Source organism: Geotrypetes seraphini, chromosome 10, assembly GCF_902459505.1.
Source record: "Geotrypetes seraphini chromosome 10, aGeoSer1.1, whole genome shotgun sequence".
NCBI lineage: Eukaryota > Metazoa > Chordata > Amphibia > Gymnophiona > Dermophiidae > Geotrypetes > Geotrypetes seraphini.
In genome coordinates, this window is record NC_047093.1 from 102832587 (window position 1) to 103869247 (window position 1036661).

Sequence of the window (1036661 nt, forward strand, 5' to 3'; positions counted from 1 at the left end):
CTTGTCCACCCTTACCTGGATGACAAGTTTCAAGTTTATTAGGTTTTTTATATACCACCTATCAAGGTTATCTAAACAGTTTTTACAATCAGGTACTCAAGCATTTTCCCTATCTGTCCTGGTGAGCTCACAGTCTATCAGAGTGCCTCTTGGGAGGAAGCAGACAAAATAGTTCAGAATGTCTTAGACACACTTCAAGGTCTGGGATGGATTGCTTTTTTTTTAATGTTTTATTTTTTAATATTATGCAAAAGCACATAAATAGTAAAGAACAGCCAGACAATACAAGAACATATCAGAAGTTCAAGAAAATAGTAATTTCTTCCCTCTAAAAACCAAAAATTCTCCCAAACACAATCCCAGAAAACATTTTGGGTTCTCTCAGAAAAGAAATAACATTTCCTGAAAGAAAAAAGGTCCGCATCTGGCCTCATGGATGCCGCAAGGGTGAGGTCTCTCTCCACTGTAAGTAAATGTCCCAAACCTTATGAAAAAGACGTAAATGTCCATATTTTAAGGCTGTAAGTTTCAGCATCAAGCAAATAAAGTCTATTTTCTCAGCAGTTGAAGTAAGGTAGGTGCACAATGTTTCTTCTAATGTACTGCTATTAACATCCTACCAGCAGTAAAGAAGTGACATGCCAATGTATACTCCTATCTTTAGTAATATGTGGAGGTTTCATATGATTTAAACAGTATTTAGGATACATTTCTCCAGTTATTAAAGTAAAGGACAAGTCCACAAGTGTTGTATCACCGGAAATGTCCACCAGATATAGAAATCGCCCACTGCATTACAATCCCTCAAACAAAGGGAGCTAGTTCTATAAATTCTATGCAAGCGTAGTGGCATATAATACTATCTATACAGCATTTTGTGACCGTTCTCATTCATACTACTAGCTATAGAAGTTTTCAACAGGGCTTTAAAATTGCATTTCCATATTTCAAGAGGCAAGATCTTACCCATATCCTATTCCCATTTGGTTGAGTAGTATGTGATTGGATTAATCCACACCCGCAAAGCTCGATACAATAAAGATATCAATCTTTCCTGGCCCGTTTATATTGTAAGGGGCAAATTCTATAAACAGCATCCCGATTGTAGGCAGCAATAGGCATCCTATAGCTGTCTAACCAGCCAATTGGGATGCAAGGTTTTGTTTTTTTTAAATATCTCGAGGCAGGTTGCCTACATTGTAGGCATTTTCATGAGCCTAGGGAGGTGCGTGGGGCTGCCTGAGTTCGCCCAAGGCTAGGCATGGGCGTGGTTTTGTCCAGAAGTGGCCTTAGGTGCCTGAAATGTACATTTCAAATAGACATGGCCGCTGAACTGATCGCAGCAAGGGAATCTCCCTGCCACAATAAGTTTAGTGGCTATGGCAGGGAACCCGTCCCCCCCCCCTACATAGACTACATAGACCAGCAGGAAGAATGCTAGTCCCTCTTGCCAGAACCCCCAAATGTCCACATCAGGAGTACACAGTCCCCCCACCCAAGACATCTCCTGCCAGAACCCTCCAAAAAAAATCATCTGCAGGAGGGATGCCCAGTCCCTTCTGCTGGAACCACCCCACAGGGCATGCCCCCTGACCCAAGCCCACCCGAACTCCACAGTACTTTTTTAAGTTGGCCGACCAGAGGGATTATTCCTCCGGCTGGCAGGTCTGCCTCCACTAAATGGTGGGCCTGCCAATCCCGGTGGGGGTGGCCTAAGGAAGCTGAGCAATTGGAATCTTAGGCCACTCCCAGCGCATCCCAGAATGTACTGAGAGAGAGGCCTAAGATTCCAGTTGGCCCAGGTGCCTAAGGCCCCTCCTATGGGTAGTCTTTGCATGTGCGGATTTCTTCCCTGCCCGACACTATTTGAGGAGGATTTTCAAAACCCAAAGTGTATATCCTTTATTTTGCATTAAGTATTGAATCTAATAACTTCCCTTTCCCTTTAATCTTCTACTCTTAGCTAATTAAAAATTTTAAATTTAAAAATCCTTATCTACTTGGTTCTCTGCTGAATTAGGGACACTTTGCAAGTGCAGGAAAAATGATAACTGTTACCAGGCTAACCTTTTAGCAAGTTCAGCTTTAAAGTCAGACCAGACATCTAGTAACCCTATAGCAGCTCACTAACCTATTTGAAATCCTCCTCCCATCCCGCACCTATCCAGAGTCGTCCTCCGCCCCAGCCCCCCACCCCACACACATACACCTATCCGGAGTCCTTACTCCCCCCTCATCCAAGTTTATTAAAAATTTGTTATACCATCTTATCAAACAATTCAAAGTGGTTGTACAATAAAATCAAGGGGGAAACAAATAATAACAAAGTAACAACGTCATCAATGAAAACAACAGATAAATAAAACATAAGGACATACTGAAATGAATGGAAAAAGGGAGAACTACAATATAATAAAGAAAAGAAAGGAACACAGGAAAATACAAAAGGTAGGTTGGCATGTAGCAGCCCAACTAAAGTGGGCTGAAAATGAGTTTATAAAATCCTTAAAAAGACAGTCAAACTTGGAATGCATCCTTAAAAAGGAACGTTTTAAGAAAGGATTTGAATTTCTCCATAGATGTTGTCTCTCTTAAGAAGTTAGGCATTGACTTCCCAAGGGAAGGAGCAACAACTGAAAAAATGGAATTTCTCCTCATGGGATCTGGTGCTTGTTCACCCAGCACTGCTGAAAGTTTTGGCCACTGGCAGCGTGAGTGAAGCAAACATGCTACCTTCAGCGACCTTGAAGCTTTCTCTCTGCTACTGCTTCCTGTACTCACATAGGTGGGAAGTAGTAGTAGAGAGAAAGCTTCTGGATCGCCTAAGGCAGCGGTGACAAACATTAAGGGGCTGAAATCCAAGGCTAAGTCACGGGCCAGACCCCGCCCATCTCTCCCCAGACCCCGCCCCCATAATAGTACTAATTGTAACACCATTTTTTCCATTCATTTTTCATATATACACACACACATAATGGTTAATGGTCATTTTTCATATACACAATACATAATGGTTAACCACAAAATTAAACTACATAAAGCACCCTGTATGCTTCTCAACATTCATTCCTACCAGAACACATAACCCCTATGCAAATACGGGACTGAAAACTAAAAGCACTACTGTATAGAAACAAAACCCTAAGATTCAAGACTGCAAAGTAGCTGTAAAGTTACTTTGTTTTAAGGGGCCTCCATGGAAAAGCAGAAGTTGGAATACTGGGAGGTTGTGCAGGAAGTGGCTCACCAACTGACCCGAAAGGCTCACCAGCGCCGCCGACATAAGCTTGCCAGAGCAAATTCACAAAGTCAGGTGTAAGGGTATAGAGGACCAAGAACCTCCTTCAAGAGGAGGGTTAGAGCGCTTTCTTTTCACTTTGGGGTCATCAGAACCTTTATTAGGTACAGATGCCACATTACTGGACACCAGGAGGATAAAATTGTCCCCCAACCATCCTAATAGTCATTTGGCAGCACTGGTCAGAGGCTGAACCAGAGAGTTTTGCCTCCCCAGCATGCGCTGCATAACATGTGGCATAAGGGCGCTTTTCAGGCATAAACCGGCATAAACTTTGCATGAATTCATGTACAACCTCCAGAGAAATAGAAACAAATGCATTTCTTCCTGAACAGTGCAAAATATAAACAGCAGATGAAAATTCTCAAAATTGACACAATTCAATCACTAAATTGATAATAAAATCATTCCCCTACCTTTGTTGTCTTCCTCCCTCCATGCTGTGACTAGGTGCCTCCCTCCAGCTGGTGTCTTACCTTCTGGCCAGCTTCCACTTGGCCGTTTTATGCGGCCTGCAGTGCAATGCACGTTTTCATTGCTGCAGTGTACACAAAGCTGTGAGTGGGAGCTCCTCATATGCCCCGCGCCTTATCCGGAAGCCTTCCCTCTGATGTTGCAATGTCAGAGGGAAGGCTTCTGGTTCAGGCGCGGGGCACATGTAGGAGCTGCCGCCTGCAGTTTTGTGTACACTGCGGCAGTGAGGAGGAAGGAGCTGGCCAGAAGATAAAATCGGAGTGGCAATGAAAATGCCGCATCACACCACGGGCCACATAAAACAGCCAGGCGGGCCAGATTCAGCCCATAGGCCTTGAGTTTGACACCTGTGGCCTAAGGCAGCATGTGTGCTTCATTCATGCTGCCGATAGCCAAAGAGTTACAGCAGCACTGGGTGAGCAAGCACTAGATCCCACACGGGAGAGATAGCATGGGGAGGGTAAGAGAGGTGCTGGATCATGGGGATAGGGAGGAAGGGGAAGGAAAAATGCCAGAATTCCAGGGGAAGAAAGCGAAGGAAAGGGGCAGTTAGCGAAGGGGAAGGGGAGAGATATCAGACCACAGGAGGGGGAAGGGGGAAGAAAAGAAAGATGCCAGACTTGGGGAAGGAAGGTGGAGAGAGAGATTCCAAACTAAGGGAGGGGGAGGGGAAAGGAAAGACAGAGAGATGCCAGACCACAAAGGGGGAAGCGGAAAAGGGAGGAAGGGAGAGAGATGCCAGACTTTGGTAAGGAGAGGATAAAGTTCCCAAAGAGGGAGGATATGGTGCACAGGAATGGGAAGGGTGGAGAATGAAAGAGATAGATGAAATGAGGTTTATGGATAGATGAAAGAAGATAAAGATCCCAGAGAGGGAGGAGATGGCATATATGTTTGGTGGGGAAGGGCAGAGGGAGGGAGGAGAAAGTGCACATGAATAGATGGGAAGGGAAGATATCGCAATGACTGGAAGGTGAACTCTTATTGCAAAGGTAGCTTCTCAGCCTTCCTTTTTTGAGTTTCATATCTCTGAGCGGAGTATACATGTATTGATCACTCTCAGAAGACAGAACTTTTCACTGAAGTCAGTCTGTTTATATACATTGTGCCATTTTTTGACTTCCTTCTCATAAATTTTGATCCCTGGTTTTCTAAGGAAAAAATAGATGTAGGGCAGAAAATGAAGGAAAGAAAAGCAGCAAATGGATAAGGCGGCACTGGAAATAGAGTTAAGAGCACAGACAGAAGGAAGTGCAACCAGAGACTGAGAAACATGAGTATAAAAATAAAATAATCAGACAACAAAGGTAGGAAAACTGATTTTATTTTCAATGTAGAGATTGAAGTGTCAGTTTTCAGAATTTATATCTGCTGTCTGTATTTTGCACTGTTCAGGAAGAAATGTATTTCTTTCAATTTCTCTGGTGTTGTAGTCATGCAGAGTCTGGCATCTTAGGCTTTCATTTGTTTATATTAGGACTTTTAGTTTGTGGTCTTGTATTTGCATAGGGTTTATCTGTGTTCTGCACGTGTAACCAAGGCCAGGTGTTCTGGTAGGAATGAATGTTGTGAAGCGTTATTGTTCTTCATGGCCCCAAGTAGAAATATATTTGTTGGCAGTTTATCTGGGCACTGAGTTCAAGGCCATGTCTGGAGAGCCTCTGCGCATTTGTAGATATGATGACACCACATGCATGAGAATGATGTCATTGCATTGATGTGCACACATGCTGGAGCTCGGGGGAGACACGAGATCCATGTGGGGGCAGGGCCTCGGATGGGATTGGGGGAGGAACAGGGCAGGCTGGGAGCAGAATGGGGCGGGGCCACATGTCCTCTTTTTTTAAAAGAGGAAATCTGGTAACCCTATGTTGAACCAATGTCTAGCTAGGAGGTGCCATTTCCTGGGGGTACATTCATTTCCTGTGACAAATCCTTGGTGGGAGCATATGTGCTTATAGTACTGCAAATCTCTAAGAGCTAAGTAATCCTGAATTGTATATATATATATATATTTAAAATATTTATATTCCGCATATCCTACAATTCTATGCGAATTACAAATTATTCAGGTACTCAAGCAGTTTTCCCTAACTGTCCCGGTGGGCTCCCACTCTATCTAATGTACCTGGGGCAAAGGGGATTAAGTGACTTGCCCAGGGTCACAAGGAGCAGTGTAGGATTTAAACCTACAACCTCAGGGTGCCAAGATGTAGCTATAACCACTGCACCACACTCCCATGTAGTATATACACTCCCTGTATAGTAAAAATAATAATAATTTTAAAACCCTCTTTTCATGTCCATTCTTGCTCAGTTTGGTTATTATCTGCTTGGTTCTCTGCTGAATTAGGGGTTTGCTACTGATATCGCGACCTTAGAATTACAGGGTTCTAAGTGAAAATTTTCAGTATTTTTAACTCCGATGACTTCCAGGTTCTATCTGACATGTAGATGTTACAACACTCATGAGGATTTATTGCAACTTAACCATTCCTTCATTTCATAAGAAATTACATGGTAAATCCGCACATGTCATTGAACACCAAATTGCCCTACAAATCTCCACTTCAAATTCCTGAGAATGACTTTCGGTACAGTTAGAACCATGTAATTCTAAGGTCGCGATATGTAGACAACCCAATAATCAAGAATACTACACAGCTTATTCCCATAGCAACCAATCAGGATGACTTTTATTCAGTGCAATCATTGTGGTATAATTCCAAGGCACACCATCTGGAGATTTAAGGCTTGCCCCATCTGTCTTCAGCTTTCTAGTATTAAGGAGGAGCTCTGAAAGCTTAAGCAGGAATTGGAGACAAAGCTGTTTCCATCACTCCACAGAATCATACCAACTTACTACCACTGCCTCAAAGAGTAATGTAATCAAGGAATAAATGGATCATAGTAGGGTCATGTAGATTGCGACGTGACACAGAAACATTCACCCTCACAGTTGCACCTACAGAATTATTTTGCTCTATTAAAGCATTGCAGTGCTCTAGAAAGAACTGAGATGGAACTGGAACCAGTGAAGGTAACTCATGAAGAAAAGCACCTAGAAAGGAAAAGTAAGAAAGCTCAATCCATAAAATTATTGCTTTTCAGGGATTCCATCATCAGAGACAAGCCTAAAATAGTGAAGTGTCTCCTAGCATCCATGGCTACAAGGAATAACAAATACTGTCTATAATTAGAGCAGAATCTAAGAATTCTAAAGCTGATGTTATCCATTTGGGAACAAATGACTTAGTCAGCAATACCCCACTTGTGGTGCAAAAAGCCTTTGGGGAGCTGGGGTAGGAATAAAAACCTTTTATAAAGATGGTAGTTTTCTCAGAAGTACTGTCAACATATGGAAAAGGAGAGGAAAAAGTACTAAATATTTAGCTCTTCAATAGGTGGCTCAGAGCCTAGTGTCATCAAGAAGGCTTTAGGTACATAGGAGGATGGTGAAATATATAGAAAAACAAGATACTATATTTCTTATGGGATGAATGTTACCATGAGAGGTAAAAGGATCCTTGCTGAGAAATTCAGGCAATGTTTCTAGGCATTTAAACTAGAAGGTGGGGGCAGCATATGAATGCAAGACAGGGTGGACACCCCCAGAAAAGGACAAGTTGTGATGGTAGTAAAGATAGCAATGTACACAACAATATTAGAAATACATTTCTTAGCAAGGCAACAGGAAGTGAGATTAAGCAAAAAAAAAAAAAAAACAACTAGATAGAAAATGAAATTGCCTCAAAAAAGTAGCTAGAAAGCAATGACCACAAACGCTCACAGTTTAACAAAAATCATGATCCGTAAGTCCTAATGTTAGAGGCAGACTTGGATATCATAGAGATCATAGAGACATGGTTCAATAATTCCCATGGATGGGACGCAAACATACTGAGCTATAATCTTTTTAGGAAGGACAGAGATGGTTGAAAGGGTAGAGGAGCAGCTCTCTGGCCAAGCGACTGAAATGCAGGGGGACTTGGGGAAAGGAAAAAGCAATATGGATAGCTTTGAAAAGACAAGATGGAACTTCTATCTAAGTGAGTGTTGCCTACAAACCTCATACTCAAGTGCAGCAAATAGATAAAGGTCTTGTTGCAGATATCCAAAAGCTGGGGAAGAAAGGTGAGGTACTGTTGCTGGGTGATTTCAACTTCCCAGATGCTGATTGGAAAGTTCTGTCTGTGAAATCAGAATGATGTAGAGAGATAGTGGATGCCCTTCAAAGAGCTCTGCTCAGACAAATGGTGACAGAACTGATGAAGGGAAAAGTGATACTGGATCTGGTGCTCACAAATGGGGAAAGTGTCTCTAATGTCTGAGAGGGTGCCCACCTGAGCAGTAGCGCTCATCAAATGGTTTGGTTTGATATAACAACTAAAGTGGAGGGTGGCCACACAAAAATCAAAGTCCTGGATTTTAAATGTGTGAATTTTAGTAAAATGAAGGAGTATCTGAAGAAAGAGCTAATAGGATGGGAGTACATAAGGGAAGTGGAACAACAGTGGTCCAAGCTGAAAGCAATAAAAATGGCTACTGGTGGATTCACTTAATGTGGGGAGCCCAGCTGAACATGTTTTAGCTGAGCTCCTGTACTCTGGACTCTAACGGCGGTTCATTTATTTATATATGGGCAAATACCTACTAAGATTTGAATCAACAATGAGTTCAAAACACCTTATGAAAGAGAAAGATTGTGATAAAAATCACTCATAGGCTGGCAACATGGCTGATTCTACTGGCCTCCAATCTTCTGTGCAAGAAGTAACAGCGGCAGTTGTTCAGGCTTTGGAGCCTCAATTCATGCCAGGCGCCAACAGTTTTCATTAATCTGCAGGCTCTGATGGTTTTCATTAATCTGCAGAGACCTAAAAGAACAGAGATGGATCTATACCTTGAATATGGTAGAACTGAGGGGATTAAATATGGAGGTGGAGTGGCTTTCACTGATCTGGCACGATGGTTCGATATTTTGATACTTGTATAAATAATACTTCTTTTCCTTCTGGAGTCACAGATGCTTTAATAACCTTGATTCCGAAACCAGGGAAGGCCCCTCAATGTGTAGAATCTTATTGCCCAATTTTCTTGTTGAATGTGGATCTTAAGATATTTGCGAGAGTATTGGTGGATAGATTAGCTTCTTATTTGCCTATGCTTATTGGGGAGGAACAAGTAGGTTTTGTACGTTGTCGACAATCTGTGCTCCATATACGAAAAGTTTTGGCTGCTTTGGTGACAGGTCAGGTGAAAGCTATATCAGGACTACTGACTAGTTTAGATGCAGATAAGGCCTTTGATCGAGTGGAGTGGTCCTTTTTTTTTTCCGTCATTGTTTCACATGGGTATTACTGGTTGGTTCTTAGATTGTTTAAAGACCTTGTATGCGGATCCGCAAGCATCTATTTTGATTAATGGGACTTAATCTTCTCCATTTATTGTATCACGAGGAACCTGCCAGGGATGCCCCCTTTCTTTGTTATTGTTCCTTTTATCCTTGGAACCTTTATTGCGAACTTTAAAAAGTGATGTACATATCACTGGTCTTTCGGTTATGGGCAATGAATTGAAAGTATTGGTGTTTGCAGATGATTTGATGCTTATTTTAACAAATCCAGAGCATGCTCCTCCTTTCATCGTGTTTCAAGTGGTTACATAGGAAGGTACTATTTATTCTTTTGAACAGTCACGGCATAAATATTCTGTATTGCACACTGATGTTTTTTCATATCTTCAATTCTGTAATCTGTTGGAGTCATGTAGAAAGCAAGTCTCTGCCGAGCTCTATAATTATGGAGAGGATGCGGTATATAAACTTAAGGTTTAGTTTATCAGCACAAACACATATGCCTCTCCGTTTCCATAAGATGGGAATTTTGGACTTTCAACTGGGTATTAATTTGGAGATTTTAGCTAGACTTTGGACTGATGACTTACAAAGCCCGATTTCTGACCTCCAATTACAATGCTTTTTGAAGAAAGCTCTACAGTTGACTCCTAACATCATCTTGTGGGAACTCCAACATAAAATTTTGTTTCATTTATATATATCACCTACTAGAGCATATCGTATGACAATTACTAATTCTCATTATTGCCTGAAAAGTTAACAGTTTTATGCCTCGTTAGGCCACCAATTTTGGTCCCATCCTAGAGCATTTTGGCAACACTTCAGACATTGTATTTTGACTATGTGGTGTCGGCGTTGGACATCTAATCCACAAGCTCTCTTTGTGACCTATATTCTTTCGTTTCTAAAACGCAAAAGAATGTCAGCTTTTTTGGATCGCACCGTTCTTCAGGAATTGAAAACAATATTGTCTACATGGATTGTGGAAGATTCTCCATCCTATACTCATTGGCGATCCCTTATGATTGGGCAAGCTGCCTTGGAGCGCCGTGACTTTGCAGACATTGATTCCCCTCGGGAAAAATGGTTTTGTTCCATATGGTAGCCTTTTTGGCTAACCTTGACACCCTACGCCCACATCAGACTATTGAATGGTTAACCTTTAGCTTTTATAGATTTTGAGACTGGTGCGCCAGAGATACTTCTGTTGATTTGGGGAGGGTTGGGGGGATGATATAGAACTGTCTATTACTACAATGTTTATGCTCTGTTTTTGTGGTTTGTATGATTCTATTGAAACTGAATAAAAATATTTAAACATAAATCCAGAGCACTCTTTGCCACATTTACTTGATTCATTAAATGAATATAGATTTTATTCTGGCTTTATGTTGAATTTTCAGATGTCTGTAGCTCTTCCGTTTTATCCAAATTTACCTGCTAATTGGTCTGGTTCTCTTCCCCTTACCTGGGCATTTGAAAAAGTTGTTTATTTAGGGATTATAATTCCACAAGATATTAGTTGCATAATCTTAATGTGCAGCCCTTATTGGAAAACACTAAGGGCTCCTTTTACAAAGGTGTGCTAGCGTTTTTAGCGCATGCACCCTATTAGTGCGCCAGATTAGCTGAAAAACTACTGCTTGCTCAAGGAGGTGGTAGCGGCTAGCGTGGGTGGCATTTTAGCGTGCGCTATTCCACGCATTAAGGCCCTAACGCACCTTCATAAAAGGAGCCCTAAATCATGTTTATTGATTTGACGTCATTTTACTATTTATTTAATGGGGCGTATTGCTTTATATAACATGATGATACTTCCTCAATGGTTATATGTTTACCAAATGTTTACCTTGTCTTTTTCTCGGAAGATAGAATGTCAATTAAATAATTTGATACCTGGCTTTATTTGGATGGGAGGTTGTCCTCACCTCTCTCTTTGTAAGGTGACTTTACCAATTGATCGGTGTGGTTTGGGATTGTTGTCTTTACATTGTTTAATGGAGACATATCATATGAGACATATTCATGATTGGTTCCTTTCTACATCATATTTTTCTTGGACACCAGTGGAGTTGCAGTTTTGGAAGCCCTGTCATTTTAGTTATCTTTATCAAACACCTAAAGTGGCGGCTGCTGTTCTGGGGAATCCTTATTATTTTTTCCTTGTTCCTCTGAGATTCACCTGGCGACGGGTTTGTGTTCAGTTAAAATTGGATTATCGCATTACACCTTTATTACCTATTTGTGGTAATAAATCTTTTTTATTGGACATTTATTGGATTTCAGATAGCTAGAAGGAGTAAAATTTCTTATCTTTATCAGATTCTCACTGACTCAGGTACTCTCCTGAGTCTTCTCAATTGCATACTACTTCTGGTTGGCTAAATTTAGATGTTTTTTCATATTTAAAACTCAAGCATCTATTATAGGTCTATCTCAGCATTAATGCTTACTGTTTATGAGCTTTTGTTGGAAGTATTTTGGCTGGATGCTCAATTGATAGTACCCTTAAGATACTTCCGACATACTCTTTTGAAATTTTCCCCTTCTTTAGACTATGAACAAGTAGTGCTTGGAGTGTGGAGTTGAAGATTACATTACAGGGAATACATATTGTTACAAACCCGTAGCCAGCTTTGTCCCTGTAATGGAGACAAGCAGAGCATGATCCCTGGTCAGGAGAGCTGACCAGATTAAAAGTAAGGATATTGAAATGGCTGACTACCCCTCAGATAGTGAGGGAGAGCAGGAAGGGTTTAAGCCTAAGGTTATTCAGCACAGCGTGCTATATCAGAATACACCATAAAGCCTGTTAGGACTTTTATGGAGAGGTGGAGAACTAGTCCTGCAAGGTATTCACATTTCCAGCCTAGGGGAAACCAGAGTTATTTCCCTAGGGATTTCTAGCCCAACCCCCCTGCTACTAGGAGAGAGGGGTGGGGCTATGACACACGTAAAAGCAGAGCCCTGAATCAGAGAGAGTGAGGCAGGGACAGAGGCACAGAATACAACAGAGACAGAGTTGAAGCAGGAGAAGCAAGGCAAAGGCATGAGAAGCCAAGCAAGCTGGAAGGTGAGGGGAGGAGTCTCTCTCCTCAGCCCCACAGCAGTGAGGACGTGGATATGGTAGAGGACTTTCCCAGCCTGAGCTCAGCTACTGAGAACCTGGAAAGAGCTGAGGCAATGGACACAACAGAATTGTTTCTGGATTCCAACTGTAACCCAGAAAGAATGGAGGTTAGTCCATAAGCTAAAGGGAAGAAAAGGAGCTGTCTCACTAAGCTGCGTTTGTGTGCTGGCTCTCTGTAACCATAGACCAAACCTCTCCATTTTACTCTGGGACTGTTGTTTGCTAAAGAAGCTGTATCTCTGATCATGTGAAGCCACGGTGATAAAGCCTCTGTAAATTAACAGCTTATCTAAAACCCTGCTGTGCTCCGTTGGCTGAAAAGCTCAGCTGGTGCTGATAAACTCTATTGTAAGGCAGAGCTCTGAATTGAGTCTGAGCTGGAAACTATCCCCTGTTCATTTTTCAATGCCTAAATAAATAAAAAGCTTTTATTTAAAAAAAAAAAAAAATATCGGACTCATCGATTCAGTGAGTCCCGAGTCTCCTCCGGGTCTCCTAAAGCAGCAGCAGCAGTGAACAGGCTGCTTTTGGCCTGCCCCCTGGGACCTTCCCTCTGCCACATTACTGATGACATCACTGATGACGCAGCAGCGGGAAGACCTGGCAGGCAGTTTGCGAGCAGCCTGTTTAATGCTGCTTTAGGAGGCCCAAAAGTTGAAGTCTCTTGGGGGGGGGGGGGGGGGTCGATTGAGAAGTGCTGTACAGGGGGATGAGAGGAAGAGATGGAAACTACTGCGCAGGGAGATGGGAGGGAGAAATAGAATTCCCTTTTCCCACGCAGAATCTCACCACGCCTGCTGTGTCAGCATTGAATCTCACTGTGTTGTAGTATCGGCAGCAATTCCGGCACACTGCTTGCTACTGACCCGGAAGTTTCTCTGTTGCAGAGGGGAGACTTCCCAGGTTAGCGGCAGGTAGCATGTGAGTCACTGCCAATACGTGACTTGAAGAAGCAAACCTTGGAGTACAGGGGAGGAGAGGAAAGAAAGTTGGTGGCACAGGGGGAGGGGAAGGTGAGAGAAAGGAAAGATGGTAGCACAGGTGGAGGAGAGGGAGACATGCATGGTGATGTAAGAGGATAAAATTGCACATAATGGGGAGGGAGAGATGGGGGATAGAGAGATTTGACACGGCACAAGGAAGGGAGAGAGAGAGAGAGAGAGGTGTTGGACATGGGGGTAGATGAGAGGGAGAAAGAGATACACAGGAGGTGGAAGGGTAGAAGGAACTGTAACTATCATTTTATTAGTATGATTGGGAATAGCAAGATAGGATTTAGAGAGAATTAAAATGGAGAACAGAAAGATGTTTTTCTCTGTAACATGATAGACCTTGGCTCATAATTGGATTTGGCAGGCCAGCAAGGTGTTTGCTATCTGGCTATTGCTAATTGGTAGTTGAATCACTACTGCATAAGTAATGGTAACAAGTTCCCACTTAATACAATCACAAATGAAATGAACTTGTGTGACTTGGCTGAAGTGACCCAGACATGTTCAGGTATGAACATCTATTTTGGGATGACAATGGGTAGGATGGAAAGGACCAATCACAGGTGAAGGTGGAAAAAGGGTGACCAATACTAACTGATGATGATTTGTTAGAAGTGTGTACCCAAATAATCCACTCTCTGTGGACTTGAGCATTTGGATAGAACCCAGAAGTCATGTCTGCAGGAAAGTTTGTGACTTTCCACCCATCACATGGCCTAAATTTATGTATAAAAGTTGTTGAAGGAAGGATGGGAGTTCAGTTGAGGAGGCTGAATTCAGAGTGATATTCCCTTATCTGCTGAATTCTAACTTGTTACAGAGAAAGAATTGGGTAAAATATGGGTTTTCTTTAATTGATATAGAATTTAGTTGTAGTTAAATTTAGGAATTGATCTACTTAGGAATTAGATAGACATAGAATTAAGAGGTAGGATTTAGAGAGGAGACTTACTGTAATAGATATTGTGATTTGTTTATAAACCCTCCAGTGATGCAGATTCTTGATGTGTGAATAATTGTTTTTTGTAATTATCAAAGACATATTTTTCTAATAAACCAACTTAATTATTTAATCTTATTTCTGGTCTGAGCTGTTAATGTTTGAGTAAGTTTCTGGTGCTTCTACTTCACAAAAATTGACCTCTGTTTAAACATAGCAAAAGAGATAAAGTGCACATATTTATTCTGAGATGTAGATTGCCTAGATAGGAGATCCTAAATATCCCAACATTTTGGGACTGTAGGGATATTTCCGTATTAACACCTGAGGTTAGGCCTCCATGATGTCATCAAGCCTGAACCATTGTTTCAAGAATCTCTCTGCAAGCAACTTTCCAGCATGAATTTTGCAAGAAGTAAGAAGAATGATGCATTATGGGGATGTACCCGAATGTTGCTATTCAAGGGCATTCATCTGTGCTTTAATAATGGGACAGTGTGAATCTTGAAGAAATTATTCTGTTCTTATCTGTCTAACAGCCCTGGGTCTTCCAGCATATATGATACTTTATACAGAAAGGCTATTCATCAAGTTCTGTTTCTGGATTGGTCCGAGGAAGTCATCTGATGAGATTCAAGAAAAGAAAGGTGCTAATTAATTAATAATTAGTTAGTCTGTGATAAGGTCCGGGGAAGCTCAGATCTGCTCACAGATGTTCTAATTGTAAACTTTTTCTTTCAATAATTAGACCTGTAAGTTACCTTGTGTGATTCTCTGCCTAAGAGATAGAAATTCGGACATTTAAAAACTGTTCTGAACTTAGCACAGATAAACGGAACTTATTGCTGATGATTTATAGCCTCATCAAGGATCTTCAACACGTGTAACTTTTACAACGGTATTCCTGACGTCTTCCAGCTGACAAGAAAATTTTCTCTTCCACCTAATTGTGCCGGAGAGGCTAATTAAGGGTGAGCATACGGAAATTACTTTTATTAGCTTGGGAATTAGATAGGAATCATTGATAAAGGTAAAGGGTTGAAAAGTTACCTGGGTGATAATATAATCATTTGCTAATCAGGGATTATTATTATAAGGAATAGTGTGTGTGTTTAACAAGAAGTTTTACTTAGTTGTCTAACCATTAGATTGTGATAATCATGTACTGAGTTTCATTTGTGTAATTAGATATTTTGAACAATATTTAGATTCTGCAACTGGCTTGTGAATTATATTTTTCTATTTTCATAATAAAGATATTTCTCATTAGCCTGGGTTTGTGTCGTATAATTAGACCATGATATTTGAACTTGAATAAAAGGTTATGGTTTTCTCTAGACCACTTAACAGAAACGTAACGTGTTTATAATACTGCTAAGTGAACCATAAATCCTTCTACAGATTTTGGGGGCTCGTTTGCCGGGATATCTAGGTTTCTAATTTACGACTGTAGCTATGTCTGTGGACACTGAATCTCAGATTTCGTGGCATGCTCTTGAAAAAGATGTTTTTCAGAAATTAGCTGTGCAAGTTTTAAAACAGACAGATTCTGATGTGTATTTTTCTGACCTGGTACGTTTATTACATGCAGATATAGAGGACTCTAATCAGGCGTACTGTTCAGTATTGCAGCGTCTCCTACATGCTCGTACTAAACCTACAGGAGAAAATTATTCAGAGCTCATCTGTGCGTTGTTTTCTTTTAAAACTTCTATCTCTTCTGGTTTATCTCAACAACGTCAGCTTCAGAGTGATTTATATGAGCAATTAGAGGATTGTAAAAATTCTTTGCAAGCAGAACGGACTCGTAATGATTCCCTTGAACTGTTAGTTTCTAATTGTGAAGATCAACATTCCGACTTTGATCAGGTGATGTCTGAGTTACGACATCAATGTTCTGAGTTGAATGCTGAACTTGAAAGTCAGAAAAAAAGTACAGTGGATATTTCTTGTGTTAAGTGTACATCTTTAGTGACGCAACTTAATACTGTCCGGGCTCAGAAGGCAGATTTACAGCTTTCTTTAGCTACTTGTCATAAAGATCATGATAAGAGTGCCGAGCTTGTTTCCAAGTTGCAGAATGAACTTGCAGACGTAACTTCTGCTTATGTTTGTCTGGGTGAAAAGTTAGACGCTACCGAACGTCTGTCTAATGATAAGGCAGCCCGTGCTGACAGGCAATTATGTGCCTTACAAGCGGACTTTGTTGAGTCTCAGAACCGACTCACCGATAGCGAGTTACAGGTCACAAAGCTAACTGACTCGTTATGTCAGGCAGATGCCGATAATTTGGCTCTGCGCCAGAATGTTCAAGATATATCCTGCCAGAGAACTGCGTTAGTTTCTGATGTGAAAGTTTTACAAGACAAAGTTGCTGCTATTTGTAGTGAGAGGGATATTAAAACTGTCTCTCCCCCTGTGTCACCTCTTCATTCTCCTAAACCGGCTCCTAGGACCGTCTTTCGTTCTTTTTACAGCTCTAGGGAGGAAGGTGGGTACAGGAATTCGCAGGAGTGTTCTGATTCTACTGCAGATGACTTGTTGCCTAGTAACAAACCCTGCCCTGAGAAATTAGTGCAGCAACCACGCCCATTGCAGCAACCACGCCCTGTAAGGTCTATCTCAAATTCCTGTGACGTCACTGAACCTTCTGACTCTAAACCACGCCCGGTAAGGTCAGTTTACAGTGAGCCTAAACAACCACCAGATGGCACCAAAGCACCAGACATTTCACAACATACTCCACAAAGGTCACAGCACAATAATGAAACAGGGAAAGAAACTCAAAAGAAAGGAGGTAGTTATACTATACCACCCTATCACGTACAGATAATGAAGATGTTTAAACAAATGATAGAACCTTTTAGAGAGGGAACTAAGCTAACTATTGAAGCACATTTGGCCTCAATACATGAGTTCTTTGAGACTTATGCAGTGACAGAGGACAGTGATAAGCTTCGTTTACTCCGTTGGTCCTTTGCTTCTGAGTGTTCTGAGACGTTGCGATCCATCATCACTGGTACTTCGGATGTGTTAGAGGTGGAACAACAACTCAAAAGACGTTATGGTACATACGCTGATTCCATTGAATCTCGCAAAGCTGCATTCCATTTGCGTTGTGGACTCCAAGAAAATCCCCGTGAATTTGCTTTCCGTCTGAAACGACATTTCTTTCCAGACAGGACTCCTTCTGAGGACGAACTGGAGTATGGAGAATTCCGATCTCTCTTTGCAAAAGCCTTGCCTGAATATATGAGTGTGGTTGTGGCTGGTATGAAAAAGGCCTCTTACTCATCGATCTTAGCCGTAGCCGAGGATTTCTATGATCATAAAGTCAGGGTTCCTGCAGGCCAATCTGAGAAACCGGTGCCCAAAGCACGATCTAAGGAACCTAAGTTGAGTGTATGCGCAGTTCAGACTTCACTTGCTTTGGAACCTAGTAGCTCTTTAGTTTCCACTCCAGGACCTGTTTCATATCGTCCAGCAGACCAGACTTCCTCTTCTGATGCACCACCCAATAGGGATGGACCCAAGACACAGAAGAAGAGACGGCCCAATAAGCAACAGAAGCAGAGTGACCTCAGTGTGATAATGGAACAATTGGCTCAGGTGGTGGATCGTATTTCTGCCCTGGAATTGACTTCTAAACAATTGGCAGCATCTGTCCCCGCGAGAAAGGAACAGACCTCAAGGAGAATGGATAACAATATCAGTTACAGGCCTTCCGGAACTCGAGTGGTCAAGTCTGTAGTAACTGATACCCAGGCTTCCATAGTAGACGACCTGGATGACACACCCGAATTGTTAGAGGATGATACCGCATGACTAGTCCGAGAACCAATTTCTCCACCCACTATTGTATCTTCTGTCCAAACAACATCTCCTGATGCTACACAAGACATAGATCTGGTACAATCCAGTGAATTATCTGAGAACACCGAGTGGCTTCCTTCGTGGGATTCCATTAAGTCACACAAGTATTTCTTGGGTAGGTTAACGCCTATGGGTCAACGGTACACTATACCTTTGCTTCTCCAACAGGTTTTGTCTTGTCCCGGTTTACTTGATACGGCTTCAGAAGTGACTTTGATCACTCAGGGACTATTCCAACGTTTGCAGACTACCCTGGGTACCCAGAATCCACTGTCGATTATTCCCAGTGATTTGTCTTTGGTTGCATATGGACATCAGAACATTGAGACAGTTGGTCAAACTTGGCTGACCTTGCAGTTAGGCAAAATGAATGTTAAACACCCAGTGATTATTACCACTAGTCCAGGAGAGGAGTTTTTGATTGGAAACGATCTTTTGAAGAGATTGCGGCCTATTTTGGATTACGTCCAAGAAGTGGTCTGGGCTCAGGTGACTCGTCCCCTTCCTTTTGGAAAGGTACCAACTACACGCCTTCCCCAGGTTACCAGTACTGTGGAACGAAACGATACTTCAATTCGAATAAATTTCCTGCGTTCAGCGGATCCACACATTTTGGAGCTACGGTATGCCAATGTTCCAGAAGGGGGTCCCACAGACCGCGAGATTGTCAGCGTTCCCAAGGAACAAATATCTGACATTGTTCTCCAGGCTGACCATTTGGAGATTGTTCTGAAGTCTACGTTCCCCGTGCCAGATCCACCTCAAGAGACTGTCCAAGACCCGACCTCATCTGTTTCCAGTTCTTTGACCTCTCATCCTCGTCTACTGGCTGTACTTCACCAGGATGATACTGACTTGTCTGTTGATGTTCACCTGCACGGTTCTGTCCCAGTTCAAGCTCAACTGCTACTCCAGAGTGACATCTCCATGATTAGTGAATCTTTTTACTGTCAACTTCAGCGAACCATATCAGTTCCGTTTGTACGGCGCCACTCTACTCACCTACCTATACCAGGTCAGGGGGTCAAGCCTCTTGTTGGGGTTTGTAGCCTTTCGCTGACCCTGGGTTCTAAGACTTTCACTCATCACTTTTCTGTGGTGAAAGGCCTACACACATCCTTGTGTTTAGGATCAGAATGTCTTATTCGTCTAGGAGTCTACGTTGATTTGGTGAACGGTGTGCTTTGGAGCAGATTGCAAGGTACCCCGGTAGAAGCTGTGGACCTGATGGATGGTCTGAAGGCTGGACAACTTCTTCCTCAAGTTTGTGAAGTGGTTTGTGCTGAAGACGTCAAGATTCCTGGCCTTGTGCAGGATTTTGCTCTACCTCTTCGTTTGACCCATGGTCAACGCATGCTCGATGATATTGGCTTTTTCAACCCAAATTCCTCTTTTCTCGAGCATGGTCTTTCTCTAGGTGCTTTACCATGTCTTGAAGTACCTACCTCTTCTTTCCATGTATTGATTGTCAATGCTCAACCTACGGAAGTCTTTCTCTCCGCTGGAGAACATTTGGGTTTTCTAGTGGGTGAATCTTTTCCTGATGTTGAGGTAACATTGCCTATCATTGGCAGCTTGTCTTCCATTGTTGACCCCTGCCAAGGGGGGGATATACTGGACCATATTTTTACCTCACCTAAAGGACTCATTTCACTGGACTTCCTTTGGCCATATGATGCAACGACTTCCCATGTAACAGTGGATAATGATTTTTTGATTTTATCCAGGAAGTTAGCTCTGTCTGACCAATCCAAAGCGGTGAATGCCATTGAATCTTCATCTTTGCAAGAACAGATTGAAGACCAAGTGGAAATCTCTTCCAACCAACCTTTTTCTAAGTTTGATGCTATGGTAAAGGAACAAGTGGACCTAGCTGATGCGTGCTCTTCTGATGAAGAAAAGGCTCAGTTCACACAGTTGTTGTACAAGTATCGAGACCTTTTTGCAGTGGATTCTTATGACACTGGTCTGACCGATCTACATGTGACCAAGATTCCTACGGATCTCCACAGTAAGCCCGTCTTCGTACGTCAGTATAAGATTCCTTTGGCCTCGTATGAGTCCGTGCAAGAGATACTTGATACCCTGGAAACTAGGGGTATCATTAGGCTTTGCAACAGTACATACAACTCACCCTTGTGGCCAATCCTGAAGAAGAATAACAGTTGGAGAATTGCCTTGGACTACCGACAGCTAAACAAGCGGGTACCCTTGTCTAGGTGGCCTATGGCCCATCTTGACCAGAGCTTGACTACCATCAAAGGAGCTAAGTATTTTACCAGTTTGGATTTAGCTTCTGGATTTTGGACAGTTCCTGTACATCCACCGGATCAATACAAACTAGCATTTACCTTTGGGAAGAAACAGTACACGTGGAATAGAACACCTTTTGGTTTTCTGAACTCTCCAGCTGAGTTCAACATATTTCTCCATAAAGCCCTTCCAGATGCGGAAGCTCGAGGAACTCTAGTCTATGTGGATGACATCCTGATCAAGAGTCCCACCTTTCAGAAACACCTGGAAGAGGTAGAACATGTGTTCCAACAATTGCAAAATGCAGGAGCTAAATTGACCCTTGCCAAAGGTCAATGGTGCCGAACATCTCTGAATTATTTAGGGTATGACATTTCCTCTGAAGGTCTTCGACCACAGAAGAAAAGGATACAGGCCCTACAACAATTGAGGAAACCTACCAATTTGCCGGAACTTCGTTCATTTTTAGGAATATGCAATTATTCTCGACAGTTCATAGATCAGTATGCAGAGATCTCTAGACCCTTGGTTGCCTTACTAAAGAAGGATGTACCTTGGACGTGGGGTCCTGAACAGGACGATGCTATGCAAGAGATGAAAGAGCAGCTTAGTCGCTTTCCTTGCTTGGCCTACCCTGAGAGTGGTCGTGAATTCTTCATCGACCTAGGATTCTCCAAACACTCTATGAGTGCTGTCCTGTACCAGAAATACGACTCTGACAAGCGTGTGGTGGCCTATGCAAGCAAAGGCTTCACCGATGTAGAGAAGAAGTATTCTGAATGTGAGAAAGCTCTACTGTCAACTGTTTGGGCTCTTCAACATTTTCGGAGTTATATCCAAGGAGAAAAACTCATTGTAGAGACTTGTCATCAACCCATTAGTTTCTTGGGTAGTGACAAGATCAAGACTGGTCGTGTCTCCAATAGCCGAATAGTCTCATGGACTTTGGCTCTCCAAGGATGGCCTTTACAGGTAAAGTATGCACTGAAACATCGTAACACAGTAGCCCAAGGGATAGCAGAATTGCATGATTGTACAGAACAAGATTCTCTTACAGGTATACCGGAACCTGATGTTCCACCAGAAGAGGAGGAACCCCATCGTCATCATCTTTATGATGAACAGCTATGTGCCAATATACCTCAAGTCTACGTAGATGGCTGTGCCTTCCACCAGACCTCGACCCATAATTTGGTCGCAGGAGTAGGTGTAGTGTGGAATGTTGACACACCTATGGAAACTTTGAAGTATAAATTGGGTGCTAAAACCAACCAATACGCAGAGATTGTAGCAGCCTTGGTCGCTGTACAGTCTGCGGTACAGAAGGGGATCCCAGAACTGATTATCTGTACAGATTCTGATTATGTGCGTCAAAACTTTGTGTCTCACTTACCCGTGTGGAAAAAGAAGGACATGTTAAATTCCAAAGGAAAGCCTGTCCATCATGGCGACTTGATTCTAGCCTTAGATCAATTGGTACGAGACAATGACATGACCATCTACTGGAAGAAAGTGAAAGGTCATGCTAAAGTTAATAGTTCTGACAAGATCGGAAATGACCTTGCGGATCAACTGGCCAAAGAAGGTGCTTTGTCAGGTGAACTATGGCAATGCCCTGAAGAGTTGTTCTCGATGGTACAAGCTATTACTCGACGCCAAGCGAAACAGGTAGCTGAAACACCTGTGGTGCAGTGGGGTAATGATATCCCTTCCTTTGATCTTGTAACCGCTCAGAAGACCGATCTTATCCTGGGAAAGTTCTATAACTTCATACAGAATCCACAGGATCATCCATTGTCTGAAGACGACCAGAAGGATGAAGAACTGAGGATACTCTACACCTCCAGAGAGAAATTTTCGATTCACCAGGACCTGCTCACTCGGACGAGTAAGCATGGTATTGTGCAGTGGGTTGTACCCCGTGCATATCGAGGAATCATGTTGCAACATGCCCATGATGAACCTTGTGCTGGACATAGAGGTGAAGAAGTTACCTATGAGACACTGAAGCAAGTGGCCTACTGGCCTCATATGCGGCAAGATGTGCAATTATATACGAGAGGTTGCTTGACTTGTTGTCAATTTCAACCCTCTACACCACTTCACCGAGCACCCTTGAGAAAGAAGGGTTTGGTTATGCCCTGGTCCGACATCCAGATTGATTGGATTGGTCCAGTGGTCCGTTCCTCCCGAGGTAATAAGTATATGTTGACTGTCACTTGTTTGTTTACAAAGTGGATTGAGTGCTTGCCTGCACCCAATTGTACGGCAGAGACTACCGCTACCTTGTTACTGAATCATGTGTTCAGTAGGTGGGGTTTGCCCATGAGAGTGGACTCAGACCAAGGATCACATTTCACTGCGGATGTGATGCGACACATGTGGAAGATGCTCGGAGTGAAAAGTAAATTGCACATAGCTTACCACCCTCAATCATCGGGACAAGTGGAAAGAGCGAATCGTACCATCATCACGATCCTGAAGAAGTACGTGTCTACCTCTGGTAAGAATTGGGACATGAAGTTACCTTTGGTACTGATGGCTATTCGTGCCACGCCTCACCGTTCTACGGGGGTGACGCCTTTTGAAATGATGACAGGTAGAGAAATGACATTACCAATTCATTTGTTGTATAGAACTAATGATGTAAATCTTTCTAGCGCTACTACTGCTCATGAATATGTCACCCATTTACGTAACCATTTACAGGGTGCATTTTCTTTTGCCCAGAAAAATCTGGAAATTGCTGCTAAAGGTAGAAAAGCCTATTATGATCATAGGACTACCACAAAGGAATACCAAATTGGCGACAAGGTATTCTATTACAATTTTGGCAAAACCAAGGCCAAAGAAAGTAAATTTTTGCCAAGTTGGCATGGTCCATTCCCTATAGTGGAAAAAGCTTCACCTGTGGCTTATCAAATTCGCATCAAATCAAATTCTCCAGGTGCAGATGTCCTTAAATGGGTCCACATTAATCAACTGAGACCATGTCATCCCAGTAAATTTGCCCAGGATGAAACCATTGTTGTGATGAATGACATTAACCTAGCAACAGCCTAGGCTGTTCTCTCTCTTTTCTGTTTTTCAGATGGCGAAACGAGTTCTGCCGATGCTGTTCCTGGCTGTCCTGCTGATTGGCGTTGGTACCAAAGTAATCGATCCTAGTCCGCAGTCCCGTGTTGTCCTTCAAGATTCTCCTGGTTTCTTGTTCTTCCCGTTCCAGATCCTGCTCCAGCATATCTTCTTTCGATGTTTCTCTTTTCCATTTGGACTCTACTCCTACTGAAACTGAATTGGAAATCCTGGATGTTTTCCGTGGACATCCCATCAATTTTACCCTTGAAGTTGAACAATATTTGATGACAAAACCTTCCCACACCATTGAACTGAAAGTTGATAATGATAAGCTTCATATTGAGGACTTTCATATTGGCTCCTCCAATGTACATGAAGTTGTTGATACCCACAGTATTGATCTTTTTATCACTGTTGTTATTCCAATTTTTGCCATCCTGTGGGTTCTCTTATTTGGGTTCTCTGTTTTTGCACTCTATGAGACCATCCGGATTAGACATCTTATTCAACAGAAACCATCATACTGACTTAAGAATGCATGATTTCATTGCGGCTATGAAAGAGTAATTTTGCTAGCCGTATTTTTGATTATGATCTTCCTGTCTTAACTTTTGCTTTGGCATACCTTTTGTGCCTTGCTAAGTAGTTATGATTTTTGATTTTATCATATATTGCCATTATTCAGTGATTTTATTATCATTTATTTGGCTGGGTTCACATATTTTGCCCTTGCCTTTATGATTATTATCCATTGATTATTGATATCTTTGATTTATTGCTGATTTATATGGTATTGCTTATGTTTATGCATTTTTATATCACCTTGGGTCTTGTCGATCCTTTCCTACTTAGTTAGGTTGAAGGTGAAATAGACTCCATTGAAGTTATTTCTCCTCCAAAAGGGGGGACTGTAGGGATATTTCCGTATTAACACCTGAGGTTAGGCCTCCATGATGTCATCAAGCCTGAACCATTGTTTCAAGAATCTCTCTGCAAGCAACTTTCCAGCATGAATTTTGCAAGAAGTAAGAAGAATGATGCATTATGGGGATGTACCCGAATGTTGCTATTCAAGGGCATTCATCTGTGCTTTAATAATGGGACAGTGTGAATCTTGAAGAAATTATTCTGTTCTTATCTGTCTAACAGCCCTGGGTCTTCCAGCATATATGATACTTTATACAGAAAGGCTATTCATCAAGTTCTGTTTCTGGATTGGTCCGAGGAAGTCATCTGATGAGATTCAAGAAAAGAAAGGTGCTAATTAATTAATAATTAGTTAGTCTGTGATAAGGTCCGGGGAAGCTCAGATCTGCTCACAGATGTTCTAATTGTAAACTTTTTCTTTCAATAATTAGACCTGTAAGTTACCTTGTGTGATTCTCTGCCTAAGAGATAGAAATTCGGACATTTAAAAACTGTTCTGAACTTAGCACAGATAAACGGAACTTATTGCTGATGATTTATAGCCTCATCAAGGATCTTCAACACGTGTAACTTTTACAACGGTATTCCTGACGTCTTCCAGCTGACAAGAAAATTTTCTCTTCCACCTAATTGTGCCGGAGAGGCTAATTAAGGGTGAGCATACGGAAATTACTTTTATTAGCTTGGGAATTAGATAGGAATCATTGATAAAGGTAAAGGGTTGAAAAGTTACCTGGGTGATAATATAATCATTTGCTAATCAGGGATTATTATTATAAGGAATAGTGTGTGTGTTTAACAAGAAGTTTTACTTAGTTGTCTAACCATTAGATTGTGATAATCATGTACTGAGTTTCATTTGTGTAATTAGATATTTTGAACAATATTTAGATTCTGCAACTGGCTTGTGAATTATATTTTTCTATTTTCATAATAAAGATATTTCTCATTAGCCTGGGTTTGTGTCGTATAATTAGACCATGATATTTGAACTTGAATAAAAGGTTATGGTTTTCTCTAGACCACTTAACAGAAACGTAACGTGTTTATAATACTGCTAAGTGAACCATAAATCCTTCTACAGGACTGTAACACAATGAAATCAGGTCATCAAGTGTACTGCAGGGTTCTATTTTAGGTCCAACATTGTTCAATATTTTCCTTGCACAATTCACTCATTCTCCAGTCTCTGAGCTTTACCTTCTACATTTACGCAGACAATATTCAGCTTATTTTTCCCCTAAATACATTTCCTCTTGCATCCTATTCATCCATTTCTGCAAGGCTGGACACTATTGCAGACTGTCTTACTCAAGGTCGACTCTCAAAAGACAGCAGTGTTGCTTTTTTCTGCAAAGAATTTACCAGAACACACTTTATATTTCGCTATGAAAGGAGTCCCCTTACCAAAACCAAAATCTTAGGTGTAATGATAGATCAGTGGTCTCAAACTCACGGCCCAGGGGCCACATGCAGCCCGCCAGATACTATTTTGAGGCTCTTGGTATGTTTATCATAATCACAAAAGTAAAAAAAACAGTTTCTTGATCATATGTTTCTTTAGCTATAAATGACAGTATTATTATTAAGACTTCTTTTAGAAAGGTGTGCTAAGCTTTTTAGCACGCGCTAAATATTAGCACATGGTAAATGCTAACGCGTGCATGTTATCCTATGGATGCATTAGCGGTTAGTGCATGCGTTGATTTAGTGTGCACTAAATCCATGCTAAAACGCTTAGCGCGCCTTTGTAAAAGAAGGCCTTAGCCAAAAGGAAAGATTTATAAACTATAAAATGCAAAATTGTCATTTCTTTAATAAGACATTAACTATTTTTTTCTGAGGCCCTCCAAGTACCTACAAATCTATAATTTGGCCCTGCATAGGGTTTGAATTTGAGACCACTGCGATAGATAACACCCTAACCTTTCATTCACATATTTCTAAGTTGGTATCTTCATCTTTCTACACTCTCCGCCAAATTCGATCCATTCGCTCATTTCTTCAACAAAGTTCACTCCATATTCTTATACACTCCCTTGTCCTGAGCAAACTTGACTATTGTAATTCCATTTTCATTGGATTCCCAAAATATGTTACATTGATTACAATTGGTCCAGAACACTGCAGTAAGATTACTTTACCACTGTTGATTGCATCACACCACTTCTAAAATCAGAACACATCCTCCTGGTGTCATACTGCATTCCTTTTAAATATAATATTCTTTCTCATCGGATTCTATTGAGTGGTCTTCTTCCCTCCTTTTTATATAGTCTCCTGGCTCCATACTTGTTCCTAGAGTAATAGTCATCGGGGACTACATGCTGAGGGGCACCGAGGGACCAATTTGCAGACCAGACATGCAATCGAGGGAGGTCTGCTGTCTACCTGGAGCCAGAATCCGAGATGTGACCGCCTGTCTTGATAGACTGCTCAAGCCCCAAGATCACTTCCCCATGCTGCTCATCCAAGACAGAACGAATGACACTGCCAGGAACACACCGGAGGACACAACTAGAGACTTCAGAGCTCTGGGGGAGAGGCTAAGGCGGACAGGAGCGCAGGTGGTCTTCTCTTCGATCCTTCCAGTTAGAGGTAAGGGAAGGGCCAGGGACGAGCATATCCTGAGGACAAACAAGTGGCTACATGGATAGTGCCGGGAAATGAACTTTGGATTTCTAAATCATGGAGAGACGCTGCAGGGACTTCAGGGACAAGAGGGACTTCACCTGACCAGTAGAGGTAAGAACGTCATTGGACACCGACTAGCCCACCTGCTTCGCAGGGCTTTAAACTAGGTAAGTTGGGGGAGGGTACCCACTCGCATACCAGAGCAGTAAGTAATAATCCTGATGAGATGATTCGAAACTCCGCTTCTAGGTCCGAGGTAAGTACCCTCACTGCAAACGATTCTCTAGGAGTCACATTGACTCAGATAGGAAATTCTCTACATGGACTTATCAAACACAAGGTGTGGAGGGCTATGTATGTTAATGCACACAGTTTAGACAATAAAATTCTAGAATTGGAGACCGAAATAATAAATGCCGACCTGGACGTAGTAGCAATATCCGAAATCTGGTTCACAGACTCTCATGGGTGGGACATGGCTATACCGGGCTACAACTTACTTCGTCAAGACAGAGAGGGTAAGTTAGGGGGAGGGGTAGCACTATACATTAAAGAGGACATCAAAACAACCAGGATCACAGATGTCAAGTACACTGGGGAATCCCTCTGGGTGAATCTGGCCAGAGACAGAGAAAAATGCCTGTATCTTGGTGTGGTATATAGGCCTCCAAAACAACTGGGAGACAAAGACACGGAACTAATTGAAGACATTGAGAATATCACGCTACGGGGGGACGCTTTTATGCTAGGGGACTTCAACATGCCTGATGCGGATTGGAACATACTTTCAGCAACAACTAACAGCAGCAGGAGGCTTTTAACATCCATGAAGGGAGCTCGACTTAAACAAATGATATTGGAGCCCACTAGGGCCCAGGTGATCCTGGACCTGGTACTCACCAACGGGGAAAGCGTCTCGGAGGTCTCGGTAGGAGATACACTAGCCTCCAGTGACCACAACATGGTACGGTTCAACCTCAGGAAAGGTTTCCCTAGATCAGACACAAAAACAAAGGTACTCCACTTCCGAGGCACTGACTTCGAATGCATGGGAGATTTTGTCCATCGGGCACTGCAGAACCAAGCTGAGACGGATGATGTTGAAGCTATGTGGTCAACCCTGAAATCTACCATACATAAAGCAACAAACCTCTACATTAGATCAGTAAACAAACGTCAGAGAAACAATAAACCCCAATGGTTCACCGCTGAGATTTCGTGCCTCGTTAAAGAAAAGAAAAAGGCGTTTATTTCCTACAAATGTACGGAGGAAGTGGAAACCAAACTAAAATATACAGCCAGGGCTGCAGCGGTCAAAACGGCAGTCAGGGAGGCCAAACTTCAAATGGAAGAAACTTTAGCGAAGAACCTCAAGAAGGGAGACAAATCCTTCTTCAGGTACATTAGAGACAGGAAAAGAAACACAGACGGGATAGTACGCCTAAAAAAACCAGATGGGAAGTACGTGGAATCAGATTCTGAAAAAGCCGAACTTCTGAATGAGTACTTCTGCTCGGTCTTCACCAGCGAGGCACCAGGGCACGGTCCACACTTACAGACAAAGCAAAGAGCAGAAGACCCGTTTTGGAATTTCGAGTTCACACCTGGAGACATCTACTGCGAACTGACAACACTCAAGGTGAATAAAGCCATGGGTCCGGACAATCTACACCTCAGAGTACTCAGGGAGTTGTGTGATGTCTTGGCGGAACCGCTATCCATACTCTTCAATCTCTCCCTCAGTACGGGGAGAGTACCCATGGACTGGAAAACGACTAACGTCGTTCCACTGCACAAAAAAGGTTGCAGAGCGGAGGCTGCAAATTACAGACCGGTGAGTCTAACATCAATAGTGTGTAAACTCATGGAAACACTAATCAAACGTAAAATAATCACGATACTGAATGAGGAGAATCTACGGGATCCCAGTCAACATGGATTTACAAAAGGTAGGTCTTGCCAATCCAATCTCATCAGCTTCTTTGACTGGGTAACAAGAAAGCTGGACTTGGGAGAATCCCTTGACGTAGTGTACCTAGACTTCAGTAAAGCTTTCGATAGCGTCCCTCACCGTAGGCTGTTGAGCAAGATGAAATCGATGGGGTTGGGAGAAATGCTAACTGCATGAGTCAAGGATTGGCTAAGTGGTAGACTTCAGAGGGTGGTGGTTAACGGTACCCTCTCTAAAACTTCAGAAGTGACAAGTGGAGTACCGCAGGGCTCAGTCTTGGGCCCGCTCCTTTTCAACTTATTCATAGGGGACCTGACTCAGGGGCTTCAAGGTAAAATAACACTATTCGCCGACGACGCCAAACTATGTAACATAGTGAGCGGCTCCGATTTACACGATAGTATGACACAGGACCTTTTTTTGTTGGAACGTTGGTCATCTACCTGGCAGCTGGGCTTCAACGCCAAGAAATGCAAGGTTATGCACCTCGGCAGTAGAAATCCGTGCAGAACTTACACCTTAAATGGTGAGACCTTAGCTAGGACTATAACAGAACGAGATTTGGGAGTGATCATCAGTGCAGATATGAAAGCTGCCAATCAAGTGGAGAAGGCTTCATCTAAGGCAAGACAAATGTTAGGTTTTATCCGCAGAAGTTTTGTCAGCCGGAAGCCTGAGGTCATCATGCCATTATACAGAACCATGGTGAGACCACATCTGGAATACTGTGTGCAATTCTGGAGGCCACATTACCGTAAAGATGTGCTAAGAGCAGAGTCGGTTCAGTGGATGGCCACCAGGATGGTCTCGGGGCTCAAGGATCTCTCATACGAAGAGAGGCTGAACAAATTGCGGCTCTACTCTCTCGAGGAACGTAGGGAGAGGGGAGACATGATTGAGACATTTAAATACATCACCGGATGTATCGAGGTGGAAGAAGATATTTTCCTTCTCCATGGACCCTCAGCCACAAGAGGGCATCCGCTTAAACTCAGGGGCGGGAAATTTCATGGTGACACCAGAAAGTATTTCTTCACCAAAAGGGTGGTTGATCATTGGAACAAGCTTCCGATACAGGTAATCGAGGCCAACAGCGTGCCAGATTTTAAGGGTAAATGGGATGCCCATGTGGGATCCCTAAGAGGGTGGAGTTAAGGATGGGTCATTAGGAGCGGGATCTCCAGGAGAGCAGACTTAGGGGGGTGGGTCTGTGGAGTGGGCAGACTTGATGGGCTATGGCCCTTATCTGCTGTCATTTTTCTATGTTCTATGTTTCTAGTGGGTTTACAATTTCAGTTTTTGTGCTGGGACAAAGGAAGGTTGAATGACTTGCCTAAGGTCACCAGGAGCTGCAGTGGGAATAAAATCCAATTCCCCTTGTTCTCAGTCCACTGCACAACAAAACACAGGCATGTTGAATTAACAACTAACTGAGAATTCTAAAGCCCAAGTATACCTATTGCTACATAATGTAGAGTAAGACAGGAAGATTAAAAATTAACTGCTTGCTGCACCCAAATAGCAAATGTCAAAGCTCTCTACAGGAACAGTCAAAACATCTAGGAATAGGTGCCAAGCATTTCAAGTAGCAGCAGTGCCTCATATCTAATGCATAATGTAAACTGTCTCAGCTTAACAGAATTCTAGGACATCATAGCTACATGCTAATTTGCAAGGATGGGTTTAAAATGGCTAACAATCCCATTTTTTTTCTTTTTCTGTTCTTCAGTGCTCACTCTGCTATCCATGAGATGCTGCACCAGAATTGCCCCTCATGGGGTTTGGAGCAAAAGATCTATCCCCCTCCTTTATTTTTTTACCATGTACTTGTACATGTACTTGCCAGAGAGCATATAGCTGGCCATCACTTGTTAGCCATCACTAAACGACGTCTCCCTGCACACTCTTGGCAGCAGCATGTTTTCTCCTCCCCCTACACTCCCCGACTGAGTGCACCTACACCTTACTGGCCCTAATGGATTGAAATTCAGAAGCCTTACACCAACACTGGATCATCAGAGTAAAGGTCAGCCCCAAGCAAGATGCTTTTAAATTAAAATTAAACCCCTTTCTGTATCACATAACACTGAGTTTGTTACCCATGAAAATTTGACAGTGGGTGTGAGGCATTGCTGCTTTCAAGCTGAAGGGCAAAAGTGCAAGTTCCAGTCATTAGTAAAATGACCTCACATAATTGTGATAAATGTACTGAGTGAAGCCTAAGTCTTTGCAAGGGTATTCTTCCATTTCAACCATTTTGATGCTCTTCCCAAATGTATATGGAATTCAAGGTGGCATCCTCTCGACCCCCAACAGTCTCAGACCTCACAGCGGGACAAGAGCTACATGCTGAGATAGATACGGATGCGCTGTATGATGTCCTTGCGACACAGTGGGCAGGTTCTCAGCATGTCACTGCAAGTAGGACAGCAGCACACATGTCCACAGCTTAGAAAGATCATGTCTGCCTGCAGGGAAGGAAAGAGAGAAATGGAATTAGTTCATATTAGGATGGGTCAAGTGAATACAGTGGTGCCTCACACAACGAACTTAATCCGTTCCAGGAGCAAGTTTGTTATGTGAAACGTTCGTTGTGTGAAACGCGTTTTCCCAAAAGAATACATTTAAAACACAATAATTCGTTCTGCAGCCCTGTTTTCCCATAAGAATACATTTAAAACACAATAATTCGTTCTGCAGCCCTACATTTCCCTCCCTCCACCTCACCTTGTATGCGGAGTCTGCCGGCCCTCTCCCTCACCCAGCCGCACGCTTCCAGAAAGCTGTGCACGCGCAGCTGCTGGAGTTGGTCAATGTTCTACTCTCCTGCAACTTCCGGTTTCCGGTTGCGTCAGAGGAGAAGATTGAGCAACAGAGCATGCGCGCGTGCGCTGCTCCCTGAAAGCGTGCGGCTGGCCGAGAAAGAGGGCCGGAGAACTCGGCATCCAGGGTAAGGTGGAGGGAGATGATGGAACAGTATTTCATGGTACAGTATTACTATTTGTTAAAAAGGAAATAATCTTTTGATGTTTTCTGGATTTTTTTTCGTTAGCTTAAACATGGCTTAACTTGCTGTAAATGGGTCAGGTCTCGTAAGATAGGACCAGAGAATCGGGTCTGGGTAAAACCAGGATTTGCAGGATCTCCAGGATCCTCATGGACTTGTATTGAGATCCTGGTAATATTGCAGGATTTCACGAATTTTCCAGGACCCTGGTCCACCTTAACAGCAGACCTCCTCTTTTTTTGATTGCCACAGCTGCTGCTCTGCATTTACTGGAGTCCCCTACACGCCGTCTTCTCCTTCTCTGCATGGGTGCTGCTGTTCCCGGCTTCGGCGAGAGTAGTTCCGCCCCCCCCCCCGGGCCCCTCGGGCGACTTCGTTGTGTGAAACGAAGTTCGTTGTGGGGAGCACGACAAAAAGTTCGTTGTGCGCAGCGTTCGCTGTGCGAGGCGTCCGTTATGCGAGGCACCACTGTATATTAATTCAAGTAGCAACTGCAATGATTAGATATTAACTTTAAAGATCCAGTGTTTAAAGCTCAGAGCAAAATAATGTATACTTACTCAAATAAATGTTTTCTACTCGTCTCCTCTCAGAAAGAGAATGTCCTCTTCCCTCTCAGTCCTCAATTTCCCTCTTTATACTGTATCTACCTACAGCATGCCACCTCTTTCCCTTACCTCTCCAGTATTTCACTAATTCTATTCTCTTCCCCTTTTTTATTCATCCCCTACTTCATGCCTTTTTTTATTCATCCCCTACTTCCATCCTGTATACTCTTTTTCTACCCCTTCTATCCAGCATCTTCTCTCTCTGTCCTCTCTACTTCCATTCATTGTCTGTCCCCTCTTTCTCTCCTCCCCACATCCTTCCTGCTCCCCTCTCTCCCATCCCCATTTCCATACAGCATCTGTTCTCCCTCTCTACCCTCCCCCACTAACATCCAACTTCTACCCCCTTCTCTCTCTCCATCCATTCCATGTCTATCAGTATTTGCCTCCTCTCTCCCTTCACACCACTTCCATCAGCATCTGCTTCCTCTCTCCCTCTAACTCAATTCCATCCAGTATCTCTCTCCCTCTCCCTGCACCCCAATTCCATCTGCATCTGCCCCTTCTCTCTCCCTCCACCCCACTTCCCTTCTCCTCTACCATCTTTCCATATCAGTATCCTTTTCCCTTCTCTCTCCCTCTACCCCAGTGCCATCCAGTATCCTTCCTCCACCTCTCCACTGCTGCTATATGCTTCTTGAAATAGTAGCAGTGACTATAAACTTAAATGCAGCCATTGCAGGATCTTCTCGCACCTCCCTGCGGCTGCGACTCTGCTCTAGAACAAAGAAGTGATGTTGGAGGAGGTGGACCAACAGCTGTGAGGAGGTGAAGGTGGTTGAATTTAAAGTTTACTGCTGCCGCTGGTTCAGAAAAGCAGCAGCGGCAGAGTAGAGCAGGAGGTCCCGGACCTGGTGTGCCAGCTGTGCACCCCCTTAGAGCATGCCTTGTAAACCCCGCCCCCCCACTCTTGGTACACAGGCAATCCTAGCCTCCTGAATCCTAAGCACATCTGACTGGGCGCGCCCTAAACTTTTGGGTCCAAGCCACATGCCTAGTTTGCTTATACCGTGATCCAGAATCCAGTCTGGCTGCATTAGAAGCCTTTAATACATAGAGTGACTGACTAGACACTCATTCTGCATCAGGACTACCTTACCATTCACACCAACTAAATCAGTTCCTTATACCTTGTTTAACTGTATAAATAATTTGCCTTGAGTTTAGCTTCTCATCTGTTTATCCCAACGCACTCTGTAACATCCATCTTGTCCCCATCTGATATCTGCATTTGGCCCCTCTGCTATAGGATTAGTTGTATTATAGAAAAGCATTAGTGTCATATCTATGTTACTTGAATGTTCTGATTTATGTTTATTTGATACTGCATAAGGAAAAATTAGGTTCTTACCTTGTTGATCTTCTTTCTTGTAAACCTTCAATCTATTCCTGAATACTCAGATAGTCGATCCTATCTTGTGAGACTTCTTATAAGGAAGATTCATTTGCATAGTTTTGCTCCTCTTCTCTTACCTCTAGACTGTCCTCCAACTTCCTGTGTTTGTCAAAGCAGACAGCCATTTCTGAAGATAACAGAAAAGAGAGGAGTACGGGGAGACTCCCTGAGAAACAAATCTAATCTGCTCATATTAATAAACTACATAACAATCAAACAAGTTTTGTAAACATAATAAATGATAAAACACTGAAAACGAGACTCAACCTGCACTGTGTGAGAGATCCCCCTGGAACAAAGTGCACTATATTTGCAGATGATAATCTTAGAAAGCTAGTCAAAGAATTGGAAGTCCAACTTACTGGTACTTATTGAGGCAGATGGTCAGCAAGTCAATAGCTCCCAGGGTGGGCTTCAGGAATAGAGTGAAGGTTTACAAGAAAGATTACCAAAGTAGGAAACTAATCTTTCCTTCTTGTACAACCCCTTTCTATTCCTGAACATTCGGGACATAATAGAGCAATACCCCAAATTCAGGGTGGGATTGATGAGCCTGCTGCCAGGATCAAAGATCCAAATGCGGAATCCTTCTTGGCTGCCACATCTATCCTATAAAACTTTGTTAAAGTATGCAATAAACACCAAGTGGCAACTCTATAAATCTCTTCTGGGGAAACCGCCAGAGATTATTTCCACGAGGAAGAAATGCCTCATGTGGAGTGAGCCTTTACCAAAGCAGGAGGCCATTTTCTAGCTCTAATATAGACAAATGAAATCACCATCTAGATCCATCTAGAATGGTGGCTTTTTAAGCTGGGCTGCCCCAACCAGCATAAACATGTGATCTGACAAATTTAATCCATTCATGACCTCTAAGTACCTCAGCAAAAGCCTGTGCACATCCAGCAATTTCAACACCTTGTCATATTTGCTCGAGCCCAAGGGTGTAAAGGCTGGCAATCACACCTCTTGGTTGATAGGGAGTAGTAAAGACGCAGGGGGATTGCGAAGATCTGCAGCATGACATAATCAAGCTCGAGGAATGGGCATCGACATAGCAGATGAGGTTCAACGTGGATAAGTGTAAAGTGATGCATGTCGGTAACAAAAATCTCATGCACGAATACAGGGTGTCCAGGCCGGTACTTGGAGAGACCTCCCAGGAAAGGGACTTGGGAGTTCTGATCGACAAGTCGATGAAGCCGTCCACACAATGTGCGGCGGCAGCAAAAAGGGCAAACAGAATGCTAGGAATGATAAAGAAGGGGATCATGAACAGATCAGAGAAGGTTATCATGCCGCTGTAACGGGCCATGGTACGCCCTCACCAGCACTGGTCGCCGTACATGAAGAAGGACACGGTACTACTCGAAAGGGTCCAGAGAATAGCGACTAAGATGGTTAAGGGGCTGGAGGAGCTGCCGTACAGCGAAATATTAGAGAAACTGGGCCTCTTCTCTCTCTCGAACAGAGGAGATTGAGGGGATATGATCGAAACATTCAAGATACTGAAGGGGATAGACTTAGTAGATAAGGACAGGTTGTTCACCCTCTCCAAGGTAGGGAGAACAAGAGGGCACTCTCTAAAGTTGAAAGGGGATAGATTCCGTACAAACGTAAGGAAGTTCTTCTTCACCCAGAGAGTTGTAGAGAGCTGGAACGCTATAGTTATAGGGGAAAACACCCTCCAAGGATTCAAGACAAAGTTAGACAAGTTTCTGCTGAACAAGAACATGCGCTGGTAGGGCTAGTCTCAGTTAGGGTGCTGATCTTAGACCAGAGGGCCGCCGCGTGAGCGGACTGCTGGGCATGATGGACCACTGGTCTGACTCAGCAGTGGCAATACTTATGTTCTTATGTAAGAGAGGGGACAGTGCACAGGATCACACTTGATTCTGTAATTTGAAGAAAGGGATCTCTGCAGGATAAAGACAGAAGTTTGGACACTGCGGGCCAATGTATTGACCACCAAAAATACCGTCTAGAAGGTAAGATCCATTAGAGAAGCTTGGTCTAATGGCTCATAGGGCAGACCTGCAAGTGACCTGAGAATCAGATTAAAACTCCAAGTTGGAAACGGCTGACTCAGTGGATGCCAAAGCCATAACGCTGCAAGAGAGCCCCCATGAAGCTTAGGACCGAAGCAGGAAAGCCCAGAGATCTGAACTTTCAAAGATCTGATCGCAAGGCCCTTTTCCTCTTGGAGGAAGGTGAGTACTACCGGGATTGACCCCAGAACTTAGCATACACTACAACGGTTGACTTCTTGCTGCACAAGATGGTAGCAATTACTGCAGCCGAGTAACCTCTATACTCTAAAGCTGCATGCTGAAGAGTCAAGCCGTAAGATCAAAGTGGTCTGGATCCTGAAGAACTATTAGGCGTGACAGAGAAGTTTAAGACCCTGATCTATCTGGAGATGAACCAGGTCCGTATATCACAGGCACCTTGGCCAATTGGGTACCACAAGAATCACCTGCCCTTGGTGTGCCTTGATCCTTTGCAGAAGATTCCCTATCATGTGCCATGGAGGAAAGACATAGAGGAGGCTGACATGTGACCATGACTAAACCAAGGCATCATATCCTTCACTTCCTGGTTTACAATGGCAGCTGAAGAACCAAACTGCCTTCCTGTTGGATGCTGATGCTATCAGGTCAAACATCAGATGTCCCTATCTCTTTACTCCTGTGAAAGCTCTCTGAAACAGTGACCATTTCCCGGGATCCAGAGTTTGGCAGCTGAGATAATCCACTTGCACGTTGTCTGCTCCTGCTACATGCACTGCTGAAAGTACTAGAAGATTATTTTCTGCACAACAAAAGAGCATTTGAGCCTCCCATCGTAGAGGTGCACTTCTGGTGCCCCCCTGGTGATTGACATAGGCATTGTCTTAGAAGATTCAAACCTCCTTGTTCTGGAGTGCATACTTGAAGTGCAGAAGAGTCAGCTGGATTGTTCGAAGTTCCAAGCGATTGATCAACCACTTTCTCTTGGAAGGAGACCAATGTCCCTAGACCAGATGGTCCGTGCAAAGTGCTCCCCAGCCATAAAGGCTGGTGTCCGTCATCAAGGTCACACAGGTGGAGATCCAAAGGGGAACTTCTCTGGAGAAAGACAATTAGACTGCGATGAGCCTCCGTTGTCCAAGGTAGCTGTTGATGTAATGGATCCCTTTGCGGACTCCAAGCGCTTCCTAAAGCTGTCACAAGTGGGCTCTTGCCCAGGGCACAATGTCTATGGTTGTGATCATCAACACCAGTACCTGCAAATACTGCCAGGCTGTTGGGGTATGAGTGTTCAGAAAGGCATGTATCAATTGGAGAAGCTTCTCCTTGCATGACTGCAGAAGAAGCAACCTGTTCACTCCTGTGGTGAACCGGACTCCCAGGAATTCCAGGTTTTGTGTCAGAATGAGGTGACTCTTAAGAACATAATTGTCATACTGGGACAGACCGAAGGTCCATAAAGCGGCAGCAATTTTAGTGCCAAAAACAGCCTGGGGAAGAAAAATAAAAACTCAAAAACCAGTGATTTTGGGATTTTTCAGGTGGGAAACCTAGCCCCCAAACCTCCCAAAATGTGATTTAGGAGTTTAGGAAACCACCCCCCCCCCCCACTGAATCAATTTTGCAGGTTGTCAGCCTGTTACTCACTGTGCCATGCTGTGTGCTGAGAACTGCAAAATGGAAACTGCAAAAGCTTACAGGGAGAGAAGCCTGGAACCTGGACTGCCTTTATCTTTTGACTGCCTCTCAGGCCCAATGCATCAGCCAGAGACCTCCACTCTTCTTCCACTCTTCTTCCAAAGGGTGGAGGGATGTACTCAGCCCCAATCCTGGATAGACCTCCATGACGCCACACAGCCTGCACTCAAACCCGCTAGCAGACAAATCTGGGGTGAGCAAATGCTCGCAGTCCCTGAGCCCCAAACTGTGAATACAGGCTGTTCAAGTGGGTGCACTGCAAAGCAGCCAGCCCCCAGACTTTGTCTCTTAAAATCTGCGATCTCCCACAGCCAGAGCCACAGCCAGAGCAGCATGAAAAGTATGTTTAGTAGTAGAAAAATACATAAGATAAAAGAAAATAAACACAAGCAGAAAAGACTAGTTCCTACTGTCTCGCTTATATGAAGATAATTGGAAGTTGGAGGGCAGTCTAGAGGTAAGAAAGGTATAAATTAAGCTTTCTACAAGATGGGATTGACTACTCGAGTGTTCAGGAATAGAGTGAGGTTGTATAAGAAGTAGGTATTATATCTCTCTAATTTGAATTTCAGTGCTGTTAATAAGTATATTTTTGAAACTGTTTCATGGTAGTCCTATTACTAATGTTATGCTGTTAGAAAAATTGTTAAGTTTTATGTTAAATTATACTTGATGTGCACTTCCTTGGGTGATGTCACTCAACAGTAATGTCACTTCATCCCACGTGTTCTTGGAAAACCAAAAATTTATACACATAATAATCCTTACAAGTTGATAAAGAAGTCTTAAGTGTCAACTAGTTTGGAAGATGAGAAAAAAATTATTAAATCATCTATAAAAAAAAAATTACCTCTTGTTCCATACACACAACACACTCTGACTTCCTTCCATCCATGTGTTCTAAGGGTGCCGTAGGAACCACTTGGCTGGGCTGGTCTTCATAGGAGACACTTTGCTCTTGTGTACCAGAAATGAGCATATCAATGGCCTTTGGTAATTCTGCAATGTTTAGAAAATGTTTAGAAAATCCTTCACAATTCATGTCTAAGGCAGTTGTATTATATGGCAATGACAAATCACAAAGTTACAGGACCTATAATTGGCTATATTCTTTACAATATCTTGTTTCCATTTTCTAGCCTCATTCTTAAACTTGTTTTCTTTTTGAATCCTATATTGCTTATAGCTAATGTTTGCAATATTAGCTGAATATATTCACAGTGATGATAGAAAGAGGGATTGCACATTAATCGCAATTATCACTGCAATTAACATGTTAATTATTAATCATGATTAAAAAATATAATTGTAAATAATTCAATGCTGCCCCCTTCTGCCTCCCTCTTGTTTCTCCCCTTGCTGTGAATGGTCCGACATCTCTCTCTCTCTCTCTGTTCAGGTCACCCTCAACCTGCACCCAGTGTACCTTTTCAAATGGAGGCCTTTGGCCATCTGACTTGGCCAGCCCCTTCTGATGTAAATTCCTGTTTTTAGAAGGGAAGGTCAGATTAGAGGGAGAGACCCAGTGCAGGCTGCCTTTGAGTATAGCACCACAGGGTACCATAGGGCTGAAGGCTTGCCTGCAAGTTTAATTTATTTGTTATACAGTGTTCCCCACAAATTCACAGTTCGCAAATCACGGACACACTAATTCGAGGTATTCTCCAACCGCCTCTTCCTGTACTAAATTCAGGCTACACCAATCAGGAGCTGTGTGTCAAAGCAGCTCCTGATTGGTGTAGCCTGACTTTAGTAACAGGAAGAGGTGGTCGGAGCATACCGTGAGTGATTTTGCACCCGCCGGTGCACAAGCTGCTCTTTCCTGCCTCGAGCGATTTTGCACCAACTGGCGCCCCAGCTGCCCTCGCCTGCCTTGGTGCCCCAGCTGCCATTTCCTGCCTCTCCTGCCTTTTAACCGTATTCGCAGTTTTTCAAAATTTGCGGGGGTTCCTGGAACAGAACCCCCACGAATTTCGGGGAAGTACTGCACCGCAAATATAAAACCAGGGTTAAAATCTTAAGTGGTTTACAATATCATAAAAATCAAAGTAAAATAAAAAAGAGGTAGGGAAACATACTAACACTTCACAAAAGACACTCTACAAACATCCACAAGAACATAAAGAAAAAACCCCAAGAGGGTTAATTACAATGCAATCTGGGATAAGGAAATAGAGGAAAGGGTAAAACATTAGGTAAAGGTTTTTATTTTTTAGTCTATTCTGTCAGACTGTGAACAGAATGCCTGAGAGAAATAGAATGCTTTTAATTGAGCTTTACTTTAAATCATTTTTATTAAATAAATAAAATAATACAGTGTACAATATATGAATACAATCATGTATAACAAATAAATATAAATACAAAAGTAAACAATTCATAGAGTAATGAAGTAAAGCACAGTTACTTACCGTAACAGGTGTTATCCAGGGACAGCAAGCAGGCAGATATTCTCACTGATGGGTGACGTCACCGACAGAGCCCCGGTATGGACACTTGAAAAGTGAATCGCAACTTTAAGTTTATAAAGTTTGCGATTAGCCTGCACTGTGCATGCGCGAGTGCCTTTCCGCCTGATGTAGGTGCATGGTCCCTCAGTTAAGATAAGCCAGCTAAGAAGCCAACCAGGGGAGGTGGATGGGTTGTGAGAATATCTGCCTGCTGTTCCTGGATAACACCTGTTACGGTAAGTAACTGTGCTTTATCCCAGGACAATCAGGCAGCATATTCTCACTGATGGGTGACCACCAAGCTAACTAGAAATGGATGGAGGGAGAGTTGGCCTATAAGAAAACAAATTTTACAAAACTGACTGGCCGAAGTGCCCATCCCATCTGGAAAAAATTTCCAGACAGTAATGTGAAGTGAAGGCATGAACTGAAGACAGGTGGCAGCTTTGCAGAAGCTGTCATAGCACGGACTTTGTGAGCAGTGACACGGCTCTCCAGAAGCTGTCCGGTCTGAGTATAGCAGAATGAGATACAGGCAGCCAACCAGTTGGATATTGTCCGTTTGGTGACAGGACAACCCAGCTTGTTAGGATCAAATGAGATAAAGAGTTGGGGAGATGTTCTATGAGGCTTTGTCCGATTGATATAGAGAAAATAGTTGAAGTAAATAAATGCCTTCTGGAATGTACTGTATAAACATTGATGGTACAGTGGAAGGCATGTTGCGAGAGAAAAACTGGTTGATCCTGTTTTTAAATGAAAACAGTGCAAAGATCTGATATAGCAAGAATCAAATTTACAGGCTCTACACCCCTCTTAGATCCCATCCAGGTGTAATGAGATTATGCAAAGATCGTATGTCTTTTAAGAAAATGTTAAAAGCACACCCCCTCTTTTATTAAGGTGTGCTAGCCATTTTAACGTGTGCTAAACGCTAACACATCCATTATAGTCTTTGGACACATTAGCATTTAGCACGCGCTAATATTTAGCGTGCACTAAAACGGCTAGCACACCTTAGTAAAAGGACCCCACAATTATTTGTGGACTTCTTTCTCTAACTCTGTGGTTATTATTTGTTTTAGATTTAAAGAATTCTGTATTGAGGAAATTTGTGGGGAAGACTTATTTGTTTACTGCATTTTATAATGTTTGTACTTGAAATTGTGGATGTAAATGTTTTGTACATCGAATAGATTTAAGTGATTCATACATTTTTTAAATAAATAAAGTATCCAAGCAGCAGGGGAAAAAACCCACCTTACAGGCTCTACACCTCATGGTGGAATCCTGAAGCAGTTGCAGCCTGAGCAATGCATGCTGAAATAGATTTGGCAGAATCCAACTTTACAGACTTTGTTTTTGAGGGTTGATTCCACTAATAATGAATGGAAGATGTGGATTATCAAATCCCAGAATAGAGAAAATTCTGTAAAACGAATTCATCTTCCCTGGAGCAGCCTTGACAGTTAAAGGCATCTCTCAATTTCTGATGATGTGTTTAAACAGTTCATGCAATGGCAATTTGAAAAGATTTTTGGAGGTCCACAAAAATTCAATATATTTTGGAATTCAGCATTAAATGAGGCATCAGTCTCCACTGAAAGAGATTAATCTTTGCACAATTGGTTAATATAAGTAGCAAAGGAGAATTCTTCAGGAAAAGATCTTCTTTTGGGGATATCTGCACCAACAGTCTCAGGTTCAGAGAGGGAAAACTCACTCTGAGTCAGACTTCGAATCTGAGAAAACTTCTGGGAAAAAATGTTTAGAAGAAGTCTTACGATGTATTCGGTACTGGTCCTATGAAGAAGCAGAAGTGGATCAATGAAGCTACTGATGCCTCTTCAAAAAGAGGAGGTCGAGCAAAAGAGGAACTACGATGTCCTGGTCTGGAACACTTCACAAAAGAAGAGGACTCACAGCTCAAAGTAGCAGCTCTAAGTCTCGAAGTGGAGCATTGTTGAGAAGTAGAGCTTCAAAGTAAAGAGTATGCCTGGAGGAAGATTGGTGCTGAGACATAGAACCATGACGTCTCACAGAAGATCCCTGAGCAGTATTTTGATGCTCCATTGGATCAGTTATATTTGTACCTTTTTTCCCCCCCTCCAATTCTTTATTCATTTTTTCATCTTACATTAAGTGTACAATATTACATCAATTAAATCATACATATCACTTGAAATTCTTCCAATTATCATCTTAAATACATAAAATAACCCCCTCCCCCACCCTCCCTTTCCACAAATATTGTAATCAAAAATAACATACATGTGTTATATTTATAAATATTGATTAAACCTATAATATAGCTATATATCACCCCTTCCCATTATTATAATTATACTTTCAGTGTAAAAAGGTGTCTAATCATTACAATAAGTTATCAATGGCCCCAAAATCTTTTTGAAATTATTATAAATCCCTTTTTGTATAGCAATTGTTCTTTCCATTTTGTAAATATGGCACAATGAATTCCACCAGAAGGTGTAATTAAGTCTGGTGTAATTTTTCCAATTTCTGGTGATATGTTGAATGGCAACTCCTGTCATTATTAATAAAAGTTTATTGTTACTTGATGAAATTTGACTTTTTGTTCTCATAGACGTCCCAAATAGAATTGTATCGTATGATAGAGCTACATGGTTTTCTAATAAACAGTTAATTTGAGACCAAATTGATTTCCAAAAGGCCATGATACAGGGACAAAAATATAACAAATGATCTAGAGTCCCTGCTTCCAGATTACAATGCCAGCATCTATTAGACTTAGAGCTATCCAACTTTTGTAATCTAACTGGGGTCCAAAATGCTCTATGTAACAAAAAGAACCAAGTTTGTCTCATAGATGCAGACACTGTACAACTCATTCTCCAAGACCAAATTCGTGGCCATTGAGATGCAGAAATTTGATGCTTAATCTCAATGCTCCAAATGTCTCTGGTTTTTTTATTCATAAATCCAGATATCAATTTATACCACTGTGCAGCCTGGTGTTCCAAGAAATCCGCCTGAAAGCATAAGAATTCCAGACTATATTGATTGTTAAGATTTTTCCATTCAGGGAACCCCTCCTGAATAGCCTGCTTCAGCTGCAACCATTTAAAGCTTTGTGTTTTGTTTAGACCATATTTATGTTGCAATTGTGAAAAATCAAGCAGTTTACCATTTAAAATAACATCACCTAGAGTCCGTATACCTGCAATAATCCAATGCTTCCATATGATTTTAAAACCGCCAACTTGAATCTTGGAGTTTAGCCATAAAGATTGAGTTGTTGATTTGTGTATTGGATTTGGAGTTAAATTGCTAACATAATGCAATGTTTTCCATGTGTCCATCAATATTCTGTTCTCTTTATATTTCCTAGGCATCTTAACACTGAGAACATGAGATAAGTTTATAGGAAACATGAGTTGCCATTCCAAATACAACCAATCTGGGATATTTTCCATGAGCTCTGGGAGAACCCAATACATACCCTGGCGTAAAATATAGGCTTGATGATACTTATAAAAGTTTGGAAAATTTACCCCACCCTCTGCAATTGGCTTTTGTAAAGATACTAAGGCAATTCTAGGCATTTTACCCAGCCAAACACATTTTGTAAGAATACCATTTAACTTTTTATAAAAGGACCCCTGAAAAAAAACTGGTATCATACTCAATTGATAACAAACCATAGGTAATATCATTTTAATAGTTTGGACTCTCCCCCACCAAGAAAGATGTAAAGGATTCCATTGCTCACACATTTCTGTTACTTTTTTTAATAAAAATTTTTCATTCTCCTTCATTGTGTCTTCTAGTGTGTTTTTTATTCTAATACCTAAATACTTTAAACCATCTTCCTTCCATACAAATGAGAATAAATCAAATAAGCCTTTACTACAATGCACATTAAGTGGAAGAATTTCTGACTTACTCCAATTTATCTTATATCCTGAAAATTTTCCAAATTTTTCTATCAACTCAAACAAGCATGAAATGGTAGTTTCTGGATTCCTCAAATAAAGCAGAATATCATCTGCATATGCAGAGATTTTAAATTCCCAATCTGTACGAGGAATACCCTGTATCCCCTTTGCTTGTTGAATGGCTAATAACAAAGGTTCTAAAACAATATCAAAAAGCAAAGGAGACAAGGGACAGCCTTGTCTAACCCCCCTCTGTAAATTAAAACGCTCTGAAAATTTTTTATTAATGTACTATACAACGTCTGAATCATTTGTATAAATCCTGAACCTGTACCAAACCAATCTAATGCCTGATACATGAATGTCCATTCAACTCGATCAAAGGCTTTCTCCGCATCTACAGAGACAGAGAAAGGCGGATCATTCATGGTTTTTATTAAATTTAACATATGAAAAGCCAATCTAGTATTGTTGGAAGAATGTCTTTTAGCAACAAATCCTGTTTAGTGCGTATTAATAATAAAGGGGAGAGCCTTAGCCAATCGTAAAGCCAATATCTTAGCTAAAAGTTTTCCATCAATATTGATTAACGAGATAGGCCTGTAGTTTGAAACCAAAGTGGGATCTTTGTTTGGCTTTGGCAAAACAATTGTTAATGATTCTGCCATAGTATCTGTAATACAACCTTTATTCAGTTGAAACTGATATAAATTTAATAAATAAGGTAATAGGGTACTTTGAAATGATTTATAAAACTCTACTGTGTAACCATCACCACCTGGAGCGGATCCAACTCTAAGAGACTTAAATGCCCTTTCTAATTCTTTTAGTGATATAGGCTCCTCTAAACTTCTTTTTATATGTTCCGGAACCTTCGGTCCAATAACTAGATTCAAAAATTCTAAACCATCCTTTTCCCTATCCCCATAAGGCTCAGAAGAATATAGGTCTTTATAAAAATTTAGAAATTGATTCAAAATATTTTCAATTTTAGTATGTGTCTTTCCATTTTCATCTTTTATTGCAATAATTTCTGTTCTTCTTTTCTTTGCTTTAAGATAATTTGCCAATAATCTTCCCGCCTTATTTGAGTTTCCATAATACTGAGTTTGTTGGGAAAACAAATCTTTCCTTACGAATGTAGAAGATATCTCATTATATTTACCTTTTGCATTTAATAAAGCCTGTAAGGTATTTTGCTCCCATTTGTCAACTAATTTATTTTCCAAATGTTTAATTTCTTTTTCCAAATTATAAAATTGTTTTTTAAGTTGTTTTCTAATATGAAATAATATTACCTCTTATGGTAGCCTTAAAAGCATCCCTTAACGTTTCTATGTTAATATCTTCTGAAGTATTAAGTTGAAAGAATTCAATCATTTTTAAATTAAATTCTTCAAGGAAATTTGAATCCGCAATCAAAGTATTATCAAATCTCCATGCAGACTTACAATAATCTTGGCTATCCACCTGAAATTCAATCCATACTCTACCAAGATCAGATAAAATGATAGGATCTATGGTGGCTTTTGTCACTCGTTGAACTATTTGATTTGAGACAAAAATATAATCTATTCTAGAAAAAGAATTATGGACCTGTGAACAAAAGGAAAATTCCCGATCATTAAAATGAAGTATACGCCATATATCTATTAAAATACAAGATTGTGTCAAATTATCTAACCCTAGTGACTTCATAATTTTACTTTGTTTTTTTATCTATTAATGGATCCATTAGCATTGAAATCTCCAGCCACTATTAAATTAGAAGTAGCCAGTGGGAGTAATAATTGTTGTAGATTCTTAAAAATTTCATTTGATTCATATTTGGGGCATATACATTGAACAATTCCAGGGTAGTATTTCCCATGCTCATTTTTACATATACCCACCTACCCAGAGGATCCGAATCAATCATCTGAAAATTAGCTGTACATTTTTTATTTATTAATATGGCAACCCCAGCTTTCTCGCCAACTGCAGGGGCAAAAAATTTTTTGGCAAACCTAACCCCCTTCCAGTTTTCTTGATTCTATCATTGACAGGTGCGTCTCCTGAATAAAATACAAATCCGCATTTTGCTGTTTTAGGAAAGCTAACATTTTCTTCCTTTTTATTTGATGGTTAAAGCCATTGACATTCAATTAAAATATCTTAATCTCCATCTATTTCCAATTGTATAATCCAACAATGATATTGAAATTTATTTAATTTGATATGATTAGACACCATTACACAGATAATAACCAATAAAAAGTTAAATTGATCTTCTTCAATCCCATCCTTCCCTATCATCCCATCCCTGTTTTTGAAAAAAAACCCGCTCCCTCTTTCCTCCCCCACCCCTCACATAAATTGATTGCCTTGGAACACACATAGGATTAGTAATCACAATACCCCCCCAGGCAACATTCTATCACATCTTTCCTCTTACAATATATAAAAATAATAGATTTATTCATTAAACCATTATGAATCAAGTAATCTCACAATAATACCCCCTGCAATAATATAGTCTTAATTATTTATAATAAAGAAGTTTTTCATAAAAATCATTTTAAAAATTTTCTAATTAAACCAAGTTTACCAAATCATGTTATTACCATAAATATTTTACTATCTTTTGCAAAAAAATAAGAAAAAGATATAAATATGATCCTTGTTATCAAGACAACAATCAAAGTCAACCATTAAATTACCATCAAACTATTTCATTTTTACATGCCTATCAGCTTAATTTTGACCTTAAAATGAATAACTTTACCAGTTAGCAAAATCTTATTCAATATAACACAAATCAGAATTTATAAAACCTTTGAATTTAAAGATAAGAATCATCTTTCCTCTTAAATCAATCAAAAACCCAAAATAAAGCATATGAACTTTTTTAATTTTTCCCCCCTTTTTTCTTTCTTTTTAATTTTTCTATCTTTTTCTTTCCTTATTTTTTCCCTCTTTTCTCCCCTTTTCTCTTTTCTTTCTTTTCATTTTTTCTTTCCTTTTTTTTCTTTCCCTTCTCTTTCTTTTTTTTCTTCCTTTTCCTTCCCTTCTTTTCTTTTTCCCTTTTCTTTCCTTCTTTTCTCTTTAATCCCTCTAATATCCTATAAGTGGAAATTTAGTTAATCATCTCTACAGAATATCTTCATATATCAGAATTAACTACTATTAAGAATTCATATTTTCTAACTTTCATGTATATCATTTTAAGTTTTATCATGACCATCCCAAAATGTCAAAATATTGACTCCTTTTTCCCTTTTTACTATTCCACTGACTTTTTCAAAACACATTAGTCCATCTTTTCATTTAAATAAATATTCATAAAACAACAAATATTGTTCAATTAAAATTACTAAATTCAATTTCATCATATAAATTCATCCTTTGCTTTTATCATTAAGCATGTCTGATGCATTTAACATAAACTATTATAACTAAAGTTAATATATCAGAACATAAATATCTTTTCATTATGAAGCAAACTCGAGATATTGCTGAATAGGACTCATTCTTATTATTTTTCTTTTTTTCTTCCTCTTTTCTTCCCTTTTCTTTCTTCTCTTCTTTTTCTCTCACCTTTAGACTGTTAAATATGCCATAATTCATCCAATCTCTTTTTCTGTCTTATTATAGATGTTACTCTTCTCTTTCTTCAAAGTTCCTCTTCAAGTTAATTTGTCCAAAATCCTTAAAAATATTGTAGAGTCAAGATTTTTAACTTAGAGCCTAACCATGTAAACCGTGTCGAGCTCCATCTGCGGAGATGATGCGGTATATAAACCCAAGATTTAGATTAGATTAGATTAGAGCCATTTAAATAGACATTGGTTCATTATTTGACAAGAAATCTTTTAGTTTATCTGGATCTTCAAAAAATAAGGATTTATTCCCACTGGTCACTCTCATTTTTGCAGAATAGTATAAACCATAAGTAAGTCTCTTCTCCCTCAGTTGAGGTCTTAACATGAGGAATTGTTTTCTTGCATTTGCCGTGTTCTTTGCAAAATCAGGCACGAATAATAACTTGGAGTCTTTATAATTCAAGTTTTTATCCGCTTTGGCCAAGTTTAATATCTCCATTGCCTGTTGATAGCGTAAGAGTTTGAAAATTAAGGGCCTTGGTCTTACTTGATTTGCTGACTGTTTATATGGAATCCTATGTGCGTGTTCTATTTCTAGGGGCTGTTTCAAATTTAACTGTAGCAGTTCAGGAAGCAGGTTTTCCAAAAATTGAGTAACATTCCCCCTTTCCAAACCTTCAGCTAAGCCAATAATTTTCACATTCTTCCTCTTTCCTCTGTTCTCATAATCATCAAGCTTTCTCTGCATTTCTATTAAAGAAATGCAGAGAAAGCTTGATGATTATGAGAACAGAGGAAAGAGGAAGAATGTGAAAATTATTGGCTTAGCTGAAGGTTTGGAAAGGGGAAATGTTACTCAATTTTTGGAAAACCTGCTTCCTGAACTGCTACAGTTCAGGAACCAATTTCTATTAAAGAAATGCAGAGAAAGCTTGATGATTATGAGAACAGAGGAAAGAGGAAGAATGTGAAAATTATTGGCTTAGCTGAAGGTTTGGAAAGGGGAAATGTTACTCAATTTTTGGAAAACCTGCTTCCTGAACTGCTACAGTTCAGGAACCAATTTCTATTAAAGAAATGCAGAGAAAGCTTGATGATTATGAGAACAGAGGAAAGAGGAAGAATGTGAAAATTATTGGCTTAGCTGAAGGTTTGGAAAGGGGAAATGTTACTCAATTTTTGGAAAACCTGCTTCCTGAACTGCTACAGTTAAATTTGAAACAGCCCCTAGAAATAGAACACGCACATAGGATTCCATATAAACAGTCAGCAAATCAAGTAAGACCAAGGCCCTTAATTTTCAAACTTTAATAGCTTGACTGTCAGCTTTACATTGGGTTGCGTTCAGTTCCATTTGATCTATTTTATTCTCAAGTAGAGCCATTCTTTGGTTTGCGACTTCCAACTGTTTATTAATATTCAAGACTTCTTCCTTAACTTCAGTAATTTTAGTTGCGTTGTTTTGAAGCATTTTTTGTATATTACACAACTCTTTCATTACTTCATTTTTATCTAGGGCTTCTGTTACTTCCTCAGGAAGCGGTGTCACCTGATCATGCTTGACGCATTTCGCCATCCCTGCAACCGCAAAAGCCGCATCAATTTTCGCTTGCCGCGTACACGCCATGTTCCTGAGTCAACTTTTACTGTTTCGGGAAGAAAAGAAAGTCTGCAGGTACTTTCAATATTTCAAACCGTTGCCCGAGTTAGAGGAGCATCGTGATCAGCCCTCCATCTTGTGCGCACGCCAAGCCACCAGTTATATTGATACCTTGATGCCTCGCAGCAGTATGAGCAGGTTGGGCTGGTACCAAGGGTGTAGGGTGTAGGAGTATGGGAGACACATGCAATGCAAGCTAAAAGCAGTGACAATCTCCCTGTGGAAGAATTCATCAAACTTCTCTCAAAAAGAGTGCACCGGTAGTAATTGCTCAACAGCCGGTACCATTGGTGCAGCAGGATTTTTTGGCATGGGTGACCTGGCATGTTTCTCCCTTTATGGGAGAAACAACCTGTAGCTCAGCAGAACAATGACGATGTCTTTTGGCCTGCATCAAGAGACTCGATTATGTTGAGGCCCATGACGCCTGCTGAGCAGAATGCACCAGTACTAGCAGTGCAGCAGGTTGTCTCGGAGAGGATGCACACCTTTGGAGGAGAGACAACCTGCTGATCCTTAGATTGATGGCGTCGATGCATGGTCTGCATCAAGAGACTCGATGCTGTAGAGACCTGTGACGCTTGTTGGGAAGTGGACAGTTCAGAATCTGGCTTCCCCAAAGCTGGGAGGTTTTCTGATGCTGATATAGGAGTTTTCAAAGGTGACAGCTCCAAAGTTTTTCTGATGTCCATAGTGAACAGCTTCTCCCATTGAATACGACGGGCTTTAATGGAATGCTTTTGCAAGGTGGAACACTTAACACAGGATTCAATTTAGTGATCAGGGCCCAAATATTGAAGACACCAATTATGTGGGTTGGTTAAGGAAATAGGCCTATGGCACCTGCAGCACTTTTTAAACCCCATCATAGATTTCGACATGGGAAAAATCTCATGAGACTGAAAATGGTGAACGAAGTCCCGCTGGGGAAAGAACCTCCAGGCTGAATCCTGAGGTTAAGCAAAAGAAATATTTATTTTTTTTATTATTGGGTTTTGTTTTTAAACTATAAAAGTAAAACTAGAAAGTATAAACTAGGAAAAAAGAAACGCGAAGCGGGAAGGTAACGCCGGCTGAACAGAGTTCAGTCAAAAATAGACTTCTTCACTCCACGGAAAACAATGAACTGAGATACCACGAACGGGCGTCGGGCAGGAAGGCATGTGCAGTGCGGGCAGTCGCAAAGTTTCTTAAAACTTAAAATGACAGTACACTTTTCATACTGTCTGTGCCGGGCTCTGTGGATGACGTCACGTATATATGAGAATATGCTGCCTTATTGTCCTAGGATAAAACCATTACTGCTGTTTTTTGAGAATTGACCTTTAATTTGTTGATTGTTAGCCAGTCTGCAATTTTATCAAGTTTCTCTGAGATGAGTAAATAGATGGATAATAAGTGAGAGTCTAATGGTAAGATTAGCTGGATGAGAGAGAAGGAACTCCTGATTTTTTTCCCTAGATATCAGCTGAGGGCAGAGCTGTGGGAAAAGGACTGATACCTGTAACTGCTTGGCTGAGGTAAAGTGTGAGACAATCTCAAAGAATAAAAAGTGTTTTGTTTATATGAACTGGTGTTTGGTCCCAACCTTTTCTGAGTGTACAGGCTAGCCTGCCACATGAGGCTAGCATATTACAGATGGGCACAATCATTCCTAATAAAACAGGAGAGAATAGAAAAGTGTCAAAGGAGGGGTAGGGAAGTAGACAGAGGAAGAGGGCATTGCAATAGGAAAAACAACGGTAGTTTAGAACAAACAAACTTAAATTTAATCTGAGTTAATTTTGTATGCAATGTTGAAAAGCTAAGTTTTTAAAATAGCTTTGAAATTCTTGAAAGATAATTTACCTCAGCTACGGCGTATGGCAAAGGCGTGTGCGCCTTAGTGCGCGCCTTTGTGAAGCGACCTGGTGAAGCGACAGATCTGTAGTTCCCACAAGATCATAAATTCGGCCTAGACCTCCTGATTTCTTGGAAGCAACCTGTCACTCACGGCTGGATTAGTGCTTACAGATCTAACCTCGGCAGATCTAACAAGGCAGGTACATGTCTTTGTGAAGAAACTAAGCGGAGAGACGGAAAGACTGATACCAAAACCACCTGATAAGTATAACAACTTGTTATAGCTCTAAAAAAAAAAATGTAAAAGTTTAAAAGCTTAAAAATTTAAATGTTTAAAAATTTAAAGTCTGTTAAATGTTTGTTGAATTTAAAAGTTTAAAGTTAATGTTAGTTGAATTTAAAAGTCTGACTAATACGAACTATGACCATTAGATGACAGATTTATATCAGATTAGAAACTCAATATATTAGAATTGATTAACTCCTCAAACCCACACCGTACAAAATATATTAAGTACAATGATCACCACACTTAGCACCACCATGAGAACCACATCACCAAATTTTCCACAAGCAATCCTACTGATAATCCTGCTCCTAACTGACTGGAAAGCAACTTCAAACAATATATATCCAATACCAATCATAGCAAATTCCAAGGGAATTACCCAACCAATCTGGCACCTCACAATAGACTCAAACCATCAGCCTTACACATACCAACCCACCCCAAAATCAACAAGTAGAAAAACCAACAAACCCATACAAGATCAAAAACCAACCCCACCAAAGATCACTCATATACCTGAAAACAACTCACAACATACCAATAGAATACACCACTCTCAAGTGTGCATATGTGAACATCAGAGCCATTGGCCCTAAAACAGAACGCATAAAAAACTGGATAGAAGAGGATAACCTAGACTGCCTTTTCCTCACAGAAACATGGCTTACCTCTGACTCAGACCCCAGAATAACTGGTGTGCCCAAAGACCACAAAATAATGTTAGTCTGCAGAGAAAATAAAAGAGGAGGAGGAATTGCCATTATAGCCAGAAACACCATAAACCTAAAAATACAAGACAAAACAACCAACCAATACATGGATTTACTAGCCTGTCAACTTTCAAGCACATCACTTAAAGGAGCACTAACATGCATTCTATGCTACATAACCCCAAGTAACTGGAACACAGCTAAACCAATATTTGAAGAATTTATTTATCGAAACTCTCTAACGACAACCTACAACCTATTTCTAGGAGACCTTAACCTTCACCTCGAAAACCAATCCTGCAAAAATGTAGAAACCTTATTAGCATATTTCGAGGCCTTAACATATAAAATCTTAGATCCTCAAACCAACTAGACATCGCAGCCTACATGTCCCAACAGCCCACACAAACATCCAAACGGAAATTGGAACCGTTCCCTTTGGTCTGATCATTACACATACTCCTTCAAAATCAATTGGACTAGTAACAAAAGCATTCCAATTACTCAACAAAAAACTTACAACTCACACAAACATATAGATCCCACCACATTCTGGACAAAAACAGATACCATAATTCAATTCTACACACCCAATGACTTCATCTCACAACCCTAGACGAACTAGCTACAGAAAAACCCAAAACCAAAATCCTCAGAAAATCAGACAAGTGGTTCGACAATGAACTAAACCAACTCAAAAGACAATGCAGACAACTAGAAAGAAAATGGAGAAAAAGCAGCCAAGAGTCCACAAAAACAGCATGGATAGTAACAAACCGAAAATATAAACAAAAACTGAAAGAAAAAAGAAAGACATACTACTCAAAACAAATAGAAGAAGGACCCCAAAACACAAAAAAGCTATTCCAGCTACTAAAAGTTCTCACAGACACCCCACCCTACATAGCCAACAGTAACTCCACCCCTCCTTCAGCCACCCTCTTAGCCATATACTTCAAAAACAAGATTGCAAACATCAGAGCCTCGTTCAACAGAACCCCCACACACATAAAGACCTCATTTCCCCCCCAGAAAAAGAACCAATCGCAGCAGATAGAACTTGGTCCCATTTCTCACCCATACAATGGTCAGACTTCAACAATCTATATAATAAATACAGCCACACAACCTGCGACCTGGAGCAATCCATCTGGTGTGCCGCAAGAGTCACCACTATCCCCATTGCTTTTCAATGTCTACATGTCCTCACTAGGTGTGCAATTAACCCAGCTGGAGATAAAATTATTCAGTTACGCAGACGACTTTACGATTATCATCCCATTTGCTAACTCTATCTCGGAATCAGAAGCTATAAATTTGATGGAGCAATGGATGACTGACTTCAAGCTCAAACTTAATTCAGAAAAAACAAAATTTTTTGTTGCTTCGCCACACCCGCTTGACACCAAAACACCACTATGCATCAATAAACTTAGTTTCCCTATTCAGTCTGCCATGAAGAGACAGGGTGTAACTCTGGATCAATGCCTAACCATGAAAGACCAGGTAGACTCCTTAATCAGAAAGGGTTTTTTCACTCTATGGAAACTTAAATCCATTAAATCATATTTTGATATGCCAGCATTCAGAATCCTGGTACAATCCCTCGTACAAAGTCAACTTGATTACTGTAACATCGCCTATTTAGCAATTTCCCATAAGAATATGCGACGTTTACAATTAATGCAAAATGCAGCAGTCAGACTAATCTTCAGACTAAAGAAATTTGATCACGTGACACCTTACTACCGGCAGTTGCACTGGCTACCAATGGAAGCATGCGTAAAGTTTAAGTTCGCTTGCCTCTGCTTTAAAGTACTATACGGACTAGCCCCTAAATACATAACTGACCTTTTCTCCTTCTCAGACAACAGACACAAGAGAAGCTCACACTCGAACTTCTTTTCCCTCCCCAGTTAGAGGATGTAAACTGAAAAAACACCATGAACACCTTCTCTCACATCAGGCAGCATTATGGGGTAAAGATCTAGAACAATTGCTTTCACCCACTACTTATGAGGAATTCAGGAAGCGCCTAAAAACATATCTGTTCCTGAAATATCTAGACAGCTGACCCATACTTCTCTTTCTCCTCAATACGGTTCTCTTGACCTGTTAACCACTTTCTTTCACCTCTTTTAAGTTCAATCAACTTGTAACGTCTTTTAATCTTTTGTAAACCGCACAGAACCTCCCTCAGCTTCTATCTAGACAAACATGGCATAACCTCATACAGCTATGCAGATGACATCACTATTCTCCTCCCCTTCGACCACCCAGAACCCACCATGACAAGCACAATACAGTAGCAACATGGATTACAGAACACAAATTAAAACTTAACTCTGACAAAACGAACTTCATCCTCCTAGAAAACAATAAAACTCCTACCTTAACAAATCTAGTAATAAACTCGATCTCATACCTATTCAACCCACACTAAAACTTCTGGGAGTACTAATTAACAGAGGCTGTACCTTGCAACCACAAATCAACAAAGTAATAAAAGCATCATTCGTGACCATGAGACATCTAAGACAAATCCGAAAATTATTTGACAAGAAACAATTCCTACTTTTGGTAAAATCTCTTATCCTTGGACTAATAGACTACTGCAACATACTATACCTCCCATGCACAGCGACCATGATAAAACAATTACAAACAATACAAAATACAGCCCTAAGACTCATCTACTCATTGAAAAAATATGACCACATCACAGAGGCATGCCATGACTCACACTGGCTCCCAATACAATATAGAGTACACTTCAAATTCTACTGCCTACTATTCAAAGCTATTAACGGAGAAAGCCCAACCTACTGGAATAACTGACTAACTCAATCCTCCTCATCCAGGCACAGGAGAACCCACTCTCTTTTCATACACCCACTATCCAAAAATGTCAAACGAAAAAAACTATATGACAACCTAATAGCCACCAAAGCAGCTAAACTGGACAGACAAATCACCATTCTATTGTCATCGACCACAGGCTACAAAACCTTCAAGAAAGATACTAAAACCCTACTCTTCAAAAAATACATAAAACCTATCTAACAAGACCAGTTCCTACCCAAACCCCACCTACCCACTCTATACCCTTAATAACATATTCTAATATGCTTCTAACTACCCAACCAATGCTAAAATACCTTTATTTACCCAACACTTACCACCTTAAGATCTCGACAACTCTTTGGTAATTCTTATGTAACTCTTATGACATCTCTTATGCTATTACTGTAAACTTTTATGTAATTTCTGAAAACTTTTATGTAATCCGCCTTGAACCGCAAGGTATTGGCGGAATAGAAATCACTAATGTAATGTAATATATTCAGAATCAGTTTATGATTGTTGAGCTAGTTTGTGTTTGAATATAGACTGCATTGTAAAGTACTGATGTTGGGATTGTATGGGCTGTTAGGGAATAGCAATAGTATGTTGTCTGTATAAAAGCTACCTAATAACCAGAAAAGGCACATATATGTGTAACCTAATAGGAAAACAAAACCCTATAGATAAGGTTATATACATGAAGCCTGTTTGAGATACTTATGTAAGAGCAATAGGTGGCTAGTGAATATGTATACCTAAGACTAGTTTAGTTTAGAGTAGATCAGAAAGACACCTTCCAACTCAATTGTAGAAGGAAAAAACTGAGGAGATGGAGGAGGTAGAACTGAGAGGAAAAGGTAGATTATGCCTTCTACAAACTTGTGAGTAAAGGAGAATAACCCACTGGTTCAAGACTCATATGCCTTTTGCAATAGAAATGCAGTTGGAGTGAGAGAGGGAACTGAGGAGGCTGGAGTCTGAAAAAGGAAGGGATTTCAGCCCTTATGATGGGGAAATTCTACACAAAACACTACAAATAAAACTTTGCAGAATTTTAAAATACTGTGTGAAGAATTTTCAAAATTTTGCATAAAACTCCACAATGAGGAACTTGGTGGGAAATTTACATATGAGAAATCACTTGCAGAGCTGCAGGTACTATCTATCAGTTTCCTGAACAGGCTGAAAATTAGCCAATAATTTATAATTTGGAGGGTAATTTATCTAGCCGGCCTGTTTGTGCTGTTGAAGCACTCAATCTCCTCAGCAAGAAGGAAAATAAGATATTCTATGAAGGTAAAACCTAGCATTCAGCTGAATAATGGAGAAAAAAATATATAATACCTTCTTTTGTCTGAGTCCCAGTCATTATTTCCTGAACTCGGCTGAGGATGTCATGCTGCAGTCCAGTTTCATTGACTCCTATCTGTAATATGATGTAATTTTTGTTTATTTATTATGACTTTATACAGGACAAACGCACACCCAACACATATTACAGCTGGGCTAAAATGTTAAACATTAGAGAATATAACTCATTATCATAAAACAGTACATGCATCAATATAAAATTCCTACTTAAATCATACCCGCCTGATTCTCATTGGGGGAGCTGGAACAAACTGCATAAGACAAAGTTGCTCAAGCTAGTCCTGCAGTACCCCTTAGCAAGTCTGGTATATATTGACATCAGATTGCACATACCAGAGACTCAGGATATGTAAATTTGCCTATTGCATATTCATTGTAGATATCCTAAAAATCCAACTGGCTTGAGAAATAGAGGCATAATCACAATCATTTTTGAAAGCACCTGAAGACACATTTGTTCGCAAATTAATCAACTCTCTCTAGTTTGTATTATTTGTTAAATTTTGTAAACTGCAAACTTACCGGTTATGCGGTATAGAAATGACTTCTGTTCTGTTCATCTAGCAGGGTCAACGCTATTCTTGTGCAGAGGTTTGGATGATATCAATCTAAAACTCAGACCCATGTTGGTGGTTTCAAAAAAGTTTTGGTTTTGAAATTGTTAACTATATACACTTGCTTTTAGGAGACTCCCGTGACTCAGCTGTGGCAAAACATGAATTTAGGGAAAGGAAGAGATAGTGGATTCTGCTAATGGGGAGACTGGATGGGCCATTTGGCCTTTATTTGGCCTATATTTCTATGTCGGGAAGCAATGTCACCTGAACTATGCTTTTTTGGTGTTTGAATCATTTTTAAGATAAGTGCAAAAATTATTTATTTAATATGGACTAAAAGAATTAAATAAATAAAGTTTGATTTTAAGAAGAGTATAACGTGATCCTAAAAGGATTGAAGATAAGTTTATTTGAAACTTTATGCTTCTGAAAGTCATTGAGACTCATATAGACTCATGCAAACTGCTGTGAACTTCATGGAGGTATTGGTGGTATACAAATTAAAATTGTATTGTATTCTTTAAAGTTTGCAGGTATAATATGTAAGGTTTTTGGATTTTGGGATACCTGTTGTTTGATTTATTTTTTGTGCTGACTATATCTTTTGGCAATAAACAAATGTTTAGACATAAAATAAAAGTTAATCAAATGCACTAATATTGTATTTCCCCATATACAGGCCGCAGCTTATACATGGGTTTTACAAACCTATGTATGGGGCGCACCTAGATAAATGGGGTGGCCAATATAAAAATTTTTAATCTCCCCCCACCCCAGGTACCTTTTTTGTAAGCCCCCTCACTGGCGCGCGGCTTGGGTCTTCAGTGGTGCAGGGCAGCCACGATCTCTTCGGCATCCGACCTGCCCCCACACCGCTTGCTGAGTGGCTGAGATCAGTTCTTGTGAGTCCTGCGAGAGCTGATGTCAGCCATTCAGCGGGCAGTGTGGGGGCTGGCCAGATGCTGAAGAGATCGTGGCTGCCCTGCACTGAGGGGGCTTACGAAAAAGGTACCGAGGATGGGGGGAAGAATGGAAAAGGCAGGGGAGGTACCGGAAGATAAGCCGTGGCTAATACCATGAGGCAGCTTATCTTCTGATTTTAAAACATAGGCTGCCCTTTTCTGCAGTCTATACATGGGTGCGGCCTATGCAGAGGGGCAGCCTATATGCGGGGAAATACAATGTTAAAAGCCATATAACATGAGCAATTATTTTATCATTAAAAAACAATTAATCAAATGCAATAAAGATGGAGGAATTAAATTAATAGAAATATGTAACAAGTGAATTTTGAGTAACTCACCAATAAATCCTTTTACAGGGGTGAAGACAAAATAAGAGCTATGGGTGAAGACTAAGCCTCAGGAAATCAATATAGCACCCCATACCCTCCTCAAATACCGGCAGGAGGGATCCCCAGCCATCCTGCCAAAGGCGCACCCCCATACACCTGTGAATATTGGCAGAAGGTATCCCAAAGCCCTTAAAGTTGGCTGGACAGATGAGTCGTCTCGCCATAGAAAGGGCCTTAGGCACATGGGCCAACCAAATCTTACCTAATCTCTCCTAATACGATCATTGCGGTGGGGGGGAGGGGGGGCGGTTCCCAGGATTCTGTAACCGGCATTGATTTTCACAGACAACTGTTACAGAATCCTGCTTTTAGGCGAAGGACTGGCCCCTCCTTCTCCTAAAAGATTTTTTGGTTGGGAATGTGGTTTAAGGTTAGACAGAGTGGTGGTCTGGGTAATTAAACTGCTGAATGTAGAAGTAGGCCATTCTCAAAAAAACAAACAAACTCATTTTGGACATTTTTTTGAGAATGGACATTTCCCTGCTGCTACTTTCAGCGTTTAGGGACTTAGGCCAAAAGGGGACTTAGATGTTTTTTTTTATTATGCCCCCTATAACTATACTGGAACAAAAATAGCTAAGCTCAAATGGAAATGGAAAAACTGATTGTGCTTTAAAGGAAGCAACTAGGCTAGTAGAGTAATAATACAATTTCAGTTGCTATGCATTACATTATAATATAACTAGTCTTATAGCCCGTTACATTAACGGGTGCTAGAATATATGTGTGTCTGTCTTTATTTCTTTCTTTCTCTCTCTCTCTCTCTCCTTAGCTGCTTTCTGTATTTCTGTCTGTCTTTCTTTTTCCTTGGCTGTCCACCACCACCCCTTGGCTGCTTCCCCTGTCCATTCTCCCTTCCTTTTACCTCCCCTGTGTCCACCACCACCCCTTCACTGCTCTCCTTATCCAGCAGCAGCCCTTCTCCCTTTGTTTTTCCTACCCCCTGTCCAGCAGCACCTCTTTCCTTCTCCCCCTGTCCAGCAGTAGGCCTCCCTTCCTTTTTTTCCCCCTCCCTGTCCATCAGCACCTTTTTCCTGCTCCCTCTCGGGTGCTAGAATATGTCTTTCTTTCTTTGTTTCTGTGTCTCGCCCTGCCCCTGTCTCTTTCTTCCATTTTACATATTATGCAGTCCAAAATAAGGTAAGAGCACCTCTTGGCCACCTCTGCCCATCTTAATTATTTATTTAATTTAACTACCAAAATATTTAAACTGCTTAAAATCTGTCTCCCCCCCAAAGCAAACTCCCCTGCCCCCCAAACAAAGCAAGTTCGCTCCCTGACCCCCTATCCCTCTCCCTCCCTTCCCTGTGCAGCAGCAGCATTCCCTCCCCCTCCACTTCCCTGTGCAGTATGCGGGGCCGGTTCTGAACGTCGGGTGCCATGGGCGGTGCTCGGGGCTTTCCTCTTTGTTGGCTTGCTGGTACTCGGAGTGGCATGCAGGGCTACTGGCGTAGCGGGGGATCCGCTGTTTTTGCAGCGTCAGATCCGGTGCTTCGGTCAGCCGTCTAAGCCCTGTGTGCATCATCAGCCTGGAGGAGCCAATCGGGGTGGTGCTCCCGTGCGCGATTCCAAGGTCGGCTGCATGGGAGTTTAGAGGTATGTGTGAGCAGCGGGCATAGGGCTTCAGGTGGAGAAGGTCTGGTCTCTGATCCAGCAGAAGTCGGGTCACTGATGCTGGCCTCCTTTCACTGTGTCCCCGCCATCTATGCGTGCCGTGCGTTAGGCCGCCAGTCCAGCCTCCTTTTTCTTCAGTTTGTATCTTCCTCTTCCGCTTCTCCAACCCCCTGCCAGTCCAGCGCGTCTCTCCCCGTCTCCTCCCTGTGCGCGCACGGTCGCTCTCAGGCCTCCGCACCCCACCATCCTAATATGAAACTCATACCTGAGGCCGGCCACTGTCAGCCTAGCTATCGCTACCATTCAGCATTTTTAGTTGGCATTACTTATGTCAGCGAAGGCCTATGGGAAATTAAATGTCAGGTTTTGTTAGTGGCCCCACCAATGTATGGTGGTAGGGGTTAAGTGAAAGGCGCCCTGACAAACGCCTGGTCCCAGGTTCAATTCCCTCACTGAAGACTCACCAGAAAGTAGAATCCAAGAGGCAAAGCCAGAGGTGATTGCATACAGAATATATTATAGAAATAGTCTTACGGAAAAGCAATATTCTGAAGCATTACAATAATTAAGCATTACAATTAAGCAGAGAGCAAAGCAGTTTCCCTGCCTTACAGAGTTCAGAGGAAAAGAGAGACATAGAGTCAGAAGTTCTAGGAAGAGCCAGAGAGAGAGAAAGAGAGCCAAGACCCCTCTCCTCCAGAGATAAAAAGATAGATTGATAGAGCAGAGAGGAGGCTTTTATACCTTGGAATCTTCTTCTGAATATAGAAACTATTGTATGTCCCAGTATCTTTCTGTTTAGAATTTGTAAACTGTTTGAAACAATGGTTAATTTAATTGATAAAGGAGGGTGTGATACTTGCAAGCATGGAAGATGGGATTAGTCTCTGGCTTCTTTGTCCCATTCATGCAGCCTATCTGCTTGATCTGTGCACCTGGACCCATTGTCCTAAGCACCCTCTTAATTAGACATTAACACCTTTTAGCTAGTCATGATTCAATCAGGGCTACTTAAAACATATCAGGGATACTTAAAACAGTTTCCCTGCCCTCAGGGTCTATCTGCATTCCCATGCCAGAGTCAGATTGATATAATTTCCCATAGGCCTTCGCTGACATAAGTAATGCCAACTAAAAATGCTGGTCATATTTTTTTTTTCATTTCAAAAGTGTTTTATTTATTTAATATGAAATAAAAACACAGCATAAGTACTTGAGATCAAGATGTCATAACAAGAGTGTCATGAAATACAGAAACAATAATTAACTTGAGAGTCTCACGTAGAGAACATGAGCAAGGTGAGCTGCATAAAATTATACATGAGAGGAAGGTGGCAATCAAAATACTTGAGGCAATTATATATATAGGTTGATTAGAAACTAATCAATACCAAAGGTCAATTTAGATTACAATAGGTGAGTAGGGCATACCAGGTATGGTGATAAGAGCTGAGTGTGTTACATCTCTCTACAATGACTTTCTCATATTTTGCAGAAACACATAACATGGTCCACCAAGTGTTGTAGTCTATGTTTGATAGGTTTTTCCAATTATAAAGTATGTTTTGAATGGCAAGAACAGTCATGATATGAAAAAGCTTGTTTTCATGATAATTCAAGGGTAGTTTATCAGCATGGCAACCCAAGCAATAAGAGAGTGGTCTAGTTTTATAGTGACGGAGAAAACGTTGCATATGGTGTTCCAAACTCTATTATAGTAGTTTTAAAAGAGAGGACACTGGAGTAGTGTTCCGGTATGAGTGTTTTATGACCAACATAATGAGGAGGAAGATGAGTTAATCTTATTTGATATTACTGGCGTCCAGGTAGCTCTATGTAGCAAAAAATACAGTGATTGAAGCATGAAGGCTGATTTAATTGTCTTGAAAAGATGTGTCCAAACATTTGCCCAGGACATAGACTCAGTAGTAACCTGAAGAGTGCCAAACCATTTTAAGCCATTAATATTCACATCAGTTAATTTTTTTGATTGTACAGTGGTGCCTCACACAACGAACTTAATTCGTTCCAGGAGCAAGTTTGTTATGCGAAAAGTTCGTTATGTGAAACGCGTTTTCCCATAACAATACATGTTAAAAAAAATAATTCGTTCTGCAGCATAAAATATGCTAAGATGACATAAAAAAAGATAAATTTGTCAAAATGGTGAAAATGGTGGTCTTGCTGAGGCCAAACTCTTTGACGAGGTCACACTGTTTTACCCCACATTCACTCCTTCTAATTATTTCCCGTTTCATTTCAACAGAAATCACCTTCCTGCTTTTTTTAGAAGCCATGATATATAAAAAATATTGAGTTTATCTTAAAAGGACGACTGTATACAGTGAGAGAGGGCAGTTAAGCGCAGTGACTAACGACTGCCTGCAGTGCCTGCGCGGAAGGATGCAATACATCGGCAGCTCGGGCGACTTCGTTGTGTGAAACGAAGTTCGTTGTGTGAAACGAAGTTCGTTGTGTGAAACGAAGTTCGTTGTGTGAAGTTCGTTGTGTGAAACGAAGTTCGTTGTGTGAATCAAGATATGAAGTTCGTTGTGTGCAGCGTTCGTTGTGCGAGGCGTTCGTTATGCGAGGCACCACTGTATAAGTTTATAGCAGGAAGACGCAATACCTTTGGACATAAGAATTTATCCATGAAAACTGCCATATCAGGAGAGTTGTGTAATGAAGTTACATCTGGATACGCTTTACGTAGGCAATGTGTGAGTTGTAACCAACAAAACTGTTGATTAATAGGAAGATTATGCATGTTGGTGAGTTCCGCTAAACTCATCCATTTTTGGTAAAGGATTACGTTTTGTAGAGTCCAATTGCCATAATGCTGCCATACCGTAGTATTTTGAATATTGATCAAGAAATTTCCCCATATAGGAGCCTTGAGTTGACCAAGAGTTCTCCATTAAGTTATCTACATATGTGAGACCTGATTTGGATGAGTTCAGCATGAGATTTGATTTGAGGGATGGAGGTATTTCCATGCCAGCAATAGACTGTAAAACGTTTTTGCCATATTTCGCTTGTTCCAATAAAAGTCAACAAGGAGGGTATGATAGATCTTGATTGGACATCCAAAGAGTGGATTGACGTAGAATGAAGGAGATATGATAGTGGAAAAAAACAAGGAAAATTGACACCTCCAATGGATTTGTCTGCTTTGAGTTTATAAAGACCAATACATGGTTGTTTCTTATTCCAAAGGAATTTTAGTGAGAATGGAGTCTAGAGTAGAGTAGAATGATTTCTGGAGCAGAAAAGGGAGCATGTTAAGAATGTAATTAACTTTCAGTGAAATCATCATTTGTATAGACTCCAGTCGACCCCACTAAGGTACATTAGATAGATTGTGAGCCCCCCCCCCCGGGACAGACAGGGAAATATGCTTGTGTACCTGACTAAATTCATGTAAACCGTTCTGAGCTCCCCTGGGAGAACAGTATAGAAAATTGAATAAATAAATAAATAAGTGAGATTAAGTAGAGATCATCTGTTAGTGAGGTCCTTAACCATTTTCAAGATATAATCAGTATTGTAGGATATGGATTGTTCTATGGTAGGACCAAAGAGTACACCCAGATATTTGAGTTTATCTGTCCAATGGAAGCCAAAATCAGCTACATCTTGTTTAACTTCTGGGCAATTGATAAGACATTATTTCAGTCTTGTTGTTATTCAACTTGTAGCCTGAGTAAAGAGAATAATTACAAATGGTTTGAAGTAGTGATGGGATAGAGTTCGAAGTGATGAACAAGAGGATGTCATCTGTATAAGCCAATAGTTTCATTTCAATGTTGCCAAATTTGAAACCAGTGATTGATTAATGATTACATAATAGCTAATAGCAGAGGTTCAAAGGCAAGGTCAAATAATAAAGGGGAGAGAAAGCATCCCTGTCTTGTCCCTCTGGTAAGATGGAAGGTGATGTTGATTAATGTTGATTCTGGTAGAGGGACTAGAATACATGTCCAATTAAAAAAGTCATTTTTATGAAACCATGGGGAAAACCAAACCAAGCCAGGATATGGTGGCCATCTTTGAACATACACTTTGCTATTTTGATTTGGTGAAATGCAAATAAGAAGATTGAAAAATGCTTTTCCCCTGAAATAGCCCTCTTTTTTGTTGCAAAACAGGTGGTCTGTCTTGGACGACAGAGCTTTCAAGATAAGTGGTTGTTGTTGTTTTTTTTGAGACAGTGTTGGCATACTGTGTTTTAGAGGTCTGCACGGGAACGGGGATCGCGGGGATCCCGCGGGTCCCGCGGGGATCCCGCGGGTTCCCCCCCTGGCCCACGGGACTCCCACGGGGACGCCCCCTGGCCCACGGGACTCCCACGGGGATGCCCCCCTGACCCACGGGACTCCCACGGGGACGCCCCCTTGCCCACGGGACTCCCACGGGGATGAAAACAACCTACCTAAATTCTGGCGATGCAAGCATGCAGCTTACAAGTCTGGCGTCGCGTCGGGAAATAGCCATGTTGAGCAGTGAGCTCAGCACGTACACAGATGAAAGCCTTGCTTGCTGATTGGTCCGGCGGCCCCGCCCCACCGTGCCGCCGGACCAATCAGCAAGCCAAGGCTTTCATCTGTGTACGTGCTGAGCTCACTGCTCAGCATGGCTATTTCCCGACGCGGGCATTAGGCTGTTTTTTGTCATTTCGGGTGGGGGATGAGGCAGCAGCAGCCTGAAAAAGAAATCATCCTGGCCGGGTTCGGTGTCATGCTCCGGAGCTTCTACAGCCTTCCTATCTCCCTCTCCCTTCTACCTGCGGCTCTCTTCGGCAACTCAGCAGCAACGATCGACACAAGCTTCTGGCGTCGGGGCCTACCCTCTGCGAGTCCCACTTGTTTCAACTTCCTTTTTCCACAAAGGTGGGACTCGTAGAGGGAAGGCCTCGATGTCGGCAGCTTGTCTTGATCACCGCTGCTGACGAGTTGCTTAAGAGAGCCGCGGAGCAGGGGGGTGTTGCCAGGTGCAGGTAGAAGGGAGAGGGCCAGATGCAGGACTCGTGGGTGAGGGAGGAGAAGAGAGAGGGGAGAGAAACAAAAGGAAATATTTCATACTGGGCTGGGCCGGAGTGGAGAGAGGGTGGAAAGATTCTGGCTACAGGGTGCAGTAACAAAGGAAAAGGGGGGAAAGCTGAAAATGGAGATAGTGACACAAAGAAGAGAAAGGGTAAGCAGGACCTACTGAATAAGGATAGAGATACAGAGGGAACATGAAGAGGAGGTGAAATAGAGACATAGAAGTAATGCTGAAAAAGTGTGTGGGGGGAGATAAAGACATTGAAAGGGCAAATGGTGAACATGGCGTAAAGATAAGGACAGAGACAAATGAAGATTCTGAAAAAATAGTGAAATAGGGATATAGGTGAGATGGACACAAAGAAGGGTGATGCTGGAAAATAGGTGGAATGGTAATTCTGACAGACACAGAAGGGAAATGCTGGATCAAGGAGAGATGGGGCTCAGGCTGGATGGAATGAGGAGAAATGCCTTGTTGGCCCGGAACTTCCTCTCCTACGTCAGAATTGACGTCAGGGAGCGGAATGCTGGTCAGCGCGACGCTTCTGCAGGGAAAGCTTGGGACAGCGGTGGCTTGGGGACTATTCCCCGATGGCGGTGGCAGCAAACCGAGTGGCTTGGGGGAGGGCACGGAGAAAGAAAGAAAGGGGGCAGACAGAGAGAAAGAAAGAAGGGGGAACAGGGAGACAGAAAGAAAAAGTTGGGGGAGAGAATGAGGTCTGGAGGAGAGGAAACATACAGGAGGCTGAAAGAAAGGAAGAAAGATTGGATGCACAGTCAGAAGAAGAAAGTGCAACCAGAGACTCATGAAATCACCAAACAGCAAAGATAGGAAAAATGATTTTATTTTCAATTTAGTGATCAAAATGTGTCTGTTTTGAGAATTTATATCTGCTGTCTATATTTTGCACTATGGCTCCCTTTTACTAAACCGCAATATTGTTTTTTAGCGCAGGGAGCCTATGAGCATTGAGAGCAGCGCGAGGCATTCAGCGTAACTCCCTGTGCTAAAACCTACTATTGTGGTTTAGTAAAAAGGGAGGGGGTGTATTTGTCTATTTTTGTATTTTGTTACCGAGGTGACATTGCATAGAGTCATCTGCCTTGGGAAATGTATATGGCAGATATCTTTGTTTTGTGTTCAAAAGAAAAGGAAATGCATTTCTGGTTTTATTTCTACAGTGTTGAAGTACTTGTTGGCCCTTGCTGTGACTGGTGGGGATCCCCAAGCACCGCCAGCAGAGGACCTCCTCTAGAGATGGTCAGAACTCCCCTCCACCAAGCGCAGCAGTCGCTGGCAGCATCCATGAGCCACTGAGGTGCCAGCATCTGTGACTCAGGGACGCTACTGCTGCCTGCCAAGCTTGGCAAAAGGGACCCCAGGCCAACTGCAAAGGAAGTCCTCAGCTGACAGTTTGTGGGTTCTCATCAGCTGAGTATTTATATTTTATATTTACATTAGAGGTTCTGGTAGAAACCCATTTACAAAGTATGTATTCTTCCCAATTAATATTTCCAAATTAATAGTCTCTTTGCTTATTTGTAAATGGGTCTCTACCAGAGCCTTTAATTCAGTAGCATAATTAAATAAAATAACTATTTCTGAAGTTTATAGGGAAGGATGGTGACGGAGGGGATTCCTCGCGGGGACGGGTGGGGACGGAGGGGATTCCTCGCGGGGACGGGTGGGGACGGAGGGGATTCCTCGCGGGGACGGGTGGGGACGGAGGGGATTCCTCGCGGGGACGGGTGGGGACGGAGGGATTCCTCACGGGGACGGGTGGGGATGGGTGGGATTTTGGCGGGGACGGGTGGGGACGGGTGGGATTTCTGTCCCCGCGCAACTCTCTACTGTGTTTTTGATAACCACTTTTTCTTTTTTCTCTTTTTGCATATTTACCTCCTATAATTGGCTCTATCACTAGTTACAAGATTCTTGTTATTGATTTTCCATGTTTTAGATCATCCACAGTATAACAGAGAATTGAAAGCACAAGTTTGAAAGCAGTGAAAGTATGATGTCTTAGTGGAGTTTTTTTCAATACCTGTGATGTGATAGTGCCTTGTTTTGCACTCTTTTAATGTCTTTGAGCCAACAGATTGAGGTCTGTTTTTCTCCACTTATCTTTGTGCATATAATTGTAAGTGTTCCATGTGGATGTATGTGAAAATCATAGTGTAGATTTCAAACAACGCGTATTAGTTTTTGGGTTTTTTTTTAAACCAAACTAAGCCAGGATATGGAACAGAAAAGGCCATTCAACCCGGACAAAGGCCTTTTCTGCATCTAGGCCTATGGCAGCGTTTTTGTTTTGATGTTTGAAGATGGTTGATGATATTTGAGAATAGACAGATGTTATTGTTCTAGAATCTCTCATTAATGCAGCCTGACTGTTCTGGAGCTACTAGTTCCTTTATGATGGATTGAAGACGGGTTACTAAAAGTTTAGCGTATATTTTTGCATCTATGTTTATGAGGGACAGAGGTCTGTAGTTCTGGATAAGTTGTGGATCTTTACCTGGTTTAGGTAAAACAATAATTGTGGCCTTGGTGAAAGAGCCAGAGGGTTGACCAGTATCAATGATGTAATTGAGAAACTGTAAGAAATGAGGCAGAATGGCAGGGTAGAAAGATTTGTAAAACTCTATCATAAGGCCATCAGGTCCAGGGGCTTTTTTCAGTGCCATAGTATTTAAGGCTGTTAAGAGTTCCTCCTGCGCTATAAGGTTTTCCAGAGACATATTATATAAAGTAGATAAGATGGAATGGGGAATATCGTCAATGAATGATGATACAGAATCATGCAGGTCAGAAGTGCATAGCTTTTGGTAGAAAGACTGAAATTCACTAGCTATCTCCTCAGGTACCACAATGAGTTTATCATTTTTGTGTACGAGTGTTGGAAATATATTACTACTTCTCCTTTTTCATGAGAGAGGAAACAAGCAAGTAGCCACACTTGTTTTCTGAAAAGTAAGAAACGGATTGTACAAATAGTGTATTAGCAGCATTAGAGCTCAGGATGTTGTTGTATCATAGTTGCAGCTTCTGCAAGTTCTCTAAAGATTGTAGATCAGGGTTCCAGAATGTTGATGAGTCAAGCTGGATGTGTCTGAGCTGAGCTCTTGTCCCTGGGCCTCATCCATCCTTTTAACTCTCAAATTGATCTTCCATAGGCTGTTTGTTATATTATACAGAATTTAATCAAAATCTATGATGAGTTCAAAGTGATCACCATGAGAGAAAGATCATAAAAAGACTCAGGTACAAGCTGTTAATATGGCTGATTCTGACAGTTCAACAGTCAGTTCTGTGCAGGAGATTATAACTGCAGTGGTGCAGGCTTTGGAGTCTCGTTTTATAGTGGCAATAAAAGGGAGCCTAGATTCACTCAGCTATCTGACCAGATTTCTGGGGTAGAGTCCCTATTGTCAGATCTTTCTCATCACGCTGAGGAGTTGGAGGTCCATGTGGCAGAGGTTGAAGATACAACACAGGTGACTGTAAAATCCATTGGCATTACAGGAAATGTTTTTAGTTGGTTCCAGAGATTTCTAGGCAAACGATCATATCGGGTATTCAAGGATAACAATTTATCTTACAGCTGGAACAACATTTGTGGGGTACCTCAGGGTTCCCCCCCATATTTCCGACTTTGTTCAAAATTTATCTCATTTCACTGGGCAATCTGCTGCAAAGCCTAAAGCTCAACTTTTATATTTACGCAGATGACATCACCATTGTGATCCCATTAACTTGTTTGTCGTTAGATTTTATTAATCTTTTAGCTAACATTCTAAATCAAATTGAGTTCTGGATGATTGTTTTTAAATTAAAACTAAATACTGAAAAAACCAAATTTTTTCTAGCAACTCCCAATGAAAGGATAAAAGAAGATTCGATTCAAGTGAGTGGACGAGAATATAAAATTGAACAATCCATAAAAATACTAGGTGTAACTCTTGACAAACAACTGACCCTGGAAAAACACATAGATCTATTGTTTATGAAATATATTTCAGTCTTATGGAAGCTTCGCACTATTAAGAAATTTTTTGATGAACCTTCTTTCCGTCTACTGGTACAAACATCCATTTTGAGTATTTTGGATTATTGTAATATTATATATTTAGGGGCTTATAAAAAAATACTCAAAAAATTAAGACTAATCCAGAACACCGCGGTTCACCTTATCTTTGGTCTAAAAAAATGGGAGCACATCACCCCTTACTATCAAAAACTTCACTGATTGCCAGTGGAGTCTAGAGTTCTGTTCAAGTTTTCCTGCATTAGTTACAAAGCAGTTTTTGGGATGCTACCTGATTACCTTGCCTCTCAGTTTTCTATGAATTGTTCTAATAAGAGTACTCATAGAATAAACCTATTTAATAACCCTTCTTTTAAATTATGTCAATACAAGAAGTTCTTTGACAAAATTTTATCATTTCAGGCCGCCAAACTGAATACATGGCTTGGAAAATTAATACTTGAGGCCACTTCTTACTTTGATTTTAGAAAATCACTAAAAACACACTTGTTTGACATGTTTTCTTCTTAGTCATGTTACTGCCTAATCTATCATGAATTCTTAACAGTTTTTTACATCTTAATTGTGCTATTGTCTTAACTTTATTGATCTTATCAGATGTATCCTTTTATCGACTGTTTTATTTTGTATTTAGCTATTGACTGTTCATTCTGTATTTTAGATATTGACTGTATATATTTTTTGTTGTGAACCGCTTCGAACTTCTGGTATAGCGGTATACAAGAAATAAATTATTTTAAATAGGCAAATGGTAAAAAGGAAAATAAAGATGTAAGTCTGATTGCTCTTAAACTTTTCTTTCTTTCTGACCTAACTAAAAGCTAGCCTACTCATGATTAATCAAGAATTTCTTTTAGTAGTTATAAATTTAGATAACTGCTGTGGATCATAGAAGACATACCTGTCCTCCTTATAAACTAATACACATTTACAGGGAAATCGTAGAACAGAAGTTGCCCCCATCTGGATGACCTGTGGTCTCAAAATAAGAACCTGTTTTCGTCTTTTCTGGGTACGAGATACATCTGGAAACATTCTGATAGTATTAGTTAAAAATGGAACATTTTTATATTTAAAAAAACAACTTTAACATCCATTCTCTATCAGAATCAATAGCAAACTGTACCAACAATGTTGCGGAAGCGTGAACCTCAGTCTCCGACTTCTCAAGGAAACTAGTTAAGTCCAGACTATCAGCAAATAAATTCTGCTGGTTTGGACTTTGAGACTTACATCTTTATTTTCCTTTTTACCATTTGCCTATTTAAAAATTTTTTTTCAGCTTATCACCAGCTCTGCCTTCATTTAAATGGTGGACTAACTATACTTTGTAATATCTTGTTTAAATTCCTATATTTTGATCCTATGTTTACTGGTGATTACATTGTATTTTTCTTTCATTGTAAAATTGTCAAATGTTAAAACTAATACAAATTTAAATTACAAAAAAAAAGAAATGAAATAAATTATTATTATTAAAATCAATGGCAACTCTGTGGGAGCAGCTTCACTTGCAGGGAGCTAAAATTGAAGATTTAGAAAACCGCACCTGCAGAGATAATGTTCGCTTTGTAGGTCTCCCTGAGACTATTTTAGATTCTCATCTATTGACAAAACTGGAAAAAATGGTTACATGAGAAACTCCCACTACCATCTGGAATTGGGCCCTTTCACCTGGAAAGAGCATACTGGGTGGGCCACAATTTTGATTTATAACAACATCCTCAAGTGGTAATAGCAAAAATTCACAATTATGTCCACAAAATGGCCCTATTTCAACAGTGCTGACAAAATCGGGACTCACCTTTGAAGGAGTTAAGATTCGCTTGTTCCAAGACTACTCTGCTTCTGTAGCAGAAAAGCGTTGTCAATATTCACAAAATTGCGCTGACCTGGTAAAGCGTAAGCAACGTTTTACACTGGCTTACCCGGCAACTCTGAACATCTTCAATAATGCTGCCTGGCGTGTATTTGATTCTCCTGCAGCAGCTTGGAAGTACTTGAACTCTCTGCCCTCATCTTAATAAACATCAAGTTCCTGAGTACAACCAGAAGTGCTTAGTACTGTACTTTCACTGAAGTGGATTATTTTTATTAACCATTATAATTATTTATATTTTTATATTTCTTTGTTTCTTTTATGTATTCTGTTTTTTTATGAAACTTATTTTTCGTTGAGATTATTTGAATAAAGAAATGACTGGTGCTGTAAGTGGTTGCATTAATAAACTGGGTGGAGGCTTTAATGCGGAGATTTGGGAAATATCTTAAATGAAGGCTAATGGGAAACAGAGTGAGCATGAGAAAAAGGTGCAGAAGCAGAGAATATCATGGGACCTGGTAGAACTCCAGTGCAAGGCAGCAAGTGGACAACAGACTGGACCTATTACATGCGTTATTAACGTAATTACCAGCAAAATTAACATAAAGGTGAAAGTGAAGAGAAGGGTGAGGATACAGGGAGTGCATGCCTCTGCATGCCTTGAGAACAGAGACTGCTATTCCAATTCTCCTTTACAGGGAAAGGTTGTGGAGAGTGCTGGCACTCTGAAAGCGGGGGAACAAGATAATCTGGTGAGAAAGAATATGTACCATGATTGTGGAGCAAGATCCCACGGAGTGGGGTTTTTTTTGCTTTATTTGTTTTATTATAAGAAGTTATATTTGTCTATTTATTTATTTGTCCAATTATTTATTTAGTTCCATTGTTGATCAATTATTAATTATTAATTAATCTATTTATCTATTGCATACTTAACTGTAAAGTATTTATATATTTATTAATATATTTATTTATTTACTTTTTGTTTATTTATATAGTTATTTATAGATTTACTGATCTACTAATGTGCGTATATATGTTTATAGAAGCCTTTTGGAGATATTAAATGGTTTATATGTACTTAAAATGGAGCTGGGGCTTTATTATATTATTTTTCAAGGTTTGGGCTCTGTTTATGGTCCTTGAGAAATCTATGTTGTCCGGTTGGGACCTGGCAACAGGATACATTTTGATGACTAGAACTCCCTGACTTCCCTTGAATTTAGTAAGGAGATCAGAGAAGCTGTGGGGGGTCATGGAGATGGAGGGTAGGGAGGGAGGAAGATTTTGAAATTGGGAAGGTTGGGAGGGCGTCCAGGACTGCATACTTTTGGATTTGGCTGTTTATATGGTTTATATGCATGATTTTTTGATGTTATATTTATCCCTTTTTATTTCTTGGCTTTTACTTTGCCATACCCCTTTATTTTTTGCTTACATGACTTCGAGATATATTTACATCTGGGGGAGAGCTGGGCCTCCAGATGTTTTTGCTTTATTTCATTGCAAATTATACACTTCTTCGTCTGAGATGGTTAAATCGTCTTCCTCATTGAGAGTAGCATCTTGGAATGTGTCAGGGGTAAATTCAATTATTAAACGTGCTAAATTATTCTCTTATTATCTGGCATTAGGAGACAGACATAGCCTGTTTACAAGAAACAAAGTAGTCTGATATAGAACATATGAAGCTTAAAATTGGTTGGATAGGAGAAGTCTATTGTTCTTCAACTGACAGTAAAAAGGGAGGAGTAGCTATTTTAATTAATAAATGTTTACAATGCCATACCAAGCTGTTAACCAAGGATTCTTATGGTTGCTTTGTTTTGTTACAGGTGAGTCTGAATTCCCTCTCTTTTAATCTTTTAGTGGTTTATGCTCCCACGGTTTATGAACATGCCTTATGAACATGCCTTTCTTTGGCTCAAACTACTTTAAAGCTTAAAGCCTATCCTCTTATTTTGGCAGGAGATTTGAATTAAGTATTAGATCCTTCCCCGGGGCAGCAAACCTCTATTCCTCATAAGGAAATTCCTTATCTATGTTCCACATTAGATTTAGTTGATCCTTGGAGATTATTACACCCTATTGAATGAGATTACACACACCTTTCTCCTTCTCACTCCACTTGGTCCCGAACTGATTATATTCTTTTATCTCAATTCTTGTTTCATAAGAACATAAGAACATAAGCAGTGCCTCTGCCGGGTCAGATCATAGGTCCATCCTGCCCAGCAGTCCGCTCCCGCGGCGGCCTAAACAGGTCACGACCTGTTCGAATCATCAGAAGAGGCTCCCTTGCCACCTTGGTTTCCCATTTAAGTCCTGTCTTCCTATCGAAGTCCTAGCCCTCCGGTCTTGCACATGCACGACCTGGTTGGTTTATACTCATTACCTGGTTAACTTTCTATACTTGTCTGAATACTCTCTTCTACTATTGGTCCAATGGCCATATCTGGTCACGTTCTGATATTTATAGACTTGGAAATGGGTGCTCATAGAGGTGATAATTGGTGTTTTCCAGCTTACCTATATGATGACCCTCATTTCCAACAATTTCTAGTGGAGCGATGGACAGATTATGCCCATTTTAATTCAAAACATGAAGCTGATTCGATCCTTTTTTGGGAAACTTCCAATGCTGTGCTATGGGGGGATATTATAGCCTATGTCACGGAGTGTAATCATTGCATTGCTTCCAAAATTCTTTCTCTTGGCTCATAAAAAGGGTATGTTGGCAGCAAAAGTGGCTTTAAATACTCTTCTTCATGAACGGACCAAACGCAACACCCTTTATCGTAAATTTTGGGTTTTCCATTTTGGTAATCGACCTGGAGTGGGCCTCGTTTAACTTCTTCTATTAGACTTCCAGATGGGACTTATACTAATAACCCTAATCAAATTTCTCAAACTTTTTGTGAATATTTCTCCTGTCTATTGTGACAGTTCCGACCCTCCAATCAGCACTGACACACAGGAGAAGCAGGGATCTGTGAGACCATGCCACCAAGTAAAGCAGACCTTTAGCGAAAGGCACTCCAAAATTTCAAAAGCTGTCTATCCTCTAGCTCAGCCTAGGCAGTCCCCTTTTAGTAAGCAGGAAGAAAATCTCCTCACTAACCACCAGGGGAGCCAGAGAGAGAGAAAGCCTACTGCCACCTCAGCTAGGTTTGGGTGTGGTCCTAACAGACAAAAAGCTAGCTTACAGAAACTAGCTAGGGCAGTTGACGAACAGTGCTTGAGAAGAGCTCTCCAGTCAAAGCTGCATGCCCAGGAAGGAGACCCCATGGAATAGGTGAATGCTGGGGATTCTCAGACTTCAGACCTGGAACCAGAAGGGGAAAGCATGGACTGTACAGAGCCTGAGCCAGTTCCTGAGCCAATGGAGGCTATGGAAGTTAATTGCTGTAAAGTGGACAAGTAGCCATTTTGTGGCATGTTTTTTTTTTCTTTTTGCTTAAAGGGGGGGGAAAAACCTCAACACAGTTTTTGTTTTCTGGTGGAGCTTACCAGAGCCTTGACTGGAACTTTGGAGAGAAAAGGATTTGAGGGTTGTTAGCAGTATTGCTGGGGGTTTATTTTCCACTAGCAAAGAACTACTGTTGGGAGAGGTTTTGTTTTCTGCTGTTTGTGTGCATGATTACCAACACTGCTGGGATAAGAATTGCTTTGGAGGAAGTAGGCTGGGGTGAAGTATGCTGTATCATCCAGGTGGGATATTTTGAGGGACTTCTCTTCCCCTAACATTGCTAGGAGAAGGGATGAGCAAAGCTACTCGGCAGCCTATGTCCCACATTGGTTCTAAGGAGCCGGCACACACCTGCCTATAGTGATAGAGGGCAGGTACTGGAAGCAGGAATTGCTTTGTTTCACCAAGATTGTTTTTTTTGTATTGGATGTCCGCAAGAACCTGGTGAATAGAACTGTATCCAATTTATAATAGTCCAGGAAACTTGCAGGGCTGTGGCTCCTGGCCAGCCTCAAAACCCTGAGGGGAAGTTTGGACTGTATGTGGGTTGTTGGTTTTTTTTTGTTTTGAGAATTGTTTGTTTGCCCTGGATGGGATTTGCTGGGCCTAACTGGGAACAAATCCGCCCAGTGAGAACTGAACTCTTAAAAGGCTAGCTTAAGCCTGACTAATGGACTTACAAGAAAGTTGGCTGTTTGTTTTGAGAATATTATTCTTTTGACTAGACATAATACATAAGAACGTAAGAAGTGCCGCTGCTGGGTCAAACCAGTGGTCCACCATGCCCAGCAGTCTGCTCACGCAGCGGCCCTCTGGACAAAGACCAGCGCCCTAACTGGTCCCACAAGGTTCTATTCTTTCTTCCTTATTATTTAATATCTTTATTGCTCCTCTCCTTACTTTAGCTCAGTCTATCGGTTTCACGATTTTCACATATGCAGATGACATTCAACTACTTCACCCTGTTGATCCTTCAAACATATCCGAAATACAAGAAATTAACACTAAACTGGATAAAATCAGTGATTGGCTTCACGCAAACACTCTCCCTCAACATCAATAAATCCAGTGGTTTACTTTTTCCAACCAAGAACAATGAAATAATAAAAGAAAAGATCCTCATTAAATCTTACCCTGTAAAAATGGAAACAAAAATAAAACTACTTGGCATAATCATAGATAAAGATTTAACTTTTCATGATCAGATTAGTTCTGTGGTAAAAATCTGCTTTAATAAACTTCGGCTTATTCGCTCTTTAACTTCTATCCTCAAAACCAAAGCTATTACAACCCTTGTTCATTCATTAGTTATCTCTCATCTTGATTACTGCAACTCTCTTTATAACGGAATCCCCCCAAAAGAATTACGATGTCTACAGCTCATCCAAAACAGCAATAAAACTCATACATAAGTTACCCCTTCTGAAAGAAGCCCACTGGCTACCTATCACACACCGTATTACCTATAAAACACTTATGCTAGTCTTTAAAATCAAACTCTCACGTCTTCCACCATTCCTGGACAAACTCCTCATCCCTTTCTGTCCGTCTCGGACTCTTAGATCAGCAGATCAAAATCTATTATCTGTTCCCTCTATTAAAGAATTTTATTTCACCAGGAAAATCAACTTCTCCGTAGTCGCCCCAACTTTATGGAATGCTTTGCCATCCCAACTCCACCATGAAAATCTCCTTGATAAATTCAAGACTAAACTAAAAACATTCTTATTTCTAGATGCTTTTCACAGCTCCTAAATTTCCCATCATTAAGTCCACCAACCGCTTTTAAGAAGCAACACAATTCCTAATGTTTTATCCCTTTACCTTCTCTTTTCAAACAAAATTTTTTTTATTTTTATTTTTTCTCTCCACTCCTAACAATGTAACTCTACCCCCCCTTTTTCTCCTTCAACCCCCACTTTCATGTTTGTATTTGTAAAAGTCTTTAATGTGCACTTTTCCCCCTTTTATAAATATTATTTTAATTCCTTATTTTAACATAGCATTGTAAACCGGCTAGATACTTGTTGATGGTTGGTATATTAAAAATAATAAAACTTGAAACTAGCCCTACCATCGTACATTCTGGTTCAGCAGGAACTTGTCTAACTTTGTCTTGAATCCCTGGAGGGTGTTTTCCCCTATGGCAGACTCCGGCAGAGCGTTCCAATTTTCAACCACTCTTTGGGTGAAGAAGAACTTCCTTAAGTTTCTATGGAATCTATCCCCTTTCAACTTTAAAGAGTGCCCTCTCATTCTCCCTACATTGGAGAGGGTGAACAAACTGTCCTTATTTACTAAGTCTATTCCCTTCAGTTCCTTGAATGTTTCGATCATGTCCCCTCTCAATCTCGTCTGTTCGAGAGAGAAGAGGCCCAGTTTCTCTAATATTTCGCTGTACGTCACCTCCCCCAACCCCTTAACCATCTTAGTCGCGCTTCTCTGGACCCTTTTGAGTAGTACCGTGTCCTTCTTCATGTACGGCGACCAGTGCTGTACGCAGTACTCCAGGTGAGGGGGTACCATGGCCCGATACAGCGGCATGATAACCTTCTCCGATCTGTTTGTGATCCCCTTCATTATCATTCCTAGCATTCTGTTCGCCCTTTTCGCTGCCACCGCCACACATTGCACGGATAGCTTCATCGACTTATCGATCAGAACTCCCAAGTCCTTTTCCTGGGAGGTCTCTCTAAGTACCGCCTCAGACATCCTGTATTCGCGCATGAGATATTTACCGATATGCATCACTTTACACTTATCCACGTTGAACCTCATCTGCCATGTCGATGCCCATTCCTTGAGCCTGATTATGTCATGTTGCAGATCTTCACAATCCCCCTGCATCTTCACTACTCAGAATAACTTTGTATCGTCCACAAATTTAATCACCTCGCTCGTCGTACCTATGTCTAGATCATTTATAAAGATGTTGAAGGGCACGGGTCCAAGCACCAAGCCCTGCGGCACCCCACTGGTGACGCTCTTCCAGTCCAAGTATTGTCCATTTACCCCCACTCTGTTTCCTATGCTCCAGCCAGTTTTTAATCCACGTGAGTATTTCACCCTCGATTCCATGGCTCTCAATTTTTCGAAGTAGTCGTTCGTGCGTAACCTTGTCGAACGCCTTCTGAAAATCCAGATATACAATGTCGACCGGGTCACCCTTGTCTATCTGCCTGTTTACTCCCTCAAAAAAGTGCAACAAGTTTGTCAAACAAGATCTGTCTTTGCTGAAACCGTGCTGGCTGGTCCTCATCAGGCCATGTCCGTCAAGGTGATCAATGATGCGGTCCTTTATCAGCGCCTCTACCATCTTTCCCAGTACCGAGGTCAGACTCACCGGTCTGTAGTTTCCTGGGTCTCCCCTCAAACCTTTTTTGAAGATCGGCGTAACATTTGCCACCTTCCAGTCCTCCGGAATCTTTCCCGATTAAACCACACATTTCTTTTGGAAAATATAGAGTGGTTTGAGTGTGGTTTTAATATTGTATGACTTTACTTTGCCTGAAGAGTCATTCACCTGTTAGAGTGACACGTAGTGAACAGTCTTATCACCCTGCCCGCAACCTCGCGACCCAGCGATAGACGGGAGGGTGACACTATATACTGCTGACTCCTCCTCGCAATCTTCTTTAGTGAAATCATATTTGGAAGACTCTGTAACTTCTCAAATGAGAGATTCCTTGAATGCCCCATTACGAGCAGTGGCAGTTCAGCAGGTTATTAAATCATTATCAACTTGCAAAACACCTGGACCTGATGGATTTGCAGCTGAATATTATAAACTATTGCTTTACTATCTTCCAGGACCATTGGTGCAATATTTTAACTCCTGTGTGGGAGAGGGTTCCTTTCCCCTTGGTGTTGCGCTTGCTTTAATTACTTTAATCCCGAAATCTGGGAAAGGCCCACATGTTGTAGATTCCTATCGTCCTATCTGTCTACTTAATGTAGACCTCAAAATCTTTGCTAGAGTTTTTTGGCAGATAGGCTGGCTACTCATTTACCTATGCTTATTGGTCCAGAGCAAGTTGGTTTTGTTTGTGGTTGTCAATCAGTTTTTTTGTTTTTTTTACATTCCTCTAGATTAGAATCTACTGTCCTAAGAAATCCTTATTACTTTTTGCTGGCCCCTTTAAGAACCACTTGGCATCAAATTTGCGGTAAGTTGTCAATTAATTTTCAAATCACTCCCTTGTTACCCATAAGTGTTAATGGATCCTTTAAGCCTGGTATGTTAGCAGCTGGTTTCAAAGCAGAGAAGAGGGGGACCATTACTTACCTATATCAAATTCTTAGAGATGATGGTACTCTGCCAACTTACTCTCAGCTGCGTTCTAATTATGGGTGGTTTCATTTAGACATTTTTTTCATATCTACAATTAAATTATGATGTATCCTCACTGAACTCCAATTTTTTATGTTCAAAAATTTATGAGACTCTATCAGAGGTATTTTGGTTAGAGACTCAGTTAATAGTACCTTTAAAATATTTTAGACATTTGTTGTTGGAATTTTCTCCTCTCATAGATAATGCTACAGTGGCCTATGTTTGGAATGTTGAATTACAAATAAATTTGCAAGGAACTCATATCAAGTGGTGTTTGCAATTATTGCATAAATTATTACCTGACATTTTTTATTTTGAGATGGGGGTATACATTTCTTTGTCGCTTATAAATGGCACCTTGGAGAGCTTATAGAGCAACTATCATATCTATGGATTCATGTCTGAAATGTAATCACCCCAAAGCGACATTATCCCATCTGTTTTGGGAATGCCCCTTGATTCATACTTTTGGGTCAGAGGTTTTTTCTAAAGAAAGTAATATGTGGCAGGTAAAATGGCATTGTAATAGTTATATTTGGGATTTTTGATATTCAACACCCAATACCTAAAGGCTATAAAAGTTTTTTGAAAACCTTATGGGGCTCATAATTGAAAGAGAAAAATGTCCAAAAACTAGCCTAAGTTGGCACTTGGATGAACATTTCCTAAAAACATCTAAGTGCCGATAATAAAAACAGGCTTGGATGTATTTCTAAATGACCTAGGCCTTCATAGTGCCGCTGAATGACCAAAGCTAAACAGGGCATTTCGGGAGGAGTGTCGAGGGTGGGAGTTGGGCAGGATGTGGGCCGGCTTAGACTTAGTAATACAGCATGTATAACCGAAAGTTATACAGCCCAGGATTGACGGAACTTGGATGTTGTGACTTAGACTATGTAAAACATGGTCTAAGTCACAAAAACCCACCTAAAGTCAACAGATAAGCACTGCAAACACATAAAACTGACCCCACACACTACCCCAGTGATCACCGACCCCCCCCCCCCTAAAAATATTAATCACATCTTTAAAATTCAGCCTCCAGACCATCTGGCCACCTGGCATAGGAAAGCCTAGTCATCCAGCACAGAGGCAGCTTAAGCCGTCTTGGAGGTGGGTTAGGGACCCATAGAGAGGAGGACCCATGCCCATAAGCCCCTATAATCACTGCATTGATACTTAAACATGTGCACTCCCCTATACACCCCCAAAACCCTTTTGTACTGGCATAAGTGGCTCCTGCAGCCAAAAGGGCTATTGGGGTGGTAGATAAGTGGGTCTAGGGGATTCTGGAGGTGGTTTGGGGGGCTCACCATGACCTATAAGGGAGCTGTAGTGAGGAGAAGACATGGCACCCTTTTTGTGAAGTTCACAGCAGTGCCCTGTAAGGAACCCCACTATTTAGGTGGCATGTCTGGGTGTTCAGTCCATCACTTTGCAGACCCCTCCCACGCCCAACAGGGCTTGTTCTAGGCGTTTTTGCTTGGACAAAATGTTGGACGGAAATGTGGTATAAAGATGGACGATTTAGCGGCTTGGACGATCAGATCGGCAGGACGTATAATTAGACGATTTTCGAAACAAAAAAAAATTTTTGGACGTATTTTTCGAAAATGTGTCCTAGGCTGTTTTTTACTTTGGACGACTTGCGACTTAGACGCAAACGGACTTAGACGTACCTTTCAATTATGCCCCTCCACGGGTTTGAAAGCTATTCTCTATTTATGGATAAGATTTTCAGGTCTGACTTATAGTCAATGGAGAGCTCGTATGATACATCTTATTTTTTATTTATTTATTTTTAAAATTTCTATACCGTTTTTATCCAAAATGGTTCACAAAGGGTTACATACATAAAATGTTAAAAGTCTATACAAAATAATAAAAAATAAAATTGACATATTCAGTGTAGCATTAATTCAATGTGATATAAATCAATTGCTCAGAAAAACGCATTAACAAATAGTTGAGTCTTCAACATTTTCCTAAAAGAATTCCTCTCTCCACGTTTTCGAATCTGGCCAACAAGGCCAGTCCATAGCTTAACTCCTGCACATGTAAAAGTCATAGTGTTTGTGTCTGTATGTTTAAGGTTGGACTCCATCCTTTTTATATCTTTTTGAAGGTGCGGTCTCCAGAATTGTACACAATATTCTAAATGTTCACAATATTCTAAAGTCTTATACAGGAACACATATTTATAAATGATTTGGAAATTGGAACGATAAGTAAGGTGAATAAATTTGCAGATGACCCAAAACTGTTCAAAGTTGATAAAACGCATGCGGACTGTGAAAAATTGCAGGCAGACAGTAGGAAATAGGAAGACTTGGCATCCAAATGGCAGATGAAATTTAATGTGGACAAATATAAAGTGATGCATATTGTGAAGAATAATACAAATCATAGTTACCAGATGCTAGAGTCCAGCTTAGGAGTCAGCACCCAAGAAAAAGATCTAAGTGTCATCATAGACAATAAGCTGAAATCTTCTGCCCAATGTGTGGCGATGGCCAAAACATAAAACAATATACAGTACTAGGAATTATTAGAAAAGGTATGGTAAATAAGGCTCCATGGTTGACTTTACAATAAATATGTTTGGATGCCATTTACTTTTTGAGTTGCTCATTGACTCTTTGGTCTTTTGTCTCCTCCACTGTGGTGCTGCTTGCACTCCAAAAACCAAGCCATATTTCTCCATGTAGACCAGGGGTGTCAAAGTCCCTCCTTGAGGGCTGCAATCCAGTCAGGTTTTCAAGATTTCCCCAATGAATATGCATGAGATCTATTTGCATGCACTGCTTTCATTGTATGCTAATAGATCTCATGCATATTCATTGAGGAAATGCTGAAAACCTGACTGGATTGCGGTTCTCGAGGAGGGACTTTGACATCCCTGTTATAGACTGTTTCCAGAAACCAAAGACAGCACAAGTCATTATAGTATCATCAACAATCATTCACTTGCAAAAGATTTTTTTTTTTCTTGTGTCAGTGTTTGGAGGAGGGATTGAAGAAAGGACCTGCAGCATTGCCTACCTTTTGAAGGTCATTTGGAGTCATTCCTTTCAATACATCCAAGGAAATCCGATGGTGAGCAAAGACTGGAAGGTACTTTACAGCTGAGAGTTTTATTAATATAGTCACTAACTCTTTCTCCAATCCACTTTCCTACAAACCACAAGAACATTTCTGTTACACTAAGGCCCACGAGTTCATAAATGTGTAATACTATGACATCTAGACAGTGACATCTAGACAGTGACATACAAATACATTACTCACTTTCATAATGTTTTTCAGGCACTAATAAGACACAGAACAGTTTTCATTATGCATGATGGCATCATAGCCAGTCAAGCTGAAATTATATTAATTAAATTTAATCAGCTAAGATTCCTTATTTAATGAACATATAATCAAGTTACTTACATATAACAACTATTCTCCACAGATAGCAGGATAGAAGTCCTTATATATGGGTGATGCTATTCAATGGAACCACTGTGGGAAAGCTACCTCTAGATTTTCAACTCTGAAGAATTTTGAGCTTGACTGCACATATGCAATACTTCTTGTGCTACATCAGTGCAGTCAGTTCTTTATTGAGTTTAGCACCACCTCTCACTAAAACCAAATACCCCAAACAAATAACCATACTAATTTCTTACTCTCTTTGAAAATGACCAAAATTCTTTTTTTTTTTTTTTTTTGGTAAGTTCTAGTTGTAATACATCCTTGATAATTCTTTTGTAATCCGCCTTGAAGTGCAAGGTAATGGCGGAATAGAAATTCCTAATGTAATGTAATGTAGCATAACGCCAAGCACTATTCCTTCTAAGCTAAGTTGGAGTCTGCTAGTTGGAGGTACTGCTTCATGGTCACATTTTCAACAGTGATCTCTGCAGAACTCTAGGGACCCTGCCTGTTCCCAGCAACTGAAAACACAATATTGAAGCACTACCTCCTACTGGCAGCAATGCAGTTGGAGGACTCCAGCTCAACTTAGAGGGAACAGTGATACCAAGATAAAGAATGACTGTCTATTGGTTTCAGCACCGAAACTGGCCTGACATTCAAGTTAAGACATAGCAAAGTTAACCTAGTACAGTTAAAAAGTATACTGCCACTTTAAATCTTACTACCATTCATACCACACACATGCTGGTGCCTTCTCGTCTGATGTTGGTTCATGGGACCTGCAGTTAAGTAAAAGAGCTAAGAAGCCAATTAGGGGAGGTAGGTGGGTTATGAGAATATGCAGTATACCTGCTGTCTTTGGAGAGCACCTGCTACAGGTAAGTAACTGCTTTATCCAAAGACAAGCAGGTATATTATTCAAGTTTTCAACTTTTATTAAAGCTTGATATACCGCGTAACATTCCTAAGCGGTTTACATCGTATAATACTAAAAGTGAATAAAAATAGGGAGGTAAAACATACACAATTAAAATACTAAACAGCTTGTAAAAAAACTTCACAGGATACAAAAGGGAAATGGGTAGCTGGTTTTAAGAAAGGTTTGGACAATTTCCTGGAGGAAAAGTCCATAGTCTGTTATTGAGAAAGACATGGGGGAAGCCACTGCTTGGCCTGGATCAGTAGCATGGAATATGGATTGACCACTGTAAGAATGGGCTACTGGGCTTGATGGACCATTGGTCTGACCCAGTAAGGCTATTCTTTTTTATTAAATTTTTCATAAAATACAAACAACGCACAATACAACTCAACATACAAATCATGATGCTCTGATATCCCCCCATTCACTACCTAATACAGAAAAATCCTGACTATCAAAGGAACATCACCCTATCATTGAACCCCTAGAACCAAAACACATTCCCCTACCCCAATAGCACATCAAGAACAACGTCCCCTTCCCTCTCCCTCCTACCATTTCAAAAAAGGGGGAACGTGTGTTCTTCAATGCACCCCCAGAGAACTCCACCTCCCCTCCCTCTCCACCCTCCACAAACAACCCCCTCATCCCATAAAGATTTAGATCAAAGGAAAGCAAAGATTTTCTTACAAATCCACTCCTGGTGTGCATAATAACCAAAATGTTTAGCAGCAAGGCATCGTGCTTAATCTGAACAGCCAGTATATGCAATTCTATTTATCGCAAGACCTCAAACACCTGAAGCACTACTTGTATGTTTTTTCATGCTCTTACTGGGGTTGGATATTCATCATCAGTCTTTGCCCGTCTGCGGTGAGAGGAGAGCTTGTTAACACTCAAACAAAGGTTGAGGTGCTATTATGAAGAATAGGAGCCCCTGAGGAAAACAATGAAACGGCTGGGTAGCCATCGGGCTTAAAAAGATAAGTGCTCTTCTTAAATACATTAGCTCACCACATAGATGTAACAAAAATTATTGTGCCTGCTTTGAATAAGAACAATATTCACGCAAAGACCGATGATGAATATCCAACCCCAGTAAGAGCACGAAAAAACACAAGTAGTGCTTCAGGTGTTTGAGGTCTTGAGATAAATAGGATTGAATATTCAGGCTGTTCAGATTAAGCATGATTTATAATAGTTGAACAATCTGTTTTTCCCTTTCATGGTTTAGCAAAAAGGCATTCCATTTGCACCAACTTGAACAGCTGAAGAATCCAGTCCTATCCTGTCGGTGCTAAGCTGCATTTCCATTTCCAAGCAATTAGACATTTAGCAGCCGCCAGACCCATACGAACCAGCTTGGATCTGACATTGTGCAACCCCAAAAGACAGCTCTGAGGTAAATATTGAACTGGATCTTGTATCCAAAATGTCAAGGTGGTAGTGACATGTAACCAGAACAATTTGATATCAGAACATTCCCAGCAGATATGTAAATATGTACCTTTTCCCTTATTACACCTCCAGCAGACAGCACTAGTCTGGGGATACATAAAATGCAAGTGTGCCAGGGTAAGATAACAGCGTGTTAATACTTTGTAAGCATTTTCTTTGCACCAAAACACTATATGATGCCTTTTGAACCTCAAGACATATTTGTGCCCACTCCTCCCTTTAAAAAGTAAGACCCAAATCCTCCTCCCATTTCTGCAAATATGGATAATGAAGGACCTCCTTCCCCCTAAAATAATGATATAAAATTGAAATTGACCTGGGCACCCTCCCCAAAAGAAACCACATATTTTCTAAATGTTCAACATTATGTGGTGACTTCCTCGCCCATCCCATTGAAAACAGAAAATGGTGAAGTTGCATAAAGGCAAAGAAATCACACCAAATACCCTCCACCCTCCCAATAAGCTCATCAAAACTGGGAATCCTCCCACCCAAAATCACATCCCTAAACGTATTCAAACCCAGAGCAGCCCATCTGGAAAACGAACCCCTGACCATACCCACCGCAAAATGAGGTTCCCCCCTAATGGGCGCCAGAGAGGATATATACAGTGGTGCCTCACACAACGAACTTAATTGGTTCCAGGAGCAAGTTTGTTATGTGAAACGTTCGTTATGTGAAACGCGTTTTCCCATAGGAATACATGTAAAAAAAAATAATTCGTTCTGCAGCATAAAATATGCTAAGATGACATAAAAAAAGATAAATTTTTGGTTATTATTTTTATTTAGATACATCTAAAAACATAATTGTTTTTTAAAACAACACACATTTTTTAAATTTAAAGACAGACTAAGTAGAGTCTAATTTTACAGTGAGATAGGGCAGAGTCTCAGCGGCAAAAACTGGGACTTAACTGTTCATTTTTTTTTTTTTCTACCGTGTTTCCCCGATGATAAGGCAGGGCCATCAAATAAGACAGCCCCCCTTTTTAGAAAAAAATGTAAAATAAGGCACCCCCCCCGCAAATAAGCCACCCACCGATACCTGCGCTTACCCGAATCGGGTGGTACGGTGGGTGACTCCGTGTGGTCCTTGGCACCCCCGACACGATCGGGGCAAGAGGGAGCTCAAGCCCTCTTGCCCCCCGACTCCCCGACACGATCGGGGCAAGAGGGAGCCCAAGCCCTCTTGCCCCCCCGACTCCCCGACACGATCGGGGCAAGAGGGAGCCCAAGCCCTCTTGCCCCCCCCGACTCCCCGACACGATCGGGGCAAGAGGGAGCCCAAGCCCTCTTGCCCCCCGACTCCCCGACACGATCGGGGCAAGAGGGAGCCCAAGCCCTCTTGCCCCCCCGACTCCCCGACACGATCGGGGCAAGAGGGAGCCCAAGCCCTCTTGCCCCGCCGATTCCCCAACTCCCCGACAATATCGGGCCAGGAGGGAGCCCAAGTCCTCCTGGCCACGGCGACCCCCTAACCCCACCCTGCACTACATTACGGGCAGGAGGGATCCCAGGCCCTCCTGCCCTCGACGCAAACCCCCCCTCCCCCCAATGACCGCCCCCCCCAAGAACCTCCGACCGCCCCCCCAGCCGACCCGCGACCCCCCTGGCCGACCCCCACGACACCCCCAACCCCCTTCCCCGTACCTTTCTGTAGTTGGCCGGACAGACAGGAGCCAAACCCGCCTGTCCGGCAGGCAGCCAACGACGGAATGAGGCCGGATTGGCCCATCCGTCCCAAAGCTCCGCCTACTGGTGAGGCCTAAGGCGCCTGGGCCAATCAGAATAGGCCCGGGAGCCTTAGGTCCCTCCTGGGGGCAGGGCCTGAGGCACATGGTCGGGTTGGGCCCATGTGCCTCAGGCCCCGCCCCCAGGAGGGACCTAAGGCTCCCGGGCCTATTCTGATTGGCCCAGGCGCCTTAGGCCCCACCAGTAGGCGGAGCTTTGGGACGGATGGGCCAATCCGGCCTCATTCCGTCGTTGGCTGCCTGCCGGACAGGCGGGTTTGGCTCCCGTCTGTCCGGCCAACTACAGAAAGGTACGGGGAAGGGGGTTGGGGGTGTCGTGGGGGTCGGCCAGGGGGGTCGCGGGTCGGCTGGGGGGCGGTCGGAGGTTCTTGGGGGGGGGCGGTCGTTGGGGGGAGGGGGGGTTTGCGTCGAGGGCAGGAGGGCCTGGGATCCCTCCTGCCCGTAATGTAGTGCAGGGTGGGGTTAGGGGGTCGCCGTGGCCAGGAGGACTTGGGCTCCCTCCTGGCCCGATCGTGTCGGGGAGTCGGGGGGGCAAGAGGGCTTGAGCTCCCTCTTGCCCCGATCGTGTCGGGGAGTCGGGGGGGCAAGAGGGCTTGGGCTCCCTCTTGCCCCGATCGTGTCGGGGAGTCGGGGGGGCAAGAGGGCTTGGGCTCCCTCTTGCCCCGATCGTGTCGGGGAGGCAAGAGGGCTTGGGCTCCCTCTTGCCCCGATCGTGTCGGGGAGTCGGGGGGGCAAGAGGGCTTGAGCTCCCTCTTGCCCCGATCGTGTCGGGGAGTCGGGGGGGCAAGAGGGCTTGGGCTCCCTCTTGCCCCGATCGTGTCGGGGAGTCGGGGGGGCAAGAGGGCTTGGGCTCCCTCTTGCCCCGATCGTGTCGGGGAGTCGGGGGGGGGGCAAGAGGGAGCCAGGCGGAGAGAGGGCAGTTAAGCGCAGTGCCTGCGCGGAAGGATGCAGCTCGGGCGACTTCGTTGTGTGAAACGAAGTTCGTTGTACGAATCAAGACATAAAGTTCGTTGTGCGCAGCGTTCGCTGTGCGAGGCGTCCGTTATGCGAGGCACCACTGTACTAAACTAAACTAAACTAAACCTTAGGTTTGTATACCGCATCATCTCTACATTTGCAAAGCTCGACACGGTTAACAGGAGTTAGGGTAGGAGAATGGAAGGATGAAGAGGAAATTTAGAGGACTAGAAAATCAGAGAGGGAGGAAGAGTTACATTTTTGAGAATAACCAGGTTTTCAGATGTTTACAGAAGAGTTGGAGGGAGCTCAGATTCCTAAGAGGGGAGGTGAGGTTGTTCCAGAGCTCAGTGATTCTAAAAGGGAGGGAGGAACCTAGTTTTCCTACAAGGGAGACGCCTTTTAGAGAGGGAAAGGAGAGTTTCAGTTTTTGGGTGGATCTGGTGGAATTGGGGTTAGAGGAATTCCAAGAAAGAGGAATAAAGGGGGGGGGGGGAGGATGCCGTGTAGGATCTTGAAAGTAAGGCAGGCACATTTGAAGTGGACTCTGGAGATTATCGGAAGCCAGTGGAGCTTGGACAAAAGCGGTGAGACGTGGTCGAATTTGCTTTTTGCGAACATAAGCTTAGCAGCGGCATTCTGAATCCACTGGAGTCTTTGAAGGTTTTTCTTTGTTAGGCTTAGGTAGATAGAGTTGCAATAGTCCAGTTTGGAAAGGATGGTGGATTGGACAAGGACGGCAAAGTGTTTTTGATGGAAACAGGTTCTCACTTTCCTCAGCATGAAGGCTGAAGAAACATTGTTTTATTAGGGAGTTGAGGTGATCATTGAAGGAAAGTGTAGAGTCAATGATGACTCCCAGAATTTTACTTGAGTATTCAAGATGCAGAGTGGGGCCAGAGGACAGAGGGATGGCGGAAGAAACATTGTTTTATTAGGGAGTTGAGGTGATCATTGAAGGAAAGTGTAGAGTCAATGATGACTCCCAGAATTTTACTTGAGTATTCAAGATGCAGAGTGGGGCCAGAGGACAGAGGGATGGCGGTGGGCAGTTGGTCCAATTTTGGGCCGAGCCAGAGAAGTTTTGTTTTGGATTCGTTCAGTTTCATCTGCACAGTGTGGGCCCAGGATTGAAGGTTCGATATACATGAGGATATGTTCGCAGAGAGGTTGGTGAGGTTCCAGTCGGTCTCAAGGAGGACAAAGATGTCATCTACGTAAGTGTAAAGTGTTTCAAGGGGGGAGAGATGGAGGAGTTTAAGGGAGGACATATAAATGTTGAAAAGGATAGGGGAGAGAGGTGAGCCTTGTGGGACTCCACAGATCGGGTTCCAGGGGGAGGAAGAAGTGCCCTTCATGTTGACTGTGTAGGAGCGGGAGCTTAAGAACTTCGAGAACCAGTCAAAGACTGTGGAATTAATGCCTATCTCGGTGAGTTGGTAAAGTAGGATATCATGAAGGACGACATCAAAAGCTGCAGAGAGTCGAATTGAAGAAGGACGGCGAACTTGTTGCGAGAATGGAGATGTTGAACTTTTGAGATTAAGGAGGTCAGAAGGGATTCGGTGCTGAAGTTGGGATGGAAGCCGTATTGGTAGGGTAGCAGAATGGTGAATTTTTCAAGGTAGGAAGATAGTTGAGTGGATATGATGAATTCTAGCATCTTGGTAAGGAGAGGAATGTTTGCTATTGGGCGGTAGCTGGAAGGTGTAGAGGGGTCTAGATCAGGTTTTTTCAGTAGTGGGGCTAAGGAGATATGGCCCATTTCTGGGGAGAATAGACCCGAATGGAGGGCAGAGTTTATGAGAATGGTAAGAGAAGAGATGGCCTTAGAGGGAGTGTTCTTGTAAAGGTAGGCGGGGAATGGATCCAAGGTACAATTGCAGGATTTCAATTTGAGGCAGAGATTATGGACCAGGGATTCAGAAACAAGTTTGAAGGAAGACCAGGATCTGTCAGCTGGAATAGGGTAGGAGTCTGTAAGGATAGGGTTGGGGTCGATTGGAATCGGAGATTTGTAGGAGATTGCAGGAGGGAAGGAGCGCCTCAAGGTGGAGACCTTGTCGCTGAAGAACTTTGCCAGAGAATCGGCTGAGGGGGAGGAGGGGAGGATGGAGGCATTTTTGGAGGTTAAATAACGCCAGATGTTAAATAATGTGCTAGTCTGGTTGTTGGATTTGGAGATTTTGTCACCGTAGAAGTTTTTCCTTGCTTTTTTTAGAACTGTATTGTAGAATTTAATATTGACCCTCCAGGAGTGACTGTCTGTAGGGGATTTAGATTTTTTCCATTTTCGTTCCAGAGCTCGGCATTTCTGTTTCAGTTCTCTGTGGTATGGGAGGTACCAAGGGGCCTTGTGGGAATAGGAGATGGTTTTAGTGGAGAGAGGGGCGAGGGAAAGGAAGGTGGACTCGGAGAGGGCGACCCAGTTTTGCCAGTTTGTTTCTGGTTCTGCAGGTTTAGGGATGGGGAGAATTTGTCAAGAAAATTGGTCCAGTATAGATTGCTCGAGATTTTTTTGCAGAAGGTGATAGAATTTGAGGTGCGGGATGGGGGCCCAAAATGTGACATGAAGATTGGGAGACAGAAAGCCCCTAGGAAGTGATCGGACCAGGGAACGATTTCCCAGCGAATGTCAGTGGTTGAGGTTTTGTGAGTAGTGAGATCCAGAAAACTGATGAGGTCTAGTGTGTGGCCTTTTTCGTGGGTAGGGGAGAGAGTGGGAGGGGGGAAGACTAAAGAGGAGAGGAAGCTATTAAATTCGGATGCGTCCTTGCTGGTGACATTGTCAAGGTGGAGATTGATATTACCGATGATCAGTAATCTTTGAAATTTGAGGAAGGCGTTTGTTATGGTTTCAAAGACGAGTTCTGAGGAATTGTTCCCAGGGGTAGGTGGGCGGTATAGGAGCACCCAGTGGATGAGGGTGGTACTCATCGTTAACTGAGGCTAGCATGTATTCTAATGAGGAGAGGCTGCCCTTTTCAAGGAGCTGGACATCGAAGAATGATTTGAAAAGGAGAGCCAGGCCGCCTCCTTTTCGGTTAGTTCTGGGAGAGAAGAGGCCTTGGTAGCCGTGGGAGCAAAGTTCAATTTGAGTAAATTGGTCATCTTTTGTGACCCAAGATTCTGTGATGAATAGGAATCCGGGGTCTGAATCCTCAAGTAGGTCCTTCAAGATTTGAATCTTATTACAAGCGGATCTGGCATTGCAATAAAGTGTCGGGACTGGGGTGAGAGAATCAGAGGCAGGGTCGGAGATAGTGGAAGCGGGGACAGGTTTTAGGGAGGCGTGGTTGACTTTACGAGGGTTTTTATAGGATGGGTGGTGTTTGGGGCGTATCAGCGTGGGGATTCTGAGGCCAGGGTAGGTACTGCGGGCATTTGCAGGGTCAAGGAGGTTGGGGGAAGGGGTGTCAGGCAGGGGGAGAGTTTGAGAGAAGAGCAGAGTAGGAGAAGAAGGAGCCAAGAAGGTGTTTTCATGATGAGAGTTGGGGGACCTATGGGCTAGACAGGCCTGTTTGGGGCGTGAGAGGTTAAGGATAGAGGAGCGGCTAGATAATGAAGTACTAGGTATTAGCACAGACTAGGTATTAGCACAGACTAGGTATTAGAAGAAAACTAGTAAAGCGTTTCTAAATTTGGAAAAATTCTGAAATTGATCTAGTGGAAGGGGAGTGAAGATAATCCGGCTATTGATTCAGTGCTCAAATTAGCATAGACTGTTAGATACAATAGGCATTTAACAGATTATTTAAGAATCAACAACAGTTATCAAATATTAAGAAAAACAGCAAGCATTTAACAGATTATAAGAGTCAACAAGTATTTAACACAATTTTTGTTTGCTTTTGCCTTTTATATATATATATATATATTTTATTTTTTTTTTGAGAGCTAGTAATTATACTTTACAGTTGAATGAATTCACGATAATACTTAACAATTAGAAAAGTTTTCCCTGCTGGCTCGGGGGATGGCTGTGTGCTTCAGGAATCGCTGATTTTTCAATGGCAGAGGTCTCCTGTTGGTTCGGGGAGAGGCGGAGCAGTGTTCCCACGCTCTTCTCCTCTCTGGATGCCTCTGTGTTCCCAGCAGCCCGCAGGTATCGGTGTGGGGGCTAAGAAATGGCTGTGTGCCTCAGGAATCGCTGATTTTTCAAAGGCAGAGGTTTCCTGTTGGATCGGGGAGAGGTGGAGCAGTGCTCCCACGCTCTTCTCCTCTCTGGATGCCTCTGTGTTCCCAGCAGCCCGCAGGTATCGGTGTGGGGCTGCTGGGAACACACCCACTCTTTTCTCCGGCCCTTGCAGCAGAGACCCACCAAATGTCACAAATGGTTATATATCTCCTGTAAGTCAACAGAGATTATAGACGATGTCCAAAGCCAATACTGGAGTTTGCAGGAAGGAAAAAAACTCTGTTCCAACCTGACCCCCAACTTAAAATCCGCAACGGACCAATCCAACAAAAATCGCAGCTGCACTGCCAAATAGTACCAGTGCAAATTGGGAACTGCTCTACCACCATCCTCCCTAGCTGACCACAGTACCCTTTGAGATAAACGAGGATTTCTACCCTGCCAAATAAATGTACAAAATTATTTATGCAAAGATTGCAGCACCCTATATGGCACCTCCAATTGCAGAGTTTGAAACAAAAACAACAAACACGGCAGCAGATTCATTTTAATTACAGCTATGTGCCCCTAACAGGAAAGCCACAACTCATCCCATTTCTGCAAATCAGCCTTCACCGAAGAGATAATACCTGCATAATTAAGCTCATAAAGGCGAGATACATCACTAGGTAATTGAATACCCAAATACCTGATAGAACCCACAGCTCTCTTAAAAGGAAAAGAATCAAGCAGCCTCTGCTCCTCAGTGTCAGTCAAGGTGACCCCCCAAAATTCTGATTTGTCCATAAATCTGGCCAGTCGACCAAAAGAGTGGAACAGCTCCAGTAAAACCGGGAAAGTAAGAACCGGATCCGGCACATATAACAGAATATCATCGGCAAAAAGAGCTACTTTATGCTCCTCACCTCCTATGTGTAGACCTCTAAACTCCCTCCGCTCCCAAATCCAACTGGCAAGTGGTTCAATATATATTGCAAATAAAAGTGGGGAAAGGGGACACCCCTGACTTATACCCTGCCCAATAGAAAAAAAATCCATATAATGTCTATTAAGTTTAATAAACGCCTGTGGGGAATTATAAAAATATGAATCCAGGTGGGCTTAAATACTCTTCTTCATAAACAGTCCAAACGTAGCACCCTTTATCATAAATTTCATTTCTTTCATTTTGGCAATTGCCCCAGGCGCTATCTTGCTCGGTTCAGTCTGTCGCAGTATGGCAACTTTTATGTTCTTATGTTATATTATGATGAGGAGGGTTCATAAAGCTTGGAGCTATGAAAAGTTTTTGAGCCTCAAATGGCACTGCTGAGGGTGGCGGGGAAACTTTCACAGTCTGAATCCAGCAAAAGATTCAGACTGTGAAATAAATAATTGGCTTTAGAGAATGACACGGTGACTGTTATCCGTGGCTAGCCCGCAGGAATGGGGAGGAAAAAACCCTAGTTACCATGGGTACGGGGACAAGACCATTCACCGCCCCATGGAGAGGTGAATGGCCTTGTCCCCGCAGTAAAGTATCTGCCGCGTTGCTTCCCTTTCCAACCCTACCCGGTCAGCAGCCCTCCTCATGATTGTGACACTTGCTCCCTCCCAATTGGCAGCGGCTCTGATTTGCAACTGAAGAAGCGATCCGCTTTCTTGTTTCTTGCCATAGCCATGAGGTTGAATTGGGGCTACCCCCAGGTCCGCTTGAAATGCCTCCAGAGACAAGGCCCACTCACCCGGATCCAGTGTTTGTCTGCTGAGGAAGACTGCTTGAACACTGTCTGCTTCCTCCACATGTGCTGCTGTCAGCGCTATAAGATGACGCTCTGCCCATAGAAACAGCAGGTAGGCTTCCTGTGCCAGAGGAGTGCTCTTGACGTAGGCAATTGACGTAGGCTACTGCTATCACTTTGTCAGAGAAGACCGATAGCTTGGCCCTCCAGGGTCTTCTGCAAACTCATCTGGACTAGTCGAATGGCTCGGCGCTCCAACCAGTTGATGGACCGCTTCCACTAAGAGGTCCAACATCCCTGAACAGGACAATGATTGCACTGTGCTCCCCAGCTCCAAAGGTTGGCAGTTGGCATCTGTCGTCATCATCATGATCCAGGAGGAAATGATTAGCGGTATGCCCCTGTGGAGCCAATTTGGTAGAAGCCACCAGTCCATCCTCAGGCTTCCAGAGTCCAAGGCAGACGTGCTTGCAAGGCATCCCTGTGCTGAGCCCAGAAAAAGAATAATCATTGCTGAAGAGGACACTTGTGCACCCTCGCCCAAGGTACGACATCCAGCATTGCTGCCATGGATCCCAGAATCTGAAGATAATCCCATACTGAAGGAGAGGGCCACTGAAGAAGGGCATAAATCTGGGTATACAGCTTCTGTCTACGTGTCTCTGGGAGATAGATGCAGCCTGTCTCAGCAAAGAAAAGAACATCCAGATATTCCAACGATTAAGTGGGCATCAGATGACTCTTCCTGAAGTTGACAATCCAGCCCAAACCCTCCAGCATCCGGAGCATGCGTTCCACCGTGCGGCGTCCCTCTTCCAATGAGGGCACTCTGTTCAGCCAGTTGTCCAGGGTGCTGTTGCCAGCCCAAAATGCAGGGCGAAGAACTGGTAATGTTCCAGAACATGAAACCGCAAAAACTTGCAGTGGGCTGGAAAAATGGGAATGTGCAAGTACTCTTCCGTGAGATCCAGAGAGGCTAGAAACTCTCCTGGGGGTCACTGCTGCAATGACCAAAGCACAGTCTCCACTCAAAATTGGGGAATCTTGAGATCCAATATCGGCTTCCAAACTTCTAAGCCTTTCTTTGGCACGATAAAGTAAAGTATCTGCCCGAGCCCAAGAGCTCGGGAAGCAGCAGCTCTATAACTTGAATATCCAGCAAGCGCTGAACACTGTTTTGGACCCAGAGAGCTATGACTGGGCCACCCGTTGGAGAGCTCATGAACTAATCTGTCAGAGGTCGAGTAAACACCAGCTTGAAACCTGACCGAATGATGTTCAAGATTCACTGGTTGGATGTAATGCGCAACCAGGCAGGAAGAAATGTGGCGAGCCGGTACCCTATGCGCCATGACACATCTGTCTGCCTGGCATCATTGAGCTTTTCTGGCCACTGGCACAGAAAGGGAAGATGAAGGATCGGTATGTCAGGAGCCTGGGAATATCTCTGCAACGTGGCATTTGCATATGGTCTGGAATGCCAGGAGTCATTAAAATTAGAATGACCAGAACCCCTGATGGATCTAGGTTGACTACCAGGCAGAGTCTTAGGCAACGGTCCATCACCGAATCCATGAAGTTATCCAGACCTTACATCATAATAATAAGATCCTCTTTAATAAATAACTCCACCAAACATTAATATAAAAGTGAAATATTGTGCTCAATTAAACAAATATCCAGCCGCTGGCAGGGATGTTCAGCTATACATCATAGCACACCCTGCCTGCCTGTCATCCAGACTAGAGAATGACATGGTGGCTGTTCCCACCAAAACAGGGGAGAAAAAAGAAGTGGTCACTGCGGGTACGGGGAAAAGTCCATTCACCGCCCTGTGGTGCGGTGAATGGCCTTGTCTCCACAGGGAAGGGAGGGAACGCACGTGGTCGCCGATTGCGCTCCCTCCCTCCATACTGATAGCTATCGCCGCCTGATTGCCACCGCCGCCCAAACATCTCCCTCCCTCCATCCCTTCTGATCACTGCTGCCCGATCGCCACAGCCGCCCGATCACCGCCACTGTCTGAGCATCTCCCTCCCTCCTGATCGCTGCCACCCGATCGCCGGAAGTTGCATCAGAGATGACCTTTCCTGCAGCCACATGCGATTTCAACGCTCCAGCTGTTGGTAGGAAGCACTTTTAGAGAAATTGCCTGCCGTGAAGGTAAGGATCAGGGAGGGAGAAAGGGAGGAAAGGTGGGGTGGAGAAGAACAGACTCTGAAGGGACCTGGGGAAGGTGGGGTAGAGAGGCATAGATGCTGAAGGGAACTGGGGAAGGTGGGTTAGAGAGGAACAAACGCTGAAGGGAATTGGAGAAGGTGAGTGGAGAGGAACAGATGCTAAAGGGAACTGGGGAAGGTGGGGTGGGGAGGAACAGATGCTGAAGGGAACTGGGGAAGAGAGAGATTTCAGACTATGGGTGGAGTGGAGGGAAGAAGGGTAGCAGACCAATTGGGGTGGGGGTGGAGGGAGAGATGGAAGGGAGAGGCACAGTAACAGAGCATATGGAAGAGACAGAGATGGCAGTGGATGGAAGGAAATTAATGAGAAGACGAGGAAAGCAGAAACCAGACAACAAAGGTAGAAAAAATATTATATTATTTTATTTTTTTTGCTTTAGAATAAAGTAGTATATTAGTTGTGTTGATAAAAATTTATAAACAAAGCCCTGCCAGCTGAACATCTCTTTCTCTAGTTCAGCAGCCAGAACTTTGATTTATAAGGAAGGAATAAGCTAAATATTGTAGGACTGAGGCTTGTATGGACGCTGCGGAAATAGTAGTCACAGGGACGAGGCGGGGATGGGGCGGGGACAGTGGTTGCGGGGATGGGGACGGGGTGAGGACGGGGCAGTGACAGGGACAGTGGTCGTGTGGACGGGGCCATGACGAGGACAAATTTTTTCCCCTTGTCATTCTCTAATCCAGACCATGCCAAACAATAACTGCCCCTTAAAAGGCAGTCTGGCCAGAGTAGCCTTATAGGTGGAATCACTAGCCCACTGGTGAACCCATAACATCCGGCGAGCAGAGATGGAGTACTCTGACACCTTAGCCAGAACTCTCATGAGATCATACAAATATCCGCAACATAATCTGTCCTGGCCATCAGAAGCTGAGAAGGGGGGTCCACTGCCTCACTCTCCAGGGTGTGCAGTAGAAACAGGTGCGTGCCATGAACAACATCACCAATGCAGCTTTAATACCCAAAGTAGCAGCCTCAAAAAGCTTCCAGAGGATCACATCCATCTGGTGATCCTGCATATCCTTCAACAATACACCATCCTCACTGGGCAGAGAGGTGCACTTAGCCATCTGCGCAACCAAGGTATCTACTTGGGGCTGCGTCAACAGCTGCTGACACTCCTGTGCCATAGGATACAAGCAGGACATAGCTCTAGCAATCTTTAGAGAACCTTCTGGAGACTCAAACTGCTCCAAAACCAGAACACTCATGTCAGGGTGCCAGGGAAAGGTAGATGACTGCGAGTGCACACCACAGAGGAAAGAAGAAGAGGTGGATGGAGCTGGTTGAAGAACTAAGTTCAATTCCTGCAACGACTCCAAAATGAGATCTGGCAGCACCGCAAACCTAAATAAGCACAAAACAGTAGAATCATCCATAGAATCTATGGTCCCTGAAGGATCTGCTGACCCAGCGCAGAACCCAGCGTGGTCTCCTACTGCGGGTGCAAACAATGAATCAGTAAGTGAGACATCAGCATCTGGGTCCCCCAGATCAGGATCAGAAAGCTTAAGAGCCACACCAGATGGAGGTGAGGAGTGCCCAAAGGCACCATGCCACTAAGAGATGCCACAGAGGGGCATTGAGACCTTTCAGAGGGAGAACACTTGGTCTGAATCTCCGACCACAAAAATTTCATGAATTTGAAGAAAGTGTCCGGCTCCTTGGTCATAAAGTTACCCTTAGATGACTTACATTTGCGTTCCTTGGGCTGCAGAGGATCCGCAGCCAGGCAGATGAGCGTAGAAGCAGTACCAAGCCCCCAAAACAGCAATGGCCGCCCCGCCAGGCTAGCTGACCTTTTGGGCACTTGTTGCAGTGGGGGAGAAATTAATTTGGGCACCACTGTTCCTCCCTCATGGCCACATCACACGGTGCAAGGATGCTCTAAAAACAGTAACTTTGTACAATTCTGGCATAAATACACATGAGGAGAGCCCAAGGATTCCATCCCAGCAGTATTCTAGGTCAAAAATGAAGTTTTGAGAGTGCAGGGAGCTGAAGAAAAAAAGATCACTAAAAATCCTTGATGGCTGCCAGCACTAAATTTGCACCATGTGTATTTATGCCAGAATTGTACAAAGTTACCGCTTTTAGAGCATCCTTGCACCGTGTGGCATGGCCATGAGGGAGGAGCAGTGGTGCGCAAATTAATTTCTCCCCCACTGCAACAAGCGCCCAAAAGGGATGGAAAATCTTTCATATGCTGAGAGATTGGAGAAACTGGGACTCTTTTCCCTGGAGAAGAGGAGACTTAGAGGGAATATGATAGAGACTTACAAGATCTTGAAGAGCATAGAAAGAGTAGAGAGGACAGATTCTTCAAACTTTCGAAAAAAAAAAAAAAAAAAGAACAAGAGGACATTCGGAGAAGTTGAAAGGGGACAGATTCAAAACAAATGCTAGGAAGTTCTTCTTTACCCAACGTGTGGTAGACACTTGGAATGCGCGTCCAGAGGACGTAATAGGGCATAATATGGACGTAATAGGGATTCAAGAAAGGATTGGACAATTTCCTGCTGGAAAAGGGGATAGAAGGGTATAGATAGAAGATTACTGTGCATGTCCTGGACCTGTTGGGCTGCCGCGTGAGCGGACTGCTGGGCACGATGGACCTCGGGTCTGACCCAGCGGAGGCAGTGCTTATGTTCTTATGTGCTTTATTTTACCTTTCCCTAACTTTAAAACCTGTGATTTTTGACGAGGAGGAACAGAGTGGAACACTCAAATATCCAAAACCTCACTTTTTAAACATCCCCCAATGTGTCACACAGGTTGCCAGCTTGTTTTTAAAAGGATCAAACATTAGTACTGCAAGCCTGCTTCCGGTTCTCTCACAATAGCTGGATGATTCAAATCACTGTCCACAATGCTGTGAATGCTTCACCAATTTGAGCTTCGGGCTGCCAGTCAGACTCCTTTGTCTGACTACACCTCCACCCCTGTGGACCACTGGATGGGCAGAAGCGTGACGACACAGCAGGTCCCCTGCGAGACACTCCTGAGCCTCCTAAGGGTGCCCAACTGTCTATGCTTGACCCCTGCTTAACAGGAGGTGAGACCATTTTAGGGATGGCCCTGAACTCCGGAGAAAACCATGCAGCCTGGCTAAGAAGTACCCAGTGGGATCGGCCTGTCAGCTACAGAATATTCAAGCAGGCAAAACTTCAAAATTGCTCCAAACACTGAACTACCCGAAAAGGGGACGGAATTACATCGAATTAAAAATAAGAAAATGGAGAGAGCAGAACATACAACTGCATCCAGGCGTGCAAAAGGAAAAAAATTGTAGTGAAGTAGACCAGAGGTAGAGTGAAAAATCCAGAGTGAATTCCTTCTGCAACCATGCGGCTAAAGGGAAATAACCCTAATGTGAGAATGTCTCACCTATTGCACTAGAAATTTACATTTAATTCATAAGAACTGCCATACTATGTTAAGCCAAAGGTCCATGAGAGTCACATAGTAGTGTGTCATGTATGCAAGCATCATCTAACAGATGTGTACTTATTGAAAAGAAGTTTGGAACGACTGCTATATAGAATCAAAACAAAACTTAAATGACTCCATGGTATCTGATGTGTTATGATGGGCAGATTGGCGCTTAGACAGCAACTCCAGTAGCTGGGAAGTAAAGCCAGTGCCGGACAAACTTCTGTGCCCAGAAATGGCATAGACAGATCATGATTAAGTATGCGTGTATTATTCTGTCTTGTTGATCAGACTGGATAGACTTTGCAAGCCTTTATTTGCCGTTGTTTATTATGTTACTATGAAAGAACTTACTGGCTCACCTTAAGCCTGGCACTATCTGGAGTACCTTAACATCCAGCCAGAAAGGATGGGGAAATGCAGTGACAAAGAGAAGCATATGCATGGAAATATGATCATATAACTCCTTTACTAAAACAGTTACATTATTTACCGGTCCATTCGTGAATACAATTCAAGATATTAACTTTGACGTATAAAACTTTACATATAAAACCTTACATAAACCTTCCTGATTATCTGGCATCGTTAATTATTCCATATTCCCCATCAAGAGTTCTTCGATCTTTACAGGACAACAGATTAGTAATCCCACATCCCTCAAAAAAAAATGGGAGAGAACTAGAAATTCAGCTTTCTTTGCAATAGCTCCAGCCTTATGGAACTCTTTACCATCTAGTTTGCAACTGGAATCATCATATTCTCGTTTTCAAACTCTTTCGAAAACTTCTCTCTTTGAACATGCTTTCTATTAACTTTATAACTAGTAGAGAACACGTCTTTGCTTTTATTTGATATATTTTATTGTAAACCGCCTTGAATTGTGCAGTAACTAAGGCAGTATATCAAGTTTAATAAACAATAGCTCTATTATTGCTGCTGCTTCTGAAAAAGGAATGGGATCTCATAAAAGAAGGAATTCTATGTTATTTCTGGTATACAAATTTCTAAAGGCCTTTCTCCTAGGATATTATGCCAGGAAGCATATAGGGTATCCCTGTACTTGTGCTATAGTAGTCACAGTTTCTTACCTGTAGTTTAAGAGAGAGGGGCTTCTGGTTTAATAATCGCTGATACTGTATTAACCAGTAATTCTCCTGTTTTGCTTCATTTTTTGCATCCATCTCCAGCTACAATAAAAAAGCAGGACAATTTTTCATTGTTAAAAGATGTATGCCAATATGTTTGTAATCTGATAATAGTAAGGATGGGGGCTTGTACACTTTTTTGCTGTTATTCACTTTCGTTTGTATATTTGTTGATCCCTTTCTTTGTGTTGTCATTGGGCATATGCTTAGCATTTTCACAAGAACACAAACATTCAGCACTGCTGTTTCGCTACTTAGACACAAATAACAAATTGTGAATAGTCTAGGTAGATTGTGAGCCTGCTGTGACAGATAGGGAAAAATGCTTGAGTATCAGAATGTGAAAACTGCTTAGACAATCTCCATTGATCAGTAGTATATAAATAACAAAAAAAACTTGGAAATTTGGAATAGTCTAAAGAAGGCTAAAACGTCCAAGTGTATTTTTTTTTTTTTTTTTGGTAAATCTTTATTCATTTTAAAGCCAAAAATAAGTGCAACATATTATACAATCATTTACACTTTAACAGCACTTATTATTATTCTATGGCAAATACATATATCATCCCCCCCTTCTATTTATCCCAAAATTTGCACTCAAAATTAACAAAATAAAAAAATCTTCCCACCCACCCTGGATGTGTATTATCAAAAGGGGAAAATCAACAATCACTCCTTACAGAATTTTGTCAATGGCTCCCAAATAGACATAAACGTCCTATAATGTCCCTGTTGTATGGCTACCATACGTTCCATTTTAAAAGTGTGACATAGAGATTCCCACCAAAAAGTATAATTTAATCGATCACAGTTTTTCCAGTTCCTCAAAATATGTTGTATGGCAACCTCTGTCATTATAAGGAGAAGTTTGTTATTCCGAGCAGATATTTGGCTTTTAGCCCGAATTAACGTACCAAATAAGATGGTATCGTATGTCAATGCCACTGGATTTTCTAATATTTTGTTCACTTGATACCAGATGGATCTCCAAAATTTAAGAATCAAGGGACAATAGTACAATAGATGATCCAATGTCCCAACTTCGAGACGACAGTGCCAGCATCTATTAGATTTGGAACAATCTAATTTCTGTAATCGAACAGGGGTCCACAATGCTCTATGTAACAAGAAAAACCATGTTTGTCTCATAGATGCAGACGCCGTACATCTCATCCTTCAAATCCAAATTCGTGGCCCTTGAGACGCAGTAATCTGATGCTTTATCTCAATTCTCCAAATGCCACGAAGACCAGTCTTTGGTTTCTTATTCAAAAATTCAGATATTAATTTGTACCATTGAGCGGCCTGATGTCCCAGGAAGTCTGTCTAGAAGCATAGAACCGGCAAGCTATACTGATTTTTAAGATTTTGCCAATCAGGGAACCCCTTCTGAATGGCTTGCTTCAACTGCAACCATCTATAACTTTGAGACTTAGCAATACCAAATGTGTGTTGCAGTCGTGAAAAGTCAAGCATCTTTTCATCTGATACTACATCATCCAGAGTATGTATGCCTGCTTTCATCCAATGCTTCCAGATGACCTTAAACCCGCCAATTTGAATCAGGTGTATTTCAATACTCAATGTGACTTTTTTTTCCAACAGTTTCCTCCTATTAGACACCAAATACTGGCCCTCACCCTCTGGAGCAAACTGACGTAAAGTATCCCTCAATCAATCGCGACTTCTCTAAAGAAGCCCAATAATGACAGAGCTGACAATAAGCAAACCGGATGCCCCACCGAGACACCACCCAATTCTGCAGGATTTCAAAACTCAAAAGCTCCCCGTCCTACTGGATCAAGTGCTTCAGCCTCTCCAGCACCCAATCCCTATACACTTTATTTTCCAGACCCGGCCTAAAAGATACGTTCCCACAAAGGGGCAATAGATCGGTCACCCTGGAGTCTCCCAAGAGTCGAATCAACCTCTGCCAGACCTCCTGGAAAGGCTGTAATAACACACTATCCCGCAACCACCTAGGCGTGTGCGCATAAACCAAATGCAACAACGCAAGGAGTTGATGCAGGGCATAATACGCTCATTCCAAATGAACCAGTGTATATCGACTAGAGGAGAGGACCCAGTCCCCTAAATGGCGGAGGAGACAAGCATTGTTATACAGCTGAATATCCGATAACCCCAATCCCCCTGTGCTTCACCAATGTGGCCAATTTAATTTTTGGCTTCTTGCCCGCCCAGCAAAATCTCGAGAACCAACCCTCTAAAATTCTTATATCCCGGACCTGCAACTTCAAGAGTAAAGTCTGCAAGACATAAAACCATTTAGGCAGCACCATCATAAGAATCAAGCAAATAAGTCCCATCAAAGGGAGCGGCAATATTTTCCACCCATCTAAAACCTTCTCCGTCCACTGATGTAGGAGTGGAATATTGTTGGTATAAACAATTGCGTATCCATTCTCAACTGGATACCTAAATACTTGCACTCTCCGGCCGCCCATTTAAGTGGAAACCCTGGCCCCCAAAGCTGCTTCAACATCCCAGAAGAAGGAAGAGCCTCCGATTTATCCCTGTTAATTCGCAAAACCGCATAAGTATCATATTCTTGAAAAAGCTCCAATAGGTCCCCCAGGGATGCCCGAGTATCCAACAAATGGATCAACAAATCGTCCACAAATGCGGCCAAGTTAAATTCCTCGGGACCCACATGTATCCCCCAGATGGATTGCATATTTTGGATATCCCTTATCAGGGGATCCAACGTCAGCACAAAGAGTAATGGGAACAGTGGACACCCCTGCCGAGTTCCCCCCTGAATATGAAAACTGTCAGAAGTGCAATTGTTCACAAAAATCCTGGCGGACAAGGATCTTATGGCATACAAGGATCTTATGGCTGACAAAAAATCCCCCAAACCCATAAGCACACAGTGTCACAATGTCGCAAACAAGAAGTCCCACCGGACCCTATCAAAAGCTTTGTCTGCATCAAAACTAATTGAAATGGAAGGAACCCATCCCCTCTGTCTCTGCTCCAAGGACAAGATTTTCCGCAAATTTTTGACTGTGGTTCTACCCCATACAAACCCAACTTGGGCCAAGTCATGCGAGTCGCCAAAATCTTGGCCAATAACTTCACCTCAGTATTTAATAAGGAGATGGGGTGATATGAGGACGGCGACAATGGGTCGCACTCAGGCTTTGGGGAAAACCAAAATACAGGCCTCATTCAGTCCCTGAGGCAGAGACTCTGCATTGATCATCACACTATACAATCTCGTCAGTGGCTCAACTATTTCCTCCCCTATAAGTTTATATAACTCGATACAGAATCCATCCATCCCTGGAGGTTTTAGAGAAGGGCTCTGTTGTATAGCCCACAAGACCTCCTCTTTTGTTATCGGCACATTGAGGTAGGATGTCTCCTCTGGAGTCAACTGAGGCTTAGGTCATCCACAGGGAGTCCCGAATCAACCGGAGCTGTATACAGTCAGGCATAAAATTACTTTAAAAAGGCACAAATATCCCTATCCAAATGTATCCTTTTCTCCTGGGCAAATCGTAACTGCTGGATTCATTTCTGCCCCTCTTTATGCCTAACAAGTAGGGCTAGCAATTTACTCCCCTTATTTCCATGTCGATAGAAGTGATACTTAAAATACATTAAAAATTTACTCACCCGTTGGTGCAATTTTTCATTGAGTGCCACTTGAAGCTCCAACAATGCCGCATAGTGAGCAGGGCACCGAGTCACGCCATATCACCTGCGGGCCAACTGCAACTCCTGCTCAAGTCTAAGAATATCCCTATTATGCATCTTCCTAACATGACTGCTATGCCATGAAGGTATTTAAACGTTTCTATCATATCTCCCCTCTCCTATCTGTCCCTATACGCCTTATGATGAAGACCATGCACCATTTTAGTAGCCTTCCTCTGGACCGACTCCATCCTTTTATATCTTTTTGAAGGTGCGGTCTCCAGAATTGTACACAATATTCTAAATGAGGTCACACCAGAATCTTATACAAGGACATCAATACTTCCTTTTTCCTACTGGCATACCTCTTCCTATACATCTTAGCATCCTTCTAGCTTCCGCCATCACCTTTTCAATCTGTTTGGTCACCTTAAGATCATCACATATAATCACACCCAAGTCCCACTTTTCTGTCATGCACATAAGTTCTTCACTCCCTAAACGGTACCATTCCTTTGGGTTTTTGCAGCCCAAATGCATGATCTTGCATTTCTTAGCATTAAATTTCAGCTGCCAAATTTCAGACCTTTCTTTAAGCTTCACTAGGTCTTTCTTCATGTTATTCACACCATCCAGGGTGTCTACTCTATTGCAGATTTTGGTATCATCTGCAGAGGCAAATCTTAGCTGACAGCCCTTCAGCAATATCATTTATAAAAATGTTAAAAAGAACAGTCCCAAGAACAGAACCTTGAGGCACACCACTGGTAACATTCCTTTCCTCAGAGTGATCTCCATTGATCTCTACCCTCTGTCTTCCAATTAACCAGTTCCTGACCCAGCCCGTCACTTTTGGGCCCATCCTTAGGGCACTCAGTTTATTTTTAGACGTCTGTGTGGAATACTGTCATAAGCTATTTTTTCTTCCATTTGTATCATTGCTTTCCTGATAATTTTGCCTTTCTTCCTCTATCTGCAATCTTTTATGGTTTATGAAAGCTAACCTCTTATTCCTTACTTTCTTAGCTGCTACTTTTGAGAACCAAAAGCGGCCTTCTTTTCCTCTTACTTTTATTTACTTGCCTCACAAAAAAGGTTTGTTGCCCTTACAATAACTCCTATTGGTTTTGCCCATTGCATTTCTACTCCGTCCAGACATGCCCATCCAGACAACAATTCCTTGACGTAATTCCCCATCCAAACAAAGTTAGTTTTTCTAAAGTCTAGAACCTTTACTTTTGAATGAGCCCTTTCTATACCCATCTTTTTTTTTTAATTTCTTTATTCTTTTTAAAGCCATGAGAAAATTCAAAATATAACACAATCATATAACACTATAAAAGTACTTAAATACATTTACAATTATAATTTATGACATATAGATATATCGCCCCCAAAATTGAAAAATTGAAAAATACATTCCAACCCGCCCTCCCACCCACCCCTGACGTGTATGACCAAAGGGCTTAATCACCAATCACTCTTTGCAAAATTTTGTCAATGGCTCCCAAATCTTCAAAAACTGTTTATAATGTCCCTGATGTATAGCCATATTTCGCTCCATCTTAAAAACATGACACAGAGACTCCCACCAAAAGGTATAGTTCAGTCTATCCCAGTTTTTCCAATTCCTTAAAATAAGCTATATGGCAACCCCTGTCATAATAAATAGTTTATTATTATGAGATGATATTTGGCTTTTAGCTCTCATCATAGTGCCAAATAGCACAGTGTCATATGTAAGTGCCAGTGGATTTTCCATTACTTTGTTTACCTGATCCCAAATGGATCTCCAAAATTGATGTATAAAGGGACAATAAAATAATAAATGATATATTGTCCCAGGTTCAAGATGACAGTGCCAACACCTATTAGACTTGGAACTATCTATTTTCTGCAACCGAACTGGGATCCAAACTGAACAAAAAAAACAAGTTTGTCTCATAGATGCAGACACCGTACATCTCATCCTCCAAGTACAGATTTGTGAACACTGAGGCACAGTAATCTGATGCTTTATCTCAATGCTCCAAATGTCACGAAGACCAATTTTTGGTTTCTTATTCAAAAATCCAGATATTAATTTATACTGCTGAGCGGCCTGGTGAACCAGGAAATCCGCCTAGAAGCACAGGAACAGCAACCTATACTGATTTTTAAGATTTTTCCAGTCAGGGAACCCCTCCTGAATGGCTTGCTTCAATTGCAACCACCTATAACTTTGAGATTTAGCAACACCAAATTTTTGTTGCAGTCGTGAAAACTCAAGCAGCTTTCTGTCCGATATTACATCATCTAAAGTACGTATGCCCATCTTCATCCAGTGTTTCCAGATGACCTTAAACCCGCCAATCTGAATCTTGGAGTTCAACCAAAGGGACTGAGAAGTGGATTTATGAATTGGAATTTCTGTTAAATTAGTAATAAATTTTAAAGTCTTACAAGTGTCCATTCAAATTCTATTGTTTTATAGAACCTAGGCATCTTGATACTCAAAACGTGACACAATCTCAGTGGAGACAGGAGTTGCCATTCCAACCTTAACCAATCTGGAAGATTTTTCATGAGCTCAGGGAGGATTCAATACATACCCTGATGCATTATATAGGCTTAATGGTACCTTATAAAAATTTGGAAAATTTACCCCACCCTCCACCATCCTTTTGTAAGGATACTAAAGCAATTCTTACTGTTTTCTGCAGCCAAATAAATTTTGTAAAAATGCTATTTAATTTTTTATAAAAGGACTCCTGAAAAAACACTGGTAACATACCCATTTGGTAACAAACCACAGGCAAAATCATCATTTTTACCGTCTGAACTCTCCCCCACCAAGACAAATATAATGGGTTCCATTGTTCACACATTTCTGTAACCTTTAACAATAAGGATTTTCATTTACTTTCATCGTTTCTTCCAACATTTTGTAAATCCAAATTCCTAAGTATTTTATACTATCTTCCTTCCATAGAAAAGGGAAAGAGTCTAACAAACCTTTTTGACAATGTACATTAAGCGGAAGAATCTCTGATTTACTCCAATTTATTTTATATCCTGAAAATTTTCCAAATCTTTCAATCAAAATCTAGTAAATGTGGAATGGTTGTTTCAGGATTCCTCAAATGAAGCAATATGTCATCTGCATAAGCAGAGACCTTGTATTCCCGACCTGCATAAGGAATACCCTGGATCTCCTCTGCCTGTTGAATAACTAATAACAAGGGTTCCAGAACAATATCAAACAGCAAAGGAGATAACTGACATCCTTGTCTAACTCCCCTCTCCAGACAGAAATGCTCTGAAAAAAGTATTATTTATATATAATCTGGCAGTAGGGGAATATACAAGGTTTGAATCATTTGTATAAATCCTGAACCAATACCAAACCAATCCATTGCTTGATACATAAAGGTCCATTCCACCCGATCAAAGGCCTTCTCTGCATCCAAAGATACAGAAAAGGCCAGATCATCCATGGCTTTTGTTAAATTTAACATGTGAAAAGCCAGCCTGGTGTTATTTGAAGAATGTCTTTGAGCAACGAACCCTGTTTGGTGTATAGCAATAATATAAGGGACAGCCTTGGCCAAGCGCAAAGCCAAAAACTTAGCCAAAAGTTTACCATCTACATTTATCAAAGAAATAGGCCTGTAATTAGAAACCAACGTAGGATCTTTATTTGGCTTCGGTAAAACAATAGTTAGAGATTCTGCCATAGTACCTGTAACGCAACCTTTAGTCAATTGAACCTGATATAAATTTAATAGGGTATTTTGAAATGATTTGTAAAACTCTACAGTGAAACCATCACCACCTGGAACGGATCCAACTCTAAGGGACTTCAACGCTGTTTGTAATTCTTTCAATGATATAGGTTCCTCAAGACTTCCTTTTATATGCTCAGGAATTTTTGGTCCCTTAATTAATTTAAAAAATTCTAAACTTTCTAGTTCTTTGTTTGAATAAAGCTCGGAAGAATACAACTCTTTATAATATTTCAAAAATTGTTTTAAGATAATTCCAATGTGAGATTGAGTCTGCCCATTCTCATCTGTGATAGCCACAATTTTTACTTTCCTTTTTTTAGCTTTAAGGTAGTTAGCTAATACTCTTCCCGCTTTATTCGAGTTTCCATAATACAAAGCCTCCTGAGAGAACAGCTCTTTCCTAGCCATTTGAGAGGAAAGCTCATTGTATTTATATTTATCTTTTAAGAGGGCCTGCAGAGTAGTTGGGCCCCATTTCAGGGCCAATTGTGCCTCTATGTCTTTAATATTTTGTTCCAAATTAGAAAATTCTTTATTAATTTGTTTCCTAATGTGTGCTGTATATGAAATTAGTTGTCCTCTCATAGTAGCTTTAAAAGCATCCCATAAGGTTTCTAAAGAGACTTCATCTGAGGCATTTAGATGAAATATTCAGTAATTTTTGATTGAAATTCCTCAATAAAGTTGTAATCTGTAAGCAATGCATTATTGAATCTCCAGACAGTTCTACTATAATCTTGTTTATCCATTTTTAATTCAATCCAAATTCCACCATGATCTGACAAAATGATTGGATCTATGGTGGCCTTTGTAACCTGCTGCAATAAATGATCTGATACAAATATGTAGTTTATTCTAGAAAATGATTTATGTACCTGGGAGCAGAAAGAAAATTCCCAGTCATTAAAATGAAGAATTCGCCAAATATCCTTTAAACCACAAGATTGTACCAAATTATCTAGCCCTATTTTACTAGGGGCTCCTTTTACGAAGCTGTGTTAGCGGTTTAACACGCATAATAGCGCGCGCTAAACTGCTGGCCGTGCTAGACGCTAACGCCAGCATTGAGCTGGTGTTAGTTCTAGCCACATAGCATGGGTTTAGCGCGCTAAAAAGCTGCATGCGCTAAAACTGCTAACGCGGCTTCATAAAAGGAGCCCTAGGTTTTTTATCCAATATCGGATCTATAACTGCATTGAAGTCCCCCGCCACTATTTAATTAGAAGCAGCTAGTGGTAGAATCAACTACTGAAGAGTTTTAAAAAATATATTTTGATTTGAATTAGGTGCACAGACATTAACATGTTTCAGAGTATCTTTCCCCAGGCTCATGTCCACCAGTACCCATCTCCTTGTGGGATCCGCAGACATCAGTTTGAATGTAGCCAAACATTTTCCACTAACTAAAATGGCCACCCAGCTTTTTTTCCCACAGCAGGAGCATATAAATAATGTTTAACCCATCCACCTTTTAGCTTTTTTGCTTCCGTGGCATTTAAATGGATTTCTTGTATATAGTATATATTCGCATTTTGTTTTTTAAGAAGTTAAGTGTTTTTTTCCTCTTTATCAGATGATTGAGACCATTGACATTTAGAGAAAATATTTTCAGATTCATTATGCTGTATTAAAAAAGAAATGGTACCACAAGACATATCCCTTAGTTACATTTATACATAACACTCTTTGATCAATACACGTCCTCACCCCCCACCATAAAATCACCCTGCCCCCTCCTCCTACCCTCCCCCCAAACATTTGATATACAGATAAGTAACCCAAACCCCCCCAGGCATCTTAATTAATTGCCCTTTAAAAATTTCATTAAAAATCCACCCTATAATCTAATAACAATACAATAAAAACTTAAATATTACATATAATAAATAAATAATTTATTTATGGAATTAGCAAAATGCAGATAAATGATTAGAATTAAATTATTACTATGATAATTTACATTAATAACAGAAATTTATAGAGTTACCTAAGTAATTATACCCTCATAAATCCCTCATCCAACCACTAGTCATGTAGTCATGTAATATTAATTAAAAGAACCTAACGGATCAAAAACGAATTATTATTTTCCTGACATCTACAGATATAAATATAGTATAGAGTAAAGTGAACAATATATTAGATTTTTCACCTCTTACTTATTAATTCATAAAACAACTCCACTACATTTACTTGTATAAGAATTTAACACATATCCTACATTATACTAATTAGACTGAAATCCTAAAATAATCTTAAATTAATTCCTTAAGAGAATATGCTTTAAAACCAATCAATTTCTATCTTTATTATCAAACTAGCTTTAGTAAACATAAAATCCATGCTACCCGTTCCACTTCTGCTTTCTCTTTCAGGATTTTCTGTTTCTCTTTAATCTTTTAACCGGTAGAATTCCTCTCACTCTCGTTGTTTGGATCAATGATATTGTAGGACAGCATACGCTTAATCTTCGGAATAATCACATGTTCAATTGCATTTTCACGGCTGTTTGTTATTTTTATGGTTTCATCCAGTGTGTCAAAAGAAGTCTGCATTGAAGCCAGTTCTACAAGCGATTCCTCAGCTTTCGAATAGTTCATCTTTAGTTCTGCCAATTGTTTTCCCCCATCAGATCAAACCAGTCAACTTATAACTGTCTCCTCCTTCATAGTAGTGTTTGTTTATCCGGGGCTCCGTGATCCGGTTGTCAGTAACACGAGTCACATATAATATAGAATTCTACATGCCGCAGTGTCAGGGTACAGCGTTCATGAAAGGTTTCTCCAGGCACCTACATGATCACTTGACACCACAGCGACATAACAAGTTAGATTTTTCCTTTTTTTCCCTTCCTTTCCCTTCCTCTTTCTTCCTCTCTTTCTTTCCAGATGCGAGTCCTTTTTTAATCCCGGCTGCTAAGAACATAAGAATTGCCGCTGCTGGGTCAGACCAGTGGTCCATCGCGCCCAGCAGTCCGCTCATGCGGAGGCCCCCAGGTCGAAGACCTGTGCCCTAATCGAGACCAGCCATACCTGCGTTCATTCCGGTTCAGCAGGAACTTGTTCAACCTTGTCTTGAATCCCTGGAGCGTGTTTTCCTTTATAACAGACTCCGGGAGAGCATTCCAGTTCTCCACCACTCTCTGGGTGAAGAAGAACTTCCTTTCGTTGATACGGAATCTATCCCCTTTTAACTTCAGAGAGTGCCCTCTTGTTCTCTCTACCTTGGAGAGGGTGAACAACCTGTCTTTATCCACAAAGTCTATTTCCTTCATTATCTTGAATGTTTCGATCATATCTCCTCTCAGAATCCTCTTTTCAAGGGAGAACAGGCCCAGCTTCTCTAATCTCTCACTGTACAGCAACTCCTCCAATCCCTTAACCATTTTAGTCACTCTTCTCTGGACCCTTTCGAGTAGTACCATGTCCTTCTTCATGTATGGCGACTAATGCTGGACACAGTATTCCAGGTGAGGGCGTACCATAGCCCGGTACAGTGGCATGATAACCCTCTCCGATCTGTTCGTGATCCCCTTCTTAATCATTCCTAGCATTCTGTTCGCCCTTTTCGCTGCCGCTGCGCATTGTGCAGTTGGCTTCATTGACTTGTCGACCAGTACTCCCAGGTCTCTTTCCTGGGGGGTCTCTCCTAGTACTGCCCCGGACATCTTGTATTCGTGTGTGGGATTTTTGATACCAACATGCATTACCTTACACTTATCCACGTTGAACCTCATTTGCCATGTCGCTGCCCATTTCTCGAGCGTGGTTATGTCACGTTGTAGATCTTCACAATCCCCCTGCATCTTCACTACTCTGTATAACTTCGTGTCGTCTGCAAATTTAATCACCTCGCTCGTCGTACCCATTTCCAGATCATTTATGAATATGTTGAAGAGCACAGGTCCAAGTACTGAGCCCTGCGGCACCCCACTGGTGATGTGTTTCCAGTCTGAGTATTGTCCACTTACCCCCACTATCTGTTTCCTATCTGCTAGCCAATTTTTAATCCATGTGAGTATTTCACTCTCTATTCCATGGCTCTCAATTTTTCGAAGTAGTCGTTCGTGCGGAACCTTGTCGAACGCCTTCTGAAAATCCAGATATACAATGTCGACCGGGTCACCCTTGTCTATCTGCTTGTTTACCCCTGTTAGAATATAAAAGTCAACTTGTTGTGAGAGCAGACACCCTACCCCGCCCGGGAGTTGATGAGAGGCTCTAAACCAAGCCGTTTGTGTAGAATAACCGCTGATACAGAGACTCTCCCTCTGGGGATGTGAAAACTCCCCTCAGATGTAGAAACATTAGTTGAATTAAAGTAGGCATTCTCTTCCGAATTCAGGAAGGAACTTTGCAGAGATCAGTATGACTATGTAGAATGGCAGACTGTCTGCACACCGTTGGTGTGATTCCTTTGTGATCCCAGTTGCTAGTGGAAAATAGTAATCAGCTAGATGGGGGAGTAGTCACTCTCCCCTTTCTGGCAGTTAATGAAAGGCTCTGAACAAAGCCATTTGTGGATTAGACCATTGATACTAATTGAAATAAAGCAGGTATTCACATCTTAGCTCAGGAAGGGAGCTTTGCAGAGAGCAATCTGACTATGCAGAGAGGCAATTTGTCTTCACGCCACCCGGGAATTGATGAAAGGGACAGAATAGTGATTTGGAATGGTTGATCATTTCCAATCGATTGTTGCAGCTGAAATCTTCTTCTCCTTTCAACTCCTATCTTTCTTATTGTCACTCGTTGATCTACATTGTCTGAACTCGATTAGCAGTGGCTGACACTTTTCCCTATCCAGCTTCTAAACGTCTGTTCTAATTAGAGGATGCTCTATTGGAAGGAAGGAAGCACACTTCTAAACTGCCATTTGCTGAGAATAAGTCAGAGATTGATTTTTGTCCAATCACAAGGCTTCCTGAGATAATTATGTTGTCCTCGGGGAATTCTATCCGTTGCAGTTGGAAGTTTAAAGTAACTGTTATTATCATTATTTAATTCAAATAAAATTCATGTCCACTAAATCCAATCTGACCATGCCTATATAGACATCTAAATAAAACATAAAATCCGATTCTGTGTATGAGACAAATCCTCTTATTCTATTCCACAACTCATAGGATAGCTAATTCCATTCATCGATATTTCTTGCTGTTCTAAAACTTCTTTCAGCTTTTCCGGCTCCTCAAATTGAAAACTTTTAACTTTGTATGTAACTCGCATGAACCCATGGTAATAAAGGCCATATCTTGCTCCCAGCTCCTTTAATTTTGTTCTCATTGCTAAAAATTGTCTGCATTGTTTGCAGTTTCCCTTGCAAAGTCCTGAACAAAAAGGATCTTTGAATCTTTATAAATTAAATTTCTATTTTCCTTTGCAATTTTTAAAATTTCCAAAACATGTTGGAAACGCAGCACACGGAAAATCAATGGTCTAGGACCTAACTGCCCATTAGACCTTTTGCCTGGCATTCTGTGTGCCCTTTCAATCTCAAGTGGCATTTTAAATTTAATGGGGAGTATCTTTGGTATGTTTTCCTCCAGAAAGGCTACCACATCTTTCCCTTCAATCCCCTCAGCCAAACCTAATATTCTTAAATTATTTCTCCTTGACCTATCCTCCATATTCACCATCCTTTTTTCTAGGTCTTGGATAGACTTATGATCTTTATTACATTGTACCTGTTTCATTTCAAGTTTTTCCAATTCTTGTATCTAACTGTCCCACTTTGCTGTTTACCACTTCCATCTTCTGTGATAAGTTTGCCAATTCCTCTTTCATTTCAGCCAGCTGATCAGTATTTGCTGTAACCATTGCCTTAATGCTTTATAAGAAAGTATAATAATGTGTTTTATAAAGTTTATAAGCATTGCTGGCCTATCCGGTGAGGTGTTCCTAGTGGTGATGGTGATGGCAGCGTGTCAATGTGTTGAGAGGAAGAGGTGGTCTGGGAAATTCTGCTGAGCAAACTCCGGGCCCATTTCCACCCCCCAGTTAGTCCACTCCACTCAACTGGTTCACACACTGAGTGGGTCTTTGGGTGTTGTGCCTGGGTAGTTGTTTTGGGATCTCTTACAGTGGTTTGTCAGTATCTCCTTGTGGTCCAAGGAAGGAAACTTTGTTAACCTTAGCATTGACATTCAGAATATGTTTGTAACAGCGCTGCTTGTGTGGCATTAGGCTACGTAGTGATCAAAAGAAAAAAACAGACCTTTGAACATTTTTGCACTATATAGTGGGTGTATGAGGAGATTCGCATTTCCTGCACAGCTAAGTCCGTGTGAAGTTACCTTGTGCTGTATTTGACATCTAGCAAGGTCTCTGTTTGGAAGGAAAGATCTAAGCTTAAAAATGAAGTGGCCAGAAGTTATGGTAAAAGCAGATAGCTTAGCTGGTTTTAAGAAAGGTCTGGACAAATTCCTGGAGGAAAAGTCCATAGTTTGTTATTAAGACATGGGGGAAGCGTCTGCTTGCCCTGGATCGGTAGCATGGAATGTTGCTACTCTTTGGGTTTTGACCAGGTATTAGTGACCTGGATTGGCTACCATGAGAATGAGCTACTGGGCATGATGGACCATTGGTCTGACCCAGTTAGGCTATTTTTATGTTATGTTCTCATCTGTAGGGGCCTTTGTTTTCACTTCTTATTTTAATGTATTTTTTTCTGGGAACTTATCAGTATATTTTTATAATGGGAACCAAAATAGAAGAGAATTAATGTGTTTGGAATAGGGGGTAACTAATTTCTTCAGCTAAATAATTCAATCTACCTCAACCAGACATAGGAGAACTCGCGCATCATTCACACACCCTCCAACCAAAAACGTCAAAAGAAAAAAACTGTTAGACAACCTCCTAGCCATTCGAGCTGCAACACTCGACCCCCAACTCTACAACCTATTGACCTCGACCATAGACTGCAAAACCTTCATAAAAGAAATAGAAACCCTTCTATTCAAAAAACACATAAAACTGAACTAACACAATCAGAACTGTCCCAAGCATCACCAGCAACTGCTCCATATGTACTTCTAATATCATGACAATTCAGACATAATTTATGCTATGTTATGTTATGTTTGGAATAATGGTTACATATATGAGGTTCAATAAAAGAAAATTTTCACTGCCTGTTTCTATTCTGACCATTTATTCCGTTTCATGGTTATTACAAAAAATATTTTTTTACATGGGGGTATGTCAAAAAATGATGGGCCCTGGGTGCCACATACCCTAGGTACGCCACATCAAATGCATCAAAAATGCCTCTAGCCAGAAACGTCCTTGTAATAAACACATTTTTACACAACTGTTAGAATTCTTTAGTTTTTCTTGTGAGAGGAATTTCTCAAAGACTGGAAGTTGTTTAATTAAAGACTTTAAATGGAAATATAGAATTGGTAATCCAATATTCTATCTGTTAACATAAAATGATTGAAAAATACATTTACCAAAGGCGTCTACTGTTCTGGCTTCCTTTCCTGTAAGAGCAGAAGCATAAGACCTTGAAATGCGTGAATATTTTAAAGCAGATTCCACAACTAGATTAGGATGTTGAAGCTGTGTTCTCTCAGACCCTGGATACTTTTGTATTCTATATATTGTGTCAATTTTTTTTAGGAGCTACCTGGATTGATAAAGGGGTCCTTATAGTTCTTAAATAGGGAATTTCTCATGACTTTATATACAGTTATTTGGAGGTGATTCATAGTCAAGAAGCTCAAAAAGCTCAGAGGAAGGTTCCTCCTATCTCCATTTTAATGGGTAGAGCTTGACTCATTTGTCTGATAAAGTCAGTGAAAGATATGCTTTCTGGCAAAGACTTATGCCTTTTGAGGCAGAAAAAGATCTGAAGATATGCCATAGAATTCTTCTGCTGACAAGAATGGCAGATCCTCAACAAAATGGTTGGAGATACCTGAGTCAGGCTCCTCAAAATACTTTCTCCTAGATGAAACAGGGAATGTGTGTCGAGAGGAGTGTCAATTGGGCATCAAAGAACATTGAAGCAGGGGTTGTGCGAACCCCAATGCTAGACATTTGAGTAGGGATGTGTGATCTACACCTCGATTGATGCCTTGACATATCCTTGGCCTGAGCTGAGGAAGTCATGAAAGCTTTTAAAAACTATGAAGACTGCATCTGCAGTAGCCCTGAAAGATTTTGTTTAAGCATAGCTCGGATCTCCTCCTGAAGAGTCGGCATCTGCACTGGAAGAGACAACAGTGTGGAAGCGGTCAGTAATACTGGTTGTCTGGGTGTGGGAGACTTCGATGTTGAGGCACACTTTGGAAGAGACATGATTTGCAGTGATGGACAGTGGTGAACTGACACTTACCATGAGTGGAGGAAGTGAATGTCTGGGAGGACACTGTGCCAAATCTAAAAGGAAAGGAATATTTATACTTCTTAGCTCCGCCAACCCGCACTGCGTCACCAGCAGAGTCAGCGACCGGACTCCCCCTTAAGAGGAGGGAACCGCGGCGCGAAGGCCGCACAAACCGCGTGGTGGCAGTTGGAGCAAGCAGCGGCAGCAGCTAAGAGGTAGCTGGGAGGAGGAAGGAGGAAGAAGAGGGAGGAGATCGGAGAGGTCAGCGAGGGCGGGCAGCGGCAAGAGTAAGCTCCGCCCACCCGCACCGTGTCACCAGCAGAGTCAGCGACCGGACTCCCCCTTAAGAGGAGAGAGCCAATGGTGCGCAGCCGTTCAGCGCGCGGCGAAGGCAAGCGACAAAGGCGCTCGCCTTAGTGAGAGCGCCTTTGTGAAGGGGCCTTGGGAAGGAGCCAGGAGCCTAGGCCACCCAGCAGCTATATCTAAAACATAAACCGTAGGTAATTTTCTTCTCTTACTCATTCTCTTTCCTCTCTCTTCTTTTTTCAACTAGCTACACACCGGGCACACTCCCACACATCACACACACCGAGACACTAAAGAAAGGAGAAAAAGAAATGAAGGCAGCAGGCACCCAGCGGAGCTTCCCAGTATACTGCACGGAGTGCCATATGTACGACTACCTCCCCTCCGGAAGGCAGGCATACATATGTGCTCGGTGTCAGAAGCTGGAAAGCCTGAAGGAGGTCGGGAGACTGCAGGTCAAGGTCCAGGAGCTTAAGGGACTCCGCGCTTCAGAGGAACCATGCTGGGCAACTGAGGACTCCACCAGAGAGAGCCACATTGTGGAGCAGGTTAGGAAGCTCGAGAGATTCATCGAGGAGGCCTGCAGGAATGTGGAGGCACAGGACCACCAGCAATACAGACAGGAACCAACCGATGAAAGGCAGAATCCACCAGATGTCAGGGGACAGAAACCAACAGATGGAGGGAGGAATCCACCAGACAACTGAGGGAAAAGGACCTTGTGGAAGAACCAAGCAGGCAGAAAAAGCTGCGACCCACCAGAACCCTGAGGGAGAAGTAGTGGACCACACCAAAGATACAGACCTGAGACCGGAAAGGAAGCTGAAGAAGGCGAAATCTGCAGTCGTAGTGGGAGATTCCATCCTGAGAGAAGTGGACAGTCACATAGCAGGAGGGAGAGAGGACCGGCTGGTGACATGTCTCCCCGGGGCAAGAACGAAGGACATCACCGACAGAATCGAGAAGATCCTGGAAAGAGCTGAGACGGAGGAGACAGCAGTAATAATCCACGTTGGAACAAACAATGTCAGCAGAAGAAATTATAACATGACTACACTGACTGAGCAGCTCCAGATCCTGGAAAGGAAATTGAAGCTGAGGACACGGAGGATAGCTTTCTCAGAGATCCTGCCAGTACCGAGGGCGGATGTGAGGAGGCAGACCGAGTTCCAAGCAATAAACGCATGGCTGAGGAGATGGTGCGAAGAGGAAAGTTTCCACTTTGTTAGGAACTGGTCAACTTTTTGGGGAAAGAACAAACTCTACAAGAGGGACGGACTGCACCTGAGCACGACAGGAACAAGAATGCTGGCAAATAACGTCAAGAGCGCAATAGACAAGGCTTTAAACACAGGAGAGGGGGAAAGCCGATAGTCGATCTGGAGACGACACTTCGGGCAGAAGTATCCAATGAAGATACTGAACGGGAAAAATGCAAAGTAGGCCTTAAAGACAAGCGGGAAAAATGCAGAGAAGGACTCAAAGACGAACTACAGGGGTCTAAGGAACAAGTGAAAATAGAGAGAAAAAAGAAGGAAAAACAGCAGGAACTAGAGGGACATGCAGGAATGTGGGAACCGGCTGAGGACGAAGAAAACGCACCACGGGAAGGAGATGCACAAAAAGAAACCCAGGGGCTGGCAGACCAGGGGAAGGACGACAAGAGAATCAAACCAGGGAAAGTAAAAAAACAAGACTTAAATTGCTTGTACACCTATGCAAAGAGTCTAAGGACCAAAATGGGAGAGCTAGAAGTCATGGCCAACAAAGAGGACCTAGACATAATTGGAATCACAGAAACATGGTAGTCTGAGGACAACAAATGGGACGTAGTACTGCCAGGGTATAAACTCTATAGGAGAGACAGGACGTACAAGAAGGGTAGAGGAATAGCGCTATACATAAAAGACTCCATTCAGTCGACCAGGATGGATACGGCGACAAGGGCGGAAGGGTTGGAATCACTATGGGTTAAGTTACCAGAAAGAAAGGGAGCTGACACAAAATTAGGACTATACTATCGCCCACCTGGACAGCCAGAAGCAAGTGACAATGACCTAGAAGCAGAATTGAGGCAGGAATGCAAAAGCGGAAGTGTGATGGTGATGGGGGATTTCAACCACCCTGGGATAGATAGGAGTATTGGGCACTCCGATAGCACGAGGGAAACCAAGTTCCTAGAGGCTGTGAGGGATTGCTTCATAGAGCAGCTGGTCAAGGAACCAACTCGAGGAGATGCCACTCTCGACCTAATCCTCAATGGACTAGGGGGACCCGCAAAGGAGGTGGTAGTAGTAGGGCCACTGGGAAACAGCGATCACAACATAATCCAGTACAAATTAGAAGCAGGAACATCAAAAGTGAAGAGAACTACAGCGACAGTGCTCAACTTTAGAAAATGAAAATACGATGCTATGAGGAAAATGGTGGAAAAGAAACTCAGAAACAGCTCACGGAAGATGGAGACCTTAGAGAAAGCCTGGTCCCTACTCAAGGACATGGTGCAACAAGCACAAAACCTGTACGTCCCCAGATTTAGGAAAGGGTGCAAACAGAGTCACACAAAAAACCCAGTGTGGATGACAAAGGAAGTGAAGAAGGCAATAGGCGACAAGAAAACATCGTTCAGAAAATGGAAAAAGGAAAAAACTGAGGAAAACCAGAAGGAACACAAAAAACACCAGAAAGAATGTCACTGAGTGGTTAGGAAAGCAAAAAGAGAATACGAAGAGAAGTTGGCTGTGGAAGCGAGAAACTTCAAATCGTTCTTCAGGTACGTGAATGGGACGCAACCGGCGAGGGAGGAAGTGGGACCATTGGATGATGGAAACAGAAAGGGAGTGGTAAAGGAGGAAAGAGAGGTAGCGGACAGGTTAAACAAGTTCTTCTCGTCGGTCTTCACGAGCGAAGGCACATCCAATGTACCAGAACCCGAGGAGATCATAAGTGGGGATCAAGATGAAAAGCTGAAGCGAATAGAGGTAAGCCATGAGGACGTCTGACAGATAGATAGATTGAGAAGCGACAAATCACCAGGCCCGGACCGAATCCACCCAAGGGTACTAAAAGAACTGAGAAAAGAAATAGCGGAAACACTCCAGCAAATATGTAACCTATCCTTGAAAACTGGGGAGATCCCGGAGGACTGAAAAATAGCAAATGTCACGCTATCTTTAAGAAGGGATCGAGAGGTGACCCGGGAAACTACAGGCCCGTGAGCTTGACTTCGGTTCCAGGTAAGATGATGGAAGCACTGATTAAGGACAGCATCTACGAGCACATAGAAAAAAATGGGCAGCTGAGGGCGAGCCAGCATGGCTTCTGCAAGGGAAGGTCATGCCTCACGAACTTACTACACTTCTTTGAGGGAATAAACAGCCAGATGGACAAAGGGGAACCCATAGACATAATTTACCTCGACTTCCAGAAAGCCTTCGACAAGGTACCCCACGAACGGCTGCTTAAGAAGCTGTGGAACCACAGGGTGGAGGGGGATGTTCACCAATGGATTAAACACTGGTTGGCGGGCAGAAAACAGAGGGTTGGAGTGAAGGGCAAATACTCAGACTGGCAATGGATTATGAGCGGAGTTCCGCAGGGGTCGGTGTTGGGACCGCTCCTGTTCAATATATTTATAAACGATCTGGAGACAGGGATGAAATGTGAGGTTATCAAATTTGCAGATGACACCAAACTCTGCAGCAGGGTTAGAACCACGGAAGATTGTGAAGACCTGCAAAGGGACCTAACGAAACTGGAAGAGTGGGCAAAAAAGTGGCAGATGCGTTTTAATGTGGACAAATGCAAGGTCATGCATGTTGGGAAAAAGAACCCGATGTTCAGCTATACAGTGGGGGGATCATTGCTAGGGGTAAGTAACCTTGAAAGAGACCTGGGTGTGCTGGTGGATACAATAATGAAAGTATTGGTGCAATGTGCGACAGCCTTAAAGAAAGCGAACAGAATGCTGGGTATCATCAAGAAGGGCATCGTGACCAGGACAAAGGAAGTCATCATGCCACTATATCGTGCAATGGTGCGCCCGCATCTGAAGTACTGTGTCCAGTATTGGTCGCCGTACCTCAAGAAGGACATGGCAATACTTGAGGGGGTCCAGAGAAGAGCGACAAAAATGATAAGAGGTATGGAAAACTTTTCATATGCCGACAGGCTAGAAAAGCTGGGGCTGTTCTCCCTGGAAAAGCGGAGACTTAGAGGAGACATGATAGAAACTTTTAAGATCCTCAAAGGCATAGATAAGGTAGACAGGGACAGATTCTTCAGGCTGTGGGAAACAACAAGTATTAGGGGGCACTCGAAGAAACTGAGAGGGGACAGGTTTAGAACCAATGCCAGGAAGTTCTTCACCCAGAGAGTGATGGACATATGGAACACGCTCCCGGAGGTTGTGATTGGGCAGAACACACTGCAGGGATTCAAAGGTTTGGATAAATTCCTGAAGGATGCGGGGATTGAGGGGTACAGATAGAAGTAGTGATAAGTCATAAGGTGAGTCAGGGACTACTTGACAGGTCATGGACCTGATGGGCTGCCGCGGGTGCGGACTGCTGGGTGCGATGGACCTCTGGTCTGACCCAGCAGAGGCAACTTCTTATGTTCTTATGTCTCCTGATGCATGAGGCATGGACGAAGACGTTTTCGAGTCTTGTCTCTATGAAGTGTCAGTGCACGTGGTGTCGATACTGATGCCAGTGCCAATTCAGGATTTGTGTCGGACCCCAAACCTCCCACCATGCTGAATGTTGATGCCGAACTGAAAGTTGAATGATCTCTTTTACAAAGAGTTCACAACGGATGTTCCAGTATACAACCTGATTAGACAAGATAGAGAGGGTAAGTTAGGTGGTGGGGTAGCACTTTACATCAAAGAGAACATTAAGACAACCAGGATCACAGATGTCAAGTATACTGGGGAATCCATCTGGGTAAACTTGGCCAGAGGTGGAGAAAAATGCCTGTACCTTGATGTGGTACACCGACCTCCGAGACAATTAATTGTCATCCTAGAGGTACATGCTGATATATAAGGCCAGGTTTTACTTGGTCTAATTTACCAGCGTCTACTTCAGATGCTTAGTGACATATAAGTCTACCTTACCTATTCTCCACACTTAACCATGCCTACTTTTCAAGTAGGTATAATTAGGCGATTATCAATGTACCAGCATATTTTTTTTCAAATAATAAACAACAAAACCATTGAAATAAAATTAATTATTTGTATAGTGAAAAGTGCTCAGTGCCCGTTGCCTCCTGCAAACAAGACGCCTAGTTACTTCAAATATAGAGATAATGCTACTATATTTCAAATATTTATCTTTTACTAAGGGGTCATTTTACAAAGGCGCAGAATTAATTGAAGACATTGAGAATATCACCTTACGGGGGGAGGCTGTTCTATTAGGAGACTTCAACATGCCTGATGTGGACTGGAACACACTATCAGCGACAACTTGTGATAGCAGGAGGATATTAACGTCCATGAAGGGAGTAAGGCTCAAACAAATGGTACTAGAGCCCACTAGGGCCCAGGCCATCCTGGACCTGGTACTTACGAATGGGGAAAGCGTCTCGGACGTCTCGGTGGGAGAGACGCTAGCCACCAGTGACCATAACATGGTATGGTTTAACCTTAAGAAAGGCTTCCCTAGATCACAAACAAAAACAAGGGTACTCAATTTCAGGGGCACTGACTTCGCACGCATGGGAGATTTCGTCTACCAGACGTGCAGGTTCAAGAAGTAACTGATAATGTGGAAGCTATGTGGACAACCTTGAAATCGATCCTTCATGAGGCAACTATCCGCTACATAAAATCGGTAACCAAACAACAAAGAAAAAGGAAACCCCAATGGTTTCATACCTCGTCAAGGAGAAGAAAAGAGCATTTCTATCATACAAACGCATGGGGGGAAAAGAAGCAAACGTTGAATACAGGACAAAGTGTGCAGCGGTCAAAACAGCAGTCAGGGAGGCCAAACTTCTTATGGAAGAAACTCTAGCGAAGAACTCAGAAGAAACTCAAGAAAGGGGACAAATCCTTCTTCAGATACATTAGCGACAGGAAAAAGAACACAAACGGGATAGTATGCCTTAGAACGCCAGATGGGAATTATGTGGAAACTGACTCCGATAAAGCCAAACTACTGAATGATTACTTCTGTTCAGTCTTTACCTGCGAGGCACCAGGGCACGGGCCTCGGCTGGATGCAAAGCAAAGCATGGATGACCCATTTCAGAAGTTTGAGTTCACACCAGCTGATGTTTACAAAGAACTGTCAAGACTCAAGGTGAACAAAGCCATGGGACCGGACAATCTGCACCCAAGAGTGCTCAGAGAGCTATGCGATGTTTTGGCGGAACCGTTAGCCATGCTCTTCAATCTCTCCCTAAGTACGGGGAGAGTCCCCCTGGACTGGAAAACTGCCAATGTTGTTCCTCTGCACAAAAAGGGTTGCAGAACGGAGGCTGCGAATTACAGACCAATAAGTCTCACATCAATAGTGTGTAAACTCATGGAAACTCTACTTAAAGGGAAATTAGACACGATATTGGATGAGGGGAACCTGAGGGATCCCTGTCAACATGGATTCACTAGGGGCAGGTCATGCCAATCCAATCTTATCAGCTTCTTTGACTGGATGACAGGAAAGCTAGACTCGGGAGAGTCTCTGGACATAGTGTACTTGGATTTCAGTAAAGCGTTTGACAGTGTCCCACACCGTAGACTATTAAACAAGATGAAATCGATGGGGTTAGGTGAGAAACTAACGGCATGGGTCAATGATTGGCTGAGTGGAAGACTTCAGAGGGTGGTGGTCAATGGCACCCTCTCTAAGACATCGGAGGTGACTAGCGGAGTGCCGCAGGGCTCAGTCCTGGGACCATCCCTTTTTAACATATTCATAAGGGACTTGACCCGAGGGCTTCAGGGAAAAGTAGCGCTGTTTGCCGACGCCGCCAAACTGTGCAATATAGTAGGTGAAAGCGATCTCACGGATGGTATGGCGCAGGATCTGATCAAGTTGGAAAACTGGTCCGCGACATGGCAGCTGGGCTTCAATGCAAAGAAGTGTAAGGTGATGCATCTCGGCAGTAGAAATCCATGCAGAACATACACCTTGAATGGAGAAACACTAGCTACGACCTCAGAAGAACGGGACTTGGGAGTAATCATCAGTGCAGACATGAAGGCTGCCAAACAAGTAGAGAAGGCCTCATCCAAGGCAAGGCGGATGATGGGATGCATTAATAGAAGCTTCGTCAGTCGTAAACCTGAAGTCATAATGCCACTGTACAGAACCATGGTGAGACCTCATCTGGAGTACTGTGTGCAATTATGGAGGCCACATTACCATAAAGATGTACTTCGAGCTGAGTCGGTCCAGCGAATGGCCACTAGGATGGTCTCCGGACTCAAGGGTCTCTCATAGGAGGAAAGACTGGGCAAGTTGCAGCTCTACTCTCTAGAGGAGCGCAGGGAGAGGGGGTGACATGATTGAGACATTTAAGTACGTCACAGGTCGTGTCGAGGTGGAAAACGACATATTCTTTCCTAAGGGACCTTCAGTCACAAGGGGGCACCCGCTCAAACTCAGAGGAGGGAGATTTGGTGGTGACACCAGGAAGTATTTCTTTACAGAAAGGGTGGTGGATCACTGGAACAAACTACTGGTGCAGGTGATCAAGGCCACTAGCGTGCTCGACTTTAAGAATAAATGAGACATCCACGTGGGATCTCTACGTGGGTCGAGTAGCACTCTGACTTAATGGGGTGGGACAGTGGAGTGGGCAGACTTGATGGGCTATAGCCCTTTTCTGCCGTCATCTTTCTATGTTTCTATTCAGGACATAGATGCTGAACACACCAATTGTGGGGGTCAGAGTCTGAAATGGCCTAGTTACATTGAGTACATTTCTTGAAGCCACTTAGCCCCCCCCCCCCCCCCTTTTAACATAGAGGGAAAAATGGCCAACCTGAGCTTTTTGGCTCCACAGAAAATTAGCAATGATGGTCCGTTGAGCCAACATGTGCAGTATGGGCACTGCCTAAAGATTTAGAAACATGATGGCAGATAAAGGCCAAATGGCCCATCTAGTCTGCCCATCCCATTTAAAGTGCCCATTTAAAGTGACAGTGCAATTGGCAGTGTCTGTACTGGGTTCCATAGATGATGATACCCATATGTGAGAATATAATGTCTGCTTGTCCTTGGAAAATGCCACTTAAAGAATATAGTAAATTATGTATGCTCTTACTGCATTTAGGCACCTGCAGTTATAACAGATCTATGGCTGGTGTAACTACAGGTGCAAAAAAAGACACTGTTGCCAAGTTAACACTAGTTTTCTATAATGGAATCTAGAAGCCCAGAAGCTGTTATAGAATATGCTCTCACCATGCAGTACTGGGACGCCTAATTAGAGGTTTCACTTATAGAACTGCCTGCATGATGAGTGGAACTTCTTCACCCTGACTCCACCAGAGAACAGAAGATCTGAGTTGAGTATAGAAACCAAGGTCTTCCATATTGCAGTTCCTTGAGACAGTTTTACCCTACCATTTTACTTAGAATGTAGGCAGCATATTCAGCCTGCTGCCAAGTACAGGCAGTAATTCAAATTTCAAATATTTATGATCACCTGTTCTCACCATACTTTACTGTAAGTTAACTCAGGTTCAGGAGTTAGTAAGGAGAAATGGGTTTATAACTTAGGTTTATAACTTTCATCCTCTCAACATACAGCCTAATGTTGTGGGTACCACCAATATGATTAACATACCAACAGTTCTTGTAATTCCTTTTCCCTTTGTTGCTTTTCTTTGAGCAGGTGCTGCAAGAGGTAGCCAAGAGCTCTCCGTTGCTCTATGATCACTTCCTACAATACAGCCACAATAGAAGATTAACCTATGTTCTAAGATGCATACTGAAATTATGATTATTATTTATTGCCTGTGCCAATTAAAGATGTGGTTCATTCTGTCTAAATTATGCAATATTAATTATAAATCAGCAAAAGTGGTACAGCTAGAAATGTACCCCCCTCTCCCCGATTCTCTAACCTGCACCGAAGTGGGCAGCCACCTTAAAATTGGCTGCCGATCACATGTCAATCACGCAATGGTGCCTGTTAGAGAATTGTGCCAGGGCCTGCCATCAGCTGATCATGGCAGGGGAATCCCTGATCAGCTGAGCCAGCAGGACTCTCTGAAATATCAAAATGAAAGAACTTAGCTTTATCAGGTTCTCTCAGCTACTACTTTATAAAAAAGGAGAGAGTTCAAAACGTCACTGCCCTCTTACAGAGAAAGTGTGAAAATCGGTTATCGATGGATTTTTCCTTTGGGTTGTCTTTCATTAATGTCAAGACTTACCAAGTTAAAACTAATTTGGAAGCCTGAAATTGCTTAAGGAAAATGAGATTATGAAAAGATCTAGAACCTGTTTGTACACTACAACTGACTTCTTGTTCACCTGTTCCACACTGGCATCAGATCCCTGAGAAGAGCAAATGTCTAAAGCATTAATCATCATCACATACAGGAGACCTGGGAGCACAGAGTTGAGTGGTTAATCTGGATTATCACTGCAACTGTTATTAGTTTGTACAGCTGATTTACTGTATGATACTAGCCAGCAGTCTTTTAGGAAAGTTTTGCTAGCATTGAGAGAGTAGACCATTTTATTACCTGTTGATCTGCATGCTCCATTGTTGTGTTTATGTTAGCTTCCCTTATTGAATATCACTACCTTTTTTGTCATATCACAATGAGGGAAAATGTTCTCCTGTGCTCCAAGGTTTGTAATTGATTATCAGTAACATGTTTATCAGTAGGCATTCAGAGCTGTACCAAATAGCATAGTTTACTGTTCGGCTGAATACGAATAATGAAAAACATTCAGCCAAATACAACTAATAGGCATTCATCTTTAATAAAAGAATCAACCTGAAATCAGAGATCAAGTGTATTATTTCAGCAGGCGTTAGCAAAATTTAATATCTGAAGGCAAAATCTATAACAAATAACAAATAAAATATCCATGTAAAAGTAAATGTCATTTGGATTTAGGAAGCTATTCAAAATTTGGTAAGTTTCCTTTAAAAAAAAAAAGCTTCAAATTCTTATGGATACCAAGTCCAGGGAAATAGACTGTTACTCACAGAAATGCTAATTGACTACAAAAATTAATAAATTGCAGTGATTGTTGATTCAAATTCAATAAATATGTTGAAAAGTGCTCAGAGCTGCAACCTGGTGATTAGTAAACACTATACCACAGTTGCCATTGGGACCACCATAGCCACTTTATAGTCCCGACCATCACAGGGCAATTGGTGATGATACTACTACGAAATAAATCAATAACTCAAAAGCTCAAACTTATCTGTGTGAAACCAGACGGTCAGCTGAGGTCATTGGGCTGGCAGCAACTGTGGGTCAAACAAGTCCTTTTTTCAGAAAAAAAAGGTCCCAGAATAAGTGAAGAGCCTTTCACCTATTACTGTAGAAATGAGTGGCCTAGTGGTTAGAGCCGCTGCCTCAGCACCCTGAGGTTGCAAGTTCAATCCCAGCTTGGTACTTGTGATTGGGCAAGTCACTTAATCCCTCCATTTCCCCAGGTACCACAGCTAGATTGTGAGCCTACAGGGTCAGATAGGGAAAATACTTAAGAGTGCCTGAAACTATTCAATATATTGTGACCACTTTGGGAGAATCTCTTCATGAGAAGGCAGTAAATAAAAATAGCTACCACTGTGGGCACTCGCATGATTTGTTCTCTTTCTAAAGTCCTTGACACACCATACTTACATATATTAATCCATTCTCTTGTAAATTCCTATCTTGACTATTGTAATGCCCTCTATAAGTGTTTAACACAAAAAGAAATCAGATGTTTACTTACAAGATTCTTTTTCTAACATTCAAAACCTGATCTAGTAACTTACCAGAATTTATTAATATGTTTCTTATTCCCTCAGGTCTCTCCGCTTGGTCACTCAGAACCTTCTTGTTATTCCATCCCTGAGGCATATCAACACTATGCGTTCCAATATCTTTTCGGTTACCGCTCCCTCACTCTGGAATTCTTTACTAAGTTATTTAAGAGAAGAATCTACCTTAATCCATTTTAAGTCCAAACTAAAAATCTTCCTGTTTAATGACGCATTTGGAACATGAATGTTCTTTCTCAGGACAATTGGAAGCTCCAATACTTTTCTTCCCTTCCTCTTAGTTTTCCCTTTTATGTTCTTTTCCTCTTAAGATTGTAGTTCTCCCCTTCATTCCTTATGTTTATGTATGTCCAATATGTACTGCTCTACAATAAACTCCCTGTGCTGTCTATATCCATCAATTTTTAACTATAATGTATGTATTTTATTGTAATGTACACCACCTAGAAGCCTGATTAAGTGGTATAACAAATTTTAAATAAACTTGGGAAACTGGGAAACTTGAGTAGTGAGACTGCATGGGGCAGGAGGCACAGGAGGATTGCTTTTATACTGGCTCACCAATGGACCAGCAGGGCTTAAGGTAGGCCCGGGAAGAGGCCTGCAATGGGTCTGAGAGGGGAAAGACTTGAATATAAACTGAGACCCCCATTTTTGGGCCATTTGTTTTGGCTCAAAAATCTAGATTTATATTTGAGTATTTACAGTAAGTGTGTTCATGCTGTTGTCGTCACAGAATTGGATCTGGATCTTCAGTCTTTGGTAAGCAGGGTTATACATAAGGTGACCATACGTCCCGTTTTCAACGGGACCGTCCCATTATTGGACCGACCGTCCCATTGTCCTGACCCACCGCTTTGGGATGCCGAAATGTCCCGTTTTCAGGAACAGCGTCCCAAAGCTATGCATGGGGACAACGGACCTGCGATCGCTTCCCTTCCCTGCCGCGCTAAAGCCTACCTCCCTCCCTCCAGCGCCGATTCAACACTCCTCCCCGGTCCGCCACAGCCACTGCTTCTTGATGCCCAGAAGCCTTCTTCCCGAAGTCAATTCGGAGAGGAAGTTCCGGGTGACCCAGTGGGGGAGGGGGATTTGAATCGGCATGACAGGGAGGGAGGCAGGCTTTAGCGCGGCAGGGTGGGAGGGAGGTAGGCAGGCATGCTGGTAGGCTTAGGGGGAGGGGGTGGGACAAAGGTTGAAAGGCAGTGAGGGGGACATAGGAAGGAGGCACTGAGGACACTTAGAACATGGGAAGGAGGCACTAGGGTCACTAAGGACATAGGAAAGGGGCACTAAGGACATAGGAAGGAGGCACTAGGTGCACTAAGGACACATGAGGGGGAACTATGGACATGGGAAGGGGCACTAAGGACATAGGAAGGAAGCACTGAGGACACTTAGGACATGGGAAGGAGGCACTAGGGGCACTAAGGACATAGGAAGGAGGCACTGGGGGCACTAAGGACAAGGAAAGGGGCACTAAGGACATAGGAAGGAGGCACTAGGTGCACTAAGGACACAGGAGGGGCACTATGGACATGGGAAGGGGCACTAAGGACATAGGAAGGAGGCACTGAGGGCACTAAGGACATAGGAAGGAGGCATTGGGGGCACTAAGGACATAGAAAGGAGGCACTGGAGGCACTAAGGACATAGGAAGGAAGGAGGGAGGGAATAGAAAGAGACAATTGTTGGGCCTGAGTGCAGAAAGAAAGAAATGAAAGAAAGGATGCACAGTCAGAAGGAAACGTAACCAGAGACTCATGAAATCACCAGACAGCAAAGGTAGGAAAAATGATTTTATTTTCAATTTAATGATCAAAATGTGTCAGTTTTGAGAATTTATATCTGCTGTCTATATTTTGCACTATATTTGTCTATTTTTCTATAGTTACTGAGGTGACATTGCATATTTTAAAGTCATCTGCCTTGACATCTTTGAAAACCCCCTAAATATAAATGATAATTAACATTTTCTTTGCGTATAGTGTGCTTTGTGTTTTTTTTAAATTTTATGGTTACCATTATGAATTAATAAGATATGTGTACATGAAAAATGAATGGAAGAAATTGGGGGTGGGGCTATGGCAGGATTGGGGGCGGGAATGACAATTAATAGATGTCCCATTTTGTTGAAAAAATAAATGGTCACGTTAGTTATACAATGAATTTGTTGATTTCAGTTTCAATGTCTGAAGGGGTTGAATTTGTGCCATCATAGCACACTTGAGGACTGGAGCAGTCACTTGCAGCCTAGAATCCAAAATTCCTAGAAGAAACTTTTGTGTGTGTATGTGTGTGTGGGGGGGGGGGGAACTGGGAGGTTGAGCAACTTTGTCTTCAGTCAAATCCTGCTTGTCCTATTTATCTGACACATATGGTAATCTGGAAGAATATTCAACAGCAAGTTAATGAAAAGGCTAAAAAAAATTAAATTTGGCCTTTGCTCATTTCAGGTTATCAGTTACTGTCTTTAATTAAGTCATCTTCAAAGAGACATGAAAAGCGATCATTCACAGATTTCATTGTATCTAACAGCATTTTCTTTATTCCATCATCAAACAAGTACAAAAAGTATAGATGACGACTTGCTTTTTTTAAATCATGAAGCCCATTTAATAAGGTGACCCCTGATGTAGGCCTTAAAGCTATCCCATATTATCTCCATAGAAGTATCTTGAGAATTATTCAACATAAAATATTCTGAAATTATTTTATGTAGTTCTGCCATCACTTCCTCATTGTTTAGGAGGCTGCAAAATTGGAGAGGCGCCTGATCAGACCAATTCAGTGTCTATCTTTGCCTCCTATAGTTCTGACAAAATCTGTTTATCCAGGAATATATAATCTATTCTTGAATATTGTTTATTGTATATTAAAAGCTTCTACACTGCTACTAATACATGAGCTTATGAGCTTCTACAAAGGTGTTTCTATGCATGGTGTTACTATACATGAGGTATAATTTATGAGCTTCTATAATGATTTATAAGAACATAAGAATAGCCTTACTGGGTCAGACCAATGGTCCATCAAGCCCAGTAGCCCGTTCTCACGGTGGCCAATCCAAGTCACTAGTACCTGGCCAAAACCCAAGAACATAAGCAATGCCTCCGCTGGGTCAGACCTCAGGTCCATCGTGCCCAGCAGTCCGCTCACGCGGCGACCCAACAGGTCCAGGACCTGTGCAGTAATCCTCTATCTATACCCCTCTATCCCCTTTTCCATCAGGAAATTGTCCAATCCTTTCTTGAACCCCAGTACCGTACTCTGCCCTATTACGCTCTCTAGAAGCGCATTCCAGGTGTCCACCACACGTTGGGTAAAGAAGAACTTCCTAGCATTTGTTTTGAATCTGTCCCCTTTCAAATTTTCCGAATGCCCTCTTGTTCTTTTATTTTTTGAAAGTTTGAAGAATCCTTCTCTACTCTCTTTATGCCCTTCATGATCTTGTAAGTCTCTATCATATCCCCTCTAAGTCTCCTCTTCTCCAGGGAAAAGAGTCCCAGTTTCTCCAATCTCTCAGCGTATGAAAGGTTTTCCATCCCTTTTATTAGACTTGTCGCTCTCCTCTGAACCCTCTCAAGTAACACCATATCATTCTTAAGGTACAGCAACCAATACTGGACGCAGTACTCCAGATGTGGACGCACCATCGCCCGATACAACGGCAGGATAACTTCTTTCACTCTGGTAGTAATACCCTTCTTGATTATACCTAGCATTCTATTCGCTCTCTTAGCGGCCACTGCGCACTGTGCCGTCAGCTTCATTGTCATGTCCACCATTACCCCCAAGTCCCTTTCTTGGGTACTCTCATTTAATAACATCCCTCCCATCGTGTAGTTGTACCTCGGGTTTCTGCTTCCCACATGTAATACTTTACATTTCTCAACGTTGAACTTCATCTGCCATCTCGTCACCCATTCCCCTAGTTTGTTCAAGTCCCTTTGCAACTCTTTGCAGTCCTCTTTAGTCCGAGCTCCACTAAATAGTTTGGTGTCGTCTGCAAATTTTATTATCTCACACTTCGTCCCTGTTTCTAGATCATTTATGAATATATTAAATAGCAGTGGCCCGAGCACCGAGCCCTGCAGGACACCACTCGTGACCCTCCTCCAGTCCAAGTAGTGGCCCTTTACTCCTACCCTCTGTTTCCTGCCCGCCAACCAGTTACTGATCCACCTATGTAAGTCTCCTTCCACCCCATGGTTCTTCAGTTTCCGAAGTAGGCGTTCATGGGGTACCTTGTCAAAGGCTTTTTGGAAATCTAGATATATGATGTCTATGGAGTCTCCTCTGTCCATCCGTTTGTTAATTCCTTCAAAGAAGTGCAATAAGTTTGTTAGGCACGATCTTCCCTTGCAAAAACCATGTTAGCTGGTTATCAGAAGTTCGTTTCTTTCAAGATGTTCATCGACATTTTCTTTTATCAGTGCTTCCACGATTTTCCCTGGGTCACCTCTTGATCCCTTTTTAAAGATGGGCGTAACGTTGGCTATCTTCCACTCCTCCGGGATCACGCCTATTTTCAGGGATAGATTGTAAATTTGCTGCAGTAGTTCCACTATTTCCTCCTTTAGTTCCTTCAGAACCCTTGGATGGATTCCATCTGGACCCAGGGATTTGTCAGTTTTTAATTTTTCTATCTGCCTGCCTACGTCTTCAAGGCTCACTTCCATGGATGTTAATTTTTCTGCTTGATCTCCCTTGAAGATCTGCTCAGGTTCCAGTATGTTGGTTGGGTCTTCATTTGTAAATACAGATTAAAAGAACATGTTAAGTCTTTCTGCCACTACTTTCTCCTCCTTCATCACTCCCTTCCAGTCTCCTTCATCCAGCAGTCCCACCTCCTCCCTAGCCGGTTGCTTCCCTTTAACATATCTAAAGAACAGTTTGAAATTTCGTGCTTCCCTGGCTAGCCTCTCTTCATACTCTCTTTTAGCTTTTTGAACTACACGGTGACATTCTTTTTGATACTTCCTGTGCTCTTTCCAGTTTCCCTCAGTTTTGTCCTTTTTCCATTTCCTGAAAGAATTTTTCTTATTGCCTATCGCTTCTTTCACTATTTTAGTTATCCACGCCGGGTCTTTTGTTCGACTCTTTTTGCACCCCTTTCTGAATCTGGGGATATACAGATTTTACACCTTGCTCACCGTGTCCCTGAAAAAAGACCAGTAATGTTCTACCGTTTGCCATTTTCTGGAAGTGTTCCTAAGTTTCTTCCTTACCATTTCCCTCATTGCTTCGTAGTTTCCTTTCCTGAAGTTAAAAGTTGTCCCTATAGTTCTCTTTCCTTTCAGTATTCCAACTTCCACCTTGAACTTGATCATGTTATGATCACTATTTCCCAACAGTCCCACTACTTCCACTTCCTTTGCAGGTCCTCTTAACCCATTTAGGATTAGATCCAGAGTGGCATTTCCTTTCGTTGGTTCTCTAACAAGCTGCTCCATGAAGCAATCTTGTGTAGTCTCCAGGAATTCTGTCTCCCTAGTGCATCTTGAGCTTGGACTGGTTCATTTCATATTTCAAAGACTGTTCTTATACTGCAAAGATCGATACTCTCCCCTCTTCTAGTTAACATTTTTCTACATAGTAACATAGTAGATGATGGCAGATAAAGACCCGTATGGTCCATCTAGTCTGCCCAACCTGATTCAATCTAAAAATTTGTTAGGTTGTTGTTTTTTTTTCTTCTTAGCTATTTCTGGACATGAATCCAAAGCTCTGCCCATTACTGTTCTTAGGTTCCAACTACTGAAGTCTGTCAAAGCTCACTCCAGTCTATTTACACCCTCCCAGCCACTGAAGCCCTCCCCAGCCCATCTGTGTCTGTATATGGCCATATACAGACACAGAGCATGCAAGTCTGCCCAGTACTGGCCTTAGTTCTTCAATATTTACTATTATTTTCTAATTCTAGATCCTCTGAGTTCATCCCACGCTTTTTTGAGCTTCGTCACCGTTTTAATCTCCACCACCTTTCTCGGGAGCATACTCCAGGCATCCACCACCCTCTCCGTAAAGAAGAATTTCCTTACAATGCTCTTGAGTCTACCACCCCTCAACCTCAAATTATGTCCTCTGGTTTTACCATTTTCTTTTCTCTGGAAAAAATTATGTTCTACGTTAATACCTTTCAAGTATTTGAATGTCTGAATCATATCTCCCCCGTCCCTCCTTTCCTCTAAAATATACATATTCAGGGCTTCAAATCTCTCCTCGTACGCCTTTTGTCACAAACCTCCTTCATTTTCGTCACCCTCCTCTGGACTGCTTCAAACCTATTTGTGTCCTTCGCCAGATACGGTCTCCAAAACTGAACACAATACTCCAAGTGGGGCCTCACCAATGACCTGTACAGGGGCTTCAACACCTTCGTTCTTCTACTGGTTACGCCTCTCTTTATACATCCCAGCATCCTTCTGGTAGCGGCCACCGCCTTGTCACACTATTTTTTTGCCTTTAGATCTTCGGACACCATGAGGTCCCTCTCCCCCTCTGTGCATATCAGCCTCTCCCCTCCCAGCATATATGGTTCCTTCTGATTGTTAATCTTCAAATGCATTACTCTGCATTACTTTGCATTGAATTTTAGTTGCCAGTTATTAGACCATTCCTCTAACTTTTGTATATCCTTTTTCATGTTTTCCACTCCTTCCTCGGTGTCTACTCTGTTACAAATCTTGGTATCATCAGCAAAAAGGCAAACCTTTCCTTCTAACCCTTCAGCAATGTCACTCACAAACATATTGAACAGGATCGTCCCCAGCACTGAACCCTGAGGGATTCTACTACTCACTTTTCCTTCCTCCAAGCGACTTCCATTAACCACCACCCTTTGTCTGTCAACCAGTTTCTAATCCAGTTCTCCACTTTGGTTCCTAACTTCAGCCCTTCAAGTTTATTCAAGAGCCTCACTAATTACATTCTAGCCCCACTAATTACATCAGTATTAGTGCTAAGTCCCTCTGTCTTCCTCTGTATTAAGTCCTTCCCCTCTTCATTGGAGTTCCTTTCTACATCAATTCCTGTAAACCATGTCGAGCTCTACTTTTGTGGAGATGATGTGGTATACAAACTTAAGGTTTAGTTTAGTTTAGTTTAGTATTCACGTATGCGGATGACTCACCCGATTAACCTTGAAAGTTCAAATGACACTCGTTTAATTAATCAAAAGCTAGAGAAAATCAGCAAATCAGCTAGAGAAAATGGCTTAATGCTAACATGTTATCACTCAACATTAACAAATCAAAAATCATGGTTTTCCATATTAAAGAAGGTCTTATTTTCTCCTCCCCTATCGAACTTAGATCTATACTGATTCAATCTGTTCAGACAATCAAGTTATTAGGGGGTTATCCTCAACGGGAAATTAACTTTTCACGATCAGATAAGCTCCATGGTTCGAAAATGTTTCTTCCAGCTTTGAATGATCCGTTCCATTGCCAAACTGCTCGATCCTCCCACATTAAACATACTCGTCCATTCTCTAGTCATCTTGTGTCTGGACTACAATAATGCCTTCTACAAAGGAATCACACAAAAAAGGAATCAAGCGTTTACAAACTCAGCTATAAAAGTTATCACTCCTCTTCTGTATAATGCACACTGACTACTCATCGAGCACTGAATTACATATAAAATAATGCTGTTGACATATAAAACCATAGTTGCAGGTCAGCCAGAATTTATCAACAAACTCCTGATTCTTCATTCTACTCAGCGTTCGCTCCAATCCTCTAATCAAAATTTGCTCTCCTTTCCATCACTATGGCATATTAATACCATGAGAACTAATATATTCTCCATTACTGCTCCCTCACTTTGGAATTCGGCCCCAAGTCACATAAGAGAGGCTATGTCTCTAGATATCTTTAAATCTAATCTAAAAACATTTCTTTTTAAAGACGCTTTTGAAACTTGACTATTCTTTTAAGAACGTGCTAAGACATCATTAGGCATGGCTTTTATGTTGCCCCTCCTTGTTCCCCTTTCCTTTTGTTTGTTCCTTAATTGTTCTTTACTATCCAAATATTGTAGTTCTTTCCTCTTTTCCTCTCGTTCCAATTAGTCTATGTCTTTATAGTCTGTCTAGAAACACAGAAACATAGACGGCAGATAAGGGCCACGGCCCATCCAGTCTGCCCACACCGATGACCCTCCCCTACCTTTCTCTGTGAAGAGATCCCATGTGACGATCCCATTTTGTCTTAAAATCAGGCACGCTGCTGGCCTCAATTACCTGTAGTGGAAGACTATTCCAGCGATCAACCACCCATTCGGTGAAGAAGTATTTCCTGGTGCCACCATGCAATTTCCCGCCCCTGATTTTCCACGGATGCCCTCTTGTTGCCGTGGGACCTTTGAAAAAGAAGATATCCTCTTCCACCTCGATACGGCCCATGAGATATTTGTATGTGTCGATCATGTCTCCCCTCTCTCTGCGTTCCTCGAGTGAGTATAGCTGCAATTTATCCAGACGTTCCTCATATGGGAGATCCCTGAGTCCTGAGACCATCCGGGTGGCTATTCGCTGGACCGACTCAAGTCTCAGCATATCTTTGCAGTAATGTGGCCTCCAGAATTGTACACAGTATTCCAGATGGGGTCTCACCATGGATCTATACAATGGCATTATGACTTCGGGCTTACGGCTGACGAAACTCCTACGTATACAACCTATGATTTGTCTAGCCTTAGATGAAGCTTTCTCCACTTGATTGGTAGTCTTCATATCTTCACTGATGATCACCCCTAAGACTCATTCTGCTACAGTCCTCGCTAGGATCTCACCATTAAGGGTGTAAGTCTTGCATGGATTATGTCTGCCAAGGTGCATGACTTTGCATTTTTTGGCATTGAAGCTTAGTTCCCAGGTCCTTGACCAATGCTCCAGTAGGAGGTCATGCATCATACTGTCGGGCAGAGTTTTGGTCAGGCACTGTGTTCTTGTCTGTCGTGCTCTTGCCTACTATATTGCAAAGTTTGGCGTCATCGGTGAATAACGTTATTTTACCTCGAAGCCCCTCAGCCAAGTCCCTTATGAAGATGTTGAACAGGATCGGGCCCAAGACCGAACCCTGCGGCACTCCACTGATCACCTCCGCCGTTTCGGAGAGGGGTGCCGTTCACCACCACCCTCTGAAGTCTACCCCCAAGCCAGTCCCCAAGCCATGCAGTCAATGTGTCACCCAATCCTATAGAACTCATCTTGCTCAACAACCTGCGGTGTGTTACGCTATCGAATGTTTTGCTGAAGTCCAAGTATACGATGTCCAGGGACTCCCCAACATCCAGCTTCCTCGTCACTCAGTCAAAGAAGCTGATCAGGTTGGATTGGCAGGACCTCCCCTTTGTAAATCCATGTTGACGGGGATCTCGTAGATTCTCCTCATTCAGGATCGTATCCATTTGGCGTTTGATTAGAGTTTCCATTAGTTTGCTCACTATTGATGTCAGACTCACCGGTCTGTAGTTCGCAGCCTCCGTCCTGCATCCTTTTTTTTGGAGTGGAATGACATTAGCCGTTTTCCAGTCCAACGGGACTCTACCTGTACTAAGGGAGAGATTGAAAAGCGTGGATAGCGATTCTGCCAAGACGTCACTTAACTCCCTGAGTACCCTGGGGTGTAAGTTGACTGGTCCCATCGCTTTGTTGACCTTGAGTTTAGACAGCTCACAGTAGACATTGCTGGGTGTAAACTCGAAATTATGAAACGGGTGTACCAAGCTATCCCTTGTCTGCAGCTGAGGGCTGGATCCTGGCGCCTCGCAGGTGAAGACTGAGCAGAAATATTCATTTAAAAGTTTAGCTTTTTTGGAGTCTTTACGACTGTGGAGTCAGTTTTTGCCCGTTTTTAAAAATTCATTAATTGCTGTAAGCTTGCTATTTTAATTATGTAAAACCGCTTTGAATTTGGATAAGGCAGGATATCAAATTTTAATAAACCTTGAAACCTTTCTTGATAATTCCTAACATTCTATTTGCTTTCTTAGTTGCTGCTGCACATTGAGCTGAGGGTTTCAACGTATCCTCAACATTGACACTAGATCCTTTTCCTGGGCAGTGACTCCTAACATAGAATCCACGTAGCTAAAGTTCAGGTTCCTCTTTCACACATTTGATGGAACATAAGAACATAAGCAGTGCCTCTGCTGGGTCAGACCAGAGGTCCATCATGCCCAGCAGTCCGCTCACGCAGCAGCCCATCAGGTCCAGGACCTGTATAGTGATCCTCTATCTATACCCTTCTATCACCTTTTCCTTCAGGAAGTTATCTAATCCCTTCTTGAACCCCAATACCATACTCTGTCCTATTATACCCTCCAGAAGCGCATTCCAGATGTCCACCACCATTTGGGTGAAGAAAAACTTTTTAGCATTGGCTCTGAATCTGTCCCCTCTCAATTTTTCCAAATGCCCTCTCGTTCTTGTAGTTTTCGAGAGTTTGAATTATTCTCGCCTGGCTGAGTTCTTGCTCACTATGCCTACTTCTGACATAGTCCCCTGGAGGCCTACCTTTTCTTCTCTCTCTTTCTCTCCTCCTTCTAATTGTCATGATTGTATAGGCTTAAACATATCCTATTTGCATTATGTCTACCTCTAATGCCTTAGCCACGCTCAATTATGTATCCTGGAATGTAAACGGTTTGCGACACCCAATCAAACGGAAAAAAATTTTCACTCATCTTAAAAAATTTAAACCTTCAATTGTTTTTTTTACAAGAGATCCATATTTCCAATACTTCCCACTTTTTGAACCCCAAAGATGGACTAAACTACATTGCTGAATCTCCAGCAACTGGCAGAAAACATGGTGTTGTAATCTTATCTCATAAAAATGTCTCTCTCCAACTCCTAGAATCTAAACATGATTTAGAGGGTAGATGGTTAATAGTTAAAGCACAAATTTATTCCCAAGAAGTACTTCTTGTTAACGTATACGCTCCAAACATTGACTCTCCTGAGTTCTTTACACAACTTTTTCAGTCTGTTTCAGACTTTGACCCTCTTCCTATTATTATTGCTGGTGACTTTAACCTACCTCTGGATATATGGTTAGATAGACACTCTCCTTCCTCTATCACCCCAACTAAAGTTGCCTCTGCTCTACATTCCCTTATTAAACATTATAATCTTACCGAACCATGGAGACTACAACACCCAGACGACAGGGCTATACATACTTCTCCGCGCCTCATTGTAGTTATTCGAGAATTGATTACTTTCTTATCTCTTCCTCACTGATCCCATGTCTAACTGCCTCTAAGATTAATACTATAGTTGTCTCAGATCATGCCCCGATATCTATCACACTGCAATGGTCCTCCATTAATACGGCCAAATCTCCTATTTGGAAGTTGTCTAATTCCCTGCTAATGGATGATGCTATTAAACAAAGATTAACTAAATTTATAGAGGAATTCTTTTTATTCAACATGACTGAATCAATGGATGCACTAACTATATGGGAGGCTTTTAAAGTCTCTCTTAGAGGTGAGTTAATTTCTATTCAAGCATATGAAACAAAACAACAAAAGCAGGAACTTCTTAACATTGAATCTCAAATTATAATTCAAGAACGACTCTTCTTTGCTTCTAATGATAAAACTCTTCTATCCGAAATATACAAATTGAAATATGCATACAATAAGTTAGTTAGCCTTGCTGCACAGCAAGATATCTTTTTTACTTCTACCAAATATTACGTAGAAATGAATAAAAGCAGTAAAATGCTGGCTAATTACCTTAAGAGAAAAAGAGTTAAAGTACAGATCCCGACAATAAAAACCTCTACTGGACAACTTCTTTCTTCTCATTTTTCTATTTCGGCGGCTTTTCATTCTTTCTACTCTCAACTCTATTCCTCAGATACCCCTGATCAATCGGATATTATTAATCAATTTTTTACTTCTTTGAACTCTACTAAACTTACCGTATCGGATTGTGAATCTCTACAAAGATCATTTGACATTTCTGAAATAGTGCTATCTATAAAACATCTCTCTTCTGGGAAATCACCTGGCCTAGATGGGCTTACGGTAGAGTTCTACAAAACCTTCCAACAAAAACTATCCCCTATACTCACGTCTCTATTTAATTCTCTTAATCCCCAGAGGATCTCTAACAGTCACTTTTTAGATGCTGTTATCACAGTTATCCCTAAACCCAACAAAGACCCCCAGCAAATCCCCAATTATAGACCTATATCGCTTTTAAATGTTGACTACAAAATCTTTGCTACAATCCTCTCTTCTAGGCTGCAACATCATATTAGTAAAATTATTTCCCCACATCAGTTTGGTTTTATGCCAGGCAGACTCATTACTGATAATTCTTGCCTGTTTTTTCATTTAAATTCCATCGCTAACTCTTCTCATGAACCTTGTATAGCTCTTTCTTTAGATGCTGAAAAAGCATTTGATAGAGTAGAGTGGTCTCACTTATTTCAAACAATGCAATGGTTTGGTTTTCCTCCTAAATTCTTAGAATATGTTAAAATCCTTTATTCTAATCCTAGAGCCTCTGTTATTACAAATAACATACTGTCGCCTTTTTTTACCCTACAGCGAGGTACTTGTCAAGGATGTCCCCTCTCTCCATATCTTTTCAATTTGGCCCTCGAACCCCTTCTTTTAGCCATTAACTCTCATAAAGATATCTCCGGTATCCTGCTTAATAAAACAGAATATAAACTTTCAGCATATGCTGATGATGTCTTATTATATCTCACCCAACCAGACAAATCCCTACCTGCTCTCTTTAATCTAATTCAGGTCTTCTCTTCATTTTCTGGTTACAAAATCAATAAGCAGAAGACGGAAGTACTACCTCTTAACAAGTATTCACGTCCTGAATTGATCCAATCATTTGACCTTCTTTGGTCTCCGTCACATATAAAATATTTGGGAATTAACTCTATACATCCCTTCCTGCTACTATTAAACATAATAGTGATAATCTCATAGTTATTCTTAAATCATTAATACAATCTTGGCATCCCCTTCACCTTTCCTGGTGGGGTAGGATAGAGACAATCAAGATGGTAGTAGCACCTAAAGTTAACTTCGTACTCAGCATGATCCCCCACATATTCTCGCCTCACTTTTACAAACTGATTGATAAACACATAAATACCTTTATATGGAATAACAAACCGCCTAAAATAGCTCTTAAAAAACTTAAAGCTCCAAAGACCAAAGCAGGGGTTTTTCTTCCAGATTTTCTAACTTATCATAAGGCATTTATAGTACAACAGACCACCTCGAATGCTTGCGTCCCCCTATGGCTCCAACTTGAACTTGCTCTCTACCCGGCATATCTGACATTGGCCCCGCTATTAACTTCTGATGCTTTACTTTCATCTGTAAACCCCATCATATCCCAATCTGTTACCTGTCTCCTTGAATTCGATGAGCTGTTAGAAATACCCGTCAGAACTTCAGCATATATCTCCATTTGGTATAACTCGTCTTTTCTAATAAATAAAAAAACAATAATTTGGCCTCAATGGTCCAGACTTGGGATTCAATACTTGATAGACATCTGTACCCCCTCTCTACAACTTTTGACCTTCTCGGAGCTGCAAGCCAAATTCGCCCTTCCGGCCTCATCGTTCTATCAATGGCTTCAACTCACCTCCATAATAAAAAAATCTAAAGTCTTACAGCTGAAAATCTTAAGAACCCCTAGTATACTTACGCTGTTTCCCAAACTCCTAGTAATAGGCCATGTGGCTTCACATCTCTATAAAATACTTCTGAACTCCCGAACTGACGTTCATATCCCCGTACAAAACTCTTGGGAATTAGATTTAAATTGCCATCTACAAGATAAACAATGGGAAGTTTTTTGGTCTAAAACTATCCGAACTATTCCATCTGCCAACTCTATGCAATCCATGTTCTTTCTACATCACAAAGCCACTTGGATGCCTCAAAAACTACACGTCTCAGGTCTTCTGCCTACTAACAAATGCTGGAACTGTAAATTGCATCCAGGTACTTTACTGCATATGCTTGTGGAATGCCCCTGCTTACAAAACTTCTGGACGGATGTCTGGTCAATTATTCAAAAAAATTTTAATTTTACTTTCAATTTTTCTCCTATAGTGGTCATATTGAAATCTGAGACTCCTTTGCTCGACTTAACTGCACCACATTATGCCTTATTTAACACGCTTCTCATTGTCGCTCTACGACTCATATTATCTAACTGGAAATCGTTTGATTCCTTAAACATGCACTTTTGGTACCAATCTGTCCTACTGCAACACAAGCGTGAAATGCTGATCTCTGCTGCTATTCCCCTGAACGCTAAAGTCCATATTAAATGGGCTAAGTTCACCGAATACCTGAATTCTCTCTAATGCCTTACCGCTCATAAGTTAATGCCTAACGTCTTTTATATCTTATATCTCTCTTTCCAACTTCTTCTTCTCTCTCTTTTTCTGGCCTCTGGGGGACTCTCTCTTCTCTTTCTCACCCCTTGTTGCTTTCTTACTTACCTTTCGCCCTCCGTCATCACCTTTCTTTTTCTTTCTTTTCCCTCTTCTCTCCTGACTTTTTTTCTTCTTTTTTTTTTTCTTTCCTTGAATATCTTCCCGCTACTTATCACAACATCATAGAATATTTTTACCTCTGATTATATGTATCTAACGATTTTCTGTTGTGCTTGAATAATTGTTTTTACTCATTTATTGTTCCACGATTATGGTATTGATATTGATGGTTTGTTTCTCTCCTTTTTTTGTATTTTGATAAAATTTTCAATAAATTTTCAAGAGAAAAAAAAAAATGAAGAATCTGTCCCTCTCCACTTTCTCTATGCCCTTCATGATCTTGTAGGTCTCTATCATGTCCCCTCTAAGTCTCCACTTCTCTAGGGAAAAGAGCCCCAGTTTCATCAATCTTTCAGCATATGAAAGGTTTTCCATACCTTTTATCAATCTTGTCGCTCTTTTCTGAACCCTCTCGAGTGTCACCATATCCTTCTTAAGGTACGGCGATCAATATTGGACGCAGTACTACAGATGCAGGCGCACCATTGCCCAATACAACTGTAGGATAACTTCTTTCGTTCTGGTTGTAATACCTTTCTTGATAATGCCTAGCATTCTATTCACTTTCTTAAAGGCCGCTGCGCGCTGTGCCAACGGCTTCATTGTCTTGTCCACTATTACCCCAAGTCCTTTTCTTGGGTGCTTTCACCCATTACCAGCCCTCCCATCATAAAGCTGTACTTCGGGTTTCTGTTTCCTACATACAAGACTTTACATTTTTCTACATTAAACTTGAAAAATATAGGTCCTCTATTTTTTATATTTGGACCAAAATTATGGAATGTGTTGTCAATTGAATTGCTGGAAATACAGATTGTTGGACATTTCAAAAAGAGTTAAAGATATTCCTTTTTTGACGGGTATACAGAGTGGACTGAGTGGTGAAAGTGTCAATTTGAACGGGAAAATATTTGTTTCTTGTGTTTGTATTCATCATTGCTGATTGTTATATTATTGTGAGTGCAGTTTGTACTCCACTTAGAATATAGAGATAATACAGAAAGCAAAGTTACTCACCTGTAGCAGATGTTCTCTGAGGACAGCAGGCATATATTCTCATATCTGGGTGTCATCATCCAAGGAACCCAGCAAGGGTAGTCAAAAATCTTTGAGACTACCCATACGGCGGCTCGTGCTGGTGCTTTCTTGCCTGAAGTGAGCTCACGAGACCTGCAGTTCAATAAGATAGCTAAGAAGCTAAGTAGGGAAGGTGGGAGGGTTGTGAGAATATATGCCACAGGTGAATAACTTTGCTTTCTCCGAGGACAAGCAGGCATGATATTTTCAGATCTGGGATTCCCAAGCTGCCAGGATCATGTCTCTAAGAAGAGGGTTATTGTTAACTACCATGAGCCTTACAAAACAAAGGGTTGGAGGGAAGTTGGCATTTAAGAAAAGAATACATTTTACTGAACTGCTTGTCTGGAATGGTTCACCAAACATTAATGGGAACTGAAGGTATGGACTGCGAACCAAGTGGCTGCCTTACAGATGTCCTTGATGGGTGTGGAACGAAGATGGGCTACTAAAGTCACCCTAGCTCATACTTTATGAGCAGTGACATGGCCTTAAAGCGTCATTCGAGCCCGGGCTTGCAAAGGAGATACTGTCTGCTAGCCATGTGGAAACAGTTCTCTTGGTGATAGGAGTTCCAAGTCTGTTAGGGTTGAATGAAACAAAGAATTGAGTGGTAGTTCTGTGAGGCTTGGTGAGCTCTTAGTAGCCCAGTGCTCATTTACAGTCCAGTGTGTGAAGAGCTACCTCACTAAGGTTAAAATGTGGTCTTGGTAGAACTATGGACTGGATGAGATTAAATTCAGAGATGGCTTTCAGAAGGAACTTCGGATGTGTGTGAAGAACCATTCTGTCATTGTAGAATATTGTATAGGGTGTATCAGTTACAAGCTCTTGAAGTTTACTGACTCAGTGTGCAGACATAAGATGTTTGAGTGAACAAGCTGAGATAGTTTTAAAAGGATACAAAAACGTCAGGATAAGAATGTTCTCAGTAATGGCTCCAAAGTAGTGGAACTCCCTTCCAAAGGAAATGAAACTGAAAAAAGACACTGGAAATTCAAGAAAGGGATAAAGACCTCCCTTTTCATACTTTAATAATGCAATAGATAGGGGGAATAGCATCACAGAGGAAATAGCTGGCTACTCTCCACTAGGAACACAGGGTAAACACAATACTGTATATATACTCAGAAAGATAAGATATGATAAAGTACAGAAAGCTAGATTTACCAGGATGTGTGTATATGCACATTACTAGAATTATGCGTGAGATACGTAGGATGAATGTATTATAGTATAAATGCATAAGAAGAGTGTCACAAACCCGAGCCCAATGCCAGCCTTGTGCCAGTTAAACCCCGGAGAAAACATCCCCTGAAACTAGTCCGGGCTAATCACTGTGTCCCTGATAGCAAGGAACAGGACCAGGAAGCACAGGCTGTGTTCAGACCTGCTACAGAACATAGCCTGGTGAAAACTGGCAGGGCCCCTTTAAATCCTCCATTTTGTAAGAGGCTGGCTAAACAGGGAAGAAGGCAGCCTCAGCTGAAGGAAATCCAGCCCCTGAATAGGACTGGGTGTGGTACAGCAGCTTTGCAACATTTGGAGAGCTGGCTGTCCAGGAGGAGGGAAGACACAGGAGAAGCTCTCAGGTGGAAGGAGCTTCCAATTCCTCCAGAGCCAAAGGATATTGAAATATTGGACACAGAGCCAGTAGGAACAATCCTGGTAAACCCGGAGTATGAAGCAATGGATTGCAGTGCTTTACCAGAGGTGGGATTGATTGAGGAAATGGATGTTAATTAGTGTTGAATTGCTTTTTGAGTTAATTTTTGAATGTTTCCATTTCTGCTGGGCAAAAAGGATTTTCCTTGAGCATGCTAGCTAAAGGGATGGATGCTAGCAAAGTGTATGCTTTGATGGGAAGTTTTTTTTTCTTTTTGCCAAGATGGCTGCTGTGAAAGGAACTTCAGCAATTGCTTTCATAAGGTGTGAATATCCTGAGAGTTGGGGAGGATTTGCCCAGCACCTTAGTGAAGGGTTGGTGGGTTAGTTTGCTCTTGGTAACAAGGAGCCGATTGGACAAATCCGCCAGCCTTCTGCCACTGCTTTCGAAAGGGCAGCGCTGCACATTGCAGTGTAATATTGTTTGTTTGTCAATTTACAAGGAAGACTTTGTGAGAGTCAAGGACTGCCAGAGACCCTGTTATACTTGGGACATTGGTAAAAGAACTTTGGGAAAGTTATCCAGACCAGGCTGGTTAACACAATATTATTTTGTTTTCATTATTATGACCAAGACCTTTTGAGTTCATTTTCATTTCATGCATTTTTGCTTGGACCTGTTCAGATGAACTATAAATTTGATTTAAGAACATAAGAAGTTGCCCCCGCTGAGTCAGACCAGAGGTCCATCTTCCTCAGCGGTCCGCTCCCGCGGCAGCCCATCAGGCCCAATGCCTGAACAGTGGTCCCTGACTAATTTTGTAACTTACCTCTAATCCCATCCCTCTACTCTTATCTGTACCCCTCAATCCCTTTGTCTTCCAAGTACCTATCCAAAGCTTCTTTGAACCCCTGTAGCGTGCTCCTGTTTATCACATCCTCTGGTAGCGCGTTCCATGTATCCATGTGTGAAAAAGAACTTCCTGGCGTTTGTTCTAAACCTCTCCCCTTTCAATTTCTCTGAGTGCCCCCTTGTACTTATTGATCTCCTTAATTTGAAAAATCTGTCCCTGTCTATTTTTTCTATGCCCTTCATGATCTTGAAGGTTTCTATCATGTCTCCGCTTTTCCAGGGAGAAAAGCCCTAGCTTTTTCAGTCTGTCAGTATATGAGAGGTCCTCCATGCCCTTTATTAGCTTAGTTGCTCTTCTCTGGACCCTCTCAAGTATCTCCATGTCCTTCTTGAGGTACAGCGACCAGAACTGAACACAGTACTCCAGGTGCGGGCGCACCATAGCACGATACAGTGGCAGGATGACTTCCTTTGTCCTGGTCGTGATACCCTTCTTAATGATACCCAACATTCTGTTTGCTTTCCTTGAGGACGTGGCACACTGTGCCGACGCCTTTAATGTTGTGTCTACCATCACTCCCAGGTCTCTTTCAAGGTCGCTCACCCCTAGCGCTGATCCCCCATTTTGTAAGTGAACATCGGGTTTTTTTTCCCTATATGCATGACCTTGCATTTCCCTATGTTGAAACTCATTTGCCATTTTTTGGCCCATTTTTCCAGTGTTGTCAGATCTTTTTGGAGATCTTCGCAGTCCTCCATGTTATTGACCTTGCAATATAGTTTGGTGTCATCCGCAAATTTAATAACCTCACATTTTGTTCCTGCCTCCAGGTCGTTAATGAATATATTGAATAGGAGCGGTCCCAGCACCGCCCCTGTGGAACTCCGCTCGTGACCCATTGCCAGTCTGAGTAATGTCCCTATACATATGTAATTTTATACATATGTAATTTATACATATGTAATTTTACCCTTCTTTCCTTATGTATCCGTTAGTCTGTATAATTTTAATTTAATTTAATTTAATTTTATTTTATTTTTAACATTGTATTAAAGTTTAACTAACCTTGTATTTGTATTATTTTTCTTGTTTTTGTAAATCGCTTAGTAAATTTAAATAAGCGATTCAACAAATTTTGAATAAACTTGAAACTTGAAACTTTACTCCAACCCTTTGTTTCCTGTCTGCCAGCCAGTTTTTGATCCATCGGTGGACCTCCCCTTGCACCCCATGGTTCCATAGCTTCTTTAGTAGTCTTTCGTGTGGCACCTTGTCGAAGGCTTTTTGGAAGTCAAGGTAAATGATATCTATGGATTCCCCTTTATCCACCTGGCTGGTTACCCCCTCAAAGAAGTATAATAAGTTTGTGAGGCATGACCTGCCCTTGCAGAAGCCATGCTGGCTCGACTTTAGCTGCCCATAGTTGTCGATGTGTTCCCAGATGCTGTCGTTAATCAGTGCTTCCATCATCTTTCCCGGGACCGAGGTCAAGCTCACCGGCCTGTAGTTTCCTGGGTCTCCCCTTGAGCCTTTCTTGAAGATGGGCGTGACATTTGCTATTTTCCAGTCTTCCGAAATCTCTCCAGTTTTTAGGGATAGGTTGCATATTTGTCGAAGTGGCTCAGCTATTTTGTTCCTTAGTTCCTTGAGTACCCTTGGGTGAATGCCATCCGGACCTGGTGATTTGTCGCTCTTTAGCCTGTCTATCTGCCTGAGGTCATCCATCTTGCTCACCTTTAGCTGGACCAGATTTTCATCCTGCTCTCCTTTTACGATCTCCTCGGGCTCCGGAATGTTGGTTGTGTCCTCCCTCGTGAAAACTGACGTGAAGAACTTATTTAGCCTGTCAGCTATCTCCTTTTCCTCTTTTACCACTCCCTTTCTGTCCCCATCATCCAAGGATCCCACTTCCTCCCTTGCTGGTTGCTTCCCCTTAACGTACCTGAAGAATGATTCGAAGTTTGTTGCTTCCCCTGCCAGTTTCTCTTCATATTCTTTTTTTGCTTTCCTAACCACTCGATGACACTCCTTTTGGTGTTTTCTGTGTTCCTTTTGGTTCTCCTCTGTTTTGTCCTTTTTCCATTTTTTGAATGATGCTTTCTTGTCACATCGCCTTTTTCACTACATTTGTTATCCACACTGGGTTTTTTGTTCTATTTTTTTTGCACCCTTTCCTGTACTTGGGGATGCACAGGTTCTGTGCTTCGTGCACTGTGCCCTTGAGTATGGTCCAGGCATTTTCTACGGACTCCATCTTCCTTGCGCTGTCGTTGAGTTTCTTTCCCACCATTTTCCTCATGGCATCATAATTCCCTTTTTTGAAGTTAAGTGCAGTCGTTGTAGTTCTTTTCACCTTTGATGATCCAATTTTTAGCCTGTACTGGATCGTGTTGTGATCGCTGTTTCCTAGTGGGGCTAGTACCGCCACCTCCTTAGCGGGTCCTCCTAGTCCGTTGAGGATTAGGTCAAGAGTGGCATCACCCCGTGTTGGTTCCGTGACCAGCTGTTCCATGAAACAATCCCTCGTGACCTCCAGGAATTTGGTCTCCCTCATGCAGTTTGAGTGCCCAATACTCCAGTTTATTCCCGGATAGTTGAAGTCTCCCATCACCACCACACTTCCGCTTTTGCATACCTGCCTCAGTTCAGCCTCCAGATCCTGGTCGATTTCTTCCGTTTGTCCAGGTGGGCGATAATACAGACCCAATTTTATGTCTGCTCCAGTTCCTCCTGGTAGCTTAACCCATAGTGATTCCAAGTCATCCACCCTTACTGTTGTTTCCATCCTGGTTGAAGGTATGGAATCTTTTATATATAGCGCTATTCCTCCACCCTTTTTGTGTGACCTATCTCTCCTGGAGAGTTTGAATCCTAGTAAAGCCACATCCTATTCATTGTCATCAGTCCACCACGTTTCTGTGACTCCAATTATGTCTAGGCCCTTTTTGCTGGCTAGGATTTCCAGCTCTCCTAGCATTAGTGTATAGGCAAAGTAAGTCCCGTTTGTTCGCCTTTTTTGCTGTTTTTCCTCATGATTTGGCGCTCCTAGCCCCCTCGTGAGTTGCCAGACCCCAAGCCTCATCTCGGTCATCCTCCTCCTGTGGTGTGTCTGTTTCGTCCTCAGCCTGTTCCCCTGTTTTTGGTTGTCCCTCTGGATTCCGTTGTTCTCTATTACTGCTGCTTGCCAGTTTTGTTCGTGCACTAGACCCTTGCAATTCTCCCTTAGGTCCTTTTTCAAAAAGTTCCCACTCAGACCTGAGCCCTCTTTTACAGTGTCATGGCTCAATATCTTTTTCCCGGGTCCCCTGCATTGCATCCTTAGGTTCTTTTTCCAAAAGTTCCCTCTCAGTCCCAATCCCTTTTTTACAATGTCCTTGCTCTATGTCCATGGCCCTGGGCCCCTGTGTTGTATCCTTAGGTCCTTTTCCCAAAAGTTCCCACTCGGTCCCCAGCCCTCTTTTACAATGTCCCTGCTCAGTATCCTTACTTGATACTTTTGTCCGATGTGTCAGATCGACTGTCGGCTTTCCCCTCTTCCTCAGTTTAAAGCCAAATCAATGACGCTCTAGACGTTGCGTGCCAGCATCCTTGTCCCAGTTGTGCTCAGGTGCAGTCCGTCTCTCCTGTAAAGCTTATTCTTTCCCAGGAAAGTTGTCCAGTTTCGTGCAAAAAGGAAACCCTCCTCTTCGCACCATCTCGCTGTGTTCCCGCTAAGCTGCGCTGGGGTGCGCTGGCGCACAAAATATTACCTCGCAGCGCACAAGTTTCTCGTCACAGCGCACACAGTGTAGAGCACAGTTCTTCAACCGCCGGTCCGCAAACAAAATCTTGCCGGTCCGCGAAGGATTCGGTCCCCGCCGCAACGAAAGGCCGGCGTCAGCTGACTTGCAACTTCCTGTTGCAGTCGCTGTGCCGGGACTCCTGCCTTCGCCGGGACTCCTGCCTTCCACCGCGTTTGCCTCCTGCCTTGTCTCCGCACCTCCAGACCAGCAGCGGCAGCTGTGTATGCTTTTAACTTCGGCACAGAGCTGCCCCTAATCAATAGTTTAGCGCGGTTTCATAAGGCAGCCTCGGGGCCTTTGCTAGGCCGGCCCACATCGCATCATCGAAGCGGGCCGGCTATCAAAGGCCCCGAGGCTGCCTCATGAAACCGCGCTAAACTATTGATTAGGGGCAGCTCTGTGCCGAAGTTAAAAGCATACAGAGCTGCCGCTGCTGGTCTGAACTCTTGGGCCGCTGAAGGAGGGCAAAAAGCAGCTGTCCTGGAGGTTTCCCTTCCTCTCGCCTTTACAGGTTCCTTTTTTCCACCTTTTTTTTTTTCCTTCAAACGGCAACGGGCCCCAGCATCGATATCAATCAAGTAAGTTCCACTGTCAATCAAGCGGTTCTGCTCGGCCAAAGCTTCCCCTGTGACATGAGCCACCCTCAGGGGAAAGAAAGTGACCCACAAAGGTGAGGGGAAGGGGGGCAGATGATGGAAGTTGGGGGGGGGAGAGAGAGAGAGAGAGAGAGAGAAGGGGCAGATGATGGAATGGAGGAGATGAGAGAGAGAGAGAAGGGGACAGATGATGGAAGTGAGAAGAAGGGAGAGAGAGCAGAAGGCAGATGGATGTCAGTTGAGAAGGGAGAGCAGATGCTGAATGGAAGTGGGGAAAGAACACATACTGGATGGAAGGAGGAGATAAATAAAGGGGGAAGAAAATAGTAAGATAATGGAGGGGTGAGGGAAAGGGGTGACAAGCTGTGTGTAGACACAGTGAAAAGAGGGAAACGGGACTAAATAGTAAGAAAGAATTTAATTTAGATGGAGGCAGAAAATAGAGAAGGAAGACCAGAGAAGAAAAGGGAAGAGAGAGCAGAGAATGATCAGATCTGAGTGGAGGAAATGAGAAGAGAGATATGCTAAAAACCACAGGGGGGAGGGAAGGATAGAGATGCCAGACCATGAGGGGAACAGAAGGAAGATGATGGATGCTAGACCAAATTGGGGGGTGGGGGGGGGGCAGGAGGAGAGATGGCAGGGAAAGACAGACAGTGAATGGAAGGGGCAGATGCTGGACTGAAGAGACAGAGAAGGTTATCATGCTGCTGTACCGGGCCATGGTACGCCCTCACCTGGAGTACTGCGTCCAGCACTGGTACTTTAAGAAGGACACGGTACTACTCGAAAGGATCCAGAGAAGAGCAACTAAAATGGTTAAGGGGCTGGAGGAGTTGCCGTACAGCGAAAGATTAGAGAAACTGGGCCTCTTCTCCCTTGAGCAGAGGAGATTGAGAGGGGACATGATAGAAACATTCAAGGTACTGAAGGGAATAGACTTAGTAGCTAAGGCAGGGAGAACGAGAGGGCACTCTCTAAAGTTGAAAGGGGATAGATTCCATACAAACGTAAGGAAGTTCTGTGGTAGAAAGCAACATATTTATTTGGCTCATAACTTGCTGGCGCCCGATATTTTTAGCTCACAGTGAAAAAAGTTTGCTCACAACACCCGCCCGCTTAGAGGGAACACTGCTCCTGAGCCAACCGTTTATTGCTTGTAGTTCGCTCTGCCTCCTTGCGTCCGCTCTAGGTACTGGCAGGATCTCTGAGAAGGCTATCTTCCTTGCCCTCAGTTTCAGTTTCCTCCCCAGGATCCTGAACTGATCGGTTAGTGCAGTCCTGTTGTAGTCCCTCCTGCTGACGTCGTTGGTTCCAACATGGATTACTACAGCTGTCTCCTCCGTCTCGGCCCCTTCCAGGATCCTCTCGATTCTGTCGGTGACGTCCTTCGTTCTTGCCCCCGGGAGACATGTCACTAGACGGTCCTCTCTCCCTCCAGCTATGTGACTGTCCACTCCTCTCAGGATTGAGTCTCCCACCACGATAGCAGATCTCCCCTTCCTCAACTGTCTCTCTGGTCTCAGGTCTGTATCGGTGGTGCAGTCCTCTAGTCCCTCCTCCGGGTTCTGTCAGGTCTCCTCCTCATCTGCCTGTCCAGATTCTCCGCAAGGTCCTACTCCCATGGCGTCTGGTGGATTTTGTCATCCGTCTGTTAGTTCCCTCCTGATGTGCTTGTGGTCCTGTGCCTCCACCATCCTGCAGGCCTCCTCGATGAACTTATCGAGTTCCCTAACTTGTTCTGTGATGTGGTCCTCTCTGGCGGTGTCTTCCGTTGCCCAGCACTGCTCCTCTATGGTGCAGAGTCCCTCCAGTTCCTGTACTCGAACCTGCAGTCTCCCGACCTCCTTCTTCAGGCTATCCAGTTCCTGGCATCGACTGCATATGTACGCCCGGCTCCCGGAGGGGAGGTAGTCATACATATGACATTCAATGCAGTATACTGGGTAGTTCTGCTGGGCTCCAACTGCCTCCATTTCTTCTATCCTGTTCCTATGTCCCACGGTGCGTATGGGTGGTGCCTGGCGCGCAGCTAGCTGAAAGAGTAGAGAGAGAAAAAAGTGAGAAGAAAAGTATCTTAGTTAGATTTTTGCTGCTGGGCTGCCTGGGCACCTTCTCAAGGCTCCTTCGCAAAGGCGCTCTCACTAAGGCGAGCGCCTTTGCCGCGCGCTGAACGGCTGCGCGCCGTTGGCTCCTCCCCTTATAAGGGGGAGCTCCGGGTCTGCTGCCGGTGATGTCAGGGGGTGGGCAGAGCTAACTCTCGCCTCAGCCCCTCACCCTCTGGCTCTCTCCTGCTCCTTCCCTTCTGCCTCCACGTGTCTCCTCTGTCCTGCCTTCTGCTTCTCTCCTCAGCCCTCTCCTCCTCTGCCTGCCCCGATCTCAAGCTGAAAGCAAGTTGATCTGCGATCCTTAGCCCCTCCCCTTTTAAGGGGGAGCTCCGGGTCTGCTGCCGGTGATGTCAGGGGATGGGTGGAGCTAACTCTCGCCTCAGCCCCTCACCCTCTAGCTCTCTCCTGCTCCTTCCCTTCTGCCTCCACGTGTCTCCTCTATCCTGCCTTCTTCTCTCCTCAGCCCTCTCCTCCTCTGCCTGCCCTGATCTCAGAACAAGCTGAAAGCAAGCTGATCTGCGATCCTTAGCCCCTCCCCTTTTAAGGGGGAGCTCCGGGTCTGCTGCCGGTGATGTCAGGGGGTGGGCGGAGCTAACTCTCGCCTCAGCCCCTCACCCTCTGGCTCTCTCCTACTCATTCCCTTCTGCCTCCACGTGTCTCCTCTGTCCTGCCTTCTGCTTCTCTCCTCAGCCCTCTCCTCCTCTGCCTGCCCCGATCTCAGAACAAGCTGAAAGCAAGCTGATCTGCGATCCTTAGCCCCTCCCCTTTTAAGGGGGAGCTCCGGGTCTGCTGCCGGTGATGTCAGGGGGTGGGCGGAGCTAACTCTCGCCTCAGCCCCTCACCCTCTGGCTCTCTCCTGCTCCTTCCCTTCTGCCTCCACGTGTCTCCTCTGTCCTGCCTTCTGCTTCTCTCCTCAGCCCTCTCCTCCTCTGCCTGCCCCGATCTCAGAACAAGCTGAAAGCAAGCTGATCTGTGATCCTTAGCCCCTCCCCTTTTAAGGGGGAGCTCCGGGTCTGCTGCCGGTGATGTCAGGGGGTGGGCGGAGCTAACTCTCACCTCAGCCCCTCACCCTCTGGCTCTCTCCTGCTCCTTCCCTTCTGCCTCCACGTGTCTCCTCTGTCCTGCCTTCTGCTTCTCTCCTCAGCCCTCTCCTCCTCTGCCTGCCCCGATCTCAGAACAAGCTGAAAGCAAGCTGATCTGCGATCCTTAGCCCCTCCCCTTTTAAGGGGGAGCTCCGGGTCTGCTGCCGGTGATGTCAGGGGATGGGTGGAGCTAACTCTCGCCTCAGCCCCTCACCCTCTAGCTCTCTCCTGCTCCTTCCCTTCTGCCTCCACGTGTCTCCTCTATCCTGCCTTCTTCTCTCCTCAGCCCTCTCCTCCTCTGCCTGCCCTGATCTCAGAACAAGCTGAAAGCAAGCTGATCTGCGATCCTTAGCCCCTCCCCTTTTAAGGGGGAGCTCCGGGTCTGCTGCCGGTGATGTCAGGGGGTGGGCGGAGCTAACTCTCGCCTCAGCCCCTCACCCTCTGGCTCTCTCCTACTCATTCCCTTCTGCCTCCACGTGTCTCCTCTGTCCTGCCTTCTGCTTCTCTCCTCCTCTGCCTGCCCCGATCTCAGAACAAGCTGAAAGCAAGCTGATCTGCGATCCTTAGCCCCTCCCCTTTTAAGGGGGAGCTCCGGGTCTGCTGCCGGTGATGTCAGGGGGTGGGCGGAGCTAACTCTCGCCTCAGCCCCTCACCCTCTGGCTCTCTCCTGCTCCTTCCCTTCTGCCTCCACGTGTCTCCTCTGTCCTGCCTTCTGCTTCTCTCCTCAGCCCTCTCCTCCTCTGCCTGCCCCGATCTCAGAACAAGCTGAAAGCAAGCTGATCTGTGATCCTTAGCCCCTCCCCTTTTAAGGGGGAGCTCCGGGTCTGCTGCCGGTGATGTCAGGGGGTGGGCGGAGCTAACTCTCGCCTCAGCCCCTCACCCTCTGGCTCTCTCCTGCTCCTTCCCTTCTGCCTCCACGTGTCTCCTCTGTCCTGCCTTCTGCTTCTCTCCTCAGCCCTCTCCTCCTCTGCCTGCCCCGATCTCAGAACAAGCTGAAAGCAAGCTGATCTGCGATCCTTAGCCCCTCCCCTTTTAAGGGGGAGCTCCGGGTCTGCTGCCGGTGATGTCAGGGGGTGGGCGGAGCTAACTCTTGCCTCAGCCCCTTACCCTCTGGCTCTCTCCTGCTCCTTCCCTTCTGCCTCCACGTGTCTCCTCTGTCCTGCCTTCTGCTTCTCTCCTCAGCCTGCCCCGTTCTCAGAACAAGCTGTGTGAAGCCATTCTGTTTTATTCACATAGGATAAGTTTATACACAACAGGGTCTTCCTCCCTCTTGGGGAAGCACGCTGGGAGAATATTTTAAGCGTGGGCCGGTTACCGCAAGCCTCGAGGGCCGGCCACGCTACAAGAGTTATATATTACATTACATTAGGGATTTCTATTCCGCCATTACCTCGCGGTTCAAGGCGAATTACAAAAGAATTATAGAAGTTGGATTACAAAAAGATGTCTGGTCATTTTCAGGGAAAATAAAGAGTATAGTAGGTTGTTTCTGGGGGGGAGTTAGTGAAGGGAAGGAATAGGACTTGTGGTGTTATGTGAATATAGTATACTCAAGTGCATATATACGGTGAATATACGAGGTCTGTTCAAAAAGTTCCAGGACAGTTTGAATTACGCACTAATGGGAAGTTCTTTTGCTAGAAACCTCTCAAGTAAGCTCCTTTTTTCCGTTTGTTATGTGTTTTTGTCTCTATGCTACAGCAGCTTTTGTGAAAGTGTGTTTTCGTGATCGACTATTTTTCATCACGTGCGACCTCAATGAGCAACGCTATAGCATGAAGTTCTATTTTAAATTGGTTAAGACCACTACAGAAACCAACCCTCATTTCTTGATAAACTTTTCATACCACAATGTTCCCCTCGCACTCTAAGGTCAACTGACCAAAAACTTCTCTTCATTCCCTCCCTAAAAGACTTCTATTACACCCGAAAAACAAATTTCGCAGTAACCGCCCCTACATTATGGAACTCTCTGCCACAACAACTCTGCGACGAACAACAATTAGTCAAATTCAAGACTAGTCTAAAGACTTTCTTATTTCAGGACGCATTCGACTGTACTTAGATCTCCTTTTCTTTTATTATTTCCTCTTTCCTTCAAGGAACTATTTGCCTCAACAAAGCGCCCCTACCCTTTACGTTTTATCCCCACCCCACTTTCTCCTTTCTTCTCAATTATGTAACTTTTCCCCCTCCTTCCCTCTTACCCTCACCTTCAAGTTTGTCTAGTCTTTGTCATCTATGTTCACTCTATTTAATTTTTTTAAACGCCTATTATTATTTTCATCTGCCATTTTACATTTTATTGTTAACCGGCCAGACATTTGTTTGATGGTCGGTATATTAAAAACTAATAAAAAAAAAAATGAAATGTTGAAAGTGGCTTATGGAAAACATGTCATGAGTCATGAAAGGAAGGCGTTTTGAATGGTATTCACACTTCAAAAGTGGTTGTGAATCAGTAAAACACAATTCACAAACTGGATGACCAGCAATGTCAACTGTTGATGATCATGTTGATCAAGTGAGGGTTCTTGTATGCTACTCAGCAATTAACTGTTAGAGAATTGGCAGAGGAATGAAACATCTCCAATGGTTCATGCCACAACATTCTAACAGAGAAGTTGGGGATGCCTCACGTTGCGGCAAAATTTGTTCCTCAGTTGATGACCAATGACTCCCCAATCATTAGTAGCAGTATAGAAGCTTTCAATAAACAATCTCATCAATATGGAGAGAATGGCATTGAGGTCCCAGGCAAAAGCAGGAGGCTTGGTATGAGCCTGTAAAACCAAAGGATGTACAGATAAGTTTCTTGTCTAATAGTGAATGAAAGACGTTAATAGCACTGAGATAAACACGTACTGAAGGATGGTCACGTGATGATGTGAGCTGAACGGCTGCTTGTTCGTTCGGCTCCGGAGCCCTGCGCCTCGCATCGCTGCAATTTAAGCACCGGAACTAACAATTTACACCCCCTTTGCCGGCGGAATTAGCGCCCTTTCTATGGACAGGTTTTTGGCGCATTCACCAGCCCCGATGTCATCCAAATCTACAAAAAAAGACCGGGAGAAGGTGCGGACCGGAGAGGACAAGATGGCGGCCGCGCCTCGTGCGGAGGCTCCGGCGGCCACCTTTTCGCCCGAAATGTTGTCGGAGCTACAGCGGGTGATTCTGCAGGCGCTGGGGCCGCACATGGAAACTATTTCCTCTCAATTAACTAAGATGGAATCTCTCCTCGAAGACCACGCCAAGCACGTCACGGAATTGGAGACGCGGGTTTCGGCGGTGGAGGACGGGGCCCTAGCGCTGGACTCGACTGTGACCACGTTGACGACTCAGCTCCATGTCTGCCAAGATAAACTTGAGGATTTAGAGAACAGGTCTCATCGTGGCAACTTGAGATTTATAGGATTACCCGAGACTATTGCTGATTCTGTACTCCTCTTGGTGGTGGAATCCTGGTTAGCCTGTGAACTACCAATGCCTTCCTCCTTAGGCCCTGCCAGGTTTGAGCGGGTACATCGTGTGGGCCCTCGGGCTGGAACTGACCAGAGACCCAGAGTGGTCATTGGCAAACTACATAATTACAGACATAAAGTGGAGCTGCTGCGTGCATTCAGAGCTAAAAAAGAATCTCTGACCTACGACTCCTCTCCTGTGCGTGTAGCCCAGGACTATTCTGCTGCACTCACTGAAAGGCGTAAAGTTTTTCATCCTCTCTGTTCTAAACTGGTAGAACAAAAAAGGAGGTTTATGTTTCTTTATCCTGCAGTCCTGAAAATTCATCAAAATGGAAAGTGGCATGTGTTTGACTCTGCTGTCTTGGCGGGAGAGTTTATAAACCGTTCTGAATCTAATTCAGGGGAAGCTTGATCATATATCATTGAGTTTATTGTTCAGCTGGTAATGGGGGTTTACCATACTGTAATACAAGTTCATTGTTGTTTGTTCAATTATTTTGAAATCCTTAGCGGGGGCAGGGCTCTGACAGCCTCTGAGATGTGACCAGCTTTTCCAGGGCCTGGAGGGTTTTGGGAAAGTGATGGACCTAGAAGGGGGGGGACTGGGGGAGGAGAAGATGGGGTTGGAAGGAGGGCGGGGGGTGGGTTGGGTGGGCTGCGAGGGGAGGGGGGGATTGGTTTAGGGGGGTTGGGACGAGTGTCATACTTCTGTATAATCCTGTCCAGTGCAGTTTCTGTGCTTTTTCTGAGTCAAACTACATCTCCTACATTACTGGTTTGTTTGCTGTTTAGTTTTCCCCGGTATGGCTGGGAGTCGGGGGAAACCTGTACGTGTTATTGGGCAACGTACTTTTCTTTGACCTACTCATGACTCCATCCACCTTTCGTATTTTATCTTGGAATGTCTGTGGGATCACCTCCCCTGTGAAGCGTAGTAAGATTCTGCAACGCCTTCAACATCATAAAGCTGATCTAGCATGTCTTCAGGAGACCAGACTTTCGGACACTGAACATGCTAAGCTATTGAGAGTTGGGTGGGCCAGGTTTTCTATACTTCCTCCTCTCATAAGAAAGCTAGAGTGGTGCTGCTGGTAAGAAAGGGATTTCCGGGGAAAATTGAACAACTCTACAAGGATGTCTTGGGGAGGACCTTGCTTTGCAGGGTAACTATGTCCGGGACTACCTTTAACTTGCTAATGCTCTATGCTCCCAACCAATATGACCACTCCTTTTTTGCCAACTTGGCGAGGATAGGAGTGCGTGATCCTACTAATCCTTTGATATTATTGGGGATTTTAACCAGGTTCTGGACCCAACAATGGATAGAACAGGCCCGGGACCTTCCCAATCCGGTGGCCCTACCAAGGGAATCCCATACTTGTGTGATACTTTAGATCTTATTGATTCCTGGCGTGTACTGCACCCTACGGAACGGGACTATACGCACCAGTCTCGAGCGCATCACACGTTTTCCCGTATAGACTACATTTTGACATCGACGGCATATTTACCTAGGCTCGGAGCTTCCGAGGTGGGTCCCCTCTCTGTGTCTGATCACTGTCCTATCTGGATCGACGTTTTACATGGCACAGATTCCTTGCCTGGAGGATCTTGGAGATTTCCATCCTATTTATTTAACAACTTGAATTTTCAGCAATATCTTACTCAGAAATGGGATGATTATTTGACCTTTAATTCTCAACATCAGGACAGACCATTGTTGTTCTGGGAGGCGGCGAAGTCAGTTCTTATGGGGGATATTATATCTTACGTTAGTGCACATAGACACCGTATTTCCAGGGGAGTCTTACACTTAGAGCGTGAATACCAACTTTTTAAACGTGCTCATATTGCACACCCTTCCTCGCAGACACAGGAAGCCATGACGTCAGCACAGGCTGCTCTGAACACTTTATTACACGAACGTACCCAGCATTACTTTCACTATTGTAGGTTTAAATTTTACAGATTTGGGAATAGGGCGGGGCGTCTGTTGGCCAATTTGACTAAACCATATCGTTCTAACCGTCATATTTCCCGAATATTACTTAGTTCGGGGAAGGAATTAACCAAGACCCCTGACATTGTGGAGGGCTTTTTACAGCATTATAAAGCCTTCTATGCTGCTAGGGATGGTCGGGGAGGACCTGAGGTGGAGGATTATTTGATGGATGCAGGGGTTCCTAGATTGTCCTCCCCGGATAGATTATTTTTGAATCATCCCATTCAGGGTAAAGAGCTACAGGCAGCGGTAAAGCAGCTTAAGGGAGGCACGTCGCCTGGTCCCGATGGGTTTTCCCGAGTTTTATAAACTTCTTTTTTCCGCCCTTTGCGGTCCTCTGGAGGCATACTATAATGCAGCCCTGGAGGGTGGATCCTTTCCCTTAGGGGCAAACCAGGCATATATTACCTTAATTCCTAAACCGGGTAAATTAGACACGGACGTGGAATCCTATCGCCCTATCTCATTAATTAATGTGGACATCAAAATATTAGATAAAATATTGGCTAATCGACTTTCAACCCTGTTGCCGAAATTGATAGTACCTGAACAAGTGGGTTTTGTACGAAACCGTCATTCAGTCCTTAATGTTCGTAGATTACTTACTGCATTACAGCGTATGAGAGATTCTGGTGCTCCTGGGATACTGGTGGGTTTAGATGCAGCTAAGGCTTTTGACCAGGTCAACTGGAAGTACTTGTTTAGTGTGCTGACTTACATGGGCTTTACTGGGTGGTTCTTTAACATGCTTCAATTACTTTATAAGGATCCCACCGCTTGCATTTTGGTCAATGGTACTCGATCTCCTGTGTTTCAGATTGAGCGTGGAACACATCAGGGCAGCCCGCTTTCCCCCCTGCTTTTCTTATTGTATCTGGACCCCTTATTGCGTACAATACTCTGTGATGATATCTTACAGGGCATGCCAGAGGGGGATTCTCAACTACGGGTGTTGGCTTATGCAGATGATCTTTTATTAACATTAGGATCCCCTGTAGCCTCTCTTTCTAGGGCGTTGGAACTGTTAGATGAATTTAGTATGTACTCAGGTATGCAGTTGAATAGATCAAAATCAATGGTATTGCCCCTATCTCTGGAGGTGCAGATGAAGTGGAGGGGTGCATTTCCATTGGTTTGGGCGACGGGCCATCTTACCTATTTGGGTATTGTTATTTCCTCGGATCCGTCTCAACTGTATTCTCTTAACATAGACCCTCTGGTACTTACAACGATTCAGAAATTAGAGAATTGGAGGGTCTATCCACTTTCTTTATTGGGTAAAATAGCATTGTATAACATGGTGCTTGTACCGCAGTGGTTTTATATATTTCAAATGATACCTGTTTTACTTTCTGCTCGCCACGACAAATTGCTGGGGAAATGTTTACAAAGGTTTTTGTGGAATGGGAGGAGGGCTCGGTTATCCCTGTCTCATTTGGCACGCCCTTGGGACCGGGGAGGTTTTGGCCTCCGTAATCTTCGGTTACTGTCTCAGGCGTGTCAGATGAGACATTTGAATGACTGGTTTAGGGGCACTGGACATTTCTCAGCCACCAATCATGAATTGTTACTCTGTGACCCTTACCACTTTAGTTATTTGCTCCATGCTCTTCACTTGCCAAGAAAGACCTCCTCAGCACGGGATCTCTTCTTATTGCCTTTGCGACGCCTCTGGAAATTGCTATGTCATCAACTTCGGATCCAGCCTCAGGTGACTCCTTATTTACCTTTGAGGGGCAACGGGGCATTCTCAGCGGGACTGGACCAGGTGTCCACTGGGGTGTGGAATTCGCGATCTAATCAATATATCTTTCAACTGGTCCACACATCCGGTTCCTTAAAACGTTTGAGGAACTACAACGTGATAATGGATGGAAGCCCACTGACTGGCTTTCTTACCTTCAATTATCTTCTTACGTGACCACATTGCCGAGAGTATCCCTCACTGATCGCTGCATGGAGTCCCTCTCCGAAGCGTTGAGCTTATCGGCTCAGGCACACATCCCCTTGAGATTTCATCATCGTCGCCTTCAGGAACAATTGGGGGAACCGGACTACGATTCAATTGCTTTACGATGGTCTCAGGATCTCCCTTGTGCGGTGACTGCAACTATGATTCGCAGGGGGACTTTTCGGACAGCCCGTGTGACTCATAATGTTATCTTGTTTGAACTTAATTACAAATTTTTACACAGGCTCTACAGATCAACTGCATATCAGTTTCGAGCTAAAATGTGTGCGACTGACCAATGTCTCAAATGTCCTCATTCGCCATCTACCTTGGGACATTAGTTCTGGACTTGTACTCGGATCACTGCATTTTGGCATCAGCTTAATATACATATTCAAACTATGTGGAATTACAACTTTGTCATGGACCCGGTGATGCTGTTTGCGTTGGATCATGTTCCCTTGTCTGCTCCGAAGGGATTTCGCAGCTTTCTGTCAAGAGCGGTGTTACTGGGGAAGAAAGCAATCTTGCTGTGCTGGATTTCCACTGATTCCCCGACACTTTCACGTTGGAGAACATTGATGATTCACCAAGCATCCATGGAGAGGCTCTGTTTTCCTTCCTTGGACTCTGCGCAGGGACGGTTATTTAATCTTTGCTGGATGCCTTTTTGGGAAACTTTAACGCCAAGGGCACGTAGCCATTTATTGAATGTTTGAGTGTCTTTGCTGTGATAGCACTGGATTGGAATTTGTGTTTTTTTTTAAGGCATAGCTAGGGGATTGGGAGTGGGGAGGGATGGGGGGAGGGAGGGGTAGACCTGATGCGGGGTGAAGTTGGGAAGTGTATTGGTGCAAGCTTTCTTGTGTTGTACATCTTGCATTTTGAAGTTTTACTTATTACAAAAATTTAATAAAATATATTTTGAAAAAAAAAACACGTACTGAAGTAGTCTTGAGACCAGAGTTGGAAAACTGAATGAAATAATCTAGAACTGATGGTAGAAGACAAGTGATTGGATCTAGCAAGTGGAGATCACACCAGATAGTGAAGTGAGTCCATTTGAAATGATAGTATTACTGTGTGGAAGGTTTTTGGGGACCTCTATAATGGCTTATACTGGTGCAGATAGGATAAAAGTGTCTACTTGGTGGGAGACAAATACCATGCTGTGAATGTTAACAAGTGTAGATTAGGATGGAGGAGAGAGAGCCCTCGTACTGTGTGAGCAATGCTCGAAACATTTGAAATAGGATGCATTCCTGAGCACTGAGCTATAGGAGGAAAAATAGAAACATGATGGCAAATAAAGTCCAAATGACCCATCCAGTCTGTCCATCCATAGCATCTCCCATCTCTTCCTCTCCCTAAGAGAGGAAATCATGGTTGAAGTGGACACCGAGGCACGATGAGAATCATGGCGGCTTGCACTTGTTGAAGTTTGTGGAGAGTCTTCCCAACTAGAAGTATTGGAGGGAATGTATAGAGGAACTGCTGTCGCCAGTCTAGGAGAAAGATGACCAACTCCAGATGATTGGAAGTGTAGTCTGGAGCAGAAGAGTGGAAGTTTGTGGTTGTGGGGGTTAAGCAAAAAAAGTCTAAATCTGGGTCCCCCAACCCCAAAAGATCTGCAACAAGCGGGGTGTGTTGAGAGACCACTCATAAGGTTGAAGGAGCCTGCTTAGCTCATCTGCTAAAATGTTTTGTTTCCTTGCCAGATAAACTTCTTTGAGCAGGATGTTGTGAGTAATTGCCCAGTTCCATACTTGTATCACCTCTTGGCAGAATGGGCAAGATCCCGTGCCTCTTCGTTTGTTCAAGCAGAACATGGCAACATGATTGTCAGTGTGGATGAGAACTACTCAATTCTGTAGGTGATCCTGGAAGGTTCGGAGGGTGTTGCAAATTGTTCAGAGCTCTAGGCGATTAATATGGAGAGTTTTCTCATAAGGAGTCCAGATGCCTTGGGTGTGCAGGCTGTCAAGTTGGGCTCCCCAGTCTAACAGCTTTTAGTGGAGAGGAGGCTAGAAGAGAAGGTCTCTGGAGAGATTGGATGAAAACATCCACCAATGGAGGGATATGCGAAGTTCTGAGGTCACTTCTTATTGGTTGAGAAAGAGACCCAGTGGCTATAGACCACTTATTGGTTGAGAAAGAGACCCAGTGGCTATAGACCACTAGGAGGAGAGAGTTCATTGAGGCACTCTGAAGTGTAGATGTGCAAATGGAATGATGTTAACAGTTAATGCCATGTGACCCAGAAGACGTAACATCTGTCTTACAGTAATGCTTAAAAGGAAGGATATGATTAATTTATTTATAGGTGGATAAGATTGTCAACAAAAATATTTAAAAAAATGAGATTACCACTGAAAAATAGCTGGAAAGCAATGACCACAAATGCTCACAGTCTAAGCAACAAAGTTCATGATCTGCAAGCTCTGATGTTAGAGGCAGACCTGGATATTGTTGCTATCACAGAGACATGGTTCAGTGAATCCCATGGATGGGATGCAAACATACCGGGATATAGTCTTTTTAAGAAGGACAGAAATGGTCTATAAGGTAGAGGAGTAGCTTTCTATGTAAAGATCGATATCCAAGTGACTGAAATGCAAGGGACCTGGGAAGAGGAAGAAGCGATATAGAGTGCTCTGAAAAGAGAAGTTGGAACTTCTATCTACGTGAGTGTAGTCTAAAGAACTCCGATTCAATCACAGCAAATTGATTAAGATCTGATTGCTGATATCCAAAAGTTTGGAAAGAAAGAGGAGGCACTGCTGTTGGGGGATTTCAACCTGCCAGATGCGGACTGGAAAGTTCTGTCTGCAAAATCAGAAAGAAGTAGGGAGATTGTGGATGCCTTTCCAGAGGCTCTACTCAGTCAAATGGTGACGAATTCCACAAGGGAAAAAGTGATAGTGTATCTGTATGTGAAGATCTTAAGGTGGCCAAACAGGTTGAAAAGGTGACGGTGAAAGCTAGAAGGATGCTAGGTTGCATAAGGAGAGATATGACCAAGAATCTAGGGAATAAACTTGATTTCAGTAATTTTCTGACATGCATGTATGATGAGGAGAGGGAAATCAATTTACAAAGCTCAGCAGATAGTTGTTGTAAAAATCTTTTATATAAACAGCCACGTACAGAATGAAACACAAATAATGATGTATGTTGTAATGGATGATCTGGAGAGAAGAGAGTAAATTGATCCATCAGATAACCAGGTGCCTGGCCATACTCTGGGCTCAACTAGAAGCCAATAGAGCTCTCTAAAGTATGGTGTAATGTGATCCAATTTCTTTAGGCTGAAAATCAGATGAGCTACCACATTCTGGATTATACACAATCTATGTAAGTTATTGCAAGGACCTTGCAAATGGACAGAGTTGCAATAATCCAGAGTGCCAACAACCTAAATGAAATTGGGCAAAAATAGGAATTCCATGAAATTTCCACAAAATGAAAAAGCATTTTTTGGTTTTGTAAAATGTTTATCACTGTAAAACATTCAAGTGCTAAGCCTGTCCTAAGCCCACCCAAAACATGCCTCTAACACACCCCCTTAAGATTTAGATACATTGGAGACAAAACTAACAAAAAGTCAGTTTCGAAACTGCCCACTTGGACGTTTGACTAGTAAGACATCCAAGTGTCGGTTTATGCTGTCTTTTGGATGTCTATCATTTTAAAAAGTGAGCCCCATAATATTCAAATTGTGGAAGGCTGTTATATAGGAATCTTCAATCTATTAGGGGATATAGCTGTTTTCATTTTGGTTCAACATAGTGGACTATGGTCAGTCTGAGGACAGATTCAGTCGATGACAGATTTAGTTACACACTGATACATGCAAGACCCCAACTGCATAGTAGTAAAGATGGAAAATGGTTACAGGACTTATGAGAAAACTATTCCTAAGGGTATACTTCTCCATGATGAACAATATTTAACTTAAAGAGAAGCACTTTTTTGATAAAACAGCTCTATATGAGTCTTATTCAACCATGCACATCTTAAAAATATTTGTAGTACCAGCAAAGATTATGAGGTACAATTTGAAGAATTTGTGGGGCCAAGCTACACTGGTGTACATTGAAGTATCTGAAAGAAGCAAATTTTAAAAAAGACAAATTTGCTATGAGAGAGCAAGAGTTATAATAATGAGATGGTAGAGAGGGCAGATTCTATCCCAATCATTAGAGCCCTACATACCTGTAGTATCTCTGTGTCCAGTTCTTGCCTCCTTAACTCCAGCTGTGTCAACTGCAATAACTCAGTTTCTATTAATTTAATCTAAACAAAAGATGAAACAGGGAGTTTTTACTTACATTTTCAATTATTTTTCATTATTCTGCTAAGTCTTGACTATAAGCATTTAATATCCAGCAGCTTCATCAAACCATCTCTGACAGGTCTGGGAAACATAAGGGCCCTTTTTATGCTTATAGAAAAAGCCTGCTGCAAAATGGGGCCCTTCAATATTTCATACCTTTGCTTTGGGGTCTACCTATTTTCTTACACCTAGGGCTCCTTTTACTAAGCTGTGATAGCGGTTTTAGCATGTACTTAGCACGCGCTGAATTGCCGCACATGCTACACCTTAATGCCAGCATTAAGCTGGCATTAGTTCTAGCTGTGTAGCGCGGGTTTAGCATGCACTAAAATCCTGCATGCGCTAGAAACGCTATCGCAGCTTAGTAAAAGGAGCCCTAGTCTTTAAATTAAAAAAAATATCCTTATTGGATAATTCTAACACTGCTTACACCAAGCAATGAAACAATCAAGCATTAACTTTAGAAACTGGTCATGAAAATAATATAATGAATCTATATAGCAGTTTGCTCTTTTAAAATGGCATATTCCATGCCAAAGAGTTTAATTTCCTGCAACTTCCAAAACACAAACTATTCTCCTCAGTCTCATGCAAAGTACCGTGCAGATCATTTGCACAGTCTTCAAACTTTAGTCCTTAAAAGCAAGTTACATAGGAATTTTGATTTCTTTTCTTACAAATGTTTCAGGAAATTAATGGAATGGGGTAGGAAATGTGCTATTTCAAAACTGTTCAAGGAAAGTGAATTTTCATGTCCAGTTTTCAGCAGTGGTGTACCTAATGTATGTGACACCGAACCCCTCTCATATAAAAAAAATTTTTTTTAGTATACTGATAACTCTTTTCAGTCTCAGTTCACATTTTTATCTGAGCTAATTAGTGATAATTTTAAACTTTTGGCTGTAATTAATTTAAAGAAAAAAACCCATTTCATTAACCTTGAAGACAAGGAGAGTGACAAAAGAGAATATATTATAACTGAAAAGAAAGTCTATCTCCAGTGTCTCCCAGACTGAAAGTGACTTGCCCAGAGTCACAAGGAGCAGGAGCTGGCAGAGTTTGTGTGGGAAGTGAAGCCTGCAGAGTCTCTATCTGTGAAGGCAAGAAAGACCTTCCTCCCAAACAGCAAAATTGCTTACCTCTAACAGATGTTCTCCACAGCCACACTTGCTGGTGAAGTCCTCTGACTGAGCCTACATGCCAGTGCTCTCCCTAGATTCAGTAGAATTTTTTTTCAACTGAGCAAGTGCAGGATGCTTTGCCTCTGGGAGCCCACCCCTTAGCTGTCCGTTATGTCACTAGCTTAGAAAACTATCTGGTAAGAGGGGATGGCTAGTGGGCAAGTGTGGCTGTATTCCCCTGCTGTCTACAGAGAATACCTGTTGCAGGTAAGCAACTTTGCTTTCTCCAGAGACAAGCAGGGGAAATGCAGCCACACTTGCTGACGAGTCCCTAGCTGAACACTGAGATGGGTGGAGGTATAAAACTTATAGTGGAAATACATTTCGGAGGACAGACTGTCCAAATTGTGTATCTTGCGCTGAACTTTAATCCAAACAATAGTGCTTAGTGAAGGTATGTACAGAGGACCAAGTTGCTACTCTTGAATTGAGACTGATCTCAAATTCACAACTGAGGAACCTGTAGCTCGTTCTTGATGTGCTCCAATCTGTCCTGGAGGAGATAAATGAGCTCTAGCATAGCAAAAAGAGATGCAATTAGCAATCCATCAAGATATACCCCCTCTTCTATTAAACTGCGCTAGCAGTTTTTAGCACAGAGAGCCACGCTGAATGGCCTGCGCTGCTCATGATGCTCAACAGGAACTCTATGAGCATTGGGAGCAGCGCAGGCCATTCAGTGTGGCTCCCCGCACTAGAAACTGCTAGCACAGTTTAATAGAAGAGGCCCATAGTTTTATGTTTTACGTTTATTAAAATTTGATGCAAACGCTTATAATAATATTTCAAAGCGAGTTACAAATCTACTAAAATCGGGATTACAGATAACATTTAGTTGTAATTACAAGGAGAAATTATGTTCTTACCTGCTAATGTACTTTGTTTTAGCCTCTCCAGACCAGCATAGGCATCTTACAAGCGGGTTATATCTCATCATGACCATGACCAGCTGAATAGCCAAGCAGAACTAAGAAATGTAAACAGAAATAAACAAGACTACGAACAGGAGTAACAACTAATACACCTGAATGCTGTTGGAAAATGCAAAGGAGAGATTCCAGCAAGAAAATGTCCCCACAGCTCGCAAGCTGAGTCACAGCAGCTGTTCTTCAATTCTCCCCGGCCCTAGAAAAATACTAGTACCGGCAGAAAAAACAAAATCTGCACGTGCAACACCCACAAAAACAACACGACAATAGATAGGGTGGGGTCCTATGCCAGTCTGGACTGGCTAAAAGAAAGTAAATTAGCAGGTAAGAACTTAATTTCTCCTTCTTTAGCAACTCTCCAGACCAGCATAGGCATTTTAAAAGCGGGACATACCATAGCAGTCCCCATCAAGGGTGGGACCCCTGAGGGGCCGACACCAGAACACGCTCACCGAACACTGTGTCCCAACGCGCCTGAACATCCACACGATAGTGTCTGACAAAGGAATGCAAGGAAGACCAAACAGCAGCCTTACAAATATCTACTGGAGGCATTTGTGAAGACTCAGCCCAAGAAGCCACTTGACCCCTAGTAGAATGAGCCTTGAGAAATACCGGAGCAGGCTTCTTCTGAAGAAGGTATACAGAAGCAATAGTCTCCTTGATCCAGTGAACAATGGTAGCCTTGTAAGCACCATCCTTCTTATGAGGGCCTGCTAAAAGGACAAAGAGACGATCTGACTTTCTGAACTCCTGGGTCCTTTGGAATAAAAGAGTGAAGAACCCGAGAAACGTCCAACTTGCGCAAGTGATTCTGCTCTGCAGATCCGTCCGAAGAACCCAACACCGGGAGGACCACTGACTGATTGACATGAAAAGGAGAAACTACCTTAGGCATAAAGGAAGGAACAGTACACAAAATAACCTGCTCCCTAGAAAACTCCAGGAACGGAAACCTACAAGAGAAAGTCTTCAACTCAGAAACATGTCTAGCAGAAGTAATTGCTACCAAAAAGACCTCTTTAAGAGTAAGGTCCTTCAATGTGCAGGCCCCCAAAGGCTTGAAGGGTGGGTGTACCAGCACAGAAAAGACCAGATTATGATCCCAGGAAGGAACAGATGGTCTAACGGGAGGCTTGAGCAACTTGGCCACCCGCAAGAAGCAAACGACATCAGGAATGGCAGTCAGACGCTGACCCCGTAACAACCCCCGAAAGGTTGACAAGGCCGCAAGCTGAACCCGAAGAGAAGACCAAGCCAGGCCCCTGTCCAGGCCATCCTGCAAGAACTGTAAGATGTTAGGCAGGGAAGCATAAAAAGAGACCACTCCACGCACAGCACACCACTCCTCAAATGTAGAAACATAGAAACATAGAAAAATGACGGCAGATAAGGGCCATATAGCCCATCAAGTCTGCCCACACAAGCCTGCACATAAGCTCGAGAAGTGGAAAGTTTCCAGGACCCCAACAGGGTTGAGATGACTCTATCTGAATACCCCTTCTTACCTAGGCGTTCCCTTTCAGAAGGTTGGGCGAGAGAGGCAGAGGCAGAGGATCCGCTACCTGATGCCTCATTAGGTCCGCATACCACAGACATCTGGGCCAATCCAGGGCCACAAGAATCACTAGGCCCGGAGGACGCACAATGTGAAGAAGAACTCTGCCCACTAATGGTCACAGAGGGAACATGTACACCAGACCCTCCGTTGGCCATGGTTGGACCAGAGCATCCAAACCCTCAGCCTGACAGTCTCTGCGATGACTGAAGAAGAGGGGTGTTTTGACATTGACACTTGTGGCCATCAGGTCCATGAGGGGCTGATCCCAAGCTTGCACTATCAACTGAAAAGCCATGTGACTTAGACACCACTCTCTGGGATCTATGTGATGACTTAAAAAGTATGCTTGAACATTCTCCACTCCAGCTATGTGGGAGGCCAAGATGTCCCAAAGATGAGACTCTGCCCAGACCATAAGCAGAGCTGACTCTTGTGCCACCAGATTCCTCCATGGACCAGGTGCCCTGAGCTGAGTGACCGATACATTGAGCTCCCCAACCGAGGAGACTGGCATCTGTGAGCATCACCGTCCACTGTGGCTGATGCAGACTCATCCCTTGGACTAGATGAGAGGTCTGGAGCCACCAACAAAGATTGCAGCGAGCCAAGCCCTTCAGAGGAACAGGAAGATCCAGACTGAGCCTCTAGGGTGACCACCTCTGAAGAAAAGCATACTGAAGCAGACATATGTGGGCCTGAGCCCTCCTCACCACGTCGAGGGAAGCCACCATCAATCCCAAGACTTGGAGAAAATCCTTCACCCGAGGACACCGGGACGCCATAAGCAGATGAATTTGAGATTGCAATTTGCTTACCCGAGCTTTTAGGAGAAAGACCTTGCCAAGGGTGTTGAAGAGAACTCCAAGGTGCTCCAGGCGTTGAGATGGGGGTTAACCGACTTTTGGAAAGGTTGACAACCCAGCCCAGCGACTGCAGAAACTCCACCACCCGAGCTGTGACCCAAGTGCTCTTCTGCAATGACTTTGCTCGAATCAACCAGTCGTCCAGGTAGGGATGAACTAGAATGCCCTCTTTGCACAATGCCACCATGACTATTAGCCTAACCTTGGTAAATGTTCGCAGAGCTGTGGCCCGCCTGAAAGGAAGTACACAGAACTGAAAGTGCTGACGCAAGATCGCAAAGCAAAGGAAATGCTGATGGGAGGCCCTGATTGGAACATGCAAGTAAGCTTCCATCAAATTGAGAGAGGTCAGAAACTCCCTCTTTTGAACCACCAGAATCACTGACCTCAGTGTCTCCATGCGAAAAGAAGGAACTCTGAGAGCCCTGTTAACCCCCTTCAAATTTAAGATGGGTCTATAAGTCCCCTCTTTTTTTGGGCACCACAAGGTAAATTGAGTACCTGTCGGAGAAACACTCCTGAGGAGGGACTGGATCTAACAATTTTTGAAGGGTCTGGCGAAAAGCCTGCTTCTTCCACGATGCCTGACAAGGCGAAGCTAGAAAAAGATCTGGTAGGGAGTGAGCAAACTCCAGGGCATAACCGTCCCAAATCACCTCCAAGACCCACTGATCGGACGTGATTTCTGCCCAATTTTGGATAAAAATCGCACAGCCGGGCACTCACCAGAATCAGAGGGGGCGCCGGCAAGGAGTCATTGGGCAGGACGGGGTGCAGGGGAAGCAGTGGAGGGATTCCCAGCTCCTCAATGGACCCCTTGAGAGGACTGCATGCACTGAAAGAAACGAGAAGGGAGCAGCCCCGTGCCCAGGGCAATATCTGCGGAACTCCCGAAAATGTCCCCAAGCAGTGCCACCCCTAACAGGTGGGCAAGCACATTCTTCAGGCAGGTGGGGCACTTTAGAGTCTGTCAGTCTTAACTAACTTATCCAAATCCTCTCCAAACAAAAAAGACCCCTAAAGGGAAATTTAGTGAGTTTAGTCTTGGACGCTGCATCCACTGACCAAGCACGAAGCCACAAGGTTCGATGAGCGGTCACCGCAAAAGCCATAGGCTTGGCAGATGTCCGCACCAAGTCATAGAGGGCGTCTGAGAGGAAAGAGGCTGCCATTTCAATTTTTGTCACCTCCTGATCCACCAAGGACCAGTCATCAGACTCATGGTCAAGGAGACGTTTGGCCCACCAAAAAACGGCCCAAGATATGAGCCCCCCACAAATAGCCACCTGAACTCCCAAGGCAGAGACATTAAAATTCTGCTTAAGAATGGTCTCCAACTTACGCTTCTCAGAGTCCCGTAAAGCAGAATGGGCACAGTATGCCACTTAGCAATAGCTGAGACCACCACGTCCACCTCTGGTGTCTTCAAGGTAGCCCTATCCCCCTCTGGGATGGGATACAAACGAGTCATGGAGTGCATAAACCGAAATGGCGCCTCTGGCGTATTCCACTGTGCCCAGATAACATCCCGAATATTCTGATGCATAGGAAAAGAGCGGGACGCAGAGCATATTCCTTTAAGAAGAGGATCCTTCACACATGGGGTCTCAGGTGGTGCATCCTCAAAGCGCAACACCGAGGAGACCTGCTGAATCAGAATTGGGATCTTATTTCTCTGAAAAAGGCACACAACGGATGTCTCCTCGATGGAAAACCCAGTACCAGTGGCCATCCTCTCAAGAGGATCCTGGAGGTCTTCCCAGGTCCTCACTGAAGTTAACACACTCCTCAGACCACAAGTCTTTGTACCAAGCAACCTGCAGGCACTTGGACGAGGGAGGAGGAGGAGGGGGTGGTAAAGAAGTAGAAGGGGGCAGAGCCACAGGGGGTGCAGAGGAAACTACCCGAGAACCCCGGGGCAAATGCAGAACCCCAGGCTGCCTGAAAATAAGCTCTGCATAAAGTAAAAAATTAATCTGGGGAAAACCCCCTGGCAGCCCCATGAGACAGCTATTTTCCTTTTATGTATTCTTTCTATAAAATTGTAGTTCTTCCCTCTTTTCCCATTTTTCCAAGTCATAAGTATGTTTGCTTAGTTCGTGTATGTCTAATAATTAGTTCATGTATGTCTAATTAATTTTAAAATGTTCATCTCCCAGCTATTTTTAAATACTTTGTGCAATGCTTTGTATTTTTGGATAAGCGTTTAATCAAAACTTAAATAAACTATGAAACTATAAAGACTCCCTTCCACAGCAGGGGACCCAGCTAAAACCTGCCCCTGTTTTTACAAGATAGGGGGAAGGTCACCTGAGGCTGCAGAGCAACTGGATGGTCTTCCCGCCCAAAATGGCAAAGTTGCAGCTGAAAATAACTCCTCCAGGGCCTGTAGTGTCTGGGAAGCCTGAACTGTCCCAGCCATTAAAGCAGGCAAGCCAGCATCAGCTGTGAGAGAAACAGCTGTGAGGGAATCCCCAGCCGCTTTGGCGGTAAGGGAATTCTTTTTACCTTCACTGTCAGCGGCTGAGGAAATCCCTCCGTGGGCGGCTGGGGAAGACTGGGCCTACCCGCTGTCAGCTGTCAACTTGCGAAGCACTTTTGGCGGGAAGCCCTGGCCGCCGGCACCCGCTGCCAACGAGGCTCCTCCACCGCACTGACCCATGCAGAGCTTACACAGGCCAGCCGCGACTGCCTCGCGTCTGGAGCAAAATGAGCACTTCTTCCCCTGTGAAGTGCTCATTGCTCCATATGCGACCTAACTAAAGAAAAGTGCCAGTTAGTTGAAAAATACAGTAAAATACATTAAATTTAAAGGGAAAGGAACCCTTCAGACCGGCACTCCCTCAGGATTTTTTTTTTTTACACAGAACAGACCCCACTAGCTCTTAAAGCAGTATGCCTTGCTTAAATTAGGGGCAAGGCTTACTGCTGAGGTACCTCTAAAAAATGTTGGGGAGGTGGAGGAAAGGGGGAGAGGGACCCAGCACGAGGCCTGCTGGTTTTGATGCCCCCGAGGTAGGACGGAACCCCCACATAGCGCCCACCCAAGCTCAGACCGGCACAAAAACAGGGACTAGGAGTCCTGAACAAAATCCAACAGCCCTACAGAAGGGAGATGGGTACAACTCACTCACACCTGCTGGAGACTGAGAGAAGACTGAGGTAATTAGGGGGAGTAACTTATTAAGTACCGTTCCAAAGTTTTGTCTCAGTCTCCACCTGCTGGTCATGATGAGATATAACCTGCTTGTAAGATGCCTATGCTGGTCTGGAGAGTTGCTAAAGAATGATATTTAAGCACAGACTTACAGACTACATGAGGAAAGGGGTTGGACTGCAAATATTTTATAGGAAAGTAACAATAAAGGCTCATATATTAGGATAAGGGTAGAAGAAAAATCTGTATGCTAAAAGCATAGTCTGCTGGGATGCTATTGGCGAATATGAAGTCTAATTATCAAATTCGTCTCTAATAGGGCAAGAAAGATGTTAAAAATAAGTGGTGAAAGGATGGATCCTTGAGGAATTCCATAGTTACAAGGGATAATGTTTGATGTTGAATTATTAAAGTTAACAGAGCGTTCGGAATAATAAGAGTGAAACCACTGAAGAACTTGATCACTAATGCCAATGTTTGCTAATCTAGAGAGCAGAAGCGAATGATCTACCCTATCAAATGCTGCAGAGAGGTCCAATGAAATTAGGATGACTGAGTTGTGGTGGTCAAGATGGTATAAGATTGTTGTTGTAAGACCAATGAGAGAGTGTTCGGTGGAATGGTGAGCTCTAAAGCCAGTTTGATTCGGATGAAGAACATGTGTTTTATTGATTGAAAACAATTTTTTCTGTTACCTTTGCGAGAAATGGGAGATTGGCAATCAGTCTGAAATTTGAAACCTGATCAGTAGGTCCTGAGAAGTCTTATTATGGGTCTCAATATTGACTTCTTCCAGGCTCTTGGAATGGAGCTTGCTGTTAGACTGAAATCATTGTATAGGTAATTGGAACCAGCATTGTAAACAGTTGTTTTATCTTGAATGGGCAAAGGAGTGGACAGGTCCAAAGAAGACTGGTGAACTCACTTTATTTCTTCAATAAAACATTCAATGACTCGACATGTACATGTTTCGGCCCAAAAGGGCCAGATCAGGAGTCTCACAAGTCTTGTTTTGAAATGAAAGAGTTCACATAAAGATAATCCATGCAATCTTGCACTAATAGTTGAAAGCGCTGTCAACAAGTAATCGCCACCATTCACTAATGGATCCATTATTGAAGAAATAAAGTGAGTTCACCAGTCTTCTTTGGACCCGTCCACTCCTTTGCCTTTGGTTTTGTGATTGTGGATTTGACTCTCCTGTGTTATATTATCTTCAATGGGGGCATAAGATCAGAGGCCGAGCCACTTGATTTCATGGTTTGAAGCAATAGGAAGGGATATTAAATTTTGAACATTTCGAAACATATTTCATTGGTGGGTCATCTTCTGTCAGGAGTGGTGAACATGGTTTTATTTTAATGCAATTCCTTATTTTTTCTATCTTGTTGCTAAAGTAATCTGAAAAGCTTTGTGCTGTAATTTTAGATGATTCTCTGAAACTCTACTTTTGGCTATTATTAGTTAGTGATTGTAAAATAGAAAAGACAACAGAGGAGTTTCTGGCCTTTGAGATCTGAGAAGAATAATATTGTTTCTTTGCAATGGCGGATTGATGCTGCAATCGCTCCGAGGTTGAGAACTGCTTGAGCTGCATTCTTTCATTTTTTTTTTCATTATGCCTCATTCTAAATGTAAGGGCAGTGTAAGGGCGAATCCGCCACCCTCACAAACTTCATCCCCTGCTTAGCAGCCCATGGATCAATATGCGGTAAAATTGAGCAAACCGCCGGAGGATATTCCTGCTAGCGGTCAGGAGGAAGTAGACTCCATTGCTTTGGGATTGGACACGTTGTTGTCCCAACCAATGGTTCTTCCTCCTCCATGCCTGGCTGTGGAGCGGGAAGAGACGGAGCTTATGGGACTATTGGAAGGCGATCAGCTCATCAGTTCAGATGGCTAAGTCTCACCTGCAGAGCCGATTACTCAATCTAAGGGCTCTACTCAGTATCCAGCTGGTGGACATAACACAGTTACTTATCGTAACAGTTGTTATCCAGGGACAGCAGGCAGCTATTCTCACATATGGGTGATGTCATCAACGGAGCCCGGATGCAGAAGCATCGCAAGCAGACTTGCTTGTAGAAACTTAGAAGTTTTGAGTCAGCCGCACCACGCATGCGTGACTTCCCGCCCAGCGCAGGGCGAGTCTCCTCAGTTCAGATAGATAGCAGAGAAAGCCAACCAGGGGAGGTGGGTGAGTTGTGAGAATAGCTGCCTGCTGTCCCTGGATAACAACTGTTACAGTAAGTAACTTTGCTTTATCCCAGGACAAGCAGGCAGCCTATTCTCACATATGGGTGACCTCCAAACTAACCAGAATGGGATGGTGGAAGCGTTGGCAACTTAGGGAAATAAATTTTGTAAAACTCTCTGGCCAAAATGGCCATCCCGTCTGGAGAAAACATCCAGACACTAGTGAGAAGTGAAAGTATGAACCGAGGACCAAGTAGCAGCTTTCCAAATTTCCTCAATAGGTGTAGATCTGAGGAAAGCTACAGAAGCTTCCATGGCTCTGACTTTATGGTCTGTGACTAGACTCTAGCTGTAATCCAGCCTGGGCATAGCAGAAAGAGATACAAGCAGCCATCCAGTTGGAGATGGTACGCTTGGAGATTGGATGGCCCAACTTGTTCGGATTGAAGAAGAAAAAAAGTTGAGGAGCAGTTCTGTGTAGTTTGGTGCGTTCCAAATAGAAGGTGTGGCCACCAGCATAACCCCGAACAGGGCTTTGTTGCAATTCTGATGGCTACACTAAACAACACCTAAGCGTGTGACCCGGCCTGGAGTCACCCTGCAGGATCGGATTTTCAAAAATGGGAAACACCACAAATAAAGTTCCAACACAGGGACAGTTTATATAAATAGATCTCTTTACTTAATCCTTCCAATCAGGTAAGTAATACTTTCATCAATTCAGAATTCCAGACAGAAGTCCAGTAAAGAAAAGAAAAAACCACAACACTGTCAAAAATGGCAGAGTAATTGAAGCAGGGCTAATTAACTCCAACTTTCCTTTTTTTACTGCTTCTTAAGTCTCTCCTATTGTTGAGACCTGGGCGCAGTAGAGAGCTCACTCTGACTGCTACCAAGTAGTCCTTTTCTTTACTCCAAAACAGATACAGTCCAGCTTTCAAGTTTTACTTAGATTCCAGTCCATAACAGAAAATAAGAAAGCCTCTGGCAATTACTAATTAAGGTTGCCAGGAAGAGGAGAAAGTAGTAGGTTTTGCAAAAATACAGTCTTTCAAACAGACTTTCACATTCCCTCCCAGGTGGAAGCAAAACCTCTCCCCCAAACTCTCTCTAAGCTTTCACACCAAAAATCAGCATCCAAAAACAAAAGAACAGCACACAAACAGTTTCTAAAACCCACTCACTGTTTGTGGCTCAGAGTCCAGTTCACCTGCATTGGTTCAGGTAGGTTAACATCCCCGCCAGCACAAGACTCTTGGAAGTCCATAAGTTCCTCAGATTGAGTCAAACCCTCTGGTTGTTCAACCTCATCCAGCTCCATAGGTTGGGGCTCTCTGTCCCTGTTTGGCTCGTCAGGGTCCCTAGGGAGGCAAAGCCTAAACTTTCTCCCTAACCGGCTTCCTTCCCTGTTGTCAGGGGCAGGCTTATATACTCTGGGGAAACGCCCTGTTGTATCAGCCCTGGCAGTATTCCAAGGGCCTCTTGGGCTCCCCCGGTGGTCCATGAAATTACTTAATTCAGATCCAACCTGTCCTTTACCAATTCCTACCCGGGATTTCTGTTTCACCTCTTTTCCCTTAATCTTGACTGGGACCTGCGCTGGAAGAATTCCTGGCTGGTCACAAAGGCCAAAGCACATTTACAGTACGAAGAGCTGATTCTCCAGGGTGAGAATGAGGCTTTGGAAAAAACACTGGAAAAACAATGGATTGGTTGAGATGAAATTCTGAAACTACTTTAGGTAGGAATTTAGGATGAGTATGGAGGACCATCTTGTCATGATGAAACACAGTGAAATGTGGATCAGCAACTAAAGCTTGCAGCTCACTGATTCTTCGAGCAGATATGAGGGCAATGAGAAACACCACTTTCCAAGTGAGATACCTCAGATGAGCCGTAGACATTGGTTCAAATGGAGATTTCATTAACTGGAGGCAGTTTGAGAGGAGGTTTGACATTGAAAAGTCCTTTCATGAATCTGGAAACCACCGGATGAACAAAAAGGGGTTTCCCTTCAATAGGCTGATGGAAAGCAGCAATTGCACTGAGATGGACTCGGATCGATGTAGACTTGAGGCCAGAGGTGGATAAGTGCAAAAGATAATCTAGCACAGAAGATAAGGAGGAATGTTGAGGCTCCTTATCGCGAGAGATGCACCACATAGAAAATCTAGTCATTTTTGTTGGTAGCATTGTCTAGTGGTAGGCTTCCTAGAAGCCTCTAAAATGTCTCTTACAGGTTGAGAAAACTGAAGAGGAGTTATGTTGAGAGGTACCAAGCTGTCAGGTGTAGAGACTGCAGGTTGGGATGAAGCAGAGATCCTTGACTCTGTGTAAGTAGAGACGGAAAAATGGTAGAAGATATGGCTCCCTGCTGCTGAGTTGAAGTAGAAGGGAGTACCAAGGTTGTCTCGGCCACCGAGGAGCAATCAGAATCATGGTGGCACGAGCATTTTTCAACCTGACAAGAGTCTTAAGAATGAGAGGGAATGGAGGGAATGCATACAGGAAGAGATTCATCCATTCCAGTAGGAAAGCGTCTGCCTTGAGGCGATGAGGAGAATATATCCTGGAGCAGAACTTAGGCAGTTTGTGGTTATGCGGAGCTGCAAAGAGATCTATCTGAGGTGTTCCCCACTGTGAAAAAATGTGATGAAGAGGCGAGGAATGGAGTATCCATTCGTGAGGTTGCAGAAGACGACTCAAGTTGTCTGCTAAGCAATTTTTTGCCCCCTTGGATGTAAACAGCTTTGAGGAAGGTGTTGTGGCTGATTGCCCAGTCCCAAACCATCAGAGCTTCTTGATAAAGGGAGGAAGATTCCGTCCTTCCCTGTTTGTTGACATAGTACATGGCGACTTGGTTGTCCGTCCGAATGAGGACTACCTGATTGTGAAGATGTTGAAAAGCTTTGAGAGCGTTGAAGATCGCTCTGAGTTTCCAACAGATTGATGTGACACTGACGATCCGTACTGGTGCAGTGGCCTTGAGTACGGAGACCATCGAGATGAGCGCCCCAAGTGTAGGTCGAGGAATCTGTTGTGAGGACCTTCTGATGGGGGGGGGGGTGTTTGAAACAGTAAGCCTCTGGAGAGATTGGAAAAGAGCATCCACCAGCGGAGAGACTGTCTCAAGGAAGGAGTGACTGCAATGTGTCGAGAAAGTGGGTCACAAGCCTGCGTCCACTGAGATGCCAGGGTCCACTGAGGAATTCTGAGGTGAAGTCTGGCAAAAGGAGTCACGTGTACTGTGGAGGCCATGTGACCTAGTAGTACCATCATGTGTCTTGCTGAGATAGAAGAGCGGGAAGACACTGCATGACAGAGTTGAAGGAGAGCTTCCAGACGTTGTTGCGGAAGGAATGCTCTGAGTTGGATAGTGTCCAAAACAGCTCCGATGAATTGTAGATTCTGAGAGGGCTGAAGTTGGGATTTGGGAAAGTTGATTTCGAAACCCAAACTTTGTAGGAACCACGTAGTCCATTGGGTCGCTACAATAACCTCCTGAGATGTGGAATCCTTGATGAGCCAGTCGTCTAGGTAGGGAAACACCTGAAGACCATGGTTCCTTAGAGCTGCTGCTAGCACTACCAGGCACTTGGTGAACACTCTGGGAAATGAAGCTAGGCCAAAGGGTAGCACTCTGTATTGGTAATGCAGATTCCCCACCTGAAATCTGAGATATTGACGGGAGGCCGGATGAATGGGAATATGAGTATAAGCCTTCTTGAGATCCAGAGAGCATAACCAGTCGTTCTGATCTAGAAGGGGATAAAGGGACGCCAGGGACAGCATGCAAAATTTCTCTGACTAGAAATTTGTTGAGAGCCCTGAGATCCAGAATGGGTCGCAGATCGCCCATCTTCTTCGGAACAAGGAAGTAACGGGAGTAAAAAACCCTGTTCTGCTGTTCTAAAGGAATTTGTTCGATGGCATGGAGACAAAACAGAGCTTGAGCTTCCTGAAGAAGAAGGGCGGTCTGGGATGGACTGGAATGATACTCTCTTGGAGGAAACTCTGGTGGAACCTGAGTGAAATAAAGAGAGTATCCTTCCCTGATGATTGACAGCACCCAGAGGTCGGAAGTAATTATCTCCCACCGGTGATAAAAATGATGAACACAACTTCCAATGGGGGGGAAGAGAAGACAGAGACAGACCGGTGAAAGGTTGAGATTTCTGTTGCTTCTGATTCTGCTGTTTTTTGAGAGGCGGACAAGTGTAAGCAGCCGCTCTCTGAGCAAAACGCCTCTGGAAAATTGGAGAAGGGCGTGTAGGCTTGGCAGGAGCTGGCTTAGGCTTTGGTCTAATAATAGAAGCAAAGGATTTTTCATGTTCAGACAATGTCTTGGTGGCTGCCTCGATAGATTCATCGAAGAGGTCATTGCCTGCACAAGGAATATTAGCCAAGTGGTCCTGAAGATTAAGGTCCATGTCAATGGTGCGAAGCCAGGCTAGGCGGCGCATTGCTACAGAACAAGAAGTCGCCCTGGCGGACAACTCGAAGGCATCATAAGAAGATTGGAGTAGATGTAATCTGAGTTGTGACAGAGTAGCTATGACGTCTTGAAATTCAAAGTGCTTTTGAGTATCTAAATAGCTGAGAAATTTATGAAGATCAATGAGGAACTTGAAATAAGTGACAAAATTAAAATTGTGATTGAGGACTTTGAAGGACATCATGGCATTTTGGTAGAGGTGACGTCCAAATTTGTCCATGGTTTTCCCTTCCCTTTCAGGAGGAACGGTAGCATAAACCTTGGAAGGATGGGATCTTTTCAAGGAGGACTCCACAAGCAGGGACTGGTGAGACAACTGCGAATTCTCAAATCCTTTGCAATGTAGAGTTTTATACTTGGAGTCCAACTTGCCTGGGACAGCAGGAATTGCTTAAGGAGTCTCCAGGCATCATGTAAAAGTCTGAGACAAAAGCTCGTGAAGAGGGATGCTTAAGTGACTCTGCAGGAGGTTGAGGAAGATGCATGACTTCGAGATACTCCTTAGAGTATTTAGAACCAGCATCCAATTGAAGGTCTAGGTCAGCAGCCATCTGATGAAGAAAAGAAGAGAAAGAGAGCTGATTCGCTAATGCCTTGCCTTGAAAAGATGAAGCTTCGGCAGGAAAATAGGCATCAAAAGAATAAGGAGACTTGGACGAAGTAATAGAGGCCGCTGAGTCCTCGAGGTCTGGAGGTGGGGACCTCGATCGAGGAGTCGGTGGTCTAGTCGAGCTGGAAGGTATAGAGCGAGGCTTAGTTGAAGAAGGACGCTCTTTGGAAGAAGAGCTATGCCTGGAGGTATGCCTCGAGGAAGGTCTCAATCGCCGGTGAGAGTGGTGCTTGGAAGCAGATCTCGAAGATCGAGGAGACTTCACCCCGGAGATGTAAGCAGACGTTGCTACCAAGGAATGGATAGGGCTAGAAACTGTGGATCGAAGTTCAGGAGGCTTGGTGGAGGAATCTCGAAGCACTCCCAAAGACTCTGCTCCTTGTATGGTGTGAGGATTCCTGTCGAGGCACTTGCAAAGAATCTGCTTCTTGCTTCGAGTGCATAGATGCCAGACCAGACACTCGCAGAGACTCTGCTCCCTGCTTAGATTGTGTAGCTTCAGTCGGAGGCATAGAAAGAGGCTCAGCCTCACAGGAGTCTGCAGAATGCCCAGGCTGGATTAGAGTAGCTAGCTTTGGTCCCATATTAGTTAGGAACTGAATAAATTGCTTCTCTAACATGGTCTGGAAAGAAGCTGGCAAGGATGGATCTGCGTCTGAAACCGGACCACCTGATTTGGCTGGAGGTTCCAAAGTGGCAGTGGAAATGTGCTTCGACTTGGAAGTCTTAGCAAACTTGATTACCACCGCTGGAAATTTCTGCTGAGCTATCTGACCTGAGGATGCAGGGGAAGATACAGCAGGTGTACTCGAGGAAAGAGCCGCTGCAAACGAGGAAGGTCTGATGAGGCTCTAAGTCAGAGTCGTGGAGGCAGGAGGACCCTTGGTCGAAGGTGGAACCGAGGCCACTTTCGAAGTCGAGGATGTGGTTGAAGAATCCATCCCGAAAAGCTTCTCCACTAAAATCCGACGACGTTTAAGGGCTCGAGGTTGAAGAGAAGCACAGCACTTGCACGACTTTGGTTGATGGTCCGGCCCAAGGCACTTGAGGCACCAACAGTGTGAGTCCGTGAGGGAAATCGCACGCTGGCACTGGCTAAACTTCTTAAATTCCGTTGCTGGCCGGGACATAGAAGGAAATATAGCTGCCGCAAAGTCGAAGCCCAAGGGCTGCAGCCGAGCAGCCTGCCCCGCCAGTTGAACAGAAGAAATTAAATATATTTTTTTTTAAACTAGAAAGAAATAAAAAAAACACAGCGATTCATGAAGAAAATAAACACAAATCGCGGTGAGAGAAGGCACGAAGTAACAAAGTTAAACGCAGAGAGTCAAAGACGGACTTCTCAGCTCTGCGGAAAACTGAGAACTGAGGAGACTCGCCCTGCGCTGGGCGGGAAGGCACATATGCGGTGTGGCTGACCTGAAACTTCTAAGTTTCTACAAGCAAGTCTGCTTGCGAGGCTTCCGCATCCGGGTTCTGTCGATGACGTCACCCATATGTGAGAATAGGCTGCCTGCTTGTCCTGGGATAAATGGAGGTAACTCTCGACTCTATCTGGAAAGCGATTCAAGTTTTGAATGACACAATTGCCAAATCTACCGAAGAAACTTCATTTCTTGTGAGTAAAGTTGAGAATTTATCACAAACTTTGGACTCTAATAATCAGGAAAATCAGAAATGTTTTCTACAATTAGATAATGATATTGGTGTTTTGAGGGGGTCAACTTCAGCTCTCATGAAGGATAATTTTGCTTTAAACCAGAAAATTGAACGTATAGAAAATTTCAATTGTAGGCTGAACTTAAGAATACTAAATTTTCCAAAAATTACAGTGTTGACTCCGGTAGACTTATTCAAAAAAATACTTAGTAGAAATATTGGAATTTCCTTCAGCAAATATTCCACCATTAAATAAATTTTTCCATTTACCAAATTCTCCTAAAAAAAGAATACCAGATCAATCTAATGAAAATGAGAATCAACTTCAGACACTAATAAACCGTGATATAATTCAAGATCTGTCTGCAATTTTTGAAGAATCAATTACAGAAGTTCTGGAAAGATCTATACTTTTTGTATCATTTGTATTTGAGAATGACTTGAATCTGGTTTTAAAATTATTTTTTCGTAAATCGCAATCTTTTTTTCACGGTCAGAAAATCTGGATATATCCAGATGTGACAAAGAACATGCAAAGTAGAAGGAAATTATTTCTCCTCATGAGGGAGGAAATTAAATCCCTTGGTGCTACGTTTTTGCTGGTATACCCCTGCAAGTGTGTTGTGAAGTATCTTGAGTTAAAATATGTCTTTTTTTTTTAACCTTAACAATTGAGAGCCTTCATTGATATGAAAAAGATCATGCGAGGACAAGAAGCATCAAAGGAATGATTTGATATTGGCTCAATTGTTCTCTTTTATTAGCTTTACATTAAGAAGTTATTGCCTTTTATCTCTTAAAAATTTCTGATTGTACAACCGACCAACCAAAATTGGGGTCTAAGGATGGTTATATGTTTCTAATTTCCTTCTTTTTGTAAAAAAGCAGGGAAGAATTTATTTCTCCTTTATTATTGTTTCTACCACGTTAATGTATCAAGAGTGAATCTTGTAAATTTATGTTTATAATGATAAATAAATTTTTTAAAAAATTGTTTATTTGCTTGATTAATTTTTTGTTTGTAGTAGTTACCGTGTGCCTTAAATTTGTTTAAATTTTCAAGGGATTTTTGTTTTTGCCATTTGCGTTCAAGAGATTACAATTGCTTTTTAATTAAACCTAATTCAGGAATAAACCATGGATTTTTTAATTTTTGGGGAGAGATTTCCTTTGTTTGAATCGGAGCTAGTTTATTCAGTAGTAACGAGATAGCTGTATTCTAAAGTAAAAGTTGATCATCCATTGAACAGTTGAGAATGCCTTCTACCTTTAGTGTTAGATTGGCTGCGACGGACGAAGGCTCTAACTTTGCATAGTCTCTAAATGTAATGTTTATCGGGAGATAGATTTCTGGAACTGAAATTGAATGATAGAGACAAGTAATTAGCAGATGATCAGTCCATGGAACTGCTATTGTATTTTGAAACGCAAAACAGGCCGATTGGGTATCTGGAACAATAATCTGATCTAATGAGTGGCCACCAGTGTGGGTTGGAACCTTTATTAGGGGAGCTAGATTTAAATAAGCAAGAAAACTGAGAATTTCTGAAGTATTGACGTTATTTTTATCTTCAAAATGGATATTAAAATCCCCCAAAATTGCTACATTCGAATTAGAAGAAGCAAAATCCAAAATGATTGATTGAAGAGTAGAAACTTTATCTCCACTAATTGGAGGTGGAGTATAGAGTAGGAGAATATCTGTCTGGGAGTGCTATTGATTTTGCACAAGAAATTCTATTGGGACATGTGGAGGTAAAAATTTGAAGCCCATAATCAATGATTCCTTATAGATTACTGCCACACATGTTTTCCTGTGCGATGATTGAAACTAAATAAGTAGTTTGTAGGGCAAGCATAGGATAAGTAGGCTTCGTCCCCTTTTTTTAACCATGTCTCCGTTATGCAGAGAATGTCAAGATTATTTTTGGAGATGGTATCTTTAATAAAATGATACTTATTTTTTATTGATCTTGAGTTGATTAATCCGTTTAGATACTGCATTTCCTTGAGTAGCTGAATTGAAGGAGTCAAAAAGTTGATTAGTAGTATGGAGAGGTGCAGTTTTATCTAGGTAAAACAAAAGTGCCCTCCTGAAAGTGTGTGAAGACTTTGTTCTGCTGAAGAAAGATGTGGAGGAGGAAAAAACGGAAATGCTATAGACTGATTGATATGGAAGTCTGTTGCTATTTTTGGAAGAAACTTTGAATGAGTGTGCAGAAGGAAAAAATTGGAGGTATGGCATATAGATGACCAATGCTTGCCTCCGGAGGCCACAGTTGCTCAAGAGCATCAATTCTTCCACTTCTGAGCTGGATCTGTGACTGAAAAAGCGTGGAACCATCTTGTTTGGTGCCGTGGCCATGAGGGCAAGGCAAGGCAAGGCAAGGCAAGGCGGGGCTACCCCCCCCCCCCCTGTGCCTCACAATCGCCCAAAATGCCTACTGCACTAGGGACTACTCGCCCGGAACTTTAGACTCACAACTGAGGAAGTCTGCTGGAACACTGGCCACCACGGCCTCATGTGCCACCGTCAGCACCAGGAGAAGACTATCTGCCCAAAGGAAAAGAAATCAAGCCACCTGAGCCAAGAGAAAATTCCTGGGTCCTCTCTGATGATTAACAGAGACCACTGCCATCAATGATCGACCATTTCTGTGGTGACGGAGTCCAACAGTCCTGAAAAGGATGACGACTGTAGTGAGCCTTCCCAGCCATGAAGGCTGGCATCCATGGTTACTACAATCTAGGAGGCAAGGCTGTTCATAAAAAAGGGTGTGTGGTGATTTTAATCCGGAAAGGGGTGCAGATGGAGACCCATCGGGTGGTAAGGGACCTCGATGGCTGCTAAGTAATAGCTTCTGTTTCTATCAACGGTCAGCCTTTGCTACTATGTAATGTGTATGTGCTCAATATTCCTGGAATCAGATTTTTTTCGGCAAGTCTGTCATCAACTTTTGTCTTTTGGAGAGGTGCCCATGATGGTGGATGGAGACTTCAATGAGGAACTGGACCCCTGGTTGGACCGCTCCTCGGGGGTGGGCAGAGAGACATCAAAGCTTATTACGTGTCCTGCTTTAATCACTACTACTTTATACCTCATAGATGTGTGGCATGTGTTACATCCCTTGGAGCGCAATTTTCCCACCTCTCCCAGGCCCATGACACTCTTTCGCACATCGACCTTCTTTTAATCTCTCATTCATTGCTTCCAGTGATCAGAGGGGTGAAAATGGGACCTATTGAGATCTCGGACCATGCTTTGGTGCAGCTATCTTGGAGTTGGGGAGATTCCCTTGCTATTTATATCGAGACGCTCGCTTCTAGGAATATTTGCTTCAAAAATGGAAGGACTATTAATATTATAATAGAAAATGTTGTGATGATTCTATTCTCTTTTAGGAGGTGGCAAAAGCGGTCTTGAGGGGAGATATCTTGTCTTATGTGGTTCACCAAAAGCGTGCGCGGCGTCATGGCATCTTGCAGTTGGAATGTAGGGTGAAGAGTTTACAGCAACAATTTGGAGCTTCTGGGTTGTTGCATCTTAAGGGGCAATTGCTGGTGGCACAACAGGAGTTAAATGAGCTTTTACATCAAGGGGCTCTTAAAGCCTCGGCTTATAAATACCAATTATACTGGTTTGCCAATAAAAGTAGCTGCCTTCTAGCACGGTTGGCCACTCCTTGGTCAAAATGGATGGGTATCACCATGTTGAAGGATTCTCGGGGGGTATTACATCATAAGCCTAAGGACATTAGTGCAATCATGGGTCAGTTTGGGGGGCTCTGTATGCTGATTTGGATTCTGAGGGTCTGGATGGTGCGGTTTATTTGGATAGTTTGGATTTGACGAGATTGACTGCGCAGGAAAGTAGTTCCTTAGATATGCCCATCGCAGAGGAAGAAGTTGAATGGGGTATTTGGGGTAGTCCTTTGGGGAAGGTGCCTGGCCCCGATGGACTGTGTGGGGAGTTTTACAAATTGTTGGTGGAGAAGATAGCCCCTTTGCTTGCAGAGATCTTTAATTGGGGATGGCAAAGGTTTTTTGCTGAGACATCTTAATATAGCGCAGATAATGGCATTACCCAAGCCTGGTAAAGACCAGATGTTACCAGAGTCTTATCAGCTGATATCTTTGCTTAATTTTGAGGCTAACATCCTGGCCAAAGTTTTGGCTAACCAGTTGGCGAGGGTCCTGCCCTCCTTGATATCAGAGCAGCAGATGGGTTCTGTGAGGGCCCGCCCAGTTTCCAAAAATATTCATAGAATCTTGTTGGCCTTGGAGAAAGCAAGAAAGTTTGATGCTGAAAAGGCTTTTGATCAGGTACAGTGGAGATACTTGTTTGCTGTGCTAAAGGCTTATGGGGTGGGGCCCTTCTTCTATAGTGTGGTTCAGACGTTGTATAGTGACCCATAAGCTCGGATTTTTGTCAATGGGATGCTTTCGGTGCCCTTTCGTATATATAGGGGGACACTTATCTCCGTTGTTGTTTGTTCTTTCACTGGACCCTTTGATTAGGGAAATCCAGGTGAATGCGGAGATTAGTGGGTTGCATTTGGGGGCCAGTCATTTTAAGATAGCTGCATTTGCGGATGATTTATTGGGTTTTTTTTCCAACCCGAGTTGGTCACTGCCGATTTTATTGAAAAGTTTGAGGGAGTATGGTGACATTTTGGGGTTTGCAATGAATTTTTGGAAGTTTGAAGCCTTGGCCTCAGAGCCTTCCTTGTGTGGGCGGAAGGTTCCTTTTGTTATCTGGGTATTCAGCTCACTATGGACGTGCTGAGATTATATTGTCTCAATATTGATAAATTGTTGTCTGAGCTGCGTTAATTGGAGCGATGAAAGGATTTGCCCTTATTTTTGCTGTGATGTGTCCATCTTTTCCGTATGGTTTTGTTCCCCAAGTGGCTATATGTCCTCCAGACACTTCCTGTATACTTATTGAAGAAAGATGTCCAGGTTCTTAACTCCTTGCTGTCTGGGTTCTTTGGGGGGGAGGGGGCGGAAGCCTAAGCTTTGATGGGCTATTCTGGGGGGGTTATAGGGCCCGGGGGGGATTGGGGGGTGCTAGATCTCCGGCTTTACAATCAAGCATGTATTTTGCGCAATATTCACAATTGGGTATTGGACATAGATCAATTTACAGATGTGACCATTGAAAAAGACTATTTTTATCCTTATCATTTATTATACCTATTGCACGCCTGTCTTAAAGATGTCTCTCAGCCTGCCCGGGGTAGTATGTTGTTACGCCCACTTTGGGCAGTGTGGAAACAGGTTCTTGGTTATTGAGGGCCAGGATCCACATCTTAGTGTGTTCATGCCATTGGTGGGTAATGCTACCTTTCCACTGGGGCTCATGCCTTCTATATTCAATCGCTGGCAGAGGCAGGGTATTTTTCAATTACAAGAGGGGGTACTTTGTTCTTCTATAAGGAATTACTTGAAAAGGGGATTCTGGTTTGGGGGGCACACTATGCTTATCAACAGCTTAGGTATTATGTGGGGTCCCTCCCGGTGGGTTCTCTCTCCTAGGACTTAGGAGTTTGTTTTGAGGTATTTCTGGAGTCCTCATTAGAGATTGGAATATCGGTTTCCTATTTTCATAAGGGATTACTTCAATTGCAGCTTCCTAGAAATTTCTTGGGGGTACTTCAACAGTGGCAGAGAGATTTTTCTTGGAAATTGACCCTGCCTGTGCTGATGACGGCTCTTAAGGCCGTACTGGGGGTAGTGGGAAGTGCAGAACAGCAAGAATGTCACTATCATACCATGTTGATAGCCTAAGTCCCCCAGAGCCAGGCTTATCATATGGGGTGTATAGACACTTAGCTTTGTATAAAATGTCACAGAGAAGTGAATTCCTATGTACATGGTCTGTGGACATGTTCAACAATTCAAGGTTTTTGGCAGGAGGTGGCTGTCTTTCTGGGTAACATTTTGGACACAGTAGTTCCTGTTTCGGCACCTGGTATGTTATTCTGCCATTTTCCTTCATCTTTTCTGTATCCCGCTCAGGAACGATTGTTTTTGAGCAAATGTTATATAGTAGGGAAAATATGTATTATGAACCATTGGTTATCTGATCAACTTCCTTCTATATGGTATTGGCGGAATAGATTGCATATCCTGCTGCGGTGGGAGGCGAGAGCTGTCGCAGGTTTCCAGAAGCAACGTAAAGCCTTTCTGCAAGTGTGGACTTCTTATTTGAATGTTCTGACTCTGATAAGCCACAGTAAATTTTGAATATTCTGTGATCTGTTGCTGCTGTTTATGCTGTTTTGCATTTTGGATTGTTTGTCTGGGTTGCCTATTGTATCTTTATGGGTTGGAAAGTGGGAAGGGGGGGGTTGTAGGGGAGGGGTTATTAGGGCGAGGCTGATATGGCTTTTGTTATTGATTTGTTGTTCTGGTTGGTAGTTGTATTTTTTGGTATTCAATAAATAGATTTTCAAATAAATAAAACACTATTAGATGCAGTCTTTGTGGAAACAATCCTCCCAAATATAGTTGACCCTGCCCACCCATATGCTTCTGGTGTCCTGCTTATCTGTAACTGGAAAGGCAGCCCACAGGACCCCCCTAGTGCCCTGGGGAAGGTTTAAACACAAACATACTTCTGCCCTTCCCCATTTTTTGCCTTCCCAGCACAGCTGTCACACACACACATTTACTTTCAAACTTGTAACTCAGGATCAAAACTTAAACCCCAAATCTAGCAAATTCTAGACTCTTTTATGTTACTCTTTCATACACTCTTCTTGCATAAAGAAGCCTGGCTAAGGAGTGCAGACCCCCTCACCATCTGTATCACTGGAGCTGAAATCATATGCATTTGTTTCCATGCACTCAACGCCCTAACTCTGCTTCAAAGAAACTCTTAGGACTGGCTTCTAATTCCCTTCCAGAGAAGTATACTCCTTCCTCTTGTAAAGCAAAGTTACTTACCTGTAATGGAAGTTCTCTGTGGACAGCAGGATAATTCAGCCACACTTTGGTGACGTCATCTAACGTTCCCAATTCAGAATTGCTCTCCCAGAGTTCAGGTGAGGCTTTTGGGAGTCTCATATGAGCATGTGCAGGTAGCCCTGTGCTGGCCTTCTCTAATCCAGTGATTCCCCTAGCTTGAGTTTGCAGTGTCACTTGTAGGGGAGGAGGGAGGGTCTGTTCCGTTACAGGTAAGTAACTTCGCTTTCTCCATGGACAAGTAGTCTAAGTCAGCCACACTTTGATGACTCTCAAGCTGCAGGGTACAGAGGGTGAACAAGATGGGGTCCCTACGGGGATGGTTCCCTCTACAGCCCGCTACCTTGCTGCAGTAGGGTGAGACTGCAGATTGTGTTGATGTGAGAAAGAGATGTTTTGTAACCATTAGGAACTTTATTTGGTCTTTAGAACTTGACTAACAACCTTTTTTTAAATTTACCAACATGGTAAGGCAAACATCTTTTTTTTTAATTTAATTTTTTAATTTTATTTATGCAGATTTACAATTTTAATATCAAAAGATATCAAAGAAAAAAGGATTCTTACATTTAGATTTGCATTAATTATACATTTATCTCAAAAATTCCTTTTCAAGCACACCATAGTGGGGAGCCGTACATTATCAATTTAACATAAATTACAAAGAAAACTAAGAATGGGTACTGATTCAAATGAATCTTAACCCTTCCATAATGTTGGGATTTTGACAACCTCCAAATATCTCAGTCATGAAACATTAAACCATCAAAACCTCATTTCTGTTCTCTCGCCATTAAAAATTGTTGTAACTGGATGGGATCCCAAAAAGCATACTCAATGTCTTGTGCTTTGACAAGACATTTACAGGGAAATTTTAAATAAAATGATGCCTCAAGAGCCAAAACTCTTGTTCTTAATTTTAGAAATTCTTTCCTTCTTAGTTGTATGGCTCTTGAGACAACAGGAAAAATCCTAACCAAATCTCCACAAAACTTTGTCAGCCTATTTTTAAAATAAAGTTTCATTATTAACATCTTGTCAGTCTCACTCATGCATGTTATTACCATAGTGGATCTAGTCTGAATCACATCTTGACTATCTTCCAAGAATTCAGTTAAATTAATTTCATTTGTGACCAGATGATCCACATCCTGGTCTTTTGTGGAATATAATAATAATTACAAATTGGAAAAGTCTCTGCATTGGATAGTCCCAGTATTTCTTTAAAGAATTTCCTTAATAAAATTTCAGGAGATAATAAATGTGTCACTGGGAAATTAACCAAGAGGAGATTTCTCACTGTATTCCTATTTTCCAACATTTCAATTTTAGAATGTAATACTGTAGAATCTTTAACAGCAGATACTGAGACGGCTTGCAATGTATTGCTTTGATTTTCTACCACGCTTAATCTTTTATCCAAGCAACTTAAATTAGAATCCACATTCATAAACTTTTGAGACACAGACTGTGAATAATCTAATGTTTGTTTCATTGATTCTCTGAGAAACCCTTCAACTCTAGATATACCTAACCACAAATCCTTAAGGGTAATATCTTCTTTTTCCACTGGTAGTGGTTGATCCTCTACAACGCCTGTAAATTCAGGCGGTTTAGGTATATCAGTAAAAACCAATTTACTTACTTGTGTAGAAGAAACCACATATTCAGTGGAAATAGCGGGAATAATCTTCCCGCTATCACCAAATACTGGATGAAGGGGGGGGGAGGTCCTTTCAAGGGGACTCATCGAAGCACCTGATATGGGAGAGTTCATATCAAGTAAAGATTGTAGTGGATTTTTTTCCGCAGAGAAAGTCAAATGCCTATCCATTGGACCAGAAACAGCTGGTGTTGAGTTCTTAGGCTTAATTTTCCTTTTCCCCATAGTATAATGAATTAAAATTTATACAACCTGAGATTTTCGCTCCTCGTTGCTCCAAGGGGCTCCCAAGGGGCAGGACCTGCCCCTTAGGGCACGCCCCTTCGGCCACGCCCTGCGGCTGCAACCGCAGCAGCGGTCCGAGTTTTAAAGCGAGGAAAATTAAGGAATACGGACCCGATGACGTCAGGGGTCCATCTTCAGCAGTGCCTGCTCGATTTTACCAGCAATTCCAACCGCTGCTACAGGAGACACAGGGCAGCAGAAAAGTATCCTCCGACGTCCTCACTGCTAATAGACAGCTCCCAGTTGTAACCGCGGCAGCAGTCCGAGTTTTAAAGCGAGGAAAATTAAGGAAGACAGACCCGATGACGTCAGGGGTCCGTCTTCAGCAGTGCCTGCCTGATTTTACCAGCAATTCCAACCGCTGCTACAGGAGACACAGGGCAGCAGAAAAGTCTCCTCCGACATCCTCACTGTTAATAGACAGCTTCCCGGCATATATCTTTATAAGAGATCTAGTTGTAGTCAGAGATCACAATGAGTATATCACCAACATGGTGTTTGTGTAACAAGTTGGTTTTTTTTAAACTGTGCAAAACTGTGCCAACATGGCAGAATGTAAACTGTCTGACAATCTTGGCTATCTGATTCAGACTAATAGTCATGTTTAGCTAGTCCTGGTACTGGCATTTGTTTTCAGGGTCTAGCCATTCTCTGTGTGGGGCTTGGCCGCCGTTCATAGTAAGTTGAGGCCAAAGTCATTGGAGGTCTACAGTGGGCGATCCAGGCAATAATGTCTGGTGAAGATGTGTGAGGTGGATCAGGAAGCTGCTCTACAAATGTCCTGAAGTGGCGTGTTGCTGAGGTTTGCCAATGTTGCAGCCATAGCTCTTGGTTGGTGTGCTGTGGCTTTTCCTTCAAGGGACAATCCCTCTTGCTCATAGCAGGAAGCAATGCAGTTTGAGATCCAGTTGGATATGGTGTGTTTCCCTACTGGTGTTCTTGGATTACTGGGGTCAAAAGAGATGAATAGTTCTACTGCTTTTTGCCAGGGCTGCGTTCGTTGAATGTATAGATGAAGGGCATGGGCGCAGCCCAAGGTATGAAGGAGTTGTTCCATGCTGTTGGCATGTGGTCCCAGAAAGAAGCAGGGGAGCACTATTAATTGGTTTATGTGGAAAGGCAAGACTACCTTTGGTAGAAACTTTGGTTGAGTTTTCAGTACTGGGTGGTCATGGAGGACCTGTGTGTATGGTGGGTACGTAATCAGGGCCTGTAGCTTGCTGATGCGTCTTGTTGATGTGATGGCGATGAAAAAAACTGTTTTCCAGGTGAGGAATTTGTTTGGCGTGTCCTCCAAGGGCTCAAAGGGGTGCGTTGTTAATCTGCGGAAGATGATGCCAAGATCCCATGCAGGTGGTGAGCAGCATACCGGGGGGTGTAGGTTTGCTAGTCCTTTCATGAACTTGTACACTAGCGGATGTGTAGCTAGGTCCTGTCCTTGATGCGGTTATGGAAGGCTGATATGGCACTCAAATGGAACCTTATGGAGGATGTTCTGAGGCCTGCCGCCAATAAGTTGAGTAAGTATTGGAGTACTGCTGGGACTTGGCAGGTGAGTGGGTCTTCTCCCTCTGAGACACACCAGATGTGGAATCTTTTCCACTTGAGCCCATATGGTTTTCTGGTTGATGGGCATCTGGCTGCTAGCAGTACTTCAGAACATCACTTTGCATGGGGACACAGTATTGTTAGGGGACTTCAATGTGCCTGATGCAGATTGGAACAAACTTTCCGCCACTACCAGCGGCAGCAGAAGGCTATTAACCTCCATAAAGGGAGCACGCCTCAAACAAATGGTATTGGAGCCCACTAGGGATCAGGCAATACTGGACCTGGTACTCACAAACGGAGAAAGTGTCACAGAGGTTTCGGTAGGCGATACGTTGGCCTCCAGTGACCACAACACGGAATGGTTCAACCTCAGGAAAGGTTTCACTAGATCAAACACATCAACAAAGGTCCTCAACTTTAAGGGCACTAACTTCAAAAGCATGGGAGATTTTGTCTATCGGGTGCTACAAAATCAAGTCGCAACAGATAATGTAGAGGCAATGTAGTCGACTCTGAAATCTACCCTACATGAAGGAACCAACTGCTATATAAAAACAGTAAGTAAACGGCGGAGAAATAATAAACCTCAGTGGTTCTCTGCGGAGATCTTGGACCTTGTAAAAAAGAAGAAAAGAGCATTTATCTCCTGCAAACAATCAGGAAAATGAGAGACTAAGGAAGAATATCTGGCCAAGTCTAAAGCTGTCAAAACAGCAGTCAGAGAGGCCAAACTCTGAATGGAAGAGAATCTGGCAAAGAACATTAAGAAGGGGGATAAATCCTTTTTCAGGTATATTAGTGACAGAAAAAGAAACACAGATGGGATAGTACGCCTTAGGAAACCAGACAGAAATTATGTAGAATTGGATCCCGATAAAGCCAAACTACTAAATGAATACTTCTGCTCAGTCTTTAACTGCGAGGCGCAGGGGTCCAGTCCACAGCTGCAGACAAGGGAAAGCTCGGAAGACCCGTTTCGAAATTTCGAGTTTACGCCCAGCAGCGTCTACTATGAACTATCTAGACTCAAAGTGAACAAAGCAATGGGACCAGACATTCTACACCCCAGGGTGCTTAGGGAGTTGAGTGATGTCCTGACGGAACCGTTATCCGCGCTCTTCAATCTCTTCCTAAGTACAGGAAGAGTCCCGTTGGACTGGAAAACAGCTAACGTCATTCCACTCCACAAAAAGGGATGCAGGACGAAGGCTGCGAATTATAGAACGGTGAGTCTCACCTCGATAGTGAGTAAACTTATGGAAACACTAATCAAACACAAGTTAGATACGATCCTGAACGAGGAGAATCTGCGAGAACCCTATCAACATGGATTTACAAAGGGAAGGTCCTGCCAATTCAATCTAATCAGCTTCTTTGATTGGGTAACAAGAAAGCTGGATATGGGGGAGTCCCTGGACGTCGTGTACTTGGACTTCAGTAAAGCTTTGATAGCGTACCACACCGCAGGTTATTGAGCAAAATGAGTTCGATGGGATTAGGTGAAACATTAACTGCATGGGTTAAAGACTGGCTTTGAAGTAGACCACTTAGAGGGTGGTGGTGAACGGTACCCTCTCCGAAACGTCGGAGGTGATCAGTGGAGTGCCACAGAGCTCAGTCTTGGGCCCGAACCTATTTAACATCTTCATAAGCAACCTGGCTCAGGGGCTTCGAGGTAAAATTACATTATTCACCGATGATGCCAAGCTATGCAACAGTATGACACAGGACCTACTCTTACTGGAACATTGGTTCACGACTTGGCAACTAAGTTTCAATGCCAAAAAGTGTAAGGTCATGCACCTTGGCAGCAGAAATCCATGCAAATCTTACACCCTAAATGGTGAGACCTTAGCAAGGACTACAGCAGAACAAGACTTGGGGGTAATCATTAGTGAAGACATGAAGACGGCCAATCAAGTGGAGAAAGCTTCATCCAAGGCTAGACAAATGATGGGTTGTATCCGTAGAAGTTTTGTCAGCCGGAAGCTGGAAGTCATAATGCCATTGTACAGATCCATGGTGAGACCTCATCTGGAATATTGTGTACAGTTCTGGAGGCCACATTACCAAAAAGATGTGCTGAGAGTTGAGTCAGTTCAGCGAATGGCAACCAGGATGGTCTCGGGACTCAAGAATCTCCTGTATGAGGAACGGCTGGGTAAGTTGCAGCTATACTCACTCGAGGAGCGCAGAGAGAGGGGAGACATGATTGAGATGTTCAAATATGTCACGGGCCGCATCGAGGTGGAAGAAGATATCTTTTTTCTTAAAGGACCCACGGCAACAAGAGGGCATCCGTTGAAAATCAGGGGTGGGAAAATCAGGGGTGGCGACACCAGGAAGTATTTCTTCACAGAAAGAGTGGTTGATCATTGGAATGATCTTCCACTGTAGGTAATCGAGGCCAGCAGCATGCCAGATTTTAAGAAAAAATGGGATAAGAATGTGGGATCTCTTCATGGAAGAAATTAGGGGGGTGGGTCATTAGAGTGGGCAGACTTGGTGGGCCGTGGCCCTTTTCTGCCGTCATTTTCTATGTTTCTATCTGTCGACATGTGGAAAGGATCCAGAATTAGCCTTTCAACATCCACGCTGTCAGTGCTAGGGTTTTCAATCTGAGGTGTAGCATTTGTCCCCAATCCTTGGTTATGAGGTCCAGTCGCAGCAGTAGCCTGATTGGCAGCTGTGTTTACAGTCATTGTAGGAAGGGAAACCTGGTGTGGCTGCATTTTGCTGGTCTTTTGGAGCAGAATTATAAGAACATAAGCATCGCCTCTGCCGAGTCAGACCATAGGTACATCATGCCCAGCAGTCCCCGCGGTGCCCCCCCCCCAGGTCCATGACTTGTAAGTGATCTTTTACCTAAAACACTTTATTCCCTAATCGTATAATATCCTGTATAGTAACCCTCTAATTATACCCTTCAATCCCCTTTTCCTTCAGGAAATCATCCAATCCCATTGTGAATCCCAAAATCGTACTCTGCTCTACCACCTCCTCTGGAAACGCATTCCAAGTGTCCACCACCCTCTGAGTGAAGAAGAACTTCCTAGCATTTGTTCTAAATCTGTCTCTTTTCAATTTTTTTGAGTGCCCTCTTGTTTTTGTTGCCCCCGCCAGTCTGAAGAATCTGTCCCTCTCTACACCTTTCATGATCTTTTAAGTTTCTATCATGTACCCTCTAAGTCTCCGCTTTTCCAGAGAAAAGAGCCCCAGCTTCCCTAGCCTTTCAGCATATGAAAGGTTTTCCAAGCCCTTTATCATCCTTGTTGCTCTTCTCTGGACCCTCTCGAGTATCGCCATATCCTTCTTAAGGTACGGCGACCAGTACTGAACGCAGTACTCCAGATGCGGGCGCACCATCGCCCGATATAGTGGCAGGATAACTTCCTTCGTTCTGGTAGTGATACCTTTTTTGATAATGCCCAACATTCTGTTCGCCTTTTTTGAGGCCGCTGCGCATTGTGCCACCGGCTTCATTGTTTTATCCACCAAAACCCCCAAATCCTTTTTTAGTTTGCCTTCCCCCAGTACCATCCCCCCATCGTGTTTTCCTTTCCCTATGTGCAAGACTTTACATTTCTCTACATTGAAGCTCATCTGCAATTTATTTGCCCACTCACTCAGTTTGTTCAGGTCCCTTTGTAGTTCTTTACATTCCTCAACAGTTCTAACCCTACTGGAAAGTTTTGTGTCGTCCGCGAATTTTATAACTTCGCACTTCGTCCCTGATTCCAGGTCATTAATGAATATATTGAACAGCAGTGGTCCCAGCACTGACCCCTGCGGGACGCCACTCATGACCCCTTTCCAGTCAGAGTAGTGTCGCTTTACTCCTACCCTCTGTTTTCTGTCTGCCAGCCAATTTCTGATCCATCTGTGCACGTCCCCTTCCACCCCATGGTTCCACAGTTTCCTTAGTAGGCGCTCATGGGGTACCTTGTCGAAGGCTTTTTGGAAGTCCAGATATACGATGTCTATGGGGTCACCTTTGTCCAATTGTTCACTTATCCCCTCAAAGAAGTGCAGTAGGTTCGTTTGGCATGATCTTCCTTTACAGAAACCATGCTGGCTTGTTCTCATCAGATTATTCTTTTCTATATGCTCATTGATACTGTCCTTGATCAATGATTCAGCATCTTCCCCGGAACTGAGGTTAAGCTCACCGGTCTTTAGTTCCCCGGGTCGCCTCTCGATCCTTTTTTGAAGATAGGTGTAACATTCGCTATCCTCCAGTCCTCCGGGATTACCCCTGTTTTCAAGGATAGGTTGCAAATCTGCTGCAGTAACTCCGCTGTTTCGTCTCTGAGCTCTTTCAGTATTCTCGGGTGGATTCCGTCTGGGCCCGGAGATTTGTCAGTTTTTAATCTATCAATCTGTTTGAATATGTCTTCGAGGCTTATCTCCATGCATGATAATTATTCTTCTTGATCCCCCTTGAAGATTTTTTCCAGTTCCGGCACGTTGGATGTGTCCTCTTTTGTGAAGACCAACGAGAAGAACGTGTTTAATCTGTCTGCCACCTCTTCTTCCTCCTTCACCACTCCCTTCCTGTCTCCCTCATCCAGGGTTCCCACTTCCTCCCTCGCCGGTTGTTTTCCTTTCACATATCGAAAGAATGGTTTAAAATTCTGTTCCTTCCTGGCAAGTCTCTCTTCATACTCTTTTTTTTTGCTTTTCTGACTACGCGGTGATATTCTTTTTGATGTTTCCTGAGCTCTTTCCAATTTTCCTCGGTTTTATCCTTTTTCCACTTCCGGAATGATTTTTTCTTGTCTCCTATCACTTCATTGGTTATCCATGCTGGGTCTTTTGCTTGATTCTTTTTGCACCCTTTTCTAAATCTGGGTATATACAGGTTTTGTGCTTCATTTACTGTGTCTTTGAATAAGGACCAGGCTTGCTCCACCGTCTGTGCTTTCCTGGAGCTGTTCCTGAGTTTCCTCTTCACCATTTGTCTCATGGCATCATAGTTCCCTTTCTTGAAGTTAAACGTTGTTGCAATGGTTCTCTTCCCCTTTGGCATTCCTATTTTCACTTTGAACTGGATCATGTTATGATCACTGTTTCCTAATGGTCCCACTACTTCCACTTCCTTGGCAGTCCTTTCAGCCCATTGAGGATTAAATCCAGAATAGCTCTCCCTCTCGTTGCTTCCTTGACAAGCTGTTCCAAGAAGCAGTCCCGTACAGCCTCCAGGAACTCCGTTTCCTGTGTACATTTTGAAACTCCATGGCTCCAGTCTATCCTGGGATAGTTGAAATCTCCCATAACTATGGTGTTTGCGTTTTTACATTCCCACCTCAACTCGGCTCTCAGTTCTTCATCCTTTGCTTCAGTTTGCCCAGGTGGGCGGTAGTACAGTCCCATCTTTATTTCGGCTCCCTTTCTTCCTGGTATTTTAACCCATAGTGATTCCAGTTGGTCATTTGTCGCTGCTGCGTCCACTCTGATCGAGTGAATGGTGTCCTTTATGTAAAGTGCTACTCCTCCTCCTTTCTGATGTGTCCTGTCACGTCGGTAGAGCTTGTACCCTGGCAGTACTATGTCCTATTTGTTTTCCTCGTTCCACCATGTTTCTGTGATCGCTATGATGTCTAGGTTCTCATCTTTGATCATGACTTCTAGTTCCCCCATTTTGTTCTTTAGGTTTCTTGCATTAGTGTACATGCAGTTCAAGTCTTGGTAATTTTTTCTCCTTGTTATTTTCCCTTGCGGTTCATTTTTCTTTCTGTCCCCTTCCTGTCCTGCAGACTCCTGATTATTGCCTCTCTTGTCATCCCCTTGTGGTACGTTCTTATTTTCCTCCTTTTGTTCCTACCCTTCGGGGGCACTTCTTGTTGTCCTCTGTGGCAAAGAGGTCCATTGTTGGGAGGCCCCACTTGTGAAAAAGGTCCTGTGCTACCTCCGGGTGGAGGGATCATTTATGGGGGTCCAGCTTTCTGCTGAGACTGTCTGTCAGGGTGTTGTTGAGGCCGGGGAGGTAGTTGGCATGGATGAGCATGTTGATCAACAAGGCAAAGGACTAGATTTTGTGGGCCTCCCTGCTTGTTGATATAGAACATTACTACCTGGTTGTCTGTTTGGATCAATAAGGTCTTGTTGGAGATCCAGGGGGCAAAGGCTCGTAGGGCATTCCCGATTGCCCTGAATTCCAGCAGGTTGATGTGCTGTTTGGTCTCGGATGGTGACCAGCGGTCTTTGGTCCTTAGATGTAGGAAGTAGGCTCCCCATCCCTGTTTTGAGACATCCGTGGTGAGTGTAAGTTGGTATTGGGGCTGCTGGAAGGGCTTGCCCTTATACAGATTCTGCTAGTATGTCCACCACTTGAGTTTGCTGCAGATTTTTTGGCCTATTGTGATCCTGTGAGGCAGAGGTTGCGTGTGTTGATTCCAATTCTTCCTGTGGTACCACTGGAGGGATCGCATGTGGAGCTTGGCATGCGGGACAACTTGTATGGAGACCACTTGATGGCCCAAGAAGCGTAGCCGCATCCTTGCTATCACTATATGGAGAAGGAGAAGGAGAGTAGCGAGGAGAAGTAGGAAGGAGAAAGGGAGACTAAGAAGGTAAAAGGGCACTAACCCAACCTTCGGGGATCCGTTTAAGCAAGGCAGAGAGGAGCAGGAAGCTAGGGGCAGGGCGAGAGTAAGCTCCGCCCACCCCCACTGCGTCAGCAGAAGCATCGGCCGGACTCCCCCTTAAAAGGGGAGGAGCCAATGGCGTGCAGCCATTCGGCACGCGGTGAAGGCGAGCGGCAAAGGCGCTCGCCTTAGTGAGAGCGCTTTTGCGAAGGGTCTTGAGAAGGGCCGAGCAAGGACAGACAAGGACTCCAGAACACCAGAGAACAGCAGGAAGGCAAGGAAGAAGCGAGCACACACATAAGGAGAGCACACACACAAGAAAACACACAATAAGATACACACAAGACAGGGAAGGATAAAGAAGCGGCAGGCTCCAGGGACAAGAAAAAGGCCCAAGAAAGGACAACCGACCTACAAGCAGAAAGCGGCAGAAGAAGTAGGCAAGAAAGAGCCAAGCACAGGAGAGAGCACATGCACGGATGCAAAAGACAGAGGAGAGAGCACCTAGTGGACTGAAAAGAAAGAGAAATGGAAGCAGCAGGAACCCTGAGGAGCTTCCCAGTGTACTGCACGGAGTGTCATATGTACATAGAAACATAGAAACATAGAAATAGACGGCAGATAAGGGCCCACGGCCCATCTAGTCTGCCCACCTTAATGTCCCTCCCCTACCTTTGCCCTGTGAATAGATCCCATGTGCCGATCCCATTTGGCCTTAAAATCAGGCACGCTGCTGGCCTCAATCACCTGTAGTGGAAGACTATTCCAGCGATCAACCACTCTTTCAGTGAAAAAGAATTTCCTGGTGTCACCTCGTAGTTTCCCGACCCTTATTTTCAACGGATGCCCTCTTGTTGTCGTGGGACCCTTGAAAAAGAAGATATCTTCCTCCGCCTCGATGCGGCCCGTAAGATACTTGAACGTCTCGATCATGTCCCCCCTCTCTCTGCGCTCCTCGAGCGAGTATAGCTGTAATTTGTCAAGCCGTTTTTCGTATGGTAGATCCTTGAGTCCCGAGACCATCCGGGTGGCCATTCTTTGCACCGACTCCAGTCTCAGCACATCCTTGCGATAATGCGGCCTCCAGAATTGCACACAGTATTCCAGGTGGGGCCTCACCATGGATCTATACAATGGCATAATGACTTCCGCCTTACGACTGACGAAACCCCTTCGTATGCAGCCCATGATTTGTCTTGCCTTGGACGAAGCCTGCTCCACTTGATTGGCAGACTTCATGTCCTCACTGACGATTACCCCCAAGTCTCGTTCTGCTACCGTTTTTGCTAGGATCTCGCCATTAAGGGTATAAGACTTGCATGGATTCTGGCTGCCCAGGTGCATAACTTTGCATTTTTTGGCATTGAAGTTGAGTTGCCATGTCCTAGACCATCACTCCAGTAGGAGTAGGTCGTGCATCATGTTGTCGGGCACTGAATCTTCGTCTGTTGTGCATTTGCCCACTACATTACTCAGTTTGGCGTCATCGGCGAATAATGTTATTTTACCTCGAAGCCCTTCTGCCAAGTCTCTTATAAAGATGTTGAATAGGATTGGGCCCAAGACTGAGCCCTGTGGTACTCCACTAATCACCTCCGTCATTTCGGAGGGGGTGCCGTTCACCACCACCCTTTGGAGCCTACCTCCAAGCCAGCTCCCAACCCATTTCGTCAATGTGTTACCTAATCCTATAGAACTCATCTTGCTCAGTAACCTGCGGTGTGGTACGCTATCGAATGCTTTGCTAAAGTCCAGGTACACGATGTCCAGGGACTCCCCAATATCCAGCTTCCCCCGTTACCCAGTCAAAGAAGCTGATCAGGTTGGATTGGCAGGATCTCCCCTTAGTAAATCCATGTTGTCGGGGATCCCGTAGATTCTCCTCATCCAGGATCTTATCTAATTGGTGTTTGATTAGAGTTTCCATTAGTTTGCTCACTATCGATGTTAGACTCACTGGTCTGTTGTTTGCTGTCTCCATCTTTGAGCCTTTCTTGTGGAGTGGAATGACGTTAGCCGTCCTCCAGTCCAACGGGACGCTGCCTGTACTAAGGGAGAGGTTGAAGAGCGCAGACAGTGGCTCCGCCAAGACATCACTCAGCTCCCTAAGCACCCTGGGGTGCAGGTTGTCCGGCCCCATTGCTTTGTTAACCTTGAGCTTTGACAGCTCACCGTAGACACTGCTGGGCGTAAACTCAAAGTTACTAAACGGGTCAACTGAGCCAACCCTTGTCTGTAGCTGAGGGCCGAGCCCTGGCGCTTCTCGGGTGAAGACTGAGCAGAAGTATTCATTTAATAGTTGGGCTTTTTCTGAATCCTTTTCCACATAGTCTCCGTCTGGTTTCCTAAGACGTACAATCCCGCCTGAGTTTTTTCTTCTATCACTGATATACCTGAAGAAGGATTTATCTCCCTTCTGGATGTTCTTTGCTAGAGACTCCTCCATGAGGAATTTAGCCTCCCTGACTGCTGTTTTGACGGCTTTTGATTTGGCCAGGTAGTCTGCTCTAGAGTCCTGCTTCCCTGATTGTTTGTAAGAGATGAATGCTTTTTTCTTCTCCTTGATCAGGTCTGAGATCTCCACAGTAAACCACTGTGGCTTATTGTTCCTTCGCCGTTTACTTACTGATTTTACATAGCGGTTTGTTGCTTCTTGTATGGTTGCTTTCAAAGACGACCACATATCTTCCACGTTATCGGTTTCTTCTTGGCTTTGTAGCGCCTGGTGAACAAAGTCTCCCATTTCTTTGAAATTTGTGTCCTTGAATTTGAGGACTTTGGTTAGTGTAGTAGATTTAGTGAAACCTTTCCTGATATTGAACCATACCATGTTGTGGTCACTGGAGGCCAACGTGTCGCCCACCGAGACCTCTGTGACACTTTCTCCATTGGTAAGTATCAGGTCCAGTATTGCCTGATCCCTTGTCGGTTCCAACACCAGTTGCCTGAGGCTTGCTCCTTTCATAGAGTTTAATAGCCTCCTGCTGCTGCCAGAAGCAGAGGTAAGTGTAACCCAATCCACATCAGGCATGTTGAAGTCACCTAGCAATACTGTGTCCCCACGCAAGGTGGTATTTTCTATATCTTCGATTATTTCCATATCCAGGTCATCCTGTTGTCTTGGGGGTCTGTAAATTACGCCAAGATACAAGCATTTGTCCTTCCCTCTGGCCAAATTAACCCAAAGGGATTCCCCAGTATACTGGACATCTGAGATTCTCGTGACCTTAATGTCATCTTTAGTATATAATGCTACACCCCCTCCCTTCCTACCCTCTCTGTCCCGGCGAAGCAAGTTGTAACCCGGTATGACCATGTCCCACCCGTGGGAGTCTGTGAGCCAGGTTTCGGATATCACCACCACATCCAGGTCGGCATTCCTTATTTCTGTTTCCAATTCCAGGATCTTGTTTCCTAAACTGTGTGCGTTGACGTACATAGCCCTCCATGTTATATTTTTGTTATGTCTCAGTGGGGATATTCCTGTTTGAGCTATTTGAACACCTTTAGCATTGTTTGTGTTATTTGTGCTTTCCTGAGGCTCAGAACCACAATGTGTACTCCCCATATACCCAGAACTACAGTGTGTACTCCCCCTAGACCCGGAATTACAATGTGACCCATAAATATGATGTGACCCTACTCCCGACTCAAAAGTGTGTGCACTCACCCCTGACCCAGAATTTCGGTGTCTACTTTCCTCAGCCTCATAAATGTATTGGCATTTTAGTTCGCCTGGTATGTTGTTTGTGCCTGTACCCTCCCCCGACTTACCTAGTTTAAAGCCCTGTGGAGTAGGCAGGCTAGGCGGTGTCCAAGGACATTCTTCCCTCTTCTGGTTAGGTGTAGCCCGTCGTGTCCCTGTAGTCCTTGCAATACTTCTCCATGGTGCAGAAACCCGAAGTTCATCTCCTTGCACCATCCTCGCAGCCAGTCGTTCGCCCTTTGTATTTGATCCTCTCTGGCTCTGCCCTTGCCCCTCACTGGGAGAATCGAGGAGAAGACTACCTGCGCATCCATCCTCCTCAGCTTCTCCCCCAGGGCCCTGAAGTCTTCAGGTATGCTGTCCGGGCTGCTCCTTGCGGTGTCGTTGGTTCCGACGTGGATTAGAACCATGGGGAAGTGGTCTCGGGGCTTGATGAGTCTGTCAATGCAAGCAGTGACATCCCGGATCCTGGCCCCTGGCAAACAGCAGACCTCTCTTGATTGTAGGTCTGGTCTGCAGATTGGTCCCTCGGTGCCCCTCAGCAGCGAATCTCCGATGACCACCACTCTGCGCTTCTTAGGGGTGGGCTGTACTGTTGATTCCAGAGTTGGAACCGTCTGCTGAACAACTACTTGTAGCTCTTTCTCCGGACCTTCCTGTAGCAGCTGATATCTGTTCCTCAGGGCGATATGAGGTGTCGATGTTGAGCTGTCCTGTATGGGGGAAAAAGAGACAGAGTTAGGTCCTCTGCATTTTCTTGTGGAGGAAGTCACCAACTGCCAGGAGTCAGCGTCTCCAACCACTTCCTGCATTCCGGTAGTTTGTCTCAAGGTGGCCGTTTTGGATGCTATGGGTGTTCCCAGGGTGGTCTTGTCAGGTTCCTGTTCAGCGATCTGAGACAGCTCCTGGATGACTCCATCGATGAAGGTCTCGTCGTCTCGGATGCTCCTTAAGCGCTGAACCAAGGCTTTTGTCCGGTTGAACCATTACTTCTGTCTGCGTTGAGACTGTAGATATCTTTGAGGGGATGGCCTCGGTCTGTACAGAGACCTCTGCCCTCCGTCCTGGTTCTCCTTCCATCTGTACTCGGACCATAGCCATCCCCTGGGTGCTCTCGGTGACTGAACTGCCTGTTTTGATTGAAGTCTTGCTGCTTCTAGTCCTACCTGCCATTACAAAGGTTTATTGTTATTATTTCTTAATTTTAATTTTTTTTTTTTAATTTTATTTTATTTTTAAGGATGTTTGTTAGGGTGGGGGCTGTTAGGTGTTGGTCATTAAGTGTTGAGGGAGGGATAGAGGTAGTTAGTTAGTTCTTGGTCTGAGGGATGGAGTAGTTAATTAGTTAGTTAGTAGTAGTAGTTAGTTAGTTAACAGTTAGTTAATTGTCAGTTAAGGACGTCTGTTTGTTAGTGTGCCTGTTTAGTGAGAAAGATTTAGTAGCTTGTCGGGAAGGCAGGCATACATATGCAGTCGGTGTCAGGAACTAGAAAGCCTGAAGAAGGAAGTCAGTCAACTACAGTGCAGGGTTCAGGAGTTGGAGGGACTTCACATCTTGGAAGAACCGTTCAAGACAGCTGAAGACCTCACAAGAGACAGCCACATCGAGGAGCAAGTAAGGGAGCTCGAGAGATTCATCGAGGAGGCCTACAGGAAGGTGAAAGAACAGGATCATCAGCAGCAGCGCTGGAGCGAGGAAGCTACGCCCACACGAGATGGAGGACAGGGACCAACAGACGGAAGACAGGAACCAACAGACACCAAGGATGAAGGACCTCATGGAAGAATCGAGCAAGCAGAGGGGACGAAGACTCGCCGGTACCCTGAAAGAGAAGTACTGAACCACACCGAGGATACAGACTTGAGACCAGGGAGGAACCTGAAGAAGGGGAAATCTGCAGTCATAGTGGGAGACTCAATCCTGAGAGAAGTGGACAATCACTTAGCAGGAGGTAGAGAAGATCGGCTAGTGACTTGTCTCCCAGGAGCAAGAACGAAGGACATCACCGACAGAATCGAGAGGATCCTGGAAGGAGCAGAAACAGAAGAGACAGCAGTGATAATCCACATTGGAACAAACGATGTCAACAGGAGAGATTACAGCAGGACTACGCTAACTGAACAGTTCAAGATCCTAGGAAGGAAACTGAAGCTGAGGACACAGAAGATAGCATTCTCAGAGATTCTGCCAGTACCAAGGGCAGACAGATCTACAAGCAATAAATGTATGGTTGAGGAGATGGTACGAAGAAGAGGGATTCCACTTTGTGAGGAACTGGACAACTTTTTTGGGGAAGAACAAGCTCTTCAGGAGGGACGGACTACACCTGAGCACGGCAGGAACGAGACTACTAGCAAACAACGTCAAGAAAGAAATAGAACAGGCTTTAAACTAAGAAGGGGAAAACCGACAGTCGACCTGACGTTGGCGTTTCGGAATAGAGTATCCAAAGAAGATACTGAGCGGGAAAAATACTGGGAACACGCAAAAGACTAACAAGAGTCCAAGGAACAAGAGAAACTGACGAACAATAAGAAGGGCAAACAGAAAGAGCTAGAGGAACAGGAGAAATTGAGAAATCAGGTTGCGGACGAAAAAGATGTGCCAAAAAGAGAAACATAGAAACATAGTGGCAGAAAAGGGCTATAGCCCACCAAGTCTGCCCATTCCAAAGTATTCGCTCCCGAATTTACTCCCTTAAAGAGAGGAAGCAAGGAACAGAAATCAGGGACTGGCAGCTCAAAAAGGGGATGGCATGAGGAGTAAATCATAAGGAAAACCAGCAGGGAAAAGAAAAGACCAGGGCTTAAATTGTTTGTATGCAAATGCGAGGAGCCTAAAGACCAAAATGGGAGAACTAGAAGTCACAGCCAAAAAAGAGGACCTAGACATCATTGTAATCATGGAAACATGGTGGAATGAGGATAACAAATGGGACATAGTACTGCCAGGGTACAAACTCTATAGAAGAGACAGGACTCACAAGAAGGGTGGAGGAATAGCACTATACATAAAAGACTCCATTCACTCGACCAGAATGGATATGGAAACAAAGGCAGAAGGATTGGAATCATTATGGGTTAAATTACCAGGAAGGAATGGTTTTGACATAAAATTGGGACTGTACTATCGTCCGCCTGGACAAACGGAAGCAAACAACAAAGAACTGGAAGCAGAATTGAGGCGGGAATGCAAAAACGGAAATGTGATGGTAATGGTGGATTTTAACTATCCCGGAATAGACTGGAGTATTGGAAACTCGAACTGTGCGAGGAAAACAGAATTCCTAGAGGCTGTGAGGAACTGCTTTATGTATCAGCTCTTCAAGAAATCAATGAGAGGAAATGCCACTCTCGACCTAATCCTCAATGGGCTGGGGGACCTGCAAAGGAAGTGGAAGTAGTAGGACCACTAGGAAACAGCGATCACAACATGATCCAGTACAAATTAGAAGTAGGAACATTAAGAGGGAAGAGAACCATAGTGACAACGCTCAACTTCAAGAAAGGGAACTATGATGCTATGAGAGTAATGGTGAGAAAAAAAAACTCAGAAACAGCTCAAGGAAAATAGAAACCGTGGAGCAAGCCTGGTCCCTATTCAAGGGCATGGTGCAAGAACCACAACTTATATACATCCCCAGATTTAGAAAAGGGTGCAAAAAAAACCGAACAAAAGGCCCAGTATGGATAACAAATTAAGTGAAGAAAGCGATAGGAGACAAGAAAAAATCATTCCGGAAATGGAAAAAGGACCAAACCGGGGAAAACTGGAAGGAACACAGGAAATGCCAAAAAGAATGTCATCGAGTAGTTGGGAGAGCGAAAAGGGAATACGAAGAAAGACTAGCTGGGGAGGCAAAAAATTTCAAATTGTTCTTCAAATATGTTAAAGGGAAGCAACCGGCGAGGGAGGAAGTAGGACCGTTGGATGATGGAGACAGAAAGGGTGTGATAAAGGATGAAAAAGAGGTAGCTGATAGGTTAAACAAGTTCTTCTCGTCAGTCTTCACAAGTGAGGACACATCCAGTGTACCAGAACCCGAAGAGATCTTCAGTTGAGACCAGGAAGAAAAACTGTCGACAATAGAGGTGAGCCATGAGGATGTCCTCCAACAGATAGATAGATTGAAAAGCAACAAATCACCAGGCCCGGACGGAATCCAAGCAAGGGTACTAAAAGAACTAAGAAATGAAATAGCGGAAATACTCCAATGAGTTTGCAACCTATCCTTAAAAACTGGCGAGGTCCCTGAGGACTGGAAGATAGCAAATGTTACACCTATCTTTAAAAAAGGATCGAGAGGTGACCCAGGAAACTACAGGCCGGTAAGTTTGACATCGGTTCCGGGCAAGATGGTAGAAGTACTGATAAAGGACAGCATCTGTGAGCACATTGAAAGAAATGGACTAATGAAAGAGAGCCAACATGGCTTCTGCAAAGGAAGATCGTGCCTAACAAACTTACTGCACTTCTTTGAGGGGGTAAACAGCCAGATGGACAAAGGGGAACCCATAGACATCATGTATCTCGACTTCCAAAAGGCCTTTGACAAGGTACCCCATGAGCGGCTACTTAGGAAGCTGTGGAACCACGGGGTGGAAGGGGACGTACACAGATGGGTTAAACACTGGTTGGCAGGCAGGAAGCAAAGGGTTGGAGTGAAGGGACACTACTCGGACTGGAGGAGGGTCACGAGCGGAGTTCCGCAGGGGTCGGTACTCGGACCGCTGCTGTTCAATGTATTTATTAATGACCTAGAAATGGGGATGAAATGTGAAGTTATAAAATTTGCAGATGACACTAAACTCTGTAGCAGGGTTAGAACTGTTGAAGAATGTGAGGACCTACAAAGGGACCTGAAAAAACTGGAGGAGTGGGTGAATAAAATGGCAGATGAGTTTCAATGCAGGGAAATGCAAGGTCATGCATATAGGGAAAAAGAACCTGATGTTCAGCTACCAAATGGGGGGATTAGTACTAGAGGGAAATAACCTTGAAAAAGACTTGGGTGTGCTGGTGGACACAACAATGATTGCCTTTTGCTGTAGCTATGCCTTTAAGGGGACGGATCCTGGCACGCTGACATCATCCTGGGATGAGATTGAGGCAGCCGTTGTCTTCGGGCTGCAGGCAGCATGGCGCCGAGCTGAATCGGCACAGTTCAGTGTAGGCGCACTGGAGATGGCCAGCGGAGGGGATGCAAGACCCTCGGCCATTGCTGCTACTGTATGAGCCCCCATAGCTGGTCCAGTCCTCTGAACGGCCATCGGGGAGATTCTCATGAGGCTGGTTAACTTTAAGAGCAGTCTGCTCTGTATTTTTCTGGGCGTCCTGAGGCAGCAGGTAAGCGGGGGTTGCCACGGCTGTGGCTTGGAGTCCCAGGTAGGTCCTTACCGGTGCCGATGGTGTCTTGCTGGCTGCGATTTTTGGTCCCCCTGTTGGAGGGTCTTTCTTGCATTAGTCTTCCCCTGGTTCCTGCAGCATTTGCAAGTGGTTTCTGCAGGCCCTCAGGGACATCTTTAAGCACTGGGAGCAGGCGACCATGAGGTGAGCCTCCACGAGGCAACAGACACACACCTGGTGGAGGTCATCTTTCTCTTGCAGTCTGGGCACTTCTTAAAGCCCAGTTTTGCTACAGTTTTCTCGGTTTTTTCAGTCATTCTTCTTTTTTCTTCTTTTCTTGGGTTTTTTAACTTGGAGAGTAGTGATCCATAGAGTAGTACTCATCTATGGCCTAAAGAAATGGGAACATATCACCCCTTTCTACCACCAACTCCACTGGCTGCCTTTCGAATCCAGAGTACTCTTCAAATTTGCATGCTTCTGCTACAAATTGGTAAACGGCCTCTCGCCAAGATACATCAATCCCCTCTTTAACCTTTGCTGCTCCAACAAGAAATCCCGTAGAATTCAACTGTTCGCCTACCCCTCGCTTAAGCTCTGTCATCTTAAAAGATTCCTAGACAAAACCTTCGCTTTCCAAGCAGCCAAGATGAACCCATGGATCGCCCAAATGATTCTCGAGGCTCCCACTTACCTCGACTTCAGAAAAACACTCAAAACTTACCTATTCAACAAACAAGCCCCCTAACGCCCCCTCTCCGGAATTACCTGACCACACGCCCGCCCCTTTCCCCCTTCATTGATCGCTGTCTTCCAGCTCACTTACCCTCCTCCTTCTTCATCAGCCAAGTTCGGCTAAAGTTGTTGTAAATCCAATAAATCATGGTAAATCGGCCCGTTCGGCCCTCCCCCCCCCTTTATTGACCGCTTTCCTCCTTCTCTACTTCCCACTCCCTCTTCTTCAGCCATGTTCGGCAGAAGGTGTTCTAAATCCAATACATTGTTTGTATACCCAATACATTGCCTGTAAACCCAAAACATTGTTTGTAAATCGGCATGTCAATGCGGATCCTAATGTAATTATTGTGAACCGCCTAGAACTCGATGGGCATGGCGGTATATAAGAATAAAATTATTATTATTATTATTGATCCGTCCATTAGGAAGGGCGGATGAACTAAACTGGATTAGAGAAGGCCAGCACAGGTATTTATAGGGCTACCTGCACATGCTCAAATGAGGCTCCCAAAGCTTCACCTGAGCTCTGGGAGAGCAATTCCAAATTGGGAACGTTAAATGACATCACTAAACTGTGGCTGACTTAGACTGCTGGTCCATGGAGAAAGGTTTAAACTGCAAAGCCCAATACCTTTCTTTCATGAAGTTTTCTGCCTGTCCTTTCCTACCAGGAACCCTGGACAAAACTGCCTGGTGTGAAACCTGGTTTCTTATGGCCAGTGGAAGCTGCAGAGCCTCCAACCCCTCCTGATGACAGAACCCACTTCCCCCAACGATAACCGGCAGGAAGGTGCTCAACCCTTCCTGCCGACAGAACCCGCTCCCCCCAACGATAACTGGCAGGAAGGTGCTCAACCCTTCCTGCCGACAGAACCTGCCCCCCCGACGATCATGGCAGGAGAGTACCCAACCCTTCCTGCCAGCCCCCCCCAACGGCCCCCCTAAGATCGACGGCAGGAGGGTGCCCAACCCCTCCTGCTGGACCCCCCCCAACGAACCCCCCCACCCCAGAACCCCCCCTTGGCCTTACCAGCAAGTTGGACTGGACAGCTCCTCGTACGTCCGGCCAGCAGGCCCGCCTCCATCCAAATGAGGCGGGCCCGCCCCTCCCCTGTCCAACCCACAGGATCCTAGGGCCTGATTGGTGCAGGCGCCTAAGGCCCCTCCCGCTTCATGGCAGGAGTGAGCATCCCTCCTGCCTTTTTTGGGGGGGAGAGTAGGGGGGAGGGCCTTCATGGCAGGAGGGTGTGGACATCCTGCAGCGATGGTGGGGGATTTTTTTCTTTTTTTATGGGATAGATATTTTGCGTGTGTAATACACACAAAATAACAGTGCCATTGAAAAAAAAACAAAACAGGTAGACCTGTCGGTAACAGTTACTGACAGGTCTACAGCAATAGAGTTTTAGGATTGGTAAAACCCAATGCTAAATAGCTAAGCAATGTAAGTGAATCAATCGCTTGGCTATTTTGCATGGAGTTTAACTAATTTGCATGGCTGGATCGGAAAATGGACGATCGAGGGGAAAAACACATGATGGGCCATTTTATGAAACAGGTCGGTTAGCAGCGATCGTCGCTAAACCAAACAGGTTTAACGACGATCACTGACTTTAGTGAATCTAGCCACAGGTAAGTACCTGGATAAAATTAAAACTTAATCTCAGCACCCACTGTAACTTCTAAAATCAGCTTCTAAAGTTGAATACCAGTGGGAGCCAGATGAGTTCTGGTGGCTGCCTATGATCCATATATTCAATGCCTGTGCATGGATTAGGCGCTGTGTTAAATATCTGGATCAAATTCAGCTGGATCAAATTCAGCATGTCTGAAAACACTGATCACTGCCAGATGAATTTCAGGGAGCATATTTCTATTTTGCAATTAGCAGTGCACCATCAAACAAAATTTCCAAATAATGGTACAAGGGGTCACATAGCAGAACTGATAAAAATCAGTCAATATCATTCATCTCTGAATGTTGTTCCAGTTTAGGGTCTGGTGGTTTGTCTGTGTGTTTTTATTAACCTTTTTCATAGCCACAATACAATTTCACAAACACATTTAAGTCCTTGGATGAGGATGAGTTTACTATGAGTTTTAAGTATCCAACACTTATTTGTTGTTTGACCTCTTCAATCCTGTCTATAGCTCACCTGATTCCTAATTTGCCTGTGCATAAGGTCTTTCTTCAGCTGAAGTGCTTCAAAAGCAGCTTTCTGGATCACAGACTAAAATAGTAGAAGAATTTAATTCAGTAAACCTGCTACTTAAACAAACCATAGATGTTAAAAAAGGAGAGCCCTAGATAAAGTGCAATCAAGAAACCATAGATACAGTATAAACTCTACTGAACTGTGTGAACACTGGATGTACAATCTGCATAACCTTCCACAAAGTGGAACTAATTTTGGTTTAGCATACAAAGAAAAGAATAGTAGACCACTGGCCCTATCAAGATTTATCACTGTCTACTTCCATTAGTTTTCCATCCAGAACTTCTGCTATTCACTATAAGATGAAAGGGAAGATTAGGTTATTACCTCAATCTTCTTTCCACTATAAAAGAACATGAGTCTTGACCAGTGGGTTATTCACCTCTACCCACGGGTCCCTCTACAAAAAAACAACTTTTCAGCTCCACCTCTGTGTCAGTGGGCAGTCCCCATCTCCTCAGTTTGAACCAAAGCAGTTGATGACCCCTAAAATAGGAGAAATAACAAAGAGGGCACAGGGAGCTCCCCACCCAAGTTAAGTCTTTTCTACTCTGCAACAAAGACAAGTAAGTAAACCCCAAGAAACTTAATATATAAGCAAGGTGGACCCAAACAAGATACCTACCTTAATGCAACTATCACTCACATTTATACAGCTATTATAGGCTTTCCCACGGACTTTGCCATAGCAAGTTATTGCATCACTTATTGAGCTTGCTGGCAGTCAAAAAAAACAATAAAATACATACTCTCTTGGCTGCTCCAAGGCAAGCATTTGGAGACTCACATACGTGTCTGAGACAGAAAGCAGGCTAAATTGATATCTGACAGGGCGGGTGTCAAGACTCATGTTCCTTTATACTGGAAAGAAGGTTATAGAGGAAGAATCTAATCGTCCCTTCCAGTGCAAAAGGAATATGAGTCTTGACCAGTAGAACATACTAAAGCTGCACCCTGAGTTTAGGGCAGGGCAGATGAACCTGCTGCTAGCACTGAGGACACAAAAGTAGCATCCATTTGTACCTTCACATCCACTCTGTAAAACCTTGTGAAAGAATGGAGAGTGGACCATATAGCTGCCCTACAAATCTCCTCAGGCAGAACTGCCCAGGATTCTACCCTAAAGAAGCCACACTTCTGGTGGAATGTGCGTTCAAGGAGATTGGTGGCCGTTTACCACAGCCAGGGTAGACAGATGAAATAGCTATGTGGATCCATCTGGAAATCAAAGCCTTAGATGCTGGCTTCGCCGATCTGCCAGGACTGGTGATCCCAAAAAGATTACCTGAAAGACAAAAATCATTCATTACCTCGAGAAAATAGAGAAGAACTTTCCTTATGTTCAGTAACTCCAAAACTTTGTCCTTTTTCTTTACACCTGTAACCTGAAATGGAGGCAGTCTGACTTCCTGACTGACATGGAACACTGACACCACCTTTGACTAGAAGGAAGGCACCATGTGTAGAGACACAACTGCCTCCATAAATCTGAGGAACGGCTCTTTACATGACAGAGCCTAAAGTTCTGAAAACTTTTTTGTCGAGGCAATAGCTTCCAGGGAAACCATCTGGATGGTCAGATCCTTCAGTGATACCTCTTACAAGTGCTCATACGGGGCTCTACTGAGAGCACATGATTTCATGTTGGAAATGGTTATTGCAAGGGAGGATGCAAATGCAACGCTCTTCAGAAACCTGGACACATCTGAATAGGAAGCCAAAGACCCTTTCTCTACTCAAGCCATAAGGCACGAGAGGCTTGCCATCTGTACCTTGAAGGGGCCAACGGTCAGGCTCTTTTTTTAAACTGTCCTGAAGAAATGAAAGGACTGCAGAAATCAAAGCCCTAAAAGGTTCCACCTTCTGTTCTGCATTGGCTGTGACCATAGCTGGCTTCTTAGATCATAGGAGGGTACCTATAACTCCCACCAACTATCCTTTCTTCTATAGGACTGTGAGCAATTGGACCCTGCAAAAGCATACCATGTGCGACACAGTCAATCTGGTGCATGAGAATTATTACCCCTTGGTGGGTTTTTATTCTTCGAACAAGCTAGCCTATCATTGGTTACATGGGAACACATACAAAAGCTTCTTCATTGACCATGGTTCTACCACAGCATCTATACTGGCACTTCCTGCCTCTACTTTGCGACTGAAGTAGCAAGGAACCTTCTTGTTGAACAGTAACATAATTAGATCGAATATTGGCCTTCCCCAGTGCTTTACAATTTTTTGAAAGCACTCTGGGGCAAAGACCCTCCCCATGATCCAGAGCCTGGTGACTGGCATAAAATACACATTGTTGTCTTTGTCAAACCCCCCTAACATAATGATGGTCTGCTTGTGCATTGACCACTCCCACTACATGTGCCATCAAAATGGCTTATAGGTGGGAGAGCTGACCAGGTCAGTGCCCTGGAACAGGCAGGCAATGACTATCTCTCGAATAGCCAGTATGAGACAGGGAAAGTTCTGCAGGAAAGCTTCCACTCTTGTATAGAGTCTTGAAATCCTGGCAGGAGACTTTTACCTGAAAGGCTTGCTGTTTCTTTAAGAAAGGAGCAGGGAAATCTGACTCCTGGCAGACGTAGCAATTCTCTAGAGAACTGATTCACTTCCTTCCCCCCTTCCAGGCAGAGGGGGGTGTGGTTTTGAACTCCCTAAATTGAAGCCGGTGAGGGAGTCAAGGAAGGAGAACCAACCAGACGGTGAGAGGCAGGAAGACTGGGAGATGCAGGAAGTTGATTCTGCCCCAGTACTGGAACAGCTGAGTAACATGGAAGCTATGGATTTGCAAGCAGCAGGGAATGAGCCAGAACCTAGTGTGGAACTGATGGAAATCAACTGCTGTAAAAGTGAGTGTGCTGTGTTGTGCTATTAACTCTCCAAGTAGGACATTACTTTGAACTGTGTTTTTGTTTTTGTGCATTTTTGCCTGGAAGAAAGTGGCTTGTGCAGGCAAGAGCAAACCTGCTTATGAACTGTAACATTTCTGAGCTAGTGGTTTTTCTTTCCTTTTAAAACTAGCTTAGAGAAAACGTTTGGCTTTTTCTATTTTTGTTTTGCTGATGTCTTGGCATTGAGGTACATTTGAACAGAGGCAGATAATTAGCAGCAGTGCAGTGCAGCAGCTGTGCCTAGAAGCCGTTCTGAATGCTGGAACAGCTTGTGCCTCGGAACTGTTCTTTGTATGACTACAAGTTGCTGGACTGTAAGATTGAGAAGTTGATGTTTGTACCTTTTGCTTCACTTATAATCAGAGAGAGTTATTTAAGAACTCTTTGGGCAAAGAACTGCCTGAATACAAAGAACCTGCTCAGCCTGTATAAAAGGGCTAAAATTAAGCATTGTCATTAGACACTTTAAGAACCTGCCTGAAAGTATTGCTATTCTGTACCTCTCTGTATCCAGTGTCGGTACCTTGCACAGTGCTGGCAAAGAAATTAAGATTTTTGGAAGTTTACCTAATTGCAACACCTGAAGTGGCTGTTGGCCAGTTGCTGGAGGAAAAGCTGTATTTTTGGTTACTGCTGAAATTTTGTGCTTGTGTTATTTTTGAAACAGTGGAATTGTTCTGTGTGAAACAGGGTGTTTTGAACCTAAACACAAAGTCTGGCCAGTGGCCAAGAATAATAGTTCTTTTTAAGAACTTGAACCTTTGACGGAAGTTTCCTTCTTTTTGCTGGAAAGGAAAATCCTTACCCAAAATACTGGGGTTTAACCATAGCATAGCCATTCCCAGGCCTGAAGGGTACCCAAAGCTAAAGGGGTCACACCGGGGCAGTATTTTGTCGCAGCCCAGAGGGGTCGGCTGCGCTCATCAGAGACTCTGAGTTGTGACAATGTGCATGACAGAAGAGTGGGACGGGTGTGATTGTATGTGATGATCTTAAGGTGGCCAAACAGGTTGAAAAGGTGACATCGAAAGTTAGAAGGATGCTAGGTTGCATTGGGAGAGGTATGGCTAGTAGGACAAAGGAGGTATTGATGCTCCTGTATAAGACTTTGGTGAGACCTCATTTAGAATATTGTGTACAATCCTGGAGGCCGCACCTTCAAAAAGATATAAAAAGGATGAAGTCAGTCCAGAGGAAGGCTACTAAAATGGTATGTGGTCTTCATTAAAAGACGTATGGGGACAGACTTAAAGATCTCAATCTGTATACTTTGGAGGAAAGTTGGAAGAGGGGAGATATGATAAGAGACGATTAAATACCTACACAATGTAAATGTGCATGAGTCGAGTCTTTAATTTGAAAGGAAACTCTGCAATGAGAGGGCATAGGATGAAGTTAAGAGGTGATAGGCTCCGGAGTAATCTAAGGAAATACTTTAACAGAAAGGGTGGAAGATGCATGGAACAGTCCCCCAGAAGAGGTGGTGGAGACAAGAGACTGTCTGAATCCAAAAGGGCCTGGGTTAGGCACATGGGTTCTCTTAGAGAAAGAGATAATGGTTACTGTGGGTGGGCAGACTAGATGGGCTATTGGCCTTTATCTGCCATCATGTTTCTATGTTTCTACTATATTAAAAATAAAATCATTTTCCCTACTTTTGTTGTCTGGTGACTTTATTTTTCTGTGCTTTAACTATGTTTCCAGGGTCTTCTTGTCCATTGATTGTTTTTCTCTCCATCTTCACTTTCTGCCTTCCAACCATCTTTGGCATTAACTTAACATTCAATTTTTCCATTTTTCTGCTTTCTTCATACTGAGCCAACTTTAGGGACAACACCTGGGCCCATCCAGGTCCCTTCCCCATCCTCCCAGCCGGTGAAGAGAAGCAGCAGCTGATGTGGTCAGAAGGTCCTTTCCCATAAGAAGAAAAGCCCGACCACAGATGCTGGCACAGTTCCCTGTGCGCTGCAGCACTAACACCTCTCCCGTTGCCTTCTGGTAGTGCAGGAGCACGTAAGTTCTTGACCTTAGGCCTCAGTAAAGAAACATGTTCCTTTGGGCTTAGGCCTCAGTTGAGCAATGTTCCTGCGCATGTTCCTGGGGCTTTAGGCCTCAGTTGAGAAATGTTCCTGCGCATATTCCTGGGGCTTTAGGTCTCAGGTGAGAAATGCTCCTGTGCATGTTCCTGAGGCTTTAGGCCTTAGGTGAGAAATGTTCCTGCGCATGCCCCTGTGGCTTAAGGCATCAAATGAGACGTGTTCCTTTGGCTTGGGCCTCAGTAAAGGAAGATTTCTGTGGCTCAGTTGAGAATTATTCCTGTGGCCTAGGCCTCAGAGGTAAGTTCTTCTGGTGGCCTAGACCTCAGAGGTGACATCTTCCAGTGGCTTAGGCCTTGGAGGTGAGATCTTCCAGTGGCTTAGGCCTTGGAGGTGAGATCTTCCTGTGGCTTAGATCGCAGATGAATGAGTTTCATGTGGCTCAGGCCTCAGTGAAAAAAATTTCCAGGGGTTTAGACCTTAGATGGGAAATGCTCCTGTGACTTGGTCCTCAGTTCAGCAATTTTCCTGTGGCTCAGGCCTCAGTGGAAGGAGGATTCCTGGGGGCTCAGGCCTCAGTGGAAGGAGGATTCCCAGGGGCTCAGGCCTCAGTGGAAGGAAGATTCCTGGGTCTCCAGCCTCAGGGCAAGAAGGTTTCCTGGGGCTTAGGCCTCAGGGCAAGACATATTCCTGGGGCTCAGATGAGAGAGGCTCCTATGACATGGACCTCAGTTGAGATATTCTCCTGGGGCTCAGGCTTCGATTGAAGAATATTTCAGTGGCTTAGGCCACAGTGGAAGGCCAATTCCTGTGGCTCAGGCCGCAGTGGAAGGCCGATTCCTGTGGCTCAGGCCGCAGTGGAAGGCCGATTCCTGTAGCTCAGGCCGCAGTGGAAGGCCGATTCCTGTAGCTCAGGCCGCAGTGGAAGGCCGATTCCTGTGGCTCAGGCCGCAGTGGAAGGCCAATTCCTGTGGCTAGGTCACAATGGAAGGCCGATTTCTGTGGCTCAGGCCACAGTGGAAGGCAGATTCCTGTGGCTCAGGCCACAGTGGAAGGCAGATTCCAGTGGCTCAGGCCGCAGTGGAAGGCATATTCCTGGGACTCAGGCCTCGGTGGAGAAAGATTCCTGAGGAGTAGGCCTCAGTTGAGCTGCAGGATATGAGCCTTACGGTGTCTACCTTGGGGAGTGGGGGCTTATCACCTGGGCTCCCAGGTCCCTTTTCCTCTCTCCCCCTGAAGGACTTGGATACTTCAGTTCCATAAGCTCACTTGGGCTATGGGCATGGAGTTATAGAGGTAGCTATTCTCTTCAGGGAGGCACCAGTATGGGGAGTATTTTTACCCCTTTCCCGCGTAGGGAAGCGGAAGCTGCTTCAGCTATAGTAGCAGACGCCCACGGGCTTGCAGCCAGGTCAGGCAGCAGCGAGCAGTAGGAGGCCCTTCCCTCCTGCCACGGATCAGAGGTCATTGCAGTTGCAGCCGACGTCACCGCTGGTGTCAGTATTTCTACTCTCGGACGCCACTTCCGGAAGTACTGCCTTTGCTAACCGGCTGACCCTAGTTGCTGCCACACGGGCAATGGGTTGGCCTTGGTTGGGGAGCCATTTCACTTGCAGCCTGGTGTACCATGTTTGGTCCCAGCTGGATGGCACTTAAGCTATGGCTAGGCTGATGGCGGGCTAGTTGATAGCTCTCGCTACTGCTCTGAGTTATTCTTTCCACTCCTTCTGGGTTCTTTCATGTGGAGGAATGGACTGGCGATTGAATAAGCTACCTCAGTGTCTGAGACTGTTACTGTTTCTCCTAGGGACCCTGGGACAGGCACTTGTCACTTCATGGCCCGGATACAGAGTAGTGTCTGGTTACAAGGGGATGCCTTGCCTCTCCTCTGGCATTATTCTTGACTGGGATCAACAGTTTGGCCTCCTATGTCCTAGGGACTTGAGAGGGCTTCAGTCAGATGGGGAATCTTCAATTGTCATGAGTCCAGGCTGGCTGCCTTAGAACCTTCTGAGGGAAGTAGGTCTGGTTTATGACGAGGCTCATGGGGTTTGTCATCAGCCAAGGACAATTGCTAGACATGTTGGTTGCATTCCACAGCAGGTTATTTGAAGCCAGGTGATCGCATTAGAAGGCTGCTTTACACTCATACTATTCGTGGAGGGACACTGTAGCTGGGGTTTTCTGCAGCATGGTGCTCTCAGGCAAGAATTGCTCCTGCTCACATGGGCTAGAGGGGTTACCCTCTGTATGTTCATAGGATACGTACTCTCTTGGTGTTGCATCTCCTTAGACATGTGCTGCAGGGCAAGTTTTCAGTTCACTTATTTCCCTCCCTACGTTTGGACTGCTTTTGTACCTCTGACTAGTCTCTGGATTCATCTGCTGTTGATGAGAAGGAAGATAAAATTATGTCCTTACCTGATAATTTTCTTTCCTTTAGTCACAGCAGATGAATCCAGAGCCCCACCCTGGTGTGGGGTTTGTTGCTCTCAGGAACAATTTAGGCTTGCCTTTAGACTGAAGTTGCAGTCTTGATTTTGATGTATCAATGATTCGTGTAGCGCATGCGACGGAAGAAGTTCCATAGGTGTCCTATGTCTCATATGTTTCGTGTGATTGATGTGGTTTATGTGATTTACTTTTATATTATTTATTTCAACTGCTTTGAGAAGACCTATACTGATCGGCCAGGAGGATGTGCATCCAAGATATACCCGAGATCAATTCAGTGCTCTCTGTCTCTCCCTGCTGGTTGATGGATGTAATCCCACTAGTCTCTGGATTCATCTGCTGTGACTAAAGAAAAGAAAATTATCAGGTAAGGACATAATTTTACCTTCTTTATTAAGTTTTCATATAACAAAGCAAGAAGAGAAAACAGAAGAAAATATCCAAGGATATACAAAACATATCATGTATGCAAAAGGCTCTATAAATTGGAACCAAGTTGTTTAGTACAAAAATCAGAGTTCAACAGCAAATAGTCTTTAAAAGCAGCCCATTTCTTCAAAGAAGACAAGAAGAGTTAACTGGGCAGTGTCTCTTAGTAGAGTAACATTCGTATCTATAAGTAAGACATAAATTCTACCAATGGACATGAGACATCAGCATAGATGTGATACTGGAAACCATGTTAGGAGATCAGCACTCCAAGTGAGCAGGTGTAAATTGAGAAAAGGAGTGGTCCCAGGACAGAGCCTTGAAGTACACCAATTGATAGTGGGATGACTGTGGAGGAGGAACCACCATTGCATACACTGAAGGTGCAATGGGAGATATAGGAAGAAAACCAGGAGAGAGAACCCTGGAATCCCAGTGAGGACAGTGTATCAAGTAGAGATCGACAGTACCAAAGGTGGCAGATAGATCGAGAAGGGTGAGGATAGAAGCTTTTGAATCTGGCCAAGAACAGGTCATTGGAAACTTTAGTAAGGGCAGTTTCTGTGGATGCCTGACTGAAGCAGATCAAGCCTGACTGAAACAGGGAAAGCCTGACTGAAGCAGATCAAGAATAGCTTTTGAGGCTGCTAAAGTAAAAGTTAAATGGGCTCATCAGACTTTTTTCTCTCCTGCAGTTGGTATTAAAAATGGAGTAATCATTTTAGTTAAAAATCGACCTGATATCACAATACTATCTACAACTAATGATGATCATGATAGGTGGGTACAAATTACTTTGAATATAAATAACTCCACTATGTCTCTAACTAACATCTACGCTCCCACAACTGACTCCACCGAGTTCTTTGAAGAAATTGCTAATCAATTAACTGCATCATATTGTGGCTGGTGATTACAATATAGTCATGAACCCACTCATTGATAGAATATCAAAAGCATCTTATAGAACACCTAAGGCCAAATCTATTCTTATGGACCTGTCACACATAAACCTGATTGATATTTGGAGAGACCTTCACCCAACCAACAAAGATTTCACTTTTTATTCACCACCTCATTGTTCATACTCGCGCATAGATATGTTTCTCATCAGCCATTCTATTTGCCACTTCATAAAAGATGCCACCATTGAAGAAATCTCAATCTCGGATCATGCTGCTATAACTCTTACTTTAGAAAATTTTACCCAAGTGTCTGCTCCTATACAATGGAGATTTAATTCTAGCTTTTTACATGAAGCTGAATTTAAAGATCAAGTTATTACAGCTATTAAAGAGTTTTTTCAGTTCAATAATCCAAAAGATACTAGCTGGATTATTACATGGAATGCATTCAAAGCATATATTAGAGGCATAATAATTTCACTTAACTCCAAATTTAGGAAATCACAAGCTTCAGAAATTCATGCTCTAGAATGCGACATTAAAAAAAAGGAACATGATCACCAACTGGATATTAACAACATTAACATTCTTCTTGACCTTCAAAAACTTCGCTTCCAATACAATTCTATTCTACGGGAAAATGCGGCTAGCTCAGTTTTCATCACTGAGGCTAATTATTATTCTGACAATAATAAATCAGGTCATCTTCTAGCAACATACTTGCAAAAAAAAAAGTGAAAAGAAACTGATTAATAAACTAGTGTTGGAAAATGGTGATAATATATCCACAACACCCGAGATTCTTCAGGAATTTAAAAGATAGTATGAAAAACTTTTTTCGTTTGAACTACTTAATAAAAAAATCTCTCCCACTTTCTTAGATGGAATTGACTTACCATCTTTACCTACTTCAGCCCAAGAGCATCTATCTTCGCCAATCACACAAAGTGAGATAGTTGACGCAATTGATGATATGGCCAAGAACAAATCTCCAGGACCTGATGGGTTTACTACTGAATTTTACTCATCTTATAAACATACTGATGTTTTAGCCCATTACATTCGTTACAATAACGGGTGCTAGAATAGCCCCACCTATACCCTGACCCTGACCCCACCCATGCCCCGCCTCTATCATGCCCGGACCCTGCCTCCCACTGATCCCAGTCCCACCACCTCCCTTTCACCATTTCCTTTGTACCCTTTTGGCCCTCCTGACAGGGTCTTTACTTACCCGAGGCGGCAGCAGCAGTCCTGATGTACCAATCTTTCCTCCCTCAGTGCCCCAAAGCAGCAGTGGTCCTACCATTTCCATCTCTCCCTTTCCCCCTTTCACACCCTCTGCCATCTCTCTCTGCCCCTGTTTCATCTCTTTTACCATCTTTCCCTTTCCTGTCCCCCTCTGTCCTTCCTCAAGACCATCTCTCTCTCCTGCCCCCTCCACACTCCCTGAAGTCTATCTCTCCATATCCTCTACCATCTCTCCTGATCCCCCTAGTAGCCCCTCTGTCCTTCTCATCCATCTGTCTCTGTCTCTCTCTCCTCATCTCCTGCCTCTGCGGAGCTCTCGCAGCTCCTCCTCGTCCTCCTCCAGCCAGGCTTCAGCCATCTTCCGCCGCGGTCTGCAGCCGCCGACGCCGACATCCGCCTCTGGGGATTCTCGCGCATGCGCACTCCTTCCTTAGGTGCCCTACAGTGCACGGAAAACGGGAGCACGCAGGTGGGAGTGCGCATGCGCGCTTAGGGCTTTATTATATTAGATACTTGCCCCATATATGCAACAATTTTTTACATATTTGATATCACAAGGTACTTTTACAGAAGCAACCATTAGTTATCCCTAAACCAGGAAAGGATCCCCAGTTTCTAACCAATTACAGACCGCTTTCCATGATTAATGTGGATGCTAAAATCTACGCCAAGATAATCAAGAGGAAATTTGTAAAATACGGTAGCTAGGGACATAACACCATCAGTGATAAGTGAGATGTGTGAACAGAAATGATTGTCCAAAGGTGTCAACATGAAGAAACTATTAAGAAATGGTGTAAAAGAATTGGACATGAATCAACAAGAGAAAATATGAAGAATTATGAAATAGAGTGTGGATATGGATAATTGCTAAAATTATTAGATTGTGAAAGAGAGACCAATGCAATGACAATATACAGTAGTGTAAAAATACTAAAGGTGTGAGAAGCTGTGAATATAAGCCAAGTGTAGAGTGACATAACTGCACTTCTTGTATCATGGCCACGGTTGCTGCTGCCAACCCCGGATAGCATTTTTGGCCCAGCTCATTCATGTGTGCGTAGCCCCCGGTCGCCACTGCCGCCCCGCCGGTACTCTCCAGACGCAGGCCCACACCTTCTGGACTCACCCCGACTCCTGTGCTGAACCCAGGGCCTCCGCGTCAGCTGCCAGCAGCCTGCCAGTCTTGGTCATACGTCGAGAGCCCAGTCCGCCATTGTATCCATGCCGCTGTCCAAACTCCGCCTCTTTTGATCACACTTCCTGTTTCCAGTACAGCTGGATGTGGCATGGGCAAGGCGGTGGTGTCCGATGGAGATAAGGGTTTGGGGGTGGGCTATGCTCGGGGGTGGTGTCCGCTGGAGGTAAGGGTTTAGGGGTGAACTGCACTCGTTGGTGGTATCTGTTGGAGGTAAGGGTTTGGGGGTAGGCCGTGCTCACTTATCGAGTCAACACTCGTTTTGCAAATTAAAGTTTGCTCGAGTGTTTTGCTCATCTTGCAAAACACTCGCAAACCAATGTTTGACTGTATTTTTGCCTGTCTTCCTCTTTATCTTTTGTAGTTTATGAAATCTAACCTCTTATTCCTTACCTTCTCAGCTACTACTTTTGAGAACCAAAGTGTACTTTTTTCCTCTTACTTTTACATACTTGCCTCACAAAGAGGTTTGTCGCCCTTACAATTTATTTATTTATTTATTTATTCAATTTTCTATACCGTTCTCCCAGGGAAGCTCAGAATGGTTTACATGCATTTATTCAGGTACTCAAGCATTTTTCCCTGTCTGTCCCGGTGGGCTCACAATCTATCTAATGTACCTGGGGCAATGGGGGGATTAAGTGACTTGCCCATTGTCACAAGGAGCAGCGTGGGTTTGAACCCACAACCTCAGGGTGCTGAGGCTGTAGCTTTAACCACTGTGCCACACTCTCCCCCAAACTCTTTCAATTTTGTCCACTGCATTTCTGGATGTTCCCATCCAGACGTTCCCATCCAGATAACAATTCCTTGACATAATCCCCAATCTGAACAAAGTCTAGAACTTTTACTTTTGAAAGAGCCCTCTCTATACCCATGCAGTGATCACTGGATGCCAGATGATCACCCAATGTAAATCAGAAACACTTTCCCTGTTTGTAAGCACTAAGTCCAGTATGACCACATCCCGTGTGGGTTCCATTACCAACTGATGGAACAGTTCTCCTTGTAGAGAATCCAGGATCTCCCTACTTCTAGAAATAGAGTTACCAGGCCAGATCTAGGTCTCAGTAGATGTAGGCAAGCTTGTTGGGATGAGCGGGCATTCCATAGGGCACAAGGGCAAGAAGGAGGGGTGGATAGGAATATAAATAAGGTTGGTGATATTGCAATTGGCCCACAAGAGTAAGGTGGCCTGTAAAAGTAGGGTGGGAGTTGGTTGGGAGGACCGGGAATGTGGTTGATGTTTCCAGCAGAGAGCAAGAGAAGGAGGAAGAAGGAGGAACCCAAGCATAGTACCGGGTAAAGCTTTGGATTCTTGCCCAGAAATAGCTAAGAAGAAAAAAAAAAAAAAAAAAAAAAAAATTTTAAATTGAATCAGGTTGGGCAGACTGGATGGACCATTCGGGTCTTTATCTGCCGTCATCTACTATGTTACTATATGGGTGAGGGTAGGGGAGATATGGGGGGACCTTCTACTGCGACATGGGTGAGATGCATGCAGGGAGAGTAGGGATGAGAGGGAGAAAAGGTATGTTTATGTGTATGTTTGGTTATAATCTGCCTTGTTTAAAGGCGGAATATAAATAATAAATGATAAAGTGTTGGATCTTTACAGCGAAGAAAAGGGTAATTGATAAGAGGAGGGGGAAGGCAATGGTTTTAAAGAGTGGTGTTAAGGGGTTCACTGACTTGGGGAGAGAGGAGAGATTGGGGAAGGTTAATATCAGCAGGAAGGGGAAAGAGAGAGGGGAATCAGGAAGAAACTTGGTAGTGGGCTAGTCTAGAGATCAGGGAGGTCACGCGCAAAGGTAGTGTCAGTGGCATAAAGAGGCAGTGAGGTTGAGATGTGGGGTGAAAAATTTTCTGCTTGCGCCTTTGTCATGTAATCCATGGAGGAGGGGAACCAGTTCAAATAGGCAAGGGGTTTCTCACTGGGCCAGTGGATGCCTCACTGAAGAGAAAACTGTTAAATCCTTGTCATGTGATCTGTGGAGAAGAGGAACCAGTTCAGGTAGGCAAAGGGCTTCTCACTGGGCCAGCAGAGGTGACTCACGGAAGAGAAAACTTTTAAATCAGGTCATATTAGATAAGGGCCCCCACCACACAAATCGATTATTTGTAAAATCAAAGTGTTATGATGCAGAGAGAGGCTTTTGAAATAAAATCAGGACCACCAAGATGGCCGTTGTGGTTGCGTTTTGGCGTCAAAAAACAACCCAGGAAAAATGAGGGTTTTGGAGGTGGGGGACCCTACAGGAAGCAGTCCAAGTGTACAAAAGATCCCAGAATAGGATATGGAGAGTGTTAATAAAGAGAGATTGAGGATCTCAGAAATCCACTTGGAAATGGGTAAATAAACCTTAGACCAAGACTTACTGGTTCCAAGTTTCCATTGTTGATCCTCTAAACCTCCCCCTCCTAATTCTAGAACTCTTATGCTGCATTCCATATTTCTTTATTCATCTTTCTTAAATCTTCAATGGCTTTATCAAGGGTTCACTGGTGGCACTGCTTGTCTTTAAACATGTGTCACTCATCATTTAGGGCTGGGTGTTTCCATGGCTGCGCCCAGCCCTAAATGAGGATTGACACATGTTTATTTTATCCATTTCCATACCTTATTGTGGGATCTTTTGTACACTTGGACTGTTTCTGTTTGATCCCACATATTGGTTAGAATCAGTTGTACCCAACAGGAAGCCCCAGAGACCTACAAAACATCCATTTTTGAACGACTCTGAAGTCTCCCATAGACAGTAATAGACTACTCACAGAACTACCTGGTGTCATACCTGCATCAGCTCACACTGCAGCTTGACAAACAAGAAAATTTCTGCCTCAGACAAGCATATAAAATCATACCGAAGCTTGTCTCTAAGGGCTGCCCTTTAGACAGGCTCTGAGAGCCTGAAACCCTCGACCCCACTAGCTGCTCAAGCATTTTCAGAGAGGGGATGCAGCCAGCATCCGCTACAGTTCTCTGGACCAACACAGGGCCATCCAGCCTGTGCTCAAGTGCCTGATAAATCAGGGGCGAGCAAGCTAAGCTCCCAAGGGAACATACTCTGAGCTATCCTAAGTGTTAATGCAGCCTGGCTAGGTAGGTGCCCTGTGAAAGGGTTGCCCTTCCAGCTACAGCCCTCTGAACTAGAGAATGTATCTTCTCCCAAGCAGAGCTGTCCCAGAAATCCTGGGAATCTCTGGGGCACCATGAAGCCTCGACCTTCAAATTGAAAACCCCAAAATAATTAACTCAATTGCAGAGCAGAAGAAAAGACACATTCTCAATTCACCTGCAGAAGAAAAAGCAGAGGAGATGGGGACTGCCCACTGACATAAGGAGGTGAGCTGAAAAGCTGTAGATGATTCCTTCTGCAAAAACTTGCAGGTAAAGGAGAATAACCCATTGTTCAAGACTTATGTTCCTTTTGCACTAGAAATAATTGAAACCTCAGACACAGTCTTATTTTTTCAGTAACTACCCCCCTACTTTGGAATTCTATCCCAATCCATATTAGAGAAGAACCTCTATTAGACTGCTATAAATCAAAGTTGAAGTCCTTCTTATTCAAAGATTTATGAACCCCTATTTCTAGAGTTTCTTTCAGACAGGACCCCTTCCTACTGTACTAGCCTTAATCATGTTACTTTTCTAATTACCGATGGAGTTCTCCCCTCTACCCTTTTGTTTTCTTTTTATACATCTGTCTAAGTCAACACTTATGTATAGCCCCTGATTTTATATTTATTTATTCTGCTTATAAACATGATAAGATAGGTATGAGAAAATGAATGCTGACATACTAGGACATTCTAAGATATTTAAATTAATTTGGGTCCATTACCGTCTTTTGTACAATTGTTATAGTTATTTTATCCTTCTGTTTGTTGGTATAATTCAGGCACATCCAGGGGGGGGGGGAGGGAGGGGAGGGATAAATCTTTAGTGTGATTCCTTGCTGTAATTGTGGGGTGGGGGCTTATATTGTTGCATTGATACTGATTGAATTTAAGTGCTTATTTGTTATTGTTACTGATATGAAAATTGTGTTGCACTTTTTATTAGTAATGAAAATCAATAAAGATTTATAAAAAACAAAAAAAAGAAAACTGATAAGCAGAATAACAAATTTTAAATAAACTTGGAAACTTGACAATGAAAGTGCAGGGCTAAAATCTAAGGCTGTTTTATGGATCTTACTCCCTTCCCCTCAGAAAATGACTGAAACCTGGAGAAGGGTCATCATTATGGGGAGTACAAATCAGGATAATTGACTTAGGCCCTGTGCTTTCTGGGGCCCATGCTATCACAGTAGCTCTGCTTATGATGTCAGACTTTAGTCAGGAGCACTGGTGAGCCAGACTGGAAGATTAGGTTCTTACCTCAGTACTCTTCTTTCTGTTTGAAGATTCTGTACTGAAGATGTTATCCTCTATAGTCACAAACTTTGCAGAAGGGTGTCACTCATATTGTTCAACTCTTCCCTTTCACCAGTGGAGAGTAGCTACCTCTTCAGATAGTACCAAAGCAATAGAACTCTACTTAAACAAAATAAAAAAGAGAAAAAGGGCACAGGGAACTTCTTCGAGGCAAACTACATTTCTGATCTGCTCTGTAAAATATGACAAAAGAACAATGATTAACATAAATTAACACAAACTCGAACATAGGGATATCCAGGAACCAATCTGCTATGTGCAATAAGAACTATCGCATAAGACCCCAAAGGATAAATGGGAGAGCTGTAATATCTTTGTTTGTTTGTTTTTTGGGGGGGTTAAACATCCAAATGACAAGAAAATAAGACCCGAGACAGACACCAACAATGTCCAAAGCAGAAAACAGGTGAATCAGAAGTTTGATAGGGTGGATCATACAGAACTCTATGGGCTCCTTTTATCAAGCCGCGCTAGCGGTTTAACGCGCGTTAAACCGCCGGCCGTGCTAGCCGCTAATGCCTGCCTTGAGCAGGTGGTAGTTTTTTGACCAGCGTGGGGGTTAGTGCGTGATTAAAAGTCATGTGCGCTAACCCCGCTAGCGTGGCTTTATAAAAGGAGTCCTATGTCTTCTTAAAGAAAGATTACTGAGGTAAGAACCTAATCTTCCATTCTGTTGCAAAGACATAGGATTCTATACTTGTTAATTTATTCAATTTAGCTATGTTATAAACTGCTGTTTTTCATCTTATTTATTCACTTGGTAAGAGTTTTATAGCTTACATAATACGGTTATAGAGATTCATGGGTTATAGAGATTCATGGGTTATCTCCATTTTAATTATTGGGTCTTAGAATTAAAAATGTAATAACATTAAATAATTAATAAAATACTATTATAGTGTACCTTATTAATATATCAATTAATTAAAGTAATGAGTTACATATTGATAGTATTTTATTATGCAATAATCCTTTCAAATAGGGTATTTAGAGGGGAAAATGCATGAGTGGAAAGATATGATGTTTGGTTTATATATGATGGGGGAAAAATTAATGAAATATATTTTAAAGCAGTAATTATTCTATGCTTCTTGCTGCTCCTACCTTCCTTTGTTTATGTTTATAAATAGTACAATCAGATGTTTATTGCTTTTAGTAGATTTATGAATTTAGCTTGGAGATTGCATTTAATATAATGTCATTTTAGTTAAGACAGGATATTATTCCATGAAATTTTCACTTTTTTGTTAAAAGGGATATATAATTCGCTGATTGTCCAGCCTTCTTTCAATGTGAACCGCCTAGAAGTCGTTTGATTATGGCGGTATAGAAAAATAAAGTTATTTTTATTATTATTATAATGATTTGTGTTGTATACTGTTAATTTGAATTTCTAATGCTCAACATGGTTAGAATAATGTGATATCCAGATTATAGGAGTCACAGTTTAATTAATGTTACATTACATTACATTAGAGATTTCTATTCTGCCATTACCTTGCGGTTCAAGGCGGATTACAAAAGTTATAAATCATTGGTGATTTCTAGAGAAGTTAAGGAGTAAAACAGGTAGTATCTGTAAGGCAGGAGAACGTGGGAGGAAGGAAGGTATTTGTGATGTTAAAACTGTTTCAGGGATTTCTTGAAGAGATTTGGTTATCTAGTTTTGCTGCTTGAGTGGCTAGGAGGCCATCGTACAGTTTTTTCCGTTTGACTTCTTTGATTGGAGGGTGTGTGAATGGGGTGTGTGTTTTTCTGTGTCTGGTTGAGGTAGTTTGGTTGAGGCGGTTGTTCAGGTAGATTGGCCCGTCTCCGTTTAAAGATTTAAATAGCATGCAGTAGAATTTAAATACTGTAGTATTAATTCTTGAATTGGTAGCCAGTGTGAGTTGATGTATGCTTCTGTAATATGGTCGTGTTTCCTCAGTGAGTAGATGAGTCTCAGAACTGTATTTTGGATTGTTTGTAGTTGTTTAGTAATTGTTGCAGGGCAGGGGAGGTAGAGGATTTAGCAGTAATCCAGTTGACCTAGGATTAGGGATTGAACTATGAGCTGGAATTGTGTTTCCAGTTCAAAAGTTTTATTGTAATTTTGGGGATATAAACAACAGTCAGAAATTACAAATACAGTGAAAGTACAAATCACTACATATTCAAACAGCGTGATCAACACAAACATGTACATTCCACTATGCCATTAGCCCCCAAACCAAACCTGTACAAACAAGGCCTTAAGAAAAGGCTAAAGGCTATATGGAGTATAGAAAGAGGAGGAGGAAAGAAAGGGGAAGGGATAGAAAGAAGATAAAAAAGAAACAAGGTCTACAGGAGAGAAGTGCATCATCATGCAGCAGGAGTGGTTTACTAGCCAGATTGTATAAAATGATCCAAGAATTTCCAAGGTGAAGGAGGATGGGAGGTATGTATAGAAAGTTTGGAAATACAATGTTTTTCATAGGCATAAGATTCATATTTGTGATACAGGCATAGCGAGTTCTACCAAAAGGTGTAATCCAGTAGAGAAGCTGACTTCCAATTATTTGGTATGTGCATAAGAGCTGGTACAATCATAGCATCAATCAATTTTGAGGGCCAGTTAGAATTGGCAAAACAAGGGTGTTGGGATCTGATAATAATCATGTCAAAAGTGAGTTCCGAGGTACAGGAGGTGACAGCTTTTATAGTGGACCAAATGCGGGACCAGGAGTAGACATGCTTGCAGTGAAACAACATATGATCATGTGCCATCAACTTCAAGGCAATGCCAACACTTAGGATCTGGTTTGAGTCTAGCTTTTCATACCACATGATATAGAACATAGACTGGGAAACTCTCGATGACATCAAGGGTCTATTCGTCACTGACCATAGCAGTTCCCAATCAATGTCTTGTATAGGGATGGATAACATGATCTCCCAATGCTTCATAGAGTGAGGGGAAAAGGTGTAATGATGATCTCGTAGAATATGATAGAAGGTTGAAATAGCTTTACCACCAATAAGAACAAACTTGCACCAGCAATGAATGGTGAGAAAATGGAGAGAAACTTGGGATATAGCAGATATCAGAATAGTCCATTCAGAGTGGCACTGGAGCAAGGTGGGGTAAAAAGTAGAAAATGTGGGGAAGGGTATGATCGAGTCAGAAGTTCTCAATTGATCCACTGACCAGAGATCAGCATTTTGCCACTTTTTCCAAGAGAAAGGTTTTCCATTGTGTTGTAGTTTGGAGTTATACCATAGTGACATATCAGGTCTATTATAAACAGAAATATCAGCAGCAGCATCCAAATGTCATAGAGCTAGCTGTGTTGCATTCAATAAAGTGTATACTCTTAATCGTTTAGGTATAGTCATGGTGCATAGGACGGTCAAAGGATATGGAGAACATATGAATTGTTCCATTTCCAGCCATGTGGGAGGATTATGAGAGAGAGATCTTTGAAACCAATGAGCACCATATTTAGCTAGAGAGGCAATATGATAGAGGTGAAAATCGGGAAGGTTCATGCCTCCCTGGGATTTAGAAGCCCTCAATTTGGCAAGAGCAATACGAGGTTTTTTTATCTTTCCAAATGAATTTGGATAGTGAGGTGTTTATCCATTGATTTAGTGAATTTTTGCAATGGGAGGGGAGCATAGATAGTATATATGTAATTTGAAGGGCTAAGGCAATTCTACCCCACCAGGATAAGAAAAGAGGGGACCAATGTGAAGTTGCTTGAGTGATCAGTTTTTTGAAGCAAGTTTGAGTTGTCTAGCAGTGGATGCGATACCTTGAACCATGGGATTTTGATGAATAGAGGCAAGTAAAGGTTCTAAAGCTAAATTAAATAGCAAAGGTGAAAGAGGGCAGCCTTGTCGGGTTCTTCTATGTAGAGAGATTTTATTGGAGAGAGAGTTGTTAATTAGGATATGTGAGGAGGGCTGCCAGTACAACGTTTTAATCCAGTCGATAAAATATGGTCCACAATTAAACCATTGAAGGACTCTTAACAAGAAGGGCCATTCAACTCGATCAAATACCTTTTCTACGTCTATGGCCAAATCCACCACTGGATCCTGAAGCAATTTGACATGAACATTAATATGATGAAAAAGACATAGTTTGTCTCCAATGTATCGGTTTTTGATGAAACCAACTTGGCCTTTATGTATAAGAGAGGAGATTACTTTATTGAGTCTTAGGGTCAGAATTTTGACCAAAATCTTATAATCCAAATTTAGGAGGGAGATAGGCCTGTCATTTTTAACTTGGGTGGGGTCTCTGTCTGGTTTGGGAAAAATTATTATGGTGGCATCAGCAAAATTAAATTGTTTATCAGGAGACTGATGTATGAAATTGTTGTAATTGAGCATATAAGGAGCTAAAAGGTCATGAAATTTTTTAAAGAATTCGTTAGTGAACCCATCAGGTCCAGGTGCTTTGTTGTTGGCCAAGGAGGAAATGGTCAGCGATATTTCTGAAGCAGAGATAGGGGTATCCAACTTGGTTTTGGTGGAATCATCCAATAAAGGATGCTCTATTTTGGCAAGGAAAGAAACAACGGCTGAGTCTGACTTAGAGAATTCTGATTGATAGAGGTTTGAGTAAAAGTGTTCAAACTGTGCGGCAATCATGTCCTTCTTGGTGACAATATGTCCAGAGGAGTTTTGGATGGACGACATATGAAGTTTTTTTGATTTAGTCTTAAGATATTTGGCTAGAGGTTTCCCCATGACATTATCCCCTATATAATAACCAGAAGCATGCAGAAACATGTCTGGCTTTATATGAGAGAATAGAATTATATTCGTATTTAAGTTTTAGAATTTGTTGATAGATTGAAGGATTGTTCATATGGACAGACATGTGTTGTAATTCTAACAGTTTAATAGATTGTTTAAGGTCTTTTTCTTTTTGAAGTTGGAGTTTCTTTTTCCATGCTGATAGTTTAATTAAGTCACCTCTGAGGGAGGCCTTATATGCTTCCCAAATGATAGCAGGGCAAATATCAGGATCTGATGAGTTGATATTAAAAAATTCAGTCGTGAAGAGTTGAAGTTTTTCAGAGATCTCTACATCTAGCAGAAGATGATTATTAAGTCTCCATGAGGGAGTGTTAGAAGATAGAGGGGAAATAGCAAGATGAAGAGAGATAGCCGCATGATCGGTGAGAGTAATTGGGTGTATGAGGACATTGGACAATGAATGAGTTAATGAAGGAGAGATGAGAAAATAGTCTATTCTGGAGTATGTATTATGCGGGGGGGGGGGGGGGGGGAAAGGAGTGTGAGTATTCCCTGCCCTTTGGGTTTAGTATCTGCCATGGATCAATGAGAGAGTAGTTATTTTTGAGATTAAGGAGTTCTTGAGAGGATTTAGATTTGGATGTTTTGCACGTGGACGATATATCTAAAAAAAGATCTTGAGGTTGGTTGAAATCGCCTCCAATAATAAGTGAACATGAGCCATTGGGCAGCCCTGCTGTAGACCCTTATAAAGGTATGAAGAGTAGACCAAGAAGGTGCTCTACAGATTTCATCAGGTGGAACAGCCTGGGACTCCGCCCAAGATGCAGCAATATTTTTAGTTGAATGTGCTGTAATAGTTTCAAGTTTTTATTAGTGTTTGATGAATTGCTTATTTAATTTCCTAAGCGATGTATAATTTATAAGAGAAGGGTAGTGAATATATTAAAATAATTTCAGACTAACATGAATCGTGGGGGGTAGGGGGAAAAGTTACAATTCCTTGTTAGAGTTGAAAAACAATGGGGAAGTAAACGAGAGGAAGGGTAAAAAATTCAAAAATGTTAAAAAGAATAAAAAAAGAAAAGCAAGCTTATGCTTTCAGGTCAGTGAGAGATATGCTGAAAGCATCTTTAAAAAGATAGGTTTTTAGAGATAGGTGGCAGTTTTCCGCAAGCAATATATAAGTATAAAGAAGAAATAGCCATGCAAATCTTTCTGGCAATTGAAGCCTTGATTGGCTGGTCAGCACAAAAAGATGGTCAGAGAGATGGGAATCATTGGTCCTCTCCAGGTAGTGAAGAAGGATTCTTCGCACATCTAGCCTCTGCAAAATCCTGTCCTGTTTAGCAGAACCTGTAGGGTAAAAAGTGGGAAAAAGAATCTCTTGATTGACGTGAAAAGCTGAGACCACCTTCAGTAGGAAGGAATGGTTCACAGAGAAGCACCAGACTACATAAACCTGAGGAGGGTTGCAACCACTACCTTCGATTAATCTTTGTGAGTTAGGACTGTGCACTAAAGAGCCATGCCATAAGACCAAAGCATCCTGGATTCTCTGTGGGAACTGGGCCCTGATCGAGGAGTCCTGGATGAACCAACCTGAGCTTGTTGCCATACTAGATCCACATACCAAGGCCGGAGAGGCCAGTCCAAGGCCACCAGTATTACCAGACCCTGGTGGCTTGTGACTCTGCAGATGATCCGGCCTACCATGGCACACATGTGCTTCCCAGTTTGGTTCTTCAACTGTAAAATCAATCTGCTTTCGCTTTTTTAGCTGAGGCCATGAGATCCATTTCTGGTCTTCCCCAGCATCTCACAATAAGGTTGAATGCTCTCTGGGACAGGACTACTCCCCTGGATCCAGAGTCTGCTTGCTCAAGAAGTCAGCTTGGACATCCTCTACTCCTGCCATATGGGCTGCTGAAAGCACCTGTAGGTGAGCTTCCGCCCACTTGAATAACATTTGCATCTCCAGGCGCAATTATGTGCTTCTGGTGCCTCCTTGTCTGTTCACATAAGCTACTGCGGTGGCACTGTTGGAGAATGTCCCGACTGCTTTTCTTGTCAGGAAAATCGCCAATGATCTCAGCACCAAATGAATAGCTCTCAATTCTAGATAATTTATGGATCACTTGCTCTCCAATGAGGTCCACTTGCCCTAAAGAGGGCAACCACAGCAATGGGCCCCCCAAGTCACTCATGCTGGTGTCAGCTGTGAGTGTCACCCATGAGGTGATTCTGAGGGGCATGCCCTTCAATAAGTCATCCCCCTGGAGCCACTAATGTAAGGTGTGTCATGACTCCCATGACCAGGGGAGCAGCATCTGTAGAGAATTCCTTTTTGGTGACCACCTGGAGAGAATACCTGGAGTGGACACATATGTGCTCTTGCCCAGGGAACAACTTTCAGGGTGGCTGCCATGGAGCCCAGAACCTGAAAGTAATGCCAGACTGTGGGACTCAGTAATGCCAAAATCTCTGATCTGCTTCCTGAGCTTCTGTTTGTGATGCTCAGGCAGAAAGACACGGCCTTTTGCTGTGTCAAAACAGATTCTCAGATATTCCAAGCACCGAGTCATCTGCAGTTGACTCTTTCTGAAGTTCACTATACAACCAAGTCCCTGGAGAAGATCCACCACTTGCTGTACTGCATGCTCGCCTTCCTGTCTTCAGGAGGCTCCGATTAGCCAATCATCCAGGAATGGGAGAACTTGTATGCGTATCATTCGAAGGTGATTCGCTACTACCACCATCACCTTGGTAAAGGGCCATGACCAATCTGGAAAGGCAGCACCACAAACTGGAAGTGCCTCTGGAGAACATGGAATAAGATATTTCCTGTGATCTGGAAAAATGGGAATGTGAAGATAAGCCTCTGTTAAATCCAAGGAGGCAAAGAATTCCCCCAGGCCACCACCACAATGACTGACTGGACTATCTCCATGTGGAAGTGTGGAAATCTCAAGTGCTTTGTTTATGGACTTTAGGTCCAGAAATAGATCTCCAATCTTCTGTGCCTTTCTTTGCACTATGAAGTATATGTCCAAGAGTCATTGTACCGCCACTCGTACCCTGGCTTCCTTTTCTGTTCATCTGACTGTAGAGTTGATAAACAAATCTGGAGGAGGGCAAGAAAACTTGATCTTATGCCCCTACCAAATAATGCCCAGAACCCAGTGGTCTGATGAGAACTGTTCCCATTCTCTCCATAAATCCAACAGTCTCACGCTAATGCATCATTGCTACTTTTTGATGGATGAGCCACTATCTCTGTCTGGACCCTTGGAAGAATCTCTAGGAAGAGGAACAGAATGAGAAATGGCAGGATCCTTGAGAGGAACAAAAATTGTTTCTGCCATCCCCTGTGGAACGTCGAACTCTGGTAGAGATTTAGGATGGCAATCCGCCAAATTGGCCATAAAGTTGTCCAAGCCTTTGCCAGAAAACACCTGCCCCTTAAAGGGTAATCTCCTTAGAGTAGCCTGCCCACTGCCTAATTCAGAGTATCTGGTGGACAGAAACAGCTTAAGCTGATACCTTTATCATAACTCTGATGTCATAAAGAGCATCAACCACATAATCCACTCCTTCAATAATCAAATGGGGACATCCTCCAGCTCCAAAGGATTACATCACAACTTGGTTTGATAGGCTCATGTCACAAAGTAGGCAGCTGCCACCGCTGTTTTGATAACCAAAGCTAGCACTTCAACCTGTCTTTTAAGGAACATGTCCCCTTACAATCCTGCATGTCTTCAGCATCACCCCTCCCTCGCTAAGAAGGGAGGTATGCTTAATTACTTGAGCTACTATGTAAACACCTGTTGGAATTCTGGGGCCATAGGATAAAGCCTGGACATAGCTTTTGCTACCTTTAGAGAACCCTCCGGGAACTCCCATTGGTCAGTGACTAACGAGGTGATGGATGTGCAGGAAATAAGGTAGTGTGTGTGTTTGTGCCACTTATAACAGAACACTGGGAGGTGGAGAGCTATCGAGGGCCCAAGTTCAACTCGCAGACATGACATGTGAAACAGTTGCAGTCTTGAAAAAATGGCATACTGAGGGTTCGTCACCCTGATCAATAGCAGCCACAGCCTCCTGATCGGCCCCAGACAGGGACCCCAAATCCTCCAAGTAGATAATAAAGGCATGGATAGGAACTTCTAGTCCTCCCAGCCCTGCCTCGAATGGTCACTCATGCTTGGAGCTGACTTGTTCTGAGGCGTGGAAGCCTGCTTAAGATGGAACTCTCCCTGTATTGGAAATGGCACATTTGAAGGCAGCACTGCACTCCCCAGGCCTGTCAAATAGGCTTTCTACAAGAGGCTGACAAAATCTGAAAACCCCTGGACAGGTGGCCCAAAGGACCCTTGCAGGACCCTCTCCTGGGGTACTTAGACCTGCGCTGCCTCCGGGTGCTTACATTTTGCACCTTTGTTGCATGTGACATCTGAATGGGATCTCTTTTCTGACAGTCGGGCTTTTGGAGGGTCTCCTACCCTGGAGGACCCTAAGGAGGCTGAGCCTAAAGCTCCCGCCACTTCCTCCCCGCAGCACATGGAGCATGGCTGCTTGGCTGCCGACAAGGCTGCACAAAGAATGCATGAGGCAAATTGATCTGGGGAATCCATTACAAATGATCTCTGGGCAAAATGAGGGGTTTTGAGGCAGAAGAAAGCATTTGAAAAAGAAGTTGATAAAAATCCAAGATGGCTACTGCCAGTAAATTTGTGCCAAAAAGGGCCCATGACAGCTTTCCAAAATGTCAAAAAAGGTATTTTGGAGGTGGGGGAAGCGAACTCTGACCCCAGAAACCCTTGGATTTAAATTTTCAGAACCCCCTAATTTTGTCTTTCAGCATGCAGCAGCCTGCCTGCAGGAAAAGGCTTTCTGCTGGGAACAAATCTACCACTGGAAATGGGAGATAATTCGCAGCCAGCTCCCTGATATATAGAAGGCTGTTACACAGAGGCCCCACAGTCTGCACTCAAGCCTCTGATAAATCAACAGGCAAGCAAGCTCTCAGAGGAATGGACCACAGAGTAAGCTGGCTCCACAGGTACTCCAAGAGATTAGCCTGCAAGTAGCAGCCCACCTTCATCGTCTGCGTTCTTTCCCTGGCGAAGTAAGTCTAAGAAGGGGACCTCAGAGCACTGAAGCCACACAAGAAAAACGAACCAATGATTTAAAATACCCAAAAATAATAAAAAGAAAGCAGGGCAAATCAGAAAATACCTTCTCAGTTCACTTGCAGATGGAAAAACTAAAGAGGGAGCCACTCTCCATTTGTGAAGGTGAGGAGTTGAAAGATTATAGTGACACCCTCCTGCAAAGTTGCAACTATAGGAGGTTAACAGCTTCAGTACAGAATCCTGTCTTTACAACAGAAAATTCCCTAACAAACCCTGTTGTACTTATCTTCCAGCTGCTCCAAGGACCAGCAATGGGTTTTGGTCCCAAACCTGCACATTACTGCAGCTGAATCATTGATTGGCCCTCAGTACTCTTATTCAATGACTATCGTGTTTTTGTTACAATGTATTAGTCTAGGATTTCCAAAACAAGGATTGGTCTGTCCAACCATTTAGACCAGTGTTCTTCAACCTTTTTACACCTATGGACCGGTGGAAATAAAATAATTATTTCGTGGACCGGCAAACTAATAAGACTGAAATTTTTAAAAACCCCATTGCCGCCCCATCCCCGCGACCTCGGTCCCATTAACCATCTGATCCCATCCGCACAAGCCTCAAATAGTTATGATTTTATATTGAACATATTTTATTAAAGTATAAAAAGAAACAATATTCTGTACAATTGTCATTTTATAAATATAAATAATACAGGGCAAGGATCAACAAAACCCCCATCTCCCCTCCCCTTCATATATATCCCCTCTACTATCAAGAAAACTGAATAAGCCAAATTATTACAGAATGCTACACAAATATCATGCTAACAGAATACCACAGTCACACATGGCAGGAATGGTGTTAGGGGAGTGGAACTTGGGCAACTGCCTCCTGGTCAGAGAGAGCCCTAAGCCAGCTGGAAGCTAAAGACGCACTGTCTGGGCTTTGCACTCCCCAGTTATGTCTAATATCAGCTCTAGCAGGATACATATTTTAAATCTGATATATTCTAATCACAAGTTAGAAATAAAATTATTTTTTTCTACCTTTTGTCGTCTCTGGTTTCTGCTTTCATCTTCTTTTTACTCTCTTCCATCCAGCGTCTGCCCTCTGTCTCTTCAATCCAGCATCTGCCTCTTCCATCCACTGTCTGCCCTCTACCCATCCCCCTTCCATATGGTATCTGCGTTCTTTCTATGCCCCTCTCTCCTACACCAGATCTAGCATCTTTGTCCCTCTTTCCTTATTTTTCATCTGATCCCCCTTCCCAGCATCAATCTCTTTCTACTTTGTCATTCCTCCTTTCCCTCATCTGATCTCTCCATTCCATCCTGACTCCTTCCCCTCCTCTAATCTCCCTGCCAGCTGTTTCCTTCCAATGTTCCTCCTCCCCTGTCCAGCAGTACCTTCTCCCTTTCTTCCTCCCCTTATCCAACAGTAATTCTCATCCCTTCCCCTTCTCCCCTGTCAACAGTAGCCCCTTCCCCTCCCTTGTCCAGGAGTACCCCTTCTCCCTTTCCTCCTCCTCTTATCCAACAGAAACTCTCGTCCCTTCCCTTTCCCTTCTCCCCTGTCAGCAGTAGCCCTTTCCCCTCCCTTGTCCAGGAGCACCCCTACTCCCTTCCCTCCTTCCCTCTCCAGCAAATGTTTCCTCTATGTAGGCTAGTGGCAGCTCTGTGTGCTTTTAACTTCGGCACACAGCTGCCCCTAAGCAGTATTTTAGCCGCGGTTTCATGAGGCAGCCTCGGGGCCTTTGGTAGGCCGGCCCGCTTTGATGATGCGATGTGGGCCGGCCTATCAAAGGCCCCGAGGCTGCTTCATGAAACCGCGGCTAAAATACTGCTTAGGGGCAGCTGTGTGCCGAAGTTAAAAGCACACAAAGCTGCCCCTGCTTGTCTGGGGGTGCGGAGACATATGCGGCAGGAGTAGGAGGTGGAAGGCAGGAGTGTCGGCATAGTGACGGCAAAAGGAAGTTGTACCTCAGCTGATGCCGGCACTTTTTGCTGTGGCTGGGGACCCAAATCCTTCGCGGACCGGCAACATTTTTTTGCGGACCGACACCGGTCCGCAGACCGGCGGTTGAAGAACTGTGATTTAGACAACCTTAGATAAGCTCATGTTGTTGTGAGTGTGCACAGCTGATTCCAGTAATTAGTGTCTGCCCTAAGAGATGTTTCACAGCTGCAGTTAAGAAGCTATCACCACAGTCTCATATTAGTCACAGCCTACCTCTTAACACAGCTCACATAGAACACAGGCTCTCTATTGAAAGGCCAGTGTGCTCCTACCTCCTGCAAAATATGGCTAATGGCCTTGTTCTGATCCAGTTGTTGCCAGTCCAAGATTTGCTGAAACTTATGATCCATCTCCGTTATGCTGTCAAACAAAAAAAGACCCAGGAATGGATATATTCCCTTATCAGTGCAATAGCAGCTAATACCAAATTAAAACTTTGGAAGTAGCCCAATGCAACAAAAATGCTGCCTCTTTTAGAGATGGGTATAATAGTGATATGTGATTTAAAAAATGTAAGCTATTAAATTACATAAAGTGATCTTTTCTAGGTAAGATCAGACCTAAACACATCCAGTTTTCTATATGGTTGGTGAAAAAATTGTAAAATATACAACCACTGGTATTAAGGCAATTCAACATGCAATTGATACTCAAAGGATTTGTTTGTCTCACCTTGGAAGTAGACTGGATAACCCTTACCATTTGAAATTTTCTTCCTTATGAATGGCTAAATTTTATCTGAGCAAATTATAGCCTGCAGGAAATGTAGCCAAACAAGATGTGGTGCTGGGGATGTTCCTAGGGTCTGTTAAACTTTTTTATTTTGAATTTTATTTCAATTTCTATTCTGTTCCATCAATTCAAGCTCAAAATGGATCAAAATTAACTTGATTCAAGCATGACAAATGTATTGTACACATATACCAAAGATAAAACATCATGAAATAATCGCATAAAAGAATGTCAGTATTCAAAAAAATGCAAATACTGATCTCCAGGGACTATATTTACTAAAAGGCTCTAATGCATTACTGGGCACTAACATGCATTTATCACATGCCCTATTTTATGCAAAGTGACATTTTTACTAATAATGTGTGTTGATGGAATTAGCATGCACAAGTATGGCTGAGAAATATCAAAGAAGAGACAAGTTAATTTAATCATGTATTTTTAATGAGAATAACTAATGAGCAGACTGGATGGAATATTCAGGTCTTTACCTGCTGTCATTTCACTTACTATGGTGGCACACTGTAGTAACACTGGCTCCCTGTCCGTCTCTGCATACAGTTCAAATGGAAGATTAAGTTCTTACCATTGCTAATCATTCTGTTAACCCACGACAGTCCAAGATAGGTGTTTAATCCAAATCTGTGAACTGGGTCTTGCAGAAGTGACAATCACAACTTTCAGCACCTCCTAAATTACCAGGAGTATAGTGCCACCTTCAATTTTGTTACAAAGCAATTGATCACAACTGAAATAAAACACAAAGAAGAATGTATAGGGGAACTTCCCTGCCAACATGATACAGTTCTGTTCTGCTCTGCAAGTTATAAGAGAACAATTAGTAACATGAAAACATTTAAGAAACATAGCAGCAATAATAACCAACCTGCTGTGTGCAACAAGCACGAACATCAAATGAGCCAGAGACTGAGTAATGCACTTACATATACAGGAGAATCCCATATTTGGCCATCCTGCTAGCAGGATAAAGATTCAGGCCTGGAAGAAGAAATATCAGAGGCAGAAAGGAAAGCAGGTGATACAGAACATAAATAGGGCAGGCCATATGGAATCCATTGTGGATTAACAGAAAGAAGATTAACAAAGATAAGAACCTAATCTTTCATTCTGTTATATCCACTCTGGATTCCGTACAATAGGTGACTTACCAGAGCAGTGGCAACGTTTAGGGTGGGACAGAAGAGGCCCCAAAAACAGAGAATGCTTGAGTCACCACATCCACTGTATAAACCTCATAAAGGTATGGAGAGAAGACCAAGTAGCTGCCCTACAAATTTCAACTGGAGGAACCACTCGAGACTCAGCCCGCGAGGCTGTGATACTCCTGTTTGACTGTGCCTTGAGAGAAACTGGCAACTGCTTTCCATAGGTGAGGTATGTTGATGAAATGGCCATGTGAATCCATCTGGCAATAGAGGCCTTAGACGCTAAAAAGATAAAAATCATTGGTCCTTTCTAAGCACTGAAGTAAGACTTTGCACATCTAGTATCTGTCATATCTTATCCTTCTTATCTGGCCCTGTGGGTTGAAAATCAGGAAGATGAACTTCCTGGTTGACATGGCAATCTGAAACAACCTACGGCAGGAATGAAGAAACAGTATGGAGAGTTACTCCCGTCTCAATGATCCGGAGAAAAGGGTCTTTACAAGAGAGAGTTTATAGTTCCGAAATGCATCTGGCTGAGATAATCGCCACTAGGAACACTGCCTTTACTGTAAAGTCCCAAATAGATGCATCCTTGAATGGCTCAAAAGGGGCTTTAGTAAGGCCCTTCAGCACAATATTGAGGTTCCACGTGGGAAAAGGCCTCAAATGAAGGCAGGGGTGGCCTCAAATGAAGCGTGCCTCTGATAAATCAAGTCACATTTGGATAAGCTGTAAATGAAACTGAACTACTGAGCATCCGAAAGCAAGAAAGGTCTGCCACTTGTACCCTGAGGGAAGCCACTGCTAGGTCTTTCTCTAGACTGGTTTTAAGGAATGCTAGAACCACCTGAATGGGAGTACGCAATGGCTCCACCTGGCTCCTGGCACACCACTGTTGGAAAGCCTTCCAAGCCTTGGCATAGGCCACCATAGTAGAGGGTTTCTTCACCCACAAGAGAGTGGTAATTACTACCTCTGAGTAACTTCTTTGAATCAGGGTCTTGTATTCAAGAGCCATGCTATAACACCAAACCACTGGGGGTTCTCTATAGGAACAGGTCCCTGATTGAGAAGACCGCAATGAAGAGGAAGCCTGAGACCCCTGTCCCACTGAAGTTGAATTAAATCCAGATACCATGGATTGTGACACCTGGATGAGTCACAATCCTGTGGATGACTCAATCCACCATGGGCCAAAATGGGAAGAAGTAAAGACAGGTCATGCCTCACTAACTTATTATACTTCTTTGAGGGGGTAAACAGCCAGGTGGATAAAGGGGAACCTATAGACCAGTGTTTTTCAACCTTTTTTGGGCAAAGGCACACTTGTTTCATGAAAAAAATCACGAGGCACACCACCCTTACAAAATGTTAAAAAATTTAACTCTGTGCCTATATTGACTATATATAAAGTAATTCACTTGAGTGCCACCGCCGCCATCGGGAACAGGCCGTCGCCAAGTTCTCCCTGCTTCTCTTCCCCGCGGGGCCGACCAACTCTCGCCACCCGTCGTCAATTCTAACGTCGGAGAGGACGTTCTAGGCCAGCCAGGCAGCGATTGGCTGGCCCAGAACGTCCTCTCCGACGTCAGAATTGATGCGAGTGGCGAGAGTTGGCCGGCCCCACAGGGAAAAGCAGGGAGAACTTGGCGCCGGCCTGTTCCCGATGGCGGCGGTGGCACTCAAGTGGCTAAAGAGCCGCAGTTTGCCGGCCTAGGGACAACACTGGAGGGTGGCCAGCTGTGCACCCCCTTGGGACGTAAACCCGGGGTGGGGCAGACCGCCCCCCCCACCCTGGTATGCCACTATCTGTACCTCACTCTCTCCCTATGACCAAAAATTCTTTCTTCTATTCCCCGTGTACACAACCATCTCTTTCCCTCCCTTCCTCTCTCCAAAGTCCATGCCTTCTGTGTCCAAAAACGCATTCCCTCCCCCACCTCAGCATCTCTTTCCCTCCCTTCCTCTCTCCCAAGTCCATTTCTTCTGTGTCCAAAAACCCATTCCCTCCCCCACCTCAGCATCTCTTTCCCTCCCTTCCTCTGTCCCAAGTCCATTTCTTCTGTGTCCAAAAACCCATTCCCTCCCCCACCTCAGCATCTCTTTCCCTCCCTTCCTCTGTCCCAAGTCCATTTCTTCTGTGTCCAAAAACCCATTCCCTCCCCCACCTCAGCATCTCTTTCCCTCCCTTCCTCTGTCCCAAGTCCATTTCTTCTGTGTCCAAAAACGCATTCCCTCCCCCACCTCAGCATCTCTTTCCCTCCCTTCCTCTCTCCCAAGTCCATTTCTTCTGTGTCCAAAAACCCATTCCCTCCCCCACCTCAGCATCTCTTTCCCTCCCTTCCTCTCTCCCAAGTTCATGCCTTGTGTCCAAAACGCACTCCCTCCCCCCTTTTGTGTTCCGTGTTTGCCTCCCAGCCTATCTTTGCAACTTTCTCAGCAAAACGAAGCTCAAGCCGCGAGGCTTGTCTTCTGCTTCCTGCCTGCCCTGCCGCGCACAAATAGCCAAACGGAAGTATTCTCCGACGTCAGCGCTGACGTCGGAGGGCAGGCTTTGCTTAAGCCCTCCCTCCGACGTCAGCGCTGACATCGGGGAACGCTTGCGATCGGCTATATGTTAGCTGCAGGGCAGGCAGGAACAGAAGACGAGCCTCGCGGCTGGAGATGTATTGAACTCCGCGGGTCCCCCGTCCAGCTCTCTCCTGTCCACTTGGGGCGGACCGCCCCTCTCCCTAGACTGGTGGTACTGCCCTGATGACGGCCCTGACCGTACGGCAAACCAGGCAACATCTCGCGGCACACTAGTGTGCCGCGGAACAGCGGTTGAAAAACACTGCTATAGACATCATTTACCTTGATTTCCAAAAAGCCTTCGACAAGGTACCACATGAAAGACTGCTAAGGAAGCTATGGAACCACGGGGTGCAAGGGGAGGTCCACCGATGGATCAAAAACTGGCTGGCGGACAGGAAACAGAGGGTTGGAATAAAGGGCCATTACTCAGACTGGCAATGGGTCACGAGCGGAGTTCCGCAGGGGTCAGTGCTGGGACCACTCCTGTTCAATATATTTATTAACGACCTGGAAGCAGGAACAAAATGTGAGGTTATTAAATTTGCGGATGACACCAAATTATACAGCAGGGTTGAAAGCAAGGAGGACTGCAAAAATCTCCAAAAAGATCTGACAGCGCTGGAAGAGTGGGCCAAAAAGTGGCAAACGAGCTTCAACATAGGGAAATGCAAGGTCATGCATGTAGGGAAGAAGAACCCGATGTTCACTTACAAAATGGGGGGATCACCGCTAGGAGTGAGTAACCTTGAAAGAGACCTGGGAGTGATGGTAGACACATCATTGAAGACGTCGGCGCAGTGCGCCACAGCCTCAAGGAAGGCAAACAGAATGTTGGGCATCATTAAGAAGGGTATCACGACCAGGACGAAGGAAGTCATCCTGCCACTGTATCGTGCAATGGTGCTCCCGCACCTGGAGTACTGTGTCCAGTACTGGTCACCGTACCTCAAGAAGGACATGGCGGTACTTGAGAGAGTCCAGAGAAGAGCAACTAAGCTAATAAAGGGTATGGAAGACCTCTCATATAATGACAGACTGAAGACGCTGGGGCTTTTCTCCCTGGAAAAGCGGAGACTTAGAGGAGACATGATAGAAACCTTCAAGATCATGAAGGGCATAGAAAGAGTAGACAGGGACAGATTTTTCAAATTACGGGGAACCACAAGTACAAGGGGGCACTCAGAGAAATTGAAGGGGGAAAGGTTTAGAACAAACGCCAGGAAGTTCTTTTTCACTCAGAGGGTGGTGGATACATGGAACGCGCTACCGGAGGATGTGATAAGCAGGAGCACGCTACAGGGCTTCAAAGAGGGACTGGACAGGTACCTGGAGGACAAAGGGATTGAGGGGTACAGATAGGAGTAGAGGTAGGTATTAGGGATAGGATTAGAGGCAGTTACAAAATTAGTCAGAGACACTGTGCAGGCAATTAGGCCTGAGCGGAACGCTGGGCAGGATGAACCTCTGGTCTGCCCCAGCGGAGGCAACTTCTTATGTTCTTATGAGATCCCGACTCTGCCAGGGCTGAATTAATGCATCCAGCCCTAAGCTTCCTGGATCTGTACTCCAACCTAAGAATCCTGGCATCATTGGGGCTTCTTGGAGGAAGGATTGACATGAGATCCAGAGGTCTGCTGGTGTCTGGGATTGCTATAACATTGTCTGTACCCTTAGAAAAATTTCTGCGTGGAGGAGCTCATGTTACTTTGGTGTGACCAATGAGAGGGCTGAAAATTACTTCAACTCCATCCAGGGGGGGGGGGGGCAGTGAGACCTGTTGTGTGGCAGTGATTCAAGGCAACAGCCATGAGGTCATCAAGACACTTGCCAAAGGGCAGCCTGCTGAAGGTTGCTTTAGAAACAGAATAACTGGCCCAATGCCAGATCCAGAGCATCCTGGAAGCAGAAACCGCATATGCTGACTTTGTCCAGGACCCTAATAAAGTCATACAAGGCATCTGCCACATAATCCACCCCTTCCAACACCAGTTGGGTACAGGTGTCCTCCTCTGCCGATGCCACTCATCACAATCTTGTGTGACAGGCCCATGCAGCAAACGATGCTGCCGCCGCTGTCTTGATACCCCAAAAAAACCGCCTCAACTTGCTTCTGTAAAATCTTGCTCACCCTGCAATCCTGTGAATCCTTTAGCATCACTCCTTTGCTAGGGAGGGCAGTGCGCTTCGTAACCTCAGTCACAGCAGAGTCCATCTTCAGCTGGTCAAGGAGCTGCTGAAATTCTGGTGCCATGGGGTAAAGCTTAGACTAAGCTTTAGCCACCCTTAAAGAACTTTCAGGTGTCTCCCACTGCTATTTGACCAGAGCAGTAATGGCGGTGGAAAAAAGGAGTCTGAGCACTGAAGCGGCTCATGACTGTACACTGAGAAGTGGAAGGCTGAACTTCCAATTTCAGTTCTTTAATTGCATCTGTAATAAAATGGTGGACTAATACCGACTTAAACAGCCAACATACTGCCAGGGCCATCGCCCGAATCAGGCCCCACTGAGGTATCCTTTGTGATGGATTCAAAAATGGAATCAGAGTCATCCAGGATGGAAGCAGTGCTTTGAGATAAGAGGCATGGAATCCAAGTGTCAATTCAGGCAATCTGGGTCTGAAGGGACACTGGTACAGGGAGCGCTGATAGAGAAGACACTTGCTTGGAACTCTGCAACATACCTCCTATCTGTGAAGAGCGATCTGGGTCTGCAAAATAGGCTCTCCACATCACTTGGACAAATTCCGGCGAGAACCCATACACAGGGGTAATACTCGACCCCTGATGAATCCCCGAAGAGGCCTTTGTGGTATCATAGGTTCCATGTGATTACACTTAGCGCTATAGCCATACTCAGATGTCATGTGGGAATTTCTTCCCATTTCTTGGTCCCATATCAATTCCCCAGCTCTAGAAGACTTGGAGGAAGTAAAGCCTGAAGCTCCTGCTCCCTTCTTGAGCGTGCTGCGGCATATGGTACATGGACGCTCATCCGCTGGTAATTCAGCACAAATGTCACAAGAATGCATAAGATTACATTGTGAGGAGTCCATCCCTATCAATTTTTCTCAAAATCAAGGGGTTTTGAAACAGAAAAAAAGACTTAGGAAAAAAGATAGTATAAAATCCAAGATGGCCATTGCCAGAAAAATTGTGCCAAAAACGGCCTGTGGAGATGGACAATAGCCAAAGAAGAATTCTTTTAATTCCTCACGGCTAACATCTTAAGGGGACCATATAATCTGATGCAAGTGGGAAAACCAGAAGTAATTGAAATTGACACGTTTCTAACTACCCTCTGTTTTACAATACCAGATACTGAGGAAACACATGAAAAGAGACACCAATTAGATATAGTCACTTTTTCACACAAAGACATCCCAAAACCAAAGATCCAATATTGTAAAGGTAAGTTGGGGGAGGGTACGGGCACAAACAACCCACCCGACGAGCTAAGCTGCCAATACTTTTTTGAGACTGAGCTAAGTAAACACTATAATTCTGGGTCACATTACAATTCTGGGACTAGGGGGAGTACACATAGCAATTCTGGGTCTAGAGGGAGTACACACTGTAATTCTGGGTCCAGCGAGAGTGCACACATTGCAAACTGCACTAAAGGAGCTCAAGTAGCCCAAACGGGAATCCCCCCACAGGGTACACACATTACCGAGTCTGGGATAGGAGCACACTGTAGTTATGGGGAGTCCGGGACAGGTACACGCTGTAGCTCTGGGTCTAGGGAGTGTAAGAGACTTGCGAATAATGCTAATGGTGTCCTAGTTGCTAAAGAGGGAATGTCCCCACTGAGATGCAACAAACACACAACATGGAGGGCTATGTACGTCAACGCTCACAGTCTGGGAAACAAGATCCTAGAATTGGAAACAGAAATGAGGAATGCCGACCTGGATGTGATGGCGATATCGGAGACCTGGCTCACAGACTCCCACGGGTGGGACATGGTCATACCAGGTTACAACTTGCTTCGCCGGGACAGGGAGGGCCAAATGGGAGGTGGTGTAGCATAATATACTAAAGATGACATTAAGGTCACCAGAATCACAGATGTACAGTACACTGGGGAATCCCTTTGGGTAAATTTGGCCAGAGGGAAGGACAAATGCCTGTATCTTGGCGTAGTATACAGACTCCCAAGACATCAAGATGACCTAGATATGGAATTAATCGGAGATATAGAGAATATCACCTTGCGGGGGGGACACAGTATTGGTAGGTGACTTCAACATGCCTGATGTGGATTGGGTCACACTTTCCTCTGCTTCCGGCAGCAGCAGGAAGCTATTAAACTTCTTGAATGGAGCAAGACTCAGGCAACTGGTATTGGAACCAACAAGGGATCAAGCAATACTGGACCTGATACTTACCAATGGAGAAAGTGTCACAGAGGTCTCGGTGGGTGACACACTGGCCTCCAGTGACCACAATATGATATGGTTCAATCTCAGGAAAGGTTTTACGAAATCTGCCACGCTGACCAAGGTCCTCAAATTCAAGGACACAAACTTCCAAGACATGGGAGACTTCGTTCACCAGGCGCTACAAAGCCAAGCAGAAACCGACAGCGTGGAAGAAATGTGGTCAACTTTGAAAGCCACCATACAGGAAGCAACAAACCGCTATGTTAAATTAGTAAGCAAATGGAGTAGGAACAACAAGCCACAGTGGTTCTCTACGGAGATCTTGGACCTCATCAAAGAGAAGAAAAAAGCATTCATCTCTTACAAACACTCAGGGAAACAGGACTCTATAATATCTGGCCAAGTCAAAAGCCGTCAAAGCAGCAGTTAGGGAGGCCAAATTCCGCATGGAGGAGTCTCTAGCAAAGAACATCCAGAAAGGTGATAAATCTTTCTTCAGGTATATCAGTGACAGAAATAAGAACTCGGGCGGGATAGTACGTCTCAGAAAACCAGACAGAGACTATGTAGAGATGGACTTGGAAAAAGCCCAACTGTTAAATGAATACTTCTGCTTAGTCTTCACCCGCGAGGCGCCGGGAATCAGCCCTCAGCTATAGACAAGGGTTGAATCAGTTGACCCGTTTAGTAATTTCAAGTTTACACCCAGTAGCGTCTACTGTGAGCTGTCAAAAATCAAGGTTAACAAGGCAATGGGGCCTGACAACCTACACCCCAGGGTGCTCAGGGAGTTGTGTGATGTCTTGGCGGAACCGCTATCCACGCTCTTCAATCTCTCCCTTAGTACAGGTAACGTCCCGATGGACTGGAAGACGGCTAACGTCATTCCACTCCACAAGAAAGGCTCCAGGATGGAGATGGCAAACTACAGACCAGTGAGTCTAACATCAATAGTGAGCAAACTAATGGAAACTCTAATCAAACGCCAATTGGATAGGATCATGAACAAGGAGAATCTACAGGATCCCTGCCAACATGGATTTACTAAGGGGAGATCCTGCCAATCCAACCTGATCAGCTTCTTTGACTGGGTGACGAGGAAGCTGGATGTTAGGGAGTCCCTGGACATCGTTTACCTGGACTTCAGCAAAGCATTTGATAGCGTACCACACCGCAGGTTGCTGAGCAAGATGAGTTCTTTATGATTGGGCGACACATTGACCAAATGGATTGGGAACTGGCTTGGAGGTAGGCTTCAGAGGGTAGTGGTGAACGGCATCCCCTCCGAAATGTCGGAGGTGATAAGTGGAGTGCCACAGGGCTCTGTCCTGGGTCCGATCCTGTTCAACATCTATATAAGAGACTTGGCAGAAGGGCTCCGAGGTAAAATAACATTATTCGCCGATGATGCCAAACTAAGCAATGTAGTGGGCAAAAGCACAACAGACAAATTCAATGGCAGACGACATGATGCATGACCTACTTCTACTGGAGCGCTGGTCCAGGTCCTGGCAACTCAGTTTCAATGCCAAAAAATGCAAAGTCATGCACCTGGGAAGCCAATATCCATGCAGGACTTACACCCTAAATGGCGAGATCCTGACAAGAACTGAAGCAGAAAGAGACTTAGGGGTGATTGTCAGTGAAAACATGAAGACTGTAAATCAAATGGAGCAAGCTTCATCCAAAGCAAGGCAAATCATAGGTTGCATACGCAGGAGTTTCGTCAGCCGAAAACCTGAAGTCATTATGCCATTGTATAGATCCATGGTGAGACCACACCTGAAGTACTGTGTGCAATTCTGGAGGCCGCATTACCGTAAGGATATGCTAAGACTGGAATCAGTCCAGAGAATGGCCACCCGGATGGTCTCGGGACTCAAGGATCTCCCATACGAGGAGCGGTTAGGGAAGTTACAGCTCTACTCACTCGAAGAACGTAGAGAGAGGGGAGATATGATCGAGACATTCAAGTATCTCATGGGTCGCATCGAGGTAGAAGAAGATATCTTCTTTTTCAAGGGTCCCGCGGCAACAAGGGGGCATCCGTGGAAAATCAGGGGTGGGAAACTGCACGGTGACACTAGGAAGTTCTTCTTCACTGAAAGGGTGGTTGATCGCTGGATCAGTCTTCCACTTCAGGTCATTGAGGCCAGCAGCTTCCAAGATTTTAAGGCCAAATGGGATAGACATGTGGGATCTATTCGCAGAGATAGATAGGGAGGGTCATTGGGGTGGGCAGACTGGATGGGCCGTGGCCCTTATCTGCTGTCTATTTCTATGTTTCTATGAGCATGGGAGAAATGCATATGGTCAGATCATTATATTTGCAATTTTGATTTACGCTGGCATAAGAAACAATCTTTTGCAAAACACATAAGCAAAAACACAAAGAAGAAAACAGTTACCAGCAGAGGTATTATAAATCCAACTGAATTCTGTGCACATTATGAATTATATCCCAAAATTGAGGAAGAACAGGACTTCCCTACTAAATGGGGAAAGTTCAGCAAGGAAGTGTTAAACCAAATAGCACCAATTCAAACATACGAAAAGAAAGAGAGGGTATCAAAAGAGTGGTTCGATTCCGAACTACTAGTTTTTAAAGAGGAATTGAGAAAACTAGAAAGAACATGGCTTTAAAACAGATAAAGAGGAAGATAAAAGAAACTGGAAACAAAAAATGAAAAAAATACAAAGCTCTGATAAAAGAAAAGCGTTCTAAATACTAAGCACAGAAAATAGGAACATCTAAAATAAATAGCAGAGAACTGTTTAAACTGGTGAATAGGCTAACAGACCCAACACTGGTCCTGAAAAAGAATGAGCGCATACCATCGGTTGATACCCTTGCCAGCTACTTCAACAAAAAAATTCTAGACTTAAGAGCAACAATACCTACACCCACACTGATTTCGAATTCCAATTCAGACCACATGAAAGGGTGCCCAGAGTGGACATGCTCTGGGATCATTTTGAGCTCCCTAATTGGCATCAATTCCTCACTTTTTTTTAACAAATACACCAAATCAAACTGCTTGCTAGACGAATGCCCATCTAAGATCATGAAAGTTGCAGTACCTGAGTTTAAAAGGGATTTATTTAATTGGATAACAACCAATCTCATCAGAGGGACATATCATGAGGAAATGGGACACATCCTGATCACACCCATCCCTAAAGACCAGAAAAACTCAAACACTGAAGTCCAATTATAGGCCAATAGTGAGTATCCCCTTTATTCACCAAACTACTGGAAGGATTGGTCAGTTTGGAACTAGTGAATTACCTAGACCAGGGGTGTCAAAGTCCCTCCTCGAGGGCCGTAATCCAGTCGGGTTTTCAGGATTTCCCCAATAAATATGCATTGAAAGCAGTGCATGCACATAGATCTCATGCATATTCATTGGGGAAATCCTGAAAACCCGACTGGATTCCGGCCCTCGAGGACCGACTTTGACACCTGTGACCTAGACAAATTTAACGTTCTTAGTGAACACCAATCAGGATTCAGAAAAGGATTCAGCACAGAGACAGTTTTAGCTTCAATCCTCAACCACCTTTACGGTCTTTTTAGTAAAGGTACCAGTGCTCTGATCTTACAACTAGATTTTAGCAGTGCTTTTGATCTAGTTGATCATGAAATAATGCTGCATTGCCTAGACGCAATGGGGCTCTTGGGAAGAGTTTGGAACTGGTTTCAGGGTTTTTTTAACCAAAAGATCATATTGAGCGGTCTGCGATGGGAATTACTCCAGTTCTTGGAAAAATCCTTCGGGGGTACCTCAAGGTTCCCCACTATCACCCACCTTTATTTAATATCTACATTTCATCTTTAGGACATCTATTACAGAAGTTAAACCTAAATACTACATATATGTTGATGATATCTCTATTTTAATTCCTTTGAATAACGTGACCAATGAAATTTTAGAACACATTTCCCATATCATGACTGAAATTGAACAGTAGACTATCAATTTTAAATTGAAATTAAAATTAAACACAGAAAAGACAAAAATTTTCTTGGCAAGCCCAAAGGATAAAATTACCAGAACATCATTACAACTAAATGGTTATGATTACCAAATATCAAAAACCATAAAAATATTATGAGTCACATTAGATACCCACTTGACCATGATCGAACACATGAACTTGGTGGCAAAAAAAAAGTGCGTTTTTGCACTATGGAAATTAAAGACCATTAAAAAATATTTCAACCCTCTATCTTTTAGACTACTGGTTCAGTCATTGATTCTATCCACATTGGACTACTACAACATTATTTATGAGGGTATACCTAAAAAAACTGTAAGAAAATTAAGAATAGTGCAGAACACGGCCATCCGCTTAATATTCGGACTAAAGAAAAGCGAGCATATTAGTCCCTACTACAAACTGCTACACTGGTTGCCAATGGAGGTACAAATAATATTCAAGTTCTCTTGCTTTTGCTTTAAACTGGTGTGGGGAATGGCCCCTACCTATCTCTTACCATATTTCGAGATACACATCCCCACTAGGACAACCAGAAATGCCAGTCTTTTTGCCTATCCAAGGATCACTGATTGTAAATACAGGTCCTTTTTGGACAGAACTTTTAAGTTTCAAGCTAGTAAACAGCAGACCTGGCTAGGCAATTACATCAACAGAGCCAGGTTGACCTACGGCGCTTTTCAGAAAGAAATTAAGACAACACTGTTCAATAGATTTATCTCCTAATCAGATACCATTTTAAAACTATTAACACCATGCTGATAACTTTGAGAAATATGTGTAATTCGCTGACTGTTCAGTGACATCTTCGCTACTTGTATTCTGTAATTCGCTGATTGTCCAGCTCTCTTCACTGTAAACCGCCTAGAAGTCATAAGATTATGGCGGTATAGAAAAAATAAAGTTATTATTATTATTATTATTATTAAAAATAAAAAACTCAAAAATAGGGGTTTTAGAAGTGGAGACCTGAACTCTACCCTCAGAAATCCTCAGACTTCCGTCCCCCCCCTCCAATTTTCCCATGGGAAATAATGGCACTGTACTCACAGCTCTGTGCAGTGCCTGCCTGTCAGGTTTTTTTTTCTCTCTCTGAAGCTGAAGTGAGCATAAGAACATAAGAATAGCCTTACAGGGTCAGACCAATGGTCAATCAAGTCCAGTAGCCTGTTCTCATGGTGGCCAATCCAAGTCACTAGTACCTGGCTAAAACCCAAAGAGTAGCAATTTTCTATGCTACCGATCTAGGGCAAGCAGTGGTCTTCATCATGTCTTTCTCAGTACCAGACTAAGGACTTTTCCTCCAGGTTTGTCCAAATCTTTCTTAAAAACCAGCTACACTATCCACTCTTACCACAACCTCTAGCAATACGCTCCAGAGCTTAACTATTTTCTGAGTGAAAAAATATTTCCTCCTATTGGTTTTCTGCCTCAGAAACATCACCAACCAGTCCAGTCTTATAAATCTTCGGTCTGCCAGTTGGACCAACCCTGACCGAGACCTCCACCCCCATAGAACTTCAAAGTGCAATGGAGCAGGAAATATTCAGCTGGCACCCTGATACCCCGAGGATATCCTCAGTCTGTGCCTAAGCCTTTGAAGGTGTCAGAAGACAAGCTTGCTCCCAGGGGAATGGACCCCGAGCTCAGAAGTGGTACACAGCAGGCTGGCCCCATAGGTTCACCCAAAGGTTTGCCCTGTGAAGCTGTAGTCCGGCTCTGCAAGATCTATTTCCTTTCCCAGGCAAAAGATTCCCTATATTAGGGGTCTCAGGGCATTGAAGCCACCGAAAAAGTCGAACATTAATCAAAAAGCGAGGAAAAATAAGCAAAATAAAGCAGAGCAGATCAGAAACACCTCTGCATGGGTCGCTTGTAGAAGGAAAAAACTGAAGGGGGCACTATATGCCTGGAAATGTGGGAGGTGCTAAAACCTATGATTGTCACTTCTGCAAGACCCAGTTTGCGGGTTTGGATTGAACACCTATCGTATGGAATCTGGAGTGGATGTAACAGAATTCCTCTTATTGACTTACAAGTGTATTCACTCTGCTGCCCCTCTCTTATCTCTCTTAATACTCCACCCTGGGAACTCTGTTGATGGGGTAAGCCTCTCGTCTGTACCCTTCTCCTTTACTGCCAGCTCCTGACTCCGCCCCTTCTACTTTGCTGTGCCATATGCCTGAAACAAATTGCCTGACTTATTATTAGAGAATGACACAGGGAAAAATTTTTCCCCGTCCTCATTTTCCTGTCCCATCAAGTTCTTTTCCTGTCCCTGCCCTATTCTTGGAATCTCTGTCCTCATCTGCACAAGCCTCAAAAACTTTAAAAATCAGTGGAGGGGCATAATCGAAAGGGACGTCTAAGTCCGTTTGCATCTAAGTCGCAGATCGTCCAAACTGAAAAACAGCCTGGGACACATTTTCGAAAAATACTTTTTGTTTCGAAAATCGTCTAATTATACATCCTGCCAATCTGATCGTCCAAGCCGCATTTATACCACATTTCTGTCCAACTTTTCGTCCAAGTCAAAAATGCCTAGAATAAGCCCTGTTGGACGTGGGAGGGGTCTGCAAAGTGATGGACTGAACACCCAGACATGCTACCTAAATAGTGGGGTACCTTACAGGACACTGCTGTGAACTTCACAAAAAAGGTGCCATGTCTTCTCCTCACTACAGCTCCCTTATAGGTCATGGTGAGCCCCCCAAACCACCTCCAGAATCACCTAGACCTACTTATCTACCACCTCAATAGCCCTTATGGGCTGCAAGAGCCACTTATATGCCAGTACAAAATAGTTTTGGGGGTGTATAGGGGAGTGCACATGTTTAAGTATCAATGCAGTGATTACAGGGGCTTATGTACATGGGTCCTCCTCTCCATGGGTCCCTAACCCACTTCCAAGACGGCTTAAGCTGTCTCTGTGCTGGATGACTAGGCTTTCCTTTCTCAGAGAGGTTCTAGCGAGTCCTATTAAAGACTTGTTCAACAAATCTCTGGAGATGGGAGTGATTCCTGGGGATTGGAGGAGAGCGGATGTGGTCCCTATTCATAAAAGTGGTCACAGGGATGAAACAGGAAAACTACAGGCCAGTGAGCCTCACTTCAGTTGTTGGAAAAATAATGGAAGTGTTGCTGAAAGAAAGGATAGTGTACTTCCTTGAATCTAATGGGTTACAGGATCCAAGGCAACATGGCTTTACAAAAGGTAAATCGTGCCAAATGAGCCTGATTGAATTTTTTGATTGGGTGACCAGAGCTGGATCGAGGACATATGCTAGATGTAATTTACTTAGATTTCAGCAAAGCCTTTAATACAGTTCCTCATAGGAGGCTGTTGAACAAACTTGAAGGGCTAAAGTTAGAACCCAAAATGGTGAACTGGGTTAGAAACTGGCTGTCGGACAGACGCCAGAGGGTGGTGGTTAATGGAAGTCGCTCGGAGGAAGGAAAGGTGAGTAGTGGAATCCCTCGGGGTTCAGTGATGGGGCCAATCCTGTTCAATATGTTTGTGAGTGATATTGCTGAAGGGTTAGAAGGAAAAGTGTGCCTTTTTGCAGATGATACCAAGATTTGTAACAGAGTAGACACCGAAGAGGGAGTGGAAAATATGAAAAAGGATTTGCAAAAGTTAGAGGAATGGTCTAATGCCTAGCAACTAAAATTCAATGCAAAGAAATGCAGAGTAATGCATTTGGTGATTAATAATCGGAAGGAACCGTATATGCTGGGAGGAGAGAAGCTGATATGCCACGGATGGAGAGAGGGACCTTGGGGTGATAGTATCCGAAGATCTACAGGTGAAAAAACAGTGTGATAAGGCAATGGCTGTTGCCAGAAGGATGCTGGGCTGTATAAAAAGAGGCGTAGCCAGTAGAAGGTGTTGATGCCACTTGGAGTATTGTGTTCAGTTTTGGAGACCGTATCTGGTGAAGGATGTAAGAAGACTTGAAGCGGTCCAGAGGAGGGCGACGAAAATGATGGGAGGCTTGCGCAAGAAGACGTATGAGGAGAGACTGGAAGCCCTGAATATGTATACACTAGAGGAAAGGAGAGACAGGGGAGATATGATTCAGACGTTCAAATACTTGAAGGGTATTAACGTAGAACAAAATCTTTTCCAGAGAAAGGAAAATGGTAAAACCAGAGGACATAATTTGAGGTTGAAGGGTGGTAGATTCAAAGGCAATGTTAGGAAATTCTACTTTACGGAGAGAGTGGTGGATGCCTGGAATGCGCTCCCGAGAGAGATGGTGGACAGTAAAACTGTGACTGAGTTCAAAGAAGCGTGGGATGAACACAGAGGATCTAGAATCAGAAAATAATATTAAAAATTGAACTAAGGCCAGTACTGTGCAGACTTGACGGTCTGTGTCTGTATATGGTCGTTTGGTGGAGGATGGGCTGGGGTGGGCTTCAATGGCTAGGAGGGTGTAGATGGGCTGGAGTAGGTTTTAAGGGAGATTTCAGCAGTAGGAACCCAAGCACAGTACCGGGTAGAGCTTTGGATTCTTGCCCAGAAATAGCTAAGAAAAAAAAATTAAAAAAATGTAAATTGAATCAGGTTGGGCAGACTGGATGGACCATTTGGGTCGTTATCTGCCGTCATCTTCTATGTTACTATGTTTCCTATACAAACTACTAGGGAGAAAACAAATGTTATTCTGTGATGAATTAGCTTTATTAACAATTAAATCACAGCTCTATTTCAAGTCAAACGACTGTTTGAAAATGAAGTGTTCTAACCAAATGTTCAATAATTCAGTGTTCATACCTGCCGGGGGGAAAGTTGGGACCTTCTATAACTTCCTATTCTTCTCCTGCCACAATAGATCAATTGGCAGGAGCGAAAAAAGTTGGTAGCCCCAGTGGTATTGAAATACTGTGCAAACTAGTGCAAGTTTGTGCAAATAGTGCAATAAAGTGCTGAAATGCGTGCTAGTTCAATGCCTGGCCCCCTGACTCGAGTTTCGTACTCTTCATCAGGAGAGGACTCTGTTAAAAACAAAACTTTAATTAAAATCCTTATTTAAAACCATTATATTAACTAGTACCTGAATCATTGTTGATCTAACCTGATATTCATACATTCATGTGATAACCAATCAATTTTACCCGCCCCACTCCCGCAGAAACACCCCGTTTAGCTTTGGTCGTTCAGCGGCACTATGAAGGCCTAGGTCGTTTAGAAATACGACCAAAACCCATTTTTATTATTGGCACTTTGACGTTTTTGGAAAATGTTCATCTAAGTGCCGACTTAGGCCGGTTTTTGGACGTTTTTTTCTTTCGATTATGAGCTCCTTAGTGTTCAAGGCTTGTGCGCTTAAGGCAGAGCTTACAGAAATGGGGCATGGGTGGGGAAAAATTTGTCCCTGTGCCATTCTCTACTTGGTATCTCAGGCTCTGTGTCTTCCAGTATTCAAATCTATGCTAAAAGCCCACTCTTTTGAAGCTAGGTTTAAGTCCTAACCCCAACCCACTTGCAAAGCACCCATATCTGTCTGTCATTACTTTTATAGTCCCCTACTTTGTCTACCTTGTCATTCCCTTTGTGTGTATAGATTCCCCCTTTTCATCCTGTTTGTTTGTCACAATTAGATTGTAAGCTCTTTTGAGCAGGAACTGTCTCTTCCGTGTTTAATGTACAGAACTGAGTGCATTTGGTAGTGCTACAGAAATAATAAATAGTAGCAGTAGTACTATTTATATATCTATATACTACATATAAATATACTGTATAAGAATGGCAGTGTTTGCCTGCAAAATCTTTTTTGGTTTTGAAAATGAGCTGCTACTTCTAAAGTGTTTACAGTCTATTAGAAATATGGTACCTGGAGCGAGCCTGATTGACCATTTCCTGTTGGCGAGATTCATAGGCCATCTGAATGAGATTATTCTTGTAACTCTCCTCCAGCATTTGCTGCATAGCAGCTGGAAAGCAGAAAAAATTAAACATCAAATACAAATAACCATTTCTAAACCCTGAAAGCTATTTAGGGGTGATTTTATCATTCTTTTGCATGTAATGTCTTTCTACATATGTAGAAGTGCTTTCATAAAACTACACCAAGGGTTGTATACTTAAAAGCACACTTTGACTTTTCTTAATAAAGTCCATTTAAAAAATAAAGAACATCGTCACACCACAGTGTTTTTTTTTGTTTCATATGACCCACATGTGACATATTCAGTCAGAAGTAGCATGTTAGCATAGTTTATGCATGTTTATGAAATACCAGCTCCTGAGCAGGCATAAATACCCATGGCTTCATTCTAGGTACAATATCTGCCACTTTGCCCCCAAATCTATGTATTTATAAATAGGCAAAAAATAGGCACTTACTTGGCTTTTATACATTGTGACCAGTCAGGCTCTGTGCCTGCCTTGGTCCCTGTGATTTCACTAGTGTCCACCGGGGGAGCCAGAGAGAAGCCCAGGTGAGAACAGGCTCAGTCAGAGCAGGGCATGGCTCCTCCCATGAAAAGCCAGTAGTTTGCACTTGGCAGGAGAGGTGAGAAGGAAGATACGGGTCTCTTCCCAAGTAGGGTATTTCTGGCAAGCTATGGTAATGCCTTAGACCTGGATGTGGAAGAAGCTGGGTCCACACCACTATTTGCAGCACAGGCCAGAGTGTGTTGTGAAGTTACAAGGAGAGTTGGCTCCTGAAGGTTTGTGTACAGCACCAGAGCAGAGAACTGTGAGGTTTTTTTGTTTGCTATTCTGGCTGAGGTTGTTTATTTTTTCAGACAATTTCACTGACTTCCTGAACTTTGGGGTTGTTTGTCTATTTTGTACTCTGCACATTTAGTTAAGAAGCTGAGAGTGCCTCTTAATGGGGAGAATGGGCCTTCTCTATTCCTGAGCTTGATTGCACAGTTATCAGTTTTTATTCTTGTGGTTAATATAATTTCTGGTAAGTTAGCTTGACCTGAAGATGTGTTAATTTCCTTTTCATGACCTAAGCCTTTTTCTCGGAAAGTCCAATGTTGCCATTGTCATTGCCATTGTGTACCAGCTTCTAGTGCAAAGATGAACTTCTCACAGAAAAAGCTTATACTGGCAGAGAGAGAAATATGATTTTCTAATAGTTTGTTTCAATTTGAGGGTTTACAGGGATCTATCTTCACCTCCAGTTTCATGGAGGTCTTAGGATCTTCACCTGTGCACCTGCACAGGTCTTTTCTCCTTCTTTTTTCTTTAATTCTTCCTCAGTCTTGCTGAAAGAGATTGAATCTGGGTAGCCCAAAGGAAGTTAATGTCTCCATTTTGCTCCGAGCTGCATGCAAAAAAGCTGCATGCACCTCTTTTCCCAGAGCGGGAGAGAAACGCTGCATATTCAGTTTGTTGACTTTATTCCACTGACATGCCTTGTGCTGTGAGGACAAGCGGGAGTTATCGGCAGGAGCAAGGCACTGTTAGTGTCCTGTGCAAGCAGGGGTAGCAGACTGAGGCGAATATAGCTGGTTCCTGCGGAGTGAGAGTGTCCTGCATAGCACTTAACCACACACACACACACACACATACAAAAAAACCCAAAACCCATTCAACTTAAAATCCAACCCAGTTAATGTGGCTGGGACCACCACATTGCATTGTACTGTATTGACTTGCATGTTCTGCCTCCTGGGGCAGATTGGACTTGATTGACCGATCTTAGCAATGGGCTGTTGATTTGTTTTGCCAGACAAGTACTTTTGGTTTGGGGGGCTTGGGGCGCTGCGGGGAGGGGGAGGGGTAGTGTCTGGGGGAGATCGCATGTTACGAAGTTTCTGTGGCAGGGGGATTCATACTGGTGCTTGGATGTTCATTCAGGGATGGGAAAGGCGGGTGGGGGAGGGCAGGGGTGTGAATGGATGGAGGGATGGGATGGATGAGAAGTGGACTCTTCTGGTGGTATGCTAGGGGGATACTGTGAGGGCATTTAGCCAAGCTGGGGAGCCTAGGGGGGGCTCTGTGCCAGCAAATTTACTTCCAAAGCTGCTCAACGCGATGTGTGTATTGCTTGGGGTATGGCTAACTTACATGTGATTACTCTTAATATTGATGGCCTCCAATCTCCAATAAAGCGAAGTAAGGTCCTGACTACTCTTAAAAAAGCCAGTACTGACATAGCTTATATCCAAGAAACCCATTTATCACAGGTTGAACATGGGAAATTGAAAAGGCAATGGGTGGGAGAGGTCTATTCATCATCCTTTGGGGGGAAAACATAAAGGGGTATCCATTCTAGTTCATAAATGGCTACCTTTTCAGATACATAAACAGATACAAGATACAGAGGGCTGGTTTATTATTGCTCTGGGGGAACTTGGGGGGGAAAAAAACATCTATGCCCCTAATGTGTATTGTCATAAATTTTTCTCTGCAGTTCTGTCGCATCTCTCTGGGTACCCTGACTACAAGATAGTATTGGGAGGAGATTTTATATCAGATCCCTCTGTGGACTGCAAACCTCTCAGGAAAAGGGCAAGAGATCATGATAACAGGGAGGTTAATTTTCTCACTCACCAACTAGCATGATTAGATGTCTGGAGGATGCTACACCCGGACAAGAGAGAATCTACTTTTTTATCCCACGCCAGTAGGAACCCGTAGGAGTAGGCCATTCGTTTGCAGCTTCTTTGACAACCAATAGCATACCTTTCTGATGTCGTCATCCATTAAATATTTATTGCTGATGCCTACATAATGTTCTAATGCTCTCGACCCACGCAGCCATTTTTGAACAGAATGTTTAAGCTGACACTAAGGTAATTCTGGTATCTGGTTTGTTAGCATTTTCTAGTTTTGACCGGTTGAGGTTTATTTTATCCTTACTACAACTTGCCACATCTGATAACGGTCATACTGAGTTTTTCTGTGAGTAGAGTCAATTGAACACTCAGGGACGAGTAGTTCTTTATTGAATGTCTAGGTTCATGTGCACTGTCAGTATTAACATACCATTTTTTGTTTTGTTTTCCAAAAGTTTATTGAAGAAATGCAAAAATATACACACCAATGAACAATGCAACCAACAGCCCATACAATCACATCTCCCCACCCTGCCAAAAGTCATACTGGGATTCTTCAGTACGAGATAAAACAGTCCAAATGAAGACAATTTCCCATCCGCTCCCCCTCCCATCCCCCAACCCCCCACCCCATGTGTGTGCAGAAAGCTAACTAGAAACCACAAAAGTAGCTGGTTGAGACCACTAGGAAACCGACGACCACTTAATATAAGGATCCCAAACCTTCAAAAACCGAGAGAGGCGATTATGCAGGAGCGCAGTCAATTTAGACATACGAAAAAAGTATTAACATACCATTATTAATGGTAGCTGCATTTTGTAACATAAAGTTTACTTAGAGGGTTGTGCATTCAATATTACATAACATAACATAAACATAACATAAAAGCTCACTTGTATACCTCAAATACTGTTAAGTTCTATGCAGTTCAAAGAGATTAACAATAAAAATGAATTAACAATTTTTTAAGCTCCAGCAAGATGGAACGACCAATATCTAACTTCCAAAAGATTCTGTAAAGAGATGCGTCTTTAGAGCACGCCGAAACTGTTGATACGAATTTGAAAATGTAAATATGCGAGTCAGATCCCTAATCCATGAAGCTGCATAAAAGGACCATAAACACTCCTGGAATTTCTTATATTTACATCCCTTTGCAGAAGGAAACAAGAATAATGAATGAGATTTCCTAGAATGTTTGGAGTTTGTAATAATCAAAGATTCCAACAGATACTCTGGGAATAGACCTGTTAATGCCTTAAAACAAAAACAGCCAAACAAAAATTTAATCTGTGCTTCAACCAGAAGCCAATGCAGTTGATGATAGAAATAAGTGACATGATCATACTTCTTCAAATCAAAAATTAAACTAACCGTTGCTTTCTATATTATGCATAATCTTTAAAGATTTTTTTGAGTTCCAGCAAGATGAACGATGTTACAATAATCAAGCTAAGGATTAAGGACCAATGATTGAACTAATATTAGAGTTGTATACAGTAGTGTTCTTGTCCGCAGACCATTGCCGGTCCACAGAAAATTCCTGCTGGTCTGCGCAGGGCCGACAAGATTGGTGCACAAAATTCCTGCCGATCTCTGCAGGGCCGGCAAGAGCATCCAACAGCAGCTTCTTACCCTTCCCTCTGCTCCCCTCCCAGCAGCAGCGATTCACTTAGGCATCCTTGAGGCTTTTGCTGCTTTGTGGCCTGCCTCTGATGATGCAACTTCCTCTTTCCTCAGAAGCGATGCAACCCCTCAAAGGACCCAAGGCTGCCTATGTGAATCGCTGCTGCAGGCAAGTACTGAGAGCTGCTGGAAAGGGAACGGAGGGAAGAGGAGGAAGCCATTGTTGGATGCTGGGAAGCTGCTGGATAAAAGGAGGGCTGCTACTAGACCTGGAGGGAGGGAGAAGGAGAGATGCTGCTAGGAGGGGAGGAGGGGAAGGGAAGAGAGTTACTGTTAGATAGGGGGAGGAGGGAAGGGGTACTGCTGGACAAGGGAGGAGGAAAAAAAGGAAGGAAACAGCTGGCAGAGAGATTAGAGGAGGGGAAGGGGTCAGGGAGGAATGGAGAGATCAGATGAGGGAAAGGGGAGAGACAGGAATGAGAAAGTAGAGAGAGATTGATGTTGGTAAGGGGGTCAGCAGAGAAATAAGAAGAGAGGGACAAAAATCTAATCTAATCTTCCATTTGTGAGTTGCACATGCCTAGACAGGCTCAAGGCGACAGATCAAAGAGGAAGGGGAAAGTAGGGGAAGGGGGCATGGAGAAGCAAGAGGAGGGACCTAAAAGTAGGGGATGCTATACAGAAATTAAGGCAGTTAATTGTCAAAGAAGTGAGTCTTCAGGTTTTTTTTTTTAAAATGTGGTGTAGTTTCTCTCTTTCCTGATAGCTTCTGGTAGGTCATTCCAGGTTTTTACACCCAAATAAGTTAGCATAGAGTGGAAAATTTGCTTGTAGTGGAGGTATTTTGTGGATGGCAGGTTTAGTTGGATTCTGTTAAGGAGTCTTTTTGATGTTGACCAAACAGTAGAGAATATTTGGATGAGAGGGGCTGCTGAGCTTCTGTACTGAAAATTATTCGGGATGATATTAGGAGCCCAGTATTGGCAAAATTCAAAAAAGCTCATTCCCCTGACGAAACTAAGTATAACAAAACAGGGGCCCTGTCGGGAGGTTGCTGAAGGGCGTCCATTGGATAATATTACTTGATTTTGAATAGACCTGGACCCTTTGACAACCTCAGTACCCTGCTTACTTGCCATATGGAAGAGATTCCTGCAGCAGATAAGTTTTATATTTTATTTCTTTGTTTTGAGTTTTTGCTAAGAAGATATTTGTAGCTATGGGAAGTTATATGCTACTTATCAATATTAGATTTTTACTCAAGTAAAGAATAAATTTGATGTGGAGTTTTTCTAGACCAAGTATGTGCTGCATCTTCAAACTTTTATTTTAAGTTGCTTTGTCCGGAGGATCTGTTTTCGATTAGATCCAACTGAGGTCTTTTCTCCACTTTTCAAAATAACTGCTTGGTATTTCTTCTTATAGGGATGTTTTCCTGAATGCATTGTAATACTGTAAGTTATACCTGCCATTCAATGCAGATTATACCCTCTATACCTTTTTTAGGACTGTATTAGAGAATGACACGGTGACAAAATTCATCACCGTTCCCGTCCCCGCGGATAACCACGGGAAATAATCCCATGTCATTTTCTAGTGTCTATTTCAACCTAAGTCCTTCTACACCAGCATTCTTCAAAGCAAAGCAAAGCAGTGGATGTGGCCATTCATACTCTGATTCTTCCCTCTCTCCTTAAAGAATGACATGAAGATGGTTTCCCGCGGTTATCCACGGGGACGGGAACGGTGATGAATTTTGTCACCGTGTCATTCTCTAGACTGTATCTACCATTCTCTCTATGGATAAGAGAGAAGACATTGTTTATCCATGTTAGCTGTCTAATGATATCAGCAACAGTGTTACAGTTTCACCATGCAATAAATGAGATTACAAAAATGTTTTGTATCAGTGGCACAACCACAGGTGGGCCCAGGTGGGTCATGGCCAGTGTTCCCGCTAAGCTGCGCTGGCGTGTGCTGGCGCACAAAATATTACATCGCAGCGCACAAGTTTCTCGTCACAGCGCACACACGCGTCGCAAAGGTAAGGGGAGGCTGGGGGAGGAATCGGACGTCGGGGTGGGGGTGCGAGGGTTCACGGAAGTTTCGCCCCCCACATTTCGCCCCCAGCAATTCGCCTCTCACATTTCGCCCCCCACATTTCGCCCCCAGGTATGTTTCGCCCCCGGAAGTTTCGCCCCCACACATTTCGCTCAGGCCAAGCGGTGGCGCGGCACCGCAAAAGGGGACAGAAGCGGTGCGAGTCCGGCGCTTGTCGTTCTCCTCGGGCGACGCCATACCTGCGCGTCCTCCTCGGAGCCTTGTTTTTTTCATCCGCTGCTAAGCACCGCCACCTGAAATGTGGCGTACCAAGGGGGGGGCGGTCCGACGGTGGGAAGCAGAGAGAGCATAGGGCAGTCGCGGCGGTGGCTTTGGAGCCTGTTTCCCCCAATGGTGGCAGCAGTGGCTTTGTGGAGGGTACGGCGAAAAAAAGAAAGAAAGGGGGCAGGCAGGGAGACAGAAGGGAAACAGAAAAAAAGAAAGGGGGCATCAAGAGAGAAAAAAGAAAGAAAGGGCAGGGAGAGAGGAAGAAAAAGTTAGGGGAGGGAATGAAGTCTGGAGGAGAGGAAGCATACAGGCTGAAAGAAGGGAAGAAAGATTGGATGCACAGTCAGAAGATGAAAGTGCAACCAGAGACTCATGAAATCACCAGACAAGGTAGGAAAAATGATTTTATTTTAAATTTAGTGATCAAAATGTGTCTGAATTTATATCTGCTGTCTATATTTTGCACTATGGCCCCCTTTTACTAAACCGCAATAGTGTTTTTTAGCTCAGGGAGCCTATGAGCATCGAGAGCAGCGCTGGGCATTTAGCGCAGTTCCCTGCGCTAAAAACTGCTATTGTGGTTTAATAAAAAGGAAGAGGGGTATATTTGTCTATTTTTGTATGGTTGTTACTGAGGTGACAATGCATAGAGTCATCTGCCTTGACCTCTTTGAAAAAAAACCCAGAATAGGAATAATAATTAACATTTTCTCAGCGTATAGTGTGCTTTGTGTTTTTTAATTTTATTATTGGTAGATCATTTTGACTTGGTCATTTTAAAGTAGCTCGCAAGCCCAAAAAGTTTGGGCACCCCTGAGCTAGAGCGTTGAAGCTGTGTATTTCTATTTTATCCCCCCTTTTACAAAACTGTGGAGCGTTTTTTAGCGCCAGCCTTGGTGGTAGCAGCTCTGATGCTCAGAATTCTATGAGCATCAGGGCTGTTACCACTGTGGCTAAAATCCACACTACAGTTTTGTAAAAGAGTGAGGGGTTAGTTTGTGATGACATATTCCATACTAGGTGAAGGTGTTTTCTGTGTTCTGTGTGTTCGAAAGACATGGTTTTCTGTTAGGATTGACGGTGTAGGATTGATCTGTGCTGGTCTGGCTTGTTTAGTTTTACAATGGGTGTATTGATATACTGCTCACTGCAATATGTAAGATGCTGCCTTTTCCTAGGTACTCATGTGTGACGTGTGGTTTGTTACTAAAAATCATGTTTTTCTTACAGATGGGGGGGGTGCCAAAAAATGATGGGCCCCGGGTGTTACATATGCTAGGTACGCCACTGTATGTAAAGCAAAAACTTTAAGTAAATTGTTATTCTTCTAAGTTTTGAGTATTTAACCCTCCCACAATCTCACGGGCACTCGTCCTCCGCGCCTGCTCACAAATTTGTGGAGTATGTAACTTGTCGCTCATGCATATTTTTTTCTGCACACACCTCATCAATCCTTAGAGGGAACATTGGTCATGGCCCATTCAAGATTCTGGAATTCTTGCTGTGGCTGACAGAGATTCCCAAGCCATGCCAGATGAAAAATATTGCCCCTCAGATAGACAGCACTCTTTTAAATGGCAGCTGTGACACTGTCCTCAAGTTGACGTGGACATCAGCTCCTTTGCACACGATCAGGTTTCATGTTTATACTTAGGTGACAACTAGGAGAGGGTGCCGTGACTGAGCTTGGAAGAATGTTGGCTTTTTCAAGGGGGAAAAGATCTTCAGATGGCAAGGTTTGGGGGATTCACCCAAGTTCAGATATTTATTGGGTATGCAGAGAGGTGGAGAGCAGAAAGTCGGGATGGGGGTGAAAGTAGGGATAATTTCATGCCCACTGATTTTGCACTTAGGCCCACCCGAAATTAGCCATATGGCTACACCACTGGTTTACATAATATAAAGGATGATGAGCAGGCAACTTGTAGCGTCTATTTTTGACAATATTTCTGGATAGAACACTATACTGGTACAATTTTTAGAACCCCTAAGACTTACCTGCAACTTCACGCTTCCGCAGGTTTTCTGTCTCTTCCTGTGTTATTGCAATGAGCTGTTCCATCTTTATTCTAAGAGACACACAAATTTATTTATACTCCAGTAATCAAACTCCATTTATGGCAGTGGTCTTCCATGCGTATGCGGCCCCCAAAGTTCTCTATTGTGGCCCTCAAACATTTGGCTGAAATGCTCTTCAAATCCTGTAAATGTGTTGATTTCAATTTTGCCTACCTGATATAGTAACTGCAAACAATCTCTTTAAGTGTGTTACTCAGGTATCTCATTTATGGAATTCGCTACTGCTGACAATCCAAAATAAACTGCGCTTTTAAAATATAAGCATGCAGTATTCAATCCTGGCAGAATTTTGCACAACTTTGCAATAAAAAACTTGTGCAGAATTCCCCAGGCACGCAGAAATACCTGTGTTCTATGCAGAATTATTCCCTCTCTGGGTCAGAATTGTGAAATCAATGCCGGCAACATCTTCGAGAACCTGCATTGGCTCTGCAGGCTTCCTTCTACCACATTCCCGCCCTTGATGAACCAAGGTAGAGGGAAGCCTGTAGAGCTGGCAGGTTGCCTCAAGAATTGGCATTGCTGAAGTACTGCTGGATTGTGGACAATGGGGAGAGAGTCAGAAGTTCTGGCTAGGGAGGACAGGGGTAAGAGAGGTGCTGGTTGGGGGGTGGACAGGCTCTATGTTTTCTCTATTATAATTTAAATGAAAATACTAGATTGTACTGAAATTCTACAATGTGAACCAAAACTAAAACCCAGATCTATGATCAACATAACTTCTACAAAACTGGTCAAACATCAATCGTTTTTCCTATACAGAAACCTAAATGTATGCTGACTAGTACAGTGGTACCTTGGATTACGAGCATAATCTGTTCCAGGAGCATGCTCGTAATCCAAAATGCTCGTTTATCAAAGCGAGTTTCCCCAAAGGAAATAATGGAAACTCGCTTTGATACGTTTCCACCCCCGAGGCCAGGGCGCTGCTCACCCCCCCCCCCCCCGCTCGCAAAGTCCCTCCCCCGCGTGATCCGGCACCCCCCGTGAGAACAGGCACCCCCCGCCCAACCAACTTTAACTCACCCCCCCCCTGTCTGGCACCGGCACGAGAACCGCTCCCCTCGCTCGCAAAGGCCCCCCCCCCCCCGCTCAAATCGACACCCCCCCCACGAGAACAGGAATTCCCCGCCCTACCCACTTTAACCCTTTGACACCGGCACGCAGCCCACAAGTGCCGGTGCCGCTTGAAGATCTTCTTCTTCCCAGTCTCTGCCGGCTTTGAGCATGCATCTGCGCATGCTCAAGCCCTTCTAATTCTCCCTCTCGCCGAGATGCTCAAAGCCGGCAGAGACTGGGAAGAAGAAGATCTTCAAGCGACACCGGCACTTGTGGGCTGCGTGCCGGTGCCAAAGGGGGGTGAGTTAAAGTTGGTCGGGCGGGGGGTTCCTATTCTCGCAGGGGGGGTGCCAATTCGAGCGGGAAGGGGCCCTTTGCGAGCGGGGGGGAGCGATGCCGGTTATCGGGGGGTGCTCGCAAATCGAGTCAACACTCGGTTTGTGAGACACGTTTTGCAAGAATGTTTTGCTCGTCTTGCAAAACACTCGCAAACCGGGTTACTCGCAAACCGAGGTTTGACTGTATTTCAAAATATTTTTAATCTTGGGGACAGTAAATGGTTTCCATGGGACCAGTTCTTTGACAGCTTGAACATTTTGTACCATTTGAATGGTTCTTGGTCTCCTGCTACCAGTCTTTTAACCAGTTGAACCTGCCTGTCTAAGAGGTTTCAAAAAGTTGTCCAAAGTGCATTTCTTCCAATATTTGGTTGGAAATTACCCAAAATTGTTGATATTTGACCTATTTTGTAAAATGCTGACCATAACAGGTATCTGGGTTGTTGTTTTTTTAGTTCACAATGTAGCCTGGTCTTCAGTTGTATAAATGCCATCTCCAACCCCAAAGATGCAGAGAGAAGTTTTTCATTGTTAAATTTGATATCTTCTGCTAGAACAGGGGTGTCAAACTCAATCACATGAGGGGCTGAAATCTAAAACATAGGCTAAGTCATGGGCCAAATTTTTGATTAAAATATTTAGGGGTCCTTTTATTAAGGTACACTAACTGATTTAGTGCACGCTAAAGATTAGCACACATTAAATGTGCACCTTAATAAAAGGACCCCTTGGCCTTAGTAGAAGTATAGGCTTACAACCTTTCTAACCCCACGCCGGCTCTGTGAGTTAAACAAAATAAATAAAAAAGACTTTCATCTCTCTTTTAGGTCCTAGTTCACGCTTGCTGTCTAACACCCGCTCTGGTAGGATACACATTTTAAATCTGACATATTGTAATCACAAAAAAGAAAATAAAATTATTTTTTTTACCTGTTGTGGTCCCAGGCTCTGGTTGACTTCTGATAACTTGTTTGCCAGGGTTTCCTGCCCATTTGTTGTTTCCTTCTTTCTCCGTGCTAACCATCCATCTCTGTCCTCCCTTTCCGTTTCCCTTCCCTCCCCCGGATGTCTGGCATCTTTCCCTTTTTTTGTCTCCATCCCCGCAGCTGCAGCGATGGACCCCACCATCCCCAGATCCACCATCTCTCCTTTTCTCAACTACCATTTGCTCCAGCATATCTCCCTCCTTCCCCACCATCCCAGGGTCCACCATCTACCCTCCTAACAAGTATCTCTATCCCTCCTCCACACAATCCTTTATGTCCAACTTCTCTCCCTTTCTGTTCCTTCCCTCCCTCCATCCATTGTCCCCATCTCTCTCCCTCTCCTCTGTTTTTAGACCCATTATTTCTTCCCCTCCCCACCTCAGTCCTGCATATGTATGTCTCTTTGGACCTCCCTTCCATGTATTTTTACACCAGGAACCTTCTCCCAAAACCTGCATGTTTTCCCCCTTCTTTCTAGCATCCTCCAGCTTCCCTTTCTCACTTTCAAAGCAGCCTGCAGAGGATCGCCGGTCAGCTGTAGTGATCCTAGCGGGCTGTCATCGGCTTCTGCAGCACATTTCCTCTGCCATGGTCCTGTCCCTCCTCTGACGTACATGACCGTGGCAGAGGGAACGTGCGGCGGAGGCTATGGCAGCCTGCTAGGATCGCTATAGCCAACTGGGGATCCTCTGCAGGCTGCTTTGAAGGTGAGACTGGGAAGCTGGAAGAGAAATGGTGGACAATGAGATGAAGGGAGGGAAGGAACAGGGTATTTTCTCGCAGGCCAAATTTAATTACCCTGTGGGACAAATTTGGCCCACAAGCCTGAGTTTGAAACCCCTGTGCTAGAAGAAAGTCACTGAGGGGAAGATTCTCTAATTTTTGTGGTAAAATCAGACAGGATGAAGTCACAGCTGCTACTGTAATGATTTCAAAAAGATGAATCATTCTTAAAAAACAGTGCACATGCTGATTGCTTGTGAGAGCGATCAATATACAGATCCCCCCGGCAGCAGGAGGGATGCTCACGCTCACCTTCTGCACCTCTGATGACCCCCCCCCCCCACGTTCCTCCAATGACCCCCCAACCCTCTACCTTATTCACAAGAGCCGGACAGAGGGATGCCTACTCCCTCTGGCCAGCAGGTCTGCCTCTTCAAAATGACAGGCCTTCCATTCCCCAGCACATCCTGGGATACACCAGGGAGGGGCCTAAGGCTCTGATTGGCCCATAGGTCCTTAACCAACCTGAGCCAATCAGAGCCTTAGGCCCTTCCATTTTGAACATAAGCAATGCCTCCGCTGGGTCAGACCTGAGGTCCATCGTGCCCAGCAGCCCGCTCATGCGGCGGCCCAACAGGTCCAGGACCTGTGCAGTAATCCTCTATCTATACCCCTCTATCCCCTTTTTCAGCAGGAAATTGTCCAATCCTTTCTAGAACCCCAGTACCGTACTCTGCCCTATTACGCCCTCTGGAAGCGCATTCCAGGTGTCCACCACACGTTGGGTAAAGAAGAACCTCCTAGCATTTGTTTTGAATCTGTCCCCTTTCAAATTTTCCAAATGCCCTCTTGTTCTATTATTTTTTGAAAGTTTGAAGAATCTGTCCCTCTGCACTCTCTCTATGCCCTTCATGATCTTGTAAGTCTCTATCATATCCCCTCTAAGTCTCCTCTTCTCCAGGGAAAAGAGTCCCAGTTTCTCCAATCTCTCAGCGTATGAAAGGTTTTCCATACCTTTTATCAGACATGTCGCTCTCCTCTGAACCCTCTCAAGTAACGCCATATCCTTCTTAAGGTACGGCAACCAATATTGGACGCAGTACTCCAGATGCGGACGCACCATCGCCCAATACAACGGCAGGATAACTTCTTTCGTTCTGGTAGTAATATCCTTCTTGATTATACCTAGCGTTCTATTCGCTCTCTTAGCGGCTGCTGCGCATTGTGCCGTTGGCTTCATTGTCATGTCCACCATTACCCCCAAGTCCCTTTCTTGGGTACTCTCCTTCAATAACATCCCTCCTATCGTACAGCTGTACCTCGTGTTTCTGCTTCCCACATGTAGTACTTTACATTTCTCAACCTTGAACTTCATCTGCCATCTCGTCGCCCATTCCCCTAGCTTGCTGGCTGCTGGGTGGAGGGTACAGTGCAGGGCCTCCTTCCCACTTCCGGGAAGGGGGGTGCATGTGTTGGAGGGGTTGCTTGACAGCAGTGGTGGAAGGGAGTAGGCATCTCTCCCACTGCCAGGAAGTTTCAGGGGGGGTTGCTTGGTGGCAGAAGGGAGTAGGCACATAAGATATGCCTATAATACACAAGCTCAAGCATGCTTATGTTCACCCCACCCCAAAATAAATAACTATATAATTTATGCGAATCATATATATATATATATATATATATATATATATATAATTTTTTTTTTTTTTATGAGCCACAGTAAAAACACAAGCCACAGATGCACTTTTTACAGTACCAGCACAAACCTCGACACTCCCAGACCAGTTGTTGATTTTTGGTTGCCAAAAGCCAACGCTGCGCTTGGAGAATCATTCAGTGATAATGAAGAATCACCTGGAGTTCTCATTTAAATATTGATGAGCCCATTTGCATGGCAGAATTAGAGACTGCTTGGAAGCTCGGAAAAGATCGGTAAGCCATTTTAATAATCTGCCACTAAAATACATACAAGCTAAACCAGCTTGAGCAGGTTTAGCGTCTGTGTTAAAGGCAAAGTTAAGTTTTGAGAATCTTCCCCTAAGTGAGAAAAATTTAAAGGCTCTTTGTTTTTTATAGTACAATGTAATGAAAATACTGAATTGTACTGAAATTCTTGATACTAATTAGCAAAAATATTGTTTAAATGTTGTCAAACTTGCAGAATTTTGATTTCTTTCCACAGAATTCTGATTTTTGTTGCACAGAATTCTGCCAGGATACTAATGTTTAATATACAGTCTGAACAAGCAGGTCAAGGCGGTTTACAAAACTAGTAGTATGTGTAAGCTTGAAATCTTTTAGTGGCACTCAGATTTCTCATATTCACACGCAAACCTTTACATGAAAAATATTGGAGACCATTGAATTATGGTATTACACTGTACTCACAGAGCTGGAACTAGGAACATAAAGCTTTGAGAAAAGTTCTCCTATGGAAGGGCAAGCAATGAAATATTTTTAAATAACTAAAAAAAACCCACATACAATGAAGGGGCAGGCAGTATCCAGAGTAACTCATGTGGTGTTGCATAAAATCAATAAGTTATAAAGTATGCACAGGTCTGGATTTCTAATAGCCATGGCTAAGAAACATCAAATCTCCAAAGCTGTTACTCTCATTACAGCTTCTGCCTCTGTCAAACTGAATGATTAATCCAAGGAGAGGGACTGCTTTCATATGAAAAATGTATGTACATTGAATCTCTCATGAAAAAAGAAGAATTAAGAGAGGAGGTGGCCAGACTAAAAGCATATGTGGCAACCAGAAATCCATCCAGGAAATGCATCTTGCAACATTGGGGATCTCCAGCAAAGGAGAAAGAGATATTGTGTAGAAAATGGACAATTGGACAGAGATAATCAGATCCTACAAAATCAACTCCCTAACTCCATCTTCTGTTGAACTGAAGAACCATTTTGCAGACCTGGAGGTAGAAGAGCTGAAAATATCTCAAGAACAAGAGGAAATAAATCTGAAAAATCCAACAGCTGCTGGATCAGTGACCAATAAGAAGTGAAAGGTAGTGATGTTTGGTGATTCTCTTCTGAGGGGTACAGAGGCATCCATCTGCTCATGGGACCTGATGTCTAGAGAGGTGTGCTATCTGTCTGGTGCCAAGATTCAAAATGTAGAAGAAAGTTTGCTGAGACTCATTAAACCTACTGACCACTATCCTATGCTGCTTATCAATATTGGCACAAATGATACTGCAAGGTATCTCACTAAACATATCAAACATGACTTCATAGCTCTGGGACAGACGGTGAAGCAGTTAGGTGCATATGTAGTGTTCTCATCAATCATTTCTGTTGAGGATAAAGGCCAAAAGAGGGAAACTCGCATCTTGGAGATGAATGTATTGCTACATGGATGGTGACAATGTGAACACTTTAGTTTACTAGATCATGGAATGATTTTCCAAGAGGTGTCCATCTATCAAAGAAGGGATAATGTGTCTTCAGTAATAGACTGGCTAATGAACTATTGGGGGACTAATGAGGGCTTTAAACTAAATTCACTAGCTATGGGTGAACAAATAATAATAATAATAACTTTATTTTTGTATACCGCATTACCATGGAAGTTCTATGCGGTTAACAGATGAAGAGACTGTACATTACAGCGAAGTTACACTTTTTTTTTTTTTTTTGGCATAGCTACATTTACATTTTCGGCGACGCTACATTTGCGGTGAAGTTATTTTTCAGGTCGGTTACTATTGCAGAGAAGTTACATTTGTTGTAAGTTGCATATATATAGCGGAGTTCATACAGTAGTGTTACATACGGCGGTGATATATACTGCGGAGTTCGATAAAGCCGAGCAGAGGCATTAAATAAGGGAGGTAACGAAGAAGGGGTGATTAGTTGGATAGGGTGATCCATTTTGTTAAGCCATTTGGTGGCTGACAGGATTGGAGGAGTCGAGAGTCTGAGGTAAGTCAAGGTCTGAGGAGGAGGTAAGGAAGAGGGGGGGGAGAGGTTAGAGGAATTTATCAAAAAGGTAGGTTTTGATTGCCTTCCTAAACATTTGGTAGGGGGGGGGAATTGGAGAAGTCATTAATAATCCTCAGGAATGTTAGACATCAAATAACTTTATAGAAATAAGGGAAAATTTGTACTATCTGGAGAACTTTGTATATCAATGTCTGTAGTATGGGAAACACATTTCTAGATCTAGAGATTCCAATAGTAGAAGCTGACATAGATTTAGTGACAGTTAGGGAGACATGATTCATGGAGAACCATGACTGGAATATAGTTATACCTGGCTATAATCTATTCAGGAAGGACAGAGTAGGGGAAAAAAATGGAAGAGTGGTACTTTATGTTAAGAAAAAATATTAAAGTACAGAACAGCATGACATAAGGTAAGGAAGAAGCATTGTGTGTTAACCTGGAAAGAGGGAATGGAAAGGAAGAATTAGGTTCTTACCTCGATAATGCTCTTTCCTGTAGAACAGCATATGATTCCTCATGGATGGACTCAAGAGTTGGATTATAGAAGGCATCAATCATTTTTCTCAGCTCATTCTCTTTGTCTCCCTGGGCAGTGCCCTCTCTCTTCAGTTCGTACCAAAGCAAGCAATAACCCCTAAAAGAGAAAATGATAACAAGGAGGGGTACAGGGGACTCCCCGATAACGTTAACTTTGCTCTGCTCTGCAATAGGAACAAAAAACAATAAACAGACATTGAAACTGAAAAAAAAGGTGAAACCAATTCACCACCTACAGCACTAACATTTCTATAGCTCTGTAAAAGCAGAGTACAGTGAGCAGTGGAACTCTAACCCACTGTCTTACAATAATTTTTTTTTTCTTCTATTTTGATTTGTCACCTCAAGATAGCGAAGAAGCACCCTTTGCACATCCAGCAACCTCAAAATCTTGTCCTGTTTATTTTTGCCTATGTGCTGAAATGCAGGTAATCTCACTTCCTGATTAACATGGAATGCTGAAACCTCCTTTGGCAAAAACTAACTAAACTAAACCTTAAGTTTATATACCGCATCATCTCCACGGAAGTAGAGCTAGGCAAGGTTTACAAGAACTTAAAAATGAGAAAGGGTAGGAAAAGGTTTACATAAGAAAAGCATGGTGTGCAAAGACACTCCTGCTTCTGTGAATCTGAGAAAAGGCCTCCTAGCCCTCCTAACCCAAGTGATTGCGACCAAAAACACTGTCTTCATTCAGATCCATGATAGACAATTCCAATAAAGGTTCATACAGAGCCTTAGTGAGGGCCCGTAATGTGATATTAAGATTCCATGTTAGGAATGGCACCCTCACCGGAGGGCGGAGCCTCAGTGCTCCCTTCAGGAACCTGGAAACATCTAGATGAGAAGCTAGAAATGCTCAATCTATTCTGGCCCGAAAGCTACTTGAAATTTAAGAGATCCCAAGCCCTTCTTTAATCCTTCCTGAAAGAACAAAAGGACCTCAGGAATGGAAGCTTGGGAAGGATCCAGCTGCTTATCCTTGCAAAAATGCTAAAAAATTTTTCCATGCTTTAGAATAGGCCAGTACTGTTGATGGTTTTCTAAAACTCAGGAGTCAATATCACCATCTACAAATATCCTTCCGGCTCTACGGTTGTGTGCTCCACAGCCACCCCATAAGACAAAGCATCCCAGATTGTCTAATACTATGGGCCCATTAGACGGGATTCCGTAATGCAGCAGTAGTCTGAGGCAGCTCTCCCACTGCAAGTGGATCAGATCTGCGTACCATGTGTGACACGGTCAATCTGGGCTATGATGACTGTCAATCCCTGATGGATTGTTTTTCTGCAAATGACTCGGCCTATCATTGGCCATGGTGGGAACACATACAGCACTTCTCTTGCCGGTCAAGGTTGTACGAGAGCGTTCATTCTGATTCCCGACTCAAATCTTAGACTGAAAAATTGAGAGGCTTTCTTGTTGTCTGCCGACACTGTAAGATCGAATGTCAAGCATTCCCAGCATCTCACAATGCATTTGAACATTCTTTGGGACAATGTCCATTCCTCTGGATCCAGTGTCCAACTGCTAAGGTAGTCAGCTTGGACATTGTCCACTCCAACTACATGCATCATTGTTATCACCTGTAGGAGGACTTCCGCCTACCAAAATGATTGGGCTTCCAGCTTCAGAGAAGAACAATTGGCTCCCTATTGCCATATGCCACCAATGTGGAATTGTCCCAGAATACTCTGAAAGCCTTGCCTTTTAACCATGTCTGGGAAAAAGAGGAGAGCTAACAAAATGGCTCTCAATTCCAGTCTGTTGATGGACCGTTTTCTGCAATGGCAGACATCGGCCTTGTAATAACCATCCCAGCAGTAGAAACTGGCATCTGTCGTTAGCATCACCCACATCTCTGTGCCCCTGTCATCCAGGCCAACTCCTTCTGGAGTGAATACAACTGAGGAGACAATATGCCAGCAGTGAGCTCTGCAGGGAGTGCAGGTGCACTCTTGCCCATGGAATCACCTCTATGGTCGCCATCATGGACCCCAGAACCCTCAGGTAATGCCAAGCCATAGGAGCTGGCTTCATAAGAACATAAGACCACTGCTGGGTCAGACCAGTGGTCCATCCTGCCCAGCAGTCTGCTCATGCGGCGGCCCCCAGGTCAAAGACCAGTGCTCTAAATGAGTCCAGCCTCACCTGCAAACATCCCAGTTTAGCAGGAACTTGTCCAGCTTAGTCTTGAAACCCTGGAGGGTGTTTTCCCCTACAACAGACTCCGGAAGAGCGTTCCAGCTCTCCACCACTCTCTAGGTGAAGAAGAACTTCCTTACGTTTGTATGGAATCTATCCCCTTTCAACTTTAGAGAGTGCCCTCTCGTTCTCCCTACCTTGGAGAGTGTGAACAGTCTGTCTTTATCTACTAAGTCTATTCCCTTCATATTTTGAATGTTTTGATCATGTCTCCTCTCAGTCTCCTCTTTTCAAGGGAGAAGAGGCCCAGTTTCTCCAATCTCTCACTGTACGGCAACTCCTCCAGCCCCTTAACCATTTTAGTCACTCTTCTCTGGACCCTTTCAAGTAGTACCGTGTCCTTCTTCATGTATGGTGACCAGTGCTGGATGCAGTATTCCAGGTGAGGGCGCACCATGGCCCAGTACAGCGGCATGATAACCTTCTCTGATCTATCCGTTATCCCCTTCTTTATCATTCCTAGCATTCTGTTCGCCTTTTTTGCCGCCACAGCACATTGTGCAGACGGCTTCATCAACTTGTCAATCAGAACTCCAAAGTCTCTTTCCTGGGAGGTCTCTCCAAGTACCGCCCCGGACATCCTGTTTTTGTGCATGAGATGTCAGTTTGCATGACTTGAAGAACCACTTGACCCTCTACTGTGTTGAACAGGATTCCCACATACTCCAGACACTGAGTTGGTTCTAGATGGCTCTTTCTGAAACGGATAATCCATCCAAGATTCTGTAAGAACTGGACTACCTAAGCAACTGCCTGGTGGCAGTTCAACAAGGACAGTGCTCTGATTAGTCAATCGTCTAAGTAAGGATGAACCTGGATTCCTGCCTTGCACAGATGGGCTGCTGCCACCACCATTACTTTGGTGAAGGTGCACGGCACATTGGCCAATCCAAAAGGCAGTGCCAAGAACTGAAAGTTTTTCTCTAGCACATAAAACCTGAGAAATTTTCTGTGATCTGGAAATATGTTTTCAACGCTGCATTGACTGCCTTGAGATCTAGGATTGGCCTCTAATCATCTGAGTGTTTCTTGGGCATGAAAAAGTATATAGGGTATTTCCCTGAGCTCTATGGCTCCAATCTGCAACAACTATTGCACTGTCACTCTGACTTTGGCAGCCTTCTCCGGTCTTCCTATCAGAGAGTGCAAGAAGAGGTCCCAGAGTGGGTGATAAAATTTGACCATGTAGCCTGTTCGAATTACGTCCAGTATCCACTGGCCTGAAAACATCTGCACCCAAATCTTCCAGAACTCTGAAAGTCTCCCTCCTATGCAGGGGAGCTCGGAGGCTGACCTGGCGCCATTGGGACTTTTTAAAATTGGCTGCTGAGCATGAACTAGATGTCTGAGTTCTCTTGGAGCTATCAAACCTTTAACTAGATCCTTGATAGAAAATGCAAGCAACCACTTCGGTTTTAGAAAGAGCAAAAGATATAAGCTAAGTACTTTGATTTCTTGAGTATTTATGGAGTTTAAAATCAATTAAGAGTTATTTCTGACACACAAGCACTTTTTAGCTCTTGAGAAGCATTGAATCTTTGAAGTAGTAAATTATGAAGTATCAAATTAATTGAAAAGCTTTGAATCAACTGAAAATCAATTGAAACTTGTTTACAGCACTGAAGCACTTTTTTGAAGCACCTTAAAGCACCAGTATACTTTAATAAGTTAAAGCACTTTTTTGCTATCGGTTCTGAGTGTTGAGATGAATTGTTCTTTTTAACAGTTTTTTAGAGAACCCCTAACCAGTCATGAGATATTTTTGAGCTACAAAGGTTTTAAAAAATTTGATGATGTGTTTAAGATTAATATTAGATTAAATAATAAGATATTAATGAAGAATAAATTAAGGGATTGTTAATATATCAATGGATTCTTAATAAAATAATGTAATGAATTTATATGGTAAATATGGTAGGGAGGACGGGCTCAAGCTGGCAATGTCATCAGGAGTAAAGAGATAAGACTCTTTCTTCTTTTGGAAGAAATTCCAATGTGGGACAATCACTCCGCATTCTGAGGCTTGTTCCCATCAGTTTAATTTAATTTGGGTGAAATTATGGTTTAAAAAAGACAGTTCAGCCTCTTTATAGTTAACTATTTAATTAACCATTTAGTTTTCTAATTTATTGAGGTTTCTGTGGACCCATAATGCTGAGGTTTCTCCGGAGTGTCACACCTGTGCCCTCAAAGAGCATAAAGGGCAGTCAGGTAGCGACATATTGCTCCAATCTGGCATGGTACCTTTAGAATTAGGGTGCCTTTTAAATTGGTTACCACTAGGCAGTTGCCAATCTTAGTTTATCTCCAAGGTTCCTTTAAAGGACACCATGTAGTCAGAATGGCCTTGGTGAAAAATCATAAGCTTTATTTGGCCACTGGCCTTAAAATCATAGTCCATCAGGTTTCAATGTGAGCATGAAAATATAACCAAAATAAAAGGTTCCTCAAAACAAACTTTAACTCAATTACCAGCTCTGGGCTTTAGTAGGCAAATTATATACAGTCCTCTTCACCAGAGTCTTAAGGTTAGGCTTTTATTATGCAGAAAAAAGAATACAATCCTTTAGCTTAAATGTTTCACTGTTGTACACCAGCTGAAATAAGCGGCTCCCTATTTCTGAGCTGCAAGATATAGAAGTTTATGGCAGTGATTAATGAGCCATGACTACTGGGCTGCTGGTACAGGTAGCCATGAGAAAGAGACAGAATCATTTATACTTCTGGGAAGCAGGTTCCTTAGCAAGGCACACACAGCTTTAAATCATTCAGAGAAAAAACATAGCAGTATTACACTCAGAAGTCCTCAATACATTTCTGAGAAGCAGGCAGGCTAAATGCAATTAACAGGTTGCTATAGTAACCACTATCAGCTGGGGTTTTCACACGGAGATCTGTTAACAGTGAATCCGAGAAACAAACAGGCTGAGTTTCCTGCTCAGCGTTTGGTTTAATTTAGTCACCGTTTTGGTACAGTGAAGGATACTGTCCCTTTGCTTAGAAACATAGAAACATCGAAAGTGACGGCAGAAAAGGGCCAAGGCCCATCGAGTCTGCCCACTCCATTGACCCACCCCCCTAGTTAATTGCTCTCTGATGTCCTTTTCCCTCGAAGAGATCCGACATGAGCATCCTAAATGATCTTAAAAACTTGCATGCTGCTGGCCTCAACCACCTGTACTGGGAGCCTATTCCAGCTGTCCACCACTCTTTCAGTGAAGAAGTACTTCCTGATGTCGCCATGAAACTTCCCGCCCTTTATTTTCAGCGAGTGTCCTCTTGTGGCCGAGGGTCCCCTAAGAAGGAAAACATTATCTTCTACCTTGATGCGACCAGTGACATACTTAAACGTCTCAATCATGTCCCCTCTCTCCCTACGTTCTTCGAGAGAGTATAGCCGCAATTCGTTCAGCCTTTCTTCGTATGATAGATATTTGAGCCCCGAGACCATCTTGGTGGCCATTCGCTGTACCGACTCGATTCTCAGCACATCTTTGCGGTAATGTGGCCTCCAGAATTGTACGCAGTACTCCAGATGAGGCCTCACCATGGTTCTGTACAAAGGCATTAGGACGTCGGGCTTCCGACTAACAAAACTTCTCCGGATACAACCCAGCATTTGCCTAGCCTTAGATGAAGCCTTCTCCACTTGTTTGGCCGTTTTCATGTCATCGCTGATGATCACCCCCAAATCCCATTCTGTGGCAGTCCTTGCTAAGGTTTCTCCATTCAATGTGTATGTTCTGCACGGATTATTGTTGCCAAGGTGCATGACCTTGCATTTGTTAGCGTTGAAGCTAAGCTGCCAGGTCGAGGATCACTATTCCAACAAAAGCAGGTCTTGCGTCATGCTGTCGGACAGATTGTCGTTACTCACAATATTACATAGTTTGGCATCATCAGCGAATAATGTTATTTTACCTTGAAGTCCTTGAGTCATGTCTCTTACAAATATGTTGAACAGGATCGGGCCCAAGACTGAGCCCTGCGGCACCCCACTGGCTACCTCCGATGTTTTAGAGATGGTACCATTAACAACCACCCTCTGAAGTCTACCACTCAGCCAATCGTGAACCCATGCTGTAAGTGTTTCACCTAATCCCATCGATTTCATTTTGCTCAATAGCCTGCGGTGGGGGACGCTATCAAAAGCTTTGCTGAAGTCCAAGTACACGACGTCTAGGGACTCTCCCAAATCCAGTTTCCTTGTTACCCAGTCAAAGAAACTGATGAGATTGGATTGACAGGACCTACCCTTGGTGAATCCATGTTGGTGGGTATTGCGTAGTTCCTCCTCGTCTAGTATCATGTCCAACTTGCGTTTGATGAGTGTCTCCATGAGTTTACTCACTACCGATGTGAGACTTACCGGTCTGTAATTCGCAGCCTCTGTCCTGCAACCTTTTTTATGCAGAGGAACGACGTTAGCTATTTTCCAGTCCATAGAGGAAAAATGCAGAAAACTTTACAGTCCAAAATTAACCTCTCTGGTAACCCACACAGTCTGTTTACCAGAGGAAAAAAAAAAACAGCCATGGAAAACATCCAAAAGAGTCACGCTTGTTTCAAGCCACTTCTATTTGTTCTGGCCAAATCTCAGCTGTAGCATTGCTGTCTTCCCATATCATATCCTCACTCAGCTCTGAGGAACATACTCCTGAAGGAAGGCTTCCTTCACCTTGCTCATTAGAGAATGACACGGTAACAAAATTCATCACCGTCCCGTCCCCACGGATAACCGCGGGAAATAATCCCATGTCATTTTCTAGTGTCTATTTCCATCTCAATCCTTCTACACCAGCACTCTTCAAAGCAAAGCTTGAGGGTCAGTGATTGTGGCAATTCATACTCTGATTCTTCCCTCTCTCCTTAAAGAATGACATGAAGATGGTTTGCCGCGGTTATTCGCGGGGACGGGAATGGTGATGAATTTTGTCACCGTGTCATTCTCTATTGCTCATCTCTCATTTGCCAGTCAGGCCTGCCTGCCTGGTCTGGGGTAAACTTCCTGTCTCTCCTCCTGTCCTGTCCTCCTCTGCTCTCTGCTGAGCCTAGCTTTAAGCTGAGGAAAAAAAAACACACACCCCTTGGCTTCAGTGGGGGGAAGGACTTTCCTTCCTCAGCCTGGGACATTTCTCTGAGGGAAAACTGTCTGTCTGTTTTCTGCCTTACAGGAACTAGATAATAGTAGGGCAGAGATTTCCTGCTTTGCTTTGGCATTGCCTTAGGTAAGGCAAAGCTTTCCTGTTCTGTCTCAGTCTCATCTTCACTATATAGGGTAGTCAACTAAATTTCTGTCATGGCCTCTGACTTGGTCTGCCCTTCTACACCGGGGTTTATATGTTTTCCTATATTTTCCTGTGATAAACCTCAGGGTTCCTGTAGGTTTATCACAGGAGACAAGCAGGGGGATATGCAGCCCCATTTGATTGGTGAAGTCTCTGACTGAGCCAATGATGTCGGTACTCCCTCCCATAGCTATGAAAAGCTTTTGAGCTTACTGAGCATGTGCAGGATTGCCTACTCCTCAAGTCCCCTCCCCTCCAACTATCAGTTTTTTTCTGACCCACTCCTTAACAGTCGTGGTTCTCTCTCCTTCTAAAAAAATAAATAAGAAAATTTAAGACTTTTTAGTCAGAAAGCATTTGCATTAGGGCAGTCTGTGTAAATAAATAAATAAATAAAACAAGCTTTTCCTTGTTCTGTGACAGCCAGTTGGGAAACCACGTTCTCAGACGGCGGTTGCTAGGACCACAAAGACTCTTCAGGATGTCTGTACACCGGCAAAGAAAAAATACCGGCAAATCAGCTGACTTCTTCAGTTCCCTTCCCTCAGGGCCCCGCTTCAGTTCCGGTGGGGGAGGGTAGCATAAACCCACCAGAGCTGATGAATCATAAAGGTTCAGCCATAGTGGCGTTTACTAAGAAAGGGAAGAAGGGACTCCTGGCAGTAAAGAGGCATGTCACTCCTTCTCCACCGTCAGCAATGGCTCTGACACATCCTACTGACAAGGCTTCAGTGAACAGCATCACAGCGGCTTGTTCATTAAAGGGGATTCACGCAGGCCCAGCTGCAGACTCGCGGCCCTCCCCCCTGCTTTCCCTCATAGCTTTACCTGCAGCATTTGGATCAAGGCAGGTGACGCTGACTTCCAAATCCAAACGGGGCACTTCTTCACTGGGCATGGCACAGTCACAGGTACCTCCTAAACAGCCCTCTCTCCTTTAGTACTTAAGAACATAAGAAATGCCTCTGCTGGGTCAGACCCGAGGTCCATCGTGCCCAGCAGTCCGCTCACGCGGCGGCCCAACAGGTCCAGGACCTGTGCAGTAATCTTCTATCTATACCCCTCTATCCCCATTTCCAGTAGGAATTTGTCCAATCCTTTCTTGAACCCCAGTACCGTACTCTGCCTTATAACGTCCTCTGGAAGCGCATTCCAGTTGTCCACCACACGTTGGGTAAAGAAGAACTTCCTAGTACAAACTGTTCCTTCTCCTGATACTCAGCCACAGGAACATTTCAAAATTTTGGTACAGTCTCTAATTCTGTCTGTCCTCGACTACTGTAATATTGTCTATTTTGCATGATTTAAGAAAAATTTACAATGTATTTGATTAGTTCAAAATATGGCAATGCGCTTAATTTTTGGTCTGAAGAAATATGATCACATTAGCCCGTTTTATCGCCAATTACATTGGTTGCCTTTTGATGCATGTGTTTAAGTTTGGTTGTCTTTGCTTTAAATCTCTTTTTGGTTTGGCTCCAGGATATCTAGCCTCTCAATTTAATTTTTATATCGCATCAAAAAACATATATCGCATCGTAATAATCTAATGTTTATGTATCCTTCAGTTAAGGATTGTCGTTACAAGAAATTTTTGAATAGAACATTTACCTTTCAACTAGGCAAACTGAACTTTTGGTTAAGCCCGCTTATTTGTCAGATTCTTATAACGTTTTTAGAAAATTTTTTAAAATACACTTGTTTGATAAGTTTGTTTAAATAATTATGTAAGCTTCTTCTTGTCATTCATTTTTAGCAACCTGATGTATCTTTCACTGATTGTACAGTTCTTTGTTGTTAACCGCCTGGAACTTTGTGGTTGGGCGGTATACAAGAATAAATGTATTATTATTATTATTATTTTTCATCCGAGGCCTAAGCCCCAGGAACATTTCCCATTCGAGGCCTAAACCCCAGGAAAATCCCATTCGAGGCCCTAAGCTGCAAGAATTTTCCTCTTCTGAGGCCCTAAGCAGCAGGAATCTTCCTCCTCTGAGGCCCTATGCCCCAGGAATCTTCCTCCTCCGAGGCCCTGTGCCCCAGGAATCTTCCTCCTCTGAGGCCCTGTGCCCCAGGAATCTTCCTCCTCTGAGGCCCTGTGCCCCAGGAATCTTCCTCCTCTGAGACCCTAAGAAAAAAAAAAACAAGAGAGAGCAGAGCCCTGGAATCCCAGCGAGGATAGCGTATCAAGGAGCAGGTGATGATCAATAGTATCAAAGGTGGTAGATAGATTGAGAAGGTTGAGGATAGAGTAGAGGTCTTTGGATCTGGCTAGGAACAGGTTGTTAGAAACTTTATTAAGGGCAGTTTCTGTGGAATGCAGCAGGTGAAAACCTGACTGAAGCAGATAAAGAATAGCTTGGGATGAGAGGAAGTCCAGGCAACAGTAGTGAACAGAACGTTCAAGTAACTTGAATAAGAAGGGGTGGAAAGAGATTGGGCAATAGTTGGAGGGGCATATGAGATCTAATGAGTGTGTTTTGAGGAGGGAGTGTGACAACAGCATGTTTGAAGTCATCAGGAACAGTTGCAATGGAGAGTGATAGGTTGAGGATGTGACATATGGGAGGGATGACAAGGGCATGATTAATTCTTCGAGCACCTCTAGACACACAAGTACACTGGGCCCCCTAGACCTGCCCCGGCTCCATTTATTTACCTGTTTTCTTATTTACTTCTTTATTTCCACTTGTATTTCTTTTTTCTTTTATTTTAAAATTCAAAACAAGCAACAAAGATTACCATACCAGTGCCAGTGTACAGTTTCAGTTCTATGCAAGCCCCAAACATCTCTGAACAAATCCCACCTCTTTCCCACCTACTTGCCCAGGACTTTAACTCTGATCCCTTTCCATATGTATATAAAAGTGTTTAAATGCATTGTAAATCAGTAATACTATCTGAAACATAGGTCTATATTAATAACCAAGTTTGCAACTCCTCTTAACTGCCTCCCTCTGTCGTCCAACTGTAACCTATATGTATGTATAAACAACTAAATCTGTAATTGCTCTAGTATGTTCCACTCCAAGTATGTTAACTTATAACAAAACATCAAGGCAAGCGGTCCACCAAAGAATTCATCGTGGAACAAAAGAAGATCAGCAGACAATAAGGAGATTCAAATCTAGTTTATTCAAGGTGCTCCCAAAAACCATGCCTGATGCATTTCGCCAAACAAGGCTGGTCAAAGTTAACAGAAAACTATGTCTTTTATACACACAGAACACAGAACCACCATCACCCAGTATGGAATAAGTAATTACAAACCCCTCCACCCTTTTTTTACAAAAGCACGGAAGAGGTTTTTAGCGCTGGCTGGCGGGCTAAATGTTGTGTGCTGCTCTGATGCTCATAGGAATTCTATGACCGTCAGAGCAGTGCAGAGCATGCTGGCTGGTTTAACAAACTGAAGGAACAGTACAGTTTAGAGGGTGAAGAACTTGTGTGCACAACAGCTTTGCTGTGGTCGATGAACCAAAGGTATAGGGGTTTTTGGTATGCTTTGCTCTTCTCCAATATTCAGCTAACATTGGACTAGGACTCGAGCACGAGTTGATGGCAGGATATACCGATGCTCCTTCTAGGGACAGATAGTCCGCATTGCTCTGGGCCTTCCCAGTGCAATGTTCCACCTTGAAGCAATAGGTTTGTAGCATCAGATACCAGTGCATAAGGTGGGCATTCAAATTCTTCATTTGTTGTGTCTGTGGTCCATTTGGCCGACAGACACTCCTTCTCGATTGTAGAGCATTGTTGTTTCATTCATGTCAGGTTTCGGTTTAGGTACAGTACGGGATATGCCAGATGTTCCCTTGGCTTTGGTTTAGCACTGCTCCTAGCCCTGTCCCAGTTTGCAGGAAAAACTCCTGCTTTAAGTCAACATTTTTAAGAATGGGTTTCTAGCATAGGGCAGTTTAAAGTTCCCTAAAGGCTCGTTCTGTGTCCACATTCTAACCCAGTTTATTTGGATAGGCTTTTTGTAACAAATCTGAGTCAAGTTGCTTTCTCTGCAAAGTTAAGTATGAATTTTCAATAGTAATCATCCCTAAGAAATGTTTCAGTTGTTTCTTGGTGGGTGTAGGTTCACTTGAATGGCCTCTACCTTGGAGGGCACGAGTTTAACCCATCTATTTCCTAAGTGAAAATACAGGTACTGTACTACTTTCTGACTGAATGAGTATGTTTTGGGGTTAGCTGTGAGGTTTGCCCTGCGAAGGGCAATACAGGTGGCTGTGAGATGTTGCACATGTTGCTATCAATTCTTCATATGAGGAAAGACTAAAAAGGTTAGGGCTTGGAAAAGAGAAGGCTGAGGGGAGATATGATTGATGTCTACAAAATCTTGAGTAGAGTAGAACGGGTACAAGTGGATCGATTTTTCACTTCATCAAAAATTATAAAAACTAGGGTACACTTGATTAAATTACAGGGAAATATTTTAAAACCAATAGGAGGAATAGTTAAGTTCTGGAATGCGTTGCCAGAGGTTGTGGTAAAAGTGAATAGGGAGCTAGTTTTAAGAAAGGTATGGACAACTTTCTGGAGGAAAAGTCCATAGTCTGTTATTAAGACATGGGGGAAGTCTCTGCTTACCCTAGATTGGTAGAATGGAATGTTGCTACTCTGGGTTTTGGGCTAAGTACTAGTGACCTGGATTGGCCACCATGAGAACGGGCTACTTGGCTTAATGGACCATTGGGCTGACCCAGTACGGCTATTATGTTCTTATGACACTGTCAAGGTATGTCTTGGCATAGGCGGAATGAGGTCATTGGATAATATTCATAACTCACTAGAAAGTAGTGGGTGCTCCATGTAACCCAAAGGGTAGGGCCCTGAATTGATATAACCCTCAATGAGTTATGAATGCAGGGCTCATCCAAAGGGATTTGCCAGTACACTTAGGTGAGATCTAGAGCCGATAAGTACTAAGCTTCCCCTAGATCTTTGATCATTTTGTCTACCCAGGTTATCGGGTAGCATCAAACCAGGATATGGCATTGACAGCTCAGAAATCAACATAGAATCGTGTGGACCCATTGAATTTTGGCACCAAGACTATTTGGCTGGCCTATTCCCCGTTGGACTCTTCGATGAATCCTAGTTTGAGCATATCCTCTACTTCTTGTTCGACCTCATATTTTTGCCTCCAGCAGTCTATAGAATTTTGTTCTATTTGGCTAGAAGTAGATTCAATATCATGTACCTCGAACCGGGACCATCCTGGTGTAGGCAATAAAACATTCTTAAAGTGTTGAAGCAACAGTTGTAGTTGATTCTTCTGCATACCGTTAGGGTCTCTCTAATCTTCACCTGTGGTTTTTCTTGTAAGGTTTTTATCTCAGGTCCTAGGTTTACCTTGTCCTCTGCCCCCAGGGTACTGATTATTCCTTAATGGTCTACCTAGGGTTTCAGCAGATTGATGTGATAGACTTGATTTTATCCTCTCCCCAGATCTATTTTATATGTGACAGCCCAGGGCAGCTGCCCTGTTTGCCTTCCCCTAATGCCGGTGGGCCCACCTGATGTTTTTGTGCCAGAAGCAAGTGCCTAATGGGCCTACACTTTAATCTGGCCCTGCTGTTATCTGGATTCTGGCATGCTATGTAATGGGTGGGCCTGGGGTCACTGTCCTAGAATCCAAATTCAGAAATGCATGAATTGAGAGTGTTCTTGAATTAGAGTGTATCTTTTCCTATTGAAATTATGGAGTTCTTGTTACTCATTTTATATATAGTAAACCACTTTGACATACTCCATGTATAAGGTAGTATATTAAACCTTAATAAACAATATAAGATAATACCTTTTTATGAGACTAATTTCTAGCAGTGGTAAAGCTACATGGTGGGAGGTCTCAAGGATCTGTCCCACTACCACCACTTTGGGCTCAGGCCCTCTTCAAAATTGTGACACCAGAGTCATGGCTGAGAGGGATGCCCAAGCTGTCAGTCAAACAGATTCTCTGCTGCAACCATGCCCATACTGCTGAAGCAGCAAGGAAGCTGGCAGGGTGCTCCAGCTGCTGGTGCTGGCACTTTTGTGCATGCTCAGTTTATGCACTGAACTGTACATGGATGGAAGTGCTGGCATCAGAAGCTACAGACCCTGCCAGCTTCTTCACTGTTTCAACAGCTCCGGCAGAGAACCTCTTCCATTATTGAGGCTTCAGCATCACCACCAGCAAAGGTATTAATCAGGGAGGTGGGGGTGAGGAGAATTGACAGGAAATATTTTGCCCTCTCCCAAATTAAGTTCTGGCTATAGCACTGGTTTCTAGGAGTTAACACTCCCTTCCTCAGATCCAGTGCTGTTCATATTTGTTTCTGCATATTTGTTATGAGAATAATTGCACTTACACTGACACCTAATCCCTTTAAATGATGGGTTATTGATTGTCAGGGGAACATTAGCAGGATTTCTATCAATTCTAAGGTGCTTAACATAATCTGTTTTCTTTCAAGTTCTTGTGAACTTAGTACTTACCTTTCATCTTCTAATGACTTTAAGACTTCAGAGTTCTTTTTCTGCCTATAAGATAAAATGAAACAGTTGAATGTTGAGCTGGATACAAGATGCTCAGTATGAGACAACTCATTAAATTCAGGATTAAAAAAAATATGGTCAAAAACTATGTACTGAGTTTGGTAAATAAAATTAATTATATCCTAAGTTTAAACATGCATCTCAGAGGTCTGTGTTAGAATAGTACAAAATGTGATCACTTTTGTTGTAATAGAAAACCTCATTATCCCCTTCCCACTGTGATGATGCACCCAAGTAAAAAACAACCTAAATATAATGGTCCTAGACAAGCACTCCAACCCCCACTCAGACCTGCTAGCCTGCCAACTCTCTAGTGACTCACTCAAAGGCACTATAACCTGCATCTTCTGCTACTTAGCTCCAGAAAAATGGAACGCCACAAAACACGAACTTGAAGATTTCATCTTCCGGAATTCACTAACCTCAACACATAATCTGCTCCTCGGAGACATAAACCTCCACCTAGAAGACCACACCTCCAAACAAGTCGATGGCATACTCTCATACCTCAATGCACTTTCCTACCAAATTCTTTACCCATAACCCACGCACGAAAAAGGCCACCAACTTGATATTGCCACTTACATGTCCCAACATCCCCACACACCAGACATTCATATCTCCAATGGGGCCTGGCACCCCTACCTTTGGTCAGACCACTACAAATTCACCTTTAGCATCAACTGGGCACAAAGCACAAACAAACACGAACCCCACAAAACTTCCTTCAAAACCCGACAAAAAATCGATCCTTCCACATTCCGGGCCATAGTAGACCCCTCAATCGCCTCCATAGACCCAAATGTATTCATTCGCCAGTGGCGCTCCTTGAGCAAAACAACCCTGAACGAGCTAGCCCCAGTAAAGATAAAACACAAACTCTGCAGATCTTCTGACAAATGGTTCGACACCGAACTTCTACAACTAAAAAGACACTGCAGACATCTCAAAAGAGACTGGAAAAAAAAGAACCAAGAACACTCTAAAGTAGCATGGAGAAACCTAATAAAACAATACAAGGTCAAACTTAAGGAAAAACGAAGAGCTTATTACTCCAAACTAATCGGCACAGAAACCATAGACACAAAGAAACTCTTCCAACTAGTAAAAAATCTCACCGACACTAAGCCATTCCTAGCCACTCAAGGAATTTTCCCTCCAACAGCCACCCAACTAGCAGACTACTTCAAAAACAAGATCACCACAATCAGAACCTCCTTCAACAACTCACCAACCCACCTCAACAAGATTATAATAAACCCTACAATAGATGACGCCACTGCAGCTGACAGGTACTGGACCAACTTCCCAGTGGTACAATGGTTGGATATGAACCGACTCTACAAAAAAATATAGTCAAGCGTCATGCGACCTAAACAATTGCCCCTCATATCTGCTAACAAATGCCTCCCCCAAATTTAGAGCTACCCTCATGCAATGGATTCAAATTACACTCAAGGAAGGTCAATTCCCACAAGACCAAGGAGAAATCATAATCACCCCAATACTGAAAGACCACAAAGGCCCAATAGATACCCCTTCCAACTACAGACCCATCGCCTCAATTCCATTATATGTTAAATAGAAGGTCTGGTTACACAATACCTCTCCAATTACCTTGAAGACCACAACCTACTCCACCCCACACAATCAGGGTTCAGATCCAACCACAGTACAGACACTGCTAGTTTCCCTACTAGATATAGCCCAGCAACACCTCAGCAAAGGAAGAAGGATGCTGATAATTCAACTCGACCTCTCTGCCGCATTTGACCTGGTTGACCACACCATACTTCTTCAGATATTAGAAGCAATAGAGATCTCAAGCGGGGTATACAATTGGTTCCAAGGATTCCTCAAAACAAGAACATACAGAGTAAAAACAAAAGATTTTATATCGGACCCCTGGCCCAACCCCTGCGGAGTACCTCAAGGGTCACCATTGTCACCCATGCTCTTCAACCTTTTCATATCCTCCCTTGGTACCATTCTAGACAACCTAGAAGTAACTTCATTCAGCTACGCAGATGACATAACCATACTCCTCCCCTTTGACTCACAAGACCCCATTACAACAGACAACCTGGAAAAAACACTAGAAGCAGTGGAAAAACGGATGATAGACCACTAACTGAAGCTCAACCCAGACAAAACAAAATTTCTATTGCTTGAAAAGGACAAAACCCCTTCTATAACTGAACTAGAAATAAATGCCACTAAATATCCCATACAGCCCGTTCTCAAACTCCTAGGAGTAACAATAGATAGATGCTGCACCCTTCAGGTTTAAATCAACAAAACCACACAAAAAGCATTTTTTACCATGCGCAACCTACACAAAATAAGAAAATTCTTCGACAAAGAACAATATAGACTCATTAGTCCTAAGTCTAATGGACTACTGCAATATCCTCTACCTACCTTGCCCCACCTACTTAATAAAACAATTACAGACCGTACAGAACATAGCCCTCAGACTGATCTATTCTCTTGGAAAATTTGATCACATCACCAACGCCTACCTAGAATCACACTGGCTACCTATACAAGCCCGCATTCAATTCAAACTATACTGCCTATTATTCAAAGCATTAAACGGAATGGCACCCACCTACCTAAACAACCGCCTAAACTGGAACCTCTCATCCAGACAAAGGAGAACCCAGTCTCCATTCTCCTACCCCCCTCTCAAAGGAACTAAGCACAAAAAGATGTATGACCACCTACTAGCAACACAGGCAGCAAAATTGGACCCCTCTATCTCCAACCTGCTGACAGCAAGGAACTGACCTCAAAACTTTCCGAAAAGAAATCAAAACCCTACTATTCAAAAAATTAATCCAGATATCCTAACCCCCTTTTCCATTCCCCCTTGCTATTCTCCCCTCTCCCTCTCCCTACCTGTAATATCCCCCTAAGACTCAACAATGTAACCAGCATCCACTCTGCAACTTTCTCGTAAATTTCCAGCTCCTTCTGATGTTCTCCTCATTTTTCCACTTATCATGTAACCTCTCCTCAAAATTGAATTATGTAACCAGCTCCATTAATTGTAATCTTCCTGGAAATGTCCAGTTATCTTTTGATGTAATCCGCTTAGAACTGCAAGGTACAGGCGGAATAGAAGTCAGTAATGTAATGTAATCATCATCCTGCCTTATTTACATATGGCCAAAATTACTTATCTGGTTCAACTCTACTGTAAAACACTTCTTAAAGTCACCATCAGTGTCCGGAAAAAGATACCCCAATGTTTTTCAAAATAACCCAAAAACATTCTTCTGCAGCTGAGTACTCTATTTTTCATTAGAATGGAGATCCAATGTATTAAGCTTGCAAAACAGTTGAGCTCTTAATTAATGAATGCTCAGAATTCATTAAGCCAACAGCTCAGTGGCATGAAAGAAATCATGAATATGTCAAGGTTGAAAGCAGCAGTTAGATCTGCGCACTGATAGCCTGGATTTGGCGCTAAGACCCTGAAGTTGTGGTTACCAGCCACAAAATGATCGTCGGCCTGGCCTGTTTGTGTTCAGTGGTTTTTGCCATTAATCATTCTCGGCTATTTTTTGTTCCCACCTGCTAACTTTAAACTTGTGCGAAAGTTTTTTGCCTGTTTGTCTGAGGCTTTTCTTTCGCTTAAGTAATAAGCTAGCTTTCTTGGCTTGTGTGGTGCTTTTGTTTTAGAGTGATATTTTGAATCTTTGTACTATACTTCCCTCCATTCCTCCCTGTTTTTTAAGGTTGAAGGAGGACATTTTGAACAAAAATTATGAATTATCTAAGAAAAAAATCCATTATATTAAAGTACTTTCAAAAGTCATACTAAGGGCTCCTTTTACAAAGGTGTGCTAGCAGTTTTAGCGCGCGCTACATTGCTGCGCGTGCTATACGCTAACGCCTCCATAGAACTGGTGTTAGTATTTTCCGTGTAGCGTGGGGTTAACGCACGCGGCATTGTAACGTGAGGTAAAAATGCTAGCACTCCTTAGTAAAAGGAGCCCTAAATGTTTAAAAAGTTTTAAAGAATTCTGAAACTATGTAAGGGGTCCTGTTTATTCCAGACACTGTACTGTATTTACTGCCTCCAAAGCAACTAAAACCTATTTAGAGAATCATAAAGGAACTAGAAGATGAGCTTCTTTGATTCATTAAGTGGCTGCTTGCGCAGCATTGAAGGCTATGCAAAGCCAGCTCCAGCAGTGTAGTGAAAGAAATAACAAGATCAAGTATACAAGCCTTGCTGGCCAACAAGTTGTGTACATATTGTCACAGGGAAGACCCTGAGTGAAGGGTAGTAGGAAAATACCTGTGCTAAGCATAATGCTAAGCATAAAGGAAAATGAAGCCCCCAAATTAAAATGCCAACAGCTCAACCCAGAACCAGAAACAATAAGGGAAATTCTAATAGTGAGCATCCTAATACACATTTGATTTCATCTAGGATTGGGCTAAGGAATGTGGAGCAAGAGGCAGAAGGAACCATTAGAGCTGTGGGAACAATTATCAGGTGACTTACAACATTCATGGGGGGCCCAGTTTGAGACAACACAGGGAACATTCTAGTCAATTTAGCAGGAAACAGGGCACACCTGTAGCTCATTATCCTGAGGCTTATAAGAGCCAGCAGCAGTGCTCACAGGGGAGGCAGCCACTGAACCAACCCAAGCTGGAAAGGAAACCCTGTAATGAAGCAAGTCCAGTTCCCAGGATCAGAACAGTTTACCTCAGCAAAATACACAGGTCAGATCCACTCTTAATGATTTTTAAATGTTAGAAGTTTTGCTTGGTGAAACTTCTGCGAATAGTGAATGTTTAGACTCAGAAGAAGCCATGCATTTTTATGAGGGGGATTTTGAGAATGACCTGTGTGACATGGAAACAGATATGGTTTAAACTGAGGTTATGCTGAGAGGTTTCTTTTGTGGACAAATAAGCAAACTTAGAAGCTAGAACTGTTTGCTAGGGGGCTACTGAAGTAAAGGGGCTAGCTGTCCCAGTAAACTCAAATTGAAAGTTTACATTAGAGTCTGAATGCCTTAATGTAAAAGTTTTGCAAACAATGGTAAAGTAGACTGTGTTTTCTACGTTGTGGCAGTGGTACTGCACAGCACTGGCAGTGATCTTTTGGATATACAGTATATATTTTTTTCTTTTGCTGGATTGTAGGTCCTATTGAGGAGGGACCACAATCAACGGTTGCTGTGGGAGGAGGTCCCTTTCTGCCCTGGGCTCCACTGTCATAAGAGCTCAGAAGCAAATCCAGCCTGACACTGCCAGTAAGAATTTTGACTTGGACAATGTTTGGAATGATTTAAGAAGAAAATGCGCATCACTCTGGCACGGGTAGTCAAGCGGCAGTTGATTGCAGAGCGTGCAAGGCCAGCTTTTCAACCCTTCTCGAGGGGGCGGGACACGCTGGTGAGGAGCTTCGGGGGCTGCTGCTGTTAGCCCCGGCAGAGACGAAGCGGCCGAGCTGAGCGGGCGGCAGAGCCCTCGTGTGTCCCCCCCCCCCCTGGTGCCAGTGCCGCTCTCCCTCTCAACGGGCTGGGCCGGACCGTGGCTTCTTCGCTCCAGAGCTCGGCAGTGGGACGGTGAGCGGGCGCAGGGCGATCGGGGCCATGCTGCCAGCAGGACAGCCCCAGCCCTCTCCCTCCTCCCCTTGCGGAGCGCGCATGCGCACTCTCGCCTTGGCACATCCTGACAGATCAGATTGCAGGAGTAGGTGAGAGGGAGCATTAGACGTGGATTGCCAGCCGCCAGATCTCCTAACTTTGTTTCTTTAGCCCCGGTTGTTTCCTTTGATTAAATGTGAGCATTAGGGTTCGTCGGCCGCCAGCGCTAAGCCGCAGCGTGAGAGCGGCTACCGGCAGCTGTGTAATTTTTTTTTTTTTTTTTAGTTAAAAGCCGCCGCCGCAGCTCCTCTCTCATACCTGGTGCAGTTCGAGAGAGGAGGCGTGGCGGCGGCTTGAGCATAAGTGCGATTGTTGTCCCCCTACCTTCTGTATGGTAATAATATTATCTCCTGTACTACATTGGGTTTTCATTTTAGCTGTTCAATCAGTACCATGCACAGTGAGAGCCGGGGGTGAGGAAGGCCGCCGCAACCTCAACCTCGCGGCTACCCTCAGCTGTGTAACTTTTTTTTTAATTTGAAAGCCGCCGCCGCATAACCATGCACAGTGAGAGCCGGGGGCGCGCATGCGCACTCTCATGTCCGCGATGGATCAGGGAACACGACTTTTGAGTGCGCATACGCGGCCTAGCATTTTATTATATTAGATGTTTGATAATTTAAATGTTTTTATATTTTCTTTTTGCAGCAGTATATGTTTTAGTTCTACGGTTGTTATCATTGTGTTGTTTGGCACTTTATACATTGTACTTTGGGGTTGGCATCAGTTTTTATTATGCTATGCTTCTTTACATCAAGTTATTGTTGGATCTTGCGATAACCAAACTTGCTAGTTTTTTCTTGGAATATTACGATTGGCCTGTATATACATCAGCTGGTCATGTAATGTGGCATGTCATGTGCCTTTGTATGCTTTATATTTGGATCCTCTAGAGGGCTTTCTTCTTCTTCATTTTTAGCAGCGGGACGCTTTTTGAAAAGTTGTAACCAACCTTTTTAAATGATTTCTACTTTTATTTGGCAGTTTGGCCATCATTTAGTATTTTGCCATCTTTGTTCCTCCTCTCTTAAATTTTAATCAGTCCAATTTTTTAGTCAGAGTTTCGGCGCTCTTCAGGACTTTTTTAAGTTATGGAGACTGCATAAACATATGGCGGCTTGTTGGCTGGTGTTATTTCACTAATGCTTTTACATATAAATTCTCTATATCCATAACAAATTCAACATTAGTGTATAATTCAATTGTTAGTTTTGATACTTTTTATTTGAGCTATTAGATAGCCAAGTTTGCTTGTAAATGTTTAAATATGTCTGTTGTTGTTGGTGGAACTTTTTTTTGCAGTTTGGTTCCGCAGTAGCCCCAATTATTTATTTATTTATTTATATAACGCTGTGCTTTTAGTTTCTTCTTGGTGTTTAAACTCTTTATTTTCTTCTCTTTATCGTTAGTTGACTTTCTTTTTTGTTCGAAGACTGGTAAGACCTATCAGAGTGGGAATATATTCTAGATATTCACATTGGTGGCTCTCAAGGTATGTTTTGTATTATTATTATTTTCTCAGGCTATTCTGATTGTTTTGATAAACCTATATCAATATCCTCTATGCTAGTCCATAATAGTCTTTCGGTGCTAATCATTTATGTATTATATCTTTAGGTAGTTGATGAGGTTTTTCAGTCTTTTCTATGGCAAATGAGGCTTTAATGCCTGATGCAGTTTTTAGTAATACACTTCCCCCTCCCCATTTGCGATTTCAGCAATCGCGATTTCACATATTCGCGATTTTTTGGGGAGGGGGAAAAAAGAAAAAAACCCCCACAGTTTAGCCTTCCCCCCAGCGTCCCGGCCTTACCTGGTGGTTTAGCGGGCTTTTGGGGCAGGAGCGATCTTACTACACTCCTGCCCCATGTAGATCGCCAATAGGAAATGGCTGTGGGGAGTTCCCGTCGTAGGCTCGAGAGACTACGGGAACTCACGGCAGCTATTTCCTATTGGTGATCTGCACGGGGCAGGAGTGTAGGAAGATCGCTCCTGCCCCGAAAGCCCGCTAGACCACCAGGTAAGGCCGGGATGCCGAGGGGAAGGCAGGAGGGAGGCGGGGGTGGGTCAGAGCCGGACCAGAAGAAATTTTCGGTATTTCACCATTCGCAGTCCGGCTCTGCCCCTATCCCCCGCGAATCCGGAGGGAGAAGTGTAGTCTTTATGTTGGCTCACATTCCTCTTTTAATGTGTTTTTGATGTTTGCTATTTATAAATTAAACTCTATGGGTTTCCATTTGGGTTTTCTTAATTTTAATATTGATTTTATTGAATGTTTTTATGGTTATAGTAGTTGTTGATTACATATTTTATTACATTACATTTGATGATAAATTTCACTACATTATATTTGTTGATAAATTTAATTATCAACATAGCTGCATTGTTCAATATTTAATCATTAACCTATGTATTGATGACATATATGTATTTTTAAGTTTTTTACCTCATGTAAATGAATCGTTCTTCATTTTTATTTTATTCATAATTTTTTATGTATGTATTTCATATGATGCTTTCTATGTTTTTTATATGTCCGTATACTTATTTATAGACTCCTGAGGAAGGCCTGTTGGCTGAAACATGTGCATGTCGAGTCATTGAGTCGTTGGATGTATTTTTATGTCATTGGATGAAAAAATATTCCTATATTATCAGATGCATTGGAGGACACTTTCATTAGTGCACATCATTCTGATCTGGACAATTCCACTCAACCTTTGTTACTGGCTAAGAAAATCATTTTAGGAGTCTGGACCTCAGCACTTCCCTTATCTTACTGGGCATAGTGTAACCATTTACATGTTCTCATGCTTTTGGAAAGAGGTCGGGTGCATGGTACCTTTAGATAGAAAAAGTTTTTCCTTCAAGTATGGAGTCCTTATATATATTCTTTACCTCATAAGGCTTGTAGTCTTATCCTCAATTCTCTGTAAGTCCGGAGGTAATATCTGCAACATGATGCTATGAGACCCTGAGGATGTAAATGTTACACAATACTAGCTTTTCTGGATGTCACCCCTTCTTTCTTTCTTCTTTCCTTCCCCCCCTTTTTAAAAAAAATTATTTGCTGATGTATGAATAGGACTAGAGACTGTAGATCGAAGCTCCAGAGGCTTCGTGGAGAAACCTCAATGCACTCTCAAAGACTCTGCTCCTTGTATAGAGTGTGAGGATTCTCGTCGAGGCACTCGCAAAGAATCTGCTCCTTGCTTTACGTGCTTGGATGCCAGACTAGACACTCGCAGAGACTCTGCTCCCTGCAAAGAGTGTATAAGTTCAGACTGGGGCAAAGGAAGCAGCTAGACCTCGCGGGAGTTTGCTGAATGCCCAGGCTGGATAAGAGGAAGCAATTTGGGTCCCATGTTAATAAGGAACTGAATAAACTGCTTCTCTAACATGGTCTGGAAAGAAGCCGGCAAGGATGGATCCACGTCTGAAACTGGACCACCTGCTTTGGCTGGAGGTTCCTTCGAGGTAGTGTGAGCGTGCTTCGACCTGGGAGTCTTAGACACTTTAATCACCACCGGCGGAACCGACTGCTGAGCTATCTGACCTGAGGAAACAGGGGATGATACAGCAGATGTCGTCAAAGCAAGAGCTGCTGCAAACGACAAAGGTCTGATGAGGCTCGAGGTGGAAGCAGTAGGCGCAGAAGGAGCCTCAGTGGGAGTCGAGGCCGAAGATGCCTTCGAAGTCGAGGGATCCGTAGGAGACTCCATCTCGAAGAGCTTGTCCACCAAAATGCAACGACGCTTAAATGCATGAGGCTGAAGTGTTTGGCAAGGCAGGCACGACCTAGGATGATGTTTCGGCCCAAGGCACTTGAGGCAGCATCCTTGAGGGTCCGTAAGAGAGATCGCAAGCTGACATTTGCTACACCTCTTGAAGTCCGTGGCAGGCCGGGACATAGAAGGAAAAATAGCTACTGCAAAATCGAAGCCCTCGGGCTGCGGCCGAGCGGCCTGTCCCGGAAAATGAACGGAAGAAAAAAACTTTTATTTCTTTTTTTAAATAAAATAAAAGAAATAAACTAAAAACAGCGATTCATGAGGAAAAAAACACAAACCGCGGTTCAGAGAAGGCACAAAGGAACGAAGTTAAACGCAGAGAGTCAAAGACGGACTTCTCGGCTCTGCAGAAAACTGAGAACTGAGGAGATGCGCCCTGCGCTGGGCGGGAAGGCACTCGCGCATGCGCGGTGCGGGCGATTCAAAACTTTGAGTTTCTTCAAGCAAGTCTGCTTGTGAGGTGTCCGGATCCGGGCTCCGTCGATGACGTCACCCATATGAGAGAATACCTGCTTGCTTGTCCTGGGATAAAAATTTAATTGTATTTTTAGCTTTATATTATGGATGATACATAATATGTTTCAGTTTACTTTGTATTGTTGCTTTATCATCAATAAATACTGTTATACCTTAGAGAATGACGTGGGGGGAAAATTTGTCTTTATCCCCGCAAGCTCAGTCCCCATCCCCACCCCAACCCTGCAATCTCAGTCTACGTCCCTGCTCCAACACCCCAAACCATTTGATTCATCCACACAAACCTCAAACAGTTATGATTTTAGATTGAACTTATTTTATTAAGGTATAACAATATTCTGTACTATTGTCATTTTATAAACACAAATAATTCAGAGCAAGGATTAACAAAACCCTTGTCTTTCCTCCCCTTCACAATATCTCCTCCACTATAGAGAAAACTGAACAAGCCAAATTACTACAGAATCCTACATAGAAAAATCAAGCTAACAGAATATTTCAGTCACACCTGGCATGAATAGTGTTAGGGAGTGCAACTAGGGCAACTGCCCTCTGATCAGAGGGATACCTAAACCAGCTGGAAGCTACAGAAGAATGGCTTGGGCTTTGTGGTCCCCAGTTATGTCTAACACCAGCACTAGCTGGATACATATTTCAAATCTGATATATTCTAATCACAAAATAGAAAATAAAATTATTATTTTTTCTATCTTTTGTTGTCTCGTCATTTTATTCTTCAAATCATGTTGGTTACTAAACACTCTAAAACCTCTTAACTTACATCCAAAAATAGATGAGCCAACCCATATTGCAAACCACACTTTAGATATGATTTTTGCTCCACTATCTCACCACCTTACTCTTTCTGACCTGACTGTTATTCCCGTCCCCTGGTCAGATCACTATTTCATATCTCTCTCCCTCGGTCTAATCAAGCTAAGTTTACCACAATCAACATCCAAAACTAAAACTATTTCTGTTCGAGATTATTCCAAATTAGATAATATAAACATAACTTCCTTTCTTGATCTATCTATTCTTACACCCTCCTCCAATTCCATTGAAAACCATCTATCTGCTTGGAATCTATCCCTGACATCTCTTTTAGACAACAAAACACCAATAACAACTAAAGCCATATCAGTCCGCAAATTATCAAACCCTTGGTTCACGGCAGAACTTTGCCTGATTAAACAACAATTGCGCTCATTAGAACGAAAATGGAGACATAATAAAACCCAATCTAATCTTCAAACATATAGGGATAATGTCACATTATACAAAATAAAAATTAATCAGGCAAAAAAAACATACTATTCCAATAAAATTGATAAAGCTAAAAATTCCTCTACTTTATACAATATTTTAAAAACAATAGATCCAAAAAATAAAATAAATAACACTACCCATAAATCCACATTAAAAGCACAAGACTTAGCCGATGCTTTCATTCAAAAGATTAACAACATTCGTAACTCTTTTACCTCAAACACAACAAATAACCCAATAAACATTAGCCAAACAAAACTCATACCAATAGCAAGATGCTCAAATTTCAAAATTCCTTCAATTAAAGATATAGAATCCCTTTTTCAACAAGTTAACTTAAAATTCCGGCTCTGAAATCATTCCACCTTTTTACTTAAAAAAACACTTTTCTCACTTTGGACCTTTTATTCTCTCACTTATTCAGAAGAGTCTACTTACAGCTACTGTTCCATCCCTTTGGAAAACTGCAATCATTACTCCTATTCTTAAAAACCATAAAATTAGTATAAACGAACTCACAAATTACCGCCCGATAGCTAACTTACATTTTTGGCAAAATTAACAGAAAAACTGATATTTAACCAACTCTCCGACTTTATAGAAAATACTAACGCACTACACCCTAACCAAACAGGCTTTCGAAAATTTCACAATACGGAATATTCTTTAATAGGATTAACATCGAACATACAATATTTCTTAGACCATCACAAATCTGTTATTCTTTTTTCATTAGATATCTCAGCTGCTTTTGACACTATAGACCATGACTTACTTCTACAAAGGTTAGAATCAATAGGCATAACAGAGAAAGTTCTATCTTGGTTCTCCTCATATCTCGCTAATCACACTTCTTCTGTTAGGTTTAATAACGAAATGTCCACAACTTACTCCTCTACTTTCGGAATCCCTCAAGGATTAATATATTTCTCTCTCCACTGTTAAGCATCTGCCAGTCCATAGGCTTCACTCCTTTCTCTTATGCCGATGATATTCAACTCATTCACCCCTTGGACCCAAAAAATAATAACGACATTACATCCATCAATCACAAACTGGAAATAATACAAAACTGGCTTAATACAAACAAATTGGCACTAAATATAAATAAGACTAAATCAATGTTATTTACCTGGAGAAAAGATATAACCCTGATAAATTCATTCATCCTCAACAATACCCCACTTAACCTAGTCTCCTCTGTTAAAATCCTTGGAGTAGTAATCGATGATAAACTGCTTTACCACGAACATATTTCTCTCACTGTTAAAAATTGCTTTTTTAAACTACGTCTGATCCGGTCAATCGCCAAATTTCTGAGTTCTAATTCTATCAAGGTACTAATTCATTCTTTAATCATAGCAAAACTCGATTACTGCAATGCACTTCTCCTTAACATTACACAGAAAGAAAAAAGGAGACTTCAGCTGATACAAAACACTGCCATTAAACTAATATATAATGCTAGGAAATACGACCATGTCTCACCATTGTTAATAGACGCTTACTGGCTTCCAATTGGTCATAGAATCACCTTTAAAATAATACTGCTTATCTTTAAAACTCTAGCCTTCAATGAACCTCAATTTATTTCTAGATTATTAATACCTCACAGTACTCAACGCTCACTCCGCTCATCTGGTCAAAATCTCCTTACAGTCCTCTCTCTAAAAATTATTGGAACAAGAAGATCTGACATATTCTTTGTGATGGGACCTCAATGGTGGAACGCCCTGCCACAATATATTAGAAACGAAAAAGACGTCACAAAATTCAAAAAACTTTTAAAATCTTATCTATTTAAAGATGCTTTTAATATTTAAATTTTTAGTGAGATTTTAAATCATGCTGTGGTTTAACTACCCCTTACCCTCTTATTTTTTCCATTTTTTCTACCTTAAATTGAAAATTGTAACTTTTATTCTTTCCCTCCCGACTCATGTTTGTGTTCTATGAAAGTATATTGTTAAATGTTTGTTTCTTTTTATTATACTCTATTTTGATTTTGTACATCGCTTAGTAATTCTAATAAGCGATTCATCAAATTTATTAATAAACTTAGAAACTTGGTCTCAGGCGCTGGTCTCTGTTTTCTTTTGTCTTCTCTAAATTCACTTGCCAGGATCTCCTGACCATTTGACATTTCTTCTTTCTCAATGCTTATTGTCCACCTTCTATCTCTGTGTATGTATTGTTCCTCAAGCACAGCATCTCCCTTCTCTATGTCTCCCATACATCCTTTTCTAATATTTCCCCCGTAGCCATCTCCCTGCCTTCATCATCTCACCATTCTATGAACCCCTCCCCCTGTGTATAGTATCACTCCTCTATATCCCTAGCACAGGAGTGACCAATGTCGGTCCTCGAGGGCTGCAATCCAGTCGGGTTTTCAGGATTTCCCCAATGAATATGTATGAGATCTATTAGCATACAATGAAAGCAGTGCATGCAAATAGATCTCATGCATATTCATTGGGGAAATCCTGAAAACCCGACTGGATTGCGGCCCTCGAGGACCGACATTGGACACCCCTGCCCTAGCATCTTCCTTCTGCGTTCTTATTCTCTTCCATGTCCAGCCATCTTCTCTCTGTGTCTATATACACTCCCATGTCTGGCATTATCCCTCTGTGTCCATATACCACCCAATGCAGCATTCCCCTTTTTGTCCCCATTCCTAGGCTCCCATTGATGCCCACCAGCTCCCCTCTTTTTGTGTATCTCCCTGTGTCCAACTTCACTCCTCTCTTACACCAATGTGTCTCTCATACTCTCTCTTTCCTCCCTCTGCTATGTTCAATATTTCACTCACTCTTCCTTCATCCCCTTGGTTCAGCTTTTCTCTTTCCCTTCCCTCTCCTCCTCCTTGCAGGTCCTGCACCTCTCTCCTTTCCCTTTAGCCCCCTTCCCATAGGTCCAACACCTCTATCCCCTCCCTTCAGCGCTCAGGTGTGGGTCTGCCACCTCTCCCTTCCAGATCCAGGTCCAGCATCTCTTTCCCTTCTCCCCATTCCCCAGACTAGATCTAGTACCTGCCTCCCTTCCCTTCAGCTTCAGCCAGTCCAGCAGCCCAAGCAATCTCCTTCGCGGGTGCAGAAGCAGCCCCTCCCCCATGATCATGGGTACAGCTGCCCGCCTCACTCACTTCCGATCGCCAGTCAAATGGTAGGTTTCACAGGAAGTTACATTGGAAGGAGGCACAAGACAGATTGCTCATACCACCAGTTACAAAATCTATGCGATACTTGGGGGTATATCTGAGTGTGAACCCCAAAGTTAAATATAAACATAATGTTCTCAATTATATATTACATTACATTAGGGATTTCTATTCCGCCATTACCTTGTAGTTCAAGGCGGATTACAAAAGAATTATCCAAGATGCATTACAACAAGAACTTTAAAAAAAAAAAAAATGGTCATTTTCAAAAAGAGTGAGAAATGAGTAAGGTTATTTGTTTGGTGTAGTTGGCTTTAGTGAGAGGTGGAGTTTGAGACTTGCGGTATTATTTCTTTTTTCAGAGTTTTCTTGAAGAGTATGGTCTTTATTTCTTTTCTTGTAGTCGGGGGATGCCGTCAGTAGATAGGCGATTTGGTTGTCTAGTTTGGCTGCTTGAATGGCCAGGAGGCCATCATATAGTTTTTTCCGTTTGACCTCCTTAATTGAGGGGTATGAGAATGGGGTGTGAGTTTTCCTATGTCTGGTTGTGGTGTTTTGGATGAGGCGGTTATTCAGGTAGTTTGGACTGTCTCCGTATAAAGTCTTAAATAGTAGGCAGTAGAATTTAAATTGTATTCTTGCTGGGATCGGAAGCCAGTGCGATTGGAGATATGCTTCTGTAATGTGATCATGTTTCTTTAATGAGTAGATGAGTATAACTACCGCCCCATAGAAAATATCCCCCTCCTAACCAAACTGCTTGAGTCCATAGTCGCTACCCAGCTATCTTCTTATCTAGAGAGATTCTCCATTCTCTCCCCCTATCAACATGGCTTTAGACCCAGCTTCAGCACCGAGTCCCTCCTTGTCTCCCTAATATCAAAGGTGCAAAAACTACATTCTCGAAACAAATTCGCTGTTCTGTTACAATTCGACCTCTCTGCTGCTTTTGATGTCGTCCAACACGACATACTACTTTATCAACTTTCCGAGATAGGAATTGATTCCACCGTTCTTAATTGATTTTCAAACTTCCTTCGCTCTCGCTCCTACACTGTCAACTCTAATGGCACCATGTCCACTCCTTGGTCTCCTTCTTGTGGTGTCCCTCAGGGATCCTATCCTTTCCTTTTTAATATCTATATGTCCTCATTGAAGCTCTTCCAGCTTTCCCCTCTTGAAACAATCTACACATACGCCGACGATATCCTTGTCCTTCTTGAAACAGACCAGAACCTCACCAACCTCCACGATAACATAACATCCTGCATAATGAGACTCCACTCCTGGTCCCTCTCGGTACAGATGAAACTAAATGAATCAAAAACAAAATTACTCTGGCTCGGCCCAAAGTTAGAACACCTGCCCACCCTCTTCGCACTGCCCTCAGGCACTGCCTTACACCTTGAGTTCTCAAGCAAGGTCCTTGGCATCATTATCGATTCCTCTCTCTCTCTCTCAACGACCACCTCAACTCCTTGACAAAATCATGCTTTTTCAGCCTCCACATGCTAAGGAAAGCAAGACCCTTCTTCCGCCAAAAACATTTTGCCGTCCTTGTCCAATCCATCATCCTCTCCAAACTTGACTATTGTAATGCCATTTACCTATGCTTAACAAAAAAAAGCCTCCAAAAACTCCAGCTTATTCAGAACACGGCAGCCAAGCTGATTTTTGCACAACGTAAATCTGACCACGTCTCCCCACTCCTGGCCAATCTTCATTGGCTCCCAGTGATTTCCAGAGTCCAATTCAAATGCTTTTGCCTGGCTTTTAAGATTATTCATGGCATCCTTCCTTCCCTAATCCCACTTTCTTTCAACTCCTCGTGCCCTGACTCCACCAGGACCGCCCATAAATTAAAACTATCCTTCCCCTCCCTACATGGTATTCTCCACGCAGGTAAACTGGGAAAATCACTTCTTTTCAAAATCACAGGTCTCTGGAATGACCTTACTATCCCGCTGCGGAACCTGAGTTCCCTCCATTTATTCTGCGAGCAACTAAAAACCTGGCTCTTCTCTAACATGTAATTTCTTTTCCCTTACTTTTCCACTCGATTTATAAACTTATGTAAACCTTTTCCTACCCTTTCTCATTTTTAAGTTTTTGTAAACCGTGCCGAGCTCTACTTCTGTGGTGATGATGCAGTATATAAACTTAAGGTTTAGTTTAGTTTAGTAGAGATGAGTCTTAGTGCTGTGTTTTGGATAGTTTGTTGTTGTTTTGTTATGGTTGTAGGGCATGGGAGGTAGAGGATATTACAGTAGTCAAGTAGGCCTAGTATTAAGGACTGAACTATGAGCTGGAATTGAGTTTTCTCGAAGAATTTCCGAACTTGTCTTAAGTTTCTCATGACTAAGAATGACTTTTGTATTGTTTTATTGATTTGCGGTTGCATGGTGCAGCATCTGTCGATAGTTATTCCTAGCAGTTTTAGGGTGGTTTATATGGGGTAGTTGATTGCGTTGAATTCAATGTTGGTTATAGTTGGTATTTTGTTGTTTTCTAGGAGGATAAATTTCGTTTTATCTGGGTTCAATTTCAGTTTGTGATCTTTCATCCAGTTTGCTATTGATTTTAGTGTTTGGTATATTGTGTTCGTCATGGAGAGTTCAGGTTGATCGAAGGGTATGAGAATGGTAATGTCATCGGCATAGCTATAGGAGGTTATGCCTTGTTTGTCCAGGTGAGAGCTGAGGGAGGCTGTCTAGAGATTGAAGAGAGTCGGGGATAGAGGGGATCCTTGGGGAACTCCGCAGGGGTTTGACCAAGGTTCAGATTTTTGTTTGTCTGATTTTACTCTATAGGTTCTTGATTTAAGGAATCCTTCAAACCATGTGTATATTTATCTGTGATACCTATTGTATCCAGGATTTGTAGTAGAATGTTATGGTCCACCAAGTCGAATGCAGCGGTAAGGTCTAGTTGTATGAGCATCATTTTTTTTCCTGTGCTGAGATGTTGTCTGGCTGTGTCCAAGAGAGATCCTAGTAGTGTTTCCGTGCTGAAGTTGTTTCTGAAGCCCTCTGTGCCAAATGGAAAGATTTGCCACTAAGCTTGTGGGGCAGGATAACCTTAACAAAAATGGAATTACTGCCTAAGATACTACACCCCTTACAGACCATTCCCCTCTGGATAACTAATAAAGACGAACAAGCCTTTTGTTCTGTCCTCACATCGTTCATTTGGCATAATAGGGTGCCCAAACTTGCTTAAGATAAAATGATGAGAGGTTTGCGCCTCCTGGACCTTTGTCTCTATAGCATAGCTGCCCTGATGAGCTTTGTACATGAGGAAGTCACGGGCTACTATAAATTTTCTCCTCAGGATTGGATGACTGCTTGGTGTGCCCCCCATTCCTTCCTGACATTACTGCACACACCGTCATCTGTTGCTTTGGGAGTACAGTTTAAAATACGTTGTCTAACCCCTATTCGATTGGCTTGAAAATGGTGTCGCAAAATGGTGTCGCAAAATGCATCAGGCTTCTATGCTATTACAATTGGTGGGTAATATGGAGTTTCCCTAAGGAATGAAAGACTCGTGGTTTCAATTGGGGAATCAACGGGGTTGTGGAAGTTTCAGGCAGCTGCTAGCATGGGGGGAAGGAGCTTTCCCTTCTTTTTACAAGTCCAGTCAAAGTGGGCACTTCCTTTGAACCATTTTTGGGAATATCTGCATTATTTTCTCTCCTTTCAATGGTGCTGGGGGGATTCTTGGCTCTTGGGCACTCTCGATGGGCTGTTTTTAAAGGCCCCTCACATGATGAATACCTTGTCCACTTGGTATAGACTACTAAAAACCACTAATAGCATGCAAACCAAAGATAAGGTACTAACCCCTATGGCATCAAGATTTGGGAATAGAATATATACGGCCACAGTTTTTGGATCTTTTTACTAATATTTATACCTTGGTCAGCTCATTGGACCTTAGAAAAATGCAATTTAAAATATTACATCGGGCCTATATCTCTAGAGACAGAGGGGAAACTATGAGATTATGGCAGGGCACCTCATGTACCAAATGTGAGAAATCTGCAGGCACACTTGTTCATGTTTCTGGAATGCCCAACTATGGAACTGTGGCTTCTGGTTCTCCTTCTCCTTGATCATATAGTGAAATGTCCCATCCCATGGGACTATGGGTTTCTGTTCTTGGGAGACCAGAGAGAACATATACGAGCAGGATTTTCATTACCATACAGAGCTTTTATATATCTAGCACTCTTATTAGTTAAAAAAACTGCTCTCACAATACTGGGCCTATGAGGGTGTAGCACTGTTTTCCCAATAGCACCTTAAAATGCATTAAACTGCTAAATTTGAAATTCAGACTTTTCACACCAATACTAGATTGGAGAAGTTGACATTTGTGTCCTTGTGGAAAAAAAAATACAGGCTTTTCATGACAGTCTCTTCGGAAATACCCTTCTTTCCGGATCAGTGTGTGTATGGTAGATATACCTAGGGTGGGATGATTGATGAGTTTATGTACATTGTTATTTGGATGGAAGTGAGAGTGTGTGATTGATGGATTGCCTGAACATTTGTGGGACATATTTATATGTTAAAATATTAATACAGCTTTATGGGAAGGTTTTTGTTCCTTCTTTCACATCTTTCATTTGCTCTCTATCCCCCTTTCCTGTCTACCCTCAAACTTTTTATTTTATTGGATGGTAATTTACCTTTATCTTTATTGAATTCAGTGTACATTGTGTGTGTGTGGGGATCTTCTTCTGACTATCTGCAGTGACTTAGAAATGGATCCTTGGTCAATTTGGATTCTGGATTTAATATGATAGTGTTATGTTTTTTGATATGACTTCTTAATATGCACAGAGTTGTTGTTTTGTGACTTTGTATGACACAACTGTTATCTCACTATCTTTGTAACTGCATTTCTAATAAATACAAAAAACAATCAAACAGTATATTTAAAGAATGATAGGAAAGCCAGGCCAACTGAAATGTATAAAGAGAAGATGAACTGTCAACTGCTAACCAGACCATCTGAAGGGCACAGACAAATGGAAGAGTATTGGGGGAAATGTACACCCATGATGGTCATCATAACTGGGCACAAACTGACAAGCAGGCATAGAGGAACATAATGGTTTAAACAGAGTAATCAGATGAATTTTAAAAAGACACACTATTTCACACCTGTGGTTTTCTTCCAGCAATTTCTCAATTCGACTGGAAACTTCATGCTCAGTTTGCTTCAGTTGAGCGTGCAGCCGTAGGCGCTCATTCTCCAGATGCTGCTGGTGCTCAGTTAGGCCCTTCTCCAGCCTTACCTGCTCCTGTCACAGAAAGAAAACTCCATGTTCTAAAAGGAGATAGCAAAGTCACCAACTCTTGGAGTCTATATGCACTACACAGAAAGACTGGGATTAAGGAGGACAGTGAACGTTAACATGTAAACCATTTCCACCATGATATCTGTTACGAAGGGCGGTATATCACGTACTGTATATGTCAAAAAATAAAATAATAAATAAGGCATTTATCAGTTTGCTGACACATTGATGGCTTATCTACTGTTGAAACTGGTTCTTGCTAACACAAGGCATGCACGTGTACAACATGTGATTTTTTTTCTATTAGATATTAATTATATAACTCTTAGCTAGGGTGGGATAAAAATACCAAACTATGTGCCCCAAATGACAAAGATTGCATATATGCATCCCAGCTAAGAAGGCTTACTTCCTTCTGCTCCATCAACATCAATGCACTGAAACAATTATGCCATTCTCATATGGGAGAATCCTTGCTTTTCTATACACCTAGGATATATTTCTTACTACTTAGTCAATCCTGCTTTTTGCGGAAAAAAAGCCAAGTGCTTCCACTCTTATGTTAAAGGATTTATAACCAGCTTTAGCCCTCTTTAGAGACTCAAAAGTGGGATTACAGAAAGATACTGATAATAATAATCAGGACTGTACAATATAAAATATAATATTAGAAAATTATCATATAACAAATATTTTGAAAACATGATTTCAGTAACCTACGAAAATGAAAATAACTTGAACATCAATGAATCTCCTGGGGTGGATAATTCCAAAATTTCAGAGATTGATACACAAAATAATTTGTTTTTAAAAAAAAAAAAAATCTCTTAAATTTAACATTTTTAACAGACAGGAAACCGGGGGGCGTGGCCGTGCAGAGCACAGAGAAGACGTGTTCTCCCTGAGCTCCGAAGTTCTCCCTCCAAATCGGCCCCTTTGAACTATATTCTTTGAGCGGATACTCCCAAGCGCTAGACCGTGGCTGCCCTAGGGTCTATGGACAAATTTGTGCTTAAAGGCAGCACTGAGATGGCGGTGAAAAGCGGCAGGAAGGAGCGGGAACGGCTGAAATTGGGCCCTGGGCCTGAGGGCAAGATGGCGGGCCAGCCGGAGGTACATGATCTCGCGGGAGAGGATATGATTTCACGGCTCACTGATGCTGTGGTCTCAGCTCTGGGCTCCTGGCTTCATAAAGTTCAGGATTCGCTGGAGACTCTATCTGCCTCTGTGGCTGATTTTAACACATGAGTGGCAGAGGTGGAACAACGAGTGAGCACCGCGGAGGACGCGCTTACCCAGGTGCAGGAGGAGCTTCGCCAACTTAAGAGCACGGTGGTGAGTACCACCGAAAAATTGGACGACCTGGAGAACCATTCCAGACGTAATAATTTGCGTCTGGTGGGAATTCCTGAGTCTATTTCGGATGCGGATCTCCTGCCTGCCCTGGAGAAATGGCTGGCCGAGGACTTGCTGGTCTCCTCTGCTTTTGGCCCGCTTCGCATCGAGAGAGACCATAGATTGGGCAGGAAGCAGGAGGGGATGTCTAAACCCCGTGTGGTGATCGTGCGTATATTGAATTTTGCTATCAAAGATCTGCTTCTTAAAAACTTCCGCCAACGGAGAGAAGGTCTCATCATATCCTGCTTTTTCAAGACTATTCGGCACCAGTGGCTGCTCTTCGATGAGGCTTTTCACCAATCTGCAATGCCCTCACTGAGAAGAAGATCCGCTTCACCCTGCAGTTCCCTGCCAGGCTTTGGGTCATCCATAATGGCCAACCGGTGGTTTTTGAGACCTGTGCGGTGGCCCGTGCCCAGCTGACCACGTGGTTCCCTGACCTGCTGCCTGGTGCTTGAGGGGCCACTTTTGCTTCCTTGGGCAGTGTGGATATCTGAATCGGAGGACCTGGGGAGAGAGGGTGACTCCTTTCTGGGGACTCATGATTGTGACCTAGACTCTGTTTGCTTGTTTCTGTATTTCTCTTTGAGGGTTTGCTGTGACATTTTTGTTTTTTCATCTGTTGTAGTGGCTTGAGCTTTTATTAGCTTCTTTCTTGTTTTATCTCTGGACCTCTGTTTATATTGGATATGTATGTTATAGACTGACTTGGACCCTGTTGGGGAGTTGGACTATTTTCTGCTGTACAGTATTTTTGATTTTTACCATTGTCTCTTTTTCTTTCTTTCTTGGAAGCTTGTGTTCTGTTTCCGGGGGTTAAGAGGGGGGGCTTCTGGCCTTTTGGAGTCCCTCCTGGTGTGGTGGTTTCTGGTATGTTGGGGGGGTTGGGTGGTGGGAGGGGGGAGGATCCTGACCTGTGTGTGTGTTGATGAATGCTGTGGGGAAATTATGTGGAGGCTGGGCTGCTGGGGGGAGGGCTGGGACTCTCGGCAGCTGTTTTGTGCTCTTTTTCTCTTTTGGTATCTCTGGTTCTTTTTTCTTTTCTATGCCGGTTAAGAAGGGTTTAAGGTGTGTGACTTGGAATGTCTCTGGTATCAATTCTCCTATAAAGAGGACTAAGATATTGCAGTGTCTTGCCCGGCATCAGGTTGATATAGTGGGGCTGCAGGAGATCAAGCTCACTAAACGGGAACATGGTAAACTGCGTCAATCTTGGGTGGGGCAGTGTTATTCAGCTTCGTCTCCCAAGGCCCGGGCAGGGGTAGCACTGTTGATCCGTAAATCGGTGTCTTTTACTGAATCTGGGATCATCTCGGATCCGGAGGGTCACTATGTCATTGTTCAAGGTTCTCTATGTCAGCGTCCTGTCATTTTGATGTCAGTGTACGCCCCTTACAGTGCTCAACGGTCCTTTTATAAAAAGCTTTTGGGGGTATTGATGTCTGTGTCACAAATCTCTGAGGCTCAGAAAATTATTTGGGGGGATTTTAACTCTATACTTGATCCGATTTTGGACTCCTCTAGGGACTCCTCAAACCTCCGGTAGGTCCGATAATGGGCTTGTCGCTTGGTTGGAGGCATTGGATCTAGTTGATGTGTGGCGGACCCTCCACCCAGGGGAGCGGGATTTCACTCATACCTCTAAAGTGCATGACTCTTCCTCTAGAATCGACTATATTTTTCTTTCGCGCTCCTCTTTTTATGCGGTTCATATGGCTGAGATTGGAGTACTGGCTATCTCTGACCATACCCTGGTATGGATGGACATTAGCTTTTCGGCTGGTGCCCCGGGGGGAGGGAGGCGCTGGCGATTCCCGGTGGCGCTCTATTTGGATCCTGACTTTAAGCACTATTTGGAGCAGCAGTGGCGGGACTATGTGGAGTTCAATGGGGACCATGCTGATAACGGAACTTGTTCTGGGAGGCTGCCAAGGCGGTGCTCCGTGGGGCTGTGATAGCTTACTGTGCGCGACGTAGGGAAATGATGGCGGAAAAAATTTTGGTTCTCGAACGTCGGGTGCAGGAATGCAGACTTTTGGCCCTTCAGGCCCTTCAGGGAGAAAAAAAATTTTTCAGATATATTAGTGAAAGGAGGAAGATAAAAAATGGAATTGCTAGGCTAAAAGATGCTGGGAACAAATATGTGGAGAGTGATGAGGAGAAAGCAAATATGCTAAACAAATACTTCTGTTCTGTGTTCACAGAAGAAAATCCTGGAGAAGGACCGAGATTGTCTGGCAAAGTTACACGAGAAAATGGAGTAGATTCTGCGCCGTTCACAGAGGAGGGTGTTTATGAGCAACTTGAAAAACTGAAGGTGGACAAAGCGATGGGACCAGACGGGATCCATCCCAGGATACTAAGGGAGCTCAGAGAGGTGCTGGCGAGTCCTATTAAAGACTTGTTCAACAAATCTCTGGAGACGGGAGTGATTCCTGGGGATTGGAGGAGAGCGGATGTGGTCCCTATTCATAAAAGTGGTCACAGGGATGAAGCAGGAAACTACAGGCCGGTGAGCCTCACTTCAGTTGTTGGAAAAATAATGGAAGTGTTGCTGAAAGAAAGGATAGTGTACTTCCTTGAATCTAATGGGTTACAGGATCCGAGGCAACATGGCTTTACAAAAGGTAAATCGTGCCAAACGAACCTGATTGAATTTTTTGATTGGGTGACCAGAGAGCTGGATCGAGGACATATGCTAGATGTAATTTACTTGGATTTCAGCAAAGCCTTTGATACAGTTCCTCATAGGAGGCTGTTGAACAAACTTGAAGGGCTGAAGTTAGGACCCAAAGTGGTGAACTGGGTCAGAAACTGGCTGTCGGACAAACGCCAGAGTGTGGTGGTTAATGGAAGTCGCTCGAAGGAAGGAAAGGTGACTAGTGGAGTCCCTCAGGGTTCGGTGCTGGGGCCAATCCTGTTCAATATGTATGTGAATGACATTGCTGAAGGGTTAGAAGGAGAAGTGTGCCTTTTTGCAGATGATACCAAGATTTGTAACAGAGTAGACACCGAAGAGGGAGTGGAAAATATGAAAAAGGATCTGCAAAAGTTAGAGGAATGGTCTAATGCCTGGCAACTAAAATTCAATGCAAAGAAATGCAGAGTAATGCATTTGGGGATTAATAATAGGAAGGAACCGTATATGCTGGGAGGAGAGAAGCTGATATGCACGGACGGGGAGAGGGACCTTGTGGTGATAGTGTCCGAAGATCTAAAGGCGAAAAAACAGTGTGACAAGGCAGTGGCTGCTGCCAGAAGGATGCTGGGCTGTATAAAGAGAGGCGTAGTCAGTAGAAGGAAGAAGGTGTTGATGCCCCTGTACAGGTCATTGGTGAGGCCCCACTTGGAGTATTGTGTTCAGTTTTGGAGACCGTATCTGGCGAAAGACGTAAGAAGACTTGAAGCGGTCCAGAGGAGGGCGACGAAAATGATAGGAAGCTTGCGCCAGAAGACGTATGAGGAGAGACTGGAAGCCCTGAATATGTATACCCTAGAGGAAAGGAGAGACAGGGGAGATATGATTCAAACAAATACTTGAAGGGTATTAACGTAGAGCAAAATCTTTTCCAGAGAAAGGAAAATGGTAAAACCAGAGGACATAATTTGAGGTTGAGGGGTGGTAGATTCAGGGGCAATGTTAGGAAATTCTACTTTACGGAGAGGGTAGTGGATGCCTGGAATGCGCTCCCGAGAGAGGTGGTGGAGAGTAAAACTGTGACTGAGTTCAAAGAAGCGTGGGATGAACACAGAAGATTTAGAATCAGAAAATAATATTAAATATTGAACTAGGCCAGTTACTGGGCAGACTTGCACGGTCTGTGTCTGTGTATGGCCGTTTGATGGAGGATGGGCAGGGGAGGGCTTCAATGGCTGGGAGGGTGTAGATGGGCTGGAGTAAGTCTTAACAGAGATTTTGGCAGTTGGAACCCAAGCACAGTACCGGGTAAAGCTTTGGATTCTTGCCCAGAAATAGCTAAGAAGAAAAATTAAAAAAAAAATATATAAAAATTGAATCAGGTTGGGCAGACTGGATGGACCATTCGGGTCTTTATCTGCCATCATCTACTATGTCACACTACCTCATAAACATGCTTTTCAGAAGGCACAGTCAGCACTCCATGCTCTTCTTCATGAGAGCCCACAAATCCCTTTTCTATTATAAGTATCGGTTGCATCGTTTCGGCAACCGGCTGGGTAGACTGCTGGCTCAGTTGACTAAGGCACGGCGGGGTACCTCTTTGATTACCTCTCTCAAAGATGTTGGGGGAGGCTTGTGACGGCTTAATCTCAGGTGGAACAGCTTTTTTTACCTTCTATAGTTCTCTTTATACCGCGGAAGTGGTGGGTCGGGAGTCCCAGATCCGGGCATTTTTGGAATCTCTACCCTTACCTAAACTCCCGGCGGCGGATACTGAGACCTTGGCTTCCCCTATTACTCAAGAGGAGGTGTTGGCTGTTATCAAGCACCTACCTCTTTGTGAATCTCCGGGTCCGGACGGCTTTGGTGGGGAGTTCTATCGTCTTCTTCAGGGTTTTGTGGCGGATCCGTTACGTAGATATTTCGAGCGGGCGGCGGAAGTGGGGCTTTTTCCTCCTGGCGCAAATCGGGCGTTGATTACTGTGTTGCCTAAACCGGGTAAGGACCCCCTGCTAGTGGAATCTTATAGACCTATTTCGCTTATTAATGTTGATCTTAAAATCTTAGCTTGGGTTCTAGCTAACCGTCTGGCCCCGTTTGTTCCCTCTTTGGTGGGTGTGGACCAGGTAGGTTTTGTTAAGGGTCGTTTGGCGGGTCACAATGTTCAGAAGCTATTACTTGCTCTGTCTCATTGTGCTTCCAGGCAGCAGCCAGTGTTGGCTATTAGTTTCGACTCCAAAAAAGCCTTTGATAGAGTGGAGTGGGCTTTTCTGTTCCCGTTGTTGAGGTGTTATGGGCTGGATGGGTTCTTCATGAGAGCTCTTGGTGCCCTGTATTCACACCCTGTTGCGGTCGTGTTGGTAAATGGGGTTGCTTCTCCGGACTTCGTGCTCCAGCGGGGAACATGTCAGGCATGTCCCTTGTCCCCTTTGCTTTATATTTTATTTTTGGAACCCTTGTTGATTTGCCGTCGTCACCATCCGCAGATTACTGGAGTGGAGATGGGGGATTCCTCCCTGCGCTGTATGGCATTTGCTGATGATATTATGGTGATGTTAACTGACCCGGTCTCAGGCCTCCCTAGATTGCTGAAGCTGTTTCAGCGGTTCGGGGAGCTCTCGGGTCTTAAACTTAATGTGTCCAAATCGGAGGCGCTCCCTCTTCATCTCAGTGTCTCTCATGTGTGGGCAGATTTCCCGCTTAAGGAGGCATCCCAACAGGTGAAATATCTGGGTGTCCTGATACCTTCCTCCCTGGCACGCCTCTATGAGCTTAACGTGAGGCCCCTGCTCCAGAGCTCGGTTGAGCATCTTAGGTTGTGGGGTGCTCTGCCAGTTTCCCTTGCGGGATGTATCTTTATGTATAACATGATGATTGTTCCTCGGTGTCTATATTTGTTTCAAACTCTTCCACTGTGGTTGCGACGTGGGGACCTGGCTATGTTGCATAGTGCTTTGAGGACTTTCTTGTGGCGTGGACGACGGCCCCGGTTACCTCTTCGCATTTTAATGTTGCCGGAGGCACAGGGGGGCTTTGGTCTTTTAGATCTCCGTGCTTATAACTTAGCCTGTGGTACCAGACTGATTCGGGACTGGTGTATGGAGAGCTCCTCTTTCTTAATGTTTCCAGTGGACAGGGACTTTTTACTCCCTATTTCTGGTTTGTTTTTGTTACATGCTCCAGCTGTCCAGTTGGACCCTGTACAGCGGGGTCATGTAGTCTGGTCTTACATGAGACTTATTTGGAAATTACTTTGTAAGCACCTGGGCATCAATTATTGTATATCTCCTCTACTGCCTCTGGTGGGAAACTTGCATTTCAGACCGGGTAGTGACAGCAAAGTGTTTCGGCTATGGCATGCACATGGGGTCCGCAGGGTAGGGGATGTTCTCTCCGATGGGGGCGCCCTCCTTTCTTCTGCCGCATTGGGGTCGTTATATGGATTGGATAGTGTGGATGCTTTGGGTTACTTGCAGCTCCGCCACTATGTTCGCAGTCTTGATGGGGACCATTTGGGTGTTTCTGTGGCGCGGGACCTTGGGAGGTGTTTGGCTTTGGGGGAGGACGCAGCTCCACGTTATTATGTTGATGTCCTGGGCCCCCTTCTTGCAACCTGAACGGGCTGATTGGCTGGCAGGGGCATGGAGTGCTGACTTGTGGTACATAATCCCGTCTACATTGATCTCTCACTGCTTTGTTCATTTGCGTTTCATATCTTGTAACATGTTACATAGGGAACAAGAATATAAATTTCTTCATAGGGCTTTTATCTCCCCTCACAGAGCGTGCCGGGCTGGTTTTGCTGCCCATGCGTGTTGCCCCAAATGTCCTGTGAATCCTGCTTCCCTGGGTCATATGTTTTGGGCATGCCCCTTAGTACGTGCCTTCTGGCAGCGGGTATGGGTCTTTTTGACCTCCTTGTTTCCCATGCTATCTGGCTGTACCCCATCTCTTGCTCTTTTTTATGAGGAGGCTGGGCTTCACAGCTGCTCTGTTGGACAACGGCAGCTGATCTTTAAGGCTCTTCTCTTGGCTAAGAAAGCCATTTTGACATTTTTTTGCGTTTGATGCCTCTGATTGGGGGGTGCATAAATGTGTCTGGGTTCTCCTTTGCCTGGTTGTGGTAGTTCGGATAAGGCGGTTGTTCATATAAGCTGGGCTGTCTCCATTCATGGCTTTAAATAGTAGACAGTAAAATCTGAATAGTATTCTTGCTTGTATTGGAAGCCAGAGTGAGTCGAGTTATGCGGCAGTGATATGGTCATATTTTTTCAGTGAATAGATTAGTCTCAGGGCTGTGTTTTATACTGTTTGTAGTTGTTTTATCATGACTGCGGGGCAGGGGTGATAGAGGATGTTGCAGTAGTCTAGAAGTCCTAGGACTAGGGATTGGACCATGAACTGGAATTGTTTTCTGTCAAAAAATTTTTGGATTTGCCTTAGGTTTCGCATGACCGCAAATGATATCTGTATTTTTTGGTGATTTGTGGTTGCATGGTAAAGCCTCTGTTTATCATCACTCCCAGAAGTCTTAGGGTGGGTTGAATGGGGTATGTGATTGAGTTTATTACTAAGTTTGTTATGGTTGGGGTTTTTTTTTTTTTTAGAAGTATAAATTTTGTTTTATCTGGGTTCAATTTTAGTTTGTGTTCTTTCATCCATGTAGCCACTGTTTCTAATGTTCTATGTAGTGTGTCTGTCATGGAGGGTGTTGGTTGATCAAAAGGAAGGAGGATGGTGATGTCGTCTGCATAGCTATAAGAAGTTAAGACTAATTTGTCTAGGCAGGTGCCGAGGGATGCAATGTAGAGATTGAAGAGTGTTGGGGATAAAGGCGACCCTTGGGGTACGCAGCAGGGATTGGACCATGGTTCTGATTTTTCTTTGTTTGTCTTTACTCTGTAAATCCTGGATTGTAGGAATCCTTGAAACCATGTGTGCACCTTTCCTGTGATTCCTATTGTTTCTAGTATTTGTAGTAGAATGTAATGGTCTTTCAGGTCAAATGCTGTGGTGAGATCTAGTTGTATAACCAGCATTTTTTTGCCTGTAATGAGGTGTTTATCTGAGAGAAACCTGGCTGGAAATATTATGATTACATAGTCAAATGCGTAAACAGCGCACCAAAAAAGATTAATATTCAGGCATATCCAAAAAGCTTGAATGCGAGTATTAGTATCACAACTACATTTTAAACATACAGGGGGGGTCTCTGTCCTGATTTATAAACTTGCATTTGGGAGAAATAGGCTCTATTTATTACTTGGAATAAACATTCACTGTCAGAGGGTTGTGTTTGTGAGGAGCTAGCTAAAATAAAGGTAGACAAAGGGATGGAGCCAGATGGTGTACATTCTAGGGTGCTGAAGAATCTTAGGGAAATTCTGGTAGCTCCGCTGACTGACTTTTTCAATGAGTCTCTAGAGTTGGGAGTGGTACCGGAGGACTGGAGAAGGGCGGATGAGGAATTACAGGCCAGTAAGTCTGACTTCTGTAGTAAGCAAATTAATGGGAACACTTTTTTTATTGCACCTTTCAACTTGGATCACTGTTTTCCACTTCCCTTATGTCTTCCCATCCAATCAGCTTTTTCTTCGGGTACTCTCCCATGCTACTAAAGTCCGCATGTTTGAAATCTAGGAGTTTTGAGTTTTGTGTGGCCATCCTCCTCTTTGGCTGTTATATCTAACCAAACTGTATGATGATCACTATTTCCCAGGTGGGCCCCTCTCGGACTTTAGAGACACTTTCACCATTTGTGAGCACCAGATTCAGTATCACTTTTTCCCTCATGGGTTCCATCACCATTTGTCTGAGCAGAGCCCCTTGAAAGGCATCTACGATCTCTCTACTTCTTTCTGATTCTGCAGATGGAACTTTCCAGTCTGCTTCTGGCAGGTTGAAATCACCCAGCAACAGCAACTCCTCTTTCTTTCCCAACTTTTGTGTATCTGTAATCAGATCTTTGTCAATTTGCTGTGATTGAGTCGGAGGTCTGTAGACAATATCCAAGGGGATAGAAGTTCCATCTTGCTTCTTCCTTTCCTCAGGCCACCTGCATTTCAATTGTTTGGATATCTGTATTTACATAGAGAGCTACTCCTTCACATGTTCAACCATATCTGTCCTTCCTAAAAAGATTATAACCCGGTAGTTGAAAAGCTGTGATTGACATCTTCTGTAGTATGCTTGCAAGCACAAATGGTTAACCCTATGGTTTAACATACCATCCCTATTGCACTGGAAACGAATACATTATATTTTCCTTAGTTTTGTTAATTTTTCCTGAGATAAATATTTCTAGGTTTCTGTACAAGTTTATTCCTTTGTGCATTATAGGGAGATAATGTACTTACTCTGGTAAGATATTTTCCAGTAGATAGGTGAGACATTCTTGACCATATGGTTATTTCCCACTACTCGCATGGTCTGCAAAAGAAATCCATCGTAGGTTTTTCACTCTAGTGTACTTCACAGGCTAGTTTAGCACCCTCTAGCAGTCAGTACCCAAGCATAGAGAGACATGCTCATCTGTAATGACAGGTTAAACTATTGTTCTGCTCAAACAACTAAACAGTACCGTTAACCTGCAATAGAGGTGTCAAAAGAGTTCAGAACTACTCCCACAACAGATTAAACATATGTACAAAGAAGGAACTGTCCGCTCTCAGGAATTCGAAGCAAAGGGTTTCTCATGACAATGCCTGCCATTGTCGCAACCCCCAGGCTCCTGATCACCACAGCGAGCCAGGTTCACCGCAACTGTTACTGCTCCCAGCACGTTCCCTCCAACTAGGGAATCCTTCAGGCCACCTAGGCATCGGCCTAGGGTGAAAACCAACAGGTAAAATGTCCACAGTGAACGCAGGCAAGGAAACCACATACAATCAAAAAGGTTCAAAAATAAAAGACATACTTTTATTTCTGACCCTAGGTCAGACGGTTCTGGTATTATCAGTAGGTTGTAATATTTTCCAGTACATTTGTTCAGAAACCAAAGTATGTAAAACAGGGCCAAACTGGCCACAATGGCTTCACAAGCACTAGAATGAATGTTATACCAAAACTCAAAAAGTAAAGAAAACACAAAACCGGAATTATGGCTGGACTTCAGTCTTTATTACTCAGTTCTCTTCACCAGCCTTAATAGGTAAAGGTAAGTTCATCAATGCTCTCTTTCCTGGGAAAGAGCAGTAAAGAAAAATACACACAGTTCCTGTAGCTTGGAGAATAAACTTTTTATAAGCTCAAAAGGTAAACTGCTAAAGCTAGGGAACTCCGACACTGGCTGACTGCAGTAAAGGAACTTATACAGATGGAGCTCTTCCATGGCTGACGTTCCCTGCAGTAGCTTATTAGTAGCTAATGAGTCTCCAGCTATGCAGAGAGGAGCGTAAGGAAAAGGATCCATAGTTAAATGTTCAAGCAGTCTAAAGCAAGAGCAATATAACAGAATACTTCAGAGGTTAGCACTGAAAGTCAGACAATTCTGCTGTACACAAAAATAAACTCAGTCTCAGGACTTCACAAAAAAAAGAACAGGTAAGAAAAAGTATCAAAACACTTCCCAACTTTCAGCTTGTGTCCATGACTTTCAACCTCTCACTAGGCACACTGGGCATACTAATATCCATAGGTTCCCAGCCCTCCAACTGCTTCTCAATGGTGGGATCAGACTCCTCAGAAAGGTCCACCATCTCACACTCTTCTCCCAGCTCATTAGCATTCAGCTGGGGAGAGAAGTCATACTGCCTCTCAGGATCACGTTCTCAGCTTCTCTGCTCCTCCCCCTCTCTGGGTCTCAGCTGCCTCGTTTTAACAGGCTCCAAGCTGCCCCTCCCTGCTCTGAAGAGGGGGAAGGCAGAAAGCTCCCTCTGCAGCTGTGTCTGCTTATGTGACAGCTTTCTTCTAATACTCTGGCTTTCTGGGAGCTGTAGTTTCCTGGCTCCTGAGTTCTTTTGTGAGCTAATAGCAGGCTTGGTAGCATAACCTGCCGCTGGCCTGGACTCTCCCTGGTATTCACTGTCTGGCTCCTTAATGTCAGTGCAAGGGAAGTCAGCACTTTCATACTTGGCAGAGCCAACCTGGTCAGCTCTCCTGCATAGGGCTTATTGCTCTTCCTAGTTAAACCTTAGACAAAGCTAGGAGGAGAGCTAGATTTGTCACACCATCCAGAAACTCTACGGACCCAAGAGAGAGCGACCAGAAAAAAAAAAAAACGCGCCAAAAACAACATTTCTGAAACTTTAAAAATTATAAAAAATAATAAATTTCAGGTGGTGGAACATAGAGGAAACACTAGGAAACCTTCAAAACCCCTCAAAATTAACTTTTAAGAGATCGATTTTGGAGCTTGTATGCTCCACTTTACTCACAGTTACTGGACATTGACAGCCTGCTTCTGCTCTCAGCCTTTTCAATAGTCGGTTTAGAATTCATTGGCACACATCTTTCAAGCTGATCTTTGGGATCTTTGGGCTGCTAGTCAAACACCCCAGTATGACTATGCCTCCACCCCTGCAGACCACCGGATGTGCATCTGGATGGGTGGAGGCATGAAAATGCAGCCACCGCACTGCAGAACACCTCTGAGTCCCCTAAGCGTGCTACACAGTCTGCGCTCGACCCCCCTGCTTAACAGGGAATGAGACTAGGTCAGCAACGGCTCTGAACTCCAAGGAAGACTAAGCAGACTGGCTAACAGGTAGCCAGAAGGGATCGGCCTGTCAGCTACAGACCAAAGTCTGTGAATTCTCGAGCAGGCAGAACTTCAAATCTATTTCAAATGTGAAAATATCCGTAAAAGGGATGAACATATGCTGAATTAAAATAACAAAATGGGGAGATCAGAATTTACACAGCTGCAGCTGCAGCCATGAATGCAGAAGAAAAGACTGCTAGAGGGCACTAAACTAGCCTGTGAAGTACACTAGCGGCAGAATGAAAAACTGTGATGGATGTCTTCTGCAGACTATGCGAGTAGTGGGAAATAACCCTATGGTCTAGAATGTCTCACCTTTTGCACTGGAAATGAAATTGCAATAAAAAAAATAAAAAGTTAAAAAAATGCAGGCTGCATTTAACTCAGGAAGAGTGGATTTGTATGGTTGTTTTGCAAGAGAAAGGGTATTCCAGTCAGGAGATTGCTGCAAAGGTTAGATGTAATCAAAAAGTACAGCCTTAAGAATCACATAAAGTATATGGAGCTGGTAGCATGAAGGAAAGGCATCGACGTGGGGAGCCTAAGAAGTCAACAAAAAGAGAGGAATGTGCATTGCTCAGGATATCCTTGAGGAACAGGAAGCTCACTTCTCCTCCACTGCTCAGAAAATAAAAAGAGAAATGCTCAGTTGATGATTTCTCTTCAACTGTAAGGAGAAGATACTTGGAATCTAGACAGAAGGGTTGCAGAGCTAGGACAAAGTCACTGATGTGGCATGGGCAAAGAAATATTCCAGTTTAAGCAAGAAGGAATGAGAAAGTATTATTTAGTGATGAAAGCATTTTCCATATCTCTGGAACTCATGCAAAAATATTTGTGAGAAGGTTTCCAAGAAAAGAATAAAAACTAGAGTGCCTGAATCTCTCAGTTAAGTATCCAACAAAAAGTAAGGATCTGGGGATGCATGACAGACCTTACACCAGGGGTGCCCACAAGGTCAATCGTAATCTATCAGGAGATTGCGAAGGCAACGTGAGCTGATCGCAGAGCCCAGGATTTCTCCCTGCTTCCCTGACGCCAACGCAGAATTGATGTGTGGGGGGGGGGAAGACTTGTGCAGTTGCTGCACGCACTTGGCCTATTGCTGCGTCGCAGAAGCAGGGAGATATCGGTGGCAGTGGCTTGCAGAAATCAGTGGTGGTGGCTGGAGGCGGGGAGAGAAAAAGAAATAAAGAAAAGGGGCAGGGAGAAAGAAATAAAGACAGAGAGAAAGAAAGGTGACATTGCATATTTTAAAGTCATCTCTCATGACCTCTTTGATAATTAACATTTTCTGTGCATACTGTGTGCTTTGTGTTTTTTAATTTTTATTGTTGGTAGATCATTTTGACTTGGTCATTTTAAAAGTAGCTTGCAAGCCAAAACAGTGTGGGCATCCCTGCTTTACACCACTGATGCACACAATACATTGAAATCCTCACCAAGTGCATGTTACCATCAACTCAGCAGTTGTATCCCAGAAATTACTTTTTCCAAGATAACAATGCACCATGCCATCGAGCAAAAATTATGGCAGACTGGAAGAAAAAGAACTGGGTGAAGACAACTGAATGGTCAGCATAGTTTCCAGATCAAACAACTAAAATTTTATGGCACAAGGTGTAATTCTGGAAATAGCTAAGAGCCAATCAGTGAACAAAAAGGAATTTATTTAATTTCTTAGTGTTGTCTGTAACTGTCTCTTCATTCAGGAACAACTCCTGAGGCTGGTGAACTGTATGCAGATACTATTGATAAAAACAGAACAAAGGCTAGCCAATTAAATATTAAGAAGCCAAAGCTGCTCAAAAAAGCTCTTTTCCTGCATATAATATGTAAACCATTTTGATTGTAACCAGAGAAAGGCAGTATATCAGATCTCATCTCCTTCCCTTTCAGGAACTGCAGTTCTGATAAATGCATTTTTATTGATATCTGAGTAAAGACAAGTCCCCCACAGAGAAAACAACATCTCAGTTGACATTTTCATATAAATTTATAGTCAGAAAGAATGCACAATTTATTTCTGATAGTAAGCATTTGTATTGTCTTAGAATTCTGGCAAAGAATTTGACATATGAGCAGACAATCCAAGATAATTTGTTTTATGACAAGATAATGCAAAAGTTTATCTGTACCTTCCCCTACTCTTCTTACAAATCAGTGACCTACACTGGTTGAAGACATCTATAACCAGCACAAGTGGCTGCAAACTCACCTGTCAATGATGTTCACTAGGCAAGAAATTTGTATTCTTTGACATTTCAATTGGATAAATTTCTCATTAGTCAGAAGGAATGAAATGGGGAGGAGGAGAGTGTGGCATAGTGGTTAGAGCCACAGCCTCAGCAACCTGCGGTTGTGGGTTCAAACCCTGTGCTGTTCCTTGTGACCCTGGGCAAGTCACTAAATCCTCCACTGCTCCAGGTACATTAGCTAGACTTTGAGCCCGGTGGGACAGATAGGGAAAATGGTTGCGCACCTGACTGTAAACTGCTTAATACACCTTGTCCAAGCGGTATATCAAATCCCAATCTCTTCCTCCCCCTTTATAATTGGCACTGGTATGCAGGGAGTTTTTCTTTATTATTTTAATTTTCTTTTAATTACCGTATTTTTCGCTCCATAAGACGCACTTTTTTCCACCCAATAGTGGGTGAAAATCTCGGTGCATCTTATGAAGCGAAGGTACAATTTTTAACCCCCCATACCGTTTAAAAAATCCCCCCCTGCTGCACACCCCTTTTAAAAACATCCCCCCACATACCACTCTCATTAAATACCCAGAAAACACAAACCATGCTATTTACTTGGAGAAAAGATATTACTCTAATATCTCCATTGTCCTTAACAATAACCCAATTGAATCTGTATCAACCGTGAAAATTTTAGGCGTAATTATTGACTCGAACTTATCTTTTCATGACCACATAAATCAAACTGTTAAATCCTGCTTCTATAAACTCCGTTTGATAAGATCCATTTCTTCTTACCTAGAACCAAAATCGGTTAATATCCTTGTTCATTCCATGATTATCACCAAAATAGATTACTGTAATTCTTTGCTCTATAATATACCGCAAAAAGAAAAGAAAAGGCTACAAATAATCCAAAACACTGCCATAAAACTTATATACAAAGCAAAAAAATACGATCACGTAACACCACTACTCATTAAGTCACACTGGTTACCTATTAATCACCGAATAACCTTCAAAATAGCTCTTTTAGTCTTCAAGGTATTGTTATTTAACACGCCCCAATTCATATCAAGAATGATTACTCCATATCATTCAACTCGACCCCTTCGATCTTCACAACAAGATTTATTATCGATTCCCTCTCTAAAAATAGTGGGAACAAGGAGAAACGATATGTTCTCTGTTTTAGCCCCCCAACTCTGGAACACTCTGCCTCTATTTATTAGAAAGGACAAAGATCTTATCTCTTTTAAAAAACAATTAAAGACTTTTTTATTCAACGACGCATTTTCCGACTAATTAGTTAGTCTCTTGATTTTCTTCTTTTCCCCATCCTTTTGTTTTTTCCATTACATGTTTTTCACTTCTATTTGAGTAAAAATTGTAACTTTTCCCTCCTTTCCTCTCAGTCATGTCTGTCATAAAACTAAATGTACAGTTTTATCCCTAAATTGCAGGTTACTATTGTTTTATTTGCTATTAATGAGATATATGTTTTTTATTTAAACTTGTTTCTTTTTTATATAAGCTGTTAACAATTTTGTTCTACGCTTTTTAACTTTTTAATAATTAGACAGTTAGTCTTCCCTTAATTTGTTTTAACTGTACATCGCTTAGAATTTCTTATATAGGCGATTAATCAAATAAACGTGAACTTGAACTTGAACTTACCTGCCGCCGCACCTTTTTAAAACATCCCCCCCCCACAAACACCCACTGCCATATCTTTTTAAAACATTCCCCCAGCAAACACCCGCCACCGCACCTTTTTCACACACCCCCACCCCTCCGCAAACACCTGCCGCACCTTTTTAAAACATTCCCCCCCTGCAAACACTTGCCGCCATCATATCTTGTTAAAAACATCCTGGTGGTCTAGCATGATTCCTCCTTTGCTAGCCATCTCCTATTTCCCGGACAGGAGCAGCGGAGGTCAGGTGTGAGCTTTCCGCGCTCCTACCTGGCCCTGCGCTGCTTTCTGATTGGTTGCCGTCAGTTCTCATGGGATGCGAGAACTGACGGCAGCCAATCAGAAAGCAGCGGAGGGAGGGGGTGTTTTAGAAAGGTACCGGGGATGATAAAAATACTGAGACAGATGTCTAGGGAGGGAGGGAGAGATTTAAAAAGGTACTGAGGGGGTTCTGGCTGGCTGGCAGGCTGCCATTAGACTGCCTACCATTAGACGTGCCCACCACTAGACGTGCCCTATACCCTGTCCCAGTCTACCACTAGACCACCAGAGGGGGACAGGGTACAGGGCACACCATTTGGTTCAGAATTTTTTTCTTGGTTTTTCCTCCTCTACAGGTGGGTGCGTCTTATGGAGTGAAAAATACGGTTTTATACCTGTTCATTTTCTATCTCTCTTTTTATAAAGCAGACTTTTTGACACTAACTCCCTCTTCTACAAAGCCGTGCTAGCGTCTGCTGTGCGGCAACAGCCCTGAAGCCCTTTAAATCTCTATGGGCCGTTACCACGTGGCTTTGTAGAAGAGGGGGTAAGTAAATGTCTCATTTTCTTTGTTTTTTAATTGGGATTTTTCTGACTTTTTCTTGAGTAGTCTTGAGATGTTTAAATTGAAATGTTTAAATTGAAAAAGCTTAATAAAAACATTTTTTAAATGAAAAATGATGCCCACTGAGGACATATGTTTCAGAACCTACTTCTTTTACAGACTGTAAAATCTCATCCTTTTGGTTGTTACTTTGTTGGATAAGCAGAGCATGTTCTCTCTGCTCCAGATCCAAACGACGCTCAAATTCCAGTTTCTCCAGCATTTTCTGTTCCTGAAACAACACCAAAACAGAAACTAGACTTTTAGAACACTGGAATCAATATTACAGTTTCAAAAATAAGATTGAGCTATTATTGTCTGCTTAGGTGGTCATCTTAGTAGCATAATGCTTTGATAATATACTTTTTTGATCAGGTTTTTCCATTTCATGTGTAGTTCAGGTTACCTCACCTCAAGAAAGGATACAGCAAAATTAGAATGAGGTTCAGACTGGGGCAATTAAAAAGGAAAGAAGATAGGACACCTAACTTACAACAAAGGGCTAAAGAGGTTATGACACTGTAATCTGGAAAAGAAGGAAATTACCTGATAATTTTCTTTCCTTTAGTCATAGCTGATGAATCCTGAAACTTATGGGTTATGCTCATCTACCAGCAGATGGAGATAGAGAACACAAACTGAATTGTGTTATATAGGAAGGAATGCATTCTGGTCGGTCAGTAGAGCTCTTAACAAAGTAGAAGGAATTGACAAATACCATACAAATAAATTTCTCCTTCCCCACAAAGAGCAGCAATAAATTATGAAGAACAGTAATCTGCAGAAACAGCAAACCTCAAAGTATTAACCTAGACAGAGAAACCAACAATATTGACATAAAAATCACAGAGGTGGGTTTCTATATTCCTCTGCTCTGACTAAAGGAATGAAAATGATCAGGTACGACATAAATTTTCCTTGGTTGTTATCAGAGCAGAGGAATCCAGAAACATATGGGATATAGCAAAACAGTCTTTAATTTTGGTACGAAGCGGAAACAGATGAAAGAACTGACGCAACTAAATTTGCTTCCAATCTAGCACCAACATCCAACCAACAAAACTCTTTAAGAAAAAAAATGTGAGCCTCCACCCATAAAGCCCTAAGACAGAGAAAATGGTTTACCAGAAAGAATGTATGCTGAAGAAATGCTCTCTTTAACCCATTATGTGATGGTAGCTTTAGAAGCTGTATCACCCCTATTTGAACCACCTCCCCTGGTTGGCTTCTCTGCTAGCTATCTGAACTGAGGAGACTCGCCCTGTGCTGGGCAGGAGGGCACTCGTGCATGTGGCTGACTCGAAACTTCAGAAGTTTCTACAAGCAAGTATGCTTGCGAGGCTGTCCACATCCGGGCTACGTGGATGATGTCACCCATATGTTGGAATAGCTGCCTGCTGTCTCTGGATAACAACTGTTACGGTAAGTAACTGTGCTTTCTGGGAATCGTGAAGGTTATGAGATGATGGTCAGAGTTGATAGAAGAGTTGTGAAGAATTTGGCAGTCGAACAGTTGAAGAAGAGGACAATAACAAGGCAGTTTCCGTTTTGGTGCATAGGGGTGCTAGGGCATAGCTGAACACTGAAAGAGGATTTTAGGGCAAGAAACATTGAGGTGTAGGAGTTAGAGGTGTCCACAACATGAATGTTGAAATCACCAAAGATGAAGGAAGGAGACGAAGGTTCAAGAAAGATGGAGAACCAGGAGTCAAGGTCCATGCGAAATGAAATTAAAGATTTTTCAGGGAGCAATAAAATGACTGCTGTTCGGAGAAGAGGGGGGATGAATAGATGGATGGAAGACATGGAATGACTAGATGGATAAATCCTTCTAGCAATGTAAAATATTCTTAAGGGATATCCGCTATGGGGCTTGACTGGAACATTCCCATACCAATCTATTGTGCTCAGTCTTCTCTATTAAGATACATGCTAGTTCTTTACTATTTCTACTATTATAAGATAGACATTGCTCAACTTAATTGTGACACCTTTTAATGTTACTATATCCTCTTATACTTGCGTGTTTACCTCAGACCTGTACACACGGCTGATAAGCTTGTTCGTTAGGTTATGTTATTATTCTTTGTTCTGTTTTTGATGACATGTACATGACCGCCTGTACTTACAATCTGTGAAAACTTCTTATGTATATGAGGTCTATGCTTGTATTTCTATGACAAAATGCTAATAAAACTGATTGAACTTTAAAAAAAAAAAAAAAGAAGTTTCAGTCCTAAGGTTTACTCCTTGCTTTCTGTGGGGAATGCTGGCTTTTGTCTTCTGAATCCTGGCTGGCACAGGTCTGCTTCTCTCCAAGGATTCAGGTATCCTGTCAGCTTGTGGCTGCCTCTCCCGGGCTAGAGAACACCCCCTTTTCCCTAGCATGGACTGATTGCCCCTCACAATACTTGTGGTTCTCTGGTGCTTTGCTAATGAGCCTGGATAGCTTCCCTGCTCATTAACCCTGCCCCACCAGAGATGAACCCTTTGTGGGTTTTGCTATCACCTGCCTGGTGCATGCTGGTCCTTGTAGTTCTTTGCTTTTAGCACTCCCTACATTAGAACCAGGCAAGTATAATCTGGTTACTTTTGGGTTACCTTTCACTGGGGATAAATTCTGCAGGGCAGTTTCCCTAACCTGCCTGCTTCTAGGGGTAGGTTTAGGGATAGTTTTAGAGCACTGCAGGGTTTCTTCTAGCATGACAGAACTCTCCCTGTCACACAAGGTGGAAAACCATAAAGGGTGGGTCCCACACTGTGATGTCCCATCATGTGAGAGAGTACTTTCTTGAGGGAGGGCTACACCAGTGTCTACCTCTCCCCAGAGTTCCCTTAAGGATGGGCAATAGGCAACCAGGGTTAAACAGAATAGCCGGGTTAACCTAGTTCCTATTGGGGTGGTTCTAGTTATAGTGGAAGACTAGGTGGGTGGTGTTAGGAACCAGCAACTCCTATTTCCCCAGGGTATGTATTGCCCAATAGTAAAGACTAGATGACCTTGCCATTGGGCTTGAATAACTAATTTGCATCCTAATTTCCATAAGGAGTGAATTGCATAGAAAATTTATTGCATAGATGATTTATAAAGAAAAGAGATTCCTAAAACCTTAAACTGGACTACTGATAGCAAGAGGAGCTTTAGCTTGAACCCCTTCAACCCTTAGGGGACATTTTGAGATGTCAAGAGGGATCTCACCGTGAACTGAAAGGGGGGGAGGTTGATTAATGGACTCCCAGAAGAAAGGAGCATAGTTTGAGTTCTTGGAAACAAGAGCTCCAGGGCAACTCTTGAGAGGAGGAATGCTGGCTTAGTGCCTAACCCTTGGCAAGCTCACAAGCGTGCAAGCTCAGACTAGCTAGGTCTACACCCTTGGTAGGTGGGGAAAAGACAGTCGGCCTCAGCCCTGGGTAGGTGGGGCCAGGGGTGTGACAGACACCAAGGCTTGAAGTTCACTCACTTGATGTGCAGAATTGACAGAGATTTAAAATATTACTTTCTAAGTGAGATATTTCAGATGAGTAGAAGCCATTGGTTCAAATGGAGGCTTTATCAAACTAGCAAGAACAAACCACAGACAGTGGCTTGAGAGGTAGTTTGATACTGAAAAGTCCTTTCATAAACCTAGAGACAAGAAGGTGTTCATCCAGGGATTTATTGTTGACTGGTATATAGAAAGTACTGAGAGCACTTACATGGACTCTGACTGAAGTGGTTTTAAGATCTGAGTTGGATAAGTAAAGTAGATAGTCCAACACAGAAGATATAGGAGAGGATGTAGCATGAAGATGTTGAGGATCGCACCACGTTGAAAACCGTGTTCACTTCTGTTGGTAGCACTGCTGTGTAGAAGGTTTCCTGAATGCATTTAAAATGACTAACAAGATCAGAAAGATCAGTGACTGTTGAGGTCAAGCCGAGAGGTACCAAGCTGTCAGGTGTAATGACTGTAGGTTGACTCTGCGTGAGAAGAGATGGAAAGATCTGCAGAGGTATTGGATCCCTGACCGTGAGCTGAAGTAGAAGGGAGAGCCAAGGTTGCCTGGGCCATCAAGGAGCTATGAGGATCATGGTGGCCGATTGCTGCTTGAGCCTGACCAGTGTTTTCAGAATGAGAGGAATTGGTAGAAACGCATAGAGGAACTTGTCTGACCAATCCAGGAGAAAAGTATCTGCCTCCAGATGATGAGTATTGCCTGCAACAGAATTGAGTCAGTTTGTGGTTGTTGAGGGATGCAAATAGGTCTATCTGAGAAGTCCCCCACTGAGAAAAAAAAAATCTGTTGTACGACTCTGGAGAGAAGTGTCCACTAGTGTTGAAAAGTCTTCAGAATATTCCCAATCGCTCTGAGTTCCAAGAGGTTTATGTGGAGCTTTTGTTCTTGAGCAAACCAGTGACCCTGTGTCCTGAGACCGTTTAGATTAGCTCCTCAAGCATGCATGGACGAGTCTACGGTCAGAACTTTTTGATGAGGAGGCATTTGGAACAGCAACCCTTTGGAAAGATTTGAGGAATTTGCCACCACTGCAGAGATTGATGAAGCGATGATGTGATTACAATCTTCCGAGAGAAAGAGTCGAGAGTTTGAGACCATTGGGATGCCAGAGTCCACTGAGCTGTTCTGAGATGAAGTCTTGCAAAGAGGGTAACATGGACTGTGGATGCCATGTGACCTAAAAGTCTTATCATTTGCCTGGCTGAGATGGATGGCAGATGGTAGACTTGATGGCAAAGTTGAAGCAGAGTGTCCTGTCATTGAGGTAGGAATGCTCTGAGCTTTATGGTATCTAAGAGAGCTCCTATTAACTGAAGAATCTGAGAGGGCTGAAGTTGAGATTTCAGAAAGTTGACTTTGAAACACAAATGTTGAAGGAACTGGATGGTTAACTGTGTTGCTGAGTGAACCCCTTGAGGGGAGGCATCTTTTATGAGCCAATTGTAGAGATAGTGGAAAACTTGAAATTCCTGATTCAAGTTTCAAGTTTATTTAAATTTTGTTTTCCCGCCTTTTCAAAGTTTCAAAGCAGCTTACATTCATAATACATTTGAGTACGGTAAAAACAACTAAGACAAAATAACATCAAATCTAATATAATAAAATGGTAATCCGCGCATGCGCACTTCCTATGCGTGCGCCAGTTTTTCGTGAGCTGTAGCGACCCGCAGGTAGGACTGCACATGCGCGGCTTACGGTTCAGTTTTTCGGTCTGCCCTGCTCCCTGCTGCTCCTTGCCGTATTGTATTTTTTAGTTGAAAGACGCAGCGGTGGCTCCTCTCACGATCCCTGCCTGCGTCGGACTTCCGACACTGCAGTTTTTTCCTGAACAGAAAGGCTGGTCAGAAGATAATTCTACTATTTGGTTAAAAGAGAACATCCTTAAAAGGACGGTTGCACTGCAAAAGCATCTTCAAAAAGCATAGTTTTAGGCTGAATTTAAATTTGTCTAATGAATTAATTTCTCATATATAAGCTGGAGCTGAGTTCCATAGTGTGAGAGTGGTAACGGAGAAAATTCAATTTCTCATAGTATTAATAATCCTTAATGATGGGATTACGAGTAAGTTCTGGTAAGATGAACGGAGAGTACATTGGGAGGAGTAGGGTATAAGGAGTCTATTAATGAATTCTGGCTGCCCGGTTTGTCTAGTTTTAAATGTCAACCATATTATTTTATAAGAGATACGAAGCGAGATTGGGAGCCAATGGGATTTAACCAGTAAAGGTTTTACATGATCAAATTTTTTTGCATTATAGATTATTTTGATGGCTGTGTTCTAAATTATTTGTAAGCGCCTAACTTATTTTTTTGTATAAAAAGGGATGATTAACAAGACTAATGGCTCCTTTTACTAAGCTGCGATAGCAATTTTAGCGCGTGCGCTAGACCTTAACACCAGCATTGAGCTGGCATTAGTTCTAGCCCTGTAGCGCAGGTTTAGCACGTGTAAAATCCTGCATGCACTAAAAACACTATCGCAGCTTAGTAAAAGGAGCCCTAAGAATGTCATAATGCCCCTTCATCGCTCCATGGTGCGACCTCATTTGGAGTATTGCATTCAGTTCTGGTCTCCTTATATAGTGGCGCTAGAAAAGGTTCAAAGAAGAATGACCAAGATGGTAAAGGGGATGTAACTCCTCTCGTATGAGGAAAGACTAAAATGGTTAGGGCTCTTCGGCTTGGAAAAGAGAAGGCTGAGGGAAGATATGATTGAAGTCTACAAAATCCTGAGTGGAGTACAAAGAGTACAAGTGGATCGATTTTTCGCTCCGTCAAAAATTACAAAGACTAGGGGACACTCGATGACGATACATGGAAATAGTTTTAAAACTAATAGGAGGAACTTTTTTTTCACTCAGAGAATAGTTAAGCTCTGGAACACGTTGCCAGAGGATGTGGTAAGAGCGGATAGCGTAGCTGGTTTTAAGAAAGGTTTGGACAAGTTCCTGGAGGAAAAGTCCATAGTCTGTTATTGAGAAAGACAAGGGGGAAGCCACTGCTTGCCCTGTATCGATAGAATGGAATATTGCTACCAAAACCTTGGGTTTTGGCCAGGTACTAGTGACCTGGATTGGCCACCTTGAAAATGGGCTACTGGGCTTGATGGACCATTGGTCTGACCCAGTAAGGCTATTCTTATGTTCTTATGTTTTTAATTCCGTTGTAAAGGGCGTTGCCGCAGTCCAGACAGGAGATGACTAGTAAATGAATAAGGATTTTGAGAGATGATTGATCAAGAAACTAAGCGAGTGAACGTATCATTCGTAGACGGAAAAAGCATTTTTGTACCATAGAACTGATATGATCATGAAATAAGAGTGCATTGTCTAGGATAATTCCCAGAAGTGTAATAGTTCTTACAGGCTGGATGGGTGTGGATTTAAATTCTATAGGTGTAAGCAATGCTTGACCCTTTTTGAGTGGAAAACCCATGGATTAAGTTTTTTTTTATATTACGTGAAAGCATGTTGGAATTAAGCCACCTACTTATGTTTTCCAACTTTTGGTTGCTAGCTGATATGTCATCAGGGTTATTCAAGTCACTACTACAAGGCATTTGGTGAATACTCTTGGAGAGGAGGCCAAGCCGAAGAGCAGAACCTTGTTTTGAAAGTGTCGATGGGCAATTCGAAATTGTAGGAATTTTCTGTGAGCCAGATGAATTGATATACGAGTATATGCTTCTTTTAGATCTAGAGAGCATAGCCAATTGTTTTGATTTAACAGAGAATACAGAGTTCATAGTGATAACATTCAAAACTTTTCATTGACTAGGAACTTGTTGAAGTGATGGAGGTCGAGAATTGGACGGATACCTCCTGTCATCTTTGGAATGAGAAAATACCTGGAGTAGAACCCCTGATTTCTCAGAGGAGGGGGGCACTACTTCTATGGCATTTAGTTGAAGCAGAGCCTCTATCTCCTGAAGAAGAAGGGTAGTCTGCTGAGGGTTCAAAGAAGACGCTCTTGGAGGATGGTTTGGAGAGAAAATGAAGAGAGTAACCCTCTTCGATGACTTTGAGGACCCACAGATTGGTTGTTATCAGAGTGCAACACTGATGGTATATTTGTAGACAACCTCTGATTGGACGAGGAAGAGGCTGAGATAGGGAACAGCAGCTATGACCTCGAGAAGCGTGTCACGGGACTGAGTAGGTTTTTGAGGAGCTGTCATCTAAGGTTTCTGAGATCATTGTTGTTTCTGCTTTCTCTGAGGTGGCAATCTAGAAACAAGACAGTTTAGCAGAATATCGCTGCTGATACGAATAAGAAGATTTAGCAGGCTGCCTTGAAGTCGAAGGCTAATCTTTGTCTTAACCAAAGATTTTCAACTTGTCTCATGTAATGTTAACTTATATGTGGCTGTTTAAAAAGGAATCCCCAAAGAGCTCATCTCCTAAGCATGGAATATTGGATAATCTGTCCTGAAGATTAATATCCATGTCAGAAACTCTTAGCCAAGCCAAGCGACTTATAGCAACAGACATAGCCGATGCTCTAGATGACATTTCAAAAGCATCATAGGCTAATCTTGCAATATACTGTCTAGTTTGTGAGAGAGTTCTTACAAGTTGCTGATATTATGCAAGATGTTCTTTAGGAATGTACTAGTCAAAATTAGGCAATTGTTTTACCAGTTGTTTTAGAAAACAGGAAATGTTGAAATTGTAATTAAGGATTCTGCTGACCAACATTGAATTCTGATATAGGTGTCGTCCAAATTTGTCCAAAATACGGCCCTCACATCCTGGAGGTGCTGTTGCATAAACCTTGGACTTGGAAGATTTTTTAAGCGTTGATTCCACCACTAGAGACTGATGTTGAAGCTGTGACTTATCAAACACTGGACAAGAAATTATTCTGTGTAGGGAATCAAGTTTTCTTGGAGTAACAGTAATGGTTAAAGGCATTTCCCAAATTTTGAAAACAGCCTCTTTAAGAATGCCATGCAATGGTAATTTTAAGAATTCTTTAGGAGGTTCATCATAATACAAAGCCTCCAAGTACTCCGCACTGTAGGCAGTGTCCGCTTCCAGTCTAACAGGTAAGGCTTTGCCAAGCTGTCTAATTTATTTGGTAAAGGAAAGTCTTTATGAAGGAGATCTCTGTTGAGGAGGTGTTTTCTGCAATGATGGGATGCCAGAAGACTCAGGTGCAGATAAAAAGGTGAACAGTCTGAGTCAAAACATAGGTCCGAATCATACAGGAGTGTTGGCGACGTTGAATGTCACAAAGAATGATGTGTTTGGTATCGGTCTGATGAAGATGTGGTAGAGGATCAATGAGTATTCCTTTTATATTTTGACGTTTGAGATCGACGCAATGAGGATTGACAAATCTTGATTGTCGATGCGTCAAAGGAGGAGATCAATACTTTGAGGTGCATCTATGAGAAAATCGATATGGTGATCAATGCCTGGACGGTGAGCAACAATTCCTCACAGAGAGTCTGGAGGAGGGCGGTACTCAGATGGACAGATGACAGCGATACCTTTAGGTCTTGTAGGGCAAACAGAATGCTAAGAATGATTTAGAAGGGGATCATAAGCAGATCGGAGAAGGTTATCATGCCACTGTACTGGGCCATGATAGGCCCTCACCTGGAATACTGCGTCCAGCACTGGTCGCCGTACATGAAGAAAGACATGGTACTACTTGAAAGGGTCCCGAGAAGAGCAACTAAAATGACTAAGGGGCTGGAGGAGTTGCCATACAATGAGAGATTAGAGAAACTGAGCCTCTTCTCCCTTGAAAAGAGGAGGCTGAGAGCGGACATGATCGAAATATTCAAGATAATGAAGGGAATAGACTTAGTAGATAGAGACAGGTTGTTCACCCTCTCCAAGGCAGAGAGAACAAGAAGGCACTCTTTAAAGTTAAAAGGGGATAGAGTCCATACAAACGTAAGGAAATTCTTCTTTACCCAGAGAATGGTGGAAAACTGGAATGCTCTTCCAGAGGCTGTTATAGGGGAAAACAACCTCCAGGGATTCAAGATAAAGTTAGAAAAGTTCCTGCTGAACCAGAACGCACGCAGGTAAGGCTAGTCTCAGTTAGGGCACTGGTCTTTGACCTAAGGGCCGCCGCTTGAGTGGACTGCTGGGCACGATGGACCACTGGGTCTGACCCAGCAGTGGCAATTCTTATGTTCTTATGCACAAGCTGGGCAGATACCAAGGGAGTTGATGAAAGCACCAGCAGGCACTGCAGTTTAAATATATCACTGAGCTCCCTCTGGAAGAGGTGACCTTGATGAGGATGCACACCGTGGATGAGAGACAACCTGCAAAGCTGGGGAGTGGTGACATCGTTGTTTGGTCTGCATCATGGGACTCGATGCTGTAGAGAACTGTGATGCTGGTTTGGAAGCAGATAGCTTCTTAGCTTTCTTCCCTGTCAGAATCTCCTGTAATGTCGATGCCAGAGTTTTCAATGTTGACGGCTGAGAAGATCTAGCTATGTCCTTGGTAGCACCGAACAACTGCATCTGCTGAGTGCGATGGGCTTTAAGAGAGAGCTCAACTTTAAAAATGAACACCAAAAAGTCTTGATGTGGTGTCCTGGATCTAAACACTGAAGGCACCTATTATGAGGGTCATCTATAGAAATAGATCACTGACACTTACTGCACTTCTTAAAATCCGTCAAAGATTTTTACATGGATGGGAAAATTAACTCGGTGAAATTAAACTGAATTTTTAAAAGAATGTTTTATTTTATAATTTTTCATATATACTTATACAAGCTATACATCACAATTGATTAACAAGTCCCCCACTAAAAAAGTAGGGGGGGGACAGGCTAAAGCAACATATCATCAGAGATGTAATGTTCAAAAATAATGAGAAACAAACAACTCCCCAAATCCTTGTCATCTTTTGCCCCCATTTAACCAGCATAGCTGGAGCTTAGAATAATGAAATGATCATCAAATCCCAGATAAAAATCAATGCATCTTGGTTCTCCATTCAAGATACCTACCATATTTGTATGCAGTCAATTTTGATATTAGACATATATAATTTAATTTGTGCAGCATCTTCTCTATAGAAGGAATCTCTATTTGCTTCCATGATTGGGCCAGTGTCAGATTAGCTGCTACAAAGATTGCCATAGCAAATTTATGAGCCTGAACTGGAACCCCAGGGGGCTCATTATGCAACAGACAGCATTCCTACGTTTTAGGGTATTCTATACCCAACACATTCGCCAAGGTATGCACTATCTGAGTCCAGAATGGTTGGAATAATGGACACAGCCACCAAATATGTGTAAAGAACATAAAAACATAAGAATAGCCTTACTGGGTAAGACCAATGGTCCATCAAGCCCAGTAGCCCTTTCTCACAGTGGTCTATCCAGGTCACTTGTACCTGGTCAAAACCCAAGGAATAGCAATATTCCATGCTACCGATCCAGGGCAAGAAGGGGCTTCCCCATGGCTTAATAACAGACTATGGTTAAAAACACGGGCTTGCACTGCGGGGAAGGGTGGGAGTGTTGGGCAGGCAGGCGGCTTACAGCTATGAGTTTTAGTTCCGCCGAATAGGGAGAAAGAAGCTGAATTTTTAAGTATAGTACACTTTTATTGTAGCTGGATATTTGAGCTGCACAAATGCTGTTGAAAATAAAGAGCGTTTCATCCCTCTACTCAAATGGGAAAAATTGCCCAGTAACTGATCGAGTCAATGGCACTGAACCAACAGTTTATGGATTTCTGTTTGTGCCACAAAATAAAAAAATAAATAAAAAAATAAATACACAAATTCAGCAGTGGAAAAAGAAACAATTGCCAGAAGTTATACCGCATGCTCAAACAACTAATATTTGGAATCATAAAATAGTTGTTATGGCTTCGTTGTCAAATATGACTTCTCTGTTTTCAAAACAGGCGATCCGGGGCATCGGGAGAGTTGGGGCTGCAGAAGGAGTTTGGGGCTGCAGGAGATCGGGGCTGACAGGGCAGAGAGCAGGGCAGCAGAAGGCATGGCAGATTGAAAGAGCTTGAGCGACTGGTCCTCAGCAGTCGCTTGTTTGTGATTGGCCAGCCCAGTCGGTGTTGCAGGGTTTTGGTTTGTGAATCGGGTCCCTGCCTACTTTGCATGCCGTTGCCCTCATTTGCATGCACGGATCGGAGGATGGTCGGCAGAGAAGTAAGTGAATCGGGCTGGAAGGAAATTAGGGTGCAAAGGGATTACAAACCGATCGGTTTGCTTTATAAATCTAGCCCAAAGTCTATACCCCAGTGAACCACCCCCACCCCTGCACCTTCTAGATACTTTAAAGAACTGACTGCAAACTTACTGAGTCCTTTCCTGCTTAGAGATTGATTCTGGAGACAGCACTCAAGATTGTTTTCAGCTTCACTGGACACACTGTGCTTAGGCCCTCCCACCCTGCCCCTCATCCTACCCACCTACCCCCTAGGCTCACATTACATTTAAGTTCCTATTAATTGCCCTCAACAATCCCCAGCTAATCCTAACGAGGGAAAATCACTAATTGAGGCTCTTACTTCCAAACCTTCCATGAGATGGCTCTCTTGACTATCAGTGATTCACCCCTTCCCTAAACTTAAAAAAACAACCTACAATTTCACTACTGTATAAGCTTTTACTACCAATCCAAGCTAACCTTTCCATCACAACCTTACAATCCACCTGCAGACTCCTTCTAGGGTAACCCCTAACCCACTCATACCAACCCTACCTGTGGTGCCATTTCCATCTTTACACTACAGTTCCACTACACCTTCTTCTCGTTACTGACCTTACCCAATCTTCCCCTCCTCCCCAAACCATTGCATTCCTCAAATTCACACTATCCACTTTTTGAATTCTGAATCTCACTATCACTTCTATCATCCACCTTCTTCACAGTTCTTCCCCCTCATTCAACCCTCTAATTCAAGTTTTCAACAGTTTCTCCCCCTCATTCAACCCTCTCCATCCTGTCTGACTGCATCATACCTGTATCACTACCACCGCAGATATCCTACTCTTCTCCATACTCTTCTAATCCTCCTTTTATTCACTGCTGGTGATATCAACCCCAACCCTGGTCCCCCTAGTCAAGACTCATACTACTCATGCACATCACAATACAACATGTCCAATCTTATTTCTATTCCCCTCCTCCTTCCTTCTCTCCCTTTATGTGCCCACTCTATCACCAACAAGCTTGGTTATATCCACAACCTATTCTTTCAACCCGCTGGCACTAAATGAAACCTGGCTCTGCCCTGAAGACTCTGTTTCAGTCACTGACCTATGTTATGGAGGTTACCACATCTTCCACACGCCTCACCTAGTTGACCACAGAGGAGGTGGTGGGCTGTTGCTCTCACCCTTCTGTAGTTTTCAACATCTTCTTCTACCTCAGTCTCACTGCTTCTTTTCCTTCAAAGTCCACTCCATCCATCTAGTCATTCCCTGTCTTCCATCCATCTATTCATCCCCCCTCTTCTCCGAACAGCAGTCATTTTATTGCTCCCTGAAAAATCTTTAATTTCATTTCGCATGGACCTTGACTCCTGGTTCTCCATCTTTCTTGAACCTTCGTCTCCTTCCTTCATCTTTGGTGATTTCAACATTCATGTTGTGGACACTTCTAACTCCTACACCTCAAAGTTTCTTGCCCTAAAATCCTCTTTCAGTGTTCAGCTATGCCCTAGCACCCCTATGCACCAAAACGGAAATTGCCTTGTTATTGTCCTCTTCTTCAACTGTTCGACTGCCAAATTCTTCACAACTCTTCTATCAACTCTGACCATCATCTCATAACCTTCACGATTCCCAGAAAGCACAGTTACTTAACGTAACAGTTGTTATCCAGGGACAGCAGGCAGCTATTCCAACATATGGGTGACATCATCCACGTAGCCCGGATGCGGACAGCCTCGCAAGCATACTTGCTTGTAGAAACTTCTGAAGTTTTGAGTCAGCCGCAACGCACATGCGCGAGTGCCCTCCCGCCCAGCACAGGGTGAGTCTCCTCAGTTCAGATAGCTAGCAGAGAAGCCAACCAGGGGACGTGGGTGGGTTGTGAGAATAGCTGCCTGCTGTCCCTGGATAACAACTATTACAGTAAGTAACTGTGCTTTATCCCAGGACAAGCAGGCAGCCTATTCTCACTTATGGGTGACCTCCAAGCTAACCAGAATGGGATGGTGGGAGCATTGGCAACTTAGGAGAATAAATTTTGTAATACTCTCTAGTCAAAATGACCATCCCGTCTGGAGAAAACATCCACACAATAATGAGAGGTGAAAGTTTGAACCGAGGACCAGGTGGCAGCTTTACAAATTTCCTCAATAGGAGTGGATCTGAGGAAAGCTACTGAAGCAGCCATGGCTCTGACTTTATGGTCTGTGACTTGACTCTGTAGATGCAGTCCAGCCTGGGCATAGCAGAAAGATATACAAGCAGCCATCCAGTTGGATGGTATGCTTTGTGACCAGTCAGGCATTGTGCCTGCCAAGGTCCCAGTTCAGGCAGACGTGAAGGTACATAGAAAACCCAGGAAAGGAGTTTACAAAGTCCGTCCTGGTTCTGAGCATGAGGTTTTTCCGGCTGACCACCAGGTGGAGCCTGAAATACCTAAGAAACTAAGAGACAGTCAGTATGTAGGTCGCCACCAGAGGAGCCCAAGAGCTACCCAGTTCCCTGCTGATTCAGCTAGGTTAGGGCGTGTCCCTATAGTAGAAAAGCCCACAGTAGGGAACAGAGAGACAGGCAGGTTAGGGAGAAGGTTAAAGCCTTTCTTCCCTACCGACCTCCCTGGGCCAAGCAGGGGCAACAGAGGTACACCCATGGAGGTGGAAGAGGCTGGTGAAGCCCTGGAATTGTCTGTGCCTGATGTGGAGTCACCCATGGAAGTGCAAGAATCGTTGCCAATGCAGTTGATGAGTGTGCCTGAAGCCATGGATGTGAGCTTCACCAGCAGCTGCAAGCAGTAAGAAGAAAAAAAACAGTGAGTTTTGGTTTTGGAACTGTTTTTCTGGAACTTTATATTTTGTTTTTGCTTGATGAAGCTGGAAGTGTCTCTGGGGAGAGGTTTGCAGTCACCCAGGGAGAGAATTGTGAAAGCTATTTCAAGGCAAACCTAAGACACTCTCCTGAGCCCAGCAGTACTACACCTGCTGCTGGAGGCTTCATTTTTGAGAAGGTGTGAATTGTATGCAAGCAATACAGAGGACTATAGCTTGAAGTATAGGCTGTGCTGGCTCTGAGGAGAGCCATTCCTCAAGAGCATTAGTGACTGAGTTGAAAAGTGACTGAGTGAAAAAGAAAGCAAGAGTTTGGACTTTGCCTGAATTATTTTCTTGCTTACCTTTTGAGTTTTTCTTTGGACCATTATTGACTTTATTGGTGATATCCTGACTTTATGTTTTTGCCAAGTAAAGTTGAAATATTTCTTCATTTTAACTTCCTTTTGTGTGAGTTTCATTTTAGTTCCCTTTTTGGTGTCACTCCAGTCCTGCAGGGTGACTCCAGGCCAGGTCACATGCCGGTGTATCGTCATGTACAGCCACTAGGAGTGCTTGTGAGCCCTGGTCCAGGGCTACTGTGTGGCTACAGCTTAGAGATTGGATGTCCCAACTTGTTTGGATCGAAGGAGACAAAAATTTAAGGAGCAGTTCTGTGTGGTTTGCTGCGTTCCAAGCAGAAGGCCAAAGCATGTTTACAATCCAGAGTATGAAGACCTGATTCTCCAGGGTGAGAATGAGGCTTTGGAAAAAAACACTGGAAGAACAATGGATTGGTTGAGATGAAATTCTGAAACCACTTTAGGTAATAATTAAGGATGAGTACGAAGGACAACCTTGTCATGATGGAAAACAGTGAAAGGTGGATCAGCAACTAAAGCAGATGTGAGGGCAATGAGAAACACTACTTTCCAAGTGAGATATTTCAGATGAGCCGTAGACATTGGTTCAAATGGAGGTTTCATCAATTGAACAAGAACAACATTGACATTGAAAAGTCCCTTCATAAATTTGGAAACCACCAGATGAGCAGAGAGGGGTTTCCCTTCAATAGGCTGATGGAAAGCAGCAATTGCACTGAGATGTAGACTTGAGGCCAGAGGTAGATAAGTGCAAAAGATAATCCAGAACAGAAGATAAGGAGGAATGTTGAAGCTCCTTATCATGAGAGATGCACCACGTAGAAAATCTAGTCCATTTTTGGTGGTAACATTGTCTAGTGATAAGCTTTCTGGAAGCCTCTAAAATGTCTCTTACAGGTTGAGAAAACTGAAGAGGAGTTATGTTGAGAGGTACCAAGCTGTCAGGTGCAGAGACAGTAGTTTGGGATGAAGTAGAGATCTTTGACTCTATAAGCAGAGACGGAAAAACTGGTAGAAGGTATGGCTCCCTGCTGCTGAGCTGAAGTAGAAGGGAGTACCAAGGTTGTCTCGGCCACTGAGGAGCTCTCAGAATCATGGTGGCATGATCGTTCTTCAACTTGACAAGAGTCTTGAGAATGAGAGGGAATGCATACAGGAAGAGATTCGTCCATTCCAGTAGAAAAGCATCTGCCTCGAGGTGATGAGGAGAATATATTCTGGAGCAGAACTGAGGCAGTTTGTGGTTGTGTGGAGATGCAAAGAGATCTATCTGAGGAATTCCCCACTGCGAAAAAATGTGATAAAGAGGCGAGGAATTGAGTGTCCATTCATGAAGTTGCAGAAGACGACTCAATTTGTCTGCCAAACAGTTTTTCGCCCCTTGGATGTAGACAGTTTTCAGGAAGGTGTTGTGGAGCATTGCCCAGTCCCAAACCTTCAGAGCTTCTTGACAAAGGGAGAGAGATCCCATCCCTCCCTGTTTGTTGACATAGTACATGGTGACTTGGTTGTCCACCCGAATAAGGACTACCTGGTCGTAAAGAAGATGTTGAAAAGCTTTGAGAGCATTGAAGATTGCTCTAAGTTCCAACAGATTGATGTAGCACTGACGATCCGTGCTGGTCCAGTGGCCTTGAGTATGGAGACCATCGAGATGAGCCCCCCAAGCGTAGGTCGAGGAATCTATCATGAGGACCTTCTGATGAAGGGGCGTTTGAAACAGCAAGCCTCTGGAGAGATTGGAAGAGAGCATCCACCAGCGGAGAGACTGTCTCAATGAAGGATTGACTGTAATGTGTCAAAATAGTGGTTCGCAAGCCTGCGTCCACTGAGATGCCAGGGTCCAGTGAGGAATTCTGAGGTGAAGTCTGGCAAAAGGAGTCATGTGCACTGTGGAGGCCATGTGACCTAGGAGGACCATCATGTGTCTTGCAGAGATTGATGAGTGGGAAGACACTGCATGACAGAGTTGAAGAAGAGCGTCAGACGTTGCTGAGGAAGGAATGCTCTGAGTTGGATAGTGTCCAGAACAGCTCCGATGAACTTTAGATTCTGAGAGGGCTGAAGTTGGGATTTCGGGAAGTTGATTTCGAATCTCAAACTTTGTAGGAATCACGTAGTCTGTTGGGTCGCTACAATAACCTCCTGAGATGTTGAATCTTTGATGAGCCAGTTATCTAGGTAGGGAAACACCTGAAGACCATGGTTCCTTAGAGCTGTTGCTACCACCATCAGGCACTTGGTGAACACTCTGGGAGATGAAGCTAGGCCAAAGGGTAGCACTCTGTATTGGTAATGCAGATTCCCCACCCAAAATCTCAGGTACTGATGGGCGATTGGATGAATGAGGATGTGAGTATAAGCCTCCTTGAGATCTAGAGAACATAACCAATCGTTCTGATCTAGAAGAGGTTAAAGGGAAGCCAGGGACAACATGCAAAATTTTTCTTTGACTAAAAATTTGTTGAGAGCCCTGAGACCCAGAACTAGGAAGTAACGGGAGTAAAACCCCCTGCTCTGCTGTTCCAGAGGTACTTGTTCGATAGCACAGAGACAAAGCAGAGCCTAAGCTTCCTGAAGAAGAAGGGTGATCTGAGATGGATTGGAAGGATACTATCTTGGAGGAAGCTCTGGTGGAACCTGAGAGAAATGAAGAGATTATCCTTCACTGATTATTGACAGCACCCAGAGGTTGGATGTAATGGTCTCCCATCAATGGTAAAAATGATGGAGATGACCGCCTATGGGGGGAAGGGAGGACAGAGGCAGAACGATGGAGGTTATGCTCTGTGTTAAGCAGTCAAAAAGGCTGTGCAGTCTTAGGCGCAGCAGAAGGCTGAGGTTTCTGTTGCTTCTGCTGCTGTGGTTTCTTGGGAGATGCTGGAGTGTAAGGAGCCGGCCTTGGAGTATAACACCTCTGGAAAACTGGAGGAGGGCGTGAAGATTTTGCAGGAGCTGGCTTTGGCTTTGGTCTGAGAATAGAAGCAAAGGATTTTTCATGCTCAGACAATTTCTTAGTGGCTGCCTCTATAGACTCATCAAATAGGTCACTGCCATCACAAGGAATGTTAGCCAGACAGTCCTGAAGATTAGGGTCCATGTCAATGGTGCGTAGCCAGGCCAAGCGGCGCATCGCTACAGAGAACTCGAAATGCCTATGTTGATCCAGGTTCTTCAGAAAACCTGGAAGAATATCAATGAGGAACTTGAGATAAGTAATTTAAAGAAAATTGTAGTTGAGGACATTATAGCATTTTGATAAAGACGACGTCCAAACTTGTCCATGGTCTTACGCTCTCTTCCAGGAGGAACTGCGGCAAAGACCCTGGAAGGATGGGTTCTTTTCAATGAGGAATCCACAAGAAGGGATTGGTGAGAACTGTGAAATCTCAAACCCTTTGCAATGTAGAGTTCTATAGCTCGAGTCCGACTTGCCAGGAACAGCAGGTATAGCATAAGGAGTCTCCAGGCATCGTTTGAAAGTTTGAGACAAAAGCCAGTTAAGAGGGAGCTTGTGACTCTGCAGGAGGTTGAGGCAGATGCATTTCCTCTAGATACTCCTTAGAGTATTTAGAACCAGCATCTAATTTAATGTCCAGGTCATCAGCATATGACGAAGGAAGGAAAAGACAGCTGATCTGCCAAGGCCCTGTCTCGAGGCACCTTGAGTGGAGAACGAAGGCGAAGCCTCTCTGGAAAAGTGGCAATCCAAAGAATATGAAGACTTGGAGGAGGCAATGGAAGCAGCTGATTCCTCAGGGTCTGGAAGCGGTGACCTCGATTGAGGAGTTGGATGCCTCGAAGAGCTGGAAGGTCTGGAATGAGGCCTGGATGAGGAACGCTGCTCTTTGGAAGAAGACATGCGCCTCGATGGATGCCTCGATGAGGGCCTTGATCGACGACGAGAGTGGTGTCTGGAAGCAGGTCTCGAGAAGGATCGGGGAGACTTTGCCCTATGTATGGAAATAGGCAATGCTGCTGGTGAATGAATAGGGCTAGAAGCTGTAGATCAAAACTCAGTGGTTTGGATCAAGGACTCTCGAAGCACTCCCAAAGACTCTGCTCCTTGTATGGAGTATGAGGATTCCTGTCGAGACACTAGCAAAGAATCGATTCCTTTCATAGAGTGTAGAGCTTCCAATGGAGACATTCGCAAAGACTTGGCTCCTTGCATAGAGTGTGTAGCTTTAGCTCGAGGCACAAGCAGGGACTCGACCTCGCTGGAGACTGCAGATTGCCCAGGCTGGATTATAGGAGACAGAGTCGTGGCAGAACCATATTTGCTCAGTAACTGAACAAATTGCTGCTCCAACATGGTCTGGAGAAAAGCCTGCAAATGTGGATCTGAGCCTGAAACTGGACCACTTGCTGAAACTAAAGGCTCCAAGGTGGCAGTGGAGAGGTGCTTCAACTTGAAGGTCTTGGAGAGCTTGAGAACCACCGCCGGAACCTTCTGCTTAGGTATCTGACCCGAAGGAAGCTCAGGGGAAGATAAAGCAGGTGTACTCGATGCCAAAGACGATCCAAACAAGGAAGGTCTAATGAGACTCGAGGTCAGAGTCGTGGAAGCAGGAGGACCCTCGGTAGAAGGTGGGACCGAGGCAGCACTCGAGGTCGAGGGTGTCACTTTAGAGTTCATCCTAAAGTTTTTCCACTAAAACCCGACGACGTTTAAGGGCTCGAGGTTGAAGAGTAGCACAGCGCTCGCACGACTTAGGACTATGGTCAGGCTCGAGGCACTTAAGGCACCAGCGGTGTGGGTCCATGAGAGAAATCACACACTGGCTACACTTCTTGAAGCCCATTACTGGCCGGGACATAGGAGGAAAGATAGCCGCTGCAAAGTCGAAGCCCATAGGCTGCAGCCAAGCGGCCTGCCCCGCCAGTCAGTCAATGAAGAAAAATAAAATAAAGTCTTTTTTTTAAAAAATAGAAAATAAAGTAACACAGTGATTTGCGACTAAAAAGAACACAAACCGCGGTGAGAGAAGGCATGAAGCGAACGAAGTTCAGCGCAGAGCGTCAAAGACAGACTTCTTGGCTCCGCGGAAAACTGAGAACTGAGGAGACTCAGACTCACCCTGTGATGGGCAGGAGGGCACTCACGCATGCGCGGTGTGGCTGACTCGAAACTTCAGAAGTTTCTACAAACAAGTATGCTTACAAGGCTGTCCACATCCAGGTTCCGTGGATGACATCACCCATATGAGAATAGGCTGCCTGCTTGTCCTGGGATAAATGACCGATCCTCACCAATACTTTCAAGAATCTTCAGTACTGACTCATGCACTCTCTCTCTGCCACTGTCTCCCCCCCCCCTCCTCTCAAGCACCATACTATGTAAATCTGTCAATGAAGCTGCCTTTCTATAATACTATTCTCTCCGTTCTTGATACTCTCTCTCACTCCTCCCATGTCATGCTCTTTATGCGTACCAAACCCTAACCCTGCTGACCCCAAGATCCACTACTTACATTTTTTAGGAATTCTAATTACTCTGTGCATGACAGTGGGAAAGTGTCAAGGTCAGAGTGGAGACTTTAAGATGCCAGTTGATTGCTGACACACACAGACCTAGAGTCCAAAGCAGATTTGAAAAAAGCAAATGATTTGGGGGAAAACAGTAACATGCAAAATGGGGAATAGTAGTGCATGGATGTGGATTTTATATAACCAACACATTTACTCTTATACCATTGGATCACTATGTCAAATGGGACAGTGGGTAACATTATAGACAAAATGGAAATTTCCATTACAGAAGAAAAAATTTGCTTGTACATAAAAGCCCCTGAATAAGCAAAGATGACAACTGAAGATTGAGACATGAGATTGGTACATGCCTAGCTGCAGTTATATTTGCAGGACCTGGGCTCATGAAGTGTGGCAAGAGCCCTAACTGAAAAGAGAAGCCGTACAGATGCTTCCTGTTAATAGGCCCTTATGACAGCCGAAATTAGATTGTAAGCTCTTGCGAGCAGGGACCGTCTCTTGTGTGTTTAATGTACAGCACTGCATGTGCCTGGTAGCACTATTTATTATTTTTGCTAGCGCTACCAGGGTTCTAATACTACTACTGAGGCTTGTTAAGAAGATAAAGACATATTAAACAACTCGAAAACCTTTGTTATAAAGGAGGAAAGCTCTTCTCTGTGGAACATTCTCAGAGCGGTGGGATCATCCAACTCATTCAGGGGAAGCTCCCCTTCCTCTAAGGTCTCGGGCAGAGAAGACTGTACAGAAAAAAACAGACAGGCCCCATTCTGAAAGAGGAAGTGAGTGAGGAATGATAGGGTCCTTGTCAGGAATGGGTTCTACACACCTCTTCTTTGAAAAGAATAATACCTCAGCACCTGAAAACTGCTGTAGACTTTCTGTAACAGGGAAAGCCCTCTTCATTAAATAGGTTTGATGCATCAGGAGTATGAACTCAGGCGAAAAAGGCACCTGTGTAGCTGTATCTGAAGAATCCATGAAGAAGGGCTCAGAAACCAATGCAGAATCCCCCCTCAAAAAAAAAAGCACAACCATTTAAGTCAGACACTCTGATTCAGCTAAAGAAGTGGAACCACAGGGTTCCAATAAGGCCACTTCTGCCACACCCGACAGTCGGAGAGAACTGTGTGAGCATCTGAAACACCTGCCATGATTCACAGTAGTGAGGGGAAGCAGGGGACCCAGAAACTGCCAAAAAATAAGGTAGCCCTCTGCTGTAGGAGCCATGAGTGTAAGAGTCACTGCAAAAGGAACATGAAAGTAAGCCGCGGTACCACTAGTCGATCGTAATTAAAAAATTTTAATTCTACTCAACAACAAAAAAGAACCAAAGTAGCATGTGAAGATTAAAAGATTTGTTTGTTTGTGTTTCAAACGGAAACATTTTGAGGGCCCAACTTTGCTGAATTGGATTTTATGAATGAAGATGATCCAGGATTTGGAGCAGTTGACTGAAAAATACCATGGACTTTTTGACACATCACAAGATGAATGGATTCATTTGGTTGCATTACTTGCTTAGGGGAGGGGGTAAGCTTAAGAAGTGTTTGCTAAAGAATCAACAGCAGGCACTGGATGGACTGGAGTTCATGTTTACTGGGAGGAGGGCGAGGGAGAGTTTTTTAATGTAATATTTGTTCTTCTTATGGGACTACACTGTGCTTTTTTGTGTTCTTTTATTTTTCTCTGAATAAAAATTGATACTAAAGCTGTGTTCACTTCGGTGAAGGTTGTCAGTTTCTCTGAGAATGAGAATGCTGAATGTGATGGGTTTGAGTGTTTCTCAACCCCTTATAAGATCTGTGGAATTTAGAAGCTTCTTTCTTGCTTTTATTTTATTTATTTATTATTTTTTAATTTAGTTATATATATTTTTTCTAGTTCAAAGATTTTATTGATTTTATATAAAATACAACGAGAACAGCAAAAAGAGGCACTAGAGATGTCACAACCAACAAATGAATACAAGTCTTTTATTGGAGCTAAGCCACTGAAATATGTAAAAACAAAAATCCCAACTAGGACCCAGTTTTGGCAACTACGTTGCCTTCCTCAGGGGACAATATCAATCGTGTTGGCGTCTCTGCTTCACAAATGAGGCACCGTGTTGGCGTCTCTGCTTCACAAATGAGGCACCTCATTTGTGAAGCAGAGATGCTGACACGATTGATATTGTCTCCTAAAGAAGGCAACGTAGTCACCGAAACTGGGTCCTAGTTGGGATTTTTGTTTTTACATATTTCAGTGGCTTAACTCCAATAAAAGACTTGTTGGTTGCAACATCTCCAGTGCCTCTTTTTGCTGTTCTCTTTATAGTAGCTCAAGGTTTTGTCTCTTCTTTTTTGTTCTCCAATATAAAATCCAACAAAATACATTAATGAGAAATAAGACATGTCACAACCAACTTTATACATGTAAGAAATTACAATCATCAAGAGATACAGTATTCTAGAAGTAATACAATTAAGTTGAGCAATGTCTATCTTATAATAGTAGAAATAGTAAAGAACCAGCATGTATCTTAATAGAGAAGACTGAGCACAATAGATTGGTATAGGAATGTTCCAGTCAAGCCCCATAGCGGATATCCCTTAAGAACATTTTACATTGCTAGAAGGATTTATCTAAAGTACAGTCAAACCTCGGTTTGTGAGTAACGTGGTTTGCGGGTGTTTTGCAAGACGAGCAAAACATTCTTGCAAATCTTGCCTCGAAAACCAAGCGTTGACTCGATATGCGAGGCATTGCCCCCAAGAACTGGCATCACCCCCCTACCCACCCAAACCCTTACTGCGATCGGGCACCGGCATGCCTGCTGCCTGTCATCTGCGCATGCTCAAGGCCTTCTGGCTCCTGCTCTCTCCGAGATTCTAATGATGTCCTGTGGGTTGGTGCTGCGTGCCAGTGCCCGATCGCAGAAAGGGTTTGGGCGGGCGGGTGGGGGGGCGATGCCAGTTCGTGGGGGGGGATGCTGGTTCTTGGGGATGGGGTGGGCGAAGCCGGTTTCCGTGGGTGGAGTGGAAGTGCACCAGTGGCCTCGGGGGTGGGGGTGGGTCTTTTGGGGATGTGGTGGTGGGGGGTCTTTTGGGGATGTGGAACGAATCATGTGAGTTTCCCTTACTTTCTATGGGGAAACTCACTTTGGTATACGAGCACTTTGGTTTACGAGCATTCTTCTGGAACGAATTATGCTCGCAAACCAAGGTTCCACTGTATGTCTCTTGGTGGAACACGCTGTGCTTAACTACTAAATATGAAAGTGTCATAGCAGAAAAGCATAACTCCATCCATGCTTACCTTAAAATCTGGAGCCCTGTTAATCTATACTGTACACTAGATCGATGAGATTCGGAACTCATTTCAGATTTATTTTTTTACTAGTGTTTAAGCCCGTTACATTAACGGGTGCTAGAGTAGATGTCTGTCTGTCTGTCTGTCTCTTCTTGGATGCTGTCTGTCTGTCTGTCATTCTTTCTATCTGTGTCTCTCTCTGGTCCCCTGTTGGTCTGTCTTTCTTTCTGTCTCTGTCTCCCTGGCCCCCTGCCTGCCTGTATTTCTCTGTTGCGCCATGCCTGTCTGTCTCTCCGTGGCCCCCTTCCTATGTCCATAGTGTCCCATCTTATGTCCTTAGTGCTCTCAGTGCCTCCTTCCTATATCCTTAGTGCCCCCAGTTCCACCTTCCTATGTCCTCAGTATCCCATCCTATGTCCTTAGTGCCCTCAGTGCCTCCTTCCTATGTCCTTAGTGGCCCCAGTGCCTCCTTCTCATGTCCTTAGTGCCCCCAGTTCCACCTTCCTATGTCCTCAGTATCCCATCCTATGTCCTTAGTGCCCTCAGTGCCTCCTTCCTATGTCCTTAGTGGCCCCAGTGCCTCCTTCTCATGTCCTTAGTGCCCCCAGTGCCTCCATCCTATGTCCATAGTGCCCCATTGTATCCATCCTGTGTCCTTAGTGCCCCCAGTGCCTCCGTCCTATGTCCATAGTGCCCCATTGTATCCATCCTGTGTCCTTAGTGCCCCCTTCCCATGAGCATAACCCATAAATTTTTGGATCTATCTGTTTGATGACAAAGAACTGACTGAGATGGGAAATAAATCTATAAAATTATGAGTGGAGTGAAATGGCTATAAAGGAAAAAGTTATTTTAACCTTTCAAACACCACCAAACAAAAGGACAACAGATAGCCAGCTGACTGAAAATAAATTATATTTTCTTAAAGTGCATAAATAGAGATGGAATCTGTTGTTTAGGGAAATGATCAAGGTAACATAACATACTAGAGCTCAAAAGAAGTTTGGACAAGTTCCTAGAAGAAAGTCCATTAAAATAATTAGGTAGATTTGGAAAAGTCATTGTTTATCTCTGGTTCTGAGCTATGATCTGATGGGTACTTGAGACCCAAAGAGGCCACTGTCAGAGTCAGGATATTGGGTTTGGAGTTCAGACTAGAGAATGACACGGGGAAACAATTTGTCCCCATCACTGCCCTGTCCCCACAACCATTGTCCCTGCCCTGTCCCCGCAGCCACTATCCCCGCCCCATCCCCGTGACCACTGTCCCCGCATCATCCATACAAGCCTCAGTACTGTAATATTTAGCTTATTCCTTCCTTATAAATCAAAGTTCTGGCTGCTGAACTAGAGAAAGAGATGTTCAGCTGGCAGGGCTTTGTTTATCAATTTTTATCAACACAACTAATATACTACTTTATCCTAAAGCAAAATATAAAATTAAATAAGTATACATTTTTTTCTACATTTGTTGTCTGGTTTCTGCTTTCCTCATCTTCTACTCATTCATTTCCTTCCATCCTTCTCTGTCTCTTCCATATGCTCTGTTACTGTGCCTCTCACTTCCATCTCTCCCTCCACCCCCACCCCAATTGGTCTGGCATCCATCTTCTTCCCTCCGCTCCCCCCATAGTCTGGAATATCTCTCTTCCCCATTTCCTTTCAGCATCTGTTCTCCTCCACCCCACCTTCCCCAGATCCCTTCAGCATCTGTTCCTCCCCACCCCACCTTCTCCAGTTCCCTTCAGTATCTATTCCTCCCCACCCCACCTTCCCCAGTTCCTTTCAGCGTCTATTCCTCCCCACCCTACCTTCCCCAGTTCCTTTTAGCATCTGTTCCTCCCCACTCCACCTTCCCCAGTTCCCTTCAGCATCTGTTCCTCCCTACCTTCCCCAGTTCCCTTCAGAGTCTGTTCCTCCCCGCCCCACATTCCCCAGTTCCCTTCAGCATCTGTTCCTCTCTCCCCCACTTTCCCCAGTTCCCTTCAGCATCTGTTCCTCCCCACCTTCTCCAGTTCCCTTCAGCATCTGTTCCTCCCCACCCCACCTTCCCCAGTTCCTTTCAGCATCTGTTCCTCCCCACCCTACCTTCCCCAGTTCCCTTTAGCATCTGTTCCTCACCACCCCTCCTTCCCCAGTTCCCTTCAGCATCTGTTCCTCTCCACCTTCCCCAGTTCCCTTATGAGACTGTTCCTCCCCGCCCCACCTTCCCCAGTTCCCTTCAGCATCTGTTCCTCTCTCCCCACCTTCCTCAGTTCCCTTCAGCATCTGTTCCTCTCCGCCCCACCTTCGCCAGTTCCCTTCAGAGTCGGTTCCTCTCCGCCCCACCTTCCCCAGTTCCCTTCAGCATCTGTTCTTCTCTCCCCCACCTTCCCTAGTTCCCTTCAGCATCTGTTCCTCTCCGCCCCATCTTCGCCATTTCCCTTCAGAGTCTGTTCCTCTCTGCCCCACCTTCCCCAGTTCCCATCAAGGTCTGTTCCTCTCCACCCCACATTCCCCAGTTCCCTTCAGCGTCTGTTCCTCTCCACCCCACTTCCCCAGGTCCCTTCAGCGTCTGTTCTTCTCCACCCCACCTTTCCTCCCTTTCTCCCTCCCTGCCCCAACTTTGCAGAAGGCAATTTCTAAATTTGCTTCCTACGAGCAGCCAGAGCGTTGAAATTATGTGTGGCTGCAGGAAAGGTCGTCTCTGATGCAACTTCCGGTTGCGTCAGAGATGACCTTTATGGCAGCCACACGCGACTTCAACAATCCGGCTGCTCGTAGGAAGCAAATTTAGAGAAATTGCCTGCCGCGAAGGTAAGGGGCAGGGAGGGAGATTCTCAGGTAGCGGCAATCAGGTGCCGGTGGTGATCGGGCGGCAGTGATCAGGAGGGAGCGAGATGCTTGGGCGGCGGCTATCAGTAAGGAGGGAGGGAGCGCAATCAGAGACCATGCGCGTTCCCTCCCTTAACTGCGGAGACAAGGCCATTCACCACTTCACGGGATGGTAAATGGCCTTGTCCCTGTAGCCGCGGTGAACACTGTTTTCCCCTCCACTGTTTTGGCACGGGTAACCATAGGTACCACGGCTTTTACCCGTGAGTTACCGCGGGTAAATGCCACCGTGTCATTCTCTAGTTCAGACTGATTCAGTGTGGCTTTTCTTATGTTCTTAAGCAAGGCAGACTTTAAGAGCATCTTACCTTCCTCTTTTCATAGTCCAAGAATTTGCTCTGGGAAGCAAATGAGAGAGAAACATCAGACAAAAAATGATTTTATGCAGTAGTACAGACATATACCATTTTTTTGAGGGGGGTCAACAATTGACATGGATGGACACTAGGCACTCCATTTTCTCTACATCCTACTGCTTTCCATTGCCTTACCTCCCTCCCCTCCATCCCACCTCCACCAAAATTAAAATTAAAAATATCTAAGTCGTGGGGATCCTCAAGCCCTGCCAGCTGAAGAATTCTACGCTGGCCCCAGTCAACTAAACTGTGGCATATTCGTCATGGCAGCCTCAGTGACTCAAAGTGCTGCTGCTGACGCAAGCAGCGCAAGCATGCTAATTCCTCCCAAGCTATGAGAACAGAGCATACTCATGGTGCCATCAGTGGCACTATTTTGAGCTGCTGACAGTTAAGCTGTAACTCACTTAGGACAGTCTTGGAGATTTCTTCAGCTGGTAGGGCTTGGGGATCCCTGCCAGCTACAGAAGTGTGCCAGCTGCATGGTGGGTCTGAGGCAAAGTAGAGAAGCCCAGGCCTGTTCATTGCTATTTTCCTAGGTCTGAAGCAAAGTAGAGTGACGCAGGCCCTTTTATTGCTATGTCCCTAATATTATGAAAAGAAATTATAAAGTTTTTTTCTGAGGTTGCCAACTTTTTAAAAAGTATATCTGATCTAAACCACACAGTTAAAACTAGTGCAATGCAAGATCTTCTCTGTCCACATTGCCTATGGTGTGTTTTCTTATTTCACAGCACCAGTTATTTGGGGGGGGGGGGGGTTTCCATACATTCTTAAAATACCACAAGAAAGCCAATGGAAGATTAGGCTTATACCTTTGATAATCTTCTTTCTGTTAGTCCCTATAGGATTCCAAACGCTAGGTGTTCAATTCAAACCCACAATCCGGGAGTTGCAAAAATCCAAAAATTTTTCTGAGCACATGTTCCACCCCCTTAGCCTGAGATCTAGAAAACATATCCAATTAAGTCCCAAAGCCAAGTAACATACTTGAAATCCATGACAAGGGGGTACAGGGGAAGATCCCCAGCAACAGAAACAAATCTTGAACTGGGCTGCTCTGCAAACCATGAACAAGTAATAAACAGGCACAAAGGCAACTCAGAAAAACACTGAGGAACAATGTAGAACTAACCTGCTATGTGCAGTGTAACGAGCACCCCACGAAAAAGCCTTTGGTAATGCACATACTCACAGAAAACTCCCCATAGGATCTGACCACTGGTTGGAAAATTTCAAGGCAGAAAGAAGCAGGCTATTCCAAACAACTGAGTGTATACAGAGACGGCGGGTCATATGCAATCCTACAGGGACTAACAGAAAGAAGACTATCGAAGATATAAACTTAATTTTCCATTCTGTTACATCCCTTCCGAATTCCATATGCTAGATGATATAACAAAGCAATGTAGCAGCTAGGGAGGGACAGAAGAGCCTGCCCTCAACACTGAGGTCCCAAAAGTGGCTTCAGAATAAGCCACAACATCCATCCAGTAAAACCAGGTAAAAGTATGAAGAGAGGACCAAGTAGCCGCCCTGCAAATTTAATCTGGATGAATCGTATGAGACTCCGCCCATGACTCAAGTCACATTTCTAGTCGAGTGGGCATTAAGCGGAATCGGCAGCTGCTTGCTACGGGTGATGTAAGTCACAGAAATAGTCATTCAAATCCATCGAGCGATCAAAGACTTGACCGTCAGCCGCCCACAGTGAGGCACAGTAGTCAGGACAGAAAGGTGATCAGACAGCCTGACATCCAACTTGCGTAAGATCCAATCTTTACGCTCCAAAACAGTTGGATGAAATGCGGGCTTCCAAACCTCCTGGTTGACATGGAAGGCTGAGACCACCTTCAGCAGAAAGGAAGATAAATACGGAAAACACCCACATCCGTAATATGAAGGAGGGGCTCCCGGCACGAAAGAGCCTGAAGTTCCGAAATTTGCCATGCCAAGACAATGGTGACCAGAAAGACATAAGAACATAAGCATCGCCTCTGCCGAGTCAGACCATAGGTCCATCGTGCCCAGCAGTCCGCTCCCGCGGCGGCCCCCCAGGTCCGTCACCTGTAAGTGATCCTTTACTTAAGACATTTTATCCTATATAGTACCCCTCTAACTATACCCCTCAATCCCCTTTTCCTTCAGGAACTTGTCCAACCCCTTTCTGAAACCCCAAATCATACTCTGCTCTACCACCTCCTCCGGAAGCGCATTCCAGGTATTCACCACTCTCTGAGTGAAGAAGAACTTCCTATCATTTGTTCTGAATCTGTCTCCCTTCAATTTTCTTGAGTGCCCTCTTGTTTTTGTTTCCCTCACCAGTCTGAAGAATCTGCCTCTCTCTACCTTCTATATACCCTTTATGATCTTGTAAGTTTCTATCATGTCCCATCTAAGTCTCCGTTTTTCCATGGAAAAGAGCCCCAGTTTCTCCAGCCTCTCAGCATATGAAAGGTCTTCCATGCCCTTTATCATTTTTGTTGCTCTTCTCTGGACCCTCTCGATGGTCGCCATATCCTTCTTAAGGTACAGCGACCAGTATTGAACGCAGTATTCCAGATACGGGCGTACCATCACCCAATATAGCGGCAGGATAACTTCTTTGGTTCTGGTAGTGATTCCTTTTTTAATAATGCCCAACATTCTGTTCGCCTTCTTGAAGGCCGTTCCGCATTGTGCTCCCGACTTCATTGATTGGTCCACTAAGACCCCCAAGTCCCTTTCTAGGTTGCTCTTCCCCAATACCATCCCCCCATCTTGTAGTTGTACATCGGGTTTCCTTTCCCTATGTGCAAGACTTTGCATTTCTCTACATTGAAGCACATTTGCCATTTATTTGCCCATTCACTCAGTTTGTTCAAGTCCCTTTGTAGTTCTTTACATTCTTCAACAGTTCTAACCCTACTGGAGAGTTTTGTGTCGTCCGCAAATTTTATAACTTCGCACTTCATCCCCACTTCCAGGTCATTAATGAATATATTGAACAGCAGTGGTCCCAGTCAGAGTAGTGTCCTTTTACTCCTACCATCTGTTTCCTGTCCGCCAGCCAATTACAGATCCATCTGTGCACTTCCCCTTCCACAGTTTCTTTAGCAGGCGCTCATGGGGTACCTTGTCGAAGGCTTTTTGGAAGTCCAGATATATAATGTCTATGGGGTCACCTGTGTCCAATTGTTTGTTTATCCCCTCGATGAAGTGCAGTAGGTCTTGATCATTGGATCCCAACAAGAAACATCCTTCAGTGGTTTGAATGGGGCCTCTCCAAGGCCCTGCAAAACCATGTTAAGATTCCACGAAGAGGAAGGAAGACGAAAGGGAGGACGCAAACGAAGTGCCCCCCCCCCCACCAATAAACCTAGTCACATCTGGATGAGTAGTAAGCAAACTAGCGCCTCTGCGCACTCAAAAATAGGAAAGGCCTGTAACCTGAACTTTAACGGAGGCCATTGCCAGACCTTTGTCTAGGCCCTCCTGAAGAAATCCAGGACCACCAAAATGGGTGCCCTGTCAGGCTCCACCTAATCCTTAGCACACCACTGTTAAAAAGCTTTCCAGGCTTTGGCATAAGAAGCCATAGTAGAGGGGGGTTTTTTTGCGCAAAAGAGTCAAGAACTACATCCAAATAACCAAACTAAACTAAACTAAACCTTAGGTTTGTATACCGCACTATCTCCGCATGCGCAGAGCTCGGCACGGTTTACAGAGGTTGAGAGGAAAAGGAACTACAAAGAAGGGATATAGGAGAGGGACTGAGAAGATAGAGAGGGGCAGGGTACTAGAGAAGGGGAGGTGATTAGATTTTTGAGAAGAGCCAAGTTTTCAAGCGTTTACGGAAGGATTGGAAGGAGCGCTCAAGAGCCATGCCATAAGACCAAAGCACCTTGGGTTCTCCATGGGCACTGGCCCTCGACTGAGAAGGTATCGATGAAGAGGTAGCCAGAGCTTCTCATCCCGCTGAAGACAGACAAAATCTGTATAAACACAATACCATGGATGAAGAGGCCAATCCGGAGCTACTAGAATCACCAAGCCAGGATGCGTCACTATCCGGTAGATAACCCAACTGACCAGAGGCCACGGAGGGAAAACATACTGGACTCTCATGGCGGACAAGATGATTAGTCCCAGCAAGGGAATCAGCTGGATCCAAAATAGAAGTAGTGCAAGGAGACAGCAGAGGCATAATATCTGAATGGTAACTACTGCAATTGAGGTCTGCCACTGCAGGATGAGAGGGGTCCCCAAGAGGAAGCTTCGCCACGAGAGCAACAGATTGAAAAGGCTCCAAAACACTCGCTGGCTGCGTTGAACAAGCGGGATCCACTGAATACACTTTCCAGAGAAGCCGAATAAATTCCAATGGAAAGTCACAACTATAACCATGGCAGGGATCTGTTGAGGCACATGTTCCCCACCAAAAGAGTCCCCAGACTCGGAACGCAGGCGTTTTGTGCCAGCCTCCAGAAGGACCACTAGGCAATATTTTTTTACGAAGTCACTGACCCAGGCCAGCTCCCCAACCCTAAAATACATGGAGGAGACAATTCTGAAGCTCCTGCCCCCTCCCCCTGCGTGCTTCGAGGGCAGGAGGGCCTGGGATCTCTCCTGCCTGTATTTTAGTGGGGGGTGGGGGTTAGAGGGTGTCGCGGGCCAGGAGGGCTTGGGCTCCCTCCTGACTGGATCGTGGAGGGGGGAGATCGCCGGGCCAGGAGGGCTTGGGCTCCCTCCTGGCCCCAACAGACTCGGCCTGGGGGGGTTTTTGATCGCGGGGCAAGAGGACTTGGGCTCCCTCTTGCCCCGAACGTAGTTGGTGAGTCGGGGTGCCGCTGGGGCAAGAGGGCTTGGGTTCCCTCTTGCCCCGATATCGTCGAGGGGGGATGGATTCTGTAACCGGTGTTGTTTTTGACAGACACCGGTTACAGAATCCAGCTTTTAGGTGAAGGATTGGCTCCTCCTTCGCCTAAAAGCCCTTGTTTTGGACATTTGGGGCTTAAGCTTTTTTAAAATTGATTATATGGTATAAGTTTAGACGTAGTGGTGGTTTGGGCATTTAAACAGCTGAACGTAGAGGCAGTCCATTATCAAAAAAAAACCTTCTTTTGAACGTTTTTTTTGATAATGGACATTTTCCCTGCTTCTACTTTCAACGTTTAAGGCCTTAGGTCAAAAGGGGACTTAGTTTTTTTTTATTATGCCCCTCTCTGTGTTCATCCCACCCTTTTCTGAACTCTGTTACCGTTTTCCTCTTCACCTCCTCTCTCGGGAGCACATTCCAGACATTCACCACCCTCTCTGTAAAGAAGAATTTTCTTACATTGCTCTTCAGTCTACCACCCCTCAAATTCAAATTATGTCCTCTGGTTTTTTCCATTTTTCTTTCTCTGGAAAATATTTTGTTCTACGTTAATACCTTTCAAGTATTTGAATGTCTGAATCAGGGGTGCCAACACTTTTTGGGCTTGCGAGCTACTTTTAAAATGACCAAGTCAAAATGATCTACCAACAATAAAATTTAAAAAAAAACACAAAGCATACTGTACGCATAGAAAATGTTAATCATCATTCCTATTCCAGGGTTTTTCAAAGAGGTCAAAGCAGATGACTCTATGCACTGTCAACTCACTAACAACCATACAAAAACAGACAAATACCCCCCTCCCTTTTTACTAAACCACGATAGCAGTTTTTAGCGCAGGGAGCTGCGCTGAATGCTCAGCGCCGCTCTCGACGCTCATAGGCTCCCTGCGCTAAAAACCTCTATTGGGGTTTAGTAAAAGGGGACCACAGTGTAAAACATAGACAGCAGATATAAATTCAGATACATTTTGATCACTAAATTTAAAATAAAATCATTTTTCCTACCTTGTCTGGTGATTTCATGAGTCTCTGGTTGCACTTTCTTCTTCTGACTGTGCATCCAATCTTTCTTCCCTTCTTTTAGCCTGTATGCTTCCTCTCCTCATTCCCCCCCCCAACGTTTTCTTCCTCTCTCCCTGCCCGCTCTTTCTCTCTTCATGCCCTCTTTCTTTTTTTCTGTTTCTCTTCGTTCCTTCTTTCTCCCTGTCTGCCCTCTTTCTCCCTCCCTGCCCTCCCCCAAGCCACTGCCACTGCCATCGGATAACAGGCTGCCGGCCAACCAGCTGCTTCAGGCCCACCAGCATTCCTCTCCCCAATGTCAATTCTGCCGTAGGAGAGGAAGTTCCGCTGGCTAGAACTTCCTCTCCGACGGCAGAATTGACATCGGGGAGAGGAAGGCTGATCGGCCCAAGATCGACCTATTGTGAGAAATGCTGCCGGGTCCTGCCTTTGAGGAAACAGAAAGTAGGCAGGACCTGGCAGCAAGAAGAGCAAATCGCAAGCTTCACTGACCTGTCTCTCGCTTTAGCCCGCGAACGGGGCTCTAACATGTGCGTGCCAGCTTCCCTTCTCCCCCCCCCCCCGACATAACTTCCGGTTTCAGAGGGAAGAGAAGGGAAGCCGGTACAAGCATACGTTAGCCCCCGGAGCATAAGTTCTTCAAGCCGTTTTTCTTTTAAATGTCGAGCAGCGGCGGCAGCAGCAGAATTCAGGAGCGGGCTAGTCAGGAGGGGAAAAAAAAGAGAAGGGAAGGGAACCCGCTCTGCAATCGACTGGGGTCACCTGAGCGAGCGACCTGTCGATCGCGATCGACGTATTGGGCACTCCTGGTCTGAATCATATCTCCCCTATCCCTCCTTTCTTCTAGGGCAGGGGTGTCAAACTCAATCACATAAGGGGCTGAAATCTAAAACACAGGTTAAGTTGCGGGCCCAATTTTTTATTAAAAAACTTAGTCTTAGTAGAAGTATAGATCCTTCCTCACCCTCAGACACCTGTGGCGTAGTTGGGCACTTGTGTGGCGCACCCTGCTCCAACCTAGCTTTTATACTGGGACTGGGTCCTTCTGCCTGCAAATGGTGCGTGGTGAGGAGCTTGGAGCATCACTGGGAAGGAGCAGTGCGTTCAGGTGCTTGGAGCGCCACTGGGACTGGGGCTGCATGGTCAAGCAATTAGATGCAGCACAGTCACTGTGGGCCACAAAAAACAGCCAGGTGGGCCGGATTCGGCCCCCAGGCTTTGTGTTTGACATGTGTGCATTACATAGTAACATAATAGATGATAGCAGGTAAAACACCTGTATGATCCATCCAATCTGCCTAATAAGATAAACTCATAGCATGAGTTATAATGCAATACTACATAGGCATATTTGACCTTGATTTGGCCTTGCCATTTTTCGTGCACAGAATGTAGAACTCTGCCTGGCACTGGCCTTGTTTCCCCAACTACTGGTGCTGCCATCAAGATCCCACTCCAGTCATGATCCAGACATAAATGGTAGAAATCTGCCTGTCAATGGCTTTATTTCCCAATTACTGGAGTTGCCATATAATTACTGCTAAGTTTGTTTGGTTCTATTCCCTTTCCAAATGGGTTTCCGTTGTGTTTATACATGCATTTTTTAATTCAGTTACCATTTTCATTTCCACCACCTACTGTGGGAGGGCATTCCAGGTATCTATCACCCTCTCCGTGAAAAAATACTTCCTAACATTGTTTCTGAGTTGCCCCCACCCCACCTCCTCGCCCTCCCTGTAACCTCAATTCATGTCCTCTAGTTCTGCTGCCTTCCTGTCTCTGGTAAAGGTTTGTTTGTATATTAATACCTTTCAAATATTTGAATGTATGTAGCATATCGCCTCTATCCCTCCTTTCCTTTAGGGTATACATATTCAGGGCTTCCAGTCTCTCCTCATATGTCTTTTGGCACAAACCTCCTATTGTTTTCATCAACCTCCTCTGGACCGCTTCTAGTCTTTTTATGTCTTTCGCCAGATACGGTCTCCAAAACTGAACACAATACTCCTAGTGGGGTCTCACCAATGACCTGTACAGGGGCATCAATACCTTCTTTCTTCTACTGGTTATGCCTCTCTTTATACAGTCCAGCATCCTTCTGGCAGCAGCCACTGCCTTATCGCACTGTTTTTTCGCCTTTAGATCTTCGGACACTATCACCCCAAGGTCCCTCTCCCCCTCTGTGAATATCAGCCCCTCTCCCCTCCCAGCATATAATCAAATTCCTGTTACTGGCTTACAGTCATTGTCCTTGTGAAACAACATCTTTTTATTTCACACCTTTTTTTTGTTTGTTTGTTTTAAATAGTCACTAGAAGGCATGCTCAGCTTTTAACTTTCACTTTCCTGCTTTCTGTGTTCCCAGATTAGCCCTATTTTTACTCTATAAAATTTCTTCTCATTGTTGAATTTTGAAGACCACTTTGTGTCCTAATTGCTATCACAGTTTAAGTAGAGAAACCATGAGAAAACAGAAATCTCCATATAAACTAAAGCAGAAAACACAGAGTGAAGTCTCAATACGATTCCAGCCATAGTAGTCAAGAGTACTTAGTGAATAAGAAAGAGTCTGTCTCAGTCTTTGATCTTGTGAAATCAAGTTTTATTAGTCTGATCCTTTGTGAATGTGACACAGGATATGTTTTACCTAAGCACAGCCTTCCTCAGGGGGTTGAATTTTTGCTTTATAATGTGAAAATATTTGAGCTGAACCTATCAACTGGGTTTTCACATGTTGCTTCCATCTGTTATTTTACTCACTGTGCAGCTTAAGGATTGGTTCTGATTGCTGAGGCTGCTTCCTTTAGTCACATATTTTTAGCCCGAGCCAAATATATCTTTTTGGCAGATAATGTTTAGTTTGAACTACATACATACATACATACATACATATATCTAAAATAATAAAACGCTAGCCGCGCATGCGCAACTCAACTGTGTGCTTCTGTAATCCCTGTTCCGTGAGATGTAGGTCCGTGGCTTTGCAGGCGTGCGCATGCGCGAGTCCCCAGCCTTACTTAACTTTTTAAAGTCCGGAAAAGCCGTCGGCCGTGGCTTTTCAAACCGCCCCCCCCCTCCCCCGCCATCGTTGGTAAGTTGGTTTTTTTTAACCTGGTAGTCCAGCGGTATCCCTACCTCGCTCTTGCGGCTGCCAACGCTGGAGGGAGCTGTGTTGTTAAGGCCTGGCTTCTTCGGGCAGCAGCAGCATTTAAAATTCGCTGCTGTTGCCGACTTCAGGCCTTACTCTCTGGCGGGTCCTGCCTACTTCCTGTTTTCATGAAGACAGGACCGGCCAGAGAGGAAGACCTGAAGCCTGGCAACAGCAATGAATTATGAATGCTGCTGCTGCCCGATGAAGTTCAAGGAGGAAAGGGAGCAGAGGGGGAGAGAATGGCTTAGAGGGAAGAAGACATGGCAGGGCATGCAGGGAAGGAGGAAGGTATGCCACATCAAGTGAAAAGAAAGGGGGAAGGGGGAAAGGAAGGAGGAGATGCCATATGGAACAGAGAGAGACAGAAGGCGGACACTGGATGGAAAGAGAAGAGAGGGCAGTGAATGGAAGGGGAAAAACAAGAGGGTGAACAGTAGATAAAAGGGGTGAGAGAGGGAGACAGACACTGAATACAAGTGTGGGGGAGAGGAGAGACAGCCGCTGAATGGAAGTTTGAGGGACAAGGGGAGCAGACGTTGGAAAGAAGTGGGGAGAGAAAGAAAGACAGATAGTGGGAGGGAGGGAGACAGAAAGGAAAGAAAAAAGAGACAGGGGCAGGGAGAGAGACAGAAAGAAAGAAAGACAGCGGCAGAGAGAGACAGAAATAAAGAAAGACAGACAAACATATATTCTAGCACCCGTTAATGTAACGGGCTTAAAGACTAGTACCGTATTTGCCGGCGTATAAGACGACTTTTTAGTACCTTAAAATCCTCCCCAAAGTCGGGGGTCGTCTTATACGCCGGGTACAGTTTACATGCCCTTACTTGCGGGGCTGGATGTACTCAGTCGCGCGGCTCTTCTTCTCCCTACCTTCTCTGCTTGCAGCACAGAGCCGAACGGAAGTCTTCCCGACGTCAGCGCTGACGTCGGAGGGGAGGGAGGGCTTAAACAAAGCTTAAACAAAGCCCTCCCTCCCTCCGACGTCAGCGCTGATGTCGGGAAGACTTCCGTTCGGCTCTGTGCTGCAGGCATGGCAGGTAAGGAGGAGAGTAGCCTCGCGGTACCAAGAGAGAGGGGCGGCCGCCCCGCCCCGGTTGCAGCACAGCCGGCCAGGTCCCCTTACTTTTGTGGCACTTCCCCGACCGACCGATAACAGCCCGGGTCCGACAATCCTCCCTGCCCTGTAGCCGCGAATCTAAATTACCTTCTTACAGCAGCTGTAAGAAGGTAATTTAGATTCGCGGTTAAGGGCAGGGAAGTTTGTCGGACCCAGGCTGTTGTCGGTCGGTCGGGGAAGTGCCACAAAAGTAAGGGGACCTGGCTGGCTGTGCTGCACCCGGGGCGGTAGAGAAGGAGGGGGGGGGGAGAAGAACGCTGAAATACCATGGTGAAGACAGGAGGGGGGGGGGGAAGGACTCTGAAAGCACTTGAAGACAGAGGAGGGAGAAGAACGCTGAAAGCACATGGGGGAATACAAAGGGGTGGAGAAGGAAGAAGGGGTCGTCTTATACGGCGAGTATAACACAAAACTCTATTTTTTAACTAAAAGTTGGGGGGTCGTCTTATACGCCCAGTCGTCCTATACGCCGGCAAATACGGTATATATATATATATTGCTTATGGTTGTTACTTTAGGACTGATTCTGATCCTCAAAGTTTGGTAATTGTATTTTGCTTATTGGACAGTAAGATTCTGTCAGTTGATTTGGATCATCTCGCACATTCACTTCATTTTTCACTGACATTCGGGTGTCACATCATATCTTTTATTTCTCACATCATTTATCAATGTTTGTTGACCTAAGCTCTAATCCTCTATAACTCACCACTGAAGTATTTCACCTTCACTTTGTTCACCTTTGATAATGTTCATTAATGTTATGATTTTATTGATTTCTCTAAATGTCATTTGTTTTAAATATTTTTATTGTCATTTATGTTTATATTAAATTATGTATATGTAATTTTTTTTTTGTGTGTGTGTGTGTGTATATATATATATTTTTTTTTTTGTTGTTGTTAATTATTATTATTTATATATTTTGCAGACCCCTGATTCAAGCGTTATACACCGCAACATTAAGGTCCTTTGTGCTTTTTTCACTGTAATATGACATTGTTCCCCTAATATGGAACATGCTTTCTTGTACAGGAAAAAATACCGGAAGGATTATTGATTGATTGAGATGAAAATCAGTGACAATCTTTGGTAGGAACTTTGGATAGGTACGAAGCACTACCTTGTCATGGTGAAAACTGTGAATGGTGAATCCACCACCAACACTTGCAATTCACTAACTCTGCGTGCAGAAGTTAGAGAAATTAGAAAAACTACCTTCCAAGTAAGAAACTTGAGATGAATAGTTGACATCGGTTTAAAAGGTGATTTCAGCAATCTTACTAGAACTATATTGAGATCCCAAACCACTGGAGGTAGTTTAAGATTAAAAAGTCCTTTCATAAATCTGGAAATTAAAAGGATGAGTAGATATAGGTTTTCCATCAACTGGTTGATAAAAAACATTTACTGCACTGAGGTGGACTCTAATAGATGTAGTTTTAAGACCAGAGTCAGATAAGTGCAGAAGATAATCCAATACTGAACATAAGAACATAAGAATTGCCATCTCCGGATCAGACCCTGGGTCTATCAAGTCCAGTGATCCGCACATGCGGAGGCCCCGTCAGGTCTACCCTGGCATAGTTTTAGTCCCCATATCACTGTATGCTTCTCAAGGGACATGTGCATCTAATTTACCCTTACCCATATCACTCTATGCCACTCTTAAGGAGATGTGCATCTAGTTTACCCTTAAATCCTGAAGAAATAGAAGAGGAAATTGGAATGAGATGATTACGAATACACCAAGTAGAAAATCGTGTCTACTTATATATGTAACACTGCAACGTGGATGATTTTCTGGAAGCTTCCAAAATTATTCTGACAGGTTGGGAAATAGACAAATTAAGTTAACTTAAACTGAGAGATACCAAGCTGTCAGGTGTAAAGACCGAAGGTTAGGATGTAAAAGAGATCCTTGGCTCTGAGTAAGGAGAGAAGGAAATATTGGAAAAGGTAATGGATTTCTGGTTGACAAATGGAGCAGGAGAGGAAACCAATGTTGTCTTGGCCACTGAGGAGCTATTAGAATCATAGTGGCTGACTCTAATTTGAGTTTGACAAGCATTTTGAGAATGAGAGGAATGGGTGGAAACGCATAAAGAAATTTGTGAGTCCAATCTAATAAGAAGGCATCTGCCTCTAGGCGTTGAGGAGAATGTAGTCTTGAGCAAAAAAGGGATAGCTTGTGGTTGAGGGGAGACGCAAACAAATCTATTTGTGTAGTCCCCCATTTGGAGAAGACAAGCTGAAGAATTGTTGAGTTGAGAGCCCATTCGTGAGGCTGAAGCATTCAACTGAGCTTGTCTGCCATACAATTCTGTTCTCCTCAAATGTAGATTGCTCTCAAAAAAAATCTTTTGAGCAATGGCCCATGTCCATATTTTTTGTGCCTCTTGACAAAGAAGAAGAGAGCCTGTTCCTCCCTGCTTGTTTATACAGTATATGGCAACTTGATTATCTGTTCGAATAAGAAGGACTTGACCATAGAGAAGATGTTGAAAAACTTTAAGGGCTTTGTAAATCGCTCTAAGTTCTGTATTTGCGTTCTATGAGAGATCAGTGACCCTGGGTGCGGAGACATCCCAGATGAGCTCCTCAAGCATATGTTGATGAATCTGTTGCGAGTACTTTCTGATACAGCGGAATGTGAACAATCCTCTTGAACGACTGGAAGAGTTCATCCACCATTGAAGCAATTGTTTTAGAGTCGATGTTACTGAAATGTGCTTTGATAAAGGATCGTACACCTGAGACCATGGTGTTGCTAAAATCCATTGTGAAGTATGCAGGTGAAGTCTTGCAAATGGCATAACATGAACAGTAGAAGGAAGCCATGTGACCAAGATGAATCATCATGTTTCTGGCTGATATAGTTGGTAACTGAGAAATTTGATGACAAAGCTGAATTAATTGACGCTGTTGAGGAAGAAAAGCTCTCATCTGTATAGTATCCAGTTGAGCTCCTATGAACTGGAGAATTTGTGATGGTTGAAGATTTGATTTTGAGAAGTTTATTTCGAAGCTCATGCTGTAATGAAAGAGTATTATATGTTGGGTCGCTAATAGGACACCTTGAGCAGATGGTTCCTTGATAAGCCAATCATCTAGGTAAGGGAAAACTTGAAGACCTTGAGCTCTCAAGATTGCTGCTATTACTACAAGGCACTTGGTAAAGACTCTTGGAGATGACGTGAGACCAAAAGGGAGGACATTGTACTGAGAATTTACTCAAAATCTGAGATACTTTCTTGATGTGGGATGAATGGGTATATGAGTATAAACTTCTTTGAGATCTAGAGAGCACAGCCAATTGTTGTGATCTAAGAGAAGATACAAGTTCGATATGGACAACATTCAAAATTTCTCTGAGATCCAAAATGGGTCGAAGGAAATAGTGGAAGTAAAACTCCTTGCTTCTTTGATTTAAAGGAACTTCCTCGATTGAGAAGAAGCAGATCTTCGATTTCCTGAAGAAGATGGGAGGTTTGTTGAGGGTTCAAACTGGACTCCTTTGGAGGATGGTCCGGTGGAGTAGTAATGAAATTTAGAGAGTAACCCTCTCAAATGATTTATAGAACCCACTGGTTGGTAGTGATCAAGCTCCAACGATGGTAATAATGTTGAAGACGACCACCTATGGGGAGAGGAGATGGTGGAAATATTATAACTGTGGCTATGCTCTCTGTGAGGTTGTCAAAAAGACTGTTGATTTTGATGGTGCAGATGTTTGTGGCTTTTCTGAACATTGTTGTTGCTCAGGTCTTTTTTGTTGCTGTCTCAGAGGCAGAAGGTTTTGAAGGAAATCTTCTCTGATAAGGAGGAGGTACTTTGTAAGAACGGGATGAAGATGATTTGGGTCTACGCTTTAGCAAAGTATTCCAATACCTTTCATGATTACTAAGTTTTTGCGTAACTTTTCCATGGACTCGCCAAACAGTTCATCTCCAAGACATGGTATGTTTGCTAAACAATCTTGTAAATTAACACCCATATCAGCCACTCTGAACTAGGCCAATCTTCTCGTCACCATCTCCATAGAAGAGGCCCTAGAGGATAATTCAAATGCATCATATGCTGATTGGACCATATGTTGACGTAACTGGGTGAGGTTAGCTACAATACATTGGAAATCTTTTGCCTGGTCTGATGGAATATATTATTGAAATACTGGTAACTGTTTCAATAGATGTTTCATATAGCAAGTAAAATAGAAGCTATAATTGTTTACTCAATTAGCTAGCATGGAATTTTGGTAAAGGTGTTTAACCAACTTGTCCATGGTTCATCCTTCTCTTCCAGATTGAACTGTTGCATATACATTACATTACAATAGTGATTTCTATTCCGCCATTACCTTACGGTTCAAGATGGATTACATAAAAGTTTTCAGAGATTACATAAAAAGTTTATATAAAAATTTACAGGAATAGCATAAGAGATGTCATAAGAGTTACATAAGAATTACCAAAGAGTTGTCGTTATCTTAAGGTGATAAATGTTGGGTAATAAGAATTACCAAAGAGTTGTTGAGATCTTAAGGTGGTAAGTGATGGGTAAATAGAGGCATTTTAGCATTAGTTGGGTAATTAGAAGTGGGGTTGAGGTAGGAACTGGTCGTGTTTAGGTAGGAACTGGTCGTGTTAGATAGGTTTTATGTATTTTTTGAAGAGTAGGGTTTTAGTATCTTTCTTGAAGGTTTTGTAGTCTGTGGTCGATGACAACAGAATGGTGATTTGTCTGTCCAGTTTACCTTAGACGATGTTGATTTTTTAAGAGTAGACTCTACTACCAAGGACTGATGTGAGAGCTGAAGCGTGTTCCCATAGAAAGCTAAGTCAGTTCCCAAGCTGCTATACACCCAATGAACTGAGAGGGAGCCAGAGAGAGGATAAACCTGTGTAAGCTAGGGAGTGGCTTTAACAGTTTAAAGCAGCTCTCAAAGAGTGTGAAGCAGGCAGCTCAGGAAGACCTGGCAGATAGGACTCTTCTGGCCAGGCAAAGGCAAGGCACCAAGCAGGAGCCAATGGAGTGGGAAGGCCCTGAATCACAGAGTACTCCAGAGCTGGAAGCCCCAGAAGAAAGCATGGAAATAGCAGCTTTTGAAATGCCTGGAGATGACTCAGAACAAATGGATGTAAGTTTGGCAGTTTCTTGCCAGTGATTTATTTTACACAAACAACTGGGGAGATATTCAATATTATTCTGTGATGATTACTTAATCAAATATCATACTAATCTCAGCTATAAAAATAAATTAAATAAAATATATTTAATGTGAAGTGCTCAGACCAATACCCTTTGATTCAGTGATCTCACCAAACTGGGGTATAATAGGGACCATCATATCACTTCATTGTCCCTATGCCATCCTACACCAATCTTCTGACACTCCAAACAGTGTTATGTAAGTAAGTAAAATTTACTTATCTTTGAGATGGCTTGAATGGAATAGGTGGCAGAATCTTAGACCTCCAACTGCGTTGAGAATAAAGTGCGTTGAAAATAAAGTGCTGTGTGCTACTTGTGCTTGTCTTAACCAACGTGACTACTAAAATATGCTGTTACTATGCCTGGCCAGGGGGGCCAGGCATAGTAACAGCATATTTTAGTAGAACCTCTAATTCTTTATGTATCTTTAATGTAACTATGGATAAAATTGTATGTATATGGTTTTAAACTGTTTTATTTGTCCCCCCCAAATTATTATTCTAAAAAATTATTCTAAAAAATATGATCACGTCACTCCTCTTTTGCAAGAAGCACACTGGTTATTCACATAGAATAACTTATAAAATCGCATTGTTAACATTCAAAATTCAGAAAACTAATACTCCAATATTCTTATATCGATATTTAATACCCTACTCTCCAGTTAGATCTCTTAGATCAACAGATCAGTGTTTGTTGACCATTCCATCATTGAAAGTAATTGGCACCAGAAGAACCACAACCTTTTCTATTTTCGGACCTCAGCTTTGGAACAAACTTCCAATCTATTTTCGCGCTGAAACCTCCTTAGAAAAATTTTAAAGTAATCTAAAAAGCTATCTTTATAAAGATGCTTATGAATCTTAGATTAGACAATCCTTTTGATTCTCCTATTTACTTTTAGATCAGGTCTCACCTTAACAATTACTCTTAGACTAAGTCTTCATAAAAATTGTTCTTCCCTAATTGTTATTCTATTTTAATTGTTTATTTTAAATCAAATGTAATTTAACCTCTAATTCTTTACGTATCTTTAATGTAACTATGGATAAAATTGTATGTATATGGTTTTAAACTGTTTTATTTGTCCCTCCCAAATTATTATTGTTATACGTATTGAAAATACTTGATATTGCGTTTAAATCAAAATTTCAATAAACTTGAAACTTGAATATCTCGGGTAGGGTTTTTGTGGGTGCTTGTTAAAAGCTGTTGTTAGAGTGAACCCAGCAATTCTGTCCCAGTTCCCAGGAACTGGAGAGTTGCCATGGCCTAAAGTGCCAATAGTTTTGAACTGCATTTCTGTGAGGTTTTGTTTTTGAAGCTGCAAGAGCCTGGTGAAAAGCAAAGCCCAGTTCTCTATAAAGAAGTAGTGGAACTGTATAAAGCTGCCCAGGACATTACCTTGAACTCTGGGGTTACTTACCTGGGAGAAGTGCTTGAGTTTGTTTTGGGAATACAAACTGGCTTTAATAAACTGTTGCTTATTGGAGTAAAAGCGAGTGAAATAGTGTGGTTTTTTTTTACTGAGGAACCATTGAAAATGAGTAGCAGTCAGTGCAGAAAACCTGGTGATGTTTGTTTTTGCCTGAACTGTGGATCAAAAAGAATTGCAATTGTCTGAAGCATTTTTGGTTGTTTGTTTTTTGTTTGTTTTTTAAACCAGAGAACTGTATTGGTTTTGTAGGGTCTCCCTCCTTGGGAGTTCCGCCAGGGTCCATGCTGCCACCTGTCAGTAGTCCCCTGCAGTCTCCTTGCGGCCCCAGCAGGTGACAAGATGCAGAAACGTGCTTTTACTTCTCCAATTCTTTGCCAGACTTAGAAGAGCATCGAGAAGAGGAAGAATGGCATCTTGATGAGCGATGTTTAGTCGATGGTGAACGTTGCTGAGCAGAATGCTTCGATGCACGATGGTCTCGAGGGGAATGACTATGCCAGAATGCATAACTGGACATCGAATGATGCCATGCCTCTCCATTGATGAGTAAAGATGTTTCTTCTTTGATGAATGCCTCGATGCGGGTCAATGTTTTGATGGGGATTGGTGTCAACGGAGAGCGATGCCTTGATGGTGATTGGTCTCTCGATGAGGATCAGTGTTGAGACGGAGTAGTGGTAATAACATCTCGCATAGTACGGTACTGGACTGGTACTGGAGGAGTTGTTGACAATAGTCCAAAATGTTCTCCAAACTCTGCTGGAATCAAAGTATCAAGCTTTTGATGGAAGGACGATAATGGTACCCATGGCTTAGACGCCAGTGCCATATTTCAGGTTTCAAGTTTTATTAAAATTTTGATGTATTGCAATATCATTAATTCAAAGCGATCTACAATTTAAAACAGGGTCTTAATTATTAACTAAACCAACACAAATGGACCTGACGTACCAATACATAAGGGAAGTAGGGAGAACTAAAATAAGTATAGTAAAGGAAAATACAAACGGAGGGTAAGAAACTTTAAAAGTATTGATAAAAGTATAATAGAAAGTTAAGAACTTTTTTTTTTAATTCAATTTCTCAGAGCCTAAAACAGAGGACTAATGAGCTTAAGCAACGAATGGGATCAATAGAGACTCCAGTAATTAGGTCTCAAAAGCATCCTTGTACAACCAGCATTTTAACAGTCCTTTAAATTTACTTAGTGATTTTTCTTCCTTAATAAATTATGGTAAAGGAATTCCATATTCTGGGTGCTGTAACTGCAAAGATCGTATCTTGTCTTGTATTTATTATACTAAGTGATGGAATTATTAGAAGGTTTTTGTCCTCTGATCTCAAACTTCTAGTAGGAATATATGGAATAATGTACCTTTCTAAAAATGATGGAGCTTTGGTTGTTAATATATTGAATGTTAATATTGCTATTTTGTAGGAGATTCTGTGACCAATTGGAAGCCAATGAGCTTCTTTAAGAAGAGGCGTCAAATGATCAAATTTTTTCTTATTCGTTATAATCTTAATTGAGGTGTTTTGAATTAGTTGTAGTTGACGTATTTCTTTAAGAGCTATTCCTTTATAGAGCGAGTTGCAATAGTCTAACTTTGAAATGATCAGCGAATGTACAAGGATATTAAGTGATGATGAGTCCAAAAAGGGGGCGATTGATCTAATCATTCGTAACCTCTGAAAACAACCTCTTACTACTGCACTAATCTGATTATATGTCAATTTTTGATCCAGAATAACCCCTAGAACTCTAATCGTAGTGACTTCCTGCAACTGGATATTATTTATTTGTCACGGCTCGCTCTGAAGAAGATGATGATGAAGATGATATACCTCTTGTTTTAGAGACGAGGCATAAAGGGGGTTCATGCTTGGTCGGCATGAATTGATGCTTGAATGACCTGCGCCCCCAATTGTGAAGGTGGGTTTCCTGAGGAAGATGCCATGTCCAATATCGTGTTAGCATCTGTGTTTTCTCGATGTAGATGCCCTCGGCACATTTACCGATGTGGATGTTGATGCTTTCAGTGCGGATGTAGGTGATGTCAAATCCCCCTCCATGGATGTACTAAACAATTTTTGATGCTGTAGGAGGTGGCTCCTGATGGTGCGCTTCTGGAAAGTGGAACAATGAGCGCAAGTGTCTATGCAATGGAGAGGCTCGAGACACTGTATGCACCAATTATGCGGATCGGTTATTGAAATTGGCCATTGACAACCACCGCATTTCTCGAAGCCTGTTAATGGCTGGGACATGGAAGGGAATACTGCCCGAGCTAAATTTAATTTAATTACTGAGCCCTAAAGAAGGTTCAGTCCAGCCTATAGGCCTCAGCCATTAAGAAGGTCTGACAGGCAATCACTAACTGACGATCAAGTTAGGGAAAGGAAAATAAACAAAATGGGTTTTGTTTTGGTTTTAATATTTTTTATAATAAGAAATAAAAAAGGAATGAAAACTGAGGAAGAAATATACACGATAGCAGAAAGGCAAAGTTGAAGCACAGACGTTTAGTAAAAAATGACTTTTCACTGAGCGGAAATAAACTGAGGGACCAAGCGACTACGTTGACGGAAGGGTACTCATGCATACGCAGTGCGGTCAGCTGCAGACTTTCTACAGTCTTTGGCAGTGCAGGTGCACTTTGGCAGTTGTCCGCGCCGGGGCTCTCAGGAATGACGTCACCCACATATGAGAATATCCTGCCTGCTTGTCCTGGGATAACAGGGTAAAAACAGGTGCAGGAAATTATTGAAATGTTGGTTAGGAGAGAAGAAGCCGTGGGGGGGGGGGCACTGCGGGTACAAATAAAGGGGAAAGGGATGCAACTGACCACTGGGTAGGGGGACAGTGGAGAATGGAACTCTGGAGGTGCTCCAAGGAGTGCACAAGGAGCAAGACCTGCTTCTTGGTTGAGCTCCTTCAGCACACTGGCAGCAAAAGTGCCTTGAAGTAGAATCGCTCTTGTAGCGATCCAGGAGTGATGTCACCATTGGCAGGGAACTGCAGTGAGTCACAGGTGAGGAGAACTGGTGAAGTGTCAGCAAAGCCTGCAGTGACAAAATGCCTACAAGAGAAAAATAGCATAGATGTGGAGAAAACGGTAGCATCCTAGCAAATTGGCTCCTAGTCATTACACCAATCCCCCACTACAGCTCTTTCTGATTCATCCTCAATGAAGTTATAAATAGGACCAGAAGCTGGCATTCAACAATTAAGACAGTTTGCTGCACACAAAAACATAATGTTTAAAAATGTAGGGGCCACAGCTAATCCAGCAGGTCTGTGGTTTAAAGATCCCCAAATCTTTAAATAAGGGACACTAAGATTTGGATTACCTATACTGCATTATCATTGACAGTGAATTTACATCCTGATTACAGATATTAAAACAAAACCCACCAACATGGGTGATATACCACCCTTCTGAGGGTACAACCATGCTATATTTATAAAGTGTTTTTAACTAACCTGCCACTCCAGTTTTTCTGAGATAGATTCTGAGCAGGTCCCATCTGTACTGTCTGCTAAAGCATTGCCATCATCATGTTCCAAGACAGAGAGCAGATACTTGGAGGAAGGGTAATACTCAACTGCACACGCTGCAAACATAAAAGAAAAGAGTGTTTCATTAGCTGACACAACCTTCCATATACCTCTCTATTACTGTGGGTGAGTAGTAGGGCTTCAATGCAATAAATCTTCTGTGATTGTCATTAACAATTTATTGTAAAAGAAAAATCTTGAGTACAATATTCTGTGTCGCACTGTACACACATAGTAAGCAGTATTATTTACTCTGTCCAAAAGCGACAACTTTATTTCCAACCTGTAAGTTGAAAATTTAAATAATTCTCTAACTGGCTGTATAAACAAATCACTATGACTTGACAAAAACATGGATATGAACACTTTTCAGTTTCATTACCTAATAGCACTAAATAAGTAGAATTGTCAGTACAGTTAATACCAATGCCAGAGGGATGATATCTGGTTTTGATGGAAGCTGTGCTTCTAGGTTGCCAAAAGTATAGTACCCATTTGGCATGTATGTTTTTTTATTTATTTGGATTTTGCTCATGCCTTTTTTATTACCGTATTTTCACGCAAATAACGCGCACCCGTATAAAACGCGCACACGGGTATAGCGCGCAGAAATCACGATGATATGTACAAAAACTTTGGTATACCGCGCTCACGGGTATACCGCGCATGCTGCCCGACGCTCCTTTCGCCCGCCCTGACTTTCCGACTCTCCGTTCACCCCCCTTGACTTCCGTGCACTGTCCCCCCTTGAAGGTCTGTCCCCATCCTGAAAGCCTGATGCCCCCCCCCGACGTCCGATACATCCCTCCCCCCGAAGGACCGCCGACTCCCCAACAATATCGGGCCAGGAGGGAGCCCAAATCCTCCTGGCCACGGCGACCCCCTAACCCCACCCCGCACTACATTACGGGCAGGAGGGATCCCAGGCCCTCCTGCCCTCGACGCAAACCCCCCTCCCCCCAACGACTGCCCCCCCCAAGAACCTCCGACCGCCCCCCCAGCCGACCCGCGACCCCCCCTGGCGACCCCCACGACCCCCCCACCCCCCTTCCCCGTACCTTTGGTAGTTGGGCCAGAAGGGAGCCCAAACCCTCCTGGCCACGGCGACCCCCTAACCCCACCCCGCACTACATTACGGGCAGGAGGGATCCCAGGCCCTCCTGCCCTCGACGCAAACCCCCCTCCCCCCCAACGACCGCCCCCCCCAAGAACCTCCGACCGCTCCCCCAGCCGACCCGCGACCCCCACGACCCCCCCCCCCCCCTTCCCCGTACCTTTGGTAGTTGGCCGGACAGACGGGAGCCAAACCCGCCTGTCCGGCAGGCAGCCAACGAAGGAATGAGGCCGGATTGGCCCATGCATCCTAAAGCTCCGCCTACTGGTGGGGCCTAAGGCGCGTGGGCCAATCAGAATAGGCCCTGGAGCCTTAGGTCCCACCTGGGGGCGCGGCCTGAGGCACATGGTCGGGTTGGGCCCATGTGCCTCAGGCCGCGCCCCCAGGTGGGACCTAAGGCTCCAGGGCCTATTCTGATTGGCCCACGCGCCTTAGGCCCCACCAGTAGGCGGAGCTTTAGGATGGATGGGCCAATCCGGCCTCATTCCTTCGTTGGCTGCCTGCCGGACAGGCGGGTTTGGCTCCCGTCTGTCCGGCCAACTACCAAAGGTACGGGGAAGGGGAGTGGGGGGGTCGTGGGGGTCGCCAGGGGGATCGCGGGTCGGCTGGGGGGCGGTCGGAGGTTCTTGGGGGGGGCGGTCGTTGGGGGGGGGGGGGGTTTGCGTCGAGGGCAGGAGGGCCTGGGATCCCTCCTGCCCGTAATGTAGTGCGGGGTGGGGTTAGGGGGTCGCCGTGGCCAGGAGGGTTTGGGCTCCCTTCTGGCCCGATATTGTCGGGAAGTCGGCGGTCCTTCGGGGTGGGGGTGCGAGTGGTCCTGCCGGGGGGGGGATGTATCGGACGTCGGGGAGTCGGCCGGGCAAGAGGGCTTGGGCTCCCTCTTGCTCCGATCGTGGGTGCGGGTGGGAGCGCGTGCGAGCGGTCGTTCGGGGTGGGGGTGCGAGTGGTCCTGCCGGGGGGGGGGATGTATCGGACGTCGGGGAGTCGGCCGGGCAAGAGGGCTTGGGCTCCCTCTTGCTCCGATCGTGGATGCGGGTGCGGGTGGGAGCGCGTGCGAGCGGTCGTTCGGGGTGGGGGTGCGAGTGGTCCTGCCGGGGGGGGGGGATGTATCGGACGTCGGGGAGTCGGCCGGGCAAGAGGGCTTGGGCTCCCTCTTGCTCCGATCGTGGATGCGGGTGCGGGTGGGAGCGCGTGCGAGCGGTCGTTCGGGGTGGGGGTGCGAGCGGTCCTGCTGGGGGGGGTGAATCGGGCGTCGGGCGGGGTGGGAACTATGTTTTAAAACTTTTGTATACCGCGCTCACGCATATAACGCGCGAGGGGTATGCGCGGTAGGTAAAAACGCGTATAACGCGCGCGTTATATGCGTGAAAATACGGTAGTAGCTCAAGGTGAGTTACATTTAGTAGAAATAGTGGAAAATTAATATCCCAGCTTCCTGTACACAAAAATTAAGAAACAGTCCCAGAAAAAAACAAAAAAAAACACTTTAAATTTAGAAACCCTAACTCTTGCCAACTGCGCACATACAATTCTTTTGGGGGGTGCACTGTGGTGGAGCAGTTCAAAATTGTGGTACATCTTCTCAAAAGAGGTTATGAGAAAACCCATTGTGGGGAGTCTGAATGAAGTACATGTTGGAAAGCTGATCTACTTATAAAAGGAAGACTGTTGAGCTTAAAAAAAAAAAAAAGGTCTCAACACAGGGCAGAGTATGGAGGCAAAACTTGCTCAACACAGAGCAGACTAGTGCAAAAGGTACAAACTGATTATGCCTATCTACAACACATTCCCAGAATGTATACCTCAATCACAGTACTTCCAATCAAACACTTGCTTTACAGTCAGGGTTACAAAGTTACTGGTTGCTAATCTTGAAAAAGGAAAGTGATTCTTGGTTTCTCATACATACCTTCAACTGGCTTCAAAATATCAAGGGAAAAAAATACAGCTACTATTCTACAGATATGTAAAATTTTATGTTCAAATATATTTTATTAGTTTTCAACCAGAAAAACCAGAAACAAATGAGTTGAATAGGCAGAATCAACTACTAATACAGAACTTCAACCTCACCCCCCCCAAACCCTCCCCCCCTCAAGAGTCCAGTGCCACGGTGACGCTAAGGGTCCATTGTTAAAGGTTCAACAATCTACTACGGGCATATGGTGTAAGATCCAGCCAGAAACACTCCCAGGTTTGACAGAATCTACGGCCCAGACTGCAGTCTAGGTCACCCACCAATCTCCGCTCCAGTGTTGCATGTATTATCATCAAGGATCTCCATTGAGCATAGGATGGGGGATCCCGGGACAGACAATTAGTGAGTATTGCTTTCTTTCCCAGCAGAAGCGCTCTGGTGACGAAGGCTGTCATCCCCTTAGGTTTAGGGGAGGCTATGTTGTAGTAGCCAAAAATTGCTCTCGGCTGCAGGAGCCAACGCCTCCCCCACCGTAATGAAATGTAGTGTCCTAAATGTCTCCAAAACTGTAGAATTTTGGGGCAGGTCCAAAGCATATGACCTAAAGAAGCATGAGCCCGAGCACATTTTGGGCAAGCATGAGATGCAGTAATCCCCAGATATGTAAAATTTTAAAAATCTAGAGGCTGCTTCTGATTGATCAGGCAAAGTATAAAATTGTTAACTTATTTATTTAAAAAACAAGGGTAAATCAAAAAGTAAAGGCAAAATACATTTAACGGCTTTAATAGAAATAACTGTAAGCAATTGAACATATCACTTTTCCACAAAGTCTCCATGCAAGACAACGCATTTGTTGTATCGTTCAACTAGCTTCTGCATTCCTGCCAGGTGAGCACCGCTTTCTTTACTTCATCATGCTTTGTCTTTTGTTCTACAGGTCACAGTGATGCCCCCATGTCTCGTCACCAGTAATAATTCTCTGCAGAATACTCGGATCTTATTCATACTGTCTCAGAAATTGGGTCGCAACCTCCACATACTGTTGCTTGTACAGATCAGTAAGCTGTTTGGGAACCAATCGTGTGCAGACTTTCCTGTATCCAAGTCATCATGCATTATGGCAAATGAAGATACATAGCTGATATCCCAGCCAATTGAGACACCATTATCTGTCAGTCTTCTCTAATCAAGACATCTACCCTGTGACTGGACCTAAATCAGAGAGCACCAGAGAAAATCAAATGCTTCCTCCATTATTGTAACTTTCCTGTTTTAGACTACTACAGCACCTACAACATTTCTGTAGTATCTAAACCATAACAGTTGCTTTTCCTTTTTTTGGAAGTTTATTTTGTAAGTTTATTTTGTTAATTTTATTATGATTTAATTAAAAACACCTTAATGTATTTTAAGTTTCTTAATTGTATTTATTAATATAGCACAGTTTAGAAACTTTGTCACTGAGGTGAGTTAACTAGAGAAAATCATATTCATGTATGTGGTTATTTTTGATTTTAAATATGGAAAATAAAAATTTAATTGAAGCAAATTGGGTGCCCTTAGATAAAGAATAATACTGGTCCATCATAAGTTTAAATCTTCAACGGTTGAAAAAATTGAACACTTTAGGAATTCTAAACTAATTTAAATTCTTAGGACTCTTAATTTTATGCAACAAATTAAGTTTTTTTTAAAAAATTTGTTCAAAGATGAGACCTGTAGGTCACACAACTTATCACTGCTTTACATGATATGATCTTGTTGTGCATATGAAACTGCAAATTGATTTTCCTTGTATGCTTTATACTGTGATTACATATCCATGTAGGGCTGGAAAATTTACCTATGTTTTATTTATATATGTAATATATACATATATATTGTAGCGTGGCCGTTCCTTAGAGCAAGGCAGGGACCAGCGCACAACTACTATATAGCCCCGGCGTGCTTTCCCAAGAGGGAGGAAGTCCCTGTTGTGGAGAGCTTACCCAGTGTGTAACAATCAGGATAATATCACACAGGTAAGTGGTCAGAATAATCAAGCTGAATGTATTTATCATTCAGTCTTAGAAAAACAAAACTATGAAAAGGAGTCCAAAAGCAATTGTAACAAAAAAGAAAACCAATGTTTCACTCACCAGCCTGGTTTGGTCACCTCCCAAGTGTTCAGTTCATGTCCCAGGTAAGTCCTGCTACTTTGATAGTGGCAACAACAGTACAAAGCACAAGTTCAGTATCAAGCAGTCCTTGACACAAACACAAAAACATATCTTCTCAATACTGAGGATCTTCACTCCTTTCCAGGTATTAAAGAGCACAAGGTTGGTGGATTCACCAAAGCATCACTTCGCCAAAGCAAAGTGCAAAAATAAACCCTCAAAACCCTACAACATGGATGATGGGCAAATCCTGCCCCCTACCTTCAGGTCTTTTAGAGCTCCAGAAAGGACAACACTAGCTCTGCTTAACTGTAGCCAAGCCACAGCTCTACAACGGCAGTCATCTTGTAACAACAGAAAAAAAACCTTTCAAACAAAAACACAATTTGCTAGCAGCTTTTCTTTTCAGCACTCAGTCAATTCACCACCAAATAGTGGCACTTCCAGCCACAAAACTTCCCTAGAGTCAAGTAGATACCCCAACAGCCAAAAACAAAACTCATGCAGAGAAAAAAAAACTTTGGCAAAATAAACAGCCAACTTAACTTATTTCTATTGCTTCAGAAAGAGGAAGTTCAGGCAGGGCATTCCATTCCATGGCCTCCGATTCCTGGTTCTTCAGGTAATCTTCCTCTGCCTCTGGGTTCTGCATCTCAATGTCCTCCGGTGGCTGGGATGGTGGAGGCTACTCCAACATGGGAGCTTCCCTGGGCTGCTTCCTGCTCTATGACAGCCAGCTCTCTAAATGATGCAGAGCTGTGGTGCCACGCCCAGCCCTGTGCAGGGGAAGGGCTTTGTGCAGCTCTGGCTTCCTTTCAGCCTTTTCGGTTGGCAATTTCAACATGAATGCTCTTAAAGGGGCCAAATCTGATTTCCCTAGGCTGTGATTAAAGTTCTCTTGGGACTCAGCCTGAACTTCATATTCCTGGTCTGCAGTCGATCATACCATCCTAATTGACTGTTTGGAGTCAATTGATCTCTCTGACAATGTGTTAAAATGGTTTTGAGGTTTCTTGACTACACGTTCGTACCGAATCTACAGTGATAACAATCTATCCACCAGCTGGGTAAACCCATGCGGAGTCCCACAGGACTCCCCCTATCCCCCACTCTATTCAACATTTACCTAGCTCCTTTGGGGAATCTACTGCACAGCTTAAAAGTCAAATTTTATATCTATGCTGACGACATCACCATAATTCTTCCCCTAACAAGCCTGACTTCCGAGACCAAGAATCACCTGGCATTAACTTTAAAGCAAATCGAATCATGGATTGCCGAATTCAAACTCAAACTCAAGTCAGAAAAATCCAAATTCTTCCTGGTGAGTCCGAATGACAAAATAAAAGATACTTCAATTTCCTTAAATGGTCAGATCTTTCCTATTGCTGACGCCATAAAAATTCTGGGAGTGACGCTGGACCGCTACCTTACTCTTGATATTCACACTTAGTTACTGGTTAGAAAAGGCTTCTCAGCACTGTGGAAACTAGGAACCATCAGAAAGTACTTTGATGCAGCATCATTCCGTTTACTGGTGCAATCTTCCATTTTAAGCTTGCTAGACTATTGCAACATCATTTATCTATGGTCCTTCAAGAAAACCATCCAAAGACTCCGAATCATACAAAATTCGGCAGTTCGACTGATTTTTGGTATAAAAAAATGGGAACATATAACCCCCTACTACCAAAAACTTCACTGGCTGCCCCTGGAAGCAAGAGTGTTGTTCAAATTGGCCTTTCTATGTTTCAAATCCATTCAAGGTTTGGCCCCCATTTACCTGGTTTCCTACTTCAACTTGGACTGTTCCACCAGGCCTACTCGCAGGGTACATATGTTTAGCCACCCAACATTAAAGGCCTGCCGATACAAGAGATATCTGGGAAGAACTCTTGCTTTCCAGGCAGGCCAACAGAATGGTTGGCTGGGCAACATCATTAAGCACGCCTCATCCTAGCTTAACTTTAGAAAACTAGTTAAAACAAACCTCTTCAATCGATTTGTAACCAAGAACTCTTAATGCCTTACCATGAACGCTTCCTACACGTACTCATTGCCTCTACTCTATGCTTATCACTTGACTTACTCCCATTCTACTTGTAACTGCCCTTCTCCATTTGTACTCGACGATGTCTTTGTAATTTCTTTTCGCCGATTGTCCAGCTCTTCCTGTTGTAAACCACCTCAAACTACCATGGCTTTGGCGGTACATAAGAATAAAATTATTATTATTATTATTAACCAGTTTCACAGGGAGGTTTCTGTGGTTTCTAACTGGCACAAGGCTGGTACCGGGGTTGGGCTTGTGACAATATATATATAAACTGTGTTGCTTTTGATGTTGTGTTACTGTACACAGAAACGTGTGCAGTAAGTTTTTTGCATATGGTCAAATAAAGCACAATAACTTTGCAAGTTAAGTACTGCTTCAGTTCATTGTTTATGCTGGAATTTTCTTCCCATGGAATGTAAGTAAAACATAGTGTTTGTCCCCAATAAAAAAAAAATCTATACTAAAAAAAAAAGACATCTGCCCTGTCAATGTGCTCTTGTGTGCGCAATGTTGCTGGGTGACCAGAACAACCTTCGCAGGTTACAACTATTCTTCCCACTTTAAACCATTTTGTCCACTCATAAACCTTTCGTTGATTCATGGTGCTATGTCCATACTGAGTGAATTTGCACAGGTTTCACTACCTATGCCCAAAGAAAGCGCACTATTGTACATTGTTCTTCGATGGTGCAATCTTGCAATGGAGCGTCCAAGGCACAATGCCACTAAGAGATGCCTTGGAGGTGGATTGCAACTGCTCAGAACACCTGTTCTGAAACTCTGACCACAAAAATTTCATGAAGTTGGAAAAGATGCCTGGCACCTGGGGCACAGTCACCTTTAGATGACTTACACTTGCGTTTCTTAGGCTGCAGGAGGTCCACAGCTGGATGAACGGAGCTACCAGCCATGCCAAGCCCTGAAAGCAATGAAGGCCACTCCGCCAGGCTAGCTGAGCATTTGATCACCTGCTTCAGTAGGGGAGAGGCTAAGCCGGAAGCTGCCGCCTCTCCCCAGCTGCGCCCAAGGACTCCATCCCAGCAATTTTCCAAGCAAAATTTGCAGTTTGAAGAAGCAGGGAGCTTTAGAAAAAAAATATATATATATATTGCTAAAAATCCAAGATGGCTACTGTGAAAAATATTGCACCAAAATCACAATATTTTTCACACTTCCCAAACTCCAAAAACAGCGATTTTAGAATTTTTCAGAAGGGAGAATACAGGGGAACATGCAGAAACCGAGCCCTAATAAAGGGCCAACATCCAGGTCAGGAAAAGACTTGCCGTGCTCCAGGCAGAGGAAGGAACAGGAATCTTCCATCTTGTTCCCTCCTTCCCCCGCCAATCCTTGCACCACCAACCGCCAAGAGATCGCTGCCAAAGTTCCGCCCACCCAGCACCAGCTCTTCACCAAGCCCTATTAAAGGGCCAACATCCAGGGCAGGAAAAGACTTGCCATCCTCCAGGCAGGGGAAGGAACAGGAATCCTCCATCTTGTTCCTTGCTTCCCCCTGCTGATCCTAGCACCACCGACCACCTCAGAGATTGCCACCGAAGTTTCACCCACTCAGCACCAGCTCTTCACAGAGCCCTATTAAAGGGCCAACATCCAGGCAGGTCTCTCCGCTGGCAGACCCTGCCAAAGGACCCTTTGTGTGGTCCTTCGTGTGGGTCAAAGGGACCAAGCCTGGGAACTATACCAAACTGAGAACAGCACCACCACATAGCCCTAACGAAACTGCTACCAAGCAGCAACCTACCTTTCAGCTACAAGTCCTGCCCATACCCAACCAACCAGACCTAACCTGGAGAGAGGGAGGGGGATTCTGAAAGTGGTGAGCCATGTGGATGAGGTCAAAAGGGAGATGACAAGATGAGTGAGAGAGCAGTAAGTACAGTGGTAGAAATGTAGTAATGGGGAGTAGATAGAAGGGAATAGGAGGCTGGGAAAGGAGTGAGATGGGAAATGGGAGAACTAGGGACTGAGAGAAGATGGAGAATTGAGAGGTAGCTGAACATTTAAAAAGAAGAAGGGTGAGAAAGGAAGGCAAAATTTGAATGGGAAAGGAGTGAGATGGGAAATGGGAGAGCTAGGGACTGAGAGAAGTTGGAGAATTGAGAGGTAGCTGAATATTTAAAAAGAAGAAGGGTGAGAAAGGAAGGCAAAATTTGAGTGGACAGAGGCAGAAAAGAAAAAGTTAAGAAAGCTGAAAGGGAAAAATCAATACTTTGGAGACAGGCATAAGAAGGAAATGGAACGAGAGAAGAGGAGAAAAAAATGGACAGCAGACACTGGAAAAACAATTAGTTGAAGATAGAGAAAAAGCAGAAAGAGAAACTGGGACCAAGATGATGGAAAAACAAAACATCCAGGCAACAAGGTAGAAAAAAATTGTTTGATTTTGAATTTATTAACTGTAATATGTTAGCTTTTGAATATGTGCATCACAATTATTTTTGTATTCAGTGGCGTAGTCATATACAGCTGATTTGGGGGAGGGACTTGAGCCCAAAATTAGTGGATAGGCACCAAAGTTTCTCCCTGCCTGAGTGCAATTTATAAATACTTGAGCTAGTGGGGATTCCCAAGCCCTGCCAACTGAAGACATCTTCCTCCAGTCTGGCAATTCAAACTCTACATGCAGCCAATGGCAATATCCTCAAGCATCCCCTGCTTTCCTACATGCATGAAAGCCAAGGGGGGGGCAGGGAGGAAGGAAGGCAGCAGCTCTGCAATATTGCTGCCAGCTGCAGAACTTGGGAAGTTGGAGGGGGAGGTGACTGTCAGTTGGTGAGGCTTGGAGATCCCTACTAGCTACAGCAGGGGAGATATTCATTTTGAGGGAGCCTAAGCTCAAAGTGGGAGGCCCAAAAAAGCAGTAATATTTACCCTGATTAAACAATCCTCCACGTGCGCTGCTGACAGCTGATGCAGCATCCCCGCTCTGATGAGGCTCACCTCTGAAGAGGCTCACAGTAGTGTAGGGATGTCACACAGGAAACATACACATGCAGTCTTAGAGTCGGAATGGAGGCGCTCCCTAATGGATGGTCTCTCACCCTTTTATTGAGAATCTTACCTCCCTTAATTACATGGCTAATGCTTTACAAGGTTACTATTTCATCATGCATATACAGTGAGGATTATACCAAGGTAATTCCTTGTTCACATATTTCATGTGATTCTCAAAGTTACTATCTCATGTGACATCTGAATACATCATAACAGTTACAATAAAGATTCCCAAAGTGTACACTTCTAATATGTCTGACATCTTACTATAGCATGTGACAGTCCAAAGGTTATAATGCATGCTCCTTAAGCTCTCTTGATTAGCCTTAAACTCAGGGCCTGCTTTTGCACGTAGGCAAAGTCTGATTGTTGCCCATATAAGGGATGCTTAAACAAGATAAGAGATAAGATAAGGGTAAACCTGTGTCAGATTAATATGTGACCAGAATTTAAGAGAGGGGAGGGTGGAATGCCTCAGCATTCGTCACAAGGTACTAGCATTTTCCTTGCTAATAGAATGTCACCGTGGCAGGGAATGAAAAAGGACTCATACTTCCTTCACAAGGCCTCAGATCCAAACACAAGGCCTCAGATCAGTGTGCCGACCTGGCCTGTGAGCAAATCGTCATGCCCTGGTTCAAAAATGCATCCCTGCTTAGTGCCTTTGAAAAGAAATGCTTATCCAAACTGTCCTTGGGGAAGACATGTTCTCCATCTCCATGGACATTTCTTGATCAGTATGTTCACTCTACTGGATAGACACTCCTGTCTTCTTCTTCTTCTTCTTCTTCCTTCTCTTCTTCTTTTCTTTCTTTCCTCCTTTTCACTTCCTTCCTTTTCTCTTCCTCTCCCTTTCTTCCTTCTCTCGTTCTTTCCTCTTACACTCTCTAGAGGTGTATATTATACTCTGATTGAGTATTAATGATTATAGTCTTATGCTTACTTGTTCAGAGATTGATTTCGTTATGGTGGACTATAGTATTTGTTACTTCTTTTGTTTAGTGTATCTTGATACATGTCCTCTGTTTTCTTTGTAATTACACTGCCTTTGTACTACAAAAACTTCAATAAAGAAATTGAACTTAAAAAGAAATGCATCCCTGGTTCAAAAATGCATCCCTTCACCGTAGCTGTAATAGAAGTGAATGAGAGAACCAGGAGCGCGCATCCTTGCTCATCAGAGTGGGGATGCGGAAGCCTGTGGCTGCTCCCACTGTCAGCAGTGCACATGGAGGATCACTCAGTCAGGGTAAGTATTACTGCTTTTTTGGGTTCCTCTCCACAGTATCCCTTTAATGAAGGTTTATTATTAAATATGTACATCTTCTATATTAGTGATTGCAAATTTGGGACCTGCTCAACTTTTTTTTGCTCATCAGTTAGTGTTAGTGTGGCCCCAGAAAAAAAATTTTCAGCCAATGCGGCTCAGGGAAGCCTAAAGGTTGGACACCCCTACCTTAGAGGGTCTAGGTCTGCTATCAGGCAGGGACTTAGCATGACTGAACACCACAGAATCCATGAGGGCGACCAGGCTCTAGCCAAACAACTGCCCTGAAAGGAATTCTTGCCAAAGAAACCTTTGGAAGTGGAAATACCAGCCCAATGTCCAATCCAGATCATTCCGTGGGCAGAAATGGAAAAATGCTACATAAGTCATATAAAGTGGCAGGCACATAAGCTGACCCAGCCAAAAGAAGCTGAGGTGGAGAAACTACAGCCTCACTCTCCAGGGTGTGCAGGAAAGGCAGATAGGCATGTGTGACAACCAACACCTCCAAAGCAGCCTGAAAGCCCAAAGCTGCTACATCAAAAAGCCTACATCCACATGGCAGTCCTGCATATCTGTAAGCACCACAGCACTTTCTTTGGGTAGAGAGGTGCATTTTAGGCTGATCCAGAACCTGTGGGCAGTCCAGTGGCAAAGGACCTTCCAGATAGTCACATTACACTGACATTTAAATGGTCAGATCAGGGTGCCAGGGAAAGGTGGGAGACTGCAAGCATGCACCAGAAAGCCAGGATGAAGAAGAGAATGGAGCCGGCTGAGTGACCAAATGCAATTCCTGCAAAGACTCAGAAATAAGATTTGGCAAAGCCATAGACTGAAACAAGCACAGAACTGAGAGATTGTCCCCAGGTCCTAGAGCCCCTGAAGGATCCGAAGATTCAGCATACAGTCCCAGTCTTCTGTCCTTGGAAGCACTGCACCCTGAAAGCAAACTGGACACCAGCACAAAGACCAAAATCAGGCAGATCAGAAACAACGGCTAACTAAGACAAGGACATGACCAGAGAAGCAACACCAGTGGAAGATTTAGCTGATGCGGAGTGAACTGTGCAGGGGAAGAACACCTACTATGAAGTCTTTTTTTGTTGTTGTACAACTGTTTCAGAAACTCTGAGAAAGTCTCTGGCTCCTGTAGCGCAGTCACTCTCTGATGACTGAGCCATGCATTTCAGAGGCTGTGGAAGGACCGCAGCTATGCGCACGGAACTATAAGCCATTCTGAGTCCCAAAAATAAAGAAGGCTGCCCCACCAGGCTACCAAGTGTTTTGTCACCTGCTTGACCAAGGGAGAGGCTAAGCCTTGTGCTGCCATCCCTCCCAGCTGTGTCACACAGAACATGATGCAAGAACGCTCCTGATGCGCCTAATTTGCACAATCCTGGCAAGAATTCACATGAGGAGAGCCTAAGGACCCCATCCCAATAAGATTTGAGGCAAACATTGCAGTTTTAGAGAAGCAGGGAGCTTTTGAAAAAAAGATTGCTAAAAATCCAAGATGGCTGCTGTCAAGAAATTCACACCAAAAATCACAATATTTTTTATACTTTCCAAATATAAAAATTGGCAATTTTAGGATTTTTCAGGTGGGAGGAACATATAGAAACACTGAAAACTCCAATTTTATAACTTCCCCCGATTTACTTCACAGGCTGTAACTAAGACATTCACTCTGTATATTCACTATGACCTATTTGTGGATCTGTGCTTCAATCTGCCTTAGCTCCCTTACAGTAGCTAAATTAGAGAACCACTGTCTCTTGCTGGGAATGGCTCTGCAAAAACGATCTTCAGGCTGCCAGTCAGACCCCATGCTTGACTGCACCTCCACCCCTGCGAACCGATGGGATGTGCACCAGGACAAGCGGAGGCGAAACACCACCAAACCTCCTAAGGGCGCCTAACAGCCTGAGATTTACTCTTGCTTAACAGTAGGTGAGACCACTTCAGAGACAGCCCTGAGTTCCACAGAAACTAAGTAGGCTGGCTAACAGGTACTCAGTGGGAGTGGCCTGTCAACTACAGACAGAAGCCTATATGTTCTTAATGCAAGCAAAGCAAAAAAAACACACCGAGCACAAGAATCCTGAAGAAAAAAGGACTAAAAACATTGAATAAAATAATAAAACATGGAGATCAGAATGAACACACTCCTGCAGGCACGTATACAGAAGGAACAAATTGTAGGTAGAGCTAAGGAGCACAGAGAAAATGCACAGAGAACTCCAAACTGGATTCCTTCTGCTGATGGCACATGGCCATGGGGACACTACCCACTGGTCTAGAATGTCTCACCTATTGCATTGGACTTATAGTTTACCTAATGCTAGGGTCCACCTTAGGAATCAGCATTCAAAAAAATAAATCTAGGTATCATTGTTAAGCTTAAATCCTTTGTTCAGTGTGCAGAGGCAGCCAAAAAAGTAAACAGGATGCTAGGAATTTAGAAAAGGGATGGAAAATAAGACCAAGAATATTATAATGCTCCATGATGTAACCTCACCTTGAGTACTGCATTAAGTTCTCGTCGCTATATCTCAAAAAGATATAGTGGAATTAGAAAAGGTTCAAAAGTGGAGCAACCAAAATGATAAAGGTAATGAAACTCTTCTCATATGAAAAAAGACTAAAAAGGTTAGGGCTCTTCAGCTTGAAAAAGAGACAGCTGAGATCTACAAAATCCTGAGTGGTGGAGAACAGATAAATGTGAATCAATTTTTTTCTCTTTCAAAAAGGACAAAATCTAGGGGATGTCAGAGGAGGGGCGGGACTGCAGCAGAGGAAACAGCTCAAAGCACTGCAGTACAAAGAGCTATAACCGCGATCTTCGGCTGAAGCTGTAAGGTAAACGGTTCGGGGAGGCCAGGGGGAACACGGAGGCCTTCCCGGGGGGGGTGCGCAGTCTTTTGGGGGGGCAGTCCTATGGGGGGGCCAGTCCTTCAGGGGGTGGAACAGGCCTTGGGGGGTGCAGGCCTTCAAGGGGTGAACAGGTTTTTAACGGGGAACAGGTCTTCAAAGGGGGGACAAGCAGGCCTGGGGGGGCAGTCCTTCAGGGGGTGGGACAGGCCTTGGGGGGTGCATGCCTTCAAGGGGGAACAGGCTTTTAAGGGGGGAACAGGCCTTTAAGGGGGGGGACAGGCCAGGGATGGTGGCATAGACCTTCAGGGAGGACAGGCAAGCCTTCAAGGGGGGGGGACGGGCCTTCAGGGATGGGGGTACAGGCCTTCAGGGGGGAGGTACAGGCCTTCGGGGGGGACAGACCTTCAGGGGAGGGGGGCCCTGGTGTAGAAGTACACGGAGGGAGGGAAGGGGGGTTCAAAGAGATGTGCATATGCCAGACTTTGGGGGGGAAGAAATAATGGGTCTAAAAATAGAGGAGAGGGAGAGAGATGATGGACAATGGGATTTAGGGAGGGAAAGAACAGAAAAGAAGAGAAGTTGGACACAAGAGATGGTGTGGAGGGGGGATAGAGATACTGGATAGGAGGGTAGTTGAGAAAAGAAAAGGAGAGATGGTGGACCCTAGGGTGGTGGGGAAGGAGGGAGAGATGCTGAATGAAAGGGTAGTTAAGAAAAGGTGGATCTGTGGATGGAGACGAAAAAGAAAGAAAGATGCCAGACCTCCGGAAAAGGGAAGGAAAACGGAAGGGGAGGACAGAGATGGCAGATGGATGGTTAGCACGGAGAAAGAAGGAGACCCTGGCAAGCAAGACAGCCAGAGCCTGGGACCAACAAGATTTGAATAATGACCAGACAACAAAAGGTAGAAAAACTAATTTTATTTTCCATTTTGTAATTACAATATGTCAGATTTGAAACGTGTATCCTGCCAGAGCTGGTGTTAGACCGCAAACGTGAGCTAGGATTTAACAGAGAGAGGAAAAGTCTTTTTTGTTTGTTTATTTTGTTTACACCACAGCGCCAGTGTAGTTAGGAGAAGGCAAAGGGATGAAGAGGCTATAAAATAAACCCAAACCAGATATCCCAAGTGGTAATAGTAAAAATAGAAACAATATAATACACACCACTCAACCAGAGAAGTGCATCTCATTTCACAGGCCTCAGAACTGGAGCCTACGCGCAGTTGTGTTATCACAAACTAGAAAGATCAGCGTAGTATCTTTGCTCCTTGCTCCAATCATTGGCCAAGAGGAACTAGTGCTAGATCACACTAGGCCTCACTAAACATAAAAGCAATATAAAAAAATCGGAACTTAGGGGCACCCTTAGCAAAACATTGTATTGATTTTAACCACAAATTCACATCTTTAAAGGTGGTTGTTATTGAAGTTATGACACCGGAGGTGCGAGGGGGCAACTTTAGACGCTACTTGGCCCAACGTGAGCAGCACTGGATCCACAGGTTGGACACTTTGAGCCCAAGGGGCTTAAATAAAAATATGGAGTAGCAACACTTCTATTAGTTGCAAATGAAGTTTCCCTTCTGTAAAATCTATGAATGAATAAAAAAGACGCTGTCGCCATTTTGTGTTGGTTTGAAAATCTTGACGGCAGAATTGAGTGATGTAAGTAACACTGTATGTGTTTGAATAGGTTTTAGTTGTACAAGGAGCTAACTTAATCTTTTTAATTTGTAGAGCTGGATGCCACAGTGCTGGCCCTGAGGCAGCGAACAAGTAGACAGTCCGCAAAACGCTGGCCGCGTCGGCATGTAAAAGATAAGCACTGTTTGAAAAGCACATCCAGAGACAAGCAGTGTGTGAGATAAGTAGTTTGTCAATTTTTTCAAAATACTGGATAAGTGCATATGACAAAATAATAGTAGTGAGAGTGGAAATGCAGAGACATTGATGTGAATTTTAGATGTTGAAAGTTAGGATATAAAGAAATAGAAAAAATCTAAAAATATTAAAAAAATTTTAAAAATATTAAAAAATAGCTGAATTATTAAGACTATATGTGATCTAGCACTAATTCCTCTTGGGGCAAAGATTATACGCTGATCTTTCTAGTTTGTGATATACAACTGCGCTTAGGCTCCAGTTCTGAGGCCTGTGAAATAAGATGCACTTCTCTGGTTGAGTAGTGTGTGTTATATTGTTTCTATAAAATAAACCCACCAGGATTTTTGAAAAAAATACCCAACTGGGCAGGAAAATCGAATTGAATCGAAAAACCAATTCAGTAAGCTGAATCGAATCAAAATTTTTTTTCCTAAATCGGGCAGCACTCCGAACAGAGGGTTCAATGTTATCGTGAACGATGATACCTACCCTCTTACCTTCCTTCCATAGAGAAGATTATGGAAATGATTTCAAGATGCTTCATTTGCTAGGTATCAGAGAGTTCTCTTCAAATACCTCAGTCATTAATGAATTTTAGCACTCAGATAGATTTTGAGTTCTCTTTGGAGGGGCAAAGAAATGGGAATTTGTCTCTAAAGCTATTAATGCTCACTGATTAGAAATGATTTCTTCAGCCTACATTATAAGAAGAAAAAAAAGACTCCAATACCTTTGAAAGCATATTCCACAAGAGGTATTTCATTCCTTGGTGATTTCTTCTTTTGACATTTGTAGAACAGCAATTCGGTCATCTTTCCATACTTCCGCAGCGCATTACAGGCTTGATATAGATGCTAGGTCAGATGAAGCTTTGGGGACTTAGGTTCTCAGAGCAAGGACCTCTATGTGCCACCCCTCTAAACTATTGCTTTGCTATATCCACAAGTTCTTGACTGCTCTGGTAAGGAGGCTACAGAAGGAGAACTTGCTTACCATTTAATTTAATTTTCTTTAATCCTATAGACCAGTCCAGAAGCCTTCCCAGTGTTTATGCTTATAATCAGCTATCGATTTTCTACATATCCTCAAGTTATTATTTGAATTGAAGATATTTATTTTATTTTGTTTTCAATGTTTAACTAAGCAGCCTTTTTCAATATCTGCTCAAATTATCTTCAGAAGAAAATGGAAGTATACTTTTCACCACCACTTTCCTAGTCAAAATACTGAAGACCTCAGGCTGCACGATGGCCTTATAGAGTAAAGTTTAGAATTCTAGAATCTGATTCCAAAGAACTGCTAGTTGATGGTCACAGTTCTCATGTTTTGGAATGCTTTGATAGGTCTAAAGGAAAGAAAATTAACACATAAGCATAATTTCTCCTTTCAATATATTTTGAATTCACCATTGATGAGAAAAAACAATAATAATAATTCCTTGGCCATCAATTTATCTACTTTTTAGTAATTTAAATACTTTGCATGTCATTTTACATTTTATATGCATTTCTCCCTATTCTCATCTGTACATACTGACATCAGTGCAATAAAGAATCAATGGGAACAGTTCTTTTTTATATTACCTTTGCACAGGAATTTCTGAATAGATTGGGTACCCTCCATACAAACAGCAGCTGGAGGATAAGTCATGAAAGCAGCATCCAGAGTTAAGGTCTGTTAAAAAAAAAAAAAAAAACCTCTGAAAAATCAATTCAGATTTTCAATTTTTAAAATATCCTTAGACTACAATGTGAAATATGATATCTCCAGAGACAGCAAATCTACAAGGAAAACTGTTCCAGCACTTGGAACCGAGGCAGAACGGGGCCATACTGGACTTAATGCTTAAAAACGTGGAAAGTGTTTCTGATGTTATAGTGGGTGATCACTTGGCATTCAGTGATCACTACATGGTGTAATTTAATATTATCCCAGGACAAGCAGGCAGCATATTCTTAACGTATGGGTGACGTCACCGACGGAGCCCCGGTACGGACATTTTTCACTAGAAAGTTCTAGTTGGCCACACCGCGCATGCGCGAGTGCCTTCCCACCCGACGGAGGAGTGCGTGGTCCCCAGTTTCTTCGTTTCCGTGGAGCGAAGAAGACGCATGTGGTTTCAACGGCCGTTGAAAACTTCCTTTTTGCCTTCCCGCTCGCGTTATTTTCTTGTTTTTTCTCTTTTTCCCTTCGGGTTTCTTTTCCGTTCTAAATTGTTAAAAAAAAAAAAAAAAACTTTGTTTTTTTCTTTATTTTTCAGGCCGGCCCCGGCGGGGCCTGTTGCCATCATACAAGCCTCCGGCTTTGATTTTGCAGAGGCCGTGTTTCCCTTCATGCCCCCTCAACCGGGCTTTAAGAAGTGCCAGCGGTGTGCACGCCCAATCTCTCTCACTGACCCACACAATTGGTGCCTACAGTGTTTTGGTCCAGAGCATCGGGCTGACACCTGCACCCGCTGTGCCACTCTTAAAAAACGCACCTTAAAAAATCGGCAGATCCAGCAGAACATCCTTTTCGGTACCGGATCTGCTATGGAACCTGCAGCGACGTCAACGGTACCGCAAAAGACGGCACCGACCACTTCGACGACGCCCGATCCTTCCTCGGGGTCGCTGGCACCAGGTAAGCCGGCTAAGAAGCCTTCCACCTCCCTTGAGCGCCCACCTGCCACAGTGGCGACGCCGGTCCTCCCGGCCTCACGCCGACCCCGCAAACGCTCCGCCCTGATCTCGGTGAGTGCCTCGTCATCGGCCTCCTCATCGCCGGGGCGTGGAGCAGCACCTATGGAACCGAAAAAGAAAAAAGCGGTACCGGTGCCACCCCTGGATGACCGCATCGCGGCCATACTCCAAGATAAATTGCAGGAACAGCTGCAGCAACAAACAACTCCAGCACCTGCTACCGACCCTATTGGCACCACTTCTTTCGGTACCAGACCGGCCCGAGCCTCGCACCATCCCACCGGTGTCCACCCCCTCGGTGCCACTCAACACTTCCATGCCGATCCTCTCGGCTGAACCACTCCATTTTCGTCCTGTGGTACAGACCCGCTCTGAGGTCGATCCTCCTTGGGACCAGGAAGGGCACTGGTCTCCCTGGGACCCAGAATGGCACCGCTCTTCCCGGGACCGGGGTCAACACCGGTCTTCCTCTCCCGGTACCGTCTCCATGCGCTCTGGCAAGTCTCTTTCTAAGACCCGCCACACCGAGCCTTCCACCCCGACATCTCGGCGTGCGCACACTGATATCAGGGACCCGGACTTATGGGAAGAATCCCCACCCAGTACCGAGGAGGACGCATCATCCACAGACGAGGAACCCTCAGTGCCCGATACCACTTCCAAGCCTGAGCAATCCTCTTTCACCAAATTCCTCAGGGAGATGTCGGCGGCTCTTTCTATTCCTTTAGAGTCCGACTCCAAAAAGTCCCAGGCCTTTCTGGATGCCTTAGACTTTGAACAACCTCCCAAAGAGTTCCTCAAGTTACCCGTCCATGACATACTGCGGGAAACTTTTTATAAAAATTGGGAAAATCCACTCACTGTCCCCAGAGCTCCTCGTAAGCTTGACAGCCTATACAGGGTCATCCCAATTCCGGGTTTTGACAAACCTCAATTGCCCCATGAGTCTCTCCTAGTTGAGTCTACATTAAAGAAAACTCAGGGCTCCAGTGTTTATGCCTCCACCCCTCCTGGCAGAGAAGGCAAAACGATGGATAAGTTTGGCAAACGCCTTTATCAAAATGCCATGCTAGCCAACAGGGCGAATAATTACACATTTCACTTCTCATTTTATATGAAGTATCTCGTACAGCAACTATCCGCCCTACAAAAATACATCCCTGAACGCAGAGTTCCACTCTTTCAACAACACATTTCCAGCCTCCTTCAACTGCGGAAATTCATGGTGCGCTCTATTTATGATTCCTTTGAGCTGACCTCCCGAGCGTCTGCCATAGCTGTTGCCATGTGACGTCTGGCCTGGTTGAGGGTATCTGATCTTTACATCAACCACCAAGACCGTCTAGCTAACGCACCCTGTCTTGGGGATGAACTTTTTGGGGAGTCCCTGGATTCCACCACCCAGAAGCTCTCAGCACATGAGACTAGATGGGACACTCTGGTAAAACCTAAAAAGAAGACTCCACCTGCTCGCCCTTATAGACCACAGTCCTCTTACCAGCGCAGGTTCTCGGCCAGGCCTCTCAACCCGCCCCAACAGCAGCCTCGCAGACCTCGTCAACAGCAACACACTCAGGCTCGCTCTCAATCTCACCAACCTGCCAAACCTCTTCCTCCGTCAAAACCATCTCAGCCCTTTTGACTCCTTTCTCCAGGGCATAGCCAGTCTTCCACCATCGTTACCTCTTCCTCAGCCAATCGGAGGACGTCTCCACCTCTTCCTCAACCGTTGGGAGGTCATCACATCAGACCTGTGGGTCCTCAACATCATCCGCCACGGCTACTCTCTCAACTTCCAGATTCTTCCACCAGACAACCCTCCTATAGAGTCTGCGTCCCACTCCTCCCAGTCCCTTCTCCTCCTAAGGGAGGTCCAATCCCTCCTTCTCCTCAATGCCATCGAAGAGGTTCCCACAGACCAAAGAGGTCAGGGATTTTACTCCCGCTACTTCCTGGTTCCCAAGAAGACAGGAGACCTTCGTCCCATCCTCGATCTCCGGGACCTCAACAAGTGTCTGGTCAAGGAAAAATTCAGAATGCTTTCCCTGGCCACGCTTTATCCTCTTCTCTCTCAACACGACTGGCTATGTTCCCTGGACCTCAAAGAGGCCTACACTCACATTCCAATCCATCTGAATTCACGTCGCTACCTCCGATTTCAGATACAGCACCGCCACTATCAGTACAAGTTGCTACCCTTTGGCCTCGCATCATCGCCCAGGGTGTTCACCAAGTGCCTTATTGTGGTGCCGGCCTTTCTCAGGTCTCACAACCTCCAGGTGTTCCCCTACTTGAACGATTGGTTGGTAAAAGCACCTACGTCTCCACTTGTGCTACAAGACACTCAGTACACCATCTCCTTCCTCCATCTCCTGGGGTTCGAGATCAACTACCCCAAGTCGCATCTGCTTCCCACACAGCGACTTCAGTTCATTGGAGCCGTTCTCGACACCACGCTCATGAGGGCGTTTCTCCCCTCCGACCGCCAACGGACCCTGCTCCACCTCTGCCGCCAGGTGCTCCTTCATCACTCCATTCCAGCTCGGCAGATGATGGTCCTCCTGGGCCACATGGCCTCAACGGTCCATGTGCTTCCTCTGGCACGACTCCACCTCAGGACACCTCAATGGACTCTAGCCAACCAATGGTCACAGACCACCGATCCTCTTTCTCATCCCATATCTGTGACATCGTCTCTTCAGCAATCTCTTCAATGGTGGTTGAATTCATCCAATCTTTCCAGGGGTCTACTCTTTCATCTACCCCCTCATTCCATGATCATAACCACAGATGCCTCCCCCTATGCATGGGGAGCTCACCTGGGAGAACTTCGCACTCAGGGACTCTGGACCCCTCAGGAGCGTCAACATCACATCAATTTCCTGGAACTCAGGGCCATGTTCTATGCCCTCAAGGCCTTCCAGCACATTCTCTACCCTCAGGTTCTTCTCCTGTGCACAGACAACCAAGTCGCCATGTACTACATAAACAAGCAAGGCGGCACCAGATCTCCCCTCCTCTGTCAGGAGGCCATCCGCATCTGGACCTGGGCCACGGCCCGCAGTCTCTTCCTCAAGGTTGTCTATATCCAGGGCGAACTGAACTCCCTGGCCGACAATCTCAGCCGCATCCTTCAACCTCACGAGTGGACTCTGGATCCCCCCACACTCCGCTCCATCTTTGCTCAGTGGGGCACCCCTCAGGTGGACCTCTTTGCAGCTCCTCACAACCATCAGCTGCCCCAGTTCTGGTCCAGACTCTTCTCTCCTCATTGTCTGGCCCCGGATGCATTCCTGCTCGATTGGACGGATCGGTTCCTCTATGCCTTTCCTCCACTACCTCTGATGTTGCGGACGTTATTCAAACTCCGCAGGGACAAAGCCACCATGATTCTCATCGCCCCTCGGTGGCCTCGCCAACACTGGTTCTCCCTCCTACTCCAGCTCAGCTCCAGGGAGCCCATTCCTCTTCCTGTGTTTCCTACTCTACTTACACAGCAGCATCAGTCTCTACTGCATCCCAATCTGTCCTCGCTCCACCTGACAGCTTGGTTTCTCTCGGGCTGACCTCTCCAGAGAATCTATCTCAGCCTGTCCGTCGTATTCCGGATGCCTCAAGAAAACCGGCCACCCTCCAATGTTACCATCAGAAGTGGACCCGGTTCTCCTCTTGGTGTCTGCTTCATCATCACGATCCCACCTCATTGGCGGTGGAAACCGTACTGGACTATTTGCTCTCTCTCTCCGATGCTGGCCTCAAGTCGACCTCAATCAGAGTCCACCTCAGTGCCATCACTGCGTTCCATGAGCCTATCCTCGGAAAACCTCTTACGGCTCATCCCCTGGTTTCCCGGTTCATGAGAGGCCTCTTCAATGTCAAACCACCTCTGAAGCCTCCTCCAGTCGTCTGGGACCTGAATGTGGTTTTATCAGCACTCATGAAACCTCCGTTTGAGCCTCTTGCCACAACTTCACTCAAATTTCTTACAAGGTGCTTTTCCTCATTGCCATCACCTCTGCCAGGAGGGTTAGTGAGCTGCATGCACTGGTCGCCGACCCACCTTTCACTGTTTTTCACCATGACAAGGTGGTTCTGCGTACCCATCCTAAATTCCTTCCCAAGGTGGTCTCGGACTTTCATCTCAACCAGTCCATTGTGTTGCCTGTCTTTTTCCCTAAGCCCCATTCTCATCCTGGGGAACAGGCGTTGCACACGCTGGACTGTAAGCGTGCCCTTGCTTACTACCTTGACTGTACCAGGGCTCACCGCTCATCTCCTCAACTCCTTTTGTCCTTCGACCCTAACCGTCTAGGTCGTCCTGTCTCCAAACGGACGCTTTCCAACTGCCTTGCTGCCTGCATTGCGTTCTGTTATGCTCGGGCCGGTTTTTCACTGGAAGGTGCTGTCACGGCCCACAGGGTCAGAGCTATGGCTGCTTCTGTGGCTTTCCTCCATTCCACGCCCATCGAGGAAATCTGCAAGGCTGCCACTTGGTCCTCAGTTCACACATTCACTACTCACTACTGTCTGGATACCTTCTCCAGACGGGATGGGCACTTCGGCCAATCTGTATTACACAATTTATTTTCCTAATGGCAAACCATCCCTCCTCCCTCTCTGTTAGCTTGGAGGTCACCCATACATTAAGAATATGCTGCCTGCTTGTCCTGGGATAAAGCACAGTTACTTACCGTAACAGGTGTTATCCAGGGACAGCAGGCAGATATTCTTACGACCCACCCACCTCCCTGGGTTGGCTTCTTAGCTGGCTTATCTTAACTGGGGACCACGCACTCCTCCGTCGGGCGGGAAGGCACTCGCGCATGCGTGGTGCGGCCAACTAGAACTTTCTAGTGAAAAATGTCCGTACCGGGGCTCCGTCGGTGACGTCACCCATACGTTAAGAATATCTGCCTGCTGTCCCTGGATAACACCTGTTACGGTAAGTAACTGTGCTTTAAGACAGGTATAGAGAGGGCTCATTTGAAAGCGAAGGTTCTAGGCTTTTTAAAAAAACTTTGTTTAGATGGTGGTGAAGGGGAGTAGGATCACAGAATAGGAAATATTTTGGATGTCTTTTTTGAGGATGGACTTTAGACGCTGGCGACTAGCGCCCTAGTCCCAAAATGGGCTTAGATTTTTTAATTATTATTATACCGCTCTAAGTTTCCATATTACAATGGCTGATTTACAAGTTGTTACACTTAATATTGATGGTATAAGATCCCCAATCAAGCACACAAAAATAATAACTAGTCTAAAGAAGGCCTGCACTGATATCGCATTCATACAGGAAACTCACCTTTCCCAAGTTGAACATGGAAAATTATGGAAACAATGGGTGGGGGAGATCTATTCATCTGCCTTTTATAGGAGACATAGAGGGGTGGCTATACTGCTTCACAAGCATTTACCCTTTCAATTGATACGTGGAATTCCGCAGGGGTCGGTGCTGGGACCGCTCCTGTTCAATATATTTATTAATGACCTGTAGGCGGGAACAAAATGTGAGGTTATTAAATTTGCAGATGACACCAAACTCTACAGCAGGGTTGAAACCACAGAAGACTGCGAAGATCTGCAAAGGGACCTAACGACACTAGAAGAATGGGCCAAAAAGTGGCAAATGAGCTTTAACGTAGAGAAATGCAAGGTCGTGCATGTAGGGAAAAAGAACCCGATGTTCAGCTACAAAATGGGGGGATCACTGCTAGGGGTAAGTAACCTTGAAAGAGACCTGGGAGTGATGGTAGAAACAACTTTGAAGGCGTCGGCATAGTGCGCCACAGCCTCAAGAAAAGCAAACAAAATGTTGGGTATCATTAAGAAGGGTATCACGACCAGGACGAAGGAAGTCATCCTGCCACTGTATTGTGCAATGGTGCGCCCGCATCTGGAATACTGTGTCCAGTACTGGTCGCCGTACCTCAAGAAGGACATGGCGGTACTTGAGGGAGTCCAGAGAAGAGCAACTAAACTGATAAAGGGTATGGAAAACCTCTCATATACTGACAGACTGAAAAAGCTGGGGCTGTTCTCCCTGGAAAAGCGAAGACTTAGAGGAGACATGATAGAAACCTTCAAGATCCTGAAGGGTATAGAAAAGGTAGACAGGGACAGATTTTTCAGATTATGGGGAACCACAAGTACAAGGGGGCACTCGGAGAAATTAAAAGGGGACAGGTTTAGAACAAACGCCAGGAAGTTCTTTTTCACCCAGAGGGTGGTGGATACATGGAACGCGCTTCCGGAGGCTGTGATAGGCCGGAGCACGTTACAAGGCTTCAAAGAAGGTTTGGATAGGTTCCTAGAAGATAAAGGAATTGAGGGGTACAGATAGGAGTAGAGGTAGGTCATAGGGATAGTCAGGGACCACTGCTCAGGCAATGGGCCTGATGGGCCGCTGCAGGAGCGGACCACTGGGCGAGATGGACCTCTGGTCTGCCTCAGCAAAGGCAACTTCTTATGTTCTTATGTTCTTAATTACACAAACAGATAAAGGATAGGGATGGTAGGTTTATCATTGTATTGGGTGAGATGTGGGGAGAACGCCTGTTGCTTTGCAGTATTTACGCCCCAAATGTATATTGCCATAAATTTTTTTCCACTGTTCTCTCTCATTTATCTGGATACCCAGACTATAAATGAGACACATGGTGGGGAAGAAGATTAAGAAGAGGATAAACACTGTAAAAACGCTAGAGCAACCTTGGCCTCTTTTTAAGGACACGGTCACCGAGACGCAAAATCTATATATACCGCGTATCAAGAAGGGATCAAAGAGGAAAAAGAATAAAAAAACGGCATGGCTCACTGTAGAGGCTAAGGAAGCGATCAGAGACAAAAAAAAAATCTCATTTAAGGAATGGAAAAGATCAAAAACGGATGAAAACAAGAATAAGCACAAACAACATCAATGCAGGTGCATCAAGGCAGTAAACATCAAGGCAGTAAAAGGGGCCAAAAGAGACTATGAGGAAAAAATAGCCAAGGAGGCGAAAAGCTTTAAGACATTCTTTCGATATATTAAAGAGAAACGACTTGCGAAGGAAGCAGTGGGACCATTGGATGACCGTGGAATAAAGAGAGCGCTAAAGGAGGACAAAGCAATCGCCAACAGACTGAACACGTTTTTTTGCATCTGTATTTACCGAAGAGGATATACACAGCATACCGGTACGCATCAGGCTATATGCTGGAAGTGAAAACGGGAAACTGACAGAGTTAACAGTCAGTCTAGAACAGGTATGCAGGCAGATTGATAGACTTAAGAGCGATAAATCCCCGGGACCGGATGGCATCCATCTGAGGGTCATCAAGGAACTGAAAGGGACCATAGCTGAACTGCTTCAACTAATAGCCAATCTGTCGATCAAAACGGGAAAGATTCCAGAGGACTGGAAGGTGGTGAATGTTTTGCCGATCTTCAAAAAAGGTTCGAGGGGAGACCCGGGAAACTACAGACCGGTGAGGTGACCTCAGTACCGGGAAATATGGTAGAGGCGCTGATAAAGGACCGCATCATTGATCACCTTGACGGACACGGTCTGATGAGGACCAGTCAGCACGGTTTCAGCAAAGGCAGATCTTGTTTAACAAACCTGCTGCACTTCTTTGAGGGAGTAAACAAGCAGATAGACAAGGGAGACCCAGTCGACATTGTATACCTTGACTTTCAGAAGGCGTTCGACAAGGTTCCGCATGAACGACTACTTCTGAAAATTGCAAGCCATGGAGGATGAAATACTCATGTGGTTTAAAAACTGGCTGGAGCATAGGAAACAGAGAGTGGGGGTAAATGGACAATACTCGGACTGGAAGAGCGTCACCAGCGGGGTGCCGCAGGGCTCGGTGCTTAGACCCGTGCTCTTCAACATCTTTATAAACGATCTGGACATAGGGTACGACGAGCGAGGTGATAAAATTTGTGGACGATACAAAGTTATTTAGAGTAGTGAAGACGCAGGAGGATTGGGAAGATCTACAACCTGACATAATCAGGCTCGAGGAATGGGCATCGACATGGCAGATGAGGTTCAATGTGGATAAGTGTAAAGTGATGCATGTCGGTAACAAAAATCTCATGCACAAATATAGGATGTCTGGAGTGGTACTTGGAGAGACCTCCCAGGAAAGGGACTTGGGAGTTCTGATCGACAAGTTGATGAAGCCATCTGCAATGCGGCGGCAGCGAAAAGGACGAACAGAATGCTAGGAATGATAAAGAAAGGGATCACGAACAGATCGGAGAAGGTTATCATGCCGCTGTACCGGGCCATGGTGCGCCTTCACCTGGAGTACTGCATACAGCACTGATCGCCGTACATGAAGGAGGACACGGTACTACTCGAAAGAGTCTAGAGAAGAGCAACTAAGATGATTAAGGGGTTGGAGGAGCTGCCGTAAAGCGAAAGTTTAGAGAAACTGGGCCTCTTCTCCCTCGAACAGAGGAGATTGAGAGGGGACATGATCGAAACATTCAAGGTACTGAAGGGGATAGACTTAGTAGATAAGGACAGGTTGTTCACCCTCTCCAAGGTAGGGAGAACGAGAGGGCACTCTCTAAAGTTGAAAGGGGATAGATTCCGTACAAACGTAAGGAAGTTCTTCTTCACCCAGAGAGTGATGGAAAACTGGAACGCTCTTCCGGAGTCTGTCATAGGGGAAAACACCCTCCAGGGATTCAAGACAAAAGTTAGACAAGTTCCTGCTGAACAAGGACGTACGCCGGTAGGGCTAGTCTCAGTTAGGGCGCTGGTCTTTGACCAGAGGGCCGTCGCGTTAGTGACTGCTGGGCATGATGGACCACTGGTCTGACCCAGCAGCAGCAATTCTTATGTTCTTAGCTGATCTAATGCTTGTTTGGCTTCTTTATACCAAACTCTATCAACCTCTGTCAAGGATTGTACAAAATGCTTTCATCTGAACAGTGAGTGTTAAGAAATCCCTATCATACTCCTTTTTCTGGGCTGCATAGGAGATGATATGGCCCCTCAAAACTACTTTCAAGGTGTACCATAATATAATGGGGTTTACGTCCAGCCTCATGCTTTCAAGATGTACCAAAATATAATGGGATTTATGTCGGCCTCATGTTGTCAGAGGTATAAGCCAGGTCAGTATACAATTGAGAGGATAAGTGCCATGTGAAAGCCCTTTTCGAGGACATAAAAGTCAGTCACCCCCACCGATACATGATCCGACACTGTGGACTCATGTATTACGGATTCCCGAACCAAGGAGAATATAGATTTGGTGACCAAGATATAGTCCAGCCTAGCATACACATGGTGGGCATGAGGAAAAAAAAGTGTATTTGATGTCATAAGGGTGTAACATTCTCCAGAAATCCAGCAGTTCCAAATGCTGAAGAAGAAAATTGACTCCCCTGAAATCGTTTTTGGCACACTTCCTAGGGGGAACTGAAAGAAATCTCGGTGAATCTAGAAAATGTACTGAGCCATATTGACAAGTAAAAAAGTGATAAATCGCCAGGACAAGATGGTATACATCCTGGGATACTAAAAGAACTCAAACATGAAATTGCTGACCTGCTGTTAGTGATCTGTAACCTGTCACTAAAATCATCTGTAGGTACATGATCGGTTTTCTTAGTGAATCTAGCCCTATGCGTTTGTATAGAGGTGTTGATGAGAAGAAGGATAGAGTCTATAAAGGTGTCTTTCATTGCCACTAGGAGGTGTGGCGGATAGGGGTCCAGGTTGAAGCCTGGAGGGTGAATAGTGTCTAGTATCTTGGTAATGTCGTCACAGGAAACAGTTTTGAAGTGAGTTAGGTTCCCAGTTGTAGTTTTAATTATCTTGTCTGAGTCACGAGGGGACGATGTCTGTAGCACAGTGGAGTCGAGGTGAGACCATATTTTGCTACCTTGTCAAAGTGGTCTGAGAGTGTTTTGCTGTTGGGTTCGGTGTTAAGGCACTAGTTATCTCCTTGCGATGTATCTTTTTTTGTCATTGCAAAAAGATTTTTTGATCTATGGTTGGGGGGGGGGTCTTTAATAGTTGTTGGATGTAGTACTTCTTTTTAGCCTCTAAGGTGGCTTTTTTTATATTCTTCATTCAGTTCCTTCCATTTGGACCTGTCACTGTTAATCTTGGATTTATACCAATTCCTTTCTGCTTTCCTTAGCTCTCTTTTTTTAGTCCTTAAGTCGTCGGTAAACCAGGGGTAGGAGTATTTGTGGGGATAGTATTTGATCTCTTTGGCACTAGCCCTTCGTATAGGTTTTTTTACCTCAAGGTGCCAATCCACGGCAGCCTCATCAACTGATTCAGAATTGGGTTTTGACGTTCCCACTAGGTTGGAAAGGCCTGTGGAGAGATCCTCTAAGTTGATAGAAACATAGAAGATGACGGCAGAAAAGGGCTACAGCCCATCAAGTCTGCCCACTCTGCTTACCCACCCCCTGTCTATGCCCTAATGACCCAATTTTCTTATCTTGACCCTCGTAGGGATCCCACATGGATATCCCATTTATTCTTAAAGTCTGGCACGCTGTCTGCCTCGATCACCTGCACTGGAAGCTTGTTCCAATGATCAACCACTCTCTCTGTGAAGAAATACTTTCTGGTGGCGCCATGAAATTTTCCGCCCCTGAGTTTGAGCGGGTGCCCTCTTGTGGCCGAGGTTCCCTTGAGAAAGAAAATATCATCTTCCACTTCGACACGTCCCGTGAGATACTTAAATGTTTCAATCATGTTTCCTCGAGAGTGTAGAGCAGCAATTTGTTCAGTCTCTCTTCATACGAGAGACCCTTGAGCCCCGAGATCATCCTGGTGGCCGTCCGCTGAACCGATTCAATTCTGCGCACATCTTTACTGTAATGTGGCCTCCAGAATTACACACAGTACTCCAGATGAGGTCTCACCATGGCCCTGTACAACAGCATTATGCTTCAGGCTTTCGGCTGACGAAACTTCTATTGATACAACCCAATATCTGCCTTGCCTTAGATGAAGCCTTCTCCACTTGATTGGCAGTTTTCATGTCTGCACTGATGATTACTCCTAAATCTCGTTCTGTTGAAGTCCTAGTTAAAGTTTCTCCGTTCAAGAAGTACGTCCTGCATGGATTTCCGCTTCCGAGGTGCATGACCTTACATTTCTTAGCATTGAAGCCTAGCTGCCAGGTTGAGGACCAACTTTCCAATGTAAGCAGGTCCTGCGCCATATAATTCTGTAAATTGCATTCACTTACTATATTACATAGTTTGGCGTCATCGGCGAATAGTGTTATTTTACCTTGAAGCCCTTGAGTCAGATCCCCTATGAATATGTTGAAAAGGAGTGGACTCAGGACTGAGCCCTGCGGCACTCCACTGGTCACCTCCGATGTTTTAGAGAGGGTACCATTAACCACCACCCTCTGATGTCTGCCACTCAGCCAATCACTGACCCATGCAGTTAGTGTCTCTCCTAACCCCATCGATTCCATCTTGCTTAGCAGCCTACGGTGTGGGACACTGTCAAAAGCTTTACTGAAGTCCAGGTACACGACGTCCAAAGACTCTCCCAAGTCCAACTTTCTTGTTACCCAGTCAAAGAAGCTGATGAGATTGGATTGGCAGGACCTACCCTTGGTGAATCCATGCTGACTGGGATCCCGAAGATTCCCTTCATTCAAGATCGTGTCCAATTTGCTTTTAATTAGTGTTTCCATGAGATTGCACACTATTGATGTGAGACTCACTGGTCTATAATTCGCAGCCTCTGCCCTGCAACCCTTTTTATGCAGAGGAACGACATTAGCTAATTTCCAGTCCAGGGGAACTTTCCCCTTACTTAGGGAGAGATTGAATAGCTCAGCCAATGGTTTCGCCGGAACATCGCTCAATTCTCTGAGCACTCTTGGGGTGCAAATTGTCTGGTCCCATGGCTTTGTTCACCTTGAGTCTTGCCAGTTCACTGTAAACTTCACCTGGTGTGAACTCAAAATCTAAACCTCAAGATCTAAACCTCCATCTCGAAAACCATACCTCTAAGCAAGTAGAAAACCTACTATCTTACCTTGAAGCCTTAACCTACAAGATCTTAGACCCACAACCCACACACGAGAAAGGTCACCAACTAAACATTGCAGCCTTCATGACCCAACAGCCCATTCTACCAGAGATTCAAACCTCAAATGGAAAATAGTTCAGATCCATCTGTTCAGACCATTACACATACATCTTCACTATCAACTGGGCCAAAGGCAAAACCAAACCAAAATCCCAAAGCTTAGCCTACAAATCACATGCATATATCGATCCCTCCAAATTCTGGAATAAAACAGACGCTACAATCCAAGAATGTGACCCCAAAGACTTCATCTCACAATGGGGCAATATAAGTACAACTACCCTAGATGAGCTAGCCCCAATACAAACAAAAACCAGAATCAGCAGATGATCACACAAATGGTTCGACAACGAACTACTCCTACTCAAGACAATGCAGGGAGGGGCAGGCCTGCCTGCCTGGGGGGGCTGCCTGGGAGGGGAAGGTTTGCTTGTTTGCCTGGGGGGCTGCCTGGGAGGGGGGAGGCCTGCTTGCTTGCCTGGGGGGCTGCCTGGGAGGGGAGGCCTGCCTGTTTGGGGGGGCTGCCTGGGAGGGGGAAGGCCTGCTTGCTTGCTTGCTTAGGGGGGGGATGCCTGGGAGGGGGATGCCTGCCTGCTTGCTTGGGGGGCTGCCTTAGAGGGGGGAGTACTGCCTGCCTGCCTGCGTGCTGTCCCTACCTGCCTGCCTGCCAGTCACTAGGCCTGCCTGCCCTGTGCCCTGTCTGCCCTGTGCCCTGTCCTGGCCTACCATTAGATCACCAGAGGGGGGCAAGGTACAGAGCCTGGCAGGAAGGGGGGACAGGGTGCAGAGCTTGGCAAGTAGTGTGGGGTTGGGTGCAGAGCCTGGCAGGGAGAATTTGGTTCAGAATGTTTTTTTTCTTGTTTTCTTCCTCTAAATATAGGGAGCGTCTTAAGGTGAGGTGCATCTTATGGAGTGAAAAATACAGTATATGTTTGATGATACGAGTAGAACAGACATGTTTCTTGAGGATTGTCCCTGTACCCCTCCCTCTTCTGTTTCCTCTCCAGGGCTGACTATCTGCTTTGTTACTAATTTTGGAGTTAAAGGACAGCCCAGAGGTAAGGGAGGAGGAGCAAAAAGAATGCAAATGAAGGTCCCTATAAGAGTTCTTGCGAGGTTCACTACCCACAGGTTCAGGAATACACTTCTCTCTCCGTATTTGCGGGAGTTAGATGCAGAGTCAGCCCGCAAATAGGGAAAAATCACAAATAAGTTTTTGGGTCGGCTCTGACCCACCCCGCCTCCTTCCTGCTTCCACAGACCTTACTTGGTGGTCTAGCGGTGACGTGGGGCAGGAGTGATCTTCCTTAACGGGAATTTCAGGGCATCCATTTTGATGATGGTTCTGCATGGGGCAGGAGCTTAGGAAGATCACTCCTGCCCTGCGTCACCGCTAGACTACCAGGTAAGGTCTGGGGAGGTTCGGGCAGCCTGCAAATAGATGAAAATTAGATGAAACTTAGAAGCAAAAAAATTTTAAAAAAAATCGCGAATAATCGAATTTGCAAATAGGAAAACCGCAAATAGTGAGGGAGAGCTGTAGAGTGTATGTCTACTACAGAAAGATTAATGAGGTAAGAATCTAATCTTTCATTGCATTCTTACCTCAATATTCTATTCTTTTTAGTGTTATAGATATTGTTATAGTTAGATAGTGTTATGAATATTGAGTTATAGTTTGATATGAGTGGTTGTTAAGTATGTTTGTGATATTTTATTTAACAAATAATCGGCTCTCAGAGATAATTCCAACTTCTGTGATCAATATCTTCGATTATACTCCAAAAAATCATAGAATACACTTCTCCCTCCATATTCGCGGTTTCAATTATTCACGGTTTTTAGCTTGCTGGCTCCTCCTCCCAAATTGCATCAGCTTGCATAGAGAAATTGCTGATTCCAAGCGTTTACAGAGAAAATTGCCGATTCCCAGCACTTTGTTCACTGTGTTTTGCCTCTCCTTCAGAAACAGGCCAGGTCTTCCACCATGTTATTCGCGGTTTCACCATATTCACGATGGTTTTTAATAGAAAACAGCAAATAACATATAAAAAAGTTATTTGCGGTTTTTCAGTATTTGAGGTTCTGTTAATCCCCTATCACAGCGAATACGGAGGGAGAAGTGTATATATAATATTATTTATAAAAGTAAAGTGCTCAGACCCAACAACTGAACTGTTAAATACATTACCAAACTGTGGTTGTCTTTAGGGACCATCATCGCCTTTACTGTCCCTCTCTGCCTCTCTATTATGGAACTTAACACTTTCACATAAAATATGCAAATCAACTTATCTTCAGTTCCTGGGCAGCTAGCTAAAAGCTCTGCTGGAAAGGCAGCTACATTAAAGTGCTCGTGCTTATGTGCAGTGTTTAAAGTGCAAGAAATGCCATGATTGTAAATGGAACCCGACTCGAGTTTTGCACTCTTCATCAGGAGGGGTCACTAGAATAAGAAAATATCACCAACAAACACCATTAAAAAATAAAACTCTCCTACATACCTGACAGTTCATTGTAACTTATACATTGAATACTAACTAAACCTCCATTCATTTTTAAATACTCTGAATTACCTTCTCACAGCAACTTCCTGACCTGATCAGCCAACAACGGGCGAAAGAGAAGCGAATAACCCACTATAGCTGGGCTCAGTTTAAATAACAGAGGAAAGAAATGGCATCAGCATGTAAAAACAGCTGAAACCTACACGCCTCCCCCCTCCCCCTGGATGGACTCACAGCCATAGGGCATAACGTGTGCCTGTTGAAAATGAATTTATGTTCCTTATACTTCAAAAACCTGGATTTATTTATTTATTTAGATTTTTATCCCGTCTTCCCAGTAGCTCAGAACAGCCTACAAGCAAACATTCACAGTGGAGTACATTTGGACAATACAAAGACTATACAGTAGTTTAAGTACAAGGACTATACGGCAATTTAAGTACAGGTTAAGAGTAGACTGTACAGCAATTTAAGTAGAGGTTTATAATAGAGAAGAGAGGGTAGAGGGGAGGGGGAGTTTAAGGGGTAAAATACTGAGCATAACTTAACACCGTATATTTAAAATCCTCAACAAAATGATGATATTCAAGCCAATGGGACACGAAAGGTGCCAACTCGCGCCCTGTCAGATGTTACTCAAGTGCTCAGCAACACGCACCTTAACCTTCCTGATGGTATGACTGATATAATATTTACCACAAGGGCAAACCACGCAGTAAATTACACCACTAGAATCACATGTGGTATTGGAAGTTAAATGGAACCTTTTATCCCCACTATTTGGAATAACCAATGTATCCTGTTCTAATACAAGTTGGGGCGTCCTATCTCTAAGCGTACCATCTCTAATTGGATGGCGGCTTGTATCTCATTCTTCTATGCCCAGGCTGGATTTCCTCATCACAGTAAAGTCATAGCCCATAAGATCATAGCAATGGCAGCTTCTGTGGCCTTCCTCGGATCTACATCTATTGAGGAAATTTGTAAGGCTGCCACTTGGTCCTCGGTTCATACCTTCACTTCTCATTATTGTCTGGATACTTTCTCCAGACGGGATGGACAGTTTGGCCAAACTGTATTGCAAAATTTATTCTCCTAAGTTGCCAACTCTCCCACCATTCCTCTTTGGTTAGCTTGGAGGTCACCCACTAGTGAGAATACCTGCCTGCTTGTCCTGGGATAAAGCACAGTTACTTACCGTTACAGGTGTTATCCAGGGACAGCAGGCAGCTATTCTCACATCCCACCCACCTCCCCTGGGTTGGCTTCTCTGCTAGCTATCTGAACTGAGGAGACGCATCCCTGCACTGGTAGGGAAGGAACTCGCGCATGCACGATGTGGGCAACTCAAATTTTCCTTCAAGCAAGTCTGCTTGTGAAGCGTCCGCATCGAGGCTCCGTTGGATCATGATCGCTCGGAGCTGCAACAAAGCTTGAACTTTCTGAAGAAGAAGGGCAGTCTGGGCAGATGTGGAAGGATACTCTCTTGGCGGATGTTCTGGAGGAACTTGATGGAATTGAAGAGAGTATCCCTCCCTTATGATGGAAAAGACCCAGAGGTCGGTGGTAATAGTCATCCATTGATGGTAAAAATGATGGAGACGACCTCCGATAGGGGGAAAAACGGGGAAGGGCAGAACGACTGATGTTATGCTCTTTAGAAGACAGTCAAAAAGGCTGAGGAGCCTTGGGCACAGCAGGTGGTTGAGGCTTCTGCTACTTTTGCGGATGCTGCCTCTTGACAGGCTGGCGAGTGGCAGGAGCCTGTTTCGGTGGAAAACGGTATTGGTAAATCAGAGGCGGGCGTGAAGGACGAGAAGGCGCTGGCTTAGGCTTAGGATGGAGAATAGATTGAAAGGATTTCTCATGGTCCGAAAGCTTCTTTGTCGCTGCCTCAATGGACTCATCAAAGAGGTCAGTGCCAACACAAGGGACATTAGTCAGTCAGTCCTGTAGATTAGGGTCCATGTCAATGGTTTTGAGCCACGCCAAGCATTGCTTGGCCACCAAGCAAGCAGTCGCCCGAGCAGACAGCTCAAAGGCATCATATGAGGACTGAAGCAATTACAGCCGAAGTTGAGACAAGGAGGCCAGAACTTCCTGGAATTCAAAATGGGCCCGAGGATCCAAGTAGGTCATGAACTTGGGAAAGATGGACAGAAAAAAACTCAAAATATGTAATGAAATGAAAATTGTAGTTCAGGACCCTGGAGGGCATCATGGAGTTTTGGTAAATTCGACGACCAAATCTGTCCATTGTCTTGCCCTCCCTGCCAGGTGGAACAGTGGCATATACTTGAGGAGGGTGAGACCTCTTCAATGAAGATTCCACCAGAAGGGATTGATGAGATAGTTGGGCACCATCAAACTCCTTATGATGAACCGTCCGGTATCTGGAATCCAATTTGCCTGGAACAGCTGGGATGGAAAAGGGAGTTTCCAGATAGTGGACAAAAGTCTGATCCAGAAGCTTATGAAGAGGAAGCTTGAGGGATTCAGCAGGAGGCTGAGAGAGATGCATGGTCTCGAGATACTCCTTGGAAAATTTTGACCCTGTGTCCAGTTGAATGTCCAAGTCAGCTGCCATCTGACGGAGAAAAGAAGAAAAAGACAGCTGGTCAGCCAAAGCCGGGCCTCGAGGCTTCCGGATCCAATGAGGACGGGGATCTAGATGGGGATAAGGATCCCATCGTATCCTCGAGCTCCGGCATCGGAGGAGGCAAAGTAGCCGGTGGGGAATACTGAAGAAAAGGCTGCTTCCGATGAGGTGAGGCATGCCTGGATGAGTGCCTCGACAAATGTTTCGATCAATGATGCGAGCTATGTCTGGAAGCAGGCCTCGAGTGTGTTTTCGCTGAGGCCCCCAGAGATTGGATGGGGCTGGAAGCGGTGGATTGAAGCAGAGGTGGATGGCTGGAAGCACCACGAGGCACTCGCAAAGACTCGAGCCCTTGCATCGAGTGGATCGGTTCCAATGGAGGCACTCGAAAAGACTCTACTCCTTGCATCGAGTGAATCAGTTCCAATGGAGGCATGGGCAAAGACTCTGCTCCTTGCGATGCATGCATCGATGCCAGACCAGACACTCGCAGAGACTCTGCTCCCTGTAGAAAGTGTGTACACGGCTGAGGCACAGGAGGCGGCTCGACCTCGCGGGAGACCTCCGCATGCCCAGGCTGGAGTTGAGAGAGAAGCTTCGGCCCCATTGTGGTAAAGAGCTGAATGAATTGCTTCTCAAGTAAGGTCTGGAACGAAGCCGGCAAGGATGGATTTGCGTCACCAATGGGACCACCTGCACGGGCTTCGTGCTCCCTCGAGGCAGTGTGAGAGTGCTTGGACTTAGAAGTCTTGGGAACTTTGAGCACTACCGGGGGAATGGGCTGCTGCGCTATCTGACCTGAAGAGACAGAGGAAGGCACCGCAGCAGGCGTCGAAGGCTGAGCCGGTACAAACGAAGCAGGTTTGATGAGGCTCAGAGCAGCAGACGTGGAAGGCCCCAGCCTTCCACGTCTGCTGCTCCGAGCCTCATCAAACCTGCTTCGTTTGTACCGGCTCAGCCTTCGACGCCTGCTGCGGTGCCTTCCTCTGTCTCTTCAGGTCAGATAGCGCAGCAGCCCATTCCCCCGGTAGTGCTCAAAGTTCCCAAGACTTCTAAGTCCAAGCACTCTCACACTGCCTCGAGGGAGCACGAAGCCCGTGCAGGTGGTCCCATTGGTGACCATATAGTGAGGTCGAAGGTGAAGCACCATTCGATGACGAAAGCTCCGTCGAAGACTCCATGCTGTAAAACTGCTCCCACAAGAGGCAACGACGCTTGAAAGCACGGGCTGTAAGTGTTGAGCAAGGATGGCACGATTTCGGGAGGTGTTGAGGCCTGAGACACCGAAGACAGCGTCGATGAGGGTTCATCAGTGAAATCGCGCGCTGGCACTTGGAACACTTTTTAAAACCGGTCGCTGGCCGGGACGAAGGCCGAAAAAGATCCGCTGCAAGATCGAAGCCGCGGGGCTGCTGCCATGTGGCCTGCCCGGTCGAACGGATGGAAGAAATTTATTATTTTTTTTTGAAAAACAATAAAACATGACGAAAATCAGCGATTGTGAGAAAATGAACCCAAAACCGCGGACTTAAGAAGGTACAAGTGAAGAAACTTCGCACAGAGAGTCGAAGACGGACTTCTCGGCTCCGCGGAAAAGTAAGAACTGAGGAGACACAACCTGCACATGTGCGGTGCGGGCGACTTGAAATTTTGAGTTTTCCTTCAAGCAAGTCTGCTTGTGAGGCGTCCGCATCGGGGCTCCATTGGATCACGTCACCCACTAGTGAGAATACCTGCCTACTTGTCCTGGTATAAACACATTTGCCACATCCTTTATGGCAGGGGTGTCCACACTTTTTGGGCTTATGAGCTACTTTTAAAATGACCAAGTCAAAATGATCTACCAACAATAAAATTTAAAAAACAAACAAACCACAAAGCATAATGTATGCAGAGAAAATGTTAATTATCATTTATATTCCGGGATTTTTTCAAAGAGGTCAAGGCAGAAGACTCTATGCACTGTCACCTCAGTAACAACCATACAAAAATAGACAAATATACCCCCCTCCCTTTTTACTAAATCACGATAGCAGTTTTTAGCGCAGGGAGCTGCACTGAATGCCCAGCGCTGCTCTCGATGCTCATAGGCTCCCTGCACTAAAAACCGCTATTGCGGATTAGTAAAAGGGGGCCATAGTGCAAAATATAGACAGCAGATATAGATTCTCAAAATGGACACATTTTGATCACTAAATTGAAAATAAAATCATTTTTCCTACCTTTGTTGTCTGGTGATTTCATGAGTTTCTGGTTGCACTTTCTTCTTCTGACTGTGCATCCAATCTTTCTTCCCTTCTTTCAGCCTCTATGCTTCCTCTCCTCCAGACCTCATTCCCTCCCCCAACTTTTTCTTCCTTTCTCCCTGCCCTTTCTTTCTCCCTGCCTCCCTTTCTTTTTTTCTCTCTTCATGCCCCCTTTCTTTCTTTCTGTCTGTTTCCCTTCTTTCCTTCTGTCTCCCTGCCTGCCCCTTTCTTTCTTTATCCCTGCCCTCCCCCAAGTCACTGCCGCTGCCATCGGGGAACAGGCCCTTAAGCCGCCGCCATCAGGGAACAGGCTCCAAAGCCACCACCACCCCAAGCTCTCCCTGCTTCTCTGCGCCGAGCCAAACAGCATTCCTCTCCCCAACGTCAATTCTGCCATTGGAGATGAAGTTCCAGGCCAGCCAGGCAGCGATTGGCTGGCCCGGAACTACTTCTCCGACAGTAGAATTGACATCCGGGAGAGGAAGGCTGATCACCTGTAGATTGTGAAGGCAACACGAGTCTATCACGGAGCCTGGGATGGGCTCAGCGATCGATTCACTTTGCCTTGGCGATCTACCGGTTGATCACGATCAACCTATTGGGCACCCCTGCTTTATAGGGACCCCGGACTCCAGTGTCACACACTCTATCCCCATGCCGTAACTGTTCTCCCAAGTTACGACTCCTCAAAAATACAAATCTAGGAAACTGCGGAATTACAGCATGCACTTGTAACACTGGCCAATGCTTTCTAATTATGTTTCTGATGCACGAACCATTTACAGAATGTGGTAATATACAGGCTAACACATTGTCATTCCTGCGTGCATTAGATGTAAGAAGCCATTCCCTCTGGCAATGTTTTGTTCTTTTCCAAGCTTTCTTAGACCACCTGCCTAGGATACCTTCTGTTAACAAACTTTTCATACATAGAAGATGCCTGAATATTAAAGTCAAATTCATATGAACATATCCTCTGTAATCGGAGGAACTGGCCATGGGTATGCTATTTCTCAGAGCTGTGGGATGAAAACTTTGGTATTGTAATAAGAGAATTACAGTCTGATGGGTTTTTTTTATACAGATTGGTACCCAATCTATCAGTCTGTTTAAACACTAGTACAGTGTTTTTCAACCGGAGATGTTGCCTGGTGTGCCGCAGGGCCGCCATCAGGGCAGTACTACCAGTCCTGCATTCAGGGGGCCCGAGGCAGGGGCGCCAGTAGCTCGCCAAGGCAAAGTGAGTCGATCACCCAGGACTCACTATGTCTTGGCGATCTAATCTATCGAGCCGATAAGTCTTCTTCTCCCCGACGTCAATTCTGCAGTCGGAGAGGAAGTTTGGGCCAGCCAATCGCTGCCTGGCTGGGTGGAACTTCCTCTCCGATTGCAGAACTGACGTCAGGGAGAGCATGCGTCGGCGTCAGCTTTGGGGCCTGTTATCCATTGGTGGGTCCTGTTCCCCGATGGCAGCGGCAGTGGCAGTGGCTTGGGGAATGGCAGGGAGAAAGAAAGAAAGGGGGCAGGCAGGGAAACAGAAGGAAAGAAGAGAAACAGAAAAAAAGAAAGGTCAGGGAGAGAGGAAGAAAAAGTTGGGGGAGGGAATGAGGTGTGGAGGAGAGAAAGCATACAGGCTGATAGAAGGGAAGAAAGATTGGATGCACAGTCAGAAGAAGAAAGTGCAACCAGAAATCACCAGACAAGGTAGGAAAAATGATTTTATTTTAAATTTAGCAAAGTGGAGGCAGTATTACCACAGTTTTCAAAGGAATTTGCCCAAATAACTTAATAGTTAACTGGGTAAATTCCCAGAGATGAAAACTTCCCTTCACTTACTATGCACAGTTCTGAATTTATATCTGCTGTCTATATTTTACAATATGGTCACCTTTTACTAAACCGCAATAGTGGTTTTTAGCGCAGGGAGCCTATGAGCGTCAAGAGCAGCGCTGGGCATTCAGCGCAGCTCCCTGCGCTAAAAACTGCTATTGTGGTTTAATAAAAAGGATGGAGGGTATATTTGTCTATTTTTGTATGCTATAAAAACCAAATACAGAGAGAGACTGAGAGCTGTTGACAAAGAGCTACGTGTGTGTCTTTCTTCGATTCCAGCCAGAATATCAGCTTTGTGTTCAGCCAAACAGGCCCAGGTTTCGCACTGAATAAAGTATTTTATAATTTTTCACTATTCTGTTTACTTAATATTTCATAATAAAGTAATTATAAAATACTTTCTTTGTGTTTATTTGATTCCTATTCAAGAGAATTACTTTATATATAGTCAATATAGGCACAGAGTTAAATTTTTTAACATTTTCTACTGGTGGTGTGCCTCGTGATTTTTTTTCATGAAACAAGTGTGCCTTTGCCCAAAAAAGGTTGAAAAACACTGCACTAGTATATCTAAAAATGAAATCTGATTTTTGTCAATGACAGATGTAAACTTAGGGTTCCTTTTACTAAACTGCGGTAGCGTTTTTAACATGCGCTGCAGATTGGCACGCACTAACCCTTGCGCTATGTGGAAAAACTAATACTAGCTCTATGGAGGCATTAGCGTCTAGCGCGTGTGGCATTGTAGCGTGCACTAATCGCGTGCTAAAACCGCTAGCGCAGCTTAGAAAAAGGAGCCCTTTGGAGGAATTAAGTTCCTCCAAAAACATTTGTAATTGTTGGGGGTCACCAGTGCAGATAAAAAACACATCATCGATAAACCAATGCCAGCATTTGACCCAAAATGACAAGATTTATACACATATTGCTCTTCAAAATGTGCCATATAAAGACACGCAATGGTGGGGGCCACCATGACTCCCATTGCCACTCCCTTAATTTGCTTATAATAGTTATTTTCAAACTTAAAGTAATTGTGACCCATCACCATTCCAGCTAATTTGGACACAAATTGTTGCTTAGATATTGAAATATGTGTATTTAATAAATGTTGTTGCACTAATTTAATAGTAGCTGCTTGTGGAATATTGATATACAATACTGATACCTCTGCTGTTACCAATACCCAACTATCCTCAAAAGGAACATCTAATTCCTGTGCTTAATAGAAATAGAATGCACAAATTTAGCCAGATCCACTCTAGCGTGAAAAGAATCATGCCTCCAAGTAGGGACAAATGATAACCCTTTGCTTAAAACATCCCTCTCATCAGTAGATAGTTGGTAACTTGACAAATTAATTATAGCGAGTCTTGTCTCTGCCGTGCTTGTGTGTTGGGTTTCCCCCCTTGGGGTTTAAGCTGACCCCCCTATCCCTGGGGTTGCAATTGCGTTGATTGCGTCGGATTGAACCTCAGCCCCGGGCTTGACCTAGCCCTTCCTTATCACTTTCCTTGTCATTGCCACTCGTGGTATCCAACGATAAATCAATTCTGGCATTTTTAGTTTGTTTAGTATTGGTATTAATATTCCCAGTCCCATCTGTGTAAGTATATGGGTAAGAGAGGGGGGATTTCAAAAGTAAACTGAGACAGAGAGAACAATTCTGGATTTATAGTCTGCAATCAACTGAAACCTGTGGGTTGAATAACGCCATTGAATAGCAAGCTTTTTATTGAAGTTCTGTTATGTGGGACTGTCTCTTTAAATTTTTCATCATGTATTCCCAATGACGTGGGAAGCATGTCTATACTCAGGTTTAAATTTGCCTGCCGCAAGAAACGCTCTAAATAATTTTTTTTTTTAATTGAACCCTTTTCTCCTGAGCAAACACAATTCTGTGAAACAAGGCTCTTGTAGAGGAAGGCCTTATTGTTTCTTACCATTGGCCTGGAGTACAACCTGTGAAAGTTGTGGAGCGAACAAGTTGGATTGTGGACTGTAGAGAGTGAGGGCTGTGCTGAATGCTGGTGTGATCGTCAGCCCTGCTCTTTTTGTGGCTCAGCTGAATGCAGAGGGTGTTTGGGATTAACAAGATCCTTTGGAAAAGTTTTGAGAGTGGACTTGTGGGTCTTGAATCTTTAAAATCGCCAATTCAACAGTGCTTATTGGCAGCTCTCTCCAAGTGACGCCCCAACTGTTTTCAGCTAAGTACTTGGTTTATTTTTGTGTTTTTGGTATTTTGTTTTGTTTTTTGTATTACTACATTCTAGAACACTGTTTTGTGTTGGAGCACTGTGGTGTTTATGCTCTGCAACTCTGCAAAAACAATCCAAAAAATCAAAAGCCAAAAAAACCCAATACAAAAACAAAAGCATCAATCCACACAATCCATCTTAACATCATCCAGAAAACTTCCTCAACATAGTATGTGTTCTCCAGTGATTGCTTAACACAGTATGTGTTTCCCTTGCAGCTTTCTCAAGAAGAAGATGTTTAAAGCACTATCTTCTTAACAGTAAACAGCCTCATATTCGATAAGAGTCCCGCACAAGACTTCATGGTGGCACAGCCGTTAACAGGCCTTCAAAAATCTGGCTACATCCAGATGTACAACAAGGGTGCTCTTATTGATCCTGGACCCAAAACAGGAGTGCCCAGCTATATGAACTCTCAGGGAGCCAACCGCTAGGCCCTTTCTTAGACCTTCCTGGAAAAAGGCAAGTATCACAGAGATTGGAGCTGAGCTCAGGTCTTCGACTCCACTTCCAGGCCTTTGCGTACACTGCTACAGTAGACCTTTTTCCTACACCTCAGAATGGTAGAGGCCATTCCAAGTAGCCTTTGCGCATTCTAGAGCCATGCTGTAAAACCAAAGCATTCTGGAACATGCAGTGTAATTGAACCTTGCATGAGGACCTGGGGATGACAGGGAAGATTGAGACTTTGATCCTTTTGTAGATGGACTAGATCTGCATACAGGTGTCTCTGCCAGTCTGCACAAAACACAGTCTATCTTGGGCCAGGGTATCCAAATCTTCACTTCCTGGCTCATGTTTTCGACTAAAGAATCAATCCACCTTCTTGTTGGTAACTGATGAAATCAGGCCAAATATCTGTCATCCTAACTGATTCACTATGCAGGTGAAGGCTTCCAGGGATAAAGACCACTTCCCGGGATCCAGGATCTTCCAGCTGAGGAAATCTGCATGTACATTGTCCACTCCTGCCACAGGCATCGCCAAGAGAGCCAGAAGTTGGACCTCTGCCCATCAGAACAGCATTTGGGATGCCAAGCATAGAGGAGTGCTCTTGGTGCCCACTTGGCGATTGACATAGGCCACCACCATTGAGTTATCCAAGAAAACTTGAACCACTTGGTTCTGTAATGCACTCCCTAACTCCTGGAGTGCCAGGCGGAGGACTCAAAATTTCAAGCAGTTGATCAACCACTTTCTTTGGGAATGGGATTAGTGTCCTTGAACTGGATGTTCCTTGCAATGTGTCCCCCCAGCCATAAAGGTCTTATGTCCATCATTAGGATCACCCCTGATGAGATACGGAGGGGAATTCCTCTGATGAGAGAGTGAGGATTCAAACACCAGACTGGCTTCGGCTGTCCAAGGAAGCTGCTGGTGCAGTCCATCCCTTTGTGGACACCATCAGAAAAAGGAGCACCTTGTGGAGCAGACACCCTTATTCAAGAAACTACCATATCTACATAAGAACTGCCATACTGGGACAGACCAAAGGTCCATCAAGCCCAGTATCCCAAGGAGCAAAACAGATTCTATGCCATCTCAATAACGGCCTATGGACTTCTCTTTTAGGAAATTATCCAAACCTTTTTTAAACCCTGGTAAGCTAACTGATTTTTCCACATTATCAGGCAACAAATTCCAGAGTTTAATTAAATCTTTTGTGAAGAAATATTTTCTCCGGTTTGTTTTAAATCTAATACTTAGTAACTTTATTGCATGTCCTCTAGTCTTAATATTTTTGGAAAGAGTGAACAAGCAATTCACTTCTATCTTTTCCACTCCACTCATTATTTTATTTACCTGTATCATATCACCCCTGAGTTGTCATAGTAACATAGTAGATGCCGTAGTCTGCCCAATCTAACTCAATCTAAAAATTTGTTGGGGTTTTTTTTCTTCTTCTTCTAGCTCACTCCAGTCCATCTACACGCTCCTAGTCACTGAAGCCCTCCCCAGCCTATCCTCTACCAAATGACCAGATACAGACCATAGAAGTCTGCCTTAGTTCTTCAATATTTATTATTATTTTCTGATTCTAGATCCTCTGTGTTCATCCCACTCCGTCAATGTTTTCATCTCCACCACCTCATTCGGGAGCACATTCCAGGCATCCACCATCCTCTCCGTAAATAAGAATTTCCTTACATTGAGTCTACCACCCCTCAACCTCAAATTATGTCCTCTGGTTTTACCATTTTCCTTTCTCTGGAAAATATTTTGTTCTACGTTAATACCTTTCAAGTATTTTAACGTCTGAATCATATCTCCCCTGTCCCTCCTTTTCTCTAAGGTATACATATTCAGGGTTTCCAGTCTCTCCTCGTATGTCTTTTGGCGCAAACCTATCATTTTAGTCGCCCTCCTCGGGACTGCTTCAAGCCTTTTTGTGTCCTTCGCCAGATACGGTCTCCAAAACTGAACACAATACTCCAAATGGGGTCTCACCAACGACCTGTACAAGGGCATCAACACCTTCATTCTTTTACTGGTTATGCCTCTCCTTATAGAGCCCAGCATCCTTCTGGCAGCAGTGTTTTTCGCACTGTTTTTCGCCTTTAGATCTTCATACACTATCACCCCAAGGTCCCTCTCCCCATCCGTGCATATCAGCCTCTCACCTCTTAGCATATACTGCTTTTTCCGATTATTACTCTGCATTTCTTTGCATTTAATTTTAGTTGCCAGATATTAGACCATTCCTCTAACTTTTTCATGTTTTCCACTCCACTCTGTTACAAATATTGGTATCATCTGCAAAAAGGCAAACCTTTCCTTCTAATCCTTCAGCAATGTCACTCACAAACATATTGAGCAGGATAGGCCCCAGCACCAAACCTTGAGAGACTCCACTACTCACCTTTCCTTCCTCCGAGCGACTTCCAATAACCACCACCCTCTGGTGTCTGTGTGTTAACCAGTTTCTAATCCAGTTCTCCAGTTTGGGTCCTTACTTCAGCCCTTCAAGTTTGTTCAAGAGCCTCCTATGAGGAACCATGTCAAAGACTTTGCTGAAATCTAAATAAACTACATCTAACATATGTCCTCAATCCATCTCTCTGGTCACCCAATCAAAAAGTTCAATCAGGTTCGTTTGACAAGATTTACTTTTAGTAAAGCCATGCTGCCTTGGATCCTGTAACCCATTAGATTCTAGGAAGTTCACTATTCTTTCTTTCAGCAACACTTCCATTATTTTTCCATCAACTGAAGTGAGGCTTACCGGCCTGTAGTTTCCCGCTTCAGCCCTGTGATCACTTTAGTGAAAAGGGACCATATCCGTGTTCTCCAATCCCAGGAACCACTCCCATCTCCAGAGATTTGTTGAACAAGTCTTTAATAGGACCTGCCAAAACCTCTCTGAGCTCCCTCAGTATCCTGGGATGGATCCCATCCAGTCCCATTGCTTTGTCCACCTTCAGGTTTTCAAGCTGTTCATAAACACTTTCCTCTGCGAATCTATTCCATGTTACCGTGTTACTTTGCCAGACAATCTCGGTCCTTATCCAGGATTTTCTTCCATGAACATAGAGCAGGAGTATTTGTTTAGCACGTTTGCTTTTTCCTCATCATTCTACACATCTCCTAGCATCTTTTTGTTTAGCAATTCCATTTTTCATCTTCCTCCTTTCACTAATATATCTGAAAAAATTTTTGTCTCCCTTTTTCACAATTTTAGCCATTTGCTCTTTCATCTGCGCTTTCGCCAGATGTATCTCCCTCTTGGCTTCTTTCAGTTTCACCCGGTAGTCCTTTCTGTACTCTTCTTCTTGGGGTTTTTTTATATTTCAGGAATGCCAACTCTTTTGCCATGTCGGTTTCCTTTTTCTCTTGTTTTTATTTATTTTCTTCACATAAAGTTCCGTAGCCATTTTTATAGCTCCTTTCAGCTTAGACCACTGTTTTTCCACTTCTCTTATGTCCTCCCATCCTAACAGCTCTTTCTTCAGGTACTCTCCCATTTTTTAAAAGTCCATATGTTTAAATCTAGGACTTCTAGTATTGTGCGGCCACCCTCCACTTTAGCTGTTATATCAAATCAAACTGTTTGATGATTGCTACTTCCCAGGTGAGCACCCACTCGTATACTCTCTCCATTTATGAGGACCAGATCCACTATCACTTTTTCCCTCGTGGGTTCCATTACCATTTGTCTGATCAGAGCTTCTTGAAAGGCATCCACAATCTCCCTACTTCTTTCTAATTCCACAGACAGAACTTTCCAGTCCGCATCCAGCAGGTTGAAATCTCCCAACAGCAGCACCTCCTCTTTCTTTCCAAACTTTTGGATATCCACAATCAGATCTTTATCAATTTACTGTGATTGAGTCAGAGGTCTGTACACTACACCCACGTAGATAGAAGTTCCATCTTCTTTTTTCAGAGTGATCCATATCGCTTCTTCCTCTCCCCAGTTCCCTTACATTTCAGCTGCTTGGATATCGATCTTTACATAGAGAGCTACTACCTTTTGGTCATCTTTTGTATATTTTCTGGAGGGGGACCCCGGGGGGGGGGAGGTTGCACTGGGGGTTCTTGGTGGCTGGGTAGGTTGGGGGTATTGGGGGATGGGTTTGCTACTTTGGTTGCTTCTGAAAAACTGTATTGTTGGATGTTGATTCTTTTGATCCTGTTGTATTTTTTGATCTTTCTACTTTTCACATTCGCAATAAAAAAGATTTGAACATACATAGAGAGCTACTCCTCCACCTTTTTGACCATCTCTGTCCTTTCTAAAAAGATTATATCCTAGTATGCTTGCATCCCATCCATGGGATTCACTGAACCTTGTCTCTATGATAGCAACAATATCCAGGTCTCCCTCTAACATCAGGGCTTGCAGATCATGAACTTTGTTGCTTAGACTGCGAGCATTTGTGGTCATCGCTTTCCAGCGGTAATTTTTTTGTATACTTTTTTGTTTAGTTTCACTTCCTGTTACAATGCTAAGAAGTGAGTTGCTAATATTGTTTGTGTTGCAATCTTTACTACCATCACATCTTGTCATTTGCTGGGGGTGGTCTCTATAATTGTCCTTCATACATACGCCACCCCCACCTTCTAGTTTCAATGCCTAGAAACATATTGTCTAAATGTCTCTGCAAGGATTCTTTTTCCTGCTGTAGTAATATGTAGCCCATCATTACAATATAGCTTCTTGTCCTTCCATGTATTTCCCCATCCTCCTGTGTACCTAAAGCCTTCTTGATCGGGATCCAAGATGGCTGCTTCAAGCTAGACGAGCTGAGTTCTTCACGTTGGGCTAGCGACTCAACACAGAATTTTCTTTGCGCCATATACTTACAATTATGCCCAAGAGAAGAGGCCGGAGCGCTGCTGCTGCCTTGCGGCGTCCCGAAGTTCCCCCTCTTGGCACATAGAGGAACTCCTGAGGCGAATGCAGGAGGTCTCTCGGACATCAGATGGCGGCCTGTTGAGGACACAGGAAGATGAACCCCATAGCTATTCCTCCAGGGCATGATGTTACTCTGAGCCCCGATGTAAGGGCGCCGCCCCCACAACCTCAGGTCACCAGCTCTCCCTGGGGTGGGGAAACTCCAGAGCCCATGGTATTCTCTTCCTCAGAGGCAAGTTTGGATCGGGAGAAGATCTGGAGGTAGGGGCTCACAGTCAAGGAGCCCTAATGGACATACTTGGGGTAATCCAACTTTACAAGGGGGCGATACCCATGAGGCAGGCCCTGAAGAACTTCCACAAAATGGTGCACTCTACTATGTTACAAGCTTTAATTTATTTTGTTAAACCTGCAGAGGTAACCTTAGATTCCTTATGGGATCTTATTGCTGGCTTTGCGAAGTCTATTATCCCTAAATTTCAATACTTGGAAAGGAAAATTACAAAACATACCAAAGAACTGAATGATTTAAGAAAGGAATTGACTAACTCAAATGCATCTATACAGAAATTTGAAAAGGAAATCTCCATATCTAAACAATTCAAGAGACTCTGATTAAAGATAATACCAACTTGAGAAGGAAAGTTGAAATGCTTGAGAATAATTCTCGTAGTAACAACTTAAGATTAATAAACTTTCCTATGCCTGAGATGGTAACTCCAAAAGATATGCTTAAGAGATATTTAGTGGAAATTTTAGAAGTTTCGGAGGAAATGTTACCACCATTTTTACGTGTATATTATTTACCTGTTAAAGCTCGTGAAGAGCAGCAAAAAAATTCAGCTCAAAAAACTTTAAATGTTTCAGAATTATTAAAGACTTCCGATAAAGACTTAGCATTACCAGCAACTTTGATTATATCTGCTGCGCTTCCGTTAGATAAAACATGGTTGTTAAGACTTTTCTTTAAAAATAGAAAGTTTTTCTTGGTTGTAAAATACAGATGTTCCCTGATCTTACACAGGAGATGCAGAAGCGCCGCCATGAATTTCTTCTTTTGAAACCTGGGGTTACATCTTTGAGGGCTACCTTTTATTTGAGATATCCATGTAAATGTATTGTGTGTAACCGCTCTGTTAAGTATGTGTTCTTTGAACCATCTGAATTGACAACTTTTGTGGCAATGTCTCGTCTGGATGGAGAAATATCTTGAACCCTATATGATAAATATGGGATCTCACCTTCAGTGCTATAGCTTCTAGCATCTTGCTATAATATACTTTATTTTTCCTTGTTTTTGTTATTTTTTCGCTGCTTCTAAAACTTGGATCTAGAGAGAGAGGACTTGAGCATAAATAGTTAATCAATGTTTTCTTTATTGGATGTATAATTAACTATATGTTACTATTATTGCTTTCTGTACAAGTGTTATGCTTGAATTTTAAATTGAAAATCAATAAAGATTTAATTATGAAAAAAAGCCTTCTTGATGACACCAGGCTTTGAGCCACCTATTGAAGTCCTCTGTGTTTTTAACTCTTTGCTCTCCCTTTCCATATGCTGGCAGTACTTCGGAAAAAGTTACAGTATTTACAAACGGTTTCAAGCTCTCACCAAGCTCCCGAAAGGCTTTCTGAGCTGCAAGTATGGAGTTGTTGGCTAGATCATTTGTTTCCAGATGGATAACAACATCAGCTTTAGACTTCTTAGTTTCTTCCTTAATTACAGACAGTATTTGTTGGGTACTCCTAGTAGACGAGGATCCTGGGAGACACTTCACTATTTTAGGCTCCTTGTCTTGTGTTTCAATATTAATGCCTCTGATGATAGAATCTCCTAAAAGCATTAATTTATTGGCTTGAGGTTTCTTACTCTTCCTTTGTGAGTGCTTTTCTTCATAAGTTACCTCCACTGGTTCCAGTTCGATTTCAGTTCTTTCTTGAGCACTGCAATGCTCTAATAGAGCAAAGGAATTCTGTAGGTGCAATTTTGAGGGTGTATGTTTCTGTGTCACATGTCGCAGTCTGCCTGAACCTACTGTGATCCATTTATTTTTTGATTGCATTACTTTTTGAGGCAGTGGTGGCAAATTGGTATGATTCAGTAGAGTGATGGAAGTTGCTTTGATTGCATTCAATTCCTGCTTAAGATTTATGAGCTCCTCCTTAATACTAGAAGGCTGGAGATTGTTGGAATAATTCTGTGGAGTGATGGAAGTTGCTTTGATTGATTTCAATTCCTGCTTAAGATTTCTGAGCTCCTCCTTAATACTAGAAAGCTGAAGACAGATGAGGCAAGACCTAAGTGTCCTTGGAACTAGAGCGCCACAGTGATTGCACCGAATAGAGGTCAACTTGATTGGATGGTATAGGAAGTGACTGATAGACAAGAAAAATACTTAACAGTAATAATCCAGGGATGGGTAGAACAATTTGTCCTTAATTCAGCAGGAAACCAAGCAAATGAGAATTAGGTATTTAAGTAGTGTAAGCACAGGGATGGGTGGGCTGAGGGGAGGGTGGGAGGGCCTAGGCAACCAGAGATCTGTGAGCTGTATTAGCAATGAAACCTATCTTCAATGCAATTTTCTATTAAAACATCTTTGTATACACTGTAATAAAGCCTGCCTACAGTCAAGATGTGTGGGGAGAAGGCTAGCAGATGTATATATTCCAAGTTCCTGCCCAATAAACCAGCTACAAGACTTAATCTGCTACCTATCCAAGCTTCGGCAATGTAAAATAAACCTTACAGAGCTTATCTAGAACCCAAGTTAGGAAAGTTGAGAAAAATTAGCAGCTCAAGAAAGACTCTCGTACCAGGGTTAGCCAGAAAAGGAAGAAAAAGCTGAAGAACCCTAGCCGCTTTAGCATTTTTTCATAGGGAAGTCATCCCATACCTTTTATCATTTTTGTCGCCCTTCTATGTACCTTTTCTAATTCCACTATATCTTTGAGATATGGCAACCAGAACTGCACACAGTATTCGATATGCGGCCGTACCATACAACAATACAAGGGCATAATAACATTTTCATCTTTGTTTTCTATTTCTTTCCTGATAATTCCTAACATTCTATTTGCTTTCTTAGCAGCAGCCACATATTGAGTTGAGGGTTTCAACGTATCCTCAACAATGATACCTAGATCCTTTTCCTGGGCAGTGACTCCTAACACAGAACCCAGCATCATATAGTTATAGTTGGTTCATAAGAACATAAGAATTGCCGCTGCTGAGTCAGACCAGTGGTTCATCGTGCTCAGCAGTCTGCTCTCGCGGCAGCCTTCTGGTCAAAGACCAGTACCCTGAGACTAGCCCTACCTGCATACGTTCTGGCTCCTCTTTCCTACATGCATCACTTTGCACTTGCTCACATTAAATGTTATCTGCCATTTTGACACCCAGTCTTCCAGTCTCACAAGTCCTCTTGCAATTTTTCACAATCATCTTGCGATTTAACAACTCTGAACAACTTTGTGTCATCAGCATAGTGTCTAGATTGTGGCACAACTTAGCGTGTCAAGCTCAGGCGACGAAAGATTCCACTGTGTCTGCTTTCAATCCTCAGGATGTAGCCTTAAAACATTTTGTGCATAAAATCTAATCTGCAGCCTTAGGCATCCTTCAATACCACGCCACCTTCACTGTAAAAGAGAGGTATGTTTGGTAACCTGTGACACTAGTGAATCTACCCTTGGGGGAACAAAAAAACGGTTAAATGCAGCATCCATTGGATAGACCTTTGACATAGCTTTGGCCACATGAAGGGACCCCTGTGGTACCTCCCAATTATCTGTAAGCATTTTTGTAATGTCTTGATATGAGAGAAAACAAGAGGTCTGTGTCTTGGTGCTGCTCATAAGTGAGCACTGCATAGCAGAGGACTGAAGCCTCCAGCTTCAATTCTTGGAGGGATTCCATGATTATCCCCATAAGTACTGAAGGTTTAAACAGCCCACACACAGATGAGTCCTTGCCAAGATCAGGGGCCTCCACCAGAACCAGATCCGGACCCCCCCCCCCCCCCCCCGAGATAAAGTCATATCTCTTACTATAGATGAACTTGACTGGGAGAAAAGGCATAGAAATAGTTATTTACACCCCCCATTGTCCTCCGATAGAACTTCCCTGACTTGTGCATGGCACTGCTGCTGGGGAACTGCACTCTTGGGGGGAGGAAACCCTTCGCGCCAGCAGGGCCACAATCCCCGAGAGTTCCATGCAGCCCTGGTTAATCATGTAAGTATGTTTCATGTTTATTAAAAGTTTGTTATACCGCCAAATCAGGCTTCAAGGCGTTATACATCTAATAATTAAATTTAAAATAAAAAAGAGGTCTAACATAAGTCACAATATAACAATAAAAGACTTTAAAACTGAACCGTATGTGGTGGAGGCGCAAATAGAACCCTTAGAGATGTCTCACCACAACATGATCTGGATAGACATGTAGGTGGGTGGTGGTGTGGGCAGGGGGTGAACTGGCAATTTCCTGCTTATTTGCACCGGGATCCCCAATTCTACAAGTTCATTATGACCAAATGGAAGGAATACTTACACTTTAATTCATCACATCTTAAAAGATCCCGATATCTTTTGGGAAGTGGCAAAAGCCATTCTTCACGGTGAAATTATAACCTATGTCGCTACTTGAGCGAAGCGCCTCTCACAAGGAATAATACGCCTTGAACAGCAATGTTCTCAATTAAAAGCCACCTTCCTACAACATTCTATGCCTTCTAATCAAGAAGCATATTTGGCGCAGACTGCCCTCAATGCCTTGATCCATGACCGGGCGAAAAAATTCTTGTTTTATCTAAAATATCATTATCACAAATATGGTAACAAGGCAGGAAAATTGCTTGCTTCCATTACAAAATATTGGTAAGTGTCACGGTATATTTCGGCGTTGCGGGCCGACGGAGGCCGACACTTGACTAAACAAGCAGATATTTCTGCTTGTTTCTACAAATATTTAAAAACTTTTTATGCAGCACCTGATAATTGTACTGGTCCTGATGTCTCAGACTATTTGGAAGTTGCTGGTATGCCAAAGTTAACAGCAGCACAACTGGCTCTCTTGAATAGACCTTTACGGTTACTGGAAGTATTACAGGCCATAAAGTCTCAAAAGCCTTACACAGCACCAGGGCCGGATGGGTACTCTCCTGAGTTTTATAAAATCTTGTCCTTTTCTATTGGGGGTCCCCTCCTGGCCTATTATGAATCCATACAGAAAAAAGGCACATTGCCGCGCTATGCCAATGAAGCCTTAATATCTCTAATCCCAAAACCAGGTAAGCCAAAAACAGAATTGGAGTCCTATCGACCAATATCACTCCTCAATGTAGATATCAAATTTTTTGCCCGTATATTAGCAGATCGTTTGGCTCTCATACTACCCACTCTAGCGACTCCGGAACAAGCGGGATTTGTGAAAACGCGTCACTCAGTTATTAATGTTCACAGGATACTTATGGCTTATTTCCGGGCACAGAGCAGCGGTCATCCTGGTCTCCTGCTAGGTTTAGATGCGGCTAAAGCCTTTGAAAAGGTTAATTGACATTATTTGTTTCCTTTGCTGCGCTATTTGGGGTTCACTGGGTGGTATTATAACTCCTTGCTGGCTCTATACCGGGATTCTAGGCCTCGGTATTAATTATTGGCGTACACACGGATAAATTCCCCGTTGGTAGGGGCACGAGACAAGACTGTCCATTATCGCCTTTATTGTTCATACTATACCTAGATCCCCTTCTTCACACCTTACAACGGGATGATGAGCTTGAGGGCTTGCCGGAAGGTAATTCCCAACTTCATGTGTTGGCTTTTGCTGACGATCTTTTGCTTACCCTGGGGAACCCTCAGCATTCTTAATCTCAGGCCTTGGAACTTCTGGACGAGTTTCAGATTTATTCTGGGCTGACTTTAAATATGCAGAAGTCCCTGGTGCTTCCTATAGACCCTTTAATTCAAGCTGGGTGGGTGGGGACATTCCCATTACAGTGGGCAGATCAGTATTTGGTATATTTAGGGGTTAAAATTCCACAGGACATGACAAAATTGTATAAGTTGAATGTGCTTCCTTATTGGATAAGACAGTGGCTAAATTGCGGGCCTGGCAGGATTATCCGCTTTCCTTATTGGGCCGCATAGCCCTATATAATATGATGGTGGTTCCTCAATGGCTTTATTTACTACAAATGCTTCCTCTGATGTTGACCAACCGCCATAATGCTTTCTTGTGGTGGAGCAGGCGCAGCCGTATACCTATGTCCATTTTGATGTTACCTAAAGACCACGGAGAATTGGGTTTGTTGATTTAATATGGCTTTATAACTCAGACACAATGATTGGTATTGTAATACAGCTCATTTTTCAGTCCCAGAGGTAGAATTAATTGTTTATAGCCCTTACCATTTCAGTTATTTGTTGCATGCTAAGAAACTACCGGACTCACCCCATATCTAGAACGATTTATTCTTATCAGCTATGCGCCTGACTTGGAAAAGACTTTGCAAACTATTACATGTCTCCCCATATGCTATGCCTTGTTTACCTCTAGCAGGCAATGGTTATTTTGGTCCTAGCTTGCTCCAAGCGACTTTCACCACATGGGCGGATCATGGACTGCATTATGTGTCACAGGTGGTGTCATCTGAGGGAACGCCACTTGGATTTGACCAGTTACATTACATTACTGGCTTATATTCCGCCTGTACCTTTCAGTTCTAAGCGGATTACATCAGAACGATAACTGGACATTTCCAGGAAGAGAAATACAAATTACAATTAAGGCGTAAGGTCTAAAGCAATTTTGATGAGTGGGTTCTAAGAGGGGGAGAGAGGGGGAAAGGAAGGGATTAGGACATTTGGGTGAATTTCTTGAATAGTAGGGTCTTGATTTCTTTGCGGAAAGCCTTGAGGTCAGTTGATGCTGTCAGTAGGTTGGTGATGGAGGGGTCCAATTTAGCTGCATGTGTTGCAAGTAAGTTGTCATACATCTTTTTGCGTTTAGTTCCTTTAAAAGGGGGGAAGGAGAAAGGGGATTGGGTTCTCCTCTGTCTGGTTGAGAGGTTCCTGTTTAGAAGGTTGTTTAGGTGGGTGGGTGCCGTTCCGTTTAAGGTTTTGAATAACATACAGTATAGTTTGAATTGGATGCGGGCTTGTATTGGAAGCCAGTGTGAGTCTAGGAAGGCGTTGGTGATGTGGTCAAATTTTCCAAGGGAATAGATCATTCTGAGGGCAGTGTTCTGCACAGTCTGTAGTTGTTTTATTAGGTAGGTAGGACAAGAAAGGTAGAGGATATTGCAGTAATCCAATAGACTTAGGACTAGGTATTGAACTATGAGTCTGAATTGTTCTTTTTCAAAGAATTTTCTGATTTTGCGAAGGTTGCGCATGGTGAAGAAAGCTTTTTGTGTGATTTTGTTGATTTGCACCTGAAGAGTGCAACCTCTGTCTACTGTTACTCCAAGGAGTTTGAGAGTGGGTTGTAGGGGATATTTGGTGGTTTTTATTTCTAGCTCTGTTATAGAAGGGGTTTTGTCCTTTTCAAGCAGTAGAAATTTAGTTTTATCTGGGTTGAGCTTCAGTTTATGTTCTGTCATCCATTTTTCCACTGCTTCTAGAGTTTTTTCCAGGATGCCTGATTTGGTGGGGTCTTGTGTGTCAAAGGGGAGGAGTATGGTGATATCGTCTGCATAGCTGAATGAAGTTACTTTGAGTTTGTCTAACAGGGTACCGAGGGAGGAAATGTAAAGATTGAAGAGCATGGGTGACAGTGGGGAACCTTGGGGTACTCCGCAGGGGTTGGTCCAAGGCTCCGATATAAGATCGTTTGTTTTTACTCTGTATGTTCTTATTTTAAGGAATCCTTGAAACCAATTGTATACTTCACCTGAGATCCCTATTGCTTCTAATATCTGAAGAAGTATGGTGTGGTCGACCAGGTCGAATGTGGCAGAGAGGTCGAGTTGAATTATCAGCATCCTTTTTCCTTTGCTAAGGTGCTGTCTGGCTATATCTAGAAGGGAAGCTAGCAGTGTCTCGGTGCTGTGGTTAGATCTGAACCCTGATTGAGTTGGGTGGAGTAGGTTGTGGTCTTCAAGGTAGTTGGTGAGGTATTTGGCAACCAGACCTTCTATTAGTTTAACATATAATGGAATTGAGGCGATGGGTCTGTAGTTGGAGGAGGTGTCTATTGGTCCTTTGGAATCTTTCAGTATTGGGGTGATTATGATTTCCCCTAGGTCTTGTGGGAATTGGCCTTCCGTGATAGTTGTTTGGATCCATTGCAAGAGGCAAGCTCTAAATTTGGGGGATGCGTTTGTCAGTAGATATGACGGGCAGTTGTTCAGGTCGCATGACGCTCGACTGTATTTTCTGTAGAGTCGGTTCATGTCCAGCCATTGCACCTTTGTAAAGTTGGACCAGTGCCTGTCAGCTGCAGTGGCTTCATCTGTTGTAGGGTTTATTATGATCTCGTCTAGGAGGGATGGTGAGTTGTTGAAGGAGGCTCTAATATTGGCGATCTTATTCTTGAAATGGTCCCCTAGTTGGGTGGCCGTTGGAGGGTGGATTCCTTGAGTGGTTAGGAATGGTTGAGTGTCGGTGAGGTTCTTCACAAGTTGGAAGAGTTTCTTTGTGTCTAAGGATTCTGTGCCTATTAGTTTGGAGTAATAAGCTCTTCGTTTTTCCTTAAGTTTGATCTTGTATTGTTTTATTAGGTTTCTCCAAGCTACTTTGGTTGGTTCTTGGTTCTTTTTTTGCCATGCTCTTTCGAGTTGTCTGCAGTGTCTCTTTAGTTGAAGAAGTTCTGTGTCGAACCATTTGTCTGAAGATCTGCAGAGTTTGTGTTTTGTCTTTTCTGGGGCTAGACCATTCAGGGTTGTTTCGCTCAGAGAGCGCCACTGGTGAATGAATACATCGTGGTCTATGGAGACGATTGATGGGTCTACTGTGGTCCAGAATGTAGAAGGGTCGATTTTTGGTCGGGTTTTGAAGGAGGTTTTGTGGGTTTCGTGCTTGTTTGTGCTTTGAGTCCAGTTGATGTTGAAGGTGAATTTGAAGTGGTCAGACCAGAAGGAAGGATGCCAGGCCCCATTGGAGATATGAATGTTCAGTGCGTGGGGGTGTTGTGACATGTAGGCTGCAATATCAAGTTGGTGGCCTTTTTCATGTGTGGGTTGAGGATGTAGAATTTGGTAAGAGAGTGCGTTGAGGTATGAAATTATGCCAGAAGCTTGTTTGGAGGAGGTGTCTTCTAGGTGGAGATTTATATCTCCAAGGAGCAGGTTGTGTGTTGAGGTTAATGAGTTCTGGAAGATGAAATCTTCAAGATCGTGTTTTGTGGTGTTCCATTTTCCTGGAGCTATGTAGCAGAGGATGCAGGTAAGGGTGTCTTTGAGTGAGTTACTGGAAAGTTGGACGGCTAGCAGGTCTGATTGTGGGGAGGAGTGTTTGTCTAGGACAGTGATGGTAAGGTTGTTTTTTACTAGGATGGCCAAACCGCCCCCTCGCTTTTTTTCTCGGCAGACTAATTCAAGTTTGTATCCCTTGGGGCAAAATTCTGTAATGCTTGGGTCCGAGTAGGAGGATAGCCAGGTTTCGGATAGGAAAAGGCAGCCTAGTTGTTCATTAACTATCCAGGGATATATCGGGATACCAGTTGCTGATTGGTATGCATATAGATGGTTACATCATTACATGACAGCTTTAACGCCTGCTGTGTTGAATGAAGAGATACAGGAAAAGATGTCGGAGGCATTATGTCTCACAGCTCAGGTTCCCATTCCGCTGAGATTTCACCATAAGTACTTACAGGAGATTGCGGGAGACATGGATTAAGTGGAACTTGCTCATCAGTGGACTAATGATTTACATGTTCCTATCACTGATTAAACAGGATATACGACTTGGGATTAAACATATTTTTCAAGCGACAGAGAAGGAAAGGAACTATAAATTCTTGCTGAGAGCTTATTGTGCACCTAATTGAGTTTACAAGATGCAACTTTGTGCCACTAACCAATGCAGTAAATGTCTTCAAGCTCATGCTAATCTTGGACACAACTAGTGTCCCTATATTTCTCAGTTTTGGACACAACTAGTGGCTTATGTGGCGCACCTATGGGATTGTAAGTGGCATTTGCATCCCAGTTTTCTCTTCATTATGACCGCTCGCCTACATCCCATTAGACTGGGCTGTAAGGCGTTTCTTCGAAAGGCCATTCTGTTTGGAAGAAAGAGTATTTTGGCCTGTTGGCTATCTCCGCACCCACCTACCATGTCTCAATGGAGAGCTCACATGATACAACAAGTATTATTGGAATGCCGAGATATCCCTGACTTAGACTCACATGCTGGTCACCTTTTTGCTCAATGCTGGACTCCTTTTAGTGCTACATTGACATCCTATATTAGAGGATGAATTTGGTACTGATTTGATTGGATACTTTATTTTTCCCTGTACTGCTTCATAGAGTTTTGTTTTGTAAAGCCCACAGTTGCTGCTGTTCCCGGGGGGGAGGGGGGGAGAATGGGTGGGTTGGGGATGGTTGCGTTTTTGGAGTTCTTTGTCATGATGTTGTACACTTTGTGATCTTAATCTCTATAAACCAATAAAAAATGATTTAAATATAAAAAATAAAAAAACAAACAGTATTTTGTATATATTAATACAGAGACAAACAACAAGGAAGAAAACAAACAGAAAATGATAGGGAAAGGGGGAGAACTACACTGTATCAAAAAACAGAATGGAGAAGGGAAGATACAAGAGGGAGAGGAAAACGGAAAGTTACAAGCTGAGAAAATTAAACGTAAAAACGTCCTTAAGAGGACAGTTATGGCCCAAAGGCATCTTGAAACAAAAAGGTTTTTAGTTTTGACTTGAAGTAATTTAGGGTTGTTTTGGGGCAGAGTTCCAAAGTGAAGGAGTGGAAACCAAAAAGTTATTATTGTGCATGTTGTTGATGTGTCTTAAGGATGGTATGGTAAGCAAGTTTTGTGAAACTGAACGGAGAGTTCTTTGAGGGGCATATGGTATTAGTAATTTATTGATTAATTCAGGTTGACAAGAAGTTTGAGTTTTGAAAGTTAATAGGATTTTATATGTTATTCGGTGCTCCACAGGTAGCCAGTGGGCTTTGATCAACAGTGGGGTAATGTGGTCAAACTTTCTTGCATGGGATATAATTTTGACAGAAGTGTTTTGCACTATCTGTAGGCGTCTTATTTCTTTAAGGATTATACCCTTATAAAGTGCATTACGATAATCAAGGCGAGAGATCACGAATGAATGGATTAAGATATTTAAAGCTGAAGAGTCCAATAGTTTTGAAAGTGAGCTTATCATAGTCAGTGAAAACATTTCTGCACAACTGAGCTAATTTGTTTATGATAAGTTAATCTTTCGTCAAGGATAACCTCCAGTAGTTTAATATTCCGTATGATTTTTATAGGGATGGAATCTAGTTGAATAGGACTAGATAATGAAAGTCCGTCTTTGATAGGGAAAATCATGGTTTTGTTTTATGATAGTTACCGTATTTGCCGGCGTATAAGACGACTTTTTAGTACCTTAAAATCCTCCCCAAAGTCGGGGGTCGTCTTATACGCCGGGTACAGTTTACATGCCCTTACTTGCGGGGCTGGATGTACTCAGTCGCGCGGCTCTTCTTCTCCCTACCTTCTCTGCTTGCAGCACAGAGCCGAACGGAAGTCTTCCCGACGTCAGCGCTGACGTCGGAGGGGAGGGAGGGCTTAAACAAAGCTTAAACAAAGCCCTCCCTCCCTCCGACGTCAGCGCTGACGTCGGGAAGACTTCCGTTCGGCTCTGTGCTGCAGGCATGGCAGGTAAGGAGAAGGAGAGTAGCCTCGCGGTACCAAGAGAGAGGGGCGGCCGCCCCGCCCCGCCCCGGTTGCAGCACAGCCGGCCAGGTCCCCTTACTTTTGTGGCACTTCCCCGACCGACCGATAACAGCCCGGGTCCGACAATCCTCCCTGCCCTGTAGCCGCGAATCTAAATTACCTTCTTACAGCAGCTGTAAGAAGGTAATTTAGATTCGCGGTTAAGGGCAGGGAAGTTTGTCGGACCCGGGCTGTTGTCGGTCGGTCGGGGAAGTGCCACAAAAGTAAGGGGACCTGGCTGGCTGTGCTGCACCCGGGGCGGTAGAGAAGGAGGGGGGGGGAGAAGGACGCTGAAATGCCATGGTGAAGACAGGAGGGGGGGGAAGGACTCTGAAAGCACTTGAAGACAGAGGAGGGAGAAGAACGCTGAAAGCACATGGGGGAATACAAAGGGGTGGAGAAGGAAGAAGGGGTCGTCTTATACGGCGAGTATAACACAAAACTCTATTTTTTAACTAAAAGTTGGGGGGTCATCTTATACGCCCAGTCGTCCTATACGCCGGCAAATACGGTATGTCTTCAGGATTCCCTAAGTCGATAGGCTGAATTAATTGTATGTCGTCAGAATAAGCGAACATGTTGAAGCCGATTGACTGCCCTTGGGTTAGTAAGGGTACCAGGAAGATGTTAAATAATAAAGGTGATAGAACTGAACCTTGAAGGATACTGTACTTGCTAGGGGAAGTATTAGAGGTAGAGGCATTAAAGATAACTTTTGAAGAACAGTCTGTGAAGTATGAAGTGAACCAGTCCATAACTTGATCTAATAGAAGATTATGATTGATAGTGTGAAGGCGGCGGATAAGTTCAATGAAATTAGCAGAACAGCTCTGTTGAATGGTGTTTTCTAAACCCTGTTTGATTTGGGTGAAGTACTTGGGTTTTCTCAACAAAGTCTGAAACTTTGTCAAAGATTAGCTTCTCGGTCATTTTTGCAAGAAAAGGAATATTGGTGTTCGGGCGGTAATTAGATACTTCATGAGAGCTTACTTTGGGATCTGTCTGTACAGGCTGTCCAAATGGGTGCATTGCCAAGCAGTCTGCCCCTTGGAAGCAGACTCTTAACCTGAGTCTGTGCTCTCCTGCTCTCCTATAAAGAGACCTTTAATATTCGCTGAATGTCCAGCCTTCTTACTATGTAAACCGCCTAGAAGTCGTCTGACTGTGGCGGTATAGAAAAATAAAGTTATTATTATTATTATTATTAGAATCCTCTGCAGCACCGAAAAGCCTCACAAATGGTTAAAGACTGAGTTTAAAGTGAAAATAAACATGAGCAGAAAAGACAAGCTCCTACTGTCTTGTCTATAGGAGGGCAACTGGGGAGTAGGCCAGCCCAGAGTAGGGTTACCAGATTTCCTCTTTAAAAAAAGAGGACATATTGCCCCACCCAGTTCCCTCCTCTTTCATTTCCCTGGCCTGACATCTCTCTCTTCTTCCCCTCCCCTCATCCCCATCCAGTAGTCTTAACATCCCTCTCCTTCCCTTCCTCCTGTGGTCTGCCATCTCTATCTTCCCCTTCCCTTTCTTCCCTTGGAGGTCTGGCATCTTTCCTTCCCTTTCCTCCCCATCCCCGTGGTCCGGCGTCTCTTGCCCTCCCCATCCCCATCCCAGGATCCAGTGCTTGCTCACTGTTCTCACAGCGGTGCTGCTCTAACTCTTTGGCCATAGGCAGTATGAGTGAAGTAAACACCCTGCCTCTGCCAACCCGGAAACTTTCTCTCTGCTATTGCTTCCCACCTATGCGGGGGCAGGAAGCAGTAGCAGAGGAAAAGCTTCCAGGTTGCCAAAGGCAGCGTGTTTACGTTACTCATGCTGCCTACAGTCGAAGAGTTAAAGCAACAGCACTGCGAGAATGGTGAGCAAACACCAGATCTCACAGGGGTGGGGGGAAGCAAGGGACTCCAGATTTGAGTGGTGGCCTTGCAGTAAAGATGGTGAGGGAAGGGGCAGAGGACTCCAGTTATGTGTGCGTGCCTTGCAATGACATGACTGCTGTAGGGTTTCCAGATGCCCGATTTCTCCAGACAAAACTAGCAAAATAGAAAAGCCTCCCAGATTTACTAGACAGTCTGCAAAAAGAGGACATATCCAGGGAAACCTGGACATCTGGTAACCCTAGCACAGAGATAAGGAAGGAAAAGCAAAAAGAATACAAATGAAGCTCACTACAAGAGTTCTTGCAAGAAGAGGTTGACTACCCACAGGTTCAGTAATAGAGTGTCTGTCATACTAGAATTATTTATGTGTACATGAATCCCAACCACAGGGTAGAAAAGAAAGGAACACACTGCACTTTTTACCTCCAGCATCCGGAGGTGAGCTAGTGTCGAAGGTAACTCATGCAGCTGGTTCTCACTGATATTAAGGGCCCGCAAACTTCGTAGCCCTTCCATTGTATTGGGCAATCTCTTCAATTTATTGCCTGCATACAAAAAAAAAATCAATGGTTAGCATGAAATAAAACTCAAGGTTAGTGTGAAAGGAAGCACAAATATACTTTAGACGAAGTAACTGTGAGATCTGATGCAGGCATTTAAACTTTCTACCAGCATCAATGATAGAAGCACTTCAAGGTTATTATCATTGATCTTGTTTATGTTTAGTGAAAACTTGCTATACTGCCTTGACAAGCAGGTCCCCACAAAAGTGGGTGGAGAAAAGGGTGCGTTCTATGGAGCGAATACTCAACACCCCCCCTCCTGCCTGTTACCTTATTTGGACCACTGCCCGCCCTCGCCCGCCACTGCTGCTGGTTGCTCGCTGCCGCCGTAAGTAGAAGAAGGGAAAGGCGGGTGCAGCAATTGCACGTTGCTGGCCCAGAAGCCTTACCCCGGACTTCAATTCTGATGTCGGAGAGAAGGTCTGGGCCAGGCTGGCCCGGACCGATGTCAAAATTGACATCAGGGGGTAAGGCTTCTGGGCCGGGGGCATGCGATCACTGCACCTGTCTGGCTCTTCCCAGCAAGTCGTTCCATTTGGAGGGAGTGAAGCGCCGCCGGCTCCCCGCTCGTCCCTCACTCTCGGGCCGCAGTGAGGCCATGGCTTGCAGTGCCGTGCTGATGAGTTTGACCCACTGCTGAGCCAGGAGTCGTCGTCCCCCTGATGCTTCGTCAACATGTCCTCACAGCGGCAGTAGTGGGAGGTAATTAAATCCAGCGGGCAGGTGGGCAGGCTTGGAGGGGCGGAATAGGACAAAGGCTGGAAGGCAGTGAGGACAACATAGGAAGGAGGGAGGAAGGGACAATTGTTGGGCCTGAGGAAAGAAAGAAAGAAATCACCAGACAACAGGGGAGGAAGAAGACAAAGGCTGGAAGGCAGTGAGGGAAACATAGGAAGGAGGGAGGAAGGGACAATTGTTGGGCCTGAGGAAGGAAAGAAAGAGAGAAAGAAAGAAATCACCAGATAATGGGGGGAGGAAGAGGACAAAGGCTGGAAGGCATTGAGGGGTACATAGGAAGGAGGGAGGGAGGAAGAGACAATTGTTGGGCCTGAGGAAGGAAAGAAAGAAATCACCAGAGAACAAAGGTAGGAAAAATTTTATTTTCAATTTAGTCATCAAAATGTGTCAGTTTTGAAAATTTATATCTACTGTCTATATTTTGCACTATATTTGTCAATTTTTCTATAGTTGTTACTGAGGTGACATTGCATATTTTAAAAAGTCATTTGCCTTGACATCTGTGCCCTGACCCTGCCTGCCCTGTCCCAGCCTACCACTAGACCACCAGAGAGGGGACAGAGTAAAGAGCCTGGCAGGGAGAGGGGACAGGGTACAGAGCTTGGCAAGGAGTGTGGGGTTAGGTGTAGAGCCTGGCAGGAAAAATTTGGTTCAGAATGTTTTTTTTCTTGTTTTCCTCCTCTAAATCTAGGGTGCGTCTTATAGTCAGGTGCGTCTTATGGAGCGAAAAATACAGTATGCAACACTGGAAGAGTTAACTCACTAAAGAAGTCATATTCACAAATGGGTCAGATTTTAAGTATACTGTATACCTAACAAATATACAAAAAAAAAAATAATTGGCATACACTGCAAATCTCTCTCGTACATATTCATTAGAATTACCCTCAAAATCTGATCTAACTTCAGCCGTTGAGGATTGGGAATGAGCACCCTGCCCTAAAGACTCTGTCATGGAAATTTAATTCAATTTATAATCTGCTTTAAAAAACATTTAAATCAATTAAAGTGATGCCAAGGCTAAAATCCCTATTTCCCTTCCTCAACCCCTCTCCTCTTTCTACCTTTTCTCTGTAAGTCACCTTGGGCCTGCATAAGTATGCGCGACACACAAATAGAAGATTATATTATATTAGATAAAACAGAAACAATGCACAGATATAGCAGTTACTTACCGTAACAGGTGTTATTCAGGGACAGCAGGCAGATATTCTCACATGTGGGTGACGTCAGCCATGGAGCCCCAGTACGGACAGCTTCTAAAGCGCTCTTACACTTTAAGAACTTTAGAAAGTTTGCAACTGACCTCACCACACATGTGTAAATGCCTACCTGCCCAACATAGACGTGCGCTCTTCAGTTCAGATAGCCAGCCAATAAGTCAATCAGGAGAGGTGGGTGGGTTATGAGAAGATCTGCCTGCTGTTCCTGGATAATACCTGTTACAATAAGCAACTGCGTTTTATCACAGGACAAGCAGGCAGCATATTCTCACATATGGGTGACCTCCAAGCTAACCAGAAAATGGGACCGTGGGAGAGTTGGCTATGAGGAAAATAAATTTTGCAATACTGCTTGGCCATAATGTCCATCCCGTCTGGAATAGGACTACAGACAGTAATGAGAAGTGAAAGTGTGAACCGAGAACCAAGTTACAGATTTGCATATTTCATCTATAGGAGTAGAACGTAGGAAAGCTACTGAAGATGCAATGGATCGAACTTTGTGGGCTGTGACAGTTGCAGCCCAACCTGAGCATAACAAAACGAGATACAAGCAGCCAACCAGCTAGAAATTGTCCTCTTGGAAACAGGATGTCCCAACTTATTTGGATCAAAGGAAACAAAAAGTTGTGGAGAAGATCTATGTGATTTAGTCCTTTGTAAATAGTAGATCAATGCTCATTTGCAGTCCTGAGTATGAAGAGCTGTTTCTCCAGGATGAGAATGAAGCATGGGAAAAAATAATGGAAGAACAATGGCTTGATAACAACTTTGGATAAGAACTTTGGATGGGTGCGGAGTACAACCTTATCATGATGGAATACAGTAAATGGTGGATCCGCTATCAAGGCTTGAAGTTTGCTGACTCTGTGAGTAGACGTTAGAGAGATAAGGAAACTACTACAGTTCAATTGATCTTTGGATTGAAAAAATGGGAGCATATTACACCATATTATTTGAAACTTCACTGACTGCCGATTGAGGCCAGAGTTTTAAGTTTGCTTGTATCTGTTAGAAATCAATTTTTGGCTTGTCGCCTGGATATCTTGTCTCCCATTTTTCTTTGAATCATCCAAATAAGGTTACACGCATTGTTTGTTTACATTTCCTTCTGTTAAATTATGTTGTTACAAAAGATTTCTTGAGAGAACTCTCTCTTTTCAAGCTGCCAAATTGAATGGTTGGTTCAGTAAAATTATGTTAGGATACTCTTCTTATCTTGATTTTAGAAAATTATTGAAGATCCAACTATTTGAAAAATTTGCATCCTAACTGGTCTTCTCATTTAAAAATTTTATGCTTCTGTTATGTAATGTATCACCTTTTAAATTGTATTTTTACTGTATGATCGGTTCTTATTTATTGTAAACTGCTCAGAAACATTCTTTTAAATTGTATTTTTCTTTTAAATCATATTCTTCACTGTAGGATTAGTTCTTATTTATTGTATATTGTTTAGAATTGTATTTTCCTTTTAAATTGTACTCTTCACTGTATGACTAGTGCTTATTTGTTGTAAACCACCTAGAACAATTTTTGGCTAGGCGGTATATAAAAAATAAAATTATTATTATTATTACTTTCAAAGTGAGGAATTTAAGATGAGCCGTAGACATTGGTTCAAATGGAGGCTTCATTAGCTTAGCAAGTACAATATTAAGATCTCAAACTACTGGAGGTGGTTTGAGAGGTGGTTTAAGATTAAATAGTCCTTTCATAAATTTGGAAACCACAGGATGTACAGAGAGAGGTTTTCCATGTAATGGTTGATGAAAAATAGCAATTGCACAGAGATGGACTCTAAAAGAGGTAGATTTTAGGTCAGAATGGGATAAATGGAAATGATAATCCAGAATCAAAGACAAGGAGGTAGATTGAGGCTCCTGATGATGAAGATTGCACCAAGCAGAAATCCGAGTCCATTTTTGAGTATAACATTGTCTTGTGGCTGGTTACCTGGAAGCATTCAAGATGTCCCTCATAGGCTGAGAAAACTGAAAGTCAGGTGAAGTCAGCCCGAGAGAAACCAAGCTGTCAGGTGTAAAAACTGCAGGTTGGAATGAAGAAGAGAACCTTGACCCTGTGTGAGAAGGAAAAATTGGGAGAAAAAATGGCTCCCTGCTGCTGAGTTGAAGGGAGAACCATGGTTGTCTGGGCCACTGAGGAGCTATCAGAATCATGATGGCAGATTCCTGTTTGAGCTTGACAAGCATTTTGAGAATAAGTGGAAATGGAGGGAACGCATAGAGGAACTTGTTTTGTCCAGTCCAGGAGAAAAGCAGGCGATGAGGAGAGTATAGTCTTGAACAGAACTGGGGCAGTTTGTTGTTGTGGGGAGATGCAAAAAGGTCTACCTGAGGGGTTTCCCACTGAGAATGCATTACCCACTCTGGAACGCATTACCCACTTATCTTCGGGCAGAGCAGAACTTAGATAAATTTAAAGGAGCTTTAAAAAGCTTCTTATTCATTGATGCCTTCGGCTAATTATGCTATTATTCTTTTCTTATTAAACCCCTTAGTCCTTTTGTTTTTTCCCATATATGTTTTCTTTTCTGTATTTATTGTAGTTCGTCCCCCTATCCTTTTGTTCTTATTACATTTATTTTGTGTCTTGCTCGTCTCAGTATATTTTGTCTGTTTAATATTGTTGTTTTTAATTCTGTTTTTATCTCTGTTCTTATCCCTATTTTATTGCTGTAATACGCTTAGTATTTCGATAAGTGTTTTATCAAATTTACAATAAACTTGGAAACTTGATGGAGAGCTGCTGAGTTCAGCGACTATTCGTGAGGTTGCAGGATGCAGCTTAGCTTGTCTGCCAGTGAATTTCTCTCTCCTTGAAAGAAAACAGCCTTCAGAAAAATGTTGTGAAGAACTGCCCAATCCCAAATCTTTTGAGCTTCCTGACAAAGGAGAAGAGACCCTGTTCCTCCCCGCTTGTTCATGTAGTACATCGCTACTTGATTGTCTGTATGAATGAGAACGACTTGATCTTGAAGAAGATGCTGAAAAGCCTTGAGAGCATTGAAATTCGCTCTGAGTTCCAACAGATTTATGTGATGATGACAATCTGTGGCGGACCAATGACTTGAGTACGGCGACCATCTAGTTAAGATTGGAAAAGAGTATCCACCACTGAAGAGATTGTCATAGAGAAGATGTTACTGTAATGTGCTGGGAAAGCAGATTGAGAGCCTGTGACCACTGTGAAGCCAGTGACTACTGAGGGATTCATAGGTGAAGTCTAGCAAAAGGAGTCACGTGAATGGTAAAGGCCATGTGACCTAAGAAAACCATCATGTGCCTCGCTGAGAGCGAAGGAAAAAAGGGACACTTGATGGCAAAGTTATATCATAGCATCTTGACATTGTTGAGGAAGGAATGCCCTGATTTGAACAGTATCTAGGAGGGCTCCAATGAACTGAATAGTTTGAGAAGGTTGCAATTGAGATTTAGGGAAGTTGATTTCAAATCCCAAATTTTGTAGGAACAATATAGTCTACTGTGTCGCTACAGTAACAACGTGAGATGAAGGATCTTTGATGAGCCAATCGTCTAGATAGGGAACGACTTCCAAACCGTGAGTTCGCAAAGCTGCTGCCACCACCACCACCAAGCACTTGGTGAAAACTCTGGGAGATGATGCAAGACCGAAGGCCAGAACCTTGTATTGGTAATGATGATTTCCCACTCAAAATCTGAGAAGCTTGCGAGAGGCTGGGTGAATGGAAATGTGAATGTAAGCCTCCTTGAGGTCCAGAGAGCATAACCAATCATTGTGATCCAGGAGAGAGTATAGGGACGTGAGACAGCATCCGAAATTTCTCTTTGACAAGAAATTAGTTGAGAGCTCTGAGGTCCAATATCGGGCAAAGATCTCACATCTTCTTCGGTACAAGGAAATACTGGGAATAAAATCCCGCATTCTGCTGGTCCAAAGGAACTTTCTTAATGGCATTGAGAATGAGCAGAGATTCAACTTCCTGGAGAAGAAGAGAGGACTGCAGAGGGTTGGAAGGAAACTCTCTTGGAGGATGATCTGGAGGAATATCGAGGAAATTAAAAGACTATCCTTCTCAAATGATATTGAGAACCCAGAGATCAGAGGTTATTAGCTGCCAACGATGATGGTAATGTGGCAGATGACCTCCAATGGGAAGAGGGAGAGGCAGAGTTACCTTGATTAAAATTATGCTCTTGAGTAGTCAGTCAAAAAGGCTAACTTGACTTGGAAGCAGCAGAGGTCTGAGGTTTTTGAGGATGACATGGATGAAGATGCACCCCTCGAAGTTGAAGCGAGCCACATTAATAGTCTCTGCTTGGCCCGTAAGACTAGACTTGATACCTTAGTGGCCTGAGACAGTCTGGGAAGCTGGTGACTTCTTAGCTGCGACACTGACATGGAAGCTGGTACTTCAGATGATGGCGATGCTTTCCACATCGATGGCTTGGATGATGTCAAAGGTAGCTGTGATGCATCCATGGTACCAAAAAGAAGCCTTTGTTATAAAAAGCAGCTTTTTATGGAACGCTTCTGAAGCATCGAACAGCGCGTACAAGATTCCACATGATGGTCCAGACCAAAGCACTAGATACACCACTTGTGTGGATCAGTTAGGGAAATAGTGCGCTGGCACCTGCCGCACTTTTTAAAGCCAGTTAATGGGAGGGAAATGGGAGGGAAAACCACCTCAGTCAAATAAAACCTCAAAGGCTGAGGTGGAGGCAAAGGCCCTGCTGTCAAAAACGGCTATGGCAAAAATAAAGAAAAAGAGAAATTTTTTTTTTTACTATACAAGAAGAAAAGAAGACTAAAGAAAAAAATCTGTAAATGCGTGAGCGGCAAGGCAAAATAAAACGGAGACCATTTAACACACGACTTTGTAGCTCCGCGGAAAGCTGAGAACTGAGGAGCGCATATCTACGTCGGGTGGGAAGGCATTCACTAACGTTCTAAAGTTCTTAAAGTGCAAGAGCGCTTTAGCAGCTGTCCGTACAGGGGCTCCATGGATGATGTCACCCACATGTGAGAATATGCTGCCTGCTTGTCCTGAAATAATCTGAAAGACTGAGGCCTCATGGTACAATGTGAATACCGAGGCAAATTTGAATCTGTTTTCTGTAACTAATCACTAGTCCATTGTTATTCTATTTTCCATAATTCCTTCTTGGCAGAAGCTATGACTCCAAAAAAGCACAAAAAAATAAACCTGATTCTCTGAGAGCAGGACTGATGGTGACTCATTTCACAGAAGGTGCTTCCCTTTAAAAGCACTTACTGAGAGAAGCATGTGGTATAATAAGAGAAAGGAGCTACAAAGTTGCAGAGAGAGTCAGTGGGCCTAGATCAATAGACAAAGACAACGAATGTGGCTGGGGCTTGAATCAGGAATTCAATTCATGTCCTTTTCCCCATTTACACACCCATCCTAAGCAACTGGGTTCAGCAAATCTGGGTTTTGCCAGCAGTGTTTAAATAACATGGTAATAGGTAGCAGCAAAACCTAATCTGGTCTATCCACTGACAAGTTCCAATTCTTCCACTTTGGGTAGATGGAAGGAAAAATTAGATCTTTTAACCTGCTAATTTTCTTTCCTTTAGTTTCAACAGATCATAGAAACAGAAAAAAATGAAGACAGATAAAGGCCATTTTCTTAATTTAAAAATTTTCTTATATATGGCAAATCTGCAAAACTAAGCGGTTTACAACATACATAAAATATATTAACATTTCTCAAAACATTTACAAATAAAGATTCAGTATTTCACATTTATCATATCTAAAACATTTTAATTTCATCAAAATGCCTGAGAAAACCAAATATGTTTTTAAAGATTGTCTAAAAATTCTCAGAGACTCAATAAATCTTAAATCCATTTCATAACTGAGGTCCCACAACCATAAAAATTGAGTCTCTGTACATCTCAAGTCTTATTTGTTTAAATTTGGAACATCAAATAACACCTGATTACTTAACCGTAAATGATGTTCTGGCACATGAACTTTTAAGGTTGCAGATAAACAAGGGGGGTGGAGGTTGTTTGTGAAGAATCTTAAAAATAAATGTCAAAATATACGCCAACTATAGGCAATCAGTGTAACTGTTTAAGAATCAGCATAATATGAACATAAAGAAGGCACCATGAAATTAATCTAGTAGCAGAATTTTGCACTATTTTTATAGCTCTTAGATTATTTTTTGAGTAAACCAACTAATAACAAATTACAATAATCAAAAAGTGGATGCGTATATAAGTCTTTACAACTGTATAAATTAACTGGACTCAACAATTCCATCAAAGATCGTAACAATTTCAGCTTCAAGAATACTTCCTGAATAAGTGATTTAACGTGCAGCTTCTACTTCAAGAAATTTAATTTCCCCTTTAATAGGGATCTCAGTATTTGCAAAAGCAAAAAAATTAATACAGGAAACTGAAAATTCAGTCTACTTGGAAGCAATAATAGAAACATAGAAACATAGAAACAGACGGCAGATAAGGGCCCACGGCCCATCTAGTCTGCCCACCTTAATGTCCCTCCCCTACCTTTGCCCTGTGAATAGATCCCATGTGCCGATCCCATTTGGCCTTAAAATCAGGCATGCTGCTGGCCTCAATCACCTGTAGTGGAAGACTATTCCAGCGATCAACCACTCTTTCAGTGAAAAAGAATTTCCTGGTGTCACCTCGTAGTTTCCCGCCCCTGATTTTCAACGGATGCCCTCTTGTTGTCGTGGGACCCTTGAAAAAGAAGATATCTTCCTCCGCCTCGATGCGGCCCGTAAGATACTTGAACGTCTCGATCATGTCCCCCCTCTCTCTGCGCTCCTCGAGCGAGTATAGCTGCAATTTGTCAAGCCGTTTTTCGTATGGTAGATCCTTGAGTCCCGAGACCATCCGGGTGGCCATTCTTTGTACCGACTCCAGTCTCAGCACATCCTTGCGATAATGCGGCCTCCAGAATTGCACACAGTACTCCAGGTGGGGCCTCATCATGGATCTATACAATGGCATAATGACTTCCGCCTTACGACTGACGAAACCCCTTCGTATGCAGCCCATGATTTGTCTTGCCTTGGACGAAGCCTGCTCCACTTGATTGGCAGACTTCATGTCCTCACTGACGATTACCCCCAAGTCTCGTTCTGCTACCGTTTTTGCTAGGATCTCGCCATTAAGGGTATAAGACTTGCATGGATTCTGGCTGCCCAGGTGCATAACTTTGCATTTTTTGGCATTGAAGTTTAGTTGCCAAAAAATGCAAAGTTATGCACCTGGGCAGCCAGAATCCATGCAAGTCTTATACCCTTAATGGCGAGATCCTAGCAAAAACGGTAGCAGAACGAGACTTGGGGGTAATCGTCAGTGAGGACATGAAGTCTGCCAATCAAGTTGAGCAGGCTTCGTCCAAGGCAAGACAAATCATGGGCTGTATACGAAGGGGTTTCGTCAGTCGTAAGTTTTTGATGGATTCAACTGTAATTTATTAGCTGAAAGCCAGGATTCAATAGTGTTAAGACATATGGCCTCTTTTACAAAGCCGCACGGCAACAGCCCCGAAGCCCTTTAAATCTCTATGGGCTTCAGGGCCGTTAGCGAAGCGCAGCCACTTATGCGGCTTTGTAAAAGAGGCCAATAATGTTAAAAATGAAAATGTAGCAGAAATTGACTCATGAACTTGAAAATAAAACAATGACATCTGCATAAAGCCGACAGCGCACACCTAAACAATTCAGAATTTTACAGAGTGGTGCAATATATATATTAAACAACAATGCAGAAATAAAGACCCTTGTGGTACACCCGAGCTAATTTTAACCCAAGATGAACTCACAGTACCCAATTTTACTTGAAAATGACGATCCTGTAAAACTGAATAAACCATTTCAACACTTGTCTGGTTGTACTAAAAGCTTGTAATCTCTTTAACAAGAGCTGATAATTAATTGTATCAAATGCTGCATTAATGTAACAAACAAATGTAACAAAAACACCTTCCCTGAATCAAAACTAATTCTAACAACATCATGAACAGACAATATCAAAGTTCTGTGTTGTGTTTCAAGTTTAAAACCAAATTGATATTGATCCAGAAACAAATTTTTTGAATCTGAAATAATACTAACTTTTCTAAGACTTTAGTCAAAAACAACAAAAATGGCATGGGTTTAAAATTATCTACTACAGTATCTTCAAATTTTTAATTTTAATAAAAAAAGTGGTCTAACTCCATGTTTTAAAATATCAAGAATTTTTCCTTCTATAAACAATTTGTTCACAATTGATGTAACAATTGGAACAATTTCAGATGCTAACTTTTCATCACAGATGTTGAGCGAACATTTAAACTTATAACGTCTATTGTATGGGTTACAGACACTGTTTCAAAAATAGTCCAGGACTCAAGGTCATCTACAACTTGATCAATAATGGGAAAAAGAACCAAAGCCAAATCTTCAACAATATGTGCTGCTTTCAAATGAAAACCATCAGCAAATAGTTGGGGAGTTGTTCATGTGTCACAGACTATAACATCTTAGACTCTGTTAAATCTGTAACAACGGTAAACATATCCCTCTTTGCAGCAAAAGCTGCATTTTGATATGATTTCATCTCTATCTGATAAGCATTTTTAGTAAAGCTATCGGGATATTTTTGCCATTTTATTAATAGACACGCCTGCCCTGCTCTGTCGTCTGTGGGGAAAAAACTTTGTGCATGTGCTTAGTCTGTTTACCGCTTAGAAGATAAGGTTCATAGAGTATAAGCTTTGTATTGTATTATATATTATTGTGCTTATAAGGTAAGGTAAGCGAGACTTGTGTCTTACCACATTGTATTTTGTTATGGGTCAGAAAGGCACTAAGGATCCCCCCCTCCTAGGAAGATGAGACTTGTAAAGCTTATGTTGCCCGTGTGGGTGACACACTCCCTCCAGCACACATCGCTCTGTGTCACCAGTCCTCCCCTGTATACTTTGCACTGCCTATAAGTTTACCCATGAGGCAGACACTACTGTAATGTGGAATGCATTGCTAGCAGAGCTCAATAGCTGTTTTCAGTCTGCTTGACTTATCTTTTGAGTCCCTCCTTCGGCTTTGAAGGAAAGTTCTGTCACTTCTTGTGCTGTGTTTCCGTGTCTTTTGATTGCCCACCCCATGATCTCTGTTGATCAGTTTTCAGAAGCGATTTGTTCTGTGCTGGCTCATAAGAAAAAAAAACCCAAAACATTCCGTTTTACAGGCTCTCTCTTAAGTTGTAAATTCTCGCTGTGCTCCTCTGGACGCTAGTCACTGACCTCAAGGAATGTGATTCTGGTTTACTCTTTCTGACTTAAAGTAACATTCCTCTGATTTGCAGTCTGAATTAGACAGAGCACAAGCACTTTTGACTGCCAGACCAGCTCCTGTCAGAACTTACTTACACTATCAGGGTCCGCACATGAATGCTGAACCTTCTATGGGAATTAATGGGGTTCTGACTAAATCTTATCGTACGCTACCCCTGTCTGTAGCTCACCCAGATACAGGCTCTACTTTATTTCAGCACTCTTTTCTCCTAAATTCCTCACTGCCCTGTCAGCCTTCTTGGTTGAGATCTTTTCTTCCCTCGCCTCATTCAGCTCACTACAGATGATGCCGGAGGCTTGCATGGTTTTTTTTCCCATCATTTATGTCCATTTGTCCTTCGTCCAGGCCTTTGCCCCTCCACTTAAGACTCCCCGATCTGGGCTTCTGCTGATTTTGGTAGTTCCCATAGCACCCATTGTCCCCGACGTTCCTTCCCTCCTCTCCTCCATTCCACCTGCAGCCACTATTTTCTCTGTCATTGACCTGAAGAATGTTTTTTTTTTCTGTCCCTGTTGATGAGGCTACTCAGCCCCTTTTTGCCTTTACCTTCCAGCAACAGTAGTATACTTGGTGTAGAGTGCCCTAGGGCTATGTTGACTCCCCTGTGGTGTTCTCCATTGTCCTTCAGACTACTCTGCAGCCATGGACCGCCCCTCATGGTTCTGTCCTCATCCAATATGTGGATGACCTCCTTCTATGTTCCATAACTCAGGAGACCTGTCAGGCTGATAGTTTGGACTCTTTTACAATGGTTGTCTGTGTGTGGTCACAAGGTGTCACGAAAGAAACTGCAATGGTATAAATCTGAGGTGGAATATCTGGGTTTTGTCCTGTCTCATGGTCAGAGGAAAATTAGCACTTCTCGCATTGCTGCTGTCCTGGGTCTGCCCTGCCCAGCTACCAAGAAAGACATGCTTACTCTTCTTGGTATGATTGGTTACTGCCGCCAATGGATCCGTGATTGTTCCTTCTATGACCAGATTCTGAGTCAGACCCTAGGTCCTGAAATGACTGATCTTATCAGATGGACTAAAGAAATGTTGGATGCTTTTGGACATTTGAAATGTGCTTTGGTTTCTAGCCCGGGCCGGGGTTTTCCTGATTATGATCAAATGTTTCACCTATTTGCTTGAGACAATTGTACAACCATGGCGGGAGTCCTGGCACAAGATCATGGTGGTAAATTACACCCTGTTGCCTTTTGTTTTGGTGAGGGAGAAAAAAGAAAGATAGTTTCTTTTTTTTAAAATAAAAAGAACTAAGGATAAAAGAAAAGACTATTAAAAGTCAAAAACATGAGAGCGGGAAGGCTCAAAAAATTTCAATGGCCGTTGAAACGTGTCTTCTTAGCTCCATGGAAACTAAGAAACTGAGGGATCGCGCACCTGCGAGCTAATCACAAACTTTCTAAACTCTAAAAGTTGTGATACACTTTTAAAGTGTCCGTACTGGGGCTCCATTGGTAACATCACCCATGTGTGAGAATATGCTGCCTGCTTGTCCTGGGATAATGATGGTATATCAAGCTCTTGAGTAATTCCATAAACCACTTTGCTGTTGCCAATAAACCCCAAGTTATAAAATACCTCCTCAAAGGTACCCCTCAAATTTGCACCTGCTTTTTGTACTGGTATTCACTTTGAGCAAAAAATCAATTTCTCTGCCTGAGAGAATCTGACCCAAACTAGTGGACAATGCTGGCAATAGGTTCTATAGGTCTAAACTTAATCAGGGTCAAATCTTTCTGTACCTTTCATATTGAGGGTCTGGAGCTCAATGAGGTTTCCTATTGATTCTGGAAGAGATGATAGTAGATTTCTTTCAATGTTTAAAACCTGGGGAAGAAAAAGAGACTAGTCAGGTTTCAAAATGCAGATGGTGATCACTACAGCTACTAAGTTTTGCTGTTAAAATCTTCTCTTAAAGAACAACAATGAGATAAAGAAAAATAACTATTCAAAACCAGTTCTCTTTGTGTCTATAATGATATTAGAACTTAAATTGGTTTATTTAACTTGAAAATCAAACAAATGCAGTATAAAACAATAAAACAACCAACAGTAATGAAAATCATGTTCATTCCAAGCACAGTTTTTCAAACTTAACCCCATCTCTTAATACAAAACTAATTTCCAAAATTCACAGGACTTCATGCTATTGCATAGTTGCAATTGACAACCTCTAACACTATGATAAAAATGGAAAAATGGAACAAAATCATCACTAAATAGCTATAAAAGACTATAACAGTAGTCCACGTAAGAACATAAGAACAGCTTTACTGGTCCATCAAGCCCAGTAGCCCTTTCTCACGGTAGCCAATTCAGATCACTAGTACCTGGCCAAAACCCAAGGAATAGCAATATTTCATGCTATCGATCCAGGGCAAGCAGTGGCTTCCCCCATGTCTTTCTCAATAACAGACTATGGACTTTTAAAAACATAAGAACATAAGAATAGCCTTACTGGATCAGACCAATGGTCCATCAAGCCCAGTAGCCCTTTCTCACGGTGGCCAATCCAGGTCATTAGTACCTGGCCAAAACTCAAGGAGTAGCAATATCCCATGCTACCGATACAGGTCGAGCAGTGGCTTCCCCCATGTCTTTCTCAATAACAGAATATGGACTTTTCCTCCAGGAACTTGTCCAAACCTTTCTTAAAACCAGCTACGCTATCCGCTCTTACCAAATCCTCTGGCAATACATTCCAGAGATTAAGTATTGTCTGAGTGGGGGAAAAAAAATTCCTCCTATTGGTTTTAAAAGTATTTCCCTGTAACTTTATCCAGTGTCCCCTAGTCTTTGTAATTTTCGACTGAGTGAAAAATCGATCCACTTGTACCCATTCTACTCCACTCAGGATTTTGTAGACTTCAATCATATCTCCACTGATCCGTCTCTTTTCCAAGCTAAAGAGCTCTAACCTCTAACCTTTTTAGTCTTTCCTCATACAAGAGGAGTTCCATCCCCTTTATCATCTTGGTCATTCTTCTTTGAACTTTTTCTAGCGCCACTATATGATAGAAGGAGAAATGGCAATGAGGCTGGTGGGCAGTGGTGAAAAATGCTGCACATGATCTGAGGGATAAGAGAGGAAGAAAAGTTGGACTCCTGGAGGGACAGAGAGAGATGTTGGTTAGGGAATGGAATGAGGTCTGGAGGAGAGGAAGCATGCAGGAGGCAGAAAGAAATACTGGATACACAGTAAGAAGGAAATGCAACCAGAGACTCATGAAATCACCAGACAACAAAGGTAGGAAAAATTATTTTATTTTCAATTTAGTGATCAAAATATGTCAGTTTTGAGAATTTATATCTGCTGTCTATATTTTGCACTATATTTGTCTATTTTTCTATAGTTGTTATTGATCGCATATTTTAAAGTCATCTCCCTTGACCTCTTTGAAAACCCCCCGAATGTAAATGATAATTAAGATTTTCTCTGCATACAGTGTGCTTTGTGGGGGGGGGGGGTTATTTTGTGGTTACCATTATGTATTAATAAGATTATATCGTGTTTATATGAAAATGGATAGAAGAAATTGCATTACAATTAGTATTATTATAGGGGTTGAGTCAGGGGTGGAGTTTGGGCAGGTCCAGTTCAGAGCTTTGGCAGGGGTACTTAGTTGGTATTTGTTACGCTTAGGGGGTACTTGGCTTGAAAAGGTTGAGAAACACTGGGTTAGAGTAAATACATAGGGCTCCTTTTATGAAGGCGCGGTAGTGGTTTAATGCGCATAACACCGCACGCTAAACTGCCAACCGCGCTAGCCGCTACTGCCCCTCTTCAGCAGGCGGTAGTTTTTTGGCTGGCGCAGGGGTTAGTGTGTGATTAAAAGTCGCACGTGCTAAAGCCGCTACCACGGTTTTGTAAAAGGAGCCCATAGTATTGACAGTATGGAAATATTACACATATCTTACTGAGACACAGAGATTGTAAATTTCTATATATATTTCTTTAATCTGACCTTAATTAAGATTGTTAATCTGTGATACTATTGATTTGAGCTAAATAAAGCCAATTTTAAATCCCAAGCACCTCTTGTATATACATATAAAGCACTGAGAAGATGTAAACAGATCCCATTACACCTCCACCTTCTCTATGTCTTATATTAACCAGCTGGAGGAATGGGCAGAAAAGTGGCAGATGAAGTTCAACATAGAAACATAGAAAAATGCAAGGTGATGCATCTGGGTAGAAAAAACAAGGAACATGAATATAAAATGTTAGGCGTAATATTGGGCAAAAGCGAACAAGAAAGGGACCTGGGGGTACTGATAGATAGGACCCTTAAGCCGTCGGCTCAATGCGTGGCGGCGGCAAAGAAGGCAAACAGGATGTTGGGCATGATAAAGAAGGGAATCACGAGTAGATCGTCAGATGTCATTTTGCCGCTTTACAGAGCAATGGTCAGACCACACTTGGAATACTGTATCTAACACTGGTCTCCATACCTAAAGAAGGATATAACCTTGCTAGAAAGGGTACAGAGGCGAGCCACGAAACTAGTAAAAGGAAAACTGGGACTGTTCTCCCTCGAAAAGAGGAGATTATGAGGGGATATGATAGAGACTTTCAAAATACTAAAACGATGCGACAAAATAGAGCATGGAGCACCTTTATTCACATTGTCAAATGTGACACGAACAAGAGGTCATGGACTCAAACTGAGGGGAGGCAGGTCCAGGACAAATGTCAGGAAGTTCTGTTTCGCACAGCGAGTGGTGGACGTTGGAATGCTCTCCCGGAGGAGGTTGTGACGGAGGCTACCATTTTGGGATTCAAGCGCAAGTTGGATGCATACCTTCTTGCAAATCACATTGAGGGATACGGGTAATCAAGGTCTCCATCAGGGAGCACCTAGCATTGGCCTCCGCGTGTGCGGGTCGCCGGACTAGATGGACCTAGGGTCTGATCCAGTGAAGGCGTTTCTTATGTTCTCCCCCCAAAAAAACCACTTGTATTACAGATAGGATGCCCTGGAGTTACAAGATGTCGTGCTACTGAGTGGACGTTGGTGGTTTGAGCTCCCAAACTTCCTCTCTGTTTTCGTTCTATTTTCTCCTACAAACTATATTTAACTTATACTAGAGTCAAGATCCAACGTACCATTTTGGAATGGGAGTTTCTGCCTCATGTCATCAAATTGACCCCATTGTGGAGGACATTGGGTCTGCGTCAGAGAGTCCAAAATGGCAGACAACAATTCATCCCACCAGCCATCTATTAGCTCGGCGTGGGTGGCCAAAGTAGTCCACGAGCTGCAGTCGATTCTAGAGGGCTCCCTTACCACTAAACTACAACCAACAGTGGACAAGTTGGATGCAGTGGACAATCGTTTGGAGACCATGCATGGCAACCTTACCTCCTACCAGCAGCGCCTTTCCGATTTGGAAGACCACGTGCAGCAGCATGAAGATCATTGTCGCCTTTGGGCAAAAATCACCGACATGTAAACAAAAATCGATGATTTAGAGAATCACTCTCAAAGGGGGAACCTTCGCCTGGTTGGCTTACCGGAATCTATAAAGGATAGTGAGCTCCATTCTTTCTTGGAGACATGGCTTACGCAGGCCTTACAAACTGAATAGGCACACAGAATTGGCTGACTGACTGAGAGGAGAGAACATTCTCTTTCTGAGAGGAGAAGACATATTTTTGGATAAGTATACATTATTTTGCTCTGAGCTTTGATAGGTTTGGGGAGAAAAACTATATTGTAGGTTTCCTTCTAAAAATAGTTTAGATCTTAAAAGAGCAAACTTTATTTAGCTAGTCTCCATAGAATAATAGCTTTTTATAGTTCTACATTTTTATAAGTTTGAACCTTCTGCTAGAGATAGTTACAGGGAGGCAGAGCAGGATCTGGTTTAGTCTCCATTCCCCTCTCCCACCCACCCATTTCTCATTGCGCATTTCTTTACTTATAGTCTTAATTTATTGTCATTTATTCTAATTAGGACAACTGGGACCATGTGTTTCCTTTGCTTCTATCTCAGGATTCATTTTAAATGAGAATGTATTACTTTTAAAATTCTATATGTTATCTTTATCCCACTTGTCCCTTTATTATGGAATGCTTATAGGTTCTCCTATGCAAGAGGCACCCAATAATTCAAACTCTCCCTTCCTTCAGTGAAAGGAATCAAAGAAATCAAGAATTTCAGTCAATCCTTGATTTTTAAATTTTCTAAACTATGGAACAAACTTCCTCTTATCTTAAGGGGTCTTGGTTAGAGAATGACACGGTGACAAAATTCATCACCGTCCCCGCGGATAACCGCGGGAAATAATCCCATGTCATTTTTTTGTGTCTATCTCAACCTCAGTCCTTCTACACCAGCATTCTTCAAAGCAAAGCTTGTGAGTCAGTGGTTGTGGCCATTCATACTCTGATTCTTCCCTCTCTCCTTAAAGAATGACATGAAGATGGTTTACCGTGGTTATCCGCGGGGACGGGAACGGTGATGAATTTTGTCACCGTGTCATTCTCTAGTCTTGGTCCTTCTCAACTTTTTCGCAAATCTTTAAAAACTATTTTATTTGCCAAACACTTCAGGAATCAGTCACATTAATATTTTCTGACCGTTACTTTTTTTTGTATTCCTTTTAGTTACTGTTAACCGAGTTGAGCTTGATTTTGGATGAAGACCCGGTATACAAAGCTAAGTTTTAGTTTAGTTTATATTTCATTACCTGCTAAGAATCAAACACTAGATAAGCATACGATATAACATAGGACTATCTAAGAAAGAAACACTAAATAAAGCATATAATATAATCCTAAGGCTCTCTATACTAGTCTAATATATTCCTAGTAGCTTAATAAGGTTTAATTAAACAATCAGCTCAATAAGAACATAAGAATTGCCACTACTTGGTCAGACCAATGGCCATCGTGCCCAGCAGTCTGCTCACGCGGCGGCCCTCTAGTCAAAGACCAGCACCCTAACTGAGACTAGCCCTACCTTCAAACGTTCAGGTTCAGCAGGAACTTGTCTAACTTTGTCTTGAATCCCTGGAGGGTGTTCTCCCCTATGACAGACTCCGGAAGAGCATTCCAGTTTTCTACTACTCTCTGGGTGAAGATGAACTTCCTTATGTTCGTACGGAATCTATCCCCTTTCAATTTTACAGAGTGCCCTCTCATTCTCCCTACCTTGGAGAGGGTGAACAACCTGTCCTTATCTACCAAGTATATTCCCTTCAGTACCTTGAATGTTTCGATCATGTCCCCTCTCAATCTCCTCTGTTTGAGTTTCTCTAATCTTTAGCTGTACAGCAACTCCTCCAGCCCTTTAACCATCTTAGTCGCTCTTTTCGGGACCCTTTCGAGTAGTACCATGTCCTTCTTCATGAACGGTGACCAGTGCTGGACGCAGTATTCCAGGTGAGGGCGCACCATAGCCTGGTATAGCGGCATGATAACCTTCTCCGATCTGTTCGTGATCCCCTTTTTTATCATTCCTAGCATTCTGTTCGCCCTTTTCGCCGCCGCCGCCACACATTGCATGGATGGCTTCATCGGCTTGTCGATCAGAACTCCCAAGTCTCTTTCCTGGGAGGTCTCTCCAAGTACCGCCCCAGACATCCTGTATTCGTGCATGAGATTTTTGTTACCTACATGCATCACTTTACACTTATCCATGTTGAACCTCATCTGACATATTGATGCCCATTCCTCGAGCATGTTTATGTCACGTTGCAGATCATCGCAATCCCCCTGTGTCTTCACTACTCTGAATAACTTTATATTGTCCGCAAATTTAATCACCTCACTCGTTGTACCAATGTCCAGATCATTTATAAAGATGTTGAAGAGCACAGGTCCAAGCACTGAGCCCTGTGTCACCCCGCTGGTGACGCTCTTCCAGTCCGAGTATTATCCATTTTTCCCCACTCTCTGTTTCCTATGCTCCAGACAGTTTTTAATCCACATGAGTATTTCACCCTTGATTCCATGGCTCGCAATTTTCCGAAGTAGTCGTTCATGTGGAACCTTGTCAAATGCCTTCTGAAAATCCAGATATACAATGTCGACTGAATCGCCCTTGTCTATCTGCCTGTTTACTCCCTCAAAGAAGTGCAGCAAGTTTGTCGGGGGGAGGATACCCACTCACGTACTGGCGTGATAAGTAACCATCCTGGCGAGGTAAGTTGCCACTCCATTTCTGAGTCTGAGGTAAGTACACACATGACAAATAGTACTGTAGGAACCACACTAACTCAGGCGGAAAAATCACCACGGGGTCCTAACAAACATAAAGTATGGAGGGCTATGTATGTTAATGCCCACAGTTTAGGTAATAAAATTCTGGAATTAGAAACGGAAATAAGGAATGCCGATCTAGATGTGGTAGCGATATCTGAGACCTAGCTCACAGATTCCTATGGGTGGGATATGGCTATATCGGGATACAACTTACTTCGTCGAGACAGAGAGGGCAAAACAGGGGGAGGGGTAGCACTATACACTAAGGAGAACATCAAAGTTACCAGGATCACGGACTTCAAGTACACTGGGGAATCCCTTTGGGTGAACCTGGCCAGGGGGAATGACAAATGCCTGTATCTTGGGGTTTTATACAGACCTCCAAGACAACAGGAAAACATAGATATAAAACTAATTGAAGATATAGAGACCATCACTTTGCATGGAGACACGGTGTTGTTAGGGGACTTCAATATGCCCGATGCAGATTGGAACAAACTTTCCGCTACAACCAGCGGCAGCAAAAGGCTACTAACCTCCATAAAAGGAGCACAACTCAGACAGATGGTATTGGAGTAGAGAGTTGTGCAGGGACAGAAATCCCACCCATCCCTGCCAGGATCTTCTTCGTCCCCACCCATCCCCGCCAGGATCCTTTCCATCCCCATCCATCCCCGTCAGGATCCTCTCTGTCCCCACCCATCCCCGCAAGAATTACCTCCATCCTCACCCGTCCCCATAAAAAGCAGCAATTACTTCTGACAGGATCATCAATTCCAGAGTTTCTTTTGTATTTGCGCTGCTGTTTTCCTGGTGGAATCTCTTTGGTGGAATCCTTTTTTTGTTTTCTATTCAGGTAATTAACTTATAAACCCCCTCTTTTACTAAGGCTGACGTGTCCATTATATTATATGGATGAACCCTGCTTCCAAAGCCTTCCATCCCCGTGGGAGTCCCGTTGGCTAGAGGGGGTCCCCGTGGGAGTCCTGTGGGCCAGAGGGGGGTCCCCGTGGGTTAGGGGGGATTCCTGCGGGACCCGTGGGATTCCCGCGATCCCCATTCCCGTGCAGACCTCTATATTGGAGCCCACTAGGGATCAGGCGATACTGGACCTGGTATTCACCAACGGGGAAAGTGTCACAGAGGTTTCGGTAGGCGATAAGTTGGCCTCCAGCGACCACAACATGGTGGGGTTTCACCTCAGGAAAGGATTCACTAGATCTAACACATCAACAAAGGTCCTCAACTTTAGGGGCACTAACCTCAAAAACATGGGTGATTTCGTTTATCAGCCACTGCAAAATCAGGCCGCAACTGATAATATAGAGGCAATGTGGTCAGCTCTGAAATCTACCTACACGAAGCAACCAACCTATACATAAAAACAGTAAGTAAACGGCGGAGGAACAATAAACCTCAGTAGTTCTCTGCGGAGATCTTGGACCTCGTAAAAAAGAAGAAAAAAGCATTTATCTCCTGCAAACAATCAGGAAAACGAGAGACCAAAGAAGACTATCTGGCCAAGTCTAGAGCAGTCAAAACAGCAGTCAGAGAGACCAAACTCCGGATGGAAGAGAATCTAGCAGAGAACATTAAAAAAGGGGATAAATCCTTCTTCAGGTATATCAGTGACAGAAAAGGAATACAGATGGGATTGTGCGCCTTAAGAAACCAGACGGGAACTAAGACCACGGCAGAATGCGATCTAGGGGTGATCATTAGTGAGGACATGAAAGCTGCCAATCAAGTGGAGAAGGCTTCCTTCAGGGCAAGACAAATGATGGGTTGTATCCGTAGAGGTTTTGTCAGCAGGAGACCTGAAGTCATGCTGCCATTGTACAGATCCTTGGTGAGGCCTCACTTGGAGTACTGTGTTCAGTTCTGGAGACCACACTACCGTAAGGACATACTGAGGATCGAGTCAGTTCAGCGAATGGCGACCAGGATGGTCTTGGGGCTCAAGGATCTCACGTATGAAGAAAGACTAAAAAATTTGCGGCTGTACTCACTTGAGGAAAGAAGAGAACGAGACATGATTGAAACGTATAAGTACATCACGGGACGTATTGAGTCGGAAGATGATATCTTCTGTCTCATGGGACCCTCAACCAGAGGGCCAGATGCCAGAGGGCATCCGCTGAAAATCAGGGGAGGGAAATTTCATAGCGACTCCAGAAAGTACTTCTTCGCTGAGAGAGTGGTGGATCAGTGGAATGGACTCCCACTGCAGGTGATTGAGGCCAGCAACGTGACGGATTTTAAGAGGAAATGGGATACTCACGTGGGATCTCTAAGGGAGAGATCTCTGGGGGGCGGGCACTTGGAATCGGCAGACTTGGTGGGCTATAACCCTTTTCTCAAAGTTTCGAGTCGCCCGCAACGCGCATGCACGAGTGACTTCCCGCCCAGACCAGGGCGCGTCTCCTCAGTTCAGATAGCTAGCAGAGAAGCCAACCCAGGGGAGGTGGGTGGGACGTGAGAATAGCTGCCTGCTGTCCCTGGATAACAACTGTTACGGTAAGTAACATAGCTTTATCCCAGGACAAGCAGGCAGGTATTCTCATTAATGGGTGACCTCCAAGCTAACCAGAGTGGGATGGTGGGAGAGTTGGCAACTTAGGAGAATAAATTTTGCAATACAGTTTGGCCAAACTGTCCATCCCGTCTGGAGAAAGTATCCAGACAGTAGTGTGAAGTGAAGGTAAGAACCAAGGACCAAGTGGCAGCTTTACAAATCTCCTCAATCGGCGTTGATCTGAGGAAGGCTACAGAAGCTGCCATCGCTCTGACCTTATGGGCTGTGATTTTTCTGTCAAGGGGCAATCCAGCCTGGGCATAGCAGAATGAGATGCAAGCCACCATCCAGTTAGAGATGGTGCGCTTGGAAACAGGGCGTCCCAACTTGTTTGGATCAAAGGAGATGAAAAGTTGAGGAGCAGTTCTGTGAGACTTTGTGCGTTCTAGGTAGAAGGCTAAAGCACGCTTACAGTCCAGAGTATGCAGGGCAGATTCTCTAGGGTGAGAATGTGGCTTCGGAAAGAACACTGGAAGCACAATGGATTGGTTGAGATTCTGAGACAACTTTAGGAAGGAATTTCGGCTGCGTGCAGAGAACCACCTTTTCATGATGGAATGCTGTAAAAGGTGGGTCCGCAACCAAGGCTTGTAGCTCACTGACTCTTCGGGCAGAAGTGAGGCCAATGAGAAACACCACTTTCCAAGTAAGATACTTCAGGTGAGCCTTGTGAAGAGGCTCAAATGGAGGCTTCATAAGTTATGAAAGGGCAACATTGAGGTCCCAAACCACTGGAGGTGGTTTGAGGGGAGGATTGACATGGAACAGTCCTTTCATGAATCTGGAAACCACAGGATGAGCAGATAGAGGTTTCCCTTGAAGAGGCTGATGAAAGCAGCGATTGCACTGAGATGGACTCGTATCGAGGACGACTTGAGGCCAGAATGAGACAGGTGCAAAAGATAGTCCAAAACCGAAGACAAGGAGGAGTATTGAGGCTCCTGGCGCTGAGAGTCACACCAGACAGAGAATCTAGTCCATTTCTGGTGGTAGCATTGTTTAGTAGTGGGCTTCCGTGAAGCTTCTAGGACATCCCTCACTTGTTGGGAAAACTGTAGAGGGGTCACGTTGAGAGGAAACAAGCTGTCAGGTGTAGAGACTGCAGGTTGGGGTGAAGCAGAGATCCCTGATGCTGTGTAAACAGAGATGGAAAAACTGGCAGGAGGTATGGCTCCCTGCTTCTGAGTTGGAGTAGAAGGGAGTACCAAGGTTGTCTGGGCCACCGTGGGGCAATCAGGATCATGGTGGCATGGTCTGACTTCAGCTTGACCAGAGTCTTTTGAATGAGAGGAAATGGAGGAAACGCATATAGAAAGCGATTCGACCAGTCCAGGAGGAATGCATCTGCCTCGAGGCGCTGAGGGGTGTAGATCCTGGAACAGAAAGTGTGGCAGTTTGGAGTTGTGGGGGGCTGCAAAGAGGTCTATCTGAGGAGTACCACACAGGGAGAAGATGTGATGAAGAGGCGTGGAGTTGAGAGTCCACTCGTGAGGTTGCAGGAGACAGCTCAAGTTGTCTGCTAAGGCATTGTCCGCCCCCCTGAATGTAGACCGCTCTGAGGAAGGTGTTGTTGCAAGTCGCCCACTCCCACACCTTCAGAGCTTCCTGGCAGAGGGAGGCCGATCCCGTGCCTCCCGCTTGTTCACATAGTACATGGCGACCTGGTTGTCTGTGCAAATGAGGACAACCTGGTTGCGAAGGAGGTGTTGAAAGGTCTGGAGAGCGTTGAAGATCGCCCTGAGTTCCAGAAGATTGATGTGGCATTGGCGGTTCGCACTGGTTCAGTAACCCTGGGTGCGGAGGCCCCCAGGCATAAGTCGACGAGTCGGTCGTGAGGACTTTCTGATGGCGGGGGGTTTGGAACAACAAACCTCTGGAGAGATTGGAGGATAGCATCCACCAGCGAAGAGACTGTTGCAGAGCAGGAGTGACCTGGATATGTTGAGTCAGAGGGTCGGACGTCTGGGACCACTGAGACGCCAGGGTCCATTGAGGAGTCCTGAGGTGAAGTCTGGCAAACGGAATCACGTGTACTGTAGAGGCCATGTGGCCTAGCAGGACCATCATCTGTCTCGCCGGGATGGACGGGCGAGAGGACACTGAGTGGCAGAGATGAAGCAGAGCCTCCATACGTGGGGAAGGGAGGAATGCTCGGAGTTTGGTAGTATCCAGAATCGCCCCGATGAAGGGGAGAATCTGGGAAGGATTTAGATGGGATTTTGGAAAGTTTATCTCGAAACCCAGATGTTGTAGTAACCAAATTGTCTTCTGAGTCGCGAGAGTGACTCCTTGAGATGTGGAATCCTTGATGAGCCAGTTGTCCAGGTAAGGGAACACCTGGAGGCCGTGGTTCCTGAGTGCAGCGGCTACCACTACTTTGGGGGATGAGGCCAAGCCGAAGGGGAGCACTCGGTATTGCAGATGAAGATTTCCCACCCGGAATCTGAGAAATTGGCGGGAGGCCAGATGAATGGGGATGTGAGTGTAGGCCTCCTTCAGATCCAGAGAGCATAACCAATCGTTCTGCTCGATGAGGGGGTACAGGGATGCCAGGGTCAACATGCGAAACTTTTCTTTGACCAGAAATTTGTTGAGCATCCTGAGGTCCAAGATGGGCCGCAGATCGCCCGTCTTCTTCGGAACAAGGAAGTACCGGGAGTAAAACCCCTTGTTCTGTTGGTCCCAAGGGACCGGCTCGACAGCCCCAAGCTGCAGCAAAGCCTGGGCTTCCTGGAGAAGAAGGGCGGTCTGTGCCAAGTTGGAAGGATACTCTCTTGGAGGATGTTCCGAAGGGACCTGGTGAAATTGAAGGGAGTATCCCTCCTTGACAATGGAGAGGACCCAGAGGTCGGTGGTGATAGTTGTCCATCGATGGAAAAAATGATGGATGCGACCTCCGATAGGTGGAATCACTGAAAATGGCAGAACAACAGAGGTTATGCTCTCTTTGAGACAGTCAAAAGGGCTGAAGAGCCTTAAGGACAGCAGATGGTTGAGGCTTTTGCTGATGTTTCTGCTGGTGCTGCCTCTTCACAGGCTGACAAATGGGGGGGAGCCTGTTTCGGGGGGTAACGCCGCTGGTAGATCAACGGTGGGCGTGATTGACGAGGAGGAGCAGGCCTGGGCTTCGGACGCTGGATAGACTGAAAGGACTTCTCATGGTCCGAGAGCTTCTTGGTTACCGCCTCGATGGATGGTCGGAGCCGGCGCATGGAACATTGGCAAACCTGTCCTGGAGGTTGGGGTCCATGTCGATGGTCCGCAGCCAGGCCAGCCGGCGCATGGCCACTGAACATGCTGCGGCCCGAGCCACCAGCCCGAAGGAATCGTAGGAGGATTGCATAAGCTGTACCCGAAGTTGGGATAACGAGACCAGCGCCTCCTGGTACTTGAACTGAGCCCTAGGATCCACGTAGGGCATAAACTTCTGGAGTACGGACAAAAGAAACTCCAAATATGTTGTGAAGTGGAAGTTGTAGTTCAGAACTCTCGAAGCCATCATGGAGTTCTGTTAAACTCTCCTGCCGAACCGGTCCATGGTCTTTCCCTCTCTACCAGGTGGGACGGAGGCGTAGACCTGGGAGGGATGGGACCGCTTCAGTGAGGACTCCACCAAAAAGGATTGGTGAGAAAGCTGTGAGCCGTCGAACCCCTTACGGTGGACAGTGCGGTATCTGGTGTCCAATTTACTCGGCACTGCGGGGATCGAATAAGGTGTCTCGAGGCACCGTGCGAAGGTTTGGTCCAGCAGCTTGTGTAAGGGAAGCTTGAGGGACTCCGCAGGTGATTGAGGGAGGCGCATAGTCTCGAGGTATTCTTTCGAGAATTTGGACCCCGTATCCAGGGGGATGTCTATGTCATCGGCCATCTGTCGAAGGAACGAGGAGAAGGAGAGTTGGTCGGCTGTTGCAGGGCCCCGGGACGGGCTCGATGAGGTCGAGGCCTGTGGATCCATGGGGGACAGGGATCGAGAAGGTGAGAGAGATCCCATTGTGTCCTCGAGCTCTGGCATCAGTGGAGGAGGAGTAGTCGGTGGCGAATACTCCAGGAATGCTTGCTTCCGATGAGGCGAGGCCTGCCTGGACGAGTGCCTCGAGGAGTGCTTCAATCGGTGATGCGGACTGTGTCGAGAGGTCAGCCTCGATGGGCGAGGCGAGTAGGTCTTCGCTGAGGCCCCCAAGTAGTGGATGGGGCTGGAAGCGGTCAATCGAAGCAGGGGTGGTTGCCGTAGAGGCTTGAACCCCGTCGGGGTGATCGGCTCCAATGGAGGCATTTGCAAAGACTCTGCTCCTTGCATCAATGGAATCAGCTCCAACGGAGGCACTCGCAAAGACTCTGCTCCTTGCATCAATGGAATCAGCTCCAACGGAGGCACTCGCAAAGACTCTGCTCCTTGCATCGAGTGAATCGGCTCCAACGGAGGCACTCGCAAAGACTCTGCTCCTTGCATCGAGTGTATCGGTTCCAATGGAGGCATGGGCAAAGACTCTGCTCCTTGCGATGCATGCGTTGTTGCCAGACCAGACACTCCCAGAGACTCTGCTCCCTTTGAAAGTGTGTTCCCCGCTGCAGCACTGAAGGGGGCTCGACCCCGCGGGAGGCCTCCACATGCCCAGGCTGGATTTGGAAAAGAAGCTGAGGCCCCATCATGGTAAAGAGCTCGATAAATTGCTTCTGTAACATGGTCTGGAACGAGGCCGGCAAGGATGGATCCGCATCTGAAATGGGACCACCTGCACGGGCCTCGCGTCCCCTCGGAGCAGTGTGTGAGTGCTTGGACTTGGCCTTGGGCACTTTTAACACTACTGGGGGAATGGGCTGCTGGGCTACCTGACCTGAGGAGGTTGAGGAAGGCATCGCAGCAGGCACCAGAGTCTGAGCCAGGACAAACGAGGCGGGCTTGATGAGACTCGGCGCCGCAGAGGTGGTAGGCTGTGGAGTTGCGGATGATGTCTAAGGCGAAGGTCCCTTCATGGTCGATGGCTCCGTCGAGGACTCCATGAACAGCGATTCCCACAAGACGCAACGGCGCTTGAAAGAACGTGCAGTGAGTGTGGAGCAAGGCCGGCACGATTTTGGGAGATGTTCAGGCCCGAGACACCGAACACAGCGTTGATGAGGGTCCGTTAGCGAAATCGCGCACTGGCACTTGTCACACTTTAAAACCGGTGATAGGCCGGGACATAGGCCAAAAAAACTCCGCCGCAAGATCAAAGCCGCGGGGCTGCTGCCACATGGCCTGCCCGGTCGAACGGAACGATGAAATTTATTTATTTTTTTTTAAACAATAAAACACGACGAAAGTCAGCGATTAGGATCAAATAAAACCAAAACCGCGGACTTAGAAGGCACAAGTGAAGAAAACTTTGCACAGAGGGTCGAAGACAAACTTCTCAGCTCCGCGGAAAAGTAAGAACTGAGGAGACGTACCCTGGTCTGGGCGGGAAGGCACTTGCGCATGCGCAGTGCGGGCGACTCGAAACTACGAGTTTTTCTTCAAAGAAGCGTCCGCATCGGGGCTCCGTTGGATCACGTCACCCATTAGTGAGAATACCTGCCTGCTTGTCCTGGGATAATAGCCTTACTGGGTCAGACCAATGGTCCATTAAGCCCATTCTCACAGTGGCCAATCCAGGTCACTAGTACCTGGCCAAAACCCAAAGAGTAGCAATAATCCATGCTACCGATACAGGGCGAGCATTTGCTTCCCCCATGTCTTTCTCAATAACAGAATATGGACTTTTCCTTCAGGAACTTGTCCAAACCTTCCTTAAAACCAGCTACGCTGTCCACTCTTACCACATCCTCTGGCAATGCGTTCCAGAGCTTAACTATTCTCTGAGTGAAAAAAAATATCCTCCTATTGGTTTTAAAAGTATTTCCCTGTAACTTCATCGAGTGTCCCCTAGTCTTTGTAATTTTTGACAGAGTGAAAACTCGATCCACTTGTACCCATTCTACTCCACTCAGGATTTTGTAGACTTCAACCATATCTCCCTTGAGTCATCTCTTTTCGAAGCTGAAGAGCTAACCGTTTTAGTCTTTCCTCATGAGAGGAGTTCCATCCCCTTTACCATCTTGATCACTATTCTTTGAACCTTTTCTAGCACCTCTACATCTTTCTTGAGATAATGAGACCAGAATTGAACATAATACTCCAGATCAGGTCACACCATAGAGCGATACAGGGGCATTATAACATTCTTAGTCTTGTTAACCATCCCTTTTTTAATAATTCCTAGTATCCTGTTTGCTTTTTTGGCTGCTGCCATATATTGGGTGGAAGGTTTCATCGTATTGTCTACAATGATACCCAGATCCTTTTCTTGGGCACTAATCCCCAAGGTGGACCCTAGCATCCGGTAACTGTGATTCAGGTGATTCTTCACAATATGCATCACTTTGTATTTGTCCACATTAAATTTCATCTGCCATTTAGTCGCCTAGTCTTCCAATTTCCTAAGGTCCACCTGCAATTTTTCACAATCTGCATGCGTTTTAACAACTTTGAACAGTTTAGTGTCATCTGCAAATTTAATCACCTCACTCGTCGTTCCAATTTCCAGATCATTTATAAATAAGTTAAATAACACCAGTCCTACTACAGACCCCTGCGGCACTCCACTGTTTACTCTCCTCCAATGAAAAAAATGACCATTTAACCCTACCCTCTGTTTTCACCAACAACTAGCAGACCCTAATAGGCGATATATTGTTTTGGTTGGGGAGCTTTGGGTCCAGCCCCTAGTATTATGCAATATTTATGCACCTAATACTTATTCCCATACTTTTTTCTCCTCGCTAGTGGGTCTTCTAGCTCCATTATCTCCTCATCCACTTATATTGGGAGGGGATTTCAATTTGGTAGCCAACCCCCAATGGGACAACAAACCAACTAAACCTATGCCGAAAGGCTATTTTACTCGGGGGGGGGGGGTAAATTTCCTTATGAAGGAGCTGGGTCTTTTTGACTCCTGGCAAGCCATGCACCCGGAAGAGTTTGACTTTTCATTTTATTCACACCATCATGCAGTATACTCTCGCATTGATTATATTCTGATCTCTGACTCTCTTTTCCCTAAACTAACCACCACACATATTAAGGCACCCCTGGTATCTGATCATGCTCTTTTAGGTTTTACCTTATAGTTCACCTACCATACCAATGTCCCCCATCTATAGGCGAATGCCTATTTTTTGCACTTATTTTAAAAAGAAATGGGAGGACTTTGTAGAAACTAATTCCATGGTGGATGTAGGTCCAATCATTTATTGGGAAGCTGCAAAAACGGTCATGCGGGGGCATATTCTTGCCTACTCTGCCTCCATGAAAAAATGACGCAATAAGGAACTTCTCTTACTGTCTCGGGAACTCACCAGTTTGTGGAAACTTCACATTTCCCACCTCGATGCTACCACCAAGAAGGCTATGGGTCTTTTGAAGACCAGAAGCACTCTTTCCAGCTCACATGCAGAAGGGAAAAACTGTAGGTGGCAGTAGAGTTCTCAGTAAAGTAGGAGGGATACAGAAAAAATCTGGAGTGAATTCCTTCTGCAAAGGTTCGCAGCCATGGAGATATTACCCTCTTGTCCAGAATGACACATCTATTGCACTAGAAAACCATATAAAGGTGCATACAGACCTATTTTTAGCACATCTTAGAAAAAGGACCCTTAATTGTTTCAAAGCAGATGCTTCAGATCCCCAAGACACTTGGGATCCTTTTACTAAGCTGCAATAAGCACTAGTGCACACAGCAGCTTAAAATGGTTTACTGTGGGACATATTCAGGCATCCTGCGGCAAATTCCTAATCTACAAGCACTAAAAATATTTCTTATTTTTGTGTGGAAGGGGCATGTCTGGGGAAAGAGTAGGCATTTCTGCAGTAATCAGTTAGTGCAACTACATTACTCAACTCAATCAACTATCCCATCCAAACCACTATAAAGTTACTAGGAATGACAATAGACAGATGCTGCACCATGCAATCGCAAATAAATAAAACAATACAGAAATCCTTCGCAGTCATGAGAAACCTGAGACAAGTCCGGAAATTCTTTGAAAGAACACAATTCCAGCTTATAGTGCAATCCCTAATTCTAGGACTGCTAGATTACTGCAACATCCTCTACCTCCCCTGCCCCACTACTATGACCAAGCAACTACAAACAATCCAAAATACAGCTCTGAGATTCATCTACTCACTGAGGAAACATGACCATATCACAGAAGCGTACATCAATTCACACTGGCTACCAATCCAAGAAAGAATACTATTTAGATTCTACTGCATGTTATTTAAAACCCTATATGGAGACAGCCCATCCTACCTAAACAACCGCCTCATCCAAGCAACCTCAACCAGACACAGAAAAACACATTCCCCATTCATACCCCCCCCCCCCCCCCCGATCAAAGAAGTAAAATGGAAAAACTACACGATGGCCTCCTAGCCACTCAAGCCACAAAACTAAATAACCAGATCTCTAACCTACTGATAACCACCCCAGACTACAAGATATTCAGAAAAGAATTAAAAACCATACTCTTCAAGAAATTCTGAAACAATCCTGACATGATCTACTCTTTACAACTCTAGAAAGGACAAATGTTCTTCCATCGTACAACCTGAAAAACGACAAATGATCTTCCTTAGTTTCCCTTTCTTCCTAAATTTCTACCTACTCCTCTCCACTTTTTACCATTCAAATACTGACAAATGTTCTACTCTTTACAACTCTTGAAATGGCAAATGATCTTCTCTTTACAACTCTAGTAATGACAAATGTTCTTCCATTGTAACCCCCCTTTCATAAATCTTTTGTAATCCGCCTTGAACCGCAAGGTAATGGCGGAATAGAAATCTCTAATGTAATGTAACAATCAGCACCAGATTACCACATAAGCCTTTACATAATAGGTGTAAGTAACTGTTAACATATTAATATTTTTTGTTTTGTAAATCTTTATTCATTTTCAGAACTTCTACAAAGTGCAAACAAATATACAGTCAGATAAAACATATAACAGCACTTATCTTCGATACTAAACAAAGTACTTTACTTCCCCCCCCTCTCCCTCCCACCCTCTCTGGATGTGTGTAGAAATCATCTTGAAATTAAAGGTTAATCAGTTAATCAGTTTTTTGTTTAACAAATGCCTCCAATGGACCCCATATTTCTTTAAACTTTTTACTATTACCCGATTGTTCTGCATTCATTATTTCATATCTGCAATAGAAACAGAGTGTTTCCCACTAAAAAGAAAAATGTAATCTGTCCCAGTTCTTCCAATTTCTTGTTATCACTTGCATGGCCACCCCCGTCATAATCAGAAGAAATCTATTTTTTAAAATGTCTATTGGACTTTTAGTTTTCAACAATGTCCCAAATAGGACCACATCTTAAGAAAATGGTATCGAGACCTCAAGTACCATATTAATTTTTCCTCATATTGATTTCCAGAAATTGAGCAACAAGGGACAATAAAATAATAAGTGATCCAGTGCCCTACTACAAGATGACAATGCCAACATCTATTAGACTTTGAACTGTCCAACTTTTGTAAATGAACTGGGGGTCCAAAAAACTCTCTATAACAAAAAGAGCCAAGTTTGTCTCATAGATGCTGACACTGTACATCTCTCTGCAAGTCCAAATCCGTAGCCATTGCATAGCAGAAATATGCTGCTTTGTTTCTATACTTCAAATATCTTTTAAACTTGTTTTAGGGTTTATTTCCCAAATATTCAGATATTAATTTATACCACTTAGTGGCATGATGCCCTTGAAAATCTGTCTGGAAACACAGGCCCGGCAAGCTATACTGAGTTTTTAAGTTACGCCAATCAAAGAACCCATTTCTGAATGGCCTGTTTCAACTGCAACCATTTATAACCTTGAGTTTTTGAAATGCCAAATGATTGTTGCAATTGTAATAAATTTACCATTTCCCCATTTGAAATTACATCATCCAGAGTACGTATACCTGCCTTCAACCAATGTTTCCAGAGGATTTTAGACTCGCCGATTTGTATCTTGGGAGTTTAACCATAGGGATTGACATGTAATATTTTTTAATGGCCACATGCTTACAGTGACATTGGTGCATGGCCATTAATGCAAAAAAATGAAAATCAGCTATTTTATTGCTGTAGTAAAAATGACTTTAGTGTGTAGGAAAACCTAGCATAAGGGAGTGTGTGGCACAGTGGTTAGAGCTACAGCCTCAGCACCCTGAGGTTGTGGGTTCAAATCCCATGCCGCTCCTTGTGGACCTTGTCTACGCTCTCGTCACCTTGTGCTTAGACTACTGCAACGTACTTCTTATGGACCTCCTGCGGGCCCATCTCTCGCCTCTTCAATCTGTTCAAAATTCTGCTGCGCAACTCATATTCCGTGAGAGCCGTTATTCTTACACCCTCTCCTCAAGTCACTTCATTGGCTCCCTGTCCATTTCCGAATAGTTTAAACTCCTCTTGCTGACTTACAAGTGCATTCGCTCTGAAGCCCTCCGATATCTCTCCTCACTTATCTCCCCCTATGCTCCCCGTGATCTCCACTCATCGGGCAAGCCCCTCTTATCTGTACCCCTCTCTTCCACTGCAAACTCCAGACTCCGTCTTTTCTTTCTTAAGGCGCCGTATGCCTGAAACAGGCTGCCTGAATCAATACATCATGCTCCATCCCTGGCAGTGTTCAAATCCAAGCTAAAGGCCCACTTCTTTGAAACTGCTTTCAGCTGTTAACTCCCACTCACTGCTGTCAGATACTTATACCCACTGTATCATCTCCTCTACTTTAATCTCCCAACCCTGTAATTTCCTGTCTAAATTAGATTGTAAGCTCTTCTGAGCAGGGATTGTCTATTGCATGTTAAAATGTACAGCGCTGCGTACGCCTTTCCAGCTCTATAGAAATAATAAATAGTAGTAGTAGTTAATCCCCCCCCCCCATTGCTCCAGGTACATTAGATAGAGTGTGAGCTGTGACACACTTATCCCTTACTCTAACTAGCAGAGGGATTAAGTGTGCTGAGTTCTGGCCTGTCGGCGTGGCCTCCTCAGGTTGGAGGAAGGCTTTTCAGGGTAGAACAGACCTAGGCGCCTGCCTAGTCTGCCAGGCCACACTGAGAGTAACTTATAAAGAGAAGACCACACAGGTAAGTCTTGTTCCAAAAGAATGTTCTTGAGCTTTATTGAACCCGGGGTCTGAATACCATCAGCCACCCGTATGTCATGGCAAAATTATAAAATACAAAATAACTTGCATTTGTCAGAATGGCTTGCTATAAATGCCACATACAGTTCAATACCCTGGACTTTCCAGCTTAACTACAGTCCTCTTCACCAGGGAAAAAGGCAAATGAAAAATATCAGGAAAATAAAACTTTCAAACTTGGCACACCTTGTGACTACAGCCAGAGTAATTACAGTTTCAAACCTTAGTACTGAATTTCTTAAACGTTTCAGCTTACCTAGCTGAGACACGGACAGGCTTGCAGAGCAGGCTTCACAGCTCGTTATAATCAGCTGGGCTTCCTGGCCGACGGAACACAATAAGGTATTATATAAGCTGTGAACTTTACTTGGGTTTTTCCCACGGAGCTTTCATACTCCTACAGATAAGGTTCCTTGAATAAACAAAGCTCTCCGGGCAGTCATACAAAGTAGCGGGGAGATTTGCCTGCTCTTCTCCTAATCTCTGTCAGCTGGGCTTGGGTTACGGGAGACAGCACAAGCACAGCCTTGCTTCCTTCCCCTTAACAACTAGCCTCCATGTCAGTGGGGAAATGGCTAGCTTCCAGCAATGGCTCAGCGATGTCCATAGCCTCTGTCTGCTCAGCAGCCTCTGGGGTGGAGTTGAGGTAGTCCTCTGTCATCTCCACGTCCTCACTGCTGCGGGCTGGAGGAGAGAGACTTCTCCCCTCATCTGTCTCCAAGCTCTGCTGTCTCTCCTGCCGCTGCCTGAGCTCGTTAGCCCTAGCTCCGTCCCGGCTTTCCCTGCTCCCTCTACTGAGATTCCATACTCTTTTTTTATGTTGGTTAAAGCCCCACCCCTCTCTCCTCAGAGCAGCTGTGTTAGGCAGAAAATCCCTATGGAAATAACTCAGGTTTCTCCTAGGCTGGTAATGAGCATACCTCCCAGCCCTAGGACTCCACTTCTCCATAAGAGTCCTCTCAGGCTTTCTAGGGTACCTGTCCTGAGATGGCGCCCTCTGCTGGATGTATCTATGTTCCTGCCTCTCCTGCTCTACCTCATTGTCTGAGGGGTAGTCAGCCAAAACCAAACTTTTACTTTTAACCTGGTCAGCCCTTCTGACCAGGGACCGTGTTTTGCTTTTATCCCATACAGGGACAAAGCTGGCCAAGGGTTTGTCACAGAGCCCACCAGAATAGATGGGAAAAAATGCTTGAGTACCTGAATGTAAACCACTTAGGCTATAAAAGATATATAAATACTAAAATAAATAAAAAATTAAATAAATAAATCTGTGCTAAGGCTACTTTATACCGCAGCTTAGGAATAATTGAACCTCTCAGAACAGAACTATTTACCTGCAGAGATGTTAGCTGACCAATATCATTAGGAAGTGACGTCATCTGGTTGTCATGGAGATCTAAAACCTATGAAATAGAAGAGAAGATGCTACTGACCACAAAACGCACAACACCAAAATATCTGTTAGCATCCACAGCAATATACAGTGGTACCTCGGTTTATGAGTGCATCGGTTTGCGAGTGTTTTGCAAGACGAGTAAAACATTTGCAAACTTGGTGCCTCGTAAACCGAGCTTGCCTCGTTGTACGAGCGCCCCCCCCCCCCGCGATCCGGCATCCCCCCCCCGCGATCCGGCATCCCCCCCCGAGCACGGCAATGAAATCCCTTACCCCGACTGGGCACCAGTGCCGGTGCCTGAAGATCGTCCCTCTTCTGGCGCGGCCTGGGCTGGGCGGTGCGTCGGAGATCCTCCCTCTTCTGGGCTGGGCCGGGCTGGACTGGCTTTGAGCATTTGCGCATGCTCAAAGCCAGAATCTCGGAGAGAGCGAGAACAGAAGGCTTTGAGCATGCGCAAATGCTCAAAGCCAGTCCAGCCCAGCCCAGAAGAGGGAGGACTGGACAGATGTCAGACTGGACAGAAAATATATATTGGTGAGCAACAAATTATTGGGGGGGGGGGATTCTTTGTCAGAAATGCCAGTGTTTGGCGCCTGTAAAAGACTCTCACCGATGACGTAGATAATCTTTTGAAGAATATTATGGAAATAAAAAAAATTAATACATTTTTTTTAAATACACTTTGCATCATGTGCCATCATTCATGTACACTTTACCCACCTATGAGTAAACCTGGCTGCTCACAGTACATTCTGCTTGCAGAAAAATCACAGCTACTTACCATAACAGGTGTTATCTAGGGACAGCAGGCAGATATTCTCACATATGGGTGACGTCACCGACGGAGCCTCGATGCGGAAGCCTCACAAGCATACTTGCTTGTAGAAACTAGAAGTTTCGAGTCAGCCGCACCGCGCATGCGCGAGTGCCTTCCTGCCCAGCACAGGGCGCGTCTCCTCAGTTCAGATAGCTAGCAGAGAATCCAACTATGGGAGGTGGGTGGGTTGTGAGAATAGCTGCCTGCTGTCCCTGGATAACACCTGTTACGGTAAGTAACTGTGCTTTATCCCAGGACAAGTAGGCAGCCTATTCTCACATATGGATGACCTCCAAACTAACCAGAATAGGATGATGGGAAAGTTGGCAATTTAGGAGAATAAAATTTTTAATACTGTCTGGCCAAAATGACCATCCCGTCTGGAGAAAACATCCAGACAATAATGAGAAGTGAAAGTATGAACCGAGGACCAAGTAGCAGCTTTGCAAATTTCCTCAATAGGTGTAGATCTGAGGAAAGCTACTGAAGCTGCCATTCCTCTGACCTTAGGGGCTGTGACTCTACTGTGTAGCGGTAATCCAGCTTGGGCATAGCAGAAAGAGATACAAGCAGCCATCCAGTTTGAGATGGTACGTTTAGAGATTGGATGTCCCAACTTGTTTGGATCGAAAGAGACAAAAAGTTGAGGAGCAGTTCTGTGTGGTTTGGTGCATTCCAAATAGAAGGCCAAAGCACGTTTACAGTCCAGAGTATGAAGAACTGATTCTCCAGGATGAGAATGAGGCTTTGGAAAGAACACTGGAAGAATAATGGATTGGTTGAGATGAAATTCCGAAACCACTTTAGGGAGGAATTTAGGATGAGTACGAAGGACCACCCTGTCATGATGGAACACAGTGAAATGTGGATCAGCAACTAAAGCTTGCAGCTCACTGACTCTTCCAGCAGAAGTGAGGGCAATGAGAAACACCACTTTCCAAGTGAGATACTTCAGATGAGCCGTAGACATTAGTTCAAATGGAGGTTTCATCAATTGAGCAAGAACAACATTGAGGTCCCAAACCACTGGAGGTGGTTTGAGAGGAGGTTTGACATTGGAAAGTCCTTTCATTAATCTGGAAACCACTGGATGAGCAGAGAGTTGTTTCCCTTCAATAGGCTGATGGAAAGCAGCAATTGTACTTAGATGGACTCGGATCGATGTAGACTTGAGGCCAGAGGTGGATAAGTGCAAAAGGTAGTCCAAAACAGAAGATAAGGAGGAATGTTGAGGCTCCTTATCTGAGAAAAACACCACTTAGAAAAAATAGACCATTTCTGGTGATAGCATTGTCTCTAGTGGTAGGCTTCCTAGAAGCCTCTAAAATGTCTCTTACAGGTTGAGAAAACTGAAGAGGAGTTATGTTGAGAGGTACCAAGCTGTCAGGTGTAGAGACTGCAGGTTGGGATGAAGCAGAGATCCCTGACTTTGTGTAAGCAGAGATGGAAAAACTGGTAGAATGTATGGCTCCTTGCTGCTGAGTTGAAGTAGAAGGGAGTACCAAGGTTGTCTCGGCCACCGAGGAGCAGTCAGAATCATGGTGGCATGATCGTTCTTCAACTTGACTAGAGTCTTGAGAATGGAGGGAATGCATACAGGAAGAGATTCATCCATTCCAAAAGAAAAGCATCTGCCTAGGTGATGAGGAGAATATATCCTGGAGCAGAACTGAGCCAGTTTGTGGTTGTAGGGAGCTGCAAAGAGATCTATCTGAGGTGTTCCCCACACCTCAGATGTGATGTAGGGGCAAGGAATGGAGTGTCCATTTGTGAGGTTGCAGAAGACGACTCAAGTTGTCCGCCAAGCAATTTTCAGCCCCTTGGATGTAGACAGCTTTGAGGAAGGTGTTGTGGCGGATTGCCCAGTCCCAAATCTTCAAAATTTCTTGAAAAAGGGAGGAAGATCCCATCCCTCCCTATTTGTTGACATAGTACATGGCGACTTGGTTGTCTGTCCGAATGAGGACTACCTGGTCGTGAAGAAGATGTTGAAAAGCGCTGAGAGCCTTGAAAATCGCTCTGAATTCCAACAGATTGATATGACACTGACGATCCGTACTGGTCCAGTGGCTTTGAGTACGGAGACCATCGAGATGAGCGCCCCAAGCGAAGGTCGAGGAATCTGTCCTGAGGGGGGGGGGCGTTTGAAACAGCAAGCCTCTGGAAAGATAGGAAGAGAGCATCCACCAACGGAGAGACTGTTTCAATGAAGGAGTGACTGTTATGTGTCGAGAAAGTGGGTCCCAAACCTGCGTCCACTGAGATGCCAGGGTCCACTGAGGAATTCTGAGGTGAAGTCTGGCAAAAGGAGTCACGTGTACTTTGGAGGCCATGTGACCCAGGAGTACCATCATTTCTCTCGCTGATATGGAGGAGCGGGAAGACACTGTATGACAGAGTTGTAGGAGAGCTTCCAGACTTTGTTGCGGAAGGAATGCTCTGAGTTGGATAGTGTTCAGAACAGCTCCAATGAATTGTAGATTCTGAGAGGGTTGAAGTTGTGATTTGGGAAAGTTGATTTTGAATTCCAAACTTTGTAGGAACCACGTAGTCCATTGGGTCGCTACAATAACCCCCTGAGATGTTGAATCTTTGATGAGCCAGTTGTCGAGATAGGGAAAAACCTGAAGACCATGGTTTCTTTGAGCTGCTGCTACCATTATTAGGCACTAGGTGAACACTCTGGGAGAGGAAGCCAGGCCAAAGGGCAGCACTCTGTACTGATAATACAGATTCCCCACCCAAAATCAGAGATATTGGGGGGAGGCCGGATGAATGGGAATATGAGTATAAGCCTCCTTGAGATCCAGAGAGCATAACCAGTCATTCTGATCTAGGAGGGGATACAGGGATGCCAGGGATAGCATGCAAAATTTTTCTTTGACTAAAAATTTTTTGAGAGCCCTGAGATCCAGAATGGGTCACAGATCGCCCGTCTTCTTCGGAACAAGGAAGTAACGGGAGTAAAACCCCTGGTTCTGCTGTTCCAAAGAAACTGGTTCGATGGCATGGAGACGAAGCAGAGCTTGAACTTCTTGAAGAAGAAGGGTGCTCTGGGATGGACTGGAAGGATACTCTCTTGGAGGAAGCTCTGGTGGAACCTGAGAGAAATGAAGAGAGTATCCTTCCCTGATGATTGACAGTATCCAGAAGTCGGATATGATTGTCTCCCATCGGTGGTAAAAATAATGGAGATGACCTCCAATAGGGGGAATATAGGACAGAGACAGAACAGTGGAGGTTATGCTCTGTTTTAAACAGTCAAAAAGGCTGTGTAGCCTTAGGTGCAGCAGAAGGTTGAGGTTTCTGTTGCTTCTGATTCTGCTGTTTCTTGAGAGGAGGGCGAGTGTAAGGAGCCGCTCTCGGAGCAAGACGCCTCTGGTAAATAGGAGGAGGGCATGCAGGCTTGGCAGGAGCAGGCTTCGGTTTAGGTCTGACAATAGAAGCAAAGGATTTTTCATGCTCAGACAATTTCTTGGTGGCTGCTTCAATAGATTTATTGAAGAGGTCATTGCCTGCACAAGGAATATTAGCCAAGCTGTCCTGAAGATTAGGATCTATGTCAATGGTACAAAGCCAAGCAAGGCGGCGCATTGCTACAGAACAAGCAGCTGCCCTGGCAGACAACTTAAAGGCATCGTAAGAAGACTGAAGTAGATGTAATCTGAGTTTTGATAGAGAAGCGATGACTTTTTGAAATTCAAAGTGCTTTTGAGTATCTAAATAAGTGATAAATTTAGGCAAAAGAGCAATGAGGAACTCAAAATAAGTGATAAAATGGAAATTGTAATTAAGGACTTTAGAGGACATCATGGCATTTTGATAGGTGTGACGTCCGAACTTGTCCATAGTTTTCCCTTCCCTTCCAGGAGGAATGGTAGCATAAACCTTGGAAGAATGGGACCTCTTCAAGGATGACTCCACAAGTAGGGATTGATGAGATAATTGTGAATTCTCAAATCCTTTGCAATAGAGAGTTTTATATCTGGAGTCCAATTTGCCTGGAACAGCTTGAATTGCATAAGGAGTCTCCAGGCATCTGGTAAAAGTCTGAGACAAAAGCTTGTGAAGAGGAAGCTTAAGTGACTCTGCCGGAGGTTGAGGCAGATGCATGACTTCGAGATACTCCTTAGAGTATTTGGAACCAGCATCTAATTGAAGGTCCAAGTCAATAGCCATTTGACGAAGAAAATAGGAGAAAAATAGCAGATCCGCCAATGCCTTGCCTTGTCTCGAGAAGGACTCGAGGTCGTCAAGGCAGCCTGGGTCGAAGATGAGGCTTCAGCCAGAAAAAAGGCATCAAAAGAATAGGGAGACTTGGTTGAAGCAATCAAAACCGCCGAGTCCTCGAGGTTTGGAAGTGGAGACCTCGATCGAGGAGTCGGTGGTCTACTAGAACTAGAAGGTGTAGATCGAGGCTTAGTTGAAGAAGGACACTCCTTGGAAGAAGAGCTATGCCTGGAAGTATGCCTCGATGAAGGCCTCGAATGTCGGTGAGAACGGTGCTTGGAAGCAGATCTCGAAGTTCGAGGAGACTTCGCCCCGGAGATGGAAGCAGTCGATGGCACCAAGGAATGGATGGGGCTGGAAGCTGTGGATCGAAGCTCCAGAGGTTTGATGGAGGAACCTCGATGCACTCCCAAAGACTCTGCTCCTTGTATGGAGTGTGAGGATTCCTGTCGAGGCACTTGCAAAGAATCTGCTCCTTGCTTTATGTGCATAGATGCCAGACCAGACACTCGCAGAGACTCTGCTCCCTGCAGAGAGTGTGCAAGCTCAGGCCGAGGCACAGGAAGAGACTCGACCTCGCAGGAGTCTGCAGGATGCCAAGGCTGGATTAGAGTAGCAAGCTTCGGTCCCATATTAGTAAGGAACAGGATAAATTGCTTCTCTAACATTGTCTGGAAAGAAGCCGGCAAGGATGGATCCGCGTCTGAAACCGGACCATCTGCTTTGGGTGGAGGTTCCACAGAGGCAGTGGAAATGTGCTTCAACTTGGAAGTCTTAGGCACCTTAAGCACCACCGGTGGAACTGTCTGCTGAGCTATCTGACCTGAAGATACAGGGGAAGATACAGCAGACGTCGTCGAGGAAAGAGCCGCTGCAAACGAAGAAGGTGTGATGAGGCTCGAGGTAAAAGCAGTGGAGGCAGGAGGACCCTCGGTCAAGGGTGAGGCCGAGGTCAGCTTCGGAGTCGTGGAAGAGGTTGAATCCATCCCGAAGAGCTTCTCCACTGAAAGTAGATGATGTTTAAGGGCTCGAGGTTGAAGAATAGCACAGTGCTCCCACGTCTTCGGATGATGGTCTGGCCCAACGCACTTGAGGCACCTACTGTGTGGGTCCGTGAGAGAAATCGCAGGCTGACACTGGCTACACTTCTTAAAGCCTGTTGTTGGCCGGGACATAGGAGGAAAAATAGCCGCTGCAAGGTCGAAGCCCCTGGGCTGTAGCCGAGCGGCCTGCCCTGGCAGCCAAACGGAAGAAAGAAAAAATAAATTTTTTTTAAACTAGAAATAAAAGAAAGTAAAATAAATACAGCGATTTGTGAAGAAAAAGAACACAAACCGCGGTGAGAGAAGGCGCGAAATAAGTTAAACGCAGAGAGTCAAAGATGGACTTCTCGGCTCCGCGGAAAACTGAGGAGACGCACCCTTTGCTGGGCGGGAAGGCACTCGCGCATGCGCGGGCAGCTGACTCGAAACTTCTAGTTTCTACAAGCAAGTCTGCTTGCGATGCTTCTGCATCGAGTCTCCATTGGTGACGTCACCCATATGTGAGAATAGCTGCCTGCTTGTCCTGGGATAAACAGCTATTTGGGGGGTTGTTGGCCCTGATTTCTGAGATTATTCTTACATCTGGAGAGGGGGGAACTGTGTGGTGGGAGTACCCAAGAGTTTTGTTTTTTAGGTCTGGCTAGGGGGACGCTATCCTGGGGTTTGCTGCTCCTATTTTTGGCTTTGGGTGAACTTGATCGCCACTCTGATGAGGTTGTGGAACTGGTGGGTCTGTAGGCTGGGACAGCCCCACCCTTCCTTCTCTTTTGACATTGGTTTCATCATTGATCTTGGTTTTTAAGGACTCTAATGATTAAACTAATATCTTGGAATGCTAATGGGGTTACTTCACCTGTTAAGTGGCAAAAGATATTGCAGACCTTGAATCGTCACAAGGCAGATATTGCCTTTTTTCAGGAGATGCACCTGACTTCTCTGGAACATGATAAATTTGCTAGATGGTAGGTTGGGCGGGTGATGGGGGTTGAAGCATTAAGGCGGAAGGCAGGGGTCTTGATTCTCATCCAGAAAAATTTAGATGTGACGGTGAATGAAGTATATGCAGATCCTTCTGGTATATTTGTCTTAGCTCATATAGTTCTAGACCAGAAATCTTTGCTTCTCTGTAATATTTATGCGCCAAATGTTTATGACAAGTCTTTTTACAGCACTTTATTTAAGGCGTTGAGTAAATACCCTGACATGTCTTGGGTGCTGGGGGGTGATTTTAATCTCGTCTATGATCCTAGTTTGGAGCAAAGATTCAGAGGACTTCCTGATGCACAGTGCCAAGCATTCTGCCAGAGAGGACACGATGCATAAAGACAGAGTTCAGTCGAGGAGGCAACACAATGACTCAGAGGATTTGTTGCTGTACAGTGCCAGTACCTTCCCTGGGCTGGTCCCTCTCCATAGTCTGTGGTTTTGCCCTCAAAAGCTGTAAACAGTCAGATGATCACTGTCTTGCTGAAAGCATATCATGTTAGCTTAGGATTCATTACCTTGCTCTCAAGTTTAGAAAAGAAAATTATGATTTTGACCCTTGCCCATCATTGCAAGTGCCTTAGTTTACATTATTGAATCAAATTCTTTGATAGATAAATTATTCAAAAGACAGTCAGTTGATCACTAAAGAAAGAGAGGGCTTATAAATATATAACCTGTTGCAATACATGCCAAGTTTGACTTCTTGGGCTTCCCAGTTCAATTTTTCAATTTATATTTCTATTTGCATCCATGTCATGTTCAAAAGTAAAGGAAAAGTAATTAGTTCCTCTAAACCGGTAAATGAAATCAGCAATTAACTACTCTCCTAGTTGGGTAATGTAATTACAGTAATTATTTTATTTATTTATTTTATTTATTCAAAAGTACTTTAAGAACAACACTACCTCTCACAAATAACTGAATCTTTCCTGCTGCTATTCTTTGCTCACTTTGATATCACTACAAATATAATTTACATAAATAAAAAGTAAAGCAATTACCTTCAGTGTTCCAAGGTCCATAAGGTGGCAAGATTTTGGAATCAGGTAAGTCAAGTAATTTGTATGAACAATCAATACCTATAAAAAGAGAAATACAAATCTGCATACATAACTTACTCTATATAAGATCTAAGGAACTGCTACAAACAGACCCTTTGAAGCTAACATAGTAATCAGATTACCATGGTGACCTTTATAGTAGAGAATGACATGGGACAAAGTTTATCCCCATCCCTGCAGGCTCTTTTCCCATGCTATCCCTGCAGGCTCCGCTGCAGACTCATTTGCACAAGCCTCGAATACCTATGACCTAATATTTAAATATTTTTATTAAAGTATAAAAGGGGACAAAGCACAGTTACTTACCGTAACAGGTGTTATCCAGGGACAGCAGGCAGATATTCTTGACTGATGGGTGACGGCACCGACGGAGCCCCGGTACGGACAATTTTAGAGTGATTGCACTCTAAGAACTTGGAAAGCTTTAGCAGGCTGCACCGCGCACGCGCGAGTGCCTTCCCGCCCGACGGAGGCGCGCGGTCCCCAGTTAGGATAAGCCAGCTAAGAAGCCAACCCGGGGAGGTGGGTGGGACACAAGAATATCTGCCTGCTGTCCCTGGATAACACCTGTTACGGTAAGTAACTGTGCTTTATCCCAGGACAAGCAGGCAGCATATTCTTGACTGATGGGTGACCTCCAAGCTAACAAAAAGAGGGATGGTGGGAAGGTTGGCCATTAGGAAAACAAATTTTGCAAAACAGATTGGCCGAAGTGACCATCCCGTCTGGAGAATGCGTCCAGACAATAGTGAGATGTAAAAGTATGAACTGAGGACCAAGTGGCAGCGTTGCAGATTTCCTCAATAGGCATGGAACGGAGGAAAGCTACAGATGCTGCCATAGCTCTAATTCTATGGGCCATGACAGAACCTTCCAGAGTCAGTCCGGTCTGAGCATAACAGAAAGAAATGCACGCTGCGAGCCAATTGGACAGCGTACGTTTAGAAACAGGATGTCCCAATTTATTCGGATCAAAGGACAGAAAGAGTTGAGGGAATCATCTGTGGGGCTTAGTACGGTCTAAGTAGTAAGCTAAAGCCCACTTACAGTCCAAAGTATGCAAAGCCTGTTCTCCAGAGTGAGAGTGAGGTTTCGGAAAGAAAACAGGCAGAACAATGGATTGGTTGAGATGGAATTCAGAGACAACCTTAGGGAGAAACTTTGGATGTGTACGCAGAACCACCTTGTCCTGATGAAAGACGATAAAGGGTGGGTCTGCTACTAGTGCATAGAGCTCACTGACCCTCCTGGCAGAGGTGAGAGCAATCAGGAAGAGAACCTTCCAAGTGAGAAATTTGAAAGAAGCCGTGGCCAAAGGTTCAAACGGAGGTTTCATTAAGGCTGAAAGAACCACGTTAAGATCCCAGATCACAGGAGGAGGTTTAAGAGGTGGTTTCACATTGAAAAGTCCTCGCATGAATCTGGAGACCAAGGGATGAGCTGAAAGGAGTTTCCCATGGACTGGCTCATGAAAAGCAGCAATAGCACTGAGGTGGACTCTGATGGAATTAGACTTGAGACCAGAATCAGACAAAGAAAGAAGGTAATCCAACACGGTCTCCACAGCAAGGGACGAAGGATTATGATGATGAAGAAGACACCAGGAAGAAAACCGTGTCCACTTCTGATGGTAACATTGCAGGGTGGCCGGTTTCCTGGAGGCATCCAGAACAGAACGAACGGGCAGAGATAAAAGAGTATCATTTGAAGTCAGCCCGAGAGATACCAGGCTGTCAGGTGCAGAGACTGGAGGTTGGGATGCAGAAGGGTCTCCTGATGTTGTGTGAGCAGAGAAGGAAATTGTGGAAGTAGAATAGGTTCCCTGGAACTGAGTTGAAGTAGAAGGGAGAACCAATGTTGCCTGGGCCACCGTGGCGCAATCAGAATCATGGTGGCCTGTTCCCTCTGGAGCTTGAACAAGGTCCTGAGCATGAGAGGCAGAGGAGGGAAAGCATACAGGAAGAGATTGGACCAATCCAGGAGAAATGCATCCGCTGCCAGACAGTGAGGAGAGTAGAGTCTGGAGCAAAAGTGGGGCAGCTGATGATTGTGAGGAGCTGCAAAGAGGTCTATCTGAGGAGTGCCCCACTGAGCGAAAATGGACTGCAGAGTAAAAGGATCGAGTGTCCACTCGTGAGGCTGGAGAATTCTGCTGAGCTTGTCCGCTAAGGAATTCTGTTCTCCCTGAATGTAGATAGCTTTTAGGAATAGGTGGTGATCTGTGGCCCAAGCCCAAATCTTCTGGGCTTCCTGGCACAAGAGGTGAGAGCCCGTCCCACCCTGCTTGTTGATGTAGTACATCGCAACTTGATTGTCTGTGCACAGTAGAAGGACGTGAGGAAAGAGAAGATGCTGGAAGGCCTTGAGGGCATAAAACATCGCTCTGAGTTCCAGGAAGTTGATGTGATGTTTCATTTCCTGGGCTGTCCAAAGTCCTTGAGTTTGGAATTCGTTCAAATGAGCTCCCCAGGCATAAGGGGAGGCGTCGGTGGTGATGACAAGTTGATGAGGAGGTAGATGGAACAAAAGACCTCTGGAGAGATTTGAGGATATCAACCACCATTGTAGAGACTGATGAAGAGAGGATGTCACAGATATGTGTCGTGAGCAAGGATCCGTCGCTTGGGACCTCTGGGTCGCTAGGGTCCATTGAGGAGTGCGTAGGTGGAGACGTGCGAAGGGTGTGACATGAACTGTGGAGGCCATGTGACCCAAGAGTATCATCATTTGCTTGGCAGAGATGGAACGTTGATGAAGCACCTGCTGACACAGAGATTGGAGAGTGTGAAGACGGTTGGACGGCAGAAAAGCTCTCATGAGGACTGTGTCCAGCACCGCTCCAATGAATTGAAGTCTCTGAGTGGGGATAATATGAGATTTGGGTAGATTGATCTCGAACCCCAGAAGTTGTAAAAACATGATGGTCTGGTTGGTGGCCTGGAGTACTATCTGAGAAGAATTGGCCTTTATCAACCAATCGTCCAGGTAAGGAAACACCTGAAGATGGTGGGAATGTAGAAAGGCGGCCACCACAATCAGACATTTGGTGAACACTCTTGGAGAGGAGGCCAGACCAAATGGTAGCACCTTGTATTGGTAATGACAATGGTTGATCATGAAGCGGAGGTACTGTCTGGAGGCCAGATTGACCGGTATGTGAGTGTATGCTTCTTTGAGATCCAGGGAACATAGCCAGTCGCCTTGATTAAGAAGAGGATAAAGAGTAGCTAGAGAAAGCATCTTGAATTTCTCTTTTACCAAGCATTTGTTGAGATCGCGAAGATCTAAAATGGGTCTGAGATCTCCTGTCTTTTTGGGAACTAGAAAGTAACGGGAGTAAAATCCTTGCCCCTTTTGATCCAGAGGAACCTCCTCTATGGCATTCAGAAGAAGGAGGGATTGAACCTCTTGAAGAAGGAGGGAAGACTGAGAAGTGTTCAAAGCAGACTCTCTTGGCAGACTTTGGGCAGGAAGAGTCTGGAAATTGAGAGAGTAGCCGTGGTGGAAGATGTTGAGGACCCACTGATCCGAGGTGATGATTTCCCAACGGCTTATGAAATGAGTAAGGCGTCCTCCTATGGGCTGCTGAAGATGGGCAGAAGGAGAGAGACTGGCTATGTCCTGGAGAACCAAGTCAAAAGGGTTGAGTTGATTTCTGTGAAGGGGGAGGTTTCACCTGCTGTTGCTGCTGTGCTGGTCTAGCAGCTTGCCTCTGTTGTTGCCTCTGACGCCTGGGTTGCTGCTGGGTCTGAGGTAAAGGACGAGCCACAAATCTACGTTGATAGGCCGATTGTTGGCGAAAAGGCCTAGTAGGTGGGGTCTTCTTCTTTGTCTTAAGGAGAGTGTCCCATCGAGTCTCATGAGCTGAGAGTTTCTGAGTAGTGGAGTCCATGGATTCTCCAAACAGCTCATCCCCCAAACAAGGTGCATTGGCCAGTCAATCTTGATGATTGACATCGAGTTCTGAAACTCTGAGCCAGGCCAGTCGCCGCATAGCTACCGACATAGTCGTGGCCCTAGAGGTCAGCTCAACGGTGTCATAGATTGATCTGACCATGAACTTGTGCAGTTGTAAGAGCGATGAAGAAGTCTGGCGAAAGGCAGATTTTTTACGGTCAGGGAGATATTTCTCAAAAGATGACAAAGTCTGAATGAGATGCTTAAGGTAAAAAGAAAAATGGAAAGCATAGTTCCCTGATCTATTTGCTAGCATCGCATTTTGATACAACCTCTTGCCAAACTTATCCATGGCCTTACCTTCTCTGCCAGGAGGGACAGAAGCGTATACACTAGCCCCCGTGGATTTCTTTAAAGTAGATTCCACCAGTAAGGACTCATGGGGGAGTTGCGGCTTGTCAAAGCCTGGAATAGGTATGACCTTATATAAGGAGTCCAGTTTGCGGGGAGCTCCTGGGATGGTCAAGGGTGTCTCTAGATTTTTGTAAAATGTCTCTCTTAATATGTCATGGAGAGGCAATTTGAGAAATTCCCTTGGAGGCTGGTCAAAATCCAGAGCATCAAGAAATGCCTTGGATTTTTTGGATTCAGCCTCCAAGGGAATAGAGAGAGATTCACACATCTCTTTGAGAAAAGAGGTAAAAGAAGTTGCATCAGGTTTAGAGGATGGATCCAAAACAGAAGGATCCTCTTCTCCTGATGAACACTCTCCCTCTGAGAGAAGAGGGTCCTCCGAATCGCCCCACAGATCAGGGTCCCGCACTTGAAAACTGCGGTCCCGGGATTCCGGTGTGGAGGGTTCTAGGTGTCGAGTTTTATGCATCGACTTCCCAGACCTCTGTGAAACGGTACCGGGAGATGTTATAGGCTGTGTCGGCGCCGATGTTTGAACAGCCTGGTGTAAGGATCTCGGTTCCGGCGCTAAGACTGGCATAGATACCGAGGAAGTGGTATGCATCGGTACCGACAAGATGGATGCCGACAAAGGAGGCTGCTCCACTGTCGGTACCGGAGGCTCAGACCGGACCGGGACTGGAAGGCTCGGTGTCAGAAGGGCAGGTAACAGCTGCTGTAGTTGTTCTTTAAGCTGCACTTGCAGGACGGCGGCAATGCGCTCGTCCAGTGAAGGCACCGGTACCGCTTTTTTCTTCTGCGGTACCTTGGGTGCCGCTCTTCACTCCGAAGAGGAACCCGATGTCGAGGGGCTTACCTCAATCGGAGCGGAGCGCTTCCGCGGGCGCCTCGAGGTCGACAGGATTGGGCTCGCTGCCACTGAGACCGGAGGGCGCTCCAGCGGGGAAGGTTTCTTAGCCGGCTTACCTGAAGGGTGCGACACCGGCGCGGTGTCGACGAGGCAGGTGCCGACTGCGTCGGGTGAAATTGGTCGAGCGCACCGCTGACACTTCTTAAACCCGGGTTGAGGGGGCATGAATGTAAAAACGGCTTCAGCCAAATCGAAGGCCGAGGCCTCGATGGTGGCAACAGGCCCCGCTGGGGCGAAACCGAAAAAATGAAAGAAAAACGAATTAAGTTTTTGTTTTTTTTTTAACAAAGAAAAGAAAATAAAATGAGGGAAACAATATTTCCCAACGAGTTTACGCGAGCGGGAAGGCGAAAATAGAAAAAAGTTTTCAACAGCCGTTGAAACGTGCGTCTTCTTAGCTCCGCGGAAACTAAGAAACTGGGGACCGCGCGCCTCCGTCGGGCGGGAAGGCACTCGCGCGTGCGCAGTGCGGCCTGCTAGAGCTTTCCAAGTTCTTAGAGTGCAATCACTCTAAAATTGTCCGTACCGGGGCTCCGTCGGTGCCGTCAATCATTAGTCAAGAATATGCTGCCTGCTTGTCCTGGGATAATATTCTGTACAATTGTTTATAAATCACAAATAGAGCCTTCCATTTTGATCTGGTTTTGGTACAACCTCTGTTGTCTATGTTTTTACATCATCTGGGAAGGTAATTGTTCTATAGACATGAATGTAAAAGAGAACCTAAACTGTGTAGTAGATGAACAGGAAAATAAGCATCTATTAAATGTTGGAAATGCTCCTTGATGCCAGCAACAAAGGATGAATCGGATGTAGTAACATTAAGGTGCATAAGGAACTGGGCACATGATGGAGGGACACTACAGGTGGTAGAAATCTGATCAGATGAGCCTCTTGTTGCTATATCAAAGGCAGACAAGACACAAAAGATGTCATTTAACAGTAGTTAATTTAAATCCAAAAGCAGCTTCTTCAGTTTTTTTAATCATTGAATTCAGTTGCCAATTGTCTAAAAAGAGATTAGGTTCTTACTAGAGAATAACATGTGCAAAAAATTTGTCCCCCCCAGCCCGCACAATTCCCGTGAGCTTGGTCTCTGTCCCCGCCTTGTCCCCATGAGCTCAGTTCCCATCTCCGCACCGTCCCCGCAAACCATCTGATCCCATCTGCACATGCCTCGAATAGTTATGATTTTATATTGAAAATATCTAATCTAATCTAATCTAATCCTTAGGTTTGTATACCGCATCATCTCCACGTTCATAGAGCTCGACGCGGTTTACAGTAGGAGAAATAGGAATATGTTATTAAATTATAAAAAGAAACAATATTCTGTACAATTGTCATTTTATAAACACAAATAATACAGAGTAAGGATCAACAAAACCACTGTCTCCCCTTCCCTTCATAAATATCCCCTCCACTATCGAGAAAACCGAATAAGCCAAATTATTACAGAATGCTACAAAGAAAAATCATGCTAACAGAATACTGCAGTCACACATGACACGAATAGTGGTAGGGGAGTGCAACTACAGCAATTACCCCTGGTCAGAGAGAGCCCTAAGCCAGCTGGAAGCTAAAGCAGCACAGCCTGGGCTTTGCAGTCCCCAGTTATGTCTAACACCAGTTCTAGCAGGATACATATTTCAATTCTGATATATTCTAATCACAAAATAGAAAATAATTTTTTTCTACCTTTTGTTATCATCTTATTCTTCACATCACATTGGTCTCAGGCTCTGGTTTATGTTTCCATCTGTCTACTCTTAATTCGCTTGCCAGGGTTCCTGACCATTTGACATGTCTTCTTTCTCTATGGTCACCATTCATCTTCCATCTCATGTTTTTCCCCCATGTTCAGCAAGCATCTCCTCTATGTTTCCTATACTTCCCTTTCTAGTATTTCCCTGTGCCCACCTCCCTGCCTTCATCATCTCACCATTCTATGATCCCTTCCTCCTATGTACAGTATTATCCCTCTATATCTCTATGCCCTGCCTGTCCAGCATCGTCCTTCTGCGTTCTTATTCTCCCCCATGTCTAGCCATCTTCTGTGTCCACATATCCTTCCATTTCTAGCATTACCCCCATTTCCATATACCATACCCATGCAGATGCAGCATTTCCCTTTTTGTCCCTGTTCCTATGCTCTCATCCATGCCCCTCTTTTTGTATATCTCCCTATGTCCAGCTTCTCTCCTCTCTTACTTCCTTACACCAATGTATCTCTTTGGTTCTTTCAGAAATTCACTATCCAACACAGGCTCTGTTGGACCCATCCCACACGAGCCACTGCTTGCTTTCCTTCTGGGAACAATGGAGCTCTGATCAGCCAGTCATCCAGGTATGGATGAACCTGCAAGACCATCTTGCGCAGGTGCACCACAATGGTGAACATGTGAGATGCTGTCGCCAGCTCAATGGAAAGGGCCAAGAAATGGTCATGGTTTTTCCAGGAAATGAAACCTCAGGAACTTTCTATGGTCAGGATATATGGGAATGTACAGATAGGCCTCTGTCAAATTCAGAGGCTAGAAACTCCTCCGGAGCTACCGCCTCTATGACTTATCGTACTGTCTCCCTGCAAAAACATGAAACTTTCATCACTGCATTGATGTGCATAAGATGAATGGGTCTCCAATTGTCTGATTCTTTCTTGGACACGTGAAACTTTCAGCACTGCATTGATGTAAGATCTAGAATGGGTTTCCAATTGTCTGATTCTTTCTTGGGCACGATGAAGTATTTGGAATATCTGCCCGAGCCTGAATCTTCAGGCAGCCCATATTCTACCATTGGATATTAGGCTAGAACCCTCACTGGAAAAATTCCGCTCCAAAGTTAAAATTTTTCTCTTCAGGGATGCGTACAGAATCTGAGATCTCATTTCCTCCTCAAACACAGGCGAGCACTTTAGCTGAGAACTAAAAACGCTTCCTAAGAAACGACCACCTCTCTTTTGTGACTTTTCACTCCCCCCTCATCACTTTTATTTTATTTGTATCTCAATGTAATTTTATATTCCCCAGTGTTCTCTCTCATGATCTATTCATGTCTGTTTTTAACCCCAGTTTTATTGTATCATACCTGATATTGGTTTTAATTTCTTTAATTTTTTGTTTATTTTTTTACTTTATACCATATTTTTCTTATATTATTCCTACTGTAAACCGGTTAGCTATTGCTTGATAGATGGTATATAAATGATACATAAACTTTGAAACTCTATGGCCTGACTATCAGCCTACCAAGGAGACCACAAATCAGTCCATCATAGGCTGGGCGATTTCAAGCTTGTAACCGCTCTGAATGATCTCCAGTACCGAACGAATGGACAAGATCTATGCCCAGGCCTCTGCATAATCCAAGCTATCCCCCTATTTTCTGGGAAATCACTCTGGACCTGGCGTCACTGTGCTTTCTTGAAGGATAATGCGGGGTGAGAATTGGAGGCTTGGCTCCGCCTGGGACCTGAGAATCTCTTTCTGGATCCCTGGAAGGATCTCTGAGAGGTGGTTCATCCTGAGTACTACCAAAAACGATTGAAGCCACTAAAATTAGGCCGCCCAGAGCCTCTAGAGCAGGGGTGCCCACACTTTTTTGGCTTGCGAGCTACTTTTAAAATGACCAAGTCAAAATGATCTACCAACAATAAAATTTTAAAAAACACAAAGCACAGTGTACGTAGAGAAAATGTTAATTATTATTTGTATTCAGTCTTTGCAGTGCCTTTGTCTGTCAGTGTTTTTAAAGCAGTTGAGTGGAGAAAAAAAGACTTTCTGCCACAGAAACAGCTCCAAATGCCCAGGAATGAAGATTTTTCAGACTGCCAGCTACCATAGACCGACTCCAACCTCTGCCCCCACAGATCCTCTGCTACCCGGTCAAGGGTGGGAAAGGCAGGGTAGGTTTCTGTCCAGATGCACACACCCTGTGCTAGAAACCTGTGACAGAGTCACCGGCCAGCAGACTTCCACGGGAAAGGACCCCGGGCACTTAAAGAGGGTGGCACACAGCAAGTTGGCACCACAGATCCATCAGAGTTTCTCTGTGAAGCTGCAGTCAGGCTCCGCAGGACTGCGTCCTTTACTCTGACAGCGGACCACCGGGAAGGGGTCTCAAGACACTAAAGCCACCGAGAAATGAACTTTAAGCGATAAAATAAGAAACAGAAGCAGAGCAACAGCAAAAGACTTCTGCTCATGCTGCCTGCAGAAATTGAAAACTGATTCTAACACTAGGGGCAGTACAGCATGTGTTCTGAAAAGAAGTACCGTTTATATTCGAATATAGGGTGAGATTTTGGGGCCAAAAAATGGGAGTCTCGTCCTATATTCGGGTCATCACCTGACCCCCCTCCCAGACTTGATGCAGGCCTCTAGTAGGCCGTTAAGCAGCTTTTTTGAGTGTCTCTGAAAGAGGAAAACTTTGCCACAAAGATTCAAATCACTCTTTGGCTGCCCAAACGTTCTTTACAGTGCAGGAGCATGAAACATGTTCACATCGAAACCAAGGAACCAAGCTTTAGCTAAGTTTATTTTTCTTTATTTTCACCACGATTTTGAAATGGAGTATGAGATTTAGAATTTTTCATTGCACAAATGTTTTGAAACCACACAAAAGCTTACAAGTATGGCAGATTTAACAATGATTGTGTGATGAGATGGTTGGGGGGTATTTCTTCTATGTTATCCCTCTGTGTCTCTGAGATAATCTTCACATATGTAAAAGTTATTTCTAGTAAAAAAATAAAATAAAAAAACCCCAAAAAACCTTAAAGCACATTAGGATTGTGTTCTTCAATTACTAATCAAACTTGTTTCATTTCCCTCTTTTTGATACCTTTGGTATTGCTCCCTGCAATTTTTTTTACTTTAGTCTGCAAAAGACAGGTCAGGCATTTTACAGAACATAGCTATGATTACCCAGAAATTGAAATAAAAGAGGATTACCTGGCTGACCTATCTGACAGTAGGGAATCTGTTTGGCCAGAAGAGTTCACGTAGCTGGATGAGGCTAATTCTGAAGGGGCATAGTACCATGGAAACTGACTATAAATAAAAGCAGGGCTGGAGCTAAACTTTGAAAGATAACAGTTGTATTCAGGTATGCATGCAAGTGTATGTACCCAGGCTGCTTATGACAGAAATTTCATGACTGTTTGTTTGACTAACGGTTTGTTGCAAGCTGCCTGAAGAGAGTAAAACTTATCCTATTGTGTGAGCTAGAACACTAGAACTGTTTTGAAACTCTCGCAGCTATTTGGGAGAAATTAAGAAGAGTGTTTTTTCCCTTTTTTGTGTGTGAGGGCTGTATCAGCTGCTGTGATACAGCAGCGTAGTGGACTTTTAAGTGTGTTTCTGAAGGAGGGTCCTATTGAGAAGGAACCATTGTCAGCGGTCATTATGGGAGGTTGGTCCCTCCGAGTTTGGCTGGTGAAGAGAAACTCAAACAAATCAGACAAAGCCCTGCAACTGGAGAGAACTTAGAATTGAAAGTTGGGAAAGTTAGAATTATTGTTTACTGGGTCTGGGAAGTTGGTTTGGCCCAGGTGGAAGTTTACTGGACAGAAGACCTAAGGGGAGACATAGGCTGTATAAGCCAAAATTGGCAACTATTTTGTTTGGGGGGTTTTCTTTTGAACTGTTAGAACTCATAGACTTTGACTGACCACACTGGCTAAAACATTAAATGAATTTGCAGCGAAATTATGTTGGAATCTTGTCTGAGAAAGAGACTTGTTTTGAAATTACTTGGTTTTCCTATCCTATAATAGGCTCCAGAGTAATCTAAGGAAATACTTTTTTACAGAAAGGGTGGTAGATGCATGGAACAGTTTCCCAGAAGAGGTGGTGGAGACAGAGACCTTATCTGAATTCAAAAGGGCCTAGGATAGGCAGTGGCGTACCAAGGGGTGGGCGGGGGGGTGGTCCGCCCCAGGTGCCAGCCCTGAGGGGGTGTTCCCGGCCTTGCCGCTCAGTCCCCCCCCACGCCCGAAGGACCGCTCGCCCCACTGACCTTCCAGCACACCTATGAAGCAGCCCGCAGCAGGATCGCGACATCAGCAATTCCTGAGCTGCTTGGGCGCTGCTTCCTGCGCCGCGGTCCCGCCCCTCCTCTGACGTCAGAGAGAAATTGGTGTGGAGGAGGGATAGAGATACTGGATAGAAGGGTAATTGGGAAAAGAAAGGGAGAGATGGTGGACTCTGGGGTGGTGGGGAAAGAGGGAGAGATGCCGGATGAAAGGGTAGTTAAGAAAAGGTGGATCTGTGGAGGGAGATGAAAAAAAGGAAAGATACCAGACTTCCTGGGGAGGGAAGGGAAATGGAAAGGGAGGACAGAGTTGGCAGATGGATGGTTAGCATGCAGAAAGAAGAAAGAAGGAGACCCTGGCAAGCAAGTTATCGGAAGAAAACCAGAGCCTTGGACCAACAAGATTTGAAATATAACCAGACAACAAAAGGTAGAAAAATTAATTTTATTTTCTGTTTTATGATTATAATATGTCAGATTTGAAATGTGTATCCTGCCAGAGCTGGTGTTGGACTGCAAACGTGAGCTAGGATTTAACAGAGAGAGGAAAAGTCCTTTTTGTTTCTTTATTTTATTTACACCATAGCGCCAGTGTGGTTAGGAGAAGCCAAAGGGGGTGAAAAAGCTATAAAACCCACCAGGAGTTTTGAAAAAAATCACCCAACTGGGTAGGAAAATCGAATTGAAAAACCAATTCAATAGGCTGAATCGAATCGAAATTTTTTTTTCCTGAATCTGGCAGTATTAGTTTGCGCTACTGTCTTAGACTTTAGGACCTGGGATTGGGGAGAGATGGCATCCTCAGTACTTTATAATGCAAGTGAAACGAGGATTTGGTCAGACTTTTGAAGGGTCTGCAGAAAAAAAATATTGTATAGGCCGGGGACATGAGACAGCAGGAAATGGGAACTTTTCTTCCTTCTATTTTTGTGAATGGAAAGGCTGAGGATGTCAGAGAGTTCAGTTAAAATATGTGCTTTATAAGAAAATATAATAATGTGTTTTATAAAGTTTATAGCATAGCTGGCCTACCCAGTGAGATGTTCCTAGTGGTGGTGGTGGCAGTGTGTCAATGTGTTGAGAGGAAGAAGTGGTCTGGGAAATTCTGTTGAGCAAACTCCGGGCCCATTTCCACCCCCCAGTTAGTCCATTCCACTCAACTGGTTCACACACTGAGTGGGTCTTTGGGTGTTGTTTTGGAATCTCTTCCAGTGGTTTATCAGTATCTCCTTCTGGTCCAAGGAAGGAAACTTTGTTATCCTTAGCATTGACCTACAGAATATGTTTGTACAGCACTGCTTGTGTGGCATTAGGCTATGTAGTGATCGAAATAAATAAACAGACCTTTGCACATTTTTGCACTATATGGTGGGTGTATGAGGAGATTCACATTTCCTGCACAGCTAAGTCCATGTGAAGTATTGTGCTGTATTTGACATCTAGCAAGGTCTCTGTTTGAAAGGAAAGATCTAAACTTAAAAATGAAGTGGCCAGAAGTTATGGTAAAAGCAGATAGTGTAGCTGGTTTTAAGAAAGATTTGGACAAATTTCTGGAGGAAAAGTCCATAATCTGTTATTAAGACATGGGGGAAGTGTCTGCTTGCCCTGGATCGGTAGCATGGAATGTTGCTACTCTTTGGGTTTTGACCAGGTATTAGTGTCCTGGATTGGCTACCATGAGAATGGGCTACTGGGCATGATGGACCATTGGTCTGACCCAGTTAGGCTATTCTTATGTTATGTTCTCATCTGTAGGGGCCTTTGTTTTCACTTTTTATTTTTTTTTTTAATTGAAAAGCTTTTATTGAAAAACACTCCAAACAGCATATAACAATTGCACATGAAATGCCAGAACAAAAATGCATAGAGCAAAATAACACACTCCAAAATAGCACACATAAGTACAATCAAGAATATAAACATGTGCAAGTCCTACAAACTAATAAGAACACTCTATAATACCCACCCAAGCACAGCCAATACCCCCCCTCCCACCCCCCAGGGACAAAGCACAATACCCACAGCTCTCAATATGGTTGAGAACAGTCAATGCCAAACATAACCCAAATATTGGAAAGGAATATGGTTATGGGATCCCCCAAGCATCACCCCCCCATTCCGACTCCAAGGCCAACTCAAAACCCCTGACCACCCCTACCACAAACCCCCACAGAGGCCCGAAAATTACGCCACACATGAGCATAGCCATGTAGTTTACCATGGCCATGTCTCAAGGCCGTTAAGTGATATAGGTTCTGCCAAGTCAGCAAACGGTGCTCCACCAGGGCCCACGTGGGAGGGAGCGCCTGATTCCACAGAGAGGCAATGGCTAAACGAGCAGCAGTGAATGCCAACTTGCAAAACAAAGAGTCACCCCAAGCCAGATCCAATTGATGCCAAAACAACAAGGCATGTCGCCAATCGGCCGGTATCTGGACATCCAGGATCCGGGACACCCGAACAAAGACCTCAGTCCAGAATCCACACACCTGCCCACACTGCCACCACATATGAAAGTAGGTACCCACTTCCCCACAGCCCCTCCAACAGAGAACACTCGCACCTCCCCGCCAGCGAGCCACAACCTGAGGGGTATAATACCAACGAAAGAGGACCTTGTATCCATTCTCGATCAGCAAAGCAGCTATACCCGCCGAGGAAATCTCCGACCAGATGTCACCCCAAGTGTCCCAGGAAATAGCGGAACCACCATCACCCTCCCAGGCCCTCATGTAGGGAAGGGGAGCCCCCAGACAATTAAGACACCTGTATACCGCAGAGAGAACTCCCTTCCGGAGCACTGGACCCAATAGCAGCTCAAAGGGCATCTTACCACCACCCCTTAAGTCCCCCAGAAGGCCCGAGGTCCTGATATAATGGAGAACTTGTAGGTAGGGAAACAAATCCCGTACCCCAAACTCAAACTTGCCCCTGAGTTCTGCGAAGGGTCTAATCCTACCCAGAACCGGATCCCACAACTGTCCCACACAGACTAAGCCCCGAGCTTCACTTTTTATTTTAATGTATTTTTTTTCTGGGAACTTATCAATGTTTTTTTATAATGGAAGAGAATTAATGTGTCTGGGATGAGGGGGTAACTAATTTCTTCAGCTAAATAATTCAATCCATCTCAAACAGACATAGGAGAACTCACGCACCATTCACACACCCTCCAACCAAAAACGTCGAAAGAAAAAAACTGTTCGACAGCCATTCGAGCTGCAACACTCGACCCCCAACTCTACAACCAATTGACATCGACCATAGACTGCAAAACCTTAAAAAAATAAAAATAAAAACCTTTCTATTCAAAAAACACATAAAACCGAACTAACACAATCAGAACTGTCCCAAACATCACCTGCAACTACTCCATATGTACTTCTGATGTCATGACAATTCAGGCATAATTTATGTTATGTTATGTTTGGAATATAAGAAAATTTTCACTGCCTGTTCTATTCTGACCATTTATTAAGTTTCATGGTCATTACAAAAAATATTTTTTTATATGGGGGGGTGTCAAAAAATGATGGGCCCCGGGTGCCACATACCCTAGGTACGCCACTGAGGATAGGCACATGGGATCTCTCGGAGAGAGAAAGAGATAATGCGTTACTGCGGATGGGCAGACCAGATGGGCCATTTGGCCTTTATCTGCCATCATGTTTCTATGTTTAAAATGTTTTGACTATTTTTGCAAATAAATTAAAGCAAGAGATTTGGGGGAGACATTAAAATTTTTCATAGTAACACTTGATCCTCCACTCCATGAGACTTCCGCTTGGTCAGCGCTGTGCACACTGTGTACTACTGGCCAGACTTGCATGGGCGCAGCCACACCGGTGACAGGGGATGGGGCGGGAATGGGAACGAGACAGGGAGGGGAACAGAGCCTGTGGGGACCAGAAGTTGTCAGTCTTGGCACTAAAAATGGCATTCCTGCTTTGGGAATTAAACATGGAGGTATTCATCCCAGTAATCTAGCTCCTAAGGGGATCTGATGGTATAAATCAAGATTTTGATCAGAACTTTCTCAGTATCAAGCCCTAAAGGACTGCAGGAAGTTAAAACAGGACTACTGTAGAAGGCAAGGATAGTGAAAGACTTTGTATCCCTGAGCCCATCCTTTCCAAAAGTATCTCTGCACCCATCCTCCAGCCCTAGAATTACCGCACTCCTTGTCAAATTTCCTTTCTTATGCACCCAATCCTTCACCAGAACCAAACCATATTATTATCTCATGGACTCAGTGTTGACTGGAATTTAGAAGCAATGCAGGTCCATTTCACTAGGAGATCTAATTTAAGTTATAGACCTTCACTGCAGTTTAGAACATTGGTGGATTGCACCAGTATGGCTCCTAAATTCAATTTGTAAAGAAAAAGTTAGAACTTTAGAGCTTTCCTGCTGTTCCAAACTTTATTAGATCTCTGATTTTCAGCCAATTCTTTGTGCTTATCTTAATGTGAGACCACTACAAATACACTTTCACTATAAATTGGGCTCAAAACAACCACAAACCCGCACCCCAAAAAATCCACATCAACACACGACAGAAAATTAATCCAACTACATTTTGGGAGAAGGTAGATCCAGCATTCGACCACATCAACCCCAAAGAATTTGTAACTCACTGGCGTACCCTTAGCGAAGCTACTTTGAACGAGCTAGCACCAATAAAAACAAAAAACAAAATCTGTAGACCTTCAGACAAATGGTTCGACGCTGAACTTCTCCATTTAAAAAGACAATGCAGACACCTCGAAAGAATATGGAAAAAACAGAAACAAGACCAAACAAAAGTAGCATGGAGAACCCAAATCAAACAATATAACATCAAACTAAAAGAAAAAAGGAAAGCATACTACTTCAAACTAATAGGCACTGAAAACCCAGACTCAAAAATACTCTTCAATATTGTAAGAAAACTCACGGACACCAAACCTTTCCTAGCTACTCAAGGAAACCAATCTCCTTCAGCCCACCAATTAGCAGACTACTTCAAGCACAAAATCACCAATATCAGATCCACATTCAACAATTCATTAACCCTTCTCGATGAGATTATAACAACACCAACAACAGATGAAGCCTTAGTAGCTGACAGAACGTGGACTAACTTCCCCAAAGTACAATGGAACGACATGACTCGACTATACAACAAATATAGTAAAACTTCTTGTGACCTAAACAGCTGCCCATCGTACCTGCTAACAAACGCATCCATCAAGTTCAAAGCTAACCTCATGAACTGGCTACAATCCACGCTCACAGATGGTCACTTCCCACCAGAACTAGGAGAGATTATTATCACCCCCATACCGAAAGATCCCAAAGCTCCAAACAATAATCCAGCCAACCACAGACCCATCGCTTCAATCCCATTATATATCAAACTACAAGAAGGACTTGTAGCACAATACCTCACCAACTACTTAGAAGACCACAACATACTACACCCATCACAATCAGGATTCAGAAAAAACCACAGCACAGAGACACTACTTGTATCTCTAATGGATATAGCCCACCAACACCTCAGCAAAGGAAACAGAATACTACTTATCCAACTAGATCTTTCAGCAGCCTTCGACCTAGTGGATCACAACATACTACTCCAGATACTAGACGCCATAGGGATCACAGGTTTGGTACTCAACTGGTTCCAAGGTTTCCTTAAAACTAGAACTTATAAAGTAAAGACAAAAGACCACATATCTGACCCTTGGTCAAACCCCTGTGGAGTACCACAAGGATCTCCATTATCACCCATACTTTTCAACCTCTACGTATCCTCATTGGGCACCACTCTAGACTCCCTAAATATAGTCTCATTCAGCTACGCAGACGATATAACAATCCTTCTCCCCTTCAATACCCAAGACCCCAACTCATCAGGACGACTGAATAAAACTCTGGAAACGGTAGAAACATGGATGACCAACCACAAACTGAAACTGAACACGGATAAAACCAAATTCCTGCTGCTAGAAAAAAACAAAGAACCTACCTTAACTGATCTGATGACAAATACAATCACATACCCAATACAGCCAGCACTCAAAATCCTGGGAGTAACAATAGACAGGAGATGCACAATGCAGACCCATACTAACAAAACCATCCAAAAAGCCTTCTACACCATGCGCAACCTGCGAAAAATAAGAAAATTCTTTGACAAAATACAATACAGGATCTTAGTCCAATCACTTGTACTAGGACTTGTAGACTACTGCAACAGCCTTTATCTACCCTGCCCCGCTTACATGACCAAACAATTACAGACAGTACAGAACACAGCTCTCAGACTTATCTACTCGCTAGGAAAATACGATCACATCACTAATGCCTATCTCGACTCACACTGGCTACCGATACAAGCAAGAACTCAATTCAAACTATACTGTCTATTATTCAAAGCACTAAACGGAACAGCACCACTCTACCTAAACAGCCGCCTAACCCGAAACCTCTCAACTAGAGTAAGGAGAACCCAGACCCCATTCACATACCCCTCACTCAAAGGCACAAAACGCAAAAAGCTATATGACAACCTACTTGCTACACAGGCTGCGAAAATTGACCCCATCATATCCAAGCTGCTGACCACAACTACGGACTACAAAGCGTTTCGAAAAGATATAAAAACCATACTATTCAAAAAACACATCCCAATATTATAATCTACCAACATCTTCTCTCCCTTCATAACCTCCTGCAACTCACAACCAACTGCAATTTCGTCCCCATAGGCAACATCCAATCTAGTTGCATCGGGCGAAATGCCAAATCATACCTAGAAACACAGTTTCCCCAAATACCGAAAAATCAGATATTACAACCTAGGAACAGACGATTTTTTTGGTAACATAAGATTAGGCTTTGTAATATTATGTAATGTAACATAAGGTTATGCGTTGTAATATAACATAAGGCTATGCTTTGTAATATCATGTAATGTAAGTTATGCAATGTACTGGAATAATAAGGTAAAATAACAAATTAACTCTAAGTAAAGTCGTGTAAAGTTATGTAAGATAAATTTTGTAAGATAAATTATGTAAACTTAATGCAAATTATGCAAGCACGGTAAGGATAATGTAAAGTAACACAAAGTAACTCCACGCAAAGTTATGTAAAGTTATGTAAGAAAAGTTATGTAAAGTTAGATATGCAAAGTTTGTAAAGTTATACATATAATTGTATTGTCATCGCCTGGAAATGACCAGCCATCTTCAAATGTAATCCGCTTAGAACCGCAAGGCACAAGCGGAATAGAAATCACTAATGTAATGTAATGTAAAACATTTAATTAAGGATTGGCTTATTAAGGAAAATCTAGAGTGCCTTTTTATAATGGAAACCTGGTTGACCCCAGCGGAGGACCCAATTATCAAAGATCTTTATCCTGTTGGTTATAAAATTATCCATTTATGTAGAAATAGTTGTTGTTGTCAATGATTTCATTTAATTTTCAATGTTGGAGTTTGAACAGGTGGGTGATCTAGAGATCCTATCATGTCAATTATCTGACTCATCTTTGAAAGATTCCTTGATGTGCATTTTATTTTATAATATACCTCCAGGTAAGTAGTCTAATGTTAAAGACGTGTTTTATTATTTTATTTTTAGGAATTCTCTTTCTGCTTCAAACTGTTTATTATTATTGGGTGATATCAATCTATACTAAGAAAAAACAGAGGAGGGCGTTGTTAAAGATTTGTTGTCTCTTTTGCATCAATTGGGATATACTTGTCCTCCTTTTTCATCTACTTATGCTAAGGGTCATCACTTAGGGCTCCTTTTATAAAGCCACGCTAGCAGGGTTAACTCACGTGACGTTTCATCACACGCTAACCTCTGCGCTGGCCAAAAACTACCGCCTGCTCAAGAGGAGGAAGTAGCGGCTAGCATGGCCGGTAGTTTACCATTCATTATTACGCGCGTTAAACCGCTAGCGCGGCTTGATAAAAGGAGCCCTTAGATTTAATAGCATTTTCATCTAAAGCAGTGGTTCCCAAACCTGTCCTGGAGGACCCCCAGGCCAGTCGGGTTTTCAGGATAACCCTAATGAATATGCATGAGAGCGATCTGCATATAATGGAGGTGCCAGGCATGCAAATCTGCTCCATGCATATTTATTAGGGCTATCCTGAAAACCCGACTGGCCTGGGGGTCCTCCAGGACAGGTTTGGGAACCACTGATCTAAAGATATAATGTTTTCCACAATATGTTTTCTGGATGGAATTTGGTCACCCACACCATGGTCAAACCATTTTTTGTATGATTAAGTTTGAACTAGAAAAAAGAGAGGAGGGCAGATTTGATTAATAAGCGTTTGGTTTGTACCAGAGGCCCTATTGAAGGTGTGGTGTTCTGGGAGCAGTTTGAATCTAATTTTGTTTTGGAGTCTGGTTCTGATTTTTATTCTGCTTGGGATACATTTAGTTTAAAACAGCTACACAACATGGCTCCCAGGCAATTGAAAGTTTATCATAGATCTGATAAATGGTTTGAAAATGAGCTTTTAACATGCAAAGTGAGGCACTTAGAACACGTGTGAATTAAAAACAAGTGACATGAGTAAACAAATCATGGCAAGATAAGGTGTGGGAATAAAAATTAAACAAAGGAGAAGCAATGGTTTTATTATTCTAATTTAATAGGTCAGAATGGACGATAGTAGAGAGCTGTTTAGACTAGTTTCTAGTCTAATGTTTCTTCTTTTATGTGTTCCCTTAATGAGCTTCCTCCTTCTCTAGATTCTCTTGCTCATTATTTTTCTACAAAAGTGCAAAATTTGAGGAAATTTTTTGTCAATTCCACTGATGTTATTTGTACATCAAATTGTGAAGGATAAGAACAACATAAGAACATAGGAATAGCCTTACTGGGTCAGACCAATGATCCATCAAGCCCAGTAGCCCATTCTCACGGTGGCCAATCCAAGTCATTAGTACCTGGCCAAAATCCAAGGAGTAGCAATATTCCATGCTACCAATCCAGAGCAAGAAATGGCTTCCTCCATGTCTTTCTCAATGTTATATTCGGACATATTTGAATTGGTCCAAGTTTAATATTCCGGACTGGATATCATTTAAGAAGCTTTATAATAAAAGCAGATTATGTACTTACCCTGGTAAGATCTTTACCAGTAGATAGGTGAGACATTCTAGACCATAGAGTTATTTCCCTTTACCCACATGGACTGCAGAAGAGAACCATTCCAGGTTTTCCACTCCAACTCTAGAATACTTCACAGGCTAGCTTAGCTCCTCCCATCAGTCAGTACCCAAGCATGAAAGGTTACACACAGCTGTGAAGCAGCTCACAAACGTTGGAGCAGGGGCGGGGGGGACCACAGGGGACGTGACTTCCTCAAAAATTCCCGATGCTTCGGTTACCCTTGCTTACCTCCTCTTCCTTCCTGACCGCCCGCTCCACCATCACTATTATTTTAAAGGCAGCCATGGTGCAGCGTCCACCAGATGAGACTTCTGCCGTCGGCTTGCCCCAGAACTCTTGATTCAGCAGCAACTTCCTGTTCCCGCCTAGGTGGAGGCTGCTGAATCAAGAGGTCCAGGGCAGGATGACAGCAGAAGTCTCATCTGGTGGACACTGCGCTGCAGCTGCCTTTAAAATAATAGCGGCCCCGCATGACATCACGAAGTGAAAGTGTGAGGAGCTGGTTGGTGGTGGAGTTACAGAGCTGGTGTAGGGATGGGGAAGTCCGGAACTGCAGGGCTGGCGTTAGGAGGTGGGGTTCGAACAGGGCAGCTAAGCGTGCCGGTCCTAAGTCGCTGACATTTTTGTTACAGGGGAATGCTGGCTGCAGAGGTGCCTCTGAAACGTAGCCTGCGGCCTCCCCATGTTCCTTGTGCCGTGTTCTTCCCCAATGACACAACTTCCTTTTTCAGTCTCAACAGACCACGGCACAAGGAACATGGTGAGGAAGGCCTTAGGCTGCGTTTCATAGTTGCTGCCGCAGCCAGCATTCCCCTGTAACAAAAAATGCAAACAGAGGTGAAGTAGGAGGACACGCCGGGCCAGGAAGCCCCAAGGACTGGGGGTTTTTTTCTAAGTAGAATGGGGGATGGGTTTCAAAGACGTGCCAGGTGGGGAGTGAAGGGGAAGGACTTATAGGACCAGAAATATGGGGGAACTAGTGATGGTCTGGAGGGATAGAAAAAGAGAGTAGTTGTATGTGGGGTGCTGTGAAGGAAAGGGAAATGAGATATCAGAAGGGAAGAAGGAAAGAGAAAGGCAGAGATGGTGGACCTGGGGGGGTATATAGGGAGATATATAGAAGGATCGGATAGTTGGAAAGGGAGAGATATGGCATGGGAGGGTAGTTGGGAAGGCAGGGAAGGACATATGTTGCTCAGGCTGGGAGGGGGTTGGGAAGGACAGATTCTGCTCTGGCTGGGGGGAGACAGGGAAGGACAGATGTTGCATAGGCTGGGAGGGGGTGGAAGGACAGATTCTGCACTGGTTGGGGAGACAGGGAAGGACAGATGTTGCATGGGCTGGGAGGGGGTTGGAAGGACAGATGCTGCACTGGTGGAGGGAGACAGGGAAGGACAGATGTTGCATGGGTTGGGAGGGGGTTGGAAGGACAGATGCTGCACTGGCTGGGGGGAGACAGGAAAGGATAGATGTTGCAAGAGCTGGGAGGAGGTTGGGAAGGACAGATGAAGCATGGATGGGGTACTGGGAAGTGAGGGAGAGAGAGAGATGCTGCCAGTGGGGGAGGGAAGAGAAAAAGAAAATTGTACATAGGTGCATGGAGTGTGAGGGAAAGAGAGATGGTATACATGGGGAAAGGAAGAAGAGGGAGAATTGTTAGACATGCTGGCCAGGGAGGTGAAAAACTTCAAGGCATTCTTCAGTTACGTAAAGGGGAAGCGACCAGCAAGAGAGGAGGTGGGGCCGTTGGACGATGGGGATAGGAAGGGAGTGATTAAGGAGGATAAACAGGTAGCTGAGAGGTTGAACACATTCTTCTCGTCGGTTTTCACGAGAGAAGACACATCTAATATACCGGACTCAGAGGAACTCATGAGCGGGGAACAGGCTGAAAAATTGGAACACATAGAGGTAAGTAAGGAGGATGTCCTCAAACAGATAGACAGGTTAAAATGCGGCAAATCGCCGGGCCCGGACGGGATCCACCCAAGGGTTCTGAAGGAACTAAGACAAGAAATAGTGGGCACAATCCAGCATGTTTGCAACCTATTCTTGAAAACTGGAGAGGTACCAGAGGACTGGAAATTGGCGAATGTCACACCTATCTTCAAGAAGGGATCGAGGGGTGACCCCGGGAACTACAGGCCGGTGAGCCTGACTTCAATTACAGGGAAGATGGTGGAAGCTATGATCAAGGACAGTATTTGCGAGCACATCGAGAGAAATGGCCTACTGAGAACAAGCCAGCATGGATTTTGTAAGGGAAGGTCATGCTTAACGAACCTTCTGTACTTCTTCGAGGGAATAAGCAGTCGGGTGGACAATGGGGAACCTATAGACATCATTTACCTCGATTTTCAAAAGGCTTTCGACAAGGTGCCACACGAAAGGCTGCTTAGGAAGCTGTGGAACCACGGGGTGGGAGGGGATGTGCACAGATGGATCAAGCACTGGTTGTCGGGTAGACTGCAAAGGGTCGGAGTGAAGGGCCAATATTCTGACTGGCAGGGAGTCACGAGCGGTGTGCCACAGGGATCGGTGCTGGGGCCGTTACTCTTCAACATATTTATCAATGACCTGGAAAAGGAGGCAAAGTGCGAGGTTATAAAATTTGCAGACGATACCAAACTGTGTGGTAGAGTTAGGTCCAGGGAGGAGTGTGAGGACCTGCAAAGGGACCTGGACAAGCTGGAAGACTGGGCAAACAAATGGCAAATGCGCTTTAATGTGGAAAAATGCAAGGTCATGCATATAGGGAAAAAGAACCCGTTGTTCAACTACAAATTGGGGGGGGCATTGTTGGGAGACAGCAGACTTGAGAGAGACTTGGGTGTGCTGGTGGATGCATCACTGAAGCCATCTGCACAGTGCGCAGCAGCCTCGAAAAAAGCCAACAGGATGCTGGGCATCATAAAGAGGGGCATAACAACCAGGACGCGGGAAGTCATCATGCCATTGTATTGAGCGATGGTGCGTCCACATCTGGAATACTGCGTTCAGTATTGGTCGCCGCACCTCAAGAAGGACATGGCGGTACTTGAGAGAGTCCAAAGGAGAGCAACGAAACTGGTAAAGGGGCTGGAACACTGCCCATACACCGAGAGATTAGATAGGCTGGGGCTCTTCTCTCTGGAAAAAAGGAGACTCAGGGGAGATATGATAGAGACCTTCAAGATCATGAGGGGCATAGAGAGGGTGGATAGGGACAGATTCTTCAGACTGAAGGGGACAACAAGTACGAGGGGGCATTCGGAGAAACTGAAGGGAGATAGGTTCAAAACAAATGCAAGGAAGTTTTTTTTCACCCAAAGGGTCGTGGACACATGGAATGCGCTACCGGAAGAAGTGATCAGGCAGAGTACGGTACAGGGATTCAAACAGGGATTGGACGGATTCCTGAGGGATAAAGGGATCGTGGGATACTGAGAGAGATGCTGGGATGTAACACAGGTATAGAAAGCTAACCAGGTAATAAGTATAGTAACCCAATAGGTCGTGCATGTGCAAGACCGGAGGGTTAGGACTACGATGGGAAGATAGGACTTAAATGAGAAAACAAGGTGGCAAGTGAGCCCCTTCTGGTGATGCAGACAGGTCGTGACCTGTTTGGGCCGCCGCGCGAGCGGACTGCCGGGCGGGATGGACCTATGGTCTGACCCGGCGGAGGCACTGCTTATGTTCTTATGTTCTTATGATAGTGGTGGAGAGGAGGGAAAGAAAAATATTACACTAGGAGGGAGGACAGATGACTCATAGAAGTGAGAGATGTCAGATTCTGGAGAAGGGTGATGGAAGGAGAGAGTTGTCAGACCACTGGAAGGGGAAAGAGAGATGCCAGACCAGAGAAAGGAAGGAGAGAAGAAAGAGATACCAGACTACAGGAAGAAGAGAAGAGAGATGTTAGACCATAAGAAGAGGGAGGGAAGGAGAGAGATGCCAGACCATGGGAGAGGAGAAAGATGCTAGACCATATGAGGGTGTAATGAGGAAGACTGATGTCAGACCACTGGAGAGAGAGAGGGAGGAGGGTGCACAGGGATGGAGGGGAAGGGGGGAAGAGAGAGGGAGGAGATAATGCTCAGCAATGGGTGTGGCAGGGAAGAGAGATAGAAGAAATGCTTCTTATGAGATAGATGGTAATAGGGGAGAAGAAAGAGAAAATGGTACACATGAATAGATGGGAAGGGAGACAGGGAAAAGTAGATTTTGAGAAGAAAGCAGAAAAATGTAAGAAAGTTGAATGTTAAACGTTAACACCAAAGATGAATGTAGGGCAGAAAGTAAAGAAGGAGAGAAAAACAGCAAATGGATAAGAAGGCCATGGAAACAGAAGAACACAGACAGAAAGAAGTGCAACCAGAGATTGGGAAAAGACAAAGGTAGGGAATATGATTTTATTTTCAATTTACTGATTGAAATATGTCAGTTTTGAGAATTTTTTTTTTATTTATCATCTTTTATTTACATCAAAGCAAAAAACTTTGAACAAGAAATTAAAATAAAATCCTGAAAGCAAATATTTCCATTTCTTAGTTACAATACAATCCACTAAGAAGAAAAGAGAGAGAAAAAACCTATCACAACCAAGGGAAGTTGGAACTAAGAAAAAGCAAAGGAAACACGGAGACTATTAATCAGATTTATGTTCGGCCAGTTCCTGGACATTGACTTTACTGTCCGGTTTTCTGGAAGCTGCCTTGTCTTCCAGGAAAAATTGTAATTATTCAGGTTCATAGAAGACATAACGATTACTTTGATAGGAAATACAACATTTACATGGAAAGCGCAGTTGAAAGGTAGCCCCCAAATTCAAAACTGCTTTACGAAAGGTTAAAAACTTATTTCGTCAAGATTGTGTCCATTTAGAAATATCTGGAAATATCACAACCTTAGAGCCAAAAAACTCAGCTTTTTCAGTTTTATAGAATAGTCAAAGAATTGCATCTTTGTCTTGAAAAAAGACAAATGTCACCAATAGCGTGGCTCTAACAGTGATTTCTACCTGAGAAGAATCCAGGAATCCGGTAATATCCAATCCAATTGGTTCTTCAGCCATTGCTTCCTCCTTACTTAGATTAAGGTAATACAGTTTCTGGAGTGGTGGCTTATTTGTCTCTGAAAACATCAAGACTGAAGTAAAAATAATTGGAACATTTCCTTAGGAGAATACAATCTGGAGACAGGAAAATTAAGGAGGCACAAATTAAGATTTCGATTAGCATTCTCCAGATTTTCTGTTTTCCTAATTAACATGTTTCTGTCTCTTAGGTGTTGACCAGATTGAGTTTTAACTTCTGAAACTGATTTTTCAACTTGATCTAGTCTAACTGAATGTTGCTGAAATTTTTGCTCCAAAGCTTTTATTTGTTTAGTAGAATCAATGAAAGGAGCAATAAACAGGGAGCATACCTGGTGCAAATTTTCAATGGCTCCCCAGAGTGCGTCCATGTCCACAACAGCAGGCTTCACAAGTGGCTTTAGGGGTGGAATAATGGAAATTCCTGAAGTTGAGGTCAAATTCATGTGTAAATCTTCCACACGTCCCAATGCCAACTGAGAGCTTGATCCTCCACGCAAGAGCGTCTCCATCGAGGCGCTCCTCTGAGATGCAGGTCCTTCTGGGGTCAGAGGGGAGTCCGGCAGTGCCGTTGGCGAACAAACTCCCAACGCCTCCTGCTGCACTGTCAGATCGACCTGCATTCCTCTGGGCCATGGAGGCATTCCTGGTCCCACCGGGCTCAGTGATGTTTCATCGCCCAAGACAGGGGTCTGCCCACCCCCAGCAGCGGATATGCCCTGAGTAACAGGCACAGCAAAGGTGGTAATTGCTGTTTGCCGCGGCGTTGAAGTAGCAGCTGAAGCGGAAGGAACTATCCTCTGCCTCCTTCTTCTCTTCGGCATGTCCCGAAAAAGGTAGTCCAAACGGGCAAAAGCCAAATGAAGAAACTTTCTTTAAATGCCTATAGCGGGGAGCCTCCAACTATGCGACATTCTCCGTCACCATCTTGGTTTTTCTCCCCCTTCACCTACTTATTTCTATAGCACTCCAGTTTTGAGAATTTATATCTGCTGTCTATATTTTGCTCTATTCAGGAAGAAATTAATTTATTTCTATTTCTCAGGTATTATAATGCATGTCAGTGTTCTCCCTAGGGCCTTTTAGCCGGGCGCTCCGCCCGGCTAATTTAGATGACCGCCCGGCTATCATCCAATGTGAATTCTTCTGCTGTTGCCCAACATTAAAAAAAAACAAAACAGCTTGGAGAACTTATGCTCCGGGGCTCTAACGTATGCGTGCCGGCTTCCCTCCGAAACCGGAAGTTATGTCCAGAGGGGAGGGGGGAGAGAAGAGAAGGGAAGCCGGCACGCACATGTTAGAGCCTCGGAGCATGTGTTCGCTACGGGCTAAGGCGGCAGATAGGTCAGTGAAGCTTACAATTTGCTGTTCTTGCTGCTGGGTCCTGCCTACTTTCTGTTTCCGCGAAGGCAGGACCAGCAGCATTTCTCCCAATAGGTAGATCGCGATCTTGGGCCGATCAGCCTTCCTCTCCCCAACGTCAATTCTGCCGTCAGAGAGGAAGTTCTGGCCATCCAATCGCTGCCTGGATGGGCCGGAACTTCCTCTCCGATGGCAAAATTGACATCGGGGAGAGGAATGCTGGTCGGCCCGAAGCAGAGAGAGCTTGGGGAGGGAGAAAGAAAGAAAGAGGGCAGGCAGGGAGACAGAAGGAAATAAGAGAAACAGAAAAAAAGAAAGGGGGAATGAAGAGAGAAAGAAAGAAAGGGCAGGGAGAGAGGAAGAGAAAGTTGGGGGAGGGAATGAGGTTTGGAGGAGAGGAAGCATACAGGCTGAAAGAAGGGAAGAAAGATTGGATGCACAGTCAGAAGAAGAAAGTGCAACCAGAGACTCAGGAAATCACCAGACAACAAGGTAGGAAAAATGATTTTATTCTAAATTTAGTGATCAAAATGTGTCTAAATTTATATCTGCTGTCTATATTTTACACTATGGTCCCCTTTTATTAAACTGCAATAGCGGTTTTTAGCACAGGGAGCCTATGAGCGTCGAGAGCAGCGCTGGGCATTCAGCGAAGCTCCCTGCGCTAAAAACTGCTATCGTGGTTTAGTAAAAAGGGAAGGGGGTATTTGTCTATTTTTGTATGGTTGTTACTGAGGTGACAGTGCATAGAGTCATCTGCTTTGACCTCTTTGAAAACCCCCCGGAATAGGAATGATAATTAACATTTTCTATGCGTACAGTGTGCTTTGTGTTTTTAACATTTTATTGTTGGTAGATCATTTTGACTTGGTCATTTTAAAAGTAGCTCGCAAGCCCAAAAAAGTGTGGGCACCCTTGCTCTAGTACATCACTCCTTAGTTTTACCAAGTGGTGCAGTGAGGGGCCAGCACTTTACATTTTATCACCTCATTCTTTCTTTTTTCTCCTCATGTACAGCACAGTTCTTTTTTCTAAGCAGCTCTGGCACTAACAGTACTACAGGTGCCTTATGCTACTTTCACTACCACTTGCTGTCAGGTTCAGCATTTTATCATGGTTTTGGTTTTTATTTAGTTTTTCACCAGTATTTTCATTTATTTATTAAAGCAGCCTTTTTTCACAACCCCTCCCCTATCAGTGTGCATCCAATCCACTGCTGACACTTTTTTGGCGCCTCTTTCAACGGATCAAATATCATAGCCCCACTGTCGCGTGTTCACAATTATTCTGCTTACGAGTTTATCTCATCAGTGCCGAGACCTTTTCGGTAAGTCCATTTTACTCTCCCTTTTTTACTTTCCCGAGTGCTGTGGTTTTATTCTTTGGTTTTAATAGAAGCTAGCTATTTGAACAATAATTTAGATCTTTCCCAGGTTTCACTTTCATCTACCCGGTCGGCTTGTCTTTGAGCTACTATCGGCTTATGTTTTCAAGATACACTGTATTATCAGCTGTTCATTTCCCATACGTTTACTTTTGCCCTGTTAGGTCTTTATAGTCTAGGCATAGTGTTTGTAACCAGCCATCATTTTAAGTAAGTATATGCCCTATTTTAGGGGGGGGGTTAAGTTCTTTTAGCATGTTATTTCATTAATTCTGAGTTCGTTGTTTCAATATGTTGTTCTTGGCTTTTAGTTTACACATTATTTATTCTTTTCTATGACATGTTCGCATCGCAATTTTACTCAAAAGTATAAAGAGGTATCCATATTTCCATTCAAGTTTCATCATGGTGCTCTGGTTTTGGCTCAAGTATTTATCACTTCCATCCACCAGGTCTGGCTATCCATTACCGTCTCATATTTTAAAGACTCACTCGTTATAATTAGCAGTGATCCACACGTCTCTTCATAATGAACATGTCCGATTTTAGCATTTGAATCTTAGTACTATGGGTTTGTTCTTTTCTGGTTTCCTTTCTATAGTCTGCTATTCGTCTGGAGTCTTTGGAGTTTAGAATTACATTTTGTGACATATTTTTGAGGTTATAATTGTATGACATGTCTAAATCAGTCAAGTTATTCATTCTTTTTATTATTTTTTGTCTCCTCATACAGTGGCAGACCACCCCGGGTACCAGCCATAGGGGGGTATACAGCCAGCTGGATCCAGAATCTTCCGAGCTGCTCTAAATGGCACCTGCACCTCAGCACGGCTGCCGTACTTATTCCAAAGCAGAGTCAGCAGCCAGACTGAAGTGCAGGAAGGTCTCGCGATGACTGCATTTGCCGTCTCTGCCTCTGGAAGATGTAAGTGACGTCGGAAAGGGTGGACCGGCAGCTTCAGTCATTGCGGCACCTTGCCGCAACTCCCCACATCTTCTGGCCCACCCCCTCCAATGTCACTTACATCTTCCAGAGGCAGAAGCAACAGAAGCAGTCATCATGGGACCTTTCTGGTTTGGAGGGAGAGAGGAGCATAGAAGGGTGGTGGAGGGAGAAAAAGGGGGTCAGGGTGGTATGGAAAGGTGGTGGAGGGAGAGAAAGGGGGCAGATGCTGATGGAATTGGTGTGCAGGGAAAGGAGAGAGAAACATAAGGGGGAAGGATAGTGGATGGAATTGGGTTGGAGGGAAAGAAAGGGGGCAGATGCTGATGGAAATGGGGGGAAAGGATAGGAGAGAGTAAAATGCCAGACCGTGTGGGAGAGGGAAGGGAAGAAGAGGAGAGAGATGCCAGACCATTGGAGGAGAGGAGGGAAGGGAAGATGGATACCAGACTAATAAAGTGAAGGGAGAGATGGAAGGGGAATACAAGGAGAGAAGATGCCATATAGAAGGGGCAGAGAGAGGGTAGACAGTGGATGAAAGGAAGAGAGTGACAAGACTATGAGGAAAGCAGAAACCAGAGAAGACAATGTAGAAAAAAATTATATTTATTTATTTTTTTGCTTTAGGGGAGATGCATCGCTGTTTCTGTGGTGTTGCATTGTATACAGAGTCCAGCTTCTTGGTGGTTCAATTTAACCTTTGCCTACGTTTTTCTATTTTGTCCCCCTTTTTACAAAACTGTAGAGCGTTTTTTTAGCACCGGCCATGGTGGTAATTGCTCAGAATTCTATGAGAGTCTGAGCTGTTACCACCATGGCTAAAAACCACATTACAGTTTTGTAAAAGGGAGAGGGGTTAGTTTGTGTTTACATATTCCATACTAAGCGAAGGTGTTTTCTGTGTTGTGTGTGTTCGAAAGACATGGTTTTCAGTTAGGATTGACTATGTAGGATTGATCTGTACTAGTCTGGCTTGTTTAGTTTTACAATGGGTGTATTGATGTACTGCTCACTGCAATATGTAAGATGCTGCCTTTTCCTAGGTACACTCTTGTGTGATGTGTGGATTGTTACTAAAAATCATGTTTTTCATACAGATGGGGGGGTGTCAAAAAATGATGGGCCTTGGGTGTCACATATGCTAGGTACGCCACTGCCTTCATAGTTTATATCTAAGCCTGCTTTTTAGGACCTACAGGGTATGTATCCCTCTGATTCATGACAATTTCACTTCTCATGTTATCTTATCCATTCTTTTTATTATACAACTGCCCAGATAAGCATCATTCTTTGACGTGATTGGACCTTGAAAACTAACAGCAACAGTGTTCTCCCCAGAAATTTTTTCCAGCCATGAAAAACATTTGCTGCATTTAGTGTGCCACAAAATACATTTGCTCCGTTTAGTGTGCCGGAGTTAAAAAAGTTTGAGAGACGCTGCTCTATACCATTTGAAAGAGGGCAAATATCTAATTATTCACTTCTAGAATTGGATACTTCTTAAATTTAATAAAAATATTATGGAACAAGTGTTAAACCTTAAGAAAGGCAGTCATATTGAGCATTGGAAAATAACTAATAATAATTAACTAATATAAATAGTACACATTTAGGGCTCCTTTTACTAAGCTGCGATAGCGGTTTTAATTCTAACACCTGCAGCCATGCATGCAGAAGAGAAAGACTGATGGAAGGAGCTAAGCTAGCCTGTGAAGAACTCTAGAGCACAGTTCTTCAACCGCCGGTCCGCAGAAAATTCCTGCCGGTCCACGCAGGGCCGACGAGATGGACACCGTTAAATTTCCTGCCCCGGAAATCTTCTGTTCCTCCCAGCCTCGGGCGATCAGGACAGGCTGCCGACGTCGGGCATTTCCTCTGTGAGTCTCGCCTATGCGGAAATAGGAAGTTGAAACAAAATAGGCGGGACTCAGAGAGGGAATGCCCGACGTCGACAGCCTGGCTTGATCGCTGCCCCTGCCGAGTCACCGAAGAGGGCCTCGGGGAAGGTGCAGGTAGAAGGGAGTTGGTCAGTGTGCACGGGGGGGGGGGGTCAGCGTGTGGATTGGGGCCATCAGCAGCGTCTGTGCTGAGTCTGTCCACGTGCAGGATGCGGCGGGTAGGGGCCTCCGGCTCGTCTTAGGCGGCAGGGCCTGCGGTGCAAAGCTGTTTTTGCCGGCTAGGGGGGGGTCACAAATGTGCAGGCACAGCAGGAGTAAGATCATGGGGAGCCTTCAACAGTGGTTGTCTCCTCTCCTAGCAGCTCTGTACTTACCAGGGCAGTGATTCACTTCGGCAACTTCCCCTTTCCTCAGAGGCGGCAACGGACCCAAGGCTGCCTAAGGAAATCACTGTTGCAGGCAAGTACTGAGAGCTGCTGGAAGGAGAGGAAGCCACTGTTGGAGGCTGGGATGCTGCTGGATTAAGGGAGAGCTGCTACTGCACCTGGAGGGAGGTAGAAGGAGAGATGCTGCTGAGAGGGGAAGAGGGAAAGGGATGGGAAGAGAGCTACTGTTGGATAGGGGGGAGGAGGGAAGGGAGAAGGAAAAAGGAAGGAAACAGCTGGCAGGGAGATTAGAAGAGGGAAAGGGGAGAGACAGGAATGAGAAAGTAGAGAGATTGATGCTGGAAAGAGGGTCAGCAGAGAAATGAGAGAGGGATAAAGATGCTAGATCTGGTGTAGGAGAGAGAAAAATGAAGAAAGCTGGAATGAATGATGTAAAAAGGAGAGAGGAGGCACAGGCTGGATGGAAAGGGGAGAGGGGCATAGAAAGAAGTCAGATACATATGGAAGGGGGAGAGGCTGCAAGGAAAAGAGTGGAAAGAAGATGAAAGCAGAGACCACAAAAGGTAGAAAAAAAATAATTTTATTTCTGTTTTGTCATTACAATATATCAGATTTGAAATATATATCCTGCTAGAGACATAACTGGGGACTGCAAAGCCTAACACTATTCCTATCATGTATAACTGCAGTATTCTGTTAGCATGATATTTCTGTGTAGCATTCTGTAATAATTTGGCTTGTTCAGTTTTCTTGATAGTAGAGGGGATATATGTGAAGGGGAGGGGAGCCAGGGGTTTTGTTGGTCCTTGCTCTGAAAATTTATATTTATAAAATGACAATTGTACAGAATATTGTTTCTTTTTATACTTTAATAAAATACGTTCAATATAAAATCATAACTGAGGCTTGTGCAGATGGGATCAGATGGTTTGTGGGGACCGAGCTTGCGGAGACGGGGCGGAAATGTGTTTTTTTATTTCGGTCTTAGTAGTTTGCCGGTCCACAAAATAATTCTTTTATTTTTGCCGGTCCACGGGTGTAAAAAGGTTGAAGAACACTGCTCTAGAGGGAAAATGGAAAACCTGGAATGGTTCTCTTCTGCAGTTCATGCAGGTAAAGGGAAATAACCCTATGGTCTAGAACAGGGTTCTCAAAGTCCCTCCTTGAGGGCCGCAATCCAGTCAGGTTTTCAGGATTTCCTCAATGAATATGCATTGCAAGCAGTACATGCACATAGATTTCATGCATATTCATTGCAGAAATCATGAAAACCCGACTGGATTGCGGCCTTCAAGGAGGGACTTTGAGACCCCTGGTCTAGAATGTCTCACCTATTGCACTGGAAATATGTTTCTTCATATTCGCCCCTTGATGTCTGTCCATCAGTTTTAAGGAGAACTGTTCCACTCAAATTCCTAGTTTAATTATATACATGGATAGCAGATCAACTAGTAGAATTTTTCCTTCAAGTAAGATACATATTTTAGTGGTGGACAATTAAAGACCGATAGCATTAATTCCTTTTTTTGTAAAATTAATGGAACGCCTGGTTCATATTCAATTGATGGAGTAAGTCAGGGGTGTCCAATGTAGGTCCTCGAGGGCCACAGTCCAGTCGGATTTTCAGGATTTCCCCAATGAATATAAATGAGGTCTATTTGCATGCACTGCTTTAATTGTATGCTAATAGATCTCATGCATATTCATTGGGGAAATCCTGAAAACCCGACTGGATTGCGGCCCTCGAGGACTGACATTGGACACCCCTGGAGTAAGTAGAACAATGTGCACTTTTACATGATACTCAATCTGGTTTTAGACCACTCTAGTACCAAAACGGTTCTTTTGAACAAAAGGTTTTAAAGCAGGGTTGTTCAACATTGGTCCTCAAGGGCCACAATCCAGTCGGGTTTTCAGGATTTCCCCAATGAATTTGCATGAGATCTATTTGCATGCACTGCTTCCATTGTATACAAATAGATCTCATGCATATTCATTTGGGAAATCCTGAAAACCTGACCTGGTGAGGGCCAAGGTTGGACACCCCTGTTTTAAAGCCTATGGGACTCATAATCGAAAGAGAAAAACGTCCAAAAACTGGCCTAAGTTAGCACTTGGACGATCATAAACAAAAGATGTCCAAGTGCCGATAATCAAACCAGGTTTTGGACGTATTTCTAAATGACCTATAATAATAATAATAATTTATTTCTTATATACCGCCAAAGCCATAGAAGTTTGAGGCGGTTTACAGTGAAGAAGAGCTGGACAATCAGCGAATGGGTACAATCAGAGAAAAGTACAATCAGTAAGTGGAACAATCAGCAGAATAGATACAATTAATAGAGGTAAGAAGGGGGCTGGAGCAATGTAAGGGTCAGGAGAAGGTGAGCGGGAAGGGAGGAGAAAGGAGGTCTAGGGGGAAGGGTAGGGTAGGAGTCTTGGGTTACAAATCGGTTAAATAGATTAGTTTTTAATAATTTTCTGCAGTTTAGGTAGGATGAAGAGCGCGAGAAAATATTACACAGCCAGTCATTTAGATGACCTGCCTGGAAGGCAAGAGTTTTGTTCAGGTGTCTTTTGTAACGGCAGGCTTTTAGAGTTGGATGGCTGAAGAAATGAGCTTTGCAAGTGGGTCTGGATGGACAATACATGGTAAAGTGGGGGACCATGTATAAGGGGGCTGAACCATGGATGGATTTGAAGCAGAGGCAGGCAGGCAAACTTGAACAGCACTCTCGCCTCCAGGGGCAGCCAGTGTAGTTTTAGGTAACAGGGAGTAATGTGATCCCATTTTTTCAGCCCAAAGATCAGTCGAATTGCTGAGTTTTGGATGATACGTAGTTTTTGAGTAGTTTTTTTGAAGGAACCCAGGTAGATAATGTTGCAGTAGTCGAGTAAGCTCAGGATGGAGGATTGGACCAGTAAGCGGAATGAGGGAGCATCAAAGTATTTTCTGATGGTTCTTAACTTCCATTGGGTGGAGAAGCATTTTCTGACTAGTACCGTATTTTCACGCAAATAACACGCACCCGTATAAAACGCGCACACGTGTATAGCGCGCAGAAATCACGATGATAAGCACAAAAACTTTGGTATAACGCGCTCACGATTATACCGCGCATGCTGCCCGACTCTCCGTTCACCCCCCTGACTTCCGTGCACTGCCCCGCCTCTCCGTGCGCTGTCCCGACTCTCCGTTCACCCCCCCTGACTTCCGTGCACTGCCCCGACTTTCCGTGCGCTGTCCCGACTCTCCGTTCACCCCCCCCTGACTTCCGTGCACTGCCCCGACTTTCCGTGCGCTGTCCCGACTCTCCGTTCACCCCCCCTGACTTCCGTGCACTGTCCCCCCTTGAAGGTCTGTCCCCATCCTGAAAGCCTGATGCCCCCCCCCGACGTCCGATACATCCCTCCCCCCGAAGGACCGCCGATTCCCCAACAATATCGGGCCAGGAGGGAGCCCAAATCCTCCTGGCCACGGCGACCCCCTAACCCCACCCCGCACTACATTACGGGCAGGAGGGATCCCAGGCCCTCCTGCCCTCGACGCAAACCCCCCTCCCCCCCAAGAACCTCCGACCGCCCCCCCAGCCGACCCGCGACCCCCCTGGTGACCCCCACGACCCCCCCTCCCCCCTTCCCCGTACCTTTGGTAGTTGGCCGGACAGACGGGAGCCAAACCCGCCTGTCCGGCAGGCAGCCAACGAAGGAATGAGGCCGGATTGGCCCATCCATCCTAAAGCTCCGCCTACTGGTGGGGCCTAAGGCGCGTGGGCCAATCAGAATAGGCCCTGGAGCCTAAGGTCCCACCTGGGGGCGCGGCCTGAGGCACATGGTCGGGTTGGGCCCATGTGCCTCAGGCCGCGCCCCCAGGTGGGACCTAAGGCTCCAGGGCCTATTCTGATTGGCCCACGCGCCTTAGGCCCCACCAGTAGGCGGAGCTTTAGGATGGATGGGCCAATCCGGCCTCATTCCTTCGTTGGCTGCCTGCCGGACAGGCGGGTTTGGCTCCCGTCTGTCCGGCCAACTACCAAAGGTACGGGGAAGGGGGGTGGGGGGGTCGTGGGGGTCGCCAGGGGGATCGCGGGTCGGCTGGGGGGCGGTCGGAGGTTCTTGGGGGGGGACGGTCGTTGGGGGGGAGGGGGGTTTGCGTCGAGGGCAGGAGGGCCTGGGATCCCTCCTGCCCGTAATGTAGTGCGGGGTGGGGTTAGGGGGTCGCCGTGGCCAGGAGGGTTTGGGCTCCCTTCTGGCCCGATATTGTCGGGAAGTCGGCGGTCCTTCGGGGTGGGGGTGCAAGTGGTCCTGCCGGGGGGGGGGGATGTATCGGACGTCGGGGAGTCGGCCGGGCAAGAGGGCTTGGGCTCCCTCTTGCTCCGATCGTGGATGCGGGTGCGGGTGGGAGCGCGTGCGAGCGGTCGTTCGGGGTGGGGGTGCGAGTGGTCCTGCCGGGGGGGGGGATGTATCGGACGTCGGGGAGTCGGCCGGGCAAGAGGGCTTGGGCTCCCTCTTGCTCCGATCGTGGATGCGGGTGCGGGTGGGAGCGCGTGCGAGTGGTCGTTCGGGGTGGGGGTGCGAGTGGTCCTGCTGGGAGGGTGAATCGGGCGTCGGGCGGGGTGGGAACTATGTTTTAAAACTTTTGTATACCGCGCTCACGCATATAACGCGCGAGGGGTATGCGCGGTAGGTAAAAACGCGTATAACGCGCGCGTTATATGCGTGAAAATACGGTAGGTCGGTGTGTGTTTCGAAGGTGAGGTTGCGGTCTAGAGTCACTCCTAGAATTTTTATGGAGTCTGTGATGGGAAAGACTTGACCGTTCAAGGAGATTGATGAGTCTTTGATTTTGTCTTTTGGGCTGGCCACGAAGAATTTGGTTTTATCTGAGTTGAGTTTCAATTTGAAGTCAGACATCCATTATTCAATTTGTTTGAGGATGGATGCCAGGTGACTTTTGTCTCGGGAGTTACGCTGGTTAGGGGAAGGATTATGGAAATGTCGTCAGGGTACATGTAAAATTTGATTTCCAGTTTTTGTAGAAGGTTCCCTAGTGCAGCCAGGTAGATGTTGAACAGGGTGGGGGAGAGGGGAGAGCCCTGCGTGACCCCACAAGTGTTTACCCAGCTGGAGGAATGAGAACTGTCGCTGTAGACTTGGTATGACCTTTTAGTTAGGAAACCCTGGAACCATTTTAAAACATTGCCCGAGAGACCGATTGACGCTAAGCAGTCTAAGAGGATGGAATGATCGACTAGGTCGAAGGCACTACTTAAGTCGAACTGGAGGACTAGCGCATTTGTGCCCTGGCTGAACAGGGAGTGGAGGGAATCTAGTAGGAAGGCGATAATGGTTTCAGTGCTGTGACCAGGTCGGAATCCTGACTGGTTGTCGTTTAGAATGTTGCATTTGTCCAGGTATTTCACTAGGTCTATCCCTCTATCCTGGAACTCCCCAACCCCTACCGCCTCTAGATCCTCCCAAACTCTTAAACTATCCTTCCCTTCCACAAAAGGTATTTCTCATGCAGGCAAACTTGGGTCATCCCTCCCCTTCAAAATCACTGAGATCTGGAATAACCTTACCTCCCCGCTCCGATCCTCAAGCTCCCTCCAACTTTTCCGTAAACACCTAAAAACCTGGCTATTCTCAAAACTGTAACATTTCCCCCCTCTCAGGCCTCTCTGCCTTCCCCACCCTTTTACATCTAACTCTTAAACTCACCACTGGAGTTCCTCCTTCATCCTAATTCCTGTAAACCGTGCCGAGCTCTGCATTTATTGAGATGGTGCGGTATATAAACCCAAGGTTTAGTTTAGTTTTAGTTTAGTTTAGTTTAGGTCTGAGTTGACTAGACCTTCCATTAGTTTTATAAAGAAGGGGATGTTCACTATGGGCCTGTAATTTGATGTCAGGTTAGTGGGTTCTTTGGGTTTTTTTATAATCGGGGTAATAAGGATTTGGCCTAGTTCCTCGGGAAATGTTCCCGATAGTAAAAGGGAAGAGAGCCAAGAGTGTAGCTTGTCTTTGAAGGTGACCAGAGCAACTTTCATTATGTTAGGTGGGCACTCGTCTAGTTTGCAGTGGGAGTTGGCGTATTTTGAGTAGAGTGTAGAGAATTGTTGCCAGGATGGGATTGTGAAGTTGTTCCAGAGAAGATCTGCTCTAGGTTCGTCAGAAGGTTGAGCAACTGGGTAGTTCAGATGGTTGGCAGTAGTGCCTGATAGGGAGGATCTCAGATTGGAGATTTTGCTGTTGAAGAATTCAGCTAGGGCTTTGGCTGGAGGAGGAGATTCTGAGGTAGGACGGGTTTGGGTCTGAATGTCAAAGAGGTTGTTGACTATTTTGAAAAGATTTTTGGCGTCAGGGTAAGGGGAGCCGATTTTTAGAGCGTAGAAGTTAGTGCGTTTGGAAGTTATAAGATTTTTATAGTCTTTTAGTTTTGTTCTCCAGTTTGATCTGTTTTTACTGTCACCAGATTTCAGCCATAGTCTTTCGAGTTTCCATAGTTCTCGTTTCATTGATCCTAGTTCTGTGTCGAACCAACCATCGGTGTTTTTGTTTCTCATTTTCCTATTTTTTATGGGGGCCATAGTGTTTAGTATATGTGTGCTTGTGCTGTTCCAAGAGTCAGCTGAGAATGAGTCGGGACCTTGGTTGGAGGAGAGGTCATAGTATGACCAGAATTCAGTTGGGTTGATAAAGCCTCTGGTGGATATCATTTTCTTGGTCCTTTTTTTTGGCTTGGGGTAGGATGGGTGGAGTCTTGCTTGCCAGTTAAGTTGAAGGTTGCATAGTCGGTGGTCTGACCATAGGATGTCTGTCCAAGTGGGTAGTTCCCAGTGAATCTTGGGGTGGAGTAGGTCTTTGGAGGAGAAGGTTGCTAGATCAAGTTGGTGACCTTTATGGTGGGTTCTTTCAAGGGGCGGTACGGAGAAGTCTAGAGAGGTGGTGAGGGAAAGTAACTCTTTAGTGTCACTTCGATCGACCTGGTCTAGGTGGATGTTTAGGTCACCGATCAGTAGGTTGTAGGGACCTTTAGTTGAGTTAGTGAGGAGGAATTCAGAGAAGTTGTCTTTGGCGGTGGGCCATTTCTTGGGGGGAATGTAAAATAAGGTGATGTTTAAGCTATCTTTGAGCTGATTTGATTGAAGTTTACAAGAAAGGATTTCGAGGTCCATTGAGGATTTCGAGGCTAGGATGGTGGGCTCGAAGGCTTTTCTTGTTATGATGGCTAGGCCTCCCCCTCTTCCCCAGGTTCTGGGTAGGGAGGTAATTTTAAACCCAGGTGGAAGGCAGTCGCGAATTATGATGTCGTTGTCGGAGATCAACCATGTTTCAGTAAAGAGAACAAAATCAGGATTGGTCTCCTCTAGCCAGTCTTTAACTAGTTGGCCTAGGTCTTCATAGTGCCGATGAACGACGGGGCCTGTCAGGAGGAGTGTCAAAAGCAGGATTTGGGTGGGACGTGGGCAGGCTTAGACTTAGTCGTACTGCATGTATAACCAAAAGTTATACAGCACAGGATCGACGGAACTTGGATGCTGTGACTTAGACCATTTAAAACATGGTCCAAGTCACAAAAACCCACCTAAAGTCACCAGATAAGCACTGCAAACACATAATACAGACCCCCACACACTACCCCAGTGATCACCAACCCCCCCCAACCCCATAAAAATCGTAATCACACCTTTAAAATTCAGCCTCCAGAACATCATCACCTGGCAGCCTGGCATAGGAAAGCCTAGTCGTCCTGCACAGAGGCAGCTTACATCATCTAGGGGGTGGGTTAGGGACCCATGGAGAGGAGGCCCCATGCCCATAAGCCCCTATAATCACTGCATTGTAACTGAAACATGTGCACTCCCCTATATACCCCCAAAACCCTTTTGTACTGGCATATAAGTGGCTCCTGCAGCCATAAGGGCTATTAGGGTGGTAGATAAGTGTGTCTAGGGGATTCTGGAGGTGGTTTGGGGGGCTCACCGTGACCTATAAGGGAGCTGTAGTGAGATGATGACATGGTACCCTTTTTGTGAAGTTCACAGCAGTGCCCTGTAAGGTACCTCACTATTTAGGTGCCATGTCTGGGTGTTCAGTCTATCACTTTGCAGACCCCTCCCATGTCCAACAGGGCTTGTTCTAAGTGTTTTTGACTTGAATGAAAAGTTGGACGAAAATGTGGTATAAAGATGGACGATTTAGCCACTTGGACGATCAGATCGGCAGGAAGTATACTTAGACGATTTTCGAAAGGGAAAAAAATTTGGACGTATTTTTTGAAAATGTGTCCCAAGCTGTTTTTTTACTTTGGACGACTTGCAACTTAGACGAAAACGGACTTAGATGTTCCTTTCAATTATGCCCCTCCACGTTAATCAGTTTGATCTTAGTAATGCATTTGATCTTACAGATCATGAACTGCTTTCACTCCGTTTAGATTCTATTGGTTTATCTAGAAATGTTCTCAAGTAGTCTAGATTATTTTTGACATCTCAAAGCTATCAAGTAAAACTGGAAGAATCATATTCACTAAGCTGGAGCAATCCCTGTGGCCTCATTCAAGGTTCCCCTTTATCTCTTCTTTGTAACATTAACCTTTCCTCTTTGAGAACTTATTTGGTTAATTTGGATATTAAGTACTATATATATGTTAATGAAATTGTGATTGTTTTTGTTAATAACTTTATTCTGGAAGAGATCTCAACGGTGGAATCTGCAATCACTGCATTAGATAATTTGATGTTTAAATCTAAGTTAAAATTAAATAGTGACAAGACTAGGTTTTTTCTTGCTACACCTACTAAATGTGATTTTGATAGCATTACTATACATGGGAATACTTATCCATTTTCTTCTTCAAATAAAATTCCTGGGCTCTATATAGATAGAAGCTAATCCATGCTCTTACAAATGGATCGTGTTGTATGGAATGGATTTTTCATGTTGTGGAAACTTAGATCTATTAGATCTTATTTTGACAGGATCACATTTCTGCTTTTAGTTGACCCTTTAATTTTGAGTCTTTTGAACTATTGTAACATTGTTTATTTAGCAGGGCAATAAATAATCTTTCTTTTGAAAGTTACGCACAGCAGTCAGATTGATTTTCAACAATTGCACTGGCTTCCAATACAAGCTAGTCTTTTTTTAAGTCTGGATATATTATATTTAGAGCACTATATGGTCTAACACCTAATTATTTGTTGAATCAATTATTATTGGCTCCCCCAAATTGTTCTATGCATCTTTTTAAAATTTCCTGTGGAACCTATGGCATTTAGACTGCTTGTTCAGTCCTTGATACTTAGTACCCTGGATTATGGTAACACTATTCACATTGCCGGACACCGTACAAATATACTTAGACTTCAAAGAGTACAGAATGTCATAGTGCGTCTGATTTTCAATCTGAAAAAAACAGATCATATTACATCTTACTATAGAAGGCTCCATTGGCTCCCATTTGAAGCCTGTGTAAGGTTTAAACTGGGAACACTTTGTTATAAAGTCTTGCATGTTCAAGGGCCAGAGTACCTATTAGAATTATTTACTTTATTCACATCGAATCGTCCAATGCATAATACCGCTTTATTTGTTGCTCCCACAGTTCAAGGTAGTATCTATAAAATGTTCCAGCAATACTTGCTTGCTTTTCAGGCAGCTAGTTGGGACGAAGAGTTATGCATTTTATTTGGAAGGTCTTGCTCTTATACATATTTCAGAAAGTTATTAAAATCATTCTTATTCACAAAATTTTTAGAGAACTAAAATGATTAACAATTACTCTGTAGTTCACTGGAAATGTCCAGTTTTTTTCTCTTTTGTGAACCATAACAATTTGTGAAGTTTTGCGGTCTATAAATGTGATGTAATGTAATATAAAAGGTTGTTCCCAATTAAGATTTATAAAATCAACAATTGTCTTATTGAGCAGTTCACTGGAATTCTGAGGTTGGTCCACTTGTTAAAAAGTCTCCTACTTATATGGGCTTTTAAGAAAGCTTTTAAAGACTTATTCATTTTCTAAATATGTTTAAGTTTTTGTGATTTTTTAAGTTCTTTGGAGCACTGCTTAGTGAGAAAAAAAAGGATTGTTTTCTAGCAAGAAGCCTAAAGCTGTCTTTTTCCATGTGCTGTAATTAGCATATAACATTACTGTTTGGCCAGAAAACTAGTAGGTTTGGCATGCAATATGTTTGTATTGATGTGCCCTGTTTATGTGGTGGGTTATTAAAGCAAAAGTAAACCCATAAACCCTATTTACAAGAACACATCGACAACGTCCAAAGCATGCCTAAGCCCCCATTCATAGAAACTAACGTCTATCTGAAGCCCAAATTATACTCAAAGCTATACTTCCGTACAATGCCTATAAGACCTAGTTTTACAAGTGCTATACAGCTTATTATCTTCATCTAGTGGCTTATTAAATGTATTTAATGTTCTAAAAACTCTGAATATCAAAAGTTCAAAAGCTGACCTAATACCACCATTACTTCTTAAACAATATTTTAAAATCTTTGGACCTCTGATTCATATATTAGTTACAGAGAGTTTAAATCAACATACGGTTCCCCTAAATTGGAAAAAATCATATATCCGTCCAATTATTAAGGATAAAAATGTAGGTCAAGACGAACTCTCTAATTATAGACCAATATCTACTATTCCATTCTTGGCTAAATTAACAGAAAAAATTGTTTTCAACCAGATCTCTGAGTTTATAGAACAAACTAATGTGTTACATCCGAATCAAACCGGTTTTAGAAAACACCATAACACGGAACACTCTCTTCTCGGAATGACAACTTCAATTCAATATTTCTTAGATCACCATCAATCGGTGCTGTTAATTTCTCTTGATCTGTCAGCAGCGTTTGATACAATTGATCACCAATTACTCCTTGCTAGACTTCAATCTATTGGGGTTACAGATGAAGTTCTAGCTTGGTTCACATCTTACTTTAGTGAGCGTACATCAATAGTTAATTTCAATAATTCTTCATCCCTTCCATCTCAGATTTCTCATGGGGTTCCACAAGGATCTATTCTTTCACCCTTACTTTTCAATATTTTTCTAGCACCATTGATGACATTATGCCAATCTGTAGGATTTCATGTTTTTGCCTATGCCGATGATATACAATTATTACACCCCCTAAATAATAATAATATAATTGAAATTTCGTCTATTAATGAGAAACTTGATCATGTACATCATTGGCTAGACAAAAGCAGATTGGCTCTCAATATCAAAAAAACCAATGTTATGCTATTTCCCTAGAAAGAGAATTTTTCTCTTGTTCATCCGATTTCAATTCATAATGTTCCCCTACAATTAGTTAAAAATATAAAAATTTTAGGGGTAATTTTTGATAATAAACTTAATTTCCATGATCATATCAGTAACATTGTGAAAATCACCTTTTATAGATTACGTAAAATTTGTTCCATTTCGAAATTTCTTTGTGCTAAATCACTTACTATACTGATTCACTCTTTGGTGATATCTAAACTTGATTACTGCAACTCTTTATTCAAAGGAATTGCGCTATATGAAATAAAACGATTACAAATTATACAGAATACAGCAATAAAATTAATAAATAATTCTAAAAAATTTGATCATGTAACACCACTTCTCAAAGAGGCGCATTGGCTTCCTGTTAATTACAGAATCACTTATAAGTTATGTATAATTATCTTTAAAACTTTGATCAACAAGACCCCTGCTTTTTTATATAGGTCACTTATTCCATATTCTGCTAAGAGAATTTTACAATCTAGCGAACAAAATCTGCTAACGATTCCATCATTAAAAATTATTAATACGAGGAGACAATTTATTTTTTCTTGTACGGCACCGCAAACATGGAACGCCCTCCCTATTACTTTACGGGAGGAGAAAGACCTTGGAAAATTTAAAACTGAGTTAAAAACTTTCCTTTTTAAAGATGCCTTTTCAACATAATTTTATACTTTATGAATTATATTTATTTGGTTAGACCTGTTTTAACTATATCCCTTTTGTATTTTCCCTCAATGTTTCTTCTTTACTTTAAAATTGTATTTCATCCCTCCTTTCCTTATGTTTAACAATGTTAAATTTAGAGTATTTTAGCTTTTATTTAAAAATTGTATGTATTGTAATGTATTACATTGTTATTGTTTTTCGTTTTTTAAATTGTAAATTTTAAATGTACATCGCTTAGAATATCCGATTAAGCGATTTATCAAGTCCCCTAATAAACTTGAAACTTGAAACTATTTTGAGCTCAATAAAGTAAAAATAAATCTCTAAACCCTTGAGCACATCGACAATGGCCAATGGTCAATAGCACATTCTCTGAAACATTGGAAGTGACCAGCGGAGTGCCGCAGGGCTCAGTCCTGGGTCTACTCCTTTTTAACATATTCATATGGGACTTGACACGAGGGTTTCAGGGTAAAGTAACATTGTTCGCCGATGACGCCAAAATATGCAATACAGTAAGGGAAAGTAATTTGCAGGACTGTATGACGCAGGACCTGCTTACGTTAGAGAGCTGGTCCTCAACATGGCAGCTGGGCTTCAACGCTAAGAAATGTAAGGTCATGCACCTCGGCAGCAGAAATCCGTGCAAAACTTACACCTTAAATGGAGAAACATTAGCTAGGACGACAGTAGAACGAGACTTGGGAGTGATCATCAGTGCAGACATGAAGGTTACAAAACAGGTAGAGAAAGCATCATCCAAGGCAAGACAAATGATGGGATGTATCAATAGAAGTTTCGTAAGCAGGAAACCTGAGGTCATAATGCCACTGTACAGAACCATGGTGAGACCTCATCTGGAGTACTGTGTGCAGTTCTGGAGGCCACATTACCGCAAAGATGTGCTTAGAGTCGAGTCGGTTCAGCGGATGGCCACTAGGAATATCTCGGGGCTCAGGGGTCTTTCGTACGAGGAGAGACTGAACAAGTTGCAGCTCTACACTCTGGAGGAACGCAGGGAGAGGGGAGACATGATTGAGACGTTTAAATACATCACAGGTCGTGTCGAGGTGGAAGATGACATCTTCCTACTCAAGGGACCCTCGGCCACAAGAGGGCATCCACTCAAACTCAGAGGAGGGAAATTTAAGAGTGACACCAGGAAGTATTTCTTCACGGAAAGAGTGGTGGGTCACTGGAACAAGCTTCCGGAGCAGGTGGCCAACGCCACCAGCGTGCTTGACTTTAAGAATAAATGGGACATCTACGTAGGATCCCTACAGAGGCCTAGTAAGGCACTCAGACTTGATGGGGCGGGTCAGTAAAGTGGGCAGACTTGGTGGGCTATAGCCCTTTTCTGCCGTCATCTTTCTATGTTTCTTTGTTTCTAATGTCCATAGCACGCCTATGTCCCGTTCATAGAAACTAATGTTTATCAGAAGCCCAAACTATGCTCCAAGATATACTTCCTTACAATACCTATAAGACCTAGTTTTACAATTGCTATATAGATTGTTAGCTTCCTCTGTAGCATGCTTGTTAATACTACAGCCTTCTACACTGATGTTCCTAAGTTCGAATCCAACTCAGTACCGCTAACAGAAAATAAATAAATAAAAACATAAAACTAAACAGATTTTTAAAAATATGGTATCATACCAACATTTTGCAATTATAATTAAAAAATAGCATAAATTCAACATTCTAATTACGTCAGAATTATAATGTTAAGGACACAGATTGGACATCTAACTCCTACCTAAATAATAAAACACAATTCTGTAAAGTATGTCTAAAATTGTGTTCGTCCAACTGATGCTCAGCACCTCTCAGCTCTAATACCTAATTTTAATCAGACCTTATGTATAGGTCGCAATCTTCTTTACCTTCTCTTCTAGACTTCTCCATGCTTTCATGATTATTCTTTGTTATCCTCCAGATATATTTTCCCTAAATGTTTCTTTATTTTCTTTAAAGATTGTAGTTCATCCCCCTCTCCTTTTATATCGGTAATTATTTGTACGTATATATTGTATGTCTATTTGTATAAAATTGGGGTTTTTTTGTCTCCTATTTTTAAATTGTAATACACATTGAGGTACTTGACATTGCATGTACAACAAATTTTTAATAACTTTGAAACCTGAAACTTCTTAGGCGCGATTCTGCAAAGTGTGTCTAGCGAGGACGTCCAAACGACGCCCAAAGGTAGGCAGACTTTGCAGAATCAGGGCCCTTATGTTCACTCTGCTGTTATTTTGCTGTCTATACCAAACATAAAAATCATTTATTTGCTTGAATTTGAGTTCCTGATTTAAACCAAAGCCATTAAAGCAGAAAATTAAAAATTGATACAGTATAGGCAAAAATTACACATCAAAATACTTCTTTACCTTTTTCTGTAAGACTTTACACGTTGAAAAAATACCATATGGAATCTATAAAAATATGAACAGACAGAATTATAACAGCACTTAAATTTTTTAGCCTGTTTCAACTTATTCATTTGAAATTTATCAGATGGCCAACATGTTCAAGTCACTTGTTCCTTTGGGCTTCCATCTCAATTGGAGCCACAACCAACCCCTACTTGTACAGATGCATCAGAAGCCTACATTCACAGCTCTCCCTCTTTTTATGAAGCTCATGCACTGCACCCTGGTGAGCCTAATTTTCAAATTCAATGCACAGTGGCTATGAGCTCCCCACCCCCAAATCTGTAAGTGCTGTATCTATGGCATGGATAAGAAGCCTGGCCAAGAAGTAGCAAGGCTTAGGAATCAAGCTTAACACATCTCAGAGTCAGCATCCATCAGGCTTCACTTCTAAAAGACTTTCTCCCATTTTGTATCTAAGGGTTTAAAAAACAGAGCTCCTGTTGAAATATATTACAGTTACAAATGTAACTCAACATTGAAGCAAGAAAACAGATTAGACCCAATATAACTCAATCAAAAATACAAAGAATATAGTGCAGATGGCAAATAGTATTCACTTCAGGATCAAGTAAAGAAACTGTCACGTGTTTCCATAAGGATAGATTTTTCCAAACGTTTAACTAGGTAACTAGCAAGTTACCTACTTTTAAAAACTCCCACCCAGAATACTGACTTCATAAATATATCTACCTAAATTTATAAGACAGTCAAAGTAAGGAGAGGGGGCTAAAATTAGTCTATGACTTATCTTCTTAGTAGCCCTTTTAAAAACTGGACTCAGTTGTATTTCTTGACATATAAGATTACTTGAACTATTCACATGCTTCTATTTACTGAACAGCCCATGTAGACAAACCCTGATAACAGCAAAGGAATTTAACACAGTTTTAACACAGGATAGATGCACAGGTGTTGATACTGACACCCTTATCGCCAGACCATTTTAAATTTAATAAAATGTGTATAATGCAGTCATTTATTATTCAGCAGCCATGCAGTTTATCATAAAAGGGAGAAATTTCCTTATAAAGGGAAAGGGAAAAGGAATGAGGACCTATATACCACCTTATTGTTGCTTTTGCATAAAAAGATGACATTCAAAGCAGTGGGCACTGTAGGATTAAGTGATTTGCCCAAGAGCAGCACTGGGATTTGATCTCACAACCTCTGAGTGCAGAGGCAGCAGCTCAACCAGTGAGCCAAAGCCCTTCCTCAGTGCTTCCCACAATACAGCATGCAGAAGATGCCAAAAAAAATCCTTTAAAGAATGGAAAAAAAGATCTGAATGAAGAAAATAAAAAAAACCAAAAGAACTGGCAAGTTGGATGCAAAGCATTGATAAAGACAGCTAAGAAAGACTATGAAGACAAACTTGTATTTTTAGGTACATCAGAAGCAGAAAACCTGTGAAGGAATCCATGGACCGTTGGATGATCAAGGAACAAAAGGGGTGCTCAAGGAGGATAAGGCCATAGTGGAAAGACTGAATGAATTCTTTGTTTCGGTCTTTATGGAAGAAGATGTAAGAGATCTACCTGAACCGGAAATGGTTTTCAAGGGCGATGATGTGGGGGAACTGAAAAATCTGGAAAATGTACTAAGCCAAATCAACAAGTTAAAAAGTGATAAATCGCCAGGACCAGATGGTATACGTCCCAGGGTACTAAAAGAACTCAAACATTAAACATTAAAAAAGGGGATAGAGGGGTATAGATAGAGGATTACTGCACAGGTCCTGGACCTGTTGGGCCGCCGCGTGAGCGGACTGCTGGGCACAATGGACATCAGGTCTGACCCAGGGGAGGCATTGCTTATGTTCTTATGTTATTAAATTGCTGACCTGCTGTTAATGATTTGTAACCTGTCACTAAAATGGTCTGTACTACCTGAAGATTGGAGGGTGGCCAATATTACACCAATTTTTAAAAAGGGCTCCAGGGGAGATCCAGGGAATTTCAGACTGGTAAGTCTCACTTCAGTGCCGGGCAAAATGGTAGAAACAATTATAAAAAATAAAATTGTGGAACACGTAGATAAACATGATTTAATGAGACAGAGTCAGCATGGGTTCAGCCGAGGGAGATCTTGCCTCACAAATTTGCTTGACTTCTTGAAAGTTGTCAGCCTAGCATTGCTAGCAGTCAGCATTTTCGGTTGGCCTAACCAACGTCAGCAAAGGCCTATGGGACATTATATCAATCTGACTCTGGAATGTTGATGAAAATAGACCCTAAGGCCCTGATTCTCTAAAAGTGCGTCCCGATTTTAGGCAGCTTTAGACGTCCTACAGCTGTCTAATCAGCCAATCGGGATGCACGTTTTTAAAAAAAAAATGCTCCCCAGGCAGGCCTGAAGGCGCCTCCGGGAGCCTAGGGAGACCCGCAAGATGCCTAAGCTCGTCTAAGGGCCTTAGGCGGGCCTTAGGCTGAACCTAGGCGGCCCTACACGTCCCCCTAGTAGATGAGAAGCTTAAAAATGTAGGCCAGCAAAATGCTGGTCTACATTGTAAGTAGACGCGGCCGCTATACTTATCGCGGCAAGGGATCTCTCTGCCGCTATAAGTATAGCGGGCCGTGGCCCCTGACCGATCACTGGCAGGAGGGTGCCCAAACCTTCCTGCCCGAAGACGCACCCCCCTCCCCGACACTACCGACCGCCCCCCCCGACACTACCGACCGCCCCCCCCCTACATTACCGATCCCCCCCCCGACAATATCGGTCGCTGGCAGGAGGGTGCCCAATCCCTCTTGCCCGAAGACGCACCACCCCCCCGGCGCTAACAACCCCCATTCCACCAAACTTGTTCTTACAGATGGGTCTTGCACGTCGAGCAAGCAGGCACGCCTCGTCGAAATGAGGCGGGCCCGCCCCTTCCCGGCCCATCCCGCCGAAGCCTAAGGCCTGATTGGTCCAGGCTCTAGAAGCCTGGACCAATCAGGCCTTAGGCATAGCGGGTCCGCCCATCCCCACTTAATCTAAGGCCTGATTGGCCAATCAGACCTTAGACTTAGTAGGGATGGGCGGACCCGCTATTCCTAAGGCCTGATTGGTCCAGGCTTCTAGAGCCTGGGCCAATCAGGCCTTAGGCTTCAGCGGGATGGGCCGGGAAGGGGCGGGCCCGCCTCATTTCGACGAGGCGTGCCTGCTTGCTCGACGTGCAAGACCCATCTGTAAGAACAGGTTTGGTGGAGTGGGGGTTGTTAGCACCGGGGGGGTGCGTCTTCGGGCAGGAGGGATTGGGCACCCTCCTGCCAGCGACCGATATTGTCGGGGGGGGCCGTCGGTAGTGTCGGAGGGGGGGGCGGTCGGTAGTGTCGGGGAGGGGGGTGCGTCTTCGGGCAGGAGGGTTTGGGCACCCTCCTGCCAGTGATCGGTCAGGGGGCCACGGCCCGCTATACTTATAGCAGCAGAGAGATCCCTTGCCGCGATAAGTGTAGCGGGCCGTGTCTAATCTAACCCGATTCTCTAACCCGCGTCTGTAACATGGACGCCGGTTACAGAATCGGGGTTTAGTTTAGAACGATTCTGAATAGGACGCCTCTCCCGGGCGTCCTATACAGAATCAGGGCCTAGGTGTCTTGCGGGCCTCGCCTTCAATATAGGCGGCCTGCCTGGGGAGCATTTTTTTTTTAAAAACGTGCATCCTGATTGGCTGATTAGACAGCTGTAGGACGCCTACAGCTGCCTAAAATCGGGACGCACTTTTAGAGAATCAGGGCCTAAATGTTCCTGCACAGAATTCACATACATTAAGCATCCAGCCAGACTGGATTGTTTATCAAGAAGATATGCTAATTGAATGGGACAAAGAAGCCAGAAACTAATCCCATCTATCATGCCTGCAAGTATCACATCTTCCTTATCAATTAAACTAACCATTGTTTCAAACAGTTTACAAATTATAAACAGAAAGATATTGGGACATACAATAGTTTCTAAATTTAGAATAAGATTCCAACCTATAAAAGCCTCCTCTCTGCCATCACCCCTCTCTCTCTCTCTCTCTGGAACCTGAAGCTTGGAACATCACCCTCCCCACTCCCCTTTTCCTCTCTACCTCTCTCTCTTTCTTTGTCCTCACAACACCTATGCAGGAAGCTGTGTTTTTCTCTCATTCACAAGAGCACAGAAGCAAGTTTCTGTATTTGTAAAACATTTCTACCACTGTAATGCTTAATTGTAATCTTTATAAATTTTTCTTTTCTGTAATATTAAGCTTATTTCTGCACAATATATATATTCTTTATGCAAGCACTCTTAGTGGTCTTTGTCAGTGATTCTACTTCCTAATGAATTTTCTGCGAGGGTATTGAACCCAGGACCTGGCGGATTGTAAGGCCGCCTCAACATTATCCCTCCAAACCTTACATTTGAGGGTGAATTTTCTGCGAGGGTATTGAACCCAGGACCTGGCGAATTGTAAGGCCGCCTCAACATTATCCCTCCAAACCTTACATTTTAGGAGCTAAACCTTACAAAAGTGTGAATAAACATGTGGATAAAGGTGAGCCAGTTGATATAGTGTATCTAGATTTTAAGAAAGCTTTTGATAAAGTTCCGCACGGCCTGCCCTTCTCACGTCCGGGTGTTCCTCTGCCACATCACTGATAATGTCATCAGCAACGCACCACGGAACGGATGGGCATGATAAGGGCAGGCTGCGATCCAGCCTGTGCTGCTGACACTGCCGTTTGTTTCCAGGTATTTTGGCTCATGGTCGGGGTTGGCATGGGAGGGAGAGATGGAAAGGTCGGCGGGTGGGGTACGGGGAGAGGGTGGGGGGAAGTGCTGCTGTTGGCATCTAGGGCTTATTTTCAGGAGTAGGACTTATATTAAGACCTACCCCAAAAATCATGCTAGGGCTTATTTTCGGGGAAACACGGCAGGAACGGTGCTATTTAACTTATTTACAAATTATCTGGAAATTGGAACGACGAGTGAGGTGATTAAATTTGCAGATGATACTAAGCTGTTTAAAGTTGTTAAAACACATACCGATTGTGACAAATTGCAGGCGGACCTTAGGAAATTGGAAGACTGGGTGCCAAAATGGCAGATGAAATTTAATGTGGACAAATGCAAAGTGATGCACATTGGGGAAGAATAACCTGAATCACAGTTACTGGATGCTAGGGTCCACCTTGGGGATTAGTGCCCAAGAAAAGGATCTAGGTATCATCGTAGACAATACGATGAAACCTTCCACCCAATGTGTGGTGGTGGCCAAAAAAGCAAACAGGATGCTAGAAATTATTTTAAAAAGAATGGTTAACAAGACTAAGAATATTATAATGCCCATGTATCGCTCCATGGTGCGACCTCATCTGGAGTATTGCGTTCAATTCTGGTCTCCTTATCTAAAGAAAGATATAGTGGCGCTAGAAAAGGTTCAAAGAAGAGCAACCAAGATGGTAAAGGGGATGGAACTACTCTCATATGAGGTAAGACTAATATGGTTAGGGTTCTTCAGCTTGGAAAAGAGACGGCTGAAGGGAGATATGATTGAAGTCTACAAAATCCTGAGTGGAGTAGGACGGGTACAAGTGGATCAATTTTTCACTCTGTCAAAAATTACAAAGTTTCCAAGTTTCCAAGTTTATTGGTTTTTAATATCCCGACCATCAAACAATTGTCTGGCCGGTTTACAATAAAATTAAAATAAAAAAATAAAAAAAAAGAATTAAATGTAGTAGTATGTGCTAAAAGATGTCTTAAGTTAAACATAAATGACAAAGACTAGACGTACTGGAGTGTGAGGGCAGTAAGTGTGGAAAGGGGAAAAGTTACATTGTATAGGTGAAAAGGAGAGAGTAGGGGGGAGGATTGAACAAAAGGGAAGGGAACATTAAAATAATGGAAGCTTGCTGGCCGAAAGAAGAGAGAGAGGATGCTTTTATGTTTGATTAAAAGCATCTCGAAATAAGAAAGTCTTTAGATTGATCTTGAACTTGACTAGTTGTTGTTCGTCGCGGAGCTGTTGTGGAAGTGAGTTCCATAAGGTTGGGGCTGTTATAGCGAAGTTTGTTTTGCGAGTATAATAAAAATCTTTAAGGGATGGAATATAGAGAAGTTTTTGGTCAGATGATCTTAATGTGCGAGTGGAACTTTGAGGTATAAGGAGTTTATCAAGGAATGTAGGTTGATGTAAGAGTTTGATTTTGAAAGTGAGTAGAATAATTTTGTAAGTGATACGATAAGAAATTGGAAGCCAGTGGGCTTCCTTTAAGAGAGGAGTGACATGATCGTATTTGTTTTTTTTATAGATAAGTTTTATTACGGTATTTTGTATCAGTTGAAGGCGTCGTAATTCTTTTTGCGGAAGGCCATTGAGGAGCGAGTTGCAGTAGTCTAAGTGAGAAATTACTAAAGAGTGGGTCAATATAGTAATAGAATCAGTATTTAGAATGGAAATTAATGATCTGATGATGCGAAGTTTATAGAAGCAGACCTTTACTACGGAACTAATATGTTCGTGAAAGGAGAGATCTCTATCAATGATGACGCCAAGTAGTTTAATTTTAGTTTCCATATTTAGTGGGATGGATTTGATAGAGATAGTTCCTGGTAATGATTCAGATTTTTTAGTAGGGAGTAAGAGTCCACAAGATTTGTCAATGTTAAGTGAAAGTTTATTTGTGTATAGCCATTCGTTTATGTTATCCAATTTATTATTTATGTCTTTTATGTCAGAGTTATTAGTGGTGTTGATAGGGTGAAGAAGTTGAATATCGTCTGCATAGGCAAAGATGGTAAATCCTATCGATTGGGCTAATGTAAGGAGAGGAGAAAGGAATACATTGAATAATAATGGTGATAATATTGAACCTTGTGGCACTCCGAAGGTTTGAAATATAGTTGAGGAAATTTCGTTTTTTACCCAGACTTTAGAGCTGCGTTCCTGAAAGTAAGAAAAGTTACAGGGAAATACTTTTAAAACCAATAGGAGAAATTTTTTTTTCACTCAGAGAATAGTTAAGCTCTGGAACGCGTTGTCAGAGGATGTGGTAAGAGCGAATTGCTTAGCTGGTTTTAAGAAAGGTTTGGACAAGTTCCTAGAGGAAAAGTCCTTAGTCTGTTATTGAGAAAGACATGGGGGAAGCCACTGCTTACCTGTATCAGTAGCATAGAATATTGTCACTAGGCACAAAACTGTAAGAGTTCCAATTTATAACACAGGGTCTAAGGGCTCCTTTTACAAAGGCGTGTTAACGGTTTTAGCTGCTAGCCGCTACCGCCTCTTGAGCAGGCAGTAGTTTTTCGAGTAGCGCGTGCTATAGCACGTGCTAATCCAGTGCGTGCGCTAAAAACGCTAGCGCACCTTTGTAAAAGGAGCTTTAAGAGTCACATCCTCATACTAAAAATATTATAAAAGAGTATCTTTGCTGGGAAGCTTAGGCATCAGTTTATTATATGCCTGAGTTTGTTACAAAAGAGGAATTACTACACCTCTTTCCCACTATGATTTCAAAGTGTAGTTGCATGCAATTACCTCTAATTAACAGCATATTCCTGGTGACAATCTGACAGTGTCTCAGGTATCTGAGATCTAATATTTTAACATAAAACACACATATGTGCATTTTTATATAATTACCTCTGATAATTCGCACTTAGATATGTCGAGAATATCATCGGCACCCGCTTCTTTTGCCTACAAGATAAAGAAACACCGTAGGCTCAAATATGCAGCCATAGTAGTTTTTAACAGAATTTTCAAATGAAGAAGATTCTCAAATTAACCAATCTAGGGTTAGATTTTTTTTTTTAAACATGTAAAATACCAACAGGCTGCTATCGCAGCCGTTATAGTAGCAATTTTAAAAAGCAAGTCATTCTCCAAAAAACACTTATACAAATGAGGTTGGCGGAGAGTAGTGAAGACTCGTTAAATTTGCATGTGCCCATTGCTGGTTATATAGTGATGGGCAAATGTGCAGAATAAACAAAAAAAAACCCTCACAACAGTGGAAGAGATGCCCAATGTCTTCCACCGCCAACCAATACCCCCCAACTCCCCTTGGCAGCGGGAGAGAGGCACAATCTCTCCTGCCCGACACACTCCCTGCAGAAGGAGAGATGCCCAATCTCTGCCACTGCCAACCAACACTCCAACCCCCAACTCCCCTCAGCAGCAGGAGAGTTACCCATGCTCTCCTGCCACCATGCAACTCCCCCCCCCCGGTGCCTCCAACGACCCTTATTTTCAGATGGCTGACTGGAAGGAGAGGCGGGCCAGCTGGCTGGAGGGAGTAGGCATCCGTCCAGCCAGCCATCTGAAAATAAGGTATGTGGAGAGGGCAGGCATTGGAGGCACATGGGGGATTGTGTGGCAGTAGGAGAGTGTAGCCAACTCTCCCGCTACCAAGGTGAGATGGGGGTGTTGGTTGGTGGTGGGAACTTGCAAAAAGAAACAGCAAATATGCAGTGAAATCAATAGGTTCTAAGGGCGGTATCCTGGACGCAAGTGTGTGAACCGAGTAAAACACCCTAAACTGATATACATCAGACACCAAAATGAAGAAGTGAAACGGGACATCCTCAGTATGAGGTAATAGCGAGGGGAAGAAAAACCTCCAGCGCTAAACACAAAGGCAGTGGCGGGAAGCCCCTACCTGCACACCATCACTGGATATCTCTCGTGTGCCTAACACAATAGTGAATAATGGTGCAGTGAATAATAAACACAATAATTAATAAATAAATTTCAATCAAGTTTCAAGTTTCAAGTTTATTAGGATTTTATATACCGCCTATCAAGATTATCTAAGCGGTTTCTACAATCAGGTACTCAAGCATTTTCCCTATCTGTCCCGGTGGGCTCACAATCTATCTAACGTACCTGGGGCTATGGAGGATTAAGTGACTTGCCCAGGGTCACAAGGAGCAGCGCGGGGTTTGAACCCACAACCCCAGGGTGCTGAGGCTGTAGATCCAACCACTGCGCCACACACTCCTCTGCCAAAGGGGGCTATAATACATGCGCTCAAGAAGCATGCTTTTACTACTCCCACTAAAAAATAAAATAGATGACAGTTTGATCCATCATATAATTTATCTATTTTTTTCATTAGCCACAGTCAAAAGACATGCTATAAGATACACTTTTGACAGTGCTGTCACTGTATCAGCACCCCAGACCAGTCACTGATTTCTGTTGCCAAAAGCCAACGCTGTTCTTGGAAAATGGCTCGGCGATTTTTAAGAATCCACCAGATTGCTCATTTCAGTACTGAAGAGCCCATTTGCATGGCAATGTTGGAGACTGCTAGAAAGCTTGCTAAAGACCGAGATAAGCTGCTTTGATAATCCGCTGCTAATATGGATACAGGCTAAACCGTCTGGAAACCAGTTTTGCGACCACATTAAAGTTTTGAGAATTTGGGCCCTAGTGTATTACTGTAGTGGTGACTTTCTGACAGGTCACCAAGGTCAAACCTTTTGGAATTGCTTAGATGAAAGTTAAACTTACCATTTACTTTACTTTCCTTGAGTCTTACTAGATCATGTAAACTGCTTTGATTGTATCACAGAAAAGCAGTACATGAAATTGATGATTCTTTCAACCAAAGAGTTGACCCCTTGAATCCAAAGAAAAACGGAAGTCCAACACAAAAAATGCTATGTCTAATGAGACTGGTGCAGACTTTATTATTTCAAGATAAATCTACAACTTTGGAACATATAAATTTGTGTATGAATGTGAAATAATGAGAATACTGTCCTAGTGATGTGAAATAAGAACATAAGAATTGCCACTCCTGGGTCAGACCAATGGTCCATCGTGCCCAGCAGTCCGCTCACGCGGCCGCCCTTAGGTCAAAGACCAGTGCCCTGATTGACTCTAGCCTTTCTTGCATATGTTCCTGTTCAGCAGGAACTTATCTAACCTTGTCTTGAATCCCTGGAGGGTGCTTTCCGCTATAACAGCTTCCAGAAGAGCGTTCCGGATTTCTACCACTCTCTGGGTGAAGAAGAACTTCCTTATGTTTGTATGGAATCTATCCCCTTTTAACTTTATTATAATAATAATAACTTTATTTTTCTATACCGCCAACACCCAAAACGTTCTAGGCTTTCATAGAATAAGAGGACTGGACATTCCAGTGATGATACAAAGCACACAGAAAAGCAGTACAATATTTCAATAGTGAAAAATACAATTAAGAAATAATGACATAGTCATCAATCAAGTAACAAATTTTTTGAACAAACAGGTCTTAACCAATTTTCTAAAGGTGCAATAAGATGCAGATTGTTGAATCAGGTCGTCTAACCATACTTGAACTTTACCTGCTTGATAAGCCAAAGATCAATCAAAACATTTTTTATAACGGCAATTTTTGGGATTAGGAATAGTAAATAAACCGGTGCGCTGAGTAGGCCTAGTCGAACAGTACCATTCATAATGAGAGAGAAGATATAGCGGAGTTAATCCAAATAATATCATATAGCAAATAGAAGCAAATTTGAAAAGTACTCTTGCTGCCATTGGCCCTCTCGTTCTCTCTACCTTGAAGAGGGTGAACAACCTGTCTTTATCTACTAAGTCTATTCCCTTCATTATCTTGAATGTTCGATCATGTCCCCTCTCAGTCTCCTCTTTTCAAAGGACAAGAGGCCCAGTTTCTCTGTATAAGATTTTTGGTACCAACATGCCTCACCTTGCACTTATCAACGTTAAACCTCATTTGCCATGTCGCAGCCTATTCCTCGAGCGTGTTTATGTTACATTGCAGGTCTTCGTAATCCTTCTGTGTCTTCACTACTCTGAATAACTTTGTATCATACACAAATTTAATCACCTCACTCATCGTACCAATTTCCAGGTCGTTCATAAATATGTTGAAAAGCATGAGCATCGAACCCTGTGGCACTCCACTCGTGACGCTTTTCAGTCCGAGTATTGTCCATTTACCCCCCACTCTCTTTTTCCTATCCACTAACCAGTTTTTAATCCACGTGAGTATTTCATCCTCGATTCCATGGCTTGCAATTTTTCCAAGCAGTCGTTCATGTAGGACCTTGTCGAATGCTTTTTCAAAATCCAGATGTACAATGTTGACCGGGTCACTCTTGTCTATCTGCCTGTTTACTCCCTCGAAGAAGTGCAGTAAGTTCGTCAAGCAAGATCTTCCTTTGCTGAAGCCATGCTGGCTGGTACTCATCAGATTGTGTCCGTCAAGGTGATCAATGATGCGGTCCTTTATCAGTGCCTCTACCATCTTTCCCAGTAACGAGGTCAGACTCACAGGTCTGTAGTTTCCCCAATCTCCCCTCGAACCTTTCTTGAAGATCGGTATAACATTCACTACTTTACAATCTTCCGGAATCCTTCCTGATTTGATCGACAGATTGGCTATTAGTTGAAGCAGTTCAGCTATAACCCCTTTCAGTTCCTTGATTACTCTTGGATGGATACCATCCAGTCCCGGGGATGTATTGTTTTTAAGCCTATCAATCTGCCTGCATATCTCTTCTAGACTGACTGTCAACCCTGTCAGTTTCCCGTCTTCGTTTCCTGCGTACAGCCTGTCGGCTTCTGGTATATTGGATATATCCTCTTTGGTAAATACAGACGCAAAAAATGTGTTCAGTTTGTAGGCACTGGCTTTGTCCTCCTTTAGTACTCCCTTTATTCCATGGCCCCACCGTTTCCCCTTAATATATCGAAAGAACAGCTTGAAGTTTTTTGCCTCCTTGGCTATTTTTCCTTTGTAGTCTTTTTTGGCCCCTCTTACTGACTTCTTTGATGTTTGTGCTTTTTCCAGTTTTCATCCGAGTTTGACCTTTTCCATTCCTTAAATGAAATAAGAACATAAGAATTTGCCTCCGCTGGGTCAGACCAAAGGTCCATCGCGCCCAGCAGTCTGCACCCGCGGCGGCCCATCAGGTCCATGACCTGTCAGGTTATCATGATTTAGCCCTATAGCCCCCTTGTTTTTATCTATAATCTTTCCATGCTAATATCTACCCCTATCTGTATCCCTCAATCTTTCTTGTCTCTGATCGCTTCCTTCACCTCTACAGTAAGCCATGCCGGTTCCTTATTCTTTTTCCTCTTGGATCTCTTGTTGATACGTGGTATATATAGATTTTGCACCTCGGTGACTTTGACCTTAAAAAGGGACCATGCTTGTTCTAGCGTTTTTACAGTGCTTATCCTCTTCTTAATCTTCCTCCCCACCATGATTCTCATCCCTTTGTAATTCCCTTTTCGGAAGTTCAGTGCCATGGCGTCGTTCTGGATTGATGCTTTGCCCCTGTGTCCAGGTTGAAGTGGATTATATTGTGATCACTGTTTCCCAGCGGGACTTCTACTTCTACACCTTGCACTGGTCCTCGTAGTCCATTTAGAATTAAGTTCAGGATTGCATTTCCTCTCGTATTTTCCTTGACAAGTTGTTCCAGGAAGCAATTGCCTACAGCATCCAGGAACTTGGTCTCCCTACTGCAGCTGGAGGTGCCTAGGTTCTAATCTATCCCCGGATAATTGAAGTCGCCCATGATAACTGCGTTGCCTCCCTTGCAGTTGCGTTCAATCTCGTCTGTCATTTCTCCATTAGTTTATTCGGACTGCCATGGGGGTCGGTAGTAGATGCCGATCTTTGTTTCCATTCCATTTGTTGCTGGTATTTTGGCCCATAGAGAATCTACTTTATTTTTCATTTACAGCGTGTTCTCTCCGGTAGACTCGATTCCCTCTTTTATGTATAGGGCAATACCCCCACCTTTTTTTCCTACTCTGTTTCTGCGGTATAGCTTGTATTCCGGTAGCACAGAGTCCCAGACATTTTCCTCGTTCCACTATGTTTCCGTGATGCCGATGATGTCAAGGTAATTTTTTTGTGCCATAGCTTCCTATTCTCCTATCTTATTCCTTAAGCTTCTTGCATTCATGTACATACACTTGAGTTTGCAGCCTGTTACTTTCTTCCCTCTTGTGTCCCTTTTGATCCGTCAAGATTTCTATCTTGCCTTTGATCCAGTGAGTCTTCACCACAATCTTCCTGGGTATACTGTTTCCCAAACCATCGACTCTTGGTTGACTATTGGCTTTCCCCTTCTTCCTAGTTTAAAATCTTCTCAATTTCTCGCTTGGATGTTGCTTGCAAGTAGCCTCATTCCGTCTCTGCTGAGATGGAGTCCATCCTTCCTGTATAGCTTGTTCTTCCCCCAGAACACCGTCCAGTTACGTACAAAGTGGAATCCTTCTTCCTCACACCAGCGCCTCATCCACGCGTTGACTGTCTGCAGCTCCGTCTGCCTCTTCCCGTCGGCCCTGGGTACTGGCAAGATCTCCAAGAACACTACCCTCAGCATTCTGATCTTCAGCTTTCTTCCTAGCATCTGGAACTGGTCCTTTAGTGTTTCTCTGCTGTAGTTCCTATTGTTCACGTTGTTTGTCCCCACGTGGATCACCACCACTGTATCTCCCTCTTCTGCGCTGTCGATGATCCTGTCAATGCGCCTCACTATATCTTCTACCTTGGCTCCTGGTAGGCAGGTCACTAGCCGATCGTTTCTTCCTCCCGCTATGTGGCTGTTGACTTGTCTGATGATGGAGCCTCCTACGATGATCGCTGTCCTCTCTATCTTCTCTTGTCTCTCTAGCCGCAGGTCCGTGTCCCCGGTGTTTGTCCATCTCTCCAGCTGTAGGTCTGTGTCCTCTGTGCACTTCCATCTTCCCTCCTCTTGGCACTTGCTTGCACTGGACTCATCTTCCTGTGGGTTCCCTCTGCTGTTTCCAGGTCTTGCTGCTGTGTCATCTATTCCTTCCTTGTGGTTGTCCTCTAGGTGGTCCTAACTCACTGTAGGTGTATCTTGGCAGTTCCACTGTTGTTGGTGATCTTCCACAGCCTCCCTGTATGCCTCCTCAATGAACTTCTCTAACTCCCTGACTTCTTCCTCAATGGTTTCCTCTGTCATGAAGTTTTCTGTCTCTCTGTTCTCCTCCTCCACTGCTCAAAGTGCTTCTAGTTCCAGTATTCTGCTCTCCAGGAGTCTGACTTGCTTCTTCAGGCACTCCAGTTCCTCGCATCGAGTGCATATATAAGTCTGCTTCCCAGAGGGTAGGTAGTCATACATATGGCAAATGGTGCAGAAAACTAGGTAGCTCAATATCCTGCTTCTGTCTGCTGCTTCCATTACTGTCCGCTTACCGGTCTGCCGTCTGAAGTGGCTTCTCCCTATATGCCTTCTCACACTTTGTCTGAAGTGGTTTCTCCTTGTGTAGGAATCTGTGTAGCATCCTCGGTGTTACTGTGAAGTCCCTCTCCTGATTTTAAACCTGCTACCCTTGTTGCTTGTGTGTGTCCTCTGTGTCTGCTGTGATTGCCCTCTGCTACTACTGTGTTTGTTTATCTACTGATTGTTTGTCCTCTTGCCCTTGTGGTACTTGCCTGTGTAGGTGTCCTTCTCTAGTGTTTCCTCTTTGCAGTGACTCATCCCTTCTTAAGGCCCTTCGCAAAGGCACTTTCGATAAGGCGAGCGCCTTTAACGCTCACCTTCGATGCGCGCCGAATGGCTAAGCCCCTCCCCTTTTAAGGGGGAGTTCTGGATCTGTGCTGGGCTGATATCAGAGGGGTGGGCGGAGCTACCTCTCACCGCTGCCCCTTACTCTCGCCTGCCTTATTCTTTCTCCTCTTACTGCTCTCTCTGCTCCTGATTCTGCTCACCTGCCTCCCAACTTTCTCCTGCCTGCCCTGCTCTCTGGGCTCAGCTATTCACTCGCCATTGGCCCCTCCCATTTTAAGGGGGAGCTCCAGATCTGTGCTGGGCTGTTGGAGGAGTGGGCGGAGCTACTTCTCGCCTGCCTTATTCTTTCCCCTCTTACTCCTCTCTCTCTCTCTCTGCTCCCGATTCTGTTCCTTCTGCTCGCTTGCCTCCTGACTTTCTCCTGCCTGCCCTGCTCTCTGGGCTCAGTACTGGGCTGGTGAATAATTGGTGCTTTTTCTTAGTGTACTCCTGTGAAAAGACATGTGTTCTATGTGTTTATGTGATCAAGTACGAGAATGTCAAGATAAATGGGTCTCTGAGTCAGACGTGAAAATGACAGTTAATATTGAATAAGGATATAAATCATGCAGATTTGAAAAATGTTATTTGAGGTGAGATGAAGGTAGGCATTTGACATCAATGGCTATGGAAATGAACTTAGAAAGAGGTTACATACCCGAATGGTCTCTTCAAAAGATAGGTGAACCTACGCCCTATAAAAACAAATTAAAAGCTAAGCCTATACTCCTATATTGAAAATGGAAATGGATTTTATTAAAAAAACAAAGATAAAACAAAAGTAAAAAGCTAAAGTATATAAAAGATGTGTTTTTTGTTGATCATATTACCATGAAAATGCAAAAAGTGAAAGTGCAGTATACAGTATATAAAAAATAATATATATAAGAAATAAAGACAGCTGCTCAACAGTATATTGTGTTAAAATAGTTTATGATTATAAGAAAATGAAGTGTAGATAGAACTGCTGTTCCCTAGCCTGCCGCGCTGAACAAGGCTAACGTACAATGCCAAAATATACGAGAATATATTAGAACACCATAAAATTAAATAAAACAGAGCATGAGCAAATCATGGACAAGCTCAAGGATATCTGTGATCCCAAGGGTAACAAAATAATCAGGGTTTAAGTGCAAAGGATATTAACTGCAAAAAGAATATTAACCGGGCTAAGGCTGACATTGAGACACCAAGGATCAAGCATGAGGGAGCTCTGGTCGAACTAAAAAACTACAAAAATACCAAACATGGCAAAGTGCACAACAGTAATTGAAAACTCTATCGGTCTCAGACAAAACGGGTATGAGCGAATGGTAGAAAAAACCAATTTACAATAATACAGCTCAAACAAAATATATGCTATAAAACCATGTGGAGGCAGAAATTACAAAAATAAGCTAGATAGCCTAAGAGCTGGGATAATAAAAAGAGGGAGAATTACCAACGTAAGCGAGTGCTTTCCTCTAGCATCCTGCTGGAAGAATGAAATGACGCGCATTGATGATGCTGTGTTAAATGCAGTGCAATGATGATGTCATAAAATATGCAGGTGACTTATGAGAGGAGGTCTCAAGTCAAGTGCAATTATATGTGTTAGAATCAAACTCAATTGAGAGACTGGAGTTATGTAAAACAAAGTAAGGAAAAGGGGTTTTGAAAGAAGATATTTTAGTGAAAGATAGTTGAAAGGGAAGTAATTGCAATATTATGTGAGAGTATGGGGCTGTAACAACAGAAAATTAGAAGCATACCATATATAAACATCGAACATCACATAAACTTTACATTGCTCATATGTAAACATGCAAAGACATGATGGCTCATATGCACACATGTATATATATGTCTACGCTTAAGCAACACTTTGTCTGAGTGCCAACACAGCCATTAAGTCTAATTATTTATTATTTTTTGGCTAACATACATCTACTATAATAAAACGCTAAGTGCGCATGCGCACACTTACCGCCGTGTTACCTGATCTGTCGTTCCGTGGTCGGCAGAGTGCGCATGCGCGCTTACCAGCATCTCTCTCTCTCGTAGCGGGCCGCAATTAAATGACAAAGTTCATTTTTTACCAGCATCTCTCTCTCGCAGCGGGCCGCAATTAATTGACAAAGTTCATTTTTTAGTTCAAAGCCTCCACCACAGCTCCTCTATCGAACCTCACCAGCGTCGGAGAAGACTTCCGACTCAGGCGGGGATCGAGATAGGAGACGCAGCGTTGGTTTTGAACTAAAAAAAAAACAACTTCGAAAAACAACTAAGTCTTTTTAGGGGGGGGTTTAAACGTGCATTATAGGTTGTTGCTTTATCGACAAACTGCCATTTTTGCAGGCTAGGAACAAACACCCTAGATTATGAGTGACAGGGAGACTCGGCAACGGGGGAGGAGAAAGAAACCCAAAGTAAGCCATGCTTTGTCCTCTCAAGAGCTCAGGCATCTGAATATTAGCAGCAATGTGGAAGTCTCTTTCACAAAACATATGGTAATCGTCTTATCCAGGGGTGGCTGCACATTTCTGTTTTTTGGCAGAGCGGATGATTTTCAACAGACAAAGCCGCCGCCACGGCTCCTCTCTCGAGCCGTACCTGCGTCGGAGAAGGCTTCCGATGCAGGCGGGGATCTAGAGAGGAGCCGCGAAGGCGGCTTTTAAAAAAAAAAATAAACTTTGCAAAGTAACTAAGGGTGCCGTTAGCCTTAAAGCAGCTGCCTGTTAAATTAAGGGTAGTCTAAAAACAAAGTTGCCAAAGTTCAGTCGTAGAAGTCAAGCTTCAAACTCATAGGAGCGGAACTGGCAGATCTGTATTGCACGACCTTAAACAGAAAGCAACCGTGGCATGTTTTTTTTTTTAACACCTCCCATCCGGGTAACAGTAGGCGCATTCGACTTTCAGAATTACAAATTTACGCGTGAGCACATTCAGCACGCGAACTTTCGCTTTTAAATGAGTGTCAAGTGGCGGTTTAACCTACACAAGTCACTCTGTGGCGATTTCATACTTTGTACGATTTATACTCTACCGGTTTACTTCAAAAAAATTAATCTGTGCAATTTCCATTATTACTACAAAAAAGGTAGGTGAGAGATATCTCCACACACATGACATCCCCCTGACATCTCCACACAGACACTGAAGGACAGGGGGCCAGGGAGAGATATTGAAAGGAAAAAAGAAAAAGGCCCATTGACAGACTGGTAGAAATATGTCACAAAAACACTTAAACACAGGTACATGGCAGTCAAAGACAAATACACAAAAAGACAGGGGGCTAGAAAAGAAAAAGACAGACAGACATACAGCACCCAATGAGAGAGAGAGACAGACAGCAAAAAAAACAAAACAAAAACAGTGGACTAGGAAAAAGAGACACACAGGAAAAAAAGACACACATACAGCAGCTAAAGCGACAGACACCAAAACAAAGACAGATAGACATAAAGTGTCGAAGGAGAGAGACCAAAAAAAAAGAAATACAGAAAGTGGCCAAGGAGACAGACAGCAAAAAAAAGACAGCCAAACAACAGCCAACTAGAAAGACGGAAAGAAAAGAGACAGACATACAGCGGAATAGTAGACAGACAGCAAAAAAAGACAGACAGACAGACAGCACCCAATGAGAGAGACAGACAGCAAAAAAACCCCAAAAAAACAGAAAAGAAAAAACCCCAAAAAACCAGTGGACTAAGAGAAAGAGACACACAGGATAAAACAAACACACATACAGCAGCTAAAGCGACAGACACCAAAACAAAGACAGATAGACATACAGCATCCAAGGAGAGAAACCAAAAAAAAGAAATACAGACAGTGTCCAAGGAGATAGACATAAAATAAAAACAGAGAGATAGACAGTGGCCAAGAAGAAAGACACACAGCAGCCAAGGAGACAGATAGACAATGGTCAAGGAGACACACAGCAAAAAAACCCACAAAAAAACAAACAAACAGGGAGGCAAACATACACAAACAAAGGAGGCAGGGAGAGATAAAAAAATGCAGACTTACACAAATAAATAAATTTAAAAATTATATAAATTGTGTGTGGCTGTTTCCTCAATCTCACTAAGGAGTCTGCGGCAGTGAACGAGTGGCGATTTTCCTATTACTACAAGGAGCCTGCGTTGGACCCTGCCAGAGCTGCTCCAGAAAACTGAACACTTCTCAGATAAGCCAAAACCTGTGTGCTTGGGGCAGGGAGCAATTTTGTTTTGATTTGGGTAAAGCAGTTGTACTAGGGGAGCAGTTAATAATTTTTCATTGATTTGGGTAAAGAGAGTGTGCTGGGAAAGGAGCCAGGGAGCGATCTTTCTTTTTTTTGGGGGGAGGGGTGTGCTTGCTAGGGAACAATAAAAAATCTTGGTGGGGAGGGGTCTGCTTGGTAAGGGAAAAGGAACAGTCTTGCATTGATTTGTGGGGAGATGTGTGTTGGGGAGGGTGTTAGGGAGTGATTTAGCATTGCTTTGGCAGAAGATGGTGTGCTTTGTTGGGATTAGATAGAGTTAGGGTAACACAAATGCAATATTATGAGTACCGTCTTCCCATCAGAGATGAATTTAATCCCTTCTTACAAGCTAGTCGACTTACACAACAATATATCGTAGATGCATATGTCAAAACTGAAGCCAACAGACTAAATTATGCACGCCAAAAATCAACCAAAATTAAGAGTAGAAAAATACACAGGATTAATGGACTATTTGAGTAATGAAGCCAATGATGCAGACCTAATTCCTGGAAAAACTTACATTTTGCCTTCCTCATTTACAGATAGCCCCCGAAATATGCTACAAAATTATCACGATGCAATGGCAATTGTCAGAAAATATGTCAAGCCTGGTCTTTTCATTACAATGACATGCAACCCCAAATGGAAGAGATTGTTAATAATCTACAACAGGGGTGCCCAATATGTCGATCGCAATCGACAGGTCGCTCGCTCAGGCGACCCCAGTCGATCGCAGAGCGGGTTCCCTTCTTCCCTTCTCTTTTTTTCCCTCCTGACTGTCCCGCTCCTGAATTCTGCTCCTGAATCATTTTTTAAAAAACCGGCTTGGAGAACTTGTGCTAACGTGTGCTTGTACCGGCTTCTCTTCTCTTCCCTCTGACTCGGAAGTTATGTCGGGGGGGGGGGGAGAGAAGGGAAGCCGGCACGCACATGTTAGAGCCCCGTTCGCGGGCTAAAGCGGGAGACAGGTCAGTGAAGCTTGCGATTTGCTCTTCTTGCTGCCAGGTCCTGCCTACTTTCTGTTTCCTCAAAGGCAGGACCCGGTAGCATTTCTCCCAATCGGTCGATCTTGGGTCAATCAGCCTTCCTCTCCCCGACGTCAGACGTCGGGGAGAGGAAAGCTGATGGGCCCAAAGCAGGGAGAGCTTGGCCGGCGGCAGGCGGCTTTGGGGGCCTGTTATCCGATGGCAGCGGCAGTGGCAGTGGCTTGGGGGAGGGCAGGCAGGGAGACAGAAGGAAAGAAGAGAAACAGAAAAAAAGAAAGGGGGCATGAAGAGAGAAAGAAAGAGAGGGCAGGGAGAGAGGAAGAAAACGTTGGGGGGGGGAATGAGGTTTAAGTTTAAGTTTTAAGTTTATTAGGATTTTATATACCGCCTATCAAGGTTATCTAAGCGGTTTTTACAATCAGGTACTCAAGCATTTTTCCCTCTCTGTCCCGGTGGGCTCACAATCTATCTAACGTACCTGGGGCTATGGAGGATTAAGTGACTTGCCCAGGGTCACAAGGAGCAGTGCGGGGTTTGAACCCACAACCCCAGGGCGCTGAGGCTGTAGATCCAACCACTGCACCACACACTCCTCCGAGAATCTCGGCGAGAGGGAGAATTAGAAGTCCTTGAGCATGCGCAGATGCATGCTCAAGGCAGGCAGAAGCTGGAAGATCTTCTAGGCACCGGCACGATCTGTGCCTGCGTGCCGGTGCCAGACCGGGGGGGGTAAGTTTAAGTTGTTAGGGCGGGGGTGCCGGTTCGCGGGGGGGGTGCCGGTTGGAGCGAGGGGGCCTTTGCGAGCAGGGGGGAGCGATGCCGGTTATCGGGGGTGTGCCCGCAAATCGAGTCAACACTCGGTTTGCTGAGTCAAAAGTTTGCTGAGTGTTTTTCTCGTCTTGCAAAACACTCGCAAACCGGGTTACTCGCAAACTGAGGTTTGACTGTACTTGGGTTGTACCATATAATCTATATCTAGCCCTATAGTACAATTGCCACATTAATGTTGAAGTCTGTGCTTCTGTGAAAAGCATCAAATACCTTTTTAAATACGTATACAAAGGTCATGATTGTGCAAATGTTGTCATTCAAGAACAGGGTAGTTTAAATCATGATGAAATTAAAATTTTTATTAATTCGAGATATGTGAGTGCTCCAGAAGCAGCATGGCGTCAATCATGTATTCAATGGCTTTTGTTAGTCCAAAAATATGTTTCTTACAGATATCATAGATCAGAGCTTTTAGTTTTATGTGAAATACTCTTGCAACTAAATCTGGGCGTGCATCAGCAGTTTGACCATGTAGATTATTAACAATCTCTTCCCATTTGGGGTTGCATGTCATTGTAATGAAAAGATCAGGCTTGACATATTGCATTATCAATCACAGATTAACAGTACATCTTCCAGACAAACAATCTATATTTTTCAACCCAAATAACATTTGTATAGCAGCACAGAGAGCTTCACAACGCAATACTCATTTGACAGCTTTCGTGCACAAGATAACATTGCACTTCCTGTAGCCTCCACAGGTATAGAAGCAAATCTTTTCAAGGGTGGTAGAACATACCACTCCCAGTTCAAATTACCCATACCTATACTTGAAAACTCAATATCAAATATGTGTATAAATTCAAGTGATGCTGACAATTAACGATCCGCTAAACTAATCATTTGGAACGAATATACTATGGCCCCGTCTATAGCTCTTACAGTGGTTGACAAACTACTACAAGAAATAATGGATAACAACAAACCCTTTGGAGGGAAAGTTTTCTTACTTGGTGGAGATTTCCGTCAAACACTTCCCGTAGTGCCTCATGCTGACCGGACAAAAATTTTAGAGGCATGTGTAAAGAATAACAACCTCTGGCCCAAATTCAAAGTCCTAAACCTTAAAAACAATATTCGATCAATAGACACTGATTTCAGCATTTGGCTTATCAAAATTGGTAATGGTGACACACCACACATTGACGGCTTGCCTGATGACATTATTGAAATCCCTTCCCAAATTTTAATCACAAAAAATATAATAAAAGACTTTTTTGGAGAAAAAATTTCTATTACAGATATTCCAAAATTCACTAAAAAATCTATACTTTGTGCAAAAAACTCTGATGTAAACTCCATAAATGAAGAGGTAATCAACATTTTGGAAGGACAGACTGTAATGTATCTCAGCTCCACCTCAATTGATGACTCCACTCAGGAAGACACACAAAATTTTCCCATAGAGTTTCTCAATAAACTAACTCCAACAGGTATGCCAAAACATAAACTCAACCTTAAAAAAGGAGCAATCATTATGTTGCTGAGAAATCTAAATACTAAAAGAGGATTGTGCAATGGTACCCGCCTCATCATTAATGACTTAAAAACCAACCTCATCATTGCTCAAGTAATAACCGGTTCAGCAGAAGGAGAATTAGTTTTTATTTCATGTATTGATTTGGCTCCAACATCCACTGATTTGCCATTTACATTACGAAGGAGACAATTTCCCGTCACATTAGCCTTCGCTATGACAATCAATAAAGCTCAGGGGCAAACTTTAGAAAAAGTGGGCATTTACTTACAAGAACCAGTATTCAGCCATGGCCATCTACTAGTTGGTAATTTTTATTTTTATTTTATTTTCAACTGCAAATACAATCCAGGAAACCATTAAGGAAAATGGAAATTATTCCAAGTTTCCAAGTTTATTTATAATTTGATATACTGACCATCTACATGTATCTGGTTGGTTTACAATGCTAAAAATCTAGGTAATAAAATGTAAAATTAAAAGTAAAAATTTAAATAGTTGGGTTGACAAGGACATTGACATAGATAGATACGATAGGTGTTTGGGTAGGGGAAGTTTTGAAATACATAAAAAAATAAAAGTATAATTCAAATATCCAACAAGCCCTCATCTAGGAAGAAGCTTTACCATATTTTAACAGGAAATGAACTAAAAAATGCAATATAGGATAGTTGCATCCTAAAATTTGGTGTTGCTATACAGCCTTATTCCTTACTACTCTGTAACTTCTCATGATCTTTAAGAAATCTTTCCAACTAAAGTGGGTCCCAAAATATTAAGGGCTCCTTTTACAAAGGTGCATTAGAGCACGCTAAAATGCCACGCATGCTAGCCGCTACCGCCTCCTCTTGAGCAGGCGTTAGTTTTTTGGCTAGCACGTGCTATAGCGGTGCACCTTTGTAAAAGGAGCCCTAAATCTTTATTCTGATAGTTTATCATGCATTTGCATGGAAACTTGAGGAAAAGTGTGGCTTTCAGGGCCAACATCCTAGGTTTTAGTGCCAAAAAGGCCTTCCGCTTCCACTGGACCTGGTCACATCTGGGAATATCATCACTTCTGCACCAGAAAATATGTCTTTCTTCTTAAAATATTTACTCATTATTAAAGATTTATCTTGCTGAGATAGACACGAGAGCAAAAGGGTCGCTCTGGTCTGAATAATATCCTGAGTATCTTCAAGAAAAGCAGTTAACTCAATTTCTGTGAATATTACTCGATCAGCCTCTTGTTCTCCAGAAATCTTTTTCTTTAAAGGAATATAATACCATTTAATAAAAAGAAATAGCCGTATTTTCTATTCTCAGAATCTCTCTTAGATATTTTCTCAAGAGGATCTAAGGTGAAAGGAGATAAATAGTTTGAAAATTTATCAATCTCAGGTTTAAAGCTCTATTAGCATTTTCCAATAATTCTATCTTAAAATTAATATTGCAAGAATCTTTAATTACTGAGGCTGAAACAGCCTGAAAAGCTTGAACCTGTGACTGAATTTTGCTACTCTGTTTCTCAAGGACAAGTAAATTGGAATCCACGTTAGTAAATTTATTCCCAACCTCTTGTGAAAAGATCCCATTTTGAGCTATTACAGAGCTCAACATTCCCTCCATTTTCCGATTAATGTCCCATAAATCTTTTAAGGTAAGCTCTTGTTTATCTTCAGTTTCAGCAGGTACCATCTGTACTGGTGGCAATTTAAGAAAAGTTATCTGAGAGGAAATATGTAAATCAGTAGGTGCTGCTGATTCCAAGATGGGACTTTGTACCAAAGTCCCTTCTGGACAAGAGATAGTAGGAAGAGGTGGAATATTATCTGGGGAAGATAAAGATATCTCTGATGACATAGATCTCTGATTGAAAAAGGAAACAAAATGCCAGTCCATAGGGCCTGTGAGCACTGGTGTTGAAACTAGTTTTAGCTTTACGCTTCCCCATCTAAAATATTATAATAATTACAAGAGTACCTCAAGTTATTTTCAAAATTCCTCAATGTTCCTCGAATCTCCGGCCATGCCCTGCAGCCATGCGCCACAAAAGCATGGATTAGTTATAGGGAGCACCTGGGCCAATCAGGCCTTAGGATTAGTGGGGATGGGCGGACCCGCTATGCCTAAGGCCTGATTGGTCCAGGCTTCTAGAGTCTGGGCCAATCAGGCCTTAGACTTAGCGGGTATGGGCCGGGAAGGGGCGGGACCATCTCATTTCGACAAGGCGGGCCTGTCGGCTGGATGGCAGCAAAACCCTAATCCTGATCGTCCCATGCAAATTAGTAAAATTCCATGCAAAATAGCTAAGCGATTGATTCACTAACAATTGCTTGGCTATTTTGAGTCGGGTTGGGTTTTGACGGGCCTGCCTGGCACATGGCACAGATATTTTGAATGTGTTACACACGCAAAATATCTGCCCCATAAAAAAAAAAAAAAGACTTGCAGGCCTGTAAAAAAACAGCTGAGAGCCCCCCCCCCCCCGGCAACCCACTCCCTCTTGCAAACACCCGACGCTGCCCTCCCCACGGGCTCCTTGCCCGACAAAAAAGAAAAAGTTTTGTTTAAAAGTCGCGATCCCCCCTGCACCGATGCCCAACAAAAGCCAGGAGAGTTGCCAACTTCCTCCTGCCATGTTACCCTCCTGGTCTGGCCAGGCCTGGCCCACCTCCCTCCCTGTTTCTAAATCTAGTCAGGCCGCTATAGGAGGGGCCTTAGGCACTTGGGCCAATCAGGCCCTAGGATCCTGTGGGTTGGGCAGGGGTGGGGCGGGTCCACCTCATTTGGATGGAGGCGGGCCTGCTGGCCAGATGTGCAAGGAGCCTTCTGGTCCAACTTGAAGGTAAGACCAAGGGGAGGGTACGGCACCCTCCTGCCGGCGATCTTAGGGGAGGCATTGGGGGTTCCGGCAGGAGGGGTGAGCATCATCCTGCCACGATCTTCGGGGGTTCGGCAGGAGGGGTTGGGTACCCTCCTGCAGCGATCATTAGGGGGGTGGGTTCTGTCAGCAGGAAGGGCTGAGCACCCTCCTGCCGGCGATCGTCGGGAGGGTGGGCGGGTTCTGTCAGCAGAAAGGGTTGAGCACCTTCCTGCCGGTGATCTTATGGGGGGGCGTTAGGGGGTCCAGCAGGAGGAGTTGGGAACCCTCCTGCAGGTGATCTGGAGGGGGTCCGGGGAAGGGGATTGGGCATGTTAAACCCGATTCTGTAAACGGCGTCTACAACATGGATGATGGTTACAGAATCGGGTTAATTTTGGGCGGGTGTAGGCCCGATTCTGTATAGGCCACCCAGGACCGGCTTCCTATACAGAATCCGGGCCAAAGTGTATATATATATGTACTAGTGTTTAAGCCCGTTAGATTAACGGGTGCTAGATGACCGCCTCTCCTGCTTTTGAACCTGGGCAGGGGCAGAGGCAGAGCTGGGGCGGGAGGGAGTGACGGTGGGAGAGCAATTTCAAAGCCTCGGCAGCGGCGGCTCCTTGACCAATCCGCGCTTACAACGTCCCCACATTCGCGGTCTGGCTGGCTCCCCCACCAAAGCCCTTCGCAGCAGCAGCCCCTCCCGCATCCGTCCCTGCGTCCCATGCCTCTCCGAAGGCCGGCTCACACGAAAATGGTGCCCCTCTGTCCAAAGCCGCAGCAGCAGCCTCCCTCAAGACACATTTCAAATCTGACATATTGTAATCACAAAACAGAAAATAAACTTATTTTTCTTACCTTTTGTTGTCTGGTCATTATTCATACCATGTAGGGGTCCCAGGCTATGGTTGGCTTTTGATAACTCGCTTGCCAGGGCCCCTTCTTTCTTCTTCCCTGCAGCTGAAGACAGGCACCTCCCCCCAGTGGTCTGAGACAGGAGGGAGCAGTTAGGAGAGGGTCTGAGGGCAAAGAGGGGCTCAACAGTGCACAACCACCTTTCCTTCCCTCCCTCCATCAGGTGCAGTTAATCCACCAATGTTAAAAGGAGCCGCGTCGAAATCAGAGCCCTGCCACTGCCGTAGCACGTTCCCCTCTGCCTTGGTCCCGCCCCTTCTCTGACATATGGGACCGCGGCAGAGGGAACGTGTTACGGTGGCGGCAGGGCTCCAATTTCAAAGCAGCTCCTTTTAACATAGGCGGAGCTGAACTGTACCTGATGGAGGAAGGGAAGGAACAGTTGGGCAAATTTCGGCAACGGCAGAAATTGTTTGGCGGGCCAAGCACCGTGAAACTTTGTTTCTTTAGGCAGCCCCGGTTGTTTACTTGGATTCAATGTCAGCATTAGGGTTCGCCGGCCGCCAGCCGTGAGAGCCGGGTGAGGAAGGCCGCCGCAGCCTCGCGGCTAGGTAGGGGGACAATAATGACGCTTATGCTCAAGCCCCCGCCGCAGCTCCTCTCTCGATCCTGGTGCGGTTCGAGAGAGGAGTCGTGGCGGCGGCTTGAGCATAAGCGCGATTGTTGTCCCCCTACCTAGCCGCGAGGCTGCGGCGGCCTTCCTCACCCGGCTCTCACGGCTGGCGGCCGGCGAACCCTAATGCTGACATTGAATCCAAGTAAACAACCGGGGCTGCCTAAAGAAACATGGTAATCATATTCTGTCCTGAAAGCTCCCGCCGCAGCTCCTCTCTCGATCCTGCTGCAGTTCGAGAGAGGAGCCGTGGCGGCAGCTTGAGCATAGTGCACAGTGAAAGCCAGGGGATCGCATGCGCAGTCGTGTTTTCGTGACGGATCAGGGAACACGACTTTTGAGTGCGCATGCGCGGCCTACCATTTTATTATATTAGATGTGTATGTGTGTGCATGTATGTATATATATATATATATATATATATATATATATATAAATAAATAAATATAAAGAAACATTTTTAAAAGGTAGTTAACAAAAGATCAGGAAATAATATATATAGAGAGAAAATGAAAATAATAATATACATATATAATTGTGTAATTTGCTGGTTAAGCAGGATTTAGGAAAGATTAAGGCCCTGATTCTACAAAGTGCGTCCCGATTTTAGGCAGCTGTAGGCGTCCTACAGCTGTCCAATCAGCCAATCGGGATGCACGTTTTTTAAAAAAATGTTCCCCAGGCAGGCCGCCTATATTGAAGACGCCTCCGGGAGCCTAGGGAGGCCCACAAGACGCCTAAGCTCGCCTAAGGGCCTTAGGCGGGCCTAAGGCTAGGTCTCCCTAGTAGAGGAAGAGACGCTTAAAATGTAGGCCAGCAAAATGCTGGTCTACATTGTAAGTAAATGCGGCCGCTATACTTATGGCAGCAAGGGATCTCCCTGCTGCAATAAGTATAGCGGCCGCGGCCGCCTGTCCCATCGCCGGCAGGAGGATGCCCAATCCTCCTGCCAGAACCCCCCTGGAACCCCCCTCCCCCCAAACTGGTAATTGCCAGCAGGAGGATGCCCAATCCTTCTGCCGGAAAGCCCGACGACCCAACGACCCCCCCCCCAAACTAACCTCCCTCCCCCAACTAACCTTTAAATGTTGGTCGGCTGGACGGGTCTTGCTGCCGTCCAGCCGACAGGCCCGCCTCATAGAAATGAGACGGCTCTAGAAGCCTGGACCAATCAGGCCTTAGGCATAGCGGGCCACCCATCCCCACTAATCCTAAGGCCTGCCCACTAATCCTAATCCAGCCGACCAACATTTAAAGGTTAGTTGGGGGAGGGAGGTTAGTTTTGGGGGGGGTTGTCGGGCTTTCCGGCAGGAGGATTGGGCATCCTCCTGCCGGCGATTACCAGTTTGGGGGGGAGGGGGGTTCCAGGGGGGTTCCGGCAGGAGGATTGGGCAACCTCCTGCCGGCGATGGGACAGGCAGCTGCGGCCGCGGCCGCTATACTTATTGCAGCAGGGAGATCCCATGCTGCCATAAGTATAGTGGCCGCGTCTAATTTAACCCGATTCTCTAACCGGCGTCTGTACTATGGACGCCGGTTACAGAATCGGGGTTTAGTGTAGAACCGATTCTGTATAGGACACCTCTCCTGGGCGTCCTATACAGAATCAGGGCCAAAGTGCATAGACATCTGTAAAGGTAAAGAATTAAAATTATAGGAGTTATTTCTCCTTCCCTTTGTTTAGTTTAGAATAAACTTCAGATTCCTGTGTTTTCTGTGTTCTTTGTTATACTGGTGGGCACAAGAGACTGGCTGGAAGGACCTCAGACTTCTGGCCTAATTGTAATAAAGATATATGATCCTACATTCCACTGTTGGAGGAGAAAGGGAGGAGTCTGTTTGTTAAAAGGGTCATTCTATGTCAAGTGGACCAATACTGAAAACTGCCCATGCTCGACCCCCTTGAAATCCAACCATATTTTATAGGGGTGTTGTCTAGGGTCTCAAATGAAACTGCAAAATTTTGGGGATCTATCTCAATTTGGTCAGGAGCTAGAGGTGGTTGAACAAAAGCAATCGATCCATTCCCATGCCTTGTATGACCTAAAATGCCAACTTTACTTAAGCACTGCGGCAGAAGGAAACTACCTAGGAGTCTGAAATGTTGCAGTTTGGTACAACACCTTCGGACAAGTTTCTGTGCCAAGTTTGAAATCTTTTGCGAATGTGCTTCCATTTCTACAGGTCAGCAAAGTAGGCAAAAAAATTCAAGAACAAAAATTTTTGCAAAGTTTGGCTCTATACTGCTGCTAGTAGGTAAGTCAGCTGAGGGTACAACTTTGCCAGCAGACATGTACCATGAGGTACTTCCAAGATTTGCAATATGAGCTTTTATAGTCAAGTGAAGTGAAGATATGACCATCCAAAAAATATGGCATTTATGCAAATTTTCACTGTCTATCAGATTCAAATATCTCTAATGTGTAGTTTGTTTGTTTTTCTATCATTTGAAAAAGCATTTTTTTGCTACAGAAGCATCAATTGTAACTAGGTAAAAGTAGTAAAGATTGGCAAAATTATTACTTCAGTAAACAAATAATAAATATTATAATGAACTTCTTTAAAAGTAAAAGTATCAAATATTTTACTTAAATACAGTAATTAGTTACACTTAGGGCCTGTTTTACAAAGCATTTAAAGGGCTTCGGGGCTGTTGCCGCGTGGCTTTGTAAAACAGGCCCTTGGTTACTATACAACACTAGTTTCTTATGTGTTTGTGTACAGTGCTCTGTAACTCTGGTAGCACTATAGAAATGATAAGAAGTAGTAATAGTAGTAAGTGATTAACTATACAAATAATAAAGAGGTCTTACCAAACACATTTGATACTCAAGACGTTTTCGGGCCTCATCACTAGGCCTTCGTCTTCTGAAAAACAGCGGCATCTTCCTCAAATCTGATGAAACCTGTAAATAATACTTACACTTTTTATTAAACATTATCATTAAAATGCACAATCTTGTCCAAGATCATTATCATAGATGAAACAGCCTAGATCCAGAACAGAAAGAGATTAAGGGCTAGATGCACTAAAGTCAGCGATTGTCACTAAACCTGTTTTCACAGCTTTAGCAACAATCGCTTTACCAATCCAATTCACAAAACAGGCCACCGAGTGTTTTCCCCTCCATCACCCATTTTTTTATACAGCCATGCAAATTAGCTAAAACCCCATGCAAAGTAGCCAAATGATTGATGCACTAACATCACTTGGCTATGATTTTAAAAAACTAGGGGTTTTAGCGATCGTAAAAAAACGACAAGTCTAGATCTGTCGGTAACTGCAAAACCGACAGGTCTGCCTGTTTTTTGTTGTTTTTTTTTCAATGGCACAGATATTTTGTGTGTGTTAAACATGCAAAATATCTGATCCACAAAAAAATAAAATGAAAAAATGTCCCCCACCGCCTATGATGGCCCTCCTCAATGAACGCGGCACCAGGAATCCCCCAAGAGAGAAAATTGGCAGGAGGGATGCCCACTCCCTCCTGCCAACAGAGGCCCCCTCAAACTATCCACTACTCTGCCCCCTTCCTCCCCCCCAAAAAAGTCTTGAGGGATGCCCACTTCTGGATCCTACTAATGGATGCTTCCCCGAACATCACCCCCACTCCCTGAACCCCTCCCCCATACTTTTGGTAGACGTTGGGAGCTGGAGGGAAGCACAGTCCCTTCAGCTACGAGACCTGCCTGTCGATAATGATAGGCCTTCCAAGGGGAGGAGCCTTAGGTGTCTGAGCCAATCAGGGCCTTAGGCTTCTCCCTCTGTATCTCATATGATGCACAGGAAGGGGCCTAAGGTCTGACGTCTGAGCAAATCATGAGATTAGGCCCTTCCTGTGCATCACATGGGATACAGAAGTAGAAGCCTAAGGCCCTGATTGGCTCAAACAGCTTCAACCAGGGGTGGGCAAAGATGGCCACAATCCAGTCGGGTTTTTAGGAGTTCCCTAATGAATGTGCATGAGATCCATTTGCATACAATGGGAGGCAGTACATTCAAATAGATCTCATACTTATTCATTGGGGAAATCCTGAAAATCCGACTGGATTATGGCCCTCGTTGCCCACCCCTACCTTAGATCCTTCCCAAGGGGAGGGGCCTTAGGCATCTGAGCCAATCAGGCCCTTAGGCTCCTCCCTGTGCATCACATGGTGCACCGGAGAGGAGAAGGCCTGTCATTTTTGACAGGCGGGACTCGGAGCTCAAGGGACCGCACTTTCCTCGAGCTCTCAACGTCTACCAAAGGTATGGGGGAGTGGGTCATTCCTCCTTTTTTTTCAGGAGGAAGGGGAAGGGTAGGATAGTTCATGGTAAGGCCTCCATTGGCAGAAGCGAGTGAGCATCCCTCTTGCCAATTTTCTCTCATTTGAGGTGGCAGAACAGCTTGGTAGGAGGAGTGGGCATTCTTCCTGCCATTTTCGCTGCTGGGGGGAGGGGTTGGCCAAGGAAAAAAAAGGTTTCCTGCCCCAAACAGCTGAGTGGCAGAAGGCTGCTTTCAGGGCTTCCCCTGCCTCTCAGCTGCTCGGGCTTCTCTTTGCCAGCTTTGCACATGTGTGAGAATTGCTCTCACAGCAATCAATCAGACAAGAGAGAATTGAATCTCTGCACAAATCATTTGTATGCAATCTTTTTGGAACATCAATCGCTCTTCTGCAATCAGCCACAGAATCGGCCAACAGCGATCCAGTTGGTATTAGCAATTACCATATATTTAGTGCATCCAGGCCTAAGAGACTTTCACTAAATGCCACTGTTCAGTATTATTTTGCAAAGAAATAAAATCACTTTGGGTCGGTGTGATTGGATGGCTTTTTCTGCTGGGGTGGACTGTGCATGATTTACATTTCTCAGTTCATTTCTAGCCATTAAAAGCAATGCTATATGCCTACTTTTTGAATGATTTATCTAAAAACTGTTTAATTTTTGTTGATTTGCTTCAAGTTAATTAAAATATGCACAACTTATAAATGACACTCATAAGAAAGCTCTCAGAAGACCTTGTTTCAGGCATTAAGTGATTTGCATTAAGGAAAAATTACTAGTGTCTTGCTGGCTGACCATATTGGGTATTTACTGATGATGTCTAATTACACTACACACTGGCAACTAACTTAATCCAGCAGCAGTATAGAAATGATAAGTAGTAGAAGTAGAAGTAGTAGTAGTAAGTCATTATTGTCCACTATGGGTATGTAAGCAATCAAGAGTCTGACTGAAGGTCTGGATATAGTAAAAACTCTACTTACAGAAAACAACAGGCAGGCAGAAATGGCTGCCATTGCCTCTTATCAGCAGGTTATCTACAGCAGTGTTCTTCAACCTTTTTACACCCATGGACCGGCAGAAATAAAAGAATTATTTTGTGGACCGGCAAATTAATAGGACTAAAATTTTAAAACCCCATTTACGCTCCATTTTCGTGAGCTCGGTCCCCGCAAACCATCTGATCCCATCTGCACAAGCCGCAATTATGATTTTATTAAAGTATAAAAAGAAACAATATTCTGAACAATTGTGATTTTATAAATACAAATATACAGAGCACGGACCAACAAAACCCCTGTCTTCCCTCCCCTTCACATATATCCCCTCTACTATCAAGAAAACTGAACAAGCCAAGTTCATAGAAATATCATGCTAACAGAATACTGCAGTCCCCAGTTATGTCTCTAGCAGGATATATATTTCAAATCTGATATATTCTAATCACAAAATAGAAATAAAATTATTTGTTTCTACCTTTTGTTGTCTCTGGTTTCTGCTTTCATCGTCTTTTCACTCTCTTCCTTCCAGCGTCTGCCCTCTCTGTCTCTTCAATCTAGCATCTGCCCTTCCATCTACTGTCTGACTTCTCCCCCTTCCATATGGTATTTGTCTTCTTTCTATGCCCCTCTCTCCTTTTTACACGATTCACTCCAGCTTCACTGCTCTCTTCATTTTTATCTCTCCTACACCAGATCTAGCATATTTGTCCCTCTCAATTTCTCTGCTGACCCTCCCTTCCCATCTCATTCCTATCTCTCCCCTTCCCCTCCTCTAATCTCCGTGCAAACTGTTTCATTCCTTTTTTCTTCTCCCTTCCCTCCTCCCCCTGTCCAGCAGTAACTCTCTTCCTTTTCCTTTCCCTCCTCCCCTCCCAGCAGCATCTCTCCTTCTCCCTCTCCAGGTCCAGTAGCAGCTGTCCCTTTTTTCCCCCTTACCCAGCAGCTTCCCAGACTCCTTTCCCTCCCCCCTCCCAGCAGCATCTCTCCTTCTCCCTCTCCAGGTCCAGTAGCAGCTGTCCCTTTTTTTTCCACCATGCTAGCAGCTTTCTCCCCTCCCAGCAACTCTCCTTACTTACCAGCGCTGCGATTCAGTAAGGCAGCCTCGGTTCCTTTGTTGGGTCGCACCGCCTCTGAGGAAAGCAGAAGTTGCATCATCAGAGTCGGCCCAACTCAGCAAAAACTCCAAGGCTTCCTTCCTGAATCGCTGCACTTGTAAGGAGAGCCGCTGGGAGGGAAGAAAGCACAGTCGGAGGCTCCCCATTCTATCTCCAGCCCTGCGCTACTCGATCTTGCCAGTCCTGCGCGGACCGGCAGGAAATTGAAGAAGTTAATCTCGCCGGTCCTATGCAGACCGGCAGGAATTTTCTGTGGACCGGCACCGGTCCACGGACCGGCGGTTGAAGAACTGTGATCTACAGAATAAATTATACATAAATTTTGCAAAGGTTTGGTCTCCTCTAGTCCAAAGGTTATAATTCTGCTAGTATTTGTATTTATTAGTTATTTATATACCGCCTATCAATGGAGGTTGTCTAAGCAGTTTTTACATTCAGGTTCTCAAACATTTTTTCCCTATCTGTCCTGGTGAGCTCATAATCTACCTAACATATCTGGGGCAATGGAAGGTTATGTGATTTGCCCAGGGTCACAAGGAGCAGCACTGAGCTTGAAACCACAACCTCAGGGTGCAGGGGCTGTAGTCATGGTAATTCTGGCAAAGGGTCATAATCAAAGCAATTTACATTTATCATGTTTCTATGTTTCTATTATATGCAGCTACATTCTCTATCCCTAGTGGGCTCACAATCTAAGTTTTCTGTACCTGTAGGTTAGGTAACTTGCCCAGGGTCACAAGGAGCTACAATGGCAATTGAACCCAGATCCCTAAGTTCTCAGCCCACTATACTAACCATTAGGCCACTCCTCTACTCCAACTATTTATTTACTAGGATTTAACTGCCTTTTATATGAAGAGATTCAACCAAGGTGGTGTACAGCAATACAATTCAACATAAAGCTTACTATTTTGTTACTAGCATAACAGTAGTGAAAAGACAAAATCTAAACAAATACAATATATGAGATAAATTTAAAATCAGTACCCCGTCTTCTACAAAACCGCGCTAGCGGTTTTTAGTGCAGAGAGCCGCGCTGAATGGCCCGCACTGCTCCCGACACTCATTGAGTTCCTATGAGCGTCAGGAGCAGCGCGGGCCATTCAGCGCGACTCTCTGCGCTAAAAACCGCTAGCACAGTTTTGTAGACGAGGGGGTTAATAATGAACGTTTCAAAAATATATGTACTTATTAACAGCACTGAAATTCAAATGAGATATAATACAGTGTCAGCATAATACTTAAGAAATATCTAATAAGAATACATCAGAATGGAGCCGCCAGTGCTGCTAGCAGCACTAACTCTGACAACAGGCGTCCAGCACCTGAGAAGGGGTCCTTCAGGGCCACCTTTAAAAAAGATTTTGCAGCCGTGGTATGCGTCCCGTGGTTGCCCTTGAGGCCGCGTCCAAAGGGGCAGGACACACCCCTCATGAGCACCTTCAAAGCCAAGAGGAGCAGAGGGCAGTAAATTATCATTGTGACCCATCATGGGTAAGAGAAAGGCAAAGATAGTTCGATCTTTGCCAACGGAGGAACCTATGGATTGTCATCTGCAGTCCCTACCTTCCCCGGTGATGGATGACAAGGTAATTACACCAGCTTATTCTGCATCTCTGTCTTCTGGCAAACCATCGCCACCACTTCAACATTCTGGTAACTTGGTGGGATTAGAATCTGTCCCCGGAGATGGGGCAGTTACATCTTCTTCCTTACAATCAGTGACTCCAATTGTAAATGCGGACCAAATTCAAGGTGACACTAGAACTCAGAGAAAGCAGTCCTTGGCTCCAGTTTCAATGGTAACAGAGCCAAGTTTAGACTCTCTCCCTAATGACAAAATAATTACCTTAAATGATGTTTGGCTAGCAGTTAATAGGATAGAAACCATGTTACAGGGCACTGTTTTAAAACTATGTCATTTTTCAACAGAAGTAGCTACTAAAGTTAATGAACAAAAGAATCAGATCATGACTTTGACAAGTAGATAAATTAGATAGTTCAATGAAAGGGTTACAGCAATCAGCTACTTCAAGTATGAAAGATAATATGTTGCTTCATATGCAATTGGAAAAAATGGAGAACTAGCTGAGAGCAAAAAAATCTCCGACTCCTCAACTTTCCAATTTCACATTATTTGGCCCCCTTAGAACTCCTGAAAATGTACTTAAGAGATACTTTGCAATATACTCAGGTGGAATCTTTTTCACTAGACAACTTGTACTACATTCCAAGGAGTACCAAGGTTACCAGAGAAGGAGACTTAGATAGGCTGGTATCTCCTGACAGCCTAAATATTTCCCAATTTTTAGAGTCTTCCAAAGATGTGTTAGCCACTATGTTGGTGATCTTTAAAATGGAAATTGAGAAGCAATGTATTCTCAAACTTTATTTTGAGAAAAAAACAAGCCCTGTTCTGTGAACAACAAATAAAAATGTTTTCTGATATGTCCAATCAGACACAGGTTAGGAGGAAACAGTTCCTACTGTCCAAGCCTAAGGTATTGGCAGTAGGAGCGAGTTTTTCCTAGTTTCCTTGTGTCTTATTACTTATAACAATGATAATATGGGTTTTTTTTTGATCCGTTACAGTTGGATACTTTTTTGAAGGATAAACCAGTTTTGAAAAATAATTCAGATATTAATTTTGAGGTTGTAGGGAATTAGTGACAAAAGAAAGAGAGAAATAAGCAATTTTGCCTGTTACTGGGTTAGAAAAATTTTCCCGAGTTTGTTAAAAGAGGCTCTAATTATGTGGACTAGAATATTTTATTTTTTGTTGGATGTTTTAGTGAAATGACAATATAATTTCCCTGATTTTTTGTTATAATTGTAACAAATATCAATAAATAAATAATTTTTTTTTTAAAAAAGAATACATCAGAACATTCAAATAACATAGATATGATGTTAATGCTTTTCTACAATATAGTTTATGATATAGTTGAGGAGCCAAGTGCAGATTGTCAGCATTACATTACTGTATACTGGCTGTCAGCATTTGTGTTGGCCTAAACAGATAGTCAGGAAAGGCCTATGGGATATTATATTAAACAAATCTGACCCTAGGAATGTTGGTGCAAATAGACTGAATGGCTCCTGGCCATTCAGTCTAACAAAAGACATTAGTGTGCCACTAACTGACTTCTAAAATACCAGTAATTGAGATTAAATACATGTAAGTACATTTGGCATAGTATTGGGGAGTAGCCTGCACAGCCCTGGAATTTCAACAGATGTGCTAAAGACAAATGCTTAAGGAAATCAGACAAAGAATGGCTCTAGCTACTTGTTCTTAAAGACAGGTGCTTATTGTCAATTGAGAGTCATTGGGCTAGATTCATAAAGCAAACCGATCATGTACTGATCGGTTTGCAATCTGATTTCCCTTTGGCCCGATTCACTTACCTCTCTGCCGACCATCCTCCAATCCACGCATGCAAATGAGGGGAACGGCATGCATAGTAGGCAGGGACATGATTCACTAACCAAAACCCTGCAACACCGACTGGGCTGGCCGATCACAAACAAACAACTGCTGAGGACCTGTCGCTCAAGCCCTATCCGACTGCCCTGCCTTCTGCCGCCCTGCTCTCTGCCCTGTCAGCCCCGATCTCCTGCTGCTCCGAATGCCTCCTGCAGCCCCAACTCTCCCGCTGCCCCGATTGCCTGCCTGCCACAAATGCCTGCCTGCCCCGACTCTTCCACCCTTCCCCACAGTGCAAGCCCGTAGTTTTAACCCACGGGCTTAAGCGGGTTAACACCACAGGCTCCAAAAGAAATTAATAAAAGAAAAAAAAAAAAAATCTCTGCCAGGCCCGGAAGTCCAGCGCACGCACAGACCATCTACAGATGGTCTGTGCATGCGCTGGGATCGCTATAGAGCAATCCGGGCAGACAGTTAGGGGTGTGATTCTGATTACCCTCATTGCATGAGGGTGATTCGTGAATCAGCCCCCCCGGACACGGATTGAAACGATCCGATCCGTGTCCTTAGTGAATCTAACCCATTGTGCCAGAAGGAAGATACTATTTTTAGAACAAACTCAAATTTATAAATACAGGCTAAAACCCTACCCCCCTCTTCTCTCTCTTCGCCTCAGCTCCTTCCCACCTCTGCATCTCACCTATTCAGACACACACAGGACATCCATTCATATAAACTGTCTTTTCTCTCTCATTCACCAAAACCAAAGGAAGAGTTTTGCAGCACATCTCTCTAAGCATTGTATCTTTGTAATATTGTCTATTCCTATAAAATATACTATTTATGTACCACCTGGCTGTTGTTTCATAATTCTACTTCCTGCTGCCTCTTTGAGAGCCGAACCCAGGAACTAAAATAGAATAGAAAAAAACCATAATAAAAAAGATCACATAGATTATAGATGGAGATAAGATAGGTGGTACAGAGTCCATTGGGATAATCAAATAGGAGGTTAAACTCAAGGCAAGTTAAAGAAGATACAGTGGTACCTTGGTTTACGAGCATAATTCGTTCCAGAAGCATGCTCGTAAACCAAAATACTCGTAAATCAAAGCGAGTTTCCCCATAGGAACTAAGGGAAACTCGCTTGATACGTTCCCACCCACCCCCACTCCTGAAAATTTTGGAGAGAGTGTGAACTCGCAGGCCTTGAGCATGCGCAGATGCTCAAGGCCCAGCAAAGAAGAGGAGGCAGATCTTCGGGCACCAGCACCAACGCACAGGACATGCCGGTGCCGATGGCCAGATGGAAGTAAGAAGCCTGTTTGGGTGGGTCTGGGGAATTTCAGGGGGGTGCAGGAATGCGGGGGGCGCCACTCGCAAATCGAGGCACGCTCAGTTTCCGAGGCACCGATTTTGTGAATGTTTTGCTCGTCTTGCAAAACACTCGCAAACCGGTGCACTTGTAAACTGAGGTACCACTGTATAAGGAACTGATTTAATTATGTTGTGTGTAATAAGCTAGTCCTGGTACAGAATGACCGTATAGTCATTCACCCTATGTATTAAAAGCTTGGGTGAAGAGCCAGATTAACTGCTTCTTGAAGAAGAGGTAATCTGGAGTTAGACATAGCCCAGGGGTGGGCAAACGTTTTGACTCGTGGGCCACAATGGGTTCTTAAATTTGACAAAGGGGCCAGACCAAGAGCAGATGGATGGAGTGTTTGTATGAGCTAATATAAATTAAATGTAAACGTCATAACATAAAACGTTTTGGTCTTTAAAAGGTAGCAAAGCATGAAAACGTAAGGCTTATTGTACATGATCATCTCTCCCTTCCTCTCCTTCAATTCTTCCTCTTTCCTTTCTCTCCCCCACATGTGCAGCATCTTTCCTCCCCTCTCACCCATCCCCTTGTGCCTTCCCTCTGCAGCATCTTTCTATCCCTCCATCCCCCTCTGCAGCAGAACCCTTGCCCAGCTTCTATCCCACCCTCCCATCCCTCGTGCAGAACCCTTGTTCAGCTTCCATCCTTCCCTCCCATCCCTCGTGCAGCAGAACCCTAGCCCAGCTTCCATCCTTCCCTCCCATCCCTTGTGCAGCAGAAGCCTAGCCCAGCTTCCATCCTTCCCTCCCATCCAAACCCCACCAACCACGAGCCCTACATACCTCCCTCTAAACAGGCTGCTTCACGGCCTTCTCTCGTCGGGGACTTCCGTGTGCCGAATTACTGATGACATCATCAGTGATGTGGCAGAGGGAATTCCCCGATGAAAGAAGGCTGCAAAGCAGCCTGTTTAGAGTGCTGCCGGCCCTATGCTGCTCTGGAGGGAGGTATGTAGGGCTCGCAGTTGCCAAGGTTTGGTTGGTCGGCAGGCCAGATTAAAAACCTAAATGGGCCGGATATAGCCCATGGGCCGTAGTTTGCCCATGTCTGACATAGCCCCTCTAGGAGTAAATTTTGCAGCATGGGAGATACTCTTGAGAAGGCTTGCTGGAGGGTATCACATCACACAATTTCTTTTGATGAGGGTACAGACAGTGATGCTCCTTGAGAAACCCTCAGAAGTCTCAAAGGGTATAAAAGGTTAGCTTATTTTTTTAGTATTTTAGCCCATCTTGTCTGAGGACCTTGAAAATGAAATAGAGAGATTTAAATTTAGCCCTATAAGATACTGGTAGCCAGTACAGATTTTGCAGGAAGGGTGTTATTTGGTCACACTGCTTGCAGCCTCATATCAGTCATGCTGCAGCATTCTAAATTAGTTGCAGTGATGCAAGCTCTTTTTGATTTGACCAGTGTACAGGGCATTACAATAACATCACGACTAGACTACTTTAACAGGGACCAATGTGTTCAGACTTGTTTTTTCAATATATAGAGAGGGGTTATGTAACTACTGTAGATGACAACATTTTTTCAAGGTTGTTTGAATTTGCAGGATCAGAGTGAATGATGAGTCTAGCAGTACCCTGAAATTCCTGACCTGGGATTTTAGGGGGAATTCATACTTCTCAAAATATATTTTGAAGTCAGGTATTGGTCCACTTGTATTAGGAACCCAAAAAACAAAAAGGACATAATAGCCATACTAGGTCAGAAAAATGGTAGCCCAGTATCCTGTTTCCACAGTGGCCAATCCAAGTCACAAGTACCTGGCAAAAACATAAATAGTAGCAACTTTACATGCTACCAATCACTATATCTATCTCAACAGCAGACTATGGACTTTTCTTCCAGGAAATTGTCTTCCTGTATGTTGTTGACTCTGGCCAGCATAACAGCTGGTGAGCTTCCTGGCCCAAGGGAGCACTTCTTGTGTCCCCTTGACGATGGACATACACCACCAACATGGCGATGTCAGAATACTCGTGCCACTTTTCTTTCCATAGTGGGCTGGAGATGAGTAACGCCAGCTGAATCGCCCGAAGCTCCAGATGATTGATCGACATGGAGTCCACTGCCCCTGAATGAAGCAGTCCCCACAGTGAGAACCACAACTCTAAGATCTGAAGAAGCTTGCCCTGGCGGAGAGCTTCCCCCTGTAGCCACCAGCGCAGATTGCTGTGAGCTGGTTCTGTCCAGGGGAGCAGCATCTGAAGGGGATGATGCTGCAGAGACCACAGAAAGAAGAGGGAGTCCTGTAGAGGGCACATGTGCACTCTGGCCCATGGGATCCCTCCAAGGAGGATACCATGGGTCCCAGCACCTGAAGATAATGCCAGGCCATGGGAGCTGGAAGGTCCAGGAGATCTCTGATCTGCTGCTGAAGTTTCTATCAGGAAGAAACACGACCCTGCTGGGTGTCAAAGAGAAGCCCAGATACTCCAATGTCTGTGATGTCACCAACTGGCTCTTCTTAAAGCTAACAATCCAACCCAAACACTGTAGCACAGTCTCCACCGCACGTTCGCACTCTTGTCAAGAAGGAACCTGGATCAACCAGTCGTCAAAGTAAGGATGGACCTGGATACCCTGCCTACAAAGAAAAGCTGCAACAACTACCATCATCTTGGTGAAAGTGTGGAGAGCTGTGGAGAGCCCAAAGGGAAGAGCCACAAACTGGAAATGCTGTTGCAGAACATGGAAATGCAGAAACCTGTGATGCTCCGGAAAGATTGGAATATGGAAGAAGCCTCCATGAGATCCAAGGATGCTAGAAGCTCCCCAGGAGAGACAGCAGCAATGACTGTGCATACAGTTTCCATTCAAAAATGAGGAATCCGCAGGAAGCAATTGACCGACTTGAGTTCCAGAATGGGTCTCCAGTCCTCCAAGCCTTTCTTTGGCACAATGAAGTATAAGGAGTATCAGTCTAAGCCCGATCCATGTTCTGGAATGGATTCTATTGTTTAAGAATACAAGAATAGCCTTACTGGGGCAGACCAATGGGCCATCAAGCCCAGTAGCCTATTCTCACGCAGGTCAATCCAGGTCACTAGTACCTGGCCAAAACCCAAGGAGTAGCAATATTCCATGGATGTCCAAGAGATGTTGCAGAGTAGCGCAGCAGACCTTTGACCCCCCCCCCCCCTCCGGCCATCCTGCCAGCAAGTCCAGAAACAAATCCAGAGGCAGGCAAAAGAAGTCTATCTTGTGCCCCTCCTGAATAATGTCCAGCATCCATTGATCCGAGTCCACGTGTGGTAAAATGGAGAGAACCGGCTCCTGATATGAGGAAATCCTGCCTGAACTCTGGTGTCATTGGGGCTTGTTAGGAGTAGTAGCTGCCTGGAATCTAGATGCCTGAGGACATCTGGAATCATTTTAATGAGGACGGCATCTCTGGGAATATCTTTGGGAGGAAGAGCCCGAGGATTCCTGACAAAATCTGCAGGACGGAAAAAAGGTACTTTGGTACCATTCTGAAGTCCAGTGAGACTTGTTCACAGCGACACTGGCCATAAGGACATCCAGACCTTTCCCAAAAAGAAGCTGACTCTTGAAAGGGAGGCTACTTAAAGTGACCTTGGAGGCAGCATCCCCAATCCAATGATGGATCCAAAGAGTCCGGGGCACAGATAAGCTGAGACCTTATTAAGAAATCAGATAAGATCATAAAGGATGTCCACCACATAATCCAAAGAGCTTTCTGGGGTATCCCATTGTTGCATAACCAGCCCAAGAAGCTGTGGATGGGATGGAAGAAAGGAGTACAGCACATAACCGAACACTGTGACATGGAAGATGGAGATTCCAATTTGAGCTATTTTAGAACATCAGCAATAAAATGATGGACAGAAACATTCTTAAAAAGTCTGCGAATGGAGGGGTCTTCACCCAAATGCTCTCAGGGCAACCGTGCAGATTCGTCCCGGCCAGGGCAGCAGCAGGATCTAAAAAAGAAATATCGTCAGGAGACAGAAGAGACATAAAATCCATATGGCAGTTAAAGCAGCTGAGCGCTGTCATAGCCGGACAAGAGGGATCCCAAACAGGCATCTCTGCCACTGGCGCAACTGGTTTAGAAGAAACATATGCGCCCACCTGCTGCATAAAACAAGTTGGGTCCAAAGCAGATGCTTTCCAGAGGAGCTGAATAAAGTCCAGGGAAAATTCACACCCCTTAGCCACTGCCAGGCCCTGCTGAGGTGCCCGTACCGCACCAAAGGAGTCCCCAACTCGGAAAACAGGTTTTTGGTGCCAGACTCCACAACAGCTTCTAGGTGAAACTTTTTTGCCAAAATGATGGACCCAAGCTGGCTCCCCAACCTTGGAGGACCCAGAGGAGGCAAAGCCCGAAGCTCTCGTCCCCTACCCCAGCACGTTGTGGCAGTGGAACACAGTTGCTTATCTGATGACAATCCAGCACAATTAATGCAAACATTCGACAGATTAGGGACTGAAAAGACCATCCAAAATGATTTTTAATACAACTGAGAGGTTTTGAGGCAGAAATAAACTGAAAAAGGATCAATAAAAATCCAAGATGGCTGCCACCAACAAATTTGCACCAAAAACGGAAAAAATAAAGAAAATCCAAAAATAAAAAAATAGTGATTTGGGGATTGGTGAGGTGGAGACCTGAAACCTACCCTCAGAAACTCTGAAAAATTAGTTTTACAGATTTCCACAGACTCCCCTCAAAGCTCCCATAGAAAATACACTTCAACTCCCTATTCGCGGTTTCATTGTTCACAGTTTCGATTATTCGCGGGGGGGGGGGTTTCCCCAGGCCCCCCTGGAGAAATGCTCGTTGGCAGCCCGCATTAAAAAAACAGCCCTGGGACTTGGATTAGGGCAGGAGGGAGGTGAAGGGGGGCCATCGGAGGCGCAGAGGGCCATCGGAAGCAGAAGCAAGCAGCTGCCCCAGGAGCACGGACCTTACCTGGTGGTCTAGTGGTGACGCGGGGCAGGAGCGATCTTCCTACACTCCTGCCCCGTGCAAAGCCGTGCTGTGAGTTCCCTTGGTCTCACAAGACTACAACAGGGAGTTCCTGTTGTAGTCTTGTGAGACCAAGGGAACTCACAGCACGGCTCTGCATGGGGCATGAGTGTAGGATGATCGCTCCTGCTCCGTGTCACCGCTAGACCACCAGGTAAGTCCGGAGGTGGGTCAGAGCCGGCTCAAAAGTTATTCACGAATTTTCCCTATTCGCGGGCTGGCTCTGCCCCTAACCCCCGCGAATAGGGAGGGAGAAGTGTAATGGAGGTGTACTTACAGTCTGTGCAATGCCTGTCTGTCAGCTCTGTTACATTACAGCTGAATGAAGGAAAGGATTTTCTGCCTCAGAAACTGCTCCAAATGACCAAACTTGAAGATCTTTGGACTGCCAGTTGGTTGGACTCTGACTGTTATCTCCATCCCCATCAAACCACTCCACGCGATCAGGGGCAGGAAATGCAGCCTGTATCTGAAACCCGGAGGGAACTTTACTCAGGACGCATATAGCCTGCGCTTAAACTCCCAGGGGAATGGATCCCAAGTTCAAGAAGGGTGGCACACAGTAGGCTGGCTCCACAGGTCCACCAAAGTTTCTCTGTGAAGCATTAGTCCTGCTCTTTGGGACTGCATCCTTTCCTCCGACAGAGGACTACTGCAAAGGGGTCTCATGGCACACAAGCCACCAAAAAAAGACGAAAAAAAAAAGAAAAAAAAAGAAAAAGATGGAGAGCAGGCTCCTGCACGAATTGCTTGAAGAAACTGAAACTGTAGGAGGCTCTAGCTCTCTCTCTAAGGTAGGAAGAGCACATGCTCAGAAAAGTGTTTGAATTTCTGCAACTCCTGGATTGCAGGTAGGGATTGAATACCTAGCATACTGAATCCGGAAGGAACATAACAGTTATCACATCCTCTGGCAATTTGTTCCAGAGCTTAGCTATTCTCCAAGTGAAAAAATATTTCCTTCTATTGGTTTTGAAGTTAGAGGGAAATAGTTTTATTGAGTGTCCCCCTAATCTTTGTAATTTTGAATGGAATAAAAAAAAAAAAAATCGATTCACTTGTATTCATTCTACACCACTCAGGATTTGTAGACTTCAATCATATCATCCCTCAGCAGTCTCTTTTCCATGCATTTTTACTACGTAAGAAGCAGTATTGGTTTTTAGACTTGTAATGCACTTTTTATAATTTCTGTATTTCCTTTAGAACATTGTATTTATTATTCTGATTTTTTATTTATGTTTTATGCAAACACACTTTGTTTTCATTAGACTCTTGACAAAGGCTATTTTAGCCTAAACACTGTCAGTGTAAAAAAAAAGTTTCCAACTCTGCCGGGCACAGAGGGCCAGCGCATGCAAAGACCATCTGCAGGCAAACAAGATGGTCTGCGCATGCGTCAGGATTGCTGGAGAATGATCCATGCAGTCGGTTGGGGGCGTGATTCCAATCACCCTCATTTGCATGAAAACGCTTCATGAATCAGCCCCCTGGCCACGGATCGGATCGCATCAGATCCGTGGCCTTAGTGAATCCAGCCCTATAAGTTTTGCCAGGAAAGGAATGTTAGGGACTAGTCAATAGTTTTGAGCTTGTCCTCATCAAAGCAACTCTTTTTCAGTAGGGAGCACACCACAACTTTTTAGTGTTTTTGGCAACTGCCTTTCCACAAGCAAATAATTAACAATTTTAGTGGCCCCTTAAACAAGATATATCAATGCTTGCTTGTTGAACTATCTTTGCTTGACAGGGGTCTGCAACTCCCCCGATATTCGCAGGAGAAACAAAAATGGCAGCACAAGAAAACAAAACAAGAATCTTCCAAGTTTCCAAATTTTATTTAAAATTTGATTAAAAAGCTTATATAAAAAATTTCAAAGCATGCCCAGCAGTCCGCGTGAGCGGACTGCTGAGCACGATGGACCTCTGATCTGACCCAGCAGAGGCACTGCTTATGTTCTTATGTTAACATGTAATAGACAGACTTTAAAACATGATGAAACAGAAATGAGGAGGACATGGGAGGCACTACAATCTTCAGTTGCCTAAATGCAGATTATCCTAGCAAGCAGTTTTAAAGTACACAACAATCTCTGGTTTAAAGAAGCAGTGATTACTAGCAGGAAAAAGAATTTCAGAAAACAACTTTAACTTGGTTAACAAAACTTTACTTCTGTTCTCTAAGTCAGTGTTAGTTTTCACTTGCCTTGAATGCATAACATATTTCCATTTCCTGCAGCTCTATATTAGCTAGGTCTGGATAGGGCTGTACCTCCATAGGTTGACTTGGAAAGTTCTCATGACTTGTAGTCTCCTCTCCGGCCTCCTGCAGTTAGTTCCCTATCAATTGGTACCTCACCCTTTACCAGAAAACACAGCCCTGAGGTGCCTTAGCCATCTTCATGGGCTATTCCACCTCTCATGTGGGCTGCTCCTGCTCTTCCTGAGAGTCCTCCAGCACTCCTCTGGAATTCCCTAGCTCTCCCTTCTAAGAGTACAGCTTCCAGTAAGAGCCAAGTGCCCTGCCCCCAACCCCCAGGTATAGGAGTTTGTCTTGGGAGATTGAGATTCCTCTCCTGGTGTTTAAAGGGCCACTCCCTAGCAGGATGTGTGCACTGAGTGAGAGAGCTACCGGGAGTCTTGCTCCTCAGGTGCTCTTAGCCTGAATAGCACCAGATTCAACAATATCTGTTTTTAAATGTGAAGAATAATCTGTGTCAGCTTCATATAGTCTGTAAGCTTCGGAACACTTCTAGCAGGCAAACCTTGTCTATCACTCTCTCCCAGTTGACTCTTTGCCCCAGTCATCTCTTTGCCAGTGGAAGCGGTCTTCTTTCTCATGGCGGTCAGCTGTTTGGAGATGCATGGAAGAGATAATCTGTGGGCGCATACGCTGAAGAGGACGAAGGCCCGACTGGCGTGCCAGGAGAAGCACAGAAATGGTCAATGGGAGAGGGGGGTGCTGAAGAGAGCCACCGGGGACCTGGCCCAGTAGCGGCCAGGTCCCCCAAATTAAAAAGGTAGGCCGCAGTTAAGCTGGGGCAGCTGGAGGCCTGGTAGAGGAGGAGGGAAATGGAAGGGAGAAGAGGTACTGCTGGACTTGTGGTGTTTGTTCTCAATAACTACATGATCAGGCTTCATACTCCCTCAGCTCTTTTTCCTTCCAACCTTCTAAAGGAGGCCAAGGAAAAAATTATCAGACACAAAAGTATAGTTTAAACATGCAAAGCCTTGGGAATTATTGGCATCCTACTAACTGGTAGGGAATCAATCAAGAATCTCCCCAAACTACAAGTGACAAGCTATTTTATTGGGCTTTAATTCATTATTAAACTTATGTAGTTGGTACATCTTCCAATTAAATTACAATTGCTTCATTAAGGTCCAATGATAGATTGCTTACTCCAGCAATGTCACATGGTTTTCTTTCATTAGTAATTTTCCCTAGCAACTATTATGACTTAGTTATCACATGCTATTGGTTTCATCCCTGTCAGCAAAAGAGGGGGTAGCCACATGTCCACTTAGGATATAATGACCTACTAATGCCCAATCTTACAGGAAATAGCAACTGTGACATACATCTATTTTTAAAACTTTAACATTTGCTAACCAAGCAATATTATTTTTATCCTTCAATTTCATCTTTTTATTTAGCGTCTTTTCAGGTTCCCAGGCAAGGGGTGTCTCATACATATTGGGTTATGCAACACCCCCCCCCTTCCTTATATCTTGCTTAATACAATTATGTCCATCAGGGGAAGGGAGAGGAAGAGCTGCTGTTGGACAGAGGAGGAGGAAAAGAGAAGAGAGAAGTACTGCTGGATATGAGGAAGGGAGAGGAAGATGTGCTGCTGGACAGGAGAGGAAGGAAAGGGAAAGGAGAAAAGTTACTGCTGGACAAGAGGAACGGAGGGGGACAGGTGCTGCTGGATAGGGGAGGACGGAAAGGGAAGGGAGAAGAGGTACTTCAGGACATGGGGAAAGGAAGAGATGCTGCTGGACAAGGGAGGGAGAAGTGGGAAGGAGAAGAGGTGCTGCTGATCCTGGCAGAAGGGGAGGGGAAGGGAAGGGAAAGGTGCTGCTGGACTTGAAGGAGAAAGGGAGGGAAGGGAGAGGAGATGTGCAATGAAGGGGTAGGTGAGATGTTGCATGAGGGGACAGCATATTAGTTGTAAGTGGGGTTGGAAGGAGGGAAGGAAGAAAAATTGTTTCAGGAGGGGTGAATAATGAGAAGAGGGAGAAATGGAGTGGAGGGGACAGAGAAATGGTGCATGTGGAGAGAGCATGTGAGAGGGATTGGGGAGAAGGGAAGGGAGGAAAATTGTTGCAGGAGGGGTGAATAATGAGAAGAGGGAGAAATGGAGTGGAGGGGACAGAGAAATGGTGCATGTGGAGAGCATGTGAGAGGGATTGGGGAGAAGGGAAGGGAGGAAAATTGTTGCAGGAGGGGTGAAGAGGAGGTAGAAATGGTACATAATAATAATAATAATAACAGTTAATATACTGCAGGACCGTGAAGTTCTATGCGGTTTACAATGATTAAAAATGTTACAGATTGAGTAGTACTAACAGAGTTGAAGTTTAGCAATCAGTTGTGGGGAAGGATTGTGCAGTGCAGCTGCCTACGTACTTTAGGAACAGATATGTTTTTAGGTGTTTCCTGAATTCCCCATAGGTATTCGCAAGCATGAGTAATTGTTTCAGATCTTTACCCCATAATGCTGCCCAATATGAGAAGAGATGTTGATGATGTCTTTTAAATTTACATCCTCTAACCGGTGGGGAAACGAAATTCACATTTGAGCTTCTCATATGTTGATTGGTTGAAAAAGAGAAAAGGTCAGATATATATCTGGGGGCTAGGCCGAAAAGTACCTTAAAGCAGAAACAACCAAACTTAAACTTCACACGAGCCTCCATCGGCAACCAGTGCAGGAGTCGGTAGGAAGGAGTTACGTGATCGAACTTATTCAACCCAAAAATCAGCCTGACCACCGCATTTTGCACTATTTGCAATCGCTGCAAGTTCTTCTGGGTAATTGGCAGATAGGCGATATTGCAATAGTCAAGTTGGCTTAGTATAAGAGATTATATCATAATTCTGAACAATGAAGCATCAAAATATGCTCTAATGGACCAAAGCTTCCAGAGAGTAAAAAAAAACCCTTTCTAACCAAAGAGTCCACCTGGTCTTTCATGTTTAGGCCCTGGTCTAGTATTACTCCCAATACCTTCATAGTAGATTGGCTAGGGTAACTAAGTTTGTTGATGTGCAGCGATGCTTTAGTATCTATTGGGTGTGGCGAGGCTACGAAGAATTTTGTTTTTTTCTGAGTTTAGCTTCAGTCTAAATTCAGACATCCATTGTTCCATCACATTTAGTACTTCTGTTGCCGTAGGATTAGCTTCGGAGAGAGAGGTAGTGAATGAGATGATGATCGTGAAGTCATCTGTGTAACTAAAAAATTTTATCCCTAGTTGGGACAATTGCGCACCTAGTGATGACATGTAAACATTGAAAAATAATGGGGACAAAAGGGCCCCTGTGAAACGCCAGACGGATTACTCCAAGTGTCAGAGAGATTGTAGTTAAAGCGTACTTGATAGGTGCGGGACATAAGGAAACCTCAGAACCAGTCTAGCACCTCACCTCTGATCCCAATTGCATCTAAGCTTTGTAACAGCTTCCCATGGTCCACTAAGTCAAAGGCGGAACTCATGTCAAATTGCATAATCAGGGCATTGAGGCCTCTACTAAACAAGGAACATAAATTGTCTAAGATTGCCGCAATTACTGTCTTCATACTGAATAAAGGTCTGAAACCAGTTTGAGTTTCATGTAAAAGAGAGAACTGGTCAAGATATTCCATCAATTCCAGTCCTTCCATGATCTTTACAACAAATTGAATGGATGCTACTGGTCTATAGTTGGTTACTAATGTTAGTGATTCTTTATATTTTTTTGGAATTGGGTTTATTATGATGTGGCCATTATTAGGAAGGAATTTAACATTTTTAAAATTATCGGTCAGATAGTTCAGCAAAGTTAGTTTAAAGCCTAATGAGGCTGCTTTCATAATTTATGTGGAACAGGAGTCCAAGACGTACATGGGGAGAGAGCATATTAGTTGTGGATGGGGTTGGAGAGAGATGGACTGGGGGTAGAAAAGAAATGATGTCACATTCAAGGGAAGGGGAGAGAAGAGAGATAGCGTGCAGGAGGCAGAAAGTGTTGGGATCATGAAGAGAGGGAGAGATGTTGGATGGGGAGGGCAGAAAGGAGGAAAGGAGAAATATCACGCTCTGGGGAAGGGGGGAAGGGCAGAGAGTGAAAAATTGGACTCATGGAGGAAGAGAGAGAGATGTTGGTTGGGGGAGAGAATGAGGACCGGAGGAGAGGAAGCATGCAGAAGGCAGAGAGAAAGAAATGTTGGACTGGTGGAGGGAAAGGAGGGAGAAATGTTGGACTGGGAGGGGGGGCCAGAAAGGAGGAAGGGAGAGAGAAATGTTACACGGGGGGGGGGGGGGCAGATGACTCAAAGAAGGGAGAGATGTCAGATCCTGAGAAGGGTGATGGAAGAAGGGGGAGATGTCAGACCACTGAATAGGGAAGGGGGAGGGAAAGAGAGAGACGCCAAAACAGGGAATGAAAGGGAAGGAGGGGAGATTGAGATGCCAGACTGTGGGAAGGAGAGGAGAAAGATGTCAGACCACTGGGGGGAGGGAGGGAAGGCAAGAGAAGTCAGACCACTGTGGGGAGGGAAGGAAGGAGAGAGATGTCTTACAATGGAAAGGAGGGAGGGAAGGAGAGAGAGATGCCAGACCATGGGAGAGTAGAGAGATAGGAAGGTAAGACGTGGAAAAGTAAATTTTGAGAAGAAAGCAGAAACCAGAGACTGGGAAAAGATGAGTAGAAAAATTAAATCAGGGAGGAAGTGACATCACCGATGCGAATGGTCGGTTGATGGGTGAGCCACTGAAGTCTATCAAAGTAGATCTTTGGGGATGGGGTAGAGAAAAGCTTTAGAGTCCATCAGCTTTAGAGCTAAAGTGTAATGGAGATCCATCGAGAGTTGTCATTTGAAATGAGTGCTGTTTAGGGATTTTCCTTGGACCATTTAATAGATGGATCCTGACAGGCGGCAGAAGTGAAGGATCCACAACCTATGCTGAGACTAAAAGTTGCAAAACTTTACAATTTCACAAGCTAAGAAATGGGCGAAGAGATTAGGGTAGCTGAGAGCCTGATGATCCCAGTTCAAGACTGGGTTGACCCAAGCAAAAATAAATTGTCTTGCCACAGTTCTGGGGTAAAATACATACCTCCATTAGATGAAGTGCTTACTTAAATTAATTATCGTTATTATTGACTATCAGCACAGATCCGTGTGGTCAAAAAGGGCAACAGCTACAGCGTTGGAATGACGGGCTAAAACACAAACCTGCAGATATGAAATCTGAAACCGCAGCTGTCAATAAACTAAGGAAAATTTTTAAAGCTGTGCGGTTTTAGGTCCCTGAGGTCGGCGTTTTACTCCTTCCCGATCTGAAACAATGTCAAAACATAGCATTACCATTCTACAAATTGGCATTTTGTGAAATAAAATAACACTCTTTTCAGCTACAGTAGCAGAATAACGCTCAGAATTTAGTTAGTTGGTTGGACTGAGAACTTTTCAGCATCCCCTCTTAGGAGTAAGATTAGCTACCGGTACATAAATTGTTTTTCTCAGTCGGTGCAGAATGTAAAGGAAGGTGGTCAGTTTTTCTCACAGGGTATAAGTTAACATTATAGCAGCAACCGGTGCTACAAGCTGGTTATACACAATTTTCTGTACACATATCATCACATAGCACACTTCCTCTCCGTTAAACACATGCTATATACATTTATTCTCACTAACCCGAACATAACCATTACTTACCACTGAAAAAAAATAGGCTCTTCCTTTTCTAACACCTCACCTTGAGGTGGGGGACAACTTCCGGCTCGGCCCGGCCCTCCCACGTGATCCGGTCGCCACCATAGAGAAAGCTCACGGAAGTAGCTAGAAAGAAAGAACGTGAGGAGAGCAGTCCATCCTCCCCGTCAAAAAAAATAGATCTAATCGTTTAAAGATGTATGAATATATTAGGCATGCGTGTTTTGTATTCTAATTTTGATGCTATTACCGCAATTTGCAACTTGTAAAAATAGTAGATTGATGTTGGGTGCCCCTAACTGGTTTGATTCTGATTTGGTCATACTGCTTTATTTCTTTAAGAGTTTGATCTTTTTAGGGAGCTGTAAGTATAAAGATTTCACCCTGAATAACTCTGTATCATTTATGCGTCATATTCTCGGAACATGGTAAAAACAAAAAACAGGATTTTCTCTGCCAGACCGGGGCCTCTTATGACATGCTCTTCTCTTCCTGTGTGGGCGGAGCAGCAGAGAAGGAAAAGACTTTAGCGTGGGGACTCCCTAGAATAGATTGTAGAATGATAACCAGAGGGGCAGTAAAAATAAGCTATAGCTTATCACACAGAGGGAAAAAAAAAGAACAGCAATACTTTGAATTTAAAATTTTAGTAACCTGGTCAATCTTATTGAAACTAATTATTCAGATTTCTTTAATCAATTTTTATACTGTTCACCCAGGAGAATTCTGAATGATTTACATGAATTTATTCAGGTACTCAAGCATATTTTCCTGCATGTTATGGTGGGGCTCACAATCAATCTAATAATGTACCTAAGGCAATGGGGGGGGGGTTAAGAGACTAGCCCTGGGTTTGTACCCATAACCTCAGCATGCTGAGGCTATAGCTTTAACCACAGTGCCACACTCCCCCCTAGGCAAGTTAATGTTACTGTCTTTTAAACAATGCAGCAGGATGTAGCTGCTCCTTCTTCCGTTAATATTTCTAAACCTGCAGCAGGAGAAGATCAACACCTTCTGGATGGATTAATGTGTGAGGCTGTTGAAAAGGTGGAATCTGTCTTTCTACCAGAAAATGCTTGTGTTCAAAAGTTACATGACTCCAAGGTGCACTATGTTTATTGCCCTCTCCCCATGTTTCTTGGACATGAGTTTTTCAACTTTAACCCAGAGTGTGAATTAAGTGCAAAACCCTTCTGCCTGCAGTTACACCAGCTGCAGCATGGTTTTGCTTTTCGGGTGGCTTTGAAGGATACCTGAGTGTAGGGTTACCAGACATCCGGATCCCCCCCAGAAATGTCCTCCTTTTGAGGACATGACTGGAGATCCGGATGGCTTTTGAAAACCCAGCAGACAGCGGGGGGTGGGGGGGACTGGGGCATGATGGGGCGGTGATGGGTGGAATTGCACGGGTCTAGGGGTCAGGATTTCCAAATGGGTAATCTGGTAATCCTAAAAAAACCACTCCTATCAAAAGCATAGGATATGTAGAATCACGCAGGATGTACCAGGATCCTGCAAATCTGACCCCAGGAAGGGCTGCATCTATCTGGTTTCAGCACCCTCAACCACCTATAAGGCAGGAAACATCCATTCCATGCACTCTTTCCCTATCAAAAGCACAGGATATGCCAGGATGTTTCAGGATATCCAGGATCCAGCAGGATCTGTCAGGATCCTACAATTCTGACCCCAGGAAGGGCTGCTTCTATCTGGATTCAGCACCTTTAACCACCTATAAGGCAGGAAACATCCAGTCATAAGAACATAAGCTGTGCCTCTGCTGGGTCAGACCAGGGGTCCATTATGCCCAGCAGTCTGCTCACGCGGCGGCCCATCAGGTCCAGGACCTGTATAGTAATCCTCTATTTATACCCTTCTATCCCCTTTTCCTTCAGGAAATTGTCCAATCCCTTCTTGAACTCCAATACCGTACCCTGTCCTATCACGCCATCTGGAAACGCATTCCAGGTGTCCACCACCCGTTGGGTGAAGAAGAACTTCCTAGCATTGGTTCTGAATCTGTCCCCTTTTAATTTTTCCAAATGCACTCTCGTTCTTGTAGTTTTCGAAAGCTTGAAGAATATGTCCCTCTCCACTTTCTCTATGCCTTTCATGATTTTGTAAGTCTCTATCATATCCCCTCTAAGTCTCCGCTCTCCAGGAAAAAGAGCCCCAGTTTCTCCAATCTTCCAGCATATGAAAGGTTTTCCATACCTTTTATCAAACGTGTTGCTCTCTTCTGAACCCTCTCGAGTATCGCCATATCCTTCTTTAGGTACGGCGACCAATATAAGATGCAGTACTCCAGATGCGGGCGCACCATCGCCCGATACAACGGGAGGATAACTTCTTTCGTTCTGGTTGTAATACCCTTCTTGATTATACCTAGCTTTCTTAGCAGCCACTGCACACTGTGCCGACGACTTCATGGGCTTGTCCACTATTACCCCCAAGTCCCTTTCTTGGGTACTCTCACTCAGTAACAGCCCTTCCATCATGTAGCTGTACCTCGGATTTCTGTTCCCTATGTGTAAGACTTTACATTTCTCTACATTAAACTTCATCTGTTATCTCGTCACCCACTCCGCAAATTTTATAACTTTGCACTTTGTCCCTGATTCCAGGTCATTAATGAATATATTGAACAGCAGCGGTCCCAGCACTGGCCCCTTCGGGACACAGCTTGTGACCCCTTTCCAGTCAGAGTAGTGTCCCTTAACTCCTACCCTTTGTTTCCTATCTGCCAGCCAATTTCTGATCCATCTGTGCACGTCCTCTTCCACCCCGTGGTTCCACAGTTTCCTTAGTAGGTGCTCATGGGGTACCTTGTCAAAGGCTTTTTGGAAGTCCAGATATATGATGTCTATGGGGTCACCTTTGTCCAATTGTTCACTTATCCCCTCAAAGAAGTGCAGTAGGTTCGTTTGGCAAGATCTTCCTTTACAGAAACTATGCTGGCTTGTTCTCATCAGATTGTTTTTTTCTATATGCTCATTGATACTGTCCTTGATCAATGATTCGGCTATCTTCCCCGGAACTGAGGTTAGGCTCACCGGTCTGTAGTTCCCCTGGTCACCTCTCGATCCTTTTTTGAAGATAGGTGTAACATTTGCTATCCTCCAGTCCTCCGGGATTACCCCTGTTTTTAAGGATAGGTTGCAGATCTGTTGCAGTAACTCCGCTGTTTCGTCTCTGAGCTCTTTCAGTATTCTCGGGTGGATTCCGTCTGGGCCTGGAGATTTGTCAGTTTTTAATCTATCTGTTTGAGTACATCTTTGAAGCATACCTCCATGCATGATAATTTTCCCTCTTGTTCCCCCTTGAAGATTTTTTCCGGTTCCAGCTGCTGTTCAATATATTCATTAACAATCTGGAAACGGGGACGAAGTGTGAAGTTATCAAGTTCACGGATGACACAGAACTCTCCAACAGGGTCAGAACTGTTGAGGAATGCAAAGAACTGCAGAGCGACCTGAACAAACTGAGTGAGAGGGAAAAAAGATGGCAGATGAGCTTCAATGTGGAAAAATGTAAGGTCTTGCACATAGGGAAAGGGAACCCCATGTACAGCTATACGATGGGAGGGAGGGTGCTGGGGAAAGGCAACCTAGAAAAAGTCCTGGGGGTATTGGTGGATACAACAGTGAAGCCAGCGGCGCAATGTGCAGCAGCCTCAAAGAAAGCGAACAGAATGTTGGGCATTATCAAAAAAGGTATCACTACCAGAATGAAGGAAGTTATCCTGCCATTGTATTGAGCGATGGTGCGCCCACATCTGGAATACTGCGTCCAATACTGGTCACCGTACCTTAAGAAAGACATGGCGATACTTGAGAGGGTCCAGAGGAGAGCAACAAGGATGATAAAGGGAATGGAGAACCTTTCATATGCCGAAAGGTTAGACAAACTAGGACTCTTTACCCTGGAAAAGCGGAGACTGAGAGGAGACATGATACAGACTTATAAAATCATGAAAGGCATAGAGAAGATGGAGAGGGGCAGATTCTTTAGACTAGCAGGGACAACAAAAACAAGAGGTCATTCAGAAAAACTGAGGGGACAGATTCAAAACGAATGCAAGGAAGTTATTCTTCAGTCAGAGGGTAGTGGACACCTGGAACGCGCTTCCAAGTGAGGTGATAGGACAGAGTACAATACTGGGGTTCAAAAAGGGACTGGATGACTTCCTGGAAGCGAAGGGGATTGCAGGGTACAGATAGAGGGTTACTTTACAGGACATTAAGCGAAAAGGGTAAGAGAGTTTTAGGTTATGAGCACTATCAGGTCATGGACCTGAGGGGCCGTTGCTTGAGCGGACTGCCGGGCACAATGGACCTCTGGTCTGACCCAACAGGGGCAATACTTATGTTCTTATGTCCTCTTTTGTGAAGACCGATGAGAAGAACGTGTTTAGTCTTTCTGCCACCTCTTCTTCCTCCTTCACCACTCCCTTCCTGTCTCCCTCATCCAGAGGTCCCACCTCCTCCCTCGCCGGCTGTTTTCCTTTCACATACCAGAAGAGTGGTTTAAAATTCTGTGCCTCCCTGGCAAGTCTCTCTTCATACTCTTTTTTTGCTTTTCTGACTACGCGGTGACATTCTTTTTGATGCTTCCTGTGCTCTTTCCAATTTTCCTTGGTTTTATCCTTTTTCACTTCCAGAATGATTTCTTTTTGTCTCCTATCACATTCAACTTCATTGGTTATCCATGCCGGGTCTTTTGCTTGATTCTTTTTGCACCCTTTTCTAAATCTGGGTATATACAGGTTTTGCGCTTTGTTTACCGTGTCTTTGAATAAGGACCAGGCATGCTCCACCGTCTGTGCTTTCCTGGAGCTGTTCCTGAGTTTCCTCTTCACCATTTGTCTCATGGCATCATAGTTCCCTTTCTTGAAGTTAAACGTTGTTGCAATGGTTCTCTTCCCTATTGGCATTCCTATTTCCACTTTGAACTGGATCATGTTGTGATCACTATTTCCTAATGGTCCCACTACTTCCACTTCCTTGGCAGGTCCTTTCAGCCCGTTGAGGATTAAGTCCAGAACAGCTGTCCCTCTCGTTGGTTCCTTGACAAGCTGTTCCAAGAAGCAGTCCCATACAGCCTCCAGGAACTCTGTTTCCTTTGTACATTTTGAAACTCCAAGACTCCAGTCTATCCCGGGATAGTTGAAATCTCCCATAAGTATGGTGTTTGTGTTTTTGCATTCCCGCCTCAATTTGGCTCCCAGTTTGCTTCATTTTGCCCAGGTGGGCAGTAGTACAGTCTCATCTTTATCTCGGCTCCCTTTCTTCCTGGTATTTTAACCCATAGTGACTCCAGTTGGTCATTTGTCACTGCTGCGGCCACTCTGGTTGAGTGAATGGTGTCCTTTATGTCAAGTGCTACTCCTCCACCCTTCTGATGTGTCCTGTCTCTTCAGTAGAGCTTGTTCCCTGGCAGTACTATGTCCCATTTGTTTTCCTCGTTCCACCATGTTTCCGTGATCGCTATGATGTCTAGGTTTTCATCTTTGGCCATGACTTCTAGTTCCCCCATTTTGTTCTTTAGGCTTCTTGCATTAGTGTACATGCAGTTCAAGTCTTGGTATTCTTTTCTCCTTGTTATTTTCCCTTGCGTTTCATTTTTCTTTCCGTCCCCTTCTTGTCCTGCAGACTCCTGGTTATTGTCTCTCTTGTCATCCCCTTGTGGTACATTCTTATTGTCCTCCTTTTGTTCCTTCCCTTCATCTTGCTCCATTTTGTCTTCCCCTTGTAGTACACTCCTCCTATCCTCCTATTGTTTCGTCTGGCTCCCTTGGTTTTTCAGCTCCTGTTTTGTGCCATTTGTGTCTTGCCAACACTTTCCTCACTCAGTATCTTCTCGGGATACTGGCTTCAGAATCATCGACACCTGGTCGACTGTCGGCTTTCCCCTTCTTCTTAGTTTAAAGCTTGCTCAATTCCTCTCCTGACGTTGTTTGCTAGTAGTCTAGTTCCCGCCGTACCCAGGATCCTGCAATTCTGACCCCAGGAAGGGCTGTACCCCCTGGATTCAGCACCCTTCACCACCTATAAAGCAGGAAACATCCATTCCCTGCACTCCTTCCCCATCAAAAACACAGGACCTACCAGGATCTTGCAGAAAGTACTGGGATCCTGCAATTCTGACCGCAGGAAGGGCTGTACCCCCCTGGATTCAGCACCCTTCACCACCTATAAGGCAGGAAACATCCATTCCCTGCACTCCTTCCCCATCAAAAGCACAGGACCTACCAGGATCTTGCAGGAAGTTCTGGGATCCTGCAATTCTGACCCCAGGAAGGGCTGAATCCCCCTGGATTCAGCACCCTTCACCACCTATAAGGCAGGAAACATCAATTCACTACACTCCTTCCTACCAAAAGCACAGGATATGCAGGATCGTGCAGAATGTACCAGGATCCTGCAATTCTGACCCCAGGAAGGGCTGCATCTATCTGGATTCAGCACCCTTCACCACCTATAAGGCAGGAAACATCCATTCCCTGCACTTCTTCCCCATCAAAAGCACAGGACTTACCAAGATCCTGCAATTCTGACCCCAGGAAGTGCTGCATCTATCTGGATTCAATACCATTCCCTGCACTCCTTTCCCATCAAAAGCACAGGATCTACCAGGATGCTGCAGGATGTGTCAGGATCCTGCAATTCTGACCCCAGGAAGGGCTGTATCCCCCTGGATTCAGCACCCTTCACCACCTATAAAGCAGGAAACATCCATTCCCTGCACTCCTTCCCCATCACACTCCTTCCCCATCAAAAGCACAGGACCTACCAGGATCTTGCAGGAAGTACTGGGATCCTGCAATTCTGACCCCAGGAAGGGCTTTATCTACCTGGAATCTGACCCCAAGAAGGGCTGTATCTATCTGGATTCAGAACCCTTCACCACCTATAAGGCAGGAAACATCCATTCCCTGCACTCCTTCCCCATCAAAAGCACAGGACCTACCAGGATCTTGCAGGAAGTACCAGTATCCTTCCCACCTATAAGGCAGGAAACATCCTTTCCCTGCACACCTTCACCATCTAAAGCACAGGACCTACCAATCTTTGTAATTTTTGACGGAGTAAAAAATCAAACCACTTGTACCCGTTCTACTTCACTCAGGATTTGTACAAACATAAGAAAGTTCTTCTTCACCCAGAGAATTGTAGAAAACTGGAACGTTCTTCCGAAGGCTGTTATAGGGAAAAACACCCTCCAGGGATTCAAGACAAAGTTAGACAAGTTCCTGCTGAACCAGAACGTATGCAGATAAGGCTAGTCTCAGTTAGGGCACTGGTCTTTGACCTAAGAGCCGCCGCATGAGCAAACTGCTGGGCACGATGGACAGGAACTTAAAACTTTGGCATTTGCTGACGATTTAATGCTCATTCTCACGAACCCTGTTCATTCTCTTCCGGTGGGTCTGAATTTCATAGCTGAATATGGGTTCTATTCTGGTCTAGTAATTAATCTTGATAAATTGGTTGCCTTGCCATCCCACCCTTCTATCCGCACTCACTGGGAAGGTGTTTTCCCCTTACAATGGGCTACGGTTTCTTTTAAGTACTTTGGTGTCTTTATCCCTATTGATCTTTCTACTTTATATGCTATCAATGTGCGACCTTTGTTTCATGCTTTGGCCGTTAAGCTGCACTTGTGCCAGGCATTTCCACTCTCTCTTTTGGGTCAGGTTGCTTTACTTAATATGATTATGATTCTTTCTTGGCTTTATGTTTTCCAGGTACTTCCATTATATCTGTTACACTGTCATGAGAATAAATATATTCGCTCTGTTCAACACTTTTTGTGGAAGGGTCATCGTGCTTGGCTTCCCTATCTGCAGGTGGCACGCCCTCTTTACAAAGGGGGTTTGGGCTTGTTCAATCTTCATTATCTTACTATTGGCTGCGGCATGTGCCAAATGATTATTTTCGGGGCATGACTGATTTTACTAATACCTCATTGGAACTTTCTTGTTTTTCAAGGGATCACTTTAGTGCCTATCTCCATTCTATTTCCTCCCTTACACCTGCACACCTGGGGCTTCGTATATTTTGGTTGCTTCTCCGCAGGGTCTGGAAATGGGTATGCCGGTTTCATGGCATAAGTGACTGCGAGTACCATTTTCTGCCTCTTAGATCTAACAGGAATTTTTTTACCTGGTATGGGGCCTTGCGATTCACGCACTAGGAGGCAAGGAGGTTGACCTACTTGTTTCATCTAGTTCATAGGGATGGTACGATTAAATCTTTTGCACAGCTGTGTAGGGATTATGGCTCACTAGTATTGATAGGTTTGCATATTTGCAGATCCACCATTATGTGGTTTAACTTCAGAAACAAAATTTATATAGTAATAGGGAGGACTTACTGTCTACGCCTATACCTTGGGTTCGTAGATGAAAGTATCCCTTAAATTTCACCACCGTTATTTGAAGAATGAGACCCCCTTGCCTGACTATGCTAAATACCAGGTTTCCTGGGCCCGGGATCTCCAGGTAACATTGCCTGATGATATTATACTGACTGCTGTAACTAGATTGCCTGCTTTGAGGACATATCTGTACTTTTTTGAAATGCAATACAAATTGATATTTCGTCTTGTTGAAAACTTGATTTGAGCTCTGTTTATTGGATGAAACTGTGGACTCTGTGGATTTATCTTTGCTTAATAAAAAATAATTTAAACATAATTTTCTTTGGTACAATCAGATCAAGAGTATTGTTTAAGGAAGAATTCCATAACTCTACTCCATCATTAACATTACAGCTATCAATCTGATCTAAGAAAGTAAACAGCGTACTGCGCTAACCCCACCCTTAGGTGTTCAGGAATAATGACAATTGCACAAATTTTTCCCAATCAGATATTGTTTATTATTAGAATTAACAGAACTCTTGAGTCAAAAGGCAATTTGTGCAAGGGAGCCATATATAGTCAGGCATCTCTCCTGACAAATATGAACTCCGGGAACCTATGCTCCAAGGTTCACTTATATACTTTCACAGTGCTTAGTATGACTTCAACAATCAGCCAACAGAGGCTGGCCTTAGGTTTTTGAACAAACAAATTCCTTTTAACATAGTTACCAGGCTCAAAGAAAATTTTTTTCAGATTATACACAGCCATTTTTTAATGCATAACACATTAGAGGAAAAGTTTGAATTCAAAATCAACTCTCTGTCAGGTGCCCTAGACAAAACTGACAGTCTGGGACTTCACAGACATCAAAAGAAAAAACCCATATATAACCTCCCCTAACAATAACTCCCAATATGGGCTAAAGGAGCCCTCCCTTAACAGCTGCAGACTGAAGAGAGTTTCTATGGTAAGCTAGCATAAAGGTCAGATAGGTCAAACTACAGATGCTATCTCTCATGATTTTTCAAGGGTTTAAAATATATATAAAACTATAGTTTACCATTTTATGTTCAAACATACATGCACACACATAATCAAACACATTCTCACACACATTCGGGGCCCCAAATATGCCACATTCATATCTATCACATATTCAATACTTTAGAACATATTCACTTTCTTCTATACCCAGCACTGGAATGTGAAATCAAATATCTTCCCTCCAACTACCACAAGCCAGACTAAGAGGTCTGGCATTAATTAAATCATGAAGTCAGGGCGGGAAACTGCAGTATGTTTTAGACAAAGAAGAGACACAAAGAAAGAAAGATGGAGTCAGATTAATACCTCTATAAGTGTGTTATGCATATCTATACCTGATTTCCCCTATGATCTTGCTTAATCCAGCAAAGTACTTTTTCCCTCCAAGTAACCCCTAGTGTTTTCCTGTTATTCTCTAATGTCATTTTTCTGGCCTTTGCCGCAATCCATATTCAATTTGTTTATTTGTGTACCAACTTTTCATAAGCTTCTAATTGGGCGTGGCCTTAACTAACACATATGCATCTAACTAGATTTACCCAGAATCACATGAAAAGGAGGCATCTCATATGTAGAAAAAATCTACAACACATTAAAATTTTTTATTACACATTATCTATTCCAATATAGCATATCATAGTGCCCCCTGGCGACCAAAATACCACTACTCAGAAAGGAAGCCAGTGAATCTTTAACTCCTCAATTTCATATACTGTATACTTCACAGATAGTTTTTACAGAATGGTTTTTAACAACCGTTTTTTATGTCAGAATTTGCATATTATCTTGAATCAATCTATGATCAGACCAGGGAATAGCCTGCAGTTGGTACGAAAAATTATTACAGTCAGCTATATTATCTGGTACAAAAATGGCAGCCTCCTGAGATTGCTGCAGGAGGTCCCAGCAGCCATCTTGGGCTTAAAGTCCAGAAGGTGCCACCAGACCATTTAAAAGTAGGCCTTTAGGTTGTGGGAGTGCAGAGGGGTTGGAGTCAGATGGCTAGCCAGTCCAGGAGGACCTGTCCTCTTCTGAGAACAGGGGTTAGGCAACAGAGAGAGGGGATGATTTCAGTTTTAGCTGAGCATTTTCAGCCAACACCTGAATCCAGATTTTGGGTTGGTTGTAGTTCTTAAACCAAAATTTGGTCAGCCTCTCTATCATATATTGCAGAAATCTGTTGTGAAAGAAAATACTCAGGCTATTTGATTTATGAATCTCTTCATATTTACAATAAGGCTCAGATTCTCCAAAAGGCACCAGAATTGGCCAGTGCCTGAAGAAATGGTGCCGGCCGCACGTCACCAAACTATGGTGTCATTTTGAGAATCACAGTCTGCATTGAAGATAGGCACCAGAAATGTAGGCCTTGGTTTTACAGGCCTACATTTCCAGTCCCTATTTTCAACATAAAATCACGCTTACTGGTGCCAAACATCAACCCCACCCATAACCACTTGCCTCTTGACATTTGGTGCCAGTAAGCATCTGCATAGACATGATTCAGACCTTTTTGTCTTAGTTTTTAATTGGGGTTTTTGTAGTATAATTTTATTAAAAATGATTTAAATACAAATATGAACAAACAATACAGTAAGCTGCATACTAAAAAATACTTTTGAAATACAAAATACATTAAAAAAATGAACAAACAATACATTAAGCTGCATATTTTATGTCATAATGCGGTCATACAAGGTTAATATTTACATCCTTACAAAATTTATCCAATGAAGCCCAAGTTCTGTTGAAACTAGCAATATTATTTTGTTTGAGTGCTATTATTTCTTTGTATTTCCAATTCCGGTTAGCCCAGGCACCTAAGGCCCTTCCTATGGTGTTTCTTGCAATACTGTATGTGGCACAACTAATCCAATCACCTTTTTTGACACACACAATATGGCTGCGCTAGAGCTCTTATATGTATTACTTCTCGCGAGAATAACTGCCTATACTTCGTATTGCAGGAGAACTATCGCTCTTTTTCACTCTCTCGGATCGTTGTGGTGGTGCAGCATTTTTGGTTGTCCTGAATCCGGGTTCATCCGACACCGACACCGGTTCCTGTCGAAGCGAAATACTGCTTGTCTCCTGCAGACATGCCTCCCAAGTTCGACCCCAACGAAATTAAAGTTGGTATGTTAGAGGATGGAACGAAATAAAGCGGCAAGGCCTGGGTTTCTAAGGCAAGATGGTTCCATTTCTGAGCTTCATAGTGTAGGCTGAAGCGTGGTGATTGTAGGGCAATGTGTAGCGATATTTTTTTTTTTCAGCTATCAGTAACAGTCTTTTTTTTCCCGTGCTAATCATCTCATGTTTTGCCTAACCGTTTTCTTAAGCGATGATAATCGTTCTTTAAGGTCTAGCCCATGTGTTATTAACTCTTGTGAACCAAAACGCTGGCTCATTCTGGAAATCACCTACAATGTGGTATTTCAGAGACTTCTAGACTGGCTATTTAGGATCGTGGAAATTATATATCCACGTACTCGGTTCTAGTATTGTTATAAGGGACCGCTGAAAAGTTCGCAGCCCAACCTGCATAGTTGAGGCGGCCTCCATCGAGGACTATAGCCTTAATCCAGCTGTTTTCCACTTTTTTCGATCCATATTTTTCCGATGGAACGAAAAAAGTGGAAAATGGCTAGACTTAAGTGTATAGCCGACGATGGAGACTGGGCTGAGAACTTTTTAGCGACTTCTCGGATATAAAAACACCGTCTCTGTATCCTATAAGTTTACATGTCTCTAATTGATAGCATCATATGCTTGTTTTATTCCATGCTTTATATTTTAAAACTTTAATAAACAAACCTTGACTAAAAAAAAAAGTATTGTGCGTGCCCATCCTATTGCGTTCCAGTGGTTTTCAGATTGGCTCATCGCAAACTACGTACGGGTATTGTATCACTCACGCAAAAATATTAATTACCTTCACGTTTGGGTTATCGCTTATTATGGCTATGGTTTTTTCGTTAGAAAATGGCACAGGCTGTTGTAACAATCTGTTGAACTTTTATTAATTGACTAGATTTTTTTTTTTTTTTTTAAGAGGCTGGTAATTTATCTCTAAATGAGAATTTTGTGTCTGGACGGAATGATGCTTTGTTACTGTGGTTTAAATTTATTTGCTTGCGATTGTGTTTATTTCTTGACATATATCTCATTATTAAGTTTCCAAGTTTACTAGGTGTTTATATACTGCCTATCAAGGTTTAATTAAGCGGTTTTACAATCAGGTACTCAAGTATTTTCCCTACCTGTCCTAGTGGGCTCACAATCTGTCTAACGTACCTGGGGCTATGGAGGACTGAGTGATTTGCCCAGGGTCGCAAGGAGCAGCGCGGGGTTTGAACCCACATCCCCAGGGAGCTGAGGCTGTAACTCCAACCACTGCGCCACACACTCCTAATCCTCATCTTTTATAGATGGCTAGTAAAAACAACAAATTCACAACCACATTTTAAAATGCAACCTTTAAACTGTTAATACAGTGGAACCTTGGTTTGTGAGCATAATTCGTTCCAGAAGCATGCTGGTAAACCAAAGTGCTGGTATATCAAAACGAGTTTTCCCATTTGAAGTAAGGGAAACTCGCTTGATTGGTCCCCCCCACGAGGCCATTGGTACTGCTTGCTTCCACCCCACCCCCAAAAGACCTCCCCACCTGGCTTCCACCTCTGCGACAACCGGCATCAACCCCTATGGCTGCGAGCCGCTCCCCAAGAACCGATATTGCATCCCCATGGCCATGAGCCCCCCAAAAACCTGCATTGCCGTCCCCCCTCCCACAATCATTATGGCCTGCTTGCGCAAACCCTTACCCCGATCTGGCACTGGTAAACTGCATGAACCCGCAGGATGTGCTGATGCCTGAAGATCCTGCCTCTTGCCGCTGGGCTGGTCCTTGAGCATCTGCTTTCTTCTCAAAATCTACTTTACCATGTCTTAACTTCCCTTCCTATCTCTCTCACCTTCCCTCCCTATTTCCATGGTCTGACATCTCCTTATTTTCTCCCTCCCTCTTTCTTTTCCATGGGTCTGGCATCTGTCTCCCTCCATCCCCCCTCCCCATACCCTGGCATGTCTCCCCCTCCATGGTTTGGTATCTCCTTTCCTTTCCCTTCCTTGGACTTGGCATCTCTCATTTCTCTCCCTTGCCTTCCTTCTCCCTTTCTCTCCCTAATTGGGTGCAGCAGAATTCCCCCTTCCCTGTGCAGCAGCATTCCCCCCACGTGATGTCACTGATGGAGCCCCAGTACGAACAACTTTAAAAGTGCATCTCCATTTTAAGAGTTTAGAAATGTGCGAGTGCCTTCCTGCCCGATGCATGGCACGCGGTCCCTCAGTTTCTTAGTTTCCGCGGAGCTAAGAAGTCATGTTTTCAACGTCTGTTGAAAAATTTTTACACTGCCTTCCCACTCTCACGGATTCTGACTTTTCAGTCAGTTTTTTCTTTTATTTCAATTTTAGTGGAAAAAAAATATAACATATAACCAAATTTTTTTTTCTTCTTTCTTTTGCTGTTGTCTGTTTAGCCTCGGTGGGGCCTTATGGCTCACCTTACAATTATTTCTCCACCTTTTGGCTGTTTTACCATTCAGGAAATTCCTGATAATTTTCCATCTGGGTGGTTGCTTTGCTGGGGTAGTTGTCTTCACCGACATCCTCCAACAGTTCTCGCAGTGTCGGGACCTTGGCCTTGCCACTTTCAACTTTTCCTGCTCTTCTCCTCGCCAGTGCATTCTCACGTGGGTACTTCAGAAGCAGTTTCCCTTTGGTGCCGTCAGGAATTCGGCACCCGCCGGCATCAGTACTCTGGTGCCCAGCGCACTTCCGGCACCGCCTGTGCTAATCCAGCCCACACCGAGATTGACATTGCTGCCTCAGGCGCAGTTCCTCCCTAGATAAGTTGGCTCATGAGTTGTGGGTTTTTTTTTGTTTTGTTTTGATTTTTTTCCCTACTCCTTTGGGCTTCAGGGTTAGGGTTATTGAAACAGTGAGTCAAGTCCTGCTGACCTCGATCAGCCCCATCTCTAGCTCCGATATCGATGAGTTCCTCGATACCGGCATACTCATCTTCGGAGTGTGGCGCGGCACCGATGGTATTGGTTAACAGGCCAATGGTATTGGTGTTTTTCTCTTAAGCAGCAGATTCATTCAGTACTTCGAGTACATATCCAACTATATTTTCAGTTCATGCCGACGCCTTTGTCGACACAGACTCCTCCGGTGCCAGTCAGGTTTGAGTTCTCAACACCGGTAGCACTTGCACAGGAGTCTCCAATGGTTCCGACAAATTATATGAAGCAACGCCGGTTCTTTTTAACATTGTCGGTCCGGTCTGGGAATGCCCTGCAGACATTAAACTCTCTCCAGCCTTCGACACCGAATCCCTGATTCTGTATAGTTTGGGATTTGAATCTCAGAGAGTTTTTGAGCAAGCCCCCAAATCTCTGAAGCGGTGGGTTTTTCAAAACGTGCTTCTCTTTTCCACTTCAGTAGTGTCTGAGGAATTCTTTTTCAAAATTCCTTAGGGGAATGTCTGTACCTTGTGCCATTCCCTTGGAAGTTGACTTTGAAAAGTCATTCCCTTGGGCAGTTGACTCTGAAAAGTCTGAAGAATTTTAGATACCTTCACCTATAGTCAACTACCCAAGGATCTTCTGATTCCCTTCCATGATATCTTACGGGAGACTTTTTATATGCCTTTAGAAACACTTGAGGATGTTTCAATGAATCCCTACTGGTGGAGTCAACTCTACAGGCTAGTGTGTAGGCCTCTGTCTTTCTGGGCAGAGTGGGCAAGGCGATGGACCAGTTGGCCAATCGGCTTACCAGAATCCTAAACCATTTGCCATGTTCCACTTCTCTCTGCTTACACGTTCGGTGCATGTTTTTTTTTTTTTTTTTTTTTGGGGGGGGGGGTTTGTTGTTTTGTTTTTCAGTACCTCTTTTATCCCAGGACAAGCAGGCATGATATTCTCACATGTGGGTGACGTCATCTACGGAGCCCCGATGCGGAAGCATTTTCAAGCAAACTTGATTGAAGATTTAAGTTTGCTCTGCTGCTCCACGCATGCGTGCCTTCCTGCTCCACTAGGGGTCGCATCCCCTCGTGGTCTCCAGTTCAAAATTTTCCGCTGAGCCTAGAAGTCGTGTTTTTTAAGGCTCTGCCCCAACTGCCTTCTAGCACCGCGATTTTTCTTGTTTTTTCATCGTTTAAGTCTCTGTGCGCGAAATTTTTTCTTCTTCAACTTGATTCCTGCTTCGTTTGACCGACCCGGAGGCTTCCGGGTCCCCGTGGCCGCGTGGCTACTCGAGCCGCGGCCACTTTCGATTCTATGTCCCGGCCTTTGACCGGCTTTAAAAAGTGCACCCGGGGGGGGGCGGGGCCGTGCAGAGAGCGGGGAGGACGCGTTTTCCCTGAGCTCCGCTGTTCTCCCCCTGCTGCGGCCTCCCTGAACGAAATTCGGCGACTATTTTCACCACCGAGTGCCTTCTTTAGCTCCCCGGGGGCTCTATGGACAGATATCTACAAAGAGGCACTGCAGATATGGCCTCTAAGGTGGGCAAAAAGGACCGCGAACGCGCGAAATCGGGGCCCAGCCACGAGGACAAGATGGCGGACCCGGGCGCGGCGGCGGCTACAGAGGGAGCGGATCTCACTGAGGCAGTTGTTTCGGCGCTGGGGACGCGCCTGGACAAAGTGCAAGAGTCACTGGCTGCATTGTCCACAACAGTGGCTGAATTCAACTCTCGGGTCACCGAGGTGGAACAGCGGGTTGGAGCCGCAGAGGATTCTATTGTTACACTACAGGCAGAAGTTCAGCAGCTGCGGGGCAAGGTGGGACAGTGTGAGGAAAAACTGGAGGATATGGAAAATCGCTCCAGACGGAACAATCTGCGACTGGTGGGGGTCCCTGAATCTGTACAGGAGGGAGACCTGCTTTCCACCCTGGAGACCTGGCTGGCGGCGGAGCTAATGAGCACGCGGGGACTGGGACCTTTACGCATCGAAAGGGCGCACCGGCTGGGTAGAAGACAGGAGGGAGCGACCAGGCCGCGCGTGGTGATTCTCCGCATATTGAACTTTGCTATCAAGGATTTACAGTTCCAGAATCACCGTATTCTAATATTTCAGGATTATTCGGCGCAGGTGGCTTCTTTGAGGAGAGGTTTCTCGTCTGTCTGCAAGCAACTTACTGAGAAGAAACTTCGTTTCACGCTGCAGTTCCCTGCTAAGCTACGGGTGATCTATGATGGCCACCCTCATCTATTCGACACAAGTGCGGCGGCCAGAGCGCAAGTTCTTCAGTGGTACCCTGATCTGGGGACTGGCACCTGAAGCCCTATGACATTGCGTTGGGTTTTCTCAGTTTGAATTGTGCGGGGCAACCTGCTGGAAGCGGGTGGTATACTCACTTGCACTGTTCCTTAGCACCTGTTGTGCATGTATTCTGTCTGTGGATCGCCGTAAGGGAGATCTGTCTGTATTGCTTCGGCCATGGTTTACAGTTCTTTTACAATGGCTCCTTATGGACTTATTGAATAACAAGGTCCTGTATGATTATGCCTTTCTTCTAGTTTTATGCTATTGTCTAGCCCCTGGGCTCTTCCTGTGAGTTTCAATGGATTATATCCGGCATGGTGGCTGTTTTGGAGGCTGGGGAGGGGGGGTGCTTTGGGCCCTTCGGTATACCCTCCCTGGAGTGGTGGATTGGTGTGTATCGGGGGGTATGGGAGGGGGGAGGGGGTTCAAGGTATGGGGGGTGGGGGGGCGGGAGGGGGGTGGTGGCGGGGGGGACTGGGTGGGCTGGTGAGGGGGGTGGTGAGGCTGTGGGTTTTGGTTTGTTGGGGGAATTGGGTGGGAGGTGGAAGTGGGGAGTTCAGGCGGGGGGAGGAGGGAGGCTCCTGACCTGGGTGTTTGTTGTGGATTCATGTGAGGGGGTGGTGTGGAGACTGGGCTGCTGGGGGCTGGGCTGGGACCCTCGGCAGCTGTTTTGTGCTCTTTTTCTCTTTTGGTATGTCTGGTTCTTTTTCTCTTTCTTATGCCTGTTAGGAAGGGATTGAGGTGTGTGTCATGGAATGTATCTGGTATTAATTCTCCTATCAAGCGAACTAAGATCTTACAATGCCTAGCCAGGAATCAGGCTGATGTAGTGGGCCTGCAGGAGACAAAGCTCAATGAACGGGAACATGGTAAATTGTGTCAATCCTGGGTGGGGCAGTGTTACTCGGCCTCTTCCTCTAACACTAGGGCGGGGGTGGCATTGCTGATCCGCAAATCGGTGTCTTTTACTGCATCTAGGGTTCTCTCAGATCCAGAGGGACACTATGTTATTGCCCAGGGTTCTCTTAATCAGCGCCCAGTAATTTTGATATCAGTATACGCGCCCAACAGTGCACAGCGGTCCTTCTATAAGAAGCTCTTGGGGGTATTATTATCTATATCACACATACATGACTCTCAGAAAATCTTTCTTGGGGATTTCAATACTATACTAGACCCGCTTTTGGATTCCTCTAAGGGATCCTCCTCCAATAGGTCAGATAATGGGCTTGCCGCTTGGTTGGAGGCTCTGGACCTAGTGGATGTCTGGCGGACACTACACCCAGGGGAGCGGGATTTCACCCACACATCCAAAGTGCATGGTTCCTCCTCTCGAATAGATTATATTTTCCTATCGCGATCATTCTTTTATGCGGTTCATGCGGCTGAGATCGGAGTACTAGCTGTCTCGGATCATGCTATGGTGTGGATGGATATTGGCTCCTCGGCTTACGCCCTGGGGGGTGGGAAGCACTGGCGATTTCCGATAGCGCTTTATCTGGACCCGGACTTCAAATCTTATTTGGAGCAACAGTGGCGGGACTATGTGGAATTTAATGGGGGCCATGCCGATAACGGAACTTTGTTTTGGGAGGCCTCTAAGGCGGTGCTCCGGGGGGCTGTGATAGCTTACTGCGCGCGACGTAAGAAACAGCTTGCGGAAAAAATCTTGGTTTTGGAACGCAAGGTGCGGGATAGTAGAACCCTGGCTCTTCAGAATCCTACCCTGTCTCATAAGCATGCTTTTCAGACGGCCCAGTCAGCACTCCACGCACTTCTTCATGAGAGGGCCCATAAATCCCTTTTCTATTATAAGTACAGATTACACCGTTTTGGAAATAAGCCGGGTAGAATGCTGGCCCAGATGACTAAGGCGAGACGAGGTGCCACCGTGATTACCTCGCTCAAAGATGATGGGGGCCGGTTGGTCACGGATCAGTCGCGGATGGAGCGGCTTTTTGTTACCTTTTATAAATCCTTATATACTGCGGAAGTGGTGGGTCGAGAGGCTCAGATTCGGGCATTTTTGGACACTCTGCCCTTACCTAAGCTGTCAGCGGCGGACTCGGATGTTTTGGCTTCCCCCATAACCCGAGAGGAAGTGCTGGATGTTCTCAAGCACCTACCTCTTTGTAAATCTCCAGGCCCGGACGGCTTTGGGGGGGAATTCTATCGTCTTCTTCAGGGGTATATGGCTGATCCGTTACGGGGCTATTTTGAAAGCGGAGCTGAGGTGGGGCGGTTTCCTCAAGGAGCGAATCGAGCACTGATTACTGTATTGCCTAAACCGGGAAAGGACCCCTTGCTGGTGGGCTCCTATAGACCTATTTCGCTTATTAATGTTGATTTAAAAATTTTAGCTCGGGTCCTGGCTAATCGACTGGCCAAGTATGTTCCCTCTTTGGTGGGTGCAGATCAGGTAGGGTTTGTGCGTGGGCGATTAGCGGCTCATAATGTTAGGAAGCTCCTCCTTGCTGTGGCCCATTGTGTTTCTCGACAGCAACCAGCGCTGGCTATCAGTTTTGATTCCGAAAAGGCCTTTGATAGAGTAGAGTGGGCTTTTTTATCCCCTTTGTTGCGATATTATGGGTTGGAGGGGTTTTTTATGAGAGCTCTTGGAGCCCTTTATTCTCACCCAGTGGCGGCCGTATTGGTTAATGGGGTTGCATCTTCAGACTTTGTGCTCCAGCGTGGCACTCGCCAGGGCTGCCCCTTGTCCCCTCTGCTTTATATATTGTTTTTGGAGCCTTTGTTGATTTCCCTTCGAAGCCACCCCCAGATAGCTGGAGTGGAGCTGGGGAAATCATCTCTGCGCTGTATGGCTTTCGCCGATGACATTATGGTAATATTGACTGACCCTGTTTCCAGTCTCCATAGTCTGTTAGAGCTGTTTCACCAGTTTGGGGTGATCTCGGGCCTCAAGCTCAATGTGTCCAAATCGGAGGCGCTTTCTATCCATATTGATATCTCGCATGTGTGGGCGGATTTCCCGCTCCGGGAAGCACCACAGCAGGTAAAATATCTGGGGGTTCTGATACCATCTTCCTTTACACGACTTTATGAGATCAATGTAAAGCCCCTACTCCAGAACACGGTGGAGCTCCTCCGCTTGTGGGGTGAATTGCCGGTATCTCTTGCGGGGCGTATATTTTTATACAATATGATGATAGTGCCTCGGTGGCTTTATCTGTTTCAAACTCTTCCGCTGTGGTTACGAACCGGGGACTTGGCTCAGTTGTACAGGGCTTTGAGGACTTTCTTGTGGCGTGGGCGCCGGCCTAGGCTTTCTCTTCGTATTTTGATGTTGCCTGAGTCACAGGGGGGATTTGGATTGCTAGACGTTCGCACCTATAATCTGGCATGTGGGACAAGATTGATTCGGGACTGGTGTATGGAGAGCTCCTCTTTCTTAATGTATTCCGTGGACAGGGATTTTTTAGACCCTATCTCTGGGTTGTTTCTGCTGCATGCTCCTGCTGCCCAGTTGGATTCTGTCTACAGGGGACATATTGTGTGGGCTTATATGAGACATATTTGGAAATTGCTATGTAAGCATCTGGGCATCTACTCTAATATCACCCCTCTGCTCCCGCTGGTGGGTAACTTGCATTTTACACCGGGCAATGATAGCAAGGTATTTCGGATTTGGCACGCACATGGAATTCGTAGACTGGGGGATGTTCTTTCCGATAGGGGCGATCTTCTTTCCTCTGCCGAACTGGGGTCGCTGTATGGGCTAGATAGGGTGGATGCTTTCGGATATCTCCAGCTCCGACACTATGTTCTTAGCTTCTCTGGGGAGCGATTGAGCGGATCGGTGGCACGGGATCTTGGGAGGTGTTTGGCATTGGGGGAGGAAGCGGCACCACGTCTCCGGTATTATGTTGCTGCTCTGGGCCCCCCTTTACAGACCGAACGCGCTGATTGGTTGGCAGGGGCGTGGAGTGTTGACTTGGGCTGCTTAGTTCCGTCTGAACTGATTTCTCGCTGCTTTGTCCATATACGCACCATCTCATGTAACATGTTACATAGGGAACAAGAATATAAATTCCTCCACAGAGCTTTTATTTCCCCTCACAGAGCACACCGGGCTGGTATTGCAGATCATGCGGGGTGTCCCAAATGTCCTATCAACCCTGCTTCCCTGGGGCATATGTTTTGGGAGTGCCCCCTTGTGGGCTCCTTTTGGCAGCGTGTCTGGACTTCCGTGTCCTCATGGGTTCCTGGGATCCCGAACTGTACTCCCTCTGGAGCTTTGTTTTATCAAGCGGCGTTGCTTCCTGGGTGCACTGTTGGGCAGCGGCAGCTGCTTTCTAAGGCCCTCCTGTTGGCTAAGAAAGCCATTTTGACTTTTTGGAGAGAGCCGCATGCTCCCTCTTTCTCTCGATGGCAGGGGTCCCTGTATGACTTAGCCCTCTTGGAAAGACGGGCTGCGGGCACTCGAGATGAACGCAAGTGGTCTCACTTTCAGGACATCTGGGAGGCCTATTGGTTGACCCTTCCTCACCGCGAGCGGAGTCTCCTATTGAACTGTTAGCTTGTGTTGGGGTCTTCTGTCCTCTTCAGTGCTCTCTCTCTTCAGGCGCCTTTTTTCCGGGGATTCTATTTAGGGATTTCTTTCTCTTTCTTTCTTTTTCTCCTCTTCTTCTCTCTAGACCCTAGTCCTCCTCTTTTTATGTATCTACTTCAGGTCTCTCTTTGTCAATTTTTGTATATTTGTTGTCTATTTTGTATACTTCCTTTATGTCTACCACAGGTCGGGAGTAGGGCGGGGGGGGGGGATTGGAGGGGGGGGGTTGCACCCGTAGTTTCTGGTGCATCTTAATGTGTGTATTGGTATTGGGGTGTTCTGCTCTGTTTTGGGGGGGTTTTAGCGGGTGTTACATGTAAAACTATATTGAGCACATCCTGTGTTGGAGCATTCTGATCTTCCTTGAGATTTCGTCTTCTGCTCTGTATGTACCCGATAGGGTGCTTTTTGCTGGAATGCTGTCTGTTCCTGCACAATGTTCTGTTTTGTGTATGCTGGTTTGCTCAATAAAGAAACATTATTTAAAAAAAAAAAAAAAAAAGTGCACCCGGTGCGAGCGGCTTCTTTCCATCACAGACCCGCATCGCCGGTGCATCCTCTGCCTGGGGGCCGCTCATCCAACCGACTCCTGTCCCCAGTGCGCTACTTTCCAGAATCGGGCCCTCCGTTGAAGGAAAGCCCGCATGGCGGATCTTTTCGCCCCAGACCAACCTTCTACCTCGGCCTCGAGGTCGGCCCCGACCTCGGCATCGCCTCGAGACTCGACTCCGAAGTCCTCGGGACAACAGAAAGCCTCGGCTCCGGGTAAGTCCCCTCTTCAGGTTCTGTACCAGCGAAGAAACCAACCTCGGGGACACCGGCGACGCATGGCGGAAGCCCCATGCTTACAGCCCCGACGAAGCCCTCCAAGCCTTCGGGCCGTGCCTCCACCACACGAGAATACTCTGATACGAGGTCGCCCCCGGTGGAGTGCACCGAGGCAGGGGACATGCCTTCGATGCTGTCCGTGCCCGTCTTCCAGGACTTACTCCGAGCAATGATCTCGTCGGAGCTGTCCGCTGCAATGGCCCATCTACAACCGGCCTCTGCCTCGACCTCGACCCCGCATGTGCCAGACCAGCCTGAGCCTCGCGTCGAGCCACCTCGGGGAAAAGTGCGCAAACTTCGCAGCATCTCATCCGACTCCTCGCCGAGGCACCCGAGGCGCTCTCCCTCCACAGACCGCCACAGGGCAAAACGTCGGGCTAAACCAACAGAAACCTCGAACCGCCGCACCTCTAAGAAGGCCCGGGGTTCCCCCACTCTACGAGGCCGTTCACCTACACCTCGTACGGGACCACTGAAGGTGGCAGAGTTATCACTCTCCAACCCATGCATCCTCCGAACTCCCCCTCGGACCGGGGCTCCGATCCGAGGTTTCGGGCTTTCACCAAGGGAATCCGGGTCGAGGTCACCGATTCGACAGCGATCTGTACCCCGAACCCCGGCATCGTCCCCGAGGGACTCCTCGAGACGTCGGAGATCCACGACCCCGGAACACTTTCATAGTGCTTCCCCGGTCTCGGAGCTTGGATCGGAGCAGGAACCTCGCTACTCGAGGGAAGCCTCCCCTTCCTTCTCCACCCGACGGAGGTCTCGTTCACCGACCCCCCCCACGGGGCCTCGGGAACATCCCGACCATCCTTCTCACGCTTTGTCCAGGACATGGGCCACGCTTTGAATTTAGACCTCCAGTCCGACTCCAGATACTCTAAAGAGTACCTAGCGGAACTGGATATGCCAACACTACCCAGAGAGTCCCTTCGCTTACCGCCTAACCCGATACTCCAACAGGCTCTCTTCAGGAACCTGGAGACCCCCTATATGGTCACAGCCGTGCCCTCCAAAATGGAGGCCAAGTACCGTACAGTACCCTTTCCGGGATTTGAACAACCACAGCTCTCCCACCAGTCGCTGTTAGTAGAATCCTCCTTAAAAAAGGCTCACCCCTCCCGGGTCTCAGCGGCGGTCCCCCCAGGCCGAGAAGGCCGAACCCTAGACAAGTTTGGCAGGAGACTATATAAAAATGCTATGATGGCCTCTAGGGTGAAAAGCTACACTTTCACCTTCACATCCTACCTCAAACACCTCATTGGACTACTGAGAGCCTTTGAGACTGACCTACCGGCCTCCCGCCAAGGAGCCTTTAGCCTACTTTTGGAATCCCTCTCCAACCTACGCCTCCATCTATTCCACGCGGCCTACGATGGCTTCGAACTCTCCTTCAGAGAGGCAGCTTTTGCTATCGCCATGCGCCGACTAGCTTGGCTACGCCTGGTCGACATGGACCCCAACTTACAGGACCGATTGGCTAACCTCCCACAAAAGAACTGTTCGATGACACCATCGAGGCGGCTACAAAACGCCTCTCCGAACACGAACGCTCGTTTGCCTCCCTCGTCCGACAAAAGCCCAAACCGCCCGCGTCCAGGCCGTATAGGGCCCCTCCGCGCCGCTACCCACAAAAATCCACTCCTGCCTTCTCGCGGCCTCCACCCAGACGTCCGCAAGCCCTCCACCGGGCCATGCCCAAGTCCCAACCGCCCGCGACTACCAAACCATCCCCGTCCTTTTGACGGGATACGCGGAAGGGGGCGGGCCCCCTCCGCCATAGTCCCAGGCCTCCTTCCCATCGGGGGTCGCCTCAAAGCCTTTTACCCTCGCTGGGAACAAGTCACGTCGGACGCATGGGTCCTTGGCGTGAACTCATCAGGATACTCTCTCAACTTTCGGGCCATTCCTCCAGACAACCCCCCAAGGAATTGCCCACCCAACCGGACACAGCTACCCCAGCTCCTATCCGAGGCTCGAGACCTGCTTCGCCTCAGGGCAGTGGAGGAGGTTCCCCCGACCAACGGGGAAAGGGCTTCTACTCCCGTTACTTCCTGGTACCGAAAAAAACGGGAGACCTACGCCCAATACTAGACTTGAGACGCCTCAACAAATTCCTAGTAAGGGAAAAATTTTGGATGCTTTCCCTACCGACCCTCTACCCCCTGATCGACGAGGGCGACTGGCTCTGCTCCCTTGATCTGAAGGAGGCGTACACACATGTCCCAGTACACCCCGCTCACCGCAAGTTCTTGCGTTTTCAGGTGGGGGACTGGCACCTACAATACCGAGTCCTCCCCTTCGGCCTAGCATCATCACCTCGGGTCTTCACCAAGTGCCTCGTGGTGGTCGCAGCAACCTTACGTTCCCAGGGCCTCCAGGTATTCCCCTACCTGGACGACTGGCTGATCAAAGCCCCGTCCAGGGAAGGGGTTATCTCAGCGACCCAACAGACTATTACCTACCTACAAAGTCTGGGGTTCGAAATAAACTTCCCAAAATCCCAACTACGCCCCTCGCAGTCCCTACAGTTCATCGGGGCCACACTGGATACGGTTCGCCTCAGTTCCTTCTTCCCCCCCTCCGCGCCTAGAGGCGTCAGTAAGTCTGAGTCGAAGGATCTCTCTGCTGACCTCGGTATCAGCTCGACAGATGATGACTCTCCTAGGGCACATGGCCTCCACCGTCCACGTCACACCTTTCGCCCGCCTCCATCTGAGAATCCCTCAATGGACCCTGGCCTCTCAATGGTGTCAAGACCGGGACCCGATCGACCGCCCCGTGACAGTAACTCCTTCCTTGCAGAGATCGCTCCACTGGTGGGCCGACTCTTCAAATCTTTCCAAAGGTTTACTCTTCCTCGCCCCTCATCACAGCAAGGTACTCACCACGGACTCGTCAGAGTACGCTTGGGGAGCCCATCTGGACGGCCTACGCACGCAGGGGATGTGGTCAGCGGAAGACCGCCGCTGTCACATCAACGTGCTAGAGCTCCGGGCCATCTATCTCGCAGCTGTAGCCTTTCAACATCTGCTCCACGACCGGGTTGTCCTCATCCGAACCGACAACCAGGTTGCAATATACTATGTAAACAAACAAGGAGGAACAGGGTCTTGGTCCCTCTGTCGGGAAGCCCTGCACCTCTGGAAATGGGCATTATCCCAGGACAAGCAGGCATGATATTCTCACATGTGGGTGACGTCATCTACGGAGCCCCAGCGCGGACAGCTTTTCAAGCAAACTTGATTGAAGTTTCAAGTTTGCACACTGCACCACGCATGTGCTAGCCTTCCTGCCCACTAGAGGGCACATCCCCACCTCATGGTCCTCAGTTCAATTTCATCCGCGGAGCCAGAAGCCCTGTGGAAAATTGTGCTCTTCAATTTGCCTTCTGTCGCCGCGGCTGTGTCCTGTTTTTGACGCGGTCGCTGCGTTTTTCTGTGTTCTTTTGTTGTTTGCTTTCATTTTTCGTCAAAAAAAAAAAAAAGTTTTATTTTCCTTCCGTCGCTCCGGGGGCTCCCGGTAGCCGCGGCTGTGGGACCTCGTCTGTTCCCGGCCGCTTTTTGGGCCCATGTCCCGTCCTGTGACGGGTTTTAAAAAGTGCAGTCGGTGCGACCGACTATGTCCATCACAGACCCTCACCGGTCCTGTTTGAGGTGCTTGGGCACCCGACTGACTCTTGTTCCCGGTGTTCCTTCGAGCGGTGTACATACAAGGAGAACAAAACTGCCTGGCGGACAGACTCAGCCGCCTCCTCCAGCCACACGAGTGGTCACTGCACTCTCAAACCCTACGACAGGTGTTCCAACAGTGGGGGACACCTCAAATAGATCTGTTCGCATCCCCCCACAATCACAAACTGCCTCTCTTCTGCTCCCGGATGTACTCCCCGGAACGGCTCGAGGCCGACGCCTTCCTCCTAGACTGGGAGGGAAGGTTCCTGTACGCGTTTCCGCCGTTTCCTCTGATCCTGCGGACGCTTGTCCACCTGAAAACAGTACAAGCCACCCTGATCCTGATTGCTCCTCGCTGGCCACGCCAGCTCTGGTTTTCCCTTCTACTTCAACTCAGTGTCAGAGATCCACTGCCTCTGTCTCTGTTTCCCTCTCTACTGTCACAAGGTCAGGGTTCGCTGTTACATCCCAATCTTCAATCTCTTCATCTGAATGCTTGGTTTCTTTCCCCCTGACTGCTCTCCCTTGTCTCAATCAGTCAAGGAGATATTGGAGGCCTCTAGAAAGACCTCGACGAGAACCTGCTACTCCCAAAAGTGGACCAGATTCTCAACCTGGTGCTCCGCCCACAGCCAGGACCCGGTATCGGTCCCCGTCCCTCTGGTCCTCGACTATTTACTTCAATTATCTCATTCCGGCCTAAAGACCAACTCCATTCGAGTACACCTCAGTGCGATTGCGGCCTTTCATCAGCCCCTGGAAGGGAAAGCCCTCTCGCTCCATCCCTTAGTCTCTCGCTTCATGAAGGGTCTTCTGAATGTCCACCCTCCTCTCAAACCCCCTCCGGTGGTTTGGGACCTTAACGTGGTTCTGGCTCAACTAATGAAACCTCCATTTGAGCCCCTAGACAAATGCCATCCAAAATTCCTCAGTTGGAAGGTAATTTTCCTGCTCGCGCTCACTTCCGCCCGGCGGGTTAGTGAGTTACAAGCTCTGGTAGCGGACCCACCCTTCACGGTATTCCATCACGACAAGGTGGTACTCCGCACCCATCCAAAGTTCTTGCCTAAAGTAGTGTCTGATTTTCACCTCAATCAGTCCATTGTCTTGCCTGTATTTTTTCCCAAGCCCCACTCTCACCCCGGAGAGGTGGCGCTCCATACTCTTGACTGTAAGAGAGCGTTGGCCTTCTACCTCCAACGCACTCAGTCACACCGGAAAGTCCCACAATTGTTTTTGTCCTTCGACCCAAACCGTTTAGGTCACCCAGTCTCCAAGCGCACCTTGTCCAACTGGTTGGCCGATTGCATCTCCTTCTGCTTCGCTCAGGCTGGTCTCACACTGCATGGTCGAGTAACGGGACACAAGGTCCGAGCGATGGCAGCCTCCGTAGCGTTTCTCAGGTCCACACCTATCGAGGAAATCTGCAAGGCTGCCACGTGGTCTTCGGTTCATACTTTCACCTCCCACTACTGTCTGGACTCACTGTCCAGGAGCGATGGCCGGTTCGGCCAATCGGTTTTGCGAAATCTATTTGCTTAAATTGCCAACTTCCCTCCATCCCTTTTCAGTTAGCTTGGAGGTCACCCACATGTGAGAATATCATGCCTGCTTGTCCTGGGATAAAGCACAGTTACTTACCGTAACAGGTGTTATCCAGGGACAGCAGGCATATCTTCTCACAACCCGCCCACCTCCCCGAGGTTGGCTTCTTTGCTAGTTAAGTGAACTGGAGACCACGAGGGGATGCGACCCCTAGTGGAGCAGGAAGGCACGCATGCGTGGAGCAGCAGAGCAAACTTAAATCTTCAATCAAGTTTGCTTGAAAATGCTTTCGCATCGGGGCTCCGTAGATGACGTCACCCACATGTGAGAATATATGCCTGCTGTCCCTGGATAACACCTGTTACGGTAAGTAACTGTGCTTTCTGTTCCAACGAGACCTGGTCTGACTTGAGTGTTTGACCTCAACATCACCTACCAGGGCAGGCTAGCAAATACGCCTTGTTTGGGTGACAACCTCGTTGGTGCTTCCATGGACATGCTAGGACATGCCTACTCAGCAGTTGTCTGTCCACGAGACCAGGTGGGAAACTGGTCAAGCCCAAAAAGCAGCCTTCATCTCGTCCCTTCAGACCTCAGTCTTTTTCTCAACAAAGATTTGCTGCTCAATCTTTTCCTACATTCAGGGTATAGTCGGCATCCACGTTCTAAGGACTAGGCCTCGTCCCTTCTGAGGCTGTCTTCAGTTTCTCATACATCACTGAGAGCTCAAAACCTTAGCGCTCTAGTTTCTCACCTCAGTGTTCTCCCTAGGGCCTTTTAGCCGGGGGGGGGGGGGTGTCCGCCCGGGTAATTTAGATGACCGCCTGGCTATCATCCACTGTGAATTCTGCTGCCGCCACCGCCGGTGCTGCTCAACACCAAAAAAAACAAAACGGCTTGGAGATTTCACGTCGTAGCTCATAGCGAACTTATGCTCTGGGGCTCTAACGTGTGCATGCCAGCTTCCCTTCTCTTTCCTCCGAAACCGGAAGTTATGTCTGGGGGGGTGCAAAACGGGTCCCGTCGGGGCATGTTTATGCTTGAGACACTGCATTAAAGGATAAGTAAAAGACTTATAAGCTGCTGTTTTTCTTCATTAATCTAACATAACAGTAAGCTTTTAAGTTGATTCAATAAGCATATCTGCTACCATCATATGGAAGGCTTGAATGAATATTTACAGAATATTGATAGAAGTTGTGAAGCCTTTCTACAATCAAATTTCAAAGCAGTGAGGTTAATATTTGTTGTGGAAGTCTCTTAATCTGTCCCCAGAACAATCTGTCTCTAGGTTGGATTGAACCACCAACCATTTGGTTAATAGCTGAATGCGCTAACCGATTGCGCCATAAGAGACATGCTAGTTGGGTAACTAAAGTCAAAATATTACTGTGGTATTGTAATGCACATTGGCTAATAGATAGATAGATATTCTTTTACAATCCCACTTTATTCTGGGACCAATCTTTCGTCCTACTAGCCAGGCTATAGGAGCTTGTCTTTTCTGCTTGTTTTATTTTGTGTAATTTCAGTCTTTCTGTTCGCGGTTTTCACCCTCATGGTGCAGAGGTTCCCTACGGGGACAGCTCCGACTGCAGGAGATTGGAGACCTGTGGAAAAAGTCTGCTTCTAGACGGGTTACCTGCTTGTCAGTAAGCCTTCTGGACAGCCTGCACATCAGATCAGGGCTCAGGGACTGTTCCTTTGGGAGCTACCTTACCTCAGGTTCATCTTTTAGTGGGTCGAGCGCAGGCTGCATGGTTCCGTGGAGGCATGGCCGGGATCGGAGTAGAGAGTTGTGTGGGGACAGAAATCAAACCCATCCCCGCTAGGTGTCAAACCCATCCCCGCTGGAATTAAATCCAGTCCCGCCCATCCCTATAAACTTCAGAAGTAGTTATTTCATTTAATTATGCAAAGACACTTTATTAATTTGGAAATATTAATTGGGAAGAATACATACTTTGTAAATGGGTTTCTACCAGAGCCTCTAATGTAAATATAAAATATAAATATTCAGCTGCTGAGGACCCCCAAGCCGTCAGCTGAGGACTTCTTCTGCAGTTGGCTGGGGGTCCTTTTTGCCTAGCTTGGTAGGCAGCAATAGCGTCCCTGAGTAACAGATGCTGGCACCTCAGAGGCTCATGGATGCTGCCAGTGACTGCTGCGCTTGGAGGAGGGAAGTTCTGGCCGTCTCTAGATGAGGTCCTCTGCTGGCGGTGTTTGGGGATCCCACCAGCCATAGCAAGGGTCAGCAAGTACTTCAACACTGTAGAAATAAAACCAGAAATGCATTTCCTTTTCTTTTGAACACAATACAAAGAATCTGCTATATACATTTCCCAAAGCTAACATATTTTAGTCAATAAATTTCAGTTTTTACCTTGGTTGTCTGGAAACGTATTTTTCCGTCAAGTTGGTCCCAGTTTCTTTTTTCCACTTTCCCATCTTCTGTATAAATTATTCTTTTGCTGTCCTTTGGTTCCTCCTACCATGGTGCAGCATTTATCCCTCTCTCATCCCCCAAACCATGTGCAGCATCTTTCGCCCCTGCCTACCAGCCCCATGCCTAACATTTCTCCTATCAGCCCTCTCCAGCACCATGCCACATCTCTCCCTGTATGTAGTAACTCCCTAAATGAATTCAAAGACCATATAGGGTGAAAAGTGAAAAAATCTTGGACATACCAGTTATAAGATAATATGCTGGTATTGTGGAAGTGTTATGCAAAACGCAAATACATTAAAAGGGGGATGGACAAAAAAAGTGATTCATGAGCAAAGGCTCTGTGTCAATGTGAGGCCATATTTAAAAATGAGCATGTTAGCATTAAAAGTCCTGCTTATAAAACCATACATTCAAATAACTTATCATACAACTCTCATGAGTATCCAAGGTAAACTGAAGCCCTTAATGTCGTGCCTAAGGAATAATAAACCACAAATTAAAGAAACAGGCTGTTAAAAGAAAAAAACATGCAGTGAACCATATCAATGCATCAGAAAAAACCTCCAGTATCTAATAAAAAGAAAAGGAATGAACAAATGGGATGGCTATCATAACAGTCCTAAACATAAAATATCCAAAAAACAAAAACAATCTGCAAATTGCAGAAAAAAACCTTTAAGCTAGAGCTGAATAACAAAAATATGAAGGAAACTGACATGATGTGCCCATACTCCTGGCTGTGCTATAGAATTGCAAATGCTTCCTAGGGCAATAAAAGTAACAAACAGGGAGGAGACCAGTTATAAACTAACACAGAATATAGAGCCAACTGCTGATCCACACTTAAAATAAAACCGCGGGGGTGATATATTTAACTAAGACCAATTGTGCACCCTGTAAAAGGGGAAAAAAACAGCATAAAAACCCTGCCCCGAATAAGGACGTTATAAGAAAAATACTTATACTGCTGGGAAATTCCACCTGCGTCCCAGCATAAACCATTGCATCTTGCCCTGATGAAACTTAAAATCATGCCCAAATGTGTAAAACGGAGATGGAAGTAGATAAGCAGTTGACTTACCATGTGTAGAGCTAGTCAGGGCAGACCGCTAGTTCACAGAAACTGCTAAAAGAGACATTCGTCAAAAGTGAAACTAAAATAGCACATTGCTCTGAAGTGGAAAGGCGTAATTGGGCAGCGGGTCCTGCATTCTGTACATGACTGGAAAGACTTCCAGGTTGTCAACGTGTGGCATGCTGCAGGTAGGAAAAGAAGACTTGCCTCTCTGCTTCCAACCCCGTGGGATCCCTGAGACCACGAGGGGTGTCCCCACGGGATCCCCGTGACCTGAAGGGGGAACCTGCGGTCCCCATTCCCGTGCAGCTCTCTAGATCGGAGGCAGACTGCATTCCTCCAGCAGATGTGCCTAAGCGTGACCAAGGGTGGCGGAGGTGCCAGTGGGGCAGTCTAAAGATTCAAAGTTCAGTTTTTTCAGCAAGTTGAAGCAGATAATTTCCCTGTGAGCTGTTTCAGCTCTATCTATAGTGTTTTCCTGTCAGCCCATGTTTCTGTGAGTACCAGCTAACAGCTTGAATCAGAGATTTTTGTTTTTTTGGGGGTGTGTCTTTAAAAAGGGTTGGGTTTTTGTTGCGGGTTGTTTTTTTTTTTTTTGTGGTTTCCCTGAATGCCCTACCCCCACCTCACTCAAAATCCTAAAATTGCTGTTTTTTGAGGGTTCTCTGTAGTTTCCCTGGCCATCTTGGATTTTTCCAGATTTGATTTTAGTTATTTTTTATACTTTCCCAGCTTCATTTTTGAAAGAAAACCACATAGATGACATCCCCAGGGCAGAATGTTATGGATTCATTCCTCATTTGTGGTGGATGGCTGTCGGATGTGCAGTCATATTCCATGTGCACTGCGGTCCATGAAGGGTGAAAGGCTTGCCCAGATTTGGTGCTTTCGACCTGAAATTACATGAAATAAAACACAAGCAGAAAAGACAAGCTTCTACTACCTGGCTTGTAGGAAGAAAGACTGGTCCCAGAATAAATGTGGATGTACAAGAGAGAAAATTAGCAAAGGTAAGAACCTAGGGCCAGATTCTCAAAACAAAATCTGCCTTTAACGTGCTCACTAAATAGGTTCCAGCTGATTTAGCAAGTACCTATTTTAGCGGTGGATTATCAAAACTGCTTACCGAGGCCTTTTGCGATCTTTCTAGCAGTCTTCGACACTTCTATGCAAATGGAATTCTTCAATATTTAAATGAGCACTCTGCAGGATTCTTAAAAACTGCCAAGCCATTCTCCAAGAGCAGTGTCTGCTTTTAGAAACATAAATTGGCATCTATCTGGGGGTGCCGGTTCAGTGCCAGTACTGTGAAAAACACATCTCTAGCGTGTGTTTTGACATACAATTTAAAAAAAAATTCCCAAATTGAAGTTTGGCAGGAGAGATGCCCTCTCTCTCCTGCCATGTCACCGACAACCAATCCCCCCCCTCCTGACAGCGGGAGAAATGCCTAATCTCTCCCTCTGCCAACTGAACCCCCCCCCCATACCTCTGATGACCCCCACTCTCTCCTCCTTACCTTACTTTAGATAGCTGGCCAGAGGAATGTCTACTCCTTTCTTTCCCCATTGCAGGATGCACCAGGGAAGGGAAGGCCCGCCATTTTGAAGAGGCGGGCCAGCTGGCCGGAGGGAGTAGGCATCCCTCTGCCCAGCCATCTAAAGTAAGGTTAGGAGGAGAGGGTGGGAGGTCATCTTGATTGTAAACCGCCTAGAAGTCGCAAGATTGTGGCGGTATAGAAGAATAAAGTTATTATTATTATTATTATTATCAGAGGCATGGGGAGGGGTGTTGCTTGGTGGCAGGAAAGCTTAGGCATCTCTCCAGCTACCAAAGGGGTGTTGGTTGGTGGTGGGAGAGGTTGGGCATCTCTCCTGCTGTTTTCTTTTTTGCCTTTATTCTGCGCCTGTGCTAATCACTATTGTCGGCGATGGGCACATACAAATTTAGCAAGTCTTTGCTACTCCGCCAACCTTTGTTTGCATGAGCGTTTTTGAAGAATGACTCTCTTAATATTGCTACTATAACGGCGGCAATAGCAGCCTGTCAGTTTTTTACATATATTTTGAGAATCTATGCTCTAATCTTTCAGTAATAGCACCAGTGCCATCTTCACATTGTTTTCATCTCCTGATTTACATGACAGATTTATAGTGATACTGACTGTGGCATTAAAAACACAGAATATTGTCAAACCTTGTTATTTCTTTTGTAGTGTTCCTGAGGTGTACTGGAGGTGAAGTTGGTGCTACTTCCGCTCTGGCTCCCAAGATTGGCCCCCTGGGTTTGGTATGTATTCAATGGGCTAGAAAAAATCCCTTGGAGATGAAATGACTATCTTCCCAAGTATATTTTGTAATTTTGGGTGACTTAAATTCAGCCCAGTAACTAGCTTGCTTGATGTTAAAAGGAGGCGTTGAGCCTAGTTCTGGTTTAGCATTCTTGTCTAGGTGTGGGACTTCTACTGAAGTGGGAGAACCAGGTAGAGATCATAAATGATTATCCTCTCTGAGGATGGAGAAAAGATATTTCTAGTGCAATAGGTGAGACATTCTAGACCAGGAGTGTCAATTTCAATCACGTAAGGGGACGAAATCTAAAACACAGGCTAAGTCTAAGGCCAAATTTTTTATTAAGATACTTAGTCCTAGTAGATGTATAAATCTTTCCTCACCCTGAGACACCATTCTAACAATTCATCTGGTTATTTTCACCTGATAGATGTTACCATACTTAATCCTAACTTTATTCAAATAGTCATTCAATGCATAGGTAGTGGAATGCTTTTTTTGTTGGGGGGCATGAAAGCTCTACCCCAGACCCTGCCCCCATAATAGTACTAATTGTAATACCATTTTTCCGTTCATATTTCATATATATACACACAATATAATCTTAACACCACATTGGTTAACCACAAAATTAAACTACACAAAGCACACTGTATGCTTCTCAACATTCATTCCTGCTAGAACAACTGGCCTTGGTCACACATGCAGAACACAGTTAATCCCTATACAAATATGGGACCACAAACTAAAAGTACTAATGCATCCAAATGAAACCCTAAGATGCAAAACTTTGAATGCAGTACAACCTGAGAAATAGAAACGCATGCATTTTTTTCCTTGAACAGTGCAAAATATAGACAGCAGATGTAAATTCTCAAAACAGACACAATTCAATCACTCAATTTGAAAATAAAATCATTTCCCCTACCTTTGTTGTCTGGTGACATCTTTGTTTTTCAAACTTCATTTCCCTGTCTCTGGCTGCACTTCTTTCTGTCTGTGATCTTTTACTGTGTATCCAGGGCCACCTTGCTGGTTTTCTCTCCTTCACTTTCTGCCAAACATCATCTTTCAATTAAATTGGTTATAATAAACTTATTCAAACCGTAATTGGCTAACACCCTTATTCCCTTTGGTGAGAATGTTTGGAGTTAATTAAATATTAAAGAAAAATTGATATAATGGACATAAGGGATATAAGGAAGTGCTAAAGGAAGACAAAGCCATTGCCGATAAACTAAACACGTTTTTTGCATCTGTATTTACCAAAGAGGATATACACAACATACAAGAACCCGACAGGCTATACGCTGGAGTCAAAGACAGGAAATTGACAAGGTTGATGGTCAGTCTAGAAGAAGTATGCAGGCAAATTGATAGGCTTAAGCGTGACAAATCCCCAGGACCGGATGGCATCCATCTGAGGGTCATAAAAGAACTGAAAGGGACTATAGCTGAACTACTTCAACTAATAGCCAATCTGTCAATAAAATCGGGAAAGATTCCAGAAGACTGGAAGGTGGTGAATGTTACACTGATCTTCAAAAAAGGTTTGAAGGGAGATCCAGGAAACTACAGACCGGTGAGTCTGACCTCGGTACCGGGAAAGATGGTAGAGGCGCTGATAAGACCGCATCATTGATCACCTTGATGGACACAATTTGATGAGGACCATTCAGCACGGCTTCAGCAAAGGACGATCTTGCTTGACGAACTTGCTTCACTTCTTCGAGGGAGTAAACGGGCAGATAGACAAGGGCGACCCAGTCGACATTGTATATCTGGATTTTCAGAAGGCGTTCGACAAGGTTCCGCATGAACGACTACTTCGGAAGATTGCGAGCCATGGAATCGAGGGTGAAATACTCACGGATTAAGAACTTGCTGGCGGATAGGAAACAGAGGGTGGGGGTAAATGGACAGTACTCGGACTGGAAGAGCATCACCAGTGGGGTGCCGCAGGGCTCGGTGCTTGGACCCTTGCTCTTCAACATCTTTATAAACGATCTGGACATAAGTACAACGAGTGAGGTGATTAAATTTGTGGACGATACGAAGTTATTCAGAGTAGTGAAGACGCAGGGGGACTGCGAAGATCTGCAACGTGACATAATCTGGCTCGAGGAATGGGCATTGACATGGCAGATGAGGTTCAACGTGGATAAGTGTAAAGTGATGCATGTCGGTAACAAGAATCTCAGGCATGAATACAGGATGTCCGGGGTAGTACTTGGAGAGACCTCCCAGGAGAGGGACCTGGGAGTTCTGATCAACAAGTTGATGAAGCAGTCTGCACAATGTGTAGCGGCAGCAAAAAGGGCAAACGGAATGCTAGGAATGATAAAGAAGGGGATCGCAAACAGATCGGAGAAAGTTATCATATTGCTGTACTGGGCCATGGTGCGCCCTCACCTGGAATACTGCGTACAGCACTGGTCGCTGTACATGAAGGAGGACATGGTACTACTCGAGAGGGTCCAGAGAAGAGCAACCAAGATGGTTAAGGGGTTGGAGGAGCTGCCGTACAACGAAAGATTGGTGAAACTGGGCCTCTTCTCCCTCAAACAGAGGAGATTGAGAGGGGACATGATCGAAACAATCAAGGTACTGAAGGGGATAGATTTAGTAGATAAGGACAGGTTGTTTACCCTCTCCAAGGTAGGGAGAACGAGAGGGCATTCTCTAAAGTTGAAAGGGGATAGATTCCGGACGAACGTAAGGAAGTTCTTCTTCACCCGGAGAGTGGTGGAGAATTGGAACGCTCTTACAGAGTCTGTCGTAGGGGAGAGCACCCTCCAGGGACTCGAGACAGGGTTGGACAGGTTCCTGCTGAACAAGAAGTGCGCTGGTAGGGCTAGTCTTAGTTAGGGTACTGATCTTTGACCTGGGGGCTGCCGCGTGAGCGGACTGCTGGGCACGATAGACCACTGGTATGACCCAGCAGCGGCAATTCTTATCTTCTTATCAGTATAGGCACATCTCATAAAATGATATGAAAAGAGAATATGGGCCCGGGCAGTAACTCATAGATGACCAACACCAGACAATAAGTCTAAATAAGAACTGCCCAATACATTATTTAGTTAGAGCCTGGAGCATCCTAGTTCACCCCCTCTATTGTGGAACCACACTTAGCATGTCCCAATAGGGACTGTTGGACAGGTTCATAATCTAACCTCTTATATGCAAGTATTTCTCCAATAGTTTTGCTCCTACGGTATGCAAAAATTGGAGGGGTGGCTAATTCATCATACAGCTGTAAAATAGGCCAGTGCTTATAGATAATCTTCCTGATATCTATACTATGAGAAAAGGAATACTGCTACAATTCTGTCATACTCTTTGATTTATATTGGAGCAGTAGCTCTCGATTAGCAAATTTAGCTCGTAGATAAGCTTGTGTAATCACGGTCTCTGGATAATCCCTTTTTCTAAAGCGTTTCATCATTAGTCGAGTGGAATTTTAAATCAAAGTACATATTCTTTGAATTCTCAGAAATTGATTAACAGGAAGGTTGTGTTTCAGGTGGACTGGGTGAAAACTATCCAAAATGTAGATATGAATTTCGTGTTACAGGTTTCTGAAAAAGTGTGGTAAATTTGTCGTTCAGACAAAATATATGAACATCTGAAAAATCTACCCAAGACTTTAGAAAAGTAATGGTGAACTTCAAATAGTCTGTAAGAGTTCATTCATTCAAAAAACTGCTGTAGATCTTCCTCTGAACCTCTCCAGATACAAATGATATAATCTAAATATCTTTTCCAAAACAGCACTTTACTGAAAAAAGTAGAGTAATAGATTGTAGCAGATTTTGAAGAACAATATATCTCCTAACAGCCTGGTAACTGAAGGGGCTGATGTCACCCCCATTGCCACTTCTTGTGTTTGCTGAAAGTCCTTTTGAAAAAAAAAAATTTCTGTTGATGACAGAGATGCCAAATCCATTAGAAATTTAGTAGAAATCCGCTGAGGCATCTCTTTGCCGCTTCCGATGGCTCCTTCGTTGTCAAAGAAATAATCTTGACTGAATGAAGAATGAGATGTACAATACTTCTTGACAAGATTTATTTAGATACATACATCTTTAGCATTTTAACTTTTAACATTCAGCTTTCTTCCATTTTTTTGGCTTTCTTCTCAAAATCCATCTACTTTTCCATGTCTCCCTTCCCATCTATCCATGTGCACCATCTCCTCTCTTTCTTCTCCCCTATTCCCATCTATCCATAAGAAGCATAGCATAGCTGTGCACTGTCTCCCCTTCCACTCCTTCCCTGTGCACTATCTCATCCCTCTCCCATGGTCAAACAATTCTGTCATCCTTCCCCCCTCATATGGTCTGGAATCTTTCTCCTCTCTTTCCCATAGCCTGGAATCTCTCTCTTCTCCCATGGTCTGGCATCTCTCTCCCCTTCCCTCCCTCTTCCTGAGGTCTAACCTCTCTCCTTTCTGCGGTCTAGCATCTCTCTCGCTCTCTCCTCCTTCACCCTTCTCTTTCAGCTGGATCCTATGGTATGACGGTCTCCAGTTTCCGACTCCCTCTCCTACCACATCCCCGCTGGTATTCTTTCTGCAGCACTTTCTTTTCCGCATAGGCAGGACGCTGCAGAAAGAACACGTCCAGGGGCAGGCCGATGACAGGAGGCTGGCTTCGTGGCAGCTGCCCAAAGATTTTAAATTTCAGCAGCGGGCAAGTGGTAGGTGGGGGAGTCATGTGCACAGTCACTGCGGGCCGCATAAAACGGCCAGGCGGGCCAGATTTGCCCTGCGGGCCTTATGTGTTTCACACCTGTGGTCTAGAATGTCTTGCCTATATATTGGAAAAGAGCTTACCAGGGTAAGTACATAATCTCTTTATCACAGTAATACTTGTGCTAGTAGAGGAGAATCAGATGGACTGACAGACTATTAAAGACCAGGAAGAATTTGGTGGAAACGCTTCACTTTCTATGTGCCTCAGCAGAATCAGACTGGTGGTGAATGCAGATTTGCTCACCTGTTAGGATCTGTTTAAAAAGATGTGCAGGACTTATCCGTAAGGCAGGTAAAAATAGGAAAAAAAAAATTATTCTTGCTGTAAGAGCAACTGCAGATCCTCTGCCATTCTGAGAGTGGTATAGTTTATTCATGTATTTGATTAAACGCTTATCCTAAGATACTAAGCGTTGTACAATAATAATTAAAACATTTACAAGGGTACAAAAAGACAAACAGTTTTTAACGTACTTGATTATTAAAACCATGGAGGTACAATAGGAAGGGGGGGAGAGCTACAATATTTATCAAGGAAAGGTACATAAAAGGGAAGTACATTAGGGTGGGGGAAGGTTAAGAGTTGCTGGACTTAAATCGAATGGTCAGTTAAAGGCATTTTTAAAAACTACTTTTAAACTTCTGTAAATTGTGTTAGGATCTTATATATATAGTAAGAGAATTCCAGATCATAGGGGCAGTCACTGAGAAGATTGAGGTGCGGCGAGTACCTATTATCCTTAGGGATGGGACATTAAGAGTGTACTGAGAAGTGGATCTAAGGACTCTGGGGGGGGGTGTCATATGGAATTAGAAGTCTGTCAATGAATGCTGAGGCATGTGTTTGTATCGTTTTAAAGGTTAAAAGGGCAATTTTATATGTTATCCTATATATGACTGGTAACCAATGAGCTTTTTGTAGTAATGGAGTAACGTGATCATATTTTTAGAACCAGTTATGAGTTTGATAGCTGTGTTTTGGATTAATTGTAGACATTTTATATCTTAAGTTTATCCCTTTAAGTAAAGAATTACAATAGTCCAGTTTGGATATTACAAGGGAGTGGATTAGTACTGTAAGGGATTTAGCATCAAGAAGGGGACCAATGAGCTGATCATCCTTAATTTATAAAAGCAGTTTTTAACTAAAGCACTGATCTGTGGGCGAAATGTAAGTTTATTGTCAATTAGAACACCTAATATTTTAATAGTAGTAGTTGGTTTAAGTGGGATGTTATCAATTGAATTGGCAGTTAATGTTGCTGGCAAAAAAAATGCGAGGAAAGCTATCCCTTGTAAGGGAAAAAACCCAATATTTGTTAATCTGGGAACCATATATGCAATTTCAGTCTTATAGTTTTAGTGCTTAACTCTTTATTCTGTTATGTCTCTTCTGGATTCCATATGTTAGGTGTTCAATTTCAACTCGCAGCCGGGTGTTGCAGGGATCCACATCTTTTCAGAACACATGCTGCACTCCCCCTAGTGTTGAATTAGTTTCATTTTCTGCAAGCAGTCCAAGCAAAAGTCTTTTGCTGTTGCTCTGCTTCTGTTTTTTATTTTTTCGCTTAAAACTTTATTTCCTTAGCAACAGCAGCAGATGAATCCAGAGACCAATAGGGATAGCCCACATCTACCAGCAGGTAGAGATAGAGAAACTGATTGACAGATGGTCCTATTGGCTGGCACTTCTCCTGTATCATCAGTATGCTCTATCTCCCAGCAGGGGTCAGATCGCTATTCTATTAGCTCCTGGATTCTGGCTGTGTCTGGAACCTTCTTTTCTCCTGTTGAGTTTTTTATCCCAGGACAAGCAGGCAGCATATTCTTTACGCATGGGTGACGTCACCGACGGAGCCCTCGGTACGGACCTTTTTAACTAGAAAGTTCTAGTTGGCCGCACCGCGCGTGCGCCTTCCCGCCCGACGGAGGAGTGCGTGGTCCCCAGTTTCTTCGTTTCCGCGGAGCGAAGAAGACGTGTGTTTTTCAACTCCGTTGAAATCCTCTTTTTGCCTTCCCGCTCGCGTTATTTTTTCATTTTATTCACCTTCGGGTACTTTTTTCTTTCAGTTTAAAAAAAAATATATATATATATATTTTCTTTTTGCTTTATTTTTCGTTCCTGCCCCGGCGGGGCCTGTTGTCACGATCCAGGCCTCGGGGTTTGATTTTGCGGAGGCCGTCTTCCCATTCATGCCCCCGCAGCCCGGTTTTAAGAAGTGCCAGCGGTGTGCACGCCCGATCTCCCTCACTGACCCACACAATTGGTGTTTACAGTGCTTGGGACCGGAGCATCGGGCGGACTCCTGCACCCGCTGTGCCACTCTTAAGAAACGCACTCTGAAGAATCGTCAAATCCAACAAAATCTACTTTTCGGCACCGGCCCGACTATGGACTCGACTTCTTCAACTGCGGCACCGTCGAAATCGGCACCGACCACTTCGACACCGCCTGAAACGACATCGGCGCCACCGGCGCCAGGTAAGCCGGCTAAGAAGCCTTCCACCCTTGAGCGCCCTCCCACCTCGGTGGCGACACCAGTCCTTTTGGCTCCACGCCGCCCCAAAAAACGCTCTGCTCCGATATCGGTGAGTGCCTCGTCATCGGCCTCCTCATCGCCGGAGCGTAGAGCGGCACCCATGGAACCAAAGAAGAAAAAAGTAGTTCCGGTGCCACCCCTGGATGACCGCATTGCGGCCATCCTCCAGGATAAGTTGCAGGAACAACTCCAACAGCAACTTAAGCAGCTCTTACCCTCTATCTTGGCACCGCTGCTTTCGGTACCAGACCGGCCCGAGCCCCGCACCGTCCAACCGGTATCCACTCCATCGGTACCTTTGGACTCCTCCATGCCCATTCTCTCGGCGTCGCATCTCCATACCCAGGCCGAGACTATCGCCTTGACGACGACCGATCCTCCTCGGGACCGAGCAGGGCACCGGTCTTCCCGCGACCCTGACCGGCACCGTTCTTCCCGGGACCGAGACAGACAAAGGTCTTCATCCCCCGGTACCGTCTCGGTACGCTCAGGCAAGTCTTTGTCTAAAGCTCACCATACCGAGCCTTCCACTCCGGTCTCTCGACACGCACACACCGATGTCAGAGACCCGGACTTATGGGAAGAATCCCCTCCCGGTACCGAGGAGGATGCATCGTCGTCGGACGAAGAGCCTTCGGCCCCCGATACCACATCTAAACCTGAACAATCTTCCTTTTCTAAATTCCTCAGGGAGTTGTCGGGGGCCTTATCTTTGCCTCTGGAATCTGACTCTAAGAAGTCACAAGCTTTCCTGGAGGCATTGGATTTCGATCAACCTCCCAAAGAATTCCTAAAGTTGCCCGTGCATGATATCCTACGGGAAACTTTTTATAAAAATTGGGAGAACCCACTGACTGTCCCTGGGGCCCCCCGTAAACTGGACAGCCTCTATAGGGTTATACCAATCCCGGGATTTGATAAACCCCAGCTGCCCCATGAGTCTCTCCTGGTGGAGTCCACTTTAAAAAAGACTCAGGGCTCTAGTGTTTACGCCTCCACCCCTCCTGGCAGAGAGGGCAAAACAATGGACAAGTTTGGCAAGCGACTTTACCAGAATGCCATGCTTGCCAACAGGGCTAACAACTACTCATTCCATTTCTCATTCTACCTGAAACATCTGGTCATGCAACTCTCCGCCATGCAGAAGTACCTGCCAGAACACAAAGTTCCTCTATTCCAGCAGCATATCTCCAGCCTGCTCCAACTGAGAAAATTTATGGTGCGCTCTATCTATGACTCTTTTGAGCTCACCTCTCGTGCATCTGCCATCGCTGTGGCTATGCGCCGCCTGGCCTGGCTCAGGGTCTCTGATTTGGACGTCAACCATCAAGACCGACTAGCCAACGCCCCATGTCTTGGTGATGAATTATTCGGAGAGTCCCTAGATACCACCACGCAGAAACTCTCCGCCCATGAGACCAGATGGGATACTCTCATTAAACCAAAGAAAAAGGCTCCACCTGCTCGTCCTTACAGGCCACAGACCTCATATCAGCGCAGGTTCTCCGCTAGGCCGCTCAACCCACCTTCACAGCAACCTAGGCGGGCCCGCCAACACCAACACACCCAGGCTCATGCCCAGTCTAATCAACCTGCCAAGCCTCTTCCTCCTGCCAAACCTTCTCAGCCCTTTTGACTCCTCTCTCCAGGGCTTAGCCAGTCTTCCACCCTCATTGCCTCTTCCTCAGCCAATCGGAGGCAGGCTCCACATCTTCCTCAGCCGTTGGGAGGTCATCACATCGGACCAGTGGGTCCTCAACATCATCCACCACGGCTACTCTCTCAACTTCCAGACTCTTCCACCAGACAATCCTCCCGTAGAGTCTGCTTCTCATTCAACTCAAACCCCCCTCCTCCTGAGGGAGGTCCAATCCCTCCTTCTTCTCAATGCCATCGAAGAAGTACCTCCGGAACAAAGAGGCCGGGGATTCTACTCCCGTTACTTCCTAGTTCCAAAGAAGACAGGAGACCTCCGTCCCATTCTCGATCTCAGGGACCTCAACAAGTGTCTCGTCAAGGAGAAATTCAGAATGCTCTCCCTTGCCACGCTTTACCCTCATCTCTCTCAGAACGACTGGCTATGTTCCCTGGACCTCAAAGAGGCCTACACTCACATCCCAATCCATCCAACTTCACGTCGCTACCTGCGATTCCAAGTGCACCATCGCCATTATCAGTACAAAGTGCTACCTTTTGGCCTCGCTTCATCACCCAGGGTGTTCACCAAATGCCTCATTGTGGTGGCGGCCTTCCTCAGGTCTCACAACCTCCAGGTGTTCCCATACTTGGACGATTGGTTGGTGAAAGCACCTACGTCTCCACTTGTGCTACAAGCCACTCATCATACCATCTCTCTCCTCCATCTTCTGGGGTTCGAGATCAACTACCCCAAGTCGCATCTGCTTCCCACGCAGCGCCTTCAATTCATTGGAGCAGTTCTCGACACCACACTAATGAGGGCGTTTCTCCCCTCCGACCGTCAGCGGACTCTGCTCCATCTGTGTCGTCAGGTGCTCCTTCATCACTCCATTTCTGCCAGACAGATAATGGTCCTCCTGGGCCACATGGCCTCGACGGTGCATGTGCTTCCCCTGGCACGACTCCACCTCAGGACACCTCAATGGACTCTGGCCAAACAGTGGTCGCAGACCTCGAATCTTCTTTCTCATCCCATCTCTGTGACATCGTCTCTTCAGCGATCTCTACAATGGTGGTTGAGCTCCTCAAATCTTTCCAGGGGCCTTCTGTTCCATCTGCCCCCGCATTCCATGATCATCACCACGGATGCCTCCCCTTATGCATGGGGAGCTCACCTGGGAGACCTACGCACCCAAGGTCTTTGGACCCCACAGGAGCGTCTACATCACATCAATTTCCTAGAACTACTAGCCATGTTCTACGCTCTCAAGGCCTTCCAGCACCTTCTTTGTCCTCAGGTTCTGCTCCTGTGCACGGACAACCAAGTCGCCATGTACTACATAAACAAACAGGGCGGCACCGGGTCTCGCCTCCTTTGTCAGGAGGCTCTCCGCATTTGGACCTGGGCCACGGCCCGCAGTCTCTTCCTCAAGGCTGTCTATATCCAGGGCAAACAGAACTCCCTGGCCGACAATCTCAGCCGCATCCTGCAACCTCACGAGTGGACTTTGGATCCTCCCACGCTCCTCTCCATTTTTGCTCACTGGGGCACTCCGCAAGTGGACCTCTTTGCAGCTCCTCACAACCATCAGCTGCCCCAGTTCTGCTCCAGACTCTTCTCGCCTCACCGTCTGGCCCCGGATGCATTCCTTCTCGACTGGACGGATCGGTTCCTCTATGCCTTTCCTCCTCTACCTCTGATGTTGCGGACTTTATCCAAACTCCGCAGGGACGGAGCCACCATGATCCTCATAGCGCCCAGGTGGCCTCGACAACACTGGTTCTCCCTCCTGCTTCAGCTCAGCTCCAGGGAGCCCATTCCTCTTCCTGTGTTTCCTACTCTACTTACACAACAACATCAGTCTCTACTGCATCCCAATCTGTCTTCGCTCCACCTGACAGCTTGGTTTCTCTCAGGCTGACCTCTCCAGGAAATCTGTCTCAGCCTGTCCGTCTCATTTTGGACGCCTCCAGGAAACCGGCCACCCTCCAATGTTACCATCAGAAGTGGACCAGGTTCTCCTCTTGGTGCCTCCGTCATCATTACAACCCCACCTCTTTAGCGGTGGAAACTGTTCTGGACTACTTGCTCTCCCTGTCCAACGCAGGCCTCAAGTCTACCTCAATCAGAGTACATCTTAGTGCCATCACGGCATTTCATGAGCCTATCCTAGGAAAACCTCTCACGGCTCATCCACTGGTTTCCCGGTTCATGAGAGGCCTCTTCCATGTCAAACCACCTCTGAAGCCTCCTCCGGTCGTCTGGGACCTGAATGTGGTTTTATCAGCCCTCATGAAACCCCCTTTTGAGCCTCTTGCCTCAACTTCGCTCAAACTTCTGACATGGAAGGTGCTTTTCCTCATTGCCATCACCTCTGCCAGGAGGGTTAGTGAGCTGCATGCACTGGTCGCCGATCCACCGTTCACTGTTTTTCACCATGACAAGGTGGTTCTGCGTACCCATCCAAAGTTCCTTCCCAAGGTAGTCTCGGCTTTTCACCTCAACCAGTCGATTGTGTTGCCTGTTTTTTCCCGAAACCTCATTCCCACCCAGGGGAACAGGCATTGCACAGTCTTGATTGCAAGCGTGCCCTGGCTTACTATCTTGATCGTACAAGGGCTTACCGCTTGTCCCCTCAGCTCTTCCTGACCTTCGACCCTAATCGTCTGGGTCGACCGGTCTCTAAACGGACGCTATCCAACTGGCTTGCAGCTTGCATCGCGTTCTGCTATGCTCGGGCCGGTCTGTCACTGGACGGTGCTGTCACTGCCCACAGGGTGAGAGCTATGGCCGCTTCTGTTGCTTTCCTCCGTTCCACACCCATTGAGGAAATCTGCAAGGCGGCCACCTGGTCCTCAGTTCACACTTTCACTACTCACTACTGTCTGGACGCTTTCTCCAGACGGGATGGGCACTTCGGCCAATCTGTACTTCAGAATTTATTTTCCTAATGGCCAACCATCCCTCCTCCCTCTTTGTTAGCTTGGAGGTCACCCATGCGTAAAGAATATGCTGCCTGCTTGTCCTGGGATAAAGCACAGTTACTTACCGTAACAGGTGTTATCCAGGGACAGCAGGCAGATATTCTTACGTCCCACCCACCTCCCCGGGTTGGCTTCTTAGCTGGCTTATCCTAACTGGGGACCACGCACTCCTCCGTCGGGCGGGAAGGCACTCGCGCACGCGCCGTGCGGCCAACTAGAACTTTCTAGTTAAAAAGGTCCGTACCGAGGGCTCCGTCGGTGACGTCACCCATGCGTAAAGAATATCTGCCTGCTGTCCCTGGATAACACCTGTTACGGTAAGTAACTGTGCTTTCTCTTCAGTGAGCTACCAATTCTATTTCTCCTGTTGAGGTTCTCTCTTCAGTGAGACCGGGGGGGGGGCAACTGAGCGAGTGCCGGCTTTAGAGGTTACACCTGGGCCCCCCCAGGTCCCTGCCTCACCCTCCCTCCGGTGATATAGGGTTTGACTTAGTCCCTGTTTTTTTCTTCTTTCCCTTATTTAACAAAAAAAAAAAACACAAAAAGGGACGGCACAGTTGCATTTCTGTCCTGCTAGTGCTGAGCAACCGGCATTTGCCGGCGTCTACCGGCACTCCTAACAAGGTTGTGAGTATATATTTAATTCTCCTTATATTTGACCTGCGGGTGCTGTTTTGTGCTGGTGTGAGCTCAGTTGGTTTATGTTAGCCGCTGTTTTCTTGTGGGGTAAACGTTTGGTTTTCTCCAGAGTGGCTTCGGTGCAGGGCTATACTCTGTTAAGGGAGCCGGTGCCTTCCCACGTGGCAGAAGCACACACTTCTTTCTTTCCCTGGCAATAGAGCTGCAGTGGTTGTAGGTTTCTGGGGCTGGTCCTCCTCAGCGTTGCAAAGCGGCCAGTGGGGGAACCAAAGCGTTGCAAAGCGGCCAGTGGGGGAACCATATTTGAGCGGCTCCCAGTGTTGTCTTGGGGAGTCGCATATTTGCACGGCTCCCAGTGTGGCCGCGGGGTGGTGAGATCAGCTCCGAGTGTGTTCTTCAGTCACTGTCCAGGAGCCGGGTCTTTACTGAGTGCGAATGGCGCATGCTTGTTCTCAAACGCTGTTGAGTCCTTTGTTTAATTTCCTCCCCACGGTGTGTTTTCAGATATTTCGGCCACGGATAGGTGTCTGGTTCATATCGGGGCTCCGGGTCTGTTTTGCAGAGCGGTTCTGGGAGCCGGCATATTTTGGCGTGAAGCTTCCCGCGCTTGGGTCTCCTATGTGAGCGGGAATGCTGCTGTGTGTTCGGGGAGCTGTTTTATACTGCTGACTTTTTCAGCATGTACCTTGGCTTTTCCTTTTCGGGGTCTGGTACATCGGGGATGTTAGGACAGCTTTGACCCTTGGGGCAATGCTCAAGTTTGGTGTGCGTTTGTGTGTATTCCACTAGCTTCATTTGCAGATAGGCAGCTAGTTTTCTTGGGTTTGTCCTGGTATGTCTCAAGGGACTTAAAGTGGAAGTTTCTACTGGGTGATCGGTAGGCACAGTGAAGTGCCCGGAGAGTTCCCGTGTTTCTTACAGGAAGTTCATTGTCTCTCTCAGGGTCCCTGAAGGGTGGAGGAGCTATGTATGTTGGAGGTTTCATTGATCTTTCTTCCTATGTACAGCGCTGCGTGTGTCTGGTAGCGCTATAGAATTCCTTCTTCAACATATTTTGTCTGGTTTCCATGTGAGGGGACTCTCTTGGGGCTGGTTGGCTCTTCCCTTCTTCCTGGGGGTTTGGGTGGTTGTTGCGGCTTATCACATGGAGGTTGCTATCTGCTCCTGGCGCGTGCCAGGCAGCCCTGCAATCTAGCCGCAAGGTCTATGAGGCTGATGATGGCTAGGGGCAAGTTTCCTCTTCTTCCACATGCTTAGGGTGTCATACACTATATGCCTGTTGACCTCGTCCCTGATTCTGCTCATGGCACATGCTAGATGGTACCCCGACCTGACAGGGCTGTTCAGCTCCTTCTCACCAAGGGCCAGTTACTTATTCTGTAAACCTGCGGAGGAGCATGCGCTATATGGCTGTTAGCCTCATCCCGGCAGGTCTCATTAGCGATGTGAGCTTTGTCTATACCTGTTACTGTTAGGCTGCTGCTGTTTTTCACGGGGCGGTAGATGCAGCATCTTGATTGCGTCTCGTGAGTATTCACTTTAAAGGCCATGCATATTTCGCTCACGTTACGGGGAGTTGGTACTGTGTTCATGATGCCAATATACTCCTCTTTGCATTGCGTCAAACTTGAGTTTTCCTTTGAGAGTTTCTTTCTTCTTACGGATCCTACAGTTCTCATCCGGCTGTTCCCTGCCCTTCTGCACTGCATTCTGAGGGGATCTTGGCTTCTTCCAGTGTCTCTTCAGGCTTTCTCTGGAGGGGGAAGACACTATAATGTTAGGTCAGGGGGCTGTGGACATTTTTTTTTTCGGGATGCTTGCAACTTTGCATCCTCCTCAGGTTTCTGGTTCGTTCTTGGAGGCTCTATGTTTTGTGTTTCACTATGGGTTACATTTTCCCTATGTGTTAAATTTTCCCTCAGAACTAGGTTGGCTTGCCTCTCTTGGAGCAGCGCTTTTGGTTTTGGCACATGACATTTCGCCTCCCCAAGGCTTTCCAAACCTCTTAGCACAGATGGGCAGTGGTACCGTGTGGCACTGCCAGGCGATTCACCTACTTCCTTCTGGACGGACTGCTTGATTCTGACGTCTTCCAGTCGGGCCCTTTGACTGTCACGAAACAGGTGGTTTCTGTTCCTCAGTTCTTTGGCCGTGAATCGTCGAATTTACGCAGCGCTCTTTTCTCCTGTGATATTTATGGGTTTATCAGGGACTTGTTTTTATTCATAGGAGAGAAATGTGTTTTTTCCCACAGACTAGGGTGATGGGTCCCAGTCTCAGGTTTGCATTCTTCTTCGGTCACTGTGACCGAGGGTATGGGATTCGGTACAGGTTCTGGGATCCATGTTACTGACTCCTCTGGGAACTTCGGCTTGCTTTTCCGTTATACCGCTCCAGCAGTCGCTTTTATTCCAGTGGTTTCCGGTATCTCAGGGCTCCCGTTATTTGGTATGCTTCTCAAGCATTGCTCAGTGTGATTTGGTGGCTCAGCGTGATTTTTCTTTTCATGTGCATGCCTCGGTCTTTGCTGGACTGGCTCCTGGTCGCTAAACATCCCGAGCTGGCGGGTTTGGGCGGGGGGGGGGGGGGGGGGGCTCAGTGCCTGCCATCCTCAGATACACCAGTCTGGTCTTGAGAGGCAACTCAGTACTTGTTTAGTATTCTGCTCTGGAGCATGGTCAGGCTACCTTTCTGGAACTTCGGACCGTTCTTCCGGTATTCTGCTGAAGCGCTTTTCAGTCAGTATTCTGATGGTGGTATTTCTCTGCAGCCTGGGCAGTAGGTGATATACTAATTGGCAGGTAACATCATGGTTCTACTTCCATGGGTGGACCCTCATCTGACTCTTCAGTTGGCAGCTCTTTTCCGGGTCAGGAAATAGGTTTCAATAGACTTCTCTCCGTGTAATCTGAGCATGGCTCATTTATTGTATGTGACGGTATACTGCACTGTGTACGCTCTAGCAAGTGTGAAGGTTAGTAATAGTGAGATCTACATTCTGGATATTGTGAGTTTTAGCTCAGGCGTTCTGGCTCTTTGTATGGAAGTGGGATCTCCTGGAACTAGACCTCATGGCCTCGTCTCAAAATTTTATGCTTCCTAGTTTCTTTGGCGGACACAGGGAGTGGGAGTCCGAGGAGGTAGCAGCATGGCTTCTTTCTCGCCTCTGGTTTCTCTTTTTTTCCGGGTTTCCCATGGCTAATGATGACTTGGCTTGGCCATCTCACGCTCGCTTTCAGGGCGCAGTATTTGTAGACTCTCTGGATTGGCTGCGTCATTTTTGGGCTAGGCGGATCTGATGAGTCTGTCAACCGCCGAACTGTTGAGTTTCCTGGTGTCTCCGGTTTGCTTACCTAGAGTCCGATCAACATGCTTATTTGTACTACTTTGGTATTACGACCTCGCTTTTGAAAGGTCTTGTCTGATGTATAGGGGTTATGCACTGGCAGGTTGTTTCTTCTCTTATTCTGGAGATACAGGCGTTTTCAACTGTGGCTTCTGCTTCCTTTTGGAGGTTTTTCCATTCTGGGGTACTTCTCTTCAGTTGCACCCTTCCTGGGTTCCTTTTTGGCACTAGTCTATTGCCAAGGGCTTGGCGTTCATTTCCCTTCAGCTTCAAGGGCCATTCTTATCTTGTTCCAGGGCTTGGTATCTTGCTCTTCGCTTACTTCTCAGCTTCATGTAGTTCAGTACGGTATTTTCGTACACCTCATAGTAAGCCCTGTTCAGAGTGTAGTCTTAAGGTACTTCTTCGCAGTTTACCGAAGGCTTCATTTCATCCTTGTCTTTTGAGACGCAGAGAGGCTGTGCCGTTGCACACGGGGTTTCTTGTGGCCATGGCTTCAGCTTGGCGGTTTTCCGAGTTGCAGGCCTTGTTTCGGCGGGGATCCCTATTTCTGATTTACACAATCTGGAGCGTCAGTTTGGACGGTACCTCAATTTCTTTATCAGGAGGTGTCATCCTTTCTTTTATGGCATTCTCACTTTTCCTTCCTTCTTCCTGGGGAGAGCTTTTCACTGCATTTTTTGCATGTGCTTAGGGTTCTAACAACTTTTCGTTGTTTAGATTGCCTTTTTTGTATTCTTCACAGCATCCAAAGCCTCCATCGCTCGATGGGTCCAGGAGGATATTATTTATGCTTGCTTGATGGCAGGGTAGCGGTTGGCAAAAGATCTTCATGACAATTCCGACTGAGCGCAGGTTACTTCTTGGACTCGGTCCAGAGGTTGTTTTTTCCTTGGAGGAGCTTGGTCTCGCGGCTACTTGGTCTTCCAAGAGTGCTTTATCTTAGCTTTACCGGTTGGATATGGGGGCACGTGCGGTGGTTGCGTTTCGTGCTTCGGTTGTTACGGAGGCGGCATTTGCTTCCCACCCAAATTGAGGATTGCTTTGCTACATCCCATTGGTCTCTGGATTCATCTGCTGCTGTTGCTAAGGAAGGAAAAATTATGTTCTTACCTATTAATTTTCTTTCCTTTAGACACAGCACATGAATCCCGAGCCCCACCCTTTCTGGATATTGTATGTCGGTTTTTTCTTTTGCAGCTTTCCGAGTTTGTTATTGTTGATGGTTGTATTTTGTATTATTGCCTTTTGTGATTTGTTATGGGAAAGAAGTTTTTTACATGTTATGCCTATTGATAGTTACGGATGCTTGGGCAAGAAGCTATACTGATGATACAGAAGAAATGCCAGCCAATAGGACCACCTGTCAATCAGTTTCTCTATCTCCGCCTGCTGGTAGATGTGGGCTATCCCCATTGGTCTCTGGATTCATCTGCTGTGTCTAAAGCAGGGGTGTCCAAGTCGGTCCTCGAGGGCCGCAATCCAGTCGGGTTTTCAAGATTTCCCCAATGAATATGCATGAGATCTATGTGCATGCACTGCTTTCAATGCATATTCATTGGGGAAATTCTGAAAACCCGACTGGATTGCGGCCCTCGAGGACCGACTTCGACACCTGTGGTCTAAAGGAAAGAAAATTAACAGGTAATTAACAGGTAATTAACACTGGCTTCAGTGTTTTGAGACCCCTTCCTGGTGGTCCGCTGTCAGAGAAGAGGACGCAGTCCTGTGGTGCTGGACTGCAGCTTCACAGAGAAACTCTGGATCTGTGAAGCCAGCCTGCTGCGTGCCACCTTCTGGAAGTATCTGGGGTCCCTTCCCGTGGAGTTTGCTGGCCAGTGACCCTGTCACAGGTTTCTTGGGCAGCCTGAGTGCATCTGGACAGAAACCCACTTGGGTTTCAAGGCACAGCGACTGCATGTCAGAGGATCCATGGGGGCAAAGGGTGTAGTTGGTTTCTGGCCGGCTAGCAGTCTGAAGAGTTTCAATTCCAGTGAATTTGGAGCTGTTTCTGAGTCAAAAAGTCCTTTTTCTCCACTGAGCTGCTTTAAAAACACTGACAGAAAAAGGCACTACAGAGACTGAGTACCTCAATTATTTCCTATGGGAACTTCAGGGATGGTTTGCAACTTGCTTTAAACTCTATTTTTCACAGTTTCTGAGGGTAGGGTCATGTCCTCCACCTCCCCAGACCCCAAATCACTATTTTTTATTCTCTGATTTTATTTTTGGCGCAAATTCGTGACTACAACTGTCTTGGATTTTAAAATGAATCTTTTATTCTAACTTTAAATTCGGCTTCCAAATCAATTGGGATGGACTCTCCGGTCCCTAATCTATTGGAAGTGTTGAGAGCCAGATCAGCGATTTTGAAATGCGTGCCGTAGTATGGGGAGAGGGGGGGCGGGGAGCTTCGTGCTTCGCCTCCTTTGTGTCCTCTTGAACTGAGGAGCCAGGCTGGCTCTGAAAAAAATCTCGCCCAGGGGCAGTTCTGGAGTCTGATACAGTTTGTTTGCATTCTGAGTATGTGGACTCTTTTGACATGCTGCCATGTACCTCAACAGTGCCCTGCCATGGTTGCAGAGTGGGCTAGCAGGTGTGTCGGAGCTTTTTTTTCTGTGATGTCTGTGGCGAAGCTTCCTTTCGTTAGCTCTCGTCTGACTGTGCCAGATTTCAATGGCATTATTTTTATTTAAAAATCTTTTTATTGCAATCAAGGAAAAATACAACATTCAACCTAGACAATGAATTCTGTAACAACCCGTACCCATCCCATCCCCAAACCCCCCACTTGTACAGGACCACTCCCCATTGGCCCCACTCATCCCCTCCACCCTCCAGTCCTACAGAGATACAGTAGGTAACCCAAGTAAACATTCCAGAAAACACAAATCAAGTCATAGATTTAGAATCTGACCGCAGCTTCTCTGAGTCAAGACATTCAAATAAGGAGTCCACACTTGAAGGAAAGTTTTACGTTGATTCTGGGAACTAGCTACAGCTCTCTCCTCCCACTGCAGTAGGGTATGCAGTTTATTCCTCCAGTACCATACAGAAGGAAGCTGATCATAATACATTTTTTCCCTACGACATAACACTTGATCAAAAAATCGTTCCCAAGCTAGATGCATATTTAATAAAGTAAAATGACAAAATAACATACCAGGCCCCGAGAGAGAGATGGCAGTGTTCAGAGTTATACCTCAAAAGGTATCCACCTCCCACCAGAAACCCAGGAATGTTGAACAAACCCACAGACCATGCACATAGCTCACCGCTGCATGACATTTTATACAAAGAGCTGTGTGTCAATACACCCCATAAGATAAGCCTGGCTCTTCCCACCACCCCCGGTACACCCTTAAGTGCCCTCATTATTACAGGTAATTCCCAAGAAGTTGTAACTGAAGCAAGCCCTTATGAAAATAGGAAACTGATATTCTGGTCTCCCTGAATGCTTCCAGAAATGCTTCAAAATGGACCCCAAATTCCCAGGAGAGAGAACACACTGGGAGGGACCCCATATAATGCTGAATTTGTTGATAAGCATAGTGTGCCCCAAATCCTCATAGGAGAGTAATGTGCCCCCCTCTTGCAAAATATAATATAATTGGAAAATACCCCTACTCTGCCATTCGTTAAATATAGAAGGTGTGAGCCCTGGTGGAAAAGTAGAATTACCCACCAATGGTGTGAACACACTAAGATGTGGATCTTTTCCCCAATAGGAAAGAACCTGATTCCACACAGCCAAAAGGGGACGGAACAACACACTACCCCAGGTGGACTGAGAGACATCTTTAAGTCGGGCATGCAAAAGGTACAGCAAGTGTAAAAGGTAAAAATAGTCTTCCTCAAAGGTCATATCAGTAGAGAGATCTGTGTCCAACTCCCACTGGTGGATATGGCGTAAAATACAAGCTTGATTATAGAGCCTGAGATCCAGTATATCCAAATCTCCCCGAGCCCAGTGTCCTACAGTCCACCTAAGCTTAGGCTTCCTCCCACCCAAAAAGAACCCAGACAGCAAGGAGTTGAGAGCACAAATATCTTTCTTCAGTAAATATACTGGAAGCGTCTGGAGGACATATAGCCACTTGGGGAACAAGATCATATGGAAAAGCTGTATTCTTTCCATCAAGGACAAGGGTAAGCCCTTCCATTGTTCTAATTTGGAGCGTGTATCAGACAACAACTTATCAATATTGATATGATACAATCTCAACACATCCATAGTTAACTGATTACCCAGATAACAGAAAGAACCCTCCGCCCATTTTAAAGGAAAGCCCTCATCCCAGGTACCATGCAGTGAAGGCGAAGAAGCCAAGGCCTCTGACTTCCCAAAGTTCAAGGCAAAACCCAAGAAGCCACCATACTACCGCAGACTCCATTAAAGTTGGCAATGACCGGTGTTGGTTAGAGAGAAAAACCAATAAGTCATCCGCAAACACCGCTAGCTTAAAATAACTAGCACCCATCTTCACCCTTTCTAAAGCCAACAATATCCTGCGAATGTTTTTAGATACTGGGCGGACCCTCACAAAGCCCACCTGTTGCTCCGATATCAAGGAGGGCAGAACCCTCGCCGACTGGTTAGCCAATACTTTTGCCAGAAGCTTAGCTTCAAAATTAAGCAAAGATATCAGCCTGTAGGACTCTGGCAACGTCTGATCTTTACCAGGCTTCAGTGGCACCATAATCTATGCCATATTAAGATGTCGAGGCAGGAAGCCCTTTGCTACCCCCAGGTTAATAATAATAATAACTTTATTCTTTTATACCGCCATAACCAAAAGTTCTAGGCGGTTTACACTAAAAAGAGCTTGACAATCCAATAATACAGTAAAAAATACAAATCTGTAAAATAGAATTTCAATAATAAAACTCACTAAGTAATAAACTTATCGAACAGAGTGGTCTTAATTAATTTCCAAAAACTGCAATAGTATAACATAGCTTGCTGAATACATTTACTTAACCAAGATTGTTGCGAGCAAAGAGGCAATCTCCTCCACAAGCAGTTTGTAAAACTCTGTTTGCAGTCCATTGGGGCTAGGTGCCTTCCCCAAAGGGCCACTCCAAATACCCCATTTGACCTCTTCAGCAGAAATAGGCAGCTCCAAGGAACTACGTTCCTTGTCATTCAATCTTGGCAAGTCCAAGCTGTCCAAATAGCACCGTCCAAGCCATCGGCATCCGAAGCAGCATACAGGGCCCCCAGAAACTGACCCATAATTGCACAGATATCCTTAGGCTTATGATGTAAGACCCTCCAAGAATCCCTTAATGTGGTAATACCCATCTGCTCCGTCCTGGAAGTGGCCAGCCGGGCCACGAGATGACTGCTTTTATTGGCTAACCGATATACAGTGGTGCCTCACACAACGAACTTAATCCGTTCCAGGAGCAAGTTTGTTATGTGAAACGTTCGTTGTGTGAAACGCGTTTTCCCATAACAATACATGTTAAAAAAAATAATTCGTTCTGTAGCATAAAATATGCTAAGATGACATAAAAAAAGATAAATTTTTGGTTATTATTTTTATTTAGATACATCTAAAAACATAATTGTTTTTTAAAACAACACACATTTTTTAAATTTAAAGACAGACTAAGTAGAGTCTAATTTTACAGTGAGAGGGCAGAGTCTCAGCGGCAAAAACTGGGACTTAACTGTTCATTTTTTTTTTTTTTTTCTACCGTGTTTCCCCGATGATAAGGCAGGGCCATCAAATAAGACAGCCCCCCCTTTTTAGAAAAAAAATGTAAAATAAGGCACCCCCCCCGCAAATAAGCCACCCACCGATACCTGCGCTTACCCGAATCGGGTGGTACGGTGGGTGACTCCGTGTGGTCCCTGGCACCCCCGACACGATCGGGGCAAGAGGGAGCTCAAGCCCTCTTGCCCCCCCGACTCCCCGACACGATCGGGGCAAGAGGGAGCTCAAGCCCTCTTGCCCCCCCCGACTCCCCGACACGATCGGGGCAAGAGGGAGCTCAAGCCCTCTTGCCCCCCCCGACTCCCCGACACGATCGGGGCAAGAGGGAGCTCAAGCCCTCTTGCCCCCCCGACTCCCCGACACGATCGGGGCAAAAGGGAGCTCAAGCCCTCTTGCCCCGCCGATTCCCCAACTCCCCGACAATATCGGGCCAGGAGGGAGCCCAAGTCCTCCTGGCCACGGCGACCCCCTAACCCCACCCTGCACTACATTACGGGCAGGAGGGATCCCAGGCCCTCCTGCCCTCGACGCAAACCCCCCCTCCCCCCAACGACCGCCCCCCCCCAAGAACCTCCGACCGCCCCCCCAGCCGACCCGCGACCCCCCTGGCCGACACCCCCAACCCCCTTCCCCGTACCTTTCTGTAGTTGGCCGGACAGACGGGAGCCAAACCCGCCTGTCCGGCAGGCAGCCATCGACGGAATGAGGCCGGATTGGCCCATCCGTCCCAAAGCTCCGCCTACTGGTGGGGCCTAAGGCGCCTGGGCCAATCAGAATAGGCCCGGGAGCCTTAGGTCCCTCCTGGGGGCAGGGCCTGAGGCACATGGTCGGGTTGGGCCCATGTGCCTCAGGCCCCGCCCCCAGGAGGGACCTAAGGCTCCCGGGCCTATTCTGATTGGCCCAGGCGCCTTAGGCCCCACCAGTAGGCGGAGCTTTGGGACGGATGGGCCAATCCGGCCTCATTCCGTCGATGGCTGCCTGCCGGACAGGCGGGTTTGGCTCCCGTCTGTCCGGCCAACTACAGAAAGGTACGGGGAAGGGGGTTGGGGGTGTCGTGGGGGTCGGCCAGGGGGGTCGCGGGTCGGCTGGGGGGGCGGTCGGAGGTTCTTGGGGGGGGGGCGGTCGTTGGGGGGAGGGGGGGTTTGCGTCGAGGGCAGGAGGGCCTGGGATCCCTCCTGCCCGTAATGTAGTGCAGGGTGGGGTTAGGGGGTCGCCGTGGCCAGGAGGACTTGGGCTCCCTCCTGGCCCGATATTGTCGGGGAGTTGGGGAATCGGCGGGGCAAGAGGGCTTGGGCTCCCTTTTGCCCCGATCGTGTCGGGGAGTCGGGGGGGCAAGAGGGCTTGAGCTCCCTTTTGCCCCGATCGTGTCGGGGAGTCGGGGGGGCAAGAGGGCTTGAGCTCCCTCTTGCCCCGATCGTGTCGGGGAGTCGGGGGGGCAAGAGGGCTTGAGCTCCCTCTTGCCCCGATCGTGTCGGGGAGTCGGGGGGGGCAAGAGGGCTTGAGCTCCCTCTTGCCCCGATCGTGTCGGGGAGTCGGGGGGGCAAGAGGGAACCAGGCGGAGAGAGGGCAGTTAAGCGCAGTGCCTGCGCGGAAGGATGCAGCTCGGGCGACTTCGTTGTGTGAAACGAAGTTCGTTGTACGGATCAAGACATAAAGTTCGTTGTGCGCAGCGTTCGCTGTGCGAGGCGTCCGTTAAGCGAGGCACCACTGTAATTGAAATTTATAATAAGCTGAGGCTTTAAGAGCCCTTTGATATAAAAGCTCATTTAACTCCTGTTGCGCAGCCAGCAATTGTCCCTTAAAGTGCAATGCCCCTGAAGCGCCAAACTACTGCCGCAAACTAGTCACCCAACATTCCAACTGTTAAGACTGCAGGTGCCATATAAGCCAAGATATCTCCCCTTAATACCGCTTTTGCCGCCTCCCAATAGAGCAATGGTCTCAAACTTGCGGCCCGCAAGGTACTATTTTGAAGCCTTCGGTATGTTTATCATAATCACAAAAATAAAATAAGTTTCTTGATCATATGTCTCTTTAGCTATAAATTACAATATTTTTCTTAAGACTTAACCAAAAGGAAAGATTTATGTTCAAATGATTTTTATTAAGGATAAGGAAACAAGGGCAATACAAACACTTTAAATGTTTTTAACAAGAAGAAACAACAATCCCCCCCTACCACCCCCCTTCCCCATCCCCATCCCACCCAACCCAGGTTATTCTCAAAACAGCAAAACAAAAGACTATCAAAAGGAAAAATAGTAAAGTCAAGCATCAAAAATTCAAAAGTTGACTCCGTGCTAGAGGAGTCATGGTGTTCCAAAAGGGCTCCCACACTTTATGAAAGAAACATCCCTTGGGGGAAGAAAACTCCACAATGTCCCTGTGTTCCCACATCAAAAAAAGAGATCATGCGTGTCCTCCACAAGGAAATATCAGGAGCTTCTGCATCCAACCAACGCAGGAGGATACACTTCAACGTCCATTTTAAAAAAGTAGAATGCCCCGCTGCCAAGGATGGTATCTGGGAAGAATACCAAAAAGTAACAAGGGAGAACGACATAATTTTATCTGCCAAATACATTCAGTGAAAGTGAAGATGTAATCCCAAAAAACCTCAATCAAGGGGCAAGACCACAGCATATGGCCCAAACTGGGCAAGAGCAACGCGGACACTGAGCGGAAGATTGAAAGCAGGCCAAATGCCCTCTCTAAGGAGAAATATAGAGACTCGACACCAATTTGTAGTGTTGCTCCCAAAAAGTCATATTTCTGGTAAACAGTCAATTAAAGGAAAGATTTTTAAACTATAAAGAGTTTTACCTCAAAATTGTTATTTCTTTAATAAGACATTAAGTATTTTTTTCTGAGGCCCTCCGTGAACCTACAAAACCAAAATGTGGTCCTGTAAAGGATTTGAGTTTGAGACCACTGTAATAGAGGATAGGATCATCGCAGTGTTCCTGATTATGATGTTGCTAGTCTTTCCATTTTTAAAGCAGATATTCCTGAAAGCGGGCATCTCTATATAAATAGTACGGAAATCTCTGCCCTTCCCTGGGATCCCTCCTCTCCCCCCCCCCCAAACATCAATGTAGTTGCACTCAAGCATGGTCCGAAATCTCAATAGGTCCCATTTCCACCCCTCTGACCTCCGGAAGCAGAGATTGAGAGATCAAAAGGAGGTCAATACGAGAGAGTGGCATGTGCCCGAGATTGGTGGGAATAGTCCTGTTCCAATGGGTGCAGCACTCGCCATACATCCACGAGGTTTAAGTTGGTAGAAAGCAGAGCAGGGCCCGTAATGGTCTTAGATGTCTCTCTACCCACTCCCGAGGAACAGTCCAGCCGAGGGTCTAATATCTCATTGAAGTCCCCACCCACAAGCATGGGCACCTCCCCAAAAGCCAAGAGTTGATTGTGGACTTGAAGAAAAAAATCTGATACTAGGATTGTTGGCGAGGTTCCAAGATGGCTGCAGCCAGATTTGATAGATTTGTCCTTTATATATATTTTACCTCTTATCTGCAATGCCAAAGCGGAGAGGGAAGAGCTCTGCTGGGGCCTCGCGTGGCCCTTCTTTGGCCGGCTATGGTGACATAGAGGAACTTTTGTGGCATTTGCAGGTCACCCCTTTGACTTCATCGGAGACGTTCCCACTGGAGATGCCCCGGGAAAGCGGAACGGAGGCAGTCTCCTTGGGATTAGATACCACTCTTGAGTCCTGATGTTAGGGCTTCGCCCCCACGCTCTCAGAATGCCAGCTCCCTGCGGATGGAGCAGCACCAAGGAGTACAGACGCTGCAAGTCCATGAAGCAGGAGAAATCATGGAGGGTAGTGCTGTGCCGTACTTGTCTCATTTGGAGGGAAGTCTGAGTTTGGATGCTGAAGTGATGATTCAGCATGGAGACGGATGTTTCCAGGAAGGCAAACAGTGTGGGACAGAAGTGATTGAACAGGACTCTTCTGGGATATTTTCTTTCCCTCAAGTACAGAAACCCCCAGAGGTAACTTTAGACTCTATTTGGGACCTTGTGGCAAATCTGCCTACTTTAATAAATCCTCAATTCAACGTTTGGATAATCAAATAAAGGCTCAAGTAATTGATATTAAAAAATCTACAAACTGGAATTCTTGAATCTAAAAACTTGGAGAACAATGTGAATCAGTAATTGGACCTTGGCCAAAAAGATTCAAGAAACTTTGATAAAAGACAATATTAACTAACTAAAATAAACTAAACTAAACCTTAGGTTTATATACCGCACCATCTCCGTAGACGCAGAGCTCGGCACGGTTTACAGGATTTAGGATGAGAAGGAACTCCAGTGGAGGGTTTATGGATTAAGTGTAAGAGGGTGTGGATGGGTGGGAGAGGCCAAAGAGGGTGGAAGTGTTACAGTTTTGAGAATAGCCAGGTTTTTAGGTGTTTGCGGAAAAGTTGGAGGGAGCTTGAGGTTCGGAGCGGGGAGGTAAGGTTATTCCAGAGCTTAGTGATTCTAAAGTGGAGGGATGACCCTAGTTTGTCTGCATGCAAAATGCCTTTTGTGGAAGGGAAAGATAGTTTAAGAGTTTGGGAGGATCTGGAGGAGGTAGGAGTTGCGGAGTTCCAGAATAGAGGAATAACGGCAGGAAGGATGCCGTTATTCCTTAGGAGGAAATTAGAATCCTTAGAAAATTTGTTATGCTCCAATAAGATTAGATTGATTAATTTCCCTAGAAGTGTTGTATATTCTCCTAGGGAAATGTTAAAAAGATTTATGATGGAGGTTTTGGAGATCACTTAGGAAAAATTGACTCCTTGATCCCAGGTTTATTATTTGCCAGCAAAACCACAAAATCAGCAGCAAGGAATTGCTCCCGATTTGAATGTAAAGAATTACTTGAGCTGTCTGATAGAGAAACAGTTACACTTGCTACATTGTTATTGACGGTAGCAATGGCACCGGATAAAAATTGGCTTATGAAAAATTTTTTTAAGCAGAAAGTTTTTTTTAAGGTTTAAAAGTACAAATGTATCCGGATTTGGTCAGGGATATCCAAAAACGTAGGAAAGAATTCTTGTTTTTGAAACCTGGGGTTCTGGCCTTAGGGGGCGATATTTTATTTACGTTATCCTTGTAAATGTGTGGTGCGCTATTCTTCTCAAAAGTATGTATTTTTTTTTTAACCTGCGCAACTAACAACTTTCCTATCACTGTTGCGACTGCAAAAGGAAAAAGTTAAGATCTAAAAGCCCGATATTAGAGATTGTAATAAGGTGACTGTCAATTTGATCTTGGCCAAGTCGGCCTTTGAATTCTTGATTCTGTTAATTAAATCTTGGTACCCATTAATTGGGGACTAGAGCTAAGTATTTGTTACTTTATATAAATAATTTTCAAAGTATTATTTTATGCTTAAAGCTTTCTGTACAAGTTTATGCTTAATTGTGTCAATACGAAAATGATAAATTAAAAAAAAAGGGTTGTTGGCTGCATAAACATTACAAATATTAATAATTTTATTTCTTATATACCGCTATATCGTGAAGTTCAAAGCGGTTTACAATAAAGATACATTTTGTCAGTACATGGGATACAAGCGGTTTACAATAAAGATACATTTTGTCAGTACATGGGATACAAGGTAGAAAGAGAGTATAAGTTAACCAAAGGCTTACCAAATAGTGACAGAAGCTATAACATAGCATTCATTGGGGTCCTGTACCACCTGGATCAAGGATCAAGATAACCACTTCCCCCTTTTTATAAACAGGAGCCTCAAAATAGGAGCCCATCCACCATATACGTAATTTGATATGTTCTACAGACGTTAATCTAGTTTCCTGCTGAAAAGCTATGCTGGTCTGAGTGCGGTTCAAACTGTAGGATCTTGGAGCATTTAATTAGAGTGTATACCTCTCGCATTCCAGGAAGTTAATTTAAAATTCAATACTTACTAAGATGGAACTCTCTTTATGAGAACAGGAAAAAAACCCGACCATCACTTACAGCTGGGGGCGTCCCAGCCACCACCCCCCTATCCCAGCTACCTACCAAAGAACCCACAGCACCCCTCCTACCTCCCACCCCTCCCTTCCTCCCTGAGAAACCCTGTACCATAAATGGCGTCACTTCCAGGAAACTAATATATCCTCCACAGAGACAACAAAAGACCCAAGCCCCCTCACCCACCATGCCATCATACCGAACATCCCCTCCCACTAGCATTCCAGGAGAACCCTTGGAATAATTCACGCTGGCATCCATACCAATGCATATTCTGCCCTCCTAACTAGTGCACCCTGCACCCAGTCACCACCCTTACAAAACACACACACACTTATAGAACAAAGAAAAGAGAGAGGAAAAGCAGGGAATGTTCCTGCAGTGCAGTCCTCTGTTCCCTGGAAGGATTGTGGCATTGCCCTCCAAGGGCATAAAAACACTCGGACACGAGTCCTGCCCCCAATAGGACAAAACCTGTTTCCACACTGCCCAAGGGGTCTGAATAACACACTGCCCCGAGAAGGCTGAGAGATATTGCGTAGATTTAACATGTAAAAGATATAGCAGATGATAAGGATAAAAATAATCTCTTTCAAAGGATACATCCTTGTATAGCGCAGTATCCAAAACACAATCATGAATGTGGCGATGGAGGCAAGCCTGATTATAAATGCAGATATCTGTTATGCCCAGACCCCCCACCCCCCGAGCTCAATGCCTCCTCATGTGAGACCACCGAAGTTGGGGCCATCGCCCTCCCCCCAAAAAACGGGACAACATAGAGGTAAGCATGCGAACATCTTTCTTCAAGACATAAATGGAAAGTGTCTGAAGGACATATAACCATTTAGGAAATAGACTACGGCCTATCAACGATAAAGGTAAGCCTTTCCATTGCTCCAACTTGGAACGCGTCTCAACTAACAACCTATCAATGTTAAGCCGGTAGAGAGTCATCCCATCCATAGGCAACTGGATACCAAGATATTGAAAGGAGCCCTCTTCCCATTTCAATAGAAAACCTGCTCCCCAGAGATCCTGCACTACCGGGGAGGAAACAGACACTTCAGATTTATCCAAATTAAGCACAAACTGTGAGAAATCTCCATACTCCCACAAACTCTCCAAGACAATTGGCAGCGACCTCCAGGGCTCCGATAGAAAGACTAAAAGATCATTTACAAATGCTGCAATTTTAAAGTCTTTAGCTCCTAAAGGGAGCCCACCGATCTCCACATTGGCCTGTATTTCCCGGATCAAAGGGTCCAAAGATAACACAAAAAGCAGAGGGGACAAAGGGTAGCCCTGCCGTATCCACCTACAAATGGGGAAACAAGTCCGAGCCCGTCCCATTAATCCAGACCTTAGCAATCGTGTCACTAAAGAGCTCTAATATCATGTTTAAAAAAAAAAAAGTCCCATCCCATACGCCCGAAGGATGCAAACAAAAATCTCCACTGCACAAGATCGAAGGCCTTGGCTGCATCAAAGCTGATAAGCAGAGGAGGAGTCCCATCAACCTTCACCTTTTCTACCGCCAAAAGTATCCGGCTAATATTCTGGGACACCGGTTGGGCCCACACAATGCCCATCTGCTGCTCTGACACCAGGAGTTTAGCCTCAAAATTCAATAACGAGATGGGCTGGTAGGACTCAGGCAGTGTGGCATCCCTGCCTGGCTTTGGATCTATGCTGTATTAAGATACCGCTGAAAAAAGCCCTTGGTCACCCCCAAATTGAAAATCTCAGCTAATAAAGGAGCGATCTTGTCAACCAACACTTTATAAAACTCTGTGTGCAGACATCAGGACCAGGAGCCTTTCCTAGTGAGCTACCCCAAATAGCCCACTCTACCTCCTCCAAAGTAATGGGTAAATCCAAAGAGTCACGGTCATGATCAGACAAACAAGGTAAATCCAAACTATTCAAATACATTTCACCATCCATACAATCAAAATCGGACGCTGCATGAAGGGCCCCCAGAAACTGTCCCATAATATCACATATTTCTTTAGTACGATGATGTAGCTCCCCTTTGGAGTCCCGCAAAGTGGCGAGGCCCAACCGTTCCATCCGGGGAGTGGCCATCCGAGCCAACAAACGAGCACTTTTATTGGCAAACCTATATAATTGGAACTTATAATACGACAAGGCCTTAAGAACGCCTTGATGTAAAAGTTCATTTAATTCCTGTTGGGCTGCAAACAATTGCCCCTTCAGGGACAACTCCCCCGAGGCCCTAAAGTGCCGGCGTAGGGCGGTCACCCTGCACTCCAAATGTAAAACTGCAGCTCGTCACACTTGCTTCTGATGTGCTATGTAAGCCATGACATCACCTTAGCAGCCTCCCAAAGAGGAATAAGGTCCTCGTGGTGAAGCTGATTATGAGATTGATAATCCCTTCACCGACTGATTAGATACACGGAAACCGCCATGAGCTCCCACCAGGCCCCAAAGGCCTCCCCCCCCTCAACCCCAACAAAGCTGCACCCAAGCATGATCCGATATTTTGATAGGTCCCTTGTCTATTCCTTGAACTTCAGGAAGCAATGATCGGGAAAGTAGAATGAGATCAATAAGAGAGAATACTTGGGATAGGTGAGAATAATCACGCTCCAAAGGGTGTAAAGCATGCCAAACATCTACCAAATTCAAAGCATGAGCTAGCAGAGCAGGACCGGTAATTGATTTAGATGTCTACCCACTCCCGAGGAGCAGTCAAGGGCAGGATCAAAAACCTTATTAAAATCCCCACTCACCATCATAGACACGTCCGCAAAAGCCAAAATTTGATTACGGAGGCGCCGAAAAAAAATCGGGCACTAGGATTGTTAGGCGCAGACACATTACAAAGCAGCAGAGTCTTACCATTAAGGGAGGCCAAAGCTAAAATAACGACCATTGGGATCTCTTACCACCCGGTGGGTCTCCAGCTGCACCCCTTTTCTGATGAGAATCACCACTCCTCCTTTTTTATGAATGGCAGGAGCCTCATAGTGGGATCCCACCTACCAAGTACATGATTTGTAGTAAGTCTAGTTTCCTGCAAAAAGGCCCTATGGGTCTGTGTGCGGTTCAATAGCCGCAGGATCTTAGAATGTTTAATGGGCGAGTGTATCCCTCCTACATTCCAGGAAGTTAAATTTAGGTCCAGAAGCTGCCTTGGTGGAAGCCCTCCACCTGGGTACAACAGAAAATATAGTACAATACCAGAACTTCCAGAGGGCGTCCCAGCCACATTCTCCAGAGTCTGCGCAGACCCTTGGGTAACCCATCCCTATACATCTTACCAGAACACCTCTGCCCCCCTCCCCCAGACCCTCCAATCCCCCCCATATACCCATGTTATACCCCTTCCCAGGTGTTAACATCCAGAAAACAGAGAATCCCCCCACCACAGCATCCCAACAGTACCCCTTCCCCTCCTGCCATGCGTATCCCAACCAACCAGCCCACCACCACTAGTTCCTCAACCTCTTCCCTTCCCAATGGGCCACAATAAAGTCAACTGGGGTCTCAGGCAGGGAAGAAAGCCCCTGCCAACCAATGAGCAAAAGGCCCATGGAGCAACCAGCACCACGGTATTACCCCCACAGATATGTCCTGCCTAACAGCTCCCTAGACCAGTGGTTCCCAACCCTGTCCTGGAGGACCCCAAGGCCAATTGGGTTTTCAGGCTAGTCATAATGAATATGCCTAAGAGAGATTTGCATATAATGGAAGTGACAGGCATGCAAATCTCCATGCATATTCATTAGGGCTATCCTGTAAACCTGATTGGACTGGGGGTCCTCCAGGACATGGTTAGGAACCACTGTCCTAGACCAAGCACTCCCCTCCCCCAAGGAAGTCAAATCCCAGTCATTCAGCACCCCAAAAGACCCAAACCCAACAAACTAAATACAGTAAAAACCAACAGGGCAGTGGGCTTCCCCCCCCCCCAACAAGAGGTCCATGGGGCTAGTCACCAGCCATATGGAATAGAGGATTATCCGAAACAGGTATCTGTTCTGTGATGAAACGTTGGGCCAATTCAGGGGAGTCAAAATGATGAGCCCTGCCCAAGTGAACAATTCTTAAGCAGGCCGGATACTGCAGGTGTTTTGTCCCAAATGAACAATTCTTAAGCGGGCCAGATACTGCAGGTGAAAACAATCTTCCAACGAAGGGAAGGGAGGTACACAAGGGAGAGAAGTGACACCTAGCCTGCGACACCTCCGCCGAATAGTCTTGGAAGCACAAGACAGTCTTATTATCATGCTGCAACTTTCTCCCTTGACATAAGGCACGGAGCACCTCAACCTTGTACCTGTAGTTGAGCCGACAGATCACCATTCTGGGTCTGTCCGTGCCCTCCCGGCACTGGCCCAGACAATGTGCCCTCTCAATCTGCAGGGGACCCGAAGCTGGTGAAAGCTGCAAAGTCTCAAATAGCCATTTCTCCAGAAACTCCCCCAGCTCCCCTTCTCTGATACTCTCAGGTAGACCCATAAACCTTAGGTTGTTGGTCGGGACTGTTTCTCCAGATCCTCCACTTGAGCTCGCTTGGCCGCCAATGTAGTAGCCTGGGTTGTCTAGTCCTGAGTGAGGCGCTGCACAGAATCCTCCATAGTGTTGAGCCGCTGCTGGGTTTCCCTCGCCTCCGATGTTAAGGAGGTGAACTTCTGGTCCAAGGTATCTAATTTATCCAGGATACACTGGAATTTGTCGGTCAAGGTGCCCTCGATTGCCATGGTGACTTCTGCCACCTAGAGCGAGCTCGGAGACTCCGGGGATGAGGGAGCTACGTGCGCTGCCATTTTGGAGTCAGCTTGCTTGCTCTTGTCTTGGCTTTTTAGGGTGAGTTTTGCCGCCATCCAGCCCCGGCAACAACAAGGCACACACGGTTAGGCACCCCAGGAAAAATCTGCTTTGTGTATTGTGGTGTTGGTAGCGAAGTTCGCCGATTTAAATGCCAATCTATGGTTGGGATTCACGGAGCTGCAGGAGATTGCTGCCTACAGCTCCATGTTTCTGCCGGAAGTTCCCAAATTTTAGAAAGAAGGCGGTTCCAATCTCTCTGGGTAACTAGGGAGGCCAGCAACTTCCCTGCTTTATTTCCCCAACGATAGAAACAATACTTGTACATCTGAATATCCCAGACAGCTCTTTGGGCCAGCAAATCATTAATCTGTCGTCGCAAGTCCAAATAGTAGCTGTGAACAACTGCAGAACCAGTTTTACCAGTTTTATGTAAATCCCCTTGTATGACTCACAAGCGGTAAGCCAAATCCAAAAGTACCTGATCCAGATCCCTCCACTTGTGAGTGGTATACTCCATAATAGGGAATGACATGGGGAAAAAATTTGTCCCCGTCCCCGCGACCACCGTCCCTACGACCACTGTCCCCGCAACTACTGTACCCGCATTATCCATACAAGCCTCAGTACTGCAATATTTAGCTTATTCCTTCTTTATAAATCAAAGTTCTGGCTGCTGACCTAGAGAAAGAGATGTTCAGCTGGCAGGGCTTTGTTTATAAATTTTTATAAACACAACTAATATACTACTTTATCCTAAAGCAAAAAAAATAAAATAAATAAATAGAAATTTTTTTTCTACCTTTTTTATCTGGTTTCTGCTTTCCTCATCTTCTCATTCAATTCTTTCCATCCACTGACTGTCTTCTTTCTGCATCTTCCATTTGAATCTATCTATCTATCTCCCTTCCTCCCCTTTACCTTCGGGGCACATATTGAGTAACTCCAAAGCCGTCGGAGCCTGCAAGCAGTAGCATGTGTGTGTGGGTGGAAGCTTCTCCGCTGACGCAACCGTTGCGTCAGAGGAGAAGCTTCTGCACATGCACGCTACTGCTTGCAGGCTCTGACGGCTTTGTGAAGAAGATAGATTGATAGATTCGGGTAGGTAGGAAGGAGGGAGGGGGCCGCATGTGATTGGTGACCCTGCGTGTTCCCTCCCTTAACTGCGGGTACAAGGCCATTCACCGCTCCACGGGGTGGTGGATGGCCTTGTCCCCATACCCACAGTGAGTACTTTTCTCCCCTCACCGTTTCGGCTAGCTGTGGGTAACAGCCACTGTGTTATTCTCTACTCCATAATTTTGCCCCTCATAACTGCTTTACTGGCTTCCCAAAAAGTGACCTCAAACATCTGAAGAGGAGTTTTCTGCTACGTAATTATCCCATTGCTGTCCCAAAAATGGGTGGAACTCCTCGTCCTCATATAATGTGGGACTCATATGCCAACCAGATTGCGGTCTGTGTGACACCCAAGTAGTAAGCAGCTCCATCCAAACCAGATGATATGCAGACAGCATGCCATCCTCAATCACCACCTGTTTAACGCCGGGCAAAAGAGGAGCCACCAGCAAGTAATCCAAGTGGCTATGCACTTTATGTACATGAGAATAATAAGTGAAATCAGATTCGTCAGGATGAAGCGTATGCCACGGGTCCACAATGCCCAACTGATGTGCAATAAAATTTATCCCTTTTGTAGTTTACCCCCTTTCAATCTAGGCTTGGAAGGCTTGCAGTCAATAAGAGAGTCAGCAGTGAGGTTAAAATCCCCGCCTAGTACAAGCTGATACTCAGAGAAAGGAGTGAGAGCGGCTACTAATACAGAAAAGAATCTATGAGAGAATACATTGGGGGGCATAGATGGACATCAACCTGCAATTTGTTATAATATTGGAGCACCTTACTACACTTAACTGGAGAGTGCAATCCAGCTACATTAAAACTAGCAACCTTAATATCACCCATTTGGATATTGGACAAGAAAAATGGACTCGGCAGCTATATGGGGCAGCTGCATCGGCCTCCCAGCTGAGCCAACACTGGAGCAAGATCAAGCAGAGTCAGGACACAGCACCCCCCTATTCTCCAAGCACATACCCCCATCCCTCACAGGCACTCCTCTTCACCTCCCCTCATCCCCCAGCTAACACACACACACTCACACTCATACCGTCCCACCTTCCACAGAATAGAAGGAACACACAGACACTCCCGTTCAACTCCCCAACTTACTCCCCCCACCTGCAACCCCCCCAAAATCTGTATATACAACATCATGAACCAATCCACAACCTGTAACCCTTAAACAAGTGAAACAGGTGCAAAAAAATACCATCAGCACACACATAGCTTAAAAAAATAAATTGAAATAAAAATAGGGGGGATTGAGGCCAGGACAAAGGACAAAATTAAGACAAATTAGAGATGAGTTAATTGAAGCAGAAGAATAATTCATCCCCACCCCAAAAAGTTCAAGATGGAGAAATCTACAGGCAAAGTCATGGCAACTGTTTTCTGGGATGATGAAGGACTTTTACTTCTGGAGTTCCCGGGGAGAGTTATGCCAACACAATGATTGCGGGAGTCGGTCAAGGAGAAAAGAAGAGGAAAACTCCCAGCAGGCATGCTGCTTCATGACAATGCACTGTTGCACGTCACTACAATCCCAGGCTGCCATCTGATAATGTGGGTTTCAGCAGCAGCTGAACCATACGCCTTATAGTCACGACCTGGCTCGTTTTGGATTATTTTCTGCTCCTGAAAAAATCTCTTCGTGGACAGTATGGAGCTATCAAGGGACTATATTGAGAATTTTTTTTTTTTTTTTTTAATCTTTCCTTCTGAGGTAGTTAATTATTAAATGCCCCTCATAAGTCTAAACATGTAAGAGCTGGAGAATAATCTTAATCTGTAAATGCCTTTTGTTTCAGCTACTTGATAACATGGAGTGAAGCAATACAATTATGATAAGCACCAGTCTACTGTACAGGGTTAGTTTGAGCTGTGCACTGTCTGTAACTGGTGGTGTTATGTATTGCTACTGTATAGTAATATTCTGAGACAGCTGCAAAAGGTTACTCATGCACAGTTTGATTTGAGAATGATTTGTTTGCAGTCTCCTAAAAAAGTTGGTGATGACATTGCTAAGGCAACTGGTGACTGGAAGGGACTAAGGATCACTGTGAAACTCACCATCCAAAATCGACAAGCTCAGGTACAGTGAGTGTGCTGTTATGTGGTACTTATAAACTCTGTGAGTGACTGATCATTAAAACATTCTGAAAACAGTAATGCTGCTTGGTTTCTAGATGTTTCTTGGCCGTCTTGGCTTCCCTTTTCTATTTTCATATTTATGTTCATATTCTTTAAACCTCCTCCTGGACCAGCCTGGTGGCCAAGTCATAAAAGCCATCCTGCTGTGGGGGTACAGAGGAGAAACAATTAACAAATTTTTATTCCTGGAATCATTTGTGGATCAATGTCGGGTATGTGAAATATTAAAGAAACCTAAGAATGAGTGATTTATAATTGTAGCCCAGGACAGTAGGTTATGGACAAGATGGTTTACTGCAATCATTGTAAAAAAAAATGGTGCAACAGATACTATAAATTTTGCAAGGAGTTAGAAACACTTTTCTCATGGCTGACTGTGAAGTTCTGATGGTGGGAAAGTTTTATACAGAAAGACAAAACATGTTGGCATGTCTCATTCATTGGAAACTCTGTAAGCATTAAAACAACTGTGTACTGGAAAAACATTGGGATCATGACTACAAGAGAATTGTGAAAAACGAAGAGTTTATCACTTGGGACATCCCCATCCAGGCTAATAAAACCAAACTGAATGCTAGAAAACCAGGTAATGGTAAGAGAAAAACACCAGAATGACATTGATTACAGAGGTGTCTGTCCCAGGGAATTACTTGGTGTATCATGTGGTAAGAGGGAAGATCTCATTACCACAAAATGTAGTTGGAGACAAAATGTGGCAGAAAGATGCAGAAATATTTCCTAATATTTGGGGCACTACAGGCTTAAACTTCCAAACACACCTGCATATAGTTCCTCTATATCAGGGATGTCAAAGTCCCTCCTTGAGGGCCACAATCCAATTGGGTTTTCAGGATTTCCCTAGTGAATATGCATTGAAAGCAGTGCATGCACATAGATCTCATGCATATTCATTGGGGAAATCCTGAAAACCTGACTGGATTGCGGCCCTCAAGGAGGGACTTTGAGACCCCTGCTCTACATGGCAGATCTTATGAACTCCAGAAAGAAGCTCTCTTTTGGTACAATGCAAGTACTACTGCAAGCATTGTTAGTAAATTTGGAGACAAGACGGAGATCATATTCCACATGCTCTGGCTTAGGAGTGAGGTTCATTTTGTCATGTGCAAAACTAACCCAGTGGAAGAAATTGCCCCAGGAGAACATATTGATTCCATCTCAGATGCCAAGGTTCCTATTTAAACATTTGTTCCATTAGAAATAAAATTAACTTGGTAAGAGATTGGCTAGAGGAAATAAGTTCAGATTTTGGTTTTTAGCTGAAATAGAGAATGACACGGGGAAAAAATCTGTCCCCGTCACTGCACCGTCCCCGGCCCACCATCCTCTGCACCGCCCCGTTACCGCCGTTCCCTTCACCGCCCCGTCACCGCCATCCTTTTCACTGCCCTGTCACCGCCACTGCCATCCCATTCACCGCCCCGTCACTATCCCTGCAGCATCCATATAAGCCTCAGTACTGCGAAACACCATGAAGACAGAAGAGAGTTCTGCCACTACTACTACTGCACTGAGAATCTGTTTCAGTGCCTCTGTCCTGTAGTAAAAACCGAACATAAAATAAATCCTGGAAAACTCCCACAGCCAAATCTTTCCATCGGAGAGCTGCTTGTCGGCGGCCAGCCAACAAAATCCGTTCCTTCAATGTAAACTCCCCAAAGCAGGCGATTATATCTCGTGTGCCCTGGGCCCTGACAGCTCCCAGACTGCGATGGGCCCGCACCAGAATGATAGAATCAGGGACATCAGCTCTCAGCAGATGTTCACAAAAGGCTCTTACTACCTCTTTACTGTCCCGAAAAGCTTCCGTTTCAGGGATGCCTTTGAACCGCAGATTGCATCTCCGAGAGTGGTTCTCCAAGTCTTCAACTTGTGTCTGAAGGTCCCGGAGCTCAGTCGATAGGCGGCCTGTAACATCAGTGGTAGTGGATACCGCCGTAGTAAGAGTAGCCACGTGATCTTCTGAAGCTGAAACTCGAGCTCCCAGCTCACTGACCTCCGTCCGAAGCTATGCAATCGCTGCTCTCTCATCTCCCTGCACACCAATGATTTCAGCTTTCAGCTCCTTAAACCACTCAGCCATAGACTTCCGCGGTACCTCTCCAGCCTCCCCCCGCTGATCCGATATGCCTTCGTCTTCCGACTCCGACTGAGTCGCCGGTCCGGCTGCCATCTTTTTTTTTCTCCCCCGTGCCACTCACCGCCTCCGGGCCCGATTTCTCCGGCGGATCGCCGAAAAATTTAAACTTGTCCAGGCGTTTACGAGTCGCCATTAGTAGGGGGACTCTGGCAGCCCAAAATAGTGGCAGAAAAAAGACACCTTGGAAGCGCCAATCGCAAACTGCAACAAAAGCCCGACGGAGCTTCTGCTTCACGCTGCCATTCAGTGAGATGACGTCACTTCCTCCTCCGAACATAAAATAAATCAATTAACTTGTCCTCCCTTTCAATGACGTGTCCCCCATGTTCACCTATAGCTCGAATCGGGTCAATTGTGCACACTAAACAGGAGAATCTGGAACGTGAGCGCAGGCGGGCAGTGATACAAAAACAGCAGACACCCGACCAACTGCAGTGTTCCGCCATCTCCCTCCCTCCATCTCACCTTAGATGTAGAGTATGCCGGCTTTCTTTTTCACCCAGCCGCATGAGCAGGTGCTCATTTGTTCAATATTCTCCTCTGACGCAACCGGAAACAGGAAGTTGCAAGAGAGGAGAAGATTGATCAACGCAAGCGCGGCTTGGCGAAAAAAGAAAGCCGGCATACTCTACATCACTGGTTTTCAACCTTTTTACACCCGTGGACTGGCAGAAATAAAAGAATTATTTTGTGGACCGGCAAACTACTAGGACTAAAATTTTAAAACCCTGTTTCCGCCCCATCTCCGCAAGCTCAGTCACCTCAGTAACAATAGAAAAATAGACAAATATAGTGGAAAATATAGACAGCAGATATAAATTCTCAAAACTGAAACATTTTGATCACTAAATTGAAAATAAAATCATTTTTCCTACCTTTGCTGTCTGGTGATTGATTTCATGAGTCTCTGGTTGCGTTTCCTTCTGTCTGTGTATCCTTTCTTTCATTTCTTTCTTTCTGCACTCAAGTACAAGAATTGTCCCTTTCTATTCCCTCCCTCTTTTCTTCATATGTCCTTAGTGCCCCCGGTGCCTCCTTCCCATGTCTTTAGTGCCCCCAGTGCCTCCTTCCCATGTCTTTAGTTCCCCTAGTGCCTCCTTCCTATGTCCCTCTCACTGCCTTCCACACTTTGTCCCACCCGCACCCCCGAAGCCTGCCTGTGCCTGTCTACTTTTCTCCCTCCCTAGCCAAAGCCAGCCTGCTGCCTCCCTGCTGCTCAAAAAAAAAAAAAGCCTCCGTCCTTTTCCCCTTCTCTTACCACCATGCTGCAGCTGCTAAAGCCGGAAGTCTTCTTTCCGACTCAATTCTGAAGTCAGAGAGGACGTTCTGGGCCAGCCAGGCAGCGATTGGCTGGCCCAGAACGTCCTCTCCGACGTCAGAATTGACGTCGGATAGACTTCCTGTCGGCTTTAGTAGCTGCAGCATGGCGGAAGGAGCAGGAGAAAAGGAGAGGTTTTTTTTTCTTCATGCGGACCGGCAGAAATTCAACCAGCGGTGCTCTTCCAATTCAAAGGTGAGGTGGAGGGAGGGAGATGGCGGAGACCACGCGATCTTGATTGCCTCACTGCAGGGACAAGTCCATTCACCGCTCCACGGGGCGGTGAATGGCCTTGTCCCCGTCCCGCAGAGGCCACTATTTTTTCTTCCCCGTTTTGGCGGTTTACCCGCGGCTAAACGCGGCTAGCCGCTGGTAACCGCCACCGTGTCATTCTCTAAGCTGAAACTTGGTTAATATCAGATAATGATATAATAAATGAATTTTTACCACAAGGTTTTAAAATAATACCATTATCTAGAAATTGGAAAAGAGGAGGTGGATTGGCAATTATTTTAAAAGACTCATTTGACTTTATGAAATTGGATTCTAGATCCACAAAAGACTGTGAAATCCTCACTTGTAGATTGTCACAAAAAATTTTGGAAGATGTTCTAACTAAAGTTTTTATATACCACCAAAAAAAGGCACATAGTGCAGGAGGAATTTTATGAATATAGAAACATAGAAAGATGACGGCAGATAAGGGCTACAGCCCATCAAGTCTGCCCATACCATTGACCCCCTTTTAAGTCTACTGGCCCCCTTAACTCTACTGACCTGCTCTATTAAGTCTATATCCTAGCGACCCTATTCATTGGTATGACTCTCGCAGTGATCCCACATAGGTATCCCATTTATTCTTGAAGTCTGGGATACTGCAGGCTCGATCACCTGTACTGGAAGCTTGTTCCAATGCTCTATCACTCGTTCCGTGAAGAAGTACTTCCTGACGTCTCCACGAAACTTCCCTCCCCTGAGTTTGAGCGGATGTCCTCTTGTGTTCGAGGGTCCTTTGAGAAGAAAGATATCATCTTCCACCTCGACCCGTCCCGTGATGTACTTAAATGTCTCAATCATGTCTCCCCTCTCCCTACGCTCCTCGAGGGTATAGAGCTGCAATTTGTTCAGTCTTTCTTTGTACGAGAGACCCTTTAGCCCCGAGACCATCCTGGTGGCCATCCGCTGAACCGACTCAATTCTGAGCACATCTTTACGGTAATGTGGCCTCCAAAATTGCACACAATATTCTAGATGAGGTCTCACCATGGCTCTGTACAATGGCATCATGACCTCAGGCTTCCTGTTGACGAAACTTCTCTTGATGCAACCCATCATCTGCCGTGCCTTAGATGAAGCCTTCTCCACTTGAGTAGCAGTCTTCATGTCTGCACTGATGATCACTCCCAAGTCTTGTTCTGCCGTAGTCTTGGTTAAAGTTTCTTACAATCTTTTATTGGGTAATATAAATATACATCTGGATCAAGAGGACATTTTGGAAGTTACAGATTTTGTTCTCATTTCTAACGCCCTTAGGATTTTATAGACCAGATCCTGTAAAAACTCATTATAAAGGTCACCATTTAGATTTAGTTTTTCCTCAAAAAATTCTACCAACTCAAAAATACATTTACAGCAGGTAACATGGATATTTGGTCTGACCATCGATTATGTAACCTGGAATTAATATGGCAGGAAAAACTAATTAGAACAAGGAATTCCAATGACCTGAAAAAGAAAACTAACATTACTAGCAGAGGAATTATAAATCATGTAGAATATTGGTCACACTATGAAACTAAACCAGAATTTAGTTCAGATAAAAATTTTAGCGAGGAATTGAATAATTTTTGTAATCAGACGTTAGATATAATGGCACCTTTTAAAAACATATACAAAGCAACAAAGACCATCAAATGTCTGGTATAATGGGGAATTATTAGAGATTAAAAGGGAATTACGCAGATTAGAAAAAATGTGGATAAAATCAGGTAATATGGAAGATACGATTAAGTGGAGGTTAAAAGTGAAAGACTATAAAACCATGATTAAGGAGAAATTAACAAAATATTACACCCATAAAATTGGAATGGCAAATATTAACGGCAAAGAGTTATTTAAATTGGTAAACAATTTATTTGAATCTAAAAAATCCCCCAAGTTGGAATGTCCACCATCTTCAGATGCTAAATTTTTTTTAAAAATAAAATCTAAATTGAGATCTAATTTTGGATCATTAAACAGTATGGATCCATAGATGTCAATGGCCCAATGCGAAGGTAGTAGGGTAGGCATGACCTGGGAACAATTCAGCCTACCAGATTGGATATTTTTCTGTAAATTGTTTACCAAATACACTAAATCTAGCTGTCGATCAGACAATTGTCTGCCAAATTTCAAATGGATTAATTATATGTTGTAAGAGGGCCAGTTCCCAAAGGAGATTGGCCAAATCTTTCTCACGCCCATTATAAAAAATTCTAAAGAATCCATTACTTGCGTTACTAATTATAGACCAATCACTAGTATTCCGTTATTTACAAAGCTGTCAGAAAGGTTAGTTAACTTTGAACTAGTAGAATATCTTAAAAAATTTACTATTCTTCACAATGTTCAATCAGGATTTTGCTCTGGCTATAGCACAGAGACAGTACTAGTCTCATCTTTATGGATTGTTTAGTGTTGGCACTAGCATGCTGATCCTTCAGTTGGATTTTAGTAGCGCTTTTGATTTGGTTGACCATGAGGTTTTGTTGAACTGTTTTAGATTTATTAGGCATCTCAGGAAATGTTTGGAAATGGTTCCAGGTTTTTTTTTTGTTCTTTTTTTGAAAAACAGATCCTTTTGGGTATACAGTACTGATAAACCTTCTTTACTATGGAGTAAATCTTGTGGTGTCCCACAGGGTTCTCCATTATTGCCAAAATTGTTTAATATCTACCTTGCCCCCTTGGATCATCTATTACATAATCTCAAAGTTAAATTTTACATCTATGCAGATGACATTACCATACTTATCCCTTTAACATTTGTTACAGTAGAGTATTGTGTACAATTCTGGAGACCACATTACCAAAAAGATGTGCTGAGAGTTGAGTCGGTTCAACGAGGAAAGGCTGAACAGATTGCAGCTATACTCACTCGAGGAACGTAGAGAGAGAGGAGACATGATTGAAATATTTAAATACATCACGGGCCGCATCGAGGTGGAAGATGATATCTTCTTTCTTAAAGGTCCCTCGGCCACAAGAGGTCATCCGTTGAAAATCAGGGGTGGGAAATTTCATGGCGACATCAAGAAGTTCTTCTTCACCGAAAGGGTGGTTGATCATTGGAATTAATTTCCGCTTCAGGTGATTGAGGCCAGCAGCTTGCCAGATTTTAAAAGGAAATGGGGATACACATGTGGGGAATCAAGGGGGGTGGGTCATTAGAGTGGGCAGACTTGATGGGCTATGGCCCTTTTCTGCCGTCAATCAGATTTTATTCATCCTTTCTCCGCTTCTATTTAATATTTTTTTGGCACCTCTACTAACTCTTAGCCAATCCATTGGATTTTCCGCGTTTGCATACGCAGACGATATCCAATTACTTTACCCCCTAAATCGAGCAGATCCAAAAGAGATAATATCTATTAATAATAAGCTAACACAAATATGCCTATGGCTTAAGGACAATATGCTAGCGTTGAATGCAACAAAATCATCAGTGATGTTCTTCCCATGGAAAAGAGATCTAAAAGAACAATTTTCATCTCAGATACTACTAAACAATATCCCCCTCCAGCAAGTGAATACAACAAAAATATTGGGAGTGACTCTGGATCAAGAATTCAATTATCATAACCAAATTAGTTCAGTAGTTAAAAATTGTTTCATTAAACTACGTCTTATTAGATCATTGACTAAAGTTCTTAAACCGGAAGCTCTCAACATTCTTATTCATTCACTAATCATTTCTAGGCTAGATTATTGTAACACTTTATACTGTGGTATAGCCAATAAAGAAATAAGAAGATTACAGATAATACAAAATACAGCCATAAAAATTATTACGAATTCAAAAAAGTATGATCACGTCATACCACTTTTACAAGCTGCACACTGGTTACCTATCACACATAGAATAAAGTTTAAAATCATATTATTAACATTTAAAATTCAACAATCGCATGAGCTGCTATTCTTGGATCGATTATTAATACCTTATTCTCCATTTAGGACACTCAGAGCAACACAACAAAATTTATTAACTATTCCTTTGTTGAAAATAATTGGGACCAGAAGAGCAACCATTTTTTCAGTACTAGCTCCCCAACAGTGGAATAATTTGCCAATTTACTTACGCGGCGAACCTTCATTAGACAAATTTAAACGCGCCTTGAAAGGTTTTCTTTATAAAGATGCATTTAGTATATAGATAGAACATTCAATTAAACACTATATTTTTTCCACTAGGAATTAAACGAATAGGACATCAATTTGAAACTCTAAGCGCTTTTTAAAAGCTTTTCTTTAATTAATTCATTTTATACTTTTTTTTTTTTTTTTTAAATGACGCCATCCTTTGTGTTCAAACCTTAAATGTTTTTTGTCCTTTTTTAATAAATTGTAGTTCTTCCCATTGCCCATTTGTGCCAGTTTGTACTAACTTGTAATAGAACAAAATGATTAATATGTATTGTCTTATCTTAGTGTATTTTGTCCACCCGGCTTTCTTTTTATGTATTAGAAACATGTAATACGCATTGAAATATATGATATTGCGTAAAAATCAAAATCTATTAAATTTGAACTTGAAACTTGACTAGAACAATGGACTCTCCAGTTTAAACTTAATCAAAGAAATTGTTCTTCATCTCCAGGGTTAAAAAGTTTCTATTGCAACTTCAATAAAAATATTGGGCATAACATTAGATCGATATCTAACATTGGAAGATCATACAGACCTAATTATTAAAAAATGTTTTTCGGCCCTCTGGAAACTTTGTAGAATGAAAAAATATTTTCTTCAATGTTATCAATTCTGGACTATTGTAACATTTATTTAAGGTCATCTAAAAAAATTATTAATAGACTAAGATGAATACAAAACACAGCAATCCGTCTGATTTTTGGGCTGAAAAAGTGATCATATCAGCCTATTTTATAAACAACTCCATTGGCTACAGTTGAAGCCAGAGTGCTGTTTAAGTTCAGTTGTATCTTGTTTTAAAACACTATTTGGTTTAGCACCTATCTACCTTATTTCCCACCTTGAAATCAAGTCCAACAAGAACACTTGAAAAAATTACTGGGTTGTTTTTCCGGCACCAAAGGCCTACCGCTATAAAAGATTTTTGGAAAAAACATTAACCTATCAAGCAGGAAAAACTAATATACTATTCTTTTAGAAGGTTATTGAAAACTCATTTATTTGATAAATTTGTCCCTGGACAGCAACTGTGAAATGTAAATTGATTGAAATGATTTGTAATTCGAATTTTACTACTATATGACATGTAATGATCGCTGTTTTGTAACAGTCCTCTTAATGTAAACCACCCAGAACTAATATGGTGTGGCGGTATACAAAAATAAAGTTATTATTATTGTTCAGTCTAACTGGATATGCATTGGGAACAGTGTTCAGATCTATGGGGTGTGGTCATTGCGCTTTGGTGACACCTAGTGACAGATTACAGTGCAGAAATCTTGAATGGACCTATGATTTTTCTTTAGCTGCCAATGCAGTAGATGGAGTTGGTGAGCTGGGAGAAAGCCCCCTAGTGGTTACAAATAAAGGCTTATAGAATAGGCCTAAGGGAAAACTACTAGACAAAATGTCTGGGTTTGACAAATGGCCGGTTGAAGTATTTCTGTCTTTTTCTTTGTTCTTCTTAACAGCCACCCGCCACTATGCTTGTCTGACAAGTGACTGGTATAGTCCAGTGGTGAGCTAAGAGCAAACTCCTCCTTAGGAAACAGAGCTGGTCTTTATGCTGTGAGTAGTTCTGTGCCGAAAGGTTGGGGACACCATTTTAATCTCTACATGTAGAAATCTGTAGGCAGCCCATTTCCTATAAATAAACACACACATTAACAAATATTCAAAATTTTTATTTTACTATGTAACAATTTTATTTATTATATTTGGGTTCTTGCCTATGCCACAAAAGTATAGAAAATGGCTATCATTCCACTTAAACTTTGCTTTTCTGACTAGGATATTGATTTTTTTTAAAAAATTCTCCATTTTTGCAGAACATTAGATTGATTCCAAGCTGAGTAAACTTGGGGGCCCTTTACTAAAGCATGATTAGGGTATTGCCACATTGTCCACTCCAGAAAAGAGCAGCAAGTCAGAGTGAGGGCAATGTTGTAGATCCAGTTCACAATATCAGTGATGCAGTTGATGAGAGTAACCCATGCTATCATAGAAACATAAAAATATAATGGCAGATAAAGGCCAAATGGCTCATCTAGTCTGCCCATCTACAGTAAGCATTATCGCTTTCTCTCTCTCTGAGAGATCCCACGTGTCCTCTTGAATTCAGAGACGGTCTCTGTTGCTACCTCCTCTTCTGGGATACTGTTCCACGCATCTACCACCCTTTTCCGTAAAAAAGATCTTGAACTCGCCAGGTCTAGTGCTGAGCTTTTGACATCTATGCTAGAGAATGACACGATGGCGGTTACCCACGGTTAGCCGCGTTTAGCCACGGGTAACCCGCCAAAATGGTGACCAAAAAAAATGGTCACCGCAAGTTCGGGGACAAGGCCATTCACCGCCCCGTGGAGCGGTGAATGGTAGCACAGGGCGGTGACCGAGCGTTCGAACCGGCAGCCCACTCTCACCTGCTGTCCGTCCATTCATGTATCTCCCTCCCTCCTTTTCCCTTACCTTTTCTTCTTAAAATGGCGATTTCTATAAGGCTAAGAGCTGTATTACAGCCGGAGCCTTGAAGTCGCGTTGCGTTGCCTGGTGGTAAAAGTCTCCTCTGACGCAACTTCCTGTTTCCAGTTGCATCGGAGGAGACTTTTAGCAGGCAACCCAACGCAACTTCAAGGCTCCAGCTGTAATACAGCTCGTAGCCTTATAGAAATCGCCATTTTAAGAAGAAAAGGTAAGGGAAAAGGAGGGAAATGCACAGCTGGCCGGTGGGAGGGAGCTGCTGGACCGCGTGAAGGGTGCTGGGGGTAGGGGGATGGAGAGAAGACGGGGCCAGGGCGGTGAAAGACAGCGGGGCGGTGAAGGGGACGGCAGAGACAGGGGCGGGGCGGTGAAAGGGACAGCGGGGACGGGGCGGTGCAGAGGATGGTGGTCCAGGGACGGGGCGGTGACGGGGACAGAATTTTTCCCCGTGTCATTCTCTAATCTAGGCTCAAGCAGTGGAACTTATTGAACTCGCCAGGTTCAGTGCCTAGCTTTTGACATCTAGGCTCAAGCAGTGCAACTTATTAGATGAAAGTGTGCAAGTCGGATCAGAGGAAGTGTCGCCAAGATTTTCTACCTTATTCACCCACCAAACTACTTCTAAATCTATGGTCGTCATTGCATAACTTCAATATAAATATGAGGGTGAATCAAAAATTAAAGGCAATTGTTAAATTATACGATAACTGGAACAGAACTAGTGAAATGCAACATATGTACTCGTACATTGCCTGTTGGATTGTTCGTTCACACACTGTGCAATTCTCTGTCTTTAGTTAATGTGGCTGTCACAAGGTCAGAAACATGGACATTTCATTCCTAGATTGCACCATCAAAGAACAGCAGAGGGAGTGAAACCTACTCTCGGGTCTTCTGCTCAGCCACCTCGCTCCCTCCAACCCATCCAGAATTCTGCTGCTTGACTCATACTCCATGAGAGCCGCTATACCCCTATTCTAGTCACTTAATTGGCTTCCCATCCTTGTCTGAATACAATTCAAACTCCTCGTACTGACTCGCTCACTCAGCTGCCCCCGCTGTTTCTCTTCACTTATCTCCCCCTATGTTGTCTGTCCCCCCCCCCCTTCCCAATGAGCTCCACTCAGCTGGTAAGTCCCTCCTATCTGTGCCCTTCTCTTTCTCTACCAACTCCAAACTCTGCATCGTATGCTTGGAACAAGCTGCCCGAATCCATACAGTGGGCTCCCTCTCTGGCAGTGTTTTGAGGTCCACCTCTTTGAGACTGTTTCCGAATACAATTCAAACTCTTCTTACTGACTCACTCGCACAGCTGCCCCTCACTATTTTTCTTCACTTATCTCCTATCTGTGCCCTTCTCTACTCTGTCCCTTCTAACTTGCTGCACCATATGCTTGGAACAAGCTGCCTTAATCCATACAGAGGGCTCCCTCTCTGGCAGTGTTCAAGTTAAAAGTCTACCTCTTTGAGATTGCTTTCAACTCCTAACTCCTCTCTCCTTGGGTTCTGCATCCCTAACCCTATATTTCATGCCTGGCCATCTATTAAATGTCAAAATGTATAGTGCTGCGTATGCCCTTCAGCGCTGTATAAATGATTAAATAATAGTAGTAGTAAATGTCACCATCTCATATTGACTCAGTATGGATGTAGCACCATGAATGAATGCAAGGTTTGAGTGAAAAAACAGGTGGGTTCTGGTTACCCATCAATATTGCGCACACAAGAGCACATTGACAGGCAGATGTCTTGATTAGAAGACTGATGGATAACGGTATCTCAGTTGGCTGCAAATTTGGTTATTGACAATGGATCTGCATTTTGCCATAATGTATGATGGCTTGGAATACAGGAAAGTTTGCGCATGATGGGTTCCCAAACAGCTTACTGATCTGTATAAGCAACAGCATGTGGAGGTTGTAACTCAGTTCCTGAGAAGGTATGAAGAAGATTAGAGTATTCTGGAGAGAATTGTCACTGGTAACGAGACATGGTTGCATCACTTCACCCAGAGAACAAAAGATAAAGCATGATGAAGTAAAGGAAGTGGAGCAGCCAAAAAACTTTATTCTCTGCAGGCATGCAGAAGCTAGTTGAATGATAGTCCCCATGCAAGACGATGCATTTGTTATATGTGGAAAAGGGTAATGGGACAAAAGCGCGCGAGACATCAGCGTGCAGACAGTTCGGTGCAAGACATCAGCGCGCCGTGGAAAAACTTACTTTTAAAGAGCTCTGAAGGGGGGGGCGTGGGGGGACCCTGCACTTTACTTCATACTCTTCGCGCTGCCGTTGGGGGGAAGTGGGGGTGCAACCCCCCACATTATAGAGAAAACTGAACTTTTTCCTAAAAAATTGAAAAAGTTCAGTTTTCTCTATAATGTGGGGGGTTGCACCACACAACCCCCCCCCCCCCAACAGCAGCGCGAAGAGCATGAAGTAAACTGGGGGGGTTCCCCACTCAAACCCCACATTGGAGCTCTTTAAAAGTAAGTTTTCCTGCGGCGCGCTGGTGTCTTGCGCCGAATTGTCTGAGCTCCAATGTCGGTGCGCTGATGTCTCGTGCGCGAATGACTACGAACCGTGGAAAAGTGATATATTCAATTGCTCACAGTTACTTCTATTAAAGCCATTGGATGTATTTTGACTTTACTCTTTTGATTTACTCTCGTACATGTTGTGGTTCATATGTTGCTTTTTATGACTGGGTCATTTCATGTCAAGTGGGCCAATATTGACCCTTTAACATAATGCTTATCTTTAAACCATCAATTCTCATCAAAGAAAGATCGGGTCCAAGATGAAACAGGATAGCTTCTGTAGCAAAAAAACATGCTCTTTCAAATGATATACAAAATAAAAACTAAACAGATATTTGAATCTGAAAAACAGTGAAAATAAAACCATATTTTATCCCAGGACAAGCAGGCAGGTATTCTCACTAGTGGGTGATGTCATCCGACAGAGCCCCGATACGGACGTCTCACAAGCATGTCTTGCTTGAAGAAACTCAGAAGTTTCGAGATGCCCGCACCGCGCATGCGCCAGTGCCTTCCCGCTCGATGGTCCGGGCGTGTCTCCTCAGTTCTTTTTCTTCCGCGGAGCTGAGAAGTTTACTTCAATTCTGCGCCCATTGAATCCGATTTTTTGCCTTCTGCATCGCCGCGGGTTGAGTTCTTTTTGCTCTTGCCGTGCGTTTGTTTCTTTCTTTGATTTCTTTTTAAAAAAAAAAAAAAAAATTTTCTTCCGACACCGGGTCGGCCGCGTGGCTTGGGCCCCGCGCCTTCGACCTTGCGGCGGAGCTTTTCCGGCCTATGTCCCAGCCGATAACCGGTTTTAAAAAGTGTAGCAAGTGCCAGCGCGCTATTTCGCTCACGGACCCGCATCGACGCTGCCTACAGTGTCTGGGTCCAGATCACTTTCCGAAATCGTGCCGGCCTTGCTCCACTCTGACAGCGCGAGCGTTTAAGCGCCGCTGTCTTCTGTGGGAGTCGATGTTTAAGATGGAAGCTGCGTTGGATCCTTCGGCTTCAACATCGACTGGTGCTTCGACTCTGTCTGCGAAGCCCTCTGCCTCCCCAGCTGCTTCGGGCCTTCTGAAACCGGCATCGTTCACGCCGGTTTCGGCCTCAACCTCGGCGCCGGTGCCTTCCTCCGTCTCCTCGGAACAGGTACCGACTCCTACAGTTCCACCGGTGGTGCTCAAAGTGCCGAAGGCTGGCAAGCAAAAGCACTCGGCACCGAAAGAGCGCGGAGACCGTGCGGAAGGGCCCCCTTTTGGTGCGGATCCCTCCATATCGGCTTCGTTACGGTCCATTCTGGAGGCTCAGTTTGTGGAACTCATGACCACCATGGGACCCCGGCTGATTGCCTCGATCCAGGGTGACCTCCCAGTTCCGATTCCGAGGGGCGGGCCGCCCCCTCCTCCTCCGCCGCGCCGCACGACCTCGTTGCTCGGCGAGGAGGAGCGGCGGTAGGTGTCCGGTTCCTCGAGGAAGGCCTCTTGTAGTGCCATGCCCCCCTTGGAGCCTATTTCCTCGAGGAATGCCTCCCTTAGTGACATGCCTCCCTTGGAGCCTATTCCCTCGAGGAAGGCTTCCCTTAGTGACTTGCCTCCCTTGGAGCCTATTACCCTTCCCCATGACACAGTGTGGCGTCCACCTTCGAGGCCTCCCAGTCCTGGGCATAGCAGGAAACAGGACGAGTTCTTCCGAACCCCCTATCAAGCCTGGGCGGCGTCTGGGGAGGCGCCGAATCTTCCGCCTCTCCGATCTACGGCCTCGAGTCCTATCTGCTTTTTGGAGGCTTCTGGGGATCAGTATTCTCACAGGCGGGCTCGCTCCCCATCCAGACATCGAGAGGGGCATCGATCCAGGCACTCTTCAAGGCATTCCTCTCGGCACTCGACCGTCTCTCCTCAGAAGAAATTGCCTCGTATGGGGTACTCTGCTTCGGCTGGGTCTCCTCCTCCGGGACCGGAATTCGAGGACCCCCGAAGTTTTTTACTCGCCCTGTTGTTCGCAGGCCTCGGTAGAGCCCGAGGCCTCGACTTCTTCTAGTCCTTCTCGAAGACCGGCGCTGGCGGACCAACTGTCTTTTTCCTCGTTTCTAAGACAGATGGCGGATGACCTGGACATTACCCTCGATTCTGGTTCTCGATACTCCAAGGAGTACCTCGATACCATGCACTTGCCTCATTCCCCAGTTGAGTCCTTACGCCTTCCGCTGCACAAGCTCCTCGACCAGACCTTCATGAGGTGTTTTGAGTCTCCTTACTCTATCCCTGCGGTCCCTGGGAAATTGGATGCTCGGTACCGCACGGTGCATCATAAGGGCTTCGAGGAACCCCAGCTTTCACATCAGTCCCTCCTGGTCGAATCCTCGCTCAAGCGGTCTCATCCGGCCCAGGTGTATGCTTCGGTGCCTCCGGGCCGCGAGGGCAGAACCATGGATAAGTTTGGACGACGCATTTATCAGAATTCTATGATGGCGTCCCGAGTTCTAAATTATAATTTCCACTTTGCCACCTATTTGGAATTTTTTCTTCCTGTGCTTCGGAAGTTTACGCCCTACATCGAGTCCCAGGCTCGTTTTGAGTTTGAGGAGGTGGTTGCTTCGCTGTCCCAGCTTCGTCTTCAGTTGATGCAATCTTCCTATGATGCCTTCGAGCTCTCGGCCCGGGCGGCAGCCTGCTCTGTGGCGATGCGCCGTTTAGCCTGGTTGCGGACCATTGACATGGACCCGAATCTTCAGGATCGCCTGGCGAACGTCCCGTGTGCTGGGGCGGATCTTTTTGACGAATCCATCGAGACAGTCACGAAGAAATTGTCTGATCATGAAAAGTCCTTTCAGTCCATTCTTCGGCCTAAGCCTCAGCAGTCTCGACCGCCATTAATCTATCAACGGCGTTATCAGCCGAGGCAAGCTCCGCCTGCGAGGCAACCTGTGAAGCAGCAGCCTCCTCAGAAAGCTCAGCAAAAGCCTCAGCCGTCTACTGTCCCCAAGGCTCTTCAGCCTTTTTGACTGTCTCTTCGAGGGCATAACCAGCCTCGTTCTACCTCCCCCTGTTTTTCCCATCGGGGGGCGCCTCCATCATTTTTATCATCGCTGGGAGGCGATAACCACCGACCTCTGGGTCCTTACTATCATCAAGGAGGGGTACTCTCCAATTCCATCGGGTACTTCCGGACCACCCTCCAAGAGAGTATCCTTCCAACTTGACTCAGACCGCCCTTTTTCTTCGGGAAGCTCATGCGTTGCTCCAGCTTCGAGCCGGTCCCGGGGGACCAACTCAATCGAGGGTTTTACTCCCGGTACTTCCTTGTTCCGAAGAAGATGGGCAACCTGCGACCCATTCTGGATCTCAGGGTGCTCAACAAATTCCTAGTCAAAGAGAGATTTCGCATGCTGACCCTTGCTTCTCTCTACCCCCTCCTCGAGCAGAACGACTGGTTATGCTCTCTGGATCTCAAGGAGGCCTACACTCACATACCCATTCATCCGGCCTCTCGCAAATTCCTCAGATTTCGGGTGGGACATCTGCATCTGCAGTATCGAGTGCTTCCATTCGGTCTGTCCTCGTCTCCCAGAGTCTTCACAAAGTGTCTGGTAGTGGTGACCGCTCTCCGGAACCAGGGTCTTCAGGTTTTTCCGTACCTCGACGACTGGCTCATTAAGGCCCCCTCGGCCTCAGGGGACATCTCAGCGACCCTGTCCACGATTCTGTTCCTGCAGAGTTTGGGCTTCGAGATCAACTTTCCCAAATCTCATCTACAGCCTACCAAGTCGCTCCCCTTCATCGGGGCGGTCCTGGACACCATTCGTCTCAGAGCATTCCTTCCTCTTCAGCACATGGATGCTCTTCTTCATCTCTGCCAGTCTGTGTTTTCTTGCCAGTCCATCTCAGCGAGACACATGATGGTCCTCCTGGGCCACATGGCCTCTACAGTTCATGTGACGCCGTTTGCCAGACTCCATCTCAGAATTCCTCAGTGGACCCTGGCGTCTCAATGGACTCGGGTGTCGGATCCGTTGACTCGACACATCATCGTCACTCCTGCTCTTCGGCAGTCTCTACTTTGGTGGATGACCTCTTCGAATCTATCCAGAGGTTTGCTGTTTCACACTCCTCCCCACCAGAAGGTTCTCACAACCGATTCCTCGACCTATGCCTGGGGAGCGCATCTGGATGGTCTTCGCACTCAGGGATTCTGGACCAGTGCGGACCGACTCCATCAAATCAATCTTCTGGAGCTCAGAGTCATCTTCAATGCTCTTCAAGCTTTTCAACATCTGCTTCGCGATATGGTGGTCCTCATTCGCACAGACAATCAGGTCGCCATGTATTATGTCAACAAGCAGGGGGGCACGGGCTCGGCCTCCCTCTGCCAGGAAGCTCTCAGAGTCTGGGATTGGGCGGTTCGCCACAACACCTTCCTCAAAGCTGTCTACATTCAGGGGAAGGACAATGTCTTGGCGGACAACTTGAGTCGTCTACTCCAGCCTCACGAATGGACACTCCATTCCACACCCCTTCATCAGGTCTTTGCTCAGTGGGGGACGCCTCAGATAGACCTCTTCGCGGCTCCCCACAACTTCAAGCTGCCTCAATTTTGCTCCAGGATCTACACTCCTCATCGCCTTGAGGCAGATGCTTTTCTGCTGGATTGGGGGAATCGCTTTCTGTATGCGTTTTCTCCATTTCCTCTCATTCAAAAGACTCTGGTCAAGCTGATGTCCGACCATGCCACCATGATTCTGATAGCTCCTCGGTGGCCCCGACAGCCTTGGTTCTCCCTTCTACTTCAACTCAGCAGCAGGGAGCCATTCTTCCTTCCAGTGTTTCCTTCACTGCTTACTCAGCATCAGGGATCTCTACTTCATCCCAACCTGCAATCTCTCCACCTGACAGCTTGGTTCCTCTCAACGTAACTCCTCACCAGTTTTCCCAGGCGGTGAGGGATGTTTTGGAGGCTTCCAGGAAGCCTGCTACTCGTCAATGCTACTCCCAAAAATGGACTAGATTCTCTTCCTGGTGTATTTCCAATTCTAAGGAGCCTCAGCGAGCCTCCCTATCGTCTGTGTTGGACTATCTTCTACACCTGTCTCTGTCTGGTCTCAAGTCGACATCTATACGAGTCCACCTGAGTGCTATTGCGGCTTTCCATCAGCCTCTCCAAGGGAAACCTCTCTCTGCTCATCCTGTGGTTTCCAGATTTATGAAGGGACTTTTTCATGTCAATCCTCCTCTCAAACCGCCTCCAGTGGTTTAGGATCTCAATGTTGTCCTTTCTCAGCTTATGAAACCTCCTTTTGAGCTTCTGAGAAAGGCTCCACTAAAGATTCTCACTTGGAAAGTGGTTTTTCTGGTGGCCCTCACATCTGCTCGCAGGGTCAGTGAGCTTCAGGCCTTGGTGGCGGACCCACCTTTCACAGTATTCCATCATGACAAGGTGGTCCTCCGCACTCATCCAAAATTCCTACCTAAAGTGGTCTCTGAATTTCATCTCAACCAATCCATTGTGCTTCCAGTGTTTTTTCCAAAGCCTCATTCTCATCCTGGAGAATCAGCTCTTCACACTCTGGACTGTAAACGTGCTTTGGCTTTCTACTTGGATCGCACCAAACCACACAGAACTGCTCCTCAACTATTCGTCTCCTTTGATCCTAACAAGTTGGGACGACCTGTATCAAAGCGCACCATCTCCAACTGGATGGCAACTTGTATCTCTTTCTGCTATGCCCAGGCTGGATTACCCCTTCCCTGTAAGGTCACAGCCCATAAGGTCAGAGCAATGGCAGCCTCTGTAGCCTTCCTCAGATCGACACCGATTGAGATTTGTAAGGCTGCCACTTGGTCCTCGGTTCATACATTCACCTCTCATTATTGTCTGGATACTTTCTCCAGAAGGGATGGACAGTTTGGCCAAACAGTGTTACAAAATTTATTCTCCTAAGTTGCCAACTCTCCCACCATCCCATTGAGGTTAGCTTGGAGGTCACCCACTAGTGAGAATACCTGCCTGCTTGTCCTGGGATAAAGCAATGTTACTTACCGTAACAGTTGTTATCCAGGGACAGCAGGCAGCTATTCTCACGTCCCACCCACTTCCCCTGGGTTGGCTTCTCTGCTAGCTACCTGAACTGAGGAGACACGCCCGGACCATCGGGCGGGAAGGCACTGGCGCATGCGCGGTGCGGGCATCTTGAAACTTCTGAGTTTCTTCAAGCAAGACATGCTTGTGAGACGTCCGTATCGGGGCTCTGTCGGATGACATCACCCACTAGTGAGAATAGCTGCCTGCTGTTCCTGGATAACAACTGTTACGGTAAGTAACATTGCTTTTGGGATAGTCATATCTTCAGCTTCACTTGACTGTAAAAGCTCATATTGCAAATCTTGGAAGTGCCTCATGGTACATGTCTGCTGGTAAAGTTGTACCCTCAGCACCTACCAGCAGCAGTATGGAGCCAAACTTTGCCAAAAATTTTCGTTTGTGAATTTTTTTGCTTACTTTGCTGACCTGTAGAAATGGAAACACGTTCGCAAGAGATTTCAAACTTGGCACAGAAACTTGCCCCAAGGTGTACCAAACTGCAAAATTTCAGACTCCCAGGTAGTTTCCTTCTGCCGTGGTGCTTAAGCAAAGTTGGCGTTTTAGGTTACACGAGGCATGGGAGTGTATCGATTGTTTTTGTTCAACCACCACTAGCTCCTGACCAAATTGAGACAGATCCCAAAAATTTGCAGTTTCATTTGAGACCCTAGACAACGCCCCTGTAAAATTTGGTTGGATTTCAAGGGGGTCGAGTGTGGGTTCCTGGTCCACTTGACATGGAATTACCCTTGAGGGCTTTAAAGCAGTGGTGTGCTATCAACCAGGTGGAGCCAGGTCAAGCCCCTCCTTTTCAGTCATTCTGACTTTCCTTCTGCCGGGACTAGTGAAAGACCTGTCTGTGGTTTCTCTTAAAGTGTAGGTGACTGGGCTCTCTTGCTTCCTTATTCATTATTGTAGGTCTTTGCTTATAGTTCATCCTGATGTGATCAGATTCTTCTGGGGAGCTGTCGTGTTGAGGCCTCCTCTGCGATGCCCCTTTCCAACTTGGAACCTTAACATTTTAGGGTTGAGGCCTCTTCTGCGATGCCCCTTTCCAACCTGGAACCTTAACTGTTCTGAAGGATCTCGCTAAGGTTCCATACGAGTCCCTTGAGGATGCTTCTCTATTGGACCTTACAGTTAAGACTGTTTCTTATTGCGAATCTCAGAGCTGCAGGTTCTTTCCTGTAGATAACCTTTCCTCAGAATCACGGATGAGTGCATCATTCTCCATGCTGTTCCCTCCTTTCTTCCAAAGGTGGTGTTGGTTTTCCATATGAACCAGGAGATTTGTCTTCCTGCTTTTCAATCCACAGGGTCTGCCAAAAAAGATAGTTCTGAAGAAGTTGTATGTCAGTAGGACTTTGCTCCTGTACAAGGAAAGGATGATGACTTTCCCTTTTTGACCATCTGTTTGTGCTTACCTGCCACTCCCAGCTTGGCAGGCCCGCATCTAAGGCCTTTATTGCTAGATTGATTTGCATGGCGATCTCTTCGGCATACATTGTCTTCGGCAATCGGCCATGAGTCTCTCTCAAGGCACGCTCAACTAGGAGCATCACCTCTTCATGGGCAGAATCTCGGGCAGTTCCTCCTGCAGAGATCTGTCAGCTACTTGGTCTACTCTTCTTCATACCTTATCCAGATTTTACAGAGTGGATGTAGCAGCTTAGGAGGACACCGCTTGTGGGTGCTCAGTCTTGCAGCAGACTCTTCTGTCCCTCCCTAGACATCAGCCATTGCTTTGGTACAGAATGCAGAGTAGATATAACTGAATGAAAGATTAGGTTCTTACCTGGGAAATCTTCCTTCAGTTAACAGACTATGGATTCTGTATGGCCTGCCTCAGTGTCGCCTGCTTTCTACCTCAGATATTTGTATTCCAAACCTGGAGTTCTCTCCTGTCAGCCAGATGGCTACTTGCCAAGAAACGCAGTATGTATATTGGTATTCCTCAGCCTCAGACTCCCTTAATGTTAGTGCCAATTGCACACAGCATGCTGTTTCTCTGGTTGTATTTCAGTTGTAATGATGTTTTCTTCTAATTGTTTTCTAAGTTGCAGAACGGATCAGAATTGCTTGTTCTTGTTCAATTCCACTTTATTCTGAGACCAGTGGGTTATTTCAGCCTACCTGCCAGGACTTTGTAGAAAGCCTCAAACTTTAGAGACTTAAGCCCCTCCCCCTCATACCTCATCACTCTGACTGTGAGAGATCACAGGCCTTTGGGAAACATCTGTTTCTGGAGGGTTTCCTGCTTGTCTGGACAGTCTGCACATCAGATTGGGGCTCAGGGACCGTTCCCTTGGAAGCTAGCTCACCCCTGGTTTGTCTGCTAATGGGTCAAGCGCAGGCTGTGTGGTTCCATGGAGGCGCACCTGGGATCGGAGCCGGACTCCGTTCCTCCACCGGGGGTGCTGCACAGCGTAACCGAGGGTGGCGGAGGTGACCGGCTGTACAAGTCAGGCCGGTGGGGAAGTCAGAAGATTCAAAGTTCAGATTTCCAGCGAATTGACCCTTTATGCTATTTTAGCTCCATCTGCAGTGTTTTCCTGTCGGCACATAGAAACATGATGGCAGATAAAGGCCAAATGGCCCAACCAGTCTGCCCATCCAAAGTAACCATTATCTCTTCCTCTCTAAGCGATCCCATGTGCCTTTGAGGCTTTTTGTTTTCCCCTACCTAATGTCCTTCTCCCTATATGTTTTCTTTACTATTCATAACTTGTATTTCTAATCCTCCTTCCCTCGAACCTATTGTCCTGTCTTGCAAGTCATATTTATATAATCTTGTCTCCCTTTGATTATGTAATTTATATTTTTATTTCCTGTACATCGCTTAGAAATTGTTATAAGCGATTAATCAAATACTCAATAAACTTGAAACTTCTATATCCACCACCTCTTCTGGGAGAAAGTTCCACGCATCTACCATTCTTTCTGTTAAAAAGTATTTCTTTAGATTACGGTACTCCTCTTATCGTTATCCTTTCATTCCAGAGTTTCCTTTCAAATGAAAGAGACTAAACTCTTGCGCACTTAGTTATTTAAACATCTCTCTCATAGCTCCCCTCTCCTGCCTTTCCTCCAAAGTATATAGATTGAGATCTTTAAGTCTGTCCCCATACGCCTTATAATAAAGACCACGCACCATTTTAGTAGCCTTCCTCTGGACCAACTCCATCCTTTTTTATTTCTCTTTGAAGATGTGGCTTCCAGAATATTCTAAATGAGGTCTCACCAAAGTCTTATTTACAGGAGCATCAATACCTCCTTTTTCCTTTCCCTATATATCCTAGTATCCTTCTAGCTTTCGCCTTCACCTTTTCAACCTGTTTGACCATCTTAAGATCATCACAATCACACCCAAGTCTCGCTCTTCTGTCATGCACATAAGTTCTGCGCTCACCACATGGCCATGCCCCCGTTTTTAGTCTTTTAAGAGGCTGCTGCTTTTGTTTCTTATTGTAACCCTATTTTCTGTGACAAGATTGTATGCTTGTATAAATTTGAAAAATCTTAAAAATTAAAATAATTTAAAAAAGCTGCTGCTGGGGATCACCCTTCAAGACAACTGATGGTAGGTAGCAGGAAAGTTGGGGACCCCCCCCCCCCAAAAAAAAAAAAAACCCAGCAAAAATAAACACAAGCTCATGCGCAGCCCAACTACATGAAAAGCAAGATGGTCTGTGCATGCGTCTGGATCGCACATTAGCGATCTGTGTTGGCGGATGGGGGCATTCCTCCAATCACCCCCCATTAAAATACTATTGCTTGCAGAATCCATTGGACCTGCCCAGATCGGTCATGATCAGGCAGGTTAGTAAATCTAGCCCTTTGTCACTTGACAGTTTATTGTAAGCCCAGGGTCCAATTTAACTCCCAAAATTGTCATTGATTCCTTCACTTGCAATACCTCTTCTATAACTTTTTAGTTCTTTTGACCATAACCTCTTTTGACCAACATAACCTCTGTCTTCTCTACATTCAATCTCGGACCTTGCCTTTCCATCCACTCAGTAATTTCACTCAGAATTACTCATCTGTTTCTCTAGCTCATCTCTCCATACACCCACTGGGAAGAAAAAAATATCGTCCACATATATTTGATATTCGACCTCTAATGATTGAAACTTGACCTATTGAAGCCATATAGATGTTAAATAACAATGTGGAAAGCACTGATCCTTGTGGAACTCCACTTTTAACTGGGAATTTACTTGAGATCTGTCAAGTACGAGGTGAACCATTTAAGGACAGTATCACCCATCCCTAAATCTTTTAATCTTAACAATAATTTCTGAAGATCTACTGAGTCAGAGGTTCCTGATATATCTAAAGATATTAAACAAAGTTACATGTTGATCCAAACCCATTCGGAAGGTATCTTAACAGTGAAGTCAGTAATAATTTTATAAAATTCCAGAGGGGAGGAAAAAGCCTCAGATCCCCTCCCACACCAACCTTAATTGAGAAAAGTATATCATTGATTAATCACTGGATCAGTGTTTAAATCGTGTACCAATTTGGCTTTTGTTACTGCTCTCTGCATTGCACAAGGCTTTTTTTGATGATGAGGTAACTTACCCCAGTTTGAAAATTCTCTCACTTTTCTCAATTAAGGTTGGTGTGGGAAGGGTTCTGAGGCTTTTTCTTCCCCTCTGGTTTTTTATACATCTTTAAGCATTTGCACTGCCAGAGATGGTTGTAACATTTTGCTACATGATGCTCTAGTTCAGAGGTATCCAACCTGCGGCCCTGGTCGAGGTGTTTTTCTCTGCTGTCCCCGGGTGTTTACCATCTTGCTGGCTCCCTCCTCTGTCTTGCTGCAGCATTTGCTTGTTTGTACAACCCAGAAACATTTTTTTGGCCAATGCGGCCCAGGGAACCCAAAAGGTTGGACACCCCTGCTCTAGTTAATATAGCTAAGGACAGGGGTCTCAAAGTCCCTCCTTGAGGGCTACAATCCAGTCGGGTTTTCCGGATTTCCCCAATGAATATGCATGAAATCTATGTGCAGCACTGCTTTCAATGCATATTCATTGGAGAAAACCTGACTGGATTGCGGCCTTCAAGGAGGGACTTTGAGATCCCTGGCTAAGGAGTATGTTATTTGATATAAGGGAGTTATACATTTAGATTGATTCCTTGTATGACATTTTGAAAGACTTTGCTAAGTTTTCCACCTATTCTGTTTCGGCTTGCATGATGTTTTGGATCCAGCGGTCTGGCGATTCTTGTAAAGCAACTGTGAGCCAATTGCCATTGAAGGGACAGCTGCTGTTCAGCCAGTGTGTGGTGCCCTTAAGGCCAGTGTACAGGACTGAAGGCCCAAGTCGCTGTTTGTGAATAGATCCCGCCCTTCCAGGGGTTCAGTGTATCCTAAATTTCGTCCTTTCAGGCGCTCTTGTCCTTACTTGGAATCGTCCAAGGGATAATGATCCTGCCAGACCATGCTTCATCAGGTCTTGACTTCAGCTATCCCTGGGGAGGTGTCCAGTAGCTTCTGCAAAAGAAACGGTTCTAATGCCAGGCCGGTGTCTCCTCCCCCATGCATTGGGACATTTAGAACATAGAAAAAGACGGCAGATAAGGGCCGCGGCCCATCTAGTCTGCCCACCCCAATGACCCTCCCCTATTTAACTCTGTGCAGAGATCCCACGTGACGATCCCATTTCTTCTTAAAATCAGGCACGCTGCTTGCCTCGACCACCTGAAGTGGAAGTCTGTTCCAGCGATCAACCACTCTTTCGGTGAAAAAGTATTTCCTGGTGTCGCCGTGCAACTTCCCCCCCCCTAATTTTCCATGGATGTCCTCTTGTCGCCGTCGGACCTTTGAAAAAAAAGAAATCCTCTTCTACCTCGATACGGCCCGTGAGGTACTTGAACGTCTCGATCATATCTCCCCTCTCTCTGCGTTCCTCGAGTGAGTATAGCCACAGTTTATCCAGCCGTTCCTTGTACGGGAGATCCTTGAGTCCCGAGACCATCCGGGTGGCCATTCGCTGGACTGACTCAAGCCTCAGTACATCCTTGCGGTAATGAGGCCTCCAGAATTGCACACAATATTCCAGATGGGGCCTCACCATGGATCTATACAACGGCATAATGACTTCAGGCTTACGGCTGACGAAACTCCTACTTATACATCCTATGATCTGCCTAGCCCTGGATGAAGCCCGCTCCACTTGATTGGCAGTCTTCATGTCTTCACTGATGATCACCCCTAAGTCCCGTTCTGCAACAGTCCTTGCTAGGATCTCGCCATTTAGGGTGTAAGTCTCGCATGGATTTTGACTGCCGAGGTGCATGACTTTGCATTTCTTGGCATTGAAACTCAGTTGCCAGGTCCTTGACCATTGCTCCAATAGGAGTAGGTCGTGTTTCATATTATTCGTTGTGCTCTTGCTTGTTATATTACATAGTTTGGCGTCATCGGCGAATAACGTTATTTTACCGCGAAGCCCCTCAGCCAAGTCCCTTATAAAGATATTGAAAAGGATCGGGCCCAAGACCGAGCCCTGTGGCAATCTGCTGATCACTGCCGTCGTTACGGAAGGGGTGCCGTTCACCACCACCCTCTGAAGCTTACCACTAAGCCAGTCCCCAACCCATTTTGTCAAAGTGTCACCTAATCCTATAGCACTCATTTTGCACAACAACCTGCGGTGTGGGACACTATCAGATGCTTTGCTGAAGTCCAAGTATACAATGTCCAAGGACTCTCCAACATCGAGCTTATCCGTCACCTAGTCAAAGAATCTGATCAAGTTGGATTGGCAGGATTTCCCCTTGGTAAATCCATGTTGACGGGGATCCCGTAGATACTCCTCATCCAGGATCTTATCTAATTGGTGTTTGATTAGGGTTTCCATTAGTTTGCTCACTATAGATGTGAGACTCACTGGTCTGTAGTTCTCAGCCTCTGTCCTGCAACCTTTTTTGTGGAGTGGAATGACGTTAGCCGTTTTCCAGTCCAACGGGACTCTACCTGTACTAAGGGAGAGATTGAAGAGTGTGGATAGTGGTTCCGCCAGGATGTCCCTTAACTCCCTGAGCACCCTGGGGTGTAGGTTGTCTGGCCCCATTGCTTTGTTAACCTTGAGTTTAGACAGCTCACAGTAGACACTGCTTGTTGTAAATATGAAATTACTAAACGGGTCTCCTGAGCCATTCTTTTTCTGCAGCTGAGGGCCGGAACCCAGCGCCTCGCGGGTGAAGACCGAGCAGAAATATTCGTTTAACAATTCAGCCTTTTCTGAGTCTGCTTCTACATAGTTCCCGTCTGGTTTCCTTAGGCGTAATATCCCGCTTGTGCTACGGTTTCTGTCGCTAATATACCTGAAGAAGGATTTATCGCCCTTCTTGATGTTCTTTGCTAAAGTTTCCTCCATTCGGAATTTGGCCTCTCTAACCGCTGTTTTGACAGCTTTTGCCCTAGCCAAATAGACTTCTCTAGAGTCCTGAGATCCTGTATGTTTGTAGGAGATGAACGCTTTTTTCTTCTCTTTTATGAGGTCCGAGATCTCCGCAGAGAACCATTGTGGCTTATTGTTCCTACGCCGTTTACTCACTGATTTTATATAGCGATTGGTCGCCTCCTGAATGATAGCTTTCAGAGATGACCACGATTCCTCTACGTTATCTGGTCCTGCTCGGTTTTGTAGTGCTTGATTGATGAAATCCCCCATACCCTCAAAGTTGGCGTTCTTGAAGCTAAGGACCCTGGTTAATGTGTTAGTTTTGGCGAAACCCTTCCTGAGTTTGAATCATATCATGTTGTGGTCGCTGGAGGCCAACTTGTCGCCCACTGAGACCTATGACAATTTCGCCTGTTTCCTTGTTGGCTCCAATACCAGTTGCCTCAGTTTAGCTCCCTTCATAGAGTTCAATAGTCTCCTGCTGCTGCTGGATGCATTTGGCCTTTTTGGCGGAATGGCAGGCCATTACTTCTGACTGCTGGGTCCTGGAGGTTATCGGGGATGGCTACAAACTGGAGTTTCACTGTCCTGACAGAATATTTTCTGAACTGACCTTCGGGCTGCTCTGAGAAGGTGTTTCAGGTACAGTCAACAGACTTCTGGATATTGCGGGCGTAGAACCTGTACCAGAGTGAGGCTTAGGCTTTGGGAGATACTCAATATCAAAGGAAGGATCTGCCGATTTGAGACCCAGTTCTGGACCTCAAGGTGGTCAATGCAGCGCTCGCTTTCACATGGAGACGGTGTGCTCAGTGATAGCGTTGGTAGTGTCGGGGGAGTTTCTTGCCTCCCTGGATCTGAGGAAGGATCCACTGATTGGAGACCCAGTTCTGGACCTTAGGGTGGTTAATGCAGTGCTGAAAGTGCCTCGCATCCACATGGAGACAGTGTGCTCAGTGATAGCGTTGGTGGTGTCGGGGGAGTTTCTAGCCTCCCTGGATCTGACAAAGGTGTATCTCCACATTCCCATTTTCCCAGACCACCAGAAGTATCTGCGGTTCCATGTCTTGGGTCAACATTTCCAGTTTTTGGCGATGCCCTTTGGATTAGCAATGGCACCCAGAACCTTCACCAAAGTGATGGTGGTGGTCCATCTTCGCACCCTGGGTGTCCTGGTTCATCCGTATCTGGGCAGTTGATCAGAGCTCCCTCACTATCCGTGGGGCATCAGCCTTTTCATTAGGTGGTACATCTGTTGCAGTGCTTGGCCTGGGTGATCAACTTCAGGAAGAGTCTCCTCGAGCCGATGCAGGATTTAGAATGCTTGGTAGTTAGATTTCACACAGGACAGAACAAAGTGTTCCTGCCTGTTTCCCATCAGGAGAAGCTTTGATAACTTATCAGAGACCTGGTCACTCCGGTCCTGATAGCATGGCAGTACTTCCAAGATCTGGAATCCATGGTGTCTACGATCGATGTGGTCCCTTGGGCCAAAGCCCATCTATGTCCACTGCAGGATGCTCTGCTTTTGCGCTGGAATCCCCAGCGGAACCCGTTACATGCACCTCTACCCTGGATGACTGTGGCACGGAACAGTCTTTCATGGTGGTTGTGACCCCTCCAGATCTCAGAATGGATCTATCTGCGGATGCGAGTCTCAAAAGGCTGGGGAGCGGTGTGTATGATTGTCCCTGTTCAGGATCAGTGGGAGCCCTCAGGACACAAGTGGTCCCTCACTCGCCTGGAGCTTCGGGAGTTCGCCTAGCTCTTAATCACTTCAAGGATCATCTCTGTCATTCAGCCATTTGTGTCTTTTCATACAATGTCATGGCAGTGGCTTACATCAGTTGGAAGGGGGGTATGAGGAGTTCCTCCCCTGAGGTTCAGCTTCTCTTCTCGTGGGCAGAGAGACAACTCGTGGCGCTGTCAGCAGTGCACGTGGCTAGAGTGGTCAACATTCAAGTATATTTTCTTAGTCCGACACTGGACCCCAGAGAGTGGTCACTGTTCCAAAGAGCATTTGAGTGCAAAGTAGATCAGTTGGGGTGCCCCACGTTCAATGTATGGTGACTGCTGCCAGCAAGACGGTTGATCGATTCTTCAGTCATCATTGCAAGGCAGACATTGAAAGCCTGGACGCTCTGGTTCAGCCCTGGCCTTAGGAAGGTGTCTGTTCATTGGATAGCAGTTCATGAGGGTCCAGCGATTCTTGTTGCACCCGATTGGCTGAAGCAGTTGTGGTATGCCGACTTGGTTCTGCTCTAACAGGATTGGGAGAGCTCTGGCTACCTTGTCATATTCGCCTTCTTATTCAAGGTTCAATTGTGATGCAGGATCCAGATCGCTTTAATGTCTTTCCTAGGTAATATGTTGTATTTTTACTACTAATATTTTGTATTTTGCTGATTGTCCAGTTTCTCTTTTGTGTAAACCGCCAAGAATTCCTCTGATTGTGGTGGTATAGAAGAATAAAGTTATGTTATATTATGTTACAGTATGGCTCTTGAGCACGCAGTCTTAATTAGCTGGGGCTAATCTTCGGCTGTGACTGTCGGGTTGCTTCACAGCAAAAGGAAGTTCACAGTGGCGGCCTATGAGAAGGCTTGGCGGTGTTTCCAGACTTGGTGCACCCTGAGACAGGTGGACCTGACCCTCCGTTCAATTCCTTGGATCCTGAAGTCTCTGCAGGATGGCCTGAAAAAGGGCTTTAGTGGTAGCTTCGCCCCAGGTACAGATTGCCGGTCTTTTGTGTATGGGCCCTCCTTTGCGGGGCTCATTGGCAGCTCATTTTCTACACAGCACTCTGCAACTTAGGCCTCCCTTGCGCCTACCCTGTCTGACCTGGAACCTTAATCTGGTCCTTAACTATCTTGCTCATCCTCTGTATGAGCTTCTGGAGCAGGTGTCTCTGGATCTCAGGATCAAGACAGTCTTCCTGGTGGCTATTACCTCAGCCCATAAGGTTTGGGGGCTTCAGGCCCTCTCCTGCTGGGATCCTTTTCTGTGTATTATATATTCTGCTGTGATCCTGCGTACTGTTTGTTCCTTTTCTTTCTAAAGTGGTCTCCATTTTCCATATGAATTAGGAAATCCAATTTCCTGCTTTTGCTTCCTCTGGTTTGAGGATGCAGGACTGGGTGTTGCGGTTCTTGGATGTGCGCAGGATTTTGTTGCATTATCTGGAAGTTACCAACGAGTGTCGCCTTTCTGACCACCTGTTTGCTCTGGCAGGTCCTGCCCGCAAAGGTAGGCTGACATCTAAGGTCTCCACTTATATAGGTGGATTCAGATGGCCATTTCTGCGGCTTATGTGACAGCTGAGAAGAAGTCTTCCCCCCTTGCGTGCAGACTCATTCTACCAGAGATGTTTAGTCCTCTTGGGCAGAGTCGTCTGCTATTTGTCTGGACTAGATTTGCAGGGCTGCTACGTGGTCTTCCTTGCGTACATTCACAAAGTTTTAAAGAATCGATATGTTGGCCAAGCAGGATGCTGCTTCTGGTGCCTCTGTTTTGACAGCAGGCTCATCTGTTACATCCCATGGGCAGTGGGACTTCTCTGTTACGTCCCAGTAGTCCCGGAATAAAGTGGGATTGTACAAAATGAAAGATTAGGTTCTTACCTTCGCTAATCTTCTTTCTTGTAAATCTACATTTTATTCCAGGAAACTGCCCTATTCCTTGCTGATTTGCCGATCGTCTGCTTTTACAAGTACTGGTAAGCTGGTTTTCTGACTAGGCTTTATAAGAGTGCCATCAGAATGGGTTTAGCATTTAGATTGGGAGGGGTCCCTGGTTCAGGCGACCCCTTTTGACATTGCAGGCTGACTCTCCCTGTAGCACTGTGTTGTCATTCAGGTTTCTAATATTTCATAACCTGTTCTCTCTTTTTTCATTTTTGCTGTTTTGCATTTGCTATAAAGAGAATTAATTTAATTGCCAGGGCGTTTCCCCGTTCCCCTCTCTCTTTTTGTTATCCTCTACAGGTGTTCCTGACTGCGTTAAGACTGAGTGAGGAACTGAGGCTCTGTCACAGTGATGATATATGAGGGTGAGGGAGTTTGAGGTTTCCTACAAAGTCCTGGCAGGTAGACAGAAATAACTCACTGGTCCTGGAATAAAGTGTGGATTAACAAGAAAGAAGATTATCAAAGTAGGAACTTAATCTTTCGTTGTAGCAGGGTGTTTCCCCATTCTCCTCCTCTTTTGTTCTTTGTTCCAAAGGGAGATAGATTGCTTTGGGGCTAAACTGAGCTATGAACTGGGCTCCGCCTCTATAGAAGAGGTGCTCAAAAGTTGTACGTTTCTCCTCTCTGCCAGCCAGTTTGCGAGAAGGGTGAATCACCACATGTACAGAATCTGTAGTAGATTAACTGAAAGATTACCCAGGTAAGAACCTAATCTGTTCCTTCTCCCCCTCGGGTTTAAGAACTGAGTACATTAACAGGTGGCAGCACTGCAGTACTAGTCTCATGTTCTTTTCTTTCCTTTCCTCAGATTGAGGTTGTACCGTCTGCCTCTGCCCTTATCATCAAAGCCTTGAAGGAGCCTCCTCGTGACAGAAAGAAGCAGAAGAACAGTGAGTGTCCTATTCCAAGCAGCAGACATTTTCCAATGTATTCCTGAAGTTTGTCTATATGAGGTGCCCAATTTCAGCCAGGAGCAGGCTGTGTTTGAAAGGGATTGCTTGGCAGCTCCTTCATTGCCACTCGAGTCAGGAGTGGGGCAGAATCAGTGGTATTGAGGTCTGTTTAATTTTTAGATAACCAGATGGATTAATCAATGGGCTTTACCTTTTCCTTTACCTTTCTCCACACTTTTATCTGTCCATGAATTTAATCAAATCTTTTATGTAATTTAAAATGACAAATCGAGCAATATCAAATTTGTACAGAAGAGCTTTCAGTTTTAAGAAATTAACACAATATTTTTTTAAAAACATAATATTTTTTTAAAAAACCAAACAAAACTAAAGACTGCTGCTGTCCTTATTCAAGAGTCCAATTTCACCATTCAGGAGGACGATTAACTAGGAAAATTATGGAGAAAACTAGAAAAAATTGAAAATACAAGAACATAAGAGCTGTCGTACTGGGACAAACTGCAGGTTCATCAAACCCAGTATCCTGTTTCCATCAGTAGCCAGCCCAGGTCACAAGTACCTGGCAAGATCCCTAAGAGTAAAACAAGACTTTGGTGAGACCTCATTTAGAATATTGTATACAATTCTGAAGGCCGCACCTTCAAAAAGATATAAAAAGGATGGAATCAGTCCAGAGGAAGGCTACTAAAATGGTATGTGGTCTTCATCATAAGGTGTATGGGGATAGACTTAAAGATCTCAATCTGTATAGTTTGGAGGAAAGGCGGGAGAGGGGAGATATGATAGACGTTTAAATACCTAAGTAATGTAAATGCGCATGAGTCTTGTATCTTTAAATTGAAAGGAAACTGTAATGAGAGAGCATAGGATGAAGTTAAGAGGTGATAGGCTCTGGAGTAATCTAAGAAAATACTTTTTTTACAGAAAGAGTGATAGATAAATGGAACAGTCTCCCAGAAGAGGTGGTGAGGACAGAGATTGTGTCTGAATCGGAGAGTTGCGTGGGGGCAGGAATCAAACCAGTCCCCGTCCGTCCCCACTAGGAGTCAAATCCATCTCCCACTGGAATCAAATTCGTTCCCAACCATCCCTATAAACTTCAGAAGTAGATATTTAATTTAATTATGCTACTGAATTAAAGGCTTTGGTAGAGACCCATTTACAAATAAGCAAAGACACTGTATTAATTTTGAAATATTAATTGGAAAGAATACATTCTTTGTAAAAGGGTTTCTACCAGAGCCTCTAATCCAACTTGCTCCTCACCTATAAGATGTGGCAGGAAAGGCGCCAATCTATCAGCCAACACTCGCACAAAAATCTTAAGGACTACGTTGAGTAGAGAGATAGGGCGATAGGACTCAACATACAAAGGATCTTTGCCCGATTTCGGAATAAGTGTGATAAGAGCATCTGTTGCTCCTGAAAGAAAAGAAGCAGTTTAGTATCGTACCAATGCTCCTGGAAAATGCTAAAGAAGGGACTTGTAATATTTAGCAGAAAAGCCGTTGGGTCCGGGGGCCTTGCAAGTGGACAAAGACCCATTGAATTTCCTTCGCACGCAAAGGCGCATTCCGTGAGTCTAGCATCTGTGAGGTGAAATGCGGTAGAGAAATGTCTTCCAAATATGCCTGTACCAAAGAAGGCTGCGAAAGAGAATCGGCAGCATACACGAGAAAAATAATCCCAAAAGGATTGGGAGATCCGATAAGTAGCATTAGTAAGAGTACCATCCGAAAGTCAATTAGAGTGAACAAGCCTAGGCCCACGCCAAGACTTAGTAAGTAGAGCAAGGAAGCGCCCGGGACAGTTTCCAAAGCGAAAAAATGTAAACTTTTCAATAGATGTCGCCACGCTTAGCCTGCTCATGCAATAAAGTATTTAAACTATCTGTGCAGTCAACATTGTGCTAATTCTTTGGCAGTACTTTCAACTATTATCTTCAGTTATTTAGCCCCACCCTCAAACAAATTACCAAATAGGCTAATTGGCAATTTACTACATTCATCCTGTATTATTTATTTAGATTTTATGTTGAATTGTACATTCAATTAAGGCATTGCTATGTAATATACTTTGATACAAGTTTTTACTCACAGAAATGTTCAAACAGAGATTATATGCCTGGAATCTTAAGGTTTTTCAGATAAAATCCTTTGCTGATATAAGGAGCCTTATGAGTTTTTAATGAATTCCACGCAGTACAAATTAAAGTCAGGAGTTAAAAAGAATGCCAGCTAATTGTCCTTTTCTGTTTTGTTTTTCCAGTTAAACACAATGGTAATATCAGCTTGGATGAGATTATCAACATTGCTCGCCAAATGCGACACAGGTCCCTAGCTAGAGATGTCTCTGGTAAGAACCCAACTACAGAGTTTATTGCCTTTAACCAAGGTAGTTTCTAGTGGAATAGGTATGTCATTCTAGACAAGTGGGTTATCTCCCCTGCTCTACTGCCACCTGCAGTTTTTCCGTTCTGAAAGTGAGCCAGAAGTGTTTCTGTTCTGCTTTCTCTGTTTCTTATCTTATTGGGTGTGTTTTGACATTTATCCAGTGTTATCCCAGGACAAGCAGACAGCATATTATCTCGTGTGGTGATGTCATCCACGGAGCCCTGGTACAGACAGCTTTAAAAGTGCATCGCCACTTTAAGAACTTAAGGAGTTCATGATCTGCCTGTACTGCATATGCACGAGCACCTTCCCGCCTGATGCAGACTCATGGCTCCTCAGTTCTTAATTTTCCGCAAAGCTAAGTTGTTGTGGCTCTGAACATTGTTCAGTTTTTTGCCATTTGCCTTCCCGCTCACACATTTTTTTCTTAATTTGTGCTAACTTTTTTTTTTTTTTCTTTTTAAAAGTAAAGAAGAGGAGGAACATTTTTTTCCTTGGGGGCTTCGGCCGCCAAGACATTCGTTTTTTTTCTCAGCCATCGATTTGGCCGATGCGGTGTTTTCAACTATTTTTCAGGCCGCTAATGTGTTTTTAAAAAAAGTGTTGTAGGTTCCCAAGGCCAACCTCTCTTCCCAACAGTTGGTGATTCAAGTCCCTTTGCTCAGACCACCAGGTGGAACTTGTCCCTGATGTACTACCCCACAGAAATGTTTAAGAAACATTGTTCAGGACCGGCATGGGTATCAATCAGAAAACTTCATCATGGAAGACATAGACACTGGCATTAGCAGACATAGCTCCGTCTGGTAAGCCAGTTCAAAGGCAGCCAGCTTCCCAATTGGCGTCGCAGGTCACTTTGCATTGAGTCTCTTGATGCCAACCAAGCAGTGACAACCACCTTCCGGCTTGCCTCAACCTCAAGGTTTGTATCCTTATTAAGGTCACCCTTTTCAAGGCAAGCTGTGGCACCAATGGTACCGGCAGATAAGCCAGAGGTACTGGTGCTTTCCTTCTGAGTACACCTTGTGCTGTTCTGAAGGGACTTGGGTGATGCATTTAAATTGCACTGTAACACAAATAGACTCACTCAAATAGGAAGCCGGAAGTCAGAAGGTAAGGGGGAGGTAGGATCAGTAGGAAAAAGAGCAGCAGTAGGTCACAACAAATCACTCAGACAACCCACGAGTGAAGCACGAAATGGAAACCCAAGGAAGTCAGAAGATGAGCTTTCCTGTCTTCTGTATCGACTGCAATATGTATGACTACCTCCCTTCGGGGATCCAGGCATACATTTGCGATTGATGCATGGAGATGGATAGCTTGAAATGTCAGGTAAGACTATTGGAGGGAACAGTGATGGAACTCGAAGACAGAATCCGAGCACAGGAGAAGATTCTAGTGGAGTTCAGCCCAAACGACGAGGTCAAGGATCTAGAAATGTTCATAGAGGAAGCCCATCAGCACCACGTAGAGATCCCAGGGCTGGAAAACTGTACTCAGGAAACCCATGTGAGGAGAGAAGACACCCATGCAAACACAGAAGAAAACGAAGACGAGGTAGGAGACAACCGCACACCAGGAGGAATAGTGAGAGCACAGGAAGATGTCCCCCCACCCAAAGAACAGGAAATAATTTCAAGAGTATCATTGGAGGAAAATGACTGGCCCTACTCCAAGGACGTGGACCTACGCCCCCCAAGGAACTCCCGAATAAAGAAGATGGGGATCATCGTAGGCGACTCCATTATACGACACGTGGACAGCCACACCGCAGGAGGAAGAGAGGACAGAGTCGTCATCTGTCTGCCTGGAGCAAGAGTAAAGGATGTGACCAACAGGATCTCCAGGATCATAGATGGCGCACGGGGAGTGGACACCGCTGTGCTTATCCACATAGGAACAAATGATGTGAGCGGGCGGAAGTATGACAGGGAAGAGATGAAGGGCCAGCTCCGCTCACTCGGAAGACAACTGAAGATCAGGGAGGTGAAGGTGGCCTTCTCTGAAATCCTCCCTGTACCAAGAGCAGATGGAAAGAGACAAGGGGAATTGCAAGTGATCAACGCCTGGATGAGACGATGGTGCGAAGACGAAGGCTTCGACTTCGTGCGCAACTGGACGGCGTTCTGGGGAAAAAGCAAGTACTACAGAAGGGATGGACTACACCTCAACAAGGAAGGAGCAAGAGTTTTGGCAGGCAACATGAAGAAAGCAATAGAGAAGGCTTTAAACTGAAGGACAGGGGAAAGCCGACAGTCGACCACCGGTCGATGGCACGGACAACAGGATGCCCCGACGTAGGAACAAAGGACTACTACTCATACACAAGAGAGGTCGACCTCACAGCCAACAAAGGAGAACAAGCAGGAAGGGACAACTCAGACACAGGAGGGGATGACCACACAGCAAACATGGGAGATAACACAGGAGCAGTAAAGGATACCGTAAATGAAACTGTAAGGACAGCCAAGAGTAGAAGGTCCAAAAAGGTAACACGAAGGGAACTTAGATGTATGTATACAAATGCTAGAAGTCTAGGAAACAAAATGGGAGAACTAAAGACGATAGCAAGACATGAGAACATGGATATCATTGGCATAACAGAAACATGGTGGAATGAAGAAAACAAATGGGACACAGTACTACAGGGATACAAACTATATAGAAGGGATCGAGAAGGGCAGAAAGGTGGAGGTATTGCCCTATATGTTAAGGAAGGAATAGATTCTGTTGGAATGATTACAACAGACAGGAAAGAGAAGCTGGAGTCCCTCTGGATTAAAATTCCTGGTCACAATGGCGCAGATACAAAAATTGGCCTTTACTATCGTCCCCCAGGACAGGTGGAGGTCACTGACTCAGAAATGATGGAGGAAATCAAACAAGTATGCAAGACAGGCAATGTGGTTATATTGGGAGACTTCAATTTCCCAGGAATAGACTGGAAACTAGGAGCCTCCAACTGCGGCAAGGAGGCCAAGTTCCTGGAGGTGCTAGGGGATTGCTTCCTGGAGCAAATGGTAAAAGAGCCGACGCCACCTTGGACTTGGTCCTAAATGGTCTCACCGGACCGATAACAGAAGTAGAAGTCATGGTTCCACTGGGAACGAGTGATCACAATGTAATCAACTTTAAACTTGACATCGGGAAAGGGAAACATGCCAAAACCTTAACCACCACCTTAAACTTTAAAAAAGGTAAATACGATTGCATGAGAGCCATGGTAACAAAACGACTCGAGAAGATGGTGGACAAACTTGAACCAGTAGATCAGGCATGGTGCCTATTGAAAAATACTATTGCAGAAGCACAAGATCTCTACATTCCGAGGATTTCCAAAGATCGGAGAACTAAAGGCAAAGGAGAACCGGCATGGCTTACCATACAGGTGAAGGAAGCCATAAAAGAAAAGAAGGACTCTTTCAAAAAATGGAAATGCACGAAGACAACCGAAGCCTGGAACAAACATAAAGATGAACAGAAGAAATGTCACAAGGCGGTGAGGGATGCAAAACAGGACTATGAGGAAAAAATAGCCCGGGAGGCCAAAAACTTCAAGCCCTTCTTTAGATACGTGAAAGGGAAAAAACCTGCAAAAGAGGCAGTGGGACCCCTGGACGACAAGGGAAGAAAAGGGTACATCAAGGAAGATAAACAAATCGCAGACAAACTAAATTCCTTCTTTGCGTCCATCTTTACGAAGGAGGACACCTCAACAATACCTGAAGCGGAGAAACTGTTTACAGGAGAAATAGAGGACAGCCTCACCACAGTTGAAGTGAACTTAGATCAGATATACTACCAGATCGACAAACTTAAGTGACAAATCCCCTGGACCGGATGAAATTCACCCGAGAGTCTTGAAGGAATTGAAGGTTGAAATCGGAGAGTTATTGCAAAAACTTGCAAACCTGCCAATCAGAACTGGTCAGATACCAGACGACTGGAGGAAAGCGAACATCACGCCAATTTTCAAAAAAGGATCGAGAGGAGAACCGGGCAACTATAGACCTGTGAGTCTTACGTCTGTCCCCGGCAAGATGATTGAATCACTGATCAAGGATAGCATAGTTCAGCACTTGGACACACACGACTTGATGAAACCCAGTCAACATGGATTCAGGAAAGGGAAATCGTGCTTGACGAATTTACTCCAATTCTTTGAGACCGTGAACAAGCAAATTGATAGTGGAAAGCCGGTGGACATAATATACTTGGACTTCCAGAAAGCATTTGACAAAGTTCCACACGAAAGACTTCTCAGGAAACTACAAAGCCATGGCATAGAGGGAGATATACAAAGATGGATAGGCAAATGGCTGGATAACAGGAAGCAGAGAGTGGGCATTAATGGGAAGTTCTCCGACTGGGAGAAAGTGACTAGTGGTGTACCCCAGGGCTCGGTACTTGGGCCGATCCTTTTTAATATTTATATCAATGACCTGGAAAACGGAACATCCAGTGAGATCATCAAGTTTGCAGACGACACAAAACTCTGCCGGGCAATCAGATCGAAGGAGGATAGTGAGGAACTCCAAAGCGATTTGTGTCGGTTAGAAAAATGGGCGGAGAAATGGCAGATGAAGTTCAACGTGGAGAAATGCAAGGTAATGCATTTAGGCAGTAAAAATAAGGAATACGAGTACAGAATGTCAGGTGCAACTCTGGGAAAAAGTGAACAAGAAAGGGATCTGGGTGTACTGATAGATAGGACCCTGAAGCCGTCGGCACAATGCGCGGCAGCGGCAAATAAGGCAAATAGAATGTTGGGCATGATAAAGAAAGGAATCTCAAGTAGATCGGAGAAAGTTATAATGCCGCTTTATAGGGCAATGGTCAGACCCCACTTGGAATACTGCGTCCAACATTGGTCTCCCTACCTAAAGAAGGATATAAAACTGCTGGAGAGGGTGCAGAGACGAGCAACTAAACTAGTGAAGGGTATGGAGAAACTGGAATATGAGGATCGACTTAAAACACTGGGATTGTTCTTCCTTGAGAAAAGGAGACTGCATGGGGATATGATCGAGACCTTCAAAATACTGAAAGGAATCGGCAAAATAGAGCAGAGAAGATTATTTACATTGTCCAATTTGACACGGACAAGAGGACATGAAATGAAGCTAAGGGGGGACAAGTTCAGGACTAATATCAGGAAGTTCTGCTTCACACAGAGAGTGGTTGACATCTGGAATACAGTCCTAGGCTTCAAAAGCAAACTAGATGCATATCTCCTTGAGAGAGGCATATAAAGATATGGTTGGCTATAAAATAAGCCAGGTGTATACCTGGCAGGGCCTCCGCGTGTGCGGATCGCTGGACTTGATGGACCGAAGGTCTGATCCGGAGATGGCGCTTCTTATGTTCTTATGCTTACCCCAGTATCATCTCCCTTGGTACCAGTCCAACCTAAGTACAGAGCTACCGGGTTTTATGGTACAACAGCTGGTTTCTCCGGAGCAACATGACAAACCTTGTCTAGGTATCAATCAGTTCTTCATCAACAATCCAGTCAGCATCGTTCCTCCTTGGATGCTTCAAAGAAAAAACATCGCTCTTTCACATTCTTCAAAGAGAACAGCAGCTTCACATCATACATCTTACTAGCATCAAACTGGTATTGGTCTCAAGCATCGATCTCTTTGATGCATTTCTTTATCGAGGCCTTCATAACCCTCGGGCGTACAGTCTTCAATTCAGGTCTTCTCTGAGTTTACAACAAAGTTTCCACTCAACTGTCCACCAACAGCTAAATCTTCTTCAGAAAGACTTTTTTTTTGTTGGGGAAAGAGCTACCACTCGACCTAGAAGCTGATTCGGTCTACAGTGCTGAACCTCCTAAAAGAACTTCTCAGCCTCTTCCTCAATCACTTGGTCTCAGCTCTAACTGAATTATCCCTGTTGGAAACTGATAACCACATTTGGATTCTAAAAGTCATTCGAGAGGAATACTCTATTCATCAGACCTTGGAAACGCCCCTTACCATTACAAGGGCTCCCAGAAACTTTGACTTTATATATAAATACCAGTCACTAGTGGTAGTGTTTGTTGGTTTTTTGGTGTGTTTTTTTTAAGTCTACTCCCATCGAGACTCTCTCGGTGCCACCAGCGTGTGAAAGGCGCATTGTGGGCACATTTGGCTGTCCCTTGTATCAGTACTCCATGTTGGTGATTAGAGTGCCAAATCACATTTTCTATATCTCCTGCTATGTAAAGTATCTTCTTTGGAAATTGCCTTCTTGTTATGAATTCCTTCCTTCTCAGCGTCTACAGGAATCTCATCATATTTCTCAATCCTTTACCTAGAATGTATCGTGCTAGATCTGCTTATCCATGGTCTAAGGAGGAATCTAACATGGGTGTACAATCTGTAAGGTTAGATTCCTCCACATGGTATTCAGCAAGCAACTTGACATGCATCAAATGACTTACAACTGCTTCAGGATTCCACCATGGGGGGCTCTAACGGGTGTAGAGCCTGTAAGGTGGCTCTTTCCTGTTGTTTCAGTACAATTATGCATGAAATGGTAGGATAGATTCTCACCATGTTAGAACCTTCCACTGTTTTAGCCTCAAAGCATGATCAACCTGGTATTTTTTCTTGCCACATGTCTTCCACTATTCCATCAATGTTTATACAGTACCTTTTGAAGACATCCATTTTCTTTAAGTCTTTTTCCTTACATTTGTTCTTTAATGAAAATTTGCCACACTTTTACTCCATCACCCGGAGGTTTGGGAGTGGCTGTAGGGGAGAAGGAGGCCACTTCATTAAAAAAACCAAAATCTTTTTGAGAATGTCCTGTCCTTTTCTTCATTTAATCATTATGCCTCCAGACCTTCAAGAGTCTCTTCTCAAGTCGACTCTTCTGGGAAAGATGCGTCTTCTCAAAGAGTTTTCACCTGTACCAAGGAACCGGAGTTTTTACTTCCAGTATTTCCTCATTCCAAAAGGAGAAGGGAGGTCTACAGCCAATTTTAGACCTCGGGACCCTGACCAAATTTCCTCTAAGGGGAAAACAAGTTTCAAATGTTCCCTCTGATAACTTTATATTCCCTCTCAGTTCACAACAACTGGCTATGCTCCTTAGATCTAGAAAGAAGTTTCTTCTCATATTCCAGTGCTTCTCAACTTCTGGACATTAATATAGAGTCCTGCCTTTGGCCTTTCATCCTCTTCCATCTGGTTGTAGTAGCATCAGAGTTGCAGACAGGGTCAGATTCCCTGGCTGGGCAATTGGCTCATCAATGATCCAACCTTGTTATGGGTGTTCACAGTGATTCAGTTCACAATTGTCTTCTTTCAGTACTGGGGATTCAAAATCTTTTTTTTACAAAATCCCAGCTTTAATCATCTAAAAATCTGCGATTTATTAAGAGTTCTGCTGTGCACCTTTATATTCCAGACTACTTCTCCCTCAGTATTGATTCAGCTTTGTGAGCAGACTTATCTTCTTCCATCAATCTTGGCCAGACATACTCCTGGGTCACATGGCCTCCACGGTGCATGTTACTCCGTTTCAGAGATGTCTCTAGATTACACTTTTGACAATCTCTGCAGTGTTAGATGAGCTCTTTCTTGCTTTCCAGGGGTTTTTTGTTCCACACACCTCTACATCAGAAAGTTGTTTGTTTTTTTTAAACATATGTTTATTGAAAGTGGAAAAGGTCACAGATAGCACAATACAAGGCAATACAGAAATCCTTGAAACAATCATGTACAGCAAAGGCAAGCAAAAGTAAAATCAACCCTCAGGGATCTCAGCAAATGTAAACCAGCCCACGGTCATCAACATATCACAGGGATCACAGAGAAACAATGCCATCATGACAAACAATCCTGGACCCCAACCACCAATTTTAGGTAAGCCCCCAGCCACTCAGACAACACACATACCCAACACTCTCATACACTAACACACCAACCATCACTACTCATAGCCTAATACTCAACCCACACAGCCCCTAAACACCCCCAACCCTCTCCCCTACCCACAAAGTAAGGAAAACAGGTGAAGAAAGCCTGGGAGCCAGACAAGAGAAAACAGGCATGCCAAGGTCCAGTCAGGTCACCAGATCTCACAAGCGCCCCCACAAGGTAACGTAATGCTGTTTGGACAGAGGAGTAGCCCTAATCTCATATTGAGCCAGTTCCCGAAGTCTACTCTTCGTTGGGCCTCCGGTGGAGCATCCTCTGAAACCCAGTTTGTCAAAATCAGCTTTTTGACTAAGAGGATGGCATTGTACAAGAATTTGCAATGTGGGAGTCAGATCCTGCGCCATAAGGGGCTCCTGAAAACCCAGTAATAGGGTACCATAATCCCACTTCACTACACAACCCACCAACTTCTCCAAAAGGGGAAGCACCCTCCCCCAAATGGTCAGTTTGGAGCATTCAAGAAAGGAATGAAGATAAGTACCAGCCAAACGCTGACACTTAACACAAAGGTCACTGTCCCAAAGCCCTATGCGCGCCCCTTTCTATCAGGTAATATAATCTCTGTGAAGGACCTTGTATTGGTGTTCTTGAAAATCAGCAGATTTCATGAAGACATACAAGGTCTTAAAACACTCAAGGAACTGATGCTCTGAAATGGGCTGCCCAAGGTCTACCTCCCAGTGCGCCCGCAGTGCTCTCAAGACTAATAAATAAATAGAAGATTTCAAAAGGCAATACCAGTAGGACAGAGAGTTAAACTGATGTGGGGTAGTTGGAAAAACAGATATCTAGCGGGCCTTTAACCTACGCCCCAGTATGTCCTCGGCGTTCAATTTCCCAGTAATGTAGAAGCTGGAAGTATGAAAATAAAGAGCGATGGGGAATATTCCAGTGATCGCGAACCTGTTGGAAGGAAGGGAAATCAGTAGGGTGAATGTCCAATAAGTGCTCCATAGTCACACATCCCCGGGATGCTCAATCCCCAAACATGGATCAGCCCTAGCCCGGAACGAATTGAGAATTCCCCTCTAGCCGCAAAAAAGGAGATACTGCAGTGCTAAGACCCTGTCTGCAGCAGCACCACTGCCAAGCCCTCCTCAAAGGCAGCAAAAATTTGAAACGAGTCTGGTGTTGGCGAGAGGGATCAGACTGGAAATGAAGCGGATTAATAAAGTTAAAGGGATGGCTCCAACCCACTGCCAACCTGGAGGAAAATACCAGACATGTCCCGTATGCCCTTCATGGATCCAACGCATAAGCGCTCCTACATTGTATAAGCGGATATCAGGAACATTAAGACCACCAAAGCTTTTGTCGAAAGAGAACTTGAGCACTCCAATCCGAGGAGCTGTAGACTTCCAAAGAAACCGAGAAATAACAGATTTGAAATGGAGCTTGTCCTGATGAAGCCAAAGGGACATGGGTCTGGAGGAGGTACAATAATTTGGGAACCAAAACCTTCTTTACAAGGGTTGCGTGACCCAGAAGCCCCAACGAGAGCTCCTTCCAAGCCAGGCATAATTTCTCAATAGCCTCAAGGAGACGGGTAACATTAGCAGTATAGAGGGTAGTTTTGCTAGTGCTTAAATAGATGCCCAAATAATGTACGGGCTTGGTCGAAGGAGAAGTAGGTAACAAAGCGTGCCAGGACTCCAGGGTACCACCAGAAAGAAGCAAGAGCTCCAACTTTACACAATTCACTTGCAACCCAGATAAAGCCCTAAAATCATAGATCACCTCCAAGGTCCTAGGTAGATGAACCAAAACTTGGTCCAGGAACAGCAGATTATCATCGGCGAAGAGGCAAATTTTGAATTCTTGGTCCCTTACCCGGATCCCCTGGATGTCTGCCACCTGCCGGATTTTAATAGCAAGGGGTTCTATGGCCAAAAGAAAAAGAAGGGAAAGAGGACAGCCCTGTCACGTAACCTGAAAGCCTCCGTGAGAGCCCCGTTAATCAAAAGCCAAGCCTTGGGGGCTATATAGAGAGCAGTTACTCAAGCCAAGAAGTGCCCCTGAAAACCACCATGTTCCAGATCCCATAAAAGATAATCCCAGGAGATGCTGTTGAAAGCCTTCTCCATGTCTAGCCCTGCAACAGCTGACTGACCTCCTCGACCAACCTGATCATAGATGGCGCCCAGGACTTTCATCAGGTTCATAGGGGCACAACGCCCGGGCATGAAATCCACCTGATCCTTATGTATGAGACCAGGGAGAAAACAATTCAGGTGACGCATCATAGTCATGGCCAGTAATTTAATATCCTGGTTTAACAGGGAGATAGGCCTGAAAGAACCAACCAAGTCCAGGTCTTTGCCCGGTTTAGGGATCAAAACAACATGAGCAAGATTATCCAGAAAGGCCCCACCATCGGCCGCCACAGCATTGCACATTGCACTAAGTGGCTCTGCCAACAAATCATGGAGGATCTGGTAATATTTTGGGCCCAAGCCGTTGGGCCAGATGTTTTCGCTTGAGTGTGAGATTTGATGGTCAGTAACATCTCCGGTCCCGTAATCAGGGCACTCAGAGAGGCAACCTGATCAACTTCCAAACGGGGCACCCCCCAGCCCCTGGAAAAAAGCATCCAGAGTTTTGTAGTACCAAACAAACTGCTCTGCAATCTGCTGTTCCCCGTCAGTGTGTCCCCTGGATATCTCTAATGGCCGTGATAATTTGACGTTTTTTAAAGGGGTGGATGAAATTGGCCAGAACGTCCCAGTTTTGCTCCCCCACCAATAAAGCTGATATGTGTGGTAATAAAGTGATTGCTCCATGCGCTGATTGAGCAAGGTCTCTATTTTACTGCAGATAGTTTTGTACTCCAAACGATCCGAATCAGTTAAGGTATTAATATGCGCCTCCAATAGGCATGCAACTGCTGGGTCAACTGAATGAGCTCTCGATCCATTTTGGTGAAACGGCTCTTCATACTCTTGTTTCCATCGAGCATGGGCTTCCTTCTTACAGAGAATTCAGCCACATAGAGCATCGCCTCAACTTTTCATCTTCTTTGATCCTAATAAGTTGGGGCATCCTGTATCCAATAGAACTATCTCTACAGGATTAGCGGTTTGTATCTTTCTGTTATGCTCAGGCTGGGCTGCAACCGGGAGTTTCGTCACAGCCCACAAGATCAGAGCTATGGCAGCTTCCTTTGCTTTCCTACACTCAACTCCTATTGATGAAATCTGTAAAGCTACTACTTGGTCCTCAGTTCATACATTCACATATCACTACTGTCTGGAATTCAATTCCAGATGGGAGGGTCACTTCAGCCAAGCAGTATTACAAAATTTATTTTCTTAATGGCCAATACTCTCTCCATCCCATTCTAGTAAGCTAGAGAGTCCCACAAATGAGAATATGCTGCCTACTTGTCCTGGGATAAAGCACAGTTACTTACCGTAACAGGTGTTATGCAGGGACAGCAGGTAGATATTCGCACAACCCACCCACCTCCTCTGGTTGAGTTCTTGGCAAGGCACTCGCTTATGTGTGGTGCAGGCAGTTCGCGAACTTTCTTCAGTTCTTAAATTGGCAATGCACTTTTAAAGCTGTCCATACCAGGGCTCCGTGGATGACATCACCCACATATGAGAATATCTGCTTGCTGTCCCTGGATAACATCTGTACGGTAAGTAACTGTGCTTTTTCAGTGCTTGGAGCATTCACCTTGGTTTCATCTCTGCATAGAGAAGAAGCAGATTCTGGTCTGCAACCGACAGGTTGGTCCCCTGTTAGTCAGCCTGCACAAGTAAATTTGGAGCTCAGGGCTGTCCCTGCTTTTCATTCTCGCCTCCTGCTTAACAAGGGTTCGAGCGCAGGCTGTTGGGCATCTGTAGGAGGCTCATCGGTGTCTTGCAAGGTGCTGGCTGCAATTTTTTTTTTTTTTTTTTACCTACCCCCCTTTTTTTTGTTAGTGCATCCATCTGTCTGTGAGGGTGAAGGTGCAATCAGACACTGTCTGGTTGACAGCCCAAAGATTGGCATTGAAGAAGCATTTCCAGCTTGAGGCAGTGATTCTTCTCATTTCTAGTTACTGTAAAAGAACTTAGGCAGTCTGCAGCACAATGCCAACACAGGTCACAGTGAATAAGGCTGTTACAACCTATGAAGTGAATCGAAGGTGGTGGGGTCTGAAAACAGGATTTTGAAGGTCTAAGTGTTTCCCTGTGTTCTCCCACCTTAAAAATCCTAAATCTGCTGTATTTTGTTTTTAGGAAGTTGGGGAGAGGTTTAAGTTTGGGGGTTTTAAAGTTATTTTAGGCATCAAAATCTTGACAGTGACCATCTTGGATTTTTAATGATCTTTTCAAAAGTTCCTGCACTTCCAAAGCTACATTTTTTTCCTCAAAACTGGTTGGGATGGAGTCCTTGGGCTCTTCTACCCCAAATCCATGCCAGGATTGCACAAGATTTGCACATCAGGAGTGTGCTATGTGTCATGGACCGAAGATGCGGTAGCGGACAGCTTACCCTCTCCTCTGCACACTAAGGTGATAAAATGTCAGCTAGCTCGTTAGGAATGGCCATCTTTCTTTTCGGGGCCTGGAAATAGTGACCGTTCTGCGTGTAAGGACACGGACATCCCACAGCCCAAGAAAGGCAATGTAGAGTTATCATAGGGTGACTTGGCACGCCCTAGTGCAGATGCCTTCTCGTGACTTTCTGAAATTTATGTGGAAAGCCTTTCATGAGAGCTGTGCTTTCCCTGCACAGTCACCCTTCAGGCTCATCTCCTCACAGCATAGTCTAACAAGGCACATTGTCTTCCCAGTCTGCCTCTTGAATTGGGTTTTTCTTTCCAAGAGACATGGATTATGATGATACTTTTGCTCATCCCTTATTTTGGGGGGATGCTCCTCCTGTGGCAGAGGACCCAGGAACGAATGCCAGATCTTTAGATCATGCTTTGGCTTTAGAACCAGGGGACGATACTACAGTTTTACATTTTTCTGCCTTGCCGGATCTTATTTCGGTTTGTCTGTATGAGTTGGATTTAGTCACTCAGCCAGCTCCTTATACTTCCTCCTCCCTTATGTGTGGAGTGAGAGTTCAGTCCTCATCATTTCCTTGGCATCCTGATATTAACATCTTGATCTCTGAGCAGTGGGACTCTTTGGGAGGAGGTTTCAAGTTAGTGAGAGCCATGTCCTGGCTGTATCCTGTGGCACAGGAGTGTCAGCAGCTTTTTAGTCAGCCTAAAGTGGATTCCTAAAGGTCATTGAGGCCCTGATTCTGCAAAGTGCCCCCTATTGTAGGCAGCTGTAGGCATCCTCCAGCTGTCTAATCAGCCAATTGGGAGGCACGTTTTCTAAAAAAAAAAAAAAATGCTCCACCAGGCAGGCTACCTATATTGAAGGTACCTCAAGGGAGCCTAGAGAGGCCTGCAAGCCCGCCTAAGGCTCAGCGGTAGCCTTAGGCGAACCTAGGCGGCCCTACAGAGCAGGAGACGCTTACAATGTAGGCTAGCAAAATGCTGGCTTACATGGTAAGTAGATGTGGCCGCTATACTTAATCCCCTGCCACGCTTAGTATAGCGGCCGCAGCTACAGCCGCCAGTCTCCCCACCCCCCCACCCCCGACGTTCATGGCAGGAGAATGCCCAACACCTCCTGCCGACAAAACCAGCAATCGCTGGCAGGAAGGTGCTCAACCCTTCCTGCTGGTAGGCCGCCACCCCCCCCACCCCACCCCCCCCGAAGATCGCGGCAGGAGGGTACCCAACTCCTCCTGCCGGACCCCCCAACGGCCCCCCTTAATATCGCTGGCAGGAGGATGCCCAACCCCTCCTGCTGGACCCCCCCTTGGGCTTACCTGCAAGTTGGCCAGACTTTGGCCCAAGCGTTTAATGCCCCTCCGAGAATCCGGGAACCATTAAGCTGCTCAGCATTGAGCAGCAGCACAAAATCGGCCTGCTCGTGCTTCTTCTCAGCGGCCAAAGACATTGTAGCCAGTTAACAGCGGGGCAGGAACTTGGAAAATTTGCTCCTGTCCGCTGCACCTCCACCGACAATCAGACACAGCAGCCAGTTAACAGCGGGGCAGGATCTTGGAAAGTTTGCACCTGCCCGCTGCACCTCCACCAACGATGATCAGTAGAGGTATGAGCCTGAGTCTAGGACAGGGAGGGCGGCAGCAGTAGGGAGGGCAGCAAGGTGCAGAGCCTGGGAGGTAGGGAGGGTGCAGAGTCTGATGGGGGAGGGAAAGAAGGGTGCTGGGTGCAGAGTCTGACAGGGGAGGGGTGGAAGGAAGGAAAGGAACTGGGTGCAGTGCCTGACAGGGGAGGGAGGGAAGAGTGCTGGGTGCAGTGCGAGGCAGAAAGGGAGCTGGGTGCAGAGCCTGACAGGGCAGGGCACTTGAATATTAATTAAGCCTCTTGACTTATATTCAAGTCAACCATTTTTCTTCCTTTTCGGGGGGAAAGGGTGTCTCGGCTTATATTCGAGTAATCTCAGCCTTTCTTTCTATTTATTTTATAGTAATTTAAACTTTTTTACTTTTATTACTTTTTTTAACACCAATAAATTGATTGCAAGCCTCTGTTAGAAGCAGGCAAATTTTCAAGCCTCTGCTTATATTTTAGCAGACAAAAACACATGCTATTTGCATTGCACGCTTGTTAATAACTATCTCTACCTCGGCACTTGTTTCACTTCTATCAAATTCCGTGCAAAAAAATCAAATAGAAAGCCACTTATCTCATATTTGGTGACTATCTGTATTGCCAGAACTTTCACATCAATATTTTCAGAAATAGCTTGACACTGCCCAATGTCCAACAGGACCCATTTCACCTCCTAATGTTGGCTTTGTCAGGATTTTCAAGTCGGGTTCAAGCGTTCAGGCAATTTGTTCTTCAATACTGATAACAGCATTTAAGCAAAAGAACCTTAGCCTTCTACTTGGGAAACTGCAAAGTACATCCACTTTCATGGATATGATCTGGGAAAAATGTCAAAACAATTGGTGGATTATGGTAGAAATCAAGGCCCTCCCCCCCTCCTTCCCCCCCGAAGGTCTTTGAATGTGGGTTCAGCAGGCCCTCTCTAGGGTCATAAATACACAGAGAAGATGAAACTAAATGAGAAAAACTTGTTCCACACTGGATTTTCCATTAAATCAATCTAGTGCAGAGAGTATAGTAGGTTTGACAAATGGGTATCTTGGCTTCACCTGTTAGATTTGCAGAGGGCATCATTTGCATTTTTCAACTCTGCCTCTTTGTCTTTGCTAGCCCGGAAGCTTTGACAAATGGGTATCTTCCCTTCACCTGTGAGGTTTGCAGAGGGCATCATTTGCATTTTTCAACTCTGCCTCCTTGTCTTTGTCAGCCCGGAAGCTTTCCCTTTGTACTTCGTGCCTATGCGGAAACGGGAAGCAGTAGCAGAGGAAAAATTTCCTAGTCGCTGAAGGCAGCCTGTTTACTTCACTCAAGCTGCCAGTGGCCTGAAGAGAGAAAGCAGCTGCAGTGATGGATCCCACGGGTGTGGGGGTATGGAATGGAACCCTGGATTAGCACGAGCTGCCATAAAGGTGTCTGCAGGCCACCATTGGCTCATGGACCTTGCAATGAAGACCACTGTTCTAGACTGTTTTCCTGATGACTATTGCCTCGGCGAGTACGGTTTATGAACTCCAGAGAGTGCTCTTTCTCAGATTTATGGAGGCAGGTGTGTATCTACACACTATGCCTCCCTTTCTACCAAAAGTAATCTCAGACTTCCATGTAAATCAGGAAGTCTGGCTTCTGGCATTTCATGCCAGAAGCATAAAAAAGACAGTCTTGGTATTACTGGGTGTGAGGAGAGCTCTCTCAGTTATCTTGAGATGACAATTGAATTTGTCTTTCAGAGCATCTTTGTCCATCCTTAGAAAAGGGGGAAAGCAAGCCTCAAAGTTGGCCATTTCCAGATGGTTCACATGGTTATTTCTTCTGCGTACATTGGCTGTGGTAGACAGCCACCAATTTCCTTGAAAGCGCATTTCTCTAGAAGCAAGGCCTCGTCAAGGGCAGAATCCAGGCAGTTCGGCCTGAGTAGATTTGTAGAACAGATACGTGGTCCTCCCTCCATACTTTTTTACAAAGCTTTAGAGTTCACGTGGTGGCACACATGGATACAACTTTTGGGTCTTCGGTGTTTGCAGCAGGCTTGTCTATTCTGCCCTAGACTCATAACTGCTTTGGTACATCCCACTTGTCAAGTCTACTGTATCCTTTGCATTGGATTCTTAACTCAATCTTCTTTCTAGTAGAAGTGTATAACAGCCTTGATGGTCTGCCCTATCAGATGTTATGTTAACCTGCCGTCTACCTCTGACATATGAGTATCTCCAGATGCTTGTCTCTGAACGACAGAGAGAGAATGAAGATGCTTAATATACTTCTGTTAAACAAGTAAGAAGAATTATCTGTTAACATTATAGCGAAACCTTTGGGAGAGACTATAGGAGCTGCATAAATGTTAGTGTTGATTGCACTCAGGTAGGTGGCTTGATTGGCTCCACCTTTGTTTGATATGTATCCATTGGTTTAATTGTTCTTGCAGCAAAGCAGAAAAGACTTGAATTGTAAGGGAGTTCCCCTCGCCCTCATTGTTCTCTCTTCTTAGGGGTTATCCATTGCTTTGGTAGAACATAAGGAAGCAGAGTTTAAAAATGTAAATGATGCCTTCTGCAAGCCTCATGGGTGAAAGGAGGAAATCTACTTGTCTACTAGAAAGATTGAGGTAAAAACCTTATCTTCCCTTCTGGGTTCTGAGAGCTGTGTCAGACAAAGCTTGTAGAGAGGTGGGGGGGGGGTGGTTGCAGGCAATGTAAAGGAGAATTTCAAGCAATCTGTCAATTCCAGGTAGATCTTGACGTAGTCACAGCTATCCAGCAGCTTGGGTCTAAAGATGTGTGGCTCTTGCATGCCTTCTTTCTTTTCCTTAGTAACAGTGATAATCTTTTCAGATGATGGCTTGTAAAACTGATGTCCCTCTGATTTTGTTTGTTGTGTGTGTGTCTCTCTCTGTGTGTCTCTCTCTGTGTAAAGATGAGTAAATTTATTTGAGAGTATTCATATGTATATCTGATGTATGCATTTTTAAGCTGGTCATTTTTGTTACAGGAACTATTAAAGAGATCCTGGGCACAGCTCAATCTGTTGGCTGCAATGTGGATGGCAGGCACCCCCATGACATTATTGATGACATCAACAATGGTGCTGTTGAGTGCCCAGCTGTAAGTTGAATGTTTGACTGCAGTACTTTTAGCTGTTAGTCTATTTTGGTTCCTTTAGGCTTCTATCACAGTTGGACTAAGAGCAGGGTTCTGGTGCTATGCTCCCTCATAATTCTGTTTAGTTTAGTTATGTCTTTGTAATGGCCCTCAGTTGGAGAGGGCCGTGCACCATTTCTTTGCCAATGAATGTTGTGTTGTGCAATAACCAGACTCACTTGGGGGTTATGAATAATGCCTCTGCATTATCTCAAACCCAGCTGACTCTTGAATCAAACCTTCCATTACTTCCCAAGGATCAGTCTGAAATTGTGAGTTATCTACCAGCAGGTGGAGATAGTCAGATCTGTGCCTCTATCTCCAGCAGGCAGATGGAGACTTATCGTATTTTTCACTCCATAAGACGCACCTCATCATAAGATGCACACCAGATTTAGAGAAGGAAAACAAGAAAAAAACCCATTCTGAACTAAATGGTATACTAATATATCCGACACCTTTAAATTCTATCCCAGCCCCCCGGCACCTTTAAATTCTGTACCGCCCCCCACCCCCCCAATCAATCATCACTTTTACATACCCCCCCAGCACCATTAAATTCCATCCCCCCTAAAAATCAATCATCACTTTTACGGATCCCCTCAGCAACTTTAAATTCCGTCCCAGCTCTCCGGTGGTACCTTTAAATTTTGGAGGCAACCATTCATCAGGAAGCCGCCCTGCGAAGCATCAATGATTGGCACAATTAGGGAGTGTCGCAGGCCCAGGCATTAGTGCGCCGCGGGCCCCAACGAGCCGTCCACCAACCTCCAAAATATAAAGGTATCGCCAGGGGTGTTTGCGGGGGGGAAATGTGCATCTTATGGAGCGAAAAATACAGTAACTGCAGCTCTGTCTGTGACTTGCTCCTGGGCTACAAAATTGGCTACTTGAGCTGGAGGTTGAGAAGTTATACTGCTAAGCAGATTTAGATCCTTTGCCCCTTGCCACATTCTCCTGTCTCCTTAACCTAAAAAAAGCATTTGCTTTACTCTGAGGAAAGTTTGTTTGTTGCTGCGTCAGTTGCTTAGTGTCCAGGAGCTGTGGAACTTGTGCTGCATTCAGCAACAACAGGGGAGAGTAGGTGAATACAGTCCATTGTTCACTGTAGTATGGTTCTTGAAAATGTTTGAACTGCTAAATTGCGGATAGTGAAACGCTGAGTCTATGGTAAGAAATGGAAGAAGGACAAAACTGAGGGGAACTGGAAAGAGCACAGGAAGTATCAGAAAGAATGTCACTGTGTGGTTCGAAAAGCCAAAAGAGAGTATGAAGAGAGGCTAGCCAGGGAAGCACGAAATTTCAAACCGTTTTTTAGATATGTTAAAGGGAAGCAGCTGGTAAGGGAGGAGGTGGAACCTCTGGATGACTGAGACAGGAAGGGAGTGGTGAAGGAGGAGAAAGAAGTCGCGGAAAGACTTAAACGAAGACACAACCAACATACCGGAACCTGAGCAATTCTACAATGGAAATCGAGCAGAAAAATTAACATCCATGGAAGTGAGCCTTGAAGATGTACGCAGGCAGATAGAAAAATTAATAACTGACAAATCCCTGGGTCCGGACGGAATCCATCCAAGGGTTCTGAAGGAATTAAAGTAGGAGATAGCAGGACTACTGCAGCAAATTTGCAACCTATCCCTGAAAACAGGCGTGATCCCAGAGGATTGGAAGATAGCCAACGTTACGCCCATCTTTAAAAAGGGATCAAGAGGTGACCTTGGAAACTACAGACCGGTGAGTCTGACCTCGGTTCTGGGGAAAATGGCAGAAGCACTGATAAAAGAAAACATTGATGAACATTGAAAGAAACGAACTTCTGATAACCAGCCAACATGGTTTCTGCAAGGGGAGATCGTGCCTAACTAACTTATTGCACTTTGAAGGAATTAACAAACAGATGGACAGAGGAGACCCCATAGATATCATACACCTAGATTTCCAAAAAGCCTATGACAAGGTGCCTCATGAACGTCTACTCTGGAAGCTGAAGAACCATGGGGTGGAAGGAGACGTACATAGATGGATCAGAAACTGGTTGGCGGATAGGAAACAGAGGGTAGGAGTGAAAGGCCACTACTCGGACTGGAGGAGAGTCACGAGTGGTGTCCACAGGGCTCGGTGCTTGGGCCGCTGCTATTTAATATATTCATAAATGATCTAGAAGCAGGGATGAAGTGTGAGATAATAAAATTTGCAGATGACACCGAACTATTTAGTGGAGCTCGGACTAAAGAGGACTGCGAAGAATTGCAAAGGGACTTGAACAAACTAGGGGAATGGGCGACAAGATGGCAGATGAAGTTCAACGTTGAGAAATGTAAAGTATTACATGTGGGAAGCAGAAACCCGAAGCACAACTATACGATGTGAGGGATCTTATTGAATGAAAGTACCCAAGAAAGGGACTTGGGGGTAACGGTGGACATGACAATGAAACCGACGGCACAGTGCACAGCGGCAGCTAAGAGAGCGAATAGAATGCTAGGTATAATCAAGAAGGGTATTACAACCAGAACGAAAGAAGTTATCCTGCCGTTGTATCGGGCGATGGTGCGCCCGCATCTGGAGTACTGCGTCCAGTACTGGTCGCCGTACCTTAAGAAGGATATGGCGCTACTTGAGAGGGTTCAGAGGAGAGCGACACATCTGATAAAAGGGATGGAAGACCTTTCATACGCTGAGAGATTGGAGAAACTGGGACTCTTCCCTGGAGAAGAGGAGACTTAGAGGGGATATGATAGAGACTTACAAGATCATGAAGGGCATAAAGAGAGTAGAGAAGGATTCTTCAAACTTTCAAAAAATAAAAGAACAAGAGGGCATTCAGAAAAGTTGAAGGGGACAGATTCAAAACGAATGCTAGGAAGTTCTTTACCCAACGTGTGGTGTACACCTGGAATGCGCTTCCAGAGGACGTAATAGGGCAGAGTACGGTACTGGGATTTAAGAAAGGATTGGACAATTTCCTGCTGGAAAAAGGGATAGAGGGGTATAGATAGATTACTGAACCTGAACCTGTTGGGCCGCCGCATGAGCGGACTGCTGGGCACAATGGACCTCAGGTCTGACCCAGCAGAGGCATTGCTTATGTTCTTATGTAGGTTCCAGCAGTACACGTTGTTCTTCTAAACTGCGAAAAGTGAATAATAGATTCTATTGGGAAAAATAGGGTTAGGTTCCTACAAGGGACAGCTCTTGGAGCACTCTCTGGGCAATTGGGGTCCATATCTGGAAGCAAACGCATGGCTCACGGTGAAAGTGAAAACAGCTGTTTTGTTTTATTTTATTTAAGAGCCAGTCCACAAATATGTGAACCCAGCAGCATGAATGGGGGAATATTGGTAGCAATTGATGCAACCGCAGATACATAAAACACATCGGGAACACACAAATAATGAAAATGGACTGTTTATATACTTTCCCTCTACAGTGGTCAAGTCAGCAAAGTACTGTTTGCGGTGTGGGAGCTGCCAAGCAAACTTTGGGGAAGTGCACCATGTGTGTGCGGGTTTACAGGATCTCTCTACCACACATTCCCTGTTTTGGTGGGCTCTGTTCCCTGAGGCAACCATTTCAAGGAGTTCAGTACGTGCCAGGTAGGCCTGAACTTCTGAATTAGCGGATCGTTTATGATAACATAGCTCAAACCGTGCTAACTCAGACATCTGACCAAGCCAACATTCCAAGGGAATAACCCCGTCCTGTGCCCAATATTGTAGAATCGTCCATTTAACCGCGAGAAGGGTCAGATAAATGAAACGGCGCTGAGGGACAGTAAGTCCTTGTGCTTCCAGTAAAGTTTGATCACCAAGGAGCAGCGTTTTATAATCCCACTCGAGATCACGCTGAATGACCAATTGAAGCTGCGTAAAGGAAGAATTCCATAGGGTGAGTTCAGGGCACTCCAGAAAAGAATGCAAAAATGTCCCAGGGGCCTGTTTGCATTTAGAGCACAGAGCGGTATCCCATAAGCCCATACGGGCACCCCTTTCCTTAGTAATGTATGCCCGATGAAGGATCTTGAACTGAGTCTCCTGCCAAGCCACGGATTTTACAAAAGCATATAGAGAGTGGAAAAGCTCCCGAAATGTATCGGGAGTATAAGACGTGGCCAGTTCCCGGTTCCACAAATCTCGAATAGAGTGTAAAGGCCCCGAAGAAACAGAAGAACGGAGCACCCGATACCACATAGAAAGAGAACTTTGGGAGGCCGGAACACTAAGGAGAAACTCATCAAGAGGGCCACATAGCCCTGCCGACCCATACTGTAACTGGATACTCTGAAAATAATGACGAGCTTGCAAGTAAGCAAAAAATTGAGAGCGAGGAACCGTCCACTGGTCTTGGAATTGGGCAAAGGAGGAAAAGACCCCTGTGGCCTGGTCTATTAGGTGAAAAAGAAGGGAAGCTCTCCGAGAAGCCCATCCCACGAAAGGGGAACGCCCTAGGCCTGGCAAGAAATTCGGATTGCCCTGCAGTTGTAAAAAAGGAGAAGCAATGGGAGACCGGGCCTGCGAAACATGCCACCAACACCAGGCCCGGCATAAAGGCCGCAAGAACCGTAATTTAGAGGACAGGGCACCCCCTCGCATACTAGGCGCACGGGAGGAATGCAGTAGATTCAGAAATGTAAAAGGAGCACACCAGTCAGCCAACCACCCCAAGGGAGCAAACCTACCAATCCCTGTCACCCCTTCATGAACAAAACGCATAAGGTCCGCCACATTGTAAGCACTAACATCAGGCAGTCCCAAGTCCCCCTCCCTCTTAGAAAGTGTCAACTTCACATACGCAACACGCACTGGGCGATTGCGCCATAGAAAAGTAGTAAAAGGAGAACGCAACCTGCGGATATCCCACTGTAACACCCAAAAAGGCACCGTTTGGAGAGGATACAATATCTTGGGCAAAAGTACCATCTTAACCAAAGCCGCCCTCCCCAACAAAGACAGCGGAAGATCTCGCCAAGCAGCACAGAGAGCTCCAATTTTATCAATGGCCGCCACCACATTAATAATAATAATAATAACTTTATTTTTGTATACCGCAATACCACAAAACAGTTCAGAGCGGTTTACAGGAGAAGAGACTGTACATTTACAGCAAAGATGCAGAGTCAGATTAACCAGGGTAAAGTAACCAGTAACAATAACAATTAAAATTAAAAAGTAAGATAGGTACTTAGAAATTCCCTTACTGTCCCGAAGGCTCACAATCTAACTAAAGTACCTGGAGAATAACAAAGAAGTGAAAAATAGAGATAGAGGAAAAATAAGAAATAAACATTCTAACAAGACTACATTGATCTAAAATACTTTGGAAGGATGAAGAGAGGAGAGAAAGGAATATATACAGTTACAAGGGAGTGCAGTATGAGGATAGTAAGATCCGGGGAAGAAGAGGTATATAGGTGAGGAAGGAGAGGAAAGGAAGGAAGGATGGGGTTAGAGAAATTTATCAAAGAGGTAAGCTTTGAGAGATTTTCTGAAGAATAGGTAGGATGGGGCAAGAGAGATGAGGGTGGTAAGGCAATCATTCCATTTGCCAGCTTGAAAAGAGAGGGTTTTGTCCAGGAATCTTTTGTAAATACATCCCTTTGGCAAAGGGAAGGCAAACAGGTGGGCATTTCGTGTTCGGTTAGAGCCTGGGAACACAAAGTGACGTGACAGTATATCGGGGATGATCCAGTCAAGGTTTTAAAGCAGAGGCAGGCGAATTTGAAGATGACCCTTACTTCAATTGGAAGCCAATGAAGTTTTCTGTAGAAGGGGCTAACATGGTCAGACTTTTTGAGGCCATAGATGAGGCAGACGGCGGTGTTCTGAATAAGTCTAAGACGTTTAATGGTTTTCTTATAGGAACCCAAATATATGATGTTGCAATAATCCAAGGTGCTTAAGATTAGGGATTGGACCAGAAAACTGAAGGTGGAGAAATCAAAGTAGTATTTGATAGAATGGAGTTTCCAAAGGGTGGAAAAACATTTTTTGACCTGAACATTGGTATGATCTTCAAAGGTGAGGCAGCGATCCAGGATGATTCCGAGAATTTTAATGGTGGGATTGATTGGATATGTTAGACCGTTGAGTTGCAGGGTGGTGGTCGTAAGTTTGTGGTTGGGACTTGCAAGGAAAAATTTGGTTTTATCTGGGTTTAGTTTCAGTTTGAAGTGAATGGTCCAATTTTCAACCATGGTGAGGACAGTTGAGATGTGTTGTACTGTCTCTTGTGACAGTGAGGTAATAGGGATGATGATTGTGATGTAATCTGCATAAATGTAGGATTTCAGGTTTCGGTTTGATAGCATGTGTCCCAGGATCCATATGCAGATAAATGCCGAGATAACACATCGGTTTACGCACAGGAGGGATGGGCAATGAATCATGCCATGGCTCCCACTCCAGCCCCGAGAGCGGCAACAACTCGGATTTCGCACAATTCACTTTAAGACCAGAAATGGAACCGAACTCAGTCGCCAATCGCAATGCTACCGGCAAATGACAGGGGGCCTGATCCAAGAATAGCAAAATATCATCCGCAAATAAGGTAATACGACACTCCGCGCTACCAATTTGGATACCACGAAGCTCAGAGCTGGAGCGAATTTTAATGGCAAGAGGTTCAATAGCCAAGACGAACAGCAAAGGCGAAAGGGGGCAGCCCTGACGCGTCCCTCAACACAGCTGAAAAGGCGTCGATAAACCACCATTGATAAGGAGACGTGCCTGTGGCGCATTATAAAGACCCTGAATCCAATGAAGTAGAGGCCCTACAACACCATACTCCTGCAGGACCCAAAAAAGATATTGCTAAGATATACTATCAAAGGCCTTCTCCATGTCAAGGCCGGCTATCGCAGAAGTGCCTCCTCCCCCCCCTCCCCCCCCCCCGATGTTCATGCAATGCTGACAATGCTTTAAGGAGATTCATAGAAGCATAACGTTGTGGGACAAAACCTATCTGATCAGCCCCTATGAGCCCGGGTAAGAACAAATTTAGACGGGCTGCCAGAATAGCCGCCAGAAGCTTAACATCCTGGTTCAACAACGAAATTGGGCGATAGGACCCAACCTGGGCAGGATCCTTCCCCGGTTTGGGTAGCAAGGTAATATGAGCTAAATTACAGCTGGGACTGAGTCAGGAATGGCAAGAAAGTTAAAATAGTTCCCCAAAGGCAGAGTGAGAAGATCAGGCAGTAGTTTATAGTATTCCGGACCAAACCCATCAGGGCCCGGAGACTTGGCAAGCTTCAATTTCTTAATCCCCAATCGTATATTCTCCACAGTGATGGGAGCATTCAACCGCTCGACCTGGTCCCCTGAGAGCTGCGGAAGAGGGAGATTCTGAAAGAATTTATCTCGCTCTTCCTCCGTAAAGTCTCACTTCGTATATAGAGCACTATAGAACTCCACAAATTGCTCCCTAATTTAAGTCTCCTGAGTGAAACACTCTCCCCGAGGATTCTTTATCAATCGAATAATCTGTTTTTTCCGATATGGCCGAACCAAAGTCGCAAGAAGTTTGCCCGCCTTGCCCCCCATTGGTAAAGACAAAATTTCTGGTAGTAAATATCTTGGCGCACCCACTGGTCCAAAATCTCGTTAATCTGGAGGCGGATAGATTTGATTCGTTGATCATCTAGCCTAGCTAAACTCACCCGATGACACCGCCGTAATGATTCCAGTTCCTTCGAAAGAGCGAGAAGCCGTTCCCCATGTTTTTTCCATTTTGTGGTTACATAGTGAATAATATGACCCCTCAATACTGCCTTGGAAGCATCCCAGAACACTGCAGGGTCCACATCCGAAGTGTGGTTGTGCAAATTATACTCCAGCCAGCGGGCCCGTAGGAATGTGTGAAAATCCTTGTCAAAGTATAAAGCCGTGGGAAACCTCCAGGTCTTCTCTCCCAACTGATCAGTAATCCGCAAGGTGAGAACCACCACCAAATGGTCTGAAAGAGAGGTGTCCTCAATATTGACCTGGTCCACCCGGGAAAAGAGAGTATGTGATATCAGAACGTAGTCCAAACGCGAATACATAGTATGCAGGTTAGAATAGCTAAAGTATAGAAACATAGAAAAATGACGGCAGAAAAGGGCCATAGCCCATCGAGTCTGCCCATACCAATGACCCACTCCCTGATTCTTACTCTTCTAGAAATCCCACATGAATATCCCATTTTTTTCTTGAAATCTAATACGCTGCTAGCCTCAATCACCCGCTGAGGCAGCTCGTTCCAATGATCGACCACCCTTTCGGTGAAGAAGTACTTCCTAGCATCACCCCAAAATTTCTCACCCCTGATTTTCAGCGAGTGTCCTCTGGTTACCGAGGGCCCTGTAAGACTGAAGATATCGTCTTTCACCTCTATACGCCCAGTAATATACTTAAAGGTCTCAATCATGTCCCCTCTCTCTCTTCGCTCCTCCAGCGAGTATCTTCGCTCCTCCAGCGGGTCCCAAAGCTAAAGGAACCCCACAACCCCTAGCATAGAAGAAAAGGACACTAATTCAACCCTTCCCCCCCCCCCCCCCGGAAACCAGTACTGCGTAAAGAAAAAAGAACCATCCCCCTCCCCAAACTCCAAACCCAACTAAAAAGAAAAGAAAAAGCCAAATAGGCAGCTCGAATATCCCCTAGATCCAATATATAGACATAGAAAACCCAAACATACATATACAACCCCTTCCTTGCACATGGTTAAAAATACAGCAATATACAGATAGCCTTAACCAACAAGGGAGATGTGGCAGAAAAGGAAGCAGTCCAAAACAGAGGAGTAGCTGGACCAGCAGACCAAGCAGGCTGTAAGAGAGTAAGCCTACCAGCCCCGGTCATAGAGCGCAGACACCAGCTGACCCAAGGAAGGCAGATAGCTCCCAGCTCTCCCCCAGACCCACTAAGCAATTCGAAAGGGAAAAGAGAAAAGGGCGAGAAAAAGAACTAGAAAAAGAGAAAAAGACCCAAGGTCCCCGTCCCGAGACTGCAGGCAGTGGCAGGAACAAGCCGCCCAGCCAAACGCACCCATGCAAAGAGCCCTACCAGAAGTCAGAGGAAGAGAAAGAGAGGGGAAAAAAAAAAAAAGAGCCAAGATATACAGAGGGACAATAAAGTCCCATGGCAGAACAAAGCCAAGAAAAAAGGGTGAAAAGAAAGCAAGAGGAAGAGAAGGCACTAGAAAGACAAAACAAACAACAACAACAAAAAAGAATAAGCCTGTAAGATGGTTAGATTAGAATAGATTGGGGCCCATTGCCAACTGTTGGCACTTAGCAACATGGAGCAGAGGCCAAAGTCCTAAGCCACAATCGACTCTCTCAGTCAGTGGTAGACATCCCCGGAGCTGCTCAGATAATACAGTTAGCCGGGCAGGCCCTCCAGAAATTTGCTGATCTACGACGGCATATTGAAATATAAAGCCCAATTCTCATGCTGTACACGCAGTTTAGCCGGATACTGGAGAACAAAGCGCATTTGCTTGTGATGGAGCTGAGTGCAGTATGGAGCCATCGCCCTACGTTGTTCCGTGACTCGGGGAGAGTAATCCTGGAAGAGAAGAAGCCGCTGGCCATCATAGGAAAGTCCACCCTTAGACTTATAATTAGTGAGGAGTCTAGTTTTGTCTGCAAAGTTCAAAATGCGGGCAATCACAGGACGCGGCTTTCTGTCACCATCGCAGCGCACCCCGATCCGATGCACCCGCTCAACCAGCAAAGGAGCTTCACCCATGTCCAGACCCAGATCTTTAGGCAACCAGACGGAGACCAAGTTGTGTAGATCTGCCGCTGCCAGCGATTCCGGTACACCTATGAGCTGCAGGTTATTACGACAGCTCCGGTTTTCAAGATCTTCAGCCTTATCCTCCAGTCTGCGGTACTTTTCCTCCAGAGTAAGAGCTCCTGCCTCTAGAGCCACAGTGCGATCCTCCTGCTCCGACACCCTATCCTCCACGTGTTGTAATCGGGTGTTTTGTCGCTCCACAGTATCTTTAAGGCCATCAACTGTGGATTGAAGTCGGGAGAGCTTATCATCTAAAAAAGCAGTAAGATGTTTCTTGAGTTCTTCTATCGCATCAGCCTGCAACACGACCATCGGGCTGGTTTGCATGTGCTCCGAGGGAGTAGAAGTCGCCATCTTAATAGGGGTAACCAGGGCTCGTAGAAGTTTAGCAGGCTTTGGAGCCCTAGTCGGCATACCTCCAACCCCCACCAAAAAGTAGATCGGCTGGTAGATTAGGATGTACTTTAGCTGATGGGAGAGGAGACAAGCCCGCAAAGCAGAAAGTCAGAGAAAAAGAGCAGGAAAACAGCCACAGGTTCGTGAGAGGTGCTCAGGCACATCCGTTCAGGCTGAGTGCATCACGTGACCATGCGAGTTTGTACTGTTGTATCAAGCCTACTTGCTTAAGAGACATAAGCTCACTAGTGACATGGTTCTTCCTCAGCTTCCTTCTAAGGATCACTCTTTAAAAAGGAGGCTAGAACAAGTGAGGGATCTAGATAATATTTGAGTAGCCAAAGGCCACAAGTCTTTTTTTTATTATTATTATTTATTTATTTATAATAGAAGTAACAGCAGTAATACATTTCCAAGAATTCAGATTAACCAAAGATTTAACAGTCTTCCTTAGACCACATTTCAGAAGGTGGGGTCTATAGTAAGAAGAATATATCAAAGAAATAATACTATAAACAAAGGCTATTATTGACTAACCCATTCCTATATCTATAAAGACTATCATTTATTTCCTGGTAAGATTTTTAAGGTCCAAAAAAGATCTGAGCTGATCTGGTACAAAAAATATATATTTGTTACCTATATACCACACCACACATTTACATGGATAGGCTAATAAGAAGGAGCCCCCTAACTTCTTTACTTCTTTTAATACAAAAAATTATTTTCTTCTATCCTGTGTCGCTTTCGCAACATCAGGACATATCCAAATTTTTTGGCCGCAGAAAAGTTTCTGAGTTACAAAAAAACAACTTCAAAATTGCATTTAAGTCCTGCTCAGATACAAAAGAAATAAGCAGGGTTGCGCTCTCTGCCACCTCTGAAAATGAAGTATCCAGGATATGTGAAATGTCCTCCAATGGATTAACATTTTCTTGAATTTGTTTTTGGCATCGAACTGAATCATCACTCAATTCCTGTCCTTCATTAATTTTTCATGATGGTAAATAATATATTTTATTAATAGGAGGAATAGCCTGAAGAGGCATAGACAAAATTTCAGTTGAAGAATTCCAATGGGGAAAGAAGGACAGAGTGGGGAAATTCAAAACTCAAATTAAGCCTCCTATTAAAGTTCTCAAATTGTTCAATTTTCTGATGTATGATCATTTTATCTTTATCTCAGTAACAGTTGTTTTTCATATTTACCACTTCAGTCTGAATTTGTGCCACTTGATTTAAGGAATCATTTTTAACCAATTTCAAATTGGAGGACAGAATTTCAATTTTTCCAGACAGCTAAGTTACCTCCTGTACTAATTTTTCAAGCATACCTTCCACCTTTTGTAAGACCTGGCAAATCCCCTCAAACTGCCGGTGAAATAGTTGACAATCCCACAGCTTCTTTACTTCCCGCATCAGCAATGGACTCATCAGGCCTTCCCTCCTCTCGTTCCTCCTCTGCATTGCCATCTTCTACCCCTGCTTTGAGGTTGAGTAGACCCCGTGACAGTTGATGAAGCCTCTGTTTGAACCAATGTCTACGGCTCATCTTAAGTTTCTTACCTGGAAAGTTGTTTTTCTTATTGATCTCACTTCTGCCAGACGAGTTAGTGAACTTCCAAGCATTAGTAGCAGACTCACCATTCATAGTATTTCACCATGACAAACCGGTTCTTTGCACACATCTAAAGTTTCTGCCAAAAGTGGTCACTGAGTTTCATCTCAGTCAGTTGTGCTTCCAGTTTTTTCCCCTAAACCTCATTCTCATGCAGGAGAAACGGTACTTCATACTCTTGATTGCAAACGAGCTTTGGCTTATCTCAACAGAACAAAGCATCTCCTCAACTTTTTGTCTCCTTTGATCCTAATAAGTTGGGGTATTCGGTTTCCAAGAGAACGATATCTGACTGGGTGGCTGCATGCATCTCGTTCTGTTATACTCAGGCTGGGCTGCAACTAGAGAGTCGTGTCACAGCCCATAAAGTTAGAGCTATGGCAGCTTCTCTACCCCTATTGAAGAAATTTGTAAATCAGCGGAAGGGGTGGGTAACTCAACCAAATTAAAATGTTGAGTGACTAAAAAGTAGATATGTCAAAAATTGTAAAATAGTCACTATGAATCATTTGCAGTAAACTAAAGCAAGTGTCCTTCAGCTGCTATTGAAACTTATGCTCAGAGACATGAAGGCAGATTTAGCTTCCTCAGCACCCAATCATCGCATTGTTCAATACAATATCAGAATGATAACGATGGTAAATGTGAAACTTGCAACTGCCACACAGGCTATAAGCTCTACATCTTATATTAATGGCTTAAGATTGCAAAACTTAACTTAAAGTTCACTAGTTCCGACGTGACACATAGGGAACCGACATTGCACTTCTACAACATCTCAAACTTGGGTAATGAAGTCTCTGAAATGAACATTTGAAAAGAATTAATACTTTATTTATAATCATTTAAAAACGTGAATTTTCATATGCTACAAACTAATCACAGCTTCAATAAGGGCAAGACTAACCAAAAAATATCAAAGATATCCAATTCTTGCCATTAAATTCACTTCTTCTTAGCATTCCAACGGCTGAAAAGACGCCAACTCGCTGTTTTAAAATCTATAATGCCACCACGCAATCAAATCACGTGGGAGCGACATTGGCAACGCTGCACTGAACAAGGGGAATCATGACTACTTCCGGAGGGAAATTTTAAAGGGCCAATACTACGTACGGACTCAAAGAGGTGTGTTTGAGCCAACGAACTGCATTTAAATGAGCACAACAGAAGGGCAACAGACTGAAAAGAATTCCTTAGAGAGAACACTGAAACCCTTATAAAAGAAGTTATAAAAAAGCCATCCATTCGATCTCACTATTCAACCCATTAGGATATAGTGTCCCCAAATTAAACCAGTGAACTTTAAATTAAGTTTTGCTTTTACCTCCCCTTCTTCAATTAGTTGACCAAAGCATCTTAGCCCTTTTACCTCCCACTTCTTAAAAATTCCCCCCTCCCTACCTGGTATAAAATTTTGTGCAAATATAGGGGGGAAAAAAATATCTATCTCTACCTAAAAATTTTTCCTCACACTTTTCCACGTAGCCAAAGAGCATTTACTAAAAGGATTTTTAATATTTATTAAGTCTTTTTCTTCTACCCATGGTAGGCATTTCAAAGCCTTAATTCCTTCTCTCTCATCTATCATTGCTTGTTCTACCCTCACCCAAAGCTTAGATGGGAATGAATGCCATTCAACTATTGCTCTCATCTGTGCAGCTTTTTAATAATTCTCCAGAGAAGGTAAACCTAATCCTCCTTCCACCTTAGACTGTCTTCCTACCCTCCCCCATATGAATCTTAATATCATATTATTCCATTTTAAGTAAAACTGTTTTGGGATTTCTATTGGTAATACTTGGAATAGATAAAGAAACCTAGGAAGAACCATAAGAACATAAGAAGTTGCCTCCACTGGGTCAGACCAGAGGTCCATTGTGCCCAGCGTTCCATTCCTGCGGTGGCCCATCAGGTCTATGACCTGTGAAGTGATTCCTGAGCACTTCTATAACCTACCTCTACTTCTATCTGTACCCCTCAATCCCCTTATCTTTTAGGAACCTATCTAGACCCTCCTTGAACCCCTGTAGCGTGCTCTGGCCTATCACAACCTCCGGAAGCGCATTCCATGTGTCCACCACCCTCTGAGTGAAAAAGAACTTCCTAGCATTTGTTCTAAACCTGTCCTTTTTCAATTTCTCCGAGTGCCCCCTTGTACTTGTGGTTCCCTACAGTCTGAAGAATCTGTCCCTGTCTACCTTCTCTATGCCCTTCAGGATTTTGAAGGTTTTTATCATGTCTCCTCTGTCTCTGCTTTTCCAGGGAGAATAGCCCCAGCATTTCCAATCTGTCAGCGTATGAGAAGTTTTCCATACCTTTTATCAGTTTTGTCGCTCTTCTCTGGACTCCCTCAAGTACTGCCATGTCCTTACAACTTCCATACGGCCTAACCATGAGATGAACTGCTTATTCCACCTTTCTAAATCTTTCTGAATATCCAATGCTAGTGATATATAATTTTGCTGAAACAGAAGCATCCAATCAGCTCCCAAGGTTATCCCCAAGTATCAAATAGAGCCCTTATCCATCTCGGGGGCACTAATCTCTATAATCCTCTCCTTCGATGTTGAAATATTTATCACTTCCGTTTTATTTAAATTAGCTTTAAACCCCGATAATTGGCCATATTCATCCATAATATCCTTAAGGGTAGTTAAAGTCTTCTCAGATGCCTCAACAATAGCCAATATATCATCTACAAACAAAGACAGCTTTTGTTCTTCATCTGCCACCCTCAGGCCTTTTACTTGTTGGGATTGGCATTAGTTATTGAGCTAAAGGCTCAATAACTAATGCAAAGGTCAAGGGGGACATCGCGCATCCCTGCCTTGTCCCTCTTTGAAGTTCAAATGTATTGGAATAAAGTCCATTTACTTTAACACAAGCTAATGGGCTATTGTATAATGTAAATATCCAATCCCTAAACCTTTTCCCAAACCCCAAATGTCCCAAGACTGCATCCATAAACTTCCATTCAACTCGGTCAAATGCTTTTTCAGCATCGACCAAGACTGCCACCCATCCTGTTCTATCCTTTTTAGCCTTCCATATATTTAGCACTTTCCTAATGCCATCAGATGCCTGCCTCCCAGCAATAAACCCAACCTGGTCCGGGTGAATAAGTGATGGCATATATGATGACAGTCTATTAGCGAGGATTCTAGCTATAATTTTTGTATCTATTCCTAACAAGGAAATGGGTCTATAGCTAACACAAAGTGTATTATCTTTTCCTGCTTTAGATAATATTGTAATATCCGCTAATATCATATAGTATGGCAATTGTTCTCTGTCTTCTAAATTGTTCAATAATTTTGCTAAAAGAGGAGTTGCATAAGATACAAACTTTTTATAAAACAATCCTGTGAAACCATCCATCCCTGGGGATTTGCCTGACTTAATATGATGTATTATTCCTCGTATCTCATCCTCTGTTATATCTTTGAATCTTTGATTCTTGAAGCTTATTTAATTCTAATTGATACAGATATTGTGTCAAGGATGTCCCTGATATTCTGATGTTTATAATTTCTTATAAAATTCCACAAATCTATCATGAATCTCCTTTTTTTTTGACAAGAAATCACCATTTTCAGATCGTATACATGTAATATTACCTTATAAATAATGTGCTTTGATACGATGTGCTAATAATTTTCCTGCTCGGTTTCCAGATTCATAATGTTTAAGTCTGAGGCGTTCTAAATTAAATTGAATGGCTTCATCTTCCATTTTTCTTAGGATCATACAAATTTCTTTTATTTGCATCTTAATCTGTTCCCTACCTAGGCCCTTCTTATGTTGTATTACTAGTCCCATCAGTTTTTCTTAGTCTTTTTTTCTTCCTTTTCTCAGATCTTTTTCTTAGAAATCGTCATCGTCTCTCCCCTTAAAAGTTTTTAATGATTCCCAAATCGTTATAGGTGAATGATGTTATGTATTATTATCCAAAAATTTCCTAATACATTATTCTATTTTCTGAACTACCTTAGGATCTTTTAGTAAGGTATCATTTAATTTCCAATATCGTGTCCCTATTTTAATATGTCCCCATATTATATCCACCCATATTGGGGCATGGTCAGCCCAACTGGTTTCTTCTATTTTTTGCATCTGATAATTTACCCCCTAAGGATTTATCCAGTCAAATCATATCAATATGGGAGTACACTTTATGTGGGGGAGAGTAATAGGTATAGTCTCTGCCTAGCATATGTATACTCCGCCATCCATCCACTGAAGTATTTAGGCAACTAACCTGTACAATCCTACTTCACAATAACTGATCTCTAGCACTGTTAATAACTAGCTTCTAACTTTAATTCTACTTAATTTGTAACATCTTTTAACCATTATAAACCGCATAGAACTTCACGGTCCTGTGGTATATAAACAGTTGTTGTTATTATTATAAATTTAATACTTCCAGGAAACTTTTTAATTGTTTCCTATCTTTTTTAGTTCTATCACTTTTAATGCTTGTAGTGTCCCAGCGAGGGTCTAAGATCAAATTAAAATTCCCTCCAATTAATAATAGCCCTTCCTGGGTTTTTAAAATTATATTCAAAAGATCTTCCAAAACTTTCCCTTGACTGATATTAGGAGCATAAAGATTCACCAGGGTCAAATAATCCATCATCCCTCCATTCAGCCTTTGTCAAAACTTTCAACTTTTTATCAAATAGTATCCCCACTCCTGTTTTCTTTTTTCTCTTTTTTATTTGAGGCCCAAATTCTCAACGGATAATCTTTAAAATGAACCATCTTTTCCCCCGATTTTTGTAGGTGAGTTTCTTGTACGTAACGTATATCATATTTCAACCTTTTCATCTAATTTAGAACCAACTGTCGTTTTTAGGGCATATTAAGTCCATTCACATTTAGACTTCCTAATCTTATCTTACTTCCATGTATACTCAATATCCATTTCAATTTTCCTAACTTTCCTAGCCTTACAAATCTTATAATTTTTTTACCCAGGTCTCCTTATCTCCCCCACTGTCCCCTTTACCCCACTCCCAAACAAAAACTAACTTACCCTCATCCCCTTCTCCCGCCATCCCCTCACTCTTCCCTTTCCAAGTCTCTCGTCGTCTAACCCTGGAACCAAATCCAACTTCCAGTCTGTGAGACCAAGTGCCAGATCCACTTCCAGGTATCAGAGTCAAAGAAAGTTAACCCTGACCCGGCTCTCCACCATTATTGATTTCTACCCCTTTTGCAAAACCTTATTTTTATTATAACTAAGAATCTGTTAAATAAAATTATTAAAATTGGTAATTCTTCTCATTGTCTCTGTAATCTCTTTTTTTTTTTGTTCTACTCTATGCCATCTTTGGCTTGGCTGTCCCGTGGGTGAAGGTTGTGACGGCTCTTTTTGCTGTAGTTCTCCCTCTGTAATCCAGAGTTTAGCTTGTATAATAAGTAACTGTTGGGCTTCTTGTGTTGATGCAAATTTATGTTGTTTGCCTTCTAGCATAAAGGAAATCCCAAATGGATAATGCCATTTATAATGGATATTATTTTTTTGCAAACATACAGATACTTCCCGGCACTCTTGACAACGTTTCAGAGTTGCTGAAGATATATCTGCAAACAATTCTACTTTTACGTTGTTCCACATCAAATGGCCAATTTTCCGAGCTGCTTGTAGCACGCTCTCCTTCTGGGGATAACTTAAGAAGCATGCTGTTATATCCCTTGGCCTCTTCAGTTTGCGTGGGCCCAGAGCTCGATGTATCCGTTCGAATTCTATAACTGGGAGTTCTGCATCTGGGCTTTCTGTTTGTAGAAACTTATGACAAATAGACCAGTGTTTTTCAGTCTTTTTACACCCGTGGACCAGCAGAAATAAAAGAATTATTTTGTGGACCAGCAAACTACTAGGACTAAAATTTAAAAACCCCGTTTCCGCCCCAACTCTGTGAGCTCGGTCCCCACAAATCATCTGATCCCATCCACACAAGCCTCAGTTATGATTTTATATTGAATGTATTTTATTAAAGTATAAAAAGAAACAATATTCTGTACAATTGTCATTTTATAAATACAAATAATACAGAACAAGGATCAACAAAACCCCTGTCTCGTCTCCCCTTCACATATATCCCCTCTACTATCAAGAAAACTGAACAAGCCAAATTATTACAGAATGCTACACAGAAATATCATGCTAACAGAATACTGCAGTCACACATGACAGGAGCGCCCTAAGCCAGCTGGAAACTAAAGCAGCACTGCCTGGGCTTTGCAGTTCCCAGTTATTTCTAACACCAGCTCTAGCAGGATATATATTTCAAATCTGATATATTCTAATCACAAAATAGAAATAAAATTATTTTTTTCTACCTTTTGTCGTCTCTGGTTTCTGCTTTTATCTTCTTTTCACTTTCTTCCTTCCAGCGTCTGCCTTCTGTCTCTTCAATCCAGTTTCTGCCCCTTCCATCCACTGTCTGTTCTCCCCCCCTTCCATATGGTATCTGTCTTCTTTCTATGCCCCTCTCCCCTTTCCATCCAGCCTGTGCACCTTCTCTCCTTTTTACATGATTCATTCCAGCTTCACTGCTCTCTTCATTTTTATCTCTCCACCAGATCTAGCATCTTTGTCCCTCTCTGCTTATTTCTCTGTTGACCCCCTTCCCATAACCAGTCTCTCTACTTTCTCATTCCTGTCTCTCCTCTTTCCCTCCTCCTAATCTCCCTGCCAGCTGTTTCCTTCCTTTTTTCCTTCTCTCTTCCCTCCTCCTCCTGTCCAGCAGTAACTCTCTTCCCTTCTCTTTCCCTCCTCTCCTCACAGCAGCATCTCTCCTTCTCCCTCTCCAGGTCCAGTAGCAGCTGTCCCTTTTTTTACCATGCCCAGTAGCTTCCCAGCCTCTAACAGTGGCTTTCTCCCCTCCCAGCAACTTGCCTTACTTGCCAGCGCAGCAATTCAGGAAGGCAGCCTCCGGTCCTTTGTTGGGTCGCACCGCCTCTGAGGAAAGCGGAAGTTGCATCATCAGAGGCGACTGCGACTTAGCAAAAGCCCCAATGCTGCCTTCCTGAATTGCAGCGCTGATAAGTAAGGAGAGCCGCTGGCAGGAGAGAAAGCACGCTGTCGGAGGCTCCCCATGACTTCAGCTCGTCGATCTTGCTAGTCCTGCGCGGACCGGCAGGAAATTGGAGATGTTGATCTCGCCATTCCTGTGTGAACCGGCAGGAATTTTCTGTGGACCGGCACCAGTCCATGGACTGGCGGTTGAAGAATGGTGAAATAGACTGTATGAAAGTTGTCAGATCTTTAAACTCTTTCCATTTCAGGGATTCAACAAAATCTCAGATTATTTCGCCTTGCCCTGTTCTCTCCATCTTCGACTTTGAGAAGTAATTCTTCTAGTGATAAGTCTATTTGTTTACAGTGGTGTTGAATTTCGGTTATCTCTTGCTTATGAGAAATTAAACTAAACTAAACCTTAAGTTTGTATACTGTATCATCTCCACAATCGTAGAACTTGGCACAGTATACAGGAAATGGTATAGAGAAGGAACTCCAATGAGGGTTACAGGACAGTATAGAGAAAGTTTTTAGAGGGACTTAGTATAACAAAGAGGAGGAAATATTACATTTTTGAGAATAGCCAAGTTTTCAGATGTTTTCGGAAAAGTTGGAGGGCGCCCAGATTCCGAAGTGGGGTAGAAAGGTTATTCCAGAGCTCTGTGATTCTGAAGGAGAGGGATGTCCCTATTTTCCTGGATGGGATATGCCTTTTAATGAGGGGAAAGATAGTTTGAATTTTTGGGTGGATCTGGTGATGTTAGGATTCGAGGAATTCCAAGATAGTGGGATAAGGGGAAGAAGGATGCCGTGTAGGATCTTGAAAGTTAGGCAAGTGCATTTAAAGAGGACCCTAGAGACTACTGGAAGCCAGTGAAGTTTGGACAGGAGTGGGGAGACATGGTCAAATTTATTTTTTGCGAAGATTAGTTTAGCCGCAGTATTCTGAATCCGCTGAAGTCTTTGAAGGATTTTCTTTGTTAGGCTTAAGTAGATGGAATTACAATAGTCCAATCTGGAAAGGATGATGGATTGTACGAGGACAGCAAAGTGTTGTTGATGGAAGCAGGATCTCGCTTTCCTCAGCATGTGAAGGCTGAAAAAGCATTTTTTTACCAAGGAGTTGAGGTTGTCGTTGAAGGATATTGTAGAGTCAATAATGATGCCCAGAACTTTGCTAGAGAACTCAAGCTACAGTCTGGTGCCAGAGGACAGTGGGATGAAGGTGGGTAGCTGATCTAATTTTGGGCCGAGCCAAAGTAGTTTTGTTTTGGACTCGTTCAGTTTCATTTGTACGGTGAGGGCCCAGGATTGGAGGTTTGTTATACATGAGGATATGTTCTCAGAGAGGTTGGTGAGGTTCGAGTCGGTCTCGAGGAGGACAAGGATGTCATCAGCATAAGTGTAAAGTGTTTCCAGGGGGGAAAGATGGAGGAGTTTCAGGGAGGACATATAGATGTTGAAGATAATAGGGGATAAAGGTGAGACCTGTGGGACTTCATAAATCAGTTTCCAAGGAGAGGATGAGGTACTATTCATATAAACAGTGTAAGAGCGGGAGCGTAAGAATTTCGAGAACCAGTCTAAGACTGTAGAGTTAATGCCAATCTCAGAAAGTTGGAAAATAAGAATATCATTATGGACAACGTCAAATGCTGCAGAAAGGTCAAATTGTAGAAGAACAGCAAACTTATTACGAGAATGAAGTTGTTGAACCTTAGAGATTAATGAGGCCAATAGGGATTCGGTGTTGAAGATGGGTCTAAAGCCATATTGGTAAGGAAGGAGAATGGAGAATCTCTCTAAATAGGATGAGAGTTGGGTAGATATGATGGACTCTAGCATCTTGATCAGGAGGGGAATATTTGCTATTGGGCAGTGGTTGGAAGGTGAGGAGGGGTCTAGGTCAGCTTTTTTCAGTAGTGGAGACAGGGCAATATGTCCCATTTCTGCAGAAAATAGGCCTGAAAGTGGGGCAGAGTTTATAAGTTTGGTAAGAGATGAGATGGCCTGTGCGGGAATTTTCTCATATAGGTAGGAGGGGAATGGGTCCAAGGTGCAGTTGCAGGCTTTCAGTTTGAAGCAGAGTTTAGAGACCTGGGATTCGGATACATGCTCAAAGGCAGTCCAGGATCTGTCAACTGGGATAGGGTTGGAGACAGGGTAGGGTTGGAGTCGGGAGGGCACCAGGGAGTTGTAAGAGACTGCTGGTTGGAAGGAGCATCTTAAAGTTGAAGAAGCACCTTTTCGTTGAAGAATTTTGCTAGATCGTCAGCTGATGGAGAGGAGGGGGGCATGGTGGAGTTGTTTTTAGAGATTAAGGAGCGCCAAATGTTAAACAATGCACTACTCTGGTTGTTGGATCTGGAGATTTTATCACCATAGAAGTTTTTCCTTGCTTTTTTTAGTACTGTATTGTAGAACTTAATATTGACCCTCCAGGACTGTTTGTCTGTAGGGGATTTAGATTTTTTTCCATTTGCGCTCCAGTGCTCGACATTTCTGCTTCAGTTACTCACTCTTGCAAGCTCTGACTCATGTCGTCCATTTTTTTATGTAGACCATCGGCCATCCATTGTTGTAAATCCCCCTTACTAGCCGGTGCTGAGTCTGCTAGATGAGATTCTAAAATCTCTAGTGTTTCTCTTCCTAGTATAGTTGTCGTCTCTTCTTCTTCTTCTTCTTCTTCTTCTTGTGTTGAACTTTGTTCCAAAGCTGGCTTTTCTATCACACCTTCAGCACGATAAGCAAATACTTTAAGGTCAGGTCTATGTTGGTTTTTTTTAGTAGCCATGCTTCAACAGTTCAATTAGTCAAGCCTTTTATCCCTTCACTATCTTTTCTTTTCAATACCACTGGAGTCACTTGCACTGTATTCTTTTTCAAATTAAATCAGTTCTTTGCTTTCCTTACTTTTTATCCCAGCATGGTATCGAAGCTTTATTAAGAATGCAAGGACTATTATTTTATCTCCAAGTCTCTACCAGCATACCATCAAAATTCTCTATTAAAAATTCTCAGCCACAATCCTACCAAGTTCAGCTGGTTGCCTCCTCGGGTCGATCTTACCTTCAGAACTCAAGCCCTAGTTCTATGTCTTCACTTATGATTTTAAAGTGTTTGAGGCTTGTGCAGATGAGGATGGAGCTTGCAGGAATGAGGCAGGGACAGAAAAATGAGTTCCCACGGGGACGGGGAAAATTTGTCCCTGTGTCATTCTCTAATACCCAGACAGTGGGTTGGGATCGAACACCTAGCATATGGAACCTCCAGGGACAACAGAAAGATTATCAGGTATAAACTTAATCTTCTATTATCTTAAGGAAGCAATTTCATCCGTCTTATTCTGGCAGGTAAGAAAGCACCTTAAACTGTTAAAGCACATTCTACCAGTACATGGTCATCTTCTTTTGCGGAAGCTCAAACCATTTCAATTGATGAGATTTATCGATTGGCTACATGGTGGGTTTAGCAAACCTTTTTGAAACATCGCTTGCATTTTTGCCAGAGCAGAATCTTTTTAGGGGTTTCTGTGTCCTACCCAGCTTGAGTATTGCTTTTTTACATCCCACAAGTCAGGACTGATTGTTGGGACATAATGGAAGGAAAAATGAGTCCTTGCCTGCTAATTTTCTTTTTTTTTAGTCCCAAGAGTCTATCCAGAACCTGGCCCAAATACACTAAAAATGGTTGCTAAAACTGAGTGGGTCACTGTGGGCCGATCCCTTGTTGATTTTAAAACAGCAAGCAATGCTTAACCGACTTAGAATGCAAATTAGTTTTGCGGAGGTTTGCCATAATCCCATCCCATCAGTCTCTGAAAAATCGACTTTCACACATGCGCAGAGCTGGTAGGGGAAGCCCCAAAGCAGCCTCCTGTCACTCAGCTGTTTGGGACAGGAAAACATTTTTTTTTAATGGGCACAGTTGTGTGTAATTTATGCACGCAAAATATCTGTACCCATTAAAAAAATTTTTTTTTTAAAAATCATGTTGACACCCTGATGATAGCTGCAGGGCCCCCCACCCCCAGTGATGACTGCCGACAATCACGGGTCCCCTGATGTCAGCTGCCACATTCCTCCAATGACAGCCCCTGAAAATAAGAGAGGAGGGATGCCCACTTCCTCCTGCCTCTGCAACCCAGTTTTTTATGGTGTATTTCCCCCACCTCCTCCCACTACCCCAACAAGCAGTACCCAAAAGAAAGGCCCTGGTGGGCTGGGGGGAATCGGCTCAGAATGTCCCAGCTCAAGCATACACACCCTCAACATCCCCCTTCCCCAATACCTCATAGAAATCAAGAAAGAGGGATGGATGCCTACTTTCTCCTGTTGGCAGGACCACCTCTTCAAAATGGCAAGCTTTCCCCTTCCTAGTGTATCCTGGGACACACTGGGAGGTGCCTAAGGCCCTGATTGGCCAAGATACCTAAGGCACCTCCTGTAGAGCATGGGCCAGTCGATGCCTTAGACCCCCCTTTCCAGTGCATCCTTGGGACAAAGCAATGATAGGGCATCGATCAGTGGACTAGTTTTAATATTAATGACATTGTAATGCTAATGAGGTCATTTGAATGGCAGAGTAGGATAATCTACAAACATGTAGAAAAGCACGCTGTGGGCCACTGTGTACATTGGGTTGACAAATTGGGCTGATCCTAAACCAGTCAAACTGGTTTAGAGACTATCAGAGTTTAATGCATCCAGGCCTCAGTGTCTCATAAGAACTTAAGAATTGCCACTGCTGGGTCACACCAGTGGTCCATCGTGCCCAGCAGTCTGCTCACATGGCAGCCCTCTGGTCAAAGACCAGCACCCTAACTGAGACTAGCCCTACCTGCGTACGTTCTGGTTCAGTAGGAACTTGTCTAACTTTGTCTTGAATCCCTGGAGGGTGTTTTCTGGAAGAGCGTTCCAATTTTCTACCACTCTCTGGGTGAAGAAGAACTTCCTTGTGTTCTTATGGAATCTATCCCCTTTCAATTTTAGAAAGTACCCTCTCGTTCTCCCTACCTTGGAGAGGGTGAACAACTTGTCCTTATCTACTAAGTCTATTCCCTTCAGTACCTTGAATGTTTTGATCATGTCCCCTCTCAATTGCCTCTGTTCGAGGGAGAAGAGGCCCAGTTTCTCTAATCTTTCACTGTACAGCAACTCCTCCAGCCCCTTAACCATCTTAGTCGCTCTTCTCTGGACCCTCTTGAGTAGTACCGTGTCCTCCGTCATGTACAGCGACCAGTGCTGGATGCAGTACTCCAGGTGAGGGCGCACCATAGCCTGATACAGCGGCATGATAACCTTCTCCGATATGTTCATGATCCCTTTCTTTATCATTCCTAGCATTCTGTTTGCCCTTTTCGCCGTCGCCGCACATTGTGTGGATAGCTTCATCAACTTGTTGATCAGAACTCTCAAGTCTCTTTCCTGGGTGGCCTCCAAGTACTGCCCCGGACATCCTGTATTCGTGCATGAGATTTTTGTTACCTACATGCATCACTTTACACTTATCCATGTTGAACCTCATCTGCCATGTTGATGCCCATTCCTCGAGCCTGATTATGTCACGTTGCAGATCTTCACAATCCCCCTGTGTCTTCACTACTCTGAATAACTTTGTATTGTCTGCAAATTTAATCACCTCCCTTGTACCAGTGTCCAGATCACTTATAAAGATGTTGAAGAGCACGGGTCCAAGCACCGAGCCCTGCAGCACCCCACTGGTGACGCTCTTCCAGTCCGAGTATTGTCCATTTACCCCCCACTCTCTTGTTTCCTATGCTCCAGCCAGTTTTTAATCCACGTGAGTATTTCACCCTCGATTTCATGGCTCGCAGTTTTCCAAAGAAGTCGTTCATGTGTCAAAACCCTACTATTCAAAAAAACTATACAACCTCCCAACCGACCCTAACAAGTATCCAACCCTAAATTCTTCTTCCTTACTAGTATTCCTCAATTCTCCTCCCTTCCCCAACTTCTCCCATCTGCCTCCTCTATTGAACCTTCCCTATACAGTAATCCCCCTGCATCTACTATGTAAACATCCCTTAAACTGTAATTCCTTGCATCTACTATGTAAGCATCCCCCAATTGTAACTTCCTAGAAAATCCCAGCTATCTTATACTATATCCCACTTAGAACTGTAAGCATCCCCTAAATTGTAACTTCCTGGAATTGTCCAGCTGTCTTATACTGTAATCCGCTTAGAACTGCAAGGTAAAGGCGGAATATAAGTCACTAATGTAATGTAATGTAGAACCTTGTCAAAAGCCTTCTGAAAATCCAGATATACAATGTCAACCGAGTCACCCTTGTCTGTCTGCCTGTAGAAGTGCAGCAAGTTTGTTAAACAAGATCTGCCTTTGCTGAAACCGTGCTGGCTGGTCCTCATCAGCCCGTGTCCATCAAGGTGATCAATGATGCGGTCCTTTATCAGTGCCTCTACCATCTTTCCCGGTACCGAGGTCAGACTTGCCAGTTTGTAGTTTCTCAGATCTCCCCTCGAACCTTTTTTGAAGATCGGCGTAACATTCGCCACCTTCCAGCCTTCCGGAATCTTTCCCAATTTGATCAACAGATTGGCTATTAGTTGAAGCAGTATCAGCTATGATCTCTTTCAGTTCCTTGATGACCCTCGGATGGATGCCATCTGGTCCCAGGGATTTATCGCTCTTAAGCCTATCAATCTGCCTACAAACCTCCTCTAGACTGACCGTCAATCCTGTTAGCTTCCCATCTTTGTTTCCAGCATATAGCCTGATGAGTTCTGGTATGCTGTGTAAATCTTCTTCGGTAAGTACAGAGGCAAAACATGTATTCAGTTTGTCGGCGATTGCTTTGTTCTCCTTTAGCGCTCCCTTTATTCCATGGTCATCCAACAGTCCCACCGCTTCCTTCATGGGTCGTTTGCCCTTAATATATCAAAAGAACGGCTTGAAGTTTTTCACCTCCTTGGCTATTTTTTCCTCGTAGTCTCTTTTGGCCCCTGTTACCGCCTTATGGCACCTGTGTTGATGCTGCTTGTGCTTTTTCTAGTTTTCATCCGTTTTTTACCTTTTCCATTCCTTAAATGAAGTCTTCTTGTCTCTGATCACTTCCTTCACCTCTACAGTGAGCCACGCTGGTTCTTTGTTCTTGCTCATTTTTCATGGTTTAAAGGACACTGAGTATTGTAACTTGTTTTTGCTTTAATCTGTTCTTATATTTTCTTATTGAAGTTATTCCTCCTTTGTTAAAGAAGCAGGAGTTAAAGTACTACTTTTTCTGTTCACTGCTTGGATATTTGATATACTGGCTGAGACCACATGCAATAGTATTCTTTTAAGGTGGAGATCTGCTGTATTTTATCTCCACCTGCTGGTAGGTAGGCATAATCCACAGATCTGGACTGATCCTTTGGGACTAAAGGAAAGAAAAGAAAATTAGCGGGTAAGAACTAAGTTTTTTCCTCAACTGTTTTGTAGCACATTGATAGAGAAGTACTGTAAATGTAAGGTAATGTAAAGGTATTGGCAATTTATTTGATACTGATGAAACTTTTTGTTCTTTCCTCAGAGTTAAAACTGCAGTAAAGAAGAAACAGAAGTTTAATGAAAGAAAAAAATCAAATTGGCTTGTTCTCTCCCCACCCTTTGATTACTGGAACTTTTTAATAAAGTATTTTGACATGACTAGTATTTGTGCAGTTGAAAAAACTTAATTAAACCCACCTCTGGGTTGGGGTAGAAATTAGGGCACATAAGAAGTGATGATGTGCTGGGGTCATCTTTACCTACAATTACTGTCCAAGAAGAGATATCAGTTGCATTGCTTTACTAATGAGGCATGTACAGATGTTTTGTGTTACTAAGTACATTTGAGCCATAATAAAGTTGAAGAATTTTTTAACATAGCAAATAGAAAATGTAGTGTGTTTATTTAGGAGAGCAGGAGAAAGAACTTGGAGGTTTGGACAAATGTTCATCTAAAACACTGCATTTGTATCCTGTTAGGTACACTCAACTTGCATTTTTGGAATTGCAATTCTGAATATGTATATTTAGTGTGATAACTCTGACAATATGTGAGCCTCAAGGAAAGGGTTGAGAAACAGGTCTAAGTGACAGAAGCTATTCTCTGGGCAGAACACACTGGTATGGTCTTCCCAACTGAATTCTGATTCAGTAATCGTAGTAACAAAGTAGTGATGCACAATGTTTTTCTTTATAGACCATGTTTTTCTTTATCTGTTCTGCCTGGTAAGCGATGTACCTGCTGTTTACATCCCTTTCCCTTGGTTTAGGTAAAAAGAAAGTGGGGGCTGAGGCTATCAAGTTTTACACTAGGACCAAAATAAGTCATTCAGATAAAAGGGAACAAAGAGGGAAAAAAGGTGGATTGCTTGAGTGTTATCGTGAAAGATTCAAGGTGACTAAGAGGGCCCACAATGAATTGGGCATCTCATGATGTCATCGAGGACTCCTTATGCACCCCCTAGGATATTAAGATCAACAGACAAGCATCTTTTATCAATACCATCCTTAAAAATAATACAAGGCGCTCAGACGTTTTCATGGTCACTTCCCCACAAACTATTAGAGGAGAGTCTATACTAGAAAGATTCAAGGGTTCCCTGAAGAGTTTTCTTTTCAGAGATGCCTTTGAGAACTAATACACTAGTCACTTAAAGGAAAATTCTCAAAAGTTTTGGGTTTTTTTGTTTTTAATCTTTATTTTCATTTTATCCTTTTGAAAAAATATTAGTCAAAAACAAGTAACAATACAATACCAGTTTTAACATCTTTGAATAACAAGAAAAATGTGGCAAAACAAATTACATCAAATAAGCAATTATATCAGGAAGCACCCTTCCATAGATTCAAAGGTAGAAAACTAGACCCAGAAATCAAATATACTGGCTTGTATAATTAGTCCTTAATTTAGGGGGGGGGGGAACAGCTGTAAATTTGCTGAAATTTTTCTAATTAAAATATACAAAGGAAAATAAAGAAGTGGCTGATTGGGCTCTAGAACTAAACTTCACTGAGCTGGTATTGAAGTAGAGAATCTCTCAAGATTACTACACTTGCTCTTTGGCGGAAATAAATTTAATCAAGTGTTGAGGTTCAAAAAAAAAAACCATATCTATTCCCTTGATAGACCATCACACATTTACAGGGGTATCTCAGAATGAATATCGCACCCAACTGTAATACCTGAGGTATCAATATAAGGAACTGTTTTCTTCTCTTTTGGGTAGATCATGACACATCTGGATACATTCTCAATAGTTTGACATAGATTCTCAAAAGCTTAAAGCCATCGCTAAACTGTTTTCCGGCGGTATAGCCTGTACACAGTTTAGTAGCAGATTATCTATCTTTAGCTAAGTTGCTAGCATTCTCAGACACTGAATTGCAAGTGGGCTCTTCAACATTGAATTGAACCCTCCAGTGGATTCTTAAAAAAATGCCGAGCCATTTTTAAAAAGCAGCGTCGGCTTTGCGACTAAAAAAAGCAACTGGTCCAGGGCTGCTGGTTAGTGTCAGAGTCTGCTAGAAAACCCATCTGTGTTGTGATGCAGCGGGAGAGATGCCCATTCTCTCCGCTACATCACAACACCCTTACCCTAACATCATGGCAATGACCCCCGGCAGTAGAGATGTCCATTCTCTCCTGTGCTAAAAAAAATCTTGCCCGAATGAACCCGAACGCCCTCACTTCGCTGCAGCAGGAGAGATGCGCAATCCTGCTGCACTAAATAAAGTTATTTTTTAAAAATCCTGCTGGGCCTGACCCAAATGTGCAACCCCCTCCCTGGCAGCAGGATAGATGCCAACTCTCTCCTGCTGCACTAAACTACCTGCCTTGACTAGTAGTGACACCCCCTTCCCCCTTACCTGAACACAGAGATGGACAACCTCACCACAGCTGCTGCTGTCATCTAAACTGGGTATTGCCCTCCCCGGTACATCTGAGGCTCTGATTGGCCTAAGGCCCCTCCCTGGATGCATCAGGAAGGCTCCTAGGGTTCTGATTTACCTGGACACCCCATAGGCGGGGCCTTAGACATCCGGGCCAATCAGAACCCTAGGAGCCTTTCTGATGCATCTGGGGAGGGGCCTGAGGCTCTGATTGGCCCAAGTTGTTTGGGACCTTAAACCCCTGGGCCAAACAGCCTCAGGCCGCTCCCCGGTGCACCTGGGAGTGGAATATCCAGTTTAGATGACAGCAGCAGCTGCGGTGAGGATGTCCATCTCTGTTCAGGTAAGGGGGTCACTACTAGTCAGGGCAGGTAGTTTAGTGCCGCAGTCCCAGTTTCTTGAGTCGTTCCTCGTATTCCAAGTTCTCCATACCAGTTATTAGCTTTGTTGCTCGTCTCTGCACCCTTTCCAGCATTTTTATATCCTTTAGGTTGGGAGGCCAATGTTGAACGCAGTATTCCAAGTAGAGAGCTGCACGGGAACGGGGATGACGGGAATCCCACGGGCATCCCGCGGGTTCCCCCTTTGGGTCATGGGGATCCCGTGGAGACGCCCCCTAGGGTCATGGGAATCCCGTGGGGACGCCTCCGAGAGTCGCAGGGCTGGATGTACTCAGTCGCGCGGCTCCTCTTCTCCCTACCTGCTCTGCTTGCAGTACAAAGCCAAACGGAAGTTTTCCCGACGTCAGCGCTGACAGAGGGGAGGGAGGGCTTAAACAAAGCAGACAGGGCAGGTAAGAAGAAGGAGAGTAGCTTCGCGGCTCGAGTGGTGTACCAAGGGAGGGGGCGGTACGCCCCGGGTGCAGCAAAGCCGGTCAGGTCCCCTTACTTTTGTGGCGCTTCTCCGACCGACCGACAACAGCCCCGGTCCGACAAACCTCCCTGCCCTGTAGCCGCGAATCTAAATTACCTTCTTACAGCAGCTGTAAGAAGGTAATTTAGATTCGCGGTTAAGGGCAGGGAGGTTTGTCGGACCGGGCCTGTTCTGTTGTCCGGCGGGTGGGGAAGCGCCATGAAGGTATGGGGGCAGGGAGAGAGAAAGGGAGGAAAGGTGGAGTGGAGAGGAAAAGACGCTTAAGGGAAATGGGTAAAACAGGGTGGAGAAGAACGCTGAAAGCACTGGGGAAGACAAAGGGGTGGAGAAGGACGCTAAAAGGAGATGGGGAAGACGGGGAGAAGGACGCTGAAAGGACATGGGGAAGACAGGGGGGAGAAGGACGCTGACAGGACATGGGGAAGATGGGGAGAAGGACGCTGAAAGGAAATGGGGAAGAGAGAGGGGGGAGAAGACGCTGGCAGGGAAGAAGACAGATGCCAGATGATGGTGGGAGTGGAGGGAAGAAGATGGGTGCCAGACCAATTTGGAAGGGGGGGGGGGAGAAAGGGAGAGGCACAGTAACAGAGCAAATGGAAGACGCAGAGGGAAGAGAGACAGTGGATGGAAGGAATTGAATGAGAACATGAGGAAAGCAGAAACCAGAAAACAAAGGTAGGAAAAGAATTATATTTCTTTTTTTTGCTTCAGGATAAAGTAGTATATTAGTTGTGTTGATAAAAATTTATAAACATTAGAGGCTCTGGTAGAAATCCGTTTACAAAGTATGTATTCTTCCCAATTAATATTTCCAAATTAATAAAGTCTTTTTGCTTATTTGTAAATGGGTTTCTACCAGAGCCTTTAATTCATTAGCATAATTAAATGAAATAACTATTCCTGAAATTTATAGGGACGGAGGGGATTCCTCACGGGGACGGGTGGGATACCTCACGGGGACGGGTGGGACTTCTGTCCCCGCGCAACTCTAATTCCAAGTGTGGTCAGACCATTGCCCTATAGAGCGACATAACTCCGACCTACTTGCGATTCCCTTCTTTATCATACATAACATTCTATTTGCTTTCTTTGCCGCTGCTGCGCATTGTGCCGACGGTTTCAGAGTCCTATCTATCATTATACCCAGGTCCCTTGTTTGCTCTTGCCCAGAGTTGCACTAGTCATTCTATACTCGTATTCCTTATTCTTACTGCCTAAATGCATTACTTTGCACTTTTCCACATTAAACTTCATCTGCCTTTTCTCCACCCATTTCTCTAACTGACACAAGTCACTCTGGAGTACCTCGCTATCTTTCTGCGATCTGATTGCCCGGCATAGCTTGTCGGCAAACTTGATGATCCCACTGGATGTTCCTTCTAGGTCATTTATGAAAATATTAAGCAAGATGGGCCCAAGTACTGAGCCCTTTGACACAACGCTAGTCACATTCTCCCAGTCCGAGAACTTCCCATTTATGCCCACTCTCTGTTTCCTGTTCTCTAGCCATTTTCCTATCCATCTTAGTACATCCCCCTCTATTCCATGGCCTTGTATTTTCCTGAAAAGTCTTTCATGTGGAACTTTGTTGAACGCGTTTTGGAAGTCCAAGTATATTATGTCCACTGGTTCTCCATTATCAATATGTTTGTTCACAGTTTTAAAAAATTAAGTAAATTTGTCAAACATGATTTCCCCTCCCTGAAGTTGTGTTGACTGGATCCCATCAGGCCGTGTGTGTCCAAGTGCTGGACTATGCTATCTTTAATCAGTGCTTCAACCATCTTTCCAGGGACAGACATAAGACTCGCAGGTCTGTAGTTGCCCGGTTCTCCTCTTGACCCCTTTTTGAAAATTGGCATGACGTTCACTATCCTCCAATTGTCCGGTATATGACCAATTCTAATTGACAGGTTGGCAAGTTTTTGCAATAGCTCTGATTTCAACCTTCAGTTCTTTTAAGACTCTCGAGTGAATTCCATCAGGTCCAGGGGATTTGTCACCTTTAAGTCTGTCAATCTGGTAGTTTATCTGGTCCAAGTCCACTTCAACTGTGGTGAGGCTGTCCTCTATTACTCCTTTGAATACTTTCACTGCTTCTGGTATTGTGTCCTTCTTAAAGACAGACACAAAGAAGGAATTTAGTCTGTCAGCAATTTGTCTTCCTTGATGTACCCTTTTCTTCTCTTGTCATCCAACGGTCCCACTGCTTTCGCGGGGGGGTTTTCCTTTTATGTATCTAAAGAAGGGCTTGAAGTTCTTGGCCTCTTGCGCTATTTTCTCCTCATAGTCCTTTTTGGCGTCCATCACTGCCTTGTGACATTTCTTCTGCTCCTTGTTTTTGTTCCGAGCTTCAGTTGTTTTTGTGCGTTTCCATTCTTTAAAGGAGTCCTTTCCTTTTATGGCTTCCCTCACCTCTCTAGTAAGCCATGCTGGTTCTCTTTTTCCTTTGTTTTCCCGTCCTTTGGTTATCTATGGGATGTAGAGGTTTTGTGCTTTCGTGACAGTAGTTTTCAGTAGGGACCATGCCTGATTAACCGTTCTGATTTTATCCATCCTTTTCTTGAGCCGCTTTTTTACCATGGCTCTCATGCTGTCGTATCTTCCTTTTTTAAAGTTGAAAGTCGTGGTTAGGGTTTTGGTACGTTTCCCTTTCTCGATGTATAGTTTAAAGTTGATCATGTGATCACTCGAACCAAGCGGGACCGTGACTTCTACTTCTTTTGTCTGACCAGTGATGCCATTTAGGACCAAGTCAAGGGTGGCGTCTCCTCTCATCGGTTGTCCCATCATTTGTTCTAGGAAGCGGTCCCCTATCATTTCCAGGAACTTTGTCTCCTTACCATAGTTTGAGGTTCCAGTCAATCCCCGGGAAGTTGAAGTCTCCCATGATCATTACATTTCCTGTCTTACATCCTTGTTTGATTTCCTCTATCATATCTGAGTCTGTCTCCTCCGTCTGTCCTGGAGGGCGATAGTAAAGGCCAATTTTTGTGTCTGCACCGTTGTCTGGGAATCTTGATCCAGAGGGACTCCAGCTTCTTTTTCCCTTCTGTCTTCACCTCTCTAACAGAATCTATTCCCTCCTGAACATATAGGGCGATGCCTCCCCCTTTCTGCCCTGTTCTATCCCTTCTGTATAGCTTGTATCCCTGAAGTACTATATCCCATTCATTTTCATCATTCCACCTTGTTTCTTTATGCCAATGATGTCTAATTCATTGCGTCTTGCTATTATCTCCAGCTTTCCCATTTTGTTCCTCAAGCTTCTAGCATTCGTATACATACATTTAAGTTCCCTTTGTGGTCCCTTCTTGGATTTTCTAAGTTTTGTGGCTCCTCCTGTGTCTTTGCGGTATCTATATGTGCTCCTACGTTGTCTCCCTCTTGTTTCGTGGTCTTCCCCCACTCTAGGGTCTGTAACTTTTATGCACTCAAATACTTACTCATATGGTTTTTTCTCATAAGAATTGCCGCTGCTGGGTCAGACCAGCAGTCCGCTCACGCAGTGGCCCTTTGGTCAAAGATCAGTGCTCTAAATGAGTCCAGCCGTACCTGCATACGTTCCAGTTTAGCAGGAACTTGTCCAACTTTGTCTTGAATCCCTGGAGGGTGTTTTCCCCTATAACAGACTCCGGAAGATCGTTCCAGTTGTCTACCACTCTCTGGGTGAAGAAGAACTTCCTTACTTTTGTACAAAATCTATCCCCTTTCAGCTTTAGGGAGTGCCCTCTCGTTCTCCCTACCTTGGAGAAGGTGATTAATCTGCCTTTATCTACTAAGTCTATTCCCGTCAGTATCTTGAATGTTTCGATCATGTCCCCTCTTGTCTCCTCTTTTCAAGGGAGACGAGGTCCAGTTTCTCCAGTCTCTCACTGTACGGCAACTCCTCCTCCTTGTTGGTAGGCCATTTAGCTCAGGTCTACTCCAGTTCGATCATAATGGGAGGGGATTTTAATTTGGTGACTAACTGCACTTGGGATTGTAAACCTAAGTCTGCCCTGAAGGGCCATTTCACTAGGGGGGTGAACTTTATCATGAAGGAGTTGGGTCTATTGGATGCCTGGTTCATCCAGATGAACTTGACTTTTCATGCTACTCCCACCCTCATACAGTATACTCATGCATTGATTACATCCTCATCTCTGAAACGCTTTTCACCAGGCTATCTGAAGCTTCAATCAGGCCACCTCTCGTGTCTGACCATGCTCCTCTAGGGCTCACTCTACAATTCAGCCCTTCCCAGGCTGATTGTATTTGGAGATTGTCTTCTCCATCTATTCGGATGCTAACTTTCATGATTATTTCAGGAAAAAGTGGGATGACTATGTACAAACTAACTGGACGATATCGGCCCAGTTATTTATTGGGAAGCAGCTAAAATGGTCATGAGATTTCAGGTGGAAACATGGCGCTATAAACAGCTAGCTGCTATGCCTCCACTACACCCGACCATGGATCTGCATTAACTGCATTTTGCCTCATTGCCTTCCCCGATTGGACCTGAGTGCTCCCTAACTTTCCCGACTACTCGCTCGCGGCTGTGGAGCAAAATGGCCTCAAAGCTCACCCGCACTAATTGGGAGCAGTGCAAGCTGACCGAGCTTAAAATAGCAGACTATGTGGCGCCCCCATCGGAGTCTCTCACTCACTGTGGGTGGCCGAAGTCTCAGCCGAAGTGCAGGTGGCTATCAAGGGCTCCTTGGGTGACAAGCTGCAGTGTATTTTAGATAAGCTTGATACGGTGGACCAACGATTCGCTTTCCTTACCTTTGAGGTCTGGGAGACTCGACAACGAATTAACGCAGTGGAGGACTCTGTTCAACGTATCTCTCAAGAGCAAGCGGTGCATACCTCCATGATCATGAAGCTGCAGGCCAAGGTTGATTATCTGGAGAACATCACACCATAACAACCTGCCCAAATTTTTGAAGGAGGCGGAGCTCGGAGATTTCCTCGAGCGTTAGTTACCGGAGCCTTGTCTATTCTGCAAACCCTGGGCCCATCGCTTGGGGCAGTGTCAGGAGCCTACAGACCAGCCGAGGGTGGTTATCTGCCACCTTCTGAACTACAGGTATAAAGTGGAGATCTTGAGAGAGTTGTGGCAGGGCAAGAAGCTGATGTATGAAAATCACCCCATCCTCTGCTTTCAGGACTATTCCGCAGAGGTCTCCCAGGCCCGGCGCTCGTTCTCGCCCCTGTGTACCTGGATTATCCAGCACATCTCATTCTCTTTGCAATACCTGGCCTGATTGAGAGTGGTACATCAGGGCCGGGCCCATCATTTTGGAAGCAGTGCAGCGTTTCATCAAGGAGCAGATTCCAGAGGGCCCAGCGTGAAGGGGGACCTGGTTGATGGGGCTCTGTCGTTTTGTTGGATCGCCCACCCACTAGCCTGGAACCTTGTCGGGGGGGGGGGGTTTGTTTGGCTCCTGTGCCTTGGGACTGACGAGCTGCTCCTGTATTGCCTGGAGGGGAGTTTGCACTGGGTGAGGTTGGGGGGTTATGAATGCTTGCGAGTTTGTGAGGGATTGGGGAAGCATCTTGTGGGGTTATATGATGCTTGCCCTGTTAATTGTTTATAACGTGTTCAGGGGTGCCTCATTTGGTTCTCCTTCCCCCTTGTGTTTAGAGGTCTCTTTGTTTCAAGATGGGGTCTTGCAATTTGGGATGCCACCGAGGGGTTCCTGTGGGGGAAGTTTCCTGGAAGTGACCCCCTGAACTTTTGTTTGGTGAACTTAGTGCATGTTTCCTCCTGCTGGCTAGCCGAGAATGTCTGACCTTATTCGTATAGCCTCCTTGAATGTGAATGGGCTGCACTTTCCTGTTAAGAGGTCAAAGGTGCTTGCCTATTGTAGGAAGCTAAAAGTTGATATCCTGCTGCTTTAGAAGATGGATCTCTGACAGCTCAAGTATCTTAAGTTGCAAGTGGGCTGGGTAGGGGAAATGGGTGTCCTCCTTTTCTGGCCAGCAATGTGGAGTAGCCCTATTGTTCCATAAGAGACTTTTTTGGCTGACCCACAAGACGATCTAAGACCCGGAAGGGAGATGTGTGGGGTGCTGGGGTGAAATTATGGGGAAGAAATTGGCTGTGTGCTCGAGCTATGCCCCTAACTTGTACTCCCATCAATTTTTCTCCACCTTAATAGCTAGGAGGGCAGCGTTACCAGATTACTGTTGACTGTAATCCCCAAAGGGACTGGAGAGAATGGAGTGAACTTCCTCATGCATAAATGAGCTGCTGAATATTTGATGGGTTCTCCACCCAGATAATCGCAATTTTACACATTTCTCGCATGTGCATAAAGTTCATGCTCGCTTGGATTCCTTGCGGCTGGCACATCCCTTGCTATCCCATGTTCGTGGTGCTGATACAGAAGCTAAAGTGGTCTCTAATTACGGCTTGGTGTGGGTGGATTTAGGCTTGGCGGTGGGTCCCAGCACAGTCCTGGAAAATGAATCCTATGCTTTATCTGGACAAAGATTTTCATGCTTTCCTCCAAGAAGCCTGGAACCAATTTTTGTCTGAAAATCCCGTTGAGGACCTTGCTCCTGTCACCTATTGGGAGCCAAGGCTGTCATGAGGGGGTAGAATTATAAAATACACCTCTTGCCCTCGTAAAGCCCGAGATGCTGCCTTGATCTCTCTCAGTGCTTACACTCTGCGTAGATCCTAACTTCAGTGCCCCATACCCAACATCCACCAGCAATGCGCCCAGGTGCAGAAGCAGATAAACTAGACCAAAGGGCCCATCGCATCATCCAGCTTTACAAATTCCATCGGTAGGGCAACCGTGCCAGTAAGCTTCTCACGTGCATTATTAAACCTAAATGGTCCAAGCTTTGGGGACTTTACCAAATTTTCTATTTTCCGGAGAAGAAAAGCTTTATCCAAAATTGAACTGCCTGTCTCTTCTGACTGCATCTTGGACCCAGTGCACTGGTCAGAGATCTCTACCCCTAATGGACCCCACACATGCTAATGGGTGGAGGAACACAGCCGGCCCCAATTTTGGATACACTGCCACGGAGCCATGCAGCCTGCACTCGGACCCACTGGCAGACAAACCTAGGGTGAGAAACACTCCCAAGGGAAAAGTCTCTGAGTCCTGAACTGAGAATGCAGGCTGTTTGGATGGATGTCATCCTCCTGGAAGCAGACTTTGTCCTCAAAGTCTGTGGTCTCTCACAGCTAGAGCTGTCCCTATGGGGGTCCTCTGCAGCACAAAAGAAAGCAAAGCAGCAGAAAAATACTGATGTTAAAGAAAAAGAAACACAAACAGAAAAGACTAGTTCCTACTGTATTGCTTGTAGGAAGACAACTGGAAGTTGGAGGGCAATCTAGAGGAGGAGCAAAAAGCTTTGCTAATGAGACTTCCTACAAGAAATCTCACGAGATGGGCTTGACTACTAGAGTGTTTAGGAAGAGAGTGGGGGGTTGTACAAGAAATGTTAAAATTATATTTCTCCAAGGACAAGCAAAACATTATCTCCGGTACAGATGCTGATGATGTAATACACCTTTAAAATCTTGAGGCAGCGTTTCCACTGTGCATGGAACCAGCAGTCTTTCTCGATCATGGTGATAGGAAAACTTATCACTAGTAACTCCTCTCAGCCTCATTGTGTAAAGTTGTCTTTTTTATGTGTGTGTTGGTGCCTTCCTTTGTAAGATTTTTCTTTTAAATTGCCTTTGGGTGATTTTCCCCTATCTTTCCCAAACTTTTTTTTTAAATTTTTATCCACTTTGTAAACTTTTTAATTTTGCAGCTTATAAGGTCCCCTTAAGCTTGAGTATCAGCTGAGATCTTTCCTCTTATTTTTCATCAATGAGTGTCCCTTTTTCATGAGAGTTGTCTGATTTAGCCATGGCTGTTTTATCTCTCCTGTCCTTAAAGGTTCACAGTGGCTTAAAATGCTGTGCTCAGTTCAAATGGTGCACAAAAAAACTAAAGGAAGGAAATAAAACCTGATGTTGCAAAACTAAAACACACAGAAGTAGGGGTAGACCAAGAACTTTCACAAGTGTAAAATATAAAGCACTCTTATTAGCATAGCACCAACAGATAAAGACTTGACACAGGGCCGTGTTTCTGTGGATAACCGCCTGCTTCAGGGGTCACCAGTACTCTGTCCATGTCACTGGCTGTGAAACCATCAGTTTGGTTTTCATGCCTTTCCCTTTAGAACACTGGGTACCATCGGATGCAGACTCTGTTCTTTGACATTTTTTGACATAATACAGCTGACTGAGTAATGCTAATAAGGTGCTTTATATTTTACAATCGTGTGCAAGAAAGTTCTTGGTTCACTCTGCTCAGCTGTTTACCGCTGGTTCCAGTTGTTATCCATCAGGTTTTTTTTTGTATATGATACAACTTAGGACCCCTGAGGAAGGAGTTTCTTCGAAACACGGATCTTGTCTGGTCTAGGTTCATCAATCCTTTTGGATACAAACTGTTTTATGACAATATTTATATTTATTTCTTATGATTGTCCATTAAAGACTTGGCAACTTGTGCATCACCACTGCAGTTTTTGCTTTTGTTTTTTCTTGTCTGTCTTGGCAGGCTCACTATCTAATGTACCTGGGGCAATGGGAGGATTAAGTGACTTGCCCAGGGTCACAAGGAGCAGTGTGGATTTCAACTCACAACCTCAGGGTGCTGAGGCTGTAGCAAGTGCCTTCTGTACCTTTCTTTTCTAGGTTTTTGAGTAAGTCAATGCAAATACCTTACTACTCTGAAAAGGCATAGGTTCACTCCTCACTCCAATCAGCAATTTCAACCCCAGTATGTTTCTTCATAGCAACAGTGCACAAAAGGCCAATTATCTCCCCAGTCAAAACAAGGGATGGATTTTTGATTGGTTCCAGCAGAGCATAACCACAATCAGAGTAACTGTTCTGGATGATCTACCAGTAGGAGGGAAGATTATTTTTAACCAGGAAAGGTGACCTTTTGTAACCTCCCAACAGTGGGTTTATAAATAGTCTGCTTTGGTTACATTCTTAATGGCAACAAAAAGACAACCAAATTGCTCCCTGGATTTCATCTGATTCCTGAAGTAAAGGTAGTCTAAAATTAAACATAGCCCCTCTGGGAGTAAATTCCGGCACATGAGGGCTACTCCTGAGAAGGCTCACAGACAGGTATCACATTGTACAATTTATTTTGATGAGAGTACAGATAGTGATGCTACTTGATGCATCCAACTTAGGGGACAGTGACCAGATGTCTCGGACTGGAGTGGGAGGGCAGAAGGTGTAGCGTGATCTAACGGCTTGTGTCCAGCTTCCAAATGGAGCCTGCATCTATGGGCAGAAAGAAAGGTTTAGTACTCTATGAAGCAAAATGATAGGCCGGGGAGAGAGGCAGAGAGAATTAGGGGAAGCTGGATACTCACTAGTGGGTAGACATGCTATCTCGGACCGGTGGGCATCCATCAGCTTCCTAAATCTGCCTACATGGGGTGAAAGTACAGTTTAGAACACAAGACTGGCCTAGGGTGATAGAAGCAAAGGAAGCAGGACACTCACAAGTGGTTTGACATGCTGTCTCGGAGCAGAGATGTTGGCCGATGGATGTCAAAAAGGAACTTTGCCAGTAGCTTGAATGGGATGTGGGGAATGTTTATGAATGGGGTAGGAGGTTGGATGGGGTGGGAGGATGTAGGGGGCTGGGGTTTTTTGGGGGGTTTTGGGTTTTTTTTTCTTTTTTTGTTGGAGGGGGGGGTCGAGATTTTGGATGGGGGTAGCAGGAAGGCAAGGATGGAGTGTAGATGGGGTGGGAGGTTGGTAAGTGACAAAGGATGCCAGGAGGGAGAATGGAAGGTGCAGCTCCCTCCACAACAGCGGGAGACATTCAAGGGGGTGGTGGAGTCGGGGTGGGGAAGCCTGCTGACAATCTTCTCCAGTTCCCCCGTCTGAGCACCCTCTGATTAACTCCTTAGTCATCCTGTTAATTGCCCCTCCCCCATGTTCTGTAAATTGCAGGAATGTGCCTGACCCTATCCTCATCATCTCCACCACCCTCCTAATATCAACCACTGTTAATGAAATGGGCGGAGGTACGGTTGAGGTGGCATGGTCCACAAGAGTGGTGGCTGCAACAGTGGAGAAAGCAGGAGTAGAGGTGGAGGTGGCGCAGTCCACAGCCATGGGTGCTGCAACAGGGAAGGAGATTACACAGACAAGGAAAGTTATGGGTGAGGTGCGATCTACAAGGGTGGGTTTTTGATCGGGTGAAAGAATCACAATGGATGGGCAGGGGGACGGGAGAGGTAGGTAGGGAAACAAGGGTGGTTGCTAACAGGAGGGAGTGGGTGGGTCTGGGTGAGGTCGGTTGGGAAACATGGGTGGGGGATTGGAGGGGGGATTTGAAACTGGTAGGGGGAAGTCCACAATCTGGCAGTCACTATCATCTGCAAAGAAAAAGCATTATTTATAAACTTTCAATGGAAAACACCTCGAGGTAGAAAAAAATGAATGCCTGGGGAACACTTACTACTTGACACATTTAGCTCCTCAAAGCGCTCAAGGATTGTGCATGTGGTGGAAGGAGAGTCCTGGGAGGAATGAAGGTTGGTACTTCTGGGTGCAAGGGAGGGTTCCCCTGGCATGGGGAAGGAAGGGGCAGGGTTAGGGTGGGGGCACTTTCTCAGCAGGATCTTTGACTGGGGTGGGGCGGTTAGACAGACCAGCCAGAGAGGGGAAGTGGGGGACGGAGGGCCAGGCGTGGAAGGGGGCACCTTCGCAGGCTAAGAAAGGAAGGGCGTGAGGCACGAGCAGCAGCCGCTGCACCCTCCTGTTCATCATCCTCCGAGCTCGCATCTGAAGAGAATACACATAGGAGAAAAAAATGCATGCATCAACATTTTTACAATAGGGATGTGATTACTGAGGCACTGCCTAAATGAATGGTAGGATAACTTTGGAAAGTAAACTAATACATATGACCAAAAATATAATAAAAAATAAACTATGCCCCCCTCCCTAATAAGCACAATGAAGAAAGGACATGATTAAAGTTTGAAAACCATACTACAACCACAGCTCCCCCACCAAGCAACCAATGACATACAATAATAAACATTTTTTAATATTGATGCAGGAAAGTTAACAAGGCAAAAGGCTATTAATGCTCGATGACTTTTCACATCACCCTTCACCCCACTTACAAGTTAGTAGAGCATACCTGGGGTGTTGTCCAGATTTCTCCTAACGGATCAAACCCAGTGCAGATGGTGATGGTGCAGGTCCTGCGCTTTCTTTTTCAGGTCCTCGACCTAGCACATAACGGACAGCAGGCATTACATACAAATAAAAAACCCGTAAAGATAATATGAAAGAGATAGGTAAAATATCGATAGGGAACAACTGAAAATGCAAGACAAATCAGGCATTGTACGGTATACCCTCAAATGCGTCACAAATCAAACTAACCATCAAACTGCACAAAAAATTCATCTATTTGCGCATGAACCACCTGCAGCTAGCAAGCGTATTACAACTATGTTACTTGCAGAGTGCGGGGTCAAGGCACGCTCATTGAACAAGAGTCTATTCCAGGCCCAGTTCATGGGCTCGATATTATGCTTGCACCCCTTCCTGGAGAATAGTAATCTCTCGTTGAGAGAAAAGAGCTCCACTAAACGGAGCACTTCTGTCGGCAAAGTTGGCTTTTCTCCCTCTCGGGTGAGTGTTGGACATTATGCAGGGTGCAGTTGTGTCACATCTACAGAGCTTAAATACCCCACAGGGGGGTAGGGGGGGAGCTGCAATAGGTTAGTTCAAGTTAGAGAGGACATATCAATTTGCGGGTAAGGAGGATAGGATTGTTTATAATTGAAGGGCCGAAAGCACCTGCCTCACACTCAGTATCACGTGTCAGGTGCGTACCAATAAATTAAAAAATTGGGGGTTTTAGCACGGGCTTTTAACTTGCTATTTGTACCCGCATTTAAAACATTTTATTGTTTCAGTCAGGTTGTTCTTGAATGCAGCTATAGAAGGCAGATAGGCTGTACAACTGAGCCAGTTGCTGTTGGTAGTGGAAAAACTGATGTTGCTGTGCAGAGGGGAATATACAGGTGGGTCAGGGGCACCTTCAATGATTGGTTGTTACCACCCACTGATTCATTGTTAAGTGTAGTGATTATAATTCTTTTGATTGTAGCTAAACATTTATACAGTGGCAACTCTAGCAATCCCCTTGCTTGCTGTACAGAACCGCAAACAAGTGACAATTTATCTAAGCAAGACTACAGGCACCTTTTTGGTGTTCTGCTTGGTAAATAATGCCACTGATTCCAGTAATGTCACCATTCATATATCCGTGTTCTGTCACATATCAATTAATCGGTGTCACTACTTCAGCTCTCTGCCATGGTCTTACTAATAAATAAAAACTTTTTCAGATGTATGTATTATGTTTGATAGTGTGAAGATTAGAACATGTAACTTGTGTGATGCCACAGTTATTAATTGATTATGAAAGTACTGATCCCTTATGTAAAATTCACAATAAGCTGGAACACATTTGGCACTGAGATGATAAGCCACCATGACGAGACACGCCACCCAATCATTTCTAGTGTGGTACATGAAATGTATTATATAAGATTCACAGACAGTAATCTCATTGGTTGCACACACAATTATTGAAAATAAGTGCACATTGTTTTATTGAAGACATAAAGCAATTTTACATTAAGCTATGTAACTATGCAAATGGTGACCTAAGTAAGGCTGTTAGATCAGGAGCTAAAAGGATAACCCAAATCATAAAGAGCAACAGATATGTTAAAAACAGAGATAAATCAACATCAATGAATGGTGGGATATGTGTTATAATTGTCCAGGTTGAACCTCTATCTATGCTATACTCCGCTCTCTGTGTCTTCACTTCCTTGACAAAAACCAAGGAATTCATGACAATAGGAGACCAGACACTGACAGGAATACACAAAGCCCTAGAAATCCAAAACAAAAAGCCAATGCCCATGTCTACACACTAGCATGGAAAATTAGATAAGTGTGAGGCGTACAAACAGATCCAATTCTTTCAAGATTCAACTTTCTCTTGAATGGTCAACAAAATAAGGCAATTGAATCTTGAGAAAAAAAGGACCTTTGAGCACACCCAAGGATCTCAACGGTTGTGCACACAAAATTAAAAATGAAATGCACCAAATTGTATTCAATATTTAAACACAAGTAAAAGTACAATGATGATAGTACTAAGGCTGTCTGTAAAACAACACCCTGCAAACGTAGGGGAATGTGATGTGCAAGAATTCGGGACTATACTGATGACCATCTCCATGTTGCTGCGGACGTAGGGTATGGGATGTGTAAAAGCTGAGTTCTGGACAATATGTGTGATCTATTTTCATATATCTTGACTGCCAAAATCCTTTTGCTACAAATGCTGCACAGAGAATTGAAGGGAAATTATTAATACAAAGATCTGGTGGTGTTAAGTATATGAAGTTGAAACAGCAAATACGCTGGCACCTGACCCTGGTACCCCTAGGAGGTGGATCAATGTCAAAGTCTATGCCCATGTCCTCAGGCTGTGGTAGTTGAATTTGATGGTTCAGTGCAAGATTATGCAGCATACAACACACACACACACACACGATGTATGCCACCCTCCGGGGACTATAATTAAGAGACCCACCAGAGAGACACAGTGCATGGAAGCAGCTCTTTAGTACCCCAAAACTATGCTCAATAGTACACCGTGTCGGGATGTGGGCTTCATTATAACGTTTCTCTGCATCGGAGTGTGGTGTCAGCAGTAGGGTCATTAACCATGGACTGCAAGCATATCCGCCATCCCCTGTAACAAGAAAGACAATATGAGGTTAAAAGTATCCTTTCTGTTAAAAAAAAATAATAATCACACACTTATTTGACTAAACATATTACTTACCCAGTAGCCATGATCGTCTAAAATTTCCTTCTGCAAATTTCTGTCTGATGGTGGAGTTTGCCAGTATGTATGAATCATGGCAGCTACCAGGGAACTTGGAAACAACATCAAGGATCCGGAGGTTCGCATCACATATGACTTGTACATTCAAGGAGTGTCCCATCTTACAGTTCCAGTATATCATTTCCTCTCCAAGGGGGGGAGTAAATAGTACACGTGTACAGTCTATAGCACCCAAGACATTGGGCATTCCTGCAATCTGACAAAAGTCTTTTTTTTTCTACTTGACGTATTTCCTCCACATTCAGGAAACCTGATATAATGCCTGGCACATTTTTTGATTGCTCGCAGAACCTGCACACTGATGGCTGGCCCACACCAATCATATACCCGATGACTTGCTGAAAGGATCTGGTGGCAAGAAAATAGAGGATGGCGAGCAGCTTCATGAGACCAGGCACTGCAAGTGAACGAGATGTTTTTGGATCAATGTCAGCTCTAATTTCACCATAAAGATGTAAAATAGCAGCCCTGCTAAGACAGTAATTGTTCATTACCTTCTGGTCGGACATCTCATCCAGGGCAATTCGCTCACGAAACACACGAGGGCAGGGAGGTACTCACCTTCTTTCTCTAACTCCATCTTCCTCATCATACTCATGTTCTAAAAGAAGAAGATAGTGGAGCCGACGACTGCCGTCCATTTTGCTCAGGAAAACAAATGTTAAGTTGCTAGCAGGCACAACAATTAACTGTTAACAATGCTGGGATTGATTCCGGAACTTGGAGTATAAGCAGATGACTGGCTGAATTTGAGTAATATTTTTTCTTCTGATTTAATTTTAAATTCCTGAAAATGACTTCAACTAAACAAAAGATCCATGAAGCTCCTTCTAAGTCAACTGGGAAGACTAAAAGAATGAAAGAAGACTCTCAGTCCAGTGAGGTTCCTCTGCCCATGGATGCTTTGGACTTTATTGAAGTATTAGAAGAATTAAGGAAAATCAATATTAATCTAACGGAAGTGAAACAGGAGATTAATATCATAAATAATAAATTTGACATATTAAACAACAGAATGGAGAGAGATCACGTGATGCTGTGAGCTGAACGGCTGCACGTTCGTTCAGCTCCGGAGCCCTGCACTTCAACTATGAACGATTTGAGCACAGGCACGAGACAAAATTAACCCCAATACCGGCGGAACGGGTGCTAACTTTATGGACAGGTTTGTGGCACACTCACCCGCCTCCATGACATCCTGAGCGGCAAAAAAGGACCGGGAGAAGGCACGGCCTGGCAAGGACAAGATGGCGGCCGCGCCTCGTGCGGACGCATCGGCGGCAAATTTTTCCCCCGAAATGCTGTTGGACCTGCATAGAGTGATACTAGAGGCTCTGGGGCCGCATATGGAAACGATTTCCTCCCAACTGACAAAATTGGAAACTTTCCTGGAAGATAACGCTAAGCGTGTAACTGACCTGGAGACGCAGGTGTCGGCGGTGGAGGACGGGGCAATAGCGATGGACGCTACGGTGTCTACCTTGACCTCTCAGCTCCGCTCATGCCAAGACAAACTTGAAGACTTAGAGAATAGGTCTCGTCGTGGGAACTTGCGCTTTATAGGCTTACCAGAGACAATCTCAGATTCAGTGCTCCTCTCGGTGGTGGAATCCTGGCTGGCCAGCGAGCTCCCAATGCCTATCTCCTTGGGCCCGGCTCGCTTTGAACGGGTACACCGTGTGGGCCCTCGAGCTGGAACCGACCAAAGACCGCGAGTAGTCATTGGTAAACTTCATAATTACAGACATAAGGTGGAGCTGCTGTGTGCCTTTCGTGCCAAAAGAGAATCCCTGACATATGAATCCTCACCGGTATGTATAGGACAGGACTACTCCGCAGCGCTCACCGAAAAGCGTAAAGTCTTTCATCCTCTATGCTCTAAACTTGTGGAACAAAAAAGGCGATTTATGTTTCTATATCCTGCAGTGCTGAAAATTCATCAAAATGGAAAATGGCATGTCTTTGACTCTGCAGCCCTAGCTGGTATAGGGGTGTTTTGCTACATTAGCGAAGACATGAAAGTTGCCAATCAAGTGGAGAAGGCTTCCTCCAAGGCAAGACAAATATTGGGGTGTATCCGCAGAGGTTTCGTCAGCAGGAGACCTGAAGTTATGATGCCGTTGTACAGAGCCATGGTGAGGCCACACTTGGAGTACTGTGTTCAGTTTTGGAGACCACACTACCGAAAGGACGTGCTGAGGATCGAGTCGGTTCAGCGAACGGCCACCAGGATGGTCATGGGGCTCAAGGATCTCCCGTATGAAGAAAGACTAAAGAAGTTACGACTGTACTCACTCGAGGAAAGAAGAGAACGGGGAGATATGATTGAAACGTATAAATACATCACGGGAGTCGGGACGCATCGAGTCAGAAGATGATATCTTCGGGCTCATGGGACCCTCGACCACCAGAGGGCATCCGCTGAAAATCAGGGGAGGGAAGTTTCATGGCGACTCCAGGAAGTACTTCTTCACCGAAAGAGTGGTGGATCATTGGAACAGACTCCCACTCCAGGTGATAAAGGCCAGCAGCGTGACGGATTTTAAGAAAAAATGGGATACTCTTGTGGGATCTTTAAGAGAGTAAATTCAGGGGGGGGGATACTTGGAATGGGCAGACTTGGTGGGCTATAGCCCTTTTCTGCCGCTTTTTCTATGTTTCTATGATGTTTGTGCATCTAGTTAGGTACACTTTAAAAAGGCAGGGCTCTGATAGCCTCTGAGATGTGATCTGCTATCCTAAGGCCTGGTGGGTTTTGGGTTAGTGCAAGAACTAGTTGGGCGGGGGAATAGAGGGAGGGACGGGGATGGAGGGTGGATGGGGGTTGGGTTGGATAGGGTTAAGTGGGGGGGGTTGATTTAGGGGACTTGGAGAGACCTGTTTGCTCATGTGAGCTTCCTTCTGGTGCATTTTCTGAGTGCTTCTTCTATCCTTCTTACTTATATACAATACTGGTTTGCTTGCGGTTGGGTTTTCCCCGATCTGGCTGGGAGTCGGGGGGACAAGGTATGAGATACTGGGCAACGTACCATTTTCTGGTGTATTCATGACTCCTCCTACCTTTCGTATTCTATCTTGGAATGTTTGTGGATTACCTCCCCGGTTAAGCGTAGCAAAATTCTTCGGCGACTTCAACATCATAAAGCATATCCGGCCTGCCTACAGGAGATCAGACTTTCGGATATTGAACACGCTAAGCTCTTACGAAGTTGGGTGGGACAGGTTTTCTATACCTCTTATACAACCAAAAAAGCTGGAGTGGTGCTGTTGGTCAGAAAGGGATTTCCGGGGAAAGTGGAACAACTATACCGGGACACGTTGGGGAGGACATTACTCTGTAGGGTTACCATGTCAGGATCTACATTTAATCTACTAATGATATACGCTCCCAACCAATATGACCATTCCTTTTTCAAGACCTTGGCGGGGGTAGGTGTGCGTGATCCTGCTACTCCCCTGATATTGATGGGTGACTTTAACCAGGTGCCATCTACGGATAGAACGGGCCCGGGGCCTTCTCAGTCCTGTGGTCCCACTAAGGGTATACCCTATCTGTGTGATACTTTAGACTTAATTGACCCATGGCGAGTAATGCATCCAACGGAACGTGACTACACGCATCAGTCTCGGGCACACCATACGTTCTCTCGTATAGATTACATTTTGACATCGTCTGAATTTTTACCTAAAATACAGGCTTCAGGGTGGGACCCCTTTTGGTGTTTGATCACTGTCCTATTTGGCTTGATGTCTTGAGTGACACAGACTTTGGGTCTGGAGGGGCCTGGAGATTTCCATCTTACTTATTCAACAATTTGAACTTTAAGAAATATTTCACACAGAAATGGGATGATTATGTGACCTTTAATTCACAGCATCAAGACAGACCCTTATTATTTTGGGAGGCAGCTAAATCCGTACTACGGGGGGACATCATATCTTATGTCAGTGCACATAGACACCGGATCTCCCGGGGAATCTTGCAGTTAGAGCGTGAGTACCAACGTCATAAATGCGCCCATATCGCGCACCCTACACTGCAATCTCAGGAGGCCCTGACGGCAGCGCAGACTGCCTTGAACACTTTATTGCATGAACGCACCCAACATTATTTTCACTATTGTAAATATAAATTTTTCAGATATGGCAATAGAGCAGGGCGCCTGTTGGCCAATTTGACTAAACCAAACCGCCATATTTCTCGCATTTTACTTGGTTCGGGCAAGGAATTAACCTCCACCCCTGAAATTGCAGATAGTTTTCTACAGTACTATAGTGACTTTTACGCATCTAGGGACGGTCGGGGAGGACCTAAGGTGGAGGATTATTTGATGGATGCGGGGGTCCCCAGATTGTCATCCCCAGATAGATCATTTTTGAATCGCCCCATTCAGGGTAAGGAGATGCAGTTAGCAATTAAACAGCTTAAAGGGGGCACTTCACCTGGCCCTGATGGTTTTTCCCCAGAGTTCTACAAACTTCTTACTCATTCCCTCTGTGGTCCCCTGGAGGCATACTATAATGCGGCTCTAGAGGGTGGATCCTTTCCCTTAGGGGCAAACCAGGCCTTCATTACTTATGTTTAAATAATGTATTACTTTTAATATTGTAATTTTAATTGGTTTTTTTATGTATGTTCATCGCTTTGAAGTACGACTAAGCGATTAATCAAAAACTTTAATAAACTTGAAACTTGTAATACCTAAACTGGGCAAACCGGAGACGGACCTAGAATCATATCGACCTATCTCTCTAATGTAGACATCAAAATATTAGATAAAATATTAGCTAATAGACTATCAACCTTGCTGCCGAAAATGATAGTGCCAGAACAAGTGGGTTTTGTACAAAATCGTCACTCGGTAATCAATGTTCGCAGGTTACTCACTGCTTTACAGCGCACTAAGGAATCTGGAACTCCGGGGATGTTGGTGGGACTAGACGCCGCTAAGGCATTTGACCAGGTTAACTGGACATACTTGTTCCAAGTGCTTACTTACATGGGTTTTGCTGGGTGGTTCCTCGATATGCTACATCGGCTCTATAATGATCCCACAGCCAGTATTTTGGTAAATGGTACCCGTTCACCTATATTTAAGATAGCGCGTGGTACGCGTCAAGGCAGCCCGCTTTCCCCTTTGCTTTTCTTACTGTATTTAGACCCCTTACTGCGTACCATCCTACGGGATGATGTCTTGCAGGGCATGCCTGAGGGGGATTCCCAACTACGAGTACTGGCTTATGCTGACGATCTATTATTAACTTTAGGATCTCCTAATACCTCTCTCCCCAGGGCATTAGACATACTAGACGAATTTAATATGTACTCAGGTATGATGCTGAATAAATCAAAATCATTGGTATTGCCCTTGACCCCGGAGGTGCGGACGCAATGGCGGGGTACCTTTCCTCTAGTATGGGTGACAGGTCATATTACATACCTGGGTATATTGATTTCTTCAGATCCCGCTCACTTGTACTCCCTAAACATAGACCCTCTGATTCTAAAATTCAAAAATTGGAGAATTGGTGGGTCTATCCATTATCTTTACTGGGTAAAATAGCATTGTATAACATGGTGTTGGTGCCTCAATGGCTCTATGTATTCCAAATGATCCCTGTTTTACTGTCTGCTCGTCATGATAAATTGCTTGGGAAGAGTTTACAAAAGTTTTTGTGGAATGGGAGAAGAGCTCGTTTATCCTTGTCTCATCTGGCCCGCCCTCGGGATCGAGGTGGATTTGGTCTCTGCAATCTTAGGTTGCTGTCTTGGGCGTGTCAGATGAGACATTTGAATGATTGGTTTCGAGGCACTGGACATTTTTCTGCCTCTGCTCAGGAACTTTTACTTTGTGCACCTTATCATTTTAGTTATTTGCTTCATGTTCCTATTTTACCAAAGCGGACTTCATCTGCACGGGATCTCTTCCTCATGCATTTGAGACGTCTCTGGAAGGTACTGTGTCATCAACTTCGGATCTCGTTCCAGGTGACTCCTTACTTACATTTGCGGGGCAACGGAGCATTCAAAGCGGGACTGGACCCAGAGTCCTCTGGGGTGTGGACTTCATGCTCTAATCAATATTTGTTTCAACTGGTCCATTCCTCGGGTTCCTTGAAAACGTTTGAGGAACTCCAACACGACCATGGTTGGAGGCCCACTGACGGGCTTTCCTACCTTCAGCTTTCTTCATATGTGAACTCCTTGCCACATGCATCCCTCACTGATCGTTGTATGGAGTCCCTCTCTGAGGCGTTGAGTCTATCGGCTCAGGTACCGATTCCACTGCGATTTCATCATCGTCATCTTCAGGAACAATTGGGTGAACCATCTTATGACTCTATAGCTTTACGATGGACTCAGGACTTTCCTTGTGAGGTGACTGCTTCTATGATCCGCAGGGGGATATTTCGAGCGGCCCGGGTGACTCATAACGTGCTTTTGTTTGAACTTAATTACAAATTTCTGCACAGGCTCTACAGGTCTACTTCCTACCAATTTCGTGCTAAAATGTGTGCGTCTGCCCAATGTCTCAAATGTCTCCACTCACCATCTACTTTGGGTCACCAGTTCTGGCCTTGTGCCAGGATTACTGCCTTTTGGCATCAGCTCAACGTGCATATTCAAACCATGTGGACTTACAATTTTACACTAGCTCCGATAATGCTGTTTACATTGGATTGTGTTCCCTTGTCCGCACTGAAGGGATTTCGAAGCTTTCTGTCCAGAGCAGTATTGTTGGGGGAAAAAGGCGATTTTGCTCTGCTGGATTACTGCAGACTCTCCGACACTCTCTCGCTGGTGTACGCTAATGATTCACCAAGCTTCTAAGGAGAGGCTCTGTTTTCCATCCTTGGACACTGACCAGGGACGGTTATTTTGCACTTGTTGGACACCTTTTTGGGACACTTTAACGCCTAGAGCACATAGTCATATATTGAATGTTTAAATTTATCTGAAGGAACTGCACCGGATTGAATGTGTGTTTTGTTTCAGTAGGGATTGGGGATTGGGGGGGGGGGAGGGTGGGGTGGGGGTAGGGGGACAGATCTGGTATATGGTGAAGTTGGGAAGGATATTGGTAATCACTCTGTATTGTTGTACACCTTTGCATTTCTGTGAGTTTGTATTTCCTTTTAAAAAGCAATAAAATATAATTGAAAAAAACCCCAAACAAAACAACAGAATGGACAAGATAGAAAACAAAATGGAAAAGATTGAAAATATCCAGCAAAATTACAAAGAAGACCATACCATGTTAATGGATGTGAAAAAAAATTGATTGATTTGGAAAACAGATCGAGGAACCAGAATTTAAGAATTATTGGATTAAAAGAAGGCGGTGAAGGGAAAAATATGATCTCTTTCCTAGAAGACATTATTCCAAAAATTCTCCCAATAAAAACAAAAGGCTTAATAGAAATTGAAAAAGCACATAGGATTGGTAAGAAGAAATTTCAAGATAAAGAAAACCCAAGAACTGTGATATTCAGGGTAATAAAGTTTCAGCAGGTTTTTGATATCCTACAAGCTGCAAAGGAGGTGAAAAATCTCACATATAAGGATTCTAAATTGACTTTTCTTCAGGATTTTGCTAAAGAGACTGTACAAGTCAGGAAACAATTCTTACTACTCAGACAACCATTGAAAGAAATAGGTGCTAAATATGGATTATATTACCCAGCATCTATGAGAATTACATATAAAGAAAAATCTTTTCAATTTGAAGATCCAGCAAAACTTAAAGAATTTTTATCATCTCTAGAATCACCTATGAGTTAAAGTATAATGGTTATCTGATGGACGAATGGATGGTGTGTTTAAAAATTTTATTTATTATCTTTTAAATGGATAAAATATTTATTTCTAGAGGGAAAATATAGGGAAAATATAATTTTCATCTACTTTAATGGATGTAAAATGGCTGCTGAAACTGATTTAATCAACTGTTTTGGAACTATTGGAATAGTTTTAAATTAAAATAAAGAAGATTCTACTCAAGAATGGTGAAAGCAGTATCAAATTAATATTCACACTTACCTGACGTCAAGGGAACAGAAGGAAGAGTATTGGGAATTCGAGTGAGGCCTCTCATGGACCTTGTGGATAGACTGGGCATTTTCCTGATGGGATTGTACTGAAGAAGATCGGGGGTGAGAGAGGAGAACAGCCAGCGATGAATGTGAAGGTAGCAGCCTCGCAGATGATCTGGGCTGACATTTGATTTTTTGAGACCGTCGGGCAGCGCTGCAAAGAGCAGCAGGGGAGGCAAGGATGAGGTCACGTGTGTAATCGCCTCGAGCGGAGTGGTGAGCACGCGGCTCTTTCTTTAGGCTCTCCTAGTTCATGGAGCCTGAGCAGAGGGGCATTGTTGATATTAAGTTGAAGGGCGACGCTCATGGATCTCTCGTTCGGCGGTGGCGGCTCAGTTTCTGTGCCCGATCTGGAGGTCTTTGTCATGGAAGGCAGCGGTGCCTGTCAGCACAGATTCAGAGGCCTGTGTATCCTGGAAGCAGCAGGACGCAGCGGGGGCGGAGTCAGGTCGACCCAATTTGATGAGAGGCACAGGGATCACGTACTGCACTGACGGAAGTTCCAATCAGTGCTGCAAGTATGTGCCTCTCCTGTCTCATTTAGTTGCCACCGTTTTCATCAAACACAAACTGAAAGAGGATGGAGAGGTGGAAGATATAAAGCCCAGGATGATGTGAGATAAAGTATGGATCTGGACAACTGAGGTCAGCTGCTAGAGAAGGGTAGTTTTAAGTTCCACCAGTACTTGAAATGTGAAAACTTAAGACTCTGTTAGAGCCAAGTAGACTGGAGATTAATGTGTGCTTTTTTAACTGTTTGATGCCACTAAGTATGATCACTTAGTTATAGAAGCATCTATTTGCATGGAATTTCAAGACAGAAAGAAGGATATCACAACCTGTTCTGCAGATGAGAACATGCCCTGGCTCTGTCCTCTCCTGTTGTACAGATGTAAAGCAGCAGGTTTGAAACTGATCTACTGGGTTTGGATGTATTGGATGTAATGTCTGACTTCTGATTCCTGGTAATTAGGAAGGAGCGAATCCTTACATTCTGTATTTTTCCGTGAGATCTCTTGGTAAAAGGAGAGAAAGTACTAAATTGTCCAGATCATCTTTAGAGATGGGAAAATCAATGGTGTTTACTTAGTAAGGATGGAGGGAGGGGGTGGTTTACAGAGTTTGATTGGAATGATTGGTATGTGTGCATTTGAAAATATGAGTGTTTATTTAATTTGAGAGGATTGATGTTTCATTTGTGATGCAAAAAGTACGTTTTTATTTTCAGATTAATTTTGTTTAGGTAATATATTTACAATACAAGTGGAAATTGTATAATAAATTTCTTCTTATGGATAAGATGTTAAAGATTAATGTGGTGAAATAAGTAAATTTGTTGATGTAATGGAGGTTTTGGTCAGGGCATTTAGTATAAAATAATTTATGTTAAAAAAATTAAAGTATACATTTAAGTAGGAATATGAATGTTGATAGAGGTTTATAAAACAGAATTGAGACATATGTAATGGGAAAGCAGGAATTTAAGTATATAGATGGTTTAATTTTTATAATATAGGGGAAATAATGAAATGAGTTGCTTGGGAGGGGGAAAGGGGCTGGTCTGATCGTTTGACTTCAAGTTATCGCATTGTAAGAAGGGATAAGGGAGGGTTTAGGGATGGGTTTTTGGGATTTTATTAATATAATCTGTAAGCAATTAAGGGAGGAAAGGAATATATCTTATAATAAATTAAGGGAAATTAATTTCTACAGGGAAAATATTCATTATATAATTTGTTGAAGTTTATATTTGATAGTAATAGTTCTAATAATGGAGCTTAATGTTAATGGTTTAAACCATCCAATAAAAAGGAAGAAAACACTTTTGTTTTTGAAGCAACAAAATATAGATATCTGCTATATTCAAGAGACTCATTTATCAGCTCTAGAGTCTAAAAAATTAAAAGATAATTGGATAAAACATTGTTTTTATGCCCCAGCTATAAAGAAGAAAGCAGGAGTTGCAATTTTGGTGAATAAGAGGTGTACTGCAAATTTCAAATTTATTTCAGCTGATCCCTTGGGAAGATGGTTACATGTAGACATGAATCTGGGAAATACTACCATGGCGCTGTTCAATGTATACGCACCTAATACGAACCAAATTGAATTTTTTAAAACTCTACAATATTGTTATTACCACTGGCTACTTCAAATTTAGTTGTGGCTGGGGATTTTAATGCTGTTATAGATCCTTTTTTGGACAAAAAACCTAGTAGACGTATGAAATCATTAGGATTAGATAATTTGGTAATAAATTGTGATTTGAAAGATATATGGCGAATATTTCATTTTAATGATCGGGAATTTTCGTTTTGTTCCCATGTTCATAAATCTTTTTCAAGGATAGATTATATATTGGTTTCAAATTCAAGTTTCAAGTTTCAAGTTTCAAGTTTCAAGTTTCAAGTTTATTAAGTCTTGATGAATCGCCTATAAATTTGCTAGGCGATGTACAATAAAAATAACATGTATTAATAAATGAAACAAGTACAATATTAAAATTGACATAAAATCAAATTTGTTGTATAGACAAGAAACATACTTTCCAAACTACTCAAAAAACCTAAATTCACAATAATGTGAAGGTAAAACAAACACGACATGTGAGGATAAATAGGGAAATAGTTACAATTTTGATAGAGGAGAGGAATAAACATAAAAGGAAAAAAACAAAAGGTGGGAAAAAAGATGGCTGTTTTTTTTTTTTTTTTATTTATTCTAAAAAAAAGAAAAAAACCGAAAATGTAAATAAGAATGTCAAATTTTTACTGCTCATAATCACCATACGCATCTTTGAAAAGAAAAGTTTTTAACATTTTTTTGAATTGAGTTAGGTCTTTTAGTTCTCTGATGTGTTGGGGTAGAAGATTCCAAGATTGAGGGGCATTAACTGAAAACATATCCTGTTAGTTCAACAAGTAACACAAGCCCATTAGTTCAACAAGTAACACAAGCCTCCATAGATCCAATTATTTTGTCTGATCATGGTGGGGTGTGGATTAAAATTAAGATAATTGATCAAGAGAATAGTAGACCTATATGAAGATTTGATAATGCATTGCTGGTGGAACCAAGTTTTATTGAGAAAATACAATTGAAAATGAATGAATATTTTCAAATTAATAATACAAAGGATATCTCTATAGAAACATTATGGGATGCTTTTAAGGCAACCGTTAGAGGTCAAATTATTTCTTTTTCGGCATATCTTAAAAAACAAATTAAAAAAAATTTATAGTTTGGAACAAGATATAAAGAAATTAGAATTAAAATTAGTTGAAAAATGGGATTATTCTACATTACAAGACCTCATGAAAGCAAAAGGGAATTATAATGAGATTTCTTCTAAGTTGATTAGGAAAGATTTATTTTCTCAACAGGCATTATATTATGGAAATTCAAATAAGGCGGGAAGATTATTGGCAAGTTATCTAAAAGCAAAAAAACAGAAAACAAAAATAGTGACGATTAAAGATGAAAAGGGGAATAGTTATTCTCAAAATGAGCTGATTTTAAAACAATTTTTAAACTTTTACAAAAACCTATATTCTTCTGAGCCTTATTTAGTCTCCGTTACGTCTGTACCATGTGCTCAGTATCAAATTGCCTAGCTATAGTAAAGATAATATTATATTAGCCGATACATGGAAAACATTACGGTATGTAAGCAGTTTAACAAATATTCCAATTTATAAATCTACCAAACAGTCTATATGGGTAAACTCCAAGATCCAAATTGGCGGAGAAAGGCTAGTCTGGAAGCATTGGATGATAGCAGGAATACGAATATTGGATGACGTTATTTCTAATGGTCCTATGCTTGAATTTTCACAGTTGCAACATAAATTTGGTCTTAATAAATCAGAAAATTTTAGATGGTTGCAACTGAAGCATGCCATTCAGGCGGGGTTCCCTGATTGGAAAAACCTTAATAATCATTATAGTATGGAGTTTATTTGCTTTCAGACAGACTTCTTGGGTCACCAGGCCGCCCAGTGGTACAATGTGTTAAGTGGATTTACTAAAAAGAAATTAAAAACTGGTTTAAGAGATATTTGGAGTATTGAGATTAAGCATGAAATTCCTGCATCTCAATGGCCACGAATTTGGTCTTGGAGGATGAAATGTATGGTGTCAGCATCTATGAGACAAACTTGTTTTTTTCTGTTGCATAGAGCGTTATGGACCCCTGTTAGGTTGCAAAAATTAGATAGTTCTTTGTCTAATAGATGTTGGCATTGTCATCTGGAAGCAGGAACTTTAAATCATTTATTGTTTCATTGCCCATTTATTATGAATTTGGGAAATCAATCTGGGACCAAATTAATAATTTATTAGATAACCCAGTAGCATTATCCTATGATACTGTGATATTTGGTATGGAAATGTAATGTAATTTATTTCTTATATACCGCTACATCCGTTAGGTTCTAAGCGGTTTACAGAAAATATATATTAAGATTAGAAATAAGAAAGGTACTTGAAAAATTCCCTTACTGTCCCGAAGGCTCACAATCTAACTAAAGTACCTGGAGGGTAATAGAGAAGTGAAAAGTAGAGTTAGAGGAAAAATAAAATAAACATTTTAACAAGACAGCATTGATCTAAATACTTTGGAAGGTAGAAGAGAGGAGAGAAAGGAATAGAAGCAGAAGGGGGAGCCGTTGAACAGTAGAATTCTGGAGAAATTTAAATGATAGAAATAGAACAAAACAAATACAAAAGGCAAAACAATAGATAAGATTAAAGATAAATCATAAGCTGGAAAGAAAAATAAAATAAAACTTTGTCTTCAATCCACGGTTTCAGCGTCAGTGATGAAGTGGAGCAAGTAAGTTTAGGAGGAGCGATTGACGTTTCCAGAAAGGGCTTCTTCAGGGAAGAGACTTGGCAGACAGTCCCAGGATGAGAAATGAGAGCAAAAAGTCAGATTTCTGCGAACAATAATAAATTATTACTTATAATGACTGGTGTTGCCATTCAGCAAATCACATATAATTGGAAGGATTGGAGGAGATTAAATTATAACTTTTGGTGGAACTCTTTATGCCATATCTATAAAATGGAAAGGTTTATTGCAATACAACGAGGTTATATTAATAAATTTCAGGATGTGTGGAAACCATTAACAAAATATTGTAAAGATTAATTGAAATTATTTCCCTTATATTTATCAATTTAAGGTGTAGGGAGGGGGAAATTTTATTATTATATGTTTTTATGATTATGGAATTATATGGGTGGGAGGGATGGGGAAGGGGAAGGGATAAGAATTTATGAAATGTGGGGGTCACGTGATGGTAGCGAGCTGACCGGACGTCTCTGGCTCGGGCTCCACTCTCCCTCAATCTAAAGCCGTATAACCTGCTTGTAGTCAGCGAATTCACCCCGGCGATTTTGCTCCTTTCTGATTGGGATCGCTGCGACATTGAGTCGGGAGCTCCGGTGGGGTGCAGCTTGGCTCCATTCAGCAGGGATGCCGATCAAGACCACGAGGCCCGGCAAAGAAAAATCTGCTAAGCATCCAAACATGGCCGCCTCTAGTCCGATCTCTCCCGTGCCGCCCCCGCATGATGCGGACATGCAGGTCTCGGTCTGCCATCTCTCCAAGCTCCTGGATCCGGTGCTGCTCCTCTTCAGACCAGCGACTTCGGGCCGCGTGGGAGCCCTGCTCCGCCCCCGAAACTCCCTGCAAGCCTCACTGATTTTTCAGGAACAGCACCTCTGCCATCCGGTGCTGCTCCTCTTCAGAACAGCGACTTCGGGCCGCGTGGGAGCCCTGCTCCGCCCCCGAAACCCCCTGCAAGCCTCACTGATTTTTCAGGAACAGCACCTCTGCCATCCGGTGCTGCTCCTCTTCAGACCAGCGACGTCGGGCCGCGTGGGAGCCCCGCGCCGCCCCCGAAACCCCCTGCAAGCCTCACTGATTTTTCAGGAACAGCACCTCTGCCATCCGGTGCTGCTCCTCTTCAGACCAGCGACTTCGGGCCGCGTGGGAGCCCTGCTCCGCCCCCGAAACCCCCTGCAAGCCTCACTGATTTTTCAGGAACAGCACCTCTGCCATCCGGTGCTGCTCCTCTTCAGACCAGCGACTTCGGGCCGCGTGGGAGCCCTGCTCCGCCCCCGAAACCCCCTGCAAGCCTCACTGATTTTTCAGGAACAGCACCTCTGCCATCCGGTGCTGCTCCTCTTCAGACCAGCGACTTCGGGCCGCGTGGGAGCCCTGCTCCGCCCCCGAAACCCCCTGCAAGCCTCACTGATTTTTCAGGAACAGCACCTCTGCCATCCGGTGCTGCTCCTCTTCAGACCAGCGACTTCGGGCCGCGTGGGAGCCCTGCTCCGCCCCCGAAACCCCCTGCAAGCCTCACTGATTTTTCAGGAACAGCACCTCTGCCATCCGGTGCTGCTCCTCTTCAGACCAGCGACTTCGAGCCGCGTGGGAACCCTGCTCCGCCCCCGAAACCCCCTGCAAGCCTCACTGATTTTTCAGGAACAGCACCTCTGCCATCCGGTGCTGCTCCTCTTCAGACCAACGACTTCGGGCCGTGTGGGAGTCCAATTCCGCCATCCGAGCCCCTCTGTGACTCAATTTTTGTCTTTATTTCTGTCAAGTCTCTTAATAACTGTACAGTTCTATCCTAACTTAGTCAACTACCCCTATTCAAGCCCGACTAAGGCTCTCCTGATTCTATTCATTGTTTAAATTTGACAAAGATCATCAGATTCTATTCAACTGTTTTTGCTCTGCTCTCAATAGATTCTACTTACTTCTCCAGTTCAGCTAAAGATCCCCAGATTTTACTCAATTGTCTATCCCCTACTAAGGATCTCCAGATTTTTCTTAACTGCTTAAGCCCTTGCCCAATTACCAGTTCCACCAGATACTATCCAACAGTTTTAGTCCTGCCCAATCGTCCTGCTCTCCTCAACTCCAAGCCTTCCGCTATTCTCGCCTCCCACCCTCCAAAGGTCCTCCAAACCCCCCACCATGAAACCACAACTATGGATCCTTCTTCTCCTTATCTGCTCATCCTCCAATCTCTCCTTCTGCCTGAACCCTCCCCCCCCCAACTTACCGAACCCCATCACTGTCAGTCCTATCCACCCTGGTGCAAAAATCCTCACGCTTTTGCGCACCAGAAGTCACCCCTCCAAAAAATCCCCCCGAAAAATCAATCACGCCTCCTTAAAGCCCATTCCCCCTGCCAACCCTCCCAACCACTCCTCAGACTCTCTCACCCCAGTCCCATCTCTATACTGCAACGCCAGATCCGCATGCAACAAAACCCAAATATTGAAGGATCTTCTTGAAGATCTCAACCCCGGATTCTTATTCATCACTGAAACTTGGATCGCAAAAGACGACACATTCTCTCAAAACGAACTCTGTCCCCACGGTTACCAAGGCCTCTTCTCCCCCAGAATTAAACGAAAAGGAGGTGGTCTGGCACTCCTCCATAAATCATTCTTCGACGTCCAACTTCTAGAAAAGGGTAGCCATGCCTCCCTTGAATACATGCTCGCCTCTGTCAACGACGAGCTCCACCCACACCCACTAGGTATCCTGCTTTTATACCGGCCTCCTTCATCCCCCTGGAACAAATCATCTGACCTCGTCCTTGAGACCATTACAAACGCCTTCCTCAAATTCCAAAGATTACTAATCATTGGGGATATCAATCTTCACATAAACGATACCACCAACAAGGATGCAATTGATCTCAACAACTTCCTCACCTCTTTAGGCTTCCCCCCCCCGGCTCCCTCCCCAACCCATGAAAAGGGGCATGCGTTAGACATCATCAGCTTCATCGACCTCACCGTATACAAAACTTCGATCGACGACACCCGCTGGGAACCCGTCCCCTGGTCCGACCACTTCCTAGGGGCTTTCTGCCTCCCTGTTTTCATGTCCCTCCTCGACACCCCTCCCCCTCATCCCTCCAATCCCATTACCTTCCGAAAAAAAATTGCGAGCGATTTGTTCTGGGCCAAATTCCTCAACCTAATCCCAACCATCCCAAACCCTTCAAACCCTGAATCCAACTGGCACAATTGGACCCCCCTCTCTGAGACCACCTACCACTCCCTTGCTCCTCTAACCACAAAATCTGTCTCTTACTCCCGCAAGGCCCCCTGGTATCTTCCCTACCACAGACAACTAAAGCAGAAATGTCGAACACTGGAACGTCAATAGAAAAAATCCAAATCCCCCATCGACAGACAGTCCTGGAGGGCTCTTATCAAGTTCTACAACACGGAATTAAAAAAATCAAGGAAGAACTACTACGGCAACAAAATCTCCAGATCCAACAACCAAAGTAACACTTTGTTCAACATTTGGCGTTCCTTATCCACTAAACATGATTCCTCCTCATTCCCCTCTTCTCCATCTGCTAACGATCTAGCAAAATTCTTCAATCAGAAAGTGACTACCTTACGATGCTCCTTCCCCCCTACACCCGCCTACAACTCTCTGGTGCTCACTACCTCCAACCCTAATCTAACCGAGACCAACCACATCCCAGCCGATAGATTCTGGACCGCCTTCGAGCTCGTTTCTGATTCCCAGGTCTCTAAACTCTGCCTCAAGTTAAAATCCTGCGCCTGTATTTTGGATCCTTTCCCCTCCTACTTATACGAGAACATTCCAGCACAGGCCATCTCATCTCTCACCAAACTTCTAAATTCCGCCCTGCTCTCAGGTCTATTTACTACAGAAATGGGACACATTTCCCTATCCCCTCTTTTGAAAAAAGCTGATCTGGACCCCTCCACTCCTTCCAGCTATCGCCCAATAGCTAACATCCCTCTCCTGACCAAAATGCTGGAGTCCATCATAGCCACCCAACTCTCATCCTATCTTGAGAGATTCTCCATTCTCCTACCCTACCAACATGGATTCAGACCCAACTACAGCACTGAATCCCTCTTAGCCTCTTTAATTTCAAAAGTCCAACAACTTCACTCACGCAATAAGTTTGCTGTTCTTCTTCAATTCGACCTCTCTGCAGCTTTCGACATTGTCCACCATGACATACTAATCCTCCAACTTTCTGAAATTGGCATAAGTTCCACAGTCTTAGACTGGTTCTCAAAATTCTTACGTTCCCGCTCCTACCTCGTTAGCATGAATGGTACCTCATCCTCCCCTTGGAAACCGATCTGCGGAGTCCCTCAGGGTTCACCTCTATCCCCGATTCTTTTCAATGTTTATATGTCCTCCCTGAAACTCCTCCAACTATCCACCTCTGAAACACTTTACACCTACGCCGATGACATCCTTATACTTCTAGAGACCGACTCTAACCTCACCAACCTCTCTGATAACATCTCATCTTGTATAACAAATCTCCAATCCTGGGCCCTCACCGTTCAAATGAAGCTAAATGAGACCAAAACAAAACTACTTTGGCTCGGCCCGAAACTGGATCAGCTACCCTCCCACATCCCACTTCCCTCTGGCACCAACCTGCAGCTTGAGCACTCTAGCAAAGTTCTGGGAATCATCATCGACTCTACACTGTCCTTTAACGACCACATCAACTCCCTAGTAAAAAAATGCTTTTTCAATCTTCATATGCTAAGAAAAGTCAGATCCTGCTTCCACCAACAACATTTCGCTGTCCTTGTCCAATCCATCATCTTATCCAGACTTGATTACTGCAACTCCATCTACCTAAGCCTAACAAAGAAAAGTCTCCTCAGACTCCAATGGATTCAAAATACCGCGGCTAAACTAATCTTCACAAAAGGCAAATTCGACCATGTCTCCCTGCTTCTGTCTAAGCTTCACTGGCTCCCAGTCACCCTTAGGGTTCGCTACAAGTGCGCCTGTCTCACCTTCAAATCTCTTCACGGCATCCTTCCTCCCCTCTTTCCACTATCCTGGCTCTCGAGTACCCACTCCACCAGATCCACTCAGAAATTTAAACTATCCTTCCCATCTCTAAATGGCATTTCCCATACAGGAAAACTTGGAACATCCCTCCTCTTCAGGATCACCGAGCTGTGGAACAGCTTCTCTGCCCATCTTCGGAGTTCGACCTCCCTCCAACACTTCAGAAAACATCTGAAAACCTGGCTTTTCTCCAAAATGTAACCACCCCCCCCACCTCCATTATTCAAAGCCCCCTCTTTCCTTCCTGTTTAGCAGCCCTTCTTCCTTCCATTGGAGTTCCTTTCTCTGTTTTAATTCCTGTAAACCGTGTCGAGCTCCACTTCCGTGGAGATGACGCGGTATATAAACTTAAGGTTTAGTTTAGTTTAGTTAGAAACTCTCCAAGCTGCACACCGTGATGGAGGAGGTAAAAGGCAGCATAGTGGGTCATGCTGCGCGGCTTCAGCAGGCGGAGGAGCGCATCTCGGTGCACGAGGAGCGGGCGGTGGCGGCGGACGTCCGTATTAGTGCCCTGGAGGGCCAAGTCAAACTGCTGGAGGAACGGGCGGAGGAGGCAGAAAATCGCAGCCGTCACAACAATCTACGGCTAATTGGGGTGCCGGAGGCTGTCCGAGACTCTGAGCTGGGAGATTTGGTGGCCACGTAGCTTCCCCAAACCCTGGGACTTCCATCTTCCTTGGGCCCAGTACATGTGGAGAGGGTTCATCGCATAGGGGCCCCGCGAGCTGAAGGAGCGCGGCCGCGCCCGGTCATAGCCCGTTTTCTTAATTATGCCTTTAAAGCTTGCATACTAGAGGCTTACCGGCGCACCCGCTCCCTGGAGTATCATGACACCAAGCTCTTGCTCTTCCAGGATTTCTCCATCAAGCTATCTGAGTGCCGGTGGGCTCTGGCACCCTATTGTACCCAGCTCCATGCCAGGGGAGTTAAATTCTCCCTCCAGTATCCAGTTAAAGTCCGCATTACTCATAACAACAGTGTGGTCACCATGGATACCCCGGAGTAGCTTCGCTTATATCTGGAGGGGCTGCCGGCCACATGAGGGGCTGAAGATTGCGGAGTCCTTGCTTGGGTTTCTGCCCTGCGACCCTGGCCTGTGGCCAGAGTTCTCTTTGTTTCCAGGGCTGGGGGACCCTCCTGCATCTGCTTCCATCTTTGAGACTCCGCCTGGGGGATGGCAGCTCTCGGGGGATATTGCCTCCTCTTATTGAGTGCTTACATGCCCGTGGCTGCTTTCTTGGTACCTGCCTCTGTCGAAGCTTACCTGCGGGGCACGGGTCTGTGTCTGGCCTGCTGGGGGTCTGCCTCTCTTGCCCTGTCGCCTGATGCAGAGACCTTGCTGGGCATTTTTTCCTCTGCCCACTCATGCTGGAGACAGTCTGTTGGTCCTGTTGCGCTTGTGCTGACTACACGGACATCTTGCTGAACTTTGTTTTCTGGGGGGAGGGAGGGTTCGGGGTATTGGTTATGTCTTGGTTTTCAGGATGGGCTGTATGATGGGTGGTTGGATTGTTTCTGGGGAGGGGGGAGGGATGGGATGGGAGGGGGCGGGGGGAGTGTGTCGGGTGGGGTATGCATGGGGACGTGTGTCTGGAGTCTCGAGAGTACGGACTTCTTCTCTTTTGCTGGGGGGTGAATCCCATGGGGGTATGTGGGAGGAGGGCCTAGCTGAGGGGGGGCCTTCTTCCCTCTCTTCTTTTCTTGCCCTTTCTGCTCCTGTTGTTCCAAGAGGGGTAGATAATGGTTAATTTGAAAATTTCCACCCTCAATATGGATGGGATCCATTCCCCGATCAAACGGAAGAAAATACTTTCTTGGTTTCGTAGGGAACGTATTGACATTGCTTTCCTGCAAGAGACTCACCTCACGCCGGTAGAACATGAGAAACTCAGGAGGGACTGGGTGGGGGAGGTGTACTACTCCTCGTATAGCGCCCATCAAAGGGGGGTAGCTATTCTGGTCCACAAACAACTCCCGTTTCAATTGCATAAGGTTATCCAAGATAAAGAGGGTCAATATGTCCTCGTGTTGGGCGAGCTTTGGGGCCGGAAATACCTACTTTGTAATGCATATGCCCCCAATATCTATAATCACTGTTTCTTTTCAGGGATGTTGTCGCGGCTGGCACAGTACCTGGGATACCAAGTTATTTTGGGGGATGATTTTAACATCACAGCGGACTCCGCTCAGGACTGCGCTCCCGCAAAGCGCATCCCTCGGGACCACATGGGCAAGGGAGTTAATTTTTTTTTTTATTGAAATATATTTTATTAATTTTTCAAAACATAGCAAAACTCAAGAACACAGAATACAATACATGTATACCAAATGAGTACAACAGTCCATACCAGAAACACTCCCGTCCCCCCACCCCTCAAATGATAATTCACCCAAAATACTAGAAATATTCCAATCCAGTGTGTCATATACCAGTGGAGATCAAACATTCAACAAGTGGCTTCGAGCTCTAGGTGTCAAAGTGTTCCAGAATAGCTCCCAGCATGAACAGTATGCTTTCCCCAACACTGAATCCCAGGAGGAGAAGCGCAAGCGTTCCATAGAAGCATGTTGGAGCATCAATACACGCCAATGTGACAGCGTAGGCGTGTCCGAAGATATCCAGCAATGAAGCACAACTTTCTTCCCCAAAAGGATGGCGCGATCCAAAAAACTCCTGAAGCCCCTTGGAGAGGCTCTGGGAAGGGACTCCAATGTGAACAGCATTATCGGAGAAAATGGATAGGTATAGCTCCACATTCCCGCTATGTGGCGATGTACATGTTGCCAAAACCGCTGCACCCTCTCACAAGACCAAAATTGATGTCCAAGCGTAGCAGGGGAATGATGACATTTTAAGCAGCAGTCAGAATCACTCAAGGACGCCCGATACATGTAAGAAGGCGATCTATAGAGTCGCAGCAGAAACTTATAATTCATTTCAATGAGTGTCACTTGTGGAGTCAAGCGTGCTGTTTTGTGAAGACCTCTCTTAATGGCTGAGCCAGAGATTTCACAGGATAAGTCCATCGACCATTTACTGGCATAAAAGTCGTAAGGAAGTTCGCCCAAGCACTCTTGCAGATGACGATGATGAAAGCGAAGCGGAATCGGCACCTGGGCTGACAGACTTAAAGCTTCAGAGAGTAATTCCATGCGCCTGTCAGTGAGACAGTCCCTTGGCAGTGTGCGTACATAAGAGGACAATTGATGATAAGAATACCAAGATTGAGGAGTCCAGTGAGTATCCCTCTAAAGATACTCCAGCGTTCTCAATTCTCCATTAGAGCGAACCAATTGAAATAAGTAGCAATTAGAGGGCCGAGACCAGATGGAAGCAGGCCCAGAGGAAAGTCCAGGAAGAAAATCTCCATTGCCCCGCAAAGGCAAATATGGTGTTACAGTGGACGAGATATGAAGATGTTGACAGAGAATCCTCCACAGACGTCTCAACGGCTGAAGAAAAAGGCGCCAGGCCGCCAATGGCTTTCGGGGTAAACGTTTAGTGTGTAGCAAGTAGCTAAAGTGATAGGGATCACAAAGAGATAGTTCCTGAGTTGTCGCTGAAAAGTGATGAGTGCCACGAAACCAGTCGTTCAAATATCTCATCTGGCAAGCCTGCGACAACAGGCGGAGACTTCGCAATCCCACGCCTCCCCTGTCTCTTGGTCGAGTCATATGAGATAAAGACATCCTCGCCCTCTTCCCGTTCCATAGATAAAGTTGTAATTGTTTCCCCACCTCTTTTTCATGTTTGACCGAAAGCAGCACAGGCAACATTTGAAATACATACAACCATTGGGGAACCAACACCATATTATATAATGCTATCCTCCCCAGCAATGAAAGCGGATATGCCCTCCAATTGTGCAGTTTTTGCTTCGTGACATTTAAAAGAGGTTCTATATTCAAAGAGTATAGTTGAGTAAAGTCAGGAGAAATAAGTATTCCCAAGTATTTCAGACATCCCGATGCCCACGTAAGAGGAAAAGGTCCCCTCCAATCAATCGGGATATCCGAAGATAATGGCAACACCATTGATTTTTGTTTGTTTAAGACCAAACCAGAGTACATGCTATATTCATCCAGAAGATCCAAAGCACGTTTAAGGGATCTCTGTGGGTCACCCAATGTCAGTAAGAGGTCATCCGCAAAGGCCAAAACTCGTAACTGGGAATCGCCCTCTGGCAGGCCCTGTAAGTCAGCGTCACAGAGAAGGGAACGTAAAAAGGGATCCAGATAAAGAAGAAAGAGAAGAGGGGAGAGCGGACTGCCCTGACGAGTACCCCTGGCTATCGGGAATGTTGACGTTCGAGTTCCGTTGATCAGTATGCAAGCAGTAGGGTCTTTATATAACAAGCGGACCATCTCATAGAACCAACCCTCAATTCTCATGTAGGAGAGCACCTGGAAAAGAAAATTCCAATTGACCTGGTCGAAAGCTTTAGCAGCGTCGAGACCTACCATAATCCCCTTAACACCAAGGTCTTGCGCTCGCTGTATAGCAGTTAACAACCTGCGAACGTTAAGAACAGAATGCCGATGCTTTACAAAACCGACCTGTTCCGGGACAATCAGATGTGGTAATAAGTGCGCCAACCTATTAGCCAATATTTTGTCCAAAATCTTAATATCTACATTAATAAGAGAAATCGGACGATACGAATCAATGTCTCCCTCCGGCTTTCCCGGCTTTGGAATTAAGGTTATATGTGCATGGTTCGCGCCAGCAGGGAACCCGCCCCCCTCCAAGGCCGCCGTGTAATAGGCTGCTAACGGCCCACATAATGATGGAAATAAAAGTTTATAAAATTCGGGAGAATACCCGTCCGGCCCCGGAGAGGTACCTTGTTTAAGTTGTTTCACCGCTTCCTGAAGTTCCTTCCCCTGTATGGGCCTATTCAAATGTAGGCGGTCCCGAGAGGATAACCGAGGCACACCCGCATCTACCAAATAATCCATAACCTCTGGGCCTTCTAATGTTTCCCTTGTAGCATAAAAGGAAGCATAGTAAGCGCGAAAACTGTCTGCTATCTCAGGTGTAGTAGTCACCTCTACTCCCGATGGGAGGAGAATGCGAGAGATATGGCGATTGGGTCGCTGAGTCCTAGTCAAGGCAGCCAGCAATCTACCATGCTTATTTCCAAAGGAGTAATAATGAAATTTAGCATAAGAAAGATATCGCTGCGTACGTTCGTGCAAAAGCGTGTTCAAAGCAATTTGCGCTGCGGTCATCGCCTCTCTCGATAGAGAAGAGGGATGAGCTAGGTATGTCCGCTTGGACGCACGATATTCCTTTTCCAATCTCAAAATCCCTTGAGAAATTCTTTTTCTCTGAGCCACAACATAAGAGATGATGTCCCCTCTAAGTACCGATTTAGCTGCCTCCCAAAACAATAATGGTGTGTCAACGTGTTGTGCATTGAAGTGGACATAGTCATCCCACTTTGTCTGAAGGTAAGTGATAAAATCAGTGTGTTTAATCATATAAGAAGGAAAGCGCCATAACCCCCGGGATGGACAGCCATCACCGTGAAGAATGTCCACCCAAATAGGACAGTGGTCCGACATAGAAAGAGGGCCAATCTCTGCCAAATGAACCTGCGAAAAAGAGGTTGTAGAAAGCAATATGTAGTCTATTCGAGAGAATGTATTGTGTGCCCTTGATTGGTGTGTGAAATCATGGTCCATAGGATGTAAGAGACGCCAGGGGTCAGACAGAGCCAAAGTGTCACACAAGTAAGGAACCCCTCTAGTTATACTAGATGACTGAGAAGTACCCGGTCCCGTTCTATCTAAGTCTGGGTCCATGACTTGATTTAAATCACCCAGTAATATCAGAGGAGTGTCTGGGTCCCGAAGCCCCTGGCGAACCAGAGAAGAAAAGAAAGCATGATCATAATGATTTGGGGCATACACCACCAACAAATGATAGGAGCAGCCAGACATGGTAATTTTACACAAGAGGGTTCTCCCCGCTTCATCTCCAAATATACGTTCCACCCTGCCCGGGAATCCCTTCCTTATCAATAGTGCCACCCCCGCCTTCTTATTAGGCGAAGAAACTGAGATAACCTGCCCCACCCACCCCTTCTGTAATTTTGCATGTTCCAATTCCGTAAGTCTGGTTTCCTGCAGACAAGCCAGGTCAGCGTGATGATGGTTAAGGCGCTGAAGTAGCTTCGTTCTTTTTATTGGGGACGTGATACCACCCACATTCCAAGACACTATCCTAAAGGTTTTACCCCCCACTTACCACAAAGAATGCACCATTAGAAGCAGGTTCACCATATAGTCCTCTCGGGCACCCAGCCCTCACCCAAGAGGAAGGTTGAAAATCCCCACCAGATATTGCAAAAAGAAAATACAACTCAGAAGCGCAAAGACACACTGGAATATACTGTAAATAAACCCCATTTTCCCTCCCCATCCCCCCAACCCCAATCCCTCTCCCTCCCAACAATCCCCCCAAACCCCCACCTCTACCCATCCCAAATGCTACTAAAGTTCCTAATGCCAACCGGGCAATAGGAAGGGAGATCACAAATATGAAGCCATCAAAGCCCCATCCCCAACGTAAAACAAGTAGTCAAATAGAGAGACATGAACTGCAGCCTGCTATTAGATGCAAACCTGGAACCTCCTTTTTAGGTCAGTTAGTGCTAGAAACCAGCATGTCCAGACTATTCAAGTTGGAGAAGAGGAGGAGGGCTCCAGGTGATTAATAAAATCTCCTGCTAAAGATGCGGAGTCAAAAACGTGCCATTTTCCGTTGTGCTGAATTTTTAGTACTGCCGGATATAAAAACATAAAGCGGCGTTTCTGTTCAACCAGTTGAGCACAGAGGGGGTGAAACGCCCTCCGCTTATCCGTTAAGGCCGCTGAATAGTCCTGGCCAATCCGCACTGGATGAGATTCATAGGTCAAAGAGGCTCGCTTGGAGCGGTATGCTCTCAGCAGTTCAACTTTGTGCCGGTAATTATGAAGTTTCCCGATCACTACTCTCGGCCGCTGGTCCGCCCCAACACGGGAGCCCACCCGATGTACCCGCTCAAACCGTGCGGGACCCAGAGAAGCAGGCATCGGCAGCTCACTAGCCAGCCACGACTCCACTACAGAGAGAAGTACAGAATCAGCAATGTGCTCCGGTAAGCCTATAAATCTTAGGTTATCTCTGCGCGATCTGTTTTCCAGATCCTCGAGTTTTTCCTGGTGTGAGTGTAGCTGGGCTTTGAGCGTCGCAACATCAGACGCCATAGAGGTGGCCTCGTCTTCTACCGTCGAAACTCTGGTTTCTAGAGCTGTGACTCGCGTGGAGTGGTCTTCCAAAAGCGACTCCAATTTATTAAGTTGTAGTGAAATCTGCTCCATGCGAGGATCTAAGGCTTGCAGTATGACTTGTTGAAATTCCGTGCGCATTTCGGATGTAAACATCGGGTTAGTTGCACGAGGCTCCTCCACCATTTTTTCCTCTCCAGCTTTGGCCTTCTCACGGTCTTTTTTTGCGGTTTTAGAAGTCATGGCAGGCTGCGATCTCGCCAAGAATCTGTCCATGTAATCGCGAGCCAGAAAGCTATTAAAGATTTTGGAGTTCACACCGAATTTGTCTCAAATAGTGAATGTTAAGGGAACAGAGCTCTGGAGCTGGCGAGAGGTGCTACCGACCAGCTCACAGCATCACGTGATCCTCCAAGGGAGTTAATTTTATGACCACGCAGCTTGGGCTTCTGGATATCTGGCGCTTATTCCACCCTACGGAACACACTTACACGTTTTACTCTAATCCCCATAATCTTTATACCCGTCTTGACTATTTCTTGCTCTCTCCCTCGCTGTTGCCCCTCGTTCATGCTGTCGACATCATGGAAGTTCCACTCTCTGACCACTCTCCTGTGGTCCTTTCCGCTGATTCTTCTGATCGGACTTGGCGTTTCCCGGGTTACCTGTTTAAAGATCTTGCTTTTCGTAGATACCTGCGGGAAAAGTGGCTAGATTATTATAGTACCAACTATGCTTCTGACCTTGATCCGAGTCTCTTCTGGGAGGCGTCCAAGGCAGTACTGCGTGGTTTCGTTATAGCATATGTCGCTGGAAAGAAAAAGAAATTGGAAGCGGATTTGTTGCTGTTATCGGGCGAACTGCAACAGTTACGGAGGCACCACCAGAGGACTTTGCAGGATGCTGATCATATCTGCATACGTGCTCTTAGACAACAGATTGATGCGATTCTCACCCAGCGAGCGGAGAGAGACTTGTATTTTTGTCGTTATAACTTACATCGGTGGGGGGGGGGAGAGCTGGCTGGTTGCTGGCCCGTCTGGTCCTTCCCTATCACAAGCGTCAAATCATTATGGCTATTACCAACCCACAGGGTCACACCTATACGATAGAAGCACACATCCAGCAACAATTTGTGACGTACTATAAGGATCTGTATGCTTGTTGGTCGTCCGTGGACGCGGATCGGGACCATTTTTTTAGGGATGTCCTTCTACCGAAGCTTCAACCATCTCAGATTCAGGCCCTGAATGCTCCCATTGATCGTCTTGAGGTGGAGTTGGGTATTAAGGCACTTAAATTAACTAAATCTCCGGGGCCTGATAGTTATGGACCAGAATATTATAAGATTTTGTCCAACGTCATCTCCCCCTCTTTGGCAGATGCTTTTAATTCCTTGCATTCCCAGAAGGGTGTGGACCGCTCTAATATGGCGCACGTTGTTTTGCTGCCCAAGCCGGACAAGGACCCGTCTCAGGTGGGTTCTTACAGACCCATATCACTTCTCAATCAAGATGCAAAATTGCTAGCCGCCTTGCTTGCTCGGCGTCTGAACACCTATCTCCACCTTCTTATTCATGAAGATCAGGCAGGATTCGTACCTGGAAGATATGCCTCCATGAATCTTACAAGGGCTTTGATGGCCATCTATTCTTGCAGGGGGGGGGACAATCGGGCGGCTATTGTGGGCCTTGACATGGAGAAGGCGTTCGATAGCATCTCTTGGTCCTACCTTTTTTGGGTTATGGGTCACTATGGGTTGGAGGGCGCATTTCTGGACTGGGTGCGCAGTCTTTATTTTTTGCCCCAGGCTAGGCTTCTTGTTAATGGACACCTCACTTTGCCATTTCCGCTTTAACGAGGTACTAGGTAGGGGTGCCCTTTGTCCCCGCTTCTTTTCCTTTTGGCTATTGAACCTTTGGTGGTTAAGATTCGTTCCAATTCTCTCATTCTTGGTATTAAAGTTGGAGCCAAAGAGAATCGCATTAATTTATTTGCGGATGACATTTTGTTATATTTGGAAAAAGCGCCTCTACCCTTACCGGTGTCTCTCTCTCTTGTCCGAGACTTTGGGACCATATCGGGCCTCCGGGTTAATTGTGCTAAGTCGGAACTCTTGCCCCTGGCTTCTCATAGACATGAACTGTGGCATGACGATCTTCCCATCCCTCCCGTCCGGAAACCCATGCGCTATCTCGGAGTCTATTTGAGCACCCAATCTCATCTCCTCTATAAGTATAATGTTCTCCATCACATTGAGGCTATTCGTCACCTTTGTGAGAAGTGGAAAGATTTACCGCTTTCTCTATGGGGTAGAGCGGCATTGTTTAAAATGGTTCTCTTGCTGAAACTTTTATATCCACTTCAAACGATCCCACTTTGGATCCTGAATAAAGATGCCCAAGCCTTTCGGTCTCTTCTTCTTTCTTTTCTGTGGCGTAACAAAAGGGCTCGAATCAGCTTCACTACCCTATCCTTGGACACCAGGCAGGGCGGACTGAATCTACCTGACATTCGCCTATATAATGTTGCTTCCCTGATGCGCTTTGTCCATGAGGACATCTCGGGACAGTTTAGGTACTCTCCCCCGGGGTGGATCATGGCTTGGTGTGCTCCTCATTCCTTCGTCTCTTTATTGCATTTGCATCCACAGTCTTCCCCGGGGGTGGATTTCCGATTTCATCTTCTGAAACCTTTTCGTCAGGCCTGGTGGTGGTGGCGGAGGCTGCAGCGGCAGGCTCCGCAGGCATCTCCGTTCTTGCCCCTGGTGGGTAATATTGATTTTCTTCTGGGAATGGGTACATCGGGGTTTCACCTGTGGGAGTCCCGGGGCTGTGTCAGCGTGCGACATCTCTCTGCTAAGGGTGCGGGGACTTTCCCCACTTTTCAACAACTACAGTCCCGTTGGGACCTTCCGGCCTCGCATTTTTGAGCTTCCTTGCAAGCCAGACACTACTATTTTTCCTTAACACGAAAGTGGGGTGAGCAGTGGGCTTTTGGCAAATTGGATGCCTGTCTGGCCCTCTTCCCTTCTCAAATTAATACCCTAGCTACCTGGTATAGGCTCTTAAAAACTGCTCTTCCCACCTCTTATCTGCATAGGGTCTCGGCCAGTGGGCTCGTGATCTTGCCCTTGACTATAATGAGACCCAATTTTTGGCCCTTTTTACTAACCTTATTCAATTCACGAGCTCTATGGACCTCCGGGAGATGCAATATAGGATCTTGCATCGGGCTTATATTTCTAGGGCTAGAGGACAGGCTATGGGATTGTGGGCCGATGCTACTTGCTCTCATTGTCGGAGGACGACGGGCACACTGGTACATATGTTTTTTGAGTGTCCCCATTTGGTTCTGTGGCTCCAGGTTCTCCCTTTTCTTGATGGCCTTCTTGGCCGGACGGTACCCAGGTCTTATGGCCTCTTGCTCCTGGGAGACATGGGGGAGGTGTCAGCTGCGAGGTTTTCTCCACCTTCCCAGAAGTTTTTATATACTGCACTCCTGGTGGTGAAAAAGATTTTGCTTTTGCATTGGGTGGAGGTGGCACCGGCTTCCTTTAGTCAATGGCTCAACAAAATGCGGGAACTAGCTACATTTGAACTCCAGACCTATGCGGCTCCTACTAGTAGTGATAAAAAAACTGTATGTTTCCTTATGGAGGGCGTTTCGTGTTGCGGCTGACTCTGCTGTACCTACTACCTTGCCTTAATCTGGTCCTTTTTTGGATTTGGGGGCTTGCCTTCATGGGATCTCACCCCACAGGTCTGGTCGGTGACTCTCGAGTTCGGCTGCTTGTTGTTTGCTTGAGGTGTGCTTGGTGTATGACTGGTGTGGTTTGTGTGGATTGCTTGAGATGGATGATTTTGTCTGCTGGATGAGTGAGGGATGGTTGCGTGGGGGATTTCTACTTTTGAAAAATGGTTTTGCAGTCTTTGGTATCTTTAGGAGGGTCTTTTGGTGCACATACCTGAACTCGATTTGGCAGGGTTCTCCTTTTCTATCTAGCTGATTTTGTATTTATTCCTAGCGATTGTTTTGCTTGCACCTCTCCTGTTGTACGGCTTTGTATCTACCAGCGATTTACTCTTCTTCTGTACTAGTATTTTGGTCCTCGGTTTGGGCCTTGTTGTTTGTCTTTGACTGCTTTCTCAATAAAAATTATTTAAAAAAAGAAAAGAATTTATGAAATGTACCAAATGATTGTTTGTAAGTGATGTATTTATTGTGAATGTGAATGAATATATTTAACACTTATTGTAATTTTGAAAATGAATAAAGAATAAAAAAAAAAAATGCTGGGATCCCGCATTCTTATATACAGCATACGAATCCCATGAGGCTATGCGGCTTCCTTGTGCCGTGAAGCGCGAAGCAAACAAAGGTGACCCCTTGACATCATATACATGCAACAATGTAGCTGGAAAGAAAGGGGGAGGAATGGCTGGCCCTAAAAAGAAAGGATACACCAACTTTTATGCTGAATTTTTTAATTGTTATATTAACTGTCCAATGCGCATGGAGAGCCCAGGATTAATCTGTGATTTTCTCGCAATGCACATTGGACATCTGTGATTTACACCCGCGCTTGCAATTCACATTACACAAAATATAAAACAATAAATTTTTCTGTTTATGTACAGTTATTTTATATTTTTATATATACAGTATATTAATTTTAAGGGTGGTTTTATATGGGGTTGTAAACCTCCATACGGTTATTGTTAGGCAGGAGAGTCGGCAAGGATAGTAAAGTGACTGGTCCTCGGCAGTCAAATTTTGGATCGGAAAGCCCAGTCGGTGTTGCAAAAATTGTTTAGTGAATCGCCGCCTTCAAAAATTTGCATGCCATTTTCCTCATTTGCATGCGCTGATCGGATCAGGTGCAGATAGAATCGGGATGAAGGTTAGTGAATCAGGTCAAGAGTGGAAAGTGGTCGGAACACGATCAGTGAGCTTAGTGAATCTAGCCCTTAATACAAATGACATAACAAAAGCCCTTCAATATCGATATGTGAACCTAAACATGAACTGAACATTAGTGCTGCCCGATTCGAGAAAAAATTTTCGATTTGATTCAGCCTATTGAATCAATTTTTCGGCCCAATTGGGTGTTTTTTATCAAACATCCTGGTGAGTTTATTTTATAGCCTCTACACCCACTCCCACTCCCTTTGTCCTCTCCTGTCCACACTGGCGTACACAACCAAAAAAGATTTTTCCTCTCTCTGTTAAATCCTATCTTACGTTCACGGTCTAATACAAACTCTGGCAGGATACATAAGTATAGACAGCTCACCAGGTCGTGCAGGTGCAAGGCCGGAGGGTTAGGACATTGATGGGAAGATACGACTTCGATGAGAAACCTAGGGGGCAAGAGGGCCCCTTCTGGTGACTAAGGCAGGTCATGACCTGTTGGGCCGCCGCAGGGGCGGACTGCTGGGCGGGATGGACCTCTGGTCTGACCCGGCAGAGGCACTGCTTATGTTCTTATGACACATTGTAATCACAAAACAGAAAACAACATTATTTTTTCTACCTTTTGTTGTCTAGTCATTATTCAAATCATATTCGTCCTAGGCTCTGTGACAAGCGTCTTCTGATAACTCAAGTTTCAAGTTTATTTGGGTCTTGACATACCACTTTTGTAAGCAAAGCAGTTTCCAATTTATACAAATATTAAAAAGTTTTAAAAATATAAAATAAAGAGAACAAATTCACAGTTACGATAAAGACATAACATAATAACAAAGTAGATGACGGCAGATAAAGACCCGAATGGTCCATTCAGTCTGCCCAACCTGATTCAATTTTAATTTGTTAATTTTTTTCTTCTTAGTTATTTCTGAGCAAGAATCCAAAGCTCTACCCGATACTGTGCTTGGGCTCCAACTGCTGAAGTCTCCATCAAAGCTCACTCCAGCCCATCCACATCCTCCCAGCCATTGAAGCCCTCCCCAGCCCATCCTCAACCAAAAGGCCATATACAGACACATACTGTGCAAGTATGCCTAGTACTGCCCTTGATTCTTCAATATTTACTATTATTTTCTGATTCTAGATCCTCTGTGTTCATCCCATGCTTCTTTGAACTCAGTCACCGTTTTCCTCTGCACCATCTTTCTCGGGAGCGCATTCCAAGCATCCACCACCCTCTCCGTAAAGTAGAATTTCCTAACATTGCTCTTGAATCTACCACCCCTCAACCTCAAATTATGTCCTCTGGTTTTACCATTTTCTTTTCTCTGGAAAAGATTTTGTTCTCCGTTAATACCTTTCAAGTATCTGAAAGTCTGAACCATATCTTCCCTGTCCTCCTTTCTTCTAGGATATATATTCAGGGCTTCCAGTATCTCCTCATATGTCTTCTGGCGAAAACCTCCCATCATTTTCGTCACCTTCCTCTGGATCACTTCAAGCCTTTTTGTGTCCTTCGCCAGATACGCTCTCCAAAACTGAACACAATACTCCAAATGCGGTCTCACCAACTACCTGTACAGGGCCATCAACACCTTCTTCCTTTTACCGGCTACGTCTCTCTTTATAGAGCCCAGCATCCTTCTGGCAGCAGCCACCGCCTTGTCACACTTTTTTTTCACCTTTAGATCTTCGGACACTATCACTCCAAGGTCCCTCTCCCCGTCCGTTCATATCAGCCTCTCACCTCCCAGCATATACAATTTCTTCCAATAATTAATCCCCAAATGCAATACTCTGCATTTCTTTGCATTGAATTTTAGTTGCTAGATATTAGACCATTCCTCTAACTTTTGCAGATCCTTTTTCATGTTTTCCACTCCCTCCTCGGTGTCTACTCTGTTACAAATCTTGGTATCATCCACAAAAAGGCAAACTTTTCCTTCTAACCCTTCAACAATGTCACTCACAAACATATTGAACAGGATCGACACCAGCACCAAACCCTGAGGGACTCCGCTACTCACCTTTCTTTCCTCCGAGCGACTTCTATTAACCACCACTCTCTGGCATCTGTCCGACAGCCAGTTTCTAATTCAGTTCACCACTTTGGGTCCTAACATCAGCCCTTCAAGTTTGTTCAAAAGCCTTCTATGAGGAGCCGTAACAAAGGCTGTGTTGAAATCTAAGTAAATTACATCTAGCATATGTCCTTGATCCAGTTCTCCGGTCGCCCAATCAAAAAATTAAATCAGGTTCATTTGGCATGATTTACCTTTTGTAAAGCCATGCTGCCTTGGATTCTATAACCCATTAGATTCTAGGAAATTCACTATCCTTTCTTTCATCAACACTTGCATTATTTTTCCAAAAAATGAAGTGAGGCTTACCGGCCTGTAGTTTCCTGCTTTATCTCTGTGACTACTTTTGTGAATAGGGACCACATCCGTTCTCCTCCAGTCCCCAGGAACCACTCCCGTCTCCAGAGATTTGTTGAAAAAGTCTTTTATAGGACCCGCCAGAACCTCTCTAAGTTCCCTCAGTATCCTGGGATGGATCCCATCCGGTCCCATCGCTTTGTCCACCTTAAGTTTTTCAAGTTGTTCATAAACACTTTCTTCCATGAACAGCACGGAATCTACTCCATTTTCTTATATTACTTTGTCAGACAGTCTTGGTTATTCTCCAGAATTCTCTTCCATGAACACAGAGCAGAAGTATTTGTTTACCACGTTTACTTTTTCCTCATCACTCTCCACATATCGGTTCCCAGCATCTTTTAGTGTAGCAATTCCATCTTTCATCTTCCTCCTTTCACTAATATATCTGAAAAAAAATTTATCTCCCTTTTTTACATTTTTATCTATTTGTTCTTCCACCTGCACTTTCACCAGACGTATCTCTCTCCTGGTTTCTTTCATTTTCACCCGGTAGTCCTTTCTGCACTCCTCTTTTTGGGCAAATGGGGAGGATACATTGCTTAACATAAAAGAAAGGGGAGGAAAAAACCAAAAGGAGAAAAGGGGTCTTTAATGTAAGGCCTGATGTCTGAGAGTTTTGAATAAAAAAGTTAAATATAAATCTCAAAAGCATCTCTGAAAATAAATATTGTAAGATTAGATTTAAAGTTGTTGAGATTTGCATGCCAGGGTCTCCTGTCCATTTGTCATTTTCTTCTTTCTCCTTGCTAACCATCCATCTGTCTTTCCCTTCCGTTTCTCTTCCCTCCCCCGGAGGTCTGGCATCTTTCCTTTTTTTCAGCTGCAGCAATAGACCCCACCATCCCCAGATCCACCATCTCTCCTTTTTTTAACTACCCTTTCATCCAGCATCTGTCCCTCCTTCCCCACCATCCCATGGTCCACATGCTCTCCCTTTCTCTTCTCAACTACCCTCCTATCCAGTATTTCTATCCCCCCCATCTACACCATCCCTTGTGTCCAGCTTCTCTCCCTTTCTGTTCCTTCCCTCCCTAAATTCCATTGTCCACCATCTCTCTCCCTCTCCTCTGTTTTTAGACCCATTATTTCTTCTTACCCCTTCCTCCCTTTTCCCCCCCCAGTCCAGCATATGCACATCTCTTGGACCCCCTCTCTCCATGTACTTCTACAGCAGAGCCCACCCCCCTCCGAACGCCTGCATGTTCCCCTTCTTTATAGCGTCCTTTGGCTTCCCCTGGACTCCCAGTTTCACCTTCAGCTAATTAGGGCAGCCTGCAGAGGATCGCTGGTGCTGTAGTGATCCTTAAAGGCTGCCGTCGGCCTCTGTAGTACGTTACCTCTGCCACGATCCAGCCTCTGACATCAGAGGAGGGGCAGGACTGCAGCAGAGGGAACATACTATGAAGGCCGACAGATCGCTACAGTACCGGCGATCTTCTTCAGGCTGCCCTAATTAGCTGAAGGTGAGACCGGGAGGCCAGGAGGGAAGCCAGAGGATGCTACAAAGAGCGCCTATGCACTGCAGCACTTCCTGACTGACCTGAGGGGTCCCCTAAAGCAGGAGAAGCAGCGGCAGTGCCAGCAAGCAAGAGGCAGTGCTAACCAGCAAGAGGAAGCGCTGCCGCTCCTACTTTAGGAAACCTGGGCGAATTGGCGAGCCCGATTAAAAAAAAAAAAAAAAGAATCGATTTGAATCGGCAAATCGGGCAGCACTACTAAAAATACAACTTCAGGCATGATCTGTGAATGGTAGAGTTTATTTTGAAAGGCAGAGCTCCGTGATCAACTCATGTTGCCTTTGCGATTGACCGGTAGATCGCTATCGATGTGTTGGGCACCCTGGTATATGTTTTCAGAGAGATTGAACCTTTGGATCCACCATTGTGAATTCCTGCTGCCTGGTAACTAGGGATTACTGCATGTGAAATTGTGGTGCCTTGGACCAATTTTTTTTTTGTGCCTCCCCCCCTCCATCCCTCTTTCCCCCATCATACCCCCCTCCCCCCTTCTACTTGCCCTTCCCCCTGCCTTGGAGTCAAATAAAATTCAATAATATAAACATGTGTTTCTCAAACCAATCCCAAGGACATACCTTGGCATTCTGGTTTTCAGGATATTCATTGTGAATCTACATGAGAGGTTTGCATAATCCATGCAAACCTCTCATGTTCATATTCATTGTAGATATCCAGTAAACTAGACAAGTCAGATCTCAAACTTGTGTTTTTTATTCTCAAACTTGTTGTTTATTCTCATTCCCTCACCCAGGACCTCCCATTCTACTTCTCTTATTTCTCAATCTTTCACTAACTGTTCTTTCTCTTCAACCTGCCAAGCAACATCTCTTTCCCATGTTTCTTTCTCTCTCTCTCCCTCAGTCATACAGCATTTCCTGTCTGCCTGTGTGTGTCTCTCTCTCTCTTTTGCCCTATCCATGCAGTACCTTCTTTCTATGCTTCTCTCTCCTCCATATAGTAGCATCTCTTGTCTGGTCTCTCTCATCCATGCAGCATATCTTCTTTATTTCTCTTCCCTTATTCCAGTTGTGAGAAAGACTCTTTGCGGAGACTTAGAGTAAAGTAATGCAATTTAGTTTATTTGCTTTTTGGCCAAAAAGGGTGTCCAATCTGCACAAAAATTGGCAAGATAGGCACACATTACATTCATTAGTTGTATTGTTAGTACAAACTTTTCAGTCCCTCCTGCCTGTCTGCTCATTGGATAGAGCAGTGGTTCCCAAACCTGTCCTGGGGGACCCCCAGCCAGTCAGGTTTTCAAGATATCCCTAATGAATGAGAGAGATTTGCATATAATGGAAGTGACAGGTATGCAAATCTCTCTCATGCATATTCATTAGGGATATCTTGAAAACCTGACTGGCTGGGGGTCCCCCAGGACAGGTTTGGGAACCACTGGGATAGAGCAAAGACAGTTCACAACCTATCGGACACTTTCTCTGCCTCTTCCAGACTCTTTTTGCTATTGCCCATATTTGGACACTCCCCTCACATGCTTGCCCCTCATATGACATGCTCAGATCAGCTTTTTGAACAATAGCCCTTATGGTTAGTTATGCTGAGAACTCTAATTCAATAGTCACTTGACTACAGGCATTGTATTCAGTAACAAATATTGTTCCAGGAATGACCACCTCCTTTCACCTGACTCAGCAAGTGTTTCTTACTTCTACATGCACATAGTGTTAGACAAATTCCCTCTACTGGAATTTATGTGTTCCAGCAGTTGGTAATGGAACCCACACAGAAAAGGGTCATACTAGACTTAGTGCTTACAAACGGGGAAAATGTTTCTGATGTTATGATGGGTGACCATCTGGCATCCAATGATACCTGCATTGTACGGTTTAATATTAAGATGGGTATAGAGAGGGCTCATTCAAAAGCAAAGGTTCTAGACTTTAAAACAACTAACTTTGTTTGGATGGGGGATTACGTCAAGGAACTGTTATCTGGATGGGAATGTCTGGGAGGAGTAGAAATGCAGTGGGAAAAAACTGAAAGGAGTAATTGTAAGAGCGACAAACCTTTTTGTGAGGCAAGTAAGCAAAAGTGAGAGGAAAAGAAGGCTGCTTTGGTTCTCAAAAGTAATAGCTGAGAAGTAAGGAATAAGAGGTTAGCTTTCATAAACTACAAAAGATCGCAGAAAGAGGAAGACAGGCAAAAGTATCTGGAAAAGTTAAAAGAGGTTGGTCGTGTAGTCAGGAAAGCAAAGATGCAAATGGAATGTTTATTTATTTATTTGCTCAATTATTTAGCCCATCCTCCCAAAGGAGCCCAAAATGGGTTACAAAGTACATCCACAGTATAATCGAGACAGGACAGAGATGACATAATTTACAAAATAGACATGACAATAAAACATATACATTAAGCAGCATTGGTGAATAGGTGGTGTAAGTTTATTGACTCTGATGGCATTTCTGGGTGCATGTCCTTAAGGCGCTGGGTTTGTGAAGAGGAAGGTTTTCACAGCCTTCCTGAAGCTCCAAAGTCCATCTAGTGTTCTAACAGATGAGGGAAGGTGTGCCATAGTCTGGGTATGAAATGTGAGTAGGAGCGTTTGCGGGCTGTTTCAGTTTTCAGGGAGTTGCCAGGAGGTATGGTCAGTTGTTTTTCTCCTTGGGACCTCAGTGGTCGCTTTGTAACATAGTAGATGACAGCAGATAAAGACCCGAATGGTACATCCAGTCTGCCCAACCTGATTCAATTTAAATTTTTTTAATTTTTTTTTCTTAGCTATTTCTGGGCAGAAATATTACTTTGGGAAATAGATTTGTAGTTTAGTTGTCATGTAGTGTAGAATCGTTTTGTGGAAGGTTTTGAAAGCGAGCATCAAGGCCTAGAAGGCGCAGCGTTTTTGAATGGTCAGCCAGTATATGGAAACTAATGCAGGGGTAACATGGTTGTGAATGCCAAGGTTTTTCAGGAGGCAGATTGCAGCATTTTGCACCCTTTGGAGGTGGGAGAGAGTTTTGGTAGACAATAATCTAAGTGGGATAGTACAAAAGCGTACAGTAGTTGGGTAAATTTGGGTTCTGAGAAGTATGCATGTATGGTTTTTAGCTGGCGGAGGTAGTAGAAGGAGGAAGATACTAGTTTGGATACATGATCTATCATTGATAAGTTTGAGTCGAGAGTTACTCCTAGGCTGCGGACGTTATCCTTGGGTGTAAGGATGTTTGTGCCCCAGGAAAAGGATGGGCAGGGGTATAAGCAAAGATCTTTGTGGATGATCCAGAGAAGTTCTGTCTTGGACTCATTTAACTGTAACTTGTTTCCGGTCATCCAAGTCTTTATTTTAGTTAAGCAAGACTGAAGAAAATCAGACACTTCATCTCATCAATCATCAACCAAGTAGAACAATGGTCAACAAACTCCAAACTAAAGCTAAATCCGGAAAAGACCAAGATATTTATGGCCTCCCCAACGAACAAACTAATAGAATCGATTATCAACCTAAATAGAAGGAACTTTCCAGTTAACCTTACCATCAAAATCCTAGGAGTCACCCTAGATCAGCAACTGACATTTGAAGCCCATACCAACATCCTAATTAAAAAATGTTTCCACTTATGTAAATTATGCATGCTAAAACTGTACTTCGATTTCACATCATTCAGATTGTTGGTCCAGTCACTGGTCCTGAGCTCACTGGACTACTGCAACATAATCTACTTAGGATCTCACAAAAAAAACATCAAGAAACTGAGACTCATCCAGAACACAGCTTTTCGACGAATCTGTGGCTTGAAAAAATCTGACCATATCACCCCCATACTACAAGAAACTTCACTGGCTACCTATCGAGGTTAGAATAATCTTCAAATTTGGTTGCCTCTTCTTTAAGACTCTCCTTGGCACCACACCCATCTACCTCCTGAAACACCTCACCCTTCAGGACAAACCACGTCCCTCTTGCAGAACATTACTGTTCACATTTCCTTCTCCCAAAGGATATAAATTTAAAAATTCCTTAACAGGACATTCTCCTTTCAAGCAAGGATCTGGAACACCACCTTAAGTGACCTAATCCTGAATGCATCAACATACCACTCATTCAGAAAATCACTAAAAACCTACTTGTTTGACAAATTTATCTGATCCTTCAACTCTGTTCATTACCTTCCTCGTCTTACACATTTCTTCCTCCTACCCTATACCACCCTTCTCTCCACTGTCTTCTACCCGCTCCCAATTCTAACTGATGTGATGTCACCTCACTGTCCTTACAGCTCCTCTTATTGTACACCGTCCTGAACTGAAAAAGTATGACAGGATATAAATAAAGCTATTATTATTATAGGAAGAAGTGCAAAAGTGGCATTGTGAGACTCAAAGGTGAAGGGGAGAAATATATAGAAGCTTATAAAAAAAAGGCTGAATTTCTTAACAAATATTTCTTTTATGTATGCACAGCTGAAGCGCCGGGAATGAGACTACAGAAGACAGTAGACCCTGATCAATTTTCAGAGGATTGTGTTCGTGAGGACCTAGCTAAAATAAAAGTAGACAAAGTGATGGGGCTGGATGGTGTACATCTGAGGGTGCTGAAGGAACTTAGTGAAGTTCTGGTGGCTCCGCTGACCGACCTTTTCAATAAGTCTCTAGAATCGGCAGTGGCACTGGAGGATTGGAGAAGGATGGATGTGGTCCATCTCCACAAAAGTGGAAGCAAGGAAGAAGTAGGGAATTACAGGCCAGTAAGTCTGTCTTCTTTGGTAAGCAAATGAATGGAAACACTTTTAAAACAGAGAATGGTGAAGTTTCTGGAATCCTGTGGATTATAGGACCAGAGGCAACATGGATTCACTAGAAGTAGGTCTTGTCAGACAAATCTGATCAATTTCTTTGACTGGGTGACCAGAGAATTGGATAGAGGGAGTGCACTAGATGTGGTGTATTTAGATTTTAGCAAAACCTTCGACAGTGTTCCACACAGACATCTAATATAAAAAACTGAGTGCTCTCGGGATGAGTCCCAAAGTGACAGGCTGGGTCAAAAACTGGTTGAGTGGAAGGCAACAAAAGGTAGTGATCATTTGAGATTGCTCTGAGGAAAGGGATGTTACCAGTGGTGTGCCTCAAGGTTCTGTTCTTGAATGGTAATGGAACCCATACGGGAAGGCGGTCATACTTTTTAACATTTTTATAAATGATATTGCTGAAGGGCTGTCAGGTAAAATTTGCCTTTTTGCGGATGATACCAAAATCTGCAATAGAGTAGACAACCAGGATGGTGTGAATAACTTGAAGAAAGATCTGGCAAAGCTTGAAGAATGGTCTGAAATTTGGCAACTAAAATTTAATGCTAAGAAATGCAAGGTCATGTATTTATGCTGCAAAAACCTGAGGGAACGGTACAGTTTAGGGAATGAAGAACTTAATAATAATAATAATAACAGTTTATATACTGCAGTACCGTGAAGTTCTATGCGGTTTACAAAAGATTAAGCAAAGGTACAAATTGATTGACTTTAAGAGGGGTGGAAGGAAGAAAATTAAAAGGACAGGAAATCCATTGTTGAGGAGAAAGTGATCAATAGGACAGAAGAGCGGGACTTAGGTGTGATTGCATGTGATAATCTTAAGGTGGCCAAATAGGTTGAAAAGGTGACAGCAAAAGCTAGAAGGATGCTAGGGTGCATAGGGAGAGGTATGGCCAGTAGGAAAAAGAAGGTATTGATGCCCTTGTATAAGATTCTGGTGAAACCTCATTTTGAATTTTGTGTACAATTCTGGAGGCCGCACCTTCAAAAAGATATAAAAAGAATGGAGTTGATCCAGAAGAAGGCTACTAAAATGATGGGGACAGATTTAAATATCTCAATCTGTATACTTTGGAGGAAAGGCGGGAGAGGATAGATATGTTTAAATACCTATGTTATGTAAATGCGCATGAGTCAAGTCTCTTTCATTTGAAAGGAAGCTCTGGAATGAGAGGTCAGAGGATGAAGCTAAGAGGTGATAGGCTCAGGAATAATCTAAGGAAATACTTTTTTACAGAAAGGGTGGTAGATGAGTGGAACAGTCTCCCGGAAGAGATGATGGAGACAAAGACTGTGTCTGATTTCAAGAAAGCCTGGGATAGTGTCGTGGGATATCTTAGATAAAGGAAGAAATAATGGTTATTGCAGATGGGCAGACTGGATAGTCCATTTGGGCTTTATCTTCTATCATGTTTCTATGTTTCTATGAAATGGGTATCTTTCCATCCATGCCGATCAAATACACCCGTCCATGTTGAAGTCTTCCCTATGGCCAATGGGATCTTTCAGCAGGCAAAAGAAAATGTGATGGTATTAAAGATTGCAACGTAAACAATATCAGCAACTCACTTCTTAGCATTGCAATGGAAAATGAAGCAAAACAAAAAACTATATGAAAAAGGAGATTACCACTGAAAAATAGCTGGAAAGCGATGACCACAAATGCTCGCAGTCTATGCAACAAAGTTCATTATCTGCAAGTCCTGATGTTAGAGGCAGATCTGAATATTGTCGCTATCACAGAGACATGGTTCAATGAATCCCATGGAAGGAATGCAAACATACCGGGATATAATCTTTTTAGGAAGGACAGAGATGGTCAAAAAGGTGGAGGAGTAGCTTTCTATGTCCAAGTGACCTGGGGAGAGTAAGAAGTGATATGGATTGCTCTGAAAAGAGAAGATGGAACTTCTATCTATGTGGGTGTAGTCTACAGACCTCTGACTCAATTGCAGCAAATCGATAAGGATCTGATTGTGGATATCTAAAAGTTTGGAAGGAAGGAGGAGGTGCTGCTGTTGGGACTGGAATGTGGATTGGAATGTTCCATCTACAGAATCGGAAAGAAGTATGGAGATTGTGGATGCCTTTTAAGAAGCTCTGCTTAAACAAATGATGACGCACCCCACGAGGGAAAAGTGATATTGGGTCTGGTCCTCACAAATGGATAGAGTATCTCTAATGTTCGAGTGGATGCTCATTTGGGAAGTAGCTATCATCAAACGGTTTGGTTTGATATAACAGCTAAACTGGAGAGCAGCTGCATGATACTTAGTCCTAGATTTCAAACTTACGGACTTTAATAAAATGGGAGAGTACCTGAAGAAAGAGCTGTTAGGATGGGAGGACATAAGAGAAGTGGTCTAAGTTGAAAGGATTAATTACTCAATAGAGAGATAAGTTCCTTAGTAATCTGTGGCTAACAGGGACTATTTTTCAATTTTTCACAGCTATAAACGTTTAGAATACAAAATACTTGTGAGTGCAAAAATTATAGCGATAATAAAATTATATAAATAATTAGTGAAGTGCTCAGACCTGATAACCCATTTAGTAGTGATGTCACCACTATGAGGTTAACTAGGGGACCATCATTGCATTCACTTGTCCCCTACCATCCCTGATTATTAAATACTTTGTCTTAACTAGTGGTGGTACTTATCTTCGTTCAGGGGTTGTTCATGTTGAAGGTGTTAACTCTCATAGGTGACTGGTGTCTATTAAAGTGCTCGTGCTTCTTTAAAATTGTTGTTAGTTTCTTAGGTGATCTCCCGTCCCCCCGACCCGGATTTCGTCTCTTCGTCAGGGAGGGACACTAAGAAATTTCAAACAGCGAACTAAAAATAAAGTATACTAGGTTATATTTTTACCATCTAAGCAGTTATTAAATACTTGAAATCTCTTATATCCAGTTTCTAATATACATTTTATTTGTTATTAAATTACCTGATATCGGCTCGCTATGAACAGAGAAGTTCAGAATGGACTGAGCGAATGAGGCTCACTTCACTGGGTGAGTGTTATATAGAGAAGCTGGCCGGAACTTAACTTATAAACTTGTTGACAACAACCGGAAGTGAATGCAACATTGTAAGATTACTTCGCTGGCAATGGATCTATATTGCCAACCATTCAATATCTAGATTTAATCCTGCTGGCTGCAGGGTCTGCCAGTTATATATCAGACGCTGTTCTTTCAAAATTAAAGATCTTGATATGTCCCCTTCAGTTTTGTGTGTGTGAATTAACACTGTGTACTTTAGATCTTCCAGTTTATGTGAATGCTGGGACCAATGGGATACGAGGGGGGCGGTGACCCTATTGGTTCTAATGTTGCTTAGATGTTCGGTAATTCGGGTTTTGATTTTACGTATCGTTTGACCAATATAAACTTTTTTGCATGGGCATTGTATGTAATAAACCACTCCCTTAGAGTCACAGTTGGTCCCAGTGTTCAGATAAAAATGTCGTGATCGTGATGGTGGGATTTCTATAGAGGTAGCGTCTAATACATAACTGCAGACCCTGCATTTACCGCATGGTTTGTGAGGTAATTTGTTTATGGGACTTTGTTGATGATAGTTATATTTGAGTAGTTCGCCCAAATTAGAGGCCCGTGAGTACGCAAATTTAGGTGGATTTTGAAAAGGAGGGTGATATTGCAATAATGCCCAATGTCTTAAAATGATATGTTTTATGGCATTGCCTTTGCTAGTATGTGGCATTACTCAAACCATGTCCTGCTGGGTTTGTTTGTTATGATCGTTGAGCATTAACCAGGGGCGGTGACAATTTTTTGCTCTTTTCCACGCTTTTCTAACGATTTTCCCAGGATACCCTCTCTGAATAAATTTGTCATACATACCATGTGCCTCTTTATCAAAATCAGATTCATCAGAACAAATTCTTCGAATACGGAGGAATTGTCCAATTGGGATACTGTTCCTAAGGGCTTTAGGATGAAAACTTTGATATTGTAACAGTGTGTTTCGATCAGATTTTTTCTTGTGGAGAGTGGTGGAGATTTGTTGTTCATTTTTAACAATCTTTATATCCAAAAAGGATATTTGATGTTTATGATATGTATATGTAAAAGCTATATTGGCATCTTTTTGATTTAATTCTTGCATAAAGGTTTTTAAAGCTTCTTCTCCACCACTCCACACAAAAAATATATCATCGATGAAGCGTTTCCAGCAGGAAACCAGATGGAATTGTGAAGAAGTATAAACATTGGTTTCCTCGTACTGAGTCATATAGAGGCACGCTAAAGTGGGAGCTACAGTGGCTCCCATAGCAACTCCTTTGGTTTGGAGATAGATCTCATTCTCGAATTTAAAATAATTATTAAAAATAACCAATTCAGCAAATTTTATCAGTAAATTGCGTTTAGATATGGGACAACACAATTTTGCAACTGATGACTCAACCAACCGTACTGCTTCCATTTGCGGGACGTTAGTGTATAACGCAACCACATCAGCTGTAACTAATAATACTTCTTGGGAGTCAATTTGTTCAGCATATTGTTGTATAAATTGCAAAAAATGGGTTGAGTCCTTTATATATGACTCAGCACGAGGAACCAAATGCTTTAATTGACTGTCCAAATATTGGGAAACTGGCTCAAGAACTGAGCCTGTACCTACGACTATTGGTCGTCCTGGAGGTGTAGTGTCTGACTTATGAATCTTAGGAATAAAATGAATTCTGGGTATCCTGGGAAAATCGCTCGTGAGGAATTTAATCTCTTTAAGGGTTAAACTCTGTTCAATTCTAGCTGTCATTAATATATCGTCAATGTTGCATTTAATTTCGGGTGTAGGGTCATTTTGAAGCTGCGTGTAGTATGCCGTGTCACTTAATTGGCGCTGGGCTTCATTTTTATAGTCTGTATAGTTTTGAATAACGATTCCCCCTCCTTTGTCAGCCCTGGAAATGTAAATAGTACTATCATTTTTTAATTTTGATAATATTTGTCGTTGTTCGTATGTAAGGTTGGGATGGCTGGTCTCGTGTGAATGTGCCTCCAAGTTTTGTATGTCTTTGAGGACCAGTTTTTCAAAAGAAGCTATTAAAGGGTCCGGAGGCCCGGGGGGCATCCAGTTTGATCTATACTTTAAGCCTTCTGGGAGAGTAGCTTCTGTAGGTGGTTTATCATGAAAAAATTGTTTCAATTTAATGGAGCGGAAAAATCGTTGTAGATGTACTCGAGTTTCAAAACCATCATAGGTAGTATTGGGGACAAAGGAGAGTCCTTTCATTAATAATTCTTCTTCAGCTTTATTGAAATGACGTGAAGAAAGGTTGAAAATACCTGTTGACTCCGTGGTTATTTTTTGTCTTTGTTTTTGCTGCGTGTTCCTATTCTGTTTGTCGGATAGGATGTTCCTTCGGGGGGTTGTAATCTTAAAAAAGAATCCGGAAGATTATTACTGTCTTTGTGAATAGTTGCTTCTGACTGCTTTGGTGTTACATTCAAATCATCTGACGAGGAAGAATTGCTAGTAGATAAATTGAAATTGATTCTCTTATTCTTGGTGTTAATAGTCATTCGTTGTCTTCTGGTTTTGATGTTTCGATTCATCCAGGGGTATACATAACCCTTGGTGAAATCACTTTCATCCCGACGGAATTTTTTTATTTTTAGTTGCCTTTGTTCTTTTTGATATTTATCCATTTGGGATAAGTGTTCTTGATAGCTGTTCATAAAGGAATCATCCGGTAGCTGTTGTTTAATTAATTCTAATTTAGTACCCAATTCTTTTTGTTGTGTTTCAATCAATGGTACTAATGCATCAATAGTTAGAAGCATGAGGTCAATTGAACAGCGTGTTAAAGTATCATTCCAGTTTTTTATATATTCTGGGTTCTCTTGGAACCTGGGTTCTTTATAAAGGCGTAACCCTCTAGGAACTCGCATGTAATGACAGTATTCAACCAATGCAGCTGAATGCAATTGTGATCTAATCAATGCTTTAAGTCTGGACTGTCGGAAGAGCGTATCTCTTCACTGATGGGTAGTGCACGTTTGTTTGAAGACGGAATAATGGATCAAACTATCACATGGGAAGATATCAAATTCATTCATAAAGCATTGATTAGATCACAAATGCATTCAGCTGCATTGGTTGAATACTGTCATTACATGCGAGTTCCTAGAGGGTTACGCCTTTATAAAGAACCCAGGTTCCAAGAGAACCCAGAATATATAAAAAACTGGAATGATACTTTAACACGCTGTTCAATTGACCTCATGCTTCTAACTATTGATGCATTAGTACCATTGATTGAAACACAACAAAAAGAATTGGGTACTAAATTAGAATTAATTAAACAACAGCTACCGGATGATTCCTTTATGAACAGCTATCAAGAACACTTATCCCAAATGGATAAATATCAAAAAGAACAAAGGCAACTAAAAATAAAAAAAATTCCGTCGGGATGAAAGTGATTTCACCAAGGGTTATGTATACCCCTGGATGAATCGAAACATCAAAACCAGAAGACAACGAATGACTATTAACACCAAGAATAAGAGAATCAATTTCAATTTATCTACTAGCAATTCTTCCTCGTCAGATGATTTGAATGTAACACCAAAGCAGTCAGAAGCAACTATTCACAAAGACAGTAATAATCTTCCGGATTCTTTTTTAAGATTACAACCCCCCGAAGGAACATCCTATCCGACAAACAGAATAGGAACACGCAGCAAAAACAAAGACAAAAAATAACCACGGAGTCAACAGGTATTTTCAACCTTTCTTCACGTCATTTCAATAAAGCTGAAGAAGAATTATTAATGAAAGGACTCTCCTTTGTCCCCAATACTACCTATGATGGTTTTGAAACTCGAGTACATCTACAACGATTTTTCCGCTCCATTAAATTGAAACAATTTTTTCATGATAAACCACCTACAGAAGCTACTCTCCCAGAAGGCTTAAAGTATAGATCAAACTGGATGCCCCCCGGGCCTCCGGACCCTTTAATAGCTTCTTTTGAAAAACTGGTCCTCAAAGACATACAAAACTTGGAGGCACATTCACACGAGACCAGCCATCCCAACCTTACATACGAACAACGACAAATATTATCAAAATTAAAAAATGATAGTACTATTTACATTTCCAGGGCTGACAAAGGAGGGGGAATCGTTATTCAAAACTATACAGACTATAAAAATGAAGCCCAGCGCCAATTAAGTGACACGGCATACTACACGCAGCTTCAAAATGACCCTACACCCGAAATTAAATGCAACATTGACGATATATTAATGACAGCTAGAATTGAACAGAGTTTAACCCTTAAAGAGATTAAATTCCTCACGAGCGATTTTCCCAGGATACCCAGAATTCATTTTATTCCTAAGATTCATAAGTCAGACACTACACCTCCAGGACGACCAATAGTCGTAGGTACAGGCTCAGTTCTTGAGCCAGTTTCCCAATATTTGGACAGTCAATTAAAGCATTTGGTTCCTCGTGCTGAGTCATATATAAAGGACTCAACCCATTTTTTGCAATTTATACAACAATATGCTGAACAAATTGACTCCCAAGAAGTATTATTAGTTACAGCTGATGTGGTTGCGTTATACACTAACGTCCCGCAAATGGAAGCAGTACGGTTGGTTGAGTCATCAGTTGCAAAATTGTGTTGTCCCATATCTAAACGCAATTTACTGATAAAATTTGCTGAATTGGTTATTTTTAATAATTATTTTAAATTCGAGAATGAGATCTATCTCCAAACCAAAGGAGTTGCTATGGGAGCCACTGTAGCTCCCACTTTAGCGTGCCTCTATATGACTCAGTACGAGGAAACCAATGTTTATACTTCTTCACAATTCCATCTGGTTTCCTGCTGGAAACGCTTCATCGATGATATATTTTTTGTGTGGAGTGGTGGAGAAGAAGCTTTAAAAACCTTTATGCAAGAATTAAATCAAAAAGATGCCAATATAGCTTTTACATATACATATCATAAACATCAAATATCCTTTTTGGATATAAAGATTGTTAAAAATGAACAACAAATCTCCACCACTCTCCACAAGAAAAAATCTGATCGAAACACACTGTTACAATATCAAAGTTTTCATCCTAAAGCCCTTAGGAACAGTATCCCAATTGGACAATTCCTCCGTATTCGAAGAATTTGTTCTGATGAATCTGATTTTGATAAAGAGGCACATGGTATGTATGACAAATTTATTCAGAGAGGGTATCCTGGGAAAATCGTTAGAAAAGCGTGGAAAAGAGCAAAAAATTGTCACCGCCCCTGGTTAATGCTCAACGATCATAACAAACAAACCCAGCAGGACATGGTTTGAGTAATGCCACATACTAGCAAAGGCAATGCCATAAAACATATCATTTTAAGACATTGGGCATTATTGCAATATCACCCTCCTTTTCAAAATCCACCTAAATTTGCGTACTCACGGGCCTCTAATTTGGGCGAACTACTCAAATATAACTATCATCAACAAAGTCCCATAAACAAATTACCTCACAAACCATGCGGTAAATGCAGGGTCTGCAGTTATGTATTAGACGCTACCTCTATAGAAATCCCACCATCACGATCACGACATTTTTATCTGAACACTGGGACCAACTGTGACTCTAAGGGAGTGGTTTATTACATACAATGCCCATGCAAAAAAGTTTATATTGGTCAAACGATACGTAAAATCAAAACCCGAATTACCGAACATCTAAGCAACATTAGAACCAATAGGGTCACCGCCCCCCTCGTATCCCATTGGTCCCAGCATTCACATAAACTGGAAGATCTAAAGTACACAGTGTTAATTCACACACACAAAACTGAAGGGGACATATCAAGATCTTTAATTTTGAAAGAACAGCGTCTGATATATAACTGGCAGACCCTGCAGCCAGCAGGATTAAATCTAGATATTGAATGGTTGGCAATATAGATCCATTGCCAGCGAAGTAATCTTACAATGTTGCATTCACTTCCGGTTGTTGTCAACAAGTTTATAAGTTAAGTTCCGGCCAGCTTCTCTATATAACACTCACCCAGTGAAGTGAGCCTCATTCGCTCAGTCCATTCTGAACTTCTCTGTTCATAGCGAGCCGATATCAGGTAATTTAATAACAAATAAAATGTATATTAGAAACTGGATATAAGAGATTTCAAGTATTTAATAACTGCTTAGATGGTAAAAATATAACCTAGTATACTTTATTTTTAGTTCGCTGTTTGAAATTTCTTAGTGTCCCTCCCTGACGAAGAGACGAAATCCGGGTCGGGGGGACGGGAGATCACCTAAGAAACTAACAACAATTTTAAAGAAGCACGAGCACTTTAATAGACACCAGTCACCTATGAGAGTTAACACCTTCAACATGAACAACCCCTGAACGAAGATAAGTACCACCACTAGTTAAGACAAAGTATTTAATAATCAGGGATGGTAGGGGACAAGTGAATGCAATGATGGTCCCCTAGTTAACCTCATAGTGGTGACATCACTACTAAATGGGTTATCAGGTCTGAGCACTTCACTAAATATTTATATAATTTTATTATCGCTATAATTTTTGCACTCACAAGTATTTTGTGTGCTAAGTTGAAAGGAGCAATAAAAATGGCTACGGGCCTTTATGTGAAGAAAATAAATAAAAACAAGAGAAAAAAGAAACCGATATGGTTCTCCAAACTAGTGGCGGAGAAAATAAAGGCAAAAGAGTTGGCGTTCCTGAAATATAAAAGCCCCCGAGAAGAGGAGTGCAGAAAAAACTACAGGGTGAAAATGAAAGAAGCCAAGAAAGAGATACAAAAGTATCAAATAAAGATACTGAGCAAGGACATTGTAAAAGAGGGCTCGGAACTGAGTGGGAATTTTTTGAAGAAGGACCTAAGGATACAATACAGGGGGCCAAGGACACTGGACAAGGAGATTGTAAAAAAGGGATCAGGACTGAGTGGGAATTATTGGGAAAAGCTCCTAAGGACACAATGCAGAGGACTGAGTGGGAATATTTGGGTAAAGGACCTAAGGACGTAATGCAGAGCACCAGGGCCAAGGATGTTGAACCAAAAATGGGGAAACGGGCTGAGGACAAAACAGACACCCCACAGGAGGAGGACGTCCGGGACGAGACTTGAGGACTGGCAACTCATGAGAGGGTCGCCAGGAGTGCCAAACCACAAGGAAAACCAGCAAGAAAGGCGAACAACCAGGACTTACACAGCCTATACACAAATGCTAGGAGCCTAAGGGCTAAAATGGGAGAGCTGGAAGTCTTAGCCAGCAAAAGGGCCTAGACATAATTGGAGTCACAGAAACATGGTGGACCGATGAGAATGAATGGGATGTGGCTTTGCCAGGGTTCAAACTCTACAGGAGAGATAGGCCGCACAAAAAGGGTGGAGGAATAGCGCTATATATAAAGGATTCCATACCTTCAACCAGGATGGAAACAGCAGTAAGGGCGGATGACTTGGAATCACTATGGGTTAAGCTATCCGGAGGTTCTGGAGCAGACATAAAATTAGGTCTGTACTATCGCCCACCTGGACAAACGGAAGAAACCGACCAGGATCTGGAGGCTGAAATGAGACAAGTATGCAAAAGCGGAAGTGTGGTGGTGATGGGGGACTTCAACTACCCGGGAATAGACTGGAGTATCGGGCACTCAAACTGCATGAGGGAGACCGCATTCCTGGAAGTCACAAGGGACTGTTTTATGGAACAGCTGGTCACAGAACCAACACGGGGGGATGCAACTCTTGACCTAATCTTCAATGGACTAGGGGGACTCGCCAAGGAGGTGGCGGTACTAGCCCCACTAGGAAACAGCGACCACAACACGATCCAGTACAGGCTAGAAATTGGATCTACAAAGGTGAATAGAACTACAACGACAGCACTTAACTTCAAAAAAGGGAATTATGATGCCATGAGGAAAATGGTGGGAAAGAAACTCAACAACACTGCAAGGAAGATGGAGTCTGTAGAAAAAGCCTAGACCCTACTTAAGGACACGGTGCACGAAGCACAGTCCCTGTGCGTTCCCAAGTTCAGGAAAGGGTGCAAGAAGAATAGAACTAAAAACCTAGTGTGGATAACAAATGCAGTGAAAAAGGCGATAAATGACAAGAAGGCATCTTTCAAAAAATGGAAAAAGGATCGATCAGAGGACAACCAAAAGGAACATAGAAAACACCAAAAGGAGTGTCACCGAGTGGTTAGAAAAGCAAAAAGAGAATATGAAGATAGACTGGCGGGGGAAGCAACAAACTTCAAATCATTCTTCAGGTACGTCAAGGGGAAGCAACCAGCAAGAGAGGAAGTGGGACCCTTGGATGATGGAGACAGAAAGGGAGTGGTAAAAGAGGAAAAAGAGATAGCTGACAGGTTAAACGAGTTCTTCACGTCATTCTTCATGAGAGAGGACACAACCAACATTCCGGGACCCGAGGAGATCGTAAAAGGAGATCAGGATGAAAATCTGGTCCAACTGGAGGTGAGCAAAGTGGATGTCCTTAGACAGATAGACAGGCTAAAGAGCGACAAATCGCCAGGTCCGGACAGCATTCACCCAAGGGTACTCAAGGAACTAAGGAACGAAATAGCTGAGACACTTCGACAAATATGCAACCTATCCTTAAAAACTGGAGAGATTCCGGAAGACTGGAAAATAGCAAATGTCACGCCCATCTTCAAGAAAGGCTCAAGGGGAGACCCAGGAAACTACAGGCCGGTGAGCTTGACCTCAGTCCCGGGAAAGATGATGGAAGCGCTGATTAAAGACAGCATCTGGGAACACATCGAAAACACTGGGCAACTAAAGCCGAGCCAGCATGGCTTCTGCAAGAGCAGGTCATGCCTCACTAACTTATTATACTTCTTTGAGGGGGTAAGCAGCCAGGTGGATAAAGGGGAATCTAAAGACATCATTTACCTTGACTTCCAAAAAGCCTTTGACAAGGTACCACATGAAAGACTGCTAAGGAAGCTATGGAACCACGGGGTGCAAGGGGAGGTCCACCGATGGATCAAAAACTGGCTGGCAGACAGGAAACAGAGGGTTGGAATAAAAGGCCATTACTCACACTGGCAATGGGTCACGAGCGGAGTTCCGCAGGGGTCGGTGCTGGGACCGCTCCTGTTCAATATATTTATCAACGACCTGGAGGCGGGAACAAAATGTGAGGTTATTAAATTTGCGGATTGCGGATGACACTAAACTATACAGCAGGGTCAAAACCATGGAGGACTGCGAAGACCTCCAAAAAGATCTGACAACGCTGGAAGAGTGGGCCGAAAAGCGGCAAATGAGCTTCAACATAGGAAAATGCAAGGTCATGCATGTAGGGAAAAAGAACCCGATGTTCACTTACAAAATGGGGATCGCCGCTAGGGGTGAGTAACCTTGAAAGAGACCTGGGAGTGATGGTAGACACATCATTGAAGGCGTCAGCACAGTGCGCCACAGCCTCAAGGAAGGCGAACAGAATGTTGGGCATCATTAAGAAGGGTATCACGACCAGGACGAAGGAAGTAATCCTGCCACTGTATCGTGCAATGGTGCGCCCGCACCTGGAGTACTGTGTCCAGTACTGGTCGCCGTACCTCAAGAAGGACATGGCGGTACTTGAGAGAGTCCAGAGAAGAGCAACTAAGCTAATAAAGGGTATGGAAGACCTCTCATATGGAAGACCTCTCACTGCACTGATCGCAGGCAGCAGGCACCGGGAGAAGGATCAGCCAGGAGAGGAGGTGGTGAGCGAGGCAGGAGGAGGAGAAAGGCGCTAGCAGCGCCAGGAGACACGAGGCAGGTTGCGGGGTCGGCGAGAGTAGCTCCGCCCCCCCACCGCGTCAGCAGCCAGCGACCGGGCTCCTCCATTAAAGGAGGTGAGCCAACGGGTGCTGCACTGCACTGATCGCGGGCAGCAGGCACCGGGAGAAGGATCAGCCAGGAGAGGAGGTGGTGAGCGAGGCAGGAGGAGGAGAAAGGCACTAGCAGCGCCAGGAGACACGAGGCAGCTTGCGGGGTCGGCGAGAGTAGCTCCGCCCCCCCACCGCGTCAGCAGCCAGCGACCGGGCTCCTCCATTAAAGGAGGCGAGCCAACGGGCGCTGCACTGCACTGATCGCGGGCAGCAGGCACCTGGAGAAGGATCAGCCAGGAGACGAGGTGGTGAGCGAGGCAGGAGGAGGAGAAAGGCGCAAGCAGCGCCAGGAGACACGAGGCAGCTTGCGGGGTCGGCGAGAGTAGCTCCGCCCCCCCACCGCGTCAGCAGCCAGCAACCGGGCTCCTCCATTAAAGGAGGCGAGCCAATGGGCGCTGCACTGCACTGATCGCGGGCAGCAGGCACTGGGAGAAGGATCAGCCAGGAGAGGAGGTGGTGAGCGAGGCAGGAGGAGGAGAAAGGCGCTAGCAGCGCCAGGAGACACGAGGCAGCTTGCGGGGTCGGCGAGAGTAGCTCCGCACCCCCACCGCGTCAGCAGCCAGCGACCGGGCTCCTTCATTAAAGGAGGCGAGCCAACGGGCGCTGCACTGCACTGATCGTGGGCAGCAGGCACCGGGAGAAGGATCAGCCAGGAGAGGAGGTGGTGAGCGAGGCAGGAGGAGGAGAAAGGCGCTAGCAGCGCCAGGAGACACGAGGCAGCTTGCGGGGTCGGCGAGAGTAGCTCCGCCCCCCCACCACGTCAGCAGCCAGCGACCGGGCTCCTCCATTAAAGGAGGCGAGCCAACGGCGCGCAGCCGTTCGGCGCGCAGCGAGCGAGAGCGCCTTTGCGAAGAGCCATAAGGAGAGCCTTAAAGGAGAGCCAATTCTAGGACAATAGGACATTAGCGGTCCTCCAGGCACCCTAACCCCAATCTTACATCTTACATCCTACAAGCACCACAATCTTACACCACACATCTTTTACCCTCTAACCGTTCCTCCAAATCATTCACCCTAAGCACTCTACTGCTTAGACCTCTCTGACATCCTAAATTTCACTATATCCATCAGACGCCCTACCCTAACATACTATCTCTATCTCTCACTTACTCTCTCTCATCTATTATCTTTCACTTGTTCTCTCTCACATACTCATTGACATTAATCAATCTTTCTCATTTACTCATTTGCAGGCAGATCACACACATTACCTAAGTATGGCAGGGCGCACAAGAAGTGTGAAGACTACAAGCAAGATTACATAGAAACATAGAAACATAGAAACATAGAAACATAGAAATAGACGGCAGATAAGGGCCACGGCCCATCAAGTCTGCCCACTCCAATGACCCTCCCTATCTATCTTTGCGGATAGATCCCACATGTTTGTCCCATTTGGCCTTAAAATCTTGCACGCTTCTGGCCTCAATAACCTGAAGTGGAAGACTATTCCAGCGATCAACCACCCTTTCTGTGAAGAAGAACTTCCTAGTGTCACCGTGCAGTTTCCCGCCCCTGATTTTCCACTGATGTCCCCTTGTTGCCGCGGGACCCTTGAAAAAGAAGATATCCTCTTCTACTTCGATGCGACCCGTGAGGTACTTGAATGTCTCGATCATATCTCCCCTCTCTCTACGTTCCTCGAGTGAGTAGAGCTGCAACTTCCCTAACCGCTCCTCGTACGGGAGCTCCTTGAGTCCCGAGACCATCCTGGTGGCCATTCTCTGGACCGATTCCAGTCTCAGTACATCCTTGCGGTAATGTGGATTCCAAAATTGTACACAGTACTCCAGGTGCGGTCTCACCATGGATCTATACAGTGGCATAATGACTTCCGGTTTACGGCTGACGAAACTCCTGCGTATGCAACCTATGATTTGCCTTGCTTTGGATGAAGCTTGCTCAACTTGATTTGCAGACTTCATGTCTTCCCTGACAATCACTCCTAAGTCTCTTTCTGCTTCAGTTTTTGTCAAGATCTCGCCATTTAGGGTGTAAAGTTTGCGTGGATTTCGGCTTCCCAGGTGCATGACTTTGCATTTTTTGGCATTGAAACTGAGCTGCCAGGACCTAGACCAGTGCTCCAGTAGAAGTAGGTCATGCATCATGTCATCTGCCATTGAATTATTGTCTGTTGTGCTCTTGTTCACTACATTGCTTAGCTTGGCATCATCGGCGAATAAAGTTATTCTTCCTCGGAGCCCTTCTGTCAAGTCTCCTATGTAGATGTTGAACAAGATCGGGCCCAGGACGGAGCCCTGTGGCACTCCACTTATCACCTCTGACATTTCGGAGGGGGTGCCATTCACCACTACCCTCTGAAGCCTACCTCCAAGCCAGTTCCCAACCCAATTTGTCAATGTGTCGCCCAGACCTAAAGAACTCATCTTGCTTAGCAACCTGCGGTGTGGTACGCTATCAAATGCTTTGCTGAAATCTAGGTAGACAATGTCCAGGGACTCACCAGCATCCAGCTTCCTCGTTACCCAGTCAAAGAAGCTGATCAGGTTGGATTGGCAGGATCTCCCCTTAGTAAATCCATGCTGGCGGGGATCCCTTAGTTTCTCCTCGTCCATGATTCTATCCAATTGGTGTTTGATTAGGGTTTCCATTAGTTTGCTCACTATCGATGTGAGACTCACTGGTCTGTAATTTGCCATCTCCATCTTGGAGCCTTTCTTGTGGAGTGGGATGACGTTAGCTGTCTTCCAGTCCATCGGGACGTTACCTGTACTAAGGGAGAGATTGAAGAGCGCGGATAGCGGTTCCGCTAGGACATCACCCAACTCCCTGAGCACCCTAGGGTGTAGGTTGTCAGGCCCCATGGCCTTGTTGACCTTGATTTTTGACAGCTCGCAATAGACGCTGCTGGGTGTAAACTTGAAATTACTAAACGGGTCAACTGATTTAACCCTTGTCTGTGGCTGAGGGCCGATTCCCGGCGCCTCGCGGGTGAAGACTGAGCAGAAGTATGTATTTAACAGTTGGGCTTTTTCCGAGTCCGTTTCTACATAGTCTCCGTCTGGTTTTCTTAGACGTACTATCCCTCCCGAGTTCTTATTTCTGTCACTGATATACCTGAAGAAAGATTTATCTCCTTTCTGGATGTTCTTTGCTAGAGACTCCTCCATGCGGAATTTGGCCTCCCTAACTGCTGCTTTGACGGCCCTTGACTTGGCCAGATATTTTACTCTAGAGTCCTGTGTCCCTGATTGTTTGTAGGAGATGAATGCTTTTTTCTTCTCTTTGATGATGTCCGAGATCTCCGTAGAGAACCACTGTGGCTTGTTGTTCCTACTCCGTTTGCTTACTGATTTAACATAGCGGTTTGTTGCTTCCTGTATGGTGGCTTTCAGAGTTGACCACATTTCTTCCACGCTGTCGGTGTCTGCTTGGCTTTGTAGCGCCTGGTGAACGAAGTCTCCCATGTCTTGGAATTTTGTGTCTTTGAATTTGAGAACCTTGGTCATTGATGTAGATTTCGTGAAACCTTTCCTGATATTGAACCATATCATATTGTGGTCACTGGAGGCCAAAGTTTCACCCACCGAGACCTCTGTGATACTTTCCCCATTGGTAAGTACTAGGTCCAGTATTGCCTGATCCCTTGTTGGTTCAGATACCAGTTGCCTGAGTCTTGCTCCATTCAAAGAGTTTAATAGCTTTCTGCTGTTGCCGGAAGAAGAGGAAAGTGTGACCCAATCCACATCAGGCATGTTGAAGTCACCTACCAATACTGTGTCACCTCGTAAGGTGATATTCTCTATATCTCCGATTAATTCCTTATCTAGGTCATCTTGATGTCTTGGGGGTCTGTATACTACGCCAAGATACAGGCATTTGTCCTTCCCTCTGGCCAAATTTACCCAAAGGGATTGGCATTCCCTACACAGAGGTGATCCGGGAGGTGACCTCAGCCTACACCCAGACGGAGGAGAACGTAACACCGAGGAAGGAGGTCTCCGTGCAGACCGAGGCCATCCCGCGGCAGTTCAATATGGCCTCTACACAAACAAAGAAGGTCGTCTAACAGGAAGACGTCATCATGCAGAAATTACAGAGCTTCAGGGAGGAGGTGAAACGCCTGAGAGACATTAGAGATGACGAGGCCTACATCGATGGACTAGTGCAGGAGCTGTCCCACATCACCGAATAGACCCGTGACAGGTCCCTCACTGAGACACCAGGGCCGTCGACGCCGAGTCCAACTGTCGGAATCCAGGAGATGGCTGGAGACACTGACTCCTGGCAGTTAGTGACCTCCTCCACAGGTAAACGTAGGAGAACCCCCCCATCTACAATTTCTTCACCTTCTTATTCTTTCTCTTACCAGGGTAGCTCCACTTCGACTCCACAACTCAACCTGAAGAACAGATTCCAGGTCTTGCAAGAAGGGACTATCGACGTGAAGCAGGAAGAGCCTACCGACGTTCAACAAACGACCCCATCTCCGGCCACAACAGATCGACCCCCCCAAAAGAAGCGCAGAGTAATAGTCATCGGGGATTCCATGCTGAGAGGCACCGAGGGACCAATATGCAGACCGGATATGCAGTCGAGGGAGGTCTGCTGCCTGCCAGGAGCCAGAATACGGGACGTGATCGCCAGACTTGATAGACTTCTCAGCCCCCAGGACCACTTTCCCATGCTGCTCATCCACATCGGAACTAATGACACTGCCAGGAACGTGCCGGAGGACATAGCCAGAGACTTCGGAGCTCTGGGAGAAAAGCTGAAGCAGACAGGAGCACAGGTAGTATTCTCTTCTATTCTTCCTGTTAGGGGCAAGGGTAGGGACAGAGACGAACGCATCCTGAAGACAAACGAATGGCTACAACGATGGTGCCGAGAATTGAACTTCGGATTCCTAAATCATGGAGAGGCACTACAGGGACTCCAGGGACCAGACGGACTTCACCTGACCAGCAGAGGTAAGAACGTCTTCGGACACCGTTTAGCCCGCCTACTTCGGAGGGCTTTAAACTAGGTAAGTCGGGGGAGGGTACCCACTTATATACCAGTGCAGTAAGAAACAATCCTGATGTGGTGATCCAAAACTGCGCTTCTAAGTCCGAGGTAAGTACCCTCACTGCTAAAGGTTCACTAGGAAACACTTTGAGTCAGATAGGAATCTCTGTACAGGGGTTTAACAAACGCACAGAGTGGAGAGCTATGTATGTCAACGCACATAGTTTAGGGAATAAATTTCTAGAACTGGAAACAGAAATTGTGAATGCTGACCTAGACGTGGTGGCAATATCAGAAACATGGTTCACGGACTCCCATGGGTGGGATACAACTATACCAGGATACAACCTGCTTCGACAAGACAGGAAGGGTAAGCTAGGAGGAGGGGTAGCAATTTACATCAAAGAGAACATCAAGATAACCAGGATCACAGATGTTAAGTACACCGGGGAATCCATCTGGGTCAACCTGGCCAGAGGTGGAGAAAAGTGCTTGTCTTGGTGTGGTACACAGACCTCCAAGACAAACAGAGGACAAGGATAACGAATTGATTGAAGACATTGAAAATATTACTCTGCTAGGGGACTTCAACATGCCCGATGTAGACTGGAACACACTCTCAGCGACAACTTGTGGTAGCAGGAGGATTTTGACGTCCATGATGGGAGTACAGCTCAAACAAATGGTACTAGAGCCCACTAGGGCCGAGGCCATCCTAGACCTCGTACTTACAAACGGCGAGAGTGTCTCGGAGGTCTCAGTGGGAGAAACGCTAGCTACCAGTGACCATAACATGGTATGGTTCAACCTCAGGAAAGGTTTCCCTAAATCACAAACTAAAACGAGGGTACTCAATTTCCGGGGCACTGATTTCGCACGTATGGGAGATTTCGTCCAGCAGACGCTGCAGGATCAAGAAGCAATTGATAATGTGGAAGCCATGTGGTCAAACCTGAAATTGACCCTACACGAGGCAACTATCCGCTACATAAAATTGGTACATAAACAACAAAGAAACAAAAAACCCCAATGGTTCACTGAAGAGGTCTCGTACCTCGTCAAGGAGAAAAAAAGAGCATTTCTTTCATACAAACGTATGGGAACAGGTGAAGCTAACATTGAATATAGGGCCAGGTCTGCAGCAGTCAAAACAGCAGTCAGGGAGGCCAAGCTTGCAGTGGAAGAAACTCTAGCAAAGAACATTAAGAAAGGGGACAAATCCTTCTTCAGGTACATTAGCGACAGGAAAAAAAACACAAACGGGATAACACGCCTCAGAACACCGGACGGGAATTACGCGGAAACAGATTCCGATAAAGCCAAACTACTGAATGAATACTTCTGCTCGGTTTTTACCTGCGAGGCACCAGGGAAAGGGCCACATCTGGAAGTTTCCAAGTTTCCAAGTTTATTAGTTTTTAATATCCCGACCATCAAACAATTGTCTGGCCGGTTAACAATAAAGTTAATAAAGAGTTTAAATGTAGTAGAATGTGCATAAAGATGTCTAAAATTAAACATAAATGACGAAGACTTGACGTACTGGAGTGTGAGGGCAATAGGGGAGGAGAGGGAAAAAGTTACATTGTATAGATGAGATGGAAAGGGTGGGGGGGGATTGAACGAAGGGAAGGGGGAGCGTTAGAATGATGGATGCTTGCCTGATGAAAGAGAAAAAAAAAATTAAAAAAATTTAGGTTTGATTAAAAGCGTCCCAAAATAAGAAAGTCTTTAGATTGGTCTTGAATTTGGCTAATTGTTGTTCATCGCGGAGGTATTGTGGAAGTGAGTTCCATAATGTAGGGGCGGTTATAGCGAAATTTGTTTTGCGAGTATAATAGAAGTCTTTTAGGGATGGAATATAGAGAAGTTTGTGGTCTGATGATCTTAATGTACGAGTGGAACTTTGAGGTATAAGGAGTTTGTCGAGAAATGTAGGTTGGTGTAGGAGTTTGATTTTGAAAGTGAGTAGAATAATTTTGTAAGTGATACGGTGGGAAATGGGAAGCCAGTGTGCTTCCTTTAAGAGAGGAGTGACATGATCAGATTTGCTTTTCTTATAGATAAGTTTTATTGCGGTATTTTGTATCAGTTGAAGGCGTCGTAATTCTTTTTGAGGGAGGCCGTTAAGGAGAGAGTTGCAGTAGTCTAGGTGAGAAATTACTAAAGAGTGGGTCAAGATGGTTATAGAGTCAGTATTCAGAATGGAAATTAATGATCTGATGATGCGGAGTTTAAAGAAGCAGACTTTTACGACAGAGCTAATATGATCGTGAAAGGAGAGATCTCTATCAATAATGACGCCAAGTAATTTAATTTTAGATTCCATATGTAGTGGGATGGATTTGATAGAAATAGTTCCTAGTAATGATTTGGATTTTTTGATGGGAAGTAGGAGCCCACAGGATTTGTCAATGTTAAGTGAAAGTTTGTTTGTGTATAGCCAATCGTTTATGTTATCCAATTTATTATTTATGTCTTTTATGTCAGAGATGTTAGTGGTGTTAATAGGGTGAAGAAGTTGAATATCGTCTGCATAGGCGAAAATTGTAAATCCTATGGATTGGGCTAATGTGAGGAGAGGAGAGAGGAATACATTGAATAATAATGGAGATAGTATAGAACCTTGTGGGACTCCGAAAGTTTGAAATATAGTTGAGGAAGTTTCGTTTTTTACGCAGACTTTAGAGCTGCGTTCCTGAAAGTAAGATATGAACCAAGAGAGTGCAGAACCAGAAATGCGGCAGTCTTTTAATCTGGAGATAAGAAGAGAATGATCGATAGTGTCAAAAGCTGCGGAAAGGTCTAGAGCAGTGTTTTTCAACCTTTTTTGGGCAAAGGCACACTTGTTTCATGAAAAAAATCACGAGGCACACCACCATTAGAAAAAGTTAAAAAATTTAACTGTGCCTATATTGACTATATATAAATATATAGGAATCAAATAAACACAAAGAAAGTATTTTATAATGCTGCCACCGCCTCTTCCCCGCAGGGCCGACCAACTCTCGCCACCCGTCGTCAATTCTAACGTCGGAGAGGACGTTCTAGGCCAGCCAGGCAGCGATTGGCTGGCCCAGAACGTCCTCTCCGACGTCAGAATTGATGCGAGTGGCGAGAGTTGGCCAGCCCCACAGGGAAAAGCAGGGAGAACTTGGCGCCGGCCTGTTCCCGATGGCGGCGGTGGCACTCAAGTGGCTAAAGAGCCGCAGTTTGCCGGCCTAGGGACAACACTGGAGGGTGGCCAGCTGTGCACCCCCTTGGGACGTAAACCCGGGGTGGGGCAGACCGCCCCCCCCACCCTGGTATGCCACTATCTGTACCTCACTCCCTCCCTATGACCAAAAATTCTCCTTTCTTCTATTCCCTGTGTACACAACCATCTCTTTCCCTCCCTTCCTCTCTCCAAAGTCCATGCCTTCTGTGTCCAAAACGCACTCCCTCCCCCCTTTTGTGTTCCGTGTTTGCCTCCCAGCCCATCTTTGCAACTTTCTCAACAAAACGAAGCTCAAGCCGCGAGGCTTGTCTTCTGCTTCCTGCCTGCCCTGCCGCGCACAAATAGCCGAACGGAAGTATTCTCCGATGTCAGTGCTGACGTCGGAGGGCAGGCTTTGCTTAAGCCCTCCCTCCGACGTCAGCGCTGACATCGGGGAACGCTTGCGATCGGCTATATGTTAGCTGCAGGGCAGGCAGGAACAGAAGACGAGCCTCGCGGCTCGAGATGTATTGAACTCCGCGGGTCCCCCGTCCAGCTCTCTCCTGTCCACGTGGGGCGGACTGCCCCTCTCCCTAGACTGGTGGTACTGCCCTGATGGCGGCCCTGACCGTACGGCACACCAGGCAACATCTCGCGGCACACTAGTGTGCCGCGGAACAGCGGTTGAAAAACACTGGTCTAGAGAGATTAGAATAACAGATTTTTGGTGTTCATGGTAGTATTGTATGGTTGAAGTAAGGCCTAGTAGTGATAGTTCTGTAGAATGTGAAGAGCGAAAGCCTGTTTGACAAGGATGTAATGTGTGAGTTTTTTCAAGAAATTCTGTTAATTGGGAGTGAATGATTTTTTCCGTAATTTTGGAGAGTAAAGGAAGATTTGCAATGGGACGATAGTTTTTGGGGAGAGAAGGATCTGAGTTGTATTGTTTGAGTTTTGGGAAGACGAGTGCTGTTTTCCAAGTGTTGGGTACTAGGCTTTCTGAAAGAGATTTTGAAATCATTTCCCAGATGAATGGGCCAAAGAAAGGATAGAATTTTTTAAGTAAGAACGGGGGGATACTCTCTAAGAGATTATTAGGAGAGTTTAAAGATTGTATTATAAGAAAAAGGTGTGCTAGTGAAGGCATTTTGAAAATAGTGCAAGAACTAAAAGAGAGTTGGGTAGATGCATTGAAGGTTTGAGTGGGGGGGGGTAGGTAAAGATGGTCCGAGGTGGGATCTGATGTCTTTAATTTTTGTATCGAAAAACAGAGATAGTTCGTCTGCGGATGGTGAAGTTAAAATATGAGAGTTTTGGTTTTTTTTGGAATATTGTGAGAGAGAGTGAGCGATATTGAAGAGAGTAGAGGAATTACGAGTGGAGGAGATAAGTTTTGAATAGTATTCTTTTTTTGTTTGTTGAATAGATGTTTTGTAATGAATAGCTTTTTCTTTGAATAGAATAAGATGAATATTAAGGCGTGTTTTTCGCCATTTATTTTCAGATGAACGAAGTTGTCGGCGGAGAAGAATTAGTTTGTCATTATACCAAGGTTGTTGTCTCTTTGAGGATAGGGTAGAGGTAGGTTTTTTTATTTTTTGTTCTGATTTGGATGCCAGAGAATCTAATAATGATTTTGTGGATATTTCCCATAAGGATGTTTGTTCTGTAATAGAGAGGGAAGAAAAGTCTTTAAGATTTAGATTAAAGGAGGTCTGAATGGCTGAAAGGGTTATGTTATTAAAATTACGAGTGATGAGGTCACATGATGCCATGAGCGTGTGAGGACGTCTCCTTGCTCGCTCCGGGGCTGCCCTGCCGAGTCTTGGTCAAACACGAGCATTTAAATCGCTTTTTTGGCGTAATTGCGATAGATTGTGCTCCCTTAAGTGCATGGACAGATATCTTACTCGATCCAGAGATCCCATGCAGGCGCGATCGGCGCGAAAGGAACGAGAGCGGGTTCGGCCTGGTGATTCTAACATGGCGGCGAGCCCCGCGGCAGCGGTCTCGCATCTTGCTGACACAGCGCTGAGCGATATCAAGGACGCTCTGGCCCAGGTCTTAGGGCCGAAGTTAGAAGCGCTAACGGCGCAAATCTCTAATATCGAGATGCTGCTGGCGGCGGCGGCGACCCGCACGACTGAACTCGAACAGCGGGTTTCCACCCTGGAAGATGCAGGTACAACTCAGAGTGCTGATCTTAAAGCGCTGCAGGGCAGGCGCAGGTTCGAGCTCAAGCGGACAAGTTAGATGATCTGGAAAACCGCTCCCGTCGCTCGAACCTGCGCCTGATGGGTGTCCCGGAAACACTCTCAGATCGCTCACTGCCAGAATTGCTGGAGAGATGGCTGAGTGAGGAGCTGCCGCTTCCCGCTGCTGCGGGGCCTTTGCGTATAGAGAGGGCACATCGTTTGGGCCCTCGTCCTGGCCTGGAAACCAGACCAAGGGTGGTTATTTTAAAGCTCTTAAACTTCAGACACAAAGTAGAAATACTACAACAATATCGAATCAAGAAGGATGCTTTGAAATATGATGGCTCACCTATTCGCATCAGTCAGGACTTTTCCATGGCCTTGCAGGAGAGGAGGAAGCCTTTCTACCCTCTCTGTGCTCACCTATCGGAGCTTAAGCAGAGATTCCAATTCATCTATCCAGCCACACTGCGGATCCAGCGAAATGGAATTTGGAAATCTTTTCAATCCTCGGAGGAGGCGGCTGTTTTTATCAAGCTCCTTGGACCACCTAAAGCGGGGGTGGACTGACTTGGTGGACTCTGAGTATGATATGTGGTTTGCTGTAAAATTCTGTCTGTGCTAGTTTGTTTGCAGGGGAATGAGGCTTTCAGGGCCCTTAGGGGCATACACCTTTATGGGTTAGGGTGGCCCTGGACGAGGCGTCTTAAGTGACCTGTTTGCTCCCACATGTAGGAGAAATTTGGGGATGTTGGGGGGAATTGGGGGGAAGGAGGTTCCTGGGTGGCAGCGGTGATTTTATTGGTGCAGTATGTGTTTATTTTCCAGGGTTATTGGGGGATCTTTCTTTTAAGGTTGGTGATGATGTTTGAATGGAGCGTATGCGTGAGTCTTGGGGTGAGGCTGGGCGCCCCGGGATGTTATTTCTTGGGGACCTTATTATCTATGATGAGTCTGGTGGAGGACCCTAGTGGGTGATCGCACACTGCGTATACTCTCCTGGAATGTATCTGGGATTACCTCCCCCACTAAACGCACCAAAATATTGTCTCAATTAAAACATCATAAGGCAGATATAGCTTGCTTACAAGAGACTAGACTTACGGATCAAGAACATCAGAAACTACATAGAGGTTGGGTTGGGGACCTATATTTTGCCTCTTCCCCAGGGAAGCGGGCGGGGGTAGCCATTTTGATCAGGAAGGGCTTGCAGTGTTCGGTCCAGGTTCTGAGGCGTGACACCCAGGGCCGCTATCTCCTTGTGAGGGTGGTTGGTCCCGGGGGATCTTTTAGGCTCTTGGTGGGATATGGCCCTAATGGATATCAGCACTCCTTTTTTCAAAATTTGGTTAATATTTGCCTACGGGACACAGATAGCCCTCTGATTGTAGTAGGCGATTTGAACCAGGTAGCGGATTCGGGCTTGGATCGTTCTGGGGGAGTGGGGATGACGTCGGTGAAACGCACTAAAGGTATTCCTTATCTTTGTCAAACCCTGGGATTGGTGGACGCTTGGAGATTACTCCATCCTACGGAGAGAGACTATACACACCAATCTAGAGCTCATGGTTCTTATTCCCGAATTGATTACACGTTAATATCTGAGACGTTATTTGCTCGGGTCTCGGAGGCAACTATAGGCCCTCTTGAGGTATCAGATCATCATATGATTTGGCTTGATGTAGCGATGGGAGGCCCTGTTGGCACGGGGTCGGGGTGGAGATTTCCCGCATATTTGCACGAGGACATTCAATTTCGGGAATTTTTATTGACTAAATGGGATGCTTACTGTACTAATAATGCACAACATATAGATCAACCTATCCTTTTTTGGGACGCTGCAAAGGCAGTGCTACGCGGGGACATTATTGCATATGTTGCCTCCAGGACCAGACGCATAGCACATCGCATAGTATACCTAGAGAGTCAGTCCCGCCGGCTAAAACGTGATTTGCTGAGTTCTCCGTCGGTGACAGCTAACGAAATGTATAAAACGGTTCTGGCTGAGTTAAACTCCATTATACACGAACGTACGAAAAAATTGTTGTTTTTTAGGAAGTTTCAGTTTTATAAACATGGTAATAAAGCAGAGAAGTTGTTAGCATCCGTCACTAAAAGCTGGAAGGGATCTAGATACATTCCTATGATCCGAGAGAATTCGGGGAAGATATTGACCTCGGCGGTGGAGATTGCAGATTGTTTTAAAAACTATTTTGAGGCTTTTTATGCCTCCCCAGGTCCTTACATGGGCCCTGATGTGTGTGATTATTTAGAGGACGCGGGAATGCCCAGATTATCATCAGCCCAGGCATCTCGTTTGGATAGACCTTTGCAAGTGCAAGAAGTGTTGCGGGCGATAAACAATTTGAAGTCTTGCACGGCCCCGGGACCGGACGGCTACTCTCCGGAGTTTTATAAGATCTTGTCGTCCGTCCTAGGGGGGCCCTTACTAAATTACTATAAGACAGTTCAAACTCGCGGTGCATTTCCTAACTATGCGAATGATGCCCTCATTACCTTGATTCCGAAGCCGTCTAAATCGTCTACCGACATTGAATCCTACCGGCCGATATCTTTATTGAATGTTGATATTAAAATCTTGGCTCGTGTGCTGGCGGATAGGCTGGCGCCTTTGTTGCCTACCATTATAGTGCCCGAGCAGGTGGGTTTTGTTAGGGAGCAGCACTCGGTACTGAACGTTCGTAGAGTGTTGATGGCGTTCTCTCGGGCACAGCAGCTGCAATGCCCTGGCCTACTGGTTGGGTTGGATGCGGCGAAGGCCTTTGACAAGGTTCATTGGCATTATTTATTTCAGGTATTACAGCATATTGGGCTTCCGGATAACTATTTGGCTTTGCTTCGTGTACTTTATTCGGATCCCACTGCCTCGGTGCTGGTTAATGGGGTGCGCTCTCTTGGTTTTTCAGTGGGTAGGGGTACTCGACAGGGATGTCCACTGTCTCCTCTACTTTTCTTGTTGTACTTGGATCCCCTGTTACGTACCCTTCAGAGAGATGACGAGATTGTGGGTCTACCCGAGGGCTCCACTCAGTTGAGGGTCCTGGCATTTGCGGATGACCTTTTGCTGACTTTGGGAGACCCAAAACGATCACTATCGCGAGCGTTAGACCTCCTTGATGAGTTCCATCTCTACTCTGGTTTAGTTCTTAACAAACAGAAATCCTTGGTTCTACCTACTTCAGAAGCAGTGCGTCAAGGTTGGCAGGGGGATTTTCCTTTACAATGGGCACCCTCACGCTTGCGTTATTTAGGGGTGGTTATTCCTCAGAGCCTGGACAGATTATACGCTGTAAATGTATTGCCTTTACTTCACCATACGGAGACTACTCTATCTAATTGGAAGAGATTTCCCTTATCTATTTCTGGACGCATAGCCCTCTATAACATGATGATACTACCGCAATGGCTTTATATATTACAGATGCTCCCAGTCATGTTATCTCCCACTCATTTAGCTCAACATAACTCACATCTTTCTAAATATCTATGGCAGGGGAAGCGGGCTAGGATCTCTCTATCCAAGCTGATGTTACCTCGTATGAAAGGGGGACTGGGTCTTTTGAGTGTCTCTAGATTTAATCTTGCATGTCAATTACGACATATTCATGATTGGTTTTGTGATACCACTTACTTTTCTTTTCCTGAGATTGAATGTTTTTCCTTTAAACCATATCATTTTAGTTATTTATTGCATGTTCTCCATTTGCCTAACTCACCTTTGATCCACTCACATCCACTCTTACCTGCAATGCGCAAGGCATGGAACTCTTTGTGTAGATTGCTGAAGATCTCCTCCAGAGCGACGTCCTGTCTACCTATTGCTGGCAATGGAGCATTTCTCCCGGGCATGAACACTGGAATCTTTCATCGTTGGACCTCAGTGGGGCTTCACTATATTTCGCAGGCCGTGCTTCCCACGGGGCTTCCTATTTCCTTTGCTGACCTACAAATACAGTTTCATCTTCCTGCAGCTGATTGGTTTGCTTATGGACAATTACAGCATTATTTGCGGACATTGACTCCGGCGGTGTTACGTGAGGAGGTTAACATCAAATTGCAAGAAGTTTTGGGTCTGACAGCACAAGAACCCATACCACTGAAAATTTACCATGGGTTGTTACTGGACCTTTTGGGTGACATAGACTTTTCGGCATTGGCCAGGAAATGGTCGGTAGATTTGCAGGTGCCCATTGCTGCGGATATGATACGTAGAGGACTTTGCTTGGGGATCACGGAAACATGGTGGAACGAGGAAAACAAATGGGACATAGTACTGCCAGGATACAAACTCTACCGAAAAGACAGGACTTACCAGAAGGGGGGAGGAATAGCACTATACATAAGGGATACAATTCACTCAACCACTGTGGACACAGCAGAGACAAATGCCCAACTGGAGGCATTGTGGATCAAAGTACCAGGAAGCAACGGAGCCGAGATAAAGATGGGACTGTTCTACCGTCCACCTGGGCAAACTGAAGCTGAAGATACAGAAATGGTAGCCGAGCTGAGAAGGGAATGCAAGAACCCAAACACCATAGTTATGGGAGATTTCAACTATCCTGGGATAGACTGGTGTCTCGGAAACTCAAAATGTGCAAGGGAAATGGAGTTCCTGGAAGCAGTACAGGACTGCTTCATGGAACAACTAGTCGAGGCACCAACGAGAGGATCAGCGACTCTGGATCTGATCCTCAATGGGCTGAAAGGCCCCGCGAAGGATGTGGAGATCATAGGACCACTAGGAACCAGTGACCACAACATGATTCAGTTCAAAGTGCAAGTAGGACTACCTATGGGAAAGAGAACCAAGGCAACAACATTTAACTTCAAGAAAGGGAACTATGATGCCATGAGACAAATGGTGAGAAAAAAGCTCAGAAACAGCTCCAAGGAAACGCGGACTGTGGAGCAAGCCTGGTCCCTATTCAAGGACACAGTAAACAAGGCACAAAACCTATATATACCAAGATTTAGGAAAGGTTCCAAGAAAAATCAGACAAAGGACCCTGCATGGATAACCAGTGAAGTAAAGAAAGTGATAGGAGACAAGAAAAAATCATTTCAGAAGTGGAAAAAGGACAAAACTGAAGGAAACTGGAGAGAGCACAGGAAGCAACAAAAAGAATGTCACCGAGTAGTCAGGAAAGCCAAGAAAGAGTATGAGGAGAGACTAGCCAAGGAAGCAAAAAATTTCAAACCATTTTTCCGATATGTGAAAGGGAAACAGCCAGCGAGGGAGGAGGTGGGGCCCCTGGACGAGGGTGACCGGAAGGGAGTGGTGAAAGAGGAAAAAGAGGTGGCTGGTAGGCTAAACAAGTTCTTCTCGTCGGTCTTTACAATAGAGGACACATCCAGTGTGCCAGAACCGGAAAAAATCTTCAGGGGAGATCAGGAGGGGAAACTATCATGCATGGAGGTAAGCCTCGAAGACGTTCTCAGGCAGATAGATAGATTAAGAACGGACAAAGCTCCGGGCCCAGACGGGATCCACCCGAGAATACTAAAAGAGCTTAGAGACGAAACAGCAGAATTACTGCAGCATATTTGCAACCTGTCCTTGAGAACAGGGGTAATCCCAGAGGACTGGAGGATAGCGAATGTTACACCGATCTTCAAAAAAGGATCGAGAGGCGACCCGGGAAACTACAGACCGGTGAGTTTAACCTCTGTTCCGGGGAAGATGGTCGAATCAATGATCAGGGAAGGTATCAACGAGCATATAGAAAAAAATAATCTGATGAGATCGAGTCAGCATGGTTTCTGTAAAGGCCGATCATGCCAGACAAATCTACTGCATTTCTTTGAGGGGATAAGTAAGCAATTGGACCAAGGTGACCCAGTAGACATTATATATCTGGATTTCCAAAAAGCCTTTGACAAGGTGCCCCATGAACGCTTACTGAAGAAGCTGTGGAGTCACGGGGTGGAAGGAAACGTGTACAGATGGATCAAAAATTGGCTGGCGGACAGGAAACAGAGGGTAGGAGTAAAGGGGCACTACTCTGACTGGATAGGGGTCACAAGTGGTGTTCCGCAGGGGTCAGTGCTGGGACCGTTGCTGTTCAATATATTTATTAATGATCTAGAAACGGGGACAAAGTGCGAAGTTATCAAATTCGCGGATGACACAAAACTCTCCAGCAGGGCCGGAACTGTTGAAGAATGCAAAGAACTGCAGAGCGACCTGAACAAACTGAGTGAGTGGGCAAAAAAATGGCAGATGAGCTTCAATGTGGAGAAATGTAAGGTCTTGCACATAGGGAAGGGGAACTACATGTACAGCTATACGATGGGAGGGAGGGTACTCGGGGAAGGAAGCCAAGAAAAAGATCTGGGGGTATTGGTGGATAACACAATGAAGCAGGCGGCGCAATGTGCAGCGGCCTCAAAAAAAGCGAACAGAATGCTGGGCATTATCAAAAAAGGTATCACTACCAGAACAAAAGAAGTTATCCTGCCACTGTATCGAGCAATGGTGCGCCCACATCTGGAATACTGCGTCCAATACTGGTCACCATACCTCAAGAAGGACATGGCAATACTCGAGAGGGTCCAGAGGAGGGCAACGAGGATGATAAAGGGTATGGAGAACCTTTCATATGCCGAACGGTTGGACAGGCTGGGGCTCTTTACCCTGGAGAAGCGGAGACTGAGAGGGGACATGATAGAAACTTATAAAATCATGAAAGGCATAGAGAAGGTGGAGAGGGACAGATTCTTTAGACTAGCAGGGACAACTAAAACAAGAGGTCATTCGGAAAAACTGAGAGGAGACAGATTCATAACGAATGCAAGGAAGTTCTTCTTCACTCAGAGGGTGGTGGACACCTGGAACGCGCTTCCCGGAGAGGTGATAGGACAGAGTACAATTCTGGGGTTCAAAAAGGGACTGGATGACTTCCTGGAAGCGAAAGGGATAACAGGGTACAAATAGAGATTTACCTTACAGGACATTGAGTGAACAGGGTATGGGTATTTTAAGTTAGGTAGGGAACACTTTCAGGTCATGGACCTGGGGGGCCGCCGCGGGAGCGGACTGCCGGGCACGATGGACCCCTGGTCTGACCCGGCAGAGGCAACGCTTATGTTCTTATGTTCTTATGAAAGCTTTGCGCTTCTCATCAGTGGAGCAGGAACGCAATTATAAGTTTCTTTTGAGAGCCTTCTACACGCCCAAGAGAGCTCATATAATGGGACTTAGCGCGGATCATGGATGTGGCAAATGTAAACAACCTCAGGCATCTTTTGGCCATATGTTCTGGACTTGCCCATTGGTGTCTTCCTTTTGGTTACAATTGATAACTGCAGTGGCTCAGATTTGGGGCTGCTCCTGGAGACTTCATCCGAGCTTTCTCATTACTTTACAGATTCGATTTCATCCCCCCAGACCGGGCTGTGCGGCTTTTCTTAAGAGAACTATACATCTGGGGAGGAAATGTGTACTGTTACAGTGGCTTTCGCCGCAGCCCCCAACCATTCAACAGTGGAGAGCGCTAATGTTACAGCAAATGTTGCTAGAACGTAGAGATATAGTGGACATGTCTGCTAAGTCCGGCAGACTCTTTCGTCAATGTTGGTATTCTTTTAGTTTGACTTTTACTTCTTTTGTTCAAAGACAACTCTGGGATGCTTAAGAAACTCTTTGTTATCTACTACTTATGTCTTTCTTTAGGAACCTGTTATCGCCGCTGCTGCCCGGGTGGGGTGGGTGGGGGGATGGGGGGGTTTGGGGTTAGAGTCTGTATAAAAACAACAGTTTTGATTTTTTTTTGTACGTTTTCTGTATTTTACTGGTTAATAAAAATGATTTAACATAAAAAATTACGAGTGATTTGAGTATTTTTATGTTGTTGGATATGGCTAGGGTGGACTTGAGGGTCAAGTAACCAGGTGATAAGAGTGTGGTCTGACCATGGAATAGAATGATAGCAATGTCAAGCGCGGAAGACCCATTTCAGAATTTTGAGTTCACACCAGCTGATGTCTACAGCGAATTGTCAAGACTCCAGGTGAGCAAAGCCATGGGTCCAGACGAATTGCACCCAAGAGTGCTCAGAGAGCTGTGCAAGGTCCTGGCGGAACCATTAGCCATGCTCTTCAATCTCTCCCTAAAGAAGGGGAGAGTCCCCCTGGATTGGAAAACAGCGAATGTTGTTCCTCTGCATAAAAAGGGTTGCAGGGCAGAGGCTGCGAATTACCGACCAGTGAGTCTCACATCGATAGTATGTAAAATCATGGAAACACTAATTAAACGTAAGTTGGACACGATCTTGGATGAGGGGAATCTTAGGGATCCTAGTCAACATGGATTCGCTAAGGGTAGGTCATGTCAATCCAACCTCATCAGCTTCTTTGATTGGGTAACAGGAAAGTTGGACTCAGGAGAGTCTCTGGACATAGTATACTTGGATTTCAGCAAAGCTTTTGACAGCGTCCCACACCGCAGGCTACTAAATAAGATGAAATCAATGGGGTTGGGTGAGACGATAACTGCATGGGTCAATGATTGGCTGAGTGGTAGACTTCAGAGGGTGATGGTCAATGGTACCCTTTCTGAAACATCAGAAGTGACCAGTGAAGTGCCGCAGGGCTCGGTCCTGGGTCCTCTCCTTTTTAACATATTCATAAGGGACTTGACACGAGGGCTACAGGGTAAAGTAACGTTATTCGCCGACGATGCAAAACTGTGCAACATAGTAAGTGAAAGCTTTTTACAGGATAGTATGACACAGGACCTTCGTACGCTGGAAAACTGGTCCTCGACATGGCAGCTAGGCTTCAATGCTATGAAATGTAAGGTCATGCACCTCGGTAGCAGAAATCCGTACAGAACTTACACCCTAAATGGAGAAACATTAGCCACGACCTCAGCAGAACGAGATTTGGGAGTAATCATCAGTGCAGACATGAAGGCTGCCAAGCAGGTAGAGAAGGCCACATCCAAGGTAAGGCAAATGATGGGATGTATCAATAGAAGTTTCGTCAGTCGGAAACCAGAAGTCATAATGCCGCTGTACAGAACCATGGTGAGACCTCATCTGGAATACTGTGTGCAGTTCTGGAGGCCACATTACCGTAAAGATGTGATTAGAATTGAGTCGGTTCAGCGGATGGCCACTAGGATGATCTTGGGGTTCAAGGGTCTCTCATATGAAGAGAGACTGAGCAGACTGCGGCTCTACACTCTAGAGGAACGCAGGGAGAGAGGGGACATGATTGAGACATTTAAATACATCACAGGACGTGTCGAGGTGGAAGATGACATCCTCTTCCCCAAAGGACCCTCGACCACAAGAGGGCATCCGCTTAAGCTCAGAGGAGGGAAATTTAGTAGTGACACCAGGAAGTATTTTTTCACGGAAAGGGTGGTAGATCACTGGAATAAGCTTCCGGTGCAGGTGGTTGAGGCCACCGGCGTGCTTGACTTTAATAGTAAATGGGACATGTACGTCACTAGCATATAGACTTATCGGGGTGGGTCAGTAGAGTGGGCAGACTTGATGGGCTATAGCCCTTTTCTGCCATCATCTTTCTATGTTTCTATGTTTCTATACTGACAGACTGAAGAAGTTGGGGCTTTTCTCCCTGGAAAAGCGGAGACTTAGAGGAGACATGATAGAAACCTTCAAGATCATGAAGGGCATAGAAAGAGTGGACATGGACAGATTTTTCAAATTACGGGGAACCACAAGCACAAGGGAGCACTCGGAGAAACTGAAAGGGGAAAGGTTTAGAACAAACGCCAGGAAGTTCTTTTTCACTCAGAGGGTGGTGGATACATGGAACGCACTACTGGAGGATGTGATAAGCAGAAGCACACTACAGGGCTTCAAAGAGGGTCTGGACAGGTACCTGGAGGACAAAGGGATTGAGGGGTACAGATAGGAGTAGAGGTAGGTAATAGGGATAGAATTAGAAGATTAGAGGCAGTTACAAAATTAGTCATGGACACTGTTCAGGCAATTAGGCCTGATGGGCCGCCGCGGGAGCGGACCGCTGGGCAGGATGGACCTCTGGTCTGACTCAGCGGAGGCAACTTCTTATGTTCTTATGTTCTTATGATCCATTCCAGGATACTGAGGGAGCTCAGAGAGGTTCTGGCAGGTCCTATTAAAGACTTATTCAACAAATCTCTGGAGACGGGAGTGGTTCTGGGATTGGAGGAGAGTGAATGTGGTCCCTATTCACAAAAGTGGTCACAGGGATGAAGCGGGAAACTACAGGCTGGTAAGCCTCACTTCGGTTATTGGAAAAATAATGGAAGTGTTGCTGAAAGAAAGGATAATGAACTTCCTATAATCTAATGGGTTACAGGATCCGAGGCAACATGGCTTTACTAAAGATAAATCATGCCAAACGAACCTGATTTAATTTTTTGATTGGGTGACCAGAGAACTGGTCAAGGACATATGCTAGATGTAATTTGCTTAAATTTCAGCAAAGCCTTTGATACGGTCCCTCATAGGAGGCTCTTTAACAAACTTGAAGGGCTGAAATTAGGACCTAAAGTGGTGAACTGGATTAGAAACTGGCTGTCAGACAGACGCCAGAGGGTGGTGGTTAATGAAATTCGCTCGGAGGAATGAAAGGTGAGTAGCGGAGTCCCTCAGGGTTTGGTGCTCGTGCCGATCCTGTTCAATATGTTTGTGACATTGCTGAAGGGTTAGAAGGAAAAGTTTGCCTTTTTGTGGATGACACCAAGATTTGTAACAGAGTAGACACCGAGGAGGGAGTGGAAAACATGAAAAAGGTTCTGCAAAAGATAGAGGAATGGTCTAATATCTAGCAACTAAAATTCAATGCAGAGTAATGCATTTGGGGATTAATAATTGGAAGGAACTGTATATGCTGGGAGGTGAGAGGCTGATATGCACGGAAAGGAAGTGGGGTGATAGTGTCTGAAGATCTAAAGGCAAAAAAACAGTGTGACAAGGCGGTGGCTGCTTCCAGAAGAATGCTGGGCTCTATAAAGAAAGGCGTAAGTTGAAGGAAGAAGGTGTTGATGCCCCTGTACAGGTCGTTGGTGAGGCCTCACTTGGAGTATTGTGTTAAGTTTTGGAGACCGTATCTGGCAAAGGACGTAAGAAGACTAGAAGTAGTCCAGAGGAGAGTGACAAAAATGATAGGAGGTTTGCGCCAAAAGACATATGAGAAGAGACTGGAAGCCCTGAATATATATACCCTAGAAGAAAGGAGGGACAGGGGAGATATGATTCAGACGTTCAAATACTTGAAAGGTATTAACGTAGAACAAAATCTTTTTCAGAGAAAAGAAAATGGTAAAACCAGAGGATGTAATTTGAGGTTGAGGGTGGTAGATTCAAGAACAATGTTAGGAAATTCTACTTTACGGAGAGGGTGGTGGATGCCTGGAATGCGCTCCCGAGAGAGGTGGTGCAGAGGAAAACGGTGACGGAGTTCAAAGAAGCATGGGATGAACACAGAGGATCTAGAATCAGAAAATAATAGTAAATATTGAAAAACTAAGGCCAGTACTGGGCAGACTTGCACAGTATGTATCTGTATGTGGCCTTTAGGTTGAGGATGGGCTGGGGAGGGCTTCAATGGCTTGGAGGGTGTAGATGGGTTGGAGTGAGCTTTCACAGAGACTTCAGTAGTTGGAACCCATGCACAGTACCAGGTAGAGCTTTGAATTCTTGCCCAGAAATAGCTAAAAAGAAAAAAAATTTAATCAGGTTGGGCAGACTGGATGGACCATTCGGGTCTTTATCTGCCGTCATCTACTATGTTATTATAGTACCAGAATTGTTCATGAGTGGTTTGTAGAGAACGACCAAAACTTCTGCCACCTACTTCCATGGCCTCTGAATTCCCCAGACCATAACCCTATCGAGCACATTTGGGACCACCTCAATCGACATGTTCAATGACTAGATCCTCCACCATGCACCCATCAGCAACTGTCAGAAGCACTGCAGTCTGCATGAACATAAGAACATAAGAATTGCCATTGCTGGGTCAGACCAGTGGTCCATCATGCCCAGTAGTCCGTTCATGTGGCGGCCCTCTGGTCTAAGACCAGCACCCTAACTGAGACTAGCCCTACCAGCGCACATTCTTGTTCAGCAGGAACTTGTCTAACTTTGTCTTGAATCTTTGGAGGGTGTTTTCCCCTATAACAGCCTCTGGAAGAGTGTTCCAGCTTTCTACCTCTCTCTGGGTGAAGAAGAACTTCCTTACGTTTGTATGGAATCTATCCCCTTTTAACTTTAGAGAGTGCCCTCTTGTTCTCCCTACCTTGGAGAGGGTGAACAACCTGTCCTTGTCTACCAAGTCTATCCCCTTCAGTACCTTGAATGCTCCAGAAACCTCTAGCAACTATACAGCATCTTAATGAGTCACTCCCAGGGTGTCTGGCTGCCATCCATGCTGCCAGAGATTAGTACTACAATATTTATTTGACAGGAAATTGCTTGAAGATATATCCTTTTTTCTTTCACTATTCAAGTCTCAATAATAGCTGGAATATATTTAATGTAGTCCTTATAATTTTTCTTCTTCTCCAAATAGTAATAATAATTAGAAATGTTTTGCAAAAGTCAGTTTAATGTGTTGGGTATGAAATGAAAATAACTTCTGCTTTTCTACTTCCTCTTGTTCCTGATGCAGATAAAAATTAACACCCTAAGCCTGGCAGGGAAAATGCATTGGATTATATCTGAGTTTTGTTTTATAGTACTAGGTTACAATGTTTTAATGGAGCAAGTAGCCGCCCAATTGGTTTATATAGGTTTTTAGTAAAAATTATATTTTTATGGGCTTTTCATGTGTTGCTGCAATGTTTATAACAAGGCTAAATTTTATTTGGGTAATATATTTGCAACTTCTCCCAACATTGGGTGATTCTAATAGTAATAGGGAGTTAGATCAGTGTTTTTCAACCGCTGTTCTGCGGCACACTAGTGTGCCGCGAGATGTTGCCTGGTGTGCCGCAGGGCCGCCGGGCCCGGAGCTGACAGGGGGCCCGAGGCAGGGGCGCCAGTAGCTCGCCAAGGCAAAGTGAGTCGATCACCCAGGACTCACTTTGTCTTGGCGATCTAATCTATCGAGCCGATAAGTCTTCTTCTCCCCGACGTCAATTCTGTAGTCGGAGAGGAAGTTCGGGCCAGCCAATCGCTGCCTGGCTGGGCGGAACTTCCTCTCCAATTGCAGAATTGACGTCAGGGAGAGCATGCGTCGGCGTCGGCTTTGGGGCCTGTTATCCATTGGTGGGTCCTGTTCCCCGATGGCAGCGGCAGTGGCAGTGGCTTGGGGAACGGCAGGGAGAAAGAAAGAAAGAAAGGGGGCAGGCAGGGAAACAGAAGGAAAGAAGAAAAAAAAGAAAGAAAGGTCAGGGAGAGAGGAAGAAAAAGTTGGGGGAGGGAATGAGGTGTGGAGGAGAGAAAGCATACAGGCTGATAGAAGGGAAGAAAGATTGGATGCACAGTCAGAAGAAGAAAGTGCAACCAGAAATCACCAGACAAGGTAGGAAAAATGATTTTATTTTAAATTTAGCAAAGTGGAGGCAGTATTACCACAGTTTTCAAAGGAATTTGCCCAAATAACTTAATAGTTAACTGGGTAAATTCCCAGAGATGAAAACTTCCCTTCACTTACTATGCACAGTTCTGAATTTATATCTGCTGTCTATATTTTACAATATGGTCACCTTTTACTAAACCGCAATAGTGGTTTTTAGCGCAGGGAGCCTATGAGCGTCAAGAGCAGCGCTGGGCATTCAGCGCAGCTCCCTGCGCTAAAAACTGCTATTGTGGTTTAATAAAAAGGATGGAGGGTATATTTGTCTATTTTTGTATGCTATAAAAACCAAATACAGAGAGAGACTGAGAGCTGTTGACGAAGAGCTACATGTGTGTCTTTCTTCGATTCCAGCCAGAATATCAGCTTTGTGTTCAGCCAAACAGGCCCAGGTTTCGCACTGAATAAAGTATTTTATAATTTTTATAATTTTTATTTCGTAATAAAGTAATTATAAAATACTTTCTTTGTGTTTATTTGATTCCTATTCAAGAGAATTACTTTATATATAGTCAATATAGGCAGAGAGTTAAATTTTTTAACATTTTCTAATGGTGGTGTGCCTCGTGATTTTTTTCATGAAACAAGTGTGCCTTTGCCCAAAAAAGGTTGAAAAACACTGAGTTAGATAATACCTACATCACTTCTGACACCCTTATTTCTTTTGTATATTGCTACTGCGACATCCTCAGCTGAAGAAAATTCATTCATTCTTACCCCTTTGATTCCCAGATGTTATGCTATGATTCCCAAGATTCCCAAGATTCCCAAGATAGATTGTGAGCCCATCAGGACAGAGAGGGAAAATGCTTTAGTTCCTGAATAAATATATGGTAATCTGTTCTGAGTCCCCTTAGAAAACTGGTATAGAATATGAGACCACATAGATTGGTATAGTAATGTTTTAAACATTATTTTGTTATCTTTAGTTCGCGTGTCACTGTAGCGGCGACTTGTTTAGGTTTTAAAATTACTTATTCAAACTATATATTAGAGAATAACCTATTTAAACTAAAGCATACAAGATTAATTTCTATTTTCAATGCTGTACATCAGGGGTGCCCACGCTTTTTGGGCTTGCGAGCTACTTTTAAAATGACCAAGTCAAAATGATCTACCAACAATAAAATTAAAAAAAACCCACAAAGCACACCGTACGCAGAGAAAATGTTAATTATCATTCCTATTCCGGGGTTTTTTCAAAGAGGTCAAGGCAGATGACTCTATGCACTGTCACCTCAGTAACAACCATACAAAAATAAACAAATATACTCCCCTCCCTTTTTACTAAACCACAATAGCAGTTTTTAGCGCAGGGAGCTATGCTGAATGCCTAGTGCTGCTCTCGACGCTCATAGGCTCCCTGCGCTAAAATCCGCTATTGCGGTTTAGTAAAAGGGGGCCATAGTGCAAAATATAGACAGCAGATATAAATTCAGACCCATTTTGATCACTAAATTTAAAATAAAATAATTTTTCCTACCTTTGTTGTCTGGTGATTTCATGAGTCTCTGGTTGCACTTTCTTCTTCTGACTGTGTATCCAATCTTTCTTCCCTTCTTTCAACCTCTCCTCCAGACCTCATTCCCTCCCCCAACTTTTTCTTCCTCTCTCCCTGCATCCCTTTCTTTTTTTCTCTCTTCATGCCCCCTTTCTTTTTTTCTGTTTCCCTTCTTTCCTTCTGTCTCCCTGCCTGCCCCCTTTCTTTCTTTCTTTCTTTCTTCACTGCCACCGCCATCAGGGAACAGGCCTCCAAGCCGCTGCCGCCATCGGGGAACACGCCCCAAAGCCACCGCTGCCCCAAGCTCTGCCTGTGTCGGGCCGACCAGCATTCCTCTCCCCGACGTCAATTCTGCCGTCGGAGAGGAAGTTCCGGCCCAGCCAGGCAGCGATTGGCTGGCCTGAACTTCCTCTCCGACGGCAGAATTGACATCAGGGAGAGGAAGGCTGATCGGCCTGGTAGATTGCCAAGGCAAAGTGAATCTATCACGGAGCCTGGCCTTGGCGATCGACTTATTGGGCACCTCTGCTGTACATATTCTGTTAATGCTGCTAGTTAGTGTATTTACTATCGCAATAGCGGGAGACAGCGTATCCAGATTGTTCCCGAAGAGAGGCAGCGTGGGAGCCCTGCTCCGCCCCTCTCCCTGACCGAAAGGGAACATTTAAAAGAGCACAGCAGCCAGCCGGGCCCCCTTTCAGGCCACCAGCGGGAGACAGCGTATCCAGATTGTTCCCGAAGAGAGGCAGCGTGGGAGCCCTGCTCCGCCCCTCTCCCTGACCGAAAGGGAACATCTAAAAGAGCACAGCAGCCAGCCGGGCCCCCTTTCAGGCCACCAGCGGGAGACAGCATATCCAGATTGTTCCCGAAGAGAGGCAGCGTGGGAGCCCTGCTCCGCCCCTCTCCCTGACCGAAAGGGAACATTTAAAAGAGCACAGCGCCAACTGCGCTCAGCCGTTTGGCGCGCCAACAAAGGCGTGAGACAAAGGCGCATGCGCCTTAGTGCGTGCCTTTGTGAAGCGCCTGCAGTGACGACAGTTGGATTCTGAAGCTAACAAAATAACAGGCTCCAATCAGCAGGAGCACACCAGCACTTTACGAGAGCGAAGGAGGACCCAGGATCCCAGAGGTACTTTCCGGTATACTGCACAGAGTGCAATATGTACGACTACCTCCCCTTGGGAAGGCGGGAGTACATATGCAGTCGGTGTCAGGAACTGGAAAGCCTGAAGATGGAGGTCGGCAGATTGAGGGTCAGGGTCCAGGAACTGGAGGGACTGGAGGGACTGCGCACCACAGAGGAGACGAGCTGGTCAACCCAGAACACAGACGGAGCAGGCCCCATTGTGGACCAGGTGAGGGACCTCGAGAGATTCATCGAGGAGGCCTATAGGAAGGTGGAGGAACGGGACCAGCAGCTGCACAGACGGATGTCGGCAGACGAGACCCAGGATCCACAAGGCGACACCGGGGAAGGACCTAGCGGAGGAACCACGCAAGAGGAGGAGACCGTGACTCACCGGGACCCCGAGGGAGAGACACCGCACTACACCAAGGACACGGACCTGAGGCAGAGGAGGTTGCTGAGGAAAGGGAAGTCTGCTATTGTGGTGGGAGACTCGATCTTGAGAGAGGTAGACAGTCACGTAGCTGGAGGAAGGGAGGACCGGCTAGTGACTTTTCTCCCAGGGGCCAAGACACGAGACATCACTGATAGGATCGAGAGGATCCTGGACGGAGCAGAGACAGAGGAGACTGCGGTAATAATCCACGTCGGAATGAATGATGTGAGCCGGAGGAACTTCAGCATGGCCACACTGACTGATCAGTTCAGGGTCCTGGGACGAAAGCTGAAGCAGAGCACACGGAGGATAGCATTCTCGGAGATCCTGCCTGTACCGAGAGCAGATGCAAAGAGGCAGGCAGACCTCCAGGCTGTGAATGCATGGTTGAGGAGATGGTGCCAGGAGGAGGGCTTCCACTTTGTGAGGAACTGGACGTCCTTCTGGGGAAAGAGCAAGCTCTACCGGCGGGATGGCCTGCACCTGAGCACAGCGGGAACTAGACTACTGGCAGCCAATGTGAGGAAGGAGATCGAGAGGGCTTTAAACTGAGGAGAGGGGTAAAGCCGACAGCTGATCTGATGTTGACGCTTCGGACAACAGTTTCCAGAACAGATGCTGAATGGGCTGACTGCAGGGAGGAAGCAGAGGGACCGGAGGATCTTATGATCAGACAGCGAGGGAAACATCAGGTAAAGGGAGCTTGCTGGGAGAAGACTAAGGGGCATGGAGACACAGGGGGACTGGGTGGCACGAGGGCGAAAGCTGAGGGCAATATAGAGGTACCACAAGGCGAGGGGGATCAAACAGAGGCTCAAGGGATGATAGCCCAGGAGGGGGCCGATAGGGCTAGAAAACCCAGAGGAAAAGCGGGGAAGTGGGGTGGCGGGAATGTGGGGAAGCTGAAAGCTAAGAGGGTAAAGGCTGAGGGCAAAGCAGAAGCATAGGGAACGGGAGAACTGCCCGAAATCCAAGGGCAGGCGGCCCAGGTAAATGCAGAGGTGGAGGAAAAACGACGGGACCAACGGGACCTGCAGTGCTTATACGCAAATGCAAGAAGCCTCATGGCCAAGATGGGTGAACTAGAAGTCGTGGCCAAGGGGGAGGACCTAGATATAATTGGAATTGCAGAAACCTGTTGGACAGAAGAAAATCAATGGGATGTGGCGCTGCCGGGGTACAAGCTCTACAGGAGGGACAGGACCCACAAGAAGGGGGGAGGCATAGCACTATATATAAAGGACTCTATCCACTCGGTCGGGATGGATATGGCAACGAAGGCAGAGGGGCTGGAATCGCTATGGGTCAAATTGCCGGGAAACAAGGGTGCAGGCATAAAACTGGGGCTGTACTATCGCCCACCTGGTATGCCAGAAGGAGTCGGACACGACTTGGAAGCGGAACTGAGACAGGAATGCAGGACTGGAAGTGTAACAGTGATGGGGGACTTCAACTACCCGGGAATAGACTGGAGTACGGGTCACTCCAACTGCACTAGGGAAACAGGATTTGTGAGGGACTTGTGAGGATTTGTGAGGGACTGCTTCATGGAGCAACTAGTCAAAGAACCGACGCAAGGGGGTGCTACTCTTGACCTCATCCTAAACGGATTAGGGGGGCCTGCAAGAGGGGTAGAAGTGGGAGGACCACTAGGCAACAGTGATCACAACGCGATCAGATTCACATTAGAAAGGGGGACACCCATAGTAATACCGCAACAACTGCGCTCAACTTCAAGAAAGGGAACTATGTTGCTATGAGGGAAATGGTGGGGAGGAAGCTCAGAAACATCTTTAGGATGGAGAGTGTGGGAAGCGCCTGGACCCTATTCAGGGACACCCTGCAGGAAGCACAAAGAATGTACGTCCCCAGTTTCAGGAAAGGCTGCAAGAACAAGCGATCAAAGGACCCGGTTTGGATGTCAACTGAAGTAAAGAGGGCAATAAATGACAAAAAAGTATCCTTCTGGAGATGGAAAAAGGACCCAACGGAGGAAAATCACCAGGCGCACAGGAAATGCCAAAAGGAATGCCACCGAGAGGTTAGAAAAGCGAAAGGGGAATACGAAGAGGGGCTGGCCAGGGAGGCGAAAAACTTCAAGGCATTCTTCAGTTACGTAAAGGGGAAGCGACCAGCGAGAGAGGAGGTGGGGCCGTTGGAAGATGGGGATAGGAAGGGAGTGATTAAGGAGGATAAAGAGGTAGCTGAGAGGTTGAACACGTTCTTCTCGTCGGTTTTCACGAGCGAAGACACATCTAATATACCGGACTCAGAGGAGCTCATGAGTGGGGAACAGGCCGAAAAATTGGAGCACATAGAGGTAAGTAAGGAGGATGTCCTCAAACAGATAGACAGGTTAAAATGCGGTAAATCACCGGGCCCGGACGGGATCCACCCAAGGGTTCTGAAGGAACTAAGACAAGAAATAGCGGGTACAATCCAGCATGTTTGCAACCTATCCTTGAAAACTGGTGAGGTACCAGAGGACTGGAAATTGGCGAATGTCACACCTATCTTCAAGAAGGGATCGAGGGGTGACCCCGGGAACTACAGGCCGGTGAGCCTGACTTCAATTATAGGGAAGATGGTGGAAGCTATGATCAAGGACGGCATTTGCAAGCACATCGAGAGGAATGGCCTACTGAGAACAAGCCAGCACGGATTCTGTAAGGGAAGGTCGTGCCTAACGAACCTTCTGTACTTCTTTGAGGGAATAAGCAGTCGGGTGGACAATGGGGAACCCATAGACATCATTTACCTCGATTTTCAAAAGGCTTTCGACAAGGTGCCACATGAAAGGCTGCTTAGGAAGCTGTGGAACCACGGGGTGGGAGGGGATGTGCACAGATGGATCAAGCACTGGTTGTCGGGTAGACTGCAGAGGGTCGGAGTGAAGGGCCAATATTCTGACTGGCGGGGAGTCACAAGCGGTGTGCCACAGGGATCGATGCTGGGGCCGTTACTCTTCAACATATTTATCAATGACCTGGAAAAGGAGGCAAAGTGCGAGGTTATAAAATTTGCAGACGATACCAAACTGTGCGGCAGAGTTAGGTCCAGGGAGGAGTGTGAGGACCTGCAAAGGGACCTGGACAAGCTGGAAGACTGGGCAAACAAATGGCAAATGCGCTTTAACGTGGAAAAATGCAAGGTCATGCAAATAGGGAAAAAGAACCCGTTGTTCAACTACAAATTGGAGGGGGCATTATTGGGAGACAGCAGACTTGAGAGAGACTTGGGTGTGCTGGTGGATGCATCACTGAAGCCATCTGCACAGTGCGCAGCAGCCTCGAAAAAAGCCAACAGGATGCTGGGCATCATAAAGAGGGGCATAACAACCAGGACGCGGAAAGTCATCATGCCATTGTATCGAGCAATGGTGCGTCCACATCTGGAATACTGCGTTCAGTATTGGTCGCCGCACCTCAAGAAGGACATGGCGGTACTTGAGAGAGTCCAAAGGAGAGCAACGAAACTGGTAAAAGGGCTGGAACACTGCCCATACGCCGAGAAGTTGGATAGGCTGGGGCTCTTCTCTCTGGAAAAAAGGAGGCTCAGGGGAGATATGATAGAGACCTTCAAGATCATGAGGGGCATAGAGAGGGTGGATAGGGACAGATTCTTCAGACTGAAGGGGACAACAAGTACGAGGGGGCATTCGGAGAAACTGAAGGGAGATAGGTTCAAAACAAATGCAAGGAAGTTTTTTTTCACCCAAAGGGTCGTGGACACTTGGAATGCGCTACCGGAGGAAGTGATCAGGCAGAGTACGGTACAGGGATTCAAACAGGGATTGGATGGATTCCTGAGGGATAAAGGGATCGTGGGATACTGAGGGAGGAGCTGGGATGTAACACAAGTATAGAAAGCTAACCAGGTAATAAGTATAGAAACCCAACAGGTCGTGCATGTGCAAGACCGGAGGGTTAGGACTTCGATGGGAAGATAGGACTTCAATGAGAAGCCAAGGTGGCAAGGGAGCCCCTTCTGGTGATTCAGACAGGTCGTGACCTGTTTGGGCCGCCGCGGGAGCGGACTGCCGGGCAGGATGGACCTATGGTCTGACCCGGCGGAGGCACTGCTTATGTTCTTATGTTCTTAACAAACTAAATGATACAGTAACAGTGATATTCTCCTTATTTATCAAGGACAGCTTCATAGATATATATGCAATATTGAATAAAGCTGTTTGCTATATGTAACTCTAATTTTAAAGCTTTGGAAGCAATATTTTAGGTGTTATAATTTATCTTTGCATGTTTTTCCTGCCTGATTGCATCAGTGGGAATTGATGACTTTATCCTTTGTCCTAAACAGCTTAATACATGGTAAATTGTAATAAAAATAGTAAGTTATGTTGCAGTTCTATAAATCCCCTTTCTTTTGTCTATGTTGCTATTAATAATTTACTTGCACAGTTATGGACTGAAGCTAATTATTGGAGATCCTATTTAAGGTATCATCTGTTTAACACTTGTCCATGACTTCCATTTACAATGAATCTAGAAGAAGGATTAATTTCCCTACATAGAGAAGACCAAACTACCGAAGAAGAGACTTAACCTGGCAAAGAATATCCACAGCTGAATACTAACATGGATCAGCATACAACACCAGAACTTTTTCTTCCTTGCCTACCATGAATGGACTATTTGACCCTGAGAGTGGGGCAGACAGGCAGGAGAGAGTTGGGCATGAAGAGGATGCAGACTAAGCAGGAGAGAGTCGGGCAGAGAAAAGAGAGAAGAGGAAGCAGCAGCAGCAGCAAGAGGTAGCTCCACCCACCCCTCCGACATCAGCTGCAACTGATCCGGAGGGGCCAACAGTGAGTCATTCAGTGTGCCCTGAGAGCAGGGCAGATAGGCAGGAGAGAGTCAGGCAGGGAAAAGAGAAGAGAAGAGGAAGCAGCAGAAAGTGAAGGGCAGCGGCAAGAGGTAGTTCCGCTCACCCCTCCAAAATCAGTTGCAACTGATCCGGAGCTCCCTCTTAAAGGGGGAGGGGACAACGGCACTTAGCCGGTTGATACGCATCGATGATGAGCGTCAAAGGCACTCACCTTAATGAGAACACCTTTGCGAAGGGCCTTAAGAAGGGACAAGTCACTGCACTGAAGAAACACCAGGGAAGGATATCTACACAGGCAAGTACCACAAGGGCAACAGGACATAACTAAACACAGTAGTTGCAGAGGACAAACACAGCAGGCACAGAGGACATACACAAAAGAAACAGGGGTAGCAGGTATCTAATTAGGAGAGGGACTGCACAGTAACAGCTCCAATAACACTACACAGATTCCTACACAAGGAGAAGCCACTTTAGACAACACTGAGACATAACTCGCACGCAGTGGGAGAAGGTATACAGGGAAGAACAAGAAGCAGAGAGGACCTGGGAAACAAGGGGAAGCCACTTCAGACAACAAACCGGCAAGCAGACAGCAATGGAAGCAGCAAATAGAAGCAGACGTTGAGCTACCCAGTTTTCTGCACCATTCGTCATATAAGAACATAAGAAGCGCCATCTCCGGATCAGACCCTTGGTCCATCAAGTCCGGTGATCCGCACACGCGTAGGCCCTGCCAGGTGTACACCTGGCATAATTTTTAGTCACCCATATCCTTCTAAGCCTTTCGTAGGAGATGTGCATCTAGTTTGCTTTTGAAACCTAAGATGGTCAATTCTGCAATAACCTCTTCTGGGAGAGCATACCAGGTGTCAACCACTCTCTGCGTGAAGCAGAACTTCCTGATATTTGTCCTGAACTTGTCCCCCCTTAGCTTCATTCCATGTCCTCTTGTCCGTGTCAAATTGGACAATGTAAATAATTTTTTCTACTCTATCTTGTCAATTCTTTTCAGTATTTTGAAGGTCTCGATCATATCCCCTTTTCTCAAGGGAGAACAATCCCAGTTTCTTAAGTCAATCCTCGTATTCCAGTTTCTCCATATCTTTTACTAGCTTTGTTGCTCATCTCTGCACCCTCTCCAGCAGTTTTATATCCTTCTTTAGGTTGGGGGACCAATGTTGGACGCAGTATTCCAAGTGGGGTCTGACCATTGCTCTATAAAGTGGCATTATGACCCTCTCCTATCTACTCGTGATTCCCTTCTTTATCATGCCCAACATTCTATTTGCTTTCTTTGCCGCAGCCGCACATTGTGCCGACGGTTTCAGGGTCCTATCTATCAGTACACCCAGGTCCTCTTCTTGTTCTCTCTTACCCAGAGTTGCACCTGATATTCTATACTCGTATTCCTTATTTTTTCTGCCTAAATGCATTACTTTCCATTTCTCCACATTAAACTTCTTCTGCAATTTCTCTGCCCATTTCTCTAACTGACACAAGTCGCTCTGGAGTTCCTCGCTATCCTTCTGCAATCTGATCGCCCGGCATAACTTTGTGTCGTCTGCAAACTTGATGATCTCACTGGATGTTCCTTCTTCTAGGTCATTGATATTAATATTAAATAAGATTGGCCCAAGTACCGAGCCCTGGGGTACACCGCTAGACACTTTCTCTCAGTCTGAGAACTTCCCATTTATGCCCACTCTCTGTTTTCTGTTCTCCAGCCATTTGCCTATCCATCTTTGAATATCCCCCTCTATTCCATGGCTTTGTAGTTTCCTGAGAAGTCTTTCATGTGGAACTTTGACGAACACTTTCTGGAAATTTAAGTATACAGTATTATGTCCACCGGTTCTCCACTATCAATTTGTTTGTTCACGGTCTCAAAAAATTAAAGTAAGTTTGTTAAACACGATTTCCCTTTCCTGAAGCCATGTTGACTGGCTTTCATCAGGACATGTGTATCCAAGTGCCGGACTATGCTATCTTTAATCAGTGCTTCAACCATCTTTCTAGGGACAGACTTAAGGCTCAAAGGTCTGTAGTTGCCCGGTTCTCCTCTCGATCCTTTTTCGAAAATTAGCATGACATTCACTATCTTCCAGTTGTCCGGTATCTGTCCAGTTCTAATTGTTAGGTTGGCAAGTTTTTGCAATAGCTCTCCGATTTCAACCTTCAATTCTTTTAGGACTCTCGGGTGAATTCCATCCGATCCAGGGGATTTGTCACTTTTAAGTTTGTCGATCTGGTAGTATATTTGGTCCAGGTCCACTTCTACTGTGGTGAGGCTGTCTTCTATTACTCCTTTAACACTTCTACTGCTTCTGGTATTGTTGCGGTGTCCTCCTTCGTAAAGATGGACGCAAAGAAGGAGTTTAGTCTGTCTGCAATTTGTTTGTCTTCCTTGATGTACCCTTTTCTTCCCTGGTCATCCAGTGGCCCCACCGCCTCTTTTGCGGGTTTTTTTCCTTTTACGTATCTAAAGAAGGGCTTGAAGATTTTGGCCTCTTGCGCTGTTTTCTCCTCATAGTACTTTTTGGCATCCCTCACCGCCTTGTGACATTTCTTCTGATCATCTTTATGTTTGTTCCAAGCATCGGTTGTTTTCGTGCGTTTCCATTTTTTAAAAGAATCCTTCTTTTCTTTTATGGCTTCCTTCACCTGTCTGGTAAGCCATGCCGGTTCTCCTTTGCCTTTAGTTCTCCTTTCTTTGGAAATCCGCAGAATGTAGAGATTTTGTGCTTCCTTGATAGTATTTTTTGTAGGGACCATGCATGATCTACCGTTCTTATTTTGTCCATCTTTTTCTTGAGCCGTTGTTCTACCATGGCTCTCATGCGTTCGTATTTACCCTTTTTAAAGTTTAAGGTCGTGGTTAAGGTTTTGGTACATTTTCCTTTCCCGATGTCAAGTTTAAAGTTGATCATGTTGTGATCGCTCATCCCCAGCGGGACCGTGACTTCTACTTCTTTTGTCGGTCCTGTGAGGCCATTTAGGACCAAGTCCAAGGTGGCATTGCCTCTTGTCGGCTCTCTTACCATTTGTTCCAAGAAGCAATCCCCTAGCGCCTCCAGGAACTTGGCCTCCTTGCTGCAGTTGGAGGTTCCCAGGTTCCAGTCTATCCCTGGGAAATTGAAGTCTCCCAAGATTATTACATTGCCTGTCTTGCATTCTTGTTTGATTTCCTCTATCATTTCTGAGTCTGTTTCCTCCGTCTGTCCTGGGAGTCGATAGTAAAGGCCAATTTTTGTGTCTGCGCCATTGTTACTAGGAATCTTGATCCAGAGGGACTCTAGCTTCTCTTTCCTTTCCGTCGTAACCACTCCAACAGATTCTACTCCTTCCTGAACATATAGAGCAATACCTCTACCTTTCTGCCCTACTCGATCTCTTCAGTATAGTTTGTATCCCTGTAGTACTGTGTCCCATTTGTTTTCTTCATTCCACCATGTTTCTGTTATGCCAATGATTTCCAGTTCATCGTTTCTTGCTATTGTCTCTAATTCACCCATTTTGTTTCCCAAACTTCTAGCATTCGTATACATACATTTGAGTTCTCTTTGTGTTACCTTCTTAGACTTTCTACGCTTAGCTGCCTCTACTGTTTCTTTCACGGTATCCTTTTCTGCTCCTGCGTTGTCTTCATTGTTTGCTGTGTGGTCGTCCCCTCCATGTCTGAGTCGTCCTTTCCTGCCTTGTCTCCCTTATTTGCTGTGAGATCGTCCCCTTCTGTGTTTGAGTAGTTGCCCATGGTTCCTTCTTCGGGGCATCCTGTTGCCCGAGCCATCGACTGGTGGTCAACTGCCGGCTTTCCCCTGTCTTTTAGTTTAAAGCCTTCTCGATGGCCTTCTTCATGTTGCCTGCTAATACTCTTGCTCCTTCCTTGTTGAGATGTAGTCCGTCCTTTCTGTAGTACTTACTTTTTCCCCAGAACGCTATCCAGTTGCGCACGAAGTCAAAGCCTTCCTCTTCGCACCATCGTCTATCCAGGCGTTGATCGCTTGCAATTCTCCTTGTCTCTTTCCGTCCGCTCTTGGTACCAGGAGGATCTCAGAGAAAGCCACCTTCACCTCCCTGATCTTCAGTTTTCTTCCAAGTGAGCGGAGCTGGCCCTTCATCTCTTCCCTGTTGTACTTCCGCCTGCTCACATTGTTGGATCCCACGTGGATAAGCACAGCAGTGTCCTCTCCCCCTGCGCTGTCTATGATCCTGGAGATCCTGTTGGACACATCTTTCACTCTTGCTCCAGGCAGGCAGGTGACGATTCTGTCCTCTCTTCCTCCTGCGGTGTGGCTGTCCATGTGACGTATAATGGAGTCACCTACGATGATCCCCATCTTCTTTATTTGGGAGTTCCTTGGGGGTCATGTCCTCGTCCATGGTGTAGGGCCAATCTTCTTCCTCCTGTGATACATTTGAAATTGTCTTTGGCTCTTTGGGTGGGGGGATGTCTTCCTGTGTTCTCCCTCTTCCTCCTGGTGTGTGGTCGTTCCCTACCTCAGCTTCAGTTTTTTCTGAATTTCCAGGGGTGTCTTCTCTCCTCTCATCCAGGCCTTCTTCCCGAGTTGCTCGGGTACAGCTTTCCAGCCCTGGGATCTCCACGAGTTGCTGGTGAGCTTCCTCAATGAATCTTTCTAGTTCCTTGACTTCCTCGTTTGGACTGAACTCCACCAGAAACTTCTGTTCTCGGATTCTATCTTCGAAGATGAGGAGTTCTTTTAGTTCCGTCACTGTCTCCTCTAGTAGTCGTACTTGCTGTTTCAAGCTATCCATCTCCATGTACCGACTGCAAATGTATGCCTGGATCCCCGAAGGGAGGTAGTCATACATATTGCAGCTCATCTCCTGACTTCCCTGGGCTTCCATTTTTTGCTTCCCTTCTGAGTTATCCGAGTGATTTGTTGTGAACCTTCTGTCTCTGTCGACTGGTTGTTTTCTGATTTCCTATCTGCTGTCTTCCTGTTTGTAGTGAGACTGTTGGTGTTGCTGTGTTGGGACCTTTGTGTGTTTATTTCCCTTCTAGGTGTGTGGTACTGTGCCTGTCTCCCCCGTACCTTCTGACTTCCTGTTTGTATAATGTGACCATTTATTTTTTTCATCAAAACGGGACATCTATTAATATTCAGTCCCGCCCCCAATCCCGCCCTAGCCCCACCCCCACCCCCACCCTAGTCCGCCCCCAATTTCTTCCATTCATTTTCTTGTATTCACAGTATCTTATTAATTCATAATGATAAACATAAAATATTTAAAAAAAACCCACAATCCACACTGTACGCAGAGAAAATATTAATTAGCATTTACGAGTTTCAGGGTTTTTTCAAAGATGACAAGGCAGATTATTTTAAAATATGCAATGTCACCTCAGTAACTATAGAAAAATAGACAAATATAGTGCAAAATATAGACAGCAGATATGAATTCTCAAAACAGACACTAAATTGATAACAGATCACTAAATTGATAATAAAATCATTTTTCCTACCTTTGTTGACTGGTGATTTCATGAGTCTCTGGTTGCACTTCCTTCTGACTGTGCATCCAATCTTTCTTTCTTTTGCATTCAACATTTCTTTCAGAATCCAGCCCCCATCCCCTTTGGGTTCAGGTCTCTCTCTCTTTTCCCTCTGTTACCCTCCCCAGATTCAGTGTCAGTTCTCCTTTCTACCTTTGTTCCAGGTCTCCCTCTCTTTCCCCCTCTGTTTGAACCTCCCATAGTCATGCATCTGCCTCCTGTCTTTCCACTTTTGTCAAAGCCTTTTTCTCTGTAGTCTTTCTAATGTGCTTACAAACCCCCCTTTCTCTGCCTCTTTCTCTCCTTCTTTCCTCTTCCCTCCCAGCAGATTTTAGCATATCTCTCTCCTCCTTTTTTCCCTTCGGATCTAGTATATGTTACCTTCCTCTTTTCCTCTTCCCAGGTCTGGTATCTGTCTTCTCTCCTTCCCCCTGCTCTGGCATCTCTCGCCGCTCCCTTCATCCTGTTCTTCCCTGGTCTTCCTTCTCAATTTATTTTCTGCCTCTGTCGAAATTCTTTTTTACTATTCAGTCCTCAATTTCCCTCTTTCACTGTGTCTACCTATAGCTTGCCACCTCTTTCCCTCACCCCTTCCAGTAACTAACTCTATCCTCTTCCCTCAATCCTGCATGTGCCCTTTTTTCTTTCTCCTCCCCACTTCCTTCCAGTGTCTGTTCCCCCTGTCCCTCACACTTCCATTCAGCGGCTGTCCCTCCTCTCCCCCACACTTCCATTCAGTGTCTGTTTCTCTATCTCTATCCCTTCCATCTACTGTTCACCCTCTATCTCGCCCCTTCCATTCACTGCCCTCTGTGCTCTTTCCATCCAGTGTCCGCCCTCTCTCTTCCATATGGCATCTTCCTTCTTTCTATGCTCCTTCCATAAACTATCTATCCCGTGCCCCTTCTCTCCTTTGTACATGATTGATTTCAGCTCTGACACCTCTCCCTGTCTCCACCCCCTCCCTTATGCTCTGGCATCTCTCTCTTCTCCTTTCTTTCTTTCCCCCATGGTCTGGCATCAGCCCTTCCCTGATTCCCGGCATCTCTCTCCTTTCCTTTTCTTCCATCTCTCCCTCCCCTTCCATGCTCTGACATCTCCTCCTTCCTTTTCCCTTGGGCTGGCATACCTTCCTCCTTCCCTCCAAGCCCTGGCATTTCCTTTCATTCCCTCCCTCATCTTCCTTCAACACTCTCCCCCTCTGCTCCCTTTCCTCCTTGTCACCCAAGAACTTCATCGGGCAGCAGCAGCATTCACAATTCACTGCTGTTGCCGGCTTCAGGCCTTCTTCTCTGTCAAGTCCTGTCTTCATGAAAACAGGAAGTAGGCAGGACCCAGAGTAGGCAGGACTCAGCAGAGAGCAAGGGCTGAAGCCGGCAACACCAGCGAATTGTAAATGCTGCTGCTGCCCGAAGAAGGTAATGGAGCACCGAGGCAGACCGCTTCTCCCCCTCCCAGCCGAACCCCCGCTGACCCTCCTATCTCTCCTTCCCGACCCTCCCAGCGAGTTGACAACCTCCCTCCAGTAGCGTTGGCAGCTACAGCAAGCTAAACAGGCTGCTTCGCGGCTTTCTCCTGCCCGCGAATCCCTCTGCTGCGTCACCGATGACATCATCAGTGACACTTCACCGGCAGTACAAAGCCGCGAAGCAGCCTGTTTAGCTTGCTGCAGCTGCTCACGCTAGTGGAGGGAGGTTGTCAACTTGTTGGGAGGGTCGGGAGGGAGAGATAGGAGACTGCGATCACCTGTCCTGTTGTCCCCACTCACAGCTTTGGGACCCTCTCTGCAAACGGGACATTTCGGGCGGCCCGAAGCTGTGAGTGGGGACAACGGGACAGGGGATGTGAAAAAGGGATTGTCCCGTTCAAAATGGGACATATGGTCACCTTATGTTTGTAGAGAGTCAGTTGGTGTTGCTGTGTTGGGACTAGAGAGTTGCGCGGGGACAGAAATCCCACCCGTCCCCACCCGTCCCCGCCAAAGTCCCACCCGTCCCCACCCGTCCCCGCGAGGAATCTCACCCGTCCCCACCCGTCCCCGTGAGGAATCCCTCCGTCCCCACCCGTCCCCGCGAGGAATCTCCTCTGTCCCCACCCGTCCTCGCGAGGAATCCCCTCCGTCCCCGCCCGTCCCTATAAACTTCAGAAATAGTTATTTCATTTAATTATGCTACTGAATTAAAGGCTCTGGTAGAAACCCATTTACAAATAAGCAAAAAGACTTTATTAATTTGAAAATATTAATTGGGAAGAATACATACTTTGTAAACGGGTTTCTACCAGAGCCTCTAATGTTTATAAATTTTTATCAACACAACTAATATACTACTTTATCCTGAAGCAAAAAAAAGAAAAAAAAGAAATAGAATTATTTTCCTACCTTTGTTGCCTGGTTTCTGCTTTCCTCATGTTCTCATTCAATTCCTTCCATCCACTGTCTCTCTTCCTTCTGCATCTTCCATTTGCTCTGTTACTGTGCCTCTCCCTTTCTTCCCCCTTCCAAATTGGTCTGGCACCCATCTTCTTCTCTCCGCTCCCCCCATAGTCTGGCATCTGTCATCTTCCCTGCCAGCGTCTTCTCCCTACTCTCTCTTCCTAATTTCCTTTCAATGTCCTTCTCCCCCCCATCTTCCCCATGTCCTTTCAGCGTCCTTCTCCCTCTCTGTCTTCCCCATGGCCTTTCAGCGTCCTTCTCCACCCCTTTGTCTTCCCCATGTGCTTTCAGCATTCTTCTCCCCCCTCTGTCTTCCACAAGTGCTTTCAGCGTCCTTCTCTACCCCTTTGTATTCCCCCATGTGCTTTCAGCGTCCTTCTCCCTCCTCTGTCTTCAAGTGCTTTCAGAGTCCTTCCCCCCTCCTCCTGTCTTCACCATGGCCTTTCAGCGTCCTTCTCCCCCCCTCCTTCTCTACTGCCCCGGGTGCAGCACAGCCGGCCAGGTCCCCTTACTTTTGTGGCACTTCCCCGACCAACCGACAACAGCCCCGGTCTGACAAACCTCCCTGTCCTTAACCGTGAATCTAAATTACCTTCTTACAGCTGCTGTAAGAAGGTAATTTAGATTCGTGGCTACAGGGCAGGGAGGATTGTCGGACCCGGGCTGTTATCGGTCGGTCGGGGAAGTGCCACAAAAGTAAGGGGACCTGGCCGGCTGTGCTGCAACCGGGGCGGGGCGGGGCGGGGCGGATCGCCCCCCTCCCTTGGTAGCCACTCGAACCGCGAGGCTACTCTCCTTCTCCTTACCTGCCCTGCTTGCAGCACAGAGCCGAACGGAAGTCTTCCCGACGTCAGCGCTGACGTCGGAGGGGAGGGAGGGCTTTGTTTAAGCTTTGTTTAAGCCCTCCCTCCCCTCCGACGTCAGCGCTGACGTCGGGAAGACTTCCGTTCGGCTCTGTGTTGCAAGCAGAGAAGGTAGGGAGAAGAAGAGCCGCGCGACTGAGTACATCCAGCCCCGCAGGAGCCCCGCGACCCTCGGAGGCGTCCCCATGGGATCCCCGCGACCCTAGGGGCGTCCCCACGGGATCCCCGTGACCCGAAGGGGGAACCCGCGGGATGCCCGCGGGTCCCGCGGGATTCCCGTCGTCCCCGTTCCCGTGCAGCTCTCTAGTTGGGACCTTTGTGTGCTTGTGTCACTTGTTGGTGTGTGATATTGTGCCTGCCTCCCCCTTACCTTCTGACTTCCTGTCTGCTGTCTTCCTGTTTGTAGATAGTCTGTTTGTGTTGCTGTGTTGGGACCTTTGTGTGCTTGTGTCCCTTGTAGGTGTGTGGTACTGTGCCTGTCTCCTCTGTTCCTTCTGTGCCTGCCGCTTCCTTGCCTTGCTACCTTGCTGCTTTTCTTGAGTGTGCTGTCTTCGCTCTACCTTACCTTAATTTTGTTTGTGTGGGTTCGTTCCCTTTGTGTCTGTCTCTTCCTTACCTTCTTTGCTTGCTGCTTCTTTACCTTTCTGTCCTCCTCTGGTGTTCTTGGTAGTAGTGACTTGTCCCTTCCAAAGGCCCTTTGCAAAGGTGCTCTTGCTAAGGCGAGCGCCTTTGCCGCGCGCCAAATGGCTGCGTGCCATTGGCTCCTCCCCTTTTTAAGGGGGAGTCTGGCGCTGTCTCTGACGCGGTGAGGGTAGGCAGAGCGTACTCTCACTGCTTCCCCGAGCCTTCTGCTCCCTCCAGCCTCCTTCGCCTGTTCTTTCCGCGAGTTCTCCGGCTCTCCCTGGCTACACGAGCACGCTGCCTCCTTCTCCTGTGCTCGGCACCAGCACCGCGTGTGCCGTGTTGGCTCCTCCCCTTTTTAAGGAGGAGTCTGGCGCTGCTTCTGATGCGGTGGGGGTGGGCGGAGCGTACTCTTGCCGCTTCCCCGAGCCTTCTGCTCCCTCCTTCGTCTGTTCTTTCCGCGAGTTCTCCGGCTCTCCCTGGCTACACAAGCACGCTGCCTCCTTCTCCTGTGCTCCCTCTAGGAGGGAGTCTTATGTATGAACTCGATGCGAGGAACTGGAGGGCCTGAAGAAGCAAGTCAGACTACTGGAGGGCAGAGTACTAGAATTAGAAGCACATTGAGCAGTTGAGATCAGAGAGGCAGAAAACTTCATGAAAGAGAGGAATGTTGAGGAAGAAGTCAGGAGTTAAAGAAGTTCATCAAGGAGTGTCACCAGCCGGGCCCATGAGGTAACGGCAGGGGACTGTCAACTGGTGGCAGCACGACCCTGGCGTGGCTCCCACAGGGGGAGACCCTAAACAGTAGTGAAGTTCTTTGGCTCTACAATAATAATACTAATAAGCCAACAAGTCCTTAGACTATTGCAGTAGGTTTATTCTATCATAAGGGAAAACAACAAAAACTATTCCACTGGCTTTTCCTCTACCAACAAACAGTTAGTCCAAGGGTCCAATTTGTAGATCAGATCTGCAATCAAGAGAGGTCTGCTGTTTGCCAGGGGCCAGGATCCGGGATGTAACCGCTTGCCTGGACAGACCCCGTGACCACTTCCCCATGATTCTCAACCACGTCGGAACCAACGACACTGCCAGGAGCACCCCGGAGAGCATACCTGAAGACTTCAGAGCCCTGGGTGAAAAGCTGGGGAGGATGGATGCGCAGGTGGTCTTCTCCTCGATCCTCCCAGTAAGGGGCAAGGGCAGTGCCAGGGAGGATCGCATCCAGAGGGCAAACGACTGGCTGCAGGGAAGATGCAAGGAGATGAACTTTGGGTTCTTGCACCATGGAGAGGCATTGCAAGGACTACAGGGACCAGACGGGTTACACCTGACCAGAAGAGGGAAGAACATCCTTGGACACCGTCTAGCCTGGCTACTACACAGGGCTTTAAACTAGGTAAGTTGGGGGAGGGTACAGGCACAAACAACCTACCTGGCGAGCTAAGCTGCCAATACTTTTTTGAGACTAAGGTAAGTAAATACCAATCTGGGTCAGGGGAGAGTATACATACTTTTGAGTCTGGGGTTGGCTCACATTATAATTCTGGGTCACATTGTAATTCTGGGTCTAAGGGGAGTACACATTGTAATTCTGGGTCTAGGGTGTCACCTGCCGGGGTCTTAGTAAAGTTCAGAAGACCTCCGGTAGAGGGTAGCACACTCCTGACGTGGCTCCCAAAGGGGGAGACCTCACTGGTGTCTCACTATCTTGGGCTTTGCTAAAAATAAAGCGCCGTGAGTCAAGTTGAACAAAATAATGTGCAAAGTTTAATTAATCACTTGCCACATAAATCATATCACCAATTATTATAGTCCAAGTTTCCTTTCTTCCCAAACAAGGGCAAAAAGAAAGAAAACAGAAAACAAAAAGCCTTTTAACTTTCACCCCAGTCCAGTGAAAGCACAGCAAGCTTGCTATCAATTATACTTCCAGTCCAGGTTTTAGTGCTTGCTCTACCTGATCACACAGGCTCTGAAAAACTCAGCACAATTAGTCTCTTAAGCACTTATCCAGCCCTGAGCTGGCGTCCTGGGCTTACTAACTAACACAGTCCAGTTTCTTCACCAGGTAAACTTTAAGCAAAAACACAAAATACAAAAACTGAAGCCTTACTGCAGGCTCCTAAATTTCCAGCCCTGATTAGCTCACAGTCCTTTGGGCTTCTACTGAGCTCCTGCACAGCTGCAATGTAGCAATCCAATCAAGCTGGTGCAGCACTGCTCTGAGCTTGTCTTTACAGCACAAAACAATCCAAACAGTTCTGCCAAAAACTCCTCTCCACTATTATTGCTGTACAGCCTTGTACCTGTAGTGTTCAGTGGAAAGTTGCCAAGCCCACATCCATGGCTTCTTCCATACCGGTCTCCAGCATACACCCTTCATCCAGGTCCATGCTTTCTGGTGTCTCCAGCTGCTCTGCTGGTTCCTGAGGCATTGGAGCCTCCCACTCCATTGGCTCTGGAGTGAGGTCTGGCCTTCTCCTGGCCCGGAGAACTCTCTCTCCCAGACTCTCTTGGGCAGCCTCCTTTAATGCTCTGGAGAGCTGCTTAACAGGCTTAGGGCCACGCCCTACACTGGGTGATTGTGTGCCTAGCTTGTGTGTTCTTGGGCTCCCCCTCAGGCTAAAGGGTAGAATATCACTGGGAGCTTGATTAAATCCCTTAGTGTGACTGGAAGCTTTTCTGGGCCGGGCAGTTAACCTATCCTCAGGGCACTGCTCTAGGCTAGAAGGCTCAGGATAGGCAGCTAGGCTTTCAGGATCTTCTTCCTGATACTTCTCAGTGAGAGTCTGGTCTCGAGTAAGAGACTGAGACCGGGGTTTCACTCTGACATGACCATCTCGGGAAGCGGAAATGTCACATACCCCCTCACTTAAAGGCTGCCTAGTCTGAGGCTTCTGCTGGGGTGTCTCGTACATTCTAGACAGGACGTCCACATTGGTGTTAAGCTTCCCAGGCCTATGCACTACCCTGAATCTAAACGTTTGTAGGGCTAAATACCAGCGTGTTAACCTGGCATTGTTATTGCGCATAGTATGGAGCCACTTCAGCGCAGCATGGTCAGTGACCAGCGTGAACTCGCGTTCCTCTAGATAATGCCCCAGAGTTTCCATAGCCCACTTTGCCGCAAGGCACTCCAGTTCTACCGTTGCGTAATTTTTCTCATTCGGATGTAACTTCCGACTGAGATATAACAACGGGTGTTCAATCCCCTCAATCTCCTGGCTAAGAACAGCACCCACACCACTACCAGAGGCGTCTGTTTGGAGAATTAACGGTTTCTTAAAATCTATGGCTGCCAATACAGGGTGGGCGCATAGACTTTTTTTGAGATCCTCCAGGGCCTCCCTACCTCTGGGCTCCCATTGTAACCTATCGGATCTCTCCTTCTTCAACATGTCAGTAAGCGGGCTGGCTCGGGAAGCAAAGAATGGGATGAACCTCCTATAGTACCCGATTAATCCTAAGAAAGCCCTCAACTGTTTCTTGGAGACAGGTTGTGGGTAGGTCCTGATGCATTGGACTTTGTCCACCAAGGGTCTTATCTGTCCCCGCCCCACTATATAGCCTAGGTACCTCACCTCCTTCTGTCCCAAGAAGCATTTCTTTGGGTTAATGGTAAACCCGGCCTTTCTTAATGCCCTCAGTACCGCTGCTACCTGCACCAAGTGTTCCTGCCACGACGGGGAATATATTACAATGTCATCTAGATACGCTTCCGCGTAGTCGTGGTGTTCGCGTAGGACTTCGTTAATTCCGCGTTGGCAACTAGCCGCCGCGCCATGAAGTCCAAATGGCATTCTAGTGAATTGGTATAAACCCTTGGGGGTACTAAAAGCGGTCTTGGGCTTGGCTGTCTCAGTGAGCGGGATCTGCCAGTAACCTTTCGTGAGGTCCAGTGTCGTGAGAAATTGAGCCTGGCCCAGACGATCTAAGAGCTCGTCAACCCTAGGCATCGGGAAAGCGTCAAACTTGGACACTTCATTCAGTTGGCGGAAATCAATACAAAAGCGGGGGGTGCCGTCCGCTTTGGGCACTATTACTATGGGGCTACACCACGGGCTAGTGGAGGGCTCTATCACCCCTAGGCTTATCATTTCCTCCACTAGCTGTTGGACTAGTCTCCTTTTTCCTTCCGACAGCCGATAAGGCTTGACCCTTACCACTTTACCCGGGTCTGTTACTATATCGTGGGTCACCACTTGTGTGTGTCCGGGGGTCACGGAGAATACATCCCCAAAGCTATCTACTAGTTCCCTCATTTGTTGTTCCTGTCTAGGGTCTAATTCAGGTCCTAAATTGACCTCCTCTTTTTGGTCTAACTCTGTCACCTGGGGTCCAAATTCATCCTCCTGGCTTTCTTGCGCGAGTAAGGCCAATACTTCCCGATCCCTCCAAGGTTTTAACAGGTTAATATGGTAGGTTTGTTTTCTCCCTTTATCATCCTTAACCCTATAATCCACCTCATTTAGGCGTTCGATGACGGTGGCCGGTCCCTTCCACTGGGCTAAGAATTTATGCGGATCAGAGGGAATAAGGACCAACACCCGTTCGCCCACTTGTAACTGTCTGTTTTTAGTCTTCCGGTCATAATATACCTTCTGCTTCCGTTGACTCCATTCCAGATTCTCTTTGCCTATCTTGGCCACCCGTGCCAATCTGTTCCTCAAATGGGTCAGGTACGATACTATGTCCTCATCCCTTTCCGTAGTAGTGCCCCATCCTTCCTTTATCATGTCTAGTATCCCCCTTGGACGCCTCCCAAAGAGCATCTCAAAGGGGCTTACCCCTAAGGAGTCCTGGATTCTCTCCCTAGCTGCAAATAATACAAGGGGTATAAACAAGTCCCAATCCCTCATGTCCCCTTTCAGTACTTTCTTGAGCATTTGCTTTAGCGTTTGATTGAAGCGCTCTACTACCCCGTTTGCCTGTGGGTGATAGGCCGAGGTTCTAATGTGCCTAATCTTGAACCCTTGCCAAAACTTCTCCATGTCTTTGGACATAAAATTACTCCCTTGGTCTGTCAGGACCTCACGAGGAAATCCCATAGTACAGAATATTCCCATCAGTTCCTTCATGATAGCCGTAGATGTAGTCTTGCGCAAGGGAAAAGCCCACGGAAAACGGGTAGCTATGTCTATTACTACCAATATATAGCTGAAACCCCGGGGTGTTCGCTCCAATGGGCCTACTATGTCCATCGCCAATCTTGACAAAGGTTCCTCGATTCTGGGTAAGGGAATGAGAGGAACCTTAGGGGGTTTGTTTAGGGATAACCTCTGACATTCGGGACAGGATTTACAGAAATTAGTGACATCTTGTATAACCCCTGGCCAAAAGAATCTCTGGGTTACCTGTCTTTGGGTCCCCTCGGCTCCCTTATGGGCCGCTAAGGGGTGATCATGCGCCGCTTGCATAACCATTTTACGGAACCCTAGAGGTACCATGAGTTGCTCCCCTTTACCCCCAGAGCCTTCTCTCGGGCCTTCCCTATATAACAGGCCTTTCTTTATTCTAAAGGTAGTTACACCTTTTTGAGGGCCCGAGGCTTGCTGCCAAGCTTCTTGCAATGAGCAGTCTGTCCTCTGCTCCACGGCAAAGGTCGGGAAGGTTTCCCTCACTTCCTGAGGCAGCCATGGCACGTCCTTATCCTGGGCTACCTGTTTTTGGGCCTGGCTCCTTTCTTGCTGCTGTCTCCTTCTCTTAGCTCTAGAACTACGAGCTTGTTTTGGGGTATATTTTTGGAAGGCTTCTCCTTTGAAAGGGAAGATTCTTCCTAACTCTCCTTCTGGCTCTTCGGCCAGCGGTCCCTGAGAGCGTGTATTAACCATACCTTGTCTCTCTTTTAGGTACTCCCCTAGCCCGGCCCAATCTCGCCCTAAGATGAGGTTGAAAGGGGCTTTGGGTACTAACGCTATAGGGACCCGGTACACCTTACTTCCATGCAGCAGGGTTGTAGGCCTAAGGGAATACCGGGCTTGGTCACCATGGATGCACCGGATGGAAACTGCACGAGTCTCTGTTTTTAACTTCTCATTGGGAAAAAGCTTTCTCCAAAACCCGGTGGCCATCATGGACTGATCGGCACCAGTATCTACTAGGGCCATAGTTTCCTGACCTCCCACCGAAACACATACCATATACCCTCTTTCGGCCCCCACCCCTTGTGAGGCTACATAATCCCTTTTTTCCTGGCAATATCGCTGGGTATGCCCCTGCTTCCCACACTTGAAGCACCGGAGGCTCGTATCCTGCCCTGTCTTCCTAGGAGTACTGGTTAGCGGTTTCTTCTGGGGGAAATTCTGGGAATCCAGGGACTTGGACCATGGAGGCTGTTCTCTCCCTGTTTCCCCTCTACTGGGCCTGTCCGCTTTTCTTTCCTCAAAAGAGCTCTGAGCATCTATGAATGCTTCGGCTACCTCCACCACCTCTGGTAAAGTCTGACAGCCTTGCCTGCGGATCCATCCCCTCAACTCTTTGGGGACTGCTTCGAGCACCTGCTCTCTCACAACCTCCGCAAAGAGGGCTCTAGGATCCGACAGGTGAGGCTGTAGCCACCTTTCTGCCAGTTTTGACAGCCTCTGTACCAACGCTTTGGGTCTTTCTTTCGCTAGTACCTGCGTGGCTCTAAACTTCTGTCGGTAGTGCTCACAGGTATATCCTAGGTAATCTAAGATGTGTGTTCTTACTGTGGCATAATTACTAGCTTGCTCAGGACTGAGAGTCTGAAAGGCAGATAGAGTTTCCCCGGCCAGGCAAGGCAACAGACGCACGGCCCACTGATCAGGGGGCCATCCGGCTGCTGTTGCAATACGCTCGAAGGCGTTTAAAAATTCATCAGGCGCGTCCCCAGGAGAAATTTTGCACAAATTCAATGTGTGTAATGGAATTTGTCCTACCATGGGCTGCGCCGGAGGACCCGGCGGATGCGCTGCGCCTGGGTTGGTCACCATAGGGTGTAATGTCTGAGCCCAGACCTTGGTCTGCTCACCCATGGCCAATAGGATTTCATCATGTTGCCGCCTCGCGGCTTGCTGTCCAGAATGCCACATCTCCTGATTCGCTTTTATCAGGTTCTGTATGTCCTCCGAATGTTGACGTCTTTCTTGCGCCAGCACCGCTAGGAATTGCTGTGGGTCCATCCTCCGACCTGTGTAAAAAGACAAACACAAAAAAGGAAACCCAAGTGCGGTCTCACCAGAGAGAGTAAACTATCCCTCTTTGTTTAACCTCGAGGAGTATCTTAACCGATACCTCTCGTATCCTCGTCAGTCCCCTCCCTAGGTACTCTTTACCTGAGGTACTGACGAGTCTGCGCCTTTGGTAAATAGGCCTCCTTGGCCTCCAGTCGTTCTGGCTGTGCTTGTACGTCCTGTTACTCCCGACTCAGGCACTTTCTTCTGGTCTGGTCCTTCCGGTGGTCCCTCAGAAGTATAGCCGGGCGTGGTTCCGGCAGCGTCGTCCTGCGTCACGGGAACACTCCCAAAAGAAAAATTATGAAGCAAAAAAAAACTGCAAAATTTTCGTGATTTTTTTTTTTTTTTTTTTTTTTTCTTTATAGGTTCAAACTTGAAACCACCAGTAGAGTGTGCTAAAATCCCACCACTGCCACCATTTTTGTCACCTGCCGGGGTCTTAGTAAAGTTCAGAAGACCTCCGGTAGAGGGTAGCACACTCCTGACGTGGCTCCCAAAGGGGGAGACCTCACTGGTGTCTCACTATCTTGGGCTTTGCTAAAAATAAAGCGCCGTGAGTCAAGTTGAACAAAATAATGTGCAAAGTTTAATTAATCACTTGCCACATAAATCATATCACCAATTATTATAGTCCAAGTTTCCTTTCTTCCCAAACAAGGGCAAAAAGAAAGAAAACAGAAAACAAAAAGCCTTTTAACTTTCACCCCAGTCCAGTGAAAGCACAGCAAGCTTGCTATCAATTATACTTCCAGTCCAGGTTTTAGTGCTTGCTCTACCTGATCACACAGGCTCTGAAAAACTCAGCACAATTAGTCTCTTAAGCACTTATCCAGCCCTGAGCTGGCGTCCTGGGCTTACTAACTAACACAGTCCAGTTTCTTCACCAGGTAAACTTTAAGCAAAAACACAAAATACAAAAACTGAAGCCTTACTGCAGGCTCCTAAATTTCCAGCCCTGATTAGCTCACAGTCCTTTGGGCTTCTACTGAGCTCCTGCACAGCTGCAATGTAGCAATCCAATCAAGCTGGTGCAGCACTGCTCTGAGCTTGTCTTTACAGCACAAAACAATCCAAACAGTTCTGCCAAAAACTCCTCTCCACTATTATTGCTGTACAGCCTTGTACCTGTAGTGTTCAGTGGAAAGTTGCCAAGCCCACATCCATGGCTTCTTCCATACCGGTCTCCAGCATACACCCTTCATCCAGGTCCATGCTTTCTGGTGTCTCCAGCTGCTCTGCTGGTTCCTGAGGCATTGGAGCCTCCCACTCCATTGGCTCTGGAGTGAGGTCTGGCCTTCTCCTGGCCCGGAGAACTCTCTCTCCCAGACTCTCTTGGGCAGCCTCCTTTAATGCTCTGGAGAGCTGCTTAACAGGCTTAGGGCCACGCCCTACACTGGGTGATTGTGTGCCTAGCTTGTGTGTTCTTGGGCTCCCCCTCAGGCTAAAGGGTAGAATATCACTGGGAGCTTGATTAAATCCCTTAGTGTGACTGGAAGCTTTTCTGGGCCGGGCAGTTAACCTATCCTCAGGGCACTGCTCTAGGCTAGAAGGCTCAGGATAGGCAGCTAGGCTTTCAGGATCTTCTTCCTGATACTTCTCAGTGAGAGTCTGGTCTCGAGTAAGAGACTGAGACCGGGGTTTCACTCTGACATGACCATCTCGGGAAGCGGAAATGTCACAAGGGGGAGTACACATTGTGATTCTGGGTCCAGTGAGAGAACATACATTGCAAATTGTACTAAAGGAGTTCAAGTAGCCCAAGTGGGAATACCCCCACAGAGTACACACATTTCCGAGTCTGGGATAGGAACACAGTGTAGTTCTGGGTCTGGGGAGTCCGGAATAGGTGCACGTTGTAACTCTGGGTCTAGGGAAAGTACAAAACATGCGAATAATGCTAAAGGTGTCCAAGTAGCTCAAGCAGGAACATCCCCACTGAGACGTAACAAACATACAACATGGAGGGCTATGTACGTAAACGCCCACAGTCTGGGAAACAAGATCCTGGAATTAGAAACAGAAATGAGGAATGCCGACCTGGATGTGGTGGCAATATCTGAGACCTGGCTCACGGATTCCCACGGGTGGGACATGGTCATACCGGGTTAGAATTTGCTTCGCCGGGACAGGGAGGGCAAAATGGGAGGAGGTGTAGCATTATATACTAAAGATGACATTAAGGTCACCAAAATCACAGATATCCACTACACTGGGGAATCCCTTTGGGTAAATTTGGCCAGAGGTAAGGACAAATGCCTGTATCTTGGCGTAATATACAGACCCCCAAGACAACAGGATGACCTAGATATGGAATTAATCGGAGATATAGAGAATATCACCTTGCGTGGGGACACAGTATTGTTAGATGACTTCAACATGCTTGATGTGGATTGGGACACGCTTTCCTCTGTTTCCGGTAGCAGCAGGAGGCTATTAAACTCTATGAAGGGAGCAAAACTCAGGCAACTGGTGTTGGAACCAACAAGGGATCAGGCAATACTGGACCTGATACTTAACAATGGAGAAAGTGTCACAGAGGTCTCGGTGGGCGACACATTGGCCTCCAGTGACCACAACATGGTATGGTTCAATCTCAGGAAAGGTTTCACTAAATCTACCACACTGACCAAGGTCCTCAAATTCAAGGACACAAACTTAAAAGAAATGGGAGACTTCGTTCACCAGGTGCTACAAAGCCAAGCAGAAACCGATAACATGGAAGAAATGTGGTCAACTTTGAAAGCCACCATACAAGAAGCAACAAACCTCTATGTTAAATCAGTAAGTAAACGGCAAAGGAAGTGGTTCTCTGCGGAGATTTCGAACCTCATCAAGGAGAAGAAAAAAGCATTCATCTCTTACAAACAATCAGGGAAACAGGACTCTAGGGAAGTCTATCTGGCCAAGTCAAAAGCCGTCAAAACAGCAGTTAGGGAGGCCAAATTCCGCATGGAGGAGTCTCTAGCGAAGAACATCCAGAAAGGAGATAAATCCTTCTTCAGGTATATCAGTGACAGAAATAAGAACTCAGGCAGGATAGTACGTCTTAGGAAACCAGACGGAGACTATGTAGAAGCGGACTCAGAAAAAGCACAACTGTTAAATGAATACTTCTGCTCAGTCTTCACCCGTGAGGCGCCAGGACTCGGCCCTCAGCTACAGACAAGGGTTGACGCAGATGACCCGTTTAGTAATTTTGAGTTTACACCCAGCGGTGTCTATTGCGAGCTGTCAAAGCTTAAGGTTAACAAGGCAATGGGGCCTGACAACCTACACCCCAGGGTGCTCAGGGAGTTGTCTAATGTCTTGGCGGAACCGCTATCCACGCTCTTCAATCTCTCCCTTAGTACGGGTAACGTCCCGTTGGACTGGAAGACGGCTAACGTCATTCCACTCTACAAGAAAGGCTCCAAGATGGAGACAGCAAACTACAGACCGGTGAGTCTCATATCAATAGTGTGCAAAGTAATGGAAACTCTAATCAAACGCCAATTGGATACGATCCTGAACGAGGAGAATCTACGGAATCCCCGTCAACATGGATTTACTAAGGGGAGATCCTGCCAATCCAACCTGATCAGCTTCTTTGACTGGGTGACGAGGAAGCTGGTTGTTGGGGAGTCCCTGGACATCGTATACCTGGACTTCAGTAAAGCATTCGATAGCGTACCACACCGCAGGTTGCTGAGCAAGATGAGTTCTATAGGATTGGGCAACACATTGACGGAATGGGTTGGGAACTGGCTTGGAGGTAGGCTTCAGAGGGTAGTGGTGAATGGCAACCCCTCCGAAATGACGGAGGTAATCAGTGGAGTGCCGCAGGGCTCGGTCCTGGGCCCGATCCTATTCAACATCTTTATAAGAGACTTGGCAGAAGGGCTGCGAGGTAAAATAACATTATTCGCCGATGACGCCAAACTAAGCAATGTAGTGGGCAAAAGCACAACAGACATAAATTCAATGTCCGACAACATGATGCACGACCTACTCCTACTGGAGCGCTGGTCTAGGTCCTGGCAACTCAGCTTCAATGCCAAAAAATGCAAAGTCATGCACTTGGGCAGCCAAAATCCATGCAAGACTTACACCCTTAATGGCGAGATCCTAACAAGAACTGAAGTAGAACGAGACTTAGGGGTGATCGTCAGTGAGAACATGGAGACTGCCAATCAAGTGGAGCAAACTTCATCCAAGGCAAGGCAAATCATAGGTTGCATACGCAGGAGTTTCATCAGCCGTAAGCCTGAAGTCATTATGCCATTGTATAGATCCATGGTGAGGCCCCACCTGAAATACTGTGTGCAATTCTGGAGGCCGCATTACCGTAAGGATGTGCTGAGACTGGAGTCGGTCCAGAGAATGGTCACCCGGATGGTCTCGGGACTCAAGGATCTCCCGTGCGAGGAATGGCTGGATAAGTTGCAGCTGTACTCACTCGAGGAACGCAGAGAGAGGAGTGACATGATCGAGACATTTAAGTATCTCTAGGGTCGCATCGAGGTGGAAGAAGATAACTTCTTTTTCAAGGGTCCCGCGGCAACAAGGGGGCATCCGTGGAAAATCAGGGGTGGGAAACTGCACGGGGACACCAGGAAATTCTTTTTCACTGAAAGGGTGGTTGATCGCTGGAATAGTCTTCCACTTCAGGTTATTGAGACCAGCAGCGTGCCTGATTTTAAGGCCAAATGGGATAAACACATGGGATCTATTCACAGAGAAAGGTAGGGGAGGGTCATTGGGGTGGGCAGACTAGATGGGCCGTGGCCCTTATCTGCCGTCTATTTCTATGTTTCTATGTTTAGTAGTAGCCAGTTAGTAGTCCTACAAACAAATTTAAGTTTTGTCCCAAGTAAGTAATCCTATGTTCGAGGCAATCTCCTGGCAGCTTCAAACCAGAAAACAAAACAAAGGAAACACTTTTACACTTCTTCCGAGAGTTCTAGGCTTTCTGTGACACAGTCCTGCTCTTCACCAGGCTCCTGTATAATAAAGCACAAAATAAAAGTTCAGAGCAATACAGCTTTTAAACTTCGCCTCTCTAGGCTGCAGCAACTCTCCAGTCTCTGGAGACTGGGAACAGAATTGCTGGGTCCACCTTTTACTATTGGCTTTTTCAAGCACCCGCAAAAATCTCAACCCTAGGTCTTCGGGGAACCCCCCCCCCCAATTCTGTAAGTCACTGGCTCTTGATGCAGCAAACAAAACACAAAAAGAAAACCACACCAGCTTCCTTCTGGCACAGTCCCAGCTGGTGTGCAGCAACTTAATTAAGGCTCTACACAGCTCAAGCACCATATCTGCCCAGCCCCCACTGCTGTGCAATGGAAAAAAAAAACTTCTCAAAAACAAACAGTTCCTTGGAAGCTACTTCCTTTAGTAAATTGTCCCCAACAAAAAAATCCAAAAAGAGCAAAATAAGTTACTGGCAAGAAACTGCCAAACTCACATCCATCGGTTCCACCAATTCAGCTTCAGGCACGTCCAAACTCAGCTATGTCCATACATTCTTCTGGAGCCTCCAGCTATGTAATCTCCTGGGGTGCAGAGCCTTCCCATTCCATGGACTCCTGACTTGTGCCTTGCCTTTGCCTTTGCCTGGCCAGAAGAGCCCAATCTGCCAGGTCTTCCTATGCTGCCTGCTTTACAGTCCTTGAGAGCTGTTTTAAGGTGTTCAAGCCACTCCCTAGCTCACGTGGCTGGGGCACAGGTTTGAGTGCTCTCTGGCTTCCTCTCAGTTCACTAGGAATATTGCTGTTAGGGAACTGATTATACTTCCTAAGGGAGCTTACTCTCCTAACAGGCTCTGGCTCTAGCATGGGTTCCAGCTCGGGGTCAGGTTCATGCTCCTCAGGATAGGCAGCCCTGTCCTCAGCAGCCTCCGAGGGACTACCTTTAACTGGTTTCCTGCCTCGGGGAACTGGTTTAGTGCATGTCTTACTCCTGACAGGTTCATCCCTGGGGATGGAAATGTCACAGGAGGCATATAGAGAGGCCATGGAAAATAATCAACAACAGAGGAACTGCCAAGATACACCTACAGTGAGTGAGGACCACCTGGAGGAAAATCACAAGAAAGGAATAGATGACACAGCAGCATGACCTGGAAATAGCGGAGGGAACCCACAGGAAGATGAGTCCAGTGCAAGCCAACATCAGAATGAGGAAAGATGAAAGTGCACTGAGGACACGAACCTGCGGCTAGAGAGACAAGAGAAGATAGCAAGGACAGCAATCGTCATGGGGGATTCCATCATCCGACAAGTCGACAGCCACATAGTGGGAGGAAGAATGGCTTGGCTGAAGACCTGCCTACCAGGAGCCAAGGTGGAGGATATAGTGAACTGCATTGACAGGATTATCGACAGTGTGGAAGGGGGAGATACGGCGATGGTAGTCCACATTGGGACAAACGATGTGAGCAACAGGAACTACAGCAGGGAAACACTGAAAGACCAGTTCCAGATGCTAGGAAGGAAGCTGAAGATCAGAATGCCGAAGCTAGCATTCTCAGAGATCTTGCCAGTACCCAGGGCCAACGGGAAGAGGCAGACGGAACTTCAAGCAGTCAACAAATGGATGAGGAGGTGAGGCAGAAGGATTCCACTTCCTGTGCAACTGGACGATGTTCTAGGGTAAGAGCAAGCTATACAGGAAGGATGGACTCCACCTCAGCGGAGACGGAATGAGGCTACTTGCAAGCAACATCAAGTGAGAAATTGAGAAGTTTTTAAAGTAAGAAGATGGGGAAAGCCGACAGTCGACCAAGAGTCGATGGTTCGGGAAACGGTATACCCAGAGGATACCGTGCAAGAAGATTGCAGGGAAGACTCACCGGATCATGGGCAAGATAGAAATCCTGATGGATCGAAATGGACGGAAGAGAGGGAGACAGAAAGAGGTAGGAAGTACAAGAAAATAACAGGCTGCAAACTTAAGTGTATGTACATAAACGCAAGGAGCCTAAGGAATAAAATGTGGGAATTGGAAGCTATGGCACAAAAAGATAACCTAGACATTATTGGCATCACAGAAACATAGTGGAATGAGGACAACGTCTGGGACACTGTGCTACCGGGATACAAGCTATACCGCAGAGACAGAGTAGGACAAAAAGGTGGGGGTATTGCCCTATACATAAAAGAGGGAATTGAGTCTACCAGAGAGAATACGCTGGAAACTAACAATAAGGTAGAGTATCTATGGGTTAAAATACTGTGAGCACAATGAAACGGATACGAAGATTGACATCTACTACTGACCTCGAGGGCAGTCTAAAAAGACTGATGGAGAAATGACGGATGAGATTAAACACAAATGCAAGGGAGGCAACACAGTTAACATGGGTGACTTCAATTATCCAGCTGCAGTAGGGAGACCAAATTCCTGGATGCTGAAGGCAATTGCTTCCTGGAACAACTTGTCATGGAAAATATGAGAGGAAATGCAATTCTGGACTTAATTCTAAATGGACTACGAAGACCGGCACAAGGTATAGAAGTAGAAGGGACGCTGAGAAACAGTGATCACAACATGATCCGCTTCAACCTAGACACAGGAACAAAAAATCAATCCAGAATGATGGCCATGGCACTGAACTTCTGAAAAGGGAACTACGAAGGGATGAGAGTCATGCTGAGGAAGAAGATTAGGAAGAGGGTAAACACTGTAAATACGCTAGAGCAAGCATGGTCCCTTTTTAAGGACACAGTCACCGAGCCGCAAATTCTATATATATCACGTATCAACAAGAGTTCCAAGAGGAAAAAGAACAAGGAACTGGCGTGGCTCACTGTAGCAGTGAAGGAAGTGATCAGAGACAAGAAGACTTTGTTTAAGGAATAGAAAAGGACAAAAATGGACGAAAACTGGAAAAAGCACAAACAACATCAAAGCAAGTGCCATAAGGCGGTAAGAGGGGCCAAAAGAGACTATGAGGAAAAAAATAGCCAAGGAGGTCATAAATTTTAAGTCGTTCTTTCGATATATTAAGGGGAAATGACCTGCAAAGGAAGCAGTGGGGCCGTTAGATGACCAGGGAATAAAGGGAGTACTAAAGGAGGACAAAGCCATCGCTGACAAACTGAACACAACTTTTGCGTCTTTATTTACCAAAGAGGATATTTCCAATATACCAGAAGCCAACAGGCTATACACAGGAAATGAAGACGGGAAACTGACAGGGTCGATGGTCAGTCTAGAAGAGGTATGCAGACAGATGGACAGGAAACAGAGAGTGGGGGTAAATGGCCAATACTTGGACTGGAAAAGCGTCACGGATGGAGTGCTGCAGGGTTCGATGCTCGGGCCTGTACTCTTCAACATATTTATAAACGACCTAGAAATTGGCACGACGAGTGAGGTGATTAAATTATTTAGAGTGGTGAGGACACGGAAGGATTGCGAAGACCTACAACAAGACATAAACACACTCGAGGAATGGGCTGCGAAATGGAAAATGAGGTTCAACATGGATAAGTGCAAGGTGATGCATGTTGGTAACAAAAATCATATGCACAAATACAGGATGTCCGGTGCTAAACTCAGAGAGAGCCCCCAGGAAAGAGACTTGGGAGTACTTGTAGATAAGTCAATGAAACCGTGTGTGCAATGTGCGGCGGCAGCGAAGAGAGCAAACAGAATGCTAGGAATGATTAAGAAGGGGATCATAAACATATCTCAAAAGGTTATTATGCCATTGTACCTGGCCATGGTATGACTCCACCTGGAATACTGCGTCCAACACTGGTCACCGTACATGAAAAAGACATAGTACTAAAAAGTGTCCAGAGAAGAGTGACAAAAATGGTTAAGGGGCTGGAGTTGCTGTACAATGAGAGGCTAGAGAAACTGGGCCTCTTCTCCCTTGAAAAGAGGAGACTGAGAGGGGACATGATTGAAACATTCAAGATATTGAAGGGAATTGACTTAGTAGAGAAAGAGAGATTGTTCACCCTCTCCAAGGTGAAAAGAACAAGACTGCACTCGTTAAAGTTAAAAGGGAATAGATTCCTTAGAAACATAAGGAAGTTCTTCTTCACCCAGAGAGTGGTAGAAATCTGGAGCACTCTTCCAGAGGCTGTTATAGGGGAAAGCACCCCTCAGGAATTCAAGAAAAGGTTGGATAAGTTCCTGCTGGAACAGAATATATGCAGGTAAGGCTAGACTCATATAGGGCACTGGTATTTGACCTAAGGGCTGCCGTGTGAGCGGAATGCTGGGCACGATGGACTACTGATCTGACTCAGCAGTGGCAAATCTTATGTTCTTATTGCCACCAGGATCACAATCCTACAATGACAGAGTGAAATTTATGAGACTGGACCCTAAAAATCTCTACAGTTTATTTTGTTTTCTTGCAACTATGGACTTGGCTATTGATTTACAATTTTAATATTTTTACGGACTTATGCAGTGCTGGCTTTTGTGTATTAACAAGTGTGTGCAATGACAAGATAGTGATAGGCCTATTGAAAGAATTATGTGCTTTACTGAATGCAACTTTAAGGAAAGCAACTATGTATTTTCATCCTGTTTTGAATCCTGTAACTGTACCTTAACTGTTTCCCACTTCAAGAGACTCTTCCCATGCCCTTCTTGCTGCTCGGCTGAAGTGAAGTGCAGTGAAGAAAGAATAAAGATACCATTGGTGGATGACTGCTGCTATGATGGATATGGCATCATGACTTCAACCCAATCACTATGAGCATGACCTGAAATATCTGGAGTTAATCAAGTCTGCACTGATCACAGCTATCTTGGGAGGACATGGAAACAATGTAGTTTGGAGTGAAGAGTTTTGCTAACTTATTTCTTTGGGTGCAGTAAGCTCATGACAGGATGAAGCCATAAAGCACAGTTACTTACCGTAACAGGTGTTATCCAGGGACAGCAGGCAGATATTCTCTACATGTGGGTGACGTCATCCATGGAGCCCCGTCGTGGACAGCGTTTCAAGCAAACTTGATTGAAGATCTCAAGTTTGCTAGCACTGCCTACGCATGCGTGCCTTCCTGCTCCCCTAGAGGGTGCATCCCCTCCTCGTGGTCTTCAGTTCAGATAGCTAGCAAAGAAGACAACCTCGGGGAGATGGGAGGGTTGCGAGAATATCTGCCTGCTGTCCCTGGAAAACACCTGTTATGGTAAATAACTGTGCTTTATCTCAGGACAAGCAGACAGCATATTCTCTACATGTGGGTAACCTCCAAGCTAACCAAAAAGGGACGGAGGGAAAGTTGGCAATTTATGAAAACAGATTACGTAAAACTGACTGGCCAAACTGGCCGTCGCGCCTGGAAAAGGCGTCCAGACAGTAGTGAGAGGTGAAAGTATGATCCGAAGACCAAGTGGCAGCCTTGCAGATCTCCTCAATAGGCGTGGCTTGGAGGAAAGCGACAGAGGCCGCCATCGCACGGACCTTATGTCCCGTGACTCGACCGTGCAGCGAGAGACCAGCCTGAGCATAGCAGAAAGAAATACAAGCAGCTAACCAGTTGGATAAGGTGCACTTGGAAACCGGACAGCCCAACCGATTAGGATCAAAAGAGATGAACAGTTGAGGAGCAATCCGATGAGACTCGGTACGTCACAGGTAAAAGGCTATCGCCCTTTTACAATCACGAGTGTGACGCGCCACCTCCCCAGGATGAGAGTAGGGCTTTGAAAAAACACCGGAAGAACAATGGACTGATTGATATGAAAGTCCGAAACAACCTTGGGCAAGAACTTTGGATGAGTACGGAGGACCACCTTGTCATAATGAAATACAGTAAAAGGCGGGTCCGCAACCAGAACCTGTAGCTCACTGACTCTGCGAGCAGACGTGAGAGCAACCAGGAAAATCACCTTCTAGGTGAGGAACTTCAGATGAGCCTTATCAATGGGTTCAAACGGAGGTTTCATCAATTGAGCCAGAACCACATTCAGATCCCAAACCACCGGAGGGGGCTTCAGAGGAGAATGAACATTGAAGAAACCCTTCATAAAGTGGGAAACCGTCAGATGGACGGAAAGCACTTCCCATCAAGCGGCCGATGAAAGGCAGCAATCGCACTGAGGTGGACTCGAATAGATTTCGATTTGAGGCCAGACTGAGACAGGTGGAACAGATAATCTAGCACTGACGGCAAGGAAGCAGAGAGCGGTTCCATGTGGTGCTCAGCACACCATGCAGCAAATCTGGACCATTTTTGGGAATAGCATTGACGCATGGAGCTCTTCCGAGAGGCTTCCAGAACATCCCTCACTGACTGAGAAAAGTCTAAGGCGGAAGACATGTGGAGAGGAACCAAGCTGTAAAGTGTAGAAACTGCAGATTGGGATGCAACAGCGAACCCCGACTCTGAGACAGCAGAGAAGGAAACAGAGGCAGATGCAGAGGCTCCCTGACACTGAGCTGGAGGAGCAGGGAAAACCATGGTTGCCGGGGCCACCGAGGAGCAATCAAGATCATGGTGGCGCAGACCGACTTGAGGTGCACCAGAGTCCTGAGAATCAGCGGAAAGGGTGGGAACGCATACAGGAACTCGCCCGTCCAATTGAGAAGGAAAGCATCCGCCTCGAGACGATCCTGGGAGAATATCCTCGAGCAGTAGCAAGGCAACTTGTGATTGAGGAGCGAAGCGAAGAGATCTACCTGTGGAGTTCCCCACTGAACAAACACCTGCCACAGAGTCTGAGAATGGAGCGACCATTCGTGCGGCTGAAGAAGGCGACTCAACTTGTCCGCCAGACAATTCTGCTCGCCATGGATATACACCGCCCGAAGAAAGATGTTGTGGCACAGCGCCCAATGCCAAAGTCGAAGGGCCTCCCTGCAGAACGATAGGGAACCCGTTCCCCCCTTGCTTGTTCACATAATAAATCGCCACCTGGTTGTCCGTACACACCAGGATGACGCAATCCTGCAGCAAATGACGAAAAGCCACCACGGCGCAGTTATTGGCCCGGAGCTCCAGAATGTTGATGTGGCAGCGACGGTCCGCACTCGACCACAGACCCTGAGTCCGAAGGCCGTCGAGATGCGCACCCCAAGCGTACGCCGAGGAGTCTGTCGTCAGAACCTTCTGATGCGGGGGCGTGAGAAAATGCAAACCTCTGGACAGATTGGATGAGTTGGTCCACCAAAGGAGTGAGCGTTTCAAGGAGGGAGTCACCGCAACGAGTTTGGAAGCGGGCTTCCGATCCTGCCGCCATTGAGACACCAGGGTCCACTGAGGAACACGCAGGTGCAACCTGGCAAACGGCGTGACGTAAACGGTGGAGGCCATATGCCCCAGAAGGATCATCATCTGCCTGGCCGAAACCGACGATCTTGGAAGCACCAGCTGACTCAGCCGCAGGAGAACGCCTTGCTGCGGCGGAGGCAAGAAGGACCGGAGGCGGACTGTGTCCAGCACCGCCCCGATGAACAGCAGGGACTGAGAGGGGCACAACTGGGACTTGGGGAAGTTGATCTCGAACCCCAGTCTCTGGAGGAAGGTAATAGTCTGACGGGTCGCTGAAATAACCCCCTCCCTCGACGGGGCCTTGATAAGCCAGTCATTGAGGTACGGGAAAACCTGAAGGCCCCGCGACCGTAGGGCAGCCTCCACCACCACGAGGCACTTCGTAAAGACTCGTGGGGAGGAAGCGAGCCCGAACGGGAGGACCCGATACTGCAAGTGAAGGTTCCCCACCCAAAAGCAAAGAAACCGTCGGGAAGCTGGATGGATCGGAACGTGAGTGTAGGCTTCCTTCAGATTCAGGGAACACAACCAGACCCCCTCATCCATCAAAGGATACAAGATGGGAAGCGAAAGCATGCGGAACTTCTCCTGAACCAGGAACTTGTTCAACTTTCAGAGATCCAGGATAGGACGAAGGTCCCCGGTCTTTTTGGGAACCAGGAAGTACCTGGAATACACTCCCGAGCCCTGTTGACAAGGGGGAACCAGTTCCACTGCCCGCAGATGAAGAAGGGCATGCGCTTCCTGAAGTAGCAGAAGCAGCTGATCTCCTTCCGTGAGCGACTCTCTCAGAGGCCTGTCCGGTGGAAGAGTACGGAATTTGAGGGAGTAGCCTCCCCCAATGACAGAGAGGACCTAAGAGTCCAAAGTAATCTCCTCCCAACGATGTGCAAAGGTGCACAGACGTCCCCCTATAGGCAGAGGGGAAACCGCCAGGGCGGGGGAGGCCACCCTCCACCCGCCCGGCGAGTCAAAAGGACGGTGAGGGTTTGGTCGCTGTATGAGTAGGAGGTTTAGGAGGGGCCCGCTGTTGTTGCAGCCTCTGTGGAGGAGGGCGAGAAAAGGCAGGCATAGACTTTAGCAGGTATCGCCGCGGAGGAGGGCGGTAGGACTTGGGCGGAGCGGGCTTCACCTTAGATCGGACCAAGGAAGCAAAGGAGTGTTCATGTTCTGAGAGATGCTTAGTAGCGGCCTCGATGGAATCATTGAACAACTCGTTCCCGAGGCAGGGAAGGTTGGCCAACCGGTCCTGCAGGTTCGGATCCAAATCAACGATGCGGAGCCACGCCAGGCGCTGCATGGCAACCGCAAAGGCCGAGACCCTAGATGACAATTCAAACACATCATAGGAGGCCTGGAACATGTACAGCCGCAGCTGTGCTAGAATATCCACAAACCGGCGAAAATCCACCTGGTGCTTGGTAGGCAAATCCGCCTCGAAAGAGGGAAAAGCCTTAACACACCACTTCAGATAGGAGGTAAAGGTAAAGCTGTAATTCAGAACTCTGTTCGCCATCATAGAGTTCTGATAAAGGCGTCTCCCAAATTTGTCCATAGTCCGGCCCTCTCTGCCCGGCGGGACAGCCGCATACAACTTGGAGGGATGAGACTTCTTAAGGGTAGACTCCACCACCAAAGACTGGTGGGAAAGCTGAGCCTTTTCAAAAGCCTTACAGGGCACCGTACAGTATCGAGATTCCATTTTAGATGGGATGGCAGGAATAGCGTACGGGGTCTCCAAGTTGCGAAAGAAAGTCTGTTGCAACACCGGATTCAAGGGAAGCCGCAGGGATTCCCGGGAAGAATAGTGAAGCTCCAACTCCTCCAAATACTCCTTAGTATACTTGGAATCCCACTGGAGGTCCAAGTTCAATGCCTTCCTCATATCCAGAACAAAACGGGTGAAGGAAGAAGGTCTGCTCTCAGATTGGCTCCCCGGGGGGTGGTCGAGCGAGACCGCAAGGCAGCAGAAAAGGAGGGGGAAGCCTCCCTGGAATACTGCGGAGGGACATCGGAATCCACCCTCTGAGACGCCGAAGAAGCCCTGCTAAAGGAACGGGTGGGGAGTCGACAAAAACCTGAGTTTGGAGGTACCCCGGGGTCCGAACCCTCGAGGCTCTGTAACCCCTCGAGAAGGAGGCCGGATCTCCTGAGGTTGGCGCCTCACGAACAGGAGAGCGCAGAAGACTCGGGTTGGACAAGGTAAAGTCTGAAGTTTTAATGGACCCGGTAGTGCGAGGACCTGGGGACCTACCCCGCCTCGAGGGGGATGCCCGGGGATGCTTTGCGAAACGCCTCGATGGATGCCTCGATCGAGGTCGATCCGAGGGAGAAGCGTGCTTCAAGGAAAGAGGCGAGGAATCCGACGAGGGGAGCTGCCGAGACCGGCGCACCCGTTCCCGAGGAACCTCGATGGGGCGCTCAGGCTGGTCAACAGCACACGAGGTTGAGGCCAGCGCAAGGTGAGCCAACGTCGAGGAGAGCTCCGAGGAAATGATCGCCTTCAACACCTCCTCAAACATCGGCACCATGACCATGGAAGGCTGAGTAGGTGCAGCAGTGCGTTCCACCAGGGGTGACCTCGAGGAAGAGTATTCCCATATGGTGGAAGCACGCTTGGAGGACTTTGAGGTTGGTCTCGTCGAGGCCTGCGGGACTACACTCACCGCCTGGATGGCCAGAGACTCCGAGGTAGGCTTCTTCGGTAGCTGAACTGAACCTGAAGAAGAAAGAGGGGACTTACCTGGAGCTGTCTTTGAGGCTGAGGCCGCCGAGGCCTTCGAGGTTGAGGGAGACCTACCCGGTGCTGAGGTCTTCGAGGCCGAGGTCGAAACCGAGGCCGATGCTGGGGTCGAGACCAGGGTCGAAGCAGGAGCGGTCTCCTTAGCAAAGAGCTCCTCAATCCGGGCCCTACAGCGGCGAAGAGCCTGAGGTTGGAGAGTGGCACAGCGAGGACAGGAGTCAGTTGGGTGGTCCGCTCTGAGGCAGAGAATACAACAGCGGTGCGGGTCTGTGATTGAAATAACCCGACCACACTGGGAACACTTTTTAAACCCGGTGAGAGGCCGGGACATAAGTCAAAAATATGGCCGCGGCCACAGCGAACCAGGAGTTCCCGGACGCCGAAGCAAAACAAAAAATTTGTACGAACATGGAAAAAAGATAAACAACAAATTGCACAGCGACTCCCAAAGAAAATAAAGAAGCCGCGGTGCTAGAAAGGCACTTGGAGAACACAGAGAAGAGAGACAGGGCTTTCTGGCTCCGCAGAAAACTAAGAACTGAAGACCACGAGGAGGGGATAATAATAATAATAATTTTATTCTTATATACCGCCAAAGCCATATAAGTTAGAGGCGGTTTACAGCAAGAGGTGCTGGACAATCAGCGAAGAGGTTACAATAACACTGTCTGCGACGGGGCTCCGTGGATGACGTCACCCACATGTAGAGAATATGCTGCCTGCTTGTCCTGGGATAAAGTATATATTTAAATGTACAAATAAAGTATAAGAACAATGTTCAAGTGGATGGAATGTTTTGATTAAGGAACTATTTTGTACCCATACAAATGTAGTTAGATATCTGTTTTTCCCATGCAATTTACAATTGCAGAATTGAGGCCTTGCCTGTTTATGACATTTTACTGTATTGATGTATTGCTCACTGCATATGTACCTTTTCCTAGGTACACTCTTGTGTGACGTGTGGATTGTTACTAAAAATAATGTTTTTCATACAGATGGGGGGGGGGGGGGGCGGGTGTCACATATGCTAGGTACGCCACTGGCCTCATGAACCATTTCATCAAAGGAAACAACAAATGGGAAGGAGACCCTGGCAAGCGAGTTATCAGAAGACAACTAGAGCCTGGGACCAACATGATTTTAATAATGTCCAGACAACAGAAGATAGAAAAAAATAATTGTATTTTCTGTTTTGTGATTACAATATGTCAGATTTGAAATGTGTATCCTACCAGAGCTGGTGTTAGACCCAAACATGAGCTAGGATTTAACAGAGAGAGAGGAAAAAGTATTTTTTGTTTGTTTATTTTGTTTACACCACAGCACCGGTGTGGGTAGGAGAGGGCAAAGGGGGTGAAGAGGCTATAATAGGGGTGAAGAGACTATAAAATAAACCCACCAGTATGTTTAAAAAAAACCACCCATTTGGGCAGGAAAATCGAATCGAAAATTGGATTAATTAGGTTGAATCGGGCAGCACCAGTTTCTGCCCTGCTTTTGCTGGAATCTGCTCTCTGCTGTTGGCTTTAGCACTGGAGCGGCCTAGGGCTGCTGAGATAAAATAGACCAGTTAATCACAAAAATAGACATGTAACTTTTATCACATCAATGCCGGTGTTTTCAACCAGCACAAATCTTCCCGCGAAATTTACGTCAGCGGTTCGAATGGCACGCGTCCGACTTTTCCTTACGTAACCCTAGCTTCGTTTGCAGATTGGTTAGTTTTTCCCGACCACGGTTTCCCTCTTTATACGTCACGGCTCCAGTTTCCTCGGATAGGTCGGCTTTAGGACTTGGTTGCGGTTGTTGGCTATTGTCCTTCCCATTTCACCCCCCCATTCCCCCGGTTCCTCTCGCTTGCTGAGAGCGTGTGTCCCCAGGTGGCGCGTGGCACTGGAATTGGTGCGGGTCTCGGGGCACGCGGTGGCGTTGCCTCTCTTAATATTTACTTTTCCCGCTAGAGGCCTGCGCTCGAGAGCGATCATGACTGATTTCAAGCTGGGTATCGTGCGGCTCGGACGGGTAGCTGGGAAGGTGAGGCGAAGAACAGTCGGCTGGGGGCCTGCTGTTGTGGAGTGAGTGAGGTGGTGTGTGCTTGTTGTGAGGGGTCTGCAGTGGGAGTGGAAGAGAAGGGAGACTTGTTGGTAGGTCGCCGGGTGGCTGCCTGGGAAATGGATGGAGTTTGCGGAGAGTCTGTATTAGGGTTGATGTGAACGAGCGGGAGGGCGTAAGTGGCTATCGGCATGGGGAGGATGGCCAGGCGCAGCCTGATCGGGCCCAGTGAGGCTGGCTGTTCCGGATTTAGGAGATGCTCTGTAGTGGTGAGGGAGAACTGTACTGAAGTAAGATGTTTTCTGGCCTCCTCTTTGCTGTTGTGTTCCGGGTCTCTGGGGTCTGGTGGGGAATGTAGGAGGCTAGCGGTATACGAACTAGCTGTGTTAAATACCCCCAATATTTAACAGACTTCTCTGATTCTGTTCGGGAAGAGCTAATTTTCAGTGGGTTAAGCACCTCCAATAATTCTGAAAAAGTTGGCTAGCGGTACGAAGGGGGAAAGGGCCTGGGGAAACGGCAGCGACGCCGGCTGGGCACGTGTCCTCTCTGTCGTGCGCGACACTGCCATACTCATCCTGTGTTCGCTTGCGTTTTCTCTCTAGTAGACTTTCATATAACCAAATCCTTTAAAAAAAAATATATATATATATATATTTAATGATAGCTATTTAAGTTTATACTGTTTGCATAATACAAGTCTGGAGAACTTTCTGAAATAATTCAAACCCTGATCTAAATTCCCTTTTTATGTGAAATGATTATTCTCCATATTTTTAGTTTTGTCTTGTGTATTGGGGTAGTAGGTGAGAGGGAACTCAAGCAATCATTATACAAATACTTGCTCTTCCCAAAGTGTGCCAGTCTAGTTAATTTTCAAACACACCTTTTCAAGTTAATTGAGGAAGGGTAATGAGACCTAGGGGTAAGAGTACAATCAAAGGGGGGAACTGAGGAGATATGAGTGCAGGGTGCTGTTTCTATTTCTTCATTGTTGCACTGCCTGCAGTGTGTGACTTCTTGGAATTAATTTTTGTCTACTATTTTAATTTTGTGCTCACTTATTCTGTACCTGGCAATGGTCTGTTTGAGTTCATAGCTGTCTAGGATATAAATTTGATTCCAGTCTGTTAAATCTTTTGAGTTATTTTGCCCCTTAGTCGGTGAGTTGGAGAGACATTCTTGCCCCCTTATATTTAATGTGTATTTTATCATGTTCTCTGAGAAAAATTTCCTAATCCCTATTTGTCCTGTTTTTAAGCTCTATCAAACAGGGATTGTCTCTTACATGTTTAATGTACATACTGCGTATATCTGGCAGTGCTATAGAAATGATTAGTAGTATAATCACAGTGGTTTGCATTTATTATAAACAGGTACTTTCTCTGTCCTTAGTGGGCTCACAACCTAAGTTCTTGTATGTGACAGTTGCAGAAGACTTACAGTGCAATTATGCTGGGTATAAGTTTTACCATGTGTTAGCTTTGCAGAAAGGATTTCAGTAATTAACTTGCACAGAAACACTGTATTAAAATGCATGTTAATGTAGTTGTTCTGAAGCCATGCAGAAACATTTTTTCCTGCCTGTTATGCATGGGATGCTTAGCGCTGGAGGCACTAAAATGGTTGTTAAGACCATGTGGGTTGCTGTAGGTCGACTTTTTTTTTTTTTCCCCTTCCCCCCTGATTACCAAACTGCTTTCCATGCAAATGAGTTTCACAGAGTTCTGCTGTAATCCCACCCCACCAGTCATTGGAAAACCACCTGACACATGTGCAGAGCTGTTTGGAAAGGAAACCTTTTTTTTTAATGGGCACAGATGGGTGTGTTACCACCCATCAAAAAAAAAATTGTGCCGATGCCCCCGAACAACAACAAAAAAAAGAGGCAGGAGGGATACCCACTCCCTTCTGCTTCGGCTACCTGGACCTTTCTACACTGATGATCCCTACCCCTCCCAACCACATTGTGCCACCTGGATTCCTTCACACACTCGACTTTCCCCCTGTGAACATTTTGACCACCCAGACACCCTTCTTTCTCCCTCCCCCGGCATAGATTTAGTCGCCTGACACCCCCCCTTGCAAAGATCGTTGGCAGGAGAGATGCCCACTCATTCCCTGTCTCTGTCACTCGACTCCCCCCATAACCCCGCCCTGTCCCCATTCCTTATTTGGACTAAGAGAGCAGGAGGGATGCCCAGACCCTCCTGCGTCAGGCCCGCCTCTCCAAAATGGCGGACCTTCTCTTCCTGGTGCATCCTAGTATGCACTGGGAGGGGTCCAAGGCCTTGATTGTCTCGGGTGCTTAAGACCAATTAGGACCAAGAAGGGGCCTAAGGCCAAAGAAAAATAAAGTTCATAGGACATGAGCTCCACAAGTATATTTTTGTTCAATATTTATTCATTGTTAATTGTACCAAATTATAAGCCTTTTAGTGAATATTTAGAGATCATGCGACGATTTTTAATTTAATACATAAAATGGAATGGGACTTGTGTACTCCCACAATAATTGCACTGAATAAAAATAATCTTGTTTGGCAGAAATGGGAATTGATAGCATTATTGATTATTAGGTTGTCTAGTAGGAAACCCTAGGATGGGTGGGGTGTGCTGAGGGTGGGAGGGACTAAAGTCCTATCCAGAGAACACAACCAAACTACCCTATTACAATGAAGGAACAGAGGATTATCATTATTATTATTATTTTTTTTTTTTTTTTGCAAAAATTAGTATTGCAAGGAAAGAAGGTGAAGACTTGGATGTAGATAGGTATAAACTACTATAACCAGATTAAGATCAGAAATATGAAATTCTAAATATCTTAGCTTTTAGTAGTGTTCTTTCTCCCAGAGCTGTATCACAGGAAATGCAGCACCTCCCTGCTAAGAACGTGCTATATGCACCCAGTTAAAGACAATTATCCCAGGACAAGCAGGCAAGTGTTCTCACAAGTGGGTGACATCATCTGACGGAGCCTCGATGTGGACGCCTCACAAGCAGACTTTGCTTGAAGAAACTCGAAGTTTCGAGTCGCCCACACTGCGCATGCGCGAGTGCCTTCCCGCCCAGCGCAGGGCGCGTCTCCTCAGTTCTTACTTTTCCGCGGAGCCGAGAAGTCCGTCTTTGACTCTGTGTGAAGTATTTTCACTTGTGCCTTCTTTCGTCCGCGGTTTTGTGTTCTTTTTGTCACGAATCGCTGTTTTTTCTCTTTGTTGTTATTTGAAAAAAAAAAAAAAAGTTTCTTCCGTTCGTTCAACCGGGCAGGCCTCGTGGCCGCAGCCCCGTGGCTTTGATCTTGCAGAGACTCTTTTTCGGTCTATGTCCCGGCCTGCAACCGGTTTTAAAAAGTGTTCCAAGTGCCAGCGCGCAATTTCCCTCATGGACCCTCATTGATACTGTCTTCGGTGTCTTGGGCCTCAACATCTCCCGAAATCTTGCCGGCCTTGCTCAACACTTAAGTCTCGTGCTTATAAGCATCGTTGTATCCTGTGGGAGCAGCTCTTCACCATGGAGTCTTCAATGGAGCTCTCGACGTTGAAAGATACTTCGCCTTCGACCTCCTCCGAAGCTCTTCCGGCTTCCACAGTTTCTACTCCGAGCCTCATCAAACCTGCCTCGTTTGTACCGGCTCTGTCTTCGATGCCTGCTGCGATGCCTTCCTCTGTCTCTTCAGGTCAGATAGGGCAGCAGCCCATTCCCACGGTGGTGCTTAAAGTGCCTAAGGCTTCTAAGTCCAAGCACTCTCACACTGCCTCGAGGGAACACGAGGCCCGTGTAGGTGGTCCGTTGGAGAAGCGGATCCATCCTTGCCGGCTTCGTTCCAGACCTTGTTGGAGAAGCAGTTCATTCAGCTCTTTACTACCATGGGGCCGAAGCTTCTCTCACAAATCCAGCCAGGGCATTCAGCGGTCTCCTGCAAGGTCGAGCTGCCTCCTATGCCTCAGTCTCATGCACACTCTTTGCAGGGAGCAGAGTCTCTGCGAGTGTCTGGTCTGGCATCGGGGCACGGACAGCAAGGAGCAGATTCTTTGCCAGTGCCTCCTTTGGAACCCTCGCACTCGAAGCAAGGAGCAGAGTCTTTGCGAGTGCATTGAGATTCCTCTTCTCAGCCCTATCCACTCTCTGGAGGCTTCGACTGAGGCACGTTCTCCTCGATCCTCGAGGCCTGCTTTGAGGCACAGCTCGCATCACAGATCGAGGCATTCTTTGAAGCATTCATCCAGGCATGCCTCGCCTCACCGCAAGCAGCCTTTTCTTCAATTTTCTCCACAGCCTACATCGACCCTTCCGCTTCCGGACCTTGAGGACCCGGTGGTTTCCATTTCTTCATCCAGGTCTCCTTCTTTGCTGGACCGAGCTGCCTCGACGTCCTCGAGTCCTTCTCGAGGCCAGGCTTTAGCAGATCAGCTGTCCTTTTCATCTTTCCTTCATCAGATGGCGGTTGACTTGGATATTCAACTAGATACTTGCTTGAAGTTCTCCAAGGAATATCTCGAGACCATGCATCTCCCTCAACCTCCGGCTGAATCTCTCAAGCTTCCTCTCCATAAGCTTTTGAATCAAACCTTTGTCCGCTGTCTGGAAACTCCTTATTCCATTCCAGCTGTTCCAGGCAAATTGGACTCTAGATACAGGACAGTACATCATAAGGGGTTTGACAACACTCAATTGTCTCACCAGTCCCTTCTGGTTGAATCTTCTTTGAAAAGATCTCACCCTTCCCAGGTGTATGCTACTGTCCCTCCGGGAAGGGAAGGTAAAACAATGGACAGATTTGGGTGTCTCATCTACCAGAATTCGATGATGACCTCCAGAGTCCTCAACTATAATTTTCATTTCATCACCTAATTTGAGTTCTTTCTTTCCATTCTTCCAAAGTTTATGCCTTATCTGGATTCTCGTATGCACTTTGGCCCTGATTCTCCAAAAGTGCGTCCCGATTTTAGGCAGCTGTAGGCGTCCTACAGCTGTCTAATCAGCCAATCGGGATGCACGTTTTAAAAAAAAAAATGCTCCCCAGGCAGGCCTGAAGGCGCCTCCGGGAGCCTAGAGAGACCCGCAAGACGCCTAAGCTCGCCTAAGGGCCTTAGGCGGGCCTTAGGCGAACCTAGGTGGCCCTACGCGTCTCCCTAGTAGAGGAAGAAACCTTAAAATGTAGGCCAGCAAAATGCTGGTCTGCATTGTAAGTAGACGCAGCCGCTATACTTATCGCGGCAAGGGATCTCTCTGCCGCTATAAGTATAGCGGGCCGCAGCCTGTCCGATCGGATGCCCCCCCTCCAACACTACCGACCGCCCCCCCCCCGACACTACCAACCGCCCCCCCCCGACATTACCGATCTCCCTCCCACCCCGACACTACCGATCCCTGGCAGGAGAGTGTCCAATCCCTCCTGCCCGAAGACGCACCCCCCCCCCCCGGCGCTAACAACCCCCAAACCTCCAAACTAACCTGTTCTTCAGGCCAGACGGTTCTTGCCCGTCTAGCTGGTAAGCCCGCCTCGAAGGCCTGATTGGCCCAGGCTCTAGAAGCCTGGACCAATCAGGCCTTAGGCATAGCTGGTCCGCCCATCCCCACTAAGTCTAAGGTCTGATTGGCCAATCAGGCCTTAGATTTAGTGGGGATGGGCCCAGGCTTCTAGAGCCTGGGCCAATCAGGCCTTAGGCTTCGGCGGGATGGGCCGGGAAGGGGCGAGCCCGCCTCATTTCGACGAGGCGGGCTTACCGGCTAGACGGGCAAGAACTGTCTGGCCTGAAGAACAGGTTAGTTTGGAGGTTTGGGGGTTGTTAGCGCCGGGGGGGGCGTCTTCGGGCAGGAGGGATTGGACACTCTCCTGCCAGCGATCGGTAGTGTCGGGGGGGGGGCGGTTGGTAGTGTCGGGGGGGGCTGTCGGTAGTGTCGGGGGGGGCATCCGATCGGACAGGCCGCGGCCCGCTATACTTATAGCGGCAGAGAGATCCCTTGCCGCGATAAGTATAGCGGGCCGTGTCTAATCTAACCCGATTCTCTAACCAGCGTTTGTAACATGGACGCCGGTTATAGAATCGGGGTTTTAGTGTAGGTCGATTCTGAATAGGACGCCTCTCCCGGGCGTCCTATACAGAATCAGGGCCTAGGTGTCTTGTGGGCCTCGCCTTCAATATAGGCGGCCTGCCTGGGGAGCATTTTTTAAAAAAAACGTGCATCCCGATTGGCTGATTAGACAGCTGTAGGACGCCTACAGCTGCCTAAAATCGGGACGCACTTTTGGAGAATCAGGGCCTTTGAGTTCCAGGAAGTTCTTGCATCCTTGTCACAACTCTGGCTGCAACTTCTTCAGTCATCCTATGATGCTTTCGAGCTGTCTGCTCGAGCTACTGCTTGCTCTTTGGCCATGCGACATCTTGCCTGGCTCTGTAATATCGACATGGATCCTAACCTGCAGGACCGGCTGGCTAATGTTCCTTGCACAGGCAATGTCCTCTTTGATGAGTCTATAGAGGCAGCCACCAAGAAACTCTCGGCCCATGAGAAGTCTTTTGCATCCATTCTCAGATCGAAGCTGGCTCCTTCTCGTCCTACATGCCCTCCTCAAATCTATCAGCGGCGTTTTCCTCCAAAGCAGGCTCCTTCTACTCGTCAGCCTGTCAAGAGGCAGCATCCCCGGAAGCAGCAAAAGCCTCAGCCACCTGCTGTACCTAAGGCTCCTCAGCCTTTTTGACTGTCTAGAACGGAGCATAACCTCAGTCGTTCTGCCATTTCCCATTTTTCCCCCTATCGGAGGTCATCTCCATCATTTTTACCACGGATGGACGACAGTAAATTCAAGCCAAAAAACCTCTGGTTTCTTTCCGTCTTCAGGGAGAGATACTCTCTTCAATTCCATCAAGTTCCTACGGAACATCCACCAAGAGAGTATCCTTTAAATCCCTCCCAGACCGCCCTTCTTCTTCAGGAAGCTCAAGCTCTACTTCAGCTTCGAGCTAGCGAGCCACTTCCTCTGGCTCAGCAGAACAAGGGATTTTACTCCCGTTACTTCCTTGTTCCGAAGAAGACGGGCGATCTGCGACCTATTTTGGATCTCAGGGTGCTCAACAAATTTCTAGTCAGAGAAAAATTTTGCATGTTGACCCTGGCATCTCTTTATCCCCTCCTCGAGCAGAACGACTGGTTATGCTCTTTGGATCTCAAGGAGGCCTACACACACATTCCCATTCATCTGGCCTCTCGTCAGTACCTCAGATTTCGGGTGGGAAATCTGCATTATCAATACAGAGTACTCCCTTTCGGCCTGGCCTCGTCTCCCAGAGTATTTATCAAGTGCCTGGTAGTGGTGGGCGCAGCTCTCAGGAACCGTGGTTTTCAAGTATTTCCATACCTTGATGACTGGCTCATCAAGGATTCCATGTCTCAAGGAGTCATAGTAGCGACCCAGCGGACTATCTGGTTCCTGCAAAGTCTGGGCTTCGAAATCAACTTTCCAAAATCCCATTTACAGCCTTCTCAGACTCTTCAATTCATCGGAGCTGTTCTGGACACAGTCCAACTCAGAGCATTCTTCCTCAACAATGTCTGGAAGCTCTTCTCCATCTTTGTCATTCAGTGTCCTCTTGCCCATCCATCTCGGCGAGACATATGATGGTTCTTTTGGGTCATATGGCTTCCACAGTACACGTGACTCCTTTTGCCAGACTTCACCTCAGAATACCTCAGTGGACCCTGGCATCTCAATGGACGCAGGTTTCCAACCCTCTGACTCGACACATCCAGGTCACTCCTGCTCTGACACAGTCTCTTCGCTGGTGGATGCTCTCTTCCAATTTATCCAGAGGCTTACTTTTTCACACGCCCCCACATCAGAAAGTTCTCACAACAGATTCTTCAACTTACGCTTGGGGGGGCTCATCTAGATGGTCTCTGTACTCAAGGCTATTGGACCAGTACGGATCGTCAGTGCCATATCAATTTGCAGGACTCTACAGGTGATTTTTGAACTCTTCTAAGTAACTTAGGAAAAAAAAAGCCAGTTTTCCAGCTCAACTTTCTGAGGACATGGTACCTCCTAAGAAGCTTTCTATTCCTCAATTACTGTCAGCGGTTTCTACTCTGGCACAAAATTCTATGCATACAGTAGTTTTTTCTCGCTTTTAGAGAATTTTATGAGATAGTGCTGCTTTATTGCACCAAAATCCTCCCTTTCATTTCACCTCAGTGCCCTGACTGTGCTAAGCAATGTTCTTCACCTGACATTCTGTGCTCAGAACCTTTTTCAAATCCACCAGATATTGCTCACTGATTGCTACAGCCTTTATCTAGCAGACAGCAAGGTGCCCTTTCTAGAGGCAAAACTGAGGCCTGCAGTTTCCTCATCCTGCTTCTAAAGTACTGGGAAGGCTCCTATAGGTCAGCCTTGATCTTGCAATCCTTGTCCCTTATCTAGTAAGAAGCCACTGATGGCGAACGGTAAGTCTCCCAAACCTTTAAACTAGAAGGTGGGAGTAACGTATGTATGAAGCACAATTATAGAGGCCACCTCCAGCAAAAGACAAGATGTGATGGTAGTAAAGATTGCAACACAAACAATATTAGCAACTCACTTCTTAGCATTGCAAGGGGAAGGGAAATGAAACAAAAAACCTATAGAAAAAAGATTACCACTGAAAAATAGCTGGAAAGCAATGACCACAAATGCTCGCAGACTAAGCACCAAAGTTCATGATCTGCAAGCTCTGATGTTAGAGGGAGACCTGGATATTATTGCTATCACAGAGACATCATTCAGTGAATCCCATGGATGGGATGCAAACATTCCGGGATATAAACTTTTTAGAAAGGACAGAGATGGCCAAAAAGGTGGAGGAGTAGCTCTCTATGTAAAGATCGATATCCGAGCGACTGAAGTGCAAGGGACCTGGGGAGAGGAAGAAGTGATATGGATCGCTCTGAAAAGAGAAGATGGAACTTCTATCTATGTGGGTGTAGTCTATAGACCTGCGACTCAATCGCAGCAAATTGATAAATATCTCATTGTGGATATCCAAAAGTTTGGAAAGAAAGAGGAGGACATGCTGCTGTTGGAGGATTTATACCCGCCGGATGCGGACTGGAAAGTTCTGTCTGCGGAATCGGAAAGAAGTAGGGAGATTGTGGATGCCTTTCAAGAAGGTCTACTTAGACAAATGGTGATGGACCCCATGAGGGAAAAAGTGATATTGGATCTGGTCCTCACAAATGGAGAGAGTATATCTAATGTACGAGTGATTGCTTACCTGGGAAGTAGTGATCATCAAACGGTTTGGTTTGATATAACAGCTAAAGTGGAGGGCATCTGTACGATACTAAAAGTCCTAGATTTCAAACGTACAGACTTTAATAAAATGGGAGAGTACTTGAAGAAAGAGCTGTTAGGATGGGAGGACATAAGAGAAGTGGAAAAACTGGTTTAAGCTGAAAGGAGCTATAAAAATAGCTACAGAACTTTATGTGAAGAAAATAAATAAAAACAAGAGAAAAAGGGAACCGGCATGGTTCTCCAAACCAGTGGCAGAGAAAATAAAGCCAAAAGAGTTGGCATTCCTGAAATATAAAGAAACCCAAGAAGATGAGTACAGAAAGGACTACTGGGTGAAACTGAAAGAAGCCAAGAGAGAGATACGTCTGGCAAAAGCACAGGCGGAAGAGCAAATGGCCAAACTTGTAAAAAAGGGAGACAAAAATTTTTCAGATAGATCAGTGAAAGGAGGAAGATGAAAAATGGAATTGCTAAACTAAAAAATGCTAGGAACCGATATGTGGAGAGTGATGAGGAAAAAGCAAATGTGCTAAACAAATACTTCTGCTCTGTGTTCACGGAATAAAATCCTGGAGAATAACCAAGACTGTCTGACAAAGTAATACAAGAAAATGGAGTAGATTCTGCGCCATTCATGGAAGAAAGTGTTTATGAACAACTTGTAAAACTGAAGGTGGACAAAGCGATGGGACCGTATGGGATCCATCCCAGGATACTGAGGGAGCTCAGAGAGGTTCTGGCGGGTCCTATTAAAGACTTGTTCAACAAATCTCTGAAGACGGGAATGGTTCCTGGGGAATGGAAAAGAGCAGATGTGGTCCCTATTCACAAAAGTGGTCACAGGGATGAAGCTGGAAACTACAGGCTGGTAAACCTCACTTTGGTTGTTGGAAAAATAATGGAAGTGTTGCTGAAAGAAAGGATAGTGAACTTCCTAGAATCTAATGGGTTACAGGATCCGAGGCAACATGGCTTTACTAAAGATAAATCGTGCCAAACGAACCTGATTGAATTTTTTGATTGGGTGACCAGAGAGCTGGATTGAGGACATATGGCTAGATGTAATTTGCTTAGATTTCAGCAAAGCCTTTGACATGGTTCCTCATAGGAGGCTCTTGAACAAACTTGAAGGGCTGAAGTTAGGACCCAAGGTAGAAAACCTGATTAGAAACTGGTTGATGGACAGACACCAGAGAGTGGTGGTTAATGGAAGTCGCTCAGAGGAAGGAAAGGTGAGTAGTGGAGTCCCTCAAGGTTCAGTGCTGGGGCCGATCCTGTTCAATATATTTGTAAGCGATATTGCTGAAGGGATAGAAGGTAAGTTTGCCTTTTTGTGGATGATACTAAGATTATAACAGAGTAGACACCATGGAGGGAATGGAAACCATTAAAAATGATCTACAAAATTAAGAGGAATGGTCTAATATCTGGCAACTAAAATTCAATGCAGAGTAATGCATTTGGGGATTAATAATCGGAAGGAGCCATATATGCTGGGAGGTAAGAGGCTGATATGCACTGATGGGGAGAGGGACCTTGGGGTGATAGTGTCCGAAGATCTAAAGGCGAAAAAAAAGTGTGCCAAAGTGGTGGCTGCTGCCAGAAGGATGATGAGCTGTATAAAGAGAAGCGTAGCCAGTAGAAGGAAGAAGGTGTTGATGGCCCTGTACAGGTCGTTGGTGAGGCCCCATTTGGAGTATTGTGTTCAGTTTTGGAGAACGTATCTGGCGAAGGACACAAAAAGGCTTGAAGCGGTCTAGAGGAGGGCGATGAAAATGATAGGAGGTTTGCGCCAAAAGTCGTATGAGGAGAGACTGGAAGCTCTGAATATGCCTACCTTAGAGCAGGGGTAGGCAATTCCGGTCCTCAAGAGCTGGAGCCAGGTCAGGTTTTCAGGATCTCCACCATGAATATGTATGAGATGGATTAGCATGCACTGCCTCTTTGAGAAGCAAATCTATCTGATGCATATTGTGGAGATCCTGAAAACTTGACCTGGCTCCGGCTCTCGAGGACTGGAATTGCCTATCTCTGAATTAGACAAAAGGAGGGACAGGGGAGATATGATTCATAAGAACATAAGCAGTGCCTCCGCTGGGTCAGACCACAGGTCCATCTTGCCCAGCAGTCCGCTCCCACGGTGGCCCGAACAGGTCACGGCCTGTCTGAGTCACCAGAAGGGGCCCCCTTGCCACCTTGGTTTCCCATTGAGTCTTATCTTCCCATCGAAGTCCTAACCCTCCGGTCTTGCACATGCACGACCTGGTTGGATTTCTATACTTATTACTTGGTTTGCTTTCTATACCTGTGTTACATCCCAGCACCTCTCTCAGTATCACACGATCCCCCTATCCCTCAGGAATCCGTCCAATCCCTGTTTGAATCCCTGTACCGTACTCTGCCTGATCACTTCCTCCGGTAGCGCATTCCAAGTGTCCACGACCCTTTGGGTGAAGAAAAACTTCCTTGCATTTGTTCTGAACCTATCTCCCTTCAGTTTCTCCGAATGCCCCCTCGTGCCTGTTGACCCCTTCAGCCTGAAGAATCTGTCCCTATCCACCCTCTCTATGCCCCTCATGATCTTGAAGGTCTCTATCATATCTCCCCTGAGCCTCCTTTTTTCCAGAGAGAAGAGCCCCAGCCTATCCAACCTCTCGGCGTATGGGCAGTGTTCCAGCCCTCTTACCAGTTTCGTTGCTCTCCTTTGGACTCTCTCAAGCACTGCCATGTCCTTCTTGAGGTACGGCGACCAATATTGAACGCAGTATTCCAGATGTGGACGCACCATAGCTCGATACAATGGCATGATGACTTCCTGCGTCCTGGTTGTTATGCCCCTCTTTATGATGCCCAGCATCTTTATGATGCCCAGCATTCAGACGTTCAAATACTTGAAAGGTATTAATGTACAACAAAATCTTTTCCAGAGACAGGAAAATGGTAAAACCAGTGGACATAATTTGAGGTTGAGGGGTAGTAGACTCAAGAGCAATGTAAGGAAGTTCTTCTTTACAGAGAGGGTGATGGATGCCTGGAATGTGCTCCCGAAAGAGGTGGTGATGAAAACGGTGACCGAGTTCAAAAAAGCGTGGGATGAACACACATGATCTAGAATCAGAAAATAATAGTAAATATTGAAGAACTAAGGCCAGTACTGGGCAGACTTGCATGGACTGTGTCTGTATATGGCTGTTTGGTGGAGGATGGGCTGGGGAGGGGCTTCAATGGCTGGGAGGGTGTAGATAGACTGGAGTGAGTTTTGACAGAGACTTCAGTAGTTGGAACCTAAGAACAGTACTGGGCAGAGCTTTGGATTCTTGCCCAGAAATAGCTAAGAAGAATAAAAACCCAAGAAATTTTTAGATTGAATCAGGTTGGGCAGACTGGATGGACCATTCGGGTTTTTACCTGCCGTCATCTACTATGTTACTATGATCCCAAGTAGTAAAACAGATTCTATATTGTTTATCCTAGGAATAAGCAGTGGATTTCCTATGGACTAGAGAATGACATAGTGACTTATCTGCGGGCAACCCACCATGGGACGGTGAATGGCCTTATCCCCGCTGTAAAGTATCAGCTGTGTGTTTCCTCCTGCTTCGCACACCTCCCGGTCTGCATCCCTCCTTAGTGTGATCGCGTGTCCAGCCACCCTCTCCCCACTTCATGGGTACAGCAACAGTCCCCCCACCCCCCATGAGTCCAGTAGCCCCCTTCCCTCGCACCCTCCCGATGGCTGGTGGCAAAACCTCCGAAAACAACCAACCAACCTGCGACTCTCCTGCCTGGGTCTACCTCACTGCGCTTCCAGAGGTGGGCCTACCAGCTTATTAGACACTTTCTGCACACAGGGCTGCTCCGACCAGAAGTTACATCTGAAGGAGGGACTCGGCAGCAAGAAGGTTCCAGTCGGAGCAGCCCTGCATGCAGGAAGTGTCTGGCTGGTAGGCCTGCCCTGGGAGGCACGATGGGGCTGACCTAGCCAGGAGAGTCGCAGATTAGTTTTATTTTTTTGTTGCCGGCCATCGGGAGGGTGGGGGGCTGCTGACTCACGAGGGGGGGGACTGTTGCTGCACCTGCAAAGGAGGGAGGGAGTTGCTTGGGCTGATGGCCGTGGACCAGCTGAAGGAAAGGGAGACAGTTGTTGGATCTAGTCTGGGAATTGGGGGGGAAGGGAAACAGGTGCTTGGGCCTATGTGGTGAATGAAGAGAAGCTGGAGGGAAGATAGAGGTGCCAGACCCACACCTGTTTTGCTGAAGGGAGGGGATAGAGGTGTTGGACCCATGGGGAAGGGGAGGAGTGCAGGACCTGCAGGGAGAAAGAGAGAGAAGGAAAGAGAAAAGCTGAACCAAGTGGATGAAGGAAGAGTGAGTGAAATATTGAACATGGCGGAGGAAGTAAGGGAGTAAGAGAGGAGAGAAGTAAGGGAGTAAGAAGAGAGAAGCTGGACACAGATATACAAAAAGAGGGAAGATGGTGGGCATGGATGGGAGTATAGGAACAGAGACAAAAAGGGGAATGCTGCATCTCCATGGGGATGGTATATGGACATAGAGGGGTAATGCTAAACAGGAGGGTATATGGACAGAGAAGATGGCTAGACATGGGGGAGAATAAGAACGCAGAAGGATGTTGCTTGCAGGCAGGGTATAGGGATATACAGGAGTGATACTGTACACAGGAGGAGGGGATTATAGAATGGTGAGATGATGAAGGCAGGGAGATGAGCAGTATAGGAGACAGAGAAGGGAGATGCTTGCTGAACATGTGGGGAAAAAAACATACACAGAGATGGAAGATGAATAGTAAGCATGGAGAAAGAAGACATGTCAGTTGCCAGGAGACCCTGGCAATGAGTTAAGAGTAGACAGATGGAAAGAGAAACCACAGCCCGAGATCAATGTGATGTGAAGAATAAAATGACCAGACAACAAAAGGCAGACTTATAGCCTGCTTATATGAAAACAGATGCCAAAAATACATATATAAATAGATCACAAAACATCAACTTAACAAAATAAAGTATAATTCATAATAAAGCCACTCTAAAAAGGAGAGAGGGGCGCAGGCTGGATGAAAAGGGGATAGGGGCATAGAAAGAAGGCAGATACCATATGGAAGGGGGAGAGGGCAGACAGGGGATGGAAGGGGCAGATGCTGCATTGAAGAGACAGAAGGAAGAAGCTGAAAGGAAGAGTGAAAAGAAAATGAAAGCAGAAACCAGAGATAACAAAAGATAGAAAAAAATAATTTTATTTCTATTTTGTGATTAGAAAATATCAGATTTGACATATGTATTCTGCTAGAGCTGGTGTTAGACACAACTGGGGACTGCAAAGCCCAGGCTGTGCTGCTTTAGCTTCCAGATGACTTAGGGCTTTCTGTGACTGGGGATAGTTGTTCTAGTTTCACTCCCCTACCACTATTCCTGTCATGTGTGACTGTGGTATTCTGTTAGCATGATTTTTCTGTGTAGCATTCTGTAATAATTTGGCTTATTCAGTTTAATCGATAGTGGATGGGATATTAGTGAAGGGGAGAGGAGACATTAATCATTGCTAAACTGGATTACTGCAACAGCCTATTTACAGGAATAACTCAGAAATAATTGAGACGCCTTCAGATAATTAAATGCTGCAATCAAGTTAATAACAAAAACTAGAAAATTTGACCATGTAACCCCTTTACTTCGGAATGCCCATTGGCTACCAATCAATCAAAGAATTTATTATAAAATTTAATTAATAACATTTAAAACGATTCAATCAAAATCGCCCCAATTCATTGATAAATATCTCATTCCATACAAGCCATCCCGGACTCTTAGATCATCTGACAGCAAATTGCTTATAGTACCCTCCCTGTGAATAATAGGAACAAAAAGGCATGACATATTTTCAGTAGTGGCCCCACAACTCTGGAATACCCTACCAGCTTCTGTAAGGGAGGAGAGCAACCTTGACTGTTTCAAGGGCCTACTGAAGAGTCAGTCATCTATTCAAATAAGCCTTCGATATATGATCTAATCGTTCATATCATTTTTCAAATTCCCCCAAAGAAACAAGTAGCAATGTTCCCTTTTCTTTTGTTGGTTCCTTATTTGGCTTTCTTTCCTATACAACTTGTAGTGCTAATCCAGCTTCCTTTTGTTTCATGTTTGGCTGTGAAATATTGTTGCCTATTAGTATGCCATTTATTTGATGTTGTTTCTCTTAAATTCTCTGTTAATGGTGTTGTTTTTATCTTATTATAATTTTGTTTTCCCTATATATTTTAACTTGTATTTCACTTAGAAATAGGATAAGCAACTGAAATCAAATTTTAATAAAAACTTGAAACTTATTGATCCTTGCTCTGTATTTGTGTTTATAAAATGAAAATTGTACAGAATATTGTTTCTTTTTATACTTTAATAAAATAAGTTCATTATAAAATTATAACTATTCGAGGCTTGTGTGGATGGGATCAGACGGTTTGCGGGGTTGGGGTGGGGACGGGCACAAATTTTTTTCTGTGTTTACTATGGATTTCTCTTTCAGGAAATTATCCAAACCTTTTTTAAACCCTGCTATGCTAAGTGACTTCACTACATTCTCCAGCAACTTATTTAGCTTTGGGACAAACATTTTGTAGAAAATAATTTTTCCTTGATACTTACTAGATCAGGTTGCCTCTAACATGACTATGTATTCTTTTTTTTAAAATATTTATCAATTTTCAAATAACATATCAAGTATCCACTTTTACAGAAAGATAAAGATAAGCAGATAATAAAATATGCAAATACAGATTGTTCAGAAAACATCCATAATAAAGAAAATTAAAATAAATAATAGTATACAATAACTCGATAAAGAAAATTATCCCAGGACAAGCAGGCAGCATATTCTTGACTGATGGGTGACGGCACCGACGGAGCCCCGGTACGGACAATTTTAGAGTGATTGCACTCTAAGAACTTTTTAGAAAGTTCTAGCTCGGCCGCACCGCGCACGCGCGAGTGCCTTCCCGCCCGACAGAGGCGCGCGGTCCCTCAGTTTCTTAGTTTCCGCGGAGCTAAGAAGACGCGTTTTCAACGGCTGTTGAAATTTTTTCATAACTTGCCTTCCCGCTCGCGTAAACGTTTGGCTTCATTTGCCTTTTTTCTTTCTTTCATTTTGTTAAAAAAAAAAAAAAAAAAATCTTTCTTTTTTTTTTCTTCAATTTTCGGTTTTCCCCGGCGGGGCCTTCTGCCACCATCGAAGCCTCGGCCTTCGATTTGGCGGAAGCCGTTTTTCCTTTCATGCCCCCTCAACCGGGTTTTAAAAAGTGCCAGCGGTGTGCTAGACCTATATCTCTCACGGACCCACACAACTGGTGTTTACAGTGTTTGGGTCCTGAGCATCAGGCCTCTTCTTGCACCCGCTGTGCTACTTTGAAAAAACGAACATTAAAAAATCGCTTAATTCAACAGCGATTGTTGTTCGGTGCCGAGATGTCCGACCCCGTTCCTTCGACTCCGGCTTCGGCACCGATTCAGTCAGCACCCTCGTCTTCGACGCCGCGTGATTCCACACCGGCATCCCAACAGTCAGGTAAGCCGGCTAAGAAGCCTTCCCCGCTGGAACGTCTTCCGGCCTCGAGTGCAGTGAGCCCAATCCTGCCGCCGGTTCGACGCCAGCGGAAGCGCTCCGCCCCTATAGAGGTGAGTCCCTCGACATCGGGCTCCTCATCTCCGGGGCGTCGAGCGGCACCGCAGGTACCGCAGAAGAAAAAAGCGGTACCGGTGCCATCCCTCGATGACCGCATTACGGCCATCCTTCAGGTGCAGCTTAAGGAGCAATTAGAACGACTCCTTCCTGCTATCATGACACCGAACCTTCCGGTGCCAGTTCGCACCGAGCCATCGGTACCGGTTGCTGAACAACCTGTATCGGTACCGATTGTGGAACCCGTATTAACCGCTTCCACTGTTTCGGTACCGCCTCACCTAACCTCCTCGGTATCGATGCCAGTTCTTGCACCGGAGCCGAGAGCTCACCATCAATCGGTGCAGACTTCGGCACCGGTGCGTCCGTTAACTTCTCCGGACACGGTATCGATGAGGTCGGGTAAGTCGATGCGCAAAACCCGACACATGCAAACGTCGACACCTGAGTCTCGGGACCATTCTTCCCATGTAAGGGACCCTGATCTGTGGGGAGACTCAGAGGAACCCTTTCTTTCTGAAGGAGAATGTTCCTCAGAGGAGGAGGATTCGGCTGTCCCTGACCCATCCTCCAAACAGGCCACTTCCTCTTTCTCTAGTTTTTTGAAAGAGATGTGTGAGTCCTTGTCCATTCCTTTGGAGGCTGAATCCAAAAAGTCTAAAGCTTTTTTGGATGCCCTTGATTTTGATCAGCCTCCAAAGGAATTTTTGAAACTTCCCCTTCATGACATCTTGAGGGAAACTTTCTATAAGAATTTAGAGACTCCTTTAACTGTCCCAGGGGCCCCACGTAAACTGGATTCTCTATATAAGGTAATTCCCATTCCTGGGTTCGACAAACCTCAACTACCACATGAATCCTTATTTGTCGAATCCACCCTTAAAAAGACTTCAGGAGCCAGTGTATATGCATCTGTCCCTCCTGGCAGAGAAGGAAGGGCCATGGATAAATTTGGTAAGAGGCTCTACCAAAATGCTATGTTAGCTAATAGAGCTAGTAATTATGCTTTTCATTTTTCTTTTTATTTAAAGCATCTCCTTACCACCATGGCTTCTTTCGAGAAATATCTTCCTTCACGAAAACATTCCACTTTTCATACATGCTTGTCGTCTCTTCTCCAATTGCGTAAGTTTATGGTGAGATCCATATATGACACTTTTGAACTTACGTCCAGAGCGACAGCAATGTCAGTAGCTATGCGTCGTTTGGCCTGGCTTCGGGTATCCGAGCTTGATGTTAACCATCAAGATCGGTTAGCCAATGCCCCATGTCTAGGGGATGAGCTCTTTGGGGATTCCATGGACTCAACCACACAAAAGCTCTCTGCTCATGAGACGCGCTGGGATACCCTGCTCAAGAATAAAAAGAAGCCTCCTCCGCCAAGACCATACAGGCAGCAATCGGCCTATCAACGCCGTTTCACAGCCCGTCCATTGCCTACCACTGCTCAACAACCTAGGCGTCAGAGGCAACAGCAACGTCAGCCTCCCAGACAACAGCAACAGCAACAAGCTGTAAAACAACCTCCTCAGCAGAAGTCACAGCCCTTTTGACTTCATTCTCCGCAGTATAGCCAGTATCCCTATTCCTGCTCTCCTGCCTCAACCAATAGGAGGTCGACTTTCTCTGTTCCTCAGCCGGTGGGAAGTAATCACTTCGGACCAATGGGTCCTCAACATCATCCGCCACGGCTACTCTCTCAACTTTCAGACTCTCCCACCTCAAAGCCTGCCAAAAGAGTCTGCTTTGAACAGTCCTCAATCAGCCCTCCTTATTCAGGAGGTCCAATCCCTCCTCCTTCTGAACGCTATAGAGGAAGTTCCTCTAGATCAAAAGGGGCAGGGATTCTACTCCCGTTACTTTCTAGTTCCCAAAAAGACTGGAGATCTCAGACCCATCCTGGATCTTCGCGATCTCAACATTCATCTAGTAAAAGAAAAATTCAAGATGCTTTCTTTAGCCATCCTTTATCCCCTTCTAAATCAAAACGACTGGCTATGCTCCCTCGATCTCAAAGAGGCTTACACTCACATACCGATCAATGTAACCTCAAGACCATATCTCCGATTCATGATCAATCATTGTCATTACCAGTACAAGGTGCTGCCCTTCGGTCTTGCCTCATCTCCAAGGGTATTCACCAAATGTCTCATTGTGGTGGCGGCTTTTCTACGCTCTCACCACCTGCATGTATTTCCTTACCTGGACGATTGGTTGATCAAAGACACTTCTGCCCAAGCGGTCCTTCTGGCCACCAACCAAACCATCCAGTTTCTACAACTTCTGGGATTCGAGATCAATCTACCCAAATCTCATATCATTCCCACTCAGAGACTTCAATTCATTGGAGCGATCCTGGATACACTCCTCATGAGAGCTTTCCTACCATCCAATCGTCTCCAGACTCTTCAGTCTCTATGTCACCAGGTGATTCCTCTGCCGTCCATCTCAGCAAGACAAATGATGGTACTCTTGGGGCACATGGCATCCACAGTTCATGTCACTCCTCACGCCCGTCTTCACCTGCGCACTCCTCAATGGACCCTTGCTACCCAGTGGTCCCAAGCGTCGGATCCTTGCTCACGACACATATCTGTGACATCATCTCTTCGTCAGTCTCTTCAATGGTGGTTGGTATCCTCAAATCTATCCAGAGGTCTTCTGTTCCATCAGCCTCCTCATCAACTAGTCATCACCACCGACGCCTCTCTGTACGCATGGGGAGCTCACTTGAACGAGTTCCAGACTCAAGGTCTTTGGTCAGCCCAGGAAAAGAAGCATCAAATCAATTTCCTGGAACTCAGAGCGATGTTTTACGCCCTCAAGGCCTTCCAACACCTTCTCTTTCCTCAGGTCCTTCTGTTGTGCACAGACAATCAGGTTGCGATGTACTACATCAACAAACAGGGTGGGACAGGCTCTCGCCTTTTATGCCAGGAAGCCCAGAAGATCTGGACTTGGGCCATAGATCACCATCTCTTCCTGAAAGCTATATACATTCAGGGGAAACAGAATTCCTTAGCAGACAAACTCAGCAGAATTCTCCAACCTCACGAGTGGACACTCGATCCCGTGACTCTGCAGTCTATCTTCGATCAATGGGGCACTCCTCAGATAGACCTCTTTGCAGCTCCTCACAATCATCAGCTGCCCCTATTCTGCTCCAGACTTTACTCTCCACACCGTCTAACAGCAGATGCTTTTCTCCTCGACTGGTCGAATCTGTTCCTGTACGCCTTCCCTCCTCTGCCTCTCATGTTGAGAACCTTGTTCAAGCTCAAGAGGGAACGAGCCACCATGATTCTGATTGCTCCGAGGTGGCCCAGGCAACATTGGTTCTCCCTTCTACTTCAACTCAGTTCCAGGGAACCTTTTCTTCTTCCTCTGTTTCCTTCTCTGCTTACGCAACAGCAGGGAACCCTTCTGCATCCCAACCTCCAGTCTCTACACCTGATGGCTTGGTATCTCTCGGGCTGAACTCGACTGATACTCTTTTGTCTCAGCCCGTTCGTTCCATTCTGGATGCCTCCAGGAAACCAGCCACTCTACAATGTTACCATCAAAAGTGGATGAGATTTTCTTCCTGGTGTCTTCTTCATCATCTTGATCCCACTTCCCTAGCAGTGGAGACGTTGTTGGATTATCTTCTTTCTTTGTCTGACTCTGGCCTGAAGTCCTCTTCCATCAGGGTCCACCTCAGTGCCATTGCAGCTTTTCATGAGCCAGTCCATGGAAAACTTCTTTCAGCTCATCCCCTGGTGTCCAGGTTCATGCGTGGGCTTTTCAATGTGAAACCACCTCTTAAAGCCCCTCCGGTAATCTGGGATCTCAATGTGGTTCTTTCAGCTTTAATGAAACCTCCATTTGAACCTTTAGCTACTTCTCCTTTCAAATTTCTAACTTGGAAAGTACTTTTCCTTATTGCTCTTACCTCTGCCAGGAGAGTCAGTGAGCTTCATGCACTGGTTGCAGATCCACCTTTTACGGTTTTTCACCATGACAAGGTGGTTCTGCGTACACATCCAAAGTTTCTCCCCAAGGTTGTTTCTGAATTTCATCTCAACCAATCCATTGTTCTACCGGTTTTCTTTCCAAAACCTCATTCTCATTCTGGGGAACAAGCTCTGCATACTTTGGATTGTAAAAGGGCTCTTGCTTACTATCTGGAGCGTACGAAACCCCACAGATCAGTTCCCCAGCTTTTTCTGTCCTTTGATCCGAATAAATTGGGACGTCCTGTTTCTAAACGTACGTTATCTAATTGGCTAGCAGCGTGCATTTCATTCTGTTATGCTCAGACCGGACTGACACTGGAAGGTTCTGTCACGGCCCATAGAGTCAGAGCAATGGCAGCATCTGTAGCTTTCCTCCGTTCCACTCCTATTGAGGAAATCTGCAAAGCTGCTACTTGGTCCTCAGTTCACACTTTTACATCTCATTATTGTCTGGATGCATTCTCCAGAAGGGATGGTCACTTCGGCCAATCTGTTTTACAAAATTTGTTTTCTTAATGGCCAACCTTCCCTCCATCCCTCTTTTTGTTAGCTTAGAGGTCACCCATCAGTCAAGAATATGCTGCCTGCTTGTCCTGGGATAAAGCACAGTTACTTACCGTAACAGGTGTTATCCAGGGACAGCAGGCAGATATTCTTGCGTCCCACCCACCTCCCCGGGTTGGCTTCTTAGCTGGCTTATACTAACTGAGGGACCGCGCGCCTCTGTCGGGCGGGAAGGCACTCGCGCGTGCGCGGTGCGGCCGAGCTAGAACTTTCTAAAAAGTTCTTAGAGTGCAATCACTCTAAAATTGTCCGTACCGGGGCTCCGTCGGTGCCGTCACCCATCAGTCAAGAATATCTGCCTGCTGTCCCTGGATAACACCTGTTACGGTAAGTAACTGTGCTTTATAGCTTAACTTTAGTTCAAGTCCGCAATATAGGATCCAAGGTGTAGCATTTGTGAGATAATTAATAGAAACTTAAAACAATAAAGAAGAAAAGTGCCCAATTAGCTGAGTGAGGATATCAAATAAATCAAAACAGCACTCATGTTTTCCCTTCTTCCAGGCGTACTACCACTGACAGGAAAGTTGGCAAGGATCAAAGAAAATACATTTTTTCATACTATACTGTATCACACATTTACACCTGGTTTTAAGATCAAAAATTCATGTCTCCATCTTTGTGTGTCCCGTGCCAGGTCTGGAAACATTAATATCTTATACCCAAGAAATTCTTTTGTTTATTTTTAAAGAAAAGTCTAAGCAATCAGTTTTTGTCTGGTGTAAGGGCTACAGTAAGAAGAAGCGTTGCTGCTATTGCAACTTCCATATCAGAAAATTCCATTTGTTGAAATGTTGAGTGGTTGTTGATCTCCTTCTTGTAATTGTAGTCAGTGTTTTCCCTAGCGCGTTTTAGCCAGGCGCTCTGCCCGGCTAATTTAGGCGAGTGCCTGGCTGTCATCTCAGCATTGTATCTCTGTCCGGACTGATGCAGCAACATGAAAAGTCACCAGCTATTTTTTTTGCACTTGGGTGTGGCTGGCGACTGCTACAAATAGCATCTGGATTCAGGTGGAGGTTGCCATAGGCATGCGCCAATCAATCAACTGACCCTTAGTGCTGCTCGTCCACGACATGCCCCACCGCTTTTCTTGTCCGGTGACCCGCCCTTCTTTGACGTCAGTTCCTGTTTCCAGCAAGGCGTCCCGTCTCAGCGGGAGAGAAATTGTGGTATGGGTGAAGGGCTGCCGGAGAAGGGAAGTAGTGTGACAAAAACAGTATCCTCTGCCGCCAGGTCCAGGACAGAAACAATCCACCACTGCAAGGTATCTACTGCCACAAGGTTCAGTTCTGTGCGCAGTTTAACTGAGCGGTTTTGGCCTACTGAAGGAAGGAATTGTTGACGCAGCTTTGTTGGAGCGTTTTTGTCTTGCGCTCAGTTGACATGCTACCTTGCAGGATAGGTCTAGAGTAGCTAGATGAGGGGAGAAGAGATGGCAGGATTCGCGGGGAGGGGAGTCCGGTCCCCGAATGAGTACTGTATCTTGTAATATTTTCATTTGAAACAGAATATGAATACCTATTTATTCAGTTTAATTCCTGATACCGTGCCATAAACTCCAGTTGATTTTCAGTTATCCTATAAGTTGGGATTTTCTGTGCTTGTGGCATACCTTCTTGAAAATTTCTATTTTTTTTTTTTTTTGGGGGGGAGATTGAATGGCTCACAGCATTATAGTTTTGTGTTTTTTTTTTTTTTTTCTTGGTCTCATCTTCTGTTACTAGCTAAGGAAGGTGTCTAGCTTATATGAATTGAGAGAATGACCTTAGTCCAATTCTGGGGCTTGTAACAAGGACATAGTGAGATATAATGTTACATTGTCAAAGAGAGTGAGAGAGACAGAAAGACCTGGAACAAAGGTGGGAGGACTCGAAATGTTAGCAGAAGGAAGAAAGAAGGAGAAACCTGAAACAAAGGGTGGGGGGCAGATGTTGAACTTAGGGAAGAGAGAGAAAGACTACAGAGAGGTGGAAAGATTCTGGACCAAGGAGGGAGGAAGGAAGGAAGGAGAGAGAGGCAGAGAAAGACCTGGAAGAAAGGAGAACAAATGCTGGACATAGGGGGAAGGGGTTTTGCAAGGGGTGGGGTTGTAAGCAGAAGAAAGACTGAGGCCTGGAACAAAGGGGCAGATTGGATGGACCATTTGGTCTTTATCTGCCATCACGTTTCTATGACATGAGGCAGGTCCTAGACTATGGGAGATGCAGAGAGAAGAGACAAGAGGTGGGGGTGGGGGTGGGGGGGAGACCCTGAGGAAGAACATAGAGATGCAAAATCATAACAGAGGAGGAAGAGAAAGGGAGATATTGCCAGTAGGGGTGGAGAGAGGAAGAAAAGTTGGACTCATGAAGGGACAGAGAGATGTTGGCTGGGGAATGGAATGAGGTCCGGAGGAGAGGAAGCGTGCAGGAGGCAGAAAGTGTTGAACTCATGGAGAATGAGAGATGGATAGGGAGGGAAGGAGAAATGTCGCACTTGGGAGAAGTTAGAGAGGGTAGATAATAAAAAGTTGAACTCATGGAGAGAGAGATGTTGGTTGGGGGAAAGGATGAGGACTGGAGGAGAGGAAGCATTCAGGAAGCAGAGAGAAAGAGATGTTGGACTGGGGGAAAGGAGGGAGAAATGTTGGATGTGGCAGTAGAGGGACTAGGAGAGATGAACTCTGGATCTCTCCCCACTCCCTTTGCAGCAAGGGAGGAAATGAGAGAAGAACAGAGAGAGAGAGAGACATGTTGTCAATGGGGGGGGGTGGAGGAGAGAGGAAGAAAAGTTGGACTCATGAAGGGACAGAGAGATGTTGACTGGGGAATGGAATGAGGTCCGGAGGAGAGGAAGCGTTCAGGAAGCAGAAAGAAAGAATATTGGATGCACAATCAGAAGGAAGTGCAACCAGAGACTCATGAAATCACCAGACAACAAAGGTAGGAAAAATGATTTTATTTTCAGTTTAGTGATCAAAATGTGTCCATTTTGAGAATTTATATCTGCTATATTTTGCACTATATTTGTCTATTTTTCTATAGTTGTTACTGAGGTGACATTGCATATTTTAAAATCATCTGCCTTAACCTCTTTGAAAAATAAAACAAATATAAATGATAATTAACATTTTATCTGCATACAGTGTGCTTAGTGTTTGTTTTTTTTTTTTAATTTGTGGTTACCATTATGAATTAAAAAGATTATATTGTGTGTACATGAAACATGAATGGAAGAAATTGCATTACAATTAGTAAGTACTATTATAATGGGGTTGGGGTCAGGGGCAGAGCTTGGGCTGGGGTACTCAGTTGGTATTTGTTAGACTTAGGGGATACTTGGCTTGAAGAAGTTGAGAAACACTTGTCTAGGTAACTATGGAGTTCATTCAGTAAGGGCCCATTTTACAAAGCCACAGTAGCAATTCTCCCATGGCAAATGCATCAAAGTCCATTCAATTCCTATGGGCTTCAAAAACCCTAAGGCAGGAACTACTGTCTCTGTGCTATGTCTTAAAAACCAGATTGCTGGGGATGCAAAGCATTAACTGATTCAACATGGAGTTTGAAGTTGGTTCAATACCACGCTCTCAAGTACAGTAGTTTTGAAAGAAATGGAAGGTTTGATACTGGTCAGTAGTTATTCAGAATAAGAGGATCTGCATTGCTTTTTTCAAAGGTGGCTTAAATACTACTGGAACACTGCCTAAGTGTCAAACCTTAAAAAAGAAAGTCATTGAACATTGGAAAATACAGTAATTAATAACAATTAACTAATAAAAATAGTGCACATTTAATTTTCCCCACCGCCAAATTTCCCCAGTCCACCCCGCCCGGCTGGAAAAAATTTCTGGGGAGAACATTGATTGTAGTAGTTCATCTCTACCATGTTCTCAGGAATTTCTAGAGTCTCCATCATACAATGTTTCTTTCTACATAGCCCTAGGAGTTACAGCCACAACCTTGGGAAAATTGATCAGTCTAAGATTGTTATTACGAGATAAATTTTCTAAGGACTCCAGTTTTCTTTTTAAGTTAGTGTTATCTCTAATGTTTCTGTAACTTATTTAGAAACCTTTAATTCTTGGTGAATATTCACTATAGAGTTGTTGTTTTTTTTATTCACCTATTTCAATGCTCAAATTCTTAATATCAATTTCTTGGGTTTTAAATTTATCTAAATATCACAGGGAGTACTAATTAATTAAATAATATGCTCAAATAATTCTATCAAATGTCCAGCATATATTTTTCCTCAAATTATCTGATTAGATATTATATATAAAAAACAAGGTGCTTTTAGTGAAAGTGCTCAGTATCCTTTCATATGCACTTTTCAGTCCCTGTGTTAGCATAAAAAGCAGTTACTTCAAATTGTTTAAATCTATGTCAATGCTACTCAAACTATTGAAACATGTAAAAATTAGTAGCACTTAATTTTTTCTTGTTGGATTAACAAATCATGGTTATGTGCTGTAACTTCAAAACGGCCCAGCAGGATTTTATCTTCTATCTTTTTTTCTCCATTTTTCATTTCTGCTTCCCAATAAAGTGACTCGTGGTCCCACAGTGTATATAAATTATTTGCTTCTCTACTTGGTCTCAAGTTTCGCTTGATAAGACTTCCTCAAGAGGAGAGTATATTAATACTAAAATAAAATCAAAAACATACATCCTCAAAGAAATGAATTAGACCAAAATTGAAAATTTGAGAATACATAATCTCCTACTTTTACCCACACATAAGAACATAAGATTTGCTGCTGCTGGGTCAGACCAGTGGTCCATCGTGCCCAGCAGTCCACTCACGTGGCAGCCTTTAGGTCAAAGACCAGTGCCCTATTTGAGTCTACCCTTACTTGCGTATGTTCTGTTCCAGTAGGAACTTATCCAACCTTGTCTTGAATCCCTGAAGGGTGCTTTCCCCTATAACAGCCTCTGGGAGAGCGTTCCAGACTTCCACCACTCTCTGGATGAAGAAGAACTTCCTTACGTTTGTACGGAATCTTTTCCCTTCTAACTTTAGCGAGTGCCCTCTCGTTCTCTTCACCGTTAAAACTACTACACAATTTATCATAAGTTATTACAAAATTACCCGATTCCAGCTAAATCTAGGAAAGGATCCACAAGAAACCTAATGCAAATAACTTTTTACAATTTAAAATTAACATTTCTTCCTTTTGCTGGAGCGAGCAGATAAGGCAGTTCTTTCCAAATAGCGCGCAAGCATGCTAGTAAAAATGCAATCAACTGTCAAAAAATGCCAAGGCAGAATTAAAAACTCTCGGCATAGTACTACAAACCCAGCCCTCCGCATGACGCAGGAGAGCACATGACTAAGCGCCCACGACAATTCATGCCCCAATGATTTATATAATATAAAATCTATTTTTCCTTTATTAAATAGGAAAGGGGACTCCCACAGAAAGAACTGTCAGAGCGTTGACCGTGCGAGGGCAGAATTAAAACCGCAGCTATCCTTCAACTATCGGAGCGAGAAAAAGGGGATTGACCTGTTAAAACAATGACCTGTACTTTAAATTTATCTTCCAGCCTTACAAGGTGGGGCTTTATTGATTTGGCCAGATCAGCCACGAGATCCCAAATAGAAAACCCCTAAGAGGTAATTGGATGCTATCATAGAGGAAACCTTTTTTTTTTTTAAGTTCAATACTCTCACCAACTGGTAGCTTCTCCTGGCAGTCACTTTCCCGTAGTTGGTTTACCCCCAAAGCTGTCGAATCCTTAGTTTCTACAAGACTCTCCAGCAAATGCAGGGAGTTTGTCTCCATACTCCCCTCTATGCTTTTCTTGGCCTCTGAGGGGAAGTACATACCACTGACATCGGGGCTCAAAGTTGTCTCCGAGCCCAAGAAGACCACTTCCATCTCACCTCTCCAGAGTGTCTCCAGCGGGAGTGCCGACGCTCTCGGCATATCCTGTATTTGCCGCAGGAGCTTCTCAATGTTGCCGAAAGTGGTTGTGCCAGATTGCTGCGAGGCTCCAGCGGTGCTATGACCTCTCCTTTTTGGCATTTCAGATAATATTTTATCAACAAATGAAGTCAAAAACATTATTTGAGTGAGCGCACTGCAGCGTGTTGCTGAGCTAACTGGGTCATTGGTCATCTTGGATCAATGCATTATAGTAACATAACATAGTAAATGACAGCAGATAAAGACCTGAATGGTCCATCCAGTCTGCTCAAACATACACTCTATAATTTAATGATTTAATTTAAATTGTTCTTTTACTTAGATATTTCTGGGCCAGAAACCCAGAGCTCTGCCCAGTATTGTGCATCTACTGGAGTCTCCATTGAAGCTCATCTAAACCATCCCAGCCCGTCCTCAACTGAATGTCCTTATACGTGACAAAGACCATGCAAGTCTGCCCAGTACCGGCCTTATGTCTATTTATTCTAAAGAGAAATTAGATGTACACTTTTTTAAATGAGGGTTTCAAAGAGAAACAGCATAGCTTTAGTAGGTGCATTGACTTGCTTAGGCATGTCTTCATTAGCCAAATAACTAGGGTGCTTGCGTGGTAGTAGGTTATATGTAGATGCCTCTACTTCTATATAAAATCATTCGTACAGTGCTTGAAGTATTTATGCACTTGTCACATGTAAATGCAGCTTAAAGGAAAAATAATATTTTTTCCAGACTAAATACACATTAATAGATGAACAAGACATCCCTTTAGTGCTATTCATTAATGGAAAGCTATTCATCTGAAGTACCATGCATGTCTGATGGGCACTTATGGGAGAGGAGGTTGGGGGAGTTATGTGATCATGTGTTGAAAGCTAAGTGGGAAGCTAAAGATCAGTATTGTATTCATCATGGGAGGGAGTCAGAAACTTGAACAGCGTCTTCACGGGAGGGAGGAATATTGGCATGTCATTCATGAGAAAAAGCAGGCTTCTATATTAGGAGTCGCTGCCCAGGAAAGGATCTAGGTGTCATTGTTGAGAATACGTTGAAACCCTCAGCTCTGTGTGCGGCGATGGATAAGAATGTTAAGAATTATCAAGAAAAGAATGGAAAACAAAGATGAAAATGTTATAATGTAGGCTGATTTCCCCCCGAAGGAGTTGACAGCTGAAATCAGGCATCCTTGCGGCCACCTCCCGGCAAGTGTCGGCATCGGGGGGTGAGGTTCTTTCTCCTGATATTTAAAAACCTGAGTGCCACGGTAGCGTGCCTGAGGCCGTGTGCCCAAAGCCATGAGGAGGAGCAAGGAGCGATGGATCGCCATCTTCATTCGGGTTCTGTAGCTATATTGTTATCTGTTCCAATGCCCCCAGGACCTATTATTAGTCCTGTGCCTGGTAATAAAACTTATTACACTTCAGGATGTCTAGACAGTTGTGAATACAATAGAAAACTTACTACAGGGTACTGTTGTAAAGCTTTGCCAATTTTTAACTGAAATTACTAATAAAGTAACTGAACTAGAGAGTTGCGCGGGGACAGAAATCCCACCCATCCCTGCCTGTCCCCACCAGGATCCTCTCCATCCCCACCCGTCCCCATCAGGATCCTCTCCGTCCCCACCCGTCCCAGCAACGAATTACCTCCATCCCCGCCCGTCCCCATAAAAAGCAACAATTACTTCTGACAGGATCATCAATTCCACAGTTTCTTTTGTGTTTCCGCTGCTGTTTTCTTTGTGGAATCTCTTTGGTGGAACCCTTTTTTTTGTTTTCTGTTCAGGTAATTAACTTATAAACTCCCTCTTTTACTAAGGCTGACGTATCCATTACATTATATGGATGAACCCTGCTTCCAAAGCCTTCCATCCCCGTGGGAGTCCCGTGGGCCAGAGGGGGGTCCCCGTGGGAGTCCCGTGGGTTAGGGGGGGATTCCTGCAGGACCCGCGGGATTCCTGCGATCCCCGTTCCCGTGCAGACTTCTAAACTGAACATGAAACTCAATTAGCTATAATTGGAAAAAAAAAAAGTGAATAAATTACACATCTGTTTCTGTAATGCAATCGTGTAATATCTAACATGAAAGATAATACTTAATTAGATTCGCAGATGGAAAAAAATGGAAGATGCTATGAGCTCTAAGAACCTTACATTCCTAAATTTTCCTATATCTCATTACCCGTCTCCTTTGGAATTACTGAAAATGTATATGAAAGATATTCTTCATTATATTCAGGTAGGTTTTACACCCGATAATCTTTATTACATTCCCGGTGGCTCCAAAGTCATATCTGATAGTTTGAATATTTCTCAATTCCTAGAATCATCTAAAGGCTCATTTTACAAAGGTGTGCTAGCGTTTTAAGCGCACGCACCAGATGAGTGTGTGCTAGCCGAAAAATTACTACCTGCTTAAAAGGAGGTGGCGCACGCCTTTATAAAAGGAGCTTTAAAGGTTATATAGCTAAGAGAGCAACATTGTTGGTTACATTTAGATCTGAATTGGAAAAACAAACTATAGTTAAAATTAATTTTGCAAATAAAAAGGCTGTTTTGTGGGCAACAGGTAAATGTTTTCCCAGATGTCTCTAAACAGACACAATACAGGAGAAGGCAGTTCCTGCAACTTAAGACTTGTGTCTTGGCTGTGGGAGCTTTAGTTTTTCTTACATTTTCATGTGTATTGGTGACTTATAAGAATAATAAGTATATATTTTTTGTTGATCCATCTCAGTTGGAAATTTTTTTTCAAGATAAATCTAAAATTGATAATATTCCGGAAACTAATACAGAGGTTGAGAATAAGTGATAAAGTTTAGATTGTGCCTGATTATAAGAGGATTATTTTTTTCCCCTTTACTTATGCGATTCCTTTAGGTGATATTCAGTCCCAATAATGTGGACTTGTTAAATATTTTAATTTGTTGTATTTTCCTTTAATATTTTGTGAAATTTCCTGAAGTTGTTATGTTGTAACAAATTTATTAAAAAAAAAAAAAAAGTTACAATGCTCTTGAAACGCTCTATGATACGGCTGCAACTTGAATACTGTGTGCAGTCGCTGTATCTCAAAAAAGATATAGTGGAAGTAGAAAAGGTACAGAGAAGGGCAACAAAAATGATAAGATTTGTGATGACTTCCCTGTGAGATGAGGCTAAAGTGGCTAGGGTTCTTCAACTTGGAGAAGAGACGGCTCAGGGGTGATAGATAGCGGTTTATAAAATACTGAATGGAGTAGAAAGGGTAGATGTGAATTGCTTGTTCTTATACAATCCTACTTTATTCCTGGGCCAGTGGGTTATTTCTCTCCACCTGCCAGGGTCTGTAGGAAGCCTCAAAACTTCAGAAGCTTTTTCCCCCTCTCTTACATATCTCCTCTCTGAGCATGCTCACCAGTCTTTTCTTCCTACAGTGCCAGGCTGTAGGAGCTCATCTTTTCTACTCGTGTTTTATATTGTGATCTTTCAGTATTTTTTGTTTGCGGTTTTCACCCTGGTACTGTAGAGGTTCCCTGCGGGGACATCCTTGACTGCGGGAGATCGCAGACTGTTGGAGTACTCTGCTTCTAGGGGGGTTACCTGGTCAGCAGTATGCTCCCTGGACAACCTGCACATCAGATCGGGGCTCCAGGACCTTTCCCTTGAGAGCTAGATCACCCCCAGGTTCGTCCGCTAGTGGGTGTAGTGCAGGCTGAGACGGTTCCATGTAGGTGCGACCGGGATCAAATCCAGACTGCCGTCCCTCCGCCAGGTGTATGTGTGGCATGTTAATGAGTGGTGGAATTCTCCGACCCTGATGATCAGGCTGGTGGGGTAGTCAGAAGACTTGTAATCCAGATTTCCAGTTCACTAGGGCAAAGGATCATCCTGCAAGCTGTGTGTTCAGCTGCATGCAGTTTCTCTCATTCAACACAGTGAGAAAAATGTTTGTTTTCCTGTGAACACATGGTTATGTGAGAGCAAGCTAACAGTTTGAATCAGAGATTTGGAGGGGTCTTTAAAGAGGGTTTCCCTGCATGTGCTATGCCTCCCACCTAAATCCTAAAAACTGTTTTTTTAAGGTTCTCTGGTTTTCCTGGTCTATTATTAGTCAAAACAGGGCTTCAGTGGCCATTTTAGATATTTCCAGATTTGATTTTGAAGTTATTTTTCATACTTGCCAGCTTCATTTTTGAAAGAAAACCACATAGATGACCTCCCCAGGGAAGGATGGGATGGATTCATGCCTCATTTGCGGTGGATGGCGGTCAGTTGTAAAGCTGTGTTCCATGTACGCTGCGGCCCGCAAGGGGGGGGGGGAGATTTGCTCGAATACGGTGCCTTTCACCTCCGAGGAGGATTTTCAAGTACCTTATGTCCCGATTCATACGAAATTGGCATCAGGGGGTCCTGGGGAATGTGCTGGTAGTGTTTCAGTGACGTGACCGTAAGCGCGGCTCCAGCGAAAAACCTCAAATCTTTCAAACATTCCAAATCTGAGGTACAGAAGTCGATTCCCGCTACAGAGGATGGTTTTCCCCCAGAATTTGTGCACATGCTTCATCAGGTATACTTAGTTAAAAAGACTCTGCCTGTTTCCCTTCCACCAGCTTCTGTGCTCCAAGGAATCAGGGTCTTTCTTTCTTGTCTTCCTGCGAGTGTACTGGGGAGTAAGTTGACTATGCCTGCAATTGTGCCAGACACATTAAATTTCATGGCATAGCGAATCTGGCGGATATCCAGGATCTGGACCTGTGCAGAGCCCTTGATTTGGGGGAGGACCCCACTGTACGCAGGTTCTTCAAACCCATACACCTTATGGATTTAATCTCTGATTCTCTGCAAGAATTGAAGCTACAGACGTAACAGCCAGTCTCTGCTGAATGTTCCATTATGAGTGACAAGAGACCCAATCTGCCTCTTTTCCTGGTCATCCTGATGTTGTCTGGATACTTACGGATATCTGGGAGACTTCTGAAAGCCCCTTGAAATGTGCTCGAACCATGGTGCGGCTTTATCCCAAGGCGGATGGCTTTAACAAGTGCTTTACTTCTTCCATCCTGAATTTTCAGGCCTGCTCTGTTAAGTCCCACTGATCCCAGAATAAAGTGGGATTGTACAATAATGAAAGATTAGATTCTTACCTCTGCTAATCTTCTTTCTTGTAAATCCACACTTTATTCCGGGAACCCGAACTATACTTGCTGATTTGCTGATTGTCTGTAAAACAAATACTGGCTGCGTTTCTGTCCAGTTTTTATTAGAGTGCCATCAGAATGGGGTTAGCATTCAGTTTGGGGGGGTCCCCAGTTAGGGTACCATCTTCTGTCTGTATTTTGTTTCTACTTCTTGCACAGTTATTGTCAATCAGGTTACTAATGTTTGTTATCCTGATTTGATTATGTTCCCTTGTTGCTGTTTTGCATTTATAATTGTGAGCAGAATATACTTGTCAGGGAGTGTCCCCATACCCTTCTCTCTCTTGTTCTTATCCTCTACAGATGTTCCTGTTTGCTTTCAGACTGACTGGTGAGCATGCTCAGAGAGAAAGTATGTAAGGGAGGGGGAAAAAGCCTCTGAAGTTTTGAGGCTTCCTACAGACCCTGGTGGGTGGAGAGAAATAACCCACTGGTCTGGAATAAAGTGTGGATTTACAAGAAAGAAGATTAGCAGAGATAAGAATTAATCTTTCATTCACTCTTTCCAAAAATGCTAGGACTAGGGGACATGCGATGAAGCTACTAAGAAGTAGATTTAAAATAAATTGAAGAAACTTTTTTGTCATACAACATTAATTAAAGTCTGGAATATGTTGCTGGAGAATGTGGGGAAATCAGTTAGCTTAGCAGGGTTTAAAAAAGGTTTGGATAATTTCCTAAAAGAGAAGTCCATAGGCAATTATTGGAATGGCTTGAGGAAATCCACTGCTTTATTTCTAGGATAAGCAGCATAAAATTTGTTTTACTACTTGAGATCTAGCTTCGATACTTGGGACCTGGGTTGGCCACTGTTGGAAACAGGACTTGATGGACCTTTGGTCTGTCCCAGTATGACAATTCTTATGCTCTTATAAAAAATATATAGCTTCTAAACGGTCTCACTGCAAAAAAACATCCATCAACTACGAGTACATCCGACTCCTGAAGAATCCTCACATGCAAGACCGATCACCCCGTTGTTATGCATTGCTAACTGGCTGCCAATCAACAAACGATGTGTATTCAAAGGCCTGGTAATGGCCTACAAACTATTTCACTACATGGTACCAGTCTACATGGCCTCAATTTTCACTGTACACCCCAAATCAACCACTTTGCTCACAAGAAAAGAGGTTACATGTGCCCTCAGGATGCACCCTCCACCTTTAGAACACCCAAAAAATATCTTACTAGCACTTCTACCTGCATAAGATCATTAGCAGGTGTGCTGAACTTCATGAAGGCAATAAAAACTCACCTCTTCCCCTGACCTTCTATGAGAGTGCGCTAATCCAAATTCCCCTGTCCCTCTTTGAGAGTGTCCCAACTGTCTCGAGTCTCAAAAACTATGTTCGTCCTATGACTGACCATGCCATGTTTTCTCATAAAATGTTCTTACACACACTGTCATATTGTTCACTATCTTTGTCCTACTATACTATATGCCATATTTACCATACTGTGTTTTGCAATACTATGTCTGCCATGCTACAATCTCTCATGCCATGTTGGCCACACAATGTTTGCTGCTCCAGGTCTTCCTTGCTATGTTGCGTCATGCATGCTTGCCTTACCTTTTTTTGCCAAATCAGGTCATACTATGTTAACCATGCTTTGTAATGCTATGTTTGTCATGTTATGTTTTATCATACCATGTTTTGTCATACTATGTTTACCATGTTTCAACTGTTTTGCCATCTGTCAGACAATGTTTGCCATTTTATCTGCCACCATACTATGTCTGAGTGGCGCAGGGTTTAGAGCTACAGCCTCAGCACCCTGAGGTTGAGGGGTTCAAACCCACACTGTTCTTTGTGACCCTGGGCAAGTCACTTGGTTCCCTATTGCCCCAGGTATATTAGATAGATTGTGAGCCTGCCAGGAAAAAGGCTTGAATACCTGAATAAATCCATGTAAACCGTTCTGAACTGCCCTGGGAGAAAATTATAGAAAATTGAATAAATATATAGATAAAAACTTTTTTGTAGAAAATAATTTTTCCTTGATACTTACTAGATCAAGTTGTCTCTGGCATTAAGACTTAAGTATTCTAATGCAAATGAGAAATACCCAGGTGTACTGTACACTTCTTAATGAGGGTTTCGAAAAGAAACAACATAGCTTTAGTAGGTGCATTGATTTGCTTAGGCTAGATAACTAGGGTGCTTGCTTGGTAGTAGATTATATGTAGATGCCTCTTTATTCTTATAGTACTTGAAGTATTTATGCACTTGTCACATGTAAATACAGCTTTAAGGAAAAATAACTAATATTTTTTTTCCAGACTAAATACACATTAATAGATGAACAAGACATCCCTTTAGTGGAATGCTATTCATTTGAGGTAAGAATTTATATATTGCTAGGCTTACTAGCGTTTGAGGTTTTTCTTTTTTTTGGTTGAGGGTTTACAGCACAGTTGAATTATCTTTTACTAAGATGTCACCACAAATACTTAGAATAAAGATACCTGGTGTTCTCCCCTCTTTTGCTTCAACTTCATTCTCTCTTCCCCAGATCTTGTCTAGCTTTTGCTGTAGAATGACCAGAAGCCATAGAGTGTAGCAAGATTACTTCTGTTACATCCATTTCAGAGTCAGTATGTTAGGTGTTTCATCTGAACCAGGTGTTTCAGAAAGCCACACATTGTTTTCTGCCCCCTACAGTTTCTCTTTCTGCAAGGGAACTTTGCAGAAGTCTTGATCTGCTCTGCTTAGTTTATTCCTTTTTCAATGTAAGTTAGTCTTTTTCGGTGGCTTTGATGCTTTGAGACTCCTTATTCAGGGGTTCTGTGCTTGGGAAAGGAAGCAGTTCATAGAACCAGGCTGCAGCTTCACACAGGGCAAGCTTCAAGTGGACCTGTGGGGGCCAGTCTGCTGTGAGTTGCCATCTGAGCTTGGGGTCTGTTCCTCTTGGAGTGTGCTTGCCTTCTGACATTGTCGGAGGTTTAAGTACAGGCTAGGTGCGCCCTGAGTAAGAGCCCTCAGGGTATCAGGACGCAGGCTGTGTTTTCCCGCCCCTGGTCACATGTTGAGGATCCAAGAGGGTGGAGGTTTTGGTTGAAGTGGTAGCCCAAAGAACCTGAAGATTGGACTGTTAGGAGAAAATCTGAGGCAGTGAGTACAGTGAATACAGCCCCATTTATTTCCTATGGGAAAATCAGGTAGGGGTTCTAAAAAACATTTTTAGCAGTTTTCTGGGATAGGGTTCAAGTCTTCCACCTCAAATACCCCCTTTTTCAGCATTTAATATTTTTTCAAATCTCCACTGACTGTTTTTTGGCGCTAATCCTAGGACTCCTTGAGTACTGTAACATCCTATACCTGTCATGCTCAACCAACATACTAAAACAATTACAAACAGTCCAAAATACAGCTCTTAGACTGATTTACTCGCTGAAAAAATATGACCACATTACCACCGCTTTCCGAGATTCACACTGGCTCCCAGTACAAGCACGTATACAATACAAATTCTACTGCACCCTATTCAAAGCCCTAAATGCCCAGGCCGTCTCTTTTTGTAAATCGCCTAGAACTGAACAGTATTGGCGGAATAGAAGACATCAATGTAATGTAATGTAACTTTAGTAAGCAAATATTAGATAAAATTACACCACTGAAAAAGGGAAAAAAGAGACGCCTTGTAATTGATGGTTGGCATGGCACCAAATTAATGATATTAAAATGTGAAGCATGATGATTAGAGAGACTATGGAATAAAACTAAGAGACTCAGACAGGATTACCTGGAGATTAAATATAAAATAATATTAAAAAAATCAACTAAAGAAAAATGCCAAATTTATTATTCAGACAAAATAGGATTTTCAGTTGTCAATAGTAGAGAGTTTATGGTAAATATTCTATTTGATATTGATCACCTTAAGTGATTGGCATTTTTTAAATTTACCAATATATGAAAATCTGACTTCTAATTTTAAGACTAAAATTCTTAATTTAAGATTGCCTTTCCAGGGACCTTCTCCTAATTATGTATCTACAAGAATTCAACCATCAGGAAGTGTAATACCAGTCAATATGAATTGGAATCATTTTGACTTCCCTGATTGGCACCAATTTCTCACTTTGTACATAAAGTACTCACATTCCTATTGCTGTTTGGATAATTGTTCTCCAGCTATTTGGAGGAAAGTGGCCCCTATCTCCTTCAAGATTAAACTTTTTGAATGGATTTCACATTTGATGTGTAATGGAAAATTTCCTGAAGAATTAAGTCACATTATTGTTACTCCCATTGTTAAAAATTACAAGGTATCCATCTCAGTAATATGTTATTAGCTAATATCCCATTTTTTATTAAAATAATGGAAGGCCTGGTTAATATTGCTTTAATGGATTACCTAGACAAATTTTGGTGTTTTACATGATTCTCAATTGGGCTTTCGACGAAACCATAGTTCTGAAACTGTTCTGGCATCCTTGGTAGATTGCATCTATTCTTTATTCAGTGTCGGAAAGAGTGAATTAGTTTGGCAATTTGATTTTAAGTAGTGCATTCGATTTGATTGATCATGATAATTTGCATGAATGCTTAGACACTATTAGAATTTCTGGCCAAGTTTTGAACTGGTTTGAGGGTTTTCTAAAAATTGCACATACCAAGTTTGTAGTGAAGAAGTTTATTCTTAAATGTGGAGTTCCCCAAGGGTTGTCATTGTCGTCTCCTCTTTTTAATCTTTATATGGCAACTTTGGGGAGAGAATTATCTAAACTGAATTTACAAACTTATATTTATCCCAGGACAAGCAGGCAGCTTATTCTCAACATATGGGTGACGTCATCCATGGAGCCCGGATGCAGACAGCCTCACAAGTAGACTTGCTTGTAGAAACATAGAAGTTTAGAGTCGGCCGCACTGCACATGCGCGAGTGCCTCCCCACACAGCTAGTGCCTCCAGTGTTTGGGGCCTGATCATTGGATTGAGTCTTGCACCAGGTTCTCTACTGTTCAAAAGTGTTTACATAAGAATTGCCACTGCTGAGTCAGACCAATGATCCATCATGCCCAGCAGTGCCCATGCTCATGCGGCGGCCCTCTGGTCTAAGACCAGCACCCTAACTGAGACTAGCCCTACCAGCGCACGTTCTTGTTCAGCAGAAACTTGTCTAACTTTGTCTTGAATCCTTGGAGGGTGTTTTCCCCTATAACAGCCTCTGGAAGAGCGTTCCAGCTTTCTACCACTCTCTGGGTGAAGAAGAACTTCCTTACGTTTGTACGGAATCTATCCCCTTTCAACTTTAGAGAGTGCCCTCTTGTTCTCCCTACCTTGGAGAGGTGAACAACCTGTCCTTATCTACTAAGTCTATCCTCTTCAGTACCTTGAATGTTTCGATCATGTCCCCTCTCAATCTCCTCTGTTCGAGGGAGAAGAGGCCCAGTTTCTCTAATCTTTTGCTGTACGGCAGCTCCTCCAGCCCCTTAAGCATCTTAGTCGCTCTTCTCTGGACCCTTTTGAGTAGTACCGTGTTCTTCTTCATGTATGGAGACCAGTGCTGGACGCAGTACTCCAGGTGAGGGCGTACCATGGCCCGGTACAGCGGCATGATAGCCTTCTCTGATCTGTTCGTGATCCCCTTCTTTATCATTCCTAGCATTCTATTTGCCCTTTTTGCTGCCGCCGCACATTGTGTGGATGGCTTCATTGACTTGTCGATCAGAACTCCCAAGTCCCTTTCCTGGGAGGTCTCTCCAAGTACCGCCCCGGACATCCTGTATTCGTGCATGAGATTTTTGTCACCGACATGCATCACTTTACACTTATCCATGTTGAACCTCATCTGCCATGTCGATGCCCATTCCTCGAGCTTGATTATGTCATGTTGCAGATCTTCGCAATCCCCCTGCATCTTTACTACTCTGAATAACTTCATATCATCAGCAAATTTAATCACCTCGCTCGTCGTACCTATGTCCAGATCATTTATAAAGATGTTAAAGAGCACGGGTCCATGCACCGAGCCCTGCGGCACCCCACTGATGACGCTCTTCCAGTCCAAGTATTGTCCATCTACCCCCACTCTCTGTTTCCTATGCTCCAGCCAGTTTTTAATCCACGTGAGTATTTCACCCTCAATTCCATGGCTTGCAATTTTCCAAAGTAGTCGTTCATGCGGAACCTTGTCGAACGCCTTCTGAAAATCCAGATATACAATGTCGACTGGATCGCCCTTGTCTATCTGTCTGTCTACTCCCTCAAAGAAGTGCAGCAAGTTCGTCAAACACGATCTGCCTTTGCTAAAACCGTGCTGACTGGTTCTCATCAGCCCTTGTCCTTCAAGGTGATCAATGATGCTGTCCTTTTTCAGTGACTCTACCATCTTTCTCTTAAAGCCCATCTGATTCAGGAAGAAAAGCTATTTGGCTTGTTTATGGACCAACTGTCTTTGGAGACGGTGCCAACAAGACCATTGACATCGACATTGGAGCATCTTTCCAGCATGTGTCACTGGTCTCAACAGCATCGAGTCTCTTGATGCAGACTGCTCAACGATGCCATCGATCCATGAACTTAAAGGTTGTCTCTTCATCTAGGTGTGCATCCTCTTCGAGGTCACCCTCACCGAGGCAACCTGTGGCACCGATAGTACCGGCTGATATGCCTACAGTACTGGTGCCTGCTGCTCATCACATTTTGCAGGCCTCAACAGCATCGATTCTCTCGAAGCAAGTCGCAAGACAATATCACCGATCTGCAGACCTCCATCCTGTCTCTCTTGTGCGGAGTGCATTCTCTCCCAAGTCACTCACATCGAGGCAGTCTGTGGCACTGTCGGTACCAGCTTGGACATCGATACTGGTGCAGTCCTATATGCCTATGGTACCAGCGCATGCTGTTCAACACACATCGCAGGCCTCGGCAGTATCGAGTCTTTCGATGAAGGCCGCAAGACGATGTCCTCGATCTACAGTCTTCCATCTCCAGTCGCCCACATCAAGGCAGCCTGTGGCACCATCGGTACCGGCCAGTGCATCGTCGGTGGTACAGTCCTTTTGAGGGAAGTTCGATGGGTTCTCTGCAGGGAGATTGCTAATGTGCTTAAGTCACACTTCATGTCTCTCCCTTTAAAACATGGAAACGCACGAAAACAACCAAAACTTGGAACAAACACAAAGATGATCAGAAGAAATGTCACAGGGTGGTGAGGGATGCCAAAAAGGACTATGAGGAGAAAATAGTGCATGAGGCCAAAAACTTTAAGCCCTTTTTTAGATACGTGAAAGGGAGAAAACCCACAAAAGAGGCGGTGGGACCGCTGGATGACCAGGGAAGGAAAGGGTACATCAAGGAAGACAAACAAATTGCTGACAGACTAAATTCCTTCTTTGCATCTGTCTTTACGAAGGAGGACACCGCAACAATTCCGAAGCAGTGAAAGTGTTCAAAGGAGTAACAGAGGACAGCCTCACCACAGTAGAAATGGACTTGGACCAGATTTACCACTAGATCGACAAACTCAAAAGTGACAAATCTGGACCAGACGGAATTCACCCGAGAGTCTTGAAAGAGCTAAAAGTGGAAATCGGAGAACTATTGCAAAAACTTGCCAACCTGTCAAACAAAACAGGACAGATATCAGATGACTGGAAGCTAGCGAACGTCTCACCGATATTTAAAAAAGGATCGAGAGGAGTGCCAGGCAACTATAGACCTGTGAATCTCGCGTCAGTCCCTGGGAAGATGGTTGAGGCGCTGATCAAGGATAGCATAATCTGGCACTTAGACATACACGACTTGATGAGAGCCAGCCAACATGGATTCAGGAAAGGGAAGTCATGTTTGATGAACCTACTTCAATTTTTTGAGACAGTGAACAGACAAATTGATAATGGAGAACCGGTGGATATTATATACTTGGATTTTCAGAAAGCATTCGACAAGGTTCCACATATAAGACTTCTCAGGAAACTGCAAGGCCATGGAATAGAAGGAGATATATTAAGATGGATAGGCAAATGGCTGGAGAACAGAAGGCAGAGAGTGGGCATAAATGGGAAGTTCTCAGACTGGGAGAATGTGACTAGCGGTGTGCCCCAGGGCTCGGTACTTGGGCCCATCTTATTTAATATTTTCATCAATGACCTAGAGGATGGAACATCCAGTGAGATCATCAAGTATGCAGATGACACAAAGCTATGCCGGGCAATCAAATCGCAGAAGGACAGTGAGGAACTCCAGAGCGACTTGAGTCGATTGGAGAAATGGGCAGATAAATGGCAGATGAAGTTTAATGTGGAAAAATGCAAAGTGATGAACTTAGGCAGAAAGAATAAGGAACACAAGTATAGTATGCCAGGTGCAACTCTGGGAAAAATCGAACAGGAAAAGGATCTGGGTGTACTAATTGATAGGACCCTGAAACTGTTGGTGTAATGTGCGGTGGCAGCAAAGAATGCAAATAGAATGCTAGGCATGATAAAGAAAGGAATCACGAGTAGATGGAGAAAGTAATAATGCCGCTTTATAGAGCGATGGTCAGACCACACTTGGAATACTGCGTCCAGCATTGGTCTCCATACCTAAAGAAGGATATAAAACTGCTGGAGAGGGTGCAGAGACGAGCAACAAAGCTAATAAAAGGTATGGAGAACTTGGAATATGAGGAACAATTTAAAGAGACTGGGATTGTTCTCCCATGAGAAAAGGAGACTGTGAGGGGATATGATCGAGACTTTCAAAATACTGAAAGGAATCGACAAAATAGAGCAGGAAAAAAAATTATTTACAATGTCCAATGTGACACGGACAAGAGGACATGGACTGAAGCTAAGGGGGGACAAGTTCAGGACAAATATCAGGAAGTTCTGCTTCACGCAACGAGTGGTGGACACCTGGAATGCTCTCCCAGAAGAGGTAATTTCGGAATCCACCATTCTAGGATTTAAGGGTAAACTAGATGCACATCTCCTTATGAGAAGCTTAGAGTGATATGGGGACTAAAACTATGCCAGGGCCTCGGGTGTACTAATTGATAGGACCCTGAAACTGTTGGTGTAATGTGCGGCGGCAGCAAAGAATGCAAATAGAATGCTAGGCATGATAAAGAAAGGAATCACGAGTAGATGGAGAAAGTAATAATGCCGCTTTATAGAGCGATGGTCAGACCACACTTGGAATACTGCGTCCAGCATTGGTCTCCATACCTAAAGAAGGATATAAAACTGCTGGAGAGGGTGCAGAGACGAGCAACAAAGCTAATAAAAGGTATGGAGAACTTGGAATATGAGGAACAATTTAAAGAGACTGGGATTGTTCTCCCATGAGAAAAGGAGACTGTGAGGGGATATGATCGAGACTTTCAAAATACTGAAAGGAATCGACAAAATAGAGCAGGAAAAAAATTATTTACAATGTCCAATGTGACACGGACAAGAGGACATGGACTGAAGCTAAGGGGGGACAAGTTCAGGACAAATATCAGGAAGTTCTGCTTCACGCAACGAGTGGTGGACACCTGGAATGCTCTCCCAGAAGAGGTAATTTCGGAATCCACCATTCTAGGATTTAAGGGTAAGCTAGATGTACATCTCCTTATGAGTGGCATAAAGTGTTACGGGTAAGGGTAAACTAGATGCACATCTCCTTATGAGAAGCTTAGAGTGATATGGGGACTAAAACTATGCCAGGGCCTCCGCGTGTGTGATTCGCCGGACTTGATGGACCTAAGGTCTGATCCGGAGATGGCAGTTCTTATGTTCTTGGTACCTGCTCAAATCGACACTTCTTTGGAGCCTCATAGTATTCCTGTGACTGATCCATCAAAGCATCAGGCTTCTATGGGATCACCTGCTAGAGAATGTTGTAATACAACATTCTCTCTCTATCGAGTTCATACTTCAAAAAAAGTCCTCTTCTTCAGGGCAGTGCTCTGGGCTTCAGCATTGGAGTTCTTCATCATGACCACCTCTTTGTCTGAAATAACAACCTGCTTCCCCTTCATCCTCTTCACCTTCACCAGATCGGTACTGGAAGCATCGCAGATTTTCTCAGACATTCTTTTCCAGTAATACGGTATGAATCAAAATGTGATGCAGGCTTTGGTGTCTCTTTTTCAGGACCTGAGCCTTTTGAGACATCTTTTCCCAATAGGCGGTCTTTGCGTGAAAATTTGGCCTGTGCCTCATACATTAGTCAGCTGGGCAAGGACTTATCTATTCCAATGGAAACTAATTATCTTAGTTTTCAGACAAACTAAATTTTACTGAATCTCCCAGAGAATTTTCCAACTTGCCATTACAAGACATGTTTACACAAACAAGAATTGGGAAACACCTTCTCTGTCAGATCTGCTCCTGCTAATCTGGATTGTATGTATAAAATCTTGCCTACTCCAGGTTTTGACAGTCATAAACTTCCACACCATTCTTTATTAGTGAAGTCAACTCTAAAGAAATACTTTGATATCAAAGTCCTTGCTGCTTTGCTTCCAGGTCGTGAGGGCTGCACTAGGAACAGCTTTGGCTGTTGCCTTTACAAGAACTAAATGCTGTTGAATAGAATTTTCAATTATTCTTTCTACATTTCTCTATCTGCAATAACATGTACGTTGGTTATCCAATTTCTAACAATATATTCCTTTAGAACACCTTTTGGAATATGAACGCTCTATACATACTCTCTCTCAAACTGCAACTTATAGTCCACGTTCACTCTTGGATGCTTTTCAAATCTCATCTAGAGCGTCTGCTATGTCAATAGCCATGAGGCACGTAGCTTGGCTCAGACTCTTGGACATTGACATCAATCTCCAGTATTAGCTGGCCAGTGTGGTCCATGTTTAGAGTCACCAAACAGCTCCTTTCCCAAAGACGGCAGCACAACAGCTAACTCAGCATGAACTGACATGAACAAGAAAAAGTCTAAGTCTCATTCTCAAAAATCTTCTGTGAAACCCGGATTGGTTGATCTTGAACATAAGAATAGCCTTACTGGGTCAGACCAATGGTCCATCAAGCCCAGTAGCCTATTCTCACGGTGGCCAATCCAGCTCACTAGTATCTGGCCAAAACCCAAAGAGTAGCAACATTCCATGCTACCGATCTTAATAACAGACTATGTACTTTTCCTCCAGGAATTTGTCCAAACTTGTTTCTTAATCTCTGGCAATGCATTCCGGAGCTTAACTATTCTCTCAGTGAAAAAAATATTTCCTCTTATTGGTTTTAAAAGTATTTCCTTGCAATTTCATTGAGTGTCCCCTATTCTTTGTAATTTTTGACGGAGTGAAAAATCGATTCACTTGTACCCATTCTACTCTACTCAGAATTTTGTAGGCTTCAATCATATCTCCCCTCAGCCTTCTCTTTCCAGTCTTTCCTCATATGAGAGGAGTTCCATCCCCTCTATCATCTTGGTCGCTCTTCTTTGAACCTTTTCTAGCGCCGCTATATCTTTCTTGAGATAAGGAGACCAGAATTGAACGCAGTTCTCCTGCTGAGTTCACACCATGAAACAATAGAGGCATATAATATCATTAGTCTTGTTAACCATCCCTTTTTAAAGAATTCCTAGCATCTTGTTTGCTTTTTTGGCCGCCACCACATATTGGGCGGAAGATTTCATTGTATTTTCTACAATGACACCCAGATCCCTTTCTTGGGCACTAACCCCCAAAGTGGACCCTAGCATCCAGTAACTGTAATTTGGGTTATTCTTCCCAATGTGCATCACTTTGCATGGTTTATTCTTCCCAATGTGCATTACGTTGCATTTGTCCACATTAAATTTCATCTGCCAGTTGGACGCCCAGTCTTCCAATTTCCTAAGGTCTGCCTGTAATTTTTCACAATTTGCATGCGTTTTAACAACTTTGAACAGTTTAGTGTCATCTGCAAATTTAATCACCTCACTTGTTGTTCCAACTTCCAGATCATTTATAAATAAGTTAAATAGTACCGGTCCCAGTAAAGAGCCCTGCGGTACTCCACTATTTACTCTCCTCCATTGAGAAACATGACCATTTAACCCTACCCTCTGTAATAATAAATAATAATAATTTTATTCTTATATACCGCCAAAACCATGTTTTCTATCTGATATCCAATTCCTAATCCACAACTGAACTTTGCCATCTATCCCATGACTCTTTAATTTTCTCAGGAGCCTCTCATGAGGAACTTTTATCAAAAGCTTTCTGAAAATCTAGATACACTATATCAACTGGCTCAACCGGCTCACCTTTATCCACATGTTTATTCACACCTTCAAAGAAGTCAAGCAAATTGAGGCAAGATATCCCTCGACTGAACCTATGCTGACTCCATCTCATTAAATCATGTTTGTCTACATGTTCCACAATTTTATTTTTAATAATTGTTTCTACCATTTTGCCTGGCACTAAAGTGAGGCTTACCAGTCTGTAATTTCCTGGATCTCCCCTGGAGCCTGCAACTAATTCTGGGTAGTCTCTGCAATAGAAGTAAAGACTTCTGTGACAATTCTCATCACTTGATGGATTACCATATCTTCAGTGGGACCTTGAGTATTACTCTACCTCTGTTATTACCGTATTTTCGCGGATATAACGCGCGCGTTATACTTGATTTTACGTACCGCGCATACCCCTCGCGCGTTATATGCCTGAGCGCGGTATTCAAAAGTTTTTAAACATAGTTCCCACCCCGCCCGACGCCCGATTCACCCCCCCAGCAGGACCGCTCGCACCCCCACCCCGAACGACCGCTCGCACGCGCTCCCACCCGCACCCGCATCCACGATCGGAGCAAGAGGGAGCCCAAGCCCTCTTGCCCGGCCGACTCCCCGACGTCCGATACATCCCCCCCCCCGGCAGGACCACTCGCACCCTCACCCCGAAGGACCGCCGACTCCCCAACAATATCGGGCCAGGAGGGAGCCCAAACCCTCCTGGCCACGGCGACCCCCTAACCCCACCCCGCACTACATTACGGGCAGGAGGGATCCCAGGCCCTCCTGCCCTCGACGCAAACCCCCTCCCCCCAACGACCGCCCCCCCCAAGAACCTCCGCCCGTCCCCCAGCCGACCCGCGACCCCCCTGGCCGACCCCCACGACACCCCCACCCGCCTTCCCCGTACTTTGTGTAGTTGGGCCAGAAGGGAGCCCAAACCCTCCTGGCCACGGCGACCCCCTAACCCCACCCCGCACTACATTACGGGCAGGAGGGATCCCAGGCCCTCCTGCCCTCGACGCAAACCCCCCTCCCTCCAACGACCGCCCCCCCCCAAGAACCTCCGACCGACCCGCGACCCCCCTGGCCGACCCCCCCCACCCCCCTTCCCCGTACCTTTGGAAGTTGGCCGGACAGACGGGAGCCAAACCCGCCTGTCCGGCAGGCAGCCAACGAAGGAATGAGGCCGGATTGGCCCATCCCGTCCTAAAGCTCCGCCTACTGGTGGGGCCTAAGGCGCGTGGGCCAATCAGAATAGGCCCTGGAGCCTTAGGTCCCACCTGGGGGCGCGGCCTGAGGCACATGGGCCAAACCCGACCATGTGTCTCAGGCCGCGCCCCCAGGTGGGACCTAAGGCTCCAGGGCCTATTCTGATTGGCCCACGCGCCTTAGGCCCCACCAGTAGGCGGAGCTTTAGGACGGATGGGCCAATCCGGCCTCATTCCTTCGTTGGCTGCCTGCCGGACAGGCGGGTTTGGCTCCCGTCTGTCCGGCCAACTTCCAAAGGTACGGGGAAGGGGGGTGGGGGGGTCGGCCAGGGGGGTCGCGGGTCGGTCGGAGGTTCTTGGGGGGGGGCGGTCGTTGGAGGGAGGGGGGTTTGCGTCGAGGGCAGGAGGGCCTGGGATCCCTCCTGCCCGTAATGTAGTGCGGGGTGGGGTTAGGGGGTCGCCGTGGCCAGGAGGGTTTGGGCTCCCTTCTGGCCCAACTACACAAAGTACGGGGAAGGCGGGTGGGGGTGTCGTGGGGGTCGGCCAGGGGGGTCGCGGGTCGGCTGGGGGACGGGCGGAGGTTCTTGGGGGGGGGGGCGGTCGTTGGGGGGAGGGGGTTTGCGTCGAGGGCAGGAGGGCCTGGGATCCCTCCTGCCCGTAATGTAGTGCGGGGTGGGGTTAGGGGGTCGCCGTGGCCAGGAGGATTTGGGCTCCCTCCTGGCCCGATATTGTCGGGGAGTCGGCGGTCCTTCGGGGTGGGGGTGCGAGTGGTCCTGCCGAGGGGGGGAGAAGAATCGGACGTCGAGGGGGGGCATCAGGCTTTCAGGATGGGGACAGGACTTCAAGGGGGGACAGGCAGACCTTCAAGGGGGGACAGGACTTCAAGGGGGACAGGCACGGAGAGGCGGGGCAGTGCACCGAAAGTCAGGGCGGGTGAACGGTGAGTCGGGGCAACCAGAGGAGAGTCGGGGCAGTGCACCGAAAGTCAGGGTGAGTCGGGGCAACCAGATGAGAGTCGGGGAGAGCGAAAGGAGAGTCGGGGTGGCCAGAGGAGAGTCGGGCAGCATGCGCGTTATATGCCTGAGCGCGGTATAGAAAAGTTTTTGTACATATCATCGTGATTTCTGCGCGCTATACCCCTGTGCGCGTTTTACAATGGTGCGCGTTATATCCGCGAAAATACGGTACACTTCCTTGGGAGGATTACCCTCTTCATTTCTCTCATATAGCTGTTCATAATGGGTTTTATCTACAACTGTTAATTCCCAACAGTATTTCTTATTGTCTACTCTGCAATTTCTTATATTTGGGAACTTTTCAACATCTTGAATCCGTTTTGGTTTGTTCCCTTTCGTCCCAGCAGAGCTGAGGAGTGTAGGCTAGTGGTTGGTGCAGTAGACTATAAACTACAAGATAACGGTTCAAAGCCCCACTGAAAATTTAATGCCTCCCTCAAGGGGTGCTCTCAATAAAAATCAGTGATTCTGTTTTCTTCAACAGTTGTGGTTCGACATCAGCTTGCCAAAGTTTCAACTTCCAACTCTTCAATTCATAGGGGCCCTGCTCAGGACCATTCAGCTGTGGCACTTTTACAATTGGTGTCGACAAGACATCTCCATCGAAGATGATGACATTGGTGTCGGAGGAGTTACGACGGTGTCGCAGGCCATTATGACATCGAGTCCATTCATGCCGACCTTACAGTGACAGTTCTTGTGGCTTGCCTATCTTCCATTGAGGGTTGCATCTTAACCAGGTCACCCTCTTCAAGGCAAGTCGCAACACTGATGATACTGGCAGAGAAGCCTAAGGTACTGGTGTCTTTGTTCTGCGAGCCACCAGCTTTTCAGCCGGTGTTGCAGGTCATTCTGGCATAGAGTCCAACCATTTCTCTAGTGGCTTCTGCCTTCTCCATTAAGAGTTGCATCAGTCACTCTCTTCGGAATTGGTTGCGGGTACCAAGGGTACCGGAAAATTAGCCAATATACCAGTGCTTTTTCTCTTCAGGAACAGCTTGGGCTTTTTTTCCTGACACTGATTGCTTCGGTACCGGGCTGGCCTGAACATGACACAGCTATCTGGTATCATCGATGCACCATCATGGTCCCTGGTACCGGTTCTCTTGACTTTCCAGTTGTGCATCGCAGCATCATTCCTTCTGATACTGTTCCAGTTTTTCGAAGCATGTTTCTTCTCTATGTCCTTAGAAGCGCAAGAATCCTGCAGAAGTTTCTCGCCTTTGTCATCGGGCTGACACCATTCCAAGCGGTGTTCATCATCAATCTTTATTGACTCTACTCTTTGATTTGATTCCAGTGTGGACATTTCTCATTCGATTATAGAGGCTTCTGGTTCTCCTGAGGCACAATCTCCTCAGAAGACTCCTCCTAGAGAGACATCTTCTACAGAGAGTTTAAAAAAAAAATTTTGCTATATGGACACAGACTCTCCTGTCAACCTTGCAGTTTTATTCCTGCTGGGTTTTTTTTAATGATTTACAGCCTTTAGCTTCAGCTCAGCCTTCTCTACAGCTTCAGACTTCATCTAACTGGTCTCCTTCAAGAGCTTCTTCACCTGGGAGACCTTCCTTTTTCTCTTTCTGGACAATTAGACCTTGTATTCTCCATACCAAGGTCTATGCTTCAGTGCTGATGGAGGAGAGGGACATACTATGGACAGATTTGACCACTGCCTCTATTAATATGTACTATGGGCGAATAAGGTCATTGGTTGCCTCCCCTTTTTTCTTTTTCCTCCAGTTTGACTCTCTTCCTTACTGCTAGCATGTCATAAAAGCAGCACTAGGACCAGTGGGACTGGCCTTTACCAAAATTTCATATTGGCAATTGGAGTACTGTCTTCCCAGTTATCTATTTTCTGCTTTGAAGTCTCTTGTGTGGACATTGTTTCTTCTATCTATGGTGGGGAATCTAACATAGGTGTAGAGTCTGTAAAGTTAGATTCCTCCACCAATTTTTACTGAACTACTTTACCTAGCAGGCGTCTGACTACCTCTGCTTCTCAATAGTCTATGGTGAGGAATCTAACATGGATGTAGAGTCTGTAAGTTAGATTCCTCCATACCTTTTTCACTACAGATTTTTAGCACACAGCTGACAGTCCATACTTTGGTCTGCTAACAGGGCTTTTGAGTTGTTGTCCAGAACTTCTTCTTTGTCTGTGGCCTTGAGGTGAGCAGCAAAAAAAAAAACAAACACCAAAAACCCCAATCTATTGATCCCATGATTGGTGTTTCTGGTGCTTTCATCCGGATTCCCGAGTTGAGTCCTGGGAGTGCATGTTTCTTTCAACAGGACAACTTTGGCACACCTTTATCATTCATCACTCACTGTGACAACTTCAGGATTCCACCATGGAGAATTGAGCCTATAAGGTGGCTCTTTTTCCTGTTTCTTTGCTACAATTCTGTCAAGCAATGGCAGGAGCTAATGGGGGTGTGAAGCCTGTAAGTTAGTTTTCCCGCCACTTCAAACCCTTCCTCTGCATTTTCTGCAATGTAGGGTCAACCAAGTATTTATTTTTTTTCTTCAAATATGCCTTCCACTGTACCATCAATGTTAGTACCTTTTATCCCAGGACAAGCAGGCAGCATATTCTTAACGCATGGGTGACGTCACCGACGGAGCCCCGGTACGGACAATTTTAACTAGAAAGTTCTAGTTGGCCGCACCGCGCATGCGCGAGTGCCTTCCCGCTTGACAGAGGAGTGCGTGGTCCCCAGTTTTTTCGTTTCCGCGGAGCAAAGAAAACGCATGTTTTTTCAACGGTCATTGAAAACGAGTTTTCTGCCTTCCCGCTCGCGTAAAATTTTTTCGGTTTTGTTCTCTTTTCTTTCTGATTCCTTATTTTTACTTTCAAAAAAAAAAAAAAAAAAAGTCGAGTTTTCTTTATTTTTCTGGCCGGCCCCGGCAGGGCCTGTTGCCACCATACAGGCCTCCAGATTCGATTTTGCGGAGGCCGTGTTTCCATTCATGCCCTCTCAACCGGGCTTTAAGAAGTGCCAGCGGTGTGCACGCCCGATCTCTCTCACCGACCCGCACAATTGGTGCCTGCAGTGCTTGGGTCCAGAGCATCGGGCTGACACCTGCACCCGCTGTGCTACGCTTAAAAAGCGCACATTAAAAAATAGGCAGATCCAGCAAAACATTCTGTTCGGTACCGGATCTGCCATGGAACCTACCGCGACGTCGACGGCGCCTCAAAAGTCGGCTCCGACGACGTCGACACCACCGGATCCTTCTTCGGGGTCGCTGGGCCCAGGTAAGCTGGCTAAGAAGCCTTCCACTTCCCTAGAACGCCCTCCTGCCACGGTTGCGACGCCGACCCTTCCGGCACCGCACCGACCCCGTAAACGCTCCGCTCCGATATCGGTGAGTGCCTCGTCATTGGCCTCCTCATCGCCGGAGCGTAGTGCGGCACCTATGGTACCGAAGAAGAAAAAAGCAGTACCGGTGCCTCCCCTGGATGACCGCATCGCGGCCATACTCCAAACCCAATTACAGGAGCAGCTGCAGCAACAACTACAACAACTGTTGCCGTGTTGCTGGCCCTGCACCTTCCGGTACAGGACCGGTCCGAGCCTCGCACTGTCCCATCGGTGTCGATCCCCTCGGTACCGATTAATACTTCCATGCCGGTGCTATCGGCTGAACCACCTACAGTGCATACCCGTGCTGCTGCCGACCCTTCCCTGTCCCAGGAACGACACCGGTCTTCCTCTCCCGGTACCGCCTCGGTGCGCTCAGGCAAGTCTCTCTCAAAGACCCGCCATACCGAGCCTTCCACACCGATGTCCTGACGTGCACACCCCGACATCAGGGACCCGGACTTATGGGAAGACTCCCCGCACGGTACCGAGGAGGACGCTTCGTCCACCGACGAAGAACCCTCCATGGCTGACACCGCTTCAAAACCGGAACAGTCCTCTTTCTCCAAATTCCTTAGGGAGATGTCAGCAGCTCTTTCTATCCCCTTAGAGTCCGACTCTAAAAAGTCTCAGGCTTTTCTCGATGCCCTAGACTTTGAGCAACCTCCCAAGGAATTTCTGAAGTTGCCCATCCACGACATCTTACGGGAAACTTTTTATAAAAACTGGGAGACTCTCCTCACTGTTCCCGGGGCCCCTCGCAAACTGGATAGCTTGTACCGGGTCATTCCAATCCCAGGATTTGACAAGCCTCAATTGCCCCACGAATCTCTCCTGGTGGAGTCCACCTTGAAGAAAACTCAGGGTTCCAGTGTCTATGCCTCCACCCCTCCTGGCAGAGAGGGAAAAACTATGGATAAATTTGGTAAGCGCCTTTTCCAAAATGCAATGTTAGCCAATAGAGCAAACAATTACACCTTCCACTTCTACATGAAGCATCTGGTGCAACAACTATCCTCCTTACAAAAATACCTTCCTGAACGTAAGGTCCCCCTCTTCCAGCAACAAATTTCCAGCCTACTTGACCTCAGGAAGTTCATGGTTCGCTCCATTTATGACTCGTTTGAGCTGACCTCTCGAGCATCTGCCATGGCTGTTGCTATGCGCCGTTTGGCCTGGCTGAGAGTCTCTGACCTTGACATTAACCACCAAGACCGCCTGGCTAACGCACCTTGTCTTGGTGACGAACTATTCGGGGAGTCCCTGGACTCGACAACCCAGAAACTCTCAGCGCACGAGACCAGGTGGGATACTCTGGTCAAACCTAAAAAGAAGACTCCACCTGCTCGCCCCTACAGACAGCAGTCTTCCTACCAGCGCAGGTTCTCGGCCAGACCTCTCAACCCGCCTCAACAACAACCTCGCCGTCCTCGTCACCAGCATCAGCCTCGGGCTCGGTCCCAGTCTCATCAACCTGCCAAGCCTCTTCCTCCCTCAAAACCATCTCAACCCTTTTGACTCTTTTCTCCAGGGCATAGCCAGTCTCCCTTCATCGCTGCCTCTTCCTCAGCCTATCGGAGGACGCCTCCATCTCTTCCTCAGCCGTTGGGAGGTCATCACTTCGGACCAGTGGGTCCTCAACATCATTCGCCACGGCTACTCTCTCAACTTCCAGACTCTTCCACCAGACAATCCTCCCATAGAGTCTGCTTCTCACTCCTCCCAATCCCTCCTCCTCCTGAGGGAGGTCCAATCCCTCCTTCTTCTCAATGCCATCAAAGAAGTGCCTTCAGACCAAAGGGGTCAGGGATTCTACTCCCACTACTTCCTGGTTCCCAAGAAGACGGGAGACCTTCGTCCCATCCTCGATCTCCGGGACCTCAACAAGTGTCTGGTCAAGGAAAAGTTCAGAATGCTCTCCCTTGCCACGCTTTACCCTCTTCTCTCGCAACACGACTGGCTATGTTCCCTAGACCTCAAAGAGGCCTACACTCACATTCCAATCAATCCGACTTCACATCGCTACCTACGGTTTCAGATCCAGCACCATCACTTTCAGTACAAAGTGCTACCCTTTGGCCTCGCATCATCGCCCAGTGTGTTCACCAAGTGCCTTATTGTGGTGGCGGCCTTCCTCAGGTCTCACAACCTCCAGGTGTTCCCCTACTTGGACGATTGGTTGGTGAAAGCACCTACGTCTCCGCTTGTGTTACAAGCCACTCAACACACCATCTCTTTCCTCCATCTCCTGGGGTTCGAGATCAACTACCCCAAGTCGCACCTGCTTCCCACACAGCGACTTCAATTCATTGGCGCAGTTCTCGACACCACTCTGATGAGGGCGTTTCTCCCCTCCGACCGACAACGAACCCTGCTCCACCTCTGTCATCAAGTGCTCCTTCATCATTCCATCCCAGCTCGACAGATGATGGTCCTCCTGGGCCACATGGCCTCGACGGTCCATGTGCTTCCTCTGGCGCGACTCCACCTCAGAACACCTCAATGGACTCTAGCCAACCAATGGTCACAGACCACGGATCCTCTTTCTCATCCCATCTCTGTGACATCGTCTCTTCAGCAATCTCTTCAATGGTGGTTGAACTCCTCCAATCTTTCCAGGGGTCTACTCTTTCATCTACCCCCTCACTCCATGATCATAACCACGGATGCTTCCCCCTATGCATGGGGAGCTCACATGGGAGATCTTCGCACCCAAGGACTCTGGACCCCTCAGTAGCGTCAACATCACATCAATTTCCTGGAACTCAGAGCCATGTTCTATCTCTCAAGGCCTTCCAGCACCTTCTCTACCCTCAGGTTCTTCTCCTGTGCACAGACAACCAAGTCGCCATGTACTACATAAACAAGCAAGGCGGCACCGGATCACCCCTCCTCTGTCAGGAGGCCATCCGCATCTGGACCTGGGCCACGGCCCACAGTCTCTTCCTCAAGGCTGTCTACATCCAGGGCGAACAGAACTCCCTGGCCGACAATCTCAGCCGCGTCCTTCAACCTCACGAGTGGACGCTGGATCCTCCCACACTCCGCTCCATCTTTTCTCGGTGGGGCACTCCTCAGGTGGACCTCTTTGCAGCTCCTCACAACCATCAGCTGCCCCACTTCTGTTCCAGACTCTTCTTCCCGCATCGTCTGGCCCCGGATGCATTCCTGCTCAACTGGACGGATCGGTTCCTCTATGCCTTTCCTCCACTGCCTCTGATGTTGCGGACGTTATTCAAACTCCGCAGGGACAGAGCCACCATGATTCTCATCGCCCCTCGGTGGCCTCGTCAACACTGGTTCTCCCTCCTGCTCCAGCTCAGCTCCAGAGAACCCATTCCTCTTCCTGTGTTTCCTACTCTACTTACACAGCAGCATCAGTCTCTACTTCATCCCCAATCTGTCCTCGCTCCACCTGACAGCTTGGTTTCTCTCGGGCTGACCTCTCCAGACAATTTGTCTCAGCCTGTCCGTCGTATTTTGATTGCCTCCAGGAAACCGGCCACCCTCCAATGTTACCATCAGAAGTGGACCCGGTTCTCCTCTTGGTGTCTCCTACATCAACACGATCCCACCTCTTTGGCGGTGGAATCTGTACTGGACTATTTGCTCTCTCTGTCCGACGCTGGCCTCAAGTCTACCTCAATCGGAGTTCACCTCAGTGCCATCACTGCGTTTCATGAGCCTATCCTCGGAAAACCTCTCATGGCTCATCCCCTGGTTTCCCGATTCATGAGAGGCCTCTTCAATGTCAAACCACCTCTGAAGCCTCCAGTCGTCTGGGACCTGAATGTGGTTTTATCAGCCCTCATGAAACCTCCTTTTGAGCCTCTTGCCACAACTTCGCTCAAATTTCTAACCTGGAAGGTGCTTTTCCTCATTGCCATCACCTCTGCCAGGAGGGTTAGTGAACTGCATGCACTGGTTGCCGACCCACCTTTCACTGTTTTTCACCATGACAAGGTGGTTCTGCGTACCCATCCTAAATTCCTTCCCAAGGTGGTCTCGGAATTCCACCTTAACCAGTCCATTGTGTTGCCTGTCTTTTTCCCTAAGCCCCATTCTCATCCTGGGGAACAGGCGTTGCACACGCTGGACTGTAAGCGTGCCCTTGCTTACTACCTTGACCGTACCAGGGCTCACCGCTCGTCCTCTCAGCTCTTTTTGTCCTTCGACCCTAACCGTCTAGGTCATCCTGTCTCTAAACGGACGCTTTCCAACTGGCTTGCTGCCTGCATTGCGTTCTGTTATGCTCGGGCCGGTCTTTTACTGGAAGGTGCTGTCACGGCCCACAGGGTCAGAGCTATGGCTGCTTCTGTGGCTTTCCTCCGTTCCACTCCCATCGAGGAAATCTGCAAGGCTGCCACTTGGTCCTCAGTTCACACGTTCACTACTCACTACTGTCTGGATTCCTTCTCCAGACGGGATGGACACTTCGGCCAATCTGTGTTACATAATTTATTTTCCTAATGGCCAACCATCCCTCCTCCCTCTCTGTTAGCTTGGAGGTCACCCATCCGTTAAGAATATGCTGCCTGCTTGTCCTGGGATAAAGCACAGTTATTTACCGTAACAGGTGTTATCCAGGGACAGCAGGCAGATATTCTTACGTCCCACCCACCTCCCCGGGTTGGCTTTTTAGCTGGCTTATCTTAACTGGGGACCACGCACTCCTCCGTCGGGCGGGAAGGCACTCGCGCATGCGCGGTGTGGCCAACTAGAACTTTCTAGTTAAAATTGTCCGTACCGGGGCCCCGTCGGTGACGTCTCCCATGCGTTAAGAATATCTGCCTGCTGTTCCTGGATAACACCTGTTACAGTAAGTAACTGTGCTTTATCAGGCATCCATTGCTCTCAAGTTTTTTCTTTTACACCCTTGTCCTGATTTTTACATGCCGAAGGTTTAGGAGTGGCTTTAGGGGATGAGGAGACCACTACATCCTTTTTAGGATGTTTTTCCTCCCTATTGTTTTAATTGGACATCAGGGGCCCATCCCCCTTTTTTAGTCCACTGATAGCTCACGTTACCCTGTGTAACTTTTTCTTCCCTCTTTGATTGCAACACCTGCTTATGCTCTCGATCATTCCTTCAGTTTTTATTTGTGTGGTATAGTGCTGCCCGATTCATGATTCGAAACGATTCGCCGACTGACCCTCCCCTCCTCACCCCCTAAAGCAGGATCGGCAGTGCTGCCTCTTGCTGGCCGGCCACTACCGCTCCTGCTTTAGAGGGCGAGTGGGGAGTGTCAGTTGGGAAGTGCTTCTGTCCGGCTTCCCCCCTGGCCTTCAGGCATCAATTTACCTAATTTCAGCAGTCTGGATAAGATCGCTAGTGCTAGCAATCTTTGCAAGCTGCCATTGGGGCTTCCGAGATGCCTTCTCTCTGCCGCAGTCCTGCCCCTCTGATGTCAGAGGAGGGGCGGGACCGCGGCAGAGAGAAGGCAGCTCGGAAGACTCAATGGCAGCTTGCAAGGATCGCTAGCACTAGTGATCTTATCCAAGCTGCTGAAATTAGGTAAATTGAGGCCAGGGGGAACACGCAGTCCTTCCTGGGGGGGAAGGGGGTGTTGTACAAGCCTTCAGGGGGGACAAGCAGGCCTTGTTTGCAGGCCTTCAGGGGGGACAGGCAGGCTTTAGGTGCAGGCCTTGGGTAAAGGCCTTCAGGGGTGGGCTGCAGGCCTTTAGGGGGGACAGGCAGGCCTTTAGTGCAGGCTTTCAGAGGGGGGACAGACCTTCAGGGGGGGACAAACCTTCAGGGGAATGGGCCCTGGTGTAGAAGTACACGGAGGGAGGGAATGGGGGGGGGTCAAAGAGATGTGCATATGCTGGACTTTGGGGGGAAGAAATAATGGGTCTAAAAATAGAGGAGAGGGAGAGAGATGATGGGCAGTGGGATTTAGGGAGGGAAGGAACAGAAAGGGAGAGAAGTTGGACACAAGAGATGGTGTGGAGGGGGGATAGAGATACTGGATAGAAGGGTAGTTGGGAAAAGAAAGGAAGAGATGGTGGACCCTGGGGTGGTGGGGAAGGAGGGAGAGATGCTGGATGAAAAGGTGGATCTGTGGATGGAGACAAAAAAAAGGAAAGATGCCAGACCTCCAAGGGAGGGAAGGTGAGGACAGAGATGGCAGATGGTTAGCACAGAGAAAGAAGAAAGAAGGAGACCCTGGCAAGCAAGTTATCAGAAGACAACCAGAGCCTGGGACCAATAAGATTTGAATAATGACCAGATAACAAAAGGTAGAAAAAATAATTTTATTTTCTGTTTTGTGATTATATGTCAGATTTGAAACGTGTATCCTGCCAGAGCTGGTGTTAGACCGCAAATGTGAGCTAGGATTTAACAGAGAGGAAGTCTTTTTTGTTTGTTTACACCACAGTGCTAGTGTGATTAGGAGAAGGCAAAGGGGGTGAAGAGGTTATAAAATAAACACACCAGGAAGTTTAAAAAACAAACAAACACCCAATTGGGCAGGAGAATCGAATCGAAAAATCGATTCAGTAGGCTGAATCGAATCGAATTTTTTTTTCCCTGAATCGGGTAGCACTAGCATGGTATCATCACCATTGAACACTTCTATTGTTCGGCCTTGCTTCCCTTTTCAGGGTATCAAGGGCCTGATTCTCATACCTATCTAACCGATTGGCTACTTAGTACTTCTTCCTTGCAAGGGGTGAGCACTAGCGATTCAAAAAATGTTTTCTTTGTTGGGCTTCATTTTCTTTTTTTTTAAATCTCAACTCCGACCCCTTTGGGTTTTCTAATTCATCGGAGTTCTGATTGTTGCCACTCTTCTCAGTTTTTCTTCCCTCAACAAAGCCAGACCACTTTAATCCAGCTTTGTTTTACATTCTTCTCTGTCCATCCTTCTTGCCTAGGCAACTGATGAGTTTTTCTTACCTCTCATGGCCTCCACAGTCCATGTCACCCTATTCGAGAAGCTTCCACTTGGGTCGCTTTAATGGTTCCTAGCATACTGGTGGTCCAGGCTTTTGACCATGGTCTCAACACCTGCCAGTTGCGTTGTCTTTTTCCAAAGACTCTGTAGTATTGGAAACATTCTTCCCATCTCCCTAGGAGTTTTTTTTTTGTTCCACTAGTCTTTCTCCTCAGGATTCGCCACTTCATGTTTGGAGATCTCATCTAATAGTGTTCACACTAAATGCTATCCTTATACTTTGTTTTTCTGAGTTGTTTTTTTTTTTTGTAATTATTTATTAAAGAAAGCAGAGAACAGGCAATACAAAGCCCAACAGAACACAACCAATAAGATAGTATACAAATGTAGAAGAACATCGGGCTGTATCAGAGGCTCGGCCTCACATGCGTGATGGATGAGAAACAATACGGAACAAATAATAAGCGAGTGGCACAGTCTCCCAATTAGGCAGATAGAAAAGCTGCAAGGGCAGCGCGCCTCAAGGGAGTAACCCTATCCCTGCAAGATACTGTAGTGAATAGACTTAGTAGATAAAGGCAGGTTGTTCACCCTCTCCAAGGTAGGGAGAACAAGAGGGCACTCTCTAAAGTTGAAGGGAATAGATTCTGTACAAATGTAAGGAAGTTCTTTTTCATCCAGAGAGTGGTAGAAAACTGGAACACTCTTCCGGAGTCAGTTATAGGGGAAAACACCCTCCAGGGATTCAAGACAAAGTTGGACAAATTCCTGCTAAACTGGAACGTATGCAGGTGAGACTGGACTCATTTAGAGCACTGGCCTTTGACCTAAGGGCCATCGTGTGAGTGGACTGCTGGGCACGATGGACCACTGGTCTGACCCAGCAGCAGCAATTATGTTCTTATGCTTTATATCCCCAATCCTCTCTGGCCTGCAGGCCCAACCAGGAAGTCACCAGCACTCGTACACCATACAACCAAACTTACAGACAAGACGAAACACTTAAGACAAGGAAGAGCCCCCTCCCTCCCCAATGCAAGAGACTAAGGGTAGGTGAAGAAATGCCGTCCATAAGGCTTTATAGGCCTGGAGATCAGTATTCAAAGTAGATTTGTAATAACATAATTCAAAGCAGGCCACCTCCACCATTTGGTGAATCCATGGCTCAACAGGCACATCCCCATCCTGTGTCCAAAATTGTAGTATAATCTTCTGGACAACTAGGAACACCATATAGAGGAAACGTCTCTGAGGAACAGTTAGACCCTGGTCTATCAGTAAAGTTTGGTCCCCCAGTAACAACGTACTATAGTTCCATTCAAGGGCTCTCTGAAGTACCAATTGGAGCTGTTGAAAGGAGTAATTCCAGAGGCGTAGACGAGGGCATTCTAAAAAGGAGTGGATAAATGTGCCAGCGGTCCACCCACATTTGGAGCAAATAGCATCCTCCCATAAGTGGATCTGAGCCCCCCGTTCTTTAGTGATGTAGGCCTTATGTAATATTTTGAATTGGGTTTCCTGTAGTGCGGCAGATTTCACCAACTCATACAGTATACCAAATAATGCTACAAAGGATTCCGGGGTATAACTGGTGTGGAGATCTTTGTTCCATTTGGCCCTAAGCACATGGAGGGGTCCCCACGGAAGCAGAAGAGCGCATGATCCCATACCAAAAGGAAAGAGAATTCAGCGAAGCCGGGACATGGAAGAGATAGGCATCCAGCGGACCCATGTGCCAGGATTCCCTGTAGGTTTTCTGGAGGTGGGAACCATAATGCCGTGCTTGTAAATAGGCATAAAACTGAGATTTGGGTAACCCCAGTGGTTTTTAAAGGTAGGAAAGGCATGAGTATCAGACTCTTATCATGTCAAAAAGGCGGTCTTCCCCCTTATCTGCCCATTCCCCAAATGGTCTGGGGGACCTCCTGGGTGGGAAGTTCGGATTACCACGGAGCTGCAAAAAAGGGGATGCCCACGGAGAAGTAGCCTGTGCCCGACGTCACCACTGCCAAGCTGTACAGAAAGGGTGGAGAAATCGGAGTTTAGAAGCCAGATCACCGCCTGGGCTTTAGGAGCTATGTAATAATTTCCAAAAAGTAAAAGGTGCACACCACCCCTTCAGCCATCCCGGGGGGGAGGGGGGAATCTCTCCACACCTGTTACACTCTCGTGAATGAAGCACAGCAAAGCTGCTACATTATACGCCTGAAGATTCAGTAAACCCAAGCCCCCCTGCCTCTTGGCAAAAATCAATTTGTCATAGCTGATCCTCGCAGATCTGTTCTGCCAAAGGAAGGCACCAAAAATAGAACGAAGCCGGCCCTCATCCTTCCGCAGAAGCCAAAGTGGTACAGTCTGAAGGGGATACAGCAATTTAGGCAACATTATCATTTTAATTAGAGCCGCTTTTCCAAAAAGGGACAGTGAGAGGTCCTCCAGGCGTGGCATAAACTCTTGATTTTATCTATCTGATCCAGAATGTTACACTTGTATATCACCCGTGTGTTCCAATGAAGATATACGCCAAGATAGCGCATAGGCTTGCACACCGGAGGGATCTGCAATTGAGCATGCCAGGATTCCCATGTAGGGACCCACAAGGGGTAGTAATTCAGATTTTTCACAGTTAACCCGTAGGCCCGACAAATCTCCAAAATCCTGAACCAGGCGCAAGGCGATCGGTAGGTGGAGCGGGGCCTGATCAAGAAACAGTAAGATGTCAACTGCAAACAGTAAGATGACACTCCCCTCCCCCCACCCATATCCCCCGAAGATCTGGGCTGGTATGAATCACAATGCTAGAGGCTCTATGGCCAACAAGAACAGTAGTGGGGAGAGGGGGCACCCTTGCCGTGTCCCTTGACAAAGTTCAAAGGATTCAGTCAGTCCCCTATTGATAAGTTTGGTCCTTGGGTTAATGTAGAGGCACATATTCCGAAAGTAGTCAGAAGAGGTATTGCCAGGATATGCTGTCAAAAGCCTTTTCCATATCAAGACTAGCTATCGTGGAAGTGCCCCTCCCCCCCGGGCTCCGATGCTCATAAATGGCCTTCATAGATTTAAGGAGATTCATGGAGGCATATCGGTGAGGGACGAACCCCACCTGGTCTGGGTCGACAAGAGTAGGCAGGAAATGGTTCAGACGGGATGCCAAAATAGAAGCCAACAATTTGACATTTTGATTCAGCAAAGAGATGGGTCCATATGAGCCCACCAGCGAATGATCCTTTCCTGGTTTGGGAAGCAAAATAATATGGGCCAGGTTGTGCTGAGAGGCATGACCAGTACAAGACAAAGATTGAAAATACCTCTGCAAGAGCCTCGGCCTCGGCAACAGGTCAGACAAAAGTTTATAATATTCCGGGCCAAACCCATCTGAACTCAGCGATTTAGCCAGGGCAAGCTTTTTAATTCTCTGGCGTATATCCAGAGGGGTAATAGGAGTATTAAGAAACGTCACTTGCTCCGGAGTTAGTCTCGGTAAATGTAGGTTGCGGAAAAACTGGTCCCGTTTGGTGATTAAGAAATCTCGCACCTGGTATAAAGTGTGGTAGTAGTCCACAAACTGAGCGTGAATATGCTGTTCAGCCGTAAAGTACTGACCCGTCCCATTTTTGATCAGACGAATAAGTTGTTTCTTTCTATGGGGCCTCACCAAATTTGCCCGTAGCTTTCCTGCCTTAACTCCCCATTGATAAAATTTAAATTTCTGAAAGTAAAGGTCAGTCCTGGCCTTCTGGTCCAGAATGTCATTGATTTGGGATCAGACAATCTTAATTTGTTGTGCCTCTCGGGCAGTCAGCGTTCCCCTGTGAAGGTGACGAAGAGCTGCCAACTGATTGGAAAGGGTCAACAGGGCAGCACCCTGCTGTTTATGTTTAATAGCGATATATTGCATGATAAGCCCTCTACTGCCTTAGAGGCCTCCCAATAAACCTCAGGGGTCACATCTGATGTATCATTGTGTTGTGCATATTTAATTTAATTTAATTCTTATATACCGCTAATAACCGTGAGGTTTCTAAGCGGTTTACAAAAATGATGCATTAAAGATACAATAAATAAAAACTAAATAAATAAGATAGGTACTTGGAAATTTCCTAACTGTCCCAAAGGCTCACAATCTAACTAAAGTACCTGAAGAAACAGTATGAAAAATAAAAAGACAGAGGTAGAGATAGAGATAGAAATGAAATATTCCAACAAGTAACGGATAAATAATTTAAAGATAGAATTAAAATAATAATTAAAGTAAACAAAATAGAGCTAAAAATAAGCATGGAGAGAAACAGAAACACACTCCAAAAAAGCATCAAGATCTTTGACTTGTAATTATTATGATCATTTAACACCAGATCTTAAATGCCTTTACGGAATACATCATATCCCTATCCCTCCCCATACCCACCTCCATCTCCCCCCCTAATTCACTTCAACCACCATTCCCATTCTATTCTTTAACTGCCGTCAACCCCAGTTCCGATGGCTATCATCTGGGTCCCGAGTTTCCTCCAAGAACAGGCAACATCTCTGGCAAAGTAATCTCCACTGCTGCCGCACATGATGCGAGATCCTCAGAGGTAGACCCTTTGGAATGGGAGAGGAGTGAAGATGGTGTCGGGTACCTTGCTGGAACGGGCTCCCGAACCGACCGTTGGTCTGAGCGTTGGACTGCAGCTCTCCTCTATCAACTCTCCCCTGCTGGAATGGGGGAGGGATGTAGATGATGCTAGGTGCCCTGCTGGAAAGGGCTCCCAATCTGGCCACTAGTGAAACTGGCAGTTGGTGCCGAGCACCGTCAGCGCTACTCCTCCTGTAGTTCTCTCCCCTGCTGTAACGGGGGAGGGGTGTAGATGATGCTAGGTGCCCTGCTGGAAAGGGCTCCCGATCTGGCCACTAGTGAAACTGGCAGTTGGTGCCGAGTACCGTCAGCGCTGCTCCTCCTGTAGTTCTCTCCCCTACTGTAACGGGGGAGGGGTGTAGATGATGCTAGGTGCCCTGTTGGAAAGGGCTCCCGATCTGGCCACTAGTGAAACCATTGAGCACGTAGAAACGAATGAAAGTCTTTGTCATGATATAGGGCAAACGGAAACCTCCAGGATTGCTCAATCGCAGTGACTCTCAACTGCATCAACACCGCAGAGTGATCGGAGAGGGTGGTGTCTTTTATAGTGGCCCCCTCCACCCAGGAGAAAATTGTGTGATATACTAAGATGTAGTCTAGTCAAGTGTATAATTTCTGTGGATTGGAATAAAATGTAAATTCTCGATCAAAGGGATGAAGAATTCTCCAGGCATCCACCACCTCCAACTGGTGACTTAAAAAATTAACCCCCTTCTGAAAGTGAGCCAGAGCCGCTGATTTCGCAGGGGAACAATCTGGGGATAGGTCCGCTGTTATGTTAAAATCCTTTCCCAGAATGAGTTGGTAAGAAGGATACTGAGCAAAAACCCCTAGCAGTCCAGAATAAAATTTATGACTATAAATATTGGGAGCGTATAGATTGCAAAAGGCCGAAGGTAAACCCCCCCCAAAGCTCCCCCAAGACTATGACATAACATCCGTCCTTATCCTGAATAACCTTGTGGAGGGCCAAGGGCAGTTGTTTGTGGAACAAAATCGCGACCCCACGCTGTCTACCATTGTAGGAGGAATATCCCAAATCGCCTACCCACTCCCTAAACAATTTCTCAAGCTCAGAAAATGTGAGATGTTTCCTGAATATATGCGATAGCCACATGTTTTTGGCAGAGCCAAGTGAGAATTTTCTTACGTTTTATAGGTGAATGAATACTGTCCATGTTAAGAGAAGCCACTGTTTAACCATGAGTGCCTAGCAGAAAGGCCCACTTTATAGCCCAAAGGATAGATATCATAGAAAACCTTAGTGAGCAGACCCCTCTGTCAGGTCCCTCCCCTATTGGTGTACACTGGCTCAAACACCCAGATCTCATCCCCCTACCAGTCTCCCTGTCACGAAGAATCCCCCCACTCCCAGACAAAATACACAAACAGCCATGCATACCAAAAGCCTCCCCCCGCTTCCCTGTCCCCCCCACCCAACAGTCCCCCTACCGTGACCAATCTCACAGCTCCCCCACCATCACCCAAATATCAGCCTGCCCCATCAGCACAAACTGTGCCAATGTTGCAGATCATGCAGCTCCCCTTGGTCCCTGTGCATACACAGAGCCCCGCTCCCCCATATTTACACCTTTGCACAAAACAAGTCTCCTGCTAAGAGAAGAAACAAACAGGTAAATGATCAACCAACCAAGGGCCCAGCGCCCATAAACAAAGGTAAGGAATAAGGAGCTGCACATTAAAAGAATGAACTTTGGCTGCAAACAAAAGAAAAGCAGCTCGCTGATGTGTCTCTTGTTATAGTCCCGGGCAGCCAGCTCTCCCCACTACTCAGTGGGTCGAGAAAGCTCTACCTAAGGAATATCAGCAACCCTCCATCAGGGGCACATCTGGGAGGTTTCAATCCAGAGGTACCAGTCTAGAAAAATACCAGCTGCCCAGAACATCCTGGTAAGCAATAAAGCAAAGGACAGAGAGGCAGCTGGTCTTCCGAGACACTGTAGGGCAACATTGAACCTCTCCCACCAACTAGGTACAGTGCAGCAAAGCAGTCTATGGGCACCAGGTGTCTCATCCTGATGTGTGGGTGCCAGGCACATCAAAAGCAGAAACTGGGTCAGGAGAGGGGTACAGGCCTGTGAACTCCAATCCTGCTCTCGAGCTAGAACCTCCAGAGGCTAAAGACCACAGCCCCTCTCCAACCGCGCAATCAAGAGCACCGGTATCTGGCAGCAAGTAATCAACAGACTCCCACCTCCGAGTCACCAGCTCCAAACCTGCTAACAACTGTCCAAGTTGAGCATGATAGGGTGTGTTCATCTTTGCCAGATGTGCCCTGGCTTCGTCCGCGGACTGCAGGAGAGTCATCTTGCCATCCTGCCATATTTTAAATTTAGCAGGGAACACCAGGGCAAAGGATACTCCCTTCTGGTGTAGTCATGCAAAAGGAGCCATGAGTGTGCACTGCGCCGCCACCCTCGCGGAGAAATCATTGAACAGAAGCAGCTTCTGGCCTTCATACTCGATGGGACCCGCCTTACGATAAGCCTGCAGTATCTCCTCCTCCCGCCAGCTACAAAATCGGGCAATAGCTGAACGAGGATGCTGGGCTCCGACTTGTCTGGAACTCGCACGGTGCGCGTGCTCAAAGCCATATTGGGGGACCCCTCCACCAAGGCCCAACTTTTTGGGCAGCCACCGACTGAAGAACTGGTAGAGTGCTGCATCAGCTACCGACTCAGGCAGGCCCACTACCCGTAAGTTGTTACGTCGGTTGCAATTTTCTTGGTCTTTCACTTACTCCCGAAGAACTAGGGTCTCCTTTTGCAAAGCGGTGATCTGGGAGCGGGTGCTGTGGTCTTCTTGAGCGGAGATGCGCTGTTCAACCTCCGATATGTGGTGGTTCTGGGCGTCAAATTTTTCATTTAACTCATCCACCGCGGATTGTAATTTGTTTAAACTCCGCAAAGACTGCCTACACAGATTGGGTGATCTCTTGGATCCAATCCCCTGCTGGTACTGTGAAGGAGGTAGGGCTTGTTGCCATTTTGGGCAGTGGTGAAGTGGGCTTATCTCAAGGTCTCCTTGGGATTTTAGCTGGCATACCTCGCATGTGCCGCACCGAACAGCCCAGGAATACATCAGTCGTTCATCGCTGGGCTCAATGCAGGTGAAATAGAAGAGAGAGGTCGAACGAAATAGCATTAAATTCGCTGTTAGTCGTTAGGGAGAGCGAAGCTCTGTCAACACACGTCCTCCTAGTTAGGCTGAATTACGTGACCCCCCTGAGTGTTTTTTCTATGCTATCATGGCTTTTCAGTATGCAGTTTCAGCTTATGTCCTTCTAGTTTGCACAGACATTCAAGTTTAGTTATATCGATTTCGGTGGCAGACTGGGTTCCTCCTTTGTCAGGAGACCCAGGAGCTCTGACACTCGGCAATTGCTCTTCACGTCTTTGTAACAGCAATCTGCATTCAAGACAACCAAAATTCTTTGGCAGACATTCAGCAGGATTCTGTGACTTCACGAATTGACAATCAACTCTCCAGTTCTTTGTCAACTTCTTTATCAGTAGGGGATTCCGCACATCAACCTATTTGCATTCCTTCTTAACCACAAGTTATCCTCTTCGACTCTAGGCAGTACATAAGAACTTGCCTCCGCTGGGTCAGACCAGAGGTCCATCTTGCCCAGCAGTCCGCTCCTGCGGCGGCCCATCAGGTCCATGACCTGTATTGTGATCCTTGTCTAAAACCCTTTAATCCACTTTATCCTTCTATCTATACCCTTTCATAATCCTATCCCTACCTCTATCTGTATCCCTCAATCCCCGTGTCCTTCAGGAATTTATTCAATGCTTCTTTGAAACCCCGTAGTGTACTCTGTCCCATCACATCCTCCGGAAGCGCATTCCAGGTGCCCACCACCCTCTGGGTGAAAAAGAATTTCCTAGCATTGGTTCTAAACCTGTCCCCTTTCAGCTTTTCTGAGTGCCCCCTTGTTTTTGTGGTTCCCAGTAGGCTGTCCCTATCTACCTTCTCTATGCCTTTCAAGATCTTGAAAGTCTCTATCATGTCTTCCCTGAGTCTCCGCTTCTCCAGGGAGAAGAGCCCCAGCCTTTCCAACCTGTCTGTGTATGAAAAGTTTTCCATATCTTTAATCATTTTTGTCGCTCTTTGAACCCTCTCAAGTATCGCCATGTCCTTCTTAAGGTACGGTGACCAATATCGGTACTTCTTCGCCTGGAAGTGGATGTTTCTTTCTCTGGATTGAATGCTCTCATCCTCTCAGCTTTTGTCTCATTTAGGCAAGTGTTAGCCAACATGAATCTTACAGCGTTTTCATGGCTGGGACGATCTTGGTTCTCCCTTTACTTTAACCTAGTACCGGGAGTCACTTCTTTTTCTCCAATTTTTCTATTTCTTCTTATGCAGTCTCAAGCATTTTTTTTCTCCAAACTTTAATCTAGTACTGTCGGGTTCAACTCAGCTGCTCTTCTCATTTTCAGTCTGTCAGCGTTCCTCTAGGACGTTTATATACAACTTATACCCAGCAGTGTTCTCAGCAAACATGGACATGCTTTTCTGTTTTGTGTAACCATCATTACTGGAGTTTGGAATCCACCTCTGTTTCCTCAGTATTGGATTCTCTCTTGTCTGATTCTGGCCTCAACTCTTTTTCAATTAGAGTCCATTTCAGTACTATCCAATTTTCTCATCAACCATGGGTGACACATTTCTTTCTGTTCATCCTTTGCTTTCCAGATGCATGGAGGGTCATTTAATGGGTCAACCATCTTTCAACCTAGCTCTAGTGGTTGGGTTCTTCCAGTGTTTCTTGCTAAATTGATGTAGCCTCCCTTTGTATCACATTCTTGGGCTTATCTGCAATTCCTTACTTGGAAAGTAGTCTTCCTGCTTGACAAGTAAGGGAACTTATCATGTTCTTGGGGGCCTTACCTTTTCTGGTGTTTGTGCTTCGCACTCTTTATAAGTTCCTCCCACAGATTGTCTCTCTCTTTACTCTCGATCCATCCGTTGTTCTTCCAGTATTCTTCTCTGAGCCTTATTCTCATCTTGGAGAACCGGCTCTCCACACTCTGGATTATAAATGTGCATTGGCCTATTATTTCCACAGTACGCGGCCACATAGTACACCTCCTCAACTGTTGGTCTCATTTGTTTCTAACAAGTTGGGACATCCTGTTTCCAAGAGAATGATTTCCATTTGGTTGATTGCTTACATCTTGTTCTATTATGCTCAGACTGGGCTGCAACTACAGAGTCTGGTTACAGCCTACTCAGTCAGAGCTCTGGCAGCTTCAATAGCTTTTCTCCGCTCTTTCCCTCTTTCTGAAATCTGCAGAGCTGCTCTTTTCTCCTCGGTACATGCCTTCACCTCACCTTACTGTCTGGACTCTTATTCCAGATGGGATAATAATAATAATAACTTTATTCTTCTATACTGCCACAATCTTGCGACTTCTAGGCAGTTTACAGTCAAGAGAGCTGGACATTCAGCGAGTTACAATATCCAGATAGTCGGAGGAAATACAGAGTACAGAAACTTTAAGAGAGTGAAAAATAAAATTTACAGTTTGCTAAGAAATTTCCGAGAGGACCTGTTTGAGAGGTCGCGAATTACAAAAAATACAGCGAATATTACAATATACAGTTTGTTAAGAATTTTCAGAGGGGACATTTTAGATGAAAGGTCCAGAAATTACCAAATACAGTTTGATTAGGATTTCAGAGGGGGCATATTGGGAAGACGAGAAAAGAAAAAAGAGTTCGGTGTAGATTCTGTTTAGGTGATATATCTATCGAATAAGGCAGTTTTTATGAGTTTTCTAAAAGCGTAGGTCAGTCTAGCTTTATTAATGTAGTTGTCTAGCCAATGTTGTTGTTTGTTTGCTTGGTACGCGAAGGTTCTATTCAGAAAGGCCAAGCATTATTGCAAAATTAATTTTCCTAAAGGTCAACCTTCCCCCCATTCCATTCTGGTTAGCTTGGAGGTCACCCATATGTGAGAATGTCCTGGATAACACCCGTAACAGGTGTTATCCAGGACAGAAGGCAGATATTCTCACAACCCACCCATCTTCCCTGGTTGGCTTCTTAGCTGGCTTACTGAACTGAGGAGCCACGTATCTACGTCGGGCAGGAAGGCTCTCACGCTTTCGTGGTGTGGTCAGTTGCAAACTTTCTAAAGTTCTTAAAGTGCCAGTGCAGTTTTGCAGCTGTCCATACTGGGGCTCCGTGGATGATGTCACCCATATGTGAGAATATTTGCCTGCTGGATAACGCCTGTTACGGTAAGTGACTGTGCTATACTGCATCGTACCATAGACAGATTCAGAGGACTAGAGACCCATTCTGGATCTCAAGGTAGTCAATGCCTTTCTGTGGATTCTGCAATTTCAATTGGAGATGGTGTATTTGGTCATTGCAGCAGTAGCTTCGGAGGAATTTCTTGTATCTCTGGATCCGACAGAGGCCTATCTTCATATTCCTGGGAGTATCTGAGATTTCTTGTTCTGCAGCAGCATTTCCAGTTTATAGCCCTCTCCTTTGGACTAATGACGGCCTCCTGCACCTTCACTAAGGTGATGATGGTAGTGGTGGTGCATCTCCACAAAATGGGAGTCCCAAGTTCATCCCTATTTGGATGACTGGTTGCTAAGGAATCCGTCCAGGCTAGAGTGCAAGCAAGCAGTGAAGATGGTGGTGTCTCTTCTACAGTGCCTGGGCTGGATTATCAATTTCAAGAAGAGCCAACTAAAGTCATCTCAGACACCAGGATATCTTGGCATTCCGTTCAACATGATCCTGGATCTCTTACTGCTCCCAAACCCTCAATGCTTGGAATTATATTTAGATATTGGGGTCCATGGTGGCCTCCCTGGAGGTTGTGCCCTGAGCCAGGGCATACATGTGGCCTCTACAAGAGACCCTCCTGCCTTGGTAGTCCCCTCAGTATTGTCCGTTTCAGATGCCCCTTCCCTGGATGGAGCCTGCATGGAGCAGCCTTCCCTGATTAATTCAGGGGGAAGCTCTAGGAAAGGGCATGCCTTTTTGAGTTAAAGGGTGGATTACTCTCTTGACCAACGCTAGTCTTTCAGGCTGGGGTGCTTATTGCAGAGCTCACTCCATCCAGGGCCAGTGGATTTCCTATCAAAAGGGTTGGTCTATCAACCATCTAGAGCACATGTGTCAAACACAAGGCCCGCGGGCTGAATCCAGCCCGCCTGGTTGTTTTATGCATCCTGTGGTGACACTACTCTCTTCAGGAACCTTCTTGAGTCCTGACTCCCCCACCTACCATCTCCCCGGCAATGAATTTTAAAATCTTCGGACAGCCAATGCAAAGCCAGCCTCCTGCTATCACCCTGCCCTAGAAGTGTTCTTTTTGCAGCGTCGGGAAGAGGAAGTTTTGCAGAAAGAACATTTCTGTGGCAGGGCAACGGCAAGAGGCTGGCTTTGCAAAGTTGGCTGCCCAAAGATTTTAAATTTCAGAGGTGGGGAGGTGGTAGGTGGGGTAGTCTGCAACTGGGGACTGTCATACCATAGGATCTAGCTGAGAGGGGGGGCTGGGGTTGGAATGAGGGAAGGACATGCTGCATGGGCTGTGGGGGGAGAGGGTTTGGGAAAGCAAGGAGGACAGATGCTGCATGGGCTGTGAGGGTGTTGGGAAGGACAGAGGCTAAATGGGTTGGGGGTTAGGAAGGGAGGGAAAGAGAGATGCTGCCGGTGATGAGTCAAAATTGAGCGAGACAATCGCGCACGGACAATGCCGGGCAGACAATCGTGCGCAGGATGTCAATGCGCTGGATTAAAACACTTTTTTAAAGCGCTCCGTGGGGGGAAACCCCCACACACACTTTACTTAGAACTGTAATGCTCCCATTGGGGTGGGTGGGGGGAAACCCCCCATTTAAGAGGAAATTGTAATTTTTCCCTAAAAAAGAGAGAAAAAGGCTGTTTCCTCTCTACACCCCCCCCCAAGTGGGAGTTCCCCTCCTCAGAGCACTTTAAAATAATGTTTTAATCCAGTGCGCTGATGTCCTGCATGCTATTGTCTGCTTGGCATTGTCTGTGCGTGATTCTTGCGTGGTTTAGTCTAATTACCGATGCCAGTGGGTGAAGGAAGAGAAAAAGAAAATTCTTGAACATAGGTGTGTGGAGTGGGAGGGAAAGAGATGGTATACATGGGCAAGAAGGAGAATTATTGGATATGATAGTGGTGGAGAAGAGGGAGGGAGGAGAGATGACTTGAAGGGAGAGATGTCAGATTCCGGAGAAGGGTAATGGATGGAGAGAGAGAGATGCCAGACCATGGAAGGGAAGGAGGGGAGAGAGATGCCAGACTGCAGGAAGGAGAGGAGAGAAGGAGATAGATCTTAGACTCGGGAAGAGGGAGGGAAGGAGAGAGATACCAGACCATGGGAGAGGAGAGAGATTCCAGGCTATGGGAAGGAGAGGAGAAATATGCCAGACCATATGAGGGGGAAGGGGGAAGAAGAGTTGTCTGACCGTGGGAGAGGGAAGAGATGGTGCACAGGGATGGAGGAGATGGTGCACAGCAATGGGTGTGGCAGGGACGAGATGATGATAAATGCTTCTTATGGATAGATATGGAATAGGGGAGAGGAAAGAAGGAGAAGATGGTATACATGGATAGATTGGAAGGGAAGACATGGAAAAGTAGATTTGGAGAAGAAAGCAGAAAAATGGAAGAAAGTTAAATGCTAAAGATGTATTTTTCCAAAAATGTAGACTGACCTCTCATTCAGACAGGTAACCCAAACATGGATTGTGGCCAACAAATTATGAGTCACTCAGAGACGTGAAACTCTACAAGGAGGGAACGCTCCCCCCTGAAGATATACCAGAATTTACCTTCCAGTCATTGCAACTGTTTCAATGCTGGTCACGCTCCATGTTGGATTCCAGAGTGAATAAATAAATAAAGGTTACAATCTTGCAGTCTTCTGTGTGAATATATTTTCTTGCTATTTTCTTATTTCTTATTTCACAAACATCAAGAGCTATAAGGGTTTTGAAACTTAGCTCAGCTTGGCTTTTGACAAGTGGAGGGGTCTCTACGTGGCCCCGTTTCGATTCCTTCCTCAGGAGACCCGAAACATAACTTGCAGTAGTAATCAATGGTTCAAAACTTATATGCTTTTAAACTCCGTGATGAAACTGTATCTAAAAAACAAAGATGTCACTATCCACCCCACGGCAATACTGAAACATGCTTTTACAGGCTGCTACATGAAGGGGGGTTTTCTTAAAACACAATATAATTTATCTAGGGCACAATATGATGCTCTGCAATCTCTTATTAATGATAATAGCATAGTTATCAGACCAGCGGACAAAGGAGGTGGGGTGGTACTTCTGGACACAGATCTTTATGTGACAGAAGCAGAACGGCAACTATCAGACCAGAATTACTATACCCCTTTACAGGAAGACCCCACTCCTCATGTACGGGATGTAATTTCCCAACTCTTAGTCAGTGCGGTTGAGTCAGGGATTATTACAGACAAAGAATTTAAATTTCTTTCATGCAAAAATCCACGTATCCCTGTGATATACTTTGTCCCAAAAATCCATAAATCTCTCCAAAACCCTCCAGGTAGACCTATTGTTTCGGGTATAGGTTCCATCTTGGAACCTTTATCCACCATACTTGACATGTATCTCAAGGACAGGGTCTCTTTAGCCCCTTCATATGTACAGGATTCAGCCAACATGATTAACATTCTAGCTGAGTATCAAGATATACCTTCACATGCCACACTTCTTACCTTAGATATATCAGCTCTTTATACCAATGTTCCACAAGATGCAGCAGTAACAATTATTAAAGATGAATTATCAACAATGGATTTATCACAAAATAGAATAGAATTTTTATCTCAATTGGCACATATAGCATTGAGCATGAATTACTTTCAGTTTGACACGAGATACTACAAACAGATTAAAGGTACAGCCATGGGGGCTAAAATGGCCCCGTCTGTGGCGTGTTTGTATGTGTCTAAATTTGAAAACACTTTTCTATACACATCTACGTACTGGAAGGATTTTCTTTTTTGGAAACGCTACATAGATGATGATCTGGCAGTATGGATAGGACCACCCACCTGATCTTCCCAAGTTTTTGGAGTGGTTAAATTCTTGTGACAGTAACTTACAATTCATCATGTGTACAGATTCGAGACAGGTGTCATTTTTAGATATTCAGATAAGTTTACACCAAGGAAGGTTTTCCACTACTATCTTTCGAAAATCCACTGACAGGAACAACCTATTGGAGTACATAGTTTTCACCCTAGGCATTTGAGAAACAACATTCCGGTGGGGCAGTTTTTATGCCTTCGGAGACTTTGCACCACTGTTCAGGATTATGTCTCTAAAGCTCAGGATATGAAAACACGTTTCATACAAAGAGGGTACCCTCCTTCAGTGGTTAAAAAAACATATAAGAGGGGACTCTATGCAAATAGATTGTTGCTTCTGAATCCATCTCCCACACAAGAAGAGGATACTCTAGTATGTGTCCTCCCTTACTCTGTTCGGGCATTTGACATTAAGAGAATCATCAAAAAGCACTGGGGCATCATGCAATACCATCAGGAATTTCAACATATACCCAGGTTTGCATTTTCCAAACAACGCAATCTTAAGCAGCAGTTGGTCCATTCTCAATTTATTAAACATCCACCAGCAGGAATATTAGGGCAGCATACCCCATGTGGGCACTGTAAGATGTGTAAGCACAGTGTTACATTACAGCAAATGGCCATGCATTGCAACGGACTGAGCAAGATTCAGTGCCCACCAACAGATTGCGACTCCAAACAAGTGGTGTATGTCATCCAATGCCCATGTCATTTACTATATGTGGGATGCACCACACGTAGCATTAAGACCCGAATAGGAGAACATATGAGTAGGATTCGCACCCGGGTCAAAGAGGCTCCTCTAGTTCAGCACTGGATAGAACACCAACATGAAACCACAGATCTTATGTTTTCTATACTCAATGTTATCGATTTAACTAGAGGGGGAGATGTGTCTCACATACTTTGGAAATAGGAGCAGAAATGGATTTTCACTCTGAACACATTGCACCCCAACGGATTGAATAGTGAAATGGAATGGATTGCCTTTCTGTAAACATCTTTTTATCAGGAAAGTTTCATTCTTCCAGTCCTTTCAGTTTTTTAATTCATACCTTAGTTTTTTTATGCCATTTTTCATCTTTAACAGCATTTTGATATATTTTGAATAAGATCAATCTGCTACGGATCATGACGTCAGTTACATCTCTGACGTTTAGGAAGCTCCTCCCACTTTTTCCATTCAAAAGGGTAGGTACTGCTGTGCTTCTTTCTGGCAGTTAAGAAATTTTTGTGTACACTGACAGCATCTCTCCGGCGGTATGTATTAACCCCCCTTCATGTAGCAGCCTGTAAAAGCATGTTTCAGTATTGCCGTGGGGTGGATAGTGACATCTCACCTCACCATCGGCTTGTTGTTACACTTTGTTTTTTAGATACAGTTTCATCACAGAGTTTAAAAGCATATAAGTTTTGAACCATTGATTACTACTGCAAGTTATGTTTCGGGTCTCCTGAGGAAGGAATCGAAACGGGGCCACGTAGAGACCCCTCCACTTGTCAAAAGCCAAGCTGAGCTAAGTTTCAAAACCCTTATAGCTCTTGATGTTTGTGAAATAAGAAATAAGAAAATAGCAAGAAAGTATATTCACACAGAAGACTGCAAGATTGTAACCTTTTATTTATTTATTTATTTATTCACTCTGGAATCTAACATGAAGCGTGACCAGCATTGAAACAGTTGCAATGACTGGAAGGTAAACTCTGGTATATCTTCAGGGGGGAGCGTTCCCTCCTTGTAGAGTTTCACGTCTCTGAGTGACTCATAATTTGTTGGCCACAATCCATGTTTGGGTTACCTGTCTGAATGAGAGGTCAGTCTACATTTTTGGATCTAAGCACTTTTCTGGCTTCTATTGTATCTTACCTAATAATACCCCTGAGATTTCTGAAGGAAAAAGATGTATTTTTGGCAGAAAGTGAAGGAGAGAAAAACAGCAAATGGATAAGGTGGCCCTGGATACACAGTTAAGAGCATAGACAGCATGAAGTGCAGCCAGAGACTGGGAAAAGATGGTTTGAAAAACAAAATCACCAGACAAAGGTAGAGGAAATGATTTTATTTTTAATTTAGTGATTGAGTTGTGTCAATTTTGAGAATTTATATCTGCTGTCTATTTTGCACTGTTCAGGAAGAAATGCATTTGTTTCTATTTCTTTGAGGTTGTATGGCATGCAGAGTCTTAAATCTTAGGGTTTCATTTGTATATATTAGTATTTACAGTTTGTGGTCCTGTATTTGCATAGGGATTATCTGTGTTCTGATAGGCATGAATGTTGAAAATCATACAGTGTGCTTTGTATAGTTTAATTTTGTGGTTAACCATGGTTGTTAAGATTATATTGTGTATATATGAAAAATTAATGGAAAAAATGGTATTACAATTAGTACTATTATGGGGGTGGGGTCTTTGGGTCCCCCCAAACAAAAAAGCATTCCGCTGCCTATGCCTAGAATGACTATTTGAATAAAATTGGGATTAAGTATGATAACATCTATGAGGTGAAAATAACCAGGTGAATCGCTAGAATGATGTCTCAGGGTGAGAAAGGATCTATACTTCTACTAAGACTAAGTATCTTAATAAAAAATTTGGCCCTCGACAGCCTTTGTTTTAGATTTCGGCCCTTTACTGTGATTGAGTTTGACACCCTGGTCTAGAACTTCAAGCCATACGTTTGATGTTGAGAGAAACATAGACACATGATGGCAGATAAAGGCCAAATGGCCCATTTTGTCTGCCCATTCGCGGTAACCATTATCTCTTTCTCTCTCAGAGAGATAACGCATGCCTATCCCAGGACCCTTTTGAATTCAGACACAGTCTCTGTCTCTACCACCTCTTCTGGGAAACTGTTCCATTGCATCTACCACCCTTTCTGTAAAAAAGTATTTTCTTAGATTACTCTGGAGCTTATCACCTCTTAACTTCATCCTGTGCCCTTTCATTAAAGAGTTTCCTTTCAAATGAAAGAGACTTGACTCGTGCGCATTTACATTACATAGTTATTTAAATGTCTCTATCATATGTCCCCTCTCCCGCCTTTCCTCCAAAGTATACAGATTGAGATCTTTAAATGTGTTCCCATACGCTTTATGATGAAGACCACATACCATTTTAGTTGCCTTCCTCTGGACCGACTCCAGAACACCCTGGATATACAGTTGAGAGCAATGGCAGTGGCATCCGTGAATTGATAGGGTGGCCCCAGAAGTGGTCACTTGAGTTAGGGGATTCGGATGCTATTCTGGTGGGCAAAGCTGCACCTTCAGGCTATCTTTGTGGTGCATGTGTCCAGAGTGGAAAATGTACAAGCAGACTTTCTTAGTCGCCAAGTCCTGGACCCAGGAGAGTTCTCTCTCGCAGATAGCGTTTCAGCTCATTGTGCATTGTTGGGGCAGGCCAAAGATAGATTTGATGGCTTCAGCCCAGAACTCAAAAGTCAGGTGTGTTAAGTTGGTTTGAAGGTTTTCTAAAAATTCAAACCTATCAGGTTTACAATGAAGAATGTACTCTCAGGTTTGGAGTAATACCTGTGGAGTTCTCAGGGTTCTCCACTTTCTCCTTCCTTCTTTAACATCTATATAGCATCACTGGGTATAAGGTTATCAAAGTTGAGCTTCATATTTCAGATCATTGGTGAAGTCCTTGGTCCTAAGCACTTTAGACCAGTAGTTCCCAATTGTGTCCTGGAAGATCACCAGTCAGTCGGGTTTTTGGGACAGCCCTAATGAATATGCATGAAAGAGATTTTTGGTTTGAAAAAATGGGAACATATTACACAGTTATTTGATCAATTTGTAACCTGATTCACTGTTTTTAATCTTTTATCCTTTTATCTTGTATGTATTTCTGATGATTTGTATTGTATTTTTTTCACTGATTGTCCAGCACTTCTCATTGTAAACCGCCTCGAGCTATTATGGCTTTGGTGGTATACAAGAATAAATTATTATTATTATTTGCATATAATGGAGGAGACAGGCATGCAAATCTGCTCCATGTATATTCATTAGGGCTGTCCTGAAAACCTGACTGGCTGGGCTGGTGGTCCTCCAGGACAGGGTTGGGAACCAATGCTTTAGATTATTGCAATATCATTTACTTGGTATCCTGTAAGAATAGTATTAAGAGAGTGAAAATTATTCAAAACATAGCAATACGTTTAATCTTTGGTTTGAAGAAGTCGGGACACAACACCTTATTATAAAAAGTTACATTAGCTTCCAGTGGAAGCGAGAATAGTTTTACAATTTGCTTGCTTATGTTAGTTCAGAGCAAGACCTGATAAAGTTTTATACCATTTTGTTTTATCATCTTGTTTTCTTTTCCAACTTTGAAAGGTTGTATCTATGAAATATTCCTTGATAGGACTCTTATCTTTCCAAGCAGGTAAATGGAATAGAAGTCTAAGCGATCTGATTCTGAATTCCCTCTTAATTGAGTTTTCATTGAAAATTCATTTATTTGATAAATTTGTTTTAATCATATTTCTCGATGGTGTTTATCATGACATGCTGATGTAATTTCACAGCTTGTGAACCGCTCTGAACTGTAAGGTATTGCGGTATACAAAAATAAAGTGATTATTATTATTCTTCCGTTGCAGAACAGAGCCAGGAAACTTAGATTTAGACATGTTGATTCTGCCCTGGCCAACTTAGGAAATTCTTTACGTCTTTCCGCATTGGTTCATGGTGGATTGAGTCATTCGCAGGATGGCAACTCATCCAAGCCTGGTGATCGAGGTGGCCCTAGATTGGCCTCGCCCTCTGTGGCATGTGAATCTTGTTTTGTCTTCAGCGGGACAGGAAGCACAAGCTCCCTTTTCATCGCGACCTCCTCATTTGGTCCAGTTCCCATGGAGAGTCCCCAGCGCTTTGGTCTTCTGGCACGGTTCTTGAGTGCCAGGCATTGATTCAGAGGGGTTATTCTGACGTCGTCATTACCACTCTGTTGAGGTCCAAGAGGCCTTCTACTATGGCAACTTACGCCAAGACTTGGAAGTCTTTCCAGAAGTGGTGTGCTAAGGGCCAGGTGGAGCCCTTGCAGGCTTCCATGCTAGTGGCCCTGGCTTTCATCTAGGCCGGTCTAGAGAATGGCCTGGCGGTGGCTGCCCTCAAGATACAGGTGACAGGCCTTTCTTGTTTCAGAGCACACAATGGGTGGAAAGACAAAGTTCAAGTGCGAACTTCTCCTGCATTTCTTATTTGCAAGAGTAAAAAGGTCAATCAGATATTTGGGAGAAAGTCTGAACAGAACTTTGAATCAGAAACAACCAAATTTAAACTTCACATGCACCTCCACTGGCTCCAACTTCCGGTAAAATGGTGTTATATGATCATACTTCTTCAGCCCAAAGATTAATCTAACAGCTGCATTCCCAACCATTCGTAGTCGCTGCATATTTCTCTGAGATATTCCTAGATAAGCAATATCACAGTAATCAAGCTGACTGCATCCCTTTCCATCTGTCCCACCTTTCTCTCTCCACCACAACATCCAATATTTCTCCCTCCCTCTTCTCCACCACTATCATGTTCAACAATTCTCCTTCTTTTTTACTTTCCCCATATAATAGCATCTCTCTTTCCCTCCCATTCCACGAACCCAAGAACATAAAAGTTGCCGCTGCTGGGTCAGACCGGTGGTCCATTCTGCCCAGCAGTCTGCTCACGCGGCCCCCAGGTGAAAGACCAGTGCTCTAAATGAGTCCAGCCTCACCTCTGTACGTCCCAGTTTGGACGTATGCAGGTGAGGCTGACTCATTTACAGCACTCTCCAAGTTTATTGTAAATTTGATTAAATGCTTATCAAAATACTAAGCGTATTACAGCAATAAAATAGGGGTAAGAACAGAATTAAAAACAACAGTATTAAACAGATGAAATATACGCAGATGAACAAGACACAAAATAAATGTAATAAGAACAAAAAGGATAGGGGGAGAACTACAATAAATAAAGAAAAGAGAACATATATGGGGAAAAAAACAAAAGGACTAAGGGGTTCAATAAGAAAAGAATAGTAGCATAGTTAGCCGAAAGCATCAATGAATAAGAAGCTTTTTTAAAGCTCCTTTAAATTTATCTAAGTTCTTCTTTTTTCTTCCCTCCCCTACCTGTGGCATCTCTCGTTCCTCCCTTCCCACTACCCCATCCATGCAGCATCTCTCCCTCCCTTCCTAAGCCCCCAGCCCATACAACATCTGAACACGTATGCAAATAACTCCAAGGAAACAACAACCAACCCAACCAATCCGCCCCCCCCTCCCCGGGAACAGCAGCAACTATAGGTAATACAAATAATATCTCTATTAAGCAGTGTGGAGAAAAAACAAAATCAAATCAGTACCAAATATTTTTCTCTAATATAAGGCATCAATGTAACACTAAAAGGAGTCCAACATTGAGCAAAAAGGTGACTAGCATGTGAGTCCAAGTCAGGGATATCTCGACATTCCAATAATACTTGTTGTATCATGTGAGCTCTCCATTGAGACATGGTAGGTGGGTGCGGAGATAGCCAACAGGCCAAAATACTCTTTCTTCCAAACAGAATGGCCTTTTGAAGAAATGCTTTTCAGCCCAGTCTAATGGGATGTAGGCGAGTGGTCATAGTGAAGAGAAAACTGGGATGTAAGTGCCAAGTACAGCCCCATAGGCTCGCTACATAAGCCACAAGTTGTATCCAAAACTGAGAAATATAAGGACAGGCCCAAAACATGTGACCAAGAGTAGCATGAGCCTGAAGACATTTACTGCATTGATCAGTTGCACAAAGTTTCATCTTATAAGCCCGATTTGGTGCCCAATAAGCCCTCAACAAGAATTTTTAGTTACGTTCCTTCTTTGTCGTTTGGAAAATATATTTAATCTCAAGTCTTATACCCTGTTTAATCATTTTGATGGTGATAGGAAAGTGTAAATTCTGTGTCCACTTATGAGCTAGTTCTGCATAATCCAAGTCTCCTGCTGTTTCCTGTAAATACTTATGATGAAATCTCAGCGGGATTGAAACCTGAGCTGTGAGACATAACACTTCCAACATCTTTTCTTGTATCTCTTCATTCAACACAGCAGGTGATAAAGCCATCAGGTAATGATGTAGCTGTCTATAAGCATACCAATCAGTAGCATGTCCTTTGTAATTGTTCAAATCCAAGTGGTGCTCCCTCAGATGATACCACCTGTGACACATAATGAAGTCCATGACTTGACCATGTGGTAAAATTTGTTTGGAGCAAGCTGGAACAAAAGTTACCAATAAAGGTAAGCAAGGCATGGCATAGAGGGAGACATGTAAGAGTTTGCAAAGTCTTTTCCATGTCAATCGCATAGCTGGTAAGAATAAATCATTCTGTAGGTGAGGTAAGTCCGGCAGTTTCTTAGCATGAAGCAAATAACTAAAATAAGGGCTGTGGGTAATACTTTCTACCTCGGGTACCGAGAAATGTACTGTGTTGCAAAACCAATCATTAATGTGTCTGAGTTGACAAGCCGTATTAAATCTGGAAATACTCAGCAAACCCAAACCTCCCTGATCTTTAGGTAACATCAAAATGGACATAGTGGGGAGCTGTTATTGACCTGGAGGGATATCGGAGGAGACTTTTTGGTTGTTTTCTTGACCAAGCCGGCAGGCATTGACAGAGACGGACCCCCTGACGTCATCGGGTCCGTCTCCAACAGTTTAAAGAGCAGCCGCTGACGCGGCTATATTGGGTGCTGTTACTGACCTGGAGGAGACTTTTTGGTTGTTCCCAAGTCTCCTGCAGCAGCGGTTCGTTTGTTTTCTTGACCAAGCCGGCAGGCATTGACAGAGACGGACCCGTGATGTCATCAGGTCCGTCTCCAACAGTTTAAAGAGCAGCCGCTACCGTGGTTGCGGCTGCAGGGCCCCTTTGGGCACGCCCCTTGGAGCTACAAGGAGTAGGGGAGTTGGAATTTAAGTTGGTATCATTTTACTTTTATAATTTTGTACCTTTAGATTTGAATATGGGGAAAAGGAAAATCAAACCAAAAAGCTCAACATCAGCTGTATCTGGCCCCTTGGATAGGAACTTAACATTACTATCTGAAATTCCACAGAAGTACCATTAAATATTGATTCCTCTTTGTCAGGAGCTTCAAAGAGTCCCCTCGAATGGACTCCTCCCCTTCACCCAGTATCTAGTGATAGTAGGAATATAAACCCTACTATTTCCAACGAACAAGTGGTATCCTTCACCCATATTAATAAGTTAGTTTATACTGAAATACTTAAACCACTGATTTTTTTCAGGTGGAGTGGAGGAAAACCCACTAACGGAGGAAACACAGGATATTACCCTTAAAGATTTATGGTTAGGAATTTCTGGAGTTGAAGGGTTTCTCAGGACAATGATGAAATAAATGGGGGACTTTTCTCAGTCAGTTTCTCATAAATTAGAAAAGGTGGATTCCAATTCAAATTGTTTGGATAAACGATTAAATGTTATGGAAACTCAATGTAATACACTTCAAGCTGTCTCGGTATCTGCTGTTAAAGATTCTACAGTGATACATTCTAAAATAGAATCTATGGAAAATATGAATAGAGCGAAAAATCTCCGCTTAGTCAATTTCCCAGTAACTCATTTATTGTCACCTGAAATTTTATTAAGGAAGTTTTTTAAAGAAATACTGGGACTGGCTAATGTGGAGAATTTTCCAATAAATAACTACTATTATATTCCTCCCCCAAAAATAGAATCTGCCCAGGAGGTGGACCATCTGGTCACGACTGAAGTAAATTTGACTGAATTTTTGGAAGATACTCAGGATGTGATCCAGAGTTGGTCCACCCTGGTGATAACATGCATAAGTGAGATAGATAAGATGTTAATAATGAAACTTTACTTTAAAAACAGGTTAATTAAATTTTGTGAAGATCTGGTTAGGATTTTTCCGGATGTCTCTAGAACCACTCAATTGAGAAGGAAAGAATTTTTGAAGTTAAAGGTTAGAGTTTTGGCCCTAGAGGCTTCTTTTTACCTGAAATTTCCTTGTAAATGTTTGGTTAAGTTGTGAGATATTGAGTGTGTTTTTTGGGACCCCATACAATTAAAACAATTTTTAGTTGCGAGAGAACAGAAATGCGTTGTCTCATCTGCTGAGAAAAAAGAGGAGAAATTAGTATCCCAATCAGTAAGGAATGATTCAAGGTTTGTTAGGATGAACTGAGAATTATTGTCCTTTATCTTTTCTTGTAAATTTGTTTGATTAGAAATTGTAACGTTTCCCCCATAATGTGGGCTTAAAAGGAATTATGAATGATTATGTATTGTTTTGTGAGATTTTTCTTTTTTCCTTTTGAACTATTGGATATTGTAATGTATTCAAAATTATAATAAAAAAAAGAAAAATGGACATGGTATATAGCTATGTCTGCCCCACCACAAGAAAGCAGACAGATAAGTTACATGTTGAGTAGCATGGCGGTTGGTCAACATTAGGGAAGCATTTGCAATAAATAAAGCCACTGAGGCACCACCATCCTATATAATAAAACCCTAACCGCGCATGCGCACTCATACCTGCGTGCTTCTGTGATCTCTGATCTATGAGATGTAGGTCCGTGGCCGCAGGAGTGTGCATATGCGAGTCCCCAGCATCTACTTAACACTGGGACTCCCTGCTCTCCAAAAGATCGTGGTGTCGGCTCCTCTCACGAGCTGCACCAGCGTCGGAGAAGGCTTCCGCCGCTGGCGGGGATTGAGAGGAGCCGCCGCGACAACTTTAAAGCTTTAAAAAAAATTCGCCCGAAGCAGGCCAGACTGCGGGGCGGGCAGGGAAGTGCCGACAAAAAAGACTACAGCCGCTCGCCGCTCAATGGGACCAGGCAGGCAGCCAGCCACGCGACGGAGGGCAACACAATTTAAAAAAAGGTAACGTGCAGGGAGAAGCTGGGCCTGCCTGCGAGGAACGCAATAAGGGAAGGGGGGCCCTTGGAGCAGGCTAGACCGCGGGAAGGGAAGAGGGAGGGGCCAAAAGATGCAGACCAAATCATGTTTAGAGTAGGAAAGGGGGGTGGGGTAAAATGCTGCTACTGCTACACAGGGACCTGGAGGGGAAGGGAAATACCGCTGCTGCACAGAGAAGTGTGTGTGTGGGGGGGAAAGGGAAATGCTGTTGCTGCACGGGGAAATGCAGGGAAAAAATGACAGACAGACAGCAGGAGGGAGGGAGACAGAAAGAAAGGAAGAAAGACATAGGGGCAGGGAGAGGGACAGAAAGACAGAGAAAGGGGGCCAGGGAGAGAGAGAGACATTCCAATAAAGAAAGCGGGTAATCCTGCCAGGCCTGCAATTTAGTCACTGTATTAGCCAATAAAAGAAGCACATTCAACTTATACAATTTTGTCATGTCCTGTGGAATGTTAACCCCTAAATATACCAAATACTGATTTGCCCACTGTAAAGGGAATGTCCCCACCTACCTATCTTGAATTGAGGGATTTGTGGGAAGCGCCAGAGACTTCTGAATATTCAGAGTCAGCCCAGAATAAATATGAAATTCATCTAGAATTTCCAATGCCCTTAAGGATCGTTGAAGGTTCCCCAGAGCGAGTAAAAGATCATCGGCAAAGGCCAACACACGGAGTTGGGAGTTACCCTCCGGCAAACCCTCAATTTATCATCCCGTTGTAAAGTGCAAAGTGTATCTAGGTACAACATGAACAGTAGAGGTGATAACGGGCAGCCTTGTCTTGTGCCCCTGCCAATGGGGATTTTATCCGTACGCACCCCATTGATTAATACCGAGGCCTTAGGTTCCCTGTATAAAGCCTATAAAGAGTTATAATACCACCCAGTGATCCATAAATAGTGCAGCAAGTGAAATAAGTAATGCCAATTAACTTTATCAAAGGCTTTAGCAGCATCAAGCCCCCTACCAAGAGACCAGGTTGACCACTGCTCTGCGCCCGGGAATAAGCCATAAGCACCCTTTGAACATTAATGACTAAGTGACGTCTCTTCACAAAGCCCGCTTGATCAGGCGTCAATAAAGTGGGTAGAATGGGGGACAAATGATCTGCCAGTATACGAGCAAAAATTTTTATATCTACATTAAGGAGTGATATTGGTCGATATGACTCTGTCTGATTTTGACTTAGCCGGTTTTGGGATTAGGGATATATCAAGGCTTCATTGGCATATCACTGTAATGTGCCTTTTTTCTGTATGTTCTCATAATATGCCAAAAGGGGACCCCCTGATGGAGAGGGACAATATTTTATAAAACTCAGGTGAATATCCATCCAGCCCCGGTGCCGTGCAAGGCCTTTGAGACTTTATTGCCTTCAGCACTTCCTGTAACCGTAAAGGTCTATTCAAAAGGGCCATTTGAGCAGCCGTTAATGTCGGCATACCAGCATCTTCTAAATAGTCCGTTACATCGGGACCGTTATAAGTATCTGGGGCCACATATAAAATTTTCAAATATTGATAAAAACAAGTAGAGATGTCCGCCTGTTTAGTCATATGCTGGCCCTCTCCATCCTGCCAAGCTTGAAATATACCTCGACCCTTCCCAATTTTTTGTGATAGTAGCAAGCAACTTCCCTGCCTTGTTACCATATTTGTAATAATGAAATTTTTGATTAAACAAAGACTTTTTTCATCCGTTCGTGTATCAAGGCATTAAGGGCAGTCTGCGATGCCAAATACGCTTCCTGATTGGCTGAAAAAGCAAGCAAAATGTTCAATATGGCGAGGTAGCCCCGGAGCAAGCAAAGCACCTGTCTTTACCTGCTCAGTGTGTCTCGTGACTTTTCTTGAGCCACTTAAAGATGCATCCTTTCTGGACCTTATGGTCAAGACAGTGTTCCTTGTAGCGATTTTCTGCAAGGCGTATTTCTAAACTGCTTCTTCTTGTAGAGAGCCTTTTCTCCAGATCACAGAGATGGGGGTGTTCCTCCGCACAGTTCCTTCCTTCTTTCCAAAAGTGGTTTCGGATTTCCATGCCAACCAGGAAGTACTTTTGCTTGCTTTTCGTCCCATGGGTCAGAGCAGAAGGATAAGATTTTACGGAGACTGATAATGCGGAGAGTCTTACTTCACTTTCTGATCATCTATTTTTCCTGACTAGCCAATCCAGGCAGAGTAGGCTGGCGTCCAAGGCTTCTATTACCAGATGGATCTGTATGGCCATTTTGTCAACTTACATTGCCTATAGTAAGCAGCTGCCAGTTTCTCTCAAAGCTCACTCAATCAGGTGTCACAACTTTTATGGGTAGTGTCTCAAGTGGTTTTTTCTGGCCGAGATTTATAGATCAGCTACTTGGTCTTCCCTTCATGCTTTCATGAGATTTTAGAGTGGACATGGCGGCTCAGTTTGCCATCGCTTTTGGAGCCTTGGTTTTGTGGGCAGGCTCTTCTGTCCCTCCCTAGATGTTGTCATTGTTTTGGTACGTTGCCTATTGTATTGATTTTGGAGTGCATGTAACAGAATGGAAGATTACATTCTTACCTTTGATAATCTTCTGTAAATCTACAGAGGAGTCAGTATGGCTCGCCCTCTGTCTACTCTGATTCTTTCTGTATTGCCTGCATCTTTTGCCTTGGATGTTTCTCCTTTCAGGTCTCGGTATCTTCCAACTAGCAGACGGGCTCTGCAGAGAAGCGAACTACATATGTAAGTACATATCTGTCGTTGGCTATGTTCCAGTTAGTGATTGTTACACACAGCAGGTTGGTTCCTATTGCTGTCCTGTTCTTGCCTGTTTTTCAAGTTGCTTGTTATATATTGCAGAGCAGAACTGAATAATGTTTACAGGGATGTTCCCTGTGCCCTCTTGTGTAATATGCTTTGTTCAGTGATGTTCGTTTGATTTTGGACTCAATTGTAGGGGGCTTTGTGTTCCTCTGCTAAGTAGGAGGAGCAGACAACAATGTGTGGCTTTCTGCAAGCTCTGGTTCACAGGGTTCTGATGAAATACATATCGTACTGACTCCTCCGCCGATTTACTGAATGAAGATTATCAAAGGTAAGAACCTAATCTTCCAGTATACAATTTGTATGAAATTAGTAGCAGGTGCTGCTGAGCAGTGATGGGGGTTCTTCTCTGGCTGGGCTCATGGCTTGAACATGGCTTGTCTGCATGCACTGAATCACTGGGTTCTATTCTGCTTAGTTTTTGATCTGACTCTTGAAATCATGTTCCTTATTGACTAGAATAAGTTTATAGATTCTTGGACACATTTCTTGTTGGACCTGATGATTTTCTATGAGCTTCTATTAAATGTGTTTTTTGTAGTGTGAGGAATATGCAACCAGTAATCTTGTGTGTGGGGTGTTTTTTTATTTTTATTTTTTTAAATTTTAATATAGGTTATTTTATAAAGCATGTTCTATATATGGAAAATTGTTTTTCTAAAATTTGCTGAATATGTATGTGCAGATGTGTGCTGACAAGATTACATATATGTGCATCATGTGTGAGCTTGTTACTATGTTTAACAAGCAAACTGCTTTTCAACATGTTATCAGAATGGTGTACATCAGAACAAAAACAGGCAGACACTCCAGTAAAACTGATGAAAGGTGGAAAGGATTTAGCCAAAAACTGAATCACCAGCACTAGTCTTGATGCTGAATCCACAGGCCATAGAAAAGTAATGCATTTTAAATTTAAGTTTATTATACTAACTCTAGTCAAGTATATAGAATGCAGTGCCTGGTGGGAAGTACCATACAGTGTTCGCATTTATGTCTTTGAAGCAGAGTAAATTTATGCTAAATTAGAGAGAGTTCTGGGAGCCTATTTTGTAAGGGTACATAAATGTCTATGTTGTTCTCCGGGTGTCCACTATTACCAATCTTGGTATCATCTGCAAAAAGGCAAATCTTTCTTTCTAACCCTTTGGCGATATTGCTCACAAATATATTGAACAGAATTGGCCCTAGCATCGATCCTTGAGGGTACTCCACTATTCACCTTTCCCTTCTCTGAGCAAATTCCATTAACCACCACTTTCTGTCATGTTGTCTGTCGACCAGTTTCTAATCCTTGTTCACTAGTTTGGGTCCTAACTTCAGCTGGTTAAGTTTGTTCAAGAGCCTCCTATGAGGAACCATGCCAAAGGCTTTGCGAAATCTAAGTAAATTATATCTAGCGCACTTCCTTGATCAAATTCTTTGATCACCCAGTCAAATAATTCAATCAGATTCGTTTGGCACGATTTACCTCTAGTAAAGCCATGTTTTGGATCTTGTAACCCATTTGATTCTAGGATTTTCTCTATCCTCTCCTTTAGCAGCACTTCCATTATTTTTCCAATAACAGAAGTAAGGCTTACCGACCTGTAGTTTCCCGCTTTATCTCTTCTACCACTTTTGTGAAGTGGAACCACATCTGCTATTCTCCCATCTCCAGGGATTTATTGAGCAAATCTTTAAGTGGAGCTGCCAGAACTTCTCTGAGTTTCCTCAATATCCTGAGATGGATCCCGCCTGGTCCCATGGCTTTCTCAAGTTCATAAACCCTTTCTTCTGTGAACGGCGCGATATCCACTCCATTTTCAAATGTAATTTTGCCTTCCAATTGTGGTCCTCCAGGATTTTCTTCTGTGAACACAGAATAGAAGCATTTGTTTATCATGTTTACTTTTTCCTTATCACGCTTCATAAAGTGGTTCATAGCATCTTTCAGTCTTGGAATTCCATTTTTCATCTTCCTTCTTTCACCAATATACCTGAAACAATTTTTGTCTCCCTTTTTAATATTAATACCCATTTGTTCTTCTGCCTGTGCTTTCGCCAGACATATCTCGCTTGGCTTCTTTCATTTTTATCCAATGTTCCGTTTGGTGCTCCTCTTGAGTAATTTTTATATTTCACAAATGTCAGCTCTTTTGCCTTTATTTTCCCTGCTGCTAGTTTAGAGAACCATATTGGTTTCCTTTTTCTCTTGTTTTTATTTATTTTCCCTCACATAAAGGTTGGTAGCCATTTTTATTTCTCCTTTCATTTTGGACCAGTTTTTCCAATTCCCTTATGTCCTCCCATGCTGTTAGCTCTTTCTTCAGATGGTCTAGTAGCCAACAAGGATAAAACTGAAGTACTACTGATTAACAGATGGGGAGGAAACTGCCCAAGATATCAACTAACACTGAATGGAAATCCACAGAGAGTATGAGAAACCTAGGGGTATGGCTGAACCCAAACTTACTACTTAAACAAAACAATGGTAAAGAACCTCTTGTATGTGAAACACAACTCCCAATAATAGGTTCTTAATGCAATTGGTTTTACATGTGTCTCGAGGGAAAGACCTCAGAAACCTGCATCCAACACAGAACAGTCAATTCTTGTGGTGGTATAACTTCGCAGGACAGATTTTCTATCATTGGTCGCAAAACCCTCCACACACCAATCCCAAGTGCTTTCTGCTCTATCTGTCAATATTTATTTTAATAGCACTAGGTGTGTGAAAATATGATGCACTTATCTGATTGCAGGATAAGGCCCGACGGGACCCGTTTCGCCAAGCTTATGGCTTCGTCAAGGATCCTCTTTTTGTAGCAGTGTGTTCAGTCCTAACAACACTTCAAAAAATGGCGCCATTTTTTGAAGTGTTGTTAGGACTGAACACACTGCTACAAAAAGAGGATCCTTGACGAAGCCATAAGCTTGGCGAAACGGGTCCCGTCGGGCCTTATCCTGCAATCAGATAAGTGCATCATATTTTCACACACCTAGTGCTATTAAAATAAATATTGACAGATAGAGCAGAAAGCACTTGGGATTGGTGTGTGGAGGGTTTTGCGACCAATGATAGAAAATCTGTCCTGCGAAGTTATACCACCACAAGAATTGACTGTTCTGTGTTGGATGCAGGTTTCTGAGGTCTTTCCCTCGAGACACATGTAAAACCAATTGCATTAAGAACCTATTATTGGGAGTTGTGAACCCAAACTTAGACATCTCAATACAAATTAAATGCATTGTGAAAAATGCTTATGGCAAACTCTGGGTCAGAGGACTAAAAACATATTTGAACTATCAAGCAATGTCCAATATAGTAATATCCCTGGTTCTCTCTATTTTGGACTACTGCAATGCAATCCTGCTAGGCATTTCTAAGTACATGATCAAACAGATCCAGATAGTACAGAATACAGCAGCAAGATTTGTGCTGGGAAAATCAAAACATTTGATTGCCACCCAGATTCTGAAAGAATTACGTTATATTGGCTCCCAGTTGAAACTAGGGTGAAATTCAAGATCATGTTTTTGACATACAAAATTATTCATCTTTCAGAACCACATTATTTAACGTTTGTGGTTATTGCTTTTTCAGCTACTTTTCAGTGTCAATATTATTTGTCTAGTTTCTTTAATCTCACTTTCTGTTGCCTTGCTAAGAAGTGTATTGCTAATATTGTTATTTGAATTGCTATCTTTACTACCGTCACCTCCAGTCTCTTGCTGGAAGTGGCCCGGTAAGTGTCCTGCATAAATATGCCACTCCCACCTTCTATTTTAAATGCCTAGAAACATATTGTCTGAATTTCTCAGCAAGGATTTATTTATTTTTTGGTAATTGTTTATTTAAAGACAGCAGGATACACTGCAATACAGTATTTACACCACAAAACAGACAACAACTACAATCATGGCAAGTTCTCACCCCAGCCACAGCGGATGGGCCATTTGAACTTTATCTGCCATCATGTTTCTATATAATATCATTAGTTAGTAGGCATAGTACCACCATGGCCCACTTCCCACAGAAAAATTGAACCTCCCCACACCTCAGGTAACAGTAATTATTCTATACAAAACCACACAAATCCCATGAAAATCTAAATTCCTAATAAATGAGTAGTAGGTAAAATACTAAACCGACATCCTGAATTTCTTAAACTGCTTTATCTACCCAGTCCCTCCACCTCCAAATACTGTCCCCAAATGCCCCAAAACTGCTGCCACTTATGGGTCAACATGGTAGATAATTTATACTGATCACATACTTATCTCAGTCTCTCCCTCATTAATGGAAGAGTGGGGAGACTAGGACCTCTCCAATGCTAGGCCATCACCAGTCTATCTGCCGTGAACACTAATAGAATGAGTTTATTCTGTGTAACATCCATCCCTTCCATATCAGCTCCCAACAGGACTGTCTCCGCCTTCAGTGGTAGGGGAACCCTTCAGGACACGGCTTAGATATTGGATAACCTGCTCCCAGTATGATTTGATTAATGAACACTCCCACCACATATGGAAGAATGTTCCCCTTGACCCACAGCACCTCCAGCAGTCATCATGGGTTGTCTTAGCCATCTTACCTAAAATAACTGGTGTCGGATACCATCTCACAAGAAGCTTAAGAGCATTCTCTACCAACTGGAGAGCATCCGCTATATGATGTAGCCTTAAAGAAATGCCTTCTCATTCCCTCTGAGTAAAGATTCTCCCTACGTCCTTTTCCTAGGCCTGCATATATGCAATTTTTTGATCTTTATCAGATTGCAATATCTTGTATAGTAACGAAATGCACCCACGTTGTACCGGGTGCCTCAGGCACTACTCAAAAGCTGACCTCCTGAAAGCCCCTGGTTCTGCTTCTTGTACTCGCAGTAGATAATTTTTCACCTGCAAATAGGAGTAGATATCTCCCGAATCAAGATGGTTATGAGTAGTAGGTCAATATCTGGAATCTCATCTCCTTCCAAGAATTGACCAAAGTACTGCAGTCACAGTCTCCCACTGTTTAAATATCCCTCCCTCCTTGCCTGGGACAAAATCCAAAGCATACAAGAGGAGCAGAAAATGAATCGCCTTGATAGGAAGTAATGAACGATGTTGCACTCCCTTCCAAACCCTCAACATCCATTGAACAAAGGTGTTAATTAGATTCACCAATTCTCCTCCCTCGAGACCCACTCAGGGAAGATATCGAAGAAATCTGATACTAGGCCCAGTAAACAGTCTATGGTCTATTGCCACCCACCATTTAGCAAGGCAAGCATTCCAGTCCACATTGGCCCTAAGTTGAGCCACCCGATAGGTTTCCAAATTAGGAACACCCAAACCTCGCTCAACCTTAAGCTTGAACATAGCCCACTTAGGTACTCTAGGATGTTTTTACCCCCCCCCCCAAATAAAATGGTAAAGGCTATTGTGCCACTTATTAAAATTTCCCAAGTTTACTTTCATAGGTAATGCTTGGAATAAATATAGGAATTTAGGTAAGATCATCATCCGTACTGCCTCCATTCTTCCCATCCAAGATACATATAACTTATCCCACCTCTCTAAATCTCTAGTGATCGATGAGGTCAACTGAATATAATTCAGCTGAACCAATTTTTTCCAGTCTACCCCAGATGGATCCCTAGGTATCTGATCGGTCCCTTTACCTACTGAAATGGTACTTTCCTTTTCATTACTTGGATTTCCACCTCCGGCATGGATATATCTCTGTCTTACATTGGCTTTAAAGCCTGATAAAGATACATACTGTCCCATGAGATCTTGAAGGGCCAACAAAGAGGCCTCTGCCTCTACAATGGCCAAGATATCATTGACAAACAAAGATAGTTTATGCTCCATCTCTTGAATCTTAAGTCCCCGTATACGATCAGATTGACTAATCTGTGCTAGGGGCTCAACCACCTTGAGAGCTGACCCTCCTAAGTCCCCCAGCATCTGGTAACTATGATTAGGATTATTCTTCCCAATGTGCATCACTTTGCATTTGTCCCCATTACATTTCATCTGCCATTTGGACACCCAGTCTTCCAATTTCATAAGGTCTTCCTGCAGTTTTTCACAGTCCACATGCGTTTTAACAAATTTGAACTCTAAGTTCCAATTTATAAACAAGTTAGATAGCACCGGTCCCAATACAGACCCCTGCAGCATACCACTATTTACCCTCCTCCACTGAGAAAAGATGGCTATTTAACCCTTCCCTTTGTTTTCTGTCTGATAACTAATTCTTAATCCACAATTGAATATTGCTTCCTATCCCATGACTCTTTAATTTTCTCAGGAGCCTCTCATGAGGAACTCTGTTAAAAGCTTTCTGGAAATCTAGATATGCTACATCAACTGGCTCGCTTTCAAAGAAGTCAATCAAATTGGTGAGGTAAGACCTCCCTCGCTGAAACTATGCTGACTGTCTCATTAAATCATGTTTGTCTACATGTTCCATAATTTTATTTTTTATAATTGTTTCCACTATTTTGCCCGGCCACTGAGGTCAGGCTTACTGGTTTGTAATTCCACAGATCTTATCTGGATCCCTTTTCAAAACAAAAATTGGTGTAGCCTTGTAGTACCTGAAGATCAGAGGGTGGCTAAACAATTATAGTGACAGGTTACAGATCACTAACAGATCAGCAATTTCATGTTTGAGTTCTTTCGGAAGCCTGGAGTTGGAGTGTATGTGAGTCTAGTTTTAAAGGTGAGAAGGATTTTGTTGTTCGTTGTTGGATGGGCAACCAGTGAGTGTCGCAGAACAAAGGAGTTATGTGGTTGAATTTTTTTAGCTTTGTAAATGTTTTATTGCTGTGTTCTGAAGAATTTGGAGCTGACGGAGTTCTTTCTGTGTTATATTTTGATCTAAGGAATTATAATAATCCAGGTGAGAAATAACTAGAGAATGGATCAGAATGTTGAGAGGAAGGCTCTAGGAGTGAAGATATAGAACGTATTAATTTTAATTTGTAAAAACATTTCTGGACTACCGAGCTTATCTGATCATGAAAAGTAAGTTTTTTGTTTTTTTTCAGGAATTACCCCCAGTAGTTTGATCTTGGTATCCATTTGAATAGAGGTGGATTCAATACAGATAGGCAGGATTATATCTTCCTTATCTGTACTAGGAAACATAACACCTTTTTTCTGAATGTTTAATGCGAGCATGTTGTTCAACTATGAGCTGATTTGGGTATATTTACAGTTTATTTCTTGAACATCATTAGGGGCGACAGGGTTCAGAGGATGTAAGAGTTGAATGTCGAGTGAGCGAGAGTTAATAATAATAATAATAATAATTTTATTTCTTATATACCACCAAAACCGTAGTAGTTTGAGGTGGTTTACAATAAAGAAGGACTGGACAATCAGCGAATGGGTACAATCAGCAGATACAGATACAATTAATATATGTAAGCATGGAACAGGTACAATATAAGGAGTCAAATGTAAGGTGAGCGGGAAAGAAGGTAAGAAAAAAAGATCTTAGGGGGCAAGGGTCGGGTTAGGGGTCTTAGAAGAGATTAAAGAGTATAGGAGAAAGGATAGAACCCTGGTGGTATTCCATATTTCTGAGAGAAGATTTCAGATGTAGTGTTCTCAAATTTCACTTGAAATGAGCATTTTTCAAAGTATGAGGAGAACCAATTGAAGACTGTGCCGGAGAACCCTGAGGTTTGAAGTCTCCTAAGTATTAGGGAGTGATCAAATGTGTCAATGGCAGCTGTAAGATCTAATGAGATTAATCTAATCTAATCTAAACCTTAAGTTTATATACCGCATCATCTCCATGAGAATGGAGCTCGACACGGTTTACAAGAACTTAAAATAGTGGGTAGAGAAGAAGAAAAAGGATTACATGAACTTATGTGTAGAAGGGGGGAGAGAAAGGGGGGAAGGAAGAAAACAGATTTGTGATGATCCAAGAAATATCGAATTCATGTGATTAAACCAACCAGTGAAAGTTCTGTAGAGTGGAGGGGTCGAAAGCCTGTTTGATTGGGGTGAAAGATGTTAGAAAAATCACTTGTAAAATTGAGAATAATTGGTCAAACGTGCTAATTTTTGTTAGTCTAGCATAACTTTTTGTGCTAATTGCAATGATTCTGGTATGAGTACACCTGAAAATTTTGCTTTAGTGTGCCTAAAAATTTGCCAGTTTGTTGCAACAGATTTTGACCAGTTTATCAGCTGCTATAGCTCCAGAGCAAGAGTAAATACAGACTTCAGATTTTTATCAGAGATTATCCTTGCATTGGACACTATATTCTCAAATTTAAAGCAATTCTGCATGAATAGCTGCATCGTAACATTCCTTCAAATTTGGCATCTTTATCACAGGGGCTGAAATTTGTCAATTTTCAGGGTCAATTATAAAAAAAAAACAAACCCCCACCTATATCTTCCTAAAAGCAATACTATTTGAAAGAGAAAATTTTAACATCATAAAAATTTACTTTAAACCATTAAGTTCTATGTGGTTTAAAAAAGAAAAGTAATTAAATTGAATGGAAAAGTTTTAGATGCCTAAGGGTTCCTTTTACTAAGCTGTGCTAGCGGTTTTACAGTGCCGCGCATGCTAGACGCTAACGCCTCCATTGAGCTGGCGTTAGTTTTTCTGCATAGTGCGGGGGTTAGCACGTGCTAATTTGCAGTGCGCGCTGAAAACGCTAGCGCACTTTAGTAAAAGGAGCCCTAAGTATCTAATTAACAGGTGTGTGTTTTTTTAAAATGTGTCCTAAATAGTTAAGTACAAGAAATCTGCCTGAAACGATACATGCCTTTTGGTTTTGTAATGCCTCTGTCATAAATGTACAAATTCATCTCAGTTAGGAATGCTTAGCCGTGTGACATGCAATATTTACATTTTGCATATATGTTTGATAAATTTGAATACCACTGTATTTTGTTTTATGCTTGTCAAAGATTTCTAAAGGTTCTACAATATTGTAATATAAATTTTTTCTGGTGGTGAGCGAGTTTAGTGATTGGTAGTATATTATGTGCCTCATTTGCTGTTCATTCTCCAGTGAAGGCAGTGCTGAGTTTATCATTTTGTTGCTATGTGTACCATTCATATTTTCCAATTATTAAAATAATTTTTACACACAGACTTGATAGGCTTAAGTAGGCCTTGTTGAACCCATTATTACCAATCATTTTAGCTATTTGGCTCCATTCATGTGCTTTAAGTCGGGTATTTTTTAAATTTTTGAATCTGTGCCAAGATATCTGATTCAGATTGTTTTCTTTGATTTTTAGGTTAGGTCAGACTTTGAAGATGATATAACTTTGCCTCCCTGTTCAATTGGGCAAGGTACTGGTGCATCAAAGTGCCATGTAATTTTTCAAGCAAACAGACTTGGCATCCTGTGGAAAAGAAACCCACTTGTTACTGTTATTGCATGGCTATTGGGCATGGCCCCTATGGTGATGGAGATACAATTTTCTCATTTGGAAACCAGTAGTGGCAAAACCACCATGGACTAATGCAACACCTATTTCATATACATTTTATAGTCTTGTGATATGTGTATACCAGTGTTTTTCAACCTTTTTTGGGCAAAGGCACACTTGTTTCATGAAAAAAATCACGAGGCACACCACCATTAGAAAATGTTTAAAAATTTAATCTGTGCCTATATTGACTATATATAAAGTAATTCTCTTGAATAGGAATCAAATAAACACAAAGAAAGTATTTTATAATTACTTTATTATGAAATATTAAGTAAACAGAATAGTGAAAAATTATAAAATACTTTATTCAGTGCGAAACCTGGGCCTGTTTGGCTGAACACAAAGCTGATTTTCTGGCTGGAATCGAAGAAAGACACACACGTAGCTCTTCGTCAACAGCCGTTCCCTTCACCGCCCCGTCACCGCCATCCCTTTCACCACCCCGTCACCGCCACTGCCATCCCATTCACCACCCCGTCACCGTCCCCGCTGCATCCATATAAGCCTTAGTACTGTAATATTTAGCTTATTCCTTTCTTATAAATCAAAGTTCCTGCTGCTGAACTAGAGAAAGAGATGTTCAGCTGGCAGGGCTTTGTTTATAAATTTTTATCAACACAACTAATATATTATTTTATCCTAAAGCAAAAAATAAATAAATAAATATAATTTTTTTTTCTACCTTTGTTGTCTGGTTTCTGCTTTCCACATCTTCTCATTCAATTCCTTCCATCCATTGCTGTTACTGTGCCTCTCCCTTCACCCCCCCCAATTGGTCTAGCACCCATCTTCTTCCCTCCGCTCCCCCATAGTCTGGCATCTGTCTTCTTCCCACTCTGTCTTCCACATTTCCCTTCGGGGTCTGTTCCTCTCCACCCTCCTTCAATGTCTGTCCTATTCCTTTCCACCATCACCCTTCCCTCCCTCCTTTACCATCTGTTCCTTTCTACTACCCTTCAGCTCCTCTCACGTGGCTTATCTATCTACCTTCCTCCCTCTTATTTTCATGGCACGTTACAATGTAATTTGTGCAAGCCACTGGAGCCTGCAAGCTCGGTCCCTGTCCCATCCCCACAAACCATCTCGCTTCTGTGCTCCTATTTTCTCCATTTCTAATATCTCCCCTATGTATCTGTCATTGCCCCCCCCTGTGTCCATATACAATCCCCATGGCATGTCCCCTTTATGTCTCTGTCCCTATGCCCCATGCACATAATTTCCCCTCTTTCTGTTACCTTCCTGTGTCCAGATTTCCCCTATCTTCCTCTTCCATACCAGTGTGTCTCTTCTTTTCAACCCCATCTAGCTGTTTTCCCTCTTTCTCCCCCCCCCCCCCCCTGCTTCTAGCATCTGGCTCACCTGCCTGTCCTTCCCTTTCTTTCCTGCTGTGGGTTTTTCTTTCCGTCTTCATCCCCTTGGCCCAGAATCCTTTTCCCTTTCACTCCCTCCTTCCAATTTGAGCCGGGAACACGAGCGATCGCACGGTCCCCGCAGCCACCACTCGCCTTCCCAATCGATCCTACTGTTTAGCCAGCTCTCTCCCTTCGCCTCACCTTAGTTTGTAGGTTTTGTTTTTCGGCGACATGCACGCTTTCCCAAAGAGCCGCGCACGTACGGCTGCTCAGTGTTCAATCTTCTGCTCTGCTGCAACTTCCTGTTTCCGGTTGCGTCAGAGCAGAAGATCGAAACTGAACAGCAGCGGGGACCGGGGGAGTCTCATGGGAGCGTGTGCGGGACCCGGCCTGAGGCCTAATCAGTGTCTGCACCGTAGTGTGCCGCGGAACAGCGGTTGAAAAACACTGGTGTATACCATAAACTATATGCACACAATTTCCCACACTTTTAAGCAAATTTATATTGCAAAACAAATAAATCTAAATCTACTTGTAGAGTAATATTTCCTCTTTCAGATGATACTAGTTAGAAAAAGATTCAGGCAGACTCTCTTTTTGAAACTTGATCTTGAAAATTGACCAATTTCAGCCCTTGGGTCAATAGTGAAACATTTGAAGGAATGTTCTGATATGGACTGAATTGCTGCAAATTTGACAGTGTAGTATCCAGTGCAAGGATAATCTAAGATAAAAATCTGAAATTTGTATCTACTTTTGCTCTGGAGCTATAGCAGCTGATAAACTGGTCAAAATCTGTCATGACAAACTGCGGAAAGGTGTGCAAAATTTTTATGTGGGCTTTTGAATCCATGATGCTCATACTAGCATCAAAAGTGCTGGACTGCCAAAAATTAGTATTTTTCATCAATTATTGTCAGCTTTATGAGCAGCTAAAAATGACATTTTATTCACTGCTGTGCATGCTACCAGCACCCAGTAAAGCAAGGGGGGTTTAGCTCAATGACTAAGGATCTGATATTTTGGAAAGCATTTTTTAATGCTGTGCTAGTTTTGCATACAAATTTTGAACAAAATTTGAGACATAATTGTGGGGAGCTTTTATTTATTTATTTTTACTTTAGACCACTTGTTATGGAATGACCCAAGAGGATTGAGGAATTCTAGTGGGACCCAATGAGACTGGAGGACAGAGTACCTAAATGACAGATGAAATTGATAGTGGACAAGTGCAAAATGATTCATACAAAAAATAATCCTAAATATGGGTATATTATACTGAGTTTTATATTAGGAGTCTTTATGCAGGGAGATTTTTAGAGTGAACAAATATGGACAAATTTGTAGAAATCATGAGCCCATGTCTGTCTTAGTAGCAAACTATGCACTTTTCTTCCAGGAACTTGTCCAAATTTTTCTTAAACCTAGCTATTCTACCCTTGTAACCATCTCCTCTGGCCTAGAGCTTAACTATTCTTTGTGTAAAAAAATATTTCCTCCTATTTGTTTTAAAAGTTTTTTGAAAGTATTCCCATGTAATTTCATCGAGTGTCCCTTGGTTTTAACTCAGAAAATTTAACAGATTGGAATCAAATTTATTTATTTATTTAATTTGTTTTCTATCATGTTTCCCCTAAAGAGCTCAGAACAGGTAACAAGTTAAACAGACATGATGTACAGTTACAGTTAACAGGTTACGAAGTGATATATATTTAGTACTAATTTACGATTAAAGTTACATACTAGGGGTCTAATACTAATATACAGTTTACAGGCTAAATTTGCCATAGTTACAGTGCAAGATTTTTTTAATACTTACCGGGGATCTAGTACCAATGCACATTTCTTTTGTTCATGGGCAGGGGGGGAGTTAGGTGAAGAGGTATGTCTTAATTGCATTCCTAAAGTTGAGGAGTCTTTCAAGTGATCTGTGGAGGCAGTCTATTTCAGTGGCTCAGTATGAAGTGGGAGTAGAAATTTCATTCTGCAGTTGAAGGGGACGAACAGAGGGCGTTTTGACGCGTATTTCATCGTGGGAGCAGAGGGACCTGTTCGGCACGTATGGAGGGAGCTTGGTTGTCATGTAGCCCGGTGCCATGCCATGCAAGGTCTTGAACGCTAGCATTAAGCCCTTGAAGACAAAACGTTTGGCTACGGGCAGCCAGTAAGCTGCCAATTGAGCCTGGGAGACAGGGTCACAGGAATGAAAGGTTTTTTTGGAAGTCTGATTGCCGTGTTTTATACACGCTGGAGAAGACGTATATTCTTTTCTGTGTGATCGTTGAATAGTGCATTGCAATAATCCATAGTACTAAGGCATAGAGTAGTTGGGTGGTTGGATTCTGAAAAGTAGTACCTTATTTTTTGGAGCTGTTGCAGATAGTAAAATGAGGAAGATACCATCTGAGAGATGTGGTTGGAGAGCAGTAGGTGGCGTCAAGGAGTATTTCTAGGCTGCATACTTGGTCTTTTGCAGTTATGGTAGTCAAGTCCCAGCACAGCGAGGGATGGATGCGGTTGTAGTGTTCTTTACAGATCCAAAGGCATTCCGTTTTGGAGGCGTTTAGTTACAATTTGTTGACGGACATTCAGGTTTTGATTTCCGAGAGACAGTTTAGGAGTTTATGATTTGGGCATCCTGGTTTTCTCCTAGCAGTAGGTATAGTTGGATGTCATCCGTGAAGGAGTGAATCTGTATTTCGTATTTACGGGCTATGTCTAGGACAGGTCTAACATAGAGATTTAATAATAGGGGAGAAAACAGAGCCCCCTGCAGAACACTGTATTTGAGCACAAAGTTAAAATATGAGTAGATTAAAATTAAACCCCAAGAAGTCACACACTGCAGGCAGTGCAACACTGGAGAAATAAATAGCACCCTGAACTCCTCTCCTCAGTTCCCCCCTTTGATTGTAGAGAGAGGCAATATATCAAATCCATTACCCTTCCTCAATAAACTGTCTTTATAAAGGATCTTACAGTTTATCCCAAAAATTATCAAAGCACAGAGCAAAATAAAGTTTATTTACCCTGAGAAATGTCTTGTCCTGTGCTCTCCTCTTAGAAAGGTTACCTTGGACTTTCCTCTCTATGTAGGCTTTATTCTTAGAGGATTGTTACAAACAGACCATTTGAAGCTCGCACAGTAATCAGATTACTCTGAGTTTTATATCTATTCTACCTTCACTGAGCCTTAATACCTAATTCAGGTCAGAAGCACTGCTTCCTGCTCCTTATTGTAAAAAACAAACTCTTTCAAAATATACTGGTAGGTGCCTCTCTCTTTTTCTCTCTCTCTCTCTTTCCCTGTCTCTCTCCCACTTACCCTCTTGTTCTCTCTCTTGGACAAAAGCAACCCGTGCATTTGCATAGCTGTGCTTAGGAAGCGGAGGACAGCAGCAAGAAGAGGTGGTAAGTGGGAGGGAGGCAGGGAGACAGAGTGCTGAATGGTGGGAAGGAAACCACAGAGAGAGAGAGACAGATGTTGAATGGAGGAAAAAAGACAGACATTCACACTGAATTGGAAAGAGACAGACAGATGGGGTGAATTTTAAAAATTCCACCTGAGAATCGGAAATTCCAAAAGTCTAGATTGACTTAATTCCTGAGCATTCTGAATTTTTTAACTTGCGTATCTTCCCTGTGAAGAAAGGCTAAATATGATTCTTCAGCTTGGAGAAGACAGCTGAAAGGAAATTTATGTAAGTAAAAATCATGAGCAGGGTTAGAAGAAAATAGAAAATAGTTGGTAGTACTTAAAATAGTTCAGGTAGTACTTAAATGAAGTGGATACGTGACAGACGCCAGTTAGTACATTTTTAAAATCAGATGAAGTATGTGTTTTTGACTCTCTACAGTTCAGCTGTGAAACTTGTGGGAAGATCATATTTGGGTTTAAAAATGGTTTAGAAAGGTCTAGCCATCTAGCTCTGGAAATGCCTGTGAGTAAGATGGAATGTGTCTATTTGGATCTCGCTGGCCATTTGTGACCTGGTCCTGTCTCTGAGATCTTATAAAGGGACATAATTTATTCTGTCCCAATATGGTACTACTTTGCAGAAATGGCAGCATAAAATAATACTGTGGGATATATATTTAGCACTAGGCGACATCTTTCTTGTAAGTTTCAAGAAGAAATCCCAGCACACTCAAATTGAGAAAGATGTGAGTTGGGGACTCTTTCTCTAAGAAATGGTTTGGAATTTATTGCTATTGTATTTTAAATTTAATTTTTTTAAATAAATAGGTTGATTATATTAGCTGATTTGAGTTCCTTTTTGTAGAAAGGAATGAACTATGATAATTCAAAACAAAAAAGGAATAACTCAAATGCTGGTCCTTTTTAAGGCACGGATGGAAGTTGATGCTGATGGGAATGGTGCCAAAATATTTGCCTATGCATATGACAAGAACAAAGGAAGGGGATATGGTCGTTTGCTTCATGAACTTTTGTGGTAGGTATATGTATGTTTTTGATGACCTTCAGAAAGTTTTGGGACTAATGAATTAGAGAAACCAAGTGCAATTTAAAATGAAGGTCCTAACTATTGCATGGCCTTTCTGAAAGGTACAGTACATCTACACCTAAATTTATGTGTGTATTCTGGGTCTGTTTTGTTTTGTGGAGACTTCAAACTTTGATATTAACTTTGTGGATTTCCTCTGGTCTTTATTGCAAGTCCATCCTATCCCAGTATTCCTTCTGATGTACACTTAATTTTACCAGAACTGGATTCTACATTGTTTGTAGGGGGTTTCTTGCGCTAGTACATTTTTGCCTTAATCTGTTATGGAATTTATGGAGGGTCTACAGATGTTGTGTACATCGCTGCATATCTGTAGTAGTAGTACTAAGAGTGCATGAAGATTTTTGATGTTTTAGCTAAGTCTTGAATTCCTTCTGCCCAAGGTCCACTCATTTTTTTTTTTTATTCCCACTTTCATTGTTGAAATAATTTGTCAATTTTAAAATAAGCCAAAATCAACTTCTAAGAAGCAATAAGGAGTGGGGCAAGGTTATAAGACATGAATAGAATTCCAAGGAGACCAAAACAATAGTAAATCCAACTTCTTTAGTGCCAGGAGAAGAAGAATCCAGAGAGTAGTGGGTTGTGCTCATCTACCAGCAGGTGAAGATAGAGAGCACTGAATTGACTCTCCTAGATGGAAAACCTCCTGGTTATTTACAGGCAGTCCCCTGGTTAAGAATGAATTCTGTACAATCCCACTTTATTCTGGGACCACTTTATTCCCTCCACCCGCCAGGGTCTGTAGGAAGCCTCAAAACTTCAGATGCTTTCCCCCCGTCCCTTACTTACCCTCCTCCCTGAGCGTGCTCACCAGTCTTTTCTTCCTACAAGCTAGGCTGTAGGAGCTCAGGCAGTTGGAAAGAGGCCCTCCTCGAGGTCCAGGCTCCTTCAACCAGATGGGTTTTCCTCTTGGGTAGAGTCGTTGGCTGTTTCTTTGGATGAGATTTGCAGGGCCGCTACCTGGTCCTCACTACTACTACTACTACTACATCATACATTCACCAAGTTTTACAGGATTGATGTGGCAGCCAGGCAGGATGCTGCTGTTGGTGCCTTTGTGTTGGCAGCAGGCTCATCATCCCACCTTGAATTTTTGGGACTGCTCTGTTATGTCCCACTGATCCTGGAATAAAGTGGGATTGTACAAGAACGAAAGATTAGGTTCTTATCTCTGCTAATCTTTCTTGTAAATCCACATTTTATTCCAGGAACCTGCCCTATTCTTGCTGATTGCCTACTTTACAAATACTGGTAAGCTGCGTTTCTGTCCAGTTTTCATTAGAGTGCCATCAGAATGGGGTTAGCACTCAGTTTGGGGGGGGTCCCTAGTTAGGATGCCCTCTTCTGTCAGTGCGTTTTCTTTCTACCTCTAACACTGTTATTGCCATTCAAGTTACTGATGTTTATGTTCCCTTGTTGCTGTTTTGCATTTATAATTGTGAGCAGAATATACTTACTTGTTGGAGAGTGTCCCCGTACCTCTCTCTCTCTCTTGTTCTTGTCCTCTACAGATGTTCCTGGCTGCTTTCAGACTGACTGGTGAGCATGCTCAGGGAGGTGGTTTGTAAGGGAGAGTGAAAAAAGCCTCTAAAGTTTTGAGGCTTCCTATAGACCCTGGCGGGTGGAGGGAAATAACCTACTAGTCCCGGAATAAAGTGTGGATTTACAAGAAAGATTAGCAGAGGTAAGTACCTAATCTTTCGTTACGTTTTTAAAGCTGTTCTTAAGTTGGATTTGTATGTAACTCAGAAATTGTAGATTTTTTTAAAGAGTCTTACTGCTTACCTCTGCTCCCAGCTGACAAAAAAGGTCCACTGCCCCTACCAGTGTTTCCTCTAAAGTACATCATGCACAACCACACACTGTTCTTCATGTAGCCATGCATCATTCCTGAATCTGCTACAGAAAAAAAAAAAAAAATTAGTAGTGTAGGAGTCTATGCCACTGGAAATACTGTTCAGTGAAATCAAATGAAGCTGCAACTGTGTTAAGTATGAGTTGTACTTAAGTCAGGTGTCTGTAACTTGGGGTCTGTAACTTGGGGTCTGCCTGTAGTATGCTTTTTATCCCAGGACAAGCAGGCAGCTATTCTTGACTGATGGGTGACGGCACCGACGGAGCCCCGGTACGGACAATTTTAGAGTGATTGCACTCTAAGAACTTTTTAGAAAGTTCTAGCTCGGCCGCACCGCGCACGCGCGAGTGCCTTCCCGCCCGACAGAGGCGCGCGGTCCCTCAGTTTCTTAGTTTCCGCGGAGCTAAGAAGACGCGTTTTCAACCGTATTAACCGCTTCCACTGTTTCGGTACCGCCTCACCTAACCTCCTCGGTATCGATGCCAGTTCTTGCACCGGAGTCGAGAGCTCACCATCAATCGGTGCAGACTTCGGCACCGGTGCGTCCGTTAACTTCTCCGGACACGGTATCGATGAGGTCGGGTAAGTCGATGCGCAAAACCCGACACATGCAAACGTCGACACCTGAGTCTCGGGACCATTCTTCCCATGTAAGGGACCCTGATCTGTGGGGAGACTCAGAGGAACCCTTTCTTTCTGAAGGAGAATGTTCCTCAGAGGAGGAGGATTCGGCTGTCCCTGACCCATCCTCCAAACAGGCCACTTCCTCTTTCTCTAGTTTTTTGAAAGAGATGTGTGAGTCCTTGTCCATTCCTTTGGAGGCTGAATCCAAAAAGTCTAAAGCTTTTTTGGATGCCCTTGATTTTGATCAGCCTCCAAAGGAATTTTTGAAACTTCCCCTTCATGACATCTTGAGGGAAACTTTCTATAAGAATTTAGAGACTCCTTTAACTGTCCCAGGGGCCCCACGTAAACTGGATTCTCTATATAAGGTAATTCCCATTCCTGGGTTCGACAAACCTCAACTACCACATGAATCCTTATTTGTCGAATCCACCCTTAAAAAGACTTCAGGAGCCAGTGTATATGCATCTGTCCCTCCTGGCAGAGAAGGAAGGGCCATGGATAAATTTGGTAAGAGGCTCTACCAAAATGCTATGTTAGCTAATAGAGCTAGTAATTATGCTTTTCATTTTTCTTTTTATTTAAAGCATCTCCTTACCACCATGGCTTCTTTCGAGAAATATCTTCCTTCACGAAAACATTCCACTTTTCATACATGCTTGTCGTCTCTTCTCCAATTGCGTAAGTTTATGGTGAGATCCATATATGACACTTTTGAACTTACGTCCAGAGCGACAGCAATGTCAGTAGCTATGCGTCGTTTGGCCTGGCTTCGGATATCCGAGCTTGATGTTAACCATCAAGATCGGTTAGCCAATGCCCCATGTCTAGGGGATGAGCTCTTTGGGGATTCCATGGACTCAACCACACAAAAGCTCTCTGCTCATGAGACGCGCTGGGATACCCTGCTCAAGAATAAAAAGAAGCCTCCTCCGCCAAGACCATACAGGCAGCAATCGGCCTATCAACGCCGTTTCACAGCCCGTCCATTGCCTACCACTGCTCAACAACCTAGGCGTCAGAGGCAACAGCAACATCAGCCTCCCAGACAACAGCAACAGCAACAAGCTGTAAAACAACCTCCTCAGCAGAAGTCACAGCCCTTTTGACTTCATTCTCCGCAGTATAGCCAGTATCCCTATTCCTGCTCTCCTGCCTCAACCAATAGGAGGTCGACTTTCTCTGTTCCTCAGCCGGTGGGAAGTAATCACTTCGGACCAATGGGTCCTCAACATCATCCGCCACGGCTACTCTCTCAACTTTCAGACTCTCCCACCTCAAAGCCTGCCAAAAGAGTCTGCTTTGAACAGTCCTCAATCAGCCCTCCTTATTCAGGAGGTCCAATCCCTCCTCCTTCTGAACGCTATAGAGGAAGTTCCTCTAGATCAAAAGGGGCAGGGATTCTACTCCCGTTACTTTCTAGTTCCCAAAAAGACAGGAGATCTCAGACCCATCCTGGATCTTCGCGATCTCAACATTCATCTAGTAAAAGAAAAATTCAAGATGCTTTCTTTAGCCATCCTTTATCCCCTTCTAAATCAAAACGACTGGCTATGCTCCCTCGATCTCAAAGAGGCTTACACTCACATACCGATCAATGTAACCTCAAGACCATATCTCCGATTCATGATCAATCATTGTCATTACCAGTACAAAGTGCTGCCCTTCGGTCTTGCCTCATCTCCAAGGGTATTCACCAAATGTCTCATTGTGGTGGCGGCTTTTCTACGCTCTCACCACCTGCATGTATTTCCTTACCTGGACGATTGGTTGATCAAAGACACTTCTGCCCAAGCGGTCCTTCTGGCCACCAACCAAACCATCCAGTTTCTACAACTTCTGGGATTCGAGATCAATCTACCCAAATCCCATATCATTCCCACTCAGAGACTTCAATTCATCGGAGCGATCCTAGATACACTCCTCATGAGAGCTTTCCTGCCATCCAATCGTCTTCAGACCCTTCAGTCTCTATGTCACCAGGTACTTCCTCTGCCGTCCATCTCAGCAAGGCAAATGATGGTGCTCTTGGGACACATGGCATCCACAGTTCATGTCACACCTCATGCCCGTCTTCACCTGCGCACTCCTCAATGGACCCTTGCGACCCAGTGGTCCCAAGCGTCGGACCCTTGCTCACGACACATATCTGTGACATCATCTCTTCGTCAGTCTCTGCAATGGTGGTTGGTATCCTCAAATCTATCCAGAGGTCTTCTGTTCCATCAGCCTCCTCATCAACTAGTCATCACCACCGACGCCTCTCTTTATGCATGGGGAGCAAAATTGAACGAGTTCCAGACTCAGGGTCTTTGGTCAGCCCAGGAAAGGAAGCATCAAATCAATTTCCTGGAACTCAGAGCGATGTTTTACGCCCTCAAGGCCTTTCAACACCTTCTCTTTCCTCAGGTCCTTCTGTTGTGCACAGACAATCAAGTTGCGATGTACTACATCAACAAACAGGGTGGGACAGGCTCTCGCCTTTTATGCCAGGAAGCTCAGAAGATCTGGACTTGGGCCATAGATCATCATCTCTTCCTGAAAGCTATATACATTCAAGGGAAACAGAATTCCTTAGCGGACAAACTCAGCAGAATTCTCCAACCTCACGAGTGGACACTCGATCCCGTGACTCTGCAGTCTATCTTCGATCAATGGGGCACTCCTCAGATAGACCTCTTTGCAGCTCCTCACAATCATCAGCTGCCCCTATTCTGCTCCAGACTTTACTCTCCACACCGTCTAACAGCAGATGCTTTTCTCCTCGACTGGTCGAATCTGTTCCTGTACGCCTTCCCTCCTCTGCCTCTCATGTTGAGAACCTTGTTCAAGCTCAAGAGGGAACGAGCCACCATGATCCTGATTGCTCCGAGGTGGCCCAGGCAACATTGGTTCTCCCTTCTACTTCAACTCAGTTCCAGGGAACCTTTTCTTCTTCCTCTGTTTCCTTCTCTGCTTACGCAACAGCAGGGAACCCTTCTGCATCCCAACCTCCAGTCTCTACACCTGATGGCTTGGTATCTCTCGGGCTGAACTCGACTGATACTCGTTTGTCTCAGCCCGTTCGTTCCATTCTGGATGCCTCCAGAAAACCAGCCACTCTACAATGTTACCATCAAAAGTGGACAAGATTTTCTTCCTGGTGTCTTCTTCATCATCTTAATCCCACTTCCCTAGCAGTGGAGACGTTGTTGGATTATCTTCTTTCTTTGTCTGATTCTGGCCTGAAGTCCTCTTCCATCAGGGTCCACCTCAGTGCCATTGCAGCTTTTCATGAGCCAGTCCATGGAAAACTTCTTTCAGCTTATCCCCTGGTATCCAGGTTCATGCGTGGGCTTTTCAATGTGAAACCACCTCTTAAAGCCCCTCCGGTTATCTGGGATCTCAATGTGGTTCTTTCAGCTTTAATGAAGCCTCCATTTGAACCTTTAGCTACTTCTCCTTTCAAATTTCTCACTTGGAAGGTACTTTTCCTTATTGCTCTTACCTCTGCCAGGAGAGTCAGTGAGCTTCATGCATTGGTTGCAGATCCACCTTTTACGGTCTTTCATCATGACAAGGTGGTTTTGCGTACACATCCAAAGTTTCTCCCCAAGGTTGTCTCGGAATTTCATCTCAATCAATCCATTGTTCTACCGGTTTTCTTTCCCAAACCTCATTCCCATTCTGGGGAACAAGCTCTGCATACTTTGGATTGTAAAAGGGCTCTTGCTTACTATCTGGAGCGTACGAAACCCCACAGATCAGTTCCCCAACTTTTTCTGTCCTTTGATCCGAACAAATTGGGACGTCCTGTTTCTAAACGCACGTTGTCTAATTGGCTAGCAGCGTGCATTTCTTTCTGTTATGCTCAGACCGGACTGACACTGGAAGGTTCTGTCACGGCCCATCGAGTCAGAGCAATGGCAGCATCTGTAGCTTTCCTCCGTTCCACTCCTATTGAGGAAATCTGCAAGGCTGCTACTTGGTCCTCAGTTCACACTTTTACATCTCATTATTGTCTGGATGCATTCTCCAGAAGGGATGGTCACTTCGGCCAATCTGTATTACAAAATTTGTTTTCTTAATGGCCAACCTTCCCTCCATCCCTCTTTTTGTTAGCTTAGAGGTCACCCATCAGTCAAGAATAGCTGCCTGCTTGTCCTGGGATAAAGCACAGTTACTTACCGTAACAGGTGTTATCCAGGGACAGCAGGCAGATATTCTTGCGTCCCACCCTCCTCCCCGGGTTGGCTTCTTAGCTGGCTTATACTAACTGAGGGACCGCGCGCCTCTGTCGGGCGGGAAGGCACTCGCGCGTGCGCGGTGCGGCCGAGCTAGAACTTTCTAAAAAGTTCTTAGAGTGCAATCACTCTAAAATTGTCCGTACCGGGGCTCCGTCGGTGCCGTCACCCATCAGTCAAGAATATCTGCCTGCTGTCCCTGGATAACACCTGTTACGGTAAGTAACTGTGCTATCTGGCTGCTGCTTCTATTTTACTTCTGAGCTCCTGTTGCTTGCTTCAGTTGAGCTAAGAGGTATATGGCAGAGCAGTACCAGTTTTGGGGGCTACATCTGGTCCCCCTCTTAGGTCCCCTACCCCACTCTTCCTCCTAATTTGAAGAAGGGTTTGGTGCCTTATTTTTTTCTCCTTTCCCATATTTAAAAAAAAAAAATCTGAGGAAGAAAGGCACATGTAAGACCAAAGCTTTTCCAGCTGTGAGCTCCGATAGGAACAGGCTCCCTTTTGCCTCCTGAGGCTGTGGCACTGCCGGTAACCGTGGATAGGTATGTTTCTGGTCAGTGCTCAAAATAGCCTTCACCCGACCTGCTTCCAGGAGAAGCTGGAAGTCCTGCTGGTCACAAAGTTCAATATAAGGGCAAGAAAAATTCCAAAGAGTCAATTTCAAAAAATAACTCAAGTCTCAGTTTATTGGGTAATGACCCTGAAACAGTCTTCTGTGTAATCTTAAACAAAAAGGTACAACCTGAACAAAAACTGAGCTGAAAACAGTATCCTACAGCTCACACCTTAATGCAGGTATTCCAGGTAAGTAGAAGCAAACAATCTTCAAAGTTCTGCCTTTGAAAAGAGGCAGCCACCTCTAGTTCACTTCTTTCCTAGCACAACATCAGTGTGGTGTCCAAGCCTAGGTTAAGGCAGGCTTGGCCCCAACCAACTTAAAAGAAGTTGGCGGGGGAGGGGAGCAGCCGAATCCACAATTTAACTCTGTCATAACAGAATGCCACAAATGGCCCCGCAATCCCTACCAAGGATGACCAGTGGATTCTTCCCCATTAACTACTTCCTCACCCACAGCGTTCAAAAAAAAACCAAAATATAAACTTAAACAGTCCAGCTCCTTTAAGCTTCACCAGACAAAAAAAAAAACGTTTTTACTTTCAGGCAGCAAAACAGGAGTTCAGCACTGCTCCCATTCTTCTCTAGAGTATAAACAGTTGCTGAGAAAAAGTCAAAGCAGTTACTAACCTAAGCATACAAACAAAACCCTCCCTTCAGTCATGGAACTTAACTTTCTTCCATGGGGATAACTTCAGGCATGCTAGCAGATTCCAGGCAATCCATGAGTTCTGGTTCGGCTGGCTGATTAGCAACAGGGTCAGTGGCTGGATCCACCATCTCAATGTCAGAAGAGTAGTGAGGCTCAGGAGCACCGTCCTGAACACCTCCTTCCTGAGCTGACCCAGGGCAGACTGCCTGCCTTCTCCTCAGAGCAGCCTCTAATGCATTGAGGTGGACACGCCCTGTTCTCTGAGGGGGAGGGGCAGCCTGCAGCTTCTGCCTAACTTTCTTAGGACTTGTAATTAGTTCCTGCAGCTGAGAGTTAGCAGGGGAGTTGGAAGGGATCTGTGGCTGTTCCAGGCTATTACCTTCATCGTCTCCCACTCCCCGGAGATCAGCCAACTGAGTTTTAAAGGGGAATACAGAGTTTTCCCTATTCTTTGCCTCTAGCTTATCACATTGATTAGCCCTTCTGATGACAGGGCTAGGTTTAGCCAAAACCCCATCTGGCACAAACCGAGCTTTATGGCTAGGGGTGTGACAAGGCTCACTTACATACTTTTTGCGTCTTTCATTTTTTGCTGAGTTATTGAGTGAGTGTGTCTTTAAATTCATAATTCTTGTCGACTTTGCGGTTAGTTGTTTGGGCAGCAGAGTGTTGAACAGTGTTCGCACTGTGGGAAGCGGTGAACACTGTCAGGAGTGTCTGGATGGCCACATAGAGACCAAGGCAGGGATAGTAGTGGCGGCATATATGCCTTCAGTTTCCTGTCTGGGGAAGGGGTGGCTAAGTTCTCTGAACGCTGCGGCCATTTTTTCTCGCTATAGTTTCTCCTGCGTGGTGTTGGAAAGGCTGGGATAAGGGGTTCCTTCAACCCCTTCCTCAACTTTTATGGCCTCTAGTACTCTTTTCAGAGGACTGTAACTGCGGGGCACTCAAAAGGTGTTGCAGTCCACAGAGTCATTTTCCTGCTACTTTTATTTATTACAAGATTACTTCTCAAAGCCATTTCTGTTGAAGGGGGCTGTGCCTGCTGATCTCCTACTTATTTTGATAAGCTGTTTGCATCAATCTGGGTCGGATTCTTCTGGGGCTTCACTAAGTATAGAATATTGCCTTCTGCTTCTGAGCTGGACCTGTTGTTATCCTTGGCTCATTCTCCCATCATTTCTCAGATGACTGGCAAGGTCTGCAATTTAGATGCTTTACCCTCTTTGCGGGTGACTGTGGGAATCTAGAGAGCTACTTTGACCAGAGGGTGCTCTGTTTGGGCAGACACTCCCTCCCCCTAGTGAATCCTTCCTCCTGAATTTGTGTTATGATGGCAACAATGGCAGCTAGGGGTCTAATAGTTAGAGCAGCTGTCAGTGGCTCAATGTGCCATTTTTTTGCCCTCTCCATATGTAACTACATAAGAACATAAGCAATGCCTCCGCTGGGTCAGACCTGAGGTCCATCGTGCCCAGCAGTCCGCTCATGCGGTGGCCCAACAGGTCCAGGACCTGTGCAGTAATCCTCTATCTATACCCCTCTATTCCCTTTTTCAGCAGAAAATTGTCCAATCCTTTCTTGAACCCCAGTACCGTACTCTGCCCTATTATGTCCTCTGGAAGCGTATTCCAGGTGTCCACCACACGTTGGGTAAAGAAGAACTTCTAGTATTTGTTTTGAATCTGTCCCCTTTCAACTTTTCCGAATGCCCTCTTGTTTTATTATTTGAAAGTTTGAAGAATCTGTCCCTCTATACTCTATCTATGCCCTTCATGATCTTGTAAATCTCTATCATATCCCCTCTAAGTCTCCTCTTCTCCAGGGAAAAGAGACCCAGTTTCTCCAGTCTCTCAGCGTATCAGACGCATCGCTCTCCTCTGAACCCTCTCGAGTAACGCCATGTCCTCCTTAAGGTACGGCGACCAATATTGGACGCAGTACTCCAGATGTGGATGCACCATCGCCTGATACAACGGGAGGATAACTTCTTTCGTTCTGGTAGTAATACCCTTCTTAATTATACCTAGCATTCTATTTGCTCTCTTAGCGGCCGCTGTGCACTGTGCCATTGGCTTCATTGTTATGTTCACCATTACCCCCAAGTCCCTTTCTTGGGTACTCTCATTCAATAACCTCCCTCCCATTGTATAGCTGTACCTTGGGTTTCTGCTTCTTACATGTAGTACTTTACATTTCTCAAAGTTGAACTTTATCTGCCATCTCGTCGCCCATTCCCCTAGTTTGTTCAAGTCCCTTTGCAATTGTTCGCAGTCCTCTTTAGTCCGAGCTCCACTAAATAGTTTGGTGTCGTCTGCAAATTTTATTATCTTCCCTGTTTCTAGATCATTTATGAATATATTAAATAGCAGTGGCCCGAGCACCGAGCCCTGCGGGACACCGCTCGTGACCCTCCTCCAGTCCTAGTAGTGGCCCTTTACTCCTACCCTCTGTTTCCTGCCCGCCAACCAGTGAGGGTATGTGAGCCTTTGCCCTTTTTTCAAGTATGAAATAAAAAGCGTGTTCATTTGAAAACCTTCAAAGGCTCCCCTCTTCTTTGGTGGTAAGATGTATTTTTATCATAACTTTAATCCTGCAGAAGTAATCAGTAGTTTTATTGCTTTATTTAACTTTGCAGTGTTTGACATCTATGAATGGGCGCATGGAATCTGAAATCCTCAGATTAGAGAATGATACGGGGAAAAAATTTGTCCTCATCACTGCCCCGTCTTCGTGACCACCATCCCTGTCATTGCCCCATCCCCGTGACTACTATCCCCGCAGCGTCCATACAGGCCTCGATACTGCAATATTTAGCTTATTCCTTCCTTATAAATCAAAGTTCTGGCTGCTGAACTAGAGAAAGAGATGTTCAGCTTTCAGGGCTTTGTTTATAAATTTTTATCAATACAACTAATATACTACTTTATCCTAAAGCAAAATAAAAAAAAGAAAAGAAATAGAAAATTTTTTTTCTACTTTTGTCTGGTTTCTGCATTCCTCATCTTCTCATTCGATTCCTTCCATCCACTGTCTGTCTGCTCTCTGCGTCTTCCATTTGCTCTGTTACTGTGCCTCTCCCTTCACCCTCCCAATTGGTCTGGCACCCATCTTCTTCCCTCCGCTCCTCCCCATAGTCTGGCATCTCTGTCTTCTTCTCTTCCAGCGTCTTCTCCCCATTCTGTGTTCCCCATTTCCTGTCTCCCGGGGACAAGAACGAAGGACGTCATCGACAGAATTGAGAGATTCCTGGAGGGAGCTGAGACGGAGGAGACAGCAGTAGTAATCCACATTGGAACCGATGACGTCAGCAGGAGGAACTACAACAGGACTACACTAACTGACCAGTTCAGGATCCTGGGGAGGAAACTGAAGCTGAGGACAAGGAAGATAGCCTTTTCAGAGATCCTGCCAGTACCGAGAGCGGGATGCAAGGAGGCAGAGCGAACTACAAGCAATAAACGGTTGGCTGAGGAGATGGTGTGAAGAGGAGGGTTTCCACTTTGTTCGAAATTAGACAACTTTCTTGGGGAAGAACAAGCTCTACAGGAGAGACGGACTGCATCTGAGCACGCCTGGGACGAGGATGCTGGTACGCAACGTCCAGAGGGTCATAGACTTGGCTTTAAACTGAGGAGAAGGGGAAAGCCGATAGTTGATCTGACCTCGACACATCGGACAAACGTATCAAATAAGAATACTGAGCAAGGACATTGTAAAAGAGGGCTCGTGACTGAGTGGGAATTATTGGAAAAAGGACCTAAGGACGCAATGCAGGGGCCAAGGGCACAAAGGAAACTAGCAAGCAGGATTAACAGAGAACAACGGGAGCCAGAGGGGCAACCAAAAATGGGGAATCAGGCTGAGGACAAAACAGACATACCACAGGAGGAGAATGACCAGGACGAGGCTCGGGGCCTGACAACCCATGAAGGGGACGGCAGGAGCGCCAGACCATGAGGAAAACCAGCAGGGAAGGCAAACAACCGGGACTTACATTGCCTATATACTAATGCTAGGAGCCTAAGGGCCAAAATAGGAGAACTGGAAGTCATATCAAACTCATTAATCCCCTTCCCTCCCCACTGTTTTTTTTCCTTTTATGTAATTTCTAATAGAGAATGAAGTTGTAACTTTTCCCTCCTTTCCTCTTCAATCATGTTTGTCTCTAATTCGATTGCTAAAATGTTAATTGATTTATGTAGTTTGTTTTGTGATTAGTTTGTCCAATTGTATGTGAGACCACTATCTAGTGGCTTTTTAAATTGTACATCGCTTAGAAAATTTGTATAAGCGATTCATCAAATGGTAATAAAACTTGAAACTTGAAACTCATAGGCAAAAAAAAGGACCTAGACATAATTTTGGAATCACAGAAACGTGGTGGACTGATGACAATAAATGGGATGTAGCTATATCAGGGTACAAACTCTACAGGAGAGACAGGACACACAAAAAGGGTGGAGGAATAGCGCTATATATAAAAGACTCCATACCCTCAACCTGGATGGAAACAACAGTAAGGGCGGATGGCTTGGAATCACTATGGGTTAAGCTACCGGGAGGAACTGGAGCAGGCATGAAATTGGGTCTGTACTATCGCCCACCTGGGCAATCGGAAGAAATCGACCAGGACCTGGAGGCTGAACTGAGGCAGGTATGCAAAAGCGGAAGTGTGGTGGTGATGGGGGACTTCAACTACCCTGGGATAGACTGGAGTATCGGGCATGCAAACTGCACGAGGGAGACCAAATTCCTGGAGGACACGAGGGATTGTTTCATGGAACAGCTGGTCACGGAATCAACACGGGGAGATGCCACTCTTGACCTAATCTTCAACGGACTAGGGGGACCCACAAAGGAGGTGGCGATGCTAGCCCTACCAGGAAACAGCGATCACAACACGATACAGTGCAGGCTAGAAATTGGATCATCAAAGGTGAAAAGAACCACAATGATATCACTCAACTTCAAAAAAGGGAATTATGATGCCATGAGGAAAATGGTGGGAAAGAAACTCAACGGCAACACAAGGAAGATGGAGTCCGTAGAAAAAGCCTGGACCCTACTCAAGGGCACGGTGCACGAAGCACAGAACCTGTGCGTCCCCCAAGTTCAGGAAAGGGTGCAAAAAAAATAGAACAAAAAACCCAGTGAGGATAACAAATGCAGTGAAAAAAGCGATAAGTGACAAGAAAACATAGTTCAAAAATGGAAAAAGGACCAAACAAAGGACAACCAAGAGGAGCACAAAGAACACCAAAGGGAGTGTCACCGAGTGGTTAGGAAAGCAAAAAGAGAATATGAAGAGAGACTAGTGGGGGAAGCGACAAACTTCAAATCATTCTTCAGATACGTCAAGGGAAAGCAACCAGCAAGGGAGGAAGTGGGACCCCTGGATGATGGAGACAGAAAGGGAGTGGTAAAAGAGGAAAAAGAGATAGCTGACAAGTTAAATGAGTTCTTCACGTCAGTCTTCACGAGGGAAGACACAACCAACATTCCGGAACCCGAAGAGATCATAAATGGAGATCAGGAGGATAAGCTGGTCCAACTAGAGGTAAGCCAAGAGGATGTCCTAAGGCAGCTAGACAGACTAAAGAGCGACAAATCGCCAGGTCCGGACGGCATTCACCCAAGGGTTCTCAAGGAACTAAGGAACGAAATAGCAGAGCCACTTCGACAAATATGCAACCTATCCTTAAAAACTGGAGAGATCCCGGAGGACTGGAAAATTGCAAATGTCAAGCCCATCTTCAAGAAGGGTTCATGGGGTGACCCAGGAAACTACAGGCCGGTGAGCTTGACCTTGGTCCCGGGAAAGATGATGGAAGCGCTGATTAAGGACAGCATCTGTGAACACATCGAAAACAATGGACAGCTTAAGTCGAGTCAGCATGGCTTCTGCAAGGGTAGGTCATGCCTCACAAACTTATTATACTTTGAGGGGGTAAACAGCCAGGTGGATAAAGGGGAATCCATAGACATCATTTACCTTGACTTTCAAAAAGCCTTCGACAAGGTGCCACACGAAAGACTGCTTAAGAAGCTATGGAACCATGGGGTGCAAGGGGAGGTTCACTGATGGATCAAAAACTGGCTGGCAGACAGGAAACAGAGGGTTGGAGTAAAGGAACATTACTCAGACTGGCAATGGGTCACGAGCGGAGTGCCGCAGGGGTTGGTGCTGGGACTGCTCCTGTTCAATATATTTATTAACGATCTGGAGGCGGGAACAAAATGTGAGGTCATCAAATTTGCAGATGACATCAAACTATACAGCAGGGTTAAAACCATGGAAGACTGCGAAGATCTCCAAAAGGATCTGACGACACTGGAAGAGTGGGCCAAAAAGTGGCAAATGAGCGTTAACATAGGAAAATGCAAGGTCATGCATGTAGGAAAAAAGAACCCGATGTTCACTTACAAAATGGGGGGATCACTGCTAGGGGTAAGTAACCTTGAAAGAGACCTGGGAGTAATGGTAGACACAACATTGAAGGCGTCGGCACAGTGCACCACAGCCTCAAGGAAAGCAAACAAAATGCTAGGTATCATTAAAAAGGGCATCACGACCAGGACGAAGGAAGTCATCCTGCCACTGTATCGCGCAATGGTGCGCCCACATCTGGAGTACTGTGTCCAGTACTGGTCGCCGTACCTCAAGAAACTCATGGCAGTACTTGAGGGAGTCCAGAGAAGAGCAACTAAGCTGATAAAGGGTATGGAAAACCTTTCATATACTGACAGACTAAAAATGCTGGGGCTGTTCTCCCTGGAGAAGCGGAGACTTAGAGGAGACATGATAGAAACCTTCAAGATCCTGAAGGGCATAGAAAAAGTAGACAAGGACAGATTTTTCAAATTATGGGGAACCACAAGTACAAGGGGACACTTGGAGAAATTGAAAGGGGATAGGTTTAAAACAAACACTAGGAAGTACTTTTTCACCCAGAGGGTGGTGAATACATGGAATACGCTTCCGGAGGCTGTGATAAGCAGGAACACGCTACAGGGCTTCAAAGAAGGTTTGGATAGGTTTCTAGAGGACAAAGGGATTGAGGGGTACAGATAAGAGTTGATGTAGGTTATAGGGATAGGAGTAGAGATAGGTTATAGAAATAGTCAAGGACCACTGCTCAGGCAATGGGGCCGCTGCGGGAGCAGACCACTGGGCGAGATGGACCTCTGTTCTGCCTCAGTGGAGGCAACTTCTTATGTTCTTAGGTTCTTTACTCTTATGTGCAGAGGACCCAGGAGTTCAGGACATCAGATTATCTCTTTGTCCTTCTTTCGGATGCTTGTAAGGGGGATGGCTGGATTAAGGAGACTATTGCTTACACATACCTTCTTCAGAAGAAGTCTGTTCTGGTATTTCTCAAGGTTTATTCCACTCCTGGTCAGGCAGCTTCTTGGGCTGAGTCTTCGCTAGTGCCTCCAATGGATATTTGTAAAGCTGCTGTTTGCTCTTCCTTGTATTCCTTTGTCAGACACTACCGTGTGGACATTCAAGCTTGTTGGGACCTGGTGTTCAGTGAGCGTGTTCTGGTGTCGGCGCTTTGGGGGGTCCCACCCATGACGGGGACTGCTTTTGTATGCCCCACTCATAAGAGTACCTATACTGGTCGGGAAAGTTGCTAAAGAAGAAAAATTAGGTTCTTACCTGCTAATTTACTTTCTTTTAACCTCTCCAGACTGGTATAGGACCCTACCCTGTCTATTGTTGTGCTGTTCTAGTGGGTGTTGCGCGTGCAGATTTTGCTTTTTCTGCGGGTTCTAGTATTTTTCTAGGGCCGGGGAGAATTGAAGAACAGCGGCTGTGGCTCGACTGGCGTAGCTGGCAAGCTGTGGGGACATTTTCTTGCTGGGATCTCTCCTTTGCGTTTTCCAACAGCGTTCCTGTATGTTTGTTATTACTCCTGTTCGGAGTCTTGTTTATTTCTGTTTAAAGTTCTTAGTTCTGTTTGGTTATTTGGTAGACTGATAGGAATCTGGAGAGTTTTGTTTTTTTCCACCTGCTGGTCATGATGAGATATAACCCGCTTGGTACCTATACCAGTCTGGAGAGGTTAAAAGAAAGTAAATTAGCAGGTAAGAACCTAATTTCTCCTTTTCCTGCATAATAATAATAATAATAATAATAAAAAAGTGTCAGAATTTTGAGCATTTCTCCCTGAATGTCAGAGCTATGGCTGTTTCAGTTACCTATTTGAGATCAGCCTCCGTTAAGGGGATAGGCAGACATACAATGTGATTTTTGTCTACACTTTCACATTTCACTTCTTGAACAGGATTCCCAACTTGACAATGGAATTTGTTTAGAATCTAGAATCCAGCTTCTCCATCCTAGGCCCATTCTGTTTTGTTCCAGGCTGTACCTACACTAGAAGAGTTTATATTTATTTTGAAATAATGAACTTCTGATTGTTCTTGCCTGTTGTCAGTCCGTATTAATTGTCAGTTGTTTTTGGTAAACCTGGTAGCTAGAAATTCTCATGAGTGGTAATCTGTATCCTGCTTGTTCCCAGAGAAAGCAAGATTCTCATCTGTAGCAGGTGTTCTCAGAAGAAAGCAGGATGGACATAGATTATCACATCCCTCCCATCTTTCCTAGGAGCTGTTTTATACAACTGTGGGTCCTGAAGGTGTATACATGTGTGGATAAGCCTTTCAAGAGATTCAGGAATCTTCTGAACACTCAGCAGTATTTGTGCTAGTGTTCTATTAGTGACATTACCCATCAGTGGTAATCTGTCCTCATGTCCTCGGAGAACACCTGCAACAGGTGAGTTATTGCTTTCCCCTGCTTCAGCTAGGCATCAATGGTGAAGGTGGTAGAAACAAGCTTAGGGCACATAGTTATGCCTTTCTCTGAGTCCTACTTTCCAGAGTTAGTTTTCAGCAGGATTTTTTTCTCCTAGTTTATTTTGTATATAAGGCAAATCTGTGTATGTACTCTAAAATGTATAGGTGATTTTCCCCTCCAGGGAGAGGCACAGAGGAGGCATTGCACCAGGATTTCAGGTGATTCATCTTAACGCAGTGACTGTGGATAATAGACTGGACAATCTGCAATTGGTCCCACGGGGATGGAGGCCTAAAGCAGAAGAAATATCGAGTAAACAAAGGTGAGGGTACTTCAGCTTTTAAAAAGCGTAGTACAGTTAATGTATTTCTCTTAATTGGATTGTTATAATATCATATGAAGCTTTTTGTAATGGTAAAAAGACAGTTGGATATCAAAATCCCTTCTTCAGCAGCATAGTAAAAGTAACTTTATTAAACACCCCAAAGCAGCATGTTTCAGCTTATGTCTACTTTAGGGGCATGGGTTAAAATCTAAAATATAATCAAATATTCAGCCAAAGAATAAGAGTTTATCCCAGGACAAGCAGGCAGCATATTCTCACATGTGGGCGACGTCATCCACGGAGCCCGGATGCGGACAGCTTCGCAAGCAAAGTTGCTTGTAGAACTTCAGAAAGTTCGTGACTGCCGCACTGTGCATGCCCGTGTGCCTTCCCGCCCAGCGTAGGGCACATCTTTCCTCAGTTCTCAGTTTTCCGCGGAGCCGAGAAGTCCTATTTCGATGCTTGCGCTAGACTCAGTTCTACTTCGTGCCTTCTCTCACCGCGGCTCGTGTTTTATTTCTTTTCAGGGTCACTGTGTATTTCTTGCACGTTTCATTATAAAAAAAAACAAAAACACCCCCAAATCTTATTTTACTTTTTTCTTTCAGTCACAGCGGGGCCTGCCTTGTGGCTTCAGCCATCAAGTTTCGACTTAGCTGAGGCTATCTTTATATGCCCGGCCAGTCACAGGCTTCAAGAAGTGTAGCTGTTGCCAGCGTGCGATCTCCCTCACTGACCCACATCTGTGGTGTATTCAGTGTTTGGGATCTGACCATCATCCGGAGTCGTGAGTTTGCTGCGCTACCCTTCAACCTCGTGCCCGCAAATGTCGTTGAGTTCAGGTGTTCGGAGATATGGATCCACTTGCCCCAGTTTCGACCTCGAATCCGGTTAAGCTTACAGGAGTTCTGCCTTCTGCCTTGACCTCGGCTTCAACTTTAATCAAGCCATCCTCGTTTGGTGAGTCCTCGTCCTCGAGTAAATCTGCTAAGTCTTCTCCTGACGAGACGCTTGCCTCGCTGCCTCCCTCAGGTCAGGTGCCAGCAGTAGTTATCAAGATACCCAAGAAGCTTGTCTCCAAGTCAGACTCTTTCTTCCTCCTCTTCCTTAGAGACTATAGCCACACTAAATGTACCAGATCCTCAAGTCTCGGTGTCACATTTGGAGGCTATGATCCAGACCATCTTGGATTGTCAGTTTGGTAATATGCTTGCCAATCATGTTCCTACCTCAACTCTGCTTCCTGGTGTCCAGCCTGAGCATTTAGCAGTATCACAAGGCTGTACCTCGAGCTGATCCTCCTCTATATAAGGAGTCGAATCCTTGGGAATGCTTCAAGAGGACTCTTCACACTCTATACAAGGAGTCATAGGGCAAAGACTCCTCGACTTTCTCAAGAACTGCCTGGTTCGAGATATGGTTCTCCACATCAGTTGCAGCATCCATCGAGGCGTAGATCCTCTTCTCAAGACAAGACTCGTCTCTCCAGGCCTCGAGATTCTTCAAGGCCTCCAACTCCGAAGTCGAAGACACCACCTCCAGATACCACTGTTTCTTCACCTGCAAGAGATTCTATCTATTCTCTCAGTGAGTCATCTATATACATGCATATAGGCCTCAGGTATCAGTACTCCAGAGAAGCTTCACCCTCGTTCTCTGCCTTACGAGGCACCTCGAGGTCACCACCTTCTCCTTGAGGTCAACCATCCTTGGAGCAGATATCTTTTTCTTCTTTCCTACATCAAATGAATAAGGAACTCAATATTACTCTGGATTCTGATTCCAAATACTCTCTGGAGTATTTAGAAGAAATGGGTATGTCTTGTCCTCCTACGGAGTCTCTCAAATTACATATTAATAGACTTCTTTCTCAAACCTTCAGGAGAAACCTTGAGACACCTTATTCCATTCCTGCTGTTCCAGGAAAGCTGGAGTCTCATTACAGGATGGTCCACTGCAAGGGCTTTGAGAAATCTCAGTTATCCCATCAGTCCCTTCTTGTGGAGTCTTTTCTGAAAAAGACCAATCCTGCCAAAGTTTATGCCACTGACCATCCTGGAAGAGAAGGCAAGACCATGGACAAATTTGGTCGCTGGTTGTATCAAAATTCTCTCATGGCAACTAGAGTTTTGAATTACAACTTTGTTTTCATTTCTTATTTCAAGCATTTGGTTGACACACTGCATGAATATTTCAAATATATTCCTCAACATCGTCTTCCAGGTTTCAGCAGACGATCACCACTCTAACTCAACTCCACATGCATCTTCTTCAATCTTCCTATGATGCATTTGAACTTTCCTCGAGGGTCACTGTTTTTTCAGTAGCGATGCGCAGGCTTGCCTGGCTCCGCACTATAGACATAGACCCTAATCTTCAAGATCGTCTGGCCAACATTCCTTGTCAAGGAAATGAATTGTTTGATGATTCCATCGAGGTAACTACTAAACGATAGTCTGAACATGAAAAATCATTTGCTTCCATCACTCGTCCTAAGCCTAAGCCTTGCACTTCTAAAGGCTTCAGACCTCATCCATCTTATCAGAGGCATTTTCTACAGAGAGCAGCTCCTTATAAAAGAGCACCTCCTAAGAAACAACCACAACAGCAGCAGAGGCAACATGGTTGCCACGTTGGATGTGGTTCCTTGGGAGAGAACGCTCATACGTCCTCTTCAGGATGCTTTACTCTCTCGCTGGACTCCATACAGAGATGCCCTGGAGGACTGTCTACTTTGAACTCTGGAAACCAGAGCAAAAATGGCCTGGTGGCTTCTCACACTATTGCTCCTCAGGGGTGCACTGCTACACATTGCCTCCTGGATCGTGGTGAGGACAGATGTCAGCCTTCGGGGCTGGGTAGCCCATTGCAATCGTCCTGTTCAAGGGTGTTGGACGCCCTCTCAGCTAACAGGGTCAATCATTCGGTTGGAGCTTAGAGCCATTTGTCTAGCTCTGATGAGATTGCAGAAGACTGTGGAGGGCCAAGCGTTCAGGGTTTTCTCTGACAATGCGACTGCAGTAGCCTCCATCAAACACTAGGGAGCACTCCTTTGGCTCAGGAAGCCCATCTTTTTTTCTGGGTGGATTGTCCTCTCCTAGCACTGGCAGGAATAGACAACATTCAAGCAGACTTCCTCAGCAGACAGACTCTGGATCTGGGTGAATGGGCTCTGGCCTCAGAGGCATTCCAAGCGATAGTGGGGTGCTAGGGGTGGCCCAACTTCCACCTCATGGCCATGGCTTTAAAAAAAAAAAAAAAAAAAAAAAACCCTCAGGAAAGCAAATCACTGCTTCAGTCAAAGATCTGAGCCTGGAAGCGAAGAGCTCAATGCTCTGGTGCAGCCATGGTCTCAGTAGATTCTCCTGTATGTGTTTTCCTCCTTGGCCAATGATCGGCTGGGTCATTTGGAGGATCGTGGCACATTCTACCAGGAGTGTGGGTTCTTTGTGGGCCGAAGCTAGATCTCTCTCCTGAGGAGATTTGCAGAGCGGCAACGTGGTCTTCTCTTCACACGTTTGCCAAGTTCTACTGAGTGGATGTGGCAGCAAGACAGGACTCCACTGTTGGGTCCTCGGTCATTTTTTCTCTTGCTCCAGCTGTTCCAGTAGGATTATATATATATATAGACTCGCTAGCTTAGGAAATGGGATGGGAGGGAGTGTTGGCCTCTAAACAAACACCAATAGAAAGGCATCCACTCAAAATATATATATATATACCTTTTGAGCGGAGACCTTTCTATTGGTGTTTGTTTAGAGGCCAACACTCCATCCCATTTCCTAAGCTAACGAGTCCCACATGTGAGAATATGTTGCCTGCTTGTCCTGGATAACGCACAGTTACTTACAGTAACAGGTGTTATCCTGGGACAGCAGGGAGATATTCTCACATCCCACCCACCTCCCCTGGTTGGCTTCTTCACTTGGGCATAGAACTGACGACCTGTCGAGCCGGGGATGGGTGGGAAGGCATGCACGGTGTGGGCAGTCTTGAAGCTTCTAAAGCTTAAAGTGACTGTACGCTTTTAGACTGTCGGTACCAGGCTCCATGGATGACGTTGCCCACATGTGAGAATATTTGCCTGTTGTCCCCGGATAAGTAACTGTGCTTTTTGAATTGGCTTTGTCATATGATTGGTGGTGTTCGTGCTCGGCCATATTGCCTGTTAGCTTTCAGCCTATTAATTTTTAGACAGTCTACTTTTTCTAGTGTGTGTTCTTTCCTGTGTATTTTTTTTAAGTTCCTTATTCTTTTAAAATTTTGGCTGTAAGCTGCTTTGACCTAGTAAACACAAACCACATCCTGCTTGTTCTCAGAAAGCAAACCTACTCACCTGTAGCAGGTGTTCTTCAAAGACAGTAGGACTCATTTCCACATGCCTCCCACATCCCTGCACTACCTGGTGCTATAAACATGAGAAGAGGTAAGAGTTAAGAAGAGAGTTGGGTGGAGGAGAGCAATTGCGATTACAACAGTTTCCAGACAGAGAGGGATTGTTGGGGCAATATAGATCTGGATTTAAAACTAATTTTATAGGGTTTTTGGTCCTGAAGCATGGGGATTATTAGAAACAATATGGTAATTGTTTTGTGGGGTTTTTTAAAATTTTATATTCTTTGACTGAAATATGTTTTGCATTTATTTTAGATTTTTACCCATATGCCTGCTGCATGTGTAAGCCAATACATGGTTGCGTTAGAAAATGAGTTGTTATACTGGGACAGACTGAAGCTCCATTAAGACCAGCATCAAAGTTTTCAAGTGGCCAATCCAGGTCACAAGTATCTAGCAAGAACCCAAAAGAATAAAACAAATTTTACGCTGCTTATCCTAGAAATAATCAGTGGATTTTTCCAATTCCATTTTCTAAAAAAATAATCTATACCTTTTTTTTTTTTTTTAAATCCTGCTGAGTTAATTGCTTTCACCGCATTGGTTGGAAACAAATTTCAGATTTTAATTACATGTTCAGTGAGGGAATATTTACTCTGTTTTGTTTTTAAATTCATTTAGTAGCTTCACTGTACTGCCCCCTAGTCTAGTATTTTTAGAAAGAGTAAACGAGTGATTTACATCTACCCATTTGACTCCACTTAGTATTTTATATACCCGTATTGTATCTCTCCTGAGCCGTCTTCTCCAGCCTGAAGAGCCCTAGCTGCTTTAGCCTGCTCTCTTAGGAAAGTTGCCCCATACCTTTTATCATTTGTCGTCCTCCTCTGTACGTTTTCTAATTCCACTATATCTTTTTTGAGATGTGGTGACCAGAATTGCACAGGATGATGTTTTGCTGTCCAAATCTTTTCTCCTTTGTGCTATTTTGTTAGGTTCTGCTTTGGGTTGTTTTGGGGGGGTCACTTTGTTATTGTACACTTGGGGAATTTTTTTTCTCTGTTTTGAATTTGAGTTAAGTTTCTCTTGCAAATTGGTCTTTTGGTAACACACACAATCTTCTTTGAGTAGTAGCTTTAATAGGTAGGGTAATATGCTTGTGGTGTAAACTAACTTCGTATTTAAATATCTTTATTTTTTTAAGGGAGCAGAGTCTGTACTGGTTGGCTATTCAGCAACTTCCCACCGATCCCATTGAAGAGCAGTTCCCTGTTTTGAACATCACACGTTATTATAATGCTAATGGAGATGTTGTGGAAGAGGAAGAGAATTCATGCACTTATTACGAATGCCATTATCCTCCATGCACTGTCATAGAAAAACAGGTGTGGCTAAGCAAAGGGAAAGCAGCTGGGGGGAGGGGACGAGTCCTTAAAATAATGTACCATATCACTCTTTCCTTAGCATCCTAACACACTAGCCCAAACAATGGGTTCTGTTTGTCTACCAGTGGATGGAGACAGAAGAAGAAAATAGTCCTTATGAGCTAGATGCACTAAAGTCAGTGACCTTCGCTAAACCTGTTTTCACAGCTTTAGCGACGATCGCTTTTACCGACTTGATGCACAAAACGGCCCACCACTTGTTTTTCCCTTTGATCACCCATTTTCTGATCCAGCCATGCAAATTAACTAAAACTCTATGAAAAGTAACCAAGCAATTGATGCACTAACGTCTCTTCGTTATGCCAAAAAAAATGGGGTTTTAGTGATTGGAAAAACCGACTGGTGCCTACTCCCTCCTGCCATGCAGAACATCCCTGCACCATGGTCCCCCCCAAGCCAGTGTCCCTCCCTGAACCCCAAAAAGTGGTAGAAGGGATGCCCACTTCCTCCTGCCACCGGATGCCCCCCCAATTCCTTTTTAAAAAGTTGGAAGCAGGAAGCCTGCTCTGAGGCTCCTGCTTCAGGATACTGATTGGTCAAGCCAATCAGGGCTTTAGGCTCCTCCTTCAGTATCCTTGATACAGAGGGGGGTGCCTAAGGCCTGATTGGCTCAGATGCCTAAGGCTTCACCCCTTGGGAGGGTCTGAACCAATCGGGGCCTTTGGCCTCTCCCTGTGCATCACATGATGCACTGGGGAGGGGAAGGCCACTCATTTAGGACTGGCAGCCCAAAGCAGGAGCCTTAGAGCGGGTTTCCTGCTTCCAACTTTTTAAAAAGGTATGGGGAAGTTCAAGAGGTGGGGAAGGGCATCCAGTGGCAGGAGGGGAGTGGGCATCACTCCTGTCATTTTTGGGAGGGTGGGGTGGGGATGTTGGCTTGGGGATGCCTGGCACGGGGGTGGGGGGTCATGGCGTGGGGGTGTTTTGTGTGGCTGGAGGGAGTGGGCATACCTCCTGCCTATTTTGGGGAGAGGGGATTGGTTGGGGGGGGCTTTATTCCTCTATTTTTTTTTTTAAATGGGGCAGATTGTGTGTGTGTGTGTGTAACACACACATCTGTACCATTAAGTGGGGATTAAGTGACTTGCCCAGGGTTACAAGGAGCAGCATGGTTTTGAACCCACAACCTCAGGGTGCTGAAGCTGTAGCTTTAACCACTGCGCCACACTCTCCCCCCATTTTGGTGCTGGATTGAGCTTGGGTGCTGTTTGGGGGTCCGTCTGACCTCAGGGGTTTGAAACCCAGTGGGTCTTGTGCTGGGGCCTACCCCCCTTACCTACACCTCCCCCACATTTTTTTTAGAGGTGCCTCAACAGTAAGCATAGTCCCCTAATTCAAGCAAGACAGACTGCTTTGAGAGCCAGTGGAGTCTGTTCTGTTTAAAAAACAAAAAATCCTGAGGTAGTGCCGGTCTGAAGGTTGCTTTCTCTTTAAATATGCTGTAAATTACAGTAGTTTTAACTAACCGGCACTTTTAGCTAGGTCACGTATGGAGCAATTGAGCACTTTACAGGGGAAGTGGTGCTCAATTTGGTCCAGACGTGAGGCACTTGCCGGCCTGAAAACAGCTGTTTGAGCTGGTGCGGTCGTGGAGCCCTGTCGGCATCAGCTGCAGGCATCCAGGGCTCCCCGGCCCTAGTGCCTCGCGAGTCAGCAGGGAGCAGTGGGGAAGCATGGTCTTCCCCCACCACCTATGGAGGGATTCCCTCTCAGCTGTTTTCTTTCACAGTTGATGCCGGCTTGCCTGCTTTAGCAGCTGGGACAGTCCTGGAGACTTTCCACATCTTGGGCTTGTGTGCGGGTTTGGTGTATCTTGGAGCATTGGTGTGGGGCTCTTTTTGCGCTTCCTTGCCTAATACCTTAGAATACTTACAGGATGGCCTGGACAGGAGCCTGGCTTGGTCTACTTTCCGGGTTCAGCTGGCAGCCTTGTCGGTCTTCGTGGGTTATTGCAAGGTCAGTGGCTGAATGCCATTCCTGATGTCGTTTGCTTCTTGTGGGCAGCCAAATTGCTCCAGCCTCCCATGCGGCCATCTGTTCTCTCTTGGGATTTGAATCTGATCTTGTCCGGGCTGGTAAGCATCCCCTTTTTCAGCTTTTGGGCGCCTGCTCGTTGAAGGACCTTACTCTTACAGCAGTCTTCTTGATGGCTATTACTTCTGCTAGACGTGTTTTGGAGCTGCAGGCTCTTTCTTGTAGGTCTCCCTTCTTGGCGTTTTCTAGGGAGCAGGTAGTGTTGAGGCCTGTTCCTTCTTTTCTGTCAAAGATAGTTTATCCTTTTCATGTCAATCAGGCAGTGGTCCTCCCGGTGTTGGGTAGTCGGGAAGGTTATTCTGAGCAGGAACAGTTGCGCAAGGTAGATGTCTGTTGGTTTCTTCGCTCTGTGCAAAGGACACAGGAGTTCGGGAAATTGGATCATCTCTTTGTCCTTTTTGTGGGTCCTCGTCAGTGGGATGACACTTCTAGGGCTACCATTGTGCATTGGATCAAAGAGCATATCTTCTTCAGAACAAGCCTGTTCTTGAATTTCTCAAGACTCATTCCACTTGGTGCAGGCGGCGTCTTGGGCTAAGTCTTTGCTAGTGCCTCCAGTGGACATTTGTCAGGCTGCTTTTTGGTCTTCCTTTTATTCCTTTGTCAGACACTACCGTGTGAACGTTCAGGTGCGGTGTTCGGTGAGTGTGTTCTAGTGTCGGCCCTTTGGGGGTCACAACCATGATGGAGACTGCTTTGGTATGTCCCGCTTGTAAGATCCTTTATCCCAAGACAAGCAGGCAGCATATTCTCAACATGTGGGTGACATCACCGACAAAGCCCCTTAGCGGACGTTTTTGCAAGCAGACTTGCTTGAAGATCTTCAAGCTTGCGATTGGCCTGCGCATGCGTGCGTGCCCCTCCCGCCTGACCTAGGGCATGCGTCTCCTTAGCGTGACCTCAGTTCTCTGTTTTCCGCGGAGCCAGAAGCACTTCTCCCTTACTTCGTGCAATCTTGTTGTCCCTCTTGCACCGCGGCTTATTTGGTTAATTTCAGTTAAGTCGCTGTGCCCGCGTCTTTATTTTTCTTTTTTTCCGTTCGTATATTTTTGACCGGGTTAACCGGTCTTGCTCTGGCCACTTGGCCTCGCGGGGCCACGGCCGTATTTTTTCTTATGTCCTGGCCTCATTCCGGGTTTAAAAACTGTACTAAGTGCAACCGGGTTATCTCCATCACCGACCTTCATCGTTGGTGTGTGGAGTGCCTGGGTGCAGAGCACCGCGCCGAGTCATGTCCACGTTGTGCAACTTTGCAACCGTGGGCTCTTCGTCGGAGGGTGGCCAAGATCTCCAACTCTTTGGCCCCGTGGATCCTGCGGGACAAGCCTCGAGCTCGGCCTCGGTGCCCTCGTTGGGTGCCTCGGCCTCGAAGTCCCCCTCGGCCTCAAAGGCTTCGGCCTCGGCTCCTCCTACTACTCCGGTCTCAGGTAAGTCTCCTCTTTCCTCCTCAGGTGTGCCGGCAAAGAAGCCTATCTCTGAGTCTCATGTCAGTGCCGCCTCGTCGGCATCTTTGAGACATCATTCTAAGCGTGCCTCCTCACGTAGGGAATACTCTTCCTCGAGATCGCCCTCGAAGGAGCGCACTGCTGCACCTACGATCCAACAGCCTTTGTTCTCGGTGCCTATGTTCAAGGACATGCTTAAGGCTATACTTACCACGCAGCTTTCCTCGGTGGTGAGCCAGCTGGTCCTGACCTCGACGCCTCTGACTTCAGTCTCGACCCAGCCTCGGTCTGACCAGCCTGGGCGTCCTTCTCTTGTGTCTTGGGGCCGTGCCTGCAAGTCTCGTTGGGTTTCCTCGAGGGATTCTTCATCCCCTGAGTCACCTGTGACTTTTCGAGGGTCCAGGACTGGGACCCACTTTTTGCCCGCTACTATGTCAAGGCTTGCCCCTCCTAAAGAGCTCTGGTCTTCTCTGCCCCTTCGGGGCAGGTCTCCGACCGCACAGCCTTCCAGGCACACCCTTGTCCTCAAGTTGGACTCTAGTTTGCATTCCCCATCGAGGCAGATGCCAGCCTCTAGAGGGTCTTCTTCGAAACTGGTGGAGGAATTTTCCTATGCCCCGTCTTCTCTGAGGCTCCGCCAGCTGATTCCTTGGACTCCAGGGTCCTCCCCGGTCCACCTTTAATGGGGTCATTCCTCAACGCCCCCCAGACACTTTAGTTGAGCCTCTTCGATCTCCCATTCGCGGGACTCCGAGGCCCCGGCTTACTATTCGAGGGAAATTTCTCCCTCTTTCTCGGCTGCCCCCAGATCTCGCTCAAGGTCTTCTCAGGAGGATGAGTGTTCTTCTCGAAACTCCTCCTTTATTCATTTCATTTCTGACATGGGTAGGGCCTTGAACCTGGACCTTTAGTCTGAGTCCCGTTATACCCAGGAATTCCTGGCGGAAATGAGTGTTGATCATCCGCCCCAAGAGGCGCTGCGCTTGCCATTGCACCAGATTTTCCGGCAAACATTTTTCCGGGACCTGGAGACCCCCTATGCGGTCACGGCCATTCCCTCCAAGTTGGAGTTCCGTTACCGGACGATCCCAGTTAAGGGGTTTGAAAGTTCTTAGCTTTCTCACCAATCCTTGGTGGTTGAGTCTTCCTTGAAGAAGTCCAACCCCTCGAAGGTTTACGCTGCCGTCCTTCAGGGCAGAGAGGGCCGTACGATAGACAAATTTGGTCGCCCTCTTTATCAAAACTCAATGATGGCGAATCGTGTCCTCAACTATAACTTTATCTTCACGTCCTACCTCCGGTTCTGTGTGGATGCTCTCTGCTCGTTCCGGGAGGATGTTCCGGATTCTCGGCGTCAGGAGTTTCGTCTCCTCAAGTTTAAGGCGGCCTACGATGCCTTCGAGTTGTCCTCGAGGGTCACGGCCTTTACGATCATCATGCGTCGCCTCGCTTGGCTCAGGATTGTGGATATGGATCCGAATCTACAGGATCGTCTTGCCAATCTCACGTGTGTAGGTCACGAGCTTTTTGATGATTCCATCGAGGCGGCCACTAAGCGCCTCTCGGAACACGAACGGTCCTTCGCCTCTCTGGTGAGACTTAAGCCGAAAACCCCTCCGGCTCGGCAATACAAAATTCCTCTCCGGAGGTATCCGCAGAAATCTACTCCTGCGTTCTCTCGGCCTCCTTCGAAGCGGCCGCAACAACAGCAGCAACGTCAAACTAAGGCCCGGCTCCGGCGAAGATTGTGCCGTCTTTTTGACAATTCCGGTCAGCCTTTGGGCTCCCTTCCTCCTGCAGCCTTCCCTCCTCCCCATCGGGGGTCGTCTTCATCATTTCTATACCCAGTGGGAAAATCTTACCACCGACAGTTGGGTGCTTTCTATCATCCGGGAGGGGTACTCCCTTCACTTCAGTCACGTACCCCCGGACCTTATTCCAAGAGAGTTTCCTTCTGCCCGGTCTCAGCTGCCTCTCCTTCTGCAGGAAGCCCAGGCCCTTCTTCGCCTTTGGGCGGTCGAGGAGGTTCCCAAGGAACAGTGGAACACCGGATTTTATTCCCGGTACTTTCTGGTACCCAAGAAGACGGGGGATCTGCATCCAATCTTGGACCTCCGTGCTTTGAACAAGTTTCTAGTTAGGGAACTGTTCAGAATGCTTACCCTTCCTACGTTGTACCTCCTCTTGGACGAGGGGGACTGGCTGTACTCGCTGGACCTCAAAGAGGCGTATACGCACATTCCGATACACCCGGCCTCTCGCCGGTATCTGAGATTCCGGGTGGGGGATCTCCATCTCCAGTATCGTGTTCTTCCCTTCGGCCTGGCAGCCTCTCCGAGGGTGTTAATGAAATGTCTTGTGGTAGCCGCAGCCCTGCGTCTCCGTGGCCTGCAGGTGTTTCCCTACCTCGACGGCTGGTTGATCAAAATGTCCTCTCGCTATGAAGTTCTGCGGGCTTCGAGGTGAACTTCCCCAAGTCTCACCTCTGTCCGTCCCAGTCTCTGGAGTTCATCGGAGCGGTCCTGGACATGGTTCGTCTCCGCTCCTTCTTGCCTCGTCCTCGTCTGGAGGCCCTTGTTCGATTATGCCGGAGGGTGGCCCATCTGTCTTCGGCCCCGGCTCGGCTCCTGATTGTCCTCCTAGAGCACATGGCCTCAATGGTTCACGTGACTCCTTTTGCCAAACTTCAACTGCGTATTCCTCAATGGACTCTAGCGTCCCAATGGAACCAGGATCCAGGACCGTGTCTCTCGATTCATTGTCGCGACTCCTTTGTTGAAGCAGTCTCCGTTGGTGGATGCTCTCTTCCAATCTTTCCAGAGATTTTCTGTTTCATGCTCCTCCACAGAAGGTCCTGACGACGGACTCATTGGCCTATGCTTGGGGGGCTCATCTGGACGGTCTTCGCACTCAGGGTCTTTGGTCCAGTGCCGACTACCTTTGTCACATCAATCTGCTGGAGCTTCGAGCGATTTTCCTCGCCCTGAAAGCTTTTTGTCACCTGCTTCGCGACCGAGTGGTGCTGGTCCACACGGACAACCAGGTCGCCATGTATTATATCAACAAACGAGGGCACGGGGTCCCTGTCCCTGTGCCAAGAGGCGATGTGGCTCTGGGATTGGGCCATCCGCCGCAACATATTTCTTCGAGTGGTCTATATGCAGGGCCAGCACAATTGTCTGGCGGACAAGTTGAGTCGTCTTCAGCCTCACAAGTGGTCCATCCATTCCTTGACCCTACGTCAGGTGTTTGCTCGTTGGGGGACTCTGGATGTCGATCTGTTCACGTCCCCTCTCAATCACAAGTTGCCCAGCTTCTGCTCCAGGGTTTACACCCCTCTCAGGCTCGAGGCGGATGCTTTTCTGTGGATTGGACGAACCTGTTTCTGTATGCGTTCCCTCCATTCCCTCTGATTCTGAAGACTCTCGTCAGGCTCAAGTCCATGCGTGCCACCATGATTCTGATAGCTCCTTGGTGGCCCCGACAGCCATGGTTCTCCCTTCTGTTGTAAATCAGTTCCAGGGAGCCTCTTCTGCCTGTTTTTCCTTCTCTGCTTACGCAGAGTCGAGGTTCTCTACTTCATCCCAACCTACAGTCTCAGCACTTAACGGCTTGGTTCCTCGAGACTTAATGCCCTCGTTCCAGTTCTCCCAGCCTGTGCTGGATGTCCTGGAGGCGTCTTGGAAGGAGTCTACTCGCCAATGTTACCATCAGAAGTGGACCCGCTTTTCTTCCTGGTGTGCTACTTGGCAGCAGGAGCCGCTATCTGCCTCCTTATCTGCTGTCCTGGATTATCTGTTACACTTTTCTGGCGCTGGACTCAAGTCCTATTCAGTTCGAGTCCACCTTAGTGCCATTGCTGCTTTTCATCTGATTGACAGGAAGCCTATCTCTGTTCATCCTGTGGTTTCCCGCTTCATGAAAGGCCTTTTCCACATTCATCCGCCCCTTAAACCTCCTCCTGTGGTTTGGGATCTTAACGTGGTCCTTGCTCGCTTGATGAAATCCCCATTCGAGCCGCTAGCGTGGGCTCACTTGAAGTATCTTACTTGGAAGGTTGTATTTCTTATTGCTCTCACTTCTGCCTGTTGGGTCAGTGAGCATCAAGCCTTGGTAGCGGACCCACCTTTCACTGTCTTTCATCATGATAAGGTGGTTCTCCGTACCTATCCTAAGTTCTTGCCTAAGGTTGTTTCTGAGTTTCACATCGACCAATCCATTGTTCTTGTGTTTTTTCCGAAGCCCCATTCTCACCCTGGAGAAGTGGCTCTGCATTCTCTTGATTGTAAGCGTGTGCTGGCCTTCTACTTGAAGCGCACCGCTCCTCATCATTCTGCTCCCCAGCTGTTCCTCTCTTTCGATCCAAATTGCTTGGGTCACTCTGTTTCAAAGCGGACCATTTCTAATTGGTTGGCCGCTTGTATCTCTTTCTGTTATGCTCAGGCTGGTCTCTCCCTGCCGGGTCGAGTCACAGACCACAAGGTCAAAGCGATGGCGGCGTCTGTTGCTTTCCTCCGCTCAACTCCGCTTGAGGAAATCTGTAAGGCTGCCACTTGGTCCTCGGTTCATACGTTTACTTCGCCCTACTGTCTGGATACTTTCTCCAGGCGTGATGGCCATTTTGCAAAATCTGTTCTCCTAAATTGCCAACTCTCCCTCCATCCCATTCTGGTTAGCTTGGAGGTTTCCCACATGTTGAGAATATGCTGCCTGCTTGTCCTGGGATAAAGCACAGTTACTTACCGTAACAGGTGTTATCCAGGGACAGCAGGCAGATATTCTCGCAACCCACCCACCTCCCCGTAGTTGGCTTCTTTGCTAGCTATCTGAACTGAGGCCACGCTGAGGAGACGCATGCCCTAGGTCAGGTGGGAGGGGCACGTGCGGGCCAATCACAAGCTTGAAGGTCTTCAAGTAAGTCTGCTTGCAAAAATGTCCGCTAGGGGGCTCCATCGGTGGCATCACCCACATGTTGAGAATATCTGCCTGCTGTCCCTGGATAACACCTCTTACGGTAAGTAACTGTGCTATACCGGTCTGGAGAGTGCTAAAGAAGGAGAAATTAAACATAAACATAGAAAATGACGGCAGAAAATGGTCATGGTCCATCTAGTCTGCCCACACTTGTGACCCACCCCTTAACTTCCTCCATGAAGTCTTCCCCTGAGCTTCCCTTGGGTCAGATACCTAAGCAGAAGGTTCCGGCGGTGGTCCTCAAGCTCTCCAAGACCTCCAAGTCAAAGCATGTCTCCACTGCCATCTTGGAGCCTTTAGCCTTAGCAAGTGGTCTGGTTTCAGACGCGGATCCACATTTGCAGGCTTTTCTCCAGACCATGTTGGAGCAACAATTTGTTCAATTACTGAGAAAATATGGTTCTACCTCAACTATGCCTCCTGTAATCCAGCCTGGGCAATCAGTATTCTCCCACGAGGTCGAGTCACTGCCTGTGCCTCGAGCTGAAGCTTCACACACTATGCAAGGAGCAGAGTCTTTGCTAGTCTGGTCTGGCAACAACACACTCTATGCAAGGAGTAGATTCTTTGCGAGTGTCTCAACAGGAATCCTCACACTCCATACAAGGAGCAGAGTCTTTGGGAGTGCTTTGAGATTCCTCAATCCAAACCACTGAGTTTCGATCTACAGCTTCTAGCCCTATTCATTCACCAGCAGCATTGCCTGTTTCCATACATAGGGCGAAGTCTTCTCAATCCTACTCGAGACCTGCTTTCAAACACCATTCTCGTCGTCGATTGAGGCCTTCATTGAGACATCCATCGAGGCGCAGGCCTTCTTCCAAAGAGCAGCTTTCCTCGTCCAGGCCTCATTACAGACTCTCCAGCTCTTCGGGGCCTCCAACTCCTCGATCGAGGTCACCGCTTCCAGACCCCGAGGACTCAGCTGCTTCCATTGCCTCCTTCAAGTCTCCGTATTCTTTGGATTGCCAATTTTCCAGAGAGGCTTCGCCTTTGTCCTCCACTCGAGGCGCCTCAAGGTCATCGAGCCCCTCTCGAGGCAAGGTCTTGGCGGATCAGCTGTCTTTCTCTTCCTTTGTCAGATGGCTGATGACCTGGAAATTCAATTAAATGCTGGTTCTAAATACTCTAAGGAGTATATAGAGGTAATGCATCTGCCTCAACCTCCTGCAGAGTCACTTAAGCTCCCGGTTGGCTTTTGTCTCAAACTTTCAAACGATGTCTGGAGACTCCTTATGCTATACCTACTGTTCCAGTCAAGTTGGACTCGAGGTATAGAACTCTACATTGCAAAGGGTTTGAAAATTCACAGTTATCTCACCAATCCCTACTTATGGAGTCCTCATTGAAAACCCATCCTTCCAGGGTCTATGCCGCAGTTCCTCCTGGAAGAGAGGGTAAGACCATGGACAAGTTTGGATGTCGTCTTTATCAAAATGCTATGATGTCTTCATTACCTATCTCAAGTTCCTCATTGATATTCTTACAGGCTTTCTGAAGAACCTGGATCAACATAGGCATTTCGAGTTCCAAGAAGTCACTGCTACTTTGTCAGAATTCAGATTACATATTCTCCAGTCATCTTATGCCTTTGAACTGTCTGCTAGGGCCACTGCTTTCTCTGTAGCGATGCGCCGCTTGGCCTGGCTTCGCACCATTGACATGGACCCTAATCTTCAGGACCGTTTGGCTAACATTCGTTGTGAGGGCAATGACCTCTTTGAATCCATAGAGCGGCCACTAAGAAATTGTCTGAACATGAAAAATCTTTTGCTTCTATTGTCAGACCAAAGCCAAAACCAGCTCATGTAAAATCTTCATGCCAGTTTTCCAGAGGCGTTATACTCCAAGGGTGGTTCCTTACACTCGAGCACCTCCCAAGAAACCACAGCAGCAGAAGCAACAGAAACCTCGGGCCTTCTGCTGTACCTAAGGCTGCGCAGCCTTTTTGAATGTTTAAAACAAAGCATAACCTCCATCGTTCTGTTTCTGTCCTCCCCTCTTCCCATAGGAGGTCGTCAATCATTTTTACCATCGATTGGAGACCATTACATTCGACCTCTGGGTGTTGTCAATATTCAGTGAAGGTTACTCTCTCTTCATTTCACTCAGGTTCCACTAGAGCTGCCTCCAAGAGAGTATCCTTCCAATCCATACCAGACACTGCCCTTCCTCTTCAGGAAGCTCAAGCTCTGCTTTGTCTTTGTGCCATCGAAGAAGTTCCTCTGGAACAGCAGAGCAGGGGTTTTTATTCCCATTACTTCCTAGTTCCGAAGAAGATGGGTGATCTGCGACCCATTTTGCATCTCAGGGTTCTCAACAAATTTTTAGTCAAAGAAAAATTTCTCATGTTGTCCCTGGTGTCCCTTTACCCCCCTTCTAGATCAGAACGATTGGCTGTGTTCTCTGGAGACGTTGGCTGGAAGATATCCAACGTTACGCCCATCTTTAAAAAGGGATCAAGTGGTGACCTGGGAAACTACATACCGGTGAGTCTGACCTCGGTTCCGGGGAAAATGGCGGAAGCACTGATAAGACAACATCGATGAACATTTTGAAAGAAACAAACTTCTGATAACCAGCCAGCATGGTTTCTGCAAGGGAAGATTGTGCCTATCGACTTATTGCACTTCTTCAAAGGAATTAACAAACGGATGGACAGAGGTAACCCCATAGACATCATATATCTAGATTTCCAAAAAGCCTTTGACAAGGTACCCCATGAACGCCTACTTCGGAAACTGAAGAACCATGGGGTGGAAGGAGACATACATAGATGAATCAGAAACTGGTTGGAGGGTAGGAAACAGGGTAGGAGTGAAGGGCCACTACTCGGACTGGAGGAGGGTCACTAGTGATGTCCCACAGGGCTCGGTGCTCGGGCCGCTGCTATTTAATATATTTATAAATGATCTAGAAACAGGACGAAGTGTGAGATAATAAAATTCACGGACAACACCAAACTATTTAGTGGAGCTTGGACTAAAGAGGACTACGAAGAATTGCAAAGAGACTTGAACAAACTAGGGGAATGGGCGACAAGATGGCAGATGAAGTTCAACGTTGAGAAATGTAAAGTACTACGTGTAGGAAGCAGAAGCACGAGGTACAGCTATACGATAGGGATGTTATTGAAGGAGAGTACCCAAGAAAGGGACTTGGGGGTAATGGTGGACATGACAATGAAACCGACAGCACAGTGCGCAGCGGCCGCTAAGAGAGCGAATAGAATGCTAGGTATAATCAAGAAGGGTATTACTACCCCTTCAGGCTCTGGGGACCATGATGGCAATGATTGATGTGGTGTCTTGGACCAGAGCCCGTCTGCGCCCGCTGCAGGATGCTCTGCTTTTACGCTGGAATCCCCAGCGGGACCCATTACATGCACACCCCTGCCTTGGATGACTGACATGGAACTGTTTTGTATGGTGGTTGTAACCCCTTTCACTTTCCAGGGGTCTTCCCCTCCAGATCTTGGATTGAGTGATTCTGTCTATGGATGCGAGTTTAAAAGGCTGAGGAGCAGTATGTATGACAGCCACTGTTCAGAGCCAGTGGGGCTCCCTCAGAGCGCAAGTGGTTGATCAATCACCTGGAGCTTTGGGCGATTTGGCTGGCTCTTCTCCACTTCGAGAGTCGTCTCAGTCGTGTCTTCTCGGACAATGCTATGGCAGTGGCTTACGTCAACTGACGGGGGCAAGAGGAGCCCCTCACTGAACATGGAGACTCAGCTTCTTATCTGGTGTGCATAAAGACTTCTTGTGGCAGGAGTGGACAACGTTCAAGCAGACTTTCTCAGACCCTGGAGAGTGGTCCCTGTCCCAAAGAGTGTTCAAGTGCATAGTAGATCAGTTGGGTTGACCCACGTTTGACCTCATGGCGACTTCAGCCAGCAGGAAAGCAGTCATCATTACAAGGCCGGTAGCAAGAATGTTTCCTCTTTCTTTTTTCCTTGGCTGATCATAGGGCATCTGAGATGGATAGCGGCTCACGAAGGTCCAGTGATTCTAAGGTGGCCGTGGTATGCTACCTTGGTTCGGCTTCAGCAGGATCAGGGACTCCGGCTACCTTATTGTTCTCGCCTTCTCACAGGGTCCAATTACGATGCAGGATCTGTACCACTTTGGTCTTACGGCATGGCTCGAGTGTGTGGCCTTGATTAGCTGGGGCTATTCTTCAGCTGTAATTGCCATGTTGCTTCACAGCAAAAGGAAGTCCACAATGGCAACCTATGCGAAGGTTTGGAGGTACCAGGCCTGGTGTGCCCTGCGACAAGTGGTTCAGTCTTCCATCGATTCCTCGGGTCTATGAGTTTCTGCAGGATGGCCTGAAGACAGGTCTAGCTGGTCTGTTGTGTATGGGCCCTCCTTCTCTGAGGGGCTCATTGGCAGCTCATCCAGATGTAGCTCGATTTCTATGGGGTGCTCTGCGGCTTCAGCCTCTGTTGCGCTTTCCCTGTCCAACCTAGAATCTTAATATGGTTATTCACTCTCTGGCTTGTCTGCAGTATGAGCCTCTGGAGCAGGTGTCTCTAGATCTCACGATCAAGACAGTCTGCCTGGTGGCTATTACATCAGCCTGCAGTGTCTTGGAACTACAGGCCCTTTCCTGTAGGGATACCTTTTTGCATATTACGGATCCTGCTGTGATCCTGCGTGCTGTCCCTTTTCTTCTGAAAGTGGTTTCCGCTTTCCATGTGAATCTGGAAGTTTGGCTTCCTGATTCGAGGGAGCAGGACCGGGTGTTATGGTCTTTGGACATGCGCAGACTTATTACGGTATCTGGAGATCACCAATAAATTTCGCCTCTGATCATCTGTATGTTCTGGCAGGTCTTGCCCACAAAGGTAGGCTGGCTTCAAAGGCTACCATTTCCAGGTGGATTTGCATGGCCATTTCCATGGCTTACATGGTGGTCATAAAGAAGCGCCCCCCTCCCCCTCCCCCGTGGGCTCACTCAACCAGGGGTGTTTTCGTCCTCTTGGCAGAGTTGTTGGCTGTTTCTCTGGATGAGATTTGCAGGGCAGCTACCTGGTCTACCCTACATGCTTTCACCAAGTTCTATGGGATCGATGTGGTGGCCAAGCAAGATGCTGCTTTTGGTGCCTCTGTTTTGGCAGCGGGCTCTTCAGTCCCACTCTGTATTTTCAGGACTGCTCTGTTACGTACCACTGGTCCCGGAATAAAGTGGGATTATATAAGAACAAACAATTAAGTTCTTATCTTTGCTAATCTTTCTTGTAAATCCATACTTTATTCCGGGAACCCGCCCTATGCTTTAATGATTCGCCAATTGTCTGCCTTTCCAAGTACTGGTAAGCTGGATTTCTGTTTTCTGACTAGCCTTTATTAGAGTGCCATCAGAATGGGTTTAGCACTTAGTTTGGGGGTTCCCTGGTTCAGATGCCCCTTTCTGACAGTGTAGGCTGTGTCTCCCTATAGCACTGTTTGGTTTCCTAACCTGTTCTCTCATTTTGCATTTGTTGATATGAGCAGAATTGATTTACTTGGGAAGTTCTCCCCATTCCCTTCTGTTGTTGTCTTCTACAGATGTTTGTGACTGCTTTTATACTGACTGAGGAGATGGATTATGGCAAGTGATGAGGTATGAGGGGGAGTTGTTTAAGTGTCTGAAATTCCGAGGCCTCCTACAAAGTCCTGGTGGGTAGAGGGAAATAACCCACTGGTCTTGGAATAAAGTGTGGATTTACAAGAAAGAAGATTAGCAAAGGTAAGAATCTAATCTTTCGTTCAACATCCCATCCCCAATGCTTTATGCAACATAGTAAATGACAGCAGATAAAGACCTGAACGGTCCATCCGGTCTGCCCATAAGTTATACTCATTAAAAAAAACATGATTAGATTAACTTGTCTCTTCTTTGATATTTCTGGGCTGTAAAGTCTGGTTCCAAATGCTGAAGTTGCCGTCCAAGCTCACACTCCGGCCTATTCAACCATCCCGTTGTTTGCAGGACATATACCGTAAAAGTCTGGCCGGTAACATCTCCTGTTCCATATTAGTGGAGTTCACATTGATGCCCATCCCAGCCCATCCTACACTGATTCACCATATATGGAACACAGACCGTGCAAGTTTGTCCAATACCGGCCTTAGTTCTTTACTTTACATCTTTTATTTTCTAATTAGAGATCTCTATTTTTATCCCACACTTCTACATAAAATAAGGTGTATCTCAAATGTACTGAAGTGCTTAGAATGGAGTTGTGAAATCTTGAAACTCAAGATCCAGCCTTAACATGCTGACCTAGACCATGTCTCTACCACTGTGGGAGTAGAAAATTTTCATTGAAAATAGCTAACTGTGTAATTTTATTTTTGGAAATAGCTACATAACAAATAGTATCCATTTCTACCCAAGTGGTCTTTACCCACTATAGAAATGATAGGCAAGATAGTAATCTCCCTTGCAGTTTTAGGGAGATTTGCTGCTATTGCACAATAACTCACACATTAATTTCTAGGATGTGGATGTTAAGTGAATAAGTGCTATATCTTTTCTGAAGAGCTTAACTATTTTGTTTTCTTTCTAGTTAAGGGAATTTAATATCTGTGGTCGGTGCCAAGTAGCACGGTACTGTGGATCCTATTGCCAACAGAAAGACTGGCCTACTCACAAAAAACACTGTCGAGAGAAGAAGAGGATGTCCCAGCATGAGTCTGAGCCAGAGCGATGACTGGGCAGTATAGGTGCTGTCTCTACCTCAGTAGCAGCATGGACAGACTACTATTTTTTATTTTTTTGCACAGCAATAGCAAGACTGATTATTGAAACCTGAGGGGCTGATAAGAAGAAAGTTACCCTGTGATGCTTGAGTTAAAAAAAAACAAAACCTAAATTTCTGTGTATGGACTAATGCAGCTTGGACTATGGCTGTATAAAAGGGATAGACCTCCTGTTCTAGTATTAACTTCACAAGCAAAGGAATACTGTGAAGACCCTAGGCTTCTAATTTATATGTTAATATGTTTGTAAACACATGTACAGTTTTTTATGTTTAAAAATTATAAAATCAGAAACTCATTTAAAGTAACATTGGAAAGAGGAACAAAACTTCCTTCCTTCTCATTTTAGCTGTGGCCTCTGTAAAATGAAGTATCATCATCTACTACCTGTAGTTTTTCTTCTGGTATGTCTTAAACTTGTACATCTGTGCCACGTTCAAGGGACATCTGTTCTATTTGAAAATATTATGCATGGAAGTATACATTAAAAAAAAAAAAAAAAAAAGTAAAGAGTTCAAATTATCTAAGTTGTCAGACTCATTTTTTTTCTTAGAATGGTTTTGTTTTATTATTTTTTGTTTTGTTTTATTTATAACCCGCCTTTCCCAAGGCGGCTCACAATATAAACATACATAATAAAAAAACATAAAATACATATAAACAAGATAAGCAACCTACACTTTCATCAAAACAAGTTTCTTAATGCCCATATTTCATCTTGTAAAATAAATGCCTCTTCAGTAATTTTTTAAATGCCTCGAGATTACTTTGCATTCTAATGTGCAAAGATAGCCGGTTCCATTCCTGAGGGCCCCTACAGGAAAACAGTTGCTTGTGAGATACTCAATCTCAATTCTCTTACCGATGGCACAAACAAATCGCCATGATGAACAGAATGCAACTTGGATAAAGGGGCTTAAGCTTGAATAATACCCACCAAACTTGTGGGAGCCAAACCGTTCAAACACAGTATAAACTTGTTATCCCAGGACAAGCAGGCAGGTATTCTCACAAGTGGGTGAAGTCATCCAGAGCCTCGATGCGGACACCTCACAAGCAGACTTGCTTGAAGAAACTCGAAGTTTCGAGTCGCCCGCACCACGCATGCGCAAGTGCCTTCCTGCCCAGTGCAGGGCGCGTCTCCTCAGTTCTTATTTTTCCACGGAGCCGAGAAGTCCATCTTTGACTCTGCGTGAAGTAATTCTCTTGTGCCTTCTCTACGACCGCGGTTTTGTGTTCTTTTGGTCACGAATCGCTGTTTTTTCTTTATTCTTTTCTTTACAAAAAAAATATATTTTTTCTTCCTCATCCAGGCATGCATTGCCTCGCCACAAGCAGCCTTTTCTTCAGTTTTCTCCACCGCCTCATTTGAGCCTTCCGCTTCCGGACCTGGTGGTTTCCATTTCTTCGTCCAAGTCTCCATCTTTGCTGGACCAAGCTGCCTCGACGTCCTCGAGTCCTTCTCGAGGCAAGGCTTTAGCGGATCAACTTTCCTTTTCATCTTTCCTTCGTCAGATGGCAGTTGACTTGGATATTCAGTTAGATACTGGCTCGAAGTTCTCCAAGGAATATCTCGAGACCATGCATCTCCCTCAGCTTCCCGGCTGAATCTCTCAAGCTTCCTCTCCATAAGCTTTTGGATCAAACCTTTGTCCGCTGTCTGGAAACTTCTTATACCATTCCAGCTGTTCCAGGCAAATTGGACTCTAGGTATAAGACTGTACATCATAAGGGCTTTGACAATACTCAATTATCTCATCAATCCCTTCTGGTTGAATTTTCTTTGAAAAGATCTCATCCTTCCCAGGTGTATGCTGCTGTCCCTCCGGGAAGGGAAGGTAAAAGTATGGACAGATTTGGTCGTCGCATCTACCAGAATTCGATGATGACCTCCAGAGTCCTCAACTATAATTTTCATTTCATCACCTATTTTGAGTTCTTTCTTTCCATTCTTCCAAAGTTTATGCCTTATCTGTATTCTCGTATGCACTTTGAGTTCCAAGAAGTCATTGCTTCCTTATCACAACTCCATCTGCATCTTCTCCAGTCATCCTATGATGCTTTCGAGTTAACTGCTTGCTCTGTGGCCATGCGACGTCTTGCTTGGCTTCGTACTATCGATATGGATCCTAACCTGCAGGACCGGCTGGCTAATGTTCCTTGTGCAGACAATGACCTCTTTGTTGAGTGCATTGAGGCAGCCACCAAGAAACTGTCTGACCATGCTGTCTTTTACATCTATTCTCAGACCGAAGCCAGCTCCTTCTCGACCTACACGTCCTCCTCAAATATATCGGTGGCGTTTTCCACCAAAGCAGGCTCCTTCTACTCGTCAGCCTTTCAAGAGGCAGCATCCCCAAAAGCAGCAAAAGCCTCAGCCGTCTGCTGTACCTAAGGCTCCTCAGCCTTTTTGACTGCCTAGAACAGAGCATAACCTCAGTCGTTCTGCCCTTTTCCGTTTTTTCCCCTATCGGAGGTCATCTCCATAATTTACCACCGATGGACGACTGTTACTACCGACCTCTGGGTCCTTTCCATCATCAGGGAGGGATACTCTCTTAATTTCCATCAAGTTCCTCCGGAACATCCTCCAAGAGAGTATCCTTCCAATCCCTCCCAGACCACCCTTCTTCTTCGGGAAGCTCAAGCTCTGCTTCAGCTTCGAGCTATCGAGCCAGTTCCTGTGACTCAGCAGAACAAGGGATTTTACTCTCTTGTTCCGAAGAAGACGGGCGATCTGCGACCTATTTTGGATCTCAGGATGCTCAACAAATTTTTAGTCAGAGAAAAATTTCGCATGTTGACCCTGGCATCTCTTTATCCCCTCCTCGAGCAGAACGACTGGTTATGCTCTTTGGATCTCAAGGAGGCCTACACGCACATTCCCATTCATCCGGCCTCCCGTTAGTACTTCAGATTTTGGGTGGGAAATCTACATTATCAATACTCCCTTTCGGCCTGGCCTTGTCTCCCAGAGTATTCACCAAGTGCCTGGTAGTGGTGGCCGCAGCTCTCAGGAGCCATGGTCTTCAAGTATTTCCATACCTCGACGACTGGCTCATCAAAGATTCTACGCCTCAAAGGATCGTAGTAGCAACCTAGCGGACTATCTGGTTCCTGGAAAGTCTGGGATTCAAAATCAACTTTCCAAAATCCCATCTACATCCTTCTCAGACTCTTCAATTCATCGGAGCTGTTCTGGACACAGTCCAACTCAGAGCATTCCTTCCTCAACAAAGTCTAGAAGCTCTTCTCCGTCTGTCATTCAGTGTCCTCTTGCCCATCCATCTCGGCAAGAAACATGATGGTTCTTCTGGGTCACATGGCTTCCACAGTACACGTGACTCTTTTTGCCAGACTTCACCTCAGAATACCTCAGTGGACCCTGGCATCTCAATTGACGCAGGTTTCCGACCCTCTGACACATCCAGGTCACTCTTGCTCTGACACAGTCTCTTTGCTGGTGGATGCTCTCTTCCAATGTATCCAGAGGCTTACTTTTTCACACGCCCAACATCAGAAAGTTCGCACTACAGATTCTTCCACTTACGCTTGGGGGGCTCATCTAAATGGTCTCCGTACTCAAGGCTATTGGACCAGTACGGATCGTCAGTGCCATTCAATCTGCTGGAACACTCTCAATGCTTTTCAGCATCTTCTTCATGACTATGTAGTCCTCATTCGAACGGACAATCAGGTTGCCATATATTATGTCAACAAACAGGGAGGCACGGGATCTGCCTCCCTCTGTCAGGAAGCTCTGAAAGTTTGGGATTGGGCAATTCGCCACAACACCTTCCTCAAAGCTGTCTACATTCAGGGGGAGGACAATGCCTTAACGGACAACTTGAGTCGTCTTCTACAGCCTCACGAATGGACTCTCCATTCCACGCCCCTTCATCACATTTTCTCTCAGTGGGGGACGCCTCAGATAGACCTCTTTGCAGTTCCCCACTACAAACTGCCTCAGTTCTGCTCCAGGATGTACACTCATCGCCTCGAAGATGCTTTTCTTCTGGACTGGATGAATCTCTTTCTATATGCGTTTCCTCTCATTCATAAGACGCTGGTCAAGCTGAAGACCGACCATGCCACCATGATTCTGGTTGCTCCTTGGTGGCCCAGACAATCCTGGTACTCCCTTCTACTTCAACCCAGCAGCAGGGAGCCATACCTTCTACCAGTTTTTCCCTCTCTACTTACACAGCATCAGGGATCTCTGCTTCATCCCAACCTGACAGCTTGGTTCCTCTAAACATAGCTCCTCTCCAATTTTCTCAATCTGTGAGGGATATTTTGGAAGCTTCACGGAAGCCTACTACTAGACAATGCTATCGCCAAAAATGGACTAGATTTTCTACTTGGTGTTTTTCTCATCATAAGGAGCCTCAACATTCCTCCTTATCTTCAGTTTTGGCTTATCTGTTGCACCTTTCTCATTTTGGCCTCAAGTCTACATCGATACGAGTCCATCTTAGTGCAATTGCTGCTTTCCATCAGCCTATTGAAGGGAAACCCTTCTGCTCATCCTGTGGTTTCCAGATTCATGAAAGGACTTTTTAATGTCAATTCTCTCAAACCGCCTCCTGTGGTTTGGGACTTTAATATTGTTCTTACTCAGCTGATGAAACCTCAATTTGAACCAATTGATAAGGCTCATCTGAAGTATCTCACTTAGAAAGTGGTGTTTCTCATTGGCCTCACTTCTGCTCGATGAGTCAGTGAGCTCCAAGCGTTGGTTGCGGACCCACCTTTTACAGTGTTCCACATGACAAGGTGGTTCTTTGCTCTCATCCGAAATTCCTTCCTAAAGTGGTTTCGGAATTTCATCTCAACCAATCCATTGTTCTTCCAGTGTTTTTTCCAAAGCCTCATTCTCATCCTGGAGAAGTTGCTCTTCATACTCTGGACTGTAAACGTGCTTTGGCTTTCTATTTGGAACGCACCAAACCACACAGAACTGCTCCTCAACTTTTTGTCTCCTTTGATCCGAACAAGTTGGGACATCCTATCTCTAAGCATACCATCTCCAATTGGATGGCGGCTTGTATCTCTTTCTGCTATGCCCAGGCTGGATTACCCCTTCACAGTAAAGTCAGAGCCCATAAGGTCAGAGCAATGGCAGCTTCTGTAGCTTTCCTCAGATCTACACCTATTGAGGAAATTTGTAGAGCTGCTACTTGGTCCTCGGTTCATACTTTCACTTCTCACTATAGTCTGGATACTTTCTCCAGACGGGATGAACAGTTTGGTCAAACAGTATTGCAAAATTTATTCTTCTAAGTTGTCAACTTTGGTTAGCTTGGAGGTCACCCACTTGTGAGAATACCTGCCTGCTTGTCCTGGGATAAAGCACAGTTACTTACCGTAACAGTTGTTATCCAGGGACAGCAGGCAGCTATTCTCACATCCCACCCACCTCCCCAGGTTGGCTTCTCTGCTGGCTATCTGAACTGAAGAGACGTGCCCTGCGCTGGGCAGGAAGGCATTCGCGCATGCGTGGTGCGGGCGACTCGAAACTTCGAGTTTCTTTAAGGAAGTCTTTTTGTGAGGCGTCCGCATCGAGGCTCCGTCGGATGACGTCACCCACTTGTGAGAATAGCTGCCTGCTGTCCCTGGATAACAACTGTTACGGTAAGTAACTGTGCTATACGACATATGAAAATGGTTGAATTAGAGTTTTTTTAACACTAAGTAGCGAAGTGTTTTCCTGCCTTCAGCACTTTGTAAGCATTGCATTTTCTGATCTCATAAGCAGGTGTGGAAAAACTTGAGGTCTAGTTAATGTTACAGGCTAGTTAATGTTGAGGTCTAGTTAATGTTACATATGGCTCCTTTTACAAAGGTGTGTTAGGGCCTTAACGCGTGGAATAGCGCGCGCTAGCTGCTACCAACTCCTCTTGAGCAGGCGGTAGTTTTTCAGCTAGCACACACTAATCCAGTGAGTGCGCTAAAAATGCTAGCGCATGTTTGTAAAAGGAGCCCTTTAAGTTGACCTCTACTAAGCACATTACCTAGCCTATGGTCTGATGTGCAAAACCTATTCTAGCGCAATGTGTGTAATGGTCTTGAACGCTAGAGTTTTGTACCTGTACCCACAGGTTGTGTGCAGAATGTTGTCAATCATCTTTTTGAACTCCACTGCCTTCCCAGGTGTTTCACCTATGACAGACCGTTGACCAGAAGAGCGTTCCAGTTTTCTACCACTCTGGGTGAAGAAGAACATAGAAACATAGAAAAAAGCAGCAGAAAAGGGCTATAGCCCACCAAGTCTGCCCATTCCAAGTATCCCCTCCCCTGAATTTACTCCCTTAAAGATCCCACGTGAGTATCCCATTTTCTCTTAAAATCCGTCACGCTGCTGGCCTTTATCACCTGGAGTGGGAGTCTGTTCCAATGATCCACTACTCTTTCGGTGAAGAAGTACTTCCTGGAGTCGCCATGAAACTTCCCTCCCCTGATTTTCAGCGGATGCCCTCTGGTGGTCAAGGGTCCCATGAGCCAGAAGATATCATCTTCTGACTCGATGCGTCCCGTGATGTACTTATATGTTTCAATCATATCTCCCCGTTCTCTTCTTTCCTCAAGTGAGAAGAGAACTTCCTTATGTTTGTACGGAATCTATCCCCTTTCAATTTAGAGAGTGCCCTCTCGTTTTCCCTACCTTGGAGAGGGTGAACAACCTGTCCTTATCTACTAAGTTTATTCCCCTCAGTACCTTGAATGTTTTGATCACGTCCCCTCTCAATCTCCTCTGTTTGAGGGAGAAGAGGCCCAGTTTCTCTAATCTTTCACTGTATGGCAACTTCTCCAGCCCCTTAACCATCTTAGTCGCTCTTCTCTGGAGCCTTTCGAGTAGTACCTTGTCCTCCTTCATGTACGGCGACCAGTGCTGGACGTAGTACTCCAGGTGAGGGCGCACCATAGCCCGGTACAGCGGCATGATAACCTTCTCCGATCTGTTCGCGATCCCCTTTATCATTCCTAGCATTCTATTCGCTGCCGCCGCACATTGCATGGACGGTTTCATCGACTTATCGATCAGCACTCCCAAATCTCTTTCCTGGGAGGTCTCTCCAAGTACCGCCCCGGCCATCCTGTATTCGTGCATAAAATTTTTGTTACCAACATGCATCACAGGCCAGGCTTTAGGGCAGGGATGTCAAAGTCCCTCCTCGAGGGCCGGAATCCAGTCGGGTTTTCTGGATTTCCCCAATGAATATGCATTGAAAGCAGTGCATGCAAATAGATCTCATGCAGATTCATTGGGGAAATCCTGAAAACCCGACTGGATTCCGGCCCTCGAGGACCGACTTTGACACCTGTGCTTTAGGAGCTTGTCTTTTCTGATCGTGTTTTATTTCATGTAATTTCAGTCTTTGCGTTTGCGGTTTTTGCCCTTTTACTGTGGAGTTTCCCTGCAGGGTCAGCTTTGACTGCGGGAGATCACAGAACTTTGGAAAACTTTGCTTCTGAGGGGGGGGGGGGTTCACTGCCTTGTAAGTACACCCCCTGGACAACCTGCTAATCAGATCAGGGCTCAGGGTCCATTCCCTTGGGAGCTTGTTCACCCCAGGTTTGTCCACTAGTGGGTTGAGCCCAGGCTGTGTGGGTTCCATGGGGGCACTCCTGAGATTCAAAGTCAGACAGTTTCTATGCCAAGCATCTCTGTGGCATGACTGAGGGTGGCGGAAGTATCTGGCTGTGGCAGTCCAGCCAGTGGGGCTTTCAGAAGACTAGAAGTCCAGCTTTCCCTGTGAGCTGTTTCAGCTCTGTCTGCACATGTCTTTGAGTACAGGCTGACAGCCAGAATCAACAATGTTGGGGAGTCTTAAAAGGGATTTTGGATGGATTCACTGCATGCCCTACCCCCATTCCTAAAATTGCAGTTTTTGATGGTTCTCTGTGGCTTTCCCATGCTATTTTTTAGTCCAAATCAGCACCCGCGTTGGCCATCTTGAATTTTTCCCAATTTGATTTTAAAGTTATTTTTTTATAATTGCTAGCTTCGTTTTTGAAAGAAAGCATAGATGGCTACCCCAGGGCAAGATGTAATAGATTCATGCCTTATTTGCTGTGGATGGCTGTCTGATACACAGCCGTGTTTCACGTGGGCTATGGGCCACAAGAGGTGTGAGGCTTGCCTGGGTTCGATGCCTTCGACCTCCAAAGAGGATCTTCTAGTGTCTTCTGTCCCAACTCCTGTAAAAATGGTGTCAAGGAGGCTCTGGGAAGTGTGCAGATGACTCCACAGTGAAACACAAGCGTATCTCGGGAGATAAACCTAGTAAATCCTCCAAACATTCCAAAACTGGTCTGCAAGGGTCAACTCCCAATGCGGAGGATGGGTTTTCCCCGGATTTTGTTTATATGATGTATCAGGCATACTTGGCTAAAAAGTATCTGCCTATCTCCCTTCTATGGGCCTCCATGCCAGCCACAGGGACCCCTGCTCCTGTGGACCAAGATCTTTTCTCTTGCCTCCTCTCGGGGGTGCCAGCAGGTATGACAGTAGTACCCATGGTTGCGCCAGATATGCTTTCCATACCTCTGCTTTTGCAGTGTGGGGGGGGGGGGAGGAGGCACTGCGGCGGCTGCAGAAGTGACACATCTAGCGGGTCTCCAGGATTCTGATCATTACGGAGCACTTGATTTGGAGGAGGATCCCACTGTGCGCAGATTTTTCAAGCACACGCATCTTGTGGATTTGATCTCTGAATTTCTCCAGAAATTAAAGCTGCAGTCTGAGCAGCCTGTCAATGTAGAATATTCCTTCAGGAGTGACCAGAGGCCACAATTTGCCTCTCTTCCTGATCATCTTACAGATATCTGGAAGACTCCTGAGGTTCCCTGAAATGTGCTCACTATGGCATGGCTTTAACCCATGGCAGATGCCTTTAACAAGTGCTTTGCTTCCCCAAAGGTGGAATCCTCAGTGGCACAGGTCACCAAATGCACTTCTCTTCCCAGTGATGGTGAGAGTAATCCTGAAGGATGTTCAGGACTGATGTGTGGATTTCGTCCTTAAGCGTCTTTGATTTGGCGGCATCGGCTGCTCTTTTTTTTTTTGTGGCCTGGGCTTACCATTCCAAGCTACGCCATGATCCTGACACTGTGGTGCTTCATGATTTGGATTTCATAATCTTGGGAGTGGATTATATGACTGATTTTCCTGTATGACATTTTGAAAGTCTTTGTTAAGCTTTTTTTTCCACTCATTTTTATTAACGTTTTCAAATTTACAAAAACAAGCAGTACAAACATACTAACCAAAATGAACAAGACAAAAAGCAGAAACAGTCAGGTCATTTGCATCTTCCTTCATGAAGACCCTCAGAAACCAACCCCACCATACCCACAAGAATCCCCCACCCCCACCCCACACACTCCAGTGTCAAAAGTTCAGTAAAGAACTATGAGCTCTTGGGGACAATCCCTCCCAAACGGGAGCCCATATTCTCCTAAACTTCCTCCAGGACCCCCCCTCTGAACATCCAGATATTCAAATTTTAACAAAGTAAACAATTCATTTCTCCACATAGTTAAGGTAGGCACTTCAGCTTGGCACCACAACAAAAGGATGCACTTCCGGGCCAACAAGGAGACTTTCTGCAATAACAGGTTACCCCCTCTAGACAATCCCATAGGAGCTCCCTGAGAAAAAAGCAAAATGTCTGCCCACAAGGGAATCCGTTTGTGCAGAGCAGACTGTAAGTACAGTGCTACAAAGGACCAAAAAGCTTGGATACGGTCACAGGGCACATATGAAGCAAGCCTGCAGGGGTGGACTGGCACTGAGGACACTGAGCATGAGAGGCGTATCCAGAAACATAAGCCCGGAATGGAGAGATATGTAGCCGCAGAAGAAACTTGAAGTGCTTCTCCTGCAGGACCACAGAACGGGTCAGTCGAGGAAGATGTTTCATCAGAAGACGAATCCCCTGGCCCGTGATATGTTCAGATGGGGAAAGATCCTGGTTCCACACAGCCACCACCACCTCAGGGTCCCAAGGGGCCATGAAGCAGCCCAGACTGACCTGGTGGAAGGATAAACTAATCCGAGTCTGATGGGATAAAGTCAAAGTCTCACACACCACATCCGCCCGGTCTTCATTCAAGGTAGCAGCATCCAGTGAGCAGAGATAATGAGACACCTGGCAATAGAAAAGCCAATCCCGAGCCTCCAAGAGACCTGCCGCTTGTAGATCCTGGAAAGAATGAGGCATTCCCTCCTCCAACACAACACGCACATAGCAGAGACCACGACCCCGCCAGCGCTGTAGATATAGTTTAGATGCATCAGGATCCAGGTCGCGGTTACCCCACAGGGGCAACAGAACTGTGGAAGTAAAAGGCAAATGCATGCGTTTACACAACCACTGCCAACATTGTCTCATAAAACGCAAGGGATGAGCCCTGGTAGGAAAAATCCGGTGTGGATGCTTAGCATGAAGATAATACAGCAGATGAGTAGGAGCCATCAACTGCTGTTCAAGAGTGACAGGGGTGTAAAACTGTGTGTTCTTAATCCAATCCACCAAATGCCGAAGGAGACAGGCAATATTGTATCTCCTCAAGTCCGGAAGCGCCAGTCCACCCCGACCCACAGGCAAAGATAATTGAGCAAGAGTCATTCTAGGTTTTCTATTATTCCAAAGAAATTTACGTAGTACAATGTGAAACGTATTAATATCCTTATTAGTCATATACAATGAAAAAGTCTGCATCACATAGACCCACTTAGGGAACAAAACCATTTTGTAAAGGGCAATGCGACCCCACAAGGACAGTGGAAAACGAGCCCAAAGACTTATGAGGTCCCTGGACTTGTTCAAAAGCACTGTAAAATTCTCCCTATAGGCCCAGGATAGACAGCCAGCGATGTATACCCCAAAATATTTGAGTCTGTGCACCACCTGTCTCAAAGGGAAATAAACCGACCAATCCCCATAAACATACCCACCCACAGCCATAGCCTCAGACTTATCCAAGTTCAGCTCCAAACCAGACACCCTGCCATGGTCACCAACCAATTGCAACACCCGGGGGAGAGACTGATCCGGCTGGGTCAACAACAATATATCATCTGCAAAGGCCAAGCAACACACCTTCTCCCGCCCCACGGTCAGCCCGAATACCAAGCCATCTTTCCGAATCCGCTGCAATAAGGGCTCCAAAGATAAAATAAACAATAAAGGGAAAAGGGAACAACCCTGACGAGTGCCCCGCTCCACCGGAAAATAGCCAGAAACCGCACCATTAACCAGAATTGTCTAATTAGGAAGATGATACAGAAGATGAACCATGGTCAGAAAATTACCCCCCAACCCATAGCCCTCAAGCACCGCAAATACTCTCAATCCACACAATCAAACGCTTTACTGGCATCAAGACTAATCAGTAGACCAGGGAGGGAGTGGATAGCGCTATGACCCAGAGCTGCCATGACCTTCCGGACATTCCAAAACGCCTGCCTACCCCAAACAAACCCCATCTGATCAACATGAATAAGCTCCGGCAGAAAGCCAGACGATTAGCCAAAATTTTTGCCAAGAGTTTAACATAAGAACATAAGAAACGCCTTCGCCGGATCAGACCGAGGTCCATCTAGTCCAGTGATCCGCACCCGCGGCGGCCCATTTAAGTACTCCTTTTTGGAGACCCAGAATTACTGTATCCCTCAATATGATATGCAAGAAGGTGTGTATCCAACTTGCGCTTGAATCCCAGTACAGTAGTCTCCTCCACAACCTCCCCGGGGAGTGCATTCCAAGCACCCACCACTCGCTGCACGAAACAGAACTTCCCGACATTTATCCTGAACCTACTGCCACTCAGTTTCAGGCTATGACCTCTAGTCCTTGTCACATTTGAAAATGTTAGTAATGCTGTTTCTTGGTTCATTTTATCAAATCCTTTTAATATTTTAAAAGTCTCTATCATATCCCCCCTCAGTCGTCTCTTCTCGAGGGTAAACAGTCCCAGTTTCCTGAGTCGATCTTTGTAATCAAAATGCTCCATCCCTTTGACGAGTTTCGTGGCTCGCCTCTGCACTCTCTCCAGCAGAGTTATATCTTTCTTAAGGTATGGAGACCAGTGTTGAACACAGTATTCTAAATGCGGTCTGACCATTGTTCTGTAAAGCGGCATTATGACCTCTTCTGATCTACTCGTAATCCCCTTCTTAATTATAGAGAAGAACTACATACATTGGGAAAAGAAGAAAAGAAGAGGAAATGAAAATTCAAAATGGAATAGAAAACTACAATCAAGAATAAAGGTGGACTGAGATATACTTGAAGGAAATGAGTTTGTATTGAAATTATTCTCTCTTCTGGATTCAACTAACATATAAGTAAAAGAAATATATATGTGAAATCGAGATGTGCTTTTACGGTGGGTTCCTCCATAGGAGGGGGATTCTTTGATCATAAAATACTTAATTATATATCATTGAATTCCCATATTATTTAAAATAAAACAAATAAGGGATTATTTATTGATATATATTTATTACAAAAATAACAATTTAGATAAATTAACAATATAATATGCTTTGAGTATTATATATATATATGTGTAACATGGCTAAATTATATTATATTTCATTTAAATAACAAATGTCTTAATTTATAGAATACAATAAGAACAGGTCTTATGGAGTGCTTTATTATCGACTTAAGATGCGTGCTACCAAGTATACACAATTTTTAATTAAAAGGGAGGGTGGGGTGGGGGATGGGAATAGGGAGAGGGGAAAATTAATAATTAAATCTAGAATATTTAGAGAAAAGTGCAGATATCTGATCAAAATTTTATTATTAAGAAGATATTTAATTTTACTCAAATTACTAAATGACAATTAAAATTTTTTCCATTAACGTCAATGGTCTGAATCACCCAGTAAAAAGAAAAAAAATGTTAGGTTTCCTTCACAAGCAAAATGCGGATATTTATTTCATGCAAGAGACACATCTTACAGGGAATGAATCTAATAAACTAATTGGGGGATGGGTATCTAAATGTTTTTTTGCTCCTGCCTTAGGGAAAAAGGCAGGAGTAGCCATACTTATTAATAAGAAATGTACTGCTGATTTTAAACTTATAAAAATTGATCCATTAGGAAGATGGGTACATATCAAAATGATAATGGGAAATACAACCCTGGACTTATTTAATTTATATGCTCCTAATTCAAATCAAATGGAGTTTTTTAAAAAAATTCAACAGATATTACTACCATTGGCTACTTCAAATTTGATAGTAGCTGGAGATTTCAATGGTTCAGATCCTTTTGGAGGTCCTCGCAGTCCCTTTGAGTGCCAACCGCCCAACATAGTTTTGTATCATCAGCAAACTTAATTATATTGGATAATGTTTCCTCCTCCAGGTCGTTTATAAAAATATTGAACAATATAGGTCCAAGAACCGAGCCCTGGGGCACGCCGCTAGTCACTTTCTCCCAGTCCGAGTATTTCCCATTTATGCAAACCCTCTGCCTTCTGTTTTCTAGCCATTTTCCGATCCATCTGTGCACTTCTCCCCCTGTTCCATGGCATATTAGTTTCTTCATGAGCCTTGCATGTGGGACCTTGTCAAATGCTTTCTGAAAGTCCAGGTAAATTATATCCACTGGATCGCCACTATCCAATTGTTTGTTCACTTTGTCAAAGAATTGCAGTAAATTTGTCAAACATGACTTCCCTTTCCTGAAGCCATGCTGACTAGCCCTTAATAGATTATGATCCTCCAAGTGTTGTACGATGTTTTCTTTAATTAGTGTTTCAATCATCTTCCCTGGAACCGATGTAAGGCTCACCGGTCGGTAGTTTCCTGGAATCCCTCTTGATCCTTTCTTGAAAATAGGGATGATGTTCGCTATCCTCCAGTCTTCTGGTATTTGCTCCGTTCTAATTGACGTTAGCTACGGATTGCAATATTTCACCAATTTCCTCCTTAAGTTCCTTTAATACCCTCGGGTGAATTCCATCTGGTCCTGGGGATTTGTCGCTTTTTAGTTTGTCAATCTGAACGTGTATCATGTCCAACGTCACATGTACTGTTGTGAGGCTTTCCTCTATCTCCCTGGTGAATATCTTCTCTGTGGCTGGCATTGTTGAAGTGTCCTCATTTGTGAAAACTGAGGCAAAGAATGAATTCAACCTATCGGCAACCTGTTTGTCCTCTTTAATTGACCCTTTCCTTTCTATATCGTCGAGAGGGCCCACTGCCTCTCTTGCTGGTTTCTTTCCTTTTATATATCTAAAAAAGGGCTTGAAGTTTTTGGCTTCCTGCGCTATCTTCTCCTCGTAGACTTTTTTGGCATCTCTTACCACTTTATGACACTTTTTTTGATTGATTTTGTGACTGTTCCAGGCTTCCGTCGTTTTTTCTCATTTCCATTTTTTGAACGAGTTCCTTTTCTCCCTCACTGCATCTTTTACCTCTTTGGATAACCAAGCTGGTTCTCCTTTGTTCTTTTTTCGCCTTCCTTTGGATATCTTCGGAATGTGTAGATTCTGTGCTTCTATGATGGTATTTTTCAGTAGAGACCATGCTTGTTCAACTGTTCAGAGGTCTGCTATGCCCTTCCTGAGTCGTTTTCTAACCATAGTTCTCATGCTGTCGTAATTGCCTTTTTTAAAGTTGAAGGTCGTAGTTTCAGTCTTGATTGGTTTCCTCTTTCCGATGCCCAAGGTAAAATTGACCATATTGTGATCACTTGTCCCTAGCGGGGCCGAAACTTCTACATCTGCTGCCCTTCCAGTAATGCCATTTATGACCAAGCTCGAAATTAATCAAGGAAATGGGATGATAACATAGAAACATAGAACATGACGGAAGAAAAGGGCCACGGTCCATCTAGTCTGCCCACACTAATGGCCCACCCCCTAACTACCTCCATGAAGAGATCCATGAAGAGATAAGAGTCCACAAAAGCCGGGTTCCTATCGGGCTTGGGAATCAACACAACATGCGCCCGATTAACGTGGGCAGGGAAGGCCCCCAAGGAACCCACCCCAGTAAAGTAAGCCTCCAAAGACCTGACTATACGATCCTGTAAAATTTTGTAAAATTCAGAGGAGAGGCCGTCAGGTCCCAGAGCCTTAGAAAGCGGAGAATCCCGAATGACCTGCTGGATTTCCAAAGCAGTAACAAGAGCATGCAGGGCCTCAACCCCAGGCCCCGAAACCCAGGACAACCGTAAGGAGTCCAAGTAAGACGCCACAGCACCCGGTGGGGAAGGTCTCCCAGAAAAGAACTCCCGAAAATGGCGGGAAAAAATCTCAGTAAGATGATCCCTATGGGTGACTAAGGAGGAATTCTGCAAAATCCCCTTTCAAAACTGGGGGCCCTGCCAAGGATGAACCATACGGGCCAACAATTTACCAGACCGATTCCCATATCTATAAAATCTATGTTTGTAATATTGGAAAGAGTGTAGAGTGTGTTCATGAAGCTTAACCTGTAGCGCCACCCGAGCTGCCTGCAAGGACTCCCGCTGCTTGATTACCTGATTGTAGAACCACTTAGATAACCTTGATAGGCGGTATATAAAAACTAATAAAAAACTTGGAAAAAAAAACTTGAAGCAATCCACCGAAGTTTACTGGTATCCACCGCACGATGCATGTACAATAATTCCCTGGAACGCTCCTTCCGCAGTCTAGCCATATACGCTATAGTCTCCCCGTGAAGGACCGCCTTGGCAGCCTCCCACAGCAGAACCGCATCCGAAGTGGAGGCAGCATTATCCAACAAGTACTGATTCCATTTCTCAAGAATGTACTCTTTGTAACACTTATCCCAATAAAGATATCTAGGGAACCTCCATTGACCAGGCGTAGACCCCAATTGGACACCCTGAAGTTCCACCCACACTAAAGCATGATCAGAAACCGTGAGGGTGCCAATCTCTTCATGAACTACTCGAGGCAGAAAAAAAAAAGACACCAATATATAATCTATCCTAGACATAGTGGGATGAGCCCGAGCCACATGAGTAAAGTCTCTATCGACAGGATGGTAAAGTTGCCAGCCACATGAGTAAAGTCACTATTGATAGGATGGTAAAGTTGCCAAACGTCCACTACCTTACAAAACTGGGTAAAGCCCCGCGTAGGACGATCATCAGCGAAAGAGGCCCCTCCAAGACGATCCAGGTCCGGGTTGAGAACCACTTTAAAATCACCAAACATCAAGATAGGAAGCTGCTGATAGGTGGCGCCCAAACCCATAATCTGTTGAAAAAATTCCATGTTAAAAACATTGGGGGCATAGATGTTCACAATCACCATCTCCATCCCTTGCACCTCCAGATGGAGAAACAAATATCTCCCCCCGCCCCCTGGTCCTTGACCACTGCATGAACAGTATAAGGAAGAAATTTACTGAGAAGGACCGGCACTATGAGTAGTGCCCGAGGAGTAGAAGACCTCCTTAACCCAATCCTTGGACAATTTATCATGTTCACTATCTGATAAATGAGTTTCCTGAAGACAGGCAGTGTGCATATAGTGTTTCTTTAAGGACTGTAAAATTTTGGAACGTTTGACAGGCGAATTTATGCCCGCCACATTCCATGAGCAGGCCCGAAGAGAGGGCTCACCTGGTATCATACACAAAGAAACAAACAGCAGGCATGAGAATAAGAACAAGAAGGTCCAATGTCCAGCCCTCATCAGACCCCCCCAAACCACAAGACACTAAAGGATGCCACCAAGCCCCCCATCCCACTCCAAACCCCAACACCCGAGGTTCCCCCAATACAAACCCCTGAAAAACCACTTCACAGCAAACGTCCAAATCCTCTCCCCCAAGCCACAAAGAACAAAACAAATCCCCAGGGCACAAGCACAGCTCCCCACTACCATCCAACACACCATCTCCTCACATAAACGAACTGATTCATTCCAAGGAACTCCCACTAACCAGTCTCCACAACACTCACCCCGCAGCCAAAATGCAGCCGCCCACCCGCCAACCAGACTAGCTGCGCACACTTGAACACAAACCAGACAAACCAAAGTTCAAGGGTCCCCAACAGCAAGGTCCCTAGGCCCTTGACGCGTACGGGCGTCTGCAGGTGAGGCCACAATGATGCCTAGCGTGGTGACAAAAGTGAGGACCTCCACGGGAGTGTCAAAAGTCTGCATCCTGCCCTCTCGCTGGATCCGGAGGTGCGCTGGATAAAGGAGGGCAAATTTGACCTTGTGATTAAACAAGGCAGAGCAGATGGGAGTAAACTCTCGCTGGTGTGCTGCCACCAAGGGCGAATAGTCCTGGAAGCACAAGATTATTTTATTATCATGATGCAGACCCCAGACCGCCTGCAAAATGGCAGATTTGTGGGTAAAATTCAAAATTTTAAATATGATCACTCGGGGTCTCGAGCCATCAGCCCCCTTAGGCCCCAAGCAAAGCGAAGTTACTTACCTGTAATGGGAGTTCTCCGTGGACAGCAGGATAAGTCAGCCACACTTTTGGTGACGTCATCTACGTTCCCAATTCGGAATTACTCTCCCAGAGCTCAGGTGAGGCTTTAGGAGCCTCATCTGAGCATGTGCAGGTAGCCCTATATATATACCTGTGCTGTCCCTCACTAATCCAGTGATTCCCCTAGCTTGAGTCTTATTGCAGTGTCACCCATAGGGGAGGAGGGAGGGTCAGTGTGGCTGACTTATCCTGCTGTCCACGGAGAACTCCCGTTACAGGTAAGTAACTTCGCTTTCTCCATGGACAAGCAGTATAAGTCAGCCGCACTTTTGGTGATTCTCCAGCTGCGGGGTGCGGAGGGTGTAAGAGGACGGGGTCCCCGTCGGGGATGATCCCTTCTGCGTCCTCGCTGCGGTAGGGTGAGGCTGCATAAATGTCAGGTGAGGGACAGAGACAAAGCCCCAGTTACTGAGACCAGTCAGAGGTTATGCGTTGTAAACAATAGGAACTTTATGTTGGTCCTTAGAACTGGACCAACACTCCCTTTCTTTTTTTTTTTTAATCTACCAACCTGGTGGAGTATGTATCTCAATAACAGATAGCGATTATAACAAATATATATCACCAACGTGGTGTTTGAGTAACAGCTTTTTTTTTTTTTTTGATTGTGCAAATTGTGCCAACATAGCAGAATATAAGCTGTCTAACAATCTCTTCTGTCTGATTCAGACAGATCAGATAGTCCTGTTCATCTAGTCCAGGTATTGGTGTCTTTTGCTGTGTCTGTTTTGGTCACCATTCGTAGTATGTTGAGACCAAAGTCATTGGAGGTCTGTTTTCGGGCGATCCAGGCAATAGTGTCTGTTGAGGGTGTGTGGGGTAGACCATGTGGCTGCTCTGCAAATGTCCTAAAGTGGCGTGTTGCTGAGGTTTGCCAATGTTGCGGCCATGGCTCTTAGTTGGTGTGCTGTGGTCTTTCTCTCAAGGGACACTCCCTCTTGCTCGTAGCAGGAGGCAATGCAGTTTGAGATCCAGTTGGATATAGTGCGTTGCCCCACTGGTGTTCCTGGCTTGTTGGGGTCAAAGGAGACAAATAGTTGTACTGCCTTTCGCCAGGGTTGCGTTCGTTGAATGTATAGGCGAAGTGCACGGGTGCAGTCCAAGGTGTGTAGGAGTTGTTCCGTGCTGTTGGTATGTGGTCCCGGGCAGAAGGAGGGGAGCACTATCAATTGGTTTACATGGAAAGATGAGACTACCTTAGATAGGAACTTTGGATGAGTTCTCAGCACTGCGTGATCATGAAGGATCTGTGTGTCTGGTGGGTATGTTACCAGGGCCTGTAGCTCGCTGAATTGCCTTGCTGATGTAATGGCAATGTCTGTCTGGATCAGTAAGGTCTTGTTGGAGATCCAGGGAGCAAAGGCTTGTAGGGCATTCCCAATTGCCCTGAGTTCTAGCGGGTTGATGTGTTGTTTGGCCTCGGAAGGTGACCAGGGGTTCTCAGATGGAGGAGGTGGGCTCCCCACCCCTGTTTTGAGGCATCTGTGGTGAGTGTCAGTTGGTGTTGTGGCTGCTGAAAAAGCTTGCCCATGTACAAATTCTGTTGTGTCCACCACTTGAGGTTGTTACGAATTTTCTGATCCACTGGGACTCTGAGACAGAGGCTGTGTGTGTTGGTTCCAATTCTTTCTGAGGAACCACTGAAGGGGTCGCATGTGAAGTTTGGCGCGTGGGACAACATAAATGGAGGCTGCTTGATGGCCCAGGAGGCGTAGTATTGTTCTTGCTGTGAATGTGTGTGTCTCTGATATTTGCTGAACCAGTTTTTGTATTGCTTGTCCCCTTGAGTGGGGCAGAAAAGCTGCATTCAGGGGCGTGCAGATCCTTGCCCCAATGAATTCTATTGATTATGCTGGTTGTAGCACAGATTTTTTGGTGTTTACCCCTGGGATTGCAGGAGTGACATCGTTGTATTGACTGCTGTTGTCGTTTTCCAGGCTGATGGGACCCACCAGCAGCCAGTTGTTCAGGTAAGGGAACACGCATATGGCGCTCTTGCGGAGGTGTGCCGCTGCTACCATGACACATTTTGTGAAGACTCTCGGTGCAGAGGAGAGTCCAAAGGGGCAGGACCCTGTATTGGAAGTACTGAGTTTGGGTCCTGAACCGCAGAAACATTATTTGGGAGGAGTGCATAGGGATGTGTGAATACGCATCTTGGAGGTCCAGTGAAGCCAGCCAGTCGTCCTTTTGAATTAGTGGTAGGATTGTTCCTAAGGAGTGCATACAAAATTTCTCCTTGATTACATACTTGTTTAGGCCTCGTAGGTCTAGGATGGGTCTGAACCCTCCTGTCTTTTTGGGGATGAGAAAATAGTGGGAGTGAACCTTTGGTTGTGCTGTGACTTGGGAACTGGTTCTATTGCTCTTGCTTGAAGGAGAGCTTTGATTTCTCTGAGGGTGAGTTCTTTGGTGGGTTGCTGGCGGGTATGTGTGGAATCTGATGTGGTATTCCTTTTTTATGATTTGTAGCACCCATTTTTCTGTTGTTATCTTCTCCCAGGCTTTGTTGAAAACGGAGAGGCGGCCCCCAACAGGGGTGGAGGGCCTTGTTGATGAGTCAAAAGCGGTGGTGGAAGTAGCTGGCTTCTGCTGTTTTCCCTCCCTCTGGCGCTGCCTTTGCTGGTAAGGGGCGCTGCAGGGTTGTGCTTTCTGTCTGTGGGACGGCCCTCTTGTCTGGTTGTCGAAACGCCTTACGGTGTTATTTTGTCAGCGATAGTGGTTGGTGCTATACCGCCTTGATGCCGGGGTTTTTTTACGAAGCCATCTGAGGAGAGGGTTTGGAGAGTTGTGCAATTGGCTTTCATTGTGTCCACTGTTTCTGTGACTTTGTCTCCGAATGAGTTCTCTCCTGAGCAGGGTGCATCTGCGAAATGCTCATGGGTGTCCTCGCGTAGGCCCGATGCCTGCAGCCATGCCAAGTGTCTGGATGCTATGGCCACTCCGGCCGTGCGGGCAGATGTTTCAAATGCATCAAAAGTCGCTTTTATCATGTGTTTTCCGAATTCCTCCATATCCTGTAATATGGGGGCTATGCAGGCTTTTCCCTCGGGGTGTAGCGTGTCTAGGGTTTCCTCTATTTTCCTCCAGAGGGCATCATTGTACAGAGTAAGGTGGAACAGGTGAGACTCAATTTTGGCATTCAGTATGGAGCCATGGTGGACCTTTTTGGCGGTAGCTTCCAGGGTCCTGTGTTCTTTGCCTGGAGGGCAGGCGGTTGCTCTTAGCTTTCTTAAGGGCACTTTCTACTATGAAGGACTAGTGAGGGAGCTGTGGTTTGTCAAAACCCAATACCTCGCTGATCTGGTATTTTTTGGTCTAGCCTCCTGGACACGGCCGGGCCTGACCGTGTGGTTTTCCCGATCGGGTCCTGGCAATCTAGTAGCATTCTGTGAGCTGGTAGTGCGGCTATGGCCTTTTGCACCTTTAGGTATTTCAGCAGTCTTCTGTCGCATCTAGCTCCTGTACTGGGGTGAGTGCCAGCTTGGAAGCTACCTTCTGGAAGAACTTTGGATAAGTGAGGTCCTCCGCCGGCGTGTTGGACTATGTTGTCCCAGATGCGGGCTCTGTGTCTGGGGTGTCTTGGGTTGTTGATGTGTGTGGGCTGCCCCGTGTTGAAGCATAGCTTTGCTGGTAGCGCCCACTGCGTTCAGAGGCATAGCCGTCTGTGGCTGGAGAGTGTGATGCGGCTGTCTCTGCTCCCTGCCTCCATGTTGCCGGTGGTTGCAGTGTCTGCTCTGCATTCGGTGCTGGGCTTTTGCTCTGCGCCCTTTGCCTGGAGAGTTGCTGTGCGATGAATCTGTTGAAAAGTCGAACAATTGTCCGTGAGCGGTAGGGGTGGTCAATTGGCGCGGCTGGATGTTGGGATCTGCGGCCGATGCACGTTGGTTGTCAGCCAGCTAATGGGGTCTGTCCCTGCTCCTGGTCCTGCGATCTTTCGACCTTCTGCACCTCTGCCGTCTTGGTGAGGCTGCTGCTGATGATGATGAAGAGGAGGGGGAGGAAGATGTTCTGTCACCTCCATGTTCCCTCCTTGCAGGTTCTAGTGTGTTGGCTCCTGTGAGGCACATTTTCCTGTCCCTTTAGGTGGGCAGAGTTCTTTTCCATGCTTGCAAAGGCACTGTCTGTATCCAGGCTTGCCTTTTGCTGTGTCTGTGCCTTTAAGGGGGTGGGGCCCAGTGCACTGATATCATCATGGGATGAGATCGAGGCAGCTTGAATCTCGGGGCTCCAGGCAGCATGGCTTCGACTGCAGCATGGCTTCCATTTTAATTGGAGCAGTCCCGAGTTGGTGCAGCTGGGGTGGCCAGCGGAGGGGATAGGAGACCCTCGGCCGTTTCTGCCACTGTCTGCACTTCTGTGCCCTGGCCCAGGCCATGGAGCGGCCATGGGGAGGCTATCCTGAAGTCTGCTCTGTTCTTGCTGAGCTTCCTGAGGCAGCAGGTAAGCAGGGGCTGCTTTTTGGCTGGTTTTATTTTTTCTCTGGTCTTCCCCCATGGTGTGCAGCTTTTGGAGCCGATTTCTTCTAGCCCTCTGAGACATTTTTAGGCACTGAGGGCAGGCTGCCATGAGGTGTGCTTCTCCTAGGCAATGGACACACACCTTGTGGGGGTCCAAGGAGCTCATTTTTCGTTTGTAGTCCGGGCACTTCTTGAAACCCAGGTTTTCCTGCAGGCTTTTCGTTTTTTTCTGCCATTCTTCTTCTTTTCTTTCTTTCTGGGTTTTTTGTTCTTGGTTTTGTTTTTTGTTTTTTTATGAATGGAGAGCTGTGATCCGTCCGTTTGGGAAGGGCGGATGAACTAAACTGGATTAGTGAGGGACAGCACAGGTATATATAGGGCTACCTGCACATGCTCAGATGAGGCTCCTAAAGCCTCACCTGAGCTCTGGGAGAGCAATTCTGAATTGGGAACGTAGATGATGTCACCAAAAGTGGGGCTGACTTATACTGCTTGTCCATGGAGAATGGGCATGTTCCACATGCAGCTTGCCCAACCAAGTATCCAGGGACAGAGACTCAGGAAGCCATTGCTCCAGAAAGGCAACCAACTCAGCCTCCGCAATCCGCTCCGGCAGCCCAACCAACCGGAGATTGTTTCTACGGGCTCGATTCTCCAGATATCAACTTTCTCCGTTAGCTGGGCTAGCTGTTTAGACATGCGAGCTGAGCCCAATTCCAGCGGCGAGATCTTATCCTCCAGGGTGCTCACGTGACTCTGGGCCTCATCCAGCTCCAGGCTCATGCTGTCCAGTCACTCATGAGCCACATCACTTTTATCAAAGAACATCTGTAGTTTTTTTATCAATGGCCGTCTCGACCGCCGCCGTGATCTCGGCCAAGATTTCCGCGGACCACATGGCAGTAGGAGGAGTGCTGGGGCTCGCGGGACTAGAAGCCAACGCCATCTTGGTGTCTGGGAGTTTGCCGCGTTCCCGCTCCCGACGAACCGGCTGGGTCGCCATAAAGAGCACCGGACACTACCCGGCAGAGCAAGGCACCCTCCGAAAACACTCCCGAAGTAAACAAACCGCGACCCAGTCAAAATGCCGCTGTAATGCAGAAGATAGGAGGCTTGAGAATGGGAGCAGAGCCTCTCAGTGTCTGCTCAACCGTATGACATCACTGGAAGTTCTTTGTTAAGCTTTTTGCATATTCCATTTTGGCTTGCAGGATGCTCTGGATCCAGTAGTGGTCTGGCAATTTGTCTTCTAAAGCGACTTTGAGCCGGTTGCCCTTTAAGGGATAGCTGTTCGGCCAGGGGCTGGATGAACTTATGGCCAATGTGCAGGTTCGCAAGCCCAAGTCGCTTCCTGTGAATAGATCCTTCCCTTCCAGCGGTTCGAGGTGTCCTTGTTTTTGTCCCTTCAGGTGCTCTCATTTGTATTTCGAGTCCTCCCACTGGCCAGCAATCCTCTTTGTCTGCCAAACCATGCGTGCTTCGGTTGTTCTTGACATCAACTGTCCACGGTGAGTCATCCCAACGGCTACTGCAAAAAAGGAATTCTGATGCCAGGCCAGTGTCTTTCTCCATTCCCCTCTCCCGCACATCAGGGGGCGGTTGTCTGCTATTCTGGTGGAATGGCAGGCCATTACCTCTGACTGCTGGGTCTTTGATGTTCTCAGGGATGGCTACAAATTGGAGTTTAAGAGTATTTTCTAGATTCCTTGGTTGGTCACCCTGAGAAGGCAGCTTGGGTTCAGGCTACATTCTGTAGATTACTCAACATTGCCGCAATAGAACCTGTTCCAGAGCGAGACGGGCTCCGAGAGATACTCAGTATACTTCTTTGTTGCAAAAAAAGGCTGACGATTGGAGACTGATTCTGGACCTCAAGGTGGTCAATGTGGCACTGAAAGTGCCCCACTTATACATGGAGATGGTATGATCATTGATGACATCGGTGGCACTGGGAGAGTTCCTAGCCTCCCTGAATCTGATGGAGGCATTATCTCAACAGTCCCATTTTTCCAGATCACTGAAAGTATCTAAGGTTCCACGTCTTGGGACATTTCCAGTTTGCGGCAATGCCTTGTGGGTTGGCGACGGTATCCAGGATCTACACTATGGTGGTGGTGGTGGTGGTTGTGGCGGCCATCTTTATTCCCTGGGTGTCCTGGTTAAACGACTGTATATCACCCTCGATTCTATGGCTTGCAATTTTTCAAAGTAGACATTCATGAGGGACCTTGTCAAACACCTGAAAATCTAGATATATGATATTAACTGGGTCACCCTTGTCTATCTTACCAGTCAGAAATAACCTCGGAGAAGAGGAGAGGGGCAGGCGAGGAGAGGGACAGGAGAGGAGCAGAGAAAAGAGGTTTCTTTTCTTTTTTCTTTTTTTTTCAGCGGGCCAGCGCGAGGGGAGAGCCGACAGGCCAGCAGAGAGCCAGGGGCAGGCGAGAGGTAGCTCCGCCCACCCCCACCGCGTCAGCGGCTTCAGCCCAGACTCCCCCTTAAGAGGGGGCGATCCGCGGCAAGGGGCTCACTGCTTCGGAGAAGAGGAGAGGGGCAGGCGAGGAGAGGGACAGGAGAGGAGCAGAGAAAAGAGGTTTCTTTTCTTTTTTCTTTTTTTTTCAGCGGGCCAGCGCGAGGGGAGAGCCGACAGGCCAGCAGAGAGCCAGGGGCAGGCGAGAGGTAGCTCCGCCCACCCCCACCGCGTCAGCGGCTTCAGCCCAGACTCCCCCTTAAGAGGGGGCGATCCGCGGCAAGGGGCTCACTGCTTCGGAGAAGAGGAGAGGGGCAGGCGAGGAGAGGGACAGGAGAGGAGCAGAGAAAAGAGGTTTCTTTTCTTTTTTCTTTTTTTTTCAGCGGGCCAGCGCGAGGGGAGAGCCGACAGGCCAGCAGAGAGCCAGGGGCAGGCGAGAGGTAGCTCCGCCCACCCCCACCGCGTCAGCGGCTTCAGCCCAGACTCCCCCTTAAGAGGGGGCGATCCGCGGCAAGGGGCTCACTGCTTCGGAGAAGAGGAGAGGGGCAGGCGAGGAGAGGGACAGGAGAGGAGCAGAGAAAAGAGGTTTCTTTTCTTTTTTCTTTTTTTTTCAGCGGGCCAGCGCGAGGGGAGAGCCGACAGGCCAGCAGAGAGCCAGGGGCAGGCGAGAGGTAGCTCCGCCCACCCCCACCGCGTCAGCGGCTTCAGCCCAGACTCCCCCTTAAGAGGGGGCGATCCGCGGCAAGGGGCTCACTGCTTCGGAGAAGAGGAGAGGGGCAGGCGAGGAGAGGGACAGGAGAGGAGCAGAGAAAAGAGGTTTCTTTTCTTTTTTCTTTTTTTTTCAGCGGGCCAGCGCGAGGGGAGAGCCGACAGGCCAGCAGAGAGCCAGGGGCAGGCGAGAGGTAGCTCCGCCCACCCCCACCGCGTCAGCGGCTTCAGCCCAGACTCCCCCTTAAGAGGGGGCGAGCCAACGGCGCGCGGCCGTTCGGCGCGCGGCGAAGGCGAGCGGCAAAGGCGCTCGCCTTAGCGAGAGCGCCTTTGCGAAGGAGCCTTAAGAAGGAGCCCAGGCAGCCCAGCAGCAATATCTAATATACCACAGGTACTTCCCCCCTCTTCTCACTTCTCATTTCTCTTTCTCTTTCTACTATTTCAGCTAGCTGCGCGCCGGGCACAATCCTTTCACACCTCGGGACATAGGAAAGAGAAAGGAGCAATGGAGGATGTGGGAACCCAGCAGAGCTACCCAGTATACTGCATCGGGTGCCATATGTATGACTACCTCCCCTCCGGGAGGCAGGCATACATATGCGGTCGATGCCAGGAACTGGACAGCCTGAAACAGGAGGTCGGGAGACTGCAGGTTAGAGTCCAGGAGCTGGAGGGACTCTGCACCATGGAGGAGCAATGCTGGGAAACTGAAGACACCACCAGAGGGAGCCACATCGCGGAACAAGTTAGGGAGCTCGAGAAGTTCATTGAGGAGGCCTGCAGGAGGATGGAGGCACGAGACCACCAACACACCAGGAGAGAACCGACAGTTGGACGACAGGAACTACCAGACACCATGGGAATAGGACCTTGCGGAGGACCTGGGCAGACAGAGGAGGAGGAGACCCATCAGAGCCAGGAGAATGGACTAGCGGACTGCGCAGAGGACACAGACCTGAGACCAGGGGCGGAGACACAGCTGAACCCAGACGACGGACGAATGGACGGCACATATGACACAGATCTGAGACCAGAGAGACAGTTAAAGAAGGGGAAATCAGCAATCGTGGTTGGAGACTCAATCCTGAGAGGAGTAGATAGTCACATAGCCGGAGGGAGAGAGGACCGACTGGTAACATGTCTCCCGGGGGCAAGAACAAAAGACGTCATCAACAATATCGAGAGGATCCTGGAGGGAGCCGAGACGGAGGAGACAGCAATAGTGATCCACATAGGAACAAACGACATCAGCAGGAGAAACTTCAACAGGACTACACTAACTGACCAGTTCAGGATCCTGGGGAGGAAACTGAGACTAAGGACAAGGAGGATAGCCTTCTCAGAGATCCTGCCAGTACCGAGAGCGGACACAAGGAGACAGAGCGAACTACAAGCAATTAACGCTTGGCTGAGGAGATGGTGCGATGAGGACGGTTTCCACTTTGTTAGGAACTGGACTACTTTCCTGGGGAAGAACAAGCTCTACAGAAGAGATGGACTACACCTTAGCACAGCTGGGACGAGGATGCTGGCACGCAACGTCCAGAACGTCATAGACTTGGCTTTAAACTGAAGAGAAGGGGAAAGCCGATAGTCGAACTGACCTCGACACATCGGACATCAGTACCTGACAAGGATACTGACCTGGGACATTGGGAAGGAAAGCTTGGGACTGAGTGTGTATGTTTTGAAAAAGGACCTAAGGACGCATTGCAGGGACCGAGGGCACAAATGGAACTCGTAAGAGACACCAACATGGAACAACAGGAGCCAGAGGAGCAAGGACCTTGTGAAATAGAGACCAGAACTGAGAGAAAATTACGACAACAAGTGGTGCAGGGGAAACAGGCTGAGGATGTCACAGACACACAGCAGCAGGAGGAGGATGAAGCTCGGGGGCTGGCAAACCATGAGGAGGACTGCAGGAATACCAAAACATGAGGAGAACAAAAAGAGAGGGCAAAAAACTGGGTCTTAAACTGCCTGTACACAAATGCTAGGAGCCTGAGGGCCAAAATGGGAGAACTAGAAATCACTGCTAGCAAAAAGGACCTAGACATAATTGGAGTCACAGAAACTTGGTGGACTGAGGAAAATCAATGGGATGTGGCCATACCAGGGTACAAACTATACAGGAGAGACAGGGCACATAAAAAGGGTGGAGGAATAGCGCTGTACGTAAAAGACTCCATACCCTCAACAAGGATGGAAACAACAGTACAGGCGGATGGCTTGGAATCACTATGGGTTAAGCTACAGGGAGGAACTGGGGCAGACATTAAAATGGGTCTGTACTACCGCCCACCAGGACAACCTGAAGAAATCGACCAGGACCTGGAGGCAGAACTGAGGCAGGTATGCAGAAGCGGAAAGGTGATGGTGATGGGGGACTTCAACTATCCAGGGATAGACTGGAGTATTGGGCATTCAAACTGCGCAAGGGAGACCAAATTCCTAGAGGTCATGAGGGACTGCTTCATGGAGCAACTGGTCACGGAACCAACACGGGGCGATGCCACTCTTGACCTAATCTTCAACGGACTAGAGGGGCCAGCAAAGGAGGTGACAGTATTAGCCCCGCTAGGTAACAGTGATCACAACACGATCCAGTGCAGGCTAGAAATTGGATCATCAAAGGGGAAAAGAACCACAACGACGGCACTCAATTTCAAAAAAGGAAATTATGATGCCATGAGGGAAATGGTGGGAAAAAAACTCAAAGGTAACATAGGGAAGATGGATTCCGTAGAGGAAGCCTGGACCTTACTCAAGGGAACTGTGCACGAAGCGCAAAACCTGTGCATCCCCAAGTTCAGGAAAGGGTGCAAAAAAAATAGAACAAAAAACCCAGTGTGGATAACAAATGCAGTGAAGAAGGCGATAAGCGACAAGAAAGCATCGTTCAGAAAATGGAAAAAAGACAAAACAGAGGAGAACCAAAAAGTGCACAAAGAACACCAGAAGGAGTGTCACCGAGCGGTTAGAAAAGCAAAAAGAGAATATGAAGAGAGACTGGCAGAGGAAGCAACAAACTTCAAGTCGTTCTTCAGATACGTCAAGGGGAAGCAACCGGCAAGAGAAGAAGTGGGACCATTGGATGATGGAGACAGGAAGGGAGTGGTAAAGGAAGAGAAAGAAATAGCTGACAGGTTAAATGAGTTCTTCACGTCAGTTTTCACGAGGGAAGATATAACCAACATCCCAGAACCTGAAGAGAGCGTAAAAGGAGACCAAGATGTAAAACTGGTCAATTTAGAGGTAAGCCAAGAAGATGTACTCAAGCAGATAGACAGACTAAAGAGTGACAAATCTCCAGGTACTCACCCAAGGGTACTCAAGGAACTAAAAAACGAAATAGCGGAGCCACTTCGACAAATATACAGCCTATCCTTAAAAACCGGAGAGATCCCGAAGGACTGGAAAATAGCAAATGTCACGCCCATCTTCAAGAAGGGCTCAAGGGGAGACCCAGGAAACTACAGGCCAGTGAGCCTGACCTCAGTCCCAGGAAAGATGATGGAGGCACTGATTAAGGACAGCATCTGTGAACACATCGAAAACAATGAGCAGCTAAAACCAAGTCAGCATGGCTTCTGCAAGGGTAGGTCATGCCTCACAAACTTATTGCACTTCTTCGAGGGGGTAAACAGCCAGGTGGATAAAGGGGAATCTATAGACATCATTTACCTTGACTTCCAAAAAGCCTTCGACAAGGTACCACACGAAAGGCTGCTTAAGAAGATATGGAACCACGGGGTACAAGGGGAGATCCACCGATGGATCAAAAACTGGCTGGCGAACAGGGAACAGAGGGTTGGCGTAAAGGGCCATTACTCAGACTGGAAAGGGGTTACGAGCGGAGTTCCGCAGGGGTCGGTGCTGGGACCGCTCCTGTTCAATATCTACATAAACGACCTAGAGGCGGGAACCAAGTGTGAGGTTATTAAATTTGCAGATGACACCAAACTATACAGCAGGGCTCAAACCAGGGGAGACTGCGAAAATCTCCAAAAGGATCTAACGCAGCTGGAAAAGTGGGCCGAAAAATGGCAAATGAGCTTCAACATAGGGAAATGCAAGGTCATGCACGTGGGGAAAAAGAACCCGATGTTCACATACAGAATGGGGGGAACACCGCTAGGGGTCAGTAACCTGGAGAGAGACCTGGGAGTGATGGTAGACGCAACACTGAAGGCATCAGCGCAGTGCGCTACAGCCTCAAAGAAAGCTAACAGAATGTTGGGTATCATTAAGAAGGGTATTACGACCAGGACGAAGGAAGTCATCATGCCGCTGTATCGTGCAATGGTGCGGCCGCATCTGGAGTACTGTGTCCAGTACTGGTCGCCGTACCTCAAGAAGGACATGGCAGTACTTGAGGGAGTACAGAGAAGAGCAACTAAACTAATAAAGGGAATGGAAAATCTCCCATATACAGACAGGTTGAAGCAGTTGGGACTTTTCTCACTGGAAAAGCGGAGACTTAGAGGAGACATGATAGAAACCTTCAAGATCCTGAAGGGCATAGAAAAAGTAGACAGGGACAGATTTTTCAAATTAAGGACCACCACAAGTACAAGGGGGCACTCGGAGAAATTGAAAGGGGACAGGTTTAGAACAAACGCTAGGAAGTTCTTTTTCACTCAGAGGGTGGTGGATACATGGAACGTGCTTCCAGAGGCTGTTGTAGACAAAAAAACATTAAATGGTTTCAAAGAAAGTTTGGATAGATTCCTAGAAGAAAAAGGGATTGAAGGGTATAGATAGGTATAGACCACTACTCAGGGGATGGGCCTGATGGGCCGCCGCGGGAGCGGACCGCTGGGCAGGATGGACCTATGGTCTGCCTCAGCGGAGGCAACTTCTTATGTTCTTATGTTCTTATCACCTGCAACTACTCCTTATGTACTTCTAATATCATGACAATTCAGATATAATCCTTAGAGAAATGTACTAAATACTCCCAACACACTTCTAAAGTCCTGACAATTCATTTGTAATCCGCCTTGAACCGCAAGGTAATGGCGGAATAGAAAGCATTAATGTAATATAATGTAATTTACTTCTTCGAAGAAGTGCAGTAAGTTTGTCAAGCAAGATCTTCTTTTGCTGAAGTCATGCTGGCTGGTCCTCGATGATGCGGTCCTTTATCAGCGCCTCTACCATTTTTCCCAGTACCAAAGTCAGACTCACTGGTCTGTAGTTTCCCGGATCTCCCTTCGAACCTTTCTTGAAGATCAGCATTACATTTGCCACTTTCCAGTCTTCCAGAATCTTTCCTGATTTGGTCGACAGATTGGCTATTAGTTGAAGCAGTTCAGCTATAACCCCTTTCAGTTCCTTGATTACCTCGAGTGGATGCTGTCCGGTCCTGGGGATTTATTGTTTTTAAGCCTATCAATCTGTTTGCATACCTCCTCTAGACTGACTGTCCTCCCTGTCAGTTTCCTGTCTTCATTTCCTGTGTATAGCCTGTTGGCTTCGGGTATATTGGATATATCCTCTTTGGTAAATACAGATGCAAAAAATGTGTTCAGTTTGTCTGCAATGGCTTTGTCATCTTTTAGTACTCCCTTTATTCTATGGTCATCTAATGGCCCCACTGCTTCCTTCGCAGGTTGCTTCCCCTTAATATATCGAAAGAATGGCTTAAAGTTTTTGGCCTCCTTGGCTATTTTTTCCTCGTCTCTTTTGGCCCCTTTTACCGCCTTATGGCACTTGCTTTGATGTTGGTTGTCCTTTTTCCTGTTTTTGTCCTTTTCCATTCCTTAAACGAAGTTTTCTTGTCTCTGATCGCTTCCTTCATTACTACAGTGAGCCACGTCGGTTCCTTGTTCTTCTTCATCTTGGAACCCTTGTTGATACGTAGTATATATAGATTTTGTGCCTTTGTGACTGTGTCCTTAAAAAGGGACCATGCTTGCTCTAGCGTATTTACAGTGCTTATTCTCTTCCTAATCTTCTTCCTCACCATGACTCTCATCCCTTCGAAGTTTGAGGCTTCCTACAATGTCCTAGCGGGTAGACATAAATAACCCACTGGTCCCGGAATAAAGTGTGGATTTACAAGAAAGAAGATTATCGGTCACGTGATGCAGCCTGCCTTAACAGTCGCAGGAGAGGAGAGCTCCGCTCCCATCCTGATGAAATTTGGCTGTTGAAACATGCAAACTTACTCTATTTTAGACTTCCTCTCCTCGCCCAATCTTTTTGGCAGGGATTGGACTGCGGAGTGGTGCTGGACATGGTCATCCGCGCAGCTAGACTGGCCTGAGATAAGCCTGTCACCCATGGTCAAGATGGCGGCGGAGCCCACGTCTTTTAATATCCTGGTGGGTGACTGGATCCAGGAGATCATGTGCTTCATCTGAGCGGCTTTGGCGGACCAACTTAACAAACTGCAGTCGGCAGTAGAGGAGGTCAATGAGAAGTTTGACTCCCAGAACCAGCAGATCGTGGAGGTTGAGCAGCGGATCTCAAACACGGAGGACACGTGCACAGCACTGGAGGCCCAGGTGACAGCTGCAAAGGCAGGGAGCAGAGATGCAAGACCGGTTGGAGGACTTCGAGAACCGAAGCAGGTGCAATAACCTGTGCCTAGTAGGTCTCCCTGAGACCGTTAAGGATTCAGAGCTGTATGGCATCTTTAGCTCTTGGCTGCCGGAGAAGCTTGGCTTGACTGGCTCTGGCCCACGCTTCGAGTGTGAAAGGGCCCATCATATTGGCAGCATGGCTGTGGATGGCACATGGGCACGCACAGTCATAGCCCGCTTCAGCTACTGGAAAGAAAAAGAGGTGCTCCTTAAAGCTTTTCGGTGGTCCGGAGCATTGGATTATGAGGGGTCCAAGGTGCTCCTATTCAACGACTACTCCGTGAGGGTAGCGGCCCTAGCGGAAATTGGTGTCACCGTTCTTTACCAAGCTTCATAACCGAGGGGTGCAGGTTGCCCTGGCTTTCCTGGCACGACTAAGGGTCTGGCAGAATGGGAAAACGGAGATCCTTAACACCGTGGAGGTGCTAGACTGCTGGCTTGATAGTTGTCCCTCTCCAGTATGAGCTGTACTTGAGATCTTTGGTGGCTTGGGTTTGGAGCTTGCTTACCACCCGGTGAGGACATTGGGCTTGCAGGGTTGGGGTTTTTGTTATCAATGTTGTTACTGAGAGATTCCATCTGTGACCTCCAAGCCAGCCATTTGGCCCTGTATTTGACTGCCTGGTGAAGTATTTGCTCTGGCAGGCCTCATCTTTCTCCGCTCTTGCTGGGACTGCTAATCTTCAGAGGCCTGCTGACCTGGGGGGGATCTTCTCTTGTTCTGGCTCTGCACTGTTATGCTGGGGCTCTTTGACTACTTACGGTATTTTTCTTTTTACCAGGTGGGGATTTGCGCTTGGGGTGTCCTGTTCTGCTCTGTGGGGAAGTGGGATAGAGGGGATGGGTGGGCGGGGATGTCCTCTGGGCAAGCTATGGGGCTGGATTTTAGGATGTGTGTGGAGTACGCAAGGAGGATTTGGGGGGCTTGGTAGGGTTGGGGGTTGCCTAGAGGTATGCTTGTGGGGATGATGCTTGGAGTACAGGTGTGGGGATTTTGCGTTTCCGCTGTCTTTGCCTGCTTCTTTTGCACAGCCCAAAGGGTCCAGCTAGGAGGCCCTGGAGTGGCAGGTTGTTGGTGTTTTGCTGTCTGATTCCTCTCTCTTCCAGGGTGAGTATGGCTGAGCTGAAAGTGACCACATTCAATGTGGATGGTATTAAGTCCCCAGTAAAAAGATCTAGAGTTCTGTCCAGTCTTCGCAAATTGAGCACTGATATTTCTTACCTACAAGAAACACATCGCTCTCAGCAGGAACATGCCAAACTTAAACATCCCGGACGCTGGAATTGCATCTTCGGCGGAATCGGAGGAAATCAGGGCCTCCCCAGAGGATAGTGCGGGATCTACGCCCGTCACAGCGCACATGATACACGGCTATGAATCTGTCAGGCATCTGCCACATTTACGGCATGAATCTATGCCATTCTGTCCTGAGGTGGCGATCTGTGAAGTTTAGAAACATAGAAAAAGACGGCAGATAAGGGCCGCAGCCCATCTAGTCTGCCCACCCTAATAACCCTCCCCTATTTAACTCTGTGCAGAGATCCCACATGACGATCCCATTTCTTAAAATCAGGCACGCTGCTTGCCTCGATCACCTGAAGTGGAAGTCTATTCCAGCGATCAACCACTCTTTCGGTGAAAAAGTATTTCCTGGTGTCGCCATGCAATTTCCCCCCCCCTGATTTTCCATGGATGTCCTCTTGTTGCCGTCGGACCCCTGAAGAAGAAGATATCTTCTTCTACCTCGATACGGCCTGTGAGGTATTTGAATGTCTCGATCATGTCTCCCCTCTCTCTGCGTTCCTCGAGTGAGTATAAGCCGTAATTTGTCCAGCCGTTCCTCGTACGGGAGATCCTTGAGTCCCGAGACCATCCGGGTGGCCATTCGCTGGACCGACTCAAGCCTCAGTACATCCTTGCGATAATGAGGCCTCCAGAATTGCACGCAATATTCCAGATGGGGCCTCACCATAGATCTATACAACGGCATAATGACTTCAGGCTTACGGCTGACGAAACTCCTACGTATACATCCTATGATCTGCCTAGCCTTAGATGAAGCCCGCTCCTCTTGATTGGCAGTCTTCATGTCTTCACTGATGATCACCCCTAGGTCCCGTTCTGCAACCGTCCTTGCTAGGATCTCGCCATTTAGGGTGTAAGTCTCGCATGGATTTTGACTGCCAAGGTGCATGACTTTGCATTTCTTGGCATTAAAACTCAGTTGCCAGGTCTTTGACCATTGTTCCAATAGGAGTAGGTCGTGTTTCATATTGTCCGTTGTGCTCTTGCTTGTTATATTACACAGTTTGGCGTCATCGGCGAATAACGTTATTTTACCACGAAGCCCCTCAGCCAGGTCCCTTATAAAGATATTGAAAAGGATCGGGCCTAAGACCGAGCCCTGTGGCACCCCGCTGATCACTGCCGTCATTACGGAGGGGGTGCCGTTCACCACCACCCTCTGAAGCCTACCACCAAGCCAGTCCCCAACCCATTTTGTCAAAGTGTCACCTAATCCCATAGAACTCATTTTGCACAACAACCTGCGGTGTGGGACACTATCAAATGCTTTGCTGAAATCCAAGTATACAATGTCCAAGGACTCTCCAATATCAAGCTTCCCTGTCACCCAGTCAAAGAAGCTGATCAAGTTGGATTGGCAGGATTTCCCCTTGGTAAATCCATGTTGACGGGGATCCCGTAGATTCTCCTCATCCAGGATCTTATCTAATTGGTGTTTGATTAGGGTTTCCATTAGTTTGCTCACTATAGATGTGAGACTCACTGGTCTGTAGTTCTCAGCCTCTGTTCTGCAACCTTTTTTGTGGAGTGGAATGACGTTAGCCGTTTTCCAGTCCAACGGGACTCTACCTGTACTAAGGGAGAGATTGAAGAGAGCGGATAGTGGTTCCGCCAGGACGTCCCCTAACTCCCTGAGCACCCTGGGGTGTAGGTTGTCTGGCCCCATTGCTTTGTTAACCTTGAGTTTAGTCAGTTCACAGTAGACACTGCTTGTTGTAAACTTGAAATTACTAAACGGGTCCACTGAGCCATCCTTTTTCTGTTTGAAGCAAAAACAAAGCTTCTAAGACCAAAAAATATAGTTTAAAAAACTTTAAAGAAAATTCAAGATTGCCACTGCAGGTGCCAATTTTGATTGAAAAATGGCCATTAAAAATGAAGGAATAAAAAAGACTAGGAATTGAAAACAAATCATGAGCAGAATAGACTGATTTTAACCAAGCAGAGAAGCTGCAGGATCAAAACTGAGCATTACAAGAAGCTCCCGGGCAGATAGCCCAAAGGGGAGGGAATAACTTTTAATAGCCCTGCAGCAGAAGCTATCAGACATACAAGAAGTTTCAAGTTTCAAGTTTATTAGTTTGCTTATTGAATCGCTTAATCGGATTTCTAAGCGATGTACAATAAAATATACATGTAAGGAAACGAAAACATTACATACAGTTAATTAATTATAACGTAAACAAAAGGTAAGAGGGGGTGAAATACATTTTTTATAGTAAAGAAAGAACATACAGGGAAAATACATAAGGAAATTAAAAAAAACAAAAGATAGAAAAATAATTCGCTAGAATAACACTTTATAATAAAATTTAATTAATTTGCAAATGCGTCTTTGAACAAAAAGGTTTTTAATTTGCTTTTAAATTTCCCAAACACCTTCTCCTCCCGTAAAAACATGGGAAGCGCATTCCAGATCTGGGGAGCTGTACATGAGAAGATAAATTGTCTTCTTGTGCTAATAACTTTTAACGAAGGAATTGATAAAAGGTTCCGTTCACTAGATCTTAAAGTTCTTTTAACTGAATATGGGATAAGTAGTCTGAATAAAAATGCTGGAGTCTTATTTTCTAATGTTTTAAAGATAATAGTACATAATTTATGTGTAATTCTATGTATGACTGGAAGCCAATGAGCCTTTTTAAGGAGTGGTGTCACATGATCAAATTTTTTAGATTTTGTTATTAATTTAATAGAAGCATTTTGAATAATTTGTAAACGTTTAATTTCTTGTAACGCAATTCCTGTAAATAATGAGTTGCAATAATCGATTTTAGACATCACCAGAGAGTGAATAAGAATATTAAGTGCTCTGGGACAGAGGAATTTAGAAATGGATCGAATTTTCCGCAATCTATAGAAGGTGGTTTTAACAATACTACTAATGTGATCATGATAATTAAGTTTATTATCAAAAATTACTCCTAGAATTTTAGTATTTTTAACTAATTGAAGAGGAATATTTTGAATCAAAATAGGAGCAACTAAAGAAAAGTTTTCCTTACAAGGAAACAGCATGATATTTGTTTTTTTGATATTGAGAGCCAACCTGTTTTTGTCCAGCCAATGATGAATTTGCTCAAGTTTCCCATTAATTGTCAAAATTTCATTTATGTTGTTATTATTTAGGGAGTACAATAATTGTATATCATCAGCATAGGCAAAAACATGAAATCCTATAGATTGACATAATGTCAAAAGAGGTGCCAAAAATATATTAAAAAGTAAAGGTGAAAGAATTGATCCTTGAGGAACCCCATGTGAAATTGGTGAAGTTGAAGAAGAAGAATCATTAAAAATTACTGTAGATGTGCGATTACTGAAGTAAGATGTAAACCATGCTAGAACATCATCTGTAACCCCAATAGATTGAAGTCTAGCAAGGAGTAATTGGTGATCAATCGTATCAAACGCTGCTGAGAGATCAAGAGATGTTAAAAGCACCGATTGATGATGATCCAAGAAATATTGAATTGAAGTTGTCATACCAATTAGTGAATGTTCTGTACTATGGTGTTGTCTAAAACCAGTTTGATTGGGATGTAACACATTTGTTTGCTCAACAAACTCTGAAATTTGTTTAAAGACAATTTTTTCTGTTAACTTTGCTAAAAATGGAATGTTGGATATTGGTCTAAAATTAGACAAATCATCATGATTAGCCTTTTTATCTTTAAGAATAGGTCGAATAAAGGATTTTTTCCAATCTAGTGGAACTGTTTGTTGTTTTAAACTTTCTGTTACTAATACATGAATCCAAGGTCCAAAGATGTCAAAGTATTTTTTAAGAAGAAATGGTGGTATTTGATTTGCTTTTGAGCTTTTGATATTCAGAGTTTGAAGAGTAATTTCAGCCTCCAGAGGGATTGTACAAGAATTGAGGTTCTGGGGGACAGGGGACATCCTGTGGCAGGAGGGAGTGGGCATCCCTCCTGCCTCTATTTTTGGTTGGGGGGGGGGGTGCAGTGGCATGTTATTTTTGTATGGGCACATCTTTGCCCTTAGAAAAAAAAAAATGGTAGACTTGTCAGTTTTTTCAGGTCCTTAGCACCATTCTGATTCTGGTATGCAATGCTAGGCAGTCAGACGGATGGTTTTAATATTAATGACCTAATTTGCATGCCAGAATCAAAGACTAACATCATGGAAAACCAGGCAGTGAGCCATTTTGTGCATTGCGTTGGCAAATTTGATCAGTTGCTAAACCAATCAAACCGGTTTAGGGATGATTATTAGGGCTAGATGCACTGAAGTCTCTTATCATCTAAGTGTTTAAGAATGATGTGCCTATTTACTAGAAAATTATTAAGCTAAGTACCTAATCTTTCTATTGTACTGCTAGACATATGCATCACTTAAACTAAAACATTTAAGCTGGCAGTCCCTGCTCAATACAGCTTACAATCTAATCGGACAGCACAAGTAGGGGCTTAGGAAGTTTCTTACTTATGGGTACCTTACAAGTGAGTGGGGGTTAGGAATTAAAAGTAGTGCCAGTGCTAGAGGTAATTAGCACCAACGGGAGGCTATGTAGAATCCTTTAATGCAGTGTATCGCAAACTGTGGTCAGGAGACACATCAGTGTGCCTCCTGAGATTTCAGGTGTGCCACAACAAACTGGCGAGAGTCATCCACCCTGGCTGTTTCGGGCGTGGCTTGGTCGCGCATGGAGTCGGTCGAATAACGAGTGAGCTCCATGCTAACAGACCTTGGAAAGATTAAAAAGTCATCAAAATCTACCCTCTTGATAGCCACCTTCGGCATAAGTCTCCCTCTCGAGGGCTCTGAAAACAGGACCCACTTTAAAAATCCAGCACAGTGAAGAGGAAGGAAGATCGAGGCGTCCCCCTTCACTGCACCGAAGGAGCCCGAAATCGGCGGCGGTTTGCCCCGCCCCCAACAGCCACCTTCGGCATAAGTCTGCCTTACAGCCCTCTCGAGGGCTCTGAAAACAGGACCCACTTAAAAAAAAAAAAAAAAAATCCAGCACAGTGAAGGGGAAGGAAGATCGAGGCGTCCCCCTTCACTGCACCGGAGGAGCCCGAAATCGGCGGCGGTTTGCCCCGCCCCCAACAGCCACCTTCGGCATAAGTCTCCCTCTCGAGGGCTCTGAAAACAGGACCCACTGTAAAAATCCAGCACAGTGAAGGGGAAGGAAAGAAGATCGAGGCGTCCCCCTTCACTGCACCGGAGGAGCCCGAAATCGGCGGCGGTTTGCCCCGCCCCCAGCAGCCACCTTCGGCATAGGTCTCCCTCTCGAGGGCTCTGAAAACAGGACCCACTGTAAAAATCCAGCACAGTGAAGGGGAAGGAAAGAAGATCGAGGCGTCCCCCTTCACTGCACCGGAGGAGCCCGAAATCAGCGGCGGTTTGCCCCGCCCCCAGCAGCCACCTTCGGCATAGGTCTCCCTCTCGAGGGCTCTGAAAACAGGACCCACTGTAAAAATCCAGCACAGTGAAGGGGAAGGAAAGAAGATCGAGGCGTCCCTCTTCACTGCACCGGAGGAGCCCGAAATCGGCGGCGGTTTGCCCCGCCCCCAGCAGCCACCTTCGGCATAGGTCTCCCTCTCGAGGGCTCTGAAAACAGGACCCACTGTAAAAATCCAGCACAGTGAAGGGGAAGGAAAGAAGATCGAGGCGTCCCCCTTCACTGCACCGGAGGAGCCCGAAATCGGCGGCGGTTTGCCCCGCCCCCAACAGCCACCTTCGGCATAAGTCTCCCTCTCGAGGGCTCTGAAAACAGGACCCACTGTAAAAATCCAGCACAGTGAAGGGGCCTTTTTTTATGAGAGAAAACATTACTAAGATAGCACGTATGGCTTAAAGGCTCCTTCACACCAACACCCAAATTAATTAACAAAAATAAAAGTGCTTTTTCACCGAAATCCGCTGCCACAACTAATTTCAGTCCGCAACAACTACTGTCCTCATGTCACCACCGAAACCGCCGAAAGCCGAATCAACCGCGCCACTCAACAGTAGAAGAACCAAGCCGGATCCAAACACACCAGAGAAAATGGCGACGGGAATCGACGAAGCCTCATTCGACCTGCTCTTAAAAGAAATGAGGTCAATTCGGATCATAGTGCAAGAGCAAGTCGAGGAAACAAAGCTTCTCCGTGGGAAAATTGAAGAACTAAACTCTCAGTTTGTCGACGCGCGCCAACGACTTGACGCTCTTGAAGAAAAAACGGCTGATCTGCAATCAACACAAACGCTAGTAATGCGGCGTACCACAAGGATCTCCACTATCCCCCACACTCTTCAATCTATACACTGCCTCTCTAGGAACCCATCTGGATAATCTAGGCATAACATCCTATAGCTACGCGGATGACATCACCATCCTCATCCCATACGATCATTCCAAACCTACCATGACAGAGGAACTTCACCAAACACTGGAAGCAGTCACAACCTGGATGGAAAATCACAAACTTAAACTCAACCAAGACAAAACCAAATTCATCCTCCTAGAAAACGACAGGATCCAAACCACCACCATCCTAGACATAAACGCAACCAAATATCCCATCCAAACAACCATAAAACTACTAGGCATGACCATAGACAGATGCTGCACAATGCAGCCGCAAATAAACAAAACAACTCAAAAAACATTCGCAATCATGAGAAACCTGAGACAAGTCCGAAAATACTTTGAAAGCACACAATTCCTACTCATAGTACAATCCCTAATACTAGGAATACTGGACTACTGTAACATTCTCTTCCTCCCATGCCCGGCAACTACGATAAGACAACTCCAAACAATCCAAAATACAGCCTTAAGACTCGTATATTCATTGAAAAAACACGACCACATCACTGAAGCCTTCATCAACTCACATTGGCTCCCAATCCAAGAAAGAATCCAATTCAAATTCTACTGCATATTATTTAAAACACTACACGGAGACAGTCCATCATACCTGAACAATCGCCTCATCCAAGCAACCAGCACCAGACACAGAAAAACGCACTCCCCATTCATACCCCCCCCATCCAAAGAAGTAAAAAGAACAAAACTACATGACGGCCTCCTAGCCACACAAGCTGCAAGACTAGACAACCAAATCTCCAACCTTCTGATGACCACCCAAGACTATAAGACGTTCAGAAAAGAAATAAAAACCACACTTTTCAAGAAATTCCTAAAATAGATATAACAACACGACCACTAAAAACCCTCAAGATCTTCATTACCTCTCCAGCTATTCTCTACAATTCATGTAATTCTGTAACTCTGTAACTCTATAATTCTTTTATTCATTGTAATTCTGTCCTAAACTAACCTTTTGTAATCCGCCTTGAACCGCAAGGTAATGGCGGAATAGAAATCCCTAATGTAATGTAATGTAATGTAATAAACATGAAAAATTGATTACCACCCTGCAACGAGACATGGAAGACCTTTCCAACCGCAGCAGAAGATCCAACCTGAGAATCATTGGATTACCTGAATCAACAGAGGGCTCTGATATGATTTCCTTCTTGTCTAATTTTCTGCCTAAAACTCTCGGTCTTGTCTTCTCTCCTCCGTTGGAAATAGAGCACGCTCACCGTGTACCTTCTCATCTTTCATCACATGCTTCCTCTCCTCGACCCATAGTGGCAAAGTTGCTCAGATTTCAACACACGTTACAAATCCTTACAGCTGCAAAATCTAAACCTCAACTTCTCCACCAAGGCAGAAAGTTCTTTATAGTTCCAGACCTGGCCAAATCCACGGCCTTGAAGAGAAAAGCATTTCTTTCCCATCGACAGGAGCTTAAAGATATAGGAGCCAAGTATGGTCTTATGTACCCAGCAAGGATGAAAGTGACCTACAACAACCGCACATCTTCATATACTGACCCTAAAGACTTAGTTGCATTTCTGGAATCTTTAAAAATGCGCTGACATGATTTGCTGCAAACATACTCACTTGTTTCTCAGTTATATCGCAAATATTGATAAGCACACCAATTTTCAAGTTATTGATATTGTATGGGTGTGGGGTTCTTTGCTAGCTTTCCCATTTGTGTTATATCTTTATGCTCACAGGAGCACCCATAAAAATTTTTAACTCTATCTATGAGAATGTGATCCTTTGTGATGACATTTTTTACTTTTTCTCTAATACCTATATGCTCTTTCTTTTACTTTCTGACAGGAGTGTCTACCTTAAACATTATCTTTGCTATATACACACATTGAACATGTGCAAAATATACTGCAATATAGTAATTTATTTAAAAGATTATGGCTGACTTGCATATTTTTTCTTTTAATGTGAATGGACTAAATCATCCCATTAAGAGGAAAAAGATAGCTAACTATATTTTTAATAAGCACCCTGATGTGGTTTTTTTACAAGAGACTCACCTGCCTCTCGCTGCTGCCTTAAAATTTCAATTAAAGGGATACTCCTCTCACTTTTATTCTCCTGCGACCCAGCGTAAGAAAAATGGAGTCTCAATATTTTTCCATGATAAACTCTCTCCTGTAGTTCACTCTTCTACGACGGACAAGGATGGAAGATGGTGCTTGGTGCACGCTGCGTTGCACTCAGTGAACTTTGTGTTCCTTAACATTTATGCTCCAGTCCTAGACCACCCAGAATTTTTCCAAGACCTTCAGATGGCGTTAGTAGAATACAGTTCTTGCCCTTTAGTACTTGGAGGCGATTTCAATCAAATTCAAGATATTTATATTGATAGATCATCTTCTTGCAAACCCTCCAAATCCAAGTCATTCACAGCCTTACATGCCCTTAAAGATGCCTTCTCCCTTGTAGATCCATGGCGTTTGTTTAATCCAAAGGGTAGAGAATACTCTCACTTCTCACCACCTCATAATACCTACTCAAGAATAGACTTCTTTCTTATATCCTCCTCTCTCATTCAGGACCTGGCAAACAATGTTATTCACCCAATCTCTCTTACAGATCATGCGGCCACCTCCCTACACCTACTTATCTCTGCCCCCCGCAAAGAATCTTCTTCTTGGAGACTAAACAATGCTTTACTCTTAGACTCAGAAATAGCTGACAAAATTCAATCTTTCACTGCTGAATTCTTCGAACTTAACTCCAAAGATCCAGAAATTTGCCCATCCATTGTCTGGGAGGCTTATAAAGTCTCCCTTAGGGGTGAACTTATCAATCTCGCCTCTTGGAAAAAGAAACAATCCATGAAAAAAGAGAAAAACTTAGAATCTTCTATCAAAGAGTTAGAACTACAACATATGTCTACCCACTTACATGATCCATCTATTTTTCAACGTATACAAAATCTTAAATACGAATTTAACACTTTAGTTTCCAGTACTGCTAGACGGGATATTTTTATCTCAACCTCTGGACATTATATGGGAGACAACCTTATGGGACGCCCTTTGGCTAGATATCTTAAAACCAAATCCAAACGCCTACATATCACAGCCATTCAAAACCCAATGGGGCAGATGGTTAAAACCCGGTCTCTGATCTCTTCTCAATTTGAAAACTTCTATACTACTTTATATAAATCTGATTTTTCTGCTTCAGAATCGGGGATAGACTCTTTTCTTGCTTCTTTGGTTCATCCGACCTTATCGGACTCTGTGAAATTGAAACTGGACTCTCCCATTACTGTATCTGAAATAGAAGCCGCAATATCAGCTATGCCTACCGGCAAAGCCCCAGGTCCTGACGGGTTTACCAATGAATTTTTTAAGCAGTTTCGTAATCTTCTGGCTCCTCATCTTCTTTCTTACTATGAATTCCTCCACTCTGATCCAGACAAACAATTCAACTTCACTGAGGCCACTATAGTAGTCATTCCCAAACCTGACAGAGACCTTACCTTGGTTAAAAACTTTCGCCCCATTTCTCTTCTTAATTTAGATTACAAGATCATGGCAAAACTTCTTGCACTGAGACTCAACAAAGTGATCCCCTCTCTTATTCACAAAGATCAAACGGGGTTTATTAAACAAAGGTTTATAGGAGACAATATACGCCTCTTTCATCATATTAATGCCCATGCTAAAACACTCTCAGATCCCGTAATCGGTTTGGCCATAGATGCCGAAAAGGCCTTTGACCGAGTTGAATGGCCTTTTCTATTCCAAATTTTAAAGTGGTACAATTTTGGCCCGTTCTATACAGATTGGATTAAAACTTTATATCATCAACCCACAGCTCGCATTTTAATTAATAATTCTCTCTCCAACAAATTCTCCCTACATAGAGGCACTCGCCAGGGCTGCCCTCTATCGCCGCTGCTATTTAATTTAGCGTTGGAACCTCTCCTCTCTGCTATCCGACAATGCCCAACAATAACAGGAATTGAAACCACTTATTGTCATATCAAATTAGCAGCATACGCTGATGATGTCCTTCTCTTTATCCGAGATCCTGTTGCTTCCCTTCCCTCACTCGTTAATATTGTCTCTCATTACTCCAAGCTTTCTGGATACTCAGTTAACTGGGAAAAATCAGAAATTTTCCCTCTTAATGATCTTATTTACCCCTCAGATCTCGCCCAATTTCCCTTCACGTGGTCACACGGAGCTGTAAAATACTTGGGAGTGTTAATACATAAAGATCCGATTCAAACTCAAGATCTAAACATATCTAAAATTAAAAGTTTAGTTCTTAACACCCTGTCTCGTTGGTCTCCACTCTTCCTTTCATGGTGGGGCAGAATAGCTTCTATCAAAATGACCCTTACTCCTCAGATAAACTATACCCTCTCAATGCTTCCCTCCTTATGCAAGAAGAAATTTTTTCATTGGTTGAATAAGAAAATATCTGACTTTGTGTGGAACAACAAAAAACCTCGTATTGCTCTCGACAAGCTGAAAGCCTCTAAAATTAATGGGGGTTTGAATGTACCAGATTTTCATTTTTATTATATCGCATCATTGGCCAAATATGGAGCCTATTGGATTATTAACCCTAGTACCCAAGACTCACCAACCTGGTTTGACCTGGAACGGTTTTTATGTGCACCATTACATGTTTCATGCTTGTTGACGGTGCCAGTGCCCAAACTTTTGAGAAAATACTCCTTATTGAGTGCAACGCAGCATGCCCTTCACATACTAGACGTAATCGCAGAGATTTCAATTAAAGACAGTCCACTCTTGTCCATTTGGAATAACCCCAAAATCCAAATCAATAGTAAATCTCTTTCATGGAAAAGGTGGCAGCGGGCTGGTTTGTGGTCTCTCCATCAGATAACCACTCTCACTTCGTTTGTTCCCTTTGTCACAATTTGCTCTACTTACTCATTGTCTCCTTCTGCTTACTCACAGTGGCTTTCTCTTACTAAGACGTTATCTTCTATGTCTATACGCTTTGATTATATGACATCCATTCACACCTTGTATCACTGGTCCACATTGGCTATATCAAAAGGTAAAGCGATATCTCTCTTTTATAGTATTCTAAGAGATCACTCTTTCACATTTTCCTCTCATTCCATGAAACATTGGGAATCTATGCTGACAACCTCACTTACTGATGTTGACTGGGAACTCTTCTGGTCATCGACAAACCGACCTCTTTTATCATCCAGAGTCTCACAATCAATGTTCTTCATTATGTGGAATGCGGTATGGACACCCTTTCGGATGTGGAAAGCTAACCTAAAACAAGACTCTATATGTTGGAATTGTATGAAAGAAGCTGGGACTCTTGATCACATGCTTTTTCACTGTGCTAAAGTTCGTTCCTTTTGGACATGCATTTGGGACACCATAAAGTCTATTACCAATTGTTCAGAAGAAATTTCCTTTGACATTATAATTCTCCGATCTCAACACCCTTGTTTTACACAGTCTAACTGTCCTCCTAAACTCATTGATGCAATGTTTGTGACTGCCCTTATGCACATCTTGAAAAATTGGAAGTCCTCTTCATTACTAAACTATACCTTTTGGTGGAATTCTTTGAGCATGTATCATAAATTTGAATCATATGCTTATGAAAAGAAAAATATAATTCGACTTTCCAAAAGTTTGACACAATGTAAATCACCCTGGAAATTCCTAGACTCATATGTTCAATCTATTTCATAGACACTCCTCTCTTCTTCATCTTCTTTTTCTTTACCTTCATCTTTTTCCTCATTTTATTCTTTTTCTTTCTTCTTTCAATTTCTCTTTCCTCTTATCTTTTCTTTTATTATCTTTTCATGAACAGTCCTAGTACTTTAGATCTTTTAAAACGATTCAATTCTACATTGCACAATACAACTGAATATTTGTTATACTAAATGTTTTGTTTTATTTTTTGATACCCTGTACTTGAACTGTTTCTTATATTTTTTCAAAAAACTCAATAAAAAATATTGAACTGAAAGAAAAGGGCTGTTTGGTACTTTTACTGACAGAAAATTAACGTGAGACAGGGCTGTGTTTAGAGCCAAACAGGCTTCCTAAAACCTAGAGTCTTGCTTGTGCAGCAGGATGTATCAACCCCTCCCTCCAGCCTCTGGCAGCAGTCCTGACCTAATTTTTTTTCTCTTTCCCCTGATCTGAGCCCCCACGCCCCCCAGCACAACCTGAACCTGGAGCCAAGCTAGCACCATGAACCTCTTCTAAATGAGCCAGAACCCAGACCAGAAT

General features: G+C 44.7%; 3 protein-coding genes, 1 long non-coding RNA gene and 1 other non-coding gene across 13 annotated transcripts; 3 read left to right on the plus strand and 2 right to left on the minus strand.

Moving 5' to 3' along the window:
* Positions 1 to 30067: 30067 nt before the first annotated feature.
* On the minus strand, positions 30068 to 572573 carry LRSAM1 (leucine rich repeat and sterile alpha motif containing 1). 3 transcript variants are annotated; one of them, XM_033960297.1, is made up of 25 exons: positions 572418 to 572573; positions 551107 to 551199; positions 529470 to 529526; positions 521831 to 521875; positions 475904 to 475981; positions 467764 to 467832; positions 446159 to 446243; positions 432952 to 433073; positions 388759 to 388849; positions 370809 to 370939; positions 350474 to 350503; positions 323763 to 323885; positions 306021 to 306160; positions 286418 to 286462; positions 264749 to 264819; positions 256113 to 256212; positions 237689 to 237776; positions 209853 to 209927; positions 164079 to 164159; positions 124604 to 124699; positions 99672 to 99770; positions 81574 to 81705; positions 56265 to 56346; positions 38478 to 38626; positions 30068 to 31377 (listed from the first exon to the last, which is right to left on the minus strand). In XM_033960297.1, exons 2-25 carry the CDS (start codon positions 551176 to 551178, stop codon positions 31252 to 31254), a joined length of 2187 nt encoding a protein of 728 aa, XP_033816188.1. In that variant the 5' UTR covers positions 551179 to 551199; positions 572418 to 572573; the 3' UTR covers positions 30068 to 31251. The 3 variants fall into 3 exon arrangements, with proteins under 3 accessions (XP_033816188.1, XP_033816189.1, XP_033816190.1); XM_033960298.1 differs by lacking the exon at positions 521831 to 521875; XM_033960299.1 differs by lacking the exon at positions 124604 to 124699.
* An 11226-nt stretch (positions 572574 to 583799) lies between these two features.
* On the plus strand, positions 583800 to 718597 carry RPL12 (ribosomal protein L12). 4 transcript variants are annotated; one of them, XM_033960301.1, is made up of 8 exons: positions 583801 to 583964; positions 605521 to 605594; positions 641130 to 641228; positions 672168 to 672249; positions 674542 to 674628; positions 691725 to 691837; positions 696018 to 696020; positions 705442 to 705451. In XM_033960301.1, the coding sequence occupies exons 1-8, from the start codon at positions 583928 to 583930 to the stop codon at positions 705442 to 705444; spliced, it is 498 nt and encodes a 165-aa protein (XP_033816192.1). In that variant the 5' UTR covers positions 583801 to 583927; the 3' UTR covers positions 705445 to 705451. The 4 variants fall into 4 exon arrangements, with proteins under 4 accessions (XP_033816194.1, XP_033816193.1, XP_033816192.1 ...); XM_033960300.1 differs by lacking the exons at positions 696018 to 696020; positions 705442 to 705451 and adding an exon at positions 718260 to 718596; XM_033960303.1 differs by lacking the exons at positions 641130 to 641228; positions 696018 to 696020; positions 705442 to 705451 and adding an exon at positions 718260 to 718597 and having other exon boundaries at positions 583800 to 583964.
* On the plus strand, positions 650650 to 650778 carry LOC117368737. Its single transcript, XR_004540988.1, has one exon. It is a non-coding gene; the product is annotated as a small nucleolar RNA SNORA65 (small nucleolar RNA).
* Positions 718598 to 730665: 12068 nt separating the features above from the next.
* On the minus strand, positions 730666 to 732768 carry LOC117367506. The gene is made up of 4 exons (XR_004540779.1): positions 732676 to 732768; positions 731986 to 732311; positions 730886 to 730942; positions 730666 to 730793 (listed from the first exon to the last, which is right to left on the minus strand). It is a non-coding gene; the product is annotated as an uncharacterized LOC117367506 (long non-coding RNA).
* Positions 732769 to 852533: 119765 nt separating this feature from the next.
* On the plus strand, positions 852534 to 991329 carry ZMYND19 (zinc finger MYND-type containing 19). 4 transcript variants are annotated; one of them, XM_033962116.1, is made up of 6 exons: positions 852534 to 852803; positions 887721 to 887780; positions 952768 to 952874; positions 969909 to 970049; positions 975592 to 975772; positions 990839 to 991329. In XM_033962116.1, exons 1-6 carry the CDS (start codon positions 852753 to 852755, stop codon positions 990980 to 990982), a joined length of 684 nt encoding a protein of 227 aa, XP_033818007.1. In that variant the 5' UTR covers positions 852534 to 852752; the 3' UTR covers positions 990983 to 991329. The 4 variants fall into 4 exon arrangements, with proteins under 4 accessions (XP_033818007.1, XP_033818008.1, XP_033818006.1 ...); XM_033962115.1 differs by lacking the exon at positions 852534 to 852803 and adding an exon at positions 853015 to 853111; XM_033962118.1 differs by lacking the exon at positions 852534 to 852803 and adding an exon at positions 937481 to 937534.
* Positions 991330 to 1036661: the final 45332 nt, after the last annotated feature.

What these genes read in the sequence shown, in the direction of transcription:
- LRSAM1 (XM_033960297.1), bottom strand. Translation starts at nt 551,178, where the DNA reads ATGCCGCTGTTTTTCAGAAGACGAAGGCCTAGTGATGAGGCCCGAAAA. An exon ending in TTGAGTATCAAATGTGTTTG is followed by an intron (nt 529,527 to 551,106) that starts GTAAGACCTCTT and finishes TTTATCTTGTAG; the next exon opens with GCAAAAGAAGCGGGTGCCGA. An exon ending in CTAAGTGCGAATTATCAGAG is followed by an intron (nt 521,876 to 529,469) that starts GTAATTATATAA and finishes ATATTTTTATAG; the next exon opens with ATTCCATATGGTATTTTTTC.
- ZMYND19 (XM_033962115.1), top strand. Translation starts at nt 853,022, where the DNA reads ATGGCCAGGCGCAGCCTGATCGGGCCCAGTGAGGCTGGCTGTTCCGGA. An exon ending in TGGAATGCTATTCATTTGAG is followed by an intron (nt 887,781 to 952,767) that starts GTAAGAATTTAT and finishes GTCCTTTTTAAG; the next exon opens with GCACGGATGGAAGTTGATGC. An exon ending in TTGCTTCATGAACTTTTGTG is followed by an intron (nt 952,875 to 969,908) that starts GTAGGTATATGT and finishes TTTCCCCTCCAG; the next exon opens with GGAGAGGCACAGAGGAGGCA.
- RPL12 (XM_033960300.1), top strand. Translation starts at nt 583,928, where the DNA reads ATGCCTCCCAAGTTCGACCCCAACGAAATTAAAGTTG. An exon ending in TCCAAAATCGACAAGCTCAG is followed by an intron (nt 641,229 to 672,167) that starts GTACAGTGAGTG and finishes TCCTTTCCTCAG; the next exon opens with ATTGAGGTTGTACCGTCTGC. An exon ending in CAGAAAGAAGCAGAAGAACA is followed by an intron (nt 672,250 to 674,541) that starts GTGAGTGTCCTA and finishes TTGTTTTTCCAG; the next exon opens with TTAAACACAATGGTAATATC.